Genomic DNA, 936,395 nt, shown 5'->3' with positions numbered 1-936,395 from the left:
GAGGCAAAGTTGGAACAGTAAAATATGCTTATCATAGAAAACCACAGCAGCTTGTTTTCCTAGAGGCAATGGTCCAAGATGCACTTTGCCCTTGTCCAAGAATATCATGAGTGGTGGTGCTATGTCGCCAGGTTTATTCACGTGAGTAGAGAAACAGCATTTCACAGAACCTCATAAAACACAGCACGAGTATTGCTAGCTTAGCAGAGATCTATAATTCCATCTCACTCCTTGCATTGAACCATACTGGAAACAATAATAGTTAAAAAATATTTAAAAAACAATTAACTAAAAACAAGATGCTCAGTGGGTCACACAGTATCTGTATACTGGTAGGGATCATTCTGGAGTTATGAAATTAATGGATTAACTCAAATGAGAACCAGTCTTCAGGAAATAAAACCTGTACACAATTTAACTGATAATTTATGACTAGTGAAACCAATCATTCTGATTCTGTCGTATTGAAACTACATAGGGAAAAACAATAGATGAATGTTCCTGCTGTTTACCTATTGTTGAAGATGTACCCTTGCCATATGCTGTTCAGGAGAAATCTGTTTTGTCACTTAACCTTCTGGTTATATGTATATTCATGGAGACATCCCCCACCACTGTAACAAGAGAGGTATATTTTAGGTGACACACACAAAATGCTGGAGGAACTCCGCAGGTCAAGCAGCATTGATGGAAATTAATAAATAGTCAAAGTTTTGGGCTGAGATCCTTTTTCAGGACTTAGTAACACACATCAAAGTTGCTGGTGAACGCAGCAGGCCAGGCAGCATCTCTAGGAAGAGGTGCAGTCAACGTTTCAGGCCAAGACCCTTCGTCAGGACTAACTGAAGGAAGAGTGAGTAAGGCTTAGTCACTTAGTCAGGACTTAGTGTCTGGCTTTTGGAACACCAGTATTGAATATTCTGATTGGTTCTGCTAGTTGGATGTGCTACCACTAAATATGTAATTCTGTAAATTTATCACAATTTTAATGGGTGATTATAACAAACAAGTTAATTTGTTATTGTTATCTTGGTGTTGAAGAGGTATAAAACATTGTGTCAGGAGAGAGGGATTCATTGGATTCCCCTGGACTAACTCTCTTCTAGAGGTTTGCTGTGAAAATAAAGATCTTTTTATTTCCTATTTGCAACTTCCATGTGGCTCAGTTTTAGTCATAACACGTAAAATGGCTTAGCTGTTCCTCCTACATGTAATACCGGATGCTGAGTGTTAACAGTACTTTCTGTTTCCTGATTTCTAGTGTGGTCGTAAACCTGTACAGCTTCAAAAAGTGCCCTTCTTCACTGCCCACTGTACCACCAATTTTGATGTCATCTGCAGGCTTGCTAACCACACCACTTATATTCTCATTAAATTGTTAATAGGTATGACAAACGAGGAGACTGAGCACCAACCTCTGTGGCACACCACTGGTCACAGGCCATCAGTTGAAATACAGCACTTTTGGTTCCTCAGCTTGCAGAGATTTTTGCTTCATCTCTGACCAGGTGAGGTTTTAGAGGACCGGAGAATGGCTAACGTAGCACGGTTGTTCAAAAAGGATAGCAAAAACAAACCAGCAAACTACAGACTGGTGAGCCTGAGGTGATTCTGAAGGCAGGACCTACCAGATTGGGAGGATTTAGGATAACACAAGTTAGTAGGTGGGAAGACATGGCTTACATATCTGAGTTCTTTAATGAAGTAATCAAGAAACCGGGTGAAGGTAAATGAGTGGATGTTGTCTATATGGACTTCAGCAAGGCTTTTGACAAGGTCTCAAATGGCAGGTTAGTCTGGAAGGTTAAATCGCATGGGATCCAGGGAGAGTTAGTAGATTGGATTGACAATTAGCTCAGAAGTAAGAGGCAGATGGGTTGATGGGGATCTGTTTATCAGACTGGAGGCCTGTGTCTACTGATGTGCCACAAGGATCAGGGCTTTGTTGTTTGTAATTAATATAAATGATTTGGATATGTACGTAGGAGGTAAGTTTGCAGATGAAATTAAAGTTGGTGTTGATACTGCAGAAGGTTATGAAAAATTAAATGATCCTCAGGACCATTGGTGTAAGCAAAACCGTGTGCACTGCACACCCTGCTTCCTGAAATTAGTAACCAATGACGGTACAATAACTGTACCACTGTGTAGCATGGCGGCTAGTGCAGCGCTTTACAGCGCCAGCTCTGAGATTAGGGTTCAATTCCCATCATTGTGGGGAGTTTGTACATTCTTCCCGGGACTGTGTTGGGTTTCCTCTGGGTTCTCCGGTTTCCTCCCACATTCCGAAGACACGGATTAGGGTTGGTGAGTTGTGGGAATGCTGTGAAGGTGCCGCAGGCATGGTGACACTCGCTGATTAGATTCAACTCAAGTGCCGCATTTCACTATATGTTTCAATGTAAGAAATAAAGCTAATCCATAATATTTAGCTCTTTTGCCTTTACTGTGTGAGGAAAGCAGCTTAGCAGCACGTTGCATTGATGATAATAGTTTGTATTACCCATCCTGGACTGAGACTGTGGGCAAGTTACAGTGTCCTCGTCATACCTGCTCCCAACATTTCAGGAGTTGTGGCCCATCCACTTCAGGGTTTGACGTATTGCGCATTTTGGGATGTCCTTCTGCACACTACGGTTGTTGAGCTTGGTTGTTTGGATTGCTGTTACCTTCCTGTTGACTAGGGCCAGTCTGGTCATTCTCCTCTGGCCTCTCTCATTAAGCAGGTGTTACAGCTATATAACACCTTGGTCAGTTCTGGTCACCTCACTACGGGAAGGATGTGGATACTATAGAGAGAGTGCAGAGGAGATTTACAAGGATGTTGCCTGGATTGGGGAGCATGCCTTATGAGAATAGGTTGAGTGAACTAAGCCTTTACTCCTTGGAGCAAGGGAGGATGAAAGGTGACCTGATAGAGGTGTATAAGATGATAAGAGGCATTGATCGTGTGGATAGCAGAGGCTTTTTCCCAGGGTTGAAATGGCTAGCATAAGGGAGCATAGTTTTAAGGTGCTTGGAAACAGGTAGCAAGGGGATGTCAGGGGTAAGTGTTTCACACAGAGAGTGGTGGGTGTGTGGAATGCACTGCTGGCGGTGGTGGTGGAAGCGGATACAATAGGGTCTTTTAAGAGCCTCTTAGATGGGTACATGGAACTTAGAAAAATAGAGGGCTATGTGCTAGGGAAATTCTAAGCGGTCTGTAGAGTAGGTCACATGGTCATCACCACATTGTGGGCCAAAGGGTCTGTAATGTGCTATAAATTTCTATGTTCTAGATCAGGTAGGTATGTGGGCTGATGATTACTGAATGGTTTTCAATCGAGACAAATGTGAAGCACTGTATTCTGAGAGATCAAACTACGATAGGACTTGCGTATATATTTTTTTATTTATTAATTTACAGGATGTGGGCGTTGTCATCTAAGCCAGCATTTACTGCCCGTCTCTAGTTGCCCTTGAGAAGGTGGTGAAGAGCTGCCTTCTTGAACGGCTGCAGTCCCCGAGGTGTAGGTACACCCACAGTGCTGTTACAGAGGGTATTCCATGATTTTGACCCAGTGACAATGTAGGAACGGGGATATGTTTCCAAGTCAGGATGATGAGTAACTTGGAGGAGAACTTTCAAGTGGTGGTGTTTCCAGGTATCTGCTGTTCTCATCCTTCTAGATGGTGGTGGTTGTGGGTGTGGAAGGTGCTGCCTTAGGAACTTTGGTGTGTTGTTGCAGTGCATCTTGTAGATAGTACCTACTGCTGCAAATGCTCATCGACGGTGGAGGGATTGGATGCTTGCAGAAGGGGTACCAATCAAGTGGGCTCCCATGTACTGGGTGGTGCCAAGCTTCTCAAGTGTTGATGGAGCTGCGCTCATCCAGGTGAGTGGCGAGTATTCCATTACACCCCTGACCTGAGCCTTGCAGATGGGGAGTCAGGAGATGAGTTACACGCCGCAGGATTCCTAGCCACGGTGTTTGTATGGCTAGACCAGTTCAGTTTCCTGTCAGTGGTATAATCCCAGGATGTTAATAATAGGAGATTCAGTGATGGTGATGCCACTGAATGTCAAGGGACGATGGTTAGAGCCTCTCTTGTTGGAGATGGTTATTGCCTGGCACTTGCATGGCTCGAATGTTTCTTGTGAATGGGTAAGATCCCTGTGGACAGAGGGCCTAGGAGTTCAAATGTATAGTTTACTGAAAGCAGCACACAGGTAGCTAGGATGGTGAAAGTGGTACCTGGCATGTTACCTTCAACAGACAGGACACATGAGCATAGGAGCTGGGAGGCTATGAAATATTAGATGCTGGTGAAGCAGCTCTTGGACTACTGTGAGCAGTTTTGGGTACCCTATTACAGCAAAGGTATTCTTAAACTAGAAAGAGTGCAGAAAAGATTTACCAGGATGTTCTCTGGACTTTTGGAGACCTGAGTTACAATGAGAGTTTGCTTAGACTGGGTCTTTATTCCCTGGAAAGTTGGAGATTAAGGAGTGACCTGATAGAAGTATAAACGATCAGGAAGAGTTTAGTTGGGATGGAAGTACATAGTCTTCTCCCTATGAAGGCAATGCTAAAAACAAAAAGGGTATAGGTTTCAGATGGGAAATGAGAGATTTAAAAGGGCCATTAAGGGTAGTTCTGTCACACAAAGGGTGATGCATATTTAGAAAAAGCAATCATAAAAAGTGAGGCAGGCACATCAGCAATGTTTAAAAGACATCTAGATAAGAACATGGATAGAAGAGCTTTAGAGGGTTATGGGGCAAACACAGGTAGATGGGACCAGCTTGCTGGGCAACACAGTTAGCATGGATGAGTTTCCCTGTTGTATGACTCTGTAATTCCACTACAATTCAGACTCCTACCATTAACCTATTTTTTATCTAATTGGCTAGCTCACCATGGGATCTAACCTTCTGACCAGCTGGCATGCAGGAACTTGCTTTGTAGACTATGCCTACTGCCCACAGTCAATCCTTGTGGTTATTTGTTCAAAACAAACCCATTCATGAGACAGAATTTCCAATTCACAAAGCAATGGTGACTATTCCTACTCAGTCCTTGCCTTTCCAAATGCTGGCAGGTCCTTTCCTCCAGAATCCCCCACCACTGATGTTAGACTCGTATGCAGTTCCCTGACTTGTCCTGCAGCCCTTCTTAAGCAAAGGCCACGCTCAAGTCTTCTGGTGCCCAACCCATGGCTAAGAAAGGCATAATAATCCCTGTCAGGCCTCTGGAATTTCTTCCCTCATTTCCCCCCAATGTGGTCAGGCTCCAGAGATTTATCCATCTGTATGTGCTTCAAGACTGCCAACACTTCAATTATTATGCCTAAGCTTCAGGATATCTCCTGAACTCACTAGCTTCCATGGCCTTCTCCGCAGTGAATACAGATGGGAAATAATCATTTAAGAGCCGTGTTCCATGGCTCCACACATAGATGACCACCTTGCTCTTTAAGGGTGCCTATTCTCTCCCTAGTTGCCTTTTACTTTTAATATTCTTACAGAATCATTATCACCACATGTTTTCCACCAGATACTCTGATTTCCTCCAACATCCCAAAGACATGTTGGTAGGTTAAATGGCCACTGTATGTTGTCCTTAGTGTGTAGCTTAGTGGAAGAATCTGAGGGGAGCTGATCAGCGTGTGAAGAAATGAATGGTATTAGATTGCAGAATTAGCTTAAATGGATGTCTGATTTAATTTGCTGAAGAGCCTGCTACCATTCTACATAACTCAGTGATCCCCAGCTCAGGCAGTATCTGAGATATTTAGAGATTCACAGTGATATTGGCTGACAATAACGTAAAATGAATATATTGTATCATTTTTGATTAAATTGTTCATTTTGCAGAATTATGAGAAATAGTTTTGTGTCCTTTTCCTGACACCCTCCTTAACTCTATCACCACTTAAGGAGTCATTTGCAGGTCTCCATCTGCCTCAGATTGCGTATTCCCATAATGAGCACAAGCTTTCCATAATTAATAACTGGTTTAATGGAAACATTAAAATTCAGGGAAATTGAAGGGCACAATGCATAGTAACAGACTCAAGATGTTGAAGGAACTCAGCAGGTCAGGCAGCATCTATGGAGAGGAATAGACAATCAACGCTTTGCACCAAGACCCCTCATCAGGATCTCCTCCATAGATGCTGCCCGGCCTGCTGAATTCCTCCAGGATTTTGTGTGTGTTGTTTTGGATTTCCAATATCTATAGAATCTCAAATATGAGAAAAATTTGCAGATGCTGGAAATCCAAAGCAACACATCTATGGATAGTCTACATTTCGGGCGGAATATTAGAAACAGCTTCCTCCCGACTGCCATCCAATTTCTAAATGGACATTGGACCCATGGATACGAACTCATTTTAAAAATTATTTCTGGTTTTTCACTTTAACTATTTAATATACATATATACTTACTGTAATTCATTTTTTTCTGTGTTTATCGTGTGTGTGTGTTGTACTGCTGCCGCTAAGTTAACAAATTTCAGGACATAAACCAGTGATATTAAACCCGATTCTGATTCCGAGAATCGCCTGTACTTGTGGGCACAATACATAACCTCGCTTTACAAGTGACTCATAAATGCATAATTACTAGTATATACATATAGGCAACATGGGCTGAGATCACTCATTTACTGCCCTGGCGTTCACCGCTTGTTGCTGCTGCCCAGCGCAGCCGGCGGGCTTCCTGCAGCAGCCTTTATCGCCGCAAGGGGCAGAGTCATCGGGATAACCTGAATCCCAGGGGAACCGGCGGAATCTGCCTTTATCAGGGGAGGGGGAAAAGTTTTGCCGCCGTCCTGGACCGGCGTCGCCGAAAGACTCCTTCCAACAGCTTGTGCGGGAAACTGGCGCTGAATTATTACCATACATGTTAACCGCCGTGACAAATGGATTATCGCCGTGATCACAAAGAAAATGCTGTTCGTGCTTCGCGATGTGTGCAGATATTTCTCTGCTGTAACCCTGAAGGTAATAACAACACCCTGATTTCGTTAGAATGACCAATAAAGTGTCGGTCGCGATGTATGGATATTGTTTTGGCGCTTTTGCATCTAGTTCCAAAAGGCACGTTTCGCTATTAACTCGCCTTCAAATCTGTCTTCAAACGGAATGTCCATTTTATTTCGACTGCGCCTGCGACGCTTGAGGACATGGCCGACAGATGGCTCCAGCTGACTGTCGAAGGGGAGAGAATTTGTATTCATACAACTCCTTTCCCAACTTCCCAAATGCTTTGGAGGTGTTGAGTTGCTTGTTAATGTCATCACTTTGGTAATGTTTGTGGGAGTTGGTCTGTGCAACTCACAACGACCTTTCAAGATTCTAGTGTATTTATTACGTGTACATCGAAACACAGTGAAACACGTTGTTTGCATGAACAACCAACACACCCGAGGGTGCGCTGGGGGCAGCCCGCAAGTGTCGCCACTCATTCCGGCGCCATCACAGCATCCCCACAAGGCTTGGTAGAACAACATAAAACACAACTTGCAACAGATGCAAATCAATCTCTCTCTCTCTTTCTCTCTCACACACACACACACACACACACACACACACACACACTCCTCTAACCCCAAAGACAGTCCGCATTCTTCAGCCTCCCATGGACTCGGACATGCAAACATTAGGTCTTCGACTATCCCAGTAAACTCACAAGAGATTCCCAGACCCGGGACTCTGGCCAACGGGCCTCAACATTCAACCGTCGGGCCTTGATCCTCGGCATCGACCACAAGACCCGCCGATCATCGAACACCAGCCCTCGATCTCCTTACTTGCCGACAAAAGGACTCTGAACACTTTTATTCAATCTTAATCCGATGTAAACCATTAAGTTTTCGTTATTACTAGCTGCTTGTTTTATTATTTGTTGCGTTTCAGATGACGTTCCCTCATAGATGGAGCAAGCTCTGTCAGCCATGTGCACTCACTAAATAATTAAATTAATCTGACATGTTTTCAGAAACCAAAGTGGAGAGGAAGGCATTGAGAGAAAAGGTTTATCCAAAACTGCGAGAGTACTGCAGATACAAGCATGGGCTGGAGTTCCAGGTAACTATCCTAAGATGTAAAGACTTCAGGATGTCCAAGCATTATTTTTAAGTACAGTGGATTCCGGTTAATTGGGCACATCGGGACCAGTACATTTTGACCCAGTTAGCTGAAGTTTCATGGAAGTAGTTACAATGGCATAAAAAAGACAATCTACCATTTAACTGAGTAACAAATTGTGTATTTAAATGAAATACAAAACAAATTAGAACACTACCAATGTTACTACAATACTATAAAACTGTGTATTGCTAACTAATAGTTGGTTTGGTGGTTGTCCATGTCGACAATGACAGGAAACCTGTGCAGCAGAGTTTGTAAAGTTGAAATGCCACTGCCCTGGGGCTGTTCCACTCTCTCGACCTTGGTGGTCTGGGTCCAGTGATATGAAGGTCATTAAAACTGGGGTCTTCTTTGGTTGCAGTGGTTGACCATGACTTCATCTGTGCCCCATTGCTCTGCATGGGGCGTCGCAGCCCTCCGGTACGTTGGATCTCATCTGAGCAGTCCAACGGAGCTGAGTGCACATGCTAGGACGGGCATGTCCCTGTCTAACCAGGGTATAAGGCCCAGCAGCTACTCTCACCTGGTTTAGCCTTCCTATCAAAGTGGTATAGTGGGGAGTACCCTGCTGTCACATATGAACAGTTTGTTGGAGCCGCAGGTGAGAGCTGAGTGTACGCTGCCATTTTCTCTTCAACCATAAGACAAAAGAGCAGAATCAGCCTGTTCAGCCCATGGAGACTGCTCTGACATTTCATCATGGCTGATCCATTTCCCTCTCAATTCCATTCTCCCGCCTTCTCTCCAGAACCTTTCACGCCCTGACTTATCAAGAATCTATCAACTTCCACCTTAACTACACCCAATTATTTGGCCTCCACAATCGCCTGTGGCAATTAATTCCACAGATTCACCACCCTCTGGCTAAAGAAATTCCTCCTCACTCCATTCTAAATGGATGTCCCTCTACTCTGTCATTGTGCCCTCTGATGCTTGACCCCCCCCCCACTATACTAAACATCCTCTCCGCATCCTCTCTTTCTAGGCCTTTCAACATTTTATAGGTTTCAATGAGATCCTTCCTTATTCTTCTAAATTCCAGCAAGTAGTCTTCAGTGTCCTGCCTCAGCGACAACCGTCCCATTGCACTCACATCCATCATCATGAAGTGTTTCAAGAGGCTCGTCATGAGGCACATCAAGACCCTGCTGCCCCCCTCACTGGACCCTCTGCAGTTCGCGTACCATCCCAACTGTTCAACAGACGACGCCATTGCCATCACCCTCCACCTGGACAAAAAAGACACATACATTCGAATGCTGTTCATAGACTTCAGTTCAGCATTCAACACAATCATTCCTCAGAAACTGATTGGAAAGCTGAACCTACTGGGCCTGAACACCTCCCTCTGCAACTGGATCCTAGACTTCCTGACTGGGAGACCTCAGTCAGTCCAGATTGGAAGCAGCATCTCCAATACCATCACACTGAGCAGGGGGGCCCCCCAGGGCTGTGTGCTCAGTCCACTGCTGTTCACTCTGCTGACCCACGACTGTGCTGCAACACACAGCTCGAATTACATTATCAAGTTCGCCGATGACACAACCGTGGTGTGTCTCATCAGCAAGAACAATGAGTCAGCATACAGAGAGGAGGTGCAGCGGCTAACGGACTGGTGCAGAGCCAACAACCTGTCTCTGAATGTGAACAAAACAAAAGAGATGGTTGTTGACTTCAGGAGGACACGGAGCGACCACTCTCCGCTGAACATCAACGACTCCTCTGTAGAGATCATTAACAACACCAAATTTCTTGTTGTTCACCTGGCGGAGAATCTCACCTGGTCCCTCAACACCAGCTCCATAGCAAAGAAAGCCCAGCAGTGTCTCTACTTTCTGTGAAGGTTTAGAAAAGTCCATCTCCCACCCCCCATCCTCACTACATTCTACAGAGGTTGTATTGAGAGCATCCTGAGCAGCTGCATCACTGCCTGGTTCGGAAATTGAACCATCTCGGATCGCAAGACCCTGCAGCGGATAGTGAGGTCAGTTGAGAAGGTCATCAGGGTCTCTCTTCCTGCCATTACAGACATTTACACCACACGCTGCATCCATAAAGCAAACAGCATTATGAAGGACCCCACTCACCCCTCATACAAACTCTTCTCCCTCCTGCCATCTGAACTGTAGGCCAGGTGAACATTGTTGCCATTCAGACCAAAGGTTTGATACTTTGCCCATTGTGTGTACAAGGGGTTAGCGGCCAATGAACGCTGTGAAATGGAGACTGTCGAGAAGAAAATGAAAATGGCTGACAGCCAGATAGAGACTGGGAAGCTCATGGTCAGACGTACCGTACTTCCCTTCGGGGGACAGAGCTACCGGCTGAAGAAGGTGGGCAGCTGCCACACACCTCCGAGCAATTGTTCGTGCACAGCACCCACAGCATAATCTGAGGCATCAGTAGTGATGACTAAAGGTGCATTGGGGAGTGGGCGCACCGGGAGGGTCATGTTGGAAAGAGCTCGTTTGGTATCATTAAGTGCTCTGGTCTTGTCTGCTGACCAGTCAAGCACTTGACTAGGGGTATGCCTTTAAGCACACGATACAGGGGAAGCATCAGTTCAGCAGCTTGCAGAAAGACATGGTGACTAAAACTCCTGTAGTTTTTTAGTAGTGCGGGGCGGTGGGAAATCCATAGTAGCGGCTATTTTTGATGGGAGGGGTTTCACACCTTCTGGTGAGAAAGTCGATGGTTAACAACCCAAAATGGCATTTAGCAGGGTTAATAATCAACCCCGTGTTGGCCTAGGCACTTGAGAAGTGTGCAGAGATGAGATATGTATTTTGATTTGGACACACTGGTGAGAGGTAAGTTATCCAGGTAAACAAAAAGAAAATCGTGAGTCTTTTAATACAGAGTCCATCAGCCGTCAGAAAGTGTGTGCTGCGTTTTTCAGTCCAAATGGTATTCGCAGAAACTTAAAATGGTCAAAAGGTGATATCACACCTGCTTTAGGAACATCCTCTGAGCACACAGGCATCTGATGGTAGCCCCTAACTAGATCAACTTTGGAAAAAATTAACTTTCCGGCTAAAAGTCCTGGATGTGTGGGACCGGATAACGATCGGGGGTGGTGATCTTGTTAAGGCATCAGTTATCAACACCTGGGCGGCAGCCACCATCGAACTTGGGGAACGTACAGAGCAGTGAAGCCCAGGGGCTATTCGACTGGCGTACAATGCCACGATTTTATGTGTTGGCAAACTCAGCCTGTGCGGTTGCCAGCTTCTCTGGGTCCAGTCTGTGTACGCGGGCATGGACAGGTGGGCCGGTTGTGGGCTTGACCACGTGTTTTGTGACTGCAGTGGAGAATGTGGGCTTAGTGAGGTTTGCGGATTCAACCAGCAGTCAAGTAAACTCACATGCAGTGGTGCACGCGCTTGACGAAGTCGTTGTGGGGAACTTACTGGGGGAGCAGGGTAGCAACCCAAGTCTTTGACATCCACAAGCCAACAGTTCTTCAAATCAACGAACAGTCCTTGGGCGTGCAGGAAATCTTCACCGAGCAGGGGTCTAGCCACTTTAGCCAGGATGAAGTCCCATGTGTATAATCGCCCGCTGAAGCAGAGTGTCACCCGTCGTGTAACTTAAGTCTGGATCCTGCTGCCGTTGGCAGCCTCCAGTCAGGTTTCATCACTGTTTGCCTTCTCATCAACAGGCAATGTTGGCAGCACCCATGTCACACGGGAAGCATCGCCCTGAAAGGGTGTCTGTAATGAACAGTAGATGACCCTGGCATCTGGAACCCACAGTGCTCACGGGCCTCTGATGTCCTGAAGTGCAGGCACTGTTGAAGCTGCAAGGCGGTTGACACTTCCTAGCCTTTGTACCAAAGCCAGCATGGTAAAAACACAGGCCTGGCATCGTCTGTTTTGCAGCCGTGGACGTCCTTCTGTTGGGGGCCTTGCTGATGGCTTATTGAAGCAGGGAAAAGAGGAGGACTTATGCACCACTGCCTGGCTGGGTGTAGACTATGAGCTATTTTAGCAAGCTGCCTATAGTCTTTCACGGCTGCATCGGCGAGGGCTATGTGAGCTTGATTAGGCATTTGCTGCATGAAGAGTTCTTTAAAATTAAAGCAAGGATGGTGATTTCCCAGGAGAGACAGCATGTGGGCCATTAGCTCTGAAGGCTTCCTATCACCAAGGTTAGGCAAGAAGGGCAACTGTTCGATGCCTCAGAGTCCAATAGTCCAAAGGTCTGTAAAAGGTGAGTATTCAGCAACCAGTATTTATTGTGTTCAGGCAGGTGTTGAAGAAGCAAGCTCACCACTCTCGCAGCTGTGAAATTGCTGAGTGACGCTACCACATAGTAGATTTCTCGCAGAGCAAACTGATCCTCGGCTTGTACAAACCAAGCCCCTTGTTCCCAAAACTCTGGCAGTTTCAAAGCAGCTATGTTGGCCGACACGTTCAATAACTCTGGAATTGTCCAAGAGCATAGGGTCACCAATGGAGATTTTCACAAATAACACAAACAGGGGCTTTTTATGGTTAATAAAGCCCGTAACACATTTTACTGTCCTCCAAAACCAAAATGCAAAAACGCGCTAAAACTCTTTATGTAATAACATCATCCTGTCAGATCAGCTTCTTAAAGTGAAACCCCAACTCAATGAAACGTCAGCTGTACCTCTTCCTAGAGATGCTGCCTGGCCTGCTGTGTTCACCAGCAACTTTGATGTGTGTTGCTTGAATTTCCAGCATCTGCAGAATTCCTCGTCTTCAATGTTGGTGGTTGTTGATTATGTAATTTCCCCCAATTACATTACCCTACAGAATGACATTTGGAATTTTCTAGTCCTCAGGAACCATGCCAGAATCTAATGATTCTTGAAAGATCATTACCAATGCCTCCACAATATCTTCAGCCACCTTTCTCAGAACCCTGGGGTGTAGACCATCTGGTTCAGGTCACTTATCCACCTACAGACCTTTCAGCTCCCCAAGTACCTTCTCCCTAGTAATAGCAACTGAACTCACTTCTGCCCCCTGACACTCTCAAACTTCTGGCATACTACTATTGTCTTCCACAGTGAAGGCTGATTCAAAATACTCATTCAGTTTGTCCACCATTTCCTTGTCCTTCATTACTACCTCTACAGTATAATTTTCCAGTGGTCCAATATCTACTCTCACCTCTCTTTCACTCTTTATATAAATGAAAGAAGTCCCTTGTCAGCCACGGTTGTGTCATCCTGCCTTTAGAATGCTTCTTCTTTGGGAATAATCTAACCTGTGTCTTCCAAATTGCTCCCTGAAACTCCAGCCATTGATACTGTCATCCTTGCTAGTGACCCCATCCAATTAACTTTGGCCAGCTCCTTTCTCATACTTCTGCAATTCCCTTTACACCATTGTCATACTGATGCATCTGGCTTTAACTCTTCCTTACAATGTGCAGGGTGAATTCTTCCATATTATAATCACAGCCTCCTAAAGATTCCTTTACCGTAAGCTCCCTAATCAAATCAGGTTCGTTGCACAACACCCAATCCAGAATAGCTGATCCCCTAGAGGGCTCAAGGACAAGCTGCTCTAAAATGCCGTCTTGTAGGAATTCTACAAATTCTCATTCTTGGGAGCCAAAATCAGCACCAACCTGATTTTTCTAATCTACCTGCATATTGCAATCCCCCATGACCATCACAACATTGTCCAAGGAGGAGAAGATGGTGGCGCGACGCAGCTCACAGTGGCCACTCTGGTGGTGATATCTGTTATCTGTCAAGTAGGGTGCCGTGCACAATCCTGATTTGATAGAGACAGATGTGAGAGCACGGAGGAACATCTGGTGAAACTTCTGAAATGCCCGCATAGCTGCCGCTGCTACTGTGTGATCCAGAATCTCCGGAGGGGAAGGCCCCCGAGTCCTCAGCTTTGCTTGTTGCTCGGCGGCCAGGGCGGGGTCGAAGCGCTCGGCAGAGGACGGTGTTTGGTGCTCGGTGTTGGAGGGCTGGTCGGAGGCTCGAAGTTTTCAGGCAGACTCAGAGTCCACTGTGGTCGGGTGCTTCCAATGGTGCTGCATCGGCAAGTTTGTGGCGCTTGGGGGTTCACAGCAGGGAGAGTTTCTCCCCTCTACTGTCTGCGTGAGATGTTGGGGCTATCGGGACTTGAGACTTTTTTTTACCGTGCCCATGGTCTGCTCTTTATCAAATTACAGTATTGCTTTGCACTGTTGTAACTATATGTTATAATTATTGTGGTGTTGTCAGTTTTAGTCTTGGTTTGTCCTGTGTTTCTGTGATATCATTCTGGAGGAATATTGTATCTTTTTTAAAGCGTGCATTTCTAAATGACAATAAACGAGGACTGAGTGTCCTCATAATCTAATCTAATCTAATTTGACATGCATTTTCTATCTCCCGCAGTAATTTGTAGCCTACATCCGAGCTACTTTTCAGAGGTGTGTATATACCATGCCTATAAAAAGTATTCACCCACTTTGGAAGCTTTCATGTTTTATTGTTTTACAACATTGAATCACGGTGGATTTAATTTGGCCATTTTTGACATTGATGAACACAAAAAGACTTTTGTGTCAAAGTGAAAACAGATCTCTACAAAGTGATCTAAATTAATTACGAATATAAAACAAAATAATTGTTTGCATAAGTATTCACCCCTAAAAATCAGTATTTAGGAGTGTTTGGCAGCAATTATAGCCTTGAGTCTGTGTGGATAGGTCTCTATCAGCTTTGCACATCTGAATACTGCAATTTTTCCCCATTCTTCTTTAAAAAAACTGCTCAAGCTCTGTCAGATTGCATGGGGATAGTGGGTGAACAGCCCTTTTCAAGTCCGGCCAAAAATCCTCAATTGGGTTTAGGGCCAGACTCTGACTTGGTCACTCCAGGACATTAACTTATTGTTGTTACGCCATTCCTGTGTAGCTTTGGCTTTATACTTGGGGTCATTGTCTTGCTGGAAAACAAATCTTATCCCAAATCGCAGTTCTCTTGCAGACTGCATCGGGTTTTCCTCCAGCATTTCCTTGTATTTTGCTGCATTCATTTTACCCTCTACCTTCACAGGCCTCCCAGGGTCTGCTGCAGTGAAGAATCCCCACAACATGATGCGGCCACCACCAAGGTTCTTGGTAGGGATGGTGTGTTTTTGATGATGTGTGGTGTTTGGCTTACGCCAAACATAATGTTTAGTCTGATGGTCAAAAAGCTCAATTTTGGTTTCATCAGACCTTTCAGGCCTTCTGACAAACTATAACTGAGATTTCATGTGAGTTTTTTTTCAGCAGTGGCTTTCTCTTTGCCACTCTCCCATAAAACTGCAACTGATGAAGCACCCAGGCAATAGTTATTGTATGTGCAGTCTCTCCCATCTCAGCCACTGAAGCTTGTAACTCCTCCAGAGTTGTGATAGGTCTCTTGGTGGCCTCCCTCACTTGTCCATTTCTTGTATGATCACTCAGCTTTTGAGGACAGCCTGCTCTAGGCAGATTTACAGCTGTGCCATATTCTTTCCATTTCTTGATGATTGACTTAACTGTACTCCAAGGGGTATTCAGTGACTTGGAAATTTTCTTGTATCCATCTTTTGACTTGTGCTTTTCTTTTTTTTTTAATTTTATTTTTATTTGGATAAGGAATTCACAAATATCATGTACTTTTTTCACACATATAACCTTTTCCATTTTTTATATGTATAAAACTATAATTATTTATACATTTTTAAGTACACATTGAGATGATATAAAAGGAAAATAGACACTTAAATAGATAATTATGTACTGTGGTAATTCTGATCTGTTAGGCTAAGTAATGGTATTAGTTGTTAAGAAAAATGGTAATAATAGTTACCATATAACTCTTCTGGACCATTTCCACTGGTCCAAAATGTTGTATATAAATCTATGTATCAACCATTGTAGGTGTTTATATCCTAATTTGTTCATGCTTGCTCCTGCCCGCAGACATAATTATCCAATCCCTATGTACTTATTTACTTAATTTTTTCATTTTTTTTATCCCTTTCCCAAATCTTTCCCTTTACTTGTGTTAATTCTCTATTTTCCAAAAGAAAACAAAAAAAAAAAGACATTTAGACTAGGGGTGCTTACGTTAGCAATATTACTGTGTTGATGAGAAGAGCAGTATAAATCATTAGGAGAGTCATCTAAAGTCTGCTCGCATTGGGGTTATATATTCAATCCATTTATTCCAGATTTGATAAAATTTTTCTTTTTGAATTCTCAGGGAGTAAGTCAACTTTTCCATTTTAAATATTTCCAAGATAATTTCGTGCCAATCTTCTAATGTAGGTGGTATTGGATTTAGCCACTTTCTAGTGATTGATTTCTTACTTGCCGCTACGAGGGCCTGCAGCAACTGTATATCTTCCTTCTGTTCAAGAAACAATACATGCCCCAAATAGAGCATCTCAAAGTTCAGAGGTATCTGGGACCTGAGTACCTTAACTAATGTTCTATGAATACCTTCCCAATATAGACTTAATTTAGGGCAATCCCAGAAAATATGAAAATGATTTGCCTCCTTGGAGCCGCACCTTCTCCAACACGTCACATTTGTATCTTTATATTTTTCCTGATATGGGGTCTTGAAGTATCTTATAATGTTTTTCCAACAATGTTCTCTCCAAGTCAAAGAATTAGTCGAGGACCATTGAAAGCTGCAGATTTTCCCCCAAGCCTCCTCTGAAAGTACCAACCCCGCTTCTTTCTCCCACTTCTCTTTAATATACAGTGTATTTACATTTTTAGCATGGGAGAGTGCATTATATAATCGAGAAACTGATTTACTAGGTATTGAACTGCAAGCCGAATTCAGAATCTTGAAAAATTCTAATTCTACTGTTGATAGGTCTGTATATCTACAACTCTGGTTAACATAGTTTCGTACTTGAAGGTACCTAAAAAAGTCATTATGTTCTAGGCCATGTTTGTCCTGCAGGATTTGGAAACTTTGTAATTATCTATAAATGAGAGGTAGGTTGTAAGACCTTTCTTTATCCATAGCTCAAATCTTTTATCTCCTCTGTTGGGAAGGAATTCGGTATCATATGCACACCATCTAAAGAGTTTTAACATGTTATTAATTCCACATGAATTAACCACCTTCTGCCATACTTTTAATGTAAGATTTATCCAACTGTTTTTAAATTTTTCCAACTGGGCCATCAATCCTTTGTCAGCTATTGAGGCCTGTAGAGGAAAACTGTCAACTAATCCAAATTCTATTTCCTTCCATCTAGCCTTATATTCCCTATTACACCAATATAACAGAGGGGTTATCTGTGAGGCATAAAAATAATTTCTCAGGCAAGGAAGAACCATACCTCCTCCTTCCTTCCTTAACTGTAAGGTGTTATATCGAATTCTAGGTTTCTTTCCTTGCCAAATGAAGCGGGAAATCCATTTGTCCCATTCCCTGAATTGATTATCATCCACCTCCACCGGTAAAGTACGGAAAAGATATAATAACCGAGGAAGAATATTCATTTTTATAGTATTTATCCTTGAATTTAAACTTAAAGAGGGGATAAGATTCCATCTACGCATATCTGCTTTTATCTCTGAGATTAATGGCCCATAATTTACCTGTGACAGTGTTGAAAGATCCTTCGGCAGGGTTATTCCTAAATATTTTAATGATTTAGCTTCCCACTTAAGATCATATGTATCCTGCAATTTTTTGGATGGTGTATAATTTAGGGACATAACCTGCGTTTTCTTTACATTTATTTTATAACCTGATATTTTCCCAAAGTCATCCAACAGTGTAAACAATCCTATAAATGATTTTTCTGGTTTACTCAGATAGACAAAAACATCATCAGCGAATAACGCCACTTTCTGTTCAATCCCTGCCACCTTGATACCTTTTACGATTTCGCTCTGTCTTATTAATTGGGCAAGCGGTTCAATATATAGCGCAAAAAGGAGAGGAGAAATTGGGCATCCCTGTCTAGTGCCTCTCTCTAAGATGAAGGAGTCAGAGAGGTCCCCATTTATCTTAATTCGGGCTGTAGGGCTGTCATATAGAGTCTGAATTACTTTAATAAACTTTTCTTGAAAGCTGAATCTTCCTAACACTCTGTATAGGAATGCCCAACTAACCGAATCAAAAGCTTTCTCAGCGTCCTGTCTACTACCATTGTCTCTGTCTCGTTCTTATTAACCTGTTCTAATATGTGCAGAGTTCTCCGTATGTTGTCCTGTCTTTGTCTTTGTTGAATAAATCCAGTCTGGTCTAAGTGGACTAGGCCAGGTAAAAAGCTTTTCCAATCTGCGCGCTAATATAGATGTAAATAGTTTGTAATCTAAATTAAGAACACTAATTGGCCGATAATTGCCACATTCTAGTTTATCTTTACCCTCTTTAGGAATAACTGAAATAATCGCTTCTCTCCAGGAAGATGGAGTTTCTCCTCTCTGCAAGATCCAATTAAAGGTGTTAAGTAGTAATGGGGCTAACTGTGTCTTCAGGGACTTGTACCACTCTGCGGTAAACCCATCAGAACCCGGGGACTTTCCAGCCTTTAACCTAGAGATGGCCACGTTCAGTTCCTTGACAGTTACTGGTTCTAATAAGCTTTCATTTTGTAAATCTGTAAGTTTAGGTAGATCTAAAAAATTCAATACACTGTCTATATAGGGCTCATTGGGGGCCCAGGGTTGGGAGTACAGCTCTCGATAATATGTTTCAAAACTCTCTTGAATTTTCCTTATTGTACTCTCCACAAGCTTTGTCTTTGGATTCTTTATTTTATGAATTGTATTGTCTGCTTGTTGTTTTCGTAATTTATATGCTAATAATCGACTTGTGCTTTTCAATAAACTTTTTGTTAGAGTGTTCTTTTATCTTCATGGTGTAGTTTTTGCCAAGTTACTGACTCAACAGCAGTTAGACCTTCCAGATAGAGGTGCATTTTCACTACAATCAGTTGAAATACCTTGACTGCACACAGGTCTCCAAAAACGGATCTCCATTTATCTATTTATATGACTTCTAAAACCAATTGGTTGCACCAGTGATGATTTAGTGTGTCTTATTAAAGGGGGTGAATACTTGTGTAATCTTATTTTGTGTTTTATATTTGTAATTAATTTAGATCACTTTGTAGAGATGTTTTTACTTTGACAAAAGAAGTGTCTTTTTCTGTCAAAGGGTCCTGACGAAGGGTCTCGGCCTGAAACGTCGACTGTACCTCTTCCTAGAGATGCTGCCTGGCCTGCTGCGTTCACCAGCAACTTAGATGTGTGTTGCTTGAAATTCCAGCATCTGCAGATTTCCTTGTGTTTGTCTTTTTCTGTTGATCAGTGTCAAAAAAGTCAAATTAAATCCACTGTGATTCTGTGTTGTAAAACAATAAAACATGAAAACCTCCAAGGGGGTGGTGAATACTTTTTACAGGCACTGTAATTCCCATCAGGGTCTTTTTACACTTACAATTTATTAAAGCTACCCACAAGAATTCTACATCTTCTGATCCTGTGTGACCTCTTTCTAACAATTTGATTTTATTTTTTTACCAACAGGACCATCACACCCCGTCTCCCCACCTGCCTGTTCTTTTGATTTAATGTGTATCCTGGGATGTTAAGCTCCCAGGTATACTCTTCTTTCAGCCATGACTCAGTGATGCCCACAATATCATACCTGCCAATCTCTAACTGCACCACAGGATCATTTTTCTTATTCCGTATACTGTATACATTCAGATATAACACCTTCAGTCCTGTATCCATCACCCTTTTTGATTTTGTCTCACTGTTACGCTGCAACTCATCCCACTGACAGCAATTTTGCCCAATCATCTACCCGTCCTTCCTGATAGGCTCACTACATACTGCCTCTGCTTGTATACCAAATGCCCCATCCTCCCATCCCCTGCCAAATATATTTAAACCCTCCCCAAAAGTCATAGCAAATCTGCCCACAAGGCTATCGGCCCCTCTTGGTTTCAGGATTACCACGTCCCTATTGTACAGGTCATACCTTCCCCAGAAGAGATCCCAATGATCCAGAAATCTGAAACCCGGCCACCTGCAATGGTTCCTCATCCATTTATTCATCTGTCAAATTATCCTGTTCTCGCCCTCACCGGTGCATGGCACGGGCTGAAATCCAGAGATTGCTACCCAGGCAGTCCTGCTTTTCAGCTTTCTACCTATTTATTGTCCTAAATTTTGACTGACTATAAATGAACAAAATCAGTATATTGAATGCTTGAAACTGCAGTGAACAAAACAGTTTTGAATTGCTGCTTATTTCTCACCAACTATCAGTAACAAAAATCATTGCTTTTTAAATAGAAGCTCAAAGCAACTGATGCTGTTCGCTCTAAGCATGGTGCTGTGTCTAACAGCTACAAAGTTTATGCATTTGACGCTAGTTAGAAACTGTTTGGCAACAGTCTCCTGCCCCAGTTAAGCAGCATAGTGTCCCAAATAAACAAAGGGAATTGTGGCTATTTTCTCAATTACTTTTTGTTCTTTAAGAGTTGTCCCAAATAAGTGGCTGTCCCCATTCACCGGAATTCACTGTATTTACTTTGAACTTCGAAGCTTGAAATAATATTTGTAAGCGGTGTTGGTTGAGGGGAGTATATTATTTGGGACATACATAACAAGGGATTTTAAGTAACTTGCAAAATGCAGAATGGCTAATTACAGATGGATTATCAGATCCAAGAGTCTCTTCTTTTTCATTCAGAATCCGTGAGAACGGAAACAATTCAGCTTTGTACAATGGAAAGGGGATAATGTACATTTCTTTGAGTCCTGTGGGGTCGTTGTCTGTAATAGAAATGATAGTGATTTGACTGCCGGTTTACGGAAATAAAATAATGCAGATGCTGGAGATGTGAATTTAAAACTAGAAAATGCTCAGCAAGGCAGGCAGCATCTGTAGAGAGTGAAACGGACTTAGTAGACTGGATCTTGATGCAGAGAAAGGGTAGACCAGAAGAAGTGGTGATAGTGGTGTCAGCTGAAAGCAGATAATTCTGGTATGCAAAAGGAGGTGTAAATAGAAGGAGAAATTTGAAATTCCAAAAGGAAAAGAAAACAACTAAATATTGGGCAAGACGATACGGGACTGTGAATACAATGCAGGTTTGTTCAAAATCAGGTTGCGGTGAATTATAGTAGTAGTGTAAACATTCAAATTGAGTGTTTAATGTGGGGAGGCTGATGCACAGGCAACCACGGGTCCTTGATGTATTGGGGTCAGGGTACAGTAGAATGGCATACAAGATGACTGGGGACCCTTCACTTGCTGCAGCCTTCCTTCATCTTCACTGGTGCTGTGACGTGTCATCATCTTCTGCCAGCCCACTGTTGAGGTCATGGTTGGATTCCTCTTTATTTGGAACCTTCTCCTTGACTTTACTGCCACGGGTGATTGTAACAGGAGCTAAGCTCCAGGCAACATCACTCCCAGGATCTCACAAGCCTCTCCACCACGACAAGGTGACGATCGTCAGAGAAGTGCTGAACTGACAATGCTAGTTTACAGGAATGATGTGATTCAAATCTCAGGTTGAGATGATGAAAGCCAGCTGATGTGGGCAAAGTAGAAGCAACCAGAATTCCAACTGCTCATAGGTTCTTTCCTTACCAACTTGATGACAATCTTCCAACGATCACCTGTTCTGCCTTGTCCAGAGACATTCATTCCGTATTGACTCACCCCTAATGATGCTGTCTTTGAGCAGAGGTGGTGGAGGGAGTCAGACAAAAGCAGCGATATGTGGGAGTCCAAGACATATCTACCCTCTTCCTGTCCCCATTGGGCAGAAGGCACGAAAGCTTGGGAACATGTACCACCAAGCTTAAGGACAGCTTCTACCCTGCTGTAATAGGTTTCTTGAACCACCTCAGATATGATAAAGAAATCCTGATTTCTCAATCTACCTTGCACTTTGTTTGTCTACCTGGACCGCACTTTCTCTATAACTGTGACACGATATTCTCAAGACACTACATGCTCACTGTAACACTTAAATGCTCAAAATTTCCAGCATCTAGTGTTTCTGTTGTGACAGTATGTTCTACATTCTGTTATAGCTGTTCCTTTTGTACCACTTCAGTGTACTACTGTATGGAATGATCTGTCCGGATGGCATGAAAACAAAGCTTTTCACTGTTTCTCAGTCCATGTGGTAATATGGGATCCCACTACGAAGCACATCTTTCCCTTTCCCTCCCCTACTTTCTGCTTTCTGAAGGGATCACTCCCTACGCAACTTCCTTGTCCATTCCTCCCTTCCCACTGATCTCCCTCCTGGCACTTATCCTTGCAAGCAGAACAAGTGCTTCACCTGCCCCTACACCTCCTCCCTCACTACCATTCAGGGCCCCAAACAGTCCTTCCAGGTGAGGCGACACTTGGCCTGTGAGTCTGTTAGGGTCATCTACTGTATCCTGTGCACCCGGTGTGGCCTCCTGTACATCAGTGAGACTGACGTAGATTGGGAGACTGCTTCGACAAGCACCTATGCTCTGTCCACCAGAGAAAGCAGGATCTTCCAGCAGCTATCTATTTTAATTCACTTCCCATTCCCATTCCAACATGTCAATCCATGGCCTCCTCTACTGCTGCCATGAGGCCACATTCAGGTTAGAGGAGCAACACCTTATATTCCGTCTGGGTAGCCTCCAACCTGATGGCATGAACTTCAATTTCTCAAACTACTGGTAATGTCCCTTGCCTTCACCATTCCCCATTCCATTTCCCTCTCTCATCTTATCTCCTTACCTGCCCATCACTTCCCTTTGGTGCTTCTCCCCCCGTTCTTTCTTCCATGGCCTTCTACCCTTTTCTGTCAGATTCACCCTTCTCCAGCCCTTTACCTCTTTCACCAATCAACGTCCCAGCTCTTGACTTCAGTCCTCCCCCTCCCGGTTTCACCTTTCACTTTGTGTGTCTTCCACCCTTTCCCCCACCTTCTAACACTGACTCCTCATCTTTTTTCTTCCAGTCCTGATGAAGGGACTCGGCCTGAAACGTCGACTGTACTCTTTTCCATAGACGCTGCCTGGCCTGCTGAGTTCCTCCGGCTTTGTGTGTTGTGCATGTGGCAATAATAAACTTGATTACCAATTATCCTCAACATATCCTCTGCCATGATCTCAGAATGGCGGTGCAGGCTCGAAGGGCCAAATGGTCTACTTCTGCATCTATTGTCTATAACTTCCTATAACTATAGCTTTATATCTATAAATTAAATGTCCTCCATCAAGAACTTGTCATGCTCTGATAGAACAGATTATAGCACATATATCCCTATCCCTATCAGTTTTCCAAAAACCATGGATCTTGTGGAAAAATTAGATTTTGGCTTCTCAGTTTCAAAGATTTGAAATCCAAGCTGTCTCATCTCATCACTCCCTATATATCGGCTTTCCCCCACATTCTAAAGACGTACGGTACTGGTTGTTGACATAAAAAAAGGATGCATTTCACTGTATGTTTTGATGTTGATGTAACAAATAAAGCTAATAATCTCACCCGATGAGCCAGTCACAACTTCAATAAAGCACAGTGCTATCTGTATATCTGCTGAAGAATATTTCATCCCAACCTCCGATTGGATCATCCTCTTAACACTATAGGCAGAAACATTGTTCCCTCAGAAGGAAAAATCAAAAATACTGCAGAAGCTAGAACTCTGAAATAAAAACAGACAATTGGAAACACTTGGCAGGTCAGGGAGCATCCGTGTTAGAGAAACGGTTGATGTTTCAGGTCAGAGACCTTTCATCCCAACTGGAAAAGAGAGACGGCAATTCAGCTTTTTTTGGAAAGAAAGGTACTTTTAATAATAACCCCCAGAAGTTAGTGGGTTGGAAATGAGTCAGGTATCAAAATGTTAGAAATGTATTCACTTTAATGTTAAAGTGGCTGCAGCTAGCATGCTCCCAGGAGATGGGTTAACACTGAAATAGGTTGGCAGCCTCCAATTCAAGGGTCCACAGACCCCTTGCTTAATGGTATTGGTCCATGGCACAAAACTGGCTGGGAACCCCTGCTCCTTTGAAGGTTCAATACTGGTAGCAGATTTCTCCGATCTTAGGAAGGGAGGCCTGGGGAGAAGTTAAGTCCCTTGCTAGCATCATTTGTGCTTCTATCTTTTTCGAGCTCCCAGATCCTCAAATCTCCTGTCCCTGGCTTATAGCTTGGACCGACCCACAGCGGAGATGAAATCAGTCCTGGGAAAAATATGCCATGGACATACAACAGAACATTACAGCGCAGCACAGGCTCTTCAGCTGACAATGTTGTGCCGACCTTTTAACCTAAAGTAAGATAATAACTTAGACTGTTCACTAACTGTCCACCTTGCAGGTAATTGATGCGTATATGGGCGTGGATCCCGACGATGTCCATGATTGTGATGTCCGGAAGCTCCGGGTGAAGCTCTTGGATGACTGTTTGAAGTTTTCTGCTGGGCCGTGTTTTGTGGTGAGTAATAAAAATGTGGATGTCTAGCACTGGTGAAGCTGTTAATGACCCGACAGCCTAACTATGGAAGTGGGTGGTTAAATTTGCCGTTATGTTTACCACCATCTGAACCTACTCACTGACTGTAAAGTACTTGCGTAGAGTAGTACTCGCTCGCTTCATGTCGCATCTGGAAATTCCAGTTGGTGGACAATTTCCCTCCACACGCTCTGACATATTGGGAAATCATGTACTCGGCAGGTCACAGCAGTGGTTTGCCTTTACCTTCTGCTGGGTGAGTTTAAAGTGGTCACTACCTCTTGCGGTGGATGGCCAGGACATCTAAGTGCCTTGTCGTGCTCTTAGCGCTTCACCAACACCTGCTGGCCTGCCTTCTTGACCATTGGACCATTAATCGGTCTTCTCTGCTTCATCTGCCAGGAGCTACAATACAGTACCATGCAAAAATCTTAGGCACATATTTGTGTGTGTATGTGTGTATATATGGTGGTCAATGAGGGTGATGTGGGTGCAAGCTCACCCAGCCCTGAGACACCAAGCAAGGTCATTTGATTCCACACAGTCGGTTTATTGATCATTACAGAATGTCTCTCTGGTGCTTCCTGCTGACCCTGCCTTTCTCCCTGCCCTCTTTCCACTCAGTCCACAATAGAGACTCATATCATAATCAGATTTATCATCACTCACATAAGTCATGAAATTATTTTGTTTTTTTTTTTGCGGCAGTAGTACAATGCAATATATAAAATTATCACAGTACTGTGCAAGAGTCTTCGGCACTCTAGCTGTGTGTGTGTGTGTGTGTGTGTGTGTGTGTGTGTGTGTCTGTGTGTGTGCACCCAAGACTTATGCACAGTACTGATTACAGAGCAAGTCTTATGAAGGTAGGTAAGAAAGGTTGAGGAGAACTAGGACTTTTCTCTTTGAAGTGAAGGAGGATGAGAGGTGACTTGATAGAGGTATACAAGATGATAAGAGGCATAGAGAGAGTGGACAGCCAGAAACCCTGGGTGAAAATGGCTAAATGAAGTGGCAGCATTTTAAGGTGATTGGAGGAAAGTGGGGGGGGGGGGTTGTCACAGTTAGTGAAGAGGTTGTAAAAGCCTATGTTGGTAAGACTTCAGACAAAGTTAGGAATCAAAAGGTTGAGCATGGTGCAACTAGAGTTTTGAGCTGCATAAATTTCAATTACAGAAGTATTGTAGGAAAGGCTGAAGATGAGGTGACTGGCTTACAGAGGCAATGTGTAGTGAAGGGAAGCTGTTACTAGGGCAAAATTGCAGTCAACAGGATGTGTTGCAATGTGAAAGGTGGACAAAATTGTAAGGGGTGAATACAGGACTGAAGGTGTTGTATTTGGATGTGCGCAGATACGGAGTAAGGTAAGTGAAATTGCAGCACAGTTGCAGATTAGCAGGTATGATGTTGCAGGCATCACTGGACCATGGCTGAAAGAAGATTATAACTGAGAGCTTAATGTCCAAGAATACACATTGTATCGAAAGGACAGGCAGGAAGGCAGAGGGGGCAGCGTTGCTCTGTTTGTAAAAATGAAATCAAGTCATTAGAAAGAGGTGACATAGGGTTGGAAGGTGTATCATTGTGGGTAGAACTAAGGAACTGCAAGTGTAAAACAACCCTGATGGGAGTTGTATACAGATACCCAAACAATAGTAAGGATGTGGCCTAAATTACAATGGGAGATAGAAAATGCATGCCAAAAGGGTAACATTACAATAGTCTTGGGGGGCAATATGCAGGTAGTTTGGGAAAATCAGTTGGGTGCTGGATTCCAGGAGGGGGAAATTCTAGAGTGCCCACAAAATGGCTTTTTAGGGCAGTTTGTGGTTCATCCCACTAGGGGATCAGCTATTCTGGATTGGGTGTTGTGCAGTGACCCAGAATTGATTAGCGAGCTTAAGGTGAAATAACCCTTAGGGACAAGTGATCATAATATGATCAAATTTGCCCTGAAATTTGAGAAGGGGAAGCTAAAGTCAGATGTATCAGTATTACAGTGGAGTAAAGAGAATTACAGAGGCATGAGAAAGGAATTGGCCAGAATTGATTGGAAAAGAACATTGGCAGGGATGACGGCAGAGCAGCAATGGCTGGAATTTCTGGAAGCAATTCAGAAGGCACAGGATATATATATCCCAAAGAGGAAGGAGTATTCTAAAGGAAAGATGACACAACGGTGGCTAACAAGAGAAGTCAAAGCTAACATAAGAGCCAAAGAGAGGACATAAAATAGAGCAAAAATTAGTGAGATGTTAGAGGATTGAAAAGCTTTTAAAAACCAACAGAAGGCAACTAAAAAAGTCACTAAGGGGGTAAAAATGGAAAACAAAGTAAACTAGCTAATAATATTAAAGAGGTAACCAGAAGTTCCTTCAGATACATAAAGTATAAAACAGAGGCAAGAGTGGATATTGGATTGCTGGAAAACAATGCTGGAGAGGTAGCAATGGGGGACAAAAAAATGGCCGACGAACTGATTCAGTATTTTGCATCAGTCTTCACTGTGGAAGACACTAGCACTATGGTGGAAGTTCCAGGTGTCAGGGGTCATGAAGTATGTGAAGTTATCATAACTAGAGAGAAATTTCTTTGGAAACTGAAAGGTCTAAAGGTAGATAAGTCACCTGGACCAGATGGTGTACACCTCAGGGTTCTGAAAGAGGTTGCTGAAGAGATCATGGAGGCACTAGTAATGATCTTTCAAGAATCACTAGATTCTGGAATGGTTCCGGAAGACTGGAAAATTGCAAATGTCACTCCACTCCTCAAGAAGGAAGAGAAGCAGAAGAAAGGAAACTACAGGCCAGTTAGTCTGACAACAGAGGTTGGGAAGATGTTTGAGTCGATTATTAAGGATGAGATCTCAGGGTACTTGGAGTTACATGATAAAATAGATCATATTCAGCATATTTCCTCAAGGGAAAATCGTGCCTGACAAATCTGTTGGAATTCTATGAAGAAATAACAAGCAGGATAGACAAAGGAGAATCACTTGATGGTGTGTACTTGGATTTTCAGATGGCCTTTGACAAGGTGCCACACATGAGGCTGCTTAACAAGCTACAAGCCCATGGTATTACAGGAAAGATAATAAAGCAGTGGCTAATTGGCAGAAAACAACAGTGGAAATAAAGGGAGCCTTTTTCTGATTGGCTGCTTGTGACTAGAGGTGTTCCACAGAGGTCTGTGTTGGAACCAATTCTTGTTACGTTATATGTCAATGACTTGGATGATGGAATTGATGGCTTTGTGCAAAGTTTGTAGACGACATGAAGGTAGGTGAAGGGGGCAGTTAGTTTTGAGGAAGTAGTGAGGCTACTGAAGGACTTAGACAGATTGGGTGCTTGGGCAGAGAAATGGCAGATGGAGTACCGTCTCAGGAAATGTATGGTCATGCACTTTGGTAGAAGAAATGAAAGGGTTGACTATTTTCTAGATGGAGAGAAAATACAACAAAACTAAAGTGCAAAAGAACTTGGGAGTCCTTGTGCAGGAGTCCTTAAAGGTTAATTTGCAGGTTGAGTCTGTGATGAGGAAGGCAAATGCAATGTTGGCATTCATTTCAAGAGGACTAGAATATAAAAACAAGGATGTAATGTTGAGACTTTATAAAACACTGATGAGGCCTTACTTGGAGTACTGTGAGTAGTTTTTGGCCCCTTATCTTAGAAAGGATGTGCTGAAACTGGAGAGAGTTCAAAGGAGGTTCACAAAAAATGATTCCAGGATTGAATGGCTTGTTATGTGAAGAGTGTTTGCTGGATTCACTAGAATTCAGAAGAATGAGGGGTGATCCCATTGAAACCTATCAAATGGTGAAAAGCCCTGATGGATTGAACGTGGAGAGGATGTTTCCTATTCTGGGAGAGTCTAAGACCAGAGGACACAGCCTCAGGATACAGAGGTGTCCTTCTAGAATGGAGATGAGGAGGAATTTCTTTAGCCAGAGAGTGGTGAATCTATGGAATTCTTTGCCACAGGCAGCTGTGGAGGTCAAGATTTTAAGCTTATTTAGGGCAAAAATTAATAGATTCTTGATTGGTCAGGGCATAAAGAGATAATGGGGGGAGGCAGGAGATTGGGGCTGAGAGGAAAATTGGATCAGCCATGATGAAATGGCAGGACAGACTCGATGGGCCAAATGGCCTAATTCTGCTCCCATATCTTATGCTCTTATGGTGTTATGGTAAGTTTTTTAGGCACATAGAGCATATTGCATGGGGTGGTGGAAGAGATACATGAGGGACATTTAAGAGACTTGAATGGCACATGGATGGTAGAAAAGTGGAGAGCTATGTGGGAAGGAAGGGTTGGATTGATCTTAGAGTAGGATAAAAGGTTGGCACAACATTGTGGGCAGAAGGGCCTGTACTGTGCTGTTTGAATTTACAGAGCATTCCTCACTTTCAGTAAACAATACTTACATCAATGTTGCTGACTGATGTTTTCTTGTATGAAATCTCACAGCCCCACGTGACTTTAGTGCTGTACCTCTTCATTAGGCATTAATAGGAGAACAATATGGAAGTACGGGCATACCAGAGGAAATTGAAGTCAACGAGTTTGAGATGATTCTCTGCAGATTGCAAAGTGAAGGCCTCAGGACCACAGTCCTGGAGAACTGGTACCATCGAGATGAGAATTCTGTTCCTGCTGCCTACCGTCTGAGGGCTAAAGCCGATGTTCTTCCTGACTACTACAACAAGGTGAGCTCTAATGTGTTGTGTACCTGAGCTCTCTGCTACTTTATAAAAAGGTGCATGACTTTAATTCTCCAGCAGCGAAGACTGATGGTATGGGTAGACGTGTGACAGGTGGAACTTACTGTAGGTAAGTATGAACTGACACGTGGAAGGAGGGGCGTGAAAGGAAGGATATTTTGATTTCATGATCACAAATCATTTCAGCTAGCAGCACCAGCTGAGAAGGCAATTAAGGAAGTTTATGAGTTGTTTGGTCTTGTACACACAGTGTGATACAGAAACAGCAGTCTTTGTGAACATTCACAAATTGTTAATTAAGTCTCCTTTCAAGTTTCACTGTTATTGTCACAAGCATACATACCCAGGGGATAAATGCAACAAGAGCTCAGCACCTTAAAAGCATAAATTACATAATTTATACAACTGAATAAGTAAAAATAAACACAACAATATTAGTACAAGTTGAGGGATAGATAGACTGAAGTAAAATTAAGGTATTCATTCTGTTCGACAGCTTGGTGGCAGTGGGGGAGATGTTGTTGAACCTTGAGGTTTAGGTCCTCAGGCTCCTCTACCTCCTGCATAATGGCAGCAATAAAAAGCGGGTATGGCCCAGATGATGGGTGTCCTTAATAATGGATGTTGCCTTCCCGAGACATCACCTCTTGTAGATGTCCTTGATGGTGGGTTATTGGCCGAGTGTTGAGTACAGTTTTCAGCTGCGCACTTTGGAAAGATCCTGGAAGAGCTAGAGTGGGGAATTACCAGGATGATGCCAGCCACCTGGGAGTTCATTTCTGTGGAGAATTTGTAATTACTGGTGCAGAGACTTGAAAGCTTAGAAATTATATAGGTTTGCTGGTAGGACAATGGGGATGTAACAGAGATACTCAATGAACAGGGCCTTAATGAAATATCTAGGAGAATCAGATATAAAAGGTAAAGGCTGGGGGGTGGGAGAAAGCTGCTTTACACACAGGAGTTGGAATGCACCTGTAAAACGATGACGAGAAAGCGTTATCGGAATTTTAATAGAGAGATGAGGAGAAAGCTGAAGTGTAGAATCTGTTATTACACCAGAATAACAGCTTGGGTCTCTGGAATGGGACTGAACTCTAAACCTTTTGGCTCAGAGTTAGCGGTGTTAACAGAAGGTTGGCTCAATTATATTTCAATGTGAATCCATTATTCCCTTCACACTATCTCACTGCATCAATTATTTTACAAGAGTATTACCACCATAAATTGTGTTTCAAAATGGTGCCAGCGACCAGCACAACCAATGGCAACACCCTGCAGACAGTTTATAAAACTACTTCTTCTTCTAAGTATTCTACCACTACTAAACTGCATGCGCTTGGAGCCTGTAATTTACATTTTAATGATGTGCTTTTGGGCTGACAGTGCATCCTGGCCCTTTGCTGTCCCCGGGGGAGTTCGGCAAGGTTGAAAGCAGAGTGCACAGCCTGAAGGCGGAGCGTGAACCCCACGTTCGGCTTCATTACTCGTCGGTGATTAAAGCACCAAACAAGTTTGAAATCGACAAGAGCAAGAACAGAAGGCAGTCAGGTGTTCAGTGACGTCTGCCTGTGTTTGACCTGTCTCCCTCTCCCTCGCTGCTGCTGAGGGAAGGTGCAGGGGTCTTGGGTCCCACATTGCAAGGTTTTTCCCAAGAGGCTTGGAAAAGAACTCCCTTAGCACAAAGACTAAATACAGTGAAAATCTTGTCTTACACACTGTTGATACAGATAATTCATTACATGGCACGTTGAGGTATTATAAGGTTAAACAATAATACAATGTAGAATAAAGGGTAACAGCTACAGAGAAAGGTAAAGAGTACGGTGCAAGGTCATAACACGATAGACTCTGAGGTCATGTGTCCATCTGTGAGCAAGTAACTTCTGCATTCAAATAACGTGCACTACACATTCATGAGAATGATTCCGGGAATGAAAGGGCTAACATACGAGTAGTATTTGATGGCGCTGGGTCTGATTTTTAGAAGAACAAGAGGGGATCTCATTGAAACCTACTGAACATTGAAAGGCATAGATAGAGTGTATGTAGAGAGGATGTTTCCTACAGTGAGTGAGTCTGGGACCAGAGGGCGAAGCCTCAGAATAGAAGGATGCCCATTTAGAACAGAGATAAGGAGGAATTTCTTTAGCCAGAGTGTGGTGAATTTGTGGAATCCATTGCTTATGGAGACCAAGTCATTGAGTACAGTATATTTAAAGCGGGGTTGATGGGTTCTCGATTGGTCAGATGTCAAATGTTATGGGGAACAGGCAGGAGAATAGGATTGAGAAGCATAATAAATAAGCCATGATGGAAAGGTGGAGCAGACTCGATTTGCTGAATGGCGTGATGATGCCTTGTGGTCTTATGGTCTTATATTTGAAAGTGCAACACTTAGCAGGAGGACTTGTTCCATTAACCCTGCTTCTGTCTGTTACCTGACTTGGTACTTACAACATTCATCATCATCATCAGGTGCCATGCCCATTTGGAGCTTTGACTGCCATGGCCCACACACTCCTGTTTCAGGTCAAGTGGATCAATTCAACTAGTTCTCTGGCTGCTGTCTCCATCATCATTTGTCTTTGTCTTCCTCTTGCTTTCTTCCCTTCAATCTTTCCCATAATTACCGTGCATTCTAACTCCTCTTTCCTAATCACGTCCAATGAAGTCATGTTGCCTTTTCATGATTTTATACATTATTTCTCTTTCTGCGTTTGCTCTGTTCATGACATCCTAGATAGATATTCGTTTCGTCCATGATACTCTTTGCATCCCCCTCAAAAAACACATTTCTGCTGCTTCAATTCGTTTCCTCATGTTACTAGATATTGTCTGATATTCTGAGCCATATAACATAACTGGATAAACGTAACATTTCAGTGCTCTGAGGCGGGTTGTCCTGCCTAGTTTAGTGTTGGTCAGTATACTCTTCATTCTCCTAAAGGTGTCTTTTGCCATCCCCATTCTTCTTTTGATGTCCATGCCGCACCTGCCATCTGATGTCACCCAGCTTCCTAAGTAGCAAAAGTTCTGTACTTGTTTTATGTCTTCCCCGTTTATTCTCAGCCTGCAGATAGGATTCTCCTTCTTTTTGGATATCACCATACATTCTGTCTTTTTGCAATTGATAGATAGACCCATTTTTGTACTTTCTTCAACAACTATATCAAGCTTTGTAGTTCTTCCTCCGTACTTGCAATTAACACAGTGTCATCTGCATATCTGAAATTATTGATGTTTCACCGCCAACTTTGATTCCCAAGATGTCTCTTATTTTTTGTAATATTGTTTCACTGTACACATTAAACAAATTAGGGGAGAAAACACACCCTTGTCTAACGCCTCTCTTGATTTTCGTAAACTGACTCACTTCTCCATCTATTCTTACAGCAGCAGTTGGTTCCCAGTACAGATTTCTGATGAGGCGGAGGTCTTTCGAATCTAGATCTAGAGTTTCCTGTAATATTTCAAATAACTTATTGTGCTTCACTTTATCAAATGCTTTTGTGTTGTCAATAAAGCAAACAAACAAATCTTTTTGCACTTGAATAGCTCGTTCTGATAGTATCCTTAACATCAATATTGCGTTTCTTGTACCTTCGTCTTTCACAAAACCACATTGCTCTTTGCCTATTTCAGCTTGTATCTTACTTTTAGCTCTTGTCATCAAAATTCTTAGAAGTATCTTGGTGATAGGACTCATTAAACTTATGGTCCTATGTAATTCACATTCTATTGCTCCAGGTTTCTCAGGAAGAGTGATAAATAGTGATTTTTTCCGTCTCTTCTGCTATTATTCCAGTCTCATAAATGTCACTGATTAAATCAGTAAGTTTTTCAATTCCATAATCTTCAAGGGTGATAATTTGTTCTATTACTAATTCATCAGGACCTGCTGCCTTTCCTTTCTTCATCTTATTTATTACATTATGAACTTCAGATTTTAGAATACTTGGACCTTCAATGTTCTTAATTTCTGGTTTTTCGCCTCGATCGTCTTCAAACAATTCCTGAATATACTTAGTCCATCTGTTCATAATCTCATCTTTTTCCATGATAATGGTACCGTGCTTTGCTTTCAAACATCCACCTGAAGAACAGTGGAGCTTTTTACCAGTGATATTCTTGATTTGTTGATATAACCTTTTTCGATCAGTAATAGGGATTTTTTCTGATTGCTCACATTCCTGGTTTAACCATTCTTCTTTGGCTTTTTGACATAAGCTTTTAACTTTTTTATTTAAGGACATATTCTATAGGATTTGCTTTCTTCCATTAGATTTTTGATTTTATCTGTCATCCATTTATTCTTTGTGCTTTTTTCTTTTTTGGGAATCACTGACTTTGCTGATTCTACCAAGGCATCCTTTAGAGAGTTAAATTTCATTTCTACATGATTGCTATCATCTTCAACAGATTCTATTTCTAGACTTTGAAATCTATTCCTTACTCCAATGGTAAATTTTTGTCTTAAGTTTTCTTCTTTAATTAATTGCAAGTAGTCACAGGATTGTTCAGGTTTTTGCTTTAGTTTCTTAAGTTTTACTTTTACATGACATACTACTGGGTTATGGTCACTATTACAGTCCGCACCTGGATATGTTTCGCATTGAGTCACTGTGTTTCTAAATCATTACCTGTTGATATTACGGATTTCTAGCATCTACATTACAGTGGATTCTGTTTAATTGATCAGGACCAGTACATTTGGCCTAATTGGCCAAAGTTTCCTGGAAATAGTTAAAAAGGTAAAAAAAAAGACAAACTACCATTTAACTGAGAAACAAATTGTGTATTACATGCAATACAGAACACATTAGAACACTATCAATACTACTAACGTACTATAAAATTGTGCATTAGTTCCTAATTGCTATTGATGAAGGACTCCATGCAGTGTATGCTGCCAGGTTGTTTTGATTGACTGTAAATGAACAAAATCAGCAGCAGACACCTGATGTAGACAATGGACTGATGTAGACAATGCTATTGATGGTTGCATCCTCCAAATATTCATTTTCATTGTAACATTTTTAAGATGATTGTCGGTGCCTTCAAATTCTTTGTGATTCCTAACTTTTTGAAGCAGTGAAGTAATTTCAATTTCACTCCCAGCCATTTCTGGCATCTCCAGGCCTGAATGTTTGAAACCATAGTGTACAAAACAGTTCCAAATTGTCTTACTGCTTTTACTTCTCACCAGCTATTAGAGACAAAAATCACTTTTTTTTTTAACACAAACACATTTCAAACCTGTTCGCTCTAAGTACGGTGTAATGTCTATTGCCCACACAGGTCTGTGCATGCGACTGACACCTGTTGAAACTGTCCAGCAACAGTCTCCTGTCCCAATTAAGTGGCACAGTGTCCCAAATAAACGAAGGGAATCCCGGCTATCTTCTCGATAAGTTTCGTTCTTTAAGAGTTGTCCCAAATAAGTGGCAGCCCCGTTGAACAGATTGCCCAGTTGACCGGAATCCACTGTAATTTGCCTTTGTAAGAAGGTTTTGATTTAAACATCATCAAATATTTCAGCCAAAATGTTTGATTCTGTTATGTACTTTTATTTTAACCAGCTTTGAGGGGCTAAATCAAAAAAAAAATATTAAACTGCTGGAGGAACTGAGTGGGTGGAAGTAGCTTCTGTGGAGACCGATGTAGGTCTCAACCTGAAATGTGAACCATCCCTTTGCCTTCACAGATGTCAATTCACCCTCCGAGTTCCTCCAGCAGATCATTGCTTTGCTCCGTTCTCCAGCATCCACAATCTGTCATGTTTCCATTTGAAAAAGTAAAACATACAGGTGCTGTACATCTGAAAAAATATTGGAAGTGTGGAAATATTTAGCAGGTCAGCGACCTATCCACAGTTGCTGCCCAACCTGCTGAATACTCCCAGCACTTTCTGCTTCAATAATTTTTTTAACTGGATGTCAGAGTTAAATTTGTTCTTGAACTTCCATCATCAGCAAAAAGCCCAGATTTTCATTCAGTAAGTATCTACTGACAAGGCCTCATGGATGCTGTTGCTGGTCTGTAAGTCCCACTTGCTGCTTCATCGTAAACAAATCCAACTTTACAGAGCAACGGAAGAGCGAGGGAAGAGGCCCATGCAGCGTGGCACGACGACTTCACAGAAATGACAATGACCTTCAGCACAATCATTACAGAGTGCCTCAAAGAGGGGACAATAAAACCAGAACAGGCTCAAAAATACTTCACCTCAGGTAAAAGCCGTTTTTTGGATAGTTTCCTGAGTGTTAAAGGCTGATTTGTTTGGACAATGGGTATGTTTGTATGGTAGCTACTGCTTACATTATTAGACCACTGGGTGAAGGATTGATGACTCTGAGAGATGAATTCAAAAATCCTACACAGCAGCTTGGAATTTAAATTCAATTCATTCACTAAATCTGGAATAAAGAAGTGCTGCATTTGCAGGGCCCTTAGCATTGTCAATGACCCCTCCCATCTGTCCAGCAGTCTCTTTGGTCTCCTACCACCAGATAGAAGGTACCAGAGTATTTGTATTTATTGTATCTCTTACATCCAAGGGAGTAAAAATCTTTATGTTGCATCTCCGTTGCAATGTACAAGCAATAAGGTAGGGAAATGAGGGAGGATATTGTCCAGACACTGAGATTGTATACAGAATTGTTTTGTGTACATGTATGTACAGTCGGATACACAATCAGATCAGTGTACACTCAGGTATGCAATCAGATCAATGTGTATTGATAAATCTGATGGCCTGGTGAAAGAAGCTATCCCAGAGCCTGCTGGTTCTGGCCTGAAGGCTGCAGTCCCGTTTTCTACCGGTAGCAGCTGAAACAGTTTGTAGTTGGGGTGACTGATGATCCTCTGGGCCCTTTTTATACACCGGCTGCTGTAAATGTCCTGAATAGAAGAAAGTTCACATTCACCGGTGCGCTGGGCTGTCCGCACCACTCTCTGCAGTGCCCAGCGACTGAGGGTAGTACAGTTCCCATACCAGGCAATGACACAGCCAGTCAGGATGCTCCCAATGGTGCCCCTGTCGAAAGTCCTGAGGATTTGGGGACACATGCCAAATTTCTTCAGTCTTCCAAGGTGAAAGAGGCACGGTTGTTTTTTTTTTCACCACTCAGCCGGTCTGTACAGTCCAGGTGAGATCTTTGGTGATGTGTATACCGAGGAATGTGAAGCTACTCGCCTTCTGAACTACTGATGTCAAAAGGGACTAACCTGTCTCCATTCCTCCTGTAATCATTTTTTCAACATTGAGGGAGAAGTTGTCTTTTTGGCACCACAGTATCAAGGTGTTGACTTCTTGTCTGTAGGCTGTCTCATCAGTGTTGGAAATAGGGCCTATCAATGACGTGTCATTTGCAAGTTTGGTCAGCAGATTGGTGCTGTGCGTGGTAGCACAGTCATGGGTGTATAGGGAGTAGAGGAAGGGGCTCGGGACGCAACTCTGGGGAGTTCCTGTACTGAGGGTCAGAGGGACAGAGGTGAGGGAGCCCATCCTCACCACCTGCCGGCAACCTGACAGGAAGTCTGGGATCCAGCTGCACAAGGCAGGGTGCAGGCTGAGGTCTCTGAGCTTTTTGTCGAGCCTGGACTGTTAGGCTGGGTAACAGCTTCTTCACCCAGGCTCTCAGACTTCTGAACACCCTGCCACCACCCAGTACACACTATTAATGACAGCACTAGTAGCATCACACTGTTGTATACTTAACTACAGTACTGTGCAGAAGATTTGAGTACGGATATATAACTACAACATGAAGTGGAAAGCAAGTTTTGTAAGTCTGGCGGGAGCAAAGGATGTTGGGAACATGAGGGTGGAGCTCTGTGGGAGGGATGTGTGACAGGTGGCAGAGAAGGAGTGCCAGGGGTGCAGACACACCCAGCCCTGAGACACCAGGCAAGGTTATTTGATTCCAAGCAATTGGTCTATTGATCATTACAAAGTGCCTCTCTGGTGCTTCCCGCTCCCTCCCGTCTCCCTTCTCTGTTTCCCAACCGTGATTCCCCTCTCCCTGCCCCCTTCCCACTCTCAGTCCACAATAGAGACCCATATCAGAATCAGGTTTATCATCACTCACATAAGTCATGAAATTTGTTTTTTTTTTATGTGGCAGCAGTACAGTACAGTGCATTAAGTTGCTACAGTACTGCGCAAAGTCTCCCTAGTTACATATACGTGCCTAAGACTTTTGCAAGGTACTGCATATGTTATAAATGCAATTTGTCTCAATTTATACATCCACAAAATACTCCCTTTCCTTTCTCCTATGGTCCACTCCCATCTCCTATCAGATTCCTTCCTCTTCAGCCCTTTATTTTTCCCACCCACCTGGCTTCATCTATCACCTTCCAGGTAACTGATGGGTGAATAGTTTAGCTCATGGGGGAGCGGGGGAGCTGCGGAGCAGACTCGATGGCCGAATGGCCTACTTCTGCTCCTTTGTCTTGTGATCTTGTGATCCTCCTTCCCCTCACCCCACTTTTTATTCTGGTATCTTCCCCCTTCCTTTCCCATCTTGAAGAAAAGCCTCAGTATGTTACTTTTTTTAATCTGTTAATATTATTGTGTTAATATGATTTTACGTGGTGTATGTGATATATGTACTGTTTTTTGCACCTTCATTCCGATGTATGTGTTTATGGTTGAATGACAAAAACTTGAGCTATGGATGAGACCAAGAAAGAAGTGTACCTCAACCGTGAAAAAAATCCTGGCCCATGTCACAAAGGGAGATCCTCCAGGGTGATTGAAAGGGTCACAATCCTATCAGATCACTACCCAGCATTCTTAACAGTGCAGCCCAAAGCACCCAGTGACGATTCGTCACCATCTAGTGGACACAATCTGAAGTACGTATATTTTGAGCCTCCCAAGCATCTGTTCCCCAACCTATACTCAAAAACAAATACCCGTAAGAGTTATCTGTCGCCTTCATTTAAATCCATAGCACACATCTGAGCTACCCAACCCATAGGGAATAAAGGCTTGAAAGTGGCTTCCTGTTTAGATGACTATTGGTTTCCTCTGAAACCTTATCATACCCAAGGAGGAGATTGGATTGGATAAACATAGCAAAAGAGAAAATATGAAGTGGTTTAAGGGCTGCTGGCTTTAAAAGCCAAATGAGTTTTGGATTTTTGTTTAGAGGTGAGTGGTGAAGGCAGATTTGAAAAGAAGATGAATAGTAACTGCTTATGAGGAAGAATGATTATAGATTTAAAATAGAATTAGAATGAAATTACTGCAATTGGCCTGAATACTCCCAGGCTAGGGATGAAAATGTGAAGAGCTAGAATGTAGAACATAGAAATCTACCGCACATTACAAGCCCTTCGGCCTGCAATGTTGTGCTGACCATGTAACCTATTCTAGAAGCTGCCTAGAATTTCCCTACCACTTAGCCCTCTATTTTTCTAAGCTCCATGTACCTATCTAAGAGTCTCTTAAAAGACCCTATTGTATCTGCGTCTACCACCTTCACTAGCAGTGTATTCCATGCACCCACCACTCCCTGTGTGAAAAACTTACCTCTGATCTTCCCCTTATTCCTACTTCCAAGCACCTTAAAACTATGCCCCCCTCGTGTTAGTCATTTCAGCCCTGGGAAAAAGCCTCCGACTATCCACACAATCAATGCCTTTCATCATCTTATACACCTCTATCAGGTCACCTCTCATCCTCCATCGCTCCAAGGAGAAAAGGCCGAGTTCACTCAACCTATTCTCATAAGGCATGCTCTCCAATCCAGGCAACATCCTTGTAAATCCCCTCTGCATTCTTTCTATAGTGTCCACATCCTTCCTGTAGTGAGGTGACCAGAACAGAACACAGTACTCCCCAGTGGGGTCTAACTAAGGTCTTATATAGCTGTAACGTTCAAGGTGGTAAAGTTCAAAATGGCGGCCATGTTGTGAGCTCCGTCCCAACCTTACAGTATACTTTTAATTTCTGCAATTTTCTTCGCATTTCTTGTTCAAGTAGCTGATAGTCACATCGGATACGGTAGACTGACTCTCCTGAACATCAGGAAAGCAGCATTTACCCATTATGTGCCGCCTTTTCTACACTGGGAACCTCTGCTTGCGCTATCAATGGGAGACTCACCTACTACACCACCGCTACCTCAGAAGCGGCGTCAAAGGCGAGGGAAAGGGCCGGCGTCCTGCTGGGGTTGAGATGGCGTGCCAATCGGCGGCCTTGGCTAACATTCAGTCCCTGGACAATAAGCTGTGCGAACTGAGAGCCAGAACTTCCTACCAGCGAGAAGCAAGGGAATGCAACATTTTGTGCTTTGAGGAGACCTGGCTGATGGAGGAGATAGCGGATCATGCCATCGAGCCCTCTGGGTTCTCCCTGTTCTGGGCAGACAGCTGTAAGAAGCTCTCTGGGAAGAGTAAAGGAGGTGGGTAACGTTTCATAGGCGATAATGTCTGGTGTGATGCCCGGAATATGCATGCCCTCAAATCCTTTTCTTCCCCGAATCTGGAGTGCCTGGTGCTGCTGTGTAGATCTTTCTGGATGGCTAGGGGGTTCACGGCTGTTATTATCACAGCTGGGTATATGCCCCCGCATGCTGATACTGACCTGGCTCTCGGGGAACTGTATGAGACCATCAGCTTCCTGGAGACTGCCTTCATCATCGCCGGTGACTTTAATAGAGCTTCGCTGTCTAAAGTCTCTCCGAAGTTTAGCGAATACATCCAGGTGAGCACACGGGGAGATAGCATACTCGACCACTGCTATTCTCCCTTCCGCAACGTTTACAAAGCGCTCCTTCGCCCTCCATTTGGAAAGTCAGATCACTCCTCCATTTTGCTGTTGCCAAAGTACAGGCAAAAGCTGAAACAGGAGGCGGCCATAGTTAAAACCGTCCACTGTTGGTCTGACTAATCGGCCTCCATGCTGCAGGACTACTTTGATGACGTCGACTGGAATGTCTTCCATGATGGGGATGTCTTTGAGTTCATGGAAAGGGTCATGAGTTTCATTCAGAAGTGCATCGAGGATGTTGTCTCCCAGAAATCGGTCAGGGTCTATCCAAACCAGAAACCGTGGATCAACAGTTCCGTGCGAACAGCACTTACCGAGCAAGACAGAGCTTATGCTGCCGGTAATCAGCAAGAGCTCAAAAAATGCGGCTATGATCTATGCAAAGTCATCAAGGCAGCGAAACGACAATACAGAGACAAGATTCAAACTCGACTTTCCACCAACAACAAATGCAGCTTATGGCGAGGTCTGCTCACCATCGCAGACTTCAAAGCCAAACACAGTGGAGTTTCCAACATTGATGCCTCTCTCCCAGACGAGCTAAATCTTCTTTATGCTTGATTCGAGCCCCTGAGCCAGTGCTGAGCCCCTGAGGAGACCTGCAGATGATGCGACCGGCAGATTAGTCACCTCTGAGGCCGAAGTATGCAGGTGTTTCTAACGGGTGGACAGTCACAAGGCTGCAGGACTGGATGGCATCCCAGGGTGAGTACTCAGGATGTGCGCAGCACAACTGGCAGGTATGTTTCCAGACATTTTTTAACCTCACCCTCTCCCAGTGTAGAGTGCCCTCCTGCTTCAAAACATCCACCATTGTCCCTGTACCTTTAAGGTTCGTCCATCGTCCTCGTTGAAGACCTCGACACCATTAGTACTTTCTGCGAAGTCGAGTTGCTAGCTCGATGCTCAACCCAGCAGGGATGGAGACCGTGCAAGAGAGCCAGCCGGAATCGAACTTGGGACCTCTCGCCCCGAAGTTCAGCGCTGATGCCACTACGCCACCAGCCAGCTTATGATGGTGTTGAGACTAGCGCATGATTTGGATTTAAGTGAGGGAGAGTTATGCAGTGTCAGCCTCACTCTCTCTTCCCAATTCCCATCTGGATCCAGTGGCAAGACAAGAGTCGAGACAGCTGGAGATGGGACTAGGCGCAGTGGATAACCAGGACATCTTCTGTGTCTTGTCCTGCTTTACATGTTCCACAACACTTGCAGAGACCGCCTTCTTGACCGTTGGACTCGTCCGCTCAATCCGCTGGAGTCTGTCTTCACCTGCTGGGATAGACATCTCCCTATCTCACCGGTTGTTTGAGACCCGTCGGCTACCCTCACCTGGTTTAGCCGGCTTGTCGAAGCTGTTGGCCGGGGTGTGGCCACTGTCGCATGCAAACAGCTACGGGGAGCCACGGGTGAGAGCTGAGTTCCAGGTGGGGACCAAAGGTGGACTAACCATCCTGAAAAGGACAAGACATGATCCCCCACCAGAGATGTTACCCCTCCCTGTCACGCCATACACCCTGTCCCAGTAACTAAAAAGATGAAAGTAACATGTCTGAACGACTGGCGTCCCGTCACACTCACCTCAATAAAAAGCAAATGCTTTGAGCGGCTGGTTAAGGACCTCATCTGCAGCATACTGCCACCCAAACTGGACCCCCTACAATTCACCTACCGACACAACTGATTGACAGGTGATGTAATAGCCACAGCTCTACACACCGTCCTTACACATCTGGAGAAGAAGGATGCTTCTGTGAGAATGCTGTTCTTGGACTACAGTTCAACATTCAACATCATAATTCCCTCCAGGCTCAACAAGAAGCTCAGAGACTTTGGCCTTTGCCCTGCCTTGTGTAGCTGGATCCTGGACTTCCTGTCAGATCACCGGCAGGTGGTAAGAGTGGGCTTCCTCACCTCTGCCCCTCTGATCCTCAACACAGGTGCCCCTCAGGGCTGAATCCTAAGCCCCCTCCTTTACTTTCTGTATACCCATGACTGTGTCGCCACCCACAGCTCCAATCTGCTAATTAAATTTGCTGACAACACTACACTGATTGGCCTAATCTCAAATAATAATGAGGGAGCCTACAGAGAGGAAGTCATCTCTCTGACACAGTGGTGTCAAGAAAACAACCTCTCCCTCAATGTGGCAAAAACAAAGGAGCTGGTTGTGAACTACAAGAGGAATGGAGACAGGCTCACCCCTATTGACATTAATAGATCTGGGGTTGAGAGGGTGAACAGCTTTAAGTTCCTTGGTATAAACGTTGCCGAGGATCTCACGTGGTCTGTACACACTGGCTGTGTGGTGAAAAAAGCACAACAGCACCCCTTTCACCTCAGATGGTTGAAGAAGTTTGGTATGGCCCCCCCAAATGCTAAGAACTTTCTACAGGGGCACGATTGAGAGCATCCTGACTGGCTGCATCACTGCCTGGTATGGGAACTGTACTTCCCTCAATCACAGGACTCTGCAGAGAGTGGTGCGGACAGCCCAGCACATCTGTAGATGTGAACTTCCCACTACTCAGGACACTTACCAAGACAGGTGTGTAAAAAAGGCCCGAAGGATCATTGGGGACCTGAGTCACCCCAACCACAAACTGTTTCAGCTACTACCATCCGGGAAATGGTATCATAGCATAAAAGCCAGGACCAACAGGCTCTGGAACAGCTTCTTCCACGAGGCCATCAGACTGCTTAATTCATGCTGACACAACTGTATTTTTATGTTATATTGACTATTCTGTCGTACATAATATTTGTTATAAATTACAATAATTGCACATTTAGACGGGGATGTAACATAAAGATATTTACTCATGTATATGAAGGATGTAAGTAATAAAGTCATTTCATTTCAGTTCAATTCACATTACCTCATGGTTCTTGAACTTAATCCCACAGTTGATGAAGGCCAACACACCGTACGCCTTCTTAACAACACTGTCAACCTGTGCAGCAGCTCTGAGTGTCCTATGGACATGGACTCCAAGATCTCACTGATCCTCCACACTGCCAAGAGTCTTACCATTAATATTACATTCTTTCTTTAAATTTGACCTACTGAAATGAACCACTTCACGCTTATCTGATATTTAGTGATGTTCCCTGCAGGAATATCAAGCAAAGGCAGGGGCAGGGTTGGCTAAGATGCTTTCCAAAATGAAATAAATCAAGTCAAGTCAAGTCACTTTTTATTGTCATTTCGACCATAACTGCTGGTACAGTACACAATGTTACGTACCCTGTAACTGGGTTGCCAAACCAGCAGAAATGGATCACTCAGTTGGAGTCTGGATTACTAGAACTAAGAAAGTTTTATTAAGGAAACAAGCAACACAGTAATCGAAAGGATAATAAATGCAACAGTTCAGCAATGATAAACACACATGTACACAGAATTAAGATAACAGGATCAATCAAGCTCTATCGTTGTCTAGGGGCAAATGACCAGTTTCAAAGTGACGCAAAGTTCAGTTCAGTTCGCAGTAATCGCTGCCGTGGCGATAGACAGTGGGGGGAAGGAGAAAGAGAGCAAAACGAATGACTATTCAAAAACGGCTTCCACGCAGACCTTCGCAGTCAGCTTTCGAGCGAGTCCTTTGTGATGTCATCTGAGGTCACCAACCGTGACCCCCTCCGTTTCCAGATACGATCGTTTCTCTGCGGTGAACCTGGCACCCAGGCAAGGGTGGACACACACCAGGTTCCCGCCGATCGTGCCTTTCCACCCTGTGCGTCTATGGCCTGGTCCCGCAACCGGCCTTCCACAATTTCCCACCGACTTGTGAGAGACGCACTGCTTCCAGGGTCTCGTTACCTCGGGTGTCGTGTGTGTGTCCTGCCTTAGCGAACCTGTCCCTTTTTATCCCCCTGCTGGGGTATCGCCTGTCCATCACTTCAAACAGTTCAGGGTTCAAAGGGGGAGCCGATCTTGACAGCTCTCCTTCCGTTACTCTCTCCCGTCCCTTCATTAACATCTCCAAATGCTGCTCCATTGTTTTCCTTATCTCTCTCTCTCCTGAAGATAGGTGGCAGACCAACTGCTGATCCCACTGGTGCCAGCACAGCACAGCTAACATCTTAATCTATGTGTATTCTTGTCACAACAGTAAAAATGAGACAATGTTTTTCAGGACCATGGTGCTACATGAACAATACAAAAACTACACTGAACTACGTAAAACAACACAAAACTACACTAGACTACAGACCTACCCAGGACTACATGAAGTGCACAAAACAGTGCAGGCATTACAATAAATAATAAACAAGACAATATGCACAGTAGAGGGCAGTAGGTTGGTGTCAGTCCAGTCTCTGGGTATTGAGGAGTCTGATGGCTTGGGGCAAGGAACTGTTACATAGTCTGGTTGTGAGAGCTCGAATACTTCGGTGCCTTTTGCCAGATGGCAGGAGGGAGAAGAGTTTATATGAGGGGTGAGTGGGGTCCTTCATAATGCTGTTTGCTTTACGGATGCAGCGTGTGGTGTAAATGTCTGTAATGGCAGGAAGAGAGACCCTGATGATCTTCTCAGCTGACCTCACTATCCGCTGCAGGGTCTTGCGATCCGAGATGGTTCAATTTCCGAACCAGGCAGTGATGCAGCTGCTCAGGATGTTCTCGGTACATCCTCTGTAGAATGTGGTGAGGATGGGGGGTGGGAGATGGACTTTTCTAAACCTTCACAGAAAGTAGAGACACTGCTGTGCTTTCTTTGCTATGGAGCTGGTGTTGCGGGACCAGGTGAGATTCTCCACCAGGTGAACACCAATAATCTGGTGTTCTTAACAATCTCGACGGAGGAGTCGTCGATGTTCAGCGGAGAGTAGTCGCTCCGTGTCCTCCTGAAGTCAACAACCATGTCTTTTGTTCACATTCAGAGACAGGTTGTTGGCTCTGCACCAGTCCGTTAGCCGCTGCACCTCCTCTCTGTATGCTGACTCATCGTTCTTGCTGATGAGACCCACCACGGTCATGTCATCGGTTAACTTGATGATGTGGTTCGAGCTGTGTGTTGCAGCTCAGTCGTGGGTCAGCAAAGTGAACAGCAGTGGACTGAGCACACAGCCCTGGGGGGCCTCCGTGCTCAGTGTGATGGTATTGGAGATGCTGCTTCCAATCCAGACTGACTGAGGTCTCCGAGTCAGGAAGTCTAGGATCCAGTTGCAGAGGGAGGTGTTCAGGCCCAGTAGGCTCAGCTTTCCAATCAGTTTCTGAGGAACGATTGTGTTAAATGCTGAACTGAAGTCTATGAACAGCATTCGAATGTATGTGTCTCTTTCGTCCAGGTGGGTTAGGACCAGGTGGAGGGTGATGGCAATGGCGTCGCCTGTTGAATGGTTGGGACGGTACGTGAACTGCAGAGAGTCCAGTGAGGGAGGCAGCAGGGTCTTGATGTGCCTCATGACAAGCCTCAAGAAACACTTCATGATGATGGATGTGCGTGCAATGGGACGGTAGTCGTTGAGGCAGGACACTGAAGACTTCTTCAGCACGGGGACGATGGTGGTGGCCTTGAAGCACGTAGGAACGACGGCGCTGCTCAGGGAGATGTTGAAGATGTCAGTGAGAATATCTGCTAGCTGGTCTGCACATCCTCGAAGCACTCTGCCAGGAATATTGTCTGGTCCAGCAGCCTTCCGTGGGTTGACCCTGCACAGGGTTCTCCGCTTATCGGCCACAGCACCTGGTCATTTGGAGGAGGGGTGGTCTCCCTCGATGCCACGTCATTTTCCGCCTCAAAACGAGCGTAGAAGTTGTTCAACACATCTGGGAGGGAGGCATCGCCCGCACAGGCAGGTGGTGTTGTCCTATAGTTGATGTCCTGAATGCCCTTCCACATGCGCCCCGTGTGGACTAAATGCTTTCAATCACTAAAAATGGCCTCTTGAGAAAGGTGTCAGATCAAGAACAGCAATTGTGGAAACACACCTTAAGCAAAGGTAACAATTGCATGAATTGGATGAGGCACTTTCCAGAGTGTGAAATTATGCAGTGTAACACAACCTAATTGTCAACATTTTAGTATGAACTTTCTGTGCCAGTGAATACTTCTTCCATTTAAAAAGGGCAAAAGGAACTTTTGCTCTGCAGTTTACAGGCCAATTCTTGGAACTGTTTTATAAAGAATCACAAATCCTTCAACTGCAACATTTAGGTTCAAAGTGTTGTGATGTAAAATCAGGGTTCCATTGTTAACTAAGAGGCTGCAGGAATCGTGAGACCTCGAAGGGTTGATCTAAATTTCCTGGTATTAAAGCCAGGACCAACAGGCTACAGGACAGCTTTCTACAAGCCATTAGACTTTTAAATTCACATGTCTGTACATTGCAACAGAGTCATAACACAACGTTTTGTACTCCCTAATGTTGTGGGGGGGGGGGGAAGTAAGATTTAAATAAACAAACAAACAAATAAATACATCTAGCTGGCTGCATCATAGTATGGAGGGGCCACTGCACAGGATTGGAAAAAGCTGCAGAAGGTTACAAACCCAGCCAGCTCCATCATGGGCACTAGCCTTCCAGTCTCAACGACATCTTCAAAAGGCGATGTCTCAAAAGGGTAGCATCCATCATGAAGGACCCCCATCCCCCAGGACATGCCCTCTTCTCATTGCTACCATCAAGGAGGAGGTACAGGAGCCTGAAGACACGCACTCAATGTTTTAGGAACAGTTTCTTCCCCTCTGCCATCAGATTTCTGAATGGACCATGATGGTGTGTACACTACCTCTCTTTTTATTTCTTTCCTTGCTCTGTTTTTGCAGTACTTATGTACATATTGTTACATATAGGGATGCAACAGGACCAGTGCATTTTGGTCCAATTAAATGGCTGCCCCAATTAGCCGGTTTCATGGAAATAGTTTAAAAGGTATAAAATAAAAATCTACCATATAAATGAATAACAAATCATGTATTTAAATAAAATGGTTCAATTTAATATCAGAGATTGTATACAGTATACGACATGAAAATCTTACTCTTTGCAGATATCCGCGAAGCGGGGGGGAAAGCCCCATAGGATGATTGACAGAAAATGTTAGAACCCCCAAAGTCCGCCCTCCCACGCACAACAGCAACAAAAGCATTGACCCTCCCCCTCCCCCACCTTCTCCAGCAAAACGCATCAATCTCTTTACCCAGCATGCAAGCAATGGCAAAGCCCCCAGACACCATGATCTGGAGGACAGCAAAAACTACTGTCCATCTCAACACTTCAATGTCTCAGACAGGCTCTCTCTAGCGAGGGAGAGATAGATATCACTCCTACAAAAGCAAGATGTGAGGCCGACAGCATGCTGTTACAATCTGCTGTGTGGTTTGTCCGAGTCCCCTGACTCAAAGGACCAACAGACCATCAAGGGAAAGTGAGAGAGCAAGATTGCTCAAGTGCAGGAGCATTCCAACAGCAGCACACATTGCCCACTGTCTCGATGTTTCAATCTCCCGCAACGCTTCATTCAGCTACATTTGGCGAGGAATCCGCTCGTCCACAGGGCTGGGCTGCACCCGAAGGTGCACGTCTTCCAGGCTGCACCTGGAGGTACCAAATCACCAGGCTGCCCGGCAAGCTTCAAGAGCGAGAACCCACCGTCAGTGAAAACCAGCAGCCTGAGCTGCAGCTGTCGATCACGGACTCCAACAGAACCCCAGCCACTCTGAAAAGGGAACAAAAAGACATGAGAACAGAAGAAATTAAACTTTTGTGGATGAAAAGTCTGCAAAGACCTCTGTTGCCATCTTTAGCTCTGCCCACTTGTGACGTTCCATCAGGATCATGGGTCTGACAAGTGATACAGAAAGCACTGTCTGCAAATAGGTATATTAATCCTTTACTTACAGACAGTAAAACTTCGACAACATTCGTGTTCCCAAAGTTACAGACACTACAAAGCCGAATACTCAACAGACATACATTCAACAAACGTACTTAGTTAAAAGTGCGCACAGGGCATACCTTCCCAATAGTCTTGTCTTAAACAAAGGAAGAAGAGAGTAAGCCCTTCCCATGTGCTACTTCATATACGTACCCAGGATATTTGAAACTGAACACCAGGCAGCTATCCAATGGGAAAAACAGCTACAGCTTCTAAACTAACCAATCACAACAGAATCAACTTTCGACAATCAGAATAAGGCATGCCCCCATAGGACACTCCACCCCTCAAAAGTTGTGAACATGATGACCCAGCACTCAGACTAGGATGACTGTCATGAGCTCACAACTAAGTTAAACACAAAACACAAGATGCAAGTCCCAGTACTGTGAACCCAACAGTCACCTCCCAGTATACTACAGTAGTCCACCAGCCTCCCTGTGCCCCAAAAGGCCACCAGCCCCACCCTGGAGTGTAACAGCCAATGAGCTGGTCCCCCACTTAATTTTATACACAGGCTCTGAGATGTGATCAGCCAGGTGAGTGATATTCACCAACCCATCAGGAATGTATGTGCAGCGTCCTTAACCGATGACAGTACGTGCCACCTTCCTTTGTGAGCAGGTAATCCAAGGCACCAGTTCCTGGGACAGTCTGGCCGTACTATGCTGAGAGAGACTATCATTCAAACAGCCTTCCTCTGTAGTAGCCCTCCTGTTACCGAGCAGCATGGGCAAGGTGTTTGTTCAGGGCACTGGGGTGGCGTACATACAGCACCATGTATCAACCGCACCACCCTGTGGGAACCACGGGTAGGGTTAGGGACCGCATATCCAGTGGGTGCCATTCAGCTTTCAACAAGTGCCCAGCTTCACAACACCATTTGGCATGGACACAGCCGTCCCAGGACGCTGTTCCTGCTCACAGTTGCCATCCACCTTGCAACGTGTACCTGTACTCAACAGACCACCTACACCAACACCCTGTCAGATGGGGAAATCACTTTAAGAGTCAGGACTATCCAATTATACAAATGGTACATAGGGAAATACCAGCCCTTAAAGCACTCACTCCACCAGGGCCATTAAGGCTCAAGTCCCTTCAGGAAGTTACCATACTCTGGATAGAGGTTAATTGAAGTAGACGACTCCCTCCCAGCTCCCCCAAAACAGGAAGCCAGATAATTTCCCTCCCCCCGCAGTCTTTCCCTTGTCAAAGGGTTCACTATCAGTGGCACCCCTTCTGTAATGTAGTGAGGAGGTCTCATACAAATACAGGGACCTGACCCATTGGTCCAGTGTCCAAATTAAAATGTCATCCCCAGAAATGGTTGACAGGATCTCCCACCACAAATTAGTATCCACCACTTTGCCATTCTGTAATGCAGGGAGATACAAATGCATTCACTCCTGATTAGTCACTGGACACTTAGGAAACACAAAAACAATAGAACTACAATAGGTACATTGGCTTTCATCAACCGTGGGATTGAGTTTAAGAGCCGAGAGGTTGCAGCTATATAGGACCCTGGTCAGACCCCACTTGGAGTACTGTGCTCAATTCTGGTCGCCTCACTACAGGAAGGACGTGGAAACCATAGAAAGAGTGCAGAGGAGATTTACAAAGATGTTGCCTGGATTGGGGAGCGTGCCTTATGAGGATAGGTTGAGTGAACTCGGCATTTTCTCCTTGGAGAGACGAAGGATGAGAGGTGACCTGATAAGATGATGAGAGGCATTGATCGTGTGGATAGTCAGAGGCTTTTTCCCAGGGCTGAAATGGCAAACACGAGAGGACATAGTTTTAAGGTGCTTAGAAGCAGGTACAGAGGAGATGTCAGGGGTAAGTTTTTTATGCAGAGAGTGGTGAGTGTGTGGAATGGGCTGACGGCAACAGTGGTGGAGGCGGATACAATAGGGTCTTTTAAGAGACTCCTGGGTAGGTACATGGAGCTTAGAAAAATAGAGGGCTATGGATAAGCCTAGGTAATTTCTAAAGTAAGGACATGTTCAGCACAGCTTTGTGGGCCAAAGGGCCTGTATTGTGCTGTAGGTTTTCTATGTTCTACAAGAATTGCTCCCCAAATGCTCAATTCCCTCTGAAATGTGGGCATCTCATATCTGGAATACAGTTGACAAAATTTCAACTCAGATTTCATATGGCCACTATGAAATGAGTCATCCATAAACCAATTATATGGGAAAACAAGTAACAAAGTATTTGCCTGAACAATAAACATGTACCAGATTTAAAAAACAAGAAACGGAGTAACAGACTGAGCAAAAACAAGAAACGAAGTAATGGATTAAACACAAAACACAAATCACAAAGCACAAAGCCCAGGCTGTACTCCTTTAAAACTTCCTATGGAACTGCAAAAACTTAAAGCAGACAGTAAATTTCTCACAGAGAAACAGCACTTATCACAGAACAGCTAGGCGGGTGTTAACACATTCACAGAGTCTCTTGAAGGCCTCTCTCACATACTCAAAAGCAAACTGGTTCAAGTGGCCACACATCTCACGTTTCACCACATTCAAATTATTCACGCTCTATTTACAGGGAAATGGGATGCAAGTTGAATGGCCCCCTCCAAACAGCAATGAGGTGCAAATGTACTAACCCCCCACCCCAATTCCCACTGTTGGGGAACGTTAGCCAATATCCTTTGCAGGGAACCCTGAATGGAATGGGAGGAATCTGGCAGAGAACAAAAGGAACCCTCGCCTGCAGAGGGCTTGAAGAATGATCCTTTTCCCTTTCTTACTCCTCCTGACAGTATTTCCACATGGCATTTACCTGCTCTTCTGGAACCCCAGCTTTAAGCAACACTAAAAACATTACTTTATGGAACATGTGGGATCCCCCATTCCCTGTCTGCTAATCTAACTTTTGTACTTAGCTACACACACCCTCTTCTACATACCCTAAACCTTGTAATAATTGAATGGCTGTACCTGTACAATGACCAACGGCTGGTGCTTTTAAAGACAGCAACACCCCTTTTACTGGAAATGCTGCCGATGTAACCACATGCCCCACTATTCCAGAAGTTAATGTAATATCCTCTGGTGGGATCCCACTATCGCAGTTTATTTCTGTGTTGAGCCCACTGGCATAGAACTTTAGTACCCTCCTCTACTCTGCTCCATTCCAAATGAGAGAAAATCTGCAGATGCTGGAAGTCCAAGCAACACACACAAGATGCTGGAGGAACTCAGCAGGCCAGGCAGCATCTTGTGTGTATTGCTCTATGCTCCATTCCGCTTGGGGTTTTACATTCCATTCAGTAAGTGTAGCTGTTGCCGTTCCCCAGAACCTTAGTGATGCATTATGCTCAGCGGAAGCAAGCAGTCTTCTCAAGGCGTTATTGATCACATCATGTTGGGACAATAGGCTCCCGAAGGCACCCATCTCTCTGTTAGATAGGATCATTCCTCTCATATTCTCAATAACCACATGGCCAAAGACTCCCTAGTCTTTTGTCTGTAACCTTCCCCTAAACTCGTTAATTCCTTAGTGGAGAATTCTTTGAGTTCTGTTGTCTCAAAGGTGTCCATTACACCCCCCCCCCCCGCACATTCCTGAGTTTCCTTCCCCTTCTCCTGAGAGGAGGAAGCTGCACATTAATGCCCCACGTGGCGGGTGTGGGAACCCGTTATTACTAGCCTGGCCCGTACTGTTTCAGACGCACAAGGGCGAAGGCGATCGTTTCGAAGATTAATCTGAGGGATCCACTCTACTCTTTCTCCCTCATATTCGTCACCCAGCCAGATATCTCCATCTCCCAGCCCCACAGTAGGATCATCGCCTTGTCTCAACGTGGCTCGAGCCTTCACGGGATCAGATTCCCAATTGGCCCTTCGAGTTGCCTCTAAATTCTGTAATTAGCTGACAGGCTACCTGTATCTTTGTATCTTCTAATTTCGTCGTCCTACTCTGAGCCATCAACAGTGATTCACTGGGAATAATAGTGTTGACTGAGACCTTCCACTTCATTGTTAAGACTCGCAATTGGTTTATACCGATGTCTTACAATTGTTGCAGACAGCCAGAAAGCATCCCACCAGACAATGGAGGGCCTCAAAATATAGAATTAAATAAATAATGCTAAAAGAGAGTGAAAAAGAAAAAACATCATGAAGTAGTGTAGATCGTCCATTCAGAAATCTGAAGTTCTGAGAGGGCTTGACAAGTAAGATGTTTTCCCTGATTGAGGAGTTTAGGCCTGGGGTCTACAGTTTCAGCTAGGACTGGGATGAAGATAAATTTCTTCATCCAGAGCATTGTGAATCTACTGGAAGAGCTTTGGAGTCAGGGTCATTATGTTCATTAAAAATAAAGACCAGCAGATGTCTGGATTTGAAGAGAATCAAGGTCTTGTTGGTGGTGCTGAGGTAGAAGTCAGCCAAGACTATTATCTACTATTACCATGGATTCTGTACACTTGTTCCTATTTGTAATGTTCTGTTTGAAAGTATGAATGTCTCAGTATCTTTATTTTACTCTACAGCTCTTGAAGCAGAGTTGCAGCACGGTGTGATAAACCAGCCCCCCAGCATTCTCCGAAACTGCATCTGCTACGTTTGTAAAATTCCACACCTCACTCACCACCTAAAGAAACTCCTTGCAAACCAGAAGGGATCACAAGGCCCTGCTGGGCAGCTGCCCCAGGAAGCCCTGGCACACGCCAGGCTCCTCAGACTGCGTGATGAAATTCTCCCATCGTTGGCCACTGTCTCAGATTTACGTGTTTACACTTCAACTTTGCTGGGCAACCACGCGGGGAAGATGAAACAAGAATACATCGAGGAACTTTGCCAGCAGTTCTACACTGATATTGTTAAGCTTATTGACAGCAGCAACAAAAACACACAAAAACCTGTGGACAACTTTGAGAGTGTGGAAGTGGAAAACATGAAGCATGTGACTTTATGCAATTTATATGCATCCCTTTCTGACTTTGAATGGAAAGAAAGAGACCGAATTAAAGAATACATTGTGGGGAAGCAACCAAACACCCCCTTGATCGTCATGGGGGGACCTTGCACTGGAAAGACAGTTCTCTTGGCAACTTGTGCCAAACAGGTACTGAGTTTTAATTTTTCCTTTAATAAAATGCACCAAGATGTTGCCTGGGAAGGAGCATTTCAATTTAGAGAACAGATTGGAGAGCCTAGGTGTGTTTTACCTGGATAGAAGGAAGTTGGGAGAGGAGGTGATTGAAGGGTAGACTGCAGGAAGCTTTTCCCCATATCAGAGGCAGATCCACCTAAAGGATATGGATTTAGGATAAAGGGTGAGTGATTTCCTCCAAAAGGACCACAACTTCGTGGTAGGGTTTGGAGGCTTGTGTGCCTCAGTGATCGGGAGAGCTGTGTTGGTTGGTGTCAGTGCTGTGGGTCTTGGTAGAGTCACCCGTGTCAAACAGGTCAAAGGGTAGAGGACAGACTGAGTGATCCACCAGTCCTCCAGGTTCGAGGGTTCAGTTCAGGGCTAACAACCTTGATTGGTGAAGCAAAATTGTTACAGAAACAGCAATGAAGAATCCTTCTACATCTGAGTGCGACGGTATTCCTGAGTCTCCACCCAGGACTTGCATGACTGACAGTAGTGAAAACTGAGCTAGTGACGGGATGAAGGAAACCCTGAACAGCACCAGAGAGGGAAGACCTTCATTGCTGCCCTAAGCGGGGTAACAGGTAGTAGAGAGTGAGAGATTTGTAGGTGATCTCAGGGGAACGTTTTGCATCCAGAGTGTGATGAATACCTGGAATGCACTGATGGAAGCAGGTTTACTGACAGCATTTAAGAAGTGTCTAGATCAGTACTTGAATCACGCAGACTATAGACTAAGTGCTGGAAGGTGGGATTGATACCATCTGGGTCCTCATTGGTCAGTGTGGATGTGGTGGGCCAATTAGTCTGCTTCTGTGCTAATGATTCTATGACTCATTGGTTATGGCTATTGGGGAGGCTATAGGGAAAACAGAAGATGGTGAAGATATCCAGCTGGTTCGGCAGCAACTGTGAAGAGCTGAACAAAATTACATTTCGTTTCCATTAAAATTGGGAGGTAAACAACTTCAAAGTTCAGAAAAAACAGGAGATAGGAGAAGAGGAGAAAACAAGAGGTCTGTGAAAGGATGGATTGTGAAGGAGCTTTTACTTTTCCATGTTCTGCTGACTGATATATTTCCCAGATGAATATCATTCAGATCTTGAATGGAGCTAGTCTTTATTTGCTGAGATGTTTGTGTGATGACATACAAGCCTCTCCTGTTAGGAGAATTAATTAAGGACACCTTCATTAATGCGCAAATCAGTCAGAAATGTTATGGGATGAAATCCAGCCAATTTATTGCCCTTCACACTTTGCTTTGTATAGACTGTGTTTCATATGAAGTTGTGCACATAAAATGCTGGAGGAACTCAGCAGGTCAGGCAGTATCTATGGAACTGTACTTTTTTCCCATAGATGCTGCCTGACCTGCTGAGTTCCTCCAGCATCTTGTATGCATTGCTCGGATTTCCAGCATCTGCAGATTTTCTCTTGTTTGTGCTTCACATGAAGTTGCTGGCTTTTCACAATAATTGCCCATTACCTCACCACAGGCAGCCAGTCAAGTGTTGTACTTGAAGTGTATGCACTCCTTTAACAAGAATACAGTGCCAATCAACCTTCTCAGTGGAACTGGAACAATTTCAAATCTGCCATCTCATTCCTTCAAACGTAAATGATTTTAAAATATCCAGTGTAACTTTCTTCAGCCTTTTCCATTCGGCCTTTTTTCTTCCTCTCAGTCATTTCTTTCCTTTGCTCTCTTTATTCCACTCTCCATTCATTTCATGAAAATGAATCTCAAGGTGGTATATGATTACTTTGATCATAAATTTACCTTGAACTTTGATGTTGTATAAGTATCATGTAAGAGTTTTGTTCCATTCCTATCTTTCTTTCAAAAAAGAATACTCTAATTCACTCCCCATTGCTCCTGTTCCTTCTCAATGATTAATCTTTTCATTTTCGAATCCTTACTTCTTAATGGTAAAATATTTACTAAAGGTGTGGATGCCTTATTAGTCTTCCTTCCAGCATGTAGTGGCAGAATGTAATTCTGATCTGAAGGAAAACAGAAATTAAAAAGCAATGGTGGTCTGGCAGCTTTTATGGAAAGATATTGAATGTTTCACTTCAAAGGCCGTTCATCAGAACTAGGGAAGGGAGAAAGGCTGAGAGATGCAGGGGGAGCAATATATGTGACAGGGTGAGGTCAGCTATGCTGTTGTAGAGATCAGCTGGATGATGGATTAATGGGGGCAGTTATAGAGTGAGAATAGTACAAAGAATTTAAGTAAGACCATGGGACGTTACAGAATTCGGCTCGTCAAGTCTGCTCCGCCATTTGATCATGGCTGATATATTATTCCTCTCAACCCCTTTCTCCTGCCTTCTTCCCATAACTTTTGAAACCCTCATTAATCAAGTATTTATCAACCTCTGCTTTTAATATACCGAGTGACTTGGCCTCCACAGCTGTCCATGGCAATGAATTCCACAGATTCACTACCCTCTCACTAAAGAAGCTCCTCCTCATCTTTGTTCTAAAGGGATGAACTATTCTCAGTGTGTGCAGTCCGGTCCTAGATTTTCCCACTGTTGTGAACATCTTCTCCACATCCAGTCTATACAGGTCATTTAATATTTGACAAGATTCAATGAGATGCCCCCCACTTAATTCTAAAATCCAGCAAGTACACGCTCAGAGCCATCAAATGTCCACCGCTGTTTCATTTCCATGATCATCCTCTGGACCCTTGCGATGCTTGCACACCCTTTCTTTGATATGGAGCCCAAAACTGCTCACACTACTCCAGATGCGTTCTGACCAATGCCTTGTAAAACCTTAGCATTACGTCCTTGCTTTTATGTTCCAGTCCACTCAAAATAAATATTAATATTGCATTTGCCTTCCTTATTATCAACTCAATCAGCAAGTTAACATTTCGGGAATCCTGCACTAGGACTTCCAATTCCTTTTGCACCTCCAATTTCTGAATTTGCTCCCCATTTCGAAAATAGTCTATGACTTTATTCCTTCTTCCAGAATATATGATCGTATACTTCCATACACTGTACTCCACCTGCTACTTCTTTGCCCTTTCTCCTAATCTGCCCAAGTCCTTCTGCAGGCTCCCTCCTTCTACCCACTACCACCCTCTCTACTTAGCTTGGTAAGTTCTGCAGACCTGGCCACAAAGTCATCAATGTCAGCTAGATCATTAACACATAACATGAAATGTAGCAGGCACAAGAGTATCCCTTTGCGGAACACCACTAGTCACAGGTAGTCAACCAAAAAAGGCCCCCTTTATTCTCACTCGTTGTCTCCTGTCAGTCAGCCGATCTTCTATCCATTCTAGCATCTTTCTTGTAATATCATGAGCTCTTATTTTGTTTAATAGCCTCATATGTGGCACCTTCTGAAAATCCAAGTAAATAACATCCACTGATTCTCTCGTTTGTCTATCCTGCCCGTTATTTCTTCAAAGAATTCCACCGGATTTGCCAGGGAAGATTTTCCCTGAAGGAAACCATGCTGATTTGGCCCATTTCATCATGTGCCTTAAGTACTCTGAAACATCATCCTGAATAATGGACTCCAACATCATGCCAACCACTGAAATCTGAAGGACTGTAAGGAAAAACTACCATGTGAAGTATCCTGCTCCAGCAATATCCAAACCAAGATCATCTGTTTGTGCAAAATCAGACTAGAAGCCATCTGCAAATATGTTCCCTTGAATACAATTGTGTACAGACATCTAATGAAAAGGGTACTGTTAGTTATTAGTCACAGGACAGTAAAGGCAGCTGTCTGTGCTTATGCTTTTAATGCTGTGATTTTATTCTGCTGGCACAGAAGAGGTTAAAATAATACTCAGAACATCCAGATTGAAACAAATCTTTACCATTCCCTTCCATTCTCAAACCAGCTCATTTGCCCTTCCCATAATCCTTCAACTCTTATTTTCTTAATCCATTTTTCATCTTAATCCTCAATATTGATGTAATTTCTATATTAGACCATAATATAAAGGAGCAGAATTTAGCCCATCAAGTCTGCTCTGCCATATTGTAATGGCTGATCCAATTTTCCTCTCAGCCCCAATCTCCTGCCTTCTCCCCTCGTCCCTTCATGCCCTGACCAATCAAGAATCTATCAACCTCTGATTAACCCCTTAACCCTGCAAACTATTTTTACAGCTTTATAATTCTAATGGAGTTCCCTGAACCCTTTGTTTTTAATACCTTCTGTTTTATTATTAATCTATAGTGTCTTTTCTGTGGTGTTTCATATCTTCATGTATCATTTGTCCCTCCCTTTGGCTTATTCAGCGGGTTTATTCTGTATCTCTCTAAGATTACTTATGATATTTCAATATTTTACACTTAACTATTTTATTTGATCCATTTCTCTACACATAGCCAATAACATGGGGCTACCAATTTGCAGCTTGAGAAATAATAAATGTAAATATAATGACAACATCGTTTCTTTCATGTGTCCTTTTCAGATATGTTTGTGGCTGAATAAAAGCGATCCAGTGATAGTTGGCCGCTTCCTCTCGACAGGCCTCAGAACCTCCTTCTGGAATGCCCTGATCGGCATCTGTCACCAAATCGCAATGAGCTACCACAAACCTGTGCCAATATATTGTGACAGCACCGAAGAATTAGTGAACTGTTTTGTGGACCTTTTAGAGTTGTCATCTGAACAGCATCCCTTGATAATCATGATCGATGGTGTTGATCAGGTCTCAGAGGCTGATAATGCCAGAACCTTATGGTGGCTTCCAAATCCTCTGCCACCCTTTACCAGGTTAATTATTTCCATCACTATTAAGACATATGAAATTGCACAGAAAAGCACGTTGCTGCACCCAAATGCAGCGACCTTTCTTGAATTAAAGCCGAGAGAAAGAAAGGAATGCAACAAGGTTCTCACACAAACTCTGCTTTCCTCCAACAGAAGGATTACGTCTGGGCAGCAGATATATGTGAATGCGGCTCTGGACCAGTGTTCCCTTCCGCTTTATGTTAAGTTGCTTTATAATGAAGTGCTTTGTTGGACGTCTCATGATGATATTAATGACCAGACTTTAGGAAGGACTGTTCACGACAATATTGATCGACTGCTTAAAAGGCTTGAAAGGAAGCACGGGGAAGGCCTAGTTTCCAGAGTTCTGGGTTATTTAACACTCGCAAATTCAGGACTTAGTGAGGTTGAACTGCTGGACATTTTGTCACTTGACAACTACGTGATAAGAGACTTCTGGCCTCAAGATGCTTTGCCAGTCTCACTGAAGGTACCATATTATACATTAGCGAGATTACAAGAGGATCTGAGAGGATTTTTAGTGGACAGGCCACACAACGGAGTAAAGATGCTGTTCTGGGCGAACAGACATTTTCCACTGGTCATTAAGAGGTGTTACCTCCAGAACTGGGACACCGTACAACAAATGCACAGTGTTATGGTGGAATATTTTTATGGTCGATGGTCCAATGGAAGAGCGAAGCCAATTCCTGTCTCTCTGTTGCAACAGGGCCCAATAAAGAGTCAACAGGTGCCCCAGAGGACTTCGGAACACAGGCCTTTGACGGAAAAGTATGTTGACAGGCAGCAGCCTTCACAGCCTTGGCTTTTTCATTTCCAGCCTTCTTTGGAAGCCCATTGTCCAGTCTTTGCAAATCACAGAAAAGTTGAAGAACTGCCTTATCATTTGAGGAGAATTGGAAAGCTGCAAGAATTATATTTTAACGTGCTAACTTCATTCACATCCTATCTCGCGATGATTAAAGCCGGTCATTTGGTTCAACTGATAACAGAGCTGGAAGAGAATATTCAGACGTTAAACCGAAGGGGTGTCAGATTCTTGGCAACAGTTCTAAAGAATGCATTTTGTCTGCTGCAGAAATCCCCTGAACAGCTTCCAATGGTTATTCAGGTGAGAATTCTACCATTTGCGGGATGCTTCCCACAACTGTTCAATTTTCTAATGCAAGCTTATAAGGAAGGGCTCCAGCACAGTGCCATTGCTGTGCTACACAGTCCAGTGATCACTGTGCCGAGAGTGCACGCCACTTTGTGTACCTCTGACTTTTCTGCAGCAACTGATATCATAGAAATCCAGTCACAATCTGTAGTTCTTGTAACACTGGAAAGTGGCTCTGTGTACACTTGGAACCCAGATTTCCGAAAACCTTGGGAACGAATAAGCACTAATGGTGTTAAGGTTTCAGGAGCCAGAGTATCACATGGTGACCAGTTCCTTGTATTAGCGACTGAACATAGCACGATGTTAGTCTATGATTTTTCCCAGCTAACCCTGCTGTACGAAGCTGAAGTGAGAAGAGCAGTTGAAGGTGGCATAGCAAAAGTTCTTCAGCCAATCAGCGGCTTTGCCCTATGCAACGCAAATGTGGTGGTGTGGTTTGACAATAGCATAGTAGTGAGGCTCTTTAATCTTAACTCTCATCACACAATCAGGCAGCTGAACTGCCAACATAATGTTCAGTGTATCTCCTTTTCTAGTGATGGAACGTATGGACTATGTGGACAATTGAAGAGCACAGTTACAATATTCAACCTTCACACTGGTTGCCAGGTAGCCACAGTTGCTTCTGAATTCCAGGACTCACCCATATATTCCATTTTCCTGAGTGCTTCCAATGAGGAAACCTATGTTGTGGACAGGATTGGAAATAAATTTGTTTGGGACACAGAGAAACTGACTGAGCCAAGTCTTCAGGAGAGTATTATTTGTTCAGATAATGAAGATGAACTTTTCAATGTTGAATTTTCGTCCCATTCCCTCTTATTGTGCAAGATGTCTTGTATTGAAGTCTGGGACACGTTGAATTGGAATGTGTCAGACATGTTCAAACCTCCAAAAAATGAACATTTTATCCAAGCCATATTGTCACTAGATTGCCATTGGATTTTAGCTGTCATCAGTGGTTCTGAGGCCCTGTTTGTGTGGAAGAGAGACACAGGACAGTGTGTTCTAATGCTTGAGAACCAATTTGGTACGCCATTGAGATTTACCAAGTGCATTACACAGAAGTCTTTGGTATCATTCACTTCAAAGGGATATGCCGTATCCTGGGACTTAGATTGCATAAATAGAGCCTCAGCTCTAGCGAAGGCAGAAAAGGCCATACAATCAATTCTCCTTTCGAAAGAAGGGAAGTATTTTTATACCTCTGATGGTACCAACATCATACTCAAATGGAGCCTGACTTTCTGTCAAATAGAGGCTACCTTTACACATGCCAACCTCATTAAACACTGCGCTCTTACAAGAACAGGGGCCACCCTGGTAACTGCAGATGTCAGCGGTGACCTTTATGTCTGGAACACGAAAACTGGTGAAAACTTCCACAGGATCAGATACAGCGTCGTGACGCAACTGTTGGTGACACCAAACGATCACTCTGTGGTGTCACTTTGTGAAGGCTCCACCTCTAAGGTCTGGAATTTGTCCAGTGGGCACATTGTCTGTGATATTCACGTACCCTTAAAGAAGGCGACGATTATGCCCGAAAGCACCTTTGTTTTAGGTCTTCATCAGTACTGTCTTCTCGCTGTCAGCTTGTGGTCAGGTGGCATAGTCAAGAGATTTGAATGTGTTGACAAGTCTGATATTGTTGCCTTTCAAACACTGAAAGATTATCCAGACTACATTTTGCTCATTACATCTTCTGGATGCATGTATACCTGGAACGTGGCAGAGGAAACATTTTGCCAGCAGGTCCAGCTCCCGATCAAGTTCTCCAGACCCGTGGATAACTTTCAGGTTTCCGATAGTGGGAGCATTGCAATAATGTCAGCTATTGCTAAGACTATCAACGTCTTGGACATCCTACAAGGAAAAATGTGTGTTATTAGAACCAAAGCAGATATCTTTAATCAGCAATTAACGAGAGATGGTCAGTATGTTGTTTACATAGACTACAGAGATTCCTGTAATTGTGACTTTCATTCCAGTCCAACACTTAACATTGTGCGAATAACAGATGGAAAAAATATCGGATGCTGCCATTTGTGTAAAATTCCCTCCAGCATTCTTGTCTGTGAACATGATTTAAATATCTTAGTTGGTTTTGAAGATGGGAGTGTTGGAATATACGCAGTTGTTGACCATCCTGGTTCTGAAAACAAAATTAAAAGCCAACTGACAGAGGTGATAAAAGGTGAATACCATCCTGAAAACAAAAGTTGGCACTTTAAAAACTTACCTGACGCTGTTTGGGTAGATTCAGTCAATGAATATTCACAGTAACTGCTTTACATGTCTGGATGAGTAGGTAGTGCCAGTCCCTTAGTCTTTTCCATTTGTTGGACAACACAAAAGAGTTATGTCTGAATTGTTCAGACAAATATACTGCAGGAATACTCTGAAAATTATTTTTTGCTTGACAAATCAACTGTACTTAGTAGCAGGCTTTCAAAAAGAAAATTATGAAGAAGATTAGTGATATCCAGTATAAAATGTGACCAGTTTCTCAATTCTATGGAAAATGAAGCCTTCTGATTTTTCTATAAAGCACTGGGCACATGGACAATGTGCATGGAATATATTTTATAATGTATTAATAACTTTATAAGTGATTGCAGAGATTCTGTCTACCTGTTGAAATACACTGAGAAGAGTAATATGATGTTCACCATTTCACAAACAATGAATTTATGTTCAACATTTATTACGTAAATTTTGCATTAATATCTGCAAGAAATTCGAAAGGAGGCTACAACTGTATGGTATGGAGGATGTCTGTTTTATTAATAGAGCCCGGTTGGCCCATTTAGTCCATGCCAAAGTATTTTTCAGCCTAGCCCATCGACCTGCACTTGGATCGTGGCCCTCCAAATCCCTCCCATCCATGTATCTATTCAAATTTCTCTTAAATATTTAAATCAAACCTGCATCCACCACTTACTGGCAGCTCGTTCCACACTCTCACCACCCTCGGTGTAGAAGTACCCCTATGTTCCCCTTAAATATTTCAACTTCCCCTCTTAACCCATGACCTTTAGTTCTAGTCTCGCCCAACCTGAGCGGAAAACGCCTGTTTGCATTTACCCTATCTATAACCTTCGTAATTTTGTATACCTCTATCAAATCGCCCCTTCTTCTCCAGTGCTCTAGGAAATAAAGTACTAATCTATTCAATCTTTCCCTATAACTCAGGTCCTCAAATCGTAGCTGTTGTGCTTTGTAACTCCAAAAAAAATTGGAAGGAAAACATAGTAAGTAAATTGCAATAGACATTGGCTTTGTGGGAGAAGCCAGAGAGTGGTAGTTGATAGTTGCCTCTCTGACTGGAGGCTTGTGACTAGTGGAGTGCTGCAGGGATCGGTGCTGGGTCCACTCACAAACGAGAGAAAATCTGCAGATGCTGGAAATCCAAGCAACTCACACAAAATGCCGGAGGAGCTCAGCAAGCCAGGCAGCATCTATGGAAAAGAGTAAGCAGTTGACATTTTCTCCGGCATTTTGTGTGTGTTGCTCAGTCCATTGTTATTTGTCATCTATTTCAACAATCTGGATGATATTGTGGTTAACTGGTTCAGCAAATTTGCAGATGACACGAAGAAGATAGGTAGTGGACAGCAAGGAAGGCTATTATGGCTTGCAGCGCGATCTGAACCAGCTGAAAAATGGCAGATGGAATTTATTGCAGACAAATGTGAGGTGTTACACTTTGGTCGGACCAACCAGGGTAGGTCTTACACAGTGAACAGTAGGGCACTGAGGAGTGCGGTTGAACAAAGGGATCGGGGAATACAGGTCCATAAGTCATTGAAAGTGGTGCCACAGGTAGATAGGATTGTAAAGAAAGCTATTGGTACATCAGCCTTCATAGATCAAAGTATTGAGTACAGGAGATGGGATGTTATGTTGAAGTTGTATAAGACGTTGGTGAGGCCTAATTTGGAGTACTGTGTACAGTTTTGGCCACCTACCTATAGGGAAGATGTAAATAAGGTTGAAAGAGTACAGAGAACATTTACAAGGATGTTGCTGGGTCTGGAGGACCTGAGTTATAAGGAAAGATTGAATCAGTTAGGACTGTATTCCTTGGAATGTAGAAGATTGAGAGGAAGTTTGATAGAGGTACCCAAAATTATGAGGGTATAGATAGGGTAAATGCAAGCAGGGTTTTTCCACTGAGGTTGGGTGGGACCACAACCAGAGGTCATGGGTTAAGGGTGAAAAGGGAAAAGTTTAAGGGGAACATGAGGGGAAACTCCATCACTCAGAGAGTCATGAGAGTGTGGAACGACCTGCCCAGCGCAAGTGGTGCATGCAAGCTTGATTTCAATGTTTAAGAGAAGTTTGGGTAGGTACATGGATGGTAGGAGTATGGAGGGCTCTGGTCCCAGTGCAGGTTGATAGGAGTACATGGTTTAAATGTTTCAGCATGGACTGGATGGGCCAAAGGGCCTGTTTCTGTGTTGTATTTTTCTATCACTCTATGACACAAGCTAGGAAAATGTGTCTAGTTTTACTGAGGTGAGGGATGCACATATGACATGGTGGTGTAATAATGAATGCCATTCACCTACTTCCTACACATAAACCATAATGAATTATGTGAACAAAGATTAAACAATATATTTATAATATTGCTCAAATATTACTGAAATATGAAATGCATTACATTCCTCCTTGCTTAGCTATAAACTCTAACTCAATATAAAATGCATCTCAACTCAAATATGTAACTTATTTCTCTGTAGTTATCTTATATCTATCTATCTACATGTGGGGGGGGGGTGTGTGTATGTGTATATATATATGTGTGTGTGTATAGATATATATACACACACACATATACACAGTATACTGTACAATATAACTGCTATATAGACAACCAGAGCATTGTAAATTTTAAGTTGTCCCATTCAGGCCTAAAGATTTAATCGCTGTAGAGGATTTCTTAATCTTGTGAGTTAATGTCTTCCCTGACCGGGGAGGCAGGAGGTGGGGGAGGGAAGTCATTCTGTTTGGCAGGAGAGACTTGTGGCTGTGAAATAATCTCAGGTTCTGGGGCCTCCTCCATGGTGGTTGTGGGAGTTGACTCTGGGACTGCAGGAATGGTCACCTTTCCTCTCTAACAATTGACTCTGCTCTCCTCAACTGGTGTTGTCTCCAGATGACATCTGATGCAATCTCCTCTCTGCAAGAGAATGATCCAGTTCTGTTTTTAATTATTTCAAGTACCCACTTATTTTCACCTCTGTGGTCCCTCGCTAGGATTGCTTGTTCCATAATGAAACATCGAACCTCCTTGTTTGAAGAGCCCTCAACTTGTCTCAGCTATTGGTCCTGCATACTCCTCCTGAGACTGGGTTTGAGGGGATCCAAGTGTGAGAGCAGGGGACGACCCAGGAACAGCATATCTCGTGAGTTGTTGGTTGTGGATTGTGCTGCACTTGGTATTTTCTGGATGTGTTGGCGTCCTGAACAGTGCACAGCAAGCTGCTCGATCTGCTGATCGATCCCAGGCTGTCAGACAGCGCTTCAAGCCAATGCTTTCATTTTGAACATGACTAGATGACCGGTATGAAGCTCTTCCATCACTTTAGCATTACAGGCATGCCTCACTGGACAAAGTGAATCATAATATGTGAGTACAGTGTCTGATGTCACCATTTCCTTTACATTTTGGAAAGCCACCTCACATTGCTTAATTCATTGTCTGCAGTAATAAGTTCAAGGGATGAAGCACAGTAGCCAGGTTTAGCAGGAACCTGTTATAGGAATTGACAAGTATTAAAGAGAACATGTGACATGCCCTAGGGCCTTGGGGCATCCAGCACTGCTTGAGTTTTCTCAGCACACTTACGTAAACCGTGTGCATCGATGGTGTGACCACAGTATGTGATGCTTGGTTTAAAGAAATCACACTTGTTTCATTGCACTCTTCATAATCTTCAAATCTTTTTAACACTATATTGAGATCTTGTCATCCTCACCAGTAACAATGATGTCATCCAGTTAAGACTGAGTGTCTGGGATCCTCGCGGCTCCTGATCCATAGTTTTCTGCCTGAGTGCAGGTGCAAAAATAAGCCTAATTATAGTGATAAAGTCTTTGTGAGTGTTTATGGTGAGAAACACTTCAGACTCTTCTTCCATCTCCATCTGTAGGTAGGCCTCAGCTAAGTCCACTTTGCTTGAATATTGCCCTCCAGAAAGGTTTGCAAAGATATCCTTTATCCTAGACAGAGCATCACGTTCTACTGGGTTGATATTAAAATCGCCATTGATCCTGAGACACCCATCCTTCTTGGCTACTGGGACCACTGGCGTTGCCCATGGGCTCCACTCAACCTTGGAAAGAATTCCTTCAGCCTCCATGTGATCTAGCTCACTGGCTACTTTATCACTGATGGTATAAGGAACTGGAGGGGCTTTGTAAAACTTGGACGTGGCATTTTCATATAACACTATTTTACCCCTGATATGTTTGAGATTTCCGATGCCATGTTTGAACACTGCTTTTACATCATCCAGTACCTTTCTTAATTTGTTTGCAATTGACTCTGTTGCAGGGGATGTGGCAGGCAAATGGTGGATTAATCTCCAATCAAGTTGTAGTTGTTGTTATGTCTTTAATATTTCAATTATATTTAACTAATCTTGTATATATAGGTTGATAAAACATTTGTATTCATTTAAATAATTAATTATGGGGTTATATGTAAAATATGTTAATTGCCTACATCACCACACTATCACATGATATGTGCGTGCCTCGTTACAAGTAAAAGGCAAGTGAGACTCGTATTTTGGACTCCCCACATTTTCTTTTGAATTAGTTTAATATTTTGAAGTTACAAAACATAACTTTGGCAGCCAAGTGTTTTTACAATGAACCCGAGATGGCTAGTGACCTGTTAAAGCGAAGTGAGACGTGTAAACTGAAAAAAAAGAGGGCAGTGAGGAACAGTGAAATGGAGTAGCACATGCAAGAACACTGAGTTAAAAAAAAAGGCTGTAAATGGAAGAATTTGGAGTTGATTAAGTGTGAGTACCAGGTGATAATGATCATTAAAAAAAGCAGAAATGGCTGGCTACATTCGAAAGATTAATGAGTTTGATGACGCAACAGATAACTGGCTCATGTATACTGAGCTATTGGAACAGTGTTTTAAAGCAAATGAAATAGCTAATGAGAAGCGAGTGCTAATTTTGCTGAGTTAATTCAGTTTAAAAGCATACAGTTTGCTTTGAAGTTTGACTGCTCCAACCAAACCATCAGAAATGAGCTTTGCTACTATTGTCAAAGTAATGCAGGATCACTTAGAAGCAAAGCCATTGTTGATTGCAGAATGATTTAGGTTTCATAAGCAGAATCAAAGCAAGGGGAATCCATTTCAATGTACAAGACTGAAATGAAGAGAATGCCTGAGCATAGTCAGTTCAGTAATGGTCTTAATGATGCACTGAATGATCGATTAGTTTGTGGAATCTTAAAATAAAATATTCAAAAATTCTTCCTAACAGAAGCATAACTTACAGTACATTTAAATAAGCAATGAAAATTGTTTCAATGGAAACTGCAGACAGAGACGCAATTGAGTTGCTGTCAGAAATAAAAGTGAACATGGACAAAATTGCAGCTTCTAAACAGAAACCAGCCTGGCTGAACAAATTGTGTTACCATTGTGACAGAGGCTCACTTAGCCCAAATAAATGCAGATTTAAAGGTGAAACTTAAAGTAGGACACATACAAAGAGCATGTTGGGCAGACAAAAATAAATGGACTGCACAGGGAAGAGGAAATGCTAAAAAGTCAAGTCGTGGTTTTAAAACGAGCCTTAATCTGCATGCTGTTGATGAAAAATCTGATAATCATGAGAGTAACACAGGACTGGGTAGCCTTAAAATTTACAGAGTAAAAATTAACAATAGACAAGCAATATGGCTTATACCAGAAGTGAATTGCAAATTATTTAATATGGAATTGAACACTGGCTGTTTCAGTCATTCCACAAATTGAGTTTGAAAGGCATTTCAAAGATACTTAAGCCTGCAGATATTCAGCCAAGAGCGTCTATTGGAGAAATGATAACTCCAGTGGGAATGACATCCCTAACAGTGGAATACAACAACCAACAAGCCACATTGAGGTTGTATGTGGTAAACACAGGAGGACCAAGCAAAAAAAAAGAAAGAAAAATAAAGCCAGGGGGACCAGCATTGTGGGGGCTAACTATTCACAGAAGTAATTAGCAATGCATTACTTTTATCCTCAATGTGGCTTTGTAACCAACAAATAATGCAATGTTTAAGTTTTGTTAGCTGGTTCTCCAGGTGGAATTAATGATGAAAGAAGACTTCCTTCTCTGGTCCAAGTGCGGAATGCCTTGCATTTTTAATAACTTGCTGTTCATATTCTCTCAAGCTACTTAGGGAGATAAATGGCTTGTTCTATTTGATCAGGGACCTCTGGAAAACTAGACTGGGTTCTGAAACAAAATGTTTTATTGCAACAAAATCCCTCTATGATGGCCCTCATTCCAACTGTAACCTTCCCACCCTTTTCCAACAGCTGTTATTCTGATGTTATTATTTGAACATTATATTAGAAATGGATGTAATTCAGTAGGAAAGGTCAGTCCAGACTTCATATGACTCCAGCTGAAGTTCAAACAAGGGGCTGGTGAAAGCTCAAAACTTTGAAGTCCTCTTTACATCTGCAATTGTAGCTTGCTGTTTCTAGATTTGCTGAAACACTCAGTAAATTATCTGGGACTCCTCACCAATCTTTGTGATCAAGCTGAAAAATCAGGCACCTGCAGAACCACTGCTTAGCAGAAGAGTTCAGTGTTAGCTTGAGACATACTACAGTGATAGCCTGACCAAGAAACCAAGATAGCTTCTCTGATCCACTCATCCTTGGATTGTCTGCTCATCAGCAGGTGCTGTGATCAAGGCTCAAGGGTCGAATCGGAGGTCTGGAATTTGAGACCTGGAACTGTAAGTCTCTCCGATTCTACTCTGCTGGGGTGGTTGAAAGCCCAACATCTGAGTTTCCCCATTTGAATTGTCAGCTGGAGGCTGCAGGGTTAAGAATATAGAATGTCTTGGAATTAGAGGATGTGTATATGTGTGGGAGGGAGGGAGGGAGGGAATGAGTGTTTTGCTGTTGTTATTTTGTTGCTTGTTGAGTTCTGTGTTGTTCTACCAAGCATTGTGAGTGTACTACGTTGGTGGTGGAATGGGTGACGACACTTGCCCCCAGCACACCCTTGGATGTGTTGCTTGTTAATGCAAACAACACATTTCACTGTATGTTTCAGTGTACACATGATAAATTTATGTGAAAATCTTGAGTCTTGCTTATGGTATCTATAACATTCTGTACATAAGAAATACAAATTTTTGGAGGTATCATGCAATAAAAAAATCTGTTTTAGATTAAAGATGCCTTCTCAGTCAATGTACCACATTTGAAATTTAACTAAATTTAAACTACAAAAGTTGGAGCTGACTTACCTGTATTAGACCAGAAGATATCACCGCATTGGCAAGCATGGATACACAAAGAGAGTGATTAGAAAATTTAAAAAAACATTACTAATATGATCGTTTACCTCAATGCTATTTATTGTTGGCATGTAAACCAATCCTCCAACCATGAAAAGAAAAGGCAAGCAACATCAATGTCCTCTTCCAGACTTACAGGTCCAGAACTGAGGTCCCATTTATTCTCTGTCAGCTACATTAAAAAGGCCAGAGCATTCACATATCTGATTTTAGACTCCCCTAACAGACACACTGTTCTGAGCTCTGTTATTGGAGGAGAATACAAGGCAGTCCAAGGAACAGATTCACAGCTGTGATCAAATCCTCCTTGGAAAATCAAGTGCAAGTTTATTGCCAATCACCCACATGCATATATACCACCAAACGTAACAACATGTCTCCAGACCAGGTGCACAACACAGTGCATATAACTCACACGCAACACATAGAGTTATATCACCACAAATGAAAAAATATATATTCCAGAAGATTGACATTTAGCATAAAGTGCATTTACAACACAATTCAAAAAGTAAGAAGTATAATGCCACCAACACTTCATAAAATGGATCATGTGCAGACTGGTTTAATTTAGCATCATGCTCAGCAGATGCATCATATTCGAGCAGACATCATATCAGTGCTGAGCATGATACAAAATTAAACTAATCCCAACTGTTCTTTCTTTGTGCTCACTGTCTTCAAGGTACCTATGGTCCATAACCACTGTGCTGTGCTTATATAAAGGCTACGAATGCCAGATCTGAAGAAAACTTCAGCAGATCCAGCAGCATATACAGAGGGGAAGCCAATTGTCAACCGTGCGTAATCCCATTCATGCCGCTCGGCCAGCTGAGCTATTCGGGATTGTTAACACAAGAGATTTGGTGGCTGCTCGAAATCTGGAGCAACACACACAAAATGCCAGAGAAATTCAGCAAGTCAATATCTCTCCAGGGGAATGAACAGCCAACATCTCGTCCCAAAACATCGCCCACCATAGATGCTGCCTGACTTACTGAGTTTCTCCAGCATCTTGTGTGTGTTGCTCAAGGAGATTGTTAATTGTTGATGATATAATGCACTCTGTCAATGCTTTTCCTTTACTGTGAAAGATTAACCTTATTCATAATATATACCCATACATAAAACACGATGCAAAAACTTTTTACATTCTCAGTGTCATTTGGTCAATGCATTCAGTACTGTTAACACTTTTTTTAATTCGCCACTCATGTGATTCTCATTTCTACCACCTCCAAGTACAGGTACTTGTGAGCAGAATAATCGGTCTGCACAGCACTTTTCAGTATATGCGGCCACAGCAAGCCCTATGACTAAAAACAAACTACAAAGACCATAAAGCCAAGCGTCCTTGCGCGCGCCCCACGTGGGCCGTCCTTCTCTTCCATTGGCAGAAATCTTTCGGCGGAAGTGTTAGCCCAGTTAAATCACTTCCGCTGGGACGACCTCTTCCCTTTTGCCGCGGATCCGTGACGGAAGATGGCGGCTCAGATCTCGAAGAAGCGAAAGGTGAGGCTGGGAAGATGGGTCCGTTACCGGTAGCGGGGGCAATTCCGGCTCGGGATGGTCCCACGCGGGTGTTCGCCGACGTTGGTGGCCGGACGGTGTGCTGGTGATGCGTGATGTTGTAGGATGGATGAGGATTGTCTGCCAGAGTCTTAACATGGCGCTGACTGTCGTCTGTCTTTTAGTTCGTCGCGGACGGGATCTTCAAGGCCGAGCTTAATGAGTTCTTGACCCGCGAGTTGGCCGAGGACGGCTACAGCGGCGTGGAGGTGCGCGTCACCCCAACCCGGACCGAGATCATCATCCTGGCCACCAGGTAAAAGGCCGCGTCTGTGACTCCGGTCCCGGCCGCCGCAACTTCTGGTGAGGATGGGGCCGGGCGCCCTGTGGTTCCTACAAGTGGTCGCACACCTGAAGCTGCAGCTTCAGGTGAGGAAAGAGGCCCAATACGCTGATACACAGAGTTACCCAGTTACTTACAGTGGTGATGCTTCTGCAACTTAAGTGGGGATTGGGCCGGACACCCTGTGGTCCACAACGTTTCAGAAATGGGTCACTGGGCTTCTTGCAGTTAGTCCTGAAGCTGCTTCTATTAGCCCTTAATCCAAGCAACACACAGCAGGCCAGGCAGCATCTCTAGGAAGCACCCTGGCCTGCTGCGTTCACCAGCAACTTTTATGTATTGCTTGAAATTCCAGCATCTGCAGATTTCCTCGTGTTTGAGCCCTTAATCCAAATAGGTTCATTGGGGGTTGTTTGTTTGTTGTGTATGTCTCCACACTGCACCTGTAGTTATATTAGAGCTGAATAAGAATGGAATTATTTGCTATGTCCCATTTGGGAATATTGTAAATATAGTGTATGATTAAGATATATGGTAAAGGTAGATTAGCTAACTAAGCCTAACTGGTGTCCTTATTGATATAGTTTTCAATAACACTTAAGCTGTATACAAGGGAGACACAAAATCTGCAGATGGTTGAAATCTAGACAAAGAGACAAGATGCTGCAGAATCTCGGGGGCAGTATAACAGATACTAGAATAACTTGATGCTGAATTGTTTGAGCATTTTGTGTATTGCTCAGGGTTTGTACAGGCATTTACACAGCCCTGGTGCAATCTGTTTTAAGATGTTTCTGTTTTAACTCTATGACTTGTTAATTTTCAATTGTCAAGCTAGAATGTAATTTTGCAACAATTTTTCTCAGTACTTGCATGAGGAACGGGAGCTGATGTGGGCCATGCTGACATGAAGATCTGCTCCACAGTTTTGTGCATTTATAGTTCCTGGTTATTGGCCATACCAGCATTCCCATTGCTTTCTCTGTCACCCTTGGTTAGCATATAGTTCTGAATTCAGTTGACCTACTTGTCTACTTCTTGAGAAAGTATAAACTCATTAGCAGCAGGAATTGAACCCAAGTATGATAGCTGGCACTGTAAAGTGTTAGAGAACCTGGTCAAAGTTGATTGAAAGGGGACATTTGTAAAGATGGTGGTACACTACCTTGCCTGGAGTTTCTGGGAATATCGGGAAAGGAGGATGAGGCAACCGTGGCTGACAAGGGAAGTCTTGACTGCATAAGAATAAGGGTTTGCAGTACAGCAAAAAAATAGTGGGGAGCTGGAGGATTGGGAGTTTTTAAAACCCAACAGAAAAACGATATAACGTGAGAAGCAGTGAAAGCAATAATATAAGAGGATATAGGAAGGTTTTTTCAGATGTATAGAGTAAAATGGATGTTGGACTGCTGGAGAGGTAGTAATGGGGAATGAATTGAAGAAAGTATTTTGCATCAGTCTTCACTAGAAGGCACCAGCAGCATGTCAGGGATTAAAGCCAGGACAAAGTGAATGTAGAATCATTAGGGATGCTGAAACGTTAATGTCACTCTGCTCTTTAAGAAAGGAGGGAGGCAAAGGGCAGGAATCGTGGGTCAACTAGTCTGACTTCAGCGGTTGGCAAGAAGTTAAGAAGAGCCTATTATTAAGGATGAGGTAATAGTAGGAAGACAAGAAAGGAGAATCTGTGGACTTTGTTTATTTGGATTTTCAGAAGGCCTTTGACAAGGTGTCACACATGAGGCTGCAAAACTAAATACGGGCCCTTGGTATTACCAGAAAAATACGAACCAGGTTAGGAAGGTTGGCTAGAATCTTGCCAGAAGGCAAAGAATGGATATAAAGGGGGCCGTTTCTAGTTAGCTGCCAGTGACTAGTGGTATTCCACAGGGTTTGGTGTTTTACCACAAATTTTCATATTACAGGTTAATGTTCTGGGTGACTAAATTGGTTGCTTTGTAGCCAAGTTTGCAGACAGGTGGGGGGGCAGGAAATGTTGAAGCAGAGAATCTGCAGAAGGACTTGGACAGAATAGGAGAATGTGCTGAGATGTGGCCTAATTCTGCTTCTATGGCCTGTGTCTTATCGAAGCATTTGTGTAAATGGTTCATAAAGTTTAAAAATAAATTTATTATTGTGGTACACGAGCCATCATATACAACCCTGTGATTCTTTTTCTTGTGAGGAACCTCAGTAAGTTCAAGAAACACAATAGAATCGATGCAAGACTGCAGTCAACAAGGCAAACAAGTGTGCAATTTTTTTAAAAAGTACAGAAGAGGAATAATGAATAAATAGCAATAAATATCAAGAATGAGATGGAGTATCCTTGAAAGTCCGTCTGGTTCAGTGGGAATAGTTCAGTGAGGCATGCGAGTGAAGTTAATCCCCTTTGGTTCAAGAGCCTGATGGTTGAGGGGTAACAACTGTTCCTGGACCCTTTTGTGTGGGTTCTGAGGCTCCTGTGTGAGAAGAGATCATGGCCCGGGTGATGGGTGTCCTTGATGGATGGTGTAATAAATGTAACAAAAAATGTAGCCATTGTTTGATTCTTGCCACCATCTTTGGCAGTACATCACAGATGTTAACGATTCTGTTGAAAGAAACCTTTTCCTTCTCACCTTGGTTTTGATATTCTGACTGGGGAAAGGATTCTGAGCACTGTATCTATGCCTTTTTGTATTCCTTTATTCACTTCAGGGAAAAGAGAGCACATCCAATCTCCATAAGTTTTCGGATCTAGGCAACATCCTGGTGAATCTCCTGTGCACTCTCTATAATGCAGTCACACCTTTACTGTAATGTGGCAACCAGAGCTACACAGATTAATCCCAACCTGTGTTGCAACGCAGCATCCCAACTTTTACACCTCTATGCCCTGGCCTATGAAGGCAAACATGCTGCCTTCATCCTATCAAACCTGTGTTGAAAATTTCTAGCTTGAATAAGACTGTAAGGGTAAAAAGTAGTATCTAAATATTTTTGTTATTGCTCCTCTTCACACTGTGCTTCAGAAAATCCAAGTTGTGCTAGAAAGTAACCAATAACGATTGGTTAATTTCTCAGGACTCAGAATGTGCTTGGTGAGAAAGGTCGCCGAATCCGTGAGCTGACTGCTGTAGTTCAGAAGAGATTTGGTTTCCCTGAAGGAAGTGTTGAGGTAAGTTGAGGTGTGGGGATCTGAAGGGACTTGGTGTCACTTTCATTGTTTAACATAGTGTCCTTTGGCTCAGTTGACTGAAGCAATGTTTTCTCCCTTGATGCCTTCTATGATGTTCGATGACGAGTCAGATGGGAGTGTGACTTGTGTCAGGATTCCTGATGCAGTTGGCATGTTCTATGCTGCTGATTTTGGGGTCCTGAACAATATACCCTTTGATGACTCAGGCATTTGTCTGAGAAGGTTTCAGCGCAGAAGTTGTCCGTCTTAATGGAAGATTGCTGATAAGTTTTTGATAATTCTGGGGAAATTTGAGGTGATGGGAATATGCAGTAAATGGGCAGATACTAGGGTTTGGAAGTGGGGGGTTTGCATAGGGACATTGGCATGTCTATAGATCCTTAAGCATAGAGAAATATGTCAAAATGTGGATTAAAAGATTTTTGCTGTGCTTTATTATCTAACGCCTAGGGTATGAGAATGGAGGTGGGGATTCTAAAACCATATAACAGTTTTACCTTGATGTAACTTGAGTATTGCATAAAGCTCTTGTCACCATCTTAATGGAGAAGTTGCAGAAGAGAATTGTGTGGATGTTGCTGAAAAAAATTTGGTATGATTTAAAATTAGATAAATGAGCAGAATTTTCTGTGAAAGGTAGTGGAATGTTTTATTAAGGTGCATAAATTGGGTGGCTTTGATAAATTGGAAGAATCAGTTGACCTCAGCAAGTGGATCAAAAGCCAGGATGGCTTTATTATTCATTATTTGAAAAATTAACCTGCGGTGAGAAAGTAGTGTTCCCAGTGGCTAGTATTGGTCTGTATCATGTTCCCTGAAAGGGGTGGTAGCAACAGAAATCCTCACATTTAATTATACTTGGCTAATGGAATCTATAGCTTAATCTTCCGGATTGAGGAAGACTTGATTCCGCTTGGTTTTGTGGCTAATGGGGTTAATTGGGGAATGCTAGACTTCCAAAGGTGACTAGGGTGGGTGGGTGGCTAGCCCATGAGGTGGTGCTCTCTCTGTTCTTCGCTCTCGATGGCATGGGATTGAGGTTCTCAGTACCACCTGTATGCTCCTGTTTTGAGTGATGTGAATTTGGAGGCCTTTGCAGAATTTTTGATACTAGCCACGTTTCATAAGCGAGTCAAGGCAGCAATTAGTGCTTTCTGATCAAGTTTACTGCCAGATCTGTTTATGAAATTCTAGTCCTTTCCCTCAATTAACCAAAGGTTATGGTGGTATATCTCCTCAATATCTGCCTTCACCAAATGGTTGTTCCTGAGACCTGGGAGAAGGTCTGTGTTGTAATGTTGGAGGTCTGAGTGAGGCAGGTTGGTGGAGAATCTTGATCTTGTGGACGTTGAGTGCAAGGCTGATCCCTGTATGCTTTGGTGAACAAGCTGGTGGTGTCTTGGAACTTAGATCTGGAGTGTTGTTACCACTGAGTGAAGAGTTCCCTATTAGTTGTGAATATCAACTCCATTCCCACAATGTTTTCGAGGTGAGATTGAGGAAAGCAAGGCCTTGTTTCACTCCATTGGGCCAAGTGGGCATGTCTGAATAGTTCTCATTTTGGAATGCATTGTGCCAATGTCTGACTACATTTCTTCTGAGCAGAAGTGTTGCAATGGAATTTAAGCTCGTGGAATAATGTACATTTTCTTCCCCAGCTCTATGCTGAAAAGGTTGCCACTCGGGGGCTTTGTGCCATTGCACAGGCTGAATCTCTGCGCTACAAGCTGCTGGGAGGACTGGCTGTACGAAGGTAAGGTGGTGGTTTCAACCTCATGTTTTGTGTTAAGTAACTTTGAAAATAGATTTCAAGGGCTTGTAAAGAAAGCATCTAATCAAATGAGTTTGTATGACCACAAAACTTACAGTAATTATATAAAACATCTAGCATAGAGCAAGGGTTCCCAACCTTTTTATGCCGTAGGCCCCTACCATTAATAGGTGTCTGTGGACCCCAGGTTGGGAACCTTTGGCTTAGAAGATTGTTAATTCATGCTAACACTAAAGCCTACTTTGGACTGTAAAGGATTGTTGGTTCAATCACACAGAAAAGGTCAAATAGGCAAACTGAAATTTGGAGTGTAGAATTGTTGGAGGTGCTATTGTTTGCCTATTTGTTAATCCAGACACTCATTTTCAGACCAAGCTTCAGTTCTGGAAAACACATACTTTATAAATTTTACAGAATTGTTGATCGGTCATTGGGGGCTGTTTCAGAAGACTACTACAAGTTTGACGTGCAAAGTTACAGTGGTGGTTGTTAGGTTTGGTATTGTTTCAAAATAAAGTAAATGATCAGACTTGTTGACACCATTGATAAGTAAAGGTGATTTGTTTTAATTTTTCTGCTGAAGTTGTGAATGACGTAGTACAAATAGTCTTAGCTTTGGTATTGTTGCTCATAATCCTCCGACGATGATTAGGGAGCACTGGTCTACTCCCAGGTGTGCCATCTGCTCATTCAAAAGGTTCTAGTTATTCCTAAACCACCTGAGTAATCCTGCTTTGGATTATTTTGTAGGTAGGAGTTGCCGTACACTTTTTTAATGAAACTGAAAACATGTAATATTCCTTTCCAGAGCCTGCTATGGTGTTCTCCGCTTCATCATGGAGAGCGGTGCCAAGGGCTGTGAGGTAGTAGTTTCTGGAAAGCTTCGAGGCCAGAGAGCCAAATCCATGAAGTTTGTTGATGGTCTAATGATCCACAGTGGTGATCCTGTGAACTACTATGTTGATACAGCTGTGCGTCATGTACTGCTAAGACAAGGTGAGCATGTCGTTCTGTGCGTTGTTCGTTAACGTCACTTGTAAAACCTATAGAATACTTCTAGTTTCCAAAAAATGCAGGCTTAATCTGCCTTCCCTGGTACTTGGAAATGTATTTTTCCTTTGACCCCAGGTTTTCATGGAGACAATCATGCCTGAGCTGAAGTTTTTAACATAATCCCTGGTACCTGTTCCATTCCAACATTGACCTATTTTTTTTCCTTCACAGGTGTATTAGGCATAAAAGTGAAAATTATGCTACCCTGGGACCCAAGTGGTAAAATTGGACCCAAGAAACCTCTTCCTGATCACGTCAGCATTGTTGAGCCCAAGGATGAAATCTTGCCAACTACACCCATTTCAGAACAGAAGGGAGGCAAACCAGAGCAGCCTGTAATCCAGCAGCCAGGGCCAGTTCCTACTGCATAATTGGTAAGACATTAATTCCCAGTGCCGTACTCTGAAGCTGAGTGGAGAGGAGGGAATACATCATGAGTATCTTTGTGATACTTTGAATTTTGTACTAGTGCACAGAGAAATATTTGTTTCCAGTGAGTGTCCTCAGAGCAAAGCTTTGTATTAGCTAGATTCACTGAAGTAGAGCATTTAAAATAGATTGCAGCTGTTGAAGGTAACCCTTTGCTTTCATTTGAATGTTTCCTTTGGGTAATTGTTGCCGCAGTAACAAAACTAGAGTGAAGTGTTTCCTGGTAGAAATTATGAATTTAAATTTGACCATTCTAGTAATTTTGTATGACGGTTATGGTGGTGAGAAATAATGTTGCCACTACAACCCAGGCCCCAGGAACAATTTTTATAATCAAATTGCTACAGTATTTGTAAAGCCTTCAGTGATGATATTGATGACGAGTCTGCTAAGACTAGATCTGTTTCGGGATACCTGATCCAGGTAGCATGTTCTGTGCTGCTGTGTATTGAGGTTCCCGAGCACAGTGTGTCTTTGACTGATGACTGAGGCATTTGTCTGAGAAGAGCTAAACAACAAAATATGTGCATGCTGTTTACAGATTACATATTAAGCACCTCTAATATTTGCTTTTTATGTTTTTTGCAGGTATGGTATCATCTGAAGGCTAATTTTCTGTAATATTGCAATAAAACAGAACCAAAAAAAACCCGTGTTACTCGTTTTAATTTACATTCAACGCCAGTGTTGGATAACTAAATTGCAATTACTGAAACTGCTTCCTCCCTGGAAGTCAGGTAATAATATGTTGCATTGCCACATGTATGATTCGTTAACATTAGAGTCCCATCAGCTTGGATTTTGTAGACTAGTTGTATAATTTGAAGGAAGATTCACAAATTGTCAAGAAATTTCAAGTTTATTATGAAGGTATATACATGAAACCATATTCAACCCTGAGATCCATTTTCTTGTGAGTGATCGGAGTAAATAAGAGATGCATAAATCAATAAAAGACCATATCCAACAGGGCAAACTGTGTGCAGAAGAACTCAACAAACTGTGTAAGTACAAAGACAAAAAAAAAAGAACTTTTTAAAAAAAAATAAAGGGATTAAATACTGAGAACATGAGATGAAAAGTCCTTGAGGGTGAGTCCACTTCGGTGATAGGGTGAGTGAAGTTACCCCTCTGATTCAAGAGCCAGATGGTTGAGGAGTAATGACTTCCTGAACTTGGTGTGGGTCCTGAGGTTCCTGTACCACCTTCCTGATCAATATTGCTGTCCTGTGACAGCGATCCATCTAATGTACTCAATGGTGGGGGGCTTTACCCATTATGGACTGGGCTGTATCTACTTTCTGTAGAAGGGCAGTAATGCAATCAGTCAATATACTCTCCATTGCACATCTATAGAAGTTTGTCAGAGTTTTAGATGACATGCCAAATTTGCACAAACTGAGAGGAGGTGTTGCTGTGCATTTAAGTGCTGAACCTAGGACAGACCCTCTGCAATTATAACAGGAATTTAAAGAGGCTGTCCTGCTCCACTTTCTCTTTTGATGAGGGCTGGCCCATGGACATCTGGTTTCCTCCTGAAGTCAATAATCAGCTCCTTGGTTTTGCTGGCATTGAGGGGTGACACCACTCAGCCAGATTTTTAATCTCCGTTCTATATGTTGATTTGACCCCACTATTGACTTGGCCAATGATAGTGGTATTAGATTAGATACAACAGTACAAAGCAATACCGTAATTTGATAAAGAGCAGACCATGGGCACGGTTAAAAAAAAAGTCAAAGTCCGGATAGCCCCATCATCTCACGCAGACAGTAGAAGGGAGAAACTCTCCCTGCCATGAACATCCAAGCACCGCAAACTTGCTGATGCAGGGGACTCCGAGTCCATCAGAACCATCTGAGCACTTCGACCCCACCCCAGCCACTGAACAAGAAGCAAAGCCAAGGACTCGGGGCCTTCCCTTCCGGAGATTCTGGATCACACAGTAGCAGCGTAACAGGCATTTCATATGCCAGCAAATTTAAATATGACACAGGCTATGTTTGGCCTCGGTCATAAAAATAAAGGTGATATTAATTGCGGAGGTGATACTGTTGCCAATCCGAACTGACGGGTCTGCAAGTGTTGAAATTGAAGATCCAGTTGCACAAGAAGGTATTGTGGCCAAAGTTTTGAACTTATGATTAGTATTGAGGGGATGGTAGTATTAAATGCTTGGCTGTAGTCAATAAAGAGCAACCTGATGTGTCCATCTTTGCTGTCCAGATGTTCCAGGGTTGAGTGAAGAGCCAAAGAAATGGCATCTGCGTTGACCTACTGGAGTGGATCTAGGTGGCTTCTCATGAGTTGATTTTTTTTAGCACCAACCTTTCAAAGCACTTGACATTGAATGCAAGTGCTACTGGATAATGGTCAGTGAGGCAGGTTACCACATTCCACACCACCAGGGTAATTGGTGAACTTGGCCAGGTAGCCTATCTGGGCCGGATGATTTCTGTGGGTTCGCCATCCTGAAGGATGCTCTCATGTTGGCCTCAGATTGAAATCACAGGGTTGTCGAGGTCTATGGGAGTAGGTGAAGGTGCCTCCATTTTATCATATGCTATTAAACAGTTGGTGATTCAACTGTTCAAAAATACAAGCTAGAGTACTGTAATTTCAGCTATCAAATACACTAGCTACTAAAGTTAAAGTCACTGGGATTGCAAACTTGCTCGGTCAGATGAGATTCTGAAGTGGGTTGGGGTGCAAATAGTGGGCAAGTTGTAAAAGTAAGCTGTTACATTTCTTCCTGAGATTAAAAGTATCTATGCAAAACTCTATTAAAGATGAGAAGGACAAGATTGCATGTATCATCTGTATCTGAATTCTTAATGGTTTATATGGCCTACGCCTGCTTCGTCTGTTCAATGTCTTCTGGTGACTGGAGACATTCAGTCTGGGAGAGGATTAAGTTATAACTAGTTATTGGATTCTTTAGTTCCAGCATTGAAGCTTGGCTTGAAGTTGCCATTCTAATACTACATTGTGTGCCAGGACAGTTCAGATGTAGTTCTTGAGAAATAACATGCATTGTACTGTTGTATAATAAGTTATTTTAGGTTAGGTACTTCAAATTTAAAACATCGTTATCCTTTTGATAGTTTGTCAAGATTGTTTATTTAATCATTCTTTGACATGCAAGCATAAAGGAGAACAAAATAATTGTTGGGCTGGGTTTAATGCAGCATTAAAAAAACAGCATAAAGAATGCAATAAAAAGGACAGAAAAGAATAACATGATTGAAATATCCTTCAGTTATGAAAAGATTGGATGCTTGTTTTGTAGCGAGCTGATGACACTGAAGCTCTCCTAGTGCACCCTTGGGGTGTGGGAGGTGGGGTGGATATGTAGACAGCAGTACTGTAGCTGGCATTCATCTGCATGATGTTCGGTTGCCACAAAATAGCGACTGCCATCTTCCCTGGAGTTTTTCCACAGGGAGCTCCCGTCTGTGTGGAATAGGATTATCCTGCTAATATGGACATGTTGCCACTCTTATGTGACAGCTTTAATAATAACAAATTATAGCAAACCAGCTCGGTAGTGTGGTGGCTAGTGCATTGCTTTACAGTGTCAGTGACCTGGGTTCAGATCCTGTCACAGTAAAGAGTTTGTATGTGACTGTGTGACAGTTTCCCCTGGGTGCTCTGGTTTCCTCCGACATCCTAGAGATGTACTACTTAGTAGGTTTATAATTGGGTGGAGTGAGTTCATTGAGCCAGAACCTGTCATTGTGCTGTATCTCTAAATAAAATAATCTGGTATCCATAGCAACACACACACACAGCACTGGAAGAACACAGGTTAGGCAACATATTAGGAAATTAATAAACAGTCAATGTTTCGGACTGAGATCCTTCATAAGGACTGGAAGGGAAAAGGGAAGATGCCAAAACAAGGCTTCCCTCCGTGGAGGAGCAATACCTTATGTCTGAGAAGCTTCCAATCTGAAGGCATAAGCATTGATTTCTCCTTCCATTTAAAAAAAGTTCCCTCCTTCCCACTTTGGCTCTCTTACCTTTTCTTAACTGCCTATCATTCACCCTGGGTCCCGTTCTCCTATGATCCACTCTCCTCTATCGGATTAATTCCTCTCCAGCACTTCACCTTTCTTACCTACCTGACTTCACCTATGACCTAGTCTCCTCCTCTCTTCCCCCACCCCCTGTATGAAGAAGGGTCTCAGCCAGAAACGGCGACTGTTTGTTTACTTCCATAGATACTGCCTCACTTGCTGAGTTCCTCCAGCATTTTGTGTGTGTTGCCAGAGCAAGAACGTGGAAGGAGGAGGTGGAGTAAAAGATGAAAGGTGATAGGTGGAAGGAGGAGGAATCTGGAGAGGGGAAAGGGAAGGAGGAGGGGCACTGAGGGGGGGGGGGATGATAGGCAGGTGAGGAGAAGCAATAAGAGGCCAGAGTGGGGAATTGAAGAGGGAGGGGGAAAAATTACCAAAAGTTGGAGAAATCAATGTTGACACCTTCAGGTTGGAGGCTACCTAGATGGAATATGAGGTGTTCCTCCTCCAACCTGAGTGTGGCCTCATTGTGGCAAAAGAGCAGGCTGTACACCAACATGTCAGAATCTGGTATCCAAGTGTTTGGAGCTTATTGTCTGGAATCAACTGTCAGTCCAGAGAGTAAGTGGGTTCTGGACCCAGAATCTAGAGTGTTTGTATATTTCCTGCTCCCTTTAGACTTTCTTGGGTTCATAGCAACGTGTATTAAGTTATACTGCAACATATAAAATACAATGTGAAAAGTGTCTATGGGTATTAAGTGGTAGTGCTGAACTGGCAAATTTGCCAAAGTTCCAAGAATGAGGGAATAAGGCATCCACTGAAATTTATTTATTTAGTGATGCTGTGTGGAGCAGGAGTAAGTCCTTCAAGCCATGCCACCCCTGCAGCCCCTGACAGACCTGATTAACCCTACCCCATACATGGGACAAGTTACAATGACAAATTAACCTACTCAGTGTCTCTGGACTGTGGGAGGAAACTGGAGCTCCCAGGGGAAACCCACACATTCCATGGGGAGGATCTACACATGACATTTACAGATGACATTGGAATTGAACTCTGGAACACCTCGCGCTTTAATAGCGTTGTGCTAACCGCTATGCTACTGTGGTGTGAGAAGAAATTGCTCCTCATCTCCAATCTTAAGTGGCTTACCAATTACCTCAACAACAGCAGCAACTGTTCAAGCTGTGGATTAATGATGCACAGTAGTTGTGCAATATGTTGCCAGCAAGCCACAGTTCTTGGAAATGGGCAATTTTGACCCACCAAGTCCGCTAGTTTCTAAAATGATCACATTTGCTTGATTTTTTTCTCCCCACTGACCTATTGTACCTTCCTTCCTATCAATTCCTCCCTCAGTAAACAATGTAGTGGCCATTTAGTGGGAATGAGACAATCCTACCAATGGGACATATTGGAGTTGGGTGAAAGAAAAGAAACTCGTCAAGAGGATACAAACTGAAGATGGATCAAACCTGGATCACTGAAGATACCCAGTGACTGAAGAATCATGAAAACTTAGGTTCTTCTGTGCTCCGGGATTTATGTACATGGGAGGAAAAATATAGAAGATGGTGCAGCAAAGATCTAACCTGCACCCAGATTTCAAGATCTGCACATGAGTTTGGTTAATTGGAATTTGGGAGTTTATGGCTGTTTGGAAAGCATTTGAAGTAACTTTCATGACACAGAACTGTTGAAAGCTTTTGCTCTGGATCTGCAACCTTGCTTTAATTTTGTTAACTCAAAATTGCATTACCCTTGGTTTGGCTTAGTTTCCAAAACTCAGAAAATGTAAACTGAAGGGGGTGGGGAAAGAGGTGAATGTGTAAGGCAATCAAACGTGGATCCAAGACAGTGTGTCTGTCCTTGCTCCTGTCATAGTTCTCCTCTCCCCTTACAATATCTCGATTCAAATAAAAAATACATTCGCCGTTACATAGATTAGAAGCATTGATGTTATGTGCAAAAGGACCAGAATTGGAGGTATGCACTGTTGAGGATTGTATGATCAAAGAGATGAGCAAAATGAGATCAGAAGGCATAAAGCATTCTTCAATCAGTAAAAAATAAAGGCAAAATGTTATCCACTGCTCCATTAAGATATCAGTATGAGATTTGAAAGTAGAAGTACAGTATATCCATGCATATTTCCATGGTCAGATTCACATGCCAATATAGACTCCAATTATCCGTACTATTTTTTAAACAAAAATGATATACTCCAGGTTTTCATGATCCATTTACTATTTGTCTATTACAGTTCATATTGCCTGCTTTACATTTGGATTGGCCTTTCATCTAAATATTGTTTCTTAGTCTGTCATTACAAATAGTATCTTGTGCTCTTTAGATGGTATTGCAAATTATTCAAACGTACTATAATGTCACAAATGAGAAAATCTGCAGATGCTTGAAATTACTATATTTCACTCGACTTCTCTTGCCCCATCATTGAAATGTTCTAGTGCCTAAGAAGAATAATGTGAGCTGCCTTAATGACTATCGCACGGTAGCACTCACATCTACAGTGATGAAATGCTTTGAGAGGTTGATCATGATTAAACTGAACTCCTGCCTCAGTAAGGACCTGGCCCCATTGCAATTTGCCTATTCACCACAATAGGTCAATAGCAGATGCAATCTCAATGGCTCCCCACACAGCCTTAGACCACCTAGTCAGGATGCTGTTCATCGACCATAGCTCAACATTTAACACCATCGTTCCCACAATCCTGATTGAGAAGTTACAGAACCTGGGCCTCTGTATCTCCCTCTGCAACTGGATCCTCGACTTCCTAACTGGAAGATCATAATCTGTGTGGGTTGGTGATAATATCTCCTCCTCGCTGATGAACAACACTGGTGTACCTCAGGGGTGTGTGCTTAGCCCAATACTCTACTCTCTCTATACCCATGACTGTGTGACTAGGCATAGCTCAAATACCATCTATAAATTTGCTGACAATACAATCATTGTTGGTAGAATCTCAGATGGCAATGAGGGGGTGTACAGAAGCAAGATATACCAACTAGTGGAGTGGTGGCATAGCAACAACCTGGTACTCAACATCAGTAAGACAAAAGAGCTGATTGTGGACTTCAGGAAAGGTAATACGAAGGAACAGATACTAATCTTCAGAGAGGAATCAGAAGTGGAGAAAGTGAGCAGTTTCAGGTTCCTGGATGTCAAGATCTTTGAGGGCCTAACCTGGTCCCAATATATTGATGCATCTATAAAGAAGGCAAGACAGAGACTATACTTCATTAGGAGCTTGAAGAGATTTGGTACATCAGCAAAAACATTCAAAAACTTTTATAAATGTACCGTGGAGAGTATTCTGACAGGCTGCATCATTGTCTGGTATTGGGGTGGGGGGGTGACTACTGCACAGGACCGAAAGAAGCTGCAGAGGGCCATAAGTTTAGTTGGCTCCAGCTTGGGTACTGGCCTACAAAGTACCCAGGACATCTTCAAGGAGCGGTATCTCAGAAAGGCAGCGTCCATTATTAAGGATCTCCAGCACCCAGGACCTACATTTTTCTCACTGTTACCATCAAGTCGGAGGTACAGAAGCCTGAAGGCACACAGCGATTCAGGAACAGCTTCTTCCTCTCTGTCATCCAATTCCTGAATGGACATTGAACCCATGAACACTACCTCAATTTTTAATATATATTATTTCTGTTTTTGCACTATTTTTAATCTATTCAATATACATATACTGCAATTGATGGATTGATCTTTCTTCTAGATTATGTATTGCATGTATTGCATTTGCTGCTGCAAAGTTAACAAATTTTGCAAGACATGCCGGTGATAATAAACCTGATTCTAATTCTGTTCCCATGATATATGGACTCACTTTCAAAGACTCTTCATCTCATATTCTCAATATTTATTTATTATTATTATTTCTTTCTTTTTTGTTTTTGCACAGTTTTTTCATTGATTCTATTATGGTTATTATTCTATTATGGATTTATTGGGTATGCCCATAAGAAAATGAATCTCGGGGTTGTATATGGTGATAAATATGTACTTAGATAATAAATCTATATTGAACCTTGGAGTATTAATTCAGATGAGTCATGGTATAAAATAATAGTTCGAAAAGGTGGGGTTGGTCTCTGAGGTCTGGGAGACTGACTGTTGTGCAGCAATGCATATACCATTTGAATCCCTCAAAGATTTTTCTGTTGAGAACTTACAGCACAGTACAGATACTTTGCCCCAAGATGTTGTGCTGAGATTTCAACCTCCTACCCTCCTACATAGCCCTCCAAATTTCTGTCTACATCACTTTAGTTATGAACTGTTGAGAGCAGGAAATTTTCCAGGTTTCATTCATGTCCTGCTGATTTGTTTGTTTTCAACTGATTCTTCCATTTCAAAGGAGGATCAAAAATCATGGTAGTCCAACAAAAGCCTTAAAAGTTGCACAAAAGTGGATTAAGTCAAGTTCCCATTTGGCCTTAGCCAGCAACTGCTGTCTTTTTGAAATGAAGTTCGAAAAATGAGTGGCCTGTAATTTCTTCAAGAACCAGTTAACAAGATTTGTGCAAAAAAAAAGTGTAATTTTTCATTCATGGGGATTTTCCCTAATCTTTCCTGAATATTTAATTTTGTAATGCCCACTGTTTCCAAATACTTCTCCGAGGATCATCACCATGTCACGATGGAGAGGCCTGTGTGTTCCTGAGAGTGATAGTATCTGGAGTTTAGGCATCTGGCTCTTAGCTTCTGTTGGGGTCATCCATGGCAAGGGAGAGGTTCATATGAAGAACGATCCACCCAAGCCCTCAGCGGTGGAGCTGGTGGAAGATGATGACAATCACAATGGTAGTGAAGGCGAAGGAAGAGGGCAGCAGTGAAGGGTCACCAGTCACCTTGATTCCATGGCCACTAGGCTCTGACCTGATCTGTCAAGGACTGCAAGGTGGCTGCCCGTGCATCAGCCACCCAACATTACACAAGGTCATGCACAGGCATTCTCCATAGGGGAACCCACCCGAACATCCAGGAAGGAGAACACCATACTTGTTTTGAGTGATTGCACTACTTCTATACTAGGCTTGAAGAGTCAGAGTTGTACAGCACAGAAATGGAGCCTTTGGCTTGTTCAGGCTAACTTTTTAGACCTCATATTTGACCAAATCAAGAACAGTCCAGATACACAGCTACTCATTTAGCTGTGCTTGAATGAGTAGTGTGCATAGCCTCTGGAGAATATTGAGCAAAGCTGAATGCTTTGAAGTTAGCGTATTTTGCTAAATGTCTCCTAGATAGGCTTAAATTGTATCATCAATTGGGTTGATTCCAATTTACCTTTCTCCCAAGAATCGTTTTGTGATTCTAAGTGATTTTTTTTCAAGGTAAGAAGTTCTTAATCATCTCGATGACAACTCCCATGCCTTGGTTCCTGGTGCAGAAAGTCTATGATCCACAGTGTGGGAATTGTGCCTTGGCAGAGCTGCTGATCTTTTGAGCTTTGCAACCTTAATGATTTACCAATAGTGATTTCCCTGATCATTGTTTTGAATCCTGTTCATTAAGAAGGTTGTATTAAGACAAGACATTATGTTTTAATATAGTCTCTTATAAAATGCACATTATTAACCTTTCATTGTAACCCAGGGAGCTAATAATTGTAATAATTCATTTCACTGGTAGCAGATATTTAGCAGATATGCAGACAAGAATATGCATTAATTAAGTGACACAGAGGAAAAGTGAACATTTTAACTACTGTTAAAACCTTCGCATTCCAATGCAGAATGAAATATGTGCAATTGTTATTGAACCTGTGGCTTCATCAAAGGATTCAAAGTATGTAAGCAGTATACAACCCTGACTTCCATCTTCCCCATAGACAGCCATGAAACAAAGAACCATGGAACCCGTTCAAAGAATAAAAAACATCAACCCCCCCACCCCACGTGCAAAATAAAAAATCACACAGATAGCTACAAAACCCCCCTAAAAATACAAGATATACAACACAAAATCATATTTCAGTTCAGCTCAGTGTTCATTATCTGCAGGCTGCCCTGATTTGAAAATCGCCCAAGGATAGCCAGGAAAAAAAGGAAGTGACCAGGAAATAGAACATGAATTAGTGTGCAATCTACAAACTGTGTCGATTAAACCTTGCTCCAGCATCATCCTCCAACAGCATCGAGGAAGAGAAGGAGTGATCATTGAATGGAAGGACCTTCCCTCAGGATCAGCGAGCAAGCAAGAGAGAGACAACGTCCTAGAGCAGCAGGGAGCAGGAGGCTGGTAGATGGCGCTGAACACTCACTACCCTCCACACTTGCCTTGAAGATTTCAATCTTCCTCAGCACTTTAATCAGCAAGAGATGGAGTTGATTATGGGCTTGTGGCACTGCAGCAAAGTACCTCTAGTGGTGCTATCTAATTATGCAAAAGCTAAGGGAGCTGCAACATATGAGGGGTGATTGACGTTCATGGCTTAAGATAGGCGTCAATTTTCGAAAACCTAGCACATTTATTTTTCAACATAGTTCCCTCCTACATGTACACACCTAGTCCAGCGGTCGTGGAGCATACGGATCCCTTCTTTGTAGAAGTCGGTGTGTTGGACCTCTAGAAAGTGGTCTACAGCAGGGGTGATTGATAAGTTTGTGGCCTAAGGTAGAAGGAGATCAGCTATTAACTTCAAACTTTCTGCATAATCATTCAAAGAGTTGAACTGCATGTACATGTAACGAGAGCTGTATAACTCATCTCCTTCTACCTTAGGCCACGAACTTATCAATCAACCCTGCTGTGGACCACTTTCTGGAGGTCCAAGATGACGACTTCTACAAAGAAGGGATCTGTATGCTCCACGACTGCTGGACTAACTGCGTAAATGTAGGAGGGGACTATGTCGAAAAATAAATGTGCTAGGTTTTCTAAAATTGACTCATTCTACCTTAGGCCACAAACTTATCAATCATCCCTCGTATTTATCTCCAGGTTAAATGAAACATTCATTTCTGAGAGAGCTGCATAAGGCAATTACTGACAGGCCGTTGCCTCCTGCTGAAGAACCTAGAATTAAGATTACAAAACCTGGATAATGGATCATCCATTTCAGACATAGAAATGTTCTTCAGCCAGATGCTTGTGAATCATAGATACAAGAAATTCTGCAGATGCTGGAAGTCTTGAGCATCACACACAAAAAAAGCTGGAGGAACACAGTATGTCAGGAAACATCTATGGAGGGAGAAAAACAGTTGACACTCCTGGCTGAGACCCTTCTTCAGGACACAAAGGAAGGGGGCAGTGCCCAGTATACGAAGATGAAGATCCATAATTTCTTGAAAGTGCTGTCACAGGTAGATAGGGTTGTAAAGAAAGTTTTTGGCACATTGGCCTTTGATAATCAAAGTACTGAGTTCTGGGGTTGGGATATTATGTTGAAGCTGTATAAGAGATTGGTGAGGCCTAATTTGGAGTATTGCATAACACACACAAAACGCTGGAGGAACTCAGCAGGCCAGGCAGCATCTATGGAAAAGAGGAGTATTGTGTGCAGTTTTTGTCAATTACCTACAGGAAAGATGTCAATGAGATTGAAAAAGTGCAGAGAAATTTTACAAGGATATTGCCAGGGCACGAGGACCTAAGTTATAGGGAAAGTTTGAATTGGTTAGATCTTTATTTCCTAAAGCGTAGGAGAATGAGGGGAGATTTTGATAGAAATATACAAAATTATGAGGGGCATGGATAGGGTAAATGCAAGCAGGCTTTTTTTCACGTGTTGGGCGAGATTATAAATAGAGGTCATGGGTTAAGGGTGAAAGGAGAAATCTTTAAGGGGAACATGAGGGGGAACCTCTTCACTCAGAATGTGGTAAGAGTGTGGAATGAGCCGCCAGCGGACATGGGTTCGATTTCAACATTTAAGGAAATTTGGATAGGTAAATGGATGGGAAGGGTATGGAGGACTATGGTGCAGATAATGGGACTAGGCAGAGTAATAGTTTGGCATGGACTAGATGGGCCAGAGGTGGTGGAGGGGTATGAAATAAGATCCTACGGGGCAATAAATGGAAGAGGTAAAGGGCTGAAGAAATATTCTAATATGAAAGAACAGTGGACCATGAAATAAAGGAGAAGGGGAACCAGGGAGAGGTGACAGGAAGGTAAGGACAAGAAAAGGAGTGAGAGGGTAACCAGAATGTGAAATGGAAATTGACAGACAGGAGCCTCTGCTCCCGCACCAGCAGGCACAGGAAGAGCTTCTTCCCTGAGGCTGTGACCCTGCTGAACCTCACATCACAGCGCTAAGCACTATTGCACCCATATTGTACTGTCTCAGTACTTTTATATTTGTGTGCTGTAGCACTTACTTTGTAAATGACACTATTCTTTGCATTTCTGGTCAGATGCTAACTGCATTTCATTGGTTTTGTATCTCTACTCAGCACAATGACAATAAAGTTGGATCTAATCTAATTGCTAGAAGTCAGAGATTTCCCGCATTTTGTGCATGGTGCATGTGAATCATTAGAATTCTCCACATTGTGAGGCTATAGATATTATGATTGAGTGCATTCAAGATTGAGTTCACCAGGTTTGGGGCACTGAGGAAAAAGGAAAGACAAGACTGTATAAAATACCTCTCTCTCAAAGAGAACCTCCTAAATTCCTCTAAAGATGATGGAGTGCTCGTAACCCCAGGTGTAATGTAAATATTGTAGGCAATTTGAATTTAGTGATGTGATAACAATCGAACCTTTTTGTTTAATTTCAAAAGTGAGAAGTTTCTAGGATATCTGAAAGCAGTTTGTATACCTTCAGGACAAAATGGGCTGGAGTGTTCTGCCAGGACCTACTGAATGGATTGACTTTAAATGTATTATTTGGTCACATTTAAACAAATGGACCACAGGAATTAATAAGAAGCTGCAGACTAATTTGTATTTAATCTAAAATTGTAAAAATATGCTTCAAATAACAGTAATTGATAAAAGTAATTATTGATTACTTTGCAGGATGTTGGCAATTACCCCCTTAATTTAAAGGCAATCTAATAAAGTGATTATTACTTCACACTACCGGCAATGTGCTGATCAGCTAATAACTTGTCAGTGAAGTTAGTTGAGGGATAACTGATGACCAACATTGGAGTTAATTCTCTGCTTCTCTAGGAGAGGCATGGGATCTTTCATGCCTATGTGCTACCTAGCCCTGGTTGCTGCTGCTCAGGGTAAAACTGGACAGGCAGAAGCCTGGAGCTACTTGCGAAGCCATCTCCACTGTAGGTGAACAACCGTCCACCAGCTCGGCGGCAGCCAATGGTGAATCACTGTGTTAAAGTGAGAGGACCGTCAAAGGAATACAGGATATGACAAATTATAGCGGACCAATTGTACGTTTCTTTTGAATGGATGGGTAAAAGATACTTAGAATATAGCACAGTAACAGGCCCTTTGGCCCACAACGTTGTGTCAAACCAAATAAGTTGGTAATCAAATGGCCAACTAAGCTAATCCCTTATTGCCTATACAATGGACATTGCCTATACAATGTCCATATGTCTGAATTTTCCTCACATTCATGTGCCTATCTAAACGTCTCTTAACAGTCCCTGATGATTCTGCCTCTACCATCATCCCAGACAGTGCATTCCAGGTACTCACAACTCTCTGTGTGAAAAAACTTGCCTTGAACAACTCCTTTAAAATTATGCCCTCTCACTGTAAATGCATGCCCTCTGGTATTAGACATTTCAAACCTGGGAAAAAGATACTGACTTTTACTCTATCTTGTTGATATGCGTTTGATTCTAGCTTTGTGTGGAAAGGAAGACTGAAATGATCAGTAACAAAAGGGTGGCAGAATTTGCACACTACCGCCCATGGGGATTCGGGCTTTGTTTTATTCATTTGGTGTTACTGAGGGATTAACATTTATGGTGAATGCTCAACTGCTTCTAAGCACCCCAGTTCAATCTCTAACAATCCCATATTCAGGCTTGACCTTTGTCCCATCTGGAATCAGATGGGAATCCTGCTTCACAGTACGTGTATTTCCCATGAATCATGAACATTTGTCCCTGTACTTGTCTCCTTTCCCTTCAGAGTTGAATGAGACCTGTTTCTCCATTCCCTTTGGGTTCAATGAGATCTGTTTCTCCATTCCCTTTGGGTTGAATGGGATCTATTTCTCCTTTCCCTTCAGAATTGAATGGGTCCTGTTTCTCCATTCTCTTTGGGTTTAATGAGATCTGTTTCTCCATTCCCTTTGGGTGGAATGTGACCTGTTACCCCTTTCCCTTCAGAGTTGAATGAGATCTGTTTCTCCATTCCCTTTGGGTTGAATGGGATCTGTTTCTCCATTCCGATTGAGTTGAATGAGGCTGCACCGGGTTGTAGGCTCAGCCAGCTGCATCACGGGCACACAATCAAGGACATCTTCAGGAGGTCCTGAAGAAGGTGGCGCGCACATGTCATCACCTCAGAGGACCTGTCCTGATCCATTATATAAATGTAATTTCAAAGAAAGCATAACAGCAGCTCTACTTCCTCAGGAGCCTGTGGAGTTTTGGCATGTCATCGAAAACCTTGGCACTTTCTATGGATGTGTGGTGGAAAGCGTGCTGATTGGTTTCATTACAGCCTGGTATAGGAACACTAATGCCTTTGAGCGGAAATCCTACAAAAGGTAGTGGATTCAGCCTAGTACATCATGGGTAAAACCCTCCCAACCGCTGAGCACATCGACATGAAACATTGCTGTAGAAAAACAGCATCTATCATCAAAGAGCACCCAGGCCATGCTCTTTTCTTGCTGCTGCCATCAGGTAGAAGATACAAGAGCCTCAGGACTCGCATCACCAGGTTCAAGAACAGTTACTACCCCTCAACCATCAGGCCCTTGAACAAAAAGGGGAGAACTACAGTCATCCCACTTCTGGTGTTCCCACTTTAAGGACTCTTTATCTTGTTATGTCATGCTAGTCATTTATCGCTATTTATTTAAATTTGTATTTGCATAGTTTGTTGTCCATTGAGCCTGTTTACAGTTACTGTTCTATAGATTTGCTAAGTATGCCTGCAGAAAAAGAATATGTGGTGACATGTATGCACTCATATCATAAATTTTACTTTGTACTTTGTAAGGACCCTCACCACTTAGAATATACCCGTTTCCCATTACTACCATCAGAGATGAGGACGAGGAGTCTACAGACCTATATTCAACATTTTAGGGAATTCTTCTTTCCCTCTGTATGAGATTGCTGAATCATTCATCAACACTACCTCACTATTTTGCTTTATTTTCCACTATTTATTTCTTATATATTCTTATTGTAAGTTATAGTGATTGTTTATGCCTTATAGTGTACAGCTACCGCAAAATAACAAAATTTGACAACACACTTCAGTGATAGTAAACCTGATTCTGATTCTGGGTATTTCTAGCATGTTCTGTTTTATTTCAGGTACTTTGCAGCTTGCTTTTGATATGTTCATTTCAGCTACAATGCTTTGGGCTGAGTGTTGGTAATTGGAATTACTATGGATAGCTGCTTGATAGCAAGCTGAATCTGAATGTTCTCCTTCAGTCCTGTACAGCTCTGACCACAAGCAAAAAAAAAATCTGCAGATGCTAGAAATCTGAAAAAAAACCTGGCGAAACCTCAGCAGGCCAGTCAGTGTCTGCACAGAACTAAAACTGTAGTTCTGATGCCGACTGGAAATTCTACTCATCTGACATTGTCTGAATTTGAATGCACCCAATCAGCAAATGAGATGCTCTTCCTTAAACTTGCCCTTTTGCACCAAAGCTCAGTGGTAAGGACTAAAGGAAAACAGATGAGAAATTGGAGTGTGATGGAGAATTAAAATGACAGTCCATTGTGTAGTTGATAGAATCTACGTGGACCAGCAAGATCTTTGATAAGGTCCCACATGGTCGACTGGTCCAAAAGTTTAGAGCACATGCCATCCAGATCGAGTTGGCAGATTGGATACAAAATTGCCTTGGTATTGGACAGAATGGTGATGGTGGGGTGTTGTTTCTGTGACTGAAAGCAAGGGCTGGAGGTGTACCACAGGAATTGATGCTGCTTGTTACATAAATGAACAATTTGGATGTGGATGTATGAGCAGTGATAAACGTTTGCAGATGACCCAATAATTAGTAGTACTCTTGATAATCGTAGGCTACAGGATGGTAATGATCATTTGGTAGGAAGGGCAAAGCATTGGCAGATTAGTTTAATCCTGTTGTGTGAGGGAGGAATGGGGGGGGGTAACAACAGAATGGTAAGGCCCAAATAAATGTTGAGGAAGAGAGACTTCAGTGTACAGGTCCAAGAATCCTGAAAGGAAGCAACATTGGTAAAGTGAGAAATAAGGCAAGCAGGATGATCACTTGAAGGGTCAAACAATGCTGCAGCTGGTAGAGTCAGTTCCTCTTCATAACTAAAATTCTTCCTGATGAATCTTCTCTGTATCCTCTCAAGTGCAGACACGTCCTTCCAATAGTGCACAGAACACATTTTTTCGGCGGAGACCCACCTAATGTTTTCTGAAGTTGCACATGGAGTGCTGGGGGGACATCCCCAGGGCCACAGAGAACGTGCAGACTCCACACAGAGAGTGCCATAGGTCAGGTTTGAATCAATGGGACTGTGAGGCAGCGGCCCTAATAGCCCTATTGCCACTCACCACTTCAAGTACTCATGAACTAGAGATGCCCAGGATTTGGTGGGGATGTTTTGTTTTTTTTTCCAAGGGTTTGATCACAACCTCAGAATTGGAGAGTCTTGATCTGAAACATCGGCCGCTTAATTCCGCCACAGATCCTGCCTGATTTGCTGGGTTCCTTCAGCTTTGCTTCTTTTCGCTCCAGATTACAGCAGTTGCAGTCTCTTGTGCCTTCCTAGTCACCTAGTTGTGAGAACTTTCGGCTCACTCTCGTCTGCAGATAGAAAATAAAAACCTGGGAAAGGTCAGTCCATTGACCACGTCTACAAGGAGCACTGCCACGAGAAAGCAGCGTCCGTCATCGAGGACCCCCACCACTCAGGCCATGCTCTCTTCTCGCTGCTGCCATCGGGAAGAAGGTACGGGAGTTTTAGGTCCCACGTCGCCAGGTTGAGGAACAGTGCTTACTCTTCAACATCAGGCTCCTGAACCAGCATAGGTAACTCCACGCACCTCACCACCGCTGACTGTAAGAAGTTTGTATGTGCACCCCGTGACCACGTGGGTTTCCTCTGGGTGCTTCAGTTTCCTCCCACAGTCCAAAGCTGTACCAGTTGGGAGGTTAATTGGTCATTGTAATTGTAAGCGTTAAATCTGGGCAGCACGACTCAAAGGGCCAGAAGTGCCTATTCCATGCTGGGTCTCAGTAAACAAAACATAAATAAATAAACACTGAGCTGATTCCACAAGCTACAGAGTCACTTTCAAGGACTCTACAACTCATATTTTCATTATTTATCGCCCAGAAGGCGGCAATGGCAAACCACTTCAGTAGAAAAATTTGCCAAGAACAACGATGGTCATGGAAGACAATAATTGCCCACGTCATACGACATGGCACATAACAATCAAGCAATTTATTTATTTATTTTTACTTGGTTTTTTTATTTGCATAGTTTGAATTCTTTTGCACATTGGTTGTTTTTCAGTCTTTGTGTGTAGTTTTTCATTATATTGTATTTCTTTGTTCTACTGTGAATGCCTGCAACAAACTGGACCTCAAGGTCGCACACGATGACATATACGTACTTTGATAATAAATATACTCTGTATTTGATAGTTTGTACACAGAATGAAGGGCGAATATTTGAGATCTAAATGCAATACACAGAGAAGATAAAATCAGTCTATTTTTGCAATTACGTCTCAGAGTCCACGTGGGGGCGATAAAGCCTTCCTTTTAAATGGAGCGCCAATTTCACCGATTATTACTGGAGCGTGTCACCTTACAATAATTTATGTTATAAACAAAAAACACGTTTTGAGAAGTTTAGGGTGAAAGCCGGTGAGAAAAAAAAGGTAGCAAGTGTTGTACAGCCTGATTAATCGCAGGAACCGTGTAAAGATGGGTGGGGGTGGGGGCGGGGGCTCCGGTGAATTGTCTCAAACACAAAGAAAGGTAAGTAGGCAAGGAATCGGCCCCGCCTTTCAACGCAGAAATCCCGTTAACGTGCATAAAGATGCTCTTAAAACAATAGCTAAAAGCAACAGAAACACATTTTACGATGCAAGAGCTACCTCAAAATAAATTTAAGAAATCTTAACCCACCCCTCCACCAATTTTTTACCCAGAGGCCGTCCCAGTTGTCTTTCTCCGCCCCCTTTACTACACTTTATTTGCATGGGTTGTTTTTTGGGGGGAAAAAAAAGACAAAAGTCACGCAAAAGTGGGCAACAGATTGTGGGAGAAACCAAACAAAATGCCAATGGGCACGGAGAAAAACGCCTGCAGCTAGGGAGATAAAAAATGCTGTTGGCTTCGTTGGTTGTGTCTGGAGCGACTAGTCGGTTTCGAAAAGTTAAGTCACAGCGCGAAAAAGTTGGAGAGGAAATTTCCTTTTTTTGGCAAAACTTTCTCCTGCAGTGCATGGATGAGATCAAGAATCGAGCAAAGTGTCGGAAAGGTCAACGCTTGTTCCTTGCTCGCTTGGATTGTTCTTTTATGCGTTAGTTCAGTGAGTATTTATTAACTTGGGAATTTGGAAGACGGGGGGGGGGCAAAAGAAATAGATCAACGATGTATTGGGTGGGTTACAAAACGCGACCTCTGGAACAGTGGATGTGAAAGGAGAAAATATTTTAAAAAACGATGGCGGAAAAAGATCAAGGGAGAAAAGTGACTGTTTATAGAAGTATTTCACTGAAATATCTGAGCGAGTGGAGACCCAAAATCCCGGCTGATGAGAATCAGCAGGAGTCGAAACTTTTATCCAGTGTTGCCCAGCCCCCCATATTCGAGGCTGCTGGAGCCGGCAGTCAACAAAGTGTGCTCAGGTCTACCGGCAAACTGCGGTCAGTTTGCAAACTGGTTTCTGCCAATGTTTCCAGCCCGGAGGTGAAAAAAAGCCATTCGATCTCCCCGTCCATCCGCCAGCTCTCGGAGCTCTTCGACCCCGTGGAGAGCAGCCCGGCTGCCGGAGTGCCGAAAGCCCGGTTTCACGATAAGACTGCCGAAGGGGAGTCCCTGGCTCCGGGCAAAGGCAGTCAAGAGGAGGAAGCGGGGCTCGAACCGGTACCCGCGGCCTGCGGCGGGGAAGGAGATGGGACGTCTGGGGTGAAGGTACACGAGGTGCCCCCGCAGGGCAGAGCTGCCCAACCGAATTCTGGACAGGTTACCAGCTGGCCCAGCGTCGCCGAGATGCTCAAACTCTTTGGAGAGAGGAGATCACCACGACCGAGTTCAGACGCCCCTGACTTCAGTAGCTCTTGCCCATGGGAGGTAGCCCTGGACCAAAGCGAAGCGGCTGGCCGGGGAGCTCCCTTTCCCGAGACCGAAAGTGCCCAGGCCAGCTGGGGTGAGAGCACCAGCGCTCTACCGCCACCGCCACCCCCTCGGACTTTCTTTCCACCAGCTCCAGTGTTGCCTTCGTGTTCCTCTGGTGTGCATAAACAAGAGGCAAGTCAGCGATCAGATAGCGCGCATTCCAGGCATAACTGCTCCAAACCACAGGCCGTCCTCGCCGCTGCTGCTCCGGGCTCAGAGGCGAGCTCCAGCGACGAGAGGGAACGCAGCAGAGAGGCGGCGCCGTACGCCTCCCACACCAGCTGCCGAGCCGGCAAGCTCTCCCGACCCCGGGACGGGTCTTCCGGCAGCGACGAGGATCACCAGCCCGTGGTCCACAGAGACGTCAAGAGGAGGTCGTTGAGGAAGAAGAAAGCCAGCGTGCAGGTAGGCGGCAAAGATGATGAGTCTGACAGCGATGCTCCCCTCTGCGTGTCCCCGTCGAGGCGGGAAGGTCAGCTGGGGCACTTCGCCTGCAAAAGCGATGAAGGTTTGAAGCCACTGCCCGGCGGAGAATTGGGCTCGGCACCGTGTGGCTTGGCAGCTCTTCCACGTGAGAGAAAACATTGTATCTCAACAGCTTGCCAGACAAGCAAAGTTGAACAGAGCCATAAAAGGTCCGTTGGACCGCTTGGAGATAGTGGAACGCCCATCACTGTAAATCAGCCTCACAGCAGCACCTCAGGGTCACCCATACCAATGGTCTCCAGAGTTGCAAAAGTCAACATCCAGTCATTCCTGCCGAGCCCAGGCAGCTCCCGGAGCAGCAGTAGGTACTCCAGCACTGAAACTTTAAAGGAGGAAGATCACTACTCAGCATTAAACAGGAACTTCCAAGGGGGTATGAGCATGCACCGGTCACCAGTCTTTGGCCACAGTGATGAGACAGTAAAGCATTTCAAACCACCAGTGCGTTCTCGACCCAAACTGCCCTTTGGGATTGTCAAGGTAATGAATGAGACTTCCGCAGGGAGAGTGAGCCCGCAGTATGAATGTAGCACTGACAGATCTAAGCACAGAAAGTCTATGTCAAACCCTGATATAGCATCGGAAACACTGACTCTGTTTAGTTTTCTCAAATCGGACTTTTCAGCTCTCAGGATGAGGAGAAAGGAAAAGGAAGACTATCCCAGTGACGGGGTTAATCGCGGCCGCACTGGAGGCACTCAGTGCCAAAGCACAAACCGGCTGCGTGAGCTTGCCTCGGTGGGGAGGGGAAGGGGCTCCCTGAGCCAGCAGACGGTGGGTGCGCGCCCCACCCTCAAAGACCTCACCGCGACTCTCCGCCGTGCCAAGTCTTTCACGTACTCCGACAAGCCGGCTCCCCGCAGGCTGGCGCCTCACAGCGCCATGAAACCCAGTAATTCGGAAGTCATGCTTGCGAACATAGGGTGCTGCGATTCTGCCTCCGAGGGCGAGGGCCCGGACAGCGTTGGAGGGAGAAGTGAGGGCGTGCGGCCCGTTGACATGCAGGTTCAGTACATCCAGGAGGCTGGGCAACTCTTCGAGGAGATCAACATGATGTGGTCCCAGAAGGAACCCCTCGATGATTTTGGCCAGAAGGAGGTGGAGTGTCGTGAGCGCGAGGAGGAAGTTGGGCTGTTTCCAAAGGGCCCCCAGGTTCTGTCGGCTTCAGCGGTCGAAGAGCTAAAGAGCACGCAGCGAGGAGGGTCCGAGGAGAACCTGTCGGGTGGGAAATCGGCCGATGACTTGTCGGGCCCTGAGTCGAGTATGACCGACGAGGGAATCGTTACCGAGCCTGAAAATGGATCCAGCAGCACTTTGTACAAGGACATTTCTAGTCACGTGTTGGAACGCAAGCCAGCCAGTGGCACGAGCATGGAGGATGATACGGAGCTGCTTGCCAGCAAAGGGTCTGCTCCCGCAATGGCCGCAGTGAGGACCGGCTACGAGAGTGTTGCAATCGGAGGAGACGTGGTGTACAATAAAACTGCCACCCCTGTGACATTGGATCCCCCTTCGACTCCCAGTTCCGTTCGACGCAGAAGGAAATATCCTCCTGGTGGCAACAATGGATCGGATTCCAGCAATGGGAGCAACGGAGAGTCCAGCGGTGACACGTACAGGTCCTTCAGTGACCCGATGCCACACAGGAAATGTCCAGAGGAGAGTGAACATTTCTCTGTTGACAGCAACCTGCTGGGTTCGCTGAACTCTGTGAAAGGGAGCATCCTGGAGTGCTCAACCACCGCCTTATCAGAATGCACCGGGAGCGCAGCCAGCGACTTGTCGGTGTGCAGTGACGGCCTGAAGGACTACAACACCGTCATCCAGCGCATAGTCAGGGAGCCAGGAACCATGGACAATCTGATCGACGAGAAAGGTAACGGGAAGCTGGTGAAGAAGAAGTCACTCAGTGACCCAAGTCGGAGGGGAGAGTTGTCCACGCCAGGCTTCAAGGGTCCAAGTGAGCCTATAACCGAGATGGAGCAGGCGATACCCACGTCCAGCAGCGAACCAATCCTTTCTGAGCAGCGAGACGAGGTGGGGGACCTGGAGGAGTTCTCCAAACAGGTTAGGAAGTCCCGCTCGCAATCTGAGCGCACGTTGCCTTTGCAGGTGATTGAGGAGCAGGATAAAGCTAACCTGCAGAGCTTTAGCCTGCACCCAAAGCTCACCGAAGTTCTCTCGCCGAGGTCAATGAGGCGGAGCTCCAAGAAGCGTAACAACAGGGTGACGCAACAGGAAGGTAGAAAGTATGAGATACCTGGTGAGATGGACCAATCCCCACCAGCCAAGACAAGGCCATTGTCCAAGCATGTAAGGCACACAAGTGAACCAGCCAGTTTCGTTCCCATATCGTCCAAAGTTGTTGCACCTGAAACACATTTGTCATGTAGCCAACCAGTTCACGTTGCTACCCCAGAACCCACAAGACAATCGAGGAAGCAGCTTCCACTTGCACAGACTCCGTCCTTTGAAGATGTCACCAAGCAGTACACTTTGAAGGGGGAACCACCCGTTGTATCTCCTGTGGATTTGCCCGTCATGGCTTCTGGTATGCCAACCAGCTCTGAAAACCGTGTACCCTCTCTATCGAAACCAAATGGAGAACTGGCACCAAACACAAACAAGGCCAAGCCTCAAGTGGTGAGTGAATTGGACTCCAGATTATTTTGCATTGATTAAGCTCTCTTTGTGCATCATTTTGGTCTGAAAGTTCTGTTAAGTGCTCCAGAATGTAATTTAGTTTTGGTTTATAACCATGAGTTTCTGTTTGAACTTCCTGCCATGTTTAATCACGCAGAAAGAAAGACTAAACCTTAACCTCTAGGAATGCCTTTGAATGCAAATCTACAGCACTCTTTGGAATTGGGAAGTCTGTTCCCATCAGCCTGAAGGGAAAACTGATGTTTAGTTCACTAAGGCCCATTGTAGTTGAAGTCAGATTTCTTTTTCTCCATGTAAGAATTCAGCCAACATTCGAGAGCTGTCTGGGTTCCAAAATTAGTTCTGAACAAGAGAGCTTGTTCAGCAGTATATCTTTCCTTTAAAATCTAATGTAGCTTTCACTTGGGAAGAAATTGAATTCTGGCTGCAAGAGTACAAGAGTCTACTCTGACTTGTCACATCTGCAATGAGCAAAGACAATTGGATTAAGTTCTTCACTCCATTTGTAGTAACTGGGCAGGACATTATCAATGCAATGCTTGGGTCTTGCTGTAACCTGTTGACTTCCTTCTGAACCTGCACTGTTCAGGGATGGATAAAGCCCAAAGTAAATTTATTATCAAAGTATGTATATACTCTGGGATTCATTTTCTTACAGGCATTTCACACAAATATACGATAGAATCAATGAAAAATTAGAAGTAAAGACTGACAAGCTACCAATGTGCAAATATATTTTAAAAAAACAAGTCTGTAAATAATATTGAGAACTTGAGTTGTAGAGTCCTTATATGTGCATGAATCAATTCAGAGTTGAAGTGAGTGAAGTTATCCATGCTGGTTCAGGAGCCTGAAGGTCGAAGGATTAGAACTGTCCCTGAACCTGGTGGTGTGGGACCTAAGGCTTCTGTACCTCCTTTCCAATGGCAGTAGTAAGAAGAGGGCCTGGCTTGGATGGTCAGAGTCCTTGATAATGGATTCTGTTTTTCTTGTGGCAGTGTTCCTTGAAGATGTGCTTGATGTGGATAGATAGAGAACAGAATTTCTGTTGTATTTCATTCTGCCTGTAAAGGCTTGCAGGAAAATGAATTGCAAGGTAGAATATGGTAACATATACATACTTTAACCATAAATTTACTTTGACCTTTGAACATGAAGTTACAAGTGAACAAGGATGAGTGATTTATGGAAAAGTAAAACATTGACATTTGGACTGTTAGCATGTGTTGAAAGGGCAATTGGTGCTCTTCAGATTGGTATCTTTTAAGACCAGCTGGAATGAAGATGTTGAAAGTATGAAAGAACAGGAATCTTGTGTTAGGTATTTGCCATGCATTTCTGACATGGACGTACAAACATTTTGGAAAAAAACAGCTTTGGTTGTGGACAGGAGTTGTCCCCGAGGCAACTCCTCTTTCCCTTCCTGCTCACCCTCTGTCATTAATCATGCTGAGGACAGGCAATATGAATACAAGTAGCTACCTGTTTTAAGTTCCTTCAGAAGCAGTCAGATTTTAATATCTTCACCCCCCCCCCCCCCAGTTGTACATTAGCGTGCCATGGTAGTGCAGCAGTTAGCTGTAACAGCTCGGGGCATTTGGAGTTCAATTCTGGCACCGTCTGTAAGGAGTTTGTACGTGCTTTCCATGACCATGTGGGTTTTCTCTGGGCTCTCTCATTTTCTCACACAGTCCAAAGACTAAAGTAGGAAAATTGCTCACTGTTAAGTTGTCCTGTGATTAGGCTAGTGTTAAATGGGTGGGCTGCCGGGCAGTGGACTGGAAAGTCCTGGTGGCACTGTATCTCTAAATAAATGCAATTTGCCCCTAGCTTTCTGGGAGGGAAGGTGTTTGTTATGTGAGGAAGGCTGCCTAGTGGAGAGACTTAGTTTCAGTGTACTGCATCTTGATCAGAGGGATATATTTTGAGAGGAAGATAGACAAGTGTTGGGAAATGTAAATGGCAGTGAAGTCTTTCCACCCATCCTCCTTCACACCATCACAGTCACTGCTGCCAAGGACAGCCGCAGGGGAATTGAAGATAAAAACTGGCAACTACTGCAAATCCAAAACATGAGCACAGTAAATGCTGGAAGTATAAAGTGTGAAGGGAAAAATGCAAGGATCAGGGATCAACTTTATATGCCACATGTATTTATATGGACAATGGACTGGGACTCTTTTTGGCCCAATTAAGCAGCTGCCCCAATTAGCTGAAGTTTCATGGAAATAGTTAAAAAGGTATAAAAATAACAAATTGAGTAACAAATTATATATTTAAATGAATTGCAGAACAAATTAGAACACTACCAACAGTACTATAAAACTGTACTAGCTCCTTTAAGCAATCAATGGATCAGTTCACAGCACAGTGAAGGACGTTTTTGTGTAGCGCAGCTCCCTCTTGAACAGATTTTCTCCAGGTGTATCTTTTATGTGCAATGTCTTGCCGGTTGTTTAGATGTAATGTTGAATTCCTTCAGGCTGATTTTGTTGTTATCTTTGAAGTGTTTCTTTTACCCACTAGGGGCTCACTGACCTTCAACTGGGAGTGAAGGATTTCTTTGGGGAGATGTGAGTTAGGCATCCAGATGACCTGACCTGTGCATTGGAGTTGGTATTGCTTTATCATAAGACCGTAAGATATAAGAGCAGAATTAGTTCATTTGGCTCGTCGAGTCTATTCTGCCATTTCATAGTGGCTGATCGAGTTTTCCTCTCCGCTCCAATCTCTTGCTTTCTTCCTGTATCTCTTCATACCCTGACTGAACAAAAATCTATCAACCTCTGCCTTAAATATACATAAAGACAGCCTCCACAGCTGCCTGTGGCAAAGAATTCCACAGATTCACTGCTCTCTAGCTAAAGAAATTCCTGCTCTTCTCCATTCTGAAAGAATGTCCCTCTATTGAGGCAGTGTCCTCTGGTCTTGGACTCTCCTACCATAGGAAGCATCCTCTCCACATCCACTCTATCAAGGCCTTTCACCATTCAATAGGTTTCAATGTGGTCACCCCTCACTTTTCTGAATTCAACTGAATACAGGTCTAGAGTCATCAAACACTCTTCATGTGACGAGCCATTCAATCCTGGAATCATTTTAATGAACTTCCTTTGAACCCTATGGAATCCTGGTTGAGATACCGTGCAGATTGGTCTCCTGCAGTACACTGGTGTCACTGTATTGTCATTCCAGCTGATCCTTAAGGATTTTTTTGTAAGGATCTTTGGTGGTGTTATTCCATGGCTTTCAGCTGTTTACTGTAGGTGGTTCATGAATCAGCTCCCTGTAGGATTGACTACTGCTCTATAGACCAAAAGTTTTGTTTGGGCCTGTAGTACATACCATAGTAGCTAATGCAGTCAGATTTATCTAGTTCTAACATAATTGGGGAATGAATGAACCCAGTTTGGATTATGTACTCCCTCTATGCTTCATGTCTGTAAATATTAAATATAGTGCTTATTTGGGAGGTAATGTTCTGTATTATGTTTGCATGTAGCACTTGAGAAACATAGAAAACTTACAGCACAATACAGGCCCTTCGGCCCACGAAGCTGTGACTAACATGTCCTGACCTTAGGAATTACCCAGGCTTACCCATAGCCCTCTATTTTTCTGAGCTCCATGTACCTGTCCAGGAGTCTCTTTTAAAAGACCCTATCGTATCCACCTCCACCACCGTTGCCGGCAGCTCATTCCACGCACTCACCACTCTCTGCGTAAGAAAACTCCTCTGTACCTACTTCTAAGCACCTTAAAACTGTGCCCTCTCGTGTTAGCCATTTCAGCCCAGGGAAAAAGCCTCTGACTATCCACACAATCAATGCCACTCGTCATCTTATACAGCTCTATCAGGTCACCTTAGGGAAAGAAACTTTGCATTTTTCACTAAGGTGATAACTGTGGAAACAGAAAAACAATCCTGCAAGGCTACTTGAGTGCTCATTACATAGGTACATATAAAAACAGGTATGGGTAATTTAGCTCCTAGTGGCAGCTCAACCATTCTATAGAGACTGGTATTTTACGTAAGTTGCACTTTCCTGTGCTAACCCAATATCTCTTGATTCTCTTGTTATTCCAAGTCCATCAGCCTGTGTATTGACTATTCAGCCTCCATAGCCGTTTGGACGGCCTGCACTACAAGTTAATCAGCTGACTGCTGTTATGCTGGTGTCTGTCAGTAACACATCGACAGATTGCTGGAATCCGTTATTAATGGCTAAGTAACTGGACACTACAAGAAATTTGATCTCTTTAGAGAATGTCAGCAAAGATTTGTAAACAGTAGATCATAGTTAACAAACCTAATTGAGGTTTATGAGGAAATTGTAGACATGAATACATGGATATTTCTTATAGGGCAGAGGTATTTGACATGATTCTATTTAAAAATCTGTTAGCTAAGATAAGTTCATTAAATTGAAAGCACATATTTTTCCTAGTTAAGTGAGGGTGGTAGTTAGTTGTAATGATTGTGTACTTGAGTTGGAAGGAAGCAATCAATGGTGTCTGCATGAGGGCCTTGACTAATGATTATATTAGTAACACAGTGAAGAGATACACACACAGTGGCCACTTTATTAGGTACACTGCACACTTGTTTGTTAATGCCAATCAGCCAATCATGTGGCAGCAACTCAATGTATAAAAGCCTGCAGACATGGTCAAGAGGTTCAGTTGTTGTTCCGACCAAATGTCAGAATGGGGAGGTAATGTGATCTAAGTGACTCTGAGTGTGGAATGATCGTTGGTGCCAGATGGGGTGGTTTGAGTATCTCAGAAACTATTGATCTCCTGCAATTTTCATACATGACAGTCTCTAGAGCAGGGGTTCCCAACCTTTGTTTTTAATGCCATGGAACCTTACCATTAACAGAGGGGTCTGTGAACCCTTGGTCTAGAGGTTACATAGAATGGTGTGAGAAGCAGTGAGCGACAGTTCTGTGGGCAAAACAGTGGTGTGCAGAAGAGCATCTCTGAATGCATGACACGTCGAGCTTTGAAGTGGATGGGCTACAACAGATGACCATGAACATACACTCAGTGGCCATTTTATTAGGTACAGGAGGTACTTCATAAAGCAGCCACTGTGTGTATAGATATTTCTATAATAAATTTACTTTGAATTTACTTTACTTTGAAATGCACTGTCACTTGGCTCAACATCCACACAAATGCTTTTCCCCTCTTAGCGTCAGGTCTAGCAAAGTGCTATAAGGAAATTCAGTGTTTAAAAATAAAAGCTAAACAGCTTCCACTTTGTGACACTTTGAGTTATAGCACAGCCAAACATATCACACTGTGAGATCCATTCTACTCAGTCTATATGGGCTGTCTCTATGCATGGAGAGCATTAGAATATTGATGTGAAAGATTCCATTCACCAAAAAGGCAAGAACAATTTTTGCCATTCACAGTGCAAGCTCACTCATCTCATGAATTGATGTCACTTTCTCCGTTAAATCCACCCAAAAGTCTCTTTCATGCTTTTATAGTCCCGGCAATGGGTAAACACCAAAGACCCAAAAATAATATCCTGCTGACATATGACCTGGCATCAAGGTAAGTATGCCATTAACAAAATATTTTTATGACCCAGTAATCATTGATGGCTGTTCTATTTATACCACAGCAGAAATTCATGCAGATTGGAGGAGTCATGTTGCCATGGAGAAATACAAACCAACAAACGAGATGGAGCACATAGGGAGAGCTTTTGTTTGTGAATTCTGTCTCGGAACACTTGTGCTAAAGCATGTTAGACATTAGCACTAAGGAGACATCTAGTATTAGCTCTGAGCACTTCCAGGTTAGATTAAGGAAAATCTCCCACTGTTCAGTCCAGTGCTATTCCTTAATTCTTCCCCCTTTCCTCCTGCTTACATCCATGATTTACGGAATAATAACGGGAAGCTTAAGGTTGACCCTTGGAAGTTTAACCTGACAAATGAATGCAGCCTAGGGATTTTTAAAAAATGCTTAATGGGCAAAGCTATAATCCTGATTCCAAGGTCCAACTCCATATTGTGAAAATTGAGGTCGTCACCTGCGTTGCCCATCACAAACTCCCTTCTGTAACCATCAAGTTCACCCCTTACTCTGGCATCTGTCTAAAAGTAATATTTGGCCAGCCATTTTCTCTGATAGACTGCAGATGCTGAAATCTGGAGCAGTTATCCCCTGAAGGAACTCAGCAGGTCAAGCAGCATCTGTGGGAGGCAAGGAACAGTTGTAGTTTCATGTGGGAACTCTGCATCAGGTCTCTCCATATGATCACGAATGAAAAGTCATCAAGTGGATGTTTTAACTCTGATGCTGTCCAATGCAATTCCAACATCTGCACACTGCCCCTCATTAATACAGTTCATTTGGGTCGCCATGGTAGCGTAGTGGTAAACACGACACTGTTAAAGTTCAGGGTGTTGGAGCTTGGAGTTCAGCTCTGGCGCTGTTTGTTAGGAGTTTGTACGTTCTTTCTGTGGCCTTGTGGATTTCCTCCGGGTGCTCTGGTTTCCTCCCACAATCCAAAGACGTACCAGTTAGTAGGTTAATTGTTCATTGTAAATTGTCCTGTTATTAGGCTAAGGTTAAGCAGATGGGATGCTGGGCAGTGCGGCTTTATTGGGCCGGAAGGGCCTTTTCTACGCTGTATCTCAAAATAAAAATAAATAACTAACATTGTCCGCCTCCTCCTCAGCCGCAGCTCATCTGCTGCTGAAACTCGTGTCTGTGCCCTTGTTCCTTCACTTTTCCATTGCACTCGTTTCCCTCATCTTGATCTCCATAGAATCACAGGTTATCCTTACACCAGCTGCTCATATCACAGCTTGCACCATGTCCTGACCAATGGTCCTGGCCACTTGAGGCCTCTGTTGATCAGGGTCCATGGATGTTGCTTCCTCGCTGCCTAGATACACAGGCCAGTGCTATCATGTTTGCTGTTGTGTGCTGGGGCAGCAGGCTGAGGGTAGCAGACACCAACAGAATCAACAAACTCATTTGTAAGGCCAGTGATGTTGTAGGGATGGAACTGGACTCTCTGACGGTGGTGTCTGAAAAGAGGATGCTGTCTAAGTTGCATGCCATCTTGGACAATGTCTCCCATCCACTACATAATGTACTGATTGGGCACAGGAGTACATTCAGCCAGAGACTCATTCCTCCGAGATTCAACACTGAGCGTCATAGGAAGTCATTCCTGCCTGTGGCCATCAAACTTTACAACTCCTCCCTTGGAGGGTCAGACACCCTGAGCCAATAGGCTAGTCCTGGACTTATTTCCATCTGGCATTATTCACATATTATTATTTAATTACTTATGGTTTTATATTGCTATATGTATACACTATTCTTGGTGCAACTGTAACGAAACTCAATTTCCCTCGGGGTCAATAAAGTATGTCTGTCTGTCTGTCAGGGCAGTACAATATGGAGAGCAAGCTGTTGTCCATGTAGCAAGCTCCCCCTTCTCCACACATCTGAACCCAAAGGAATGGCTGAGACTGGTACAGCTTGGCAGCAGCTACTTCACAGGAGTTGCCGGTCAGCGCTGAACTCAATGTAAAACTGCCTCAGGGACTCCAGCTCCAGATTCGTCCCTTGGGATTTACTCCCGAAGCCTTCTCCATGAGTGGGCATAGCCGCAAGGCAGTGGAGGCTTGAGATCAGAGTTTGCCACTTTCTAGAGGAGTTGCCAGCCACGGCTGGTGAGCCGATCTGCCTGAAGCAACTGGTTTTTAAGGTGCCAGTAACCCGCTTTTGCCCCTTCTCCTGTCAGTGGAAACAGTTCTGGTGGCTTGGTAGCTAAGCCACATGTGAAGGCCAGCAGATGCACTTGTTTGTCAGAGGCCATTTGAGACGCATGCTCTTGGGAGCATTTAATAGGTCATAGGAGCTTGTCCCCATCACAACAACCTTGAGGAACCCCATACTTGCTCAGTTGCACCAATTCCTGCTGAAGCAATGTCTTGATCTTAGCATTTTCTTCCTTAATTCCAATCCTTCTATGGTTACATTCCTCCCTATCTAGCAATCCCTTCTACCACTATAATTATCCATGATAAATGCAGTACTTTGATATTAACCAAGACACGCTTGGAAACCGAAGAACCACACTACAAGGGGTCAGGCCCTGCCATTAAAATCAAGGCCAACTTCAAACAGGTGCTCAGCAACCCTTTGCATGGTGAAGCTCACAACACCTACTAACGTCAAATCAGTTTTGAAATCAGTGCTTGAAAATCTTTCACCTACTCTGGCTCAAGTCTCCAGTCTGCTTTTTGAATGCCTGTCTGACATCTCCAATCCACATCGCCCCCCCCACCCGAAACTGACTCCTGGGTATGATTCCAGCCCAAAACAGTATGGCAGTCAATAAACCTGACCCAAATCTGACATGTGCAATCAGATACTTGTGAGGCCAGACTAGGTATCTGCACTCCCTAATTCATTTTCAAAGGTTGCTGGACAAATTACATTATATGCTTAAAAGCAAATTTACAATCCATGAGGTAAAAACGAGAGCAGTAATATGGTTGGGAAGTTGACCGAAAATAGAGTATTGATGATTGTATGTCTTCCAAAATGGAGCAAGGTATTGAATAGGTTTAAAAATGCTGGTCAACATTTAACAAGACGCCACTGAGAGTTCCTGCTTCCTTCCTAGTGTGATGCAAGTTATAAATCTCAGTACACTTCTCTGCTATTTCAACTAAGTCATTGCCATACATGGTGGAAGAACTAGGGCTTTGGTGTAGAACTCATAAGAAATATCAAATGCAATATTTCACCACTGTACTCTGCCCTAATCTATGTCTCTCTTAGGTTAACAATAGAGAGCCTCCTGTACATCGGTACGACCTGACGTAGATTGGGAGGCCACTTTGTCGAGCACTGACGCACTTTGTCCACAGAAAAATTTGGATCTCCCAGTGGCCACCCATTTTAATTCCACTTCCCATTCCCATTCCAATATGTCAGTCCATGGCATCTTCTACTGTTGCGATGAGGCCACACTCAGGTTGGAGGAACAAAGCCCTGTATTCCGTCTGGGTAGCCTCCAACCTGGTGGCATGAACATCGATTTCTCAAACTTCCATAATGACCCCCCAGCGCCCCCTTCCCATCTTCACCATTCCCCATTCCCATTTCCGTTTCTCTCCTTACCTACCCATCACCTCCCTCTGTTGCTCCTCCCGCTTCCCTTTCTTCCATGGCCTTCTGTCCTCTCCTATCAGATTCTCCCCTCTCCAGGCCTTTATCTCTTTCTCCTATCAACTTCTCAACTCTTTACTTCACCCTCCCCCTCCCGGCTTCAGCTATCACCCATCACCCTGTATTTCTTCTTCCCCTCCCCACCTTCTTACTCTGACTTCTCATCTTTTTTTTCCAGTCCTAATGAAGGGTCTCGGCCCAAAATATCAACTGTTTACTCTTTCCCAAAGGTGCTGCCTGGCCTGCTGAGTTCCTCCAGCATTTTGTTTGTGTAACAAGCTTCCAATCCATTTCATCAGCTTATCACATATTCCCAGTGCTCTTATTTTTTTAGCTAATAATTTATTTTTCTGTGGGCACACTCGGCAAATCTGTAGAACAGTAACTATAACAGTGTCAATGAAAGATCAACCAGAGTGCAGGAGACGAGAAACTGTACAAAATCAGATATAAATAAATGGCAATAAATAACAAGAACATGAGGGAATGAGATAAGGAATCATTAAAGTGAGGTAATTGGCTTTGGGAACATCCCAGTGATGGAGCAAGTAGGTGTAGTTATCCTTTTTTATTCAAGAGCCTGGTGGTTGAGGGGTAGTAACTTCTCGAACTTGGTGTGCTGAGTCCTGAGGCTCTTATACTTTCTACCTGATGGTAGCATGGCTTGGGTGGTGGGGGTCTCTGATGATGGATGCTGCTTTCCTAGGGCAGCGTTTCCTGCAGGTGTAATCAATGGTTGATGATCATTTTTCTAAAACTCCCAGAAGAACAATCACACATGGCCCAATGGACTCCAGCAGCAGAAGACCACGAGCATACACTCAGTAGCCACTTTATTAGGTACAGGAAGATCCTAATAAAGTGGCCATTGAGTGTATATGTCTAAAAGCTTTTGCTATTACCTTTGAGATTTAAAAAGAAACTACAGATTCTCATCACTTTGAAGCTTTTATTTTAAATCCTGATTTCTAGATTTTTACTTTTACTGAAAATACTTCTGGACGATCTTTCTTCTTGTTTAATGTTTTCTGTATCAGAACGAAAAAGAAGCATTCAATGTTTGTACCAGATCAAGGGTCCCTCAGCTCTGCCCAGCATGATGGAAGTTGGGGGACTTGGTTGCAAACCATGCAGTCTGGAGAACTAGTGGGGTCATTGTATTAGTAACACACACAGAGAGCTGGAGGAACTCAGCAGAGCAGGCAGCATCTGTGGGAGGAGTAAAGAGCCAGCATTTCCAGCCAAGACCCTTCACGAGTCCTGATGAAGGACCACGGCTCGAAACTTTTGCTCTTTATTATTCTTCATAGACGTGCTTGACCTGCAGAGTTCCTCCAGCATTTTGTGTTAACTTTGGATTTCCAGCATCTGCAGAATCTCTTGTGTTTAGGGTCAATACCTTGGTCTTTTGATAGTTAGCTGTGGCTGTGCATTCTTTTGTGCTAACTGCTTGAAGCGGGGGGGGGGGGGAGGGGTTCATGAGATCTCAGACAGAAGAAATATAGTTAAAAAAAAATTCACAAAATTAATGGCAAGTTAAACATTTCAGGATGACAACAGCAGTTCTGTATCAGATCCAAGAATAACAAGCTCAAAATGTTCCATTTCTCGGTGTATGAGGTACAGTATATGCTTCATGTTTATGATAAATTATCATCCTGTCATTTTTGACATGTGGAAGGAAAGGACGAGAGAGAGGGAGGAGGAGTGGCTGGTTTAAAATGGGTATATTAATTAAAAGCTAATAATTCCATCTAATTCAAAAAGGATAAAAGAATTGAAAATGTAGATAAAGTGTCATGGTAATAGCTGCAGAAAATTGAGCCAATAGAAATTTAATATTTTCTTTGTCAATTTTGACATGAAAATTGTTCTAAAGACTATGTTGTAAATAATCAGTCATCAGCAAAAGGACTTGCGGTGGAGTTACTGGCAAAGAGTCAAGAAGTACACTTGCAAATTATGAATGGAAGTCTCCATGTTGGGTCAGTATTCATCTCAAATACAATCTGCAGTTCTGCTGATGGAGCACATCAATGCAGAGTCTCAGAGGAGTTGGAGAGTATGGCCGTAATTATCAACTTTAATCATTTGGATCAGTTAAAAGGATTTTATAATAGGTCAACAGCAACTTGCATATGGTGCCTAAAATGTAGGAAAGAAGGGAACGCCTTTTGGAGAGGTGCATCAGACACTAACCCACTGACCAAAATGTTAATTCAGCTGATGAATGGCCTGGACAATGTTTTGGGTCCTAAGGAGCCACCCAAAGGTATAGAGTGGTGGGTGGAGACTGTTGTTGGATGGGAAATTAATTTAAGTGCTTGGACTGCTCAAGGTGTACCTGCCATTGGTGGAGAGATGAGCAGCTAGGACATCATTATGAGGGCAGTGGGAGAGAGGGGGGAGTTTCACAGGCATCATGAATGATAGAAGGTAGGGTCAGAGCTGTACTCCCCAAAACAGACCCATCAGCCCAGCTGGTCCTTGCCAACCAAGACTCACGTCTAAGAAAACTATTTTGCCCAGATTTGACCCATATCCCTCTAAGCTTTTCCTGTCCAAGTGTCTTTAAAATGTCCACTCTCAGTCCACAATGGAGGCTCATATCAGAATCAGGTTTATCATCACTCACGTACGTCATGATTTTTTTTCGCAGCAGCAGTACAGCACAATACATGAAATTCCTATAGTACTGTGCAAAAGTTTTTGGCACTCTAGCAATATATATGTGCCTAAGACTTTTGCACAGTACTGTACCTACCTCAACCACTTCTCTGACAGCTCACTTCATGTTCTGACAACTCTGTGGGTATAAAAGTTGCTCTGCAGATTCCGATGACGCTAGCCCTCTCACCTTAAACGTACGCCCTCTAGTTCTAGTTCCCAACCCTGGGTAAAAAATTGTGCACATCCACCTCTCTTGAACCCCAGATGTAGTTTTGTACACCTCTAATAAGATCACCCCTCTTTCTCAAAACAAGAGATGCTGGAAATCTGAGCAACACACACAAAATGCGGAGGAACTCTGCAGGCCAGGCAGCATCTCTGGAAAAAAGTACAGTCAGTGTTTCGGTCTGAAGCCCTTTGGCAGGACTGGGTGGAGTTTTGGGCTGAAATGTCGACTGTGCTTTGTTCCGTAGATGCTGCCTGGCCTGCCAAGCATTCTGTGTGTGTCACCCGTCATTCTCCTTTACAGTAACCACAAATACTGGGGTGAAAACAAATATACTTTTAAATCTATAAAATGATTCTGATTTTATCTCCAGCCATCCACAACAGCATTCTCATTGTTTGCTGAAATAGATAAAATGTTTATTTCCTCGTGTATGATTTATTTCCTGGTATACTCACCTTTTGAAAACTGATTAAGTGAAGAGTTCATAACTCGGGGAGAGACCTGTAAGTTTGTATTTACCCTATTTCCATTGAAGATTCTTTAAAAAAAGGTTCAATCATAGGATGTTACAGCACAATACAGGCCCTTCAGCCCATGATGCTGTGCTGATCTTTTAGACTATTTGAATATCCATCTAACCCTCCATTTTCCATCATCTACATGCCTATTTAAGAGTTTGTTCTATGTCCCTAATGTGTCTGCCTCTAGTATCACCCATGGCAGGACGCTGTACGAACTCATCACTCTGATCTATTTCTCCTACTTTCCTCCCATCACTTTAAAATTGTGTCCCCTCATAATAACCTTTCCTGCCCTGGAAAAATGTTTCTGGCTTTTCACTCAATCTAAGCCTCTTAGCATCTTGTAAATTTCTATCAGGTCACCTCTTAAATTCCTTCGCTCCAAGCGCACTCAGCCTTTCCTCATAAGATATGTTTTCTAATCCAGGCAGAATCTTAGTAAATCTCCTCTGCACTCTCTCTAAAGTTCCACATCCTTCCAATAATGAGACATTAGGTATTCATTCCTGAATCTTTTAAAAGTAAGCTTTGTTTCATAATCACTGTACTTAAGCCAATTCTGGAGCCCTCTAACATTCTGTTGACTTCACATTCTACTCCATCCAAGACTGATATATTCTTTCTGAGCTGATGTATAGAGAACTCAGATGTAGACTGTGCCCTTAATTGAGGAGGGAAAATGGCTGTAGCAGAACCTTTCTTTAGACTTTAACCCTCAGGTTAGAAAGGGTAACACTTCTTTAATCTTCATGAATCATTTTAGTATCTGACAGCTTCCTTTTGAAAATAATAACATCTAAATCTTTTTAGACCTTAGTTTCTCACCATTTCAAAATCTCGGTCATCCTACTAGGATTAAAAATGAAGCCCTTTCCACCTATCAGATTTAAATCTATTTGCTAAAACTTTGCCTATTCACTTAATCTGTCAATGTCAACTTTTGATTTCACAAGTCCACCTATATTATTTACAATGCCACCAATCTGTGCCTCAATGGCAAACTTGAGGTGCACTTAATGATTGCTTTATTAGGTACAGGAGGTTCATAGTTTCCTGCTGCTGCAGCCCTTCATTTCAAGGTTTGATGTGTTGTGCGTTTAGTGATGCTCTTCTGCACATCACTGTTGTAACATTTGAGTTACTGTCACCTTGCCTCAGCTTGATCTAGTCTGGCCATGCTCCTCTGACCTCTTTCATTAACAAGGCCACTAACTGGATGTTTTTTTATTTGTTTTTCACATCATTCTCTGTAAGCTTAAGAGACGTGCCCCTGAAAATTCCAGGAGATCAGCATTTCCTGAGATACTCAAATCACCCAGTCTGTCACCAACAATCAGTCCATGGTCAAAGTCACTAAGATCACCTTCCTTTCCCAATCTGATGTTTGGTCTGAACCTCTTGACCGTTTCTGCATACTTTTATGCATTGTTGCTGCCACATGATTGACTGATTAAATATTTGCATTAATTAACAAGCAGATGAAATAAGCAGAGTGGCCACTGAGTATGTCACCATAGACCACCTTGAGATTCATTTTCTTGCAGGCATTCACAGAAGAACAAAGAAATGTTTCTGAAACAGTGAAAAGTACATACAAACAATTTGCTCAACAAAAGACTGACCTAATTGCTGTTCTTAAATCATCATTAAAGAAGGAACATTTATAAGTCTTACTGTTTTTTATTCATGTATCTCACTCTTTGAACTACTCCATTTCCCATGACGCTGACTCTCACTGGGACACCATTTCGCCTACACCTGTTCCTTCCAGACTCTGAGGAGCTCGCAAGCCTCTGCACCACAATTAGATGATGTTCCTCTCGACTCCACAGTCGAAGCCATTGACGTTTCTCAGCTTCTAATGCCTCTGAGATCAATTGATTCAACTGACCCAAGGATTGAGCTGGGATTTTCTTGGTCAGTTTGTCTCATCTGTACATTGATCAGACGATTTATATGCCAAACCATCAAATGCAGTGGTGAGCTAACTCTCTGAATATCAGGATGAGATGTGCATCAATTTTAAAGAAAGTTGATAAGAATCAAAATAACTGCATTAGCTGCAATTCCAGATGCTCAGAGGCGTTAATATGAGGAATGTTGAATGTTGTGGCTCATTTGATTTTGGAATAGAAAGGTTGATCTCTTCTTGATTAAGACAGTGATTTTCCTCACCCCCTCCACTGGCTGTCATGCCATGAGCTGCCCAGTTCACATGCTCTGAAGTGCTCTTGCTGTTTTTTCCTTCACCTCTACCGCTATTATGTGACTAATTCTCAGCTTCTGCTTGATTATGCCCTTGTGAGATGCTCCGGGAAATGACAGGGACATTAGCAACATTGAACGACACTTGGGCTATAACATGGATAGGAAAGTTTTAGAGAGAAGTGGGTCAGACAAGAGCAAATTAGTCAGTTAATTAGGCATCTTGGTCAGCATAGCCCAGTTGGGCTGAGGGGCTTGTTTCTCTGCTGAGTGACGCTGTCACTATTGTTCTTGTTATGATCAGGTGTTGTATTCCCATGTCATACACATTTAACATTTATTGCCTGGCTGCTACGCATACTTTTACCTAGAGCAGATCCCAACCATAAACCTTTGCGAGGTAACTGGTTCCAGGCTGATTGGAATTCGAATCCATTGCTGATCATTGATTCCACGAGAAGTGTTGCTGACACAAAACTTTAACTGGCTTCCCTTTTCACAGATGCTGCTTGATCTGCTGAATCTTATTTCCTATTTGTTTTCAAATTCCTGCATCTGCAATTTCTTTGTTTTCCAGATACTTCCCTCACCAAGCTAAAGGATGAACCCACTACTAAAGCTGTGGAAAAATTTGTGAATGTCCATTCTAGGCCCTACCATGCATGCTGTACTGAAAACAGACTGTTAATTTGTAAATAGTCCATTTTTCAGGCCAGGGCTAGACTTCTAGTCTCAAAATATTCACCATTACTGGCATTTATTAAACATTTTGCTATGCAGTGTCATTTCCTGTTCTTTCACTATGTATACTTATGAACTGTTGAATGAGGGTAGTTTTGGTGCCAGATGGTTGGCTGAAGATGGTTTGAGTTCACACTTGTTGGGGCGCAAGTCTGTTACAATGCAGACGTAAAGGAAAGGCAACAGAGCTTATTAGAATTCTGCTATATTTCTCAAAATGTGTTAAATTTGTGAAATTTAGACATCCCCAATTATGAAAACTCAAAGGCCTCATTGCTTCTAATAAAAACAGAAAATGCGGGAAACATTCAGCAGGTTTAATTGCTTAATTTGAAGAATTGCAGAGATGGAAGATGGCCTGTCATGTACATGTACCAAGAGCAGGTGCTGCAGAAAAGATGAAATATTTCTAAATGCTACCACTCGGTGGGGGGGGGGGAGAGTATGGTTGTTTAAAGGGTGGGTGGACTGGAACTTGCTGATTTCATTTGCAGTGTCACCTGAAGGGAATCCGATGGAAATGCAAGTAGGTGCTTAGTTTACTGGCCTCAGATTAAGCAGGGAGACTTTTTTCTTCTGACAGAGTTGACCATTAGAAATGAAGGTGGCAGGATTATAAAATTCATGAACCCGTGTCTCTGCAGTTGACCATTAAAAATGAAGGTGCCAGAATTATAATATTCATTAACCTATGATTCTATTAATGTGCCAATAAATCGAACCTGCAGCCTTTGTGAATGATACAAAGGGAAGTTTCACAGGTGTTGTAAATTGAAATGCAAGCAATTATACATTATGAAAGCTTTGTTTAAAAAAAAATCAAAACTGCCCAGTTTCTTGAGCTCCTAATCACTTCAGGTGCAGGTTGAAGCTACCACAAACACAATGGATCTTCGTGTCTACTGGCGAGGTTAGAGGGTTGTATGAACTGCCAGTGGCAGCTGGCCAAGATTTAATAGTGGAAATATTAATTCTCCAGCGTTTGGTTTGATTTCCTTTGAAGATCAGACGTGTGTTTAGTTTCTTCCCCTCAGATGATTAGGTGGACAAGGTGGAGTATATGACTGACTAAATTGTACCTTTTGTACACTTGAGAGAACTTGATGGGCTGAACCACCTTTGATCTTTTTATCGCCGCACCCTGTTACGTTCTCTCTGTGTGTTTACCCATATCAGCTCAAATCACAGGATTTCAGCTTTTGGCACATTTGGTTGACTTTTGGAATAGATTTAAAAGTTTGTTTGCAATATGCCATATGAAGTATGTATCTAAATATAAGGTCTTACAATTTTAACAGCACTGATTTATAAATAGACTTTGTTTCTATAGAATATTTTCTATCCTATGGAAACTAAACTTTCTTGATTGTGTAGGTTCTGATGGAGAGAATTCTGTGCTCTATGGGGAGTCATTTCAGTAACAATGAGTGTTGGTGTTTTCCTTGAACTTCTGCTTAAAAGCCATTCAACATCTGCATTTTCTTTGGCCACATTTCTGACTTTCTTGTTTTGCTTGTTCAGTTTAGACAAGAGATTATCCAACAGTGGGTCTCTTTTCCAGTACATAGGTTGCCATAAAAGTGGATGCTGTATCCTTGCAGGAAACGGGCCTGAGACACTTCACAACCGAACATAAGACATAGAAGCAGAAATAGACTATGTCGCCCATGGAGTCTGCTCCACCATTCCATCATGGCCGATCTCTTATCCCTCTCAATCCCATTCTCCTGCCTTCTCCCCGTAAACTTTGACGCTCTTGCTAATCAAGAACCTATCAGCCTCCGCTTTAAATACAGCCAGTGACTTAGCCTCCACAGACGTCTGTGACAATGAATTCCACAGATTCACCAGCCTGTGGCTAAATAAATTCTGCCTCATCTGTGTTCTAAAGGGACGTCCCTTGTATTCTGAGGTCATGTCTTCTGGTCCACTATGATAGAGCAGACACAGCATTCATAGTAAGAGATGTGAAAATGGTGCTATTGCGGTGAGACATGACAGACAAGTACCAGGTCTAAGTGGCAAAATGTCAGGTAAGGCATGTGCATTCCTGAACTTCCATTGAGTACCTTACTTGATGGTATTTTATGCAGAAAATTTGTCCCACAAATTCAAAGAGTTAATACTTCAAGCAAACTGGTAGTTTCAGGGTTAATAATCCCTTTCTGGCTTCCAGTCAATATTATTAGCCGTCATCAAGAGTTCTCCGTAAAACAACAGTACTGGAGGAACCATTTCTGTGCAGAAACTTTGCAAACTAATTAATAATATCCATGAGCAGCCTGTCGTAGTTTATGAAGGGGAACAGCTGGCACTCACTCTGTAAGCATTTTCTTGCATTTTCTCAGGCATATTTTTCCTTTCGTAGTCTTGGTTTGACTTTTTTAATAATCTGATGGAAAGAAGTTAAAGAAATACCTTGTGTGTGGTGATACCATTTTAAATTTCACAGTTCGCTCTAACGTTCTCTTGATTCTATGAGAGATCTTATCCCCCTGTATCTTCTTAAGGGCGCAAAGAATTACCATTAGCTGGGCATATGCTGCTACCTTGTATGTTCCAAGGAGATGCTAGGGAGTGATGAATACATTTGGAAACAAATCCTGTCATGTAATATTGCTGTAATTGTTTGATGGAGCCCTCATGGTATTACTCATGGTAAGTTAGACAATCACTCTTTTAATAATGACAGGCGTGTTAAACCATGCTTTGTGGTACTTTGTTACTAAAATATATCTGTGACTAAGTTGATTCGTCCCTTTTAAGGTCATAGTTTCTAACTACAGTAAGCAAACACAGGCTGAAGTTAAACTAAGTTTAGCATCTGAAGACATTCTAAATAGTTACAGTTTACAAGTTCATGTCTTCCGGCTTCCATGCCTTCACTTCCACAAAACGGTGGCAGTCCTGATGAAGGGTCTGAGCCTGAATCGTCGACTGTCTATTGCTTTCCATTGATGCTGCCTCATCTGCTGAGTTCCTCCACCATTTTGTGTGTGTTACTCTGGATTTCCAGCATCTGCAGAATCTCTTGAATTTAAAATGATGGTAGAATTTGGATTGAGGCTTCAAGAAGCACCTGGAGCCACCTGGTTGGCAGAGTTTGCAGATGTATCTCGATGTGGTAAACATAACATTATTTTATCAGTGTTAATTGATAAAATAACACTGACATAGTATTTTACAATTGTAAATATTGAAATGACTGGGCAGGACGTTGCGTGTGTACAAATATTAGACTTATTTTTATTTATAGTGCAATGTGAGGTGTTGCTCTTAGTAAGTAAGAAAGGACGTTGTAAGGAAATATGGGTCCAATCACAGAGACGGACCTCTTGGGAGGCTAAAGGAACTTGGTATGACCACATTGAGCCTCACCGAATGTCCCAAAGACATCCTATGTGGATGCATAATGGCTTGGAACGGCAGCTGATCTGCCCGTCATCGCAAGAAACTACAGAGCAACACACACAACATGCTGGAGAAGCTCAGCAGGCCAGGCAGCATCTGTGGAAAAGAGTACAGTCGACATTTCGGGCTGAGACCCTTCCGCAGAAACAATAGAGAGCTGTGAACACAGCCCAGCACATCACAGAAACTAGCCTTCCTTCCATGGACTCTGTCTACACTTCTTGCTGCCTCAGTAAAACTGCCAGCATTTTCAAAGTCCCACCCATCCTAGATACTCTCTCTTCTCCCCTCTTCCACTGGGCAGAAGATACTAAAGCTTGAAAGTATGTACCACCAGGCTCAAAGACAGTCTCTACCCATCAACCACAGCCTACCGGTCAACCTCGACGCTTTGCAATTTGCCTACTGGAGCAACAGGTCAATGGCAGATGCCATCTCTCTGGCCCTACATTCCTCCTTAGAACACCTGGAGAATAAAGACACATACGTAAGGCTCCTTTTCATTGACTACAGCTCTCCCTTAATACCATCATTCCAAATAAACTGATTCCTAAGCTCCGGAACCTCGGCCTTAGCACTCAGATCTGCAGCTGGATATTCAACTTCCTCACAGACAGGATGGACCCAGGCTGTAAAAATAGGGGACAAGCTCTCCTCTACAATCACTCTGAGCACCGGTGCCCCACAAGGCTGTGTACTCAGCCCCCTGCTGTACTTACTGTACACCCATGATTGTGTAGCCAAGTTTCCATCGAACTCAATATATAAGTTTGCTGATGACACAACAATTGTAGGCCGTATCTCGGGTAATGATGAGTTTGAGTACAGAGAGGAAATTAAGAACCTGGTGGCATGGTGCCAAGACAATAACCTATCCCTCAACGTCAGCAAGACGAAGGAATTGGTTGTTGACTTCAGAAGGAGTAGTGGACCGCACGACCCAATTTACATCAGTGGTGCGCAAGTGGAACAGGTCAAAAGCTTTAAGTTCCTCGGGGTCAATATCATAAATGACCTGACTTGGTCCAACCAAGCAGAGTTCACTGCCAAGAAGGCCCACCAGCGCCTTTACTTCCTGAGAAAACTAAAGAAATTTGGCCTATCCTCTAAAACCCTCACTAATTTTTATAGATGCACCGTAGAAAGCATTCTTCTAGGGTGCATCACAACCTGGTATGGAAGTTGTCCTGTCCAAGACCGGAAGAAGCTGCAGAAGATCGTGAACACGGTGCAGCACATCACACAAACCAATCTTCCGTCCTTGGACTCACTCTACACCACACGCTGTCGGAGTAGTGCTGCCAGGATAATCAAGGACACGACCCACCCAGCCAACACACTTTTCGTCCCTCTTCCCTCCGGGAGAAGGTTCAGGAGTTTGAAGACTTGGGAACAGCTTCTTTCCAACTGTGATAAGACTGCTAAATGGATCCTGACCCGGATCTGGGCCGTACCCTCCAAATATCCGGACCTGCCCCGCGGTTGTTTTGCACTGCCTTACGTTCCATTTTTCTATTTTCTATTTATGATTTATAATTTAAAATTTTAATATTTACTTTTTACTATTAATATTTTTAATATTTGTAATCCAGGGAGCGGGAAGCACAGAATCAAATATCGCTGTGATGATTGTACGTTCTAGTATCAATTGTTTGGCGACAATAAAGTATAAAGTATATACCCCACTGTTGTAAGACTACGGAGTTCCATAATACAATAAGAATGGACCCTTGATCTCACAATCTACCTCATTATGATGTTGTACCTTATTATCTGCCTGCACTGCACTTTTTCGTAGCTGTTACACTTTAGTCTGCTATTTTGCTACTTCAGTGCACCATGTAATGAGCGGATCCCTGTGAACAGTATGCAAAACGAAATGTTCACTATATCTCAGTTTCACATGATGCATATGACATTAATAATCTAGTTTTAATTCTAATAAACAATAGAACAGAGATGAGGAGGGATTGCTTTATCCAGAGGGTGGTGAATCTGTGGAATTCATTGCCACGGATGGATGTGCAGGCCAAATCATTGGGTATATTTAAAGTGGAAGTTAACGGGTTCTTGATTAGTCAGGGCATTAAAGGTTGTGGGGGGAAGGCAGGAGAATGGGGTTGAGAGGGATAACAAATCAGTCATGATGGAATGGCAGTATAGACGCGATGGGCTGATTGGCCAAATTATGGTCTTATAACATGGAGCACAAAAGAACAATATAGCATCCAGCTTCTAAAGTGCAGAAACCTTTCACCTCAAGGTCATTAGGTATTATTTAATGCAGGCTGCAGGCTACGTTACAGGTTCAAACCTCTTTTATTTAAGGTTTTATTTGTAAATCTGTGGACTCCAGAATAATGGAAGATTATGCAAATTTGTATTAGACCTAGTATGATGTCTCTGTGATCAAGGAATTCACTAATATTCTCCTAAGGCAGAACGAACTTTAAGCTAAAGGAAGTAGCCTACTACAGTTCGAACGTTATGCTATAGGACTCAGTTCATTGGTGAATCAAATGGTCTGTGCTCTATCTCCAGGGGCAGTCTTACAAAATCCACAAAAAGTGAAACTTGCTCTGTATATAAATTTTTAAAGTTTGGCTCTTAAAGGGCAGAGAAGACACTATCAAAATCAGTTCCTCCTCTTATCCTCCGAATCGGAAGAGAACTTCATGAATGAAAGATGTCTTAAAGAGTCATTTCAGTGGAAACCTGGACAGGCTATCAAATAAAAAAATCAGGTCATTTTCAAACACCCAGAGTAGATAGCTCCCTCATATGAAACACAGAGGGTGACTTGGTGACAAGTCTGCACTCTCTAAATGTTGCTTGGTGTAGGTAAGTGCCAGACATTGATTAGGAAGGAAGTTATCTGATAGCCCAGATGATGGTTGTGTCTGCTGATGGCCAGGGGAGGGTTATTTGGCCTGGTGGCTAGGGAGGCCATCCAGCCAGTGTGCCAGTTAGACTTGCCTTCTGTTGCCATGGCAGAGCTGAAGTGATGTGTCATTGATGGGATTAATGTAGATGGGCAAAAATGGTCGTCATGGAGTCGAAGGGGTGGAAGCACAAAATAAAGGAAACAAGATACCAGACATTTGAAGTTAAAACAGAAAATGCACACAGCAGGTCAGTCAGCATTTGTGGAAAATGGAACAGTTAACATTTCTGAACTGGGGAAGAGAGAGAACAAATTAGTTCTAAGTACTGGACAGAGAGATTGGGGAGGGCTAGGTAGAAAAAGGGAAAAACACTGATAGAGTGAGTCCAGATGCGTTAGTGGGCCCGTTACAAGCACATTATGTTTTGTCCGTTTAATAGAGTCATAGAAAAGTACAGCACAGAAACAGGCCCTTCAGCTGAACCATTTAAACTGCCTAGTCCCATTGACTGCACCCGGACCATTGCACCCCCAACCCCCCGTACCCCTCCCATCCATGTACCTATCCAGATGTGGGGCATGCCTCAAAGGGCAGGCTAGACAAACAGAATAAGAAAAACTGAGCCAAAAAATGACAGCCCGAAACGACCAGTTCTGATGTAGACTGAAAGAACGCGAGGTACCTGAAGTCTGAGAATTTGACAGAATGCCCAGATGGGAGATGAGATGCTGTTTCTCAAGTTTGCATTGGGCCTCTTGTGACAGTGCAGGTATCAAAATTCCACCACCATTCACTCTCGGTCTTCCATTTCCTGTGTGTATGAATGAATGAGAAAGTGAAGATGTGAGAAAGTCTTATCAGCAGCATGGTTACACAATGTACCTTACAACAGTATCCTTTATTGTTCACAGGAATTGCAGTTTCTTTCATTTGCTAATTCTACTGAGAAGACAGCTGAGTGTTCAGCTGGAAGCGTTTGCTTTTCCTCAGATAGCTAGTAATATCAATGCAAATTAAAACCAAAGCACCTTCGCAAACTTGTATTTCATTCATTTCTAGGGGGAAAACACTAGTCACGTTTCTGTTCAGTGCCTTTTTAAATTCAGTATTCATCCTGCCTTTACTGACAAGGTTGCTAGTATTGTATTACAGCAACACTCACAACGTGCTGGAGGAGCTCAGCAGGTCAGACAGCATCTGTGGAAACAATCAGTCAACGTTTCGGGCTGGAACCCTGCATTAGGACTGAAGAGGGAAGGGGCAGAGGCCCTATAAAGAAGGAGTGGGGAGGGTGGGAAGGAGAAGGCTGGTAGGTTCCAGGTGAAAAACCAGTAAGGGGAAAGATAAAGGGGTGAGGGAGGGGAAGCAGGGAGGTGATAGGCAGGAAAGGTGAAGAAGGAATAGAGGAAAGCACAATGGGTAGTAGAAAGAGGCGGAACCATGAGGGAGGTGATAGGCAGCTGGGGAGGGAGCAGAGTGAAATAGGGATAGGGGAAGGGAGGGGAGGGATACCGGAAGTTGGAGAATTCTATGTTCATACCAAGGGGCTGGAGACTACCTAGATGGTATATGAGGTGTTGCTCCTGCAACCTGCGTTTAGCCTCATCATGGCAGTAGAGGAGGCCATGTAAGGACATATCTGAATGGGAGTGGGAAGCACAGTTGAAGTGGGTGGCTACTGGGAGATCCTGTCTGTTGTGGCGGACGGAGCAGGTGCTACCTGACCTGCCGAGTTCCTCCAGCGTGTTGTGAGTGTTGCTTTGACCCCAGCATCTGCAGATTATTTCGTGTTTACGATTGTATTACAGTACTTCCTGTATTTAAACACTGACTTTTCAGAATCAGTGTCAAGTCTATTATCACTGACATTTGTGAGATGTGTTGCTTTGTGGTAGCAATGCAACATATTAAAGATTACAATAAGAAATATATTAAAATTATTAGGTAGGTCAGAAAGAGAGCAAACTGGTGAGGATGTGTTCATGGGCCGTTCAGAAATCTGATGGTGGAGGGGAAGAAGCTGTTCCTAAAATGTTTTAAAGTGTGTGTCGCCTGGCTTCTGTGTCTCCTCCCCAACGATAACAATGAGAGCAGGGGACATGCTGAGTGGTGGGGGTCCTTAATGGTGGATGCTTTAGAAATGATGGATAACTTCTGGTATCCCTGCCCCGATGTAGTGCAGTTTGATTTCAGAGATGACTGAGCTAGCTCCTCACTGTTCACTTTTTGAAATGGGTAGCTGATGTCTCTGTACCATTTCAGAGTTGGTATGCAGTAATGCTGGACTCTCAGACCTCCATGAGCTGTTTTGTTCCCCCCCACCCTTTTCTTTCTCCCTGGGCCTCCTGTCCCATGATCCTCTCATATCCCTTTTGCCAATCACCTGTCCAGTTCTTGGCTCCATCCCTCCCCCTCCTGTCTTCTCCTATCATTTTGGATCTCCCCTCTCCCTCCCACTTTCAAATCTCTTACTAACTCTTCCTTCAGTTAGTCCTGACGAAGGGTCTCAGCCTGAAATGTCGAGTGTAGCTGTTCCTATAGATGCTGCCTGGCCTGCTGCGTTCACCAGCAACTTTGATGTGTGTTGCTTGAATTTCCAGCATCTGCAGAATTCCTCGTGTAGCTGTTTTGTTACCCCTTTTTAAAGGTAAGACGTGGTACGTGGGTCCCTAACTCGTGTCAGTGCTTTGCAACCAGCAATTAGCAATGGCCTGTGCAGTCTAGTATGAGAAAGGACCCATGCTGTAATATTGGTGGGGAGTGAAAGTACAGTATTTTTGTACTTGACCCTGATCGGCCGCTGAGAGACACATCGTCGACCTTAAAAAGACATCAAAGAGCCGGTACTTCAACCCCCTCTGTCCAAACAGCCCCACTTGTCAGGTTTCCATGGTAAAAGATCGTGCATGAGTCAACTTTCCCTAGTTGTTTTGGTTAATGTGTTATGACTAGTGTGATCGCGGGAGGTGAGGGAACATTGCATGATGTTCTCCTTTATTCTGTATTCTGATGCATTAGTAAAGTGTGAGATCATGATATTATGGCAGACTTGCCAAAAACTGTCTTTTTTGTTAGAAAGTAATAATAGTTACAGATTAGAGTAAAACTATCATAGCTTGTCGAAAAGATGGAGAGGAGGGAGGCTATCAAACAGTATAGATACTCTACACGTAAGCTCCAAGTCACTGTGAAACCAATCAACTTGCCTTGACAAGCATGACTTTTATTTCTTGGAATGTAAATTTTGTTTTCTGGTTATGTCAGCTCTCTTTTAGAACATAAATAATGACAGTGTTCCCATATTTTATTTCTTTTACACAAAATTGTATTCCAATCATACTTGAATATGTTTTATTCTAGCAAATTAGCTGCCAAAAAAACATCAGATGAGGCCTATATTTCCCAACCAGTTTCTTGGAAAATGTCTGCGCGTGATCTTTTCTCTGTACTGTGTGTCTTTAATAGTTATAAATTACTATTACTTCAGGAACCACTACCTTGTTACTTGTAGTCTTCCACCACCTCATTATTCATTTATGGGATCTACATGTCATTATCCATTGCTAACTGCACTTGAACTTCATGGCTTTATCTATCTATCTATCTATCTACAGTACTGTGCAAACCATCCTGAGACTTTATTATGTGCCAATGTGGAGCCAGAGAGCAACTTTGAAAATTTGCCAGGAGCAAAGGATGGGTATGTCGAGGGTGGGGAGCTGCAGGAAGGGTGCGGGACAGGTGGTAGAGAAGCAGTGCCAGGGGTGGGAAGTGCCACGGGTGCAGACACATTCCAAACAACTGGTTTATTGATCATTACAGAGTGTCTCTCTGGTGCTTCCTGCTCCCTCCCCTCTTCCTTCCCCTTTTCCCAACCATGATTCCATCTTCCTGTTGCCTTCACTCTCTCAGTCCACAATAGAGACCCATATCAGAATCAGGTTTATCATCATTCACATTTGTGAAGAAATTTGTCTTTATTTGTGGCAGCAGTACAGTGCAATTCATAAAATTACTACGGTACTGTCCAAAACTCTCAGGCACCCTATATATAGCTATCTATAATGCCCCCATGTCGGCTACCCCGCAGAATGTTATACGGCCAGCTACATCGTGGTCGATGCTCGGCTGGAGGGCCGAAGAAGCGCTATAAGGATCAGACGAAGAATGCTTTAAGGAAGTGCAAGGTCAGACCCGAGGACCTGGAGGAGGTTGCTGCTGACTGTACCACTTGGCGACAGCTGTGTAGGGACGGGGTTCGTATTCTGGAGATGGAAAGAACAACCAGAAGACAGCAGAAGAGAGCCAGGAGAAATGCAGCCATGGTTGCTACCACTACCACATATACATGTCCCACCTGCAATAGAGTTTGTGGGTCCAGGATAGCACTGCATAGTCATCAAAGATCTCACCGTTAAAGGAGTGGACGTTGTCATTGGATTTCGAGGGACAACAGAAAAGAGAGACTTTTGCACTGCATTTCACAGGAAAGATGTACAGACTTCTTACAGATAACAGCAGGATTGAACTTTGACCCCAAGCTGTGAAAATGCATTGCAGTAACAATTATGCTACTGTGGCAGATAATGTCACAGTCACAGAGAAGTGCAGCACAGAAATGGGTCCTCAGACCCTCAGCTCCACAGTGAACTTTGTACCCACCTATGTTAACCCCATTAGACCAGGGGTTCCCAAACTGGGGTCCAGGGGCCCCTCCGTTAATGGTGGGGGTCCATGGCATAAAAAAGGTTGTGAATCCCTGCATTAGACTATATTAGGACTGAATCCTTCTGGCATATATAAATGGCTTTCAAAATTCTTTTTAAACATAGTAATTGTATGTGATTCCATCACCTTTTCTGGCAGTGCATTCCAGATATCGTCTACTTTATTGTGTGTGTGTGTGTGTGCGTGTGTGTGTGTGTGTGTGTGTGAGTGATTATCTTCAAATAGACTTTTAGGTTCCTTTCTCTTATGTTAAACCTGTGCCAACCAGACTTGAATTTAACAGTTGGGAGTAGTATTGAGCTACAAGTTCAAATCCCACCAGCTTGCTTATCATGATGGAGTTTGAGCTTGTATCCCTGTGCCTTTTGGATTCTGGTCACTGTAGCTGCGGTCATTTATAGCACGTAGACCCCTTCACCTGTTATCGCAGCCAACTGACCATTCCTCAGAAATGACCCTAACCCATGAGTGGACAGTAATTGACCTGAGCTGTTACACAAGTAAAGGTGAACATGAAGTAATCAGGTCTCCTAGCAACTTGTCTCCTAAGCCAGGAGGTGCTGTCGTCATCGACTGTCAGGATGAAATGAGAAAATGTAATGATTCAGTTGAGTTGTTCTCAAAACTTCTGCTCCTAGTAGCTGAATGGAATATCCAACTAAGTCATGACAGCTGAGATTGCAGATAGAATGAACACTAATAACCAGCTTCTTTTGTGGTTTAGCACACTCATTATTGTCTTCTGAAGCAACAGATTATTTCCTTGCTTGAGCGATTTCGTTACTCGTAACAGAGAAGGCTACACACAAGCTCTGATTTGCAACACTTCACAGCATCTCTGAATTTATCCATAAAAAGAGGAGTGGAATTAGGCCATCCAGCCCATTGAGTCTACCCCTCTGGACGGGAGTTATTGGAAATACTTCCCAATAAGTCCCATCCAGATGAGGACTTATTTTGAGGGGTGGAGCAGAAGTCCTTTTGGGAAGTCACCATTTATGGATGTAAAAGAGCTTCTCAAAGGACAACAGTACTTTAGCTCACCACCTGTTTGTTTTTTTCTTTCTCACTCTGACTACTAACTGCCCTGAAGCAGCTTGTGTGGTCTGCAGACACTAGAGGGTCCATTTAGCTGAATGATGGTAACTGGTTGGATTTGAATTTCTCTGGCACGGGAAGGAGGCACAATCCCATCAAAGGAAGCTATCTCTCGGAGCTGAGCTTCATAAAGTCCTGAGTATTAAGATTACTTTGCATTAAATATTTGCGTTTTCACTAAAACACCAGAGTGTGGTTGATGTCTGGGTTGCACTGCTGGGGATGGTGGTAGAGGCTGATATAGAACAGTACAACATAGTACAGGCCCTTTTGCACATAATGTTGTGCTGACCTTTTAACCTCCTCCATGATCAATCGACATCCCCCCCCCCTCCATTTAGCCCATAACACTCCTGTTTTTTTCATCCATGTACCTATTTGAGAATCTCTTAAATGTCCTTAATGTGAACTTAGTCAGCCCCATTGGGGGCATTAGCCTCTGCAGCATCCAGGACATCTAAGGAGCAATGCTTCAAAACGTCAACATCCTTCATCAAGGACCCCCTCACCCAGGACATGCCCACTTCTCATTGCTACCATTAGAAAGGAGGTACAGGAGCCTGAACAACAAATGTCACGTTATATGCTGGCGATAATAAACCTAATTCTGATTCTCTTGCATTATCACCTACCACCTCCCCCGCCAATGCGTTCCAGGCACTTAACGCTCTCTGTATAAAAACAAATCTACCTCTGATGTCTCCTCTGAACATCCCCCCACTCAACTGAAAAGGAAGTTCTCTGCTACTACCCACTGTCGCCTGGGGAAAATAGGCACTGATTGTCCACTCTGTGGGCACGTGGACAAGTGGTTAAGGCGTTTGTCTAGTGATCTGAAGGTTGCTAGTTCGAGCCTTGGTTGTGTCCTTGAGCAAGGCACTTAACCACACATTGCTCTGCGACGACAATGGTGCCAAACTGTATGGGTCCTAATGCCCTTCCCTCGGACAACATTGGTGTCTTGGGGGGGGAGACTTGCAGCATGGGCAACTGCCGGACTTCCATAAAACCTTGACGTTTTGGGCCGAGACCCTTTGTCGGGACTGACTTCACTCTGACAAGGGTCTCGGCCCAAAATGTTGACTGTGCTTCTTCCTAAGGATGCTGTCTGGCCTGGTGCATTCCACCAGCATTTTGTGTACGTTGCGGGGACCTTTAGGAGTTTCTTGGGCATGGTGATGTAAGAAAAATGTACGGTGTAGGAGGAAAGTGTTAGATTGATCCTGCAGTAGGTCTATATAGGTCAGCACAACATCCTGGGCCGAAGGGCCTGTACTGTGTGGTACTGGCCTGTGTTCTATGAAGTGATTAGTTACAGTATTGGCCAGCTCTTTGATGCAGTCATTATGACACTGACACCATACCATTAACGTGCTCATTATGTTAGTAGAATTTTTGTGCCTCTCAATTAGTTACTTCCTTTTCGGTTGTCACCAGTACCATTCTTCTGTTGAAGGGGCTTCGGTGAAGCTTGGTTGCTCCCATTTTACTGCTGGAGTCAGGATGACTGTTACTAGGCAGAGTTGCCCAACCTGCTTGGCCATGTGCAATGGATGAGTGGCCTGTGATAATGTAAAAGTATTGCTTTCACAACGCTTATGGAAGAAGGGGTAAGTTAGGTCTGGTTTTTCCTTGAGCTTACTGATTTGATGTAATGATATATTCAGATTGAGATTAATTTATTACATGTACATCGGGGTATACAGTGAAATGTGTCACTTACTAGGAGCACATATAGCATGCCAGGATTGTGCAAGTGTCACCACACATTCTGGTGCCAGCATAACATATCCACAGAACAACTCAAAGCAGCAAAAAACATCAGTAGACTGAGGTGGTGCAAAAGGGAACAAAGATAAACACAATGCAGAATATAGTGTTACAGTTGCAGAGAAGGTGCAGTGCAGACGAATGGAGTGCAAGGACCAAGATGGCGATCAAGAGTTTATCATATAAGCGGTCTGTTCAAGAGTTTTAACAGCTGGATAGAAGCTGCCCTTGAGCCTGGTGGTGTGTGTTCTCAAGCTTTTTGTATCTTTTCTCTGATTGAAGGGAGGAGAAAAGAGAGTGACTGGGTTGTGAGGGTGGTCATTATATTGGAAGTGCAGACAGAGTCAGTGGAGGGGAAGCTGGTTTTCTTGATGGACTGGGCTGTATTCATTCACAACTCTCTGCCGTTTCGTGCTGTCTTGGACAGAGCAGTTGCCAAACCAAGTTGTAATGCTTCAGGATAGGATGCTCTCTGTAGTGCCTGTGTAAAAATCGGTGGGTGTTATTGACGACATGTCTGATTTCCTTAACTTTCCGTGGAAGCAGAGGTGTTGTGCTTTCTTGGCCATATGGTGATATTTACCCCTGGCAATTGAAGCTCTTCATCATCTCAACCTCAATGCCATTTATCCAGACAGGGGTGGGTATCCTGCCCTGCCTCCAGAAATAAATGATCAGTCCTTTTTCTCATATTGAGGGAGAGGCTGTTGTCATGATACCATGAAACAAGGTGCTCTATCTCCTTTCTCACTACATATTGTTATTAATTGAGATGCAGCCCGCTACTCTGGTGTAATCTAAAAACTTGTATCTGAACTTAGAACAGAACCTGGCCCCACAGCCGGAAGTGTGTAGGGATTAATACGAAGGGGGTGGGAGGCAGCGTTGCAGGGTACTGCGGTTGTAGGTAATCACAGTGACGACGTTGCCATCTATCCTTACTGATTGTGCTCTATTGATCAGAGTTCATTTGCAGAGACACGAACTGAGTACTAGGTTCAGGATTTTTGAGGTGAATTTGTTCTGAATTGCGGTTCTACACCAGGCCCTTAGCCTATTGAATCAATTTGTGAATGATGATCTATTTCTAAATGTAACGCTTCCATGTTTTCTGTTTTTTTAAAAAAGTTTGCCTGACACTCGTGTAGTCGGAAGCCTGGAAATGCGAAGAAATGGAACAGCTTTGTACTGAGCATATCAAGTGTTCAGGCCGTGGAATGTTGCCCTGATTTTCAGTGCTGCTTCAGCTCGGCCTCCATGAAATGCAGATGGAAACTCATTTTCTTTTATGTGTACCAGCTGCTGACTTATGAATAGTGATAGTCTTAGTGTGTGGATGGGACCTGGAGGCCTTGTGCATGCTGCTATACTGTTAAGGTGAAGCCCTGAGAATGCCTGATGACTCAGTGAAAGTAAAAGGTTGACAATAAGATGCTGTACTGGGGCGGGTTGATTCACTGGTACCTGTCATAGATAGCATCAGCTGCATTAACCCACATGAATCTTTCCTTGTAATGCACTTAGCACTGTTTGGTATCACAGTGATTGGGACCTTCCATTAACACAGTGTTTACAGGTATAATGCTAATCCACTACTTTAGTTTCTGAATAAATTCCATCCTTAGCTATGAGCTTTTGTGTATAAAACTTGTGGGCCAAGACAAATATAGATGTTTTTGTATATAATACCGGAATGATTAACACCCATTTCTTACACTTGACCAGTAAATCATCTGCTTGGTTAGATACTTAATTGATGAGCTTTCACAATAAAATATGCAAGTTGGACAAGGTTGTTCATGAGATAGAGCTAGGTGGTGCTTACGGCACACAATTCATTGCCACAGACGGCTGTGGAGGGCAAGTTTTTGAGTATATTTAAAGCAGAGGTCGATAGGTTCTTGAATAGTAAGGGCGTCAAAGGTTACAAGGAGAAGGGGGTGAGAAGGATAATAAATCAGCCATGATGGAGATGATTTGATGGGTCAGATGGCCTAATTCTGCGCCCATGTCTTATGGCCTTACCACAATCAGCTGTTCAAGAATCAAAGTCAATTTGAACAATAGAGTCTATTTAAAGAACAGAGAACTGATGACTTCTCCCAATAATAGGGGTTAATTTCTCCAGAAAAATGCAATGATAGTACAGTATGCATAAAATCAAAGTCACTTAGAAAAGTGTGATCAACAAGTTTAATTGACTGGGTTGTTGAACAAATCACTTCCTCTCCTTTGGCTAGATCATTGTACTAATTGTGGTCCTAAACTGTTTAGAGGTAATAGGAACTTTCCATCAGCAGGAAATAATTCTGAGGTATTGCTTTCCTTTAGCTTGCTCTACTTCGTTTGAATTTACTCCTGTTAGGTAGCTTGTCTAGTTCTCTGGGCTCTGAGGTGGCTGATGAGACCAGTGTGGGACCTGTGGACTCTTGACACATGGGGAAGGAAGATGCTTGATAGGGTAGCTGTGTGTGAACTCTCCGAAGCAACTCGAATTCTGGTATAAGGTGGCGTGGTTGATATTCTGAGTATCGATTAGTGTTCCATTTGAGTAACAGGAAAACAGATGGTGGTGTTTTCATGATCGGCCTGGATCCAATTGCTCAGGGAAGTGTTCGAGTTTTAAAAGGATTATGATTTCTCTCTGGCTGCATCCGTCCAAATTCCTAGAGGTCTGGGTTTTCTTTCTCAACTGTTGCCTGCAAGTGACATCTGATACTCTGCTGTCTCTTCTGAGAAATCCACGGCAGGGCAAAAATCCAAGAGAACATCGGTAGCACTTCTCTCAGGGTTGAACAGCCCCTCTGAGTGTTGCCTGCTACTGAAATTTTCCTCTCCTCTGAATTGCATCAAGCTATTTTTACATTAAGTCTTCCTTGAAAGGAAAAATCAGATCTTTTAAAGATTAACAATTTAAAGACTAGCATTATTTGTAACATGTACATCGAACCATACAGTGAAATGTGTCATCTGCGTCAAATCAAATCGGTGTGGATTGTGCTGGGCAAGTGTCACCAATCTTCCAGCCCCAACAAAGCATGCCTACGACTCACTAACCCTAATCCGTGCATCTTCTTTGGAATGTGGCAGGTTTAACATTATCAGTATGTCATGGAATTTGTTGTTATGTGGCAGCAATACATTGCAAACGTAATAATAAAGACTGTAATATACAAGAAGTAAAACCACACCTGGAAGAAACCCAAAAGGCCACGGGGTGAAAATGTACAAACTCCTTACTGACAGCGGCAAGAATTGAATCCTGACCTTAAAGCATTGCACTATGGTGCTGCCCTACCTGTCTTGGATTAGCCCTGTGCTTCAGAAAATCAAGTGGGCACTGTACTTTACCGGACTTGATTTAAAACCCATTGTGAACGTGGAGAATTAGTGGGCTTAAGAGAACAATTCCATTTTCTCAGCTCACTGTCTCTTATGCTGTGGCATTTCAAGTGCTCATCAAAACTTTGAAACTTGTTAGACTGCCTGTCTCCACCACTCATGCAACTTTCATCCACTCTGTGGAAAAAGTCTTCGAAGTCTCCTGTAAGTTTCATACTCCGTTACTTATCCTCTGGTTGTAAGTCAGCTCTGATAAAGGAAAATGTTTCTTACGATCTGCTCTGTTTCTGACCCCCCTGTAAACTTTCAGTTGCCCCTTTTCCTTCTGTACTACAAGGAAAACAAACGTTGCCAATCTGGTCCCTCCTCAAACTCAGCTGCTCCTCCCCGGGGAATATTGTGGTGAATCTCCTCTGCTACCCCTTCCAGAGTGGTTACGTTTTTCCTACAATGTGCCAGTCAGATCTGCATCTAGTATTCTAGCCCAATGTAAGTACATGTGCATAAAATCAGTCAGTCACTTAGAACAGTGTGATCAAATTAACTCAAGCAACACACATCAAAGTTGCTGGTGAACGCAGCAGGCCAGGCAGCATCTGTAGGAAGAGGTGCAGTCGACGTTTCAGGCCGAGACCCTTCGTTGTCCTGACCAGCCTAGTTGATGTTTCCTTGTATGACAAACTGCCATCCGACAGCTGAATTAATTTCAGTGAGACCTCCTAAACTCTGTCCACAAATCTTATAATATAAAGCACCATGCCAATTTATCCATTAACTGCTAAATGCACCTACAAGGATAGCCTTCAATGTCTAATTTAGATAGGAACTTAGGTGCCTTTGAACATCAGTAGTTTCTAGTCTGTTACTCATTTAAGAAATGCATTGCTTTATAGATTTCCACCAATTTGACAATATCACATTTTCCCAAGTTATATTACATCTGCCATACTCTTGCCAAGTCACATAATTTGTCAGGATCTTCTTCATATTTCTTTACATCACCTTTGCTATTCAAAATCCTGGCTAGTTTTTAACAAAATCAAATTTGAAGTATGATTATAGGTCCTCTCACACAAATCGACAGTATAAATTGTGAGGATGCCCAGAGCCACCTTGCAACAATGTGTTCTTACAAGAAAAGTCCGTAAGTGTGATAGTATTGCTGAATTCTTTGTAACTAACTGATTTGGGCTCAGCTCTTTGTGGACTTCAGACCTTTGGAAGGCCCAAGAAGTTTGCCGGACGAGGGCATGGCATGCCCCCAGTTTACAAATCGTAATCTGTATGTCTTTGGAATAAGGAAGGAAACTAGAGAAACTAGGAAACTCACACAGTTTTGGGGAGAACATACAAACCCCTTAGTATAGCAGTGGGAATCAGACCCCGTCTGGAGATTGCTGGTGCTGTGATAGTGTTGGGCTAACCTCTATGCTCTCATGCTGCCAACTAAAGATTAGAACTATTAAAGATTAATCTGGCAGTGTTAAATTCAAATTTAAAATAATGTGTTACAAACAGAAATGCAAAAAAATTTAAAAACAATTAAAATTGTGGAAAATGTTTGCTGTAAAAAGTCTAAGCTCATTATTCATTGGCCATCATAGCCACTCCCCTCCATTAACATCATTGGCTGAAGTTTCTGACCAGTTCTATCAATGTAGATCATTACAATGACATAAGGGTTATTTTTGTAATGGGGAGTAATGTCACTGAGAGTCAGGAATCCTGTTGAGATCTCCCTGTAAAGTCCAGGTTATCATACAGCTCTATGTGTGTTCTACTCTGCCTCAAAAAGGTGGCATCCAGTGTTAGGGGCACTCATCACTCAGATATGCTCTCTTCTTATTAGTTCCATCAAGGACGAGGTACGAGAGCCTGAAGGCACACACTCAATATTTTAGGAACAGCTTTTTCCTCTCCGCCATCAGATTTCTGAATGGGCCATGAACCAATCCATCAACACTCCTCACTTTCTTTTTGCTCTCTTTCTGCATAACTTATTTAATTTCTGGTAAGATGGTGATGAGCTTGGATGTAGTGGCTTCTATAGGGTCAACCAAAGGTGTTATTGTAATTTTGTTAGCTTACTTTTTATGATCGCAAGACCCTGCTTGACTTTAAGAGCTTAAAGTGCTGCGGCTGTACCCCATCAGTGAGTTGCTCATTGGCGGAGTGACTGAAGGAGCTCGACTTGGTGCGGATTGCGATGCTGCCTGCGACAGAGAGGCGTCTGCAGGGGTGTGCAGTCTAGCAGTGAGTGATCATCTCAATTGATTTTCTTGTGATCGCAAAACCCTGTTGGACATTGGTGATGTGGCCTTCTTCAAGTTCAATTCACTGGTTTATTGGCGAATGGCGGGGGCGAGGTGGGGGTGTGGCTGCGTGGCCTCGATCGCAGTGAGGGCTAGACCTCAAGATGTGGTGTCGCCTGCTTGCAGCCACCCAGGGGGAGGTGTCGGAGTCGGGCACTGTAACAGAATGCCAGAGGCGGTGTGGCACAGCATCAGAACTGGAGTTGGTGCTGCCTGGTGTGTTCACTCGGCAGAAAAGCAAGCTGTAGTCCTGACAAAGGGTCTCGGCCTGAAACGTCGACTGTACCTCTTCCTAGAGATGCTGCCTGGCCTGCTGCGTTCACCAGCAACTTTGATGTGTGTTGCTTGAATTTCCAGCATCTGCAGAATTCCTGTTGTTTGCTAAACACAGACTGCTGCAACATTCATGGACTCAAGGACTTGGACTGTTTTTTTTGTGCGACTGAATTTTACTGCTACCTTATATGTGCTATATTTGCCTCGTGCCGTGTGTGACTATTGTTATTGTACTTTGGCGCTGGAGTAGCACTGTTTTGGCTGTATTCATGTATGGTTGAATGACAATTTAACTTCAAGTTGAACTTAAACTTAATTTTTATAGTATCTATAGTTGGTGTTATGCTGTTGGTGGCTGTATGTACTCAAAGCCAGCTTGTGACTCTGAATCCATAGTGGCAGTAGTTAGGGAGGGGAAACACTGTAGTGATCTGAACTCACCAGCTGTGCAACATGAACATCTGTTCTCACGTGACTGGTTTCAAAATGTATAATGATTGATTTTAAGAAAAGTATTATACTTTTAACAATAAATTGGTACTTCCTATAAATTGGAGCAATGGTCCAGAGTTAGCTTGAACCCTCTCAGCAAAGTGTCGTGCATCAACTGTGTTGTGGCATGCCTACACGAAAATGAATCTTACAGTAGTATGGTGACATCCATGCTTTGATAATAAATTACTTTGACTTTGAATTAGTCCATTTGTGAGTTCTCAAGTGGGCGTGGAAGATTTAATTGGGCAGAGTTAAAGAGCTAGGAAGTATAACTGCATCTGTTTGATATTGTAATCATAACCTGGAATAAACAGCTTTCTTGCCAAGAGACTGGGGAGGTTTGTACACTTAGACCTCTGCCAACAACATGAGCGAGAAACCGATTAAATGGCTTCAGCAATGGATTTATTTAATTATTTCACAATGCCCTCCCAGATAGGCTCTGATCTGGCGTGTCCAGCTGCCCTTATCTTCTGAGAGAAGATACAAGTGAGGAGTGAACATAAATTGTCACCCCTGCAATTCTTGCAGCAAATTCCTTTAGCTCCGTTTGTTCCTGATCCACTTTCTGTAAATGAACCAGAGATTATTTCTGCAGATGATAGCTGACGGAAAACAGACATCTGTTCCGAAATCTGTAAAGTCTGTTGCAGTCCTTTAAGGGTGCGTATTTCCTGACTTGCTTTGGACTTTCCTCTGAATGTCTGTAATGTCTACGATGTTCAATTGATTATTATTTTGTTCCTTTACAAATGAAGAATATACTTACATAATAGTTGATTGCCAGAGCAAGTGATCCACCTAATGTTCCTGGGAATGAAAGGGTTAACATATGAGGAGCATTTGATGGCTCAGGGCCTGTACTTGCTGGAGCTTAAAAGAGTGAGGGTGGGGATCTCATTAAAATCAATCACATATTGAAAGGCCTAGTTAGAGTGGACATAGAGAGGATTTATCCTACAGTGGGGGGAGCCTAGGACCAGAGGGCACAGCCTTAGAATAAATAGAAGACCATCCCTTTAGAATGTTGATGTTGAGGAATCTCTTTAGACAGAGGCTGGTGAATCTGTGGAATTCATTGCCACAGATGGCTGTGGAGGCCAGGTCATTGCGTATGTTTAAAACGGAAGTTAATAGGTTCTTGATTAACTCAGCAGGTCGGGCAGCATCCGTGGAAAAGATCGGTCGACGTTTTGGGCCGGAACCCTTCGTCAGGACTGTAGGGGGAAGGGGCAGAGGCCCTGTAAAGAAGGTAGGGGGAGGGTGGGAAGGAGAAGGCTGGTAAGTTCCAGGTGAAGAACCAGTAAGGGTGGGGGAGGGGAAGCAGCAACCCCTTTATCTTTCCCCTTACTGGGTTTTCACCTGGAACCTACCAGCCTTCTCCTTCCCACCCTCCCCCCACCTTCTTTACAGGGCCTCTGCCCCTTCCCCCTACAGTCCTGACGAAGGGTTCCGGCCCGAAACGTCGACCGATCTTTTCCACGGATGCTGCCGACCTGCTGAGTTCCTCCAGCGTGTTGTGAGTGTTGCTTTGACCCCAGCATCTGCAGTTTATTTTGTATTTAGGTTCTTGATTAGTCAGTGCGTCAAAGATTGCTGGGAGAAGGCAGGAGAATGGGGTTCAGAGAGATAATAAGGTCAGCCATGATGGAATGGCGGAGCAGACTAGACAGGCCGAATGTCCTAATTCTGCTCCTATGTCTTTTACTCTAATGATTGCTCCAAATGAATGGGCCTGCCATATTTAACCTGCCTGGGGCCTGAATTAAGTAGTGTTACAATAGCGTCTGTTGTGTGATTGTATGTATCAACTAACATGATATGGAATAGTAATATATACTTAGTGGCCACTTTACTATGTAATTCCTGTACCTAATAAAGTGGCCACTGAGTGTATGCCATGGTGTTCTGCTATTGTAGCCCATCCACTTCAAACTTTAATGTGTTGTGCGTTCAGAACTGTTCCTGTTCCCCATGTAAGTTTTAACCAGGTATTTGTATGACTGCAGCATAGCTTGTACTTGTATTCTGGTCCTTAATATCTAAAGGAACTAATGTTCCATTTTCATAATTAATTATTTTTGAACTTATTCACAATATTTTAATCTATGTAGTTTGCCTTAGACACCTAATTGTTTTGGCTTTCCAACAGTTAGTAAGTATTTTGTTCTGTTCTTTGTATTATCAATCGATGACCTTGCTTTGAAATCCATACAGCATATTTTAAACAATGATCACATGATACTGGAGGAACTCAGCAGGCCAGGCAGCACCTATGGAAAAGAGTACAGTCGATGTTTCGGGCTGAGATGCTTCAGTATTTTTTAAAAATGTCTTTAGTTTTGCTAATTTTGTTAATACTGCTAACCTTAAGGATTTTCTATCCTGTTCTATAAATTGATAACGTGAAACAGTGTTCAGCACTGAAGCTATTGGGACATACAGTTATTGCACTGGTTTTGTAAATATAAATTGCGTTTATATTTTGAAGCACACAGGCAAAAATATGCATATTTTCAAAGTTTTTTTATATCGAATGATAGCTAGTTTATGAAAAAACTGATTAATGGGCCCCAGTGCAGCTGCAGATTTTCTAGTGTTTTTTAAGTAATTTTAAATCAAGTTACTGGAGAGACATGGTAGTGTAGTGGTTAGCGTAACACTATTGCAGTGCCAGCGACCCAGGTTCAATTCCCACTGCTGTCTGTAAGAAACTTGTACATTCTCCCTGTGACCATGTGGGTTTCCTCTGGTGCTCGGATTTCATCCCACATTCCAAAGACATAGGGGTTAGTAGGTTAATTGGTCTCATGGGTTAATTGAGCAGAGCAGGCTCCTTGGGGTGAAGGGAGATTTCGTGCTGTGTCTCGAAATCTAAAATTTACTCGCTTGTGAAGGCCTGGGTTCACTTTAGCAACTCAGAACAAGCCGGATTTTTGTGGCAGCAGTACAATGTAAGACATAAAAATAACTATAAATTACAAAATTAAATAAGTAGTGCAAAAGACAAATAAAGTAGTTTTCACTGGTTTGTGGACCGTTCAGGAATTTGATGGCAGAGGGGAAGAAGCTGTTCCTGAAATGTTGAGTGAGGGTTTTCAGGCTCCTGTACCAGCTTCCAAATGGTAGAAACATCAAGAGGACATCCCCATTGCCCCACTGTTGACCCTAGGTTACCCTAGTCTTGCTCTTTGAGCTGTAGTATGCAGATGATGCTTGTCAATGCGTGTGTTTGGAGACCAGATCCAAGCTGTTGCCAGCACATCTCCTGGTGAGTCCCTGGAAATCAGGAAACATTTCTCCTATCTTGGCAGCCATCTCTCAGGAAAGACCGATGTCACAGGTACAATTCAGCAATGGCTTTAGGATCAAGGATCAACTTTACATGTATTAGAAATTTGCTATGGTGTGTTGGTGTGAAATGCAGCAAAAACACCACCATTCAGCAATTAAAAAGAATTATATAAAATATAAAGTTAGAGGTTAAAGTACGGATGTGGATTAAGTGTGCATAATTTACAGTGGTAAACAGCATTGTAAAAAGTGGTTTGAGGTGGCGTGGATAATAGGTAAAGGGGGGTGGGGGCTAACAGTGAACCCTAGTGCACTACTAAAACCTTTAACTATCTGAGGAAAAGAGTGTGAAAACTGAGCCTATAAACCTTGCACAAAGCTCAGGAGCTACCAAGCAGCAGTGATCCCAGCAGACATGGAGGTCCTACAGCAGAGGTCTCAAAGCTTATAGAATACTGCTAATGCTTTCTCAGCAAAATCTCCAAAAACCACGGGCAGGAAAAGCAAGGCAACATCAGGAAACACTGTTTGCATGTCTAACACTGGACTCTCTTGTGCACTCTGCACTCTGTCACATCAAGTGATTACCAGCTGGACAACAGAAGTGGTTTAAAGATGTTCTTGTGACCTTCCTGGAAAGTATAATGTCTGGGGTACTCATGGGAATAGCTGGCTGGTAATGACCCAAAATGGAGAAGGAGCATTTGGGATAGTACCTGGAATTCCTTTATCAGGAGCATGCAAGAACAGGGGATAAACATTGGAAGGAGGACATGAACCCCCAAATTCCTCACCCGTCCACCCTGTTAGTCACTACTGATAAGTCTATGCTCCCACATTCAACCTCAACAGCCGTTTAGCACCCAGAGAACTGGAGTGGATGCATCATCCACATTCTGCCTGAAAAGACTTACGGTGTTAATCCCTTTTTTCTACTATATTAACAAAACCGTATCAGATTACCACTCTCAAATGTATCAAGGAATACTTTTCAATGGAAAGTCACAAAAAAGGAAGCAATTATGTTCTAATGCTGTCTGGTTGTGATGGTTTGCCTCAATGAATCGTAGAGAATTGAAATGTAACCAAACCAGTTTAATTTCAAGAGCTCCTTGGATGCAATTTCCCAGCTGATTCAAAGCAGAAACCCTACCTCTCTTAATATACAAATTGCTCACTTACAAATATTAGGACATATCTTGAAATGTTTTACCATCATAGTGGTGATATCCATTACTGGGAATTTGTCAGCATGTCAATGTAATTGAAGATACTTGAAGATTATTGTTTGTATATCAATTTCTGTCCATATAGTTACCTCAGCAAGAATCGCCTTGGTGTTAATTTTGCAACAACCTGTGCTCTGAAAGAAAGTCAAGTTGTGCTGGGTTTAATGGCTGAGCAACCAATGGTGATTAATGTGTACATTGTCCAGGACATGCCCAGTTCAAAGTTCAAAGTAAATTTATTTTCAAACAACATGTATGATACCATATACTACCCTGAGATTCATTCACAGCAGATAGAAAGGAATAATGGAGCCAATGAAAAACTGCAAAGGCAGACAAACTGTGCAAATCCAAAGAAACAAATAAATAAATAATAACTAATATTGAGAGCATGAGCTGTAGAGTCCTTGAAAGTGAGTGGATAGGTTGTGGAACCAGTTCAGAGTTGAGGTGAGTGAGGTTATCTACACTGGGTTCAGGAGCCTGATGGTTGAAGGATAATAACTGTTCCTGAACCTGGTGGTGTAGGACTTTAACTCCTGTACCTCCTTCCAAGTGAGAAGAGAGCATGGCCTGGACGGTGGGACTTCTTGACGATAGATGCTTCTTTTTTGTGGCAACACTCCTTCTAGATGTGCTCATTGGTGGGGAAGGCTTTTTGTGTGATTGACTGGACCGTATCCACTACTTTTGTAGGCTTTTCCATTCATGAGCATTGGTGTTTCCAAGATACCTTCCACTGTGCATCTCCTGTAGAAGTTTTTCCAAAGTTCTAGATGATATGCAGAACCTGTGCAAACTACCAAGAAAGTAGAGGTGCTGCCAAGCATTGTTTGTGATGGTCCTTGTGTGTTGGTCCCAGAATAGTTAGAAATAATGGACAAGAAGTAGACATAAGGGAGGGGAGGAGCAGATTTTTTATTTGGAGAGGGCTAACCAAAATTGTACTGGTAATTTGACCAAGCTAATGCAAAGCAAGAGTAAGTGTATCTGTGTCTGCAATCTTTAAGCCTTCGAAGCCTCAATAAATACCTGTACCATAACATAAGGAATGGGGGGAGGAGTAGGCTAGATGGCTTCTTGCACCTGCTCTCCTATGCATTCAAATCATGACTGATGTGAGCTTTAGCCTTAACTCCATTTTGTTGTCTGTTCCCCATGGTCCTTCATTTCCCCTGTTCTCCATCTGTCTCAGCCTTGTATACAATTAATGACCTGCAAGCACTTAGAAAATTACAACCTCAAAGAAGAACTTCACCCTCATCTGTTTTAAATGATCTATCTGCCTTTCCTGTGATCCTGTCCTGTAGTCATAGAACCTTCCGTCAAAGAAAGCAAACTATCAACAGCTGTTGCAATTGAATCATCCGCATTTCTAGGCATCTTAAGTAAAAAGTAGAGAAGGTCAACTTTGGTGCAATAGAAGCTAAATTATGGAAGGCTGAGTTCAACTAATCACAAAACCTATAGGTTCTGCTCCAAGTTTCCAGTGGTGGTGGATTCATTTCACCCAAACTCTAGTTTTTTAGCTCAGAGCTACTGCAACTTTGTCTGATGTGGTGGGACAGCAGTTGCTTTTTTTTCATTCTTGTCTATCACATGGCAGTCAGAAGATTTCTTCACATCCTGTAATGTTCTTCAAAGACTCATCTTTGGACCATATCTCTTCCTCATCTCCACCCTGGCCTTTCACAGTATTGTCTGGAAATGAGTGACAGCTGTTACGTGTATACAACAATACTCAATTCTATGGCTTCTTGCACCTTTGTCAGATCCTGCATCTGGGCTCTAAGTAAGACAGAACTGTAGAACTAAGCCCACAGAGGCAGGCTCACAGTTACCTCTCCCCGGCCACTGTCTTAGCCTCAACCTCAGTCTCACGTTCTGGATTAGTCTACCCTTGTTCTGTTTTCCTTTATAACCGCACCATCTTCTCGCAGCTACCACTGGGCAGGAGGTTCAGGAGCCTGAAGTCCGACAGCGCCAGGTTCAAGAACAGCTATTTCCCTTCAACCATTTGGTTCTTGAACCAAATGGCACAATCCTAGTTAGTAGTGTTTGGTAACTCTTTGATGACTTTCCACTAAAATTGACCTATTTTTGTTCTAATTGCACTCTTGTAAAAATCGCTCTTTGTGAATACTTGCTTATATGATTTTCAGTCAGATTTTCAGTCCTCCGGAACCACATGTGAAGACCTGCTGGTTGACAGGTTAACTGGCTGCTGTACATAGTCCCTAATATCGGTGGGTGTTCGAAGTATTAAAGGGGAGCCAATGTGAATGTGAGGGAAGAAAGTTATGGGAAAATGAATGGGGGAATGGGATTTACGGGATTGCTCTAAATGCTGGCATAGACGATGGCTAGAAAGCCCTCCTATGTCATTAGGAAATATGAAAGCTGAAATAAAATTGACTAGCAACACACATAAAAGTTGCTGGTGAATGCAGCAGGCCAGGCAGCATCTCTAGGAAGAGGTACAGTCGACGTTTCGGGCCGAGACCCTTCGTCAGGACGAACTGAAAGAAGAGCTAGTAAGAAATTTGAAAGTGGGAGGGGGAGATCCGAAATGATAGGAGAAGACAGGAGGGAGAGGGATGGAGCCAAGAGCTGGACAGTTGATTGGCAAAAGGGATATGAGAGGATCATGGGACAGGAGGCCCAGGGAGAAAGAAAAGGGGGAGGGGGGGAAAAAGCCCAGAGGATGGGCAAGGGGTACAGTGAGAGGGACAGAAGGAGAAGAAGGAGACAGAGAAAAAGAATGTGTGTATATAAATAAATAACGAATGGGGTACGAGGGGGTGGTGGGGCATTAGCGGAAGTCTGAGAAGTCAATGTTCATGCCATCAGGTTAGAGCCTACCCAGACGGAATATAAGGTGTTGTTCCTCCAACCTGAGCGTGGCTTCATCTTTACAGTAGAGGAGGCCGTGGATAGACATATCAGAATGGGAATGGGACGTGGAATTATTGACTCATTGTTTTGGAAAAAAAGAGGGTGATGTGAGAATAGCAGAAGTTTTCAAAAAGCATTTACAGGGTCAGCTTTTCCCTTCATGCTTGGAAAATGCTTCCACAGCCTGATACGCCCAGATCTGGGAGCAATGTATCAAGATAGGAGGCTAGCCAAATTGGGCTGAGCTGAGAGGGGTAAGCAGATCGGAGCACGTCAGTGTGGAATAAAGTGCAGGGTCAGTTGCGAAAATTTAAGAATGCCGCACATGCTAGAAATCTGAAACAAAACCAGGATATTTCACGTTCAGAACTCCATGTCAGAGCTGGGAAAAAGAGAAAAGTTGACTTCCAGTTGCAAAGGAAGTGGGAGAAGGATGGGGGGAAGAAAAGGAATATCAGGTAAGGTGAGATCATGTATCTTGGATCAGCAGCAGTTAGGATCAGATTGTGCTTCATTGTCTGTGTAATGTGTTGCTCTGGGCAACCCTGTAGGCCAGATTATACAGAGGGAAAAGGAAAACAGATCCAAAATGGCGGTGGGCAGAAAGGGCCAGTTCTAATACAGACAGGAAGCAATCGTGAACCATTTAAAGTTGGAGTTCTGAATAATAAGACCTGATGGAAAATGGAGTGGTTTTCCTCCAGCTTGCATTGGGCCTTGTGCAACATTACGGAAAGGCACAGACAGAAAGGCAATGTCTGCCTCTGGCTGACGTGCTGAGTGTTCCCAGCATTTGCTGTTTTTATTACAGGATCTTTGTTATTGAACTGCGGTGCATGCCAGGGTCAATGGACCGTTTCTGCTTCAACTTCTTGTGCATTTTATGTATCTTAAAAGCCTCGCAGCTCTTTGGCAATGTAATAATTATGAATCATTAAGTTGCCTGCAGTCAAATGAAGCTTGCTTAACATATGATTTGAGGACTGCTGCAAATCAGAATCAGAATAGGGTTTATTATAGCGGACAAATGTCATGAAGTTTGTTGTTTTGCAGTAGCAGTATTGTGTAATACATAAATGTACTGTAAATTACACTAAGAAATATATATAAACATTAAATAAGTAGTACAAAAATAGTGAAATAATGTTCAAAGGTTCATTGTCTGATCGAAAATCTGATGGCAGAGGGAAAGAAGCTTTCCCTAAAACATTGAGTGTGTGTCTTCTGGCTCCTATACTTCCTCTCAGATGGGAGTAGTGAGAAGATGGGGGTCCTTGATGATGGATGCTGCCTTTTCAAGGCATCACCTTTTGAGGATGTCCTCAGTGGTGGGGAGTACCCATAACGGAGCTGGATCAATGGATCCCTCCAGATTCTGGACTAAAATCTGAGGTTTTTGACTCCGATTTCTTTCCGCCTAGAACAGTCATATTGTTTGCTTTTGATGTCCAACAATTATTGCAAGACTTACATGTTTTGAAACCCCATAAGAAATTTCCATACCTCCAACATGCTGTTTGTTTTGAAACACATTTACTACAAGCCGCAAGACCAATCAGCAATTTTATTTGGATGACTAGAAACTACGTCTAAAATGTTTCAGAGCAGGATGAGTTTTAATAAATAAATCACCATCTCTTGACCTGGGGAAAACTTGTGTAAGGTGGGATGAGCATCAGTAAAATGAGAAATACAGTATTTAGGCAACAGACCAGTTACCTGTCTTAACCAATGGTTTAAGTGCAGATCTCAAAACTTGCAGGACCATTAGCCTGAAGAACAGAGTAATCTGACAGAGAAGCTGTCATTCAGCAGTTGATGTTTTGGGTGAGACTCTTCAAGAGAACTGGAAAGGCAGAGAGGAGAAGCCAGTCCTTTCCAGGCCTGATGAAGAGACTTGGCCCAAATCATTGAGTGTTTATTCCTCTCCGTAAATGCTCTCTGACCTGCTGAGCTCCTCTTCGTATTTTGTGTGTGTTGTATTAGACAATAACCCCATCGACCTGGAATTAAATCTAATGCAAATATATTATGCCCCTTCTGAGCCAGATATATAGATCCTTGGAAATGGAGACCTCCAGATCCCACATTACTCAAGATATGGCCACACAAAGCCTGTATAGTTATAACATTGTGCCTTTCTCATATACACCAACAGCGTATCCAACAAAAAAATATTTACCATCCTAATTTTTGCATCTCTGCAAGATCCCTCTGCGAACCAATACCTACTGGTTTCTAACACATTTTTTGATAAATATTCAGTTATTCTATTCTCCAAAGTGACCATATTTTGAACAGTTAGACCTTGGCAACCTCTGGAAATGGGGTGATGACTGACATTCGCACCACGGGCAGTCAGCATCTCCACCCAGAGCGTTTGACCATCTACCCTCCGCACGACAGTGCTACTGAATGTCTTGAGTTACCCTTTGATTGGATCCCGAGTGTCATCACTGACCACAAAGCAATTTAAACCAGTTACATAAGTACATCTGCCGTAGGGACAGGCCAGAGGCTGAGTATCCTGTGATGAGTGAATTGCCTCTTGTCACCCTTTCTCTACCTTTTACAAACCACAGAGGAATATTCTGCACTTATGAGAACGAGTGCAGCCCTAAAGATGCTCAGGAAGCATTAACACCAGCCAAGTCGAGGCAGCCCATCTGAGAGCCACCTGTCCATCACCCTGTGCTTCAGTCTCTGCATCACTCTGCACAGTGGCTTCATTGTATTTTGTCAACCCGACACGTTCTTCTTGAGAGATTAGTAGGAAGCAGGCGGCAATATGCAACAATCTTCATCACTGCCACCTCTTGCCTCCTTGTGCGGCTTGGAGTATTGTGCAAAGTTTTCATCATCCTGTTAGGTTACTTAATTGGAAGGAGTGCAGAAGAGATTTGCAAAGGCATGGCCTGGGCTTGTGGCCCTCAGTTACTAGGAGATGTTATGTAAACTGGGACTTTATACATGGAATCTCTCTTTGTCCTGATGGAGGTATGAAGGATCATAGGTAGGGTGAAAGCACGTAGTTTTTCACTCACTGAAAGTGGTAACATGGTACTGTAGTGGTCAGTGCAAAGCTTTACACTGCCAGCTGTAAGATCAGGGTTCAAATCCTGCCGCTGTCTGTAGGGGTTTTCTACGTTATCCCGCGTGACCGCGTAGGTTTGCTCCAGGTGCTCCGGTTTCCTCCCACATTCCAAAGGCGTATGGGTTAGGCTTAGTGAGCTGTGGGCATATGGTGCTGGCACCGGAAACGTGCCGACTTGACACTTCAGGGCTGCCTGCAGCATATCCTTGATGCAAACAATGCATTTCGCTGCATCAATTTCATGGCAAATAAAGCCAATCTAATTATTTCCCCCAGGGACGGGCTGTCAAAACAAGAGTGAGAGATATAAAAGGAACATGACAGCCAGCTTTTTCACACAAATAGTTTCAATAGCTTCATTTAATGTCAGCGATATGTATACAATACGCATCCTGAAATTCTTTTTCTTTGCAAACATCCATGAAAATAGAGGAGTGCCCCAAAGAGTGAATGACAGTTAAAACATTAGAACTCCAAAGCCACCCCGCCCCACCCCAGCTCCCCCCTCCCACGCACAAGCAGCAGCAAGGCATGTGGTGGTGCATATTTGGAATGAGCTGCCAGAAATTGTAACATCTAAGAGCCATCTAGGGACTGAGGATAGGAGAGGTAGAGGTTTATGGGCTGAATGTGGGCAGATGGGACGAGTTGCTGGGCAACACATCGGGCGAGGACAAGCTGGGCTGTAAGAACTGATCCCGTGCTGTACGACTCTAGTAAATACAAGTGGTTGAGGCACTTGGACAAACTGAAAGCCACTATCCTGCTCCCATATTTATCTTTCACGTTCCGCTTCTCTGCAACTGGTGGAGCTGCTCTGCTCTTCCTGACTGACGGTCTGTTGATGGAGTAGTGTGCAGGGTACCGTTCTCATATCGCCAGGTCACCAGGTAGTCTAGAAAAATGCTTGTGTTAGCTTTGCTGTAATGTACAAAAATTAACTAAGGTTACATTTTTGGCTCTCTTTTTGCATTGCTTATTTAATTTATTTTTAATAGAAATATGTATGTATATATCTCTCTGTGTATATAAATATATATATTAAATATTTATTTATAAATTATACACTGTGCAATTATCTAAGCATCGTTAGGGTGCTTAACACTTATGTATTGCACTGTACCGCTGCCATAAAAAAAAGCACGTGCTGTGTGCGGGTGCTGATTAACCTGATATTCTGATATGGGTCTCGATTGTGTACCGAGAGTGGGAAGGGGCTGGAAGAGGGAAATCATGGTTGGGAAAAGGGTAAAGCAGAGGGAAGCACCAGAAAGACATTTTGTAATGTTCAGTGTTTTGCAAATCAAATGACCTTGCCTGGTGTGTCTGCACCCGTGCCAACCCCCTGCCCCTGGCACTCCTGCTCCGGCACCTGTCCCACACCCCTCCTGTGGCACTCCACCGTCGCCATTCCCAACATCCTTTGCTCCCACCAGATTTACAAACTCGTTCTCCGCTCCACATTGACAAATACAGTGCTGTGTAAAAGTCTTAAGCACTTTAGCTGTATACATGTGCCTAGGACTTTTGCACAGTACTGCATGTGTGCATTTATTTATTTCTTATTGTAATTTATAGTTTTTGTGTATTGCACTGTACTGCAGCAAAACAACAAATTTCACAACTTATGCCAGTGATATTAAACCTAATCCTGATTCTAAATTCTTTTCAATACTGCATCTTTTATTCAATGGCAGATTATGTATTATTTCTCAGCAAATAAATGCTCAATATTTTTGCTCTAAATCCTGTGGACAGAAAATGCTGAGTTTTATTTTTGCTTCTCTCCTCCCAAGCAAAGGAAGATTTTTACCTGCAGATTCCCTAATTCTGTCATTATCGAGGATGGGTTCTGCTTCTTTAATATCGAGTGTAATGACTCCCAAGGAACAGTTTTAAAAAAAACTTCTTTTATCAGAAAGCTTGCAGTTCTGTCTTTTTCACTTGCAGGACAACCAGCGTGTGATTGGCCAGGTCTGAGAGGAAGAGTTGCTTTAAAGTTAAATATGTGTTATTTGTTGTTAGAAAGTTTTTTAAATATATATAATAGCAAATTTTTGATCAATTTGTTACAGTATCATATTTGAATGAGATTCCTGATTCCATTTTTCCATGTGATAATTGCAGTTATGAACTGCCAGGCAAAAGCTAATGGACTCTTCTTAGTTAGTCCTTCAAAAGCATTCTCCAGGTAGTTTCTGGGTCCCATGGTAACCATGGTGAAAGACTTTAGCAATTTAGGGGACTGTAGTTGAAATGGACTATGTTCTGGAAAAGGAATACCATCCAGGAAAAAGGTATCAGCCCAAAACTGTTCTCCATAGATGCTGCCTGACCTGTTGAGTTCCTCTTGCATTTTGTATGTGTTGGTCTGGACTTCCAGTCTCTGCAGTATCTCCAGTATCTCGTGTCCAAGAAACAATGTTTGCTTTTGAGTGTTCCTTCTGAAATGGATTCGGTTCTATCTTCAATTCTTATAGAGAAAAGGATGCTTTCTTTTTAAGAGGCGTAAGAGCCTGCAGATGCTGGCATCTGGGGGAACTAATCATCTGCTGGTGGAGCTCAATGGGCCTCAGTTTCTGTGGAGAGAAAGGAATTGCAGTCTTAATGAACGGTCTTGGCATGGACCATCGACTGTTTACTCCTCTCCATGGATGCTGCCTGACCTGCTGAGTACTTTCCGCACTATGTATGTGTTACTCCAGCAGATAGTTTGTTGTTTCTCCTTTTAGGCCTGGTTCTTGTTTTGCAATGAGTATATATGGTGGTGTGACCAAAGGTGGGGTTTATTCATCTCATAAGTTGATGCTTTCTGAATCTGCAGTAGTGTACTGAGAAATAGAACTCTCCTGACTGTGTTATTTCGTTTAGAGATACAGGGCGGAACAGGCCCTTCAGGCCCAATGAGCCATGCTGCCTAGCAACCCACCTATTTAACCCTAGCTTAATCACAAGACAATTTACAATGAACAAGTAAGCTACGAACTGGTACGTCTTTGGACTGTGGGTAGAAACCAGAGTGTCCAGAGGAAACCCACGCAGTCAGGGGGAGAACATACAAACTCCTTACAGACAGCATCAGAATTGAACTCTGAACTCCGATGCCCTGAACTGTAATAGCATTGCACTAACAGCCATGCCACTGTGGCTCCCCAGGGAGAGGTGTTGTACCTCTTATTCATAGGCCTGTGTTTGACTCATCATCTTCCTAATCCACCATTCTTGGGTGCCCAGGCCTCTGCCAGTCACCATGTTTGCCGAAGGATACTCTGATTCCTTCCTCTCCGAATCAACGTCAGAGTGGAGCCCCATCTCCCAAGAGGCCATTGTGTGTGAGCCCAATGAGCAGGGCCAAGCCTGTTAGTTGGGGAATGGAAGGTTAAACCTGATCTGAATTTTGCCTGGTGACCACATGTGAATAGCGAGCGAGTCGGATACGAGGATTGTGAAACACGGATCATCTACCCCTCGTCCACCATTAAGGATATGGAGGACAGGAGTAGGAACTGTACTTCACTGGTTGACCGACTTCACTCAGCAAGATGGGGCTTGCGAAAAGGAACGAGTTGCAAGAGTACGAGCAAATAAGGAACGGGTGTATGGGTCTAACTAATGGGGTTACCTGCCCTGGAGCTAGCAAGGACACATTGGGCTGAATGGTCCCTTTTTATGTCACTATTAGCACAAGAATCCAATTTGGATATAATAATTTGGCTATATCAATGAACACCAGTTATGAGCAAGACAGTTGGCATATTACACCATAATGTTATTGAATCAGCCTGCACAACTCTAATCACTGTTCCTGTATAGACACATTATGACTACTTTGCACTACAGTGGACTTCTCTTGTTCTGTTTGTGCTCTTTCTTATGAAGATAGTGTATAATTTGTTTAATTTCTGTTTCTCTTGTGAATGTTGTGTATCTGTTGTCATATGCCTGTGATGTGGCAATATAAACAGTGCGGTTTTTAATCGTACCTTCACGTACTTGTGTAAATGACAATAAACTCATCTTTGATTGTGATATTTATCTTGGAGCAATTCCAAGAGTATTCTCTTGTAATTGTTATATTACGCAGTACAGTGTAGCACTAAATTAAAAGGAAAAAGCTTGAATGGTTCGAAATTTCCTGCTTTTAAAGAACAGCTGATTGCTATTGTTGGGAATTGCTCTTGCAATTGGTAGGAAATGTTGGTGAAGTTAATTGATCTAAGGTAGGACAAGATTCTGGTGGGCTAAAAAGATCGACGTGGATCAAGTGGGAACAATGATCCTTGTCTTTTTAGAAAGGTTAGCTTTGTTTGTCACATGTACGTCGAAACAGGATAAATACAGTGAAATGTGTCATTTGCACCAACAACCAACGCAGTGCATGGATGTGCTGGGGGTGGCCCGCAAGTGTCACCATACTTCCGGTGTCAGTGTAGCGTACCCACAACTTGCCAGCCCTAGTCTGCATGTCTTTGGAACGTGAAAGGAAACCAGAATACCTGAATGAAACACAGCGGTGAGAACTGAAACCTGGTCATTGGCACTGTAAAACCTTACTGTGATGCCTAAGCTACCATGACACCAACATATTTTCCACCACTACTGTATTCGTTCGGTAATTAACTGGAAATATACCCTCTCCTTGTGAGAAGGTGTACTCACATGGTGTACTGACTCCAAGCAGCTCATAACTGTTCAATAGTTTTTGTGACCACACTCCCCCCCCCCCCCCCCCCCAAGTAAAGCCCATTGTAATGTTTTCCCTTGTTTGGAGCAAGGGTAACTTCACTGACCTCAGCACTGAACTGTTTCAACAGCCTATGGACTCACCCTCAGGGGCTGTACAACTCATGTTCTCAGTATTATTTATTTATTATTATTTTGTATTTGCAGTGTTTTGTCTTTTGCACATTCACTGTTTGTCAATCTTTGTGTGTAGATTCGCATTGATTCTGTTGTATTTCTTTGTTCTACTGTGAATGCCTGCAAGAAAATGAATCTCAAGGTAGTGTATGGTGATGAATACGTTCTTTGATAATAAATGTATCTTGAACTAACACCTTGTCATTGCTATTAATCTCACACTGATGTCCGCCATCCAATTTGCCCCTTCCAATTTTCTGCATACTCCTTTCTGATCATGATAATCTGGTGATATCTCAAACATGGACATTTCATGCAAACCTTTAAAATCGTTTGTCCCCTCTAGAGATCTTGAGTGAAACAGCACGGTAGTGTAGTGATTAGCATAGCGCTTTACAACACCAGTGATTGAGGTTCAATTTCCACTGTAGTTCGTATATTCTTCCCATGATTGTGTGTGTTTCCTCTTGGTGCTCTGGTTTCCTCCCAGATTCCAAAGGTACATGGTTTAGTAAGTTGTGAGCATGTTTTATTGACACCAGAAGTGTTGTGACACTTGTGGACTGCCACCAGCACATGCTTGGACTGTGTTGGTTGTTGACTCTAATAGAGACGTAGAAACTGAGAAAACCTACAGCACAATACAGGCCCTTCGGTCCACAATGCTGTGCCGAACATGTACTTACTTTAGAAATTACCTAGGGTTACCCATAGCCCTCTATTTTCCTAAGCTCCATGTACCTATCCAGGAGTCTCTTAAAATACCCTATCGTATCTGCTTCCACCACTGTTGCCAGCAGCCCATTTCACGCACTCACCACTCTCTGCGTTACCCTGACATCTCCTCTGTACCTACTTCTAAGCACCTTAAAACTGTACCCTCTCATGCTAGCCATTCCAGCCCCGGGAAAAAGCCTCTGACTATCCACACGATCAATGCCTCTCATCATCTTATACACCTCTATCAGGTCACCTCTCATCCTCTGTCGCTCCAAGGAGAAAAGGCCAAGTTCACTCAATCTATTCTCATAAGTCATGCTCCCCAGTCCAGGCAACATCCTTGTAAATCTCCTCTGCGTCCTTTCTATAGTTTTCACATCCTTCCTGTAGTGAGGTGACCAGAACTGAGCACAGTACTCCGTGAGATCTGATAATGGTGCATTTCCCTGTGCGTTTCGATGTACATTTGCCAAATAAACACAGCTAGTCACATACAAGCGATCGGAGAATATTCTGTTTCTCTGGGGTGCAAAATTGTCTTTGGTTGACAGTGTCAAATTAAAACCATTGCTATCAAACTATCATGTTGTGAAGGAAGTAGAATGGGGGAGGGGTGCCAGAGCATGAAACCAAGAAAAATTCCTACCCTGCTTTGTTCTTTATATCAATGTAGCCAATCATGTGGCAGCAACTCAATGCATAAAAGCATGCAGACATGGTCAAGAGATTCAGTTGTTGTTCAGACCAAACATCAGAATGGCGAAGAAATGGGATCTAAGTGACCTTGACAGTGGAATGATTGTTGGTGCCAGACAGAGGTTTGAGTATCTCGAAACTCCTGATCTCCTGGGGTTTTCACACACAATAGTCAAAGATTCAAAAGTTCATTTATTATCAAAGCATGTATCCAGATACATCTCTGAAATTTGTAGTCTCCAGATAGCCACAAAACAAAGAAAGAACATGAAAATCATTCAGATCAGAAACATCAAACCAACCCCCTGTACAAAAACGAATGGCATCCCAATCATCAACCGCCCCCCCCAAAGCCCCCTCTCTCCCTCCCCGCACAAAACGAAACAGGAACATCGACCCCCCCCCAAAAAAAACAATCCTTCCCCTGTATTAAAAAAAATAACAGAAAACAACAGAGCATCAGCCCCCAAACACCTTTCCCTCACACAACAGAACAGAAAAGGAACAACTGCTTAAAAAAACACTGAAAGTAAAAACTATAAGTCTGACAAAATCCACAGTCCACAAATGCATAAACACAGAACCACAGTGCCATCCTCCGATATCACCAACATTCATCGATAGATAGGGACACCACACGAGTCTCTAGAGTTTACAGAGAATGGTGAAAAGAAACATCCATTGAATGGCAGTTCTTGGGGAGAAAATGCCTTGTTAATGAGAGCGATCAGGAGAATGGACACATTAGTTCAAGCTGATAGGAAAGTGACGGGAGTGCAAATATTCACACATTGAACCAGTGGTGTACAGAAGAGCATCTCAGAATGCACAGCACGTTGAACCTTGAAGTGGATGGGCTACGGCAGCAGAAGACCACAAACATGCACTCATGACCACTTTATTATGTATAGAAGGTACCCAATAAAGTGGCTACTGAGTGTATAGTGTAATTGATATCCAGAAAATCTTTGGTTAGCTTGGATTCCATTGGCATGACCAACAGTCTTTGACGAAGCAACACACATCAAAGTTGCTGGTGAACGCAGCAGGCCAGGCAGCATCTCTAGGAAGAGGTGCAGTCGACGTTTCAGGCCGAGACCCTTTGTCAGGACTAACTGAAGGAAGAGTGAGTAAGAGATTTGAAAGTTGGAGGGGGAGGGGGAGATCCAAAATGATAGGAGAAGACAGGAGGGGGAGGGATGGAGCTCAGAGCTGGACAGGTGATTGGCAAAAGGGATACGAGAGGATCATGGGACAGGAGGTCCGGGAAGAAAGACGGGGGTGGGGGGGGGGAACCCAGAGGATGGGCAAGGAGTATATTCAGAGGGACAGAGGGAGAAAAAGGAGAGTGAGAGTAAGAATGTGTGTATATAAATAAATAACAGATGGGGTACGAGGGGGAGGTGGGGCATTAGCGGAAGTTAGAGAAGTCGATGTTCATGCCATCAGGTTGGAGGCTACCCAGATGGAATATAAGATGTTGTTCCTCCAACCTGAGTGTGGCTTCATCTTTACAGTAGAGGAGGCCGTGGATAGACATGTCAGAATGGGAATGGGATGTGGAGTTAAAATGTGTGGCCACTGGGAGATCCTGCTTTCTCTGGCGGACAGAGCGTAGATTATCCACGGCCTCCTCTACTGTAAAGATGAAGCCACACTCAGGCTGGAGGAACAACACCTTATATTTCATCTGGGTAGCCTCCAACCTGATGGCATGAACATCGACTTCTCTAACTTCTGCTAATGCCCCACCTCCCCCTCGTACCCCATCTCTTACTTATTTTTATACACACATTCTTTCTCTCACTCTCCTTTTTCTCCCTCTGTCCCTCTGAATATACCCCTTGCCCATCCTCTGGGTTCCCCCCCCCCACCCCTTGTCTTTCTTCCCGGACCTCCTGTCCCATGATCCTCTCGTATCCCTTTTGCCAATCACCTGTCCAGCTCTTGGCTCCATCCCTCCCCCTCCTGTCTTCTCGTATCATTTTGGATCTCCCTCTCCCCCTCCAACTTTCAAATCTCTTACTCACTCTTCCTTCAGTTAGTCCTGACGAAGGGTCTCTGCCTGAAACGTCGACTGCACCTCTTCCTAGAGATGCTGCCTGGCCTGCTGCATTCACCAGCAACTTTGATGTGTGTTGCTTGAATTTCCAGCATCTGCAGAATTCCTGTTGTTTGAGTCTTTGATGAATTCATGTTTGTCAAAATGTTCACCCACTCTGGACTAGAGTGATCCCAGTAATATCCCACATTTGCCACTCAGTAAAGTCTGGGAATGAAAAGCTGGGAAAATCATTGCCATCAGCTTTTCCACTGGTCATTTGAAGAGGGTAATTTTGGTTTTCAGTCATACTATAGTAGTTTTACTTCAAAGGAAAATAAAATTGGAAGAGATGTTTAGCTGTGGCTGAACAGAAGTGACTCATTATAAGGGAATAAACATCTATAGCAAGTTGGAAGTTTTTAAAACCAACAGAAGGCAACTAAAAATTTGTAAGGAGAAAAGATGAAATAAGACCATAAGATATAGGAGCAGAATCAGGCCATTTGGCCCATCAAGTCTGTTTTGCCATTTCGTCATGCTCATAATTTCCCTTTCAGCCCCATTCGCCTACATTCAACTCGTAACTCTTCGTGCCCTGACTAATCAAGAAGCTATCAACCTCTGCCTTAAATGTACCCAAAAACTTAGCTTCCACTTGCACAGGTTCACCACTCTCTGGCTAAAGGAATTCCTCCTCATCTCTGTTCTAAATGGACGTCCCTCTATTCTGAGGCTGTGTCCTCTGGTCCTAGACTCCCTCACCATAGGAAACATCCTCTCCACATCCATTGTATTGAGGCCTTGCAACATTCGAAAAGTTTCAATGAGATCCCTCCTCATCTATCTGAATTCCAGTCAGTACCGGCCCAGAGTCATCAAGCACTCCTTGTATGATATGTCCTTCATTCCTGGAATCATTGTCACAATCCTCCTTTAAACCGTCCCTAATGTCAGCTTTGCACTGATAAAGGGCCCCTAAACTGCTCACAATACTCCAAGTGAGGCCTCACCAGTGCCTTATAAAGCCTCAGCTTTTATATTCTAGTTCTCTCAAAATGAATGCTAACATTGCATGTGCCTTCCTTACCTGAAAATTAACCTTTAAGAAATCCTGCATGAGGATTCCCGAGTCCCTTTACACTTCAGATTTTTTCACATTTTCTCTCCATTTAGAAATGGAAGGTAAGCTAGCCAATAATATAAAAGAGGATACAAAAAGTTTTTTCTCAGATATGTAAAAGGTAATAGAGGGGTGAGAGTGGGTATCGGACCACTGGAAAATTATGCTGGAGATGTAGTAATGTGGGACAAAGAAATGGCAGATGAACTTAATGAGCATGTTGTGTAAGTCTTCATGTGGAAGACACTAGCACTGTGTCAGTAATTCGAGAGTGTCAAGGCAGAAGTGAGTGTAGTTGCTATTACTAAAAAAAAGTGCTTGGGAAGCTGAAAGGTCTGAAGGTAGATAAATCACCTGGACCAGATGGATGGACTGCACCCCAGGGTTCTGAAAGAGTTAGCTGAAGAGATTATGGAGGCATAAGTAATTATCTTTCAAGAATCACTGGACTCTGGAATGATTCTGGAGGACTGGAAAATTGCAAATCACTCCATCTCTTTAAGAAGGGAGAGAGGTAGAGGAAAGGAAATTATAGGCCATTTAGCCTGATTTCAGTGGTTGAGAAGATGTTTGAGTCAATTATAAAGGATGAAGTTTTGGGGTATTTGGAGGCACATGATAAAATAGGCCAAAATCAGCATGGTTTTCTTGATGGGAAATCTCGGACACGTCTGTTGGAATTCTTTGAGGAACTAACAGGCAGGGTAGACAAATGAGAGTGAATGGATGTTGTATACTTAGATTTTCAGAAGGCCATTGACAAGGTGCTGCACATGAGGCAGCTTAACGAGATAATATTGCAGGAAAGATACTAGCATGGATAGAAGATTGGCTCACTGGCATGACGTAAAGAATGGGAATAAAGGGGGCCTTTTGTGGTTGGCTGCTGGTGACTAGTGATGCCACAACAACCTCTCACTCAATGTTTGCAAGACCAAGGAGGTGATTATTGACTTGAGGAGGAAACCGGAGGGATTGGTGTTGTGACCATTTCTTTTCATTTTATGTGTCAATGATAAGATGATGGAATTGATGGTTTGTGGCCAAGTTTGCTGATGATGTGATGATAGGTGGAAGGGCAGGTGACGTTGAGAAACAGGCAGTCTGTAGAAGGACTTAGATTGGGAGAACGGGCAAAGAAATGGTAGACGGAATAGAGGGTAGAGAAGTGTATGGTTGTGCACTTTGGCAGAAGGAATAAAGGTGCAGACAATTTTCTATATGGGAGAAAATTCAAAAATCAGAGCTGCAAACAGACTTGGGAGTCCACATGCAGGATTCCCTGAAGGTTAATTTACAGGTTGAGTTGGCGGTAAGGAAGACAAATCAATGTTAACATTCATTTTGCGAGGACTAGAATATAAGAGCAAGGATGTGATGCTGAGGCTTTATAAGGCATTGGTCAAACTGCACTTGAGTATTGTGAACAGCTTTGGGCCCCTTATCTAAGAAAAGATGTGCTGGCATTGGAGAGAATCAAGAGGAGGTTTGCGCGAATGATTCCAGGAATGAAAGAGTTAACGTATGAGGAGGATTTGATGGCTCTGGCCTGTACTCACTGGAGTTTGGAAGAATGGTGGGGGTTGGGGGGAGGAAGTCTAATTGAAACTTATCGAACATTGAAAAGCCTAGATTGAGTGGATGTGGAGAGGACATTTCCTATGGTGTGTGAGACTAAGAACAGAGGGCACAGCCACATAATGGAGGGAGGTGTGAGGAGGAATTTCTTTTGCCTGAAGATAGTGAATCTGTGGGATTCATTGCCACAGGCAGATGTGGAGGCCAAGTCATTAAGTATATTTAAAGAGGTTGGCAATTTCGTGATTTGGTATTGGTGATAGTTGAGCAATAAATATCAATCTGATTACTGGAAACGCCTTCTCTCTATTTCTGAAAGCTAGTATCATAGGATTTTGCACTCCTATCTGAGAGAGTAGATGGGGTTTCAACACGATATCTCATTGTAAAGGTGACGCCCCTGACACTAGCACTCTGAGGGATCTATGAGGTTGTATCTCTGTAAAGTGACTTCAATCCACATCTTTTGACTCAAGGGGGAAAAAAACTTGCTGCCTGGTGAATCACAGGGTTCTGTATCTTTGCTGCTGTTATACCATCCACCTTGTTATCTATAGATATGATCATTTTGCAATGTCTCATGTCTTGTTACTGGTTTCCATAGACTCAAGCTCCCAGGTGCTCCAGTTTCTTCCCACAGTCCAGAGACACAGTGGTTAGTAAGTTAATTGGCCATTGTACATTGTCTTGTGATTAGGCTCGGGTTAAATGGGTGTGTTGCTGGGCGGTGCGGCATGCTGGGCTGGACGTGCCTGTTCTGCACTGTATCTCTAAATAAATAAATTAGGCTTTAGGCATTTTGGTCCCTTGCGGATACTATGTATAGCACTGATGTCCAATGGGAGTCGCAGTCACAGACCAGTCAGCCTGTCGAGCTTGAACCAGCTCTGTGTAAGAGCAGTACAGATGGTCCCACTCCAGTCGCCCTCTTACCGTACCTGTTCTTTCCTTTCTGGCTCCCTCACACATGCTAGAATTTAATCTGTCTCCATTATTGCTCCATGTGGTAGAGCATTCCAGACTGCTAGAGGGGTTTTTATCATCTCGTTTTAACTCTTTTGTAACTAGACCATAGGACCCAGGAGCAGAATTAGGGTATTCGGCCCATTAAATCTGCTCTGCCATCCCTCTCAACCCCATTCTTGTGCTTTCTTCCCATAACCTTTGACACTCTTACTAATTAAGAACCTATCAATCTCTCCTTTAGATATATCCAATGACTTGGCCTCCACCTCTGTCTGTGGCAATGAATTCCACAGATTCACCACCCTCTGGCTAAAGAATTTGTTCAGAATTGTTAGTGTAACTACTTTCATGCCCTTTAGTTCTTGGCCTTTGTCCCATTGGGAAAGGTTTCTATATATGATCTATCTCATACCTTCATAACATTAAGTATCTGAGATTCATTTGCAGTCTCCCCTGTTCTAATGCGAACAACAAATCATAAAACTGAGACATCATTGCTTTAAGAAGTTGAGGCTTGTATCCCACTAACAGTGTCAAATCTTGATGCGTGCACTTCAGAGAATATAGCTCCCCTGGACTGGCTTGGACAAATTTTGAAGTAGGAGGACTTTCTACTAGCAAGTACCACAAATCATGGGAACTTTCTTTTTTGCACAGTCGTACTAACTTTGTGAAACATGAGGCCAGCTGACCCATTATGAAAAATGACACACAGAAGACTGTAGCTTGCTATTTCAATATTTAAAATTCAAGTTGTTATCCAGAACTGCTGTAGAAACTCATGATTATCAGCAACGTGCCACCACTAGTGTTCGTGTCACAAAGTAGTGACATCCTGTCCTCTGGACCACAAAGTGACATGTTTAACTTCTATTCTGTGCTGAGTTCCTGGTGCATACATGAGTGAGTGTTGCTTAGATGGAGATTTAATTCTTTAAATTATTTATTTTCCCAAGCCTCTATGCTTTCATCTAGGTTCGTCCAGGGAGCAGGAAGCGCAGAATCAAATATTGCTGTGATGATTGTACGTTCTAGTATCAATTGTTTGGCGACAATGAAGTATAAAGTATATGTGGCACATTCTATGATGCTGTTTAAAGGCCCTACTAACTTCCCTCATTTGATAGCATAAAAAATAACTAATTCAGTAACAGTCCTGATGAAAGGTATCGGCCTGAAACGTCGACTATACTCTTTTCCACAGATGCTGCCTGGCCTGCTGCGTTCCTCCAGCTTTGTGTGTGTGTGTGTGTATGTGTGTGTTGGTTGGATTTCCAGCATCTGCAGATTTTCTCTTGTTTCTAATTACTAAACATTCCTTTTATGAATATTTGTGTACTTACAAATGTAACATCTAATGAAATGTAAATCTACCCTTTGTTATAGCATTGATATATTTTGTTGTGAGAATGTGCTAGATGAGTGTAATTATGTCCCTTGTTGGTACTGACAAATAAGAAGCAGTTTATGATTTTAAGCATTGATGATTAAGGCTCCAGGTACATTTATTTCCATTTACAGGATGTGGAAATGTTGGGAAGATCAGAATTTGTTGCCATTTCCAAGTTGTCATGTGAAGGTGGTGCTAAGCCATCTTCTAGAGTTGTTACTCTTCCTCCCCATGATGTTCAGCAGGATTTTTTTGAGATGTAGGCCCAGTGACAATGACGGGCCAAGTCAGGACAGGCTGTGCGAAGTAAGGGACTGGTATTGTCCATGCTGCTTGTGTCCTTGGTGGTAGAGCTATGAAAGTAAAAGGACTGCAAATAATGCAATCTGGAACAAGAAAAAGAGCTCGAAGAACTCAGCAGGTCAGTCAGCATCTGTGAAGGCAAGAGATGTATTTATTAAGTAAAATTTCCTTAAAGTGGGCATCCCTTGAAGAGAATTCATGGTGGAGCAGGAATGTGATGATCTGAGTCCTGATGCAGGGTGTCGACCTGAAGCATCAACATACAACTTGTATAACCGATGCTGCTGAGTCTTATCAAGGTTCTAATTTTCGTTGCTGGTAGAGGCTGTGAATTTTGGAGGTGCTGTCAGTGTGGTGATTGAGAGTGAATACAGAATATTTCAAAGTTCAAAGTAAATTTTATTATCAAAGTACATGTATGTCACCACATACAATCCTGAAATTCTTTTGTTGTGGGCATACTCACTGAATTTATAGAATAATAACCATAACAGAATCAATGAACAATCATCCAACTAGGGTATTCAACCAGAGCGCAGAAGACAATGAACTGTACAAAGACAAAAATAAAATAATAATAATAACAAATAAGTAAACAATAAATATCGAGAACATGAGATGAAGAGTCCTTGTAAGTGAGTCCATTGGTTTGTGGGAACAGTTCAGTGATGGGGCGAGTGAAGTTATCCCCTTTAGTTCATGAACCTGATGGTTGAGAGGTAATAAATATTCTTGAACCTGGTGGTGTGAGTCCTGAGGCTCCGGTATCTTCTTCCTGAGGGCAGCAGTGAGAAGAGAGCATGCCAGGGTGGTGGGGGTCCCTGATGATGGATGCTGCTTTCCAGCGACAGCGTTTCATGTAGATGTGTTTGGTGTAGATGGTAAATGCTGGAGGCACAGTTTACTGACAGTGGAGGGAGAAAGCTTATGTGGTGGTAGGTGGGGATGCCCATCAGTTGAGTTGCTTTGGTGTGGAGTTGCCGAGCTTTCTGAGCATTGTTGAAGCTGGACTCACATGAGGCAAGTACAACTAGTGAGAAATATGAATAAAAGTGAGGGATGTGGGCAAATGGACCTAGTTTAGATGGAGATCTTGGTCAGCTGGATCAGTTGGTCAATTCTGTGTGCTGTAATAAACTCTTAAGTAGAATGTACACCACTAAGTTCCTGACGTCTGTCGCTGTAAGGGTTCTAGGAACAGGGAGCTCAGTCATTGAAAAAACTGGTTTTAGAATATATTAATTTCTAACAAAACTTATTCTGCATGCACATTAGTTTCTCCATCGATTATTCTCAGCACATATTTTCTGGTATAAAGTTTGGCAAAGTAGCACTATTGCCAAGCAAGTTGAAAACTGTGACCGACAGAGTTACAGAGTCGCTCTCAACCAAGAATTGTAGCTGTTAGCCACATTTCACATCAAACTTCTCTGGTGCAAAATATCCCCCTGAGGACTGTTGATCTGTGCCTAGCTTCAGGGTGGATCTGACCCACGAAGTTCCTGAAAATGTAGATTTGATCCCAAGACAAACATCTTGTACTTTATCCAACTGCAAGCCGTTCTATAATCACAAGCCGCTTTGTAAGCTGTTGCTGCTTGGAGGACGAATAAGGGCTGTAGCTGTCTTGCTTTGGCTCCCAGGTTAGAATAGAATCATTAGTCCACTGTAAACACTTTAAACCACTTGTTATAATGCTGTTTACGTCATAAATACATGCTGGTTTTACATTTACGCACATTTTATTCCATATCCGTTCTTTAACCCCAACTTTATTTTTGTATAATTCTTTATTCTTTGTTGTTTTCTGCTGCATGTTGTGCCCCAAACACAGCACAGCAAACTCCTAATACGTACATGTAATTGTATATGGTGGATAAAGTTGATCCTCGATCCTGATTTAGTCTACCAAGCAAAGACTGGCTCTTTGGTAGACACTTCACGGGGTTGTAGCATGACACGTTTGAGAATTATCAAAGAAGGGCAAGAAGGTAAAGAGAATGATTAAATCTTTCATAAGACCAGGCTATTTTACAACAAAATGTTTCAGCTTGTTCATGTGGCGTGTGGGAGTTCTGCACATTCAGATTCCCACTTCCACCTATTGATGGTTTGATTATAAAATTATTGATTTCATCAGTTAAACTGCCAGGCATAGGTTCTAGTCACATTGAGACTGCTTAATGCTTCAGGAAACACTTTAAGTATCTGCATTCCAGCATTCAGCTCAGGAGAGTAGGAGGGATGATGACTAATTTAGGTTTCCCAAGCACTTGGCTCGACTCTTTTGCTGCTCGCATTAATTGTTAAGGACTGACTGGTCAGTTTGTTGCAGGATGTTTGAATTCTTCCAGTAGCTCATTGAGGGTCACACACAGAGTTTGACTGCACTGGCTTCACTGCGTCATGCTTGGCTCAATAAGGAAATGCTGATGGGAAGTTGTTGGGTGACCGAAGAGGCCTATGCTTTGGCCCAAGGTCCGTGTAGATGAACTGAGAGGAAAAGCTTCCCATATTTGGAAAAAAAAGAGCCAGCTGCCTGCAGGCTTTGTTCCCAACACTGTTTCATGCAGAATCTATTAGGAACGTTATATTTAGAAGATTTGCTTGTTCATTTTCAGTCATAAATTCCCATTTGTTTGGTGTTCAAAGGATTAGGCAATACATGTACAAAATTAAGTTATTAAAGCTATTATCTTCCAAGGCTGTTCTCCCAAGAGTTTCGGTCGCAACAATTTAGTTTATGGAAATTAAGCTTCTGGTGAAATTTGAGTTAATTTTGTTGTTATTGAACTATTTTGAAATTTAAAATTAGTGTGCAATCCCCTGTCTCATACTTCATATTTATATTTATTGCGTTATAGGGAAAGATTGAATAGGTATGAGGGGAGATTGTAGAGGCATATAAAATTATGAGGGGTGTAGATAGGGTAAATGCAAGCTGACACTTTCCACCGAGATTGGGTGAGGTGAGAGGTCATGGGTTAAGGGTGAAAAGTGAAATGTTTAAGGAGAACATGAGTGGGAATTTATTCACTTGGCGTGGTGAAAGTGTGAAACAAGCTGATAGCAGATGTGATGGATGTGAGTTTGATTTCAATATGTAAGAGAAATTTTGGATAGGTACATGGATGAAGGGCTACGGTCCTGGAACAGGATGATGGGACGAGGCAGATTAATAGTTTAGTATGGACTAGATGGCCTGAAGATCCCATTTCTACACTGTAGTGTTCTATGACTCTCATTTTTTTATGATATAAAGTCCATTGAATCCATGTTGACTCTCCAAGAACAAGCCCATTAGCTCTTTACTCAGTCGTTCCCTATGACTTCTCACATGAATCAAAATCAGGTTTATTATCTTTGACATATGTGGTGAAATTTGTTGTTTTGTGCCAACAGTACAGTGCAATACATAACAAAATTACTAATTTACAATAAAAATAAAAGAAACAGCAAATTTCACGACATATATCTGCTAAAAATAATGGGTGCTCATTAACTCCATAAGACATAGGAGCAGAATTAGGCCATTTGGCCCATTGAGTCTACTCTGCCATTCCATCATGGCTGATTTATTTTCTCTCTCAACCCCATTCTCCAGCCTTCTCCTCGTAAACTTTGACATCCTTACTAATCATGAGTCTGCCAGTCTCCACTTTAAATATACCCAATGACTTAGCCTCCACAGCCGTCTGTGGTAATGAATTCCACAGATACACCACCCTCAGGCTAAAGAAATTCCTCCTCATCTGTGTTCTAAAGGGATATCCTTCTATTCTGAGGCTGTGACCTGTGATCCTAGACTCTTCCACTAATGGAAACATCCTCTTCACATCCAATCTATCCAGGCCTTTCAATATTTGAGAGGTTTCAATAAGATTCCACTTCATTTTTCTAAACTCCAGCGAGTACTGGCCCAGAGTAACTCCCGTCAGATTCTCCTACCAATACTACCCCCCCACCCCAAACACCACAGATAATTTACAATAAAGTATTTAACCCGGCGGCCAGCTTATTTTGGGGTATAGAAAGAAATCTGAGCACCAAAGAGAAATAGATGTAGTTGCAGGGAGAACGAGCGAACTCCACATAGACATGGCTGAAGGTCAGGACTGAACCCAAATCGTTAAAGCTACAACACCACAGCCCTGTATCTGTGTCACTGTGCCATCTACGTGTCACAGCTGAGCCCGATTCTGTCTCCACCTGTTGACTTTGTATCTACATATGCTTGGACTAGATGGATAAGGTTAATGAGAATGGGGTCTGGCTTTTCTATTTTATTGCTCTCTCTTCACTCCAAGGACACATGGGCCACATGGTTTGCTGTTACATGAGGCACACATTCCCTTGCAGACCCATAGAGGAAACTCGTAGACATGATTTAAGGTTGGCAATTCAAGTTTATTTATCACACGTACATCGAAACATACGGTGAAATGCATTGTTTGTGTTAACAACCAACACATCCGAGGGTGTGCTTGTGTCCCCACACATTCCAACACCTTCACAGCACGCCCACAATGCCTAGCAGAACAATGCAGAAAACAACGAGCGACAAAACAACAACAGCAAAACAAGTCCTGTTCCTTCCTCCCACCCAAGCACATACACAGCCCTCTAAAACCAAGACAAGACATCTGCTTTGGCCTCCAGCTTCCAGTGGACTCTGATTTGGACACGCAGAGTTTGGGCCTTTGACTATCCCAGCAGACTTGCAAAGATTTGCAGTGGCTCTGGCCAACGAGCCTTGACTTCTGGACTTCAGATTCAACCCTCAGGCCTCAATCCTCAGCCTCAATCCCTGGATCTACCAATGACTGAACACCAGGCCATGATCTCTGGACTTCCCAGGGACAGGACTCAGCACATTATAGTGAAGTTACATATTGAAAATAATAGAACAAGTTTTGCTATTTCTCCAACCTACCAGGTGTCCCTGCAATGATCATGAATTAACACTTAACTTTGTTCAAGGCATTTATCTGGTACTACCATTCATGTGCTTGCCAACCTGATTACCAGGTTAATATCAGATGGATGTGCTAACATGCAAGAGGGTTCAAAGGAGATTCATAAAAATGATTCCTGGATTGAAAGGCTTATCATATGAGGAGTGCTTGATGGCTCTGGGTTTGTACACACTGGAATTCAGAAGAATGGGGGGGGGGGGATCTCATTGAAACCTATCAAATATTGAAAAGCCTAGATAGAGTGGATATGGAGAGTATTTCCTATGGTGGGGGAGTCTAAGACCAGAGGGCACAGCCTCAGAATAGAAGGACATGCATTTAGATCAGAGATGTAGAATTCCTTTAGCCAGAGAATGGTGAATCTGTGGAATTTGTTGTCACAGTCATTGGGTATATTTAAGGCAGAGGTTAATAGGTTCTTGATTAGTAAGGGCATGAAGGGATATGGAGAGAAGGCAGGAAATTGGGGCTGAAAGGGAAGTGGATTTGCCATGATGAATTGGCAGAGCAATCTCAATGGGCCAAATGCTCCAATTTTGCTCCTGTACCTTATGGTCTTACCAAGAGAAGAAGAAAAAGTAGTTTTCACTCCTTTTCCACTGATTTGTTACTAATTCTTTACAGACAATCTGTACTTCAGAGCTTTTTGTTGGTATGGGAGCATTGGAGAGAGGGCCAAATCGCTGATGCTGTAGCACCTTCAGTAGGCAGAGTAAAATAATCTGCAATTGTATAGCACCTTTCACCACGAGCAGTCTTCCCAAAGTGCTTACAACTAACTGAGTAGTATTGACATATTGTCTTGCTTTTAATATAGGGAAACCTAGCAGTTAACTTGTGCACAGCAAGATCCCAAAACTGTATCGGAAATCACCAGATAATCTCTTTTCCAAAGCTGTGGGCTGGAAGATACGATTGGGCAGGACCCAGAGGATTAGTCTAAGCTCAAGTTTAATTGTCATCCAACCATATATGAATACAGCCAAATAAAACTGCGTTCCTCAAAGGTGAAAAACACAGAACCAACAGCCACACACAGCGCAAGGAACATATAGGATATGTAACCACAATAGCACTCAAGATATCGTCACACAAAAATAATATAGCTCAAGTCTGAGCGTCATGCCTGGTTGACTGATGGTGCATGGGATGTTGTCAGCAGGAACAAGTCCACCGCAGGCCGATTATCATGCACTGGTACAGCCGCAGACAAACGCAATCCAGCTTGCCTTCCACCGAGTGAACACTGGAGGGCAGCACTGATGGGAGGGGTCAGCTGCCATCCCAGCATGGACACACACCACACCACATCACCTACGATGTCTTCACCCTGGGCGAGCTCCCTTGCTGTCAGTCTCGCTGGTGGACCAGTTTCACAGTATCCTACGTTACCAACGTCCAACAGGGTGCTGTGATCACAAGAAAAACATCCAAGGTAATCACACGCACCCTTTGTTACTGCACACTGACTCTGACATCTTCCTGTAGCAGGCGGCAACATAGTCGGCAACAAGCCCAGCTCCTCCCCTATCAAGCTGCTTGCTGATGGGGTAGACCCTGCAGTACATGATGAAGTCAATATGAAGGGTCTCGGCCTGAAAAGTTGACTGTACCTCTTCCTAGAGATGCTGCCTGGCCTGCTGCGTTCACCAGCAACTTTGATGTGTGTTGTTGTTGATGGAGCAGTATTAGTGGCATTCGGAGAAGAAGCAGTATCGAGTGCAGTATTCTTGCAGCAGCTTGGTAATGTTTTTATTCAGACGAACTCGTCCATGCCAACTAAGATGTCCATGTGAGCTAATCTCATTTGCCTTCATTTTGCCTATATCCCTCTAAACCAGGGGTTCCCAACCTGGTGTTCGCGGATCCCTCGGATAATGGTATAAAAAAGGTTGTCTAAACCTTTCCTCACCGTATACCTGTCCTTTTCAAATATTGTTATTGTACCTGCCTCAGCCTTTTCCTCTGGTAACTTGTTCCACTCACTCACAGCCCCCTCTCAGAGGGACATGGAAATCAGAACAGAGAATAGTACAGCAGAGGAATAGGCCCCTGGGCTCATGGTGTTCTCCTGAAAAACTGCAATTACATTAGTACTTAAATGCAAACTGATATATTCCCTTCTGAATAAGAATCAGGATCAGAATCAAGTTTAATATCACCGGCATTTTTGTGAAATTTGTTGTCTTTGAGGCCGCAGTACAATGCAATACATAATAATAGAAAAAAACTGCATTACAGGAAGTATGTATATTAAATAGTTAAATAAATAGTGCAAAAATAAAAATAAAAAAGTAGTGAGGTTTTGTTCATGGGTTCAATATCCATTCAGAAAACGTATGGCAGAAGGGAAGAAGCTGTCCTTAATTGTTGACTGTGGGCCTTCATGTTTCTGTACCTCTTTTCTGACGGTAACAGTGAGGTGAGGGCACATCCAGAGTGATAGGAGTCCTTAACGAGGGACACCACCTTTTTGAGGCATCGCTCTTTGAAGGTGTCCTGGATATCGTTGAGGCTTATGCCCATGATGGAGCTAAGTTCACAACCTCCTGAAGCTTCTTTTGATCCTGTGCAGTAGTGTTCCCCTATCCCTCTCCCCTCCATTCGCCATTGTCTGTATATTCATATGCCTATCTAAGAGCCTCTTAAATGCCCCTATCGTATTTGCTTCTACCACCCCCACCGCAGGGAGTGCATTTCAGTTGTCCACCACTCTGTATAAAAAAAACTTGGCCCTGCTGATATGCTTTGAACTACCCCTTCTCACCTTAAGTGCAATGTCTGGTTGCAATGTCAGCAATGTCTGTGATTTTTGATCTTTATTTAATATGACTATGTAAGTGGTTAATTAAAAAATTATAATATTTGCCTTTTGCCCTGATGAAGGATATTGGCCTGAAACATCGACTCTGTATTCCTCTCCGTAGATGCTGACTGACCTGCTGAGTTCCTCCAGCATTTTGTGTGCGTTACTCCCGAATTCCAGCACCTGCACAATCTCTTGTGTTTAGTACTAGCCTTTTCCTGCTTTGTCAAAATTTGGAAGTGTAGTTAACTTGAGTTGGTCCAGAAAACTCTTATTTAGTTAAAGCAATAAAGTCAGTAAACACACTGTACTGTTCAAAGCCATTGGGTCCTGTTACTGAGGGAGATCCACAGGGATAAATGGATATCATAGGCTGGAGAATGTGGAGGTATGTATTTTGGAATGACCAAATCCTTGAGCAATCCTTATTTGTGGATATTCCACAGTGTTTAAAATTAAATTTAGCAAGACACAGAAATGCTAGATTATCTTGGGGAGGCACAGTAGTGTAGTGGTTAGTGTAATGCTGTTATACCGCCAGGGACCTGGGTTCATTCAATCCCACCACTGTCTGAAGAAAGTTGTATGTTTTCCCCATGATTGCTGGAGTTTTCTCCAGGTGCTCCAGTTTCCTCCCACATTCCAAAATACAAGGGTCCGTTACCATGCTGTATCTCTAAATGAAAAATAAAAATATTTAGATTCTCTGACAGATTTCACGTGACCAAGACCAGTCTGTTCAGTACAAGGGCAGTGAAGCCTTAGCATTTTATGCACAGCTGGGTGACAGGAGAAGGTCAACGAATAGGCAGTGTAATATGAGCTGACCATGTAAACCAGAGTTTGGAATAAACTGACGTAAATTCCTAGTCTCACCCTGGGCATCGGTTGGGGTCACGTGTAAACTGTTGTGCCACGGTTGAGGGTATGATGCTGGTTAAATATCAACTTGGGTTTCCACTTCTGTTCCATGTTTTCAACCTGCCAGGATTTAATCTTTGAAATGTCCTTGCTTCTGTGTTCAGCAACTTACTAAGCCAACGATTAAATCCAATTTGTTTATGTTTGGTGGCTTTGGAATAATTATTAGGCGATATAGCACCTGGCCATCCCTGAAGAACCATCAACGCCTCACCATTTTCCATTTGCTGGAGCAGGCTCCAGTAACTTTACCTGCCTGGAGGTGACTCTCTTGCCAGCCTCCAGACCGGTGGCTCTGAGAGATAGGCACTAGATGTAAGGAAGATGAAACGATATGGACATGGTGTAGGTAGGAGGGATTAGGTTTTGGAATTTTTTGATTTGCTTTTTTTTAGCTAGTTTGGCACAACATTGTGGGCTGAATGGCCTGTTTGTGTGCTGTGCTGTTCTATGTCCTATGGTGAAATGAAGCTAATGAAAGAACTCCAGCGCTCTGAATGCAAGCCTGGTGTTGGATCTCTGGGGACACTGAATCTCAGCCCAGTGAGCTGTAAACATGCTCCATTCCAGAGAGGAAATTAAGGGGTATTAACTGAAAGTTTTATTATTAAATTAACTCAAATTGTATTAATTTTGCTCTTAATGCTTACCCAACATTTTATTTTTAATTTATATTGAAACATTATTAGGAGTAAGCACATTATAACTTGTCTTTCTAATGGTGGAACAGACTCAATGGGCTGAATGGCCTGATTCTGCTCTTGTGTCTGATGGTTTAATATCATGTAAATATGGGAAATGAAATAGAGCATTCTCAGTCAGTATCCAGTGCAAACAGAGGGATAACAATAACAAAGGCCCCTAAAACTTTGGAAGTTGAATATTTTTGTTTTATTATTCATGGAAATTTTGAATGTTGGCCAGAACATTCTGGCAGAAGGAGATGGTGCCTCTTTAATTGTCTGTGATCTGATATTGTGTGCGATCAATCTGAGAAGGAAAGTTTTGGTGAGTGTCATTGCTTTGGAACTTGGACCATTAAGTGACTTTGCTCACCAATACATTCTCTGTGGTTCACATCATAGCCATAAGTCACCCATACCTGAGAGGGGATTTTTTTTCTCCCCCAATAGCAGCAAACATTTGCCAGAACGTTGATCACTGACTCATCGAACTGAAGTTGAAACTCTCAAATTTATGTGCATCATTTCCTAGATATTACTAACTAATTTTAGACTTGAGTTAAACTGGTTAAGAAGATTTACTAGAGGTTTTAAGGACATTAATGGCAATAGTGCAGAAAGTGACAGAACAGAAAAGAATTTGCTAAGCCTTTATTGCGTAGTTGCAAATACGCAAGGCAGTGAAACGTGATAGAGAATGGGATTAGATTTAACAACTACCTCGGTATGAGTTTGTTGTTGCTGAAGGGCCAGATATCTTTTTTTCATTCATGGGCACCTTCACTTCTGCAATAACAGTGAGTTTGAAGTCATTCTCTCATTTTATTTAAAAAAAAAATTTGTCAGGGAATCAGAGGAAATACTGCCGCAGTTTCACTACAAATTTACACCCATGTTCACAGGCTCTGGCTAACACAGCACAGCAAATTCTTGATACACGTTAATGTAAATGGCGAGTGAAATTGACCCTTGATGTTTCAGTGATATTCTTTCTTCCCACATCCCATGGCGAAGCTTGCCACTGGGTACCTGTGTTAGTGGTAGTATTTGATGTAAAGCTCCTGTTCATGTCACTGTCGGTACTTGTCCAAGGTTGGTGAAATTTTCCATGAGGTTAAAAGAATGAATGTGAAATAGTTTCTATCATGTGTGCTATTTTCCTGGGTGGTAAATGGAAAATCTACCTCATACCATTCTGAGGCTTTGCATCAGCTGGCCATTTGTTATTGACTAATTGCAATGGTAAAACCTTTGAGGCCTCCTTCTGGAAGAACTACATTTTTCAGATGATTAAAGGTGGCTTTAGAGATGCCAGGTTTAAAGAGAAGAACTACAGACCTTTGAATTCACTAAGAGGGGACAGTACAGAGCGGCTAGGAGACTTGGAGGAGATTTAACCTTTTAATTTCCCTGCCACTATCCATTTTCTGGTGCAAACACCACATTTCACTGAAATGGGAACCGAGTAATTGGCATAAAAAAACAAGAGAAAATCTGCAGATGCTGGAAATCCAAGCAACACAAACAAAATGCTGGAGGAGCTCAGCAGGTCAGGCAGCATCTATGGAAAAGAGTAAGCAGTCGATGTTTTGGACTGAGACCAGTAGTGCAACGGTCTCACAGCTCCAGTGACACAAGTTCAGTCCTGCCCTCTAGAGTTTGTACATTAGCTCTCTGCCTGCATGGGTTTTCCATGTGTTTGGGTTTCCCCTGGTGCTCAGATTTTCTCACATATCCAAAATATGTGATGTTTGGAAGGTTAATTATCAATAATGTAGGTGGCATGTGACGGAGAATAGATTGCAAGGAACTAAGTGGGGAGATGGGTTGAATAGAGTTGCTAAGGGCAGGCATTGACTCGTTGGGCTAAGTGGCCGCCTTTTGTAAGAAGACATAGAAAATACTGAAATAAGAAATATGAATGCAGCCAGCACCTTAGTCGCATTATTGTGAGTCAACAGCAATGAGGAGATTCTTGAGTTCTGAGAGCCACGTTGCGGGTAGGTTAATTGGTTATTGTAAATTGTCCCATGATTTGGGTAGGGTTAAATCAGGGTCATCGGTGGTTGCTGGGGCGACACTGCTTAAAGGACTGGAAGGGGCTACTCCTCATTGCATCAATCAATCAATCAATTAATAAATAAATGGATAAATAGTAAAAGAATTTGGAGACCCAACTGGATCGTGACTCTGGGGAAACGCAGGCAGTGCTAGATGTGGTGGCCAGTGCACACTGCATTATGCTTCATGTGGGGTCCACAACTGCAGACTTTCTGCACATTGACAGTGTTACAATGCATCCTCTTTAGATTTGCTGTTGGTCCATGGTTAATGTATGAGGAGTGTTTGATGGCTCTGAGGCCTGTGCTCGCTTGACTTTAGAAGGATGAGGGGGATCTTATTGAAACCTATTGAATATTGAAAGGCCTTGATAGAGTGGACATAGAACGGATGTTTTCTATAGTGTGCTGGAGTTTAGAAGAATGAGGGGGTCTCATTGAAACCTATTGAATATGAAAGGCCTAGAAAGAGTGGATGTGGAGGTGATGTTTCCTATAGTGGGGGAGTCTAGTACCAGAGGGTACAGCTCAGAATAGGATGTCCTATTAGAATAGAAATAAGGAGGAATTTCTTTATCCAGAGGGTGGTAAATCTGTGGAACTCATTGCCACAGATGGCTGTGCAGGCCAAATCATTGGGTATATTTAAAACGGAGGTTGATAGGTTCTTTATTAGTCAGGGTGTCAAAGATTACGGGGAGAAGGCAGGAGAATGGGATTGAGAAGGATAATCAGACATGAATGAATGAATGGTGGAACAGACTTGATGGGTCGAATGGCCTAATTCTGCTCCTATGCCTTATGGTCTTGTGAGTAGTTTGATCAGGCCCTGGAAATCTATGGCACTCACAGTAGCAACAAGGCCTTGTTCATTAGCAAGGTCTGTCTTTCACTGGATATTGTGTGCAGTTTTGGTCCTCTAATCTGAGGAAAGGCATTCTTGCCATAGAGGGTGTACAAAGAAGTTTCACCAGATTGATTCCTGGGATGGCAGGACTTTCATATGAAGAAAGACTGGATCGACTAGGCTTATACTTGCTGGAATTTAGAAGATTGAGGGGGGATCTTATTGAAACATATAAAATTCTAAAGGGATTGGACAGGCTAGATGCAGGAAGATTGTTCCCGATATTGGGGAAGTCCAGAGCGAGGGGTCACAGTTTGAGGATAAAGGGGAAGACTTTTAGGACCGAAATGAGGAAAAACTTCTTCACACAGAGAGTGGTGAATCTGTGGAATTCTCTGCCACAGGAAACAGTTGAGGCCAGTTCATTGGCTATAGTTAAGAGGGAGTTAGATATGGCCCTTGTGGCTAATGGGATCAGGGGGTATGGGGGGAAGGCAGGTACAGGGTTCTGAGTTGGATGTTCAGCCATGATCATACTGAATGGCGGTGCAGGCTCGAAGGGCTGAATGGCCTACTCCTGCACCTATTTTCTATGTTTCTATGTTTTTATGTTGAGAGACTGGGCTCTCTGTCATAACCTGTCAGGCTTATCACTGGTGGGTTGCTTGCGAGTGGAAAAGTGATGCTATGTTGACATAATGTAAATATTGCAAGGGAATGTGTGGTACAGTGAGAGAAGACAATGCAGTGTCTTGTACTATATAACTATGTTTTATGAATAAAATATATTTTTGGAAAGAAGTGGAATCTTACACCAGTGGGAGACCAGGTTTTTGACATCAGCAGGACAATCATAGAAGTCAAAACAAATTTGAACTGCTTTGATATTTTGAGTGAACACCAACTGCTTGCTTTGTTCAATGGACACTTGAGCTTGTGCAGGGTAAAGTGGAAACTACAGCTGCCTGGCAACAAGCTTGGAATTTTCATTGCATGGAATCATACAAGAAGAGGCTGTGCTGCCCTTTTATTTCTGTGCTATCTCTCTGAAAGCAGCCCAACTAATCCCCAACCTGCTCTTTCCTCAAAGCTGAAAAAACTGTTTCCAACGTCAGTGCATCCAGATCATAATTCTTGATTTAAAAAAAAATCCCTTTCACTCTGTACCTGTCGTTGTCTTAAAGACCAGTATTTTGGTCCTATCCCAAAATGCCCCTCTGAAGGTTCTGAACAGGCAGTTCTAGTAAGGGTTGGTGGAAGGGTTCCAGGAATTAGATCCAGGATTGATGAAGGGCCTGTGATAAATTTACAAGCCAGGACGGTGTGAGACACGAGGAGAACCAAGATGTGGTGACTTATCATATGCCTGCTGTCCATGTCTACCTGATTGTGGAATGCTGGAGGAAATCAGCATATCATGCAGAATCCTTGGAGACGAATGCACAGTCAACCTAATGGCCTGAGATCTGACATCAGAAGATGCTGATTAAAAAGGTGCTGGGGTTCCCAACCATTTGACGCCATGGGCCAATACCATTAAGCAGGGAGTCCGTAGGACCCCAGGTTGGGAACCCCTATCCAGGGTGACTCGCTGTAGTGCTGTTTACGAATGGTACACACTGCAGTCACTGATAATGGAAAAATGGAAGATGGAATTTAATGCAGACAAGTGTGAGGTATTGCACTTTGGGAAGACAAACCAGGGCTAGGGCCTACACGATGAGAGAAAAGGCACTGAGGAGTGTGGTAGAACAGAGGGATTTGGTAATACAGATCCATAATAACTTGAAAGTGGTATCCATTATGACTTGAACTTTAAAAGTGTAGATAGGATTATAAAGAAAGCTTTTGGCATATTAGCCTTCTTGAAGCGAAGTATTGAGCAGAGGAGTTGGGGTGTTCTGTTGAAGTAGTATTAAGATGTTAGTGAAGGCCAATTTTGGAGTATTGTTTGCAGTTTTGGTCTACCTCCCTGCAGAAAAGATGCCAATAAGCTTGAAAGAGTGCAGAGGAAATTTACAAGGCTGTTGCCAGGACTCGAGGCCCTGATTTACAGGGAAAGGTTGAGTAGGTTAGGACTGTATTCCCTAGAGCATTGAAGATTGAGAGGAGATGTGATAGAGGTGTACACAATTATGAGGGCCATAAATAGGGTAAATTCAAGCAGGCTTTTTCCACTGAGGTTGGTTGAGACTAGAGCTAGAGGTCATGGGTTACGGGTGAAAGGTAATTGTTTATGGGGAAGATGAGGGGGATCTTTTTCACTCAGAGGGTGGTGATAGTGTGGAATGAGCTACAAGTGGAAGTGGTGGATCTATGTTCAATTTCAATACTTAAGAGAAATTTGGATAAGTATATGGATGGGAGGGATGTGGACAGCTAAGGTCTGGGTGCAGGTTGATGGGACTAAGCAGATTAACAGAACGGCACAGACTAGATGGGCCAAGTGGCCTGTTTCTGTTCTGTACTGTCCTGTACCTCTATGAATCCAATGAAAGCTTGATATGGTTGATTGGTTATCATTCAGACAGACTGCTGTATCCTGGATTGTGCTGAGTTGATGTAGAGTTCTCGAGGCTGCTGTCATCTAGACAACAGGAGAACAGTCCATCGCACAAAGCCTGAAGGCTGACCAGAATTCCGGAATTCTCTGGAGTTGTAACTCTTACCTCTCTCATTCTTCTATCATTCATGCCTATCTAAGTCTCTTAAATGTCCGTACTGTATCTGGTGTAGGCACCACCACTCCTGCAGGGCGTTCCACACTTGCACCATGTTCTGTTTAAAGAAACTTGCCTCTGACATCGTCACTATACTTTCCTCTAATAGCCTTAAAATTATGCCCCCTCCTATTACAGTTGGAGGGAGTGAAAGCTGGAATGACACAGTAGCTTATCAGTTGGTGCAACAACACTGGGGATCACCAATCACGGTTCCATTCCTGCTGCTGTCTGCAAAGAGTTTTTATGTTCACCTGGGTTTTCTCTGAGTGCTCCAGTTTCTTCCCATGTTCTAGAGACATATGCTCAGGGTCAGCGTTTGGGTTAGTGAGTTGTGGCCATGCTCTGTTGGTGCCAGAAGCATGGTGACGCATGTGGACTGCCCTCCAGCACAATCCTTAGGCTATGTCCACACTAGACCGGATAAATCCGTAACCGAGCAACACACATCAAAGTTGCTGGTGAACGCAGCAGGCCAGGCAGCATCTGTAGGAAGAGGTGCAGTCGACGTTTCAGGCCGAGAAGAGTCTGCTGCGTCCACCAGCAACTTTGATGTGTGTTGCTTGAATTTCCAGCATCTGCAGAATTCCTGTTGTTTGTGTTTAAATCCGTAACCGAAGCTTTTTCTCTTCGTTTTGACCCTCCGTCCACTCTGAAACGGTGTTTTCCTCCCCCGAAAACGGAGATTTTCAGAAACGCTCTCCAGAGTGAATAAATCTGAAAACGCCTAATATCCGGCATAGTATGTACAGGGTAACCAGCTATTTTTAAAACCGCTGTCATGATGTGCCGGAACAAATGGTGGTGGCAACGCGGCATTTCATTGTTTTCTTGGAACGTAACCTCCAACACCACAACAATATCTGACAATAGATGTGTAACAGCCTAATGTAACATTGTATGGAAATACAAGATAACACTGATGCAGACATGTTTTATACATTCAACCAGATGCTTTATTAATGTATTGCTTGTGCAAACAATCAATAGATGCAATTGTCACTTTTGCCCAGTAACTCGTTTTATTGCACGTTAAATACAGCAAAATAATACAAAGACATGGCAAAAGTAAAGGCAAACAAATGAGGTAACAGCAAATTTCACTTTTGCCCAGTAACAAGCCTTATTGCATTTAGTTGTAGCTGTCGTCCCTTTCATCGATGAAGAGACTCTGGCTGTAGGAAATGTTTCTGGACAAACGCGCACCAAGTCTTTCGTTTGACAATTTCCTTTTAACTTTTTCTAGTCTGTAACTGAACAAATGCGTACCAAGTCTTTCGTTTGGCAACTTCCTTTTAAGTTTTTGTAGTCTGTAACTGGACAAACGTGCACCAAGTACAGTATACCGTTTCCTCTTCGCTTGTTTTCTGTAGATGTGTCCTGCACATGCCCGGTAGGAGATGTGCCCAAATACCCATTTTAATGTGGACAGAGGTATTTTTTAAAACGCCTAGTGTGGACGCCTGTCGTTTTTACACGAAACCAGCGTTTTCAAAATTATCCGGTGTAATGTGGACGTAGCCTTAGGCTGTGCTGGTCATTCCTGCAAACAACACATTTTACTGTATGTTTTGATGGACATGTGACAAGTAAAGCTAACCTTTATCTTTAAAAAGGTGGGAAGTGCCTGAGCAGGTAGCGGGAGAAGAACAAAGGTTTCAGTTTTACACATTGAGAGAACAAAGGATCAGTTGATCTTCATCTTGGGTTTGAGCTGGGAGTTGGTTCTGGCAAAGGATGAGAGATGTGTGTTGGGATGGAGGTGTCAGATATAACGTGGAACACGATGGTGAATTTGAACACTGGTTGTTGAAGAGAACAGAGTGCAAACTGTGAAATGTTCCCTGGTAGAGAATGATTGATCTAGGTGATTTTGCTGTAGGCATTTGTTAATGATTACCACACAGAGTCTGTTTAAAGTAGCATTGTTTTTGAATGATCTCATCCAGAGTTAAGCACCTTAAGCACCAGAAATTATTAAATAATGTCAATGAACAATCCAGTCATTCAATGTACGGTAGATTTAAAGACATTTACTATCAACGTAAACAACAGGAATTCTGCAGATGCTGGAAATTCAAGCAACACACATCAAAGTTGCTGGTGAACGCAGCAGGCCAGGCAGCATCTCTAGGAAGAGTCCTTGGTAGGGTCTTGGCCTGAAACGTCGACTGTACCTCTTCCTAGAGATGCTGCCTGGCCTGCTGCGTTCACCAGCAACCTTGATGTATGTTACTATCAATGTAATATTTGTTACTTATCAGTGAAATAGTCCAAGCTGGAGGAATTTTCTTATTTTCCAAGCTTTGATTGAAAAGTTGCAAACACAAATGGGAGTTAAATTTAACAAGTGGATCTCTATTTTCGATAGTGTTTAAATACAGAGAAGGAAATCGCAGATCCTGAGGAGGAGGGGGAGGTAGTCACTCAAAAGATTTGATTATCCAGTCAAGCATTTGAATCGATGGTGTAGATGGCTACGGACTGAGAGCTCATAATAGTGATGAGTGTAGATGGGCACTTGATTGTCAGCATGGGTATGGGGTGCCAAGGAGCTGATTTCTGTGCTATAAGATTCAATGACTCTAAAATCCTTTACATTTATAGGCAATGTTCCATCTGTGAGGTAACCAGGACAATCTGACATTCAGCTTGTGTTTCGGTGTAATGGCCTTAAAATTGTAAACAGGAGAAAATCTGCAGATGCCGGAGGACTTTGACCTGAAAAGTTGACTACTTTTTCCCATAGATGCTGCCTGGCCTGCTGAGTTCCTCCAGCATTTTGTGTGCGTTAGCATAAAATTGTGGCTGGGGACAAATTGCCTGTGCTAGCTCAGGCCGACAGCTAAACGTTCAGGCGGGACATCCAAAGGAGCTGAATATACGATCTCACAAATCACAGCATATCCTAGAACTTGACATGCAACAGTTCACAGAAGTTGCCCTCGTTATGTAAATGAGAGTCACATTATGTGTGGCAAGCACCACTCACATGCTGTTTTGAAGTGCACTGTTATACATCACATGGTATGGTTTCTGAAGAGGATCAAAAGTAACAGAAGCAGTGTTGAACATAAAACATTACAGCGTAATACAGAACCTTCAGCCCGTGATGTTGTACCAACCTTTTAACCTACTCTCAGTTCAATCTGATCTGCCCCTCTGACATAGCCCTCCGTTTTTCTATCATGCATGTGCCTATCTAAGAGTTTCTTAAATGCCCCTAAAGTATCTGCCTCCATCACCACCCCTGAGAGTGGGTTCCATGCACCCACCAGTTTGTGTAAAAAAAAACTTACCTCTGACACCCCGCTAAACTTTACACCAATCACATTAAAATTATGCCCTGTTCTAATAGTCGTTTCCACTCTGGGAAAATGTTTCTGGCTGTCTGCTCTATCTATGCCTCTTGTCATTTTGCATACCCCCATCACTAATCCTCCTGGACTCCAAACCAGAAAGCCTTAGCTTGCTCAACCTGTCTTCATAAAACACACCTTCTAGTCTAGGCAGCATCCTGGTAAATCTCCTCTGCCCTCTCTAAAGCTTCCACATCCTTCCTATAATGAAGTGACCAGAACTGTACTCTTAAGCAGGGTTTCATAGAGCTGCAACATTACCTCGTGGCTAATGGTGTGGCCACTCTTCATCAGCATGTGTTCTCTAGTATTATAGAGCCATACACCATAGAAACAGGTCCTTCAGCCCACCGTACCTATGCTGACCGTCAAATGGCCAGCTGTATTAACCCATTTACCAGCATTTCATTCTAGCCTATTCTGCTTTGGTGATTCAAGAATTCATTGTAATGGTTTTTATTTTATTTTATTGACATACGGCACAGAGTGGGCCTTTCCAGCCCTTTGAGCCACGCCGCCCAGCAATCACCCAGCTTAATCCTAGCCCAATCACAGGACTATCTACAATGACCAATTAACCCACCAACTGGTACGTCTTTGGAATGTGCAAGGAAACTCGCACGGTCATGGGGAGAACGTACAAACACCTTACAGGCAGTTATACAAGATGTTGGTGAGGCTGAATTTGGAGCATTATGTGCATTTCTGGTCACCAACCTACAAGAAAGGTATCACTAAGATTTGAAAGTGCAGAGAAAATTTACAAGGACTTGACCTGAGATGCAAGGAAAGATTGCATAAATTGGGACTTTATTCCCTGAAGCGTAGGAGAATGAGGGGAGATTAGATACAGGTACAAAATTAGATAGCAGGCTTTTTTTCTGAGGTGGAGTGAGAGCGCTTGCCTCTATCGCCTTCTTACCATTCCAGATTTCAGCTGACCTTTTTGGAAGAAGAAGCTTCCTCAGGCATCCTTAAACTTAAGAGCTTCACTTTAAATCCATGCCATCTGATCTTGGAACACTTGTTCACTAGGGAATAGCCGCGCCAACACTGGCTGACATCGCTTCTGATTATTTGCTGAATTCAAGCCATGTGATGTGTAACAGTGCATAGCTGTGATAAGTTCCTTACTTTGTGCACCATCTATGCTCTTCATAACTTTGTACACCTCTATTAGGCCCTCCTTCAGCCTCCTCTGCTCCAAGAAAGATAACCCCAGCTTATCTAGACGCTCCTGAAAATTGAAACATTCCCTGCCAGGCTACATCGTGGTGCATTCACTTGCAAAAATATTCTGTAAAGCAAAATTGTTTTCAAAAATAATGAAATCAGAAGTTTCCAAATATCAAAATTTGCTGTAAAGAGCAGTAAACATATAATTTTTTGGAAGATGAATGTTTGGAAATCTAAACTTTGCTCTTTTCTACTGATACACTAATGCAGAAGACAAAAAGTAAACATCTGAAACAAATTTATATGAAAGATCTAGAGTGCTGAAGACTTTTGCACTATTCTATACAACCCTGAGATTTGTTTTTCTTGAGGGTATTTTCAGTAAGTCCACGAATCATAATAGAATCAATGAAAGACCATATCCAACAGGGCGGACAAACAGCCAATGTGCAACAACAAACTGTGCAAACTCAAAAGAAGAAAAATAATAAATGATTAATAAATATGGAGAACATGAGATGAAGTGTCCTTGAAAGTGAGTCCACAGGTTGTGGGAAAAGTTCAGTAATGAGGCAAGTAAAGTTATCCTTACTGGTTCAGGAGCCTGATGGTTGAGAGGTAATAACTTGGTTATGTGAGTCCTGATGCTCCTGTACCACCTTCCTGATCACAGCAGTGAAAAGAGAGCATAACCTGGGCGGCGGGGGTCTCTGATGCTGCTTTCTTATGATAGTGCTCCCCGTAGGTGTGCTCAAAGGTTGGAAGGGCTTTACCCACGATGACCTGGGCCGTATCCGCTCCTTCTTATAGGATTTTCTGTTCATTGGTGTTTCCATACCAGGCTGTGATGTAACTAGTCAATATACTCTCCATGACACATCTATTGAAGTTTAACAAAGGAGTAGGTGTTGTGCTGCATCTTCGCAAATATCTAAGGAAGTAGAGCTGCTGCTGTGCCTTCTTCATAATTGCATTTGCCCCATGACTGAACGGTTCCCACAACCTATTGACTCTTCATCTCATGTTCTTGATATTTAGTGCTTTATTATTATTTTTAAAGTTTTTTTCAGCTTAAGCTGGTAAAACCTGAGGCGGGGCAGAGCCAAGCACATTCATTTCTCAATTGCTAGGAATTTTCAGACTTTTCAAGGGTGTTTAGTTCTGGAGATCTATGTAAATATTGCTGTGTAGGCCTAACTGTTTAATGCTATTGTGTAGTGACTTTGGGATGATACCAATTGTAGACAATGTATACCCATTTCATGTTCCAAAGTATTTCGAATTCTTCTTTTAATTCAGCACATTTCTGGTGCTTTTCACTTACTGATTTCTGTATGTTAAGTGTGTTTGGAATGGCTATGTCTATTAAATAAGTTGTTCTTGCTTATTTATCCTGTATCCGGACAGTTATAATGGATTGTCCTATCTGTAATAATGAACTAGTAGTAATACAATTTGTAGGACTCTGATTCTGAAACTGGATCAGGCTTGTATTTATAGTAAGGTATGGTGTCTTTTATGAGTCTGTATCTTAAAGCAAGATTTTGGTGAATAATGTTTGCCACTTGATTGTACCAGTGTAGGTTATCAGATTGATTTAAACTGCTGCAGGATCCTGTAACGCGTTGGACTATTTCTGGTCTCTTTTGGCATTTTCTGCATTTATCATCTTGAATTTGTTAGTCTTTTATTATGTATTTTTGTGTTAACCACCTGGTCCTGTATTGCCAAACGGAAACCCTCTGTTTCTGGGAAGAGGTCTCCAACTCTGAGCCAGGCATTTGATGCTTCCTTGTCAACATCTAGTTCTCTCAGATCGTGGTGATGTCCTCCGTGGAGGGTCATGCTCTTCCATTGATTGACTTTTTCTTCTATAGTGATAATGTCTTCATTTTTCTGGGTTGTGCAGTCATTTAAGTTTAGTGGTGTGTATTTCATATTAGAATTGCATATGTTCATGTGGAGTGCTGAATCCTGTTTCCGTTGATGAAAATATATCCTTAGAAGTTTTATCTAACTTGTATAATTTTTTACGTCTGTTATTCCACTTCCTTCTTCTGTTTTAGGTGGTGCTAATTTAAGTGCGTTCAGGTGTACATAGTATTTTCTAAACTTTCAGTTTTTTGGTAAATTTTCCATATCAGTTTTGGACCGAGATATTATGCCAAAAGAGTACATAAATATGGGTATAACGAAAGAGTTTATTGCCTTTGTTGTCTTCTTACCATTGAGCTCTGTTTGGCAGATTTTGTTAAGCCTTGAAGTAACTTCTGTCAAAATTTTCCCCTTATTGTAATATGATCTATTTTCTTTATTATTATTATTATTTTCTTTCTTTTTGTATTTGCACCTTTTGTTGTTTTCTCACAGTAATTGTTAGTCTGTCCTGTTGGGTGTGGTCTTGCATTGAGTCTACTGTACTTACTGTGATTGCCCTCAAGGAAATGAATCTCAGGGTTACCTATGGTGACATATATGTACTTTGATAATAAATTTACTTTGAACTTTGTTAAGTACTCCATGATGCATCCAGCAGAAAGGAAGCTTCATGATTCCCTACACATCTAATAGGTTTCAAGGTGAACTTTGCACCCTCCATTCATTCCCCTTGGCTTCTCATGCTGTTCAGAAGATACTGATTTCAGCTGCGTCATGTGTGCTGGTTATACATTATCTAGCACCTACAATTCGAGATGTTGAGTATCACCAATTATTTTGACTTTAAAAGCAAACTCCTTAAGGTCGGTGTTAACGGGTTGAGAGGGATAGTAAATCAGCCATACTTTATACTTTATTGTTGCCAAACAATTGATACTAGAGCGTACAAACATCACAGCGATATTTGATTCTGCGCTTCGTGCTCCCTGGAGTACAAATCGATAGTAAATATTAAAAATTTAAATTATAAATCATAAATACTAAATAGAAAAGGGAAAGTAAGGTAGTGCAAAAAAACCGAGAGGCGGGTCTGGATATTTGGCAGGTATGGCCCAGATCCGGGTCAGAATCCATTCAGCAGTCTTATCACAGTTGGAAAGAAGCTGCTCCCAAATCTGGCCGTATGAGTCCTCGAGCTCTTGAGCCTTCTCCCGGAGGGAAGAGGGATGAAAAGTGTGTTCGCTGGGTGGGTCGTGTCCTTGATTATCCTGGCAGCACTGCTCCGACAGCGTGCGGTGTAAAGTGAGTCCAAGGATGGAAGATTGGTTTGTGTGATGTGCTGGGCTGTGTTTACGATCTTCTGCAGCTTCTTTCGGTCTTGGACAGGACAACTTCCATACCAGCTTGTGATGCACCCTAGAAGAATGCTTTCTATGGTGCATCTATAAAAATTAGTGAGGGTTTTAGGGATGGAAAGGCAGAGTAACTCGATGGGCTGAATGGCCTACTTTGCTCCTACATCTAATGGCCCTCCTGGCTCAACACATTCCATCAGAGTTTAATGTTAGGGAACAGGAATAAAAACCATGACTGATTCTCTCTCTTAGCCAGGGCACTAAGGGGATTTACAGCCTTGTCCTGAGATCCAGAACTCTGTACATTTGATCACTAACCACAGACCCTCTTTCAGACAGGACTGGGCTTGAACTGGTTCTTATGAGTTGGTTTCATATTTTAAAATATATTTACCAGTGAAGCATTTACAATAGCTTCAAGTGCCTTCCTGTATTGTTCTATTAAAATCTGGCCCCTGGGAATTTAAAGCATAAAACTTAAGCAAAATAAGAGTTCAAACTACTTTGTGAGATCAGTCTTTTGTTCCTTTGCCTGAGGCTCCTGTTAGATCTTCAAAACCCAGTGTTTATAATGTTATACTCTAGTTCCTTGGGCCACCCAGCTCTCTGTAACTCTAACATAGCTTCAGTCCTTCCTGAGGCTCAAGCTCCCATTAATTTAAGCATCTGATTCTGAAGCCAAGCTGGAGGGGAAGTTGATTGGATACCTGTTCTTTACAGATGTGTGGACTATCATTAAAGCTGCCGTATACTGTCAGAGAGACACATAGCACTGAACAGTCTCTTTAGTCATCAAGTTGGTACTGACCACCCATTTCAAAATTCAAAGTACATTTATTATCAAAGAATGTATACTATATACAACCTTGAGATTTGTCTTCCTGCAGGTGGCCACAAAGCAAAGAAACCCAATAGAACCGACTTTAAAAAAAGCCTGTCAGAAACACCCAATGTGCAGGAAAAAAAATCAGTCAAACAATAGAAGTAAGCAAGTAACATTCAGAACTGAATTTTTCTAAAGTGAGTCCAGAGCCACAAAGCCAGCAACCAGCCGATTCGGGAACCTGTTAATTGCAAGTTATGGGCTCAGTCCAGCGCGGAGACGAGCAGTGAGCTGAACCAGTCCATCCTTCGCCTCCGGACCCGACACCCTGCCCTTTTCAATGTGGCCCAGCACTTAAATCATCGAAACCTCGGGTCATTCCTCACTTCCAGACCTGGGTCCTGCCTCTTAGCTACGCTCCTGACCCCGAGTCCTGCTGTCCATTTGGCCTGTGCCTGACCTTTCTTCCAATTTGGCCTGGTGCTTGAACCGATCAAACCTCTGGTCTTTCCTTGCTCTTGACTCAGGCTCTGTCTCGCCTCCGCTCACCTCACCTCCATTCTGCCGCTTGGGATCAGCTCCAAGTCCACTCCGTCAATGGCCAAACATTGGCTCATTCCCTGCTCTCGTGCCCGGGCCAAGCAGCCTTGCTTCGCCCTATACATGCTATGCCACAACTGTCTTGCACCTTTGAGATCTCACTTCACACCGCAATAATGCCAGTTCACATACTCTAATCCGAAATTAATTCCATTTTTATTCTCCCCACTTTCCCTTCAACTCCCATTAGAACAAGAAAGCAGCATCCATCATCAAGGACCCCCACCATCCAGGCCATGCTCTCTTCTCACTACTGCCAAGGGAAGGATCTACAGGAGTCTTCGGTCCCACACCAACAGGTTCAGGAATAGTTATTACCTTTCAACCATCAGGCTCCTGAACCAGCGTGAGCAGCTTCGCTCAACTCAACACTGAACTAATTCCACAACTTATAGACTCACAATCAATGACTTATGTTCTCTGTATTACTTATTTATTTTATTTGTGCAGTTTCTTTTGCACATTATTTGTCAGTCTTTGTGTGTAGATTTTTATTGCTTCGGTTGTATTTCTTTGTTCTACTGTGAATGCCTGCAAGAAAATGAATCTCGAGATGATATATGGTGACATTTACCATGTGGACTTTGATAATAAATTTCCTACCACTCATCTGGTCAATAGGATAACTTACAGTGGGCAACTGAGCTGCACATTTTTGGTTTGCGGGAGGTGCCTGGTGTACCTGAGATAAGGCCCCATGGGGTCATGCGGAAAGTATCAGGATCGAACTTGGGTCTCTGGTGCAGTGAGGCAGTGGTTCTTCAAGCTATGCCACTCTGCGGTCCCTGTTGGAAGTCTGTTCTTTACAGTCCTTTGGGCTTTCACTGAAGTGAATATAGACGGGCATATTCTGCATGTGATGCTGGAGATGAATTTGGAACTGTAATTGAAACATTTGTGATTTAATTCTTCGCAATGTGGCAGCTTTCAAAGGAGAAATTTTTCGTTAACAGCAGAGGAACAACAAGAGCATTAACTCCCTGGGAGTAAACATTTACCCAAACCTACAGCACATTGTCGTAATTGTTTATTCCTGATAATTCAAACTTGTTTACGGATTTACAAAACAAATTGGATGACCTAATAATATGAATGAACGGATGTAGAATTGATTACAATTTTTTTTTAACAATGAACTGATCTGTATTAAATTCAGAGTAGATTTTACTTAGGAAATGTTGTCAGTTGGAACATATCAAAGTCATTCACAGAGTTGCAGTTATGTAGATAAACAGATCATTAATTGTGTGGCTCGTGGTGAATAACCAAAGTCAAGGAGTCAAAATGGTGGAAGTGATTGAATCTTTTTTCAGAGAACCACATTTCAAAGCTTGTGCAAATAATAAATGCTGCCATTTTCAGACAGTTTCTTAATTAATTTTGCTCAGACTGCACTTGGAGTATCTTGAGCAGTTTTTCAGCTTGTACTTGGGATCTTTGTGAGCAGTTTGGGCCCTGATCTAAAAAAATGGATGTGTTGGCATTGGAGTGAGTCCAGAGGATCACTAGAATAATCCCAGGAATGAAAGGGTTAATGTCTGAGGAACGTTTAATGGTTCTGTGCCTGTACTCGCTGCAGTTCAGAAGAATAAGGGAGGATCTCACTGAAACCTATCGAATATTGAGAGGCCTAGATAGAGTGGACATGGAGAGGATGTTTCCTGCATGGGGGAAACTAAGACTAGAGGGCACAGCTTCAGAATAGAAGAGGATCCCTTTAGAACAGAGATGAAGAGGAATTTCTTTAGCCAGTGAGTGGTTGATTTGTGGAATTCATTGACACAGACAGCTATGAAGGCCAAGTCATTGGCTATATTTAAAAGAGGTTGATAGGTTCTTGATTAGTAAGGGTGTCAAAGGTTATGGGGAGAAGGCAGGAGAATGGAGTTGAGAGGGATAATAAATCAGCCATGATAGAATGGGGGACAAGATCTGATGGGCTGAATGGCCTAATTCTTCTCCTATGTCTTATGGTTGTATAGTCTAATAAAAAAAATACTTTGTAATACTCTCACTGAATATTTTTTTAGGAAAGTCCCTAGGCACTTTTGGCTAGTGATGCAGGGCAGATTGAAATAATTTTAGTTTTTAAAAGCTAATGTGCATTTGTTTTGACCCAGTGGCTCACAGGGATCAGTATAAAATCATGAACATGTGTAAATTATATCACTTATTAGTTTGGTCGGTAGGAATTCTGATCTAATCGTTAGGAAGAACTAATTTGACTACAGTAGAATCTAATGAAAAGGTACTGGTGAGCTCCTGTGGATAGCTATCAAAAGAGAAGGAGGCATTTATTTTGGCTAAACACTAAATGGCTGCTGTGCTAATAAGTAACATCTGCTTGATAGTCTGGTTTTAGCACCCAATTTTGGGGCTAATTGCTGATCAACGTGATTTGAATGTGCCTGCAGTTTTCACACTCAAGTGCGGATTTTATGGAGTAGTGTGGTTTCTGGCACTAACCTGTATGGAAGGGATGAGGTGCACATAGCAGTCCACACCATGATGAACGGGTGTACATAGCAACCCATTACAGCATATGGCTTGGAAGGAGTCAGAACTGTGGGAGGAAAGCTGGAAGGGGCTACATATACCACAAGTAATATAAGAAATGAAAGAATTCAAACTTAAGAGTTCAAACTTAGTCTCTTCTTTGCCATGATTTTGTTTATCACGTTTACATCTCAGGATTAATATTGTATCGAAGTTGAGTTCATTAAGACTTTTTAAGGGATTGGACACGCTAGAGGCAGGAAACATGTTCCCGATGTTGGGGGAGTCCAGAACCAGAGGCCACAGTTTAAGAATAAGGGGTAGGCCATTTAGAACAGAGTTGAGGAAAAACTTTTTCACCCAGAGAGTTGTGGATCAGTGGAATGCTCTGCCTCAGAAGGCTGTGAAGGCCAATTCTCTGGATGCTTTCAAGAAAGAGTTAGATAGAGCTCTTAAAGATAGTGGAGTCAAGGGATATGGGGAGAAGGCAGGAACAGGGTACTGATTGTGGATGATCAGCCATGATCACAGTGAATGGCGGTGCTGGCTCGAAGGGCCAAATGGCCCACTCCTGCACCTATTGTCTATTATCTCGTGCACAAGGTCATATATGTTCAGGTGCATAAAAATTTGCAACACCTAAAGCACATGAGCAGAATTAGGCCTTTTGGCTCATCGAGTCAGCTCTCCCTTTCCATCATGGCTGATTTATAATCCCTCTCAATGCCGTCACCTGCCTTTTCCCCATTGCCTTTGACACCCTTACTAGTCAACCTCTGATTTAAATATAACCAAAGACTTGGCCTCCATAGCCGTGTGTGGCAATGAATTGTGGGACGTAGGCACTGCCCATTTCCGTCTTATGAGTACCTTCTCCAACTTCCATACCTAATATCTTATTGTGAATGTTTGTCAATTAAATCTTTAATCAAGTGCAAGAAATGTTGATCATGTTTGTATTATGTAAACATAGAAACATGGAAAATAAGTGCAGGAGTAGGCCATTTGGCCCTTCGAGCCTGCACTGCCATTCAGTATGATCATGGCTGAACATCCAACTCAGAATCCTGTACCTGCCTTCTCTCCATATCCCCTGATTCCTTTAGCCACAAGGGCCATATCTAACTCCCTCTTAAATATAGCCAATGAACTGGCCTCAACTGTTTCCTGTGGCAGAGAATTCCACAGATTCACCACTCTCTGTGTGAAGAAGTTTTTCCTCATCTCGGTCCTAAAAGGCTTCCCCTTTATCCTCAAACTGTGACCCCTCGTTCTGTTCTTCCCCAATATCGGGAACAATCTTCCTGCATCTGGCCTGTCCAATCCCTTTAGAATTTTATACGTTTCAATAAGATCCCCCCTCAATCTTCTAAATTCCAGCGAGTATAAGCCTAGCCGATCCAGCCTTTCATCATATGAAAGTCCTGCCATCCCAGGAATCAATCTGGTGAACCTTCTTTGTACTCCCTCTATGGCAAGAATGTCTTTCCTCAGATTAGGGGACCAAAGCTGCACACAGTACCCCAGGTGTGGTCTAACCAAGGCCTTGTACAACTGCAGAAGTACCTCCCTGCTCCTGTACTCGAATCCTCTTGCGATGAATGCCAGCATACCATTCGCCTTTTTCACCACCTGCTGTACCTGCATGCCCACTTTCAATGACTGGTGTATACTGACACCCAGGTCTCGTTGCACCTCCCCTTTTCCTAATTGGCCACCATTCAGATAATAATCTGTTTTCCTGTTCTTGCCACCAAAGTGGGTAACCTCACACTTATCCACATTAAATTGCGTCTGCCATGAATTTGCCTACTCACCTAACCTATCCAAGTCACCCTGCATCCTCTTAGCATCCTCCTCACAGCTAACACTGCCACCCAGCTTTGTGTCATCCGCAAACTTGGAGATGCTGCATTTAATTCCCTCATCTAAGTCATTAATATATATTGTAAACAACTGGGGGCCCAGCACTGAACCTTGCGGTACCCCACTAGTCACTGCCTGCCATTCTGGAAAGGTCCCGTTTATTCCCACTCTTTGCTTCCTGTCTGCCAACCAATTCTCTATCCACATCAATACCATACCCCCAATACCGTGTGCTTTAAGTTTGCACACTAATCTCCTGTGTCTGACCTTGTCAAAAACCTTTTGAAAATTCAAATATACCATATCCACTCTACTAGTTACATCCTCAAAAAATTCTGTGAGATTCATCAGACATGATTTTCCTTTCACAAATCCATGCTGACTTTGTCGGATGATTTCACCGCTTTCCAAATGTGCTGTTATCACATCTTTGATAACTGACTCTAGCATTTTCCCCACCACCGATGTCAGGCTTACCAGTCTATAATTCCCCGGTTTCTCTCTCCCCCCTTTTTTAAAAAGCGGGGTTACATTAGCCATGCTCCAATCCTCAAGAACTAATCCAGAATCTAAAGAGTTTTGAAAAATTATCACTAATGCATCCAGTATTTCTTCGGCTACTTCCTTAAGCACTCTGGGATGCAGACCATGTTGCCCTGGGGATTTATCTGCCTTTAATCCCTTCAATTTACCTAACACCACTTCCCTACTAACATGTATTTCCCTCAGTTCCTCCATCTCACTAGACCCTCGGTCCCCTACTATTTCTGGAAGATTACTTATGTCCTCCTTAGTGAAGACAGAACCAAAGTAGTTATTCAATTGGTCTGCCATGTCCTTGAGCCCCATGATTCCACCTGTTTCTGACTGTAAGGGACCTACATTTGTCTTAACCAATCTTTTTCTTTTCACATATCTATAAAAGCTTTTACAGTCAGTTTTTATGTTCCCTGCCAGCTTTCTCTCGTAATCTTTTTTTCCTTTCCTAATTAAGCCCTTTGTCCTCCTCTGCTGGACTCTGAATTTCTCCCAGTCCTCAGGTGTGCTGCATTTTCTGGCTAATTTGTATGCTGCTTCTTTGGAATTGATACTGTCCCCAATTTCCCTTGTCAGCCACGGGTGCACTACCTTCCCTGGTTTATTCTTTTGCCAAACTGCGATGAACAATTGTAGTTCATCCATGCGATCTTTAAATGCTTGCCATTGCATATCCACCGTCAACCCTTTAAGTATCATTTGCCAGTCTATCTTAGCTAATTCACGTCTCATACCTTCAAAGTTACCCCTCTTTAAGTTCAAAACCTTTGTTTCTGAATTATCTATGTCACTCTCCATCTTAATGAAGAATTCCACCATGTTATGGTCACTCTTACCCAAGGGGCCTCGCATGATAAGATTGCTAACTATCCCTTCCTCATTGCTCAATACCCAGTCTAGAATGGCCTGCTGTCTAGTTGGTTCCTCGACATGTTGGTTCAGAAAACCATCCCGCATACATTCCAAGAAATGCTCTTCCTCAAAAAAAAAGATTTGTGTTTGCCTTCTTATTGCCGGCCAGTGGTGTAGTGACATCCAGCTGGCTCCTTCCAGGCTTTCCATCCGTGCTGCATTGAGTATCAAGCTAGCGCATAAATGCTGAAGAAATGGGAAGGTTGCTGCCAATGAGCCACGAGGCGTGGAGAAGAACAGCAACTCACATATTATACAAGGAAACTCAGAGCTAAGGATCAAATGAATTCAGAATATATAACAGTAGATTGCAATTATGCCTGCAAACATTGCCTTACCAGGCAAATTCTCAGTCATTATGATTTTAAAAAAAGGGTTAGATGCAGTGCAGTCTCTGGCATATAGTATCATTCACCTGCAACATTCACAAATTATACACAATTTTTACAGGAAATGTAATTTGGACTAAAAGAAGTCTTATGTAGTTCAAAGTGATCAAGATGTTGTTAAGCTATTTGGTGGTTGTTTCCGGATCTGAGTAGTTGAAGAGAAGCAGCTGTTGTTGAACCTGTTGCTGTGGGAGTTCAGGCCTCTGTGCCTTCTGCCTGATGTGAGCTGTGAAAAGAGGGCATGGCTCTGGATGACGGGGATCTTTCATGACTGGTGTTGCTTTCTTGATTTCTTGATACAGCACCTTTGGTAGATTCTACAAGTGGTGGGAAGGGATGTATTGGGCAGAGTCCTTCTTGCATCATAGGACCCTGACCTTTGCATAGTACCAAGGCAGTACCTCCCTCTAATGCAAAGGTGCCCAACTTGGCGTCCACCAACCCCTTGGTTAATGGTAGGAGTCCATGTAATAATAAAGGTTGGGAACCCTGCTCTAATGGTTACCAATCCAACATATTTAGACATAATGTTTCAAATTCAGTGGGAAGTATCTGACTTTCATTTTAACAATTTCACTACTCCTTTTCCCTCTTGAGTTCAAATTGATTTGCATCTATTTGAGCTCATCAATTCTGCAGTTGATAAGTATCTGAGCAACTGAAGCAAAATCCAGCAATGCTTCTAGACATCTGGCTCTCCCGAGTTAGCAGATGGAAGGATTGCTCAGGATTCCCAATCCTTTATGGGATTCTGTTCTTTCTCCTATAACTGTGCATTTAATATGATAACAGAAGTAGACAAAGTTTTGATACCTCCACAGTTGTCAACATGAGGGGTCATATCTGCACTGCATCAGGAAGACAACATTCATCATGAAAGATCCCCATTACCCGAGGCCATGAAATGACCCTTCATATTGACAACTGTGGGAGATCATAAATTTGTCCAATTCTGTCAACAACAGCAAAGTGAGCTCTGTTCCTCCCTCCTACCCAAACACGTACATACACAGTCAACTAACCCCAAGACAGCCAAGTCCATGATCTTATTTACACTCTCTGTTATCTACATGAAATGATCAATGAGATTGATGAGGATTTTCGAACTTCTGGTAACGTCCCCCCCCCCCCCCAACCCCGGCAGCTACCCTTCTTTTTCACCATTTCTCATCCATTTTTCCCTCTCTCACCTTATCTCCTTGCCTGCCCATTGCCTCCCTCTGGTACTCCACCCCCCCCCACCTTTTTCTTTCTTCCATGGCCTTCTGTCTCATTTACTAATTTACTTCCCAGCTCTTTACTTCATCCCTCCCCCCTTTCAGGTTTCACCTAACACCTTGTGTTTCTCTCTTCCCTCCCCCCACTTTATAAATCTACTCCTCAGCTTTATTCCTCCAGTCCTGCTGACAGACATCCCACCCTGCAAAAACTCATTTCAGGGAGGTAGCACCACCAATTTGCAAGAGACTGCTGGAACTTCCGGGAGAGGTGGGATGTCTGCAATAGAGTAGCTCCTTAGCAGCTGGCCAGCTAGTTTAAATAACGTTAGCTATGCTAATGAACGAATGACACCTGTTAAACTCACCTCAACATGTCTTTCACAGTCTTAACCCACCATGGGCAATAGAAAAGTCACTGTTGTAAACAGTGCAGCGAGCAACACTGTCATTATTTTTGACTCCTATTCAGCAGGGGTACAGTTTAGTGTAGTCTGGGGTGACGTATGTTTCATATTTTCTTTTTTTGGAACACTCTGCCATGGCGCTGTCTCTCTCGTTCTCGTGCTCTCTCGCTCTCTCTCTTGCTGTCTTGTGCGCTCTCCTGCTCGCTAGCTCTCAAAAAAATAGATTTCCAGGATATTGTATACAATTTGCGGGCATCAGGGAGCCACTATCAATATGCGGGAGACTCCCGGAACTTCCAGGAGAGGTGGGATGTCTGTGCTGAAGGGTCTCGGCCCAATACGTCGACTGTACTCTGTTCCTAGATTTTAAACGCAAACAACAGGAATTCTGCAGATGCTGGAAATTCAAGCAACACACATCAAAGTTGCTGGTGAACGCAGCAAGCCAGGCTGCACCTGTTCCTACAGATGCTGCCTGGCCTGCTGCGTTCACCAGCAACTTTGATGTGTGTTGCTTTTTGTTCCTAGATGCTGCCTGGCCTACTGAGTTCCTCCAGCATTTTGTGTGTGTTGCTCGGATTTCCAGCATCTGCAGATTTTCTCTTGTTTGTTGTTGATGAGGAGGTTGCCCAGGTAAAGGGTCTTGGCCCAAAGCATTGACTGCCCATGTCCATCCACAGATGCTGCCTGACCCACTGAGTTATTCCAGCTTCTTCTTTCGTTGCTGCAGCTTCCAGCCTCTGTGTCCCCGTCAATATTCCTTGTCAGATAGGTACCCGGAGAACCCTTTTTGACTGGTTCAAGGGTCGTTGCCTTTGGCTGTGAATCGGTGTCCTCACTGTGGTGGTAATCTGGGAGGGGAAAAAGCCTGTGATGGTTTTATGTAATCATTGTTCGAAGTTTGCCGTGCGTGTGGATGATGTAATGCCACACTCTGCGCATGAGCTGGCTGGTAATTTGAACTGTTGATGCTATTCTCACTTTCTCTGTTTCTTGTGTGTAAATGGTACCGTATGCTTAGCAGCTGGAACCAATCGAGATCAATGCATTCCCGTCTAAATGTGCATTTGTAATATAATCACAGCATTTGCCTTTGTTCGCTGTGTTTGTGCCTCCTCCCTTTGTCCCAGCAGTGCACAGCTATAGGAATTTGCCTTTTGCCCATTTATGGAACTGACTGATTTCTGGTTGCTTTCGTCGTTTATGTGATCAATAAAAAGCAAAGGGACAAGTTCCAACACGTGAGACATTTGCTGCGTTTCTTATTAGCCAGAGTGGCCTTCAAGGCCTCTAGCGCCAGGTCAACTTGTCCTGGGGCTTGCAAGCTTTAAATTCAGTGCACAGTGTCTTTAGTGGGATGTTTGAAGCGAGCTGAAAAAAAATGACTGCTGGCTCCACCCACCCCAGCAGGCACGTATTCACCAAATTGCCATCAGAGAATCACCACGTCCATCACCATCAGGACTACACGGCATCTCCGAAACTTCTTTCCTGCAGCTTCTCAATAAAACTCACTCAGGTGTAATACCCTCACTGTCCCTGCACATTATTCGTTAAATGGTCCTTCCTGCTCTCCTTGATCTGCTGAGAATTATTTAGTCCCTTCATATGTTCACCTTTATTTAAGTTTGATTATTGACCTTTGCACAAATAATAGTTCATGCAACACACATCAAAGTTGCTGGTGAACGCAGCAGGCCAGGCGGCATCTCTAGAAAGAGGTACAGTCGATGTTTCAGGTCAAGACCCTTCGTCAGGACCATTTGCTGTTTGCACTATTGTCGTGTCAGTTGTTGGTTGCTGTTTTATTTTGTCTGTTATGGTGTTGTCCAGTGTCTTATGCTTGGAACCGAACCACAATCAATCCTGATATGTTTCCCATACTGGCAATAGGGTGACTCTGATTCGATCCTGAGTCTGATTGGGGAATTGAGGATGACCCATATGGGGCTGTCTCTGCCCTAAAACATCCAGACTTTACCCTGAGGTGACCAAAGTGACATCGAAGACACAAAAAGGCTAATAATCTCTTACAAACAAACATAGCAATTTTGCTTTTGACTTTTTGAGGACTGAAGTAATAGTTTTGCCTCTACAAGAAATTTCCTATCCATTATAGGGTCTCTGCAGCTCCTTCTCCCCTCCACCAGTCCCTATTGACTTTTATGTGGCCCATTCCAGCTTTATCTCGGCTCCAAGAGGAATCAGTTTGGCTTATTTTAGTAGTCACAGTTTACTACTATTTTCATGATTGTTCAGGATTTAAATGGGAAGTCTCTGGATAACTTTACCACTGGATTTGGTCGGTAAGGGGTCCACTCCTTGCCTAATGGAGATGGTCAATGTAAGATGGAAAATCATGGCCATGCAGAGTTCTCAACCATTCCTAAACTACCAGCAAAATGCTTTGAACCCTACTTACTGCATTGTCAGATAAATTTTTAGTCAAAATGATTCTGTATGTGCGAATCCAAACATTTCTGGAGTGAGTTTTCTTGATACAAAATCTACCATGGGTTCATTCTGGATGCCAAATCTATTTCAGTCTGTTAACGTTGACCCAGATCAACAAGTATACTAATTATCTTGGAGTGATTAGGATTGGCATGCAGGCAGGTATTTCCTAACATATTTAGTGTCGTTCATTATCATTTAGTTTCTTGATTTTGTTTTCTGATAATGACTGTAGGTTTTTTTTTATCCGCACAGATGGAGTTCAGAATTTTGGTTACTTTATGCTAGTTGAATGATTTATACGGATGTAGCAATGTGCCAGGAATAAAATGAGGTATTTGAATATACAGCACTGTGCAAAAGTCTTAGGCATTTATGCAGTATATAGCTAAGGCGCCTCAGACTGTGTTTGTCAGTGTGGAGCAGAGAGCAAGCTTGTAAATCTGGCGGGAGCGAAGGATGTTGGGATGATGAGGATGGGGCGACGCGGAGGGGGTGTGGGTGCAGCACGGATGCAGACATGCACAGCCCTGAGACGCCAGGCAAGGTCACTTGATTCGGAACAATTTTTTTTGTCATTACAGAATGTTTGGTGCTTTCTGCTTCCTGCCCTCTCCCTTCCTACTCTCAGTCCACACTTGAGACCCATATCAGAATCAGGTTTATCATCACTCACATAGTCACGTTTTTTTTGCAATGGCAGTACAGTGCAATACATAAATTATTACTGTACTATGCGAATGGTTTATGCACCCTAGCTATATATTCGTGCCTCAGACGTTTGCGCAGTATTGTACCTCAAAAGAGACAAGAACCAGGAGATGATGAGGGAATTGTATCTGAACTTGATTTCCTGTTATTCCTGTTTCATAGAAAGAGAAGCATATTTTGTCCTGTCTCCCTTGTCAATTTTTATCGATGCGTCATAGAAAGCGTTCTATTGGGATGCATTGGGGCTTGGTATGGTAACTGCTCTGTATGTGACCGCAAGAAACTGCAGAGAGTTGTGTATCCATCATAGAAACTAGCCTCCCCTCAATAGTCTCTTTCTATGCTTCTTGCTGCCTCAGAAAAGCAGCCACCATAATCACCCCCCCCCCCCCCCGGCATTCTTTCTTCTTCCCTCCCTCATCGGGCAGAAAATACAAAAGCTGGGAAGCACATACTACCAGGACAGCTTCTGTCTCTGAGTGTTATAGACTAATAAATGATTTCCTAGTAAGATGAGATGGAATCATGACCTCACTGTCTACCTCATTATGATCTTGCACTTTATTGTTTAACTGCACTGCATTTTCTCTGTAGCTGTTACACATAGAAACATAGAAAACCTACAGCACAATACAGGCCCTTCAGCCCACAAAGCTGTGCCGAACATGTCCTTACCTGAGAAATTACCTAGGGTTATCCATAGTCCTCTATTTTTCTGAGCTCCATGTACCTGTCCAGGAGTCTCTTAAAAGACCCCATCATATCCGCCTCCACCACCGTCGCCAGCAGCCCATTCCACGCTCTCACCACTCTCTGCGTAAAAAACTTACCCCTGACATCTCCTCTGTATCTACTTCCAAGCACCTTAAAACTGCCCTCTCGTGCTAGCCAATTCAGCCCTGGGGAAAAAGCCTCTGACTATCCACACGATCAGTGCCTCTCATTATCTTGTACACCTCTATCAGGTCACCTCCCATCCTCCATCATTCTGCGTTATTATTGTCTTAAGCATGAGAAAATCTGCAGAAGCTGGAAATCTGAAGCAGCATACACACACAAAACGCTGGAGGAACTCAACAGGCCAGGCAGCATCTATGGAAAAAACAGTCGACGTGTCAGGCCGTGGCCCTTTGTCAGGGCCCTTCATGAGTCCTGATGAAGGGTCTTGGCCCAAAATTTCCACTGTTTACTCTTTTCCATAGATGCTGCCTGGCCTGCTGAGTTCTTCCAGTGTTTTGTACGTGTTTTGTTTTATCTTGGTCTGTCTCAGTGCACCGATTTAATATGTATGATCAGCAAGCAAGGCAAGCTTTTCTCTGTGTTGGTACATGTGACAATACCAAACCAATTCCAATACCTTCAAATATTGATCGCATTACTTATGTAGCCAAGCCCTGAGTACAGAGCTTCACATTAGGCAGAAAATGGTGTTGGATAGACTGATGGGACTGAAGGCTGATAAATCCCCAGGGCCTGATGGTCTGCATCCCAGGGTACTTAAGGAGGTGGCTTTAGAAATCGTGGACACATTGGTAAGCATTTTCCAATGTTCCATAGATTCAGGATCAGTTCCTGTGGATTGGAGGGTAGCTAATGTTATCCCGCTCTTTAAGAAAGGAGAGAGAGAGAAAACAGGGAATTATAGACCAGTTAGTCTGACATCAGTGGTGGGGAAGATGCTGCAGTCAATTATAAAAGATGAAATAGCGGCACATTTGGATAGCAGTAACAGGATCGGTCTGAGTCAGCGTGGATTTACGAAGGGGAAATCATGCTTGACTAATCTTCTGGAATTTTTTGAGGATGTAACTATGAAAGTGGACAAGGGAGAGCCAGTGGATGTAGTGTTTCTGGACTTTCAGAAAACCTTTGATAAGGTCCCACATAGGAGATTAGTGGGCAAAATTAGAGCACCTGGTTTCTGGGGTAGCATACTGACGTGGATAGAAAATTGGTTGGCAGACAGGAAACAAAGAGTAGGGATTAACGGTCCCTTTCAGAATGGCAGGCAGTGACTAGTGGGGTACCGCAAGGCTCGGTGCTGGGACCACATCTATTTACAATATACATTAATGATTTAGATGAAGGGATTAAAAGTAACATTAGCAATTTTGCAGATGACACAAAGCTGGGTGGCAGTGTGAAATGTGAGGAGGGTGTTATGAGAATGCAGGGTGACTTGGACAGGTTGGGTGGGTGGGCAGATGCAGTTTAATGTGGATAAATGTGAGGTTATCCACTTCGGTGGCAAGAACAGGAAGGCAGATTACTATCTGAATGGTGTCAAGTTTGGAAAAGGGGAAGTACAATGAGATCTAGGTGTCCTTGTTCATCAGCCACTGAAAGTAAGCATGCAGGTACAGCAGGCAGTGAAGAAAGCTAATCGCATGTTGGCCTTCATAACAGGGGGAGTTGAGTATAGGAGCAAAGAGGTCCTTCTGCAGTTGTATAGGTCCCTGGTGAGACCGCGCCTGGAGTATTGTGTACAGTTTTGGTCTCCAAATTTGAGGAAGGACATTCTTGCTATTGAGGGAGTGCAGTGTAGGTTCACGAGGTTAATTCCCGGGATGGCGGGACTGTCATATGTTGAAAGTTTGGAGCGACTGGGCTTGTATACACTGGAATTTAGAAGGATGAGAGGGGATCTGATTGAAACATATAAGATTATTAAAGGATTGGACATGTTAGAGGCAGGAAACATGTTCCCGATGTTGAGGGGGGGGGTCCAGAACCAAAGGCCACAGTTTCGGAATAAGGGGTAGGCCATGTAGAACGGAGTTGAGGGAAAACTTTTTCACCCAGAGAGTTGTGGATATGTGGAACGCTCTGCCTCAGAAGGCAGTGGAGGCCAATTCTCTGGGTGCTTTCAAGAAAGAGTTAGATAGAGCTCTTAAAGATAGTGGAGTCAAGGGATATGGGGAGAATGCAGGAACGGGGTACTGATTGTGGATGATCAGCCATGGTCACAGTGAATGGCGGTGCTGACTTGAAGGGCCGAATGGCCTACTCCTGCACCTATTGTCTACTGTCTATTGAATATCATGAAGATCTCCTGCTTCAAGCTCCATCACATTGGATTTTTGCTTCCACGCTCATCTTCATTGGTTCAGTGTCTAGACAAAGATTGTGATAACATTGTGGTTCAGTCATTGGGCAGTAATTAGCCAACACTTACTTCAAGAAACAACGTGGTAACAGGTCATTCTGGCTCAATGACCCCCACTCCCCAGTTACACCCATGTGACGAATTAGTCTACGAGCCTATACTGTACATCTTTGGAATGTGGGAGGAAACCGGAGGACGCAGAGGAAACACATGGAGTCATGGGAAGAAGGTACAAACTCCTTACAGACAGCGGTGGAGTTGAACCCAGGTTGCAGGTCGCAGGTACACTAATGACACACTAATATTGGGACCTCATACGCTTCTCTTTCCAAGAGGCACACTTGACAGGAAGACTGGTGAAATCCAACAGATTGATCCATTGATCCAAAGATCCAAATCCCACTCTGGAAGTTGGGAACGTTTAGGTTTAAATGATTAAGTGTGAGATACTAAACCAGTACCACAAATAGTGAGCATGACGTGGTCAGAATGCTATGAAAGTGAGTGTTGCCTGGGAAGTGATGTCATGATTCATGCTGAGAGATGATGTCATGATTCATGTTGGGAAGCTCCTGCTCTGATGGGAAGTGACCTGAAAATTGCATTTCACTTTGGGAATTTCCAGTCACATAGAATATAAACAAACAATAAATTTCTCGGCCTGTGTTCTATGAAAGATAAATGTAAGATATTCTATGAAACCTTGTCTGAATATCTGAAAACTCTAGGTGTTCTATGTATGCATGGCGCAAGGATGACAATAAAGCAGTGGAATGAAACCAACGCACACAAAATGCTGGAGGAACTCAGCATGTCAGGCAGCATCTATGGAAGTGAATAAATAGTTGACTTTTCGGGCCGAGACCACCTTCAGGACTGGGAAGGAAGGAAGTCACCAGAATAAAAAGATAGTGGGAGGGGTGTGGGGGAGGAGGATAACTGGAAGGTGATAGGTGGGTAGGAAAGGTAACGGGCTGGAGAGGAATGAATCTGATAGGAGAGGAGAGTGGACCATGGGAGAAAGGGAAGGAGGAGAGGACCCAGGGAGAGATGGTAGGCAGCTGAGAAGAGGTAAGAGGTCAGAGATGGGAATAGAAGAAGAGGGGAGGTGGAGGGAAATTTTTTTTTTACCAGAAGGAAAATCCTGGCACAAGACAAAACGTATTTATTGAGTTGTGTCAGCATCTGAATGTGCTGGGCAACGTGGAGTGCGGGAGATACGAACCAAGCATGCTGAAATGTAAAATATGCACACTTGCAATTCTGCACTGAAAGAGAGTGCCTCCTGCGCGTAGGAGACCCAATTCATTCAGTCCAGAAGAAATTGCATTAAATTGACCAACTACACATACCGTATATAGTGCAGTGGTAACAAGCTGAGTATCCTTCAGTGAAGGAGTCCCACTATCCACAACAAAGCGATCAGGAGTTTGAAGTTCTATCCTCAATTTGTCTGAATGAGTGCAATTCAAGTGCCACTCAAGATTAAGGCAAGTACTGTGGGAAGACTTCAAGCACAAATATAATTATTAGACATTATTATCATAACTTACATTTTTTGTGCATGTTCAGAGGCAATTTCTCTTAATTTTCAGATGTGATTCTGGCAGAATCTCTTATGGAATCAAAAGAAGGGACTGTTGGAAGCCACTGTCTTTTTTTAATAATACTTTTTATAAGATATGTCCTTTTTAACAAACTCATGTATTTTTCACTCACTGGCAGAAAGCAGTATAGCAGCTAAACTAATGGTTTATCACTTTTCTCATTTTTCGTTGGCTAAGTATTAGCACATTATGACATGATGCAATTGTTTTAATTGTGTATTAATTCATTCCTAACCTAAGGATTTTCTTTTATATATAAAAGTGAGAGATTTTTTAGAAGCACCGTCTTTTATTCTTTATTCTTATGTCCTACACTCCTTACCATTAATTCCCCTTTTACCATCGTTTCTCAGCTCTTTATTTAGATTGCTTAGTATTTTTATGTTTTGTTTGCACTCTTAAGAAAACTGAAATGTTGGAATTAAGACTGCTCGCTGTTTTTGATTCCTGGAAGAACCCCCAGGATCAGAAATTGAAAGGTGATCCAGCATTACCTAGGATGAAGCAGTGGTACTTGATTAGTACAGAGTCCTCCACTCTAGGCCGTTGTCTATCCTGAGCTCCTTCCAGCACCAATGCATCATCTCCATTGTGTGCCACGTACAGCTCACCAAGGTTTCTTTGCCAACATCTCCTGAGCTCTTGGTCACCCAGCCCATTTATGCAAAGTCCTAAGGTAATATGCTGCATAACTGTAGAAACTAAAATGTTATGATTCCACATCTTCATACGACCACTGTTGGCAAGTGACCCCTTATCTGAGAAAGGATGAGCTGGCAATTGGGGAAGTGGGACTGTACTCGCTAGTGTTTAGGAGAATGAGGCAAGATTCATTGAAACCTATCAAATATTAAACGGCCTAGATGCAGAAAGGTTGCCTCCTACAGTGGGGGGGGGGGTCCAGCTCCAGGGGGCACAGCTCAGAATACAAGAATGTCCCTTCAGAAAAGAGGTGAGGAGGAATTTCTTTAGCCAGAGGGTGGTGAATCCCTGGAATTTATTGTCACAGACAGGCATAGAGGCCAAACCATTGGGTATATTTAAAGTAGAGGTTGATAGGTTTTTGATTTATAAAGGTGTCAAAGGTTAAGGGGAGGAGACAGGAGAATGGGGTTGAGGACGGCAGTAAATCAACCATGATGGAATGGCGGAGCATACCCGATGGGCTGAATGGCCTAATTCTTATGGAAGTGCGCAACAGATCTGGCAGCATCTGTGGAGAGAGAACCGGTGACTGTTTCAGGTCAAATTCTGTTTCTTGCTCCTTGGATGTTGCTAGACCTGCTGATCGTTTTGCTTTTGAAACAGCTTTCGGATTCTCATTGTGGCTGATGTTCCATTGTCAGTCTGTCCTGTGCCAGTCACCTTCCCCCTCACTTATAATGCAGTTCCCATTGCCAGTGCTCAGAACCAAGTTTAATAGGCTTCAGATTTCCTTCCACACAGGTTTGAATGAGACATGCATATTCAAACTGTCTGAAGTATTCAGGAGGGTCTAATAGATTTCCTCTTATGCACATTAATACCATTTCCTAGCTGTCAAAGAATTTTTTTTCCTCTGTATTTGAATATATTTTTTAAACATTTGCTCTCAGCTTTCCTTTTAGACATTAATATCACAATACCGGTGGGAGAGGAACTAATGATTGAAATGTAGTTAGTTCATTCCATTTCTCTATTGGATGGTTTAAAATTTGAATCCAGATAATTTGCACTGTTCAGAGGGCATGCATTTAATGTGCGAGGTGGCAATTTTAAAGGAGATAAGAGGGGCAAGTTTTTTATGCAGAGTTGTGGGTGCTTGGAAGACACTGCCTGGGGTGGTGGTAGAGGCAGATACATTTAGGACTTTTAAGAGATGTTTAAATAGGCACATGAATGTGAGAAAAGTGGATGGATATGGACATGGTGTAGGCAGAAGAGATGTTGACTAATTTAATTGTGTGGTGTATTTAAGATTTCAATAATATTTGAGTAATGTGTATATAAATTGGTTGATTAAGCTTATTCAATTCAAATAATTCATTACAGGTTATATGTATAAATATGTGAATTTCATATGTCATTACGCTAACACGTGATATGTGCATGCCTCGCTTAAAAGTACCCAATGCTAGACTCACGTATCAGACTCCACATCTTCCTTTGAACCAGTTTAATATTTTGAAGGTACAAATTGGGTCAACACATTGTGGGCCGAAGGGCCTGTTGCTGTGCTATAATGTTCCATGTTCTTATGCATTTTTTACACATTTGCTTTAAGCTTTCCTTCCATACATTAATATAAGTAAACTGATGGAAGAGGAATAAAAGATTGAAATGTAGTGATTTCATCCCATTTTTCCACTGGATGGATTTAAATGTGAACTGGAATGAATGACTATCTAGAAAATTAACAGGCAGTCTTGCACCTTTCACTTACCCGTGTGTGTCCAACCCTGTGTAATGCCGAGGGTCCAAATCACTTTGGGGTGACATAGTTAGAGCTGCTGTGTTTCTACTCCAGAGACCAGGGTTTATTTCTGACCTCCAGCACCGTATGAAGAGTTTGTGCATTTTCCCTCTGATTGTGCGTGTTCCCCTCCCACCCCATATCCCAAAAAACTTCTTTGTTATTTTGCTTTGCTTATTTGTTTTGTTTCTTTTTTGTGGTGCTGTGTGAACATTGTGGGCATGGTACGTTGGTGCCAGAATGCATGAGAACACTTACGGCTGCCCCCTGCACACCCTTTGTGTTGGTTGCTAATGCAAATGGTGCATTTCACTGCATGTTTCCATGTACACGTGATAAAATACGCATGAATCTGAAATCTGTTGATTTTATAGGTGATGAGGCATTAGAAGTAGTGTTGCAGTGAGTGATTGGATCAGTGGGGATTGTGGGGGGGGGATGGATGCTGATGCTGGCAGCTTTGATTGGGATGAGGGGAGAATAAAATCTCATTTCAAAGATGTGATTTGGCAGGGTAAGTGAATCAGAATCACATTTATTATCACTGTCTTCCACGGCTTGAAATTTGTTGTTTTTGTGGCAACTGTACAGTGCAATAATATAAAATCACTATAAATTACACAAAATATATGAATATTATCCCTGTGCTACATGTAACTGTGCATCAGACAAGAAACTAAACTCTGACTTTTCAGAATCAGATTTAATATCACCAGCATATGTTGTGAAATTTGTTAACTTTATGGCAGCAGTACAATGATACTATAATATATTAAAACAACTGTAAATTACAGTAAGTATATGCATATTAAATAGTTAAATAAGGAGTGCAAAAGCAGAAATAAAAAGCAGTGAGGTAGTGTTCATAGGTTCAAGGTCCATTCAGAAATCGGATGGCAGAGGGCAAGAAGCTGTTCTTGAATCGCTGAATGTGAGCCTTCAGGCTTCTGTACCTCCTTCCTGATGGTATCAATGAGAAGAGGGCATGTCCTGGGTGGTGGTGGTCCTTAATGACGGACACTACCTTTTTGAGGCACTGCTTGAAGAGGTCTTGGATACTATGTGTGGGCACGTGGCCAAGTGGTTAAGACATGCGACTAGCAACCTGAAGGTCGTGAGTTCGAGCCCCAGCCAAGGCAGCATGTTGTGTCCTTGAGCAAGCCACTTAACCATACAGTGCTCTACGACGACACTGGTGCCAAGCTGTATCGACCCTTGCCCTTCCCTTGGACAACATTGGTGTTGTGGAGAGGGGAGACTTGCAGGATGGGCAACTGCCGGTCTTCCACACAACCTTGCCCAGGCCTGCGCCCTGGAGAGTGAAGACTTTCCAGGTGCTGATCCATGGTTTTGCAAGACTAACGGATGCCTTTATTTATTATTATTTATATGGATACTATGATGGAGCTGACTAATTTTATAACTGCACACTTTTGAGAGGAACACGGTGGGCTTGAAGGGGCTTTTTCATGTTTTATGGAACTATGGCTCTTTAAAGTAAGCAACACTGCTTCTCTGTCCCATCGTTGTCATGCAAGCATGAGCTTTGACTCTCTTTAATGTTAGCAGAGCTCTACACTGTTGTTTACAAAGAATTGATGAATATGCTCATATATATATATATATAAATAATAATACATTCCCATCAAACTGTGATGGAGAGCATGGGAATTATTGTGGCACCTTCATTGGCCTTGGGCAAAACATGTGTTGCAATTGTATTATGTAAAGCCTATAATGTGTGAAGATTCAGTACGCTGTGTCTGCTTTGGGCATTCATTGAAGTATCTGTTGTGTATTTAATATTTAAATAATGTTTGAATAATCTTTACATATTGGTTGTTTGTTTATGTAATTTATCACCTGGTTATATGTATAAATATGTGAATAGCATACATCATCACTGTGTGGTATGTGCGCGCCTCGCTTCAAGTAAACTCAAAGTTAGACCCATTTTTTCGGACTCCTCTGTCTTCTTTTGAATTAGTTTAATGTTTTGAAGTTTCACAACATAACAGTGTCATTCCTCATCTTCAGTGCAAAATGCAAATGAGCGGGAACCAGTTTCTTCTGTGAACCTGCAGAATCTATTTGTCTCTCCAAGAAAAATTAGATCCGGGGCTCTGTTGGCAATTCTAAGATTATACCTCTTAATATCAAATAAACCTATGATGTTTCTTTTTAGTCTGATTTGATGCCACACAAATCTCCACCACGTTTTCAGCCACAGTCATGGCCATTCAAAAATCAGTATATAATGTCAGTGGAAAGGTCAAAAGTCAAAGTTGAGTTGATTGTGCAGTTTCACAGAGGATCATAAAGCAGTATCACAGAGGATCATATAAGCAGCATTCAGAAGAAGAACACATGAAACATAAATTATACACAATATTTACTAAACTCCAGTGGTGTACGTACAAAGGTACAATTATGAACTGAACAATAAAACCAGATGGACTGCATTACTTACATTATACTGATTTTGGCATTTGTTCAATAAACAGGAATATATTTAGATTGATGTCGCCATTATAATTATTTTGCACGTTCAGAATATTGTAGCTATCAAGGCTGATGGAGAAACACTGTGCACCAAGGGCTCGTGTCAATATAATGCCCAGAGTGTCATCAACATAACACACAGCTTCTCGAATCTGTCTGAACGTCTTGACTCATGTTCGTGTAATTCATGTTACTCAATCTGTATTTGGCCATACGACTTCATTGTTAAACTATGGGAAAATTATTCCACTGTAATGTACAGCCATATCAGTGTAGCTTATTTGGTAACATCCTGCGGATAGAGGATCACATTAAAAAGAGGACTATTTAATGAGATACGCTCAGGGCATTAATGGAAAATTGCTGCAATGATTTTTTCCATATGACGAGCACATTAAATAGGTAAACCAGTCTCTTAATGATACATGGTGCACATCAGCTTGTGTTAAACCCATGTTTGCTTAATTCAGATGGGTTCCCTGGGCAGATCTTCATTGTGAATGCCCTCATAAAGGATATGACTCTTTTGTTAACAGAGATAACGGGAATCAGCTGCTGTTTAAGCCGATTCTGGTCTGAACTGGATTTGAGAATTTAGCCACGAGTCAGTAAATCCCAGTCTTCTGAGTGTTTTCAGCTATTTATTCAAGATTTCCAGCTTTGTTTACTCCCTTGTTCTTACTTGGTCAAATTCAGCTTTGAAAGCAACACAGTCCCACATCATGGAACCTGGCACAAAGTCTGGTGCAGAAATCACTCAGTTAAACCTTGCTTTATCATTTTGGGCGAAATGTTCCTGAAGTCCATTCATAAAATTGAAGTGGGCTGAAAGGTGCGCTAGGGCTGCCAGGGCAGCCAGTGGGCTGCACTTAAATTGGGCTTCCACTTTAATTCCACGTGCTGCTGCTTGTGTCTCACTTGGGCCTTCTGTTAAACAAATGCCAAAAGGTGGTCATTCCACTCCTGATAGCTATCGGGCCTGGGCTTCTGTTTGCTTTCAAAGACAGTGACAGATTGAAAGGGGGCCACTTTAACCTGCTGCATGATATTTGCAGTCATTGAGTTGTCAAAGCATTGTTAGTTGGTCCCTTCATTAAGAGCCACAGAACCAATGAGAATTTTCCCTTCCTCCTTCCCTTTTTTCCATGGTCCACTGTCCTCTCCTGTGAGATACCTTCTTCTTCAGCCCTTTACCTCTTTCATCTATCCCCTCCCAGCTTCATCCACCCCCCCCCACCTTCTACCCACCCACCATCTGCCTCACCTGGTCTCACCTATCACCTACCAGCCTGGGCTCCTCCCCCTCCCTTCAACTTCTTATTCCGGCTTCTGCCCCCTTCCTTTCCAGTCCTGATGAAAGGTCTTGGCCCGAAATGTCAAGGGTTTTATCCTCTCCATAGATGGTGCTTCACTTGATGAGTTCCTCCAGCATTTTGTGTTTGTTAGTGTTCATCTGGACTTGTTTAACAGAGCAACAGCCAGGGAAAATATTGGGGATTGGAGAGAAACTCTGGAATAGAGAAAATTGTGATTATTTTTGACAGAGCTTTTTGATGTGATTGTGCTAGCCCACTTGAAGGTGTTGGTTCCCTAAGTATACCAGCTTCATCAGTGGCGTTGTTCCTTTCTGTGTGGGCATGTGGCCGAGTGGTTAAGGCATTGGACTAGTGACCTGAAGGTCGTGAGTTGGAGCCCTGGCCGAGGCAACATGTTGTGTCCTTGAGCAAGGCACTTAATCACACATTGCTCTGCGACAATACTGGTGCCAAGCTGTATGGGTCCTAATGCCCTTCCTTTGGACAACATTGGTGTCGTGGAGAGGGGAGACTTGCAGCATGGGCAACTGCTGGTCTTCCATACAACCTTGCCCAGGGCTGCGCCCTGGAGAGTGAAGACTTTCCATGCGCAGATCCATGGTCTCACAAGACTAACGGATGCCTTAATTGTTCCTTTCTGTAAGGTTAGAAAAGCTCAGCTGCTCTTATAGCATTTGTGGAAGGAGAAACTGGAAAAATGATAAATTTTTATTTCTCTTTCCATAGAGCAGACTGACATAAACAATGGCAGGGCAACACCTGGTGAGCTGGGGGGGGGGTGAGGGTTTTGGTTGTTTCACAGAAATAAACAAGTGCATAAGGCTAGATCCATGATCACTAGAAGCCTTGTTCTCATTGCTACCATCAGGAAGGAGGCACACACTGAGTAATTCAGGGCAGCTTCCCCTCTGCCATACGATTTCTGAATGGACACTAAACCCATGAACAGTACCTCATTACTTTTTATTTCCATTTTTTCACTACTTACTTAATTTAACTACAGTATTTACTATATATACTTTCTGTAATTCATGTTTTTTTCTTCTACGATCATGCATTGCGTTGTACCGTTGCCGCAAAGTCAGCAAATTTCACAGCATAGGCCGGGGATATCAAACCTGATTCTGACTATGATTGGAAACATAAGAGACGGCAGAAGCTGGAGTCTGGAGCAGCAAAGCGACCTGCTGGGGGAACTCAGCGGGATGAGCCGCGTCTGTGGAAGGAAAGGAATCGTCAGTATTTCGTGTGCAAAGCCTGCATCGGGACGTGATACAGGCCTTTGACCCGGACTGTCAGCGATCCTGTCGCTAGATGTAGTCTGCAGCGTCTGTATTGCTGTGTTCCTGGGGTGGTGGTCGTAACACTTAGTCCTTAAGTTCTTCGTCAGGAATTCCCACATTTCATCTGGAATACAGAAACTTGCCTGGAAGCTTACTTTTAAAAATTCCCCCTCTACCCTTTAAAACTGTCGCATCTATTATGGGTCCACAGTGAGTAACAATATGAAGGGCTCAGAGTCAAGTTTATTATATGATGTGAAGTTTGTGGTATTGCAGAACAGAGCAGTTGTTCCTCTCTGCGCCTTGTGGTGCATCAGGCAGCAACCTTGCCGTTTCTTTAGTGTTCTTGTCTGTTTTTTACAGGCCGAGTGGCCAGCTCGATGCTCAACCCAGCACAGATGGAAAGCGTTCAAGGACCCGGCCGGATTTGAACCCGGGACCACTCGCCTCCGAGTCTGGTGGGGATGCCATTACACCACCGGCCGGTAGAGCAGTGCAGTGCAAAGACATAAATACTATAAATTACAAAATAATGCAAAAAAAAAGAGGAATGATAAGGTAGTGAGACCAAAAGATATAGGAGCAGAATTAGGCCATTCAGCCCATCAAGTTTGCTCTGATTAGTGTTTGTACCATTCAGAAATCTGACGGAGGAGGGGAAGAAGCTGATATTGAATTGTTGAGTGTGGTTGCTGTTCGTTCCTTTTCCCTGATGGTAGCAGTGAGAAGAGGATATGTCCTGGTTGGTGAGGGTCCTTAATAATGGATGCTGCCTTGTTTGAGGCACTGGCTTTTGAGATGGTGAGGAGGGTTTTGCCCGTGATGGAGGTGGCTGAGTCTGCAGTCCTCTGTAGCATCATGTGATCCTGCGCTCAGGAGCCTCTATACCAGGATGTGAGGCAACCAGTCAGAATACTCTCTACTGTGCATCTGTAGAAATTAGCAAGAGTCTTTAGTAACATACCGTATCTCCTCAAACTCCTAATGGACTGCAACTGCTGGATTGCCTTACTGGTGATTGCATGAATGTGTTGGGCCCAGGACAGATTCCTGAGACGTTGACACCCAGGAATGTTAAGCTTTCACTGCAGACTCCTCAATAACTAGTAAGCATTTTCCTGATTTCCTCTTCCTGAAATCCACAGTCAGTTCCCTGGTCTCACTAATGTTCAGTGTGAGATTGTTATTGCGATACTACCAAACCAGCTGATCTATCTCACTCTTCATCACCATTTGAGATTTTACCCACAACAGTGGTGTCACCTGCTGCAAGTACGATTATGGAGGTCCTGCCTTAATTGGACAAAGACATTCAAAATATTGTGGCTGACATGCAGACAAGTCGGACAAAATTTCACAACCTTAAATGACTTTATATTAATACCAGTACTTGTGTTGCCTCTCTCAAATCCTCTTATGAAAAGGTATTCTCATTCCTGGGAGAGAATAGTTTGAGTTACATAAATGGAACTTTAAAAATCTGTGGAAGCAAGAAACTTGAAATAAAAATGGAAAATGCAGGAAAACTCACAACTTGAAACAAAGGGTCCCAGACCTTAGCAGTTTCTCTTTCCATAGGTAATGCTTAACATGCCAGGTGTTTCAGTATTTCCTAGTGAGTTAATAAAAAAAATTTGTAAAAATCTTTAAGACCTATTAATGCATTTTACTTCATGGCTTAATTTGATAACCAGTTGTTGTCTGCCTTGGCCTTCCGTTGCTGTTCTTCATTGGAGGGTTGGGAGTGAGTAGCATGGCCTTTGTCTCTGGTTGCTTGGATGTCAGGTGTGGTGGGCCAGGAAGCCTGGTGCTTTGCTAACTCTCATAGCCAGTTTACAAATTCCTGGGGCGGATGCAACCGCCCTGACTACAGCTCCTCAGCACACCTGACTCCCCAGAATCTTCACAGGCTGCCCTTCACCACCATCGCTTTCAGACCTGGGCCTACACATGCAGATATTTTGCATGTTCCTCCATGTATCGTGCCAGTGTTCCTCCATCATCTCTTTCCATCCTTTTCAGAACCAGGCGTCTGGAACATTGAGAGAGAGGGGGGAGGTGTACCTATAAGAAAGAGAAAGACAGAGGATTTGAGAGGGGCAACACATCACATATGGCTTGGGCCAAAAAATTGTAGTGTAGGCTTGAAATTATAAATCTACAATTCCTAAAAAGTTGCAGTTTAGGTAGGACCTTACATCTTAAGTGAATTGTAACAGAAATGTAGAAACATCTGACCCATATAAAGCTTTTCAGTTACAGCCAAAAGGAAGAAACATTTGTCTTACATAAAGTTTTTCATGTCCCTAGATCCAAAGCCATTTACAGCCATCATTGCCTTCACTGAAGTGTAGTCTTTGTTATGTAGAAATCTTGTCAGCCAGCAAGTTCTGGCAACTAGTGGTGCGATAATGATGAATTCTGATTGAAGGATAAATTTCCATTCTTTGAAAATTTACCTTGGGTGTTTGATATCCACCTGAGAAGGCCTGGGTTTCAAGTCTCCTCTGAATGATAGGTCCTCCAGCATGTTAACACACTATTGTACTGGAGTATCACCCTACTTTGAGAATCAGAATCAGATTTATTAAACTGGCAGGTGTCACGAAATTTGTTGTTTTGTGGCAGCAGTACACTGCAGTGCACAATATTACTTTAAATTATAAAAATAAGTAGTGCAACAAAAAAGTAAAATAGTGGGTCATAAGCACAAGAAATTCTGCAGATGCTGGAAATCCGGAGCAACGCACACAAAATGCTGGAGGAACTCAGCAGGTGTGGAAGTGAATAAATAGTCGACGTTTCAGGCCAAAACCCTTCATCAGGAGTGGAATTAAGGGTCTCGGCCTGAAACAAGTGACTACTCACTTCCATAGGTGCTGCTTGATCTACTGAGTTCCTCCAGCATTTTGTATATGTGTGTTGCTTGAACTTCCAGCATCTGCAGATTTTCTCTTGTTAGTGAGGTAATATTCATGGGTTTATGGATCATTAAAGAAATCTGGTGGCAGAGGGGAAGAAGCAGTTCCTAAGATGTTGAGTGTACATCTTCAGGCTCCTATATCCCACCCCTGATAGTAGTAATGGGAAGAGGGCTGGATGGTGAAGGTCCCTTATGATGGACATGGCACCTTCATGAGGCATCACCTTTTGAAGATGTCCTTGACGGTGCCCATGATAGAGCTGGGTGGGTCTACAATGTTCTGCAGCCTTTTTTGATCTTGTGCATTCCACCTCCATACCAAACAGTGTTGCAACCAGTCAGAATCCTCTCCACTTTTTTATTGCTAGGTTCATTTTTGCTACATCTCTTCGTACTTGAATCTAAAACATTTGGACTTGGAGTTTGGAGTAATTTCCCAAGGAGGGTTGCCACTAGCTCTGGCTTTCCAAAATAGGGCAACAAATAATGTGCTGGAGGAACTCAGACTGTTGAACAGCATCTGTGTGTAAAAAAAAACTTGCCACTCAAGTTTCCTGTACATTTTGGTGCTGTTGTAGATAGTGTAGAGAATTGTCGAAGATTGCTGAGAGACATTGATAGGATGCAGAAGTGGGCTGAGAAGTGGCAGATGGAGTTCAACCCAGAGAAGTGTGAGGTGGTACACTTTGGAAGGACAGACTCCAAGGCAGAGTACAAAGTAAATGGCAGGATACTTGGTAGTGTGGAGGAGCAGAGGGGTCTCGGGGTACATGTCCACAGATCCCTGAAAGTTGCCTCACAGGTGGATAGGGTAGTTAAGAAAACTTATGGGGTGTTAGCTTTCATAAGTCGAGGGATAGAGTTTAAGAGTCGCGATGTAATAATGCAGCTCTATAAAACTCTGGTTAAGCCACACTTGGAGTACTGTGTCCAGTTCTGGTCACCTCACTATAGGAAGGATGTGGAAGCATTGGAAAGGGTACAGAGGAGATTTACCAGGATGCTGCCTGGTTTAGAGAGTATGCATTATGATCAGAGATTAAGGGAGCTAGGGCTTTACTCTTTGGAGAGAAGGAGGATGAGAGGAGACATGATAGAGGTATACAAGATAATAAGAGGAATAGATAGAGTGGACAGCCAGCGCCTCTTCCCCAGGGCACCACTGCTCAATACAAGAGGACATAGCTTTAAGGTAAGGGGTGGGAAGTTCAAGGGGGATATTAGAGGAAGGTTTTTAACTCAGAGAGTGGTTGGTGCGTGGAATGCACTGCCTGAGTCAGTGGTGGAGGCAGATACACTAGTGAAGTTTAAGAGACTACTAGACAGGTATATGGAGGAATTTGAGGTGGGGGGTTATATGGGAGGCAGGGTTTGAGGGTCGGTACAACATTGTGTGCCAAAGGGCCTGTACTGTGTTCTATTTTTCTCCTCCCACCTTAAGTCTCTGCCTTCCTGTATTTGACATTTACACCCTGGGGATAAAAGACTCTGGTTTCTACCTTGTTTATGTCTCAAAATTTTATAGAGTCTGTCAGGTTGTCCTTCAGCTCCTGATGCTCCAAAGAAAACTGTTAAGGTTTGTCCAACCTCTACTTATAACTAATACATTTCAATCCAGGCATCATCTTGGTGAACCTCTTCCGCACCCTCTCCAAATCATTCATATCCTTCCTATAATGTGACAACTAAAACTGCAGATAATAGCTAATGTGGCCTAACCAGAGCTTTATCCAGATGCTGTTTTTCAATTAGAACACAGTGGACATTTATATTATTGTCTTGTTCAAGTTGTGTATCCACAAGGAGCTTGGATTCTGCTGGTTGGCATAATGATTGAATTCTGTCTTAATGGAGGTCAAAGTCAGAGTCCAAGTAAATTTATTATCAAAGTACATCTGTGTCACCATATATAATCTTGAGATTCATTTTCTTGCAGGCATTTACAGTAAAATAAAGAAATTGTAAAAAAAACTATACAAAACAACCAATGTGCAAAAGAAGACAAATTGTGTAAATAAAAATAAATAAATACTTAGGGTCTTTTAAGAGACTCCTGGATAGATACATGGAGCTTAGAAAAATAGAGGGCTGTGGGTAACCCTAGGTAATTTCTAAAGTAAGTACATGTTCGGCACAGCATTGTGGGCCAAAGGGCCTGTATTGTGCTGTAGGTTTTCTTATGTTTTTACGTTTCTAAATAGCACTAAGAACAATAGTTCTTTGAAAGTGAGTCCATAGGTTGTGGATCGAATCAGAAAACGAGAAAATCACAGATGCCGGAAATCCGAGCAACACACACTAAATGCTGGAGGAACTCAGCAGGCCAGGCAGCATCTATGGAAAACAGCACAGTCTACGTTTCGGGCCAAAACCCTTCGGCAGGACTGGAGAAAAGATGCTGGAGTAGGTTTGAAAGGTGGGGGGTGGAGGGAGGGGAGAGAGAACCGCCAGGCGATAGGTGAAACTTGGAGGGGGAGGGATGAAGCAAAGAGCCGGGAAGTTGATTGGTGAAAGAGACAGAAGGCCATGGAAAAGGGTGGGGGGTGGAGGAGCACCAGAGGGAGGTGATGGACGAGCAAGGAGATAACATGAGAGAGGGACAAGGAGATGGGAAATGGTGAAGGGTGGGGGCGGGTGGAGGCATTACTGGAAGTTTGATGTTCATGCCATCAGGTTGGAGGCTACCCAAACGGAATATAGGATGTTCCACCAACGTAAGTGTGGCCTTATCCCAACAGTGGAGGATGCCATGGATGGACATATCGGAATGGGAATGAGAAGTGGAATTAAGTGGGTGGCAACTGGGAGATTCCGCTTGGGTTGTTGGCTTCATAATTTAATTCAAAGTTCAAAGTAAATTTATTATCGAAGTACATATGTCACCATATACAACCCTGAGATTGATTTTCTTCCAGACATAATCAATAAATCCATAATAGAATAATAATCATAATAGAATCAATGAAAGACCGCACAAACTTGGGCGTTCAACCAGCATGCAAAAGATAACAAACTGTGCAAATACAAAAAAGAAAGAAGTAATAATAATAAATAAACAATACATATCAAGAATATGAGATGAAGAGTGTTTGAAATTGAGTTCAAAGGTTCTGGGAACATTTCAATGATGCGGCAAGTGAAGTTGTGTGAGACATTTGCTTCAGTAATTTTGATTTTAAAAATTACAAGTTGTTGGCTTAGTGCTGGGAAGAAAGAAATTGGATATCGATCCAAGTGGAGTAAGCATTCAGAACATTGCAGCCTCAGACCACACCAACAGCAGTAAAGCTTAGGAGAGAAGCTGCTGTGGAAGTTTGGTGGGCAAGTAACCATTGAATTGTTCTGCTTGCCTTGCCTCTATTCTGCAGGTAACTCCAGTTCATAGACTGATCCTTATATCTGATTGAATAGCCAGGATTAGTTGGAACTAACTTCATAGCTGATCCCTCAAGGGTGAATGTTCCATCACTGTGCCTCAGCCCCACACCGGCTGTGTGTCTAGTCCGGCTTGCTGTCGAAAGTGTAGTCATCACGGTGCACACATGGTATATCTCCGAATGTGGGTGAAGGTTGAGAGCTTGAACTCTCTCGACCCTGTACCTTATGCAGCGTGTACGACCTGGATCATCTTCGTATGTGATCAGTGTTTAGGCTAACAATTGGCTTTCTTTTCGAAACAAGCCCATTATTGAGAAAGGAAATGTAAGTGAAATGTGAGTTCACACACTGCAGCAGCCTTAATCAGCAAGGGAAGAAAGCATATCCAGGGGCTGTATTTGTTTAAAAGAGAGAAAAAAAATCAAAGCCAACTGCACCAAGAGTTCCTTTTAAAGGGCTTTTGAAGCTGTGTTTATACTTCACTTTCATTTGCTTTTTTGAGAGGATTAACTCTTTCCATACCAATCTTTAAGGTGGGAGGGATGTGGAGGGAAATACATAGTGGGTGTTCTATTGGCGATTTGGCCATGTGGTGTTCTGCCTGTCATTTAGTGTTTTTTTTTGCTGCACAAAGGTCTGCTTTTCTCTGCCTCACACTCTCAGATAACATGGTTATCTTAAGCTGTTTGCTTTTATTCATATGCCTTTGTAGGACAGAGGATAATGCAAGTAACCAGGAACCCAGGTGCACAATCTTGCATTCATATTTTTTTTCAAGAAACCAAACAAGGATTATATATCATTACAGAGTTTTATGCTGCACTTTAAATATGTTCCTGAGTGGTGTTATGTCCACCTTTTCTGTGCCAGATGTGGGGTTCAAATGTTGGAGGAGCTGCTGTGAAAATCTTGACATGCGGCTTTTCCTACAGTAATAGTGTTCCCAGAGTTGTTTCATGGTGAGGAATGTCGACCTAATAATATTTAAGAAATGGCTTTGCAAAGGTAACAATCCATTTATTAAGATTAAAAATCTAGGAAGCCATATTACAGACATCCAAATGGGTATTGCTCATTTTACACAAATGTATAAAGTCAAAATGACTCTCTGTCGCACCCAGGTCATCCCATATCTTTTGAATTTCCATAAGTCCCACACAAACTTCCTCCTCTGTGATTTCCCTTTATCTTATTCCAAGTGGTTAATTCCTTCAATTCAGACATACTGTAAATTCCAGTCTTCCCTGTAATTATAACTTGAGCCTTCCCATTCCCAGCCTTTTCTGTATTTGCCCTTCATTTGTTCAGTCATAGAGTCCGGGGTTGCGTAGAATGTTTTTGCTTCATTTTCATTGGTTAAGGCTTTGGATTACCATGACTCAGTGAGAATGTTAAGTTATTTTAAAAGAAATCTTAAGAATGCCCTTGAAGGTTTTCCTCAATCCCCTCGGAAATACCCTTGCTTCTCTTGGTTTTCTGGTGTTGATTTGGGAATGATGTGGCCCACCAACTGAACCTTGTGTTCAAGAGTCTTAGTGATGAGGATTTCACATGGTAGAGATTATTGGTTCTTCTAACCTGTCAATGATTTTGGAGGATTTTGCAGATATGCGTAACTCTGGTACTTCAAGGTGCCTGCTGTTGTCTGACTCTGTTATAGGAGAGTAGGAATCACTACTGCTTATTTGACCTCGAGTATGGAACTGGGTTCGCTGTGCAATGGAGTGACGATGAGTTCCATTATCAATGTCTGCCTTCTCTGCGCGGTAGCTCTTGACATGTGGGAAATAAACAATCCACATTAATGCTAGAAGGCATCAGAGAGAGATATGGTCATGAATTTGTGCCAGAGGTACCTCTCCACCTCGTTTTCCAACATCAAACGCATTGCTGTTTTGTCAGCTGTTAGTTGTCTTTTTTTCCAGCTTCTTGCAGACAGGTGCAACACCAAGGCTGCCTTGGACATTGTGTTATTAGTGAGAATCAACATCAGCTTTATTAACACTGACGTATGTCATGAAATTTGTTGTTTTGTGGCAGATCGAGACAAGAAAAATAATATAATTTGCAATAAGAAATGCAATAAATAGTGCAAAAGAGAAATATTGAGGTAGTGTTCATAGACCATTCAGAAATCTGATTATGGAGGGGAAGAAACTGTTTCTATAATGTTGAGTGTGTGCCTTCAGGCTCCTGTATCTCCTCTCCAATGATAATAATGGGAAGAGGGAATTTCCTGGATGGTGCGGGCACTTAATGATGGATGCCACCTTCTTGAGGCACTGCCTTTTGAAGATGTCTTCGATAATGGAGAAGCTTAGTGCCCACAATAGAGCTGACTCACTCTACAACCCTCGGCAGCCCCTATCGATCCTGTGCATCGGAGTCAAGAATATTTTATTTTGTTTGGAGATACGGTGTGGAACAGGCCCTTCTCGCCCAATGAGCCTCGGCGCTCAGCAACACATCTATCTGATGCTGGGATAGTCACAGGACAGTTTACAATTACCAATTAACTTCCTAACCAGTACGTCTTTGGACTGTGGGAGGAAATCAGAGCACCCGGAGGAAACCCCCACCGTCACGGGGAGAATGTATAAACTCCTTACAGATGGTGCTGGAATTAAACTCTGAACTCTGATGCCCCAAGCTGTAATAGCATCTCGCTAACCGCTACGCTTCTGTGGTGCCCATAATGCTAATATCAAAGATAGAATCTTACCTGAGAAGTTCTTCAAAGTCTTCTCCTTCCAGCCCTGTTGTCCTTGATAAGATTTCCTGTTATCTAGGGGATACATGACTATCTGGGCAGTGGGTCTGGTGTTCTGAGATATCTGTATGTGTTGTGTTATCAGAGAGTTCCTTTGCTGTTTCCAGTCATCAGTAACATCTATAGATCACCCTCCTCTTAATGGACCCTGCATTTCAAGTGTCTGTAACTGTACTTTCTTTCCCTCAAGACCAGATGATGTTTTGGTCCAAGAGCACTCTGAATTTGTGATGGATTAGATCCTGGATCTCCTGGACATTCTCATTAAACCCCCAGTTCCACATGTTTTCTGGTAGAGAGGCCAAGGGTCTCTTCGGAGGTGCTAATTGTGGTGGTCTCCAGGGCTGTCCACGTTCTGGACGCTCTACGGCTCATTTTGGTTGGTGCTCAGTCAGCTTGTTTCTGAAGCACCAATTTCCTTTGAAGAGTTCGTGATTCCTATGATATTGATTGTTCTTTGGCAGCATTTACATTGCTTTGATTATTAAGGGGCCAGGTTTATGGAGATAATGGACTGGATTAGGAGGTGGTTGTTCTCTTTTACCTCATCCATAGTGCCCAAGGTTGATATGTATGTGCTGCTACCCCTAACATGCTGGGTACGCCTTAGATTGAGCCAGATGTTCAAGTTAAGCCCCCACCCATGGTATTTGATACCAGTGCCACTACTGACCTGCAGGGAGCTTCGGTTGGGCCTTAAGAGTCCCTTATTGCAATGGGCAGTATCTCTTCAATCACTGTGGTCCAACGGACGGAGGTATCAGAAAGAATTCTGAATTTGAGCACCATGAGTCAGAGTGGCAGCCCTAACAGCAAAAGGATAACTTATTCACAGACAACTGTAGATGATTATTCAGGGTGGGCTGGATAAAAATTCTAAAATTTGGAATTACTACTTTGGTCCTAGAGAAATGATTTTATCTTGGTATTCAATTTTTCAAAAAAGAGACATTTATTTGCAAGGATAATGTGTAATGTATTGTATCCAAGGCAACAGATTCAGTGTTCTTTTGGAAAGTTTATAAACCATCCTTGTGGCCTAAGGCCTTGTTGAATGTTTCTTGTTACATGAATAGAAAGTTGCATAAAAATGCTAAAAGAATCTGTTGCCTCAGAGATAAATAGGACTGCTTCTTGGTAGGAATGCCAAATCATGTGTTTTCATTTTAGGAACTATTGCCTTGGGCTTTTCTTTGTGTTTCCTTAAAGAATCAGTTAAAAAAAAAAGAATCTGCCAACTCTGGGAGTTTGATAAAGTACATTTGCCATTGTTAGATGATAACCAAATACAAGGTATTGAAGTTGTATTATTGACATTTTTAACTCGCATCATTACACAACGTTACATTAAGAGGGAGTTCCTTGAGGAGAGAGGGAAGGGTGATTTGGAACAGGCATGCTTCCAAAGCCATTTGAAAAGCTTTGTTGCTTTTGAGGTTAACCAAAGTTTTCACCGCAAATGTCAGCCTTTGGCAACTCCAAGCAGAACTTTGCAAGTATTTTATCGAGTAGTTAGAAGGAACAAGGAAAAGCAACTCTCCGCATAATGTTCTCAGAAATTCCTTTCTCCAATAGACTACAACGTAGGACCTGGGTATTTCATATTGATAAATGGAGGAGTAGATGGAATATTGACAATTTATAATGAACACTCTTATCTTCCATCACTATGCTGATGAAGGATTTAGTTGAAAGATGACTTGAGAACGCAGCATCCACAACAAACCAATAATCAAGTACCACAGAATGCCACTGAAGTGCCCAGAGTAATAGCGTGAAAGTCAGTCAAAATCACCAGTGTGCTCAAATTAGACCTTGTATTCTTCAGTTCAAGTCAGCCAGGGAAGATATTCAGACCACACTGTTGACTCAGAGACCAAAAACCAAAATAATCCCTAGCATCAAAGAATAGAAGAAAGAGAAAAAGCAGCCTTGGGGAAAGGTGAGTCACAGAGGCATGCAGGATAATAAATCTTATGGAAAATGTATTATGGAATAAGGCTCAGAACTGGCGTTTGTGACAGTGACATTCAGCGGATTTGGTATCATTGTATCTCCCAACATCAGTAACTCCCAGGCGGTCATCATTGATCAGAAGCTCACTTGGACCGTGGCTACAAATAAACTGTACTGAATGGTGCGTTTCCAAATATTCTGCGTCTTAATCTTCAAATGCACTGCACAGCTCCGGTCTCAAGGTGGAATCCTGTTCACTTGCTTGGGCAGGTGCAACTCCAACAAATGACCATGGACACAGGTCTGGGATCGGGACTGGAAACTCAGGACCTAGAATGGAGATTGAATATTCTGTGGCGGGAGAGAGCAATCAAAAATTCCAGATTTTAGGATGGAGTTTTGAGAATTCTGAGACGGGGAAACAGGGATTGGGAATTCAGGGTTTAAGCAAGTGATCAGGAATTTGGGCTTGGATGGTTAGGATCAAGAGTTCAGGGGGCAGGATAGGAATTAGGAGTTCTGGGTTCTGGAAATCCAGACCCTGAAATCTGGATTAAAGGATTGGGAATAATGGGCCTCACCAGGTAATGGGACTAGGCACAAGATCAGGCCAACATGGATTAGATGGGCCCAAGGGACTAAGGGTCTGCTTCTGGCTGTATGACAAAGCAGGCCACTTGACGAGTACTCATTCATCAATCTAAACATTCTCTCATGCCAGCTGCATGTTCCCTTCTAACAAAAATCCATCCTGATTTGGAAATGTATTTTTATTTCTGCATTACTGCTGTTCTCAGCCTTGGAACATCCTTTGTAATAAGCATTGTTGAACAATATTCACAAAAAATAAATACTGAGACGGTTGAAGGCAGTGGGTCACCACCACCACCTCCCAAAGGGTAGTTTGGCATGGATATTTAATGCTGGTCTTGCCAGTGAGGACCAGATCCTGAAGAAATAAACAACAACATGAACCTAATTAGAGAAAGATGTAAAAAATGATCCATGACTCACTTTGCGCCTGTGTTCAATACACGCAGTGGGTCCTGTGTGATTGAGTGGGTGTAGGGATAGAGATGTGAAGGAGGTTGTGTCACAAGAATCATGCAGTAAATCATAGGCTATAGGTGCAAAATAAGGCTATTTGACCCATCGAGTCTGCTCCACTATTCCATCATGGCTGATTTATTATCTCTCCCAACACCATTCTCCTGCCTTTTACCCTGGAACCTGTGGCACCCTGATTCATCGAGAACCTATCAACCGCTTCTTTAACACAAAATACTCTGCAGAAGCTGGGGTCAAAGCAACACTCACTACAAGCTGGAGGAACTCAGCAGGTCGGGCAGCATCCGTGGAAACGATCAGTCAACATTTCAGCCAAAACCCTATAAAGAAGGTGGGGGGAGGGTGGGAAGGAGAAGGCTGGTAGGTTCCAGGTGAAAAACCAGTAAGGGGAAAGATAAAGGGGTGGGGGAGGGGAAGCAGGGAGGTGATAGGCAGGAAAGGTGAAGAAGGAATAGGGGAAAACACAATGGGTAGTAGAAGGAGGCAGAACCATGAGGGAGGTGATAGGCAGCTGGGGGAGGGGCAGAGTGAACCTCTTCTTTATTACACCCAATGACTTGCCTTCCATCTGTGGCAATTAATTCCACATATTCAGCACCATCTGCTAAAGAAATTCCTCCTCAGCTCTGTTCGAAAGGGTGATCCTTCCATTCTGAGGCTATGCCCTCTGGTCCTAGATTCCCCCACTATAGGACACATCCTTTTCACATCCACTCTATCTAGACATTTCAATATTTGATAGATTTCAATGAGATCCCCCCCCCCCCCCATTCTTCTAAACTCCAGCAAGTATGAGCTCAGAGGTATCAAATGCTCTTCTTACGTTAATCCTTTTATTCCCTGGATCATTCTTGTGAACTCCTCTGGATCCTCTTCAATGCCAACACATCCTCTCTCAGGTGCAGGGTCCAAAACTGCTCACAATACTGCAAGTGCAGTCTAACTAATGCCTTATTAAGCCTCAGCATTACATTTTCATAATAGAATAACTTAACGAGGAACTATACATTTTCCTATATAATTGGTCTAAAATAAGTTAAGAGCATTTATCATATTTATATATAAATATTGCAGGTCCACAATATTTATATTGTCGACCTGCAATATTTATATATAAATAAGAGAGAAAGCATCAAATGGAAATATTTTTCCCAAGAGATAAGTAAGTAGCAAAGCTCTTTTATCTTCTTGATGAAGAGTACAGTGCTGATGAATGAGTTGGTATGTCAGATCTGGAACTTTGATAAAATTATTGGTATTTTCCTTTTAATCAATTGTCACTGTAACTAAGACAAACAGGCAATCACTCAGCAGTGCCAGTTCTGGATATTAACTGAAGCTTTTGGTTGGAGCAAGCGCCACATTTTTCACATCAAGCCAGTGAAAGGCAAAGACGACTTTTGGTATGTGTGAGTAGCATTGTGATTTAGCATGTCTATTCTGATTTGTTTGTCACCTTTATCAGTTAACTCTTTTCCCTGGAGGCTGTGTGATGCTTTGATCTAAAGAGAGGGCACAGTTTTAAGGTGCTTGGAAGTAGGTACAGAGGAGATGTCAGGGGTAAGTTTTTTACGCAGAGAGGGGTGAGTGCGTGGAATGGGCTGCCGATGACGGTGGTGGAGGCGGATATGATGGGGTCTTTTAAGAGACTCCTGGACAGGTACATGAAGCTCAGAAAAATAGAGGGCTATGGGTAACCCTAGGTAATTTCTAAGGTAAGGACATGTTTGTCACAGCTTTGTGGGCTGAAGGGCCTGTATTGTGCTGTAGGTTTTTTCTGTGTTTCTATTTATTGGTTCATGCATGTGAATGTCAACTTGAATTCACATGGTTCAATTTAATATTAGAGAATGTATAATTATACAACCTGAAATTCTTACTCTTCACAGAGATAACCACGAAACGAAATACCCCCAAGAATGAATGATAGCATTATCAGAATTACCATCAATACCAGTGATCTGAGGAGGTAAAATCAGCCAGTTTATTCCTCTCCATAGATGCTGCCTGACCTGCTGAGTTCCTCTAGCATTTTGTGTGTGTTACTCTGGGTAAAGAATGCGGACTTCCTTCCCTGAAAGGCATCGGTGAACCAGTTGGGTTTTTATCTATTCAAGCATTCCTGATGTCGATCTTTCCCTGTACATTGGTGACACACAGGAAACAGCTTTCTTTTTCATTTTCCTATCTTGAAAAAGAGAGAGTCGGGCTGACATTTATCCTGATAATGTAGCTGGGATTGGGAACCTGCCAGTAGTGGTTATTCCCAAACCTACTGTTCTGTGGGCAAACTATTTATGGATGTACGTAAGTTGCATAATGAGACTTCTAGAGGTACAACACCCTTTTGGTTAGCGCAATCACGAGAAAATCCAGAGCAACACGTACAAAATGCTTGAGGAACTCAGCAGGCCAGGCAGCATCTATAGAAAAGAGTAAAGGGTCGATGCTTGGGGCCGAGATTCTTCATCAGGACCTTCATGGTTAAGTTTAGTGGGCTAGCAGCAATCTAAATTTAAATCCAGACACAGCAGAAAGAGCTTAGTTGCAAATAATTAACTAAAGCGGTAATAAAAATTAAGTTTCAGCATTAGTAGTCATGAAACAACAGAACTGGCAGAGATTTGCTGAGGTTCATCAGGAATCTTGCCATGATGTCATAGAGCTACAGCAGGGAAACTGGTCCTTCTATTCATACTGATCACCCGATTTTCTCATTCCCTTCATACTAATCAATTTCCCCCAAGCTGCATCGCACGCTATGCCCAAGGAGGAAATTACACTGGCCTTACTAAATCATACACCTTCGAGATGTAGAGGGAAACCCAGATGAAACCCAAGCAACGGCAGGCAAATGTGGCAGCAATGCAGTGCAATACAAAAAATATTTCATCAGTTGCAATAAGAAATATTTTTTAAAAAGTAAGAGAAGCGGAAGACTTAGGAGCTCCACATAGACCGCAGCCGAGGTCAGGATCGAACCTGGATCTGTGGCGCTGTGAGATGGCGGCCCTACCCACTGTGCCATCACACTGTTCCATCCTTACCTAATCCGGACTGTGCAAACAATCAACAGTGAGTTAAAAGCAGCAAATGACGGAAATACTCAGAATTAACATTTCGTTTCGAACAGACAGTGAACCCATGAACACTGCCCCACTTCATGCTCCCTCTTTACACTACTCATTTACAGTAAGGGCTGATAGGTTCTTGGTTAGTGAGGTGTCAAAGGTTGCAGGGAGAATGGAGTTGAGGGGGACAATAAATCAGCCATGATGGAATGATAGAGCAGAATCCATGGGCTGAATGGCCTAATTTTGTTCCTATCTCTTTTTTTAATGTTTCTTATAGCAACCTATCATAATATTTTTTGTATTGCAATGTACTGCTGTCGCAAAACAACAAATTTCAGGGCCTCCGTCAGTGATAATAAACCGGATTCTGATTCTGGTCCAGATCCAAGATCCTTTGTTAGAAGTACAAATGGTGGCCTTGCCAATTATACCCACATCCTGTGAATGAATTAACAAAAATCTCCTCTGTGCACACTGTACCTGCAGACAGAGAAATGAAAATATACCCATAACTATTAAATCTGGCCTCTTGTTGTCGGTCAACAGTGGTGGTACTGACGAAAGCTGCAGTGTTTTAAATTCCGGAGTTGGCAGGAGTGTGCACCAGCATGCCCCCTCCTCCCCCACCTGCCATTTATCCCTTCATCGTTGTAAAGCAACACCAGGCTGTGATGTCTAGGGCAAACAGTTTGTCAAAGGATCCCATTGATCAGCTTTGCAGAATCAGAACTTGCAGCCTCTGGTTGCTGGGATGAATGGACTGGAGTTATCAAAGCTGATCTCTGTGACCTGTCTGTCAGGTTAGAAAGATCTTTGGTGGCTTTGTTAATTAGTGAGTAAGTTACTAACCAGGCAAAGTAAAATGAAGGTTGAATAATTTTTCTTGGGACCCATTAAGCTGTATTTTTTGTCAACAATAAAGTTCATTGTTATTGTAGAGAATCCGAATCAGATTTGTTATCTCTGACATATGTGGTGAAATTTGTTTTTTTTTTGCAGCAGTACAGTGTAATACATAACAAAAATTAGAAATGTAGAAACATAGAAAATAGGTGCAGGAGTAGGCCATTCGGCCCTTCGAGCCTGCACCGCCATTCAGTATGATCATGGCTGATCATCCAACTCAGAACCCTGTACCTGCCTTCTCGCCATACCTCCGATCCCTTTATTGTAAATTCCTATAAGTTACAATAAGAAATATATTAAAGAAGTCAGTAGTGCAAAAAGAGAGCAAAATAACGGGCTAGTGCTCATGGGTTCATGGCTGAGGGGAAGAAGCTGTTCCTAAAACACTGAGGAAGTCAGACAGTAATTAGAGTGTGCATGTGCACAGTTAAACACAGAAAACTGGAAGTTTGGTTCAGATTTACTCACCTTTCAAATCAGTCAGTGGGATTTTATCTAATAATTATCTGATAGTTAAACTGTCAAACATACATTCCTTGATAAACCATACGGTTAGTATTAAGATAAATTAAACTGATATAGTACGAATGTAACTTGTATTTGATTCTACGTGGGTCCAAACTGGTCACCAGAAGCATGTATGGTCCCTTTAAGAAATCTTTATTTGAGCAGACTCCAGATCACTTGTCCAGCACACTTAAAAAAAAATAAGTTCAAGTGCGGCCCATTTTTTTGCCTGGCTCTGCTAGGATCGAATTCCATAAAGGCTGTTACCATGGCAGCCGGGATCTCCTAGGCAACCTGTCCGCCAATAACTTCAATTTGTCTTCTAGGAGAGTGGGGAGAAGGTAGCTGCACTCGGCAGAGATTCTCTGGAATGCAGGAGCTGGTGAAATAGAAGCATTGAACTCTGACCTTGACGACTGCTTCTATTTTGCAGTAATGAAGTTCATTTAAAACTCTGGCCCTGTGTGTTGCACGAGCCGTCCTGCAGAATTGATAGCATTTTAAGGGATTTATTCTGCTGTCTATTCTTCTCAGATAGGCCGTTGCTGAAGGGATCTTGTAGATCAGTCTGATTCATGAGGCAGGTCAATGCAGACCAAGCAGGAGCAAATATTTAACTTGCTGAGAACCTCCATTTGTCAAAGTCATTCCTCGTGAAGGGAGGCGACCTGCTGCAACACGGTGGTCTTATTTCATGTAGAATTGTAGGGGTTACCTGTTAAAGATGTTCCAAAAGTGTTGAGTATTGAACATTCAGCAACATTGGGAGAGGGTGGTCAAAGGTTTACCGCCTGCCGGCTGACTTTTATATAAGGTGATCCCAGAGGCTGTGAGTTTCAGCCATTCAATCAACTCAAAGCAAAGAAACTTATATATACATGGCACCTTCCATGTATCCCTCTAAGAATTGGTGAGTATGCTTTGCAGCCAATTCACTTCCTTTTGATGTAGGCTCATTTATAGCATGGAAGCTCTGCACACAGATTGCTCATGGCAAGTTCCAACATAGTGTAAGGTGAGAATGGCCAACTAATTTGTTTCAGAGATGATGAGTCAAAAAAAAGTTGAGTTTGTTGTTATGCACAAGTCCATGGATGCACAGTTGTAATGCAAAAGTAGTGGCCAAGTCCATGGATGCACAGTTGCAATGCAAAAGTAGTGGCATCACAGGCATGCAACATACACAAGATCCTGGAGGAACTCAGCAGGCCAGGCAGCATCTATAAATAGTCAACGTTTAGGGCCGAGACCCTTCATCAGGACTGCAAAAAAAGGATGAGTAGTCAGAGTAAGAAGGTGGGGGAGGGGAGGAAGAAATTGATTTCTTGAACTTCCCGGTAATTGCGCTCCCCCCTTCACCACTTCCCATTCCCTCTCTCACCTTATCTCCTTACTTGCCTATCACCTCCCTCTGGTGCTCCTCTCCCTTCCCTTTCTTCAGTGGTCTTCTGCCCTCTCCTGTTGGATTCCCCCTTCACTGGCCCTTTATCTCTTTCACCAATCAACTTCCAGCACTTCACTTCATCTCTCCCTCCCCCCCCCATTTCACCTATCACTGGCCACCTTGTACTTCTTCCTCCCCTCCCCTCACCTTCCTTCTCTGACATCTCATCTATTTTTCCAGTCCTGATGGAGGGTATTGGCCCGAAACATCGACTGTTTATTCTTTTCCATAGATGCTGCCTGGCCAGCTGAGTTCCTCCAGCCTTTTGTGTGTGTATGTTGCTTGGATGTCCAGCATCTGCAGATTTTCTTGTGTTATAGCATCGTAGCATCATACCATCAGGCAGGAGGTACCAAAACCTGAATTCCCATTCCACCGGGTTCAAGAACATCTACTTCCCCTCAGCCATTCTGTTCTTGAACCAACTGGAAAAACCTCTATCACTACAGTTTAGCTACATTATGACTATTTTGGACTAAAATAGACTTTTTTTTGTTCTAATTGTGCTCTTTCTTGTAAAATTTGTGTAAAATTTATGTTTTTTTTCTTGTGAATGCTGCTTATATGACTAAGGGATAAAGGAGACAGAGGACAGGCAAGCACCATGAATGAACTGATTGTTTCCAATTTATTAGGCTGATGGGTGGGGCTTCCAGCTGACAAAGTGTTCTCCACAAATTGGACAACAACTTCTTGTGGTCGGCAACACACATGAAATGCTGGAGGAGCTCAGCTGGCCAGGCAGCACCTATGGAAATGAGTAAACAGTCAATCTTTCGTCAATGCTTTGTCACAAAACAAGCCTGACTCTGTACCTACCAGTTTTCTGCTTATCCATGTGTTCCAGCAAGGTGCAGTAAACCTCAGTATAGTTGCTCTTGTATTTGTGAGTAAACTTGTACATTTTTGTACATAGAGAAAAGCTCTAGCTTGCTCAACTCTATCCTCATAATACACGCTCTCTAATCTAGGCAGCATCATGGCAAATCTCCACTGCGTGCTCTCTAAATCAACGTCGTTTCTATAATGAGGTGACCAGAATTGAACACTATACTCTGTGCGGTTTAATCGGAATTGCATAGAGCTGCAACCTTACCTCGCGGCTCTTGGAACTCGATTCTCTGAGGAACGATGGCCAATACACCATACACCTTCTTAACAAACCCTATTAACTGGAACAGCACCTTCGAGAGATCTGTGGATGAGAACCCTAAGATCCCTGTGTTCTTCCACACTGCTAAGAATCCTGAAATTAACTGTGTATTCTGCCCAAATTCGATCTTCCAAAGTGAATCACTTTACACATTTCCGGTCTGAGTTACGTCTTTGGACTTTGTCTTCCTGGAGTTCAGTTGCTGAACATGTTAGCGTTGGTGGACTGTACTTTGGTGCGATTCTGGTTCTCATGATGGATCTCAACCTGAAACATCAGGTTATTATCCTCCATGGATGCTGTCTGACTGGTTGAGTCCCCCCTGCATTTTCTGTGTGTTGCTCAAGATTTCCAGTAATTATAGATCTCTTGTATTCGTGACATTGAAGTGCACATTCACACCTTAAAAGAATCAGGCAGGTCAACAACATGGTTACAAAGTATACAGGATACATTCCTTCATTTTCAGTAGTATAGAATATAGAACCAATCAACTGGTGTTTGAGGTGGGTTGGCAAGTTTGCAGACGGCACAAAGGTTGGTGGTGTTGTGGATAGTGTAGGGGATTGTCGAAGATTGCAGAGAGACATTGATAGGATGCAGGAGTGGGCTGAGAAGTGGCAGATGGAGTTCAACCCAGGGAAGTGTGAGGTGGTACACTCTGGAAGGACAAACTCCAAGGCAGAGTACAAAGTAAATGGCAGGATACTTGGTAGTGTGGAGGAGCAGAGGGATCTGGGGGTACATGTCCACAGATCCCTGAAAGTTGCCTCACAGGTAGGTAGGGTAGTTAAGAAAGCTTATGGGGTGTTAGCTTTCATAAATCGAAGGATAGAGTTTAAGAGTCGCAGGGTAATGATGCAGGCCTATAAAACTCTGGTTAGGCCACACTTGGAGTACTGTGTCCAGTTCTGGTCGCCTCACCATAGGAAGGATGTAGAAGCATTGGAAATGGTACAGAGGAGATTTACCAGGATGCTGCCTGGTTTAGAGAGTATGCATTATGATCAGAGATTAAGGGAGCTAGGGCTTTACTCTTTGGAGAGGAGGAGGATGAGAGGAGACATGATAGAGATGTACAAGATAATAAGAGGAATAGATGGAGTGGATAGCCAGCGCCTCTTCCCCAGGGCACCACTGCTCAATACAAGAGGACATAGCTTTAAGGTAAGGGGTGGGAAGTTCAAGGAAGTTTTTTTACTTAGAGAGTGGTTGGTGCATGGAATGCACTGCCTGAGTCAGTGGTGGAGGCAGATACACTAGTGAAATTTAAGAGACTGCTAGACAGGTATATGGAGGAATTTAAAGTGGGGGGGGCGGTTATATGGGAGGCAGGGTTTGAGGGTCAGCACAACATTGTGGGCCGAAGAGCCTGTACTGTGCTGTACTATTGTATGTTCTGTGTTCTATAACTATATACAGCACAATCAGGCCACAGCCTGGGTACGGTTCTGCTTGCCAAATTAGAGGAAAGGCGTGATTGCATTAATGAGGATGCGGAGGGAACTTACTGTGCTGTTTCAGGACTGGAGTGTTTTATCTTTGGGGGAGGATTGGAAAGGCTGGGATTGTCATGTTTGGAACATTGCTCGGCAAATCACGTTCTCTGCGTTATTTATTTATTGTGTTTGCACAGTTTGTCTTTTCGCACTGGTTGTCTGTCTTTGGTTGTGTGCAGTTTTTCATTGATGCTATTGTATTTCTTTCTTCTACTGTGAAAGTGAAGCTCAGGGTAGCATTTGGTGACATATATGTACTGCGGTAATACATTCACTTTGAACTTAAATGTGGGTCCCAGATAAAGTAAATAAGAATGATCTGTTTTCCTTTGTAGACGGAATCAAAAAGGAGGGGGCATATATTTAAAGAAACTGGTAGCAGGTTACAGGGGAGATGAGAGAAAAAGTTATCAAAATAGTAATAAGGCCTGGAGCTCCCTGCATGAGAAATATCTCATCAATATCTCTCTGTCCCTTGTTAGTGAGAAAGAACCTGTGGCATGTCGAACTGTCAGGCAAACAGTAGTTTTTGCTGACTGCAGATCATGGTCTCTCTTTGGCTGCTTTGCTGTTGCTTGGTGGGTGGTGGATGCTGACACTTTTTGCTGAAATGGCAGTGGGGGGGTGAGGTTGATGCATTGATGCTTGAGGGAGGAGAGGGGGCTTTGGGGTTCTGACGTTTTTCTGTCATTATTTTGCGTTTCTTCTGTTTCTGGCGGATAACTGCAAAGGCAAGTATTTCAGGCTGTATACTGTATGCATTCTCTGATAATAAACGGAACCATTCTGAACCATTTGAGAGAGTGGGGGGGGGTGCAGAAAGCACCCTCATGTTTGGAAAGTACTTTGATATGTACTAGGAGAGCTGTAACATGAAGCAAGTGGTGGGAGGTGGGATAGGATCATCTGCTGTTCATCATCGTGAACAACACGATGGGCTGAATGGCCTTCCATGGCATAGATTTTCAGTGGTTGTTGTATTTGGGCAGACTAGGATAAAAATTGACAAGGATTGAATGGATAGGGTGATGTGCAGCAGGCAGCAAGCAGTACTCTCGTGACACAAGTACACTACAAGTTACTATCCATGCAAACTGTAGTATGTGCTGTTCCACATCCAATGTATTCCCAGTAGCCTTTCACACTGCAGTTTGCTTAAGATGGGCTGACTGTGTGTGCAACACTACTGATAGGAGATGCAGAGATTTCAGTGTCTGTTGATGCGAATGAGAGTTACAACTTTTTTTCTAGCCACCTTGTGCTTTTTTTCTAGTTGATATTCCCATACATTCCAGCCATTCCAAGCTCCAACTTCCCATTTAGTTCTCAAGACTCAGTGGCTGGGGTGCCAGAAATGTCACATGCCGTAGATGTTATGGCATGGCCCAAATTAGGATTTGTGTCATGTGATTTGTCACTGAGTCATTACTTGACAGATAGAAGAAAGGGGCGCCACCACCGCTGCTTCGTGAGAGTGTTGCCTTGAGCTTAATGCTCAGAATCAAAACAGAGGCGTGTTCGCTACTAGTCGAGTGCAATGAGCAGTACGGTAAACCAGTTGATTGTTGCCTGGAGCAACTTAACCTACCTCTCATGTTCATTCAGAAGGTTAGTGGGTCAAAGGTTTAATGAAGTCGATAAGACTGAACCCAAAATCTCAATCCCTCACCGTTGTTGAGAAAAATCTGATGCAACCCAAAATAGGTGTTTCATGTCGATATTGCAAAAGGAGGAAGGGTTAATACACACGAAGTGCTGGAGGAGCTCAGCGGGGTCAGGCCGCGCCTATAGAGGGGAATGAACAGTCGATGTTTTGTGCCGAACACTTCATCAGGACTGGTAAAGGTTGCCATCTTGCACATTGGGAACAATGGCCATTGTTTGACATAAAGCAATTTCCTTAGAGATCTCGTGAATGTTGTTGGGTTGCACTCACAAAGATCTAATTATTTTGGATAGGATGGTTGTCATATCTGCCAGCAGTTCACCAAAGGGGAAATTATTCATGACTTTTCTGGAAAAGGATAGAATCAGAGAGGACAGGAACATTTTTAATTGGGGAAGGGCAAATTATGAGGCTATAAGGCTAGAACTTGCGGGTGTGAATTGGAATGATGTTTTTGCAGGGAAGTGTACTATGGACATGTGGTCGATGTTTAGAGATCTTTTGCAGGATGTTAGGGATAAATTTGTCCCGGTGAGGAAGATAAAGAATGGTAGGGTGAAGGAACCATGGGTGACAAGTGAGGTGGAAAATCTAGTCAGGTGGAAGAAGGCAGCATACATGAGGTTTAGGAAGCAAGGACCAGATGGGTCTATTGAGGAATATAGGGAAGCAAGAAAGGAGCTTAAGGGGCTGAAAAGAGCAAGAAGGTGGCATGAGTAGGCCTTGGCGAGTAGGGTAAAGGAAAACCCCAAGGCATTCTTCAATTATGTGAAGAGAAAAAGGATGACAGGAGTGAAGGTAGGACCAATTAGAGATAAAGGTGGGAAGATGTGCCTGGAGGCTGTGGAAGTGAGCGAGGTCCTCAATGAATACTTCTCTTCGGTATTCACCAATGAGAGGGAACTTGATGATGGTGAGGACAATATGAGTGTGGTTGATGTTCTGGAGCATGTTGATATTAAGGCAGAGGAGGTGTTGGAGTTGTTAAAATACATTAGGATGGTTAAGTCCCCGGGGCCTGACGGAATATTCTCCAGGCTGCTCCACGAGGCGAGGGAAGAGATTGCTGAGCCTCTGGCTAGGATCTTTATGTCCTAGTTGTCCACGGGAATGATACCGGAGGATTGGAGGGAGGCGAATGTTGTCCCCTTGTTCAAAAAAGGTAGTAGCGATAGTCCGGGTAATTATAGACCAGTGAGCCTTACGTCTGTGGTGGGAAAGCTGTTGGAAATGATTCTTAGAGATAGGATCTGTGGGCATTTAGAGAATCATGGTCTGATCAGGGACAGTCAGCATAGCTTTGTGAAGGGCAGATCGTGTCTAACAAGCCTGATAGAGTTCTTTGAGGAGGTGACCAGGCATATAGATGAGGGTAGTGATCTATATGGATTTTAGTAAGGCATTTGTCAAGGTTCCACATGGTAGGCTTATTCAGAAAGTCAGAAGGCATGGGATCCAGGGAAGTTTGGCCAGGTGGATTCAGAATTGGCTTGCCTGCAGAAGGCAGAGGGTCGTGGTGGAGGGAGTACATTCAGATTAGAGGATTGTGACTAGTGGTGTCCCACAAGGATCTGTTCTGAGACCTCTACTTTTCGTGATTTTTATTAACGACCCGGATGTGGGGGTAGAAGGGTGGGTTGGCAAATTTGCAGACGACACAAAGGTTGGTGGTGTTGTAGATAGTGTAGAGGATTGTCAAAGATTGCAGAGAGACATTGATAGGATGCAGAAGTGGGCTGAGAAGTGGTAGATGGAGTTCAACCCGGAGAAGTGTGAGGTGGTACAGTTTGGAAGGACAAACTCCAAGGCAGAGTACAAAGTAAATGGCAGGATACTTGGTAGTGTGGAGGAGCAGAGGGATCTGGGAGTACATGTCCACAGATCCCTGAAAGTTGCCTCACACGTGGATAGGGTCGTTAAGAAAGCTTATGGGGTGTTAGCTTTCATAAGTCGAGGAATAGAATTTAAGAGTCGCGATGTAATGATGCAGCTCTATAAAACTCTGGTTAGGCCACACTTGGAATACTGTGTCCAGTTCTGGTCACCTCACTATAGGAAGGATGTGGAAGTATTGGAAAGGGTACAGAGGAGATTTACCAGGATACTGCCCGGTTTAGAGGGTATGCATTATGATCAGAGATTAAGGGAGCTAGGGCTTTACTCTTTGGAGAGAAGGAGGATGAGAAGAGAAATGATAGAGGTGTACAAGATAATAAGAGGAATAGATAGAGTGGATAGCCAGTGCTTCTTCCCCAGGGCACCACTGCTCAATACAAGAGGACATGGCTTTAAGGTAAGGGGTGGGAAGTTCAAGGGGGATATTAGAGGAAGGTTTTTTACTCAGAGAGTGGTTGGTGCATGGAATGCACTGCCTGAGTCAGTGATGGAGGCAGATACACTAGTGAGGTTTAAGAGTCTGCTAGACAGGTATATGGAGGAATTTAAGGTGGGGGCTTATATGGGAGGCAGGGTTTGAGGGTTGGCACAACATTGTGAGCTGAAGGGCCTGTACTGTGCTGTACTATTCTATGTTCTATACGTAGGTGACAGTCAAAATATTAATGCTGTACCTTAGAAGCCAATAATTTCCATATCACTGACACAATTCTCAAAGGTAGAAACTAAATGTTGATACAGAATTAACTCTGAGAAGTTTTAGGTGACACATTTTTGAAAGTCAAATAGAGGTAGAACATACTTAGTAAATTGTATGTACAGCACCAGGCATGTTGTTGGTTCAAGCCCAACAGAGCTAGGCAGGGTGGTGCATAAGATGTGCTTGCTTTAAGTGATTGGGACACAGAATATTAGTTGGGAGACCATGTTGCAACTTCACAAAATACTGATGAGGTCACACAGAGTAATGGCTGCAATTCTGGTTGCCATACTATAGGAAGGATGTGATTTTGTTGGCAAGGGTACAGAGGAGCTACACTAGGATGTTGCTTGGATTGTATGACCTGAGTTGTCAGACATGTTGGGCTTGTACATTCTAGAGTGAAGGAGACTGAGGTGTGACCTGATAGGTGTAGATAGTAGATTCCAGTTAATTGAGCCACCAGTTTATTGGGGCAGCCATTTATTTGGGACAACTCTTAAAGAACAATAATCAAAATCTGGAAAATAGCTGGGATTCCCTTCATTTATTTAGGACATTATCCCACTTAATTGGGACAGGAGACTGTTGCCAAGTAGTTTCTAACTAGCTTCAGTAGTGTGCACTTGCGTGGCCATTAGATGCTATAGTGTGCTTAGTGCGATCAGCTTATAAATAGTGTCAGTTATGTGTGTTTATGTTCAAAAAGCAGTGATTTTTGTCACTGATAGTTGGCGAGAAATAAGCAGTAAGACAATTCAGAACTGTTTTGATCACTGCGGTTTCAAGCATTCTGGCTTGGAGATGCCAGAAATGGCCAGAAGTGAAAATGAAACAATTTCACTACTTCAACAGGTTAGGAATTACAAAGAGTTTGAAGGTACCCACAATCATCTTGAATGTTACAGTGAAGATGAAGATTTGGAGGATGTAAGTTCTCTAAGTGTTGTATGAAGACAGTCTGTTATATATGCACCAAATGTCTGTGCTGATTTTGTTCATTTAGTCAATCATAACAACACAACAGATGAATTCCTCCATTGATAACTAATACACAGTTTTATAGTGCTGTAGAGGTATTGGTAGTGTTCTAATTTGTTCTGTATTTCACTTAAGTACATAATTTGCTACTCAATTAAGTGGTATTTGTCTTTTTTTTATACCTTTTAGCTATTTCCATGAAAATTTGGCTAATTGGGGCAGCTGCTTAATTGGGCCAATATTTACTGGCCCCAATGTGGCCCACTTAACCAGAATTCCCTGTGTAACATTACAAAAAGCATAGAAAGGGAGTTAAAAAAATCTTTCCCATTGTCAAAAAGTAGAGGACATGGCATTATGATGAGAGAAGGAAGTTTTGCAAATGATCTGAGGGGTAAGCTTTTTGCATGGAGAAGGGTTCATTTCTGGGACGCGCTGTCGAAAGAGATGGTGGAATCGGATAGAAACACAATGTTTAAGAGACAGTTAGACAGGCACTTCAATAGGTAAGACACAGACTGAATGTGTTGAAATGGTATGAATGTAGATGGACAGAGGGCATGCTTCTGTCTGGTACCGCTCTATACCTGTTACCTATTGATTTGGAGCTATGAGAGGTCAGTGTATCTAGTCATCTGTTGGAGGGTGTGGTAGGGGATGATTGAGGGAACATTGCTTTACTGATGCACTGTATTCGGAGACTGGATTCATTCAGCCATGTTATCTGACTGGGATTTACCAGGACCTAAGGAAACATTTGGCCCAAATGGAAAACGAGGCCTACCTGTGTCTCAGGTCACCAAACTAAAAAAAGGCCTTGAGACAGAGAAGGAGGGAGCCTAGTAGATGATTTAGATGGGGGCAGAATGGGTAGCACACTGGTTGGCACAACGCTTTGCAGTACAAATGACCCCAGTTCAATTCCCGCCGCTGCCTTAGAGCGTACGTTCTTCCCGTGACTGTGTGGATTTCCTCTGGGTGCTGCAGTTTCCTTCTACAGTCCAAAAACATACCAATATGTAGGCTAATTGGTGTTTGTAAATTTTCCCGTGATTAGGCTTAGATTAAACCGGGGGATTGCTGGGCAGCGTGGCTCGAGGGGCCGGAAGGGCTGTATCTCAATAAATAAATTTAAGTTCAGTGATTGGAATGAAAGGTTATTGAGCTTGTTGCAGTGATCAATTGTACCAGGGACAGAGATAAGATCACAGCAATGCTGCTCAAACTTGCAGCCCACAAGGAAGCAGAGGAGGGAAGGCCAAAATGGATGAAAGAATGGTGTAATTCTGTTGTGTTGGTGCATGGCCATGAAATACAGCCCAGCACATTTAGTTCTGGCCATGAAATAGGGAGAGTCAGCTTTGATACATATAACATGACCTCTGCTGAAAAGTTTGTAGAACTAAATATTGGGTGAAGACAGCATTAGGCTGTCTTGTCATGCCTCCCACAGATGAAATTTCTACTCATAGTATTTTAAATGGTTGATTTGAAAGCCAGTAGGTGGTAGTAACAACATTCCCAAAATCACTCCTTTCAAGACCTGAGTGGTGACAAATAGAAGACAAATATTCTCCTGACCATTTTGTGACAAATACTTGTAAAGGAAAAATATCTTTCAGGTTTCAGTACGTGGTCAGAATTTCCTGGCTGGTGCAATGGTATGGCAATCGGAACTCATTGTTATTTAGAGGGAAGTTTTACAGTGACTACAGGCAAACTGCAGAGATTAGATCAAAAGTGAAGTCCAGAACTTGTCCAAAAGCTAAGGCTTTGTGAAAATTATCCAATCTCCTTTGTCTCATTCATGACAATGTGTTGAATGTTTTGAAGCTGTACTGTTAGCACAATGGGTATAAATTAAATCCACTAGATCATTAATTAGTTATCTAAGTACATTTTATGAATGGGCCAGATGGTTATTGTTAATTAGCCTTTCTGGCTTTGAAGAACAAGTATCAGGTTTCATTCAAATATTTTCAGGGAGACTTCAAAAAAAATCAAATATTAGATCTTTACTTCTCCCCTTTTTTTCTCTCTTTCCCTCCCTATCTCTCACACTCAATCCATTCTTTCTTTACCTCTTTGTTTCTCATTCTGATATGATGTTGAACTATCTTCTAACAGTCTTTGTTTTTCAATGGGTTCCTTTGGGTTTCTTTGTGGCTGCCTGTAAAGGAGACAAATCTCAAGATTGTATATAGTATACATACTTTGATAATAAATGTACTTTGAGCTTTGATCTTTCTTAGTTCAGAGATAATGTCTTTTTAGTTAACACACACAAAAGTTGCTGGTGAACGCAGCATTCCAGGCAGCATCTCTAGGAAGAGGTACAGTTGACACTTTGGGCCGAGACCCTTCGTCAGGACTAACTGAAAGAAGAGCTAGTAAGAGATTTGAAAGTGGGAGGGGGAGGGGGAGATCCAAAATGATAGGAGAAGACAGGAGGGGGAGGGATGGAGCCAAGAGCTGGACAGGTGATTGGCAAAAGGGATATGAGAGGATCATGGGGCAGGAGGCCTAGGGAGAAAGAAAATGGGGAGGGGAGGAAAACCAGAGGATGGGCAAGGGGTATAGTGAGGGGGACAGAGGGAGAAAAAGGAGAGAGAGATAAAGAATGTGTGTATATAAATAAATAACGGATGGGGTACAAGGGGGAGGTGGGGCATTAGCAGAAGTTAGAGAAGTCAATGTTCATGCCATCAGGTTGGAGATTTCCCAGATGGAATATAAGGTGTTGTCCGGGACCCTGTCAACTCTGCTCTCAAACGCATCTCCCCTATTTCACACACATCTGTTCTTACTCCATCCTCCTGCCACCCCACTAGGAATAGGGTTCCCCTTGTCCTCACCTACCACCCCACCAGCCTCCGGATCCAACAAATAATTCTCCATAACTTCCGTCACCTCCAACAGGATCCCACCACACACCTTTCCCTCCCCCCCACTTTCCGCAGGGATCGCTGCCTATGTGACTCCCTTGTCCATTCGTCCCCTCCATCCCTCCCCACCGATCTCCCTCCTGGCACTTATCCTTGTAAGCGGAACAAGTGCTACACATGCCCTTTCACTTCCTCCCTCACCACCATTCAGGGCCCCAGACAGTCCTTCCAGGTGAGGCGACACTTCACCTGTGAGTCGGCTGGGGTGATATACTGTGTCCGGTGCTCCCGATGTGGCCTTTTATATATTGGCGAGACCCGACGCAGACTGGGAGATCGTTCCACTGAACACCTATGCTCTGTCTGCCAGAGAAAGCAGGATCTTTCAGTGGCTACATATTTTAATTCCACGTCCCATTCCCATTCTGATATGTCTATCCATGGCCTCCTCTACTGTAAAGATGAAGCCACACTCAGGTTGGAGGAACGACACCTTATATTCCGTCTGGGTAGCCTCCAACCTGATGGCATGAACATTGACTTCTCAGACTTCCGCTAATGCCCCACCTCCCCCTCGTAACCCATCCGTTACTTATTTATATACACACATTCTTTCTCTCACTCTCCTTTTTCTCCCTCTGTCCCCCTCACTATACCCCTTGCCCATCCTCTGGTTTTTCCCCTCCTCCCCCTTTCCTTTCTCCCTAGGCCTCCTGTCCCATGATCCTCTCATATCCCTTTTGCCAATCACCTGTCCAGCTCTTGGCTCCATCCCTCCCCCTCCTGTCTTCTCCTATCATTTTGGATCTCCCCCTGCCCCTCCCACTTTCAAATCTCTTACTAGCTCTTCTTTCAGTTAGTCCTGTTGAAGGGTCTCGGCCCGAAACATCGACTGTACCTCTTCCTAGAGATGCTGCCTGGCCTGCTGCGTTCACCAGCAACTTTAATGTGTGTTGCTTGAAATTCCAGCATCTGCAGATTTCCTCATGTTTATGTTTTTTTAGTTGCTCATTTCATTTTTTTAAATTTATTGCCCTTCAGGTATTCCCTATGATTAATTTGAATCTTAACTGACTGGTCCATAAGACCCAAGAAATAATAATCTGCTCAACTTCTCAGATAGATCTTGGTTGAATTCCCGTCTTGTACACATTGAGTTTAAATAGGTTTTGAGGTTTTTTACAGTTAAAATTTGACAATATTGCTGTGGCTCTTGTGATGGGCTGGGTAGGATGGTATGTGTCCTTTCCCAACGTACAATGCTGAACCTGGTGGTCTTGTGATCACCTAGTTATTATGTGGCACCATTATCTATAATAGGACTTGGATCCTAAATGCCTCATTTTCATCAATTTTCACATTAAAATAAATATCTTTTGAGCCAACAGGCTCAGCAATAACTGACTAACAACAGAACTGCAAAACTTGGCGCCGTGTTTTTAAAACTTGACTTTCAATTACTTATAAATGCTAAACAAATGATCATATTTCTCCTGTGCATAAATAGAAAAGTTCCAAAGAAGGTCCTCGTTATGAAGTTCTGTGATAACTTGGAAGAAGTCCGGATGCTGCAGAGTGTTGCTGCTTCTTTGTGAAGCTTTGATTGTTCTGTGAAGAGGCAGATGTCTTTCATGTGGTCCGCACATAAGGCTGGCCACAATAACATGACAAGACAGAAAATCATGTTAACAGCTTGTGTGGCATTTCCATCTGGAGCATGAATTAAGCATCGCTTCATTGACTGTTTTCTGTATGAATAGCAGACAGTTCTGCGAGTCAGAATCTTCCAGTGTGAGATGATTTTATTTTAGAAAATACAGCCAGTCTCTGGTGACTGACTTCCATTTCTATGTGATCTAAAATGTATTAAAGTGTACTCCTCCTCACTATGCTATTTTTAAAATTTTCCTTTCTCCTCTTTGTTCTGGGGAATCATCTTTCAGCAACTTGTTAGTGACCCTGACATTGGAGATTAATTCAAAACTTTGCGAAGAAGAGAGGCGGGTGCCTATCAGGAAAGAGGGGGTTGGGAAGGCTGCTTAAACAGAAGAATTGACTGCACCATCAAAAGCCAAGGGCTCGTGTGAAAGGAGACTTCAGAAGCAGGGATGCAGGATAGCAGCTGCTTTTGTGAGCCAGGAGGCAATGGCTGGTGGACTGATGCAGACAGTAATCTGGGGTCAGAGGAACAGCAAGTAGAGATTGAGATGTATTCAAATCTATCAAACAGAAGTCATTCAGGTTGCATTCCACTGCCCCCTCCCAGTCTGATCTGAAAAGCAGATTGCTGTTACAGCGGCTCAATAATTTGTTTTAGTGCAGAACCCTTTGCTAAAGTTACAATAATAGGCTTTCAAAAGCTGCCATGCAAGTTTAACCTATCGGGATTGTGAAGCTTGAAATGCCGTCACTGAAGTACAGAAGGGAAGTGGGTCAGGGGCACACTGTGTTAGAATTTTCTATGTGCTTCTTTACAGCACCCGCCTGGTTTGTTTGTGAAATGAGGGACTGTTTCAGTGCAGCCCTTAGACTGTGCTATAAATAACATGCCTGGGAATGACCTGATACAAGTCTGTCTGATGGCACCAAAGTGTAGCGGCAACCAGCAGCAAACTGTTTATCTTTGACTTTCTTCAGATTTCTGTTGCGTGTTCTTTATCCCATTTCCTCACCTGAAGGGGCATGGTCACACTGTTGTGTTCTGTGTCAATTATACTCTGCGTACACAGTTGTGTTTCAGTCATACTCTGTGTACACGGTTGTGTTTCAGTCGTACTCTGTGTACACGGTTGTGTGTCAATCATACTCTGCGTACACAATTGCGTTTCAATTGTACTCTGCGTACACAGTTGCGTTTCAATCATCCTCTGCATACAGAGTTTGTGTCAGACCATACTCTCGTGTACCAGACTGTACTCTGTATACACAGTTGCGTGCCTTGCCATTCTCTGTATGTCTAGACATTGACTGTTAGTGGGTATTTGAACTTGGCTGGGAAGGGAAGTTTGAGTTAAGTCTGATCCTGCGCTTCTTGTCATTTGCTAACCATAACTGAGTGACCTGAAACATTAACGCTGTTTCCCCGTACATTGATGTTGCTTTATTTTTGGTTTTATTTCAGATTTCCAGCATTTGCGCTATCTTACTTTTCAATTTTTATCCTACAAAACTTCAGAACTTAGAGCATGACCATGCTTTTGCTGTAAGTACCTTGACCAAGTGTAGTGCAATTACAGATAGACATTTCAAGTGTTCACTAATGTTGTACACTGACTCGTCATGAAAGGGAGAATGCACACCTTACCTCCATTCAACAATGGATATATACAGTACTGTGTAAAAGTCTTAGGCACATATTTATAGCTAGGGTGCCTAAGACTTTTGCACAGCACTGTATTTGTTAACGTGGAGTGTGAGTGAGTTTGTAAATCTGGCAGGAAGGATGTTGGGAATGGCGGTGGTGAAGTGGCTTGGGAAGGGTATGGGACAGCAGGCAGAGAAGGAATGCTGGGGGTGGCGTGTGGCACGGGTGCAGACGCACCCCGCCCTGAGATACCAGGCAACGCCATTTGATTCCAAACAATTGGTTTATTGATCATTACAGAACACCTCTCTCGTGCTTCCCACTCCCTCCCCTCTTCCTTCCCATCTTCCCAACTATGATTACCCTCTCCTTCACCCCTTCCCTCTCTCAGTCCACAACAGAGACCCATATCAGAATCAGGTTTATCATCACTTCATATGTCATGAAATTTTTTTTTGTGGCAGTACAGTGCAATACATAAAATTACAGTACTATATGCAAAAGTCCTAGGCACCCTAGCTATATATGTTCCGAAGTCTTTTACTGTAGATTTAGAGAAAAAGTCACCCTATGAATTTATGGAACTTCTATATCCAGTTAGACCACATCATTTATGCTTTCATACTGTATACGTTATATGAGTAGGTGTTTAGCCAATGAGATCCCTGCCAGTTTACAGAGGTGTCTTATTCCCCCACACCCACTAATTTTCCCTATAATCTAATTTCCCCATCAGACAATTCCCATCAATTCTACCACCAGACAACCCCGGGGTTCATGAACAGTGACCAGTTAACCTACCAACTGCATGCCTTTGGGATGAGGCAGGAAACCCCACCGTGCAGCTGGGCGAAATCTGTGTCGTCATGGGGGCACACGCAAACTCCACATCGCAAGTACAGGAGGTTTGAACCCAGGCGACTGGTCATAAAACCATAAGATATTGGAGCAGGATTAGGCCAGTCGGCCCATCAAATCTGCTCTTCCATTCAATTGTGTATGTTTGCTTTTTCCTACTCCATTCTTCTACCTTCTTCCTGTAACCTTTAACCCCTTTACCAATCAAGAACCTATCAATCTCTGCTTTAAATACACCCACTGACTTGGCCCCCACTGTCATCTATGATTCCGAATTCCACAGATTTCACCACCCACTGGCCTCATCGCAGTTCTAAAGGGACGGCCCTTTATTCTGAGGCAGACTCCTCCAGTAGTAAAAAGATCCTCTCCATGTCTATTTTATCCGGGCCTTTCAGAACGTGGTAGGTTTCAGTGAGATCTCTCCCCTCCCCCCACATCCATTCTGAACTCCAGACAGTGCAGGCTGCTGCTTAAACCTTAACCCTTTAATTCCTGTGAAACTTCTCTGGACCATTCCGAGGGCCAGCACATCTTTCCTGAGATACATGGTCCAAATCTGGAGCCAAGAATCGGAAGCTCTAGTAGCTCTAGTGGCACAAATCATCAGTGCAATGACTTTATTAGGCAGCTAGGTTAATTTTTTTTATGGCTTGTTACAAGGGATTATTTATTCAAATATGTTTCATAAAGCAATAATTGGCCACGTGTGCAAAGCATAAACACTTTCTGAGATGCATTAGGCTGTTAACGTCATGCTAGATCGATGAATAACATTTTCCCACATAGATTTGGTGCACAGACATGTTGCCACTACTGGACGGCCATTTTGTGGTATTAATGTGTGAGGCGCTGGAAAAAGGTGTTGGCCTGAGATATGTTGTAAAAGCTGGTGTTCAGCCACACCTATGGTTATCTACCATGAATCAGCTTGGAATGTAAGTGACCCTTCTGAATCTCATAGGCTAAGAAATATGACCACAGCTGCTCTTGTGCACAGAGGCTTCCTTCATTCTTTGTGGAATCATGGCCAACCGATCACTCATCTCTCATAGGCCACGTTGAGGTGTGCTTCTGTGGCACTTCTGTCTTCTTTAGCACTCAGAAAGAAGCACAAGAATTAATGCTCCTACAGTCCAAGTAAATTTATTATCAAAATCAAATAAACTCATCTCGGGCTTCCGCCAGGTACAGGTATCGATTTTAACCAATGTTTCAATGACAAGCTCCGCCATCTTCATCAGAGATGATGTCTGGGCATGTCTAGTCTGGTGGTATTTATTCCCCCATCGTCCATCCCTCCTGATTGGCTAGTCCTCATCCAATCAGGTTTCTGCCGTGCCACCTTGTGTACAGTCGAATTCCAGTTCTTACTTAGAGTGAGAGCTTGGTCATTGTTAAAATTCTTTTCCCCTAGTTTTATTTCAATGGCTTTCTTCACCATTGCCATTGGCGCGGCATAGTAGTTTTTGCTGTCGAAGTCAATCCTATGACCATTACGAATGCAATGACCTGCTGCTGCCGATTTCTCCAGGTAGCACAAACGGATACACTTCCTGTGCACCTTGATGAGGGTTTCCACTGTGTGTTTCGTCTGGCTGATATGCACTACTCTGCATTATTATCAAAGTACATATACGTCACCATTTACTATCTTCAGATTAATTTTCTTGCAGACATTTACAGGAAAATAAAGAAATAGAATAGAATTTAAGAAAACGATATATAAACAAAGACTGACAAATAACTAATGATCAAAAGCAGACAAAGTATTCTAATTAAATAAATACAGTATATAATACTGGAAACATGAATTGTAGAGTCTTTGAAAGTGCATCTGTAGGTTGTGGAATCAGTTCAGAGTTGAGGAAAATGAAGTTATCCACATTGGTTCGGGAGTCTGATGATTGTATGATAATAACAGTCCCTGAACCTGATGATGAGGGATCTAAGGCTTGTTTACCTCCTGCCTGATGGCAACGGTGGTTTTCATCACCATAGAGTCTTCAAGCTGACATGTAATGAATAAAGGGGATGTTAAATATGGTCGCTGTGATGATATAGAGAATGAGGTATCCAGTTTGTGCACAAACAGAAATATGATAGAGACTGGGTAATTGATTTGGGTAATCGCCACTGCTCTTTGAAATACTCTGACCGCTGAGATCTCGATTTAACCTCATTTGGAATTCCAGAGTGCTTCAACCCCCCCCCAGGATCTCATCACAGTGTTGGCCTGGATTTCAGTGTTCCAGTCAGCCAAGTTGGATTGGAAACCATAATTTTCTTACTGAATAGCTGGGGTGCAACCTCTGAGCCGTGGCTGTTAAAGAGAGCCAGGGCAATTGGGAAGATCAAATTTCCCAGTTCCTCAAGCAGGAACAGAGTAGTCCCTGTCAAAAAGACAGAGGGTGAAGAGATAAACTGAGGGGTTGGCTCATTGCTCTTCCTAAGTGGTGGTTATCCATCATGTCCATCGATGACTGGAAATCTGTACGGGGGTATTATAAAGAGGAAAAGCCACTGCACTGGGGCATTTCCACTTTCTCTTGACCTCAGAAGTCTGAGTCCAGTGATATGAACAAGCATCACAATCTGTGGTCTTCCTTGGTTGCAGTGGCTGACCATGTCGCCTACTGTGCCTTGTCGTGCCCTTCGCTCTCCGCAGAGCATTGCAGTACCGTCTACCTGGCCATTGGAGCTCACTGTAGATCTCATCCGCCAGTCCACCGGAGCTGACTTCGCATTCTAGGCATGTCCCTGTCTCACCGGGGGTATGAGGTTACCGGCTACCCTCACCTGGCTTAGCCCGTTGCTGAAGCGGTGTGCCAGGGCATGGCCGCCGTCATAAGCAAACAGCTACTTGGAGCCACAGGTGAGAGCTGAGTGTTCAGTGGAGACCAGAGTCAGCTGTCCTGGAATGGACACGACAAGCCCCTACACCAGAGATCCCCTATACACCCCTCCCTGGATCCCCCATACACCCTACTTCCTTAATAACTGGCAAAAATTAAGTACTGTCATAATTCTGAACTTCATGCTTATGTAATGCATGAACGTGGCATTCATTTCTAGGCATAGTCTCGATGGGCCAAATAGCCTCCACCTATGGCATATTAATTCAATGAATATGCAGCATTCTGCGCAATTTCTGATTGAATGCCTGTAATGCCCGTTACACACACCCATTGTTGAAGCAAAGCTTCCATCTGTTAGGATCATTTTTGACTGCCCCTGCTTGTTGCTTAGTTAGAACTGGTACTGAGACACAGATCCATTAAACAATCTGCCAATCTGACCCTAGAAAGACGCAAATAACTGCTTGTCAGCTCTGGCAGGCACAGACCGGTTCTCTGTAAACTGAATACGTAACTAGAAGCCACTTTTTTTTTCCTGATTTGGTCGCAGTTTTTAAAAACTCTTTTCTTTGAACTCCCTTTATCCTGAAGGTGCAGGATGCTCGCCAGTAGAACAATGGCCAAGACATTGGTTACGAGAGAGAGAGAGAGAGAGAGAGAGACAGACAGACAGACACTCGTTATGCTTGACCAATGCCTTATAAAGCCTTGGCATGACATCCTTGCTTTTATATTCTAGTCCTCTCAAATGAATGCCATCGCTGCATCATTGGACAGAGTTCCCCTACCACCCCACCAGCCTCCGGATCCAGCACATTATCTTCCGCAGTTTCTGCCACCTTCAACAGGACCCCACCACTAAACACATCTTTCCTTCTCCACCCCTCTCCGCTTTCCGCAGGGATCGTTCCCTCCGCGACTCCCTGGTCCACACGTCCCTCCCCACGAATCTCCCACCCGGTGCTTATCCCTGCAAGTGTAAGTGCTACACCTGTCCCTACACCTCCTCTCTCACTACCATTCAGGGCCCCAAACAGTCCTTCCAAGTGAGGCAACACTTCACTTGTGGGTCTGTGGGGGTCATCTATTGCATCCGGTGCTCCCGGTGCGGCCTCCTCTATGTCGGTGAAACCTGACGCAGATTGGGGGACCGCTTTTTCGATCACCTCCGCTCCGTCCGCCACAACAGACAGGATCTCCTGGTAGCCACCCACTTCAACTCTGCTTCCCACTCCCATTCAGGTATGTCCATACATGGCCTCCTCTACTGCCATGATGAGGCCAAACTCAGGTTGGAGGAGCAAAACCTCATATACCGTCTGGGTAGTCTCCAGCCCCTTGGCATGAACATTGAATTCTCCAACTTGCAGTAATTCCCTCCCCCTCCCTTCCCCCATCCCAGTTTCACTCTGTCCCCTCCTCCAGCTGCCTATCACCTCCCTCATGGTTCCGCCTCCTTCTACTACCCATTGTACTTTCCCCTTCTTCAACTTTCCTGCCTGTCCCCTCCTTGCTTCCCCTTCCCCACCCCTTATCTTTCCCCTTTACTGGTTTTTCACCTGGAACCTACCAGCCTTCTCCTTCCCACCCTCCCCCCACCTTCTTTATAGGGCTTCTGCCCCTTCCCTCTTCAGTCCTGACGAAGGGTCTCAGCCCGAAATGTTGACTGTTCATTTCCACGGATGCTGTCTGACCTGCTGAGTTCCTCCAGCGTGTTATGTGCGTTGAGCATTGCATTTGCCCTCCTTACCATTGATTACACAAACTGCAATTTAACCTTTAGGGAATCCTGCACGAGGACTCCCAGGTCCCTTTGCGTCTCTGACTTCTGAATTTGCTCCCCATTTAGAAAATAGTTTACATCTTTATACCTTCTACCAAAGTGCATGGCCCTCTACCAAAACTTAGGATGATTAACCCTCGCCTTTTGTACTGTCTATTTTGTATCTTGTGACCAAACGCCCAACTGAAGTGAGCTAACTCAGCCTTGACGAAAGGACGGACGGTGCGTAAAATTCCACAATCAGTTGAGCTCTCACTGAGGTACTTCATTGCAATCTTTATGCTATCATTGGCTTCAGTTGCAGTGACTGACACCTGGTGATTCCAGAGGAAATTGCTGGCTACCATGTGGGGGTGAAAGGTGGAGCTCTGAGATGTTGGCAGGTTAAATCCCACTGCTTGTATCATTGGGCAGAGGTACTCGGACAGGTACATGGATAGGAAAGGTTGAGAGGGTTATGGACAGAACACGGTCAATGGGACGAGCTTGGACAGGCACAGAGGGCACCGCAGCATCTCTGCTTCTTGAAGAGATTGAGGTGAATGAGGCTCATCCCCCTACCCCATTCTAATCAATTTCTACAGGGGTACCATCTAGGGTGACCTGACCAGCTTCATACGGCTGCAAGTCCCTACAAAGGCTTGCGAGGACAACTGAAGGATCATCAGGGTCTCTCTTCCACCCATCAGGGAAAGCTGTGTACACAGGGCCCTTAGAATTGTCAAGGATCCCTCCCATGCATCCGGCAATCTCTTTCACCCTACCATCAGGCAGGAGATACCCGTAGCTTTAGGACAAGAACTGTTAGGATGGGAAACAGCTTCTTCCCGCAGGCTGTGAGACTGAACTCCCTGCCGCCACCCAGGTCTCATCACCTATGAAGTGCCAGTAGCGTTAAACTGTTGTGTCCTAAATGCATCTTATCACTGGTTAATATACTTGAGGTAATATTACTTGATGTAGTAGCACAAACAAGAGAAAATTTGCAGATGCTGGAAATCCAAGCAACACACACAAAATGCTGGATGAACGCAACAGGCCAAGGAGTATCTGTGGAAAAGAGTAAACAGTCGACTCTTTGGGCTGAGACCCTTCATCAGGACTGGAAAAAAAGTTGGAGCAAGAAGGTGAGGAAGGGGAGAAAGAAGTACAAGGCGGTAGACGATAGGTGAAACTGGCAGAAGCGAAGGTGTGAAGTGAAGAGCTGGGAAGCTGATAGGTGAAAGAGATAAAGAGCTGGAGAAGGGGGAATCTGATAGATGAGGGTAGGTGACCATGGAAGAAAGGGAAGATGGAGGAACACCAGAGGGAGGTGATGGGCAGGTAAGGAGCTAGGGTGAAAGAGGGAAATGGGAATGGGGAATGATGAAGGATGGGTAATTACCGGAAGTTCAAGAAATCGATGTTCATGCCATCAGGTTGGAGGCTACTCAGACGGAATATAAGATGTTGCTCCTCAAACTTGAGTGTGGCCTCATGTGTTGTGTGGAGCTATCTGAACTGTGTTGTGCACCTTAGTCTGGAGGAATGTTGTTTCATTTGGTGGCGTACGTGTATCCAGTTGTACAGCAATAAATGGAACTTGAATCTTGGATAGCGTGGAGCCAAAAGGCTTGTTTCTGTGTTGTTTTTCTCTGTGACTTTGGTAGTTAATCTCATTTTGAATATTGATCTAGTTTCTGCTTGAACGACTAATGTAGAAGAAAACTCTATAGCCTCATAAAACCTCCATATGAAGAAGTTTCCTCTGCTCTCAGATTGAGAAACCTTGCATCTAATCGAATTTCAATACATCTCTGTAATTGCTGTCAGACAGAAATCGAACAACGTTAATGCAAGGTGCTGGAAATCTAGAGCAACACGCAATCTGCTGGCTGTAGTCCTCAGGTCAGGCAGCATCTATGGACGGGAATTAACAGTTGACTTTTCAGGCTGAGGCCCTTTATCAGGACTGGAAAGGCAGGGGGGATAAGATAGAATTGGGACGTGGGGGGGGGGAGGGGAATAAATACAAGCTGGCAGGTGATAGGTGAAGCCAGGTGAGGGAGAAGGTGGATGGGTGGGTGAAGAAGCGAGAAGGTGAGAGATGGATGTATTCCGAGACTTGAGTATTCTGGATATAATGGTGAACATAATCATTGTCACCATTTACAATCCTGGGGTTGAAGACTGAAAGAACCTGTTTCATCAAGACTAGGTTTTTCTCTTGTTTCCACCTCCCCTGGGCCACCCTGTGGTTACTCACTGGCACTTACCACCACTTCTTGCTTCCATCTTATTATAGTCTTTCATGCTTCCTGCAGCTTAATACACTTCCTCTCTCCACCTCTGCACAGTTCAGATGAAGAGTCGTTGCCCTGGAAACATCTTTGTGTTCCCTGGTACAGTCTGACCAGTGTTTTCTGCTTTTATTTCAGCGCTCCGGCATCCGGATATTTTGGTCCTGAAGTTCTCCTGACCTTGTCTTCATCCTTTAATAACCTGAGTGATTTTTCCACGTAGGGTGGTTGCACAGGCAACCTCTCATCTTGTCCTTTCCTTCCACCAGACTGTAGGAGTGAGTGAGTCAGAGTATGACTCATAGTCATAGAGCACTACAGCACAGAAACAGGCCATTTGGCCCATCTAGTCTGTGCTGAACTATTAATCCGCCTAGTCCCATCAACCCTCACTCAGACCATAGCCCCCCATAACCCTCCCATCCATGCGCCTATCCAGATTTCTCTTAAATGTTGAAATGAAACCTGCATCCGCCACTTTGGCAAGCAGCTCATTCTGACTCTGAGTGAAGAAGTTCCCCCTCACATTCCCCCTAAACCCTTAGTCCATGACCTCTATTTGTAGTCTCACCCAACCTGAGTGGAAAGTGCCTGTTTGCATTTGCCCTATCTATACCCGTCATAATTTTATAAACCTCCGTCAAATCTCCCTTCATTCTCCCGTGGAGAATAATGTTCCTCATTTTCTTATATAACTCTGGGTTCCCTGCCCCACCAATTCCCTATAATCCAAGGATTCAGCTGTCGCTAACTCTCTGTGTGGTTCCTGCCACCTTTTCAGTAACCTCTCTTTCAAACCTTCTTTTCAGTCATATCTTTGCATTATCACCACAATGCTCTCCCTTTCCCACACTCCTGTTTGATAGGCATTATTTATTTTGCTGCTGAGGGGAAAGCATGTGGGGAATTATCCTGACCAGGATACATGAAAATAAAAGCAGGAATAGGACCCTCGACCACCCAGGCCTGCCCTGCTGTTCAATATGATCATGCATAATCCATTCCACATCTCTCCTCCTCTTTAGTAATTGTTCCCCCGTTCCCAGATTTTTCAAAAATGCACTCAGTGGCCACTTTATTAGTTATACGTGCTTGTGAATACAGATATCTAATTAGCCAATCATCTGGCACACAATGCACAAAACCACGCAGACATGGTCAAGAGGTTCAGCTGCTGTTCAGACCAACCATCAGAATGGGGAAGAAATGTTATCTAAGTCACTTTGACTGTGGAATGATTGTTGATGCCAGACTGGTTGGTTTGAGTATCTCAGAAACTGCTTGAGGATAGTGCTACAATACTGAAGCCATCTAATTTGCGGGTATTGGCCTTTATGTCTCTTATGGCCAGGAGGGTGATCTTGCTCAAGTGGAAGGAGGCCGCCCTGCCCACTCATGTTCAATGGCTATCTGTCGTTATGTTGTGCCTTGATCTAGAGAAGATTCGTTGTTCGATTTCTGATTCTAAACATGATCTTCTAATGTTATGGGGACCCTTTCTGAATTATTTTCACAATCTTTGAACTGTTATTAAAGTATGGATCTGAGCCATTATTATTATAATATCATATAGTAAGGTATTTTTCTTTTTTCTTTTTTTTTTTACCAACCAGCTCATTTTGGAAGTGGGGGTAGATGTTTTTAAATAAAATACAATTATTTTATTTCATTTCATAATTCAGTCTTTTTTTTACATGATTGATTTGGAATATGGGATGCTGTGATATTACTGTGATTTAAATGTAATGTAATTCGTATTATTTACTTGTATCCTTATGAATTTTGTATTTGTATTCATGCAATTTATATAATATCAATAAAAATATTGAAAACGAAACTGCTGATCTCCTGGGATTTTCACGCATGGCATTCTCTAGAGTTTACAGAGAATAGTGCAAGAAGCAAATATCCATCCAGTGAGCGGCAGTTCTGTGGGTGAAAATCAAGCAACACACATCAAAGTTGCTGGCGAACGCAGCAGGCCAGGCAGCATCTCTAGGAAGAGGTACAGTCGACGTTTCAGGCCGAGACCCTTCGTCAGGACTAACTGAAGGAAGAGTTAGTAAGGGATTTGAAAGTGGGAGGGGGAGGGGGAGATCCAAAATGATAGGAGAAGACAGGAGTGGGAGGGATGGAGCCAAGAGCTGGACAGGTGATTGGCAAAAGGGATACGAGAGGATCATGGGACAGGAGGTCCGGGAAGAAAGACAAGGGGCGGGGGGGGACCCAGAGGATGGGCAAGGGGTATAGTCAGAGGGACAGAGGGAGAAAAAGGAGAGTGAGAGAAAGAATGTGTGTGTGAAAATGCCTTGTTAATGAGAGACATTAAAGAAGAATGGCCAGAATGGACAGGAAGGTGACAGTGACTCAAATAACCATGTGTTACAATAGTGGTGTGCAGAAGAGCACACAACCTGTAAAACCTTGAAGTGGATGGGCTACAGCAGCAGAAGACCCTGAACATACACTCAGTGGCCACTTAATAGTTACAGGAATATATATGTACTTCCCTTTTATGACCCAGCTTCCACAAACCTCCAGGGTAGAGATTTTCAGAGATCCCCCATCCTCTGCAAGAAATTCTTGTGCACCCCGGTTTTAAATGTTGGTACAGTGTTTAGGAGAAATCTCACCATTACTTGTTTTCACTCTTGTGGTCATTTTTCCTGAATGGGAACACTGCCATCGAATTCCTAAATGGACATTGAACCCGTGAACATGACCTCACTTTTTTAATATATATTGTTTGTTTTTGCACGATTTTTAATCTATTCAATATACATATACTGTAATTTATTTATATATCTTTTTTTTTCTTCTTCTATATTGTGTATTGCATTGAACTGCTGCTGCTAAGTTAACAAATTTCACAACACATGCCGGTCATAATAAACCTGATTCTGATTTATTTTTGTCAGTCTGTTTTCATTACTGTGAAAAGAACAAATATAAAATGTTATTTACAACTTAAAATAGTACTTCCTGTAATAGTACACGATCCTTTATTTGAACCCTTCTCAACATAGTACTGACCCCCTGAAAGTGACCTTTGTATAAAATATTCCAAATACGGTCTCTCCAGCAACCTTTGCAAGTATAGAGACGAGCTGTAATTGCTGATTTATGCACACCACTCCAGAATGATAGCTGAAATTAGAAACTCTTGCCTTTAAGTTTCTTATTTTAAAATAAAATTTCTGATCTGAATAATGAGAATCCTATTTTTTGAAAATAAACAGTTTGCCATTGTGGGAGTTATTTGAAATAATATTTGGGAGACCACAGAGGAAGCACTTCTTTTGAAATTTCCAGTGCATTGGACTTGATGTAAAAACATTTGCCTGTTGGTCCTCCGCCAAAGGGATGCTTCTAGACTACTTGCTTTCTCCAGCCCACAAATGCAGTTGAAACCACACATATTCATCCCTCTTCCCTTCTCTATTTACCCCTATCCCTTCCTCCTCTTTCCATTCCCCTCTCTGGCTCCTGTTTTACCTCCTCTCTTCTCACCAGCCTACCACCTCTCCCTGGTGCCCCTTCTCCTTCCCTTTCTCCTTTGATCTACTCTACTGTCCTATTGGATTCTTCCTTCTACAGCCCTTTACCTTTTCTGCCCATCACCTCCCAGGTTCTCACTTCAACCCCCACCCACCTACCTTCACCTATCACATTCTAGCTTGTACCCTTTCCCCTCCCCCCATTTTCTTATTCTAGCTTCTTCCCCCTTCCTTTCCAGTCCCGTTGGAGGGTCTCGACCTGAAACATCTACTGGTTAATCCCTTCCATTGATGCTGTCTGACCTGCTGAGTACCTCTTGCATTGTGTGTGTGTTGCTCTGAATTTCCAGCATCAGCAGAATCTCTTATGACTATATTTATCCCATGCATTAATGTGGTTACACCTGGACATTCCTTACCAACACAAAGCTTCACAAATTTTGTTCCTGAATGTGGACCATCACAGATAGTGTTACTGACTGGCACCCTGCTTCACACATACATACATGTGCATGCGAATATCAAGATAAGGTCAGGTATGGCGCAGCTCTGGTACTCTTGCAGCTGAGTACCTATTTAATTATTTACTCATATGCTGAAGATTGCTATTTTTGGCAAGGCCACAATTATTAATCATCCTTGAGAGTTTACAAAATAGTTTGGTAATGTAGAGCTAGTTCAGTTGGGCTAGTTCAGTAATTAGTTAAAAGTTTATCATATTGTTGGTTTAATTACATATAGGCTTGATCTGGTTAGAATGGCAGATTTGTTTCCCTTGAGGACATTAGTGAATGTGAAGGGTTTTTAATCTCAATCTGGTGGTTTCATGGTCACAATTAATGTAATTAAAATTAATTAGTTTTCACTAGCTGTTGCAGTCAGATTTGAACTCATAACCATACCCTTGCCAGCTGATCATTGACACGAGTTATCTAGAGGCCACATACCCAAATGCAGATGCCAGCAAGGAGCAGATGCCTTCAGGACAGGAGTAGAGAAGCCAGAGCTTCATAACTGTGAAGCCATCTTGCTGATATGTACTGCATGTTTTTCTTTTAGCAACTGATATTTCTAATTTCCAAAATCAAGCTGTCAGCACAATAAAGCAGCATACTTTGCTATTGCATTGATGTTTGAGGTTTGCATTTCATTTTGTGTCTGTTTTAAAGTTGTACTTCTTCAAGGCTTCCTCTTATCTAAGTTGCTGCACTTTAGATTGAGATTTTCCACCTAACAATTAGGCAAAAGAACGCAAAAAATGCAGGCAGGAGTTGACCACTCGGCCCACCAAGCACGTCCTTTCGTTCAATATGATCATGGCTGAGCTACTCTGAGCCTCAACTCTTCCTTTGTACCAGATTCCCATAGCAATCAATTCAGAATCGGGTTGAATATCTCCGGCATACGTCATGAAATTTGTTGTTTTGCGGCAGTCGTACAATGGAATACATAATATTTATACTTTATTGTCGCCAAGCAATTGATACTAGAGCATACAATCATCACAGCGATATTTGATTCTGCGCTTCCCACTCCTTGGATTACAAATCAATAGTAAATATTAAAAATTTAAATTATAAATCATAAATAGAAAATTAAAAAATGGAAAGTAAGGTAGTGCAAAGAAACCGAGAGGTAGGTCCGGATATTTGGAGGGAACGGCCCAGATCCGGGTCAGGATCCGTTCAGCAGTCTTATCACAGTTGGAAAGAAGCTGTTCCCAAATCTGGCCGTACGAGTCTTCAAGCTCCTGAGCCTTCTCCCGGAGGGAAGAGGGACGAAAAGTGTGTTGGCTGGGTGGGTCGTGTCCTTGATTATCCTGGCAGCACTGCTCCGACAGTGTGCAGTGTAAAGTGAGTCCAAGGATGGAAGATTGGTTTGTGTGATGTGCTGCACCGAGTTCACGATCTTCTGCAGCTTCTTCCGGTCTTGGACAGGACAACTTCCATACCAGGTTGTGATGCATCCTAGAAGAATGCTTTCTACGGTGCATCTATAAAAATTAGTGAGAGTTTTAGGGGACAGGCCAAATTTCTTTAGTTTTAATAAAAAACTATAAATTACATCAAGTATATATAAAAATTAAATAAGTAGTGCAAAAGAGAGGAAAAGTACTGAGGTAGTGTTCATGGATTTATTGTCCATCCAGAAATCTGATGACGGGGGTGAAGAAGCTGTTCCTGAATAATTGAGTGTAAGTCTTCAGACTCCTGTACCTCTTCCTTGATGGTAGCAATGAGAAGAAGGCATGTCTTTAATGATTAGGGTCCTTAATGATGGATGCTACCTTTTCGAGGTGTCACCTTTTTAAGGTATCCTGAATGCTGAGGAAGCTAGTGCCCAGGATGGAGCTGGCTGAGTTCACAACTTTCTGTAGTTTTTTTCTAATCCTTTGCAGTGGCCCCTCCATACCAAATGGTGATCAAACCAGTTAGGATGCTCTCCACCGTAACATCTGTAGAAATTTGCAAATATCTTTGGTGATGTAACAAGTCTGCTCAAACTCCTAATGAAATATAGCTGCTGTCATGCCTTCTTTGTAATTGCATTGATATGTTGGGCTCAGGATAGATCTTCAGAGATGTTTACAACCAGGAGCTTGAAACTGTTTACCCTTTCACTTCTGACCCCTCAATGAGGACAGATGTGTGTTCCCTCAACTTCCCCTTTCTGAATTCCATAGTCTTCATGACCTTAAATGCAAGGTTGCAACAGCACTCAAAACAGCTGATCTATCTCACTCCTGTATGCTTCCTCATCACCAATTCTGAGATTCTGCCAACAACAGTTGTGTCGCTGGCAAATATATAGATGGTGTCTGAGCTGTGCACAGCCATATAGTCATGGGTGTAGAGAGAGTAGAGCAATGGGCTAAGCATGCATCCTTGAGGTGCTCCAGAGTTGATTGTCAGTGAGGAGGAGATGTTAACTCCAATCCATACAGACTATGGTCTCCTGGTGAGGAAGTCAAGGATCCATTTGCAGAGGGAGGTATAGAGGCCCAGGTTTTGGAGCTGTTGATGAGAACTGAGGGTCTGATTGTGTTGAAATCTGAGACGGAATCAGCAAATAGCAGCCTGATGTGGGTATGACTATTGTCCAGGTGATCCAAGGCCATTTGGAGAGCCAGTGAGATTGCATCCGCTGTAGACCTATTGTGGCAATAGACAAATTGCTTAGGTGGGAGTTAATTCTAGACATAACTAACCTCTCAAAGCCATTCATTGCAGTAGATATGAGTGCTACTGGACAAAAACCATTGAGGCCAGTCACCCTACTCTTCTTGGGCACTGGGATGATTGCTGCCCCTTTGAAGCGGTTGGGAGCCTCCAACTGCAGCTGTGAGAGATTGACGGTGTCCTTGAACACTCCTGCCAGTTGGTTGGCACAGGCTTTCAGAGCCCTACCAGGTACATCATCAGAGCCCGACATCTTGTGATGGTTTACCCTCTTGAAAGATGCTTTGATGTTGGCCTGCGAGACAAAAATCACAGGGTCATCAGATGCCGTGGAGATTTGCACAAGTGTAGTTTTATTCTCCCTTTCAAAGTATATATAAAAGGGGTTGAGCTCATCTGGGAGTGAAGCATCGCAGCCATTCATGATGTCAGGTTTCACTTTGTCAGAAGTAATGGCCTACAAAACCCTGCCAGAGCTGACATGCTCCAATTCCATCTCTAACTTCAATCAGGATTGGGGTTTTTATTTGCACTTAAAGTAGCCTTCTGTAGTGGTACCTGGATTTCTTGTATATTGCTGAATCACCAGACTGGAATGTCACAGATCCAGTCCTCAGCAGACTGTGAGCCTACTGGTTCATCCACAACTTTTGGGAGTTCGGCTGTGTCCAGTATGTTCTCGAAGTACTCACTCATCCACACAGGTCTTGACAGTTGGTGACAACTGTGGAGTATTCATTCAGATTCAAAGATGAATCCATGAATATTGTCCAGTCCATCAACTCAAAGCAGTCCTGTAACCGTACCTCTGCCTCCCTTGACCATATCTTCCTCACCACTGGTGCTGTGGTCCTTGGTCTCTGCCCATGTGCTGGGAGCAGGAGAGCAGCCAGGTGATCAGACTTTCCAAAGTGTAGGCATGGGATGGCACGGTAAGCATTCTCGATAGTGGTATAATGGTGATCAAGCGTGCTTCACAGGTGACATGTTGTTGGCAATTTTTTAGATACTTCTTCAAGCTGACCTGTTTGAAATCTCTCGCAATGATACGGAGTTTATGACAGGTTTAATATCTCTGACGTATGTCATGCAATTTGTTGTTTTATGGCAGCAGTTCAGTGCAATGCATAGCAAACCTGGAAATTATAACATGTATATAATTAAATTAAGTAAGAAGTACAAAAACAGTGAGGTAGTGTTCATGGGTTGGTTCATTGTTTGTTCAGAAATCTGACGGTGGAGGGGAAGAAGCTGTTCCTAAAACATTGAGTGTGTGTCTTCAGGCTCATCTACCTCTGATGGTAGTGCAGGTCAACCTTCACTAATCCAGCACCATTGGGACCTGAGGAGTGCCGGATTAGTGAAAATGCCGAATTACAGAAGGATCACATTAAGCAATAGCTAACCGCCTCATCATACCTTTAAAATATCATGTAAATCAGTACAAGTTAGATAATAATGAAACAGAAATATTAAATGAGTAGCAAGTGAAATTTTAATAAATATACTGTACAGGCACAGATAAAATAAAGAGTACAGCAATTAACTTATACAGAAAAGTTGAGCACTTCCGCTTCTAAAGTGAGACGTTTAATATACCTCAGGCAAAGTTACATGTCTGCAAGTGTGGGGTTGTCAGGATCATCAACATCTTCATCTTGAAAAACGAGTGAAGCATCAGGAACTGCTGCTGAAACTAGCACAACAGTTTCTTCAAAAACTGTTGATGTTGGTGGCAGCACATCTGGGTGAGCAGAAGTTGGTGGCACTGGATTTTGAAGTGTTAGCTCCCCGTTGCACTTTTTCTAGCAATTTTTTTGAACATATCTTCCAAAGTAAGCTGCTTCATATATTTTTGTCTCTCTCTGATTAGCTTATCCTGCAGCATATACACACTCATTATTTCTTGCTCAGTTGTAAAACATTGTTGCTCTAATCCTTTCAGCAATTCTCTCGATGTCTTATACCCTGTTGGCGATTCTGCATCTGCTGCTGTTAGTGTTCTTCTTGGTGTACATCTCCAATACAAAGCAGTCTCATCAGCATTGTACACCTGCTCGGGGCTTAATTCTTCATCGGAGACTAACTTGGCGAACTCATCATCAAACTCTGCTGCTGCTTCCTTGTCTGCTGAACGTTTTTCACCACACACTGCACGGAACTGTAAGCCCTGACGCTGCTTGCACCCATGAAGCCAGCCTTCACTATAGTCACACTCATAATCTACTCCTAGTTCTTCATGAAACACTTTCACTTGTTCCTTCACCATATCTCCAGATAGTTCAACACTTTCACTTACACGAAGATTAAACCACGTTATCAGCGCTTTATCTAGATTTGAACTTCTTCTGTCTTTCATTGTTTTTCTTACGCACGTCTGTTTCTTTGAGCCACTATCAGCAAAAAAATGTAGCAGTTTTTCTTTCTGTTTCTTGACTTCGTACACTGTGGAAGAGCCAATGTTGTAGCACTGGCACAAGCTTTTCACCAATGCACCTCTGTCCAGTTTCTTCAAGAGTTCAACCTTATCTTTAATGGATAATGTATGGTGTTTTCGCTTCACAGCACGAGGTGCATTTCCTTTACTCACTGGGCCCATAACTGGGGCTAAAAAAGAGCAAATGATATTAATAAATGCAGGAATCGCCTGTCTGTGCTTACAAGAGTGTGCCAACACGTGAATAGATCTAGCGCAACCAAAACAACGCGCAGCAGGTTGGTACGGTGGCCGGGGGAATTTGAAGTTGCAGTCGCGCGGAAAATTTGAAATCAGTGCCGGATTATCGAAGGAACCGGATTACAGGTAGTCAGATTAGTGAAGGTCGACCTGTACTAAGAAAAGGGCACACCCTCAGTGATGGGCGCTGCCATTTGAAGATGTCCTCGATGCTGGAGAGGTTAGTGCCCAACATAGAGCTGGGCAAGTTTATAACCCACAGCAGCTTTTTCCCGATCCAGTGGCCTCTCCATGTTGGTGCCGATGCCAACAGTTAGAATGGTCTCCGCAGTACATCTGTAGACATTTGCGAGAGCCTTTGGTAACATACCAGGTCTCCTCAAACTCCTACTACTGGCACGTCTCCTTTGTAATGGCATCAATGTGTTGGACCCAGGATAGATCTTCAGAGACTTTGACACCCAGGAATTTGAAACTGCCCACTCCTTGTACTTTAAGCCCTTCACCCTTTCACCTACATGTACATGCAATATATAAAATGTATATCTGATTAATAAGTATAAATCTAAATCTAAGTTGAAGCATTACCATGGGCACGCATACCTAGGGTATCAATACCATGAAAGCTAACTTTCTGCAAGAGTAGCTCAGTACATGGCAAACTTATTAACATAAATTATATGTAATTCACATGAGAGCATAAACAAAAATTAACGTAACATTGAGCAAGTTAAGGGAAATATAGTCTGAGGCAGAATTAGGATTTTAAATGTCATTTCAGAAGCTATTGGCATTGGGAAAGAAGCTATTGTTGAACTTTGAGCTGTTGGTCTGCGGTCTGCAGTCTCCTGTACCTCCTGCCTGATGACAGCAATGAGAGATGGGCATTACCTGGGTGGTGGGGTATAATAATGATGGATGTTGGTTTCCTGACACAGTACTGTACAGAAGTTTTAGGCACCCTAGCTAACATAATTCTGAGCTGTTTATAGAAATTCCAGGAGATGTAAAACAGGTCCCTCAATCACATCTTTACTTTTTGTTTCCTTCAGTAACGAGCAAGACAGAGCACAAGAGTTTCTGCCGATGCTGGAAATCTTCAGCAGCACGCACAGCGCAAGAACTCATATATATATTCACACAGTACTGTACACTGCCTCTTGAAGATGCCTTTGATGGTGGGGAGAGCCGTACTCATGATGGACCTGGATGAACCCACCAGTCTCTTTAGCCTCTTGTGTTCCTACGCTTTGGAGTTTCCATACCAGGCAGTAATGCAGCCAGTCACGAATCCTTTCCATTTGAACCACGGTCGAGGTTGATGAAGGTTCTCAGTCTGAAATGTCAATTGATTATTTCCCTCCGTCGATGCTGCCTGATTTGCTGAGTCCCAGCATGAAGTGTGTGTTGATCAAGACTTCCAGCATCGGCAGAAGCTCTTGTGTTCTGTCTTGCTCATGACTGAAGGAAACAAGGAGTAAAGATGTGATTGAGGCTGACCTATTTTACATCTCCTGGAATTTCTATAAATAGCTCCGAATTATGTTAGGAATTTCCAGCACTTTCACATTTATGTAAGAAAAAAAAGATTCACCCAGGCACTTTCATCCTAACAGTGATTTATACTAGAGATGCGGACATGGGATATAAGATTGCTTACCTACAGAAATTTAGGAATGTGATTTTGTCAGTACATTTATCACATTCTGACACATACAGTCAGCAAGAATAGGTGGACTTTATGGTCTTATTTTAATTGGAATTATATTTGCATGCTGGAGTTCCTTTTATGTTTTTGAGTCAGGAGTGAAGGGAAAATGAGCTGCCTGTTCTTAATTTCGCCTGAACAGGTATGTTGTATAATGTTTTACTAATGCTTTGACCTTAAGCAAAATAGTGAAACGGCTTTCATCTTTTAGAATCAGAAACATATTTATTATTGCTGGAATATTGTTGTGAAATTTGTTGTTTTGCGGCAGAAGTACAGTGCAAGACATAAAATATATGTCACAATAATAAGTAAATAAATATGATAGTAGTGCAAAACGTGAGGAAGATAGTGAGGTAGTGTACAGGTGTCCCCCACTTTTTGAACTTTCGCTTTACGAAACCTCGCTGTTACAAAAGACCTACATTAGTTACCTGTTTTCGCTAACAGAAGGTGTTTTCACTGTTACGAGAAAAGGAAGCACGCGAAAAAAGCAGCGCGCGCCCCGAGCAGCCAAGCTCCTCCCCCGGAACTGCATTCTAGCTGGCATTGCTTAAACACGTGCCTGTGAGCAGCTGTTAGCAAGCTGAGTTCAAAGGTATCGGAAAAGCCTAAAAGAGCTCGTAAGGGTGTTACACTTAGGGTAAAACTAGGCATAATTAAGCATTTCGATTGTGGTGAATGAAGTAAGGACAAAGTGAGTTTGGCTTGTGGAAGTTGACGAAGATGATGTTGAAGAGGATTTGGCATCCCATGACCAAGAACTGATAGATGAAGAGCTGATGCAATTGGAAGAGGAAAGGATAACAATCAAAACCGAATGCAGTAGCAAACGGACTGAAAATGAAGTCGTCCAGGAACTGAACGTGAAGCAACTGCGTGAGATTTTCGCTGCAATGATTGCAGAAAAGTACGACTTTAATTTTGAAAGTGTAGGTTTAGGGCATATTTGCAGGATGGTTTGAGTACTTACAAAGAACTGTATGATAGAAAAATGTGCGAAGCTAAGCAGTCAAGCATAGTCGTTTTTCAAGCCTTCCACATCAGCCACAGCAGACGATGAACCTCGACCTTCAACATCGAGGCAGGCAGACATAGAAGAAGATGACCTGCCTGCCCTGATGGAAACAGACGACGATGAGATGACACCCCAGTGTCCCACCACCCCAACATCCGGGCCACGGACTGATACATTGCCGCGAAGAATGCAGCGGTAGCCGGGACGCACCCAGCACATCTTTAAGAAAAAAGCCGAAATAAACAAGCTAATTAATTAGGTGCCGCCCAGCACGTAAATGTCGGCCCAGATCAGAAGCGATTGCCGATTGCATTGCCTCTGATCTGGGCCGACATTTATGTGCCGGGCGGCACCTAATTAATTACCTTGTTTATTTCGGCTTTTTTCTTAAAGATGTGCTGGGTGTGTCCCGGCCACCGCTGCACCCCTGCATTCTTCGCGGATCGGTATCGGTACGTGGCCTGGAGGGTGGGGATCACTGCACCACCCCAACCTCCGACGACTCAGCCTAACACACCATCATCAGTGTGCTCGGCGCTGTCTTCCCGATTCCGGTAAGTGATATTACACTGTACATACATTATTTCTACTTTATATAGGCTGTGTATTTTTATGTGTTACTTGGTATGATTTGGCAGCTTCATAGCTTAAAGGTTACTGGAGAGAGTGTTTCTGCTGAGAGCGCTTGCGTGAGATTTTCACTGCGGAGAACAGTGCGACAATGATTGTAGAAAAGTATTTCTACTTTATATAGGCTGTGTATTTATCATATTCCTGCTTTTACTATATGTTACTGTTATTTTAGGTTTTATGTGTTATTTGGCATGATTTGGTAGGTTATTTTTTGGGTCTGCAAACGCTCACAAATTTTTCCCATATAAACAAATGGTAATTGCTTCTTCACTTTACGACGTTCCGACTTACGAACCACTTCATAGGGACGCTGTACCTTCAGATGGCGGGGGGAAACCTGTATATGGGTTCATGGGCTGTTCACAAATCTGATGACGGAGGGGAAGAAGCTCTTCCTAAGTTGTTGAGTGTCTGTCTTCAGGCTCCTGTACTTCCTCTCTGCTGGTAGTAGCTGGAGGAAAGCACGTCCCTGATAGTGAGAGTCTTTAATGATCGATGCTGATGGATGGTTTTGAGGCACCGCCTCTTGAAGATGATTGAAGAGGAACTCCCTCTTGAAGATGTCCTCAATGGTGGGGAAGGTTGTGCCTGTGATGGAGCTGGCTGAGTGTACAGCCCTCCACTGCCTCTTTTGATCCAGCACACTGCAGCTCTATACCAGACAGTGATGTAGCCAGTCACTACATCCATAAATAATTATGAGAGTCTTTGGTTACATACCAAATCTCTGCAAACCCTTCATAAGGTAGAGCTGTTGGTGTACCTTTTTGATGATTACGTCAACGTGTTAAACCCAGGACAGATCACCAGAGGTGATGACACCCCAAGAACTCAAAGCTGCTCATCCTTTCTACCACTGACCCCTCAGGACTGGGATATGTTCTTCTGTCTCCTCCTCTCTGACGTAAGAAAATCCTCTACTCGGGCTCAAATGTGAGGTATCGCAAACCCGAGAGAGTCTGCAGATGCTGGAAATCCAAATGTGTGGTAGAGAGTGAGAAATAGGATTGTAATGGCCAAGAGAAAAAAAGAAACAACCACAGACACCACCTCTTTGAACACAAGGTCGACAGCTTGGCAATCCGTTCTCACATGTGGTTTTGACACCTGTATGATGTCTGAAACCTCAAAGTATAGTAAATTGGCACAGCCTCTCCACTTGTATTTTGAAATTGTGCTAGTGTTCATACAATTGCACTGGTTCAACAAAGTGAGTGAAATTGTGGTAAATCATATTCATTTAATATTGTCACATCAATCAGAAGGACAACTGGGTTCCTTCAATAAGTACAAATGTTTAGTTGATCTTTCTGCAAGAGAATCAGCAATGAAGGGGTGATGAAAGTCTCCCACAGAAGTCTGACCAACCTTGTGCATTCGCCACAACTGCTGGCTATGGCAGTGGTTGCTGTATCCTTCTGAAAACCCACCCTACAATATACAAGGTAGCACAGTGATATAGCCAGTAAAGCCCTGGCCTCATAGAGGCAGACATGCTGCCCTTGGGTCCTGCCTGTGCAGAGTTGCATGCTGTCCCTGTGACTGTGGGAGTCTTCTCTGAGTTTCTCTGGCTTCCGTCCACTCTGCAAAAATGTATTGGTTGCTAGGTTGAAACCACTGTAAATTTCCTTTGATGTGAAGGTGAGTAGCAGAATCTGGGTGAGATGATGAGAATGTGGGCGAATATGTGATAATTATTTTTTAGAACACATTTGCAGCATTTAGTAGGCTAAAGAGCCTGCTTCCATTGTGCATCTTCCTGTCACTCCATCAGGATTGCACCACAGTCAGAAAATAGCCAAGAAGCCAATTTAGTAAATCATTTTGCTTTCATTCAGACAGGGTTAAGTTTAAGAGTTTAAAGGCAATGGAATAGTGCATGGGAACCTTACCTAAGGTCACTAAGATAAATGAAGGTTGGTTATTTTGAGTCATATGTTAGTTCCTTGTATACGCTGAAGCTCGGCCAACATTAGGACCATGGAAGAACCTCTTCCAGAATGTCAACATCCATTGTTTCAGGCAGAGAAGTGGCACTTACTTTAAAAATGCATTGCTCCTGCTGAATGAACACATTCCTCCATCACCCCACCAAGCAAACTGTACTGTACAGATAGCCTACAAATCTGAGCAACTTCCTCTTGTAGATACCTCCTTCTTCACACTTGGATCTACTCTTCTCTTTCAGAGCCAACAAATTCTGGATGTGCACAATTAAATGAGGTTTAGTGAAATGGCAGGGAAGACATTTCTGGCACATTTTGCAGATCTCCTCTGAGTCAGACTCAAAACAGCAGAGACCTAACCAGCTATCGCAATACTCCTCTCAGTGAAAGCCTGCTTTATCTCCTGACCCTCTGCTTACTTTCTAACTGATTGTAGAACATGGTGACTCTTCACAGAAGTAAATAAGACTCCTGTACCTAAGAGTTATTTATAGCCACTCTTGTGACTTTGGAGCCAAGAACAACAGTCTCTGAGCAATTTGTTTACTTTGTAAACTAGTTACTGCAAAGCTGGAACTAGCACTGAATGATAGAACAATCATTGGCTGATTTTGAAAATAAAAAGATTATGTATATATCTCGAATGCTAATCCAGAATATGTAGCAACTCCTTAGAATCAAGGAGTTCTTAGTTCGGTTAAATCTGTTCTGTTCTGCTACCTTATTTAGTATTTCTAAATGTCTGCTTTATTCCTTGGGGACAGGAGAATTCATTGCCACCATAGGAGTGTAATGCAACTGTGGGTGTGGTTTAGATTCCTGGTCCAATTGGATTGAATTTACATAGGAAATCAAAATATTTGGAAATTGGCCTCAGACAAGGCCCATGACATAAACACGCCGCTTTCTCACATCTTGATACACTTGCAATAAGCCTCAGGACACAAACATGTTGGATTGTCATTGGGGTGGGGGTAGAGAAAAAGCATGGTTTGAAGCTGGAATTTTCCACAAAACGACCAATTATTCTGAAGTAACACACATAAAATTGCTGGTGAACACAGCAGGCTAGGCAGCATCTATAGGAAAAGGTACAGTCGACGTTTCGGGCCGAGACCCTTCATCAGGACTAACTGAAAGAAGAGATAGTAAGAGATTTGAAAGTGGGAGGGGGAGATCTGAAATGACAGGAGAAGACAGGAGGGGGAGAAAGGAATATGAGAGGATCATGGGACAGGAGGCCCAGGGAGAAGGAAAAGGGGGAGGGGGAAGCTCAGAGGATGGGCAAGGAGTATAGTGAGAGGGACAGAGGGAGAAAAAGGAGAGAGAGAGAAAAAAAAAAGAAAAATAAATAAATAAACAAACAAATAAATAAATGATGGCTGGGGTACGAGGGGGAGGTGGGGCATTAGCAGAAGTTAGAGAAGTCGATGTTCATGCCATCAGGTTGGAGGCTACCCAGAGGGGATATAAGGTGTTATTCCTCCAACCTGAGTGTAGCTTCATCTTTACAGTAGAGGAGGCCATAGATAGACATATCAGAATGGGAATGGGATGTGGAATTAAAATGTGTGGCCACTGGGAGATCCTGCTCTCTCTGGTGGACAGAGCGTAGGTGTTCAGCAAAACAGCCTCCCAGCCTGTGCCGGGTCTCGCCAGTATATAGAAGGCCGTATCGGGAGCACCGGACGCAGTATATCACCCCAGCCGACTCACAGGTGAAGTGTCGCCTCACCTGGAAGGACTGTCTGGGGCCCTGAATGGTGGTGAGGGAGGGAGTGTAAGGGCATGTGTAGCAGTTGTTCCGCTTACAAGGATAAGGAGGGAGGGAGATTGGTGGGAAGGGTTGGGGGGGGGGGGAACAAATGGACAAGGGATCAACTTTCCAGTTCTTAGATCCACCCCCCCCCCCCCCCGGTCTTCTATCACTTCGGATCTCTCCCCCTCCCCCTCCCACCTTCAAATCTCTTACTATCACTTCGTTCAGTTAGTCCTGACGAAGGGTCTCGGCCCGAAACATCGACCGTACCTTTTCTTATAGATGCTACCTGGCCTGCTGCGTTCACCAGCGTTTTTTATATGTGTTACTTGAAATGCCAGCATCTGCAGATTTCCTCGTGTTTGCGCAATTATTCTGAAGAATGGTACGAAATTTATGACTGGAGCAGTTGCCTCCATTTTTGGTCTTATCAATAACCTGGTGTGGGAGCATGACAGCAGTTTTAAGTAGAGTTGTAGAGTCGTACAGAATTAGATCCTTAGGCCCAATTTGTTCATCCTGACTGAGAAGCTCAATTACTCCCGTCTTACTTTCCTACATTTGACCCATATCTGTCTATTCCTTTCCTATCCATGTACCTGTCTAAATGCTTAAGTACTCTGATTTTACCTGCTCCTCTGGCAGCTTGTGCCAAATACTACCACCCGTTTTATGGAAAAACTTGCCCCATAGATCTTTAGATATTTCCCCTCTTATCTTAATTCATGTCTTCTAGCCTCCCCTACCTTTTGAAAAAGACTGCAATTGGGACCCAATATATGCCCTTCAAAATGTTACAGACTTTTGTGAGGTCACCCCTCAGTATCTGATATCACAGTGAGAACAATCCCAGCCTGTTCAATCTATCCCTGTAACTAAATTCCTCCATTCCAGGGAACGTCATTGTGAATCTCTTCTGCACTTTCTCTCACACGACCGCATCCTTTCTATTGTGTTGTAACCGGAACTGAGTGCAATACTCCAAATGTGACTTAACCAACGTCTTTGCATAGGTGCAACATGATGTCCCAAAAACTAATCTTTAATGTGCCTACCTACAAAGTGAAGCTGGTTAAGTTCCTTCTTCACTACCTTGTCCAACTGTGTCACCACTTAAAGGGAACTATAGACTCGCACCCCCAAGTTCTCCCTGCATATCTGTGCTTCTAAGTTTCCTATTGTTTACAGTGCAGGTCTGGCCAGTATCAGACATACTGATGTGTAAAGTTCCATCTGCTCAGAATCAGGCTTAATATCACCAGCATACATCATGAAATTTGTTGTCTTTGCGGCAGCAGTATAATACAATACATGATAGTAGAAAAAAAGTCTGTGAATTACAGTAAATCTATATATTTAGTAATGGCATGGCAGAGGGGAAGAAGATGTTTCTGAGTTGTTGGGTGTCTGCCTTCGGCTCCCGTTCCTCTGTCCTGATGGTAGCAATGAGAACAAGGCACACCCTGGGTGATGGGGGTCCTTAATGACGGACGCTGCCTTTTTGAGGCATCACTCCTTGAAGATGTCGTGGATACTACAGGGGTTAGTAACCATGATGGAGCTGATTAAGTTTATGACTCTCTGCAGCTTATTTCAATCCTATGCAGTAGCCCCACCATGCCAGACGGTGATGCAGCCAGTTAGAATGCGCTCCACGGTACACCTGTAGAAATTTGTGAGTGTTTTTGGTGACATACCAGATCTCCTGAAACTCCCAATGAAATACAGCCACTTTGTAGCTTCATTGGGTCCAGGTTAGATCCTCAGAGATCTTGACACCCAGGAACATGAAATTGCTCACTCTTCCACTTCTGATCCCTCTATGAGGACTGGTGTACCTTTGTCTTGCCCTTTCTGAAGTCCACAATCAGTTGAATTGAATTGAATTGACTTTATTACTTATATCCTTCATATACATGAGGAGTAAAAATCCTTACGCTATGTCTCCATCTAAATGTGCAATGTGCAATTTATAGTAATTTGTAATAAATAGTATGTACAACAGTTCAGTCAATATAACATATTGACTCTCCTGTTCTTTGGTCTTACCAACCTTGAGTGCAAGGCTGGTGCTGTGACACCACTCTACTAGCTGATATATCTTGCTCCTGTACGGCCTGTCATCATTGTCTGAAATTCTGCCAACAATAGTTTTATCGTCAGCAAATCTACCACTCTGCCCAGCTTTCCAGCTGAACTATATCCTCCTGTATCCTGCATCATCAGTATCTACAGTGCCACTAATCTTTATGACATCAGCAAACGTAATTATGAGGCCACAAATATCCTCATCCAAAACATTTATATATACCGTATATGACAAACAACATAGGTTTCAACACCCATTCCTGTGGTACACCACTATTTGCAGACTTCCAGCGGGAAAAACAGCTCTCTTCCACGACCCATTTTGGATCTTGTTTGCCTTGAACCTCATGTGCTATCTTCACCAGCCAACTGTGTGAGACATTACAAAAAGCCTTGCCAAGGTCCATGAATGCCATGTCTACCACTTAATTTTCTCAGTAGCCTTTTCAAGAAATTTGGTTAGATTTGTAAGGCAGGGTTTCTCATGCACAAGGCAACAATTTCTGTTTCTTTCCCTTTCCTTAATCCATGGCTACAAGGAGTTTGGGAGTGAGAAAGAAACGTTTTGAAAGCAGTTGCAAAATGCAATTCTTGTATGGATGATGCAGTTCAAACAAGATGGAGGAAAATGGTGAACAGGGGAGAAAGCCACTTAAAATTACCAACAAAAGTGTTCTGATATAAAGAAGCCAGAGATATCACTCAGATCTCCCATGATATTATGGCACCATTTATAATTGGTGCGCTGATTGCTCATTCGTTCATTCATTTATTTATTTATTGCAATACAGCACGAAATGGGCCCTTCCAGCCCTTCGAACCGCACCGCCCAGCAATCCCCCGATTTAATCACGAGACAATTTAGAGTGGCCAATTTACCTACCAACTGGAATATCTTTGGATTGTGGGAGGAAACCAGAGCACCCAGAGGAAACCCACGTGGTCACGGGGAGAACATGCAAACTCTTTACAGGCAGTGGTGGGAATTGAACCTTTGTCGCCTGTACTGTAAAGTGTTGTGCTACCATCCCAGCCCACTCCCTTCGAGTGAAGGTGAGAGGAACTGGATGAAGAGAGACTGATATTTATAATCTACCATCTTGGTAGTTACATTGTACGCTAGTGCTGTGACATTATTTGCTTCCCTGTGATTTTACATCGATAGCCTCCTGAGATTGTCCCGTGGTTCTTTCACTTGGACAAAGGAACAGGAAGAGGCCATTTTACCTCTTGAGCATGTTCTGCCATTTAGTTAACCCCGTCACTGATCTCACCTCTATTCATCCTTTCTGGTGCTTTAACCCCTAATATCTTTGTCCAATGTAAATTATATAAGCCCCAGTGTCGACATTTTCAATTCAGAAAGTTTCACAGCTTTCGGAGAGGCATTTTGTGTGGAAATCCACTAAAGAGCTGATCTTTCTGGGTACCATAACCTGAGGAAATCTTTTTATCTTTTTACCTTTTATACCTTGCCAGATCCTTTAAATGTCAAACACCTCCAGGTGGTCACCTCCTGGACCTTCTGTTTCCAAGGGAACACAGCCCATAAGTATTTCACAGTGACCAGTCTTCGTGTGTGCTCATGGATACTGAATACCAGCAAGTTCTTCGATCACAGGGAGCATCCAGCTGAGTTACATCTCACTCCTGTTCAACGTTCACAAGAACTTTTCACCACAGATTATTGAATAATTTTTTTTCTATGGACTTGCTTCATTTATTCTCCTGACTCTTGTAGTTAAGGCATCTCAGCTGTTACTCTGGCAATTGCCCAGATTAAGGATGAAATTCAGAATTTCAATACTTAGTGTGTTTTAGTGTTATATTAGTATGTATATTCTGGGGCTACATGCATTGGCACTAATATCCAAGGTGAAATCTGAAATGGTTAACATCAGTAATATCTCCAGTGGCCATTTCCTTATGAACATCTGTATATCTGCTTGTAAGTGCACATATCTAATCAGCCAATCATATGACATAGCCAAGAGGTTCAGTTGTTGTTAACTTCAGACTAAACATCAGAATGGGGAAGAAATGAGATCTAAGTGGCTTTGACTATGGTGTTAGACTGGGTGGCTTTGGAATCTCAGAATCTGCTGATCTCAGGCTTAACAGTCTCTAGAGTTTACAGACAATGGGTGCAAAATAACAAACACATCCAAGGAGTGGCAGTTCTGTGGGTGAAAACATCTTGTTAATGAGAGAGGTCAGAGGAGAATGGCCAGACTGGTTCAAGAAGACAGGAAGGCAACAATAACTCAAATAACCACGCATTACAACAGTGGTGTGCAGATTGTAATATTACCAAGCAGAGGACAATTAAAAAAATTAAACACAACTTTTCTGAATGTTCTGGATCTAGACAAATAGATGATGCCCCATGAGAGACATCAGCTTTCATTAACAATTTACACGTAATTGAAAGTGAGAAGCTGTATTGATTACATCTACCCCATAATAATTAGAAATAGTTGCTTTGTGCTCAGCATTAACAGATCGACAGTGAAAGGCCAGAATGTTTTATAGAATTTTCCAAGGCGAATAATTTCCTAACCCCTCAACTTCTGTCTCTGTCAACCAAACAACTTTAAAATAGTCTGCCATTGCCTGAGTCATGCTGATAAATGTTAACACGGGGCCTGTGTTTCGAGGCAGTTTTGGGTTTAGTCAAAGGTCGTGACATATGAGGAATATAAACATCAGAAAAGAAGCAGCTTTAAATTTTGTAATGAAGCGAAAGAGGAAATAGCTGATATTTAGTGTCGAACAAATTATAAGCAATGTTGTGACATTCCATTGTCACTGCAAACATATCCCTTTTGGCTGTGAATCAGAAAGCTACTGCTTCAAGCTCCTTACAGAACATGAACACACAACCTAGACTGATGCTTCAGTCTGGTGTTGAGAGAGGGGGAGGTATTAAATCGAGGCCTTGTCAATCTAGTAGAGTCACCATAAAAGGTCTTTTGGCACAGTTTGATGATAAGCAGGAAGTTTTCCAAGTTATCATTTCACTTTCAATTAGTGCTATGTTTTGAAACTTCAAAACATTAAACCAATTCAAAGGAAGATACAGAGTCCAGGGATATGGGTCTAGCTCGAGCTTACTGTAAGCGAGGCGTGCGCGTATCACATGGTAGCGTGATGACGTATGTAATTCACGTATTCATGAATTATTTAAGCGAACAGGAATGCTCAACCAACCAATATATATACAAGAATACTCAAATATTATTGAAATATTCAATACACAGCACTGCTCCCTGCTCAGCTGTAAACTTCAACTCAAAGGTGAATGTATCTCGACTATATACACAGTACGCTAACTATATCATACAACTGCTATAAACAGACATCCACAGCATAGTCAATTTTTAAATTGTCCCACTCACTGTGGAGTATTCTTCCTTTAGTGGGAGAATGTATTTCCTGACAAGGGGAATCACTCTGCTTGGCAGGTGAGAGATGTGGCTGTGAAGTCATCTCAGGTTTTGGCGTCTCCACCACGGTGGTTTGTTGGAGTTGACTCTGAGACAGCAGGAAGTGGCTCTGATAGCGGTAGCCAACTTTCTTCTCTGTCAGTTGACTTTGCTCTCCTCAGGCGATCGGTGTGTCATCTCCAGATGACATCAGACTCGATCTTCACTGTGTAGGAGAACGGTCCAGTCCCGTCCTTAATCTTTCCGAGTATCCATTTTTGATCACCACTGTTGCCTCTTGCCAAGACTGCTTGTCCAGGAGTGAAACATCAAACCTCCTTGTTTGAGGAGCCTTCAATCTGTCTTAGCTGTTTGGCTTGCATCCTCCTTCTGAGGATGGGTTTGAGGAGATCCAAGCTTTAATGTAACTGATGACTCAGGAACTGCGTAGCTGGTGAATGTTGGCTATGGAGTGCATTGCATTATGATGTGCAAGGAGGAAATTGGTCAGATACCAGTTCCGTGTTAGTGTAGTGCAATCTGCAGACATTGCTTGTAGTGCATTCTTTAGACTTTGGACAAGCCTTTCTACCAAGCTATTTGGAGTTGGATGGTATGTCTTTTTCCATTCATTTTTGGGAATGATTGAAACCGTTCCACCGCAAACGGTGGTCCTTTGTCACTGACTAAGTGTTCTGGAGCACCAGTCCTTGAGAAGAGGCTTCTCATTTGATCAACAGTTTGTGAGGCAGCAGAGGAGGCTCTTGGGAACACTTCTGACCACTCTGTAGCTGCATCCGCTACTACCAAGAAATTTGCTGCCAAAACAGTCTGGCAAAGTCCACATGAATCCTCTGCCAGGGCAGTGCAAGCCATTCCCAGGGAAGGGGAAGCACTGCTCTTGGAGTCTTCTGGATGTACTGGCATCCCAAACTGTACATGGCAAGCTGTTCAATCTGCTGATCTATCCCAGGACACCAAACAAAGTTTCAAGCCAACACTTCACTTTAACCCTGCCTAGATGACCGGCTTGCAGCTCTTCCAACACTTCAGCTCTCAGCTTGGATGGTACAGCTACTCTCGATCTCGACAAGAGGCAACCCCCAAAAGGCAAGTTCATCCTGACGCTGGTAAAAACGGGGGAAGTGGGATTTCTGCTGTGCTTTACAGCCATTTTATTGGCCGTGTAGACCTGAGCCAGTGTAGGGTCTTCTCTGGTTTCCCTTTGGATCATCTCTGCTGTAACAGGGAGACTATCGATTTGCCTAAGGGAGAACATATCAAAAGGAGTGTCTTTTTCAATAAATTTTTTCTGGTATTTCCTTTTCCAAGAGTAAACGGGACAATCCATCAACATTTCCATGATTAGTCATCCTCTTGAATTCAATCTTGTAACTGTTGACTGTACTGACCTTGGAAGCAGTTGTGCTTTTAGCTGTATCAGGCTGAAATGAGAATATTTCATCGTCTTCATTGAGAGTTCTGCTGCTACACAAGTTGCCCCTAGGTGCCCCGGGCACTAGCCTACAAAGCACCCAGGACATCTTCAAGGAGCGGTGTCTCAGAAAGGCAGCATCCATTATTAAGGACCTCCAGCACCCAGGGCATGGCCTTTCCTCACTGTTACCATCAGGTAGGAGATACAGAAGCCTGAAGGCACACGCTCAGCGATTCAGGAACAGCTTCTTCCCCTCTGTCATCCGATTCCTGAATGGACATTGAAGCCTTAAGCACTACCTCACTTTTTTAATATATATTTTTCTGTTTTTTGCGTGATTTTTAATCTATTCAATATACATATACTGTAATTGATTTCCTTATTTATTATTATTATTTTAGTAGTTTTTTCATCTATATTATGTATTACATTGAATTGCTGCTGCTAAGTTAACAAATTTCACAACAAGTGCTGGTGATATTAAACCTGGTTCTGATCCTGAACTGCTTCCCAAGAAACAGACCCATCTCTGTATTCATGCTGCTGCTGTTAGTGGAACACCCTTCTGTAGATTGAAAATGGACACCAGTAGTTGATGATCAGTGGGTAAACTCTCTCCCATACAAGTACTAGTTGAAATGTTTTACATCCAAAACCAGTCTCAAGGCCTCTCTGTCAAGCCGGTACATATTTTTTCTCTGCAGCAATAAGGGAACGTGATGCAAAGTCTTTGGGACGTTCACTTCCATCACTCATAACATGTGACATGACTGCACTTATACCGCAAGGTGACACATCGCAGGCAAGCCTCACTGGATGATGTGGATCATAATGTGTCTGCCATCACCATTTCCTTCATCTTTTTGAAAGGCACTGCACACTGCTTTATCTGTTACCATTTCTTCCTGACCCACAGTTATGATTTCAAGGTGTGGAGCACAGTAGCCAGGTTTGGCAGGAAACTGTCACAGTAATTGAAAAATCCTGAAAAGGATCACAACTGTGACACATCCTTCAGCCTTGGGGCATCCACTACTGCTTGAATTTTCCCAACACGCTTGTCTAATTCTTGTGCATCAATCATATGACCACAGTAAGTGATACTTGGTTTAAAGAATTCTCACTTGTCATGTCGTGCTCTGAGCCCATAATCTTCTAATCATTTTTAACACTGTCTTAAGGTTTAGGAGATGCTCCTTGTCATCCTCACTGGTAACAATGATGTCATCCAGGTAACACGGAGTGCCAGGGCAGCCTTGCAGCACCTTATCCATAGCTTTCAGCCGGAGAGTAGGTGCAGATGGCACTCCAAAAATCAGCCTATTATGGTGATAAAGTCTTTGTGAGTGTTTATGGTGAGAAACACTTCAGACTCTTCTTCCATCTCCATCTGTAGGTAGGGCTCACCTAAATCCACTTTGCTGAAGTGGTTCCCTCCAGAAAGATTTGCAAAGATATTTCCTATCCTGGTAGAGGACATTGATCTACTTTTAGTACTGAATTGATGGTAACCTTAAGAGCAAAGAGGTCCTTCTGCAGCTGTACAGTGCCCTGGTGAGACCACACCTGGAGTACTGTGTGCAGTTTTGGTCTCCAAATTTGAGGAAAGACATCTTGCTATTGAGGGAGTGCAGCGTAGGTTCACAAGGTTAATTCCCGGGATGGCGGGACTGTCATATGTCGAAAGATTGGGGCAACTGGGTTTGTATACTCTGGAATTTAGAAGGCTGAGAGAGGATCTTATTGAAACATATAAGATTATTAAGGGTTTGGACACGCTGCAGGCAGGAAGCATGTTCCCGCTGATGGGTGAGTCTAGAACCAGAGGCTACAGTTTAAGAGTAAGGGGTAGGCCATTTAGAATGGAGTTGAGGAAAAACTTTTTCACCCAGAGAGTGGTGGATATATGGAATGCTCTGCCCCAGAAGGCTGTGGAGGCCAAGTCTCTGGATGCTTTCAAGAAAGAGATGGATAGAGCTCTTAAAGATAGCGGAATCAAAGGTTATGGGGGTAAGGCAGGAACTGGATACTGATTGTGGATGATTAGCCATGATCACAGTGAATGGCAGTGCTGGCTCGAAGGGCCAAATGGCCTACTCCTGCACCTATTGTCTATTGTCTATTAAAATCACCACAGATCCTGAAAAACCCAAACTTCTTGGCTGCTGCAACCACTGGCATTGCTCATGGGCTCCACTCAAGCTTGGAAAGAATTCCTTCAGCCTCCATGCGATCTAGCTCACAGATAGTATAAGGAACTGAATGGGCTTTGCAAAACTTGGATGCAGCATTTTCATTTAACACTATTTTAGCCTTGATGCATTTGAGTTTTCCAACATTGTCTTTGTACACTGTTGAGGCATCATTTAGTATCTTTCTTAATTCACTTTAAGTGGCTTAAATTACAAATTGTGAATGGATCTCCAACCAAGTTCTAGTTGTCTCAACCAATCACACCTCCCACAATGCTGCTGTTTCTGTTTTTACCATATACAGGCTCAATGTGGCTTGTTGGTTGTTGTATTTCACTATTATGAATGTCATTCTCATAGGAGTAATCTTTTCTCCAGTATAAGTTCTTAGCTGGATATCTGCAGGCTTCAGTTCAGTATCTTTGAAATATCATACAAACTCATATTGCGGAATGACTGAAACGGCTGACCAGGGTCTAATTCCATTTTAATTAATTTGCTGTTCACTTCTGGCATAAGCCATATTGCTTGTCTCTTGTTAATTTTCACACTGTAAACCTCAAGGCTACACAATCCTGTGTCACTCTCATTATAATCAGATTTTTCATCGACAGCATGCAGAGTAGTGCTGTTTTTGAAATTGCAACTTGACTGTTTAGCATTTTCGCTTCCCTGTGCAGTCCATTTATTTTTGTCTGCCTGGCATGCTCTTTGTAAGTGAGCTACCTTGTTGTATTTTCTGCCAGTTTTGCCTTTAAATCTGCATTGGGTTAGAGTATGTGAGCCCCTGCCACAACGGTAACACAATTTGTTTGACCCGGCCGGTTTCTGTTCAGATGCTGCAGTTTTGTTCATGTTCACTTTCATTCCTGACTGCAACTCTGTCTACGGTGTCCATTGTATTTCTATGTTGTATTGACTATCCTGTTGTACATAATATTTATTATAAATTACTGTAATTACACATTGCACATTTAGACGGAGAAGTAACGTAAAGATTTTTACGCCTCGTATATGAAGGATGTAAGAAATAAAGTCAATTCAATTCAATTCAATTGAAACAGTGATTCCTACTGCTTATTTGAATGTAAGCTGTGCTTCAGTTAGGAGCCATTTTTGAATGTATTCTTTCAAGATCCCACAAACTCTCAGTGTATCATTAAGACCATTAACGAACTGACAATGCTCAGACAATCTCTTTAATTCAGCCACTTATACTGAAGTGGACTCCCCTTCTTCTTGATTTAATTTACAAAACCTAAAATGTTCTGTGATCAACAGTGGTTTTGGTTCTAGGTGTTCCTGCATTACTTTACAATAGCACCAAAGCTAATTTCTGATGGCTTGGTTGGAGCAGTTAAACTTCGAAGTCTGTCTTTAAACCCAGTGCTGTCAGCAAAATTGACATTCACCTCACTGGCTATTTCATTTGCTCCAAAATAATGTTCTAGTAGTTCAGTATACATGAGCTAATTATCTGTTGGGTAATCAAACTCATTAATCTAGCCTTTTCTGATTTATTTAATGATAATCATCATCAGGTACTCACTCTTCATGAACCCTCAATTCTTCCGTTTATGGCCTTTTTATAAACTTGATGACTCTGCACTTGCTGGGCTGTTTCATTTAAATTTGAATGTTCCTCAGGGTGTTTTTTTTTCCCAGTTTGAATGTGTTGCTCTGCTTTAACAGATTGGTAGCTGTCTCGGGTTCATTTTAAAAATGCCTCATCACCAGTGTTAGGTTTTGTAACTTCAAAACATTAAACTAATTCAAAAAAATGCTACCGAGTCCAGGAATACAGGTCTAGTTCAAGTTTACTCTAAGCTAGGCACACATGGTGGTGTGATAACACATGCAATTCACGTATTTATACATATAACCTGTAATGAATTATTTAAATGAACAGGAATGTTTAATCAACCTATAGATATATACAAGATCACTCAAATATTATTGAAAGATTAAATACACGCCAATTAGCACTATCAAAATTGGAAAAGGCTGGCTGTGTGCCAATTCATAGGTACAGTATAGTTTGGAAAGGCAGGATGTCATGTTTTTACTGTGCACTTTTGGAATTCTGGAGACACAAATGACTGCAGATGCTGGAAGATGGATCACAAGCAATCTGCTGGAAGGACTCAGTGGGTGAAGCAGCATTTGTGGGTGGAAAGCAATTGTTTTATATTTTGAGTTGAAACCCTGCATTAGGGCCTTAGAATATAGATTGGTACAGCTCGGAAAGCTGGTTTGTCTAAATATACCTCTTTTATGGACTCACTATCAGGCCTCTTCATCTCATGTTCTTGATATTTATTGCTTATTTATTATCATTATATGTTTGTCATGCACTTCCATAGAAGAAATGAAAGGGTTGACTATTTTCTAAATGGAGAGAAAATACAAAACTCTGAGGTACAAAGGGACGTGGGGGTCCTTGTGCAGGATTTCTTAAAGGTTAATTTACAGGTTGCTATGAGGAAGTCATATCCAATGTTTGCATTCATTTCAAGAGGACTAGGATATAAAAGCAAGGATGTATTGTTGAGACTTTGTAAAGCACTGGTGAGGCCTCACTTGGGGGTATTGTGAGCAGTTTTGGGCCCCTTGTCTTAGAAAGGATGTGCTGAAACTGGAGAGGGTTCAAAGGAGATTCACAAAAATGATATGAAGAACATTTGATGACTCTGGTCCTGTATTCACTTGAATTCAGAAGGATGAGGGGTGACCTAACTGAAACCTATCAAATGGTGAAATGCCTTGATAGAGTGGACGTGGAGAGAATGTTTCCTGTGGTGGGAGTGTCTAAACCAGAGGACACAGCCACAGAATAGAGGGGCATCCTTTCTTTAGCCAGGGAGTGGTGAATCTGTGGAATTCTTTACCACAGGCAGCTGTGGAGGCCAAGTCTTTGTGTATATTTAAGGCAGAGTTTGATAGATTCTTTGATTGGTCAGGGCATGACAGGATACAGGGGAAGACAGGAGATTGGGGCTGAGAGGAAAAATGGATCAGCCATGATGAAATGGCGGAGCAGACACAATGGGCCAAATGGCCTAATTCTGCTCCTGTATCTTATGGTCTTACATTTTTTCTTTTGTACTTGCAGTTTGTTGTCTATTGCACATTGGTTGTTTGTCTGCTCTTTTGGGAATGGTCTTCCACTAATTCTGTTATGGTTTTTGGAACTACTGAGTATGGCCACAAAAAATAAATCTTAAAGTTGTATGTGGTGACATGTATGTACTTTGATAATAAATTCACTTTGAACTTGAACCAGTCTAACTGTGACTGGTCTAATTTGCTCGCTAGGTTTCAGAAATGATCTAGCAATTCCCATTCCCTCCAAAGCTCTTGCACCCCGCAGAGGGATTCTTTGTGGAATTTGAGACTGAAACATAACCACTTCTGTTTGGTTTACTTCACGTGGCACTCAGTGTCATGCCAACTTTCAAAACAACAGAGGAAGTCATCAGGCACATACTGCACAAGACTCAGGCAAGTTTATTTGGGCTAATTTTGTTGCCTTCCAATCAAGGCTTACACATCTGAAATACTGTAACTTTTCTTTCCAGCAGTTTAAGATTTCCTTTTTATTATACCAGCAAAAGCAGGCAAATCAGCTTTAGGAAGGTTAACTACTTGCACGTTGCACTTGCTGCTGGAGCAATCCTGGCTGTTACTTGCACCAAGACCAGTGATTATATCCCACATATAACAGATTTGGTGGGAGGAGGGGGTGCAATGGTACAGAAACTTCTGCATTTCAGATTCCCTGCTGCATTAGTGCAGATTTCTCATTGGTCACTTATTCAAAAACAACGTATTTGTGAGTAAGAAGCAAATAAACTAGAAGTCGGTAGTTTTAGGGTCTCTAAGATATACTAATAAATGCACAGTGTTTAACAGATAGTGCTGTCAGTATGGATGAAGGGAAGACTGGACACTTGGACCCAAAGCACTCCAGAGGCACATTCATGTGACTTAATGCTTGAGATTTATTCTTTATTATGTTTCTTCATCCTCTTCCTCCTTTTATCTTCCTCTTGGCTGATGGCCGGATGAAATTCTTCTTGGGTCCAGTATGACGTAATTGCGGTCCGTTTCGGAGTATTCTCACTTGGCTCGAGTTGCTAACGTGGCAGAGGAGACGGCACGGGAGGTGCTGGACAAGGGGGATAGATGGATACTTTGGGAGCTGGTGCTCCTTCTGCAGATTGAAAGTGTTATTTCCCAGATTACACTGGGTGTCTGTGTGCTCATGGTGCACATCCAAAATAGCCCTTCTCCGCTTTGAATGGTCACGTACCAGATTCCTGCAAGTGAGTGGAGATGTAAAAGTTTTTCAGGGAGGATCTGAGCTCATCCCTGAGTTGTGCTCTCTGTTCATAGAGTCATAGAAAAGTACAACAGGCCCTTCGGCCCATCTAGTCTATAGTGAAACCATTTAATCTGTCTGCTCCCATCGACCTGCCCTCCATTCCCCTATCAAGTACCTATCCAAATTTCTCTTAAACGTTGAAATCGAGCTCACAGGCACCACTTGTGCTGGCAGCTTATTCCACATGCTCACAACCCTCTGAGTCAAAAGTTTCCCCACATGTTCCCATTAAACAATTCATCTTTCATCCGTAAGCCATGACCTCTAGTTGTCGTCCCACCCAACCTCTGTGGGAAAAGCCTTCTTGTGTTACCCAATCTGTACCCCTCATAATTTTATATACCTCTATAAAACCTCCTCCCAATCTTCTACGTTCTAAGGAATAAAGTCTTAGCCTATTCAACCTTTCCTTATAACCCAGGCCCTCCAGTCCCATCAACATTCTTGTAAATTTTTTCTGTACTCTTTCAACCTTGCCTGCATCTTCCCTATAGGTAGGTGACCAAAACTGTACACAATACTCCAATCAGGCCTCACCAATGTCTTTTACAACTTCAACGTAACATCCCATCTCCTGCACTCAATACTTTGATTAATGGCCAATGTGCGAAAAGGTTTCTTTACAACCCTATCTACCTGTGGTGCCACTTTCATCGAATTATGGACCTGTATTCCCAGATCCCTTTGTTCTACCACACTCCTCAGTGCCCTGCTGTTCACCAAAACCTACCCTGGTTGGTGCTACTGAAGTGCAACGCTTCACACTTATCTGCATTAAATTCCATCTGCTATTTTACAGCCCATTTTTCCAGCTGCAAGCCAGGATAGTCTTCCTCGCTGTCCACTACATCCACAATCTTGGTGTCATTGCAGATTTGCTGATCCAGTTAACCACGTGATCATCCAGATCATTGATATAGATGAAATAACAACGGACCCAGTATCAATCCCTGCGGCACTCCGTTAGTCACAGGCCTCCATTCAGAGAGGCAACCATCTACTACCACTCCCTGGCTTCTCCCACAAATCTAATTTACTACCTCATCTTGAATGCTGACCGACCGAACTTTCTTGACCATCCTTCCATGTTGGACCTTGTCAAGTGCCTTGCTAAAGTCCTTGTAGACACCATCCACTTTCCTGGTAACTTCCTTGAACTACCGTATAAGATTAGTTAGTTATGACCTACCATGCATGAAGCCAAGCTGACTATCCTTAATCAATCCATGTCTATCCAAATGCCTATATATTCAGTCCCTTAGAATCCCTTCCAATATCTTTCCTACTACTGATGTCAGACTTACTGGCCTATAATTTCCTGGTTTATATTTAGAGCCTCTCTTAAACAGCGGAACAACATTGGCTATCCTCCAATCCTCTGATATCTCTCCTTTCACTAAAGGTGATTTAAATGTCTCTGCAAGGCCCTGGCAATTTCTGCACTTGCCTCTCGTAGGGTCCACCCAGTAATCGAGCATTTCTACAAAAGTACTGTAGAGAACATTCTAACTGGTTGCATCACCATCTGGTGAGAGAGTTAAAACACAACCAGCTTCATCCTGGACACTAGCCTCCTGAGCATTGAGGACATCTTTGAAATGCAATGCTTCAAAAAGATGGCATTCATCATTAAGGACATGGTCTCTTCTGATTACTACCATTAGAGAAGAGTTACAGGAGCCTGAAGACAAACACTCAATGTTTTAGGAACAACTGTGCGCCCTCCGCCATCAGATTTCTGAATGAACAATGAACCAACTAATGAAGACTACCTCACTACAATATTTTTGTCCTCTTTTTGCAGCACTTATTTAATTTAATATTTTAATATATTGTGCATTTTTCTTACAATTTTTTATGTACTGCATTATACTGCTGCTGCAAAACAAACAAATTTTGCGACATATGCCAGTGATATTGAACCAGTGACTCTGATTCTGAACCTCTTCCGTGAGAGAGCTTGAAATTGTTTGATTTTCTATTGAGTTTTGTCTTTGCTTGCCAATAACATGGCTTGTTCACTGGAGCTGACTGGATGTAATAGGGGCCTCAGTGCTGGAGCTGTCCTGAGAGAGGTCACCGCCATTGGTCAAAACACCCCATCAGAGGATTTGGAGTACTTTTGAGGAGATGGCATTCTTGGCATCTCCCCAGTGGGTTATGACGTATGCTATATAGGTAGTCCCTGTCTCAGAATTGTACAGGAGGGCAGGACTCCGTGCTGCTCACTACATTGTGAGCTTTGTGCTGGGTTTGAAGATGTGATCTTCAAACACACGTCCTCAGAGGTTGTGCCGGTACTTCCTCTCCGATGGTAATAATCAGAAGAGACCACCTCCTAATGATGAATGCTGCCTTTTTGAGGCATCACCTTTTGAAGATGTCCTCGATGCTGGAAGGCTTGTGTCCATGATGAAGCTGGCTAAGCTTGCAACCCTTTGAAGCTTCGCAGCTGTACAGTGGTCCTCCACACCAGATGGTGGTGCAACCAATGAGAACGCTGTCCACGGTACTTCTGTAGAAGTCTTCATCATTCATGGTGTCTACCTTTGTTGAGAGGTGGCACAAGAGATATGTAAAATGTTGACCACAAGAGATTCAACAGATGCTGGAAGTCCAGAGTAACACACACACAACATGCTGGAGGAACTCAGCAGGTCAGGCAATATCTATGGAAAGGAATAAAGAGTTGATGTTTTGGGCAGAGAACCTTCCTTTGCTCTTTATTCTTTTCCGTAGATGCTGCCTGACCCTCTGAGTTCATTCAGCATTTTGTGTGTGTATGTGTATACTTTTCAATGACCAGGGATGGCTTCCCTTGTGTATGAGAAGATTTAGACACCAATCCCAAATTAATGCCAGCTCATTTATGGAAGTGTATGAGAGAAGGGGTCTTATAATGAACAACGATAAAATAAAGGTTTTGGATCTTGGATCTGAGGTGGAGATGATGAGGATTAGGTGCATTGTTCCATTAGGTGGACTGCAGTAGGAAGCTTTTCAGAGGTGTGATGCACTATTGTTGCGAGTGAAACTGAGAGAAATATTGGACAAATGATACAGCCTTGCTTGAAACGAAGTCTGCACTGACATTGTGTCAATAATGAACCTGCTGGTTAAAATTATGACTTGATGACATCACGAAGCTAACGTGGGATGTAAATGAATTCTTTTTTTTAATTCAAATTTTTATTATTGTTTATTCTTATTTTACAAAGCAGCACAGCATGCCATAGAGCAGGTACAATACAGCATATTTACATAGCCATCCCATGACAGGAAAACAAATAAAACTTAGAGACAGAAAGAAGTTCTAAATTAAGTTTAAATTAACATACAACCAAAATTGATTCCACACATCTTGCATTTTTCCCTCACTGTTAATTCTTCCCAACATGTGTTCATATGATGAAATCTTAATCATTTCCTCAGTCCATTCCTTCACAATGGGACATCTGGGTTTTTTCTAGCTTTGTAATATAATTCTTGCAACTGTGATGAGACCCACCTTTAAAATAGTGAACTTGTCATTGTTTACATTAGGTATCATTGTCCTATCACCCAGGAGACAAAGCCGTGTGGAACCCGACCAATTCCCCAACAAATCAAGAACTTTTCACCAAAATGGACGAACCATGGAACACTCCCAAATCATGTGAAAATATGTGCCCACCTCATTTTTACATTTCCAGCATACATTATTAACAACAATCTCCATTTTGTGCAGTCTAGTTGGTGTCCAATAATATCTGTGTACTATTTTATACTGAATAAATTTCCTTCTCGATTCCCTAATACGTCTGCCTACATTTGATAAAATATTTGACCACTCATTATCTTCAATATCGCTTCCAAGATCCTGCTACCACACTGCTTTGAGATTGTTTCACAATTCACCCACGGAGTGCTTGAACATTTTATAAAACACTGATATTTTATGAACTTCCTGTGGTAATGTAAAGTATTCAGTTAAAGAGTTACTTTGTGGGTCACCGTTCTTAAATATGCTACTAATGCTATGTCTTATTTGTAAGTAATTCCAAAAATTCCCTTTATCTACAAAGTAATTTTTCCTCTGCAAATCCACATATGACATAAAAATCCCATTTTCATAGAGATCACCTACTGTATTTATACTTATAATCTTCCATTCTTTCCAGTACACCATTCTTTTCCCAATGTGTATCTCAGGGTTATTCCAGAGTGAGGAGTATAACTGGTTTAAATGTGACATTCTACAAGCTTTATCAATTGTACTCCACACACTCCTTGAGTGAAATAGTATAAGATTTAGATTAGTCTTGTTTTCCACATGTTGTGAGAGGATGTTAAGGGGTGAATGTGGTGCAGCCAGGCTCTGTTCTATAATTACCTAATCTAAATCAACATCAGCCCTGTCCTAATGTTTAGCTAATTTGGTCATTTCAAAGGATAATTTATATGCCCTGATGTCTGGTAGACTGAGCCCACCCATGTCCCTGGACATACACATCTTACTCATTTTAATTCTGGGCTGCTTCTTATCCCATAGAAAATCACTGATAATTTTGTTGTATTGCTTGTCGATCAAATCTGATATATTTAAAGGAAGCATCATAGAAAGATAGTTAAACTGAGGTGCTATGTGCATTTTAACTACATTGACTTTACCCCAGAGTGACAGTCTCAGTGCCCCCCACTTATCCAGATTATTTCTTATCCTACTCAATAATGGATCATAATTTAAAGTGATTATTTCATCCAAATTCTGACTGAGTTTGACCCCTAGATACTTCATTCCAACTGGCACCCATCTGAAATTTGACTGAGATACTGAGGTAGATGAATTCTTGACAGTAATCACCTTTTGAGCATTTAGGAAGAATGCTCCGAAGTCCCTGCCAGGTGATGGATTCAGAAGCTTTTCTGCAAGATGGAAATTAATAAGATTTCCTGAATTTCTTTTGGAATTGCGAAGGGATAAAGGTCACATCTATTATGCTTACAGGTATTTGGAATCAATACGGCAATGCAAGGAACAGCAACAATGTTGAAGAGTTTAAGGACCTTAGAAAGACAGCACTTCATAGAATTCATAGCAGAGGGATCTGGGAACACAGATCCATAATTCCTTGAAAGCAGCGTCACAGGTAGATAGGGTTGTTACAAGAGCTTTTGGCACCTTGGCCTTCATAGATCAAAGTATTGAGTACAATAGTTGGGATGTTATGTTGAAGTTGTGTAAAACATTGATGAGGCCTAATTTGGAGTACTGTGTACAGCTCTGTTCACCTACCCACAGGAAAGATAACAATAACATTGAAAGGGTGGAGAGAAAATTTATAGGGGTATTGCTGGGACAGGAGGACTTGAGTTATAGGGAAAGGTTGAATAGGTTAGGATTTTATTTCCTGGAATGTAAGAGAATGAGGGGAAATTTAATAAAGGTATATAGAATTATGAATGGTATAGATAGGATAAATGCAGGTAGGCTTTTTCACTGAGGTTGGGTGCGACTGGAGTTGGAGTTCAGGGGTTAAGGGTGAAAGGTGAACTGTTTAAGGGGAACATGAGGGGGGAATTCTTCACTCAGATGGTGGTGTGAGTGTGGAACGAGTTGCCAGCAGAAATGGCGGATGCAGGTTTGATTTCAACATTTAAAAGAAACTTTGATAGGTACATGGATGGGAGGGGAATGGAGGTCTGAGGTCCAGGTGCAGGTCAAATGTGATCAGGCAGAAGAATAGATTGGCATGAACTAGATGGGCTGAAGGGCCTGTTTTTGTGCTGTAGTGATCTATTACTCTATAACATCTGATAACCCCAGCTAAAAGGAGCAATAAGTGTCCAGAGTCTGGTCTGCTCTGGTCAGCATAATTGGCAGTTGTGGAAGAGACTTTTGGCTTCTCCTGCAGGACTGGTTTGATGGATTGGAAGCTCCACCAGGCCTCAGAGGAAGCAAAACACTCCACAGACACCTGAAGTCCCAGCTCCATGAGGAAACTTGTGACCTACTAAACAATGAGGGATGGAAATAGGACAGGAAGTCCAGCAATACATGGACATGCACAGATTTTTCAGCACACTCAAGCAAAGCCATAGGTACCCCATTTGCGAGCCAATAAATTACTTGAATCAAGGACCGAAAGCAGTCATTTACCACTGGAAGTAATACCTTAAGCTGTGTCGTTGGACTGTGCACCTTTGACACCGCACCTCAGCAAAATTCTTGCTCCAGCCATGACACCACCCCAGATTTGCAAGGTAAAACGTAAGGCCTCAGGAGCAGATAGCATCTGTAAATACGTTCTAAAACTTGTTGGAATGAAAATTCACTACCTCATATGCCTCTTCTGAGAAGACCCTTCTCTTCCTGGGAATGGATCTCCACTGGGAAAGGGCCAATAATGCACATAGCCTTCTCCGAGAAAGGAGACAGTGTGACTATGGGCTATAATGATTGATGAGTCAGTAATCCTGTCACTCTAGAGGTTTCCTTTGGCAAGACAGGTTCTTGGATCTGCAGAGCTCACCACGATCTTCGCCTGACTTAGCATTTCTATGTGTCCCAGCCGCTAGATGTTGGACCTTAGCTGATCTTTCCCTTCCATTGTCCAGTGCTAATGAGGCCAGATACAGTGTCTACTTCTGTTCTTGGTGAGTGCAGGTCACTTGGCGGTGAGCCAGGCTGAAAGCTGAGTCCTTCCACTTTGAAATAAAAATTGGAAAATAGTTTAATGTTTCAGGGGTGAGGCACTTATAACTGGTGTAGGATTCCAGTGCAGGATTGTCCTTTTGGTGCAGTATTTACTCAGACACTCTTCATTATAGCTTTTCAGTAGCCCAGAGTAGGGGCCATATTATGAGATTCTATAATCTGGTAGTATTGGGTTCATGCCCTTAATTAAGTAGAAATCAGGTTAAAAATATGAGGTATCTATTTCTTGTATCTTAATGTGTAGAACCTACAAAGACTAGCCTTGGAAGCCCAATGATAACTTGAGGTGAAAGTAGAGAATGCACGGGGAAGATCTTTCTTGGCCTGACAAATGTTACTATGATGATCAGAGAGAGGCCTGTTGTGAGGGAGGAACTTATTGACTTGGGTTCACTGACTATTTTTTTATGGATCTACGCAAGTGGATCAGTATGTGGATTGTGTGTGTTGAAGGGCAGAGTGTGTCCACCTTTGTCCTGAGTCATCGTTGCCTTGTTCCATGTAAAGTTGGGCTATACTTGCTTCTCATTGCTCGACTGGCCTCTTGGCTGATCCATACTGACACTGGGAACGAGCCAGTACGCTGACTCAGCTCTTGCTGATGTAAAGGAAAGCAGTGGATATAATTATACTGTGGGAATGCTGCACAATAACAATAACATAACTGCACCGTTATCTGACCTGGGATCTGATTGCCATGGTAGAGAGCCCCAAAAAAGGTAATGGGGCCCTTAGTGTAATTAAATGAGTGGAGGATTCAACTACAGTACTGCGCAAAAATCTTATGCACATGTACTGTGTATAGCTAGGGTTTTATACAGTACAGTAGTAATTTTATGTATCGCACTGTACTACTGCTACACAAAAAAAAACACATTTCATAATATATGTGAGTGATGATAAACCTGAAGCAACGCACACAAAATGCTGGAGGAACTCAGCAGGTCAGACAGCATTTATGGAAATGATTAGAAGGAGTCTGATTGAAGAGGAGAGTGGACCATGGGAGAAAGGGAAGGAGGAGGGGACCCGGGGGAGTAATAGACAGACGAGAAGAGGTAAAATATCAGTGTGAGGAATAGAGGAAAGGTGGGGGGGGAGGTGGTATTGGTTTACTGGAAGGAGAAATTGATATTCATGCCATCAGGTTGGAAGCTACCCAGATGGAATATAAAGTGTTGCCTCTCCACACTGATTGAGGCCTCATCTTGACACAATCTTCACACTGACATGTCGGAATGGGAATGGGAATCAGAATTAAAATGTTTGGCCACTGGGAAGTCCTGCTTGTGGTGGATGGAGCAGAGGTGCTCAATTCAGAAACGGGTCTATGGTGTGGACTGAGAGTGGAAAGGGGGCAGGGAGAGGGAAATCATGGTTGGGAAAATAAAAAAGGGAGGAAGTGGGAAACACCAGAGAAACATTCTGTGATGATCAATAAACCAATTGCTTGGAATCAAATTACCTTGACTGGCGTCTCAGGGCTGGGTGTGCCACTCCCCTCAGCACTCCCCACCCCTAGCACTTCTCTGCCACGTTCCCACACCCCTCCTGCGGTGCTCCACTCTCACCATCCGCTTTGCTCACGCCAGATTTACAAACTCGCTCTCCGTTCCACATTGCCAAATACCGTACTGTGCAGAAGTCTGAGGCAAACTAGCTGTATATATGTGCCTAAGTCTTTTTTGCTCAGTATTGTGCATTCATTGCAAAGGGCTCAACACAACAGAGGGATCAGCAGACTAATACATGGGCAGTCGGGCTGAAACAGCGTGGGAGAAATCTGGATAATGAGAGCAAATTTTAAGATCATTCCTAGTAGTTTAAGAAAAAGGGATAGCGTCCCATAAGAATAGTTTTAGAAACAACAGATACTAAATTAAACAGATCATTAAGTTCTTATCCACTAGCACTTTTAAACAATATTCATTATGAAGAACAGAATTGTGAGGAGGGACGATACCCATAGAGACGAATACCGATGTGAAAGTAGGGAAATTATAGCAGATTGTACACCCAGTGAACACTTTGTTATGTATCTCCTGTACCTTATAATTTGGCCACTGTGTGCATGCTCATGGTCTTCTGCGGCTGTAGCCCGTCCACCCTCAAGGTTCAACACGTTGTGCATTCAGAGATGCTCTTCTTCACACCATTGTTTGGGCTGTATGGTTGTTTGTGTTCCTGTCGCCTTCCTGTCAGCTTGAACCAGTCTGGCCATTCTCCTCTGACCTCTCTCAGTAACGAGGCAGTTTTGCCCCCAGAAGTTTCACTCGCTGGATGTTTTTGCGTTTTTCACACTATTCCCTGTAAAGCCTAAAGACTGTTGTGCATGAAAATTGTGGGAGATCAGCAGTTTCTGAGATATCCGACCACCCCGCCAGCAACTGAACCTCTTGACCATATCTGCGTGCTTTATGCATGGAATTGCTGTCACACGATCGGCTAATTAGGTATTTGCATTCTTGAGCGAGAGTTCAGGTTTACCTAATAAAATGGCCACTGGGTATATATTGTCATGGGTTATGGATCTTGGAACCGTCTACCAGTCTTTTGATTCCCATTTCCAGCATTACAGCAGACTCATCACTGTTTTTCCAGCTACGCTGCATCCCGAAATACATACTAATATCAAGCAATGGTCAGAAACAGGGGTTCCCAACCTGCAGTCCATGGACTTCTCAGTTAATGTTAAGGCTTCATGGCATAAAAGAGGTTGGGAACCCCCCCCCAGTCAGAGGTTACCTAATTTGTTATTTGGTTTAGATAAGAGGCCAACAGAGACGTGAACAGAACAAATACTGATGTTCCTAGTGCAGTTTGATAAAAGCACAGATACAGAACATTGTTGGTGACATTTAATGTTCTACCAGTGTGCTGAGTGGTCGTGCTGTGTTTTGAATATGTACAGTCTTATCCTCTGCACCGGAAAGATCTCAACAATATTATCAGAATGTCTGCTAATACTGGACTTGCTTTTGGAAATTACAAGTTCACAGTTAACTCGGACTCACTTAGGTTATAGCAAGTTTTACGTTTTGCACTGTACTGGTGCAACAAAACAACAGATTTCATGTCAGTGTCACTGGTGATAAACCTGGTTCTGATTTGTCAAGGTTTCTATAGTTGAGAAGTTGTTTGCTGTAATGAGATAGCTCTTTTCCTCCTCAGCCTGCAGGTTCAACTTTCCATTATGGTTATCTGATTTCATTTCCGTTTAGCAGATTAGTTGTTAGAAGTGGGATATTAAGGAACCAATAAAAGCGCAACTATTGATTCTTGGCGTTCACTCCATTCCTGCCACAGCTGTAAAATACAATCTGTATGGGCCAACAAGAATTACCATAATTAGCTCCTTATTGAAGTGCCAATACACTAGTACAAACAACGCTGACTAACATCAAACTATCCTATGGTGGCCTGGCTGTAGAACAATGTCTTGCTTCTGTTATGTTGAATTGCAGTTATTCATTTGACAGGTGGCTGGATTGAGGTGGAAATTGACCAGGAGACTGGCCGTGGCTTGCTGGTTAAAAGAAAAGCTCTCAAATTGAAATAATCAGCATACAGGAATAAATGCCAATCACTTTCACTGAAAACCACAGACTACTTGATTATTAGCACAATGGTGTTTTTTTTTCCCAAAAGCAAGATGTTACAGATTCAGTGAATCTGAAATAAAAATAGAAAACGCTTGCAATACTTGTTAGGATTCAATCTATAGATTTACTAAGTATTTTCAATAGGTCACGAGTCATTGATCATTTGTATTACTACTGTGTGCACATTAGCTACCTTGTTTCTGGCACAACATGAAAGCAAGAATAGGCTAGTTGAAAAAGTTCAAAGTAAATTTATTATCAAAGTACATATATATCACCAAATATGAGCTTGAGAATCATTTTATTGCAGGCATTCACTGTAAGACAAGGAAATACAATAGAAACAATGAAAAGTACACACAGAGGCTGACAAATAACCAATGTGCAGAAGACAAACTGTGCAAACACCAAAACAAACAAACAAATAAATAAATACGGAGATCATGAGTTGGGGAGTCCTTGAAAGTGAATCTATGAGTTGTGGAATCAGTTCAGTGCTGAGGTGAGTGAAGTTGGACCGTGGTCGGGTATGGCAGGGAGAGTTTTTCTTCTTTCTCCCGTCTGCGTGAGATGTGGGATATTTGAGAGACTTTGAACTTTTACTGTGCTCATGGACTTCTTCATCAAGTTATGGTATTGTTGCACTGTTGTAACTATATGTTATAATTATGTGGTTTTGTTAATTTTTTCGGTCTTGGTCTGTCCTGTGTTTTGTGATATCACACCGGGAGGAAATATTGTATCATTTCTTAATGCATGCATTACTAAATGACAATAAAAGAGGACTGTGTGTCCTCATAATCTTCATAATCTAATCTAATTTCCACTTTGTGAGTAAATTAGGAGATTACACCAAGCCATCTCTATCTCCACCTCTATTTCCTTTCAGACCCATCAATGCAAGCCATCCAAACTATTGATTTATTCACCCTTTACAGGTGGATATCCAGTTTTAACTCCCCTTCCAGTACCTCCTGCCAATTCTCCCCTCAGCCTCCACCAGTCTAGGGGAAACAGCTCCAGCTTGTCCATCTTCTTCTCATACGCATGTCCCCTGGACCAGGCAACATCCTGGTAAACCTCCTCTGCATCCTTTCCAAGGGCTCCACATCCTTCTGATACCAAGGGGGCCAAAATTTTCATGGTGGTGTTTGCAAGTATGTCTATCAGTTCCTCTAACCATGGAAAGTCCTAGATTAACTGCATTGTCATACTTTGCTGTAGCTTCCACCTACCCACCACCCTACAGCCCCCACCCCACCCGTGTAGTCCCTTGCCTTGATCTGGACTGCACTCTTTTATTGCACCATCACTTTCAGAGGCCTTCACTGCTGAGAGCCAACTCCACATTGACACATTCTCCAGAACATCTTGTCTTCTCCTTGTCCTTTGGATGGTCACCCATTTACTGTCATAGATTCTCTTTCTGTGACTGGGGTTGCTGTCGACCAGAATGACCCACCTAGCAACCCCACCTTCCCTGATAATCCATACTGTCTCCAAGAGTAACCAGACTTGGCAGTCTTTACTGTCGGTGGAAAAAAGAAAATTCTGGAAGTACTTACCAGCATCTGTGGAAAAAGAAACCAAGAGGTAACATCTCAAGTCTGATTCCTTTCATTAGACCTAAGGGAGAGCGAGGAAGTTGGATTAACTTTAACACAAGAGATTCTGCAGATGCTGGAAATCCAGAGCCCCACACGCTTTATGGAGAGGAATAAAACGCTGAGACCCTTCATTAGAACTAAGAAAGGAAGAGGGACAGGAAGGTGGGTGGGTGGGGGTTGGGGAGATAAAGTGAGAGGTTGGGGGGGTGATAGTTGAAAAGAGTAAAGGGCTGTAAAATAATTTTTATTTTTGTTGGCTCTGAGGACTTACAGAATATGGCCTCCAGTTACAGCAACATCTTGTACCTTTAACAATTTGTAGTGGCAGAAGTAAAAAGTTTTTAGAAATGTCTTTTCTGAACACTGCCTTGTGAAAGGATCTAACAGAGCTCAAGAGCATTAGAAAGACATTCTTTTTAAACAGAGATGCTTTAATTTCACCATGTTCCTAAAAATTTGTGAAGCCCTCCATTCCTTCATATTATATTCTGCAGTGTGTTGGGAACATTAGAGTCAAGAGATATTGATCACCAGCATTAAACACAGAAGAACAGAAAAGAAGCCAAGAGTAACAACACACTGGAGGAACTCAGCAGGTAGGGCAGCATCCGTGGAAAAGATCGGTCGATGTTTTGGGCCGGAACCCTTCGTCAGGACTGTAGGGGGAAGGGGCAGAGGCCCTGTAAAGAAGGTGGGGGGAGGGTGGGAAGGAGAAGTCTGGTAGGTTCCAGGTGAAGAACCAGTAAGGGGAAAGATAAACGGGTGGGGGAGGTGATAGGCAGGAAAGGTGAAGAAAGAATAGGGGTAAACACCGTGTTTTCTCCTATTTCTTCACCTTTCCTGCCTATCACCTTTCCTGCCTATCACCTCCCTGCCTCCCTTCCCCCACCCCATCAGGCTGAATGTCACTCAGGAGTCTTAGATCTCCACGTTCAGTAATTTGCTGTCTGTCTCATTGCTTTGAAAGAAGTTGGGCAACTGCACTGAACACGCACAATGGTGCTGGAAAGGCAATAGGGAACATCTTGACCTCTTTCCACAGTGCAGGGTAGTTTTCAGAAATTTCTTTCTGCAACCAAAAAGCTTGATGTGATTTTTTGAAGCGCGGTGCCAGCTGAAAGTCATTTTGTAGTGAGATCAGTTCTTTTTTCCATTCTTCCTGTTGATTCCTTATTGCAAGTGTTCAGAAATGGATTTATTATTCAACGTGAATTTGGATCGTGAGAAGATCCTGAAATCTCTATGACATATCTTTATGCAGCCCACCCAGGTGGACACAGTACACTTGAAGTTCATCATCTGGTGTTCTTTCTTTCTCTTCCAACTCAGAGAGGCTCGTAGGTTGGAAAAGGTGTGACGGCCAACGTTGCACTTCCTGTCAGATTGCCGGGCTCCCTCACCTCTGCCCCTCTGACCCTTAACACAGGTGCCCCTCAGGGCTGTGTCCTAAGCGCCCTCCTTTACTCTCTGTATACGCATGACTGTATTGCCACCCACAGCTCCAATCTACTAATTAAATTTGCTGACGATACTACATTGATTGGCCTAATCTCAAATAATAATTCTCAACTACAGAGAAGAAGTAATCACCCTGATACAGTGATGTCAAGAAAACAACCTCTCCCTCAATGTCGTAAAAACAAAGGAGCTGGTTATGGACTACTGGATAAATGGAGACAGGCTAACCCCTGTTGGCATCAATGGATCTGGGATTGAGAGGATGAACAGCTTTAAGTTCCTCAGCATAAACATCACCGAGGATCTCATGTGACCTGTATATACTGGCTGTGTGGTGAAAAGGCACAACAGCGCCTCTTTCACCTTAGGTGGTTGAAGAAGTTTGGTATGGGTCCCCATATCCTAAGAACTTTCTACAGGAGCACAGTTGAGAGCGTCCTGACTGGCTGCATCACTGCCTGGTATGGGAACTGTACTTCTCTCGATCGCAGGGCTCTGCAGAGAGTGGTGCGGACAGCCCAGCACATCTGTAGATATGAACTTCCCACTATTTACAAAGGCAGGTGTGTAAAAAAGGCCCAAAGGATCATTGGGGACCTGAGTCACCTCAGCCACAAACTGTTCCAGCTGCTACCATCTGGGAAATGGTACCGCAGCATAGAGGCCAGGACCAACAGACTCTGGGACAGCTTCTTCCACCAGGCCATCAGACTGATTAATTCATGCTGACACAACTGTATTTCTATGTTATATTGACTGTCCTGTTGTACATATTATTATAAATTACTATAAATTGCACATTGCACATTTAGACAGAGATATAAGGTAAAGAATTTTACTCCTCATGTATATGAAGGAAGTAAGTAATAAAGTCAATTCAATTCAATAGGGTTAACTTGGACAAAAATGGGGTGACAACTGGTTTGATTTTGATAGGATTCACATAATTTCCTTGCAATTGAAGACTGATTTCATTAAACTTTGGGAATGATTTTGGCAAATAAGTAAAGCCACGCCTAATATTCTGGAGGTGATTACTGAATGAAGTGTTCGAGTCTTCAACGAATTTTATCACAGTTTCAAAAAGCACATAAAGGCGTCTCAGGTAGTTTCCTTTTGGGGCCATCTGACTTCTCTGTGCAACAGCAAGCGTTCAAACTGTTCATCATTCTCAATACAAAGCTCCCAAAATAGTCAAGAATTGAGAGCATGGGACTAGATTTTATTTACCACTGTGATGACAGTATTTATTGATTTGTGCAGACAATCACTGAGGATTTTTTGCAACAAGACATTGTCTCTGAATTACAGTGAGTGGTAAATATGTTACCTTTTTTTTCCAAGAAAGTAATAACCTCATAGTGTCATTGACAGTGCCCCATCTGTTGCACAAGCAAGAATGCTGGTGAGTCCAAGATACTGACTCCCCATCATATCTGTTTCTAGTCCCCTTGCAAATAATAACTCTTGAACCACACCTTTACCTTTTATGAAGTGAACATAACTAAGAAGCAAATATTCATTTTTTGACAAAGTTGACTTATCCAACTGCACAACAAATTTTGTTGTCCAAAGTATGTTGCACAATACGCTTTCCACATTCTAAGACATTTTATATATCTGTCTTTGAACAGAGTTGTTGCTGACTGAAAATCTTTAATTATTTGGTCTGGTGACTTATGCAAGACTACTCAGAACCTCCCTTAATGTTAGCAGAATCAGTTCTCCAACTGTATAGGGCTTTCCAGATATAGCATTAAGCAATAAAATGTTATTTGAAGCATACAGGCTATCATTGTTTTGTTGTGAAGTGCTGGCAACATGTTTTGAAGTGTTTCCTGTTTCTGAAAGCTTTTGTGAAGTAGCTGATAGTAAGCCAAGTTCTTGTTTGCTTTGTCAGAGTATATTCTCTTTAAAAGTTCAAAGTGCCGGGACAGTTTCATTGCCTCATTTGAGAAAAGTTTTGAACAGAACAGACACAGTGGCTGCTGTTGGTTGCTTGGTGCTGGTACAAATCCATATTACAGATGATCCACACTATATTGCCCACATTCATTATCATTTGCTCTGCTTTGGCCATTTTAGTTATGGATTAACAACCATGATAACTCATCAATTGTTTAAATCCAACCTCAAGCACTGTGGTCAGTAAAGGAGAAACTTATGACATCATCGTAGCTCAGGCAAAACCTGACTCTTTGCCTGAAGGTACAGAATGTTGGACTCTGGGTTAAGAGAAAAGCGGACAAAAGGGAAGATTCTGGCTTTACCCCATGTCCTAATTCACAGGAATTGTGTCACTGTGAGATGAGAGTATGGGAATTGTACTAGCTAACACTGTATTGCAGCAGTGAATAGCAATAATGCACAGGCTGGGCCCAAAAATAACATGATTTCTTCAATCCTGATTTCTCATGATATACCAAATACAGAAGTGTCATATTGCTTTTCAGCAACTATAATGCACCTCAAGCAAAGTTTAAGAGAATAATGGGTTAGCAAGAGATGAGTTGATTATCAATTATGAGGCACTGAGGATCAAATGCTTATAATAAGTAATTCATTTCTTAAATTAAACCTATAATCCCTCAGCTGCCCCCCTTGCTACCGAGTGCCTAACCACTATCTACTTTATCTTTATCACCCTTTATCTTATCAAACTCCCACCACCCCTAGGGAGGTGATATCACCCACTTAAGGAACCACTGCTCCTTCCAAGAGAGACTTAATAGTTTGTACTCTTTGGAGCTTAGAAGAATGAGGGGTGATTTTATTTAAACATATAAGGTTTTAATGGTGCTTGACAGAGTAGATTTTGGGATGTTCTCATTCATGGGAGAATTTTGGACAAGAGGACCTAACTGCAGATAAAAAAGCCAGTTAAATATAACTGAGGTACGTAGAAATTTCTTCTCACAGATATCTCTGGATTTTTCTGTCCATTGGTTGGTGGAAGTTGGATTATAATTATTTGCTATGGAAATGGGTATATGATGGATAGAACGAGGAATACAGAGATATAGAGGATTTGAGGCCAGCTGGTGGAAATGGTTGGGAGCTTCAAGTTCCGAGGTGTAAATGTTGCCAACAATCAGCCAGGTAGGCACCACGGATAAGAAAGGACCAACAATTCTACTTCCTCAGAAGGCTAAGAAAATTCGGCATGTTGCTAATGACTCCAATCAGTTTTTAACAGATGAATCATAGAAAGATTTCTATCTGGATGCATCACGACTATTGTGCCCAAGATCACAAGAAATTGCAGAGTTATGGATGTAGCCCGGTCTATCACACAAACCAACCTCCTCTCCATTGACTCTGCCTCAGGAAAGCAGCCAATATAATCAGGGACCCTTCCCACCCTGGTAATTTTCTCTCCTCCCCATCAGGCAGAAGATACAAAAGTTTGAGAACATGTTGCACCAGGCTCATGGACATCTTCAATCACACTGACTCTTATACTCTGCAGATGAACTCTTAATCCCTTGCTTCTTGCACGTTATTTGCCTACTTAACGGCACTTTCTCTGTAAGCACAATACTATATTGTTTTTTTCTGTTATTTGTTCCTTTTGTATTACTCAATTACTTATATGTAGAATGATCTGTAGGGATGGCATGCAATAAAAACTTTTCACTCTATCTCAACATAATAATAAAATAATTACCAATTACTACCATCATATTGAATGCTGGGACAGGCTTGAAGGCACAGATGATCTACTCTGCTCCTGTTTCTTGTATTCTTGTGTATAAAGGGGACCCAGTTATTACCCTGTGAGAACCTGTTGCTTTCCATGGTTTTATTTGCACTTTGGAGGAGCGATGTATTTTCACCACAGTCTTTTATCTTCCTCATTTTCTATATATTTTAATCCTTACTGATTTGTAAATACTAAGATGTCCAGAGAAACCTAAGAGTGAGTATCTCTCTCTCTATCTCTCTCTCTTTCTCTCCCTCTCCCTTACCCTCTTCCTCTCTCCCTCTCTTGCTCACTCCACCCTCTTTCTCTCTCCCCTCTCCCGTACTTTGCAACGTTAAACTCCTGGCTCAGCACTGACAGAACACTTGTGCCTGCAGAGACTCAAACATGGAGTGCTTGCAATTGTTGGGAGTCTCCACTTGGTGCCAAAATACACACCGATGAGAGCACAAGCAGTGATTATAGACAAGGTGACAAGGAAGCAGAAATTTGACCTCGATTGGGTGTCAAAATGTGGTATTATGGTGGTGCTGTTCCTATTTCATTGAGAACTTTGATCAGCATAACACCTTACAGTGCCAGCGACCCGGGTTCAATTCTGCCACTGTCTGTAAAGAGTTTGTACATTCGTCCCATGACTGGGAGTTCACATCATGGATGACCTCACCTGGTCCCTTACCATCACCTCCTTGAACAAGAAGGTACAGCAGCGCCTCCACTTCCTAAGAAGATTGAGACAAACAAGGCTTCCTCCCACCATGTCTGTTGTGTATATTGCTGTGCTTTACACCCTGGTTCGAAGATACATTGTCTTGTTTCCATACGCAATAAATAAATGACAATAAACTTCACTTGACTGCACGTTTCCTCCCTCATTCCAAGCCATTGTACAGGTTTGGATGAGCGAGCTGTGGGCATGATACGTTGGCACTGGGAGTATGGGGACACTAGAATTAGTGAGCTGTGGGCATGCTACGTTGGCACTGGGAGTTTGGGGACACTAGGATTAGTGAGCTGTGAGCATGCTATGTTGGCACTGGGAGTGTGGGGACACTAGGATGAGTGAGCTGTGGGCATGCTACGTTGGCACTGGGAGTGTGGGGACACTAGGATGAGTGAGCTGTGGGCATGCTACGTTGGCACTGGGAGTGTGGGGACACTAGGATGAGTGAGCTGTGGGCATGCTACGTTGGCACTGGGAGTGTGGGGACACTAGGATGAGTGAGCTGTGGGCATGCTACGTTGGCACTGGGAGTGTGGGGACACTAGGATGAGTGAGCTGTGGGCATGCTACGTTGGCACTGGGAGTGTGGGGACACTAGGATGAGTGAGCTGTGGGCATGCTACGTTGGCACTGGGAGTGTGGGGACACTAGGATGAGTGAGCTGTGGGCATGCTACGTTGGCACTGGGAGTGTGGGGACACTAAGATGAGTGAGCTGTGGGCATGCTACGTTGGCACTGGAAGTGTGGGGACACTAGGATGAGTGAGCTGTGGGCATGCTACGTTGGCACTGGGAGTGTAGGGACACTAGGATGAGTGAGCTGTGGGCATGCTACGTTGGCACTGGGAGTGTGGGGACACTAGGATTATTGAGCTGTGGGCATGCTACGTTGGCACTGGGAGTGTGGGGACACTAGGATGAGTGAGCTGTGGGCATGCTACATTGGCACTGGGGACACTTGCGAGTTGTCCCAGGACATCCTCGGTTTGTGTTGGCTGTGACAAAGGGGAAAAAAGTAATTTATAAAATTGTGCTTGTGTCCTACTAAACAGTCCAGTGCTTGCATTGCTGCTGGTCACTGAAGGCACCAAGTGTACGCAGCATGACTCTTGTTCAGGGGTACTGTGATTGTAGGAGAGTGATGTGCTCAGAGTGCCCCTATCCCCTCCATTGCTGGTCAAAGTACATTCTGGGTGCATGGACGACCACTGTGGCCAGGTCCAGAATCCGACCTCTCTAGGAAGTCCTTTGTAGAGTTGTGTGCAATGGCACAAGAAAATGTGTAAAAGAGCAGTCTGACAATTCAGTGACCGTGCAACCAAAGTATTCTTTATTGTATATTAATATAAACAATATATTTTCCTTTTCTGCACTGTGCATTAACACAGGAGACTGCAGATGTCACACACACAAAATGCTGGAGGAACTGCGCAGGTCAGCAGCATCTATGGAAAAGAATAAACTGTCGATACTTTGGGCTGAGATGCTTCATCATGAGTCCTGATGAAGGGTCTCGGCTTGAAACGTTGATCGTTACATCTGCACTGTGCATTATTACGTGGTCAGCAAAGCTGACTGCAACTGGTTCCTGCCTGGCCAAGACGTGTTTAACAGTAACAGTGTGAATTAGTTTTAAATCCACCTGGTGAAGTGAAGGCTCATTTAATTGGGAATTGTTTGGTTTCCCAGAGAAATGTGTTGCTGAGGGGAAGGTGCATTTTGTCCATTGTACGTCCCTGGGAAATTCGGTGGCACTTGTGATCCCAAACTTTCTGTTTTACTGAAAAGGCCTTGCACTTTCAGTCTTTCCCAGAGCATGCTAAAGAACGAGGTAAGTCTGAGGGCTGGATTAGGGTTTGAAGGATTGAGGGGGAGAGAGGCGAAGTGGTTAGCAGGGTGATGGTGTTGAGTGAACAGGCTGCTGCTCAGAATGGTAGGTCAATGCCAATCAGTAAGTACACAGGAAGAACCTGGGTGTAGGTTGTCTGCTCGGACTTGTTGGCAAGTAGCATCGATATTCAGCTGGGAGGAAGGGTCAGGCTTGCTGTCAGTCAAGGGTTAGGCTTGTCTTGGAAGTAAATGATGAGTAGTTGGATCATCTTGTAGTTAGGGAGGTAGATTGTCGAGGAGCAGAGTAGAGGCAGGCCCATTTGTTTGGGACTGAGGCTAGAAGATGAGTATTGGGAGTCACGAACCAGCGGGAGAGGTGAGGGTGTGATTATTGATCAAGTCCTGCTGCTAGGAGGTCTGATGTGTCAGTGATTATTGAGAGCAGTGGCTCATGATTTGGGCCATGAGCTTGATGACCCAAGGAAAGCAGAACTCTTGCTGATCTGAACCTATGATTTTCTGTAACAGTCTGACTTCGTGGCCACAGTTCCAAATCCATCTGTCATTCTGAAATTTCTTGGGGCATATTTTTAACTTTTAATCACTGGCTATAAAACAGTGGGTAGCAAGATAATCATTTAACATGCATATGTGTATAATTATGAACCATGGCTCTAGCATGGGGAGAAATCCTTTCTGTCTGTTCCTTGGAGGTGATGATGGTGATTATATCAGTTACTATTGGTGTGGCTTGTCTGGTAATGCTTTTGCCTCTGAATTGTAAGATTGTTGGTTTGAGTCTCAGCCCAGAGACATGAGCCCACTAATATAGGCTGACACTCTGGTGGAATGTGCCCTTTTGAATGAGAAATTAAACAAAGGTTCATCTACTCCCTTCGTTTGTCATTAGGGAAGAGTGGGAATGTGACCCTCTGAATCAACGTGTTTAAAGAAAAGTACATGGTTAGTCTTACCCTCTGGCTTTGGGTGCTGTAATTCTAACATTACAATTGTATGACATCACAGAAGTACTTAGATGGTTTTAGAGTAGTTTGCGTTATCCTAAATGTAAAGTGGTTTCAGCATAGTTTCTGTTGACACAGCAATGCGACACAGGTCACTCCACAGATGACCTTCACTGCTGGGGAAGAGGCAAGAGATTCAAAAGATTAGCTGCCCTGTTCCTAGTTGGTCTGCTCACTTTTACAGGGTTGTCATCATCATCGTCGTCTTCTTTCTTCTTCTTTTCTTCTTCCTTCTTCTCCTCCTCTTCCATCCTATCTCCTCCCTCCTTCCTTCATCCTACTTTTTTTTTCTTCTTCTCCTTCCTTCTTTTTCTTTTGTCTTCTTCTCACCCTCAGGATCAGTGCCATTGGCACTTTCGATCTGTGGTGATCAGTCAGCTCAGGGTATTGATGCAGAATCTCAACCTGAAATATTGACATTAACTTTTCTCTTCACAGAGGCTGATTGATTCACTGAGTTCCCGGGTAGTTTGTTTTTAGAAAGATGCAGCACAGAAACAGGCCCTTTTGGCTCACTTGGTCCATGACAAAAACCATTTAAGCTACCTACTCCCATTGGGCTACACCGGGACCATAGCCCTCCATACCCCTACCATCCAGGTACCTATCCAAACATCTCTTAAACTTCTCTGGAAATAGAGCTTGTTTGCACCGCTTGCACTGACAGGTCATTCCACACTCTCATGACCCTCTGAGTGAAGAAGTTTCCCCTCATGTTCCTCTTAAACTCATCACCTTTCACCTTTAACCCATGACCACTAGTTGTAGTCCCACCTAATCTCAGTGGAAAAAGCATGCTTGCATCTATCCTCTATCAAATCTTTCAGTCTTCTATATTCTATGGAATAAAATCCTAGCCAATTTAATCTTATAATTCAGGTCCCCCCAGACCTGGCAACATCCTTGTAAATTTCCTCTGCACTCTTTCAACCTTATCCACATCTTTCCTGTAGGTAGGTCAACAAAGATGCACACAATAGTCCCAAGTTTGGCCTTACCAACCACTGTCATATACAACTTCAACATAACATCCCACCTCCTGTACTTAGTACTTTGATTTATGGAGGCCAATGTGTCAAAAGCTTTCTTAATGACCCTACCTACCTGTGTTGCCATCTTCAAGGAATTATGGACCGGTGTTTTCAGATGCCTTTGTTCTACTGCACTCCTCAGTGCCCAGCTGGTCTCTGTGTAAGACCTACTCTAGTAGTATTGAAGTGCAACACCTCACACTTGTCTGCATTAAATTCCAGATGCTATTTTTCAGCCCACTTTTCCAGTTGGTCCAGATCCTGCTGCAAGCTATGATAGCCTGCCTCACTGTCCACTACACCCCCAATCTTGGTGTCATCTTCAAATTTGCTGATCCAGTTAACCACATTATCATCCAGATCATTGATATAGATGACAAACTACAACGGACTCAGCACTGATCCCTGCAACACCTCACTAGTCACAGGCCTCCAGTCAGAGAGGCAGCCATCTACTACCACTCTCTGGGTGTGCTCACAAAGTAGTAGTAGATGGTTACCTCTCTGACTGGTCCAAATTGCAACAACTGTGGTCTCCACCCGGACATTAAAGTCACATTCCACTGACTCCATTACCTTCCTCTTCAGAGATGCATTTTGAGGAAAGTAGGCATTTCCAAGACCACCTCCTCAATTGTAGGAAGTGTTTGTCAGTGGAGAGAGTAAGGCCTGTTGTTGTGGATAGATCATTATTTTAATGTTTAGAGCTTTATTGAACTATTGATATCTATTGATTACTATGAAGGCAATATCATGCTCAGTGAACCCAAAATGGCAGCATTTGACAATTATTGTGGTCTTCGATCATGTGCATTGTAATCACTTGTAAACAATTATCAATCTTCTAATAGCAATGTTTTGTGATTAGTCTGAATTAATATCCTGGGCATAAAACAAAGGAGCAGAATTAGACCATTTGGCCCATTGAGTCTGCTCTGCCATTTCATCATGGCTGTTCTATTTTTCCTCTCAGTCCCAATCTCCTGCTTTCTCGCCGTATCTCTTCATGTCCTGACCAATCAAGAATCTGTTGACCTCTGCCTTAAATATACCCAATAACTTGATCTCCACAACTGCCCGTGGCAACAAATTCCACAGACTCAATACTCTCTAGCTAAAGAAATTGTTCCTCATCGCTGTTCTAAAAGGAACCCCCTCTATTTTGAGGCTGCATCCTCTGGTGTTAGACTCTCCACCATAGGAAACATCCTCTCCAAATCTACTCTAGTGAGGCCTTCCAACATTTGAGGGTTTCATTGAGGTCACCACTCATTCTTCTGAATTCCAGGGAGTGCAGGCCCTGAGCCATCAAACGGTCTTCATATGACAAGCCTTTCAATTCCAGCATCATTTTCGTGAACCTCCTTTGAACCCTCTCCAACGTCAGCACAGCCTCTCTTAGATAAGGGGCCCAAAACTGCCCAGAATACTCAAAGTGAGGCCTCACCAGTGCTTTATAAAGCTTCAACATTACATCTTTGATTTTATGTTCTAGTCCTCCTGAAATGAATGTTAACATTGCTTTTGCCTTCCTCACCACTGTCTCAATCTGCAAATTAATCTTCAGGGAATCCTGCGTAAGGACTCCCAAATCAAACGTTCAAAGGTTCATTTATTATCAAAGTATACATCTCTGAAATGCTCCTTCTCCAGATAGCAATGAAACCAAGAAAGCAAAGAACAGCAGCACAACCATCAACTCCCAAAATCCCTCCTCCCCGCACAAAAAAACCAACAAAAACTGAACAGGCACATCGGCCCCCAAATCCACCTCCCCTGCACACAAGAAAATGAGAATGATCGGGGGAAAACACAGAATAAGACTGAAAAAGTCTGTAGTCCAAGTCCATATCCAAAATTCAGAAAATCTGGGCAGCATTCTCCGGACACAGCACCAGGTCTTTCCCTCTCTGCAGTGAGCAATCCTTCCGGCAATCAAGAGACAGTCTCCTCAGTCTGGTAGCAGAGCAATCCTCCAGCCATCAAAAGGCAGTCTCCCCTTTCCGGCAGCAGAGCGATCCCACCAGTGAACAAAAGGCAGTCTCCCCTCTCACCAGTGATCAAAAGGCAGGCAGCCGATGCTCACCTCCTGCATTTACCTAGATGTTTCAATTTCCCTCGTCGCCTTAATCAGTAAATAATGGAAGCTTTAATTGGCGAAGTGAAATTGAACATCAGCTCATGCCCTGTCCACAACCTTCTCGCATGCAGCTTCTACTGCCTGGAATCCTCTCGGAGACTGCAGAGCACTGAAACACCCAAACGATCTCCAAGCTGCAAATCACAGGCTCCAACAGTTCCAGAATTACATTCAAGATGAAAAATAAATGTAAGTGACATAAAAGAAGTGAAACATATGGTTTCATAGTCATAGTCATAGTCATAGTCGTACTTTATTGATCCCGAGGGAAATTGATTTTCGTTAGAGTTGCCCCAACCAAGAATAGAGTATAAATATAGCAATATAAAACCATAAATAATTATATAGTAATATGTAAATTAAATTCATAATCTATCCAGAAGATGTTGACTGGAGGATTATTGTACAAATGCACCATCTTAACCACCATCCCTTTGCACCTCAGATTTTTGAATTTTCTCTCCATTTAGAAATTAGTGTACCCTTTTGTTTCTTCTACCAAAGTGCATGACCATACACATTCCTGACTTTGTATTACATACTCCATTTCTTTGTCCATTCTCGTAATCCCTCTGTAGCCTCCCTACTTCCTCAAAACTACCTGCCCCTCCAACTATTTTTGTATCATCCACAAACTTGGCCACAAAGCCATCAATTCCATCATCCAAGCCATTGACATATAACGTAAAAAGAAGCAGTCCCAACACAGACCCCCGTGGAACATCATTAGCCACTGGCAGTCAATCCCTTCATTCCCACTCTTTGCCTCCTGCCAGTCAGCCACTGCTTTAGCCATGTTGGCATGTAAGTGGTGTCACATCTGCAGGTGTTCCCTAATGATGAAAGATTACAACCACAGCAGAGAAAACTGAATGGTCCACCTACAACAAAGCCACCGATCGAGGAGACCCTGACAGCCCTTTATTGTTTAGTTCCACTGGTGCCACCTGCTGGTCCTCCGCAGAATTGGAGTCACATTAATTAACCAGGGCAATGTTCATGATGTGTTACTTCCACGGCTGAAGGTTCCGTCTAAAGATGTGAATGATTTCCTGAATCGTGTGATCCGGTGAGGGGCGGGGGTGGTGTGGGCTGGCACTGGGAATGAGGGCTGTACTGTTGGAATACATTCCATATCCATGTGGTTGGAATGTGTCCATAAATGGGTGTCGGATGATTTCTTGGCATTACATGAGACTGCTCGTGAGTGACAAGGTGTGTATTAGCTGGTAATTACTGAAGTTTAGGCCTCGGAATAATTCACCATGCTTTGCTGCTGTAATGTGTTTGGTAACTTCTCTATTTCTGTCCTCTCCGGCTGGAGCAGCGGACTACTAACTACTTACATACCATAACATTTCCTGAAAACAGATTTTAATGATCTCCCAGATTTAATCAAGCCCACTGTGAAAGTTAGTCAGGATATCCCCGCATGGACATTAGTTTTGGGAAATGTCATCACAGCTCTTTAATAAAATAGTTGAACTAAGATTGTGTTAAATAAGAGGTTAAAATAAGACAGATACAAATGTAAGTTGAACCCAAAAATCCAACTTTATTGTTTTTCCTCAAAGTAAGGGCCTCCCTGTGGTGCCAGGCTCAAGGATATCACCAAGCGATTGCTGAAGATTTGGAGGGGGTTTGGGGTGGGGAGTGGGAGGCAGTGATGGGGTGAACAGGCAGAGGTCATGATCCACTTCTGTACCTACAGTATAAGGCATAAGAGCAATAAGAACTTGCTGGCAGATCTGAAGGAGGCTGTGATCTCTGGAGGCTGGTGCAGAGGAATGCACGGCCGGAGGTAAGACTATAAAACTATAAGATGTAGGAGCAGAAGTAGGCCGTTCGGCCCATCGAGTTTACTCCACCATTTCATCATGGCTGATTTATTATCCCGCTCAGCCCCATTCCGGTCCAACGATCTCACGCTGCCCAAATCCCCCCCCCCCCCATGTGACCAATTAATCTACCAACCTGTACATCTTTGGAATGTGGGGGGAAACCAGAGCTTTTGGAGGAAGCCCACGCGGTCATTGGGAGAACGTACAAACAGGCAGTGGCGGAGCTGAACCTGGGCATGATGGTGCCAGTGACCAATGGCGATATCGTGCAGAGAGCTTACAAAACTACTGGATACTCTTCTTCTTCTAAATATACTTCTTATGCTTCCTCTTCTGATCTGTGATCAATTACAGCCTGCACTTTCCCTTTTAAGAGTGAATTTTTGGGCCAGCTAAGTGACCTGGCACTTCTGCCATCTCCTGGGGGATTCAGTGTGGACAAGATTCTGTGTCAATTCCTAACGGCAGAACACGAACCCATGGTTGGTTCCAGTACTCCGTGCCAATTAAAGTATCGAGCAAGATTAAAATCATTGAGGGTGAGAGTGGTAAGCGAACAAGCGTTCACAGCCGCCTGCCTGCATTTGACCAGTCTCCTCTCGCTGCTGCCGACGGGCAGAAGGTGAGGAAGTCTTGGGTCCAACACCCCCCTGTTCGGGAGCAGCTGTTACACAGCAGCCATCGGGCTTCTGGCTTCTTGTGGACTCACTCTGGGAACTCTGCAGTTCATGTTCCTTGTGTTTTTTCTCTACTTTTTCTTACTATTTGCGCAATTTGATCAGGGTGCTTCGGCGCTGAACTGACTCTGCAGCTGTGGCCTACAGCCATTGGCACAGTGCTGAGGACTCACTTTTCGGGACTCTGTGGTTAATATTACTTGTTTACTATTTATTGTTTTCTTGTTCTTTTTTCCACACATCGGATGTATACTTGCATTGATAATAATTGTACTTCGAACTTCGGGCCGCTGGCGCTGTAATTGTGTTACGCTAACCGCTGGGCTACCACGCTGCTTTTGTGGTGGTGATCATAGTTCATTTATGGAAAGGAGCAAAGTGAAGATTGGAGAAACGATTCTAAATTGTGGTAAGGCTGTTTTGCCTGATTTGAGAATTTATTTTGTAAATGTGGACGGGGATCAATCTCTCCAAGTGCAATGGGAAGCATTCAGGAAGGAGATTCGAGTGGTTCAGAGCAAACATATTCCTGGATGATGAGATTTATAGAGGATAAGATGAAAGGAGCATGTAATAACTTTAAATCTTAACAGGGGAGAATGCTTAAAAAATATAGAAAGTGTAGAGTGAAACAATGAAGAAAATTGGGAGAGAGCTGTATGAAAACATACTGGCAAGTTAAAGGAAATTCAAAGGTTTGTTAAGGGACGTAAAAGGGAAGGGAATAAATAGAACAAAAGTAGGACATGTTAGGGACCTTGAATGCTTGAGGTGAAGGAAATGGGGAAAGTTATTAATGAATACTTTGTGTCCATCTTCATAAATGAGGTAGATAATGTCATTGATGTAGGTACAAAGGACAAGTGTGAAGTATTGGATGGAACTAAGATGAAGTACTAAGGGATTGAGCATCTTTTAAACTGGATAATTTGCCAGGATTGAATGAAATATGTACTGGGCTGCTAAAGGGGGCAAAAGGGGAAATTACATGAATTCTGTTCCTCATTTTCCCATCATTAGAAACAGCAGTGGTGCCCAGTGATTGGAGGACTGCTTATATTGATGTTTCGAATCAGAGGAATAAAGAAAATGAATAAAAGCAAGTTATTTTAACTTTGATGGGGGACAAATTAATGGAATTGATTCGGAAGAGCCGTATAAATCTTCATTTAGGAAGACTACAATTAATAAAGGAAAGATAGGGTGAACTTGTTAAAGGAAGTTTCTGTCTAGCTAATTTATTTGAATGCACCAAGGAGGATTGATGAGGCACTGCAATGAATGTAATCTTCATTAACTTTACCAAGGAGCTGACCTGCGGCTGTTCCAGGTCAGATATATAGTTAGGTGACTTGTGTTGCTTCTTACCCCTACTTTAGCAAATGTACAGTGGAGACCATTCTCATTGGTTGCGTCACCACCTGGTATGGACCCTCCAGTGCACAGGGTCGAAGGAAGCTGCAGAGGGTTCCAGACTCTGATAACCCCATCATGCGCACGTTGCACGATGCTCCCAACATTGACGGCATCGCTAAAGTCCGTGCCTCAAGAAGGTGGTATTCATCATCAAGAACCCTCACCGTCTGGGCCATGATGTCTACTCATTTCTACTTTCAAGAAGGAGGTACAGGAGCTTGAAGACCAACACTCAATACTTTAGTGACAGCTTTTTCCTCTCCGCCATCAGATTTCCAAGTGGACAACGAATGCTACCTCACTATTTTTTTTTTGCACAACTTACTTATTTATTTGGAACTGAGAACAATTTTAATTTCTTGCATTATACTGTTGCTGTAAAACAATAAATTTCACCACATATGTCAGAGATAATAAATCTGATTCTGATTCTGGGTCTGAGGTCATGCATTTACTTAGTACTTAATATTCTGGCCAATCCAAAAGTTCTCAATCTCAGTTTCAAAATATGCAATTGACCTAGCCACAACAATAGTTTACTAATTGCCTGAAATAATCCCTGAGCCTGAGTTTAAAGTTAAGTGGTTTCCTTGTTCTGGATTTTACCACTAGTGTCTGCGCCGTTTTAACTTCATTAATGGCACCTAACCCCTCCCACTCATTCCACTGTGACAGCCCTCGGGATATCAGCACGTCAGTTCAGGATCATTATGATTGATCTCTGCTACACGTACTGCCATATTCTTCCCGAGACATAGAGGCAAGAACAGAATACAGGTTACCGAGCTTTATAAAGCAGAATTTCACCTCAGTACTCCACTTTGAGATAGGGCCAATGTTCTAGTCATCATCACTATATGCCGTGTTGCATGACATGATCATGGCCTTCCATCTGTCTTTAATCTGAGAAGTTTTAGTAAACTCTTCAAAACTTTTGCCTGTCCATCCCTTGATGTAACTTATGAATGTCATACGCTGTCGACCGCGACTTTTTCTTCCATCAGTATTTCCCAACACTGCAAGATGCTCGAGCTTCTCTTTCATGTCCCAGAAATTCCAGCTGCCATTTCCTGATTGATGATATCAGCTTTTCACAACACTTCCTCATTTGTTACTCTGTCCTTCCACGATATTTTCATCATTCTCCTCAAATAACATATTTCTGCAGCTTCGAGTCCTGCTGCTTCACAGCTTCAGTGACCTGGGTTCTGAACTGACCGCCGATGCTGCCTTTTGCAGAGAGGTCACTGGAAGCAGCAGGACTGCCTGTTGCATGACTCTGCCAAGGCCAGGTAGCACAAACACAATTTGAAATACACCTGAGAGAGTCAGTTTCTGCTTGGGAAACAATATCCATTGATCTCCTCCTCACACATCTTTGCAGATCCAATACCATTGTACAGTAAGGAGTTTCTGCCTGACAGCCTAACTTCTCCAATACAGGGCTGTATTTTAAGGTGTTTTATGCATTTACACACTGATTCAGTTCATATTCATGGCAGGTGTGCTATGGTGACATTCATTGCCCTTAAGGCAGTAATGATGGGCCCTTTATTGAACAGTTGTAGCCTGCAGTGCTGTCATGCAAAGAATTCTGAGATTTTGATCCAACAATGATGACAAAGGATTTAATATTTCCAAATCAAAGTGGAAAAGTTCAAAGTAAATTTATTATCCAACTGTGCATATGTCACCATGAGATTCATTTTCTTGCAGGATTTCACAGAAGAACAAAGAAATGCATTTAAGTCAATAAAAACTACACATAAACAAACAATGTGCAAAAGACAAAGAGTAAATACATAAATAATAGATAGATAAATAAAGCAAGCATGCAAGCTGAGAACACGACTTGTAGAATCTAGAAAAGTGAGTCCATACGTTGTGGAATTAGGTCAGAATTGAGGTGAGTGAAGTTTTCCATACTGGTTCAGGAGCCTGACGGATGAAGGATAATACCCACTACTGAACTTGATGGTGTGTGCAACTCACTCAGTGGCTTCTTTATTAGGTACACCCGTATACCTGCTCGTAAGTGCAAATATTTAGACTTTAGATTATGAAGACACGCAGTCCTCTTTTATTGTCATTTAGTGATGCATGCATTAAGAAATGATACAATATTTCCTCTGATGTGATATCACAAAACACAGGACAAGTCAAGACTGAAAAAACTGACAAAACCACATGATTATAACATATAGTTACAACAGTGCAACAATACCATAACTTGATGAAGTCCATGAGGACAGTGAAAGTTCAAAGTCTCTCAAATGTCCCACATCTCACGCAGACGGGAGAAGGAAGAAAAACTCTCCCTGCCATGCCGACCGCAGTCCGACTCTGAGTCACCCGAAAACTTTGAGCTCTGATCAGCTCTCTGACACCGAATACTGAGCGCCATCTCTGTCCCAACGATTCAACCTCAATCTCGGTCGCCAACAGCAGGCAAAGCCGGGGATTTTGAGGCCTACTCTCCGAAAGATTTCCGATCACGCAGTAATGACGGCAGCGAACGAGCGTTTCAGAAATTTGTCCAGATGTTCCTCTGTGCTTTCGCGTCCCTCTCCATTAAATCAGAATTGTCCACGGCCCCTATTTAATGGATACAATATCATTTTTCACCGGAGAGCTGCGCACGCGCGGTGCACTGCTCTCTCTCCTCCCGCCTTCAATCCCATCAATCCTGCTCCACTGTTCTGACAACACACATAAAAGTTGCTGGTGAACGCAGCAGGCCAGGCAGCATCTCTAGGAAGAGGTACAGTCGATGTTTCGGGCCGAGACCCTTCATCAGGACTAACTGAAAGAAGAGCTAGTAAGAGATTCTGACTCTTGTATTTATCCACAGTGGCCCCATGTCACCTGCAGTTGGCCTGTAGCCTTCTGCCTTGGCATTCTAAGTGCTTGCCTAGATGTTTTTTAAATGTTGTGAGAGAGTAAACCTTATCTGATAAGTTGCCAGAGATTACTGTTATTAAAAGTAGAACTCCTCAATCACTTCATGAGTTACTAGTGAAGGTTACTTTGAAGTAAGGCAGACCGCAGAAAGGGTTCAGTGTACCAGAAGAATGGGTTCTGGGATTGGGGCTGAACAGACATGTTCCATCACTGACATCTCTTCTGTTTTCAATGATTCACATCTGGGTACAAAGTGCACCCTCTCTTAGAAGGTAGCCAAACACGCAAACAAATTGTTGTGTGAAATGCAGGTGGAATATTTTGACATAGCGCTCACTGAGAGTTTAACATGAAATAAAGTATTTACTTGAAAGAAAAATTACTGGAACACAGTAGTTAAACACTAAATCTGAGCACTACTAATCTCTCAATTGGAATATACCAATCTACTTTTATAGCATTGCATTAATGCATTCAAACACATTAAATATTCTCCTCGAAGCACAAATCAGACAGACCGGGCCTTCATAGGATCTTCCCTTTTCCTAAAATATGCTTATTACGCTACATTTCCTGAAACTAATATACACACCCCATCTGAACAGAATGTCCCTGGACGGCAGAGAGCATTTCCCAATTTGGAAATAGGTCTGGGGGAGCTTGCTTACTGAGAGTTATATCTGCCTCAGAAAAGCAAGTGATAGCAGCCAACTTTATTTTAAAGTACAGTTTTTTTTCTCCTGGTAAACTCCAAACAATGATTTGTGAGTAGGGGCTTGTGATATTTTTCTGTGATACAAAACTCAGAAACAGAAGGTGCTGGATGTATCTGCTAGATGAGGCAGCATGCATAGAGAGGGAGCGGAGTTCCTATACCAGGTTTCACCAATAAAACTCAACCAGTAATGTATCTACCAGCTAAAATATATCAACCAAGTAAATTTATACTTCCTTTCATTTTCCTTTGAGAATGCAATGATGGTGGTCTGTAAGTGCGGCTTTGAATAAATTTGGCCTGTTAGAAAAATGAGGTGATCCCTTTAATATATACAAGATTGTTGCATCACTTCAAGATTGAAGAATGACTTATACCGGGAAATTTGTTGTTTTGCAGCAGTAAAACAGTGCAATTCATAAAAAAATTACTATAAACTCAGAAATATATAAAAAGTAAGTAGTACAAAAAGAAAGCAAAAAAGTGAGGTGGTATTCATGGACTTGTCAGAGATCTGATGGCGGAAGGGAAGAGGCCTTTCCTGAAGTGTGAGAGTGTGTCTTCAGGCTCCTGTATTTCCTCCCTGATGGTAGTTACAAGAAGGGGGCTTGTTTGTCCCAGGTGGTGGGGTTCCTTAATGATGGATGCTGCCTTTGCGGGGCTTTTGAAGATGTCTTTGAGGGAGGGAAGGCTAGTACCCGTGATGGAGCTGGCTGAATTTAGAACACTCTGCAGCTTTTTTCCAACCCTGTGCAGAGTCTGAAGTGGATGGCTGGTTCGATACTTGGCCTGTTACCTTCAAGCTGCCAGAACCGGATGTTTGCAAGTCTCTAGGGAGGAATACTGTAAACAAACAAGGCTTATAGAACTGAACTACAGAGGCCAAAGTGGGACATACAGCCAGGAGACCACACCAGAACTTGCACTTTAGCTCCCAATAATGATATGGGGGTATGATATAGAGTGGGAATTGTTTCTCTTTGCTTTTGCTGAAATTGTTTTCAAAAGAAAAAAGTCCATGAAATAAGGTTAGGAGTTACAGCTGTGTTTTTGTAAAGAAAACAGTCCCTTCTGCACTTCACTGTAGCACTAATAAACTACAAGAACAGAAAATGACTGCAACCTCCATGAACCTTTTAAGGACATGTAAAACTGTAATGTTTTAGATTTTTTTTCACAAATGCAAAGCAACTATGTTCTGCTTCAGGACGGGGCCAGTTAGCACAGAGGAGCCTTTGCACTCAGGCCATGTCCAGTTGGAATTGTTAACCTTATTCTTTAGCCTTAAAGGGGCATTGTTCAACCTCATAGTACAGTCGAAACATTCTAAGTTGACTTTGTTTATGCTGGAAATCATAAACAGAAAAGACTGTAGATACTGGAAATCCAGAGTACTACACACAACATGCTGGAGGAGCTCCACTGGTCAGGCAGTTGCTATAGAAAGGAAAAACTGTCGATGTTTTGGGCCGAGACCCTTCATCAGGACTGGAAAGGAAGGGGGAAGATGCCAGAATAAGAAGGTGGGGTGAGGGAGGTGAAGGGGTACAAGCTAGAAGGTGATAGGTGGAAAGGGTAAAGGGCTGAAGAAGTAGGAATCTGATAGGAGAGGAGAAAGGGCTGGTGGACGGGCACCAGATTTGCAGGCAGGTGAGGAGAAGAGAAGGGAGCCAGAATTGGGAATAGGAAAGGAGAGGAGTAGAAATGACCAGATGTTGGAGAAATTGATATTCATGCTGTCTGGTTGCATGCATCTTCTGTTGTACAATGAATATTGCTGCCTAATCCAGTAAAAGTTTCTTTACATCGTAAAAGCCAAGCCATACCCTCCAATTCTAAAAAATTAGGCGGTTAATGATTGTGCTGCGCTGGATCTTCCACCTGCTGTGGCTGGAGACAGACTGCTCTTGTCTGTTAGCAAGCTGTAGGTCCCTCTGGCACAGAGATACCAGAGGATGAGGTCACTGCTCTGGAAGTCTTGCCAGCAGGTGTGATGTGTTTGACTGTCCTGCCCACGTGATTCATTTCTGGCTTGTGGGAGTTTTGGTGGTGGGAAGGAACATCAGAAATCGGAAGGAGAGGAAACTTCAGCCACTCTCACAACCGTGAGTGAGGCAGCCAGTAATTCCTGCCACAAACTTGGTGTATATTGAACTAGAGCTGAAGTCTGTAAGGGAATTAAGTGCAATCCATATTTTCTGAAAAATCAAAAAAAAAAGCTTGTGCTGAAAATCTGAATAAAAGCAGAAAGTGCTGGAAAAGCCCAGCAAACAGATCAGTCAGTGCCTGTGAAATGAGAATCAGTCAACATTTCAGGTCCGAGAGCCTTTAAAATTTTTCATCACCACATTTCCTGAGCTGTTTGCTAGAATAACAGTGAACATGGAACAGAAACAGGCCTTCTGGCTTCTGATGTTGTGGCAAGCCAAGTGCTAATTAAATACCTAAGTCAACAACAGTCAGTGGCCACTTTATTAGGTACACCTGTACACCTGCGCATTGATGCACATACCTCATCAGCCAATCATATGGCAGCAACTCAATGCATAAAATAAATACAGAAATAAATCACGTGGGCAGGACAGTCAAACACATCACACCTGCTGGGGTTGTATACACTGGAATTTAGAAGGATGAGAGGGGATCTGATTGAAACATATAAGATTATTAAGGGATTGGACAAGCTGGAGGCAGGAAACATGTTCCCGATGTTGGGGGAGTCCAGAACCAGAGGCCACAGTTTAAGAATAAGGGGTAGACAATTTAGAACAGAGTTGAGGAAAAACTTTTTCACCCAGAGAGTTGTGGTTCTGTGGAATGCTCTGCCTCAGAAGGCAGTGGAGGCCAATTCTCTAGATTCTTTCAAAAAAGAGTTAGATAAAGCTCTTAAAGATAGCAGAGTGAAGGGATATGGGGAGAAGGCAGGAAAAGGGTACTGATTGTGGATGATCAACCATTATCACAGTGAATGGTGGGTGGCTCGAAGGGCTGAATGGCCTACTCCTGCACCTATTGTCTGTTGTCTATTATTGTCTAAAAGCATGCAGACACTGTCAGGGGGTTCAGTTGTGGTTCAAACCAAGCATCCGAATGGGGAAGAAATGTGATTTAAGTGACATTGACCGTAGAATGATTGTTGGTATAAGACGGGTGGTTTGAGTACTTCAGACATTGCTGATTTCCTAGGATTGTAACACTAGACAGTCTCTAGAGTTTACAGAGAGTGGTGTGAGAAGCAAAAAAAAAACGTCCAGTGAGCGGCGGTTCTGTGAGTGAAAACGCCTTGTTAATGAGAGAGGTCAGAGGAGAATGGCCAGTATGGTTTAAACTGACAGGCTGGTGGCAATAACTCAAATAACCATGTGTTACAATAGTGGTGTGCAGAAGAGCACCTCTGACTGCACAACATGTCAAACCTTGAAGTGGATGGTCTACAGCAGGAGAAGACCACAAACATACACTCAGTGTCCACTTTATTAGGTACTGGAGGTACATAACACAGTGGTCCCTGAGTGTAATCCATCCTGCCTATACAATGCGCATCCCTCTTGCTGTGCACATTTAGGTACCTATTTAAGAGCCTTTTAAGTACATCTGTTGTATTCCACTACCACCCCAGGGAGTACATCTAGGCACCTACCACTGATCCAGACACTGCCCCAAACATCTTCATTGAACTCTCATATTAAATGCATAATCACAAGAGATTCTGCAGATGCTGGAAATCCAGAGTAACACACACAAAATGTGAGAGGGAAGGTGGGTTTGTTGGGGAAGAGGATAAAGTGAGAAGCTGGGAGGTGTAGGGTCATTCATTCATTCAGGTGCCTTGCCCTTCGGTGTGGGCAATCACATCTCTCCATCCATCAGGGTTCCTGACTCTCCGAATTGTAGTTGTTGCCTCCCCTGTTTCTAAGCGTGATGTCATATCATCTATCATTTTCATTCTGTCTGACTCTGCTTTTTTTCCTTCCAGCTTTCCAGTTGTAACCAGATGTTCTAATGTCCCTCTTCACATGATGTGTCCAAAGAATTTTGATTGTTATTTTCTGATTTTTTTATGTAATCTACGTTTCGTTTTCGTTCTCTGTAGAACTTCTTCGTTAGTTATCCTGTCCATATATGATATGCATAGCATTCTTCTGAGGAACCACACCTCTGCTGCATTGATTCTTTTTTCCATTGCATTTGTGATGGTCCATGACTCGCAGCCTTACATCAATATCAGAAGAATGTAGCAGCTGAGAGTTCAAAGGCGAATGTCAATTGCTATTTTCTTGTTCGTCAGGATGTTTCTCATTTCTGTAAATGCTGTTCTTGCCATTGCTATTCTTGCTTTTATGTCTGTTTCGCATTTTCCATCAGATGTTACCCATGGTCCAAGGTACTTGAAGTTGTGAACTTGTTTCAGGATTTCATTTCCCAATACAATCCTACAGTTTGGGAAATCAGGTTTCTTTGATATTACCATTATTTCAGTTTTCTTTTTGTTTAAGGTTAGGCCAAGTCTTTCACTCTCTGTGTTGATGGTAGATACTAGTTTCTGTAAATTTACTTCACTGTTTGCTATTAGTACTGTATCATCTGCATAGCGGAGGTTGTTGATATTGTATCCTCCTATACTTATTCCAATATAGGAAAAGATAAAAGGGCTGAGGAAGAAGGACTGTGATAGAAGAGGACAGTGGACCATGGGAGAAATGCAAGGAGGAAGAGCAGGAAGGAATAAATGCATGGCCTCTAGTATTAGACATTTTGTCCCTGGGGAAAAAGATACCCATTTGTCATCTGTTCGTTCAGAGTTTTTGTGCGTAGCTGTAAGGTTCTCATGCACGCTGTTGACCCAGCCAGTCTGATCCATACTGGTGGACACCCTTGGGCTGAACTTGTACAAATGTGCAGAGTGCACTGGCAAGCTGCCCTCTGCCTCGGAGATACTTTGCTACAGACAACTTCTGTTCTTCTTGGTGAATTTCCATCTCTGCCAGAGAAAAATGAACACTTCCCACTGACAAATCATGGAGTCATAGAGTAACACAGAATGGAAACATTCATCTCAACTGGTCCCTGCCGACCCACCTTGTCCCAGTTACCCGCCTTCAATCTATAATTCCCCAGCCACTCACCCCATTCTCCAATCCAAATGCCTCTTAAATGTTACATTTGGACCCATCTTAACCATTCTTCTAGCAGCTTATTCCAGGAAGTTACTTCTCAGTTCTCATTTGAATCTCACACTTCTTGTATCAGTGCTCTCTAGATTTGGACTCCTCATTCCTGGAGAAAAGACCATAACCATCCACCTAATCCCCTGGTGATTTTATAAACTTCTATGAGGTCCCCCCCTCATTCTCTTGGGAGTAATGATCCAGCGAGGCCAACCTTTCCTTATAACTCAGATTCCTCTAATCCAAGAAGCACTCTCATAAATCTCTTCGCCACCTTCTCCAGCTTCACAATGTCTTTCCTACAACAGGATGACCAAAACTATACACAATACTCCAACTGCGGTCTTTCCAATTACTTATATAACTGCAGTGTAAAGTCCCTCCTCCTAACCTCGATGCCCATTCAGATGAAGGCCAACATGCTAAATGCCTTCTTCCCGCCTGTCTATTTGTTCAACCACTTTCAATGAACTGTGCTCTTGTATTCCCTGCCAGCTCCCTCTGTTCCACAGCACTCATTAATGACCTGCCGTTCACGGTATCAATGCTACCTTAGTTTGACTTCACACATCACTTCACAGTTATCTAATTTGAAAGCCATTTGCCATTTCTCAGCCCATCCCCCTGACAGATTACGATCTGTTTGCAAGTCATTGTAATCTATTTTACCATCGACAAGATCGCCTGGTTGAGCATCATCAGCAAACTTGCTAATCGTGCCATATCCAAATCATTTGCATAAAGAGTGAATAAAAGAATTGTGCATAAAGAATGAGGACTGTTGAGCCACCCCATTAGTGACAGGCCTCTTAATAGGAGAATTGACTTTCAGTTTGGTCTCCTTACTTGAGGAAGGAGATACTGGCTTTGGAGGCGGTGCAGAGGAAGTTCACCAGGTTGATTCCAGAGATGGGGTGGGGTTAGACTATGAGGAGAGATTGAGTCGCCTGGGACTGTACTCACTAGAATTCAGAAGAATGAGAGGAGATCGCTTAGAAACATATGAAGTTATGAAAGAGATAGATAAGATAGCAGGAAATTTGTTTCCTCTGATAGGTGAGACTAGAACTGGACATAGCCTCAAGGTTCGGGGGAATAGACTTAGGATGGAGATGAGAAGGAACTGCTTTTCCCAGAGGGTGGTGAATCTGTGGAATTCTCTGCCCAATGAAGCAGTGGAGGCTACCTCAGTAAATATATTTAAGACAAGGTTGGATAGATTTTTGGATAGTAAGGGAATTAAGGGTTATGGGGAAAAGGCAGTTAGGTGGAGATAAGTCCATGGTCAGATCAGCCATAATCTTATTGAATGGTGGAGCAGGCTCGACGGGCCAGATGGCCGACTCCTGCTCCTATTTCTTATGTTCTTATCACCCTTGTGTTACACTCACCCTCTGCTTCCAATTCTGAATCCACCTTCACTGGCTACCCCTGAATCCCATGCAGCCTACTTTTCCAGATCAGCCTGCAATATGTGATCTTGTGAAATACCTTACTGAAGTCTATAAAGACGACATTCTCTGCTCCACCTTCATATATCTCCTTAGTTACTCTTCCAACAATACCAAGAATTTCATTAGACATGATCTGCTCTGCACTTAACCTTGCTGACTATTGCTGATCAGGCATTGACTATCCAAGTGATGGCCAAAAAAGTCCCTCATATTTCCCTCCAGAAACTTCCCAACCACGGAATTCAGTCTCTCTGTCCGGTAACATACACAAAATGCTGGAGGATTTCAGCACGTCAGGCAGCATCCATGGAAACAAACAAGCAGTTGACGTTTCAGACTGAGATCCTTCGTCAGCACTGGAAGGGAAGGGGGAAGACATCAGAATAAAAAGCTGGAAGGAAGGGAAGAAGGATAGTTAGAAGCTGATAGGTGAAGCTAGGTGAGTGGAGTGCCTGTTCTCGCTACCCTTGAACAATGGAATAATGGAACTACATTGGCCACCCTCCAATTTTGTGGACCTTTACCAGTGGCTAAAGATGAAGCCATTATCTTTACAAGGGTCTCCAAAGATCATTGCCCTCAGGGTCCTATATTTTAATTCCTTAGCTAGGACCCTATACTCATTCTGCAGGACCTTATCCTTTGCTCTGCCTATGTTGTTTGAGCCAACATGAACAATAATTAGATTAGATTATAAGAACACTCAGTCCTCTTTTATTGTCATTTAGAAATGCATACATGCATTAAGAAATGATACAATGTTGCTCCAGAGTGATATCATAGAAAACAGGACAAACCAAAGACTAACACTGACAGAACCACATAATTATAACATATAGTTACAGCAATGCAAAACAATACCATAATTTGATAAAGAACAGACCATGGGCACGGTAAAAAAAAGTCTCAAGTCCCAATCGACTCCCGAGTCTCTGATAGCAGGCGGCAAAAGGGAGAAACTCCCTGCCATAAACCTCTAAGGTACTGACAACTGCCAATGCCTTGGAAGCAGCCGTCCAGAACCGACACCGAGTCCGTCCATCCGAAAACTTTGAGCCTCCGACCAGCCCCTCCGATACAGTCTCCCGAGCGCCTTCGACCTCACCCCGGCCGCCGAAACAAGCAAAGCCGAGGATTCGGGGCCTTCTGCTCCGGAGTTTCCGGTTACCACACAGTAGCAGCGGCAGCGAAGCGGGCATTTCAGAAGTTTCTCCAGATGTTCCTCTGTACTGTCACATCTGTCTCCATCAAATCAGAATTGTGCATGGTACCCTACTTGACAGAGTATAGATATCATTCACCGGACAGACCACGCACGCTGCGTCGCGTTGCCACCTTCTCCTCCCCTAATCCTTGAATGTACAAATTCCTTACGGACTGTGGCAGGAATTGAACCCTAAATTTCCGATCTCTGGTGTTGTAAAGTGCTACGCTAACTGTCATGCTACTGTGCGTCCCGAAGAAGATCATGAAAAGCAACCATCACCAGTATGTGAACCACGATCTGTTTGTCTTTGTTTGCTGGCCATGGTCAGTACAATTATATCTTTACCCACCACATTTTTGGGGTATGCAGTGGCATGCAGAAGTTTGGGTTCCTCTGGTCAAAATTTCTGTTACTGTGAATAGTTAAGAGAGTAGAAGATGAACTGATCTCCAAAAGTCATAAAGTTAAAGATGAAACATTTTAAGCAAGATTAGTGTATTATTTTTGTTTTGTACAATTTTAGAGTGAAAAAAAGGAAAGGAGCACCATGCAAAAGTTGGGCACCCCAAGAGATTTGAGCTCTCAGATAACTTTTATCAAGGTCTCAGACCTTAATAAGCTTGTTAGGGCTATGGCTTGTTCACAGTCATCGTTAGGAAAGGCCAAGTGATGCAAATTTCAAAGCTTTATAAATACCCTGACTCCTCAAACCTTGTCCAACAATCTGCAGCCATGGGCTCCTCTAAGCAGCTACCTAGCACTCTGAAAATTAAAATAAATGATGCCCACAAAGCAGGAGATGGCTATAAGAAGATAGCAAAGCATTTTCAGGTAGCCGTTTCCTCAGTTCGTAATGTAATTAAGAAATGACAGTTAACAGGAACGGTGGAGGTCAAGTTGAGGTCTGGAAGACCAAGAAAACTTTCCAAGATAACTGGTCGTAGGATTGCTAGAAAGGCAAATCAAAACCCCCGTTTGACTGCAAAAGATCTTCAGGAAGATTTAGCAGACTCTGGAGTGGTGGTGCACTGTTCTACTGTGCAGCGACACCTGCACAAATATGACCTTCATGGAAGAGTCATCAGAAGAAAATCTTTCCTGCGTCCTCACCACAAAATTCAGTGTCAGAAGTCTGCAAAGGAACATCTAAACAAGCCTGATGCATTTTGGAAACAAGTCCTGTGGACTGATGAAGTTAAAATAGAACTTTTTGGCCGCAATGAGCAAAGGTATGTTTGGAGAAAAAAGGGTGCAGAATTTCATGAAAAGAACACCTCTCCAACTGTTAAGCACAGGGGTGGATCGATCATACTTTGGGCTTGTGTTGCAGCCAGTGGCATGGGGAACATTTCACTGGTAGAAGGAAGGATGAATTCAATTAAATACCAGAAAATTCTGGAAGCAAACATCACACCATCTGTAAAAAAGCTGAAGATGAAAAGAGGATGGCTTCTATAACAGGATAATGACCCTAAACATACCTCAAAATCCACAATGGACTACCTGAAGAGGTGCAAGCTGAAGGTTTTGCCATGGCCCTCGCAGTCCCCTGACGTAAACATCATCAAAAATCTGTGGATAAACCTCAAAAGAGCAGTGCATGCAAGACGGCCCAAGAATCTCACAGGACTAGAAGCCTCTTACAGGGAAGAATGGGTGAAAATCCACCAAACAAGAATTGAAAGACTCTTAGCTGGCTACAGAAAACATTTACAAGCTGTGATACTTGCCATAGGGAGTGTTACTAAGTACTGATCATGCAGGGTGCCCAAACTTTTGCTTTAGGCTCTTTTCCTTTGTCATTTTGGAACTGTAAAATATGGAAATAAAAAAGTAATATTGCTTAAAATATTAAAGAAATGTGTCATCTTTAACTTTATGCCTTTTGGAAATCAGGTCATCTTTTACTCGCTGAGCTATTCACAGTAACAGAAATTTTGACCAGCGGTGCCCAAACTTTTGCATACCACTGTAAGTGTCCCATCTCAATCAATGGTGATTCTATTCCACGCCCTGTCCCCAGAACACAATATGTTTACTTTCCATCATCATAATTCCAGTTCCGTTTTGAGTGGTCATGTTGAATCATTTCATCTGTTCATTCCAAACCATAAAATTCACTTTGCGTATGAAATAATTCACCTCATCTCCCCATTGATTCCTTTGCCAGTTACCTTAAATCTGGGACCTCTGGTTCTTGCCAGAGAAAACAGTCTCTCACTATTCACTCTGTCAAAGACACTCATAATGTTGAATGCCACAGTTAAATCATTTCCTAACCATAACTTATTGGCACAACCACGGGATTCCTAATGTTAGGGATTCGAGTCGTTGCATGCTCCCATGAGAGTTTTATGACAAGCAGGATCTCTTTCATTAACTGATGTAGTGGGGTTTAGCTAAGAAGAACTCTGAAGCCAAAATCTGCTCAAGTGCAAAATTAAAGCCAGCAATCCAAATGCAGCCTGAGCCCAATGTTGTTTTTATTTACCTGTGCTGATCCGATATGGAGGGATTTGCAGAATATTCTGCTCATGCACCGATGCCAAGTCAAGACTAGCTAGAGGCAGGCATTTCAAGATTAGATTAAATCTTTTGTTCCGCACCTTCCCAATGGGAGGACACCACTGTCTTTCCAAGGTACTGAGGCAAAGTTGAAATTGACAGCCTGGAAAAGTGCCTTCTAATCCTGGGCAATATTCCCCTTCCATTCCTTTGGTGTGCATCACATCCTGCTGCTAAAACCAAGGCTGATAGCTGAAAATCCCCTTGTTTACTCATAGCCGTGTGTCTGTCTGAATCACTGACACCATGTCAAATTGAACTGAGAGGCAAGGAAGAACCGATGTAGAATTGTTCTGTCAGAATTAATGCCAAGTTTAACCACTGAGTATGAAATTGGGTTCACTTGGGCTTGAGTTTAGTAATCAGTGAAGGATGAGGAGTGAGAGAGGAGGACTGCAGAGAGAGCAGGAGCAATCATTGGATAGGGTAATGGAGGTGACCAGAGGGGAACATAACTAGACACCCTCCTTGGGATGGAAGAGATGTCCACCAGGCGGTTTCCATCCTTTTTAATGCCATGGACCAGGTTGGGACCTCTATATTAGATGGACACAGCAGTGGATCTTCACCTTGTATTTGAGCTGTTGTCACTCTGCTAAGAACTTAATTGTGGCACCTCTTTGGCAAAGAACTAAAACTTCTGGAACTGTGGGATTGAATGTTGGTAGCCTGTTGCCAGAGTTTGGGCATTGAGGTCCTTAGTTTGGAGTTGTGGGGTGGGGGTGGGGGTTGGGAATTGGGATCTGCAGTCACCGGGGACTGTCACTGGGCAGCTTTGAGTGGATGGAAGTTTGGACTGAAGCATTCATAATTTTGGGTTGGCAGGCATCAAGACCAGGGGTACTGCAGGGAGGTCGATGGTGGACAATGGATCAGGCCTGGAAGCCAGGTGTTATCGGGGTTCACTTCAATGGCGAGCAGGAGGTGCATCAGGCACAAGAGTGAGAAATGCCTGAACGTGCCCAGATAAGTATCTGGAATAGGTTGAAAGACTTAGAAAGGTTATTATTTCATTTCACTCTTGAAAATGAAATAATGCAGGAAGAGGGAGGAGAAGATGGCGCGACACAGCGTGCGCGGCTGTTCCGAATGATATTGTATGTGTTAACTAGGATGCCGTGCACAATCCTGATTTGATGGAGACAGCTGTGAGAAACATGGAGGAACACCTGGAGTAGCTTCTGAAATGCCTGCTTTGCTGCCACTGCTACTGTGCGATCGAGAATCTCCGGAGGGGAAGGCCCCAAGTCCTCGGCTTTGCCTATTGCCTGTTGCCGGGGCAGGGGTCGAAGCGCTCGGCAGAGATGGTGCTCGGTGCTCGGTGTCAGAGAGCTGGTCGGAGGCTCAGAGTTTTTGGACGGACTCAGAGTCAGACTGTGGTTGGATGCTTCCGGGATGCTGCATTGGCAAGTTTGCGGCGCTGGAGGTTCACCGTCTGTGTGAGATGTTGGGACTTTCGAGAGACTTTGAGACTTTTTACCGTGCCCATGGTCTGTTCTTTATCAAATTACGGTATTACTTTGCACTGTTGTAACTATATGTTATAAATATGTGGTTTTTGTCAGTTTTTCAGTCGGTTTGTCATGTGTTTCTGTGATATCATTCTGGAGAAACATTGTATAATTTCTTAATGCATGCATTACTAAATGACAATAAAAGAGGACTGCGTGTCCTCATAATCTAATCTAAAAGCATGCCTGAAGAAAAAAAGGTGAATATCCAGACCTTCATCTATGAACATGCAGTTGGAATTGGAGTTGGTTTATCGTTGTCACATGTAGCAAGATACAGTGAAAAACTTCAGGTAGATACATGGTACAAGGCCCATCGGGTAGTGTGGTAACAACAGTGGTCAGCGCAATGCTCTATGCAGGCGGCTGTAGGATCAGGTTCGATTCCCTGTTCCGCCTGTAAGTTTGTACGTTCTCCCCATGAATGTGTGCGTTTCCTCCCACAGTCCAAAGATGTACGGTTCAGGTTAATGGATTGCAGTCATGCTATGTGGCTGCCGGAAGCGTGGCGACACCTACGGACTGCCCAGTACGACCTTCGCTGGTTTGATTTGAAACAAATAATGCATTTCACTGTATTTCTTCAATATACATGTGACAAAACAATCTAATCAATTGGAGCATGTTGTCCTTGAGCCTGGTGGAGTGAGCACCTACACTTTAGTTTCTTCTGCCCGATGGGAGTGTAGGTGGTGGGGGGGGAGCGCTAGGAGAGAGTGTCCTTGGTGGGAGGGGCCTTTGATTACATTGACTGCTTACCGAGGCTGCAAGAAGTGTATATGGGGTTCATAAGGGGCGAGATGGGGGAGGCAGGTTTACGTAAATGTGCTGAGCTAGTGTCTACAATTTTCTTGTGGTCTCGGGGTTGCATATGGTGACATATATATACTTTGATAATAAGTTTACTCTGAACTCTGAACTTTGATCTCGGGTAGAGCCGTTACCATACCAAGCTGAAATGCATCAATATACAATGTTCTCTATGCTGCATCTGTAAAAATTGCTGAGGCTCTGGTAAAATGTGAGGTAATGATGCAGCTCTATAAAACTCTGGTTAGGCCACACTGGGAGTACTGTGTCCAGTTCTGGTCACCTCACTATAGGAAGGATGTGGAAGCATTGGAAAGGGTACAGAGGAGATTTACCAGGATGCTGCCTGGTTTACAGAGTATGCATTATGATCAGAGATTAAGGGAGCTAGGGCTTTACTCTTTGGAGAGAAGGAGGATGAGAGGAGACATGATAGAGGTGTACAAGATAATAAGAGGAATAGATAGAGTGGACAGCCAGCACCTCTTCCCCAGGGCACCACTGCTCAATACAAGAGGACATGCTTTTAAGGTAAGGGGTGGGAAGTTCAAGAGGGATATTAGAGGAAGGTTTTTTACTCAGAGAGTGGCTGGTGTGTGGAATACCCGGCCTGAGTCAGTGGTGGAGGCAGATACACTAGTGAAGTTTAAGAGACTACTAGACAGGTATATGGAGGAATTTAAGATGGGGGGTTATATGGGAGACAGGGTTTGAGGGTTGGCACAACAATGTGGGCCGAAGGGCCTGTACTGTGCTGTACTATTCTATGTTCTATGTTTTTAAATCCAGAAGAAAGGAAGAAGAGGCACTAAATCAGGAGAGAAATAAAATGGCACCAAGGCGGGGAAATATATATCATCTTGTTTTTTTCTCATTCATCTAATCATTACTCTGTTGTGTGCAGCTAGCAGGAGATTGAGAGTTGGCTGTCCAATTAATAAAATGTTTATAACATCAGGAAGATGACTATCTGTCCCATGAGACTTTCTGGAATCAAATGCCTATGCATAAATATAAGCATGCTATGTGCAGGGTCTGTCTGCATAATACCCATTTTATTTACAGAGCAGACAATGAATCCTTTGTTATAATTAAAAGATCCCTAGCCGAGGCTCAGGTTAATTAAAATATACGATGCAAACAACAAAAGAGATAGAGCCAGACTCCAGATTAAATAACAATGAGCAATCCCTGGTGTCTTTCCACATATGGGAAAGGATTTTGCAGAGTCAATTTTAAATCAATTGATTGAAGATAATATCAGAGTACTTTGCTTCTCCCAGTAAATGTCTGCCATCATCGATTTACAACATAGATGCAGGCTATTTGGCCCAACTCATCCATGCTTGACAAGCTGCCTATTTGCCTGAATATGGCCCATTTCTCTCTGAACCTTTCCTTGTTCATAGACTAGCTAAGTGTCTTTGAAACTTTGTATTGTACCTACCGCTGGCATTTTCTTTGAAAGAGCATTCCACATATGTGTGAAAAGGTTGTCCCTTCAGGTCCCCTTTAAATCTTTCCGTTCTCACCTTAAACCTGTGCCCTCTCATTTTAGACTCCCATACCCTGGGAAAAAGCCTGTGACCCTTCACCTTATCTATGCCCCTCATGATTTAGCCTACCTCTAAAATGCCACCCTTAGCCTTCTACACTCTGGGGAAACAATCCCCAGTTAATGTAATTTCCCTTTGTAACTCAAGCATTCCATTCCTAAAAGCATCTCTGTGAACTTTTTCTGCATTATTTCCAGCTGAATGCCATCTTTTCTATAGTTAGGCAAACAATATGCCAAGTGCAGTCTTGTACAGCTGTAACACGGCGTCCCTACTCTTGTACTCGGATGACATAATGTCCTAAATTTTGTACCCAAAAATTATAAGATATACCCAAACCATAGCTTGAATTTACACTCTAAAAACAGTGTAATAGTTCCAGAAGGATATACAATTTCATTTTACCATCTATAAATAGGCATTGTAGTTTTTGTAATGTGCATAGAATGAATAAGATTGTTACAATAAAATTAATTCTTTACATCTTTCATGTTTAAAGATAGTTGTCATAGGACTTGCAACTGTAAACATTCTGTGATAGTGTGGTCATTCTGTTATTTGCTTTTAGAATATATCTGAAGTAGGAAAGAATGCCTTGATAAATGGTTATTGTTGAGGTTTGGCTCTCATTACAATATGCAGAGGGAAAGGTGTGTGTTTTTTCAGGATTGGAGTAACCTTTCCTGATACATTTATCTAACAACTTAAATTTGCTAAATTGTCTTAAGAGTGCAAGCTGCTGGTCTCTCATTGATGAAACCATTTTAAAATTCTCTACCCTCTCCATCTCTTTCCTTTTCCCTGAAGTGCAAATTGGCTGCCATCTGTCCAGAATCACAACATTGCCTATATGGGACATTCTGAAAGACCCATAAAAGGGACCATATAAATGGGGATCGTTCTCTTTCCCTTTGTCCAGTTTATCCTCTGTGTAAAACTGTGGTGTTATTTTGTGTTGAGTGAGTTGCTCTGTTCTCTAATTACTGTTGGTGCATTCTTAAGTAAAGCTTGATGTCTCTACACACACCCTTCAAAGATGCACATAGCCAACAGGTGCTACGGTACCGTAGCGGTTAGAGCAACACTGTTACAGCTGGGAGCACTGGAGTTCAGAGTTCAATACTGATGTCACCTCTGAGATGTGCGACCTGTGGAATGTGTAGGTTTTCTCCGGGTGCTCTGGTTTCCTCCCACAATCCGAAGACTGACTGGTTGGTAGGTAAATTGTCCCGTGATTAGGCTAGGGTTAAATCGGGGGTTGCTAGGCGGCACGGCTCAAAGGGCCAGAAAGGCCTGTTCCTTACTGTGTCTCAATATGTAAATAAAAAAGTAATGCTCGCTTTTTCCTATGTTTTCATTGGAGTGCTCAGGGCTAAAGGATTGCCACTCATGTTTAAAAATAAATTCATGACTAGTGTTAGTATAAATCAAAATCCTTTGGAATTGGTTCACTTAGACCGGGAGAAATTTCTCCTTAAAGAGTTTGGAATGTGATATTTGCTCATTAGGAGCTAAGCTAGACTGACAATACATATTTCTATTGGCCATGGACTTAATTTACAGTAAAATGTATTCACATTTTTATTTTACTGTACTTATGCCCATAAAGGTGAGAATGTTTGAAATTGGACAGCAGTAGCAAAGTAATACAGAGGTCTGGGCTGATGCTGTGAAGCTATGAGTGCATACCTATGGGGATTAAAGAGCAATAAACCAATTGCTGGAAGAACCCAGTTGGTCAGGCAGCATCTGGAGGCAAATGGATGGTCAACAGTTTGGAGGGAGACCAGTACAGATGGTCTTGATCCAAAAACTCAACCATTCCTTTGTCTCCACAGGTGCAGCCTGGCCTGGAAGGATTGCACCAACAGTTTACAAGTTGCTCCAAATTACAGCATATGCATATCCTGTATCTCCATGGAACTTGTTAAGCAAATAAGTTGGAATAGAAAAAGTAACGTAAAGCAAATTTATTTTCAAACTACAAAGGTTGAAAGAGTGCAGAGAAAATTTGGATCAACAGATTTGCGGTTGGCACCAAGTCTGGGGGTGTAGTAGACAGCGAGGAAGGCCATTGTGGCTTGCAGAGGGATCTACATCAGCTAGAAGAAGGGGTGAAAGATGGCAGATGGAATTTAATGCAGGCAGGTGCAAGGTGTTGCACTTCAGCAGAACCAACCAGGATAGGTCGTATACAGGGAATGGTAGGGCACTGAGGAGTGTGATAAAGCAAAGGGACTGGGAATACGGATATATAATTTGTTGAAAGTGGTGTCGCAGGTAGATAGGGTCGTAAAGAAAGCTTTTAGACCATAAGACATAGGGGCCACGTGGCCCATCAAGTCTGCTCCGCCATTTCATGATGGCTGATCCAATTTTCCTCTCAGCCCCAATCTCCCACCTTCTCCCTGACCCATGAAAGAATCTATCAATCTCTGCCTTAAGTATACTTATAGACTTGACCTCCACAGCTGCCTGTGGCAAAGAATTCCACAGATTTACCATTCTCTGGCTAAAGAGTTTCCACCTCATCTCTGTTCTAAAAGGACAGTCCTCTATTCTGAGGCTGTGTCCTCTGGTCTTAGACTCTCCCACCATAGGAAACATCCCCTCTATCAAGGTCTTTCACCATTCGATAGGTTTCAGTGAAGTCATTCCTCATTCTTCTGAATTCCAGTGAATGCAGGCCCAGAGCCATTGAATACTCTTCATATGACAAATCATTTTTGTGAACATCCTTTGAATCCTTTCCAGTTTCAGCACATCTAAGATAAGATGTGGGCCCTTTTCTAAGATATGGGGCCCAGAACTGCTCTCAATACTCTGAGTGGGGCTTCACCAGTGCTTTATAAAGTCTCAACATTACATCCTTGCTTTTGCAACTTTGGCCTTCATTAATCAATGTATTGAGTACAGAAGATGTTATATTGAAGTTGTATAAGACATTGGTGAGGCCTAATTTGGAGTATTGTGTGCAGTTTGGTTACATATTTACAGGAATGATACAAAACAAGGTTGAAATAGAGCAGAGAAAATTTACAAGGATGTTGCTGGGTGTGGAGGACCTGTGTTATAAGGAAAGATCGAGTAAGTTATTCTTAAGAACATAGAAGATTGAGAGGACAGATAAAAGTGGTAAACCATATAGACAGGGAAAATGAAAGCAAGGTTTTTCCACTGAGGTTGGTGGGCCTACAATCAGAGGGCATGGGTTAAGGGTGAAAGATGAGAAGTTTAAGGGGAACATGAGGGGAAACTTCTTCACTCAGAGGCTCATGAGAGTGTGGAATGAGCTGCCAGCACCGGTGATGAGTGTGAGCTCAGTTTCAATGTTTAAGAGAAATTTGGATGGATACATGGATAGTAGGGACATGGAGGGCTATGGTCCTGGTGCAGGTCGATGGGAGTAGGCAGTTTAAATGGTTTTGGCATGGACAGGATGGGCCAAAGGACCTGTTTCTGTGCTGTGCTTCTCTATGACTCTATATATGTTACCGTATACGAGTTTGAGATTTATATTCTGGCAGGCATTCACAGTAGAACAGAGAAATACAATAGAATCCATGAAGAGCTACAAAGAAAGACTGACAAAACCGGCGTGCAAAAAAAAGAACTAAATAAATAAATCTAAAGACAGGAGTTGTAGAATTCGTAAAAATGAATGCCTAGGTTACGGAATCAGTTCAGAGCTGAGGTGACTGAAATTATCCACACTGGTTCAGGAGCCTGATGGTTGAACGGTAATAAAGCTTCCTGAACCTAGTGGTTTAGGACCTTTTTCTCCTATACCTCTTCCTGATAGCATGATCTTCTACCAACTATATACTATATCTACTATATAGGAACCTACCAGTAATGGTAAACTATGAAAAGTGCTGCAGTGTGGTGAATGCTAATGTCAACGGGCTGCATTCAGCGTGCTAGATTGTTTGTTGATGACTCATTGTTATCGTAGCTCCCCTGGTAAGCCTCAGACTCGCTCAACTTGCTGTCGTCTAGGGGAAACAGCCCTCAGCCCCACCAAACTGGGTAATTAAGTTTGTGTGGATGCTGTGTGATGTACCCCACCCCGCCTAAAAGGCATCCGTTAGTCTTGCAAGACCATGGATCTGCGCCTGGAAAGTCTTCACTCTCCAGGGCGCAGGCCTGGGCAAGGTTGTATGGAAGACCAGCAGTTGCCGATGCTGCAAGTCTCCCCTCTCCAGAACATCAATGTTGTCCAAGGGAAGGGCATTAGGACCCATACAGCTTGGCACCGGTGTCATCGCAGAGCAATGTGTGATTAAGTGCCTTGCTCAAGGACACAACACGTTCCCTCGGCTGGGGCTCGAACTCATGACCTTCAGGTCGCTAATCCAATGCCTTAACCACTTGACCACATGCCCACCCTGCCAAATAACAGACAAAACACCATACAGGATTAATTGATTACAATTTATAGATATTACTGGAACTATATAATTAATAGAGATAAAATATGAAAGGAAAATAAAAGGCACCAAACTTAATCAAAGTTCAATCTCTTCATGCACAAACAGTTGGAGCTCTAGTAATGATCCTCTGTTCACCATTTGATCCCCTCTGACCACTTCAACCCGCAGCCTGGAACCAACCACGGTGGTCGACCAGACGCTCCACACGAGTCTGTCTCCGTCTCCTCTCCTCGCTGAAGACCCTGGACCTCAGACTCCTGCTCGGGGTCTGACCCTGTTAGCCTGCTCACGGCACCGTGTCCACTGTCTCTCTCTCTCGCCCCATCGTGCCTTCTGCCCCAAAAACCTGCGCATCACAATAGCTTACAGACGCTCAAGGAAGAATAACATCTATTCCAATTGGCTCGTGTGTCCTCTTATCAATAATATAACCCAAACAAGCTGCTAGCAAGAGAACTTTCTCAGCAGTTAACATAACAAAGAAGCTATTTTAATTAGCCTACGCAGTAACATAAAAGAAGAAACCCCTTACATTATGTTTTAGAAGAGCTCTAGTGCTGTCGGGTCTTTTCGGTGGGTTGCAATCAGCATGGGGCCAATAAAAAGAAGGGAGGTATAAGCAGCCACTGTTGGGGGTGGGCCAGTGTTAGATTGACTAGGATTTGGTTCAACAGGCTTAGGTAAGAACTGGCTTGGGCAAGCACAGGTGAAGGTTCTAAGTAAGCAGGTAAGTAAATTTCTAGTAAGTTCCTTCTTCTATTAAGACATAGCTGGTGTGCTGAGAATTGGTTTGGAGGTAGTGCTAAGTTCTATATGTTGGTGTGGGAACTCTGGGAGACCTCCAGTCTCCCTGACAACAATATCTGCTCCTTAGAGACCATTTTAAGGAATTGAAGCTGCAGCTGGATGACCTTCAGTTTATACGGGAAAATGAAGAGCTGATAGATAGGAGAGTATAGGAGCAGGGATGTGATGTTAAGGCTCTATAAGGCGCGGATGAGACCTCACTTGGAGCACTGTGGGCAGTTTTGGTCTCCTTATTTAAGAAAGGATGTGCTGACATTGGAGAGGGTACAGAGAAGATTCACTAGAACGATTCCGGGAATGAGAGGGTTAACATATGAGGAACGTTTGTCCGCTCTTGGACTGTATTCCTTGGAGTTTAGAAGAATGAGGGGAGACCTCATAGAAACATTTCGAATGTTGAAAGGCATGGACAGAGTGGATGTGGCAAAGTTGTTTCCCATGATGGGGGGAGTCTAGTACGAGAGGGCATGACTTAAGGATTAAAGGGCGCCCATTCAGAACAGAGATGCGAAGAAATTGTTTTAGTCAGAGGGTGGTGAATCTATGGAATTTGTTGCCACGGGCAGCAGTGGAGGCCAAGTCATTGGGTGTATTCAAGGCAGAGATTGATGGGTATCTGAGTAGCCAGGGCATCAAAGGTTATGGTGAGAAGGCGGGGGAGTGGGACTAAATAGGAGAATGGATCAGCTCATGATAAAATGGTGGAGCAGACTCGATGGGCTGAATGGCCTACTTCTGCTCCTTTGTCTTATGGTCTTACGGTCTTATAGCTACAGGGAGATAGTCACCCCTACGTTGCAGGAAGCAGGTACCTGGGTGACTATCAGGAGAGGGAAAGGGAATAGGCCGCTAATGCAGAGTACCCCTGTGGCTGTTCCCCCTCAATAATAATTATACCGCCTTGGATACTGTTGGGGGGAGCGACCTTCCGGGGGAAGCTGCAGCAATTGGGTCTCTGGCACTGATCTTGGCCCTGTGGCTCAGAAGGGAAGCGGGGAGAAGAAGAGTGAAGTACTAATAGGGGAATCGATAGTTAGAGGGGCAGACCGTGGACGTGAAAGATACACCCGGATGGTATGCTGCCTCCCAGTTGCCAGGGTCAGGGATGTCTTGGTTGTGTCCGTGTCATTCTAACGGGGGAGGGTGAGCAGCCAGAAGTCATGGTACATATTGGTACCAATGACATACTGTAGGCAGGAAAATGGAGGGGGTACTGAAGAGAGAATACAGGGAGTTAGGTAGAAAGCTGAAAAACAGGACCTCCAGGGTAGTAATCTTTGATTGCTGTCTGTGCAACGTGCCGGTGAGAATAAGAAAAAGACGATTTGTCAGCTGAATGCGTGGCTGAAGAATTGATGCAGGGGGCAGGGTTACAGATTTCTGGATCATTGGGATCTCTTCAGGAGCAGGTACAGTATGACCTGTACAAAAGTAATGGACTACACCTGAACAAACGGGGGAACTAGTATCCTTGTGGGCAGGTTTGCTAGTGCTGTGGGGATGGTCTAAACTAATTTGGTGGGGGGATAGGAACTGGAGTGATAGGGCTGAGGATGGGGCAGTGGTCTGCAAGTTGATGCAGTGAGTAATGAGACCGTGAGGAAGGACAGGCAGATGATAGGACAAAATTGCAGTTAATGGGATGAGTTAAAGTGTAACAGGGGCCAAAATCAAAAAGGCTGATGAATACAGGACTGAAAATGTTATATTTAAATGCACACAGTTTATAGAATAAGGTAGATGATCTTGTAGCACAGTTAGAGATTGGCAGTTATGATGTTATGGGCATCTCTGCATCATGGCTGAAAGAAGATCATAGTTGGGAGCGTAACATCCAAGGGTACACATTGTTTTGAGGTGAAAGGCAGGTAGGCAGAGGGGTTGACATGGCTCAATTGGTAAAAACTGAAGTCAATTCCTTTGAAAGAGGTGACATGGGATTTGAAGATGTAGAATCCTTGTGGGTCGAAACTGCTTGGGTTAAAAAGACCCTGATGGGATATATATACAGTCCTGGAGACAGTAGGCAGGATGTGGGCTACAAATTAAAATGGGAGATAGAAAACGCATGTAAAAAGGGCAAAGTTGCAATAATTGTGGGGAATTTCAACATGCAGATAGATTGGGAAAATCAGGTTGCTGCTGGATGCCAAAAGAGAGAACTTGTAGAATGCCTATGACAGTGGTCCCCAACCTCCGGGCCGTGAAGCATGCAATTGGCAATCGCCTCTGATCTGGGCCGACATTTACGTGCCGTGTGGCACCAAATTAATTAGCTTGTTTATTTCAGCTTTTTTCTTAAAGATGTGCTGGGTGCGTACCAGCTACCACTGCACCACTGCATGCTTCGTGGCCCGGTATCGGTCCGCGGCCGGGTGATTGGGGACCACTGGCTTACGAGATGGCTTTCTAGAGCAGTTTGTGGTTTAGTCCACTAGGGAACTGTCAATTCCGATTGGGTATTATGTAATAACCCAGATTTGATTAGGGAGCTTAAGGTAAAGGAAGCCTTAGGAGACAGTGATCATAATATGACAGAATTCACCCTGCAGTTCGAGAAGGAGAAGCTAAAATCAGATGTATCAGTATTGCCGTGGAGTAAAGGGAATTACAGAGGTATGAGATAGAAGCTGGCCAAAGTTGATTAGAAGGGAACACTGGCAGGGATGACAGCAGAACAGCACTGGTTGGTGTTTCTGGGGTAAACTCGGAAGTCGCAGGAAAGATACCTTCTGAAGATGAACAAATATTCGAATGGGAGGATGGAGCAACTGTGGCTGACAAGGAAAGTCAAACACAACTTAAAGCAAAAGAGAGGGCATATAATATTGCAAGTATTTATGTTAAGTTAGAGGATTGAGTAGCATTTAAAAAACCAACAGAAGACAGCTAAAGAGAGAAAAGGTGAAATGTGAAGTTAGGCCAGCCAATAATATAAAAGAGGATATGGTTTTTAGCAGAGAGCCAGAAATGCAAGTGTGTCGGGGGTAGAAGTGAGTGTCATTGCTATTACTAAGGAGAATGTGCTTGGAATACTGAAAGGTTTGAAGGTAGATAAAGTCAACTGGACCAGATGGACTACACCCCAGTGTTCTGACAGAGGTAGGTGAAGAGATTGTAGCTGAGGAGGCATTAGTAATGATATTTCACAAATCACTAGATTCTGGCATGGTTCTGGAAGACTGTAAGATTGCAAATGTCACACCATTCTTTAAGAATTGAAAGAGGCAGAAGAAAGGATATTATGGGCCAGTTAGACTAACCGCAGGTGTCGGAAAGAAGTTGGAGTCTATTATTAAGGATGAGGTTCTGGGCTACTTGGAGGCACATGATAAAATAGGCCAAATTCAACATGGTTTTCTCAAGGGGAAATCTTGCCTGACAAATCTGTTGGAATTCTTTGAGGAAATACAGACAGGATAGACAAAGGAGAGTCAGTGGAAGTTGTTTATTTGGAGTTTCGGAAGGCCTTTGACCGGGTGCCACACTTGAGGATGCTTAACAAGATAATAGCCCATGGTATTACAGGAAATGTACTAGCACTGATAGAAGATAGAAGGCATAGAGTGGGAATAAATGGGGCCTTTTCTGGTTGGCTGCTGGTGACAAGTAGAGTGCCACAGGGGTCGATGTTGGAAACGCTTTGTTTCATGTTACATGTCAATGATTTGGGTGAAGGAATTGATAGTTTTGTGGCTAAGTATGCAGATGATACAAAGGTAGGCAGAGGGACAGGTAGTGTTGAGGAAGTGAGGTGTCTGCAGAGGAAAAGAAGTGGCTGATGAAATATGAAATATAGGGAGTAAAAGAAATAAAGGTATGGACTATTTTCTAAATGAGGTGAAAATTCAAAAACCAGAGGTGCAAAGGGACTTTGGAGTCCTTGTGCAGTGTTCCCTAAAGGTTACCTTGCAGGTTGAGTTTCTGTTAAGGTTAGCGTTCATTTCCAGAGGACTAGAAGCAACGATGTAATGCCTCGGCTTTATAAGTTATTGCTCAGACTCTACCTTAAGTGTTGAGAGCAGTTTTGAGCCCCTTATTTAAGAGAAGATGTGCTACTGTTGTATTGTCCAGAGCAGGGGTGGCCAACCTTTTACATTCCATGCGTCAATTATTTCATGCACGAGTTCTATATTAACATATTTTTTATAAGTATTGACTGGGGGTACAAGAGCTGTAAGGCGCATCTGAACTCGTGAGTGAAAAAATTGACGCATGGAATGTAAAAGGTTGGTCTCCCCTGGTCCAGAGGAAATTCATGAGAATGCTTCCAGGAATGAAGGGGTTAACATATGAGAGGCATTTGATGGCTCTGGACCTGTATTCGCTAGAGTTTAAAAGAATGAGGGGGAATCTCATTGAAACCTATCGAATATTGAAAGGCCACGATAGAGTGGATTCGGAGATGATGTTTCCTATGGGGGGGGGAGGGTTGTGTAGGGCCAGAGGGCACAGCCTCAGAATTGAGGGATGTCCATTTGGGTAGAGATGAGGAAATATTTCTTTAGCTAGAGAGGTGGTGAATCTGTGGAATTCATTGCCACAGATGATTGTGGAGTCCAAGTCATTGAGTATATTTAAGGCAGAGGTTGATAGGTTCTTGATTAATCAGAGTGTTAAGGGTTAACGGGAGAAGGCAAGTGACAGGGGTTGAGAAGGATAATAAATCAGCTACGATGGAATGGTGGAGAAGGCTCAATGGGCTGAATAGCCTCATTCTGCTCCTATGTCTTACAGTCTTTTAAGGAAGAAAATCTGCCATTCTCATCTGCACCAGCCAATATGTGGCTCCGGACCCACGGTCTTTGTGGTTGATTCTTAAAAGCAGTTTATTTCAAGGGCACTTCAGGATGAGAAGCAAATACCAGCCAGGCCTTCATCCAATGCACGAATAAGAAATAAACAATTCTATTCCTCTTGTAGTCATTCAATTCTATCATCCAGCTTTATGAAACTAGGTCTAGGTATCCCAGGAAGGAATTTTATTCCTCTGTTCATTTCTGCTCTTATCAAGACACCATTGGCTATTTCCCCTCCTCTTCCTCATCTAAATGCCAAGGGTGTTGAATGATTTTCTTCTCCTCAGGTCTCAGAATCTCTGCTTCTAATGACTGCCCCTGGGATGTTCGGAGTAGGGTACAGAGGAAAGGGTTTTGAGATCCCTTTAGGGAAGGAGAAGACCTTGTAGCAGGTTGGCCACAAGTGCATGCCTGTCCGTTGATGGGATCACTTTACATCTGCTGGTCCCTTTTTTAGTATGGGATTGCTATGGTGCTGTAGTCATTGGCGGTCATGAATTGAGACCCTAAGACTGGGGAACATTTGCAGAGCTGGGAGGAAATTATAACTGGTTGTCTTAAGATCTGACATGCTATCTGTCTCCTTCCATCACCTAGCAGTGGCAGTCTTGGTGATGGAGATTTACTGATTTCCATGGCAACCACAATGATGGCTCTTAAAGCAAAAGTGACGATTCACTGCTGTTCTGATCTGACCTCAGTAACAGTTGCATCCATTTTATATAAATATATCACATTAGGCAGATTGAACTAAATTACTTCCTGTCCCAGTATGTGGTTGGATCTAATCATTAAAACGCAGTTTGCCTCAGTAGTATGGTCGCAAGCGTTCAACTTTAATTTGATCCTTCTTTCAATTAGAAATACCTCAGAGGGAGGTGATATAATCACAATGGTTTGGATTCTGGACTTTGCCTGCCAGCACCCTCTGCAAATGTACACTGAAATTGGGAAGTTCAGTCAGATCTTAAAAGGTTTGTCAGAGCTCCAGGGTTATACTGGAGTCTTGAGGGACTGGAGGTCAACCTGCGAAATTGTACTGTAAGTAACCAAGGTGAAAAATTATGTGTACCTGTCAGTCAGCTTACTCCTTTCCCTTACTGGTATGCAAGGGTGAAAGAGTGTTGCAGCTGGTAGAAGTGTTCCCTCACAGCTGCAGCAAGCCAGGTTTGATCCTAATCTCCAGAGCTGTCTACGTGGCTTCTCCCAGTGATCGCGTGGCTTCTCCCATGCAGTCCGGTTTCCTCCCATATCCAAAAGATGTGTGATTAGTAGGTTAATTGGCCACTATAAGTTCTCCATGTGTTGGCGCATGGCCAAGTGGGTTAAGGCGTCGGTCTAGTGATCTGAAGGTCACTAGTTCGAGCTTTGGCTGAGGCAGTGTGTTGTGTCCTTGAGCAAGGCACTTAACCACACATTGTTCTGTGACGACACCGGTGCCAAGCTGTATCGGTCCTAGTGCCCTTCCCTTGGACAACATCGGTGGGGTGCAGAAGGGAGACTTGCAGCATGGGCAACTGCTGGTCTTCCATACAACCTTGCCCGGGCCTGCGCCCTGGAAACCTTCCAAGGCACAAATCCATGGTCTCACGAGACTAACGGACGCCTATTATAAGTTCTCCATGATGTATAGATAAGTGATATGGGGGGAGGGGGGAGTTGATGGCAATGTGAGAGGAGAAATTGGTTAGGGTAGGATTAGTTAAAAAATGTGTACTCGATGGTTGGTGTAGACTTGGTGGGTTGGAGTGCCCTCTACATTTGACTACAACTTTATGACAGCATAGCTGGAGTTCAGATGAGCATCCAACCGATTTGGATGTATCTGGAGTTGTAAACTCTAGGCCATCTCCTCTTTTGCACCTGCTGGCACCTTGTGGTTCTGGAAGTGTCTACCCTGCTGATTTTCAGTTGGTTTGCCATGATGTTGAAATGTTAATCCACGCTGCGTGCACAACCACATGCGCAAGAAGGCTGATGATTGTGGAAGATTTGCGATCATTATTCGATTTTTACCAAAACCTTGCAGCTTCACTGTTCTTTGGTCTAGATTGTGCTGTAGAATGGATGAATAAATTGGATGTAATGCAAATATTTTTCAAACTGGCTTTTTATAAGTCTGCAGTTTATAAAAATGGTGATGCAGGCTTTAAATTCCTTGGCATGCCAGATTTGTGTGTGTTTCTCTAAAGTTTTAGTGACTTCTAAATTCAAGAGCTTAAGGAAAAAATGCAAATGTACTTCCAAGTGTTTTATTTTCTGCACTGTGCTTCTTCAAGATCCAAAGTTAAAGCAAAAGTTAAAATTGACCTCCTTGCCTGAATGTGAGGACTCTAACCTGGGGAATGGTCCACAGATACTGGCAGTACTCCAATGAACTCACATGTATGAGCTTCTTGGGGTGTGTCAAGAAATTAGTTTATTTCCTGTTCCAGTTAAAAACTGCCCCCCCCCCATACCCACTCTGACCTTTTACTTCTTCTCGCTTGCCTATCACCTGCCCCTAGGTCCCCTCCTCCTTCCCTTTCTCCTGTGGTCCACTCTCCTCTCCTATCAGATTTCTTCTCCAACCCTTGGCCTTTCCCACCCAACTGGCTTCACCTATCACCTTCCAGCTAGTCTCCTTCCCCTCCCCCCACATTTTTATTCTGGTGTCTTCCCCCCCCCCCACACACACGCGCACACACACACACACACACACACACACACACACACACACACAGATTTTTATTCTGGCGTCTTCCCCCTTCCTTCTCAGTCCTGAAGAAGAGTCTCGGCCTGAAATGTCAACTGCTTATTCATCTCCATACACGCTGTCTGTCCGTAGTTCCTCTAGCATTTTGTGTGAGCTACTGCATTTTAATGGTAATAAAACTACTTCATTGTTCCGTAGAGATTGCGATCTTCAGTTATGAGATTCTCTCATTACACCGTTTAAGGACAGATCACAGTACAACAGCACTTCTGCTCTTGAGAAGTGTTGCTACTTGGTGAATGGTTGCTGCAGTGATTGCATCTGGGGCTGGGAAAGAGTTCTGACAGCCAATCGCTGGAGGTTTGTCCTCATTTGCAAGTAATTTACTTAAGCAAGAGGCCACGATCTCTTCTCGCTATGACCATCAGGCAGAAGGTGTCGAAGATTTAGGTCCTACACCAACAGGTTTAGAAACAGTTATTACAGTATAACCATTAGTCCCCTGAACTGGTGTGGATACCTTCACTCATCTCAACTCTGAACTAATTCCACAACCAACAGACTCCCTTTAATAGAATCTACAAGTCAACTTTTCAGTATTATTTATTTTTGTTGTTTGCACAATTTGTCTTCTTTTGCGCATTAGTTGTTTGCCAGTGTTTGCATCTGTACAGTTTTCCACAAATTCAATTATATTTCTTTATTTTCCTTTAAATGCCTGCAAGAAAATAAATCTCAAGGAATTATATGGTGATGTATAATACTATATGTACATTGATAATAAAGTTACTTTGATTTTGACTTTCTGAAGATTATTTATGTCTTCATTTGAGTAGGATCCAAACATATACCAAGCCTTTCTTCCCCTTCAGCTGCCTCTTCATAACCTTAAGGCAGAACTTTGTACCTCCTGTTTGTATTCCCTGGTATATTGAGACATAAATCTATTCCATCATAATCTTAAGGACCTACCTGAGGTAGAAGGGAATTATTGACAGTGTCAGATGAAGTAAGCAGAAAAGAACATCAAAGTAATATTCTGCAAGTGTTGGAAATCTGAGATCCAAGCAGAACATGCTCAAGGTACAGAGCACGGCAAGGAGAATCTGTGGGGAAATGTTTCAGGTTGATGGCCTTTCATCAGAACTGTGGAATTAACGAGGTAGTAGGTTTTATGATGTAGAGGAAGAGTCAAGAAGATGGAGAGAACCAAAGGGAAGATTGGTAATAGGATGGAGACTAGGAGAGATTAAATGATAAGAGTGTTAACTGCACAGGTTGAAAGATGTAGCATATGTAATGTAGCTTGGTGACACTTTTAAAAATCGTAGCATGTAACTAATCAGAAGATTGAGACAAATGTTTCAATATAAAGGCTTTAAGACTTAAAATATGCCCACTTCCTGTTGAAACCCACCCCGTGGGAAATTTATCCTGACTCTTTCTGACATGTAAATATACCTGATTTAATCCTGGGGTATGGTGTTAAATACCATAGCCCAGAACTGCTTTAAAGTGGGTAATTGTAAAACTCTTTTATCACGTGTGAATATCTTCCCTCAGACTGATTCCTCATCACAGTTCTTTACAAAATAGGAAATATTGTGTCAGGCATATGGTGCTAATATACTCTCACCTGTATGTATTATTGACAATTTATTGAGTGTTCCGGCACATGCTATGAATTACAAAGGAAGGACACATTTCTGTGAGAGCTACAGGATTTCACATTAAATATTTCATTACCATCGTACTATGTAAAGGGTGACATCTTCAACTTCTGGTGAATGTTAGTTAGGTCAAGACGACTGCCTTCATTCTGATTAACACTGAGATACGTGATGGGTGAAGTCATTCATGACTTGAGAGACACGAAGCTTAAGGTTAACAATTGATATTTCTAGGCACATAACCAAGAAATGAACTTTTATGTGATGGAATATGAGGACCTGCGTTTTGACACGTTGTTTATGGCGGGTGGATTATTGGATTCTGTCAAGTAGACCGTTGGCCGAATAAAATGTGAGGATGAAAAAGGCATGTTGGAAGGTCTGTGGCAATGAAATATGTGGAGAGATAAACTCTTGTCAAAGCTTTGGAAGTTTGGCAGTGGAAAGGATGTTGTGCTTTAATTTAGTCAGGGATTGGCATCTGCACTGCTTGTGGACTGCATGATGTAGGGGTAGAGGAATGGGCCTCAGGGAGCATAATTTATGGTGGACACTGACAATAATGTTGGACGATAAGAAGTTCTAGTACAGTGAGGTCAGCAGCATTAACTCTGCTGCTTCTCTTTCCGCAGATGCTGCCTGACCAGCTGAGTGTTTCCCAGCATTTTCTGCTTTTGTCTCCGATATCCTGCACCTGCTGTTCCTTTGATTGCCGTTGATTATTTTGGATCAGTGAAGTAGTAGTACAGGGGTGGCAAACCTTTTGAAAGTGTGTGCCAAATTACTGATAATCTTCTGAAACGTTTTCTCACCTGCCATGATAATTCTGAGCATCATTGATTACTGAATTAGTAAGAATAATTATGGGCTCCTGTGAAAACATCTTACTGCTCTTGGGTTGTAAAAAAAAATTCACTGCTTAATTTGGCAGTAAAAGTAATTGCTGTGTGTTACTTTATTATGGGCGGGAGGTTTAACGAATTGAGGAGCGACACTACGTTCCACGTGCCAGTGAAATCTTTGCGGTTCCCATAGGTTCGCCCATAGTACTTGATTAAACCAGACTGGCATCTAGTATATTTCAGGCTGTGCTGCTCTGACCCGTAAGAACATATTGTAGAGGCTACACTCTGTGGGCAGCAAGAATAAAATGAGGATTGAGTTAGTGGGCGCAGGAACAGCGGAAATGAATAACAATGATGAAGGTCAAAATCAGGAATGGAGCAGTTCTCATCTTATTAAAGGTTTTCAGGAAACATGAATTGGTATCCAGTTTATATTCCAATCTTCACTAAGCAGTTCCTCCAACAGTTTCACGAGGAATTCTGCAAATGCTGGAAATTCAAGCAACACACATCAAAGTTGCTGGTGAATGCAGCAGGCCAGGCAGCATCTCTAGGAAGAGGTACAGTCGACGTTTCGGGCCGAGACCCTTCGTCAGGACTAACTGAAAGAAGAAATAGTAAGAGATATTCTTAGGAGAACCTCATACTCGACTCGTGTGATTGCCCTACTACTACACTGTGACTCAATGACTATGACTATCTGTTGATGCGGAAGGTTGTTACCTTAAGGACATGAGAATCTGAATGGGATAAAAATGCTTGTCAGTCTGAGTTGTGGAATGGGAAACATTCAGAGTGTGGAGAGAACAGCTGGCCATCTTGGGGAGGAGAATGAGTAAAGAGCAGCCAAGCTGTTCTCTGCCCAGAACTGAGTAAGAAATGAGCCATCTTAGCTAAGAGCCTTGAGAGTATAACTTTAGGCTATTGCTATCAGTTTGGTAATTGTAGATTACCTTTTGCAGAAAGGATTAGGCTGTACATTTTGCAGATCTATTAGCAATTACAGGCTCAACTGTATGGCAATGGAAAATGCTATTTTAATCACTGTGCACAGAATTTATGCAGAGACAAGATGTTCCTTTGGGATTTTGTAAGCTTTATATAGTTTGTGACCAAATCTATGTATTTTTGTGCAGTAATAATTTAACAAGTGTTGAATCCCAAAAAGGATGCGCTGACCAAAGTTGTAGTACTTGTGAAAAGAAACTAACTAACATAAAGTCCGAGCTAGAAAGTACAGAAAACGAGACAAAAATGGGCACTCATTGATTATGAGCCATGAGAAATGTTAGAATTACCATGATTGTAATTCCATTGGCATGAAACATTTTGTCCCCTCTCTTCCTTCCCTGTGTCACCAAAGATCTAAATTCATTCCACGGATACTTCTCGTTAAGTGTGTTAACCAAGTGACCAATAGACATTGTACAAAATAGCAAGTCTTCCATGCCTAGAATGAAATATAACTGTGGTAAAATTAAATTTCATTAGTTGGATAGACAACAACATAATTCCAGATGTAATCAAATTATTGCTGATTATTCAATACCTTCACCATCTTAGGTCAACTTGAGAAAGGGCATTCATAAGGCAAGCGTGCCCCAGAATGTTTTGGGTTCAGGCACATATTCTAAAAGTTCAGTATGAGGTGCGGCTGTCTTTGAGCTATCATGTGAAACTGAGGCTTCTTCTTCATGGTGCTTTTCATTGGAGAGCAGATGACTTCCCTTAGCATCTTCTTTATTCCTCAACTGAAGTAAACGTTCATCCCAGTATCGTGTCTGAGAACTTAAGGTGCACGGTTGACACCTGTGTTTGCCTCTGTTGGATCAAGAGTTGCCTATCAAATGGTTGTGAGAGCCTCAGGACATTCTGCTGATGGAGAGCTGCTATAATAACAACAATCTTCCATCCTTATGATGGAATTATACAATGCAAGAATCATTGTGTGCACCTAATTACATGTCCCAATTAATTATCTGACTGGGCATCGATAGCTGATTGCAGTTAGGGCTGGAGTTGAGTGAGATTTGACTGATGTATTTGGCTTGGGGGGTATTGAGTTCAGAGTTCAAAGTAAATTTATTATCAAAGTACATATAAGTCACATATACTACCTTGAGATTAAGTTTCTTGCAGGCATTCACAGTAAAGCAGAGAAATATAATAGAATCAATGAAGAAACAGGCACAAACAAAAAAGACTGACAAACAAGCAATGTGCAGAAGAAGACAAGCTGTCTTCTTTTCCCAATCTGATGACACCTCCTGAGAATGCAAGATTTTATCTCCCTTAAAAATTTTGGTAAATGTATTTTAGCCTCTTTCTGCCTTCATAAATGATAATATAAAATGCCATTCATATACTTTTAAATACTGAATGCAATAAAGAACAATAGCTGATATAATTTAATGTGTTGGGACAGGCCACAATTTATGGTCTTCATGCCACTGCACACTGAGGTGATGGATCCCGTGTAAAAACCTTGATTATTGATCCTGAAAAGAAAAAAAAAATTATGTCATGCTGAAAAATGTAAATAACTTGTACTGTTGATAGTGGTATTTGAAGGTACAGGTTTCCTCCGCCATCTGAAGATAGAGCGTTCCTATGAAACGGTTCGTAAGCCGGAAGGTCGTAAAGCGAAGAAGCAATTACCATTTACTTATATGGGAAAAATTTGTGATCATTCGCAGACCCAAGAATAACCTACCAAATCATGCCAAATAACACATAAAACCTAAGATAACAGTAACATATAGTAAAAGCAGGAATGATATGATAAATACACAGCCTATATAAAGTAGAAATACTTCTCTACAATCATTTTCGCACTGGTCTTGGTAGTGAAAATCTCGCGGAAGCGCTCTCGGCAGAAACACTCTCTCCAGTAACCTTTAAGCTATGAAGCTGCCAAGTCATACCAAATAACACCTAAAAATACACAGCCTATATAAAGTAGAAATAATGTATGTACAGTGTAGTATCACTTCGGGAATTGGGAAGACATCAAGCACACTGATGACGGTGTGTTAGGAAGAGTCGTCGGAGGTTGGGGTGGTGCAGTGGCCCCCACCCTCCAGGCCACTGACTGATACCGATCCGCGAAGCATGCAACGGTCCAGCGGTAGCCGGGACGCACCCAGAACATCTTTAAGAAAAAAGCTGAAATAAACAAGCTAATTAATTAGGTGCCGATTGCCGATTGCGTCGCCTCTGATCTGGGTCGACATTTACGTGCTGGGTGGCAGCTAATTACTTAGCTTGTTTATTTCGGCTTTTTTCTTAAAGATGTGCTGGGTGCGTTCTGGCTACCACTGCATTCTCCGCGGCCCGGGGATTGGGGTGGTGGGACACTGGGGTGTCATCTCATCGCCGATCAGGGCAGGCAAGTCATCTTCTTCTATGTCTGCCTGCCTCGATGTCGAAGGTCGAGGTTCGTCGTCTGCTGAAGGCTTGCTTGACTGCTAGCCTCGCACATTTTTCTATCATACAGTTCTTTGTAAGCACTCAAACCATCTTGCAAATATGTCCTAAACCGACATACCGTTTCAAAATTAAAGTCGTACTTTATCATTGCAGCGAAAATCTCACGCAGTTACATCACGTTCAGTTCCTGGATGATTTCACTTTCAGTCCGTTTGCTACTGCACTCATTTTCGATTGTTATCCTTTCCTTTTCCAATTGCACCAGCTCTTCATCTATCAGTTCTTGGTCATGGGATGCCAAAACCTTTTCAACATCGTCTTCGCCAACTTCCACAAGCCAAACTCACTTTGTCCTTACTTCGTTCACCACGATCGAAACGCTTAATTGTGTCTAGTTTTACACTAAGTGTAACACCCTTACGAGCTCTTTTAGGCTTTTCTGATACCGTAGAACTCATCTTGCTAACGGCTGGTCACAGGCACGTGTTTAAGCAATGCTGGCAAGAATGCAGTTCCAAATCCAGGGAAGGAGCTTGGCTGTTCGGGGCGTGTGCTGCCTTTTATCGCGTGCTGCCTTTTTCGTAACAGTGAAAACACCTTCTGTTAGCGAAAACAGGGAACTAATGTAAGTCTTTCGTAACAGTGAGGTTTCGTAAAGCGAACGTTCGAAAAGTGGGGAACACCTGTAGTATAATATAGATGTAAATGATATTTAAGAATATATTTTAGTAAAGAAAATAAACAAATATATGTGTTTCCACTCTGCTGCAACAGTAGTCCATCAATGCAGCCTGAAAGTAGCGGTGTGAATTTGTTCACACTGCCATATTCTGATGCAGTGAGTAAGATTGATGGGATGTGTAAAATCGGGAAGGGTTTGTTCAGTGTGATCGCTACATTTTGAATTAAATTTAATGTGTTGTTTTAGCCAGTATAAGCTTGGAGCTGGATGTGATGCAGAGTGGAGTAAATCAAGAAAGCTGCAGGTGGAAGGCATAATTCAGAATCAGAATTAGGTTTAATATCACAGGCATATGTTGTGAAATTTGTTGTCTTTGTGACAGCAGTGCAATGTAATACATAATAGTAGAAAGAACATGAATTACAGTAAATATATATATGTATATATATGTATATACACACCATAAGACCAGAGGATATAGGAGCAGAATTAGGCAATCTGGCCCATCAAGTCCTCTCCGCCATTTCATCATGGCTGATCCAATTTTCCTCTCAGCCTCAATCTCCTGCCTTCTCCCCGTATCCCTCAAATTTAACCTGCAAATTAACCTTTAGGGAATCCTGCGCAAGGACTCCCAAGTCCCTTTGCACCTCAGTTTTTTGTATTTTCTTTCCATTTAGAAAATAGTCTACCCTTTCATTTCTTCTATCAAAGTGCATGACCATACACTTCCCAACACTGTATTTCATCTGCCATTTCTTTGCCCCATTCTCCTAATCAATCAAGTTTTTCTGTACCTTCTCTACTTCTTCAAAACTTCCTGCCGTAGTTTCATATCATCTGCAAACTTTGCAACAAAAGCCATCAATTCTGTCTTTCAAACCATTGACATATAACAAAAAGAAACGGTCCCAACACAGACCCCTGTGGAATACCACTAGTCACCATCAGCCAGTCAGAAAGGGCTCCCGTTATTCCCACTCTTTGCCTCCTGCTGCTCAGCAACTGCTTTATATAATCTATTTTTAAAATATTAAGTATATATTTGATATATGTTATATATATTAAATAGTTTAATAAGCAGTGTAAAACTAGAAATAAGAAAGTACTGTAGTGAGGTAGTGTTCGTGGGATTAATTCCATTCAGAAATCAGATTGCTGAAGGGGAGAAGCTGTTTCAGAATTGTAAAGTGTGTGCCTTTAGGCTCTGTACCTCCTTAATGATGGATGCCAGATATTTGAGGCATCGCTTCGTGAGGATGTTCTGGATATTATGGAAGCTAGCGCCCATGACAGAGCTGACTAAGTGTACAACTGTGCAGCTTGTTTAGATCCTGTGCAGTAGCCCCCCCCTCAAACTACGACTCCAATTCCATACCAGACGGTGATGCAACAGTCAGAATGCTCTCCACGGTTCATCTGTCGAAATTTGTGATTCTCTTTGGTGACATACTAAATCTCCACAAACTCCTAATTAAATATGGCCCCTGTCTTGCCTTCTTTATAGCTACATTGATATGCTGGGCCCAGGGTAGATCCTCAGAGATATTGACACCCAGGAACTTGAAATTGTTCACTCTTTCCAATTGGGATCCCTCTACGAGGACTAGTGTGTATTCCCTCATCTTACTCTTTCTGAAGTCCACAATCAGTTCTTCTGGTTTTACTGATGTTGAGTGCATGATTGTTGCTACGACATCTCTCAAATAGCTGATATATCTTGCTCCTGTATGCGCTCTCATCAGCATCTGAAGTTCCGCCAGCAATCATCAGCAAATTTATAGATGGCTCTTGAGCAGTGCCTAGCCACACAGTCGTGGGTGTAGAGAGAGAAGAGCAGTGGGCTAAGCACACATCCCTGAGGTGTGCCAGTGTTGATTGTCCGCGAGGTGGAGATGTTACTTCCGATCTGCACAGATTGTAGTCGTACGGTTAGGAAGTCAAGGGTCCAGTTAGAAGGAAATCCTCAGTTGGGTATGTGCCTGACTCTGCACATAGCCAATTTTGTCTCCCGAGTTAAATTAGTAGCAATTGAAATACAGAAAAAAATAAATATTAGCATCATGTAGTCAACACTGAATAGGAAAAATGTTTTTGAATTTGGGATTTCCATCTGCTAGAAATAAAAGGTGTCATTTCACAGTTTGTGCTAATGTGGAAAACACTGTGGAAATAAATAGATTTATTTACACTCTGAAGGAATAGAAACTTGTAATTGATATGCTGCTTTAAGTAGACAAATAGGAACTGTATTTTTGAACTTATTAAAAAGTCATTCAATTGTATCCATTGTCCTTTTAAACAAATGTAAACCCCCTTCCCTTACCTTGGACTAGAATGTCTTTGCTTTTTTGCATTGTGGAGGAGGGTTAGGATAGCAGGATAACACCATCATTATGTCTCTTCTGGTTTCTAATTTCTTGAAATACTAAATAAAAGTGCATTTGTTTTAACTCCTTTCATGTGCTTGCGATCATCCAGTGTTTAGAAATTAATGATGTTCTTTTGAAACGTTTTCATTTTTCAAACGTTGGGAAAAGAACTGTTGATTGGTGCAGATCATGCTTAGTGAAGATGAAGATGATAATATCCATCTAGTTTATTATAATGTATTTGCATAAGAAATAAATATTGGCCAGGGAATCTGGGAAATTTTAACCTGCCATATCAATGTGGTAGTACCTTTGGATCTTTTGCATACAGGAACCCAATTTAATGCCTCATCCAATAGATGCTGACAGTGCAGCTTTCCCTCAATTCCGCACTGTAGAGACAATCAATCTATGTATCTAAGCTATCTATATTTATTGAGTTTTTTATTATTATTGCGCTCTTTATGTTACTGTGTTTTTTTGTGCTGCAATGGATCTGAAGTAACAATTATTTCATTCTCCTTTACACTTGTGTACTGGAAATGACATTAAATAATCTTGAATCTTTTTAATGTTGAGTCATTGAAGCTTAAACATGCATTATGTGTTCAAGAGAGTACCTTGAGTTGGCACAGCATATTCTGTAGATGACAACTATAGTGGGCCAATTTTTAACCTTCACTGGACATTTTGGACTGAGTACCTTCATCTGGACTGTTGCCCAGATAAAGTGTCTCGAACCAAAACGTTGATTGTCCGTTTCCTTCCACTGATCTGCTGAGTCCATCCAGTGCTCTGTGTGTTGCACCTTCCCAGAGGTGCCCAGCTCCTTGCCTGGTTCCATTCCTGCCTCAGCTCATCTTCTCCCAAAACCTGCCTCCATTCACATCTTTGTTACTATGACAGTTGAATATCCCATCATTAGACCTGGCTGCCCTCATTCCACTCTCTGTACACCTGAGCTGATCTAAATCTCTGCTGCCCGTGATGACCCAACATACAACAAGTTCCATTCACCAAGTGTGTCGAATCACGTTGCTCCCTGTCAATCAGCAAACCAATTTTAAAATTTTCTTCTATGTTTACATATCTCTCCATAGTGTCAGCCCTCTTTTTAATGTTATTTTCTACAGCATGTCGGTTCCCTGCTTCTCTCCTTTTCTGGCCTCTTGATCCACCCTCCACCATATGTAGGAGATCTCTGAACTCCAGAGTTCCTCCCTCTATCATTCCATCACTCTGCTTCATGTTTTTCCTTTAAGCAGCCTGTAAAGCTGACCTCTTTGATAAAGCTGTGGGCCAACATTGACAGACATCCCACAGGACATCAATAGCATAGCTCCTTAGCAGCCAGCCAGCTAGTTTAAATAACGTTAGCTATGCTAATGAACGAATGACACCTGTTAAACTCACCTCAACATGCCTTTTACAGTCTTAACCCACCATGGGCAATAGAAAAGTTACTGTTGCAAACAGAGCAGTGAGCAACACTGTCATTATTTTTGAGGTCAACTGTAAAGCCCGCCCACAGAGAAAACTCATGGGTCTACTTAGCAGGGGTCCCCAACCCTTTTTGCACAGTGGACCGGTTTAATATTGACAATATTCTTGCGGACCGGCCGACCGGTGGGTGGGTGGGGGGGGGGGTTGTTAATCAAAACCGGAATATGGGTGATAAATCAATTATGTCACTTATGTGGCTAATACACCCAATTTCGTTTCTAAAAGGGTTTATCTAACGAATTTAATATTAAACACACAGCGCATATTTTCCTCGCATGAATATAGTGATGTCAATTATAAGTCAATAGCATCATAACAGTTTAAGTAACGTTTGGATGTTAAACACACAGCGCATATATTCCCTGTACGAACATATAAAATCATTGCAACACACCAACATCGCTGAATCAGTGGGAGCCCTGGGCTCGTTTCCCTGCAACAAGATGGTCCCATCGAGGGCTGATGGGGGACAGTGATACTCAAAGGGGGTTCCTTATGTCCAGTCTATTCTGCAATTTTGTTTTTGTTGCATTCATTGCAGAAAACTCCGCTTCGCAGAGATATGTTGGAAATGGAAGCAACGTTTTTAGTGCTTCCGTGGCTATCTCAGGTTATTTAGCCTTGACTTTGATCCAGAATGCCGGCAGAGATGTTATATCAAACATACTTTTCAGCCTGCTGTCATTTACAAGTTTGAGGAGTTGATCTTCTTCCTGCGCTGACATGGGTGACAGGTGCATAATGACCTCGCGTGCGTTCAAGTTCCAGAAGTGGGCGTGACAGGGAATGAGGAAAGGTGCAGCTTACTCATATCGCCAAATCATATTGTTTCCCCGCTACAGTGGGGGACCACTCTTAGCACGAAGAGAGACCAATCAGGATGCTCGCTGTCCCTCTCCCTCTCTTTCTCAAAAAAATCGATTTCCAGGATATTGTATATAATTTCTGGGCGTCAGGGAGCTGCTATCAATATGTGGTAGACTCCCGGAACTTCCGGGAGAGGTTGGATGTCTGCATTGGTAACACTCCTGTGAAGTACTTTGGAACATGTTACATTTTAAAGGCACTATATAAATACATGTTGCAGTTGCAACAGTTCTGTTTCCTGTGATGGGCCATGAGAAGCAAGGATGTAATGCCAAGGCTTCGTAAGGCTTGGTCAGATCAGACAGAGTATTGCGAGCAGTTTTGGGCCCATTATCTAGAAAAAGATGTGCCAGCTTTGGAGATGGTCCAGAGGAGGTTCATGAGAATGATTCTGGGAACGAAAGGGTTAATGTATGAGGAGTGTTTGATAGCACTGGGCCTGTACTTGCTAGAGTATAGAAGTATGAGGGAGGATCTCATTGAAACCTATTGAATATTGAAAGGCCTAGATAAAGTGGATGTGGAGAAGATGTTTCCTATAATGAGGGAGTCTTGGATCAGAGGGGACTGCCTCAGAACTGAGGGATGTCCATTCAGAACAGAGATGAGGAAGAATTTGTTTAGCCAGAGGGTAGAGAAACTGCGGAATTCATCGCCACAGATGGCTTTGGTGGCTAAGTCATTGGGTGTATTCAAAGCAGAGGTTCTTGATTAGTAAGGGTGTCAAATGTTGTGGGGAGAAGGCAGGAGAATGGGGTTAAGAGGGATAATAAATCAGCCATGATGGAATGACAGAGCAGACTTGAGGGGCTGAATGGCCTAATTCTGCTCCTATGTCTTATGGCCTTATGATTTATAGTTTATGTAAATGAAGACATACCAGCAGACTTTAGAGACTCAGCAATCATTACCATCTACAAAAGGAAAGGCGATCAATCCGAATGCGGAAACTATCGTGGAATTTCCATGTTAGCAACAGCAGGAAAGATCCTCACCCACATCATGAGCAACCGGTTCAAGCCTTTAGCTGAGAAGATCCTTCCGGAGGCACAAGCCTGTTTTAGACCATCACGTGGAGCAATCGACATGATCTTCACAAGGCGACAACTACAAGAAAAATGTCATGAACGACTTCAACCTTTGTACGTGGCATTCATCGACCTCACCAAAGCCTTTGACTTGGTATCAGGGGAACTCCTGTGGGATGTCCTATCCACCTACGGATGCCCTGAAAAGTACATTGGAATCCTGAGACTCCTCCACGATGGCATGCTTGCCACAGTCAGGGTCAGCAACAGTAACTGTGAGCCTTTTCAAGTTAGATCAGGAGTAAAACAGGGATGCGTGATTGCCCCAACTTTGTTCACCATCTTCATTGCGACAATCATCCACATTATCAAAGATGACCTACCCCCAGGAATTGAAATTGTCTACAGAACAGGTGGCAGACTTTTCAATCTTGCCTATCTCAAATCCAGAACGAAGATATTCACGAGTTCTCTCATCGAGTTCCAATATGCAGATGACAACAGTGTTGCAGCTCTTACAGAAAACCACCTACAACAGATTCTGACTGCCTTCAACCATGCATACGCGAAATTCGAAGAAGACTCAGATTATCTATCAACCGTCACCAATTGAGACAAATGGGATAGAACCATCAATTCAACTTGGCGAAACAACCCTGGAAAACGTGGACCACTTTCTGTATCTTAGAAGTCACCTCTCCTCCAATGTCGACCTTAATGACGAGATCCAACATCGTCTTAAATGCGCTGGAACAGCTTTTGGACGTCTCCGAACAAGAGTCTTCCATAATCATGACATCTGAACAGGCACCAAAATGTTAGTGTACAAAGCAGTGGTAATCCCAACGTGCCTGTATGCATCAGAAACCTGGACGACATACCGACAACATCTGAAGGCACTTGAAAAGTTCCATCAATGCTGTCTTCGAAACATCTTAAATATCAGCTGGAAAGATAGAAAAACCAACGTCAGCGTGCTAAATGAAGCAAAAACAACAAGCATTGAAGCCTACGTCATCAAGAACCAACTAAGATGGAGCGGTCATGTTGTTCGGATGAAAGACGAACGTCTGCCGAAACAAATCTTCTACTCCTGGCTTAAAGAAGACAAACGTAAAAGAGGTGGAGAACAGAAGAGATTCAAAGACGTCTTAAAAGCCAACATGAAGAAATGTAACATCAACATCAACAATCGGGAAACCAATGCCAAGGACAGGAAACTCTGGCAAGCCATCATCCGAGAAGGAACAGTAACTTCCAAAGCCAACAGATGTGCAGAATTAGAAGAAAAGAGAAGAAAATGGAAAGAGAGGCAGCAACAACCAAAGCCCGATCTGCCATCTGGAACTACCTGTCCTGAATGCAGAAGAACTTTCAAAGCCAAGATTGGACTCATAAGCCACTTGAGAGCCCATAAGTAGATCAACAGAACGAAGACCATCATCCTCGACCCCGAGGGATAGCCACGGCGACGACGAGTTTATGAGGTTCACTGTTTGGTTATAAACAGGAAAATTAGTTTAAAAGCAACAAACCTAATCTAATCTGCACCAGGAGTTCAATATGTATGAACACGATTACCAAGGCAATGGTTTCAAATACCTTTAAACATGATAGAAGTACATGGTACCATTGAACTTAGTAGTCACCCAAAATTGAAAAGCGACTGAGAGGAAGCATTGTCACTTTTAAAACAGATGTTAAAACTGGAATATATGCCATATTTGTAGACTAAGTGTTCAAACAGTAAAACCATACAAAATATTCTAATAGGATTCTGTATTGAATAAATCTGATGCTTCCATCATGGGCACCGCCCTCCCCACCGTTGAGAACATCTTCGAAAAGCAATGCTTTAAGATGACAGTATCCATCCCCCAGTAAGGATCCCCATCGCCTAGGACGTTCCCTCTTCTCATTGCTACTATCAGGAAGGAGGTACAGGAGCCTGAAGACCCACACTCAATGTTTTAGGAACAGCTTCTTCCCCTCCGCCATCAGATTTCTGAATGGTCCATGAGCCCATGAGCACTATTTTGCTGTCCTTTGCACTGCTTATTTAATTCTTTTCATATATAATTCCTATTGTAATTTGTAATATATTTTATGTATTGCACTGTACTGCTGCTGCAAAACAACAAATTTGACGACATATGTCAGTGATAATAGAGCTGATTCTGAGTGGAATTGTGATTTGAGTGCCAGACTTTAATGTGGTTAATACTTGTCACTATGGGGCATGTTCATTCGAATACATTGCCACTGGCCTACAGGAGAAACTGGCCCATTCTTTGTAAGTGTGCTCCCACTGATTATAATGGATACAGTTGCTCTTGCCTCATTACAATATTGTCCTAATTGCTTTGTTACTGAATTGTTGCTCTAAAGGTTTACAGATGCCGTTAGTGCAAATCATTTCCAAAATATAAACACTCCCTTCTGCTAATTAAGAAAAAAAGTTTGCTGTAAGTTCCTTGTTTTTTTTCTGCCTCTGCTTCATAACAATACTTTTCTTTGGCTCATCCCTCTGCACGTTAGGCATCATTTCCTGACTTATAAGAAGTGGCACAAGAGATTCTGCAGATGCTGGAAACCTTGAGTAACACACACAAAACACCAGGGGAACTCAGCAGGTGAGCAGCATCCAGTGTGGGAAATAAACAGTTTATTCCTCTCCATAGATGCTGCCTGACATCCTGAGTGTTTCCAGCATTTTGCGTGTGTTGTTAAAAGAAGCAGAAGGTTGTATCTCAAAGGAAATAAAGGTCCAAAATCAAACAGGGTGGTGTTGCACAGCAACAGAGGGCAAAGTTGAGACATCCTGATTTGTCTCCCCGAATCTGGCTTCCATTCTACAGTAAATGTTGAAGTTGTGAAAGAGCAGTCATGGTCATGGTAAAGATCGGATACTTTCAGGGATAGCGTTCCAGATATCCAGCAGTCTGTAAACAAGCTTTTCTCTGCTCTTTTGTAATGCAGCCACTTAACTTACATAGGTGTCTTCCCACTAATTGCCTGAAGTATTCTGGAAAGTAGGTTCTTCCTGTTCATCTTTTCTATGCCTCTTATCAATTTATACCTGGCACTGTCTATCCTAAAAAATCACTCCCAGCTTTCCTCCATCCCAAACTTTTGTTTTTACATATCTTATTTTAAGCACATCTCTCAAAATTTTTCTGGATGGCTTTAGATTCAATGAGAATGGAAACGTGTAAGTCCTGTGCCTCGAGTGCAGCGCTTGGCCAGAGGGAGTGAAGGTGTACGGTGCATGCATCCTCCTTCTGCTGACATGGGGGAAGATTAAATAGCACTGGCTGGATAAATGAGGAAACTCATTATAGTCTACATCATTTTGATTGTGAATTATAATTGTTGGTTTTAGGCTGTCACTTCTTTAAAGTTTGCATTATGAGACCAGATATATCCTCAGCTACAACAATGCACGTGGAAAGTTTGAGGAGTGCTCTAAGAAGAATCTTTGAATAAACCAGTTATTACTTGTATCGGACCTCATTAGAGGTTCAGAATCCAATGAGCGCACCCGCTTTTCACTGGCAACAGGGATGGGGTTGCAAAAACACAGTCATTAACACTGATTAGGCCATTGAGAGCATCAAGTGTCTACATGGTTGTGTAGTCATCCAGCTGAGAGGTAGGGGATCTCGACCCAAAATGCTGCCTAATCCGCTGTTCTTCCTGCAGTTTATTCGTTTCTATTAGACTGTGTTGATTGGGTGAGTCTCTGAAGTTCTTGATTAATTACAACAGGTCTGAGGTGTAAAAGGAGTAAATGGAAAGGTAAGTCCAGTAAATTGTGCGCAAGGTCAAAGTCCAATCATAGTAAATTTATTATCGAAGTACATATATACCACCATATACTTCCTTGAGATTTATTTTCTTGCAGACATAATCAGGAAAATAAAGAAATACAATAGAATTCATGAAAAACTATACATAAATAAAGACTGACAAACAACCAATGTGCAAAAGAAGACAAACTGTGCGAATATATATATAAAAATAATACTGAGAACGCGAGTTGTAAAGAGTCCTTGAGAGTGAGTCCATAGATTGTGGAATCAGTTCAGAGTTGTGGTGAGTGAAGTAATCCTGTTGATAGTTGTAGGGTAAATGCATATATGCATTTCTAAATGACAATAAATGAGGACTAAGTGTTCTCATAATCTAACAACTGTTCCTCAGCCTGGTGGCGTGAGACCTAAGGTTCCTGTACCTCCTACCTGATGGTAGCAGCATTCCAGTCTCAGACCCATTATTCAGAGCAATCCAGAAGGCTATGAGAAAGCACCAAAGCCCTACATAGACAAGAGAAAATCTGAAGATGCTGGAAATCCAAGCAACACTCACAAAATGCTGGAGGGACTCAGCAGGCCAGGCAGCATCTATGAAAAAGAATATAGTCGCTATTTCGGTCCGAAACCCTTCGGCAGAACTGGAGGGAAAGAGCTGAGTAGATTCAAAAGGTGGAGGGAGGGGACAGAGAAGCACCAGGTGATAGAAATCTGAAGGGGGAAGGATGAAGTAAGGAGCTGGGACGTTGATTGGTGAAAGAGACCGAAGGCTATGGAAGAAAGAAAAGGGGGAGGAGTACCAGAGGGAAATGATGGATGGGTAAGAAGATAAGGTGAGAGAGGGGAAAAGGGATGGAAAATGCTGAAGGGGGGGTGGGGGGGCATTAAGGGAAATTTGAGAATTTGATGTTCATGCCATCAGGTTGGAGGCTACCCAAACGGAACGTAAGGTGTTGTTCCTCCACCCTAAGTGTGGCCTCATCACGACAACGGAGGAGGCCGTGGATAGACACATGGGAATGGGAAGTGGAATTAAGATAGTTGGCCACTGGGAGATCCTGATTTTTCTGGCAGACGAAGTTTAGGTGCTCGGTGAAGCAGTCTCCCAATCTACGTTGGGTCTCACCGATATACAGGAGGCCACACTGGGAGCACTAGACACAATATATAACCCCAGCAGACTTACAGGTGAAATGTTGCCTCACCTGGAAGGACTGTTTAGGGCCCTGGATGGTAGTGAGGGAGGAGGTGTAGGGACAGGTGTAGCACTTGTTCTGCTTGCAAGGATAAGTGCCAGGAGGAAGATCAGTGGGGAGGGACGAATGGACAAGGGAGTCACGTAGGGAGCGATCCCTGCAGAAGGCAGAAAGTGTAGGGGAGGGAAAGAAGTGCTTGGTTCTGGGATCCCATTGGAGATGGCGGAAGTTTCAGAGAATTATGTGCTGAATGCAGAGGCTGGTAGGAAAAGTGCAGGGCAGTCACCAGTGTAGGCTTGGAACAAAGATTGTTCCATGTAGCTGACAAACAGGCAAGCATAGCTAGGACCCATGCAAGTGCCCATGGCTAGCCCTCTTGTTTGAAGGAAGTGGGGGGAGCTAAAGGAGAAATTATTTAGATTGAGGGCAAGTTTTGCTATACGGAGGAGAATGGTGGTGGTGGGGAACCGGTTAGGTCTGGAGTCCAGAAAGAAATGGAGAGCTTTGGGGCCTTCCTGGTGGGGGGGGGGGGGTGGAGGTGTATAAGGACTGGACACCCAAAGTGAAAATAAGATGATGGGGGCCAGGGAACTTGAAATCATTGAAAAGATCCAGAGCGTGTGAAGTGTCACAGATTGTAGGTAGGAAGGGACTGAACCCGGGGAGAGGGGGGAAATAAAACAGAGTCGAGGTATGTGGGTATGAGTTCAGTGGGGCAGGAACAAGCTGAAAAAATGGGTCTACCTGGACAAACGGGTTTGTGGATCTTGGGTAGGAGGTAGAAATGGGAGGTGTGGTGTGTGGGAACAATGAGGTTGGTGGCCATGGATGGGACCCAGAGTTAATAAGGTCGGTGATGGTGTGGGAGACAATAGCCTGGTGCTCCTTAGTGGGGTCCTGTTCGAGGGGTAAGTAAGAGGAGGTATCTGAGAGTTGCCACTGGGCCTCAGCAAGGTAGGGGTCAGTTTGCCAGACTACTGCAGCACTCCCTTACCTGTGGGTTTGATGGTGAGGTTAGGATTGGTGTGGAGAGAGTGGAGAGCAGAGTGTTTGGAAGGAGTGAGCTTGGAGTTGGAGAGGAGAGTGTTAAAGTCTAGACGGTTAATGTCCTGTCAGCAGTTGGCAATGAAAAGGTCGAGAGCAGGCAGAAGACCAGGGCAGGGTATCCAGGAAGAGAAGGAGGGTTGAAGATGGGAAAAGGGGTCATCAGTGTGGGGTGGAGAGTCCTTGCCAAAGAAATAGGCTCAGAGACGGAGGCAGTGGAAGAAGAGCTTAGCGTCATGCCCCTACGTACATTAAATGGATTGAGGTTCTTTTTTAAGCATGAATAATTCTGTCAAAGTGGTGGGTTAGGGGCCGAACTGTTCAGGAGAAAGCAAAATTGAGAATATTGATCTCATTGGCAGAAATAGCGCCAGATAATTATGTGACTCGGGGACACTTACTCGTGTACCACAGGACAATCAATGTCCCATTAAACATAGCAATAGAAAAACTGCAAAGCCATTGACCTCATAGCACCAAACCTTGTGGGGAATTGTCAGTCCGGAATTGTAATCAGTTCAGGAGAGACAACTAGTTCTTCTAAAAGCTCAGTCACTGCATTGCATCTTTGGTTCGTGCATTAAGATAAGATTGCATGCAGACTAACTGATAGTACACCCAGTTCACGTTATTAGACATGCCGCATCTAGCATTTGAACAAGCATGTAAACTCTGGAAATGTGATAAAGATATCCCAGTGAACCCCCGAGAATATTTGGGCAAATGTACTTTATGATGGACAACAGGCAAGGCTAACTAATCATAGAGGGTGCATCTAACAACTTTGCTGGAGAGAACTGGCTGACAGAGTTGTGGATAGAAAGAAAACAACGTTTCATTTCTCTACATTAAGTTTAAGGAGGTTTCTGAGACAATGTCTAAATATTTAATGTAGAGTTATTATATTTCAAGGAAATTAATATAATTATCCAATCAAAAATTTTAAACTGACTTATTGTAAACCTAAAAGCTAAGGTAGGAGAAGAGCTATGTTGTCTGGAGTGACATGGGATATTTGTATAGTGTAATTGAGAGATGCCACCATTGAGGTACTTAAAGCAGATATGATCGACTCACTTTCCAAAGATAAAAGGTTAATAGAGTCTTAATGATAAAAACCTCAAACTTCGGAATCAGAATCAGGTTTATCTTATCTGGCTTAAGTCATGAAATTTGTTGTCTTAGGCTGAAGTACAGGCATAACAATCACTATGGTGATTGTCCGTCATGTCCAAAGATGACAAAAACCTGTGCGGGAGAGTTTTTAAAGTGGAAAAGCCATTTTGCTGGGGCAGTTCCACTCTCCTGACCTCAGAAGTCTGGGTCCAGTGCTATGAACAAACATCACAAACTGTGGTCTTCCTTGGTTGCAGTGGATGTCCATGACTTCTGCTGTGCTTTGTCATGCCCTTCGCTTTCCACAGAACGTTGCTGTACCGACATCCTGACCAATGGATCTCACTGTAGACCTCATCAGTCCAATCTGCCAGAGCAGACTTCGCATGCTTGGACAGACATATCCCTATCTCACCAGGGTACGAGGTGTCCGGCTATCCAGGTTTAGCCTCCCCAGTCGTAGCGGTGTACCGGGGTGAGGCTGCTGTTGTATGCAAACAGCTGCCTGGGGCCACAGAGGAGAGCTGAATGTCCAGTGGGGCCCAAAGGTGAGTGAGCTGCCCTGGAATGGAAATAATAAGCCCCTTCTCCAGAGATGCTACCTTCCCGGGAATAGGTTACGATAAATAAATACATAGTCCAAATGAAGAATGGTGAGGTAGTGTTCATGGGTCGTTCTTGGAAATTGAAACTGCTCATCGTTTCTACCACCAAATACTCGGTGAGGACTGGTGTGTGATCGCTAGATTTCCCCTTCCTGAAGTCCACAATCAGTTCCTTGCCTCTACTGATGTTAAGAGCAAGGTTGTTGTTGTGCACCACTCGACCAGCCAATCTGTCCGTCCCTTCTATGACATCTCAGGTTCTACCAACAGTGAATTTACAGATGACGTTTGAGCTGAGCCCGGCGACACAGTCACGATGGTAGAGGGAGCAGAGCAGTGGGCTAAGCATGCATCCTTGAGGTGCGCCAGTGTTGATTGTCAGCGAGGAAGGGATGTTATCACCAATCCATACAGCCTGTGGCCTCCTGATGTGGAAGTGAAGAGTCCAGTTGCAGGGGGAGGTACAGAGGTCCAGGCTTAGGCCTAGAAAGCAACTTAGGATTTAAATAGTGAATTGGTAAGGATGAAGGCCTACACTAAGTTAGACATACCTCATACCTAAACCCAGCTTAATGTAGATGGAAAATGTTAACACTACTTGGTAATTATATCCATAAGATGTTATACATTTATACTGAGCCACAGGATGGTGAAAATAATTACTAAAGATACTCCAGAAGTCAGTGGATGAAATGCTGCGGGGAATTGCTTATGCAGTCAGGATGGCATTCTAATTACAACCACCATGGGGGAGCCAACCTTGGGATACTAGAGGAATGCTCTGAAGATAATGTCAAGCTGAAAAGCAGTGCACAGAAGGAACTTGTATGAGTGTCTGTAAATGGGCTGCACTAAGTTAAAGGGAAGGCTGAGGCCATCATCAGGGTCAGAAAACCCCCCAAATATTTTTGACTTCTGGTATTTCGAGATATGATTTAATACTGGCCAATTAGGTTTCTAGCCGACCTCTCCAGATTTTTATCTGACCACATTGTTCATTGACTGCATTTCAAAGGTGTTGGTGGGGAGAAAGACCAGCAAAAGGCTAAAGACCTGTGCAAAAAAAAGATTAAGCCAGAAGTCCCTTTAGTACAATACCAAGCATGTGTTAAAACTTGCTCGTGATTCTTCTAATCATGGAGAATGAGCACTGACTAACCATGTCATGGACCGTGGCCAAGGAAGCCTAGTGTTCACACGTCACAGCACACTGCCCAAAAATGTTTCAGATAGAGAAGGTAAATCATGATTATATTTGGAATTGCAAGATTTCCTCAGTTCTTTTTGGAATGCCTTTCATCCTGGTAAGCTGACCACAAGGTTTGATTGGCTATTTGGCAGCCAAGATCTGTTATTATCACAATGGTAGCATCAGTAATGCAGAGGGAGGCGATCAGGCCACCTTATAAGGAGATCACATTGCAGCAGCTGGCCGAAGATGATTTTCTTGTCACAATGGTGGAAACAACTGGAGTTACGCTAAAAGATCTGGCTTTAAGACAAACACATATTAATTGAATGAACCAAATAAGAAAAAGGTTGGAAAAAAACGGAACAATTTCATTGCTGATCTTTTGGACTGGCTATTGACCAAGACGTATTGAAGGAATTGTAAAGCTGCATATAAAGCACTTGGATCAGGGGTTTCCAACTTGCTTAATGGTATTGGTCTGTGGCATAAAAATGGTTGGGAACTCCTGCCTTGGATGTAATGAATATGATGGAAGTGGCTAGAGAATTTCCCCTTTGGTCTGGCTCAGGCAAAGATATGGAAAACTTACCAGCAGAGTGTGTCAGAATCACTGTACACTGTTCATGAACGACCCATGGCAGGTGTGCAAATGGTCTACTAGATCAGGCTGACTATCTATATATTTTGCAAGAAAGTCGTGAACAACTACTTAGTATTAATTGACAATCGTAAGTGATATGAAGTAACAGATATAAAGGTCTTTTGATAAAGTAATTAAGATCTGTCTTTGACGCATGCAGTTTTCCAGACATCTTATCATAAAACAATGACCTCAGGTTATATCATTTCAGTGTGGGCTGTTTATGAAGGGTAGTGGGTTGAAGCAGCATTTCATGTCTCCTTATCACACAGCTTCAAATAGGCAAGTGTGTGGGTCAGTTCACACCGTAAAGGAGGAATCGAAGAAGCAGGTCATGTACGGGTGATTGAGCGTCACAGTGCAGCATTTCTTCGAAGCCACAGACCAATGTCACCTTCCACAATAGGACGTGCCACTCTGGTTAAGTCTTATTCAGTCTATCTTGAAACAAAAAAAAGAGAGAAGGACTATTCAAACAGAGAAATCATTACAGCGCAAGCCACAGGAAGATCTGGTGACACAGTGCACAGCCTCTAGAGCTGCTGCCTCACAGGACCAGAGATCTTTGTTCAGTCCTGACCTTGGGTGCTGTCTATGCAGGATTTGCACAATGTCCCTGTGGCCGCCTGGTATCACCAGGGTGCTCTTGTTTATTGCGGGTTGGTAGGTTAATTGTCCACTATAAATTGCCCCATGTGAGTGGAAGGATCTGGGAGGAGTTGGTGAGGTTGTGGGGAGAATAAAAATGGGATTAATATTGGGTTAATTTAAATGGTTATCACAGATGTAGCCAGTCAAAGGGCCTGTTTCCATGCAGTGTTAATGTAAGTAAGACCCTGGAAGGTGTTGAAACTTTCCACCAGAACAGAGATGAGAAAAAGGAATACAAAGAAAACAGTGCAGACTTACAATTTTAATAAATGTTACATCCCAGCTGGTGAGAGATTTGAAAATATCTGCATGGATTAGACTTCATTCAACTTCACTTGCCCCATCATTGAAATGTTCCCACAACCAATGGTCTCACTTTCAAGGACTTGTCATCTCATATTCTTGATATTTATTACTTAGCTATTTAATATTCCTATTTCTTTTTTTTAGTATTTGCACAATTTACTGTCTTTTGCACACTGGTTAAACACCCAAGTTGGTGCGATCTTCCAGTGATTCTGCTATGGCTATTATTCTATGGATTTATTGAGAAAGCCCACAGGAAAATGAATCTCAGGGTTGTTAATGGTGACATATGCACTTTGAACTTTGAACTTTGGTGCACAATCCCCAGAAAAAGATCAAAGAAGACTGGGTGATTAAAGTTTTTCCCGAAGTGGATCCTGAAGAATTATAATTAGATTATATTTACCTAATTATAGTTACTTGTAATTAGATTCAAGAAAAGGTAACATCAGTGAGGCTTGAATTAGAACCATGCTCTAACAACATCTGGTAAATCTTCAAGTTCAATAAAAATAACACCAGTACTGCTGTGAAAATCATAGGGAACCTGTTACTGGGTTAAATTGTAAATCAGGTTCTTTTAAGGGAAGCAGGGTAGCATACGTAGTATTTGTTGTAAACAATAATTGTTAGGACTGTCGCACTTTAGAGCAGGGTCTGCAGACCTCTTGCTTAATAGTATTGGTCCATGGCACAAAACAGGTTGGGAACTCCTGCTTTAGAGTTTGTGTCCTGTGGCTCACTGGCTACTGGGATAGGACAATTTGCTCAGAGAATTTCAGAGCCAATAGTAAGGAGTCCTTGAATCAACCACACATGGATTGTTGAAGCTTTGAATTGGTCTATGCACACTGCCGTGGGCTGTACTTGAGGTTGAGCACCAATCGAGCTCATAATCAACAGTTACAGTCATTAGTATGCTAACACTGAAGCCCTTGCAACAGAAGAGTTTTAGTTTAAAAAAACAGCTGGCGAGGCCATAAGGAATAAAAACAGAATCAGGCCTGGAGTCTGCTTCACTAATCAATGAAGTGTTGAAACTTTCCACTAGACAGAGATGAGAAGAAACAACACCAAGAAAACAGAGCAGGCTTACAATTTTTAAAAATATATATATTACATTCCAGCTGGTGAGAGATTTGGAAATACTTGCATGGATTAAACTTCACTGAACTTCACTTGCCCCATCACTGAAATGTTCCCACAACCAATGATCTCACTTTCAAGGACTTGTCATCTCATATTCTTTATATTTATTACTTAGTTGATCCTATTACTAGACATTCTTTTTCTTCTTGATCATATCCCTTGATTTTCTTTTTGTTAAGAGTTCAAAAATGAATCTATTTCAGATATACTCTGCAAATGTGTAAATAAATTTCTCTTCACCTCGGTGCTCGGTGTGGCAGCTCTGCCCAAGACTGCAAGGAAATGCCAGGAGTTGCGGACGTAGCTTAGAAACCAAACTCATCTCATGGACTCTGCCCATACTTCCCACTCTGTTGGGAAATAGCCAAATGACCAAAGATCCTCTCACTCCATTCATTCTCTCCTCTCTCCCCTTCCAGTGGGCAGAAGAAAGAAAGATGCCACTCACGCTCAAGGATAGCTTCTGTCCCACTGCTAAGATTCTTGAAAGGGCCTCGTATGATGAAGACGAACATTTAATCTCATAATCCACCTTGCACTTTATTTACCTACCTGCACTACACTTCTCTAACACTGTATTCTGCATTCTGTTATTGATTTCCTCTTTGTTCTACCTCAATGTACTTAAGTTTTGAAACTTTCTGTATGGATGGCATGCAGAACAAAGTTCTTTACTGTATCTCAGTACTTATGACAAGAATAAATCATTGAATATTGGAAGGCCTAAGTAGAGTGGACATGGAGAGGCTGTTTCTTATAGTGGGGTGAGCCTAGGACCAGAGGGCAAAACCCCAGAATGAAAGCATCTCCCTTTGAAGGAATTTCTTCAGGCAGAGGGTGGTGAATCTGTGGAATTCATTGTCAAAGACAGCTATGGAGGCCAAGTCATTGGGTATATTTAAAATGAAGGTTGGTAGGTTCTTCATTAGAAAGTGTGTCAAAGGTTACTGGAAGAAGGCAGGAGAATGGGGTTGAGGTGGCTAGTAAATCAGCCATGATGGAATGGCAGAACAGACTCGATGGGATGACTGGCTTAATTCTGCTCCAGTGTCTGATAGTCTTTTGCTCTAATTACCAATTAAACAGCCGGATCTTTGTGGACGCTGCTTCCAGGTCACCCACAATGGTGCGGTATGCACCGCCTGAATTTCCTGTGGAAGCGACGGAGTTTGGGAAATCTTCCTTCTTGCCAAGTCTGGAGGATTGAGTGCTGGGAACACGGTGCCTGAGAGGGTGGCGGGGCAGACAGAGTTAGGAGGGACACAACCAAGCACTGACATTAACTCGCTGGTCAAATAAAAGGCAACAAATTATTAAATTCTGATGATCTATAATGCACAGTCTTCCCAAATGGCAACATAGCACAGGATAATGGGTTTATTATCCTCATTGTCATTTTTAAAAATACTTAGAACAATGTGTAATATATAGCAATGTCATAACTCCGCAAAATGGGAGGCATTGTTTTCCAATAAATTGTGCTCTTTATGTCGACTGTTACAGTGAAAATCATAACAGCCTCCTTTCCCTGCTGTAGTGCCAAGCAGAGCTTCCACTTTCTGTTCCTACGGCAACAGTCATTTTGCATATACTCTGATTAATTTTGCTGATCCGGGTTTCTAAGACGAAGGAAACCCTGATGTAAAGCTGGCAATCTCCAGGATCTGTGTGTTTTGCTGATTTTCTGTGATGTGAGCTGCACACATCCCTGCCAGGGATTTGATGCTTCATGCCTTTTCAAAGGAGCAGCTCCCCCTCTGCCTGCAGATTGCTCTAGCCTGCCGGCTGCCTCTCATTACTGAAGCAGAGCCTCACACAGGCATACACCTGCCAGGAGAGCGCTCGATCTCTCTCCTCTCCCGCACCCTTGCAAGGACGGTACGACAGCGAACGCTGCTTATTATCTTTCAGCGGCTGCGAGAGGCTGGAACCCCAGGAAAACGCATGCTTCAAATGGTCAGGACACTCGCCCAATTCACCATCGCGTTGGAGGACATGAAGGACAATGGGGAGACTCCTGATTCTGCAACCCCCCAAGTTGCGGAGCAGTGCTCTACCACTGGCAACATCTCTGAGGTGACGAGGGGGCGACAAATATGGCTAAGGGCAAGCTTGCTGTCTAGGGAAGTGGCTGGCATTGGGAAGGCAGGCATAGAATATTAATCAGGGTTTATGAAGTGACAATGCTCACAATTTGTTCTGCACAAGACAGTAGTTTTATTTATACACTTCTCCATTTTTGTTTTGAAGCAGTGTGCGTCTTGTTATCAAGAGTAGAAGCTTATTTGCAATGTAACAAATAAGAGGCAAAGAAGGAAAAATAGAGCATGTTTAGGACTTTGCTGACATTTTATCAATATATTACTTTAAGTTAAGGAATGACTTTTTGATTTGGAAATGTAATTTGGAAGGACTGGTCAGTCAGAAATAGGACTATGACCAGCAGCAGAAATGTCAGTGCCAGAACACTATTCTGTGCGATGAGGGTAGCAACTGTAAAAATGAATTAGAGTGCTCTCAGCTTACACCACTTTCAGAAATAACAGGGGAAGTGCTCATCAGTTAAATGTGGATTTTAGGATGGGGTGTGAAAGAGTGAACTGGCAACCTTTGGGAATTCATTAGTTAATCAAAAAGTACAGCGCGTCATCAAGTTAAATACTGCAATCGATTCGTCCAAGAGGCCGTGCAGGGTGGGAATGGGCAGTTCTGTGCACACATCTTAAGTTTGATCTCACAGCTTCCTATTTGCTGAGGGCTGGTGATGCTGGTTAGTGACGAACCAAAGATTAAAATAGCATTACTTTATTAGTTGGGCGCCCAATTTACAACGTGGAACACAACCCTGATGAGGTTACCTGTGACTGTTGCCTGCTGCTGCACTGACTATTGGAGTAAAATTAGTGGAGCTTTGAAGATGTTCTGATGTCAAATTTACTCAGAGTTTTGATACACTTGTCAGTTGAGGTGATGATTGGGAAGAAGTATTGTTCAGTTAGTGATGAAGATGTCTTCTCCTTCCTCCCTGAATCCACATGCTCTCTGAACATTTTTGAGTACTCTGGATTTATGATACACCATTGCTTCCCTTTGTTTATGGCTACCCGTGCAAAGTATTAATTGTGCATAGACCAAAGTAGTTAACAGTTTGAACTTGACACTTAGGCAACCATCTTGTGACTGTGAAAGTTACATCCATTCCCGAAGCCATAAGACCATAAGGCATAGGAGTATTAATTAAGCCATTAATTCTCCTGGAGTCTGCTCTACCATTCTATCATGGCTGATTAATTATCCCACTTATCCCGCTCAACTCCATTCTCCTGCCTTCTCCTTCTAACCTTTGAGGCCCTTACTAATCAAGAACCTATCAAACTCCACTTTAACCATACCTGATGATCTGGCCTCTACAACCGTCTATGGCAATGAATTGCACAGATTCACCACCCTCTGCCGAAAGAAACTCGTCCTCATCTCTGTTCTAAAGGGACATCCTTCTATTCTGAGGTTGTGCCATTTGGTCCAAGACTCCTTCACTGTAGAAAACATTCTCTCCACGTCCACCCGTTCAGTATTTGATTGGTTTCAATGAGATCCCCTTTCGTTCTTCTAAACTCCAGTGTGTACAGGCACAGAGCCATCAAGTGCTCCTGATATGTTAACCAATCTTATGGCGCTTATCCACTTACTTTTCTCGAAGGCCATCTTTCAGTATCCACTTCCTATATCAGCAGATACGATATCCCAGCTCCAGTGATGTCACTAGTTGGAAAGGAGTGAACAAAAGCATGAAAACACACAACTCAGGTCATCTGTCCATTTTCATAATGGGGAATGAAGAGGTTCTGAGGTAAAATGATCAGTGGAATTGATTTAATTATGCAAATTTATTTTACAAATTATTTTAGATATCAGTAGCAGTCACGTTAGAGCAATAACTTGGTGTGTTACAGAGTATCAAAACACAAAATTTCCACAGTGTAAGAGTGCTTTTGTTAGAACTGCATGAGAAGCAGTCCCCTATGGGCATCATAATCATATTTACAGTATCACTGACTCATATGATGCAAAATTTGTTGTTTTGCCACAGCAGTACAGTGTGAAGACATGAAGTTACTGTCAATTGAGAAAGCAGATAAAAATTGCAAAACTAAAGGGATACCGAAGTAGAGTTCATGGACCAATCAGAGAGGAAGTAGCTGCTGCTGAATCGTTGAGTGTGCATCTTCAGGCCCCTGCCCTCTCATTGATGGTAGTATCAAGATGAAGGCGTGTGAGGGCCTTTGGTGATGGAGGCCACTTTCTTGAGGCACTGCCTCTTCAGCGGTTGGGTGGGCTGACTCCACAACCCTCTTGCGATCCTGTGTACTGGAGCATCCAAGCCGCACTGTGATGCAACCAGTCAAAATGCTCTCCACTGCACATCTTTGTAGATGTCCCCTGAGAAGACAGTGACGGCAGCCATTTAAGAAGGCACTTGAGGTAGGTTGGGAATTGCATAGAGGCCAGACCAGGTAAGGATGACAAATTTCTACCCATGCAGGAGTGAACTAAATAGGCTTTAAACAACAATCCTGCTAAATGTTGCTAAGATTAACCTTGGTCAAAATTCCAGATTATTAATATTCTGTTCTCTGGAGTACTAGTCCAAATTTCCGGATTATTCAGTAGTATTGCATCACTACCTCGCCTTCAGTGAACAATCCTGGTTAAAAAAAAAAGACCCACCGTTGAAAATTTGGACAGTTTGGCAGCTGTCAGCCTGAACAATTGTTGAGATGCTTGAAATCAGATTGTGGTGAGATGATTCGTTAACAGACCTCGTCAAAGCCCCACTTTTGCAGTCTCTTGGCCTGCCTAATTTCATTCAACAAAGCAAACAGCTCTATGGATTCAATTAGCTGAATTGTGACCTTGAACTCTAGAGAAATCTCATCTAACGCTTAATTACACTGAAATGATAACTTGGCAGAGTGCATATGGAGATTTCAAAGGTTAGATTGGCCTAACACCCCGTTCCTGCATTCAGCAGACTGTTTAAAACATGCAGTGCACGAGTGTAAAAGCCAGGTTGCCGGGCTCCCCATCCAAGGATGCTTCCCGTAGTCAGAGCTGTGTTAAAAAGGTGACTCTTCAGTCTCCACCGATGTAGAGGAGCTGCAGTGAAATTTCTGGTGGCGATCTTAAAAGCAGGCAATGGAACTAATGACTCTGAGCTTGAAGAAGCTGAAGTTCTGACTCCTCAACCCAAACCATCATGAGTAGCATGTTTAGAATGTTATTGGGAAAAATAGTAATGCTTCTGCCATGCCTTTGAAATCAGCTAACAGTAATTTTTAAAGTCTGTAAACCCTTTGCTGTGCCTTACTTACATTATATATACAGGAGCTGAAGGAAGAGAAATAGTGTATTTTTAATTCTGAATGTTATTAATATTTAAATTATTAAAATGGATTCTGTTTTATGAGATGAAAATTTTCCCATTTCAAATTGGTGATTAATTTTAATTGAATTAATGCCTGAGAATTTTTCTGGAAACCCAGTGATAACAGATGCACTTCATATTGAGGCGTTTGGCATGTGCATAACACTCATGCAAGCAGATCTGTTAGTTTTATATCTCCTTTTAAAAATAAACTTTATCTCCACCCCACCTCCTCCTCATGGGACAACGTGGACTGCATAAAGAAGGCATTGCAACACACACAAAATGCCAAAGGGCCTCAACAAACCAGACAGCATTCACAGCGAGGAACAATGAGTTAATGTTTTGGGTCGAGACCATTCATCATGACTGGAAAGGAAGGGGGAAGAAGCCAGAATAAGAATGTGGGGAGAAGGGAAAGAGTACAAGCTTAAAGGTGATAGGTGAAGCCAGGTGAGGGGGAAGGTATATGGGTGGGGGAGGGGTGATGAACTAAAAAGGTTGGAAGTGATAGGTGGAAGATGTAAAGGGCTGAAGAAGAGGTCTGTGTCCATTGTCTTCTCTTGAGGTAGATGGTGGTAGGGATGCTGATGACTCTAGCTTAGGAGGGTATTCACGGTGGCCCACTATCCTATTGAAACCTTCTCTCTCAGGCAGAGATTCTGAATCACTCCAAGTTGCTGAGTCTGGAGGAAGTTAACAGAAACCTGAACAAGCTCTAGATCTTGAAATAATGAGTAGATACTGGACTGGAGTGTTAAGGTGCATCCCACCTTAAAGTAGTGTCTTGAGGAGGAGAGGAAATTTGTCATTTTTATACTGACTCCACTCTCACTGAAAGCCCAGTACATTCAGAGTGATTTGTTGGTTGCAAGGGCTGAATTATAAACCTGCAGCTTACAGGAACAGACTACCGTCTATACCCTTCCATGATCTAATGGGGCAGTTTTGAAACAATTGCAAGAGTTGATGGGCTAGTGAGAGGAAAAGAATTAGAAGTTCACCTTAAGGTTAGCAGCATTAAATAAAATAGTAGCTGCTGTAGCTTGCACTCTGCTTCCCTAATTCAGTCCCATTTAGAAAAAGAATGTGTTATTTGACAAGTTCAAAATAAGTGTTTAGTTGGTATTATTACAAGATAATTGGTAACAAATGGTAAAAAATGGAATAAAGTTGAGAGGTTTTCTGCAAGTAATACACTTCACCCTTTACTATGATGTTGCAGTGGTAATTTAATGTAGATAATTATTTTTATTGTTGTGGGAAAGTAATTATACTGTGAGTACCGCCATCACCCAGGACATGCCCTCTTCTCATTGCTACCATCAAGGAGGAGCCAGAAGACACACTCTCAGATCCGGAGCAGGTCATCCCCTCCACCATCGGATTTCTGAATGGTCATTGAGCCCATGAAAACTGCCTCATTCTTTTCTTTTTTTTTGCTCTCTTTTTGCATTACCTATTTAATTTATTTTTATATATATTTCTTACTGTAATTTATAACCTTTTAATTATATAATGCAATGTACTGCTGCCGCAGGACAGCATATTTCGCGGCGTGTGCCACTGTTTCTGATTGGGCGCTAGTGACCCAGAACAGTTTTCTGCCCAGTAATTCCCTGGTATAGGAGTGCAGGTCAGGGAGGCAAAAGCTTAGAGTTGAACTGGGTTGTTCAGTGGTGAAACCTAACAAAACTGTTTCACACAAAGGTCAGTGGAGATTGGAACTTTCTTCTCCATTATGCTGGTGAGGAAGGTTTTATTGAAAATGGCAAAGCTGACTATAGCAGAGAGTAAGGGCAGAGACCTGAAATGTTGAACATCCCTTCGCCTCTAGGGGTTCTGCTTGACGTGCTGAGTTCCTCTGGCATATTCAGTGGCATATGTCGTGAAACAATAAATTTCACGATACATGCCTGTGATATTAAACCTGATTCTGATTCCTCGGTCAGTTTGTGTTCTGTTCCAGATTCAGCATCTTCAGTCTCTCTTGTCTGCACCATCATTCTGTTGACCCTACTCTGTTAATGGGTGAATTTCTCCATTATTTCAAATTCTTGCCCTTCTGACTGGTTGTGTGATTTGCCTGGTATGGAAACATGGATGCCCAGGAATGGAAAAGTCCGCAGAAAGTGGAGATTGCAGACAAAACTCTCCCCATCATTGAGCACACTTACATGGAACAGTGCAACACGAAAGCAGCATCCATCATCAAGGACCTCCACCATCCAGGGCACTCTCTCTTCTCATTACTACCATCGGGCAGGATATACAGGAGTCTTAGGTCCCACACCACCAGTTTAGGTACCTTACAACCATTAGGCTTCTGAACCGGTGAGGATAACTATACTCACCTCAACTCTGAATTGATTCCACAATCTACAGCTTATGTTCTCAAGACTTTTTTTCTGCACAGTTAGACTTCTTTTGCACATTGGTTGTCTGTTGATCTTTGTTTATGTATAGCTTTTCATAAATTCTTTTGGACTTCTTTATTCTCCTGTAAATGCCTGCAAGAAAATGAATCTTAAGGTAGTATATGGTGACATATGCGTACTTTGATAATACATCTACTTTGACTTCGACCATCATGTTCTTTGAATTATTATGTGTCCAAAATTCTACTGAGTGAGCTCATCATCTGAACTTCCAGCTTGTTCTTGGACAGTGAATTTCAAAGGCTCACAGTGGTATTACATAACTAATTCAGGTTGCTGGAGCCAAAGTGAAAACTAGACACGAATAGCAGATCACGCTTGAGGGGCCGAATGGCCTTCATCTGATACCAGGCAATATGCAGTAAGCAATCATTTCTGAGCGCTGTTTGCATTAATCTAAAGAAGTAGGTATTAACTATTTACAGAACCTGATAAGGACTTTAATATTTAGATTTAGATTTAATTTTCTTTCCTTATATGGTGTCAATTATGATCAGAATCTTACTTTGCGTTAAAGGAAACCAAAATAAACAGTTATGTTATGACTTAAGAGTAACGGTAAATTCACAGTTTTAACATTTGAAAATAACGAGCGCGTCAAAATGATCAGCAAGAATTCAATTACTGAACTTGTGGCAAGGGAGGAAAGGAGACTGTGATTTATTTCTTGATGTAAATGAACTCTTGTACTGTACACCATTAGAAATTTCCAGAAATGTAACTTTTAGCAGATGTTCTTTGATTAAAGGCATGTGTGGGTTTAAAAGCAGCTTAGGGCATTCCGGGTTACTTCTCAACATCACAGTACTGAGTGGTTGTTAACTTTCCTTGGCTCTGATGTCCCAGAATTGGGCAAATTGCATGAAATAGATGACATGGCTTTACACACCTCTCAACCTAACTAGTTTAAGCTGATGTTTATACTGAAATAACTCCTCTCCCATCCATACACCTTATCTTTGGGTTTTAATAAATCTATTAGGAACTCTCTTGTTCCTTTTTGCAACCATCAAAGCATTATGCTTCTTCTCTTCATTGGTAAGTTTTACTTTCCAGCCCCCTTTTCTTCGGATCACTCAGTCTGTCTGTCTAGGTACCATATCCGATGCGGACGTTGGTAACCATGGTTTTCCATATGATCTATCCCTTGTTCTTTGGATGACTTTCATTTCCTCGATGTGTAGCCACTTTTATTCAGTGACTGCAAGGTGTGTGTTTGTGGTCTTCTGCTGCTGTAGCCCATCTGTGTCAAGGTTTGACGTGTTGTGCAATCAGAGATGCTCTTCTATACACCACTGTTGTAACTCAAAAGTGATTATTTGAGTTCCCGTCACTTCTTGTCAGTTTGAGCCAATCCGGTCTCAGCCCAAAACATCGACTGTTTATTCCTCTTCATAGATGCTGCCTGACCTTCTGAGTTTCTGCATCATTTGGTGTGTGGCTCTAAATACAAACACAGATTGTGCATAAATGACTTTTAATCTTTATTTTCTCAGTGCAATTGAGATAGTACAATTGAATGAGGAAGATTTATTGGGAACAGTGGGATAGGTGAGTGCAGTTTATTCCTGCCTACCAGCTGTGGGCTTAGATTCTGAAGCTGACAAGTACACAGCATCATATTTATTTAACAGTGAAGTCAACCCTCAACCACTTATTATAGATTCACTCCCAAGATGTCACTTCTGGCAGGCTCTTAAAAATGAATTTCATTATAATTACTAGTGAGCCAAGCATAATATCATCTACAACCCACGGTTTGATATCTTTGACTCCCCAGGTATAAAAATAGTCATTGGTGATGCTACTGGGAATAATTACAACTGTGACGCTACTGAACCTGCTCTCTTGGTTATTAAGTCCATCACGAGCAAAGGCAGAAGCTCGGTGAACACTTCAAAACACCTCATTTGCACATCCGGCAGATCGGGAGTCTTTTCACTAGTTGTAAGAACCACCCCAAAAAAAATTCATGAGAAGGAATAAGATGCAGCTAGAACGGAATATATTGAGGTGAGATGTCTTCTGCAAGCCCTTCTGCCAACTGAGACTTGAGAAACAGCTACCTCTTAATATTGCTGTCGCTGTTTTTTTTTGTTTCTCCCTGCAAGGGTGAATTACTGCAGCTGGAAGTGATCAGCTTTCTAACAGTTGTTCTGTGTCTTTGTCCTTCAGGAGGCAGTTAACAGTCAACCTTGCTTTTGGGCCATTCGGCCCTTCAGGCCTGCTGTGCCTCACAAACCGTTTTCCTACCCGGGTCAAGCCCCTATATACATCACTCTATCCATCTCAGGTCTAGATGGAATCAGTGACTCAACCTCTACAATCTCAGGAGTGGAGAATTCACCAATCAACGGTACTGAAGAAATTTCTCTTCAATTCAGTCACAGTGGCACGGCAGCATAGTGGCTAGCACAATGCTATACAGTACAGGAAGCCTTGGTTCAGTTCCTTCCACTCCCTTTCAGTAGTTTGTACGTTCTCCCTGTGACTGTGTGGGTTTCCTCCCACAGTCTAAAGACATGGTCTTTATAAATTGTCCTGTGATTAGACTAGGATTAATTCGGGAATGGCTGGCCAGCATGGCTTGAAGGACCAGAGTGTCTATTCCGCAGTGTTCTAATAAAATAGATGGGTAGGTAGGTATCTAGATAGATAGATGAATGAATGAATGAATGGCCTACCCTTAGTTTAGAGACTTACAGTGATTTATTGTCACTCTTGTGACTCCTAGTTCTAGGTTTCTTAGCCAGGGAAAACATTCTCCCCTCTATACCCTGTTTAATAAATATTTTGTATGTCTCAGTGAGGTCATCTCTTATTCACTAAACTCTAGAGAACACGGCCTATTTTGTAGAATCTTTCCTCGCATGACAGACCCTCCAAAGGAACCCATCTGGTGAATCTTCGCTGTACTCTCTCTACAGAAGAAGGGTCTTGGCCCAAAACGTCAACTGTTTGTTAATTTCCATGAATGCTGTCCAGGTTCCTCCAGAATTTGTGTGTGTTGCTTTGGATTCCCAGCATCTACAGAATTTCTCGTGTTTAAGCATCTAGTTCTTTAGGTGAAGTGATCAAAATTGTATAAAATATTGCAGTAGTGATCTCTCCCAGATCTTTACAATTATATTGAGACATTGTTACTATTGTACTCAAATCCTCTTACATAGAGTTTGCCTTTCTAATTGTCTCCTGCACTTTGTATTGGTTGTGTCTGTAAAGATACCTTTGAAATTCAATATTTCCCAATCTCTCACCTGTTAAAAAATTCTCACCATTTTTACTGATGTGGATACTGTCACAATTTTCCATGTTGTACCCCATCTAACATGTTGCTGCCCATTCACCGAGGCTGTCAATATCCTTATGAGTCCTCTTTCACATCACCACTGGTAATCTCATTTAGTTTCATGTCATCAGCTGAATTTGTTTAATTTGATTTCCTCAGCCAAATTACAGACATTCATTGCGAATGCTTGGGCCCAGAGGCACCTGACCAGTTATGGACTACCAGTCCAGGAAGGACATTGTCATTCCTACCCTTTTCTTCCCTGTTGAACAAATGCTCAACCTCATGTAACCTTGTTCACCAACCTCCTGGCAGGAACATAGTTGAAAGTCTTCAGAAAATCCGAGTACACCACATCTGACATCCTTTTCACTGCTGATACAGATACATGATCAATGAACTTCAATTGGTTAGTCAATCATGCTTTCTCTTTTCATAAGTTCATGTTGATTGTTCAATCATATTCTTTTCTAATATTATATTCTTTCAGATAGACCCCAGCACTTTCCCAGCTGCTGATATCATGCATGTAGGCTGGTTGATGTCAGTACCGGTCAATGTCAATCCATTTGCTACCTTCCGTTCCGCAGGAGCCATTGGAGAATCTTGGAAGATAATAAGCAGAACATCAACTATCACAAAAACTTTCAAACCTGTCATATGCCTTTGGGATATGTCACTTTCTAGGTTTATGAATACCTTGAATGTTACTCAACCAATGCTGATTTCTTATGTTTCCTCATTTGTAATGGACCCTCAGCTCTCAATTCGTCCTGGCAGATTTCTGGGTGCCCTTATTCCATTTTTCTACTGACATATCTGTGTCTAAGGAAGCCAGGTCTGCCATCAGTACTTTTTTTTCATTTATGTGTAGATGCTCTTGGACTATTTTTATATTTCTTGTCATCCTGCACTCATATTCTGGAATCAGACAGAGACATAATTATAAACACGAGAAATTCTGCAGATATTGGAAATCCAAAGCAACACCCACAGAACGCTGAAGGAACTCAGCAGGTCAGGCAGCATCTATGGAATTGAATAAACAGCTGATGTTTTACGCGGCGGTCCTTCATCAGGACTGTAAAGGAAGGCGGAAGGTGCCAGAATAAAGAGGTGTGGGGTGAGGGGAAGGAAGATAGCTAGAAGGTGATGGGAAAGGTAAAGAGCTGGAGAGGAAGGAATCTAATAGGAGAGGAGGATGGACCATAGGAGAATGGGATGGGGGGGGTATACATGGGGAGAAGAGATAAGAGACCAGAGTGGGGAATAGAAGAAGAGGCAAGGGGGAGGGATTTTTTTTACCAGAAGGAGAAATCAATATTCACGCCACCTGGTTGGAAGCTACCCAGATGGAATATAAAGTGTTGCTCCTCCAACCCGACGGTGGCCTCATCATGCACGAGAGGAGGCCAAGGAACGACATCTCAAAACAGGAGTGGGGACATGATTTTTGCTTTTTTTTGTGACTGCTGCTTATCTGATATTGTGTGTCTGTGATACTGCTGCATGTAAGTTTTTCATCACACCTGTATGTACATGTGCTTTTGCATGTGACAGTAAATTCGACTTTGACTTTGAGCTGGCTGGCTGAGGATCGCAGATCTCCTCCCTTAAAAAGACAAGACAGGGCCAGCTGGGTTTCAGTGGCAAAGGACTTGCTTTATATTTACCATTTCTGAGCCTGGTTTTGTAAAGTTTATTTGATTTAATTGAAATGCCCCTGTTACAATTCATATTCTTTCCTGTCCCTGAATCACTGGTCTGATGTATTCTGCTAATCTGGTAGTTTAACCACCCTTCGTTTTTATCCTTAAATTAATTTATACCCTTAATGTAGCTGGACGGACGACAGATATCACCCACCAACTCACTCCACCAATGACCTCCCCAGCCCAACACAAGCCCCTCTGTTTCTGCTTCAGGGTGCATCTAGCCTTTATCTCTCTCCCTGTGGTTCTCCTTATCACCTTCCTTATTTGTTAGATTCCAGTACTTGGTAATCTTTGTGTTCCTGCTTATTGCCCTCATAGCAGTCTCCACCTTAACACTCGCTCTCCCAACCTACCTCTGGCTCCCAACGCTGTCCCTCCGCATCCATTACCTGGCTGTCATCCTTCACCCCTCCTCAGTCCACCTATCTCCCCTGGGCCCTGTCTAGGGCTGCCAACTTTCTCACTCCCAAATAAGGGACAAAAGTAACAGTCAAATACGGGACACTTATGTTTACCCCGAGAAAGACTACCATGACCATGAAGCCTTGCGCGGGCACCTGTGTGTGCGTGCGTGATGTGCGCATGCGTGTACGTGCCGATTTTTTTCTACAAATCGGTTTTGGCTTAATCTTCCCAATTCTGATACACTGTACATAAATTATTTCTACTTTATATAGGCTGTGTATTTATCTTATTATTCCTGCTTTTACTATATGTTAGTGTTATTTTAGGTTTTACGTGTTACTGGTATGATTTGGTAGGTTATTTTTTGGGTCTGGGAACGCTCAGAAATTTTTCCCATATAAATTAATGGTAATTGCTTCTGCGCTTTATGCCATTTCGGCTTATGAACGGTTTCATAGGAACGCTCTACCTTAGCGGGGAAAATACGGGACAAGGGCGGTCCCATATGGGACAAACCAATTTAGCCCAATATACGGGATGTCCCGGCTAATACGGGACAGTTGGCAACCCTAGCCCTGTCTCACCCCTCCCACTGTCCTCTTTCATACTGGCAACCTCTCCCCTCCACTCTCCACCCTGATGTATGGTCTCAATCTGAAATACTGACAGTTCCCTCCCCTCCCCAGCCATCATCACAAATGCTGTCTGACCTGTAGAGTTCCTTCAGCAGGTTGCTTGTGGCTCCAGGCCCCCAGCATCTGCAGACTCTTGTGCCTCTCCAATATTTTGTGTTTCCATCTTCCTGTTTTCACTTCATGCCTCAAAAAGACTCTTTTACCCTCCAAACTGGATTAATTTTCACAAGGTATGGGTGACTCTGCAAAGGCAGTATTTATTGCCTATCCCTTCCTGCCTTGGGGCATTGTGGCTTGTGAAACTGGCTTCAGGGGTAATTATGAGTCAATCGCCCTGCGGTGAACCTGGGGATACATCTGAAAGTGGGGTGTATGTAGCCGGTTTCCTCGCTTGTGCTCAGCTCCTACCTGTCAGGGGCCTGAAGACCCACACCTAACAATTTCGGACAACTTCGTCCTCTCTGCTATCAGGTTTCTGTGCACTCCATGAACTTATGAACACTCAGAATGTGTCTCTTGTAGGATTTATTTTTGTAACTTATAGCAATTTTTATATCTTGCTGCCACAAAGCAAAAAAAATCACAGCATGTATCGGTAATAGTAAATCTGATCCTGTTTTGATCATTTTCTCCTTTAAGTCACTTGCCACTTCTGAGAAGTGGGGCATGAAAATGTAATCCTTTATTTCTCCCCAGTTACCTATTACTGATGGGGATGCTAAAAGCAGAGGCGATGTAATCTGTTGGTGGAAGAGCCTGGCTGTATGGGGAAAATCCTCAGTATTTCACATTATTCACAGGAGTCACATTGTGATAATGGATTGAGAGAACTTTTGGATCTCCTTATTCTCAAACATGGAAGGTTCTACTCAAGACCGATTTAAGATGGAAGTATCTAAGTGGTCTTAGATGTGACAACTAAAAGGAATTTTTGCCTCCCGGAGCTTTGTGGTTTTTGTACATTGGGCCACCAGTTGCTCTGGGATTGTATGTTTCAGAGTTTGGAACAGAGGTTCCTAACCTGGGGTCCATGAACCCCTCGGTTGCTGGTAGTGGTCCATAGCATAAGAAAGGTTGGCTACCCCTGGTTTAGAAGAATGGGAGGTGATTTTATTGAAACATGTAAAATCCTAAGGGGCATGACAGAGTAGATGATGAACGTTGTGTATTTAGTATTTCAGTGGTCCGGTGGTGTAGTGGCATCAGCAGTGGACTTCAAGGCAGATGGTCCTGAGTTCAAATCCGGTCGGGTCCAACCTGGGCGGCAGCAGTATCTGTGCAGAAGAAAGGCCTGGCAATTCACTTCCATATCTTGCCACGGAAACCCTATAGACAACTACGTTATCTGTATGGTTGCCATGAGTTGATGTCAACTTGACGGCACTCAACAACAACAATACTTAAGTAATCTTGTAAACATGTTGATAAAGCATTCATTGTTGAAATAATTCATTGCAGGTTATTTGTAAAAATAAATGAATTGCATAGGTCATGAGACTACCACGTGATATGTGTGTGTCTGGCTAAAGAGCCAACTAGGATATGCATCATTTCAGACTCTCTTGTTTTCCTTTCAATTATTTTAATGTTTTGGAGTTACAAAACACAAGAGGTTCTGCAGATGCTGGAAATATAAAGCAACCCACACAAAGTGCTGGAGCATCTCTGCAAGTCAGGCAGCATCTATGGAGGTGAATAAACAGTTGAGGTTTTGGGAGAGATCATTTGTCAGCTCTGCAAAGGAAGGGGGAACAAGCCAGAGTGAAAAGGTGGGGGGAGCAAAAAGAATACAACCTGTTAGGTGATAGGTAAAACCAGGTAAGGGGGAAGGTGGGTGGATGAAGTAAGCTGAGAGGTGATAGGTGGAAGAGGTGAAGGGCTGAAGAAGATAGAAGAAGATATGATAGGAGAGGACAGTGGACTGGAAGAAAGGGATGGGAGAAGGGGCACCAGATTGAGGTGATGGGCGTGAGGATGAGAATGGGAGAGAGGGGAACTAGAATGGGAAATGGAAAAAGAGAGAAATGGGAAGCGGAGGGAATTGCCGTAACAATGGGAATGTCAGGAACAAGAGACATAGTTTCAGGATAAGGTCTGGTCATATTAAACTGAGTATGCAGAAATATCTTCTCGCAAAGTGTGGAGTTCACTGGAATTCTGTACCCAGGAGGGTTGTGGAGCATAGTCATTAGAAATATTTATGGTGGAGATAGATATATTTTTGAAAAATCAGTGGATTGAGGGCTGTTCGAAACTGGCTTAGAGGAGGAACTGCAGCCTGAGGTGGTTCAGCCATTATTGTATTGAGGCCGACTTTCTTGTTGCTCTGCAAAAAAGCAATGATTGCACTTCAGATTAATATCACGCGGGATATTCTGAAATCAGGTACAAGCAAAAGGTCTTTCATTCTTTCTGTCTCTCTGCCTAGTGTGAAAAGAGATCATGCACTAGTGCTAGTTAGAGTCAAAGGTGATATAGCCATTAAATGGCAAGAATACTTCCTCCACTGGCATTAAGTCACATGGTCAAGGGCTTAGTCAAAAGGAATGAGGAGCTTGCTTAATGATCTGGATGGTTTCCAGAACTTTCCTCAGGTCTGAAAGAAGTGGTAACACTCAAATCACTTATTTGAGGTTTCCCACAAGGGGATCATCTCACAACCTCTTATCTGAAGGGACAGGATAAAATACAGAGAGTTATCCACAGTGTGGTATGTGTGGCAGAGAGGCTACTGGAATTTGCAAATTGTAGTCTCAGCGCATCTCCACACTCGTGCTGGTGTGGGTAACACAAGTCACGTTCCCAGTGTACTTGTTGGCTTTGAGTTTCGTACTGTGAAATGATGTGCTACTTATGGCTGAGCCCCACCTACACAATATGCTGGAAGTGCTCAACAAGTTAGGCAGCATCTCTGCAGGGGAATAGACAAATGACGCTTTATTCATTGTCGACTGTTTATTCATTTGCATAGATTCTGCCTGCTCTGCTGAGTTCCTCTAACATCTCTTGTGTTTAGGATGGCGCCTGACTAGTTGATGACACTGGGGGGCGGGGAGTACCCCAGAAGAGCGCATTAGTCATACATTGTCTACTTCGCACTGGTTCTTTATTCCATTATTTGTGTTGGGCACGTGGCCAAGAGATTGAGGCATTCGTCTAGTGATCTGAAGGTCGCTAGTTCGGGCCTCAACTGTGGCAGCGTGTTTGTGTCCTTGAGCAAGGCACTTAACCACACATTGCTCTAATGACTTTGCGAGAAGTGGCGCCCCACACAGACTTCCAATCTGCGCTTTATAAGGCATGAAAGTGCCCGACGCAGCCCTCTCAATGTCTGAGTCGACGTTCCCTCCCTCCCCTCGATGTTCCCTCCCTCCTTATTCCAAAGATGCCCTTGTCATGATCTGGTCTGGCACTCCTTTGCAGTGATGGCTTGTAATCACCTTTCTTTTGAAGATGGAGTTATTGGTTTTATATGAACTTCATTTGACATCAGACTGCTTGAATTAGGAAGAAAATTACTACAGTACTTATTTAATTTGTTTACTAAATTGGTTAAAATGGAATGAAGAGTAGCAATGTTGTAGGGTTCAATGGGTAATAACTTAATTGTTATCCAGTTGGCAAGAGTCTTGCAGGTAGCATATTACTCATCAGAATTCATTTATATTAAGTTCATAAGTTATTTACTCTTACTTAGTATAAAATTATGGTGTTTTAGAACAGAATTTTGATATAATGTATTAAATCCAAAATAAAGTCCAACAGGCATGAGAATGGTGTGGCCTGGGACTCATTGCTTTGCATGTAATGCAGTCTTTTTACAAAGAGACTACATAAGAAGTTGTGTGCTGAGTACAGAGTAGAAGTTAGGTGGCCAGTGGCAAAGCAAGGAAATGGCCCAGCATGGACTGAGTGTTCTGATACTGTGTTTTAACTTTGAACTCAATGCATGCCATGTAAAATGCATTGTTGGAAGACGTGTTGCAACTAAGACTGCTACAGCTTTCAGAATTACAGTAGATAATTTTGTTAAGGAGGAGCACCAATAAAAACGTACCTGGTATGAGAATGGAACTGGAAATACAGAGTGGCCTCCTCCTGTTCCTATTGATCCCAAAACATTCCCAGGAACGAACCTTGGCAGACTACTTGGTTGAAAAGTATTTGAGCTTGAGGAGATTGCTGCTTTGGGAGTCAGCTCATGGGAGTACTTTTACCAGAAGTCTCTCAGCAGTTCAAAGACAATAAGGAATGAGCCACTAGACCAATATTCATCAAATAAAAATAACATAGAATAGTACAGCACAGTACAGGCTTTTCGGCCCACAATGTTGTGCCAACCCTCAAACCCTGCCTCCCATATAACTCCCCACCTTAAATTCCTCCATATACCTGTCTAGTAGTCTCTTAAACTTCACGAGTGTATCTGCCTCCACCACTGACTCAGACAGTGCATTCCACGCACCAACCACTCTCTGAGTAAAAAAACTTCCTCTAATATCCCTCTTGAACTTCCCACCCCTTACCTTAAAGCCATGTCCTCTTGTATTGAGCAGTGGTGCCCTGGGAAAGAGGCGCTGGCTATCCACTCCATCTATTCCTCTTATTATCTTGTACACTTCTATCATGTCTCCTCTCATCCTCCTTCTCTCCAAAGAGTAATGCCCGAGCTCCTTTAATCTCTGATCATAATGCATAATCTCTAAACCAGGCAGCTTCCTGGTAAATAGCCTCTGTACCCTTTCCAATGCTTCCACATCCTTCCTATAGTGAGGTGACCAGAACTGGACACAATACTCCAAGTGTGGCCTAACCAGAGTTTTATAGAGCTGCATCATTACCTTGCGACTCTTTAATTCTATTCCTTGACTTATGAAAGCTAACATCCCATAAGCTTTCTTAACTACCCTATCTACCTGTGAGGCAACTTTCAGGAATCTGTGGACATGTACCCCCAGATCCCTCTGCTCCTCCACACTAACAAGTATCCTGCCATTTACTTTGTACTCTGCCGTGGAGTTTGTCCTTCCAAAGTGTACCACCTCGCACTTCTCTGGGTTGAACTCCATCTCCCACTTCTCAGCCCACTTCTGCATCCTATCAATGTCTCTCTGCAATCTTTGACAATCCTGTACGCTATCCACAACACCACCAACCTTTGTGTCGCCTGCAAACTTACCATAATCCCTGATAGATTGTAAAACCAAAGTTAGTGATTCCAAAGGCAGAAAGCCCAAAAAGTCGAAGACTGAAGGTGGTGACTGTGGAGGTGGAGGCCTGGAAGTTGAGTGTGCGAGTCTGTTCAGGGACTGGAAATTGATTTCTGTGATTCTGAGAGTCTTGCGTCAAGGACTGTAGGGCTGAAGGCAGCCTGTCCTGGGGTCAGAGGCCAGTCCTTGTGTGTGGGAGAATGGGAAGTGGGTTTGCTTTGCTGTTGTGGGCCTGTTTTGTTCTGTCGTTGTGGTTGCGTGGCTTGAGCTTTTTAGGCTGCCCTCAGCGCACCCTCGGGTGTGTTGGTTGTTAGTGCAAATGGCACATTGCAATGTATGTTTTGACGTACATGTGATAAAAAATCTGAATCTGATATAATCCATGCTAAAGAATAAATTATCTATGATAGACAGTTAATCATCCTCTGTTAGTGATAATTTTAGCTGAAAAGCACGAAAAGCAAAGCCGTTATTTTTTGGAATACTTTGCGATCATTTGCACCCTTAGCAACCAGTACAGGTTCACCCCAGGTGACGACAGTGTTCTGTTCCTGAGATGCAGAAGTGAAGCTCCCTAGCAATGCATTTAAATAAACCCTCAGCCAACCAAGGGCAATGTGTGGTCAAACAAAGACATTTAACGTGGCCATTCCGATTTCCCTGCAAGATGCAATGATACAACTGCAAACTGATTTCCCACACGGCTGAAGGTGCCTGCGGTCCTGTAACATCAGGGAGATCCAACCCATTGCTCTCCCAAATGTTCATTCACACGTACGGACTAAACATAGATTGGGCATAGGACCAGTACAGTCTTTGGATCAGTAGCAGGCATTTTACTGTCTGGTGACTGCAGAAGGTTTGACAGCTAGTGCAGCAATGAAGAGGGATTCGACATCAGAAGGAACCCCAGCCTACTAATGAGGATCTTCCTTTGAAATGGTTAGAAATATAAAGCAGCCACGAATTGCAAAATTCCTACATTGTGCACTCAGTGTTGCCTTTGATTCTCAATGATCCCTAACCTCAGTCATACAGGATAATTATTACTCTAGGACGTGACTCAGTTCTTGCTACAATGGAGTGTAATAATTATCTGCTGTTAATAGTGACAATGTCTGAATCTTGCACAAAGAGAGATGACAAGATGGCCCTTTAAGCAACGGGCAACACAGCTCTTTGCCTATTTATATGTAGATAGAAAGGGTTTCCATTTGACTTGAAGGTATGCATGGGGATGGATGAGACTGGAACAGTATCGTTTCAATGCAGGCCATTCATCACAAGCCTTGTTGTGATCGTTAATAGTGGAGTAATGAGTTCTCATACTGCACAAGCAGAAGGTATCAATAAAGTTCAGTTGAAGATACCGCTAGGCCTGCCTCCACGTGTCTCTCTGCCCTATCCCTCAATATTGAACACAACAAGCCTCATCCTCATTTTAACCATGATCAAGAATGTGATGTCTCAAAGACTGGAGCCCGTGGAAAGTTGAGAAAATAGCACCAGTGTGTGGAATGGGCAACTCTTCCCCAGAACCTCAATTAAATTTTAAATGAGGAAGCGAAGGGTAAATTGGGAACCCGAGGAAAAGTCCCTAATGACAGTCCCATTACTGTGGAGGTGGTTTTGTTGGCCATTGTGGCTGGCGAAGAGTGAGGTTATTTAGGGCCTGTGGGATGCCCACCCAAGCAGCCCCTGCCTTAAAAGTGAAAATTCCAAGTTAAATGGACTTCTAACCCTGATTGGCACCAGTTTTTAATTGTGGCTCCAAGTCTCCACAAGATTTTATATGCTTCACGTAGAAAACAACAGAGGGCCCAAAATTATCATCTTGGAAGGCAAGATTTAAGCAGGTACAAGAACTCCATCTGCCCACAGGAGGCAGCTTTGCTGAATCCCAAGCACGAAGATAGCCTGGGTTGCAAGCATTGGCCTACATTGTTGTTGAACAGCCTGGGTTGAAATTAGGTTGAAATTAAGTCCTTACTTTTACAGTAACAATCATCGTGGACTGATAGTGTGGAGTGCAGCCAGTCTTGCTAATTTAAATTGCTCTTTCCTTTTCATGGCAATTTATAAACTTAATAGTAAAAATAAGTTACTGACTCTGATTCTTTTTCTGCGAAAAAAAATCTCTCTCTCTGTCTGTCTCCCTCTCCTCTCCCTCCCCCTCCCCCCCTCTCTCTGTCTCTCCGCCCTCTCTCTCGATAGATATCAGAAGTTGTTTTTGTTAAGTATTTCAGCTTTCCTACAGTGTGCATTCAATTTTTTTTCTGATTTTAATTTGGGACAGGAGTGTAGTTTGTTAATCTGGCTCTGCTGAGAGTGACTTTAATTTGGACCTGCCCCAATCCGGTGTGAGTGACCAGATGGCTGGAATGAGGACTATGAGATCAGAAAACCATAACGCATCAGAGTGGAATTAGCCCACTGGCCCTCCAAGTCTGCTCTGTCATTCAATTATAGCTGATTTATTTTCCCTCTGAACCCCATTTTTCTTCCTTCTCTCTGTAAGCTTTGACGTCCTTACTAATCGGAATCAGGTTTAATATATAATGCATAAAAAATCAGGTTTGACATCGGTTGTGAACTCTATCATCCTTGTTATGTTTCTCTCACTCATTTATTTCTCAGGATCGGCATTGACCTCGAGAATGGTAGGGGCTGGGGGCTTGGGGATGCAGTTTGCTGTTTTTTTGAACCCCCTTTACAAGGGGAATGGTGAAGATACTCTTGCAGTGCTGTTGTGGAGGGAGTTTCTGGACTTAAGACCCAGCAATAATGAAGGAATGGTGAAGAATTTGGGGACGTGGCCTCAAGATTCAGGGGAGTAGATTTTGCAGGGAAATGAGAAGGAACTGCTTTTCCCAGAGAGTGGTGAACCTGTGGAACTCTCTGCCCAATGAAGCAGTGGAGGCTACCTGAGTAAGTATATTTAAGACAAGGTTGGATAGATTTTTGCATAGAAGGGGAATTAAGGGTTATGGGGAAAAGGCAGTGAGGTGGAGATGAGTCCATGGCCAAATCAACCATGATCTTATTGAATAGCGGGGCAGCCTCAACGGGCCGGATGGCCTACTCCTGTTCCTATTTCTTATGTTCTTATGTTCATATATTTCCCAAGCTGGGTTGTGCTGATCATGAAGGGAATGTGCATGTGGTAGTGTGCCCGTGTACCTGCCGCTTTAGTCCTTTGTAGTAGCAGCAATCATGGACAGAGTTGCTGTGAGTGTAAAATGGCAGACGTCGCTGTGCGTTTTGTGGATGGCACACACTGCGGCTACTTTTCACCCGAAGTGGAGGAAAAAATATTCTGGTGATGGATGGGGATCAGGTGGACATAGTGCTGGTATCAAGGCTTCTTGAGTGTTGTTGGAGTTGCTCCCATCCAGGCAAATAGAAAGCATTAGACGGGACTCCTGTCTTGTATCTTGTTAAAAGTGAGTGAACAACAGTTATCAAGTACCATGGCCACACTGAATATAATGAAGAGAGTGTTCAGTAGGGGATGTGGTTGGTGGTGGTGAGAGGTAGTCTATAGTGAACATAGAACAGGTCCTTTGACTCACTATGTTGTGCTGACCTTTTAACTCACTCCAAGATCAATCTATCCCTTTTCTCCCACATAGCCCTCCATTTTTCTTTCATAAGCTTTTTGGGTAGAGAATTACAAAGCTACCCATCTCCTTTGAGAGAGGAAATCTCTCCTCGTTTTAGTTCTAAATGGCCTAGTCTTGATTTTGAGATTGTGTCCCCTAATTTTAGTCTCCGGAAAACACCAGCCTGCAGGAGAAGCATCTTTCCCATATCCACTTTGTTTGAGACTTCTAAGAAGTTTTTTTTTTCCCCTTTTGGGTGTTTATGTGTGTTTTACCAATCTGATTGGCATGGTAGCATTGTGGTTAGTGTAATGCTATTACTGTGGCAGCTGCAAGATTGGGGTTTGATTCTGCCGCTGTTTGTTAGGAGCCATAAGCTTTTACCGCGACAGGGTGGGTCTCCTCTGGACACTCCGGTTTCCTCCCACATCCCAAAGACATCCGGTTAGCGCCGTATGTGTGGCAGTACTTGAGTCTGCCCAGTGCAGTCCTTGCTGATTTTCGTTACACGTCTCATTGTGCATATGACAAATAAAGTTAATACAGGTCGACCTACTATAATCTGACTACCTGTAATCTGGTTCCTTCGATAATCCGCACTGATTCCAGATTTTCCGCGCAACTGTAATTTCAAATTTTCTGGGCCACCGTACCAATCTGCTGTGCATTGATTTGGTTGCGCTAGATCTGTTCACGTGTTGGCGTGCTCCTGTAAGCACAGACAGGCAATTCCTGCATTTATTAATATCATTTGCGTGAAGCGTGGCCGCCCGGCACCCGCCAGCGGCGGGGGAGCTGGTGCGCACTGGGTCAGTCCAGCTTCTCGCCCGCCTGTCGGCAGTCGCACGCTGCCCTCCAACGTCGCCCGGCCGGCGCTCCGTTCTCTTCTGCCTACGACCTCAGATCAGACGTGGTCACCCGCTGAATTTAAGCATATTACTAAGCGGAGGAAAAGAAACTAAGGAGGATTCCCTCAGTCATTGCGAGTGCAATGTAGTCTTTGGGGTACAGTAATTGCAAATCTGTGTCTTTGCTATCACTTAGCTCACTCTTGAATGCTGGTAGTGGGTGTGCTTTATTTTTTGCCGGTGGGGAGGGGGGGATTGTTGCTAGCTGCCGTTTACGCAAGGGAGGGAGGGGAGCGGGGGGTATCTTAGGGGTTCTAACGTTTAACTGTCATTCATTCTTTGGGGCACTCCTCTGATTGCGAAGAAAAAGCATTTCAGGATGTATATTGTATACATTTCTCTGACATTAAATGAAACTTTGAATCCTTTGATATTTTAAAGGTATGGTGAGGCAGTTAGCTATTGCTTTAATGTGATCCTTCTGTAATTCGGCATTTTCACTAATCCAACACTCCTCAGCTCCCAATAGTGCCAGATTATAGAAGGTCAACCTGTACTTAAAATGCTCTGAGTTGTGGTGATTGAAGGGATTCAGTAGAGTGCTGTCTGTAAAGAGTTTCTGCGTTCTCCCTGTGACTGCATGGGTTTCCCCCGAGTGCTCCGGTTTCCTCACACAGTCCAAAGGCGTACCGGTTGGTAGGTTAATTGGTCATTGTAGATTGTCCTGTGATTAGGCTAGGGTGAAATCGGGGGTTGCTGGGCAACTCGAAGGCCCAGGAGGGCCCACTCTGCGCTGTATCTCAATAAGTAAATCCGCAATAAGGCTGCCGGAAGGAATACTGCTTTTTTTTTGCATTTGGTCAGATAGGTCTCAATATTTCTGGAAAGTTTCAGTGTACCTTGGGCAAAGTTGTGATAGGCGACAATGCGTTGCATTTTTAAAGTGCCTTGCGGTGTCTGTGGCTTCTTCAACCGTTATTTAACATTAAAATGGACCAGAGCTTGGACTGAAGTCTTGCCTCCTTACTCTTGTAAAATGCCGGGAGTTGCACGCCCCGAACGTATTTCCAACCTCAGGAAGATTAATAAGGTCACAGCCCAGCAAATCAGTTTGATTGGGTTTTAAGGCCTGGTTTATTTGCACTCATTAATCTCAATTGTATTGCTGATGTAGAAGGATTGTTTTGATGATGTACTGTCCCAAGGGCTTTTGTAAATATGAGATATAATTCCGCTACTGACAGAATGCCAATATTCAATGAACTGTACTACAAAATGGTTGATTATCCATCTTCCTTATATAGATGTTTAATTTAGATTAGCTTTATTTGTCACATGTACATCGAAACTTACAGTGAAATGTGTCATTTTACAGTAACAACCAACACAGTCTGATAATTGTGCTGGGGGCAGCCCGCAGGGGTTGCCCCATTTGTGGCACCAACGTAGCTTGCCCAAAGTTCATATTTTTGGATTGTGGGAGGAAATCAGAGCACCCGGAGGAAAAGCACGCGGTCGTGGGGAGAACGTACAAATTCCTCACAGACAGTGGCGGGATTTGAACCCTCGATAGATGATCACTGGTGCTGTAGAGCCATTGCGCTAACTACTGTGCTAGTATGCTGTGTAAAACATAACTGCGCTGTCCACTTTGTCAGGAAATGTATCCAGCCATGGAAATGCAAGTTAAAGTTGCCTGATTTCCCTCTCCTTCCATCTGCTCCATCATTTATTCAGAATGCGGATTTGCACGGTGGTTCAATCCAATCGTAAATCTAGCCACTCAGTTCTGCAAACAATTTTACACTTCCTCACATAAGCTGGAAGCTAACTCATGACAATCGAAGCAGAATGAATTGCTGATGTGGGTCTGTGCCGTCAGTCTGTGAATTATGTTTATCTGTGATTTGTGCCAATACCTCAAGCTCCACAGAATTTACAGCACAGAAACTGGCATGTGGTTCTGGCTAATTAACACTCTGAATAAGCCTCGTTCTGCCCTGCATTATTGTACTCTCTCTCATGTCCTCTTATCCCTTTCTCCCATAGAAATTCACCTAGCTGTCCTCTAAAGCCGTTTAGAGAGAAGTCTTTCTCACTGTGACTGCTACTTTATTTACCAACCAATTCCTCAATGATTTAAATTTAAAATTTATGTTCACTGATCCTCATAATCATTCTTCCTGAGCTCTCATTAATACACGCGAGTAAATGCTTGGTGACAATAGAAGTATTTTGGTCTTTTGATTCTTGAATGCACTGCCATGAATTGGGAACTATTGCATTCTTTCAGTCAACATTTCAGGCCCAGACTCTTCAGCAGGACCTGATGTGAAGGGTCTCGGCCTGAAACGTTGGCGGTTTATTCCTCTCTATTGCTGCTGACTGACCCACTGAGTTGCTCCAGCATTTTGTGTGTAAATCTTTGGATTTCCTGCATCTGCAGAATCTCTTGTGTTAATGCATACTTTCACCCTTGGTGCTTTACCTTCTCTGTTACCACAGGCTGTTGAATTCTTCAAGCAAGCATCTCAAAAGATGTCCCACTCATCAATGGGATGTCTCAAAAGATGTCTCACTCATGAATGGGATGATATTACACATCTGCTCCTATATCTTATGGTCTTATGTCCTTATTCTGAGTTTACTATTGATTGTTTTTCTAATTTTTGCTACGACTTTCGTTGGAATCTAAATAAATGTTATAGCTAAGATTTTGCCAGCAGTTCCACGTGAAACCACTGGCAGCTTGTCAGATAAGTTTCAGGGCTTCTCGATGGAAGGCAGAGAATCACAGAGCATGGGAAAAGGCCCTTCAGCCCAGCTTATCTATGCCAGCCAAGACAGCCATCTAAGCAAAGGGATAGTCGATGCTTCGGGTTAAGAGTTGGAATACGTTAGATGGCATCTATGGAGAAAGGAACAGAGGCAACAGCTGAGCTGGATGGCCTTTATTCAGAATGTTAGCTCCTCTCAGACACTTTAACGGCTATTAAATACAGCCACGATCTCTTCACAGGGATGAAAAGGAATTGTGGAGAGGTGAAACATGGACTACATCAGCCCTAGCTGATGCTGCCCGCCCAGGACCTCTCTACACATCCAGTTACAGAGCTCAGCTCATATGCCAATGGGGACTTCTCACTTGGCACCGGCTTCTGAATGAACGATTTTCTAATAAAGTGCAGCAGTTTCCCTGGTAAATCAGAGACTCCAAAAGCCTAACATGAGTCAGTTATCAAAAATTAATGTGAACAATATACCTCCAAATTAAAACTACTGCAGTAATTTTTAAAGTTATAACAGACACAGGGGAGCAATGAAGCTGACGCTAGATCCAGTCTGTCGCTTGAACTCCCAATCTGTTCAGTGAAGATTTTTTTTTACCGTGTTTAAATACTAATAAGTACACAACAAGCTAATTAATTAGGTGCCGCCCGGCACGTAAATGTCGGCCCAGATAAGAGGCGATGCAATCGGCAATAATCTCTGATCTGGGCCGACGTTTACATGCTGGGCGGCACCTAATTAATTAGCTTGTTTATTTCGGCTTTTTTCTTAAAGATGTGTTGGGTGCATTCCGGCTACCGCTGCATTCTCTGCGGTAATGTATTGGTCCGTGGCCCGGGGGTTGGGGTGGTGGGACACTGGGGCATCACCTCATTGTTGTCTGTTTCCATCAGGGCAGGCAGGTCATCTTCTTCACGTTCAGTTCCTGGACGACTTCACTCTCAGTCTGTTTGCTACTGCATTCAGTTTCGATTGTTATCCTTTAATCTTCCAATTGCATCAGCTCTTCATCTATCAGTTCTTGGTCATGGGATGCCAAAACCTCTTCTACATCATCTTCGTCAACTTCCACAAGCCAAACTCACTTTGTTCTTACTTCGTTCACCATGATCGAAACGCTTAATTATGTCTAGTTTTACACTAAGTGTAACACCCTTACAAGCTCTTTTAGGCTTTTCCAATACCGTAGAACTCATCTTGCTAACGGCTGCTCACAGGCATGTGTTTAAGCAATGCCGGCTAGAACGCAGTTCCAGGGGAGGAGCTTGGCTGCTCAGGGCACGCGCTGCCTTTTATCGCACGCTGCTTTTTTCACACGCTGCCTTTTTTCGTAACAGTGAAAACACCTTCTGAAAGCAAAAACAGGGAGCTAATGTAGGTCTTCTGTAACAATGAGGTTTCGTAAAGCGAACGTTCGAAAAGCGGGGGACACCTGTGCAGGAGAAATTCAAACACTATCAATACTACCACAGTACTAAAGAAAACATGTATCATTTTCTAATAATTATCGAAGGAGAAATTCATCCAATGTATGCTGACATATTCTTTTGATTGGCTGTAAATTAACGAGATGCAGACACCTAGTGCTGATAATGGATAGTGGTTTCCTCGATTGTATCCTCAAAATCTTCATTTTCATTGTAACACTCAAGATGATTGTTGATACCTCCAAATTCTTCATAGTTCCTAACTTTTAGTGAAATCGCATTAAGGGAGCGGTGTCTCAGAAAGGCAGCATCCATTATTAAGGACCTCCAGCACCCAGGGCATGCCCTTTTCTCACTGTTACCATACGGTAGGAGATACAGAAGCCTGAAGGCACACACTCAGTGATTCAGGAACAGCTTCTTCCCCTCTGCCATCCGATTCCTAAATGGACATTGAATCTTTGGACACTGCCTCACTTTTTGTTTTTGCATGTTTTTTAACCTCTATTCAATATACATAATTGATTTACTTATTTATTTATTTATTTTTATTTAATTTATTATTTTTTTTCTCTCTGCTAGATTATGTATTGCATTGAACTGCTGCAGCTAAGTTAACAAATTTCACATCACATGCCGGTGATAATAAACCTAATTCTGATTCTGGTTCATTTTCGCTCAACAGTGAGCAAAACGGTTCTGAATTGTCTTGCTGTTTATTACTCACTAGATATCAGTGACAAAAATCACTGTTCTTCGAACACAAAAACTTTCACTCTAAGTATGGTGTATTGTCTGATGACGAGAAAGTGCATACGAATGACGCTGGTTAGAAAATGGTTCGGCATCGGTGCCCTGCCTCATTTAAGCAGCATAGTGTCCCGAACAAATGAAGGGAATCCTGGCTATTTACTCAGAGCAGCAGAAAGAAAATGCTCCACATGAGGCCCAACTTGTTTGGATTATATTTTCAGCAGCCACCGACGTTTGTGATCAGCAAAAGGCCAGCAATGTCATGATCCCATCCACCCTGCTTTTGGGCTGTTGGCCCCACTCCCTTCGGGGAAGAGGCTTGCAACATCCACACCAGGACCAATAGACACAAAAAGGGTTACTTTCCCCCAAGCCACGAGGCTGATCCACACTTCCAACTATTAACCCACCCCACCAACGCCCCCCACCACTTTCTCCACAGCCCCTCAGCTCCCTTTATCTCCCCATACACTGCCACTTCCACTTTGTGGTCTATTGTGTTACTTTCATATTCATATTTATCATGTTTTTTATGTTCATTGTGATTTTTTTTTTGGATCCAGAGTAACAATCACTTCCTCCTCCTTTAACACTTGTGTATTAAAGAATGACAATAAATCAGAGCAATTAATTTAATTCGTTATCATTTTGTATATTGAGCGCAGAATAACAACTGACTGCAAGTTTTTTGGAAGGTTTTGAGATCCAGTTCCTGTGATTTTCTGTATCAACTTGTTTGATAAGTAAATGCACGATCCTGGAACAAATAGGATCCATTTAATCTCTGGCCTGAAGTTTTAATTGAAACAAAAAAAGATGTTTTGTTTCCATTTATTTTTTAAAAGACCACTGAGTTTCGGGGTGATGCTTAAATAATCAGGGATTTAAGATGGCTTTGAGAAATTTAGTTAGTTACTGCCTGTTACGCCGCTGGCATTTAGAGCAGCAATGAAGGTCCGCCATCTCTGTCTGACCCTGGCCATCTTCTCTATTGTGCCACTGGTGTGGTTCAAGGTTCTTATCTCTGCCCTATGATAGTAGTCATAGTCATAGTCATACTTTATTGATCCAGGGGGAAATTGGTTTTTGGTACAGTGGCACCATAAATAATTAAATCATAATAAAACCATAAATAATTAAATAGTAATATGTTAATTATGCCAGGAAATAAGTCCAGGACCAGCCTATTGGCTCAGGGTGTCTGACCCTCCAAGGGAGGAGTTGTAAAGTTTGATGGCCACAGGCAGGAATGACTTCTTATGACGCTCTGTGTTGCATCTCGGTGGAATGAGTCTCTCGCTGAATGTACTCCTGTGCCCAACCAGTACGTTATGTAGTGGATGGGAGACATTGTCCAAGATGGCATGCAACTTGGACAGCATCCTCTTTTCAGGCACCAGGTTGACTTTGGTCTCCTGTGTTTCCACCTCCTTCCAGGGGTCCAGTGAAGTCTTGATGATGGAGTTGTATGGTGTTGTAATTGGTAATTGGATTTTATTGTTACTTGTACACTGAGATACAGAATGTTGCCGGACATGCCACTTGTGCAGGTCATTGCAAAGCAGAAGTACATCACGATAGCACAAGGGAATGGCAATTATAGGAGGCAGAAGGTAGTGTTACTGCTTTATTCAGAAAGTACAGTGCAGTTAGACAATAAGGTGCAAGGGTCATGGATAGGTAGATGGATAGATCAAGAATTCATCTCTATTGTATAGGAGGTCTTTTCAGTAGCTCTATAACAGCGAGATAAAAGTTGGTGATGCATGTTTATAAGCTCTTGTATCTTCTGCCTGATGGAACGGGAGAAAAGAGAGACTGTCCAGGGTCCAGGGGAGAGGGGGGTCTTTGATTTCTTTCCTGATGCACCGGGAGGTGTGGACAGAGGAGGCTGGTTTGTGTGCGTAGAATTCTGTGATCATAGTTGTAAATCTGAATTTAGGTGGGACAACAAATCTCTGGCCTCGTGTAAGCTTTCAGAAATAAACATTATTAAAATTAGTTTTCGCCTCCTTATTTTCTTGTTGCACTGAAGTTTCAATGATTGTTGGATTGAGATGAGGGAGCAGGCGTTTTCCCACTCAGACAGTTGGCAGACTGAGCTTTGGTTTTGAGCCACACAAATAAGGCACGCTCATGATTTGATTCCCAATCTGTTTGAACTGGAAGTTTGAGAAGCGGCTGCGGTCTGAAAACGGCCCTAGTGACTCAGGGTTGGGTGATCAGGCAGGGCTCCCATTCCTGAGGCCATCCAGCTGAACAGGCCCGTTTTTGTGACGGTGGAGGATGGTGCACAGCCTTGCAGGGCCACGAAGCCGGCTGACACCCCTGAGAATTAGTCCTGTTAATGGTCCACTGGGCCGGAAAGAAGAGTATTGACAGTGTCCATGAAACTGCTTTCCAAGAAGGGAACAAGCAAAGTGAAGTCCAGCCAGCATTATTGCTGCTCAGCTGTTTTGTTTTATTACACCTACCAAGATACTTATTTTTTTATTATTTTAATTCGTTATTTATTATTATTGGGGCACCACGGTAGTGTAGCAGTTAGTGCGACGCTATTGCAGCTCAGGGTAACGGAGCTCAGAGCTCAGTTCTGGCAGCATCTGTCAGGAGTTTGTCTATCCTTCCAGTAAGTGCATGGGTTTCCTCCAGGTGCTTTGGTTTCCTCCCAAAGACAGACCAGTTGGTAGGTTAAGATCATAAGACATAAGAGCAGAATTAGAGCCCTCGGCCCACCGAGTCTGCTGCGCCATTCCATCATGGCTAATTGTAAATTGGTCATTGTAAGTCGCCTTGGATGAGGCTAGTTTGAATAGCTGGGTTGCTGGGTGGCTGCTGGGCTGGGAAGGGCCCGTTTCCAGTTGTATCTCTAAATAATAAAACTAACTATTATTACCTTTTTTGTATTTCACCATTTTGTCTTCTTTTGCACATTGATTGCTCGTCACTCTTTGTGTAGTTTTTCATTGATTCTATTGTATTTCTTTGTTCTACTGCAAATGCCTGCAAGAAAATGAATCTCAGTGTAGTATTTCGTGCCATATACATACTTTAATAATAAATTTACTTTCAACTTTGAAGATGCAATGAAAAGCTTGTCTTGTGTACTGTTCATACAAATCATTAGTAAATACATCCATTAGTCTTGCGAGACCATGGATCTGCGCCTTCACTCTCCAGGGCGCAGGCCTGGGCAAGGTTGTATGGATGACCAGCAGTTGCCCATGCTGCAAGTCTCCCCTCTCCACGACACCGATGTTGTCCAAGAGAAGGGCATTAGGACCCATACAGCTTGGCACCAGTGTCGTCGCAGAGCAATGTGCGATTAAGTGCCTTGCTCAAGGACACAACACGTTCCCTCGGCTGGGGCTCAAACTCACGACCTTTAGGTCGCTAGTCCAATGCCTTAACCACTTGGCCATGTACCATACAAATCATTATTGAGCTGGAATAAGGAAAAAAAAGCAATGCAGAGTAAGTGTAAAAACAACTGAAAAAGAACAGTGCAGGAAAACGATAAAATGAAAGATCATTACGAGATAGATTGTGAGGCCAGGAGTCCATCTTATTGCACAAGGCGTTTTTTCAAGAATCTGATAACAGTGGCGTAGAAGCCTGGTTTGCTCTTCACTGATGACATTCCTCATAGTGTTTTCTTTCTCCTCACACAGGATATGAGAAAGCATGTCATGATGACCCTGTTGGATGCTGAACAATCTTACGTGGAGTCTCTCCGAACACTCATACAGGTATCGTGTGTGTATGTATGTCTTTAGCTGGACTGGACTGAGATGGTTAACAGTTTGTGGGAGTATGAGTGATTGTGGAACATGTGATCACATCAGCTTCTAACCACTCTTGCAAGTTGCTTCCCCACCACTCTCTCTATAGTCTCTTCTAGCTTACACCGTAGAGAAAGATCACAGAGGAAAGTCTTTGGGAGTGATTGCAGATGCCACGTCAGTTCTGCCACACTCAATATTTAGGACACTGTGTGCAGTGAGGGAGTGGAGGAATGGACCTATGTAGCCCTCACTTACTCTTGCTGCTACTAATGTACAAAAGTACCCGGGGGGAGGGGGATTCGATCGTCCTCACTTTTGACTGCCTAACCACAATACTAACAAAGTCCTGATCAGTCCTGCCCACAGAGCCACAGCTGATGCGTACAGGAAGCTTCTCAGTGCTGTGACTGTTGGGAAGTTTGGATTCAGGATGCTCCTATCCATATTATTTCAGATCTGCAAGACTCAGGCTGCCAAGGCAGCTGGTTATTGACATTTGAAGAAGAATTTCAGGCTATTGGTTCCCCAAATCCCACGACAAGGAATAAACACTGTAGACTGTGAAGCACATCTTCCATAGTCGGTAAATCTGCCCAATAGTTTCAGCACTCATCTAACTCCAATGACTTAAATCTAATATATTACTTCCATGAAGAAAAATACTGGCCTGTCAGTTCCCTTAGGACCCATTCACATATGGGTTTGAAAACTTAAGGAAGTATACTGTACATATTGCAATATTTAATGTTACACCAGAATAGTGCATTTGCTATATCCTTCACTACAGTTTAGTGCAGGATATAAACAAACTTACTTTACTGGTGTGGTATTAAATATCTTGGGCGTGCATGCAATTGTAAATGCAATTTAGAAAAATTTCCATAATGTATGTAATCTTGCATATTATGCCATGGGCTACTGCACAAATCCTGCGTAGTTTTCTGCAGGGACGTAGAGTGCCTATAAAAAGTATTCACCCCCACCCTTGGAAGTTTTCATGTTTTATTGTTTTACAACATTGAATCAGAGTGGATTTAAGTTGGCACTTTTTGGCACTGTTCAACAGAAAAAGACTCTTTCATGTCTAAGTGAAAACAGAGCTCTACAAAGTGATCTAAATTAATTACAAATTTAAAACACAAAATAATTGATTGCATAAGTATTCACCCCCTTTAATATGAGACACCAAATCATCATTGGTACAGCCAGTTGGTTTAAAAGTCATGTAATTAGTTAAATGGAGATCACCTGTGTGCAGTCAAGGTGTTTCAATTGATTGTAGTAAAAATACACCTCTATCTGGAAGGTTAAACTGCTGGTAGTCAGTATCCTGGCAAAAACATACCAAGCAACTCCACAAAAAGGTTATTGAAAAGCACAAGTCGGGAGATGGATACAAGAACATTTCCAAGTCACTGAATATCCCTTGGAGTACAGATAAGTCAATCATCAAGAATGAAAAGAATATGGCACAGCTGTAAATCTGCCTCGAGCAGGCCATCCTGAAAAACTGAGTGACCGTGCAAGAAGGGGACTAGTGAGAGAGGTCACCAAGAGACCTATGACAACTCTTGAGGAGTTACAAGCTTGAGCAGCACATACAGCAACTACTGCCCAGATGCTTAACCAGTCGCAGCTTTATGGGAGAGTGGCAAACAGAAAGCCAATGTTGAAAAAAAAAACTCGCCTGATACCTTGGCAAGAGTTTGCCAGAAACATGTGGGAGACTCTGAAGTCAGCTGGAAGAAGGTTCTATGGTCAGATGAAGCCAAAATTGAGCTTTTTGACCATCAGATATCACAAAGTTTGACATAAGCCAAACACTACACATCAAAAACACATCATCCCTAATGTGGTGCATGGTGGTGGCTACGTTGTGCTGTGGGGATGCTGCACTGCAGTATGCTCTAGAAGGCTTGTGAAGATAGAGGGTAAAATGAATGTAGGAAATTACAAGAAAATCCTGGAGGAAAACCCGATGCTGTCTGCAAGAGAACTATGACTTGGGAGAAGATTAGTTTTCCTGCAAGACAATGACCCCAAGCATAAAGCCAAAGCTACACAAGAATGGCTTAAAAACAACGAAGTTAATGTCCTGGAGCGGCCAAGTCAGAGTCTAGTCCTCAATCCAATTGAGAATTTGTGGCTAGACTTGAAAAGGGCTGTTCACTCACAATCCCCCTGCAATCTGACAGAGCTTGAGCGGTTTTGTAAAGAAGAATGGGGGAAAATTGCAGTGTCCAGATGGGCAAAGCTGATAAAGACCTATCTACACAGACTTGAGGCTTTAATTGCTGCCAAAGGTGCATCTACTAAATACTGACTTGAAAGGAGTGAATACTTATGCAATCAATTAATTTGTTAAATAATTGTAAAAAAAATTTAGAACAATTTATAGAAATTTGTTTTCACTTTGACACAGAAAAGTTTTCTCTATTGATCAGTATCAATCAAACCAAATTAAATCCGCTGTGATTCAATGTCGTAAAACAATAAAATGTGAAAACCTCCAAGGTGGGTGAATACTTTTTTATAGGCACTGTAAACCAAATAATGCATATCACAGCCTCTGCATGATTGGATCACCAATCCTTCTGTTTTGTCATATATACTCAGATGAGAATGTCTAAAATTGACTCCAGTGCCCTCATTCCCTCCATTTTCCTGTTTATTCTTCCATGTGCTCTTGCTCATCCACGTTGCCTCCTGCCCAAGTGGTGTCCATGTTTACGATTTCTCAATGCAGTTTTCAAATGCTTTCTTGGCCTCGCCGCCTCCTTTGTGTGGGGTCTCCACCAGTATTGCAGCTCACCACATTGTCCGCACTGGCCTCAGTCATCCCAGCTCAGGTGGCTGTTGCCATCGGTTACCTTTGCTGCTGCCTCCTGAACCCCTCTTTTCTCATTTAAGATGGTCATTATTATCGACCTTTCGTAGCAAGCTTTTCGCCATCAATCCTGGTATCGCCTGAGTGTCAAATATTGTTTGATACTGCTGCTGTGAGGTCCCTGGGGAATTTAACTCCATTAAACACACAATATAAATGAAATGTAATGGAACTCCCTAGGAGGTAATAGCTCTCACTGAGCTCATAATAAGAGCACTGGATTGTCCAATTGTCTTGTTATACCACTCTGTAACCTGTTGCATCTAATGTATGCTAAATTGTACTATACATGGAATTTATTCTTTTTAGGCATCAGAACATGTGAAAATTAATAAAACTATTTCACTTTATAAATTCGTGATTATATTCCAAAGTGAATATTACTAACTGATTCTGTTTATTCAGGTTGAACTCTGTAACACCAAGCTTTTATTTTTGCCTTAATTTCATACTTTTGCTCTTAGCTGCCCCATCCAAATGCCAGAGATTGCTCTTGGCCATCGCAGAAAATATCCTCTCTTTTCTGATTTGTTGTAAATTCATATTGATTACGGATAACTTTTCCACGGCAGCAAAAATTTATGCACCATTTTCTGAGAATTAATCAATAAGAAAACAGCTTAGAATTTGTCAGCAAAAACATGGCTAAGACGACAAGAACACAAGAAGCTAGAGCAGCAGTAGGTCATTAAGTCCCTCAAGCCTATCCCATGATTCAATATGATCTTAGCTGAACCACCAGTGTCTCCATTCTTCCATAGAGCCATTATCGTGCAATGAATCAGAATTGATTAGAGACCTTAAGGTAAAAGAACCTTGAGATAAAAGAAATATGATCAAATTCACCCTGAAATTTGAGAAGGAGAAGCTAAAGACAGATGTATCAGCGTTACAGTGGAGTAAAGGGAATTACAGAGGCATGAGGGAGAAGTTGGCTAGAATTGATTGGAAAATAACACTGGTAGGGATGACAGCAGAGCAGCAATGGTTGGAATTTCTGGAAACAATTTTGAAGGCACAGGAAATACACATCCCAAAGAGGAAGAAGTATTCTAAAGGAAAGGTGACACAACCATGGCTAACAAGAGATGTCAAAGCCAACATAAAAGCCAAAGAGAGGGCATATAATAGAGCAAAAATTAGTGGGAAGTTAGAAGATTGGGAAGCTTTCAAATGCCAACAGAAGACAACTAAAAATGTCATTAAGAAGGTAAAGATGGAATATGTAGTGTAAAAGAGAGGCGTGAGTGGATATCAGACCACTGGAAAACGATGCTGGAGAGGTAGTAATGGGGGAACAGAGCAATGGCAAATTGAACTAACTTAGTATTTTGCGTCAGCTTCATTGTGGAAGGCACTGGCTGTATTGTGGATGTTCCAGGTGTCATGGGGTATGAAGTGTGTGAAGTTACCATAACTAGAAAGAAAGAAGGTTCCTGAGAAATTGAATGGTCTGAAGGTAGATAAGTCACCTGTACCAGATGGTCTACACCGCAGGATTCTGAAAGAGGAGGCTGAAGATATCATGAAAGCATTAGTAAAGATCTTTCAAGAATCAGTAGATTATGGAATGGTTCCGGAAGACTGGAAAATTGCAAATGTCACTCCAAGAAGAGAGAGAGAGGCAGAAGAAAGGAAATTGTAGGCCAGCTAGTCTGACCTCGGTGGTTGAGAAGCTGTTGGAGTTGATTATTAAGGATGAGGTCTCAGGGTACTTGGAGGCACATGATAAAATAGACTGTAGTCAGCGTGGTTTCCTCAAGGGACAATCTTGCCTGACAAATCTGTTGGAATTCTTTGAAGAAATAACAAGCAGGAGAGACAAAAAGAGAATCGGTTGTTGTGTACTTGGATTTTCAGAAGGCCTTTGACAAGGTGCCACACGTGAAGCTGATTAACAGGCTACAAGCCCATGGTATTACAGGAAAGATTTTAGCATAGAGAAAGCAGTAGCTGATTGGCAGAAGGCAAAGAGTGGGAATAAAGGGAGCTTTTTCCAGCTGGCTTCTGGTGACTAGTGGTGTTCCATAGGGCTCTGTGTTGGGACCAGTTCTTTTTACGCTATATGTCAGTGATTTGGATGGTGGGATTGATGGCTTAATTGAAAAGTTTACGGACAATATGAAGATAGGTGAAAAGGGCAGGTAGTTTTGAGGAAGTAGAGAGGCTATAGAAGGACTTTGATTAGGAGCATGGGCAAAGAAATGCAGATGGAATACAGCGTCGGGAAGTGTATGGTCATGCACTTTGGTAGAAGAAATGAAAGGATTGACTATTTTCTGGATGGAGTAAACATACAAAAAAACTGGGATGCAGAATTCCCTAAAGGTTAATTTGCAGGTGGGGTCTGTGGTGAGGAAGGCAAATGCAATGTTAGCATTCATTTCAAGAGGATTAGAATATAAAAGCAAGGATGTAATGTTGAGACTTTATAAAGCACTGGTTAGTTCTCACTTGGAGTATTGGGCCCCATATCTTAGAAAGAATGTGCTGAAACTGGAGAGGATTCAAAGGCGATTTATGAAAATGGCTTGTCATATGAAGAGTGTCGGGTGGCTTTGAACCTGTATTTGCTAGAATTCAGAAGAATGAGGGGTGAACTCATTGAGATCTATTGAATGGCGAAAGGCCTATAGAGAATGGATGTGAGAGCCTAAGACCAGAGAACACCACCTCACAAAAGAGGGGCATCCTTCTAGGATGGAGATGAGGAGGAATTTCTTCAGCCAGAGAGTGGTGAATCTGAGGAATTCTTTGCCACAGGCAGCTGTGGAAGCCAAGTCTTCATGTGTATTTAGGGCAGAGGTTGATAGATTCTTGATTGGTCGTGGCATGAAGGGATACGAGAAGGGGACAGGTGATTGGGGCTGAGAGGAGAACTGGATCAGCCATGATGGAATGGCGGAGCAGACTCGATGGGCTGAATGAACTAATTCTGCTCCCATATTTTATGGTCTTATAGACACGAATAGTTTATTTAAAGATTAGCTTTATTTGTCACGTGTATATTGAAACATTCAGTAAAATGTGTTGTTTTATTTTGTGTCAAATCAGCAAGAATCGTGCTGGGCAGCCCACAAGAGTTGCTACACTGCCAGAGCCAATATAGCAACCTTTTTTATGCCATGGACCTTTCCCATTCACTGGAGGGCCCATGGACCCAGGTTGGGAACCCCTGCTAACCTGTACATCTCTGGAATGTGGGAGGAAACCAGAGCACCAGGTGGAAACACAAGGAGAAACTTACAAACTCCTTATAGGCAGCGGCGGGAATTGAGCACCAATCGGTGACCACTGGTGTTGTTATGTTATTAGGCTAACCCAGCTCCTACTCCAGTGACCAAGCCTTTGGGACAAGAGAATATTAAGGATTCATCACTGTAAGCTGCATCTCTAAACTGCTGCAGCTTGGCTGGCCACAGGATGAACAAAAAAGGGATGCAGGTATTGGCCCAGGGTAAACCTCTTTCAATTTTTCTGACAGTTTCTGTCTGCTTGGGAGAAAATGTTTATTGTGAAAACCCTTGAGGGTATCTGAGGATCAGAATTTGGAATGTGATGTAAAATCAGACCCACTCAAGCACTTGGCATGGGCTGAGCGAGTTCTGCAGTGACTTTATTGAATCCACAAATGAAAGGATCGGTATCTGATTCCAGATCAGTGTATAAATAATAAGGGATGTTTTGATCATGTTTTCTGATACTGATTAATGATTGGTTTTAACACTTATTTTGGCAGGGATACATGAGACCTTTGAAGCAGCCAGAGAATTCGTCTATCTGTGACCTGGCCCTTGTGGATGATATGTTCTTCCAAATTCCGGAAATCTTGGAGCATCACGAGAAATTCCTGGAACAGGCTCACCAGTGCGTCCAGAACTGGCATGAGAAGCAGAAAGTGGGTGACCTAATGATCGAAACGGTGAGTACTGCGCAAGAGTGCACGGCTTCCAAGTTAAAGGTGCATGCTGGGAGCCAGAGCGGATTTGGAGGGAGCTGAGTTCTGGCTGGCTTTACAGTGTTCACGCAGCTGTTTCTCCTTTACAAAGCAAACCTGGAGCAGCCTCCATCTGATTTCAGGGCACCTTTGGAGAGCTGTGCCTGTTACATGTGTAGATAATTTGATCAACACCCAGTGACACCGTTGAGAATACTTCTGTAATGAGATTTAGAAACATAGAAAACCTACAGCACAATACAGGCCCTTTGGCCCACAAAGTTGTGCCGAACATGTCCCTACCTTAGAAATTACTAGGCTTACCCATAGCCCTCTATTTTTCTAAGCTCCATGTACCTATCCAAAAGTCACTTAAATTAAACTTACAGGAGATTTTTCCTGCTGGGCATTGCTGCCTGCCACACCTCCAGCAGCTGCCCTTTTCTGCCTTGTCAGCCATCTCTCTGGTGACCCTCCTGAGCCTCGCTCCAGTCACAGACCAACCTTATTGTCTTTGTGCTGATGAAGCCCCGGCATCCTACCTCCACAGGGTAGACGATAGTCCTCTAGCCAGCTTCCTTACACTCAGCTGCCAGGTCTGAGTACTTCCACTCCTGGGCAGCCTCCACACAAAAAGTCAAGTTGTATCAGCTGAAGTACTCAATTAGCATGGAATATATCAGTATTATTGCTGTTGTCAGTCATACTGAGCATGTTTCAAAGACATCCTTGCCATAGAGGGAGTACAAAGAAGGTTCACCAGATTGATTCCTGGGATGGCAGGACTTTCATATGATGAAAGACTGGATTGACTAGGCTTATACTCGCTGGAATTTAGAAGATTGAGGGGGGATCTATAGAAACGTATAAAATTCTGAAGGGATTGAACAGTCTAGATGCAGGAAGATTGTTCCCGATGTTGGGGAAGTCCAGAACGAGGGGTCACAGTTTGAGGATAAAGGGGAAGCCTTTTAGGACTGAGATTAGGAAAAACTTCTTCACACAGAGAGTGGTGAATCTGTGGAATTCTCTGCCACAGGAAACAGTTGAGGCCAGTTCGTTGGCTATGTTTAAGAGGGAGTTAGACATGGCCCTTGTGGCTAAAGGGATCAGGGGGGTATGGAGAGAAGGCAGGTACAGGGTTCTGAGTTGGATGATCAGCCATGATCATACTGAATGGCAGTGCAGGCTCGAGGGCTGAATGGCCTACTGCTGCACCTATTTTCTATGTTTCTATGTTTCTAAACAGCATTTGATAGGAAGAGTCAAATAAGCACCTGCTAATTTGTCCTGCACTACTTGCTTTGAAAATAATCATACTGCCCTGAGATAATATCGGTATAGCTTTTAGCCCAACAAATTGTAACATTGCCCGAAGGGGCAGCACATGGTGAACATAATAATTCAAAGTTCAAAGTAAACGTATTATCAAAGTATGTTTGTGTCACCATATGCATTCAGAGTAGATACAAAGAAATGCAATAGAATCAGTGAAAAACTGCACACAAAGATGGACAAACAGCCAATGTGCAAAAGAAGACAAACTGTGCAAATACAAAGAAAATAACAAATACCAAATAAAGAAATACAGACACATATATTATTGAGAACGTGAGTTGTAGAGTCCTTGAAAGTGAATAAGTAGTTGTGGAATGGGTTCAGTGTTGAGGTGAATGAGGTTACTGGAATGAAGTCTAGCAACAGGATTTCAATCCTGACTCTTGGTGCTGTATGTGATGAGTTTGCACGTGCTGTCTAGTTATTGTGTAGGTTTCCTCTGGGTGCTCAGCTTTCCTCCCATATGGCAAAAATTATTTAATTATTGACATACGGCATAGATTAGGCTCTTCTGGGCCTTCAAGCCACGCCGCCCAGCAATCTCCTGATTTAACCCTAGCCTAATCACAAGACAATTTACAATGACCAACTAACGTACCAACCAGTATGCCTTTGGACTGTGGGGGGAAACCAGAGCACTCGGAAGAAACCTAGCCGGTCATGGGGAGAACGTACAACCTTCTTTACGGACATTGGTGGGAATTTTGAACCTGGGTCGGCTGTACTGTAAAGAATTGTGCTAACCACTACGCTACCATGCCACAGATGACTATAAATTGTGTCTAGTATGCAGGTTAACTTCAAGTGCAAGTTAACAGTAATGTGGAGAGAATTAAAAAGGATTAGTGTGGAGGCACAAGAGACTGTAGATGCTGGAATCTAGAACAACAAACAACTGCAAGCAACAATCCCTGTGGGCTGAACAGCATCTGCTGGAGGGAAAGAATTATCGACATTTCGGGTCAAAACCCTGCATCAGCATTAGTGTGGAATTAGTGTAACTGAGGCGCTTGCTATTTGGTGCAGACTCAATAGGGACCCAGGTGGGATTACAGGAAGATTCTATGACAGAAATAGTATGATTTCAAATCTTCTTATAGTTTTGTTTTTTAAATGTGTAGATATTTTAAAGAGAATTATTTTTATTATTATTCCTGCATACCTTTTGGAATCAGGAATCACTATCATACAATTGAATGGAAGTCCTAAGTCATTTTACAACTTACAAGATAATTGTCGTAATAAAGATGGAAGTAGGGATGTTTAAAATTCCAACTTATCTTCAGGATCTGCATGGCTGAATAAACCATTCTTGCTTTGTTCAAGGTTATAACATCATTGAAAGTCAATTCTGTTAACAGTCCTTGTGAAATACTCTAGGAAATTCCTTTATTTTTAAAAAATTACTTGCTATTATAGGTTAAGCTCTACATACTATATCATATTATAATTAAGCTATTATAATATGTTAATGTAGTTTCCACATGTTGGCTTTGAAATTATCTTAGTAAATGGCCTTAGTAAATGCAGATGTTAGAAACCTGAAATAAAAACAAAAAGTGTTGGAAACCATCAGCAGGCCATGCAAAGTTCAAAGTAATTGTATTACCAAAGTACATATAAGTCGCCAAATACAATGCTGAGATTCGTTTTCAAAGACCGTAGTAGAATCAGTGAAAGACCACACTCAACAGGGCAGGCAAACAATCCATGTGCAAAAAACAACAAACTGTGCAAATACAAAGAAAAAAAGAAATAGTAGTAATAATAATAAATGAGCAATAAATATCGAGAACATGAGATGAAGGATCCTTGAAATTGAGCCCATAGGTTGTGGGAGCACTTCAGTGATGGGGTAAATAAAGTTAAGTGACGTTATCTCCTCTGGTTCAAGAACCTGAAGGTTGAGAGTTAGTAACTATTCCTGAAGCTGGTGGTGATGAGCCCCTGTGGAGAGAGAAATAGACTCAATGTTTCGGGCAATGATTCTTTATCAGACCCTCTGATGGGTAAGAACTGAAGCATTAACCCTATTACTCTCTCCCTGGCCTGCTGAGCACTTCCTGTATTGAGCAGCTGGCCTTGTTTGGAGGAAGGAATACCTCTAAAGCATCTTTTAAAATTCCCAATGTATATATTTTAAAAATTTTCATTTTATGTGGGTTTTCTTTCCTCCTTCAATAAATTTTAAATGACACATAGTTCCAAATTATTCCATTATTCTATTGCAAAATGTAGTCTGTTTAGATAGATTGAGGAGGCAATTACATGGAATCATCGGCACTTACAGGTTTCCTTCCACTTCTCACACACTTTCTTAGCTTGGGATGCGTTGCTGAGTCTAAATAATGGAACAGGATAAATGCCGTTTCTTGGTCTATCAGCAGCTCTGGCTCAATGTTCTTATTTTTATTTTCTGTTCTTGCTCTGCTAGCTATTGTATGATCACTTCTGTAAAGAGTTTTTGTACTCTGTACTTTGTTAAAGTACCATATTGTACTAGATATTGTATGGTAATACAATCCATTTTTAAAGAGAAAATCAAAACATCTGCAGATTCTGGCAATCCAAAACAGAAAATGCTGGAAGCACTCAGCAGCTCATACAACATCTGTGGAAAGAGATAACATTTCAGGTCAGAACTAATAAAGAAAGAATTTTGACTTTTTTTCCTCTCTCAGTCTTGATAAAGGTTCTTAGGTCTGAAATATTACCTCCGATTCTCTTCCCACACATGCTGCCCGACCTGCTGAGTGTCTCCAGCATTTTTAGTGTTTATTTTGGTGCTAAATATCTCTTTGCTGTTCTTCTCTCTTTTTAATTTTTTGGTGTAGACGTAACTGGTAAACAAATACGTGAAAGGAACCATGATAGATGTGTACATGATGATAAGAGGCACAGATTAAGTAGAGAGCCAGAGACCTGTCCCCAGGGAGAAATAGCTCATAGCAGAGAGCATAATTTTAAGGTGACTGGAGGAAAGAATAGGGGGGATGCCAGAAGTAAGTCTTTAACACAGAGAGCGGTGGGTGCGTGGAACTTGCTGCCAAGGGTGGCAGCAGATGCAGATACAAAAGTCTCTTAGGCACACGGATGATAGAAAAATGGAGGACTATGTAGGAGGGAAGGTTAGATTTATCTTAGAGTAGGTTAAAAGTTCAGCATCCCTTGGACCAAAGGGCTGTATTGTAGAACATGGAATATTCTGTAATATTTTGTATGTCAGAACTGCAAAGGTTGATACCAGAGCTGAATGGTTTCCACCTCTGAATGGAGTGTGTATCGTCAGCATAAAGTTCTTCCTAACAATATGACTTTTATGGATTCTTTAAAAATGGCATCAAGTTGGAGAAATAATGAATTATTATTCTTAAAAAACAATGACTTTTCAACAGAATCTAATCAGTATTTCTGACAATGTTTGCAAGTGCCTTGGTAACAACAAGTTTTCTGTTATGTGGAACGAACAGTGCGGCCTAACCAGCTGGGCTGATTGAGTTCCTGCCTTTAAGGGAAACTGAGGCGGAAACTCACACACAACACGGGAACACATCTCAGGTCCAAGAAAGTGACCTAGCCCTTTTTTCACAAAATGTTAACGAATCTACAAGATACCTCCAGGTGTTGCTTTTTTTAAAAAAGAAAATTAAAACCAATGCAAAATAATTGGGTAGGAGATGTGTATATGAGGCTCAGCTCAGTTTTGGACATCTGCGTTTTCTTTTCCTGATGGAATACTTTGTTTCATTTGACACTGTTAAGGAATACAACAATCTTGATGGCAATTACTGGAGTACTTTGGCATAAGTCTGAATATAAACTTTGATAAATGTGACGCAAGAGACCATACGAGGAAGAAATAAATATAATGAACTAAGAACAATGCTAGGGAAATCCTGGCAGATATAATAAAAGGGTTTCTTGAGGTCAGTTATGCAGGGGACTGTGGGTTTGATACTTCGATATTAAACATGTGTGAACAAAGCTAATACAGTTACGCTGAGTCTGACTCAATAATCTGGTCTGTTTGCCTCAAATTCACGAAATTCTCCCCAGGTCCTTGCTATATTTTGCTGACACTATTATCGTACTGTAATACTAGAGTCACTGTAGTTGGTATGCCCTTAAGAACTATAATGTATGGCTTTTAATACATAGTAGTATCAGGCACCGCAGTTGGTTGAGAGTTGACTACCTTTACTACTGCCCCATTGCCCACTTCTCTGAAGTGTTTTCTCCAAGCATGGGAGAGACACAAACATTTTGGGCTCTTAAATTACTCAACTTCCATAATAATTGCTCGGGAAACCTCTTTGTTTTTTGAAAAGCATTTGCTGGACTGATGTAACCATACCAAAACAAAAATGCACCACTTAAACAGGATGCCATCTTGTATGATCTTTAATTCTGATTTCAAGGAGAAAGAAATGATTTGTTGAAGATCATTATCTACTGTGGAATAGCCTGCATTTGGCCCTTGTGTGAGGTAGGAGACTTTATTGGTTCATTACATTTTGCAGACCTCGGTGATATGTCAGTGCCAGGTTCATTGTTTCCTGGGCTTATTTATCTGGTTGAGGCTGGAATTTATGTGCATTTTAAAATATTACAGCTGGCTGGCAGTTGAAAGGAAGTGCTGATTTAGAGAGGCCCTGGGTGACATCCAGAAGCCATAGTGCTTGGGTCTTTGTGACATCATTCACGGCTCATGAGTAAGAAGTTGTGCATTTACTCACTGATGGCCATTCACAATTAGGAATTGTGATCGAATATCAGAATCAGAATTAGGTCTGTTATTACTGACATATGGCATGAAATTCTGTTGCTTTGCAGCAGCTGTACACTGCAAGACATAAAAATGACTACAAGTTACAAAATAGATGATGCAAAAGGCAAATAACAATATAGTGTTCATGGTCTGTTTGGAAATTTGATGGCGGAGGGTTAGAAGCTGCTCTTAAAATATTGATGCAACACACATCAAAGTTGCTGGTGAACGCAGCAGGCCAGGCAGCATCTGTAGGAAGAGGTGCAGTCGACGTTTCAGGCCGAGACCCTTCGTCAGGACTAACTGAAGGAAGAGTGAGTAAGGGATTTGAAAGTTGGAGGGGGAGGGGGAGATCCAAAATGATAGGAGAAGACAGGAGGGGGAGGGATGGAGCCAAGAGCTGGACAGGTGATCGGCAAAAGGGAATACGAGAGGATCATGGGACGGGAGGTCCGGGAAGAAAGACAAGGGTGGGGGGGGGGACCCAGAGGATGGGCAAGGGGTATATTCAGAGGGACAGAGGGAGAAAAAGGAGAGTGAGAGAAAGAATGTGTGCATAAAAATAAATAACAGATGGGGTACGAGGGGGAGGTGGGGCCTTAGCGGAAGTTAGAGAAGTCGATGTTCATGCTATCAGGTTGGAGGCTACCCAGATGGAATATAAGATGTTGTTCATCCAACCTGAGTGTGGCTTCGTCTTTACAGTAGAGGAGGCCATGGATAGACATGTCAGAATGGGAATGGGATGTGGAATTAAAATGTGTGGCCACTGGGAGATCCTGCTTTCTCTGGCGGACAGAGCGTAGATGTTCAGCAAAGCGGTCTCCCAGTCTGTGTCGGGTCTCGCCAATATATAAAAGGCCACATCGGGAGCACCGGACGCAGTATATCACCCCAGTTGACTCACAGGTGAAGTGTTGCCTCACCTGGAAGGACTGTTTGGGGCCCTGAATGGTGGTAAGGGAGGAAGTGTAAGGGCATGTGTAGCACTTGTTCCGCTTACACGGATTAGTGCCAGGAGGGAGAGGTAAGGGAGGAAGCGTAAGGGCATGTGTAGCACTTGTTCCGCTTATACGGAAGTACCATTCAGGGCCCCAAACAGTCCTTCCAGGTGAGGCAACACTTCACCTGTGAGTCGACTGGGGTGATATACTGCGTCCGGTGCTCCCGATGTGGCCTTTTATATATTGGCGAGACCCGACACAGACTGGGAGACCGCTTTGCTGAACATCTACGCTCTGTCTGCCAGAGAAAGCAGGATCTCCCAGTGGCCACACATTTTAATTCCACATCCCATTCCCATTCTGATATGTCTATCCACGGCCTCCTCTACTGTAAAGATGAAGCCACACTCAGGTTGGAGGAACAACACCTTATATTCCGTCTGGGTAGCCTCCAACCTGATGGCATGAACATCGACTTCTCTAACTTCCGCTAAGGCCCCACCTCCCCCTCGTACCCCATCTGTTATTTATTTTTATGCACACATTCTTTCTCTCACTCTCCTTTTTCTCCCTCTGTCCCTCTGAATATACCTCTTGCCCATCCTCTGGGTCCCCCCCCACCTTGTCTTTCTTCCCGGACCTCCTGTCCCATGATCCTCTCGTATCCCTTTTGCCTATCACCTGTCCAGCTCTTGGCTCCATCCCTCCCCCTCTTGTCTTCTCCTATCATTTTGGATCTCCCCCTCCCCCTCCAACTTTCAAATCCCTTACTCACTCTTCCTTCAGTTAGTCCTGACGAAGGGTCTCGGCCTGAAACGTCGACTGCACCTCTTCCTACAGATGCTGCCTGGCCTGCTGCGTTCACCAGCAACTTTGATGTGTGTTGCTTGAATTTCCAGCATCTGCAGAATTCCTGTTGTTTGCCTTAAAATATTGATTGTGGGTCTTCAGGCTCCTGTACCTCCTCCTCAGTGGTAGTAACACGAAGAGGGCATGTGCCGGATGGCAAGGGTCTTTTAACAACAGATGCCACCTTTTTGAAGCTCCACCTCTGGAAGATGTCTTCAGTGGTGGGAGGGTTGTGCTGTGATGGATCTGGCTGAGAGTACATCCATCTGCAACCACTTTCAATCCCCTGCATTGGATGGTCCATACCACAAAGTGCTCACCGCCATGAATCTGTAGAAGTTTGCAAGAGTTTTTTTGTGACATACCATATCTTCTCAGACTCCTAATGAAGTAATAATGAAAAATTTATACTCACTAATAAATTATTTATTGCTCTGCTAGCGTGTGCAGTGTACGATCTAGAATGCGGACTGGTGTTTGAAATGCTTCACTGGGTGTTGCCTTTTCTCATTCCTGGAATTTGTGTTTTTTTTTGGTCTGCTAGCAGCAATAACATTTGGGGTTCAAGCATTTCCTTGTCGTTGAGGTTAAACAGGAAGAGGAAATGTTGCGATTGGAGATAGTCTATACCCCCTTGCCGTGGGGAATGTCATTGTTTAATATCAGCAGATTCAGGAATCATGGCTAATTGAGTATAAAAGCCAGGCAGGTGACATCACTAATTCTGATGGAATTGAAGATGCCTCACAGTTCCATTCATAAAAATCGAGAGCGATTACATCACCGGTGACACGGACTAGCACAGATGGAAAGATTGGGCCTTGTCAGGCTGCTAACAGGGAAATCACTATGTTGGGAAGTAGGCCGTGATTTCTGCAGATGGTGCCCGCAATTATCCATGCATTAAGTTGTTCCATGAATTAGCTCTACTGCCAGATGAATGGAAAACCTTCCGCGCACAGGCAACATTTTTGAGCAGTGTTGAGTCATGTTTGCACTCTTGACATGTGCCTGTGATGTCAGGCCATGTTTTACCAGGGGAATGGCCAAGTTTGCTTTCCCTTCTGCCATCTTGATTCACAGAACTGGCACAGCACATTCAGCAAGCTGTTCAGCCCATCAAGACCATATCACCTCCTGGCAGTGCAAACTCAACAGTGCCATCTGCAGTTTCTTAACTGTAAGTTAATTATCCTCCTTCAGATGCCTCTATGGTTCCTTTTTCAAAGCCCTAATTGAGCCATTTTTTTTTCACCACCTTTACCAGTCAGGGAGTCCCTGAAATGCAGAAGTCATGGTGAGGCCGCACTTGGAGTATCATGTAAGTTTTGATCACTCAGTTATTGGAAAGACGTTGTCAAGCTGGAGAGGGTGCAGAAGAGATTTGTGAGGATGTTGCATGGACTAGAGGGCCTGATGTACAAGGTTGGCCTCACTGAAAGTATAAGAGAATAAACATAGAAGTTTATGTGATCATGAGGGGATACTGTCTTTACCCCAGGCCTGGGGAGCCCAAAACAAGAGGAGTCAGATACAAGATAACAGAGGAGCGATTTAAGAGACCTAAGAGGTAACTTATTTATGCTGAGTGTTGTAAGTTTCCTCCTGTTATTGAAAAGATGCTGACGCTGGAAATGAGGCAACACTTGCTGACTGCCCAGCACAAACCTTGTTGATTTGATTGGACACAAAACAACACATTTCACTGTATGCTTAGATGTACATGTGACAAAGTTAATCTTTTTTTAAATCTTTACACATGGTTTGGGCTGCCAGAGGAAGCGCTCAGTGAGGTAAAATTGCAACATATAAGAGGAATTTTTTTAATGACTTGCTCGTCCACTTGCATTCTTGCACGCTCTTCACTGGAGAGTTTACCATGTACTGGAAGTCCAATCAGCCCACCAGCCGACTCTGTCATTGGTTGCCAAGCTTGTCCACCTTAGGGATGTCCCACCTTCCCCTCCACATGGTGAGTGATTTGGCATGGGAATTCCATCATGTAATGGCAAGTTCTGAAGTTGAATGTGTGGTCTCTCAAATCACATCATAACCTAGCACATGACTTGCAACAATTTGCAAAAGGTACCCTCATTATGTGAAAGAACATCTCATTATGCTTGGCAAGTGTTATTGAAAGACTAGAGGGCACAGTCTCAGAATACAAGGACAAACCCTTAGACGAGGAACTTCTTTAGCCAGAGAGTGCTGAATCTGGAATTCATTTTCACAGGCGTCTGTGGAGGCCAAGTTATTGGATATATTTAAAGCAGAGGTTGATAGGTTCTGGAGTAGTAAGACCATCAAAGGTCACAGGGAGAAGGGAGGAGAATGGAATTGAGAGGGATAATGAATCGGGTATGATGGATGGTGTAGCAGAATCGATGGGCTGAAGGGTTTAAATCTACCCCGATGTCTTGTGTTTTGTATCCCCATGCAAATTCAGCTGGGCACATGTATGACCAACGCAATTTCTATGTCAAGCCTGCGTCAAGTAACCTTGCTCTCCAATTAAGGTTCTTTTATGAGGAGAGGTGGTACGTGTGGTTCTTAAGAGCAAAAGCAGAAAATACATGAAAAAAAATCAGCAAGTCAGGTAGCATCTATGCAAAGTGAAAGACCTTAGGTCATTGGCTTTTGGCCATAATGCTGCCAGGAGGAGCGGTTTTCCTAGCCATTCCTGAAGTAACTAGTTTTCACACCAACACCCCTCGAAGTTAAGTCCTTTTACTTGATGTCCATCCTTTACGCTCATGCTACCCATCTCCCCACCGTAACGACCCTTTAACCCCTTGATTCCTCAAGATGGTGCCAGCAAACAAAGGCAGCGTCCTGCAGGCAGTTGACAAAATGACTTCTTTCACTTCAGCTATGATTCTACTGCTGAGCTGCGTGTGATTGGAACTTGCAGTGGTGTGTTTTTGGGTTGGTTGACCAATCTGGAGCTTTGCTGTCTCAGAGGACATTCAGTGAGGTTGGGAGCCAATTGTGCAGCTTGAAGGCCTGGAAGCCTTGGACGCGGAGCACGAACCCATGATTGGCTCCATTACTTCTCTCCAGCTGAGGTAACAAGCAAGGATGAAGTTGACGAAGATGAGAGTGGAGTGCAGGTGGATTTTCAGTGCCATCTGCCTGTGTTTGACCGACATTCCTCTCCTTCTCGCTAGATGCTGTCGGAGCAAAGTACAAGAGTTTTATATCCCACGTTGCAAGGATTGATCGGCGAAGCTTGTGGCTGTGTCTAGTTTTGAGGGATTTTGAGGTTCATGTTGCACGTGTTTCCGGATTTTGGTTACTTTTTTTTGCTGTTTTTGGGCGGTTTGATTGGGGTGATCGGTACACTGGAGCACTTCGGTGAAGGCTGGCTCTGCAGCCTGTAGGTGGCTAGGGCTGTGGTTCTGAACTGAACTAAAGCAAATACTCCTGCTTTGATGTTGATATTCTATTTGTTCTTTTCACCACTTGCACAATTTGTTCTTGTTTCGTGCGTTGGGTGTTCGATGTTTTCTTTGAGCAGGTTCCACGGTGTTTCGTTATTTCGTGGCTGCCTGAGCGGGGGGGGCGGGGGGCAAATCTCAGAGTTTTATTCTGCATACATACTGTGATATTAAACCTACTTTGAATCTTTCATCCCTCTCCAATTATATCTACCCTTGACCTTCGCCCTTCCAACTCCATTACACTCTTCTATCTGATGAAGCCTCGTATCACTGTATTTTCCTCCATACATCCCACAGTGAATGAAAGGAAATATCTGGCAGTTGTTTCTAGACATCAGAGTTCAAAGTAAGTTTATTATCAAGGTACATATGTCATCATATACTGGTTTGAGATTCGTATTCATGCAGGCATTTACAGTAGAACAAAGGAATAGAATCGATGAAATTCTACCTAAAGGCTGATGGCCACTGTGCAGATGAAGACAATCTGTGCAAATGCAGAAAAAGCTAATAAATAAATAAATAAATAATACCGGGAACTTGAGTTGTAGAGTCTTTGAGAGTGAGTCCACAGGTTGTGCAATCCGTTCAGAGTTGAGGTGAACAAAGTTTTACATGCTGGTTCAGGAGCCTGATGTTTGAAGGGTAGTAACTTTTCCAGAACCTGGTGGTGTGTGTGACCTTCCTGATACAGCAGGAAGAAGAGAGCATGGCCTGGATGATGAGGCTCCTTGATGGAAGCTGCATTCTTGTGCCCAAACTTGTTGGAGATGTGGTCAGTGGTGGGGGGGAGCTTTGCCTCTGATGGACTGGGCTGAATCCATCACTTTCTGTAGGTTTTGCAGCCCATAACCAGTGCAGTCAGAGTGGCACATGATACCTCGTGTGCTTTTTACACTGATTACAATTCCTGTCAACCTTAACAGTAAATAAATGAACAACTGTATTTTTTATAAACACTATTGGAAGTGTGCATAAAATGTAGAGCAGTAGATTTTGTTTTTCTTCCGTGTTTTTGAGTCATGATGAACAATCTTTAGCAGCCGTTAATTCCACGTAAATCTTGTGTGGCGGACAATCTTATTGGAACTCTGCCGAACCCCTCTTGTTGCAAATTTCAGCTTCAGTCTCCAGCTTATTCACAGTCATTACAGCTTGCATTCCACAAACAACATGGCCTCACAAGGGAGCTAGAAATCTGCTGTTCTAATCCCACTTTGCTTTAGCTTTTCAACAAGAAAATGAAAAGAAAGATCCAAGAGGCTTTTTTTAAAATCATTTGTCAGTGCTTATCTGTAAAGTGAAGGAGGGATCAGGGCTAAAGCCACTAAGCCTTGATTTTTGGATGGTGCAGTGGAATGCAATCCCCAAAACCACCATTAAAAATCCCGGAATTCAAGTAATAAAGATGGAATTTCACTTATTTGTTCACAGTAAAGGAATGGTCCTGATAAGGACCAAAGTTTCATCTTAAAGTACAGTGAGGATGGCAGGAAAGAAAGAGGGGCAGAAACAAGCAGGCAGTGGAATGTTTTAATCAGATAGATGGAGCTGCTGAATTTATTTTGCTCACTGACTTTCAGTTACAGTCTTTGATTTAAGTTGGAACACAAACGTATGTGCACATATAATACACACACACACACACACACACACTAGCACTGGTGTGGAATATAAATGCAGCTTCAAACACACAGACGCACATTGCATGAACCCCGTACGCATAACTACATACACACAGTGTTATATGCACACAGCTTATTTCTTGCTCACATACACATAACAATATAATGTCGTACATATTGCTGTGATTCTCTCATCTATTTACATACAAAAAAAACCACCGCAATTCTTGCACTAAAATCTTACAAGCAACCTGGAAGCTGGTGGAGTTGTGAATATTGAGGCAGGTTCTCAAGATGTACAGCAAGATGTCGGGATAGCAAGATGCAGGGTGTCAGGATCTGAGGCGAGGGCTGACTTTGCTCGTTCTCCGTGACGGCCACTCCTCTCTCCATGGCACTGAGGCTGTGAAGACTGCCCCGACTGCTGTGCTCCATGCCCGCTAATATGATGAACTGATAAGCAAGGCTTTGGGCCTACTCCGGGCTGTTCCGGGATTCGGACCTGAGGACTCAGTTTGGTTTGGAATGTTGTTGTTCCCTTCAATTGTTTCAATTTGTGTTTTTTTTCTCCTTCCTTTCTCTTGTGCATTAGGTGTTGGTCTTTTTTTTCTGTAGTTGGGTTCTTTTGGGTTTCTTGCTTTGTGGCCACCTGTAAGCAGGCAAATCTCAGGATTGTATAATTTACACATTCTTTGATAATAAATGTACATTGAATCTTGAAGATACAGATCAGCTGGAAATCTGGACAGAGGAATGCCAGTTGGAGTTTAATTGTTTATATGTTCTTTTAGTGATACAGCACAGTTGCAGGCCTTTCTGGCTCACGAGCCTGCACTCCCCAATTACACCCATGTGACCAATTGATCTACTAACCCGTACATCTCTGGGAGGAAACCGGAGTATCCAAAGGAAACCCACAGGGTCACGGGGAGAGTGTGAAAACTCTTCACAGACAGTGACTGGAATTGAACCCATGTCGCTGGTGATGTCATAGCATTCCATTAACTTCTATGCTACCAAGCTGCCCCTAATTTGGACAAGTGTGCGGTGTTGCATTTTGGGGGGGTTCAAATGCAAGAGGAAAGTATGCAGTAAATGGCAGGACCCTTAGTTGCCTTAACGTACAGCAGGGGCTTGGGGGCGCAATTCCAATGCTCCCGAAGGAGGCAATATAAATGGCAAAGAAGGCGTACAGCATGCTTGCAATCACGGGTCAGGTCATTGAGTGTAAAAGTCAAAAAGTTCAATTGCAGCTGTATAAAACTAGAATATTATGTGCAGTTCTGGTCACCACGCAACGTGCAGGAGGTGGAGCCTTTAGAAAGGGTGCAGGTGCGGTTCACCAGAATGTTGTCTGGATCAGAGACTATTAGCTTTCAGGAGAGGTTGGACAAACCTGGATCATTTTCTCTGCAGCATCAGAAGCTGGGAATTGGCCTGTTGGAATATGTAATATTATGATAGATGTAGATAGGAGCCTTTTCCCAGGGTGGGAATGTCAAATACCAGAGAGCATAGGTCTAGGGTGAGACAGAGAAAGTTCAAAGATGTGCAAGGCAAGTTTTTTTTTACACAGTGGCAGATGCATGGGGAGATGGTAGAGGCACACACAATGTTTCAGAGGCAGTTAGATGGCCATATGAACAGGCTGGGAAGGGAGGGACACAGGCAATGTGCAGACGGGTGGGATTAGTTAGATTGGCATCATGGTTGGCAGAGTCGTGGTGGGCTGAAGATACTGTTCCTGTGTGGTAATGTTCCGTGTTCATTCGTGCTATCTGTATTGCTTTCTCATACACTCAGTGCCACATAATAGGGTACACCTCTACAGCTACTCATTAATACAATCAGCCAATCATGTGGCAGCAACCCAGTGCATAAAAGCATACAGACGTGGTCAAGAGGTTCAGTTGTTCAGGCCAAACAACACAATGGGGAAGTAATGTGATCTCGGTGACATTAGCTATGGAATGATTGTTGGTGCCAGTTGGGGTGGTTTGAGTATCTCAGAAACTGCTGATCTCCTGGGATTTTCACTGAAAACAGGCTTTAGGATTTACAGAGAATGGTGTGAAAAACAAAAAAAAAAGCCATCTAGTGAGTGGTAGTTCTGTGGGGAAAGATGCCTTATTAATGAGAAAGGTCAGAGGAGAATGAGAGGCGACAGTAGCTCAAATAACCATGAGTTATAACAGTGGTGATCAGTGGCATCACCTTTGAGGAGATGCGAAAGGATTTAGAAGGAGTGGATTGGGACAATTTGTTTTATGGGAAGGATGTAATAGAGAAATAGAGGTCATTTAAAGGTGAAATTTTGAGGGTACAGGATCTTTATGTTCCTGTTAGGTTGAAAGGAAAGGTTAAAAGTTTGAGAGAGCCATGGTTTTCAAGGGATATAGGAAACTTGCTTTGGAAAAAGAGAGGGATCTACAATAAATATAGGCAACTTGGAGTTAATGAGGTGTTCGAGGAATATGAAGAATGTAAAAAGAATCTTAAGAAAGAAATTAGAAAAGCTAAAAGAAGATATGAGGCTGTGTTGACAAGTAAGGTGAAAATAAATCCAAAGGGTTTCTACAGTTATATTAATAGTAAAAGGATAGTGAGGGATAAAATTGGTCCCTTAGAGAATCAGAGTGGATGGTTACGTGCAGAGCCAAAAGAGATGGGGGAGAATTTGAACAATTTCTTTTCTTCGGTATTAACTAAGGAGAAGGATATCGAATTGTAAACACGAGGAATTCTGCAGATGCTGGAAATTCAAGCAACACACATTAAAGTTGCTGGTGAACGCAGCAGGCCAGGCAGCATCTCTAGGAAGAGGTACAGTCAACGTTTCAGGCCGAGACCCTTCATCAGGACTAACTGAAAGAAGATATAGTAAGAGATTTAAAAGTGGGAGGGGGAGGGGGAGATCCAAAATGATAGGAGAAGACAGGAGGGGCAGGGATGGAGCCAAGAGCTGGACAGGTGATTGGCAAAAGGGATATGAGAGGATCATGGGACAGGAGGCCCAGGGAGAAGGAAAAGGGGGAGGGGGGGAAAACCCAGAAGATGGGCAAGGGGTATAGTCAGAGGTGCCTATATTCATTGAATTGTGTAAGGAAACAAGAAGGGTAGTTATGGAAAATATGATGATTAAAGAAGAGGAAGTACTGGCGCTTTTAAGGAATATAAAAGTGGATAAGTCTCCGGGTCCGGACAAGATATTCCCTAGGACCTTGAGGGAAGTTAGTGCGGAAATAACAGGGGCTCTGACAGAAATATTTCAAATGTCATTAAAAAGGGGGATGGTGCCGGAGGATTGGCGTATTGCTCATGTGGTTCCATTGTTTAAAAAGGGTTCTAAGAGTGAACCTAGCAATCATCGGCCTGTGAGTTTGATGTCTGTGGTGCTAAATTGATGGAAAGTATTCTTAGAGATGGTATAGATAATTATCTGGATAGGCAGGGTCTGATTAGGAACAGTCAACATGGATTTGTACGTGGAAGGTCATGTTTGACAAATCCTTACTGAATTTTTTGATGAGGTTACTAGGAAAGTTGACGAGGGTAAAGCGGTTGATGTTGTCTATATGTTCTTCAGTAAGGCCTTTGACAAGGTTCCACATGGAAGGTTAGTTAGGAAGGTTCAATCGTTGGGTATTAATAGCGAAGTAGTGAAATGGATTCAGCAGTGGCTGGATGGGAGACGCCAGAGAGTAGTGGTGGATATCTGTGTGTCAGATTGGAGGATGGTGTCTAGTGGTGTGCCTCAGGGATCTGTACTGGGTCCAATGTTGTTTGTCATATACATTAATGATCTAGATGATGGGGTGGTAAATTGGATTAGTCAGTATGCAGATGATACTAAGATAGGTGGTGTTGTGGATAATGAAGTAGGTTTTCAAAGCTTGCAGAGAGATTTAGGCCAGTTAGAAGAGTGAGCTGAAAGAGATCAGATGGAGTTTAATGCTGAAAAATGTGAGGTGCTACATTTTGGTAGGACTAATCAAAATAGGACATACATGGTAAATGGTACGACATTGAAGAATGCTGTGGAACAGGGGGATCTAGGAATAATGGTGCATAGTTCCCTGAAGGTGGAATCTCATGTGGATAGGGTGGTGAAGAAAGCTTTTGGTATGCTGGCCTTTATTAATCAGAGGATTGAGTATAGGAGTTGGAATGTAATGTTGAAATTGTACAAGGCATTGGTAAGGCCAAATTTGGAGTATTGTTTACAGTTCTGGTCACCAAATTATAGGAAAGATGTCAATAAAATTGAGAGAGTACAGAGGAGATTTGCTAAAATGTTGCCTGGGTTTCATCTCCTAAGTTACAGAGAAAGGTTGAACAGGTTAGGTCTTTATTCTTTGGAGTGTAGAAGGTTGAGGGGGGACTTGATGAAGGTATTTAAAATTATGCGGGGGATTGATAGAGTAAACGTGGATAGGCTTTTTCCATTGAGAGTGGGGGAGATTCAAACAAAAGGACATGAGTTGAGAGTTAAAGGGCAAAAGTTTAGGGGTAACATGAGTGGGAACTTCTTTACTCAGAGAGTGGTAGCTGTGTGGAACGAGCTTCCAGCAGTAGTGGTTGAGGCAGGTTCGATGTTGTCGTTTAAAGTTACATTGGATAGATATATGGACAGGAAAGGAATGGAGGGTTATGAGCTGAGTGCAGGTTGGTGGAACTAGGTGAGAGTAAGAGTTCGGCACGGACTAGAAGGGCCGAGATGGCCTGTTTCTGTGCTGTAATTGTTATATGGTTATATGGTATGAAGAAGAGCACCTCTGGCACGTGGTACCTTGAAGTGGATGTGCCAGAGTAGCAAAAGACCATGAACATACCTCCTGTACCTAATAAAGCGGCTACTGAGTGTATATATTTGAATTTATATATTCTCTGATATATTCTATTACTATGATAAAATCTTAAAAGTTTTGCAGGAAACGGGGTATTTGCATCAGATGAGAGATTTGAGTTTATTGCTTGGGGATTTGCATGTACAACTTGAAGGCTCTAACCTGCAATCTCTGATTGAATTTGGGAATGTCAATTGCTGGGTACATATTTGTGGAGAATAAATATTCACTCATTTATGCAGCAGCTTCCACAGCATTAGGGTTTTCTGAAACTAATGAACGTCTTCTGATGGGTAGTCAGTGCTACAGTTTCTACAGTTCCCACAGAGCAATCACCCACACACAGCTATATGATAATGTGTGTTTTAATAATGTTTACTCAAAGATATTATAAATATTGCATAGGGTAGTGAGATTAATTTCCCTTCTCTTTAAAATAGTACCACATGAGAGAACAGACTGGGACTGGGTGTAACACCTCTTTTAAAGGACTACATCTCCTGCACATACTGTATTCAAACACACAAACTAGGGCAGAAGTAGGCCATTCAACCCATCAATCCTGTTCCATCATTCAAAAAAGATCATGGTTCATATTTCTCATTTTTTTCTTACAACATAGAGGAGGCCATTTGGCACATGGAGCCTTGACTATCTTTCTGGGTGCTCCCTTACTGTATGTCCCAGTTTCCTGTAACTTATATTCTCTCACCCAAGCATCAACTCCCTGCTACCACTGACACTAAAGGTAGTTCATTGTGTCTAATTAAGCCGAGGACCAGGCATCTTTGGGATGTAGGAGGGAACCAGGATTCCTTTCTGCTCACAAGGAGAATGTGAGAACTCCGCACGGCACTGGAAGTCAAAATGGACCCCTGTCCATGAGATATAGTCATAGTCATAGTCATACTTTATTGATCCCAGGGGAAATTGGTTTTCGTTACAGTTGCACCACAAATAATTAAATAGTAATAATACCATAAATAGTTAAATAGTAATATGTAAATTATGCCAGTAAATTATGAAATAAGTCCAGGACCAGCCTATTGGCTCAGGGTGTCTGACCCTCCAAGGGAGGAGTTGTAAAGTTTGATGGCCACAGGCAGGAATGACTTCCTATGACGCTCTGTGTTGCATCTCGGTGGAATGAGTCTCTGGCTGAATGTACTCCTGTGCCCAACCAGTACATTATGTAGTGGATGGGAGACATTGTCCAAGATGGCATGCAACTTGGACAGCATCCTCTTTTCAGACGCCACCGTGACAGAGTCCAGTTCCATCCCCACAACATCACTGGCATTACAAATGAGTTTGTTGATTCTGTTGGTGTCTGCTACCCTCAGCCTGCTGCCCCAGCACACAACAGCAAACATGATCGCACTGGCCACAACAGACTCGTAGAACATCCTCAGCATCGTCTGGCAGATGTTAAAGGACCTCAGTCTCCTCAGGAAATAGAGATGGCTCTGACCCTGCTTGTAGATGGCCTCAGTGTTCTTTGACCAGTCCAGTTTATTGTCCATTCGTATCCCCAGGTATTTGTAATCCTCCACCATGTCCACACTGACCCCCTGGATGGAAACAGGGGTCACCGGTACCTTAGCTCTCCTCAGGACTACCACCAGCTCCTTAGTCTTTTTCACATTAAGCTGCAGATAATTCTGCCCACACCATGTGACAAAGTTTCCTACCGTAGCCCTGTTCTCAGCCTCATCTCCCTTGCTGATGCATCCAACTATGGCAGAGTCATCAGAACACTTCTGAAGGTGACAAGACTGTGCTGAATATAGGAGCCAAATTAAGCCACTCCGCCCATTAAGTCTGCTCCACACCTTTGCAGGGAGATGCAAAGCATAATACCATCAGACAAAGGGGCAGAATTAGGCCATTCAGCCCATCAATCTGCTATGCCATTCCATCATGTCTGATTTATTTATCCCCCTTAGCTGCATTCTCCCGCCTTCTCTCCGTAACCCTTGACACCTTACTGATCCAGAACTGAACAACCTCCACTTTGAATATATCCAATCACTTGCCCTCCACAGCTACCTCTGGCAAAAAATTCCACAGTTTCACCCCTCTCTGGTGAAGGAGTTTCCTCCTCACCTCTGTTCTATAGGTTTGTCTGAGACTATTCCCTCTTGGTCCTTCAATAATGCTTGCCATGCATAATGTGATTTTCATTTACATAATGAGGGCAGCTTTCGCACCTGAGCTGTGCCAACCTCTGTTTTCCCGTCCACCCAGGATAATCTTTCACCCCCTTTTCAAAAATCAAACTGACCCACTCTTTAAAACTTTCTCCTTTCACCACTCTTTGAGAGGTCAGTAGACATTAATGAGCAACCACTTATTCTTAAACAGTCCCCACCCCCCCACACACTTCTAGGTCCTTCCCCAACGGGAAAACATGCTCCTCATATCCACCGCATCATGAGTATTTAGGATCCTTGGTAAGTCAGTTCAGTCATTTATCTGTCTGGATTTTGTGGTTCCAGTATATGGAGTGGTGCTTGAACCAATGACCTTTAAGGCAGAGGCATGACCTCCATTTTGGGCAGCAGTGCAATATCGTAGCAGTTAGCGCCATCACATTACAGTGCCAGAGTTCACTGTTGGGGTTTTGATTACTGTCCTAGTTCTTATGGAGTTTGTATGTTCGCCCTGTAGCCCTGTGGGTTTCCTCCAGGTGCTCTGGTTTCCTCCCACGTTCCAAAGTATGGGTTAGGGTTAGTGGGTTGTGGGCATACCATGTTGGCAACACTCACGGGCTGCCCCAGCATAAACTTCAGATTGTGTTTGTCATTGACGCAAAACAGCAAATTTCACTGAAGGTTCTGATATTGCTGTACCCGCCAGATATCTGGACCTGCCTCTCGGGTTTTTTTGTACTACTTTACTTTCCATTTTTCCATTTCTATTTATGATTTATAATTTAAATTTTTAATATTTACTATCGATTTGTAATCCAGGAAGCAGCATGCGCAGAAACAAGTATCGCTGTGATGATTATACGTTCTAGTATTAATTGTTTGGTGACAATAAAGTATAAAGTATTTCAATGTACTTGTGACAAATAAAGCTAATCTTTATATTTTATCTTTACCAGATAGGATGCAAAGAAGTCTGGCTTCTCCTTCTTTGCATTAGTCAGATGACCATTCTTTATGTTGGAGGCTCCATATGTTTAGATGAGGCTACATGTCTCAAAAGTAGATTGACTGATCAATCATCTCCTTTCTGTGCATGTGTGTGGTGGGGAGTTTGACAGGCAGCAATTGGCTACCATGGTGAGAATCCCTCAGAAAGTGTCTGTGGTGTGCGCTTTGAGAACCCTGAAGTTGTGGAAGGAGCTCACTTGTGTTATTTGCTTTATGTTTTATTTTCTTTCTAGTCCTCAGAGGTGTAATAAAAAAACACCCAGAATCAAAAATATTAAGAGTAATCATCAGCACAGGTTTCAAATGGCAAGTTCTGCTGACCAATGTGTTTGAATTTTTTGATTCTTGGCATCTTTGATCGTCCCTCAGTTCATGATTAACCAACGTAAGACAAAACCAAGAACGTGAAATGGCTCTTTCCTCATCCAGGTTAACTGACTAAACATACTATGGGATTTTTTTTGTCCTATTCTTCTACGCAATATAATTTATACTGTAGTCATTATTACCTTTCTGAAGGTTATCTATTGGGTCTCAGTGCCTACGTGAATTAAGTGAAATGTACACAAGTGATATTCCCCAATAACACAAGTCTAAAAAGAATGTTAATGTGCTAAAATGTATTCATAGGTTACAGTTGCTAAGATTTAATGTTGTTCTGCACAGTAGATTTTAAAATACCAGTATTTTCTATTTTTGATATTGTGGGAAACCCAAAGTAATCAGGATGTTACTTTTAATCTTTTGCATGAATTTTAAATCATGGTTGCCATGGTGATTAGAGTCAGCAGCAGCAAGTGGTTTAAACACATAATGGTCCACAAAGAGAATCATATTTGTCATATAGGAAGTTATGGAGAATTATGTGTTGGATGCGGAGATTAGTGAGGTGGTAGGTGAGAACAAGAGGAACTCTATCTCTGTGAGGTGGCACGAACCCGAAGATAAGGAGACCGCTTCGCCGAGCACCTATGCTCCACCCGCCAGAAAAAGCAGGATCTCCCGGAAGCCACACATTTCAATTCTACTTCCCATTTCCGTTCTGACATATCAGTGCGTGGCCTCCTGTAATGCGATGAGGCCACATTCAGTTTGGAGGAGCAACATCTTATTTTCCATTTGGGTCGTCTGCAACCTGATGGCATGAACATCAATTTCTCAAACTTCCAGTAATTGCCCCTCCCCCATCTTCACCACTCCTCCATTCTTGCTTGCCTCTCTCACCTCATCTCCTTACTTGCCCATCACCTCCCTCTGGTTCTCCTCACCCTTCCCTTTCTAAAATGGTTTTCTACCCTCTCCTATCAGATTCCTCCTCCTCCAGCCCTTTGTCTGTTTTACCAATCAATTTCTCAGCTCTTTACTTCACTTCTCCCCGCTCACCCGGTTCACCTATCACCTCCCTCCTTGTGCTTCTTCCTCCCCTCTCCCCACCTTCTTGCTCTGACTTCTCACCATTTTTCCCCCAGTCCTGATGAAGGGTCACGGCCCAAAACACTGATCGTTCACTCTTTTCCATAGATGCTGCTGGACCTGCTGAGTTCCTCCAGCATTTTGTGTGTGTTGCTTGCAGCTCCACCTGCAAATGTTGGCATGTTTGTGAAAGTTTAGGGTGATGGATGGAGTACCAGTATCTGGGTTGCTTTGTCCTAAATGGTGTAGAATAGCTTGAACATGGTTGAAGCTGCACTTGTATTGAGAGTTCTGCACTACACTCCTGCATTTGTGCTGAAACTAAGTCGCCTATAATGGTTGTTCTGAACCATTATAGGGGTAAGAGCAAATAGATGGCTGCTCTATTTTTCAGTGGAATGGTCATTGTGTAGGGTGTTTGGTTGTGTAAATGTGTTGGTACCAACAATGCTTTGTCCAAATTCAGTGCCAAGTCAAATGAAGTGTGGCCCACCCAGTTTTTTTGTCTCACTGTTTCAAGGCAGCTGGTCAGTGGAGCTGAGTGAGATACTTAGCGACGACTTCGGCCTTGAGTGGATGAGTCCGGGTTCTGTATAAGGATGGCGGTTCTTGACCCCTTGATGGCGTTTGTGACTGCTGACTTGAAAACAGAGGAGAAATAAAATTAATTGTGATCATCATTACCAAGTAATTTGCGAATTGTGCATTTACTTTAGTTGAAATTCCAGATTATTATGTGGAATTCTGATAAGATTTTGAAAGAATTCGGGAGGATTTTAACTTGGATCTCTGGATTGTTCATCTACCTTACTAATCCAGTAATGTAATCACCGCAGTACTACCATACCAAGGACTTTCGGGTTCAGCAAAGGGGATTACATGTAAGTACCATGATCAGTCCTCTTTCCTGTTTACAGATTCCTCGGCATTCAGAGTGTCTTGTTTATGAGGGACCAGAAGATGAGAGGGTAAAGGTTTTGTTTTGGTGGGGACAAAGAAGTGACTGAGAACCTCGGTGGCAGCCTTTGAGTGACTTTGGTGGAGTTTTGTTTCCAAATGCAGTGTAAGTATAATAAGGAGGGATATAATGTCAAAAGGATGAAATGGCCAGAGATCACTTGTGTATCACTGAGGTCATGGAAGGATTGAAAAAACGGAGACACCTCTTTCTCCCTTATTAGGCAGAGAGAGAAGCTGTGGTGTGTCAAATACTGGGTGAACACATAGTCTTTGGAGTACTGCAAGTCTGTGTTTTTACTGTTGCTTTTGCTGCACTCTTGAGTGCTCGGTGGCGGGTGCTGATGCTTTTTTTTGCTGGTGGGGGGACGGGGATCGTTGCTCGCTGCCGCTTACGCGCAGGAGGAGGGGAGCTGGGGGGGGATCTTTAGGGATCTAACATTTAACTCTCGTTCATTCTTTGGGGCACTCCTCTGTTTTCGTGGATGGTTGCAAAGAAAAACCATTTCAGAATGTATATTGTATACATTTCTCTGACATTAAATGTACCTTTGAAACCTTTTAACCTTTGAAAGTGCTTTGATTGGGCTGTGTTTCATGGAGTACCTGGTAAGGCTCTGAAAACCTGTGCCAACCAATTAGTGGGAGTATTCAAGGATATTTTTAACCTCTCACTGCTACGGGCGGAAATTCCCACTTGCTTCAAAAAGGCAACAATTATGCCAGTGCCTATGAGCTGCCTTAATGACTATTGCCTGGTAGCACTCACTTCTTCAGTGATGAAATGCTTTGAGATTTGGTCATAACTAGACTGAACTCCTGCCTCAGCAAGGACCTGGACCCATTGCAATTTGCCTATTGCCACAATGGGTCAACAGTAGATGCAATCTCAATGGCTCTCCACACGGCTTTAGACCACCCAGGTAACACAAACACTTACGTCAGAATGCTTTTCATCAACTATAGCTCAGCATTTAATACCATCATTCCCACAATCCTGATTGAGAAGTTGCAGAACCTGGGCCTCTGTACCTCCCTCTGCAAATGGATCCTCGACTGCTTAACTGGAAGATCACAATCTGTGCGGATTGGGAGTAACATATCCTCCTCGCTGATGATCAACACTGGTGCACCTCAGGGGTGTGTGCTTAGCCCAATACTCTACTCTGTATATACACCTGACTGTGTGGCTAGGCATAGCTCAAATACCATCTGTAAATTTGCTGACGATACAACCATTGTTGGTAGAATCTCAGGTGGTGACGAGAGGGCGTACATGAGTGAGATATGCCAACTAGTGGAGTGGTGCCACAGCAACAACCTGGCACTCAACGTCAGTAAGACAAAAGACCTGATTGTGGACCTCAGGAAGGGTAAGACGAAAGAACACATGCCAATCCTCATAGAGGGATCAGAAGTGGAGAGAGTGAGCAACTTCAAGTTCCTGGGTGTCAAGATCTCTGAGGACCTAACCTGGTCCCAACATACCGATGTAGTTATAAAGAAGGCAAGACAGCGGCTATACTTTATTAGAAGTTTGAAGAGATTTGGCATGTCAACAAATATACTCAAAAACTTCTATAGTTGTACTGTGGAGAGCATTCTGACAGGCTGCATCACTGTCTGGTATGGAGGGGCTACTGCACAGGACCGAAAGAAGCTGCAGAAGGTTGTAAATCTAGTCAGCTCCATCTTGGGTGCTAGCCTACAAAGTACCCAGGATATCTTTGGGGAGTCGTGTCTCAGAAAGGTAACGTCCATTATTAAGGTCCTCCAGCACCCAGAGCATGCCCTTTTCTCACTGTTACCACCAGGTGGGAAGTACAGAAGCCTGAAGGCACACACTCAGTGATTCAGGAACAGCTTCTTCCCCTCTGCCATCCGATTCCTAGATGAACATTGAATATTGGACACTACCTCACTTTTTGTTAATATACGGTATTTCTGTTCTTGCACACATTTTTAATCTATTCAATATACATAATTGATTTACTTGTTATTGATTATTATTATTATTTTTTCTCTGCTGGATTATGTATTGCATTGAACTGCTGCTGGTAAGTTAAATTTCATGTCACATGCTGGTGATAATAAACCTGATTCTGATTCTGATATGCCTGTGATAGGCAACAAAAGGTCCTTCCTATGAATTCAAGATGGCAAAAAACCACAGCCCAGAAAGTGTCTATTTTCACTGACCGAGCATGATTTTGGCTTCTGCCGGTTCGGGCTGACATGAGTGGCAGGACTTTGCTGTGGCCCATATCCAGAGAGGGCATTCAGAAGATTGCCAGTTACAGGCTTGCTTAGGAGCTGAGCTACAAGGAAACTTATCTGAAGCAACAGACAAGTAAGCTGGAGGAACTCAGCAGGTCAGGCAGCATCTGCGGAGGGAGTTATTTGGCTTTAATTATTATTCTGGCTTGAGACCCTCCATCAAGGATTATCTGAATATGCCCAGTGCAGGAAAATCCACTCAGCCCAGTCCAGTTTGAAAATGCCGTAAAGGAAAAAGGTGGTGCCAAACATGTCACTGACTGTACATTTATAGAAGAAGGAGAATAGATGAAACACTCTTGGCTGTAATACGGCTGAAAACCTCTCAAATCATGGAGATGAGTCCAGACCAGGATGGGGACTAACACATACAAATCTCTGGAGGAATTCAACAGGTCAGTCAGCATCTATGGAGGAAAATGAACAGTCAGTATCCTGGTGAAGGGACTTGGCCCAGAACATCAGCTGTTTATTTCCCTCCATAGATGCTGCCTGATCCACTGAGTTCCTCCAGCATTTTGTGCGCGGTGCTTCAGATTTCCAGAATCTCTTGTGTCACGGTCGGGCAATAGAAGTGATGTGGAAGGAGGGAAGGAGGGAGGGACCTGCAGATAGCAGGACACTGATGTTCAGCCAAAGCCCTATTCCACACCTGAAGAAAACTGGATACAGGAATTTGTCTTCAGAAAGCAGCACTCAATGCACACAGAACCAATTCTGCACAGAACTGTTTATCTGTGGAGGGAGTAGAATAGGGGGGCAATACCCCCATTTTCCTTTAGTGTTGATGTCAAGATTACAGTACACCCCAGAGTCTGAGGGGACTTCACTAATACCATGACAGCAACGATTCACATCCTGTGAAAACAGACCCTTCAACCCACTGAATATCAAATAAGCATTTACAAAAATCCCTTTTATTCTGCAATCCAATTTTATTCTGTCCATTTTCCTAGCAACTCCTGTCTGCCCAGATTCACCGTTCACTTAACACCAGGCACATTTTAGAGCAGGCAATTAACCTACCAGCTTAAACATCTTTGGGATGTGGGAACCGGAGCACCCAGAGGAATCCCAGGCAGTCTCGGAGAGAATGTGCAGATCTCCCATGGAAATGACCGGAGTTTGGGAATGAACCTGGGATTGGTCGCTCAGGGGGCTGTGAAGTGGCATTTCTACCAGCTGCACCATTGTAATGCAGACACACACACACACATACATGCAGACACACACATATACACATACACACACACACACACATACACACACACACACATACATGCAGACACACACATACACACATGCACACACACACATATACACAAACACACACACACACATACACACACACACATACATATACACAACACACACACACACATATATACACACACACACACACACACACACATATACACACACACTCAGACACATACACACACACACACTCAGACACACACACTCAGACACACACATACACACGCACACATACACACGCACACGCACACACACACACACACACTCATTCACTCAACTGACCACCACTCCACTCCCTTGGCAATTTTTGCTCATTTCTTTCTCAATTCCTGCTAAAACATTGTTTAACATTGTTTACATTTACATCATTTATTATTATATTGTAATTTGTCCTTTATTGTGCCTGTTATCTTGTTTATTAATTATCATACTGTTTTGTAGTCCCGTGTAGGCCTGAAGTCTAGTGTAGTTTTGTGTTGTTTCACATAGCCTAGTGTAGTTTTGTGTTGTTTCATGTAGTCTAGTGTAGTTTTGTGTTGTTTCATGTAGTCTAGTGTAGTTTTGTGTTGTTTCATGTAGTCTAGTGTAGTTTTGTGTTGTTTCAGGTAGTCTAGTGTAGTCTTGTGTTGTTTCATGTAGTCTAGTGTAGTTTTGTGTTGTTTCAGGTAGTCTAGTGTAGTTTTGTGTTGTTTCATGTAGTCTAGTGTAGTTTAGTGTTGCCTCACTTAGTCTAGGGTAGTTTTTGTGTTGTTTCATGTAGTCTAGTGTCGTTTTGTGTTGTTTTATGTAGCACCATGGTCCTGGAGGAACGTTGTTTCATTTTTAATGTGTACTGTACCAGCAGTTATGGTTGAAATGACAATAAAAGCGACTTGACTTGACTTGACTTGAAAATAATGGAAGGGGCACATGCGCAGTGTATAGTCTCAAAGCTCACAGCATGCGTGGCTGATGAGAAAGCCACCTAGTTCTGTCAAGGGCTGGGCGGTGGCACGGTAGTGCAGCGGTTAGTTTAACACTATCACAGCACCAACAACTGGGGTTCAATTACTGCCGCTGTCTGTAAGGAGGTTTACGTTCTCCCCACGGCCACGTGGGTTTCCTCTGGGTGCTCGGTTCCGCCCACAGTCCAGAGAACGTTATATGTATATATATAAATAAAGAAATCACAGTACAGAATTCAGCAAGGTCTGAGGAATGTCTCAAACCTGTCTTCTTGACAGGCTGGATACTCGGACCATAGACCTTAACATGGAAAGAGGTGGGAAATGCAGTCACACTCTAGTTGGGAAATTGAAAGTTCAGAGCAGTAGGAAGCTTTCCCGTTAGTTCAGTTGTTCTCATTAATCCTGCCTGTTATGCGACTGTCACCAGTAGCAGAAGCAATTTGAGATGGTGTGTGAAGTGCATCTCACAAGTGGTGTACTAAAATAACACTGAAGCAGGGAAGCACAGTGTGAAAACACCACACACACTGCTGTGCTGTGACTAGGCTAAGAAGGTACAATATCAAACAATTCAAGCCCTTGTAATAGAGGAAGTGAAGGGTCAAGTTAGGGGAAACATTGGCAGTGTAACAGGAAACTATTGAAAGGAGTACTTTTCCTGGCTTCCCAGCCACATGAGTTATTGCAAGTTCACTGAGCAGAGCTGCTAGCTCAGCCCGAATGTCTTGCAAGCATCCTGCTCCTACTGACAACACATCAGGCCATAAGACACAGGAGCAGATTGGGGCAATCGACCCACCGATTCTGCTCCGTCATTTCATCATGGTTGATCCATATACCCCTCAACCCCATCTCCTACCTTCACCCTGTAATCTTTCACGCCCTGACTAATCAAGAACCTATCAACCTCCCCCTTAAATACACCCAGTGACCTTGGCCTCCACAGCCGGCTGCGGCAACAAACTCCATCAATTCATTACCCTCTGGATAAAGAAATTCCTCCTCATCTTCACTGTAAATGGACGTTCGTCTATTCTGAAGCCCTGCCCACTGGTCCTAGACTTTCCCCACCATAGGAAATGTCCTCTCCACATCCACTCTATTTAGGTCTTTCAACATTTGATAGGTTTCAAGGAAATCCCCCATACTTCTAAATTCCAGCGAATAAAGGCACAAAGCCATCAAGTGCTCCTCATACAATAAGCCTTTCATTCCCAGTGTCATTCTTTTGAACCTCCTCTGAACCTTCTCTAATGTCAGTAATCCTTTCTTAAATAGAGGGTCCAGAACTGCTCACAATACTCCAAGCGAGGCCTCTCCAGTGCCTTACAAAGCCTTTTATATTGTTATCCTCTCAAAATGAACGCTAACATTGCATTTGCCTTCCTCACCACTAACTCAACCTACAAATTAACCTTTTCTGGAATCCTGCACGAGGACTCCCAAGTCCTTTTGCACCTCAGATTTTTTGAATTTTCTCCCCATTTAGAAAATAAAAAGTCTATGCTTTTATTCCTTCTCCCAAAGCACATGACCATACACATCCTATACTGCATTCCATCTGCCACTTCTTTGCCCATTCTCCTAATCTGTCTACATCCTTCTGCAGACTCCCTGTTTCCTTAACACTACCTGTCCCTCCATCTATCTTCATATCTAACCTCATTTCATTGCCTCATCCACAACAAAGCCAGTCTAAGGAAAGAGACGTGTGTGTACTGTGTTGGGGGAGTGAAGGATCATTGAGGGAAAAAATACTTTAAAACTTTCAGACTCTAAGGTTTTCCTCATGCCAAGTTGTTGACAGCATTCCAAGTTCTTGGTGCCTCTGAAAACATTTTTAGGTGCAGCAAATGGCCACTGTGGACCAGAGTGCTCATTATACTGATCAGCACAGCAAAGCAGAATTGTGACTCAGATCAAAATCAGTATCACTAATATACTGTATGTTGTGAAATGTATTCTTTTGTGGTAGCAGTAAAGTGTAATACATGAAATATACTATGAATTATAATAAATAAATATATTTTTAAAAATAGGTAGTGCAAAGAGAGGTCAAAAGTGTTGAGTAACACTTATAAAATGCTGGAGGAACTCAGCAGGTCAGGCAGCATCAATGGAAAGGAATAAACAGACAATGTTTTGGGAAAAGCAAAATAAGAAGGCTGGGGAGGGGAGGGAATACAAACTAGAAGGGTGTTCTCATGGATTCATTGTCTGTTCAGAAATCTGATGGTGGAGGGGAAGACTCCATCCCACCCTGCGAGACCTTTGTGATCTGAAATGTTTCAATCAAGTCCCCTCTCACTCTTCTAAACTCTAGCAGCAAGCCTTGTGTAAGGGGTTTCCTCTTGTATGTTACTGCGTATGTTAATTATAAATGGCTTCTTTGTTATGTTAAACGCTGAGAAAGTCTCCAGCTAGCAGTTTGCTTGGGTTATATTATTGATAACAGAGTAAATGAGCCAATGGGTGTCCATGTTATTCTTTCTTGGGGTGATATACTGTCTCATATGGCTGGGAACCGGGGGGGTTTGGCGGGGAGTCGGAGGAGAGACCGTGAGGATGACGGACATAGTGATACGCTGTCTCATATGGCTGGGAACCAGGGGTTTTGGCGGGGAGTTGGAGGAGAGACCGTGAGGACGACGGACGTGCTGTGAGTGCGCTGCTTGATCACTTTGGGTGGTCCCGAGCTGCGAGTCAAAGGGGTCAGAGTGGATCGCAGGGGGAAGGAAGAAGGTCCTGAGCTCCAACTGTGTGCGCATGAAGAAATTGAACTTTGATAAGTCTGGCGCTTTTTTTTTCATGCCCTTTTGTATTGTACCTCTATTAATCTCATAGTCCTAGTAAGATTTATAAAGTGTAATTTGTAAAACGTACATTGTGTGCTGGCGGATGATTGATGTTTGAAGCTGAATCAGGTGGCATTTGCACAGCAACTGACATAACTGGGAGATAAGGTTGGGCTGCGGACGGGGTTTCCCCTAGATAAATACGAGCCAATATAGCTGAGCGTTACACTTGCCTGACCCATCTTTCCTCAGAAAGTAACCCATGCATTCTAGATTTATTAGGCGTTGGTCTAATAAACCTTCCCAGAGCTGTTTCCAGTGCATTAACGTCAGTCCTTAAATAAGAAGACCAATAGCCTACTCAGTAGCTCAGATGTGATTCTCACCAATACCTACTTCCCTCCTTTTGTATTCAATTCTCCTCCCAACGTACAAAAATGTTTGGTTAGTTTTCTTGGCTAGCGTGCAGGTACAGCAAATAACTAAGAAAGCCAACAGAACAGTTTTGTACATTGTGAACCATACAGGCAGAGACCTAGATGCCTCTGCAACCTTTCATCGTTTAGATAATATGTATTTTGGAATTTTACTGCCAGAAAAGATAGTACGGGTAGCATTGATTTTCTACACCACAGTTAATGCCCCTCATTAAAGGGGTCTGTCCTTTGTGATCCTTTTCCCACTTGCAAAATGACATCAACACCCAAGATCTGTCTCCAGCAACATGTTCATCAGTTTCCTCTGAATGACGACTGGCACTCACATAACAACCATCAATAACACTGAATAAAACACAGAAGCTTAATTTGAAGGACCAGACATTTTGCCTCTGCATTCATAGGCAGAGTGCTGATTCTTTGAGGAGAAACAATCTCAAGTAAGCCCTCACAAATTGATCCATATCAGAATTATTGCGAGAACATGACAAGTGCTCATGCGGCTGATTGATCGCACGGTGACGTAATTAGGCCTCCTACGTGTGGGAGGCACTCTCTTCTTGCGTGGGCTTTGGAGTGTGCGCGGTTTTGTCTCGGCGGGCCCGGTTTCTCACTCCCACACTGTATGTTGCCAAGCGAGTATTGTGGCTAACGTGGCTTAGTAAAATCTTTTAATCCTATTAACTCTGTTGTTTTGCTGGCGCATACGTAACCCAAGTTGGAACCCAGTCACTACCCCCTCAAATTTTAGCGGTCAGAAATGCTGAAGTTGAGAAGTGGATGAGAAATCAAATGAGAAATAAATGGACCACAGAAAACATCTTACAAAGGGGGAGTTAGTACCCAATATCTTACCCACAGAGCACCACCCTTGTATTTACAGCTTCTAAAGGAGCCCTATCTATACAAGGTAGTCCTCAGTCACATCTGTGACCCCAGGAAGGCTGCACTATTCTCAAAGTTATCTTCATGATCAAATACTTGGTGCTATTATCCTTCCAGGTTGTATCGGCTAATATACTCCATGTGTAATACTGTGGTGCTCACTGCCATAACGTGGGTCTAAAAATCGTCATGTGCTGTGGTGACAAACCTTCAGTGTATGGTTGATACTGGTTCAGTAGAGTTGGCAGGAACATCTAGAACATTAGAAACACCAGAAAGTTTTTGACCAGAATAAGCCATTGGGCCCCACAAGGCTTGCCAATTTCCTATTCACATAGTGTGCAGAAACAACTACTGAGTTTAGATTTGTAAGTCTCTAAGGTACTACTCTCAACTACACAACTAGGTAGTTTGTTCCATGAGTCCACAACTTACTGTGTAAAGAAATGCTTCCTGATGTTGGTGTGAAATCGCCCCACAACAACTCCCTATCTGTGGCCCCGTGTTATTGTCGATGGATTAATTTTGAAGTAGCAGCTGGCAGCCACCTTACTTACATCCTTGCTTTCCCAGATTCCAGACATTTGGAGAGAGCGTTCACATCTTTACAAAAGCCTCCCTTGGCAACTTCTTACACAAGGAAGGTGCATCTTGCATATATTGATGTTAAATGGCTTCTGTTGGTTTTTAGTAAGCATTGGCTGCCATGTCCCCAGTATTTATTCCTGTCAACACTCCCCAGTAATAGGAAGAGTGCTGCTTGAAGAGTGGTGTGACCCCTTAAGAACTGCTTCCTGAGGTCAGAGCTGTGAGGTCATGAGGTTGTGACAGGCGAGCAACAACTTGGGTTTCAGTTCTCACAGAAGCCAATCGGACTGCTTTCAAACAGATGGCAACAAATCTTGCAATCTTTCAGCTTTCCGAACCATTTCAGGAGCCTGATGGTTGAAGAGTAATAACTATCCCTGAACCTTGTGGTGTGGGACTTGAGGCTTCAGTAGTACTGAGATGATAATTAGGAGAAATAGTAAGTAATCAGCCCTTAAAGCCACCTTTGCCATTCTTAAAAATCATGGACGATCTTCTACCTCAACATTATTCCCTCATTTTCTCCATATCCCTTGTTCAGTATTCAGAAATCAGTCCATTTTTGTTTTGAATGGACTGATGACTGTCTGCTGAAGGTTGGTATTCCAAAGATGCACCACCCTATGGATGAAGAAATGTTTTGTTTTTCTAATTTCTGTCTTAGATGACCAAACCCTCATTCTAAGTCTATGCCTCCTGGTTCTAACAGGAGAAGCATCTTCTCTGCACCTGGCCCTTCAAGCCATGTAAGAATTTAGTCATAGTCATACTTTATTGATCCCGAGGGAAATTGTTTTTTGTTACAGTTGCACCATAAATAATTAAATAGTAATAAAACCATAAATAGTTAAGTAGTAATATGTAAATTATGCCAGTAAATTATGAAATAAGTCCTGGACCAGCCTATTGGCTCAGGGTGTCTGACCCTCCAAGGGAAGAGTTGTAAAGTTTGATGGCCACAGGCAGGAATGACTTCCTATGACGCTCAGTGTTGCATCTCAGTGGAATGAGTCTCTGGCTGAATGTACTCCTGTACCCAACCAGTACATTGTGTAGTGGATGGGAGACATTGTCCAAGGTGGCATGCAACTTAGACAGCATCCTCTTTTCAGACACCACCGTCAGAGAGTCCAGTTCCATCCCCACACTGACCTTACGAATGAGTTTGTTGATTCTGTTGGTGTCTGCCACCCTCAGCCTGCTGCCCCAGCACACAACAGCAAACACGATCGCAGTTTTGTAGGCCTCGGTGAGAGTTCTTCACATTTTAGTAAACTACATGAGGACAGACCTCAACCACTCAACTCTGCTTGTGTGGCAAGCGCTCCCTCCCTCCCTGCACCTAATCGATTTGCTGATGTCCATGATTCCACAGGGTGCTTTATCCCCTTGAGGTATTTCCTATAACATCATTGTAGTGCTGCACGAGATTGGGAGAAAGGAAAGACATGGTCAGTTTGAAAACATCCCAGTTACAGTCAGATCAACAATAAATAGTGGATTTAATCCATAGAATGTGTGTAGCTAGATATTTTTAGCAGGAGTTGAAATCATAGCGAGATGTCTGTACAGGTTGAATGGGACAACAAATTTATCCTCTGCTGTGTTTATGAAGGATGCAATGTAATAGTGGCCATATGTTGTGCTAGATAATGAAATTCTGTTTCACAGGCTTGCAGGGAGGCAATTCAGAACAAACAGCCTCGACAATATTGGAGTTTAATATAGCCGGCATACATGTTTGCACCACAATACCTTTTAAATAAATCTTTATTGGCTTATTAGCATGTAGCCATATACTGCTTGTTTTAAAAAATCGATTTGATATTTCCTGCTAGATAGTATGTGGTGTTAATTTTTGTAAAAGTGGAAGGGTGCAGAATGCTGTTTTTATCGAGAGTGTGCTGACAGCCAAGGACTGACCGTAATCCTGAACCTTTGCTGTTCATACATTGCAAATCCAGCAGGTCAGCTGAGGATTCTGGTGGGCAGAAGGACGATGGGTCCTCCCTCCCTCACACTTCACAGCTCTATCAGTACGCCCCCTTGTGGCAATTGCTATTATTTGTACAAAATCTCAGTTGTGCTGGTACAGGGAAGGTAACTGATTTTTGTGCAGTGGTGTAAAATGGACAGGTAGCAATTTAACTGCCTTTCTAATATTTTTTCTTAAATTTTATTGACATTTTAGCATAGAGTAGGCCCTTTTGGTCCTTTGAGCCACGGTGCCCAGCAACTCCTGATTTAACCCTAGCCCAATCACGGGACAACTTACAGTGACCAGTTAACCTACCAACTGGTAGGTCTTTGGACTGTGGGAGGAAACTGGAGCACCCGGAGGTAACCCATGCAGTCATGGGGTGGGGGGGGGCATACAAACTCCTTACAAGCAGCAGCAGGAATTGAACACAGGTTGACGGTATCGTAAAGCATTTTGCCAACCACTAAGCTACGGTGCCGCCCCATTCCCTTTGTGGGAAACTGCGAGGAACTGGATGAAGAGAGACTGGTATTTAAATTCTACCACCCTGGTGGTGACATGGTACATTAGCGTTCTGATGTTATTTGCCTCCCTCTGCTGCCTGTGAGTGTCTATCCGTTGACTGCAGAATTCCTACAATTTAGAGAGCCTGCAAACTCATGGAGCACCTCACCATGAACAACCTGGAGGTTCTCCACAGGCAGAATGTTCCTAGTTTAATACACATGAGGTCAAAGCAAAACGAAGAACCTGCATACTTTCTCTTTGCAGCAGAGCAGATTAGAGAGGGATACAACCGAGGTGCACAAAGTTATGAAGAGTTTTGAGGAAGTACAGGGGAAGGAAGTCTTTCCAAGCATAGGACAGTCAGTCAGCTGAGGCCACAGAGTAAAGATAACTGTGGAATGAAACAGAGGTGAGATAAGTAAGGGTTTTTCAGGCAGTGGGTCATTATGGGAATTGCCTTAGAGAACAGTGATAGGAAGTAAATGAAATGTTATAGAGCTGAAGAGTGGTGGTAATTATTAACCCACAGCTCTAACCCTCTTATTTACAGTACTTACCACAATTCCTTGATGCACTCTACATTAATTCCTCTGTTGACTTTGCAGTTCTCCAAGGATGTATTGGCCAACTCGTACTCCGCATATATTGATAATTTCCTCAATGCCAAAGAAGCTGTGCGATTGGCCAAGGATGCAAAGCCAGCGTTTATTAAGTTTCTGGAGGTAAGTGGTAACGCATTGGGCCTGGCAGTGGGTTGGTCTTGTGGACAATGTGGATAAATGTGAGGTTATCCACTTTGGTGGCGAAAACAGGAAAACAGATTATTATCTGAATGGTGGCCAATTAGGAAAAGGGGAGGTGCAACGAGACCTGGGTGTCATTATACACCAGTCATTGAAAGTGGGCATGCAGGTACAGCAGGCGGTGAAAAAGGTGCATGGTATGCTGGCATTCATAGCAAGAGGATTCGAGTACAGGAGCAGGGAGGTTGTACAAGGCCTTGGTGAGACCACACCTGGAGTATTGTGTGCAGTTTTGGTCCCCTAATCTGAGGAAAGACATTCTTGCCATAGAGGGAGTACAAAGAAGGTTCACCAGATTGATTCCTGGGATGGCAGGACTTTCATATGATGAAAGACTGGATCGACTAGGCTTATACTTGTTGGAATTTAGAAGATTGAGGGGGGATCTTATTGAAACATATAAAATTCTAGAGGGATTGGACAGGCTAGATGCAGGAAGATTGTTCCCGATGTTGGGGAAGTCCAGGATGAGGGGTCACAGTTTGAGGATAAAGGGGAAGGCTTTTAGGACCGAGATGAGGAAAAACTTCTTCACACAGAGAGTGGTGAATCTGTGGAATTCTCTGCCACAGGAAACAGTTGAGGCCAGTTCATTAGCTATATTTAAGAGGGAGTTAGATATGGCCCTTGTGGCTAAAGGAATCAGGGGGTATGGAGGGAAGGCTGGTACAGGGTTCTGAGTTGGATGATCAGCCATGATCATACTGAATGATGGTGCAGGCTGGAAGGGCCAAATGGCCTACTCCTGCACCTATTTTCTATGTTTTTCTATGTCTTGCTCTGTGATATACCTGGAAGGGGATTGGACAAGCTTGGTGATGGGGCTGGGAAGGAATTGGTCAAGCATGGAATGGACGTGAAAGCGGATTGGTTAGGCTTAGTGTTGAAGATCAAGTGTGATTGGTCTACTCAGCAGCAGGCCTGTAATGGAGATGGGCCTGGTACAACAGTAGAGCCTTTTGGCACTGAATTGGACTGACTCTGTTATACACATGTCATGACATTCATAGGAATTAAAATCTCTCATGAACATTGTCACTAATGTAGAGGGGAACCAGTCCAATTCTGTCTTGCTCCTGTTTGAGCTGTTGTGATTTCAGAACCAACATTTACTTTTCCTTTCTTACCTTGCAGCAAAGCATGAGGGAGAACAAAGAAAAGCAAGCACTGTCTGATTTGATGATCAAACCCGTGCAGAGAATACCCCGCTATGAACTTCTGATAAAGGTAGGATGTGAGAATGAGGTCAAAGCCAATGTTCGGCATTTAAGGGGAAGCCAACTAATTCATAAATGTTCCAAAGTCTAAGGTCTCCTGAGTTAACTCAGAACCCAGTGTAGTTTGTGCATTGTGATATATTTCACTGCAATCACTCCCGGGTTTTAAAATGGACAATGGAAACACCTTGATCATCTGAAGTTAAATTGGTACATTTGGGGCATCATTCTTCTCTACAAATGCTTAAGCAGTGCTGGACCCTTCCATCTGTGGTAATTTATACTGATGAAAGGACATAACTTGTTTCAGGGTGTCAGTTGACTATTAAGTCATCTGAGGGACTATCTAAGAGCCTTCTAACAGTTCATAGGTGGCCCCACCTCACCGAGAGCTTTAATGTTGGCACAAGAAGTCTTAGAGCAGCCTGAGTGCCAGAAGCCTCCCTCCTGCTGGAACGGCTGATTTCAAGGTGAGGTGTAGTGGCTGATAGAGATTATTTTCACTCCAGGCTCAGTTCTGCTATTAATATGAATGAAATATTTAGAGAGCAGTGAAGTTTTTATCTCAACTGCACTGACATTTTCCACATTATTTATGTGACTCCCCCCTCCCCCCCCGCCAATGGTGTTACAAGTTGTAATATCTCAAATGAAGTATTTCACCTGTTTGCAAAAATGTTTTGCAAGATTTACACTGATTAGAACATGGTGACATTACAAACCCATAGGTAACAGAGAAACTCCATGAGATTCCTGCTTTCCTACCAGGGATTTTCCAAAGTCAACTTCTATCCATCAGCAAAGATGGGGTGATGAAAGAAAAACATCCTGGTCCCTAACAGTGATAAATCCACACGGTATGACATGCCAAGTCATAATCATAGAGAGGTACTACATGGAAACAAGCCCTTCGGCCCATTGAGTTAATTCCAACCATCAAGCACCCACTTGCTACACTAATCCCAACCAAGCCCATTTGCGTCTCCCCACATTTCATTAAATTCCCACACAGCTCAACCCCTCTCATCCTTAACCTCTCCCCAGATTCTTCCACTCAAGGTACATTGTGCCGTGCCCTACGAACCTGTGCCGTTTTGGGATGTCGAAGGAAATCAGAAGAAACACATGGTGCGCGTGCAAACTACAAACACACACACACAGAGCAGCAGAGCTCAGAACTGAAACTGAGCCATTGTGCCACGTAAACTCATGAGGAAAATGTCGGCCTTCTGGTGTCAAGGCCCTGAATGCTGAAATTCCTGTTCAAAAGCCTCTGGGCCTCACCATTTCTCTCCGATCTTTAAAACCTACCTCTTTGGCCAATGTTTCGATTCCTTCGTTCTGCTTTACGGTTGTGCACTGAAGACTGACAATAAGCAATCTTGAATCTTGAATTCCTAATACCTCAAGTAACTGAGTGTAAGATTTGTTTGATAAAGAGCGTTCTCCTCACAATCCACCTCCTGATTATCGTTTACCTGCATTGCATTTTGTCTGTAGTTTTTACACTTTATTTTGCATTGTTTTGTTTTTACCTTGTTCTGCCTCAATGCACTGTGTAATTCATTAGAGGTTTTTAAGAGAGGTTTGGATAGGCACATGAATGTGAGGAAGATGGAGGGAAATGGACATTGTGTAGGTAGGAGGGATTAGTGTTTGGGTGTTTTTGATTTGTTTTTAGCTGGTTTGGCACAACATTGTGACCGAAGGGCTGTTCCTGTGCTGTACTCTTCATTCACCTTTGTACATGTGAAAATATAAACCAAAGGCAATTCAATTCCAATTTAGGCACTTCACGATGTTAAATGCAGATAGTTGTGTTGTTCATTTGCTGTTAAATTAAATGCTATTATCATTCTACTGCAATATTCAGAGAAAGCATTCTGGAGTTTATATGCTGAAGCCACACTACAAAAGCATTAGAGCAATGGTATTGTGGAGTCCATATCATTGTATTTGTTGGTGCTTGCAATATGCTCCTAAAATCATAGTTATTTATTCAGACTTGTTCACCTGTACAGATCTTAGTGCAGATTATTCCCATTTTACATGGATAAAATATTTGCCTTAAACATTCTGTTGAACATAGCAACCCTGATCACTTACGTAAGTGATGAATATTCTGATTTATCGAGGGTGTGATGGACTGGCAGTCCCTGAATACAGACTGTCAAACTGCAGGGAAGTGACAAGAGGGCCTCATTCCTCTCCCTTGTAGTCTGAACGGGTCTTTTGCCTTTCTTCCATGGCCTTCTGGCCTCTCCTATCAGATTCCCCCTTCTCCAGCTCTTTATCTCATTCACCAATCGACTTCCCAACTCTTTACTTCACCCCTCCCCGTCTCTTGGTTTCACCTATCACCTGCTACCTTAAATTTTTTCAAACCCCACCCCCCCATCTTCTTGCTCTGACTTCTTATCTTTATCTTTCTCCAGTCCCTGATGAAGGGTCTTGGCCCAAAACGTCGACTGTTTACTCTTTTTCAAAGACGCTGTCTGATCTGCTGAGTTCCTCCAGCATTGTGTGTGTGTGTGTGCTTTGTTTGGACTTCCAGCACCTGCAGATTGGCTCCTGTTTGTGTTGTTTGCACCTGTTTTGGGGTTACTGCAGTATTTCCAAAGAACAATTGAATTACTTGGTCGGTGAGCCAGATATGGATGCTAAGTGGTGGCATTTTATGGTGAATGTACAGAGTAACTGATATGTCCAGTGCTCCATTGTAAACACAGTTGTGAGTATTCTGCAGTCCTGAAAGATGTAGCCATAGAGCAAAGAAACATTTGGTTATCAGGCTCCAAAATTCTACTGGTACAGGAATATTGTCTATGGATTAAAGGCTTTGAAAGTTGAATTGCAGAGTCACTGTGGGTTTATGAAAGGGAAATAATGTTTGATTGATATACTGAACTTCGTTGTGGATATGACTAACAGAATAGACAGAGGGAATCAGTGGATATATTTAACTTTTTAGATGACTTCCAATAAAATTTCAAACTAGAGATTGGCGAACAACATTTGAGCATTTGGAAGTGGGGTTGCGGTAATATATCGGCATGGATTGAGAAGGGGTAAACAGACATAGGAAGAAGAGAGTGGGAAAAAGCCGGCTTGTTATGACCACTGACGCACTGTGGAGATCAGGGCTTGGGTTTCCTGTTCATGGTACATTGCAACGATTTGTCTGAGAGGACCAAATATCAGTTTTCTCCAAGGTTTCCAAACATGGTTGTATTGTGAGTGGGTTGGAGTTTGTAAAGAAGGTTCAGGGGATATGGATGAGCTAAATGAGTGGGAGGGAACATGGCAGATTGAAAGTAATGTGGAAAAAATGTGAAAATGAAAAAAAAAGTTAAATGCGAGTGAAACGTGTTGCTACCCAAGGGACATGGGCATTCTTGTATAGAGCAACAGAAAACTTAACGCACAGGGTTAGCAAGTAATTAGGAAGGTAAACTTATGTGGGTTTTGTTATGACAGAACTTGAGTGTGGGTAGAAGAAGGTAGAAAGATAGAGTAGTGTATTGTCATATACATTAGGGTGCAATGAAATTCCTTGTTCACATGAAGCTCATAAAGTAAAGAGAATCCATGGTAATAATAACTACAAATGACAAATCCAAAACAGCGTAATGGGACAAAGATTGCACTGCAAAAAAAAACACACTTAAATGACATCATGGGAATAAGTGAGAGGTTAAGTTCAAGTTGAACTTGGGAAGAGAGGAGACAGATGTGTATGGTTCAAGAGTCTGATAGCAATAGACAACAAGCTGTTCTTATGCTTGGATATCTGCAATTATTTAAGATCTTGGTGAGAACTCATCTGGAGTGTTGTGTGTGGATGGTCTCAAGGATAGATTCAATCAGTCAAAACTGTTCAGAGGAATTCAATGAAGATGCACTAGACTGGTTCTTGAGATGGAAGGATGCCATGTGAAGCGAGACTGAGTAAACTCTGCCTGTATTCCTTAAAGGAACAAGATCCCCTCAAATTCTTACAGTGCTTGACAGGCTGTTTACAGAGAAGATGTTTCTGCTGGTGAGGGGTCCCAAACTAAGGGATCACAGTCTCCGAGTAAGGGGAAGGCCAATTAGACACAGATGTCTATATTTCTAGATGGGCCAAGGAGCCTTTTTCTGTGCTTTAGAGCCTTATGACTCTGAGACAGCGGTTAGCAAACCTTTGGAACTCTGTAACCCGGGGGACTTTAGAGTCTTGGTCACTTTGTTTAAAACCAAGTATTAGATAAGGCAGGGAAAGGGAGTTGAGCTGAAGGAGATGTGATAAAGATGATGACAGATGGAGCAGATTCAAAGGACTAGGTGACCTGCTCCTGCCCCTAATGGTTAGTTACTCAACTAACTACAGCATCTACAACCCTGCCACCCAATTCAACCCAGGCTTCAAGACAATAAATAGCAAACATCTGTGCACTCTTCATACTGGCTTGGTAACCTTGTTCAGAATTAAAATCCTGAACACTATTGGGTAAAGGAGTTCCCCTTTGCTGGACACCAGACTGTCTGACTGCCCTGGTGCCTGCTGTTCTTATTTCCTCAGAATTCTCTCGGTAATCTCCCTTGGTGATTTATCAGGAAGCTGGTTTGTAAGATATGGTTACCTCTCTTCCCCAATTTGGGAATTAGATATGGAAAAGCCCATTCCTGCCACTTTCAAAATGTACAGGGACCTCGCTGGCTCAGGGACAAGTATGTGTCCAGAGATCCCCATTGCTTCTTTCAACTCAGAAGGTGAGCCTTAATATTCCACTATGGTTCAGTCAGGCTTAATAAAAGTCTTTCTTGTTTGTAATCCTGGTTTAATTTGCACTGTTTTAAAGCATGACACTTAAATGTAATGGTCCGGAAATTAATAACAACCAATGCAATCTTTTGGTGCACTGGGTGACAGAATTTTACTTAAAAGCAGCCAGGAAAGTAATGAGTGTTTCACAAAGGGTGCCAAATTAGTTCCAGGTCCTTCATGTGCATGCTGTGTGTACTTGTGATCACACTTGGCTGGCATATTGGTGCTTGTTAGAATGTCACACACTGCAGCCTCTATTACGCAGGTGTGGCCTCTCTGGTGTTGGTTCACGCAGAGATAATCCTTGTATGGAGTACAGGAGGAATCGATTAGAGAACTTACTTGGTCCACTATTCCTGGTTTTAATATGTGCACATTCTCCTGCATATATTGAAAGGCCTGGGTAGAGTGGATGCAGAGAGAATGTTTCCTATGGTGGGGGAGTCCAAGACCAGAGCGGCAGCCTCAGAGTACAGTGACGTCCCTTAGGACAGAGATGAGGAGGAATTTTTAAAGCTAGAGGGTGGTGAATCTGTGGAATAGAATACACTTAAAGCGGAGGTTGGTAGGTTCTTGATTAGTAAGGGCATCAAAAGTTACGGGGAAGGCAGGAGAATGGGGTTGGGAGGGATAATAAATCAGCTGTGATGGAATGGCGGAGCAGACTCGATGGGCCAAATTGCCTAATTCTGCTCCTGTGTCTTATGGTCTGGTCCCCTTATGGTTTTATCCCAGGATTTTGCACTGCCATATTTTCCCCTCACACGGGGTCTCATTCAAGCTGCTCCCATTTCCCTACTGTGACCTTGCCCACCTCCTCACTGCACCCTACATCTTCCCACCTGAAGATCCAATACCCCATCCCCACTGACCCCATACTCCAGCTCTGTCCCCACAACCTATCACCCAATATCCTCCAACGTGACAATGGAGCCAGCAGAGGACAGTTTTGAACACACAGCCTGTTCTACATTGCAGAATATTGCAGAGGAGTCCCCAAACACAAGGCATGTCATGGTCTCCGGCACATTGTTTCTTAACATGACACTTGGAACATAAAGCAATTTCTGGTCAGTTTTCTCCTACTTACTTAAAAAAGATGAAAGACAAACTTTATTTCTCACATGTACATTGAAACATTGAAATGCATTTGCATCAAATCAAATCAGCGCCCGGATGACATCCACACGGTCATGGGGAGAACGTACAAACTGCTTACAGGCTGCGGCAGAATTGAAAGCCGGTCGGTGATCACTAGTGCTGTAGACTGGTGGTGGCGCTAACCACTATGCTACCATGCGCCCCCACCCCCACCCCCCACCAACGTGGAAAGTAACAGTTCTCCAAGAATCATGCAGTTAAACCCTCCTAACATTGCAAGCTGATGTTGGAAATATCTTTATGGAAAATGCCTAAGGTGATGCAGAAATAAGTATTGCACACTTACAGATAAAGATAAGATAGTGACAAGCAAATCTTTGACTCTCCAAATTAAAATTGCCAAGAGGGGGATTTTCATTTGAATCTTTATCCGGCCAGTAATGTGTTGATGAGCTGCTCAAGGGACTGCTGTATTAGAATCTGCAGCCCCATCACCATCTTGTGATTCAAATAGCCAGTTTTTTTAAAAAAGGCTTTAATTTTACAGTAGCTTTTTGGCTAATGGTGGTCCTTGGAGAAAGAACAAACTTGACCTTTGACCTCTGACCTCTAGCATTTTGTCTCCAAAGGACCTGGAAGATTATCCTCAGTTCCAATCTGAATTGAAGCTCCTTCTTCTCCCTGAGAGATCAAGATAGGTATTCATTCACAGCATTATTCCTCTTTCGAATCAGTGATTCAACAATAATGTTCTGCCAGCAATCCAACCACAGCTTCCCACATGAGAACATGGGATCAATCAGGTCACAAAAACAAATGTAATTGAAGATGAATGTATTGAAACTCTCTACGAACGAGCTTGCCAACACTGATACGTGATCGCCAACCAGTTAGAATATTCAGATTGAAAGGAATGTATAGCAAAAACCCCCTTAAGTACATATAGAAACATAGAAACATAGAATCTGTTAAGTTTGAATGCATGCGAAGTCTTGAACTGAATGGTATATAAGGAGAGTGCTCTCATTGCATGATCAATCAGAAGCAGAACAGATGGGTGTCTATTGAAATCTAGTCTCTAGTTGTCAAGTAAAGCCATTAAGGTTTATGAATGTGTACCAGAATGAATTAAAGTCTCTGGCTGAGTACATTTGATATCTGGGATTGGTCTGGAATCTGTTCAGAAAAAATGTGGTGACAGAATTTTATGCTGTCTCTGCATTTTCCCATTCACAACATTAATCCCGCTATTAGCTGGCTGTGGCTCTTTACCAACCGTGGTGGTCCATCTGTGTGGTCCACTTTCTTGTGAGCAATGTACTGGTGACCCTCTGTAGCTCCTGACGTCTGATCGTTCCTCTCAGGAAAATGGCCCTTCCCTTCCCTTCTGTGTTCCCCCTTCAACAAAAGAACTCAGCAAGTGGTATGACCTTCATTCAATGTTTGACTTTACCCTAAGTGAGTTTATTTTACACCCCCTCCAATGTTAGCACATAGAACATCACAGCACAATACATGCCCTTTGGCCCACCATGTTGTGCTAACCTGTTAACCCTTCTCTCTCACATAGCCCTTTGTTTTTCTGTCATCCATTTGCATATCTAAGTGTCTTTTAAATTATCTTAATATATTTGGCCTGCCGAAGGACTTCAGCCCGAATCGTTGACTGTACTTTTATCCATAGATTCTGCCTGGCCTGCTGAGTTCCTCCAGCGTTTTATGTGTGTTGTTAATATATTTGCCTCTGCCATTTTGCATCCATGGCACTGTGTTCCACACACCCTCCACTCTCTGTTTTAAAACTTTACCTCTGACCCTTTTACTTTCTTCTAGTCACCTTAAAATTATGACCCCTCTCATGTTGGCCATTTCCACCCAGTATGGCTATCCACTTAATCCATGTCTCTTATCATTTTGTACACCTCTGTCAAGTCACCTGTCATTCTCCTTCAGTCCAAAGAGAAAAGCCCTAGCTTGCTCAGCTTATCCTCTTAAGACACGTTCTCCAATCCAGGCAGCATCCTGTTAAATCTCCTCTGCACCCTCTCTAATGCTTCCACATCCTTTCTGTAATGAGACAACCAGAACAGAACACAATATTCCAGGTTCGGTCTAACTAAAATTTTATAAAACTGCAACATTACTGGCTCTTGAACTCAGTCCCCCAGCTAATGAAGGGCAACACACCGTATGCCTTCCCATCCCATGAAACAACTTTGAGGGTCTTTGGACATGGTCTGCAGATGACAGAAGACATTGCATGACTGATAGGATGTATTGATACTGTGCAAAGCAGGCAAATTCAATTCCATTATTTCAATAAAGGCTCTGGCTAATTATAACCTGTAACATGGAGCGATCCAGACGTTGGATTTTTTGACAGGTAGAAATGGATTGTTCCTGAGCAGAGGCGATAATGAAGTCTTTCGCTGAGTAAAGCGCAGGTCCCAGCACACCTTTAGAGTACTGACGGATCCCGGATCCCCCTCAGGCTGAAAACTTTGCCTGCCGAGCCTCCCTCAGGTTAAACCTGGTTAAAAATGCAAATAGCTGAATAAAATGACTAGGAGCAATCAATTGCCAGGAGCATGGTGGATGGAGCTTTTTAAATTTGTTTTAATTGTTAAGTTGGCGCATGTGCGTGAGAGAGAGACAGAGAAAGAGAGAATTTTATCTTCAAAAGTTTTTATCTATAAATTGATAATTTTATGAACATTGGTGATTTTGACATCTACAAACATCGAATTGCACTGACTGTTCTGACAGCTGGAATGTTGGAACCTGGAACACAAGACAGAGCACTGCAAGAACTCAGCCAGTCAGGCAGTTTCTGTGGAGGCAAAAAGTGTAAGTGGTGAGTCCAGATGCAGACTTTCGACCCAGAATATTGGCACATACATCTTTCCTCCACAGATGCCGCTTGACCAACTGAGCTTCCCCATCGCATGTTCATTTTTTTTTTGTTCTTGACAGCCAGTGTGTGTTGAGGGCGTGGCCTCACCAGCTGTCAAAGTCATTGTCTCAGCATGGCCAGCTACTTGCTCTGGGAGAAGCCCTGTGCTGCCCTGAGCCTGGCAATGTGCTGGGTAAGGAAGTCCCAGGGTAAGAACTTCTCTGGCAGATGCAGGATGCTTCGTGTCTTGAGGCCAACAGCCACATTGTCAACTGTGCAAAGTGTTTCTCTAGGCTACAGGCATCTCAACACCAGACAGGGATCAGACTGACGTGAAGTGTTAACCTGGCAACTAAGGATAAATGATGGACAGCTGTAAACTGACTCTCATGGTCAAGTATGAAAGGTGGATGGAAAGCCAAGAGTGGACCAATTGACTTGGTTTAAATTACACACACTGTCAACTTTCTCCTCCCAATATATTAGAGGCAAAACATTAAGAAGAGAAAGCTTTTGCTCTATGTAAAACAATTGGCTCAGAAGACTGTTGGGAATTCTCCAGGAAACTGCATGGAACACTTCAGAGTTAAACCGTAAGCAAAAATTATTCAACCCCTCCATCTGCCTTTCACTCTCATGTGCTGGTTCTTTTGATAGACTTTGGGAAATTCCATCTATCTCATGCACTGAGGTGGAAATCTAGCTTGGTTTCAGCACTGATAATCCTGGCATCCACGGATCTCTGGAAACAACTGGGTGGTCCAAGGCTCATTTGCTCACTTCTTGGGCATGTGGGACAGCCACCTAATGGTGGCTCTTACACTTGACTGATAGAGGGTCCAGAGTCTGTTTTAAGGTTATGTGGCTGTTCCCTGAGGTAAAGGTGTTGGGCTTATTTAGCTTAGGTTTTAAAGAGTGGCTTTAGAGTTGTCCACAATCCTTTAGGAGATTCAGGTGCAGAGGATGATAAGAGGCACAGAGCGAGTGGGTCGCCAGAGACTTTTCACCAGGATGGAAATGGCTAATATGAGGGGGCATAATTTCAATATGACTGGAGAAACATATGGAGGCATCTCAGAGGTAAATTCTTCACACTAAGAATGGAGAGGGCATGAAGTGCCTGCCAGGGTGTTGACAGAGGCACAAACATTTGGGACATTTAAAAGGCACTTAGATAGGCTCATGGATGATAGAAAAATGGAGGGCTTTGTGGGAGGGAAGGGTTCAATTCATCTTAGAGTAGGTTAAAAGGTCAGCAAACATGGACCGTAGGGCTTCTACTGTGTTGTAATGTTTTATGATCTATTTTCTAAGATCTATAATTATTATCTTTATTGATGTAGGACCAAGAAGAATAGGGTTGGGTCTTGGTGTTCTTCAGCCCTGCTTTCAATTACCAATCACTGCTGAAGGTTTAGCTGCGTTTATGCGTGTGACAAAGTATGGTTGTGTGTTGTACCCAGTCACTATTAGCAGCATGCTGTCACCTTTGGAAAACCACTGCCTCTACTAAATAGGAGCCAGTTGATGTACAAGAAGTTAGTTTCCCAGTGCTGGATCCTGTTCCTCAAGAGCCTCTGAACTTGTCAAGTTAGACCATAAGACATAGGAGCAGAATTAGGCTGATCCTGGACCCCACCCAACCTGATACACCTGCCTTCTCACCATAATCTTTGATGCCCTGACCAATCAGGAAACAAAATTTTCTCTTTAAATATTTAAATATACCCATGGTCTTGGCCTTCAGAGCAGTCTGGGTAGAACATTCCACAGATTCACTACTCTCTGGTGAAAAAAATTCCTCCTTACCTCTGTTCTAAAGGATCACACCTCAATTTTGAGGCTGTGTCCTCTAGTTCTGGGCATCCTCTCCACATCCACCTTATCTAGTCCTTTCAACATTCAGTCGGTTTCAATGAGATCCTCCTACAAGCTTCTAAGTTCCAGTGGGTACAGGCCCAATGCTGCCAAACATTCCTCATATGCTAACCCCTTCATTCCCAGAATCATCCTCGTGAACCTCATCTAGACTTTCACCAGTGACAACACATCCTTTCAGAGATATGGGGTCCAAAACTGTTGACAATACTCCATGTGCAGCCTGACTAGTGTCTTATAAAGCATCCACATTATCTCCTTGTTTTTTAATATTCTATTCCCCTTGAAATAAATGCCAGCATTGCATTTGCCTTCTTTACCACAGACTCAACCTGTAAATTAACCTTCTGCGAGTCTTGCACGAGAACTGCTGAGTCCCTTTGCATCTCTGATGTTTGAATTTTCTCCCCATTTAGTTAATAGTCTGCACTATTGTTCCTTTTATCAGAATGCACTATCATACATTTCCCAACACTGTATTCCATTTGCCACTTTTTTGCCCATTCTTCCGATTTGTCTGTCCCACTGCAAACGCATTCCTTCCTCAGAACTACCTACCCCTCCACCTATTTTCATATCATCTGCAAATTTTGTCACGAAGCCATCCAGTACACTATCTAAATCATTGACAAACAATGTGAAAAGTAGTGATCCCAATACTGACCCCTGAGGAACACCACTGGTCACTGGCAGCCAACCAGAAATGGCCCCCTTTATTCCCACTCACTGCCTTCCGCCTATCAGCTATTCCGCTGTCCATGACAACATCTTTCCCGTAACGCCATGGGATTTTATTCAGCTCTCTTAGTGTAAATTTCAGCTTTGCTATCTAGTACAACAGTGGTTGATCGTCATCTCTGTATGATTTTTCTGCAGTGATCCCATTTCCCTTCATACTCCTGTTATCAATAAATCTCAGTCTTGAGAATGGTTCAGCTTCTGAACATCTGCAGCATCCTTGGGTTGTGAACTCAAGATTCAAGGATTCAAAACACATTTATTATCAAAGAATGTATAATTTATGCACCATGAAATTTGTCTGCTTACAGGCAGCCACAAAACTCCGAGTGTTTACTAATCTTGGGTGAAGAAATTTCTTTTCAGCTCTTACCTCACAGCCTGACTTGTGATGTTGCACCTTACTGTGCTTGCAGCACTGCACATCGACAAGGACTTCGGCCAGAAGAAAGCAGTATCAATCATCAAGGGCCCCTAACATCTCTTGTTGTTGTTGCCATTCGGAAGGAAGTGCAGGAGCTTTATGTCCTACACTACCAGATTCAGCCATCAGTCTCCTGAACCGACCTGGATAACTTCACTCACTTTAACACTGAACTGATTCCGCAACCTATGGACTCGCTTTCAAGAACTCTCCAACTCACCTTCTCTGTATTTATTTATTTTTATTTGTCTTCTTTTGCACATTGGTTATTGTCACTCTTTGTTTGTGTGTAGTTTTTCATTGATCCTGTTGTATATTTCTGTCTACAGTGAATGCCACAAGAAAAAGAATCTCAGTGACATATATGTGCTTAGATAATAAATTTACTTTGAACTTTTTCTGTCACTGTCCTCGCATTTTGTATGTGTTGCTCACACTTTATTCTGTACTTGGTTATTGTTTTATCTTGTACCAGCTCTATGCACCGTAGTAATGAACTGATCTATATGGACGGTATGCAAGACAAGTTTTTTCACTGTACCTCAGTACACATGAAACTAATAATAATAATAAACCAATAAAGCTCTATCTTGGACATCCGCCCTCACCCCATCTTCCCATCGTCTTAACAGATATAGAGTTTCTCTTGTTCTCAGCAACCGCCCCATGAGCCTCTGCATTCAGCACACCATTCTCCACAACTTCCACCATCTTTAACAGGATTCTACCACCAAACACATCTTTACCTCTACCCTCCACCCCCACTCTCCGCCTTTCATAGGGATGGCTCCCTCAGTGATTCCCTTGTCCATTTGTCCCTCCCATCTGGCACATACCCCTGCAAGTGACCAAAGGGCTACACCTGCCCATTTATCTCCTCCCTCGCTTCCATTCAGGGCTCCAAACAGCCCTTCCAGGTGAGGCAGCACTTAACCTGCACATCTGTTTGGGTCATCCACTGTACTGAATTTCCAGGTGGCCAACTATTTGAATTCCTATCCCCATTCCCAAAGTTGGTCCATGCCTCCTTTTTCACCTTGATGAGGCCCCCTCAGGATGGAGGAGCAACACCTCATACTCCAGCTAGGTAGCCTCCAACTTGGTGACATGACATGGATTTCTCCTTCTGGGGTAAAAATTTTCCTTCCCCTTTCCTCTTCTTCTATTCCCCAGTCAGGCTTATCCCTCACCTCAGCTGCCTATCACCTCTGTATGTTACCCCTCCTTCTCCCCTTTCTCCCATGATCCACTCTCCTCTCTTATCAGACTCCCTCATCTCCAGACCTTTACCTTTCCCACCCACAACATGCTGGAGGAACTCAGCAGGTCGGGCAGCATCCGAAGATTTACACTTCTTCAGGGTAGGCATGCCTTGAAGAGACTTCGCAGTGGAGTAGTGAATCGTAAGCACAAAGTAATCTGCAGACGCTGGGGTCAAAGCAACACTCACAACACGCTGGAGGAACTCAGCAGGTTGGGCATCCGACTCACCCACCCACCTGGCTTCACCTATCATCTTCTTGATAGTCCTCTTTTCCTCCCCTCACCTTTTTATTCTGGCGATTTCTCCCTTCCTTTCCAGCCCTGAGGAAGGGTCTCAGCTGAAACATCGATTTGAGGTTAAAGGATGGATGTGGAATAAAATGTGCACAGACATATAAATACCAGTATGTATTTACAAAGTAAACAGCATCATAAAACATCGCTGCACAACAAACCCAACACCCCACAGATTAGCACGTGAACATTTTCTGCCGACTTCCTAAATATACCAGTGACCAATTTTAGACAAGCACAGGCCCTAAGCAAATCAAAGGGTAGCCTTTGAAACACATGGGGTTCAGAAAATGAGGGCTATTAATTTTTCCCCCCGTGTCTCATGGCTCCAGCCTGATATAAAGGCAATGACATTGACAAGGGCAAATCCCAGGCTCCGTAAGGACAACTAGTGCTGTGCCTTGTATATGGAACAAGATTCCAAAGACTGATAACCTGTAGAAGATTTCTCTTCACTCGGTGCCATGATAGCATAGTTGTTAGTGTGACACTGTTACATATCCGGACGTTCCAGAGTGCAGAGTTCAATTCCAGTGCTGACTGTAAGGAGTTTGTACACTCTCCCTCTGAACCGAGTGGGTTTCCTCCAGATTCTTTGGTTCCCTTCCGTGGTTCGAAGAGATACCAGTTAATAGGTTAGTTGGTCATTGTGAATTGTTCTGTGATTAAGCTGGTGTTAAGTACTGTAGGTGGGAGCCCAAGAGTCTGTTCTTTTACTTTAAACAAGGCAGGCACATATCACATGGTAGCATCATGACATATACACTTCATGTATTTTTACATATAGCCTGTCGTGAATTATTTAAATAAACAAGAATACTTAGTCAAACAATATTACTCAAATAATACTGAAATATTAAATGCGCAACATGCATTATCTCTAAATAATAAACAAGAGAAAGGTGTGGATTCTTTAACTGCTTCTGATATCGATTAGAAAGCCGATACATTCGGCTACTGCACGTTACCAGAAATTTCTCTCAGCGTCCATTTCTGCATTAAGAAAAATGAGTACGTGTGTGAAAATATTTCCTGGCAAGAGAACTGAGATAGTTCGACACTGCATGGACCAAGAATTTTCTTTCGAATATGTTTCCCTTCAGCTCTAGTAACATAAAGGCTGAAATTATTACCAAGCAGAGCTGTCTATTTCAGCACCACATGTAATGGAACGTAGACTTTTCCCAGATTTAAGTGCAATATTCCCAGAACATTTGTATGGGCAGCACCCAGAAGCACAGCTGGTAGAAATGCTTCCTTGCGATTTCAGTGACCTCAGCTGATTTCCAGCTTCTGAAACTCTGTGTTAGTGTTTGTAATCCCTTGTTTCTGCAAGCGTTTTTCTCTGGATCCCGAAAATATTTGGCTCGATAGGCTAACAGGCTGCAGTAAAAATTATCTTTGATGTGGAGGTGAGTGGTAGAATCCTGGGGGATGTTGGTGGAAAGATTTGAGGAATATAATGAGATTAGTATAAATGGGTATTTGATGGCTAGCTGAGACCGGATGGGCCGATTGGCCTGCTTCTGGAGTTGCTTCTGAAGGGACCATAAATTCTGCTGTGCAGGGATTTGCTGCTTTCATTTGCAAGTGCAAATGTAACACTAGCTGTGGGCATATCATACAAAATATCTTACCTGTTGATGTGACTGGCTTGGTCTCAATATCTGAGGGCACTGCTTCAGTTCCTTGTTGACTCCAGGTGCGGAGAAAGCTTCAGATTTGCACTTCGGGGTAATTTTATAATCTGGCTCGACTCAACCCTGACCAACAGTATGTTCTGTTAGCAGCAATGTGTGGTTAGAATTTACATTACTTGGCAATAATTTCTTGTGAGCAAGAGCAAGCATTTGGATGCTGGGGAGGGTGTTGGGCGAGGGGTGATAGTGTAGTGTGCACAGTGCCGGAGATCTGGGTTCAATATTGGTCACAAATGCTGTCTGCGTGGAGTCAGCATGTTCTTCGTGACCTCAAGGGTGTCCGCTAGAAACTCTCGGTTCCTCCTACACCCCATAATTGTGCAAGTTAATAGGTTAATTGGCCACTGTGAGTTGTCCCTTGTGACTTAGTGTATCTGAGGGAGGAATTGATGGGGATGTGAGAAGATGAAAAAATGGGACTCTTGTAAATGGTGGTCAGTATGGACTGTCTGTGCCAAAGGGCATGTTTCCCATGAGGGTACCTTGCCATGACGATATGAAATACAATGTGAGAAAATGCATGGTCATGCACTTTGGTAGTAGAAATAAATGTGCAGACTATTTTCTAAACGGGGAGAAAATCCAAAAACCTGAGATGAAAAGGAACTTGGGAGTCCTTGTGCAGAACATCCTGAAGGTTAACTTGTAGGTTGAGTCAGTGGTGAGGAAGGCTAATGCCATTCATTTCAAGAAGTCTAGAATACAAGAGCAAGGATGTGATGCTGAGGCTTTATAAGGCACTGGTGAGGCCTCACCTTGACTATTGTGAACAGTTTTGTGCCCCTCAAAAGATGTGCTGGCATTGGAGAGGGTCCAGAGGAGGTTCGCGAGGATGATTCCAGGAATGAAGGGGTTGTCATACTGGGTCTGTACTCGCTGGAATTCAGAAGGATGAGGGGGGATCTCATTGACATCTTTCGAATGTTGAAAGGCCTAGACAGAATAGATGTGGAAAGGATGTTTCCCATGGTGGGAGAGCCTAGGACAAGAGGGCACAGCCTCAGGATAGAGGGGTGCCCTTTCAAAACAGAGATGCGGATTAATTTCTTCCACCAAAGGGTGGTGAATTTGTGGAATTTGTTGCTACATGCAACTGTGGAGAACAGGTCGTTGAGTGTATTTAAGGCAGAGATTGATAGGTTCTTGATTGGACATGGGGGGAAGGCCGGGAACTGGGGTTCAGGAGGAGATAGAAAAAAGGATCAGCCATGATTGAATGGCGGAGCAGACTCGGGGGGACAGATGGCCTAATTCTGCTCCTATGTCTTATGGTCTTCTATGAGGCAGTTAAGAGTAAACTATTCAGGTCTGAAGTCACATACAAGAGAAACCAGGTATGTAAGAATAGGAAATTTCCTTCCTTGAAGAACATTAGTGACTCCTGGTAGTTTCATAGTCATCGTTACAGAAGCTAGCTTTTTTAACGTTCCAGAATAATTTAATTATTTGAATTTAAATTCCCCAGCTACCAAGGTGGGAATAAGTCTATGGATCAATGTCTAGAATTCTGGCTATTAGCCTAGTAACATCCCTAGTGGTCTAATTCTAGTAGATGTCATTTCCAGATAATGGTTCAGATATTCAAGAGTTGGATAAGGAGAAATTGGTTCCCTAAGAGCAGTTAATCATTGAAAATGTCCAGTATTTACAAGGCTGCCAATGAGAATATTGAAGACCAAGTCTTACAGATCTGTAATACCTGGAGATTTTTAAAAAAGATGAGATTAAAGCAAAAAAGAAGTTCTTAGCCAAGATATTACTGATTGTCGGACTGGTTCAAGGGATTGGATGCCCATTCCAAATTAATATAATTTTATGACTTAGTGCCAATATGAACAAAATCTGTCCCTCATGTAAAATGCACACACTATGTATTCCCCCACCATTATATTAACTCATCTGATCTCTATGGCAACTAGTTTCTGTATCTTTATATTGCTCCTCTAAAGTTGAATCTTGGTTTTAAAGGTTGCTAGACACACTTTAGTCCTTCCTATGTCATAACTATGGTGGTAATTGACACCCGGTAGATACTAACATGGGGGAGACACGTTGAGATGGATGGGTGGCTGTTGCATTACTGCATGTAGCTTCTGGCTGGCTGGAATGAGGAATTTCCACGTTCGTTCTCTCCCCACCCCAACCCAAGCTGCAATATCTGGGGCCTGGGTCAAGCCAAGGTTCAAGTTTATTTATCAAGTGGACATTGAGGCATAAAGTGAATAGCATCTTTTACATTAACAACCAACACACCTAAGGGTGTTACCAGCAAGTGTTGCCACACATTCCAGTGCCATGCATGCCCACAATGTTTGGCAGGACATCACAGAACACAACAAGCGAGGAAACAAGAACAGCAAAACAGGACGCATTCCTCGCACCCACCCACACACACACATACACCGTCATCTAACCCAAATACTGTCCGTATTCTTCGGCCTTCAGCCTCCAGTGGACTTGGATTTGGATGCAGACAGACAGACGCTGGGCCTTCAACGACCCCAGCAGACTCACAGAGCTCTGTAAACCCAGGGCTCCGGCCAATGTGCATCGACTTCTGGACTTCTGATATGACTCTCAGGCCTCGACCCTCAGCATCGACCACAGGACCCACCGGCCACCAAACAGCAGGCCTCAAATTCCAGACTCGCCGAGGACAGGATCCCAAACGCTAGTCCTTGAACTCCAGTCTCACTAATTCGCAAACCCAGGATGTCATGGGACCTCACTCCTCCTGCCCGCACGGAACTCTGACTCCAGAGCCTGCCTAGAACTCTCTGACCCTGGGGGAGCCACCGATCCTCATCCACGCTGGTCTGTAGGCTGGGCATTTCAGCCTGATCTGTCGATGTTCCACATCTGCATCACAATCCTTTGAATGTGGAGTGGAGACTTAAGACTTTGGCCTGTCCTCCAATTCCCCCACATCCCTGATCCTAATAGCCAAACTGGGCCCCTAATTCCCCTCTCTGTCCCCAAAATAATCTCCAAACCCATCCCTTTGAATCAGAATCCTTTACTATCGCCAAGTATGTGGACACATGCAGGGAATTTGATGCCGGTTTCCCTGAGCTCTCGCTGTACAGAATCAAAAAGCAAACAAAACAATAGTACAAATAATCGTGAACTATATACAATGAGGTATACCCGTGTATGTACAGGTGGACTTGGTTTATAATAGACTAAAATTCAAGTGTTCATAAGACTGATGGCATACGGAAAGAAACTGTTCTTGTACCTATTTGTCCTGGCATACAGTGATCTAAAGCGCCTACCAGAAGGAAGGAGTTGGAACAGGTGATGTCCAGGGTGTGGTGGGTCTACAATGATGCTGCATGCTCGCTTCCACAAAAACACGAAAAACACAATTAAAACTGGGCCGCGACCTTAATGGAGGCCGCAGCTCGGCACCATCTTGACCCAAGAGTGCCGGGAGCATTGAGCAGATCCGCTTGTTCACTCACCGACTTGGTGAGGCTGGCTGGCAACCATTGTTCCCACTCATGCTCCTGCGATTCTCTCCCACTCACTGCCGTTGTTCATTCCCAGCTTGTGACTGTTTCGCTGTTGTTGTCGTCGTTTTGTCGCTGGTTGCGTTCTGTTGTTCTGCCAAGCATTGTGGCCATGCTGTGCTATGCTGGTGATGGAATGTGTGGCAACACTTGTGCGCTGCCCCCAGCATGTCCATAGATCTGTTGATCGTTAAGGCAAACTGTGCATGTCACTGTAAATTTCCATGTACATGTGAGAAATAAATCTGAAGTGGCAGATATTCAAGCATCTTGTTAGTGTAGTCAGTTTGTTGCTCTTTGTCTTTTACTGAAGGAATTTGCCCTATATATTTTAATTTGGCAAGTTGTATTGGAAAAATTGGACCAACTGGCTAATGTTAATATAAACAAGTACTTCAGTTAAAGACAGTCCAACAACACTGAGTCCTTCGAAGCTGTCAGAACCAGGAGGATATGGAGCTTGGAGCTCTAAATTCCCTGAGCTTCTCTCTTCCTGTACATTTTCTATAGAGAGCATTCTGACAGGCTGCATCACTGTCTGGTGTGGGGGTGGGGGCCACTGCACAGGACTGAAAGAAGCTGCAGAGATCCGTAAATTTAGTTGGATCCATCTGGGGTACTAGCCTACAAAGTACCCAGGACATCTTTAAGGAGAGGTGTCTCAGAAAGGCATCATCCATTATTAAGGACTCCCAGCACCCAAGACGTGTCCTTTTCTCACTGTTACCATCAGGTAGGAGGTATAGAAGCCTGAAGGCACACACTCAGCGATTCAGGAACAACTTCTTCCCCTCTGCCATCCGATTCCTAATTGGACATTGAACCCCTGAACACTACCTCACTTTTTTTAATAGATATTATTTCTGTTTGTGCACGATTTTTAATCTATTCAATATACATATACTGTAATTGATTTATTTTTGCTTCTATATTGTGTATTGCATTGAACAGCTGCTGCTAAGTTAACAAATTTCACGACACATGCCAGTGATAATAACCCTGATTATGATTCTGAGATGCTGTGAGATCACATGCGAATGGAAGGCTAATGTGTCCACGATGGTCAGCCATACACTTTCACTCTGAATTCACTGGTGACCCTCTCTCCGTTTTTGCAGCTTGCACCACACACTATAACTCTGTCTTGGTCTCTTAATCGGTCCCTCAGAGTACTTCCACCACAGTGAGGAGGGAAGATATCTACGCAGGACTTCTCGTATCCTGCTCATTGCACACCACCACCACCACACAGACTTGACAGAACAAGGTTTTCGTGTAAGAGTCTAAATGGCAGGGCACAGATATGCGCAGTAGAATGAAGAGATCCTGGAATACAAACCCATAATTCCTTGAAAGTGACGTCACGGGTAGATAGGATTGCAAAGAGAGTTCTTGGCACATTGGCCTTTGTAAATATGAGCACTGACTACAGGAGGGGGATGCTCTGTTGAAGTTATTTAAGATGCTTTTTTTAAAAAAGTCTGTCCCAAGCCTTGTAGCCCATCAGGCCGGTGCTTTTGCCGGTTTCTGTGGCGTGAAGCGACTGAGAGTATGAGACTCCCCCCCGACGGATAGGACACCGGTCTATAGCGAGGTTAAACCCCAGCATTTACCAGTACCCATTTTCAGCTGGGTGGACTGGAGCAGTGTGTGGTTATGTGCCTTGCTCAAAGACACAACATGCTGCCTTGGCTGAGACTCGAACTCACGACCTTCAGATTGCGAGCCCAATGCCCTAACCACTTGGCCACGCGCCACACTATTTAAGATGTTGATGAGGCCAAATTTTGAGTATTGTGTGCAGGTCTGGTCACATACCTACAGGGAAAAAAATAACTATAAGCCTGAAAGAGTGCAAAAGAAAATTTAAGGGATGTTGCTGGCACTTGAGGATTTGAGTTATATCGTTATGTTTTGGGCCATAGGAGAATGAAGGTAGATCTTATTGAATTTTACATAATTATGAGGGTGTAGATGGGGTAAATATATGTAGGTTGGGTGAGTCTAGAACTAGAAGTCATAGCTTTAGGGTAAAAGGTGAAATATTTAAGTGGAATCTGAGGGGGAATTTCTTAACTCAAGAGGGTGGTGCAAAGGCGGATCAAGCTGCTAGTGCAAGTGGTATATGCAATTTCAATTGTAAATTTAATAGAAGTTTGGGTAGGTACATAGATTACAGGTGTATGCAGAGCTATGTTCTGGCCACAGGTAGATGGAACTAGGCCGAAATGCAAGCTAGCCTGGACTGGGTGAGCTCAGTGGCCTACTTCTGTGCTGCATCACTCTATAATTATTGACACTTAGCCATCAGGCTCTGCTACGTGGAGGAAGAGTACACACAGACTGCTGAGATAAAAATGCAGGAAACACTGATGAAGGATCTCGGCCTGAAGCATTGACTCCTTATTGTTTTCCATAGATGATGGCTGACCTGCTGAGTTCCCGCAGCATTTTGTGTGTGTTGACTCCGATAAAAAAATTGATTTTTGCATTCTCATCCTTGTTTTCAAATCCGTCCTTAGTTTTGATTTTCCTGTCATTATATCTTCCTCCAGATCTACATTCCTTTCATATCTCTGCAGCCTTCTAATCTCATGCTCATATTGAATTTTTTTAAATCATTCTGCCATTGTTGGCCAAATTTCAAGCTGCAAAAGCCCAGACTCTGGATATCTGTCCCCAGCTGTCTCTCCATCTCTTTATTTTTCTTAGAATGCCTCTCAAAACCAACCTCTTTATCCAAATTTTGTGTTATCTTATCTACAGCCAATATTGACTTATGTCAAATTTTATTTGATCATCTTTTGTGAGGTACTTCAGGGCGTTTTACAACATTAAAGTTTCTATCTAAATGTAAATGATATTGTTTATCCCTCCTGTCTGGATCTGCCTCTCTACGCATTTTCAAATCTCTGGTTCTTTTCCTATTTTTAAAAAGAACTCCTCTGACTAAATTGCTAGCTGTTAGATTCCCCGTGGATACCCTGTGCAATCCTTTATTTTGCTCATTGAAGGAGGATATTTTGCTGTGCCATTGGCATTGCATTAAGTGTTAGTCACCGCTGACATTTCTACCATCTGCCCTCACAAATGGAGAAGAGCCATCTTTTTGCTCTCCGAGCAAAACTCTATTGGGCAAGGATAGAAGGGATATGAGTAAATATCTTCATTGCTGTCTCTCAGAAGGATGTTCATTCTGCCACTTCCATTCCGGGGGAGAAATATCAATATGTCCTCACAAGCTTCAGGGTTTTTTAGTCTTGTAAATGATCTTGCCAAAGTAATTTCTTATTTGCTTGCGGTGGCTTGAAACAGAAACAAAGCAATCTTGTCTTTACAATGTAATGTCTGTATGTCACATTCATGTCAAATCCCAGGCCAGAAGTTGGGTCGTAGATATGCAGTCCCCAAGGCGACAACATTGCCAAGGTCAAACCGTTGAAAGCAGTTATTGCGAACATTAGTGTAATAGATTGTGTACACATTCATGAATTGCCTTTTTCTTAACTCAGTGAGACAAACGGTAATTGGTGACACCTCCCAGCTGAAAACAGTGACTGTCGCAATGAGTAAGTGAGTATTGAAGGATTTGATGAAGCCTCTTTGTCAGTGGTTTTAATGGAGTGCAGACAAGGGTTAATTACAATGAAGAAATCCAAAGTTTTCGCACTACTTTCAACAACAATTAGAATTGCAGGGTATTATATAGTGATGTATATTTACTTCAATAATAAATTTACTTTGAACTTTGAAAGACAGACCATGTCACCCTGGAAAATTTCAAAGTGGAAATACCAGCTAAAAGCCAAACAAATACAAACAGACCTCACCTAACCTTTCCATTAAGTACTGCAAGAATTACAATATTTGACTGGGTGGCTTGGAGAATAATGGCTCAGATTTTGCTTCAGCAATGTATCTAAGTGGGGCTATCATTAATAATGTTTGCTTTTAAATTTTGTAAGTTGAGGAACCAGGCATCTTGATTGAGTATCAGTAAAAGTGTTTAACCAGTCAAACTGAGGGACTGTGAAATTAACAGAACAAGGACTGAGAGTGAATCTGTTTGGGCAAATTCAATGTCAATCCAATTACAGAAAGAAAAACAAAGAGAAGGAAAGAAAGATTGGAATCAATCAAGAGAAAAATGGGTAAAGAAAAACTATAAAACATGTTAAGTTCTACATTTGGCATTTTTGGTATCCTTGACAAAAATTAAAGCAGCCAAAGTCCACATCGGTAGTAGTAAATTTTCAGTGCCAAACAAAATGTATGTTCTGTTTTTGGATTGAAATAGATATGACTTAAACCTTAGATGGATTGGGTTCATAAACTTCTCCATAAATTCAGTGCATGCTACTGGTGAAGCAGATAGGGTCATTTAAATAATTAAATGTGCAGTAGCCTCAGGTATTAGGTATGACACCAAAGTTCAAATTTTCAAAGCAGATTTATTATCTAAATACATGTATGTCACCATGTACATCTCCGAGATTCAGTTTCTTGTGGGCATACTCAATAAATTCAATGACCATAATAGAATCAATGACAGACCCAACTAACAGGATGAACAACCAGTCTGCAAAAGACAACAAACACTGCAAATACGAATGAGTGAAAGAAAAAAGAAATAGTAACAATAATAAATAACCATAAGTATCGAGAACAGGAGATGAAGAGTATTTGAAAGTAAGTCAATAGGTTGTGGGAACAGCTCAATGATTGGGTGAGTGAAGTTGAGTGAAATTTTTCCCTCTGGTTCAGGAGCCTAATGATTGAGGGGTAATAACTGATCCTGAACCTAGTGGTGTGAGTCCTGAGGCTCCTGTACCTTCTTCCTGACGGAAGCAGTATGACCTGGGTGATGGGAGTCTCTGATGATGGATGCTGCTTTTTGCGACAGAGTTTCATGTAGATGTGCTCAATGGCGGGGAGGGCTTTACCCAAAGTTCAAAGTACATTTATTATCAAAGTATGTTAATGTTAGATAACCTTGCAATTCCTCTCCTAAAAGGCAGCCATGAAACAAAGAAACCCAAAAGAACTCATTGAAAGGAAGACTAGTGTACAGAGGCAAAAAAGCAAATCATGTAAGCAATAAATGCAAGCAAATAGCATTTGGAACTTAAGTCCACAAAGAGAGTCTGTCCACAGACCAGAGCAAAGCAGAGCAGCAAGCTGAATCAGTCCCAACACCTTGACCTTTTCCCAGCACATAAATCGTCATCCAGACATCAAGTGCAGTCACTTCAATATGCTGTGGAACCTGGACCTCGCCCCCTCGATTCAGTGTGATTGACTGGGCCATATCCACTACTTTTTGTAGGATTTTCCGTTCAAGGGCATTGGTGTTTCCATACCAGGCTGTGATGCAGCCAGTCAATATACTCTCCACTCAGCATCTACAGAGGTTAGTCAAAGTTATGAGTGTCATTATGAATCTTCAAAAACTCCGAAGGAAGTAGAGGCACTACCATGCTTTCTTTGTAATTGCACTTGAGTGCTGAGCCCAGGACAGGTCCTATGAAGTGATAACACTGAGGAATTTAAAGATGCCAACCCTCTCCACCTCTGATCCTCCGATGAAGACTTGCTGCTGGACCTTTGATTTCCTCCTCAGCTCCTAGGTTGTTGTTGTGGCACCACTCAGCCAGATTTTCAGTCTCCCTCCAATATGTTGATTTATCACCACCTTTGATTTGGCCCATGACTGTGGTGACATTAGCACACTAATATGCCACTGAAGCTGTGCTTAGCCATAAGTGACTAGGAACAACCCTCAGCACCCCTTTGCAACTGAGTAGGCACAAATAGTGGATCTAGGAGAGTGTCAGATTCAGATTCAGATTTAGCCTTCACACATTCCAGCACCAAAACAGCGTGTCTACAAAATTCAGCAGAATAACACAAGTTGCAGCAACAAAAATAACAGTAGGACAAGCAAAACAGGACAGGTTGTGTCCAGGCCCCTAGTCCCTAGCCCTGGATTCTCAGACATCGGGCCTTGTACCTTCAGTCCCTGGTCCAGATTCACAGACTTGGCCTTCAGGTCTAATCCAGATTTGCTGACTTTGGTCTTCGACCTTTGGGCTTTCTACCTCTGGATTTTGACCTTTGGCTTTGCCCTCCAGACTTAACCAAATTTTGGGGATCGACCCCAGGACTCACTGATCACAGGTTTGACCTTCGGCCTTGACTTCTGGATTCGCAAGGTCCTTTTCTAGCCGTGTCTGAAGGAGGCAGCAGAATCAGTCTGGTAGGGAAGGATAGCAAGCACTGATTCTCATTACAAGACTTTCCCCAATATTTTATTCATTTTCCCATTTTAGGGAGTTTTATTCCTTTTCTCCCCACCCAACTAATCATTCTCCACTGTAATTATAAACATCAATTATAATTGGACCTCTGATGCAGGTTTACAATTGAACCTGCTTTCACCACTTCCAGTAGCACCTCATTCCACACTTGTACCATCCTTTGAGTGAAGAAGTTCCCCCTCAGGTTCTAATTAAATAAATCACCATTCACCCTAAACCCAAGAACTAGTCTCTCCCAACCTGTGAGGAAAAAGTCTACAGGCATTCATCCTAGCTACACCCTTCGTAATTGTGTATAGCTTTATAAGATCTTCCATCATTCTCCTGCGTTCCAGTGAATAAAATCTTAACCTTTTGTACCTTTCCCTATAACTCAGGCCCTCAAGTGCCCACAACATACTTGTAATGGTGCTCTGTTCTGTATTGATTTGACAATGATAGGGTCTTTTAAGAGACTCCTGGATAGGTACATGGAGCTTAGAAAAATAGAAGGCTATGGGTAGGCCTAGGAAGTTCTAAGATAAGGACATGTTCAGCACAGCTTTGTGGACCGAAGGACTTGTATTGTGCTGTTGGTTCTCTATGTTTCTATGTTTCTACCCTGTTTGAAAGGTGACACCTTCACTTCAAAAGCAGGTCAAGTCAAGTCAAGTTTTTTGTCAAGTGCAGAACTATATTTATGCACAGTCGCAATGAAAAACTTACTTGCAGCAGCATCACAGGCCCACAGAATCAGAGACACATGTTGAGGCATACAGTAGAGTTAAAGACTTGTGTGTCAACCAGTTAGTCATAGTCTTAGTTATACTTTATTGATCCTGGGGGAAATTGGTTTTCATTACAGTTGCACCATAAATAATAAACAGTAATAAACCATAAATAGTTAAATAGTAATATGTAAATTATGCCAGGAAATAAGTCCAGGACCAGCCTATTGGCTCAGGGTGTCTGACCCTCCAAGGGAGGAGTTGTAAAGTTTGATGGCCACAGGCAGGAATGACTCCCTATGACGTTCTGTGTTGCATCTCGGTGGAATGAGTCTCTGGCTGAATGTACTCCTGTGCCTAACCAGTACATTATGTAGTGGATGGGAGACATTGTCCAAGATGGCATGCAACTTGGACAGCATCCTCTTTTTAGACACTACTGTCAGAGAGACCAGTTCCATCCCCACAACATCACTGGCCTTACAAATGAGTTTGTTGATTCTGTTGGTGTCTGCTACCCTCAGCCTGCTACCCCAGCACACAACAGCAAGCATGATCGCACTGGCCACCACAGACTCGTAGAACATCCTCAGCATTGTCCAGCAGATGTTAAAGGACCTCAGTCTCCTCAGGAAATAGAGACGGCTCTGACCCTTCTTGTAGACAGCCTCAGTGTTCTTTGACCAGTCCAGTTTATTGTCAGTTCCCTTTGCAGTTGAGTTTCAACCACTATCCAAGAGTCAACATCCAGTTTACTCTTTGCATTTCCTCTTCCCAACGTACCCCATTATCCTCTCAAAGAGCTTTATAGTTTTGTCAAGCAAGAGCTGCTTTTCCGCATTTCTTGAATTAGCACGCCTCTTATTTGAATCTTGCAACCTTCAGAAACTTAGCCTTTGCTATTTGTCTAAATGGCACATAATTATCTGATTTATTCCTTTCCCTCTCTTTCAATGAGGACACACACTGGCAAGTTTCCAGTACAAGAACATTTGGATTCCAGTCAAGGACTCAGCTTTTCTTTTTTCAATTTCTCTCAATATTTGCAATACTTTCTACTTTGAGCTCCACAGGCTTTTTAGACCATGAGGCATAAGAGCAGAATTAGGTGATTTGCTCCATTGAGTCCACACCACCATTCCATCATGGCTGATTTGTTATCCCTCAACCCCATTCTCCTGCCTTCTCTCTGTAACCTTTCATGCCCTTACTAATCAAGAACCTATCAACCTTCGCTTTAAGCATACACAATGACCTGGCCTCCCAACCATCTATGGCAATGAATTCCACGGATTTGCTACGCTCTGGCTAAATAAATTCTTCCTCAGCTCTGTTCTAAATGGACATCCTTCTATTCTGAGGTGGACTTTCTATATTTGATGGGTTTTAATGCGATCCTCCCTCATTCTTCTGAACTCCAGCGAATACAAGCCCAGAGCCATCAAGCACAGCTCGTATGTTAACCTTTTCATTTCTGGCATCATTCTCGCAATACAAATACACTCAGAAACTTCTATAGTTGTACCGTGGAGAGCATTCTGACAGGCTGCATCACTGTATGGTATGGAAGGGCTACTGCACAGGACCAAAAGAAGCTGCAGAAGGCTGTAAATCCTTCATCTTGGGCGCTAGCCTACAAAATACCCAGGACATCTTTAGAGAGTGGTGTCTCAGAAAGGCAGCATCCATTATTAAGGACTTCCAGCACCCAGGGCATGCCCTTCTCTCACTGTTACTGTCAGGCAGGAGGTACAGAAACCTGAAGGCACACACTCAGTGATTTAGGAACAGCTTCTTCCCCTCTGCCATCCGGTTCCTAAATGGTCATTGAAGCTTTGGACACTAACTTCACTTTTTTTTAATATATAGTATTTCTGTTTTTGCATGTTTTTTAAATCAATTCAATAACATAATTGATTTACTTGTTTCTTTATTATTATTATTTTCTCCGCTAGATTACGTATTGCATTGAACTGCTGCTGCTAAGTTAACAAATTTTGTGTCACATGCCGGTGATAATAAACCTGATTCTGATTCTGAACCTTCTCTGGACCCTCTCCAATGCCAGCACATCCTTTCTTAGATAAGTGGCCCAAAATTTCTCACAATACTCCAAGTGCATTCTGACCAATGCCTTATAATGCCTCACTCACCCTTTTCTAAGCTACCAAAGCTAACTTCACTTTCAACTCAATTTTCATCTCTTCTGTCACTTCATATCCGTATAAGGAAGCCATGCAAAAAGCATATTTATTCATTTCTTTAAAAAAACCTCTTCATTTTAATTAAGAAGAGGTTTAAATCTTCCACTTTATAATCATTACTTTCAAGCATTAAAGATCAGGATCAACTTTGTTCACCATATACAGTACATTTGTGTGTGTGAGGTGTGGGACATTTGAGAGACTTTGAACTTTTTACTGTGCTCATGGACTTCTTCATCAAGTTATGGTATAGTTGCACTGTTGTAACTGTATGTTATAATTATGTGGTTTTGTTCGTTTTTTCAGTCGTGGTCCTGTATTTTGTGATATCACACCGGAGGAAATATTGTATCATTTCTTAATGCATGCATTACTAAATGACAATAAAGGAGGACTGCGTGTCTTCATAATCTAATCTAATCTAATCTAATTTACATGTATTAGGAATTTGCTATGATGGATTAATCAAGGCATGACATGCAACAAAAAACAACAGCATTCAACAATTATAAATTATATAAAAGCAGTTAGAGGTTAAAATACAGATAGGAATAAAATGGCATAAATATGTGAATATCAGTATATATTTACAAGGTTAAAAAAACACTATAAAATTGGATTAAAGTGTTTACAGTGCAGTGTAGTGTTGGGGTAATAGATAGAGGGGGTGGGGGGTTTTACTTGAATGTTTGATCAGATTAGACTGGGGAAAGAAACTTTTAAGGTAGCGTGAAGTTTTTTTAATAGCCCTATAGTGCTATCCAGAAGAGAGCTTTTGGAAAAGGTAGTTTGCAGGGTGGGTAGTGTCTGCAATGATTTTTTTCTGCCCGCTTCTTTGTCACGGACACATACAAGTCCTGCGGTGATGGTAGATTGCAGCCAATGACCTTTTCTGCTAACCTGACGGATCGCTGTAGTTTTCATTCTGGCATTCCTAATCTAAGTTGTATCAGATACTGGGAGAAATACCGTGGGGTTAGGGGTTTCCAGCTTTCAGCAAATCAATGGCCCCATCCTGAGTGTAAACCTGGCTCTGGGACTTGAATCCACAAACCTTTTGATTGTGGCCAGGGCATGGCATGCAACAAAGATGAACAACATTCAACAATTATAAATAAAGAATTGTATATGAAATAAAGTTAGAGGTTAAAATACGGATGTGGAATAAAATATACATAAATACCAGCACGGATTTAGATCTGGGTTTGATATACCTGTGCATTATTGAGGGAGTGCCACATTCTCTGAGGTGAACTCTTATGGACAAGACACCTAGTTGTGACTATCTGATCGCTTGGCTGAGATATTGTTGTGAAGGAGACATTTGCCCCCCACACACACACACATGCTCAATGGTTATGCGATGTTATGTCATGTTTAAATTTAGAGAAGATTCGTTGTTCGATTTCTGATTCTAATCAAGATTTTCAAACGTTATGGGGACCCTTTCTGAACTATTTTGAAAATCTTTGAACTGTTATTGTTATTAAAATATAGATCTGTGCTATTATTATAAAACATTATATGGTAAAGTACTCTTTGTTTTTTTTAACCAACCGGCTTTGTCTTGGTAGTGGGTGTAGATTTTTTTTATAATATAATTAACCGTATTATTGTATTTCATAATTCAATTTATTTTATTTGATTGATCATGATTATGGGATACCGTGATTGTATCAGTGTTATTTATATATAGTGCATTATGTGCTACCTTATTTTGATTTTTAATAAGTATCCTTTTGAATTCTGTATTTATGTATATGAAATTTAATAAATTTAATAAAAATATTGGAAAAAGAAAGAAGGAGGCAAGGAGAACTCTCCATTGTGCCACCTATTCTTCAGTCAACTGTCCCTAAAAATAGCTAATCTGGTCACACATCTCAGCGTCCCTAGTGGAGCTGTGTCATGTGCAAATTGGCTGCTGCATTTTCTGCAGTGCACAAGTGACTGTACTTCAGAAACAGAAAGTACTTTACTGGCTCTAAAGCAATTTGGAATGCTCTGAACTTGTGAAAAGACCTAAATAAATGAAGGTTAGCTTATTCTTATGAATCCGCATTCAGACAGTATAAAAATATCTCCTTTGACCATTCCGATACACAAGAAGCTAAAGAGCATGAAGATAATGGTGTTTAGTGATGGTGCAGGGTTGACAATGTTTATTTAACTTTGATTACTATGACTGTTATTAACTATAATTGCTTTGCCTGGTTCATTCCAATGGCAGTACTGATGTCCTGTAGCGCCGGACTGTCTCTGCTAGTTACTGAGTGTGGAGCTGTGCCGAGCCAGATAAGTGATGAGTAATTGCCATCAGCTGCCTAGAGACATGGGCTAGCGAAAGTTTGGTCATCACTAAACTATTTGAAGTGTTGATTTTAACTGATGATAATACTCTCTGGATGTTTTGCATGTGGGACAGCTGCAGCAATTATAGGAGGTAGGAAAATGGAGGGGCAATCTTTGGCACATAATTTGATACTGCGATTTCAATACAGGGAAAAATAGAAGCAAAAAAAAAGCAATCTGGAGAAATATGGATCATTGCACAAAATCTGCGAGAAGCCCTTCTCTTGTTCTGGTGTAGATCGTTCAGCTGGAGTTGACAATCTTCAGTCCTGAATTTGACATATTAGCCCATTTTTTCAGTGCAGACTATTTTAACAGTTTATATTTTAACAGTATAACAGTTTATAATTTTCATTTATCCTCTCAAATAGTCTTTAGAATGTCATTCAGTCTACTTTATTACGTAACTTAAGTGAGTTTCTGAAAGAAGTTAACACCTACTTTTATTCATATGGTGCCTTTAATGGAGAATGACATCTTTGTTGGCAGGTGTTTGTGATATCTTCTGACTTCAAAAGGCTGGTAATATCTATTTGGAAGAAACTTTTTATGATTAAACAGTTATCGAGTCGTACAGCATAGAAGGGGCACTTCCACCCCAAATTGTTCATGCTGACTAAAATGGCCATTAAAGCTAGTCCAATTTGGCCCATATTCCTCTAAGTCCTCCCTATCCACATACCTGTCCAAATATCGTTTAAATGTTGTTAATTGCCTCATCACTTCCTCTGCCGGCTCTTTCCATACATGTATCACCCTCTGTGTGAAAGGGTTGCCTCGCACCTTAAACTATGTCCTTCAAGTGGTAAAGAGGAGAAAGGAGGCTCAAATTTGATGACTACCAGAGGTTCCAAAGTGCAAAGTGCAAATTACAGCCTTTTGACTGCAGCTTTTTGTTGTAATGCACTTCAGTGGTGTGAAAGTGTCAAGGCACTTTGCAGGTGCGGAGTGTATGCAGAAATTAAAGCTGACATGGGAAATAGATCCTTGGGTAGGGTAGGTGGCACATTCGTAATTGGACCAACAAGTAGATGAATCAGGGTAAAGGTTAGTTGCTGGGCATTGGTGATGGGGAGGGGACAGATAATCATTCAGGCACGCGGTTCAATAAGATGGGGCTGTTTGTATCAAACAGATGGGGATTGTTGAGGGAGGAGGTGATTACATTAATGTACTGTTAGTAGTAAACCTGAAAGTATGGCATCAATGGGAAAAGTGAATACAGTGGTATAACATAATTGGGACCAGAGGAGGCAATAAAAAACTGCAGTCGCTAAAAGTCTGGAAAAACTCAGCAGGTCAGGCAACATCTATGAAAGAGAAACAGAGTTAACATTTCATGTGAAACACCCTTCATTAGATTCCAGTGTCCTGACGTCATTGATGTTAAATGCCTGTATAAAGTAATTCATAAACAAGACACCGTCATCAGGCTTCTAACTATTCTATTAGAAGCAGAATTAGGCATTACAACATTGGGCCACCAACTTGTGCAAGATTTCTTTATTCAAGGTTCAAAAGTACTCGGTAAATTTATTATCAAAGTACATATACATCATTATATACTACTCTGAGGTTTGTTTTCTTGCCAGCATTCACTGTAGGACGAAGGAGTATTATAGAATCAATTAAAAGCTACACACAAGCAATCAATATGCAAAATACGACAAACTGTGCAAATACAAAAAAAACCCAAAAAATAAAGGAATGCTGATTCAGAAGTCCGATGGTTAAAAGGCAATAACTGCTCCTGAACCTGCTGGGTTGGGACCCAAGGCTGTTGTACCTCCATCATAGTGGCAACAGCGAGAAGAGAGCATGTCCTGGATGGTGGGGGTCCCTGATGATGGATTCTGCTTACTTGTGGCAGCGCTGCTTGGGTCCAGTGGTGGGGAGGGCTTTTCCTGTGATGGACTGGGCTGTATTTAGGCTTTTCTGTCCATTGGCATTTGTGGTTCCATACCAGGCTGTGGTGCAACCTGCAAGGATGCTCTCCACCGTCCATCTATTTGCTGTGGTGAGTTTAGAGCACAGCACGCAACAGAACACAACATTCAACAATTATAGAGAATGAAGAAGTATATAAATGTACAGTTAGAGATATGGAATAAAATATGCATGGATACATAAGTACCAGCATGTACTTACAATGTAAACAGCATTATAAAAAGTAGTTTAAAGTGTTTGACAGTGCAGTGTAGTGACAGAGATAACAGGTATAGTGGGGTGCTGGGCTAACAAGAGCGGTTGATCAGATTAACTGCCTGGGGGGAGAAACTTTACAATGACATGAAGTTTTTGTTTCAGTAACCCTATAGCGATTTCCAGGAGGGAGACTTTGAGAAAGGCAGTGTATAGGGTGGATAGTGTCCGCATTGATTTTTCCTAGAGTGACTGGAATGGTCATTTCTCATTCCTCAGCTGGTAATACAGCCATCAGGAAACTGCCCGTCTTTCTCTAGCTACATTCTTAATGCAGTCTGCCTTTCTACTTCCCTGCAGCACCTTCTCAAACTAATCGTTTAGCCAAGAACTGTGTTTCCACGCAGTGAAACTCATGCCCCTCCAATAGCACTAAACCACATTGCTCGCCACCTCTAAAATTCATTTAATTGAAATCAATGGATTCAATTTTGGAGACAAGATTACATTGTGCTGAAGTTACCATACAATTCATTGTGTTTAGCACTCCATTAGGGATGACGTTCAGATACTAATCCATTATTTGCAGTTTTCTGTTTAATCTAAATTTTAAATCCTTCTCTTTGTCATTTATTTTGCATTAAATGAAATAATTAAGTATTAACTAAATTCAAGTTTATTGTCATCTGACTGTCCATATATATAACCAAATGAAACAACGTTTCTCTAGACTATGGTACACCCACAAAACATAACACACGGCATATAAACCAAAATATTACCATAACTAAGTTAATAAAATATAATTCAAAGTTCATGCAGCACAGATAAACAGTACACAGTAAACAGCACACTGACCCCGTGTCGAGACCTCGGTGGTGGCAGGGTAATCATTAAAACTCAGTTGTTTAATTCTGAATATCAGGGAAATGTAGAGATACAGTTCTTCAGCCCACCCAATCCACACTGGCCATTAAGTGTCCATTTTTACACTAATCCTACACTTTCTTATTAATACCTCCCAAAATTCTACCTCTTGCCTCTCCTATTAATACCTCCCAAAATTTTTACAACTTATCGAAGGCAATTTGCGGATCAATCTAACAATCTGCACGTTTTTAGGATGTGGGAGGAAGCCAGAGTACGTGGGGGAAACTCCAAGAGAGGGTGCAGATAGCACTGGAAGTCAAGAATGAATAGAAATCACCGAGCCTCTAAAACTGCAGCTCTGCTATTTACACTACTTGTGCCGACAGAAAATCTATTCCTCTGTGCTGTTCCCTTTAGACGCCAGTCAGATTCACCAGGTGCGAACTGTATTTCCAGAGTTGTGATCACAATCACACTTGCAGGGGTGGCCCCTTGGATTGTCCGGAGCTGGATGATCTCCATGGAGCAAAAGCTCGGGCACTGAAGCTGGCTGCTTGCAAAGAACAATAAGGCAGGGTACTTGTTTGTGATCTCCAGCTGGTGGTACGTGCTGGCATCATTGTATTGATTAGTCTGCAAATAATAATTGCCGATTAAATGATACCTGCTCTGTTTCAATTAGACTGTAAATACTAGGGTAAGATGGGAAGAAGGCTATAAATGTAGTGGATATGTCTTCAACTACGGAAAACTAAAGGGCAGCACCAGCTGCATAATGCTATTACAGCACTAATAACCCAGGCTCAATTCAACCACTGTCTTTAAAGAGTCTGTACATTCCCCCTGAGACGGCGTGGTTTTTCGCTGGGTGCTTTGGTTTCCTCTCACGTTCTGAACATGTATGGACCAGTAGGTTAATTGATTAAATGTGTGTAATTAGGCTAGAAGGGCCTGTTACCAGGCTGTGTCTCTAAATGTGAAAAAAGGAAAAGGAATTTCGCAAGAAGATGATAACTAAGGAGTATCACATTGATGAAATAGGAGGTTAGGATAAATAAATTGATTTGAGCTAATTTTCCTCATCTGAAATCTATTAAAGTAGCAAATCATGGTGCACATTGCACCAGGGAGATGAAAAATCAAGGGAGGCAGGACTCTTTACAAGAATCCATAAATCATGTATTTTGTCCTCCAAGCAAGTTTTAGTCTGTAAAGCTGCTGTGTTTCCTCCTTCGCAAATGGGAAATTACAACTGAAAATATTATTGACTGCAAGGTAATAAATATTATGAAATTATATTGTCAAAAAACTCAAGATTAAATAATTCCCTAGAAAATATTACTTCGTTCTAAACTTTCTTTGTAGTCCCAGGGGAAAAACTGTTATAATTGTGACATTTGACTGTTTGGTCAGTGGAGGATTTCCAAAGGACACACAGCACCAGTCAGTTCTGATTATATGTCAATGGCCTAAAGTGTTTCTTTTGTTTCTGTTTCTTTCTAGACTAATGCTGCCTGGCCTGTTGATTATTTCCAGTATTTTCTATTTCTGTACTTTTTTTGCTTTAACATTCTCCAGTTCTGGCAGCATCTTTGGAAAATCTCCCCAGAGCTATCGCAGTCTTTTTTTATCATGTGCTGATTTAGAGCTGTACATAGCAGTCCAGCACAGTAATCTAACGGGTCTTAGTTCTAGCAATAACTTCCTTTTCTTGTATTCCTTTCTCAGACTTGTATCTGAGATGCCAACTTAATCCCCCTGTCTGCCTTTCCTACTCTCTTCAAGGATCAATGGGCATACACTTTATTATATACAAGTATGCCTAATGTTACCAAGACTAAAGTAACAAAAAATCATTATGATGAAATCTCATTTTATTGTTCTTTGCTTTAAAAAAGCAAACAAAACGTTAAAATGCTATGCAGTGGCTGAAAGCTACAAGCATATAAGGAGCACGAGGTGGGGGGAAAGGCAGTTTGTGGGCTTTATATATGTACTTGCCTTTCAATAATGACAGTCACTTTACTGTTGAATTCTTGGAATGCCAACTTTGAAGTTCTCTTCCATCGCTAACACCCTCCTTTTCTTTCCAGATTTTGGTGGGGTGTGGACCAAACCTTGCTTCCACAACAACCTCCCTTTCTTATAAAATATTTCCAACGACACCCCATCAACTTGACCGCCACATTAAGTCATCTGTCTCACCCTATCAGGGGCATACCCTTCACTTACTTGCTTCAGCTGCTCAGCCACCTGAAAGTAATTTGCTTGCTTCCTTTCTTTCCCCGTCTGCTGAAGGGCCCTTGATCTGAAACGTAAACTGTGTCCCTTTCCACACTGCTTTGTGAGGAACATAGACACTCTGCAAGCTTTGAACACCACATGGCTTGGTGTGGATAGGCTGCCTAGTCGATGGGCCCAGGCAAATGGTACAGCCACTCAAAGCTGCACCTGGGCAGCTCGATGTGACTTCCACCCATCTGGACTAGGGAGATCTGTGCAAGCAAACACACAGCAGGGGAGGCAGCAGCTTCTATTACAGACGCTCAGTGGCCCTGTACCTGATAAGGTGGTCACTGAGTTAACGTTCGTGGTCTGTAGCCCATCCACTTGAAGGTTCACCGTTGTTGTGCATTCAAAGATGCTGTTCTGCACTCCGCTGTTATGATGCTTGGTTGTTTGAGTTACTGTCAGCTTCCCGTCACCTTGAACCAGTCTGGCCATTCTCCTCTGACCTGTCTCATTAACAAGGTGTTTTCTTCATTCTCCCGTACCTCCTCTCTGATGGCATGAGAAGAGGGCGTGTCCTCGGTCGTGAGGGTCCTTAATGAGGGATGCCAATTTCCTGGGGCACCTTTTGAAGGTGTCCTCCGTGGTGGGGAGGGGAGAGATGAAGCTGAGTTTTTTCTGATCCTCTCCATATCATATGGTGATGCAAACGGTCAGAATGCCTGCCGCGCTACGCCTGTAGAGATTAGCCGGAGTTTTCAGTGACATGCCAAATTTCATCAAACTACTAATGCAGTATAACCGCTGGTTTGCCTTCCTCATTAGTGCATCAATATGTTGGGCCCAGTACTGTGCAAAAGTCTTAGGCATATGTATATAGCTCGGTTGCTTCAGACTTTTGCACAGTTCTGTATTTGTCAATGTGGAGTGGAGAGCAAGTTTGTTAGCATGGTGGGAACAAAGGATGTTGGGAATGGCGAGGGTGGAGTGCCTTGGGACAGGTGGCAGAGAAGGAGTGCCAGGGGCGTGGGTGACACATCCAGCCCTGCGACAACAGGCAAGATCATTTGGTTCCGAACATTTGGTTTATTGATCATTACAGAATATCTCACTGGTGCCTCCTGCCCTCTCACTTCTCCCGTACCCATTTCCCATCCCCTCTCCCTGCCCCCTTCCTACTCTCAGTCCACAATAGAGACCCGTATGAAAATCGGATTTATCATCACTGACGTGTCATGAAATGTGTTTCTTTTTGCGTCAGCTGTGCAGTGCAATATATGAAATTGCTACGGTACTGTACAGAAGTCTTAGGCATCCTAGCTGTATATATGTGCCTAAGACTGAAGCACAGTACCATAGACCTTCAGAGATGTTGACACCAAGGAACCTGAAGCTGCTCACCCTTTCCACTGCTGACCCCTCAATAAAGACTGGCGTGGGTTCTCCTGACTTCTCCTTCTGGAAGTCCACAATCAATTCCTTGGTGTTACTGATATTGATTGCAAGGCTTGTTTTAATAAAATTCTGAACACAGAATGCACTGCCTATGCTGCTGCATTGGATCACATTGTTGGCATTATAGGGCATCAATAAGGAATATGAGAGAAATTGAAACCCTACACTTATACCAGAGAACAACCCTATACCTGATCCTTAGCAACATGGCAGTGAGCTATTCGGGAAGGTTGAAGTATTTTAGGCTTTTGGCAGGGGCAGCAGTAACTCTCTATGGAAAGGGTAGAATCTCAAGAATTGTTTTGAACTAAACCATAACACCATGCCAAAGGAATCACTCTAACTCCAAGAAGATCAAATGTCATGTACTTTTTCATCTGAAGAATGATTAAAATGTGGACTGGAGTTATGGAGGCAAAATACCCTAAATCATTTTAAAACACACCATCTCTCAGTTATCCAGCGCCTTTAGCACAGCAAAGCTGTCCAGATGATAAAAATGGCTTCACAGGAACAAGACCAAGCAAAACAATTAATTTTGAGTCAAACCAGAGCAGATGATCAAAAGCCTGGTTAAAGCTGTAGACTTTAAGGAGTGCCTTAAAATGGTAGAAATGGAGAGAGGTTTTGAGAGGGAGTTCTGGAGTTCTTTGCTTTCAGAGTTGTCTGCCAAGGGTTAAGCAATTAAATTTAGCCTCGAAGAGGCCAGCATAAGAGCAGCAATTGGAGAGAAGCAGATGGATGATGTGATAAATGGATTGAGTATCTTTCTGAATGAAGACGCTGCAATAGGCTAAATAGCCTTCGGTGCCCATTTCTATCTAGTGTATTGGATCTTGTTTCTCACACTGGAGTGAGTATAGAAATTGTACGGTAGCATTTTGAAAATGTTGTCCTGGATTCAATTTTTAAAAAATTTATCTGCAGAATTCCTCCATTTATGTAACTTGCTGTGATTTAGCTGAGCCAATTGTTAATATTTTGCAAGAGGAAATTTTTGGTATGGTGACCAATCGGATATTGACAATCATTTTACAGAGATCACCAAAACGTACGAAATGTTAGTGGGTGTAAGGTGGTTGTTCTGTAACTAAGTACGGATGTAAAGACGGTGGGTTGTGAAGGAGCTAAGGTTCTACCCCTATCCCAGTTCCTTTGTTGCATCCAAATCCTTTGAGAGTGACTCCGGATCAAAGAGGACGAGGTAAAGCAGAGATGTTTCAGCAGAGGATTCTTCAGGCTACACTCTTAGTTGCTTGAGGAAATGGTTGATATGATAAATAATAATTATATCAGAATCAGATTTATTATCACTGATTATATGATGTGAAATTTGTTTTGTGGCAGCAGTACAAAGAAAACACATTAAACTACTCTAACTCACAAAGTAAATTAATAGTGCAAAAAAAGAATAATGAAGTAATATTCATGGGTTCATGGACTGTTCAGAAAACTGATGGCAGAGAGGCAGAAGTTGTTCCTGAATAATTGAGTATGGCTCTTTATGCTCTTGTAGCTCCTCCCCACTGTTTATAATGAGAAGATTGCATGACCTGGATGATGAGGGCACCTAGTGATGGATGTTGCCTTCGTCATGGACTGCCTCTTGAATGTATCCTCAATGGTGAGGAGGTTTGTGTCCATGATGGAGTTGGACACATCTTGAACTCTACAGTCCCTTTCAATCATATGCATAGGAGCCTCCATCCCAAGTGGTGAGGCAACCAGTCAGAATGCTCTCCACAATACATGTATAGAAATTAGTAAAAATCTTCAGTGGCACACTAAACCTCTTCAAACTCCAAATGAAGTAGAGCTGCCAGTGTGCCTTCATGATGGCATCAATGTGTTGGGTCCAGGATATATCCTCCAATATGTTGATGTCCAGGAACTTGAAGCTGCCTACTTTTTCCACTACTGAACTCTCAGTGAAGACTGGTGGACATTCTCCCGACTTCCCTTTCACAAGTCCACAATCAACTCTTTGGTCCTTCTGTTGCTGAGTAGGAAGCTGTTAATGAATGTGAGAAAGGGGCATGAGAAGGCTTTTAAAACATCACAAAACTGTAATGCTTATAAACGAATTCATTATGGAGAAACATGGGGATGGAGGCTCATTAACTCAGGAAAGCTTCATTTGTTTGAATGTTGTGGAGACATACTTCACCTTCCAAGTTAACTTTTTGAAGTGAGTTCCTTTTTAGTGTAATAAGAATTGATTCAGAGAAGGTTTTCTGAAAATAATTGGTCAGATTTCTAATCCAACAATGAGAAGAAGGCATTAATTTAGTGCTGAGATGGTGCTGGGATTGTAATGGGGGAGGTGTATCCAAAGAATCACCACTGAGCGATAAAGGAGAAGCTACTTCATCATGACTAACCAACGAGTGAGGAAACTCTCTCCCACATATTCCCAAATTAATTAGCTCTCTTATTATACATGATACTTGGCATAGTCTTACAGCCATATTTTCCGTATATAAATTTCAAGACACTAATTGCACAGTTCAGTGCTCAGCCAATGAAGTTTCAGGTGACTATTTGTGCAGACTATTTACAGAGTGATGTGGAACATTCATTCTGCTCATTGCCGCCTTAATTAATTCCTACTCTTGGCTCCGGTGCTGAGTGTTTTAGTAAGATTCCATTTGACCTGAACTTTTCCTGAATTGTGGCCACCATGGAGGTAGATCATTTAACACAGAGAACTTGCCCTTGTTAATATAGCAAATGGAATGTCTTGAATCTGATGTGTGGAGAGAAGTCATTAAAAAAAAATAAAAAGGATATGAAAGCTTACGGATAACTGTTTAATTTTATTCACTGTGCCTAAATATTAAGTGCAATAAATTTTTGATGTAATGTCCTTAATAAATATTTCCTTCAGTGACCTGGTTGTTCTTACAAGCATTAATGTTTTTTTATTACATTGCTGATTACAAAATATTTTAAGCACTTAATCTCCTTTTACATTTAATACACTTTTCCGGACGGGAACCATTGCCATCTCTAACATAGATAATCAATATTGTTTCAGGAAGGGTTGATGACAGAATTCCTGCTTCCAAAGGAGAGGCATTTCCCACTTCCTCGCTACATGCTGTAGTTTAAACTGGAGCAAGTCCTGCAAATTAGGATCTCCTTTTGTCACTGATTGTAAAGAAACAACATGGAATGTTTACTTTCCCAAGAAAAAAATGAGCTTGGGGGGAGGAGGAGGGGACAGGAAACCCAGGGTAGGGATTTATTTCAGGTAAAATTGTGAGATGGGGTGCAAGGTTTTGTTGATTTTGGGATTACTTCCCAAGCCAAGGTAAACAGAACTGAGGGGCGCAGAGCTTAGTTTTGAGAAATTTCAATTTTATGGCGATCTGCCAATCTGATTCATGCTCCTTCAGAGATCACCATCATAGTTAAAGGCCTGTAAGCGAGAGAGGCGGCGTAAAACTGCTCCTGTAACCTGAGCAAAGTAAAAATAAATAGAAGGCTCCTCTGGACTGGGGGTGGGTGCAAGTTCTGAATGGTGTGCACCAATTAGCATAAAGCCTTCAACTTTTCCTACTTTTATGTGAGTTATATTCAGCATGAATTAAAATTCAAAGCTTAAAGTAAATCTATTCAAAGTACATCAATAGATTCAATAGGTACATTTAATGTCAGAGAAATGTATACAATATACTTCCTGAAATTCTTTTTCTTCACAAGCATCCACAAAAGCAAAGGAATGCCCCAAAGAATGTACTGTATGTCACCATATACAACCGTGAGATTCATTTTCGTGAGGTTACAAAGTTACAGAAAGTTAATTAAGTTTTTTATCTTTAATAATTAATATATCATAATATTGTTTTAAAAATCCTTCCCTTGATGTGCTGACTTTACAGAAGGAAATACAGTATATGATTGTTTAGCATTTTTCCAGTCTTCAAGATGTCCCTGAGTATTGTGCCACCGCTGTTGAAGCATCACCAGCAGTGGCACTTTTCCCTTTATGAGGGAAACACAGCCAGCCAATATACTGTACATGCAGATGGTTTCCATCACTGTACCTAGTCTAACCATGGCCAAGAAAGCACAATAGTGCCTCCAAGTCCGCGTGAGTCTTAAGGAAATTTGGCATGTCCCCTTTGAGCTTTACCAGTTTTAAAGAAGGACTGTAGAAAGCATCCGATGCAAATGCATATTAGCTTGCTATGGCAACTGCTCTGCCCAAGACCATAGAATCTGCAGAGAGCTATGGACATCCATCATCAAGGACCCCCACCATCCAGGCTGTACTATCTTGTTGCTGCCATCAGGAAGATGGTACAGGAGCCTCAGGACCCACACCACCAGGTTCAGGAACCGTTATTACCCCTCAATCAACAGACTGTTGAACCAGAGGGAATAAAGTCACTGAATTTCACTCACTCCAACACTGAACTGTTCCCAGAACCTCACAAGGACTCTTCATCTGATGTTCTCAATATTTATTGCTTATTTATTCACTATTGTTATTATTATTATTATTATTTCTGTTTCTCTTTCTTTTTGTCTGTACATAGTTTGTAGCTTTTTGCACATTTGTTGTTTGTCTGCCCTGTTGGGTGCGGTCTCTCACTGATTCTAAAGATGTGCAAATTGGTAGGTTAAAAGGGCTCTGTAAGATGTCCTAGTGTGGGTGGATGGTAGAATTATGTGGGTAGAAAAGGTTACAGGTAAGGTTAATGAGCAAATAGGATTGCTGTATGAGCTGGCATGAACCTGATGGTCCTCTTTCTGCATCGTATGGAATAATGAACTTTATATCGAGTCAGATTAGAGCAAGAACAATCAACAACAATATGCTGATTGTGTGATAATTATGATATGTTCACCAAAGGCTGACCTTCCAGTTTATTTTCAGGATATATTCATTCCATCACACTGGCGGAACTACACCCAGTGCCACTTTATTAGGTACCTACAAGATAGTAAGTGGTTATTTGAGTTACTGTCTCCTTCCTGTCAACTTGAACCAATTATGGCCATTCTCCTTCGACCTCTCTCATTATCAAGGTGTTTTTGCCCACAGAACTGCCATTCACTAGATTTTTTTTGTTTGTTTTTTACACCATTCTCTGTAAAATCTCGATACTGTCATGCGTGAAAATCCCAGCAGATCGGCTGTTTCTGAGATACTCAAACCACCCAGTCTGGCATCAACAATCATTCAACGGTCAAAATCACTTAGATCACATATCTTCTCCATCCTGAAGTTTGTCCTGAACAAAAAATGAACCTCTTGACCATGTCTGCATGCTTTTATGATTGGCTGATTAGATATTTGCATTAATGAGCAGGTGTACAGCTGTATCTAATTAAGTGGCCACTGAGCTGCCCTGTGAATATTCTTCCCAGAAAACCAAACAATTTATCTTACAGTTCAGGACACTGTAAGCTCACACAGGCAAATGAGTAATAAATCTCTATTCTAGTGTTTGTTCTCATTTACAACCGCAGTATAAAAGGACTTCATGAAAATGAAACTACACTAATAGCAGGTGAAATTTATAAGGCTGCACAGCTGCAGAACTTATCTTGAAGGCTGTCCAAATTCATGGAATAGGTAGTCCGCCAACCAAAATATCACTGAAATACAAACCATGGACACCATTCTTTTTACTAAAGCCAGCATCGGTGACAACAATCCTGCTTGGCCACAAGTAGGGCGCAGTGATTATCCACGAGCTTGATAAATCTTGTTTCTATTTTAGTTTCACTGTCAATTATTAAGATTTCAGAATGGTCTCTCATCCTTTCAATCAACCAGCCTCCATTTTTTAAATCTCCTCCCCCTGCCCCCAACCACTCCAACATCCATTACTTTCCTGAGGTAGGTATTTCCAGTCATTGTATTGTTGCAGAAAACTGGAGAAGATTTTGGTGCATTACCAAATATCCTGTGTGAGCTTGGGGTAGGAGAGTTGGCAAGCTAACACTGGCACATATCACAGATGAATCTAGCACGTCATTTATCTGTGCTCTGGCAATGTCCTACTGCAATAATCGACCCTAAAAACTCAACCACATTTCTTTCTTTGTCTGGGATACCAAGATTGCTTAACAGCTGAATTAGTTGACCCCAGTGAGTCAATAAAAGATCATAAAACTTAGGAGCAGATTTAGGCTTTTAGGCCTATTAAGTGTGCTCTGCCATTCCATTATGAAATCTTTTACACCGTTACTAATCACAAACTTATCAACCTCCACTTTAAAGATCCCCAATCACCATGCCTGTACAGTTGTCCGTGGCAATGAGTTCCACAAATTCACCGCCCTCTGCCTAAAGAAATCCTTCCTAATCTCTGTTCTCTGTCCTTGTATTCTGAAACTGTGCCCTCTGGTTCTATACTCCACCACTATAGAAAACTTTCTGTCCATATCCACTAGGCCAGTGGTCCCCAACCTCTGGGCCGCGAATCGATACCAGGCCGCAAAGCATGCAGGGGTGCAAGCAGTAGCCAGAACGCACCCAGCACATCTTTAGGAAAAAAGCTGGAATAAACAAGCTAATTAGTTAGGTGCCACCCGGCACGTAAATGTTGGCCCAGATCAGAGGCGATTGCCGATTTCACTTGCTCTACACAATGTTCACTCCTCTTTCCAGGGCTCTGGAGCCTTTAGCTGTTCCATTGTTTGGTCAATTTAAACGCCAGCTCAGGTACGCTGAAAAGACAGGGCTGTCAGGATCGAGGTGACGTGTTGAATCTACACCAACTTCTAATAAAGTATAGGCGCTGCTGTGCTTTCTTTGTAATGACAGTTACGTGCTGGTCCCAGGACAGATCCTCTGACACTTTTCAGAGAGAGAAACGTCGATCCTTAATGCTGAAGAATTTAAAGTTATTGACCCTCTCCACCTCAGTTCCTCTAATGAAGGCTGGCTTCTGGGCGGCACCTACTTAATTAGCTCATTTATTTTGGCTTTTTTCTTAAAGATGTGCCGGGTGCGTCCCGGCTACCGCTGCACCCCTGCATGCTTCGCGACCTGGTATCGGTCCGCGGCCTGGAGGTTGGGGACCACTGCACTAGGCCATTCAGATTTCAATAAATTTCAATGAGACCCACCCCCATTCGTCTAAATTCGAATGAGGTCAAGTCTAGGGACATCAAATGCTCCTCATACATTAACCCTTTCATTCCTGAGATCATGCTCATAAACCTCATCTGGACCCTCTCCAATATCAGCATATCCTTTCTTAAACAAAGGGTCCAAAACTGCTTACAATATTCCAAGTGTGTTCTGACCAATGCCTTATAAAGCTTCAGCATTACATCCTTGTCCAATATTAAGAAAGATAATTTCAGCTTGAGTTTGGGTTTTATTTTGATGAAAACCAATTATAAGTAAGATGCTGGTATTTAGGTAAGAGTGTGGTTTCTAAATAACAAGAATGTAGTTTCAGAAACAGCAGGGAGCCCTGTGAGACACGGTCTCCAGCCTTACTTGTTCATACTGCTGATACTCTGGTGACTTACTTCATTACTGGTTAAATTAGTTTCTGCTGTCTTAGCTGTTTAAAGTTCATTATTAACCTGGGAAGTTCGGTTTCATTGTGCACAATCTCACTGATGACTCAGATCTATTGCAAAGGTTGAGCATCAAATTGAAAATTTGATTCAAACTGGAATTTGAAAGGAATATTTTCTCAGTTGGATTCATACCGATTTCACAAGATGCAAGAGCCTCAAAATTACTATCAGCAGTATTGGTGGTCTAAGATCTCATTTTTTGTGTGTGTGTGTGTGAGACATCCACACTATAACAACAGATGAAATATTTTCCTATGAAGGTATTAACCATTTATGCAGCAATTTAGGATCTAATGTAAACGCAGAATTCAAAGCCCGGGTTGGAATTTGCTCCATTTCCTGCACCAGGGAGCGACCACCTTTACGCCAGCAGTGGCTGAGGTTCAGTTCCTGCTGCTGTAAGAAATTCCTTAAGGAATTGGTGACTGTTTCAGTTTCCTCCCACATTCCAAAAGTGTATGGATTAGGATCGGTAAATTGTGGGCATGCTATGTTGGTGCTGGAAGTATGAACACTCGTAGGCTGCCCCCAGCGCATCCTTGGGCTGTGTTAGCGGTTGACACGAATGCTGTATTTTACTGTGTATTTTGAGGTATATCTGAAAAATAAAGCTGATCTGTATATTTAATTAGTTTCCAGGAAGGGTGGGAGAGCTGACAGTGGATTAATCTAACCAGTAAACTAATGGTATTTTCTGTGTGGCAGGACCTCTTGAAGCACACCCCCAATGATCACCCAGACCACCCCTGCCTACTTGCAGCACAGCGGTACATTAAGTTGCTGGCTGAAAGGATAAACAAGGGAAAGAAGAATGCAGAGGAGGCAGAGAAAGAGGCTCGCATCCTGCAAGAGATAGAATCTCATATTGAAGGCATGGTGGACATACGTATCCATGAAGAGGTACAACGATTATAGACTTCTAAGAACAAACACTGAGCATAAGCAATGTTTTGCCAACCCATATAGCATTAAACTGGCAGTAAGTTCTTGATAAGCAAGACGATGAGAGGAATGTAGAGTTCAGGTTGCAGTTGTATACATGGTGATCTTTTTAAATAGCTGAGTAGACCCAAGGAGCCAACTGGCTGTTCCTGCTCCGAATTAATATCTTCTCTGGTTTGAATGAAATAGGGCTTCTGCTTCTCATTCCTGCCCTGGCTAAATTTTGGACAATGCTGCAGTGACCTGATATCTTGCCCTCCACTTTTTCATTCAAAGAGTAGCAGTAATCTGGAACGCACTCCCAAAAAGGTCTTGAGACCAGATATGTTTCCAAACTGAGACTGCATAGAACATAGAATAGTACAGCACAGTACAGGCCCTTCGGCCCACAATGTTGTGCTGACCCTCAAACCCTGCCTCCCATATAACCCGCCCACCTTAAATTCCTCCATATACCTGTCTAGTAGTCTCTTAAACTTCACTAGTGTATCTGCCTCCACCACTGACTCAGGCAGTGCATTCCACGCACCAACCACTCCCCGAGTAAAAAACCTTCCTCTAATATCCCCCTTGAACTTCCCACCCCTTACCTTAAAGCCATGTCCTCTTGTATTGAGCAGTGGTGCCCTGGGGAAGAGGCGCAGCACTTTTTGTTAACCAACCGTATAACTGTTGTGTCACCAAGCCGGGGAGAAATGAAGTTGAACATAGGTGTTGTGCCGGCTCCAAGATCAATGTAGCCCTTCCCTCACACATAGCCCTCCGTTTTCCTTTCATCCATGAGCCTGTCTAAGAGTCACTTAAATGTTCCTAATATATCTGCAATGTGCTTCACGCACTCGCTATGTGAAATCCTACCTCTGACCTCTCCTCCTGGGGCAGCACAGTAGCATAGTGGCTGGCGTAATGCTTTATGGTACCAGTGACTGACCCGAGTTCAATTCCCACCACCGTCCCTAAGGAGTTTGTGCCTTCTCTCCGTGACCACGTGGGCTTCCTCCAGGTGCTCTGGTTTACTTCCCACAGTCCAAAGTCGTACCAGTTGGTAGGTAAACTTGGCATTGATCAGGCGATGGTTAAGTCGGGGATTGCCAGGCAGCACGGCTCAAGGAGCTTGAAGGACCAACTCCATGCTATATTTCAATAAATGAATAAACTTTCCACTAATCACCTTAAAGTTATTCCCCCCTCATATTAGCTATTTCTGCCCAGGTTACGATTTGGGAGTGTCACAATCGAACTGACAAATAGGTGGGGCACGAGGGCTCATCATCATCGTCAGGTGCCATGCCCAGTTTGAGCTTTGACTGTCATGGCCCACACACCCCTGTTTCGGGTCAAGTGGATCAATTGGTCAAAGGGCTCGATGGTCTGCTTATTCTTACGCTCGCCCTCACGTCAGTAAAGAGGGAGCTGTGTTCAGGTGGGATCGGCCAGTTAATCAATGTGAAATTGCAGACTGTGCAACCACATGAGGATGAATGTCCACCTGATGCTCTTTCTACAAAGAGGGTAATTCCCCTTCCCATTGAAACAGAGGGAAATTAAAATCAGGCTACTTCTGTAATGTATGTGGTGGGAGGGGCATTCCGCTGAGTCTGCTCTATCCCTGCGAGGCAAATTGAAAGTTTGCACTGGAAGTTGTCATTATGCACTTGTGGAGGACCCTGACCTTACTCTTAGAGACATTGCCCATAGCTCCCTGTGTTGCCATGTTGGTATTCAGCAGAGACTTATCGTTGCTCATTGCTATAATGAGTCCTGGAAGCAGACATCCCTTAAACTAATACCACATCTGCAGTACAATTCTAGAAGAACTGGTCTGAGTGCAAAGAAATATAGGGAAAAAACAGACTACTGATGCAGAAATCTGGAGCAAAGAAGTTATGAAATAAAAGATATTCTGCTGATGCTTGAAATTTTGAGCAACACACAAACAAGTGCTGGAGGAGTTCAGCAATTCAGACAGCAGCTATGGAGAGGGGACATTTTAGGCCAAGACTCTTCATCAAGACTGGAAAGGAAGAGGGCAGAAATGAGACTCTGCTCTCCCCTTCCCTTAAGTCAAAGAAATGAGCTCCTGGATGAACTCAGTGGGCCATGTAGCACCTGTGCAGGGAATAAGATGAAGTGTCCCAACCCATCTGACTAAATATTGAAAGGCCTAGATAGAGTAAATGTGGAGAGATGTTTCTGTCAGTGAGAGAGTGTAGGACAAGAGGGCACAGCCTCAGAATAGAAAGACGTCCCTTTAGAATAGAGATGAGGAGGAATTTCTTTAGCCAGAAGTAGGTAAATCTGTGGATTTCATTTCCACAGGTGACTGCGGAGGCCAAATCATTGGGTATATTTAAAGCAGAGATTGATAGATTCTTGGTTAGTTTGAATGTCAAAGCATACAAGGAGAAGGCAGGAGAACAGGGATGAGAAGGAAAATAAATCAGCCATGATTGAATGGCGGAGCAGACTCGATGGGCCAATGGCCGAATTCTGCTCCTATGTCTTGTGATCTATTTCCCTCCCCCATTGCTACCTGATCTGCTGAGTTCCTCCAGCAGCTTATTTTTAATCATAGTCTGGTATCACCTAGGCTTTCTTCTTGAACTAACATGTTATTTGTCATCTATAAAGACTTCAGGTTGTTCTATCTAAGTTTTTAGTCACCTCTGCATATCATACAATGATAAGCACTCTTGCGACTGAGTCAGAGGACTTGGGTTTAGCTCCTTCATCAGAACAGGCTGGGGTCGTGAAAGGCATTGTAGGATGATGTTGATATTCTTGCTCAGCTTTACCAGACAAAAGACGGCAATGGCTGGCAAAGAAGCAAATGGTCACCAGTTCTTGAAATTTTTGCAATCAACCAGCTCTGAGATCCTTCCTGCTGCAAGCTTTAGTTGTTGCCAAAAATTTGCCTAGAAACTGGAATGTCCACTTTTTTTGTGGGCTAAGTGTGTGCTAGAATCAACACTATGATCTAGCTGAATTTACAAACAAAATAATGAAAATGTAACATTCCTGTATTAAGATAACCTTAATGCAGTATTCCAAAACCGTAAAACATAGGAGCAAAATTAGGCCAATCATCCAATTGAGTCTGCTCTGCCATTCCATCATGGCTGACATAGTACCTTCCTCAACCCAATTCTCCTACCTTCTTCCTGTAGTCTTTGTTTCCCTTACTTACCAAGAGCCTATCAAACCCCACTTCAAATATCCCCAACGACTTGGCCTCCATAGCCATCTGTGGCAATGAATTCCACAAATTCACCACCCTCCAGCTAAAGAAATTCCTCCTCATCTCTATTCTAAAAGGATGTACTTGCATTCTGAAGCTGTGCCCTCTGGTTCTAGTCTCTCCCAGGAAAGGAAACATGCTTTCCACATCCACTCTATCTAGCCCTCGATAGGTTTCAATGGGATCTCCCCTCATTCTTGTAAATTCCAGTGTGTATAGGCCCAAAGCCATCAATCAGTCCTCATATATTAACCCTTACATTTCTGGGATCATTCTCATGGAACCTCTCCAATGCCGGCACATCCTCCCTTAGATATGGGGCCTAAAACTGCTCACAATACTCCAAGTGCCTTATCCAGCCTCAGCATTACACCTTATTTATGCTCTTAAAGTTGATATGAGCTATGCCATGCATTTTACCCAAACAGCAGTAATGGCATTTGTCCCCTGACCTTTGAGAAGTAGATCAGTGGCTAGCAACATCTTTCTCCGTAGCAACACTGAGTTGAGTGAACGGTTGGATGCATTCAGAAAGGTTGGAGGAGCTCGAGTGCAGAAAATGGAGGCATGGTCAGGAGAAATTTGTGGAGGTTTGAGCGACGGCAGGGAGGGGGACACCTGAGGTGGTAAGAGTGAAAACAAGAAGAGGTGAGGGTGAAAGCTTTCAGCTGACCAATGGAGCATCAGAATTCAGCTCAAGGGAGGTGAGATCTGTGATAGGCTGTGGTCAGTCTGGGTAGGTAGGTAGACTTGTACTGTGATTGGGCTAGCGAACATGACCCCAGCCAATGCAGTGGGTGTCCCATATTTTTTTATTAATGAAATTCAGTTGAAACATTAAGTATAAATGACTGTGTGCCATCAAGATTCCTTTCAATCAAGCACCATTTGCTTGATTTAAAATGCACTATTTGCCCCAGAATTCTTGTAGAATTCTGTGTTAATAATACAGGTCACAAATCTAGCCTCGTTCATGCAATTTAATCTGTTATGCAAATGCAACCCCAAAGCACATACTGGTGACACTATTAAATGACATCAGCATGAGGGTGAATCGTTCCCGGAAATGTCCAGTCCAATTTCCTGATGGGCAAGATTTCTCCAGAAACTACGTGCTTACTCTGTAGATTATGTTCTGTGCTATTAATGGCAAAGAACTGGGCACTAATTGCTTTCTTGAATCCAATTCCAAGACAAAATCTTTTGCAATTGTCTAAGAATAGGAAGTGTCCATAGGGGAAATGAGAGATATTTAAAAAACAGACGTGGGTAACGTTACAAATGAAAATAAAGAAATAGCAGATCTGTTGAAAAATTGCAGTGCATCAGCCTTCACAGTAGAGGAAGAGGTATAATGTATCCAGCTTTCCAGGGAAAACAATAATGAATGAAGGACAGGAACATAGTACAGCTAATGTAAATGAGGAAGCAGTACAAGGGAAATAGTGGCACACAAGGTTGACAAGTCTCCAAGGTCTGTTGGTTTCCATCCCAGAGTTTTAAAGGAAGCAGGCAGGGAAATTGCGGATGCCTTGGGCATAATCTTCCAAAGCGTTCTCAATTTGCGAATTGTTCCTTTGCATTGGAGAATTGCAAGCCAACTGTATGTACCGGATTCAGAAGGAAGTGACTGGAGGTGTGGGGACACAAGAGGCTGCAGATGCTGGAATCTGCAGCAAGACAAAGAGTAAACTGTGGTTTTGTAGTGGGTGCTAGAGCTTCAACTAGCATGTCATAACAACTTGAGAGACAAACTGGAGTGGCACCGCAGAGCGGCGGGTAAGACCGTAAGACACAGGAGCAGAATAAGGCCACTTGGCCCATTGAGTCTGCTCTGCTATTCCATCATGGCTGATTTATTATCCTCTCCACCCCATTCTTCTGTAACTTTAACGCCCTTACGAAACAAGAAGCTATCAACCTCCACTTTAAATATACTAAATGACTTGGTCTCCATAGCCGTGTGTGGCAATGAATTCCACATATTCACCACCCTCTGCAAAGAAATTCCTTCTAAAAATTCCTTCTCATCTCCATTCTAAAGGGGCACCCTTCTATTCTGGGCTGTGCCCTCTGGTCCTAGACTCCCTGCTATAGGAAACATCCTCACCATGTCCACTCTATCTAGCCCTTTCAATATTTGATAGTTTTCAAGGAGATCCCCCTTTATTCTTCTGAACTCCAGTAAATACAGAACTAGAGCCATCAAACGTTCCTCGTACGTTAACACTTTCATTCCCAGAATCATTTTCGCAAACCTCCTCTGGACCCTTTCCAATGCCAGCACAGCTTTTGTTAGATAAAGGGCCCGAAACTGCTCACGATACTCCAAGTGCGGTCTGTCCAGTGCCTTATAGAGCCTCAGCACTACATCCTTGCTTTTATATTCTGGTAGACCTGCTGCTGCACAGCCCCAAAAGCCTGGGTTCGATACTGACTCCTGGTGCTGTCTGTGTGGGGTTTACTGCTCTCCTTGTGATTTGTAGATTTTCTTCAGGGTCTGCATTTTCCCTCCTACATCCTAAAGTTGTTTGGTTAGTTGGCTTTTACCTTCATGGGTAAATGAGTAGCAGAATCTGGAGAATTAGTTGATGGTAATGTAGGGTGAATAATATTGATTGTAAGTATAAATTTAGTGTAAGGTTGGCGTAAATGTAAAACAAAATGTGAATGTGCGCTTAATTGTTAACACTGACGACACAGGCTGAAGATCATGTTTCTATTCCCTATGACTTTATGATTATTCAGGAGAGCAAGTGTGATGGTACAAAGGCTGGTTGTATAGTCACGAACAGAAAGTTGTGTCGTCATGAACAGAAAATTACTAAAATGGATTAAGTGAGTGGTCAATATAAAATATGGACCTTTATGCAGGTGGGAGTGGTGTCCACCATTATGGGCACAATTAAAATCTCATTGATACCTAGTGAATATTGAAAGGCCTTGATAGACTGGACATGGAGAGGATGTTTTCAATAGTGGGACAGTCTAGGATCAGAGGGCACAACCTCAAAATAGAAGGGACTCCCTCTAGCACAGAGATGAGGAGGAGTTTCTTCAGCCAGAGGATGGGGAATCTGTGGAATTCATTGCCACAGATGGCTGTGGTGGCCAGATCATTGGGTATATTTAAAGCAGAGAGTTGATAGGCAACACGGTAATGTAGTGGCTAGCGCAAAGCTATATAGTGCCAGCGATCAGGGTTCAAATCCCGACACTCTGTACGGAGTTTATAGTTCTTCCAGTGACCAAATAGGTCTCCTCCAGTTTCCCCCCCACATTTCAAAGACCTAAAGGTTAGGGTTAATAAACTGTGGGCGTTGGGGTTAATAAATTATTTTGGTGCTGGAGACATGGTGCTGTTCGTGGTCTGCCCCCAGTACATCCTCAGACTAGTTTGGCTCCTGACACGAACAAGACATTTCACTGTATGTTTTGATGCGCATATGACAAATAAAGCTAAGCTAATCTATAAAAATCTTATCTTTATGAAGGTTCTTGATTAGTCAGTGTGTGAAAGGTTATGGGGAGAAAGCTAAAGAATGGGGTGAGGAGGAATAATAAATCAGCCATGATCGAATGTTGGAGTAGACTCGATGGGCTGAATGGCCAAATTCTGCTCATATGACATGCATTATAAGGAAGATTAAATAGCTTAGGACTTTACTCCTTAGAACATAGAAGACTGAGGGGAGATTTGCTAGAGGTATACAAAACTACGAGGGATATAGATGGGTAAGTGCAAGGCAGGCTTGTTCCACTGAAGTTAGATGGGACTACACCTAGAAGTCATGGGTTAGGGTGAAAGGTGAAATGTTTAAAGGGAACATAATGGAGAACTTCTTCACTCAGAGGGTGGTGAGTGTGTGGAATGAGCTGCCAGCTGAAGAGAAGGGATCGATTTCAACATTTAAGAGAAGTTTGGATAGGTACATAGATGCGAGGGGTATGGAGGGATAGGGTCTGAGTGCAGGTCAATGGGATAAGGCAGATTAATGGTTTGGCACAGTCCAGATGGGCTGAATAGTCTGTTTCTATGCTGAAGTCTTTTATGATTCTTTTACTCTATGTCTGTATGACATTTTTTGTCATTTTTATTTTCCCCTTATCCACTGTGAAATTTCACTGTTGTAATGATATATTTCTTTCTTCTGTTCTACAGCTTATGGTTCCTCATAGAAAATTCTTAAGGCAGGAGATGGTGGTTGAAGTGGTAAGAACTTCGTCCAACTCTAATTCATGTCAATAACATGAAGTGCAGCAGGGTAAAAAGAACCTCTGTGCTTTGGTATTGGGGATGGAGGGGATGAATGGATGGGGCAGCTCAGAAGCATAGTGATTAGTGTAGTGCTCACAACACCAGCTGTAAGATCAGGCAAGTCCTATCACCTTTTGTGGGACTTTCTGTTCAAGAGCATTGGTGTTTCCATACCAGGCTGTGACGCAGCCAGTGAAAATACTCTCCACCACACAGTGATAGAAGTTTGTCAAACTTTTAGATGCCATGCCAAATCTTCGCAAGCTCTGAAGGTAGTAGAGGCACTGCCGTGCTTTCTTTGTAATTGTACTTCGGCGCTGGGCCCAGGAACAGGTCCTCCAAAATAACACCCCGGAATTTGTAGTTGCTGAGCCTCTCCTCCTCTGATTCTTGGGTAAGGACTGACTATGGACCTCTGGTTTCCTTCTCCTGAAGTCTATAACCAGCTCCTTGGTCTTGCTGACAATCAGTGAGAGGTTGTTGTTATGACACTGTAACGTTCAGTTATATTGGCTCATGTATGTCTAGGGGAAATCCAGCCCAGCACCTGCCTCAACACTCCCCACAGGGTTGGTTGCTGCCTGAATCAATCACAAACATCAATCATCAGCCAGCACACCCAGTAAATTTTAAGAAATACACTTTATAGATATTACTAATTCTATGACATTAATATACATTTGATACAGAGAGGAAAGTAATGAAAAAAAAAGGCGCCAACCCTTATCAAAGTCCAAGTTCTTTGCGCGCTACGTTGGAGTTCAATTCGACTTCAGACGACCACCCGAATTCCGTCGACTCACGGCTCGGGACCACCCTGAGTGATCGACCGGAGCCTCTCCACACGTCCGCGGTCTTCCTCGTCTCTCCTCCGACTCTCCGCCGAAACTCAGTTCAGTCATATCATACAGCATGGTATCCAAAAACAAAACGATACATAACCACCCATTGGCTAATAGAACCCTGTTATCTCATTTTAAAGTAAAACAAACTGTTAGCGCAAACTCTCTTCAGCGTTAAAGCACAACAAAGCCACATTCCCCAGATTAACATAACAAAGTCGCCATTTTAAATGTAACAAAAGAAAGACCCCGTACAACACCATTCAGCCAGATCTTCAAACTCCCTTCTGTATGCTGATTCATCACCACCTTTGATTCGGCCTACAACAGTGGTGTCATCAGCAAACATTCATAAGATCCCGGGCAGTAGTTCTATGCCTATGGATTTTCAGCCCTGACTATTGTCTAAGATTGGCAGTTTAACTTCAACATCCAAAAGTGAAAAGTAACTTTATTATCAAAGAACATATATGTCACCATCTACAAGCCTGAGATTTTCTCGCAGGCATAGCTCAATAAATCCAATAACAATAAGAAACACAAGAACAAGCTTTGTTGCTACTTTACAGGCTTCCATGTCCCTAAGCTGCTGGATTCTGTGGCCCTGTTCTGCCTCCCAGCCTTCTCAATCCCTCCTGTCAACACTCAAAAAGGGAGAGATGTCTCACCAATACGTCTACAGTGACTCAAGAGAAAAGTCTTTCCAAAGGTGGATTGATATTGATTGCCTGTGGTTAGTTGATCTACTTATCACAAAGACAAGGATGTTCCCTAAAATACAAGTCTTTGAAACCATCACAAAATCAAATTTATCATTAAATTGTGCAAAATATGCCGCATAATAAAGTTTCTCACTTATCCCCCTGATATGCTTCTATTTTGCCATGTTTTCCACATCCAGAAAACAGTAAGCAGCAAGAAGGAACGCTCGCTCTTCCTGTTCACTGACCTTCTGATTTGCACGACCTTGAAACGTAAGACGGGCTCTCTGCGGCGGAGTTCCATGAGTCTGTGAGTATTCAATCTCTGAAAGCCATTCACTTGCAGAATAGGTTTTCTCTTGCAGCACTGTGGTAGATTTAGAGTTGATTTTCTGGCAATGAACTAGAATTTATGACTGAGCTAATACAACAGGTACAAAGTTAGTTTTTCTACTGAGTTCCTTCCATTTGAATAATATAGACACCAGTGAGGCACATTGTGGGAGAACATTCATTGACAGCCCTCAGCATGTCACCAGTTGTCCTTCCCACCCAGCAGCTGGTCCCTTTGAGTCAACAATTCAAAGTACATTTATTGTCAAAGTATGTATACAGAATACAACTCTGAGATTTGCCCTCCCGCAGGCAGCCACGAAACAGAGAAACACTAGAAATTGTTCAAGAAAACATCAAACACCCAACGTACAAAAAAAAAGAACAAATTGCACAAACAGCAAAAAATGAGCAAACACATAGAATATCAAACATCAAGCCAGTAGTATTCAGTTTAGTTCAGTTCAACACTGCGCCACTAGCTAATGCAAGCCGCAGGGCCATACTTCGCCAGTGTGCCCCTCCCAGCATTGGTCCCTCCAATCAAACTGTCCAAAAACAGTTCAAAAAAAGAATAACCAGAATCCAGAAACACATGCAACATGAGCCTCAAAGTCCCTCAAAATGAATCCACAGCCTCACCATCAAGCCTGGCAAGGTGGATCCCAAAACTCCTGCACCACAGAGTGAGCGACAGGGAAAGGAAAACTGGTCAAAGGCAGGCAAATGGAGCTGAACACCCACCCCTCGCTCAACCCTCGCTCTCATCCTCATTGACTTCAATCTTGCTTCAATTGGAGAGAAGCAATGAAGTCGATCATGGGTTTGCACCCCGTCTCCAGGGCCTCCGTTCCAAAAGTTATCAAACTGCCTCGGAGACAGCAAACACCAGATTGCTCAATCGGCCCCAAAGCACACCACCAAAATGAAGATCACAAGTTCCAATCTCCCCTTTTTCCTGAAACTGGGCATTAATTAAAGAAACTTGCAACCTTACAATGTCACCTTGCAAATCTCAATTACAGTATTTAGTTTTTACCAATGAGTAAGTATTTGTAATATAAGTTTATCACCCCACAGAATAAATGACTGGAAGGTTGGGTCTGTCAGTTGTTTCTTCAGTAATGCAATCTCTTATTATTTGAAAAGGCAACATCATTGTATCCACTTCCAAGTACTCTTGTATCAAGATGGTTTGAGTCCAAGCAAATACCGGTAAACCTTGGTAACACTGTAACTGGACTATTATGTTTGCTTCTGGGCACCACATTTTAGTGAGGATACAAAGACTTTGGGGCCATGCAGAAGAGAACTACCAAAATGATTCCAGGGGTAAGGGACATCAGTTAGAATGTACCGGAAACACTAAGAGCCTTCTTGGGAAAAAAGGGGATTGCAGGGAGATCTGATAGAAGTACTTATAATAATGAAGAAGATGGAGAAAACTGTATCTATTGGTTAGGGTAAGAGTTAGCATTCGGAATCCTGATGCAGGTTCTTGACATGAAACATCGACCATCCCTCTACCTCTACATAGGCTGCAGGCGCTGCTGAGTTCCTCCAGCTTAGGACAGTACAGTACAGTACAGAAACAGGCTCTTTGGTTCTTGATGTTGTGCCGAACCAATTGAGCTAATGGCACCTAAATTAAACTAATCCCTTCTGCCCACAGATGGTCCATATCCCTCCAAATTCTTTGCATAGTCATGTGCCTAAAAGTGCCTCTTAAATGCCCCTAGCATATCTGTTTGAGTATAGTATTTGCAGTCTCTCATGCATCTGTTTCTCTTGTTAAAGGGGTTAGGAGTTGAGACATAGAAGAAGGTGATTAGCAGAAGAACTAGAGATGACACAAGGAAAAGTGTTATTACACAGTTAGTGTTTGGTGTGCACAGCCCAGGTAGCAGTGGAGTGAATTTTTGAGAGTACAGAGTTTGTGTGTGCCTGTCACAATAAACGGTAAAGATAACAGTTTTATGGAACCTTCGTTTACCCGACATCCCACCCTGCAAAAACTCAATTCAGGGAGGTAGTACCATCAACTTGTGGGAGACTCCCGGAACTTCCGGGAGAGGTGGGATGTCTGCAATAGAGTAGCTCCTGAGCAGCTAGCCAGCTAATTTAAATAATGTTAGCTATGCTAATGAACAAATGACACCTGTTAAACTCACCTCAACGTGCCTTTTACAGTCTTAACCCACCATGGGCAATAGAAAAGTCACTGTTGCAAACATTGCAGCGAGCAACACTGTCATTATTTTTGACCCTTATTAGAAATGCAAGAGAACACTTAAGAAGGAAATCAGGAGGGCTAAGAGAAGACATGAGGTTGCTCTAGCAGACAAGATGAAGGAGAAACCTAAGGGCTTCTATAGATATATTAACAGCAAAAGGATAGCATGGGACAAAATTAATCCACAGGAAGGTCAGTGTGGCCTATAGGAAAGATGTACATAAGATTGAAAGAGTGCAGAGAAAATTTACAAAGACGTTGCCAATTGAGGACACAAGTTATGGGGAAAGATTGAGTAGGTTAGGACTTAATTCCCAAGAACGTAGAAGGTTGAGGGAGATTGAGGTGTTCAAAATTCTGAAGGGTTTAGATAGGGTAAATGCAAGCAGACTTTTTCCACTGAAGCTGAATTAATGGTGAAAGATGAAATGTTTAAGGGGAACATGAGGGGGTATTTCTTCACTCAGAGGGTGGTGAGAGTGTGGAATGAGCTGTTGGATGCAGGGTCGATTTCAACATTTAAGATAAATTTGGATAGGTACATGGATGAGAGGTGTATGGAGGGCTATGGTCTGGGTACAGGTCGATGGGACAAGGCAGATTAATGGTTCAGCATAGACTAGATGGGCCGAAGGGCTTGTTTCTGTGCTGTAGTGTTCTATGATTCTATGCTGCTATGTCTTATGATCTTATTAGCTGTTTTGTTCAACTAGATACACAGCTGGGAGTGTGATTGACACAGCAAGCAAGTACAAGTTCCTCTGGAAAATGCCACTGGAAGACTTGGATATTGTGAAAGGTTTGTGACATGTTCTGAACCTTTTCTGCCAATACCTTATCCTTCTCAGATACAACGTTTAATTATAAATAGGAGTCCAAACTGTGGGTTAAAAGTTGTTTTTAATATAGTCGCAGCCCCCTTCCCAGAGAGAATGTCTGCAGACATTACAAAGTAAGGAGCCAAAGCACGTCTGAGATAACTAGGCCAAGAAGGAAAGACAGATGTAGAAAGAAAGTGTGGGCTGTCAGGCCAATTTTCATTTCTATTATAACAAAGTGTTTTTGTAAGGGGTGAACAGTTTTTGGTGGACAAGTCGTTAAGTGGCTTTTGGAATTCTCAAAGGACTTTGCATTCATTTTGAGTTTCTAGTTTACTTGAGTTATCGGGTAAATGCAGCCAACTGTTCACTTAGCTGACTGAAGGATCAACACATGAAATAAACAGCAGCAGAATGTTTGTGATCCATTAGTGAAAAGGTATGGTATTTTTAAATAAAACTCATTGATCCACAGAGGTTTTGCACACCATTGTGGGATTAATTTGGCTCTGCTAGTTCCATTATCTTTTTTTTTCAAAGGTGAGGTACCTGGTAATTATTCTATATGATTTGAATTTAAGGTAAATGTATAACTGAAAAGGAACAAGGAAGGAGGTTCTGCTGAGGGATATTTGAGCATCAAGGGACTAAATTAAAAAGCAGAACCAAAAAAAACAATAATTTCTGGATTGCTAGCTGAGTCGTGTGCAGATTGGCACGGGGTCATTAAGATTAGAGAGAGTTCAATGCATGGCTGAAAGATTGGTGTTGGAGAAGTGGGTTTGAGTTTGTGGGATGTTGGCACCAGATTGGGGAAGGATGGGATCGGCTCCACCTGAACCATGCTGGGACTAGGGTACTGACAAATTGCATGACCCGGACTGTGGATAGAGCTTTATACCAAATAGTAGGAGTATGCATTCAAAGGATTTGATAAAGTAAAAGGGGAAGAGAGCACAGGAGAAGTACTGAAGCCTCCTATTAAAAAAAGGCACAAAATTTATAAAGGGATAAGAATTTAATTTTCATGAACATAGTGACAAATTTGAGAAAAGGGGTGGTGATACAAACATTGAAGGTGTTATATATGGGTGCATGTAGTATAAGAAACAAGATAGATAAGCAAATAGCACAGTTATATGTTGTTAGGTACAAAGTTGTGGGCATTACTGAATTCTGACTTAAAGTACATTACAGTTGAGACCTAAACACCCAAGGCTGTACATGCTATCGAAAAGACAGGCAGGTGTGCAAAGGGGATGGGGTGACTCTGTTGGTAAAAAAATGAAAGCTAATCCTTAGCAAGAAGTGATGTAGGATTATCGACTTGAATGATAACGAGTTTATTCGTACAAACTAGGAAATTATATGCACATATGGCAAGAGAAGTTTCTCTTAAAGTTTTGGATTTATTCATTTATGCTCACTTTTAAAATGACCTTTTTGGGTTTGCTTCTGTTATACATCATCCCTGAATAGTTTGTAGGAAAGAATTCCTGTGTTGTTACTAGAGTCAGATATTAAAGGTCATTTGAATAAATCCACCGAGAAGTCGGTTTCCTCCAGATCTCACCCGCCCCCTTTCCTTGCCCCACCATTGGTTGACCTCACCTTTAGTCTTGTCGACCTTCCCAAATCTTCTCCCTAAAACTTCTGTCTTTCTTTCTTTTCAGACGCTCCCAAATACCTGCTCTTTGACTGAGCTTTCAATAGCCCATTTCCTGAATTCTTCTTGGCATCAGTTGTTCTCTCTTTACGATTGTCTTTGGTGACCTTGCCGGATCATTGTAATTCTCTATCCCAAGGATTGTGGCGGCTCGATCAGTGGGTTCATTCAGAACAGAGGTCAATAGATGTTTGGATTTGGAAGCAACCAAGAGACTTGTCACAGACTAGATGGGCCAAAGCGCCTCTTTCTGTGCTACAATGCTCTCTGACTCTGTAACTACTTCACTATTGTGTTCTTGGGTATATTTAAGGCAGAGGTTGATAGGTTCTTGATTAATAAAGGCGTCAAAGGTTCTGAGGAGAAGGCAGGAGAATGGGATTGAGAGGGATAATAAATCAGCTGTATTCTGCTTCTATATCTTATGATCCTATGGACACTTTCAAGGATTCTTCATCTCATGTTCTCAAAATTTATTGCCTTTTATTTTTTTTTCTGTTTCTACTTGTGCAGTTTGTTGTCTCTCGCACATTGGTTGTTTGTCTGCTCTGTTGGGTGCGGTCTTTCATGGATTCTGTTGTGTTTCTTGTATTTACTGTGTATGCCCACAAGAAAACAAATCTCAGGGTTGTATATGGTGACATGTATGTAATTTGATAATAAATTTACTTTGAACTTATGGTCTACATGGGGATACTGGTGGAAAACAGCTCTGTGGTAGAAGATCAGATGTGATCTGCATGAGTGATGGGACTAGAATTAAGGACCATTTGGCCTATATCTGCTCCTGTTTGGTATGTTCCTGCTGACTTGGACTCCTGTAGCATTATTCCTAAGAAACTTCACATTATAGTAAGTCACGTTATAGATCATTAAAGCACAGATTTTCCCAATTACAGTTCACAATATTACTATTGCATTACACATGGTACAAATAGTATTCCCTAATCCATCAATCACATAATAACCAGTTCACATTATGGAAACATACTATACATTACAGCAGAACTACTTGTATTTAAAGCTCTACATAAATAAAAATTGTTAGGATATTGTTGGAACATCATTTTCAATTGTCATTGAGTAAATGACTTCTGTGTTGATGCCTTTCTAAATTCTGATGTTGATATTGCTCCGTTTGTTATAGGTTCATCCCAAGCCACCAACAGAGAAAGCATTCAGAAGACTCTCAATCGACTGGAGGAAGATTTCAGCATCTTGAGTCAGATTAGCACGTTGGCAGAAACACTCAGTATTTCACATCAGGTACCAGCTGGTGACTTGTAATTAAAGACTTTCTTAATAATTTTGAAATTACATTTGATGCATTTAGGAGCCAGCCAAAGGCTTCATACAGAGCTGGCGCATTCTCTTTCAGAGCCAGGATTGTGCACGAGGACAGTGTCTAATATCCAGCCGGTTGATGATACTGTATGTCGCTTGGTGTTGCCTAATGAAGCCACGGGTTGATAAATTACAACCTTTGTTACGGCATTCATTGGAGCATTTTAAAGTTCCGTTAATAGCAGTTAGTGTAAAACTTTAAAGTGTCAGCCATAAGATCGGGGTTCAGTTCCTAAGGCTGTCTGTAAGCAGTTTGTACGCTCTCCCTGTGACCGCGTGGGTTTCCTCCTGACCCCCCGGTTTCCTCCCACATTCCAAAGATGTATGGGTATTAAGTTAGCGGCATGCTGTGTTGGCGCCAGAAGCATGTCGACAGTCGCTGCTGCCCCCAGCACATCTCGGACTGTGTTTCAAAACGCATTTCACGATTTTACTGTATGCTTTGTTGCACGTACATATGATAAATAGAGCTCATCTAATCAACAATGTATATGGCAGTGAACAGATGGTTAAGGGCACCTTTGCTTGTTTACCAGCTTCAAATAACTAACATTGCCCAGAGTCAGCACTGGTTTGAGATGAGTAGTGAACAGCTTGTAATAGTGAGGGTTGGCCTTGCGCTTGTCTCCTGTCGCTGACATTGTCAATATGAATAACGTTACTGGTGGAAGCTATTATTTCCATCTCTTCTGTACAAGTTCCCAACTCCCTAGGTCCCAGAGAATTTACTCCCTTGCCATGATAACAAGGTAGAATCTGGCAGAACATCAACCAAGAGCTTAGGCAGTGATCTCTAACTCATGCTGAAACCATATGCTTGTCATTTTTGGAAGAACAATTCCCAACACACCACCTCAGCGTTTCCTTACGGTGTGTCCTGTCATTCATGGACGTCACCACCATGGGCCTTTTGCAGATTTGGCTTTGACCGAAGCCAGGCACAGGAGTGTTTACATCTTAATACTGGAGATACTAGAGACTACAGATGCTGCAACAAACGAAGTGAGACCGTTCATCTAATAGAGGGGAGGTGGCCAGTATAAAAAAAGTGAGGTCAAATGGATGGTGCAAGTTGCTGCTAAGTGCAGCCAGTTGGAGGGGGGAGTGAAAGGAAGATGAAGGATAGGGGGAAGGATGTGCTGGCATTGGAGGGGGTCCAAAGGAAATTTGCAAGAATGACCCCGGGAAAATGTTTAAGAGAGGTTTCGATAGGAAATTGAATGGCTATGGTCTGGGTGGAGGCCGATGGGACTTGCTGGTTTAAGTGGATTGGCAAGGACTAGATGGGCTGAAGGGACCTGTTACTCCACTGTACTTTTCTATGACTATTATTATAAAACCATTCGACATAGGAGCAGAATTAGGCCATTCGGCCCATTGAGCCTGCTCCACCCATTTGATCATTGATGATTTGTTTTCCCTCTCAAACCCATTTAGTGGATGATGCTACCGAACGAGTGCAACAGCTTACTAGTAGTTCAAAAGGCAAGAAACTTGACTAAAAACTTCACTAATAACACCTTTACTGAAGTAAGTTGTGGTAAGTTATCACCACAAACAATTAAGAGGCGAGCGAAGGTGAAGCAAATTCGAGGGATGAACCGTGCTGGTTCAGTGCAGAATCGACACAGATGGAGTGAGCCATTTGGAGAGGAGAAGTTGAGGCAGAGGAGTTTCGATGCCCATGCAGCAGGCCTGAGCACGGAACCGATTTGGAGAAATCGAGAGTGACTTCGGGCTGAGTGGTGAAATCTAGGCCCGGAGTGAGTCACTGGGCAGTGTTGGCTAGGCCCGGAGCCTTTTGCTGCAGTGGTGCCAGGTCCTAGTGCGAGGTACAATACGTTGTTTGGACAATTTAAACACTGAACCAGATAGACCGGAAAGACAGGGTGTCTGGATAGGAGGCGAGAGCTGATTTCCTTCACTCTCCTGTGATGCTGACTCCTTTTTCCATGGTGCTGCAGCTATGAAGATTGCCCCAGTTGCTGTGTTCCATATCCGCTAACATGAACTGATACTGAGACTGAGACTTTGGGCCTACTCCGGGCTGCTCTGGGGTTCAGATTTAAGGACCTATTTTGGTTTGGAATGTTACTTGTGTTATTTTTTTCCTTTCCCTGCACATCCGGTGTTGGTCTTTATTTTATTTTTTTTAATTGGGTTCTTCAGGTTTCTTGCTAGAAACCTGTTGCCATGGGCGGCAGTGGAGGACTGACAACCTTATGTTTCTTGAAACAGTCTGTGATCTCCACAAATTTGTTCCTCTAAATCCCATGGGCTGTTGGGTGATCTGCAATATAGCCCCATTAATGTGGTCATACCTTTCTTATTCCTCAGTTTCAGCCATAAAGTCTCACTAGATGAGTTCTCTAGTCCGTCCTGACTGAGCACTGCCATGACATTTTCCTGGACAATAAACGCCACCCCTCCTCCTTTAATCCTTCCCACTCTGTCACATTAAAACAACAGAATGTCGGAATATTGAGCTGCCAGCCCTGCCCCCTCCTGCAAACAGATCTGACTAATGACTACAGTATCATAATTCCATGTGTTGATCCTTGCCCTGAGCTCATCTGCCTCTCCTACAACTTGCATTGAAATATTTGCAAGCAATCTCCCAGATGTATGGATGGGCCAAGGACATAGGGTAACAGAGAAACTGAAACAGATTGACATTAGGAAGGAAATGGTGATGAGTAGACTGATGGGACTGAAGGCTAACAAATCCCCAGGTCCAGATGGTCTGCATCCTAGGGTACTAAAGGAGGTGGCTCTGGAAATTGCAGATGCATTGGTGATCATTTTCCAATGTTCCTTAGATTCAGGATCAGTTCCTGAGGATTGGCGAATGGCTAATGTTATCCCACTTTTTAAGAAAGGAGGGAGGGAGAAAACAGAGAACTATCGCCCTGTTAGCCTAACATCAGTAGTGGGGAAGATGCTAGAGTCCATTATTAAAGATGAAATAGCGGCATATCTTGATAGCAGTGATAGGATTGGGCCGAGCCAGCATGGATTTACCAAGGGCAAATCATGCTTGACTAATCTATTGGAGTTTTTCGAGGATGTAACCAGGAAGATAGACGCGGGAGATCCAGTGGATGTGGTGTACCTTGACTTTCAGAAGGCATTCGATAAGGTACCACATAGGAGATTGGTGGGTAAAATCAGAGCTCATGGCATTTGGGGGAGGATATTGACATGGATAGAAAACTGGTTGGCAGATAGAAAGCAAAGGGTAGCAGTGAATGGGTGTTTCTCGGAATGGCAGGTGGTGACTAGTGGGGTGCCACAGGGCTCGGTATTGGGACCACAGCTGTTTACGATTTACGTCGATGATTTAGAGGAAGGCATTGTGAATAACATCAGCAAGTTTGCTCCTGATACTAAGCTGGGTGGCAGTGTGACGTGATGAGGATGTTAGGAGAATTCAAGGTGACTTGATAGGCTGGGTGAGTGGGCAGAAACTTGGCAGATGGCGTTTAATGTGAATAAGTGTGAGGTTATTCACTTTGGGAGCAAGAACAGGAAGGCAGATTATTATCTGAATGGTGTGGAGTTAGGTAAGGGAGAAATACAAAGAGATCTAGCAGTACTTGTTCATCAGTCTCTGAAGGTGAATGAGCAAGTGCAGCAGGCAGTGAAGAAGGCTAATGGAATGTTGGCCTTTATTACAAAGGGAATTGAGTACAAGAGCAAGGAAATCCTTTTGCATTTGTACAGGGCCCTGGTGAGACCACACCTGGAGTATTGTGTGCAGTTTTGGTCTCCAGGGTTAAGGAAGGACATCCTGGCTGTGGAGGAGGTGCAGCATAGGTTCACTAGGTTAATTCCTGGGATGCCTGGACTGTCTTACGCAGAGAGGTTAGAGAGACTGGGCTTGTACACGCTGGAATTAAGGAGATTGAGGGGGGATCTGATTGAGACATATAAGGTTATTAAGGGATTGGACAAGATAGAGGCAGGAAATATGTTCCAGATGCTGGGAGAGTCCAGTACCAGAGGGCATGGTTTAAGAATAAGGGGTAGGTCATTTAGGACAGAGTTGAGGAGGAACTTCTTCTCCCAGAGAGTTGTGGAGGTGTGGAACGCGCTGCCTCAGAAGGCAGTGGAGGCCAATTCTCTGGATGCTTTCAAGAAGGAGCTAGATAGGTATCTTATGGATAGGGGAATCAAGGGTTATGGGGACAAGGCAGGAACCGTGTATTGATAGTAGATGATCAGCCATGATCTCAGAATGGCAGTGCAGGCTCGAAGGGCCTAATGGTCTACTTCTGCACCTATTGTCTATTTGCAATTTAGAATATTAGCTGCACCATGTTCAACCTTTTGATTCCCGACTTTGTCTGAGGCAGACATCCCACCTCTCCTGGAATTTCCGAGAGTCTCCCGCATATTAGTAGTGGCTCCCTGATGCCCGCCAATTATATACAAGGTCCTGGAAATTGATTTTTTTTGAGAGCCAGCGTGAGAGAACGCGCAAAAAAGAGCGAGCGCAAGAGCAAGAAAGCAAGCGGGAGACAGTGAGCACGAGTGAAAGCAACCACGAGAGAGCGCGCAAGAGTGAGCCAGAGAGAGAGAGAGAGCAAGAAAGCAAGCGCGAGTGAAAGCGACCACAAGAGAGAGAGCGAGAGCGAGAGCAAGAAAGAAAGCGTGAGAGAGCGAGCGCAAGTGAGAGAGAGCGAGAGCAAGAGCGAGAGAGTTCCAAAAAAAGTCAGAGTGGCAGAGTGTTCCAAAAAAAGAAAATATAAAACGTACATCACCCCAGACTCCACTAAATGTACCCCTGCCTAATAAGGGTCAAAAATAATGACAGTGTTGCTCGCTGCACTGTTTGCAACAGTGACTTTTCTATTGCCCATGGTGAGCTAAGACTGTAAAAGACATGTTGAGGTGAGTTTAACAGGTGTCATTCATTCATTAGCATAGCTAACGTTATTTAAACTAGCTGGCTAGCTGCTAAGGAGCTACTCTATCGCAGACATACCACCTCTCCTGGAAGTTCCGGGAGTCTCCTGGAAATTGATGGTGCTACCTCCCTGAAATGAGTTTTTGCAGGGTGGGATGTCTTCTGAGGTCTCAACAACATCTGTCTCCACAACCTCTCCAGTATCTGTTCTTGCACTCTGGTTCCCAACCCACTGCAAATCTAGTTTAAACCCCACCGTGCAGCATTAGCAAACCTTCCCACTAGGATATTAGTCCCCCACCAATTCACGCACAAACCATTTCTTCTGTACAGGTCCCCCCTTTCCTGGAAGAGAGCCCAAAGATCCACAAATCTGACGCTCTCCTTGCTGCATCAACTCCATAGCCATGTGCTAGACTATCTGATCTTCCTGTTTTCTGGCCTCACTAGCACATGGCACAGGTAGCAACCCTAAGATCACAACCCTACAGGTCCTGCCTTTAAACCTAGCACCTAACTCCTTGAACTCACTTTGCAGAACCTCATCACTCTTCCTACCTATGTCATTGGTACCTACATGGACCACAACTTCTAGCTGCTCACCCTCCCACTTAAGAATACTGAAGACTTGATCCGAGATGTCCCAGACCGTGGCACCCAGAAGGCAATATACCATTCGGGAATCTCATTCTCTTCCACAGAATCTCCTTTCTGTTCTCCTAACTAGCGAATTTCCAATTACGCAAACACGAGGAATTCTGCAGATGCTGGAAATTCAAGCAACACACATTAAGGTTGCTGGTGAACGCAGCAGGCCAAGCAGCATCTCTAGGAAGAGGTGCAGTCGACGTTTCAGGCCGAGACCCTTCGTCAGGACTAACTGAAGGAAGAGCTTCCAATTTCCAATCACAATAGCTTGCCTCTTCTCCCCCACTTCCTTTCCTAGTCACAGAGTCAGACTCAATACCAGAGACATTACCCTGCTAAGTAATTCCCTAACCCCCCAACAGTATCCAGAGTGGTACACCTGTTGTTGAGGGGGATGGCCACTGAAGTACTTTGCACTAGCTATTTAACCCCTATCGCTTTCCTGTGTCCTGCACCTTGGGTGTAACTACCTCTCTATATGCCCTATCAACCTCTCAGCCTCCCAACTGATGCAGAGTTCACACAGTTCCAGCTCTTAACTCCTTAACGCGGAGTGTTAGAAGCTGCAGTTGGATGCACTTCTTGCAGGAGAAGTCATCAGGGACACTGGAGGTCTCCCTGCTTTCCCACATCCCACAAAAGGAGCATTCCACTATCCTGCCTAGCATCCCTACATTTCTAACTGTGCAATTATAAAGAAAAAACAATACATAAACTGGGGGGAAAAATTTACCTACGGTTTTTTCGCCTTCTTTCACTTCAGCCACTCCACGCTAAAGCATTAAACAACCACTCCAACACTGTCCACTCCAACAATGGCCGCTCCACTTGCCCCTGCCTTATTTTTAATTTGTTCTTGCCAATCAATCCCGATTGACGACTGGCTGCCTCTCAAACACCAAACTGCCGCAGATTGATGTCTTACATACTCAATTGGAGAACCTGAGTGAGTTAGGTCTCTTCACGCTTCCAGATGCTGACTGGCCGCTGTTCAAACACCAAACTGCTGCAGGTCGATGCCTTATGCACTCAATCGGCAAACCTGAGTGAGCTAGTTCTTCCCACAGTTCCGATTGCTGATTGGCTGCTGTTCAAACACTGGAGTCTGTCTCTTAAACCTGGTGCCCAGACTCATCTCTAACTTTTCTACCTGCTACGTCACTTACTTTTACCCCTGTGAGTACTGCGCCATGTTGAAATTCTCTTGGGAGCCTCAAAAGGGCTGGCATAGTCCAGCAACACTCTGAGCACCAGAACCATGAGCAGCTGTTCAGAATCAAAATCAGGCTATTATCTACGACGAATGTCATGAAATGTGTTGCTTTATGGCAGTGGTTCAGCGCAAGACATAAAACATTACTATAAGTTACAATTAAAAAGTGCAAAAGAGGTGTTGTGAGGTTTTTCCTAAACCAACCCACCTTTCTTCCCAGCACTGAGATTCAAAGCCTTCAGACAGTTTAAATTCACGAATGTTTCGGGTACATCATCACTAATCTAAAGACCAATTTATCTCGCTACGGCAGCCTTTACAGTTTGATCCAATCTGTTGCTCAGAGGAGGTGTTTCCCTGGTAAAACGTGAGCTGAATATGTGCAGGGGACTGCTCAAATCTGGGGGAATTGATGGGTATGCGGAGAGTATAGAGTGGGCTTAGGGTAGAATTAATATAAATGGGTGCAGGCTCAGAGGGCTGAAGCATCAGAATCAGGTTTAATATCACTGGCATATGTTGTGAAGCTTGTTGTCCCTGTGGCAGCAGTACAATGCCATACATAATAATAGAAAAAACACAAGTTACAGAAGAATATGTATATTCAGTAGTTCAATTAAAATAAGTAATGCAAGAATAGAAATAAAGAAGTAGTGAGGCAGTGTTCATGGGTCCACTGTCCTTGCAGATGGCAGAGGGGAACAGGGTGTTTCTGAATCACTGAGTGTGTGCCCTTAGGCTGCCGTACCTCCTTCCTGATGCTAGCAATGAGAACGAGGCGTTACCTGGGTGGTGGGGGTCTTTAATGATGGATGCCAACTTTTTGAGGCATCGCTGATTGAAGATGTCCTGGATGCTGCGGAGGCGAGTGCCCATGGTGGATCTTGTTTCCTTGATCCAAGACATCACCAGGTTGTCATAAACTCCACACGGTCTACTGTTGCCCTTCCGCACTCTAATTTGTATGCGACTCCAGGCACTGCGAGAAGGTTGTGGTACTTCAGGATGAGCAGCAAATACTTGGTCCAGCCAGTGCTTCTCGCTTCCTGTGGATTAAAACACGAATAAATCACAAGTGTAAATTCACTCATTTTCCTGGTAAGGAAGTATCAGTGTGGAGACCAGTGGTGATAATCCAAAGCTCAGTCAGGAGACCAAAGAAGAGCAGATAGCTGTCTTTTCAGAGATCAAGAATGAACAATGAGTGGGCACATTCATCACTATAGGAGGGCTTTTCCCAATTCCGACTGACTCTCCTAACATTATTTATTTTCACAGTTTGGTTTCATGTTTAGCTTACTTGATGCAATTTCCCTAGTTTACAAAAGAATTCCCTTATTTTCTCTTGCCAGGGTCTGGATGACGTCATTAAGGACCTGATGGCCTCTGTGAACCGTGAGCTCTCAGAGAAACAGTCACTCGCAGTCAGCACCATGTTCCCCCTCACTAAACTTGAGCTAACGGCCACAACGACGCATGGCACTGAGACGTTCATTTTTGAGTTCAGCAGTATCGAGGCACGAGCCGGGTTTGAACAGGCATTCGAGGAAACCAAGAAGAAATTAGGTAAAAATAAACCTAGAACTTCCAATACGCAATTTCTTTAAATCTTTATTTTACAATGAACCCCTTTGAACTGGTTAAGTATGTGAAGCTTATTTTAGATTTCGGTCTGCTTCTGAGTACCTGATACCTTCAAACTGATTAATAATACATCTCCCAAAGATTGTTGGATGCTTCTTCCATCCTGTTGTTAGTTTCATAAGTTCATACATAATCCAAAATAAGTTTCATAAATATTGACTGACATTAATGTTAGCAGTTTTATTACTGTACTGTACTGAAACATATAGGATTATTAAGGGATTGGACACGCTAGAGGCAGGAAACATATTCCTGATGTTGGGGGAGTCCAGAACCAGAGGCCACAGTTTAAGAGTAAGGGGTAGACCATTTAGAATGGAGTTGAGGAAAAACTTTTTCACACAGAGGGTTGTGGATCTGTGGAATGCTCTGCCTCAGAAGGCAGTGGAGGCCAACTCTCTGGATTCTTTCAAGAAAGAGATAGATAGAGCTCTTAAATATAGCGGAGCCAAGGGATATGGGGAGAAGGCAGGAACAGGGTACTGATTGTGGATGATCAGCCATGATCACAGTGAATGGCGGTGCTGGCTTGAAGGGCCGAATGGCCTACTCCTGCACCTATTGTCTATTGTACCATACAGGAATATTTATCTCTGTTTTAAACATGAGCTCCCCCAGTAAGTTAATCCTGTGTCGGTTTATACTAAACCCAATCTGAGGTATCCTGCTCTACCCAGGGGCACCTCTGCCAGTATGAAAGAGAAACATCCCAGGTGTCTGGAGGATGTCTGCCTGAAACGTTGGTAGTTGACTGGGTGCTGGTACCTACCCTGTGATTCATTCAGCATCATGCTTTAGGTTATACCCTGTCAACATCACCAACTGCACATCAGAGCAGACTACTCTGAATTCATTGAACACACAATTCTGTAATCTGTCCTTGATTACTTCAGGTTGCTGAGAGTACAGTGTCACAAATGCCCTGACCTTTGACTCTTCCTCTGTAGACATCTTGGTCTGAGACTGTCCCTGCTTATCCTTGACTCTCCTGTGAGGAGAAATATCTTTTCCTACAGATCAGTAATACTGCCTCTCATTCTCAGAATCAGAATCAGGTTTATTATCACTGGCACGTGATGTGAAATTTGTTAACTTAGCAGCAGCAGTTCAATGCAATACATAATCTAGCAGAGAGAAAAATAAATAAATACATAAATACATAAATAAATAAATAAATTACAGTATACATAAATTGAATAGATTTTAAAAACATGCAAAAATAGAAATACTGTATATTAAAAAAAAATGAGGTAGTGTCCAAAGATTCAATGTCCATTTAGGAATCGGATTGCAGAGATAAGAAGTTGTTCCTGAATCGCTGAGTGTGTGCCTTCAGGCTTCTGTACCTCCTACCTGATGGTAATAGTGAGAAAAGGGCATGCCCTGGGTGCTGGCGGTCTTTAATAATGGAATAATGGAATTAATAATGGAATTTCTCTGAAATTCCAATGTACAAACCCAACTTGATTCTCCTTTCCTCATAAAAAAAATTGATTACTTTATTTGTCATATGTGTATTGAAACATCAAAACATGGTTTGTGTCAACGACCAACACAGTCCAAGGATTGTGCTGGGCAGGCCACAAGTGTCACTGTGTTTCTTCCAGTGCCAAAGTAGCAGGCCCACAACTGTTTGGAATCTGGGAGGAAATCAGAGCACCCGGAGGAAACCCACAGGGAGACCATACAGACAACGGCAGGAATTAAACCCAGTCTTTTGATCAATGGCGTTTTAAAGCACTATGCTAACTGCTACAGTATTATGCCACCTGGACTGGGCAATTTAGTCAGTCCAGACTGGGCTCATCCTGGAGCGCTTTCTGTCTCCAGTAACAATATATTCATAGCAATAACAATACAATTAACTATTAACAATATAATTAACAACAGCAATATATGAATTAAGTAAGAGGTCTGGAGTTGTATGCACTACCCTAAATGTTATCATGCTAAAATCTTGTGGATTGGTGGTAAGTCTTCCCAACTTTTTAACCCAGCCCCTTCAGGGAAAGGCTAGCATTCAGTTAGTTGTCCTGACCATCACCTCCCTCTGGTGCTCCTCCCCCTCCCCTTTCTTCCATGGTCTTCTGTCCTCCCCTGTCAGATTCCCCCTTCTTCAGCCCTTTATCTCTTTCAACAATCAACTTCCCAGCTCTTTATTTCACCCCTCTCCCCCCCGCCCGGTTTCACCCATCACCTACCATCTTGTACTTCTTCCTCCCCTCCCTCCACCTTCTTGCTCTGGCTTCTCATCTTTTTTTCCAGTCCTGATAAAGGGTCTTGGCCTGAAATGTTGGCTCTTTACTCTTTTCCGTAGATGCTGTCTGGCCTGCTGAGCTCCCCCCAGCATTTTGTGTGTGTTGCTGCACCAGTTTGCTAGCTTTCCAAGTTTAATGAATGAGGATCCCCAAATCCCACGATGCTGAGCCTCTCCAGTCCTTAGTGTAATATTAGACTGTTTTTGACTCCAAAGTAAACATTCCCACATAATACTTCCTTTGCCAGTTTTGTTGCTTGCTTACTTAATCTACCAATGTCTCAAGTGTCTACCTCTCTGCCCCCCCCAGAAAACCTTCCCCCATCCCATTTTTATATCATCAACAAATTCAGCTTCCTCACTTTAAATTACTATCATATATTATAAACAGTTGTGGTCGCAGTCACAGTCCCTGTGGCAAACCACTGGCTACGGGTTGCCAAGTCAAAATTACACCCTTGTCCTGACTTGCTGCTTCCTACTAGTTAGCCAGTTCCTTGTCCTTGCTAATATATTACCTTCAACAGATTGATTTTGCGTGGCATCTTGTTCAATGCTCTTTGAAAATTCAATTCCAAAGTCCAATAATTTGCTCCTACTGGTACCAGCTGAGACTCACCGTGACTGAGACTTCCTCAAAGAACCTTTACTAATTGTCCTGACATCACTTGATCAGATTATGACTTCCCATTTGCTCCCCTTTACCAACTTAATAATAGACTTCAGTATTCTTCCAGTAACAGACCTTAAGCTAACACCCTTTTTGAATAAGTGTCATAGAGGCAAGAGATTCTGCAAATGCTGGAGATCTTGAGCAACACACACAGAACGCTGGAGTAGCTCAGCAGGTCAGGCAGCATCTATGGAGGGGAATAAACAGCCAACGTTTCAGGCTGATTCCATTCATCAGCACTGAAGAAGGATCTTGGTTCGAAAAGTCAACTATTTATTCCCCTCCATAGATGCTGCCTGATCTGCTGAGTTCCTCCAGAATTTTGGGTGTGCTACTTTTAAATAAGGGTGTCACTTTCCAACCTTTTTTTTATCTCTCTGGTGTCCGAGAGTTTTTGGAAGATTACAACCAAAGCAATCACTATCTCTGTAGCTGTTTCTGTAAGCTTTACCCCCGTTAGCTGGACTAATACTATTTCTCCTGTGAATTGGGTCTGTGAAGATTTATAAAATGTAGCAGTGGCTGAAAAACTAGACAGCTGCACTGGGCAGGAGACCACCATCACTCTGAGGTGACCTCATCAGTCACCATGCCATTTTCAGTAACAAAGGAGTGGATAAACATGTAAGTTAACGTTTAGATTTCAGAAGAGCACTCATGACCAAACTGCTAACAGCACTGTATGTCGCGTAAAGTGTAGCCAAAGGTGAAAGGGCAACAAAACGATGAGACAACAGTTCTTCTAGAATGTGTGGCACGTGGGTCAGTTTACATATTGGCAGTCCTTGCTCTTTGCTGATAAAAAAAAATTGCTCTGTGATTGGTTGGTTTGATGCCACGGCTTTGTTCAAGAGGCTAAACCATTTTCATTCTGGTCCAACCTCCCCCAGCCATCAAAATTCACTTGAACTCAGCTTCTCAATTCATGCTCTGTGTTGTTAACATTCTCATTATCTGACCCTCACAGACTATTTCCCTCAGGAATGTAAAAACCTTCAAAATAATTGGATGCCAAGTCAATAATTGTCTCTGCTCCAGGCTTAAGCCATCTTTAGCATGTCATCATGTTCCAGTTAAAAATGTTACCATAACTTAGACTTTAAAGAGACAGTAATCTTTTTTGATAATCTCCATTAGTTGCATATCCCAGTTTAGAAGCTGCTGATGGTCGTAAATCATTAACACACAGTACCTCGGGAGTGGTCTGGATCCTGGTGATATGCTGACAAAACAACTCTTCTGCGAGTTGTACCAAATAAGAATCTTTGTGAACTTCCTCAGTGCTCTGAATTCTTTGGAGAGTACAGCCGCAGTCAGTGCTCCCCTCTATCACTGGGGTTCCTGAATTGTACACCATGTAAGAAGTTAGAGATATTTTTTATCAAACAGTCCATCATTTGCAGTGTTGTCCACCAACTAGATGGGTTAACTCTGGAAGCAATATTTTCCTATTAATGTTCCAACTGCTCCCAATATAGTCAGTACTTCAGTAGCTTAGAGTACCCTTTTACACATACTTTACCTCCAACTTTCATCCTGCCCTCAAATTTACTTGGTCCATTTCTGATAACTCTCTCCCTTTTCTCAATCTCTCTGTCTCCATCTCCGGAGACAGTCTATATATTGATACCTTTTATAAACCCACTGACCCTTACAGCTATGCCATCCCTTTCTCTCAGATCATCCATCTCCACTGCCTTTGCTGTCAGGATGCTTTTCATTCCAGAACAACTGAGATGTCCTCCTTCTCCAAAGAAAGGAGCTTCTCTTCCTCCACCATCAACACTGCCCTTACCTGCATCTCTTCCATTTCCCGTATGTCTACCCTCACCCTATCCTCACGCTGCCACAGCAGGGATAGGGTTCCCCTTCTTCCCACCTACCACTCCACTAGCCTCCACGTCCAGCACATAATCCTCCGTAACTTCTGCCATCTCCAACGGGATCCCAACCATCAAGTACATCTTTCCCTCCCCCACACTTTCTGCTTTCTGCAGGGATCGCCGTCTATGTAACTTCCTTGTCTGCTCTTCCATCCCCACTGATCTCCCTCCTGGTCTTTATCCTTTCAAGTGGAACAAATGCTACACCTGCCCCTACACTTCCTCCTAAACTTCCATTCAGGGCCTCAAAAAGTCCTTCCAGGTGAGTTGACACCTCACCTGTGAGTCTGTTGGGGTCCCGTATCTGGTGCTCCCAGTGTGGCCTCCTGTATGTTGGTGAGACCCAACGTAGATTGGGAGACTGCTTCGAAGAGCATCTTTGCTCCATCTACCAGAAAAGCGTGATTTTAATTGTACTTCCCATTCCCATTCTGACATGTAAGTCTGTGTAGCCTCTGACCTAATGGCATGAACATCGATTTCTCAGACTTCCGGTAATTCCCCACCCCCCCTCCCCCCACCTTCACCATTCCCCATTCCCATTTTCCTCTCTCACCTTATCTCCTTACCTACCCATCACCTCCCTCCGGTGCTCCTCCCCCTTCCCTTTCTTCCATGGCCTCCAGTCCTCTCCTATCAGATTCCCCCTTTTCTAGCCTTTTATCTCTTTCACCAGTCAACTTCCCAGCTCTTTACTTCACCCCTCCCTCTCTCCCAGTTTCACCTATCACCTGCCACCTTGAACTTCTTCCTCCCCTCCAGGCACTTTCTTTATCTGACTCCTGCCCCTTTCCTTCCCAGTCCTGATGATGCACCCTTTCACATGTGACCTTTGTTTTATATAGAGTCATGGAACAATACTGCACAGGAGCAGGCACGTCTAGTCCCTGCCAAGCCATTAATCTGCCTAGTCCCATTGACCTGCACCCAGACCATTGCCCTCCATAACCCTCCCATCCATGTACCTATCCAAATTTCTCTTAAGTGTTGAAATCGTCCCCCTGTCCACCACTTGCGCTGGCAGATTATTCCACACTCTCACCACAGGTCGAGTGAAGAAGTTCTCCCTTCTGTTTTCCTTAAGCTGTTCACTCTTCACCCTTTAGCCGATGACCCGACCTCTAGTCTCACCCAACCTCAGTGGAAAACGCCCCTTGTGTTATTTACTCTGCCTGGGTGCTTCTAATTGCATCTGCCTCTAGCATTTCAACTGGCAGCTTGCTCAACATATCTACCACCTTCTATGTGAAAAAGTTGCCTCTTAAAACTTTCCCCTCTCACCTTGAATCTATACTTGCTAATTTTATCGTTTCCACCCTGTGAAAAAGACCATGACCATTCATCTTATCATACTGGATTCCATGTTATCTCCCTTTCAGAATAACCTACAGGTATCATGCGATACCTTGCTAAGGCCTGGGTGGACAATGCCTACTGCTTATCATCATCAGTGTTCTTGGTCTCTCCTTCAAAAAAAAATTCCCATGTACAAAGCAATGCTATCTATACTTAATCATTCTTTCCTGCCTTTCCAAGTGCAGGTAGATCCTGTTTCTCAGATCCCCTCTGGCAGGGGCTCCCAATCTGAGGTCTGTAGACTGCTGAGTTAATGATAGGGGGTCCATGGCATAAATTAGGTTGGGAACCCCTGCCCTATGGTTACTTTCACACAACTGATGTTAGGCTGACCAACCTGTAGTTTCCTGAGCAACACACACACAAAATGCTGGAAGAATTCAGCAGGTCATGCAACATCCGTGGAAAGGAATAAATAGCTAACGTTTCAGGCCGAGATCCTTTATCGCAACTGTAAAGGAAGGGGAAAGAAACCAGAATAAGAAGATGGGGGGAGGAGTGGATGGAGTACAAGCTAGAAGCTGATAGGCGAAGCCAGGTGGGTGGGAGAGGTGGGTATGAAGTGAGAAGCTGGGAGGTGATAGGTGGAAAGGGTAAGGGGCTGAAGAAGGAGGAATCTGATAGGAGAGGAGAGTGGACCATGGGAGACAGGGAAGAAGCAGGGGCAGCAGTGAGTGGTGATAGGCAGGTGAGGAGAATAGAAAAGATAAGAGGGGAGTCAAAAGAGGGAAGGGGGAGGGGGGAAATGACTGGAGGTTAGAGAAATTGATGTTTGTGCCATCTGGTTGGAGGCTACCTAGCTGGAATATGAAGTGTTGCTTCTCCAACCCAAGAGTGATTGTGGCAGTAGAGGAGGCCATGGAGCGACATGTCGGAATGGGAATGGGAATGGGAATTGAAACCTAAATGGTTGGCCATCTGGGAATCTTGTTTGTTGAGGATGGAGCGAAGATGCTCAATGAAGCGGTCCCCCAGAGCAATCTCACCAACATAGAGGAGGCCTCATCGGGAGCACTGGACCCAACATATTTGCAGGTGAAGTGTTGCCTCGCCTGAAATGACTGTTTAGGATGCCGAATGGAGGTGAGGGAGGAGATGAATGAGCAGCTGTAGCACTTCTTCCGCTTGCAGGGGTAAGTGCCAGGAGGGAGACTAGCAAGGAGGGATGAATGGAAAAGGGAATCACAGAGGGAGCTAACCATGTGGAAAGTGGAGAGTGGAGGGGAGGTAAATATGTGTTTGGTGGGAGAAAATCATTAAAGATGGTGGAAGTTGCAAAGAGTGATGTGTTGGATGTGGAGGTAGGTGAGGACAAGAGCAACTCTATCCCTGTGGCAGGAAGATGGGGTGAGGGTGGATGTTCGGGAAAGGGAAGAGATATGGGTGAGGGCAGCATCAATGAAAACCCCAGCCTTTGAAGAAGGAGGACATTATCTCTGAGGTCCTGGCAAGGAAAGCCTCATCCTGTGAACAGATGTGGTAGAAACGAAGGAACTGAGAAAAGGGAATGGCATTTTTACAGGTGACAGGATAAGAAGAAGTATAGTCAAGATAACTCAGAGAGTCGGTATATTTTGTAAAAGGTATCAGTAGAATATCTTTCCTGACTTGCCTTGAGCTTGGCACTCAAGATGAGGTAGTAAATTGGATTAGAAGTTGGTTTCAGGGAAGAAGCCTGAGAGTGGTTGTAGATAGTTGCCTCTCTGACTGGAGGCCTGTGACTGGTGGTGTGCCACAGGGATCAATGCAGGGTCTATTGTTGCTTGTTATCTATATCAGTGATCTGGATGATAATGTGCAAAGTGGATCAGTAAATTTGCAGATGATACCAAGATTGGGGATGTAGTGGACAGTGAGGAAGACTATCAGAGCTTGCAGTGGGGTCTGGACCAGGTGGAAAAATGGGGTGAGAAATGGCAGATGGAATTTAATGCAGACAAGTGTGAGGTGTTGCACTTTGGGAGGACAAACCAGGGTAAGTCTTACACAGTGAACGGTAGGGCTCTAAGGAGTGCTGTAGAATAGGGCGATGTTGGAATACATATCGATAATTCCTTGGAAGTGGTATTAAAGTCACATAGGGTTGTAAAGAAAGTTTTTGGCACATTGGCCTTCATAAATCAATGTGTTGACCACAGGAGTTGGGATGTTACATTGAAATTATGTAAGACTTTGTTGAGGCCTATTTTGGAGTATTGTGTCCAGTTCTGGTCAAATACCGACAGAAAGATGTAAATAAGATTGGAAGGGTGTAGAGAAAATTTACAAGGATGTTGTCGGAACTTGGGGACCTGAGTTATAGGGAAAGGTTAAATAGGTTAGGACTTTACTCCCTAGAACATAAGAGATTTAGGGGAGCTTTGATAGAAGTATACAAAATTATGAGGGGTATAGATGAGGATTAATACAAGGAGGCATTTTTCATGGAGGTTGGCTGAGACTACAACTAGAGGTCATGGGTTAGGGGTGAAAGGTGAAATGTTTAAGGGAAACATGAGGGGTAACTTCTTCACAGAGAGTGGCAAGAATGTGAACTGAGTGCAAGTGGTGGATACTGAGTCGATTTCAACATATAAGAGAAATTTGGATAGGTACATGGATGAGAGGGATCATTAGTTGTGGGAACACCAGAAATAGAATGAGTGCAGTTATCCCCTCTTGGTCAAGAGCCTGATGGTTGAGGGGTAGGAACTGTCTCTGAACTTGTGGCGCGAGTCCTGATGCGCCTGTACCTTCTACCTGATGGCAGCAGTGAGAAAGAGCAGGGCTTGGGCAGTGCGAGTCTTTGATGATGGATGCTGCTTTTCTACAACAACATTTCATGTAGATGTGCTTGTGGATGGGAGGGTTTTACCTGTGATATACTGGGCCAAATGCACTACCTTTTGTAGGATTTTCTATTCAAAGGCATTGGTGTTCCCATACCAGGCCATAATGCATATCCAGTCAGCACACTTCCCATCACACATCTATAGAAGTTTGTCAAGGTTTTCGATGACATGCCAAGCCTCCACAGACTCCTATGGAAGTAGAGGCGCTGTCGTGCTTTATTTACAATTACGCTTACAGTATATGATGGCCCAGGACAAGTCCTCTGAGATAGTGACACCCAGGAATTTGAAGTTACTGGCCCTGTCCATCTCTGATCTTCCAATGAGTACTGGCTCATGGACCTCTGGTTTCCCACTCCTGAAGTCTACAGTCAATTCCTTGGTCTTGCTGACATTGAGTGAGAGTTTTGTCATTAAAGCCTGGTTTATACTTCTGCGTTAACTGGACGCCGTAGCCTACGCAAGTGGCCTATGCGTATTGTGAGCATTTATACTTGTGCGTTGGTCTGTCTGCATCGCTCTGCAATTCGCACACGTCACGCATGCGCACTCACCTGCCCGCGCAAGACTTCATGGTAATGGTAGTCTTGGGGTAAACAAGACGCGAGCGTCTTTTTTCATGCAAAATGTGTCTTCCATAATTTCGGAGGTCTGTAAAGCTTTATGGAAAGCATTGCAGCCAGAGTTCCTTCCCTGCCCTTCAGTCTCCCAATGGGAAGCTATTGCAGCATGTGATGCTACCAAGCGGACCAATCACAGTTCTTACGGTCTGCGTTGCCGCGACGCGCAGTTACATTTTGGGAGAGGTGCGCGTCGCAGCAACGCAGGCTCTGCCGTAGGGTTCCGTGTCGGGTTTGCGGCGATGCAGACCTTACGGCCACGCGTTGACGCAGAAGTATAAACCAGGCTTAAGACACCACTCAGCCAAATTTTCAATTTCCCTCCTGTATGCTGATTCATCACCTCTGTTGATACAACCCACAACAGTGGTGGTTTCAGCAAACCTGTATGTGGTGTTGGAGCTGTCCTTCGCCGCGCAGTCGTCGGTGTAAAGTGAGTAGAGCAAGGAGCTAAGTACACATCCCTGTGGTGCTCCTGTGCTGATGGAGATTGTGGAGATGCTTTTTGCTAATCCGAATTGACTAGGGTCAGCAAGTGATCAACATGCATACTGTGTGTGTTACCGTACACTACCTTGAGATTTATTTTCTTGCAGGAATTTACAGGAAAACAAAGAAATACAATCAAATTTATAGGAAGGATCTATACATTAACAAAGGCTGACAAACAACCAATGTGCAAAAGAAGACAAATTGTGCGTGAATAGATCGATAGACTGATGGATAGATAGAAAAATAGTACTGACAACATGAGTTGTAAAGAGTCTTGAGTCTGTAGGGTGTAGGATCAGTTCAGGGTTCAGTAATCGCTGCCTAGATACCCTTTTGCTCCTAGTGTACTTATTCTATAACCTCTTAAGATTTTCCTTTACCATATCTGCCAAAGCATTCTTGGGAATTTGTTTTGGAGTCCTGAATTTCCTCTGATGTTTACACCTAAATCTTGTATGCTCCCTAAGGCTTTCCCTATCCCAGCTGCCTGTGTGAAACATTACAGTTATGTCGAGACTGGATAGGCCAATTGATTTCCTTTAGATGGAAAAGGCTAAGGGGTCCTGATAGATGTACTCAAAATTATGAACATAGATAGAGTAGATAGAAGATTTTCCTCGTGACAGAAATCAGATGACAAAGGTAAGAGGTGTAGGGCAGAGGGTGGTCTCGGGGCATCATTGTGCACATTTACAAGGAGTGCTGCCACAAGAAAGCAGCATCCATCATCCAAGCCGTGCTCTCTTCTCACTACTACCATTGGGCAGGAGGTACAGGAACCTCAGGTTACACACCACTAGATTCAGGAACAGTTAGTACCCTACAACCGTCAGGCGCCTGGACCAACATGGATAACTTCACCCACCTCAGCACTGAACTGACTCCACAACATGGACTCACTTTCAAGGACACTGCACCTCGATATTATTTATTTATTTATTTCATCTTTCTTAAAAAATTATTTGCACAATTTGTTTTGCATTGGTTGCTTGTCAGTCTTTGTTATTTTAGTTTGTCATCAATTTTACTGGTGGTACTTTATGTTCTTGTAAATTCCTGCAAGAAAACAAATCTCAGGATTGTATATGGTTGGCATATATGTACTTTGATAATAAATTTACTTTGAACTTTGAATTTTTTCACCCTGAGAGTGGTTCCAAGCTGGGAAACACTGTGTGAAGGGGTGATAGATGCGAGTACTTTCAAAACATTTCAGAATTATCTGGATGAACACTTGAATCACAAAGACAAAGTAGCTTATGGACCAAATACTGGTAAATGTCATTACTGGATGGTGCAGACATGATGGGCTGAAGGGCCTGTATCTGCTATATGATTTACCAGAGGAGCAATCCTGTTAGCTCAGTTCCCTGACTTCTTCCACAAGGTCCTGACTTTGATTTCCTTTCCAGTCTTCAACCAATACTTCTCATGGACTATATGATTAAATCTACTTTTTACCACCCTCGTAGCTAGTGATCCTAGATCATGGAATAAAAAATAATTCCCTGTCATTTTAAGTCAAGTCCTCTGCTTCCTGAATCTTCTGCCACTGGGAACTATTTGTCTTTATTAACTTGTTCTAAACACTTCAAGATTTTGAATGATTCTATCAAATCCCATTTCGCCTTCTTCCCAAAGGAGAAGCCTAGTGTGCCCACATAACCAGCATTCCCTGGATCCATGCCAGTAAATCTTTTCTCCATCATAAGGCCATCACGTCCAACATGGAGCAAACTGTATGGTGTTGTCAGTCTTGAATTATGTTGCAGACTATTTTTTCAAGCAAAAGCAGGCAGAGGACTGGGAATAACTCAGTGAACCTCTCTGACTGTTGGTTTGCTTGGTACAATCTCACTCATTGCAAACAGACATCACCAGAAGATGCAAACAACAGGAATTCTGCAGATGCTGGAAATTCAAGCAACACACATCAAAGTTGCTGGTGAACGCAGCAGGCCAGGCAGCATCTCTAGGAAGAGGTACAGTCGACGTTTCAGGCCGAGACCCTTCGTCAGGACTAACTGAAGGAAGAGTTAGTAAGAGATTTGAAAGTGGGAGGGGGAGGGGGAGATCCAAAATGATAGGAGAAGACAAGAGGGGGAGGGATGGAGCCAAGAGCTGGACAAAGGGGATACGAGAGTATCATGGGACAGGAGGTCTGGGGAGAAAGACAAGGTGGGGGGGACCCAGAGGATGGGCAAGGGGTATAGTCAGAGGGACAGAGGGAGAAAAAGGAGAGTGAGAGAAAGAATGTGTGTATAAAAATAAATAACAGATGGGGTACGAGGCGGAGGTGGGGCATTAGTGGAAGTTAGAGAAGTCAATGTTCATGCCATCAGGTTGGAGGCTACCCAGACGGAATATAAGGTATTAATCCTCCAACCTGAGTGTGGCTTCACCTTTACAGTAGAAGAGGCCGTGGATAGACATGTCAGAATGGGAATGGGATGTGGAATTAAAATGTGTGGCCACTGGGAGATCCTGCTTTCTCTGGCGGACAGAGCGTAGATATTCAGCAAAGTGGTCTCCCAGTCTGCGTGGGGTCTCGCCAATATATAAAAGGCCACATCGGGAGCACCGGACGCAGTATATCACCCCAGCCGACTCACAGGTGAAGTGTCGCCTCACCTGGAAGGACTGTCTGGGGCCCTGAATGGTGGTAAGGGAGGAAGTGTAAGGGCATGTGTAGCACTTGTTCTGCTTACAAGGATAAGTGCCAGGAGGGAGATCAGTTGGGAGGGATGGGGGGGACGAATGGACAAGGGAGTTGCGTAGGGAGCGATCCCTGCGGAATGCAGAGGGGGGGAGGGAAAGATGTGCTTAGTGGTGGGATCCCGTTGGAGGTGGCGGAAGTTACGGAGAATAATATGTTGGACCCGGAGGCTGGTGGGGTGGTAGGTGAGGACCAGGGGAACCCTATTCCTAGTGGGGTGGCGGGAGGATGGAGTGAGAGCAGATGTGCGTGAAATGGGGGAGGTGCGTTTGAGAGCGGAGTTGATGGTGGAGGAATGGAAGCCCCTTTCTTTAAAAGAGGAGGACATCTCCCTCGTGGTAACAATCACCAGAAGATGATTGTCATATCATATGTCGGAATTAATTCTGAAGTATGCAATCTGATCTGCATGTACTCTTTAATAAAGATTAAGGACAAGGTATCAGAAGTATGTATTTATGGTTTTATTCATGATTGATGACAGCTTTTGAAATTCTTTCTTTATGTAACGTCTAAAGAATTACTTTTTTTGCAAACAGCCAGTATTAGATCTTAAAAAGTGAAAAGGCAAAGATTGGCTGAATCATTTCCTTATAATCCTTTAAAATGCATAATACTGGAATGTGGTCCAACTACAATTTAGAACATAGAACACAGAACATTACAACACAGTTCAGGCCCTTCGGCCCACAATGCTGTGCCAGCCCTTTAACCTACTCTAGGATTGATATAACCCCTCCTATACAACCATTTTGCTTTCATCCATGTGCCTAACCTAGGCCTTCCTAAATGTCCCTAATGTATTTGCCTCCACCTTCACCCCTAGCAGGGCATTCCATGCTTGCACCCCTCTCTGCAAAAAGAACTTACCTCTGGCATCTCCCCGATACTTTCCTCCCATTGCCTTAAAATTATGCCCTCTTGCATTAGCCACTTCAACCCCGGGAAAAGATCTCTGGCTGTCCACTTGGTCTATGCCTCTTATCATCTTCTACACCTCTGTCAAGTCACCTCTCATCCTCCTTCGCCCCAAAGAGAAAAACCCTAACTCGCTCAATCTATCCTCATAAGACATGCTCTGTGATCCAGGCAGCATCCTGGTAAGTCTCCTCTGCACCAGATCTAAAGCTTCCACATCCTTCCTATAAAGAGGAGAATTTGGATCCTGTGGAACAAGAAAGATATATTGGTATCGAAAACTGCCTGCTACTTTCATTGAAATTTATTATAGTTTTGTTTTGATGTTATAAGAGGTGCCAATTCCATTTCATTTACACTCAGTGGCCACTTTTGTGCACTAGTTCGTTAAGGCAATTATCTATTCAGCCACTCATGTGGCAGCAACTCAATGCATAAAAGCATGCAGAGGTTCAGTTGTTGTTTGGAGCAAACATCAGAATGGGGAAGAAATTTGACTAAGTGACTTTGACTGTGAAATGATAGTTGGTGCCAGATGGGGTGGTTTGAGTATCTCAGAAAGTGCTGATCTCTGGAATTTTCACATACAGTGGTCTCTAGAGTTTACAAAGAATAGTGCAGAAAACAAAAAGTAAAATCCAGTGTGTGTCAGTTCTGTGGGCAAAAATGCCTTGTTAATCAGAGAGGTCAGAGAAGAATGGCCAGACTGTTTCAAGCCGACAGGAAGGTGACAGTAACTCAATTAACCATGTGTTGTAACAGTGGTGTGCAGAAGAGAGTTTCTGAATGCACAACACGTTGAAACCCTGAAGTGGATGGGCTCCAGTCACAGGAGGCCATGAACATACACTCAGTGCCCACTTTATTAGGTCCAGGAGGTAGCTAACAAAGAGGCCACTGAATGTATGTTTTCACTTTTAATGTGCAGAACTCTTATGGAATGTTGTTGAAAATCTAAAACTCCGCTAATGCTGGGAATCTGAAATAAAGGCAGAAAACGCTGAAAACATTGAGCAGGTCGAACAGCATCAGTAGAAGGGAAAACAAGCTTAAGGCTTCAGGTCAAAGAACTGCTGATCACTTCCAGCATTTTCTTTTTCATACTGAATGAACTGTTTTATGTTATAAGCCTCATAGAAAAGTGAAGCATACGTTTCTGCTCCTCGAGCAGTCAGCCTGACTGCTGTTGAGAAATTTTTTGATCTGATGTGTGTGTATATATATATATTTTTTTTAGGGAGATGTTTCTTGATCTGATATATACAGGTGTGTGTATATGTGTGTGTGTGTGTGTGTGTGTGTGTGTGTGTGTGTGTGTGTGTGTGTGTGTGTGTGTGTGTATCTATATATCTACATATATACACACCCACACACACACACAATATATTTAGGGAGATGAAGCTGTAATTAGAATGAAAGAGGATCATCTCCCTAAATTGGCTTAAAATTAATGCATCTCAAATTTTAATGTTCTAAGTAAATTTATTATTAAAGTACATATATGTCACCGTATACTACCATGAGATTCATTTCCTCACAGGCATTTATAGGAAAATAAGGAAATTCAATATAATTTATGAAATCTCACTAATAAATGAGCCTGGGGTGATTTTATATTCTTTTTCTGTGTCTTAAAGAGGAGCTGTTGGCTTAAAATTAATGAATCTAATCAATTAATGAACCTGGGGCAATTTTATATTCGTTTTCTACTCTTGAAGGGAGTTGTCCAGCCCCATGTAGCCCAAGTCTTGCTCCATCTTTGCATTAGTGTGATGCAGATGAAAGGGCACAGTGTTGTGTGTCGGATCTTAGTAAATCAGGTCAGGATATTGCTGTGGTGCAAGGTTGCTATAATCAAACTGATTAGACCCAAATAATCTCAACCACAAAAATATTTTGGATACATTGTTGTGGTGGTGTTTTTTTAAAATATTTTTCATCAACCCGTAGTGAAATGGTGCCAACCTGATCCATTCACCTGACATCACATGGCTGTTCTCTTCGATCATTCCTGCCCTTTCCTGTACTGACCTTCTGTCCAGGGAATACAATTCACCCATGAATAGGAACATGTGCCTCATTGGTTTCTTCCAGATGCTTCTTCAGTCCACTATAAATGTGGTTATAGATGGGGAGAAAATCTTGTTAACTGGGTAATCAGCCTTGGTTTTGCAAAACTTTAGGCCTGTTTTGTCCGTTTATCTTTACAGCTTTGAACAAAGATCACTGGGATCCCGAGTTCCTGAAGGCCATTCCCATCATGAAGACACGGAGTGGAATGCAGGTAGTTTGTCTGAGACTTGAAGTAAATAAATTAACTTCATTCATTTCTCTATTTAATTCTTTCTTTAAAGTAAGCAGAAACTGGAATTTGATACAACCATTTTGGTGGCATGTGTTACAGAACAGAGAACATTACAGCACAGTACGGGCCCTTCAGCCCAAGATGTTGTTCAGACCCTTTAACCTACTCTTAAGGTCAATCCAACTCTTTTCTCCTACATAGCTCTCCAGTTGTCTATCATCCTTGTTGCCTAAGAGTTTCTTAAATGCCCCTAAAGTATCTGCCTCTACCGGCACCTCTGGCAGTGGCATTCCACACTCTGTGTAAAAAAAAAACTTGTCCACTTTTATCAAATCACCCCTTTTCCTCCTTTGTTGCAAAGAGAAAAGCCCTAGCTCATTCAGTCTATCCACATACAACATACTCTCTAATCCAGGCAGCTATCACCTCATAGACAGCATCTTCTAGCCTGATAGTGACTTACTGTACTGGAAAACAAGTCAGCATCTACTGTGGCATTATACTGAAGGATGGGCAGTGTGGTGACTCAGATGGTAGATCAGCTGCTTCATGGCATCGGGGACCCAGGTTCAAACCTGGGCTCAGGTGCTGTCTGAATCTCCTGCCTGTCGGGTGCTCCACCTTCCTCCCTCATCCAGAAGATCTGAAGGTTGGTAGGTTTATTAGCTGCTGTAAACTGCCCCCAGTGTATAGGGAGTGGTAGAATCTGAGGAGATTTGATGATAATTTAGATAGATAGATAGATAGATAATATCAATCCCAAAGGAAATTACAGTGTCACAGTAGCATTACAAGTGCACAGGAAGAATAAAACATCTGAGCGAATGTAGGGTTAGTGTAAATGTGTGGTTATGGCTGACGAATGCTTGGTATGTCTCTAGTGAGGGACATTGTATGGAATCCCTTGCCATAATATAAGAGGCAGACTGATAGTTCATAGGCCCTCTGCTCCTTTGGGCCCCTCTGAGAAGCTAAAAGCAAATAATGATTTGAAGGCTTACCTTTTCCGACCTGTCACTGAGCCCTCCTGTTGATGGATCAGCCTACCAGGATTCTGACTGGCGCCACGTGCTTAAGTGCCCCAGCAAAGGATTGCAGAATGGGTCCAGATGATGTGATGAGGGTGGACATGTACAAGGTAAAATGGGATGGGGCCATATTAATTGCGTGGATGTCTCCACTGCCTGACGGGGTTGTTGGTGAGCCCTGTGTTTGTGCCTCACCTTGTCTTGCCATGAAGGTAGTTCTTAATTTTCATTTAGCGGTCAGTGGCAAGTTGACAGGGCCCATGTTGATCGTGGTCAGTGTGAATTTACAAGCCCAGGATGGCATCTTTGTAAGACAGTGTAGGAGGATGAGGTCATGCTGGGAAACCATTTTACTCCTTAAGTAAGGATCATCCTGAATATGGGAATTGGTAGCAATGTTGACAGGTCAAGGCAGCAATAGATAAATGGAGCCATCAGTGCCATTGATTGACAGAATTGACAGCAACATATTTTATTTAGTCATGGGATTTTACCGTATATTACCAAGTGCTGGTTGCTCCTGAGCAGATAGTGGTACTTCCTGCACTCTGTGTGGTGAACAGACTCTCATAATGCTGTGGGATAGGGAGTTCCAGGATACATGGTGAAGGAATGCCTGTATATTTCCATAAAGCAAAAGGTGTGTGACGGGGAGTACGGCTTTAAGGTGTTGGATTCCCTGTGCACTTTGTTGCCCTTGGCCTGCCAGGTGCAATGTGGATTTCGTGCAGTCAGTCATAGGTTCCAATTACATTCCTACTCCAGGATAGCTTGGAATGTGTCAGGCACTCAGCCAAGGTTAATATTTCAGCTGATTATCCAATTAGAAATTATAATAATAGTCCCATTGTACGTAAAGTAAAATGGTTGTCTGGTGTGACCAAGAAGGTTCAGACTATTCTGCAGTGGATGAATTAATTTGGGCCTAATTTGAGCTTAGCCAAGGGTGGAACCTGGGCTTCAGTTTCAGTTGCACTCTGAATTGGGCAGAGGAAGTGGGAACATACATCAGATCAATATAAAGTGACATTTGCAGGAGAGTGCATGAAACTTGGGCGAAAGGAAGATCGGTCTGGATTTTACCACCAATTCCAATTTTAAAAACTTGAGGTTCACTCGATGAGGAAGATGGGGGATTGGTGCAAAGAGATGGTAGATGTGATTGGCTGAGTAGGCCGGGTCTATGGTGTGGGTACCTTATTTTATTCATACGTAGTGTGAAAATGTCACTAGAAAATCTGGCATTTATTGCCTATCCCCAATTATCCTTAGACGGTAGAGGTGAGCTCCTTTTTTGAACCACCACACTCTGCGCTGAGCGTTATATAACATTAATTCTGGCAAATTAATGAATTATTTCGCGTAATCCGCAGTGCTGCTTGCAGAGAGTTCTAGGATTCAGACCCAGCAACAATGAAGCAAAAATGAGACATTCCGTAATGGTCAATAAGCCAATTGTTTGGAACCAAATGACCTTGCCTGATGCGTCCGGTCTAGGCGTGTCTGTTCCCTCCCCTGGCACTCCTTCTCTGCCACCTGCCCCACACCCATCCCAACATCCCACGCCATTCCCAATATCCCACGCCATTCCCAATATCCCACACCATTCCCACCATCCCACGGCATTCCCAATATCCCACGCCATTCCCAACATCCCACACCCATCCCACCATCCCACGGCATTCCCAATATCCATTGCTCCCACAAGACTTACAATCTCACTCTCTGCTCCACATTGACAAATACAGTACTGTGCAAAAGTCTTAGGCACTCCACTATATAAATGTGCCTGAGACTCTTGCACAGTGCTATAGAACAGGGAACATTTATTCATTAATTGAGTTTATTTTCCACATCTGGAAGTTGAACTTGTGCCTCTAAAGATAAAGATAAGCTGTATTTGTCACATGTACATCAAAACATACAGTAAAATGCATTGTTTATGTCAAACCAAATCAGTGAGGATCGTGCTGGGGTAGCTCACGCCTGTCACTACATTTCTGATGCCAATGTAGTGTGTCCACAATTTACTAATCCTAATCTGTACGTCTTTGGAATGTGGAAGTAAAGCGGAGCGTGCAGTGAAAACCCACACAATGAAAGGGAGAACATATAAGCTCCTTACAGACTGTGGTGGGAAGGGAACCCTGATTGGCCATCACGTATACTACCACGCCACCCTCTAGGTCAATTTGCCCATGCTAGTTTTCCAGTCGGAGTCAAAATTCAAGGTTTGTTGTCATAGGCACAGTAATTTAGCCTCTATTTTGGTGAGTGTGAAGCCATTTTCAGCCATTAGATTCTGTCTTCTACAGGTCTTGCATAAGAAAAATCTTATCTCATTTTCCTCTAAAATGGGTCTGTAGTTTTTAGCCCGTTCAGGAATCCCCCCCTCTGTGGAATTAATCTACTCTACAAAAAGCTTCAGTTGGATCACCCTCAGCTGTCTGACCTCAAGATAATCCATGCCAAATTTTATCTTTCTTCAGATGAAAAGAAAGTAATAAAGTTAAATCTCACTCCTGCAGCAGTTTGGCTCATGGCTCTGGCAAGCTGTCTGCATCACACAATGATGAAAGAGGGTGACTGTGTACACTGATGTCATGGCTGGAATCGGGCAGTGTATCTGACAGAAATGAGTAAAGCCTGAAAGATTGTCCGGGTCGTATTTGCAGAGTATCACTGAACCCACTAGAGAGAGGTCTCACTGCTTCTGAGAGCTTTAAAGGGTTTTGCAAAGAAGTTCAAAACCCTTGGTATTTGCTAATATTCAAGCCTGAACATTTTGGTTAAACAGATGATGCCGTAATTCTTGGAGGCATGTGGTAGTCATTCTGCACTTGAATGGAAAGCGTGAATGTTATTAATTGAGAAGTGCTTATGTAAGACTCTCTGATTTTACAGAAGACACGTAGAACCTAAAGCATTCCGACACAGTACGGTCCCTTCAGCTTTTGATATGCCAACCTTTTAACCTACTCCAAAATCAATCTAATCCTTCCCTCATACATAGCCCTCTATTTTTCCATCAACTATGTGCTGATGTAAGAGTATCTTAAAAGACCCTAATGTATCTGCCTCTACCACCACCCCTGGCGGTGGGTTCCATGTTCTCACCACTCTGTGTATAAAAACTTACATCTAACAACACCCCCCCCCCCCCCCGCTGATTTTCCTGCAATCATCTTAAAATTATGCCCTCTCAAATTGGTCATTTTTGCCCTGGGGAAAAGTCTCTAGATATCCAGTCGATCTGTGCTTCTTATCATTCTGTACACCCTCACCTCTCATCTTCCTTCCGTCTGAAGAGAAAAGCCCTAGCTTCATCAACCTGTCCTCATAAGACACGCTCTCTAATCCAGGCAACATCCTGCTAAATTTCCTCTGCACCCTCTCTAAAGCTTCCACATCCTTTCTGTAATGGGGTGATAGAGCTGAATACAATCTTACAGGTGTGGGCTGCTCAGGATTTTTTTTAGAGCGGCTCTTGGCTATTTGAACTCCTGACTAATGAAGGCCAACACACCATATGCCTTTTAAACAATCCTATTAACTTGCACATCAACTTTGAGGGGTCTATGAGCGTGGACCCCCAGATCCCTCTGTTCCTCCACATTGCTAAGAACCCTACCATTAACCCTGTCCTCTGCCTTCAAATCTGACCTTCCTAAGTGAATCACTTCACACTTTTCCAGGTTGGAAAATACACAAATACTAAAATTCCATTTCAGGGTATTACACAGCTACAAAGTAGTTGGTACATCAAAAGGTGCAGTTAGTATACAGTGACTGAGAATACCTCAAGCAATATTACCTCTAGAGTAGATGAGTTTCATTTGGTTAGTATCTTAAGATGATGTTGTGAGGACCTACAATTACCTGGGGTTGTGTGTGGATGACATACTTGAGTGGAGCACCAACACAGAGGCTGTGTACAAGAAGGGCCAGAGTCACCTCTACTTCCTGAGGAGACTGAGGTCCTTTGGAGTATGCAGGCCTCTCCTTCACATGTTCTACCAGTCTGTTGTCACCAGTACAATCTTCTATGTGGTGGTGTGCTGGGGCAATGGCATCAACATGGGTGATGCCAACAAGCTCAATAAACTGATTAGAAAGGCTGGCTCTGTTATAGGAGTCAAACTAGACACACTGGAGGCTGTGGTGGAACAAAGGACCCTACAGAAAATCCTGGCAATTCTGCACAATGTTTCTCACCCTCTGCATGCCACCTTGGCTGAACAGAGGAGCACTTTCAGTAATAGACTAAGATAACTTTGCTGCTCCAAAGAGCGCTATATGAGGTCATTCTTACTCTCAGCCATTAGGCTCTATAATGAGCCAACCTATAGCCTGGGAGGTGATGACCCCCTCCTGTTAGACTGTTTGAGATAACTTATTTTTTGTTCTTTCTTACTTCTTATCTAATATTTGTATATCTGTGCACTTGTAATGCTACTGTGACACTGCAATTCCCTTTGGGATCAATGAAGTATCTATCTACCTATCAGAATATCAGGAAATGTGGCAGAAATATAGAAGAGCAGGTAGTAGGTTCAGAATGAGTATCTTGATGCAAAGGGTCACTGCAGCCTGGTCTGCTGGGTAGAACGGAAGAGGAACCTCTGCAATTGTTACAAGACCTAACCGTTTCCGTTCTGTCTGGAGTGGAGTCTGTAGATTTATTATTACCTTCGCGGTTGATCTTCCTTATGTTGCTATGTCATTGGTGTATGATTGTTTGGCAAGGAAATAAGTACTCTACCCCATGACTGCTGTCACCCTCCTGCCATCATCTCCAAAGCATATCCGGCATAACTGCTGAACTGAAACCATCCACTTAAGGAGCTCCTGTGTGACTTACAGCCCATGAGATGCACAATCGTCAATTCCATCCCCTCCGATTTTGTAACCCTGCAACTTCTTCCCTCGTACACTCCCCTCAACTCCCTTGGAGAACAGAATTACTCGTGGTCTGTTAGGTTTGTCCATAGAGTAGGTTAGTTGGTTAGTGGGGAAATTGTTAGGTGAAGGAAGTGCCAGTATAAGCAGACATTTCTGTCAGAATGATAAACTTTCTGATTGATGTATCGGCAATTCTGTAGGAAATCCTTTGTTTAATGGCCAAGGGTTTGACAAACTATATGGTGAAACACTAACCGACATTATTGTGCTGTTTTCAGTTCTCCTGTGCGTCTCCTAGCTATGGTGGGCCAGATAATGGCCACGAAGTTTGGGTCTGTAATAGCGACGGGTATGTCGGGCAGGTCTGCCTGCTCAGCATCAAACCAGTGCCCACGGTGGAAGCCTGCATCGCAGTCTGTTCAGCAAGGATCATTTGCATTGCCTCAGTGCCAGGTCTTAGTGGCACCTCCAGGTGGGCAGTTATGCATGTTACCCTTTAATCCACATCAAACTACAACTGTTATGGGATTAAACCAAGTGTATTGCCACAGATTGATTGTTTCTGACCCCAACAAACAAACCTTACTTCTCACTATTCTGCAAGTAGGCCAAGCTTGTAAAACATTCCTGTGAAAAATATATTGTTTGTCAGGCATGGAATGTTACACAGGACTGGAACATTGATTATGCCCTAAAGGCTTTATTGTCATTAGTACTCTTTGGTTCACAAACATCTTCTGAGCGGTTTGCTATCTCCAATCTATGTCTATTTTCCTCAAAATTAAAAAAAAACACACCATGCATATTTGCTTCTTGTAAACTCAACAAAATTTCTTAATTTATATTGAAAATTATATTAAAGGTATATTCTTTTTAAAAAGTAGGTTCTATTCCTCCTCTTCATAAAGTATACCCATGCATAAACATGGTATAGAGAAAACATCTTGTTAAAAGGTCGTTAACTGCCCATAAATGTCAGGGATTTGCTTGTTAAATTGCTTATTGTGGGCCAAGTTTACTTTCTGCAGCATTAATAGCAATTCATAGAGAGTGATCCCGATGCAGCCTCCTCTACATTGGTGAGTCCTGTCCTAAATTGGGGGACTGCATTGTCGAGCACCTCCGCACTATCTGCCACAAGCGGGAATTCCCGGTGGCCAAACATTTTAATTCCCATTCCCATTCCCTTTCCCGTTCCGACGTGTCGATCCATGGCCTCCTCTTGAGCCAAGATGAGGCCACCCTCTGGGCGGAGGAGCAATGCCTCATATTCCGTCTGGGTATCCTCCAACCTGATGGCATGAATATCAATTTCTCCTTCCAGTGACCTAATTTCCCTTCTCCCCTCTTCTATTCCCCACTTTGACATTTCACTTCTCACCTCCCTATTACTTCCCCCTGGGTCCCCTTCTCCTTCCCTTTCTCCTATGGTCCACCCTCCTTTCCTATCAAACTCTTTCTTTTCCAGCCCTTGATCTTTCCCACCCACCTGGCTTCATCTATCACCTTCCAGCCAGCCTCTTTCCCCTCTCCCTTGCCTTTTTACTCAGGCCCCGTCCTTCCCAGCCCTGAAGAAGGGTCTCAGCCGGAAATGTCATTTGTTTACTCGTTTGCATTGACCTCCTGAGCTTCTCTAGCATTTTGTGTGTGCTGTCATAGAAAGTGATGTTGCCCTGTAGTTAGACCTATCATTAATTTTTGAGTCAAAACTGTCCAAAGGACCTATTTTCTGCCATAGGTCTGGTGTAGGTTAGCATATCATTGACCCTACCCATAGAAGGAAATGGGCATTTAAATCCTAGATCACCCTTCCTAAGGCACTGTGCCTGTTTTCCTTTGAATATTGATAAGATCTCAGTTTTCCTGCAGTTCTGTGGTCTTCATAATAAGTTTAAGTCACTCTGCTCCAACTGTGCATGTGATGTTTACAAAGTTCTTGAGATACCAATGTATTTTGGGTCAATAATCTGTGGCAACTTCCACTACAAGCCTCCATCTTGTAGATCAATACAGAGAGAACGAATGGTGATTCTTTTTCCCCTCTGGACTTTATCTTCTCAGAGACAGGTCAGAATTGCTTCTGAGCTCCTCCTGTTTACATCCACACCGAATGACAGCAGTGCCCGTGGAGGAGAACACGTCCCAGCAACCTCTCCTAATCTCCATCTCAAACTCCGCTCAGTTACTGGGGGAGCTGACGGAGAGTGGAAGTAGAAGCCTGAACCCGTTCGACAGTGACGACACTGAAGATGACGAGTCCTCCCCAAGCCCTTCAGGCACACTGAGGAGTCAGGCCAGCAGATCTACCATCTCCTCAAGTACAGGAAGTGAGTAGAGTTTGAAACGTTCTCATTTCCTTTACCTTTACGTCCTGCCGCTCTCCATTACTTTTTGCTTGTTGGGTTCTTTCTAACTCTGACCTTTTAATTGGGATGATACAATGGTCAATGCAGACAGTCGATTTTTTATAATGCTGTTTACATTGTAAATACATGCTGGTATTTATGCACACTATATTCCATTTCTGCATTTAGCCGTCAATATGATTTCTTATGAAACCCCTCTTTACTGGGCGTCTCTAGAGATGCGCTTGTTAGCCCCTTGCTAACAGCCAGTAGACTCAGCGTTGAGCAAACCACCTTTCTCAGACTCCGTATGTCTTGGTCCCACTGAATACTGAGTGGTGTATTGCCCCGTGCAGTCGCCCGCCAGCAAGAAATAACAGATCGTACACTGCATACAATTATAAAGGAAGTATAGTTATGAATGTTAATTTAACCAAAGAGTTATTAAAGAAAAAAATAAAATGGATCCATTATAATTAAAGAATCAAAATGTGTACAGGTTGGAGCTCAAATCTTCCGAAAGCTGATGCGTCTGATGTACTCACAGCACCAACTCCTATTCACCAATCCTCAGTAGAATCCCCCCTCTTGGGCTCCATCAGATCGTGCGTTCCCGCCAAATCAAATCCTACAGCAGGTTCTCTTGAGCTTCTTCTCTCCATCTCCTGCCGAAAAAGACCTTGACCCACCTCAGTGCCCGTCACAAAACCTCTCTCTCAGCACGATCTAGAACCTTCTCCCAGTTCCACCCTCCTGATTGGATAACACAGCATTCCTAAGCACGCCTTATCTTTAACGGTAACCCAAACGCTACCAGCGGAACACGCTGCTTCTACAGAAAACCATTACATGAAATACCCTACAACATTAGCAGTGAATCTTTACCAGGGCATTACACTTACATAATATTCATTATCCTTTATAATTGTTGAATATTGTTTTTTTGTTGCATGTCGCACCAACACACCACAGCAAGTTCTTAATGCTTGTAAATGTAGATGCAAATAAAATTGAGCTTTGAGGTGCTGGAGTCTGGAGAAACAATCAACTACTGAAGGAACTCAGTGAGTTGAGCAGCATCTGTCGGTGGGGGTGGGAGGAATTGACAATCCTTGATGCAGGGTTTCAACCTGAAACCCTGACAGTTCCTTTCGCCTGGCGGACGCTGCTTGGTGTGCCGAGTTTCGCCAGCGGATTGTTTCCTGATACAGTTGTCAGTGTCTGGTTCACTCACACTTCTCCTCAGTATTGTCCTAACTAATGACATGTGGCCTTAAATTGAAGGTGTTTCCCGCTACCCTCTACAGTGAAGGGAGGCTGTGGTGATAGTGATGCATCTATCTCTGACTGGTCTAACAAAGGAAATATCTACTCTGTACTTGTGTCAGATTTATGAGGATGCTGACAGGACTAGAAAGCCTGATTTAGAAGAAGGGAATGCCCAGAGTGGGTCTTTATTCCTTGGAATGTAGGAGAATGCAGTGCAATCACATAGAAATGTTTACAATCGAGGCATAGTTAAGGTGACAGATGTTTCCCCAGGGTAGGGGAGACCTATACTAAAGAGAGACTTAGGGTGAGGGGAAAATATTTGAAAGGGAGATGAGAGGCAACTTTTTTTCGCAGAGGGTGGTGAGTATATGGAACGAGCTACCAGAGAAAGTGGATGAGGCAGGTACAATAGTATCACTTGGATAGGTACATGGAGGGGCAGAACCTAGGGAGAGATTGACTGAATGCAGGAATTTGGGAGTAGCTGGGTGGTCACCTTGGTCGGCATGGCCTGGTTGAGTCAAAAGGCCCGTATCCATGCAGTATTGCTCCATTGCTTTGTGACTCCAAATGTAAGTTGGCTAACATGGTCACTGATCAACTCTGGTGTTAAATTCATTGATTACACTGTGTTGAATCATCAGGAAGCCAAAAGAGAAAACACAATGCAAAAATCGGATTGGTAGCGAAATGATGATCAATATTGGAACACATTGATCAAGAATAGAGATTCCCACAAATGAAATCATCAGCGTTTCCTGATGCAGGGTTTTGACCTGGAACATCGACGGTTCCTTTCCTCCCACAGATCCTGCATGACCCACTGACTTCCTCCAGCGCATTGTTGTTGCTCCAGATTCCAGCATTTGCATCTCTTGTGTCTCCCTAACAATTGATGGTGTTGCAAAAATTCAGAATAACTTGACGCGGTAAGATTAGTTCCACTAATGAAGCATGAAGCAACATGTGTTAATGTATAGTGTTCCTGCCAAAGATTGACTTTCTGTTAGATTGAATGCTTTTGAAGTGTGTCATTATTGTGATGCGGGAATTGGGGAAAGTTAATATCTGACCAAAAGGGAAAATGTTGATCCATCAAGTCACCCTACCCCATCCTGCCTTAACACAGCCATTCAGTTCATCATGTGGTTTTCTTCTGCAGATGAGGAAATGTCGAGCTCAAAGGACTTTGCAACGGAAACGACGAGTTCAGAGGAGGAGACGGAATCTGATTTTGTTGCCAACCCCAGCACAATCTGCCAGACCAGGAACAGCGACAGTCCTATGGACGGCCGTGCCATGAGGCGTTCCAGCCGAGGCTCCTTCACCCGAGCAAGCCTGGAGGAGCTGCTGAGTGTTGATCCTGAGGCCAACCAAAGCTCAATGTGGCTAGGAACAGAAGATGGATGGTAAGTGATGGTCATTCACCTGGAAAGCCATTGCAGTTAAGTCAAGATAGGGAAACGGAATGGAATCCATTAAATTTCAGACTAAGACTAACTGGGAACGCCCACAAGGAATTGGAATTGGAATTGGAACTGGTTTATTATGAAGATACAGTGAAATGTATTTGTTTGTGTGCCATCCAGACAGATCACTTTGTATATAAGTACATCAAGGGAGTAAAAAGCAAAAAACAGAATGTAGAATATGATATCACAGTTACAGAGAAATTGTAATTCCTGTAGACAAGTAAAGTACATGAGGGAGTTTGGAAGACTACAAGTTCATCTTTTAATTTATAAGAAGTTCATTCTGTGCTTGAGACTGGTGAGTGATCTCATGCTAATGTGTCTTTGGCCCAATGGGAGGGGAGACAAAAGGCAATGTCTTGGATGCCTGGTATCTTTGATAATGTTGGCTACTTTCCCAAGGCAGCAGGAAGTGGAGGGGAGGCTGGTTAAGATGACCGACTGGGCTGCGTGCACAACTCCCTATATTTTCCTGAGATCTTGGTCAGAGCAGTGACTGTAGGTCCTTGCAGGTGGGATACTTTCTGTAGCATAATTTCCTTAGCCTTTTGAGGAAGTAGAGACCCTGTTTTGTGCTTTCCTGGCCGTAGTGTCCATGTGCCTGGACCAGGACAAATTGTTGGTGTATTTACTCGAAGTTCTCAAACATCTCCACCTCAGGCTTCCATGACTGATTCTAATGCATTGTTTCCTAGAAATGTAAGGAAATTAGCCCTCGCTCTAGATTCTGAACAAAATGTTATTCTTAAACACAAGAGATTTTGCTGAAAATCTCGAGTAGCACACACAAAATTATGGAGGAACTCAACAGGTCAGGCAGCATCTATGGAAAAGCAGTTGATGTCTCAGACCAAGACCCTTTATCGGGACTCAAAGGTTATTTTTTTTAGTTTAACAATTAGATTAGATTATGAGGACACGCAGTCCTCTTTTATTGTCATTTAGTAATGCATGCATTAAGAAATGATACAATATTCCTCTGGTGTGATATCACAAAAAACACAGGACAGACCAAGACTGAAAAACTAACAAAAACCACATAATTATAACATACAGTTACAACAGTGTAACAATACCATAACTTGATGAAGAACAGGCCATGGCACAGTAAAAAAAAGTTCAAAGTCTCTCGAATGTCCCACATCTCACGCAGACGGGAGAAAGAAGAAAACTCTCCCTGCCATGCCCGACCACAGTCCGACTCTGAGTCGTCTGAAAACTTCGGTCTCTGATCAGCCCTCCGACACTGAGTACCGAGCACCATCTCTATCCAAACGATTCAACCTCAGCCTCGGTCACCAGCAGCAGGCAAAGCCGGGGATTTTGGGGCCTTCCCTCCGGAAGATTCTCGATCGCCCAGTAACAGCGGCAGCGAACCGGCATTTCAGAAATTTCTCCAGATGTTCCTCTGTGCTTTCACGTCTGTCTCCATCAAATCAGAATTGTCCACGGCCCCTATTTAACAGAGACGATATCATTTCACCAGAGAGCTGCGCATGCTGCGTTGCGCTACTATCTTCTCCTCCCGCCTTCCTGGCCATAATGTACCATCACATGACAAATTTGTCGCAGAGTACCATCACATGACAAATCCTAACTACCCTACAACCAACTGGTGAGAAGCAAGAGCACAGAAGACTAGAACTGAATGTGGGAACCAAAGAGCGGTGGGGAAAATGGAGCTGAAGATGGTGACCCAGCAGTTGTGAGCAGTGGGGTGTGGAGTCAAGCGCCATAAATCACAGAGGGACTGATGTTAATGAGTTATGGTAGCTGGGCCTAGCTTTTAGTGGGAGAGAAAACACTCAAGGTGATAGAGAACAGAGGAACTCCATTGTAGGATATGAAAGCAGTTGGTGTTTGGGCCTGAATCAATGCTGGAAGAGAATTTGGGAATGGGATAGAGCCATTCATCTCCTTAGCTTAATGAGCCATTCAAAGGAATATGGATTGTGGCTTAATACCCTAAATCTCAAATTGAAAATGAACCATTACTTATGCAGAAGAGAGTTCCGAACCTCATCCACTCTATACACATAGCTCTTTTCTTTAACTTCTCTTCAGCAAGATTTGGCTCTGATTTTTTTTAAAAATCCCACAATCAATAGCCCCCTACCAGTGGAATGAGAGTGAACAGTATCCTTGATGTTAAACGGTTGATCGAGTCACCCCATGACATTTTATATTTCAGGGAATGCAGCCTTTGTTTTGTAATCCCTGTATATTATTTAATCTTTGATGTTATTGTGTAAGTACGTGCTACACTTGCTGGCGAGCTAATACCCCCTCCCTGAGATGCTCCCAGTTATGGTATAATTGGGACTAGACCTGACAGAGTGAGGAAGCTGCATGGGACTGGATTTAATAGTGGAAGAGAACACTGGGAGATGGTAATGGATTCCTTTTTCTCTTCCACTTCATCCGCACCTAACCCCAATTTTAATGTTCTTAAACAGCACCTTGCCCACCTGGATAGTGCTAGCCCTAATAAAGATGTACCTTTGTAATGACACGCATCCAGCCTTTCCCCATAGTGCTGGTATTTTTCCCCGGACACATTCATTTACTGTGTCTATCACTGCACTAGACAACAATAGCCAAATGACATATTTATATGTCCGACAGAATCAGTTGCTAATTTCACAAATAATTAGCAGACTGATTCCTTTCTACAACATTACCTCTCTAATACAGTAATGAGGATAATTCTACCAGAGGGAGAGAAATAGTTTGAAACAAAATGTTAACAAAATATATTGGGAATTGACAAAGGCTTAAAAACATTGTAGCTGCGTTCATATCAATGGAAGAAGACTGATAAATAAGATTTGTATCTAAGGGGTTTTGGTGACATTAGTAGACTGGGCATGGTGTAATGCTGTCAGTCAATGTGATTCATATGAGGAAGAATATCAATTTTTGGGGCAAAAATGTGGAATGGGTGTACATTCAAGTATATACTGTCACACGATATTCGAGTATTAGACCAAAGGACATAAGAGTAGAATTAGGCCCACTGATTCTGCTCTGCCATAACATCATGTCTAAATTATCATCCCTCTCAGCCTTTGCTTTAAATATACTCAATCAGTTGGCCTCCACAGCCATCCATGGCAATGAATTCCACAGAGTCACCACCCTCTGGCCAAAGAAATTCCTCCTCATCTTTGTTCCAAATGGATGACCCTCTATTCTCTGGTATGCCCTCTGGTCCTAGACTCTCCCACTACGTGAAATATCCTCTTCACATCCACTCCATCTAGTTCTTTCATTATTCAATAGGTTTCAATTAGATCCCCCCCCCCACTTCTCCCCAATTCTTCTAAATTCAAATGAGTATCAGACCAGAGCCATCAAAATGTTCCTCATACATTAACCCTTTCATTTCTGGAATCATTCTCATGAAGCTCCTCTGGACCCTCTCCAATGCCAGCACATCTTTTCTTAGATAAGGGGCCCAACACTGCTCACAATGCTCCAAATGTGGTCTGACCAACACCTTATAAACCCTCGGCATCACACCCTTGCTCTTGTATTCTAGTCCTTTCGAAATGAGTGCTAACATTGCATTTGCCTATCTTACCACCTACTCAGTCTGCAAGTTAACTTTCAGCGAATCCTGCACGAGGACTCCCAAATCCGTTTGCACCTCTGATTTCTAAATTCCCACCCTGTTTAGAAAATAGTCTACCCTTTATTCCTTCTACCAAGGTGCTAGATCATACACTTCCCTTGACTTTATTCTGTCTGCCACTTCTTTGCCATTCTTCCAACCTGTCTTAAGTCCTTCTGTAGACTCCCTGCTTCCTTAACATTACGTGCCCCTCCGCCTACCTTTGTATCGTCTACAAACCTGGCTGCAAAGCCACCAATTCTGTCATCCAAAATGTTGACAATATAACTTGAAAAGAAGTGGTCGAAATATCAGCCCCTGTTTAGCTCTTACTGAGGCATATCAAGTTCGAATTCATTCGCCATATACATTTACAGGTGTTAGGAATTTGCTGTGGTATGTTACTGTGACATGCAACACAAAAACAACATTCAACAATTATAAAGAATAAATAATTACATAATAGTACAGTTGAGTTTGAAGTATAGATAGATATGGAATAAAATGTACATAGATACATAAATACCAGCAGGTATTTACAGCATTATAAAACGTGGTTTAAAGTGTTTGCAGTGTAGTGCAGTGACCGAGGAAATTCAAGCACAGAATCACTGTGGAGAAATGATGTTTTCAACAGATGGAATTTGGCCCCTTTAGTTTATCCACACTTTCGTCCCTTCTGTGAAACATGTTGGGTCAAAGCTTACTTGCAGTTCACCATATCTAAGAACTACCGTCTTACTTTCTCCAGAGCCATAGTGTTGACACTGCCAAAGCCACAGTTATCCAAAATGGTGAGGGCCAAAGCTTAACTACTGGCTAAGCCTTTACCAGCAGTTGAACCAGTAATCGATGTATCTTCCATTCAGAAATATTCAAAAACTATCAACCAACTAATGAATTCTAAAAATGTATTAAAACTTCTCAAAACCCTTGAAGCTACTTTTAGTGCAAATAAGTTAATTGAAAGGCTATTAATTGCCTTGCGTTATCTTTGTTCATCGCACTCAATGTAGGTGGGTGAGCCCCTATCTTTGTGCCAGCTGAGTTTCCCAACTTTAGTCACAGAGATTGTGGCAGACTCGTGCAGCAGCACTCAACTCTGTAATGAATCGAACACAGTCGGGAAATTACTGGCAAGTCTCAGCAGCCAACCTTTGGAGATTTGTATGGGAATTCTCATCTTCTGGCTCTTATGCGCAGAAATAGATGGGCAAGATCTAAGCAAGTTACTCAGTAAAGCTATCTCAGATGTCCTTCCAACAACAGGAGATCGTGTCATCTTACAATAATTATTTCTGATCATGCCATCCAGATGCATGATCAACTTACACACATTTTACTCTGGTGTAAAAAAGCAGACTTTAAATTTCATATTTTTGGGGGAAAAATTATCAAAATCAATTTCTAGACAATTATTTTCTTTATTTTGTAATTTATTTTTTATTGAATTTCATCATCAAACAAACATTTCCATAAGATGTATTTCAGATACTGTACATATATATCATATAATCATATTTGTCACAAATCTCCATATAATTTTTATCTGAGGTATACACTTATAGAAAGGAGAGGAAAGAAAGAACAATCGAAAGAAGAAAACTATGTACAAAGTAGGGAGTGATTTTTTTTTTACAACATATTCATTGACTTGTGAGAATAAAATCAGGCCTATGAGGTGTTATGTAGTTAAACCATTTTCCCAGTATGAATAAAATTGTTCCAACTTATGATTAACAGATGCTGTTATCTTCTCCATTTTGTAAATGTCCATTGTAATTTCCATCCATACATTTAAAGTCGGGCTCTCCTGTGATAACCATTTCCTGGTAAGGGTCTTTTTACCAGCCACCAGCAGTACATTCATTAAATATTTATCGCTTTTCAACCATTCTTGAGGTATATACCCAAAATATATGGTCTTACTCTCTGAGGTGGACAATTACTTTCAAGTGGAATTATACACTGAGCCTCCTGGTGGCCAAACAGAAAATTACAACAGCACAATATGCTTGAAATAGAGGAACTTATTGTTCTCCAAATATGTGTACATTAATATATACCACCTTGAGATCCATTATCTTACAGGCATTTGCAGGAAAATAGAGAAATACGATAAAATTTATTAAAAACCATACATAAACAAAGACTGACAAACAACCGATGTACAAAAGAAGACAAATAGTAAATTTTAAAAGTGCTGAGAACGTGAGTTGCAAAGAGTAGGTTCGGTGATGGGGTGAGTGAAGTTGAGGAACCTGATGGTTGAAGGGTAATAACTGAGTCAGAATCAGGTTTAATGCTATTGGCGTATGTCGTGAATGTGTTTTTGCGCCAGCAATGTGTTGCAATACATAATAATAAACTCTAAATTATAATGAGAAGTTTGTATAAAAAAGAAAATTAAATTAACTGGGTAGTGCAAAAAGAGAGGAAAAAAGTAGTGAGGTAGTGTTCATGGGTTTATTGTCGATTCAGAAATCTGATGGCAGAGGGGAAGAAGCTGGTGTGTGTGTCTTCAGGCTTCTGTACCTCCTCCCTGATGATAGCAATGAGAAGATGGCATGTCCTGGGAGATGAGGGCCTTTAATGATGGATGCCAGTTTTGAGGCATCACCTTTTGAAGGTGTCCTTGACGCTGGGGAGGTGAGGTCCCATGATGGAGCTGGTGGAAATTACAACTTTCTGCAGCTTTTTCCAATCCAGTCCAGTGGTCGTTCCATATCAGATGATGGTGCAATCGGTTACGATCCTCTCCACAGTGCATCTATAAAAATTTGTGAGTGTCTTTGGTGACATACCAATTCTCCTGAAACTCCTAAATATAGCTGCTGTTGTGTCTTTTTTGTGATTGCATCAATGTGTTGGGCCCAGGATAGACCTTCAGAGATTTTGACACACAGGGACTCGAATGTACTCACTTTTTCCATTGCTGATTCCTCAATGAGGACTGGTGTGTGTTCTCTTAACTTCCCCTTCCTGAAGTCCACAATCAGTTCCTTGGTCTTACTGATGTTGAGTGCAACGTTTTTGTGACACCACTCAACCAGCTGATCTCTCTCACTCCTCTACGCCACCTCATCACCATCGGAAATTCTGCCAACAATAGTCGTGTCATCTACAAAGTTAGAACATAGAACAGTACAGCACACAATGTTGTGCAGACCCTTAAACCCTGCCTCCCATATAACCCCCCACCTTAAATTCCTCCATATACCTGTCCAGTAGTCTCTTAAATTTCACTAAAGATTCATTAAATTTCATTAAATCTGCCTCCACCACTGACTCAGGCAGTGCATTCCATGCACCAACCACTCTCTGAGTAAAAAACCTTCCTCTAATATCCCCCTTGAACTTCCCACCCCTTACCTTAAAGCCATGTCCTCTTGTATTGAGCAGTGGTGTCCTGGGGAAGAGGCGCTGGCTGTCCACTCTATCTATTCCTCTTAATATCTTGTATACCTCTATCATGTCTCCTCTCATCCTCCTTCTCTCCAAAGAGTAAAGCCCTAGCTTCTTTAATCTCTGATCATAATGCATATTCTCTAAACCAGGCAGCATCCTGGTAAATCTCCTCTGTACCGTTCCAATGCTTCCATATCCTTCCTATAGTGAGGCGACCAGAACTGGACACAGTACTCCCAAGTGTGGCCTAACCAGAGTTTTATAGAGCTCGGTTATCAATGTCATTTGAGCTGCGCCTAGCCACACAATCGTGGGTGTAAAGAGAGTAGAGCAGTGGACTAATCATGCATCTTTGAGGTGCGCCAGTGTTGATTGTCAGTGAGGAGGAGATGTTATTTCTGATCTGCACAGACTGTGGTCCCCTGGTGAGGAAGTCAAGGATCCAGTCGCAGAGGGAGTACAGAGGCCCAGAATTTGTTGACTGGAACTGAGGGTATGATAAGTTTGAACTCTGAGCTGTAGTTAATAAACAGCAGCCTGAGGTAGATATTGCTGTTGTCCAGGTGATCTAAGGCCAAGCGGAGAGCCAGTGAGATAGCATCCACTGTAGACCTGTTGTGGCGATAGACAAGTGCAGCAGGTCCAGTTCCATGCTTAGGCAGGAGTTGATCCTGGTCCTGACCAACCTCTCAAAGCACTTCATCACAGTAGATGGCAGTGCTACTGGACGATAGTCATTGAGGCAGCTCACTCGGCTCTTCTTGGGCACTGGTTTGATTGTCGCCCTTTTGAAGCAGGTGGGAACTTCCGACTGCATGAATGAGATATTGAAGCTGTCTTTGAACTCTCCCGCCAGTTGGTTGGCACAGGTTTTCAGAGCCCCAGCACGTACACCATCAGGGCCTTGCACATTACAAAGGCTCACCCTTTCAAAAGATGTTCTGACATTGGCCTCCAAGACAGAGATCACAGGGTCACCAGATGTTGCAGGGATCTGCGCTAGTTTTATTCTGCCTTTCAAAGCGTGCACAAAAGGCACTGAGCTCATCTGGGAGTGAAGCATCACTGCCATTCATGATGTTAAGTTTGATTTGTAGCAAGTAATGGCCTGCAAACTCTGCCTGAGCTGACATGCATCCGATTCCATCTCTGACCTCAACTGGAATTGCTTTTCCACCTTAAAGTTGCCTTCCATAGGTTATACCTGGACTTACTACGAAGTTCTGGATCACTGGTCTTGAATGCCATAGATCTATCCCGCAGCAGGCTACAAATCTCCTGAGCCTGGTGGCATTTCACCTCCTGCTCAATGGTTGTAATGAGAAGTGAGCATGGCCTGGGTGGTGGGGTCCACTAAACATATTTCCAATAGGCTTATCGCGGAACAGGGAATTTCCCCCATAAAACTTACAAAGCGTCAACAGACAGGAACTTGGAAAAATAGCTGTCTTTTATTTTTCTGAATATTGTGAATGTAATTCAAATAGACCTAATTAATTGGGATATTATTGCATGCATCCCCTGAATCTCAATGCAAATTGTGTTAGGCAGGGGAATGGGCTTCCCACAATGAGTGACAATGCTTATAGCAACGTATCGTTTAGGAAATAGCTGCCAGAGCTAGTGCATCTAGAACAGGGGTTCTCAATCTCTTTTTATGCATGGACCCCATACCATGTGCCGAGGGGTCCGAGGACTCGAGGTTGGGGATCCTGGTCCAGAAGAAACATCAGTATCAACAGGCTGGGAACAAGGTCCACAAATTCAACTGGGAGAACCTTCTAGATTGTGAGAGTTTAATAGAAAATGGGGAAATAGTTGCTGTTAAAAGGTCTTCAAAAAGCATCTTTAGGAGGTGGGGCCTCAAGAAAGTGGTATCTATCACTAAAGACCCTCACCATCTGGGACACGCCATCAGGGAGGAGGTAACGTTTTATGTCTTGAACTGTACTGCTACCAGAAAAACAAATTTCATGACAGATGTCAGCAATAATAAACCTGATTCTGATTCTGAGGTGTTGCTGGAATGGTACTAGGTGTGTGTGTGCTTTTTTATTAATTCATCAAATGGGTGCAGGATAAATTAGGAGTGCTATGTGTACTATTTGCACCTTTCTCTCGGCTTGTTAGTGTTGGCCACTGTGCTGATGAAAACCCGTTTCTCTTTCAGCATTCATGTGTACCAGTCTTCCGATAACATCCGTAACAGGAAGAACAGCATGAAGATGCAGCATTCAGCCGCAGTCATGTGCATCCTGTAAGTGCGGACACTATTCTTCCCATTTTCTGTAATTCCACATTATTGTGTCAATTAATTAATCATCCATCTTCATGGGTGCACCACAAGGCTGCGTGCTTAGCTCCTGCACTGGTTGCTTTGTGAGGCTCCAATGCCATATTTAAGTTTGCTGATGACCCCACTGTCATTAGCCAAATCAAAGGTGGTGACAAATCAGCATACGGAGGGAGATTGAAAATCTGGCTGAATGGTGCCACAACAACAACCTCTTAGTCAATGTAAGCAACACCAAGGAGATGATTATTGACTTCAGGAGAAGGAAAGTGGAGGTCCATAAGCCAGTAATCGTCAGGGGATCAGAGGTGGAGAGGATCAGCAACGTTAAACTTGTCAATGTTATCATTTCAGAGGATCCTGGAGCCCAGCACATAAGTGCCATTTCATACAAGCACCTCTGCTTCCTTAGAAGTTTGCGAAGATTCAGCATGACAAATAAAACTTTGACAAACTTTTCTATAGCTGTGTGGTGGAGAGTATATTGACTGGCTGTATCATGGTCTGGCATGCCCCTGAACAGAAAAGGCTACAAAAAAAGGTGGATATGGCACAGTCCATCATGGGTAAATCCCTCCCCACCACTGAGCACATCTACACAGAGCGCTGTCACAGGAGGACACCGTCCATCAGCAGGGAACCCCATCACCCAGGCCATGCTCTCTTCTCATTGATGCCGTCAGGAAGAAGGTACAAGAGCCTCAGAACTCATACCACCAGGTTCAGGAACAATTAATTTTAGAAAACCTAGCACATTTATTTTTCAACGTAGTCCCCTCCTACATTTACGCGCTCAGTTCAGCGGTCATGAAACATACGGATCCCTTCTTTGTTGGCATCTTGGACCTCCAGAAAGTGGTCCACAGCAGGGGTGATTGATAAGTTTGTGGCCTAAGGCAGAAGGAGATGAGTTATCAACCTCAAATTTTCTGTATAATCACTCAAAGAGTTGAACTGCACATGCATGTAACGAGAGCTATATAACTAATCTCCTTCTACCTTAGGCCACAAACTTATCAATCACCCCTGCTGTGGACCACCTGGAGGTCCAAGACTAAGTAGGAGGGGACTATGTTGAAAAATAAATGTGCTAGGTATTCTAAAATTGACTCCTTCTACCTTAGGCCACAAACTTATCAATCATCCCTCGTAATCTACAATGGTAATCTTAGAAATTGATAATTCAGTGATTGGTTTCTAGTATGATATACATATGCATGAGGATAATTAAATATATATAACTTAAAATAAGTTGCCTGGGTGTAAGCTTTCTGACCCTGTATTATGCACCACATCCCCAGACTAGTAATATTACCTACGTTTTGTAGGATTGCTTTTATATTTATAATTTTTCTGGTTTTTCATTGTGTTTTTTATGCTAAATGTGTTTTTTTATGCTGCATCAGATCCAGAGTAATAACTGTTTTGTTCTCTATTGTACTCATTAACTGAAGAATTACAATCAACAGTCTTGAATCTTGAATTACCTTCTGGTTGGTTCCTCTGTCTGAAATTGCCATGTTTCTGCACATTTGGTGCTCGGGACACTGAACACAGTGCTGTTCCAAAGATCAGGGAAGGGAGTTCTGATGGGTCTTTTTGGAAAGTAACAAACTTGTATGTATAATTTTTCACAAGGCCCTCATGCTATTAATAATCACATTCATCCCGTAGACATTTCTGCCTCTTTAAATAGAGCAGTAGCAGGTTTATTCAGAGAAGGTTTAAATTGTGCAGAAGAGCAGGGTACACTTAAATCCTGTAACCCACCAATGTTTCTCGATGCCCACAATTCCAAAAAGAAAAATTTTCCCTTGCCTATCTTGTGTTCACAGATAGCAGAGCGACAGAAAATCATGGTGTTTGCCTTTAAATGCAGAATGTCGCTGCTGCTGAGAGGTGGTGAATCTCATTGTTCTTTGAGTAACCCAGAGTAGGAAGCGAGACTTGTGTATTCTCGGTTTGATTTTAAAGCAATGTGGTCTGATTCCATTTCTTTTCCTCCCTGACAGATACCTCGACAACAAAGTTTTTGTCTCATTGGCAAATGGCGAGTTGATAATCTATCAACGAGATGCAGGTTTGTTTCAGGGCTGGCATTGTCAACTTACATAAATAATTACAAAATAAATGCAGTCGCAATCCTTTATTAAGTTAAAATCTATGAAACAATTTTATGGAAGACCTATTGGAGTGAGTAATATTTATACCAGTTTCTCCTTGACTATATTAAAATCTGAATTATATAGAAATATTTAAGTCAAATCTCCCTGTCTCCCAAATGCATTGACTTTCTTAAAGTACCTCTGAATGGCAGAACAATTTCAATGAAGTGGGTGGCTAAATTGTGCATAGTTTCCCATATTTCCAAAATTTTTCCATATGTAACGATTAGCACACAGAGTGGATCTCTGGAGTCTCAAGTGATAATTTGTGTGAGGTTGTGTCTGTTGGAAAACACCTTGAGTGTGGGATGTACTATGGTGATCTTGTCCAAATCTGTTCCGATGGGAATGCAGGCAAGCACGTTTTTGCAAAGAATGGCCAGTAGATGGTGCCATTTTGGCCTGAGGTGTGACAAAATCTGCCAGCCCTAGATCTGCTGTCTCAGATACAGCAGGTTAACCTCAAACCATTAGTTCATCGCAGGCCAGCTGAGTTACTCTTCCCACAGGACTAATTTAACGACACTAGAGTTAATTTTGTGGCTGGTGTGAGTGAAGAAATCGTAAATCTTCCACTCATTTTCCATTTCCTGCTTTGCACTGTTGCCCAAAGTCAGAGTAACCCCTCTTGGAGACTCCCTGACCTCTCACCAGATGTTGATTCATTAGAGACTGAATTTTATCTCTTACTCTCAGCCCTTAAATCTTCAGTGCAAAACATTCTGATTGAATCCTTACCGAAATGATAAATGCATCCCTTTTATTTTGTTGCATGTACCTACATTTCTCAAAAGACAACGTTGTCATCCCAGTAATTTAATTCGAAAAAGACTTTGTGGGACTTCCAAAATCCTGCTAGTGGTTTCCTGCTGTCAGAGTATTGGCTCGCCTTGAAAGTGGATGGACTGGACGTGTCAATGAATATTAAACTGTAACCTTAGGCAGAAACAGCTAAAGCCATCACTTAATTTATGTGATCATTCAAAAGAGCCTTCATATCTTTCTTGTCAGCAGAGATAATGAACAACGGAAGGTTGGTTAGAAACTGAAAAGATTAAATGCTTCCTTTGCCTGTCACAACATATTTTAATGTATTTTGAAAAATTTCTGCCTCTGGCACCATGCTTTTTAATTATGTGACTGCAAGGGACTGGAGGAAACTCAGCACATCACGAAAACCAGCCTCCCCTCCATGGACTCTGTCTATTTTTCTCACTGCCTCAGTAAAGCATAATCAAAGACTTTGCCCATTCCGGATATTCCCTCTTCTCCCCTCTCATTTTGGGGAAAAGGCAGAAAAGCCTAAAAGCACGTAGCATCAGGCTCAAGGACAACTTCTATCCCATTGTTATCAGACACTTGAGTGAACCTCTTATACTCCTGACTTAGTGATCCACCTCATTATGACCATGCACTGTACCATTTCCCTGCGCTGCACGCTTTTGGTAGCTTTCACACTGTATTCTGCACTGTTACTGTTTTACCTCATTCCACCTCAAGGCACAGTGTAATGATTTGATCTGTATATAGATAGTGTACAAGGCACGATTTTCACAGTATCTTGTTGCATGCGACGATAATAAACCAGTGCTGATACTTGCTGGACTTCCGCCCACACAGGAAGTTTCTGGGACCCGCAGAACTCGCACACATTGTGCTTGGGATCGCCGGGGAATCCCGTCACCAAGATGGTGCCGGTGGCTGGGAAACTGTGGTGCGGCTGCCAGAACCGGATTCTCGTAATCAACACCATCACGTTTTGCCAGGAGGTAAGTACATCGCGTATCCCCACAGTCCCCATGGTCTGAGGGGGTGAGGGGGTGGGGTTTTGGCAACTCAGCCAGTAAACTACCATCACAGCCAGCTTCGATGGCAGTCAGAAATTACAACAGTACAGAAGGGGAACACAATGTCTGTACTGACTGTGATGCCAAGTTAAACTAACCCCTTCTCCCTGTGTATGAGCCTCATTCCTCCATTCCCGGCATGCTTATGTGCCTGTCCAAAAGCCTCTTAAATGCCCCTATGTTATCTGCTTCCATCCCCTGGCAGCACATTTCAGGCTCCCAGCACTATCTGTGTAAAAAGAACTTGCCCTTCGTATCTCCTTCAAACATTCCCCCTCTCATGCCCTCTAGGATCGATCCTGGGAAAAAAGATCCTTTTTACCCTACTTTTCTCTTCCTATGTCAGATCTGTTACATTGGCATGGTAAGGTTTTGCAAGATTGGCTTCAGAAGTAAAAAACTATATGGAAAAAAAATACCTAAAATATGTATAGGACTGGGGTTTCGTAAGAACGTAAGAAATAGGAGCAGGAGTAGGCCATCTGGCCCATTGAGCCTGCTCTGGCATTCAATAAGATCATGGCTGATCTGACTATGGACTCATCTCCACCTACCTGTCATCTCCCCATAACCCTAATGTACTTTGAAACGATCTCACCGAGATGGCATTATTGACTCCAACTCATTTCTTTCTAATTTTACTCATGGTCCATATGTTACATTGAAGCGAGGCATAGCGGGGCAGCAGGTAGTGCTGCTGTCTTGTAGTGCCGGCAACTGGGCATTGATCCGAACCTCTGGTGCTGCCTTTGTGGAGTCTGCAGTGTGACGACGAGTGCTGCGTACACAGGACCTTAGTGCTGTCAGAGACCCTGCCCATCCATCCAGCAATCTCTTTGACCCCCCCTACCATCAGGCAGGAGGTGTCGTGGCATTCGGACAAGGACTGTTAGGATGGGAAACAGCTTCTTCTCCCGGGCTGTAAGACTACTGAACTCCCTGCCACCACCTAGGTCCCATCACGTTTCAGAATCAGCTTTGATAGCACAACAAGGGGAAATCTGCAGATGCTGGAAATCCAAGTATGTATGTCAAAATTTTTCTCTGGATTAAAAGGATTGGGTGTTCTTACTCTATCTTATTTAGGAACTTTTATATACTTGAATGATGAACTCTGAGTGCATACTCAGGAAACCTTATCATCGTGATGACTATGTTGTTGAGTCGAGATTCTGTTGCAGTAGAATATGGAAGTGAATTTCAGGCTACACTGTGCAGTCATGAGTAACTTATGTACTTAGTGTGGGTAACACAGGACAAATTTCTACCCTGGCCTTTGCTCATAGTTGAAGCAAATTAGTGTGTAAGAGTTGAGTAGGAGAAAGTGAGCTGTTTGCTGATGGGAAATCTGCACATCTGACGTCTCCCTTGTCTCTGCACTTAATGACAGCACATGATTCAGATCGGCCAGGACAGCAATCGGTGTGTGACGAGTATGGTGAGCTCCAGCCTGGGGGTATGGATCGCGATGCAGAGCAGCGCTCAGGTCAAGCTGTACCACGCAGGTACCTACGAAAACCTGGCGGAGGTGGATGTGGCTCCTGCGGTACACAAAATGCTCGCAGGTGAGAGGGTGTGCTTCGTAGTGCTGTATTTCTGTTTGCAAAATAACTGGAGTGGGCGGATGGTGGGGAGCTGTGAATGAGTGAGGAAGCCTCAGCTGTGATTAAATCCCAGCAGCTCGACTGATTCATGTAAAAGAAATGATACCTTTAGCATTATGTGTCTCTTACCTTCCTTTTACTGTGAACTGTCTTCTCCTCATGCTGTGTTTAAGTACAGAGTGTACAAAGATCTACTGCCTTGGAGAACCGGACACTGTAAACACATAATACTATTTATTTATTTATGTATATATTATTCCATATCCATGTTTTAACCTCTAACTTTATTAGCTTTTTTTAGTTATATAATTCTTTATTCTTTGTATAATTGTTGAATGTTGTTTTTTGTTGCATGTTACAAGCTGACCAGTGCAGCACAGCAAATTCCTAATCCGTGCAAATGTACATGGCCAATAAAGTTGATCCTTGCTACAGGCAGGTCGATTGAAAATTTCGAGCCTGTAACATCAAATGTTAGAAATGCTCAGGCAGCATCTGTGGTGAGGGAAACAGCAAGTACTCAACTGAACGCTCTGTTTGGATTCTAAAAAAGTTCTTTATGTCAATTTAATTTCGAAAGACCACTTACCATTTTTTACACCTGCATGTTCATAGCTTGGTATAACTCACGAGCAAGACTTACTGGAGTGCTCATCCTGTGTGTATCTCACCAAGTCTGCACAATCCGGCCAAGGGATCTTGTTTGGCAGACTTCTATAAGTATTGACTTCTCAACGTATCTTCAGATCAAGGCTTCTTATTTTGATTCAAACCATCGAGTACCTCACTGATCACACATTCTCCCCTGCTCCCCTCTATCTCATGTTTACCCTGATGAAGATCCTCCGCAATCTCCATCAGCACAGGTGGACCACATGTTACACGAGCGCAGAGTCGGAGGCGTTACTGCCGTAGCGAGTGTGGAATTGGTTTCCAGGAGAGTCTTTACCCGAAGTCTTGGGTTTGGAGAAAATCCAGGAGCGATGCTAGACTTAGAACTAACAGTCCTAAGAACCATGAAACGTGGTTACTCACACCGGAGTGGACCAGCGAACTGGCAGCTCCTTGTTGTGATCACAGGGTCTCTATCCTGCATTTTCTGATGGAAAGCAGGTGTGTGGAGTTAGCGGAACCTGGGAATGATTGGAAATTGAACGAGGGGATCGAGGCCCAATTCCTGAGGTAAATAGTAAGGTGGGGAATTGCCAGAAAGGACCATGACACCACAAGGCTGTGTGCTTAGCCCACTGCTCTACTCGCTTTACACTGCGTGGCTGAGCACAACTCCGATAGCATATTCACGTTTGCTGGCGACACCACTGTCATAGGCTGAATTAAAGGTGATGGTGAATTAGCATACAGGAGGGAGACTGAAAATCTGGCTGAGTGGTGCCACAACAACAACCTTTTACTCCGTGTCAATAAGTCCAAGGAGCTGACTATAGGCTTCAGGAAAAGGAAACCAAATGTCCAGGAGCCAGTCCTCACTGGAGGATCAGAGGTGGAGAGGGTCAGCAACGTTGAAGTCTGAGGTGTTGTCACTTTGGAGGATCTGTCCTGGGCCCAGCGTGTATGTGCATTACAAGGAAAGCACAGCAGCGCCTCTGCTGCCGTAGGAGTTTGTGGAGATTCAGCATGACATCTAAAACTTTGGCAAACTTCTATAGATGTGTAGAGGACAGTACATTGATTGGTTGCATCACAGCCTGTTATGGAAACACCACTGCCCTTGAACAGAAAATCCTACAAAAAGTAGTGGATACGGCCCAGTCCATCACGGCTAAAGTCCTCCCAAGCATTGAACACATCCACATGAAATACTGTCGCAGGAAAGCAGCATTCGTCATCAGGGACCCCCACCACCCAGGACATGCTCTCTTCTCACTGCTGCTATTGGGAAGGAGGTACAGGAGCCTTGGGACTCATGCCACCATGTTTAGGAACAGTTACTACCCCTCAACCATCGGGCTCTTGAACCAAAGGAAATAAATTCACTCGATTTCATTTGCCCCATCGTTGAAGTGTTTCCATAGCCAATTTCTTTCAAGGACTCTTCATCTCACGTTCTTGATATTTATTTATTTATTTATTATTTCTTCTCCTTCTTGTATTTGCACAGTTTGTTGTCTTCTGAACTCTTGTTGAATGCCCAAATTGGGCAGTCTTTCATTGATTCTGTTATGGTTATTAGTTTATAGATTTATTGAGTATGCCCACAAGAAAATGAATCTCAGGGTTGTATATGATAACATACAGTATATGTACTTTGATAATGAAATTTACTTTGAACTTTGAAGTGACCTGTTCCTGAGTTGGTCTGCCAACATTGCTGTAACAACAGTGAGTAAGGCATGTAGCTCGGCTTTGAGAGACTGAGGTGATTTTTCCCTCATGGAATGAGGACTATTTTGAAACTATAAAACAGCCCCACATTATATTGAGAACAGTACTTGCAATGTTGATGGATTTATCAGAAGTTCATTTTGAATTGGTTTATTAATGTCACCTGTTCTGAGAACTCGGTGTTAAGTGCCATCCAGGCGGATTGTGCAATACTTAAGTACTTCGTGGTAGTAAAAAGAACAGAATGCAAAATATAGTGTAGGAACTACAGGAGAGTGAAGTGAAATAGAATGTACAGGCCATTTATAAGGTACTGTAGATTGGGAGACCAAGAAGTCATCTCTAGCATGAAATATTACCAGTCAGTTTAAAATGTTTACCAAACAACTCCCATTTGATTTACCCATTATCAAAGTGCAAAGAGAAAGAACAGAGAGTCAAAGTCAATCATGCTCTCTAACTAATCAATGATTGGAGGTTTTCACAGTCCTTCTTAAATGCACCATACTTTTTGTGTGTTCGTTGGGAAATGGAATTGGTTTATTACTGTACTGCAACATGTACCAGTGAAAAGCCTGTCTTGCATCCTGTTCATACAGATCAGATCATTACACAGTGCATTCAGGAAGAACAAAATAAAACAGTAACAATGTAGAATAAAGTGCAGTACAGGTAAACAATAAGGTGGAAAATCTAAACAAGGTAGACTGTGAGACTGAGAGTCCATCTTACCGTAATAGTCTTATAACAGCAGGGTGGAAGCTGTCCTTGTGCCTGGTGATGTGTGCTTTCAGGTTTTTGTATATTCTGCCCCATAGGAAACATAGAAACATAGAAAACCTACAGCACCATACAGACTCTTCGCCCCAATGCTGTGCCGAACATGTACTTACTTTAGAAATTACCTAGGGTCACCCACAGCCCTCTATTTTTCTAAACTCCATGTACCTATCCAGGAGTCTCTTAAAAGACCCGATCGTTTCCACCTCCACCACCGTCGTCAGCAGCCCATTCCACGCACTCACCGCTCTCTGTAAAATAACCTACCCCTGACATCTCCTCTGTACCTACTTCCAAGCACCTTAAAACTGTGCCCTCTCGTGTTAGCCATTTCAGCCCTGGGAAAAAGCCTCTGACTATCCACACGATCAATGTCTCTCATCATCTTGTACACCTCTATCAGGCCACCTCTCATCCTCTGTCACTCCAAAGAGAAAAGGCCAAGTTCACACAACCTATTCTTATAAGGCATGCTCCCCAATCCAGGCAACATCCTTGTAAATCTCCTGTGCACCCTTTCTATAGTTTCCACATCCTTCCTGTAGTGAGGCAATCAGAACTGAGCACAGTACTCCAAGTAGGGTCTGACTACGGTCCTATATAGCTGCAACATTACCTCTCGGCTCTTGAACTCAATCCCACGGTTGATGAAGGCCTTCTTAACCACATAGTCAACCTGCACAGCATCTTTGAGTGTCCTGTGGACTCGGACCCCAAGATCCCTCTGATCCAGCACACTGCCAAGAGTCTTACCATTAATGCTATATTCTACCATCATATTTGACCTACCAAAATGAACCAGCTCACTCTTATCTGGGTTGAACTCCATCTACCACTTCTCAGCCCAGTTTTGCATCTTGTTGGTGTCCCACTGTAACCTCTGACAACCCTCCACACCATCCACAACACCCCAACCTTTGTGTCATCAGCAAATCTACGAACCCATCCCTCCACTTCCTCATCCAGCTCATTCATAAAACTCACGAAGAGAAGAGGTCCCAGAACAGATCCCTGAGGCATACCACTGGTCACAGGCCTCCATGCAGAATATGACCCATCTACAAGCACTCTTTACCTCCTGTGGGCAAGCTAATTCTGGATCCACAAAGCAAGGTCCCCTTGGATCCCCTGCCCCCTTACTTTCTCAATAAGCCTTGTATGGGGTACCTTGTCAAATGCCTTGCTGAAATCCATATACGCTACATCTACTGCTCTACCTTCATCAATGCGTTTAGTCACATCCTCAATTCAATCTCCTCCCTTGCCTCCCACAGTAGCCTGGGTATATCTGGTCCGGTCCTGGTGACTTATCCAACTTGATGCTTTCCAGAAGCTCCAGCACGTGTCCTTTCTTAATGTCTATATGCTCAAGCTTTTCAGTCCGCTGTAAGTCATCCCTACAATCGCCAAGGTTCTTTTCCATAGTGAATACTGAAGCAAATTATGCATTACCTCCACTACCTCCTCCACACTTGATTGGTCCCATTCTCTTATGTCTTATCCTCTTGCTCTACACATACTTGTAGAATGCCTTGAGGTTTTCTTTAATCCTGCTCACCGAGGCCTTCTCATGGCCCCTTCTGGCTCTCCTAATTTCATTCTTAAGCTCCTTCCTGCTAGCCTTATAATTTTCTGGATTTCTGCATTACCCAATTTTTTGAACCTTTCGTAAGCTTTTTTTTCCTTCTTGACTAGATTTTCAATAGCCTTTGTACACCATGGTTCCTGTACCCTATCGTCCTTTCCCTGTCTCATTGGAACGTACTTATGCAGAACACCACACAAATATCCCCTGAACATTTGCCACATTTCTGCCATACATTTCCCTGAGAACATCTGCTCCTAATTTATGCTTTTAGGTTCCTACCTGATAGCTTCATATTTCCCCTTACTCCAATTAAACATTTTCCTAACTTGTCTGCTCCTATCCCTCTCTAATGCTATGGTAAAGGAGATAGAATTGTGATCACTATCTCCAAAATGCTCTCCCACTGAGAGACCTGACACCTGACCAGGTTCATTTCCCAATACCAGATCAAGTACAGCCTCTCCTCTTGTAGGCTTATCTACATATTGTGTCAGGAAACCTTCCTGAACACACCTAACAAACTCCACCCCATCTAAACCCCTTGCTGTAGTTAGATGCCAATCGATATTTGGGAAATTAAAATCTCCTGTCACGAAAACCCTGTTATTATTGCAATGTTCCAGAATCTGTCTCCCTATCTGCTCCTCAATGTCACTGTTACTATTGAGAGGTCTATAAAAAACACCCAGTAGAGTTATTGACCCCTTCCTGTTTCTAACTTCAACCCACAGAGACTCCATAGACAATCCCTCCATGACTTCCTCCTGTTCTGCAGCCGTGACACTGTCTCCGATCAACAGTGCCACGCCCCCACCTCTTTTGCCTCCCTCCATGTCCTTTCTGAAACATCTAAAGCTTGGCACTCTAAACAGCCATTCCTGCCCATGAGCCATCCAACACAATAGCTCCAGGTACTGATCCACGTTCTAAGCTCATCTGCTTTGTTCACAATACTCTTTGCATTAAAATAGACACATCTCAAACCATCAGTCTGAGTGCATCCCTTCTCTATCACCTGCCTATCCTCCCTCTTACACTGCCTGCAAGCTTTCTGTATTTGTGAGCCAACCGCCCCTTCCTCCGTCTCTTCAGTTCGGTTCCCACCCCCCAGCAATTCTAGTTTAAACTCTCCCCAACAGCCTTAGCAAACCTCCCCGCCAGGATATTGGTCTCCATCAGATTCAAGTGCAACCCATTCTTTTTGTACAGGTCACACCTGCCCCAAAAGAGGTCCCAATGATCCAGAAATCTGAATCCCTGCCCCCTGCTCCAATCCCTCAGCCACGCATTTATCCTCCACCTCATTCTATTCCTATTCTCACTATGACGTGGCACAGGCAGTAATCCCGAGATTACTACCCTTGTGGTCCTGCTTCTCAACTTCCTTCCCAACTCCCTGTAGTCTGCTTTCAGGACCTCCTCCCTTTTCCTACCTATATATCATTGGTACCAATATGTACCACCACCAGTGGCTGTTCACCTCCCCACTTCAAGATATCATGGACCTGATCAGAAACATCCCGGACCCTGGCACCTGGGAGGCAAACTACCATCCGTGTTTCTTTCCTGTGTCCACAGAATTGCCTATCTGACCCCCTAACTATAGGCTCCCCTGTCACCGCTGCCATCCTCTTCCTTTTCCTATCCTTCTGAGCCACAGGACCAGACTCTGTGCCAGAGGCATGGCCACTGTTGCTTCCCCCAGGTAGATCGTCACCCCCAGCAGTACTCAAACAGGAGTCCTTATTGTTAAGGGGGACGGCCATAGGGGTATTATCTAGTATCTGACTCTTCCCCTTCCTTCTCCTGTTACCCACTTATCTGTCTCCCGAGGCCCCGGTGTGACTACTTCCCTATAGCTCCTAACAATCACCTCCTCACTTTCCCTGATCAGATGAAGGTCATCGAGCTGCATCTCCAGTTCCCTAAACCGGTCCCTAAGTAGCTGCAACTCGACGCACCTGGGACAGATGTGGCTGTCCGGCAGGCTGGGAATCTCCCAGACATCCCACATCCGACACCCAGTACAGAACACCGGCCTCACACACATACTTCCTATTCCTATTCTTTACAAGTAACTCACCTTGCCTCAACTCATTAAGAAAGGGGAGAAGAGAGAATGCCCAGGACAACTGAAGTCTTTGATTATGATGGATGCTCTACTGATGGCTGCAAGCAATATAGACTAAGTCCATTAAGGAGAAGATGGTTTTCTTGATGTGCTGAGCTGCATCTGCAATTCTCTGCAGTTTTTTCGGCTACGTGCAGAGTATTTGCAATACTAAGCCGTGATGCATCAAGGTCAATTTGCTCAAAGCGTATCACACTGTGTGTTATAACGATATCCTCCATCCAACAGGTTCTGATGCCATTATTCGCCAGCATAAAGCTGCCTGCTTACGGATTACTGCCCTCCTTGCCTGCAAAGACCTCCTCTGGATCGGAACAAGCGCTGGGGTGGTGTTAACTCTTTCCATTCCTCACGTCACTGCCAACACCACTTTGCTCAGGATACCTTTAACACCCATGGGATCAGCTCATGGTCACACGGGACATGTTCGATTCCTCACAGCCATTGAGCTGCCGGAGATCTTTGACCTGTCTTTCCCACCAGCCAGAGAGCCAGGCAAGTTTATGAAGCTTTTCAATCTCCTTAAAGAACTTTGTTAAGTGTAGAGATCTGGGCTTGCTTTGATTATTTGCAGTCATTTTTTGTGTACAATTTTCTATGCCTCTCCCCTAAGGGATTTTGAAGACTAAATTACTGGAAGTGGAGGATGATGATTTTTTTTGAAAGATTGGTCAGTTGAGAGTTGGCACAGATTAACCATGATCATAGTGAATGATGGGATGGGGCTCCTCTATTTTTGTGTTCTGTGAGTTCTGTAGAACTATAATTGAGTTACATTTCAAGATCACTGAAGCCTTTATTGTCAAACTAAGAAATAATGGCAGCATTTAACTGTGAGCGATGGAAAGCTTCAATAATATCCCCCATAATTCTGTTTTGCGTTTGCCGATAATGTGCTGACCTACATGTATGCTGAACCATTTCGCCCCTTGTGATATTTACATGCAGGTAGCTGTCCATTCAGTTCATAAGGTCTCCACATGGGCTTCCTTTTACCTTCCTTTATCACTGAACAGGTAATGTCACTGATCCAGGAAGATTGATCCAGAATAACCATTCTGCATGGTCCACTTGGAAGTGGCGTAGAGTAAATTCCGTCTGTTGCTAACAAGGTGAACTATCTACATGGTGGCAGCTTGACTACATAATGTAGACATATTGGAAATTGGAGTTCAGTTTATTGTCATTCAACTATATTTATGTACCTCACGAAACGAAGCAGCATTCCTCTGGGCCAAGGTGCACAGCTCAGTACCTAAAGCTCACACACAAATCATTAAGTAATATCTCCACAAATAAATTACGAATAATAAAATATATCCCGGAGATTGACATTTAGCATAAGGTGCATTTTATGAGATAAGTTTAAAGAGTGAGCAGTGTAATGCTGCTGCTGCTTCATAAGTGATGCATGGGGGGTGGCAGGGAGTTCTGTAGTCTCACAGCCCGAGGAAAAAGCTGTTTCCTATCCTATCAGTCCTTGGCCCTAATGCTGTGGTACCTTCTGCCTGATGGTAGGGGGTCAAAGAGATTGCAGGATAGATGGGAGGAATCTTTGACAATGCTAAGGGCCCTGCATATGCACCTTGCCTGATAAACATCTCGATTATATAGAAATAATAGAAAGATTAAACATGGACTAACGACAAAAAAAATCTCCTGAACTTTCAAATCAGCCGATTAGAAAGCGATAACAATGGCAGTTAACTTTTACAGATCTAGAAACTTGGGTTTGTTCACCCTTAAAAACTTTGACTTCTGATGTGTAAGTTTTATTTTGTTGTTGGAATGAGTAAGGCTGGGGATTCAGTGTTTTGCTCTGATTGATGTTTATAAAGTCACAAGGGGCATAGATAAGCTGGATGGTCACAGTCTTTTTCCCCAAGGTAGGTGAGTCTAAAATTGGAGAGCATAGGCATAACAAGAGATAGAAGCAGAATTAGGCCATTCAGCCAATCAAGTCTGTTCTGCCACTTCATCATGGCTGGTCTATTTTCTCTCTTAACCCCATTCTCCTGCCTTATCCCTGTAACCTTTCACACCCTGACTATCAAGAACCTATCCATCTCCACCTTAAATACACCCAATGACCTGGTCTACATATCCATCTGTGGTGATGAATTCACTACCTTCTGGCTAAAGAAATTCCTCCTCATCTCCATACTAAATGGATGTCCCTCTATTCTGAGGCTGTGCCATCTGGTCCTAGACTCCCTCACTATATTCCACATCCACTCTAACTAGGCCTTTCAACATTCGATAGGTTTCAATGACAATGCCCCTCATTCTTCTAAATTCCAGTGAGTACAGTCCCAGAGACATCAAATACTCCTCATAAATTAACCCTTTCATTCCCAGAATCATTCCTATGAACTTCCTCTGAGGCCTCTCCAATGTCAGCACATCCTTTGTTAGATAAGGCCTCACCAGTGCCTTATAAAGCCTTGGCACTACATCCTTGCTATTATATTCTAGTCCTCTCGAAATGAAAGCTAACATTGCAATTGCCTTCCTCACCACTGACTCAAATTTCAAGTTAACCTTTTAAAGAATCTTGCAAGAGGATTCCCAAGACCCTTTTCATCTTGGATATAGACTACACTTTTGTTCCTTTTACCAAAGTTCATATGAAATAAGTAAAATACTTTACCAATGATAAAATAAATCAAAGTCAGCATGGTTTCTGTAAAGGAAAATCTTGCCCAACAAATCTGCTTGAGCTCTTTGAGGAAGTAACGAGCAGGATAGATAAAGTAGAGGCAATGAATGTCATTTACTTGGATTTTCAGAAGACATATGATAAAGTGCCACACATGAGGTTGCCTAACAAGATAAAATCCTATGGTGTTACAGGAAAGGTACTGGCATGGATAGCAGAACGGCTGACAGGCAGGAGGCAGTGAGCGGGAATAAAGGGGGCCTTTTCTGGTTGGCTGCCAGTGACTAATGGTATTCCGCAGGAGTTGGTTTTGGGACCACTACTTTTCAAGCTGTTTGTCAGTTCTTTAGATAATAGAATTGATGGGTTTGTGGCAAAGTTTGTGGATGATATGAAGATAGGTGGAGGGGTAGGTAGTGCTGAGGAAGCAACGTGATTACAGCAGGACTTAGACAAATTCGAATAGTGGGCAAAAAAGTGGCAGATGGAATACAGTGTTGGAAAATGTACGATAATGCATTTTTGTAAAAGGCACAACAGTACAGACTATTATCTAAATGGGGAGAAGGTTCAAACATCATAAGTACAGAGGGACTTAGGAGTCCTCATGCAAGACTCCCAGAGGGTTAATTTGCAGGTTGAGTCTGTGGTAAAGAAGGCAATTGCAATGTTGGCATTTATTTCAAGGGGAATAGGATATAAAAGCAAAAGGATAATGCTGAGGCTTTATAAGGCACTAGTCAGTCCGCACTTGGAGTATTGTCAACAGTTTTATGCCCCATATCTCAGAAAGGATGTGTTGTCATTGGAGAGAGTCCAGAGGAGGTTCATGAGGATCATTCTGGGAGTGAAGGGGTTAACATATGAGGAGCATTTGGCAGCTTTAGGCCTGTACTCATTGGAATCTAGAAGGACACGTGGGAATTGGATTGAAACCTACCGAATGTTGAAAACTAGATAGGGTGGATGTGGAGAGGATATTTCCTGTGTGGTGGGGGTATCCAGAACTAGAGGGCACAGCCTCAAAATTGAGGAGCGACCTTTTAGAACAGAGGTAAGGAGGAATTTTTTTTTTAACTAGAGAGTATGAATCTGAGGAATGCTCTAACACAGACTGGGGTGGAGGCTGTAGCTGGGATCAGCCATGATGGAATGGTGGAGCAGACTCGATGGGCTGAATGGCCTAAGTCTGCTCCTACATCTTATGGTCTTCATGACCATACACTCACTGACACTGTATTCCATCTGTCACTTCTTTGAACATTCTCCTAAACTCCTAAGTCATTCTGCAACCTCCCTGTTTCCTCAACAATAACAGCTCCTCCACCTATTTTCGTATCGTAAGCAAACTTGGCCACAAAGCCATCAATCTGTTATCGAAATCATTGACATATAACAAAAAAAGTTGTCCCAAAATCGACCCCTGCAGAGTACCACCAGACACCCTTTTTCCCCAGTGTTTGCCTCCTGCCAATCAGACAAACCTGTACCCATGCTGGGATCTTTTATGTAATACCATGGGCTCTTATCTTGTTAAGCAGCCTCATGTACGGCATCTTGTTATAGGCCTTCAAAAAATCCAACTACACAACATCCACTGATTCTCCTTTGTCTCTCCTGCTTGTTATTTCCTCAAAGAAGTTCAACAGATTTGTCAGGCAAGATTTTCCCTTAAGGAAACCATGCTGACTTTGTCCTATCTTATCATGTACCTCCAAGTATCCTGAAAACACATCCTTAACAATCGACTCCAATATTTTCCCAGCCACTAAGTTCAGAGTAACTGGCCTGTAATTTCCTTTCTTCTGCCTCCCTCCCTTCTTGAAGAGTGGAGTGACATTTGCAATTTTCCAATCCTCCAGAACTGTGCCAGAATCTAGTGACTCTTGAAAGATCATTACTAATCCTCCACAATCTCTTCTACCTCCTCTTTTAGAACCATAGGGTGTAGTCCATCTGATCCAGGTGACTAATTATCTTCAGGCCTTTCAACTTCTCAAGCACCTTTTCTCTAGTAATGGCAACTGCACTCACTTCTCACGGTCTCAAATTTTAGGCATACTGCTAGTGTCTGCCACAGTGAAGAATGATGCAAAATAATTATTTTGTTCATCCACAATTTCCTTGTCCCACATTACTACCTCTCCAGTGTCATTTTCTAGTGATCCAATATCTACTCTCACCTTTTACTCTTTATATATCTGAAAAATCTTTGGTATCACCTTTGATGTTATTGGCTAGCTTACCTGCATATTTCACCTTTTCCGTCCCTATGTTTTTTTTAGTTGCCTTCTATTGGTTTTTAAAAACTTCCCAATCCTCTAACTTCCCACTAAATTTTGCTCTATTATATGTCCTCTCTTTTACTTTTGACTTCCCTTGTCAGCCACAGTTGTGTCATCTGCCTTTTGAATACTCCTTCTTTGTGATGTATCTGTCTTGCGCCTTCCGAATTGCTCCCAGAAACTCTAGCCATTGCTGTTCTGCCATCATCTCTGCTCGTGTCCCCTTCTGATGAAAACTTGGAGAGCTCCTCTCTTATGCCTCTATATTAAACTTTACTCCACTGTCATACTGACACATCTGACCTTGGCTTCTCCCTCTCAAATTGCAGAGTGAATATTATCATCTAATAATCACTGTCTCCTAAGGGTTCCTGTACCTTAAGCTCCCTAATCAAGTCTTGTTCATTTCACAACACCCAATCCAATTGTAAAGGGTAAAGAAAACAGAAGGAAGTGGTTATGGGAAGTTAGAGAAATTGATGTTCATGTCAACATGTCGGAGACACCCCAGACTGCATATGAGGTGTTGCTCCTCCAAGCTGTGTTTGGCCTACCGCCTTATTTTGGCTTCTGCCCTCTTCCTTTCCAGTCCTGATGAAGAGTCTCAGCTCAAAACGTTTGCTGTTACTTTAGAATTTTGTGTGTGTTGCAATGGATAGTGGGTATTAATTAATATTAAGGAAACTCAGATTCATTGGAAGTTCACAGGGAATCAGTTCATGCAGGGTTTGTGTGTAATAAATTGCCAGGTAGGTCACTACAGCTTTTAGTATCTGTGGGTGAAGGATGTATGTGGATATGTCTGTAGCAATGGGGATAGAGGGCCACACATTGGGAAAACTGCAAAGCTGAGACTTGTAAATGTAAACAAATGCAAATACTGGGAAGCTAGGGGAGAGAAAAATAGAAATTGCTGCAAACTTTCTGAAGGTCAGGCAGCATCTGTGGAGGGAGAAACAGTGAATGGTTCTTTGACCTGAAACGGTTCCTAATCTACACGAGACCTGGCATAGATTGAGCACCTTCGCTCTGTCCACCACAACAGATGAGGTTTCCCTGTGGCCACCCATTTTAATTCCATTTCCCATTCCCACTCCGACAAGTTGGTCCGTGGCCACCTCTACTGCCATGATGAGGCCACTCTCAGGTTGGAGGAGCAACATCTCATTGTTCAGTCTGGGTAGCCTCCAACCTGACAACATGAATATTGATTTCTCTAACTTCTGGCAATTTCTTCCCCCCTCCCCCTTCTCTCTTTTTCTAGTCCCCATTCTGGCTCCCCTCTTAACCCTTCTCTTCTCCGCACCTGGTGTCCCCCCCCGCTTCCCTTTCTCCCAATAGTCGGCTCTCCTCTCCTATCAGATTCCTCCTTCTTCAGCCCTTTACCTTTTCCACCAATCGCCTCCCAGCTTCTCACTTCACCCGCTTCCCTCACCCGCCTACCATCCTTCTCATCTGGTCTCAGCTACCCCCTGCCAATTTGTACTCCTCCCCCCTCCCCACCCACCTTCTTATTCTGGCTTCTTCCCCTTTCCTTTCCAGTTCTGATGAAGGGTCATGGCCCGAAATGTCGACTGTTTATTCATTTCCATAGATACTGCCTGATCTGCTGAGTTCCTCTGGCATTTTATGTATGTTGTTCAAAATGTGTAATTTCTTTTCCTGTTTGATGCGAACTGTAGATTGCTAGGTAGATATAAACATAATTATTTCATTTTTAGCACATTGATTCTGACTTTTGAGGTAGGTTTCTCTTAAGGCACATGTAACGTGGTTGATTTGCATTTCCGAGTGAATTCCGACCATCTTCTTATCCCTTCAGGTCGGCCGAGCACGGGTGGAGAAAGGCTGGCTGGTTCACAGAAGCGGGACTTGGCGAGACGACGGTCGTCTGCCATTATCCCAATGAAGACCAACATGCTGGTGATCAGCGGAGGAGACGGGTATGAAGACTTCCGGCTTACGAACAGCAGTGAGACGGTGGGCCGAGACGACAGCACCAACCATCTGCTTCTGTGGCGCGTTTGAGAGCAGAGAAGCAAATCCCTGGTTACAAGACTACTGTTTTTGTTTGTCTCCTAGTGTGCTTTGTCTAATGCTTGGGCATTTAGTCTCTGTATGCATTGTTTGCCCTTTACTGTACACGAGCAGGAACCCAAAATGAATGATCAGCAGTCTTAAGACGTATCTGCAATTCTGTGAGGTGATCGACGCCAAATTTTGGTTGTGATGTTATTTTCTTTCCCACCCATGTCAGTGTGCCATTGATTACGAAATGGTACATTGTTGTGTTTTACTTTATTAAGGCGCAATGGAACGAGCAAAGATAATCAACCTGTGATAATTAAGACTTCCCATTAATGAAAAGAATGTCACTGAGCTTGGGTCCAAGGAAAGAGACAATGTGTCACCAGAAGCTGATCGAAAAAAGAAGGCAGGAGATCGTGGGAATCACGCTTTGCACAGGATGTCTTCATTCGTGACAGGAGATCCCTTCTTTGTCTTCAACCTCTGTTCCCTAAAGTCTGACAGTTTCTTCGTGGCAGCAATCATGAGGAATCCTCATCTGTGCTTCGAGCTGACGACACCGTGATTGTGCTTCAAGTAACCACCAAGTAATAATTTCCAATGAGATCTTCATCTGTGGGAACTTGTCTAAGAAAATCCTGGTGGTCTGCATGGATATTGTGACAGTGGAATTCTGTTTATTGTGGTGTTTGAAATGAAGAGGCCTTTCAGAAATCAGACCTCGGTCAAATGTGTCATGTTGAAATGAACCACAAAGTGGAGTGCATCGTGGCATACCTGTATGTACTTAAACACCTAAGACAAACATTTGTGGACATCATTCTCAGTGAATCTGCATGAGAGAGAATCATGATTGTAGTATTAATTCCTTTTGGACATCACACAAATTTCCATGTACTTTCGCTTCCAGTCAGAGGGCTGATGAATTGCATTGTATGTACCTCATTACGTACCAACAGCTACAACGTTCCAGTAGTGTGAGTGTGAGAGTGTGTGTGAGTGTGAGTGTGTGTGTGCGCGTGCACGCACTTGGTTGTGTTCTACTGCCTTTTTGTAGAATGGAGCCAGTTTATATAGAAACCAGAGCGCGCGTGTGAAATGACTATGTGCAATATGTGGCCAAGATCATGGAGGACCATCACTTTTCAGAAGCATTTAACCAGAGGACATTTGGATATTTTGTAGGAAGCACCGGTTAATTAGTGCCACATAAAAACCTCAATCTGCCAAAGGCCGCAGTTATAGTCGAAGCTACCTTTTGGACAGTAAATCCAGAAGGGGAACTGATATTGGTCCTCCTGTACAGTATTTATGTTTATTTTAACTTAGTTATCTTCCACAGCACTTAATTTATACATTTATCTTTTTTTAATATCTCTAGAAATTTGACAAAGTTTGTTTTACATTTTGTGGCTTAATCTAGTTGTTCATTCTGTGTGGTGAGATTTTGTAAAAGGAAGGATGACTGAATATGTTTGACTGAATTACGTGGACCTCAGCCTCAGTTAGCCGAACACAATTTTCCACGAATAATGTACTCCTAGTTCCTCATGAACTTCACCTCCACTCTCCATCCTTGTTAAATCAGCAGGAACATTGTGTAGTATTGGGCCTTAAATCAACTCAAATGCAGGAGATGTGTTGGAAATTCCAGAACAATTAATAATTAGGTGAACATCCAAACCTTTACAAACTGTCTTTACTGTTTCTGACCAGATGTATCAGGTTTCCATTTTAATAATTCAATAGGACATGCCACAAAGCTTGTTTCATTAATATCATTTTAAGAGGAAGATATTGAGAATCAGAGATAATGAGATTCCAAGGTGTCGCAAGTAGACTCCATATAGGCTCCATAGGACTCCATATCTGCTGTCAAAGTGCCTTTGGTTTTTGCCTTGTTTCTTGGCAACCCTTTCCAAGTCTATCACAACCCCACATACTCATCTGAGAGCAATGATATTAAGATAAATGTTGTTCTTTAGTTCCCTCACACACCGAAGCTTGACGCCTGGGTTGTGAAATCAGTAATTTAGCTTTAATATCTGTTTATTTGTGTTCGGTGATTTGGATCTGAAGACTTTTAGATGTGTGGTATATAATTAAGTCTTCTGCTGCTGGGCTTTCACCCAGTAATTACCCCTTGAAAAGATAAATTGCAAAAAAAATAGGGTTAACAGTTGTAAATAACCGTGCTTCTGGTGTGGCGCTACACATCTGTCACCCCTATCCCTCCACCAATAGCCCTTCCACAATGCTCCACTCATTTTCACTCCCACCTGCCAAGCACATTATGTTTTAGAATTCGATTACTGTGTACACGTAGCCTGTACTGTGTGCCGATGAAGAGCACAATCATGGAGCATATTTTTGATTACATGTAGCACAATACAGGCACTGGTAGCCCAGTAGTAAGCACATCATTCCTTTCGTATTATACTTCAGTCACAATGCTATAGGTTGTTTCATGTTCCTTACTCCAAAGTTGCTTCACTGATTAAATCTGACTTTTGTTCCTTATAAACAGTTTTAATTTTGCATCCCAGAATGTAGTATTTCCTGCCAAATGGTCTTAGCTGATTATGAAAAGCCAAAGAATAGAAGACACATACAAAATGAATGTTCTTTTCTTCCCTGTCTACTTTCCAAAATTATAGAAAAGGTCAAGTAGCCAGACACAGGTATTAAATGTGAGGGGATAATTTTATACTCCTCACATACTTACTGATGGGGTGACATAAAGAGTAGAGGAATGCTTTGCAGTGAAATAAAAGTGACGGTGTAAATCAGCAGCACTGCAACAAGGTTTCTGGTATTGAATTAAATATTTTACACCGGAAGGAATAAGATTGGATTGTTGGCTTGGCATTGTCATACGTTGGAAAACACACAATGCTGGAGGAAATCAGCAGATCACGTGGCTTCTATGGAGGAGAATAAACAGTCGATCTTGGGGGCGAGACCCTCCATCAGGACTGGTGATGGATCTTGGTTCAAAACGTCGACTGTTTATTCCCTTTTATAAACGCTGCCTGGCCTGCTGAGTCCCTCCAGCATTTTGTGTGTTGCTCTGGATTTCCAGCGACTGCTGAATTTCTTGTGTAAATGTTGGAACAGCCAGGTTGTAAACAGTATCTGTAAAGGCTGTTTTCTGTTGTTATGTAGCGTATGCCATCGGCCCACTGAAGATCAGAGGGCTTTGATGTTTAAAAAATTGTCTTATCTGCATTAACGCTGCTTCAAAAAATTCAGTCTTCGGTTTGCACAGATAAAAGCCCAGAAATATTTTGATTCGAGCTCAGATTTCATTTTCAAAGTGTTAGTTTGAAATCCAGGAGTTGCCAAGTCTAAGAGTGGCATGCAGCGAGCATTGGCCTTTTCAGAATTGCATCATATTCCTTTCTTCATTCACAGAGCATCATCATAAAAATGATTAGAATTGAATCAAGAAATAAAATTGCCTTATGAATATTCTGAGCTTGATTAAAGCCCCATTGTTTTGAGGCATAATTTTTGAGATCAATGGGGCAAAAAAAAAATGCACTGCTAATTAAACTCTGAATGTGGTGGAATTCTGAATTATATTTACAAATCTAAGGCTTAAGGTCAGAACTGAAAAATACCTTTGTGATGCTCGTTGAACCATGACTGAGTGGGTGTGTTTCAAGAGCAGTAGTTGTTGGTAAATGCTAGGCTAATTATTCCACACATTTTGCATTAATGTAAAACAGTTTCTAGACATCCAGACATAATACAACTCTGTTCTTAAAGCACCAGGATTAGTTCCAAAGAAACAGGTGGGATCTTGTGGTATTTCACATTGCTGGAAAATGCATGAGCGTAGTATTATCGACTATAACACTAGCTTCAGGTCATTCTTCAATCACACGTTACAAAGAGTTTCCTAATAAACTCAACCCAGTCAACCAATTGGTTCAGAACACTGCTTGACCTTATTTCTCTTTGGGTTTCCTCTGCCAGTGAAGCAATGTTTGCACAAATGTCTGTTCATGATGCCGATGTTTCCTCCCAGAATGTTTACACGGCATGTAGAAAGCTTTAATTGGCCTGTGGGTGGATGATATTGTGACTTTTTAAATGTCTTGAGAAGGTTGAGGTGGTGTGGAGTTTGGAGAAATTTCAATATATTTAATGTGCTGAGATCAAAGGATCTAAACTTCTGAAGTCACTGATTTAGTGGAGGCAGAGCTCAAACTGCCTGGTGCAAACAGTGAATTATAAAGTGCCTAGACTAATGTTGGGTGTGCAATTAAATAGATCAACAAATTAATGGGAATTGCATCAGTTGTAATTGTGTTCAGGGGATCCTGTCGTTGAAGCAAGAAAAACAATTTTACCATTAAGAAGCTTATTTTTGGTCTAATTTCTAAATTTTTCACATTTGTGCCAAAGGAATTAGGGAGGAGAACTGATGTTCAGATCAGAGAAAATTTTGCAAGGTTCAAGTTGAAAATGAGGGGAAATACTGATTGAATGTAAAATCAGAGGGCCAATAGATGTGCTAAGTGTGGCATGCATCAGAATTAAGAAGTTTGTTGAAATTTACAGCAGGAGATTGAATCTTCTAAGCCTCAGTTTCTGTGGGATTCACATATCTATCTCTGAAACTTCTAAGAAGATACATACACCAAAGGGAGGGAGAGAGAGACTTTTTTGAGAAGACAAGGTGGGGACATGTGGAGGTGAGCTGAAGCAATTAAAGCCATAGAACATTTTGACAGAGTAGTGGAGAACACCAGAATATTGTCTTGAAATTATAAGGTAAGTTCAGAATCATGTTTTCTCATAAAGATGACAGGGAAGCTGTTCTGTGGAGTTTCAGCTAAAAGTGAAACTTTTGGGACCAAAATAGATGATTTTTTAAAAATTTGGCAAGCTATATGTGCCAGTGGAGGAGAAATGGTAGAACAGCCTTAAGATTGTGGTCCACTTCTGTGACCCTTTTTTAATGTCCTTTCTGAGCATGTTCCCCAGTCTTTTGGGTTGTCCATTGAATAAGAGCAGAGAAACAGGTCCAAAGGTTAAGAAGAAACAATGACTTGTTATGGTTTAAGAAAATCAACTGTTTATGTTTGCTAAGTAGGTAGACCAGAATTGCGAGAAAAGAAGTTGTCTGAGATACAGATTGATAAGAATAGCTGCAAAGAAAACAATGCAACTGGCAAAATAAAGGTCCATGCTCCAGAATTAATTCTGGCCATGGAAACCAAATGAGTCCTCTGGCTCTAATGCGGTATGGTGCTCCCTGTTAATGCTTGACGTTCAAAACTACATTGAGTACTTCACTGGAGATTGCATTAAAATCTGCGATTTAGATATAGCCGGTGAGCATTTAGAGCATTTGGAAAAAATTAATTCCCCTAAAGGAAACTGGCCTAGAGAGCAGGGAGTCTTGGAAAGATATATTGTCTTTGAAGGCTTTTTGGCACATACTCAACTGAAGTATGCCACCACTTAAAGCGATTTTAGAACTGAAAGAATCAGCCTGTTTCTAAGAAGAAAGTTACCTGTAGGAAGTAGGTAAGTGGAAATTCAGTGTGGAAAGTAGGTCGTTGGCGTGCAATGGTTTGGGACAGAGAGTATTTTAGGGAAGGCTAGTGTTCTGAGTCTATCTCCATAAAGAAAAAAAATACACTTATCTTGAAGAGCTCTTTCTCCAGTCAACAAATGCAAAAGTTTCTTCACTCTTGACAAAATGAAGACTGCAGGTAGATCCCAATTCATTAGGTTCTTGTCTGCATATTTACATAAATCAGAAACTGTCTTTGGTTTTTAAAAGTTTTGATTGCTTTTAGAAGTTATCTCTTATCGCCTTCTGGGCCTTGAATTGCATACCCACCCTCTGAGTGTACAGTCAAATAATAGTTGCTCATCCACTGTGACACTTTCAGATGGCCAACACAAACTGTATTCATCATGATGAAAAATACTATCTTGCATGCACTACATTAAAATAAATCTCACTAAGTGCCACATATCACTGAAAAAAATGAAGACTTTTAAGAAACAAAAAAAAGATTTAAAGAGAGAAAGAAGCACTTCAGATTTAAAATAAAACACTTACACATTTTTCTTTGTCCAATGTGTGGGGACTTTAATGTAATAGAGAGCAAACTAAGTTCTGTTGTTGTCAAAAATTGCAAGATGTGACTTGGACACTCCAGTCGACAGTAGACTGTCAGAGTAGAGGTGTTTGTTGCTGGTGCGGTCAAACATTCACCTCTCATCGGGAAGGGTAGCTTTATTGGTTTCTAAGTCATAAGGTGTCCATTGTTCAGACATTTGGATGTAGAAAGCACATTGCATAGTGGCAGAGCCCCTTTAGAACCAAGTGTCAGTCATGACGCATGAGGGCATGATAAATAATTACTGTTAAAGGATGGCTCTTCTACTCTAAGCGCCTCACAGTGTTTCCTTTCACATTCTCTTCATACAGCTACAAGTATTTTACGTGTCAATTAAATGAGAAGTGTTAACTCCTCCACAAAGCATTCTATGTTGGCCGATTGTAAAGGATAGCAGTATCTTTAATGTTGTGTCAATTTGATATTAGGGTATTGCTTTGTAATTATCAGCCTGCACTGAAATTAACACTCCATTCACTCACCCTGTTATGAGTTCAAGAACTAATAGTAAAATAAAACATGATATAAAATTATATTCAGAAAGTGAAGAACATTTTGTTTCTACAGGTTGCAGTTTGCTTGGGCAATGGGAGAAGCCACCTCTTGAGTATTGTAAATAATGGTATATATTTCCTCCTCTGTACATACTGTTCTCAGTCTTTAATTGTTGATATGAATTTAATTGCATATTTTTATATACGTTTAAGTTTCACTGGTACAATTATTGTTGGACCAGGGCATTTAAATTATAACTACTACAGTACTTGGAAAACTTTTATTCTGAACCATTACAAGTCAAGTGAGGTTGTCATGATTATCACATATTCCTGTTATGTTTTGTCACTGTGGGATCTTTGTTATTAAAGTTCACTGGTGTCAGATATTTACATGGTGTATAAGTGTGCTTTATTTCCACCTACATTTTATATATATATCAAAAAATAAGAATGTCTGGAGGAAATGGCATTGGTTTATTGTTGTCACATGTACCAAGATACAGTGAAAAAATTGTCTTGCGTATGGTTTACACAGATCAGATCATTACCCAGTGCATTGAGGTACATTAAGGTAAAGTAATAACAATGCAGAATAGAGTGTAAAAGCTACCAAAAAAGTGCTCTCCCTACTGCCCATTACGCCGCTGGCCTTTAGAGCAGCAATGACAGTCCTCCGTCTCCGGGAGAGTTCAGGGCTTCCTTCATCATGTGTTTAGCTTGCTTTTCACTACTGTCAGTCATAGAGGTGTACAAGATGATGAGAGGCATTGATCGTGTGTATAGTCAGAGGCTTTTTCCCAGGGCTGAAATGGCTAGCACGAGAGGGCACAGTTTTAAGGTGCTTGGAAGCAGGCACAGAGGAGGTGTCAGGGGTAAGTTTTTTTTACGCAGAGTGGTGAGTGCGTGGAATGGGCTTCTGGTGACGGTGGTGGAGGCGGATATGATAGGTTTTTTTTAAGAGACTCCTGGATAGGTACATGGAGCTCAGAAAAACAGAGGGCTATGGGTAACCCTAGGTAATTTCTAAAGTAAGTACATGACCAGAACAGCATTGTGGGCCAAAGGGCCTGTATTGTGCTGTAGGTTTTCTATGTTTCTGTGCAAGTTCTGGGTAGAGACTCAGGAATACCGTCACATTCAGATGTAGAAGGATTCTTCATTGCTGTTTCCATAACAGTTCTGTTTTACCAGTCAGGGTTGATAGCTCTTCCAAACCTGGAGGACCAGTGGACGACTTCCAAACCTGGAGGACCAGTGGACGACTCTTAACCGGGCCTTTACCCTTTGACTTGCTTGGCATGGATGACCCTACCAAGAGCCAAAGCATAAGGCCCTGACTCTAGCCAGCAGCTCTCTGGGTCATTGAGGAACGCAAGCCTCCAAACCACGACAAGATTGTGGTCCTCTTGGAGGGCCAAAAAAGTGCAGTGCAGGTAAAATGAAAAAGTGCAAGACCATAACAAGGTAGACTGGGGGGGCAAGGGGCCATTTTATTGCACAAGAGTCCATTCAAATGACGGGTAGAAGCTGTCACTGAGCCTGATGGTATATGCTTTCAGGCTTTTCTATCTTCGTCCGATGGGAGAGGGAAAATGGAATGTCTGGAGAGGGTGCTGTCTTTATAGAGTCATACAGCACAGAAACAGGCCATTTGGCCCATCTGATCCATACTGAACCATTTAACCTGCCTAATCCCATTGACCTACACTGAGACCAGAGCCCTCCATATTCCTATCATCCATGTACCTATCCAAACTTCTCTTAAACGTTGAGATTGAGCTCACAGATAACACTTGCGCTGGCAGCTCGTTCCACACTCACGACTCTCTGCGTGAAGAAGGTTTTCTGCTCATGTTCTCCTTAAACTTTTCACTCTTCACTCTTAACCCATGACCTCTGGTTGTAGACCCACCCAACCTCAGTGGAAAAAGCCTACTTGGATTTATTCTATCCTACACCCCTCGTAATTTAGTATACCGCTATCAAATCTCCTCTCGATCTATTACATTCCAAGGAATAAGGTCCTAATCGATTCAAACTTTCTGTATAACTCAGGTCTTCCACACCCAGCAACATTCTTGTAAATTTTCCCTGGCTTCAGTTTGTTAACTGAATCTTTAAACATGAAAAAAAAACATGCAGTTGCTATTTTAACAGTACCAATAAAAGAGAAAATCTACTAAATGTTCCCACTTTTGGTTTAAGATTCCCAATATACTGGTTTGTAGATAGCAAGAACTATCTACAAACCTATCAAACCGATATGAAGTTTGGTCCATGTATCCAAGTTAATAAAGTACAATGAATTTAAATTGTACCACAGAGGCAAAATTCAAAAGGGCAAAGAATGCTGTATTTAAATGCGTGTAGCATTCGGAACAAGGTGGACGAACCCATGGCGCAATTAGAGATTGGCGGCATGATGTTGTGGGTGTCACTGATCCGTGGTTAAAAGAAGGTGATATTTGGGAGCCCAATGTCAAAGGGCACACCCTGTAACACAAGGACAGGCAGGAAGGCATAGGTGGTGGTGTGACCCTGTTGGTAAGAGATGGAATTACATCTTTAGAAAGAGGTGACATATGGTCAGAGAATGCTGAATCCCTCTGGCTTTGATTTATGCCTGCTACTTTACTATAGACAGAATCTACAGAGGGGAGATTGATACCTGTGATGTGCTGAGCTGTGTCCAAAACTCTCTGCAGTGTCTTGCAGTCTTGTGCAGAACAGCTTCCATACCAAGTAGTCATACATCCAGACAGAATGCTTACTACGGTGTATTAATAAAAGTCGGTAACAGTTGAGAGAGACATGTCACATTCCTTTAGCCTCCTGAGAAGGTACAGGAGCTGTTGAGGTTTTCTTAGCCATGACATCAGTGTGGTTGGACCAGGACAGGTGATGTTTACTCCCAGGAACTTGAAGCTCTCAACCCTCTCAAACTCAACATGCAGCTATATGTTTGTGTTGAGTTGGCAATTTATGTGCAAACATTTTGTCACCATACGAGGCGACATCATCAGTGTGCTGCTGATTGTGGTGTGTCCTCTGAATGCTTGGCCTTTATATTCTTATAAATTAGCTGATTGGTCGCCATTTTGGAAACTCAATTGTGATGTGGGAGGAAATCTTGTCACTGATTGGTTGTGTGGTGAACTCTGCGTGTGGTCTGGAATTTTGCCCCCGTCGGTTCATAAATAGGATCGGGGTCTACATGCTTGTTTACAGAATTGTTCGTGGAAAACCATGCTTGTCGGAATTCCCTTGCATGCCGTGTGATTGCTAGCATCGTAACTCATGGAAGCCCAATCAAATTTGTGTCCAATGTGCTCTACAAAACCTAATGTGGGGACTGCAGCAAATATTACCTCGACCAAACCGAGAGAAAACTACCCTCAAGGATCCGTGAACACCAACAGGCTGTAAAACGGCATGATCAACTCTCCCTAGTCTCTACCCATGAAGGACGAGAGGGGCACAAACTCGACTGAGCATTAGTGAAAGTCATGGCACAAGCAAATGTGCGGCATGCAAGGAAATTCTCTGTGACAGTGGGTCTTGAAGATGTTTCACGCTGCAGCCGCCATGTGTCTGTCCATAGTTGAAGAGGGGGAATTTTTAGGCTGGTGGGAAAATCTGAGATGTACTTGGGGTTCTTAGTTTATGCTGGAGACGTACTCATCCAGGCCGATGGAATGTTTTTCATCACATTCCTTGGAGGCATTGAGTGTGGAGTCAGAAGATGAGTCATTCACCACAGGATGCCAAACTTCTGACACTGAAGTAAATCATCTCAAAACTCATCGTTGTTCATAATGTAAAGTCACGTGTTTTCTCCGTCTTAAGCTGCAATTATTTGTCTGAAACACTATTCTTTATAAAAATAAGTCTCTTTTTCACCAACACAAGATGAACAAATTTGTCTAGATTGATGGCTGGGCATGTTTGAATTCTCTTCCCAGCCCAGATATCAGAGTAAATAAGTTTGCATCCGTCATAGTAAACTGCAGATTGTGAAGAAATGGCCTGGACCAGTCATCACCCATTTCAAATTTCAGCTATGAACTCATGGCCAACTGCTCCTTTCAGTTATGCTGCAATAACACGTTGTGCTACTGTAAGAAATAAGATAGGTAAAGAGTCACTTATTACTTGAAATTAATGTCATTGATAAATTATGAACGTTAGGTCATTTCTGTTTGGTTGTTTCAACAGAAATTTTCAAATGAGGATCAGAGAAAATATGACAATTATTCAGGATAGACAAAAATTAGTTTTATTTGTCACATGTACATTGAAACAGTGTGAAATGCATTGTTTGTGTCAAATCAAATCACCAAGGATTGTGTTGGGCAGCACACAAGTGTCACCATGCTTCCAGCACCAACACAGAATGCTCACAACTCACTAACCCGAACTTGTTTGTCTTTGGAAAGTGGGAGGAAACCAGAGCACCCAGAGGAAACCCATGTGGTCACAGGAAGAACATACAAATTCCTTGCCAACAGTGACAGGAAAAGAAACCTTCGGCTCCATTCTGTCTACGTGTCCCTACAAAACACTTCCATGATTTACTTTCAAGCCTGGAGATCTCATGTTACGTCAGGACTTAGAGATGGTCACTGATGTTTCAATTACCTCTCGGCATTAATGCTGTAGTCACATTTGAAGCTTAGACCTTTGCATTACTCTGCCTCTCCGCGCCCCCACCATCCCTAAACCAGCCTGGCCTTCCCCAGAACCGAAGCTTTAAGAGAACATGATTCTGTCAAGGTGAGGTGAAACTGAGGGGAGACTGAAAATATCCTCCAAGGACTCCAATAATCTGAAATCAAAACAGATTACTCTCTTACTATCTCTTCTTTCAGGTGCGCTGACCAAGGGTCTCGGCCCGAAACGTCGACTGTACCTCTTCCTATAGATGCTGCCTGGCCTGCTGCATTCACCAGCAATTTTTATGTGTGTCATTTTGTAATGTAGTCATTCTGCCACTTGAGGGCAACAGTTGATGGCAAGAGTTTGGAAATTGGATGCATTTGCACCCATTTCTCAAATACAGATTGGGAATAAGGTAATTTAATTTATATTATATCATGCTTGCAATCATTTCCAGCTCAAAGTGAGGCCGTTAGGAAAGTGGCCCTAGGTGTTCATCACACTGAAGTCACCAGTGAGACATCAGTTAAAGGGTCATCAGAGTCCTGCCCACACAACTACTATCCCTTCACTGTTCGCAGGCTCCTTTGAGCTTCATGAATGATATCGGACCACTGTGGTGTGGCCTGAGGCTACTCACAACACGAGACAAGATCAGGATAGATCTTCACATGCCAGGTAAATTTCCAGACACACACATGTCCTGCTTGCCCATGACACGTTTCCTCACCCCCAAGGCACCATTTTATGCCTACTGTGGCCAAGTTCACTTGAGGCCTGAAGTCATTCTCCATGGGCAGCAGTAACAACGATGCAACGACTAAACTTTCCAATTGACTTCCAACAGGAGCCATGTCAATTAATGTATGCTTCTGTGTGCAACTCACCACAGCACTGTCTTTAACACATTTTTACCTAATTTCACTAATTTTTATGTGGGTTCCTATTAGCCCTATATATAGCAAGTGATGAATGCTGAAAGAGAGAGAAATTCAATTTCTCGGCATAAATGCCTAGAAATGAGATACGGTATCCAACCCCCTTCCCCCTTTTCTACACATAACCATCACTGCATCTTGTACTAACAAACCCACTTGTGTGCCCCACGAAAAAAAATTTGTGAAATTGGCCAAAAATGCACTAAAACAATTTTGGGTATTTACATCCAGAAATGTGTTAAAACTGGACCTGGGCTCCTCCCATTAGAGTCAGGCTCAATTGAACCTAGCTTGTGATCGTTGGCCGTATGTCTGCCTGAGGCGACTTTGTTCATAGTGTCTAGATTTCAGCATCGCATGCTACGCCTGGATCAGAGAAGTGGGAGACCATAGAGAGGAAGTAGAGAGCTCCCAGATTCATACTGCAGCTGTACAAGTTACTGGTTAGGCCACACTCAGAGCATTGAATGCAATTCTGGTCACCGCACTATAGGAAGGATGTGATTAAGCTAAAGAGGGTACAGAAAAGATTCACAAGGATGACATCTGTTTTGAAGGGCTTGATTTGTCAGAAAAGTTTGGATAGACTGGCTCTGTTTTCCCTTGAGCAAAGGAGTCATTGATAGAGGTGTATAAAATTATGAGGGCATAGATAGCCAGAGTCTTTTTACCATGACAGAAATTACTTTAACTAGAGGGCAAGCAGTTGGAGAGTACTGGCAGCACAGTAGTGTAGCAGTTAGCATAACACTTAATGGCACCAACGATTGGAGTTTTATTCCCAACGCTGTCTGTAAGGAGTATGTACATTTACCCAGTGATCATGCGGATTTCCTCCACGTTCCCCAGTTTCCTCCCACATGCCAAAGGCATATGAGCCAGTAAGGGTTAATAAGTTTAGGGCATTCTTTGTTGGCAACAGAAACAAGGCAAAACTAACGAGCCGCCCCAGAGCACGTTCAGACTGTGTTGGTTGTTGATGCCAACAATTCACTTCACTGTTTCGATTTTCCCATGTCCGTGTGACGAATAAAGCTAATCTTTATTTAAAAATTCATTTATCAAAAGATGAGAGGGAGGAGGTTTAAAGAGGATCTGAGGGATCTACAGATGTTACCTGATCTGCTGAGTTCCTCTAGCATTTTGTGTGCTTTGCTCTGGATTTCCAGCATCTGCAGAATCTCTTGTGTTTATGTGTCACTCTGGTTCTCCTTACTGATCTCCCATTGCCACTAGCTACTGTTCCTAGCTTACTGGGCTACACTGTGGAGGCTAAATCACTCGATATATTTAAAACTGAGGTTGACAGGTACTTAATTAGTATGAGTGTCACAGGTTATGGGGAGAGGGGTTTTAAAGGGAAAATAAATCAGCCATGATCGAACATTGGAGCAGACTCGATGGGCTGAATGGCCTTATTCCCCCCCCCCATTGTCTTATGATCTTATGAAGGCAGCAGAATCTCATCTTCAGTAAAACAATGGCATCCTTCACTACAATTCTTATACTTGCTTCTCTCCTTGTACATATAGTATGGTTTGTGATATTTCTTGTGTGTGATTAGAGAAAAGCAGAGGGATAGCCCTTGTTTTCCAGGATTCCTCCATTTGACCTTTGCCTGCCATTGAAAGTGTCCACTCTTGCAGCCTCCTTTGTGCTTTCTGGAGACATGACACTGACCATCAAATGGTTTTTCTCCGGTCAAGATGGCACCTGTGTTCAAACCTCTCTCAGTTGACATCTTCTGGATAGACCACAAAACTGTTTATTTGACTTCTTTTAAGTCTGTTTCTCATCTTCAATGTGGTTTACCGTTTTGATTTACAGTTTGGAGATCGATTGAGTGATTGCTGTTTCTGAGAAATTTCAGTGAAATGAGGCTGTAAGACGGTGCACGAGCTAATATTTGACACCATTTTGTTGATTAAAGCTTCCATTATTCGTCAAGTAAAGCTACAAGAAAGATTGAAACGTGGAGGCAAATGCAGAAGGTGAGCAAGGATTCAGTGGTGACTACCTGCCTTTGATTATTGATGGGATCCTTCTGTCGCTGCTGGAGAAGGAATCTGTGTGGCCTATCACTGTTCCTAGAGAGTTGGCCTCTGTGTTCGAGTGGTGTCCCTCTTTTGATGATGCTGGAGTAGGTAACCGAGGTACTGTGTTTATGGATTTGAACTAAGGACAATGGATTTTTTTAGGCTTACAGTTTTTATTTTCTGTGTTGTCATCAATTCTTTCTCATTTTTTGTGCAGGGTAGGAATTTTGGTATTGACGTTCTTGTTGTGTTTTTGTTAGTTTTTTGTGTGTGGGGGGGTTGCAGTTTCCCTTTGAACTGACTTCCATAGTGGTCTTTGTTTCATGGCTATATGGAGAAGAATCTCAGCAATGTATACTGCATACAATCCTTGATAGTAAAATGAACTTTTGAATCTTTGAACCTTTATTATTCCTATGATCCATGACCTCCAGACTGTTGAGAAAGTGGAAACTTATCCTATTGAAAGGTCTGGAGAGCCCTTGTGGCCAGCACTGGACACCAGCAATGCTGGCAAATTCCAGTGACCAGAGGTCCAAAGCTTCCTCACTGAAATCAAAGTAGATGGAATTATTTTTCCAGAAATACAGAGCCTGGATGATCTACCTCATGCAATAGTAAACAGATATTGGGAAACATGGCTAAGATTTGCAGAGGCTACTAGGAAAAGTCCCTGTGATAAAGAAGTTGAAAAAGGCAGTTTCATACACATAGATGTAGTCTTCTGAAAATAACATTGAAGACCTTAGAGCAAGATTGCAGTACTAGAGGGATATCAGGAATTGTTGTGTACTCTGCTTCCCAGAGATGTGGCTCATCCATCACTCTGATCAGGCCAAGGGCTTCACCTTCCACTACACGGACTTGACAACAACATCAGGTAAAAACAAAGGCAGTGATATTTGTTTTGTGATTAACTCATCATGGTGCACAGACATGATAGCTTTGTTTCAGTCCAGCTCTCCTGATCTGAAACATCTGGTGGTTAAGTGTCATGCATTCTATCTGCCATGAGAGTTCTCCCCCATCATCTTGGTTGCAGGCCAGAAAGGGGCATCCATCACCCCCTGAGACATGCCTTCTTCTCATTGCTACCCTTAAGAGGTACAGGAGCCTGAAGACACACACTTCCGGCTTTAGAAACAACCTCTTCCCTCTGCCATCAGATTTCTGAATGGTTCATGACCCCATGAACTCTGCCTCATTATTCCTCTTCTGCAGAATTTATTTATTTTTGTAACATAGCAATATTTATGTCTTGTATTGCACTGCTGGCAAAAACCAACAAATTTCACAGCATGTGTCAGTGATGATAAACCTGATTCAAATTCTGTGAATGCAGCTGAGGCACAGGAACATAGCTCAAATTAAGGTCGTCCTGCAGAATGTCACATATTGCACTAAGAACAGTCTTGGAAAGTCTGAGCCTACGATACATTACTCATCAGTCAAGTCTAGATACAAAGAGTACACTGCAGGCTCACTGCAGTTAGGTTCCATGAAGATGGGTCTGTCTTTGTCTCCTGCAACCTCACAGGTTTGAATATTGAAACATACAGCGAAGTGCGTCATTTGCATCAACGACCAACACAGACAAAGAATTGTGCTGGGTGCAGTCCCCGAGCGTCAGCGTGCTTCTGAGGCCAACATAGCATGCCCCCCACAATTTACTAACCTGTACATTTTGGGAGGAAACTGGAGCATGTAGGGGAAACCCATGTGATCACGGGGAAGAAGTACAAACTCCTTACAGATAGCAGAGAGAATTGAACTCCCAATCGCGGATGCTGTAAAGTGCTACAGTCACAACTAGATTATCATGCCACCCTGACGTTGTATAATGGGATACAGTCTAGCTAACTACAATATGCCCAGGGAACAGGAGAGGCACAGGGGTTAACAGGCAGCATTTGCAAATGCTGTTGGAAAAAGAATGAAAGATTGTCAGTCAGGTCTTTATCATTGCAAAAATCTCCAAGGAGGATTTGCTGCCAGCAGAATCACCAAGGTACATATAGAATGAATATTTCAGCAGCTCGCTGCTGGGGAGAGCACTGACTGTTTTTTTTTGTGTTCTATGGGCCTGAGCAGCCTGCAGACATCTCTGAAGCTGCTCAGTCAGCAGTCTCCCTTCGCATAAAAAGCATCAAGATGGAACAGCTTGCCTCTAGTTGTGTGTGATATTTCAAAGATGGATGAATGTTGCATGCTAAGCACAAACTTATAACTGTAAGGCCAAAAATAATGTTGTACAGATCAAAGACATCATTAAGCAACTGAACAATGAGAAAAGGATGTTACTTGAAGTAACATAAAGAGCACACAAAAAAGCCTAGTCCGGTTTCCTGTTGGATGTTGCTTTACACAGAAATGATTGACAGGTTAAATTAACTCTTGCAAGCTTCGCACGTGAAAAACAAGTGCTCATCAATCCAGTTTGTTGGCTTCATTACACATGTGGTTCACTCATACCATACAAGCCAAATTTTTCAGTGCTGGTGTTGGTCTCTGTGAGAGGCAATTCCACCCTCGTAATGCTATCAGGAAGGTGAAGAGACAAAAGCAGCTAAAAATTGAATCCTAGACCAGCTGTCTGTTGTCGCGGGGCTTACGTGCTGTAACAGGCTGCAAAACTATGTTGGGGAGTGTAGCCAGCAACAGAAGGGGATTGTAATGTCACCGCCCACCCTGACAGCCTTCAATGCACCTGAATCCATAGCTACCATTGCCAACATTGTTGTTAATTGTTGGGGATCTCATTGAAACCTATCGAATATTGAAAAGCTTTAGATAGAGTGGACGCAGAAAGGATGTTTCCTATAGTGGGGGAGCCTAGGACCAGAGGTCACAGCTTCAGAATAGAAGGACCTCTCGTTAGAACAGATATGAGAAGCAATTTCTTTAGCCTGAGGGTGGTGAATCCGTAGAATTCATTTCCATGGACAACTGTGGAGACCAAGTCATTGGGTATACTTAAAGCAGAGGTTGATAAGTTCTTGATTAGTCAGGGTGTCATAGATTATGGGAAGAGGGCAGGAGAATGGTGTTCAGAGAGATAATAAATCAGCCATGATTCAATGTCAGAGAAGACCCAACTGGCTGAATGGCCTAATTCTCCTCCTATGTCCTGTGGTCTTATGGACATTAGATCAGGGTTCCAGAGAGTGAACTCGCAGAAAGCATCTAGCCTGGATGGAGTCCCTGGCTGTTTTCTTTAGTCCCTCTGTTGTAAAGGAGTGATAGCAGCAGGGCCGGATTAACCTAGTAGCAAAAGTAGCATATGCTACAGGTCCCTCATTTTCGAGGGCCCCGCCCGCACTAAATGCTTGCAAGCTGCAGCTTGGCAAAATCGGCATCTCACTGTATTCTCACGACTGTTCCCAGAGTGAGTTTTGGGTAGACAATTCATTTACACTTAAGTAAATGATTTCAGCCATCAGTCTTCTGTTCTTTGACAAAGTACTGTGGATTGAGTTTATAACAATGCATTTCCTAAAAGCTGTGAACCCAGTTTCATTTGTAACAATGCATCTCTGGCGCCTCTGAGACAAGAATGCTGATTTACAGGTAGTTGCAAACACACCATATCTATGCTTTTTGAATATGAATTGTCCTCTATGTTAGCACGTAACATACCAAATAATGTATTATGGATTTTAACTTGCATTCCTAAAGGCCAAGAATGCCAGCTTAGGCATACTGGCGCTGGTAGAATGAGTTTACTCAAAAGATGAGAAAACTTTAAAGAATTGTCTATACTTGTAACTATGAACTGTCTTTTATGTTTAGCAAATAAATATTGAGCCTCAATCACAAGGCAGTTGGACCTGTTCTGCCAGGGGTCTCTGCCTGCTGTAACCTTGTTTTGTCAAATAAAGAAACTGCCTTGTACCTACTGGTAACGCAACACTCTGTGATTTCATCCACGCCACAACAACAATGATCTGGCAACACTGTTGTTTCAATGTCAGGGGAGCTGCATGCTGCATGGTACAGTATGTGTGGACAGGCGTGTGTTGGCTCCTTGCTGTGTCGTGGTATAAATGCTCATGCAAACCAAGGAAGGGGACATAAATCATCAAACAACATGTGAGGAATTCATCAATCTGATTGGATCCAGCATATTGGATCACATTATCGGTGAAGTGAAGAAATACAAGTATTATTCTGTTTCATTGGATTCTACTCCAGATATATCTACTGTGGACCAGCTGACTTTGACTGTGCGCTATGTTTTGTCGTCTGGGCCAGTTGAAAGGTTTGTGAAGTTTTTGGATATGGAAGGTCATAGTGCTGAACAGCTTGCTCAAAGTTTACTTGACTTTTTAAAGAAAAATGACATTGATATAAAAGACTGCTGTGGTCAAGGTTATGACAATGCCAGCAACATGAGTGGCAAGTATCGTGGCTTACAAGCACGAACTAAAGAGCTGAATGAGTTTGCGGATTACATTCCATGTTTTGCACATTCACTAAATTTGGTTGGAAAATGCGCTGCTGAATGTTGTCAAGAAGCATTAATTTCCTTTCAATTTGTAGAAAGCCTGTACACATTTTTTTCTGCTTCTACTTATCGGTGAGATCTCCTTTCTGCTGCATTATCTGACGGTGGTGCTCATTTGCCCATTGTGAAAAGAATGTCAGATACCAGGTGGTCAGCTCGTGCAGATGCAACAAAAGCACTTTCGCACAGCTTTTCTGCAATAAAACAAGTCTTGGATGACATTTCAAATAACAATGTTCAAATCTTTGGTGGCATACCAAATCTCCTCAAACTACAAACGAAGTATAGCTTCTAATGAACTCCTAATGAGGTATAGCTCATAGCTTATAGCTTATAGTATGTCATCAAAGGCTGGTGTGCCTTTGTCATGATTGCATCAATATGGTGGGCCCAGGTTTGATTCTGTGAGATATTCACACTCATAAACTTGAAATTCACACCTTTTCCACTGCTGATCCCTCGATGAAGACTGGTATGTGTTCTTCCTTAAGTCCACAAATCGTTCCTTGGTCTTACTGATGTTGGGTGCAAGATGTTATTGGAATGTTACTCATCCAGCCGATATCAGGTAGGCTGTGTGGATCCGAATACTATATTACATTATGACACAGCCGGGTTCTTGGCACCAAATCTGAGGTCTAATTTTCCTTCTAATAGAACCCATTGACAGACTGGTACAATCAGCTTTCTGTTATTGAAGCGGATGGTCTTTTGAACAGAATAGACCAAAGCTGATTTAGTCAGCTAAGCCACAGTTTTTAGGACAAGTTACTTCAGAATAAAGGAGTTAATTTGAGAAACAAAACTGTGATATTCTGACATTGAGCAGGTATTTCCTAGTGCTGTTGCCTTATATTGTCTACACTAAATTACGTACATGCATTTGATAGGGTTAATTTGGTAAAAGAGGTAAAATTGGGAAGGTCAGCAAATGATCTGTTGGAGCAATGAAGCATGTTGTGGAGAATCTGTGGGGTGGGTAAAGAGGGAAAGGAATTGTTGATGTTTCAGGATCAATTCCTTTTCCCCCCACAGCTGCTGCTCGGCCGAGTTCCAATAATTACTGTTGCTCCGGATTCCAGCATTGTTAAACTCCTGTGTCCCCAGCATTGGGAGGGCAGTGAACTTATTGTGTCTAGCAACCATTTACTGAAAGTCTTGGGCATTTTATCAGGCGTGTACCAGTGTTTTATAACTTTATTTCCGGTGGAAGAGCAGAAGTGACTGGGATGTAATTTGGCTACACTGCATTCCAGCTGTTTATTCAATAGAAGAAAAGAACGAAATTTAGCTGGTGTCATCTGTCCTGAGCCGAACCTCAGAGGAGATTATTAATTCAGTGTATACTCTTCTGAGTGCCACCAACAGTTAATTTTTGACTCAAGGTTCATGTCCAATAGGATAAGGATTTAGCGACTTTTATTTGGTTCATTAATGAGAGCTTTGTGTCGACTATTATATAATCCAAATCCTTACCGACTCTGCACCTAGAATTTTTGGCCTCCTTAAGTTTTAGAGAGAAAGAGCAACCTTGAAAATGATAAAGCTCTCATTCAATCTTATCCTTCCCACTCTCAGCAACACTGGCAGCTCCTTTGTAATGTCAATGCTGAGGAAAAACACAGTTCTGCAGATCCCTTTCATTATGAATGAGGGAATGTGTCCTTTGTGATTTCTCAGTTTTGTTGTTGGCAAGTTACTAATGCAGACTGGAAGGTACCGACAATTTTTTTCTTCTGTAACTTTGCAGGAATCTTTAAATAAACCCAACATCTTGCCCAAATATCTCTGCAAAACTTAGGCAGTAAAGGTGTTTTAGGGACTTCTTCAAAACTGCATATAACAAAGTAGAACAGTTTTGGAATATTATTCTAGAGAGCAGGTTAACGAGTCAACCCAGTCTAACTGAATGTCACCAGCTGAAAAAAAGGATGCAACACATAGGCAAAGAGGGCAAACAAATGACTTAGTATTGAATAGGAAGGCCAATTATCCAATTGAAATTTCAGAAATGCAGATGCTGAAAATCTGAAACAAAATCCAGAAAGTATCAGAAATGTGAAACAGGTCAGTCAGCAACTCTGGAGACAGAAACTGAATCAACTTTTCAGCTCAAATAAACTACCTTTTGATTTCTCAGGCAGCTGCAGAAGACTACTGAATCAAATTGGTATTACAATCTACCAAAAAAAAGTGCTTCCCATGCAGATGCTCAAGAAATCTGATTTCAGTAAAATAGGTGGAGTTTCTGCGATTCATTGCCGTGAAACAGGTGAGGTGCAAGAACTTTCTCAGCATTGCTCAGATTCATTCATTAAGGTGCCTTGCCGTTCGGCGTGGATGATCATGTCTCTCCATCCATCACGGTCCCTGACCCTCTGAATTGTAGTTGTTGCCTCCCCTGTTTCTAACCGTGATGTTATTCCATCTATCATTTTCATTCTCTGTCTGTCTCTGCTTCTTTTTCCTTCCAGCTGTAACTAAATGTTCTAGTGTCTCTCTTCGCATGATGTGTCCAAGGAATTTTGATTGCTATTTTCTGATTTTTTTAAGTAATGTACGTTTTGTTTTCGTTCTCTGTAGAACTTCTTCGTTGGTTAACCTGTCCGTATATGATATACATAGCATTCTTCTGAGAAACCACATCTCTGCTGCATTGATTCTTTTTCCCATTGCATTTGTGATGGTCCATGACTTGCAGCCTTACATCAATATAGGAAGACTGTAGCAGCTGAGAATTCTAAGGCAGATGTCAATTGCTATTTTCTTGTTCGTTAGGATATTTCTCATTTCTGTAAATGCTGTCCTTGCCATTGCTATTCTTGCTTTTATGTCTGTTTCGCATTTTCCATCAGATGTTACCCATGGTCTAAGATACTTGAAGTTGTGAACTTGTTTCAGGATTTCATTTCCCGATATGATCCTACAGTTTGGGAAATCAGGTTTCTTTGATATTACCATTATTTCAGTTTTCTTTTTGTTTAAGGTTAGGCCAAGTCTTTTGCTCTCTGTGTTGATGGTAGATAACTAGTTTCTGTAAATTTACTTCACTGTTTGCTATCAGTACTGTATCATCAGCATAGCGGAGGTTGTTGATATTGTATCCTCCTATACTTATTCCAGGTAGACACAAAATAATCTGCAGATGCTGGGGTCAAAGCAACACTCACAACACGCTGGAGGAACTCAGCAGGTCTTTGCCACAGATGCTGCCCGACCTGCTGAGTTCCTCCAGCGTGTTGTGAGTGTTGCTTATTCCAGGTAGGTCTTGTATAGTTCTCACGATGTTTTCACTGTACAGGGAGAACAGGTCTGGTGGTAGAACACAACCCTGTCTGAGCCCTCACTTTATTGGCTGATATTCACCAGTCTCGTTGTCTATCAGTATGGCTGCACTTTGCTGCCAGTAGAGATTCCTGATTATTCTTAGATCTTTTCTGTCGATATTAATATCTGTGACAAGAATACACATAGATAAGATGTTAGCTGTCCTGTGTGATCAGCAGTTGGTCTGCCACCTGTCCTAAGGGGAGGGAGAGATAAGGAACACCATGAAGCAGCATTTGGAGATGTTAATGAAGGAGCCATCAGTCTGGGTATTGTCAAGATCGGCTCCCCCTTTGAACCCTGAACTGTTTGAAGTGATGGACAGGCGATTTGGAGATGTGTAATGAAGGGACGGGAGAGAGAGCTGTCTAGAGCGGCTCCCCCTTTGAACCCTGAACTGTTTGAAGTGATGGACAGGCGATACCCCAGCAGGGGGATAAAAAGGGACAGGTTCGCTGAGGCAGGACACACACGACACCCTGAGGTAACGAGACCCTGGAAGCGGTGCGCCTCTCACAAGTCGGTGGGAAGCTCTTGGACGGCTGATTGCGGGATCAGCCTTAGACGCACAGGGTGGAAAGGTACGATCAGCGGGAACCTGGTGTGTGTCCGCCCTTGCTTGGGTGCCAGGTTCACTGCAGAGGATCGACCGCATCTGGAGGGGGGGTTACAGTCGGTGCCCTCAGGTGACATCACAAAGGACTCGCCCGAAAGCTGCTTGTGAACAATATCGCAGGTCTGTGAGTGGAAGCCGTTTTGAATGATCATTCGTTCTTGTTCTCTCTCTCCTTCCCCCCACATTGTCCATCGCCATGGCAACGATTACTGCGAACTGAACTAAATTGAACTGGACTTTGTGTCACTTTGAGATTGGTCATTTACCCCTAGACAACGACAGAGCTTGGTTGATCCTGTTATCTTAATTCTGTGCACATGTGTGTTTATCATTGCTGAACTGTTGCATTTATTATCCTTTCGATTACTGTGTTGCTTGTTTCTTTAATAAAACTTTCTTAGTTCTAGTAATCCAGACTCCAACTGAGTGATCCATTTCTGCTGGTTTGGCAACCCAGTTACGGGGTACATAACATATCTTTAAGCATTTTCATGATGACTTGGTGTTTCACTGTGTCAAGGGCTTCTGTGTAGTCAATGATACAGAAGTATAGATCTTGTTGTACTTCTATTGACCTTTTGATAATATTCCTGAGAATATAAGTGACGTTTGATGTTCTCTTGCCTTTGACAAAGCCGCACTGTTCTTCACTGATCTCTGGTTTAATTTTGTTTCTTATTCTGAGCATGATGATTCTAAGTATAATTTTTGTGAGGTGGCTCATTAAACTAATTGTTCTGTGTTGTCCACACTCTGTTGCACCTGGTTTATTTTGCAGTGCAATGAATACTGTCTTTAAAAGATCTTCTGGTACTTTGCCACTGTTGTATATCCTATTCAACAAGATTGTTAATTTCTCTACACCAAAATCAGATTAACACGTCAATTTCTAACATAAACTCATTTTTCCTCTCTCTGCAAGCACAATTTATGTTGTGAAGTATGGGAGAATATCCATGATAACCTGGCAACCTGAATAAATCCAGCGCCAGTAGTGAAAGAGAGAATAGGAACAAAGGAAAATATTGGCCGGATAGGAATACTAGAAATACCCAGTTGATCAAGCAGCATCTGTGGAGAGAGGGATAAAAATGAGTTTGTGTTCGAAATGAATGTGTTTACATCAGTATTGGCCAGCTCTGACACAATCAAGAAAGGCTGGTTACTTAAGATTGTGGAATTCAATATTAAATCCCAAGGGACAATTTTGTAATAACTAACTCCTTAAAAAGTTACATGCCCAGTTTTTCTGACTATATCTGTCTCTAATTCAATGCAATTAAAATTTCCAGGAAAGAAGCATTTTAAATAACTATCAGGAAATGTCCTGGAGTTCAGCCTGCCAGCTGAGTAATACTGAGAAATTATCTGCACCTCACCTGTTTCATTGCATAAATTGTCTTCCTGCCTGAGTACTGGAACCATGGCAGTGAATCACGGAAACTCCACCTATTTTACTGAGATCAGATCTCTTGAGCAACTGCATGGGAAACACGTTCTTTCTGGTAGATTATAATACCAATTTGATTCAGTAGTTTTCTGAAGCTGCCTGAGAAATCAAAAGGCAGGTTATTATAATCTCCAAGAGGCAGTGCCTCGAGAAGGCAGCATCAATCATTAAAGACCCTCTTCTCATTACAAGCATTGGGGAGGAGGTACAGGAGTATAAAGAACCAAACTCAAAGTTTTAGAAGCAGCTTCTTACCCTCAAACACCACCTCACTATTTTTCATTACTTATTTGCCTTTGTAACTTACAGTGCAAGGCGTGATTGATAAGTTCATGGCCTAAGGTAGAAGGAGTCAATTTTAGAAAACCTAGCACATTTATTTTTCAACACAGTCCCCTCCTACTTTTACACACTTAGTCTAGCAGTCGTGGAGCATACGGATCTTGGACCTCCAGAAAATGTCCACCGCAGGGGTGCTTTTTTTTTCAAATTTTTATTTTTTTCTTATTTTACAAAGCAGCACAGAAGATCATAGAGCAGATACAGTACAGCATACTTACACAGCCATCCCATGACAGGAAACAAATAAAACTTAGAAACAGCCAGAAGTTCTAATTTAAGTTTAAATTAACATACAACCAAAATTGATCCCACGCGTCTTGCACTTTTCCCTCATTGTTAATTCTTCCCAACATGTGTTCATATGATGAAATCTTAATCATTTCCTCAGTCCATTCCTTCCCAGTGGGACATCTGGGTTTTTTCCAGTTTTGCAATATAATTCTTGCAACTGTGATGAGACTCATCTTTAAAATAGTAAATTTGTCACTGTTTACATTAGGGATCATTGTCCTATCACCCAGGAGACAAAGCCGTGTGGAACCCGACCAATTCCCCAACAAATCAAGAACTTTACACCAAAATGGACAAACCATGGAACACTCCCAAATCATGTGAAAATATGTGCCCACCTCATTTTTACATTTCCAGCATACATTATTAACAACAATCTCCATTTTGTGCAGTCTAGTTGGTGTCCAATAATATGTGTACTATCTTATACTGAATAAATTTCCCTCTCGCTTCCCTAATACGTCTACCTACATTTGATAAAATATTTGACCTCTCATTATCTTCAATATCGCTTCCAAGATCCTGCTACCACACTGCTTTGAGATTGTTTCACGATTCACCCACGGAGTGCTTGAACATTTTATAAAACACTGATATTTTATGAACTTCCTGTGGTAATGTAAAGTATTCAGTTAAAGAGTTACTTTGTGGGTCACCATTCTTGAATATACTACTAATGCTATGTCTTATTTCTAAATACTTCCAAAAATTCCCTTTATCTGCAAAGTTATATTTCCTCTGCAAATCCACATATGACATAAAAATCCCATTTTCATAGAGATCACCTACTGTATTTATATTTATAATCTTCCATTCTTTCCAGTACACCATTCTTTTCCCAATGTGTATCTCAGGGTTATTCCAGAGTGAGGAGTATAACTGGTTTAAATGTGACATTCTACAAGCTTTATCAATTGTACTCCACACACTCCTTGAGTGAAATAGTATAAGATTTAGATTAGTCTTGTTTTCCACATGTTGTGAGAGGATGTTAAGGGGTGAATGTGGTGCAGCCAGGCTCTGTTCTATAATTACCCAATCTAAATCAACATCAGCCCTGTCCTAATGTTTAGCTAATTTGGTCATTTCAAAGGATAATTTATATGCCCTGACATTTTAACTCATCAGTTAATAACTCATCAGGGATGATTGATAGGTTTGTGGCCTAAAGTAGAAGGAGATGAGTTATTAACTTCAATCTTTCTGCACAATCACTCAAAGAGCTGACCTGCATGTGCATGTAACGAGAGCTGTATAACTCATCTCCTTCTACCTTAGGCCATGAACTTATCAATCACTCCTGCTGTGGACACTTTCTGGAGGTCCAAGATCCATATGCTCCACGACCTCCGGACTAAGTGTGTAAATGTAGGAGGGGACTGTGTTGAAAAATAAATGTTCTAGGTTTTCTAAAATTGACTCCTTCTACCTTAGCTCACCAACTTATCAATCACCCCTCGTAATTCTTGCACTTTGCCCTGTACTGCTGCCACAAAACAACAAATTTCACAACTATGTTGAAGTTGAATAAGATGTTGGTGAGGCCTAATTTGGAGTACTGTGTGCAGTTGTGGTCACCTACCTACAGGAAAGATGTCAATAAGATTGAATGTTTTCAGAGAAAATTTACAAGGATGTTGCCAGGTCTTGCGGACCTGAGTTATAGGGGAAGGTTGAATAGCCTTGGAGTTTACTCCCTAGAGCATAGAAAAATGAGGGAGGATTTGATAGAAGTTTCTAAAATTATGAAAGGTATAGGTAGGGTAAATACAAGCAGGCTTTTTCCACAGAGGTTGGATGAGACTAGAGCTGGAGGTCATGGGTTAAGAGTAACACTCACAACACGCTGGAGGAACTCAGCGAGTCGGGCAGCATCTGTGGAAAAGATCGGTCGACGTTTCGGGGTTCCGGCCCGAAACGTTGACCAATCTTTTCCACGGATGCTGCCCGACCTGCTGAGTTCCTCCAGCGTGTTGTGAGTGTTACTCCTAACCCCAGCATCTGCAGATTATTATGGGTTAAGAGTGAAGGCTGACAAGCTTAAAGGGAACATGAGGAAGAACATCTTCACTCAGAGGGGAATGAGAGCGTGGAACAAGCTGCCAACGGAAGTGGTGGATTCAGATTCATTTTCAACATTTAAGAGGAATTTGTGATCTTTCATTGTTTCTATTATGGTTGTTATTCTACTCTGGATTTATTGAGAATGCCCACAAGACGATGAATCTCAGGGTTGTTTGTGGTGACAAATATGCCCTTTGATAATAAATGTAATTTGAATATTGAACTTTGAAATTTGAATAGGTGCATGGATGGAAGGGAAATGGAGGGCTATGATCCAGGTGCAGGTCATGGGTCTAGGCAGATTAATAGCTCAGCACAGACTAGATGGGCCAAAGGGTCTGCTTCTGTGCTATAATGCTCTATGACTCTGACTTAGGGATAATAAACCCAATTCAGATCCTGATTGTAAAAGGAGAGAGGTTGCAAGTGAGTTAAGTACAAAGGGATCTAGGTGTTCTGTTACATGAATCACAAACGAAGCAGACAAGTTCAACAAAAGATTAAGAAAGCAAATGGTATTTTGACCTTTGCTGCAAAGGATTATGTTTAAAAACCGGTGGTTTGTTGCAATTCTGGAGGGCGTTGGTAAAACCTCACTTCGGAACACTGCATCATGTTAGCTCTCTGTAAAAAAAAACTTGGTATCAGTAGAGTCTGTACAAAGGAGATTCACCAGGCTAATTCCTGGGACGATAAGGTTGTCTGCCAAGAGAGACAAAATGGTTTGTGTCTGTATTTCTTGGAGTTTATGAGGGGTTACTTTATTGCAACATATAAAATTCCTAGAGGACTTGACAGGATAGATTCTTGGATGTTTTCGGTAGTGGGAAAGATTCAAACAAGGAAGCATAACTGGAAGATAAAGGGCAAGAAATTTAAAATTAAAGTAAGTTGTCCTTGTTGTCCACGGGAATGGTACCGGAGGATTGGAGGGAGGCAAATGTTGTCCCCTTGTTCAAAAAAGGTAGTAGGGATAATCCGGGTAATTATAGACCAGTGAGCCTTACGTCTGTGGTGGGAAAGCTGTTGGAAAAGATTCTTAGGGATAGGATCTATGGGCATTTAGAGAATCATGGTCTGATCAGGGACAGTCAGCACAGCTTTGTGAAGGGCAGATTGTGTCTAACAAGCCTGATAGAGTTCTTTGAGGAGGTGACCAGGCATATAGATGAGGGTATTTCAGTGGATGTGATCTATATGGATTTTAGTAAGGCATTTGACAAGGTTCCACACGGTAGGCTTATTGAGAAAGTCAGAAGGCATGGGATCCAGGGAAGTTTGGCCAGGTGGATTCAGAATTGGCTTGCCTGCAGGAGGCAGAGGGTGGTGGTGGGGGGAGTACATTCAGATTGGAGGGTTGTGACTAGTGGTGTCCCACAAGGATCTGTTCTGGGACCTCCACTTTTCATGATTTTTATTAATGACCTGGATGTCAGGGTAGAAGGGTGGGTTGGCAAGTTTGCATACGACACAAAGGTTGGTGGTGTTGTAGATAGTGTAGAGGATTGTCAAAGATTGCAGAGAGACATTGATAGGATGCAGAAGTGGGCTGAGAAGTGGCAGATGGAGTTCAACCCGGAGAAGTGTGAGGTGATACACATTGGAAGGACAAACTCCAAGGCAGAGTACAAAGTAAATGGCAGGATACTTGGTAGTGTGGAGGAGCAGAGGGATCTGGGGGTACATGTCCACAGATCCCTGAAAGTTGCCTCACAGGTAGATAGAGTAGTTAAGAAAGCTTATGGGGTGTTAGCTTTCATAAGTGGAGGGATAGAGTTTAAGAGTCGCGATGTAATGATGCAGCTCTATAAAACTCTGGTGAGGCCACACTTGGAGTACTGTGTCCAGTTCTGGTCACCTCACTATAGGAAGGATGTGGAAGGATTGGAAAGGGTACAGAGGAGATTTACCAGGATGCTGCCTGGTTTAGAGAGTATGCATTATGATCAGAGATTAAGGGAGCTAGGGCTTTAATATTTGGAGAGAAGGAGGATGAGAGGAGACATGATAGAGGTGTACAAGATAATAAGAGGAATAAATAGAGTGGATAGCCAGCGCCTCTTCCCCAGGGCACCACTGCTCAATACAAGAGGACATGGCTTTAAGGTAAGGGGTGGGAAGTTCAAGGGGGATATTAGAGGAAGGTTTTTTACTCAGAGAGTGGTTGGTGCATGGAATACACTGCCTGAGTCAGTGGTGGAGGCAGATACACTAGTGAAGTTTAAGAGACTACTAGACAGGTATATGGTGGAATTAAAGGTGGGGGCTTATATGGGAGGCAGGGTTTGAGGGTCGGCACAACATTGTGGGACGAAGGGCCTGTACTGTGCTGTACTATTCTATGTTCTATGTTCTATGTTAAAACTTAGTCCTTAAAGTCCTGGCAATATCCTTTTTCACAATCTTTCAATATTCGTAACATATTTCCTATAGCACAGTGACCAAAACTGAACAGAGTACTCTAAGTGTGGTCTCGCTAGCATCTAGCACAGCTGCAATATAACTTTCCAACTTCTATACTCAAAATACTGATTCTTGAGGCCTACATACCAAAAGCCTTCTTCACCATCCTGTCTCCCTGTGACTCCACTCTGAGGGAACCATGTACCTGAACTCCAAGGTCCCTCCTTTCTGCAGCACTCCCAAAGGCCCTATGGTTTACTCTAAAGTCCTACCTTGATTTGACCAACAGCTTACACTTACCTGAATTAAACTCTATTTCCTTTCCTTGGCCCACTTCAGCTGATCAAGATCCCTGTAGTTTTTTTTACTACCATCTTCACTATCAAAACACCACCTATTTTGGAGTCATCAGCAAACTTAGTAAACATATCGTACATTCTCTTCTAAATTGTTGATATGGGTGACAACCAGAACAGACTCTGCACTGACCCTTGAGGTACACTACTAGTCATGGGCCTCTAGTCTAAGAAGTAGCCTTCCCCTGTTGCTCTCTGCTGCCTACAATCAAGCCAACTGTGTATCCAATTGGCTAGCTCTCAGAAATGGGTTTCTAAACAAACAAGCTGTCTACTATAGAGCACAGGCTGCTGGCCCACACCAGGGGGCTGGCTGCTCAAGAGAATATGGTTGCAAAGTGAAGTGGCCACGAGACATTCTTGTATGCACTAGCCAAACCCAAGGCAATGGTGTTATGCTAATTGGCTGGCATCAAACCAGGCAACACTGGCTAATTTATTTTACTTCATTATGACCATGTTTAAGGAAGCTTGGAGGCCAGACTGATGGTGTCACTAAGCACATCAATCATGGTCACAGGCATATTTGTTGGGATACAATATGTCAGGAGGCACTTATGGCGGAATCTCACCTATCACCAGTCCTGATGAAGGGTCTCAGCTTAAAATATCGCCTGTTTATTTCCCTTCATAGATGCTGCCTGACCTATTGAGTTCCTCTGGCATTTTGTATGTGTTGCTCCAGGTTTCCATGATCTGCAGAATCTCTTAGGTCAATAGCTGGGATATTTCTCTAGTCAGAGACTCAGCATTAATTTTGGGTCTCTGGAATCTCTGTCTTTAGACCATCCTCGTGAATTGGTTTGTCCCAGCAAAGGGCTATGATCATTCAGAGCTCTCCCCTCTGTCAATAGTCGCATTGCCAGACTCAAAATATTGAAGTACAAAATGATATTGTAGCTGTTGAAACTGCTGTTACCTCTGATCTTAAAGGATATAAAAAATCTAATGTACTTTGTTTGGGAGACTCTTCCAAGAGGGCCTCCAGAGGAGTGTTTGTTTGCCATGACAAATAAAGACTTCTATATCACCAAGTTAACCTTCTGCCCAGTGATTCAGATCATAGTCACAGCTGTCTCCCAGACATAATGCAGCCCTCAACCAACACCAATAAAACACATTATCTCACCAAATGTACAGTTTCACTGTGACAAATAGTGACAGCATTAAAGGCTTTATTCAATTGATTGCAAAATACATACAGCAGCCTGAGGACACAACCTTTTCAATGTGATATAATTGATAAAAATAATGAATTCTTTATTTGGAAATTTGACCAACTATGAGATCATTGTTGATTGCTTTAAGAATCAGAATCAGGCTTAATATCTCCAGCTTATGTTGTGAAATTAATAATAATAACTGTGAATCACACCAAGAAGTGTGTGTGTGTGTGTGTGTGTGTATAAAATAAACTGTTAAATTAAACAAATAGAATTCTGTGTTAAGAGCGGACTTATGAGAAGCATAGGAGGATAGATAGTAGCAAACTTTTTCCCATAGCAGCAATAGCTAAAAACAAGCAACAGGAAATATGAAGGATATCTGAGGAATTATGCTTTTACGCAGAGAGTGGTTGGAAATCTGGAACACACTCCTTAAAGGACTATTGGTCACACTATGTTCAATTTCATTTTCAGCTCCTCATAAAGTAGAGGCAGGGACTCTCATATTTAAGAAGTAACTGGATATGCCCTTGAGTCATCAAGGTATGGAGGTCTGCTGGACAAGTGGTGGAAAACAACATTAGTGTAGACAGGTACATTCTGGTCAATACAAACATGGTCGGCTGAAGAGCCTGCTTCTATGTTGTAGGACTCTTCTGTGTGACTGCTCAGCATTGCATTGGAAAGGTGATCTATCTAGATTTAAGACTGAGTCATAGAGCACTACAGCACAGAAACAGGCCTCTTAGCCCTTCCTACTCTGTGCTGAACTGTTATTCTGCCTAGTCCTTTTGACCTGCCGATGGACCATACGCCTCCCAACCATGTATCTATCCAAACTTCTCTTAAATGTTGAAATTGAACCCGCATCCACTACTTCTGCTGGCAACTCATTCATACTCTCACTTTCCTCTTAGGAAGTTGTTCCCCTTAAATACTTCACCTTTCACCCTTAACCTATGATCTCTAGTTCTAGTCTCACCCAACCTCAATAGAAAAAAAAAGCTGGCTTCCATTTACCCTATCTATACCCTTCCCAGAAATTTGCGAGTTAGGTACAATAATCTGAGCATAAACTGTTGCAAAGTTGTGTGTAGTAAGTGATGGATTTTGGAATAAAACTGAAGGGAAGTGAACAGGCCCAATCTTGTTTTCATGAATCAACACCTTGGCGTTATTTTTAAGGTTTAAAATTACCTTTGCAGCCAAAGCTAGGATAAGAACAAAGGAAAGGAAGGGAAAAAGTGAGTAGTAATAAGGAGAAAGACTGTTGAAAAGATATTAAAAGCAGACGGCTCCCACTTTTGCTCTGAAAGTATCAGATGTTAAAATATACATTAACTAATTGGAAAGCAGTATCTTCAGTAAACATATAATTACAGGAAAGCATAATTAACTGTTAAAATAGAAAAGCTGGTGTGAAATAATTACAGATGCACCTGGAGAACAGCTAGAGAGGTATTTCGAATTTGAAACTGTTGTCCATTCTTGTAGGGTAACATACTGCAGTATGTTTTTATAATGGTTAAAGCCACATTGGATATCAGTTTCAGAATCACCATGTGATTAAAAGCTCAGTTGTACCTATTGATTATACAAAAGTGCCCAGCTGTATATGTTGGTTATACAGGTGGACATCTTTGGTTGGCATCTCATCTTGCATCATCTGGACCAGCTGTTACCAGAAAAATATATTTCCCTTTTTAAGAGAGGAAATGTTATTGCTGTGTCTAACTGCTAATCTTGAACGTGTACATGGGGTAATGTTAGGTCAGAACAACTTGTAATTCTCCCTTCTCCAGCCTTGTATCCCTTTTGCCAATCAACTTTCCAACTCTTAGCTCCATCCCTCCCCCTCCTGTCTTCTCTTATCATTTCAGATCTCCCCCTCCCCCTCACACTTTCAAATCTCTGACTATCTCTTCTTTCAGTCAGTCCTGACGAAGGGTCTCAGCCCGAAACATTGACTGTGCTTCTTCCTATAGATGCTGCCTGGCCTGCTGCGTTCCACCAGCATTTTGTGTGTGTTGCTTGAATGTCCAGCATCTGCAGATTTCCTTGTGTTTGCGTTTTTAAATTGTAAGCTCCATGGAGCTCACACTGGAGGTTGTAAGCTCACAATGGAGGGTGGACACAGCATTGAGAGCATCCTTGCCTCTGAGCCAGAAACAAATGTGTAATATGACAGAGACAAGCACATAACATTACACAGATACAACTACATGGCATTGCAGAGACAAGCACATAATATGCACAACTCTCTTAAATCTCCAAATCTCCAAATCTCTTACCACTTACCTTTAACAGAGGAACACAGCAAACACCGAAGAGCATCGCACATGAATTCAGGAGGACAAAGTCAGTTGAATGGACTGAGGAGATATTAAAGCGTTAAAGCATTTTTGGGGTTAGGACATGTTGTGTATGTGGCCTGGTTACACAACAAAGCTATAAATAAAAACGCTGGAGATGGCAACTAAGTTAACAGGGTTCTCTACTGACTGACACTGAACTGAACACACACGTACAGATCAATACGCGCCTAATAGTGCATGCTCAGTACGTGCCTAACAGTGCATGCAACGACGTGTCCCTACAACATAAAGCAGTCCCATATTAAATAGTAGCTTTACAATACACTCCTCCCTTTTTATTTTAATAGTGTATCAACTGTTTTTTTAACTGGGGCACTATGCTAAACAAATATGCTTACCCTTAACATACAAATGCCTACCAATTGTTTACTTAGTAACTTAATAATATCAAATTATAAATTTTACTTTTGGTCTAAGACCCATTTATAACTCAAGTCTCTGTGGGGGACTCTACCACTGTGCCATGCTTCTCTAGACGATGATTATGTACCAGCAGGAACAGAAGAAATAGAAAACATAGAAAACATAGAAAATAGGTGCAGGAGTAGGCCAATCAGCCCTTCGAGCCTGCACTGCCATTTATTATGATCATGGCTGATCATCCAACTCAGAACCCTGCACCAGCCTTCCCTCCATACCCTCTGATCCCCCTAGCCACAAGGGCCATATCTAACTCCCTCTTAAATATAGCCAATGAACTGGCCTCAACTGTTTCCTGTGGCAGAGAATTCCACAGATTCACCACTCTCTGTGTGAAGAAGTTTTTCCTAATCTCAGTCCTAAAAGGCTACCCCTTTATCCTCAAACTGTGACCCCTTGTTCTGGACTTCCCCAACATCGGGAACAATCTTCCTGCATCTAGCCTGTCCAATCCCTTTAGGATTTTATACATTTCAATCAGATCCCCCCTCAATCTTCTAAATTCCAACGAGTACAAGCCTAGTTCATCCAGTCTTTCTTCATATGAAAGTCTTGCCATCCCAGGAATCAATCTGGTGAACCTTCTTTGTACTCCCTCTATGGCAAGGATGTCTTTCCTCAGATTAGGGGACCAAAACTGCACACAATACTCCAGGTGTGGTCTCACCAAGGCCTTGTACAACTGCAGTAGTACCTCCCTGCTCCTGTACTCGAATCCTCTTGCTATAAATGCCAGCATACCATTCGCCTTTTTCACCGCCTGCTGTACCTACACGGCCACTTTCAATGACTAGTGTATAATGACACCCAGGTCTCGTTGCACCTCCCCTTTTCCTAATCGGCCACCATTCAGATAATAATCTGTTTTCCTATTTTTGCCACCAAAGTGGATAACTTCACATTTATCCACATTAAATTGCATCTGCCATGAATTTGCCCACTCACCCAACCTATCCAAGTCACCCTGCATCCTCTTAGCATCCTCCTCACAGCTAACACTGCCGCCCAGCTTCATGTCATCCGCAAACTTGGAGATGCTGCATTTAATTCCCTCATCCAAGTCATTAATATATATTGTAAACAACTGGGGTCCCAGCACTGAGCCTTGCGGTACCCCACTAGTCACTGCCTGCCATTCTGAAAAGGTCCCGTTTATTCCCACTCTTTGCTTCCTGTCTGCTAACCAATTCTCTATCCACATCAATACCATACCCCCAATACCGTGTGCTTTAAGTTTGCACACTAATCTCCTGTGTGGGACCTTGTCAAAAGCCTTTTGAAAATCCAAATATACCACATCCACTGGTTCTCCCCTATCCACTCTACTAGTTACATCCTCAAAAAATTCTATGAGATTAGTCAGACATGATTTTCCTTTCACAAATTCATGCTGACTTTGTCCAATGATTTCACCGCGTTCCAAATGTGCTGTTATCACATCTTTGATAACCGACTCCAGCAGTTTCCCCACAACTGACGTTAGGCTAACCAGTCTATAATTCTCCAGTGTCTCTCTCCCTCCTTTTTTAAAAAGTGGAGTTACATTAGCCACCTTCCAATCCTCAGGAACTAATCCAGAATCTAACGAGTTTTGAAAAATTATCACTAATGCATCCACTATTTCTTGGGCTACTTCTTTAAGCACTCTGGGATGCAGACCATCTGGCCCTGGGGATTTATCTGCCTTTAATCCCTTCAATTTACCTAACACCACTTTCCTACTAACATGTATTTCGCTCAGTTCCTCCATCTCACTGGACCCTCTGTCCCCTACTATTTCTGGAAGATTATTTATGTCCTCCTTAGTGAAGACAGAACCAAGGTAATTATTCAATTGGTCTGCCATGTCATTGCTCCCCATAATCAATTCACCTGTTTCTGTCTGTAGGGGACCTACATTTGTCTTTACCAGTCTTTTCCTTTTTACATATCTATAAAAGCTTTTACAGTCAGTTTTTATGTTCCCTGCCAGTTTTCTCTCATAATCTTTTTTCCCCTTCCTAATTAAGCCCTTTGTCCTCCTCTGCTGAACTCTGAATTTCTCCTAGTCCTCAGGTGAGCCACTTTTTCTGGCTAATTTGTATGCTTCTTCTTTGGAATTGATACTGTCCCTAATTTCTCTTGTCAGCCATGGGTGCACTACCTTCCCTGGTTTATTCTTTTGCCAAACTGGGATGAACAATTGTTGTAGTTCATCCATGCAATTTTTAAATGCTTGCCATTGCATATCCACCGTCAATCCTTTAAGTGTCATTTACCAGTCTATCTTAGCTAATTCACGTCTCATACCTTCAAAGTTACCCCTCTTTAAGTTCAGAACCTTTGTTTCTGAATTAACTATGTCACTCTCCATCTTAATGAAGAATTCCACCATATTATGGGCACTCTTACCCAAGGGACCTCTCACGACAAGATTGCTAATTAACCCTTCCTCATTGCTCAAAACCCAGTCTAGAATAGCCTGCTCTCTAGTTGGTTCCTCGACATGTTGGTTCAAAAAACCATCCCACATACATTCCAAGAAATCCTCTTCCTCAGCACCTTTACCAATTTGGTTCACCCAATCTACATGTAGATTGAAGTCACCCGTTATAACTGCTGTTCCTTTATTGCACACATTTCTAATTTCCTGTTTAATACCATCCCCGACCTCACTAGTACTGTTAGGTGGCCTATACACAACTCCCACCAGCGTTTTCTGCCCCTTAGTGTTATGCAGCTCTACCCATATCGATTCCACATCTTCCCGGCTTATGTTCTTCCTTTCTATTGCGTTAATCTCATCTTTAACCAGCAATGCCACCCCACCTCCTTTTCTTTCATGTCTATCCCTCCTGAATATTGAATATCCCTGAACGTTGAGCTCCCATCCTTGGTCACCCTGGAGCCATGTCTCTGTGATCCCAACTATATCATAATCATTAATAACAATCTGCACTTTCAATTCATCCACCTTGTTACGAATGCTCCTTGCATTGACACACAAAGCCTTCAGGTGCTCTTTTACAACTCTCTTAGCCCTTATACAATTGTGTTGAAAAGTGGCCCTTTTTGATGCTTGCTCTGGATTTGTCGGCCTGCCACTTTTACTTTTCTCCTTACTACTTTTTGCTTCTACCCTCACTTTACAACCCTCTGTCTCTCTGCACTGGTTCCCATCCCCCTGTTGTGAACTAACCTCCTCTCGCCTAGCCTCTTGAATTTGATTCCCACCCCCCAACCATTCTAGTTTAAAGTCACCTCAGTAGCCCTCGCTAATCTCCCTGCCAGGATATTGGTCCCCCTAGGATTCAAGTATAACCCGTCCTTTTTGTACAGGTCACGCCTGCGCCAAAAGAGTTCCCAATGATCCAAAAACTTGAATCCCTGCCTCCTGCTCCAATCCGTCAGCCACGCATTTATCCTCCAGCTCATCGCATTCCTACTCTCACTGTTGCGTGGCACAGGCAGTAATCCCGAGATTACTACCTTTGCAGTCCTTTTTCTCAACTCCCCTCCTAGCTCTCTATATTCTCCTTTCAGGATCTCTTCCCTTCTCCTACCTATGTCATTGGTACCTATATGTAGCACGACCACTGGCTCCTCACCCTCCCACTTCAGGATATCTTGGACACGATCAGAAATATCCCGGACCCTGGCACCAGGGAGGCAAACTACCATCCGGGTCTCTGGACTGCGTCCACAGAATCGCCTATCTGACCCCCTTACTATCGAATCTCCTATCACAACTGCCCTCCTCTTCCTTTCCCTACCCTTCTGAGTGGTAAGTGAAGCTGTAGCAAAATTAGTCATATTTCGCAAGAGGTGTGATGCATTTTTCGTAGGTTTGGTTTCCATGGTCTACTTCAAAGATGACTTACCACCAACAAAAGAAATGGTTGGTGATCTGCTGTCTCTGCTAGATATTCAAAAGTCGGGGCAATCCAATGACTCACAGAAAGAACAGTACTTTACCAGTAATCTTTCACCATTTGAAGCAGCAGTTGATGGAAATCCTGTTGTTCGTTCCATTGTTCTTAAGCTGCTGTTAAAGTACAGTTTTGCTGATATTAAGGATTACCTGCGGTGCTACCTGTCTGGCTCAAGAGGGAGAATTCCTTCAGGTGCACATTCAGCACAAGTGTGAAAATACAACAATAGAAACCTTACAGTTTGTTGCCAGAATTCGCCTCTGTTTTGATGCTGTTTCCCAACTTCTTTGTGCAAAACAAGACACATTGGCTGAGGGTTCAAAATATGTATGTGCAAAAGAAACTCCCCTGCAAAGGATGAAGTGTATGATTCTCAATGGAGGAAATGATTGGTTCAAGATGTACCTGGTGCGAAAGCTGTTCTGTTTGAATGGAATTGATTTTGTCCAAGAGCTTTTAAGGGATGACCAATTTTCATGGATCTTTCCCAGGGAAATTGTTCAGGAGAAGACGAAGATGCTGGTCTTTTCGGAGATTTAAGTTTATTGAGAGTTCGCAGATATTCTATTATCTGTTCATCTGTGAACAAGTAATTTAACTGCACAGGTGCAGGTTTTTGTCTTTTGTCTGTAATTGGAACAGGGCCATTAGGTCTCCTCCTTAGCTTCCTAGTCATTATTGGCTTTACCTCCATAGAATCTCCTGTGAGTTCCATTGTTAGCCTCTCATTCTCAATCATCTTTTTCTTTTCTTCTAACTCAATCGTTTTATCTTCAAATTCCTTCACCGCTGCTTTCTTCTCTCTAATATAATTCCTTTCCACTTGTTCTGTCTCCAGTTGCAGTAAAAGCTCTGTATTTCGTATTCTTTCCTCGTATTGTTGATCTAGTTTCTTCATCCTTTTCTGATACTCCTGCAAAGAACCTTCCTGTAACAGCGGTAGCTGTCATTTGAGCGATGTCAATTTCTCCTGGTACATCTGCTCTTTTACTTCCAGGAAGACTTCATTATCCTGCTTATTGGCAATACCTGTCTCCCTGTCGACGCTGTCTAGCTCCTCCTCGTCGCTGTAATAGTTGACAATGGGCGAGAGGAGAGCTGCGGACATCTTCCCCGCCAAGCTCCTCTCCTTTGTTGACAAATCTAGTGCCTTGATGGTGTGCCAATACAACTGGATTTTCCTGAGCCATTCACATCCCAGCAATGGTGGTCCTCCATTTTTCAGTACATAGAGGTTCAATTGCTGTGTTTTGTCTCCGTAGGTCACTGTCACTTTAATTTTGCCTTCAGGACGCACTTTCTGTTCTGTGTAAATTTTTAGTAGAAGTTTCGTTCATTTCAGAGGTATGTGCGAAAACAGTTATTTGTAGTCGTGTTAAAGCTGAGCCTGTGTCCAACTCCACTTTCTGTCTCATGCCCGCCACTTGTGGAGTGATCCATATTACTCTTCGATTATCTGTCTCTCTCACGCTGTGAAGTTGCAGACAAGACAATTTACTTTCGTCTGAGTCGTTTTCATCAGAACTGCCTTCTTTCATTTTGTGTACCTTGTTGTATTTTCCTTTCTGGGGTTTCTTGTTTCTCTGTATTTTGTCCTTTTCCTGCTGTTTACTAGCTTTGCAGACTCTGCCAGTGTGGCCCTGTTTGCCACAGTTTCTGCATTCTTTGTCTTTAAACCAACAGTCATCAGGGTCATGTGATATGTTCCCACAACAGTAACATTTCTTTCCTTCATTTCTGTTCAGTGACATTTTATTTGTGGCAATATTCCAGAGATTTTTGTAGTATCTCGGAAGCACCTCGTGCAGCTGCTTCCGTTGATATTGCAATGTTCAGCATCTTCCCTAATGTAAGGTCTTCTTCACCCAGGAGCTTCTTCTGTGTGGTTTCACAGTGCATGCCACACACTAACCTATCCCTCAATGCGTCCAATAGACCAGTTCCAAATTGACAATGTTCTGGTAATTTGTGCAATTCAGCACAATATTCAGAAATGCTTTCATTTTTGCTCTGATTCCATTTATGGAATTTAAATCTTTCAGCAATGACCTGTGGTTTGGGGTTTAAGTGCTGTTGGAAGGTGTCCACTATTTGCTTGAACGTTTTGTCAGCTGACTTTTCAGGGGTTAACAAGCTCCATAGCAGGCTGTATGTTTTTGCTCCCATAATACTGAGTAAGACGCTGGCTTTCTTTTCATCATTAACACCGTTAACCTCACAATATAACTCCACTCTTTCAATGTACTGTAAGTTGCCCAGTTTTCAATGCCACTATCAAATGCTGTAATGGTTCCAATCATCGCCATCTTTTTATGTTAATTAATAAACAATAGACAATAGACAATAGGTGCAGAAGTAGACCATTCAGCCCTTTGAGCCTGCACCACCATTCTGAGATCATGGCTGATCATCTACTATCAATACCCAGTTCCTGCCTTGTCCCCATAACCCTTGATTCCCCTATCCATAAGATACCTATCTAGCTCCTTCTTGAAAGCATCCAGAGAATTGGCCTCCACTGCCTTCTGAGGCAGCACGTTCCACACCTCCACAACTCTCTGGGAGAAGAAGTTCCTCCTCAACTCTGTCCTAAATGACCTACCCCTTATTCTTAAACCATGCCCTCTGGTACTGGACTCTCCCAGCATCTGGAACATATTTCCTGCCTCTATCTTGTCCAATCCCTTAATAATCTTATATGTCTCAATCAGATCCCCCCTCAATCTCCTTAATTCCAGCGTGTACAAGCCCAGTCTCTCTAACCTCTGTGCGTAAGACAGTCCGGACATCCCAGGAATTAACCTAGTGAACCTGCGCTGCACCTCCTCCACAGCCAGGATGTCCTTTCTTAACCCTGGAGACCAAAACTGCACACAATACTCCAGGTGTGGTCTCACCAGAGCCCTGTACAAATGCAAAAGGATTTCTTTGCTCTTGTACTCAATTCCCTTTGTAATAAAGGTCAACATTCCATTAGCCTTCTTCACTGCCTGCTGCACTTGCCCATTCACCTTCAGAGACTGATGAACAAGTACTGCTAGATCTCTTTGTATTTCTCCCTTACCTAACTCCACACCATTCAGATAATAATCTGCCTTCCTGTTCTTGCTCCCAAAGTGAATAACCTCACACTTATTCACAAATTAAACGCCATCTGCCAAGTTTCTGCCCACTCACCCAGCCTATCCAAGTCACCTTGAATTCTCCTAACATCTTCATCACATGTCACACTGCCACCCAGTTTAGTATCATCAGCAAACTTGCTGATGTTATTCACAATGCCTTCCTCTAAATCATTGACGTAAATCGTAAACAGCTGTGGTCCCAATACCGAGCCCTGTGGCACCCCACTAGTCACCACCTGCCATTCCGAGAAACACCCATTCACTGCTACCCTTTGCTTTCTATCTGCCAACCAGTTTTCTATCCATGTCAATATCCTCCCCCCAATGCCATGAGCTCTGATTTTACCCACCAATCTCCTATGTGATACCTTATCAAGTGCCTTCTGAAAGTCTATCGTCTATCTTCCTGGTTACATCCTCGAAAAACTCCAATAGATTAGTCAAGCATGATTTGCCCTTGGTAAATCCATGCTGGCTCGGCCCAATCCTATCACTGCTATCAAGATATGCAGCTATTTCATCTTTAATAATGGACTCTAGCATCTTCCCCACTACTGATGTTAGGCTAACAGGGCGATAGTTCTCTGTTTTCTTCCTCCCTCCTTTCTTAAAAAGTGGGATAACATTAGCCATTCGCCAATCCTCAGGAACTGATCCTGAATCTAAGGAACATTGGAAAATGATCACCAATGCATCCGCAATTTCCAGAGCCACCTCCTTTAGTACCCTAGGATGCAGACCATCTGGACCTGGGGATTTGTTAGCCTTCAGTCCCATCAGACTACTCATCACCATTTCCTTCCTAATGTCAATCTGTTTCACTTCCTCTGTTACCCTATGTCCTTGGCCCATCCATACATCTGGGAGATTGCTTGTGTCTTCCCTAGTGAAGACAGATCCAAAGTACTTATTAAATTCGTCTGCCATTTCTCTGTTTCCCATAACAATTTCTCCCAATTCATTCTTCAAGGGCCCAACATTGTTCTTAACTATCTTTCTTCTCTTCACATACCTAAAAAAAACTTTTGCTATCCTCCTTTATATTCCTAGCTAGCTTGTGTTCATACCTCATTTTTTCTCCCATATTGCCTTTTTAGTTAAGTTCTGTTGCTCCTTAAAAATTTCCCAATCATCCGTCTTCCCACTCACCTTAGCTCTGTTATACTTCTTTTTTAATGCTATGCTATCTCTGACTTCCTTTGTCAACCACTGTGGCCACTATCCCCCCTTTGAATCCTTCCTTCTCCGGGGGATGAACTGATTTTGCACCTTGTGCATTATTCCCAAGAATACCTGCCATTGCTGTTCCACTGTCTTTTCTGCTAGGATATCTGACCAGTCAACTTTGGCCAGCTCCTCCCTCATGGCTCCATAGTTTCCTTTGTTCAACTGCAATACTGACACTTCTGATCTGCCCTTATCCCTCTCAACTTGCAGATAAAAACTTATCATATTATGGTCACTACCTCCTAATGGCTCCTTTACTTCAAGATCACTTATCAAATCCTGTTCATTGCACAGGATTAAGCCCCATTCTCCCCTTATTTTCCTTTTTGACTCACGTATCCTTCTTGCCAGCTCCATGAGCACACTCAGTCTAGATGTGTGTATGTTGCTCCTTTTTATCTCCCTTCTGGGGCAGGCAAGCTCTCAGCCCCTGGGGTCAGTGCCAGCTGTGGTCTCGGCTGAACATGCTGCGGCTCCGACTGTGCCTCTTGGTCTCCTGACGTTCCCGACCTGTGGCTGTGCTCCCGCTTCCTTTCGGGGTCACGGCCTCGCTCTGCCTTGGCTCATACCTTGCGCTCTTCTTCCAAGTGTCGCTATCAATTAAAACATAGCGTTCTGATACGATGTAGGTTCATTAACCTCGTCGCCAGTTTGTGGCCGGGTTACACAACAAAGCTATAAATAAAAACGCTGGAGACGGGAGCTAAGTTAACAGGGTTCTTTACTGACTGAAACCGAATTGAACACACACGTACAGATCAATACACGCCTAATAGCACATGCTCAATACGTGCCTAATAGTGCATGCAACGACATGTCCCTACAACATAAAGTAGTCACATATTATACAGTAGCTATACAGTACAGGACATAAAATGAATATTAACTTCAGTGACCAGCCTTCAGATCTGAATATGCATTGAAGATTAAATCGAAAATGCAACTCTGAACAATGGGTAGACGATGCTGATTTAAATTCAGTATTTGTGTGCATTTGGTTGTCTGTAGTGTGGGTGTGAAAGGGGTGTTTTTTTTTCAAAGAAAGCATTGTAAATATGGATTTGTTTGAATTGTCCTGAATTTTTCTTTGATCTTTTGCACATAAAATGTTCTGTAGAGCTGGGCCAAACAACCCTTTTTCAACCGAAAGGGTCTCCATCCAATGCTTGCTGTATCTCACTTCGTCAAATATAGAAGCTGCTTCATGTCTACCAGTACTTCTTTCTGGTGACTTCATTCACGCTACAACAAAAGTTAGTGCAAGGAAATGTAGGGGTTACATTTTGGGAATAATGACAGTGGTATATAAAATTATGCAATGCCAGATGGCCAGAGTCTGTTCCCTATTGGAGGGGTGATGAGAATTTGATGGTATAGGTTTAAGGTGAGATGAAAAAAGTTTTTAGGAGATCTGGTGGGTAGTTCTTCACACAAAGAGTATTTGGTATCTGGAATGAGCAACCAAAGGAGGTGATGGATGCAGGAACAGGAACAACATTTAAGAGGTTAAACATCAAATCAAGCACTTTCTATTGCCGATTATAACAGTCCTCTTTACAGGAAATTACATTAACTATGTAAAACAATGCATATCATTGGCTTCAGTGCCCATCTCCTAATCTTATACAGGTCCACAATCCCCTATCCGAAATTCTTGGGGCCAGTTGTATTTCGGAATTCAGAATTTTTTGGATTTCAGACCCCCCCCCCCAATACCAAAAAAAAACATGTATGCTCAAGTCCCTTATTTAACCAGTCTCAGTACGGTGGAGTTTAGGACCCAGCGGCGCACCAAACCATGCACATCCTCCCATATACTTTAAATCATCTCTAGATTACTTATAATACCTAATACAATGTAAGTGCTATGTAAATAATTGTTATACTGTATTGTTTAGGAAATAATGACAAGAAGAAATTTTATTTCCAACAAAAACATTCAATAAAACATAAAAACATACAGCTTCAAACGAACCGAATCAAACATATGGTAAATGACTTATTGGAATAAATGTAGAACGTCACTATCATTGTCACTATAAAACTTCAGTAACTTGTCTTTCTGTTTATTTAAATCATGTACAGTGGTAGTTAAGACACTATTTTCACCACACATACACACCACGATCAAGCTTCTGCAGTAACTCCACTTTCTGCGTTATTGATAGAGAAGATTCCTTCTCTTTTACTCATTGTTACCCATAGGAGTATCTGCAGCTCTTTTTGACATTTTCACAGTGAAATTAAACACAAAGTCAACAGTGAACACAAAATATCAGTGAACAGCAAATGCACGTGTAACCAGTACGAGCGCTGAGCCACAACCAACGTCTGGCGGCCTCTGCTAGTGCTGTCATGTCACACCTGAGTGACGTCAGCTGTTGGTGAAAAAAACTTCAGTTTTCGGAGCTTTTTGGATTTCAGAATTTCAGATAAAGGAATGTGCACCTATATTCTCAATGTGAATTGGGAATTGGACTTAGCATGGATTTTCCTAATACTCAATAACAGTGAGAGACAGCATACACTCCGATTCATTCTCTCATCTGTTCTCCCTTGTGTGAACTGATGCTGTTAAGATATCTTATTTGTCATATTTTCCTTATGACATAGGAAGGAGACCATTAGGCCCATTGAGTTTATGCTGGCTATCAGAACAATCCCATCTATCCCTATTTAACTAAGCTATGCACATTAACTACAACCCCCAGCCACAACTCTTTGAATCTGTTACCAACCATCAACAACAAGGGAAATTTACAGTTGATAATTAACCTACCGACCAACGTACCTTTGGGGTATTGTAGAAAACTGGGAGAAACCAGGAGAAACCTACACATTTACAGGGAGAACATGTGAACTGCACACAGACAACACCAGAGGTTAGGACTGAACCCAGGTTACCGTGAGGCAGCAGCTTTCCCCACTGCACCACTGTGCTGCCCTATTCATTGTTTCTGTTTTTATTTTGTCATTTTGTTTGAAAACACTGCTGATCATATTTATCAGTTTTAAAATCACTGAGTGTCCCTGCCTTTCAATGAGAATTGGTCCCTGAAGCGACTTTTATTTTTGGTTTAGTGTGACTGAGACTGGTTGAGTACTCAAATAGCAATTCACCCCACCCATCACCCCTCCAAAGCAGGGGTTCCCAACATGGGGTCCATGGACCCCTTGCTTAATGGAATTGGTCCATGGCAGAAAAAAGATTGGGGACTCCTGCTTGGAAGGATACACATGGACTGGACTTTTCAGTAAAGTATTATAGAGCAACGGGAGTGATGTCCATGGAAGTAGTAGATGCAGGTTCAGTTGCACCATTTACAAAGAGATTAGCTTGATTTATCGTGTTGGTGCATGGCCAAGTGGTTAAGGTGTTCGTCTAGTGATCTGAAGGTCGCTAGTTCGAGCCTCAGCTGAGGCAGCGTGTTGTGTCCTTGAGCAAGGCACTTAATCACACATTGCTCTGCGATGACACCGGTGCCAAGCTGTGTGGGTCCTAATGCCCTTCCCTTGGACAACATCGGTGGTGTGGAGAGGGGAGACTTGCAGCATGGGCAACTGCTGGTCTTCCATACAACTTTGCCCAGGCCTGCGCCCTGGAAACCTTCCAAGGCGCAAATCCATGGTCTCACAAGAAGAATGGATGTCTATTAAATTAATTATTATTATTAGCTTAATTTATCAGATGTAAATTGAAACATCAAAATATACAGAGAAATGTGAAGTTTGTGTCAAAGACTAATACAGCCCGAGCATATGCTGGGGGCAGACCACAAGAGTTGCCATGCTATCAATGCCAACAGAGCATGCCCACAACTTACTCACTCTAACCCTTTTAGAATGTGGGAGAAAACTGGAGCACCTGGAGGAAACCCACGTGGCCTCAGGGAAGTACGTACAAACTCCTTACAGACAATGGCGGAAATTGTACCTCAATTGCTAACCGCTACAGTTAGTGTTATGCCAACCGCTACACGACCGTGCCACCCACACACTACCTCACCTGTTGTGTTTGTACACAACTACATTTCAATTAAATAAAAGCACACATATGGAAGATGGTTTTAACTGGTATATTCACATTGCAGTGAGAGAGAGAGAGAGAACAATGCACATGCATAGACAACAGATTAATGCACATGTGTAGACAACAATTCATATCTAGTGCTAAGGGGAGTCATTTCTCTAAAAGAAATAGATCCATATGTCACAGCGTCACTTTTGGATAAGTACATGGGTGAAAGGGGTATAGGAGGCTAAGGTCCATTGCAGATAGATGGGTCTAGGCAGTAGACCAGGCTTGCAGAGACTAGATGAGCTAAAGGCCCTGTTTTTGGGCTATAGTGCTCCATGCATCTCTGACTCCATGTCAGAGCAGTTAATCTACCACAAGGGGAGTTCTGAAATGAGAGAAATATGAACAAATGCAGTCATTTGTTTTCCTGAAAATAACTGATGACTGAGCCCATTACTGAAATGTTCTGATGCTGTTCCTGACTGCATTTCATGAACTAGAATTGAACTTCATCTTTGTGCATTCTCTGCAGCTTCTAACTGCTTATTTAACAGAAAACAGAATGTATCCCAAGACTAACACTCCCTGTAGCTAAAATGGAATGAATCCTTTTAAATGAAAACTATAATTAAGAGCTTTAGCCACAGTGCAGACAAAGATTACAGGGCGAATTTTCATAAGGCTTCAGACTGCCAAAGGCAGTTGTGGATTCTGTTTTATTTTCACAAGTGTTTCTTTGGCTAACTTTTGTCTGAGATATGTATTTCAGGTGTTGAATTATGGGATTTCAGGGCTATAACTATCCTAAAAGAATTGTAAATGTTTTGGCTAAGGTCCAAGAGTACATTTCTGCTTCTTTATATATTTCAGATTTGTTTGGCCTTTATAGATAACAACAATAGCATATGCCTTATTTTTGACAACAAACTATGTTGGGTGGTTCCTTTAAGAGTGGAGGTGTCTGCCATTCAATTTAAGTACATCCCCCACACATTCAAGATCTGTGACTGCATGGAGCATATTCTGGCTCTTTGGCTGTGCACTTCAAGTACTCACCATTTTCCGGGTATTTACAGGTTTAGAACAGAGAGATTTCTGGGCATTAAGGGATCCAGAGGATAATCGATCAGGTAGGAATGGGGCAGGTTCAGCTAAAATCGCACTGAATGGTGAGCAAACCAACGGCCTGAATGGTCTTCTGCTCTTGATCTTATGTTCTTGCACTTGTAGCAAGCCATTCATCCCCTTGTGCTCCCATCATTCAATGGCAGCTCTTTAAGTCCCTTAGCCCTCATTTGCTCCACACCCCTTCTATCTTTTGTTGGTAAGTTCCATTCGTTCTGGTATCTTCAAGCTTATGGGTGAGATAGTTCCAACCCATTGCCCTTTGTGTCAAAGTGGACTTTCTTCATATATGGTCCAACACTGATTTCAAGATTATTTCCTGGGAATCATACAGCATGCAAAAAAGGCCACTCAGTCCATCACATACATCTGTATTAATCCTTTACTCAGTGGCCACATTGTTAGGTACCCTCTGTACCCAATAAAGTGGCCACTGTGTAAGTTCGTGGTCGTCTGCAGCTATAGCCCATCACTTCAAAGTTCAATGCATTGTGCATTCAGAGATGCTCTTCTGCACACTACTGATGTAACACTTGATTATCTGAGTTACTGTCAGCTTGAACCAGTCTGGCCATTTCCCTCTGACCTCTCTCACTAACAAGCATATTTGCCCACAGAACTGCTGATCACTAGATGTTTTTAGTTTTCGCCCCATTCTTGTTGTGCATTTAATATTTCAGCAATATTTGAGAAATATTCTAAATATATTGTTTGATTAAGCATTCTGTTTATTATTACGGGTTATAAGTACGAAGTACTTGAATGGCATATGTTATTACGTCACACATTATTTGCGCGCCTCACTACGGTGAAAACCAAGTTGATGTGCATCTCCTGGCTCCATATTTTTCTTTCTGTTGGTTTCTGGGGTTACAAAACATGACAGTTGTGACAATATATTTTTAAAACAAACCTAAGATGACTACTTACCTGTTGAACTGCAGCAAATTTAAAAAAGTGCAGTACACGATTTCTTCAAAAAACGTGAGAGACGATTCAGTTAAAAAAAAAGGCAGAAAATGGACAAAATTTACGGGTTCATGCACAGAGAGTACCGGCTGATAATAATAATAACATTTTTTTAAATAGCAGAAAGGGTTGGCTACATCAGAAAGATAGGTGTGTTTGATTGCAGAAGAGATACCTGCAATACGTATGCTTACGATTTGAACAGTATTTTGAAACAAATGAAATAGCCAATTTCCATTGAGAGTGGGGGAGATTCAAACAAGAGGACATGAGTTGAGAGTTAAAGGGCAAAAGTTTAGGGGAAACATGAGGGGGAACTTCTTTACTCAGAGAGTGGTAGCCGTGTGGAACGAGCTTCCAGCAGAAGTGGTTGAGGCAGGTTTGATGTTGTCATTTAAAGTTAAATTGGATAGCTATATGGACAGGAAAGAAATGGAGGATTATGGGCTGAGTGCAGGTCGGTGGGACTAGGTGAGAGTAAGAATTCGGCACGGACTAGAAGGGCGGAGATGGCCTGTTTCCGTGCTGTAATTGTTATATGGTTATATGGTTAAAGCAAGTGCCTGTTTTGCTGCGTATGATAGGTGAAAAAGCATGCAGTGTGCTTAGAAAGTTTAACTGCTCCAGCCAAAACAACTGAAATGAGCTTTGCCGATATCATGAAAGTAATGTGGGAACATTTAGACCCAAAACCATTGTGGACTGCAGAACACCTTAGGCTCCTTAAGTGGAATCACAAAAAAAAAAGTCCATTTCAGCATACATAGCTGAATTGAAGAGATTGTTTGAGCATTGTCAGTTCAATGATAGGCTTAATAATCATAGAAAACCTACAGCACCATACAGGCCCTTTGGCCCACAAAGCTGTGCCGAACATGTCCATACCTTAGAAATTACCTAGGGTTACCCATAGCCCTCTATTTTTCTAAGCTCAATGTATCTATCCAGAAGCCTCTTAAAAGACCCTATCATATCCGCCTCCACCACTGTCGCCAGCAGCCCATTCCACACACTCACCACTCTCTGCGTAAAACTTACCCCTGACATATCCTCTGTATCTACTTCCAAGCACCTTAAAATTGTGTCCTCTCGTGCTAGCCACTTCAGCTCTGCGAAAAAGCCTCTGACTATCCACACAATGACTGCCTCTCATCACCTTATACACCTCTGTCAGGTCACCTCTCATCCTCTGTTGCTCTGTCGCAATAATGCACTGTGAAATCATTTATTTTGTAGAATCTTACAAGAAAGCATTCAAAAATGGCTCCTAACTGAAGCACAACTCACATTTAAATGAGCAGTTGAAATCGCTATTTCAATGGAAACAGCAGATAAAGATGCAGTTGAGCTGCAGTCAGGAGTGAAAATGAGTGTGAACAAAATTACACCATCTAAACAGAAACCTGCCTGGCTGAACAAATTGTGTCACCATTGTGGCAGGGGCTCACACACACCAGACCAATGCAGGTTTAAAGACAAAACTTGACTTGCAGAAAATGTAACAAACTAGACACATAGAAAAAGTAGAAAAAAAGTAAGTGGACTGCACAAGGATGAGAAAAGGATAAAAAGTCAAGTTGCAGTTTCAAAAGGAGCACAAATCTGCATGCTGTTGATGAAAAATCTGATAATGATGAGAGTGATACTGCAGTGAGTAGTCTTGAGAATTACAATGTGAAAACTAACAGACAAGCAATATGGCTTACACCTAGAGTGAACTACAAACGAATTAAAATGGAATTGGACACTGGTTCAGTTGTCAGTTATTCCACAAAATCAGTTTAAGTGGCATTTCAAAGATACTGAACTGAAGCCTGCAGATATCCAGCTAAGAACTTATACTGGAGAAAAGCTCATTCCTATGGGAATGACATTTGTTACAATGAAATATAACAACCAACAAGCCACACTCAGTTTGTAAGTGGTAAAAATAGGAGGGCCAACATTGTGGGAGCTTGACTGACTGAGACAACTACAACTTAATTGCAAATCCATTCACCATTTCATGCCTCCTCCCCAGTAATTGAGTCAACTGAAAGCTAGTTAAGAAAGACACAGGATGACGTCACAGCAGTGTTCAAGGATGGCACTGGAAAACTCAAACATATCAAGGGTAAAATAGTGTTAAATTAAAATGCCATGCCTAAGTTTTACAAAGCCCATCTGATTCCTTATACCATCAGTGATAAAGTAGCCAGTGAGCTAGATCACATGGAGGCTGAAGGAATTCTTTCCAAGGTTGAGTGAACCCATGGAAAACACCAATGGTCCCAGTAGCCAAAAAGATAGGTCTGTCATGATCTGTGGTGGTTTTAAGGTCACCATCAATCCAGTACTGAAAGCAGATAAATACCCTCTGCCCAGTATAGCGGATATCTTTGCAAACCTTTCTGAAGGAAAACTCTTCAGCAAAGTGAACTTAGCTGAGGCCGCAAACACAAGGAAATCTGCAGATGCTGGAAATTCAAGCAACACACATCAAAGTTGCTGGGGAACGCAGCAGGCCAGGCAGCATCTCTAGGAAGAGGTACAGTCGACGTTTCGGGCTGAGACCCTTCGTCAGGTAGCTGAGGCCTACCTACAGATGGAGATTGAAGAAGGGTTCAAAGCGTTTCTCACCATAAACACTCACGAAAGGCTTTATCACTCTAATAGCTTTGGAGTAGCATCTGCATCTACACTCTGACAGTAAGTTATAGACCCAGTGCTGCAAGGCTAACCAGGCACTCGTGATACCTGGATGGCATCATTGTTACCAAGGAAGATGGCAAGGAACATCTCCAAAATCTCAAGACAGTGTTAAAAAAATTAGAAGATTACAGTCGGCCCTCCGTATCCACGGGGGATTGGTTCCAGGACCCCCCACAGATACCAAAATTCGTAGGTGCTCAAGTCCCTTATATAAAAGCCTAACAGAGCTTGTAAGGGTGTTAAGAAAAGTGAAAATAGCGTTCAGCATTTGTTTTGCAGTGAGCCATTATAGAGGCAGTGCACACCCCGAGCAGCGAGAGTGCTTTATCTCAATTCATTTTGTGCATCCGTTAGCAAGATGTGTCCTAAGGTATCAGAAAGCTAAGAGAGCTCGTAAGGGTGTTACACTTAGCATAAAACTGGACGTAATTAAGCGTTTCGATCGTGGTGAACGAAATAAAGACACTGTGCATGTGTTGAACTTGCCTGCGTCCACCATTCGTACTATTTACATGCAGAGAGAAAGAATCTTGAAAGCTGCCAATGTTACTATTGGTTCTGCTAGTAGCATATCATTCCTGCTTTTACTATATGTTAGTGTTATTTTAGGTTTTATGTGTTATTTGGTATGATCTGGTAGGTTATTTTTTGGGTTCGGCTTACGAAAGGTTTCATAGGAATGCTCTACTTTCAGATAGCGGGGGATACTTGTACAGTATTTTCGATCCGTGGTTGGTTGAATCCGCGGATACGGAGGGCATGACGCAATAATTGTGAATTCTTTACACCAAGCATCACTTACTGTGGCCACCTCATTGACACACAAGAATTTACACAAGTGTGCTGAGAAAATTCAAGCTGTGGTGGATGTCCCAAGTACGTGTCAAAGCTGAGGTTCTTTATAGGATTTGTCAATTACTATAACAGGTTCCTACCAAACCTGGCTACTGTGCTCCACCTCTTGAACTCATTACTACAGATCAGGAAGAAATTTCAATGGACAAAGCAGTGTGAGGTGGTTTTCCACAAGACAAAGGAAATGGTGATGGTAGAGTTCAAAGATTAAAGTTCAAAATACACTTATTATCAAAGTACGTATACAGAACACAACTCTGAGATTCATTCTCCCACAGGTAGCCATGGCACAAGGAAACACCATGGAACTGATTCCTAGAAAAACATCAAAAACCCAATATACAAAAAAAGAACAAATTGCACAAATGACAAAGAGTGAAGTGAACAACACATAGAATATCAATATCAAACCAGGAGTCTAGGAATATTCTGTTTAGTTCAGTTTAGCGTCATTAGACAACTGCAGGCTGCAAAGTTGGTCTTCACCAAAGCGCCCCAGTCCTCACCTATTGCCCCAATCAGACCACTCAAATACAGCCAAAAAACCCAGAACCCAGTAACATATGCAAGGTGAACCTCAAAGCCCCCCTAAACAAGTCCGCAACCACATGCCTTGGCAATCAACTCTTGCAACGTGGAACCCAAGACTCCTGCACTTTACTCCGACAGCAGCTAGCAAGAGAGAGAGTAAGTTAAATGCAGCCAGATGGTGTCGAACAGCCCTCCATCTTCCGTTTTATTTTTCTTTGTTAACTTCAGCCTTGCTCAATGCCTCAACTGAACAGAGGCAAAGGAGTCGATTGTGGGCTCGCGCCCTGTCGCCAGGCCTCACCCTCTGCTCCCAACCTCTCCAAACTCCCTCGGGGACAGCAAAGTGCCAGATCATTCAATCAACCCAAAAGCACACCATCACGATGTAAATCACAGGCATACATTATGATCCACATCATCCAATGAAGCTTGCCCGTGATGTCTCGCTTTACGGTATAGGTGCATTCATGTCACATGTTGAGTGATGGAAGTGAACGTCCCCTTACCGCTGCAGAGAAAAACTGCACACAGATTAACAGAGAGTCTAGTTTGGGGTATAAACCATTTCAACCAGTATTTATATGGTAAAAGAATTTACCCTCATTACTGATCATCAACATCTAGTGTCTATTTTCAGTCGTTAGTTCCACTAATAGCAACAGCGCAAACACAGAGACTGGCTCTCTTTCTTGGAGGACACAAAAGATTGAATTCAAGAAGACAACTAATCATAGAAATACTGATGGATTGTCCTGTTTACCCTTGGAAAAGGAAATACCTGAAAAATTTACAAAGGAGGACACTCCTCTTGACGTATTCTCCCTAAGCAAATCAAAAGTCTCCCTATTACAACAGGGATGATCCAAAAGGAAACCAGAAAAGGCCCCACACTGTCTCAGGTCTACATGGCAACCCAAAGTGGAATAACCAATTTCCCCCGGGATCAATAAAGTATGACTATGACTATGAAAGTGGCTGGAATGTGCGGCAGAAATTCCAGTTTACCCATTTTTACCAGTGCCAGGATGAACTTGCCCTTGAAAGGGTTTGTTTTATGTGGAAATTGAGAGTTGCTGTACCATCTAAACTGAGAGTTAAAGTGTTGGAGGAGCAACACGCTGGTCATCTAGATGTGGTCAAAGTGAAAGCATTGGCTTGAAGCTTTGTCTGGTGGCCTGGGATAGATCAGTAGATCGAGCAGCTTGCCAACACATCCAGAAGAAACAGTGCCTCTGTATCCCTGGGCATGGCCTGCATTGCCCTGACAGAGGGTTTGTGTGGATTTTGCTAGACCATTCACGAGCACAGATTTCTTGGTAGTAGTGGATGAAGCTAAAGAGTGTCCAGAATTATTCCCAATAGCCTCCACTGCAGCCTCGCACACTGCTAATGTGTTGAGAAGTCTCTTCTCAAGGACTGGTGTTCCAGAACCCTTAGTCAGTGACAACGGACCACAGTTTCGTGCAGAACAGTTTCAGTCATTCCTGAAAATGAATAGAATTAGCCATATTACATCTACACTGTGTCACCCAGCTGCAAATGTCTTGGTGGAAAGCTTTTGTCCAGAGTGTAAAGAACGCACTGCAGAACACACTACACTGGTACTGAATTAGAAGGTTGCCAATTTCCTCCTTGTATATCGCAATGCAGTACACTCCACAGCCAACAACTCATTGCTTATGCTGTTCCTGGGTCGTCCCTTACTCTTACACTTGGATCTGCTCAAACCCAATCTCAGAAGGAGGATGCAGGACAAATAGCTGAAACAAATTGAGGACTCCTCAAACAAAGAGGTTTGATGTTTCACTCCTGGACAAGCAGCCCTGGTGAGGGACTACAGAGATGATCAAAATTGGATACTTGGAAAGATTAAGGACAGAACTGAACATCTCTCCACACAGTAAAGATTTCGTCTGATGTCATCTGGAGACAACACATCGGTCATTTGAGGAAAACAGAGTCAATTGTTAGAGAGGAAAGGTGTCCAGAGCTGTCAGAACCACGTCCTGAAGTCCCAGAGTCAACTCCTACAACCACCAGCGATGTGAGCCCAGAACCTGAGATTGTTTCACAGCCACAAGTCTCACCTGCCAAGCAGAGTGACCCCTCTTGTCAGAGAAGATATTATCCCACAAAAGTACGAAATCCTCCACAACGATTAAATCTTTGGGCCTGAATGGGGCAATTTAGAATTTGCTATGCTGTGGATGCCTATATAGTAGTTGTATTATATAGGATACTGTATATGCTGCATATATAAGATGACTAGAGAGCAATATGTTACATGAGATGCATTGTATATTTAGCTAGGGCAGGGAGGAGCATTGTGTATTTAATATTTCAGTGATATTTGAGAAATATTGTAAATATATTGTTTGATTAAGAATTCTTTGTTGTTTACAGCTATTTATAGGTTAGATGTAGGTAGTACGCGAATGGCATATGTTATTACGTCATGACATCATATTTATATGCCTCACTAAAGTGAAAACGAAGTAGACATGCATCTCCCAGCTCCATAGTTTTGTTTCAGGTGTTTTTAGGTGTTACAAAACATGCTTGAAGTATCATTAAAGAAGAAATAGCAAGGCATCTGGAAAGAAATGGATCCATCAGACAGACACAGCATGGATCCAGCAAAGGCAGGTCCTGTTTGACAAACTTACTGGAGTTCTTTGAGGATATAATGAGCACAATGAATTGAGGGGAACAGATGAACGTTATTTACTTGGATTTCCAAAAGACCTTCGATAAGGTGTCACATAAAAGACATCCATAAGATAAGGACGCATAGAGTTGGGGGTGATGTATTAGCATGGATAGGGGATTGGTTAACTAATAGAAAGCAGAGAGTTGAGGCACATGGGTGTTACTCTGGTTGGCAATCAATGGTGAGTGGTGTGCCAATGAGGTTGGAGCTGGGCCCACAACTGTTCACAATATACATTAGTGAGCTGGAAGAGTGGCAGAGTGTAGTGTATCTAAGTTTGCTAATGATATTGAGTTGAGTGGAAAAACAAACTGTGCAGAAGATATGAAGAGTCTGCAGATAGATATAGATAGGTTAAGTGAGTAGGCAAGGGTCTGGCAGATGGTGTACAATGTTGGTAAATACAAGGTCATCCACTTTGGAAGGGAAAATGAAAGAGCAGATTATCATTTAAATGGTAAAAAAAATTGCAGCAGAGGGACTTGGGGGTGCGTGTATATGAATCACAAAGGTTGGTTTGCAGGTGCAGCAGGCTATCAAGAAGGCAAATGGAACATTGGTCTTCATTGCTAGAGGGATTGAAGTTAAGAGCAGGGAGGTTATGCTGCAACTGTACAGGGTACTGTTGAGGCCGTACCTAGTGTACTGCGTGCAGTTCTGGTCTCCTTACTTGAAGAAGGAGATACTGGCTTTGAAGGCAGTGCAGTGGAGGTTCACCAGGTTGATTTCAGAGATGAGGGGGTTTGACTATGAGTCGCCTAGGACTGTACTCAGTGGAATTCAGAAGAATGAGAGGAAATCTTATAGAAACATATTAAAATATGAAAGGGATAGATAAGATAGAGGCAGAAAAGTTGTTTCTGCTAGCAGGTGAGACTAGCACTAGGGAACATAGCCGCAAGATTTGGGGGGAGTAGATTTAAGATGGAGATGAGGAGGAACTGCTTTTCCCAAAGAGTGGTGAATCTGTGGAATTCTCTGCCTAATGAAACAGTAGAGGCTACATCAGTAAATATATTTAAGACAAGGTTGGATAGATTTTTGCATAGTCAGGGAATTAAGGGTTATGGGGAAAAGGCAGGTAGGTGGAGATGAGTCCATGGCCAGATCAGCCATTATCTTATTGAATGGCGGAGCAGGCTCGATGGGCCAGGTAGCCTTCTCCAGCTCCTGTCTCTTATGTTCTTACAACCATTCTCTGCAAACTCTAGAAGCTGTTGTGAAGCTTCTGAAACACTCAACCACCCAGTCTGGCAGCAGCAATTATTCCATGGTCAAAGTCACTTAGATCACATTTCTTCCCCATTCTGATGTCTATTGAGAACAACAACTGAACCTCTTGACCACGTCTGCATGCTTTTCTGCATTGAGTTGCTGACACATGATTGGTTGACTAGATATATGCATTAACAAGCATATGTACAGGTGTACCTAATAAAGTGGCCACTGAACGTACCTTCTAGCTCTTGGCCCGCAGGTTTTCAAGTGCTCACCTAGACATTTCTTAAATATTGTCAGTCAGTCTGCATCCACCACACTGTTAAGCAGAGTAAATCCAAATATGCAGTTCACTCTGGATGTAAATGTCCTCCCTTCAGATCCCCCCTGAATCTCTTACCTGGACCCTAAGTCTACAATGTGTCCTCTAGTTTTCTGTCTGATATGGGGAAAAGTATCCTGCAGTCTATTTCATCTACACCCTTCATAATTTTACGTAACTCAATCATGTCACTTCTTAACCTCCTGGGAAGACAGACTAGCCTCACAAGACCTTCCTCTCAAATGAAACACTCCATTCCATGCAACATCCTGATGAATATCTTCTGCGCCCATTCCAGTGATATCACCTCTTTCCTATGGTGTGGTGACTATTACTCCAGCTGAGGATTAAGTTGGAACATAACCTCCCCCCAACTAATGAAGGCTAGAATCCCACATGGTTTTCAACAATGTTACTTTTGTTTGATCTCCCCATTCTAGCACAACATCAGCCCTTCAATCAGATTGCCCTTTAAATAAAGAAAGAGAAGGATTTATGAATCTGTGAATGCATATCTTAGCTATCGGAAAAGGTAGTCTAAGTCTCCCTGCCAGTAGGGGGTGTGACGTTCTGAATGGTGAGCCACATTACTATAGATGGAAGGAATAAAGTTTAGCTCAGATCCTGGTTAGGCCAGTTAAGTTTTGTTAAAAAGGGGGTAAATCATGAAGTGGGTTGTTTGGTGTGTGATGTCACACACATCCATGTTGTTCAGAGCCCTGTCTGCATTTATGAAGCAGACAAATAGACAGGTCACCTGTAAGACTCTAGCCTCCCCACCATCTAGGACATTTTCAAAAAGTTATGCTTCAAAAAGGTGGCATCCATCATCAAGGACATGCTCTCTTCTTATTACTACCTTCAGGGAGGAGGTACAGGAGCCTGAAGACACACACCCAATTTTTCAGGAACAACTTCTTCCCCTCCGCCATCAGATTTCTGAGTGGTCCATCAGCACTACTTCACTATTTTGCTGTCTATTTGTACTCCTCTTTTTGTATTTCTTATTGCAACTTAACAGTTTTTTAATGTATTGTCCTATTCTGCTGCCGCAAAACAACACATTTCGTGGCATGTATCAGTGATGATAAACTTGATTCTGATTCTGGAAGTGCTATACAAATGAAAGTTGTCTTTCATCCTTAGGTTTTGTTTAGATAAAGGAGATTTAAGTTTCATGTCTGCTTATTCTTAGCCCACTTTTTCCAATGAGTCAGCAGCTCATCTCCTTTTCCACAGACATTTGAGAATGGCGATATAAAAGCTGTGGGTGCTGACATCTACAGCAACACACAAAGCACTAGAGTAACTTAGTGTGTCAGGCAGCATCTATGGAGGGAAACAGACAGTTGCCATTTCGGGTCAAAACCACTCATCTGACTGAAGGGTCTCAACCCAAAACGCTGACAATTTCCTCTATTGTTGCAATGAGTGAATGAAGCGAACCCAGGTGCAGGACACAGGCACGGAGATTGAGTTAGGATGCTTTCGCGGACATGAACGTTGAACAGCAAACAGGAGGGATCTGGACACGGAGCCTTGACACAGAGAGACGGAGTTTCATATGTAAACCTTGAAACTAGAGCAAAACTTAGAACACACGGTCCTAAGCGGCCAGGAAACATCAATTACCACCCAGGGAAAACCAGCGATCTGGCGACTAGTGGTTGTAACGCTGGGGTTCTTATGCTGCAGATTCTTGATGGAAACCAGGTGTGTTGTCATCAAAGAGAATTAGAAACAAATGGGAAATTAACAGTTGGAACCGTGGCACAATCAAAGGGAATTGGGAGAAAGATAGTGAATTAACGATTGGGGCAGTGACAGTACCCCCCCCCACCAACGGGTCCAGGATGAAGGAGCGGGCAATCCAGGAGCGTTCCTCTGGGCCGTATCCCTCCCAATCGACCAGGTACTGGAGACCCCTGCCTCTGTGGCACACATCCAGTATTTGCCAGGCGGTGTACGCTGGGAGGTCGTCAATGATCTGGGTGGATGGAGGGCACAAAGGGCTGACAGATACAGGTTTCAATTGGGAGACGTGGAATGTAGGATGAATGTGCATGGATCCGGGCAGTTTGGGTCTGACCACTGAGGGGTTGATGGTACTCTCAATCTTGAATGGTCCCAGGTAGCGAGGGGCAAGTTTCTTGAGTTCATTCTTGAGGGGGATGTCTTTTGACGAGAGCCAAATCTTCTGCCCAGGCCAATAATTTGGTGCAGGAATTCGATGGCGATCAGCAATCCTCCGGTTATGGTCGGCTGAGCGGAGCAGGGCCGCGCGTTCATCCTTTCAGATCTTGAGGCACTGGCTGAAATGGGCCTGAACAGAAGGCACAGCAATGTCATCTTCATGTGCGGGAAACAGAGGGGGTTGGTAACCGAGGGAGCGTTCAAAGGGAGACATTCTGGTGGCAGTGCTGACCAGGGAGTTGTGGATGTAGAACATAGAACATACCATAGCACAGTACAGGCCCTTCGGCCCACATTGTTGTGCCGACCCTCAAACCCTGCCTCCCATATAAGCCCCCACCTTAAATTCCTCCATATACCTGTCTAGTAGTCTCTTAAATTTCACTAGTGTATTTGCCTCCACCACTGACTACTCAACCCAAACAAGATAGGTGCTCCAGGATTATGTATTCTTGGCAGTTATGCAGCGCAGTGCTGCTTCCAAATCCTGGTTTGCTCATTCTGCTTGACCATTAGTCTGCGGATGGAAGCCGGAAGACAGGTTTACTGAGGCTCCAGGGCTTGACAAAAGGATCTCCGGACTTTTGAGATGAACTGGGGACCCTGGTCAGAAATAATGTCAGAGGGAATACCATGAAGGCAGAAGATGTGATGAACAAGGAGGTCGGCTGTCTCATGGGCTGTAGGGAGTTTGGGAAGTGCTACGAGGTGCACAGCTTTGGAGAAGCGGTCCACCACGGTGAGTATGGCAGAGTTCCCATGTGAAGAGGGTAGTCCAGCAATGAAATCCAGCGCAATGTGAGACCAGGGGAGGCTAGGGACAGGTAGGGGACGAAGCAACCCAGCAGGTGGTCAGTGGGAGGCTTTTCTGCAAGCTCAAACAGAACAGGCAGAGATGAAGGAATGGGCGTCAGCGTCCATGGAGGGCCTCCAGAAATGTCGTTTCAGAAGGAGCAGAGTTTGCTTGATCCTGGGATGGCAGGCGAAACAAGAAGCCCCCACGAGAACCTGAGGCCGAACCAAGTCAGGCACCAAGAGGCGATTGGGGGGTCCATTGCCTGGGTCAGGTTGAGTCCGTTGGGCCTCTTTGACTATGGATTCAATCTCCCAGGTGAGGGCAGCCACTACACAAGATGGTGGAAGGATGGTCCCGGGGTTGGGAAGTCCCTCCTTGGAGAAGTATTGATGGGAGAGAGCATTGGGCTTCCTGTTCTTGGACCCCAGACGATAGGTGAGTGTGAATCTGAAACGGCCAAAAAATAATGCCCAACGGGCTTGGCGGGAACTCAGGTGTTTGGCGGTTTGGATGTATGCGAGATTCTTGTGATCTGTCCAAACGATGAGTGGATGTTCCGCTCCCTCCAGCCAGTGCCTCCACTCCTCCAAAGCGAGTTTGACAGCCAGTAACTCCCGGTTCCCTACGTCGTACTTTCGCTCGGCGGGGGTCAGCCAGCGAGAAAAGAAGGCGCAGGGGTGGAGTTTTTGGTCTGGGCTGCAGCGTTGGGAGAGGACCGCTCCCACCCCAGAATTGGAGGCGTCGACTTCCACAATGAATTGGCGAGAGGGGTCTGGTTGGACCAGGATGGGAGCAGAGGTGAAACCCCTCTTCAGCTCCGAGAAGGCTGAGTCCACTTCGGGGTTCCAGTGAAAAGGGGTCGCAGGAGAGGTGCGTTGAGTAAGGGGTGCTGCCACCCGGCTGTAATCCCTGATGAAGCGACGATAGAAGTTTGCGAACTGCAGAAATCGCTGGAGTTGCTTGAGTGTCGTGGGTTTTGGACACTCTGCCACCGTCCGATCTTTTTGGGATCCACTCTCACTCACCCTTTCTCGATGATGTACTCTAAGAAACTGACAGAAGGGACATGAAACTCGCACTTCTCAGCCTTCACGGATAGTTTGTTCTCCCAAAGACTCTGCAGAACCTGATGGACATGGTGGGTGTGTTCCTGAAGACTGCAGGAGAAGATTAAGACGTCGTCCAAATAAACAAAAAAGAAACCGTTAATAAAGTCCCTAAGGACATCGTTTATCAGGGCTTGGAAGACGGCGGGGGCATTGGTGAGACCGAATGGCATGACCAGGTATTTGAAGCGATCAAGAGGGGTGTTAAAAGCTGTTTTCCAGTGATCTCCCTCCCTTATCCTGACCAGGTGGTAGGCACTTCGTAGGTCCAACTTAGAGAAGATGGTGGCTCCGTGAAGGGGTTTGAAAGCAGAGTTGATAAGGGACAGTGGATACTTATTCTTTATGGTTATGCTATCCCGGCCCCAATAGTCAATGCAAGGGCTCAGCGAGCCGTTTTCCTTCCCCACAAAGAAGAACCCTGTGCCTACAGGGGAAGATGAGGGTCAGATAATGCCTGCCGCAAGAGGGTCATTAAGGTAGGCCTCCATTGCTTCCCCTTCTGGCCGGGACAGGTTATACAGCCAACTGGTGGGTAGAGGGGTTCCAGGGAGAGGTTAATTGTGCGATCATATGGGCGGTGTGGAGGCAGGGAAAGAGCCCATTGTTTGCTAAAAACTTCTCCCAGATAGTGATACTCTGCTGGAACCTTGGATAACTCAGGGACTTCAGCTGCAGACAAGGTCACAGTGACTTTCACAGGGGAAAGGACCGATTGTAGACAAGTGGAGAGACAGAACAGACTCCAGCTGACTATCTTCCCAGTGGACCAGTCAATGTGGGGATTATGGCAGCTTAACCAGGGGTACCCAAGAACTATAGGAGCTTGAGGAGAGGAAATTAGGTTAAATCGTACCTGTTCCCGATGGCTCCCGGAAAGAATAAGACAGGGGTGGTGTGCAGTGTGTGACTCGGGCCAGGAGTCTACCGTCCAGTGTCTGGGCTTCCAGAGGGGCGTTCAACAGCTCCCGAGGAATTCCGGCCCGGGAAGCTATGTTTTCATCCAAAAGGTTTCCCTCAGCGCCAGAGTCCACGAGAGCTGACAGAGGCAGGGACTGTTGGTTGTAACACAAAGTGGCTTGAAGCTGCATTCGGGGTTGGGGGACGGAAGGGAATGTTGTCTGGCTCACCAGGGTCCCCTTTCTATTGGTGAGCCTTCCCTTTTGGCCGAAGGGGACAGGTAGCACGGAAGTGGCTGGACAGGCCACAATAGAGACACTCCCCGACTCTCAATCTCCAGAGTCGTTCTGTGGGGGAAAGACGGTTCCGACCCAGCTGCATGGGTTCCTCTCCCAGGGCGGTAAAAATGGCTGGGCTGGGAGCTATTCTAGGAGCTGGAGGAGAAGGGAGGCTTGTGCTGGTGGGAGACGGTAATGAGTGCCGTGGAGTGGCCAATGGTGGTGGACAACTAGTTCTTTCCCTATGGTGTTCTCAAAGACGATTGTCCAACCTGGTGGCTAGGGAGATCAAGGAATCCAGGCTGTCGTTGTCATGTCTTGCCGCCAACTTGTCTTTCACCATGTCGCTGAGACCATTCTGAAATACCCCTTGGAGTGCCTCATCGTTCCACCCCGCGTCGGCCGCTAACGTCCGGAACTCCCCTGAGTATTCGGCAACACTGTGTGAGTCCTGGCAGAGAGTGAGTAGACACTTAATGGCACCTTTACCATGGATGGGGTGGTCAAAGATCTTCCTCATTTCCGCGATAAAGGTGGGAAAAGAAGAGCATATATCCGGTTGATTATCCCAAACAGCTGTGGCCCACGCTAAGGTACTTCCCTGCAACAACCCCATGATATAAGCTATCTTTGACTTATCCGTGGAGTACGTGGACGACTGCTGTTCGAACACCAAGGAGCATTGCAGAAGGCAGGCCCGCCACTTCCCCAAATCCCCAGCGTAGTGTTCTGGTTCAGGTATGTGTGGTTCTCTTGGCAGGGGTGTTGTTGACACGTAGGGTGTTGCCGCTACAGGCTGTCTGGACTGGTTAGACAGAGTTCCAGGAGTGGATGGGGTAAAATGAGTGGATACACGGTCCACCTGGTCACCAATCTTTGTTACTTAGCAGACAGGGAACAGAGGTTCTCTATGATATCCCGGAGAAGTTGATTGTGCAGACCCAGTAGGGAACCCTCGCTGGCGAGGGCTTGTTGCAGGGTATTCGTGTCCGCTGGGTCCATTGTGGCCAGTTCGTTCTGTTGCAATGAGCGAATGACGTGAACCCAAGTACAGGACAGGCACGGAGATTGGGTTAGGATGCTTATGCGGTTGTGAATGTTGAACAGCAAACAGGAGGGATCTGGACACGGAGCCTGGACATACAGCCTTGACACAGAGAGGCGGAGTTTCATAGGTAAACCTTGAAACTGGAGCAAAACTTAGAACACACAGTCCTAAGCGGCCGGGAAACATTAATTACCACACAGGCAAAACCAGCGATCTGGCGACTAGTGTTTGTAACGCCAGGGTTCTTATGCTGCAGGTCTTGATGGAAACCAGATGTGCCATCACCAAAGAGAATTAGAAGCAAATGGGAAATTAACAGTCGGAACCGTGGCACAATCAAAGGAAATTAGGAGAAAGATAGTGAATTAATGATCGGGACCGTGACATCTATCGACGCTCCAGATCTTTTAGGTTGATTTTATATGTTGATTAAGATAGTAATCACAAATAAATTCAAATTATCATAGATGTTTGGTAATGGAATGCAGTAAAAGGAAATAACTTCAATGATACGTCCTCGTGCTTTCATGTCATCTCAGTGGCAGAAATGTAATGTTGCTAGTTTTTAACCACATTCTCTCCTGGTTTCCACTCTGTCTTACTCCCACAAAGATCTCCAAAAGAAAGTAAGAAATTTCCAAGGAAACGGGAGAAATTCAAAGCAGTGGAACTGATTGGATAGCTTCATCCAGGAGCTGGCACAGGTCCCTGGGGCTGTGGCCTCCATCTGTGTCACTCTATCAACTAGTTCTGTCTTTTTCTTGGGCCTGCTCTATTCAGTTTGGCAACTTGAAGGACGACAGTGGGATGATGTCATGCTTCAAAATTCTACTCATAACTGTCTTATTGCACTTGATATATTACAAATCAAATTAAAGGCAGTAGAACAACAGCTGCCTCAGCTGGCAAAATTGCTGTATTTGCAAGCAGCTCTGATGCCGGAGACGCTTTGCACATATTTTGGTGTATGTCTCAATGCCCTCAATATGTCCAAGGGAACTTGGCTTACCTGTGAAAACCTTGGATGATTTGACCCAGATCCAGGGCCCAGAAATTCTACTCAGGTCTGCAAGTGACAGAGAAAATGTCGTTGGTGTGTTAAACTGGGACAACATTTTGTACAAATAAATAGGGTGTTGCCAGGCCAATCACTAAATTGGAGTCATGACACTTTTAAAAAAATAAGTCATAATTTTCTACTGGTTAAAAGCTTTAGAAGCCAACTAGTGCATTCACAGATGGTAGCCTCTGCTGGGGCTCACAAGAAAAGGTGTCAGTACAGTTAAAGATCTAAAAAGTGCTGGTGAACGCAGCAGGCCAGGCAGCATCTATAGGAAGAGGTACAGTTGGCGTTTTGGTTTGAGACCCTTCATCAGGACTAACTGAAAGAAGAGATAGTAAGAGATTTGAAAGTGGGAGGGGGAGGGGGAGATCCGAAATGATAGGAGAAGACAGGAGGAGGAGGGACGGAGCTAAGAGCTGGAAAGTTGATCAGCAAAAGGGATATGAGAGGATCATGGGACGGGAGGCCTAGAGAGAAAGAAAGGGGGAAGGGGGAAGCCCAGAGGATGGGGGAAACATCGACTGCACCTCTTCCTATAGATGCTGCCTGGCCTGCTGCATTCACCAGCGTTTTTTGTGTGTGTTGCTAGAAATTCCAGCGTATGCAGATTTCTTTGTGTTTACAGTTAAAGATCTATCTCCATCGCAGTGGGCCAGCTTGCTATGGAGATGAGGGAAAATAAGGGAGTAGGTGGGAAATTTGAGAAAGGAGGAGGGAGAGAACAGACAGGTAGGGGGGAAATCAAAGGTGTAGAATTGAGGAGAAAGAGAATTAGAGTCATGTGATAGGCTGAACAGTGCAATGTCGGGTGTTGAGATCCCTGTGCTAATGCACAGCCAGTTCGGGCCACCATCACAGAGATTACTGGGACTACAGATCACCACACTTAGTGCACAGCCTCTGCAAGGTTTGTCATTACTACCTGTCTGCAAAAGGGCAGCAAACGGAAAGTAAGATGGGAGAGTATACAAGGGAAAAGTAGGGGATGTCTCGGAGGGGAACCTTTAGCTCATGCTTTGTCCCCTAAGTGCAGATTGCACTTTTTGCTTTACTGAGTGAGCAATGATGTCATCAGTTACAAACTTTCTGTCCAATATCTGACAGCTAATCACATCCATCATTTATATGAAATAGATTGGGGAAATAACGCCCATGTTAAGATAAGTGGTGAGAAATGTCCAGTCCATATTTTTGATGGGCAGCTCTGACAAAGGGTCTTCAGCCTGAAACATTAACTCTGCTTCTCTTCCCACAGATGCAGACTGTCCGGCTGGGTATTTCCAGTATTTTCTTATTTTAGCTTCTTTATTTTAAAGTTCTAGATTTCTGCAGTTTTTTTTTCTCTTTTTTTTCTGCTGGGCAGGACATTGTACAGAAATGGGCTGAAGTGCTTCAAAGCAGATACACGTCTTTTTTAAAAACCTAGTCTTGATTGTATGTAATTCTCAGTTTTTCTCATCACTTTCTCTGCCCAAGCAGGTGTTGGGGATGCGTGCAATGTTAGGCAGGGTCAGTCTATTCTTGCAGTTCCAGGTTTTTTGTCTTTATCACCAAAGCAAGGCTATTTGATCATTTTGGATTAACATTAAAACAGCAATCTGCTGGATCACAAACTGGAACCACATACTTAAAAACACCAACTGTGAACCAGACTAGACTCATATTCTATGCTCGTTCGATTGCTCTCTCCACATGACTGCATTACTTGCTTTCAGTTCTTATGAGCTTGCTTGCACCGGCTGTCAGCTTTGGCTAGCATTTTCTGAATTCCCACTTTTTGACTCCACATAGAGTATCAGACTCAGGAACTGTATGGTGAGAAATTCATAGCCACAGGACGAGCCTACGACACCATAAGGCATCTGGGGCAGAGCAGAGAAAGCCTTGTCAAGTGAGTCACAGTGCATTTAAATGCCTCAGCTTAGTCCACTGTGCTTCTCTCTCTCTCTCTCTACACTCATGAATGTGCAGCTAGGCACAGCTCAAACACCATCTATAAATTTGTCGATGGCCCACGGTTGCTGGCAGAATCTCAGACAGCGATGAGAAGGTGTAAGAGAGTGAGATGGATCCATTGGTTGACTGGTGTCACAGCAACAACCTTGCATTCAATGTCAGTAAGACAAAGGAATTGATTGTGGAGTTCCGAAAGGGATATTCACGAGAACACACAGCTGGAGTGGGCCGCAGTGGAAAGGGATGAGCATCTTCAAGTTCCTGGGCATTAGCCTCTCAGAAGATGTCTCTAGGGCTGAAGATATTGATGTACTCACAAACAAGGCACGCCAGCACCGATACTTCATCAGGAGTTTGTGGAGAGATGGCATGCCACCAAAGACTCTTGCAAGTTTCTACAGATGTACCATGGCAAGGAGGCTCAAATGTCAGGATGGAAAGTGGCTGCACAGGGTTGTAGACTCAGCCAGTTCCATCATTGCAATAACCCTTTCCATCACCGACGGCACAAGCAAGAGGCAGTGACATCCATCAATAAGAGCCCTCACTATCCGGGTCATGTCCCCTTCTCATTACTTCCTCATTCCAAAGGAAGTGGTACAAGACCTGAAGACTCACACTTGACATTCTAGGAACTGGTTCTTCCACTCTGCTGTCAAATTTCTGAACAGATGAGCACTGCCTCGCTATGCATCCTTTTGCAACTAATAATAATTTTTATGTCTTGTACCAATGCAAAACAACAAATTTCACAATATATATCAGTAATAATAAACCTGATTCTAATTCTGATTCTGGTACTAGAAGTATTGGTGGAGAGAAGGGCAATTAATGTAGAAATGGAATAAAATGTCCTGATGAGGGGCCAAACTTTGGCCCAAAATGTTGACTGCTTATTTCTCTCCATAGGTGCTGCCTGACCTGCTGAGTTCCTCCAGCATTTAATGTGTGATATCCTTAATTTTAATTTGTATTTCTTCTACATTGTAACTATAATTCCAACAATATTTCCATCCAGAAAATCCTACTTGCTTGTCAGATATAGCTTATCTAATTAGCAATGCCTGCTTCGGCTTCAGCTTTGAAGACAACAGAAATGAAGATCAGAAGGAATGAATGATGTGCGGCTAATCATAAACACAAGAGATTCCGCAGGTGCTGCAATCCAGAGTAACGCACACAAAGTGCTGGAGGAACTCAACGGGCCAGGCACCATCTATGAAAAGGAATAGACAGCTGATGTTTCGGATTGAGACCCTGCACTATGACTGGAAGGAAAGGGGGAAGAGGGTAGAGTAAGAAGGTGGGGGCAGGTAGGAGTATAAGGAGGGAACGTCGGCTCAGATCATGAGAGGCCTACGTCGGGCATTTTCATGACGCAGTTAGAAGACTGGAAGTCTGTGTGGGGCGCCATTCCTCGCACAGACACTAGAGCAATGTGTGGTTAAGTGCCTTGCTCAAGGACACAAACACACTGCCACAGCTGAGGCTCAAACTAGCGACCTCGAGATCACTAGACAAACGCCTTAACCACTTGGCCACATGCCCAACACAAAGGAGTATAAGCTAGAAGGTAATAGGTGAAGCTAGATGATGGGGAAGGTGGGTGGTTGGGGGAGAGGGCTAAAGTAGGAAGCTGGGAGGTGATAGGTAGAAAAGCTAAAGAGCTAAAGAAGAAGGAACTGATAGGAAAAAAGATGGGAGAAAGGAAAGAAGGTGATACACACTGTCACACAAAGTCAAAAGTAGGTCTATTAATGCTTCATTCACTAGAAGGAAGAAGTGACCATTCTCCTTAGAGCCTTCAATTTTTAGAAGACTTAGATTATTCATTAAAAAATGATGGTAATTCACAGTACAGGTCTTTGATGCTGTTAATTTGACAGCTTGGTAAGATCAGAGGCAACTGCAAAAAGCCAGATGAATGAAATTTATTTACAATTTAGAGGAAATGCACCTTTACTACAATGAGCTGAATATGTGACGTGGCACATTGAACACAGCTAGACATTGATCTCAGCTTTTGAAATGAGGCCCCATTGACGCAGTTAGAAGCAAATTTCAGGAGAGTTCAATGTATATGCATGTCTACATTGTGCATTTGGCACATACGACACAAGATGAAGACGACCCCTTGACGTGAACTCTTTGCAGTCAAACATTTCACAGTTTGTATCCAACGCCAGTCTGTAATGTGGACAGGAGTTCAGTGGGGCAGACGCAGGCAGAAAGAAATAATAACCCTACCCAGACAGTCAGGTTTGTGGATCTTGTACAGGAGACAGAAACAAGCAGGTCAAGCTAAAGGAACTATGAGGTTGGTGGCAGCAGATGGGAGATTTCCAGAGTTGATGAGATTGTGAAGGTCTGAAGCTGGTTAGTGCGGTCCTTTTTAACGCTAAGTAAGAGAAAGCGTTTGAGAGTTGCCGCCTGGCCTCGGCAAGGTAGAGATTAACCAGAATACCCCGTGTTGCCTGCAGGTTTGATAGTGAGTTTGGGATTAGTGCGGAGAGAGCAGAAGCAATGTGTTCAGAGGGCGTGAGATCAATCCTGATGAAATATTTCAGCCCAAAACGTTGACTGTTTATTCCCATCTATAGATGCTGCCTGATTCAGCTGAGTTCCTCCAGCATTTTGTGTTTTGCTCTGGATTTCTAGCATACGCAGAATCTATTGTGTCAGTTTATAATTCCTCTTTGGAACAAAAGGCACGCTGGAGGGTTAACAACACAAAGAAGTAGATATTCAGCTACCTGACAAGACATGAAAGGTGAAATGAAAACCTAGTGGTTTCTACAAAAATCACCCACTCATTAAACCTGGCTTAAATGTTGATGCCTGCTTTAAAGAAGACTTTGTATTATTTTTGCAATTTTGTTTACCACAGAATGCTGCCTGGATTAGAGGGTTTAACCTATAAGGAGAGGTTGGATAAATTTAAGTTATTTTCTCCAGAGCAACAAAAGCTAAGAGGAGTCTTGACAGAAATTTATAAAACGAGAGACATAGATACTGCCAGCACAAATGATGCATGCAAATTCGATTTCAATGTTTAAGAGAAGTTTGGATAGGTACGTGGATGGTCGAGGTATGGAGGGCTGCGGTCCTGGTGCAGGTCAATGGGAGTAGGCAGTTTAAATGGTTTTGTCATGCACTAGATGGGCCAAAGGGCCTGTTTCTGTGCTGTACTTCTCTATGGCTCTATATAGGGCAGAAAAGAGTATATTTGTCAAATAGTACAGGACATGCATTTAAAGTGAGAGGAAGAAAGTTTAAGAGAGATGTGTGGGAGAACTTTTTGCACAGAGATAGGTAGGTGCCTAATGGTGAGTTAGAATTTTAGATGATACATCAACATGCAGGGAATGGAGGGATAGGGATCATATGCAGTCAGAGTTGATATAGTTTAATTTGGTAGAGACATTATAGTCCAAAGGCCTGTTCCTCTTAGAACATAGAACAGTACAGCACAGAAACAGGCCATTCGGCCCACAATATTGTGCTGAACCAGCTAAAAAGCAAATCAAAAATGTCCAAACACTAATCCCTCCTACTCACATAATGTCCATATCCCTTCATCTTCCCCACATCCATGTGTCTATCTAAATGTCTCTTAAAGGCCTCTAACGTATTTACCTCTCCCACCATACCAGGCAGCACACTCCAGGCATCCATGACTGTCTGCGCAAAAAAGTTGACCCTCACATCTCCTTTGAACCTACCCCCTCTCACTTTCAATGCATGCTCTCTGGTATTAGACTTTTCTACCCTGGGAAACAGATACTCTCTGTCCTCTCAATCTATGTCCCTCATAATCTTATAAACCTCTATCAGATCTCCCCTAAGCCTCCACAGCTCCAGAGGAACAACCCAAGTTTATCCAGCCTCTCATGATAGCATATGCCCTCTAAACCAAGCAGCGTTCTGGTAAACCTCTTCTGCACCCTCTCCAAAGCCACAACATCCTTCCTATAGTGGGGCAAAGAGTACTGTATGCAATACTCCGGATGTGGCCTAACCACAGTTTTATAATGTTGCAACATAACCTCTTGACATTTGAACTCAATGCCTTGATTAATAAAAGTAAGCATTCCATAAGCCTCCTTAACCACCTTATCGACCTGTGTAGCCACTTTCAAGGAGCTATGAACTTGGATCCCAAGATCTCTCTGTTCAGCAACACTGTTAAGGATCTTGCCCTTAACAGTGTACTATCTCCTTGCACTTGCCCTGCCAAGGTGCAACACCTCACGTTTATCTGAGTTAAACTCCATCTGTCATTTCTCTGCTCATATTTGCAACTGATCAATAGCACACTGTATTCTTTGCCAATCTTCTATACTATCTACAACTCCACAAATCTTGGTATCATCTGCAAACTTACTAACCCACCCATCTACATTTTCATCCAGGTTATTTATATACATCACAAATAGCAGAGGTCCCAGCACAGATCCCTGTGGGACATCACTAATTACAGACCTCCAACTGGAATAAATCCCTTCAACCACTACCCTCCGTCTTCTATGCACATGCCAGTTGTGAATCCAAACAGCCAATTCACTGTAGACCCCATGCATCTTAATCTGGATTAGCATCCCATAAGGGATTTTGTTAAATGTCTTACTAAAATCCATATAGACAACATCCACTGCCCTACCCGTATCAATCTCTCTCGTCACCTTGTCAAAAAAACTCAATCAAGTTAGTAAGACATCACCTGCCCAGCACAAACTAGCTCTTCCTAATTAGGCCATGCATTTCCAAATGCTCATATATCCTATCCTTAAAAATTTTCTCCTGCAATTTCCCTACAACTGATGTGAGACTCACCAGTCCCAGGATTATCCCTGGTTCCTTTCTGAAATAGAGGTACAGTACAACATTAGCCACTTGCCAGCCCTCTGAGACCTCACCTAAGCCTAGAGAAAGGACGCGAAGATACTAGTCAAAGCCCCAGCAATCTCACCTCTTGCCTCCTTCAATAACATGGGGTAAATCCTATCAGGCATGAGGATTTATCCACTTTAATACTCTAGGAGTCCCAACTCTTCTTCCTCCTTGACTTTTAAACTCCCTTACATATTTATACACTCAGCACGGACCTCCTGGTCCTCCACATCCTTCTCCTTGGTGAATACTGAAGCAAAGTACTCATTAAGTACCTCACACATTCTCTGCATCCAATCAAATGTCCCCCCCCCCGCCCCCCGCCAATCCTTGAGTGGATTCACTCTCTCCCTAGTTATCCTCTTGCTCGATGTTTGTATAGAATGCCTTAGAATTCACATTAATTCTCCTTTCCAAGGACTTTTCATGGCCATCCTGGCTTTCCTAACTCCCTTCTTTAGTTATTTTATGGCTTCTTAATACTCCTCATGTGCTCCTTTTGATCCTAACTTTCGAAGCTTTACATATTTTTCCTTTTTCTTTTTGATTAAATTCATCACCTGTCTGGACATCCAAGGTTCTCTTATTTTTCCATACTCATCCTTTCTTCTAATAGAAACAAGCCTTCACTGTACTCTGTGCAATTGACCCTTAAACACCTTCCACATGTCTGATGTGGGCTTGCCAAAAAAAAAGGTGTTCCCAATTAACTCGTCTTAGTTCTTGCCTAATGTGCTTATAATTTGCCCTTCTCCAATTTAATACTCTCCTGCACGGACCATACCAATATTAATCTATAGCTATCCTGAAAGTTAAGGAGTTGTGATCACTTTCCCTAACTGCCCACCCACCGAAAGGTCAGTCACCTGGCCAGGCTCATTACTCAACACCAGGTCCAGTATGGCCCCTCTTCTCACTGGACCATCCATATATTGATTTAAGAAACCTTCCTGGATGCAGTACACGTACAAATTTTGCCCTATCTAAACCCCTTCCACTAAGAAGGTCACAGTTTATATTCAGGAAGTTGAAACTCCCCATGACATCAACCTCTATTATTTTTACACTTTTCCCTAATCTGATTACATATCTGTTCCTCAATGTTGCGGTAACTATGTGTGGTCTGTAGTACAATCCCATCAGTGTGATTGTGCTTCCTATTCCTGACTTCCACCTAAATGGACTCAGCGTCTCCCCAGAGTGCAGCTGTGATATTGTCCCTGATCAGAAGTGCAACTTCCCCTCACCCCTTTAACCTCCTCTTCTATTTTTTCTAAAACTTCGAAAAACCTGGTACATTAATCTCCCATTCCTGCCCTCTCTCAAACTAGTTCAGCAATGGCCATAACATCTTAGTTCCATGTATTGACCCATGCTCTTGTGTACTGTTCTATTGTCTGTGTAGAAGAACCTAGGAAAGATTTGCAGCCACTTGTGAAAAATAAAAAATTCACAGGCTGATGATATATGCCTGCCATATTAATCTGTCTTGTTATGAACACACCACACATAATATTAATAATTCAGTTCAAATCAACCAAAAGATTGGACTTTAATAATAAAAAATAGGCATTTTCTTTTCAAGGTTGAGGATCAGGGGATTTCAGAGATTCATTTCCACTGACTACTACCCAAAAACTAATTTTAAATCAGTAAAAACCAATTTTAAAAGTTTTAATCTATAGTGCCCTGTGACAATGGGTGGGCTATGTCATAAACATGAGATTCAGTAGATGCTGGAAACCTGGGGGAACACACGCAAAGTGTTGGAAGAACTCAGCAGGTCAGGCAGCACCTATGGAGAGGAATTCTCCTTTGACCTCAGATCTTTCATCAGAGCTACATCAACCAGGGAATACATCTGTGGATACATCCATTGTTAACCTGTCTGGCTTTCTCTTCCAGATACAATCATCTTTGAGGCATAACAGGGCACCTTGCATGTGATCGTAACATGCAGAAGAACATCATGAACTCAAGTGTTTTGCTACGTGTCGCCAAAAGGTTTTGTTGATTCAAGGACACGATGCAAAATGGAGGGTTTGGAGGGAGGAATTTCAGATGGTGGTGTCAAGGAAAACAGGAGTGAGATTGATCAGCTTAATGAGTGGTGTCACAACAACCTTGTACTCAACGTCAGTAAGACCAAGGAATTTATGTAGAATTTAAGGGGGAGTCAAGGGAAGACACACCAGTCCTCATTGAGAGATTAGCAGTGGAAAGAGTGAGCAGTTTCAGGTTCCTGGTTGTCAACATCTCTGAAGATCTATCCTGGGCCCAACATATTGTTGCAATTACAATGAAGGCATGACAGCAAAGGACACCAAAGACTCACGGATTTCTACAGATATGTCATGGAGAGCATTCTAAGTGGTTGCATACCGTCTGGTGTGGCGGGGGGCGGGGAGAGGCACTGCATAGGATTGGAAAAAGCTGCAGAAAGTTGTTAACAGCCAGCTCCATCATGGGCACTAGCCTCCCCAGCATCGAGGACATCTTCAAAAGGTGGTGCCTCAAAAAGGTGGCATCCATCATTAAGGACCCCCAGCACTCAGGCCCTCTTTTCATTGCTACCATCAAGGAGGAGGTACGGGAGCCTGAAGACACACGCTCAATATTTTAGGAACACTCCTTCCCTGCAGTGTTTGGACTTCTGAATGAACAATGAACCCACATATACTACTCAATAATTTTTTCTTTTTTTTGCTCTCTTTTTGCACGACTTATTTAATTTAATTTTCAAAATGTATTTCTTATTGTAATTTATAGTTATTATTATTATGTATTGCAATATCTTGCTGCTGCAAAACAGCAAATTTCGCGACACGTGCCAGTGTTATTAAATCTGATTCTTCTTCTATATTATTGATGCTAAAGGAGTCAGGAGCTAAACTTGACAATTATTACCAAAGCAATTTTTTATCACAAAGCTTGTTTAGTTCTATCATATCCTGCCAGAAATAGTTATAAAAATGAAAGCAAATGGTCAAGAGGATCAAGTTAAAATGTCCCGTTGAAGGGTCTTAGCCCAAAATCTCAGCTGTTTATTCCTTTGCTGCCTGATCTGCCAAATTCCTCCAGCATATTGTACATGTTGCTCAAGTTTAAAGGGTTTGGGTAATGGATTGACAAATGATACTAATTTTACACAGGGACTGGTAGATACCTAAAACAGGTTGCTAGAGTATTCGAGGAAGCAGATATGATAGTGGTGTGTAAGAAGCTTTAATCTTTGTTAGAAAGGCTATCTAACAGGCTTAATGGCCGGACAAAAAGTCCACAAGATTCTCTGATTTCCTATTGTAACTTGAACTGAAGCTTGCTTTGTTTTTATCAATACTGTTTACCCATTCCTGACAGAATGATCCAATGGCAGCTTATTACATTTCTCCGGGGTTTCCACTGACCCCTGAAGATGAAATGTGATCCGGAAAGTTGAAGAAGTAGAAGAGTTGTGTTGGAGGATCAGGTGAGCCACAGTGGATGTCATCGATGAATATTGTAAGTTTTACCAGCTCTAATCAGAGATTAAGGGAGCTAGGGCTTTACTCTTTGGAGAGAAGGAGGATGAGAGCAGACATGATAGAGGTGTACAAGATAATAAGAGGAATAAATAGAGTGGATAGCCAGCGCCTCTTCCCCAGGGCACCACTGCTCAATACAAGAGGACACGGCTTTAAGGTGAGGGGTGGGAAGTTCAAGGGGGATATTAGAGGAAGGTTTTTCACTCAGAGTGGTTGGTGCGTGGAATGCACTGCCTGAGTCAGTGGTGGAGGCAGATACACTCATGAAGTTTAAGAGACTCTTAGACAGGTATATGGAGGAATTTAAGGTGGGGGGTTATATGGGAGGTGGGGTTTGAGGGTCGGCACAACATTGTGGGCCGAAGGGCCTGTAATGTGCTGTACTATTCTATGTTCTATGTTCTAAGGAGATGCTCCAAATGGCTGATTTGACTAGTGCATTAGTGTCAGTAATCACAGCGGATAACTTTATCTGAATCAAAGCATTGTTATATTCCACATCTCAATGCTAAACTATCTAGCTGACTAGGGGCCTCTACACAGCATAGGAAAAAGCTGCAGAAGGTTGTAGATTTAGCCAGCTCCATCATGGGCACCAGCTCCCTCAGCCTTGGAGAAATCTTCAAAAGGCGATGCCTCAAAAAGGCACCATCCATCATTAAGGATCCCCATTATCCAGGACATGCTCTCGTCTCTTTACTAGCATCAGTGAGGCGGTACAGGAACATGAAGCCATACACTCAACGTTTTAGGCAACACACAACAAAATGCTGGAGGAACTCAGCGGGCCAGGCAACATCTATGGAAAAAAGTACAGTCGACGTTTTGGGCCAAAACCCAAACAGCTTCTTCCCCTCCACCATCAGATTTCTGAACAGACTACAAATCCATGAATCCTCATTATTCTTGCACTAATTATTTATAATTTATAATATTATTTATAATTATGTAAATACTATATACTGTATGTGGGCATGTGGCCAAGTGGTTAAGGCATTGGACTAGCGACCTGAAGATCATGAGTCGAGCCCCAGCCGAGGCAACGTGTTGTGTCCTTGACCAAGGCACTTAATCACACATTGCTCTGCGACAACACTGGTGCCAAGCTGTATGGGTCCTACTGCCCTTCCCTTGGACAACACTGGTGTCGGGAAGACGGGAGACTTGCAGCATGGGCAACTGCTGGTCTTCCATACAACCTTGCCCAGGCCTGCACCCTGGAGAGTGAAGACTTTCCAGGTGCAGATCCATGGTCTCGCAAGACTAACTGATGCCTTTACTATATACTGTATATATTTAGGAGCACCTTCCTGAATCACTGCTGCTCTTATGGAAGGTGCTCCCTTCTACTGATGAGCTAGTAATCAAACATGTTGCTTTAGGAAGGCTTAGTTGTCAACATACCTCACTCTGGAAACAGTGCTTCAAACATTTATCTCAATTCCACAGTGTTTTTCTATTCCTCACTGTTGTTTGAATTAGATATGTGTTGCATGCAAGCTCTAGACTTTAACCTATGTAAAAAAATATTTATCAGCTCCTTGCTTAAGGTTTGAGCTTGCATCCGAACGCAGCATCTCAAGTACTACTGTGCAAAGTGCAACATAAGCAAGGAATGAGAAAATGTCTGCAGTTAGCATGCCTGCCCCTGTTCAGGACAATATACAGCAAAGACCTTATTCTAAGATCTCTTCATCCCCTGAAAGAAGACTAGTATGTTACATTAATAGTTAAGTCAATGTATCCAAAGATCTGACTTCTGCTCCTTTAGGGTCTTATGGTCTTATGGTCTGACACAAGAGGTTCTGCAGATGCTAGAGATCCAGAGCCAACACACACAGAATGGTGGAGGAACTCTGCAGGTCAGGTAGCATTCATCTGGACTCATGAAAGTTCTTGGCCCAGAACACTGACTGCTTATTCATTTTCATAGATGCTGCCTGCTGAGTTCCTCCAGCGTTTTGTGAGTGTTGATCATTGGGTCTTTGAAATGGATTTAAATCTCAAAATGACAGTTGAGGTATTTTAATTCAACTAATCAAATTAATCTGGACTTTAAAAATCTGTCTTTAGCAATGGGGATGAAGGAAATTAGTTTCTTACTCATTCCGGTGTGTATATGACTCACTGCCCATTGACTCTTAACTGCTTTCTGAGACAATTAGATTGGATAATATTTGTTGGCCTCTCACCTATTGATAAAACAAAGCAAACTGCAATTCATCTTAAATACTACATTACTGCATTATTCATGATTACTCAGTGCTTTCTTTACTGTAACATTTATTTAAACCTTTACAAGCGCTACCAAGTTTCCTAGTTAGGGTGTATATTGCAATGAAACACAGAACACATGGGAGTAAATTCCCATCCAACACATCATGGGCGGCGGTTCTGCAGAGCAACCTGAAATCAGTGTAAAGAAAATCAATTTGGACCAACTCCTATTTACATATAATATCAGGTGGTACTGATGTAATTAGTGATCTTCAGTGCTGGCAAAGACAAATCTACACTTACATGACTGGTATCCTCTGCTTGATGTGGGTTCAGTTGTAGCACTGAGTCAGAAGATTGCATTTTCTCGGTCCTGTTCAAGTGACCTGAGCATGTAATCTCGACTGACTTTCCAGTGAAACACCTAGCGAATGCTGCAATGTCAGCTGTGAGCCTTCAAATGAACACTAAAAATCTGAGGTTACGTCTAGCTTTCTAGGTAAATGTTGCTTTAGGAAATGCAAGTGAGTGCCCTAGCCCATGTTTATCACTCAGCACCTAAAAATTAACAAATGATCTGATTATTTGTATCACTGTTGCTTTTGGAACATCGCTGTGTGGAAATTGTCTGCCTTGTCGACAAGTTAATATTAATCGCACTTAAAGAATAATTAACTGGCTGCAGCGCATTCGGATTGTCCTGAGAAGATTAAAAGAAGAAAAAAAAGATTTGTTTCATTTGTCACATGTACATTGAAACATACTGTCTGGTGAAATGTGTCGCTTGAGTCAGCAAGGATTATGCTCTGGGCAGCCCAAAAGTGTCGCCATGCTTCTGGCGCCAACTTAGCATATCCACAACCACTGTTCCCTAAGGACTGCACGCGTGTGCGAGCACACAGAGGAATTTAAACTGTGCACAAAAGGTTGTCATCCTCAACCTCTTTGGCACGTTAAGTATATTTCACGATCACACGCAATCACATTTCCTGTTCCGGTTTCTGGTGTGGACAGTGTTGACCACTGGAGCTTGCAATGATTTGTTTGGAGATTTTAGAACTGGCTTATTTATACTGTTTTTATTGAAAAAATGATTGATCCACTATGTTGAATTCCAAAGAAGCAAAGAGAGTGAAACGCAAAAGAACTGCTAGTTCATTTAAAGCGGAACGGCTTAATGAAACCGTAGAAACTACTACACCGAAAGCTCACGAGACCAGGAATGTGCAGCTATGAAAAATATTTATGTACATTACAGAAACTAGTGCTACCGGAGTGTATTGTTGCGATGCAACAGTTGCTGGAGAATTTGCAGGTGAGAAGAAGTGGAGTGACATTTGGAAACTTGACTTTCTAAAACGTCATATAGGAAGTAAATCACATATGGATGGTATGCAAAGCTCCAGTGAGAAAATCCTTCATTATCTGATACTGGGCTGCTACATATGTTTTATGAGAGTTCAGATGAACGAGAGGAAAATCGATCAAAGTTCTTACTGACAGCGTTTTGCTAGCTGTTAAAATCAATACTTCTATGTATAAAATTCAGTGTGCACGTGTTGTTGTCACTGGGCAAAAAAATTGCACAGCACAAGATTTTTTGCACACACTGATCATTACAAATTAGAGGAACATTGATCACAACTTAGCCTTAACTGTGGATCTTTATCATGTGGGAGGAAACCAGAACACCGAGAGAAAACATGTGGTCACAAGAAGCATGGTTGGGATCACAGAGACATGGCTCCAGGGTGACCAGGGATGGGAGCTCAACGTTCAGGGATATTCAATATTCAGGAGGGATAGACATGAAGGAAGGGGAGGTGGGGTGGCGTTGCTGGTTAAAGGAGAGATTAACGCAATAGAAAGGAAGGACATAAGCCGGGAAGATGTGGAAACGATATGGGTAGAGCTGCGTAACACTAAGGGGCAGAAGATGCTGGTGGGAGTTGTGTACAGGCCACCTAACAGTAGTAGTGAGGTCGGAGATGGTATTAAACAGGAAATTAGAAATGTGTGCAATAAAGGAACAGCAGTTATAATGGGTGACTTCAATCTACATGTAGATTGGGTGAACCAAATTGGTAAAGGTGCTGAGGAAGAGGATTTCTTGGAATGTATGCGGGATGGTTTTTTGAACCAACATGTCGAGGAACCGACTAGAGAGCAGGCTATTCTGGACTGGGTTTTGAGCAATGAGGAAGGGTTAATTAGCAATCTTGTCGTGAGAGGCCCCTTGGGTAAGAGTGACCATAATATGGTGGAATTCTTCATTAAGATGGAGAGTGACATAGTTAATTCAGAAACAAAGGTTCTGAACTTAAAGAGGGGTAACTTTGAAGGTATGAGACGTGAATTAGCTAAGATAGACTGGCAAATGACACTTAAAGGATTGACGGTGGATATGCAATGGCAAGCATTTAAAGGTTGCATGGATGAACTGCAACAAATGTTCATCCCAGTTTGGCAAAAGAATAAATCAAGGAAGGTAGTGCACCCGTGGCTGACAAGAGAAATTAGGGATAGTATCAATTCCAAAGAAGAAGCTTACAAATTAGCCAGAGAAAGTGGCTCACCTGAGGACTGGGAGAAATTCAGAGTTCAGCAGAGGAGGACAAAGGGCTTAATTAGGAAGGGGAAAAAAGATTATGAGAGAAAACTGGCAGGCAACATAAAAACGGACTGTAAAAGCTTTTATAGATATGTAAAAAGGAAAAGACTGGTAAAAACAAATGTAGGTCCCCTGCAGACAGAAACAGGTGAATTGATTATGGGGAGCAAGGACATGGTAGACCAATTGAATAATTACTTTGGTTCTGTCTTCACTAAGGAGGACATAAATAATCTTCCAGAAATAGTAGGGGACAGAGGGTCCAGTGAGATGGAGGAACTGAGCGAAATACATGTTAGTAGGGAAGTGGTGTTAGGTAAATTGAAGGGATTGAAGGCAGATAAATCCCCAGGGCCAGATGGTCTGCATCCCAGGGTGCTTAAAGAAGTAGCCCAACAAATAGTGGATGCATTAGTGATAATTTTTCAAAACTCGTTAGATTCTGGACTAGTTCCTGAGGATTGGAGGGTGGCTAATGTAACTCCACTTTTTAAAAAAGGAGGGAGAGAGAAACCGGGGAATTATAGACCGGTTAGCCTAACGTTGGTGGTGGGGAAACTGCTGGAGTCAGTTATCAAGGATGTGATAACAGCACATTTGGAAAGCGGTGAAATGATCGGACAAAGTCAGCATGGATTTGTGAAAGGAAAATCATGTCTGACGAATCTCATAGAATTTTTTGAGGATGTAACTAGTAGAGTGGATAGGGGAGAACCAGTGGATGTGGTATATTTGGATTTTCAGAAGGCTTTTGACAAGGTCCCACACAGGAGATTAGTGTGCAAACTTAAAGCACATGGTATTGGGGGTAAGGTATTGGTGTGGGTGGAGAGTTGGTTAGCAGACAGGAAGCAAAGAGTGGGAATAAACGGGACCTTTTCAGAATGGCAGGCGGTGACTAGTGGGGTACCGCAAGGCTCAGTGCTGGGACCCCAGTTGTTTACAATATATATTAATGACTTGGATGAGGGAATTAAATGCAGCATCTCCAAGTTTGCGGATGACACGAAGCTGGGTGGCAGTGTTAGCTGTGAGGAGGATGCTAAGAGGATGCAGGGTGACTTGGATAGGTTGGGTGAGTGGGCAAATTCATGGCAGATGCAATTTAATGTGGATAAATGTGAAGTTATCCACTTTGGTGGCAAAAATAGGAAAACAGATTATTATCTGAATGGTGGCCAATTAGGAAAAGGGGAGGTGCAACGAGACCTGGGTGTCATTATACACCAGTCATTGAAAGTGGGCATGCAGGTACAGCAGGCGGTGAAAAAGGCGAATGGTATGCTGGCATTTATAGCAAGAGGATTCGAGTACAGGAGCAGGGAGGTACTACTGCAGTTGTACAAGGCCTTGGTGAGACCACACCTGGAGTATTGTGTGCAGTTTTGGTCCCCTAATCTGAGGAAAGACATACTTGCCATAGAGGGAGTACAAAGAAGGTTCACCAGATTGATTCCTGGTATGGCAGGACTTTCATATGAAGAAAGACTGGATGAACTGGGCTTGTACTCGTTGGAATTTAGAAGATTGAGGGGGGATCTGATTGAAACGTATAAGATCCTAAAGGGATTGGACAGGCTAGATGCAGGAAGATTGTTCCCGATGTTGGGGAAGTCCAGAACGAGGGGTCACAGTTTGAGGATAGAAGGGAAGCCTTTTAGGACCGAGATTAGGAAAAACTTCTTCACACAGAGAGTGGTGAATCTGTGGAATTCTCTGCCACAGGAAACAGTTGAGGCCAGTTCATTGGCTATATTTAAGAGGGAGTTAGATATGGCCCTTGTGGCTACGGGGGTCAGGGGGTATGGAGGGAAGGCTGGGGCGGGGTTCTGAGTTGGATGATCAGCCATGATCATAATAAATGGCGGTGCAGGCTCGAAGGGCCGAATGGCCTACTCCTGCACCTATTTTCTATGTTTCTATGTTTCTATGTACAAACTCCTTATAGACAACGGCAAGAATCAAACCCAGATCAGCGATCACTGGCATTGGAAAGCATTGTGCTACTGTGCTGGGTCAGAAAAGGTGATAAATAAAATCTGCCTTTTTGAAACTTATTTTAGCTATAGTTTTTCTTCTGTGGGCTAAGCTGATAAGAGTACCATCTAATGAGTTAGCAATGAACTATATCATCACAGCCTGCTTGTGACACAAATTCAGCACAGATACTTTTGACATAACTTCTTTCTTGTGGGCACATGGCCAAGTGGTTAAGGCATTGGACTAGCGATCTGAAGGTTGTGAGTTCGAGCCCCAGCTGAGGGAACATGTTGTGTCCTCGAGCAGGGCACTTAATCACACATTGCTCTGCGACGACACTGGTGCCAAGCTGTATGGGTCCTAATGCCCTTCCCTTGGACAACATCGGCGTCATGGAGAGGGGAGACTTGCAGCATGGGCAACTGCTGGTCTTCCATACAACCTTGCCCTGTCCTGCGCCCTGGAGAGTGAAGACTTTCCAGGTGCAGATCCATGGTCTCGCAAGACTAATGGATGCCTTTATATTAACTTCTTCAAAAAAAAAAGCTTATAAATCTCAAACTTAATGCATAAGTCAGGGGAGGGGTGGCTTTCTTCCCTTCCAGTTGTATGGTTTTTGAGGTAGCTGATGGAGATGATGACGGTCCTGCAGGTTCTGCACACCGATCAGGCAGGGGGTGCTCAATGGTGACGGACAGGTGAATAAGGCGGGAGGTACACTTCTGACATTTTTGCTGAGCTTCCAATGAAGTGATTCGTAGTCCTCAGTGTTTTCCTAATGCCCTTCACTATTTTGAGGGGCCATGGGCTAAGTATTCCCCAACAAAAGGTGGGAATGATACTCTTTTTCTCTATCCGCCTGGTAACGTTCTGCTGTGATGGAGCTCAGAGTGAAAGGCCTATCTTAGTAGTCAGATCTTGGACATGCCAGTGACGTGAGCTGTCCGTCAAAACTGGCGAAGTGTAATTGAAGCTTTGATGCTGAGGATGGTGGCAATGATGATTTCGGTTTGCTTACTCTGCCCGTGGGGCTTTGGAGGACGTTGTGGGCACCACTGATGACGCCCCACCGCTTTCAGATGCCCACTGCAGGTAGTCTCTGTTTTCAAAGTTTGCAAAATGGCAGAGATCACTGGGTACGATAAGGCAAGTATAGGAAGTGTTTGTGAGATATCGAGAGGTAAAGACAGCAGGAAGGGTAGAGAACATACAGGGAAGAAAGTCAAATAAGGAAGGGAGAGGGAGAGAGATTGAAACTATACTTGGAGTTGGTTTATTATTGTCACATGTACCAAGAATCAGTGAAAAGCCTTTGTTTATGTGCCATTCTGACAAATCATTCCATACATAAGTACATTGAGGTAGTAAAAAGGAAAACAGAATGAAGAAAATATTGCAAACAACAGGAATTCTGCAGATGCTGGAAATTCAAGCAACACACATCAAAGTTGCTGGTGAACTCAGCAGGCCAGGCAGCATCTGTAGGAAGAGGTGCAGTCGACGTTTCAGGCCGAGTCCTGATGAAGGGTCTCAGCCTGAAACGTCGACTGCACCTCTTCCTACAGATGCTGCCTGGCCTGCTGCGTTCACCAGCAACTTTGATGTGTGTTGGTTGAAGAAAATATTGTTTCTGTTACAGAAAAAGTGAATACTAGTAGACAAATAAAGAGCAAACACCAGCAAGTAAACTAAAAGACTTATTTTGTAAAAATCTGTATGCCAGTTATGAATTTATGATCTTCGAGCAGCCTTTTTGTCAGATGCTGACAATCTCATTATCAATGTTCTCCCTCACCAAGAGATGTCTTCCAAGAAATGGCAAATGGTCCAGATTTTCCAGTCCTTGCAAAGACTCTTTGCAAGAGTCTTCCCTATTGTTAGAAGTAACTTTATTTTCAAAGTCCATGTATGTCACCATATACAACCCTGAGATTCATTTTCTTGAGTGCAGACCCAATAAATCCAATAAGCACATAGAATCAATGAAACACCGCACCAACTGGGGATACAACCAGCGTATAAAAGACAACAAACTGCAAATACAAAGAGAAAGAATAATAATAATATTAATAACATAATTGGAAAATTTACAAAGAAAATTAAGACCAAAATGACAAATTTCAGAAAAAAATATGTACACTCAAATTCACTTAAACACCTCTTAGGATGGAGGGGAAGAGGAATAACCGACGTTAAAAATCTACACAACAGATAAAACTTCTAAGGATATATTTTCATCAATGAAAATAGGATTTGTCACTTCATGCGAGCATATGCAATTCTGATAAGTATACACCACGAAACTTAAATAAGAGCACAGCCCAGAAATATGAAGACATTATCACTATTGAAGAAAAAGTTAACCAATGGAAGAGCACGATCCTCCATGGAAGACGTCTCCATGATCTGAGCTGACTAGACGTTGAAAAGGAAGCACTGAATGCCTGGCTGAGATTTGGAGACCTCATCCTTGTGCCAATGCAGACCAGGTAGTTAACACAAAAAATATCAAAAATACAAAATAAAAGACCAACAAATTTAAGATGATAAATGTAGACATTGCCAAAAAACCCCAACACAATACAGGATCCTGCAGCAGTTTAACTGAATCTGATTACTTACACAGGCACAATCAAGTGGCAAACATCAGTCACCAAAATCTTGCTTTAAAATACAAACTCATAAAAGACACCATGCCTTACTATAAATACAAGCCTGATCCAGTTTTAGAGTCCTACAGATTATATTACTACCAATCCATTATTACAGGTAGGACAATCCATAATAACCACCCAGATATAATATCACAGGATAAACAAGCAAGAACAACTTACTTAATAGATACGGTCATTCCAAACACACACACAACACACAGATATCAATAAGTGAAAAATGCCAGAAGTATGCTGAATTAAAAGAGGAAATTGAAAGACTATAGAACATAAACAAGGTATACATTGCCCCAATGGTAATATCTACAATTGGTGTCATCCCAAAGTCACTACACAATAGCATTAAACAATTAGTCCTACACAACAATATTTATGTAAATCTCCAGAAAGCCACAATACTAAACATCACTAGAATAGTCCAAAAGTTCCCAGCAATTGAGAAATGCGTGTGCTTGGCTATGCCCATACCTCAGGTTTTACCAGCTTGAGCTGAAAAAAAGTAAATAATAATAGTAATAAATAAGCAGTAAATATTGATACTGGAGGAACTCAGCAGGCCAGGAAGCATCCATGGAAAAAAGTACAGTCAACATTTCAGGCCGAAACCCAACCCAGTCCTGCTGAAGTCTTTTGCTTGGATTTCCAGCATCTGCAGATTTTCTCTTTTAGAAATATTGATAACATGATAAAAGTCCTTGTAAATGGGTCCATGGGTTGTGGGAACATTTAATTGATGGGCTAAGTGAAGTTATCCCTTTTGGTCCAAGAGCCTAATGATTGGGGGGTAATAACTGTTCTTGAACTTGGTGTTGTGAGTCCTGAGGCTCCTGTACCTTCTTCCTAATGGCAGCAACGAAAAGGGAGCATGGCCTGGGTGTTGAGGTCTCTAAAGATGGACGTTGCTTTCTATCCATCATTAGGGACCCCCACAAAAACTTCCTAACAGGGTAGGTCGGTGCAGGACAATAACTTTGTGGATATTCAATGTAAGGCTCAGTCCCCCATACTCTTCAGTGAATGAGTCATCAGTGACTTGGAGTTCTGATGAAGGGTCCCGGCCTGAAATGCCGCCTCTTTATTCCTCTCTATAGATGCTGCCGAGTTCCTCTAGCATTGTGTGTGTGTTACTCAGGGTTTCCAGCATCTGAGTTTAGCGACTTGGAGCTTGGTCCCCAAAAGCATACACGCACATGCATCACATGCATACAGCGGCTCAGTGATTTGAGGTTGAAGTGACCTTGGTTGTGGAGCAGAGCCACTTGGCTGAAGCTTCTAGTTCATCCTGTAGATTAGCACTGTGCCAGTGGGATTGTGAAAACTAAGAAGCCATGTCACTGAGATGATTTAGAAATTGTACGTGGGGTCTATTAATGGTTTGACAGTATTTAATCTAAAGTTTGATTATACATTATCCTGTGCTGATCCTTCTTAAATTAATAGTTTTAATGCTGGAAACTTGGATTTAGAACTCTGGCACTGACAGCATTTTAAGTGAATGACTGCACCTTTGTTAATCTCTAAACCCACTTATTTTTGTGCTGCTGGCTAGATGGGAAGATTTTTTTGATGAACTAGTTCCTTTCTGTTGTTTGCGGGTTCATTTTTGCTTGTCTTGGTTCAGAGGCTGTTGACAAATCTTGTTGCATGACAACGAATTTATGCAACTCAGCTTTTGAATCAGCTGCTTTGTGGAAAATAGTTTGGCTCTCAAATGTTTGGTCTGAAAAGCCAATCTAATTACAAATAAAATAGAAGTAAATGTTCTAAACTGGGGTAAGGCTGACTTTACTAGGCCAAGAAGTGAGGCGGCAAATATGGACAAAAATAACCGATTACAAGATAGAACTGGGAGTCAAGGAGATCCGAGAGGTTTATCCATCATTAGGATCTGCATTTTCAACCCATGCCCTTCAAAACTGACTGCTGTTTCACCTCTCTCCCTGCATTCAAGTCTCCATACGATTTCTTATCCAAGTTGTCCCATGTTGCAATCAAAACAAAAATAATTTTAGCTCACTAAGACAACCTAACGATATGAAATGAAATGCACAGAAGAACCGGGATTTTATTTTTACCACGTTTGCTCTCCTAAAATGCTCATACTTTTTTCAGTCAAGTTTACCACCTGATCGCTATTGTCTTTTTTGGGGTCGTTACTAATTCTTCACAATTCTGATTTAGCCATCACCGTTCACTAAATGCAGCAGTAAAACAAACAGATCGCACCGTGACGGTGACACAGCCCCCGCGGAGCGAAGCGCCAGACGTGACTGACTGAGGAAGCGAAAGTGGGGGGGCGCCAGCTTCGGGCGACGTAGTGCGTGATGACGCACACTGATGGGAAAAACGGGGACCCTCCCGGAGTGACGTCACCGGCCGTTCCAGACGCGTGTCTTTTCAATGCGATCCGGCGAGCTGCTGCCGGTAGAAGAGGAGAGCGGGCTGGCTGGCGGCGGCGTGGTGTGTCGTGTCTCGTCTCGTTCAGCAGGACAGCTAGCGGGAAGCGCCAGCGTTGCGCCCATTGACCAAAAGCCGAGGTGAGTGCGCTTTAGAGCTCAGAAACGCGTAACCTATGTGCCTTCCTCGTTATCGCAATGAATGAAGTTGCCGGGTGAAGTGAGCCGAATTGGGAGTAGCTCCGGCACAGCGAACCCCGTTTCTTTCCTCCCCGAGAGGTCTTTGGGAGCAGCACCCTCTTCCCCTTGCTCAAACTCTGCTCCCTTTGCTTGCCCACCTTGGCGTCTAGTCTAGTTTAGTTTGTTCCTTGGATGTCCTCTCATCCCGTTCAGCCCCTGGGAAGGGAGATCTGGGTCAGAACTATTTTTTAACGATCTCTGACACGGTATCGGCTGTCTGAAGGAGTCTCCTGCTACTTCTAATCCTTGAGTCCATGTACCATCATTTTGATAATTGGTTATCTGACTGATTGGGTGAAGAGAATTAGATTGTTTCCTCTTAATAAGGTATCTTGAACTTCTAAATGGGATTTAACAGAAATGTTAACAGGAAAGCGGAGTTGCCGGGTTGCTTATTGAAACCAGACAATGTGAAGTGTGACTTCCTCAAGAGGAAACGAGGCACAGGCGATTTCTTTTCCTCGCTTTAGTTGCGCGAGTCTTTGTTACAGGTGTTTACTCGGTTGAGGACATGAGGAATGTCCGATCCGGCGTTGCAGCACCTATGATTGGGAAACTTCTCGGTGATCTCCAGTGCAGAAGGTGGGGTGGGGGGGGGGAGAGAAAGGTCTAATTACTTAACGAGGGAGGTTCAGGGGTTCATCAGTAATTTTACCCGGGAATTGCCCCAAAGGAAGATACAAGTGGTTACTCGTGTTGCAAGCTGCGACAGTTTGTGATGCCGATTGTGTACGCACCAGGTTACTCAGAAGGTGATAAATGGCCAGTTTGACTGTGAAGAGGGTTGTTGCCTTTGGTTTCGGGGAGGCGAACAAAGTGATTTTTCTGGGACCGTGGTTTCAAGGGCATCACTTGATATGGGTCCCCATGCGTTTTGTGAAGATGGTGACAGGATACGCATCGTTGATACCTTTTGTTATCCGTACTAAAATAGAACAGCTTTCTCACTGACTGCTAAATGGATTTATGCGAAACCAAAATAGATATGTGAGGCACGAAGCTAACGACTGCATCTGTGTGACGATGCGTTCAGACCAAAGGGAAAATTGAGTTTAGTTTGAATTAGCCCATCCAAGTAGGTCCTTCTTTTCACTCTAGGGTCTGGTGACTTGCTCAGTGTTGTGATGGCCATATACTTAGAATGCACTATTGTATGTTAAACATCAAGGCAAGTTGTAGTGAGGCCACCAGACCACCGACTAAACAAGCAAATCTCTTCCACCACCGCATCTTCCCCAAACAACTTCCATGATCACCCTTGCTCAGCTCCAATTCCACCAAGTTTAAGGATACTCCTCTGGAGAATGGATGTATTTATCTGTTTAGACATCAACAGTTAAAATGAGTTAAAGACCAAAAATCACCTGAGCATCAAACACTACAGGCCAAGTGTTCGAAGATGGAATTAATGTGGGTGGGTGTGCCAATCTTATGATAAGATGGACCCTTGGCCTCACAGTCCACTTTGTTATGATCTTGTACTTTATCGCTGACCTGCACTGGACTATTTCAGTAGCTTTTACACTTTGCTGTTTTACTTTATTCCAGCTCAATCCACTGTGTAATGATTTGATCTGTTCTGTTTCCATGGTGTTTGACTATATCTATGACTCAAAAACAGTATGATACACCAGAACATGAGCTGATTTACCCATCTGGTCTTTAAACATGTATAACCTAGCCCCTACAATTGTTGCTTGCCATTTGTGGAGTCTCTGATCGTCAAACTGTTTGGCAAGATGTCTTGGTATTGATTTATTATTGTCACTTGTGCTAAGATACTGTTTATACAGATCAAATCATTACCTAGTGCATTGAGCTAGAATACTGTAAAACCATAATGCAGATTGAAGTGTAAAGGCAACTGGGCGAGTGCAGTAACAGGTAAATGGTAAAGTGCAGACTGTGAGGATGAGTCCATCTCAGAGTTCACAAGGTCCACTCTGGAGCCTGGTGGGATCAAAGCTGTCCTTGAGCCTGCTTTCAGGCTTTTGTATCTTCTGTCTAATGGGAGAGGGGAGAAGAGAGAATGTCTGGTGTGGTTGAGGTATTAGATTATGCTGGCTGCTTTACTGAGGCAGCGAAGTATAGACAATCCAAAGAGGGAAGGCTGCTTTCCGTGATGTGCTGAGCTGTGTCCACAACTCTCAGCAGATTATTGCAGTCGTGTACAGAGCAGTTGTTATACCAAGCCATTATGCACCCAGACGGAATAGTTTATGGTGCATCAAATGGTGCATTAACTCCCTGGGGAAATGTCTATTGACGCTCACAGCTTTTTAAAGCTCATACAAATAGAGCAGTCAAAATGCTGTGCTTGAATGGACCTGCATGTCAACTGCCCACTCACAACATTTAGTTTTATTTTACAAGACTTTATTTTTTCCATTAATTTCCCCTGAGTGGTGCTAGTTTTTTTTTAAGACATTACAAGTTGGGAAGAAGCGTTAACCCCAAATGTCCCAAAATTACTTGTCCCCTCCTAATGTGCCTCGGTGTAAACTCCATAGTTGTGTTGAGGGACCTCAGCAGATGTGCAGCCATCAGGGCAAGTTATTGTGAAAAGTTAAAAGGAGTATTGCACAATATTGGGATGGAGTAACGCAGTACACTTTTGGCTCTATTAGCATGATCCACTGAGGGCTTGTACTGGACTGGACCTCAGTCTCCATCCAGTTTCTATTGGAATTCTCTTGTTGAAGAGGAATTGAGATTCTCCAGATGCTGGAAGTTCAGAGCAAGTCGTACAAAATGTTGGAGGAATCCAGCACATCAGATGACATTCATGAAGAGGATTAAGCAGTCGAGTGTTTATTTTTCTCCATAGATGCTGTCTGACCTGCTGAGTTCCTCCAGCATTTTGTGCACATTATTGAGGACAGTCTTGACAGGTGTTCACAGGATTTTGGAAGTTAATCATATTGAAATGGGAGATTAACAGAATGGACAAATGTGGTCTTGCTGTGTCATAGAAACATAGGAAACCTACAGCACAATACAGGCTCTTTGGCCACAATGCTGTGCTGAACATCTCCTTACTTTGGAAATTACCTAGGGTTACCCATAGCCCTCTATTTTTCTAAGCTCCATGTACCTATTCAGGAACCTCTTAAAAAACCCCATCGTATCCGCCTCCACCACCGTTGTCGGCAGCCCATTCCACGCACTCACCACTCTCTGTGTTTAATAAAAATAAACTTGCCCGACATCTCCTCTGTACCTGCTTCCAAGCACCTTAAAACTGTACCCTCTCTTGATAGCCATTACAGCCCTGGGGGAAAAAGCCTCTGACTATCCACACAATCGATGCCCCTCATCATCTTGTACACTTCTATATGGTCACGTCTCATCCTCTGTTGCTCCAAGGAGAAAAGGCTGAGTTCACTCAACCTATTCTCATAGGGTATGGTCCCTAATCCAGGCAACAAAATCTCCTCTGCACCCTTTCTATGGTTTCCACATCCTTCCTGTAGTGAGGTGAGCAGAACTGAGCACAGTACTCCAAGTGGGGTCTGAACAGAGTCCTGTATAGCTGCAACATTACCTCTTGGCTCCTAACCTCAATCCCATGGTTCATTAAGGCCAATGTACCATATGCCTTCTTAACCACAGAGTCAACCTGTGTAGCAGCTTTGAGTGTCCCATGGACTCAGACTCCAAGATCCCTCTGATCCTCCACACTGCTAAGAGTCTTGCCATTAGTACTATATTCTGCCATCATATTTGACCTACCAAAATGAGCCACCTCACACTTATCTGTGTTCTGCCACTTCTCAGCCCAGTTTTGCATCCTATCGATGACCTGCTGTAACCACTGACAGCCATCCACACTATCCACAACACCCCCAACCTTTGTCATTAGCAAATTTATGAACCCATCCCTCAACTTCCTCATCTAGGTCATTTATAAAAATCACGAAGAGTAAGGGTCCCAGAACAGGTCCCTGAGGCACACCACTGGTCACCAACCTCCATGCAGAATATGACCTGTCTACAACCACTCTTTGCCTTCTGTGGACAAGCCAATTCTGGATCCACAAAGCAATGTCCCCTTGGATCCAGTGCCTCCATACTTTCTCAGTCAGCCTTGCACATGGGGTACCTTATCAAATGCCTTGCTGAAATCCATATACACTACATCAACTGCTTTACCTTAATCAATGTGTTTAGTCACATCCTCAAAAAAATTCAATCAGCCTCGTAAGGAATGACCTGCCTTTGACAAAATCATGCTGACTATTCCTAATCATATTATGCCTCTCCAAATGTTCATCAATCCTGCCTCTCAGGATCTTCTCCATCAACTTACCAACCACTGAAGTAAGACTCACTGGTTTATAATTTCCTGGGCTATCTCTATTCCCTTTCTTGAATAACGGAACAACATCCGCAATCCTCCGGAACCTCTCCCATCTCCATTGATGATGCAAAGATCGTTGCCAGTGGCTCAGCAATCTCCTCCCTCGCCTCCCACAGTAGCCTGGGGTATATCTTGTCTGGTCCCAGTGACCTATCCAACTTGATGCTTTCCAAAAGCTCCAGCACATCCTCTTTCTTAATGTCTATATGCTGATGCTTTTCAGTCTGCTGTGTCATCCCTATAATCGCCAAGATCCTTTCCGTAGTGAATACTGAAGCAAAGTATTCATTAAGTACCTCTGCTATCTTCTCCAGTTCCATACACACTTTTCCACTGTCACACTTGATTGGTCCTGTTCCCTCATGTCTTAGTCTCTTGCTCTTCACATACTTGTAGAATGCCTTGGGGTTTTCCTTAATCCTGTCCACCAAGGCCTTCCCATGGCCCCTTCTGGCTCTCCTAATTTCATCCTTAAGCTCCTTCCTGCTAGCCTTATAATCTTCTAGATCTCTATCATTGCCTAGTTTTTTTGAACCTTTCGTAAGCCTTTCTTCTTGACTAGATTTTCAACAGCCTTTATACACCATGGCTCCTGTCCCTGTCTCATGGGAACGCACCAATGCAGAACTCCACGCAAATATCCCCTGAACATTTGCCACGTTTCTGCTGTACATTTCCCTGAGAACATCTGTTCACAATTTACACTTCCAAGTTCCTGCCTGATAGCCTCATATTTCCCCTTACTCCAATTAAACGCTTTCCTAACTTACCCATTCCTATCCCCCTCCAGTGCTATAGTAAAGGAGGTAGAATTATGATCACTATCTCCAAAATGCTCTCCCACTGAGAGACCTGACACCTGACCAGGTTCATTTCCCAATACCAGGTCAAGTACAGCCTCTCAAGTACAGTGTCGATAATTCAAAACTGAGGGCATAGTCTTGGGCTAATGGGCTGCCATTTGGTACTGAAAAGAGGAGAAATTTCGTAATGCAGGGTGTAGTTTCTACCCCAGAGTGCGGTGGTCTTGCCTTGCATCCCACCAGTTTCTGCATTCAACGGATCATCTTTCTCAATTTCTGGCAGCTTCACTGTGATTCTACCACCAGACACAACTTCCTCTCCTTGTCCCATTCAGTACAGATGACTCCTGCCGTATGACTGCTTGAGGTTATGAAATCTGTCCTTGCAGAATTAATGAATCCCTACCCAAATATGTTGTCACGGAATTTGTCTGTGTGTACATATACAATGGAATATCATCATACAGCCTGTTTTGTTTAGTAACACAACTCCCATGGTGTGAGTGGGGGGCAGTTTGCTGGTATCTAAAGGGATCATTCCCTCAATGATTCCTGCCCTTCCACCTCAACCATTCCTCTTCAAGCAGCAATTTGCCACACAGCTAAGAGATGCAGAACTCTTTTTTGGCTCGTCTCTTCCTGCCATCCAACGATCCAAACAGTCTTTTGAGATGAAGCAGCAAATCACTTGTACTTTGCTAATCCAGTGTACTCGTGGTCACAAGGTGGTCTCTCCTGTTGGGTAAACCAACTGAGGGTTGAGTGACCACTTTGCAGAGGGTTGACCCTGAGCTTCCAGTTGCCTGTCACTTTAACATTCCATCCCACTTCCATTCTGATCCGTCTGTGTCCACCTGCACTGTTCCAACAAAGGCCACCACAAGACTAGGAAACTAGGCCGCCTCTTCTGCCAAGCACTTTGCACTCGGGTCATAATCTTTTCAGTCCTGATGCAGGATCTGAACACAATACATCAACAATTTCTGTCTGATGCAACTTGAGTTTGTTTTAAGCTCGTCTTTTCCTGCCTGTACTAGCACCGGTCAAATCTGCTGGAAGGTTGTCCATATCTAATATTAACAGTTCTTCTCCTCCACACACACAGCCAGATTGGCTGAGTATTACTTCTCCTTTTGGTTTTGTGTTTCAATGATAGCTTTATGTCCTTAATGGTATATTTTTCTTTCTCTAACTATGTTCATTACTAACTCAATGACTCTATAAACTGGATCAGCTGGGAAGCCTGGGCTTAACTCGAGCAGCGACATTCCATCTGCCCTACGCATCTCTTCTATCCCCTCAACTAAACCTGACCTGTTTGCTCACATACCAAGTTCTGATGGAAGCTCTTCAATCAGAAACACCAACTGTTTCTTTTTCACAGATACTGTCTACCTTGCTGTGTGTTTCCAGCATCTTCTGTCTTTTTTCAGGTTTTCAGCACTTCTATTTTCAGCTTCTCCTCCTGATTGGGGGGTTCTGAGCCGAAATATCAACAAGTCCTTCGCCGCGAATCCCTGCAGCTGCTGCTCAACACGCTGAGCTTCTCCAGCAGACTTTTTTTTTTTGTTGCTCCGAATTCCTAAGTCTGTAGTCTCCTCTGTCTCCATTTCTGTTCCACCAACAAATCGTACAATCTGCTGCTTTTCGCAGGTGTCTGTTGTTGGTTGTAGATGGGATAAAAGAGACGAACCTTTAGGCGAGGTGATCCCAGTGTTTACAGAGCCACCTAGATGGTAAATTAATGAGGGTGGTGCACGTGGTGAAGCACCCCACCCTCCTCTGTGTGTTTCACATGGTGTAATTGTAACCAGCAATGAGAGGCTTTCATGCCTTTGGATAGGCTGGGATCAAACCAGAGTTGTAAATGTGATAGACCTGTTGGAGTTTGAGACTTTTTTTGTTGTGTGTGCCTTGTCTCTCAATGTTTTTTTTATATATATAACTGTATGTTTTTAAAATTAAGGACCTGAGCCTCACTGGTCAGTCCAGAATTTATTGGCCATCCCTGCTGACCTTAGAACGTGGTGGTCAGTGGCTACCCAGAACTATCTTACAGGCAAAGGTACAGGAAGTTCCAGAATTTAGACTTGGCAGTGATGACCGGCCCATGACATTCTTCCAATTCAGGATACTGTGTCACCTGAGGAGCCTGCGTCGAGCTCCTTCGGGGTGCTGGAGGCCAGGGGTTTGGCAGCTCTGTTAGTATGGCCTGGCTGGTGCATTTTGTATCCGATGTCCACTGCAGGTGGTGTTGAGTGGTGGTTGTTGGCAGAGAAGCAGGCCACTTTGTCCTGGATAGTGTCGGGCGTTTTGAGAGTTGTCAGTATCATACTCTTCCAGGCAAGTGAAGGGTATTCCATCATGCTGCTGCTGCCTCGTATCTTGTGCTGGTTAAGTTGTCAGGGCGTGAATCACTTCCTGCAGGATATCGAGTGTTTGATCTGTTCTTGTAGCCACAATATTTGTGTAGCTGACCCATTTAAGTTCCTGTCAGTGGTAAAACCCCAGGATGTTGATGATGAGTACTCTACCACTGAATATCAAGATAGGTGGTTACACGCAGGTGATTTGTTGCACTAATCCCCACAGTTTTTTGTGGAGAAGCTGTTGATTTCTAGTGTCTAACAGAAATCCATTGCATTAAGTGTTCACAGCTGGGAAGGGACAAGTGAAGAGAGGCTTCAGCTGAAAGCAGGGGAAAGGACCAATGAAATTGGTACAATTACTGTAATGTGACAGCAAGGACACTTGAAGAGCTGCAATAACAAAACAGGCTGATCATTAATCCGCAGCTTTTTTTTAATCTCTTCTCCTTAGCTGTGTGCCCTCTGAATCTGTGCCCAACTTACTGGAAAGGGGTGAGGTGTGTGCTGCAAAGGCTTTAAGCTGATACAAAGACTCAGTAGCTTCCATTGGTGAAAAGTGTAACTATCCATTGTAAAGCTCATCCACGTCTGTCCTTAGGAACCCTTTTCCATATCTTTTCTGCATGAGGTTTGATGCTGATGGTCTTTTGTCTTTCTCTCTCAGGTCTGAATCACTGAAGATGAAGAGTAAACCTCCAAGTTGCACATTATTTTGTTACATCACTGTGAGTATCAACTTCAGTCGAGTTTTTTACAGACACTTGGGATAATAAAGGATTCTGAGTTTTGTCTGTTTCAAGTTCATCCCAAATAGTATGAAAGCTATGCGGAATCTTTCTTTAGTGCAGACAGAAATGGATCACTTGTGTTTTGAGCATGGGGCAGGGGAAAGGAAGAACAAACCCGAATGCACAGAAAAACATGAAGAATTCATTTTACCATCAGTTTGGCCAAATGTTTGTGGAGATGTTTGTGCTTCACAGGGTGGAGCATGCTTGCAGGTATATTCATGCTTTGGAATTGTTGGAAGCCAATCTTTCCCTCATCTGGAGCCCAGCGAGAGAGCCCTTACATGTACTATTCTGTGACAAATTTAGACAGTCAAAGATTTTGTATCAACATCATGCAAGTAAGGAGTGTCCTGATAAAATTTGACACATAGCAGGTCTGTCTTATTAGACTAAGATGTGGGCTTTTTAAAGGAGGAGAGTGAAGATTAGAGCTAAGTCTGAAAGGCCAAAGCCACGGACTTCGTGGATCAGATGAGTGAAGTTGCACAAGGTGCCATTTGTGTTGCATTGTAGAACTTTCGAATGGTTGATGAAGGTCACAGGATGAGAGACCTGCTCGGTAAAAGTTTGAACAGAAACTCTTTAAATAGGAACTTTAAATTATGTGAGCACATGCCTGATGAGCAAATTGGACTTGCTGTGAGTTAAGGTAAAAGCAGAGAAGTATTGAAGTATTAAAGAAAAGAACAACTGCTAGCTCTGTCTCTGTTTCTGGTAAATTCAAAGAGGGAGGGTTATATGGAAATAGGATGGCACAGTGACATAGCAGGTAGGGCAATCACTTTACAGTGCCAGTCATAACTGAGGAGGAGGAGAAGATGGCGGTGTGACACAGCTCGCAGCGGCCACTGCGGTGAACGATATCTGTTATTTGTCAAGTAGGATGCCGTGCACAATCCTGATTTGATGGAGACGGACGTGAGAGCACGGAGGAACATCTGGAGAAACTTCTGAAATGCCTGCTTTGCTGCTGCTGCTACTGCGTGGTCCGGAACCTCCGGAGGAGAAGGCCCCGAGTCCTCAGCTTTGCTTGTTGCTCGGTGGCTGAGGCGGGGTCGAAGCGCTCGGCAGAGGATGGTGCTCGGAGGGGCTGGTCAGAGGCTCGAAGTTTTCGGACGAACTTGGAGTCGGCTGCGGTCGGGTGCTTCCAATGCATCGGCAAGTTGTCGGCGCTTGGAGGTTCATGGCAGGGAGATTCAGGTTGAGTCGATCAGGACTTTGAGACTTTTTACCGTGCCCATGGTCTGCTCTTTATCAAATTACTGTATTGCTTTGCATTCTTGTAACTATATGTTATAATTATGTGGTTTTGTCAGTTTTAGTCTTGGTTTGTCCTTTTTTTTTGTGATATCATTCTGGAGGAACATTGTATCATTTTTTAATGCATGCATTTCTAAATGACAATAAACAAGGACTGAGTGTCCTCATAATCTAATCTAAACTGATTGGGGTTTGATTCTTACCACTGTCTGTAGGAAGTTTATACGTTCTCCCTGTTTTTCTCCACCTGGATTTCCTCCAGGTGCGTTGGTTTCTCCGCTCGTTCCAGAAGAAGACATAGGGTTAGGGTTAGTGGGCATGCTACGTTGGTGCCAGAAGCGTGGCAACGTTTGCGGACTGCCCCCAGCGCATGATGCATATGATGCACTTCACTATGTTTCGATGTACACGTGGCAAGTAAAGTTAATCTCTTCAACAACATTGTCTCCCCTCGTCAGGTCCAAAACCAGGATAAAGGAAAGAAGTAGTGATTGAAGTTCTGTCCTTTTTCCCTTAAAAAAAAATCTCAATAGTTTCTGCTTCATCAGACACAAATATGCTCTTGGTCCTTTAGTTATACTTCACTTGTAAATACCAGACTTGTATAAAGCAAGCACCTGCTGTTCATTATTAGCTGACATTGTTGCTCTGAGTGAGTCTCCATTACGTGCATTGTTTTCCCAACAGATCTTCCCTTTTTAAGAATTATCAACAGGATCAGTCTAGACACTGTACAGCCGGTTGCATCCAAGAGCCTTAGAGAAGCAGTAAGCTTTCTGGAATTGTTCTGAAGCAATGGGATTAACGTTTCCAACAGCTTGTGGCATTGCTGCAAACTCTCTCACAGATGGTGATTTTCAAAGATTATGGCAGGAGGGATTGTGGGGGTGGGGCAGGACTTGTCAACTAAATCACTGGAGCAAAATTGTATCCAGGTTTACTTTGTTTCCATCCACTCCCACTCTGACGGCATGGAGTAGCACACAAAATGCTGGAGTAACTCAGCAGGCCAGGCAGCATCTATGGAGGGGAATAAACGTATTGGACCTTGGCCTGAAATATTGACTGTTTATTCCTTTCCATAGATGCTGCCTGACCTGAGTTCCTCCAGCATTTTGCTTCTGTTACTCTGGATTTCCAGCATCTGCAGAATCTCTTGTGTTTCTGATGTCGTGGATGCATTTTTTAAACCCACTGAAGTCATTCAAACATTTGCTAATATCATTGTGGTAACATTTTCAGCAAAACTCCCCAGTTATCTATCTTCGTTGTTCAGCCCTGAAGAATCAAAATTTAGTAAGCATTTCAGAAACTTTTGGGCACATGGATGAAAAGAAAAGTGATGGGCTTTGTGGGAGAGGAGGGTTCGATTGATCATCTCAAACCCATCACCACTGCTGGGACATGGGCCAGTGACGGCAGCTTGCCAGAGTCCTTGGTCCTGAAGGTTGATCGGCCCTGTGGCTTCCGTTTTCACCACAGGACTTCATACGTCTTCCAGGCGAAGGATTTTCTTCTCGCAGGGATGAGGTCTTTGTAGTCTCTGGCATTTTTGTAGCCCCGTGACCAACCGTCCTCTCACAGCCAGGTGTGGGACCATCCATGGCAAAGTTCAGATTAATCTTGGAACGGCTTAAGAGTTGATATGGCAACGTAGCAGTCAGCATAATGTCTTAACAGGACCAGTGATCGAGATTCAATTCTCGGCACCGTCTGTAAGGAGTTTGTACGTTTTCCCTGTGACCCTGTGGGTTTCCTCCGGGTGCTCCAGTTTCCTCCCACATTCTTTCTTTATTTTTAAATCTTTTAATTTTCCAAAATTATAAACAGAATAACAATGTTGATACAAAGAGATTGGAATAATCTTATTGTTGAAAAACATGTACAAAAAAGATTTCAAACAATACAGGTGTAATAGACTTCCAAACTCTTAATATAATTAATCATAGAGAAAAAAGAAATAAAAAGAGAAAAAAATACAAAGGAAACCCCCCTCCCCCCAAAAACCAAAAAAAAAACAACTAAATATTAAACCCCAAAAAAAGCAAACGGAACAAGGCTGGACCAATAACTTAAATCAAATACGTTCAATAATGTTGTCAACTCCGCTCCCCTATTCATATATTTTAAGTTAATAAGAAAGATTCGGAAAGGTCAAATTACATCATATGTAAATATTGAATAAATGTTTCCAAGTCTCTTCAAACTTAACCGAAGGATCAAAAATGTCACTTCTGATTTTTTTCTAAATTTAAACATGATATAGTTTGGGAAAACCATTAGAATGTAGTAGGAGGATTGGTCTCCTTCCAGTTCAATAAAATGGATCTTCTGGCCATTAAAGTAACAAATGCGATCATCCGACAGGCTGAAGAGGATAAAAATCTATGTTCTGTCATTTGCAAACCAAAAATTGCCGTAACAGGATGGGGTTGTAAATCAAAACGCAAAACTGTTCAAATAATATCAAAAATATCTTTCCAGAATTTTTTCCAAAAGAGGACAGGACCAAAACATATGAGTTAAGGAAGCCACCTCAGAGTGATTCCTCCCACATTCTGAAGTGTGGGTTAGGGGTAGTAAGTTGTAGGCATGCTATGTTGCCACTGGAAGCATCGTGACACTTATTGACTGTTCCCAGTACATACTCTGACCGTGTTGATTGCTGATGCAAATGATTCATTTTGCTGTACGTTTTGATATACATGTAACAAATAAAGCTAATCTTTTCTTTTCAAGAGTCAGCACAACACCGTGGGCCAAAGACCCTATACTGTTTACTTTCCCTGTTTTGCAACATAACTTACTGGTGACACAAAATAATCTGCAGATGCTGGGGTCAAAGCAACACTCACAACGCGCTGGAGGAAGTCAGCAGGTCGGGCAGCATCCGTGGAAAAGATGGGTCGACATTTCGGGCCGGAACCCTTCGTCAGGTCTGTGAAGGGTTCCGGCCCGAAACGTCGACCAATCTTTTCCATGGATGCTGCCCGACCTGCTGAGTTCCTTCAGCGCGTTGTGAGTGATAACTTACTGTTGACTAGCTTTCTTGTGGTCTATAGTGCTCGCGGGCAATTATTCCTGAAAGTCTTTTGCATAAGCAAACTTTACACCGGTTGTATCATATGAATTAGTAATTCCTATTTGTACTGTTGTTTTTGATAGCTAACTAGCTGCTCTGGATTTGCTTCTGATTTTTTTTTAAATTATTACCACCAACTCTATGGTGTTTTAACATGGGGTAGTTTTAATTTCCAAGTGCATGCATTTTCTTTTAAGGCAAGGCTAGCTTTCCTTGCCTATCCCCGTTTTCTCTGAAGGTGGTGGTAGTAACAAGTTGGCATTCCAGCCTTATTGGAGGCAGAAAGGTGTTGACCTTATTGTGGATCTGAGGTTAGTCATAAAACACTACGGCCCACAGAAACCGTCCCTTCAGCCCATCTAGTCTGTGTGGAACTGTTACACTGCCTAGTCCATCAATCTGCACCCGGGTAATATCCCTCCCATTTGTGTACCTGTCCAAGTTCCTCTTAAATCGAACCTGTCTCCACTATTTCTGCTGGAAGCTCTTTTTTTTTCTCCACAAAACTATAAAAGTTTATTTACCTAACACATACGCAAAGTACAAACATTCAGTATTTACAAGACGGTGAATAAATTCAAGTTAAAATATGATTACCACTGTCTAAAACAGTCAATTCCCTGGGTGGGGGGCACCGCTCCCAGGAATCCCCCTCTGTACCTGAGTGACTGAGTGCTCACTCCTCAAGGACAGCTGGGCATAGTTGGCCCTGGCAGAGCCCTCTGCTTTCCACCACCTAGACCCGTGCATGGCCAGGTCCACCAGTCGATCCTCCCCATGACCTGCCCCCTTCTGGGGGTGCCTGTATATCAGGAGCGCGGGGCTGAAGTGCAGCCAGAACCTGAGCAGCAGCCCCTTCGGATACTAAAACAAGGGCTGCAACCTCATACACTCCATATAAGCATGGGACACTGGAGCTCGTTACACACTCTCGCCACCCTGAGTGAAGGAATTGCCCCTCATGCTCCCCTTGTGTATTTTACTTTTCACCCTTAACCTTGAGTCCTAGTCTCATCAACCTCTGGGGAGAAAGCTTGCTTGCATTTTCCTTTTCTATACTCATAATCTTGTATACCACTGTCAAATGTGCATTCCTTCTCCTAAGCTTCAGGAAATGAAGCCCTGCCCTTCTCTACCTTTCCCCAGAACTCGAGTTCCTGCAACATCCTTGTAAGTTTTCTCCACACTGTTTGAATGTATAGATATCTTTCCTGTAGCTAGGTGACCAGACCTGTACACAGTACACCCAATTAGGCCTCACAAACATCTTGTACAGCTTCAACATAACATCCCAACTCCTGCAGTCAGTACTTTCATTTATAAAGGCCAATGTGCCAAAAGCTCTCTTTATACGACCCTATCTACCTGTGATACTGCTTTCAAGGAATTATGGACCTGTATTCCCAAATCCCTCTGTTCTACTGCACTCATCTCCTACCGCTCACCATGTAACTTGCATTTAATGAAAAAACAGACTGAAGTTGGTGGGTTTCCTTCAGCGATAGATTTTTTTAATGAGCCAGCTAGGTCCATATGATCTCATTTAATGATCGGCATTACTGATGCTGGCTACTATTTTTTTTATTGGATTTAGCTATTGGCATGAGCTTAATTCTGAGAAGACTGACAGTATCGTAAACAAATTTCAATTTGCCAACTTTCGAGTTCCTCTGAGGCAGAGCCGGGGTATGCTGTTGGTCTGTTCCCAGAAGATAGGTTGGCTTTTTTTTTTTAGGGTACCAACTCAGGCTGGAAGCTTCCTGTCTAACCACAGTGCGGTAGAGTGGCAGTTAGTGCAATGCTATCACTGATTGGACGTTAATTTCCTGTTGCCGTACATAAAGAAATAGTATGTCCTCCCCATGACTGCTCTGAATTCCAGGTGCTCTGGCTTCATCCCACATTCCAAAGATGTATGGTTTGGGATTAATAAATTATGGCCGTGCACTTGTGGGCTATGCCCAGCACATCCTTGGACTGTGTTGGGGTCCTCGATGTACTTTCTCATTTCATTGACTCTATGTACGTGTGACCAGTAGAGCTAATCTCTCTCACTTTTGTAAAGAACTGCTGTTTTTTTTTCCCGTCCTTCCAGATTCTTGGCAAATGAAGTAAAACAAGGCAACTTTGGCGAGGTAGTGAATGAAATGTGGGTCAAGAAAAGCAGGAGCCGCCCAAACATCAGGTTTCCCTTCCCTTCATGCACCTGGGTCAAGGTTCCGACCCACTGGCTTTAAAGTTTCCTTCCGTGACAGTCTAATTCTGATTTAGCACTTCAAGAGCATTAGGGCACTTTGCTCTGCTGAACGTGCGATGTAAATCTAATAGTTGTTGAAATCATCAGGAATCCTCAAAGTATTTCTGTTTGTAAATCTTTGACAAAGATCTTCCATGAACTGGACAGCTGCCATGGACATGGAGTAGCCTCTGCTCTGGTAGGTTTGTTGTTGATCTTGAAGGCAGCACTTGGAAGCAGAAAGAAGATCACTTTGATTGCTGAGCAGAGCTGCAAAAGTGCATTAAGACTTTCAGTAGTGCTCAGGACTGCTGCTACGTTGCTGAAATGACGATAGTTGATGGGAATGGAATTGTAAAGGTGTAATTTCACTACAACTGTGTAGTGGTTGGTCTCCAGACTGGTGCAGTTAACTAAAAATTGGATGATGTGAAGGCTAGGTCTCAATGGGACCTGCCCAATAGTTCTTTACTTGAGTTAAAGGATGCTCGCACACAAAATGCTGGGGGAACTCGGACAGCACCTATGGATGGGAAGAAACAGGTAATGTTTCGGGTCGAGACACTTCATTAGGGTTCAGAAGGAAGGGGGTAAGAGCCAGAATAAGGTGGGTGGGGAGGGGAGGGAGTACAAGCTGGCAGGTGAATAGGGAGCTTAATGGGAGGGGGACAGTCGACCATGGAAGAGAGAAGGGGATCCAGAGTCGAGGGCCAAGGGGTGAGTGGATAACCAGAGTGAGGATGGGGGGGGGGAGAAGCGAGAAGGGTAGCGCCGGGGGGGGGGGGGGGGGATGTGAGATTACCAGAAGGTGGAGAAATCTATATTCACGTCATCAAGTTGGACACTCCCATGGGAAATATGATAATCAGATTGATTTTACGGGTGTGCTCCAACACTCCTGCCTCTCTGAAAATTGTAAGGATCAAGCCCAGATTTTGGATATTATGTCCCTGTAATTTCATCACATCTCATCCCAGGACAGTCTTGCTGGATATGGAATCCTTGAAGAGCTGATGCCCACGAATTTGCATCAGGTATTTCTCAGGAACAATGAGGAGGCACCAGGATATGAAATTGCCACCAATGAAAGGAAGGCAAATATGATCAATGTATCTTAGGTGGCCTCATCGAATGCAACTGGTCTGGGACCATCAATGTTACGCTGTCTGATCCCAGTGCAGTGGAAGTCTGTCTTCAGTACAATGCAGTGTTAACTCTGACTCTCAGCCAGAACTTTGAAGGAATAGGTGAACTGCACTGTTGATATAGCTCGCCTGATGTGATGAGGTTTCAATATGTGTTTGAGGGCTGGCATCATCAAGGTCATCTTTAATAGGCGCTATCTCAAAAAGGCAGCACCTAAAGACCCCCACCACCCAGGACATGCCTTCTTCTCATTACTATCAGGAAGAAGGTACACATACTCAACATTTTAGGAACAATTTCTTCCCCCTCTGCCGTCAGATTTCTGAACAGTCTGTCCACGAGCTTATAAGCATTACTTTCTTCTTGTACGAATTTATGTTTTAATTACTGTTACAATAAGAAATATAAAATATTATAATTGTATTGCACTGTACTGCTGCCACAAAACAAAAGATTTCCCAGCATATGTGGGTAATAATAAGCCTGGTTCTGAATTTTTTATGTATCTTTGACAGTCCATGCTATCACAGGAATTTTAATGAGATGTCTTTCAGTAACAATTATAAGTTTGCATGAGCAAAGGGTTGATGTCAAAAGATGCTGAGGCAGAAGCACAGCCTGAAGTACTGATCTTAACTTTTTGTGGTAATTAGGAAGCTTGACGAAGACAGTTGATGTGGGAGAGAGACTCCACTGGGGCCATCTTTGGCTTTTATTGAAGTGGAGGAGAAACTGTGAAAGGAAAAAGTGATAGGACACTGGCTTTGTGTATAATCCTGAAGTCAGCAGTATGTTGTGAATTATAGTATGGGTTGAAAAAAGCTACACTTTCAAAGTTTATCAATTCTGAAGCCACCAAGAAAATAGTTTTTGAGGTAGTGTTAAATTATGGGGAGAACAACTGAAGCAACTTTAATCATTCAAATAGTTAATTTTCTTCTCCTCACACTGCCAGTTGTAATTAGATTATGAGAACACTCAGTCCTCTTTTATTGTCATTTAGAAATGCATACATGCATTAAGAAATGATACAATGTTTCTCTGGAGTGACATCACAGAACACAGGACAAACCAAAGACTAACACTGACAGAACCACATAATTATAACATATAGTTACAGTAGTGCAAAGCAATACCATAATTTGATGAAGAACAAACCATGGGCACGGTAAAAATAGTCTCAAAGTCCCTGAGTCGATCGACTCTCGAGTCCCCGATAGCGGCGGCAAAATGGAGAAACTCCCTGCCATAAACCTCCAGGCACTGTCAACTTGCCAACGCCTTGGAAACAGCCGACACGGAGTCCATCTGTCCGAAAACTTCAAGCTTCCGACCAGCCTCTCCGATACACCCTCCTGAGCGCCATCCTCTGCCGAGCACCTTCGACCTCGCCCCGGCTGCTGAAACACGCAAAGCCAAGGATTTCGTTGCCTTCTGCTCCGGAGATTCCGGTTACCACACAGTAGCAGCAGCAGCAAAGCGGGCATTTCAGAAGTTTTCCAGATGTTCCTCCGTACTCTCACGTCCGTCTCCATCAAATCAGAACTGTGCACGGTCCCCTACTTGACAGATAACAGACATCATTCACTGGAGAGGCCGCGCGTGTTGCCCTCGTGCTGCCATCTTCTCCTTCTCCTCCTCCCTCCTCCCTAGAAGAGCCATATGTAACAATAACTGTTAACAGCCATGGAAGAACTAAGCAGCACTCTTCTAAACCAAATTTATATTAAAATTGAATTGAATGTACTAGCTATTAAAGGGGCAAGGTTTTCACACAGTGGGTGGTGAGTACATGGAACGAGCTGTCAGAGGAAGTGGTAGAGGCAGGTACAATTGCAACATTTAAAAGACATTTGGGCAGCTTTATACTCAGGAAAGTTTTTGAGCAGGGGATCCCAAACTTTTTTATCCCATGAACCTCTACCATTAACCAAAGGTCTATAGATCCCAGGTTGGGAAACCGTGTTTTAGATGGATGTGGGCCAAACACTGGAAAATGGGACCAACTCAGAAGGAGATCTTGGTTGGCATGGATGAGCTGCGCCAAAGATCAGAATCGGGTTTATTATCACCGGCATATGTCGTGAAATTTGTTAACTTAGCAGCAGCAGTTCAATGCAATGTATGATAATAGACAAAAAAAAAGTAAGTCAATTGCATTAAGTATATATGTTCATTAAATAGTTAGATTTAAAAATAGTGCAAAACAGAAAATATTTTTTTAAAAAGTGAGGTAGGGCTCATGGGTTCAATGTCCTTTCACGAATTGGATGGCAGAGGGGAAGAAGCTGTTGCTGAATTGCTGTGTGTGGCTTCCGTATCTCCTTCCTGATGGTAGCAATGAGAAGAGGGCACGCTCTGGGTGATGGGGGTTTCTTAATAATGGGCACTGTCTTTCTGAGACACCATCCTTGAAGATGCCTATGGAGGCACTTAGTATCCAAGATGGAGCAGACTTACTTTACAACTTTCTATAGCTTCTTTTGGTCCCGTGCTGTAGCACCCCCCTCTTCTCCCCCCCTCAACCATATCAGATATTAATGCAGCCTATTAAAGTTCCTATTTCTGTTAGCTTAAATATGGCATCAACTCATTAATGTATTCATGTGATGTTCTCTGGTTTATTGTAGAAGTCAGCATATTCTTAGTGCTCTTGTAATTAATTTGTACCATGTACAGTGCTGTACAAAAGTCTTGGGTCTAAGACTTTTGGTTAAAATAGGAAGGTGGTTGGGAAACAGAAATAGGAGTACTCAGCCTTGTAATAGCTCAGTAGTATTAAGTGTTATTTGGTAACTGAAAAGATATTATACACAGTACTGTGAAAAGTGTTGGGCACCCTAGCTATATATATGTGTCCAATATATTTGCACAGTACAGTAGCTTACACATCAGTGCAATGGTTGTGCAGTTTAATGTATAGAAATTTATTTAGTAGACTGTAAAATGTGTGGTAATCTATGGAAAGAAAAGAATTCAGTGGGCACAGTAGCAATGTTACTGGACTAGGAATCCTATCTGGACAAATGAAAACCGAAGTCAGTAATTCTATCTGCTGAACTATTGGACTGTCACCTAAAAACCCTTCTGGATCATTCACATGGAGACATGGGAGCCTGTGGATGCTGGAAGTTTAGGTTGGCCCTTTTCCCCTCCCTCACACTCCTTCTGATCCTCCAGTCCCCCCACTTTTTGTCCCCTTGCCCCTCTTGGTTCCATGTATCCAGTACAAAAGATTTTTCCCCTGTCCCTCCCATCTTCCATCTGGCATTCATGGTTCCCATTCTCACCTCCTGTGCTTATCCAAAGTCTAACCTGGTGGTACTGTGTTCCTGCCTTTCTCCCTCCAGCAGCTATCTCCCATCTTCACATCCCCCTAGACCATAAGATATTGCAGCACGACTGGGCCATTTGGCCAATCAAGTCTGCTCTGCCATTCAGTCATGGCTGATATATTATCCTTCTCAACCCCATTCTCCTGCCTTCTCACCCAAGTAATCAAGAATCGGCTTGCAATATATCCAATGATGGCCTCCACAGCCGTCTGTGGCAGTGATTTCCACAGGTTCTCCACTCTCTGGCTAAATAATTTGCCCCCATCTCCATTCTAAAGTGACATCACTCTATTCGGAGGCTGTGCCCTCTGGTCTGAGACTCCCCCACCATTGGAAACATCCTCTCCATATCCCCTCTATTAAGGCCTCCATCTATCATTCACCTGGCACAGACATCCAACTCCCCTATCTGGCACCACGTGTCTGTCATCTTACATCCCTCTTCAGTCTGCCAATTACTTCGGAGTACTTTCTTGGCACTCCTCTTCTCTCTTGCCTCTCCTCACTCAGCCCTGATGGAGGGTTTTGACCCCGAAATGTCCACATTTTCTTTTCCTCACAAATGCTGCCTGACCCTCTGTTCCTCCATTGAGACTCTTTGCCCAGATCTGGTTGATGGGTGATTCCAGACCGAGCAGGTTGTTGACGCTCAGCTGCGTGCTGACCTGGCCTAATGAGCCCCAGGGTTCAAGGCCAAGTGTGGATGCATCCAAATAATGTTGAGCTCCAGTTACCATCGGTGGCTGTTGGCTCTACACTATGGGCTAATTGTCTTTGTTTATTATCAAGTAATATGGAATTGAAAGCTAATTGATCCCCTCCAGTACTTACACTTAGTGGCCACTTTATTAGGTGCAGAAGCAGAACCTGGTGTGGTCTTCTGCTGCATTAGTCCATCCACTTCAAAGTTTGATGTGCCGTGCGTACAGAGATGCTCTTCTGCACACTACTGTTGTAACACTTGGTTATTCGAGTTACTGTCACCTTTCTCTCAGCTAGAACCGGTCTGACCATTCTCCTCTGACCTCTCTTGTCTCAAGGTGATTTTGCCCACAGAATTCTCACTCACTGGATGTCTTGCGCACCATTCTCTGTAAACTCTATGGAGGCTGTTGTGTGGGGAAAATCCCAGGAGATCAGTGGTTTGAGGTAGTCAAATCGCCCTGTGTGGCACCACCAATTATTCCACAGTCAGTCACTTGGGTCACATTTCTTTCCCTACTCTGATAGTTTGGTCTGAACAACAACTGAACCTCCTGACCATGTCTGTATGCTTATGTGTAGTGAGTTGCTGCCATATATTTGCATTAACAAGTAGGTGAGCCACTGAGTACATTTCCATTGAATGCACAGAAGATACTGCCATCATTTTGACATCCATAGGATGCCCAGAGTAATCAGATTCCTGACGGTGAAGAAACCTGAATCTGTCCCCCAGCCTGTATATTTGAGAAGCGCCAGAGAGAGAGGGAGGGAGAACAGGGATTTCAGCGCACAAAGATTAATAGAATGGTTACTCTGCTATATGCAGAAGGTGACACTGTAATTCAGTTGCATTATAAGCTGCGTCACTGAACAGTTCATTAGGCCCCAGTGAGGGGTGAATGATTAAGTGTCACCAACATAATGTGTCTGTTTTCTCACAGCTGCTGACATGGCAAAGTATTATGATGATGCAGTGCGGCGAGCTGGAATTTGAGGACAGCCGAGGTCACTGTGTCCCCTGCTTTCCCTGTCCTCCAGGACAAGAGCCTGACAAGGTAATAATCTTGCTCTTTCTCATATGAACTTAATTTAGTTATGTATGCCTTTTTGTTTTTTTAATTTTTTTCCCAGTATTTTAGAACATAGACCACTGCAGCACGGCACAGGCCCTTCATACCCTTTGCCCCCTGGTGTTAGCCATTTCCACCCTGGGGGAAATGGTCTCTAGCTATCCACTAGATCTATGCCTCTTATCTTGTATACTTTTATCAAGTCATCTGTCCGCTCCATACAGAAAAACCCTCGTTTGCTCAACCTATCCTCAAAAGATATGCTCCCTAATCCAGTCTGCACCCACTTTTGAAGCTTCTACATCCTTCCAGTAATGAGGTAACCAGAAATGAGCACGATATTCCAAGTGTGGTCTCACCAGGATTTGCTTCACCTAAACCAAGTACATGCAATTAAAGTTTCCAAGTGCGGAAACATTAAGGGGAAGGTGAAGGGCACACAGCTTTTGAGTGGCTCTGCCGTTCAGTTCAATCATACATGATCCTGTATCTTTGTATCAAACTCCCACTCTGATCCACTTGCCTTCTTGAATACTTTCCTGCTTGGAAATCTACCGATCTCCTCAAGTAAAACCAGTGCCTTTATTACTCTATGGGTTCACTACCTCCTGAATGAAAGAACCTCAGCTTTTGTGTTTATTGTCATAGGCATAGACGCCATGAAAAATTTTACTTGCATCAGCTTCACAGGCCCACAGCATCAGAAAATCAGCTAAATGATGCTTTCCAAATGTCCTCTGCTGTGAACTGAGATGGAGATCCTAGTTCTCAGGAGCTCCTCCCTGCCAAAGTTCAAAGTAAATTTATTATCAACATACATATATGTCACCACATACAAACCTGTGATTCATCTTCTTGTGGGCATTCGCAGTAATTACAAGAATCACGATATAATCAGTGAAAGACCCCACCCAATATGAAGAACAAACAGCCAATGTGCAAAAGCCAACAAACTGAAAGAAATAAACAATAAACATCAACAACATGAGATGAGCCCATAGGTTGTGGGAGCAATTTAGTGAGGGGCAAGTTAAGTCATCCCCTTGTATTCAGGAGCCTGATGTTGAGGGGTAAGAACTGTTCCTGAACCCGGTGGTGTGGGTCCTGAGGCTCCCATACCTCCTTCGTGATGGCAGCAGTGAGAAGAGAGTATGGCCTGGATGCTGGGGGTCCCTGATGATGGATGCTGCTTTCCTGGACAGTGCTCCATATAAATGCCCACAAGGGTGGGGAGGGCTTTACCCATGATGGACTGGACTGTATCCACTACGTTTTGGGCTTTTTCGTTCAAGGGCATCGGTATTTCCATTCCAGACCGTGATGCAACAAGTCAGTGTATGCCACTGGAATTGTATTCCCTGCACCAGCTTGTCAGTGTTACTACACTCATTTAGATCTATTCATTCTTCTAACCTCTGGTATACACGGATTTAGATTGCTTAATTTCTCCTTGCCCTCCATCCAAGAACCATCTGATAATCAAACCACCAAATAAAACGTATCAGTATCCCATATAATTGTAAGAATTTTTGTTCCTGTACTCAACACCTCTTGCATTGAAGGCCTACATACCAATTGCAGCCTTAACTGTTTGCTGTACCAGTGTGTTTGCTTTAAGTGAGTGACATTAAAGTCACCTAGATCCCTTTGTATGTCAATATTACCCAACGTTTTGCCATTTAGTTTCCTTTTCCCCCCACTAAATTGGATAACTTCACACTTATCCACCTTATGCTGCACTTGTCATATCCTTGCCCTCACTGGACTCATCTTGAAGCCTCTACAACTCTCAATCCCACAAATTCCACATTGTCAGCAAGTTTAGAAAGGTGGTGTTCCTTTCCCTCATCTCAGTCACTGACAAATTTTGAGACTTAACTAGTGCTCTGGGTTTTCCCACAAGACACTGCCTGCACCCTGAGAGGGGCCCAGTTATTTTGTGAAATGATTATCGACAAGATGAAGGCTTTTAATTACTTAGTGAGCCCAAGCCAAGCTGGTCAGTGTTGGTGAGCTGGACTTAAATTATTGGCATCCCACTTGCTTCTGCTGAGTAATGATGAGGATTTGCGAATATGTCTGGTCCTGTCTGCATCAGTGGGAACTGTCCTGAGAGGGGAAGCTGCAGCAATGCTCCTGTTAATGTCCTCCTGGGATGGGTGAGGAAGGGGAAGTTTTGAGTCCCTCCTCAATGAATTTAGCCAAGACTCCTGCAGTAGACACATCCCCATAAACCATTAAGATGAACTGGCTTGGTGAAATTCCTGTATATATTCTTTCTCCTCTCCCTCTGTAGATTCCAGCTTGGTTGCTAGGTGACCTTATGGAAATGAGAATTAGGATTTTGGGATTGATCCTAAATGGTTCCCAGTTCAATAACGCTCATTAAACCACATTGCCCAGAGCTAACATTACACCCTTGGTCTATTTCAGTGCACTACCACATCATATTAAAGCAAATCCTAGCATTATTTCCCAATTGTTGTAATGGCGAACAATTGATAATTTGACTATTGACTGATCGATCAACAAGAACAATAGATGAGATTAAATGTAATTGGAGTACACAGATGTCCTTGCTTGGAAAACAAGTGGATTCATGAAATTTTGAAATGCTTGAATGACTAATATAATTTGTTATGAACTGCTTTTACTCACAATTGTATTATCACTATTGATTAATCATCTGTGTTGTGCACAGGCCCTTTGTGACCAAATTATCATTTCAAGAGATTGTTTTGGTAATTATAGTGAATGCAGTGAAATCCTAATTGATTCTGCACTTTATGATCATCATTATCTTGTCTTTATCTTAACCGTATAGTAATAAAAAGCATGTATCTGCTTGGGGACAATCTGAGAAAATTTTACTCTACTAAAATAGAAGCTGTTTCTGTTAGGGATGTGGTTACGGAAAAGGTTTTGAAAAGAGCTGCAGAAGCTGTGCCCAGGGCACTTTTAAAGACAGCTATGGTTTCGGGTCCTGTGAAACCCACATGGACTGTGCCAGCTTGAGGAAGATATATATTCGTCTGGGAACACCAATGACAGATGCTGCCTGTGGACACTGCTTGCCAGGGTAATTAACTTCTAAGTCTCCCTCTTGTAAATTTTAGTGTTCCAGCTATTGGAAAACTTCAGCTTGATGCAGATTCCTCTTAATCTCGTTTTGCATGTGTAACATCTAAATTGTTTCAAATCGGGTTAAAGATTGCACTGAAATAACTAATTTGCAGTGCATCGTTATACATTATGATAATACTCCATTTGATTATTGGCATTAATTATTTGAAATTATAATTTAGTCATAGGATTGGAAAATTATTAGGAATTTTAAGATTATTATTCTCTGAAAAGTATCATGTCAGGCAGTTCTCCTATATTGTGCCATGTTTTGCTGCATTATATAATTGAAATTTTCTCAATTTGCTACATGTGACCAAAATCTTGTGGAGACTGCGCACTTTGGGAGATGTGTGCCGAGTCCTCCATCCATCAACTGCACAGCTCTGTAGACAGTGCGCCTCCTCCTGAAATGACTGTGAAGAACAAATGACCTTGTATGCATAAAGTCTGCAAAACTCTGGCCTGCTTTCTCGATAGGATTTTGCTACCTTGGGACTTCAAACGAAGCTGCCATGGCTCCTATTGAATTTTTAGTGAGCCTTCTCATGAGCATCAACTCAAATTTAATGAGTTCAGAATGAAATTGAAACAGAGGAGGAAAAAAAATGCTTATTTCTGCTTGAGCTCTGCCAGTTCAGGTTGGAAAAATCAACTTTTCATTTCATAACTTGACAGAAACATTATAGGACCACATATCGTATCGATCAAGTGAGATGTGCTCATTATCTGTCCGTTAGTGAGTGATATATTGGAAATCCAGCACATGAAGACCATTCTTATTTGATCATCATTTTTAAATGTTGCTGTAATGATTAATCAACTAAGTTTATATTTCATAGGCACAGTCCAGAGTAAATGGCTTAAGCATGCATGTTAAAAGTCAACAACTGGATATGCTTGTATTTAGTAAGTACAATATAATTGGTATAAACTTCTGCACAATGTAGTCTATAAAGCTGTTGCATTGGTCAATAGACCAGCAGATGTTGAAATCTAATTTCCTAGGATTGAAGCAATAATTTTGGCTCTATATCACAGCACTCTGGAAAACATTAAAAAACAGAACACAAGATTATGATTTCTGAACTGGCGTTGAACATGAAACGGGGGGAAAATCATCTTCACACGCCGACCAAAGAGATCAATTAATTGCGTGGCATTAAATTATCTATTTAAATATATTTAGTCACATTGAAGTGATGTCAAATCCTCATCCTGATGTAATCTAGGCATTCAGTGCATCTAAGAAATCACTGGATTTAACCTTTAGTATCCCAATCCACCATGAATTTGTAATCTAATTGAGTATGTGTATATCTGTAAACATGAAATGTGTGGTTCTGCCTATATCAAGTAGTCATTCATAAACACAAGATTCTGGAAATCCAGAGCAACGCACACACACACAATGCTGGAGGAACTCAGCGGGCCTATGGAAGTTAATAAACAGTTGACATTTTGGGCCAAGATTCTTCAGGACCAGAAAGAAGGGGGGGGGGAAATGGCAGAATAAAAAAGGGGAAGGGGAAGAAGGACTAGCTAGATGGTAATATGTGAAGCAAGGAACCTGATAGGAAAGGAGAGTGGACCATGGAAGAAAGGGAAGGGGAGACACCGGGGAAGGTGAAAGGCAGAAGAGGCTGGAGTGAAGACGGAAGGGGGAGGGGAAAATTACCAGAGGGAGAAAGTGATGTTCATACCTTCAGGTTAGAGGCTACCTAGATGGAATATGGGGTGTTGTTCCGCCTCCTAGAGAGTGGCCTCGTGGCTGAAAAGGTGACCATGGACAGGTATGTCAAAATGGGAATAGGAATTAAAATGGTGGGCCACCAGGAAATTCTGCTTTTGACGGATGGAGTGGAGGTGCTTGACAAAGCAGTCCTCCAACTTGCGTCTGGTCTCGCCAATGTAGAGAAGTCCACATTGGGAACGCAGGATATATTAGATGATCTCAAAAAGTTCACAGGCGAAGAGGTGCATTGCCTGGAAAGACTGTTTGGGGCCCTGAATGAGAGGAGGTGAATGGGCAGGTGTAGCATTTTTATCACTTCCGGGATATGGGACGGGAGGGATGAATGGACAAGGGAATCACAGAAAGCAGAGAGTCGGGGAGGTAATGGTGTGTTTGGTGGTAGGATCCAATTGAAGATGGCATAAGTTTCTGAGAATGATGTGTTGGATGCAGATGCTCATGGGGTGGAAGGCAAGGACTAAAGGAACTCTGTTAAGTCGGTGGGAAGATGGGTGAGCGCGGATTTCTGGAAATGGAGGAGAGGCGGATGAGGGCAGCATCAATGCTAGAGCAAGGGAAACACGGTTCTTTGAAGGAGGACATCGTTAGTACCCTGGAAAGGAAAGTCTTAGCTTTAGGAGACAAGGTGGGAAGAGGTATAATCAAGATGGCTGTGGGAATCGGTAGAATTATAAAAGATGTCAGTAGACAGTTTGTCTCCAGCAACAGAGACAGATATCAAGAAAGGGGAGAAAAGTGTCAGGAATAGACCGAGTGAATTTAAGAGCGGTGTGGAAATTGGAGGCAAAGTTGATGAAATTGACGAGCTCAGCATGGGTGCAGGAAGCAGCACCAATGCAGTCGTTGATGTAGCATAGGAAGAGTTGGGGAGCTTTATTGGAGAAGGCTGGAACAGTGACTGTTTTATGTAGCCAATGAAAAGGCAGGCATAGATGGGGCCCATGCGGGTGCCCACGGCTACCCCTGGAGTCTGGAGAAAGTGGGAGAAGCTGAAGGAAAGATTGTTGAGGTTGAGGACCAGTTCTGCCAGATGGAGGAGTGTGGCGTTGGAGGGGATCTGGTTGAATCTTTTGTTGAGAAAGAACTGAATAACTTTAAGGCCTTCTTGATGGTGGCGATAGAAGTGTGTAGGGACTGGACATCTGTGGTGAAAATTCATTTTGCTCATTTTTGATAGGCAGAGTGCCTATTTTGTAAGTATAACCATTTCTGGCACATTCAGTTTGTAGCAATAGATAAGTAAATGGGCTGCTTGGCAGAATAAACATTTGGTGACAAGTATGGAAATTTACTTCAGATATGTGGAAGGATGTGGTTGACAAGTGTGGTACGTGTTTGGTGCTTTCCTTTTGCATGTCTTCAGGCCCACTTTAACAGAATCCTCTTTGTAAAAGGCCTCTGAATAGAGTGCACCGGATGGAAAACCACATGGCTCGGCTTAGTGGCACGACTCAGTAAGTTTAGCCACTGTTGAATGGGAGTGGAACAACATGCCAACACTGAATGGCAAGATAGTGAAACAAGGCTTGTATGGCTGAGCTTATAAATTATTATGAGCTATTCATGTGTTCTTGAAGTGAATGGTATCCTACAGGTTTAAAGTGAAGTTGATGGAAAGCACAGAACGTTGTGATTTGTGACTAAAGATACGACCCTGGGCTAGAAACGCACAACGTGTGACAAATCTTCTGTCACACAAGACAAAAGTATAAGCATACGGAATTGGAATGGCTCAATCATAGTTGTTAGAAATGGCCAAGAGCTGGCACACTTAGAACAAGTAGTTGCCTTCGTAATGAATGGATCGCTAACATTGAATAAGAGTGGGATTTCATGTCCTTCCACAAGAGTGAAGTAAATCAGTCATTTGAAATATTTGCACTGTCGCTTATCCTCTGGTTCAAGCCAATTTGTATTTTTTTTCCCTCCTTGACAATGCTCTGGCTGTTCCTGCATTGAAACATTGTTCAAACCATTGTTCAGGCTCCAAGATAGGCTACTGTGCTCCCTTGGTCACTCTATTAACAAGGGAAATTGTCCAGCTAACCAGGCAGTGGTTAATTGAAATTTAAGATGGGCTTAAACAGGTTTTAAATTTGCCCTATGCTCATGGTTAACTCTTGGCTAGAGCTTGCTGCCCCCCCACTCCCACCCCCAGTCCTGCTGGAGGTAGCAAGTTTTTGCTGTTCAGGAGCCAAGTATTGTCTCTACATGTTGTCATTCTCACTCCCCAATCCAACAGAAGATGCGCTAAGACCTAGAGATCTTGTAAACCTGTATCACAACCTGATAGATTGTTTACAAGATTAGGAGAGGCATAGATAGTGGACAGAGTGTTGCCAAGGGTTGAAATGTCTAATACCAGAGGGCATGCATTGAAGGTGAGAGGGGGTAGGGTCAAAGGGCATGTGAGGGGTAATTTTTTTTTGTTACTCAGTCATAGATACCTGGAATGTGCTGCTTCGTGTGGTGGTAGAGTCAAATACTTTGGAGGCTTTAAAGAGATGTTTGGATAGGCATATAGATGTAAGGACGATGGAGGGATATGGGCATTGTGTACGTAGGAAGGATTGGTGTTTGGGATTTGCTTTTTAGCTGGTTCAGCACAACATTGTGGGCTGAATGGCCTGCTCCTGTGCTGTACTCTTCTGTGTTCATATCACTAAAGTTTTCAGCACAGTACAGTACAGGCCCTTTAGCCCACTGTTCTGCTGACCTTTTAACCTAACTCTACCTCCTACAAAGCTCTACTTTTTTCTAACATCCTTGTGCCTATCTAACAGTTTCTTAAATGCCACTAATGTATCAGCCTTTACCACCACCCCTAGCAGAGTGTTCCATGCACCCAACACTGGAGGACTGGGGGTTAAAAAATCTTGCCTAACGCCCACCCTATACCTTCCTCCAATCTCTAAAAATTATGCCCCCCTCCCCATATTAGCAATTCCACCCTGGGAAAATGGCTCAATATGCTGTAATGTTCTTTAAAGTCCATTCTAGTGGCACATGGGAGATAGAAAAATGGAGGGTAATGTAGGGGGAAAAGGATAGATTAATCTTGGAGTAGGTTAAAAGTTCAGCACAGCATCATGGGCCGAAGGGCCCGTACTGTGCTGTTATGTTCTGTGTTTTCATGTTAATCATTAGTTAAAGGAAATTTCATCATCGTGAGTGCATGAAGACATTTGCATAGTTCTTGGCAGGCGTCAGTAAAGCCTGTGTGGCACAAGATTTGCTAAACAGCCTGACACAATGAGGAGATGGACAAGGGTAAATGAATGGCATGTGCTGGAGATCTAAATACTCAGACGGGAACTGGCTTTGACAATTTGGCCAAATGTGCTTTCTTCCCCACTCTTATCTAAAACATTTGTACAGGCCTCCTTTCTTTAACTGATAAGCTCAGATGATTTGTGAATTAGAATCAAAGGCACTACAATCAGACTCAACTTTCAGCTCAGGGAATTTATTCAGAATGAATTTTTAATTTAATGCTGAGGCTGTTGTTTACATTCGCCTCTAGGGAATGCCAGTAACTCATCACCCAACTACTTTAGATGGATTTTCATCCTTATTGTAAAAGAAATTTCTCCTTTATCAAGTGCAGCATTCTTTCCTGTGACTTTGAGCTCAGATGTATTTGCAGTCTCCTCACTGAGCTTTGCTGGTAGTTGATTGACCATTTCAGAAGTGACTGGAATTTCACCCCTAATGGGAGTGGGAGGCTTAAACTGTACACGGCAGAAAGCTATCACTATCGAATCAGTCATTCTAAACCGGTGAATCAGCAGTAAGTAAGCACTGTTTGCTTATTAATTACCAAAGTCATCTTGTTTCCTGACTATTTCTAATATCCAGACTTAGCCAGAAAAGCTTGATCTAACACTTCTCGTTTCTAGTAATTATAATACATTAACTGATCTTTCCATAATAATGTCTGACAATATTTAAAAGGAAACTTCTTTAAAAGGAAACCTAAATGACATTAGGTCATTTAAAACAAAAAATCTTCCTACTAATAACAATACATCTGGAGCTACGTTGCAATAATTCCTGTAACCACTCGGCTGGCTTTGTTGAGTGCCGTTGAGTCGAGGCTGATTTATACTTCTGCGTAGTAGCCTACACCGTAGCCTACGCAAGTGGCTTACGCCGTTGTGAGCATTTATACTCAACACGAAGAAACTCAAACTTCAAACAATGGCAACTGAAGGAGGGTGAATTTTGTGTGCTTGTCCGGCCATTGAGAGACATGGACGATGAAATACATTTCAAATATTTTCGGGTGTCGGCAGGTAGATTTGATGATTTGGTTCACCGTCTCCAACCATTTATTTTGCATCAGTGTATGCACAGTATACTCAGAGACTGGCAATCACCATTTGAGTTTTAGCTTCAGGTGGAAGTCAACAGGCTGTAGCAGCTAGCTACAAACTGGCATCAAACACGGGGTCCTTCATAATTTCGGAGGTCTGTAAAGCTTTATGGAAATTATTACAGCCAGAGTTCCTTCCCTACCCTTCAGTCACCCAATGGGAAGCTGTTGCAGTGTAGGAGGAAATGCGATGCTACCAAGCAGACCAATCACATGTGTTGCGGTCTGCATTGCCGCGATGCGTAGTTACATTTTTGGGGAGGTGCATGTCAGACTACGGCATAGGGTACACAGCTATGCTGTACCTACGGCGTCAATTTGACGTAGAGGTACAAATTGGCCTTCACCGTTGACTCATGACGACCCTATGGATAGTGTAAGTTGTCCTTCGGGTTTTTGTGCCAGGCCTTTCTTCCACGCAGATACTACTGCTGCCCAGGCTGGGAACTCGGCACTACTCGCCTCGAAGTCCAGTGCTGATACTACTACATCAACTGCCAGCCCAAAGGTTGGCTTTAAAACTCCCTAATAGGACATTTTTGTTATGTAGTTCTCATGTGAATACAAAATATAGGACAGCTTTATGTAATTCTTAAATTCCCATCAATTTGTGTGCAATTTTGGAGCAAGATATCTGAAAACTCTTTCCATGATTCATTTACAGAATGGGGAAACAGTGTCTTTGATTAGCAGAGTGACGGCCAGCCAATTGCAGCAGTGCACTCTCAGACATCTGGCAGCCATGGGAGGTGGGACAGTACAACTTGTTTGATTGTGCCAGTTACATAACATTTCTCAAAATACTGTATATCACATGCTAAGGTTCTAGGCAGAAACTTTTAAGTTGCCAAGCTGCCAACTTTTTGCCCTTTAGAAAAACAATGATTGCTTTTTAACAGGCCCTTGTAGAATTACTGTGCTGTATCTCTAAATAACCAGCATTATTGTGAAATACAGCAAAATAAATCATTCTTAGAAATATTTGCTGGTTGAATTGGAATTCTGGAGGAAAGATAGTGGATAAATGTTTTTTTCTTTAGTTTATATTGAATATTGCCTCAGATTCACGGTCAATAAATATCCTAAGTTGAAAGTTCAAGTTCTTTATCCAATTTGCTCTTTTCCATTGTATGTCTTTAAGCTAAATGGCCTATGGATAATGATGTGGCTGTGAATGAACCCCTCAACAGACAGTTAAGAATGAAGGATGGAGTTGGGGTTGAGAGTGAGATCAACAATAACATTTGATATTAGAATTTGAAGCTGAAAATGAAAGATCTACATTTTGTGGAATTTGAGCAATGCTTCCAGTTGAATGTACATTAAAATTGTTGATAAATACCGTTTTAAAATTATCTGGTTTAGATCTGTGTGGAAGTTCATTCATAGCGAAAGAATCTGTTTTAGAATGAAGGCTGGGAAAGTGTTGTGTTATTTTTGCTAATTAGAAAAGTACAACTATGCAGGAGGAGAAGGATGAAAGCTTCTCTTTCACTTTATTATCACATCTAACCATATTCTGATACCTTGCCATGTCACTGGGGATTCTGTGCCATCCATTCCAATGATCTATCAAGATCAAGGCAGTAATGCAACGCAGTTCTAAATTCCTATCTCTTGTGTCTAGCTGCTCATTGTTGTTTTTTTTTCCAGTTTAACCTACCCAACTGATAAAAGCCTGAGGCCAGTTTTGAAGCGACTTGGGTTTATGTGAAATGCTTGTCTAGGATTCACCTTGAGCAAATAGATGGGCCAGAGATTTGTTTAGAGTAGCCACTGCTTGCTGCCATAACTGAACTGGATTGACAGTGGATCATTGTTGGATTGTGGAAATAGAATCTTTGGCTAATAAATGATGGTAGGGCAGAGCAGCTCAGGAGAGAATCTCCAGACAGGATTTTGAATTGTACTCCCTTAGCTCTGGAGTAGTCTTTGTGGGTATTTTTTTCTGGAGTTGATATATCTTAATAGCTTTGTATAACTGCCAAGGCAGCTGAATTGTTAGGTTATATAACCATGTCTTTTTTTAACATTATCAAAGCAGTTATTGTTTAACTAACAGCTCATTTTTGCTTTCTTTTGTAGGCATTATGCCTCAGTTGAAGAATCCTCTGGACTAGAGAAATGCCTGCCATGTTCATCTGCTCCACTGGGAACTGCAGAATGTTCAGGTAAGTCCTTTGTTGGTAGAAGCTGGTGAATCCACAGTACTACAGGTGGCACAGTAGTGTTGAGTCAAGTTTATTGTCATTTAACTGTACACATGTATATAATGTATATAGACACGAGACAAGGTTTCTCCAAACCAGGGTGTAAAGCACAGTAGTACACATACCATGCTAACATGAAGGTAAGTGTAAAATCTACAGGTGAATCACACATAAGCAACAAACTAAAATGCATTAATGTTAAAACATTGTAGGGTACGGAACAGATTAACCCATGACACTTCAAATACCATGTGGCAGGGTGTTCAGAAGCCTAATGGCCTGGGGGATGAAATTGATTCCCATCCTGATCATTCTTATTTTTATGCATTGGAGTCTCCACCCCGATGGTAGAAAGTCAGAGGATGCTGGGTGGATGGGTGGGATCCCTAATAATACCAAGGGTCCTGTGTATGCAGTGCCCCTGATAGTCAGTAGTATGATCCTCTCAGTGTTCTGTAGGGACTTGTCCAATGCTCGACTGCTCCCGTACCAGACGAAGATGCAGCTTGTCAGGATGCTCTCAGTGGTGCTCCTGTAAAACACAGTTAAGATGGGAGGGAGGGGGGACCCTTGCTTGCCTCAATCTTAGGAAATGGAGGTGCTGCTGTGTCGCCTTGTTCAGGGAGGTGATGTTAAGTTGAGGTTATCTGTGATGTGAACTCCCAGGAACGTGGTGCACTGAACTCCCTCTATGGAGGAGCCATATATTTGCAGAGGAGGGTGCTTTGTCTGGTCCACAGTGATTTCCTTGTTGTTCTCCATGTTCAGTCTTGGGTTGTTCTTCTCACACTAATCCACCAGCCGCTCTGCTTCCTCTCTATAGTCTGTCTCGTCGTCATCCTTGATAAGGCCAACCAGTGTTGTGTCACCTGCAAGCTTGATGACTTGGTCTGAGCTGGATCCTGTGACACAATCATGCGTCAGCAGTGAGAACAGCATCAGGCTGAGCACGCAGCCCTGGGGAGTGCCAGTGCTCAGCTGAATGAGACTCGAGGTGTTGCTGCCCACATGGACTGACTGTGGCCTTACCGTTAAGAAGTTCAGTATCCAGTTGCAGACGGAGGTGTTGAGACCCAGCGAGGACAGTTTCCCCACCAGTGTCTGAGGTGTGGTGATGCTAAACGCTGAACTGAAGTCTATAAACAGCAGTCTGGCATACGACTCCGCATTTTCCAGGTGGGCCAGGACAGAATACTCGTTGATCCCAAAGGAAATTACACTGTCACAGTAGCATTACAAGTACACAGATGTACAAATATTAGAAGAGAAATAAGAAAGAATTTACTTCAAACGGTCTAACAGGAGGGGGTCATCATTTCCCTCACTATAGGTTGACACATTGTGGAAGACATCACTGTGGAAGACACTAGCAAGTGTGCCAGATGTAGTATATGAGGGAAGAGAAGTGATTGCAGTTATTATTACAAGGGAGAGGGTGTTCAAAAGCCTGAAAGACCCAAGGGTACATAAGTCACCCAGACCAAATGGTCTGCACCATAGGATTCTGAAAGAGGTAGCATTACAGATTGTGGAGGCATGAGCAATGATTTTTCAAAGATCATTGGACTCTGGCATGATGTCAGAGGATTGAAAAATTGCAAATGCCACCACGCTTTAAGGAAGGAGAAGACAGCAGAAAGGAAATTATAGACCCATTAGCCTGACCTCAGTGGTTGGGAAGATGATGAAGTCAATTCTTAAGGATGAGGTTATGGAGTACTTGGTAACACAGGACAAGATAGGCCAAAGTCAGCACGGTTTCCTTAAGGGAAATTCTTGCCTGACTAACCTGTTGGAATTCTTTGAGGAGGTTACAGGTAGGATGAAAAAAATGCAGTAGATGTGTATATTTGGACTTTCAGAAGACCTTTGACAAGGTGCCACATACGATGCTGCTGACTAAGAGCCCATGGTATTACAGGAAAGTTACTAGCATGATTAGAACATTGGCTGATTGGTAGGCAGCAGGTGGGAATAAAAGGATCCTTGTCTGGTTGGCTGCCAGTGACCAGTGGTGTCCCGCAGGGGATCGTGCTGGGACCACTTCTTTTTATGTTGTATATCAATGATTTAGATGATGGACTAGATGGCTTTGTTGCCAAGTTTGCAGATGATACAAAGATTGATGGAGGGGCAGGTGGTGTTGAGGAAACAGGTGAGCTGCAGAAGGACTTGGACAGATTAGAAGAATGGGCAAGAAAGTGGCAATTGAAATAAAATATGTTGGAAAATGCATGTTTATTCACTTTGGTAGTAGAAATAAATGCGCAGATTAGTTTCTAATCGGGGAGAAAATCTAAAAATCTGAGATGCAAAGGGACTTGAGAGTTCTTGTGCAGAACACCCAAAAGGTTAGCTTGCAGGTTGAGTAAGTGGTGAGGATGGCAAATGCAGTGCTAGCACTCGTTCCAAGAGGTCTCAAATACAACAGCAAGGATATGATGCTGAGACTTTATAAGGCACTGGTAATGCCATCTTGAATATTGTGAATAGTTTTGGTTTCCTAATCTAAGAAAAGATGTGCTGGCATTGGAGAGGGTCCAGAGGTGGTTCACAAGCATGACTCCGGGAACAAAAGGGTTGTCACATGAGGTACGTTTGATGGCTCTGGGTCTCTACTCTTCTGGACCTTAGAAGGATGAGGGGGGATCTCATTGAAATTTTTCAAATGTTGAAAGGTCAAGACAGAGTAGATGTGGAAAGGATATTTCCCATGGTGGGGGAGTCTAGGACAAGAGGGCACAGCCTCAGGATAGAGGGGCATCCATTTAAAACAGATGCGGAGAAACTTCTTTAGCCAGAGGGTGGTGAATTTGTGGAATTTGTTACCACAGGCAGCTGTAGAGGCCAGCTCGTTGGGTGTATTTAAGGCAGCGATTGATAGGTTCTTGATTGGCCACAGCATCAAAGGTTGTGGGGAGAGACCGAGAAATGGAGTTACGGAGGAAAAAAAAGGATCAGCCATGATGGAATGACGAAGCAGACTTGATGGGACAAATGGCCTAATTCTATTCCTGTCTAATGGTTTCATTATAGAGCCTAAAGGCCAAGGGTAAGAATGACCTCGTATAGGGCTCCTTGGAGCAGTACAGTTGTCTTGGTCTATTCCCAAAAGTACTCCTGTTCAGCCAAAGTGGCATGCAGAGGGTGTGAAACATTGTCCAGAACTGCCTGGATTTTCTGTAGGGTCCTTTGTTCTACCACAGCCTCCAGTGAGTCCAGTTTGATTCCTGCAACAGAGCCAGCCTTTTTAATCAGCTTATTGAGCATGTTGGCAACAACAGACTGGTAGAATATGTGAAGGAGAGGCCTGCATACTCCAAAGGACCTCAGTCTCCTCAGGAAGTAGAGGCGACTCTGGCCCTTCATGTACACAGCCTCTGTTAGTGCTTCACTCGTCTGTCATCCAGGTGTATCCCCAGGTACTTGTAGGTCCTCACCACATCCATGTTCTCACCATCAATAGTAACAGGGAGCAGTGCTGGCTTGGTCTTCCTAAAGTCCAAGACCATCTCCTTTGTCTTACTAATGTTGGGCTGCAGATGATTCAGCCTCCGCCATTTGATAAAGTCCTCCACGTATTCATCCTCCTGTCCTCCCTTTATACATCCAACTATTGCCGAGTTGTCAGAGGATTTTTGCAGATGACATGATTCAGTGTTGTATCTAAAGTCGCGCAAACTGTCTCTGCCGGTCAGGTTGTCCATTATCCAGGACACAATGAAAGTGCCAACCTGCACTGAATGGAGCTTTTCCTGCAGCACTGAGGGCTGTGTGGTATTGAAGGCACTTGAGAAATCAAAAACCATGATCCTCACAGTGCTGCCCTGCTTATCCAAATGGGAGTAGCCTCTGTTCAGCAGGGAGGTGGCAGCATCGTTGATTCCACTGTGCTCCTGGTAGGCCAAACTGCCCGGAATCAAGGGCTGAGCCAGGACCAGCCTCTCGGTTGGTCCTTTTTGGGTACTGGAACCACACGATGTTTTCCACACAGATGCGACCCTTTCCATGCTGATTCAGATAGAAAATGCACTGGGGAACTCCACACAGCTGTCAGCTCCTTGGGGTTCACAGCATCTGGTCCGAACGCTTTGCTGTGACTGAGTTTCTCCAGAGACCTCCTCACCTGCTCAGCGGTGAAGGTGAGTCCATGATGACTGCGGAGTTGGTGGAAGGTGGGAGCTGGGGGAGGTGAAGATCGGGACAATAGCAGTTCGTGCGTGGATGGTGGGTGCAGGGCAAGGAGGGGACGTAGACAGTGGTAGCCTGTTATTTATCTATGTGTTGAACTGGAAGAGGGGAGGCGTTGGTGCTGGGGGAGCAGAGGCTATCGCATCGTTGGTGAATCCATTTGAGTGATGAGCAAACTGGAAAGGGTCCATTGTAGCCGGGAGAAGGGCTTTAATGTGCTCCGTGACCAGCCGCTCAAAGTTTTCATGATAGTTGATGTTAATGCCACCAGACGATAGTCATTTAGGCGAGTTACTGTTGCCTCCTTTGGCACTGGAATGACGGTCGTCTCCTTGAAAACTGAGGGGACAATGGACTGTTCCAGAGAGAAGTTAGATATATCCGTCAGCATCTCCTTCAGCTGGGCTGCACAGTCTTTTAGAACCCAACCTGGTATGTTTTTGGGCCCCACGGCTTTGCATGGCTTGACTCTGGCCAGGGTCTTCCTCACCTCAGCTTCAGCCAGACAGTGTCTGCTCCCCTGGGGGGAGGGGTGCCTTCCTCACCCGCACTTTGTTCTGCACTTCGAATCCAGCATAGAAGATAGTTAGCCTCTCGGGGAGTGAAACATCCTGGTCACTGACGTGCAGGGTGGACTTGTGGTCCATAATTCTCCGGATTCCCTGCCACGTGTACCTCGTGTCTCTGGTATTGCAGGTGGCTGTAAATTCTCTGAGGATGCTCCCATTTCACCTTCCCGATGGAGCGGGAAAGCACGGCTCCTGTTTCCCTGAGAGCTGTCACATCCCCTGATCTAAAAGCAGCATCACGATCCCTCAGCCGGGCATGGACCCCCGCAGTGAGTCACGGCTTCTGATCTGCCTTCGTCTGGATGTGTTTGGTGATGGTAACGTCCTCATACACTTCTCTGTGTGGCTGAGGGTAATAATTAGCCTGACGCTATTACAACACCAGTGACCCGGTTCAGTTCCGCTGCTGAAAGGAATTTGCATGTTCTCCCCACAACCGTTTGGGTTTCCTCCAGGTGCTCTGGTTTCCTCCCACATTCCAAAGACTTGCCTGATGAGTAAGTGTATTTGGGCAGTGTATGTTTGTTTGGCTGGATGGGCCTACAACTGTGCTGTAAATCTAAGTGATTAACACAGCCTACACCAAGACATTATTTGAGTTATCTTAAACACAAGACACTTTGGCAGATGCTGGAAATCCACAGAGAAACACATAGTGCTGGAGGAACCCAACGAGTCAGGTGGCATCTATGGAGAGGAATAAAAAGCCAGTGATTTGGCCAGGACCACTCATCAGGGCTAAACTAAATATTTGAGATCTTGTTTCCCAGGTTTAGCGTTTCTTTTATGGCAGGCTGGCCTCTGTCAGTCTTCTCAATTTAGCTCTTAGAGGCTCCAACACTCAAAAGGGTTTACTGTCACAAGCATGTTGTTAAAATTTTAATATTTGTGTGAGCCCTTTTGCTACAAGGACAGTTGTATGTAGAGGTCAGTCTTTGAATACTATAACATAGAAGCAGGCCATTCGGCCCATCTAGTTTGTGCCAAAATATAAATCTGCCTATTCCAATTGACCTGTACCGAAAACGCAGCCCTCCATACATCTCACATCCATTTACCTATCCAAAGTTCTCTCAAATGTTGAAGCTGAACCCGGATCCTCCGCTTGGCAGCTTGTCCTTGTGGCATTCATTGAAATACGTTCTCTTGTTGCTTGCATAAATCAGTGGGACTGAATTTCAGAAGCAAAGTACAATGGGCAGCTGTAACTATGGTACTGTATGTTTACCGTAAGCAACAGCAGGTGAATTTACACTCATTCCTTGTTACAAAACCATTTTTTCAGGCACTTTGCTTGGAATTTTATAAATATGCTCTAAATTATACAAGGTTTTGGATTCATAGTATCCGGCAGCACATAGAGAGGCCTTTCAACTCATTGATTTCAAGCTGAACATTAAGTATCCATTTGCATTACTTCTACATCAATTCTATTTTATTCCCCTGTATTCCTATTAATTGCACCAAATTCTACAACTCACCTACATAGTAAAGGCAATTATAGTGGCCGATTAAATCATTAGCCTGTGTAGTGAATTGGGAGAGCTAAGTTTGAGGCCTAGTGTTTGGTGATCAGCATGTCCTGTTGTCGAGGCTGAGGATCAAGGCCAAGCGTCAAGTCAGAGGTCTGGAAGTCAAGGCCAATTGGCTGGATCCCTGGGTCTGCGGATCTCTGCAGGTCTGCCAGGGTAGTCAAAGGCCCAATGTCTCAGTGTCCAAATCCTCAGAGTCCACTGGAGGTCAGAGACGGCTTGACTTGGATGTAGGACTGTGTATGTGCGTGAGTGGGAGGGTGTAATGAGGCTTGTTTTGCTGCTGCTTTGTTGCTTGTGTTCTGTATTGTTACAGACATGCTATGTTGGCGTTGGGATATGTGGTGACGCTTGCAGTATACCCCAAGCGCTTCCTTCAGATGTGTTGACTGTGAACACAAATGACGCATTTCACTGTTTTGAATCTTGAATCTAGCTTTGATGTGAGAGGAAGCCCACTTGATCACAGGGGAGGCAGGGAAGCTCCGCACAGATGCCACTTGAGACCAGGATCGAACCTGGCTCCCTAGGGTTGAGGCAGAAGCTCTTCATCTCCTCGTGTCCCAGATAAAATCTGCTTATTTGATGGTGGAAACATTCTCATCAATGAGTTTTATCGATAAACTTCCTGAGATTTATCCAGAGACGGTGCTGCTTTAGACCTTTTTATTGTTTTCTAATGTGTCTGACAGAACACATCATGAGCGCACAGATACAATCCTAAAATAACTTGGCTTGCTGTGTCACGCACACTGCAGCTGTCACTTATGGCTCAGTCTTATTGTTCATTAGACTGATAGGTATCCTATTATCTGAATGTTGAAGGACACAGTCTCCTGATGTGATCTCACACACACACAAGCAATTCAGTTCCTCTTTCTTGTGCATTCTAACCATTAACCCATGCCTTGCCCTTCCTGCTTTGGTCTATTTTCCTTGAAGACAAGAGGTCATGGGTTAACTGTGAAACGTGACAGGTTTAAGGGAAACCTGTCACACAGAGGGTGGTGAGAGTGTGGAATGAGCTGCCAGTGGAAGTTGTGGACGCGGGTTCAGTTTCAACATTTAAGAGACATTTGGATAGGTACAGAGATGGGAGTAGTATGGAGGGCTATGGTGCAGGGCGATGGGACTAGACAGATTACGACTAATAAACAGAAGGGATTTTTTTTCTGTGCTGTAGTGCTCTGTGATTCTATGACAAAACTTTTTTGTACTCCTCTCTGGAAGTGCATATTCATTTATATCAGACAGATTGAGATTAAGTTGCCCATATGGTCTCCGCTCTCCAGATTCCCTTTGGAAGCACATTGGCTCAATACAACTCATTGCGAGAAGATCTTTGAATTGTTTCTGAGATGTGTCACAGTGTATAACGACGAAGCTTTCTTTGTCTACTGGTAGACAGAATGTCCAATGATGCTGAGGAGAGCAAATGCAGAAGAGATGTACTTTAGAGATTTGGAAGAGATGTGATCACCTCTGGTGATGCGGTTGATTCAGTTATTCAGGCAATGTCATACATTGGTATTAACCTTTTGTGCTTCCCAAGTGCTTTTAATTAAGTTCTTTATTTTATAAAACAGGTTTCATAAAAGCCAGACAGCATTATGGTGCAGTAATTCACCAGACAGTATATTATTCCAAAGAACACGTTCAAATTCCATTGTAGGAGAAAACAGGAATTTAATTTTCTTTTTAGAGGTCAATATCAGAAACTATGAAAAGTCACTGCACTTTTTAAAATTTATTTTCCTCCATGGTGCCTTAGGAGTACCATGCCCGTGGTGCAGAGAAGTGAAAATGAAATGGCAGCTCCCTACTATTGCACCAGAGCTGTGTCCACTGACTTCCTGGTGCTGATCTCTGCACCCACAGTGTGTGGGTCCAGCAGTGGAACTTGCACTAGAACTGTCCCTGTGGTGGTCTGCAAACACTCAGTGAACAGATGGATGTATATAGATTCCCACCCCCACCCCCCACATACACCAGATCCTCATGGGGTCTTCAGCTACCAGCCATCACGGGTGACGGCTTTCTTGGTAGCCAGTTGTGTTGCCACAAATGTACCAACTTCACCCTTCAGTTTCCATGCTATAAGCCAGACAAAATGTCACTCGCATGGTAACAGATGAGCAACACTGAAGAAAAATGGGCTTGAAAACAAACTCTTATAGTTTCAACTGGTTAGATCCGTAGGTCCTGCAAATGTGTTTATTGCCATCCAAAATTAAAAATAGTCTTTGCGGATGCTGGGAGCAAAGTGACAAAATAAAACAAATATTTTTATCATAATGACCCCAGCCAATGAATGATTATCTTTATGAATATTGTTGTATATTAGAAACATTAGATAACAATTCTATTTTTACCTATTATAAAGTATTTTCAGCAATATATCAGCAGTAGCTTACCACTCAATTCAATTACTCCATGTGTGTCATTAATACAGTTGCAATTTTCACAATGACACAAACACAAATGTGAAAGGCTTCAAGGCTGGCAGCAATTCATGTCATCTCATCAGTCACTGCAAAAAGCATAAGGATATGGCTCAAGTCTTCCACTGACCTGCATGTTACTTCCCTTTGTTTAGTGCGCTTTCACAATTATTTTCTAATATTTTTGCCTACACTGTTTCTGCAAATGCAGGTAAATTTCCCTCTATATCTGAATAAACGAGGCAGTGATGCAAATCTAAGCAAGGACAAAGTCATATTTTAATGTCCGAGTGTAAATGTTTCTGATATTAACACCCGCAAAGGTTGTTTGTGATTTGTCCCTGGTCAAATCCATCCATTGAAACACAAAGCCATTTCTTTTTGTTCAAAGATGGCAAAGATCAAAAGAATGGTAGCTTATTGGTAAAGAGTTGGAGCAGCATAGTGGGTCATTAGTAGCTAGATTACTGGGGCACAGTATATTCTGAGCTAAAGTGGCATGGCAGCATAGTGGTTAGCACAATGCTTTACAGTACAGGTGACCCAGGTTCAATTCTCACCTCTGCCTGTAAGGAGTTTGTATGTTCTCCCCGTGACCACGTGGGTTTCCTCCCACCACCCAAGACCCACCATTTGGTAGGTTAATTGGTTATTATAAATTGCCCCATGATTAGGCCAGGATTAACTCGGGATTGCTGGGCAGCATGGCTTGAAGAGCCTATTTCATGCTGTATAAGTAAATGGTGACCAGTTAGGCTATTAATACCTTCCTCTGTCCATGATGTTCTTTTAGGACAAAGTCTGTCCTTACTTAGTCAATTAACTCTATTTGTAGATGCAAACTTGTAGTGATGTGGGTGACACACGACTCCACAAAGGCCTAGCAAACCATTGGGTTGTCAACAGGATATTTCCCCGTCAGTTCCAGGGACAACCAAGGAAAGACGTGTCTTGTAGATCAAGAGAATGCAGATACTGAAATAACAAAACATCTGCTGGAAGACCTCGGTGGGTTGAGCAGCTTCTGGGGCAGGGGGAAGGAAGTGTCAATATTTCAGGTTAAAATCCTGCATCAGAACTGTCATACAGGTTTCAAGCCAAACTCTTAACTCTTTCCACAGATACTGTTTGACGTGGTTGAGTTCCTCCAGCAGATTATTTAATAGCGGCGTAGACTGAGATGTATTCATCCCATGAGTGAACTAAAAGGAACAATTGTGCCATATCAGTGCTGGATGATTAGATGACAAATTATTTTTATCTTGTAATGAAGCACCAGCAAATTTAAATTAAGTGGATAAAGTTAAGTCTTTACTGTGCCTGGTAATTAAAGTCACTATTGTTTTTGCCAGGCCTCTATACCCGGCTGCTGCGTGTGGCACGGAATACCCAGCACGTGCATCAGGCAGGCCTCTCAAAGTCTTCCAATCAGAGCAAGGAGGTGACACATGAGGAGAAGCACACAGAGTTTGTTGTCTTCGCATTGGTGCCGGTCTTCTGCATTGTGGGGTTGTGTGGAATTTTCATCTGCAATGCCCTGAAGAAGAAGGGATACCGCTGTACCTCAGAAAAATCGGATGAGGAAAGTCCCAATGGGAAGCTGGGTAAATACAACCCAAATTATACTGTTTATATTTTTTTTTGTCCTGAATACTAATACATCCATGCAAATCTGCATCTGTACAAAGCTCCGCTTTAATGCCCACTCTTTTTTGTAGTTTGATTTGAAGTTATTTTTGATGGATCTAAAGGTGCCCAAGAATGCCTCAGCTTTAGTTTTTGCCTTTCAGTTAATGCCATCAGCTCGTAAAAGGAAATATTTGGACAAGCAGTTTTTTTTTCCTGCCTACAGCTGGATGATACACCATTTGTAAATGCTTTAATTTCTTTAAGTTATACTCATTGTTTATGTTAAAATGGTCACATAGAGGCCCTGATCTGTGTTCTGTTTTGGCTATTCATGAGTGTTTTGGCTATTCATGAGTGTCAGCATTATGTTTAATATGGAGTCACATTCTACTATAGTAATTTCCAGAATGTGGGGCCATTTGAAAGGTTGGAAGTTTCCTTCCATCATTTTAAACTAAGAGGCCATTTCAGGGGAATATTTTAAAAAATGAACATAATTATTCCCTTGTTTCTGTGCCACCTCAAGTAGCCACTCCCCTTCTCGTGGCAGCTTCCCATCACCAATGTGCATGACGCCCTATTTATGCCTTCCTTCACCACCATCTTGGAAGTCAAACATTCTCTTGGGGTGAGTAGTGAATCATTTCTACCTCCACTCTGGAGTACTCCATTCACCCAAGTGGTCTCCTTTAGACTGAGTGACTACTCTTCAGTTATGTCCCTGTAGAGTCAGCGAGTCTGACTGAGCTCCAGTTGCCTGTTAGTTCTCCATCCCAATGCCATTTCCCTATTTTACCTTTGTCTTTCTGCATTGTTCTAACAAAAACTCCGAAGAATGGCATCTCATCTTTTTAAAAGCACATTATTGCCCTTGAAACGTTACTGAATTCAACTATTTCAGATCACCAGGCTTTTCTTTCTAACTTCTGTCAAGTCTGGCCCCTTAAGATGTGTGACCCTTTGCTCTCTGCACCTCTCCTTTACTTCACCGTAAAGCAGGGCTTCCCACCCTGGGGTCCATAGAGCCCAGGTTAACGGTAAGGCTGCATGGTATATATAAAAAAAAAATTGGGAATCCCTGGCTTAAAGCATTTGATTTCTAACTTTTCCGAGGTTCGATGAAAAGTTATTGATCTGAAACATTAACTCTGTTTCTCCTTCCACTGACATTGCCAGAGTTGCAGCATTTTCCAGTTTTATTTATAAAGATAGCTGTTTGAGTGTTCAGAAATCACACTTGGGCCAGATTTATTTAAGGCAACAGACTTGTTTCTCCAAAGGACGTTAAATCAGCATTTTTTCTCCCAAACAATCTGGCAACCTCTAGGTTTTTGAAAAATTCCAAATTTAAATTCCCCAGCCACAACAACAGCATATGTGCAACGTCTAGCTCTCTGGACACCCGTCTAGCAATCAAATCACAAATCCTTCAGACAGATGTTGTTCTTTCATTCACCATTTGTAAAGATGCCCACCTGCCCATCTCATTTGCAGAGCCCAGGAAGCCTCTTACTGTATTGCTACCATTATATATAAATCTTCTATCTTCTGCAGGCAGCAAAGAGTTTGGTGTTTGTTTATATAGTTCTGGTCTGTGAGGGTTGTTGAACTGGACTGGCAATTGGAATGGAGAAAGCATTGGCTGATTCAGTGTTTATGTGCAAAATTTGGAGAGCATCTTCATCCAGCCCGGTAATTACATGGAATTGTTTACGGAGCAGCATTTTGTTTTTGATCAAGGCTACAATCAAGACCAAGCTCTGCCTGGTATTAAATTAAAAGTTGTAACCAGATCCAAAAATTATCGGACAAAATTAAAGCTTTACTTGTAAGAAAATTTGTTCAGTTTTAGCTCCTTGTATTTTAGCACAGTTGGCATCAGATAAGCTGGAGGGAGTTTGAAAATCCACATAAATCTGTTTAAGCGTAGATTTGGGAAAGGCATCTCACATCAGGTAGCCAGTTAAACCCCCTCCTTAGGCTCTTTTTGCTGTTAGGTCTACAAAAGACTGGAGGATAGGGTGATGAGCACAGAAGTCTTTCGTTGCGTTTGAGAAGTCTACGTGATGAAATATGGGATAAGGTTTTCGTCGATCTGATTTGTAATTTACTTGTGGCAGCACCTTCTGTCCTCTGCTTCAAGATTTAAAGGAGTGGGTGAAGTAAAGATGGAGTGGGCAGCTATAATCTGGAATTTGCTGTTGGAGGGATGATGGAAATTGAATCAAATGGGGCACTGGCGAGAAGGCAGTTTACAAGCTATGGGAGAGAGAACAGGAAACGTGACCAATCAGATTGTTCTGTACGGAGCCAGTTTGGTCTTGATGGGCAAGGCAATCAGAACTGCTGAAGGTTGACCTCATTTGACATACTAGTTACAGCCTCAATAACCCAGATTCAATTCTGACTGGAAGTGTGGCTGTTGAGAAGTTGGCAAAGCCTTCCTATGAACACAGGTTTTTGAATTTGTCCTCCAGTTTTCTCCTATTTTCCAAAGACCCATGGCCTGATAGGTTAAGTGGCCGTGTAAATTGCTTGCGGTGTGTGGATTCTGGGGCAAGCTAATAGAAATGTTGGAAGTGTAAAATGGATTGGTGTTGATGGCTGGCACAGACTCAGTGGGCCGAAGGGTCTGTTACTGCATCTGACTTTATAACTCTAAAGAGAACTATATTTGGCGTCGGTCTACTTGATTCCTTCCTGGAATAGGGAAGGTGTCCTACGAGGTGAAATTGGCCCATGCTCAGTAAATTGTTAGTAGAATAAAATAAATTTTATTATCTTGAGTTGCTGCATGGTATCAGCCCCTTCCTGCTGCCCAATAACACCCAAATGGCCAATTAACATCCTAACCCATATACATTACCTTTAGAAACCAGAGGACCCGGAGGAGGCCCACACAGTCACAGAGAAACACATACAAAGTCCTTGCAGAGAGCGGCAGAACGCAACCCAGATCACTGGCGCTGTAATAGCATTGCGCTAACGGCTACACGACCACACCACCCTCAATCATTAAAACATGCAATATACAGAGAGGGATTAACAGTGCGGTCACCACTTTTCCTCTATGCAGCAGGAGATCCTTGCAAATGTGGGGGTGGGGGTCAGTCCTCTACACTAAGAAGAGGAGAGATTTCCTCTGTGGATTCCATGTCATTGGGATTCTTCATTTTGGAGGGCTATTATAACTACAGCTAAGCCTTGAGCTTGTTGGATGTTAAATCGAGTCTGAGATGGAGGCCAAATAAGTGGTTCTCCTGTGGTGTAACTTGACCTTGCCTTTTGTGAAGAAGAGAAAATCTGCAGATGCTAGATGTCCAAGCAAAACACAAAATGCTGGAGGAACTCAGCAGGCCAGGCAGCATCTATGGGGAAAAAAGTTCAATCAACGTTTCAGGCAGAAATCCTTTGTGTTTGAACCTGTCGAAGCACTAACCAGGGCAAGGCTTCTTAAGGAAGAGTGTGAGAAAGTTGTGGGTTTGGGAAGCCAAAATGACATCACAAACGGAATGAATGATGTCTTTAGAATTGGAATTGTGCAGAAATTCTAGCTTTTTTGTTATTCAAATTGGATTCAAATGCTTCCAATGAAATTTAAAATGGAGTCAGCAGACAATAGAAGACATTGTTTACAGCATTCCATAATAAGGCTTAAGACTCACCTAAGTCAGCAGAGCTCTGGATTCCAGTGGCTGACTTTGTAAATGCAGTGGATGTTTTGATGCAGGTTTCAGAAAGACCCAAATAACATGGTGGCAAAGCACTGAATGTTATATCCATATAGCAGAGAAACCAGTCCTTAGGACCACTGTGTTCATGATGACCAGGTACCCACCTGTAATAATCCCATTTATCTGTCAGATATCCTGGTAAAACCATAGACATTGGAGCAGAGTCAGTGCCATTTGGCCCATCAAGTCTGTTCCTCTATTCCATCATGGCCGATTTATCATCCCTCTCAACCTTATTCCTGTATCCTATGATGCCCTTGCTAATCAAGAGCCTACCAAGCTCCGCTTTAAATCTACCCAATGACTTGGCCTCCACAGCTGTCTGTGGCAATAAATTCCACAGATTCACCACCTTCTGCTTAAAGCTTTCCAGAATCTCCTCCATCAATTTTTGACGTACCCAGTTCCTCAATTAGCTCTTACTATAAATCTAGCAACAGCATCATTCTTGGACATTTTTTCAAAAAGCTATTAAATATTTCTAGAGTGCACTTAACCTACATAAGAAGTATCTTTTGCTGTCTTAATTTACCTGACTTCAAGTATATTAGTTAAATGCCAGAGAAGACCTTTTTATTCCTTTTCTGTTAACTACCATTCTACTTGTATTTTCTTTGCCCTTATTTACTTCCTATTTGATAGTTCTGATGTTCAGACTGTATTATATTTACATTATTAACCTAATCCACTGAAGCCTTATTCAAATTCATCATTCAGCAAGTTGTGGTTTTGGCTGCTCCACCTTTATTGTTGTTATAGAAAGCTATTTGGTTGGCGGGGTGGAGATATGCTTCTACCAATGAATGTGTAAAGCGCTCCTTCCCTCTGCTAGCCTGCAGGTGACCCTCGGGGAAAGGTGTATAACCTGCTTAGTGCCCCCGGTCAGGGTCACATGTAGCCATGGGAGCAGGGTGGTAGATGGTCGTATGAGCAGCTGGTACATATCACAAGTCCTGGTTATGTGACCACTGATGCCAGGCAGACAATCTCTGGGTATTGATGATGGCTGTAGTCTGCTGTGCCTCAGTGATTCAAGTGCTTGTTCAAATACTTAAATGTTGATTTTTCTATGTCCAACCAGGCAGCGTAGTCCAGATTGCAACACCCCGGGTGGCAAAAAAATAGCAACACAGTACAGATCACCTCAACGTGCATTGTCTGTAGAAACAGGGACAATAAAAAGCCATGGCACTTGCTATGATTTGTCAACTGACTGCTGCACAGAACAGTCTAAGTGAGGATCAGACTGAAGTCATCATGCAGTTTCTTCAAAGGGAAAGGAATAATTTTTTTAAAAAGTTGTATGAATTAAATAATATTATGTATTGTTTGTATCAACAAAGCTGTATAGCCACACAGTTGAATATTTTCCCAAAGAAATTTGGTTTTAATTCCCATCAGATATTTAATGCACTGGGTATTCTTGGATAGAGGAAAACCCAGTAAAAGATATTAATTGTTTTCTGTCAGGTCAGAGCTAACCAATCAGAATATTCAATGCCGGGGTAATTCTTAGTGGTTATGCCGTTTCCTGCCTTTGTGTAAAAGGAAACTGTCAGGAGTCTTGGCCCAATGTCAGCGTGAGTCTGAAAGCACCTTAAAGTTCCACTAACTAGGCCAAATCGAGTTCATTATAGAAACATGGTCAAAGAAAAATTAGAATATGTCTATATTTTAAGGAGTAAAATAGTAAAAAGATTCTTCCCTTGATCTCTTCAAAAATTAGAGGTGCTGGTGTATTTTTCCAATGCCTTCTCAGGTCAGGCCGGCTAGATGAAGTTCATTTTGGAAACCCAAAGCATGACATGGCTAGTTGATAGGCATGGACGTGCATGACACTTAGGGAGTCTGTTTGTGTCACTAGAGGTCTTGGGGTAGAAATGTTACCTGTATGAAATGTATTGTTGTGACATTTGTGCAATGAATTTGAATCTAAATTAGTCACACCGCATGGAAACAGACGTTTTAGCCCAATTCGTCCAAAGACAATCCAGTCCTATCTGCTAGCATTTGGCCCATAGCCCCCTAAACCCCTCCTATCCATGTATTTATCTAGCTGGCTTTTAATTGTTGCTAATGTGTTTGGCACGCTGGCTGTCATCAGTCAGGGCACTGCATTGTGCACATAGTGCGCGTGCGCCGGTCGTGCATGCAGCCTGTTACAGCCGTTCCGACCAGTATTCTTACCTTTTTCTTTAACTTACGTTATTTTTTGTGGTTTTTTTTTCTCACGGTAACACGTCTAAGCCGCACCTTTTCTAATATGCTGGTAGAGAGAGTTTTATTTGGGTTTTTAGTGCTGGAAATAGTTACATTCCGACACGTCTCATTAGCGGGACAGAAGCATGGTCGCATTGTGTATGCCAGGGACCAGTTAATGCCAGCCGGTTTAGCGAGCAGAAGGCTGAAATCTGGAGGAAAACACACAGAGGATGCAGAGGGGGATCACAAAGTCGAGGAAAGAGGACCGGGTCGAGACAACAGAGACTTATGGAGAAGAGGAGTTCGGTGGGTAATAAAATGGACAAGTTCACAGCGCTAGCCAGGCATCAGAGAACATTTCGGGAGTGCATTGTTATGTGTTTCACCGGACTGTTTGGGCTGACCAGAAGTGCACTGAGAGCGGTAAACGTAAAGGAGTTGGGTGCTTACTGTTCTAGTTAACAACAGATGGTGCAATCTGGGTCATATTACGATCGAGGAACGTGTTTGTAGATCGGATATTGAACTTTTTGCTGCTGGACTTTGGCCATATTCCACCGAGATACAACACTGGGTGGCATGGGAGGTTGTTCCTGCCTGTGGCCATCGAACTTGCAGCTCCTCCCGTGGAGGGTCAGACACCCTGAGCTAATAGGCTGGTCCTGGACTTATTTTCCATCTAGCATAGTTTGCATTCTGTTGTTTGATTGTTTGTGGTTTTTGTATTGCTATATTTATGCTCTATTCTTGGTTGGTGCGGCTGTAACAAAACCCAATTTCCCTCGGAATCAATAAAGTATATCTATCTATCTATCTATCATTGGGAAATTGTGTTGCAGTTATACAAGCTAATGGTGAGGCCACACTGAGGGTGTTATGTACAATTTTGGTCACCCTGTTGCAGGAAGGAGATTATTAAACTAGAAAAAGTGCATAAAAGATTTACCAGGTTGTTGCCTGGGCTTGGAGACATGAACTATAATTTCCAGGAAATAGTCCTATTCCATGCAACATTTTTTTGGAACTTGGGCCAGACACGTACCAGCCAATTAATGTAATAAACTGTATGTCTTGGGACTATGAGAAGAAATTAGATCACAGGACAAATGTTCAGGCTCCACAGAGATTTCCCTGAAGCCGGGGTTGAACCTGGGACTTTGGCATGGTGAGGCAGTAACCCTAATTGCAACACTGCTCCCCCATATGGCTTTGGTCCTCAATATCACCTTGTGCAACTGGATCCTCGATTTCCTCACTTGCAGACCTCAGTCTGTTCAGATTGGTAACATCTCCTCCACAATCACCATCAGCACAATGCTAGGTGCTCAGCCCCCTATTCTACTTTATACTTACAGTATGACTGTGAGGCCAAGTACAGCTCCAATGCCATATTTAAGTTTGCTGATGACACCACTATTGTTGGCCAAATTAAAGGTGGTGACATCAGCATACAGTGGCATGCAAAAGTTTGGGCACCCCGGTCAAAATTTCTGTTACTGTGAATAGTTAAGTGAGTAGAAGATGAACTGATCTCCAAAAGTCATCAAGTTAAAGATGAAATATTCTTTTCAACATTTTAAGCAAGATTAGTGCATTATTTTTGTTTTGTACAATTTTAGAGTGGGGGAAAAAAGGAAAGGAGCACTGTACTAAAGTTTGGGCACCCCAAGAGATTTGAGCTCTCAGATAACTTTTACCAAGGCCTCAGACCTTAATTAGCTTGTTAGGGCTATGGCTTGTTCTTGGTCATGGTTTGGAAAGGCCAGGTGATGCAAATTTCAAAGCTTTATAAATACCCTGACTCCGCAAACCTTGTCCCAACAATCAGCAGCCATGGGCTCCTCTAAGCAGCTGCCTAGCACTCTGAAAATTAAAATAAATGATGCCCACAAAGCAGGAGAAGGCTATAAGAAGATAACAAAGTGTTTTCAGGTAGCCGTTTCCTCAGTTCGTAATGTAATTAAGAAATGGCAGTTAACTGGAACGGTGGAGGTCAAGTTGAGGTCTGGAAGACCAAGAAAACTTTCTGAGAGAACTGCTTGTAGGATTGCTAGAAAGGCAAATCAAAACCCCCGGTTCACTGCAAAAGACCTTCAGGAAGATTTAGCAGACTCTGGAGTGGTGGTGCACTGTTCTACTGTGCAACGACACCTGCACAAATATGACCTTCGTGGAAAAGTCATCAGAAGAAAACCTTTCCTGCGTCTTCACCACAAACTTCAGCGTCAGAAGTTTGCAAAGGAACATCTAAACAAGCCTGATGCATTTTAGAAACAAGTCCTGTGGACTGATGAAGTTAAAATAGAACTTTTTGGCTGCAATGAGAAAAGGTATGTTTGGAGAAAAAAGGGTGCAGAATTTCATGAAAAGAACACCTCTCCAACTGTTAAGCACGGGGGTAGATTAATCATGCTTTGGGCTTGTGTTGCAGCCAGTGGCATGGGGAACATTTCACTGGTAGAGGGGGAAGAATGAATTCAATTAAATGCCAGCAAATTCTGGAAGCAAACATCACACCATCTGTAAAAAAGCTGAAGATGAAAAGAGAATGGCTTCTACAACAGGATAATGATCCTAAACACACCTCAAAATCCCCAGTGGACTACCTCAAGAGGTGCAAGCTGAAGGTTTTGCCATGGCCCTTATAGTCCCCTGACCTAAACATCGTCGAGAATCTGTGGATAGACTTCAAAAGAGCAGTCCATGCAAGACAGCCCAAGAATCTCTCAGAACTAGAAGCCTTTTGTGAGGAAGAATGGGCAAAAATCCCCCAAACAAGAATTGAAAGACTTTTAGCTGGCTACAAAAAGCGTTTACAAGCTGTGATACTTGCCAAAGGGGGTGTTACTAAGTACTGCCATACAGGGTGCCTAAACCTTTGCTGCAGGCCCTTTTCCTTTTTTGTTGTTTTGAAACTGTAAACGATGGAAATAAAAAAAAAAGTAATCTTCCTTAAAATATTAAAGAAATGTGTCATCTTTAACTTTATGCCTTTTGGAAATCAGGTCATCTTTTACTTGCTTAGCTATTCACAGTAACAGGAATTTTGACTGGGGTGCCTAAACTTTTGCATACCACTGTATATGAGGGAGTATGCAAATCGAGCTAAATGGTGCCACAGCAACCTCTCACTCAATGTCAGTAAAGCCAAAGAGCTGACTATAGACTACAGGAGGAGGAAACTGGAGGTCGATGAGTCTGTCCTCATCTGGGATCAGACGTGGAGAGAGTCAGCAGCTTTAAATTCCTTGGAGTTATCATTCCAGAGGATCTGCCCTGGGCTTGGCAAGTGAGCGCCATTACAAAGAAGGCATGGCAGTGCCTGTACGTGGAATTTGTGCAGATTTGGCATGTCATCTAAAACTTTAACAAAACTCTCTAGATATGTGGTGGAGAGTATACTGACTGGTTGCATCACAGAACGCCAATGCCCTTGAGTGGAAAATCCTACAAGAAGTAGTTGATGCAGCCCAGTCCGTCACAGGTAAAACCCTCCCCACCACGGAGCGTATTTACAGGGCTCACTGTTGCAGGAAAGCAGCATCCATCAAGGAACCCCACGGTCCAAGTCATGCTCTCTTCTCACTGCTGTCATTTGGGGAAGAAATACAGGAGCCTCCAGTTCCACACCAGCAGGTTAAATAAGTTATAACCCCTCAACCATCAGGCTCTTGAACCAGAGCAGATAACTTCACTCACCCCAGCACTGAACTGATCTGCAACCTATGGACTCACTTTTAAGGACTCTACAACTAGTGTTCTCAATACTTATTGTTCATTTATTTATTATTTTTCTTTGCGGACTTGCACACTTTGACTTTTGCACATTGTTCATCTCTGTGTGCAGTTTTTCACTATTCTATTTCTCTCTAGTCCTACAAATGCCCACAAGAAAATGAATTTCAGAGTTGTATATGGTGATATATATGTACTTTGAACTTTGCCATTCCCATATGATGTGGTTGTCGTAATGCTCTTGGAATAACTAGATACAGGTTGTTATTATTATTATTATTTTTGTTATGCCAACTTGTTGGGTTTTACACAAATCCCGGGGGAAAAGATGAAAATGAGTGTGGCCTTCACAAGCTTTTGTGTATCTGTTAGGATTTAAATCAGCAGTGTTCAGCCAAGGTACTGGTCTCGGCTCTATCCTTTCAATGTGACCCTTAGAAGTGTTTAATCTTGAGGTATTTGGTATGAAGTGTTACTCCAGTCAATACTCTGTAACTTCCTACAATATGGAGGAATGAAATCCCGGTACGTTAGGACACTCGTTGCAAAGTGGTGTGTACTGTCTCTAAGCACCAGAGCTTATCAAACAAAAATGAAGTTCTCAACATTCAGTGCTTCCAGCTGTGAATTTCCTAAAACGTGTATCCTGTGTAGTCCTCTCATAGACACTGCTTCACCTTCTGAGTTCCTCTAGCAGTGTGTGTGTAATTTCAGAATCTGCAGAATCGCTTGCTTATGTATCCTGCAAATGTCTTGCCTCGTGCTCGCGCCTATAAAGTCTAATTTCTTCATTGTAGGATAAACCCTACAGAGAACAAAGTAGAAGCTTAGTGTAGATGATGATTTCAGTTCCCAAAGGACCCTCTTCATTTTCTTTTCTTTTACTGCAGCTATCAATGCGATTCCCTTCAGATCAGATGAAACCAATGAGGACACAATTGGTGTGCTGGTACGGCTGATCACAGAGAAGAAAGGTTAGTGCTGGTTTAGTCCTTCATTTGCCGTTAGAGGTACGTGGTTACTCGGCATTAGTGCTTTCAAGTAAGGCAAGGTATGGCAGCAACATCACACAGTCCTTGACCAGTACTCCTGTTCTTTGTTGAATATCTGGAGCCAACAACAGTGCAGATGCGTACTGAACACTTGGTTTGAATGGTCCGATACCATGAACCTGATGGCATCTCTCAAAGGTTTGCCTATTTATCCAGCAATTAGAAATTTGCAAACTATGCCCTGAGAATTGCCTCCATTCACTATTGCTGCCATAATCTTAAGTGGGATGTTATGGGGATTCAGAGCGAGGATACTTTTCTGGTGCTGTTTACATGTCACTGCAAGCAACCATTTTTCCTCAGTCTTGTGATATTGTTACAACCAGTTTCAAATATAGATGGGGTTCATCTATGCCCATTGTTAAATGGAGCTTAAAGTCCAAACCAGTTCTGGATTTATTTGTTCTGTTTCACCATCTTTGGGTTTGTAAAAAAACATCCAAGAGTGTAACTTTTCAAAGGAAGAATAGAATATTGATCAGGTCTCTTGAGAAATAGCCTAAGCAGTTGCTGTTGTGGCTGCAAAGCAGCACATCATCCAACATTCTCAGTGCTGCGATGCACTGCGATTCCATGACTGATCATATGGTGTTTTTGTTGACCACAGAAAATGCTGCAGCCTTACAAGAGTTGCTGAAGGAGCACGAGCTCTTGGAGGGGACTGCCTCCGACAGCAGAGCAGACATCACTGGTAAAAATGCATCCGAAAGGTAAGTCGTGTATAAATGGACTTGAAAATCTGACTACTTTAGACTTCCAGGGAATTGAGCTGAGTTTGAGATAGAGTGCTTTTTAGGCCACGTTTTGATTCACACTCCCTTGAAGTTGAGGTGAGATGAAATTGTTTAAAACAGTTGGCAAATTTTCTGTTTCTTTCAGGTGAGTTAGGAGTTTTAAAAATACAAAAAGAGACCATTTATACCATTGTAGCTATTCTGGCAAGAACTATCAAATTAGCTAAACTTGACTTTCTGCCCAATTATATTTAACCACTTCCAGATTAAGTACTAATGTGAAATTTGTTTGCATCATTGTTTCTGGTGGAAAATTCTGGAGTGTAAAAGGAGCTGGTTATTTAAAACTGGGGAGTATAGAAATTTCTTCTGTAGGAGTAGTGAATGTCTCTGGAGTTCTCTGATTCTGAGGGTTGTGGATACAAGATCATTTGTTTTATATTAGGGTGGAGATAAATATTTGGAAGATTGAGAAACTAACGGTAATGGGGAACTGGCATAGATGAGAAATTGAGGCCAGCATAGATTAACCCTGATGATGTTGAATGGTGGAATAGGCCTAAGAATCTTGTTGGCCTACTACTCCTATTTACATAATGTTCTTAAATTATCTTCCATGATATTTAGATTCTGTGTCCTGTAATAAAATCTTAGGGACAGAGGATGTTCGTTCTTGCTCACACTGAACACTGCTGGAATTGCAAAACCCCTTTTGGAATGGCCCTTCTGTGCTGCTCCATTTGAGATTGTGTGGTTAGGTGCCCCACAGGACAATCATGGATGATTATGCTGCTCTATTGCCTCTGTGGCTTGGCTTCAAATCTGGAATGATGCAGCAAGTCTCTTCTGGCTGATGTGAAGTGAATTAGTGGGCAAAAACCACAAGAACAGAACAAGCCCTGCGAGAATTTAGTCAGCTTCTCTATTAGGAACGATAAGATTAGTTTTTTAAAAAATTTGTTAGAACAGAGGAAGCTGAAGGAAGACTTGGTTGAGGTGTATAAAATTAAGGGGCTTAAATAAATTGGACCTATTCTCCTTCAGAGGCTTGCAGCATGGAAATAGGCCATTCAGCCCATTGGTCCTGTACTTGCCATCCAGCACTGATCTCATTCTCACACTGATCTCATTCTTACCATGTTCTAGTGTCAGTCATTGAATGTCACAGTGCAGAAGCAGGCCCGTTGGCCCATCTAGTACATGCTGAACTATTATTCTGCCTAGTCCCATCAACCTGCACCCACACCATAGCCTTTCATACACCTCCCATCCATGTACCAATCCAAATTTGTCTTGTGTGCTGAAATTGAACCTGCATCCTCCACTTACACTGGCAGCTCATTCCACTCTCTGAGTGAAAAAGTTCTCAGTGAAGAATTTGGAAATTCTCGTCAGCTCCTTGCAATTTCTACCCCTCACCGACTCTCGGGGCTACTTACAACAGCCCATTGGCCAACCTCTTCTCATGTCTTTGGGATGTTAGGAGGTCACAGCACCTGAAGAATAAAACCCACTGAAGAAAACTTGTAAACTCCTCCCAGTCAGCACTGGTGGTCAGGATTGAACTTGGAGTTAAACTAAAAGGTAGAGGGATCGGGAGGAGACAAGGGGGGCAAAAACAGAATCACCAGAATATGGTAGAGCACCTGACCTTTCTGCCAGAGAGTATTTTGGGGGCAGAAAACCTCATTTATTTATTTTTGACTTCTCACTATTTAATAACCCTTGGGCTAAGTGCAAGTTTATTCTTGTACATCAGCAGCAGCAATATTATAACTAAAAGGTGAAGCTGCTCTTTATCTACCTTGCTATTTTTTTTGGTAGTTTAACTCCAAAGATTGTACTGAATTCTGAACATTTGCTGCACACTCAGTTTTTAAGCCAAGGTCCACACTGGCCATGCACACTAAAAGTTTAAACAGACTGAAAATCAACAGTGACCTTGACCTTGGTGTCCCTCTCCCTCACTGTCAGCTAATTGAGTTCTTTCATTTCATGTGCTACTCATTCAGTAGGAAAGCCCAAACTCTGTAAATGGACAAAGTATCTTGTTATATCACATTGAAATTTTGTGTCATTGTAAATTTGAAACCTAATGAAAAGACCATCGAACTATGTCATTCACAAACATTCCTCCCCATACTTTCGTTCGAAGTAGTCACACGATGAGCTTTTTGGATGCACTTTTTAGCTTTTGATATTCTTAAGAATAAGACGTGCCTCTGAAGTTGATGATGGATTACTGCTAATGTTGACTGCAGGACTTTAAGCGTTATTGCCCGCATGTAGAACAACTTAATCACCAGTTTCAAAAGTAGTGCTTTATCGGACTAACATTTACAGAGGAACCTGTCTGGTTTTAATGTTAGTGCACAGCTCAGCCATACGGGAAAGCTAAAGAGAATGTAAATGGTATCAGATAGCTGGCAAGCACTCACCCGTGCACATTTCTGGTTTCAAATAGACTTGCATTAATTAGAGTTGTGGAAAGATGTAACATGATTGGGTTCCATTTCCATTCTTTCCAATACCGGCCCTTTCTAAGTAATACAACAAAGATTTTTATCGGTTATTGTTTATGTAATAAATTGGTGATACCTCCCATTAATTTAAGGAAAATTATCCTGATTTTTCCCCCTTCAGATAAATCAAGGCTTCTCATTCTTCCGTAATCCAAATGATAGTCTGATGAAAACATGGAATGTTCCATATCTGAAACGTGAATCCAAAAACTAAATGGAAATTTGGTTAATTTGAGGAAAACCTTTAAATATTATTCTGATGCTATCCTTTGCATTCCTTGCACAATTGGGGGGGGTGGGGGGGGGAAGGCTCTTTGCCAAGTGAAGTTATTTTGCAAATGTTTGTTACATTAATATCCACTTTTCCCTTCTACTTTATTATTAACATTATTTTACACTCGAGAAGCAGTAAAGAAAACCTCATACTGCAGTGGCAGTTCCATTTTAAAGGTTCCCTGGTTGCCAGACGGGAGAGCTGCTGCCTCACAGCCCCTTCGGTCTGGGTTCTGTTGACCTCTGGTGTTGTCTGTGTAATGCTTCCAAGTTCTCCTTGTGACTGTGTGGATTTCCCCGAACTAGTTTTCTCACAGTTCCCAAAGGAAAGTAGTTCAGTCAGTGTAATTGACCAGTGTAAATTCCCCTAATGTAGTTCAGTGGAGTGGGGGGGGGGGAGGTTTTAGGCAAGTGGGGAGAATAATGTAAGAGGAGTGTTTGCTTGATAGCATGGATTTGGTGAGCTGAAGAGCCAACTTCCATGCTGTGTGATTCAATGTCCAAGGTGCTTTTCTTTAGCTAATGAACTCCCTTTGGTTGGTACCCTCTCAGAATCCTACAAACTACCATCACATTCTTCACTTTTTAAAAATGGTGTCCAGTTACTACATCAGTAATCTGTTGATCTTATCTTTGGTCTCATTTCCAGCAGCTACAATGATAACCAGTTTTCAGAGCACACTTCACCGAAGTCTTCAATCGCCAAAATTATTTTTGGCCAGTTTTACAATTGTAGATTATAAAACTTAGATTACTGTTGTATTACCTTTTGGGTTCTGTTGGACAGGCGTTTTCTATCCCTGTATGAACCTTATTTCCTTTTGCATTTCAAGTCTGTTGTATTGGGATTGACTTCTTTGATAAAGCTATCTGAGATCAGACTTTGATCCTCTTTTCCTTTTTCTACAGATTGGTTCCATTGTTGACCATTCCCAAGCTATGTAAACACCATCATGTGCACACGGTACAGACGTCAGCAACCCCACTGGGCTCCAGCTGTACACGGTGCAGTCAGAAGAAGTGGCCTGAACTGCTGCTGAATCCTCCCATCCGGAACGCTGCAAAATCTGTCAAAGTGGGAACCCGGGCCAATAGGCCTGGCGAAATCACCATCCTATCCATTGGCAGGTAAGTGCCTCACTGCACTGAGGACTATCCCTTCTGATTTCAGAGTGTATCTTTTCTATGCAAAGTAGTAATGTTAAAAACAGGATTTGTGTATTGCTAACAGCTGCAGTAACTCAGCAGGCCAAGTCAGATCAGGACAGTGAAAGAGTTAATTCCTTTGGGGCAGCACAGTAGTTAGTGCAGATCTTTATAGCGCCAGTGATCTGGGTTCCGTTCCCGCCACTGTCCGTAAGAAGTTTGTACTCTCTCCCCGTGACCCTGTGTTCCTGCTGGTCTGATTTCCTCTCACATTCTGAAGATGTACAGGTTAAAAGATTCAAAGTACATGTATGCCACCATATACAATCCTGAGGACTTTTTTTGTGTGGGCATACTCAACAAATCTATGGGATAATAATTATAACAGAATCAATGAAAGACTGGCCAGCAAGGGCATTCAACCAGCGTACAGAAGATGACAAACTGCAAATGCAAAAAGAAGAATCTAATAAATAAATGTGCAATAAATATTGAGAGCATGAGATGAAGAGTCCTTGGAAGTGAGTCCATAGGTTGTGGGGACAGTTCGGTGATGATAAAGTGAAGTTGAGTGAAGTAATCCCCTTTGGATCAGAGCCTGCTGATTGAGGGATAATAACTGTTCCTGAACCTGGTTAGTTGCATAATTAATGCAAGTCTATTTGAAACTAGAATGTAATTGGGCTTCATGGGCTCATTGGGCCAAAAATGCCTGTTACTGTGCTGTATCTAAATAAAATTTAAAAAATAATTTACAAGTTCTGATAGAAGGCCATCATGTTGACTTTTTCTCTTTTCACTGTTACCTGTCCTGGTGACTATTTCCAGCATTTTATTTTGTGTTTATTTCAGACTTCCAGCTCCTTTGCTCTCTCCCCTCACCACGGGCAACCTTTGCACTGAATATACGGCATAGGACAGACTACTTACCTCAAATGGTCCGTGCCATTGTTCAGGCTCTGTTATTCAGTGGAGTTATTTGGGGCTGTTGCTTCATATTTCATCACTTTCCACCCCCCTCCCCCGCTAAAGTGTGTTTAAGGTTTGCTTCCACAATATGTCAGTAATCCCCCTCCCCTTTTCACTCCCAAGTGGCACATCTTTTTGATTAAGTAAGTCCTGCCAATGATTTGGCACAGCATAAAACACTTGTATTAGAATGTACATCCAAATGAAAAAGACTTTTTGCCTCATCATTCTCTGAGTGAATTATCACCAATCTACTTCAAACTAATGAACTGTGTCCGAGCTCAGTGTAGGCATTGTTGTGTAATATTGTAAGACCAAGCAAGCTAGGTCTTTACTCTTTGGAGCGAAGAAGGATATGAGGTGACCTGAGATAAGATGAGATGAGAGGCATAGATTGATTAGATAGACTTTCTCCCAGGGCAGAAATGGCTAATAAAGGGGCCATAGTTTTACGGTGATTGTAAGGATATCAGAGGCAAGTTTTTAGAGTGATGGGTGTATGGAACACCCTGCCATTGATGGTGGCAGAAGCGGATACAGTAGGGATATTTAAGAAACTCCTGGACTGGCGCATGAATGATGCAAAAATGCAGGGCTATTCAGGAGGGAAGGAGTAGATTGATCTTAAAATAGGTTAAAATATTGGTACGAGATCCTTGGCCAAATAGTCTACTGTACTGTGTTCTATTATTTTACTGGTCAATCAATCTCCAATTCGTGTCCCCCCCCCCCCCCCCCCACAAAGAGTGAGTGGTCAAACCCTACATGTCACTTCTTTGGTGTCTGTCTGTCAGTGACTGGCAGTATGCCCTGAATTTGTACAGCATTAAAAAGCTACCTCAAAATCTCATCAGTGTTTCCCTGGAGAAGTACAGGACTTCCGAATTTCCTTTTAACTGAAGACAAGAAAGTATTAGGTTATTGACTTTTCTGCTAATGTGAATCTTCTAACCTATTCTGATTGGGAAATGATAATGTTCAAGGTGTCCTTGGATGCTTGAGTTTAGAATGGGGGGGATCATAATCTAAGTATAGGGGGAGACCATTTAGAACTCGGAACGATTTTTTTTCATTCTTTTAGAAATCTTAGAAGAGAGCTCAGTCATGGAGTTCATTGAAAGCACAAATCAAGAGAGTTCTGGACACTAAGGAACGAGGATGGAGCAGGGCCATTGTCCTGAGAGCCATAACAGCCTGCTCCGCTGAGTTATCGCTCTCAGTCCCATTCTTCAAAACTTCTCCCTGTTAACTTTCATGCCCTGATTAATCAAGAACGTATCAAACTCTGCCTTACATATACTTGGCCTGCACAGCTCTCTGTGGCCCCAAATTCCATAGAATCACCGCCCTATGGCTAAAGAAATTCCTTCTCATCTCTGTTCGAAAGGTACGTCCCTCAATTCTGAGGCAGTGCCCTCTGGTCGCAGACTCCCCCACTGGAGGAAACATCCTCTCCACATCCATTCTATCTAGGTTTATCTATTTCAATATTTGATGGGTTTCAATGAGGTACTCCCCACCCCTCCCCCATTCTTCTAAACTCCAGTGAGCACAGGCTCGAGACATCAAATTCTCCTCATAGTTAACCGTTTCATTCCTGGGATCATTTTCGTGAACCTCTGGACTCTCTCCAATGCCAGCACATCATCTCTTAGATAAGGGGCCCAAAACTGCTCACAATACTCCAAGTGCGTCTGTCCGTTGCCTTGTAGAGCCTCAGTTGTATTCCAGTGCTCTCGAAATGAATGTTAGTATTGCATTTGTCTTCCTCACCACGGACTTAACCTGCAAGTTAACCTTTAGCAAATCCTGCACGAGGACTCCCAAGTCCCATTGCACCTCTGATTTTTGATTGTTCTCCCCATTTATTCTTCTGCCAAAGTACATGACCACACACTGCCCTACACTATATCTTTTGCCCATTCTGCCAATCTGTTTTAAGTCCTTCTGCAGACTCCCTGCTTCCTCAACATTACCTGTTCCTCCACCTGTCTTCATACCATCTGCAAACTTGGCAACAAAACCATCAATTCCTTCATCCAAATCATTGACATATAATGAAAAGAAGCAGTCCTAACACTGATCCCTCCAGTTTGCTATTCGTCACAGGCTGCCAACCAGTAGAGGCCCCCTTATTCCCACTCTTTGCCTCCTGCCAGTCAGTCAATCTTCTATCTGTGTTAATATCTTGTTTAGCAGCCTCATGTGCAGCACCTTGTCAGAGGGCTTCTGAAAGTCCAAATAAACAATGTCCACTAACTCTCCTTTGTGTATCCTGCCTCTATTTCCTCAAAAATTCTTCAACTGATTTATCGTGCAAGAGTTTCTTGCTGACTTTGGCCTATTTCATCACGTGCTTCCAAGTACCGCAGAACTTCATCCTTTGATCTCAAGACTCCAACTTCTTTCCAACCACTAAAGTCAGGCTAACAGGCCTATAATTTCCTTCCTTCTGCCTTCATCCCATCTTAAAAAGTAGATGATAGATGATCATCCATTATCTTGATGAATGTTGGAGCAATCTCCAAGGCCAGGTGGCATACTCCTTGGATTCTATTATTTTAAAAAACAGTTTAAAACTTGCTCCTCTCCTCCATGGCAACTATAATCATCCCAGTTTCTCCTCTGAGCTCCTCTATCCTTCATGTTTTTCCTGGAACTGAACACATGAATTAATTAACAAGGGTGATCACATTGCTCAGCACAATGAGAGGCAGGAAATGTGAACTTTGCTTGTCCACACCTCTCCCTCAAAATAGATGGTGACATCATTCATTTAGGATATATGATCATCTTTCAGACTTTGTATGCTTCAAGCATCTTTCACTAAAGTATTTATAAATTATAAAATTATATTTCTCTAGATCGCAATCAGAATTTGGTGTATCACTGAAATACCTTGTGAAATTTGTTTTGTGATAGCTTTACAGTGCAAGATGTAAAATCTACTATTACAAAAATAGTGCAAAGGACTATCTGTATCTATTTGTATCCAATATCATCTCTATTTCTGAATAGTACAACTACAATAACATAGCCAAAGTTCACTGACATTTTTGAAGTTGATATTTATTATTCCTCATGCATTTTTTGACCTTTCAGTATTTTCTCCTTACTGTGGCAGATTCCGTGTCACTCAGATTCCTGAACAGAAGCAGAATGTAGCTGATGGGAAAAGTGACTTGGTAGACATTACCTGTGATGGTGCAATGGATCAAAAATTACTGGGCTCAGTAAAATGCCCAAAATACACAGCCGGCCAGCAAGAGGTAAGAGTGGTCAACCCTCGGGTTATTCCACTTGCGTTTAAGGGCATGTTCATATTAAGTGTGTAGCCTCAGTTTCTTGATTTGGCTGGGTCTAATTCTTTATCAACAGGAACACTTCCAACACTTTCAAGGATTTATTATTTTAATCATAAATTTCCACCTTCTTCATTATTTATGTTAACAGGAGGTAGGTCTATTCTGTCTACCCCTGGGGTCATGGGTATCTGCATCTTAACTTGCTATACTAGCTTTGAATCCATAACCTTTAATATCCATGCCCAAACTTTTTAAGAAGTGGTTCATCATTTTTTAAAATTTCTGTTGACTTGCTGTCAGATGTTTTGGATGGCTAGGCAGTTAATGTGGAAATATTCCTGATTTAGAGTATCCTTTCAATTTCTGTCAGTCTTTGTATGACCAGACTGGGGTGGCTCCGTAGTGGGCGGTAAATGCAATCTCTTTACAGCATTGGCGATTGGGGTTCAAATCCCGCTGCTGCCTGTAAAGTGTTTCTATGTTTTTCGCGTGTCTGCACTTGTTTCTACAAGTGCACTGGTACCCTCCCACATCCCAAGGATGTGTACCGGTTGGGATTGGTAAGTTGGTAAGCTATATTGGCACCAGAAGCATTGTGCCACTTGTGGCTGCCTGGCACAATCCTCAGACTGTTGGTCATTGACAGAAACAACACATCTCACTGTATGTTTCAATGTACATATGACAAATAAAGCTACACACATAAAAGTTGCTGGCGAATGCAGCAGGCCAGGCAGCATCTGTAGGAAGAGGTACAGTCGATGTTTCAGGCCGAGACCCTTCATCAGGACTAACTGAAGGAAGAGTGAGTAAGGGATTTGAAAGTTGGAGGGGGAGGGGGAGATCCAAAATGATAGGAGAAGACAGGAGGGGGAGGGATGGAGCCAAGAGCTGGACAGGTGATTGGCAAAAGGGGATACGAGAGGATCATGGGACAGGAGGTCCGGGAAGAAAGACAGGGGTGGGGGGGGAACCCAGAGGATGGGCAAGGGGTATATTCAGAGGGACAGAGGGAGAAAAAGGAGAGTGAGAGAAAGAATGTGTGTATAAAAATAAGTAACAGATGGGGTACGAGGGGGAGGTGGGGCATTAGCGGAAGTTAGAGAAGTCGATGTTCATGCCATCAGATTGGAGGCTACCCAGACGGAATATAAGGTGTTGTTCCTCCAACCTGAGTGTGGCTTCATCTTTACAGTAGAGGAGGCTGTGGATAGACATGTCAGAATGGGAATGGGATGTGGAATTAAAATGTGTGGCCACTGGGAGATCCAGCTTTCTCTGGCGGACAGAGCGTAGATGTTCAGCAAAGCGGTCTCCCAGTCTGCGTCGGGTCTCGCCAATATATAAAAGGCCACATCGGGAGCACCGGATGCAGTATATCACCCAGCCGACTCACAGGTGAAGTGTTGCCTCACCTGGAAGGACTGTTTGGGGCTCTGAATGGTGGTAAGGGAGGAAGTGTAAGGGCATGTGTAGCACTTGTTCCGCTTACACGGATAAGTGCCAGGACGGAGATCAGTGGGGAGGGATAGTCTATTTTGTTGTATGGTTAATAACTCCAATGCGAATAATAGCTCCCTAACAATCCTTTGATCATCCTTAACACAGGATAGATTGCCCTCTATGTTCCAGCGAATACAGAGCTAGTCTATGAAACCTGCCTTACAATTTAATTATTATAGCTGTAGCGTCACCAGACTTATTTTTGTTTGAAGCAGCTTAACTGGTGGAATGCTGACAAAAGGCAAATCTCATTCTTCCACAATCCCTACATCCTCTGACACATAAAGATCTTTCCCAATAAAAAGGGCTATTATATTTGATGCAAATAATTTATTTGACACTCATTTATGAGTTGCTGGCCTTTATTGTTCAATCCTCATTACCCCTGAATTGAGGTCATTTAAGAATCAGCTGCATTGGTGGGTCTGAATTCACACAGACCACAAGACACGAGATCAGAATTAGATCATTTAGTCTACTGAGTCTACTCTGCCACTCCATGACTTATTTATTTTCCCTTTCAACCCCATTCTCCTGCCTTCTCCTCATAACTTTGACACCCTCACTAATCAAGGGCCTATCAACCGCTTTAAGTATACTGATGACTTGGCCTCCACAGCCATCTGTGGCAATGAATTCCAGAGATTCACCACCCTCTCTCTAAAGAAAGTCCTTCTCAGCTCTTTTATGAAGAGTCGCCCTTTTATTCTGAGGCTGTGCCCTCAGGTCTAGACCCTCCCACTACTAGAAACATTTTCTCCTTGTCCACTCTATCTAGGCTTTTCAATATTTGACAGGTTTCAATGAAATCCCACCCCCACCATCCTTCCAGCAAGTACGGGCCCAGAGCCATCAAACATTGCTCATACATTAAATCTTTTAACCCATGGATTATTCTCATAAACCTCTGGTCCCCTCCAACACGAGGACATTCCTCCTTGGATCTGGGGCCCAAAATGGCTCTCAATGCTCCAAATGTGACCTTATAAAGCCTTAGCATTACATCCTTGCTCTCTATTCAAGTCCTCTCGAAATCAGTGCTAACCAGACCGGGTAAGATGGGCAGATTTCCTTCACTGAGGAGCATTAATGGGACCAGATTTTTAATAGCAATCTGCTTGGATTTTTCTATGGTTTACAGTTGCTGTTTGATTATAGATTTATTTAATTGCAAATTTTAACAAATCTGTTTGTGACTAGTAAAGGTGACTACAGTAAAATCAGATAGCTAAGACTTTTGCATGGTACTGTATGTTCAGAGCTGACACTGACTTACTAAGGGATGAGAAGGTTGGACAGGAAAGCAAATGAGGCACAGGGTCAGCAAAGAAACCTTCCTCTTCCATAAGTTCATATTGTTGTTACAGTAGGTTAATTGAATAAAAACTTTTGAAGATGCTTTTTTATATATATATATATCTTTCAATTCTTTCCCTCAATTGAAAAATTGGGTGAAGATTATTTAATCCTTACTGCATTGCTTATTAGCAAGTCTTTTAGAAGTCTGCAGCAATATTTGTTCTCCAAAATGAAATCACAGTTGTAATTAGAGGATTTGAATGTTATACATGTCGACTAGTCTTGGAACCTAACAATAACTTGTGTATTGGAGGAAATGAGGTGTGATGACTAACATGCTGGATTGTGACAAGCATCATCTGCACTGTGTTCTGTGATGTTGCATTTGTGGCAGGAAGTGACCCAGAGTTCAGAAATGCTGCCTTCCACATCAGGTAAAAGACAAAAGCGGAGATTTTACCCCATCTCAGGACTTGGGTCACTAAATCATAAGTTGAAGGGCAATTACAAAATGATTCACACACGCAAGACATTAAACTGCTGGTGCTGACTGATTGTATGTGAGCTGATGATGTGGTGGTGTCATAGTCACAGAGCACTACAGCACAGAAACAGGCCATTCAGCCCATCTAGTCTGTGCCAAACTATTAGCAGGGACAGACTATTCTGCCCTTCAAAGCTGCTTCACTATTCAATTGGGTTATTGTTTTTTTGATTGTCTCGATTCCCACCTACTCACAGTGCCATCTCATTGCTTTGTTCACCAAGAATTTATCCACCTCAAGCTCTTCCACCACCCTTGGAGAAAGAAAATTCTAAAGAAATTCTGAGAGAGAACACTTCAGCTTAACTGGCTGTTCCTTTTTTTTTTAAAAAAAATGACCCTTTGCCAAGTACCCTTGTGATCTTGTTTTTAATCTAGACCTTTCTTGCTTAAACTCCAGTGGTTACAAAGTTGACCTGACTGAGCTGTCCTCAAAGTAAATTTCCCCAAAGCAGAGGTACCCAAAATGGTTCAGGGTAAGGAGTAAGAGGTTTAGAAGGGACCCGAGGAAGAACTTCCGGAATCCCGGATGTGTTTGTTGAATTGGTGGCAGTAGCAGCAAAGACTGTCAGGTTTTAAGCATCTACACTTGAATCACCAACACTGCAAAGGCTGCTCAGGTAAATGAGATTAGTACAGATGGGTATTTGATTGCTATAGTGGGCCAATGGGCCTGTTTCAGTGTTGTCAGTTCTCTGTACCTGTGCATTAGCATTTTTTAAAATCAGTAGACCAATATGAGGGTGGCGCACTAACATAGTGCTTAGCGTAACAGGCACAAGTTCAATTCCTGCCGCTCTGTAGGGAGTTTGTACATTCTCCCCATGACTGCAAGGAGGTAAAGGTTAGTTGAACACATGGGTGTAATTTGGTGGTGTGGGCTCATTGGGCCAGAAGATCCTGTTACTGTATTTCTAAATTAAAAAAAAATAAAATAATATTGGACTTGAAACTTCCAAATATGGTCTGACCAATGGAGGCAATGCAGATTAGAGTATGTAAAGATCTATCAAAACGAAGAATAGCTTAAAATTAAATTACAAATATATTTCCAATTGAAAATAGTTATTGATTTATTACTGTCATGTATACTGGGTACAGTGAAAAACTTTTTTACCTGCTATCAATACAGATAATTTCACAACAACAGCATGATAACAGAATGCAGAATAAAATCATAGAGTAACTGCATGCAGACAAAGAGGTGCAAGCCTGTAACAAGATAGATTGTGAGGTCTATGTTGCATCTATAAAAATCAGTAAGTCCAAAGCTTATGGTCTCATTAAAGTGGAGGTTGATAGGTTCTTGATGAGTAAGGGTGTCAAAAGTTACAGGGAGAAAGCAGGAGAATGCGGTTGAGAGGAATAATAAATCAGTCCTGATGGGACGGCAGAGCAGACTCGATGGGCCAAGTGGCCTAACTCTACATTAAGGTGTAAGTGTTGAGGTCAAAGGGGATGTGTTAAATTTCTTTACTCTTCTAAATGCAGGTGGAGTAGTGGAGAAGTCTTAAGACTCTCAAACGCACGTTGCAATGACCTCAAACCAGTCCATTGCATAGGAACACTCTAAGTGTATTGCCTAGATATTATTGCTCGTGTCTTAAAACATCATTTTGTTTGTTTTTTTTAAACAGGTTGGTGACTGACTTTCATTGAAGATCCTGAAGAGGTCAGTAAGTTACCCCTAGTGAGGGCTGAAACAAAGGTGGAAAATGTACACCTTGGACCTAAGAACATTTAAGACAAAAGAAAAAAATCCCTTTCCCAAATGCTCTGTAGCAAAATGTGGTCTACTTGAAGGGCTGCTGGGAAACAAACTCAGATACTTGAGCACAATTTGAAAGCTGAGACTGGAGGAGCAACGGCTAATATGTGTGTTCCCTAAAACAGTCCTATCCCCTCCCAGGTTATTTTTATAATTGTAACTTTTATTTGGAAATGTTGTAACCTTAACTGCACACCAAAATGCTTTATATTTGTCACCCCTTTAGATTTTTCAGTAATATTGATTTATTTGATAGTTTCATACTTTCAGATATTTTTAGATTCTATATTGAGGGCAACCAGAGCACTTCTGAGGAACTTAGGGGAAAAAAAAAACAAAACAATCTCATTAATTCTACATGTACGACTGGACCAAACTCTGTAACTAAACAAATTCAAGCTGTAGGACCAGCAGACAGTAACGAGTTTGGAGAGGTAACTCAGCATTGTTTTAAAGGGGAAAAAATGCAATAAGACGTTAACAAACCACTTTTGAACAGCGTCAAAATTTGTGACTAATAGAAAAGTCGCAGTTCATTTATTGCTTTAGTTATTTTTAAAATAGTTTTTAAAAGGGCCAGTGTTTAAACAACTCAGGATTTGACATTACCCATGGAACAAGTAATGTCCCTTTTCCAGTAAAAAGAACTTTCTCTGAACGCTGCAGTAAATGACTCGGGTTAAATTTGACCCACTGAACATTTAAAAAGTAATAAAGACAGGAACAATAGAAAACTATTTCAACACAATGGAAAAACAAGCAGCTTTCCTATTCCTATCTTTGTAAGGTGTGGTACTGTAGTCAGAGCAATAATATACCTTTTTCAGAAGGAATATTGTAAACATTCATTATTACCTCTACAAGTAGATTGCCAGTTGATTTAGAACAGGGAGGGTATTTAGTGAGTGTGTACCAACAGTGCACACACCTCCCCTTTTGTTCACTACCTACTGGTCATGTGGGTGTGGTAGATGCCCACTGTTGCAACAGCTGTGTTGCCTCACCCAGAAACTGGCAAATCACGTATCATGGAACAGCAGTTTATTTATGTATGGAGAATGACTGGACTTTGAATTTATTGTATAGCAACATTAAATGCTTCAGGTGGGGAAACAGGCAGAGATCCTAAATGGTAAAGAGGGAAATGGTCCTTGATAACTATTTGTTTATTATTGACAGGTCAATGGGGGGGGGGGGTTTAAGAAATTTGACATTTTGGCTGTACAGTGTAATTCCACTAGTTTGAGACATGTATTCACCTGGTGTACGTACAGAAGAGCCATGTGCAAAGTAATGCCTAGAGCTGGAATAGTCCTGGTAAACTTTCATTATTGTGATTGTATTTCTGACGTGAGGAGATTCCAGTCAGTAGTCATCTGATGATTTGTATTCTTTAGGTAATTGTGATAAATACAGCACAATCTCAAAGCAGGAATTATAACGAACCGACCATTCATTGTGAAACACTACAGTATTATATTCCTGAATAGTTAGGCAAACAGCATTGGGTGGGTAAGACACCATTGAAACAGGACTGTTTCCACTGATTTGGATGAGTGCAAGCATAATGTTTTTATTTCATCCATGTCCTTTCTGTAAAATGCTAATGAAATGCAGTTTTAATGCAGAATTATAACAATAGCCATCCATTGATCCACAGTATTCAGAGAGGAGAGTTAAGCAAGCATTAAACTATCTTTAGACTTTTTAATTGGGCCAATAGTTTGAAGATGTTTATTTTTTTAAAAAGATTGCAGCATTTTCACGGACAACAAATTTGAATTGACTAAATTCAGTTAGAAGAGGACATTTTTTGTTTGGAAGCAAGTGATATATTCCAGTCCACTATCAATGGCAACTTGGGATTTGTATTTACTGATAGTACTATGGGGAAGATGGCAAATGGGGCAGAGGTTGTGAGGCAGCTACCATCATTGCAAGTGTAGGCAGTGGCTCCTGCAGTGCCTGTCATCCTTACTAAGGATGCTTGATTCTGAAGCAACTTGTAACCAATAAGTGTTTTGCAGTTTGTCCTGCAAAACAAGTAGCTTCAGCGGCAGAGGACCAGCATAGTTATAGAACTAGTCCCTCATGCTGATCTTGCCATTAAGAATGGGACTCCCAAAATGGCAATTCTGAGTTTACAGACTGCAGCTCGTGGCTTAAACAACATTAAAATTTCAAACTCCACATTCACTGTGGGGAAAGGGGGGGGGGGGGTGGAAATTAAATTCACATATGCAGGTAGTTGACACCACTGTGTGCTGTGCTGAGTATTTGGAGGGAATCTGTGAAGTATGGTGCTGAAAATGATTACTGATTTAATCCCCTTTTGTAAGACTTGTTTACAGCATTTTAATTTTGGGTGAAAATTAATTTGCATATTGCTGCTTTTTAAACTTAATAGTAATGTTTACTTTAATTCTGGTTGTGTAACATTACTGTATTTAATGTACTGACATATTGATGTAGCTGCACTGATATAAACCATTCCTGTATCATGTGTTTATTTATTCTTGGTTGGGTTTTGTTGCAGGAGTTTTACTTGGGTGCTTCCCAATGAAATAAATTTTATTATTGTTATACCATTAGAGCTGTGCACAGACTTCCTTTTCTAATGCTTTGAAATTGTATTTGTGGGTTTTTTTTCTAAATTCTGTGTGGATTTAGATAATTTGAAATAGATTGCTAGCAACCAGATTTTTAAGACTGCGGCCCAGCGAGTCCACTCCACTATTCAGTCGTGGCTGATCTTTGTTTTCAAATCCATTCTCTCACCACCTCGGGTAACTCTTGACCTCCTTCCCAATGAAGAAAGCATCAATCTTCGCTTTAGATACACTCAGCGACTTGGCCTCCATAGCGCTTTTGACAAATTCCACAGATTTGCCATTCTCTGGCTAAAGAAATTCCTTTTCATCCCAGTTTAAATAGACGTCCCTCCCTGCTGGATTACGTTACAACTTGAACAAGGAGGTAACATAGAAATTGACATCTGTATGACCCCTCTGGGATGCAAATTGTTACAATAATCATGGGGAATTTCAATATATGGTTGATAGGGAAAATCAGGTTGGTGCTGGATCTCAAGAGGGGGACTTTCTTGAATGCCTACAACATGGCTTTTTAAAGCAGCTTGTGGTTGAGACCACTAGGGGGATCAGTTATTCTGGATTGGGTGTTGTGCAATGAACTGGAATTGATAGTGCTTTCAGTAACTAAATCCCTAGGGGCCAGTGATAATGTGATAGAATTCACACTGCAATTTGAGAAGGAGAAGCCAAAGTCAGATGTATCAATATTACAGTGGAGTAAAGGAAATTGCAGAAGCTTGAGAAAGCTGGCCAGAATTGATTGGAAGGGCACACTAGCAGGAACGTTGGCAGAACAGCAATGGCTGGAATCTCTGGGAGCAATTCAGCAGGTACAGGATGTGCACATCTCAAAGACGTCATCGTATTCTGAAGGCAGGATGATGCAACTATGGCTGACAAGAAGTCTGAGCCATAGAGAGGGCATATAATAGAACAAAAAATAGTGGGAAGCTTTTAAAAGCCAACAGAAGGCAACTATAAAAGTCATAAAGAACAAGAAGAAGGAATACAAAGATAAGCTAGCCAATAATATTAAAGAGGATAACAAAAGTTTCTTCAGATATATAAAGAGTAAAAGAGAGCCAAGAGTAGATATTGGACCACTAGAAAGTGATGATAGAGAGGTAGTTGGGGACAAGGAAATGGTGGACAAATTGAATAAGTATTTTGCATCTGTCTCCACTGTGGAAGACAGTAACAGTATGCCGGAAGTTCAAGAATGTCAGTATGAAGTTGTGATCACTAAGAAGGTTCTTGGGAAAATGGAGGTAGATAAGTCACCTGGACCAGATGGTCTACAGCTCAGGGTTCTGAAAGAGGTGGCAAGAGATTGTGGAGGCATTAGTAATTTTCAAGAATCACTAGGTTCTGGATGAATGGGAAATTGCAATTGTCACTCTGCTCTGCAAGGGAGAGAGGCAGAAGAAAGGAAACTATAGACCACAGTAAGATGCTGAAGTTGATTTTTAAGGATGTGGTTTCGGAGTACTTGGAGGCACATGATTTTAAAAAAAAAGGCTGTAGTCAGCTTGGTTTCCTTGAGGGAAAATCTTGCCTGACAAATCTGTTGCAGTTCTTTGAAGAAATATCGAGCAGGATAGACAAAGGAGAATCAGTGCAAGTTGTGTACTTGGGTTTTCAGAAGCTCTTGAACAAGGTGCCACACTTGAGGCTGCTTAGCAACAGCCCGTGGTGGAACAGGAAAGCTCCTAGCATGGATAGAGCACTGGCTGATTGGCAGGAGCCAAAGAGTGGGAATAAAGGGAGGTTTTTCTGGTTGGCTGCCAGTGACTAGTTGCATTCCACAGGGATATGTATTGCGACCACTTCTTTTTACATTATGTCAGTGATTTAGATGATGGAATTGGTGGCTTTGTGGCCAAATTTACAGACGATACGAAGACAGATAGAAGGTTGTGTAGTTTTGAGGATGCAGAGAGGCTACAGAACTTGGGAAGATAAGGAGAATGGGCAATAAAGTGGTAGGTGGAATACAATGTTGGGAAGTGTATGGTAGTAGAAATAAAAGGGTAGCCTATTTTCTAAATGGAACGGTAATTTAAAACCGTGAGGTGCAAAGGGACTTGGAGGTCCTTGTGCAGGATTCCCTAAAAGTTAATTTGCAGGTTGAGCTGGTGGTGAGGAAGGTAAATGTGATGTCAGCATTTATTTCAAGAGGACTAGAATATAAAAACAAGGATGTAATGCTGAGGCTTTATAAAGCACATCTGAGGGCTCACTTAGAGTATTGTGAGCGGGTTAGGACCCTTTATCTAAGAAGGGATGTGCTGTTATTGGAGAGGGTTCAAAGGACATCTATGAAATTGATTCCAGGATTGAAAGGCTTATCATATGAAGAATGTTTGATGGCTCTGGGCTTGTACTCACTGGAATGCAGAATAATGAAGGGTGACCTCATTGAAACATAAGCTATTTAAGGCAGAGGTTAATAGGTTCTTGATTAGTCAGGGCATGAAAGGATACCAGGAAAAGGCTGGAGATTGGAGCTGAGAGGGAAATGGATCAGCCATGATGAAACGACAGAGCAGATTCGACGGGTCAAATGGCCCAATTCTGCCCCTATATCTTCTGCTCTATGGTTTCAGATCAGGTTAGAATAGAATCCCGCCTGTCTTATCTGTAGCTTCAGGATCAGGGACGCATGCACTAATAATAATCATGAATTGGCTGCTAATAGAGTGGAGGTAGGGGATCGTGAGGCATTCATTGATCCCATAAGAAAGTTACTAGCTCATTCTTCTTGGCAGAGGTCACCCTGAAGACCTTTCTCTTCTAGTTGCCACTCCAGTGCCCATTTCTTTGTCCTTTAAATCATCTGCTCAGCATGTCTCATTCAGCAGCAATATCCCTGTTAAATATTCAGGTTTAGTTTTATTTGCCACATGTATATCAAAACATAAAATGACATGTGTTGTTTGTGTTATCAACCAAGACATCCAAGGACGTGCTGGGGGCAGCCCAGATCCCAGTGCCAACATAGGATGCCCACCTTGTTCAACAGAACACAAAGGACAAAACAACAGTGAATGGCTCTCAAGAATCCGTGGATCTCCTCAGAAATCACCTCACAGATCCCCTGTCAGCTCCCATTCAACAGCAGTCAACAAAATCCCAACAGCTTGTAGGTACCTGTGAAAAGACTCTTAGGTTCTCCAGCAAAGGAAAATTAACAGCTCAACTGATGCCTGAAATTACAAGTTCCCCAGAAAACAAAAGCAGATGATAATACCATGAGAAATAAGAGCAGGATTAAGCCATTTGGCCCATCGAGTCTGCTCCACTATTTCAACATGGCTGATTCATTTCCCTCTCAACCCCATTCTCTTACCATCCTTCTGTAACCTTACATGCCCTGACTAATCAAGAGCCTATCAGCCTCTGCCTTAAATACACCCAATGACTTGGCCTCCACAGATACCTGTGGCAATGAATTCCACACATACAGCACCCTCTACCTGAAGAAATTCCTTCTCATCTCCGTTCTAAATGGATTCCCCTCTCTTCTGACCTTATGCCCTCTGGTCCCCACTATAGGAAACATCCTCTCCACCCACTCTTTTAGGCTGTTGAACATTCAAAAGGTTTCAGTGAGATTCACCCTCAATCTTCCAGATTCCAGCGAGTAAAGGCCCAGAGACACCAATTGCTCCTCATACGATAAGCCTTTTATTCCCAGAATCATTCTTGTGAACCTCCTCAGGAGAATGAGGATGGTGAAGGTGATGATGGAAAGAGTGCACGAGACTGAGCAATTCACTGACAGGCACGGCACTTAAGGAACTCTAGATAGGCACAAGGATGATAGACAAATGGAAGGCTACAGAATGTTGGACAGAAGGGTGAGATTCATCTTAAAGTAGGTTTAAAGGCTAGCATAACATTGTGGGCTGAAGGGCCTGTACTGTTCATCAATGGCTTCATTGGCATTGTCATCATCCAAGAACAGACAGGCAATCAGTACTTGCTTTGACTTTGTCCTCAGTGCAAGTGCCTTTGACACTTAAATAGCCTATCCAGTTCAGACTTGCTACTATTCTGGATCAAAAAGCAGGAATAGCATTATCCCAGTGAAAAAAATAACAGGGCTCTCAGTAGCAGAGGGTCTCCTTACTGTCGTTCTGAAAATCAGTGCTGAAGAAGCTCAGCCATGAATGCACAATCTCATCATTTCCATCAGAGAAGAGTGGATTGGACTCCTGGGTGTCACAGCCATGACTGTCAGGTTAACTACTGAGGGCTCCCCATGCTTTCTGCCAGGGAATATCATCAATGGGATCCTCCTTCCAGTGTCCAGAGAGCTGATCCATCAATCACAGTGTGGACTTGTCCACCTGGATGCAGAGTACACAGTGCCTGGCAACTCCCATGACCACACGACAGAGGAGCACAATTAGACCATTCCGCTCATCAAGTCTGCTCTGCCATTCCATCACGGTTGATTTATTATTCATCTCAACCCCATTCTCCTGCCTTCTCCCCATAATCTTTGACTCCTTTACTATGCAGAAATGCAGGGAGTGGCATCAACCACCATAGGTGGCCCTCCCTGTTTTCACAAAAACCTTTGATTCCATCATCGGAGCACTGCCATTATTCAGCTACCCACAGAAATACAGCCTACCTTCAGTTTGTTTCATGATGGCATGCAAGCAGAGTCAGTAACCAAAAGGACTACAACAGAGCTGATATCCGTAAAGACTGGCATCAACCAACGCTGCATCATTGGCTCAACATATTTTCCGATCCTTCTTGTCACAATGTTGGACATTAACTCCATCACACTTCCTGTGGCAGTGGAATGAATCTTCAGAACTAGTGGCAAACTGTTCAACTCACAGTGAGCACATCTCGGAAACAAGGTCACTCAGACCTCAGTGGTCAAGCAGCTATATGCAGACTGTGCTCACATTTGTATTTGGAGGCTGAGCTTTAGACCATTGAAGGCAGAGCTTTAGACTGAGACGATGCTCTTATATGGGAACATCGGCCTTACAATCAACATTAGCATGTCAAAAGTCCTTTACCAATCTGTACCACTGTACAACAATGCCCTCTAATAATAAAGGCCTTGGATAATGTGCATCACATGTCAGAAGGCAGATTTTGTTGTTAAAAACTGTGATGTCACCCACATCTTATACATTTGTAACGGGATGCCCAACTCTTGCACTCAGTGCCTTGACTGATGAAGTCAAGTGTGCCAGACACCAACTTTACTACCCTGCCTACCTGTGTCACCAATTTCAGGAATTTTGTACTTCTACCCCCTAAGTCTCTTTATTCTACAATCCCCAGGACCTGCCATTCACTAGATATGTCCAACTTCCCAAAATGTGTCACTTCACACTTCTCTGAGTTAAATTCCATCTGCCAGTCCTTGGCTCATTTTTCCAACTGATCTAGATCCAGTTGTAATTTTAGATAACTTGTTCGGTATCCAGTATACCATCAATTTTGGTGCCATCTGCAAACTTATTAATTGTGCTAATTACGTTCTCATCAAATTTGTTAATAGAGATGACGAACACAAGTGGGCCCAGCACTCGTCTCTGTGACACACCATTGGTCACTGGTCTTCAACCTGAAGAATAACTCTCCACTACAACCATCTCCTCAAACCACTAATCTAATGTTGCATCCAATTGGATAGCGCACCCACTCCCATCCACGTGGTACCTTAACAAAAGCCTTGCTAAAGTACAAGTTGGCAACATCTACCATCCTGCTCTCATTGGTCCTCTTTGTCATCTCTTCAAAAAACTAATTCAAATTTCATCTGCGAGAGGGAAGATGTTAGTGTTTCAGGTTGAAACTCTGCATCAGAATCCTATTCTGTCACTCTGTCAGTTGGCCATCTTGCCTCATTATTCTCAGATTCACATTTAGGATTTATCTTGATTCTCAGTACTGATAGTGGTTTCAACCTGATACATCAACAATCCCCTTCCTCCACAGATACTGCTTAACCTGCTGAGTTCCTCCAGCAGATTATTTGTTGCTCCAGGTTCCAGCATCTGCAATCTCCATAAAACCATAAGATATAGGAACAGAAGTAGGCCATTCGGCCCATCGAGTCTGCTCTGCCATTCAATTATGGGCTGATCCAATTCTTCCAGTCATCCCCACTCCCCTGCCTTCACCCCATACCCTTTGAAGCCCTGGCTAATCAAGAACCTATCTATCTCTGCCTTAAATACCCCCAGTGACTTAGCCAATGACTCCTGAGTCAGCACAACTTGATACTTTGCCTAGAGCTCACAACCAATTTTACTTTCAATCACAGAAAGTATGAGTAAAGTTTACGTGAATCAACCTCCCACAGTGTGAAAGGTGTAACAGTCTAAATCAGTGATATACAGTCTATACACATAACTACAGTCTATACACATAACTACAGACCATAACATATTAGCTCTATCATTGACAGCGTGTGAGAAAGCTGTGGATTGAACTAAGCTATCAATAGTCAATGGAAGAGAAAGGTGGCAAAAGTAGTTTAAACTGGAGACACATGATTTCATTCACTGGAGAACAAAGAAAATCTGCATGTCTGCAGATTCTGGCCAGCAGCAGGGGCAGTAGACTACAGTGATTAAGAAAAGATACTGGAAGTTTGTGCAACACACATCAAAGTTGCTGGTGAACGCAGCAGGCCAGGCAGCATCTCTAGGAAGAGGTGCAGTCGACGTTTCAGGCCGAGACCCTTCGTCAGGACTAGAAAAATGCGGAATATAAAAATACTAGCTAGAGTATAGCTAGGGATTATGCACAGTCTGAAAAACACAGCACACCATAGATGTGATTGCAACAGAAATCTAGAGATTTCTAGAGAAGTTTTGATAAGGGCAGAGAGACCAGATTGTGTTTGTTTCTGGTGATATCAATCTGGTGTCCCAAATATGCACGTCACCAGCAAAATTGATCCCGATATCCTAGTGATGTAATGGAACTTATGCATTATTATGAAGTAATTCACAGCTTTCTAATATTTAACTTCACATGCTTGAGTTGAAAGATTTTAACATTTCATCCAGCAGTAGAGGTCTGGACTTCACTGCTAGAAAGGGTGGTGAGTGAGTGATTCTCATTGTTTAAAATGTACCTGAAGGGGCACCTATTGTGTGGAAACCTTTCAAAGTTAGGGAGTGAGGCCTTATGCAAAATGGAAGAACAACACCCCATATTCTTCCTGGGTAGTCTACAACCAAATGGCATGAACATTTGAGATTTCCAATTTTGGATAACCCAGCCCAGAGGTCGATCTCCACCTCCTCTCCACCTCTTCCAATCCTCCTCCTGTCCTCCCATTTTTGTCCATGTCCCCTATAATCCATCTTAAACCCCTCCTCCCTCCGGTTTGATCCAACCATCCCCCTCTTCCTCTTGACTCCACCCACCCACTATACCTACGGTTCACTTACAGGCTTCCTGTACCTCCCCTTCAGGTTCCATCTGGTATTCACCTCTCCCCTAATGATTCCTATTATCCTCTACTTATTGGATTCCTGCATTGGTAGCCCTTTGTGTTCCAGCTGATCTACCTTCAGTGGTTGTCACAGCACCCTCCCCCAACCTTGCTTCGTCTGCCTCTCATTCACCTGACTCTGTCCACCGACACCATTCACACATCCCTCCCCTACCTGGCACAACCTGCCTGTCATCTTCCTCAGGCCACCAGTCCCCTCGGACTCCTTTCTCACCATTCCCCTTCTCTCCTTTACAGTGGCTACTTTGTCTCACTGCTCTCAGTCGTGATGCAGGGTTTTGACCCGAAATGTTGACAATGTACCATGGCAGCATGGTAGCATAATATTTCACAGTGCCTGTGATCAGGGTTCAATTCCCTCTGCTGCCTGTAAGGAGTTTGTACACTCCCCCCATGAATGCACAGGTTTCCTCAAGGTGCTCTGGTTTCCATAAGACAAAGGAGCAGAAGTTGGCCATTCGGCCCATGGCATCTGCTCTGCCATTTTATCATGAGCTGATCCATTCTCCTATTTAGTCCCACTCCCCTGCCTTCTCACCATAACCTTTGCTGACCTGGCTACTCAGATACCTATCACGTTTCCTCCCACGGTTTAATAAGTTGCTGTGGAAACATGGCAACACCTGTGGACTGCCCCAAGCACGTCCTCAGACTGTGTTGGTCTTTGACGGAAACAACATGTTTTATTGTATGTTTCCATATACATTCTTTCTAATTTGTAAACTTCTATTATTCTAATACCTTCTGAATTGTAGAGGAAATGTATTCCTTTATGAGAGCTAGAAATAAAATCACTTACACCTTTTCCAACATGCTTGTGGAACACCATGTTCTTTCCTCTCAATGGACACTGCACGTTTTCAGTAAGTCATCTCTGTGAAAAGCCAAGTGCTCTCATGTTTCAGCGAGTTTGTGATCAATCTACTGGACATCCTCTAGTGGACATTAACATGCATTACAACAGAGGGATCTTACAGAGGTCTTGGCCCAAAATGTTGGCTGTTTGATTCATTTCTGTAGATGATGTCTGGATTTTAAATGGGGTTTTATAATAATTTAGTTTATATTGATATTAAAGTCATGTTTTTATGGTTTTGTTACTATTTAATTATTTATGGTGCAAATATAACGAAAACCAATTTCCCCTGGGATCAATAAAGTATGACTATGACTATGTGAAGGGATTTCAAAATTGAAGAATATCTGGTTAATCGATGATCTCTAATTGCTTCCCTATAAAATTCAAGCACCTTAGTTTACAACAGCCAATTCTTAATTACTATGCTAACTTCTTATCTATAAACAAAGGCATGAGACCATGAGAAACATAGAGTCATAGTCATAGTCATAGAGCACTACAGGACAGAAACAGGCCCTTTGGCCCACCTAATCCATTCCAAGTTATTCTTCTTCCCAATCCCATCAACTAGTACTTGGACCATCATAGCACTCCACATCCCTCCTACCCATGTATTTATCCAAACTTCCCCTAAATGTTGAAATCGAAACTGCTTCCACCACTTTCACTGGAAATCACCAAGCAGGAGTACGTGAAGAGAGCTACTTTTGCAATCAGGTTGCATTCAAGATTAAAAAGGCAGAACTTCATGGCAGTTTTTTGGAGCTGGAGTGTAACCAATCACCGAGAGGGATTCATTAGAAAGGGTAAATGAAAATAATGCAAGTGCAAGCGGAGCGGCCATTGTTATGAGTGGGTCAGTGTTTGGAGTGGCTTTGAAGAGGTTCTTTTTGTTCTTAATTCTTCATTCCTCGTCTGTTAGGGTACAGTAATGTAGTGAGAATGGCACTAGGGGCAGTGTTTTGTAATGAGTGTGCGATGTTTGAAGTCTGAGAGACCTCCAGTTTCCTGCATAACCACATCTGCTCGAGGTGCACCAAGCTGCAGCTCCTGAGAGAATGTATTAAAGAGTTGGAGCTGCAGTTTGATAACCTTCAGCTCGTAATGGGAGAATGAGGTGACAGATAGGAGCAATGGGGAGGTAGTCACCTATAGGCTGCAGGACACAGTTAACTGTGAGACTGTCAGGAGAAGGAAGGGAAATGCAGAGCCAGTGCAGAATACACCTGTGGCCATTCCCCTCAATAATAAATACACCACTTTAGATATCGTTGAGGGGAAGAGCCCTGTTGGCAGCTGATGGAGTAACATCGTTTCAGATTGCTCCTACCCTGTTTACTTAATTGTCTCCTACCAGTCTTTTTTTTGAAACCTTATTATAATACTTCAATACTGCTTTACTATGGCTGGGAAAAGAACAAAAGCGTCGGCAAAAGAAAGAGAAACAGAAGATGAATCCCCAGTCACTTTGGATTCAATCAGTGACTTCCCTAAACAGCAAAAATCGGAATTTTCTGAGGAGCTTCAATGACTTAACGGCAAATTGGATATAATTCAACAAACTCTATCTGAGCATGAGAACCGAATTCAGGAAAATACTGCGAAGCTGATGACACTTGAAGAGGATGTTGACAATACAATTAAATTCTGCAAACAGTTATCTCTATCCAACGATAAAATGCTGAAAAGGATCATCAGTCTCGAAAATAGAAACAGGAGAAATAACTTGCGAATTCTGGGTCTTGAAGAATCAGTTGAAGGAGCTGACCCTACGAAATTTTTTGCAAACTTTCTGAAAAGCTTTTCCCTGCTTTATTCACTTCCGAGCCGAAGCTCGATCAAGCATATAGCTCTCTGACTTCGAAGCCATTGTCGTCGTTGGCAAGACCCAGATCGGTCATACTAAGCTTTCATGAATTTTGTATTAAGGACCTTTTAATTCACCCTCCGTCGACAAGGAATGATCAATTTCCAAAGTTACAAGGTTAGATTTGCGGAAGACTGTTCGTCTGAAGTTATGGCTCATCGCATTATAAAGAAGTTATGTTGGAATTTTACAGTAAAGGATATAAACCATCCCTTCGGTTTCCCGCCCGTCTGAGCATTGTTTTGAAGAATGGATTGCGAAAAAGAATAAAGTCGGTTGAAGAAGCAAAAGAGTTTCTGAAGGATGAAGTCCAAAACTGTTATATTTCTTATTTGATCAATGTTTTTTCTTCCGTTAATATGAATTTGAAATAAGGTTTCATTAAGCTTACATTTTGGCTGTTCATATATTGTCTTTTATTATTTTTTTTGATACTTTTTTATTTTATCCCTTTTGAGGCTTTACTTTAATACAGCTTTCTTTGAATTTGTTTAAACTGATCCTTTCATATTTTCGAATACCGAGTTATTTTTCTTTTTATGTTGTGTCTTGGTAGGGACATAATGACCTTGAAGGACTGTAGTTTTTTCTGTCAACAGGATATTTTGGGGAGGGAACTTAGTTCTTAGCTCACTGACTGTCTATTGGTCAGCTTTCTCACTCTGGGTGGGGGAGGGAGTAGGGCCTATTTCTCTCTGGGAGCTGTGTTGGGTTGAATATACGATTCTTTGTTTGAATACCTTACCTTACGGTTTGCTTTCTAGTTTTAATAACTTATGGCCAGATCTTTTAATTACATGTTGATTGGTATTTAAAATGGTTCAAAATATTAACTTATTTAGTTTGAATGTGAAAGGGCTGAATCACCCCATCAAAAGGAACAAAGTATTTGCTTATATTAAAAAAATTAAAAGCACCCATTATTTTCTTACAAGAAATGCACATACGCAGCTGTGATAGCTTACGTTTTTTAATTCGGTGGAAAGATATACAATTCCATTCTTCGTTTAATGCAAAATCACGTGGAGTTTCAATTTTAGTAGATAATACAGTTTCCTTTGATGCACCGAAGAAAGCATTCTTCTAGGGTGCATAACAACCTGGTACGAAACTTGGCCTGTCCAAGACCAGAAGAAGCTGCAGAAGATCGTGAACACGGTGCAGCACATCACACAAACCAACCTTCCATCCTTGGACTCACTTTACACCGCATGCTGTCGGAGCAGTGCTGCCAAGATGATCAAGGACACGACCCACCCGGCCAACACACTTTTCATCCCTCTTCCCTCCGGGAGAAGGTTCAGGAGCTTGAAGACTCATGTGGCCAGATTTGGGAACTGCTTCTTTCCAACTGTGATAAGACTGCTGAACGGATCCTGACCCAGATCTGGGCCATACCCTCCAAATATCCAGACCTGCCTCTCGGTTTTTTTGCACTACCTTACCTTACACTTTTCTATTTTCTATTTATGATTTGTAATTTAAATTTTTAATAGTTACTAACGATTTGTAATCCAGGGAACGGGAAGCGCAGAATCAAATATCGCTGTGATGATTGTACGTTCTAGTATCAATTGTTTGGCAACAATAAAGTATAAAGTTGTTTTGGACCCTAATGGTCGATTTGTTATTGTATCAGGGAGTTTAGACAGTAAATTGATTGTTTTTGCTAATGTATATGCCCCCAATGTAAATGATCCAGGATTTTTTGAACGTCTATTTTCATTTTTGCCAAGTTTGTGTACTTACTCTCTTGTCATGGGAGGAGAATTTAACTGCTGGTTAGATCCAGTATTAGATTGCTCATCTATTAAAGCAGCCACACTTAATAAATCAGCTTTGTTTATCCAATCCTTTCTAACTAAATGTGGTATAGTTGATGCTTGGTGTTTTCTCCATCCAACGGACAGAGAGTATTCTTTTTTCTCCTATGTTCATCGTTCTTTAATCCAGGATTGATTTTTTTTTAATTGATAGTCAAATGATTCCATTAGTTCGATCAATTGAATATAAAGAGATTGCTACTTCTGACCACTCTCCTGTACTTCTATCTTTAAATCTTCCTGGTCCTATCCCTATGAGTAGATTTTGGTGATTTCATTTGACTCTGTTATCCAATGAGGACTTTTTAAAATTTGTGGAGAATCAAATTACTCCTTTTTTAGAAGAAAATATGTTGGAAGAGACGTCTAGTCTTATTATATGGGATACTTTTAAAGCATACATCCGGGGTCAAATTATTTCTTATACTGCAAACATCATTAAAAAAGCTAACAAAGAGAGAAATGAACTAGCCAATCAGTTAAAACAACTGGACCATAAATATGCTTCGGTACCTGATCCTGAAACATATAAGAGACGTATTGAAACTAAAACTAAATATGATCTTCTTTTAACGTATCCAATTGAAAGCCAATTTTTAAAGGATAGAAGTCAATTTTATATCCATGGAGATAAAACTGGTAAGCTACTGGCTAATCAATTGAAGCCATTTACAGCCAAGTGGCAAATTAAAGAAATACGTAAAATTAATGAGGACATGACAACTGACCACCTTGAAATTAATGACAGTTTTAGGGAATTTTATTCTAAATTGTATAGTTCTGACTCTGTTAATGATAATATTGCAATAAATAATTTTTTAGATCAATTAAGTATTCCTAATCTTTCATTAGATGATGGTAAGCAATTGGATCAACCCATTTCCCAGGATGAAATTGCTCAAGCTATTCGAGAATTGCATTCTGGGAAATCCCCAGGACCCGATGGATTCTCTGGAGAGTTTTATAAGGCTTTTTCCTCCTTGCTTATACCACACTTATGTTCTACCCTCACAGATTCCTTTAAGGTAGGAAGACTACCTCAGTCTTTTTACGAAGCTTCCATTTCGCTCATTCTCAAAAAGAATAAGAATCCTACTGAATGTTCTTCGTATAGACCTATCACTTTACTCAATTTTGATACTCAAATTTTATCTAAAGTGTTGGCTCGCAGACTTGAAAATATTATATCTTCTATAGTTGCAAATGATCAGACAGGATTTATTAAAAATTGATATTCCCATTTTAATATATGGTGTTTGTTAAATATTATGTACTCTCCATCTAAGGAAATACCGGAATGTGTGATATCCTTGGATGCGGAGAAGGCTTTTGACAGAGTTGAATGGAACTTTCTATTTACATCCTTAGAAAAATTTAATTTTGGACCTAATTTTATTCATTGGATTAAATTACTTTATTTATCTCCCTCCACTCGGGTTCTTACTAATTTTCAGAATTCTAAACCCTTTAAACTCCAATGTGGAACTAGACAAGGTTGCCCTTTGAGCCCTCCGCTTTTTGATTTGGTATTAGAACCCTTAGCAATTGCTTTTCGAGAGTAAAAGAGATTACTGGTATTTTAAGAAGAGGTACTATTCATAAAGTGTCGCTCTATGCTGATGACTTATTGCTTTTTACATCTAATGTTACAACCTCTTTACCATTTGTGTTCCATTTACTGACTAATTTTAGTCAGTTCTCAGGATATAAATTAAATTTACAGAAGAGTGAACTGTTTCCTTTAAACAATTTAATACCAACTGATATTAACCTTCCTTTTAAAATTTTAAGAAAACAATTTACGTATTTACGAGTAACAATAACTAAGAATTACAAAGATTTATTTAAGGAGAATTTTTTAAGTTTATTGAATTATGTTAAAAAAACACTTTCTGATTGGTTGCCTCTCTCTTTATCACTGATTGGCAGAATCAATTCTATTAAAATGAATATCTTACCTAAATTTATATACCTTTTTCAAGCTGTGCCTGTTTTTATTCCTCAATCTTTTTTTGACTCTTTGGATTCAATTCTTTCTTCCTATATATGGAAGAATAAAAAACCTCGTATAAATAAAGCTCACCTTCAAAAAAACCGAACAGAATGGAGGATTTGCCTTACCCAATTTTAGATTATATTATTGGGCAGTTAATATATGCAATATTACGTTCTGGATATATTACATTAACCATGAGAATTGTCCTACATGGGTTTCTTTGGAAGTCAACTCTGTTAGAAAATTTTTCATTATTTCTTTACTTGGATCCTCGCTTCCTTTACCTTTAAATTAACTAATTGACAATGTGGTGGTTAATCATACATTGAGAATTTGGTTACAGTTTAGAAAACATTTTGGTTTATTGAGATTCTCCCTCTCAAGTCCCATATTTTCTAAATGTTTTTTTAAACCATCTTTAATTGACTTATCTTTTAAAGAATGGGATAAATTGGGTATTAAACGATTTCAGGATTTGTTTGATGGAGGGTATCTCTCTTCTTTTGTGCAATTTCAACGAAATTTAACCTTTGCAACACTCATTTTTTTCCATACTTACAGAATAGAGATTTTTTAAGATCTCAATTACTTACATTTCCTACAAGTCCAGATAAGAATATAAGAGATACAATTTTAAATCTGAAACCCTTTGATAACGGTTCAATATCTTACATTTATGGTCTACTGCTGGGATTGAAAAAGGCCTCTTTAGATAAAATTAAAGGAGATTGGGAAAAGGATTTACAGATTTTCATATCTGATGAGAGCTGGAAGATTATTTTAAAATTGATTAATTCTTCATCATTATGTGCTCGTCATTCTTTATTACAATTCAAAGTGGTACATAGAGTTCATATGTCTAGAGACAAGCTTCCCCGTTCTGTGATAGATGTACTAATGGAGTGGCCACACTAATTCATATGTTTTGGACATGTCTGAGCCTTGAAAAATTCTGGAAGGATGTATTTCAAACTTTTTCTGCACTTTTCAATGTCAGCTTTAAGCCCAATCCTTTGACTGCCTTGTTTGGTATTGTTGAGGATAGTGCTACAAAACTGAAGCCATCTAATTTGCGGGTATTGGCCTTTATGTCTCTTATGGCCAGGAGGGCGATTTTGCTCAAGTGGAAGGAGGCCGCCCCGCCAACTCATGCTCAATGGCTATCTGACGTTATGTTGTGCCTTGATCTAGAGACGATTCATTGTTCAATTTCTGATTCTAAACATGATTTTCTAATGTTATGGGGACCCTTTCTGAGTTATTTTCACAATCTTTGAACTGTTAACAAAATATGGATCTGAGCCATTGTTATTATAATATCATATGGTAAGGTATTTTTCTTTCTTTTTTCTTTTTTTTTTGCCAACCAGCTCATTTTGGTAGTGGGGGTAGATATTTTTTAATAAAATACAATTATTTTATTCTATTTCATTTCATGATTCAATCTTTTTTTATACATGATTGATTTGGAATATGGGATACTGTGATCGTATTACTGTGATTTAAATGTAATGTAATTCGTATTATTTACTTGTATCCTTATGAATTTTGTATTTGTGTTCATGCAATTTATATAATATCAATAAAAATATTGAAAAAGTAGATATCGTTGAGGGGGATGATCTACCAGGGGTGAGCAGCAGTGCCTGAGTCTCTGGCACTGAGAATCAAAAGAGAAGACGGGTGAAGAGGACTGCAGTAGTGTTAGGAGATTCCGTAGTCAGGAACAAAGACGAGATTCTGTGGGCACGATAGAGACACTTGGATGGTATGTTGCCTCCCAGGTGCCAGGGTCAGGGATGTCTCGGATCGGGTCGAAAGCATTCTAAAGGGGGAGGGTGAGCAGACAGAAGACTTGGTACATATTGGCACTAATGACATAAGAAAAGGTGAAGAGGTCTTGAAGCAAGATTTTAGAGAGCTAGGTAGGAAGCTGAAAAGCAGGACCTCCAGGGTAGTAATCCCTGGACTGCTGCCCAGGCTATGCGCCAGTGAGGGTAAGAATAGGATGATATGGCTGAGGAACTGGTGCAGGGGGCAGGGGGCAGGGGTTCAGATTTATGGATCATTGGGATCTCTTCTGGGTAAGGTACGTCTAGTACAAAAGGGATGGGTTACACTTGAATCTGAGATGGACCAACATTCTTACAAGCAGGTTTGTTCAGGAGGGTTTAAGCTAATTTGGCAGGGGGGTGGGAACTGGAGTGATAGTGTTTATGATGAGGTAGTTGGTTTACAAAGAGAGGCAGTGGGTAGTGAAACTCCTAGTAAGGAGAGGCTGATGATAGGGCAAAATTGCAGTCAACAGGATGAGCTGCAATGTAGAAGGTACCCAAAACCAAAAAGGACTGAAGGTGTTATATCTGAATGCATGCACTATACAGAATAAGGTAGATGAACTTGCAGCAGTTACAGACTGGCATGTATGCCATTGTGGGCACCATTAAATCATGGCTGAAAAAAGATTATAGTTGGGAGCTTAATGTCCAAGGATACACGTTATATCGAAAGGACAGGCAGGTAGGCAGAGGGGGTGGTGTGACTCTATTGGTAAAAAATGAAATTAACTCATTAGAAAGAGGTGACACAGGGTGCAAAGGTGTTAAATTGTTGTGGCTCGAACTAAGACCTTGATGGGAGTTACATACAGACGCCCAAACAGTTGTGAGGATGTGGTCTGCAAATTACAACAGGAGATAGAAAACACATGCCAAAGGGACAATGTTACAATAGTCATGGGGGATTTCAATATGCAGGTAGATTGGGAAAATCAGGCTGGTGCTGGATCTCAAGAGGGGGAGTTTCTAGAATGCTTATGAGATGTTTTTTTTAAAGAGTAGCTTGTGGTTAAGCCCACTTGGGGATCAATTATTCTGGATTGGGTGTTGTGCAATGAACTGGAATTGATTAGAGAGCTTAAGGTAAATAAAAGCTTTAGGGGCAAGTGAACATAATATGATAGAATTAACCCTGCAATTTGAGAAGAAGAAGCTAAAATCAGATATATCAGTACTACAGTGGAGTAAAGGGAATTACAGGGACATGAGAGAGTAGCTGGCCAAAATTGATTGGGAAAGAACACTGGCAGAGATGATAGCAGAGCAGTAATGGCTGGAATTTCTGGAAGCAATTTGTAAGGCGCTGAATATATATATACCAAAAAGGAAGAAGTAGTCTAAAGGCAAGATGACACAACTGTGGCTAACAAGGGAAGTCAAAATCAACATAAAAGCCAAAGATAGAGCATATAATAGAGCAAAAATTAGTGGGAAGTTAAGAGGATTAGGAAGCTTTCAAATCCCAACAGTAGGCAACTGAAAAAGTCATTCAGAAAGAAAAGATGGAATATGAAGGTAAGCTAGCCAATAATATTAAAGGGGATACCAAAAGTTTCTTTGGTTACATGAAGTGTAAAAGAGAAGAGAGAGTGGATTTTGGACCACTGGAAAATGATGTTGCAGAGATAGCAATGGGGGACAAGGAAATAGTGGATGAACTGATTAAGAATTTTGCATCAGTCTTTTCTGTAGAAGACACTAACAGTATGTCAGAAGTTCGAGAGTGTCAGGGAGTAGAAGTGAGTGAAGTTGCCATTACTATGGTGAAGGTTCTTGGGAAACTGATAGGCCTGAAGGTAAGTAAATCATCTGGACCAGATGGTCTACACCCCAGGGTTCTGAAAGAGGTGGCTGACGAGATTGTGGAGGCACCAGTAGTGAACTTTCAGGAATCAATTATTGGCATGGTTCTGGAGGAATAGGAAATTGCAAATGCCACTCCAATCTTCAAGAAGGAAGAGAGATAGAAGAAAGGAAACTTCAGACCAGTTAGTCTGACCTCAGTGGTTGGTAAGATGTTGGAGTTGATTTTTAAGGAAGTGATTTTGGGGTGCTTGGAGGCACATGATAAAAAAGCTGTAGTCAGCATGGTTTCCTTAAGGGGTAATCTTGCCTGACAAACCTGTTGCAATTCTTTGAGGAAATAGCAAACAGGACAGTCAAAGGAGAATCAGTTGAAGTCATGTAATTGGATTTTTAGAAGCCCTTTGACAAGGTGCCATACATGAGGCTGCTTAACAAGACAAGAGACCATGGTATTACAGAAAAGATACTAGCATGAATAAAGCAGTGACTGATTTGAAAGAGACAAAGATTGGGAATAAGGGGAGCCTTTACTGGCTGGTTGCCAGTGACTAGTGGTGTTCCACAGAGATCTGTGTTGGGACCATTTCTTTTCACATTATATGTAATGATTTGAATGATGGTATTGATGGCTTTGTGGCAAGATTTGCGGGCAATACGAATATAGGTGGAGGGGCAGGTAGTTTTGAGGAAGTAGACAGGCTACATAAGGGCAGAGTTGGGAAGTGTATGGTCATGCACTTTGGTAGAAGAAATAAACGGGTAAACTATTTTCTAAATGGAAAGAAAATCAAAATTCTGAGGTGCAAAGAGACTTGGGAGTCCTCATGCAGGATTCCCTAAAGGTTAATCTGCAGGTTGTGTTGATGGCAAAGAAAGCAAATGTGATGTTAGTATTCATTTTAAGAGGACTAGAATACAAAAGCAAGGATGTAATATTGAGATTTTATAAAGCACTGTTGAGGTCTCACATGGAGTATTGAGAGTTTTGAGCTCCTTATCTTAGAAGCGATGTGCTGAAACTGGAGAGGGTTCAAAGGAAGTTCACGAAAATGATTCTGGGATAGAAAGGCTTGTCATATAAAGAGCATTTGATAGCTCTGGGCCTACACTCACTGGAGCTCAGAAGAAAGAGGAGTGACCTCATTAAAAAGATCGAATGTTGAAAGGCCTCGATAGAGTAGATATGGAGAGGATGTTTCCTATGGTGGGGAGTCTAAGACCAAAGAACACAGCCTCAGAATAAAAGGATATCCTTTTGGAACAGAGAGAAGGAGGAATTCCTTTAGCCAGAGAGCGGTGAATCTGTGGAATTTGTTGCCGCAGGCAGCTATAGAGGCCAAGTCATTGGGGATATTTAAGGGAGTGATTGATAGATTTATGATTAGTCAGGGCATGAAGGGATATAGGAAGAAGGCAGGAGATTAAGGGCTGAGAGGGAAAATGGATGAAAACTATGATGAAATGGCCGAGTAGACTCAATGGGACAAATGGCCTAATTCTGCTCCCACATTTTATGGTCTTACATTTGTCTTTAGCCAAACAGCACCATTTAGTGCCACCAGATTCATGATTCCATGTATGTTTGTAAATGCATGTCCTGGTTTTCATATCTCCCACTTTCCCAGTCAATGTTCACACTCTGTAACTGCTGCCATCACTCACTGAACAGGTAAGCTTTTGAAACTGTAGCTTTCTTTCACCCCCTCGCCAACCCCCATGGGGGTGCAGTTTTACAGTATCAGACATATCCCCCCCCTCCAACTCATTCCCTGTAGCATACACACTTCTTTTGTCTCCTTCCCAGATGACAAAACGTTAACTCAGTTTCTTTCCACAGTTGCAATCTGAGCTGCTGAGGATTTCCAGCATCTGCAGTTTTTTTAAAATTGTAACTAAGTGTCCCTATTTTTAAACTTCACACCCTTTACAGTAAAGGCCAACGTGCTTTTTGATTCATGCACTAGAATATCGTGGTCTCTCTGAACTAAAATATGCAGTTCCTCTCATTTAGATAATAATCTGCCTCTTCCTGAACAGTATGGCCTCACACATTCCCACTTTAAACTCTATCTGCCGGGCTTTTACTTTCTACACAACCTGTCTGCATCCTGTGTCCTTCCCATGACAGAATCATTATATCCTCAGCAGATGCCCTTCCAACTATTTCTACATTATCATCAAATGTGGAAACTTTACACACTTGTCTCAGTAAATAATTGAGAGCCAAGAACAATCACTTGTTACATGGAAAAAGGACCCCAGCAGCTCCACACCATCTGCCTAAATGGGACTTCACAGTGGCCAGACATTTTAATTCGGATTACCATTCCTGTTCCGATGTGTCAATCCACGGCCTCCTCTTGTGCCAAGATGAGGCCAGTCTCAGGGTGGAGGAGCAACACCTTATGTTTCATCTGAGTACCCCCCAACCTGATGGCATGAATATTGATTTCACCTTCTGGTGAACAAATTTACCCCCCTCCATTCCCCCCTCTGACTTTTCACTTCTTCTCACCGGCCTATTACTGCCCTGGGTCCCCTCCTCCTGTTGTCCACTCTCCTCTCGTATCAGGTTCTTTCATCTCCAGCCCTTGACCTTTCCCACCCATCTGGCTTCACCCGTCACCTTCCAGCTAGCTTTTTTTCCCCCTCCCCCCACATTTTTTTTCTGGCATCTCCTTCCTTCCTTCCTAGTCCTGACCTAGTCTCAGCCCAAAACACCGACTGCTAACTCTTTTTCATGGATGCTGCCTAACCTGCTGAATCCCTCCAGCATTTTGTGTGTGTTGCTCTGGATTTCCAGCATCTGCAGAATTTCTCATGTTTACCATTTCTTCTAATCCTTATTTTCCTATGTGGATGCCAGTTTTCAATCCAAACTGACACACTTCCACCAGCCTCGTGTAGCATCTTGTCACATGATCTAAATACACTACATCTACAGGTTCCCCTCCGTCAACTTTTCCTCAGAATTCAAGCAAATTTGTCAAACATGATTTACCTTTCATAAAACCATGTTAATGAGGTTTGTTTGCACTCAACATTCATGAATTATTAGCCATTATTGATTCTAGGATCTTGTCTACAGCAGATTTATTTAATTGCTTAGAGATACAGTACTGAGCAGGTGCCTTCCGGCCCACTAAGCCACACTGCCCAGCAACCCACCTATTTAACCCTAGTCTAGTCACAGGACAATTTCCAATACCCCTCCCCAAAATAACCTACTAACTGGTACGCCTTTGAAACATGGAGGAAAATGGAGCACCTGGAGGGAACCTACATGATCATGTGGAGGCCAGCATCGCTACTGAGCTGCAATGCCCTGAGCTAGAATAGTGTCCCGCAACCACCACACTATTGTGGCGCCCTGATGTTAAACTAACAGGTCCATAGTTCTCCACCTTCTGTCAGCCTCACTTTTTGAACAAGGGAATCACATTGGTTGTTTTCCCAATCTTCTTGTACCCGTCACCCTGAGCATTCGCGATTCTAACCTCTGAAAGAAGATGGAACAGCCTGAAATCCTAGTTGCCCAGAGTTAAGGATTGCCCCTGCCCCACACCTATCAGACTTCTGGACCAATCATCACTGTTACATTCCTTTCCCAGTGGTGCTGTCATGTTCTCCTACTCCTGTGCCCAAATCTCTTGATTATTCTGCTATTCTCATTTCAACGTTTCTCTTTGCATCACTTCAATTTGCATTACAATCGTTGCACCATTATGCTGTTATCCACTCATCACTGTATTATAGCCAAACTTTATTCATTTTTACCATTTATTCTGTTTACTCTGCATAGTTCATATGAACAAGGAATTTCACTACCATTTGGCGTATATGACCATAATTTAACCAAATCTAACGTCCTGGGATTTAGCATGTTAATACTTTGTTCTAATGATTGACTTGTTTACAAATCCCTTCCTGCATTGTTATTGTTTTACCTTGTTCTACCTCAATGCATTGTGTAATGATTTGATCTGTATGAACAGTATGCAACACAAGCTTTTCAAAGTTCAAAGTAAATTTATTATCAAAATACATTTCTGTTCCCATATACAACACTGAGATTCATTTTCTTCTGGGCATACTCAATAAATCTATGGAATAATAACCACAACAAAATCAATGAAAGATTGCCCAACATGGGCATTCAATCAGAATGCAGAAGACAACAAACTGTGTAAATAAAAAAAAGAAGTAATAATAATAATAAATAAATAAGCGATAAATATTGAGCACATGAAATGAAAAGTCCTTGAAAGTGAGTCCATTGGTTGTGGGAACATTTCAATGATGGGGCAAGTGAAGTTATCCCCGTTGGTTCACGTGCCTGATGGTTGAGAGGTAGTTACTATTCATGAAACTGGTGGAGTGAGTCCTGAGGCTCTTGTACTTTCTTCAGGACTCACCTCAATGTGTAATGATCTGATCTATATGAACAGATAGCACAAGATTTTCATTGTATCTTGGCATGTTACAATAATAAACCAAAGCCAAATCATTATGTGGGGTTTTAACTTGAAACATCGACACTTCGTTTCCTTCCACAAGATGCTCCTCCATCTGCTGAGTTCCTCCAAGCAGATTGTTCGTTGCCATTTTTTTCCTGCTATATCATTGGCAAGACCACTTGTTGGCATTACGTTAAACAAGGCTCTATTGTCGTACAGGGTTTGGCCTTTTACGAATGGGATGGCAACCAGAAGGAAGTCAAATAAGAGAAATTTAGATGGGTACATGAAAGGGAGGGGTATGAAGGGCTATGGTACGGGTGCAGGTCAATAGGTCTAGGCAGATTATTAGCTTGGCACAGACTAGATGGGCCATATGGCCAGTTTTTGTGCTGTTAAGACCATAAAATATAGGAGCCACGTAGGCCATTCAGACCATTGAGTCTGCTCCGCCATTCAGTCATGGGCTGATCCAATTCTTCCAGTTATCCCCTATCCCTTTGATGCCCTGGCAAATTAAGAACTTATCTATCTCTGTCTTAAATACATCCAATGACTTGGCCTCCACAGCCGCTTTTGGCAACAAATTCCACAGATTTACCAACCTCTGACTAAAGTAATTTCTCCACATCTCTATTCTAAATGAACATCCTTCAGTCCTGAAGTCGTGCCCTCTTGTCCTAGACTCCCCTACCATGGGAATTAACCTTGCCATATCTAATCTGTTCAGGCCTTTTAACATTCGGAATGTTTCTATGAGATCCCCCCTCATTCTCATGAACTCCAGGGAATATAGCCCAAGAGCAGCCAGACATTCCTCATACGATAACCCTTTCATTCCTGGAATCATTCTCAAGAATCTTCTCTGAATCCTCTCCAATGTCAGTATATTCTTTCTAAAATTGGGAGCCCGAAACTCCAAGCCTGGTTTCACAAGTGCTTTATAGAGCCTCAGTATCACATCCCTGCTCTTATATTCTATACCTCTAGAAATGAATGCCAACATTGCAATTGCCTTCTTCACCACCGACTCAATCTGGAGGTTAACCTTTAGGGTATCCTGCACAAGGACTTCCAAGTCCCTTTGCATCTTTGCATTTTGAATTCTCTCCCCATCTAAATAATAGTCTGCCCATTTATTTCTTCCACCAAAGTGCATGACCAAACACTTTCCAACATTAGAAATACTGACATATTAGGATTTAGTTTCTGCTTCTCAAATTTCAAAGTGAACTCAATCATATTGTGATCACTGGTCCCTAAGGGTTCCTTAACCTTAAGCTCTCTTAACACTTCCAGATTATTACACAACACCCAATCCAGAACAGCCGATCCCCTAGTGGGCTCAACAACAAGGTGTTCTAAAAAGCCATCCCTTAGCCATTCTACAAATTCTATAACTCTAAACTCAATGACAGCAGATCCAGAAAATAAACATCACCAAATAGGTCAGCAGTGAGCATACCATGCCTATAAAAATTATTCACCCTCCTCCCCCCTGGAAGTTCCCATGTTTTATTGTTTTACAACATGGAATAACAGTGAATTTAATTTGGCTCCTTTGACACTGATCAACATAAAAGACACTTTCATGTCAAAGTGAAAGCTAATTTCTACAAATTGGTCTAAATTTATTTCAGTTATTAAACACAAAATTATTGATTGCATAATTACTCACCCTCTTCAAATCAGTATTTAGTAGGTGCACCTTGGCAGCAATTACAACCTTGAGTCTGAATGAATAGTCTATCAGCTTTGCACATCTGGACACTGCAATTTTTCCCCATTCTTCTTTACAAAACTGCTCAAGCTCTTTCAGATTGCATGGAGATCATGAGTGAACAGCCCTTTTCAAATCCAGCCACAAATTCTCAATTGGATTGAGGTCTGGACTCTGACTTGGCCACTCCAGGATATTAACTTCGCTGTTTTTAAGCCATTCTTGTGCAGTTTTGGCTTTATGCTTGCCATCATTGTCTTGCTGGACAACAAATCTTCTCCCAAGTTGCAGTTCTCTTGCAGACTGCATCAGATTTTCTGCTAAGATTTCCCTGTATTTTGCTGCATTCAAGTTACCCTCTTCCTTCACAAGCCTTCTAGGGCCTGCTGCAGTGAAGCATCCCTACAGCATGATGCAGCCACCACCATGTTTCATGGTAGGGATGGTGTGTTTTTGATGACCTGTGGGGTGTGGCTTACGCTACACATGATGGTCAAAAAGCTCAATTTTGGTTTCATCAGACCATAGAATCTTCTTCCAGCTGACTTTGGAGTCTTCCACATCCATTCTGGCAAACTCTAGCCAAGATTTCATGCAAGTTTTTTTTCCCCAACAGTGGCTTTCTCTTTGCCATTCTCCCATAAAGCTGCGACTGGTTAAGCATCTGGTCAACAGTTGTTGAATGTGCCACTGAAGCTTGTAACTCCTCCAGAGTTGTCAGAGGCCTCTTGGGGGCCTCCCTCACTAGTCCCCTTCTTGCACGGTCACTTAGTTTCTCAGGACAGCCTGCTCTAGGCAGATTACAACTGTGCCATATTCTTTCCATTTCTTGATGATTGACTTATCTGTACTCCAAAGGATATTCAATAACTTGGAAATTTTCTTGTCTCCATCTCCTGTCTTGTGCTTTTCAATAACCTTTTCGTAGTTGCTTGGAGTGTTCTTTTGTCTTCATGGTGTAGTTTTTGCCAGGATACTGACTCACCAGCAGTTGGACCTTCCAGATACAAGTGTATTTTTACTAAAATCAAATAAAACACGTTGACTGCACACAGGTCTCCAAAAACAGTTCCACAAAACTAATTGGCCATAGCAGTGATGATTTGGTGTATCATATAAAAGGAGGGGTGAATACTTATGTAATCAATTTGTGTTTTATATTTGTAATTAATTTAGATCACTTTGTAGAAATCTGTTTTCACTTTGACATGAAAGAGTCATTTTCTGTTGATCAGTGTAAAAAAAAAAGCCAAATTAAATCTACTGTGAAATCTTCCGGGGGGGGGGGGGGGGAGGAGGAGGGTGCGGGAGGTGAATACCTTTTATATGCACTGAAATGGCTCACCAGCGGCAGGAAGCCAGTAACAAATTGTAGAATTCTTAGGTGCTGGCACATAACTTTAAAAATAATACTTTTACTGTGATCACTGGCGAATATCTATCATTTATTTAAATATGCCATTAATAACCTTCAGTATTCAAAATAAAGGTTAATATTATGCCAGCTGTTTGTCTATCCAAAATTGCAAATCCTACACATGATTCTCAGATTATGGTCTGTGCAACCCTGGGGCCCATAGAGAATTTTAGGGAGTCCCAATGTAAGGAATTCAGGATGTATCTCACTGGAAGCAGGAAAGAAATCCATGGGAGAAGAATAAGGCATTCACTCTCAGATCTTGTTCAGGGTAGGTCAAAATGCAACATGTTGCACAACGTTTTGAAAGATTGTGCAGGTAAGTTGATTTATAGAATCATTTCTTTGTGGGTCACGGAACTAGAACAAGATTGTGCCCAGTTTATTAATTCAGGGGTACGGTAGGGGTAGGGGTCGGGGTGTGTGTGTGTCTCTCAAAGGCTACATGCGATGACATTGTTATAATTGTCTTGCTACTTGATGCTTGCTGAATGAAACTTAGTTTTTGAGAGTTAATAAATGAGCACCTGATCACAGAAGATTAAGGGATCTTTAAAAACTGCATCTGCAACATTTTCTTATTATAGGACTACTATAATTTCAGCAAGGGAATCAGTAGTTACTAATCCATAAATGAGATATCATACTTATGAGTTATGCTATTTTCTAAATGCATTCCTTAAACATGTAAAACTTTAAATTTCCTATTACTGGTTATGGCTTGTAAACCAGCTTAGTGACTAATAGCGCCATCTATTGGTAATTGTCAATGTGCAAAATGCATGTTTATCAAACCAAAAGAATGCAGCTTATCTTGAAGATTTGAAATAAAATCACAAAAGCAGCAAATCAGTGGCTCGATTTCAATATTTTAGGACACAGCCTTGTGAGGTTGTGGAGTATATTATACAACATTTGTGCATTGGATGAGTGCAAATTGAAGTCCAGTAGAGAGCATCCCAAGCTGTTGCATAACTGCATGGTACGGAAACCGCACTGTGGCAGATTGAAAGGCCTTGCAATGGGTAATCAAAGCTGCCCAACGGATCACCGGCCCAGCCTACCTGCCATCAAGGACATAAATACAGAAAGGTGCTGGAAAAGGGCTAGTAATATCATGAAAGATCCCACCCACCCTGCTCATGGATGGTTGTCCCATTCCCATGAGGGAAGTGGCTATGTAGCATCCACGCCAAGATCACCAGACTCATTTTTTCATTTTAAATCATTTTTATTATTATTGAAGATCAACAAAAAGACATTAAAGTGATCAAGTCAACGTGTCAATATGTACAATGAGAAATTAACTGGTTAACAAAGTTAAACAATATATTAATAATAAGAAGAAAAAATAAAGTGTTAAAACTATTTTTTTTGGAAAAAAGAAGAGGAATAAAGAACCCCTACTAACTAAAGCAAAAAACCCTAACAAAAAAAAAAAAAAGAAAAAAAAACCATTGGGAGCACAACCCCAGAGCTATACGCCATACAAGCTTCCATAAAAAAAAACATCAATCTGCCAACTCAAATCCATTTAAACAAGAATCAGAAGGAAACCATCTTAACTAACTCAAATCGGATGATAGCAGACTCATAAACAATTACTTTCCCCAAGCAGCAAGGCTGATCAACTTCTCCACTCACTAACCACCTCCCCCCAAGCCCCACCACTACTACTTTATCATTTCCTGACAGTCACCTTATGTACAAACACTTCTCTGCCTCACACCACTCTATGGACATATAAACAATCTACGTATATAAGCTATCCTATGTATTTGTATTTATTGTGTGATTTTTTATTATTGTATTCTTTATCTTATTGTATTTTTTGTGCTGCATCAGATCTGGAGTAGCAATTATCTAATTCTCATTTACACGTGTACAGGAAATGACATTAAACATCCTTAAACTTTGAAATTGTTGAATATGAATTCAAGCCCCAAATAAGCAGTTGAACCTACAAGCTAGGCAGTCTTTGGTGCAAACATAAGTGGACGTTGCATTGCTGAAAACACTAAACCACAATGCAAACACCCTCTTAAGTGAAAGTTTAAAGAAAACACAGGCCAGTATTCAAAAACAGCCAAGCTCTCCTGATGACCTAAAATGATTTATTTCCTAGCAAGAAATATTAGCAATCAGCATCAGTAACACCATTTATTTGTGAAACCTTGCTTTAAGCCAGAACTAAATTAGTTCCAAACACTTTGGAGCATGAAAGTGAGGTACTGTAAATGCTTTGGCAAGTTATAACTATATTCTAAAACAAACAAGGTCGATACTGGAACAAGATTGTAATAAATCTTTTTGAGGTGATTAACTCCAAAATTAAATTAACACAATTATAAAGCTTCAAGCAATAATTATTAGAAATATATTGCCCGAATCTTAAACAAAACAATAATCTGACTAAAACCCTAGGTTTTTACAGCTTTAATGAACATATTAGGAATGTTGAGATTTCAGAGCATAAAAATATTGGGGATACTCTGAGGCTCAGATAAAGAGTTAACATTATAGCTCAGTCATCACTTAAAATTGGAAGTAGTTTAAGTTTCAGAGAGGGATGGGCTGGAAAGAACAAAAGGGAATGTCTTCGAAAGGCTGTAAACAAAGTTGGTTTAGGTAACACAATTGCTCTTGGCACAGCCTAACAGAGAAAAATTAATTATCATTAATTGTTGCTGATCTTTGTGAAAAAGAAATACGAATGAAGGAAGTTGAGAGAAAAAGATGCTAGAATGTGATATATGGAAGAGTAGTTGCTGAACTTAAAGGACATGATAGGAGAGGAGAGTGGACCTCATGTCACATGTCAGTCCATATCCTTCTCTTGTCCCACATTGAGGCCACCCTCAGGGTGGAGGAACAACACCTTATATGCTGTTTCAGTAGCATCCAACCTGATGGCATGAATATTGAATTCTCCCACCAGTTAAAAAAAATTCCTTCCACTCCCCCTTCTTCTATTCCCCACTATGGCCTCTTACCTCTTCTCACTTGTTTATCTCCTCCCCCGCGTACCTTCCTTCCCTCCTATCAGATTCCTTCCTCCCCAGTTCCTTACCTATCCCACCCACCTTCCAGCTATCCTCCTTCCCTCCCCCAACCTTTTTTACTCTGGCATCTTCCCCCTTCCTTTCTGTCCAACATGTCAACTGTTTCTTCATTTCGATGGATACTGCCTGACCTGCTGAGTTCCTCCAGCACTTTGTGTGTGTGTTGTTTTAAGAAAAGGATGCTGAAAATATTCAACAGAGCAGGAAGCATCTGTGAGGAGAGGAAAACAATTAATGTTACAAATGAATGACCTCACATCAGAACTGACCAGTTGTGACACAAACAGAAAAGCTGCTAGTTTGAAATTGTTGAATTCAGTACCGTGTAACGGGAATTTCAGCCTAGATCATGAGATATTGTTCCTCAAGCTTACACTGGGTTTCTAATAGAAGATCAAAGACCAAGAGGTCAAAGTGAGAGTGGAACGCAGAGTAAAAGTGACAGGTAACTTAAGGCTGACAGTCACCATTATAGACTGAGAGTATTAAAACTGTGTATTGCTTAACCAGGACATGAGTAAATAATTCCTGGCTGACAGTTTACTGCAGTGTTAAGCAAATGTTGCACTATAAAAGGCATAACTGCACTAAACAACCTGTGACACAGTTCTGCTCATGTGCTGGTCCAATATATGCCCTTCATTCAATGTCACTAATATACATTAACCATTCATGATCAAAATGCCAATTACAGGAGCTGCTACGAGGCAGATGGCTACTGCTTCCCCTATGATAGTTCAACAATTTAATGAGTACTTAATTGGCTGAAAAGCACAGTGGGAGTTATTGAGGTTGCGAAAGGCATTATACACTACTGTGGAAAAGTCTTAGGCACATATATATTTAGCTAGGGTGCACAAGACCTTTACAGGGCACAGTATTCGTCAACATAGGGCAGACAGCGAGTTTTTAAATCTGGCCGGAGCAAAGGATGTTGGGAATGGTGAGGGTGGAGTGCTGCGGGAGGGATGTGAGACAGGTGGCAGAGGAGGAGTGTAGGGGCTTGCATGGGTGCAGACACAACCAGCCCTGAGACACCAGGCATGGATATTTGATTCCAAGCAATTAGTTTATTGATCATTATAGAATGTCTCTCTGGTGCTTTATGCTCCCTCCCATCTCCCTTCCCCTTTTCCCAATCATGATCCCTCCCCCCTCCCCACAACCCCTTCCTACTCTCAGTCCACGATAGAGCCCATATCAGAATCAGGTGTATCACTCACTCGTGTCATGAAATTTGTTATTTTTTGCAGCAGCACTGGTGGAATACAAAATTACTACAGCACTGTGCAAAAGTACTTGGCATCTAGCTACATATATTTGTCCAAGAATTTTGCACAATACTATACTAATTCAATGTTCTCTTTAATCAGAGCCTATGTAGAGCAGTGAACAGGTGTGTGATGGATAAATACGTTTGGGTGTAGTTGGGACAAGAAGAGTACAAGATGGATTGTGCAATGTTACAGTGGATGATCTAAGTTTTACTGTAAACACATGGGTTGAGGCTCACTATCAGAATCAAAATTGACACCAAGTTTATGATGTCTTGCATTCTACATGCTGTAATTCATCATTGCAGCATAATCTGCCATTCCATTAAAAGATAGGTGTGTGTGTGGGAGGGTGGTGATCTGGAGGACTGGGCTTGTTTTGCTGTTGTTGCGTAGTACATACTGTAGAACATAGAACAGTACAGCACAGGGACAGATCCTTTGGCCCACAATGTTGTGCTGAACCAATTAAATTAGTAATCACACGGCCAACTAAACTAATCCCTTCTGCCTACACAATGCCCATATCCTTCCATTTCCCACATTCATGTGCCTATCTAAAGGTCTCTTAAAAATCCCTAATGCATCTGCCTCTACCACCACTCTGGGCATTGTTTTCCGGGCACCCACTACTCCCTGTGTAAAAAAAAACTTGCTCCTCACATCTCCTTTGAAATTATCCCCTCTCACCTTAAATGCATTTCAACCTTCGGAAAAAGACACTGTCTACTCTATCTATGCCTCTCATAATCTTACAAATGTCTATCAGATCTCCCCTCAGCCTCCGCCGCTCCAGAGAAATCAACCCAAGTTTGTTGTGTTTTGTGTTGTTCTGCTGAACACAATGGGCATGCTATGTTGGCACCAGAATGTGTGGTGATACTTGCAGTCTGCCCCATCACATTGTTAGATTGTGTTTGTTGTTAACACAAAAGATGCTTTTCACTGCATATTTTGATATACACGTGATAAAGAAATCTGAATCTGAAGTCTGCAAAACCTCAAGTGCAGAGATTCAGAACAGTATAATCATAGGCCGTATAAAAATACCATAGGTAGTAGTGGACATTGGCTGCTTGTTACTCCAGACGTACCCCACCATTGAGCACATCTGTAAAGGGTGTTGCCACAAGAAAGCAGCGTCCATCATCAAGGACTCCCCACCATCTAGGCTATGCTCTCTTCTTGCTGTTGCCATCGGGAAAGAGGTACAGGAGCCTTAGGTCCCACATCACCAGGTTCAGGAACAGTTATTACCCTTCAACCATCAGGAACCAGCATGGATAACTTCACTCACCTCAACTCTGAACCAATTCCACAACCCGTGGACTCATTTTCGAGGACTCTACAACTCAAGTTCTCAGTATTATTTATTATGATTAGGATTTTTTGTATTTGCAGTATGCTTTCTTTTGCATATTGGTTGTCAATTTTTATGTGTAGTTTCTCATTGATTCTATTGTATTTCTTTGTTCTACTGTGAATGCCCACAAGGAGGATTTCAGGGTAGTATTACATGCTATGATAACAAATCTACTTTGAACTTTGATTTAGTTATCAAGCAGAAGCATGAGAGTGTTCCTACAAAGTAAGAGTGTATGAGAGGATAATCATCAAAAGCAGACAATTTTGTGCATATTCACATATCTCACATTTCAAGAGCCACTGGTAAAAATAGCACCTTCACTAGTAGGTGATTTTAACAAATTATGTGCAAGTGTTTCACTGCTACTGTTTGCTACTCTGTTCATCTGACCAATATCTAAAGTTCCCAGAGATTCCTTTGTGCATTAACAATTTCAAATAATTGAATAACCACTGTCAGTACTGCCCTCACCCACATCTCCTCCATTTCCTGGACATCTGCACTCACCTCATCTTCCCACCGCATTATCAGGGATAGAGTTCCTCTTGTCCTCACCTACCACCCCATGAGCCTCCTCATCCATCATTCTCTGCAACTTCTGCCACCTTCATCAAACACATCTTTACCTCCCCCACCCCCTCCCCACCACTTCCTGCTTTTTGTAGGGATTGCTCCCTCTGTGATTCCCTTCTCCATTCATCCTCCCCACTAATCCCCTTCCTGGCACGTATCCCTGCAAGTGGCCTAAATGCTTTTGCTCCAAACACTCCTTCCAGGTGGGGCGGGGTCATCTGTTATGTCCAGTAGTCCCGATGTGACCTCATCAACATTGGTTATACGTACCGGTTGTAAATTTGAGGGGGGGGGCGGTCTCTATCAGTCAAAGACAAGACTTCCCAATGACCATTTTAATTCCGAGTCCCATTCTAACATGTCAGTCCACGTCCTCCTGCGCCACAATGAGTCCATCCTCAGGGCGGATGAGCAACACCTTATATTCCATCATGATGGTATGAATATTGATTTCTTCTTCCAGTAATTATTTTTTCATTCCCCTCTCCTATTCTATTCCCCACTCTGGCCTCTTACCTCTTCTCATCTGCCTATCATCTCCCCCTGAAGCACCTCCTCCTTCCCTCTCTCCTATGGTCCACTCTCCTCTCCCATCAGATTCCTTCCTTTCCAGTCCTTTACTTTTCTCATCCACCTGGCTTCAGGTATCACCTTCCAGCTATCCTCCTTCCTCTTCCCCCACCTTTTTACTCTGGCACCTTGGCATCTTCTCCCTTCCTTTCCAGCCCAGAAGGGTCTCAGTCCAAAACTTTGACTGTTTGTTTATTACCTGACCTGCACTGTGTATCTTGCTCCAAATAATGCATTTTGGATTAAATGAAGACAAATGCTCAATATTCCAGTCAATCAATGAGAACACTTAAAGAGAACACAAAAGCTTTCCCCCGCCTACATAGTATGGCCAATCAATGCATCAGAGCAGCAGGCAGTGACTAGTGGGGTACTGCAAGGCTCAGTGCTGGGACCCCAGTTGTTCACAATATATATTAATGACTTAGACGAGGGAATTAAATGCAGCATCTCCAAGTTTGCGGATGACACAAAGCTGGGCGGTAGTGTTAGCTGTGAGGAGGATGCTAAGCGGATGCAGAGTAACTTGGATAGGTTAGGTGAGTGGGCAAATTCATGGCAGATGCAATTTAATGTGGATAAATGTGAGGTTATTCACTTTGGTGGCGAAAACAGGAAAACAGATTATTATCTGAATGGTGGCCGATTAGGAAAAGGGGAGGTGCAACGAGACCTGGGTGTCATTATACACCAGTCATTGAAAGTGGGCATGCAGGTACAGCAGGCGGTGAAAAAGGCGAATGGTATGCTGGCATTTATAGCAAGAGGATTCGAGTACAGGAGCAGGGAGGTACTACTGCAGTTGTACAAGGCCTTGGTGAGACCACACCTGGAGTATTGTGTGCAGTTTTGGTCCCCTAATCTGAGGAAAGACATCCTTGCCATAGAGGGAGTACAAAGAAGGTTCACCAGATTGATTCCTGGGATGGCAGGACTTTCATATGATGAAAGACTGGATCGACTAGGCTTACACTCGTTGGAATTTAGAAGATTGAGGGGGAATCTTATTGAAACATATAAAATCCTAAAGGAATTGGACAGGCTAGATGCAGGAAGATTGTTCCCGATGTGGGGAAGTCCAGAACGAGGGGTCACAGTTTGAGGATAAAGGGGAAGCCTTTTAGGACCAAGATTAGGAAAAACTTCTTTACACAGAGAGTGGTGAATCTGTGGAATTCTCTGCCACAGGAAACAGTTGAGGCCAGTTCATTGGCTATATTTAAGAGGGAGTTAGATATGGCCCTTGTGACTAAAGGGATCAGGGGGTATGGGTGGGAAGGCTGGAACGGGGTTCTGAGTTGGATGATCAGCCATGATCATACTGAATGGCGGTGCAGGCTCGAAGGGCTGAATGGCCTACTCCTGCACCTATTTCTATGTTTCAGAGGCTTCATAACATTTCTGTAAATCCCCAAATATTTCTGATAATTAAGGACAGGTATATGGAAAAGCACAGGAAAGTTACCCACCACAATTATCCTTAGCACTAGTGCCCCACTAGGCTGCACTTGCATCACCCTACTTCACTCCTATACGGTTGTGTGGCCAGATTCTGCTCAATCTCCATCCGTAAGTTTGCAGCTGACACAGTTTTAATGGGCCAAACCTCAAATAATGTTGAGTCAGAGTACAGGAAGGATAAACAGAGCGTTGCATGGTGTCATGACAACAACCGTTCCATCTATGTCAGCAAAAGGATGGTCATTGGCTTCAGAAACAAGACTGTGCACATGCTCCTGTTTACATCAATGATACCGAAATTGAGTATTTCAAGTTGCCAGGAGTGACATCACTAATTGACTGTCTTGTTCCAATAACATAGACTACCAGTGTTAAGAAAGCACACCAGCACCTCTACTTCCTCAGCAGGCTGAAGAAATTTGGCATGTCACCTTTGAACCTCACTAATTTTCACAGATGTTCCATAGCAAGCTTCCGACCTGGATGCATTACAGCTTGGTAAGGCAACTGCTCTGCCTTGGACTGCAGAAACTGTAAAGAGTTGTGGACACAGCTCAGCACATCATAGAAAACAGTATCCTCTCCATGGACTGTGTCTGCCTCGGTAAAGCAGCCAACATAATCAATGACCTAACCCACCCAGAACCACCGTGACCCCCACCCCCCATCAGGCAGGATATGTAAAAGCCTGAAAGCACGTGTCACCAGGCTTAAAGACAGCTTCTTGAGTTACAACTCACTAGCCCCCCCCCAGTACAATAAGATGGTTTCTCGACCTCACAATCTACCTCCTTATGACTTCCACCATATTGTTTCCCTGCATGCACTTTCTCTGCAACTGCAACAATTTATTTTGCATTCTGATATTGTTTTCCCCTTGTAGTGCTTCCTTTGTGTACTGATCTGATGAAATGATTCATATGGAGGACATGCGAAAGAGTTTTTCACCATACCTCAGTACTTCAGACCATAATAAACCAATCTACCAAATCTATCTTACACGTTTAAACCTCATGGAATATAAAACCACCCACTTCAGAATTTCAGGATGGGTATATTGTATACATCTCTCTGACATTAAGTGTACGTATTGAAACTTATTAAGTAATCCTCAGGGAGAGGCAAAAAAGGGAAGGTATTTAAAAAAAAACACATCAAAAGTCTTTTCAGTGCCACGGAGATCCCGAGGAGATGGGTGTGTGTGGGGGGGAGGGGGGGTTAGATTGCAGTAACATGGAACGCACTAATCTGACAAGCAGGAAAAAAAACTGCACATTGAAAATCTCAAAGGCAGCGTCCATTATTAAGGACCTCCAGCACCCAGGGCATGCCCTTTTCTCACTGTTACCGTCAGGTAGGAGGTACAGAAGCCTGAAGGCACACACTCAGCGATTCAGGAACAGAGCAGCTTCTTCCCCTCTGCCATCCGATTCCTAAATGGACATTGAACACATGAACATTTCCTCACTTTTTAAATATATATTATTTCTGTTTTTGCATGAATTTTAATCTATTCAATATATATACACACTGTAATTGAATATACTGTCATTGATTGATTGATTTATTTATCTTTACCCTTTTTCTTCTATATTATGTATTGCATTGAACTGCTGCTGCTAAGTTAACAAATTTCACGACATATGCCAGTGACAAAAAACCTGATTCTGAAAATCTCAGGTCAGGCAGCATTAATGGAACAATGGCCAGTGTTTCATGTCTTGTGAGAACTGGGAAAGAGATGTAATTAGAAGAGATGGGTGAGGAATTTGTAGAATAATGGGAAATGTCTGTGATAGAAAGATACAAAATCTTCTACAGTCACTGGCCCTTCTTGATCCATGTTAATTTAAGGCGGTAGGACTTACCCTACTGGCTAGACATAACATTAGGATGAAAGAAAATCAGGTCACAATGATATGAAAGCATTGAATGTAAAATACTGGAAAAAAACTAGACTGTCATGCAGAATCAGTAGAAAGAGAGTTTATATTTCAGATGAGGGATCGATTCTTCATCAGAGCTGAGAAAGAGAAGTTAAGTGGCGGTGTAACAAAGGAAGTTTGTCGGAGTGAAGACATGTCAGCCACGATGAATTGTGATGTGTGTATCTGAGAACTCTTATTCTGCTCTATGTGATCAATTTAGGGCAAAACCTTATTTTTTGGCAACAAAACAAAGGTTTGCATTTTTGTTTGATACAAGATGTATCAAGCTAAATGATGATGAGAACAACCCACCCCTTCTAATCTCACTTCTGGGCCTCATTTGTTGTTGTATTACATTTCTGGTCACTGAGAACCAACTGCCAACCATGGCCTATTTCAAAGCAGTTACAGCAAGCATACATCAACAACAAATTAGAAACAAAGTCAGAGCGATCATTTCTAGGTCCAAACCCTGGAACTTTCGATCCAAGAGTAGTACTTCAAAAGAATTACAATGGCTCAAGGTGACAATTAGCCTTGCCAGTGACATTAAGAACCTGAAACAATCCTTTAACATCCAAGTGTCTATCAATCTTTGCCTTGACTATATTTAATGACCTAGTCTACATAGCCCACTTTGGTGGAGAATTAACTAACCTCTGTGTGAAGAAATTTCATCTTAGTCCTGAAACAGATTTTTTTTTGAGACAGAATCTTAATTTTGGACGTCTCAGCCCAGGGACCGATACCTACCTCATCAAAGCTCATAAAAATTATGTCTTCTAACAGGGTCACCACTCACTCAAAATGAGTTTGTTAACCCATTCTGCTCAATCTCTCCAATTAAGAGGAGAAAAGAACCACCTTGTAATCTTTGAATAGGTTGTCAATTGCCTTATTAAAATCCATACTCACCACATCCACTGTGCTGCCTTCATTAATGTTTTGTCAAATTCAAATTTAATTAAGTTCAAAGAATTCACAAAGCTAATCTCACTATCCCTAATCAGCCAATGCTCTCCAAAAGGTCATAAAACATGCCTCTCTAATAGCATACCCCCTTAAGACTCGGTGGTCTGTTTCCCAGGATAATCCGTTATATTTGTTCAACAAAGGAACAACATTTGCCATTCTCCAATCCTCTGGCACTACTCCTGTAGCCAGTGAGGACACAAAGATCTTCACCAAAGGTGGAGCAATCTCTTCTCTCACTTCCCATAGTAACTTGGGGTATATCCCATTTGGCCCCAAAACTTATCTGTCTTAATGTTTATCAGAGGCTCCAACACATCCTCTTTCATAACGGTGACATGTTCAGTAAGTCCTACACTGACCTCACATTCAAAGTCTTTCTCAGTGCTGAAAAATGAAACAAAGTATTCATTGAGGACCTCTCCTACCTCCTCCAACTCCAGGCATGTTTCCTCTTCTATCCCTGAAAGGTCTTACCCTCATTATAGTCATCCTCCTGTTCTTGACGGCTACCTTGCAACTCTTTAGAGACATCAGATCATTGATTCCTAAATCCTAAGCATGCTTCTCTTTTACTCTGGACTAGATGATCTACGTTTCTTGTCAACCATGGCTCCTACACCCTAGCAACCTTTCCCAGCCTCAATGGGACAAACCTATCGAGAACCCCATGCAAGTGCTCCTTAAACAAGTCCATGTATTTGTTGTAGATTTCCCCCGAGTATATCCATTCCCAATTTATGCTCCCAAGTTCCTACCAAATAGCGTCATAATTCACACTCTCCAATTTAAGACTGAGCTGCCTGACCTGCTGAGTTCCTTCAGCATTTTGTGTGTTGTACTGGATTTCAAATGGGTCCACTTAAACATTGATACATGTCTAAAGACCGTATGCTGAGCAACTTCTTCAATATTATTCAGGGCAACAAATGCAGAACAATTTCAATCTCACAGAGAGACAGAAAGTTGCAGTGGAAAGTGACGAAGGGTCTCAGCTCGAAACGTCCACTGTATCTCTTCCTATAGACGCTGCCTGGCCTGCTGCGTTCACCAGCAATTTTTATGTGTGCTGTTTGAAATTCCAGCATCTGCAGATTTCCTTGTGTTTGAGTGGAAAATAATATCTGAGTTGATCATATCCTAAATAAGGTTCTCGGCCTGAAACGTGTACTGTTTACTCTTGTATTATGTAAAGCACTGAACTGCCTTGTGTTTGAAAAGTGCTATACAAACTGTTACAAACCTGCAGGTATCGTTTACTGTGGTCTGTTGCTTTAAGAGCGTCTGAGTGAGGCGGGACTATGGTGTCAGTCACTGGCTGCATGCATGTGTGTGTGAGGGAGGGAGAGAGAGAGGGAGGGGGAGGGAGAGAGAGGGGGAGAGGGGGAGGGGGGGAAGAGTCAGACAGAGACAGGGGAAGCTGGTAACTTCAGCTTGTCACAGCTGGGGCTTGGAATTCTCCTCTGTCCACAAGGGTGGGTTAAACATTGGCACATGGTGCACAATGAATGTAAGACTGTCACATCGTATGATCCATAGGAGTGGATTTTGGGGATATCTTGTGGACCACTTGTGTAGCCCTTGCCTGGGTATGTTGTGTGGTAGCCACTAGAAGACGATATTCCTGTGTCAGGTCATTTTTGGTGATAATTCGTATGTGGATTTGCAACGACACAACTGACAAGGTATACGGCCACTGTTATCTTGTTTTACCAGCGTGGAATCTGTGGAATACTTTTACTTACTTTTTCCTCTATGTTTCACCCTGGATTACAAATATCTCTCTCCCATCATTTATCTTATGGATTACTTTACCATCTCAAGACTCTTAAGCCTTGTTGCCCCAAACTCAATAGTTTGGGAGTTATATTTACACACATATATACATATAACACTGTTTACTTTTGTTTGTCTTGGTTGAGTTACTATATTATAAGTAGATACTAATAAAGATAGTGGTTTTCATATTAAAACCGGACTCAGCGTGAAATCTCTTGCTGGTTTGTTTCTAAAACGTTACAGTTCATAACAAAATAGACTTCCTTGCTTTTCCATGGGTGTTGCCTGACCTGCTGAGTTCCTTCAGCATTTTGCATGTGTTGCTTTGGATTTCCAGTATCTGCAGATTTTCTTATGTATCTGATTTGTTGATGCTTTAATCTGGATAGGGAATTTATAAAAAGCAGATTGCATCCATCTTTATTAACCTATAATCTATATCAGGATTACAAGTATTGCAAAGAAATTATATCACAGTGAGGAAAACAGCAGAAGGACTTATAAAGGGTCTCGGCCTGAAATGTCAACTGTTTATTCATTTCTGTAGGTGCTGTCTGACCTGCTGAGTTCCCATAGCATTTTGTGTGTGTGTGTGTGTGTGTGTGTGTGTGTGTGTGTGTGTGTGTGTGTGTATATATATATATATATAAAAGGGGAGGTTTACTGTTAACAGATCAGTTCTGCAGCATAATCAGTAAAGGTGGCAAGCTGTAGGCATGAAATGATAGCAAGGCTAATGCCATGAATACGTTAAGAAATAAGGGAATTCTTAACATTCATGATCACCAAATATTAGAGGCTTTGCATGTGCATGTCACAGTTGAAAAGAGAAATTATATTACATGATACTAGAATTAAATACATTTGGCTTGAGTTAAGGAAATAGACTAACGTAATTTGTATAAATACAGAGCTCTCAACAGTGAAAAGCAACCAGATCAACAAATTTCAACTGAAAATTAAGTGTGTTGGAAAATGTGAGCAGGTTGGTCAGTGATTGAATGTTTGTGAATTTCAAAGATGCACAGTTAGAATAATAGACTTTAATTATACTGATATAGACTGGGAGTGCTAAAGACTAGAAAGGAGATGATTTTTGGATTTACGGAGAAATATAGAATGGTGGGAAAATTATTGAAAACTATCACAACTGAGCCTAAATGCTGCCTGACCTGCCAGGTGTTTCCATATGTTCTTCTTGTGTTTGAAGTTTTGGTAAACTTTTACAAAGCATTTATTTGGTTTCCAGCAGAATTTGGTGATCAATTCAGGATACTAGATTTAGGAATAATTATAGCCTTAGATAATTCACAGAAGAGAGTTACTGGTGCAGAGAATGGTGCTGTTTTGCTTATGGTGCAATCTGGGATATCTTTCCAGAAAATAAAGACATACCATATCAGATCGATTGCAAGAATGTGGCGAGTCCCGGTCGCTTGGTTTCCTATGCACGACAGGCGCTCTCTTTTGGGCATGAGTTTTCAAGTGGGCATGTCTTCTTCGTTTTGGCAGCCTCTGATCACGGCTCCTAAACTATAGGTTGCCCAGTGTGTACTGCTACTAACAAGATTAGGTAAAAACATTTAATCGTACTATTCTGTTGCCGTTCTTGCTCTGCACAAGACAGAACTGAAGCCTAAAAAGATTCTGCACTCAAAATTTAACACAAAATGCAGGAGCGACACCTGGATACAATGTTTAACCACTCCTGCATAAAAATTTGGTTCTTAAGCACTTATGACAATGATTTGAAAACTGTACAGATTTATGGGGAATAAACGTGGAGGCGTAATTTAATTGGATTGCTCTACCAAAGCTGACACACATACAATTTTATAAATGGCCATCCTCCATGCAGTTACATTCCATAATTCAGGCATACTTGAGACCAATAAGTATTTCTGGCCCCCTTAAACAAACAATTCCAACCTACTTACAGGATTCAGTATTGTACAATAACCTTAATGTGATTGGAGGAAGGTATTGCGGGGGGGGGGGGGGGGGGAATGTCCAAGGCAAGTTTTCTTTTTCCAGTAGGGACAGATACATTAGAGGCTCTTAGATAGACACATGGATGAAATAAAAACAGAAGACTATGCGGGACATAAGGGTTAGAGTGCTTGTAAGAGTAGGTTAAAGGGTCAGCACAATATTGTGGGTTGAAGGGCCTGTACTCTTATGTATTTGGTTATTTAAAGTAGTTGTGCCAAGTATCCTTGTCATTTCAACAACAATTTGTGGACCCCATTTACACTGGCAAGACGAACACTTCTGAACAGTGTGAGGATCACAAGATGAGACTATGCATTCATTAAGGTTATTTGATGAGCTCTGCACCTCCTATCATTGCTTGAAACTAATGCTGTATTAAGGTTGTTTCAAGGTCATTGCTGACCCTGAAAAGGTTTACAAATAGGGAGAATATCTGTTTAATAGCAAGGTAGGAATTATCATTTTGGATTGTATAGAGTATTGTTCATGAATGTTTATAAAATTGATTGACTTCATACTGTGTGAGATGTTCTAACATATGGTTTTTTGAAAGATTTGTATTTATGACTTATGTATATGTTGAAAAATATGCAAGTAGTAAAAACAGCAATTTATTTTCCTGTTTGATTTATTATGAACTGCTTCAGAATGTGGGTTTGTATGGTATAAGCTGCAGTGCTAAATGAGCTGAAGTACCAAATCAAGGGTGCCAAAAACTGAAATGCTTTTGCTTTTCTAGGCTAGAATGCTTGAAAGACTTTATCAAGTAGTTGAGCAATAAATTTTATTCATATGATCTAGTAATTGGTACCAATTTGCTTTGAATTAACTGATTTCATTGAAAGCAACAGCAAGAATTTTGTAATTGTCATCAGTTTTTAAGATGGGGGAAGTCTGCTGCTTTCTGGGCAGTAAACATTAAATTTGGAAGACTGAAATTAATACACCTTGGAAGTACTATATGGTAATATCTAGTCTTAACATACATATTCTAATATATTTTGAGCCTTCTCTGTTTAAAGAATTAAGTTACATGCCAGTGAAGGTTAGTAATTATATTAGTCCCTTGGGAAAAGTTGGTTCTCCCCTTCTGTACCACAAGGGTAGCCAACTCCCCATGTTCCAAGTGGCACAGTTTTGAAGTAAGACACTTTTTGCACAAAAGAAAATTAAAGCTGGGTATCTAGTGATATTTACAACACCTCCCCTGATGATTTTGTAGTACAGTGCCTATAAAAATATTCACCCCACCCCACGGAAGTTTTCATGTTTTATAACATTCAATCAGAGATGATTTAATTTGCTTTTTTTTTTTGACATTTATCAACATTAAAGAATTTCGTGGCAAAGTGAACAACAAATTTCTATAAATTGGTCTAAATTTATTCTAATTATTAAACACAAAATAATTGCATAATTACTCACCCCCTTTAAATCAGTATTTAGTAGATACACCTTTGGCAGCAACTACTCCCTTGAGTCTGTGTGCATAGGTTTTTATCGGCTTTGCACATCTGGACACTGTAATTTTTTCCATATTCTTCTTTACAAAACTGCTCCAGCTCTGTCAGATTGAATGGGGATTGTGAGTGAAAAGCCCTTTTCAAGTCCAGCCACAAGTTCTCAATTGGATTGAGGTCTGGATTCTGACTTGGTCATTCCAGAACATTAACTTTGTTGCTTTTAAGCCATTCCAGTGTAGCTTTGGCTTTATGCTTGGGTAATTGCCTTGCTGGACAACAAATCTTCTCCCAAGTCGCAGTTCTCATGCAGACTGCATCAGGTTTTCTCTCCAGGACTTCCCTGTATTTTGCTGCCTTCACTTTACCCTCTACCTTCACAAGCCTTCCAGGGCTGCTGCAGTGAAGCATCCCCACAGCATGATGTAGCCACAACCACGCTTCACAGTAGGGATGGTGTGTTTTTGATGATGTGCCATGTTCGGCTTACCACAAACATAGTGTATAGTCTGATGGCCAAAAAGCTCAACTTTGGTTTCATCAGACCATAGAACTTTCTTCCAGCTGACTTCAGTCTCCCACATGCCTCTGGTAAACTCTGGCTGAGATTTCATGTGAGTTTTTTTTCAGCAGTGGCTTTCTCTTTGCCACTCTCCCATAAAACTGCAACTGATGAAGCACCCAGGCAATAGTTATTGTATGTGCAGTCTCTCCCATCTCAGCCACTGAAGCTTGTAACTCCTCCTGAGTTGTGATAGGTCTCTTGGTGGCCTCCCTCACTTGTCCATTTCTTGTATGATCACTCAGCTTTTGAGGACAGCCTGCTCTAGGCAGATTTACAGCTGTGCCATATTCTTTCCATTTCTTGATGATTGACTTAACTCCAAGAGATATTCACTGACTTGGAAATTTTCTTGTATCCAGCTCCTGACTTGAGCTTTTCAATATCCTTTTTTCGTGGAGTTGCTTGGGTGTTCTTTTGCTTCATGGTGCAGTTTTTCCCCAGGATACTGTCTCACCAGCAATTAGACCTTCCAAATACAGGTATATTTTACTACAATCAATTGAAACACCATGACTGCACACAGGTAATCTCCATTTAAGTAATTTTGTGACTTCTAAAACAATTGCACACAGCAATGATGATTTGGTGTCACAGTAAAGGGGATGAATATTTATGCAATCAATTATTCTGTGTTTTATACTTGTAATTCATTTAGATCACTTTGTAGAGATCTGTTTTCACTTTGAAACAAAAGTCTTTTTTTGTTGATTGCTGTCAAAAAAGCCAAATTAAACCCATTGTGATTCAATATTGTAAAACATGAAAGTTTCCAAGTGGGTGTATACTTTTATAGGCACTGTATGTAAACAGCAACACCTCCAATTTTGAAAGCATTGAAGTATAAAACTCTGGTTTGACCACACTTGAAATATTGTGTTCACCTCATTATAGGAAGAACGTGGAAACTTGAGAAAGGATACAGAGTTTCCAGGATGCTGCCTGGGTTAAAGATGATTTGACAGAGGTGCAAAAGATAAAAAAGGACATAGATCGAGAGGATAGAACTATAGAAACTACAGCACAGAAACAGGTCTTTTGGCCCTTCTCGACTGTGCTGAACCATTTTCTGCCTAGTCCCACTGACCTGCACACGGACCATATCCTTCCATACACCTCCCATCCATGTATCTGTCCAATTTATTCTTAAATGTTAAAAAAGAACCCACATTTACCACCTCGTCTGGCAGCTCATTCCATACTCCCACCACTCTCTGTGTGAAGAAGCCCCTGCTAATGTTCCCTTTAAACTTTTCCCCCCTCACCCTTAACCCATGTCCTTTGGTTTTTTTCTCCCCTTGCCTCAGTGGAAAAAGCCTGCTTGCATTCACTCTATCAATACCCATCATAATTTTATATACCTCTATCAAATCTCCCCTCATTCTTCTATGCTCCAGGGAATGAAGTCCTAACCTATTCAACCTTTCTCTGTAACTGAGTTTCTCAAGTCCTGGCAACATCCTTGTAAACCTTCTCTGCACTCTTTCAACCTTATTTATATCCTTCCTGTAATTTGGTGACCAAAACTGAACACAGTACTCCAGATTCGGCCTCACCAATGCCTTATATAACTTCATCATAACATTCCAGCTCTTATACTCAATACTTTGATTAATAAAGGCCAATGTACCAAGAGCTCTCTTTACGACCCTATCTACCTGTGACGACACTTTTACGGAATTTTGTATCTGTATTCCCAGATCCCTCTGTTCCACTGCACTCCTCAGTGCCTTACCATTAACCCTATATGTTCTACCTTGGTTTGTCCTTCCAACATGCAATACCTCACACTTGTCTGTATTAAACTCCATCTGCCATTTTTCAGTCCATTTTTCCAGCTGGTCCAAGTCCCTCTGCAGGCTCTGAAAACCTTCCTCACTGTCTACTACACCTCCAATCTTTGTATCATCAGCAAATTTGCTGATCCAATTTACCACATTATCATCCAGATCATTGATATAGGTGACAAATAACAATGGACCCAGCACTGATCCCTGTGGCACACCACTAGTCACAGGCCTCCACTCGGAGAAGCAATTCTCTACTACCACTCCTTGGCTTCTTCCATTGAGCCAATGTCTAATCCAATTTACCACCTCTCCATGTTTACCTAGCGACTGAATTTTCCTAACTAACCTCCCATGCGGGACCTTGTCAAAGGCCTTACTGAAGTCCATGTAGACAATATCCACTGCCTTTCCTTCATCCACTTTCCTGGTAACCTCCTCGAAAAACTCCCCATGACCTACCCCGCACATAGCCATGTTGACTCTCCCTAATAAATCCCTGTCTATCCAAATGCTTGTAGATTCTGTCTCTTAGTACTCCCTCCAATAACTTACCTACTACCGACATTAAACTTACTGGCCTATAATTTCCCGGATTACTTTTCGATCCTTTTTTAAACAACGGAACAACATGAGCCACTCTCCAATCCTCCAGCACCTCACCTGTAGACAGTGACATTTTAAATATTTCTGCCAGGGCCCCTGCAATTTCAACACTAGTCTCCTCCAAGGTCCGAGGGAACACTCTGTCAGGTCCGAGGGATTTATCCACTTTAATTTTCCTCGGACAGCAAGGACCTCCTCCTTTTCGATCTGTACAGTTTCCATGATCTCACTACTTGTTTCCCTTAATTCCATAGACTTCATGCCAGTTTCCTTAGTAAATACAGACGCAAAAAACCTATTTAAGATCTCCCCCATTTCCTTTGGTTCCGCACATAGCTGACCACTCTGATCTTCAAGAGGACCAATTTTATCCCTTACAATCCTTTTGCCTGTAAAAGTTCTTTGGATTATCCTTCACTTTGACTGCCAAGGCAACCTCATGTCTTCTTTTAGCCCTCCTGATTTCTTTCTTAAGTATTTTCTTGCACTTCTTATACTCCTCAAGCACTTTATTTACTCCCTGCTTCCTACACGTCATACAACTCCTTCTTCTTCTTTATCAGAGTTGCAATATCCCTTGAGAACCAAGGTTCCTTATTCCTATTCACTTTGCCTTTAATCCTGATAGGAACATACAAATTCTGCGCTCTCAAAATTTCTCCTTTGAAGGCTTCCCACCTACCGATCACATCCTTGCCAGAGAACAACCTGTCCCAATCCACGCTTTTTAGATCCTTTTTCATTTCTTCAAATGTGGCCTTCTTCCAGTTAAGAACCTCAACCCTAGGACCAGATCTATCCTTGTCCATGATCAAGTTGAACTAATGGTGTTATGATCACTGGAACCAAAGTGCTACCCTACATAGACTTCTGTCACTTGTCCTAACTCGTTTCCTAACAGGAGATCCAACATTGCATCCCCTTTAGTTGGTCCCTCTATATACTGATTTAGAAAACTTTCCTGAACACATTTTACAAATAGGATAGCCAGAGACTTTTGCCCCATTATGGCTAAAACCAGGGGGCATAATTTTAAGGTGATTGGAGAAAAGCACAGAGGGCACACCTGAGGTGGGTTTCATTACAGTGGTGTATAGCACCTTGTCAGGGGTGGTGGTAAAGGCAGATACGTAGGAACATTTATGAGACTAGAGATAGGCACAAGGGTGTAAGAGGGAAAAAAGGGCTATGTGGGAGGAAGAGTTAGACTGATCGTAGAGTAAGCTAAAAGGTCAGCTCAGCTTCATGGGCTGAGGGGCCTGTACTGTGCTGCAGTTTTCTAATATTACAGTATGTCAAATACTGATACGCAAGTATTGTAGGATAGAATCATTAACATTCAAGTAGATGTTGCTGATGTACTTATGCATATATGGTATTCGCAGGGGACATTTTTACCATACTCTATGATGATTTGAGATTTTGTTTTTCAATGATGAAGTTAAATGCAGAGTCATGGATCATGCACTTTCATGCAGTCTCTGAACAACCACCTTCATTGTTCTCACTTAGTGTGCAGATCTGATATTTTATTCAAGAATTTTATAAAAAGTCTTGAAAAAACTTAAACTTTGATCTCACTTTTTATCAAATTTAAAACTTTACCCCAATTAAACATGTAATATGCCAATAAAAATGACAAACGCATTTTTTTGTAAACATTTTAATAGTTATTGAATGTTCTACATCTTACAGTAAATATACAATTACAAACTCTTGGCTTAATTCTGTCACTTAGATCACTAACTGATCTTATCCAAATAAAAACAAAATAAAAAAACAGATTTACACTTCATAGTCACAAGTGTAATCTGTGGGTCTTTCAAATTCCATAAGTAACTTCTAAGCTGTGTTATTAAAACACAGGTTCTGTGAACTACACTTGGAAGACAATGACATTTCCATAATTCTCCTCTTGCTTTATTAGTGTTCCAATAGAATTCAAAATAAGGAAGTCCAAAACTGCAATTGAAATACAGTAAAAGGAAAGCCCACAGACTTGTGTTCTGAAATGCTCCCTGTAGCTCAAAGAAGCATCCAACTTCAGTTAAACCATAAAGTTTTTTTTTCTATTAAGAATAATAAACATCAATCATTAAACAACTTAAATAACACTTATGGTAAAAAGCGCTTAAATTACATATCTGAACTGCAAAGGTTTCCTAGGTTATCTTTCTTTAAAATACAGGAGCAACACTCGTACACACCGTTTAATCTCTCCTATATAAATTTGATATTCTGAAGTACTTATGACATTGAATTGGGCCAGTACAACTATTAATATGCATTGTTCAAGTCTTGCATTACAGTACTTAATTTAGCAAAGGTGTACAAAAATCTTTTAGAAGGTCATGTATATTAATAACTGAATTGGTAAACCTGGTTATGTTGAATTAACTACGAGTGCCCAGTTGCCTTGGTATGCTTTTTTTTTTGTTGCAATTACACACTGGTTATGAGCTAAACAGTCAACAATATATTTTAAAAATTACATTAGTTATCTGGCAGTATCCAAATTAGTCATTCAATATTATAAGAACAATCTGCAACTTCCACAGAACAATTTGAATTTGTTCCTAATGCTTTAGTCATATTCTGAAATATCATGCCATCTTAAAATGCATGATTATATACTAAGAGTATGTTTAGTCCAATAAAAATTCAACTGCACTGAAATCATGGGCACCAATTTCTCCTTTCAAAAATGTGGCAGAAGTAAGAACTAAAAATCTGTTAATTTAACAAAATGGTAAGAAGGAACAAAAGTACACAATAATGCAAGTTCAGCTATTGCTAACATTATGCAGCACAAAGTGCATAACAAGGCTATGTTCAAGACAAGAACATCAGGCAAACTGTTGGAAACCCATTTACTTACACGTTCTTACTCAATTTTTTTTTCTGGTGACTTTGCAAAATTAAAGGATTCCAATTCTATTAACCATATGGATGTAAATAAAAAATGCTCCACAGAGCAGTACTGCAAGCACTTTAATAGTTGAAAAACATTACAGTGTTGGCCATTAAGTTTTATTAACAAGACCACCACAATGCCTGCTGTTGCTCTATGTACACCAATAACTTTTATTAAAGAATTGCATCTCCCATGTTCAAGTTCAGTAAATAAACATTTTATATGCTTGATAAAGATGCATTTACCTGCATTGAAGTCACCAGAAATAGTAATTGAGTGCAGATTTTATCAAAATAGGAATTAGCAAAGCACATCTTATAGTCTGTAGCCAAGTGATCACTTATCTGTGGGCAGTGATACAAAAATATCTTAACTGGTGACACAATACTGATCTGACAAATGGTGAATTATTTACTAAAACAGCCTAGTGAGCAGCGGTTAAATTATCCAAAACCAATCAGCTATATTCTTTTGAAAATATAGCAAAAGGGTGAGATTTAAAAGGATTTAAAGAATCTAATGAATTTATTGTATTCAAAATCTGCACTTTGGCTTTAAGCATTCTCAAGTCTGGAGGGCAGGGGTTGTCAATTTTGATAGAGTAAAGTGCTCTCAGGTTAGTTTGTCCATGCTTCAGAGCAACTCTCCCTACTTAAGCAGCTTATTTATGGAGGAGTAATATCATCAATTCACCATAAACTGGAACCAAATTTAAGACAGTTTTGATTTTGGTCCAAAATTTACATAATTCTGCTTAGAAAATTGTACTTTTCTGTTCATATGAAGAAACCCCAGTTTAAAAAAAGAGAAAATTGTGACAAAACTAATTATATAATATTGAAACAATGGGATTTTAAATAAAATCACATGGACTAATTAAATGGCTGGAGGATAAAGTTCCATCAGGGATAAATGGATTTAGACTGTCTTGCAAGCCTACCTGTGTATATTAATTGACATTAAGTGAAGCAAATTTAATACAAAAATCTGAACCTAATCTTAATAATGACTGAAATGTTAGCCCCCACTTATTAATACACCCTCATTTACAAAATATTAGTAATACAAAGAGCAGTCAAAATTCGGTCCTTTCCAATGAGCTGGGAGATTTTACTTTGACATCAGGCACAAACATTTTTTGAAGATGCCTAAAACCAGTTAAGTCAATAGGGCATAACTAGCTAACATCACATTGAATAATTCCCATTTGCCATTTCCATTCATACAAATTAGTGGGAAATTTAACCTCAAGACAATTACAGTAAAACCACATTTCTTTGCATAATGTCCTTGAAGTAAAACTTGATGCTTGCCCCCCCCATCATTAACATGCTGTAGAAAGCTAAACTGCTGATTTTAAGAGCAGTAATTAGTTTGCACTGATGCACTCATGATTTCTCAGTGAAATGTAAAAAAAAATCTCACTGAAAACAATCACAAGATTATCATCTGCATCAATAGTGGCTGGTTCTGTTCAAAATTGCTCACTTGCATCTTGCTTTCAATTAGTACCTAGTAATTTGGAAACCATTTTTTTTTTTTACTAAGTGCCCATTTTATAGTTTTGAGTTTCAATTTAAAGGCAGATGGTATCAAACTTGCAATGCCCAAATAAATTTCAGCTTAAGACATCTGCACGCCTGATGCTTCTGATGTCTCCACTGGATTTGACAGTTTCTCAATCACTTGTGATATAACTTGAATGGAAAACCAAAGATTTCTCCTTCCCTATTTTGCCAGGATGCGAGAGCCCTCATCACTAATTTGTACTTCAATCCTTCAAGGCAGTGAAGAATACCATTTAATCACTGCAAGGTTTGTAATGCAGTAATGGAAAGCTGGTGGATACTGAACACTGTAGCCAAGCCTCATTTTCTGATGTGGAATGATTTAGGAAAATTAGTCAATAATTCTATTTTTCCATTGACAAATTAACTAGTTGGTGAAATCAATGGTACAGCAGTCTTAAGAGATCCATCACTGAATTTCAGGCAAATTTAAACAGTAGACCAAATAATGGCTGTTCTAGCAAAAAAAAATGAAAACTCTCTGAAGTTTTTCTTTTAATATGCTAAGCCAACTCATTTTTTCTTAATGGAATGTTGCTCAAGAATGTCACAATTAAACACAAAATGGATCAGATTTGTCTATACCTTAAATATTAAATTTGCTGAAATATTAAGATTTAAAATTAATCTTCGGCAACAATCATTTCTGACTACTTACAAATCTGAGCATTTTAAACTTAGACCGCCTTAATACTTCAGCATCAGAATGCCTCCTTTGATAATGCAGAATATACCCTCTTTCCTACCATTATTAAACAGGCTACTTTAAAGCAAAGCGCTGCTCCTTACAACCATAGCTTTATTTGGTTAGGATTGCAGTGAGTGCATAGAAAACACCACATGCGTTTTAGGAAATTATCCAATTAACCTCTTAATTATGTGATCTGAATGTAAAAAAATCTGCCGGAGCAGACTGCGAAGTTTAATATATTTGATTACAATTCTATTTAAAACCTAGGTGTTGTATAGTTTTCTCTTCAAGAATCAGTCTATAAAGCCAACCACAAACACAATACGGGCGTGTTACATACATATCTATATATATATATTCATGTATAAAGTCTTGTACCTGTTTATTAGCATAGATTATTTTTATATATGTATTGTGCAACATAACCTATCTTATGTGTTTTGACAGAATTTTGATATGTGGTCATTTCTAAGTTGAAGGAAAAAATGTACTCCCTAAAATTCAAAATACTTCACCCTCATACCTTTGTCAGTGCTTTCCAGTCATTTACATTCATTCCCAAAACAAGATGGAAAGGATTCATTTGCCAGGCTGTGAATTAATATTTTCATAAATTAACACTGCACCCATTCTGTGTGGATGGTATGTTCCACAAATTCCTATCAACTAAGACCATCAAGAGTTTTTAAATTGCAGTGTTCTTCTATTCAGGTCTTTTCATTAAGAAATATCTGAAAACGTAATTACTTTGCTTGAAATTGTACAATATTTAAATGACATTTTAAACTTCCAAATAATTGCAAAAATGTCAGTAATAACTTTAACAAACTGACAACTAGATCAATTTAATGAGGGAGACAGCATAAACCCAGGATACTAAGGAGCTTAACGGTGGTAGAATTTCACAGGTTTGAGGAGAACGACCTTTGTGCATCATGAATCCAGATTATTTTTCTTTAACAAGCAGCAAAGTAAAGCCAATGCCATAGTAATATCACTTTCAATACAGCACAAGCTGTATTTAGAACCCCAAATGAACACAATGCTGATTTAATAGCTGTAATGAATTGGCAGCAGGAAGAAACGGTGGTGAGCCAATTACTTCATCTTGAACAAAGAATCTGGCCAACTATTTCAAACAAGTAATGCTGCATTACTTAAGCCATCCCAAGAATTCACTGTGCTGCAGCAATGAAATGAGTGCGCCATTATTTCTATATCCCTTTAACCCCTCAAAGCTTTCCTGAATAATTCTATCAAAAACAAAAAAAGATCAAAGGCCATTTCAGTGGTGAGTACTAATATTGATGATGCCTTTTAAATGCAACTAGAAAGGTTAATGTTCTAACTGAACATCTCAGGTTTTATGGCTGCTATTTGCTATATTGAGAATACCAATCAGATCAAAGAGACAGTCGCACTTTCCCTTTAAGACTGAAATAATGTTTTGCCTTGCTTAGGATTGATGCATCAAATTCAGGTTGGGCTCAATTTTTTGCTTTTAAATCTCAATGTAGACCTCCATCTGGGATCTGAATAACAGAAATGGTGAAACATGCAATTTTTAAAAGGATGTCCTCTCACCATTGAATAGGCCCCTTTGGCCATAGCCTCACTGGTAATAACAAATGTTGGTCAGTAACAATTTTGAGTAGCTATGATGGAAAAGAACTTAAATGAGGCAGAAATTTGGAGAAAAGCAGCTTTTACAAAAAAAAAACACTTAATGCATAAAGTGACCTTTGACTTTGTCCTTGCAAACAAATTTGGTGCCACGTGGCTTCGATGCACAAGCACCAACGTAAGACTTGAGTAGTTGCATACAATGTCTGACTCCAGATCTGTAAGGGAGGTAAAAAAAAAACAGGACTTTATGCCATATCTAACAAATCTAACATTAACTCTACATTCATATTTCATTAAATAAACTATCCCAAATCACGGGCACAACGTTTTAATCCACAACCCAGATTCTACAAACGTTTATAAATTGGACCTCAAAAAAGATGGCTAATATTACAAGTACAGAAAATTTGAATAATATTTAAATTTCTCAGCCAGTTACGACCACAGAAACAACTAGGCCAAAACAGCAGGATTGCAATATATTAAATTTAGAATGGCAATGACTATGCACTAGACAAAATGAGTTTTTGCAACTTTACAGAGGAAAGTAACAAATAGGGAATTTCAAAGACCAAGACTTAAATCTGCACAAATTTTAAGAGAATTACCAGTAATCACATATTAAATACTTTCAATGCACAGTTACTTAAGAGGAATAAATGCAACCAAGATTACCAGTTTACATTTTTCCAATAAAAAAAGGGAGGTGTCTTTACAAACTCCCGAGCATTAGAGGTGCAGTGGAACTTAGGAGTCCTTGTGCAAGATGCCCAGAAGGTTAATTTACAGGTTGAGGCTGTGGTAAAGAAGGCAAGTGCAATGTTGGCATTTATTTCAAAGGGAATAGAATATTAAAGCAAGGAGATAATGCTGAGCCTTTATAAGACACTAGTCAGGCTGCACTTGTAGAGTATTATCAAGAGTTTTGGCCCCATATCTCAAAAAGAATGTGTTGTCATTTGTACTCACTGGGATTTACAAGAATGTGGGGGGGGGGCGGGCAGGATCTCATTGAAATGTTACAGAACGTTGAAAGGGCTAAATAGGATGGATGCGGACAGGATGTCTCCTGTGGTGGGGGTATCCAGAACTAGAGAGCACAGCCTCAAAATTGAGGGGTGACCCTTTAGAACAGAGGTAAGGAGGAATTCTGTTAGCCAGAGAGTAGTAAATCTGTGGAATGCTCTGCCACAGACTGCGGTGGAGGTCAAGTCTGTGGTGTACTTAAAGCAGAAGTTGATAGATTCCTAATTGGTCAGGGCATCAAAGGATATGGAGAAAAGGCAGGTGCATGGGGTTGAATGGGATCCAGGGACAGCCATGATGAAATGGCAGAGCGGATGGGCTGAATGGCCTAATTCTGCTCCTATGTCTTAAGGTCTTATAGGGAATTCCACATTACATGCATTTTTTTGTTTTGTTTAAAAAACATGCATACTGAGTGAACTATAGACCAGGACGGGCTTTAAAGTTTAAGCGGATGAATAGAAAAAAATTGTAGTCCGATGTAAACAACATAAAATTGGGATAATACCAAAATCGGCAAAATAGTGCATAGATTATGGAAGAGTCTGAATGCTGCTCTGTGAAGAAAATATAAACTCATACTACCTTACAGAATCAGGTTGAGGGTAAAGACTTTTCTTTTACTGCACAATGGCATCCAGGTTCTTTTCTGATCTGTTTCACTTATAATACTGTACAAAGTACTGCTCTGGATCATAAAACTATACACACCTGGAGCATACAATCATGGGAAAAATGGAATTTTGTTCAAGAAAATTAATAAAACAAAATTTCAAAATTACAGTACTGTGCAAAAGTCTTAGGCATATGTAAAAAAACCATTCTGTAAAGCAAAGATACATTCAAAAATAATGAAAAGTTCCTAAATATCAAGAAAATTACTGTAAAGAGCACAGCAGTAAACTGTAAAAAACTAAAGTCAATACTTGGTATGACCAGCCTTTGCCTTTAAAACTACATCAATTCTCTTAGGAACAGTGTGGTTCAGTTTTATTAGAAAATCGCCCGGTAGTTTGTTCCAAGCATCTTGGAGAACAGTTCTCATGCAGACTTTGGCTGTCTCGCTTGCTTCCATCTTTCCAGCTAATCCCAGACATCCTCGATGATGTTGAGATCAGGGCTCTGGAAGCCATACCATCTGTTGCAGAACTCCACATTCTTCTCTTTGCTGAAGATAGTTATTTATGACCTTGGCTGTGTGTTTGGAATCATTGCATGATGGATGAGATTCTGCTTGTACTTCTCAGCAGTGAGGATTCCATTAATTCTGACCAGATCGCCAACTGCATTTGCAGAAATGCAGCCCCAAACCTGCAGGGATACACCGCTGTGCTTCACTGTTGGCTAAAGACATTCATCAATGCAGCACTCTCCAGCTCCTCTACAGACAAACTGCCTCCAAAATTTTGACTCGTCAGTCCACTGCACTTGCTGCCATTATTCAGCACCCTAGTGCTTGTGTTTTGTGCATAGGTGAGTCTCTTGGTTTTGTTTCCACTTCAGAGGAATGGCTTTTAGCAGCAACCCTTCCCTGAAGACTACTTCTGACAAGACTTCTCCAGACTGAAGAGGGGTGTACTTGGATTCCAGTGGTTTCTTTGAGTTCAGAGCTGATAGCAGAGCTGGACTTCTTGCGATTTAGAAGTGATGTCTGTTTGGTTTAATCTCTCGTCTGCTGCACTGTTTCCCATGGACGACCACTGCGTTTCTGCTCCTCAACCTTGCCTGTTTCTTCGTGCTTCTTCGGAAGAGCTTAGACAACACATCTTGAAACTCCTGTCTGTCGCAAGATGGCCACCTTGCATTTTGTTACTATGCTCACTCTTACCATGGTGTAAGAATTGATGCTTTGAAGGTTAAACTGTCACATCGCCCCACACTCACCTTTTAGTTTGGTTGTCCTTCGCCCAGTCTGATACATTCTACACCTGTTTCTGTTTCAGTTAATCAGTTTAGTTCATTCAACTCATTATGTCATTGCTCATTAGTACCTGTTTGTTACCTTTGCTTAATCAGGCACTGGGCTATATACCTAAAAAGTATCAAGTTTTTATTTGAAAAGTGGTCTATTACTTAATATGTTACTTTCATTAATGAAATACAAAAATTTCTGTAGGACATTTAATTTTTTGGAAAATGAATGTTAGGAAGACTAAAATTTGCTCTTTTCTACTGACACACTAATGCAGTAGACAAAAACATAAACATCCAAAACAAAATTTATATTAAAAAATCTAGGTGCCTAAGACTTTTGTACAATACTATTAATCAAAGGAATTGAGTGCAAATCAGACCAAAATGCCCATTTTGGCAAAGATTTCAGAAATCAAAGAAACTTTAGATACAATGAATTACTGGCTATTCCAATCAATTACCTTATGCTAAATTTTGTACATTCAAGGAAAGTTACATTAAACTTAATTGACAGCTCAAGAGATGTCAAAATTTTAAACAATGGTATTTTAAGCTTAACTCTTCCAAATGCTTGATGCCAATCTTCATCTTATATTGCAAAACATGAATGATGCGGAACCAAATTATTAGACCAGAAGCAACTAAAGTGTTAATGCTTTTAAGATAATTTTTTTAGAACAATTTTTACAAAGTAGATCCCAGGATTAAACCTGAAGCTTTTGACTAAACTATAACAAAAAGTTTTTGAATACATAATTAATTTAAAATATATTATAATGTCATCGTACAAAGGACTTCCTTCCAATCCTATCTGTGGTGACTGATGAGGCTGATATGCATACTACAAACTTTTCCAGTTGGGTCAAGAGGCGCCAGATGGGGCAGGCCTGAGGCACAAGTCCAAGGCATGGACTTATTATGCACTACTCTACTTTCTAATGAGTCTCAAAACTATGTATACATTACATTTCATGTGAGGGGCTTATTAGGGGTGGCCATTACATTTTAGCCTTCCCAGTGATGCCCACATCTCAAATGAATGACAAACTTAGAATCACTAAGCAGTAACACTGGACATTAAACTTAGCATGGATACAGAGCAACACACACAAAAAGATGGATTAACTCAGTAGGTCAGGCAGCATCTACGGAAAATAGTACAGGTTTCCCTCGCCATCCGAAGGTAGAGCGTTCCTATGAAACGGTTTGTAAGCTGAAGTGTCGTAAAGTGAAGAAGCAATTACCATTTATTTATATGGGAAAATTTTGTGAGCGTTCGCAGACCCAAAAATAACCTACCAAATCATGCCAAATAACACATAAAACCTAAAATAACAGTAACATATAGTAAAAGCAGGAATGATATGATAAATACACAGCCTATATAAAGTAGAAATACTTCTCTACAACGACTGCCTGCACAGATCTCCGTAGCGAAAATCTCACGCAAGCGCTGTTGGCATAAACGCGCTCTCCAATAACCTTTAAAATATGAAGCTGCCAAATCTACCAAATAACACGTAAAAATACACAGCCTTTATAAAGTAGAAATAATGTATGCACAGTGTAGTATCACTTACCGGAATCGGGAAAACAGCGCCGAGCACACTGATGATGGTGTATTAGACTGAGTCGTCGCCGGTTGGGTGGTGTAGTGGCCCCCACCCTAGGGGGCTGCCGACCCGATACAATGCCGCGAAGAACGCAGCGGTAGCCGGGAGACACACAGCACATCTTTAAGAACAAAGCCGAAATAAACATGCTAATTAATTAGGTAACACACATCAAAGTTGCTGGTGAACGCAGCAGGCCAGGCAGCATCTGTAGGAAGAGGTGCAGTCGACGTTTCAGGCCGAGACCCTTCGTCAGAACTAACTGAACTTCAGTTAGTCCTGACGAAGGGTCTCGGCCTGAAACGTCGACTGCACCTCTTCCTACAGATGCTGCCTGGCCTGCTGCGTTCACCAGCAACTTTGATGTGTGTTGCTTGAATTTCCAGCGTCTGCAGAATTCCTGTTGTTTGTAATTAATTAGGTACTGCCCGGCACGTAAATATCGGCCCAGATAAGAGGCGATGCAATTGGCTCTGATCTGAGCCGACAATTACGTGTCGGTGGCACCTAATTAATTAGCATGTTTATTTCGGCTTTTTTCTTAAAGATGTGCTGTATGCCTCCCGGCTACCGTTGCATTCTCCGCGAATCGGTATCTGCCCGTGGTCTGGGGGTTGGGGTGGTGGGACACTGGGGTGTCATCTCGTCGTCTGTTTCCATTAGAGCAGACAGCTCATCTTCTCCTATGACTGCCTGCCTCGATGTCGAAGGTCGAGGTTCGTCGTCTGCTGTGGCTGATGTGGAAGGCTTGCTTGACTGCTGAGCCTCGCGCATTTTTCTATCATACAGTTATTTGTAAGCACTCAAACCATCCTGCAAATATCCCTTAAACCTACGTACCCTTTCAAAATTAAAGCCGTACTTTATCATTGCAGCGAAAATCTCACACAGTTGCACGTTCAGTTCGCTACTGCATTCGGTTTCGATTGTTATATCCTTTCCTCTTCCAATTGCATCAGCTCTTCATCTATCAGTTCTTGGTCATGGGATGCCAAAACCTCTTCAACATCATCTTCATCAGCTTCCACAAGCCAAACTCACGTTGTCCTTACTTCGTTCACCATGATCGAAATGCTTAATTATGTCTAGTTTTACGCTAAGTGTAACACCCTTACTCTTTCAGGCTTTTCCGACACCTTAGAACTCATCTTGCTAACGGCTGCTCAGGGCAACATGTTTAAGCAATGCCGTTCCGAATCCGGGGGAGAGCGGCTGCTTGGGGCGCGCTCTGCCTTTTACTGCGCGCTGATTTTTTATCATGCACTGCTTTTCTTCGTAACAGTGAAAACAACTTCTGAAAGCGAAAACAGGGTACTAATGTAGGTCTTTCATAACAGTGAGGTTTCGTAAAGCGAATGTTCAAAAAGCGGAGGACACCTGTAAACATTCAACGTTTCAGGCTAAGTCCCTTCCCAAAATGTCGACTGTACTATTTTCCATAGATGCTGCCTGATTTACTTGAGTTCCTCCAACTTTCTGTGTGTGTGAGTTACTTTGGATTTACAGCATCTTCAGATTTTCTTGTTTGTGATTATACAGCATGGATACAGGCCCTTTTGCCCAACAAGTACATGGCAACCACAGTGCCTACCCATCTAGATCAGGCTTTGTGTGTTGGACCTTTATTACTCTACGCCTTGATGCTGGATGTACCTATCCAAGTGCTTCTTAAATCATACTGTACATGCCTCAACCACTTCCTCTGGCAGCTCATTCCAACCACTCCCCACCCTTTGGGTGGAAAAGTTGCCCCTCACGTCTCTTTTAAATAATTCCCCTCAACCGTAAAGTTATATCACTTATAGATTCCATAACTCTGGGGAAAACACTGCTACCACACACCTTATCTATGCTCCTCATGATTTGATAAACCTCTATAATAGAAACATAGAAACATAGAAAAATAGGTGCAAGAGTAGGCCATTCGGCCCTTCGAGCCTGCACCGCCATTTATTATGATCATGGCTGATCATCCAACTCAGAACCCCGCCCCAGCCTTCCCTCCATACCCCCTGACCCCCGTAGCCACAAGGGCCATATCTAACTCCCTCTTAAATATAGCCAATGAACTGGCCTCAACTGTTTCCTGTGGCAGAGAATTCCACAGATTCACCACTCTCTGTGTGAAGAAGTTTTTCCTAATCTCGGTCCTAAAAGGCTTCCCCTCGATCCTCAAACTGTGGCTCCTCGTTCTGGACTTCCCCAACGTCGGGAACAATCTTCCTGCATCTACCTTGTCCAATCCCTTTAGGATCTTATACGTTTCAATCAGATCCCCCCTCAATCTTCTAAATTCCAATGAGTACAAGCCCAGTTCATCCAGTCTTTCTTCATATGAAAGTCCTGCCATCCCAGGAATCAATTTGGTGAACCTTCTTTGTACTCCCTCTATGGCAAGGATGTCTTTCCTCAGATTAGGGGACCAAAACTGCACACAATACTCCAGGTGTGGTCTCACCAAGGCCTTGTACAACTGCAGTAGTACCTCCCTGCTCCTGTACTCGAATCCTCTCGCTATAAATGCCAGCATACCATTTGCTTTTTTCACCGCCTGCTGTACCTGCATGCCCACTTTCAATGACTGGTGTATAATGACACCCAGGTCTCATTGCACCTCCCCTTTTCCTAATCGGCCACCATTCAGATAATAATCTATTTTCCTATTTTTGCCACTAAAGTGGATAACTTCACATTTATCCACATTAAATTGCATCTGCCATGAATTTGCCCACTCACCCAACCTATCCAAGTCACCCTGCATCCTCTTAGCATCCTCCTCACAGCTAACACTGCCACCCAGCTTCGTGTCATCTGCAAACTTGGAGATGCTGCATTTAATTCCCTCATCCAAGTCATTAATATATATTGTAAACAACTGGGGTCCCAGCACTGAGCCTTGCGGTACCCCACTAGTCACTGCCTGCCATTCTGAAAAGGTCCCGTTTATTCCCACTCTTTGCTTCCTGTCTGCTAACCAACTCTCCACCCACACCAATACCTTACCCCCAATACCGTGTGCTTTAAGTTTGCACACTAATCTCCTGTGTGGGACCTTGTCAAAAGCCTTCTGAAAATTCAAATATACCACATCCACTGGTTCTCCCCTATCCACTCTACTAGTTACATCCTCAAAAAATTCTATGAGATTAGTCAGACATGATTTTCCTTTCACAAATCCATGCTGACTTTGTCCGATCATTTCACCGCTTTCCAAATGTGCTGTTATCACATCCTTGATAACTGACTCCAGCAGTTTCCCCACCACCGACGTTAGGCTAACCGGTCTATAATTCCCCGGTTTCTCTCTCCCTCCTTTTTTAAAAAGTGGAGTTACATTAGCCACCCTCCAATCCTCAGGAACTAGTCCAGAATCTAACGAGTTTTGAAAAATTATCACTAATGCATCCACTATTTCTTGGGCTACTTCCTTAAGCACCCTGGGATGCAGACCATCTGGCCCTGGGGATTTATCTGCCTTCAATCCCTTCAATTTACCTAACACCACTTCCCTACTAACATGTATTTCGCTCAGTTCCTCCATCTCACTGGACCCTCTGTCCCCTACTATTTCTGGAAGATTATTTATGTCTTCCTTAGTGAAGACACAACCAAAGTAATTATTCAATTGGTCTGCCATGTCCTTGCTCCCCATAATCAATTCACCTGTTTCTGTCTGCAGGGGACCTACATTTGTCTTTACCAGTCTTTTGCTTTTTACATATCTATAAAAGCTTTTACAGTCCGTTTTTATGTTTCCCGCCAGTTTTCTCTCATAATCTTTTTTCCCCTTCCTAATTAAGCCCTTTGTCCTCCTCTGCTGAACTCTGAATTTCTCCCAGTCCTCAGGTGAGCCACTTTCTCTGGCTAATTTGTATGCTTCTTCTTTGGAATTGATACTATCCCTAATTTCTCTTGTCAGCCACGGGTGCACTACCTTCCTTGATTTATTCTTTTGCCAAACTGGGATGAACAATTGTTGTAGTTCATCCATGCAACCTTTAAATGCTTGCCATTGCATATCCACCGTCAATCCTTTAAGTGTCATTTGCCAGTCTATCTTAGCTAATTCACGTCTCATACCTTCAAAGTTACCCCTCTTTAAGTTCAGAACCTTTGTTTCTGAATTAACTATGTCACTCTCCATCTTAATGAAGAATTCCACCATATTATGGTCACTCTTACCCAAGGGGCCTCTCACGACAAGATTGCTAATTAACCCCTCCTCATTGCTCAAAACTCAGTCCAGAATAGCCTGCTCTCTAGTCGGTTCCTCGACATGTTGGTTCAAAAAACTATCCCGCATACATTCCAAGAAATCCTCTTCCTCAGCACCTTTACCAATTTGGTTCACCCAATCTACATGTAGATTGAAGTCACCCATTATAACTGCTGTTCCTTTATTGCACGCATTTCTAATTTCCTGTTTAATACCATCTCCGACCTCACTACTACTGTTAGGTGGCCTGTACACAACTCCCACCAGCGTCTTCTGCCCCTTAGTGTTACGCAGCTCTACCCATATCGATTCCACATCTTCCCAGCTTATGTCCTCCCTTTCTATTGCGTTAATCTCTTCTTTAACCAGCAACGCCACCCCACCTCCCCTTCCTTCATGTCTATCCCTCCTGAATATTGAATATCCCTGAACGTTGAGCTCCCATCCCTGGTCACCCTGGAGCCATGTCTCTGTGATCCCAACTATATCATAATCATTAATAACAATCTGCACTTTCAATTCATCCACCTTATTACGAATGCTCCTTGCATTGACACACAAAGCCTTCAGGCACTCTTTTACAACTCTCTTAGCCCTTATACAATTATGCTGAAAAGTGGCCCTTTTTAATGCTTGCCCTGGATTTGTCGGCCTGCCACTTTTACTTTTCTCCATAGTACTTTTTGCTTCTACCCTCACTTTACACCCCTCTGTCTCTCTGCACTGGTTCCCATCCCCCTGTAGTGAACTAACCTCCTCACGCCTAGCCTCTTTAATTTGATTCCCACCCCCCAACCATTCTAGTTTAAAGTCATCTCAGTAGCCCTCGCTAATCTCCCTGCCAGGATATTGGTCCCCCTAGGATTCAAGTGCAACCCGTCCTTTTTGTACAGGTCACGCCTGCGCCAAAAGAGGTCCCAATGATCCAAAAACTTGAATCCCTGCCCCCTGCTCCAATCCCTCAGCCACGCATTTATCCTCCACCTCATCGCATTCCTACTCTCACTGTCGCGTGGCACAGGCAGTAATCCTGAGATTACTACCTTTGCGGTCCTTTTTCTCAACTCCCTTCCTAGCTCCCTATATTCTCCTTTCAGGACCTCATCCCTTTTCCTACTTATGTCATTGGTACCTATATGTACCACGACCTCTGGCTCCTCACCCTCCCACTTCAGGATATCTTGGACATGATCAGAAATATCCCGGACCCTGGCACCAGGGAGGCAAACTACCATCCGGATCTCTGGACTGCATCCACAGAATCGCCTATCTGACCCCCTATCGAGTCCCCTATCACAACTGTCCTCCTCTTCCTTGCCCTACCCTTCTGAGCTATAGGGCCGGACTCTGTGCCGGAGGCACGGCCACTGTCGCTTCCCCCGGGTAAGCTGTCTCCCCCAACAGTACTCAAACAGGAGTACCTGTTGTTAAGGGGCACAGCCACCGGGATACTCCCTATTACCTGACTTTTCCCCTTCCCCCTCCTAACCGTGACCCACTTGTCTGCCTCCCGGGGCCCCGGCGTGACCACCTGCCTGCAACTCCTCTCTATCACCTCCTCACTCTCCCTGACCAGACGAAGGTCATCGAGCTGCAGCTCCAGTTCCGTAACGCGGTCCCTTAGGAGCTGCATCTCGATGCACTTGGCGCAGATGTAGATGTCCGGGAGGCTTGTAGACTCCAGGGCCTCCCACATCCGACACCGAGAACAGCAAACTGCCCTCACACTCATACTGCCATAATGTAACCCTCATTCTTCTACATTCAAGGGAAAAAAGATTTAAACTGGTCAACCTCTCCCTAAAACTCAGGCCCTCTAAACCTGGCAACATCCTCAAGTCTTTTCTGCACTTTTTCAATTTAATTACGTAATTCCTATAATGGTGACCAAAACTATACACAGCACTCCAAATATGGCCTTACCAAAGACATATGGAACTGCAACATAATGTCCCAACTCCTATACTCAATGCTTTGTCTGATGAAGGTCAGCGTGCTAAAGACCTTTATCCACCACCCTGACTATCTGTGACACCACTTTCAACAAACTATGTGCTTGTATTGCTAGGACCCTCTGTTCCATTGCACACCCGTTGTTCTACCATTCACAGTGCAAGTTCTAGGCTTGTATAACTTTCCAAAATACATCACTTCATGTTTGCCTATATTGAAATCCATTTCCCACCCTTTGGCCTATTTCCCAAACTGATCAAGATGCATGATAGCCTTCTTCACCGTTAGCAGTACTTCCTAATTTTGTCTCATCTGCAAACATAATGATCAAGCCTTGAGCATTCACATCCAGATCAATTACAGTTGATTCCAGTTAAATGGACCAGCAGTTACTGGGACAGCCACTTACTTCGGACAACTCAAAGAACAAAAAACAATCCAGAAAATTGCTAGGATTCCTTTCATTTACTTGGGACATTGTGCTGCTTAGTAGGGGCAACAGACTGTTGCTGAATAGATTCTTACTAGCTTCAGTTATGCCCACTTGTGCGGCTGTTAGATGCTACAGTGGGCTTAGAGCGAACAGTTTTTAAATAGCATCAGTTGTTGTGTTTGCATTCAATAAGTAGTGATTTTTCTCACAGAAAATCTGCAAGAAATAAGCAGTAGGCTAATTTGGAGTTTTGCTCACTGCGGTTTCAAGCCATTCAGGCTTGGAGATGCCAGAAACAGCCGAGTGAGAAAATGAAACAATTTCGCTATGCTTCGTTGATAGCATTGTATGAAGGCAGTCCACTATCTGCTCTCAGTGTCTGCGCTGATTTTGTTCATTGCATACACTGGACGAATTCCTCCATCAATAATGATCAGGAACTAATACAGTTTTATAATACTATAGCACCACTGATAGTGTTCCAGTTTGTTTTTCTATTTAATCTAAATACATAATTTATTACTCAGTTTGTCTTTTTTTATACCTTTGTAACTATTTCCATGAAACCAGCTAATTTGGGCAGTTGCTTAATTGGGCCAAAATATGTCCCAATTAACTGGAATCCACTATATAAACAATGAACAAGGTCCCAACACCGATCCCTGCAGCACACCACTGGAGAGCAGCCTCCATTCCGAGAAACAACCTTCGACCACCACCTTCTGCTTCCCACCTCAGAGCCAATTTTGAATCTACCTAACCATCTCTCAGAACATGGAGCTCAGAAAAAATAGAGGGCTATTGGTAACCCTAGGTAATTTCTAAGGTAAGGACATGTAGGGCACAGCTTTGTGGGCCAAAGGGCCTGTATTGTGCTGTAGGTTTTCTATATTTCTATGACACATTTCACAAATTCCACTCCACCCAAACTTACATGAATTGGTTTGCGAATTTACCAGTGTGGAGGTACGTAGCTATACGCAGGTGTTCCTTGAGTCCTGTACGTTGGCACAGAAACAGGATGTGGTCCTAGTTGAGTATGTTGTGGCGTGGTCAGCAGAGTCCCTTTTGAGGGAAGGAAGAAATGGAAAAAGCTTCAGTTCAACAACATTTCAGGAGCTGGGGAGTAACTTTCTGCACAGAAACAAACCGAATCAGAACTGTGTGACAAAATTGCTAGACAACATTAACATTAACACAATTGACCTATACTTTTCACTTACTTGTTCTGATTTATACAGCAAGTAAACATTAATTTAATCTTGTATAATACCTATAAAATGTACAACTGCTTCACAGCAAAATTTCAAATGGTATTCAGCTATTTACTGAAATAACTTACAAATGTTAATCTTTTTAAGTTCAACTGAGTGATTAAGAGGAAATTATAGAATAAAAAACAGAATCTAAAAATATCCCCATTCAAACTTGACATTTTAAAATTCTGTTTCATATTCTCCCTATTACAAAGGACTAAATGAAACAAGAAATGCAAGAAATGATTGAGTGCAACAACCACAAATATTTTTAAAATTCCTACTACTATGTTAGGACACAAGTACATTTCGTTGCGCCAAGGACAAAACAGACTGCAAATGTTGGAATGAGGAACAAAAAACAAAGCAAGAACTCAGGTCTTTTGGCATCTGTGGAGGGAAAAGTTGACATTTCAAGTTGAGACCCTTTATTAGGAAAGTCAGTTTGGTTGCAATTTTATCAGAACAAGAAATCCTATGTTGGAATCAAGAAAATGCAGAACATACTCAGGTCCAGCCAGCAACATCTGTGAAGACATAGGAACTAAATATTTCAGGTTAATGACCTTTTATTTGGAACTATTCTCATAAATGTTCACTGAATTTGTTGTTCATCTCTCCAGTTGCGTTGCCTGATCTGTTGAGAATTCCTAATGTTCCAGATCCCAGCATCCACAAAATCTTACTCAGCCCCTAGTGGATTTACCACATAATGACTGCAACATAAAGTAATCACAAACCAAGTGGTTACAAAGGACGACTCAAGGAGAAGTCTCTTAATTAATGAACAGTGACTGCACTATACATTTTCTTGAACTTAAAGGATATTATGGAAGTATCCTTAATAACCGTGGTAACTCAATCAGGGACCAGCCTTTGACATACAAGACTGGGGTGCAGCTTATTAATGAGGTAAAGCATAATTTCTGCTCAGATTTATCTACAGTTTAGGATCTAGAGACTTGCATATGTAACAGTTACCTTGAGAGTCACAATAACAGTATAACTATCCAAAGTAACTTAAAACTAAAGATCACCATTATTTGTCACAGGTACATCAAAACACAATGAAATGCGTTGTTTTTGCGTCATCGACCAACGCAGTCCAAAGATTATGCTGGGGGCAGTTTGCAAGTGTTACCACGTTTTCGGTGTCAGCATAGCATGCCCACAATTTACTAACGCTAACCTCTATGTCTTTGGAATGTGGGATGAAACTGGAGCATCCATAGGAAAACTAGGCAATCATGGGGAAAACGTATAAATTCCTTACAGATAGCGGCAGGAATCAAACCCCAACTGGCAATTGGTGACTCTGTAAAGCAACTGCAATAACTGCCATGCTACCGTGCCACCCTTCAATTTTGCTGATTTAAATATCCAGCTTTGTGTAATAATTCCCCAAGAAAATCAAATATACAGGCATTGGATGCATATATGTATTTAGTAAGCCATGTTTGAATTTAATAAGACTTGACTTACCTTCTCCATTTCTGAATGCAGGTGCTTTCTGACCTCAGCATTAAAACATTGATGCCCACCGTGAGAGCTTAAAGAGTGCTCCTCTAGATTATTAACACAACTTTTGTGCACTGTTTGCCAAGAGTACTACTATAAATACATCTACAGACTGCCTACCTGCTGTCATCGCCATGGTAGTCCCAGCAACCATACCCATAGCCATCCCATTGGTCCGTGGCGCAGGGACAGAAGTCGGGTAAATTGCAGGTTGAATGCTATTGGGTTGCACTACCGTGGTATGGTGAATTACATGGGGTTGTGCTGCATACACAGGCTGTGTATAATAAGCCCCCTGCTTAAAAACAAAATCAGAAATCAGCTAAAATTCTACACAGTATTTCATTAAATGTGTATGCTATATGTTATAACATCATAGTAAAGCTGACTTAAAACAAAAATTTCAATTCACCAAAATTTAAAAGGTTTATCACCATAAAGACTGGTTTTAGAAAGTAGTCCATCCCTATTAACACACTGATGCATATACAAAAATGTTAGTTTTCTGGTGATGGCACATCTCAATGCTTTAAAAATTTACACATTTATAATAAAACTATACATACAAAGATCAGTTGATTTTGCTGGAAAATCAGTTGATTTTCACTGTTAAGTACTTCAGACTTTGTGGTCCACAAGCTGTTAGATAAAATCATTTAGGGAGTGTCACACTGAACGTAGCCTAGATTTTTGCTGTCTTATTCTTAAATCCAGATTCTGAACACAGCAGAGAACAGCACACCAAATTCCCGAGACCATGATCTACAGGGTTTCCCACTTGCATGAAATCAAGTTGGAGAAGTGAAGGCAGAACTTACCCAAACCTACAAGCTAACACTTGGGACAACAGGTAAAGGCTTTGGCTCCAATTCCTGCTGCGAAGCAGCAGAACCTCAGAGGAAAAATTGATGGTGGGAAAGGGGGGACCAAGAGAGGGGAAGGGAAGATAAAGTTCAAGGACAGGTAAGGGCAACCGGAAAGGGGAATGAGGACTGAAGAGCCAAAAAACTTTGGTGCAACAAACAATACGAGAACGAAAGGGCTGGTGCAAGGACAGGAAACTGGAGGTGGAGTGGAAATGAGGCCAAAAAGAAAGGAAGGTAGGCATGGACAAGCAGGAAAGAGGTGCAGGGGAGACGGTAAGAAAAAGTGAAGCACTGCTGTCCTAATAAATGGATGGACACAGAAGACTTTGCAGCTCGAAACAAGCCATCTTGGTGGTACTGTGGACCATCCCAAGATGCAGAAAATTGCATCGTAATTTGCAAACTCTCGACCAGACATATTCCTCAATCTACTGTTACAAAGAAGCACTTGGCACAAGCAACATTAAATGCATCTTAAAATTGTAGTTCCCACCTGGTGAAGCTGCAATACAAGCAAGGCATGTTTGCTAAACAGCAGAACTAGTTTACAATATAGAGCTAGGCAATTCTACAAGCAAAGCTATCTCATTGTACTACATCCAGTAGCAAATGGTAGAAAATTAAACAGAAATGGGTAGTGAGCACTCCATGAATAGCTTCACTGTCAGTAAAGGTGGGGACCGCCTAGACAGCTGGAGACATCTGCAAACAGGTTTGCTCAATCAGAAGTACTGAGCAGGTGATCTCCCTTGGCCCCCTCCTGCTCTAGCAGAGCCACAAGGGAATCTACTTGACAATGTTGGAAAATTAACTGCACACGTCTCATTCACAAAGTGTAATACAAGTCTAATCCAGTCAATCGCTGCTAGGGAAGTGTCATCAAGCTTCTTCTTTAATAACCTGTTTGCCAATTCCCAATTTGGGTTTTGTCAGCTCCATTAAGCTCAAGACCTCATCACTGCTTCAGTTCAAACATGAGAGAATGAGGGGAGAATTGTACAGGGACAGAGGTATACAAAATGATGAGGGATATAGATATAGTAAATGCAAGTAGCCTTTTTTCCCTACCGAGGCTGGGTGGAACTTGAACTAGAGGTTACAGGTTAAGAGTGAAAGGTGAAATATTTCAGGGGAATCAGAAGGTGGTGTGAGTTTGGAATGAGTTGCCAGTAGAAATGGGTTTGAGTGCAACACTTAAGAGAAGTTTGGGTAAGTACGTGGATTGGAAGGGTATAGTTCAGGTGTCAGCTGGGACTAGGCAGAGTAACAGCTCAGCACGGACTAGATGGGCTGAGGGTCCTTTTTCTGTACTGTGGTGCTCTATGAGTCTATGGATCAAAGAGTGGAACAGAAAAGATAACACGTTTGACATTAAGCAGTATACGACTGAAGGCATCATTGTGGAGTCGTAGTAAAATTAAAGTTAATGGACATAAATGGGGAACTATTCCAATGGTATGAGTCATACCTTAAACAATGTCATTTGAAATCAAACATCTCAACCCCAGAACTGCTACAGGAGTTCCTTGGGGTACTGTCCTTGGCCCATTTTCAGCTGCTTAGAAATATAGAAACACATGAAACTTACAGCACAATACAGGCCTTCGGCCCACAAAGCTGTGACAAATGTCCTTACCTTAGAAATTACCTATGGTTACCCATAGCACTCTATTTTCCTAAGCTCCAGGAGTCTCTTAAAAGAACTATCGTATCCGCCTCCGCTGCCAGCAGCCATTCTATGCACTCACCACTCTCTGCGTAAAAAGCTTACCCGTGACATCTCCTCTGTACCTACTTCCAAGCACCTTAAAACTGTGCCCTCTCGTGCTAGCCGTTTCAGCCCTGGGAAAAAGCCTCTGACTATCAATGCCTCTTATCATCTTATACACCTCTATCAGGTCACCTCTCATCCTCCTTCACTCCAAGGAAAAAAGGCTGAGTTCACTCAACATATTCTCATAAGGCATGCTCCCCAATCCAGGCAACATCCTTGTAAATCTCCTCTGCAGCCTTTCTATGGTTTCCACATAGTTGCTATGGTGAGGAGACCAGAACTGAGCACAGTACTTCAAGTGGGGTTTGACCAGGGTCCTATATAGCTGCAACATTACCTCTTGGCTCCTAAACTCAACCCCATGATTGATGAAGGCCAATGCACCACATGCCTTCTTAACCACAGAGTCAACCTGCACAGCAGTTTTGAGTGTCCTATGGACTTGGACCCTAAGATTCCTCTGATCCTCCACACTGCCAAGAATCTTACCATTAATACTATATTCTGCCATCATATTTGACCTACCAAAATGAATACCTCACACTTATCTGGGTTGAACCCCATCTGCCACTTCTCAGCCCAGATTTGCATCCTTATCAATGTCCTGCTGTATACTCTGACAGCCCTCCACACTATCCACAACATCCCTAACCTTTGTGTCATCAGCAAGTTTACTAACACATCCCTTCACTTCCTCATCCAGGTCATTTATAAAAATCACGACGAGTGGCAGGTGGGGGGGGGGGGGGGGGGGTTCCCAGAACAGATCCCTTACTTTCTCAATAAGCCTTGCATGGGGTACCTTATCAACTGCCTTGCTGAAATCCATGAACACTACATCTACTGCTCTACCTTCATCAATGTGTTTAGTCACATCCTCAAAAAATTCAATCAGGCTCGTAAGGCACGACCTGCCTTTGACAAAGCCATGCTGACTATTCCTAATCATATTATACCTCTCCAAATGTTCATACATCCTGCCTCTCAGGATCTTCTCCATCAACTTACCAACCACTGAAGTAAGACTCACTGGTCTATAATTTCCTGGGCTACCTCTACTCCCTTTCTTGAATAAAGGAACAAGATCCGCAACCCTCCAATCCTCCGGAACCTCTCTTGCCCCCATTGATGATGCAAAGATCATCGCCAGAGGCTCAGCAATCTCTTCCCTCGTCTCGTCTGGTCCCGGTGACTTATCCAATTTGATGCTTTCCAAAAACTCCAGCACATCCTCTTCCTTAATATCTACATGCTCAAGCTTTTCAGTCCACTGCAAGTCATCCCCACAATCGCCAAGATCCTTTTCCGTAGTGAATACTGAATCGAAGTATTCATTAAGTACCTCTGTCATCTCCTCCGGTTCCATACACACTTCTCCACTGTCACACTTGATTGGTCCTATTCTCTCACGTCTTATCCTCTTGCTCTTTACATACTTGTAGAATGCTTTGGGGTTTTCCTTAATCCTGTCCGCCTAGGCCTTCTCATAGCCCCTTCTGGCTCTCCTAATTTCTTTCTTAAGCCCCTTCCTGCTAGCCTTATAATCTTCTAGATCTCTATCATTACCTAGTTTTTTTGAACCTTTCGTAAGCTCTTCTTTTCTTCTTGACTAGATTTACAACAGCCTTTGTACACCACGGTTCCTGTACCCTACCATCCTTTCCCTGTCTCATTGGAACATACCTTTGCAGAACTCCATGCAAATATCCCCTAAACATTTGTCACATTTCTGCCGTACATTTCCCTGACATCTGTTTCCAATTTATGCTTCTAAGTTCCTGCCTGATAGCCTCATAATTCCCCTTACTCCAATTAAATACTTCCCTAACTTGTCTGTTCCTATCCTTCTTCAATGCTATGGTAAAGGAGATAGAATTGTGATCACTATCTCCAAAATGCTCTCCCACTGAGAGATCTGACACCCGACCAGGTTCATTTCCCAATACCAGATCAAGTACAGACTCTCCTCTTGTAGGCTTATCTATATATTGTGTCAAGAAACCTTCCTGAACACACCAAACAAACTCCACCCCACCTAAACTCCTCGCTCTAAGGACATGCCAATCTATATTTGGGAAATTAAAATCTCCCACCACGACAACCCTGTTATTATTCCTCCTTTCCAGAATCTGTCTCCCTATCTGCGCCTTGATGTCCCTGTTACTATTGGGTGGTCTATAAAAAACACCCAGTAGAGTTATTGACCCCTTCCTGTTCCTAACTTCCAATCACAGAGACTCCGTAGACAACCCCTCCATGACTTCCTCTTCTGCAGCTGTGACACTATCTCTGATCAGCAGTGCCATGCCCCCACCTCTTTCTCCTCCCTCCCTGTCCTTTCTGAAACATCTAAAGCGTGGCACTCGAAGTTACCATTCCTGTCCCTGAGCCATCCGAGTCTCTATAATGGCCACAGCATCATAGCTCCAAGTACTGATCCACGCTCTGAGCTAATGACCTTCCTTCCACGAGGTCAAAAATTGAGCATCTTCATTAACAGTTCTGCAGGTCCAATTCCATTCACAACTCTTCAGCAAATAACACAGTGCATCTTGCAAGACCTTAACAATATATTGAAATAGGCCAATAGGTTGTGCTGGCTTTGGAGAGGGACCAGAGACTTACAAGAATGAACCTAGGAATGAAAGGATTAATATATGAGGAGCATTTGATGACTCTAGGCCTGTACTCACTGAGGTGAAAAAACATGCCCGGGGGGGAAGGAAGGGGGAAATGAGGGTGAATCTCATTGAAATCTACAGAATATTGAAAGGCCTGTATGGAGTGGATAAGAAGAGGATGTTTCCAACATTGTGAAAGTCTAGGACCAAAGGGCACAGTCTCAGAATAGAAGGACTTCCCTCTGGAACAGAGAGGAAGGATTTCTTTAACCAGAGAGTGGCAAGTCGGTGGAATGCATTGCCACAGATGGATGTGAAGACCAAGTCACTGGGTATTATATTTAAAGAGAAGATTGATAAGTTCTTGATTAGTAAGGGCATCAAAGGTTACAGTGAGAAGGCAAGAAAAATGGGGAAATAAAAATAATTCAGCCATGAGCAAATGGTGGAGAAGATTCGATGGGCCAAATGGCAATTCTGCTCCTATGTCTTATAATCTTATTAGCAGCAAGTCAAGTCACCCTTCATTTTCCATCTATGCTCTGATACTCAATGATAATCTCAAAATCCTGGAGGTTACAATTCACCAGAACTTGAATTGGACCAGATAATGTGGCTACATAAGGAAGTCAGATATCACATATCCAGCAACAAACCTCTGAACACCCCAAAGTCTTTACACCATCTAAAAGACGCAAGTTTGAAGTCAGAAGTATAACAGATGCTCTCCACTTAACCCGATGAACGTAGACCTAAAATGCAAGCTCAAAAAAAAACAAGGATGCAGCAGATTCTTTGACTGCCACCCTAATCAACCCCCTCCATCATCCTTCCATCACCTTCTAAACATTGCAGGAATGCATTCTACCAAAGCCACTGCAGTTACTGATTGAAATTAGTTAGCTAAAATAGAACTTAAACTCATAAGCTTGATCAGTGAGGGCACAGACATCTGTACTTGGGAAGGACAGTGTCTGCAGGGACCCCCCATCTCCTGCAGTCATACTGCATCTATGGAATATCATTCCTTCACTGCTGTTGGCTGCAACTCCTGGAATGCCGTACCCAAGAGTGTTATATTCTTAACTAGAAGGACTAGAGTGATTTGAGATGGCGCACATTTTCAAGAGCAATTCAGGATGGGTGATAAATGTTGGCTTTATCTACAACCCAGTCCCTGAAAAAGGAATGAAACAAAACAAAAAATATCTGGCTAACATACACAAAATGCTGGAGAAACTCAGCAAACCTAGGTCTTGCCGAAGGGTTTCCGCCCAAAATGTCAACTGTACTTTTTTTCCATAGATGCTGCCTGACCTGCTGAGTTCCTCCAGCATTTTGTGTGTGTTACTCAGATTTTCAGCATCTGAAGATTTTCTCTTGCTTGTGAAAAAATGTCTGGCTTAATTTTCACCATACTATTTTAGATCTCAGCCTGCGATCAGTGAAACACCAGGTGCATCGGTGTTTTTTTTTTGTCTATACTCAAATCAGCCAAAATCCTCAGCAGAAAGGATCTATTGTGTGTTCAATAAGTTGGCAGAAGATCCCACAGGCCAAATTCTCCAGATTAGCCGTTTGATGCAGGCACCCATTGCATAATCACGACAAAAAGAGATAGGAAGATGAGAAAACTGCCTCATTTCATATTTCACTTGTTTCCCCATACAACTGGCAAAGGCAGAATATGGCAAGCCATTCAGCTAATTCTATGATGTTTATTTCTCTCCATGCACATTAGATCCTATATACTTGCCTGCTACACTTGAAGAAAATAAGTGAAATTTAAATTTGACAAATGCACAATGAATTCTGTCAACAACTTTCCATTAACACATTTGACAGAAAGGTTTTTTACCCAATATTCCAAGCAATTCAGTGTTTTTTGAACCCAATCAGTAGTACCTTTCCCATCTTAAAGGTACACTTAAGCCAAAATACTTTGAACTATTTTTCTTCGAACTGTTTTGTAATGCAACACACTGCATAAGGGTTAATGACCAGGTAAACTTACAGCTATGTCAACTGACAACACAGGTCTACCAGGACACCAGGTAAAGCCACGAGTGAGAATAAATAATCTCAGGGAATATCTCGTTGCATTGATGACCACAGATGAAGTGCAAGCAAAACTGATTAAACCAGTGGAGAGAATAGATCAGAGCTTTCACGATTATAACTATCCGCAATCCTGTCCACTGCATAATTATACACCTATTATCAGGAATTAATTGGTGTGATGTGTGTACTATTTTTCATGAATCATGCCACAATCCAATGCAAATTTAATCAGTTCATTAGTCACACTTCGATTTCACATTACATTTACCTGGGCATACAGATTTTGCTGTGGATAGGCACTTCTAATGGGATACATGGCAGTCTGGTAAGGGTTTGGAGATGGAGAATATGGTGGTGGTGCACCATTACTCTGAGTAGGTGCTACCTTGTAGGGGGTTCCTCCAGTGTATCCTAAAAAGATAAAACCAATTAAAAGCACAAGAAAAGCAGTACAAACTGATTTACTTTTCCAACTAATTTCTAAATTGGAATTCAAGTTTAGTTTTAAGATCAAAGCTTTAATTCAGCTCTCATTTTTTCATATTTAATTGACACTTATCCTTCTGTCAAAATCATTAGAATTAAACAAACCCTCAATTTCTAGTTGAATTTACAAATCAAATCTAGTGGTCAAGAATTAAATGCTAACTCCAAAATGGAAAAAAAAACAAAGAAAAAGTAACTTTTACATTAACTCAAGAGCATGCAGTAAGCTTTCTACTCTTTCTAAGCTGCTGTGGCACACAACTTTAGATAAAAGATTTAATTGGTTACAATAATAACCAAGAATTTGCTGGAACAGTGAGTTTTACACATGCACACAAATTTTTAGGATTTTTTTTTCCAAATTCACACCCTCACCCCCCCCCTTCAGTTTGTAAAGGATTGAGAAAGAGCAGGAATGACAGGTTACAGAAATAATTTGAAATGGAGCCAAATTAGAAGGGAAACAAAAATGTGGTGGGTGAAAACAAAGAAAAATTAGAATTAGAACACTGGGAATTTACTCTTATGTAGAAGCAAAATTCTACAGTTCACTAATTTCAAGGAACCAGAGAAAATAAATGGCATTGCCAGGGCAGTCTCCCCATTAAAGGGGCCCTCACGTCAAGTACTAGCCACTATTTACTATTGAAAGTTCAATTTGTAATAATAGCAGAGATGTGGCAATTTCTGAAAACAAGGGGTGGCAATAATGAGCACCTTTTTCTCAGGAGGCTGACAATGTAACAGACAAATCAACTAGCCATTTGATGTTATATGCAATTCTTCACACAAATGTTAAGTTTCGTTTACAAACCAATAATGGTGCAGGGAAACTCAATATGTTCCAAGCAAATTCTGGGTCAGAATAACAACTGTGCTTTAAAACTTTAGCAGATTATACAAAGTACATGTTCTATAAAATAACTACATAAATTGCAATCTAGATTTTACTAAAGTTTGTAACAAAGTGATTAGAGCTGAGAACTAGCTATTTCATCCAGTGGAAAATTTAGTACAAAAATATTTTAAATAGGTTTGGATCACTAACTAATCCTGTCTTAAAATTGTTTTTATTCTATGCACAATTGAATAACTTATGGCTGGAATGATATTAACATAGGTCATTTTTACATAACAGGCTGACTCTCATTGTTTTGCTATGAATATTACATCCTGGATCTTGTAAGTTTTCTTATACGAGATGGGTTTTTTTAGGCAGCCACAGCTTTCAATCTGTATTGTTATGACAAAGGACTGCAATATTCCTTAATGACAAAAATCTCAAACTACTTACTGTGTGGCAAAATAAAAGTGTTCAAAAACAGTTTACACAAAAATTATACAGAACATCTACATTTTAAAAGTAGTAAGATACATACTCATCCTGAGTTATGTATCTGTCAGATGTGGAATTGAGCAGAGATTTCCCCTCTCTTCAGGGAAAGGAAAAAGGTTAATCAGTGCTTGGTTACAAAGCAGTATTAGTATGCACTAAAATTAAGCCAACCAACCACCATCGTATGAAATGTGGCATGGGGAAACAGACAGAAAAATGATACTGGAAACAAAACCAGGTGCAAAAGGATCCTCAATGAGCATGCCTCAAAATGATTTATCATTCATGAATTAAACAATAGGATTCCTAAGTATTTTTACCCCATTTCCAAGCACAAAAAATGTGATAGAAATAGGAGAATTGCCACCCTTTGATGGAAAAATTGTGTTAGGTGCCTTCATGCAGATGTGCTGATGAATCTTCTGTCTTTGACTTAGCCCCAATGAAAATGATCTACATAGTAAATATGAATCTGGCTAATTGCCATGAAATTTCAATAATTGTTGATCTTGTTGGCTCTGGATGAACATTTTGACATTTAAACACAGGTTCAGTGTTAAAGTTGACAAGTCATTTTAAAAATGAGGTTGGCATTGTAAACCAAGAAGACTGTTCATTACAGCCCAACTAAATGGCCATCCAGGTACTTGCAAACCAGCTTAAGTTACCGAAGCAGTTTGTGCTTTAGCCCCGGTAACCAGCTTTAGAAGCTGCTATTTTTACAGCTAAAAATTTTTTTGGAAAGAAGTGTTTTAATGAATAAAACAACCTAGTCTCTAGCCAGACTACAATTTTAAGTTAGTCATTATTATGCAACATCATCTCTCTAGATCCAATAGATCAGAAAAGGATATTCCACATTTTCATTTTAAGTTACCAAGCCAAAGCTCCAACTTAACTTTCTATAAATGCATCAGAATCTACATGTTATCTACAAATACTGCAAGGTGCAATTATAAAACTTTAATTTTATATCATTTCACATTATCTGAAATTTATTTGGTTGAACATGGGCTACTTTAACCAAGGGTGAAGATCGTGTACTGCACCCAGTGCACAGTTCATATTCTGGGTTACAGGTCATTACCCTTTCCTGGTCAAATGTAATTCTGCTTCCAGTCTAAGTATTTCCAGCATTTACTTTTATCATTGAATCTAGTCTATCTTCTAATTTACACTTAAATTATTCACACACACTTTCATATCCATACACACATTCACATCTCAACTAACTAGGTAATGTAAATCACCTTGCCTCTTAAAAAAGGACTTACCTGCTTCATGGAGAGAAATTGGACGTGGCCAGCCTTTTGGAAAAAGTCATGCGTACAGTACAACCTGTCCACAAATATAATCTACAATCATTTTAAAATATATGGCCCTGCCCAATTTTCATTAAATTAGGGAAAATGGAGTTTAGGTCAGACACAATATAAATTACTTTGTCCAGAAAGGATTCTGAAAGAAATTAGAAAAAAAAACCTTCATTCTGGAAGACAACATCTTCAATGTTTTTCCACAGATAATTTAGAGTCTGCTCTTCCAATGACAGCTCAGATGTCTCCTGTCACTTGAGTATTCAACTATTTTCAGTGGAGTAGTAAACTATTTAAACATGAGGGAGTCCATTTGAGGTGATTTGGAATGGGATGTGGAAGAGGAAAAGGAAAATGAGAAATACAGGGAAGAAGCAGATTCATTTCATGAAGATTTGTAACTTTTTTTTGCATTACAGTTATTACATCAAATTTTCTCTAACAAATAGATACATTTGTGAAAAATGCATTGGAAGTCAATTGAAACTGCATTGGAAATCAATTGAAATTGCATTTTACAGCTTCTTCCCCTTATTGTGGAACAAGGTACAAATTGCTGTGTCTTTTTAAAAAATTCACCATGTTAGTACTACACAATTCTTTTAGTAGTGCTTCATTCTTACGCATAGATACCTAATGATCATGGGCAAATAGACAATTAGGCTACAAATTTGGCTGTGCACTTCACCAGTATATTGGAGTATAACAATAAACAAACGCTGTTCCAGATCAAAAAAGAACTAAGAATCTTTCATTGCGAAGAAATGGAGCCATGATTACAAAAGGCAATGGAGTAAATCAGTGAATATGTTGATCAAAACAAGTAAATGCCAACAAATTTGTGCAACAAGTCTTTTTTAAGCTTAACATTTGTACTTTAATGCTCTGCATCCTGTCAAAGCGCAGTTTGTTCTGAATCTTATATTCTCATGTAAAAAATAATTCTCTACAATGTGTTAATACTAATAAAGTGCAACACAATTTATATGCTGTACGAATTTAAAGCAGAATACAAAAAAAATCACATTGATTGGCAAAGTACAACTTGTGTAAAGGAGTTTGAGTTTGTTCTGCTTCAAGTATACTTTAGAAAGCAAGGGTTGCAGTTGCAGTTAGGCATATAATGCCACAGAAAGTAGTTTGAGATTCTTAGTCGTTTATATCCTTAGATTGTTTTGCAAATACCATTTCTCTATTGGATATTTACTCCAACTGATGTGCAGAAGAGACATGGCCAAAATATTCACACTTTTGAGAGCTAACGGGGAAGGAAAATGTTTATCCTCCATAATTTTCAGCAATATCTTTTAAAGTAGTACTGTTTTCTCTAGGAGGTCCTGATATAAACTTAAGCATTTTAATCTTTTGAATTACAATTTTTTTCTTTAGCATCCGTCAGTCTTCTAATAGTAGTTTAAATGATCTATTTTTGAAAAATAGGCTATCAACATGTAAAAATTTGATGATTATTACTGACAAATAATTACTACATTACCATCTTAATGTTAAGACTTTCCTAAGGAAGTAATCTGTTTACTAAATAAACGGTTACCTTCAACTTTCTTAACCAAATCCATACAAATATTTTGCTTTTCCAGATGCATCTTGACATCTGTCTTTACCCCACTACTTCCCCAGGACTCTTCTGCACATACCCTCCAAAAGTAAATCAGCTCAATGAAAATCTACCATATAACAAGAATATTTTATTTACTGAATGACGCAGAAGAAGCTTGGAAAGTTCTGCTTTCAGTGCCAGCATCGACTGGGAGGTCATAAGTACCCTCAGTGGCACCAGAAGTTGATGTCTGTGGCCAGCTCTGCCTCATCATGAATAAAGCTTGCAAGAGACAAAAAAAATGGGTGTTACCAAAAGAGGTTTCAGTAATAACAATGCAATGATTCATGGACTGATGGCATCAGTCTTAATGTACAGCATTTACAGAATCAAGGTCAGATAACAGATCTGAAATAACAAGGAAAACAAATGCACTTTAAAGCATTACACAAACATCACAAACATAAACTTAACTATTTGAGGAGACTACTAAAAGCATTTACGAGCTTTAGAAAGACATCCATAATTTTTCCCATGACTGTACGAAACTCCTCCCATCATTAAGATGTCTAGGTTTAACAATAAATCTTCCTATGTAAACCTCGAATGCTAGCCTAGCGGTTAGCACAACTCTAAGCAGTGTCAGAAATCAGCAATTGGTGTTCAATTTCTATCACTGTCTGTAAGGAGTTTGTATGTTCTCCCTGTGACTGTGTGGGTTTCCTCCAGGTGCTCTGGTTTCCTCCCATATTTCAAAGACGTACAGATTAGAGTAAGAAAGTCATGAGCATGCTATGTTGGCACCAGAAGTACAGATATTTGTGGGTAGCTCCATACAATCCTCGCTGATTTGATTTGGCACTAACAATGCACTTTGCTGTATATTTGACATATATGTGACAAATACAGCGGCATGCAGAAGTTTGGGAACCTCTGGTCAAAACTTCTGTTACTGTGAATAGCTAAGCCAGTAAAACATGAACTGATTTCCAAAAGGCATAAAGTTAAAGATGACACATTTCTTTAATATTTTAAGCAAGAAAACTTTTTTTATTTCCATCTTTTACAGTTTCAAAATAACAAAAAAGGAAAAGAGCCCAAAGCAAAAGTCTGGGCACCCTGCATGGTCAGTACTTAGTAACACCCCCTTTGACAAGCATCACAGCTTGTAAACGCTTTCTGTAGCCAGCTAAGGGTCTTTCAATTCTTGTTTGGGAGATTTTTGCCCTTTCTTCCTTGCAAAAGGCTTCTAGCTCTGTGAGATTCTTGGGCCGTCTTGCACGCACTGCTCTTTTGAGGTCTATCCACAGATTCTCGACGATGTTTAGGTCAGGGAACTGTGAGGGCCATGGCAAAACCTTCAGCTTGCACCTCTTGAGGTAGTCCATTGTGGATTTTGAGGTGTGTTTAGGATCATTATCCTGTTGTAGAAGCCATTCCCTTTTCATCTTCAGTTTTTTTAAAGACGGTGTGATGTTTGCTTCCAGAATTTGCTGGTATTTAATTGAATTCATTCTTCCATCTACCAGTAAATGTTCCCTGTGTCACTGGCTGTAACACAAGCCCAAAGCATGATCGATCCACCCCCGTGCTTAACAGTTGGAGAGGTGTTCTTTTCATGAAATTCTGCACCCTTTTTTCCCCAAACATACCTTTGCTCATTGTGGCCAAAAAGTTCTATTCAAAAGGTTCAAAGGAACATCTAAACAAGCCTGATGCCTTTTCCAAACAAGTCCCGTGGATTGATGAAGTTAAAATAGAGCGTTTTGGCCGCAATGAGCAAAGGTATGTTTGGAGGACAAAGGTATGTCGCATAGAATCAGGCCAGAAGCATAGGGCAGGGATAAGTGAGTAATTTTCAGATTGGCCAGCCATAACTAGTGAAGTACCATACGATTCCTTCTCCAAGGATCACCTTGTCATGGTGGAGAGACTTGAAAGTTCCTGAGATCCCAAGAGTGACACTGTTTGGAGTTTAGTTCCTGGTAGGGCCAAGGTATTAAGGTCAAAAGTTCCAGACAGAAAGTGATCCAACCAAGATCTCAACAGTGAAGCTGGCAGAGAATGACATATCACAATGTCAGTGAAAGTGGAGGAAGACTGCAGCAGTGAAAGGTCATCCAGTCATCTTGCACTCTACGTCACTGGACCCTGACTCTAATCTGGCAAGGTCTGTGTGAAGGCTGCCCATGCATCAGCCACCCCACATTAAACAAAGCCATACACAGGAGTTCTCCATTTAGGGAATCCACCCCACCATCCTGGATTAAGTCCCATGGTGATCAGCAAGTACTGAAGGGGCAGTATTGAGAGGCTTGGAAGGCTGTAGGCGCGAGTTGGTACATTGGCCTATGGCTGTTTGATTCAGTCACGAGATCCTTGAACTGAGGGCAGAACACTCTGGCAGCTGCACCCGCTACTGAGAAGCCCTATTTGGGATCCACCCTACTCACCCCACTTGGGGAAGGGGTTGGAAAAGATGACCTAAAACTAGCCTGCTTCAAGCTCCTGACTGGATCCAGAGGGATCACCACATGTAGTCAGAAACAAAGAAACTTGACCTTTGGAGCCTGGAATGTGCACACTCTGATATATAGTACAACCAGTGATCAACCAGAGAGGAAAACTGCAATCATCGCCAGAGAACTGAGGAGATGCCAGATTGACCTGGCTGCTCTTTCTGAAACCCATCTGGCAGAGGAAGGGCAACTATGGGAGAATGGTGGTCAACTGATGAGCCCAGGATCCTTGGTGTTGGGTTTGCAACAACAAAAAAAAAGTGTTTTATATGGCACCAACTCTGAACTCACACGATTATGAAAAAGAGGCCTTCTAGCTTGCCTAGACACGACACTGTCAAGTACCCCCAAGGAGTACAAGATAATTCTCTTTGGAGACTTCAGTGCCTGGGTTGGTTGGGACTTCAACCTTTGGAAGAGTACCACAGGAAAGGAAAGTGCTGACAACTCATATTGGACTACTACTTCTCATCATATGTGCTGAGTACAGTCATGAACACTCTCTCTTCTGCCAGAAAAACAAAATTCAAGGCACCTTAACAGCACCTCCAATCTAAACAGTGGCATCACACTGACTATGTCATTGTCCAAGCTAGGGACCACCCTGATGTAAAGGCCATGACTGGCACAGATAACTGATGGACAGATTATCACCTGATCTTCTCCATGTCCAGGCTCATAAGAGGAGAATTCATAAGATGCAGTCTGGGGCAAGACTAAAACTTGAGAGCCTGCTTGCCACTGCCACCCAACAGCATCTTCAAGCCTCATTTGGGGAAAACTTCCAACAGGAATAGCCAGAGGATATCGAAGAACACTGAGGCCTGCTTAAATCCATCATCCTCAATACCTGCAAAAGCATCCTTGGGTACACATCCAGAAAATATCAGGATTGGTTTGATGTTAACAACATGGAGATAGAACAACTCATCTCCAAGAAAAGCAAAGCCTTTTGTGCCTGGCAGAATGACTATGGCAGCAAGGCCAAAAGAGAAGGTAAATGTTCAGCACAGGGTGAGAGAGCTAAAGAATTCTTGGTGAACTGTGAAAGCCCTGGAAATTCAGAGACTGGCAGACTCCAGGCTTCTTCAGTGCCAACAAAGCAGTCTATGATTCCAAGCTACTTTGGAATAAACCATCTGCGCTCAAAGGATGGAAAGAACTTGTTAAAGGATCAGAATGATATCAATGATCAATGGAGAGAGCACTTTTAAGAATTTCTTAACCACAACTGCACTGCTGAGCTAAAGGTCACTAACCAAATCCTTTGGAGACCTGTGAGAGAAGGCACTGGGGAACCCCCCACTATGAAAAAGGTCAATGATGCCATCAGAAGCCTAAAAAGCAACAGAGCTACTGGTCCTGATGGGATCCCAGCAGAGATCCTTAAGGAAACTGGACCAGTACTCCTGCGCTAAATACATGTCTTGCAGCTGAGGTTCTGGAAAAAGAAACAACTGCCCTCAGAGCTCAGTGATGTTCTAACAGTGACCATATTGTAGCCATGACAGAGCCATCTCCCTCCTGTCAACAACAGGAAAAGTGCTTTCACGTATCCTTTATCAACCAACTCCTACTGCTATCTGAAGTACGCTGTGAATCACAATGTGGTTTCAGCCCATCTAGAGGTACCATAGATATGATCTTCACAGCATGCCAATTCCAGGAAAAATGCTGTGAACAAAGGCAACTCCTGTACTTGACTTGCATAGATTTGAGAGGCATTTGATACAACAGACTACCAAGCTCTCTGGCATATACTATTGAGACATAGCTATTCAAACAAGTACTTACAAATACTGAAGCTGCTGCATGATGGCATGTTAGCCACAGTACTGAGTAACAGAAGCGCAGAATTGGAAGTCTTTACTGTTGAGACAGGAGACAAACATGGCTGTATCATTGCGCCCAACCTATTTGCCAACTTTATTGCTGCATCCTTCACCTTACTGGCCACAGGGAATGCCAATCGTGTATTGAATGGACAACAGGCTTTTCAACTTCAAATGGTTTAAAGCCAACAAGATCAGCACCACCACTATAATGGAGCTTCAGTATGCAGATAACAACTCCATCACAGCACACTCTGAAGAGATCGCCAATGTATGCCAAGGCATAAAGAGTCCCAAGTCTTGTTTTGAATATATAAAAAAGACACAGGTTCTATATTATCCCCCACCCAACCATTTATCCAACCCTCCATAAAAGTTGACGATATTGCCCTTGAAAACATACACTACTTTCCCTGCTTTGGAAGCATTCTCTCCTCAAAAGCAGACATCAATTTGGAGATCAATCACCACCTGAGTAGCGTTGGTGGAGCATATGCAAGATTAATGACAAGAGCCTTGAAGATCATGACCGACAGGTGCAAAGAAAACTTTGGTCTATAGGGTAGTTGTCCTTCCTACACTACTGTATGGAGCCGAATCTTGGATCATCTATAGTAGACACCTGAAAGCCTTGGAACAATATCAAAGAACTTACTAAAGATTTTGAGGATCAGCTAGAAGGACAGACCCATTGGAGGATTGGAGGAGGCCAACATGGAGTCATAGAGAAGTACAGCACTGATCAGGCCATTTGGCCCATCTCAGCCATGCCAAATAATTTAAATAGCCTAGTCCTATTGACCTACACCCAGAGCACTCCAATCCATCTACTTATCCAAACTTTTCTCAAATGTGTTAATCAAACTTGCACGCACCACTTGCACTGGCAGCTTGTTCCACATCTCACAACCCTCTGAGTGAATAAATTTCCCCTCATGTTTCTCAAACATTTCACCTTTCACCCTTAACCCATGTCCTCTAGATATAGTCCCACCCAACCTCAGTGGAAAAGACCTGCTTGCATTTACCCTATCTATACCCCTCATAATTTTGTATACCTCTATCAACCCTCTCCTCAATCTTCTCCATACCAAGGAATAAAGCCCTAATGTGTTCAATCTTTCCTTATAAACTGGGTCCTCCAGTCCCTGCAACATCCTTGTAAATCTTCTCCGTACTCTTTCTTGCAGGTAGGTGACCAAAACTGTACACGATACTACAAATTAGGCCTCATTAATGTCTTGTACAGCTTCAACATAATATCTCATCTCCTGTACTCAATACCTTGACTTATGAAGGCCAACATGCCAAAAGCTTTCTTTACGACCCTACCTACCTGAGCCAATACTTTCAATGAATTATGGAGGGAGAGCAGAGCTTAGGAGGGATAATGGCGCCTAACGGCTACTCCTTTGCTTGCATCTTCGGAAACAGCTCTATTTTCATCTTTAATATCTTTATCTTTCCCTTTCAGGGTTCTTTTGAAGACCCTGACCTGGAGTTACACGCAGGCTTCTGTTCTTTGCGGGAATGGGACCTGTTCTCGGGGTTTCACGATTGGTCGTTATTCAACATGCCAAGGGTTTGGCCTGAGAGTCTCAATCGTGTTTGGAAGCCTAAGATCTCAGGGCTCTAGAGGCGGGTGGATCGAGGGCTGGTGTCGTGGCAGGACTCGTGTGTCATCGGGGAGGCTGGAAAATCTTTACCCGAGGTCTTTGCGATCTTCAGACACAGAGCTCGAAAAAAGCGACGAAATGGACTTTTAACATCATAAACCAGCGGGCTGTTGTTATGTCTCCCACTCGCTGTGAAAATGGGGGACACCTCCCTCTCCCTTGCCAGGGAGGGAGAGAACCTGTGGTTTGTCGAATGTTGAATGAAATGTGAAAGCTTTGGGGTAACTTCGGTCTGTGTCTTTGCTATTGCTTAGCACACGCTTGGGCTCAGTGACGGTACCGATGCACTTTTTTTTTGCTGGTTGGGGGAGGGGGGATCGTTGCTTGCTGCCAATTAGGCACGGGAAGGGGGAACTGGGGAGGGACTTTGGGGCTCTCACATTTAACTGTCGTTCATTCTTTGGGGCACTTCTGTTTTCGTGGATGTTTGTGAAGAAAAAGCATTTCAGGATGTATATTGTACAAAGTTTTTATACACTTCTCAGACATTAGATTTGACCTTTGAACCTTTAAACCTGTATTCTCAGATCCCTTCGTTCTACCGCACTCCTCAGTGCCCTATCATCCACTGTGTAAGACCTACCCCTGGTTGGTCCTTCCTGGTGCAGCACCTTGCACTTGTCTACATTCCGTCTGCCATTCTTCAGCCCATTTTTCCAGCTGGTCTAGATCCCACTACAAGCTCTCAACATTCAAAACTATCATACTATTAAAACTAATCAATAAGCTCCAAGACCTAACCTCAATACCTCTTTATGCAACTGGATCCTTGATATTCTCATTTACAGACCCCAGTCAGTTCAGACTGGCAACTTCTCCTCCACAATTACCATCAGCACACTTGCACCACAAAACTGTGTGCTCAGCACCATTCTACTCAATTACACATATGCCAGGCTAAGCACACCTCCAATGCCACATTTAAGTTTGTTGACAATACCACTTTCATTGCCTGAATCACACGTGGGGACAAATAGGACGGAGATTGAAAACTTGGCTGAGTGGTGCTACAAGAACACCTCTCCCAATGTCGGGAAGACCAAAGAGCTGATTATTGACTTCAGGAGGAGGAAATCGGAGGTGCATGAGCCAGCCTTCATCAGGGAATGAGAGGTGGAGAGGAAAAGCAACTTTAAATTTCTCATTGTTATCATTTCTGATTATCTATCCTTGGTCCCACATGAAAGTGCCATTACGAAGAAAGCAAGGCAGCACCTATACTTTCTTAGAAGTTTGTGAAGATTCGGCATGACATCTAAAACTTCAAAAAACTTCTATAGATGTATAGTTAAGACTATACTGACTGATTACATTATGGCCTGGTATGGGAACCAATGCCCTTGAATGGAAAAGCTTACAAAAAGTAGTGGATACAGCCCAGTCCATCACAGGCAAAGCTCTCTCCACCACTGAGCACATCTACAAGGAGTGGCGCTGTGGGAAAGCAGCATCCACTATCAAGAACCCCCACCATCCAGGCCAAACTTTTCTGCTGCTGCCATTAGGACAGAGGTACAGGAGCCTCAGGACTCTCACCACCAGGTTCAGGAACAGTTATTACTCCTCAGCCATCATGCTCTTGAACCAGAAGAGATAACTTCACTCACCTCATCACTGAACTGTTCCACAACCTTTCAAGGACTCTTCATCTCATATTCTTGATATTTATCACTTTTTAATCATTATTTTGTTTGTTTTTTTCTTTTCGTATTTGCACAGTTTGGTGTCTTTTGTCTGTTTTTGTGTGCCTTTTTCATTGATTCTATTGTGTTTTGTTATATTTACTGCAAAGCCCTGCAAGAAAATGAATCTCAGGGTTGTATATCGTGATATATGCAGTATGTACTTTGATAATAAACTTACTTTGAAAACTTTTTTTCCTTTTTGGTTTTTAAATCTTTATTTTTGATTTGGCAGCTAATCTCAAATCTTATGTTATTAAAAGGTACATTGTTTGATAAAAGGTAGGTTATATTTTCTCCCTTCCTATCTCTTGGCAAAAAAGTCTCAAAAATAGTCCAAATGTTAATAATTCATTAAATGAATATTCAAATGGAAAATAGAAAGCAGCAACTGCCTCGATAGAAAATTAAGTTTACATTATTTAAACTTGTCTATAAATTTTTTATTTTGGAAGTTCTGATATATCAGCATTGAAAATGGACTTTAACAACAAAATCAAAAACCAAATCAAATATCAAAATGGTTTAATGAACTGAAGAGGAGAAACATTAGTTCCAACTTTGCAAATTCTAGTAGATTTGGAGCTGGAGATAGTTCCACACTATTAATCTAGATTGCAGTCAAACCTGCAAATGCGGAGGGAGGAATGGTTAAGCAACCTGCCAAATAGTTGCACCATGTAAACAGCTGTTTAAACATCACCTATTACAAATAGATAATTGCTGTATCCCAAATCTTGTACAGATACTCCACAAGTTACTTCTAAATGCTGTACAAGATTTGGGATATTGCGTGGCCCTTCAACCAGTTAGTTTTACTACAATTGTACTAACTTTACTTCAATTAGCACAACATTAAATACATAATCTGTAAATATTTGCATAAGTTAAAGATAATTATCAAAAGATACACCAATAACTTATGAACACAAGCTTAACAATCAGTACACTAGCTCCATCAATTCAAGCTAAGAACTGGAGGTTATAAGCAATTTCAATAAAATGAATCAAGTCCATGAGAACAATGAAGACGCTTTGGCAATGGATTGTGTATTTGAATACACTAAAGATCTTCATTTAGCATGTGAGAAAGCATATAGGAAAACATTGGTGTAGTTAAGCCAGAGTACTGCTAGCACTGTTTATAAATGCAGGCAAATACTCAAATCTGCAGCAGTAGCATCATAATGCCAACATGCTATGACACAATAGGATTTTCGTCAATGACAAAGAAGCTAACAGAGCTAGCTAGAAACTCTAGACTATGCTCAAATTACTAATTCAAGATTCAAGATTGTTTATTCACTTCCTGCACACAAGTGTCCAGAGAACAAAATAATTGTTACTCCGGATCCGATGCAGCACAAAAAAACCCACCCAAAATAAAGAACACAAAATTAATATAAATACCTAAGATAGTTTATATACATAGATTGATTGTATGTCTGTAAAGTGACGCTAGGCTATACATAAAGTGACTGACAGGAACTAATAAAGTAGTGATGGAGTAAGTGGGTACTTGGGAACTCTAACACAATATAGAATAGCCTGCTGCTATTATCAATAGTTTCATTTAGATGTCTGAGATTGAGATGCTGATTTATGTGACATTTAGAATCCAAAAACCTACAGCTTTCATAAAGCAATCTGAATTGGCATTATATTTCACTGCATAAACATGATAAAAGTAACTGGTTCCTGAAGAGTAAGTGCTTGCTGGAAATAAAGAACTAGGAACAAAGAACAAAGAGGCATCTCTTAAAGTTAAAGGAAGAAGAAGTTTCTGAGTATACTCAGGTATTTGCAAACAAGAGCCTGCAGAGTATACAAAAGTCTACCACACCCACATCAGGATAAATTATGAAAACAACTTTTCATAAATGAACTTTTGTACAGCATTCACATAGAGAACTGACAGCAAGTGATTTTTACAGTATTTCTTAAATTCACAAGTATATTATAATACTGAAAAAAATCTTATTCTCCTTCATTAAGGACTATTCAACTTTTCTAATACTTTAGAAGTTATTTTTCTTGGTAGAACCATCAGCTTTGGAAAACAATGGGCCAGAACGCATTTCCTCAAGAGATACTACATCCCATTCCACCTCCATCCCATACCCCGCCCCTTCTACTTAGTTCAGGTGTGGTGGGTCCATCTCATTGGCTTTCCATGAACTGGATTTCAGCAATTGTGGTCTAGATGCTGTGAAGTGAAGAGTGTCTGCCAAAGAATACATCACAACCCCAACAGAAGTTTTGAGAGATGATAAAAGCTGAAGTTATGGAAAACACCCAAAAATATGTAATTAAAACAAAATAGTTTAACAACTTCTCATTGGAGCCTATTAATCTTATGTGTTACATTCCCCACTACAATCAATGTGTCCTGGGCAATGTGCCGATGAGTTCAAGAGGTGATTCACCAGAGTCTACTGGTAATGCAAACTGACAGACTTGGACATCCAAGTTTGTGAACAAGTCCTGAACTTCCAGCTTGACAGTGTGTTTACAAAGATCAAGACTGTCAGTTCCATTCAGAACTACTGGCAAATTGCCAGGAGACAGCTCAGTAGGTTAAAACAAGATTCTGAGGTTAAACAGATGAAACTTTCATTCTCATATTTGTATAGGTGGTTCTGCTATAACATACGTTTCCATAATGCAGATTCATTCCAACGTGATTAATGGATTAGGAAACACTATTTGCATTACATGGGCAACATTGCTTACAGCACTATTACTGCCTATTATGTGATAATGGGACTTTCTGTAACACAAGCCACACTATGCAAACATAAAATTACTTAGAATCTCATCAATAACTTTCTCCAACTACACTGAAAATGATCAACACTTCAGGGATTACAAGGGTATTTGCCTGAGTCACACTAATAAGTCAGGTCCAAGTTTTAAAATGTACATAATAACAGTTAATCTTCACTGTTTTTAATAACCACTCTCCATCTCCTGGTTTTTATTTGAGCTCCGCTAAATGTTATGCCTCAATTATTCTTGAATCAAATGATTGAATGACTACATCCATTTGACCAACTCAGCCAATGCTTGCTCAATATAGAAATGATTCCCGGTAGGCATTTCAGATCTGAATTGTTTACATTTTAGAACATTCTTCTTCACGTCACTTTCGGTTATTTTACCAGCCAGCTTCATTCAGTATCCTCCAGATATCTTCGACACCTCCACGAACAGAAACAGTTCCTCTCTGCTGTTTCTACATCACAGCCTCAAATTGCTCCAGCAGTTCAGTTATACATAATTTTACCACATGAATCTAAGCTCAATCCTAGTATGATTGTTATTAAATATTTCAATATAAGTAAATTCAACCTTCTTCCCCATCACTGATATGAAGCTACAGATTAGCAGTTCTCCACTTTCTTTCTCCTTCCATTTTTAAATAGTGGTATTGCATTTGCTACCCTCAGACTATTTGTAGAATCCTGAAAGATGACAACTAGGGTGTCTGCCATCTCTGAAGGCACATATTTCAAAACCTTGGGTGTAGATCATCAAGTCCTTGGGATCTGTCAGCTCTCTAGTACTTTTGCCCAGCTTACAGATCCCTCAGGCCCTCGATCTTACTGAACCCTTGATTATACCTGGCCAGATTTGTTTTCAGACAAAGTAATTATCTAATTCTTCTATTTTCATAACCTCCTATTAGAAATTCTATCTGTCTGCATCAGATGCCACTTTTCCCACAAGTCTGTTTCCTGTAACTTACCTACAACCATGGTCAATAAGATTTTCTGCAACTCTTTTATCCTATATTTAAGTCTTAGGTTACAAAATGTGAATTACCAAATACAGAGCCTAACTGAACATTATTGGTAACCATTTTCCTGCCACGAGAGCACCTAACAGTTGGTTGCTTACCATCACTAGGCCAATTTTGAATCCAATTTACTGCTATCCATTTTTGATAACCTGTCATATGGGTCTGTGTCAAAATCATTGCTGAACTCCATGCTTAAAAAAAACAATAAATTTCTGGAAACTGAACAATGCAAGGGATATAATGTTCATACAGGTAAGATCCAGCACTATTTTACTGAATATGAAGTAAGTGACAAAGGTTAAATGGCCTACTCATGCTTCAGTTCCTTATATCTTCATACAAACAATTTCTTAGCTGAATCACATTCACTGTTCCATCCCTCCCAGAACTACTTTTCAACCAGGATTCATCCTCAAACTGTTCTTTGTCTTTAAATCCAAGCTTTCATTCAATGGAAGTGGGAGAAAGGGAAAAATCAAAGTTATAAAGTGGATCCTCTAGTTCAGGGGTTCACAATCTTTTATTATGCCTTACACCAATACCATTAAGCAAGGGGTCCATGGACCCCAGGTTGGGAACCCCTGCTCTGGTTGCAGTAGGCAAATTCAAGGTGATGATCCAGTGTTCAACCTTTCAGATGGATATTCTTGACTTTCAGACTCCCTGCAAATCCCAGTTTTACTGAATGACACAAGCCACAGAAGTGTTACTTTCTTTACTTGTTGAGGAAATCACCTTTGATCTTATGCCAAGGCATAGCTGGTGAAGGATTAGAGACCCTATTTAATTCAATGGGAATTCTTAGCCTCTGCTTTGAGAAATGAAAGTAAACAATTTTCCTGCAGTTTAATGTTTCCAGATATTTGAGTGCGCATTCACTAAAGTTCTAGCTTGAAATTTATTTTTATATTTCTTATATCCAGTCTGATAATTGCCAAATGTCTGAACATCAGAATTTTCAAACAGGCTTTGCTTTCTGATAAGACTCTCATGGTATTCCCAGGCAGCATCTCCTTTGTATAATACCTCGGGCCATGCTGCCACTGAGATCTCATTACCTAATGTAATGACATGTTCACATCAACCTTTGCATCCAGACTAAGCAAATGGAGAATGTAGGGAATGAGCTGGGTCTAGGAATATCCTTCCCATTACTTTCCTCTATTAGAAAATGTCTGAATTCTGAATAAGTTGTCAAAAGATGTAATTTATTACGTGAATGCACAATGAACATCAGCTTATCATTTAAAATGCACTGAGTATGGAAAACAAAAGAGTTCAAAAAGCTTACCTGGAGGATATCCAGGACTGCCACTAGCATACATATTAGCAGTATAGGCTGGTGCAGTTGTAGGGTAACCTGCAGGATAACCTGAACAATGAAACAGAACATTATGTTAAGTGATATAGTATGCTCAAATCAAAAGCAGTGCTAACAAGCAAGTATCAAGATAGCCTCTACAAAAAAACGCATTAAAATTCAGTATTTCCCTAGTAACATTTGTTATTGGTTATCCACATGCAGCATTTACACTTTACCAACACTACTAATTATAAAAAAGGTATATTCTCCATATTTTTGAGAGGACATGAATTTTTCATGGATTCCCTATCTAGCTGGAGGCTCCAGCACAAAAGTAGAAACTTGTTTTTGACAGGGTCGACAGCACAGTGGAGAAGAGAAAATGATTGTGATACTAGTACATTACATTTGGTATAATAAGATAGACTCTTGATCTTCAAATTATCTCATACATTGTTACCTGTACAGCACTTTCTCTATAGCTGTTACACTTTATTCTGCATTCTGCTATTGCTTTATCTTCTTCTACCACAATATGCTGTGTAATTACTTTATCTGTATGAACAGTATGCAAGACAAACTGTCAATCGCATCTCAGTACGTGACAATAATAAACCAATTCCAAACCAAGACAGGAAGTTTGCGACTAATATTCCCAATACAAGATGCACTCAATTACAAATCATTACAGGTAACCCCCGCATTACAGGGGGAGGATTTGTTCCTAGACAATAGTTCATAACATGATTTTGTGTAACACAAACTACATTACATGTACATTCATTAAGCGAAAGTAGAAAAATTTTTATTCTTCCCCCACCTCAATTTCATAAGAGCACATGTTTATTCTGCATCTCAGATTTTTGTAGTGTTTTGTGAATTCCATATACCGGAACTGCTATAGCACAGGCATCACTATGCCCAGCAATACTTGAAGTACACAATGGTAAAACATTTCCAGTATTTAATAGGTTTATGCACACCTCTTACTTAGAACCGATAACCTCAAAATATTCTAATTCTGTCTCCCTTAGGTTCCCTGAAATGTTCATATTGGTAAGCATAGATTTATTTCATTTTTTATTTATATTTTTTGCCTTATGGTTGTATGCCCCATATTTCAGTTCCTCTCCAGGTTAAAATGTTTCAGCACACTCCATCAGACCACCATTATGTTGACAGCGCTTACTCCTGGACTTGACAACAAGATACAAGCATTTTCATTATATTAGTCCTCAGATTAGTCCACTTTAATTCCCTCCTCAGGAGAATAAGATCCAAGTCAGTTCAATCTATTTTGAGATATAACCTTAGTTCAAGCAATATTCTAGGTAAGCATTAATACATCTTCTCCCATCATCTTCTTGCACTTCATAGAAGAGAACATAATTTCTTATACAATGGAAACTAAGATGTCATTTAATTGATTTTCCTCTAATATTATCAGCCAGCCCCAAGACACAGTGATTATTTTCCATAAATTATCATTGCTTCCCTCATCAAGTTAAAGTTTAATTGTCATTCAGCCATACATGAACACCAATAAATCTAGCCAAACCAAAGAGCATTATTCTGAGGTCAAGGTACAAAACACAGTACCAATAATCACACACAGCACAAGGCACGTACAACATAGCAGTAAAATACAGGCACACAAAAACTATAGTCCAAGTCCCTGAGTCCATGTATGTTGTAGCAGTCTGCAGCTGAACACCATCCAGCTTGTCTTCAGCCAAGCCAACACTGGGAAGCAGCACCAACTCTGATACGGCCGCAGCACCACACTGTCTCTAGCATTTCACTGGAGTGCACGACTCTGATCCCCCCCCCCCGCCCCCGGTGGCTGCAAACATGTGACGTGCCTTGTCTTTGCTATGACCGAAGTCACACAGCTCTCCTGCTGTTCACCCATAAACCAATGAATTGAACGCAGCATTCCACACCAATGTCCAACAGAATCTTGCAATCACAAGAGAAGCAACTAAAATGATCTCTCGCTGTTAGAAAGCACACCTCCTTCGTGCACCAACGCCTCCACGTCCCAGACAGCATCACAGTCCGCACCGTCCCACTCCTTCAGTTTTTCCATCAACAAGCAACTCGCTGATGGGGTGGGCCTGCCATACATTAAGTTTTTAATGTCCAGCAGAGTCTTGCAATCATTAAAAAATTTTTCAAGACTATAACACCTTCGATTGACCAAAATGGGACCTTCCTCTATAAATACGTATAGGAGATGAGCTCCAAACCCACTGATCCTATTTGTAATTTTTAAAAGATGCAGCATATCATCACTTGCTGCTCATAACATGATTCCTCCTGCATCGAGGAAGATCTCAACTCAGGATGCAACTGCAGGCTTGTAGTTGCTTGGCATTTTAATTACCAACCACATTCCAACTTGGGCCAATCTGGAACAGTTTAGGAGTTAAAGAAAACTCAGCCTAATATTGAATAGTATCTCATCCTTACAGTTTTCCAAACAGATGCTTAATTTCACATTCTAAGCAATGCCTCCAGTTTCAGGCAGATGTAGTAATGATTCCCATTTAAATCTGTTTTCTTACTAGCCCCAATACCATCTTAACTGACTTGACTTATTGTCCTGTTTAAATCATTCTCTTCTGCCTTCAGCCCTGTGCGATCTTTGCTTTTGCTCTTTTCTCCCATTCCAAACTCATTTCTGCAATTAACTCAATACTTTCCACTTTAAGTCCTGACAAATGGTCATTAATCTACAATGCCCAGGACTTATGCTACAGATATCAGCTGCTCTAAGCAGCTTCTGTATGTTGTATCTCATTTTAGATTTCCAGTACCAATGTGTTTTGCTTTAAGATTAATAAGTATCCCATTGATGGACTGATGGGGAAATTAAACAGGAGACTAATTTAACACCGCAGTTGGGTTCATCTAAGCTGATGTTACCTGATGGACAAACATACAACATTAACTGGAAGTATTAATCAAGGCACTCCAAGAACAGTTAATTTTTTTTCCTTTGTTTGTCTGGTCATGGACATTGCAAGCAAGGTCAACATTTACTAAAGGCAAGAAAATAGATTCTACTGCCACTGGAATGTTTCTGTAGATATAACCACAAACTCGAGTTACATAATTTAGACAAAGCAATGAAGGAACAATGATGCATTTCCAGAATAAAATGCAACTTGGAAAGAAACCTGCTCTTAATCTTTTCCTACAGTATGAACAGTTATTATTCTGGTGCAATAAATGTTCATCGTACCGATTGCTTTAAATTGAACGAATTTATTTCTCTCTCCTTGACTGATGCCTAATAACCAGGTTGTCTGTTACTACACAGATAACAGTCAGTTGTGGCCTGCCTACATCCAGATAGCTAATACAAATAAAGACATTACTTCATGAGATAGTTCTTTAAGGTCATTCCTGAACCACACATAAAAATGCAGTTACTGAAATACAAAGAATCACAGCATATTACCAAAAGGATTTATACACAGACATGGGCATTAAATGGTGCACCTTCTATAGCAAAAACACTGCAAGACCAAAGCCCTTACAATGCAAGAGATCGGGAGGACACCAGGGGAGGTTCAACACACTGGCATTTTTCACTGACGGCACTAACGAGACAAAGGAAGGGAAAGGTAGTGTATTCTATATGCCCTGTGTGACGACAAACCAAGTTATCAGAAGATTGATGCTGATGAGAGAGATAAAAGAGACAAATGGAGAAACGTTCAAAATGTTAATGAGAGAGGAGAGAGAGATAACAAAAAGAGACACCAGTCCGAGTATTGACAGACCAGTTGCTTTGAACCTGAACTGTTTGAAGTTTGATGGACAGGCGATACCCCAGCAGGGGGATAAAAAGAACAGCTTCGCTAAGGCACGACACACACCACGAGATCACGAGACCCTGGAAGAGCGGTGTGCCCCCACAAGTCGGTGGGAGTTTGGAGGTCTGGTTGCAGGAACCGACCATAGACGTACAGGGTGAAAGGGTACGATTGGTGGGAACGTGGTGTGTGTGTCCGCCCTTGCCTGGGTGCCGAGTTCACCGCGGAAGAACGGTCGTATCCGGAACGGAGGGGTCACAGTCGGTGACCACATAAGACATTAAAAGGGTTCGCCCGAAAGCTAACTGCAAAGAACAAAGGTCTATCTGAATCAGATTTGCACATTATCTCTCTCTCTCTCCCCAACGGCACAACAGCGATTACTGCGAACTGTACTAAGCTGAACTGAACTCTGCGTCACTTGAGACTGATCATTTTACCCCTAGACTGCGATAGAGCTTGATTGATTCCTATTATCCTAGTTCTGTGTACATGTGTGTTTTATCATTGCTAACCTGTTGCATTTATATCCTTACGATTAGAATACTGTGTTGCTCATTTCTTTAATAAAACTTTATTAGTTTCTGTTAACCAGACTCCAACTAAGTGGTCCATTTCTGCTGGTTTGGCAACCCAGTTACGGGGTACGTAACACCTGATAGAATTTGACATGCAAAGTTCATTATCTCACACTTAAATGGATTAACTTCTGTCTGCCAACACTCCCCCAAATGTTCCAGTTGTTCTATGCTCTGCTGCATCTTTAAACAACCTTGTTATCCATGACTGCACTAATTGTCATGTCATCTACTAACTTACCCCTTGTTATTCACAAAGGTCTCTGCAGTACCCACTTGTTCTAGATTTCAAGTCAGAAGAAAATCCCTCAAAATGCTGGAAGAACTCAGCAGACCAGGCAGCATCTATGGAAAAGAAAAGATGAAGGGTTTCCGCCCAAAATGTTGATTGTTTACTCATTTCCATAGGTGCTGCCTGGCCAGGTGAGTTCCTCCAGCAAGTTATGTATCTTGCTTTGGATTTCCAGCATCTGCAGATTTTTTTGTGTTAAAATCCCAGTATACTCTGGCTCCTATCACCCAGCCAATTTTGGATTGAAACATCCCTCAGACCCCTATGCTTATCATCTTATTAAGATTTAGAAATCTATATATCACCAACCCTACATCAATCTCCTTAATTACTGCCTCAAAATCTCAGATTTATGACTAGCACGTGTAATTCAGTGTACACAATCTTCACCTACAGTGTAAATCTAAAACATCAGCACAATTCTTATCATAGGGCTGTACAGCACAATTAAACAAGCCCTTTAGCCTCCCACTTTCACCCTGCCCATTGTATCTATCCCTATTAATTCCAATTACCCACCCAAGGTCCATAGCTTTCTATGCCTTGGTGATTCAAGTGCTTATCTAGAGGCTTCTCAAATGTCGAGAATCAGCCTCCACCGCCTCCTCAGGTAGTGCAGTCCAGATTTCAACCACTGAAAGAAAATCTCTCCATGGATCTCCTCAATACCTCCTACCTCTCATCATAAACATATGCTCTCTTCCATTATACCACCCCCAACATGAAAAAAACTAACTGGTTTACTATTTCAAACAGCTTTAAAACATTTTGACCATCTCTGGCAACTTTAAAACAACAGTAAACAAGTATTTTTCACCAAAATCAGAAGCTGTTTAAAATAGCATTTTGAAGAAACCTTTCAATATTATAAATTCTGTCCAACAGCAAGCTTCCTGGTAATCTTGCTGCCACCCCAGACTGACAAGGTGGCTAGAGCTGTCAGTACTCTTGCTGAACTGCTAAAATTTGGCACAGAGGAACCTGAGGAAGTAACTGCAACCATCTGCAGGTTGAGAAGGTAGGTCCTCCTCAACCACCTTCCAATTAGTCATATCTACAGAGACAATGGACATGATACATTACAATGCCACAATTACCTAGGGAAAGTAATTTGGGATATGTGGGAGTCATTTAAATGTCAGCTGGTCACAATTCAGGAGCAACTTTTTTTCATGTTGAAGAATGATAAGGATCGCAACATAATAACAGATACCGAAGATTTAGTCAAAAAAAGTATTTGAGTTTTAAGCTGAAATCAGAGAGGTCCTTTGAATATAAAGCAGGAGAAAGATTAAACCTAGGGGGCCCAAAGGGGCAATGAACTGCTCTTGGTGAGAACAATTGAAGAGAATCACAAGGCATGTTGCACGTACATTAAAAGCAAATGGGTAACAAAGGGACAGAGTAGGACCGCTCAAGGACAAAACAGGGAAATTAAGCCTAGAAACAGGAAATCGGAAAGATAACAAGTGAGTACTTGCATCAGTACAGGTTTCCCCCGCCATCCGAAGGTAGAGCGTTCCTATGAAACGGTTCGTAAGCCGAAATGTCATAAAGCAAAGAAGCAATTACCATGTTGGAAGTGACCAACAACCCTGAAAGAGGCAGGTGCCAAGTTTTTAAGCTCACCAGTGGAAGGTGGTGCTTTAGCACTGCTGGCCCACCACCTCGAGGGAGTCTTGATCATAAGCGGGCCGAAACTCCTGAAGACAGGTGGCAGATCAACTGATAATCCCACTGGTGATAGCACAGGACAGTTAACATCTTAGTCCATGTGTATTTTGTAATTCTTTTTATATGGGAAAATTTTGTGAGCGTTCGCAGACCCAAAAAATAACCTACCAAATCATGCCAAATAATACATAAAACCTAAAATAACAGTAACATATAGTAAAAGCATGAATGATATGATAAGTACACAGCCTATATAAAGTAGAAATACTTTTCCACAATCATCACTGAACTGTTCTCAGTAGCAAAAATTTCACGCAAGCACCACTGGCAGAAAATCTCACACAAGCGCTGTTGGCAAAAACACTCTCACCAGTAACCTTTAAGCTATGAAGCTGCCAAATCATACCAAATAACACGTAAAAATACACAGCCTATATAAAGTAGAAATAATGTATGTACAGTGTAGTATCACTTACCGGAATTGGGACAGCGCCGAGCACACAGATGATGGTGTGTTAGACTGAGTCGTCGCAGGTTGAGTGGTGCAGTGGCCCCCACCCTTCAGGCGCTGAGTGATACATTGCCGCAAAGCATGCAGGAATGCAGCAGTAGCCGGGAGGTACACAGCACATCTTTAAGAAAAAAGCCGAAATAAACAAGCTAATTAATTAGGTGCCACCCGACACGTAATTGTCGGCCCAGATCAGTGCCGATTTCCGATTGCGTCGTCTCTGATCTGGGCCGACAATTATGTGTCGGCGGCACCTAATTAATTAGCATGTTTATTTCAGCCTTTTTCTTAAAGATGTGCTGTGTGCCTCCCGGCTACTGCTGCATTCTCCGCGAATCGGTACAGTATCTGTCCGTGGCCTGGGGGTTGGGGTGGTGGGAAAACTGGGGTGTCATCTCATCGTCTGTTTCCATTAGAGCAGGAAGCTCATCTTCTCCTATCTCTGCCCACCTCTCGATGTCCAAGGTCGAGGTTCGTCATCTGCTGTGGCTGATGTGGAAGGCTTGCTTGACTGCTGAGCATCGCGCATTTTTCTATCACACAGTTCTTTAATAAGGACTCAAACCATTATGCAAACATCCCCTAAACCGGCGTACCCTTTCAAAATTAAAGTTGTACTTTATCATTACTCATTCAGTTTTGATTGTTATCCTTTTTTCTTCCAATTGCATCAGCTCATCATCTATCAGTTCTTGGTGACGGGATGCCAAAACCTCTTCAACATCATGTTCATCAGCTTCCACAAGCCAAACTCACTTTGTCCTTAATTCGTTCACCACGATCGAAACGCTTAATTATGTCTAGTTTTACAGTAAGTATAACACCCTTACGAGCTCTTTCAGGCTTTTCCGATACCATAGAACTCATCTTGCAAACGGCTGCTCACAGGCACGTGTTAAAGCAAAGCAGTTCCGAATCCAGGGGAGAGTAGCTGCTCGGGGCACATGCTGGCTTTTATCGTGTGCTGAATTTTTTTCGTAACAGTGAAAACACCTTCTGAAAGCGAAAACAGGGTACTAATGTAGGTCTTTCGTAACAGTGAGGTTTTGTAAAGCGAACGTTCGAAAAGCGGGGGACACCTGTATTCACCAACTTGGAATACAGCATGGTCAGGAGCATGTTGACATCACAAAGGAGATGTTGGCTGCCTTGATCCTTAAAGTGGATCAGTTGCCGTGCGTGATAGGATCTCTTCCAGGTTGTTAAGAGAGGAAAGAGGGGAGATTGCTGGGGCTTTAAAGGAGATTCTTACTCCAATTTAGCAACAAGTGAGATCACAAAAGGCGGGAGAATAACCAAGGTTGCTATAACATAATTTTTGGGATAACCAGTTGTTAAGGGATAGTCGTGATTGATTCGGCTGGGGAGGTTAAGTTTAACAAACTAGACAGTTTTTGTTGAAGCAATAAAGATGCAAGGGTAGAACAGTGGAACAGTAGATCAGGAAAATGCCAAGGTAGAGCAGTGCTATATACAGTTGCAAGAAAATGTTTGTGAACCCTTTGCAATTTATGGTTTTCTGCATTAATTATTCATAAAATTATGGTCTGATCTTCATCGAAGTCACAATAATAGACATCACATCTGCCTAAACTAATCATGCATAATCAATTGGATTTCTTATCAAAACAGTGTACACCATTTAAACAATCAGTCCAGGTTCAAAAAAAGTGTGTGAACCTTTGGGGTAAGGCCTTCTACAAAAGCTATTAGGAGTTAGGTGTTCCAATCACTGAGATGGGATTGGAGGTGTGGTTTTAGAGGTGCCCTGCCTATAAAAAAAGACACAAAATCAGTTACTGACAGAGCCTGCTCTTCTCAAGAAAAAGCAGTTAATGTGTGCCATGGCTCAATCAAACCAACTTTCAGAGGACCTTAGAAGAATTGTAGGGATGCATGCAGCTGGAAAAGGCTACAAAAGCATTTCTAAAGACCCAAACGTTCATCAGCCCACCGTCTACAAATAGAAGAAATTCAGTACTGTTGCTACTCTCCTTAAGAGTGGGTGTCCTGCAAAGATCACACCAACAGCATAAATCGCAATGCTGAAGGAGGTGAAAAAGAACCTAAGGGTAACAGCAAAAGACCTGCAAAAATCTCTAGAACTTGTGTAACACGCTGTAAGGTTTCACTGCTAAGGCTAATGTAATGGCTTCTCTGTAGCAGCAATGTTTGGGTTATGACTAGAGATAATGGGGCTTTGGAATGTATGTTATCCAATGGGAGAAATGTTGTTCTTTCTTGTGCGCCTGGAAGAGACATTTTCATGGTCTTTTGTTGGGGAGTGATGGAGAGAGAGGACACGAATGGAGAGAGTTGGAAGACAACTGGATGGAGTGGACTGAGGAGCGAGGATCTGAGGGCCGGCTACACTTGGAGGTCAACGGGAACAAATGAACAAACAGTGAGCTCCAACAATGCGCAATAACCTACAGCACAATACAGGCCCTTCGGCCCACAAAGTTGTGCCAAACATGTCCCTACCTTAGAAATTACTAGGCCTACTCATAGCCCTCTATTTTTCTAAGCTCCATGTACCTATCCAAAAATCTCTTAAAAGACCCTATCATATCCGCCTGCACCACTGTTGCCGGCAGCCCATTCCATGCACTCACCACTCTCTGCGTAAAAAACTTAACCCTGACATCGCCTCTGTACCTACTCCCCAGCACCTTAAACCTGTCCTGTTGTGGCAACCATTTCAGCCCTAGGAAAAAGCCTCTGACTATCCACACGATCAATGCCTCTCATCATCTTATACACCTCTATCAGGTCACCTTTCATCCTCCGTCGCTCCAAGGAGAAAAGGCCAAGTTCACTCAACCTGTTTTCATAAGGCATGCTCCCCAATCCAGGCAACATCCTTGTAAGCCTCCTCTGCACCCTTTCTATGGCTTCCACATGCTTCCTGTAGTGAGGCAACCAGAACTGAGCACAGTACTCCAGGTGGGGTCTGACCAGGGTCCTATATAGCTGCAACATTACCTCTTGGCTCCTAAATTCAATTCCACGATTAATGAAGGCCAATACACCGTATGCCTTCTTAACCACAGAGTCAACCTTCTCATATATTTAATCCTAATGTATGAGAAGCAAGGTCAAGATATATTTCATCTTTGTATGACCCTAAAGAGTACTGTGGAACAAGTCCAGCACAACCTTGGACTTGGGTCAGCACAGCAGCCTAGCAGCTACCATGATATGTTACAGCTCTAGTGGGGTTCAATTCCTACCACTGTCTGAAAGGAGTTTGTACATTCTCCCCATGACTGCATGAATTTCCTCCCACATTCCAAATGTGTATGTGTTAGGGTTAGTAAGCTGGGGGCATGCTATGTTGGTTTTACAAGTACGAGTCTTATGGGCTAACCCCCAGCATATCTTTGAACTGTGTTGGGCATTGATCGAAACATGCAGTGAAATGCTTTGTTTACACGTATGTGCAACAAATAAAGCTACTCTAATTTTTAGAACTGTGACAGTGGCAGCACAGGTAGACAGGGTGGCAAGAATACATATGAACATAATAAGTGCCATTAAGTAAAGGACAAAGGATAAGAGAAGGTAAGCTGTGGTATATTATGAAAGGATTGTGATTCCTTTTCAGAGGATGTACAAGATAGTGCCGAGATGAAGTGCCTTAGGTACGAAGTGTCCTTGAAGTAGAGAAAGCTGAGCAGGGGGCCTAATAGAGGCATACAAAATTATGAAGGCCATAGGCAAGGCAGTCAATGCTAAACTTTTTCCCAGAGCAGAAATATTAGTAATCAGGGATGAAGGTTTAAGGTGAAGCGTAACACCTTTAAAAGGATACAAGGAAGCATTTTCACTTAGCAGGTAGCTGGGGTTCTGAGTACAGTTCTTGAAAGGATGATGGACACAGAGAATTTCACAATATTTAAGTATCTAGACAAGTACTTCAATTGCAAAGGCACAGGTTATGGACAAGTGGAGGCAAATAGGTTCTGAATGATTGTCATTGACAAAGCAGACCAAGCAATATGACTCTGTGCCAACTGACAATGACTTCAATGGCCAGGCCACATCATTCAGTTGTCTGACACTAAAGTCCCAAATCAGGCACTTTAGTCCAAGTTATAGCATGGCAAACAACCACCAGGATAGACGAAAAATTCAAGAATATTCTGAAGTGTTCTCAAAATATCTGGCATCTGTAACACCAATTCACAAGCATTAATGGTCCTTGACCAATCAAAATTTACCATATTTGGGATGACACTGAGAACCTTACCCTTTTGTTAGAATCATCCCCTCCACACCACCCACCCATTCCATCAATCTCCTCCACCATCTATGGCAGACCCACATTACCCTTCATCAACCACCTTAATCTACAGAACTGAAAGTATCCTTGACCCAGAGAGACTGCGCAAGATCGTCATAGTAACCACATCTGTGGCATGCTAATTACTAAGTTTCTCAGAACAAAGTCAATTAGCTCCACATAAACCCTCTTTTTACAAACTGTTTTTGCATTCTTAGCACATTAACAGTAAGCGACAAATAACTTGAGATACTGGAAACAAACCTGTGTCAACCACACATTCAGGGTCTACTTCCAAATGCCATCAGGAATTAATTAGAAAATTAACCCATCTGAAAATGTTCTTTGCAAGTGAACTGTTTAATATTCAGTTTAACACTGAATATTAAAGTTAATTTAAAATGCTCAAAAAGTGTTGAAAACACCGAATTGCAAACACCGAAGACAATGTAGGTTTAACTGCAGCAATATCAGCAATAATGTGCTCAATAAGTATATAAATTGTAAGATGTAACATGAAAGGACTAATTAATATTCAACTTGATTCTGTGTTAGCTCATATTACAGCTTTTGTCCTCCAATCATAATGACCAATTTTGTGCCCATGTCAGACTTAGAATTGATAGCCTATTTCAGAACTGAGGCCATGCTTAAGATAGCCAGAAGACCTTATTTCACAAGAGGCAAGTTTTCCACTGGAGGCTAAACCTCCATAATACTATTTAAAACAAACTAAGAATTAAAGTTCATTTCAAAAGACTAACTCAAGCATTTTAACACCACAAATTGCAGTTTTGAAAAGTTTTTGCTATAACCATATGAAAATATTTCAATCATCTCTTTTAAAGTATGTAGCACAGTTTTAACTATTTTTTGTGATAAACCATTCCATTATCTAAATTCTCTACGAAAAGCAATTTCTCCTAATCCATCTCAAATTGATTTTTAAATTACTCATTAATTCCCCAATCCTGAGTAATAACATTTTCCTGATCATGACATCAGGATAAGTTTTATAACATCTAGATTTTTCTCTGCATCAGAGAACACCATCATAGTATCTCAAGCATTCACACCTAGCTGCTATACTGCATACTGAATAATGCTTTAATATACTGTTGATAAAACATTAAATACTGCACAAATATAGAAAATCCAATGTGTTTTAAATCAGTAAAATTTTTAATCTTATTCCATTTACACAATGACACCCAGCACTATAATACATGATCAAAACACACAAAATGCTGCAGGAACTCAGGTCAGGCAGCATCTATGGAGGAAAACAGACAGTCGACATTTCAAGCCAAGATCTTTCATCAGAGCTGGAAAGGAAAGGGACACAAGCTGGAGTAAAAGGGTGGGAGGAAGAGCAGAAGCTAACAGGTGATTGCTGAACCCAAGTGAGAGGGGGAAGGCGGGAGGTTGGGAAAGAGGAAGAAAACCCCTCACACCCTCTCCATGAACTGTTTGTTCTTCTGCCATCAGGCAAACGTTACAGGAGCATCAAAACTAAAACTACAAGGCTACTAAACAGCTTCCTCCCACAGGCAGTCAGACTGCTAAATAGTTGCTCTACCTGACTCTGCTTTGGACACTTTTAACTTGCACTGGACACTTATAACTTGATTTTAACTGACATGTGGCTGTTGTGTTTTACTAATTATTATTATGCTTATTATTTAGTGTTGCGTTTGTTATGTTATGATTGCACTGCTCCTGGGAAACCCTGTCTCATTCTGCCCTGCAGAGCGGATGTACGGTTAGAATGACAATAAAGTTTTTTGAATCTTGAATCTTTAAAAGCAAATGCGAGAAGCAAGGAGGTGACAGGTAGAGCTTTAAATTCCTTAGAGTTAACAAACTTTATAGAGGAACTTTCCCTAGGACCAGCATGCAAGAGTCATTACAAACAAAGCATGACAGCACATTTACTTTCTTAGACATTTGTGTGGATTCGCCACACCACCAAAAACACTGACAAACATCTTATAGATGTAGAGTGTAAAATACTCTAACTGGTTATATCGTGGCCTGGTATGGAAACACTACAGAAGGTGGTGCATATAGCGCCGTCCAACAGAGTCAAAGACCCCCCTCCACCACTGAATACATTTATATGGAGCACTGCCACAAGAAAGCAGCACCCAAAGACCCCCACCATCCAGGTCATGTCTGTTTCTTGCTACTAACACTGGGCAGGAACAAAAGGCCTTAGATCCCATGCTACCAAGTTCATTAACAATTATCCTATAGCCATCAGGCTCATGAATCGATATGGATAACTTCAATCACCACTACCACTGAGTCTATGACCTACAGATTCACTTTCAATTTTTTTTTATTTAAATTTTAGGTATTCTTTTTATTTATACAGCCTGTCTTTTGTACATGGTTGTTTGTCAGTCTATATGTAGCTTTTCATAAAGTCTATTGTATTTTTCCTTATACAGTAAATGCCTGGAAGAAAGTGAATATCCAGGCAGTATGTGCTAATTAATGCATATACTTTGCTAATAAATTTACTTTACTTTGGAGGTGATGAACCAGAGGGAGAGAAGTGAAGGTTATAGCGAAGTCGTGAAAGCACAGAAATGGGAAAAAGAGGAAAACAGGGAGTGCAGATGGGGGGGCGGTGAGATGAAAGGCGATGGGAAACAGTTGGGGGGGAAGGAAAATAGAGGGGAGTGGTTATTGGAAGTTAGAGAAATCAATGACATTTTCTCATGCTGACTCGTATTTTGTTATATGGAAGGAGAATCATTCTCTTTTTTGTTGGAAGGTGCCACAATCAATGGACCCAGCAAATACTTAGAATGGCAGACTTAAAACCTTTCGAAGTCTTGAGTAACAGATGTAGATTTGGCATACAGCTTCTAGTGGAGACATGTCTGAAGGTTCCTGAAGGAAATTAGTACTGAATTTCTTTTCTATGTATAGATTCAAAAGTTCAAAATAAACTTCTTACAAAGTACATACATGTCAACGCATACAACCCTGAGATTAGTTTTCTTGCAGGCATATTCAGTAAATTCAAGAACCATAATAGAATCAATGAAAAACTACAGTCAACAAGGTGGATAAACAACTACGTGCAAAAGACAATAAAATGTGCAAATACAAAAGGAAAAACAAATAGTAATAAATAAATAAGCAATAAATAGTAAACACCAAATGAAGAGCCCTTGAAAGTGAATCCATTAGGTTGTAGGAACATTTGAAATGGGGCAATTGAAGTCAAGTGAAGTTATCCCCACTTGTTCAAGAACCTGATGGTTGATGGGTAAATAACTATTCCTGAACCTGGTGGTGAGAGTCCTGAAGCTCCTGTACCACCTTCTTAAAGGCAGTAGCGAGAAGAGAGCAGGGACTAAGTGGCGGGGATCACTATGGTGGATACTGCTTTTCTTCAACAGCACTCTGTATAGATGTGCTCATTGGTGGAGAGGGCTGCACCCATGATGGACTGGGCTATATCCACTACTTTTTGAAGGATTTTCTGGTCAAGGGCATTGGTGTTTTCATATCAGGCTCTGAAGCAACCAGTTAATATACTCTCCACCAGACATCTATAGAAGTTTGTCAAAGTTTTAGATGTCACACCAAATCTTTGCAAACTCTAAGGAAGTAGAGATGCTGTCATGCTCTCTTCATAATTGCACTTATGTGCTGGGCCCAAGACACATCCTCTGAAATGATAACAATGAGGAATTTAAAGTTGCTGACCCTCTCCACCTCTGATCCCCCAAAGAGGACTGGCTCATGGACCTCTGGTTTCCTCCTCCTGATGTCAATAATCAGCACCTTGGTTTGCTGACATTGAGAGTGAGGTTGTTATTGTGGCACCATTCAGCCAGATTTTCAATCTCCCTCCTATATGCTGATTAATAAACTGCCTGTGATTTAGCCAAAGACAGTGATATCATAAGCAAACTTAACTATGGCAGTGGAGCTAAAGTGAGTAGAGCAGGGGGCTAAGCACACAGCCTCATGGTGCACCTGTGCTGATGGAGATTTTGCCTGTTTATAGTGTTCTGAAGGCACATTACTTTGGCTGTGAAAGTGTGGTGGCACTTGTGGGTCCCTAATACTGCCTTGGACATTGATGCAAAACGACACAATTCCCAGCATGTTTCGATTTTCACTGTACTGTACATGTGAAGTTTTTTCTTCCTTCCTTCCCAACCATTCCAGAGATTGAATTCACATCTGACTCTGACACTGAAACACACTGGGTTTACATAAAGTTGCCCCAGGGCAGTTTTCCATTTTCCTAGCAGTCATTCAAAGTAAACTTTATTATCAATGTACATGTATGTCACCACATACAACCTTGAGATTCATTTTCCTGTGGGCATACTCAACAAATCTATAGAATAGTAACTGTAATAGGATCAATGAAAGATCAACCAGAGTGCAGAAGACCATAAACTATGCAAATATAAATAAATAGCAATAAATATGACAACATGCGATAATGAGATAAACAGTCCTTAAAGTAAGATCGTTGTTTGTGGGAACACCTCTATCAATGAATGGTTAGTTGAGTGTAGTTATCCCCTTTTGTTCAAGAGCCTGATTGTTAAGGGGTAGTATCTGTTCTTGAACCTGCTGGTACAAGTCCTGAGCCTCTTGTACCTTCTACCTGAAGGCACCAGTGAGAAAAGAGACAACATTTCATGTAGCTGTGCTCTACAGTTGGGAGAGCTTTTCCCATGATGCACTGTGCTGAATCAACTACTTTTTATAAGAATTTCTGTTCAAAGGCATTAATGCTCCCATATCAGGCCATGATGCAGCCAGTTAATACGCTCCCCACTACATAGCTACAGAAGTTTGTCAAAGTTTTAGATGTCATGCCAAACTTTTGCAGACTCCTAAGGAAGTGAAGGTGCTGCAGTGCTTTCTTCACAATTGCACTTAAGTGCTGGGTCCATGATAGATCGCCTGGAATAGTAACACCCTAGAATTTAAAGTTGCTGACTCTGTCCACCTCTAATCCTCCAATGAGGACTGGCTCATGGACCTCTGATTTCCCTCTCCTGATGTCTACAATCTACAGCAACCTTGATCTTGTTGACATTCAGTTTTCAATCTCCTTCCTGTATGCCTATTCATCACCACCACTGATTTGGCCAATAGATGTAAGCGCAGTGGGGTAATAGTTATTGATGCCTACTTGAATTTTTGCCCACAGCAAAGAACATCTGCCTACTACTTAATTTAGAATGAAGGTGGTAATAGAGGTGGTAGATAGCAAGAAACCTGTCCCAATTTTAGAGGTGTTAAAACCTGGAGGACTAGGTGAATAAAGGCAAGGTGGTTTAGAGGGATAGTGAGAAAGAAACTTGCACACAGAAGGAATGATGAAGAGAATCTCTTATTTTAATAGTATATGGACAAGCACAGATAAATGCTAATAAATGTGATCTGCTTAGATGGTCGCTTGTAGTGAATGGGTGTGGTAGACCCAAGGTCCCATTTCTAATCCACATGGCAGAGAACAGATAGCCTTGTTATCACCACACAATGATGGGAGTTGCAAATGTATCATTTATTTACCTTCAGTATACTAATGACATCTTGGAAGTAAAAGATCTATTCAGCAACTTCAGATGTCTTCTGCACAACATCCCTGGAATACTCTTTTCTAGCCCCAAACCCACGTAAGCAAGTTTCATGCCCTTAATCTCCTCCCCACCCCCCCAAGCTCACTTTGAAAAAATTAACACAATTAGAATCAGAATCAGGTTTTAATATCACTGGCATATGTCATGAAATTTGTTTTGTGGCAGCAGTACATAGCAACACATAATAATAACCTAAATAACAGTAAGAAATAAACAAAAAATTACAATTAGTGCAAAAAGATCAAAAGGAAGAAAAATAGGTAGTGCATATGAGTTCATTGTCCATTCAGAAATCTGATGGCACAGGGGAAGAAGCTGGTCCTAAAACATTGAGAATGTGCCTGCAGGCCCCAGGACACATGCCGGTGATAATAAATCTGATTCCGATTCTGCCATTCCTGGTGGTAGCAAAGTGAAGAAGAAACATCCTAGGCGATGGGGGCCCTTAATGATCGATGCCACTCTTTTGAGACATCACCTTTTAAAGGTGTCCTGGATGCTGGAGTTGGCTGAGTTTACAACTTTCTGCAGCTTTTTCTGATCCTGTGCAGCAGCCCCTCCATACCAGATAGTGATGCAACCAGATAGAATACTTTTCATGGTACATCTATAGAAATTTGCAAGTGTCTTTGGTGATATACCAATTCTCTTCAAACTCCTAATGAAATATATTCATGGTCATGCCTTCTTTGTAATTGCATCAATATGTTGGGCCCAGCATAAATCTTCAGAGACATTGACACCCAGAAATTTGAACCTGTTCACTCTTTCCAGTACTGATCACTCAATGAAAACTAATGTGATTGTTCCCTCAACTTCCCATTCCTGAAGTCCACAATCAATTCCTTGGTCTTATTGACATTGGAAGGTTGCATATGGTTAGGATATCCGCTTTGGATACCGTTGAGGAGGTGGGGAGATGACCTAGCAAAGGTCAGGTCAGGTCTCTGACACTGAGTTTGGCTCTGCGGCTCAGAAGTGGGTGCGGGGAGGAGTGCAGTAGTGACAGAGGATTCCATTGTTAGAGCAGTAAGGAAATTCTATGGATGAGAAAGAGACAACCAGATGCTATGTTACGTCACAGGTGCCAGGGTCAGGGATGTCTCGGATCAGGACAAAAGCATTCTAAAGGGCGGGGAGAGTGCACAAGTGGAAGTCATGGTACATATTGATACCAATGACACAGGTAGGAAAAGGGAGGAACATCCTGAAGAGTGAATAAAGGGAGTTAGGTAGAAAGCTGAAAAACAGGACCTCCAGGATAGTAATCTCTGTATTGCTGCATGTGCCACGTCCCAGTGAAGGTAAGAAAAGGACGATTTGGCAGATGAATGTGCGGCTGAGGAATTGAGATAGGGATCAGTGTTTCATTTCTGGATCATTGGGATCTCTCCTGGGGTGTGTATGACCTGTACAAAAAGGACAGGTTACACCTGAACCCATGGGGGATGGGGGGCCAATATCCTTGTGGTCAGGTTTGCTAGCTGTTGGGGAGGGTTTAAACTAATTTGGTGGGGGATGTGAAGTGGAGATAGGGCTGAGGATGGGGCAGTTGGTTTACAACTAGATGCGGTGTGTAGTGAGACAGAGGACAGACAGGCAGATGAAAGGGCAAATTTTCAGTCAGTGGGATGAGTTGAAGTGTAAGATTAGAACAAAAAAAAAATGATACAGGACCGAAGGTGTCATATTTGAATGTACATAGCATACGGAATGAAGATGATGATCCTATAGCACAGTTAGAGATTGGCAGGCACGATGCTGTGGGCACCACTGAGTTGTGGCTGATGGAAGATCATAGTTGGGAGCTTAACATCCAATGATACACATAGCATCAAAAGGACAGGCAGACATGGTGGGGTGGCTCTGTTGGTGTAAAGAAAATTAAATCAAGGTCCTCAGAAAAAAGTGACTTAGGTTCAGAAAATGTCAGGTCTACGTGGGTAGTTAAGAAGCTGCAAGGGTAAAAAGACCTTGATGGGAGTTATATAAAGGCTCCCAAACAGTAGCCAAGATGTGGGTTGCAAATTACAACGGGAGAAAGAAAAGTCATGTAAAAAGGGCAACTTTACAACAGTCATAGGGAATTTCAACATGCAGGTGGATCCCAAGGGGGAAATTTGTAGGATACCTACGAGATAGCTTTTTAAGAGCAGTTTTTGATTGAACCCACTAAGGGAAAGGCAATTCTGGATTGGGTATTGTGTAATAAACCAGATTCAATTCAGGAGCTTAAGGTCAAGGAATCCTTAAGAGACAGTGAACACATGATAGAATTTACCTCCAGTGAGAAGGGGAGAGTCTAGACAGATGTATCTGTATTACAGTGCAGTAAAGGGAATTACAGAGACATGAAAGGAGCAAGCCAAAATTCATTGGAAGAGGTCATTAGCAGCGATGATAGCTGAACAACAAAGGCTAGAGTTTCTGGAGGGCAAGTCGGAAGGTGTAGGATTGATACATCACAAAGATGCAGTAGTATTCCCAAGGAAGAATGAAACAACCATAGCTGAGAAGGAAAGTCTGACAGCATAAAAGCAAGGGGGGCATATAATATAGCAAAAATTAGTGGGGTGTTAGAGAATTGGGAAGCTTTTAAAAAAAAAAATCAACAGATGGCAACTAAAAGGCCACAAGGAGAGAAAAAATGAACATGAAGGTAAGCTAGCCAATACAAGAGGATATCAATTTTTTTTCCCTAATATATAGAGAGAAGAGTGGATAACAGACTGCTGGAAATGTCGTAATGAGGGACAAAGAAATAGCAGATAAACATCACTTCAGTTGAGTTGAGTTGATGGAGGAGATCCTGAGAGGCAGGATTTGTGAACATTTGGAGAGACATAATATGATTAGAAATAGTCAGCATGGCTTTATCAAAGGCAGGTCGTGCCTTACAAGCCTGATTGAATTTTTTTGAGGATGTAACTAAACACATTGATGAAGGAAGAGCTGTAGACATAGTGTATATGGATTTTAGCAAGGTGTTTGATAAGGTACCCCATGCAAGGCTTATTGAGAAAGTAAGGAGGCATGGGATCCAAGGGAACATTGCTTTGTGGATCCAGAACTGGCTTGCCCACAGAAGGCAAAGAGTGGTTGTAGACGGGTCATATTCTGCATGGAGGCCGGTGACCAGTGGTGTGCCTCAGGGATCTGTTCTGGGACCCCTTCCCTTTGTGATTTTTATAAATGACCTGGATGTTAGTAAGTTTGCTGATGACACAAAGGTTGGGGGTGTTGTGGATAGTGTGGAGGGCTGTCAGAGGTTACAACGAGACATTGATAGGATGCAAAACTGGGCTGAGAAGTGGCAGATGGAGTTCAACCCAGATAAATGTGAGGTGGTTCAATTTGGTAGGCCAAATATGACACAATATAGTATTAATGGTAAGACTCTTGGCAGTATGGAGGATCAGAGGGATCGTGGGGTCCGAGTCAATAGGACACTCAAAGCTGTTACGCAGGTTGACTCTGTGGTTAAGAAGGTAAGGCGGCATACGGTGCATTGGTCTTCATCAATCGTGGAATAGAGTAGAGTTTAAGAGCCTAGACGTAATGTTGCAGCTATATAGGAGCCTGGTCAGACCCCACTTGGAGTACTGTGCTCAATTCTGGTCGCCTCACTAAAGGAAGGATGTGGAAACCACAGAAAGGGTGCAGAGGAGATTTACAAGAATGTTGCCTGGATTGGGGAGCATGCCTTATGAGAATAGGTTGAGTGAACTCAGCCTTTTCTCCTTGGAGTGACAGAGGTGTACAAGATAATGAGAGGCATTGATCGTGTGGATAGTCAGAGGCTTTTCCCCAGGGCTGAAATGGCTAGCACGAGAGGGCATAGTTTTAAGATGCTTGGAAGTAGCTACAGAGGAGATGTCAGGGATAAGTTGTTGTTGTTTTTTTATTACGCAGAGAGTGGTGAGTGTGTGGAATGGGCTGCCAGCAGCGGCAGAAATGATAGGGTCTTTTAAGAGATTCCTGGATGGCTACATGGAGCTTAGGAAAATAGAGGGCTATGGATAAAGTCTAGGTAGTTCTAAGGTAGGGACATGTTCGGCACAGCTTTGTGGGCTGAAAGGCCTGTATGGTGCTGAATGTTTTCTATGTTTCTGAGTACTTTGCATCAGTCTTCACTGTGGAAGATACTAACAGTATGCCAGAAATTCGAGTGGTGGGGGCAGAACTAAATGCAGCTGCTATTCCTAAGGTGGTGGTGCTTGGGAACTGAAAGGCCTGAAGACAGACAAGTCCCTTTATGAGACTACACCCCAAGAGTTCTGAAAGAGGTAGCTAAAGAGATTGTGGAGGCATTAGTAATAATCTTTCAAGAATCACTGGATTCTGGAATGGTTTTAGAGGACTGGAAAATTGCAATGTTACTTCACTCTTCAAGAAGGGAGGGAGGCAGAAGAAAGGAAATTATTGACCAGTTCGACTGACTTCAGTGGTTGGAAAAATGGTGGAGTCCATTATTAAGAACGAGGTTTCAGAGTACTTGGAGGCACATGATAAAAATCGGCTAAAGTCAGATGGCTTCGTTAAGGGGAAACCTTGCCTGACAAATCTGTTAGAATTCTTTGAAGAAATAACAGGCAGAATAGACAAAGGAGAGTCAGTAGATGTTTACTTGGATTTTCAGAAGGCACTTGACAAGGTGCCACACACAAGGCTGCTTAACAAAATGAGAGCCCATTGTATTACAGGAAAGATACTAGTACAGATAGAATGGTTAATTGACAGGAGGCAAAGTGTGAGATAAAGGGGGCCTTTTATGGTTGGTTGCTGGTGACAACTGGTATTCTGCAGGGGTCAGTGTTGAGACCGCTTTTCCCATTATGTCAATCATTTGGATAATGGAATTGATGGCTTTGTGACCGAGTTTGCAGACAACACAAAGATGGGTGGATTGGCAGGTAGCGTTAAGGAAGCAGAGAGTCTGCAGAAGGACGTAGACTGGTTAGGAGAATAGGCAAAGGAGCATGTAGAATATAATGTAGGGAAGTGAATGGTCATGCACTTTGGTACAGGGAATAAAAGCAGACATTTTTCTAAATGAAGAAAATTCAAAAAAAAAATCAGAGATGCAAATGGACTTGGGAGTCCTCGTACAGGATTCCCTAAAAGTTAACTTGCAGGTTGAGTCAGTGGTTAAGGCAGCAAATGCAATGTTAGCATTCATTTCACGAGTATTAAGACTATAAAAGCAAAGATGTAAAAATGACGTTTTATAAAATACTGATCAGACCGTGCTTAGAATATCGTGAGCGGTTCTGCACCCCTTAACTAAAAAGAACATGGTAGCATTAGAGAGGGCTCAGAAGAAGTTTATAAGAATGATCCCGGGAATGAAAGGGTTAGCATACAAGGAAAATTTGATGGCTTTGGGCTGTACTCATTGGAATTTAGAAGAAATGAGGGAGACCTCATTGAAACCTATTAAATATTAAAAGGCCTGGATAGAGTGGATGTAGAGAGAATGTTTCTTATAGTGGGGGAGATTAGGACCCAAGGGCACAGCCTCAGAATAGAGTCATCCATTTAGAACAGAGATTGGGGGGGGGAGAATTTCTTTAGCTAGATGATAGACTGTTGTGGAGCCCAAATCATTGGATATATTTAAAGTGGAGGTTATTAAGTTCTTCATTAGTCAAAGTGTCAAAGATTACAAGGAGAATGGGGTTAAGATGGAGAATAAATCATGGAATGGCAGAGCAGACTCGATTGGCCGAATGGCCTATTTCTGCTCCTGTCTTCTGATCTTGTTGAGACAACACTCAACCAGCTGATCCATCTCACTCATGTGCACCTCCTTGTCCCTGTGTGAAATTCTTCCAATAATTGTGTCAGGCAAATTTCGAGAAGGTGTTTGAGCCATGCCTAGCCACACAGTTGTGGGAGTAGAGTAGAGAATAGAGCAGTGGGTTAAGTATACACCCTTGAAGTGCACCAGAGCCAATTGTCAGCCGATTTTGGACCTTGTTGATTAGTACTGAGGGTATGATGTTGAGTCAATGAACATCAGTGTAGTTGTAATCAATGAACAGTAGCCTGATGTAGGCATTGCTATTGTCTAGGTGATCCAACACCGAGTGGAGAGCCATCAAGACTGCATCTGCTATAGACCAATTAAGCCAATTCTCAATACATCATTAATTGATCTCTCCTTTCTTGTTTGTATGATGACTTGCAAGTCTTCCCTTGCAAAACCAACACCCATTTGAAATATATCCATCTTACTTTGGGAACAACTGTACCAATCTCCATCCTCTCCTGCTTCTTCCTGTGCTTGATTATTCCTACTTCGAAATATCAACTGATGAGAAAGACAAAAAGCTACATGCAACACGAAAAGATAATTTTTTTGATAACTTACACTACAGCCCAATTTTATCAATGGACTGAAGGAGATAAAAACTAAAAAGACAAAATTCAAGATTCAAGTTTATTTATCACATGTACATCAAAACAGATGTATTACAGGTCGACCTTCAGTAATCCGACTACCTGTAATCCGGTTCCTTCGATAATCCGACACTGATTATGCTTAATGTGATCCTTCTGTAATTCGGCATTTTCACTAATCCGGCACTCCTCAGGTTCCAATGGTGCCGGATTAGTGAAGGTCAACCTGTACTTGCATTAACGAAGGGTGTGCTGGGGGCAGCCTGTAAGAGTCACCACACATTCCAGCACCAAGATGGCATGCCCACAATGCTCAGCAGAACAAGACAGAACACAACAAGCACCAGCAGCAAAACAAGGTCTTCAACAATGTCCTGTATGGGAGGCTAGTCATGGAATCCAGGCAATCAAGTTAGGTGGATTCAAAATTGGTTTGGACATAGGAAACAGATGGTGGTGGTTGAAGATTGTTTCTCAGAATGGAGTCTAGTGACTAGTGGTGTGTCACAGGGGTCAGTGTTGGGGTCCTTGTTATTCACTGTTACTATAAATGATTTATCTGGATGTGAAAATACAAAGGCTTATTCAGTAAACTTGCAGATAACAAAATTAGGCGGTGTTGAAGAAGGTTATCGTAGAATACAGCAGGATCTTGATAGTTCAAGTGAGTTGAGGAGTGGAAAATAGATTTCAACACAAATGAATGCAAGGTGATGCATCTTAGAAAGCCAACCTGACATAGGACCCATACAATAAATGGTAAGACTCTAGGGAGTGTAATACAACAGAGAAAGTTGGAGTACAAGTACATAACTTATTGAAAACTATGTCACAGGTAGACAGGGTGACAAAAGAGGCATTTGGCACACTAGCTGTCCAAATACAGGCAGCCTCTGGGTTACTTAAAAGTTCCATTCTTGAGAACTGTCTCTATGCCAATTTCTCAGTAAATCAGAAACATCAGTTTTTGACAGTAACCTGTATCGTATCACGACATACATCTGCTTTAATTCCTTCATTTCATTTAATACTTTCCACAATACATGGTCCTGGGGCTTCTCTGGGCTGCACCGGAGTTCAGACCCAAGGACTCAGCTTGTTTCGGAATGTTCTTGCTTACTTCTATTGTTTGCATGATGCAGAATTTTGTTCCCTTTCTCTGCGCATTGGGTGTTGGCCTTTTTTTTAAAAAAATAAGGTTCTTTCATGTTTCTTGCTTTGTGGTTGCCTGTAAGCAAACAAATCTCAAGGATGTATGATTTATACATTCTTTGATAATAAATTAATAAATGTACTTCAAAATTACACTATTGCAATATATAGTACCTATAAAAATGTATTCACCCCCTTGGAAGTTTTCACGTGTTGTTGTTTTACAACATTGAATCACATTGAATTTAATTTGGCTTTTTTAACACTGATCAACAGAAAAGACTGTCAAAGTGAAAGCAAATTTCTAAAAATTGGTCTAAATTTATTACAATTACTAAAACAGAAAATAATTGATTGCGTAGTTCCTGATGAGACTGAGGTCCTTTAACATCTCCCGGACGATGCTGAAGATGTTCTACGAGTCTGTGGTGGCCAGTACAATCATGTTTGCTGTTGTGTGCTGGGCAGCAGGCTGAGGGTAGCAGACACCAACAGAATCAACAAACTCATTCGTAAGGCCAGCGATGTTGTGGGGATGGAACTAGACTCTCTGACGGTGGTGTCTCAAAAGAGGATGCTGTCCAAGTTGCATGCCATCTTGGACAATGTCTCCCATCCACTACATAATGTACTGGTTGGGCACAGGGGTACATTCAGCCGGAGACTCATTCGACCGAGATGCAACACAGAGCATTATAGGAGGTCATTCCTGCCTGTGGCCATCAAACTTTACAACTCCTCCCTTGGAGGGTCAGACATCCTGAGCCAATAGGCTGGTCCTGGCCTTATTTCCTGGCATAATTTACATATTACTATTCAACTATTTATGGTTTTATTACTATTTAATTATTTATGGTGCAACTGTAAAAAGTAAACCAATTTCCCCCAGGATCAATAAAGTATGGCTATGACTATGACTCACCCCTTCAAGTTAGTACTTAGTAGCTGCACTTTTGGCAGCAATTACAGCCTCGAGACTTTGTGTGCAGGTCTCCATCAGCTTTGCTCAAACTCATGGTGTGGATTTTGTCAGGATACTGACTCAGCAGCAGTTGGACCTTCCAGATACAGGTGTATTTTTAAAACAATCTACTGAAACACCTGGACTGTACAGAGGTGATCTCCATTTAACTAATTATGTGACTTCTAAAACCAACTGGCTGCACCAGTAATAATTTGATGCGTTATATTAAAGGGGGTGAATGCCTTTTTACAGGCACTGTATACTGTATCTAGTCATTAATCAATATGAAAATTTTCATTATTACTTGTTGAAACCACTAAGATATATGGAAGTTACACAAGGTCAAATTTCCTAAGTCAGGCCAACCATAACCCAGGGAGTCTTTGTATATTGTTTTTAAAAAATACAGCTGCCAATTCAGGAGGTCTTTAAGAGATTTGCTTTGGGAAATGATAAGACAAATCTCATCTACTGACTTCTGCCGTGGGGGTGGGTGGAAAAAAAGCAGTTTACAGGTAATTCTCAGAAATGGAACTCTGTGTGCCTGTACATACATGATAAATAGAAGCCATTTGTTACAAGGTTAGTACAGAGGTGTCATGGATGTGAGTCAAAATGGCAAAGCGTTTTCCCCACACAAAGGTTTTGAGCAGATAGAAGGCAAATGACTAAATCTTATTTGATCAAAATGTGCACTGCAAGCTTTTTGGGACACAAGGGACAGAAATGCTAAGTACAGAAGGAAGGAGCTTAAGCATATTTAAATAAGTTCAACTGATCTCATTTTGAACTGCATGAAGCAATGACACCAAGCTTTATGAATCATATTGGCAGCAAGAACTTAGCTGATAGCAGTTACAAAAGGAGTGTGGGAATAAAAGAACAGAGAAAATTGCATAAATTGGACCTAATTAAAGAGTTTTGAATAAATAAATGCAAGAGACAAAAGAGGAGTGTCATGTGACATCTGGGAATCAAAACACTAACACCCCTCCTCCAAGCCAAAAGCGTTTTTCTTCATGTGGCATCAATCACATCAGTGAACTTCCAACGCAATGAACAACTTTTACATCTTTTAATAGAAATTTCACTGGTTTTTCTGTTGTGGACAGTAAGAATTTTTGCCTCCACTTGGAGGCCTTAATATAATTGAGATATATTTAGGCGAACCTGTTTCTTTCCAACACAAAAAGGAAACCTGATCATTAACAACAGGAATTCTGCAGATGCTGGAAATTCAAGCAACACACATCAAAGTTGCTGGTGAACGCAGCAGGCCAGGCAGCATTTCTAGGAAGAGATACAGTCGACGTTTCGGGCCGAGACCCTTCGTCGGGCCTAACTGAAGGAAGAGTTAGTAAGAGATTAGTCTCTTTTGGCCTCAACACTAAGCAGTACGTATGGCATAAATCTGATACTGTACATTAGCCAAGTCACACCATCCCTACTGTAAAGCATGGTGGAGGTAGCATCACACTATGGGGATGCTTTGCAGCAGCAGGATTGGAAATCTGGTCAGGACTGATGAGAAGATGAATGCTGCTAAACACAGAAAGATCCTGGATAAAAACCTGCTAGCCTCTACTGTAGGAAAGAAACTTAGGAAGTTTGTCTTTCAGCAGGAGAACAATCCAAAGCATACTGTCAGAGCAATGGAGTGGCCTCAAATGAAAAAACTGATGTTCTTAAGCGGCCCAGAGCACAGACCTTAATCCGATCGAACATCTCTGCACCATCTCTGCAAGGTTGCTGTCCACTGCTGTTCCCCAACTAACTTCTGGCACAGCTTGAGCAATTTTACAAAGAGGAATAGGAAAATCTTTCTCCAACACATTGTGCAAAGCCAATACAGATGTAACAGCTGTAAGAGGTGGTTCAACTAAGTACAGAAGAGGAATGAATACTTTTGAACTACTGACTTTGTTTTTGAAATTGTAGTTCTTCATGCTTTACAATTTTTCCATACTTATTTTTGGACTATACTGTGAGAAAAAGAGCATGTGATTCACAAATAAAAATTCCCAGTTAAATTGATCAAAATCCCTGCTTGTAATACTCATTTATGTGATCAAAGGGTTGAGGGCTGAAAACTGTAAGGCACTGTAGCTCTATGACCCAATGCAATTTAATGTTTTTTTGAGTATGAAAAGTGAAAAAATAAAGTCAGTGTGATGCAGAGGAACTTAGCTGTTAAAAAAATAACTCAAGAAACTTACTTGCGTTGCTTTCACCACTTAAGGCATTTGAAATAATGAGCTCAGAGAACATGCCCAATAGGCATTTTTCAGCACCTTTCTTCAGTTCTGATGGAAAGTTATGACTGTAATTGTTCTTCCTCTGTGTATACCCAACCAGAACTTTCCCAGCATTTGCTTTCAATTACATATTTACTAATGCAAGATTATCAGTACAATGTATAATAGTTGCCTTGTATTCAAGTTTACATCTCATTTGCCATGAAACTTCAAAGCACCCCAAGGCCATAGGTGCCATAGAACATTACAGTACAGTCCCTTTGGACCATGATGTTGTACAGACCTATTAACCTATGCTAAGATCAATTATGCATATAATACTTACAATTCTTGATTAGCCAGGGCATCAAAGGGTATGGGTTGAAAGCAGGGGAGTGGGGATGACTGGAAGAATTGGATCAGCCCATGACTGAATGGCACAGCAGACTTGATGGGCCAAATGGCCTGCTTCTACTCCTATATTTTATGGTCTAATTAAGCACTTATGAAGTCCCTATAACAAATTCATCAACCAACTATTTAAATGTTTTCAAAATTAGAAATTATGTTGTTTAAATACTACAAAAACATCAACAAAGACAGAAGAGGTGTCGTAAATATGGCTAAATATGGCACGCAGCTCTCCGGAGAAAATGATATCATTTCTGTTAAATAGGGGCTGTGGACAATTCTGATTTGATGGAGATAGACGTGAAAGCACAGAGAAATTTCTGAAATGCAGGTTCGCTGCCGCTGTTACTGGGCAATCGAGAATCTTCCGGAGCAAAGGCCCCAAAATCCCCAGCTTTGCCTGCTGCTGGCGACCGAGGCTGAGGTCGAATCGTTGGGATAGAGATGGTGCTCGGTATTCGGTGTCGGAGGTTCGAAGTTTTCGGACAACTCAGAGTCGGACTGTGGTCAGACATGGCAGGGAGAGTTTTCTTCCTTCTCCCGTGTGTGAGAGATGTGGGACTTCGAGAGATTTTGAACTTTTTTTTTTACTGTGCCATGGCCTGTTCTTCATCAAGTTATGGTATTGTTGCACTGTTGTAACTGTATGTTATAATTATGTGGTTTTTGTTAGTTTTTCAGTCTTGGTCTGTCCTGCGTTTTTGTGATATCACACCGGAGGAATATTGTATCATTTCTTAATGCATGCATTACTAAATGACAATAAAAGAGGACTGCGTGTCCTCATAATCTAATCTAAACATCCTGCGCTAATATTCTTCTGTGCAAAAAGTGTTTTACATAACTGCCATTCTTTCTGCCCCGCCCCCTCCACTTGGAACATGGGGGAACTGGCTACCCTTGGAACAGAAGAATCAACTTTCCACATGGAGCATCACAAGGGACTAATATAATTACTAATATTCACTGGCATGTAACTTTAAACAGAGAAGGCTCAAAATAAATTCAAATGTGCATGTTGAGACTAGGTATTACCAAATAGAACATCCATGGCGTATCAAGTTGAATCTTCCAAATTTAAGCTTTAATGCTCAGAAAGCAACAGACTGATTTAATTTCCCTCCATCTTAAAAACTAATGACAATTACAACATCCTTGGTATTGCTTTCAGTGAAATCAGCCAACTCAAAAGGAAATGGGTACCATATACGAGTTTGCATGATTAATTTATTGCTCAACTACTTAATCAAACCCTTCAAGCCTTCTAGCCTAGAAAAGCAAAAGCCTACAGTTTTTGCACTCGAGATTTGGTACTTCAATTTCATTCCTACATTATTACAAAACCAAAACGAAACGAAATTAAACCACACCATGCTGAATATGTCCATTAGTATGCCCCTTGTTTAAAATTTTATGCAGATATCACAATACAATACAAAACGATCTCCAAATCACTACATCAGCAAAACATTTGGCCATGACTACATTTACTACTGCAACTTGTCCGAGGCAAACCCAATTCTGATGCACATCACATGTGCTACTCAGTAACAATTCAAACAGCAGAAGAAATTACTCCTTTACTTTTTGCACACTTTGCAAGCCATACATAAGCCATAAATACACAAAGCTTTCACTAAAGCAAATATTAGAACACCTAGCAGTATGACCTCAATCATTTTTATAAACATTCATGAACAATACTCAATACAATCCAAACTGCTAAATCCTACCTTGCTATTAAACAAATATTTCCTCAATTTGCAACTTTTTTCAACATCAGCAATGACCTTGAAACAACCTTGATTCACCATTAGTTTCAAGCAATAACAGCAGGTGCAGAGCTCATCAAGCAACCTTAATGAATGCATAGTCATATCTTACAATCTCCAGTGTTCAGAACTAGAAGACCAGGATCCAACTCTAGATGACCACAGTGCAGAAGTGCCCATCTAGCCAGCATAATGAAGCCCACCTATTGCTGTTGAAATGACAATGATACGGGCTGCATACTACTTTATATCAGCAAGTCCACTGCACAGTACAACACATTACAGGCCCTTTGGCCCATAATATTGTGCTGACCCTTTAGCCTACTCTAAGATCAATCAAACTCTTCCTTCCCACATAGCCCTCATTTTCCTTTCATCTATGTGCCTATCCAAGCGTCTTGTAAATGTCCCGAATGTATCTGTCACTACAATCACCCCAGGCAGTGTCCCACACACATATCAGTCTCTAAAAACAAAATTTACCCATGACATTCTTCCTATGCTGTACTTCAAGCACCTTGAAGTTACACCTCTTGGGTTTTTGAACTAGCCTGTGATAAAGATCAGTTTCATATCAACTGCAGAACACGAGAAACAAATTAAGCTGTCGATGGTAGCACAGTGGTTAGCACAATGCTTTGAAGTGCCAGCAATGTGGGTTCAATTCCCATCACTGTCTGCAAGGCATTTGTATATTCTCTCCATGACCACATGCGTTTCCTCCAGGTGCTCCAGTTTCCTCCCAGTCCAAAGGCTTACCTGTTGGAAGGTTAATTGGTCATCATAAATTGCCCCATGGTTAGGCTAGGGGTCTGCAGGGCAGCACAACTTGAAGGACCGGAAGAGTCTATTCTGTGCTGTATCTCAGTAAATAATTAAATGGATTATACACACTTTGCAACTTGCCCACCTTTGAAGTATTTTTCCATCAGCTATTCACTATAGACCATTACAGACCACCTGTCAAGTTAGAGAACCTAAAAATTGCTATGGACTAGTGCAGCACCCCAGATATAAAATCCTGAAATAGATCAGGTAGCATTTGGGGATAGAACTCATGTTTCAGTCTCAAACCAATCAAGACCCTTTTTGTGAGAAAGGGGAAAGAGAATGAGTTGTCTTCAGCTGCAGAGGAAAAGGATGGATAGATAAAACCAAGAGAATGTCTGATAGGGTGAAATTAAATGGAACAATGACATTTAGAAGTCATGTTCTTTTTTCCTCTCTGTATAGTGTTGCTAATAGCAAGGCTCTGATACAGGATCAGCAGGCCAGGCTGCACTAATGGAGATAAAAATGAAGCCAAAAATCACAAGTTGATTTCTGGCAGAAATGGCCAATTCTGATAGATTAGATTAGATTCAACTTTATTGTCATTGTGCCGAGTACAGATACAAAGCCAATGAAATGTAGTTAGCATCTAACCAGAAATGCAAAGAATAGTGTTATTTACAAAATAACTGTGAATAAAAAGTAAGTGCTACAGCACACAAATATAAAAGTACTGAGACAGTACAATATGGGTGCAATACTGCTTAGCGCTGTGATGTTCAGCAGGGTCACAGCCTCAGGGTGAAGCTCTTCCTGTGCCTGCTGGTGCAGCAGCAGAGGCCCCTGTAGCGCCTACTGGATGGGAAAAGAGTAAAAAGTCCATGGTTAGGGTGAGATGCATCCTTGATAATGCTTTTCGCCCTGCCCAGGCAGCATTTATGGTAGATGTTCTCAATGGTGAGCAATTGGGTGCCGATAATCCGCTGGGCAGTTTTCAACACACGCTGGAGTGCTTTGCGGTCCGATACGGGCCAATTACCATACCACACTGAGATGCAGTTGGTGAGTATGCTCTCAATGGTACAGCAGTAAAAGTCCATCAGTATCCTGGGACAGAGATGAGCTTTCTTGATGCTCCGCAGGAAATAAAGGCGCTATTGCGCCTTTTTGATCAGGATGGAGGAGTTCAGGGACCAGGTGAGATTATCAGAAATGTGGACACGAAGGAATTTGAAGCTTGTTACACGCTCCAATACAGCTCCATTGATGTAGATGAGGACGTGAGTGTGGCTCCTAGCATGCCTGAAGTCCACAATGATCTCCTTGGTCTTCTGGGTGTTAAGGGCCAGGTTGTTGTTGGCACACCACGTGGCCAGGTGCTGGACCTCGTCCCTGTAGGCTATCTCATCATCCCCTCTGATCAGGCCAATCACCGTGGTGTCGTCTGCGAACTTGATTATGGAGTTAGAACCGTGTACAGGAACGCAGTCATAGGTGAAGAGAGAGTACAGAAGAGGGCTCAGCACACAGCTTTGAGGCACACCGGTGTTCGGGTGAGAGTGGAGAAGGAGAGGTTGTCTAACTTAACTCATTGGGGTCTGTTAGTCAGAAAGTCCAAAGTCCAGTAGCAGAGGGGTGAGCTAATACCAAGCTGGAGAAGTTTGGCGATCAGCTTGGAGGGGATCACAGTATTGAATGCCGAACTAAAGTCAATGAACAGCATTCTGACGTAAGAGTTGGGGCTATCCAGGTAGGTCAGGGCAGAGTGAAGTGCTGTGGAGATGGCGTCCTCTGTTGACCTGTTGGTGCGATAGGCAAATTGATGGGGGTCCAGGGTAGTGGGCAGAGAGGATTTCAGATGTGATAGAACCAGTCTCTCAAAGCACTTTGCAATGATGGGGGTGAGTGCAACTGGACGGAGGTCATTCAGGCCCGTGGCAGTGGAATGCTTTGGCACTGGCACGATGTTGAAGCTTGTGGGGACAACAGCCTGGGCCAGGGACAGATTGAACATGTCCGAGAAGACCCCAGCCAACTGCCCTGCACAGACTCTGAGCACACGGTCATACAGACAGAAAGGAAAAACATGCAACCTAATATTGAAGACACAAGAGAAAAACTAATACAAAATATCTTTGTTTGCAAGGAAACCCAAAATAGGGTATATGTATAACCAGAATCATCACCAATAAACCCAAAAGAATATTCTGAAAGAATTTTTTGCCAATTACTGACAAACATAGGTTTTAATTAATCTTGTACATGCCTCTTTGGATTGTCATTTGACAATTTACCCACAAATTTGTCCATCCTTCACTATAAAAACTGAAAGTAAAATTGAAAAACATGCCACACTTGCTCAGCTGGCTAGCTGAAAATTGTCAGAACAAACCATTAACATCGTGTACAATCATACAAACTAGAAGGCTTTGTTATTTACACATACTGTGATCAAATTGATCATCTGGTCTTTCTGACCAAGAAACCCAAATACCAGCATCGTAACAGTTGACAGAGCGCACAATACAAATCAGAAGGCATTACAGGCATCCCAAAGAAACAATTTCTACACCAGTAAATAAATCCATTCTCCTCTAAAGTCTCCAGAAATTTCATCAAAATATGGTTCAATGCTTATCTGATAAAACATACCCTTTCCCAGTAATATTTATTAGGTATACCAAAATTTACTACACAATAGAATTGCTTGCAACTAAAAATGATTTAGTTGTTCAATGTGAATATTAGGCCATTTATGATTTCAGGTCAATTTCTTAAGATTAATTCATATTTATTTGTGACTACTAATGGTTTGACCAACTGATCTGAAGAATAATGACTGCTTAGAACCAAATTATATCATAATTTTGAGATGCAGAATCAGAAAGAATAGCAAATACAGTACTCAAGGTGTTGTATCCAAATGCATGTAGTACAATGATGATGATGGATGATCTTATTGTACTATTACAGATTGCCGGGTATGATGTTGTAGCCATCACTGAATTGTGGCTGAAGGATTAGCTGTCGTTTCAGAGTTGAATGTCCAAAGTTACACATTATATCGGAGGGATAGGAAGGTAGGCAGAGAGGGTAGTGTGGCTCTAATGGTAAAGAATGGCATCAAATCAGGAGAAAGATGTGACATAGGATCGGCAGATATTGAATCCTCGTCGGTTGAGTTAAGAAACTGAAAGGGTAAAAGGACGTTGATGGCAGTTATATACAGGCCTCCCAACAATGGCTGGGAGGTGGACCATAGATTACAACAGGAAATAGAAAAGGCATGTCAAAAGGGCAATGTTATGGTACTCATGGGAGATTTCATTGCGCAGGTCAATGGGGGAAAATCAAGTTGGTAAAGAATCTCAGCAGAGAGAGTTTGTTGAATGCCTAAGAGATGGCTTTTTAGAGCAGTTTGTCGTCGAGCCTACTAGGGGATCAGCTATACTGCATTGGGTGTTATGTAATGAGCTGGAGGCAATTAGGGAGCTTAAGCTAGAAGAACTCTTTAAGAATCAGTGATCACAATATTGAGTTCAACTTGAAAATTGATAGGGAGAAAGTAAAGTCTAATGTAGCAATACTTCAGTAGAGTAGGGGAAACTACAGTGGTATGAGAGTGGAGTTGGTTGAAGTAAATTGGAAGGAGTTGCTAGCAGGGATGTCAGCAGAGCAGCAATGGCATGCATTTCTGGGAAAAATGAGGAAGGTGCAGGACATATGTATGCCAAAAATGAAGAAATACTCAAATGGTAAAATAATCCAACCATGGCTGATAAGGGAAGTCAAAGCTATTTTAAGAGCAACAAAGCAAAAATTAATAGGAAGATAGAGGATTGGGAATTTTTAAAAACCTACAGTGAGCATCAAAAAAAATCACTAGAAGGGAAAAGACGAAATATGAAAGCAAGCTAGCAAGTAATATCAAAATGGATAGTAAAATCTTTATATGTTAAAAATAAAAGAGAAATGAGAGTGGATATAGGACCACTAGAAACTGAGGCAGGAGAAATAATAATGGGGGACAAGGAGATGGCTGATGAACTAAATTGAGTATTTTGCATCAGTCTTCTTTGTAGAAGACATAAGCAGTATGCTTGATATTGTAGTGTGTGAAGGAAGAGAAGGGGGTGCAGTTACTATTACAAGAGAGAAGGTGCTTAAAAGGCTGAAAGACCTAAAGGTATGTAAGTCACCCGGACCAGATGAAGTGCACCCTAGGTTTCTGAAAGAGGTAGCGTTTAAGATTGTGGTGGCATTAGAAATGATCTTTCAAAAATCATTGGACTCTGGCATGGTGCCAGAGGACTAGAAAATTGCAAATGTCACTTCACTCTTTAAGAAAGGAGGAAGGCAGCAGAAAGGAAATTATAGACCAGTTAGCAAGACCTCAGCGGTTGGGAAGATGTTTTTTAGTCTATTGTTAAGGATAAGGTGATTGAGTACTTGATGACACAGGACAAGATAGTACAAAGTCACCATGGTTTCCTTCAGGAAAAATCCTGCCTGACGAACCTGTTGGAATTCTTTGAGGAGATTACAAGTAGGATAGATAAAGGGGATGCAGTGGGTGTTGTATATTTTGACTTTCAGAAGGCCTTTGACAAAATGCCACACATGAGGCTGCTTACCAAGTTAAGAGCCCATGGTATTACAGGGAAGTTACTAACATGGTTAGAGCATTGGCTGATTGGTAGGAGGCAGTGAGTGGGAATAAAAGGATCCTTTTCTGGTTGGCTGCCAGTGACTAGTGGTGTTCCGCAGAGGTCAGTGTTGGGACCACTTCTATTTATGCTGTGTAGCACCCTGAGAAAGATTTCACTGCTAACGTAATGCTCTTTCTGTAGAAGCAGTGTTTGGGTTATGCTTAGAGATAACGGGTGCTTTAGAATGTGAGCCGTCCAATGAAGGGAGTGTGTTTTCTTGCTGCGTGCCTGACACTGGTGTGAGCTGGGTCTTTTGTTCAGCGAGAGGAAGAGGCCATTATTTGACGAAGCCCGGGGAGATCGAAGGAGGATCGGTGACGGGGAAACCATGAGCTCCAACTTGTGCACATTAGGCTGATTCATTAAAATGGGCCCTTTTCTTTTTTTTTCCCCCTTTTTCTTTACTAATCCTTTAGCCCAATTAATTATAAAGCTAAATCATTTAATTGTATGTGGTGTCCTGTCTGTTATTTCGCGGTACATATTTGTAACAGGGTAATGAATCACAGAGCATCCACACAAACAGGGGGTTGACTGCACGTTTGGCAGGGCCGGATATTGTCTTCCCTAGACTTATGCAGCTGACGGAACCAGAGCATTTCAGCTGTATATAAATGATTTAGATGCTGGAATATATGGCTTTGTTGCCAAGTTTGCAGATGATACGAAGATTGGTGGAGGGTCGGGTAGCATTGAGGAAACAGGTAAGATGCAGAGGGACTTACGACAAAATAGGAGTGTTGTTGCGTGCGTGAATAAAATCACCGGAGAAAATTACTGGGAGATACAAAACACCTTCTTTATTTGACAAAACAAGGTACAGCAAGCATCATATGGAGATGCTTTCGGTGGAAAGGTCTGTTGGCCCAACGTGGGGCTCGATATTTATTTGCTAAACACAAAAGGACAATTCCATATTTACAAAGTATAGACTATACTTTCTTTTGAAACTACATACAAACTTCACAACTTCTGATTCACATCCATCGCACAGACTGCAGCAGTGTCTGGATTAGGATCCACAGCTTTTAGGAATGCATTGTTCCAAACTGAATCCACAACACATTATCAAGGAATAGAAGACTGGTAGCCAAAGTCATATGTTAAACATAAATGATCTAAACCCAAAAAATCACGCAAAAAAAAAAGAGAATGGGCAAGAAAGTGGCAAATGAAAAACGATGTTGGAAAATGCATGATCATGCACTTTGGTAGTAGAAATAAATGTGCAGACTATTTTCTAAACAGGGAGAAAATTCAAAAATCTGAGATGCAAAGGTACTTAGTAATCCTTGTACAGAGCACCCTAAAGGTCAACTTGCAGGTTGAGTCAGTGGTGAGGAAGGCAAATTCATTTCTGGAGATCTAGAATACAAGTGCAAGGATATGATGCTGAGGCACGAGTGAAGCCTCACCTTGAGTATTGTCTATGGACAGTTTTGGGCCCCTCATCTTAAAAAAGATGTGCTGGCATTGGAGAGAGTCTAGAGGGTCACAAGGATGATTCCAGGAATGAAAGGTTTATCATACAAGGAATGTTTGATGGCTGTGGGTCTGTACTCACTGGAATTCAGAAAGATTGGGGGGGAGGGGGAAATCTCATTGAAACCTTTTGAATATTGAAAGGCCTAGACAGAGTAGATGTAGAAAGAACGTTCCCCATGATGGAAGAGTCTAGGACAAGAGGGCATAGCCTCAGGATAGAAGGGCTCCCTTTCAAAACAGATATTCAGAGAAATTTCTTTAGCCAAAGGGTGGTGAAGTTGTGGAATTTGTTGCCACATACAGCTGTGGAGGCAAGGTCGTTGAGTGTATTTAAGGCAGAGATTGTTGGGTTCTAGATTGGACATAGCATCAAAGGTTACGGGGTACAGGGGTGGGGGGGTGGGGGGGGGAGGCCAGGAACTGGGGTTGAGGAGAAGAAAAAAAAATAAAGGATCCACCATGATTGAATGGCAGAGCAGACTCGATGGGCCAGATGGCCTAATTCTGCTCCCATGTTTAATGGTCTAAATAAGCTCAGAAGCATACTCTTAAGAGTTTTGCTCCCTTATGCTTGAGTACTCATGCCATGATTTTTAACACAATGAAACATCGGATGAGTGAGAACAATAACTGATGCAATAAGACAACCTGTCAGTTATTACATCAACCTCTTCTCACCGGCTTCAAACTGTTCCTAGGTAGCACATTTTTCACTGTTGTCAATGGAAACAGCTTTTGAACTAATATTTGCAATTACTATTTTTGGTCGACCAAGACTACACTATAATTAGGAAAGCCTACTATTCTGTCCCTAGACCACATTTTTGGAAATCTGATCACTTGGCTGTCCTTCCCCTTCCTGTAGCTATTGGACTTAAGCATTTCCCTTCATGGTAGGGTATCACTGTCTCCAAGTCATGCACAAACATAGATAGTATAGTTAGACGTACCTGTGTAAGCCATGTTCTTAGGATTTCCATAAGGAGTCCCAGGTTGAACGGGGCTATAAACCGGATTCATGATGGAAGACTAGGAACTCTATATAAAAAAAAAGAAAATACAATTTTCAATATTGTTTCTCCCCTATACAGCAATAATTTGTTGCAATTATTTGTAGTGATATTTTTGAATAAATAGCTAGCCTTAATATTTACACAAGATAAATCTTTTGAAAGATGAAAATAGAAATGACCAACTTACCGGTAAGAAAAAAACTACACAAAAGTCAGTCAAGAATTTAGATATGGAAGTACAGAAAATATGACCTACGCCTAAAATTCTAAGGAAACAATTCCATCACATGAACCCATAAACGCCCATGTTTAAGGAATGGAAATTGATAACTTTTTATCACCCTGCACCAAAAGGTTAAAGTTTTAGAAGAGATAAACCAAAATAGTTCTCCAAATAACTGACAGTATCCGTTCCATGGGTATTGAAACGAAGTTACCAGCCTCCTACTGCAGTGAGTCAATGTCCTACTAAGTTTAGCTGAGTTCTGCATGAATCATGCAGTTATGCCCAGATCTTAATTCAACTACTGTTGCAAGCTGTATGAACTGGTATGAACTCTGATTTGTAAATACACAGAAACACAGAAAACTTAGAGCACCTTACAGGCCCTCCGGCTTGCGAAGCTGTGCCGAACATCACCTTATCTTAGAAATTACCTAGGGTTACCCATAGCGCTCTATTTTTCTAAGCTCCATGTACCTATCCAGGAGTCTCTAAAAAGACCCTACCGTATCTGCCTCCACCACTGTCGCCGGTAGCCCATTCCATGCACTCGCTCTCTGAGTAAAAAAAACTTACCTGACATTTCCTCTGTACTGACTTCCAAGCACCTTAAAACTGTGTCATCTTGTGCTAGACATTTCAGCCCTTGGAAAAAGTCTCTGACTATTGACACGATCAATGCCTCTCATCATCTTATACACCTCTATCAGGTCACCTCGCATCCTCCGTCACTCCATGGAGAAAAGGCCAAGTTCACTCAACCTATTCTCATAAGGCATGCTCCCCAATCTAGGCAACATCCTTGTAAATCTCCTCTGCACCCTTTCTAGGTTTCCGCATCCTTCCTGTAGTGAGGCAACCAGAACTGAGCACTCCAAGTGGGATCTCACCAGGGTCCTATATAGCTGCAACGTTACCTCTTGGCTGTTAAACTCAATCCCATGATTGATGAAGGCCAATGCGCTGTATGCCTTCTTAACCAGAATCAACCGGCTCAGCAGCTTTGAGTGTCCTAGGAACTCGGACCCCAAGATCCCTCTGATCCTCACACTGCCAAGAGTCTTACCATTAATACTATATTCTGTCATATTTGACCAACCAAATTGAACCACCTCACACTTATCTGGGTTGAACTCCATCTGCCACTTCCCAGCCCAGTTTTGCATCCTATCAATGTTCCGCTGTAACCTCTGACAGCCCTCCACACTATCCACAATACCCTCAACCTTTGTGTCATCAGCAAATTTACAAAAACCCATCCCTCCACTTCCTCATCCAGGTCATTTATAAAAATTACTTAGAGTAGGGGTCCCAGAACAGATCCCTGAGGCACACCACTGGTCACAGACCTCCATGCAAAATATGACCCATCTACAACCAGTCTTTGCCTTCTGTAGGCAAGCCAGTTCTGAATCCACAAAGCAATGTCCCCTTGGATCTTATGCCTCCTTACTTTCTTAATAAGCCCTGCATGGGGTACCTTATCAAATGCCTTGCTGAAATCCATATACACTACAGCGACTGCTGTACCTTCATCAATGTGTGTAGTCACATCCTCAAAAAATCCAATCAGGCTTGTAAGGCACGACCTACCTTTGACAAAGACATGCTGTCTATTCTGAATCATAGTATGCCTCTTCAAATGTTCATAAATCCTGCCTCTCAGGATCTTCTCCACCAACTTACCGACCACCTAAGTAAGACTCACTAGTCCATAATTTCCTGAGATATCTCTAGTCCCTTTCCTGAATAAGGTAGAACAACATCCGCAGCCCTCCAATCCTCCGGAACCTCTCCTGTCCCCACTGATAATGCAAAGATCACTGCCAGAGGCTCAGTAATCTCCTTCCTTGCCTCCCATAGTAGCCTGGAGTACAAATCGTCCGGTCCCAGTGACTTATCTAACTTGATGCTTTCCAAAAGCTCCATCACATTCTCTTCCTTAATATCAGTCTTTTCAGTCTGCTGTAAATCGCACCCTCGCGTTCTGAAAGAGGTAGCGGGAGGCATTAGCAACACTTTCAAAAATCAGAGGACTCTGTCATAGTGCCAGAGTATTGGAAAATTGCAAATGTCACTGCACTCCTCAAGAAAGGAGGAAGTCAGCAGAAAGGAAATTATTAACCAGTTAGCCGACCCCAGTGGTTGGGAAGATGCTGGAGTCAAAGGTTAAGGATGAGGTTACAGAGTACTTGGTGACACAGGACAAGATAGGACAAAGTCAGCACAGTTTCCTTCAGGGAAAATCTTGCCTGACAAACCTACTGGAATTCTTTGAGGAGATACACGTAGGAAGGATAACGGGGATGCAGTGGATGTTGTATATTTGGACTTTCAGAAGGCCTTTGACAAGGTACCACACATGAGGCTGTTTACCATGGTATTACAACAAAGTCACTGGTATGGTTACAGCATTGGCTGATTGGTAGGAGGCAGCGAGTGGGAATAAAATAATTCTTTTCAGGTTGGCTGCTACTGACTAATGGAGTTCCATAGGGGTCAGTGTTGGGACCACTTCTTTTTATGCTGTATATCAATGACTTAGCTGATGGAATAGAAGGAGGCTTCGTTGCCAAGTTTGCAGAGGATATGAAGATTGGCGGAGGGGCAGGTAGTGCTGAGGAAACAGGGATGCTGCAGAAGGACTTGGGACAGGTTAAGGGAATTGTCAAGAGAGTGGCAAATGAAATACAATGTTAGAAAATGCATGGTCATGCACTTTTATAGTAGAAATAAATGTTCAGGCTTTTGGGAGAACATCCAAAAATCTGAGATTCAAAAGGGACTTAGGAGTCCTTGTGCAAAACACCCTGAAGGTTAACTTGCAGGTTGAGTCAGTGGTGAGGAAAGCAAATACAATGTTCGCATTCATTTGAAGAGGTCCAGAATACAAGAGGAGGGATGTGATGCTGAGGCTTCATAAGGCACTGGTGAGGTCTCACCTTGTGTATTGTAACAATATTGGGCTCCTCATCTGACAAAAGATGTGCTGGCATTGAAGGGGGTCCAGAGGTTAACATAGATGATTCCGGGAACATAAATAATACACATGTAAACTGTTGGATATGAATAGTTACAGCATTATAGAGAACATGTTCATTCAAAACTAGATACACCTAGGTACTACCTTTAAATGGTATCCCCTGGGTTGAGTAAACTGTTTGACAAGACTGCAACAATCCCCTTTTCCCTCTCACATTATCTCCTTGCCCGCCCATTGCCTCCTCTGGTGCTGCTTCCCCCCCACCCCCTGCACCCCCTTTCCTTCTCCCACTGCCTTCTGTCTCCTTCACCAATCAACTTCAGCTGTTTGCTTCATCCCTCCCTCTCCGAGTTTCACCTATCCCCTAGTGTTTCTCTCCTCCCCCCACCTTTCCAATCTACTCCTCAGCTTATTTTCCTCCAGTCCTGCCAAAGGGTTTCTGCCCGAAACGCCGACAATGCTTCTCCCCCCAATATATGCTGCCTAGCCTGCTGAGTTCCCCCAGCAAATTGGGTGTTGCTTGAACTTCCAGCATGTGCAGATTTTCTCTTATTTGCAACAATCTTTCCCCTTTTTCATTTCATTCATTTAACTTTGGATAATTGAATTTCTCTGGAAGTATTACTACTAAATACATCTCTCAAAATTATAGGACCCAACACTAAGTAATCTACTCAACTATTATCATGAAACTAGAACAAGCATAAATTCAGATCAACTTAGTTTGAGTTAAGCAGCTGATGCATTAAGCAGCATCTTCCAACATCAGCTGGAAATGGAGTAAAGTATTTATGATTATGATCATGAGGACATAAACAGAACTTCAAACGATTGACATCACAAAATTGAAGTAGGCCAGCTTGCCACTCAGGCCTTCCCCACTATATGATTATCATACATCTCAACCAATCTTGTGCCAGTTCCGTATTGCTCTACAATGTCAAAAGTTACAGTACTGCACAAAGTCTTAAACATCCTAGGTTTTTTTAAATATAAATTTTGATTTATAAAAAAAGAGGAACAGCCCATTGTTTAGCCGATTTAAGTGCCAGGCCAGACTGAAAAGGTCAAGATGTTGGGCCAAAGGGATGGTGTTCAACTTACTGTTCTTCAAAGTTTACTCATCTCTGCGCTGAACTGAGACTATGGTCTGTAACTGAGTCTGTGGCCTATAATTAACAGGCTTCTGGATTGGCTGCAGTTGTAGACTCACTTTCATGAACATCAGTTCTGAATGTTATTTACTTACCTCTGTTTGCACAATTTTTTTCTGCACATTGTCTTTCTTTTTAGTGGGTTCGATTACATTTCATTGTTTGTCGCTCTCTTTAAGGAGACATCTCAAGGTTGTATATACTATACATAATTTGATAAATGTACTTTGAACTTTAGATTTTTTTTGTCTTCTGCATTAGCGTGTCAGTAGAAAAGAGCAAATTTTAGATTTTCAAACATTTTCCAAAAAGTTAGATTTCTTTTTGTTTTTCATTAAAGTAAATTTAAGTAACAGACCAACTTTCAAATAAAAATTCCATTACTTTGTAGGTATATAGCCCAGTGCCTGATGAAACAAAGGTAACAAACAGGTGCTAATGATCAATGACATAATGAGTTGAATAAACTAATTAACTGAAAGAGAAACAGAAATAAATCAAACTGATGTTCTTTCTAAATTGGAAGTAGTCCAGCACTGCTATCAGCTCTGAACTAACTGGATCCCAAGTACATCCCACCACAGTCCGGAGAAGTCTTGTCAGAAGTAATCTTCAGGGAAGAGTTGCTGCCAAAAAGCCATTACTTCAAAGTGGAAACAGAGCCAAGAGACTCACCTAGGCACAAAAACACAAATACTGGGGTGCTGAACAATGGCAGCAAGTGCACTGGACTGACTAGTCAAAATTTCGATGGCAGTTTGGCAGTAGATGAACTGAAGAGCACTACACAGATGAGTGTCTGCAGCCAATAGTGAAGCACAGTGGATGCTCCCTGCAGGTTTGGGACCACATTTCTGCAAATGGAGTTGATGATCTGGTCAAAATTAATGGAATCCTCAATGCTGAGAAATACAGATTCTCATCCATCACACAATACCATCAGAGAGGGATCTGATCTATCCCAACTTAATTCTGCAGCAGGACTATGACCCCAAACACATGGCCAAAGTTATAAAGAACTATCTTCAACAGAAAGAAAAACAAGAACTTCTGCAATAGATGGTATAACCTCCACAGAGCTCCGATCTCAACATCATTGAAGCTGCCTGGGATTAACTAGAGAGACAGAAACAAGTAAAATGGTCAAACACTACAAAGCACTATGGCACGTTCCCCCCAAGATGCTTGGAACAACCGACCAGCTGATTTTCTTATAAAGCTGCATGACAGTGTACCAGAGAGAACTGATGTAGTTTTAAAGGCAAAGGATAGTCACACCAAATATTGACTTGATTGATTTTTACTATTTTTGAAAACGTCTTTGCTTTACATAATTTTAGCATGTGTATAAGACTTTTGCACCGTACAGCATCTACCTCTTTAAATACCCCTTAGGTGAAGCCTTCCAGAGATTTATTACAATTGAGAAATTTCCATTCACCTTAGTTACAAGATGAAGAACAAAACTTAAACCTATGCACCCTCATTCAAGTTCTTCCCATTAGTAGAAAATCCATCTCATCGTGACCCTTTTGGTTCACACTTCAATAAGATCACCCTTCAAGGAATACAGGTTTAAGCTTTTCTTACCAAATAGTTATCACACTCTATAAACCAACTCCCCTTCTTTCCAGCTATTGAAGTGCAATAAAATGGAGTTGGATGAGATATCCGTAAATATACAAATTAGGACATGGCAGCTCAACCTCAAGCTTCTCCACAATTTAGCAAGTTAAGGTCAATGTGACTGTAAACAACTGCTCAGCAAACCTCTATTAATCTCATTCTTTAAAAATATTCAGACTGCTTCCACTATCCTTTTAAGTTCCAAAGACTCGTGACTCTCAAATGAAATGTCACTTCATCTGTCATAATTTGAGATTCTCCCTCAAAACTACCTACCTTGTCAAAATCCTTCAAGAACGTTCATTTCAATTAAACTATCTCTTCAGTGAGATCATGATCATAAGAAATAGGAGTCTAGCCCGTCAAGTCTGCTCTGCTATTCAATAAGATCATGGCTGAACCAGCTGTGAACTCAGTTGCACCTATCTGTCTCTCCCACACCCCCCCCCAATAACCCTCAACTCCTCTACTATACAAAACATGTCTTAAATATATTGAATGAAACAGCCTCTACTGCTTTCCTGGGCAAAGAATTCCATAGATTCACTATTCTCTGAGAAAAGCATTTCCTTCTAGTTTCTATCCTTAACCTACTCCCTATAGGCACTCCTCTAGCTCTAGTGTCATATACAAAGGAAACAACTTTCCTGCCACTTATTTATCACTTTCATAATCTTGCATGTTCCACAAAATCCCCCATCATCCTTCTCAATTCCATCAAGTACAGTCCCAAGCGACTCAAACTTTCCTCATAGACTAACCCAGCTTCAGAATCAACCTGGCAAAACTGCATTACGTCAAATCCAGGATAACTTTTCTCCAATAAAGAGATCAAAAGTACATGCAGTACTTTAGGTGTAGCCTCACCAGTACCTTGTATAGTTGCAGCTACACCTCCCCGGTCTTAAAATAAGTCCCTCTAGCAATGACAGCCGCATTGCATTTGTCTTCCTGATGATCTGTTGTACCTGCAAACCAACCTTTTGCAATTCATACACCAGCACTCCTGAGACACCCCACACAAAATCATGCAGCAGTCTTTTGCCATTTAGATAATAATCTGATCTTCCACATTTCCTTCCAAAGTGGATGTCGTCACATTTACCAACACTGCACTCCATCTGCCCAACCCTTGCCTATTCAACCCATCCATTTCTCTGCGACTCCCCACATCCTCTGCACAATTTGCTTTTCCACCCAATTTGGTGTCATCAGCAAACTTCAATCTGCTACACTCAGTCATCACTTCCAAATCGCTGATGCATACTGTGAACAACTGCAAGCCTAGTACTGACCCCTGCAGCACTATGCTCACTACTAATTGCCAACAAGAGAAACACCCACTTATCCTAACTCTCTGCCTTTATTAGTTAACCAATCCTTTATCCATGTTAATATATTACTCCCAATTCCATGCATCCTTACCTTACGATTTCTTTTATGCAGCACTTTATAAAACAACTTCTGGAAATCCAAGCACATAACATACACCTGTTACCCTCTATCCACCATGTTTGTTACATCCTCAAGAGAACTCCTGTAAGCTTGCCCAAGCTGTGTCTTGTCTGATGGAACCACTTCTATTCAGATGTCCTGCTATTTCATTCTTAATGATAACTTCAAACATTTTTCCCCAACTACAGACATTGAGCTAACTGGCCTAGAGATACCTGCATCTTGCCTACGTTATTTTAAAAAAAAGTGACATGACACTCACCATCTTCCAACCCATCAGGACCTACCCAGAGCACAGAGCATTTTGGTAAATTATCACAAACGCCTCTACTATAAATTCTACCATTTCTTTCAGTCCCTTAAAAATGCATTCCATCAGGCCCAGCGGATTTGTCGTCTGTCAGGTTCATTAGTTTGCTCAGCACCACCTCTTTAGTGGTAGCAACTGTGGAGGTCCTCACATCCCATCTCATCCATAACATCTCTTTTTGGCACTTTAGGCATATCCTCCACCACAAAGATTGACATTCAAACCCTTAGCCATCTCCGTTTCTCATTGTTCAAGGGACCCATGTTCACTTTAGCTACTCTTTTCTGCTTTATAAAAGATTAAAAAACTAATTGTAAAAACTTTTTGTTTTATATTTTGTGCTAGTTTATTTTCATAATACATCTTATTACCTGTTCACTAGAATTCTAAATATTCTAAAAGATCATTTTCTAAGTTAGAAAACATTTATCAGGGTCAAGCTCAATTTGACTATGTGTCTTTAAACATTGCACCAACAGTAAATGTTAAACATTAGGGGCCTAATATACCTTTACCAAGCCAATTTATCATTGAGTGATCAGCATTCATACAGAGTTTGGTGATGAAACAAAAACTTGGGCTTATCACAGTCAACAGCTTTCAAAACTGTTTTTCCCTTCTAGGTATTCAACAGGTTAACAAAACTGAAAAACACTTGGCGGTTATTTAGCTCCATAAGCCTATTTTATTATTGAACAAAAACACTGATTTTCTATCCCAAGTCCACAATCCTGACCAATTGCCATTTCAAATGATTCACTGTCAATAGAAATATCAAACAATCTCAGACAAAAAAAAAACAGAAAATGCTGCCAATAAAACACATCAATAGAAAGAGTTAATGATTCAGGTGAAAACCATTATCAGAAAAGGGAGAAAAAACAGTCCAGGTTGCAGAGAAAGTGGGTAAAAGAGATAAACAGGAAAAAGTGAAGATCTGTAAAAAGGTCCAGCCAGGTTTGCTGTGTGCATTAGTTATTACTGAAAGGGAGAAATTTTTTTATGTATTTCAATAACAAGTCATTGCCATATCAATGGTGGTGGGAGGGGAGGAGCAGCCAATATTATAGAAAAGATTTGCAACAAAAATGATCAATTGTGATGACCAGAGGCTGGAGATTTCAATATTGACTTCATAAGGCTGCAGTTTGCACAGATAAATGCCCTGGTTTTAAACGGCATCAACTCAATAGTTATTAAATTCTGTTTTATCAATCAAAGTAGCTTGATAAATAGAAAACTGTGCCTTTCCTACAGAAATCTTGCTGCAATTGAAACAGTCCTGAAGAAAGCATACTTGGAGAGCTACAATTTTAGTGTCAATGCTGAAAAGATATATATGACTTGGAGAAGGAAACACGGATTCGCTAGCTTAATCTTTAGAAGGGACTGTCCAACAAGCTATTGAGGAGGGTAGATGCACAAGAATGAGTTAACACAAACAACAGTGCTTGACGGAGCTGATGCTCTGGCTGGAATGTCTAGAATACAGGGCTGCAATCATAACAGTGAAGGCCTACTTAAGAGTTCTTTGAAATACAGTTAATTAATTTTCATTAAATTTTAAAGCTTGCATTAAGTGAACTGCACGGTCAGAATATATTAGTTGCTTTGCATCTGGTGAAGTGCTTTTGCTTTTCTGTTATGTACAGGAAATTTGAGAAGTCAGCTTTATCATGGTGCGATCTCATTAACAATTTTGATAAGGAAAACCTGTCCTCATAGCCTTGTTTACTGAGGAAAGAACAGTCAGGATCTGGAAGAACTTGCTCACTCTTCAAATAAAGTCGATCAGGGTTGACCAAGAGGTTTCAAGTTAATTTCTCATCCAAAAACCGTGCACTCAGTCCTACTTAATTGCCTCTATGGCAGGGGTTCCCAACCTTTTTTATGCCAATGAGCCTTACCATTAACTGAGGGGTCTGTGGAATGAAATGCAGCCTCAAGTTTCAAGGCCTGCTAATGGTGGAAAGGAACAATGTGGAAAGCAACAATAGGGCTACAAAAACACAAAGTTTACATAGCCCAAAAGAACAGTGACAATCATAGAACTAAAGGTGGTGGTGAACATCTAACACTGGGTACTACAAACATTTAAAAACTTAGATCTATGCTTGCAAATGATGTGGTTGTGGGGAGAATATGAATGAACAAGAGCTGAGCATGAAAACGTCATTTAAAGATTTGTGGCAGTGCAATACATAAAAGTGGAAAGATAACAAAATTAAGCACCCTGAAACTGATGGATCAAATTACAATTCTGCAGTCAGTTACAGTCAGTGTCTAACAGCAGCAGTCCCCAACCACCAGGCCGCGGACCGGTACTGGGCCGCAAAGCATGTGCTACCGGGCCACGAGGAAACAATATGACTTGGCGATATGAGTCAGCTGCACATTTTTTCATTCCCTGTCACCCACTGTTGAACTTGAATGCACGCAAGGTCATTACCTGCACGTCATCCATGTCAGTGCTGGAAGGAGATCAACTCCGAGCTTGCAAATGATGGCGGGCTGAAAAGTATGTTTGACATAACATCTCTGCCGGCATTCCGGATCAAAGTCAGGGCTAAATATCCTGAGGTAGCCACAAAAGCACTGAAAATGTTGCTTCCATTTCCAACATATCTCTGCAATGAATGCAACAAAAACTACACTGCGGAATAGACTGGACATAAGGAACCCCCTTCGAGTATCGCTCTCTCCCATCACCCCTTGATGGCACCATCTTGTTGCAGGGAAACAAACCCAGGGCTCCCACTGATTCAGCGATATCGGTCTGTTGCAATGATTTTATATGTTCATACGGGGATATCCAAACGTTACTTAAAATGTTATGATGCTATTGCCTTATAAGTGACTTATATAACCATATAACCATTACAGCACGGAAACAGGCCAGCTTGGCCCTTCTAGTCCATGCCAAACGTTTACTCTCATCTAGTCCCACCAACCTGCACTCAGCCCACAACCCTCCATTCCTTTCCTGTCCATATACCTATCCAATTTTTCTTTAAATGATAATATCAAACCTGCCTCTATCACTTCGTTCAACACTTACTTCAAGCTCCCCTGTCCTCCCTGATAATTGACTTATTACTATATTCATGAGGAAAATATGTGCTGTGTGTTTAATATTAAATTAGTTATATAAACCCTTTTAGAAATGAAATCGAGTGTATTAGCCACTTATCACCTATATTCTGTTCGTAATTAACACCCCCCCCCGAACAGAACCGCTGAACGATTTGTAGAAAAAAAAATCTGCACGTACATGTCATGCATGCGCACTGGTGCCTACGCAAGGCTTCATGGTCATTGTAGTCTTTCTCGGGGTAAATACACCGTATTTGACTACTACTCTTGTCTGTTGGCAACTTTACCCCCCACCCCCCGGTCAGCCGGTCCGCAGTGCAAAAATGGTTGGGGACCTTCGTCTTACAGCATAGACATAGGCACTTTAGCCTAAGTGGTGTCACTGAAGGTAGTCCCACATGCCTGGTCAATATCCTTCAAAAACCTTTTCTACAGGTATATACACTCAGTGACCACTAAGTACACCTGTCCTGATGACGGGTCTTGGCCCAAAACATCCAAGTTTCTATTGTACCTGACTGAACCTCTTCTGTTGCTGACTCATTCAATGAATGAGAGCAGAAAATCTCAAAGTTAAAGGATGTGGCAAATCAATGAAAACTAACAATGGAGAAAATTAACTTACAAATTAGTTCAAGCCCATTCTGCCATTCAATCAAATCATGGTTAATCTGATTACTGTTCCATATTCTCATGTCTACTATAACCCTTCAACTCCTTGCTTTTGGGAATTAGACTTAAAAAAATACAAAGGCTCCTACATGTCATTTGAGGAAAGAATTTCCAAGGATTCACAACATTCAGAAAACAAATTTACACGTTGTGGACTAAATGTGGGCATGCCCCCAGCACACTATTTTTCTGTTGGTTGTTGACACGAGCCATGTACTCCACTGTATGTTTCAATGTACATGTGACAAATAAAGCTAATCTTTAAAGTGCTATTTCATTAAAGTATTTTATAGTCATTATTGATTACATTACTCATCAATAAAGATCAAAAGATCTAATTTTAAATGATTAACAGTTTAATTAGTGCCTTCTAGCTCTAGATTCTCAAGATGCAACCCCTTGCCATGGCCACCCTGGCAAGATTGCATAAGATTTTGCATCTCAGTTAAGATCCCTCTCACACTTTTGAACTTCAGCTGATACACCCTAGTCTGTTCAACATTTCAAGGTGACCCACCCATTGCAGGTATCTCCAGCAAGCGTTCTCCAAAAATGTTTCCTACTCATTAACATTTTTTTAAATAAGGAGACTCAGATTTCAGTGGCAAGAACAAACAGGCATTTACAACCATCTTCAACTCTACATGCCAGTCAACCCATCTCAGCCTCCTAAGGTCTAAACTAATACAGGAAAAAAATCATTCAATTTGTACGTGATAAACAGCTGAGATTATGGATGCAGAGGCTATAAAACGTTTCCCTCAATATCTTCAAGAGCTTGTCATAGAATTCAAGCAGGGCAGAATATATGCCTGTCTGTATTAACGGTACTGAGGTGGAGATGTCTGATAGCTTCCAGCTCCTAGCGGTAAATATCACCAAAAGTTTATCCTAGTCTAACTAGATAGAAGCCTATGCACCATAGAGAGCATCATAGCATTGTGTGACAACTGCCTGGTTGAAGACAGCAAGAAATGGCAGAGTTGTGAACACAGGCAAATCTATCAAAAAAAACAGCCTCCCCTCCATTGACACGGTCTATACACCCCACTGCCTTGGAAAGCAGCCAAGATTCTGGCAGGCTGCATTACGGTCTGGTATTGGGGGGTGGGGGGGGGGGGGATATTGCACAGGACTGAAAGAAGCTCCAAAGGGTTGTAAATTCAGTCCGCTCCATCTTGGGTATTAGCCTACAATGTACCCAGGACATCTTCAAGGATCAGAGTCTCAGAAAGGCAGCATCCATTATTAAGGACCTCCAGCACCCAGGGCATGCCCTTTTCTCATTGTTACCATCAGGTAGGAGGTACAGAAGCCTGAAGGCACACACTCAGCGATTCAGGAACAACTTCTTCCCCTCTGCCATCCGATACCTAAATAGATATTGAACCCATGAACACTACCTCACTTTAATATATATTATTTGTTTTCAATGATTTTAAATCTATTCAATATACATATACTGTAATTTAATTTTTTTTCTTCCATATTATGTATTGCATTGAACTGCTGCTAAGTTAACAAAATTCAAGACACACGCCGGTGATAATAAACCTGATTCTGACATAACCAAAGACCCCTCCCTTACTCATCATTCTTTCTGCTCCCCCCTCCTGTCAGGCAGAAGATACAAAAGCTCAAAAACATGCATCACCAGTCTCCAGGGATAGCTTCTATCTCACTGTTATAAGACTTTTGTATGGATATCATACACTAAATTTGGGCTCAATCTTTCAATTTACCTTATCACATGTCTTGCACCTTCAAGGTTGAAAGTAAATTTATTATCAAACCACCTAACTATATACAACCTTGAGATTCAACACCTTAGACAGCCACAACAAAGAAACCCAATAGAACCCAAAAAAAGACAGGCAAACGCTCAAGGTACAGGAATAAAATAACAAATCGTGCAAACAATAAAAGCAAGCAAATAACATTCAGAACTGAAGTTCACAAAAGTGAGTCCACGGCCTCAAAGTTAGTCACAGCCAATCCATGAAACTGTTAAATGCAGGCCACAGCCTCAGTATAGCACAGAGACGAGCAGACCTCACAAGCAGCAAGCTGAACACTAGCCAGTCTCTCTCCTCTGGCTCCAACACCCCGGCCTTTTCAATCTGACCCAGCACTTTAATCAGCCAAACAGCGGGTCATTCCCTACTCCTGGACTGGGCTCTGCCACTTCAATACGCTCTTGGGCCCTACACCTTATTTGTCTACCTGCACTGTACTTTTCCTGTAACTGTAAAAATATATTCTGCTTTCCCTTTTGTACTATCGTATGCACTTATGCTTTCAAGTTCAACTTTATCGTTATTGAACCATACACGTTTTGTATATCCACACAAGAGGCTTATAACAGTGGAATAGAAGCTAGCCTGGAATCTGGTGACATACATTTTTGAGCTTTTGTATATTCTGCCTCACAGGAAGGTGGAGAAAAAAGAATGACAAGTTTGGAAGGGGTCTTTGATATGTACAAACAAAACATTCCTGCAGACCAAGGTGTGGAATAGTACATATAACTCACACATGTCAAATAAAGTAAAAAGGTGCATATACAAGTTTACAAAGTACACTGTACAACTCCACTGACACTTCATATGTGATGAGACCAGGGTGGTGGCAAGGAGTTCGGTAGTCTTACAGCCCGGGAGAAGCAGCTGCTTCCAATTTAACAATTCCGAATGCTACGATGTCTTCTGCCTGATGGTAGGGGGTCAAAGAGATTGTTAAGATGGATGGGAGGGATGGGAGGGACCTCTGACAACACTAAGGTCCTATGTATGCAGCGCTCCTGATAAACAAGTCCAATGAATGGAAGAGAGACCCCGATGATCCTCTCAGTAGTCCTCATAATCATTTTAGGGACTTGCAGTCAATACCTGTACCAGGCAGTGATGCAACTGCTCAGGACATTATTGATGGTGCTCCTGTAAAAATTGGTTAAAAATCGGGGTGGGGGAGGGGGAGCGGGAGCCTCGCTCACTTCAATCTCCTTAGGAAGTGGAGACACCACTGTGCTTTCTTGACCAAAGAGATGGTGTTGAGGGGCCATGAATGATCTGACTGGATGGCATGCAAAACAAAACTTTTCCACAGTATTTTGGAATACGTGACAACAATAATAATAAGCCAGTTTATAAGGCTGCATCCCCATTACAGTTAGTTTATTCCTGTGTACCAAAGTGCATGACCATGCATTTTCCAACATTGTATTTCATTGGACACTTACTTGCCCCTTCTCCTAATCTAAGTCCTTCTGCATCCTACCTGTTTCCTCAGCACTACCTGCCCCCCCCGCCAATCTTCGCAAGTTCTACAAACTTGGCAACAAAGCCATCTATTCCATCATGTGAATCATTTATATACAACATAAAAAGTGGTCCCAACACCGACCCCTGCAGAACACCACTAGTCACTGCCAGCCAACCAGAAAAGGATCCTTTTATTCCCACTCACTGCCTTCTTCCAATCAGCCTATGCTCTAACCATGTTAGCAACTTTCCTGTAATACCATGGGCTCTTAACTTAGTAAGCAGCCTCATGTGTGGCACCATGTCAAGGGCCTTCTGAAAGTCCAAATATACAAAATCCACTGCAGCCCCTTTACCTATCCTACTCGTAATCGCCTCAAAGAATTCCAACAGGTTCTTCAGGCAGGATCTTCCCTGAAGGAAACCATGTGACCATTCGACAAAGCACAGGCTCTCTCCCTCCCCCTAAAAAGGGGGAAAGAGTTGTCCCCATTTCACAGCGAGAAAACAAGATGCCACAAACAAACTTGCTGATTTATGGTGTTAAAAATCTGTCACGTTGCTTTTTCCGAGCTCTCATGTCCCTGGGCACACAGCCAGCTCACTGCTTTCAATCTTCCATGTACTCCCACGACACATCGTGGTATTGGTCCATGGCATTTTAAAAAAGAAAAGTTGGGAACCCCTGGGTTAACTGCTTGTAATCAGGAGACACTCACTTTCCTAGGTGAATGCAACTCAGCAGTACCAGATCAATTCAACAAAGACAAAACATTCCGCTTGACTGGCATCAAAAACTCATGCTCTTCATCAGCAGCACATTGCATCTCCCATGTACAAAATGGGCTACAGTGAATCACTGGTGTTCTGTAATCTTTAAAAGAACAAGAGCAAGACACCTAGAAGCATACCATCTGCATGTTCCATTCAATGTCAAACTTTATCCTGATTTGGAAATGAAGTGCCGATTCTTTGTTCATGAGTCTAAATCCTAGAATTTACACTGATTACAAGGCACCCTGCAGTGGTTCAAGACAAATGCTCAACATTGCCTTTGATGCAGCTTGGGATGGAGAATAAATGCCAGCCTTGCAAACAATTTTCATGCACTGACAAGGAAAAATGCTTTAAGCAATGTGCAACGAGTATAAAAGGATGATATGGTAAAGTGCATGAAATCAAACAAACAGTCAACAGCATAAAACTAAGACCAGCTAAAATTCTCCAGTGTTCTACACCCTCTCTGTAGAAAATGATGCGCTCAAACTTACAATTCTACAGCAAGTATTCGCTTCAAATCAAGTTTCTAAAGACCACTTTTTCTGCACTATATCAGGAAACATTCCTTAAAGTTGGGTCACAATTTCCTTTGGCCACAGAAACTGTGCATTTTGATCATTTGTTCTGTCATGCTGTCAGATTTGACATCACTGAGTGACTAGCATACTACCTAAAATTCCCAGTAGGGAAAAGAAACTTCAGGCAATTTGTATACGCACTGTGGGCGGGAGAGGAGGACAATTCACAAGTCTGCTATAATGGAAGGCATCAGTAGACAACATGTAGTGGCATTGATGTCAGAGAAGTGCAGTACAGAAACAAGTCATTTGGCCCATCTAGTCCATGCCATAACCATTTAAATTGCCTACTCCCATCAACCTACACTCCATATCCTTACTATTCATGTATCTATCCAAACTTCTTTAACATTGAAATCAAGCTCGCATGCACCACTTGCGCTGGCAGCTCATTCCAACTCTCATGACCTTTTGAGTGAAGATTCCCATCATGCTCCCCTTTCTCCCTTAATCCATCACCTCTGGTTGTAGTCCCACCCAACCTCAATGGAAAAAGCCTGCTTGCATTTATCCTATTTATACCCCTCATCACTTGGTATAGCTCTAACAAATCTCCTCTCAGTCTTCTACATTCTAAGGAATACAATCCTAACCTATTCAATCTTTCCTTATAACCCAGATCCTCCACACCCAGCAATATGCTTGTAAATTTTCTCTGCACTCTTTCAACCTTGTTTATATCTTTCCTGTAGTAGGTAACCAAAACTGCTTACAATGCTCCAAATTTGGCCTCACCAACGTCTTATACAACTTCAACATAGAATCCGATCTCCTGTACTCAATACATTGAATTATGAAGGCCAATATGCCAAAAGCTTTCTCTAAGACTATTTACCTGTGGCACCACGTTCAATGAATTATGGACCTGTATTCCCAGATTGATGTTAAGGATACTATCAGAACGAGCTATTCAAGTGCAAAAATATTTGTTTGTTTTATCGACTACACAAAAGCATTTGATAAAGTGAAGCACAATAAGTTATTTGAAAGATTACAGAAAACTCTAGATCTAGATTCCAAAGACCTCCACCTAATCAGAAATCTGTACTGGGAACAAAGTGCCGCTGTAAGAATAGATGGAGAAGTGAGTCAGTTTACGAAAATCAAGAGAGGTGTTAGACAAGGGTGTGTTTTCTCCCCTGATTTATTTAATGTGTACAGTGAAACAATATTACAAAAAAATAAGAGACATCTTGGGGATTAAAGTTGGTGGTGAAAACATCAATAATTTCAGATATGCAGATGACATTTAATTGCAAGTACAGAGGAAGAACTACAAAACTTAATTGATATAATTGTTGAAAGTGCAAAAATGGGTCTATCAATTGCAAAAAGACAATGTATGGTGATATCCAAAAAGGAAGGAAGGAACGTTGACTCAGACCATGAGAGGCCTGCGTCGGGCATTTTCATGCCTTACAAGGCGCAGATTGGAAGTCTGTGTGGGGCACCACTCCTCACACAGACACTACAGCAATGTGCGATTAAGTGCCTTGCTCAAGGACACAAACACGCTGCCACAGCTGAGGCTCAAACCAGCGACCTTGAGATCACTAGACGAACACCTTAACCACTTGGCCATGTGCCCAACATTCCAAAAAGAAAGAATCCTATCTGCAGGCTGAGAATAAACGGGGAAGACATAAAACAAGTAGAGAACTTTTGCTACTTAGGAAGCTGGTGACATCAGATGGCAGGTGCAACATGGACACCAAAAGAAGAATGGGGATGACAAAAGATACCTTTACAAAAATGAAGAGTATACTGACCAATACTAAACTAGGCATGACAATCCGCCTCAGAGTACTGAAATGTTACGTTTATCCAGTTATGTTATATGGCTCAGAATGTTGGACAATATCTAGTAACATGAGGGAATGAATTGAAGCAGCAGAGATGTGGTTTTTGAGGAGGATGCAAAGAATATCATGGATGAAATGAATATCTAACGAGGGTGTCATGAACAGAGCATACACAAAAAGAGAAATAATGTATGAGATCATGAAAGGGCAACGTAACTTCATTGGACATGTGATTAAGAAAGAGGAGTTAGAATGCATGGTAAGTATGGGAAAGATTGAAGGGACGAAAGCAAGGGGAAGACAAAGACAAAGACAAAGACAAATGATGATGGAGACAGCAGCCAGAGAACTGGAAATGAATACCAATGAATTGATCCACTTGATCCGAAACAGGAGTGTGTGGGTCATGGCAGTCAAAGCTCAAACTGGGCACGGCACCTGATGATGATGCCTGATACAGACCCTTTGTTCTACCATACTCCTCAATGCCCTTGTGCTCACTGTGCAAGACCTACCATATAGTAGCTACCAAAGTGAAAAACCTCACACTTGTCTGCATTACCTTCCATCTGCCATTTTTCAGCCCATTTTTCCAGCTGATGCAGATCCCTCTGCAGGCCATGAGAGCCTTCCTCACTGTCCACTACAGCTTCCCCCGCACTCCCCCCGCAACCAATCTTGGTGTCATCTGCAAACTCGCTGATCCGGTTAACCACATTACCATCCAGATGACTGACATAGATGACAAACAAAAAAGGATCCAGCAAAGAGGTAATCCCTCTTTGGCTTCTCCCACAAAGCCAACGTCCAGCCCAACTTAATTATGTATCCTGGATGCCAAGCAACTGAACCTTCTTGACCAGCCTCCCACACAGGACCTTGTCAAATGCCTTAAAGTCCATTTAGGCAACATCCACTGTCTTGTCTTCATCCACTTTCCTGCTAACTTCCTCAAAAAGCTTCAAGATTGGTTAGACATTACCTACCACGCAACAAAGGCATGCTGACTATCTTAATCGTTCCATGACTATCCAAATACTTATATATCCAGTCCCTAAGAATACTTTCCAATAACTTTCCCACATCTGATGCCAGATTCACCAGCCTATAATTTCCTGGTTTATGTTTAGAGCCTTTATTTTGTAAAAAAAAAAAACAGCGGGACAACATTGGCTACCCTCCAATTCTCTAGTACCTCTCCAGCCACTAAGGATGATTTAAATATCTCTGCTAGGGCTCCATCAATTTCTCTCCTAGTAGGGTCTGAGGGAACACCTTATCAGGCCCTGGGGATTTATCCACCCTGATTTACCTCAGGACAGCAAACACCTCTCTGTAATCTGCACAGGGTCCATGAAGTGATGCCATTTTGCATCACTTCTATAGACTGTGTCTGTCTCCTGAGAAACATATATGCAAAAGTTCATTTAAGATCTCCCCAGTTTCTTTGGGCCCCACACATGGATTACCATTCTGGTCTTCCAGAGGACCAACTTTGTTCTTAACATAGCTGCAGAATCCCTTAGGATTCGCCTTCACGTTGTCTGCTAGAGCAACTTCATGTCTTCTTTTAGCCCTTCTGGTGCTCTTGCATTTCTCATACTGCATAAGCACCTCTACGTACTGATTAAGGAAACTTTCCTGAACATATTCGACAAGCTCTATCCCATCTAGTCCTTTTACAGTATGGCATTCCCAGTCAATATGTGGAAAGTTAAAATCACATACTATAACAACCTTATGTTTCTTGCAACAGTCTAATCTCTCCACAAATTTGTTCCTCTAAACCCTGAGGACTGTTGGGTAGTCTGTAATATAGCCCCATTAACGTGGTCATACCTTCCTTATTTCTCAATTCCACTCATAATGCCTCACTAATTGAGTTCACCAGTCTGTCCTAATGGAGCACTGCCATGACATTTTCCTTGACTAGTAACACACCTCCTCCTCTAATCTCTCCTGCTCAGTCACAAAATACAGTCCTGTTCCTCCTGCAACCAAGTCTCACTATTGGCTACAATGTCATAATTCCAGGTGTTGATCCATGCCCTGAGATCATCCCGCCTTTTCTACGACACTGCTTGCACCAAAATATATGCAGCTCAGGACACTAGTCGCACCATGCTCAACCTTTTGATTCCCGACTTTGTCTGAGGTCTTACCAACATCTGCCTCCACAATCTCTCCACTAACCGTTCTAGCGCTCTGGTTCCCATTCCCCTGCAACTCTAGTTTAATCCCCACTGTGCAGCATTAACAAATCTTCCCACTAGGATATTAGTCCCCTTCCAGTCCAGGTGCAAACCGTCCCTTCTGTACAGGTCCCATTCTAGTCAAATCAAAAGCCCTTAAGTACAGAACTGTCATAGCTAGAAATTGTGAGATGGCTATAACAGATGTCACAACCTTGAACCAGACCGCTTTCAGGTAATACCTTCTTTGTGGAATGTGGCTTGAAAAACAGTACAGAATATACTTTGGCACTTAATTTCCAATATCATCCACATTCAGGTTAAAAAGTTAGTGAATAATTATAGTCAAATAAGATCAAGTAAGATGAGACTAGCAAAACTGACTGAAGATGACAGGTGAGAAAACTAAACAAGGAAAAGGTACACTGGGAGGAATAGTTAATCAGGGTTAGTTTCAGTACAGGGATGTCAGTAGTCAGAGTAACAGGGAAAACCAGGCAGAGGAAAGATGAAGGGGGATAACATAAGAAACAGCAGTTTCCATTTGCAACAGCAAGGCCATCTGCCACCCCCTCTCAATCCACAACGATTGCACAGTTGGTGCTTCAGATTGAGATCTTGAATCCTGACCAGTCCTGATGGAGGGTCTGACCCAAAACATTGACCAATTTTCTGCCTCCAGTCGCTGACTGATCCACTGAGTTATTCCGACAGTTTTCCCTGTCGCTCAAAGCATCAAGAAATAATGCAAATATGTAGTTGGAGGGGGTGAAGAAAGAGTCTATCAGATTCATGCTGGCTTTTAAACTGCCTTTTATCTGCTCCCAAATTCCTCCTCAGATGCATCACATATTTTCAGATATTTATCCAATTTCCTTCTGAAAATTACTGAATCAGATTTCATCCTTTAAACAGTGCATTTCAAAATAATGTATCTCAAACAGTATTTTGGAATGCAACTCAATATACAAATGTATTCCACAGGTAACATCAATTAAAACCCTGGTACAAGATCTTGACACATCTCCTAAATCTAGAACCTAGCTCAAATTAAACCTTGGTTAAAGCACAAACTGAAGCTTTCAGTCGTTTATATTCTTTTACCTTAGAGATTTTTAGTAATATGCAAAATGTGAAAGTGTCAGATCATAAACAGGATTTTGGCTTTGACCTATTACACTGTTCCTTCGGCATTCTTTTTAGGAAGCAACAGCAAACTTAAATGTCCAGTAGAGATTGAGCTAAATTTGATACAGTGCCGTGAGTATTCAGCCCCCACAACCATCTTCATATTTTACTGTCTCATTTTACAAATTTAAAATATAGGGTTTTTTGAACTAATCGTCATGCATCATGGCAAATTAAAGAAAAAATTTCAAAACCAGTCAATTTACTGAAAATTAAAAACCAAAATTGTGAGGCTGAAAAAATATTCATCCCATAATTACACTAAAGACGGAAGTTTTGTACCAACCGGCTCCTGGCTCAAGCTACAAGGAACTAACTGTCCTCAGATGACACTTGTCTCAATGCTGTCAACAAGTTTTGCTACCTGGGCAGCATAACAACAACCACGGCATCTCTGGATGTACAGATTGAGTCAAGAACCAGAAAAACCTGCTTTGCCTTTCGTCAGCTGAAAAACAAGTTTGGTCACAGAACATCAGGTTGGCCACCAAGTGCAAGGTATACAGGCCGTTGTCATATCAACCTTGTAATACGGATGTGAGACATGGTGCCCATATCAGGGACACTTACACCAGCTTGACCAGCTGCAGCAGCGTCACCTACGTTCTCAGATGAAGATCACTTGGCGAGACAAGGTCTCCAATACCGAGGTCCTCTCTTGAGCCGAAATGCCAGCAGTTTCAACCTTGGTGATGTCAGCCCAACTGCACTAGGCAGGACATGTTGTCAGAATGCCTGACGGAAGACTGCTTAAGGACATCTTGTATGGCCAACCGTCCAGTGGTACCCAAAAACAAGGAGGCTAGTGACTATGGTACAAGGATATTCTGCACAGGAGCCTCAAGAAAGCTGACATTGCCCCATCAACATGGGAGGATCTGGCTCAAGATCACTCACAGTGGAAGGACGCCATCAGAAAAGGCGTGGACGCTGCTGAGAACAAGCTGAACGAGGCAGAGGAAGCGCCACAACAGAGCTTCTGCCCCTGCTGCCTCTCCAGGCCTCACCTGCCAGGTATGTGGCAAGCAGTGCCTGTCAAGGAACAGCCTGTACAGCCACACCAGGACGCACATATCAAACCTCACTAACTGACTGAAAGGAACCATCATCATCCTATGGGATGGAGAGAGCAAGAGCAACTACACTAACTTTCCTCAAGTGTAATTTTAGGCAGTTTTTAGAGTAGGTTACAAGGTCAGCACAACATTGTGGGCCGAAGGGCCTGTAATGTGCTGTAAATTTTTATGTTCAAAGTAATATATTACCTTACCAACTCACCCAATTTGATGATGTAGAGAATTGGAGGATCACTTGTTTTCAATGAATTCATATGAATAAATATCTCTCCCTCTCTGTAAAGTACAGCAGAATAGTGGATTTTTAACAAACCAAACCAAAGTGAAGACAAAGAGCATTCAAGTCAGGTAAGTGATAGAGAAGCACAAATCTGGGGAACAGTACTCTTGTACCATCAGCGTTGATGGTCTTCCATCTCAAAGGCATTGAACATACCTTGGTGCTCAGTGCAGTCCACTATGAAAAAGGTGGAAAATATGAAACTACACCACACTGCCAAGGTCAGGCTGCCCTTTAAGCTTAGACACCAGAGAAGAATATAAGAGAGGCTACCATGATGCTAGTCACTGAATGAACTGCAGAAGTCAGTGGATGCAACCAGAGAGCAAGTACATTGCTCCACAGTCTCTAAGGATTTGCTCAAGATATTTATGCAAGAGTGGCCCTGGCCAATAGCACATCTTTGCCAGTCAAGACTTCGCAAAGCGTCACTTAGAAGATACTATAAAGATGTGGAAGATGATCTTGTGTCTGGATGAGGCTGAAGTGGAACTTTTTGGCCTCAACACTAAGTGGTATGTGTGGCATAAACTTAATACTGTGCATCAGCCAGGTAACACCATCCCTACTGTAAAGTATGGTGGAGGCAGCATCATACTATAGGGATGCTTTTCAGTAGCAGGGACTGGAAATCTAATCAGCATTGATGGGCAGATGAATGCTGGAAAATGCAGAGAGATCCTAGATAAAAACCTGCTAGTCTCTGCCAGAGAAAGATAGGAAACTGGGGAGGAAGCTAGTCTTTCAGCAGGACAACGATCCAAAGCACACTGCCAGATGAAGAAAATTCATGTCCCTGAGAGGCCCAGTCAAGAGTCTTGATCTTAACCTAATCAAACATCTCTGGCAAGACCTCAAAATTGCTGTCCACTGCCACTCTCCAACTAACATAGCACAGCATGAGCGATTTTACAAGAATGAATACACAAATCTTGCTCCATTACATTGTGCAAAGCTAAAAGAGATTTATCCAAAAATAGACTACTGGCTGTAATAGCTGCAAGAGATGGTTCAACTAAATACAGAGTAAAGGGGACATGAGTACTTTTGAACTGCTGACATTTCAGTTTTTGAATTTTTAGTTTTTCCTGCTTTACAATTTTCCCGTTTCTTTTTAGGGCTCTGCTGCATGTAAAATAAAAAGAGTGTGTGATTCACAAATAAAAATTCTCAGTTAAATTGATCAAAATCACTGGTTGTAATACTCATTTATGTGAACAAAGTGTTGAGGGCTGAATACTTTTACAAGGTACTGAAACTTCAGAACATTTAATACATATATGTCACAAAGGTCTGAATTTATATCATGTAAGAAAACATACATTTGGAAAACATTCTAGGCGCATTGCAACTTTTTCACCTCAGCATCACCACTAGTAAAAGAATGCAATTACAGCACAAGGAAACAGACATCTTTAAATACAACTTAGGGATTCATTATGGAAAATGGTGATAACCATAAAACAAAATCCTGAAGTAAGATTCACTAAATTATACCCAAAATGATCTATATACATCTGAGTGATGGACATTTTATTTTTGTGGTTGTCAGAAAGACAAAGATAAAAGATACTAGGATAAGAAACAAATTAGATTTATCGGTCTTAGTCAAGGTCATCGTTCACCTCTTTTCATGTATTCTGCTCACTCATCTCTCACCCAACCAAACTCTTAATCACGTTGCCCTTACTTTCCAACTCTATCAGTCTCAAGGATACCTTGCTCCAACCACCTTTGTCAATTTTTGTTCAGCATATCCAGAGGAAAGGAATAAACAAGCTTGCAAATTAGTTCACTATTCCAGGAAAAGTGCATCGCTATCGAACCAACATAATTAGTTCACTCCTGGGGCTTTCTAAACTCAGAAGAAACAACGTTAAAGCAACCTGCTTTATATAATCCTACTTTTATTTTCATTAAAAGAGCCTGTACTAGATTTAACAGCAGATATCCAGCATTATGGATATCACCAATGAATGCCCTGATTGGAAAATCCTACAAAAAAAAAAGTGGATATGGGTAAAGCCATCCCCACCAAGCACATCTACATGGATAGCTGTCACAGAAAAGCATCAACATCAGGGATCTCCACCTATCAGGCCATGCTCTCCTTCCACTGCTGCCATCTGGAAAGTGATACAGCAGCCTCAGTAATCTCACCACCAGGTTCAGGAACAGTTATTACTCAACCATCAGCTTCCTGAACCAGTGAGGATAATTCAGTGATGGGGCAAGTGAAGTTATTTCTACAATGCATGCATTCGCTTTCAAGGACTTTTCATCTTGTTCTCAATATTTATTTTCTTTTTCCCTCTGTATTTGCTGTTTGTCTTTTGCACATCGGTTGTTTGCCCACCCTATTGGGTGCTGTTACTAATTGATTCTATTTTGGTTCTTAAATTTGTTGAGTATGTTAGCATTGTATATGGTGACATAAATTTAATTCTCAAAGTACATATACTTTGAACTTCCAAGTAATTCATGTATTGCACTGTACTACAGCCATAAAACAACAAATTTCACAACATACTGTATGTTAGTGATAATAATCCTGATTCAGATTTGGAATAAATAATTTAAAGCAAGTCTAATCTTAAAATTAAAATGCAATTTGCCTCTTGCTCCAATCTCATCCAGTTGGAAAATGAAATTTAATTGAGGGAAAGTGTGATAAGTGCATTTGGGCTGATACAGCAAGGCAAGGGAATATAGAATAAATTTGATTTCAAAGTCTAAATCATTACCCCCTCATTCCTGTGAATAACAACCCTTTAACTTCATTTTGTTTTGTCTTGAAACAAACCTACTTGATATGTTGCTATTTGACCTCTGATTCCATTCCCTAGCCCATGACTACTTTAATGAAGGCCTTTTGAAAATCTTAATAAGACACTCTCATTCTTACCACTGATCACTTTATCACTTCTCCCTATTGAAGAGCATGGAATAGATTATTTAAAATGGTGGGGATGTTAAAAACTCATGCTTAAATGTCAAACCTTCCATATTTTGGTCAACAAAAGAAACAAAGTATAAGCCAGAGATGTGAAGTCTGTCAGGATAATAAACCTCAGCTTTCAAATTTCAGAATACTACCATTATCCACAATAGGTTGGACAGATTAAACAGTGCACATTTTAATGCTAGGAGTGTTATGGGTCAGGGTGATGAATTTAGAACCTAGATCAGTACATGGAACTATGGCATGCCTATAGACTTGTTTGAGAGGGGACCAGGGATGCTCCATGGTCAATGTTTTAGAGAAGATAGAAAAGGGAGTAAAAGAGGGTGGAATAGAGACAATATGGGAGCAGCACTAAGGAACACACCGGACGGTTTATCCACTGAGTATATCGGTGGAACTCAAAAGGCATTATCACTGATGGGATTATACTACAGAGCCTTGCCAATAGACAATGGGACATTGATGAACAGATGTGCAGGTAAATTAGGGAAAGGAAAAACAACAGGGGTAACTTCAACTTCCTTAATATATACTGGGACTTCCTTAGTGCAAGAGATTTAGGGTGGGGCAGAAATTAAGTACATCCAGGAAGGTTTGTTAAATCAATACAAGACATAGGAGCAGAATTAAGCCAATTATCCCACCAAGTCTGCTCCACCTGGTACCCCCATGTTGTGAAATTTGTTGCTGTGTTAGTAGTACAGTGTATATTAAAAATTAAAAGATACAAGAAATATTAATGCAAAAAAGAGCACAAATAGGTAGGGTTCAAGAACCATTCAGAAATCCAATGGCAGAGGGAAGAAGCTGTTCCTAAAACATTGACAGTGCGTCTTCAGGCTCTCGTACTTCTTCTCTGACGGCAGTAATGGGAAAAGGCATGTCCTGGATGGTGGTGGTCCTTAGTAATGGATGCTGTCTCCTTGAGGCATCACCCTTCAAAAAAATGTCCTCAATGATGAGGAGACTAGAGACTAGAGCCAACAGAGCTGGCCAAGTCTACAGACCTCTTATCCAAGAAGAGGGGCATACTGGACCAAGTGTTGGACAATGAGCCTGGCCAGGTGACTGGCCTTTCAGTGGGAAAACAGTTAGAAACAGTGATAAGAACACCTGAAGTTTTTAGGTAGCTATATTAAGTACAGACCTTGAGGGAAAGTATTAAATCGAAGCAGGGCAAATAATGAGAATACTAGCCAGGAAATAGGTAGAGTTAATTGGGAACAGTCATGTTTGTAAAGTACCCACACCTGACATGTGGAGAGTGTTTAAAGACCAACTGCACAGGGTACAGGACAGATATGTTCCAGTAGGAAGGGCAGACAAGGACGGCAAGGTACAGGAAATCTAGATGGCGAGAGAAGTGAATTTAGTCGAGAAAAAGGAAGCATACCCAAGGTTTAAGAAGCTGGAATCAAGCAGAGCTTTTGAAGATTATAAAGAAGCCTGAAAAGAACTTGGAGAGAAGCCAGGAGGGAACTTGGAAAGCTACGATGGACCAGAAAACATCTTTGACAAGTATAATTTTAAAAAATCCCATAGATACATACATCAAAAGCAAAAGGGTAACTAGGGAGCAGGTACAACCACTCCAGGATAAAGAAGGGAACATGCACTTGGAAGTGAAGGATGTGGATAAGGTCCTAAATGAGCTTCAGTATTTACCAAGAAGGATGCAGGAAAGGAAGATCAGTATGGGGCATGCTAATATGCCAGGGCATTTCAAAATGAACAAGGTAGTGTTAGGTCTCAAAGAACATTAAGGGGATGTCCCCTGGGTCCGATGGGCCCAAAGTTACTGAGAAATGCAAGAGTAGAGATCGCTGGGTCCTTATGTCCTCTCTAGCCATAAGCAAGGTCCCATAGGACTGACAATTAGCAATTATTCCATTATTCAAGGTAAATAGGGATAATCCTGAAAACTATATACCAATGAGTATCACACCACTGGTAGGGAAGTTACTGGACAGAATACTTCAGGATAGGATTTATGTGCATTTGGAAAACCATGGCCCTAATTAGGGCCAATCGGTATGGCTTTAAGCAAAGTAAGTTGTGCCTCAAAAACTATCACGTTCATAAGATGACAAAGGTGATTGAAAGTAGTGCTATGGATATTGTTTTTATGGATCTTATTAAAGCATTTGACATGGTTCATCATGGGAGGCTCATCTAGAAGATTAAGATGCATGGGATCCAGAGTGAATTGGCAGTTTGGATTCAAAACTGGCTGGCCCACAGAAGACAGCAGTAGTTAATGGGACTCATTCTGGCTGAAGGTCTCTGACTAGCAGTGTTCCATAGCGATCAATACTGGGAGCTTACAGATTAAACTGGGTTAGTAAATTTGAAGAAGGTATGAAGTTTGGTGGTGTTGTGCACAATACAGAAGACTGGCAAAGGATACAGCAGGATACAGATCAGCTACATAATATGGGCGGAGATATTGCAGATGGGTTTAACCTAGCCAAGATTGAAATGATGCAAATTGGGACATCAAATGTAAAGAGACACTACATAGTTTGGAGAGGATGCTGAAGATGTTTACTGTCTGGCAGAGGTGGTGAGGGGAGACCTAATAGAGGCTTAAGATTGAGAGCCAGAAGCCTTCCCCAACTTGAAGTGTCTAATACCAGACGGCAAGCATTTAAAGTGAAAGGAGTCGAATTGAAAGATGATGTGCCGGGCAAGACCCTTAACAGCGATATGCAGAGGATCCTGGGGTCGAAATCCATCTCTCTCTGAAAGTGGCTACACAGGTTGATATAATGATAAAAGGGGCATATGGCATTCTTGCATTTATTAGTGAGGAATTGACTTTAAGAACTCAAGTTATGTCACAGTTTTATAAAACTCTAGTTAGGCCACATCTGGAATATTACATTCAGTTTGCTCACTCCATTATAGGAAGGAGGTAGAGGCATTAGAGAGCATTGAAGAGTTTACCAAGATCTGCCTGGATTAGAAGGCATGGGCAAGAGGTTGGACAAAGTTGGTTGTTCTCTCTGTAGTGGCAGAGGCTGAGGGGAGATCTGATAGAGGTTTACAAGACTGAGAGTATGCAGCCAGCATCTTTCTCAAATTTGAAATGTCTAATACCAGAAGCAACAATTCAAGTTGAGAGGGAGCAAGTTAAAGATGTACTTGGCAAGTATTGGTTTTACTGCGCTGGGTGCCTGTAATGTGCTTCCGGCTCGGTGATGGGAGGTAAATACAAGGTATTCAAAGAGACTGTTACATAAGCACATGAATATGCAGGAAATGGAAATTTATGGACATTGTGTAGGCAGAGGGATTAGCCCATTTGATTACTAATTTAATTAGCTCAGCACACATTGTGGTCTGAAGGGCCTGTTCTATAATGAAATTTTGAAATCTCAAGTAAACACTAGGAATTCTGCAGATGCTGGAAATTCAAGCAACACACATCAAAGTTGCTGGTGAACACAGCAGGCCAGGCAGTATCTCTAGGAAGAGGTACAGTCGACGTTTCGGGCCAAGACCCTTCGTCAGGACTAACTGAAGGAAGAGCTAGTAAGAGATTTGAAAGTGGGAGGGGGAGATCCAAAGTGATAGGAGAAGACAGGAGGGGGACAGATGATTGGCAAAAAGGATATGAGAGGATTATGGGACAGGAGGCCCAGGGAGAAGGAAAAGAGGGAGGGGGGGAAAACCCAGAGGATGGGCGAGGGGTATAGTCAGAGGGACAGAGGGAGAAAAAGGAGAGTGAGAGAAAGAATGTGTATATAAATAAATAACAGATGGGGTACGAGGGGGAGGTGGGGTATTAGCGGAAGTTTGAGAAGTCAATGTTCATGCCATCAAGTTGGAGGCTACCCAGACGGAATATAAGGTGTTGTTCCTCCAACCTGAGTGTGGCTTCATCTTTACAGTAGAGGAGGCCGTGGACAGACATATCAGAATGGGAATGGGATGTGGAATTAAAATATATAGCCACTGGGAGATCCTGCCTTCTAGGGCGGACAGAGCGTAGGTGTTCAGCAAAACGATCTCCCAGTCTGCGTCGGGTCTCGCCAATATATAGAAGGCCACATCGGGAGCACCGGATGCAGTATATCACCCCAGCCGACTCTCAAGATATTATTTCTGCATAATAGATGCAGAAAGGTTTAAACTCACAGATCTAGATCCTATCTCTGGAACTTCTACAACTCCCCCCCGCCCAACCCCTTGCTCTGCTCTAATGCTAGACTTCAGACTGCAATTTAACAGCATGTAAAGATAACTGGAGAGCAAGTTTTAGATTAAAGTTACTTGCACAACTCCAGATTTTACAAAAAAAAAGCTGTTTCCTACAAATTTCAGTATTTCTCAGGATATTTTTCCTGAGTATAAGTATTTTCCCGAAGTAAACGTAAATGGCATAGTTAAATAGCTACAGTATATTAGTAAATTATCAGTACTAAGATTTATAACAATTCAAATGTTTTGATGAATAAAGACCATTTATTCAATGGCCAAGCTTTCTCCATAGCACTTCCAGCATAACTACAAACATGCATATTGTTTTTATCCTCGCTACTCCATCTGATAGTTTCCGCATAAAATAAAATCTGTGACAAATGTCAGGCATTACATACATCAGTTACCGATCATGGAAAAACTTTAAAAAATTCATTTAGGCAATTAAGGAAATGCTGGATATTTTAACTCACCATAAATTTTAAAACTTATTTATAGAAGGCGTAAGTTCGAAGTAGATATGAAGAAGGTATTCCCTCTTACCCTCGCATGCTGAGTGGTGTGTGCCTAAAATGCACTCATAGCACTAGTGGTAGAGGCATTCAAAAGGCTCTTTGGCACAAGAATCTGCATGAATTTTAAAGGTATGCACATTATGTAAAAGGAATTAGCTAAAAATTACTAATAAAATGCCCAACTGTTTAGTTTGGTACAACATTGTGAGCTGAAGGGCCTGATCTTGTACTCTGTTTTATGTAAAATAATCAAATCTAAAAAATGAAAAGCAAACTGCAACACTTGCTTTTACAAAATTAACCAAAAAATAAAATTCTAGTAATACCATGCTATGACAGCAACTTATAATTAAAGCTTTCTTACTTTTTGCTATTTCTAACATGTGAATTAATTTCTGAATTGGCCATTAAAAAATTATAAATCAAAGCACAATGAGGACATGATCATCCTAGAGATTAGATTACAGGTTAGAGAAAAAAATTACAATTTCAGCCATCAATAGGTTTTGCTTTTCATACAAGTTGTTTACCTAATATCTGTAGTTTAAGTGCTCTGGATTTCCATTCCACTCACCTCATTCCCCATTTTAGAGGCAGACTGCAATGTTTCTTCTAGCCCTTATACTAAATATCTCAAACTCCTCAGCCCTGCTTTGAGCTCAAACCAACTAGAGTTAAAAGGAGAAGTCCCAAATGGATACACAAAATACTACAGATGCTTAAAACTAGAGCAACAAAATCTACTGGAGGAACTCAGCAAATCAAACAGCATCTATAAGAAGAAAGGAATTACTGATGTTGAAATACTGCACAAGATCAATTCCCTACCAACAAACAGGTACTGCTTGACCTAATGAGTTCCTCCAGCAGCAGATTGCTTGTTGGAGCCTAGTAGGTCTTAGATATTCAGTCAGCTAAGTGCCAATGCTGTCAAGTCAGAAGGCAAGCAGCTCAAGGCCTGCTCGGAGATACCTGGGCAACATCTGTTTTACACAAAAGGTAGCTAATAATGGAACCAGCTGCCAGAGGAAGTGGTTGAGGCAAGTACATTAGGTACATTTTAATATATGGACACGATATGACGTCAAAGGCATGAACAAAGTGATGAGAAAGGGCATTAGTTTGAATGTACATTTAAGTCAGCATGGCCAAAGGGCTCTCTGCACTTTACAACTATATGACACTAAAGGGCTGTGACAAAAGTTTATAAACTAATCCAATATATTTTATACTTTAAATTAAAATATTGTATGCAATTTTAGTTTTGGTCATTTTGAAACAAAATACACAAAACATTTCTTCCCCATTCTACAGAGTTAACAATCCCACGAAAATTAATAGGGCTTCAACTTGCTCACCAATTACCTTGGGATAAAGCTGCCAGATGCAGTGCACAATTTGCTTAGTGAATCACAGCTGAAACAGTAGGCTCAGTGACAAATGTAACAGTGAAACAGCCAGATGCATTAGCGTGTAAACTTCAGGGTGTCTCAGACTTACACATTTGACATGCACAAAGTTAAGTGGACACTGTACCAAGGTGCAAGGAGCTCAGAATCACTGACCATCAGCATAACTTGTTCCATTAAACCAAGACAAGAGGCATCACTAGATTGTAGGAATTCTTCTGGTGTTTAACCATTTATTTGCCTTTCAACAAACATTTAAAACTGACTTAATTTTTCCACAGATACAGTTCCTTATGCTCAACAAGTCCGTGCTGACTACAGTGCCCACACAGCTAGTCCCCAGTTCCTGTATTCAATCCACACCTTTCCAAGTCAGGTACCTCCATGCACCTATCCAACTGCAAGTCTTTCTTAAATGATACAATAGTACCTGCTCAATCACTTCCTCCGGCCAGCCGGTGGGGTAATGGCATCTGTACTAGACTTCTGGGCGAGTAGTCCCAAGTTTGAATCCGGCCAGCTCCTTGCACACTTTCCATCCGTGCTGAGTTGAGCGCTGAGCTAGCAACTCTACCTCATAAAACTGACAATGCTAAAGAAACTGGAAGGTTGCAATGAGATGCAGGAGGATATATATATATCCCAAAATATGTGTGAAAATCCCAGAAAATCATTCATTTCTGAATATTCAAACCACCCCTTTTGGCACCAATAATTCCACTGTCAAAGTCACTTTGGTCACATTTCTTCCCCCATTCTGATGATTGGTCTGAACAACTGAACCTCTTTACCATGTGTGCATGCTTTGATGCAGAGTTGCTGACACATAATTGGTTGATTAGATATTTGCATTAACAAGATGTACATGTGTAACCTAATAAAGTGGCCACTGAGTGTAACGTCCCGATTCCTATATTCACAATGGTGAAGGCCAATATGCTAAACAACTTCTTCATTACCATGTCTACCTGTCAGCAAACTTTGCATTTGTACTCCTAACTCACACTGTTCTATTGCACTCCCTGGTGCCTTACCAATCATTGTACAAGTTCTGCTCTGGTTTGACTTTCCAAAATGCAGCATCTTGAACTCCATTTGCCACTCCTCCTCCCACTTCCCTAATTGACCAAGATAACCTCCTTCATTAACAACACCTTATAATTTCAAGTCATCCACAACTTGCTGACCAAGCATTCGACATTTGCATTCAAACCATTTAAATAATGAATAACAACGGTTACACAACAAATGCCACTGGCACCCGCAGCACAGCAATAGTCATCAGTCTCCTCTCAGAGGACCAACCTTCTACCATCACCCACTGCTTCCCACCTCAGGGCCAATATTGAATCTACCTAACCACCTCTACCTGGATTCCATGGAACTGAAAGTTCCAGACCAGTCTACCTTATCAAAGGCCGCACTGGTCCAAATAGACAACCCCCACAGCACTACGATTTTTAATTACTTAATCAAAAACTGAAAGGTTTGTCAAGTATGACTTTCCAAGCTCAAAGCCATGCTGACTCCCCCGAATCAGACACTGTCCCTCTCAACTTCCCCATTAGGCCAAATGTTCTATAGTTCTGATTGACAGCAGCAGAATCCACAGTTGTGCGGTTACTTCCACCGCACAAACATATAACCTCTACCACCATGGGCAAGGAATATACAGGGATCCCCAACCAGCAAGTATTCTGCCTTGGAAATATATTGTGGTTCCTTCATCAGCTGGAACTCCTCTACTTACAAAGCCCACATTAAATAAATAACAAGAAAATAGTACCAATTACTTGAGTTAATTGCAGCTTTTTGAACAGCATTCCCACAACTTTGATGCATGAAAGATCTATTTTTTTTTCCAACATTCATTCTTCTTGGTAAATACTACAAGGAAAAATGATGAATTATGTATCAGTACTCAAATGTCATCATTATAAGCACAAATATGTCGGACATGCTCTGTGTGAAGCCTATATCAAAGGTCTATGGTTGTGCTTTCTCTCACCTTACCTCGTGAGGATGCATAACCTTTTAAAAATGGATGCAAAGAGATGTATCTGTAGTACACAAAGCTACATAAACAGACCGCTTGCTTGCTCACTGTCCCAGCATGAACCTCCCATTACTGCAGTGCAGGCGTATTTTCTATTTTCCAGACTTACGTCATTCCTCCAAATCTATTAACATCTCTTACCGATTCCATCTTCCATCTCCCCTTCTTCAATTTTCTCCCACCCCTACCCCCAGCTACATCACCCTGTTTCTAAATCTTTATCAAAGCCTGGTCCATTTTACTCTTTCACCTCCCATAGTCTGTCTAGCTACAACCTTTTCATTTATAAAATGTGACAACAGTGAAACATTGTCTGTTCTGTCAGTATATAATGCCAATCAAACGAGTCAACTATGCCATTCAAGGAGATCACGGATGAACAGCATCCAAACTCTACTTAACCACCGTTGTTAAACATCGCTCAATGCTAGTTTTTCCACTCCCCACCCCCCAAAACACATTCCTAAACAACCTAGATCAGACATCCTTTTTTCATCTCCAGAGAAATGTTTCTCCATAAGCTTCATATTAAGTGGGATACCTTGTAATCTTTCATTCAAGTCATAGAGATGCAGAATGGAAATAGGTCCTTGATGGTCCATATAAACCATCAAGCAACCATTACTAATCCCATGTTAATCATATTTTTTCTTATTCTCCCATGTTATCATCAACAACCAACCCCCTCCCACAACATCTCAGATTCTACCATTCACCTACACACCAGAGACAATTTACAGTGGCCAATTAGTCTGCCAATCAGCCCATCTTTGGAATGCAACTGGAGGAAACCCACACAATCACAGAGAGAAAGCACAAATTCCACAAGGGCTTCACGCACAGCCATGGTTATCAGAGGCCAGAGAGTTCAGAGGAATTGTCATTCTCCTGTATATGCATGCCACCTCTGGTGATCTCAGCAAAGGTTTTCACTTTGCTTAACAACCAGAGTTTTAAAATGGTTCATGAGTCCCCACACTTGGACCAGCTATGATTAATTTCTCAGAGGGCTGAATGAAATATCCATCCTATGATTACTGGGCATACTCAGCTGTTCCTTGGGGCAGGCTGAGCCTTCTAGCTTGGGGAACCTACCAAGCTACTAACAACACCCCAAACCATGGATTTATTTCATACTACTTTAGTAAAAACAAAATGTAATCTGGCAGGATGAAAGTCAATGCTTATTTGTACTCATTTTCTATTTCAAATTTTAAAAGTCAGTACGGAGAACATGACATTCTCAATCTCCCACCATCCTGCTGCCACTAACATCAGAATTATAAATCTGGATATCTAGATTAGCAGTCATGCTAATAGAATACCCATGCTATCACATTCCCCATTCAGGCATGATGAACTTATCAATCAATTCTGGCTTTCTGATAAAGAGTTACACAGTTAAGACACCCTAAAAAGAAATTTCTGACAGCTGTAAAATAACTTTTAAATCAAATTGAGCCATACTATCATTTTAGTATCTCTTCAATAAATAAATTTCACAAATCTGAATTGCACAACCAAGGTGCAGGAAAACCTGATATCTACTATTCCAAGGATCTGTTGGCTCCGTTTTCTTTCTGTACGACGTGAATCATTTGATCAACAAGATCTTACAAAAAAGAACAGAAAATTTTGAGAAATTGATCTATGTAATATGGAGAAATACAGTGGATTCTGTTTAATTGGAACAAAGAGACTACCCTATTTTGGCCCAATTAAGAAGCTGCCCCCAATTAGTCAATGTTATATGAAAATAATTAAGGTATATAAAAAAGACAAACTGAGTAACAAATTATATGAATTGAAATGAAATATAGAGCAAAATTAGAATACTTCCAACAGCACTACAGTACTATAAAACTACTTATCGACAAAGGAGTTCATCCAGTAGACAATGAACAACATCAGCACAGACACCTAGTGCAGATAATGGATTGTCTTCATACAACGCTATCAACAACTGCATCCTCTAAATCTTCATTTTAACATTCAACATGATTGTTGATACCTTCAAATTCTTTCTAGTTCCCAACTTGAAGTCCTGAAATTGTTTCATTTTCACTCCCGGCTGTTTCTGGCATCTCCAAGCCCGAATGCTTGAAACCACAGTGAGCAAAACAGTTCTGTATTTTCTTACAGCTTATTTCTCACCAACTATCAATGACAAAAATCACTACTTTTTGAACACTAAATAGCATCAGTTGCTTATTGTTTAAGTCTGTTCACTGTAAACATGCTGTAGCATCTAATGGCCACACAAGTGCACGTGACCAATGCTAGCTAGAACCTGTTCGGCAAGTCTACTGCTCCAATTAAGCAGCATGGTGTCCTAAATAAACATCGGAAATCTTGTTTGCGTTTATAGGAAATCCCGGCGATTTTCTCAATAGTTTTTGTGTTTTTTTTAAAAAAGTTGTCCCAAATAAGCAGTTGCCTTGATTAACCAATGGTGCAATTAACCAGAATCCACTGTACATATAAATCAAAAAAAATCAAACCACTACTTGATCTGGTGCAAAAGGTAAACTATTTACTAACAGTTACAACTCTATATAACATTGATCAGGCTACAGTTAGAATACTGCGTTCATTTCTGGTCTTTCAACACTAGGAAGGATGTGACTGTACAGAGGATGCAAAGGAAAATGAGCCAGAATGATTCTAGGACAGAGCACTTTGATAATGAGCAAAGACTGAATAGGTTAGGTCTATTTAACTTAGAGCAGAGGAGGCATGGTCGATAGTGGGAAACGTTTCCTCCAAGAGGATCACAACCTTACCGTAGGGTTTGGAGGCTTGCGTGCCTCAATGACCCGGAGAGCTATACTGGCTGGAGTCAGGGCCTTGTGCTTTGGCTCTTGCTAGGATCACCCATGCCAAACAGGTCAAAGGCTGAAGGCCAAAGGCCAGACTAAGAGTGGTCCACCAATCTTCCAAGTTTGGGGATTCAGCTTAGGGCTAACATCCCTCACTGGTCAAAAAAAAAAGTTACAGAAACAGCAATGAAGAATCCTTCTATAATGGTATTCTTAAGTCTCCTCCCGGGACTTGCATTGCTGACAATAGTGAAAACCGAGAGGAAGCTACTGGCACGATGAAGGAAGCTCTGAACACCGCCAAGATCAAAACCAAACTTGGCTTTTGAAATGTACAAATCATGTACAACACTGGCAAGCTAGCACAAATAACTGCAGAAATGTGCCATGACACCCACATATACTGAGTGTCGGTGGAAACAGATGGACAGGGTCTGGCACAATAAAGGCAGCAACTGGTGAAACAGTTTTATACTCAGAAAGGGAAGATGGTCAGCATTATAGTGTAGACAGTGTCCACACCACAGTGATGCTGTACCAAAGGTGTGTTTTGTCCGCACTCTTGTACAGGGCAACATGCTGGCACATGACAGAGAGCGACCTTGCTAAGCTGTCATCATTCCACACCACGAGCCTCTGGAAAATTCTCCGTACTTTCTGGCCAAAGATCTCCAACCATGCCCTACTCCTTCACTGTTATCAATCCGACATGGCCACAATCATGAGAAAACATTGGAGATGGACTGGACACGTGATGAGAAGAGGCCAACTCCATCAACAAAACAGCACTTCACTGGATCCCTGAACAACACAGGAAACGTGGATGACCAAAGACAACTTAGCACCATACCATGAAGGCAGAAATGAGGACCATGAATCCCACTTGGCGCATAATAGAGAAGATGGACAAGAAAAGACAGATGGAGGACCTTCGTTGCTCCCCTAAATTTCAGTGGCATAACAGGAGTAAGGGAAATGTTTACCCATTAGAGTATATAAACCATAGATTTAGAGGGGATCGAGTGTTTGGCCATAACAGAGTATATAAACCATAGATTTAGAGGGGATCGAATGTTTGGCCATAACAGAGTATATAAACCATAGATCTGGAGGGGATCGAATGTTTGCCCATTACAGAGTATATAAACCATAGATTTAGAGGGGATCAAATGTTTGCCCGTACAGAGTATATAAACCATAGATTTAGAGGGGATCGAATGTTTGCCCATCACAGAGTATATAAAGCATAGATTTAGAGGGGATCGAATGTTTGCCCATAACAGAGTATATAAACCATAGATTTACAGGGGATTTAATGTTTGGCCATTACAGAGTATATAAACCATAGATTTAGAGGGGATCTAATGTTTGGCCATAACAGAGTATATAAAGCATAGATTTAGAGGGGATCGAATGTCTGCCCATAACAGAGTATATAAACCATAGATTTAGAGAGGATCTAATGAGAATTTTTTTTAATCCAGAGGCAATTAGAAACACTGAGGGAATAATGGATGTTGTTCTTTTGGAATGCATGTTAAGTCTTCGGCATCTTAATGAAAGAAATGTGAGAAATAACTGCCACAAAAGTCATCTAACTATGGGATTGCCAGCTGTACTGAAGAACAGGAAAGGGCTTTAAGTATTCCTTCAGAACTCGTCCTATTTTTAATATTAACCTAGGATTACAATGGAACCAAGTATACTTGGGAGTAAACATTCATAGTAGGACTCCAAAAAGAATCTAAGACTTTACTGCATTCAGATTTAATTACAGACAGCATTGAGCAGATGACATTTTTACTCTGGCTTTGCCAATAGTTACATAACCAAAGAAAATTACTTTATCTTCAGAGTAAAATGTCTGCAGGCCCAAGTCCTCTGGAGACCTGCATGGATGGAGGAGAAGAACGGAGATTGTTTTGATGTGATTTTGTTGTGTTCTGTGTTAGTCTGCTGTGCATTGTGGACATGCCATGTTGGTGCAGAAATGTGTGGCGACACTTGCAGGCTGCCCCCAATAGATCCTCAGCTGTTTGCTGTTAACGCAAACAACGTATTTACCTGTATGTTTTTATTGTACCCGTGATAAATAAACTTGAATCTTGAAATGATTAGAAAACTTACTCACAACCATCTTTTAAAAAAAAGCTACATAGTTTCAATTAGAAATACACCCAAATACTAAATGCAGTCTAAAAATCCGTTTAATCATTTGAACTTAATCATGCATTACAGAAGTAATTTTGACTCTCTCCCATAAATATCCAAAGTAGTTTCTATTGCATGGCCTTCACAATATTACTCTCTCAGTAAACTTGCTACTTAATTAAAGGTATTCAAGATATTTTACATCTCCTATTTTTGTTTGGTTACATCTCTATTAGTCACAACACATTAGCATTGCACTCCAGTTCATTCTATACAGAGAACTTGGAACACATTTTCTTCACTGAATGCCTTAGCATATCTCTGGGATACGCAGTCCAAGAGATTGTTACACAAAGTTACGCAGTGAATCACAAAACACTGGCCAAATACTACATTACAAACCAAACTGCAAACTCAATTTTTCAACAGCCAACTATCTGTAAATTATGGCAACAATAATTGTTGTATTGTATTCAATTTACTGATCTCACACATGGCCAAGTACAGCCACACACTCCATTGAAACAAAGCATGGTGCCAGTTCCACTTGAGACTTTGGCACAAACGCCCAGGTTAACTCACCAAGTGTATGAGAGATCACCCAAGATTAACCTGATACAGCAAAGGAAACAAGTGATCCAAACAGGAAAAGGAATCCCATAAGTTGCATCTGTTTCCAAAGTGGATGTAAAATGTCCTGTAGCACTATTTTGAACAACAGCAAGTTATCCCCATTTCCTTTGGCAAACATTATTCTTCTATCGGTTCATTACGAGTCCAAATCAAGTCTCATGTTTTTCTACCTGAATAGAAAACAATCTTCCAAGCTTATTGTTTTAGTCATATCTTCATCCTGCTGGCTCAACATCCTTGATCCATGCTCAGACAGTAAAATGATGCATTGGTAAATGGACTTTTAACCTCACAGTCTACCTTGTTATGGTCTTACATCTTGTCTTCTACCTCAAAGCACTTATTTGGCATTCTGTTAGTCTTTTACCTTTGTATTACCCATGTACTTATAATGATCTGATCCATGTGATCAGTACGCAAGGCAAACTTTTCATACGTATCTTGGTACACATGACGATAAGAAACCAATTCCAGTTCTATCTTCTATGGATGTTTATATTTTGTAGCTTAAAGAAATCAAAGAATAAGCAAAAGACCTACTAAATGCCAATTTTTCAGGTCTATTCTGCAACACCCCAAAAACACAAACTTCTACATTGTGTTTAAAGAAGTGATTTCCTATTTTTAATGTTTGTTACAGCTGGTCCTGAGGAGTTTTTTTTTGTTATTTATGTCTTGTTTAATTAGTGGTTATACAACGATGGGCCAAGAGTGTATGAACAACACACACACTATTTTGTTAGGCCTGCTGGGGTTTTTTCTTTTAATTTTGCAAACATAATTTCATTCACTGAGGTCATACTATTCTAAGTCTTAAAAAGCAAATTTATTCCACATAGGCAGTGTGCACATCTTTCATTTACTGAAGTTGGAGATACAGAGCAAATAGACCATCTGACAAATCAGCAGTCAGCCATGTTGGTGCCTGAAATATCAGGCTACCATGCAGCAATGGTTTCTGTACTTCGAGCTGAGCTTCAGTAAGCACACTGCCTGCTCCACAACTACTGACAAGTGAAGCCACACCAAATGTTCTTCAGCAAGACTTGTGTCACTTTCAAATAATGTACGTTGTGAATCACCTGCATCGGCAGTTGTCCACTGCAAAGTGGCAGGCAAAACCTGTTGATGGCCAGAAAACTATCCCCAGTGCTGCTCACTGCACTCCCCAAACAAACACAAACAAGATGTGCACTGGCATCACAGTGTAAGAAAACAGTGGCCATCACCTAACATTGATACATTTTGCCACAAAACATTTAGGCCAAGGGCTTTGATGATGTATGACAGATATTATGATTTTTATTATTGATTACTGTTGCTATATTTTGGGTCAATGGTTGTAAACCCCTTCATGGTATACAAATGTTGATAAGTTTATCTAGACTGTCCCTATTTCATGTACCGACAATTTGAATTGGTAAAATAGAACCATACTGAGCCCTGCTTATACTACGCACTTTTCAATAGCACAGAATGAAGCAAACTTATCTTAAAGCAACTGTATCTGGATCTATATTTCTGAAAGCCTTTACATGTACAGATGAAATGAGAATTGTGACCAAACTTCATAAACATTTAAATACGGATACAGTTACAGCAAAGTAGAGAAAATTTCAAGATGCCCAGTTTCAAAACAATCACCATTCACAATTCAGCAAATTCTTCAACTTCAAGGGAGATTCTACCAAAAAATGAGGCATCTCATTCTTAAAGAATCTCAAACATGTTTATCTATATATGTATATATATCTATATATCTCTATAGATATAGATAGAGATCCATGCCAAAAATTACAACATCTAGTTTATCCTGAGTGTGTTGTGTTACACTATTTCCATTTGTAACTATTGCCTTTCTTACTAATGTTCAAAACTCAAGATTTCCAACCTGCTATTGTTTCTGATAACCAACATCTGAGATGACCAAATCCAGAATATTTAATCCAAAAAAAATTACATGAATACATTCAAAATTAAAAATAGTACTAAACCTTCACCACATTCAAAGTAACAGGATGGACAGTTGAAGAGCTATCATCTGCACATTACGGCCTACAACTAGGAAGCTGAACTAACAGACACTGCTGCTGTCATGGGTACAATGGGCCAAATGGCCCTGCCAGGAATCTAAATGATTCTATGCACTGAATGTAGACATGACAAAACTGCACTTTCTGTTCACCTAACTCCCAAGCATGAAATACTTAAGTGAAATTAAATTTATCTCCGAAACACTAAATAGCATTCAGATCAATTATAGATTAATACAGGTACCAACTGCACAAATTCAAGATGCAAGGAAGAAATTCTAATAGGTAGTAACATTCACAGGATCTGGAATATTTTACATTGAACAGCTCACATTGGCAGTCATGGATGTAGAACAAGCAGGTTCTGCACGAATACACACAACCCATTACAGAGGAAGATGAGACATACAACATCTTAAAAACTGACAACCACTGAACAGGCAATCTACATTTTATATTGTAATTTCTGTACACTAGCAAATACTTACATTATTAGACAGTTGGCAGAATCAAAGTAACTGAATATTAGTGTCGTTTATTTTGGAAAGGGGAGGTGAACAGGACAGATTAAAAAAGACTAACAGCATTGAAAAAAAAATACAGCCTCAGTTATGTTCAATGAAATATTGCTTTGGCACTCAACCCAAAATATAAGTCAGCACATTCAATAAAATCGTGGCGTTGAAACAAAATCAGAAAAACTGCCTGATGAATGTGCCAAGGTCGACAGCAAGGTATAGTATTGTGCATCTGAGTGTTGGTACACCATCCTAGGAAATAACGAACTCCTCTGGTAAGCATTTTTGAATCAAAAATGTTCAGTAGTTTACAGTAGGCGTAAATGTTACCTCGATGTATATCCGCACGTATATACACAAAACGGATTGACGTGTTTGAATTAACGCAGTTGCATCAGAGAAAATGAAAGGAAAAAAAACTGAAAGAATTTTTTGGCTGAGACAGTCGAAACAGCAATGTACACCGTCCCTAGAGTTCCGTAAAGCCTTTCCCGTTGTTCAAAATGGACCAAATTACTGGGAAACTATTAAAACATTTATGCCTCGGTCATTTGGTTCAACTGACATAGTTCTTAAAAACTAAAAGCTTTTAATGCCTTTCGGGTTCTTAAAACCAGCAGCCATAACCCGTCCATTTTAAGTACTCGTATCATGCTCCTAAACAGCAGAAACAGGAATTGGCATTGCTTCAAAATGCAATCCACATTTTTAACATTTATATATTTTTAAACATATACGCTATATATTTTGAAAAACTGGTTATTCAGCTGCATTTAGGTAATAGCAAAAAGACCCATCTTAGTATATCAGTAGGGTCCTTTTCCGCGTTGGGGGGGGGTATGGTACTGAGATTGTTCACTAACTGAAAAGAAAATATTGTCGCCATCACAAAGACACTTCTAACAACTGAACGAATGCATTACACACGGAGCCGCCTATATTAACTGTACTTCAGGTGCAGCCTAGCGCATTGAAACACCGTCTCAATGTCTATTTTAAAATAAACATGACAAAAAAATGTACCCACAGATTGCAGCAAGGCAGAAAAAAAGAGTGGGAATGGGAGCGTAGAAATGGGACCATGAAAGGGGGAAAAAAATCAAAATACTTGCTCTTGTTGGGTTTAGCGTAAGGAAGACATAATGAAGCAAATCAAAGTTAAATAGGGGCATGCAGTTTGATGCATTCTCCTTCAAGCTTTGCGGCTGTTTCCGCGCCTCGCTGCATTCCTAGGCTCGTGAGAAAGAGCCCTTCATCGTCTCTGGGACTGAGAAGCAGTGGACAAGGGGGCTCCTGCGCCAGCAACGTCCATTTTAGTTCACTATTTTTCTTCCCACCGTCCTCTCACGGGGAGCCCGGCATCCCAAAACAAACGGACCCGTGCGATCATTACCCCGCACGGAGACTTCGACGACCAAGTTAGGGTGGGAGGGAAGATCGAATCCCGCCGCAGCCAGCCCTGCCCCCCTGCACAACTCAGTCAGCAGGCACAACAAACCGTCCATCTTAAAGCAACAACAAAAAAAACTCCCTTTTTTATTGTTTCTCCTCCTTCTCCTCACTTGCAATGGCGCAAAACGAAAAGAAAAACAGCAGGGCGCCTGTCGGCTCCAGAGCTGCAAGTGGAAAGAAAGATCGGGCGCTTACCAGCAAGAACCGAACCGAGCACCTCCCTCCCTGCCTGCCTGCTTACGGGTTTTTTTCTCTCTCGCTCCGCACAGCTCGGTCTCCTTCTCAAACCAGAGGGAGGGAAACGGCAGAACGCCACATCCGGCACCGCCTCTGCCTGCCGCGTCATGACGTGCCAAAGGTAACCGGCCCCCCCCGCCTCCCCAGCTGTCAATCATCCATGCTATCCTACCACGAAGCAGCTCCCCCCCCACCCCTTCCTCCCGCTCTCCCTACGTGAGTCCGTCGTGCCTCGCAGCCGATCTCCCTCCTGGCACCGATCCCGGCAGGTTCCTCCTTCTCCACCCCCGGGGGTCCCAAACACCCCTTCCAGGTGAGGAGACACTTCAGCTGCGCCAGTCTGGCGCTTATTTCTACGTGCGTGCTAGGGGCTACGCCCTCTCCCTCACCGGCATTCAGGACCCCGAACAGGTGAGGTGATACTTCACCTGTATGTCAGTCGGGGTCACCCTATTGTATTCGGTGCTCATCTACATCGGTGAGACTCGATGCAGGCTGGAGGACTGCTTTGTTGAGCACCTTTCCTCCGTCTGTCACAAAAGGGAGGATCTCCATCTGGGTATCCTCCAATCTGATAGCATAAATACTGATTTCTCTCATTTCCAGTCATTTCTTTCCGCCCCCCCCCCACACACACAAACACAGACCTGCTCTTTCTATTCCCATTCTGGTTACTTTCTCACCTGTGCATTACCTCCACCTTTCCCATTCTCCCATGATCCACTTTCCTATTAGATCCCTTCTTCAGCCCTTTACCTCTTCCACCTAGCACCTCCAAGCTTCTTCCTTCAGCCCATCTTCCCCCTCACCTGGTCTCACCTATCACATGCCAGCTTGTGCTCCCTCCCTCCCCTCACCTTCTTAATCTGGCTTCTGCCCCCTTACTTTCCAATCCTGATGAAGGGTCTCAGCCCAAAATATTGACTGTTTATTCCCCTCCATGCCTGACATGCTCAGTGCCTCCAGCATTTTGTGTTTGTTATGTTGAAGCCATACGGTGTTCCAATCTGCCGTCCAAGTTTCTGGCCCGTCATCCATTCTATCCCTAGCTCTTCCCTACCCTCTCAAAGAATTGTTGCAACTGGAGATACGTGCTAAAATCTGAAGCACAGACAATCCACTGGAAGAACTCAGCTGGGTGAATAGCGACTGTGACAGGAAAGGAATTGTCATTAAAACCCTGCATCAGGATTATTGCTCAGTCCCAGAACACAAGAAATTGCAAAGGTCTGTAACACACAGTTCAATCTAGTAGGAAAACCTCCATTGACTCCCCCTGCTTTGGGAAAGCAGGCAACTTAATGAAAACATCTTTCCCACCCTGGTCATTTCTTCTCCCTCTTCCATCCAGCAGAAGATATAAAAGCTTGAGAACACATACCACCAGACTCAAGGACAGCTGCTATACCTGTTATAGGGACATCCGGTATAAAAGGGTAAAAATGACCTATAACAAGAACCTTAAACAGACCTATTGTACAGTAGAGATGAACTCTTAATCTCTTGATATACCTCCTCATGGCTGTCTACATGAACAGTGCCTTCTCTGTAAAATATTATTTCATGTAGCAGTTGATTTCAGAGACTAATTGTACAATATGTGATATTACTTGAAGTAGATTACATTCATTCATTTCTAGTTGAAGCCACAGACATCACTAAATTAGCCATGCACTTAACAAACCTGGATTTTCCCTGATATGAGGTGCATTCCAAATAAAAACAGAAGACTGAAGAATTAGGAGGAGTGGACCATCCAGCCCTTCAGACCTACTGTGCCATTTATCAAGATCACAGAGTTCTTCTGACTCAGCACCATTGCCCTGTATTTTTGATTCCCTTGCTATCCAGAAAACATTCAGACTGTTTCAAATGAGCTTAGTGCCTCCACAGCCATCTAAAGTAACCAGTGGTGTTCTGAGACCCCTCCTCTCCCCTTCCCGCTCTGTGGTGCTTATTAATGACTCGGATAAGGAAGTAGAAGGATGGGCTAGTAAATTTGCAGATGGCATGAAGGTTGATAGTGCAATGAATACTGCAGAAGGTTGTCATGGATTTCAGCGGGACATTAACGGAATGCAGAACTGGGCTGAGAAGTGGCAATCCAGAAATGTATGAAGTGATACATTTTGGAAAGTTGAACTTGAAGGCAGAGTATGGGGTCAATAGCAGGATTCTTAGTAGTGCGCAGAAACTTGAGGTCCATATTTATAGATCCCTCAAAATTGCAGTGCAAGTTGATATGGTGGTTAAGAAGGCATATGATATGTTGGCCTTCATTAATCTGGAGTCTGAGTTCAAGAGCCATGGGGTAATGTGGCTCCATAAAACTCCCGGTTAGATCACACTTGGAGTACAGGTACTGTATTCAGTTCTGATCACCTCATTATAGGAAGGATGTGGAAGCTTTAGAGAGGGTGTAGAGGAGATTTACCAGGATGCTGCCTGGATTAGAGAACATGTCTTTTAAGGAAAGGTTGAGCAAGCTAGAGTCAGCAGTCTTTTCCTGGGGCAGAAGTGACTATTACAGGAAGGCATAATTTTTAGAGGATTGGAGGATAGTATGGTGGGGGATGTCAGAAATATTTTTTTTTACACAGTATGTGTAAGTGTGTGCCAGGGATAGTGGTAGAAGCCTATACATTAGGGGCATTTAAGAGACTCCTAGATAAGTACATGGATGAAATAAAAATGGGCTGAATGGCTTGTACTGTGCTGTACTGTTCTATGTTCTATTCATCTGCCATCTCATAAATCAACCCCTCCTTATTCTGAGTGTGATCTCTCGTTCTAAACTCCTCAGCCAGAGGAAACATCTTTCCTTCCTGCCACCCTGTAAAAATCTTGTAAGCTTCAATAAGATTGCTTTTCATTTCTCTAAACTCTGGAGAAAGGCCAAAGCTGGTAAACCTTTACTGAATGTGAGGCCACATTTGGAATATTATTTTGCTCACCTTGTTTATTATAGGAAATATATTATGAAACTAGAAAGAGTGCAGAAAAGATTTACCAATATATTCCCTGAACTTAGAAGCCTCAATTATAAGGAGATGTTTCCTAGACTAGGATTTTATTCCCTGGAAGGCTGGAGATTGAAGGGTAACCTGACAGAGGGGCATAGACAGAGAGAAACACATCTTCCTTGGGAACGTTTGCTAAAAACAAGAGGCCATACATACATTTAAGATCAGAGATGAAAGAGTTAAAAGGACATCAAGGGCAGCATCTTCACACTAAGGGTGTATATGGAGTGTGTTGTCAAAAATTGTGGTTGAGGAGAGCACATTAGCAACATTTCAAAGCCATTTAGATAAGTACATGGATAAAAGAGGTTTGAGGGCGATGAGCTAATTGCAGGCAGAGAGGAACAAGTCACTGGGCAACACAGTCGGCATGGTCAAGGTGGGCCAGAGAGGCTGGTTCCATGTCGTATGACTCCATGGCTCAATAACTTCATTTCCGGCAATTATATTATTTTTGAGATAAGGACGCCAAAACTATATTCCAGGAGTAATAAGCAAAGCTTCCATAATAAAAATTCTCCCACAAGACTTATATCCTCCCAGGATGAAAACTAACATAACATTTGGCCCGCTGACTGTTGCATTTGTTGTTTTGAACATCAACATTTCACAGTTTATCACCAAATTTAAAAAATATTCTTCTTTTCTGTTTATCAGATTCAGTTATATGATTACTTAGCTCCTCTATTTCTCATTTTGAAACTAAGATCGAACTGAATTCTTCTGGGAGTGTATGGAGAGTAAAGAACAGTTGAGACAGGCCACAGTGTAAGCTAAAGAAGACTCTATCAAAGCAGAGGCTGTGTGAGGAAAGTACTGTAGGCATCTTGGTGAGGAAACACTTAATGGTAATTCCTTTGGCAGTATAGTACAGAAATAGGCCCTCCTGCCCACTACTTCTGTGCCCACCATGATGCTATTGTAAACTAATCTCATCGGCCAAGAACACATGCTAAGAAGAAGATAATCTGCTAGAAGAGTGGGAAGATAAACTAAGGTGTGATTTGGTGGTAATTAATACCACAACTCCAAGCTGATGTTGTGGACAAAGCAAGTGGTGGGAATATATACTCAGGTCCATAAGGTCATTTAGGGAAAGTTGCCAGCATTCCTCTGCCAGGTTTCCATTAAGTCATTATTTTGATGCAGTTTATCTGCAATGAGGTTAAATGCTCTTCAGGCCTAGTTTGCAAGTAAACAGACATTCTGGAGAGAGATGAAGAGGAGGTCAGTGATAGTTGATCAGCTGGCAGCATTGGGAAATTGACCATTTTCCCTACTTCCAACCCTGTTAATAAAGGAAAATAAGGTATAAAAAAAATTATCAGCTGAGATTCAGTGACACAGATGATTACCGAAAGGGTGGAACTGAATTAGGTAATTTACTTGGTCACCTTGGCTACCAATGTAGGCAGAATAATAAAGGAAAATCCTTGAATCATGATAAAGTCAGATGATCAATTTTGAAAGTTCTCCCACCATTGTGTGTGCATGTGATTTTGTGGCCATACACTAGAATTTACTCTTAAAACGTGCAAGTGATTCATTTTTTAATGTTGAAAATATGCTAATAAAATGGAAATGAACATGTGCATGATTTTTTAGGAATGCAATATATAATCACTTTGCCTTTATTAATCAAGAATTAGACTGAAGTACTGTACACCTTGATGTGAAAAACAACCAACTGCATTTTAATTGTAATATCTATGAAAATAGATTTTAAATTTTGGGATTGTGAGTGCTGAACTTTACAGCAATATTTTTTTCTTCTTCCAGATATTGTGCCCATTTATCATTGTCACAGTCAATGTGGAAAGTTACTTTTTATTTTGATCTATTTATGTAGAAAATGACAAGATGGATATTTATGTAACGAAGTAAATAATTTTCAGCAGAGCCATGTCTACAGAAGAACACAATGTCTGAGAGAAAACAGTTTTCTGGCTCCATTTCAACAGAAGTTTGAGAAATAACTCTATCATGTGAGGTGATGCATATTGAGAATTGTAATAAGAATAGTGGTTTCTTAAGTTTGTTATAGCCAGGGATAGTAATGGGGATAAGCTCAGATGACCTGTTAAATGCTCCTAATGGCATGCGCCTCAAGTAGCCTCGAACAACCAAGTCCAGGTCTTGGCCTGCACAAGTGGCTTAGCTACTAAGCCTGGCAGAACAGTTTATACTGACAGGAGAAATTGGGTTACTGGTACCTTAAAACCAGTCACTGGGCAGATGGGGCTTGTCAGCCTTGGTTGGCAGCTCATCTAGGAGAAGGAAATCTCTGATCTCAAACCTCTGCTGCCTTGCAGCTATGCCCACTCATGGGGAAGGATTCAGGACTAAATCCTGTGGGATAAGTCCAGACCCAAGTCCCTAAGACAGTCCTACGTTGAGTTCAACGCAGACTGACAGCTCATGCGATGCTGCTGGTGCCAAACTCCGCTGTTCCTTTGGGTTCATCAGCTGTGTGGAGAGGGGGAGCTTGCTACGTGGGCAACAGCTTGCTCTCTATATTGTACTGCCCTGGCTTGTGAATCTAAAGAGCTAGGGCACAACATCCATGGTCAACACTAACCTAAGGAGGACTATTATTAATAAGAATAGTATGTACACCATGATGGTTGGACCCTAAGCTATAATGAGGAACCAAGGGATATTGGTTCATAAGTCCATAGATCCTCAAAGGTGACAGCAAAGGTAGGTAAAGGCCTTCCCAGTTTACAAACCCCCTAATCTATGTACAGCCTGTCCATATATGAACAAGCTATTTGGAGACCTGCAGGATGGATTTGCCAGTTGCTGCAGGGCTGCAGGCAATTTCTGCCACATGAGAACTTAGTTCACAACTGCGTTTCTGACCTGTGCACTGTATGGTCTATGAACAATTCACAGGAATGGAACCCTGCCGTAACCTAGAGAGGACCTGTAAAGAGACGAAGAAAGCACATAGGATGTTTGCTTTCATTAGCCATAGTATAGTCTATCAGAACACGGAGGTCATGGTATAATTTTATAAAACTTTACTCTTGTCACAGGTAGAGTATTTTAGATCATTCTGGTTGCCATTCTATAGGAGGGTGTCGAGGCTATTTACCAGGATTTTGCCTGGAATGGAAATTTCGGTTATGAAGAAAGACTGGATAGGGTTGGTTTGTTTTCTTTGGAGTGAAGGAGGCTGAAGGAACATATAAATGTACATAACATTATAATAGACAAAGATGGTACAAAACTTTTCCCCATTATGGTGGTGTCTATAACCAGTGTATAGAGAAGATTAAGATGCTTAAGGACAATCGGATGAAGATTTTTTTTTCACTGAAAAGGTGAGTAGAATCTGGAATGCACTGCCTGAGTAAAAATCATCACTTTTTTCTAGTAAGGTTTCAGCAGCATACATAATAATTTTACATTTCAAGTTTCCATAAAGAAAAAAAAGATCCATGACACCTGGACAACTTTGTGGCATTCATGATTTGCATCATTGTACTAGTAAACAGCAAAGCACGTTACTGAACAGCTTCCTAAGCAGCAATCAGAATAGCTAATTTTATGGCCAACCATCTTATGAGACCTTCTTACAGGGAGGGGCAGCATAACATCAAGCAAAAGGCCCTGAAAATTCCACTAAAAGAGAAGAAAGTCCATTATTTTTGTCATCTTCTGCTGCTTCTTCTGATACTCTGGTCAGGATGGTTCTGGTACGTCTTATCTGAGGCAGTTCAATGATGGTTACGGAAGAGGTCTGTGTGCAAAGGCTAAGATTGTCTTCTTTCACTTTATTTCTACAGAACCACTGGTTCTAAGATAACTTCAAGGACTGGCTAAGGCTGGAAAATAGCAGGTAGCATCATAATGATGTGTCCCTTCCCCTTCTAACATACGTGGGAACTGAACATTCATTAGAAACTGTGAAGAAAAGCTGCAATTTTGTGAGATAGAACAACATGCAATTTAGTTAATTTTGGTAACAAAGTTATCTTCAGCTGAAGGACAATTTTTGAGTCTTGATGAAGGGTCTTGGCTCAAAGCATCGACTGTTTACTCTTTTCCATAGATGCTGCCTGGCCTGCTAAGTTCATCCAGCATTTTGTGTGTGTTGCTTCAAGAAAGTAGAATCTATTTTGCCTGTTCACCTGCCACTAATCAAGTTAGAATTCACCTCAGATATATGTACATAATTGCTATTTTCTAGTTGTACTACTTTTGTTGCATACTAATTTTTAACTTATGTTCCCACTCCTGTTTTGTTACAAGATTTGCTAAAAATTGAAAGATGAAAGGGAATTTTAAAAATCAATATGCTTAGCAAATTGCTTCATTTTTTGCTGCAGCATTTGTGTTAATCTTTCCTTCATTTCCGTTTTTTTCAACTGAGAATCAAAATAGGCAGTTAGAAACATGCAGGTCATAGAACGGCCAATGTATTCATGCTCAATAGTATGGTTTGGAGTGCTTGTGTAAAAGAGGGTTGTTTACATAATAGGGGAATGCCAGAGTCTCTCAATCTTATAGAAGAGGCCATTGCAAGCATACTCAATAAATCCAATAACCATAATAGAATCAATGAAAACCACAGTAACAGGGAAGGCAACTAGTGTGAAAAAGGCAAAAAACTGCAAATACAAAAAGAAAGATAAAATAGAAATAAATAATAATAATCATCATCATCATCATCTCAAAATCACTACACTTTAGCATTAAGCAATTAGGCTTATACAGCAATATTTATGTAAATCTCCCAAAGTCACAATATTAAACACCCACTAGAGTAGTCCAAAAGTTACTAGCAATTGAGAAATGTGTGCTTGGCTATGCCTGTACCTCAGGTTTTACCAGCTTGAGTTGAGAAAAAAATAAATAAATAAGCAATAGATATCAACTGTATGAGATGAAGAATCCCTGAAAGTGAGTCCATAGGTTGTGGGAACTGTTCTGTGATGGCGTTGAGTGAAGTTATCTCCACTGGTTCAAGAGTCTGATGGTTGAGGGGTAATAATTGTTCTTGAACCTGGTGGTGTGAGTTCTGAGGCTCCTATACCTTCTTCCTGATGGCAGTAGGGTGAAGAGAGTATAACCTGGGTGGTGGGGGCCCCTGGTGATGGATGCTGCTTTCCTGCAACAACACCCCTTGTAGATGTGCTCAGTCGTGGGGAGGGCTTTACTCATGGTGGACTGGGCTATATCCACTGCTTTTTGTAGGATTTTCTGTTCAAGGGCATTGGTGTTTCCATACAGCTGTGATGCAGCCAGTCAATATACTCCACCACACATCTGTAGAAGTTTGTCACAGTTTTCAATGTTTTCAATGTCATGCTGAACCTATGCAGACTCCTAAGGAAGTAGAAGTGCTACCATGCTTTCTTCATAATTGCACTTAAGTACTGGGCCCAGGACCGGTCCTGAAAAGGAAATGATGGCAGCAAGAGTTTAAAGTTGCTGGCCTTCACCACGTCTGTTGTTGTGGCACCACTCAGCCAGATTTTCAATCTTTCTCCTGTATGCTGATTCATCACCACCTTTGATTCAGTCTACAACAGTGGTGGTCGTCAGCAAACTTAAATATGGCATTGGAGTTATGCTTAGCCGCACAGTCATAAGTGTAAAGCGAATAGAGTAGAGAGCTAAACAGACAGCCTTGTGGTGTACCTGTGCTGATGGAGATTGTGTAGATGTTGTTGCCTATCCGAACGGAGTGGGGTCTGCAAGTGAAGAAATCAAGGATCCAATCACACAAGGAGGTTTTGAGGCCAAGGACTCTTGAATGCTGAGCTGCAGATGATAAAGGGCATCCTGATGTATGCATCTTTGCTGTCCAGATCTTCCAGTGTTGAAATGGCTTCTGCTGTGCACTTGTTGTGCTGGTAGACAAATTGGAGCGGATCCAAGTCACTTCTCAGACAGGAGTTGGTATGTTTTATCACTAACCTCTCAAAACACATCATCATTGTGAATGTAAGTGCTACTGGATGATCGTCATTGAGGCAGGTTACCACATTCTTGTTAGGCACTAGTGTAATTGAAGCCTACTTAAACCAGGTAGGTATCTCAGACTGCTGAAGTAACAGGTTAAAAATCTCAGTGAACACTCCAGCCAGTTGATCAACACAGGTCTTAAGTACTCAACCAGGTAACCCACTTGGGCCTGTTGCTTTCCGTGGGTTCACCCTCCTGAAGGATGCTCTCACATTGACCTTAGATACTGAAATCACAGGATCTGTGGGAGTTCATGATGGTTCTTCCATGTTTTGACAGTCAAACCAAGCTCAGAAGGCATTGAGCTCATCTGGAAGTGAAGCCCTTTTGTCACCTATCCCAGTTGATTTTACTTTCTAAGAGATGGTAGCATTCAAGCTGTCGAGCATCCTTCATTGATTCAAGTTTTTTCCAGAATTGCTACTTTGCCCATGAGTTAGATTTCCAGAGATCGTACCTGAACTTCTAGTAACTTTCTTGGTCACAGACTTGAATGCCTCTGATCTGGCCCTCAACAGATTGTAGATCTCATGGTTCACGCAGGGCTTCTGGTTGGGGAAGACGGAATGGTTTTGTGGGGGGACACTCCTCTGTTTTTTTTGTTTTTTTAAATTCTGTGACAACTATGGTGTATTCATTCAGATCTACAGATGTGTCCTTGAACACGGCACAGTCTACTGACAGGAAGTAATCCCATAACCACTCCTCTGCCTCCCGTAACCAATTCTTCTCGTCCTAATCTTTGCAGCCTTGCTCTTTAGCCTCTGCCTGTATGCACATAGGAGATGGACAACCAAGTGATCAGATTATAAACATGAGAAATTCTGCAAATCCAGAAAATCCAAAGCAACGCACAGAATCTGATAGAGAGGAGAGTGGACCATTGGAGAAAGGGAAGGAGGAAGGCACCCAGGGGGAGGTAATAGGCAGATGACAGTGGTAAGGGGTCAGAGTGAGGAATAGAAGAAGAGGGGAAGGGAAGGAAGATCTGTCTCCCAGAAAGAGAAATTGATATTCTTACCATCATGTTGGAGGCTACTCAGGTGGAATATAAGGTGTTGCTCCTTCACCCTCAGGGTGGCCTCATCGTGGCACAAGAGGAGACCGTGGATCGACACGTCGGAACAGAAATAGGAATCTGAACTAAAATGTTTGATCACAGGGAATTTTCTCTTTTGGCAGCTGGAGTGGTGGTGATCGACAAAGTGATCCCCCAATTTACAACAGGTAGAGGACAAAGTAGAGGAAGCAGCATCAGGAGCACTGGATGCAGTAGATGACCCCAACAGATTCGCAGTTGAAGTGTTGCCTCATCTGAAAGGACTGTTTGGGGCCCTGAATGGAGGCGAGAGAGGAAATGAATGGGCACGTTGTCACTTGCAGGGATAAGTGCCGGGAGGGAGATTAGTGTGGAAGGACAAATGGACAAGGGAATTGCAGAGGGAGCAGAGGTAAAGATGGAAGGCAGAGGCCAGGTGGGGGGTGGGGGGGAAGGTAAAGATATGTTTGGCAGTACGATCATTTTGGAGTTGGTAGAAGTTGTGGAGAATGATGAGTTGGATGCGGAGGTTCATGGGGTGGTAGGTAAGGACAAAAGGAGCTATATCACTGTTAAGGCAGCAGGAAGACAGGATGAGTGCAAATGTTTGGGAAATGGAGGAGATGCAGGAGAGGGCAGCATCAATGGTTAACAAAGGGAATCCCTGTTCTTTGAAGAAGGAAGACATCTCTGATGTCCTGGAAAGGAATGCTACATCCTGGGAACAGATGCAACAGAGATGAAGGAACTAAGAAAGGGGAATTTCATTCTAACAGGAGACAGGATGGGAAGAGGTATAGTCAACATAACCGTACAAATCGGTATGTTTATAAAAGATGTCGGTTGATAGTTTGTCTCCAGAGATGAAGACAGAGAGACCAAGAAAGGGGAGGGAGGTGTCAGAAAGGGACCAAGTGAATTTAAGGGCAGGGTGGAAGTTGGATGTTGTTCCCAGCAGATTCCCAGGTGAAGTGAGTACCTCCAGAATTTTGTGTATGTAGCAAGTGATCAGATTTCCAGAAGTGCGGTCTTGGCATGGAACAGTGGGCATTCCTTATCTTAGTATAGCAGTGGTCTAGTGTGTTGGGACCTCTGGTGCTGCGGGTTATATGCTGATGGTAATTGGTCAGGGATTTCTTCAAACAAGCCTGATTGAAATCTCTATAATATGAAATGTTTCTTGTTTGGTGATAGCATCATACAGTATCTCAAGTGCTTGATTATGGTTGTTTGCTGGTGGTATGCAAACGTGATGGACCCGTGCAGATTTGCTCAGACTCACATAATTAGTTTGTGGTTCTTCAGATATTGAAGAAACCTCTGCCCAAACACTGTCACCATCCCAAGACTAACAAGGACTGAGAAATAAAAGCTGGCCTTGCAAAGAATGATATAAAAGCTTAAAATCCTGCACTGCCAGGCTCAAGGACACAGCTTCTATCTCCCTGTTATAAGACTATTGAATGGACATCTGGTATATTAAAGATGAACTCAACATCACAATCTACTTCGTCTTAGCCCTTGCATTTTACTGTCTACTTGCAAAGCACTTTTCTTCTCTGTAAATGTAACAGTATATTCTGCATTCTGTTATTGCTTTTCCCTTGTACAACCTCAATGTACTTACGGTTTGAAATAATCTGGATGGATATTTTTTCATTGTATCCCAGTACATATGACAATAAGTTCAATGTCCTGAAAAGGAATTTTTAGAATCTGATATTCTTTCATTTCTAATCTAATTTCACATTGTTTTTCACTACCCTTTAACTTTTTACCTGCCTGTAATGCTCCTTGCAATTTACAAACATTTGTACTTTGCCTGTAGTCTTTTTCATTTTTCCTTCTCTACCTATGTTTCAGATTGGCAAGACCATGTTCTTTGCCTATCCCCAGCACTTTGAATAGTATGAGAATTAGAAGGTAATTTGGAGCTAATCATGAATCATGGTTCATTTTTCTGGTAAGATTCAGAGATGAAGAGCAGCGAGAAATCCTGCAGTCCACATCACTACAATTTCGCTGAAGAATTGTATGCTGCGCTTTCCTGTGTGCAGTTTGGCGGTGTTTTCTGCATTATAACAGTAACTACACTTCAGAATAACTTCACTGGTTCAGAGATTACATTATATTACTTCTTCATTGTTGACCCATCAGAAGTAATCAAATGAACTGGTGATATTCAGATTGTCTTGGTGATAGTTGGAGGAAAGCAGTCAAGAACAGAAGTAAACCATCAGCTTTAAGTCAGTCCTGTCAATGTTTTGGATTGAGAGATACTGTACCTCATATCATTATCTCCACTGGGCTTGATATCCTTTAGCTTACTGAAATACGTCAATCTTAATCATTGATCTTTTGACCATGCAAACACGAGGAATTCTGCAGATGCTGGAAATTCAAGCAACACACATCAAAGTTGCTGGTGAACACAGCAGGCCAGGCAGCATCTCTAGGAAGAGGTACAGTCGATGTTTCGGGCCGAGACCCTTCGTCAGGACTAACTGAAAGAAGAGCTAGTAAGAGATTTGAAAGCAGGAGGGGGAGGAGGAGATCCAAAATGATAGGAGAAGACAAGAGGGGGAGGGATGGAGCCAAGAGCTGGACAGTTAATTGGCAAAAGGGATATGAGAGGATCATGGGACAGGAGGCCCAGGGAGAAAGAAAAGGAGGAGGGGGGAAAACCCAGAGGATGGGCAAGGGGCAAAGTGAGAGGGACAGAGGGAGAAAAAGGAGAGAGAGAGAGAGAGAAAGAATGTGTGTATATAAATAAATAACGGATGGGGTACGAAGGGGAGGTGGGGCATTAGCGGAAGTTTGAGAGGTCAATGATCATGCCATCAGGTTGGAGGCTACCCAGACGGAATATAAGGTGTTGTTCCTCCAACCTGAGTGTGGCTTCATCTTTACAGTAGAGGAGGCCGTGGATAGACATATCAGAATGGGAATGGGACATGGAATTAAAATGTGTGGCCACTGGGAAATCCTGCTTTCTCTAGCAGACAGAGCGTAGGTGTTCAGCGAAACGATCTCCCAGTCTGCGCCAGGTCTCGCCAATATATAGAAGGCCACATTGGGACCACCGGACACAGTCGACTCACAGGTGAAGTGTCGCCTCACCTGGAAGGACTGTCTGGGGCCCTGAATGGTGGTAAGGGAGGAAGTGTAAGGGCATGTGTAGCACTTGTTCCGCTTACAAGGATAAGTGCCAGGAGGGAGATCAGTGGGGAGGGATGGGGGGAGGACGAATGGGCAAGGGAGTCACGTAGGGTGCGATCCCTGTGGAAAGCAGAGAGAGGGGGGAGGGAAAGATGTGCTTAGTGGTAGGATCCCGTTGGAGATGGTGGAAGTTACGGAGAATTATACGTTGGACCCGGAGGCTGGTGGGGTGGTAGGTGAGGACCAGGGGAATCCTATTCCTAGTGGGGTGGCGGGAGGATGGAGTGAGAGCAGATGTACGTGAAAATGGGGGAGATGCGTTTGAGAGCAGAGTTGATGGTGGAGGAAGGGAAGCCCCTTTCTTTAAAAAAGGAGGACATTTCCCTCGTCCTGGAATGAAAAACCTCATCCTGAGAGCAGATGCAGCGGAGGCGGAGGAATTGTGAGAAGGGGATGGCATTTTTGTAAGAGACAGGGTGAGAAGAGGAATAGTCCAGATAGCTGTGAGAGTCAGTAGGCTTATAGTAGACATCAGTAGATAAGCTGTCTCCAGAGATAGAGACAGAAAGATCTTGAAAGGGGTCGGAAATGGACCAGGTAAACTTGAGGGCAGGGTGAAAGTTGGAGGCAAAGTTAATGAAGTCAACGAGCTCAGCATGTGTGCAGGAAATGCAGTTGTCGATGTAGTGAAGGAAAAGTGGGGGACAGATACCAGAATAGGTTTGGAACATAGATTGTTCCACAAAGCCAACAAAAAGGCAGGCATAGCTAGGACCCATATGGGTGCCCATAGCTACACCTTTAGTTTAGAGGAAGTGGGAGGAGCCAAAGGAGAAATTATTAAGAGTGAGGACTAATTCCGCTAGACGGAGCAGAGTGGTGGTAGAGGGGAACTGGTTAGGTCTGGAATCCAAAAAGAAGCAGAGAGCTTTGAGACCTTCCTGATGGGGGATGGAAGTATATAGGGACTGGACATCCATGGTGAAAATAAAGCGGTGGGGGCCAGGGAACTTAAAATCATCGAAAAGTTTAAGAGCATGAGAAGTGTCACAAACATAGGTCGGAAGGGATTGAACAAGGGGGGATAAAACCGTGTCGAGGTATGCAGAAATGAGTTCGGTGGGGCAGGAGCAAGCTGAGACAATGGGTCTGCCAGGACAGGCAGGTTTGTGGATCTTGGGTAGGAGGTAGAAATGGGAAGTGCGGGGTGTGGGAACTATAAGGTTGGTAGCAGTGGATGGGAGATCCCCTGAGCGGATAAAGTTGGTGATGGTGTGGGAGACAATGGCCTGGTGCTCCTTAGTGGGGTCACAATCGAGGGGTAAATAAAAGGAGGTATCTGCAAGTTGTCGCTGTGCCTCGGCAAGGTAGAGATCAGTACGCCAGACCACAACAGCACCCCCCTTATCGGCGGGTTTTGTAGTAAGGTTAGGATTAGTGCGGAGGGAGTGGAGAACAAAGCGTTTGGAAGGAGTAAGGTTGAAATGGGAACAAGGTGTGGTGAAGTCGAGACGGTTGATGTCCCGTCGGCAGTTAGCAATAAAGATCTGTTTTGACCATAGTTGTTTGTGGATGGAGATCCATGTTTCCAACATCTTTTGATTGGGGAAAAATGTCTCCTTTGATGTGGATTCCTTGGAGGAGAAAATAGTTTGCCTTCTTCTATCAGGGAGTTCCCAACCTTTTTTTATGCCATGGACCAATACCATTAAGCAAGGGGTCTGTGGACCCCATGTTGGAAACCCCACATTTGTACATTGTAAAGCAGGTTATATCAATGTGATCAAGTAAGTTTGGTAGAATAAACCTAACTGTTATTGCTGCAGAAATCTAATTAGTGATGCCTATGCCATCATACTCTTAGAACTTCTAATATCTCTTTTATGTTTTCTCACTGTAATTGCTTCAATTTTCAGTTTTCACTTGGTGAACTTCTCTGTATTGATCATTTATCAAGTTTTAAATTTAACTTTTCTCTTAACTTTTTATTTATCCATGGAGCTACCTATCTTTCAGGTACTCTCTTTATTCTTGGATGGAATGTGTTTAATTTGTGGCTCATTTATTTCATATCATCCTTCCTATGGTCTGTTGTTTGAAATGCCTTTTTTTTCAAACCAATTAATCTGGATAGCTCCCCTCTTATGTTACTGAAATTAGTTAATTCCCAAACCTAAACCGCTATCTTGTTCTCTACTTTTCTAATTTCAATGTGATCCTAATTAGGTTGTTTCCCAGGAGTTCACCTATCTTCAGGTTACATACTTGACCTGCTTCATTAGCAGAACAAGATACAGCACTGTACTGTAAATGTTGGACAGGCAATATTTTTATCAAGGAGAAATAGTGTAAGATATGTTCTAACAACCTTTGTCATGCCTTGACCACAAATATTGGTGTTACCCTATCTACATCAGGATAAAGATGAATATGCCATCCATAATTATAACTCTGTTACAATAGCAAAAGAAATTTATGGCCTATCACTTCCCTTCTTTATTTCTTTCACACTCTCTGAAGGTTTATATGCTGTTCCCAATCAGGTTATAAATTCCTTATTATTTATTAACTCAAATACACTGGGCTAGATCTTCCTCTCTGATCCCACAGGTCAGTAAGTTGTCAGCGGGTTCTGAAGTCAAGGTTCTGTGCGAGCAAGTTGAATGAGTTTCAATGAACCCCTGGCTTCACGAATCGGCAAGACCGGAGTCTGAAGCCTTGTGTCTGAAGTCCCATCATTGGTGAGTCTGGAGTTTGAGGCCTAGTGTATGTCCTGGAATCAATGATGAGGATTAAGGCCTGAGGGTTGAATCAGAAGTTGAGGCTCTGCAAATCCCTTGGGGAAGACGAAGCCCAGTATCTGTAAGTCTGTCCGCTGGAGGCCGGAGACCTGCCCTGCCATTAAAGGAATGTGTATATGTGTGAGTGGAAGGAAGGAACAGGGCTTGTTTTGCTATTGTTGTTTTGTTGCTTATTTTGTGGAAGCATGCCAAGCATTGCTACGTTGGTGCTGGAATGTGTGGCAACACTTACAGGCTGACCCCAGCATACCGTTGGGGGTGTTAGTTGTTAATATAATGCATTTCACTGTATGTTTTGATGTACATGTGATGAATAAACTTGAATCTTGAATCTTGAAGTTAGGTAGAAGAGATATAAATAGATAGAATAGCAGATGAGGAGTCTTTTTTTTCCATTCACCATCTCAGTGAGGAGGCATACAGGAGTGAGATAGATGAGCTGGTTGAGTGATGTTGCAACAACAACCTCAAACTCAGTATCACATACATCAAGGAGCTGTGGAATTTAGGACGGGGTAGTCAGGAGAATGTGGAACAGTCCTCATTGAAGTGCAGGCTGTGGAAAGGGTGAAGAACTCTAAGTTCCTAGGTGTTAACATCTCTGAGGATTTGGCCTGGGCTCAACATATTGATGCAATCAAGAAGAAGGCATGCTAACTGTTCTGCTTCATTAAGAGTTTGAAAAGATTTGGTATGTCATCAAAGGCTCTTGAAAATTTCCATTGATGTATGGGATTGAAAGTGGCTGCAGAGAGCTATAGATTCAACCAACTGCATCACAGACACAACCTTTCCCACCACTGAGGATATCTTCAAGGAAGCAGTGCCTCAGGAAGGCCATATCTTTCATAAACGACCCTCATCGTCCGGGACATACCCTCTTCTTGTTACTACTGTTAGAGAGGAGGAACAAGAGCCTGAAGACCCATTGCCAATAGGAAGAGCTTCTTCCCTTCCGCCATGAATGATCCATGAACCTATGTATACTATCTCATTATTTCTTTGTTATTGTATTATTGATTTATCTTGCAATTTATCATAATTTTATGTCTTGCACTGTACTGCTGCAAAACAACAAATTCATGTCATATAAGATAGTGATAATAAACCTTATTCTGGTTGTCTTAAATAATCTTGCTTCACTGCACCTCCCAGCGATGGGGCTGACAATAAAATGGTCACAAAGGTCTGAAGCTGACATTCTGATAAACCTTCCTGATATTAACTGCATTACTGTGTTTTCCAGGATCACAGTACTGCAATAAACTGCATGAGCAAGAAAAAATGTGTCACATTATAGCATATTACAGGATTGTCTGTAGAGTTGCATAAAGTGATGTTGATAGCCTGAATAAAAAGCTGTCTCAGTAACAAATAAAAATAGTTGAAGAAATAGTGGAAATAGTTGTTTTCATACTGGAGGAAGATGAATAGCGTCATCTCTCAGGACCCGGTATTAGAGCCAACCAGATTGGGTCATATTCAAAGTTCAAAGTAAATTTATTATGAAAGTACTTATGTGTCACCATAAACAACCCTGAGATTAATCTCCTTGCGGGCATACTCAATAAATCTATAGAATACTAACCATGACAGAATTTAATGTAAGACCACACCAATGTAGGCATTCAGCCAGTGCACAAAAGACAACAAACTCTGCAAATACAAAAAGAAAGAAATAATAATAAATAAATAAATAAACAATAAATATTAAGAACATGAGAGGAAGAGTCCTTGAAAGTGAATCTGTTGGTTGTGAGAATATTTCAATGATGGGGCAAGTGAAGTTATCCCCTTTGGGTCAATAGCCTGATGGTTGAAGGGTAATAACTGTTCCTGAACCTGGTGGTGTACGTCCTGAGGCTTCTGTACTTTCTTCCTGATGGCAGCAGTGAGACGTGAATGTTTTGGATGGTGGGGTCATTGATGATGGATGCTGCTTACCTGCAACAGCCTTTCATATAGTTGTGCTCAATGGAGGGGAGGGCTTCACCCGTGAGGGCCTACGCTGTTTCCACTACTTTTTGTAGGATTTTCTGTTCCAGGGTATTGGTGTTTCCATACCAGCTGTGATGCAGCCAGTCAATATACTCTCCACTGCACATCTATAGAAGTTTGTCAAAGTTTTAGATGTCATGCTGAATCTTTGCAAACTCCTAAGGAAGTAGCGGCACTGCTGTGCGTTCTTCATAATTATACTATGTGCTGGGCCCAGGACAGGTCCTCCAAAATAATAACATCGAGGAATTTAAAGTTGCTGATTCTCTCCACCTCTGATCCGCCAATAAAGACTGGCTCATGGGCCTCTGGATTCCTTCTCCTAAAGTCAACAATCAGCTCTTTGGCCTTGCTGACATTGAGTTATGGCACCGCAGATTTTTAAAAATCTTTCAACCCAAAATATTGACAAGTCCTTTCCTCCCTGAGATGCTGCTCGACTTACTGAGTTCCTCCACCAGATTGTTTGTTGTTATAGAGTCATAGTTTTATAGTTTAGGCTCTTCGGCCTGACTCATCCATGCTATCATGTTGCTCCTATTTGGCCTTTATCTCTCTGAATGTTTTCCTATCAACATATTTATCCAAATGTTGTAATCTTGAGGGGGTGAAGTCATGATACACGTTGGTACCAACAATATAAGCAGGAAGAGGGATGAGGCCCTGAAGTGTGGGTTTCGGGAACCTGGCAGAAGGCTGAAGAACTGGACCTCAAGGGTGGCATTCTCAGGATTGCTGCCAGTGCTACATGCTAGTGATGGTAAAAATTGGAGGAGATGGCAGTTGAATGCGTGGCTGAGGAGTTGGTGCAGGGGGCAGGGTTTTAGATTTTTGGATCATTGGGATCTCTTCTGGGGAAGGTGGGACCTATACAGATTGGATGGGTTGCACCTGAACTCGAGGGGGAGCAATATCCTTGCAGGTAGGTTTGCTAGCATGGTTCGGGAGGGTTTAAACTAATTTGCAAGGGGGATGGGACCTGGAGCGATAGAGCAGTGAAAGAAGTGCATGGAGTAAAGCCAGATCTAACATATAGAGAGGCCTTGAGGAAAGAGAAGCAGAATAAAGGTGTAAAGGTAGTAAGGTAGAAGGGCTAAAGTGTGTGTACCTCAATGCAAGAAGCATCAGGAAAAAAGGTGATGAACTGAGAGCTTGGATACATACATAGAATTATGATGTAGTGGCCATTACAGAGACTTGGCTGGCACCAGGGCTGGAATGGATTCTCAATATTCCTGAATTTCAGTGTTTTAAAAGGGATAGAGAGGGGGGAAAGGGGAGGAGGGGTGGCATTACTGGTCAGGGATACTATTACAGCTACAGAAAGGGTGGGTAATGTAGCAGGATCCTCTTTTGAGTCAATATGGGTGGAAGTCAGGAACAGGAAGGGAGCAGTTACTCTATTGGGGGTATTCTATAGGCCCCCTGGTAGCAGCAGAGATACAGAGGAGCAGATTGGGAGGCAGATTTTGGAAAGGTGCAAAAATAACAGGGTTGTTATCATGGGTGACTTTAACATCCCTAACATTGATTAGCACCTGATTAGTTCCAAGGGTTTAGATGGGGCAGAGTTTGTTAAGTGTGTCCAGGATGAATTCCTGTCACAGTATGTTGACAGGCGGACTAGGAGGAATGCCATACTAGATCTAGTACTAGGTAATGAACCAGGTCAGGTCACAGATCTCTCAGTGGGTGAGCATCTGGGGGACAGTGACCACCACTCCCTGGCCTTCAGCATTATCATGGAAAAGGATAGAATCAGAGAGGACAGGAAAATTTTTAATTGGAGAAGGGCAAATTATGAGGCTATAAGGCAAGAACTTGCGGGTGTGAATTGGGATGATGTTTTTGCAGGGAAATATACTATGGACATGTGGTCGATGTTTAGAGATCTCTTGCAGGATGTTAGGGATAAATTTGTCCCGGTGAGGAAGATAAAGAATGGTAGGGTGAAGGAACCATGGGTTACAAGTGAGGTGGAAAACCTAGTCAGGTGGAAGAAGGCAGCATACATGAGGTTTAGGAAGCCAGGATTAGATGGGTCTATTGAGGAATATAGGGAAGCAAGAAAGGAACTTAAGAAGGGGCTGAGAAGGCCAAGAAGGGGGCATGAGAAGGCCTTGGTGAGTAGGGTAAAGGAAAACCCCAAGGCATTCTTCAATTATGTGAAGAACAAAAGGATGACAGGAGTGAAGGTAGGGCTGATTAGAGATAAAGGTGGGAAGATGTGTCTGGAGGCTGTGGAAGTGAGCGAGGTCCTCAATGAATACTTTGCTTCGGTATTCACCAATGAGAGGGAACTTGATGATGGTGAGGACAATATGAGTGAGGTTGATGTTCTGGAGCATGTTGATATTAAGGGAGAGGAGATGTTGGAGTTGTTAAAATACATCAGGACGGATAAGTCTCAGGGGCCTGACGGAATATTCCCCAGGCTGCTCCACGAGGCGAAGGAAGAGATTGCTGAGCCTCTGGCTAGGATCTTTATGCCCTCGTTGTCCACAGGAATGGTACTGGAGGATTGGAGGGAGGTGAATGTTGTCTCCTTGTTCAAAAAAGGTAGTAGGGATAGTCCGGGTAATTATAGACCAGTGAGCCTTACCTCTGTGGTGGGAAAGCTGTTGGAAAAGATTCTTAGAGACAGGATCTATGGCCATTTAGAGAATCATGGTCTGATCAGGGACAGTTAACATGGCTTTGTGAAGGGCAGGTCATGTCTAACAAGCCTGATAGAGTTCTTTGAGGAGGTGACCAGGCATACAGATGAGGGTAGTGCAGTGGATGTGATCTACATGGATTTTAGTAAAGCATTTGACAAGGTTCCACATGGTAGGCTTATTCAGAAAGTCAGAAGGCATGGGATCCAAGGAAGTTTGGCCAGGTGGATTCAGAATTGGCTTGCCTGCAGGAGGCAGAGGGTCGTGGTGGAGGGAGTACATTCAGACTGGTGGATTGTGACTAGTGGTGTCCCACAAGGATCGGTTCTGGGACCTCTACTTTTCGTGATTTTTATTAACGACTTGGATGTTGGGGTAGAGGGGTGGGTTGGCAAGTTTGCAGATGACACAAAGGTTGGTGGTGGTGTGGATAGTGTAGAGGATTGTCGAAGATTGCAGAGAGACATTGATAGGTTGCAGAAGTGGGCTGAGAAGTGGCAGATGGCATTCAACCCAGAGGAGTGCGAGGTGGTACACTTTGGAAGGACAAACTCCAAGGCAGAGTACAAAGTAAATGGCAGGATACTTGATAGTGTGGAGGAGTAGAGGGATCTGAGGGTAGATGTCCACAGATCCCTGAACGTTGCCTCACAGGTGGATAGGGTAGTTAAGAAAGCTTATGGGGTGTTAGCTTTCATAAGTCGAGGGATAGAGTTTTAAGAGTCACGATGTAATGATGCAGCTCTATAAAACTCTGGTTAGGCCACACTTGGAGTACTGTGTCCAGTTCTGGTCGCCTCACTATAGGAAGAATGTGGAAGCATTGGAAAGGGTACAGAGGAGATTTACCAGGATGCTGCCTGGTTTAGAGAGTATGCATTATGTCAGAGATTAAGGGAGCTAAGGCTTTACTCTTTGGAGAGAAGGAGGATGAGAGGAGTCATGATAGAGGTGTACAAGATAATAAGAGGAATAGATAGAGTGGACAGCCAGTGCCTCTTCCCCAGGGCACCACTGCTCAATACAAGAGGACATGGCTTTAAGGTAAGGGGTGGGAAGTTCAAGGGGGATATTAGGGGAAGGTTTTTTACTCAGAGAGTGGTTGGTGCGTGGAATGCACTGCCTGAGTCAGTGGTGGAGGCAGATACACTTAGTGAAATTTAAGAGACTACTGGACAGATATATGGAGGAATTTAAGGTGGGGGGTTATATGGGAGGCAGAGTTTGAGGGTCGGTACAACATTGTGGGCCGAAGGGCCTGTACTGTGCTGTACTGTTCTATGTTCTATGTTACCCACTTCTACCACATCCTGTCCTAGCTCATTCCACATATCCACTACCCTCTGAATGTGAAAGTTACTCCTCGGGTCCTCTTTAATTTCATCTCCTCTCACCTTAAATTTATACACATCAGATTTAATTCCCCCCTACTCTGTGAAAAGGATTATAACCACTCATATTTTCTTTAGTTTATCTATCTCCATTAAGGTACTTCTCAGCATCATACACTCCAGGGACAAAGCAGACTATCTAGTCTCTCCATTTAGTTCATGCCCTCAGTAACCTAGTAACCAGCAGCATCCTTTTCTGCACCCTTTCTAATTTAATGACATCCCAGTATTGTACACAATATTCCAGGTGCTGTCTCACTGAAGTCTTGTATATCTGTAACATGACGTCCCAAGTCTTCTACTTCAGGAAGATGATTCCTGGAAAATTTTAATAAACGGGTTAATGAAAAACAGAATGTAACTTTTGCCATAACCTTTTGTCTTCAGATGGAGGATCAAATATGCACCTTAGGAGATCAAGAGTCGAGTGATACAACTAATAGACAAGTTATAGACACATAATATTCTGCAGATGCTGGAAATTTTGATCAACACATACAAAGTGCTGGAGGCAATCAGCAAGTGAGTCAGCACCTATCAAAGAGACTAACCAGTTGACATATTGGCTGTCTGACTTCCTCCAGCATTTTGTATGTGTTGCAATAGACAAGTTATCCTGATGCCGTTAATATTCTTCAGTGCAAAAGCTTAATGAGAAAGAATCCTGTGTTCTCTTCACTTGCACTCAAGCTAACTAGTTAAGTAGTAGAGGAAGTTATTTCAGATAATTCTCAGGCCAAGAAATATTTAAGAGAAATATCTCAAGAAATATTTTAAATATCATGAAGTGTCTAAGAGCAATTCTTATTTGTTCTCTTCATGTCAAAGCTTGCTTTTTTCTTTATGTTTGGACTAACATCCTGCATAACTTTCTATTAAGGAACTGAGACTGAAGTGAAATTATTAGTTAAGAGTTTTTGCCGAAAGAGGTATATTGTTATCCAATTTTGATTCAAGCTTACTATACTGTGCAAAAGTCTTAGGCAAATGTAAAAAAAGTCTGTAAAGGGAAGGTGCTTTCAAAATAATGAAATGAAAAGTTTCTAAGTATAAAAAAATTACAATAAAGATCAGTAAACAGTAAAAAACCTAAATCATATCAGTATTTGGTTTGAGTACCATTTGCCTTTAAAACTGCATCAAATCTCTTAGGCTCACAGTCACGCAGTTTTATAAGAAAATCCGCTGGTAGGTTATTCCAGGCATCTTAGAGAACTTGCCACAGCTCTTCAGCTGTCTTGCTTGCTTCTGCCTCTCCAGGTAGCCCCAGACAGCCTCGATGATGATGAAATCAGGGCTCTGTGGCGGCTATACCATCTGAAACTGTATAAAAATCTATGTACCTAACACTTTTGCACAGTATTTGCTCAACTAGTGTCTAAACCTGGGATTGAACCAGGGACCTAGATTTAGAATGCCTGGATTTCAGAACAGCTTATTCCCTGCTGCTTTCAGCCTTCCGAACCAATCACCTCTTTCACATCCTCTTCTCAAGGGAGTTGCCAGTTCTTGTACTAACTCTACCTCTCTCACTTATTCCACCATTATCACTCCAACATTTTTGCATTACTTCAGACTGCGCCCATATACCAATCTGCTGTTTTGCACTCATTGTATTTATTCTTATACTGTGAGCTTTGTACAAACAAAGAATTTCATTGTTCCCTGGTGTACGTATATGAAATAAACTAATTAATCCATTCTCACCTTTTTAAAAACTGTGTCGAAATACTCAAAGATTGTTTACAACAGGTAACCTGATGCATTTTACAGTGTTTCGTCCATTTGCCAAAATAGTTCATTTGGGAGACTGTTAGCCTGATGGTCCCTGGTCCAATCCCCGGTTTAGGCACTGGTCAGGAACCATTTCTTTGCTGTACCATTGAGTAGGAGGTATAGAAGGGTTAGCTCCCACACCTTCAGATTCAGAGTAAGTTATTACCCTTCAATGTGGATAACCACTCACCTCAGCTCTGAACTGATTCTACAACCTATGGACTTACTTTCAAGGGATTCTACAAATTATGCTCAGTATTATTTTCAATTTGTATAATTGTCTTCTTTTGCTCAATTTGTTTTCTTTTTCATGTTAGTTGTTGTCAGTCTTTATTTATAATTTTTCATAAATTCCATTGTACTTCTTTATTTTCCTGTAAATGCCTACAAGAAAATTAATCTCAACATAGTATGTGGTGACATATATGTATGTTGATAATAAATTTACTTTGACTTTTGACTTTGACTCAAGTTTTTTAAACATATGTCCAGTTCACCATATATGTGTAATCAAACTTTAAACAACTAAAAATGACCTTAAAGTCTATTTAGAATTAATGCATTAGAACTTCCCTAGATTTTGAAATGGTTTGGTCAATTTTAGGAAAGTTATTCTAAAAATATCAGCGCACCTAACGGAAACTCCAGACCTTTCTCAGCTTCATTTAGAAGGCAATCGTAGCTAGGATTCAATTGGTTCAGTGGAAAGCATTTAGTGAGATGATCCCAGGAATGTAAGTCTTCAGGCATTAGGACAGAGCAGGACAGTTAGTCATCCTTTCACTTCAAAAAGCAAGAAAAAATTGATTAAAGGTGTTCAAGACTGTGAAGGATTTCAATCAGGCAATTCGGGATTTTTTAAAAAAAGCTGTTTCCATTGATCCTTAAAAGATAGGAAAAATTCAAAATTTTAATTAAGACATTGGATGAATGTCATAAAGAGCTATTCAGCTCCAGATAAGTTTTTGAAGAAAATTAAGATTTTTTGTCCTTAAAGAATAGTGAAGGAGTTAGTGTATGTTAGTAGAAAGGTACTTGACCATGTTTTCTGTAGTGGGGGTGTTTAGGTCCAGAGGGCACAGCCTGAAAACACTGGATGCCCAATTTGGACAAAGATGAGGAGGAGTCTCTTTAGCTGGAGGATAGTGACTCTGTAAAATTCATTGCCACAGATAGCTGTGGAGGCCAAGTCATTGGGTATATTTAAAGAAAAGGTTGATAGGTTCAGGATGTCAAAGATTATAGGGAGAAGGCAGGAGAATGGGGTTGAGAGAGATCAGACTTGATGGGCTAAATGGTCTAATTCTTCCCCTATGTCTTGCACATAAATAAAAAAAAATAAGAACAGGGGAGCGGGATTAAATGCAAAACATGTTCATTAAGGCAGAATTGATATGATGGGCTGATTGGGCTTATTTTTGATATAAAATGCCATCATTCTATGGATCTGTTTCTAAAGAAGTTATTTGATATTAAGAATTTGGTTTGACCTTTCTTGTGCCTCCTGCTTGCTGGGCCTACTGCCACAACCACATAATTTGGAAGCCTATTGCCTCATTTGTTAACTTTAAACAAAATTATCTGGGTGTGATGTTAGTAAAAAGCTGTTTGACCATGTCTGATGCCAGATTGCTTCTTTCTACTCCAGAATTTATGCAGTATAAAGAGAGGATGCTCCTTATTGTTGATTGTGATGTTTTGCAGTATTCTATAATGTACTGTCAAGCCTAGTTTTTCAATTGCCCTTGAACCCCAGTTAAATTTTCATGAGCTACACAAGAACAGGATCTACTTGGAAACTGAACAGACATTCTTTGAGAATTAAGTTGCTTACTCATGCTTTTTGATATTCTGTTGAAGTGAATGAGTGAAGCTGACACATTCAGAAAAGGGAACTCCCAGAGTTTAGATTCAGATTTCAGAATAATTTATCATGTGAACATTGAAACATACAGTGAAATGCATCATTTGTTTTCACAACCTAAGGATGTGCTGGGGCAGCCGACATAGCACGCCCACAGTGCTCGGCAGAACAACACAGAACACAACAAACACAGTAAAAATAACTTCTTTTCTACACACTTCGACAGTCCTCCAACCCCAGGCTTCCAGGCCTCCAGGCCTCCACCCTTCAGTCATCAGACTTCAACTTCCAGACTTCTGATTGAACTTTGGGTTTCCATCTTCAGTCTCAAGCCCCTAATTAGGTTTAGTCCAATATCCAGAGTAGAGGGAGACAGAGTAGGAGGGCTTTGACTCGACTATAGCGACCAGCGATAGCGTGTCAAGGTGAGGTAAGTTACTTGTGAAGAATAGGAATAGGAAGTATGTCTGTGAGGCCAGTATTCTGTACTGGGTGTCAGATGTGGGATGTCCAAAAGACTCCCAGTCTCCCAGATGGCCAGATCTGTGCCAGGTGTGTCGAGCTGAGGCTCCTTAGGGACCACGTTAGGGAACTGGAAACGCAGCTCGATGACTTTTGTCTGGTCAGGGAAAGTGAGGAAGTAATGGATAGGAGCTATAGGCAAGTAGTCACACCAGGGCCTCGGGAGACAGATAAGTGGGTAACAGTCAGGAGGGCAAAGCGCAATGTCAGATGCTAGAGAGTACCCTTGTGGCTGTCCCCCTTAACAATAAGTACTCCTGTTTGAGTACTGTTGGGGGAGAGGAGGACCTACTTGGGGAAGCAACAGTGGCCATGCCTCTGGCACTGGGTCTGGCCCTGAGGCTCAGAAGGGCAGAGAAAGGAAGAGGATTGCAGCAGTGATAGGGGACTCTATAGTTAAGAGGTCAGACAGGTGATTCTGTAGACGCAGGAAAGAAACACGAAAGGTAGTTTGCCTCCCAGGTGCCAGGGTCCGGGATGTTTCTGATTGCGTCCAGGATATCCTGAAGTGAGAAAGGTAAACATACAGAGGTCGTAGTACATATTGGTACGAACGATATGGGTAGGAAAAGGGAGGAGGTCCTGAAAACAGATGACAGAGAGTTAGGAAAGAAGTGGAGAAGCAGGACCACAAGGGTAGTAATCTTGGATTACTGCCTGTGCCATGCATCAGTGAGTATAGGAATAGAATGAGGTGGAGAATAAATGCGTGTCTGTGGGATTGGAGCAGGGGGCAGGAATTCATATTTCTGGATCATTGGGACCTCTTTTGGGGCAGGCGTCGTGACCTGTACAATAAGGATGGGTTGCATTTCAATCCGAGGGGGACCATTGTCCCGGCAGGGAGGTTTGCTAAGACTATTGGGGAGAGTTTAAACTAGAATTGCTGGGGGGGAGGTGGGAACCGAACTGAAGAGATGGAGGAAGGGGCAGTTGGCTCACAAATAGAGAAAGCTTGTAGGCAGTGTGAGAGGGAGGATAGGCAGGTGATAGAGAAGGGATGCTCTCAGACTGTTGGTTTGAGATGTGTCTATTTTAATGCAAGGAGTATCACGAACAAAGCGGATGTTTTTAGAGCGTGAATCAGTACTTGGAGTTATGATGTTGTGGCCAATACAGAGACATGGATGGCTCAGGGGCAGGAATGGCTACTTAAAGTGCCAAACTTTAGATGTTTCAGAAAGGACAGGGAGGGAGACAAAAGAGGTGGGGGTGTGGCACTGCTGATCAGAGATAGTGTCACAGCTGCAGAAAAAGAGGAAGTCACGGAGAGATTGTCTACTGAGCCTCTATGGCTGGAAGTTAGAAACAGGAAGGGGTCAATAACTCTACTAGTGTTTTTTATAGACCACCCAATAGTAACAGGGACATCGAGGAGCAGATAGGGAGACAGATTTCGGAACGGTGCAATAATAACAGGGTTGTCGTGATGGGAGATTTTAATTTCCCCAATATTGATTGGCATCTCCCTAGAGCAAAGGGTTTAGATGGGGTGGAGTTTGTTAGGTGTGTTCAGGAAGATCTTCTAACACAATATGTAGATAAGTTGACAAGAGGAGAGGCTGTACTTGATCTGATATTGGGAAACGAACCTGGTCAGGTGTCAGATCTCTCAGTGGGAGGGCATTTTGGAGATAGTGATCACAATTCTATTTCCTTTACCATAGCATAGGAGAGGGATAGGAACAGACAAGTTAGGAAGGCTTTTAATTGGAGTAAGGGGAAATACGAGTCTATCAGGCAGGAACTTGGAAGCATAAATTGGGAACAGATGTTCTCGGGAAAATTTACAGCAAAAATGTGGCAAATGTTCAGGGGATGTTTGCATAAGTATGTTCTGATAAGACAGGGAAAGGATGCTAGGGTACAGGAACCATGGTGTACAAAGGCTGTAGAAAATCTAGTCTAGAAGAAAAGAAAACCTTATGAAAGGTTCAAAGACTAGGTAATGATAGAGATCCAGAAATTTATAAGGCTAGCAGGAAGGAGCTTAAGAATGAAATTAGGAGAGCCAGAAGGGGCCATGAGAAGGCCTTGGTGAGCCAGATTAAGGAAAACCCCAAGGCATTCTACAAGTATGTGAAGAGCAAGAGGATAAGACGTAAGAGAATAGGACTAATCAAGTGTGACAGTAGAAAAGTGTGTATGGAACCTGAGGAGGTAGCAGAGGTACTTAATGAATACTTTGCTTCAGTATTCACAATGGAAAAAGACCTTAATGATTGTAGGGATGACTTACAATGGACTGAAAAGCTTGAGCATATAGTCATTAAGAAAGAGGATGTGCTGGAGCTTTTGGAAAGCATCAAATTGGATAAGTCAATGGAACCAGACAAGATATACCCCTGTCTACTGTGGGAGGCGAAGGAGGAGATTACTGAGCCTCTGGCAGTGATTTTTGCATCATAAGTGGGGATGGGAGAAGTTCCGGAGGATTGGAGGGTTGCAGATGTTGTTCCCTTATTCAAGAAAGGGAATAGAGATAGCCCAGGAAATTATAGACCAGTGAGTCTTACTTCAGTGTTTGGTAAGTTGATGGAGAAGATCCTGAGCAGCAGGATTTATGAACATTTGGAGAGACATAACATGTTCAGGAATAGTCAACATGACTTTGTCAAAGGGAGGTCATGCCTTACGAGCCTGATTGAATTTTTTAAGGATGTGACTAAACACATTTGATGAAGGTAGAGCAGTATATGTAATGGTTATTGATTTCAGCAATGCATTTGATAAGGTATCCCATGCAAGGCTCATTGAGAAAGTAAGGAGGCATGGGATCCAGAATTGGCTTGCCCACAGAAGGCAAAGAGTGGTTGTAGATGGGTCATATTCTGCATGGAGGTTGGTGATCAGTAGTGTGCCTCAGGGATCCGTTCTGGAACCCCTTCGTGATGTTTATAAATGACCTGGATGAGGAAGTGGAGGGATGGATTAGTAAATTTGCTGATGACACAAAGGTTGGGGTGTTGGGGATAGTGTGGTGGGCTGTCAGAGTTACAGCGGGACATTGATAGGATACAAAACTAGGCTGAGAAGTGGCAGATAGGGTTCAACACAGATAAGTTTGATGTGGTTCATTTTGGTAGGTCAAATATGATGGCATTAATGGTAAGGTTTGGCAGTGTGGAGGATCAGAGGAATCTTGGGGTCCAAGTCCATAGGACTCTCAAAGCTGCTCTGTAGGTTGACTTAAACATGAGGAATTCTGCAGACGCTGGAAATTCAAGTCCTGACGAAGGGTTTCGGCCCGAAACGTCGACTGTACCTCTTTCTAGAGATTCTGTCTGGCCTGCTGCATTCACCAGCAACTTTGATGTGTGCTGCAGGTTGACTGTGTGGTTAAGATGGCATATGGTGTATTGGTCTTCATCAACGATGGGATTGAGTTCAAGAGCCAAGAGGTATTGCTACAGCTATATAGGACCCTGGTCAGACCCCTACTTGGACTACTGTGCTCAGTTCTGGTCACCTCACTACAGGAAGGATGTGGAAACTATAGAAAGGGTGCAGAGGAGATTTACAAGGATATTGCCTGGTTTGGGGAGCATGCCTTATGAGAATAGGTTGAGTGAACTCGACCTTTTCTCCTTGGAGCGACGGAGCATGAGAGAGATACACCTGATAGAGGTGTATAAGATCATGAGAGGCATTGATCGTGTGCATAGTCAGAAGCTTCTTCCCAGGGCTGAAATGGCTAACACGAGAGGGCACAGTTTTAAGGTGCTTGGAAATAGGCACAGAGGAGATGTCAGGGGTAAGTTTTTTACACAGAGAGTGGTGAGTGCGTGGACTGGGCTGCCGGCGACAGTGAGGAAGGCAGATACAATAGGGTCTTTTAAGAGACTCCTGGATAGGTACATGGAGCTTAAAAAATAGAGGGCTATGGGTAACCCTAGGTAATTTCTAAAGTGAGTACATGTTCGGCACAGCTTTGTGGGCAGAAGGGCCTGTATTGTGCCGTATGTTTTCTATGTTTCTATCTGTCTCCTCTTAGAATGTGGCTAATTTATACCAGTTGACTACTTCCAGAATGTAGTTCAGGCTTTGGAACCACTTTCTAACTGATTATGAACAAGTGAGGGTCTAGAAACAGATTGCATCCTATTTTTTAATTGTTATGTTTTGTAACTTCAAAACATTAAATTAATTCAAAAGGAAGAACGGGAGTCTAAAATGTGAGTCTAACTTCATGTTTATTTTAAGTGAGGCGCACACATCACATGGTAACGTGATAATATATGTCATTCACATATTTATACATATAACCCATAATAAATTATTTAAACAAACAAGAATGCTTAATCAGCCGGTGTATATATATATATATATATACACGAGGTTACTCAAATATTACTGAAATGTAAATACACAACATTACTTCATTCATAGGAGAGGGCAACAAGAGGTCCATGAGCCAGTAATCGTTGGAGGATCAGAGGTGGACAGGGTCAGTAGCTTTAAATTTCTGGGTGTCACTATGTCAGGGGACCTGTCCTGGACCCATCACATAAATATTATTGCAAAGAAAATACGACAGCACCTCTACTCCCTCAGGAGTCTGCGGAGGTTTAGCATGTCATCGAAAACCTTGGCAAATTTCTAGAGGTGTGTGGTGGAAAGTGTGCTGACTGGCTGCATTACAGTCTAGTATGGGAACACACCAATGCCTTTGAGCAGAAAATCCTACAAAAGATAGTGGATTTGGTCCCTCCCAACCATTAAGCATATCTACATGAAGATTTGCCATGGGAAAGCGGCATCCATCATCAAAGATCCTCACCACCCAGGCCATGCTCTTTTCTCACTGTTGTCATCAGGTAGAAGGTACAAGTGCCTCAGGACTCACATCACCAGGTTCAAGAATAGTTACTACCCCTCAACCATCCCTTGAACAAAAGGGATAGCTGCACTTATTTAAGGACTCTGTTATATTGTTATTTCATTCTCGTTATTTATTGCTATTTATTTATATCTGCATTTGTACAGTTTGTTTATAGTTAACAGTTCCTGATGTTTACAGTTTTTGGTTACCATTCTAAAGATTTGCTAAGTATGCTCATTGAAAAAGAAAAGAAGCTTTATGTGGGGACATGCATGTATTCTGATAATAAATTTTACTTTGACCTTTTGAACTTTGAACCTATGAATACTGGGTTTCTTCCATGGCTTTGGCAAAGTAGATCTGTCGTAAGCTTTTAGTTACAAACAAATACCTCCCGTAATAATGAAAGCCACTGAACCAAAAAAAGTTTTAGGTAGACTGGGTATTAATGGTAAATTTGATTATTGTTGTCACATGGAGTAATGTGTTCAGTTCTGCTTGCCTCATTATAGAAAGGATGTGGAAGCTTTAGAGAAGATGCAGAGGAGATTTACCAGGATGCTGCTCGGATTAGAGAGCATGTCTTATGAGGATAGGTTGAGCAAGTTAGGGCATTTTTCTTCGGGGAGAAGGAGGATGAGAGGTGACATGATAGAAATGTACAAAATGATCAGGTGAATAGATCAAGTGGATAGCTAGCGGCTTTTACCCTGGGCAGATATGGTTAATACAAGGGGGTATAATTTTGTTTGGAGGAAAATATAGGGAGAATGTTGAGGTAGATTTTTTACACAGAGAGTGGTCGGTGCATGGAACACTCTGCCAGGGGTGGTGGTGGAAGCAGACACATTAGGATATTTAAGAGGCTCTTAAATAAGCACATAGATGAAACAAAAATGCAGGGTTATGTAGAAGTAAAGGGTTAAATTGATCTTAGACTAGATTAGAGGATTGACACAACATTGTGGGCCAAAGATCTTGTACTGTGCTGTACTGTTCTGTGTTCTGCAGTGAAAATCTTGTCTTGCATACTATTAATACAGATCAATTCATTACAACTGTGTATAGAAATAATAGAAGTTAAAACAATAACAGGACAGAATGAATTGTTATGATTACAGAGAAAGAGCTGTGCAGGGAGACACTAAGGCATAAGGTCATAATGAGATAAATTGTGATCCATCTTACTGTACTATGGAAGCATTCAGTAGACTTAAATGAATGGGATAGAAGATACCCTTGAGCCTGGTGGTACGTGATGAAGGGTCTTGACCCAAAACGTCAACTGTTTCTTTTCCCTCCCTATACAGTATGCTAAATTCCTCCAGCATTGCTCTAGAATTCCATCAACTTCTGAATGTCTTGTGTCATTGCTTTTATGAACCTATTTAGAACAGTGTTTCCCAACCTTTTTTAGCCCAATGCCCCCCTAAAGCACCTTCACTCTTGCCAACGCCCCTCTTAGGCACAATATACTTTTTGGCACCCCCATAATATAAAAGCATGTCTACCATATGCTAACATGAGAAAAATGATGCTGCTTTAAATTTTTATTTGTCTTTGAGCCTAGATTACACAGTACCTGTGTGCTGTATAGCAGCTTTCAAATCTTTGAATCGTCTCTGAAAATCTTTCTTCAGTGACTGCAGGTGTAAGCAGTACTCTTGTAAAACACAGTCTGTAAAAGAGAATGCCATACTTTCCATGCAGGGAAACTGAGAACATTCTTCTCCCAAAGTTTTGCTTATATATTTCCAATTTTCTCATAAAAGTGGTCACTACACTTCTTGTCTAGACTAAATTGAAATTCTCTCCCTGCAGTTTCATATTTAGAATGTTCATTTTGTCATACAGATCGGTTAGGTATGCCACATTTCCACTTAGAAGTTCAATCTTGTTTCCCAAGCTCTTGTTGGCTTTGAGCAAAAATTCAATTACAGTGTCAAAAAGATCAAAGAAACGTTTGAAGCAGCAGCCTTTTGACAACCAATGCACTTCGGAGTGAAGAAGCAACTCTTCATCGTTATCTTGGCATATCTGGTAAAGTATTCTGCTATTTAATAGATGAGCTTTAGTTTTGTTGATAGCAGAAATTACGAGAGTCATGTTTGAAAAAGTCGCTGGCTGAGGTTTTTGACTGTGAGATGTTGACAATGAATTACACAATGGACTGCAAACGGACTTGGAATTTCTTTTTTCATAAATGCCACTAAACCAGCATGGTGACCTGCCATATATGGTGCTCCATCTGTGGCACAAGAATCATGTTCCTAATCGGAATACTTTTATCCACAATGCACATTTTGAGCTTGTCGTAGATTCATTCTCCGTTGATATTTGTTTTTTAACTTTTTACTAAAGATAATCTCTTTGAACCCCTCAAGAGGAATCCCCAGAGTTGGCAGGTTCACTGGTTGGCCCTATTTTACTGTTTGTTTTCAACCAGCATTGTATCGCTACGTGGCCTATAGATCTGTAGTGAAAGTTGAAAAGGTGTACTTGACTTACCAACTGATAATTGCATGAATTCATTCTGTGCCACGAATCAAGGGCAACTGTTGGGTACCCTGGTTGCTAATTTATGCATCTCCAATAATATCTGTTTGGTTGGTAAGATCTGATTGCCAAGTTTCAGATGCATTGTGACAACGAGTGCTCACCGCCTGTAGAGCTATAGTTCTTCCTGTGTTCTAGTGCCTCATCCTTTTATTGGAAGTGCCTGCTCTACTAATGGTCAGTCAGGTCTCATGCCTCAAGTTAGGGTGCCACTTACCGCCCCCCCCCAGACGACTTCTGTTTCCCCTAGCACCCCCTTAGAACACATAACTGCCCCCATTGGGAATCACTGAGTTAGAACACAGAACAGTACAGCACAGGAACAGGCCTTTCAGGTCCAAACCAGCTAAAAAGTAAATGAAAAACCCCCAAAAACTCATCCCTCCTGTCTACACAATACCATATCCCTCCTTCTTCCTTGCATTCATGTGCCTATCTCTTAAAAGCCTCTGAAGTATATGCCTCTACCACCATACCGGGCAGTGCATTCCAGACATCCACCACTCTCTGAGTAAAAAGATACTCCCTGTCTACACTATCTATGCCTTTCATAGTCTTATAAAACTCTTATCAGACCTTGCCTTAGCCTCCGCTGCTCCAAAGAAAACAACCCAAGTTTGTCCAGCATCTCGCGATAGCTCATGCCCTCTAAACCAGGCAGCATCCTAGCAAACCTATTCTGCACCCTCTCCAAAGTCTCAACATCCTTCCTATAGTGCAAAACTGTGTGCAATACTCCAGATGTGGCTTAACCAAAGTTTTATAAAGTTGCAACATAATCTCTTGACTTTTGAACTCAATGCCTCAACTAATAAAAGCAAGCATACTATAAGTTGTCTTAGTCTCCACTTTCATGGAGCTATGAACTTAGACCCCAACATCTCTCTGCTCAGCAACACTGTTAAGGGTCCTGTCTTTAACAGTGTATTGTCTCCTTGCATTTGCCCTACCGAGGTGAAACACCTCACATTTACTTAGGATAAACTCCATCTGCCAGTTCTCTGCATATATCTGCAATTGATCTATATCATGTTTCACCCTGCCCTCAAGTTTACCTGGTCCATTTCCGACATCTCCCTCCCCTTTCAAGATCTTTCTGTTTCTATCTCTGAAGACAGCTTATCTACTGATGTCTACTATAAGCCTATTGACTCTCACAGCTATCTGGACTATTCCTCTTCTCACCCTGTCTCTTGCAAAAATGCCATACCCTTCTCGCAATTCCTCTGTCTCTGCCGCATCTTCTCTCAGGATGAGGCTTTTCATTCCAGGACGAGGGAGATGTCCTCCTTTTTTAAAGAAAGGGGCTTCCCTTCCTCCACCATCAACTCTGCTCTCAAACGCATCTCCCCATTTCACGCACATCTGCTCTCACTCCATCCTCCCGCCACCCCACTAGGAATAGGATTCCCCTGGTCCTCACCTACCACCCCACCAGCCAATGGGTCCAACATATAATTCTCCGTAACTTCCGCCACCTCCAACGGGATCCCACCACTAAGCACATCTTTCCCTCCCCCCTCTCTCTGCTTTCCACAGGGATCGCACCCTACGCAACTCCCTTGTCCATTCGTCCCCCCCATCCCTCCCCACTGATCTCTCTCCTGGCACTTATCCTTGTAAGTGGAACAAGTGCTACATATGCCCTTACACTTCCTCCCTTACCACCATTCAGGGCCCCAGACAGTCCTTCCAGGTGAGGCAACACTTTACCTATGAGTCGGCTGGGGTGATATACTGCGTCCGGTGCTCCCGATGTGGCCTTCTATATATTGGCGAGACCCGACACAGACTGGGAGATTGTTTTGCTGAACACCTACTCTCTGTCCGCCAGAGAACACAGGATCTCCCAGTGGCCACACATTTTACTTCCACATCCCATTCCCATTCTGATATGTCTATCCACGGCCTCCTCTACTGTAAAGATGAAGCCAAACTCAGGTTGGAGGAACAACACCTTATATTCCGTCTGGGTAGCCTCCAACCTGATGGCATGAACATTGACTTCTCAAACTTCCGCTAATGCCCCACCTCCCCTTTGTACCCCATCCGTTATTTATTTATATACACACATTCTTTCTCTCACTCTCTTTTTTCTCCCTCTGTCCCTCTGATTATACCCCTTGCCCATCCTCTGGGTTTTCCCCCCCTCCCCCTTTTCCTTCTCCCTGGGCCTCCTGCCCCATGATCCTCTCATATCCCTTTTGCCAATCACCTGTCCAGCTCTTGGCTCCATCCCTCCCCCTCCTGTCTTCTCCTATCATTTTGGATCTCCCCCTCCCCCTCCCCCTCCCACTTTCAAATCTCTTACTATCTCTTCCTTCAGTTAGTCCTGACGAAGGGTCTCGGCCTGAAACGTCGACTGCACCTCTTCCTAGAGATGCTGCCTGGCCTGCTGCGTTCACCAGCAACTTTGATATGTGTTGCTTGAATTTCCAGCATCTGCAGAATTCCTCATGTTTGCGTATATCATGCTGTATTCTTTCCCAATCTTCTACACTATCCGCAACTCCACCAATCTTGATATCATCTGCAAGCTTACTAACCCACCCATCTACATTTTCATCCAGGTCATTTATATACATCACAAACAGCAGAGGTCCCAGCACAGATCCCTGCAGAACACCACTAAATACAGACCTCTATGTCGACTAAGTCCCTTCAACCACTACACTCCGTCTTCTATGTGCAAGCCAGTTCTGAATTCAAACACCCAATTCACTGCAGACTCCATGCATCCTAAACTTCTGGATTAGCTTCCCGTAAGGGATTTTGTCAAATGCCTTACTAAAATGTAAACGTAGACAACAACCACTGCCCTATCTTCATCAACCTCTCTTGTCACCTTGTCAATAAACTCAATCAAGTTGGTAAGACATGGCTTATCCTGCACAAAGCCATGCTGGTTCTCCCTAATTAGGCCAGGGGTTTCCAAATGCTCATATATCCTATCCCTAAGAATTTTCTCAGCAATTTCCCTACAACTGATGCGAGACTCATGTGTCTATGGTTCCCTGGATTCTCTCTTGTCCCCTTCATAAATAGAGGTACAGTATACACCACTCTCCAGTCCTCTGGGACATCACCTATGCCTAGAGAGGACACGAAGATACTGGCAAGGTCCCAGTAATCTTGTCTCTTACCTCCTTCAGTAACCTGGGTAAATTCCATCAGGTGCTGAGGACTGATCCACCGTAAAGCTTTGATCAGGGGCCAGTCCAGACATTGGAAATTTGGAGAGGAGGGGACTTCAAGCAGGTCCACTGTCTGAGGGTTAAAGGCAAGAATGGTCATGGCAGTGTAATAGAGCTTTGACTAGCACCAATCGGCGTTTGGGATCAATTGGCAAGATAAAATATTAAAGGAAGGCAGAGGCAAGCACAGTGACCATCATTGGAGTGGATATAGTCAGAGTGGTGATCTAGTCCTTAGCTCTCCTAGACTTCAGTGAAGAGAGGCTTTACTCAGAGAAAGCAAAGGAAAGAAAAGCTCAAGTTTTTTTTCCTTTTCTTCTTTATATCTGCTAAGTTAGGACAGTGGAGATGACAGGCAGGATAGTGACAGATGATAGGAGATAGATCTCCTCTTGCGGGATGTGGGAAGGCAGGGAGACCTACAGTGTCCCTGGCCACTACAACTGCAGGAAGTGCATCCAGCTGCAGCTTCTAACAAACCAGGTTAAGGAGTTGGAGCCCGAACTGCATGAAATCCAGACGGTTTGGGAGGTGGAAGGGGTGATAGATAAGACATATAGAGAGGTAGTTACACCCGATATACAGTACACAGGAAATTGGGTGACATTTGGGAAGCAGAAAGGGATTAAGGAGCCAGTGCAGAATACTCCTGTGGCCATCCCTATCAACAACAGGTCTTCCATTGTGGATACTGTTGGAGGGGTGACTCTTCAGAGGAAAGTCACAGTGGTCAGGTCTCTAGCACTGTGACTCAGAAGGGAAGGGAGAAGAAGAGGCGCACTGTGATGATAGGGGTTTCGTTAGTTAGGGGAATGGACAGGAAGTTCTGTGGGCGAGAACAAGATTCCCGGATGGTATGTTGCTTTCTGGGTGCCAGGGTCCGGGATATCTTGGATTGAGTCCTCAGCATTCTTAAATGGGAGGGTGAACAGCCTGAAGTCGTGGCCCATGTAGGTACCAATGACATGGTTAGGATGAGTGACGAGGTTCTGGATAGGGATTTCAGGGAGTCATGTGTTCAGTTAAAGGGCAGGACCTTCAGGGTTGTCATCTCAGGATTGCTTCACGTGCCACGGGCTAGTGAGGCTAGATCAAAGAAAATTATACAGTTTAATATGTGGCTAAGGAGTTAGTGTTGTAGGGAGGGCAAAAGGTTTTTGGATCATTGGGCTCTCTTCCAGTGAAGGTGGGACCTGTACAGAAGCGACACTTTGCACATGAATTGGATGAGGACTAATATCCTAGTGGGAAGGTTTGTTGATGCTGCACAGTGAGGTTTAAACTAGAGTTGCAGGGGGAGGGAACCAGAGTGCCAGAATAGTTAGTGGAGAGGTTGTGGAGGCAGATGTTGGTAAGACCTTAAAGTTAGGAATTAAAAGATTGAGCATAGTGCAACAAAATCAAAAAGAGTGAATACAGGACTGAAGGCATTGTATCCAAATGTGCACAGTATATGGAATAAGGTAGGTGAACTTGCAGCACAGTTGCAGATTGGCAGGAATGATATTCCAGGCATCACTGAATCCTGGCTGAAAGATTTTAGCTGGGAGATTATATTCCTTGTATCAAAAGTATAGGCAGGAAGGCAGAAGAGGTGGTGTTGCTCTGTTGGTAAAATAAAATGGAATCAAATCTTTAGAAAGAATTGACAGAGGGTCAGAAGGTTTTGAATCATTGTGGATAGAGCAAAGGAACTGCAAGGGTAAAAAGACACTGACGGGAGTTGCATATAAATGCCCAAACAGCAGTAAGCATACGGCCTACAAATTACAACAGGAGATAAAAAAATGCATGCCAAAAGGGCAGTGTTACAGTAGTCATGGGGAACTTCAACGTGCAGGTAGATTGGGAAAATCAGGTTGGTGCTGGATTACAGGAGGGGGATTTTCTAGAATGTCTATGAGATGGCTTCTTAGAGCAGCTCGTGGTTGAGCCCACCAGGGGATCAGCTAGCTATTCTGGATTGGGTGTCGTGCAATGAACCAGAATTGATCAGAGAGCAGAAGGTAAAAGAACCCTTCGGGGAAAAGTGATCATAATATGATCTAATTCACCCTGAAATTTGAGAAGGAGAAGCTAAAGTCAGATGTATCAGTATTACAGTGGAGTAAAAGGAATTACGGAGGCATGAGAGAGCAGTTGGCCAGAATTCATTGGAAAAGGAACACTTGCAGGGGTGATGGCAGAGCAGCAATAGCTGGAATTTCTGGAAGCAATTTGGAAGGCACAGGATATATACATACATCTCAGAGAGGAAGAAGAATTCTAAAGGAAAGATGACACGACCATGATTAGCAAGAAGAGTCAAAGCCAAAGAGAGGGCATATAATAGAGCAAAAATTAGTGGGAAGTTAGAGAATCGGGAAGTTTTTAAAAACCAACAGAAGCCAACTAAAAAAATCCTTAAGAAGGTAAAGATGGAATATGAAAGTAAGCTAGACAGTAATATTAAAGAGGACACCAAAAAGTTATTTCAGATACATTAGTGTAAAAGAGAGGTGACAATGGATATTGAACCACTGGAAAACGATGCTGGAGAGGTAGTAATGGGACAACGAAATGGCGGATGAACTGAATAAGTATTTTGCATCGGTCTTCACTAACAGTATGATGCAAGTTTCAGGTGTCAAAGGGCATGAAGTGTGTGAAGTTACCATATCTAGAGAGAAGCTTCTTGGGTAACTGAAAGGTCTGAAGGTAGATAAGTCACCTGGACCAGTTGGTGTACTCCCAGAGTTCTGAAAGATATGGCTGAAGAGATCATGGAGGCATTAGTAATGACCTCCAAGAATCATAGATTCTGAAATGGTTTTGGAAGACTGGAAGGTTGCAAATGTCACTTCAATTTTCTAGAAGGCAGAGAGGCAGAAGAAAGGAAACTGTAGGCCAGGTAGGCTAAGCTCAATGGTTGGGAAGATGTTGGAGTCAATTACTAAGGATGAGATCTCAGGGTACTTGGAGGCACATTATAAAATAGGCCATACTCAGTGTGGTTTCCTCCAAAGGAAAATCTTGCCTGACAAATCTGTTGGAATTCTTTGAAAAAATAACATGCAGGATAGACAAAGGAGAATTGGTTGATGTTGTGTACTTGGATTTTCAGAAGGCCTTTGACAAGGTGCCACACATGAGGCTGCTTAACAAGCTTCAAGCCCATGGTATTACAGGAAAGATGCTAGCATGGGTAAATCACTAGCTGATTGGCAGGAGGCTAATAGTGGGAATAAAGGGAGCCTTTTCTGGCTGGCTGCCGGTGACTAGTGGTGATCCACAGGGGTCTGTATTGGGACGATATATGTTATATGTCAATGATTTGGACAATGGAATTGATGGCTTTGTTGCGAAGTTTGCAAACCGATATGAAGATAGGCGGGTGGGGCAGGTATTTTGAAGAAGTAGGGAGGCCATAGGATTTAGACAGATTAGAAGAATGGGCGAAGAAATGGCAGATGGAATACAGTCTCGGGAAGCGTATGGTCATGCACTTTGGTAAAAGAAATGAAAGGGTTGACTATTTTCTAAATGGAGAGAAAATACAAAAAACTGAGGTGCAAAGTGACCTTGGAGTCTTTGTGCAGGATTCCCTGAAGATTAATTTGCAGGTTGAGTCTGTGGTGAGGAAGGCAAATGCAATGTTAGCATTCATTTCAAGAGGACCATAATATAAAGCAAGGATGTAATGTTGAGATTTCATAAAGCACTGGTGAAGCCTCACTTGGAGTATTGTGAGCAGGTTTGGGCCCCTTATCTTAGAACGGATGTGCTGAAACTGGAGCGGGTTCTACGGAGGTTCACAAAAATTATTCCAGGACTGAATGACTTCTCATATGAAGAGCACTTGATGGCTCTGGGCCTGTGTTCACTAGAATTCAGAAGAATGAGGGGGTGTCCTCATTGATTGAAACCTATCGAATGGTGAAAGGCCTTGATAGAGTGGATGTGGAGAGGATGTTTCCTATGATGGGAGAGTCTAAGACCAGAGGACACAGCCTCAGAATAGAGGGGTGTCCTTTTAGAATAGAGATGAGGTGGAAAATCCTTAGCCAGAGAATGGTAAATCTGTGGAATTCTTTGCCACAGGCAGCTGTGGAGGTCAAGTCTATATTTAAGGCTGAGGTTGATAGGTTCTTGATTGGTCAGGGCATGAAGGGACACAGGGAGATGGTAGGAGATTGGGGCCGAAAGGAAAATTGGATCAACCATGATGAAATGACAGAGCTGACTCAATGGGCCAAATGGCCTAATTCTGCTCCTATATCTTATGGTCTCAATACTCATTAGGAGGCCCAACATTTCTTCCTCCTTGACCTCTAAAAGCCCTAACCTACTTATATACTCAGCACTGATCTCCTGGTCCTCCATGTCCTTTGATCGTTAAACACCTCCACTTGTCTGATCTGGACTTGCCAGCAAAAAGTTGTTCCCAATGAACACTTCTTAGTTCCTGCCTGGTGCCCTCGTAATTTGCCCTACTCCAACTTAAAACTCTCCTGCAAGGACCATACTTGTCTTTATCTGTTGCCATCCTGAAAGTTAAGGAGTTGTGGTCACTGTTTCCTAACCTCTCACCCACTGAAGGGTCAGTCAGTTGGTTAGGCTTATTACTTAACACCAGATCCAGTACACCCCTCCTCTCTTTGGACCATCCACATATTGATTCAGTAGACCCTCCTGGATACACTTAACAAATTCTGCCCCAACTTTGAACCATCTTTCCACCCTTGAGCTAAGAATGCCCCAGTTTATATTAGCGAAGTTGAAATCCCCTATGATATCAAACCTATTATTTTTACACATTTCCTTAATCTGTTTACATACCTGTTCCTCAGTTTCCCAGAGGCTATTGGGGGTGTCTGTAGTACAATCCTATCAGTGTGATTGCACCCTTCCTATTCCTGAGTTCTACCCAAATGGATTCAGTGTCTGAACCCTCCATTATGTCTCCTCCGAGTGCAGCTGTGATATTATCCCTAATTAATAGCGTCCCCCATGCCCCCACTTTTACCTCCTCCATTTTTTCTAAAACTTTAAAAATCTGGTACATTAATCATCTGTTCCTGCCCCTGTCACAACCAAGTTTCTGTAATGGCATAAACATCGTAGTTCCACGTACTGATCCATGCTCTTAACTTCATCAGTTTTACACATAATACTCCCAGCATTAAAATACATACACTTAAAACCGTCCGACCCATCATACCTGTTATTTTGATTTTACCTTTCAATATTTTCCCTGACATTTACCTTCCTGCCTGATCCTTCACTTACTGACCTGGTACTCTAATTCCCAGCCCTCTGCAAAACTAGTTTAAAGCCTCCTGAGATTGAGTTATTGCATACAGTGATGTCACCATTTGACAGAAAGGTTGTGACTGCAGTGCACAGCATGCAGAGGAAATCCACGAGGTAATTAGCAGGACTGGAAACTATTAGGTATAAGGACAGGTTGGATTTTGGGATTGTTTTCTTTGAAATCGTAGAAGCTGGGAAGGGATTTAATTGAGGTTGTACTATTATGAGGTCATAGTAAAATAAGAATGGCCTATTTGTCTTAACAGAGGACTGAAGAACATCTGGGCATATAGTAAATGGTAGAAGATTTAGAGGGAGAATAAAGACAAATATTTTCACCCGTTTGGGTCAGGTATCTGGACCCTTTGGATGAAGAATGACAAAGACAGAACTTTTACATCTTAACATTTAAGAAGAATTTGGGTGTGTACTTGCAAGGCAGTGAATCAAGTGCTGGAAGATGAGATTAGATTGATGTTGACAACTGGGACTAAAAATGTTATCTATGTTATAAATTTTCTATGATTCATTGATTTGAGCAAATGCATAGTCTCCCTGCTTAAGAAAGCTTCCTGCCTCACCTTGTTTAAACATATGGCTCTAGCAGGTCGAGTAATACTTAAACTTGCCTCCTCCCCATGTTGAAGTGTTGGAATTATGAGCAATTTTTGACTAACTTGAGGGGAAAAGCCTGCAAGCATTCACCCTATCCATATCCCTCATAATTTTGTATACCTGTATAAGATCTCCATTCATTTTCCTGCACTCCAGTGAATAAAGTTCTAACCTATTCAATCTTTCCCTAACTCAGGTTCTCAAGTCCCATCAACATCCTTGTAAATTTTCTCAGCACTCTATCAAGCTTATTGATAGCTTTCCTCCAAATTTGTTCTCACCAACATGTTATGTAACTTTAATAAAACATCCCAACCCTTGATTTGTAAAGGCCAACGTCTCAAAAGCTCTCTTTATGGCCCTATTAACCTGTGATGTCATTTTCAAGGAATTGTGGATCAGAAAAGATGAGAAGGTACACGCCCTCTTCTTGCACTTCTCAGATCACTTAACTTCTTTCTATATTGACCTCAGCTCCTCAAATGATCCCCAAGGTCCACGCATCCTAGGGTCAGAGGTCCGAGGTCCCAGGATTGATGGCTTAAGGGCTGACGGCAGGTACTGAGGTTGAAAGCCCATGATCAATGAATGCTGGAGTCAAAGCTCAGAGGCCGGTGAGTCTGGAGGTTGGAGGTCAAATGGCTATGAGTCCAGGGCCACAGTCTGGATATCAGAAGCTCAGACGGGGCCTGTCCTCAATTAAGTATCCTCTTTAAATACATCAGGTGATCCAGCTTCCAAAACTTTCCAAAGTAAAGAATTTCATTCCTTGGAGTCAAACAGAGTAAAATCACTCACCAGAGAATGTAGGCTTGCTTTAAAAAATGGGCCCCAACTTTGAATAACCCTGACCAGTAACTGTTTGGGGGTGGAATTGGTTACTAGTAGGAATCATTTAATGAGCTTCCTGATCCCTAGAATGAAGATACAGACAGCTATGTCAATATCTGTTCCGGCCCGAAAAGTCAACTGTACTCTTTTTCCATAGATGTTGCCTGACCTGCAGAACTCCACAAGCATTTTGTGTGTGTTGCTTGGATTGTCAGCGTCTGCTAATGTTCTCTTGTTTATGTCAATTAAGAAGTCTCTGGTAGGGGCAGCATGGCAGCACAGCAGTTAGCATAATTGCTTTACAGCGCTAGTGGGGTTCAATTCTTGCCGCTGTCTGTAAGGAGTTTGTATGTTTTCTCTGTGACCTTGTAGTGCTCTGGTTTCTTCCCACATTCCAAAGACGTATGGATTATGGATAGTAAGTTGTAGGCATGCTACTTTGGCACAGGAAGTGTGGTCACACTTGCGGGCTGCTCAGCACAATCCTCACGATTTGATTTGATGCAAACGATGCATTTCACTGTATGCTTTTAAGGCAACATGGTAGTGTGGTTGTTCGCACATTCTTAACAGTGTCAGTGACCTGGATACAGATCCTGCCGTTGTCAGTCAGGAGTTCGTGACCACGTGTGTTTCCTCTGGGTGCTCTGGTTTCCTCAACATTCCAGAGATGTACAGGTTAGTAGGTTAATTGGTCACAAAGGTGTAATTAGATGACGTGGGTTACTTGTTATCTCTAAAAGAAACAAGCCAGGGAATTAATTACACCCATTGGGTCATTCCACTCAACTTGTCTTCAACCCACCTGCCTCTGATTCATGCTTTCAATTATGATAGAGGCTAATTTAATTTACCTTGGTGCTGTAATTCATTTCATAAAGTTAGTAGTGACAGGGCTTTTTGATTTACTACCACCAGTGGAAGTTGCATGTTTGCCATTTTCCTAAATCCTGTTGTCTTGTTCACTAAAAGTGGCCTTTCCTGAGTCCTTATTGGAACATTTTCAGAATAGCTTTGCTAACTAAAAAGCAGAATGAATGAAAATATGTGATTTGCACAGAATTTTATCTGCATGGTATGTGTGAAAGGACATTATTACTGCTGTGCTGTGATTGGCCTATTTTTTTCCACTACTATTGAAATATATAGCAGTGAACACGTTGTTTGCAAAGTTGCAAGGAAATTAGTAAAAAAAGCAAATGATATTATCAAGATTATCAACTGATCAATTTAGATAATAGCTCAAAATAATTTCTAACTAATGGTGAATTCCTGTTAATTGGGCTAGCGGTCAATTGGAGCAGCCACTTATTTGGGACAACTTTTTTAAAAAAACAATAACTAATCAAGAAAGTAGCTCAGATTCCTTTCCTTTATTTGGGACCCGATGCCTCTTAGTTTGGAGAGGAGGCTGTTGCTGAACAGTTTCTTAAGTGGCCGCAAGACACCAGACCATGCTTAGACCAAACAGTTTTTAAATAGTGGTAGCTGCATGTGCTTGTGTTAAAAAATCAGTGATTTTTGTCACTGAGCGTTGGTGATAAATAAGCAGTAAGACATTTCAGAACTGCTTTGCTCGTTGCAGTTTCAGGCATCTATGCTTGGAGATGCTCAAAACAGCCTGGAGTGAAAATGAAATGATATCACTACTTTGACAAGTTAGACACTACAAAGAATCTGAAGGTATTGACAATCATCACGAATGTTACAATGAAAATGATGAATTGGAGGATGCAATCGTTGAAAGCATTCTCTGAAGACAGTCCAATATCTGCACTAGATATGTATGCTGATCTTGTTCATTTACAGAATAGCCAAAGAACATACTGTAGCAACATACACTGGATGAATCCCTCCATTGATAACTATTAGGAACATATAGTTTTATAGTACTGTATTGGTAGTGTTCTAATTTGTTCTGTGTTTCATTTAATACAAATTATGTTACTCAATTAACTGGTAGTTTGTGTTTTTTTATACCTTTTTAACTATTTGCATGAGATGTTCGCTAATTGGGGCAAACTGTACTGGTCCCAATGTGTCCCAATTAGCCAGAATCAACTATATTAACATACAGGAAGGAATGGACTGTTTTACTATTGCAACATACAGTGTTCTGTGTTCCACAGTCTTTCAAAAGAAAATGGATGAAGTCTTACAGGACTAGGGTAATTTATAACCTTGATGATATTATAATAACTGAAAGGTGCGAACAGCGGTATCCATTGCAGTTGAAACGATGAATTGGCTCTTTACATAGACAAAGTCTGCAGAAAACTGAATGAACAATTTTTTTTAAGATGAAGTGATTTTTTTTTGGCTGAGAATCATTAATGCTGCCTTTATGTAGTCATATGTCAGCACTGCTGTGACTAAAAGAATGTGTCAGCCTTTAAAATTGTGTTTGGTATTAAAGAATTATTTGAAAGAGTTTTAAACAAACCAATATGCCAAAATCATAATTTGGGTTAATTTGTGATTACAGTACTGTATATCCAAACAGCCATCTAACTTTGAACTGTCAAATAATGAACCTTACTATGCTGGTACAGTACATTTCCAGCTTAAGCTATTGACATGTTTATATATGGTGGTCACACCTGAAGGGAAGTGAGAAATATATAGAAAAAAACAATTATATGCATCTTTCAAAATAATAGTCAAATTGAAAAGGGCAGATTAGTGACATCTTATAGCATAGATGGAGGTTACACAACCCATTACGCCTCCGCATCTGCTTTAAAGAGCTTTACAATTAGGCTTTCTATGTTGCAATGTATTTTTTTTTCTTTTCAAGTAGATTCACTATCCTGTTTTGGAAGTTACCAATGTTTCCATCAGACATTTTCATTGCTGCATTCCAAACCATAACTTTTTCTTAGACAAAACAAATTCTCTATCTCCTCTGTGACTCCTTTGAAAATTTATTTTTCCTCCCTTTATCTAGATTACTGGCATCTATAAGATATGTAATCATTTCTTCTAAAGAAGCTTTCGGTCCTGTTTCTTTCTTTGTCAACAATGGCAGTGTAAAGGTTTGTCCCTGTTGTTACTATTTTTCAGTATTAGAAGGACAGATAATCTTCAGGATTGTTTGGGAATCAGAATCAGGTTTAATATCACTGACATATGTCATGAAATTGTTGTTTTGCAGCAGCAGTACAGTACAATACATCAAAAGTATAAATTACAATAATATATCTTATTGTAAGTCCTAAAACTAGATAAAGAGAAGCCAATTAAATAAATAACTCTAAAAACATTACACTTGTTCATTTATTTATTGAGAAAAATTATCCAATATTACATGTATTTGTTGGAACAAGTATGTGAACCTCTGGGGTAATGCCTTCTACAAAAGTGATTTGGAGTCAGGTGTTCCAATTAATGAGCTGAGATTGGAGGTGTGGATTGTAGAGGTACCCTGCACTATAAAAAAAGACACAAAATGTTAGACTACTGACCGAGCCTGCTCTTCCCGAGAAAGGTCTGTTTATGTGCACCATGCCTCAATCAAGACAACTTTCAGAGGACCTTAGAAGAAGAATTGTAGAGATCCATGAAGCTGGAAAAGGCTACAAAAGCATTCCTAAAGACCTGCGTGTTCATCAGTCCACAGTAAGAAATTGTTTACAAGGAAACTCAATACTATTGCTATTCTCCCTAGGAGTGGGCATCTTGTAAAGATCACACCAAGAGCACAAGGTGCAATGCTGAAGGAGGTGAAAAAGAACCCAAGCATAACAGCAGAAGACCTGCAGAAATCTCTAGAACTTGCTAAGGTCTCTGTTCATGTGTCCACTATAAGAAAAACACTGAACACAAATGGTGTTCATGGAGGGACACCATGGAGCAAACCACTGCTCTCCAAAAAAAAAAATGCTGCAAAAACGTTTGCAAAAGGCCACCTGAATGTTCAAAACACTTCTGGGATAATGTTCTGTGGACAAATGAGACATAAGTTGAACTTTTTGACAAAAATGCACATTGCTATGTTAGGAGGCAAAAGGGCACTGCACACCAACATCAAAATCTCATCCAAACTGTTAAACATGGTGGAAGGAGC

At 42.4% G+C, this 936,395-nt stretch overlaps 5 protein-coding genes and 1 non-coding gene across 10 annotated transcripts; 5 read left to right on the top strand and 1 right to left on the bottom strand.

Moving 5' to 3' along the window:
- The first annotated feature begins 6,763 nt into the window (after positions 1 to 6,763).
- On the top strand, positions 6,764 to 61,352 carry LOC140200687 (NACHT and WD repeat domain-containing protein 2-like). Its single transcript, XM_072264252.1, has 7 exons — positions 6,764 to 6,990; positions 7,988 to 8,076; positions 24,470 to 24,586; positions 29,110 to 29,313; positions 35,417 to 35,561; positions 52,516 to 53,090; positions 57,582 to 61,352. The coding sequence occupies exons 1-7, from the start codon at positions 6,909 to 6,911 to the stop codon at positions 61,350 to 61,352; spliced, it is 4,983 nt and encodes a 1,660-aa protein (XP_072120353.1). The 5' UTR covers positions 6,764 to 6,908.
- Positions 61,353 to 70,037: 8,685 nt separating this feature from the next.
- rps3 (ribosomal protein S3) lies at positions 70,038 to 77,606 on the top strand. Its single transcript, XM_072262818.1, has 7 exons — positions 70,038 to 70,145; positions 70,328 to 70,458; positions 73,552 to 73,645; positions 75,325 to 75,419; positions 76,246 to 76,433; positions 76,662 to 76,864; positions 77,508 to 77,606. Exons 1-6 carry the CDS (start codon positions 70,116 to 70,118, stop codon positions 76,859 to 76,861), a joined length of 738 nt encoding a protein of 245 aa, XP_072118919.1. The 5' UTR covers positions 70,038 to 70,115; the 3' UTR covers positions 76,862 to 76,864; positions 77,508 to 77,606.
- On the top strand, positions 77,279 to 77,426 carry LOC140201039 (small nucleolar RNA SNORD15). The gene has a single exon (XR_011886767.1). It is a non-coding gene; the product is annotated as a small nucleolar RNA SNORD15 (small nucleolar RNA).
- Positions 77,607 to 95,286: 17,680 nt separating the features above from the next.
- Positions 95,287 to 567,702, top strand: LOC140200078 (rho guanine nucleotide exchange factor 17-like). The gene is made up of 21 exons (XM_072262817.1): positions 95,287 to 99,572; positions 391,663 to 391,740; positions 398,403 to 398,585; positions 434,222 to 434,338; positions 435,554 to 435,646; positions 480,782 to 480,976; positions 488,419 to 488,469; positions 490,258 to 490,367; positions 493,337 to 493,422; positions 496,255 to 496,373; positions 504,574 to 504,787; positions 520,822 to 520,895; positions 527,125 to 527,318; positions 528,908 to 529,173; positions 531,626 to 531,872; positions 541,127 to 541,213; positions 543,262 to 543,329; positions 545,035 to 545,183; positions 546,652 to 546,826; positions 553,936 to 554,202; positions 560,474 to 567,702. The coding sequence occupies exons 1-21, from the start codon at positions 95,769 to 95,771 to the stop codon at positions 560,677 to 560,679; spliced, it is 6,783 nt and encodes a 2,260-aa protein (XP_072118918.1). The 5' UTR covers positions 95,287 to 95,768; the 3' UTR covers positions 560,680 to 567,702.
- Positions 567,703 to 646,590: 78,888 nt separating this feature from the next.
- relt (RELT TNF receptor) lies at positions 646,591 to 717,157 on the top strand. Of its 2 annotated transcripts, XM_072262815.1 has the most exons (11): positions 646,591 to 646,739; positions 655,035 to 655,095; positions 667,867 to 667,980; positions 670,896 to 671,074; positions 679,335 to 679,420; positions 689,545 to 689,796; positions 700,383 to 700,466; positions 701,152 to 701,254; positions 704,983 to 705,201; positions 709,313 to 709,457; positions 714,477 to 717,157. In XM_072262815.1, exons 1-11 carry the CDS (start codon positions 646,603 to 646,605, stop codon positions 714,486 to 714,488), a joined length of 1,392 nt encoding a protein of 463 aa, XP_072118916.1. In that variant the 5' UTR covers positions 646,591 to 646,602; the 3' UTR covers positions 714,489 to 717,157. The 2 variants fall into 2 exon arrangements, with proteins under 2 accessions (XP_072118916.1, XP_072118917.1); XM_072262816.1 differs by lacking the exon at positions 689,545 to 689,796.
- Positions 717,158 to 763,542: 46,385 nt separating this feature from the next.
- Positions 763,543 to 888,881, bottom strand: fam168a (family with sequence similarity 168 member A). 4 transcript variants are annotated; one of them, XM_072262811.1, is made up of 8 exons: positions 888,772 to 888,881; positions 845,088 to 845,175; positions 807,432 to 807,512; positions 794,786 to 794,911; positions 790,202 to 790,344; positions 782,732 to 782,909; positions 780,772 to 780,902; positions 763,543 to 768,897 (listed from the first exon to the last, which is right to left on the bottom strand). In XM_072262811.1, the coding sequence occupies exons 2-7, from the start codon at positions 845,155 to 845,157 to the stop codon at positions 780,790 to 780,792; spliced, it is 711 nt and encodes a 236-aa protein (XP_072118912.1). In that variant the 5' UTR covers positions 845,158 to 845,175; positions 888,772 to 888,881; the 3' UTR covers positions 763,543 to 768,897; positions 780,772 to 780,789. The 4 variants fall into 4 exon arrangements, with proteins under 4 accessions (XP_072118912.1, XP_072118915.1, XP_072118914.1 ...); XM_072262814.1 differs by having other exon boundaries at positions 780,794 to 780,902; XM_072262813.1 differs by having other exon boundaries at positions 782,732 to 782,906.
- Between the last annotated feature and the right edge of the window lie 47,514 nt (positions 888,882 to 936,395).

Source organism: Mobula birostris, chromosome 7 (genome assembly GCF_030028105.1).
Source record: "Mobula birostris isolate sMobBir1 chromosome 7, sMobBir1.hap1, whole genome shotgun sequence".
NCBI lineage: Eukaryota > Metazoa > Chordata > Chondrichthyes > Myliobatiformes > Myliobatidae > Mobula > Mobula birostris.
This window is presented reverse-complemented; position numbering and strand designations above follow the sequence as displayed.

Excerpts from the sequence above, each read along its gene's own strand:
- LOC140200687 (XM_072264252.1), top strand. The coding sequence starts at position 6,909 with ATGGATTATCGCCGTGATCACAAAGAAAATGCTGTTCGTGCTTCGCGA. Across the intron at positions 24,587-29,109 it reads CTGCTGGGCCGTGTTTTGTG|GCATTAATAGGAGAACAATA; the intron begins GTGAGTAATAAA and ends CCTCTTCATTAG. Across the intron at positions 29,314-35,416 it reads TTCCTGACTACTACAACAAG|AGCAACGGAAGAGCGAGGGA; the intron begins GTGAGCTCTAAT and ends CCAACTTTACAG.
- rps3 (XM_072262818.1), top strand. The coding sequence starts at position 70,116 with ATGGCGGCTCAGATCTCGAAGAAGCGAAAG. Across the intron at positions 70,146-70,327 it reads AGATCTCGAAGAAGCGAAAG|TTCGTCGCGGACGGGATCTT; the intron begins GTGAGGCTGGGA and ends TCTGTCTTTTAG. Across the intron at positions 76,434-76,661 it reads TCATGTACTGCTAAGACAAG|GTGTATTAGGCATAAAAGTG; the intron begins GTGAGCATGTCG and ends TTTCCTTCACAG.
- LOC140200078 (XM_072262817.1), top strand. The coding sequence starts at position 95,769 with ATGGCGGAAAAAGATCAAGGGAGAAAAGTGACTGTTTATAGAAGTATT. Across the intron at positions 493,423-496,254 it reads AGACTTGGATATTGTGAAAG|GTTCATCCCAAGCCACCAAC; the intron begins GTTTGTGACATG and ends CGTTTGTTATAG. Across the intron at positions 531,873-541,126 it reads CTAGGAACAGAAGATGGATG|CATTCATGTGTACCAGTCTT; the intron begins GTAAGTGATGGT and ends TTTCTCTTTCAG.
- relt (XM_072262815.1), top strand. The coding sequence starts at position 646,603 with ATGCGATCCGGCGAGCTGCTGCCGGTAGAAGAGGAGAGCGGGCTGGCT. Across the intron at positions 646,740-655,034 it reads CCCATTGACCAAAAGCCGAG|GTCTGAATCACTGAAGATGA; the intron begins GTGAGTGCGCTT and ends TTTCTCTCTCAG. Across the intron at positions 671,075-679,334 it reads TGTGGACACTGCTTGCCAGG|GCATTATGCCTCAGTTGAAG; the intron begins GTAATTAACTTC and ends TTTCTTTTGTAG.
- fam168a (XM_072262811.1), bottom strand. The coding sequence starts at position 845,157 with ATGAATCCGGTTTATAGCCCCGTTCAACCTGGGACTCCTTATGGAAAT. Across the intron at positions 807,513-845,087 it reads TAAGAACATGGCTTACACAG|GTTATCCTGCAGGTTACCCT; the intron begins GTACGTCTAACT and ends TTCATTGTTCAG. Across the intron at positions 782,910-790,201 it reads AGCAAAATCTGTATGCCCAG|CAGGGGGCTTATTATACACA; the intron begins GTAAATGTAATG and ends TTTGTTTTTAAG.